General features: G+C 46.3%; 1 protein-coding gene, 1 long non-coding RNA gene and 1 pseudogene across 2 annotated transcripts; 2 read left to right on the plus strand and 1 right to left on the minus strand.

Annotated features, from left to right (window-relative positions):
* Window positions 1-132312: 132312 nt before the first annotated feature.
* Window positions 132313-133773, plus strand: LOC138473433 (involucrin-like). The gene has a single exon (XM_069612091.1). The coding sequence runs from the start codon at window positions 132313-132315 to the stop codon at window positions 133771-133773; it is 1461 nt and encodes a 486-aa protein (XP_069468192.1).
* Window positions 133774-402884: 269111 nt separating this feature from the next.
* LOC138473434 (high mobility group nucleosome-binding domain-containing protein 5-like) lies at window positions 402885-403628 on the plus strand (annotated as a pseudogene).
* A 69244-nt stretch (window positions 403629-472872) lies between these two features.
* Window positions 472873-473989, minus strand: LOC138473827 (uncharacterized). Its single transcript, XR_011268940.1, has 3 exons — window positions 473898-473989; window positions 473405-473471; window positions 472873-472973 (listed from the first exon to the last, which is right to left on the minus strand). It is a non-coding gene; the product is annotated as an uncharacterized lncRNA (long non-coding RNA).
* Between the last annotated feature and the right edge of the window lie 679444 nt (window positions 473990-1153433).

The following is a 1153433-nucleotide window of genomic DNA, read 5'->3' on the forward strand; positions in this document are numbered from 1 at the left end:
AAGTCAACATACCTTTCGGTTTTTCCAAAATGGCAAATAAAGCATGCTCAACAAATAATGTCATGGAACATCCATGGAACATCCCATTACTATGCTTGCAGCCTTCTCAATGGTGAACGTGGCAGCTGCCAAAGATTGTTCGCAAGGAAAGTGACCCCTCATGACTGGTTCCAAAATCCCCCTGTAATAAACTAAAGGCTTATACCCCAGTGGAGTTCTCTGCTTGAGTACTGCTGTCATAACAGTGCCATTCGTATGTGAAGACAAAAAGAATTCCTTAGCATAATTAGGAATCCCTAAACTGGAGCTGTACAGATTACCTTTTTCAACTCATCAAACCCTTCCTCCATTTCTTCAGTCCAGACAATTCTTTCCTGAGTTACCTGTGCTTTTATGAGAACCTGCAACAAGGGCCTTATATATGAACTGTAATAAAAGACCCATGCTCTCACATAATTACATAGCCCCAAACATATATGCATGTGATATGATATGATATGATATGGCATTTATAATGCGCCTATACACAAATGTTTCAAGGCGCGACAAGGCAAGGGTGGGGGAGCAGAGGGAAGACAGACAACGATCTTACTAGGCCAAGTGTCATTCAGATCGCACAAGTGCATGGAAAGGGGGAAAGGGAAAAGTGCAGGGGGAAGTGGGAGGGCAAAGTGCAGTACATGGGATAACAGAATAAATAAGATTTTGTTTTAAAAAAGTCCAGCTGGTGGCAAGTGCAAGGTAAGTGCAGACATAAGTGCTTGAAGGGGGACTGTAGGGATACAGAAAACAGTCCCCAGGTGCAGGGGTTGCCTGGGAAGCAGTGCAGGTGTGCAATTGGTGGGGCCTTGGCCCAACATTAGAAGGGTGGCCAGGTAACCAGTGCAGTTTCAGTTTCAGCCAGGAATTCAGCAGGAGAGAGGGGGAGAGAAAGCAGAAGCAGAGAGGAAGGTTTTAAAGTGCTTCCGAACCGGAGATGGTTCTCCTCAGGTTTCAGGGAGGCAGGGAGGCTGTTCCAGAGAGAGGCCCCAGCCGAAGAGAGAGATCTACCACCAACTTGTTGCTTGGAGAAGAGACTGACGCTGAAGGAGTTGGAGGCGATGAGTGAAGAGCTCGAGAAGGAAGATATTTAGGAACAGAGAGTTGAAGGTATTGAGGCCCCAGGCCCCAGAAGGCCTTGTGGACAATGCAAAGGGTTTTGAACTTAATCCTCGCAGCCACTGGGAGCCAGTGCAGAGATTTCAGTCCTGGAGATATGCGATCCCTGGGCTTGAGGCCAAGGACAAGTCTCACAGTCCTGTTCTGTATGAGTTGCAGAGGGCGGAGAGTAGAAGCAGGCAGATTTAGAAAGAGGCTATTGCAATAGTCCAGCCTAGAGAGAACCAGAGCTCTGGAGACAGTGAGCTTCTGGGGGAAGGAGAGGAAAGGAAGAATACCTCTGAGGAGGTGCACCTGGTAGTGAGACTTCTTAGAGACATCAGAGATGTGAGGAGAGAAGGAGAGTGTGGAGTCGAAGATGACCACAAGGTTTTTAGCCTTGCAGGTGGCAGCTGTGCTCTATAGTGTGTGGCTTTGCTGTTTTCAAAATAGTCTCAGCTCTCTCTGGAGTAACCTTCTTTCCTCCATGCGAGATTAACTGGCCTATGTACAGCACTTCCTCTTGACAAAACTGTAGTTTCTCGTTATCAACTTTATATTCTTTCTCAGCAAGAATAATCCTCTCTACAGACCAATATGTCATCTACGTATCGAAAAACAACACTTTGCAAATCAATATTGCTTAAGTCTATCTGTAGGACTCTTTTGAAAATTGATGGGGACTCACAGTGCCCCTGAGGCAATTTCGTGCTTTTTAACCTCTTTTCTCTGAACATAAATGACGTCAGATCTTGAGAATCCTTATTCAATGGGACTGAGAAAAATACCTTTTTAAATCACTCACCGTGAACTATTGTGCCTCAACAGGGATACTGCATAGAATTGTTGCAAGATTGGGAACTAGAGGGAACTCGGCCTCTACAATCTGGTTAATCGGGTGTAAATCCTGAATTAAACGCCACAACCCCCCTTAGATTTTTTGATAGGGTACACTGATGTATTACACAGTGACTCTGATGTCATTAAGATACCTTGTTCCATCATGGCGGAAATCATCTTAAAAATACCTTTATCTGCCTCTCAAGACATGGGATACTGTCGTGCTCGAGGGAAAATTGCTCCTGGTTTCAATTTAATCTTGACTTCTCCAGCCCCTTTCAATAGGCCTTCGTCATAGGGGCCTGTTGTCCATCATGAAGCTGGCACTTTCGCCATGTCTTCATCAGAAAAACTCAGGATGCTTCAATGCTAGCAACATTTTCTGAGGAACCTCACATTTAATTGCTCTCACTCAATAAGTAATACTCATTTCGAATACTACTTTATCATCTGATGGATGATCTCTAAAAATATCCTCATCAGTGACATCAGTCAATCTGTAAACTTCCCCAATGGCGATCACTGTGCACCATTGTCTACCTTCATTATCAGTTCCATCAAGCCAAGCCATCTCTCCTCGCACTGTGGCTGCTTGCAATTCTATGAGAAAGATTTGTCCCCCCCCTCCTCATCCATAGGTATCCTTGGTTTAAAGAATAATTCATTAGGTATCCTTACAGTTTTACCCTCTAAACCTGGTAGCCATGTTAACAAAATGCATACCCCATAGTGAAAGACCTCTGGTTCTAACGGTACTCCTCGTATGGCCATCTGTCCTGAAAACGCCATAGTAAATAACGTTTAAATAACGTCTTCGTGTCGTTGAACACACTATGCCTTCATCAGGGAATGAGATCATCATATTTAATTTTGTCATTAAATCTCGACCTAGTATATTAACTGGTGTCTGTCTTGAATACAAGAATGGTACAGACATGTCACATTTTTTCTATGGAGACAGGCAATTTTTTCGGTGAAAGGAATTGTACTTGAAGCTCCTGTGAAACCTTGAGCCTTTTTGGCATTCCCAGATAATGTAAATTTCCCTTCTCGTATACATGAGCGTTTTGCACCTGTGTCTACTTAAAAGAAAAACATTCGCCCCCTATAGTGATGTCAACCCTTGGTTCCTCTTGAGGATTAGGCATTACAGATAGTATTGAACACATCAAGACTCCCAGAGAGCTGTCCTATTGTGGATACATTCTTATCCCTGTACCTGTGAAAGGATTCCCTCCATCAACAGTGACACCTCCTACCCTAGGAGTCATTAACTGTCCTGTGCTTGTACTTTGCTGTATCTGCATTGGTGAATTCTCTGACTGCCCTTGCAGCGGATTCCTTGCTGTCTGCTGCATTTGAAAATCTTGCTGCACTCTCGGCGCTTGTGTCTGCTGCACTGTATGATTTTGAGCAAATTCATCTACATTCTGTTGAGTGTATGCAGGCAGGTACCCGTTCCCCCTCTTGAAAATTGCCTGTTTTGCATGAACCCTTGACTCCTACACATGCGTGCAAGATGTCCTGACATTCCGCATGTCCTCACTAGCCCGTACTGCATGCGATGACTATCATTCTGCGTGTTTGAAAACCCACCTTGGAAATTTCCCTGATCATTCTGAAAGCTCCCTTTTTTATTCTGGAAGCTTCTTCCTCGAAACCCTCCCCTACCTTGTTGTATGAACCCATTATTACCTTGATCATATTGCCTTTGGTTATTCACCTGTGGCATGCCTGCTGCTTGTTGCGAATCTTCTCCTCTAGTCAACATTGCCCCTTCAATGGCATATTTTGAAATAATTTTCTGCACCAATTTAGCCTCTTCACCTTTCCTAGCATTTTCTTCTCTTGCAACAGTCTGCAATAATGTGCAATGGTCAGCTGAATCTCTGACCATGGTTTTGATTCCATGCCCACTAACTTCTTGAGCTGCTTCTGCACTACCTCTGGCAGCCCTTGGCACAATATATGGTAAAATACTAGTATAGATATTCCCCAAGACTCTCGAGTCTCCAAGCTCCACTGTTCCTGAAAATTCTAAACGTAAACAAGAGGATCATCCACTTCCTGCATCATTATAGGTCCCATATCTGACGTGTCTGGATACAGCACTCTAAGCACTTGACCGACTGCCACTCTACAGTTATTGATTGGTGCTCCATCATGAGCTGTGTTTACTGCTGTGACACTTGAATACCCTGCTCTTGACCAAACGTCATCAGCTCTCTCCCCAAGAATGGCGACTAGAAGTCCTTTAATGTCCCCTATAGCTAACGTGTTTCCTTTTCTTATTTTTTTAAGCTCATGTATCCATTTCCCAGTGCCCGAAGTTAGGCTCGGGAATTTACATCTTAAATTGTCCTTATCAATCTGTGGCCATGTTATATACTGTGGTGTGGCTCCTCCTTTTCCTAACAAGGGAAACTGCGAAATCCCAAACTCACATTTATCCCCCATCGTCAATCTGTCTACAGCAGGTACAATGTCTGCAACCGCCTTCTTCCTTGTAGCGACCTTAATCTGCTCACATAAGGTGGCAAGTCCGCCTCTCATCATGGGATTGCCCTTTAGGTCGATCTAGCCTTGTCAAAGGCTCTGATGCCTGTAGTCAGGTCTAGATCCAACCATCTTACTTCCATGTCCATCGGCGAACATCCTTCAGGGCCACATGCATTACCTCCCTCCTCCCCACGGAAGGTTTCTCTGTCTTCGTCTGAAATATCCTGTCCCAAACTTGTATGGCTTTTCTCCTCTAAGTCACTATTCAGAGTTAGCCTATTTAAAGACAACTCCTTGGGCTCGAACCTACACAGGCCTCCCTCTCTGTCGTACAACTGCATACTCTCAAGTCAATCGTTTTTACCCTTTTTTGCCAGTTCTTTCTTAGACCTCATATCATTATAGACTTTATCGATCGCATCCCCAATTCTTCTAGAGTCAAGCACATCCTCTAGATTTACTCTAGACGGACCTGGCATTGGTTCTTGCCCAGGGAAGAAGTCCTCTATGTCCTCCCATTCCACTACTGGATTAGGCTCCATTAATTCCTTTTCTACATGCTCAAGATCGCGTGCGCTCTGCCTTCTTTTTTGTATGATTTGATCATGAAACTCTCTTCGCTTCCTCGCTTCTTCTCTCACCATTTCTTCTTCCTTTCTTTACATATCCCTTATCTCATTTGCCCTTTAATCTCTTCACCTTTGTATTCCTTTATCCCTTAACTTCTGTTCTTCCTCCTCCTCTCTCTTTCTTTCTAGCTTTTCTAGTTCTTCGATTGCCCTCTGTCTGTAATCATATTTTCTTTGCTCCTCCGCTCTCTCCTGCTTTTTCAGTTGTTCGTCTTGATACAACTGTTCCCGTCTTTGTCTATCCTTCTTTTTCACCCCATCTTCTTTCAATCTTTCTTCTTGTTCCCTGTCTTCTTTGCCCTGTTTGTCTCGATCTTCCCTGTGTCTTACCTCCTCAACGCTTTTACCATTGAGTTTGAGCAAAATCTGAACACCCATACACTTGTTCTGTATGAGCACTACCTCATCAGCCTTATCTCTCTCTCCTTTCAATCTCTTTATTTCCCTTCCTATGTCTAAGGATGCACTTGGTCAATCACTTCTTTCCTTGACTTTTTTCTCTTTCTCCTTCGCGACTTTAGAGATCACCTCTCCCTCAAAAACTGTTCTGGGCCCTCGTCGCTGCTATGCGAAGGCCACTCATATGCCAGATTACTGTACCCTGCCGCTGCCTTAAGCTCTCTTAATGGGTATACTCTGACATTTTCCTTACTATCACCATTTACTTCAGGCACGATGGGGGGAGCAGAAAGCTACTCACCCCCCTCTTTGCATATATTACGTACCCAGTCTTCAGGAGGCGGCTCTTCCCTTTCCTCCTGGTACATTTTCCAGAGCTCTAAGCTCGCTAGCCTTTTGTCTAACATTTTTTCCATGTATGTTGCCTGCAAATATGTCACCATGTGCTGCGGAATTGCCTTCAATAGTGATCCCCCTTGTGGCCACGGCATGAACATTTTATATGCTGTGCCTTTGACCCACTCCGCACTATACTGTTTAAGCTTAGGTGCATGTTTTTGCAGCTGTTTGCAGAGATGTGCAAGTGGAGTAATATCATCCATTATGACTCGTCACACTTGACTGTCAATACTCACCTTTACTCTTTGCAAATAAATACGTTTCAGAAAAACAAAACAATATGAGCGTGCACCAGTCGTTGCAGCTCTAAACCCTCTACATCACAGTTTACTCCAATCTCCTTTGTTCATTTCAACACCATTAATTCAAGTTCAACAAATAAATAATTAACCCTTTGAATCTCGTTATTTCCTTATTCACGTCTCTTAATTCGTCTATTAATTATTCACCATATATATATCATTTCAACACATAAAACAAACAGACAAACGGACAAACTCGACCGTCCACATATACCTCAGTCTACGATCCTCGAGATTTATCCTGCCCCTAAAAATATCCCGATTCGGATGTGAACCGTTCTCCTTAGACAATTTTTTAAACAAGTCCGTCTCCTACGTCATCCACTAATGGGACCCTAGATAAGGTTCCTTCTATTACGTGCTATCACGCAGGACACTGGGCTTACTCTACTGTGAGGCTCCTCTTCTCACAGTTTCTCAATTGCTTGGCTCCCCTCCTCAAGGCAATTACTTAATACTCAACGTTCATCATCTCAAATCACTTATTCCCCAACCTCCCTCCGTTGCTCGTTTTTCCCTTATTATGGCCCATTCAGAATTTTGACACCTCAACTCATTTTTTACTCACCATTTGCTTTTGACTTCCGACTCATGGGATCACCACCTCTTTATCAGCTGCTTCAACTTTCCGTCCGCTCAGCTTCCTGTAGACGTTGGGAGGGGTTTATTGTCAGAAAACAAGGTACCCCTCTAACCTAAGCTTGCAAGGCTTGTCTTATACTATTACTGCTATCTACAGGGAGCTTTGTGTCCTTCCAGTTAAATGGCAGAGGACATTCGATATTGCCGGGAACCCAAAGCTTACTATCTCAATGGATTTTTACCCATCACCACTCTGCTACCACGTAAACTGAGACAGACATCCCAGCCCTATAAGACGAGGTAGCAATACTATGAGGTGAATGGGGATGGAGAAGATACTCAAACATCAATAATCAAAACAACTCAGAAAGTTGGCAAAACTGACTGTTTTAATGTCAGTTATCTAAAACAGGGAGTACAACAGACATATAAGGACGTCTCATGGCATAGTGTCAACAAAGTTCATAAAAAACATAATATTTATAGTGAAAACTCGTCATTGATGACGTTATCCTATGTATAACTAACATCATCCTACGTGGCAAACTACAATAACTCAGTGAAAATAGTGATTGGATAAAAGGGAACATCTAGGTTTATGTTCCATACTAGTCTAAGACAGTGATAGGCTTCTTAACATCAGGTGGGGCAACTAAGCCCTCCCCTCAAACTTGTCACTATGAACGTTACTAAATGTACAATGTCTCATTGGTTACACAAACCATAGGACCCTTCATTACGTGGCCCCCTACAATTGGTTGGCTCTCTTACCCATGTCAGTACTTTTCCACCTACGTTAGCAGCACGCAGGCTGGACTTCCAGGTGCTGATGAGCTGGTCATAACCATTGCTTCTCACCAATTAGCATATCATCTATTATCACCTCAGTAGTCTACTGTCAATTAAGCCTTTGAACTCGGCCTTAGAAATGGTCTTTACTCTGGAGAATCCAGGGGAGAAGAGGAACGCTCTGCCTCTCTGCATGGGTGTGGTTTGTCATGTTTGTCCAACTTCATCCTTCCACGTAACTGAAGACCACAAATTCGAGCTCTGGTGTATTTAAAACACTATTTTTTAATAGACCTCTGACGTCTTATTTGTTCTCCTCCATGTCTTCTGAACAGGAGTTTCATTGTTTCACACAATTGTAACTACTTTCTAGTCATCTCAGCTCGATACGACCTTGGCTTCTTGGGGTTGATCCAACCTCCCCTTCAGAGATTCACTTCTGTATTCCGATTGCTTTTCAACTGCGACACACTGGAAAAGAGGCCTTGTTTCTCTGGTCCAGCTCTGCTATAATACGTAGTGGAATCATTCTCACTTTACTTGCTCCTATATATGTATACATTGGCACTTGCTGCAATCTATTCACTACATAGTTAGCCTCAAGAATACTTTGTCTGCCTGCGTTACTTTTGCATCTGTACACATGAAAACTGACTTAATATCTTTATCGTTTCTCTAGCATAAGCTTATACACCTCGAGCCCGAAATATCACTTATCTTTGATACTTTCTTGATGCCTTATAGAATATGCACATTCTCTTGTCTCTGCATCTTTTCTATGTACGTCAGTCTGGCTTCATGTGATGTCACCAGACTGCTCTTTTGTTTATTCATTCTGCTTCTTGTGGAATTGCATTCAAATGGCCATCGTACTGTCTCGTATGCTGCTATGGCTACCTCAATGGAAACCTTGCCTCCAGGATTCTTCTCGATATCGGTATTTTCACTGGTACTGCAAATGTCTCACACTCTGGCTCACAACATATAGGCAATATGGGCGAGATGGTTGAGGTGGGGGTACTTAGCATCTTCTCTACAATTGTACTCATATGTGGGAAATGTGGTGGTTTTGGCGTTCCAGATTTTCAACTGTATCATAAGGCAGCCCAACCGAGGGTGCTCCTACAGCATATAAGGGACGATCTAGGAACCTTTTTGTCATAACTAGAAGATGTGGCAATGCACCCCAAAAAAGTTAGAGATTTACTCTGGGCTCCATTGAGATCTATCCCACCACTGTTAGGACTCATCCAACCTTAAAAGTACTATGGTCGCTTTGACAAAATGGAGGCTTGAATGATAAACTATCCTCCTAGCCGTCACCTATGAACTCACTCTGGTGAGGGCCCTTGGACATTATCAAACAGGGTTTTCGTGACACTCAAGTATGGTCTGATAGGGGTCTTGAATGAGTGGGGCAATTGTTTGCTCTGGGGAAGTTCAAGGGATATGAGGAATTAGGGGATATCCAGGGTCACACAGTTATATCCACTTTGACTACTTACAGCTAAAGGGGATAGTTACTGATCCACAGTGGAATAATACGCTTGCGCTGGATCTCAAACCATTTGAGAAAGTTATTGATTAAGCCATGTGGAAGGGCATCCTATGTAAGTTTTACAAAACTCTGATTACAATGGATCTCTTGGGTAGGCAGACATTTAAATTGTATTGGTCGGACCTGTTCGGCAATGAGGTGTTGAATAATACCTGGGATAGGGTCTACAACATTATGTTCCACAGATTATGTTCTACCATATTTTTCCAGGGTCTGTTTTCCCAAGGAAATACTAATGTACCAAGGCTCGAATTTTAAGAGTAAGCTTATGGCCGAAGTCAAAGAGCTACTCCACATTACCACCTTGCAAACTTCTGTGTACCATCCCCAAACCGATGGCTTGGTAGAAAGATTCAATAAAACCTTAAACCTAATTCTCCGAAAACTGGTAGACAAGGACGGGAAAGACTGAGGCTGAATGATCCCATGGGCACTATTTGAGTGAGCAAAATCACCAAAGCTTCCACAGGTTTCTCTCCCTTTGAATTGCTCTATGGAAGAAAGCCGAGAGATGTCCTGGACATGTTCCAGGAAACTTGGGAAGAATGGGAGGAGGCCCCTATTCCCATCTCGCAAACCGCCACCCAGATGCGAGAACATATGAAGTTGGTCCGAGACTTAGTTTGTACTCATATGGAAAAAGCTCAGAGCCAACAAAAGGCAATTTATGACAAGAAAGTGAATTTAAGATCATTCGTCATAGGACAGAAAGTACTGGTCCTCTTACCAACCTCACAGAACAAACTGGTCTCCAAGTGGCACAGACCTTATGAAGTAGTAGAAAGAACGGGAACCTGTAATTATAGAGTAGCTCAACCGGATAGAAAACAGAAAATCCAATTATATCAAAGACTCCAACCTGTAGAGGAGCAGTTACATGCCGGTGCAGGAAAATCCCACCCCCATGCCTCCTATATGTTGGGAGCCTGAGATCGTGCCATGCTTAACACCAGCTGTTGTGACCATATCACAGTGAGTATTCGAAAGAAGGTACCCAATGAGAAAACCCTATCAGATGTATCCCAGAAGAGACATCAATCTGAGGGACCAACTCCCTGAAGTAATATAAAAAAGAGTGAAAGAGAAGCTGGTGATGTCACAAGAGACGAGCATGACACCCTGAGAATACTTGCTGAAGAGAATGCATGGATCTTACAGAAACAGATGATGAAGTTAAGAATCTAGTAAACTTTCATATGCGAAAAGAAGATTGCACATGTGCGAAGCACTGCAGAAAATGCAAGTCGTTCAATAATAATACAGATGCTGAAATGGAAGTACACTAAGTGATCTTTGAAGATGTCTATATGTAGTGAATAGACTGCAGGCAAAGCCGCCATTGTATACAAACTGCACATCATTGTCATACATTTAGTAAGCCAGGACCCATGGAGAGGAAAGGCTGTGAACTGTGTCGCAGCAAGAATAAGCTGAGATCGTGGAAACAAATGGTGAGGCTGTTTGGCCTGGTGTCAGAGCTGAAGCAGCTAAGACTGGTTATCTATTCTTGAAGGCAGTGAACTTGTGAAGCTGAATCATCCCTTGTTAAGGTGCAAAGAAAGAACACCAAGCGTGCTAAGTTTTATTCATTTAAGACATTTAAATGCTGCAAAATGGACTAAATCGTGGTCTCCTGTCACATGAGCCAAGGATGGAAATAGAGTTGAGTGTGGAATCCTATAACAATGACAGTGCATGCACACACTCCCATATATTCCCAGAGACAAGGATACTTTGCAAGGTCAAGTTCAAAGACAATCTATCTTTATGGCAGAAGGCATGGGTGATGAGAGATGTTGGGCTAATTGGGTGGGGAGGTAAAGTCAAGTCCACCTCCTGACACCTGGGTCTGACCTTATGTGGTGCTAAGTGAACCGAATGTTCCAGACATGGCACGAGCATGCCAACCAATTACAGAGGGCTGTATAATGAAGGGCCTTATAGTTTGAAGACCAATGATATATTGTGTACTTAATGTTGTTAACGATTACATGTTTTAGAGGTAGGCATAAATTGTCCACCTGACAGTAGATAACCAATCACAATCCCACCCCTTATAGAAAGTATACTTAGATGTTCCCCTTGAACATATCACAATCCCTCATAGGTTTTTCTCATTTGCCACATAGTATGACATTACGTCTGACTTATTTCTTTACATATAAGGATCTTTTTATGTGAAATGCATTGAGAGATCGAGCGAAACATCCGTTGATGTCCGTTAGAACTCCCTGTTTTAGATAATTGTTATTAAAACAGCACCTTTGCCATCTTCCTGAGTTGGTTTTATTATTTGGTGTTGGAGTTATTCTGCATCCCCATCCATTGCATGCACAATACCCAAAGGGCCATATGCTCAAACCCTAGGGTCATGAGATGGTTTCTAGACGTACTGTTAAAAGGGAAATCATATGGTGCCTCTTTCTTATATATATTGGCCTAAGCCTAGTCGCTCTGCGAAGAAAACCTCGTTGCAAAGTTCCGATTTTGGATCAACTTCGCCGCCATTTTAGGATCATCCGCCATTTTGATTTCTGTTTGTATGTGATTCTCTGTTCTAAAATGGTGGACTGTGTTTCCAACTTCTAACCGAGCCTTCCGGACCTTTGTGTCTAGTTAATGGTTAGACTGTCCGAGGGCCGAATGTTTAGACTGGGTAATGAGACCTTGCCCCGAGCATGACTTGTGGTCTAAGGATTGTCTGCACTAACAAGCCTCATCCACGAACACACATCGAGGACAATTTAATGCAAATGTTAAGCGTGGACACTGGCAGAACTACATTGTGAAGGGATATGTGCTAAGGCTTACTGCTAAATCCAGGAATACACTAAGCTATATGTGAACTCGGCACAAACTCTAGACCACAGATTATTAACCTGTAGAGGGGCTGGACAATATTACAGGATATGTATAAATAATGAGAGTGTTTAGATGTCCAGTACCTCTTCACTCTGACGGGCTGGTACTCATTGCGGGGTGTCGAGAGCCAGATAGCTATCTGTATCAGATCTGTGCTTCTTTGTAACTGCACAGTATTAAAGATCTGTGAATCTTTATAGCCCGTGTTTGGCGTATTTCCTTTTGTGGTACTCAGCTTAAATATTTCCTTGTTTTTACAGATGGCGCCCGAATAGGGACCCTCAAAATTGATGCCATCTCCTTGAAGTGTTGACGCGGCTATCGGACCGGGATCGGACGGTGAGAAAGGGGGCTCCTTCTTGGATGAGACGCGATACCGCAACAGTACTGCATTACCCGATACCTGGACGGTGAGCCCGCGGTCCGAGACGGCATCTTGACGAGGGTCCATATATCGGGGCAGGCAGTTTTGCCGAAATCACCAACCACGTGGGTCCTTTTTTGTCCTGATATCTGATCGGACCTCCTTTAGTTCTTTGATCAGGTGAGTCGTGACCAGATTCTTAAGTATCCTGATCATTTGTTTTGGAGTATTGTATTCGCGAGTACAATTATTGACCAGGTAACACCAGGAATCTGATATGCCTGAGAAATTGTCATTATTCCACAGAGACAGACAATCTTTGGAATTTAGCCATCCGGCGCCACAGGAGGGGTTGCCGGCTTGTTCTATGTACTGTAAGCATGGCATTAGTAGTGTAGTGTTTAATGATATTTGGCACAAACTAGACATGCTTCCGAACTTCAGTGGCCACCCAATGGTAGCTTTGAGATTCCTCGTGTAGAATATTTAGCGTTTCTATTGTTGAAGAAAAAAGCTAGACATGTAGCATTTGATGCATTACAAAATTGGAAGAAAGAAGCTATGCAGCAACTTAAAAGTAGAGAGAAACGTGCGTGCCGACATATGTCCAACGCCGAAAAAGTGTATGATCAAAATAAACAATTAGAGTCAGTTAGAAATATGGATAGGGCTTTCCAGCTTGGCATTCAGAAAATATATCCATCTAAAGATTTTCATGTATCTGATGAATTAATTGACAAACCTTTAAATAAACGAAGGCCTGGTGCCACTGCGCCACCTCCGTATGTACCTATTCATGTTGTTCTACCTCTTCCTGCTGTCGTTCCTCCTCCCGTAGTAATCCCTGCTCCTCCTATCGTTCCTCTTATTGTTCCACTTCCTCGGGTTATTGTTCCTCCTCCCATCGTTGCTCCTCCACTTGCACTTCCTCCTTTTCCTACTGATACTGGTCTGGTAGATTTGACTTTTGCACCAGTAATAGCACCTTTGTTACCGATTGTACAAGATTTGTCTACTCTTCCTCTTCCAAGTGATTCTGTCCCACTTATAGTTGATAAGGGAGCGGAATCAAAGATTGTAACTCGCAATACTGTGTCTAAAGAGAGAAAGCGTGATTTGACTGCATGGGCTAGACAGTGCATGGAGAAGGGTGAACAATCTGATGTTTTTGCCACACTCTCTAATTTAGAAAGTTTTCCTGAGAACATTTTTTTTATCGAAGTCCTGGGAATTAATTTAATTAATGTATGTAATGTGGAACAGACTGGATGATGTAGATCTCCCGCAAGGGTTGATGGATCTGAATGTTTTAGCATATTCAAGAGATACTGTGTAGAAAGTATATGAGCACGTCGAGAGGGGTTTTGAGTATAGAAGGGAGTTGGAAAGGTTACGAAATGAAGAAATTGATGGTGATAGTTTGAATGCTGTTTTTGTACAGAAACGGTTCCTTCCTCATTGTAAGTCGATGAGCGAGGAAACACGAATTTGCACAAAAGATGTGATTCGATGGCTTTCAGACATGTCGATATCTCCCGTAGAAGTATATGACACGTATAGTCAGTATACACCAGAAATGCAGAGGAAAGTGATACAAGTTATGGTAGAATACCTGCAGGATGAATGTATAAAGAGAAAGATTTGTTGTCCCGCAGAATTATTGAATATCTATAAGAGAGGTTTCTCGTCTGACACTACTTCAGCTGCTTTAGTGTTCGATTTAGCTCTGTTGCTCAGTAAGCGTTCGGAGTTTCCTATCTCCCAGTTGCCTATGAGAGAGGTTACGCCGACATTTGTCCCAAAAGTTGAGATTCCAGCAAATGTTGCAGCAGGAACTGCTGCTCATGACATTCCTGCTCATTTTGTATCACAGTTTGTTCACGTCCCGTTCTCAAGACAGGAAGCGAACACCATCAGACAATCCATCCCAGATATTAGAAAGAATCCGACAGGGTTCTATAAGGAGATAGAATCTGTCTTGCAGTCATCAGTATTTACTCTGAGTGATATAAATTTGTTATTTCCCGTGTTTGTGTAAATAAATTAGGACTGTAGACAATGCAGCAGGGTTAGGGGACACATGCGATAATATGGTTAGGCAAGATAGAGATAGACCAGCTGGCGAGAGACCACCACAGGTAATACTGACTTTGCCTGATAGAATAGTGATGAAACTAAAAGCCATAATTCCTGAGAGAAGGATTGTGTGGGACAAACTTACTGCTTGTGTCCAAGGGAAGTCTGAGGGTGCTACCGAATTCTTTAATCAGTTTGAACAAGTGTTTTCAGATTTCAGTGGACAAGATTTGAGCAGATAGTCTGGAAAATGACTATTTGTAGACAAATTTGTGCGTGGATTGTTGCCTGACATCCAGTCGCAAATTATGACTTCTGAGAGCGCCTGGCAGGCTAAGTCTCAGTCTGAAGTATTGCATATGGCTCAGTACTATGAAAACCGAGTCAATAATGAAAAAGAGAGAATCGAAAAGAGAAAAGGAGACCTGAAAACTAATGTTCTATTGCAACATATTGTTAGAGGCCCTAGAGGGGGTAATACACAGTTTAGGGGACAGTATGCTCCACAGGGTAATGCGCCGTTGGGTCCTGTACATGTGAACCAATGTGCTTATTGCAGACAATAGGGTCATTGGTGAGCACAATGCCCGATCCTCGAGCAGATGTCGAACAACACATTTGGTACCATGGGTAGACGATCCAGAGGCCGCCCTGGGGCAGGGGGTCCTGGTAGAAGCCAGTTTGCTCAGAATTCACAACTTTTATTTACAGGACAATCAGTCACTGAGTGTGGATAATAGAAACATTTTTGATCATCCTTCTACTGCATATCTCTCTGAAGACCTTCCTTTTGATGACATTTTGTTTCGCTAGGATTGCCCGAAGCAGGTTTTGGAACCAACGCCTATTCCCGTTAATCAGAAAGGTCCCTACGTTGAAATGATAGTGGGTAATAGGAAACAGATACAGGAGCGCAGAAGTGTTCCATTGACCATTCACGGGTTCCAGACATTCCACTGTCAGGGCAAACCAATGTTTCTGTAGGGTTTTCTGGTACACCAGTAGTTTGTCGCCGGTACCGATTACACTGGGTCCATTCACGGATCACTGTCCATTTCTTCTGACAACGAAATGTGGAGAGAATTTGTTGGGGTTGAATCTGTTGAAAGAATTAAATGCGGTAATTCATTGTTCTTCGGATGGAGTGCGTTTGACGATTTCACCACAGCAACTTTCTGTCTCTCAGTTCCTGACTAGACCTTTGCAGCTGTAATTTAGCGATGTTCCGGAGTGTTTAAGGGTGATTGATGACAATGATGTCGGTGTTCTACAAATTGAGCCTGTTAAAATCATTTTGAAACACAGAGTAAAGTTGCCACATATTTCTCAGTATAAGATTTCGATTGATGGCGAGCAAGCTTTGAAGTGTATAGTTTCTGATTTTGTACACCGTGAGGTAATTGAGGAAAGTGCAGGTAGTTTGTGCAATAGTCTGATTTTGCCTGTTTATAAGAAAGGAGATAATGCAATTCCTTTTCGTTTCATCATTGACTTACGCGCCATCAATAAGATTGTTGCTCCACAATTCTCTATTGTGTCTGATGTAACGATGATACTGACCATGATCCCAGCTTCTGCTACTCATTTTAGTGTTTTAGACCTTAAGAATGCTTTCTTAAGCATTCCTATACACAAGGATAGCAGATACCACCTTAGGGGGACGCTCGTTTACATTCACCTGTGCGCCACAGGGGTACATGGAAAGTGTCACGACTCGCTCCCTTCGCTCCCGTTCCCACCACTTGGGGGCATGATTTGGGGTTTATTCCCTACTGGACCTTTCCTCCGAACCTTATGCTACAGTGCTGTGATGAATTGGGAGCGCTAAATCCCTATTTTCCAAGCAACTTCCCTTCCGGATCAATTCCAGGTTTTTGGCAGCCAGCATGCTTCTTTAACCAAATGACTATGCTTCCCAGAATGCCTGGCCCACTGCTCCACCTCCACCCTTGCAGGACAAGGTTGGGTGGAGGATAGGTAACAGCTGTGGCTGCAGGTGCAGCAATCAGCACACCTGAGGCGTGTGCTCGTTAAGCAGCTTTAAAAGCCTCAGGGCCTCATTACACGGTAGGCGGTAGGGATTTACCGGTACCGGTAAAATACCAGTACCGGTAAATCCCTGCCGCCTTACTACGAGGTCCCTTAGCGGGTTGGAGTTTTAACGCCTGCTTTTTGCAGGCGTTAAATACCAACCCGCTAAGGGACCTCGGAGCTAATTACGGCACCGCTAAATTGCGGTGCCGTAATTAGCGCCTTCCCCATTCCCATTGAGCCCTATGGGGCAGAAATGGGAATGGGGAAGGGCAATGGCGGAAGGGGGATTTACCGCCCCTCCAACTTTGGGATGGGGCGGTAAATCCCCTTTCCGTCAAGGCGGTGCCGGTATTTTACCGGCATGAGCCATGGCGCTAATAGCGCCATGGCTCACCGCCTACCGTGTAATGAGGCCCTCAGTCTTACTTCAGTCCAGCGCTGGTCATCGTTTGCAGTGTTCCTGTTGTGACTAGTCCCTTGTTCCTTGTTCCTTGCCTTTGTACCTAGTTCCTAGTTCCTGTTTTCTTGTTCCTCCGCCCTGAATCTCGGATTCATGCGCTAATTGATTTCTGCTCCCTTGATTCCCTTTTTGTCTTCCTCTGTTTGCAGGGAGCATTTCTCAGTGCTTTCCCCTTTTAGATGCAGCCCAGTTTGTCTGTGTTCTATATTTCTTTGACTCTGTCCTTTGCTGCTGTAAACCCGTATGCCTTAGCCTTCCTCTTAGATTAGCTTCCTGTCTTTTCCTTGGAGGGGTAGGGAGAAGTTTGCATTGGTTATTTCGTTTTTCCCTGCTCCTGATCCTTACTTTCTATTGGGATCCATTCCATGTTTTCCATTGCACTTCTGCATTTATTTCCCATTTGATTATTAGGTGTGGTGTGCGGTTGTAGCTAGCTCCTATGTGAATGCTTATGTTTTCCTCACTAATTTGTAATCACTATTCCAACTTAGGTATTTAGTTTTCCTCCCATTGCTGTTCCAGCCTTTCTGGGTCCCAGTTTCATCAACAGGATTCGTGGGCTAGCTGACATTCAAGAGGTTTATCTCGTCCTCGTGAGTACAGTTCTTTAGTTCCCTTATTTAATACCATCAAGAGTGTTAGTTCACAGATCCTGTCATTGCTTGCCCTCCACGTGGGTTTAGCGCTGTCAGTACCTGTAACAGCAATTGGGGGTAAGGCGCTTGCCGACTTTCCTCACGGTCAGGTGCTTACCCCACATCCCTTTTCATATATTGGTTTTGTTGTCACACTCTATTTGCACTCCTGGGTTCTAGCATACATGAGTCGTTGTTCCTGTGTGCACGTAGTTTAATTCGAAGCTATTCACTGTGTGATTTAGTGCACATTTCCCTTGCCATATTCGCTGCCTTTGTACTCGCCTGACTAATCCTGACAGAATGACCAGCCCAAAATTCCTATTGAATATGGCAAGTTTAAGAAAGAAAGGCAGCAAGGCCTCTAACAAGTTTGTACAGAAAGCTTCCCCTACATTTACCTGTGACAATCAAATCACTAGTCCTGACTTAAATGAACTCCTTGTCACGAATGGGCATTTACGTGCAAAGTATTTTTCCCATAGGATGGCACATCCTACATTGCCTGATCCTAGTTCTATCTTTTGTTTTGATCCCGATTCTATGTCAGCGCAAGCCTTAGCCGCAGAAAACAACACACTGTTAGACTTATTATACAAGAGTACCTCTGTTGTTGAACCCCATGATTCCAGTTGTGCTTCACCTCAGATAGAACAGTTTCATGGTACAAACATAAAGAATGGAGGGGTTCCTTGCATAACTTCTGTTTTCTACCCTCATTCTAAAGCATACTCCTTTGCACAGGTACATACTGTAGTCCCTAATGCCAAGAGGTCTAATGTCAATAGTTTGCTTAAGGGAAACACAGACCAAGCTGGTAAGAGAAACTATAAATCACAGAACCTGCAAGCAGTAGAGGACAATGTACAATCGGTGCACATCCAGATTGCTAGTGCAGGATCCAGCCCTGATGCCACTATGACTCCCCCTGTGCCTACTGATAGTGATGTACAGTTAATGCAGGGCATGCTAAGAGCTAAGCTTGAGGAGTTAAGACAAGAATTCATTTCTTTACAAGAGGAGAATAAAACCTTGCACTCTTTACTGAATACACCTCAGACTTTATCTGTTGATGTTGAGGAAGTGAACACTGTTCAGCCCCTGAGTGCAGAGACTTTGGTAAACCATGATATTTGTCAATATGTTAGATCTATTGGGAGTGAAGGTCTTTCGTCTAGCACAGCGCTTAATCTGGGCACAGTTTCTAACAATTGTTCTGCTGTTTGTCAGGGATTGCAGTTAGCTGAAGATTTACAAGCCACTCCTTTACCTAAAATTTCCTGTGTAGCAGTTTGTCATAATTCTGAGCTAGCACACATACAAGCTTCTGATTTCCAAACACAATCCACAATGGTGGCATACACAGATTCAGTCACTACAGTAGGCTTAGGCCCTGCTCTTGATACAGCTGCTGAGACTGAAGTAGATGTTAAAGCTGATGTGGAAAACGATGTTACCTCTGGGTTCACTCTTCCTTCTGCCAATTCTGATCAATACGAACAGTCAGAGACAGTACAGATTTCATGTTCTGATGGAATCATTCCACAGTATACAGAACCAAAAAACTGGCAGGCGATTCCTGAACTGTTGATTGTTAATCTGCCTCTTTCAGAAGCTAAAACAGAGGAATGGACAATTGACGAAATCCTGATTAACAGAGACTTTACTATAGTGATTCCACTGGTTGATTTTGACTTCTACAAAGAAAGAGACTCTGTGTCACCCACTAAAGAAAGGGACTGCAAGGGTACAGCTCAGTCTTTGGTTACTGGTGCCAAGGAGTCTACTGCCCTAAAGGTGCCCTCCATTCCTGAGCCACCAATGTGTCTGTCAACTTCTGAGACTTCTGTCTGTCCTCCTACAACCATTGACTCTTCTATGATCCAATCTACAGCCCTGCAGTCATCTTTGGCACACGTGTCTTCAACCAATGAACCGCTGCCATGTCTGCCATTTACTCAAGAGCCAGTCCCAAAGACCTGGACATGTTTGTATCCAGCAACCGAGATTGCTTCAGCTTGCATGCCTTCAGCCTCAAGGTTTCCCCTGGCCTGCCTGTCTTCAGCTACAGTGACCCATCCTGCAGATCATCCTTCAGCTTTAGAGCCTCCGGTAGTCCATCAAAAGTGCATGTCTTCAGTCCCGGAGTATACTGAGTATTTGCCTTCAGTTCATGAGACGCCTGTATCCTGCTTAGCCTCGCTGCCAATATCAGAGGTATACCTGTCTACACCATCAGATCCTGCTGTATTTTCTTCTGCTCCAGCGATTCCTCCTGAATCCCAACCATTTACTGTCCATGAACGTCTAGCTTGCCTTTCTTTTGCTTCAGGAGGAGCACCAGAATGCCTGCCTTTTCCACAAGACGATTCTCCCAACTGCTTCACTTTAGCATCAGAGCCTCCTAAAAATGCAGCATCAGAGTTTGAGACTTTTGCCAGCTCCCGCTTCAGAGTCATCAAGCTGGACCAAGTGGTGAGTCAGAACCACTCACCTGGGTGTGCACAGGGGGTGGTGCAGACCGGCGTATTACCTACAGGACTTGTGCAACAGAATTCCGCCAAGAAGCACCAGTTGGGTGCTAGTAGCCAAAGGAAGGAAATGACTGCTGCAGTTCAAAATGTGTCTGTTATTGCTCCTTCTGCGAGTGTGCCTGAAATACCAAGTACTGCGTCTATCACTCCTATCAGTATGCCAAACGTCCCTGCTGTTGTATCCCACGTGCAACAAGGTGGTTACACGACTGTCACCAGGAGTACCAGCCTTGTACAACCCATTGGACTTTCAGGTCTCCAAGGCGCAGAACATGTGCAGTCAAACCTTAGTCACTTTCAACCACAAGCCTTTTCCCAGATGGATGACAGAAGAAAATCTGAACCTCTACCTCAGCCGCCACCTTCTCTAATGGCTGAACATAAACCTTTCCTGAAGCCAGCAATTTCCTCACCTCCCGCATGTCCACTCTCGGCAGAAAGGCTAACAGGGCTTCTACCATTGTCTAAGGCATGTTGCACCAGCCTGCCTCCCTCCTCAAAGACTTACAAGGGTCCACTCCCAGTGACTGAGCTTCCTGGACCTTCCAACTCTGCTTCAGGTCCTGCAAGTCCTTCATGCCTTTCTTCGAACCATGAGTCTCTTCCTCACCAGAAGCCACCGTTTCCATCAGTACCACCTCCAAAGACAAAGCACTCCTATCATGGAAATCCATCTGCCTTTGCCCACAGGCCACCATTTCCATCAGTGCCACCTCCAAAGAAAAAGCACTCCCATCATGGAAAGAAGATGTCTCGTGCGGGTGGCGGGCACCCGAAGACGGCCATAGGAGGGGGTATACTGTCACGACTCGCTCCCTTCGCTCCCGTTGCCACCACTTGGGGGCATGATTTGGGGTTTATTCCCTACTGGACCTTTCCTCCGAACCTTATGCTACAGTGCTGTGATGAATTGGGAGCGCTAAATCCCTATTTTCCAAGCTACTTCCCTTCCGGATCCATTCCAGGTTTTTGGCAGCCAGCATGCTTCTTTAACCAAATGACTATGCTTCCCAGAATGCCTGGCCCACTGCTCCACCTCCACCCTTGCAGGACAAGGTTGGGTGGAGGATAGGTAACAGCTGTGGCTGCAGGTGCAGCAATCAGCACACCTGAGGCGTGTGCTCGTTAAGCAGCTTTAAAAGCCTCAGTCTTACTTCAGTCCAGCGCTGGTCATCGTTTGCAGTGTTCCTGTTGTGACTAGTCCCTTGTTCCTTGTTCCTTGCCTTTGTACCTAGTTCCTAGTTCCTGTTTTCTTGTTCCTCCGCCCTGAATCTCGGATTCATGCGCTAATTGATTTCTGCTCCCTTGATTCCCTTTTTGTCTTCCTCTGTTTGCAGGGAGCATTTCTCAGTGCTTTCCCCTTTTAGATGCAGCCCAGTTTGTCTGTGTTCTATATTTCTTTGACTCTGTCCTTTGCTGCTGTAAACCCGTATGCCTTAGCCTTCCTCTTAGATTAGCTTCCTGTCTTTTCCTTGGAGGTGTAGGGAGAAGTTTGCATTGGTTATTTCGTTTTTCCCTGCTCCTGATCCTTACTTTCTATTGGGATCCATTCCATGTTTTCCATTGCACTTCTGCATTTATTTCCCATTTGATTATTAGGTGTGGTGTGCGGTTGTAGCTAGCTCCTGTGTGAATGCTTATGTTTTCCTCACTAATTTGTAATCACTATTCCAACTTAGGTATTTAGTTTTCCTCCCATTGCTGTTCTAGCCTTTCTGGGTCCCAGTTTCATCAACAGGATTCGTGGGCTAGCTGACATTCAAGAGGTTTATCTCGTCCTCGTGAGTACAGTTCTTTAGTTCCCTTATTTAATACCATCAAGAGTGTTAGTTCACAGATCCTGTCATTGCTTGCCCTCCACGTGGGTTTAGCGCTGTCAGTACCTGTAACAGCAATTGGGGGTAAGGCGCTTGCCGACTTTCCTCACGGTCAGGTGCTTACCCCACATCCCTTTTCATATATTGGTTTTGATGTCACACTCTATTTGCACTCCTGGGTTCTAGCATACATGAGTCGCTGTTCCTGTGTGCACATAGTTTAATTCGAAGCTATTCGCTGTGTGATTTAGTGCACATTTCCCTTGCCATATTCGCTGCCTTTGTACTCGCCTGACTAATCCTGACAGAAAGTCCGAGCATTTATAGTAGGGCTTTGAAAGAGCATCTTGATACATTCCAGTGGCCTACCACTTGTACATTGCTTCAATATGTAGATGATCTTCTTTTACCTGTGACTTAGAAAGTCCCTGTAAGGAGGGCACCGTGTTGTTGCTTATTCACTTAGCAAAACATGGTCATAAAGCTTCACTCAAAACGTTTCAGTATTGTCGACAGGAGGTCGCCTATTTAGGCAATCTCCTGTCAAAGGAGGGAAGAAGGTTGACGCCTGCACGGATTAAAATCATTTCTAGCATGTCTGTCCCAAATACACAGAAGGAAGTCAGAGCCTTGATAGGAATGGCTTCTTACTGTAGGCAGGGGATCCCCAACTTCTCACTAGTGATTTAACCAATGTTGGCTTTGACAAAGAAGGGCATTTCTTTGCCATTGCAATGGAACTTGGAACACCAGAAAGCGTTTGATCTGCTCAAGACTGCACTGTGTTCAGCACCAGTTCTGGGCACACCAAATTATGAAAAGGCCTTTGAGTTGTACGTGCATGAACGTGATGGATGTGCTTTGGCTGTATTAACGCAGGAAAATGGAGGGAAGAATAGGCCGTGTGGCTACTTTTCTTCCGCCCTTGATCCTGTTGCATGCGCTTTGCCAAGATGTTTGAGAGCTGTCGCTGCTGCTGCTGGGATGTTAAAAAGAGCGAGGGTATGGTCCTAGGCCATGCTTTAACCTTGTTGGTACCTCACTATGTAGATGTTCTATTAAACAGAACACAAACACAACACCTCACCTCCTCATGATTAATGAGATACAAATTGATCATGTTTGCACCGCACATTAAAATTCAGAGGTGTTGTGTATTGAATCCGGCTGAACTATTACCTTTCCCACAAGATACTGCTTGCAGTGACGAAGTGTCACATGACTGCCTCTACACCACAGAGCAAGAGACTAAAGGCAAAATCGACCTGAAAGATACTCCTTTGAACGACCCACAAGGGGAGCTGTTTTGTGATGCTCCTGTTTCAAACTTCCGGATGGTATAACCACGGCTGCTTATGCCATCACCACACTGAGCATGGTTGTGAAAACCAAGAGAATTACGCATAACTCCACACAGGCTGCAGAGAATATTGCATTGACTCGGGCTTGTGAACTTTCCGAAGGGCTTAGAGTAAACACATATACTAATAGTCAGTATGCTTTTGGGGTAGTTCACAACTCTGGTAGGCTCTGGGCAGAACGAGGTTTCCTGATCTCACATGGAACAAAGATTCAATATGGCTCCTTGATAGTGCGGTTACTTTCAGCACTTGCACTCCCCACTCAGTTAGCGATCATGAAATGTGCAGCACATCAGAAAATCATAAATGATGTAGGAAAAGGGAATGCTTTCGCTGACCCGATAGCCAAACAAACTGCCACTGATCTCCATTCAGAAATGTACACTGCAAGGGAAGTCACAAATGTTTGTACCATAGATGAAGGTATTGAATCTGTAAAGAATATCCAAGCCGATGCCACGTTAGAAGAAACTAAGCAACGGGCTGAGGGTTTGGCAAGATCGGATGATGACGGGTGTTGGGTGGATAAGTTAGAGGGAAAATGGATGCTGCCAGACGCGTACATTACTATGATGGTCGCAATTGCTCATGGGCCCACCCATATCTGTGCAAGGAAGGTTTGCAAAATGTTAGAAAATGTCTGGGTGAACAATAAAATCTCGAAAACAACTGAGCGTTTTGTCCAAAGTTGCATGATCTGTCTACTGCATAATATGGAAAAGGGCACATCGACACCAAGGGGTAGTTTTGGTCCATCTTCTGTCCCCTTCCAAGTCATCAACTTTGATTTCATTGAAATGGAGCATTGTAATAATCTTAAGTATGTTTTAGTTGTTATTTGCACCTTTAGTAAATGGGTTGAAGCCTTTTCCATGAAGGACGCTACAGCAATGACAACGGTGAAGAACATGCTTAAGGAATATTTTCCTAGGGTTGGTTTGCCAAGGGTCATCTGGTCGGACAATGGTCCACATTTTATTGCTGCTGTAATTCTGCAGATATGCGTCAGATTAAAGATCAATAAACGGTTACATTCGGCTAGACATGCTCAGAGTGCTGGATTGGTAGAGAGACATAATGGAATTTTGAAAAACAAACTCGCTAAGACGTGTGCCAGCACCAAATTGAAATGGCCGGACGCCTTACCGATAGTGTTACTATCTAAGCGCAGCACCCCACAGACTAAGACTGGGCTCTCCCCATACGAGGTGGTCATGGGTAGGCCAGCTAACACTTGGAACATCCCAAAGCCCTGGGCACTGAGGGATATTGAACATGTACTTCTTTCTGACTACTGTGACCGGTTAACTAAAAATCTCTATTTGATTTACCAACAGGTGCGAGAAGCCCTTCCAGTAAAATACGAGGGGCCAGGTCACAGCATCCGACCTGGGCAGTGGGTGCACGTGAAAGCGTTTGAACGAGCATCCTGTCTCGCACCTTGCTGGAGAGGCCCGCACCAGGTCCTCCTGGTCACACAGACTGCGATCAGGGTGGAAGGAAAGAGGCCCTGGATAAATGCATCGCATGTCAAGAGGATTCCCTTCCCTTTGCCACACGATACAGAAGATACAGAAAATCTTACCTGCTCTGCTCCCAACGATCACTCAGCATTGAGCAGTACTGAGAGTGCTTCGGAGACACTCCCTGAGCTTGTGGGGCCTGGGGAAACAGCCGCTTCATCTCCACACTCTCCTACAGATCCTTTTTCACCACTGTTAGGTTCTGTTACGAATTTACCACTTCCAACAGGAAGCAACGACACGTTGTTCGCAGATAACACCTTACCAGGAGTCACAAGGTATAATCTGCGCCCAGAGAACTAGACTTACTGCACGGTTTAGCTGTGCCACCAGGAATATCACCATAGGGCTTGTCTTTTTGGCCCTGTCTATTTGCATACAAAGGAAAGTTGTTGGCTAGGGATAGGGAAGGACTAAGAAAACGCGCAATCAGGAGATCGCCAGCAAATGAACTCCGGAGCTTTTCGTTTGGAAGAAACAATGCCTGCTACCGCCTCCACCCGTAGGGAACAAACAAGTGACAGTGTGGCCAGTATAGACAATGGACGATCGAATACATGTGCCCTCATTCCGAGATAGAAGGTAAGTTCCGTCCATTACCGCATGGCGCAAATAGAGTGTCTGAGCTGGCAATAGACTGCTAAAAGCGCACTATTACAAGTTTGCGGGAATGAGCTTTGCACCATGCCGGTAATGACCCTAGCGGCATGCCGCAAAAACAGCTGGAAAACCCTCTACCGGCATGACCCGCACCGTAGTGAACACTACCGTCTTAGAGTAACGTGGCATTAGTGGTGACTGTAAATAGCAGTCACCATTATATACAGTCACCGTTAAATTGCGGAACCGGAAACAGCGTCATCGCTCAGGAACTGGAAGGAGCACAGCGGCCATCTTTAAAAACACAATCCATTGCCATCCTCACCAGACAGGACCCCTGGCACACTTTCGACATACCGGGAAGATACGATCATCAAGGAGGAATGCCCAAAGCGCCAAACAAGGGAGCTGCCCGCCTCTGAAAGGAGCGGTTCAGCCCTGACAAACTCCAAATGCTGGTGGATACCCTCCACGAGCAAGCTGACACTGTTTTCAGCAATGACATGCAGAGGGTGGCAGTGATTAAAAAAAAAGAGATCTGGGCTCTAGTGGCGCAGAAGGTGAGTGCCGTGGACAACACCCCCCGCACCACAAAGGATTGCAGAAAAAGGTGGGACGATCTGCGGCTGAGGGTGCGGAGCCTCCTCTCTGCTAATAGAAGCCAGGCCCTGGACACAGGAGGAGGCCCAGGTTCGCCCGTGAAATTAATGCCGTGGAAGTAGACATGTGCTGCCATGATAGGCCCCGAAGCCATCAAAGGGGTTGGAGAAATGGAGTGCGGGGCCACGTCATCCGCTGATGGAGGTGAGTGTCCAAAGTCAATACTGCCAACGCCAATGTTATGAAAGTCACTGCTAAGGTCTGGCCAAGGAGTCACGGCATGGTCGGTCACCCCCCCCTTTAAATCATTCCGAAACAAGTGAGACCCAGGCTAGTGCCAAGTGCGAGGTCGTAACCTATATGACACATACCACACAAAGTGACCCATTCCGTGAGGCACACAGGGCAGTCGATGGAAACAGTGTGTATGTGAGCCAGCACAGTACCCGGCCAACATGAGTGACACAGACATATGCATGAATTTACCACCCAAGTATAGAATAATGTGCTGTTCTCCACCCAAATGCCGATAACCCACTAATATCTGATTGTGATATTGTAGCCATGTCCAAATGCTGGCTTCCAAATCATCACTCATGCCGTCCCTCCCTTCCACCCCCACAGGCAGTGAGCATGACAGCGAGGAGCAGGAGAGCAACCGGCCCAGCACCTCCAGGGGCCAAAGCAGGGACCGCTGTCTCCCTGTGAGGAAGAGAACACCTGGAGGCACACCACCGGCTCCAGTAAGGCCCGTGGAGGGTGCAACACCCCCCGTCCCCATCCCCACCCCACCCTGCACTGGCAGCAGAGACATGCCCCACGCCGCACTCTGAGGAGTCGATTGTGGCTGGGGAGGTTGCAGCCACAGCCCCCCTTGATGTTGCCGACAGCCCCATATCCATATGCGGAGCGACTGAGGAGGACACATTTAAAGTCGTCCACACCCATGATGCCCAAACCAACCCCCAGGTGTCCTATAGTGACTCGGGTGAGAGTGACACACCTGAGCTTACTGGGCAAGGAGCAACACAGGGACATGCCAGGCCTGTGGCCAGTTCCCTTTCGGAAGTGCCGGAAACACATGTGAGCCCGATCCCCAGCAGAGCCACAACATCAGCCATTGATGCAGAGCGGGCTGAGCAGCTCACATGCCTGATCAATGACTTCATGCAGGACAATTGGCAGGCCAGGGAGGAGAGGCGGGATGAACTGAGGGCACTTGGCCGGGTCATTACGGACAGCACTAACCGGCTCTGTGAGGTCCTTGGCCAGATATCAGATGCTCTGGAGGCTGCACATCCTGCACAACTGCCCCAGCATGAGGACACACCTTCTGCATGCTCCTCCACCCAGACCAGCCCGCTCCGTCGGTCCCTCCGTACGATTCACTGCCAGGACATGCTTCCCCCTGGCTCTGGGAGCGCACAGTGACAATGCTGCCATCCACATGTGGCCTATGTGGTCCTTATGGGACTAGTGTGGGGTTGTTGTGGTGGGAGGGGGAGGGGAGTGAGGGTGTGTATGGGAGTTGTGGTGGGAGGTGGGGGTGAGGGTGTGTATGGGAGTTGTGGTGGGAGGGGGTGGGCTGGAGGGTGGTGGAGGGTTTGTTTTTCAAGTTTAAACCTTCAATTTTAATACACCGGTTCTTCATCTAAAACAACCAGAGTGGACATTCATCATTGCGCATGTGTCATATAATATTGCACAGTGCATAGTGTGCATGTATCCCCACACCCAGTGCCCGATGTCCTGACATCCTCACACCCTATGCTGACTTGTGTGTCAGAAATATTGTCCAATCAATGATTGCCGCACACCACGTCCCTCCGATGCATCGGCACCATGATGCTGTCCTGCCACTTCTTCCTCCTCCCCTTCATCATCATCAGGTGGTAGCAGTTCCATGTCAGGGGGCAGGGGCACGTTCTGGCGGATGCACATATTGTGCAGTATTACACATGCCATGGTGATCTTGGACACCTTCTCATGGCTGTAGATGAGTACCCCACCCAACCGGCTGAGGCAATGAAATTGTGCCTTCAACAGGCCAAACGTCTGCTCAATCCCCACACGAGTACGGGTATGGGAGCGATTGTAGTCCTCCTTGTGCCTATTCTGCGGGTTTCGGACAGGGGTCATCAGCCACGGCTTCAAGGGATAGCCACCATCACCTGCATGAGAGGGGAATGAAGGTAAGTGTTCGTATATTCATGGTGGACAACTGTACTAGTCTAACATGGTAGCAGGTGATTTCTGCCCATACACACATGTCCCTGGATGCATTGACCCCATTTCTGGCCCCGCTATGTGTCCTGTGCAATGGAATGATGGAGGGGGTAGCTTCTTCAAGATGGGTTATGGTGTGCACTCACATCTTGTTGCACGTGCTTCGTATATGCATGCAGCAGTGTTGCACTAAATTCCTTGATGTGTTGTGTTCTGTGAGATTTGGTGGCAGGGAGTGTTGGCTGTAGTCAGTAGCATGTTCGTCATTCTGCACTGATCAGTACCATGGTGACTTGCAGCACTCCTATGGGTGTGCGGAAACAGTGACACGCTGTAGTATCCCTGTTAGGCTCACTTCAATGCACTCCCAGGGATGACTGTCCTGTGTGGTGATATGCAGGAGGCTCCGACATAGTGCATATGCAGCGCATAGTGCAGGATGCCCTTACGGTGTGTGAGCGCTGCCGATGAGTGGCACATGTGTTGTGGGATGTGGCCTGGTTACCTGTTAGTCATGTAGTGTTAGGTGTCAGCTTTTTTTCATCAATGTGTGAATTTGTAGTCATGTGCCGTATCACTTGCTTTGGGGCACAGTGTTCGCTGAGGTGCACATTGTGCACTGGCGTCAACATTCCCACCCAGGTGGAGTATGCATCCTCCCCCTCCCCTGCTTCCCACCCAGGTGGAGTATGCAGCCACCCACCTCACAACCCTGATGCAATGCCATGGCCCAGTCAGGCAACTCACCAAGCAGCCAGGCACGTCGTCCATCATGTCGCTCCATATAGCGTGGTAGCGTGGAGTTCCGCAGGACCAGGAGTCATGAGTTGATCCTGGATATCAGGCACAGCAATGTGTGATGATCTTACTGGCATTACATACCATCTGCACATTGATGGAGTGGTATTGCTTGCGGTTGCGATACGCCCCCTCCATGGCATGTGCGACCACCAACTCCACGTGGGTGCAGTCGAAGGCATCTATGCAATTTGGTGTGCCTGCCAATGCATGGAAGGCAACTTTTGTATCGAATATCTCCTGGGGAGACTGTGGTAGGGATATGTAGTCCCTTGTGTGCTTGAGGAGGGCATCCAGCACTTGGGTCAGTATCCGGGAAAATAAGGGTTGTGATATGCCATGCATGTGCCCCACTGTGTGCTGGTATGATATGATATGATATGATATGATATGATAAGGCATTTGTAACGCGCCTATACAAAAGTGTTTCAAGGCGCGACGAGGCAGGGGGGGGAACAAGGGGAGACAGACAACGATCTTACTAGGCCAGGTGTCATTCAGATCGCGCAAGTGCAAGGGTAGAGGGGAAGGGAAAAGTGCATGGGGGAAAGGGAGAGGGGAAAGTGCAGTACAGGGTTATTAGCATACAGCATACAGGATAAATAACAAGGGCCAGCTGGTGGCAAGTGCGAGGTAAGTGCAGACAAGTGCTGGGAAGGGGGGCTGTATGGATACAGACACAGTCCCGTAGTGCAGGGGTTGCCGTGAAGGCAGTGCAGGGGAGAGTGGCTGGGCCGAGAACGGTGAATGGCCCAGTTGCAGATTCAGTGCAGTTTCAGTAGTATTAGCAGGGGAGAGGGGGAGAGAAAGCGGAGGCAATGAGGAAGGTTTTGAGGTGCTTCCGGAACCGGAGGTGGTTCTCCTCAAGTTTCAGGGAGGCAGGAAGGCTGTTCCAGAGGGAGGCCCCTGCAGTGGAAAGAGATCTGCCCCCAACTCGTTGTTTGGAGAAGCGGCTGACCCTGAGGGAGTTGGAGGCGGATGAGCGAAGAGCTCGAGAAGGAAGATATTTAGGAAGAGAGAGTTGAAGGTATTTTGGCCCAAGGCCCCAGACGCAGGTGCCTGCGGCAAGGAAGTGGATCGCAGACACTACCTTCAGTAGAGGGGGGATGGCGGTGCGTATTTCTATGAGGCTCACTATGTCGTTGTGTATCAGGTCCACTATGGTGGTGATTGTGTCCCGGTCAAGCCGGTTAGGTTGAAGGGGGTGGCTCTGATGTGAGGGATGGGGGCTTGCTGGCATGGTAATGGTGCCTGCACCGGTGGGGCATGCTGGGCCTGTCTCACCCTCCTTCTCCTCCTGTGTATCCTCTGTGGTGGGGGCTGTGGTTGTTGTTGTTGCTGTTGTTGTTGTTGCTGCCTTGCAAGCATGGCCTCCAGCTCCAGTAATGCTACTACTATTGGTATCATCTTGGTGTGGGAGGGGGTGTGGTGTGTGGGTGTGCTCCTTTTGTGCTGTGCCAGACTCCATTGGTTCCACCTGTGCTGATTGTGTGCACCTGTGGCTCTTAGAAACACTGCTCAGGGTTCTTAACACCTTCTCAGAGATGTCGGTATTTACTCCATGCCGGTAAGGTACTTTTTGGCATTCAGTAGGCCGTTATTTGCATGTCCGCATGGCTTGTGATCAGGTCCTCTTTACGGCATGCCGGTAATGCCGGCATGTTGTGTGGCACTCGCGCCTGGACCGCTATTTACGGCATCGTAAGGTATGATGCCATAATTAGCGGTCTGGTTGGTCAGAATGGCCCGTAGCGGTAAGCGATGCGGTAATCCTTTACCGGCATCGTTCTTACCTTACCTCCAACCTCGAAATTACCCCTATGGTCTCTTAAAACGTATTGTTTCCTTGTAATCATGTTAACCGGTTTCACAATAGTAATTGCTTTGGGGTTTTGGTACATGGAAGATGTACGTCCTCTTGAAACTCTTTTGCCCACTGAAAATGTACCCACTGTATCTACACCTTTTGTGCATCTGCACACTTTATCTCTTAGAGACTCTCAGCAAAGACAGAGTTATCACAATAACACACTACTGCTTATAATGAATGCACCACATGCCATTTTGAACAGGTCTAATTGCTGGGTATGCTCACATTCACCGCAACATGGAGACAAGGGGTTGGGCTGGTATATGCATCCTTTGCCTCTGATTACTGCATGTTATGCTTCTCTGAGGGCACTATTCTTTGGCCGATGGAATGATAGCATCTCAGGGAACTTTAATGGAACAAATTTGAATGAATTTGTATTGAAGGAAATTTCTGTCCAAGACCTTATGGCGATCGATATCTCCGATGATTGTGATTCAGGTTGTATGGACATTGAGACGTGGAGTTACTCGTAAAGTGACTAATAGTAGTTTAGCGCTTGGTTTAGGCCAAACGGAGGGTTGTTAAATGGGAAATCATATTGTGCCTCCTTCTTATATATATTGGCCTAAGCCTAGTCGCTCTGTGAAGAAAACCATGTTGCAAACTTCCGATTTTGGATCGACTTCACCGCCATTTTAGGATCATCCGCTATTTTGATTTCTGCTTGTATGTGATTCTCTGTTCTAAAATGGTGGACTGTGTTTGCAACTTGTGACCGAGTCTTCCTGACCTTTGTGTCTAGTTAATGGTTAGACTGTCCGAGGGCCGAATGTTTAGACTGGGTAATGAGACCTTTCCCCGAGCATGACTTGTGGTCTAAGGATTGTCTGCACTAACAAGCCCCATCCACGAACACAGATCGAGGACAATGTAATGCAAATGTTAAGCGTGGACACTGGCAGAACTACATTGTGAAGGGATATGTGCTAAGGCTTACTGCTAAATCCAGAAATACACTTTGCCATTGTAACTTCTTGGAAATGCAAACCTATGTTATCCATGTGCATATTATTGTATAAGCTATACGTGAACTCGGCACAAACTCTAGACCGCAGATTATTAACCTGTAGAGGGGCTGGACAATATTACAGGATATGTATAAATAATGCAAGTGTTTAGATGTCCAGTAGCTCTTCCTCCTCACTCTGACAGGCTGGTAATCATTGCGGGGTGTCGAGAGCCAGAAAGCTATCTGTATCAGATCTGTGTTTCTTTGTAACTGCAAAGTTTTAAAGATCTGTGAATCTTTATAGCCCGTGGTTGGTGTATTTCCTTTTGTGGTACTCAGCCTCGATATTTCCTTGCTTTTAAAGTACAACCCTATTGTTTCACTGTGGAACACCGAAAAGGAAAAGACCAGGGAAATTTAGATTTTCTGTCCCGGTTCCCCTGTAAAACAAATGTGGCTACATCTCATGGAGGAAGGGTATGTGAAAAACCTGAAGGTGTCTCCCTGGCTAGTCCCCAGGGATATGTCATCCAGGTGGCCAGGACACGGCATTGCTATTGGATCCAGTTCCTGGGGTGGACCAGTGAGGCAGGATCACCTGGATAGGGGGTCCTTGGGGAGTGGGACACCGATGGGTGAGACGCAGTATCCACTTTCTTTCAACACCTTTTCCCCATCCTACCCCATAGGATATTCCAAAATACTGCCCCCCATTTTCCGACACGAACACTTTCGTACAACACAAAAGTCAATGGACTAACACCAGAGCCGTTTTTCCTGACATGTCCCAATATAAGGGTCAGGAAAAGTTAGGCAATTGATCAGAATCACACATACCTGACGGCCCTTTCCCTTCCCCAATGGGATAAAAGGTGAAGCACAAGAGCACAAGAGGAGCAAGGTAGACAGCACGACATGAGAGGTAACTCAGCACAGCAGTTCAAGAGTAGGAGAGAGACAGCGCATACCAAGAGGGTGACAAGGAGAGAAGCAACTGTGACCTTTCCGACCAAGGCCCGTGAAACCTCCTCAGAAGGAATCATAAGACCGCGAACAATAGCCAGCGTGTGTTTCAGCAGATTTTTACTTTGACAAGACTCCGCAAGGACTGCCTTATTTTTCATGTGATGGTCGACGCTTGCACCCTTCATTTACAGTTTAATAAACTCCCTTGAATTGTGATCACTTGTGTCTGTCTTTACTGTTACCACCATGTGTTCCTTACAGCGGCCAAACTCCTGCACGCATCTGCTTTCACATACAACTCAAATGCCACTTTGCACAACACTTCTGCTAAAAGAATGTAGCAACCTTTCTCGACAAAGATTCGAACTGTAGCTACACGCATAATTAACTATCCTCTTACACACACCCTCCAGCTTATTTCCCTAGTGTACATCTCTCCAACCATACGCATGCCAATTAGATATGGGTGGCTTGAAAGCCCTTATAACCTTTAATGGTCATTATCCACACACGCATACTAGCACCTCCTAAAGTCCCCATACTTTGGATTTTGGTCCCTCCGAGAGCTTTCAACCTGCAGCGCGTTGGGACCATACCCATGGTGAAAGTTGCTATACAAATGAAAAGATGAAAATTAAATGAAATAAGATCTTCATCTACTGAAACAGCAGGGTAGAATCTTTGAAGGATAATAGCTGAAATCCAAACTCCCATGGGATCAGCCGGCATGCAGGATACACTACAGAGGCTACAAAAAGGCTATCTGCCAATCAAAAGCAGCCTAGTACTAGGGTAATATCACAGGAGTGCACAACTTATCAGAGGAGCCATTCTGTGTCTTCAATGAACTATTCCATCCTCTACTCTGTCCTCCACACAACAATTATGGGATGACCTGATAGCTTTTATTACTGACAGAAATTGCAGGCCTCTGACCGAACACGACTAAACCTATATCCACTCCTGATCATGACTTGAAAGCCCCTATATCCATTCTGCCTTCTCTCTCCCTCTCTCGCTCTCTCTCTCTCTCTCTCTCTCTCTCTCTCTCTCTCTCTTTCTCTCTCTCTCTCTCAGAGTTTTCCTCAGCAACAAAGGGTGAGATGACCAATACTCAACTTTCATTCAAACCTGTGACACTTAGTTTCGACATCTCTACTGCCTACATCGACAAGTCATAGTAGCATGCATAAAAGATCTCAATAATGCCCTCTTGCGTAAAGGTGATATCCCCCACCATCTTAAACATATAGACAACTGTACTTTACTTAGAAATCACATGCTGTATCACTCTGTCCAATATCATTTCTAACCTCTCTGCTGTGCCCTCCGCATGGCTTATGCCATTGAAAATGTTGATACTGCTTAGCTTTATGCCACACCATCTGCATAATGGCTATGTCTTCACCTATCAGCGTCTTTTGATATGGCTGAACACTATATCCACCTCAATTGTTTGAATAAATTGCCTGCATCGAGGGATGTGGAGTGCCTCAGGGCTCGGCTCTCTCAATGGCCCTTTTAAATATCTATATAACGCTACCCTGCCGAGACCTTCAACTCACGTGATATTGGCATTCAAATGGACACAGGTGATTCACAACTTCATCTGAAATTACATGGAGGTGATGGGGTGGTCGATGGTTTGGAGCCGGCCTTTTTTTATATCAATAGAAGGGTGGCTACAAATCCCCTTTGCCAAATCAATTCCAGACTGAGATCTTCTGAATGAACCCGCTGAGATCATCCCGCCTCCGTCGTCATGGCTTTCTGAGTTGCGTGCATCTACACACCTGATGCCCAAGTGCATGACCCAGGGGTAACCTTCTACCAGGGCCTATCCTTTATCCCAGAAACTCTTTTGCAGAACCAGCGATCTACCATCTAAGGCTATTGAGAGGGGTCCTCTGTCTCCCAAAGATTCCCCAAAGGATTTCCCTGATGGTATTGCCCCAGTCCAACTACTGCAATGGAGTCCATGCAGGACTCCCAGCTAAATCATGACACAGTTGGCAAAGGTTCCAGAATGATGGTGCTTGAGTCATCATTGGTTAGAGGAGATCTGATCACATCACCGTGACTTTGCAGTTCCTACAGTGGCTACCTGCAGCCCATCAACTTCCCGTTCCAATGCCTGACCCGTACAGTAATCCATCATCAGACACCGCACTACCTGTCCAAAGTCCTGGCTGCTTACCAGCCAAACAGATGCATAGATTCAGCTTCCCATAATCTGCTGGTCCTACACCAGTCAAAACACACCTGCTTTGAAGGTCGATCTTGCCCATATCAAGGCACCTCATCTTGAAACTTGAGTCCTGCACATCGTTGCCGGCAGCGCACTCTAAACACCCGCTCTTCTAGATCCCTGCATACGGATTGTAATTTCATACCCTCATATGATCATAATTTGATGCTCGCATATGCATCGTAATTTCACACCCGGATAAGGATCATAATTTCATACCTGCGAATGGGTCGTAATTTCATTGTCCTGGTTTTGCTGTTCTATAATATCTTTGTCCTACTCCAAATAAATAAAATTCAAAAATGTATTAAAATGAATGGTCACCCATTATCTTTCTTGGACTTCCAAGAACAGCGTATAGAATATCGTCCCAGTAATCACTGATCACCTGGAGAGAAGGCATTCTTCTCCTCACTCCTTCTTCGGCCAGTGCTCAGATGGCATTCAGCCTTTTTACCCAAGACATGACACTGCAAATATATATCATGCTTCTTTTTGACACACTTTTTAGTGAGAAAATTCAGGGCGGATGCTTGGGTGAGGCAATATTGGATCGGGAGCGGGTGAGTGGAGGGTAGGGGTTAGGGGCTAGATTACATCGAGGAAATCCTCATTACTCCAAGCGCTACTCTTCCTCACTACAGATCTTGCCACATGAGGTGGATCCCATCTCATGAAAGCTAAGATCCTCCTTTCCTTTCTCGACGTAGACCAGAATGCTCCTTTACCAGACACTGAAGGGCCTCCCCAGAGTAATCTGCTTCCAGGATAATCTCCCCAGAGTAATCTGCTTGCAGGATAATCTCCCCAGAGTGATCTGCTTGCAGGATAATCTCCCCAGAGTAATCTGCTTGCAGGATAATCTCCCCAGAGTGATCTGCTTCCAGGATAATCTCCCCAGAGTTATCTACTTCCAGGATAATCTCCCCAGAGTGATCTGTTTGCAGGATAATCTCCCCAGAGTGATCTGCTTCCAGGATAATCTCCCCAGAGTAATCTGTTTGCAGGATAATCTCCCCAGGATGATCTGCTTCCAGGATAATCTCCCCAGAGTAATCTACTTCCAGGATAATCTCCCCAGAGTGATCTGTTTGCAGGATAATCTCCCCAGAGTGATCTGCTTCCAGGATAATCTCCCCAGAGTATTCTGTTTGCAGGATAATCTCCCCAGGATGATCTGCTTCCAGGATAATCTCTCCAGAGTAATCTGCTTCCAGGATAATCTCCCCAGAGTGATCTTCTTCCAGGATAATCTCCCCAGAGTAATCTGCTTGCAGGATAATCTCCCCAGAGTGATCTGCTTCCAGGATAATCTCCCCAGAGTAATCTGCTTCCAGGATAATCTCCCCAGAGTGATCTGTTTCCAGGAAAATCTCCCCAGAGTAATCTGCTTCTAGGATATGGAGCTGCCATGCAGAATTACCAACAGCAGGAGCCCCATCGCTTAAACAAGAAGGAGGGGGAGATTTGGGGCCTGTTACTCAAAAGAGAGCTGAGCTAGTAGCAATGAGAATTACTCGCAAATAATCACTGCATGACCCCCCACTTCCCTCTTCATCATCCCAGCCCGCAGTGAATGAGCTGCACTCAAGGCCGCTGATCTTCACAACAACATAGGAGAGCCCTGCATTACAGAAGAATACTGTGATGCTGTCGCTTCCTGCACCACGATATCCAATCACATATTACCGCAAGTTCTCCTGTGGAACCAAAAGTAAAATGTTTTAATGATCCACCAAAGTGTGGGGGTGGGGGTTGGTGGCTGCTCAAATTGCTGCCGGCTACTGTCTGTCAACAGCACTCACTGAGTTTCCATCGGTCCCTCTCCCTTGGATGCTGGTGGAAGAGGAGCTGTAGCTTCCTTTTCTTCTGCGTATAGGGGCAAGGGGAATGTTTGTGTTTATTTCACCTGCATTCCCTTCACCATACATTCGCTTAGTCACATTTACTTTGACATACCTTTACTTCTCCTAGCATTCATTTTGTCATTACAGGGGGACACCCCCCTGCACCACCTTTCTTTTCTACCCTCATTGTTTCCCTTTTGCCACTCCGTGGCTGCAACCCTAACCAAAACCACATCCATTGTCACCTTCACAACGTGAAGATGTTAAATGTTAAATGTTAAAGGTATTTGTACCGCGCACCATCACCAACGGAGTTGATCCCCAGGTGGCTCAGGCGTATCTGCAAACGAGAAGGCGGGATGGGTTAGTAAGGTGAAGAGGGAGTAGGATAGTAAGAGGAGTGGTGTTCTGTTGACAACTTCAGCTTGGAATACACTGTGCGCTGAGCTTTGGTGCGAGTATTGGATCGATGTCAGTCCACGTGTGCGGTTGGTGCGGCTTATCTGTTGTTGCGGTGATAGTAGTAACTGGACTAAGGGAAACAATGTTTTCCCATACCAACAGCCCGAAGAACATGTCAGTTTGCCCATAATAGATGAGAGGAAGACAGTGTAGTCAAGTTTAAGGCTTCACTGCACTGTAAAAAGATGGAGACAAAGTGCTTCTGGCAAAGTAAAGGGGGGATTCCATACGGGGTGGACAGGTAGTGGTGGCAAAAATCAACTCCTGCCTAACTTCCTTCCATCTTCTCCTTTCAGAACATCTAGTCCACTGCATGCACGTAATCCAGCACAGCCCATAGAATAACTGGAGTGATGCTTGGAACACCCCAAATTCAATTCACTGACTCGCCATAACTCCTGGGTGACCTTCAAGGCGCTCTGCCTCACCCACAGATGTATGAATGGGAAAGGCTGAAAAAAAAGTCCAGCAACAAAACCAGTGCTGGGACCCAAATGCCCTCTGTGCGCACCCAGCCTAGCCTGAATCAGATCAGTGGAACACAATGCCCCCCAGTTGGAGGCAATAACGTCCCACTGCAGGGACCACCTCTGTAGTGCCGCATCGCTGCAGCAGGCGCCACTTCAAACCATCCACACAGAGGTTAAAGAAATCATTGTCACAAAAAGCATCAGTCATCTTTTCAGAATCCTCTTTCCACCAACTCCTCCAGAAGCGCCGTGTGCTGACATAGTTTGCAGGGAGGCGCTAGACAAGCCAACAAACCCATTCATCTATCAATTTGTTTGTTCGTTCGTTCACAGTGCACAATCCTCACACAAAACCGCTTTTTTTGGGGGGAGGGGGAGATCACAACATTCTGTGCCTAAAAATGTGAAAGCCATTCACAGGTCTGAAGATCCACATTGGCGCACTATTGGGGTGCTTCGGTGCCAAGGCAACACACATAGAAGTCGATAGTTAAGCAGAGGTGGCATTGCAGAATCCTCTGGCTTCCAAGTCAAAGAACAAAAGGTAAAGGAGAGCAGCCAATCAGATTCACAAGCCCTGATAAGATCTGGAAGTGCTAATATTCTCCTCCTATTATTGAATCTGGGAGTAAAATGATCTTTTAGGGAGTGTAGAAGTCATTCCTGTTCCCAATGGGTGAATTAAAAAAACATACAATACATTCTGAATAATAAGTATCCGGCAATACATGGTTCCAATAACATTGAACCTCATTAAATGAAGAAGTGGCATATTTACAGGAACTCTAAAAAAACAACACCCTTGGGGGCCTTATTACAACCCTGGCGCTGGACCATGGTGCTATTAGCACCATTGTCCATGCCGGATTACGCCATGGTGGATTTACCGCCCCATTCCAAGGTTGGCGGGGCGGTAAATCCCCATTCACCATGGCCCCTTCCCCATTCCCATTTTTGGCCCATAGGGCTCAATGGGAATGGGGAAGGCGCTAATTACGGCACCGTAAATTACGGTGCCGTAATTAGCACCAAGGTCCCTTAGCGAGTTGGACTTTAAAGCAGGCGTTAAAGTGTGAATCGGGCGTTAAGGGTTTAACGGCTCTGCAGCCTTTTATGGCGCCGTTAACCCCTTAACGCCAGGGTTGTATTTGGACAGACGTGTTTAACAGTAGTAAGTGACAGGGAAAGGGAGGCAAGGCAAACACACAGCGAACTAGAAACGAATGGAAAGTAGGAAAGGACAAGAATTCAAGCAAAGTAAAACAAAAATCTATTTGCAGAATAACAGCAATTAATAAATACTTAATGCGTTCTGACATACGCATCATTATAAGAATCCCAAATTGAGTTGTATTCATCCCTCATTTGTCTCTTGAAGAAAGTCACTTTCGCTCTGGCTGATAAAATAAACATATTTAGTAGCCAGACCTCATTGTTGGGTTTTTCAGCACTCTTCCATTTCTGTAAGATTTGTTTTTTCGCCATCACTAAATCGTTGCATAACTACGTTCTAAAACGAGATGATAGCCTCGGAGTTGATGGTAGGCACCCCGATATGCCGCACAGTGCAGTTTGCAGTAGGGTAGATTGAGTGACCATCTGTATCCAACTAAGAACACCTTCACAACATGGGTTGAGTTTGTCACAACTCCAAAACATATGAGAATGTTTACCAACCGCCTTCCTACACGTCCAGCATGCATCAGATTGCAAGAGTTTACATGTTTTCCGTCTCCATGGCGACCAATGCAACCAATGAACACTCTTCTGCTGAGTGAATCTCAAGTCCATATCCAATCGATACAGCTTCATAGTCTTACACATTTTCATCCATGATGCGTGCATTTTTATGTGAGCGAAAACATATTGTAATCCTGACATAGATATTTTCAGATTTATGCACACCTAGTAATTCATGCAATTGAGAATATGCCTGTATACCTTAAAGTTCCTTTTCAGACCAAGCAGTAATATTATTTTCGCTCCTTTCTGTGTCTCTGCTCTGCTGGTAGCACTGATCCAAACACATCCATGGAGCTCTTTGGGCGGAAGTTGGGGGCAGGCTGAAATGTGTCCCACGTTTCCTTTGGGAGTGTTTTTTTTACACACTTTTTATTTTTGTTGCAAATATATACCTGTTTTTAGGGAGTAAAAGTGGCTGGTACACCCGTTGCCCATAAGATTGGTCCCAATGCATCAAAACAAGTGGATGGAGGGACACTGGGAGACGTTTTCAGGGCGGAAAATGAATTGGAGATAGGAGAACCAGCCTGAATGACATTCGAGGGTGTGCATCACTTCTAATGATTCAAAACATTCGGAGCGGACACTCAAAATGATTTGAAGGATACAAAGACTTTTTGGAGCGGCCCAAATAGGGGAAAGACCCTGTTGGCCTGAACCAGCTCTGACACATGGTAGCTTTTTATGTTTCTCCTTTAGTTATTGAGTTTAATCATTTGTATTACATTTTAACATACGAAATGCATTAATAACAATGAGATAACATGTGATACAATTCATACTAATTAACAACTAGATTATAAAAAATACAAATATGGATATAACATCCAGCCACAAAAAACTGTCCAAATTAAGATTATTTTGGACTGAGAATATTTTCAAATTATTTCATTAGATATATGATGATGATGATTAATGGTTGGACACTTTCGATAATGTAAAGAATATAATGGGTTATAAGAACTATTATATTAATAATGAGTACAGTACTAAAAGATATGGGGGAAATTGATAACACACAATGACACACAGACTGGAAACACAAGGAAAGATAAAGCCGGATCAGACTCAAGGGGGTTTAGTGACATTGGAATCACTGTGTAAGAGGATTCAATTCAACACTACAGCTAAGTCAATGCCTAGTCTGGGATACTGAATGGAAACCCTTATTGATATATCTTTATGTCCAGTTCATGAGTTCTGGATAACTACCCCTATATAACACCACTCTCTTAGAATCCCCCTGACCCCACTGAGCCAAAAAGTAGTTCTGTTTTGCAAGTTTGAAAGGTTTATTTGAGAAATAAAACAAAATATAGATACCACACTTTTATAATAAATTAATAATCGATATCGCCCTTATAAATATAATGTTAATCAACAATGGGTAATCTGACACTAGCACACTTCTTTATAATCAATGAGGAGTTAGTATAGGATGGATCAAGTAGCAAAAATACTTTTGTGATTTCAAGGGAAAAGCAATGAGGAATAAAATGCAGTACAGAAATACTTGAGATGATTTTAGCAAAAGATAAGATAATCACTTTTTCTCTGGCAATTCACCCCCCTCCCCTATGCAATGTAAGAAATGGAAGTAGATGGAAAGAGGAGCACACAGTTCTCAGGAATGCAATCAAATACAATACGAAATTCAGTTCCCCCCCAGCAAGCTTAGAGAAAACCGGTATGAGTTTTAAAACACAGGCCCAAGTGCTTTGAATGTGGTGGCAATGAAGTGAGAAATATGCTGAAAATTCTTTTAATTCCCTTTAGGAGGTTCAGGGTGAGTGAGAGATACTTGGGATGAGCTCAGGCTCACTTTAGCAATGAATCAGGGATGGTTATTAAGAGGCAAACAAATTTTTAGCAAAGGAAAGCAAAAAGCTGCTATCTTTTTACAGGTAAAGAAATCAGGCCAAATCGCAAATCGCGGCAAAATTTGCGAGTGCGTGAATCGTGATTACAGCAAAAGTATAAGGAGTAGGAAGTCGGATCTAGGTTTGTTGGAAAGCTTAGATTCTAAGCTTTCAGAGGAAATTTCGTTCCTAGCACAAACGGTTCCAGAGATACGGACGGTTTAATAAAGGTAGATTTTCGGATTTAAAGTAAAACTCAAAATGACAGGTGACAGCTTGCAGCTGCAGAATTGACAGGTGGCAGTTGTGCAGCTTTACAAATGACAGATGACACGATTTCTAGGAGGCTGTTCTACTTAGGTTAAAATAGTTTGGATTAGATTATTTTAACTAAGAGATTGGTTCTGCACAGTTCTGTTAGGTACTCACAATATAAATTTGAAATAGGCCTCGCCAAGTATCAGGTCAGGTTTTGGTCTCGGCACTTCACAGTGATCTGGGTCAGCTCTCTGGTTCTGCTCACAGCGGTCTGGGTCACTCTGGATCTCTGGTCTGGTCTCTGGCAATTGTTCTTGGCAAAAGAATTCAAACAGCTCGCCCGGCTGTGGAATAGTTGCAAATGATTTTAAGGTTGCTGAGGCCTGCTGAGAAGAGTTCTCAGTTTGTGGGTTTAGGCCCTTGCTTTAAGTTCTGAAGTAAAGTTCTGGTCTTTGGAGATTGATGGATTTGAAGTCTGGATCTCTGGATGTGAAGTCGTCGGTCAGCATGCTCCGCAGCAAATGGAATTGAATCCTCTACCTGTCCCAGCAGTCTCTTTTTATGTGTTTTGGAAAGTGGGTGTGTGCGTTGGTCATAACTAAACCTGCCCCTCTCACTTGTCATTGGCCCAATTCTCCCCTCTCCCATGATTGGGGGAAGGAAATGTAAGTCAGAGTGATGAAGTCTGTTTATGGGTCAGAGGATCCTCGCCTGGTCAGTTTGCCCACAAATCTATATTTGATTCAAATACATCCTTCCCAGATATACAATTTGTTGAAATGACATGTGCACATTATATATTCCTTATGGTCCATGCTTGTCCGCCTCTGATCTTCCTGGGGGCTTGCATTCAAAAATGACAACATTTTGCGTTTTTTAATTGGTTTTGCAATATCGGACATTTACCCAAAATTACACACATGTGCGCAAGGAGTATGGACATTAATTGATGAAGTGTCAGATTTTTAACATGCATACATTTGGAGTGAGACCCTATTTTCCGCTAGCAACCCCCCAGAATACACCACAGGGTCCTAACACCTCTCAAAATGTTCACAGAAAAATCACAAAAATAATGATATTACTTATATAATTCTGACAAGTCTTCACTATGAGTTATCTATCTTTTTAAAATTATGCTCTGGTCAAAAAGGGGTGTGGCTTCCCACATCACAGGGTGGAATAACTGGTTTATCCACTTCCCCCAAGCTCAGCTGCTAGCAGAGGCACTGCCCCTCCCAGTTTCCCCTAAGAGGAAGCCACTTTTACAACGCCCCCAATATAACATTTGCCTGAGTCCAGGACAGGCCTTTGTTCAACTCCCTGTAGTCCCCAGCTGCCACTCCCCTTTCAATCAACAGGGCCATGTGACCTCAGGGTGCAGCCAGGCCTGGCAGGGAACACAGCTGTTGATCCAGTTTCAACTCCTGTCGGGGGTAGTTGTCAGGCAGAATCCAGTTTCATTAAGCCAGGTTTCAGCTAAATGTCACTTTTTGTTCCCAGTTTTCTACATTCAAATCAAACTGACACTTTTTACCTATACATTAAATAATTACTTCCTTCAAGTCATTTCAGAATATAGTTTTACATTGTATCCACCTCTTAGCAAGTCTTTCCTTGGTCTGGTTTTGTTTCATTTGTTCAGTTTTACACAAAAGTCTGGTGGTTTTAAAACGCCAGCTTTCTGATAGTGGTGAGTACTGGTAATGCAACCATTTTTGGGATTAAGAAAATGAATTCCCCACAGTTCTGAGTTGCTTTTTTGGCAATCAGCATTGCCATTCCCAATGGTTTCAGGCTACTGTGTGTGTAGCCCACTGGTGGTTTTAGGCAGTGGCCTCCTGTGCTCACAACATAGGCAAAAATGGGTGGCAGCCTATTCTTCATGTTTTCCCTGTGCACTCTCTGGGGAGTTCTGGCCATCATGATGTTTTCCATGCCAGTACTGCACAGTTTTATTGTAGGGCTTGGATGCATGGGTAAAAACATCCCACAAGCCCCCCCTCTTGCGATGGCCATTCTGTCCTTTCTCAGATGGAACTCGCAAGATCTGGGATGTTCTCCTCATCTTCTTCCGGTAGATGGCACAGTTCAGCATCTTTTCCCCCATCCAGTCGATCAATCAGTTCTTCTTGCTGGTCCTGATGGGAGGATTGGGCGGTACCCCGGGCCCCTTGGGTCTCTGCTCCCGGTCTCCGGATCATCCTCCTTGGCCAGTCTCCAGGTTTTCTTTCTCCTAGGACGACAAAGGAAAAGCGGCAATACCTATCCGTAGACATTTTTCCATCACTACTAATGGTGTGGCAGACATATACATTTTATACTTTAACATACCTAACATTTTACTTTTGAGATACAAGTTATCATTCAAAGACAGTGGCTTACAAGAGTATAATATTTTAGAGACTATATGTGGGATATTTTAGGGTTGGAACTGAATTAATCTGGAGCGGTCCCCTCTGGTATTGCAGAGGACTCCTCCAGTTGCTGCAAAGTGTGCCTGGGATGGCAACACTTTAGCTGGTTAATATGGACCCACTTGTCTTCCCCTTCCGCCAGACTGCCTTTGGGGATGCAGATCTTATAGGCAACAGGGGAGATCTTGTCTATAATTTCAAACGGTCCCTTCCATGTAGGCAAGAATTTTCGCTGTTTGGCCTGGTTCCTTTGGAAATTGTATAGATAGACCCGATCACCCACCTTATATTCCTTTTGGGTAGTTTTTAAATCATAGTGGGTCTTCATGCTCTCGGCTGATCTTTCTAGATTCCGCTGAGCATAGACAAAAGCATGTTGAAGGTGTTTCCTTAAATTCTCCACATACTCATGAGTTGTGGAGGCATTTATGAACGTTTGTTCTTGGGTTCTGTAGAGCAAATGCTGGGGAAGCACCATCTCGCGTCCAGTCATCAACTCAAATGGGGACATTTTAGTTGCAGATGAAGGGGTAGATCTGATGGCCATTAGGACCAGAGGTAATCGGATATCCCAACTTGGCCCAGAATCTGCCACAAACTTTTTTAAGATGCTCACAATGGTTCGGTTATATCTCTCCACTGCTCCAGAAGAAGCTGGCCGGTAAGCAATATGTAGCTTTCTTTTGACCCCCAGTATCTCCCACATCTTTGTCATTACTTCACTGGTGAAGTGGCTACCCCTGTCTGACTCAATCCTTTGAGGTAGACCAAAACGGGAAAAGATGTGGTTAATCATCAGGGCAGCTGCTGTTTCTGCCTCGCAGTTTGGGGCTGGGAAACATTCCACCCACTTGGTAAACAAGCATGCAACGGTCAACATGTACTTGTTTCCTTTAGACGAGCGAATCACAGGGCCTACAAAGTCGATTTGCAAATCTGACCATGGCAGTGTCATCCCCCTCTTTTTGAGAGGTGCACGGTGTGTGAGGGATGATGGCTGAAATTGTGCACACACAAGACACCCCTTCAAGTATTGGTTGAGGTCCTGCCCCATGTGTGGCCAGTATGCAACCTCTCTTAAGATTTCCAGTGTTGTGTGAAACCCCCTATGACCGGCGGTGGCCGCATCATGGGCGTGACTTAACATCAGGCTTCGGAATGAGGTAGGAACCACCCACTGATCATGGCCAGCTTTGGATTTCCTTACCAGCAAACCGTCTTGGATTCGGAACATTTTTGGACATTTCATCAACACTCTTAGGTCCTCTTTCCCAATGTAATCTGTGTCCGTCAGAGGAAAGTTCTCAGGGTCCTCAAGGTGTTGGTAAAACTTACCAATGATTGGATCCCCCTTCTGAGCTGTAATCAAATCAGCATCAGGGGTCTCCTTGCTCCATTGGGCAGTTGAAAGATCATTGTGAGCATTTGTCTGGGACCTAGTGATAGCGGTGACCTGGATTTCCCCCAACAGGGACTCTATTTCGATTAGATCCCCTTAGATGGCCCCGGTTTTGGCCAGCTGATCAGCTAAGTCATTTCCAGTTTTGTCTGGTCCCTCTACTTTGGAATGACCCTTGATCTTCTTCCAGTAGATGGTCATCCCATTCGAGGTGACCAGATCATCAATGTTTTGAATTAACTTCCGATGTTTCAGGGGTTTGTTATTAGCGCATAACATGCCTCTGGTTTTCCAGTTGACCAGGTGCTCCACGAACCCGTTCCGTACATAATCCGAATCTGTGATTATGACCAGTTTGTGGAGTGGATGTTGGACAGCAGTGAGGATGGCCTGATGCACAGCCATCAATTCTGCCACCTGACTACTTCGGGGACCAATTTTGTATCCAGCGGAGGGATCTGGAAACTCCTTCACCCAGGCATTCCCTACGCCGGCCACCAGTTCTTTCTCCCCGTCGTTATCAACATGGTAAGAGCATCCATCCACATAGACAGTGGGCATTCCCTCACACTTGTCTTCTTCAAAGACTTTGTGTGGGGAATTAAGGTATGCCTCCATGTTGTCCTTGATTTTTAGACTTTCGTCCTCGAGACAGTTTTCTCTGGCACAATCATGCAAGTCAGCGAGACCTTGCGCGAGGGGACTCTTCTTGTTTTGGCAATATCTGACCTCTACAGGAAAGCCTTGCATTGACAGAATACAGGAAGTAATTAGGGAATTACTCACATTTCCGGCCCGGATTCTGTCACTTTGGAGATATTGCAGAGGCTGGTGTGGAGTCTCCACTATGATGTGTTCCCCCTGGATAAACAGGCGGTAATTCTTCAATGCCCACACCGTTGCCAGGAGTGCCTTCTCACAATCGTTGAATTTTTCCTCCACAGAGGATAAAGTTTTGCTCGCATAGGAGATTACTTTATTGACTTTGTCATGCTTTTGGTATAATACTGCCTTCAAGCACATATTAGAGAACCCCGTCTCCAGGAAGAACTCCTTGTTTCTGACAGGGTAAGCTAGGCAAGGTGCTTGTGAGAGGCTTCTTTTGAGTTGTCTTACCGCCTCGGATTGTTCTGGACCCCATTCCCACTTGACCCCCCCCCCCCTTCAAGAGATAAATCAGGGGTCTAGTGATCTCTGCGTAGCCTTCAATGAACTTTCTGCTGTAATTAGTCAGTCCAAGGAGGCTCCTTAGTTCCCACAGAGTTGTGGGGTCTTTCAGTTTCTGGAGTGCTTCCACTTTCTTTTCTTGGGGACAGAGACCCTGAGGAGTAATCTCATGCCCCAAGAAATTAACACGGGTTCTACACCACTGTGCTTTCTGAAAGGAAAGTTTTGCTCCGGCGGCCCTCAACTGTGTCAGAACATAACGGATCTCCGCTATGTGTTCCTCCACAGATGAACTTTTGATGAGGACATCATCTACATAAGCCAGGTTACCCCTCGCATCCAGGTCGGCATGGCCTTATGTAGGAAAATGTTGAATTCATTGCCGGAGTTGAGGTATCCGAAGGGAGTCCGGGTCCATGTGTACTGCTGGCCCCCAAAGGTAAAAGCCAGTTTGTATTGGTCCTCCCTACTGACAGGTACGGTCCAGTATCCATTGGTCAGGTCTATTGCTGTGAATACCTGTGACCCCTGGATCTGGACCAGCCCTTGGTCAATGTAGGGCAGAAGCCATCGGGAAGTATGGACCCGTTTGTTGAGCTTCCTAAGGTTGACGCAGAGTCTCCACTGGCCGTTTGGCTTCAATATTCCCAGCACCGGATTATTGAAGGTGCTGTGTACTGGACGGATTATTCCCCGGGACTCAAGGTTCTTAATTATTTCAGTAAGGGACTCCATGGATGCGAGAGGCAAACGATATTGCTTCGAAAAACACTGGAGTCATTCCAGGGTCCGTGGGAATTATTGTGGTGTGGATGTCGGTGCGACCACAGTCATATGAGTCTACCGCAAAGAGATCTTGGAAATCCAAGAAAACCTGTTTCAACTTTTGCTTCTGTTCCAGAGTCACACAGGCATCAGCTAGGTTGACTCTCTCTTCCACCATCTGCCTGAAGCCTGGAAAGACTTCTGGTTTGGCTATCTCAGCGGCCTCCTCCAGCTGGGTGGAGAAGTCCCTGGTCAGAGTGCTGATTTGGACTGGAGGCTTCAGGTGGGAAAGGCAGCCCTCATGGACCTGGAGAATCACCTCATCCCTCCTGAAGTCACAAGTCACATCTTCCTTACCGTAAGGGCAAGAAGTGTACACCAGGAAGTTCCCCCCATGCCGGGTGAAGATCCTGTCTGGTGTTGTTTTGTCATCACTGTCACTGTCAAAACAGTCCTTTGGGATTGGTCCTAACAGTTCATGTCCTAGATCAATGGAGAAATGTCGGTCATCAACCGCCATTCCAATAATGGTGCCTGCGGCTAGAGTAATACTCTTTAAGTCGCTGTTATCCACCTCTATTGGAATGGTGTCATGTTCTATGTTGACTAATGGAGTTGGGTTTACCCCCAACCCTTGCTGTTGGAGAGAAGCATTTAGATGTATATAAGCATCAGGGTTTTGCAATTTTTGTCCTCTTTTAACTTTCACTTCCAGGGAGAATTGTCGGGTCCTTTCTGGGATGGTGACTTCCTCTTTGATCTGAATTTCAACTGCATAAGGTAGCAATTGAGCTGACCTAAATGCTTTTTCTGGATCATCAAAGCCCATGGGATTATCCGCTAATCGGGACCAAGCTTTGAAGTTTATTAGGTCCAAACTAATGGCAAAGCGATTGAGAATGTCACTGCCTAAGTAAAAGGCGGCAGTGACGTCTCGCGCGACCCAACAATTATGGACTATGCTCTTGTTGCCAATGGAGATTTTGAGCATACACCTGCTTGGCAGGAGATGTTCGGAATTAGGTGCTTCCAGGTCCATTTCCCATTTGTCTATCAGTTTGAATGTGGGAATGGCTGTATCTTTTGGGAGTTGGCGGACATGGCTTCGCTGATGAAGCTCTTACCGTTGTTCACACACAATCGAGCGAGAACAGAGTCCTTCCCATCATTTAACTGGACAGGGATGAACAACTGCTCTCCAATTTGCTGAATATCAGCCAGGCTCTGAGCTGATTTCACATCTTTCTGGACTATAGGGGTGGGAGTTTCTGATTGTGGATTAGTAAATAATTTCAGGGTGTTTCCTTCCAGTGTGGAATACCACGTTAAACTGGAAGGAAGGTTGATTTTCAGAAATAGAGGGGACCCCCCATCACCAGTCTGTTGTCTTACTGCTTTACTGTCACGTCTGGAGTTTGGTTGTTCTGGAAGTGAAATTCTACTTGGTCAGATTTTTGTTCAACCATGTGGCAGGTGCCGTTTAAACTAACATGGTTGACACTCTGTTTTAATTTTATTGGTCGGCACGTCTGGGTCCAGAGGACCTTGTTTACGCAATCTATTAGGGGTGACAACCTTCTCAGGAGGTCATTCCCTAGTAAACAAGGGGTGCCCTCTGGAGTCACTACTATGACCGGGTGTTTCACCTTGTGTCGCCCAATTTTAATGTCCAAGTCTGCAGTCCCCTCAATGGGAATTTCCTTCCCGTCAAAGTTCTGCAGTTGTCCAGGAAGAGAGGTGAGAGGAATTCGGTAATTCTCCCCCCTTCCTGCATTTAGTTCCTCAAAGGCCCTTTTGGACAGAAGGGTAGCTTGGGATCCAGTGTCCACCAGTGCCAACATTGTACCCTGCCCCTTTACTTGTACCGGGGCATGGTATCTTCCCTCCTTCCCCTCAAGGGGGCACAGATAATGCACATTTTTGGACAACTGGTGGGCCAACTTTCTGGTTTTGGAAATTGCTAGCGAAGAGATTTGGGCAGAATTCTGTGGAGAGCCTGGGGAATCTGAAAGAAAAAGTTGGCAACTGGAAATGGTTTCGGGTTCTGGGCCACCCCCCCCTTTTTGGAGGCAGTCCTCAGGATGGGTTTGACCCACGGGATTTTGGTATTGTCGGTTCTGGGATGAGATGATGGGCGGCGGTAGCTCAGTCTCCACATCTCCCCAGTCTGAATTGGCATCCCTTGGGACCCATTTTTCCTTGGGAGGAGTTCCCCCATCTCTGAAGGAGAAGATCCTTTTCCCAGGATCTTCTGAGGATCCCTCTCCCTCAAATTGGAAGACCTGTACCTCCTCCACAAAGTGGGTCTGTTTGGGTCCTTTGTTTCTCCTACCCCCCCTCTGCTCCTTGGGAGGCAGGCTTTCAGGGGCAGGAGATTTTGTTTCCGGTTCCTGGTTTTCCAGGGGCTGTTTACAAGTTGGGAAGGAAGCTTCCCCCAAGGCTTTACACCCCCCTTCCCCTTGTGCCTCCTCCCTGGGAACCGGTGGGTTATCGGGGTGCTGCCCCCGTCATTGTTCTGGAGCACCAGGTCCAGAGTTTGGGGCATTCTGCGGTGGCATGCTCATCTGAGGGTTCTGTTGAGCCCTCAGTATGTGACCCAGATCCCGTGCCATATTTTGGACCTGGCGCTCTAACTGGGAAACCCGCTCAGGCTGATACGGGGCTCTATTTTCTCCCCTGGGCTGATCCCGGGAAGGGTAGCTATCCCTTCTCTGGTAGTACCCCTGGTTGGGAAGATTTTGGTACCCCTCCACCCTTGGCCTCCCCTCTCCCGGATTAGGTTGTCTGGGCTCAGAGAATTGGGGAAAGAAGGATGGATGATTTTGGGGCGGGAAATTGGGCGGATACCTGGGGAAAAAGTTCTGCCCAGGATTTGGAGAATTTCTGCCCTCATGTGGGAAGTTGGGAGGGAAGTTCCCTGGGTTAGGTGCTTGGCTGGATCCCCCCCTTGGGCTGGAGGAGTCCACACATAACCCAGGATTGGTCGGTTTCCCTTATAGCGGGGACTTACATAGTCAGGGGATCGGGGGACCCCATTTGTGGGACTTCCTCCTCGACTTCCCGTCTGTGACTGGCCCGAGGGCCTTCTGGGCTGTGAATTATTTGGTGCAGGCAGGTTTTTAGGCCCCCCATCTCCAAATCTAAAATGGGGGCAACCTTTACCTCTGCCACCTTGGCAGCAGCAGGGGTGCTGTTGGTTTTGGGGTTTTTCGGCGCGTTATTTTTATTTTCGATAGGCTTCTGCACCTCATAGATCCGGGTAGCCTGTTCAATGACCCAGTCTAAAGATCTTTTCTCATGAAAATCTCTCACGAGCTGCGTCATTATGTATTTGGGTAAGGCATGGAAAAACGTATTGATAAATTCTCTGCTATCCGTGCGTACCCTTCTGGTGGTCTGCGCAAAAGCACGCTTTAATTCTTGCACAAACTCTTGTGGGGCCTGATCCTCCCCACATTGCAAATTGTAGGCTGCCTTGCGAGCCTCTTGAGGATTTCTGTGCACAGAAAAATGTTTCAAGATGGCCGCCCTGTATGTGGACCACCTTGAATGGTTTTGATCCTCCAGCCCCGCAAAGAAACTGGAGTATTCTGGTGAGAAGGTCCACTTTACATATTGAATACAGCTTTGGCTGTCCTTCAAATGGAAAGTCTCCATCATTTGCTCATAGAGCTCCAAGTGTTCCCAAACAGGATACTTGGCGTTCTTATGATAAGGCGTGATGACACTCCTTATTGCCTTTATTTGTTTCAATGGGTCCTTAAGCAAGGCCCTTTTTGCCTTATTGGCCTTTTTGGTTCGGGTAACCCTGGTCCATTCATCCTCCGACTCAGAAGCGCTGCTCCCAGAGGTGCCAGTCTGATCTTCCAGGTTTTCCCGGATTCTGCGAGCCTGGGAATGGCTGGCAGAATGTGGGGACCTGGTCTCCTGTGTCCTGTAATGCTCAGAGGAGTCTTCAGACCCCTCCTTGCTGCCAGGATTTGCTGGGTACCTCCCCCCCCACTGACCTAACTGGGCAGAGGTTTTCAGGATGCCCTTAATGGGCCTACTCTCCTGGGGTTCCCCACTAAATTGCACTGTGCTTGGGTGCCCATACCCGGATGCCCCCCCATCCATTCCTGGGAGGTACTGGCCTATGAGCCCCATACTTCTAGCTGGATAGTAATCTGCCATCCCCCTGGCTCTGAGCTCATGTGCGCGAGGGGACATGGGGGTGGCAGAGTCCAGGGACTGGGAGAGATGAAGGCCTCTGGTACTAGGGCTCCTGAGGTTTTGCTCAGGAGTTTCTCTTTCTCAGCGAACCTCATCTCTATCCACCCCTGCTTCCTGTTGCAATGCAAGAGCCTGCGCTTTCAGTTCCTCAGTTAAGGCCTTACTAGACTCTATCAGTCTCTCCTGCATGGCTACCTGTTGCTGGAGCCTATCATTGTGCTGACAGAGAGCCTCATTTTCTCTCTGTGCCTCCTGATTGGTCCTGGAGTACTGGGCCAGTCTCTGCTGCAGGAGAATTACCTCCTCAGACCCATCCCTACTGGCCTGCTCCTTTCTTGCCAGAACCTCCTCCACCCTCCTGGTGTGCTCTAACCAGTTCTGGTGTTCTTTTTGGAGGTCACCCAGTCCCTGGAGGGCCAGGTGATTTTCTTCAATTTTCCTATTTAAATGGCAGACTTCCTGGCCTAAGGTATCCCTTTCCTGACTAAGAGCCTGCATCTGTGCCGCCAGGTTGTCCCTTTGCCTTTGGAAAGCACCAGCTTTCTGGCGCTCCTGGTCAAACTCTGCCTGGGTATCCAGGTCTTTCAAAATCAGTTTATTGCTCTCTGCCTTCTAGGTGGCTTTGCAGGGTGACTACCTGCTCGGCACATGCCCTATTGAAGTCTAACTGTTGCTCCAGCTTTTTCTGGCTCTGCAGTAGGGAGTCCAAACCTTCTTGGTACTCCTTCTGCAAGGCCAGAAATCTGGTATCCTGGTCCGCCTTTTCCTGTTGCAGCACATCCATATTCTCCTTTATTTTAGTGATGTACTGTCTGCTGTCCTTTTCTGACTCCTGGCTCCTGAGCAGCATCTGCTCAGAAGAGTCCAGGTCAGATTGGGCCTTCTCTAACGCCATCTGTTGCCTACTTTGCCAGATCTTGGCCTTCAGCACATTTGTCCTGCATGGCTCCCATATATAGATACAAATATGCCGCTATCCTGGCAATCTTATTATGTTCATCTTTGGCTTTAGGAGCCATATATAGTTCACTCAGGGCCACATGTAGGGGACCCTGATCTCCCCATGTATCTGACCCTGTTTCAGTGACCTGTTGCGCGATTGCCTGCAACCAGACCGTTTGGTCCTGATGAGTCCACTCACCTCTCACAAATAGCTTATGTAAGAGGTGCTCCCTCGCTATTTTCATGTCTACCACGGTGGTCATTCTGGAATTTGAGTTCATCCTGACTTACAGAAGTTTGTATTTTATTTTGCAAAACAGACCGTTTCCTTAGAGCGTTCCTTTGAGGAGTGCTTTACAGCGTAACACAGCCCGGTGATACGACCGGATGTATGTCTCCCGTCAGTTAGCACACTGTATTAATCTGCACAAGTGATAGATCTAACCCAGAATATCCCAGCTCGAGCCCCCACTTTGTAAGAGGATTCAATTCAACACTACAGCTAAATCAATGCCTAGTCTGGGATACTGAATGGAAACCCTTATTGATATATCTTTATGTCCAGTTCATGAGTTCTGGATGACTACCCCTATATAACACCCCTCTCTTAGAATCCCCCTGACCCCACTGAACCAAGAAGTAGTTCTGTTTTGCAAGTTTAAAAGGTTTATTTGAGAAATAAAACAAAATATAGATACCACGCTTTTATAATAAATTAATAATCGATATCGCCCTTATAAATATAATGTTAATCAACAATGGGTAATCTGACACTAGCACACTTCTTTATAATCAATGAGGAGTTAGTATAGGATGGATCAAGTAGCAAAAATACTTTTATGATTTGAAGGGAAAAGCAATGAGGAATAAAATGCAGTACAGAAATACTTGAGATGATTTTAGCAAAAGATAAAATAATCACTTTTTCTCTGGCAATTCACCCCCCTCCCCTATGCAATGTAAGAAATGGAAGTAGATGGAAAGAGGAGCACACAGTTCTCAGGAATGCAATCAAATACAATACGAAATTCAGTTCCCCCCCAGCAAGCGTAGAGAAAACCGGTATGAGTTTTAAAACACAGGCCCAAGTGCTTTGAATGTGGTGGCAATGAAGTGAGAAATATGCTGAAAATGCTTTTAATTCCCTTTAGGAGGTTCAGGATGAGTGAGAGATACTTGGGATGAGCTCAGGCTCACTTTAGCAATGATTCAGGGATGGTTATTAAGAGGCAAACAAATTTTTAGCAAAGGAAAGCAAAAAGCTGCTATCTTTTTACAGGTAAAGAAATCAGGCCAAACCGCAAATCGCGGCAAAATTTGCGAGTGAGTGAATCGTGATTACAGCAAAAGTATAAGGAGTAGTTCTACGTACTAGGTTCGTTGGAAAGCTGAGATTCTAAGCTTTCAGAGGAAAGTTAAATTTCGTTCCTAGCACAAACGGTTCCAGAGATGCAGACGATTTAAGAAAGGTAGATTTTCGGATTTAAAGTAAAACTCAAAATGACAGGTGACAGCTTGCAGCTGCAGAATTGACAGAATTGACAGGTGACAGTTGTGCAGCTTTACAAATGACAGATGACATGATTTCTAGGAGGCTGTTCTACTTAGGTTAAAATAGTTTGGATTAGATTATTTTAACTAAGAGATTGGTTCTGCACAGTTCTGCTAGGTACTCACAATATAAATTTGAAATAGGCCTTGTCACGGATCAGGTCAGGTTTTGGAGTGGACTCCGGTTCTGGTCTCTGCACTTCACATTGATCTGGATCAGCTCTCTGGTTCTGCTCACAGCGGTCTGGGTCACTCTGGATCTCTGGTCTGGTCTCTGGCAATTGTTCTTGGCAAAAGAATTCAAACAGCTCGCCCGGCTGTGGAATAGTTGCAAATGATTTTAAGTTTGCTGAGGCCTGCTGAGAAGAGTTCTCAGTTTGTGGGTTTGGGCCCTTGCTTTAAGTTCTGAAGTAAAGTTCTGGTCTTTGGAGATTGATGGATTTGAAGTCTGGATCTCTGGATGTGAAGTCGTCAGTCAGCATGCTCCGCAGCAAATGGAATTGAATCCTCTACCTGTCCCAGCAGTCTCTTTTTATGTGTTTTGGAAAGTGGGTGTGTGCGTTGGTCATAACTAAACCTGCCCCTCTCACTTGTCATTGGCCCAATTCTCCCCTCTCCCATGATTGGGGGAAGGAAATGTGAGTCAGAGTGATGAAGTCTGTTTATGGGTCAGAGGATCCTCCCCTGGTCAGTTTGCCCACAAATCTATATTTGATTCAAATACATCCTTCCCAGATATACAATTTGTTGAAATGACATGTGCACATTATACATTCCTTATGGTCCATGCTTGTCCGCCTCTGATCTTCCTGGGGGCTTGCATTCAAAAATGACAACATTTTGCGTTTTTTAACTGGTTTTGCAATATCGGACATTTACCCAAAATTACACACATGTGCGCAAGGAGTATGGACATTAATTGATGAAGTGTCAGATTTGTAACATGCATACATTTGGAGTGAGACCCTATTTTCCGCTAGCAACCCCCCAGAATACACCACAGGGTCCTAACGCCTCTCAAAATGTTCACAGAAAAATCACAAAAATAATGATATTACTTATATAATTCTGACAAGTCCACACTATGCGTTATCTATCTTTTTAAAATTATGCTCTGGTCAAAAAGGGGTGTGGCTTCCCACATCACAGGGTGGAATAACTGGTTTATCCACTTCCCCCAAGCTCAGCTGCTAGCAGAGGCACTGCCCCTCCAAGTTTCCCCTAAGAGGAAGCCACTTTTACGACGCCCCCAATATAACATTTGCCTGAGTCCAGGACAGGCCTTTGTTCAACTCCCTGTAGTCCCCAGCTGCCACTCCCCTTTCAATCAACAGGGCCATGTGACCTCAGGATGCAGCCAGGCCTGGCAGGGAACACAACTGTTGATCCAGTTTCAACTCCTGTCGGGGGTAGTTGTCAGGCAGAATCCAGTTTCATTAAGCCAGGTTTCAGCTAAATGTCACTTTTTGTTCCCAGTTTTCTACATTCAAATCAAACTGACACTTTTTACCTATACATTAAATAATTACTTCCTTCAAGTCATTTCAGAATATAGTTTTACATTGTATCCACCTCTTAGCAAGTCTTTCCTTGCTCTGGTTTTGTTTCATTTGTTCAGTTTTACACAAAAGTCTGGTGGTTTTAAAACGCCGGCTTTCTGATAGTGGTGAGTACTGGTAATGCAACCATTTTTGGGATTAAGAAAATGAATTCCCCACAGTTCTGAGTTGCTTTTTTGGCAATCAGCATTGCCATTCCCAATGGTTTCAGGCTACTGTGTGTGTAGGTGTCAGGAAAGGAAGAAGGCGATGGATATGGCAGGGGAAATGTGCACAAAATACACAGTAAACAACCTTGAATCTAACAACGTGCATTCAATACCCAAGACTCGTGTATACCACTATATGGAAAGGAATGTAGGGTAAGCACTTAGAACCTCCTTATGACTGAAAGGAAAGTCGGCAAACTCCTTACCCACTATGCTATTACAGATACTGACAGCGCTAAACCCACGTAGAGGGCAAGCAGGGACAGAATCTGTGAGCTGACACTCTAGACGGTACTGAATAAAGAATTTGGAAACAGTACTCACGAGGACCGAAATGACCACATGAATGCCAGTACTCACGAAGACCGGAAAGACCACTTGGATGTCCGTACTCACGAGGACCGGAAAGACCACTCAAAAGTCTGTACTAAACCCACAACCCTGTAGATCAAACAAGAACCCAGAAGGCAGTAAAAGCAAAGAGTGAGGATAACTAAATACCTAAACCCAAGTCAAGAGGCAAGAAGGAATAGAACAGTGAGGAAAACAAAAGATAATCACACAGGAGCTAGTTACAACAGCTTCCCACACCTAATAATAAAATAGGAAATAAATGCAAAAGTGTAAAGGAAAACATGGCATGGATCCCAATAGAAGGTAAGGATCAGGAGCAGTGAAAACGATATCAAAAGGGAAACCTTCCCACCCATCCAAGGTGAAAAGTCAGGAAACTAAACCTGTAAAGGGAAGATTAATGCATCAAGTCTTTCAGTAGCAAAGGACAATTTCTAGGAAACAGTGAACACTGGCAATTGGGCTGCAGCAAAAAGGAAAGCTCAGAGAAAGGCTGCCTGCAGACAGAGAAAGAGAGAAAGGGAATTCCAGAAGGCAGAAATCAATTAAGCATACAAATACGAATTCCAGGACAAGGAACAAGAAACACTAACTAGAAACTGGGCACAAAAACTAGGAACCAGGAACAAGGGACCAGTCACGACAGGAAAGCTGCAACAATGACCAGCGCTGGACTGAAGCAAACTGAGGCTTTTTAAAGCTGCTTAACAAGCACACGCCGCCTGCTGCACCTGCAGCCACAGGTGTTGCCTATCCTCCACCCAACCTTGTCCTGCAAGGGAGGAGGTGAAGCAGTGAGCCAGGCATTCTGGGAAGCATAGTCATTCTGGAAAGCATAGTCATTAGATTAAAGTAGCATGCTGGCTGCCAAAAACCTGGAATGGATCCGGAAGGGAAGTAACTTGGAAAATAGGGTTTTAGTGCTCCTAATTCATCACAGTACTGTAGAGTAAGGTTCGGAGGAAATGTCCAGTAGGGAATAAACCCCAAACTATGCCCCCAAGTGGCGGGAACGGGAGCGAAGGGAGCGAGCCGTGACAGTAGGCCAATGGTGGTTTTAGGCAGTGCCCTCCTGTGCTCACAACATAGGCAAAAATGGGTGGCAGCCTATTCTTCATGTTTTCCCTGTGCACTCTCTGGGGAGTTCTGGCCATCATGATGTTTTCCATGCCAGTACTGCACAGTTTTATTGTAGGGCTTGGATGCATGGGTAAAAACATCCCAAAACTGTCATAATATTTCTGACATAACATAGCTGGATTTGAGTTTAGATTTCAAATAAAAGAAGCCCATTTTTTGTTGGTGCTTCTGGAACTCATTAACATCTGTTTCAACACAATTTTCAATCCTATGAACTGAGCAAATAAGATTCCACCAGGCGTTAATATTTAACAAATGGGCTGTTTTCCAATTTTTAGTAATCATTTGAAGTGCCAACACACTAAATATGTTTAGTAGAGTTCGGGATGTGTCAGAGTCAAAGAAAGGAATTGACAATAATATGCACCAGAGACAATGGTGCCAACATTTTTAAAATCAGCCGTAAGAATGACCAGGTTTCATACAAACATTTAAATACATATTTACAATAAAACGTCATATGTTTGAAATGAGCTGTTAAATCCTGACATGACCAGCAATAATGAACAGGAGAGGAGAATCTGGAGATTCTTAAAGGGCTTAGGAGGGCTTTATGCATTACAAACTATAATCAATCAATCAATAACATTTTATCTGGTCAATATAATCCATTAAATTTAAAATACAAATACATATAAATTACAACCATTGAAAGAAATAGCATAACATTGAGGTACAGAGCATTTACCACATAAGATACCCAATACTGGGACCCGGCCCGGATCTTACCGCATCCCTTCTTCTACCGATTTATATAAAAGCTAACTTAATACAACTTCCAGCATCTGATAACTTTTTTTCATTATTACTGCACATAAAAAAGTATTTGCCTCTGCACATGTTCTTGTATTGTTTCTAACAAAATGCAGTCTAAGCCGTTGTTTTCTTACATTTATTAACAACCTGCACATCATTAAAAAAGGCATTTGATCTTCCCGGGTTTCCAGCTCACATGGACATATCTCCAGATCCAGCCAGGGTGCTCTTGCTACCATTGGTAAACTGTTTAAACAAGCCAACAGCATATATCTTCAGTTCTCAACAGAGTTAAGTTTCACTAGCCAAGGCACGATCTCGGGACATATAGGAGCTGGTAAATACAATTTTAATGAAGGAACCTTTATAATTCTTGCGTGAAATGCGGCCATTTCTATCTCTACGGCTCTTTGTTTAAAATATGACTTCCGTTAATATTCCGTTAAAGAGACCAGAAACGTCAAATTCTGCAGCTTCCAACGGGTCATTAAAATACACCCTCTCTTAAACCAACTGTGTGTGTCATTACTTGTTTGGCTGCACAGATGCCTTGATGCCGCCATAACATTCCTATTCACAGAGCAAGTCATCTGTAATTCAAGAAAAACCTCCAGAAACCATTGCTCCACCAGCAAATTAATATTGACCAGACCCAGTTCATGTCTTAATGCATCAGCAGGTGTTCTGGCTGGGATGCCCATACGGCTTTGCAGCCCTGAGTTTTGATAACCCTCCATGCACCCTCCTGATGAGACACCCCAGATTTCTGCCCCATAAAGAACTACTGAATTGATCTTGGACTTCATGACCTGCAGGCATTTGTCTAAGTGTTTACCACTGTATTGCTGGTAAAAATGAATAATCCCACTAAAGGCTAATGTTACTTTCTTCACTGTCTGTTTTATATGGTTACACCACATACCACAATTTGAGAAAAACAAACCTAAATATCTAAATATTTAGTAGAGTTGGGGATATATCAGAGTCAACGAATGAATTGACAATAATATTCTCCAGAGACAATGGGGACAAAAATGTGAACATTTTCTGTAAGGATGACAAAGTTTCATACCAACATTTAAATACATATCTACAATGAAACATAATTTGTTTGAAATCAGCTGTTAATTCCTGAAATGACCAGCAATAATCGACAAGAGAGGGGAATCTGGATGCATTTCAAAATATAAGGATCAGGTAATATTAGTCGGAGGGCTTACTTTGCATGGGCAAATTGTCTTCCAAAAATCAAAATATTAAAAGAGCCATCAATTTCCAACTCTAATTCTGATTTGGATTTTAGATCATATGTATTAATATCCATCTTGAGCTTGTATATATTAGATGTTTTAATAGAAGTACACCGAAGGAGTAATGATACATGTTTTGGAATAGTTTTTACTTTCAAATTGAACCAATTGGAAATAATAGAATTAGTCATATTGGAATATTCAGTTAGTTTGGTGTCATCTAATAGAACACATGTTTTTAATGCTGCAGAGGGAATTGGTAAATCATTATTAATCACTTGTTTCACATTAACAATACCTTTATTGATCCATGCATTCCAATGTATGGATCTATTAGAGACCTTGATAAGTTTATTATATCACAATATCCTATTATAAGGGCAGTCACCAACACCAATGATATTAAAGAAAATGTTCCAAGCTCGATAAATGCATGAAAGTACAGAATGTATTTTTTCTGAAATGGCCCGTCTGAGAGGGTAATATGAAATGGGTCAATCAGGGTAAGCATCAGATTTACACCGTGATGGTAGATCTAGTTTACTGTTGGGGAATATAGTATATTTGAAGAGTTGTGGGAGAACACAAACATAATGATATCCATGAAAATAAGGGAAAGCAACACCTCCTCTATGATTAGGAAGTTTGAGTTTATTGAGGGGTATTCAAGGAGGTTTGTTGTTCCACAAAAACATTAAACAAATAGAGTCTATCTTTTTGAAGAATGAGTATGGAAAGAAAATTGGCAACATTGAAAGTGGGGGAAGTGTATCATGTGTATGACTTGGTTATAGAGAAGACTTTGCAGAATGAATGTTGTGATGTCTTATGGAGTGTTGATGTGTGAATGCTGTATGAATGTTCCACGTAGGTCAGTTAGTCAGCCTGAATCCTGGGTGATGGGCCGCCAGAGTTATTGTCCTATATATGTAACTCAAATGTATCCTAAGTGACTGCCTGTAAAGATCGTAAAAAGCATGTAATAAACATGGCATGTCAACCTAAGAAGGCTGGGAGCTGCTTCTTAACAATGGCGATGAGTTGGTCTTACTGAGAAGGAACCTGCGTGTTGGAAGAAGCCGGAGAACCTGCTGCGAGGGGTGCAGGAAGGAGGAACTGGATGGCACTGCCCCCAATGCAAGTAAGACCCATCACCCAGGGCGCCAAAGGGGGGAGGAAGAGCATTTCAGCGTTGCATGGACACCCTGTTAAACTATCCAAAGGTGTCCAGGCGCTGAGTGGAAGAGTGGCTCATTAGATTGGAGGATGAAACAATCTGGGAAAAGCTAGACTAATGGAAGGAAGAGGGGAAATGTGTTGTGTAACGCTTTACTGTATGTGATTTGCAATGTAAGGGGAGGAGATGTGTTTGTGTATGGCTTGCCAGGGTAAGCAGGAATGTTGTGATGTCATGTGGAGTGTTGATGTCTGAGTGTTGGAATGTGTGAGTGAAGGTTCTAACCCTGGTCAGTTGTGAACCCTCTGCCAGGTTGGTGGGCTGCCAGTGTGAATGTCCTTTATGTAACTTACTTAAGAACTATGTAACTGCTTGCAAAGGTGTCTTGAGATGATCTAATAAACCTAGCATGTCAACCTAAGATGGCTAGGAGCTGCTTCGTAACAGTGTAGTATAAGTTTTGATCATTATAATGGCATAAAGTCGATCTTGCCAGGAGAGATATAAAGGAATCGAATTACTGATCATCTCTTCTATCTTGGAGAAAATATTTTCAGAATTAGGTTTGATCATAGAGTGGATGTCAAAATTGATGAGGATACCAAGATATTCCATATGTTCACTGTTCCATACCATACCAAACTGATCAATATCACTTTGGAAACAAGAATTGGAGATGGGAAGTTACTTATAGCCTGATAAACAAGAGTAGCTATCAATCAGTTGTAAAGGTTTATGAATTGATGATGTGGGATTGGTTAGATATAGTAAAATGACATCTGCATAAACTGACACTTTAATTTCACAACCATTAAACTGGAAACCTTGAATATCGGTGTCATTGAAAATGTTTTGTAGGAAGGGTTTCAAAGGCAGTACGAAAAGGAGAGGAGCTAACATACATCCTCAACGAGTCCCTCTAAAAAAAGAAATACGTTCTGATAAGCAGCTGTTAATCCATAATCCATAATTGGGATTTAGGAGAACTATAAGGACATTATGGGGCTGATTCATGGAATTATTTGTGCTGAAAAATGGGGATTTGTGCGCCATTCTGCCTGCAAATCCCTGTTTAACAAATAGAGATTTGCAGGCAGAATGGCGCCCAAATCCCTGTTTTTCGGCGAAAATAATTCCATGAATCAGCTATTAAATCAATTTGATAAACTGACATCCTAATCCATGCCAGTTAAGTGATTTAAACATAAACTCCCAAGCAAGACAATCAAATGGTTTTTCTGCATGTAGCGAGGCATGAGCTAGAGGAAACAACATTTAAATGTAAAGAAAAGTCAATTATGTGACATAAAAGATGGGTGTTAGATGAGGCGAGGCACCCTTTAATGAATCCAATTTGATAAGGATGAACTAAATCCTGAATCAATTCATCCGATCTATTAGATTGTATTTTTGCAAAGATTTTACATTCAGTATTTATTAATGAAATAGGCAGGTAATTTGGGACTAAATGCAGGTTTAGAATTTATTTTGCTTCTAATATTATTCTATTTAAATACATAACATATCATTTTGGTGATGGGTATTTTTTCAGTTTGAAGCAAAATTAATCTGATTCAAAACAACAGGTGCCTATGTTTTGGTTTGAACTTGCTCAAACCACCTTAAATAAAGCAAAGTCTGTATTTCACGGCCTGCTTTGAGGCCCCAGGAAATTCACCTCTTTGGAGGTTTGACAGATTTGTACTGATTTAAACCATTATTTTTATGCTTCATGGCATGATTCGAGGCAGGCGCTTTAAGGTTTGCCCTCCACTAACCTGAATCTTCTAAGTGTCAACAGCTGGAAAAGGCATTTTAAACACACCAAGATCTCTGTGTCTCTTTGACTTCCTTTCTTCCTTTTTTCCATTGTAATTCTGCTATCAAATTCTTTAATCTTTCTTTACTTTAAAAGACCCAAAGGGGGTTAGGTCAAGCTGTGCCAACACATATCTGCACTGATCGTCTCTTGATGGTGGCGCAGATGGCTGAGGGGAGAGGGCTGGATGGAGGATGCCACGCTCAGAGTAGCAGCAAGAGCCTGTAGGGGAGCCAGGCCACCTGTAAGGGATACTGGAAGGTGTAACAGAGAAGAAACCTACACCAAGCCAATATGCACATGTAAATAATGAATCACGCCTTAGCGGTCAAACTGCACCAAGGCTTTCCCGCAGAGTGTCGTGTTTAGCCTCTGTCAGCTGTATCCAGTCCCTCGTCTGCAAGAGAATAGAAAAGGGCAGCAGGGGGAGGGGAGGCAGATGAGGTAAACGGGCAAAGGGGGATAAAGGTTGAGAGCACAGGTAAGAAAGTGAAAGCATAAAAGGGATGAACCTCCTGATAGTTTGCTCACCTTTAGGGTTAGGGTAGAAAGCACAGCACTGATTATAAAAGGGCAAATGCTTAATGCTCCTGTGAACAAGCGCATACCGAGGTATGCAGTTTCGAATACTTACTGGGAAGAACTGAAATGAAGCAGGCAGTGGTTTCGACTTGAGCTTGGGATGGTAAATATATTTTATTCCCATGGTATGTAAAATGAAACACACTGATTGCAAGGTTTCTTTCTGCATCCGAGGAGTGTGTGGAGTGTCCTGCAGAGAGCAATATGAGAGAGAGAAAACCTAAGGAAATACACCTGCAGAAAAAAATACATGAAAAATGTTGAGTTGGCTTGCACAATATCTAACAGAGAGATTCCCATCCACACAAAGATCTGCCTTCAAGGTGCAGTACTAGGTCATATAGCAATGGAATTGTATCGGTGGGGTGACCATGACAGATTCAGTGTCTAGCAGAGAGTTAGGCAACTGGCATTGAGTCAGGAATCTGGGGGTAGAGGGTGTAATACTAGGACCTGACTGCAAGAAGCCCAAGTAGCTAGTGACTCTGCATATCGCTCTCTCAATAACATGTAAATCTTCACCTCGCCCTCATTTTCTCTAGGAGTTTCCGAGAGGACTAAGTATCAGGGGTCAATGGAGCACCGTCAACAGGTTCCTCAAGGACTTGACAAGAAGTTCCTACAGTCCAGTGTGAGCTAGCATTCCAGAGCTGCAGACCTGGCCCTGAGCAGGCCCGGTCACTGCTCTGGTAATCCCCTAGTGTAATTGGCCCAGATAGGGTCTTGATTAGCATTTGGGTCCCTTGGCATATATTCAAGGGTCTGGACAACACAGGAAGCATCTCTGAGAAGGAGAGAGATCTACTTGCTTAGGCATGTTCCTGGATGGCTGGTGGTGCCCACAATATGAGCGTGTGACTTTAACAGACACTTGTCGCTCATGCACAGCTGACCACCACCTCCCACGAGCAGCATCCTGCCTACTCTCTTTCATAGAATCGCTTCAAATCTGATTCAGATTCCCATGGTCCTGGATCATTCTTCAGTAGATTTCTCTGCTGATTCTTGATCAACTGGGAGAACAGAAGGAAGATCCCCAGAGATACTGTGAGAAGGATTAATCAGATGCAGGGTGTTTCAGGGGACAGGGGGAGACTGGAAATTGAGCTGAACAGGGCCGGTGGGTTTCACTGCTTATATATGTCCTTCCTCATAATTAAAAATGTATACCTGGGATAATAGAGAGGGAAGACCTCATCATATACTTGAACAGGCATGAGGAGGAACTGAAGAGTAACAGCCAATGGGAGGAAGGGGTCTATAAAGGGCATGTAAGCATTGGTAGGGAGAGGGTTGCTGCCTGTCCAGTAGTATGTGATGATGAAGCCTTCTGATGTTCTACAGTGGGATTTCATCTATAGATTTGAATGGAGGAGGGGTCTCAGGAGGAACTGAGCTGGGAGGGCTGCACATGCAACACAAGAATGGCTCAGTGTCCATCCCCGGAGCCTCAGTGGTGCAGGGTATGTGTTGAGCGTAGGCGCTCGTCACCCATCCTCAGTGTTTGACAGCGAATGCTCAGGGTGGAGAGCATGTGCCGGCCATCTAACTGTGCTCTTCCCCTATCCCCAGTGTATGAAGGTGGGTGCTAGCGGTGCATTGCTTGTCTTGTGGCTGAGTGCCCACCCCCTTTCATCAATGTAGGACAAGGGCTCCCGAAGGGTGAAGAGCATATGATGGATGAGGTGGGTGTTCTTCACCTATACTCAGTGTTTGACAGTGGATGCTCATGTAAAGGATGAGGGAGGTGTTCTTCACCTATTCTCAGTGTTTGACAGCGGATGCTCATGTAAAGGATGAGGGAGGTGTTCTTCAACTATCCTCAGTGTTTGACAGCGAATGCTCATGTAAAGGATGAGGGAGGTGTTCTTCACCTATCCTCAGTGTTTGACAGTGGATGCTTGTGTAAAGGATGAGGGAGGTGTTCTTTACCTATCCTCTCAGTGTTTGACAGAGGATGCTCTTGTAAAGGATGAGGGAGGTGTTCTTCACCTATCCTCTCAGTGTTTTTCAGCGGATTCTCATGTAAAGGATGAGGTAGGTGTTCTTCACCTATCCTCAGTGTTTGACAGCGGATGCTCATGTAAAGGATGAGGGAGGTGTTCTTCACCTATCCTCAGTGTATGACAGGGATGCTCAGGGGTGAAGAGCATGTAATGGATGAGGGAGGTGTTCTTCACCTATCCTCACTGTTTGACAGCGGATGCTCAGGGGTGAAGAGCATGTAAAGGCGCGGAGTCGGTGCAGAGTCTCGTGAGTCTCTGGCACTTTGCTTTACCTGTTTAGAGCCTGCTGATCTACTGTGACTACCAAGTCCTCTTTCTGTTTCCATCACCTCACAGAGGGGGAGTGAAGCTTAAAAAACCCCTGCACACCGCGGAGCGGCGCAGACTCAGTGCAGAGTCTCGTGAGTCTCTGGCACTTCACTTTACCTGTTTGGAGCCTGCTGATCTACTGTGACTACCAAGTCCTCTTTCTGTTTCCATCACCTCACAGAGGGGGAGTGAAGCTTAAAAACCCCCTGCAAACCGTGGAGCGGCGCAGAGTCGGTGCAGAGTCTCGTGAGTCTCTGGCACTTTGCTTTACCTGTTTGGAGCCTGCTGATCTACTGTGACTCCCAAGTCCTCTTTCTCTTTCCATCACCTCACAGAGGGGGAGTGAAGCTTAAAAACCGCCTGCACACTGCAGAGCAGTGCAGAGTCAGTGCAGAGTCTCGTGAGTCTCTGGCCCTTTGCTTTACCTGTTTGGAGCCTGATGATCTACTGTGACCACCAAGTCATCTTTCTGTTTCCATCACCTCACAGAGGGGTAGTGAAGCTTAAAAACCCCCTGCACACCGCGGAGCGGTGCAGAGTCGGTGCAGAGTCTCGTGAGTCTCTGCCACTTGGCTTTACCTGTTTGGAGCCTGCTGATCTACTTTGACTACCAAGTCCTCTTTCTGTTTCCATCACCTCACAGAGGGGGAGTGAAGCTTAAAAAACCCCTGCACACCACAGAGCGGCGCAGAGTAAGTGCAGAGTCTCATGAGTCTCTGGAGGCTGTCGGGGCTCACACAGCACCCTCCTTTATGGATAATGACAAGCTGCCAATGCTAGCAACGTGGAAATTACATCAACCCCTCACACATCTGCAGCTTCTGCGCGTAGGAAAAGGAGGCGGCCTCAACCCGTCTGACTGTTGGAGTCAGCTGGAAGCAGCATCAGGGATAGCTCAAGTAAGAAAATCTAACATTACTTCATCCCCGGTTGCGCAAATAATTTCATTGCCGCTAGCTCATATGGATAAAAGCTGCACCAGCGAAATCACCCACGCATCTCACATATTTCATTCTGGCCCACATATTACAACTCTTACAGACTGCTTGTCCAATAAAGTCAATGTTACGAAAGAAAATGAAAATGAAAATCTACCTTTGGGACTCGGCTGTGTGGCTTCCGCTGGGTAGTCTGCTGGCGCCGTGTTAAATGGCAACGCGTCCCCGTCGCATTGGGTGTGCTCTCAGCGGAGACATCAGGGCTAAGTGGGGGCCCGATGGGAGGCACAACTCCACTGAATCAAGGAAAATCTCTGGACGCAGGCGCCTTGGTTCCTTCTTTGCATGTTCTGGCTTTGTGCACATCTCTGCCTCCCAGCCCGCCAGCAAGATTGGATTTGACCGACGCTGATCACAGACTTCAAAGTCTAACGTCGGCAGGTACTGGGGCATGGCTAGAATGCGCACTAGATTCTTGCAGTACACCAGTGATCGCCCGAGAGAAACAAGCATCAAAAACTTGGTCGGCGACGATCTGCAATCCAAATGAGGACCACATCTCTTCTCAGAATTTGGTGCCATTGTTTCCAACACCATTGATTGAGTGTGAAGGGGAAGTCTTCTCAAACAACCTGCCCATTGAGACAGACGTGAATGTGGGTTTGAGCATAACGGTGGACAAAGCTCATCCCGCTACCGACAAAAGTTACGACCTCAAAGAAACATCGATATCACCTTACAAAAGGCAGAACTCCTTGGCAATAGTGAATAAACTACTGCAAGATTTGACGGAAATGAATGGCTCCTTAAATGCCAAACCTCCCTCTAATGATCCTAGATCTGACACGGAGGACCAGTCCACAGAGCTCTGCTCAAAAGTGGAGAAGTGCGGATGGCCCGCAACTAAGAACTTATCCAGTAATGATTGGCCGATGGGTGTAAGAAAACGAAGACGCGTGGCATCCTGCAATTCTCCTCCAATCCAATGCTCTCAAAATAGGAAGACCTTGCACAGAATAACTTTGGCTGCAAATTCATTGCCCAGTCCTTTGGGCTTGAAAAATCCAAACAAAAGGTCTCCAATCACTTTGAGTGCAGTTGACGGGTCCGAGTCTTCATCAACGGACGAGACTATGCAGGATTCATTTATTATACATCGTCAAGCCAAATCAAAATGCCTGCATCACAAAGTAAGTGCAAATCAAACCATGAGGGATGCCCGAGTCCAGAAACTGATCAAGGAAGCCCTAAACGAGCTCACACCGTGTCATCTTTGACCATAGCAATAGCTCCCATGCTCAAGATGTATGAGCAAATTAACGAAAACATAAAAGACCTGACCACTTTGTCTGCACTCACAAATTCCAAATTAGCACCTATAGAGTCGCAAAGTAACTCTGAAAATCTCAAAATATGGGATAATATCTGAAGAATCAGTCTCTCTTTGAAGGAACTAGCTGACCAAAAATGTACCAACAGCGAGGATAAGAGAATGCTAGCTGAAGTTACAATAGAAGCGTTGGGTCTCCTAAAACAAACCCAGAAGTCTAGGAGAGATGAGCAAGGGCACTTCTTACTTTCCCCGCCACAAGTGTTCTACAACAAAAAATCGGATTGTGCAAAAGTGCCACACAGGGATAACTTAACCCAAATCATTGAAAACACAAATAAGATTCCACTTTGCCTCTCTCAGCCCATAATGGCTAACCCAACGGTCATGTGTCCACTCACGTACGCATCCCAGCAGGACGAAGACATTGATTCTCAAGGGCAGCTCAAAAGAGGCGAAGTCATCTCGGATGTGGCTTGTATATCACAGTCCTCTCAGCACCCAAATAATTCAGACTGACTTGCAAAACAAAGTGAACGGCAGACCCATTGCCATCAACCTCTGGCAATGTGGATGGTATGACCGGCAATCTCGAGGAAAAAGATAATGCACCCACTGCCAAAAATGTTGGCAACAAGTTTAACTCAAATAACCCATTGCCATCAACCTCTGGCAATATGGATGGTACGACCGGTAATATCGAGGAAAAAGAAAATGCACCCACTGCCAAAAATGACAAAACCTATGACATTTTTCAAAAACCTCAAATTTCAGACTCAAATCAACCCCAGGAAAAAAAAAACTAAAATCCAAAAATGCAAAAGAAAACGCAATAACATAGGTTCAAGAAAATGTCTGCAAAATCTAAAATCAGTCAATGCCTTCGTTAACACAGAGAAGGCTAATGCGACCTGTAAAAATGACAAACATATAGATAAGCCAATCAAAACGTTAATAACTGAAGATCAAATTGTTCTAGACGAAAGCGTAGAAATCACTCAGAATGAGCTCATGGACTTATCAATATACGATGATGATATAAGTATGGAAAACAGTGACAAAGTCATTGAGGAAAAAAGTGGAAAACATGATGGACCGCAAACCGAAGATCAACAACCCCAGTTGAGCTCAGGAAATCACTCAAAATGTGGGAGAGTGTGTCAATTGGTCCTGCCCCCAGTTGAATCCAAACCAGCCATACCAGTAGAGCAGGAAAACAAATTTGTAACCATGGCAGAGAAAAGAAGGCGACTGGTTGCCCTAAGTGAATCCTTAAAAAATCCAAACGATAGCACCTCCACAGGGAGTGCATTAATTGTCGAAATTCCAGAGGATTCTCTGTCGAAAGGTGATATCTCCAGCTCAAGCATCTTAGTCAACAGGCAATCTGACAAGTCTGAACACAAATACAAATCAATACTTAGTAAAGAAGACAAAAACCGAGGGAGTTTTAGCCAAAAAGACTCCCCTCGAGTGGAGAACCTGAAAAAATCAGCAAAGTACATGCTGATCTTGGAACACATTTTGGACACAAAAGATGGTCTAACATTAAATAGAAATAATGTCCTTCGGCTTCTACATCACATTCCTGGACTCCGCTCTATAGAGTCAAACGATATACAAACGGTGGACTTTTTCAATGAGCATCATGATGACAAGTCCGGCTACACATAGACTCCAGATTAATCTGCGATCTTTTACTGAATGTGGTTCCTTTTCTATTATCACTGGGGTTTGACATTCATGAGGAACCAGTGGCCAAAGCTCCAGCTAGTGAGCTCAAAGAAAACGCACAAGTGTACGAAGGAAACAGACCAAACAACGTTAAGGTAACGTTTAAGATCGATGATACCAAGATTCAGAATGCCAGAGTAGTAATACCAAAAGAATATAATAGACCTCAAATTGACATGAGTGAATACAATGTCAACCAAGATAAAATGAACATGGGAGAAAAGATCAAAATCACGATTCAAGGCAATACAAGTCCCTTAAGAAATGAAAATGCTGCAATGTCTCGTATTCCTGAGAATGCCAGCCCCACCAACTGGAATTGTCTTGCAGGTGTCCTAGGGGGCCACTCCAGCTAATGCCATCATGGCTGGACAGCCCTAATATTAAAATTCTATCATGGAACACAAGAGGATTCACACATCTGTTTAAGGAATCTAGAAACTGGCTGGTTGATCAACCATTCATATGATTAGAGGAAACATGGATGACTCTTTGCCCCATATCTGACGATTATGAGATAGTAATAAACCCAGCAACAACAAGAAAAAAGAGACGTCCGTCTGCTGGTCTACTAACGATGGTGAAGACAAATTTGGGCTGGAAACTGATAAGTTCCACAAATCACACGCCTTACATACAGCACATCGTAGTGGAAGCAAAAATTAAGGAAAAGGGAACTAAAACTTGACTTAACATCTTCAAACTTTATTGGCACCACAAAGATGCAGGAACAAATACATTTATGAAGAGTGTTTTAGAACTAATTGATGATATTAAAAGTACACAACAAGCACCCAATACAATCTGCTGTGGTGATTTGAACTTATCTTGTATAAAAGAGCTGAAAGATTACACTAAATCATCAGCAGCCTTACAAATATTGCCCTTGAAGAAAGAAATATAACGATAGCAAACGGCAACACACCAGGTGACATCCTGGCATAAAAAAACATGGAAAAACAGAAACTTGCCATCTACTATAGACTACTTCTTCATATCGGAAAACCTAAGTCGGTGAGTATTGTCACTAGAAATCATTGATGATCCAAGTAGTGACCACAGCAAATTAATACTCACTTTTCAGTCGACAACAATTTAAAAAAAACACAATTTGGTCAACCGAGTTGAAGTAGAACCAAATAGATCACGCTTAAAAATAAAGTTCCATGAAGTAAAGACTCTTACTGAGTCATATTGCAGGTATCTAAACGAGACAATGGACAACAAATTTGAATATACCTGCCTGCTACAACAGTTTAAGATTGTTGATAACGGTACAATGGTACCGACCATTGTTCAAACCAAAACATCATTATGATCAAGAAATCGTCATAAGAAAACGACAATTATGTAAAGAACTGCGGCAACATGACAATCTAAAGATTGAGCAGCAACATCTAGCAAAAAAAGTCAGCAAGCAAAAATATAGAAATTGGTTAATTTGTCACAGGTCGATTTTGTATCAACAAGACAGTGAAGCAATGCTTGCTAGTCTCAATAACAAGAACTCATCTGAATTTTGGAAGTTAATAAATGACATTGATGGTCAGCAATTTGCAATTCAAGCGAATATGGTGAGTGAAGATGAGTGGATAAAACACTTTGAAACTGTGTATGAGAAGAAAAGCCCCACTCCTGATCCTAATTTACCTCGGCTCTTGAAATGGGACCTACAATTTCAGAAGGAAAACATTCTACGGTGTATCCAACGGTGTTCATCTTCACGAGCCCCAGGACCTGATGGTCTAACAAACTTCATAATTAAACAAAACCCAGAAGCCTGGGCCGAAATTCTTATGAAGCTGTTTGCTATAATAGCAAATGAAGCCACGATTCCATCAAGCTCGAAAACGGTGATAGTAATTCCTATATTTAAAAAAGGCAACAGAGCAGAGCCTAAGAACTATAGACCGATCTCACTATTAGACGTCCTTGGCAAAATCTCGCTATTCAATTACAAAAACAACTAATGAAATGGATTGAAGCCAATAACCATCTGGACTGCCGACAAACTGGTTTTGTAAGAAGCGTAGGATGTGGTCTCAATTTGTTGATCCTTAACATACTTAAAATGGATGCGATAAGAACGGATAAAAAGATCTATCTTGCGTTTGTGGATCTTTCACAAGCATTCAACAGCATTTACAGAGAATTACTATGGAAGAAATTGTTGATATGGAAGTGTCCAATCAATCTATTATTGGCCATAAAAGCATTACACACGGATACCGAAATAAGAATTAGGTTGGACCAAAAGGGATCCCTATGCGAACCCATAAAAACCTGTAGAGGAGTTAAACAGGGCTGTCCTCTTGCTTCGATAATATTGAACCTATTTATTTCAGATCTGGTGAAGCATATACGGAGGCAAACATACACCCTCCAAAAATCAATGGAAGAGAAGTGAACTGTCTTCTGTGTGCGGATGACTTAGTCCTTTTGGACCTAACACCCATAGGGCTTCAACGCAAATTAAATATAATAGATCAATATATTCAACAAAATGGTCTAAGCCTCAACACAAGAAAATCAGAGATTCTGATCCTGCAAAACCTCCAAAAATAAAAAAACATCGTTGGGAAAAAAAATGTGTCTGAAAAATGGGCAAAGAACCAATTGAATTGGTAAAACAAACCATGTACCTCGGCATGTGTATCAGCTCGAGCATGAATGATGATCCTTGGGTCCAAAAAGCAAAGGACAAATGCAAACAATTGACAGCTCAAGCTTGCATTATAAACAGGAAATATGTTAAGCACTCACTGAAACCAGTTATGGATTTCTATAAAAAGGAAGTAATACCAGCACTAACTCACAGAGCAAATTGCGCCATTGGATGCCCAGAAAAATTGTGGCCATCGTTAGAAGATTCATTCTGGTCCAAAGTGTTGCGGCTTCCGATGGGTGTACCTACTGCGTGTATAAGATATGAGCTTAGCCTGTTATCTATTAATGCAATAATAACATGGAATACGCTAAACGAATATCGCAGGATGACTCTGGAAACGGCGGCTCGACAATATCACATTCTTAAAGATGTATGGTCTGGTAACGCTGACAGTGTGCTGACACAATGGGTTACCCGCTGTGAAAAAATCCTGAGTGACTTAAGTGCAAGTAGTAGTCTGCTGCATTGTAACCCAAACAAAGTCAAGTCATTGCTATGGGTACAAGACTGGATAGATACTTGTGATATACGAATCAAACACAGAATCATGAAAATGGCGCCTCCTGAAGCTAGAAAACGAAACAAGTCACAGGCATATCTAGAAAAGTTTCCAGGATTTCATCGCAGGTCCCTCTTTATGAAGTACCAACTAAATCAATTTCAAACAAGAGAAACCTTGAGCATACGACAAAAAGATGGATCTGATCTCTCAAAATGTCGATTGTGCGGAGCAAATAATGAAACGCTAAAACATCTAACACTTGCATGTCCAAATTTAGGACAAGAACGCACCAATCACTTGGGAAGGTTTATATTGGCAAAACCAACAATGACTGCTGACGACTGGTGGAGAGAGTCATATCAAGATTCGGATCGCAGACTAACAATTGAATTAACGGTTTTTAGAAATAATGGTGGAAAAATTAGCAAAGGCTGAATCTGAACTTAAAGCTTGACATCTAGATACAGTAGTGCTAATCAATGATCACAGGAGAACTGGCATCATTCGTAAGATCTGAAAAGTGGTCCTGTGTACCAGGCATTTTCTTGATTTTTCACCTAGCCACGTGATTTACCTTCCCATTTTGAAATGGAACCCACTTATTGTGGTTTTATGTTTTGTTTGTCTGTTTTTGTTTCTTTTTTTAAAGGTTTATAACAAACCAATAAAACAAAAAAAGTAAAGGATGAGGGAGGTGTTCTTCACCTATCCTTAGTCTTTGACAGTGGGTGCTCAGGGCTGAAGAGCATGTAAAGGATGGGGGAGGTGTTCTTCACCTATCCTTAGTCTTTGACAGTGGGTGCTCAGGGCTGAAGAGCATGTAAAGGATGGGGGAGGTGTTCTTCACCCATCCTTAGTCTTTGACAGTGGGTGCTCATGTAAAGGATGAGGGAGGTGTTCTTCACCTATCCTCAGTGTGTGACAGCGGATGCTCTTGCAAAGGATGAGGGAGGTGTTCTTCACCTATCCTCAGTGTGTGACAGTGGATGCTCATGTAAAGGATGAGGGAGGTGTTCTTCACCTATCCTCAGTGTTTGACAGTGGGTGCTCATGTAAAGGATGAGGGAGGTGTTCTTCACCTATCCTTAGTCTTTGACAGTGGGTGCTCATGTAAAGGATGAGGGAGGTGTTCTTCACCTATCCTTAGTCTTTGACAGTGGGTGCTCAGGGCTGAAGAGCATGTTAAGGATGGGGGAGGTGTTCTTCACCCATCCTTAGTCTTTGACAGTGGGTGCTCAGGGCTGAAGAGCATGTTAAGGATGGGGGAGGTGTTCTTCACCTATCCTTAGTCTTTGACAGTGGGTGCTCAGGGCTGAAGAGCATGTTAAGGATGGGGGAGGTGTTCTTCACCCATCCTTAGTCTTTGACAGTGGGTGCTCATGTAAAGGATGAGGTAGGTGTTCTTCACCTATCCTCGGTGTATGACAGGGATGCTCAGGGCTGAAGAGCATGTAATGGATGAGGGAGGTGTTATTCACAATGTGCCAATGTGCACTTAGGCACATAGAGTATGTTTTGGGTTTGCATGAGTGCTCGTTGCACAGCCTCAGTGAGTTATCAGGGGTATAGAGCATGTCCTGGCCCAGAGATTCTAAGCATGTCCTGGCCTTGCTTGGGTGGTCTTCACCCATCCTATACATATGACATGGTTTGCCCAGGAGTGCAAAGCCTCTGACTATGGCACAGGTTGCCCAGAGGTGCAGAGCATGTGCTGGTCTTGTGTAGGCATTTTTCGTCTCTCCTTGGTGTAAGATGGTGGGCACTGTGACGAATCCAGGGAGGTTGTCAAATCTCCCCAAGGAGGAGCCGCCGCCTTTGGGGATCAGGGAGGTGCTATGCTTAACACCCCCTATGGGACAGGGTAAGCGGTATCCCCCTGGAGGTGGCTCCCCCCTAGGAGACAGGAAAAACTCAGAGAGAGCCTTAATGTATCACCCTTTTTCCCCAGAGGCTAACGTCTTTATGAGCTATGCAGGATCTACGAGTCTGTAAAAATCTTTTAACAATGTCTGACTTGGCTTCTGACCCTAACTCTATTTCATCCTCTTTAGGGAAGACCAAAGAATGACAGAAAAACCATCCTCCTGAAGTCACGCCAGGTGAGAGTTTAATTGCCCCACTTAGTACTTGGGGAAGAGGAAGGCAGGGAGAGACCGCTGCAGAGTTAGAACGACAGACGCAGTATTACATCTAGAGCCCCGCAACAAGAGAGTGTGACACGGCCGAGCTGGCCAGAAACCAGAGCTGGGGGTTGTGGCAACCCGAGTGAGAATGGACCGCGACAAAGCCCGATGGAGGAACCAGCCATAAGTCCTGCACCGAGCAAGCAGGAACCAGGAGAGACGAACACCGCCGCCGAGTCCAGTTGAGGCGTCGTGTAAGTGGCTCTGCGGTGAGGGCAGTCGGCTTACATATCCCTCCAAGGGAGCACTGCTCGTCAAATATGGGTACGCGGTAACTTCTGAGGAATGGGAGGCAGGCATCAAGGACAGAGAAGGAAGCCCTGGTGTGGTGAAGAAGCAGAAAAAGCCCACAGTGGGGAGCAAAAGCAAGAGAAGTCCTGGTGTGGGGAAGAAACACAGAAGACCCAGAGGGGATCATGCAAGAAGTTTTACTTATTTATTGCAACATGCACATAACTGTGTCTTTGCGCCAAACAAAAATCCTGACTCCCATTACAACGACTAAGGGGAGTAGGGGTTGAGGGGTTGTCCCCTGCTCCCCTTAATCAGTGTCATGGGGTTGCAGGCGTGTTCCCCAACTTCCATTTGAAGGATAGCATGCGACAAGAAAGTACCAAATAAAAAAAAGGGAACCTGCGGTGCCAGCTCCAACCCACATAGGTGGGTGGGAACTGACGTCGCAGGGATAGAGGGGAGTCGGCGGCACCCCCATAGCTGTGCTGCCAGAAAGGTAAGTAGGTTGTGGGGGAGGGCAGCTGGTAGGGGGATGCAGGGCAGAGTGGTCTATGTGATCACTCCACTGCACTGTAATGGAAGTCAGCATTTTCAAAGTCGACATTATAGACGACGCAGTGCCCGCACAGCTCCCCCCCAGAGTGGGCAGGGAAACAGAGAGAATATATATTTATTTATGTACCTGCGTGCACGTTGATCTCTAAAACTCCCAATAAAGTACTTGCCCTGACCATGATGTGAGCTAGTTGTGTTCTTTAGTAAATGATGCTTCTAATGGGCACCTTTCCCTGAGTATTGGCAACCATTGTATGCCATTCTGCGACATCAATATAACGCGGCCCGCGGTGATAATGTAGCAATCAACACGCAGATTGCATGTTGGGGCAACAGGAGCGCTTTGTTTTCCCCGATTATCATTACCTTTCCTTTCGTCAACACATATGAATGCGCTGTCGCCATGTGTGGACGCCATCATTAATGAGTCTGTTTACAGAGCTCGATGCTACGCGCACTGGATGACACTGTTGCAGGGGGTTGATTGGAAGGTAATGTCTGTTGACAAAACAAGGAAATTACAGGCAAAGCAGCTGCAGCAGGATTTTCATGACAGTTTCTCTGATTTAGGGACCCCTTAGGTCCTTTACTCAGACGTGCCCCCTTTGTTGTAAGGGTTGGTCCACATTTCTTTAGATCTTTCAATCCTGCCTTCATAGAAGTACCAGCATTTACCGACAGACAGGCCTATTTTCCTGCCCATTTTCATTCCTGCCAAAACACTGTAAACTCTTCTTTGTCTCCAGCTTTGCCTTTGCTTTGACATTATAGTCATGCGCTCTGCCTGTCCCAAATCACTATATAAAACAATCAAAAATTGATGGATGGAAAGTGCTCAAAAAGTTACAAGCACAGGAAAATCCTCTAGGCAGTTTTCCATTCAACTGTTTATCAGCCCCTTTATGCCACCGGGCAGTTCTCCAAACAATGATTTATCAGCCCCTTTATGCCACGAGGCAGTTCTCCAAACAATGATTTATCAGCCCCTTTATGCCACCAGGCAGTTCTCCAATCAATGGTTTATATGCCCCTTTATGCCACCAGGCAGTTCTCCAATCAATGATTTATCAGCCCCTTTATGCCACCAGGCAATTCTCCATTCACTTGTTTATCGGCCCCTTTATGCCATCAGACAGTTCTCCATTTAATTGTTTGTCAGCCCTTTTATGCAATCGGGCAGTTCTCCATTCAATTGTTTATCAGCCCCTTTATGCCATCAGGCAGTTCTCCATTCAATTGTTTATCAGCCCCTTTATGCCATCAGGCAGTTCTCCATTCAATTGTTTATCAGCACTTTATGCCATCGGGCAGTTCTCCATTCAATTGTTTGTCAGCCCCTTTATGCAATCGGGCAGTTCTCCATTCAATGGTTTATCAGCCCCTTTATGCCATCAGGCAGTTCTCCATTCAATTGTTTGTCAGCCCCTTTATGCAATCGGGCAGTTCTCCATTCAATGGTTTATCAGCCCCTTTATGCCATCAGGCAGTTCTCCATTCAATTGTTTGTCAGCCCCTTTATGCAATCGGGCAGTTCTCCATTCAATGGTTTATCAGCCCCTTTATGCCATCAGGCAGTTCTCCATTCAATTGTTTATCAGCCCCTTTATGCCATCGGGCAGTTCTCCATTCAATTGTTTGTCAGCCCCTTTATGCAATCGGGCAGTTCTCCATTCAATGGTTTATCAGCCCCTTTATGCCATCAGGCAGTTCTCCATTCAATTGTTTGTCAGCCCCTTTATGCAATCGGGCAGTTCTCCATTCAATGGTTTATCAGCCCCTTTATGCCATCAGGCAGTTCTCCATTCAATGGTTTATCAGCCCCTTTATGCCATCAGGCAGTTCTCCATTCAATTGTTTGTCAGCCCCTTTATGCAATCGGGCAGTTCTCCATTCAATGGTTTATCAGCCCCTTTATGCCATCAGGCAGTTTTCTATTCAATTGTTTATTAGCCCCGTTATGCCATCAGCGAAGGGGAAACAGTATGCAAATCAGTCTTAGCTCCACACCGAAAAGGGCAGTGCCAGAAGAAACACTAGCTTGAATCCTCCTTCGCATGGGTTCACAGGCAACCCATGACATGTTTCGGCCCAAATTGGTCATCGTCAGTGCAATGCAACTTGAAACACTTGTGTCCATTCACCTCCCTCTTTTTATTCCCCATTCCCTTCCACTCATCTCTCGCAGGATTTATTCTCCCTCTAATCCTTTCATCTATTCCCCGCTCTAACCACTTTATTTTTACCTCTACATCTAATTCCCTAAAAAATCCTCACAATTCATAACCTAACCCTTCTGACTGGAGGTTTCAGGAAAAGAACCCATTCTGTAGCCCCCAAAAGAATGAGCAGTGACCAAACACCGGATTTCCATAGTTTGGTGTATTTTCCAAAAACATAATTGTACTTCCACAAAGAAGACGACCAAACTCAGCCTCTCATCCTTCCTAGGTCGATAAATGAGCACCACACACCTGGGTAATAATAAGCAGCGCTCAGATGCCTGAGGGTTCGTCCACAATGCCAGGAAGAGATATAAATAGAAGGCAAATCCTAAGTACCCGCTGAGACCTCCTGTGAAGCGTCCGTCAATGCTTCCTGCTTTAATGCGAAAAGCTGTTATATGTGTTTTTACTGCATCCCAGAGAGTGACCACCATCCAATTTAGATCATGTTCAATTTTGAAGTCTCTACTATCCTTTCACAGGCTCAAGTGGCAGGCACGCCAGCTATCGATATAGTTACTAACAATGGTAACAATCTCCAGTGGTCTGCACCTTACCCAGGTACAATTCTTTATTTATTTTGTAACTTGTATAGCGCACCTAACCCAGATGCATCTGGGCGCTTATCTTGTGCCCAGAATATATGCTTTAGCTAATCCTGAGAGAGATTAAAGTCTGGCCGATGAGCGGGATGACAATATGCTTTATTTTGCTTTAATCACTCTGCTGGACAAGATAGAATCCTTATTTCTAAAGTCCACAGGGGTTGGGGCTGGAGGGGTCAAGAAGCATATCCCTGCTTGCAAAGGGGTGTGTTGCTGTCCACCTTGAAATCTGATACAAAGGACCACCCTTTAAGAGCATGTAAGCACCCCTACAGTAAACAGGTATCGAAATGGGCTAAGACTGATTGGATAACATATTCCTGAACAGAAATAGAGCCTCTTTAAGAGACAACAGAAGGTTCCGGGAGCTGCTGGCTAATGGTCTTCATCCTTCATGGTTAAAACCACAAGAAGCCGCCATTTTGCTAAACGAGTGGGCCGGATTTTTTGCATGGGGTTTACAACACCAATACTATTGGCATTATATTAGTGGTTATATGTGATTTTACCGACGGACATTACAGAGTGGTACTTTTCATCGTGGTCAAAGCACAGAAAAACACCACATTTTCTTTAATTCATAACGCCACCCCAACCACACACTGACACATTTTAACCCCTTACCCCACTACCCTTTATATATTTATTTCATGTTTTCAGTGTTTTTCGGTGTGATAGGCCACGAGGAAATGCACCACTCTATAATGTTTGCGATAAATTGACTGGGTACCTATATTAGTAATGAGGATGTAGCCCATTGCACATCATACACTAGTGAGATCTGTGCAAGACATTAGTGTAGCTCAGGTTATATCAGTGATGAAGTGCCGGCAGCCCATTAAAGCCCCGGCCATGATGCTGCGTCTTGCTCCACCTTTAAGTGGAATCAAGAATGATGGGCCTCTAGTCTGATACTACCCCAATTGCCGCCAGGCACGGTAATCGTAGTCACCCATCTTGCAGCCACCCCCCACCTGTCCTGCCCTGCTCTTCATTGTTATCTATCCCCTTGTCTGTCTTTGCCCCTTCCCTTCCCGACGTTCGTCTATGACTATTCTCTGTGCCCCTCTTGCACCCCATTGTCTCTATTCCCAGTCCTGTGCCCCTTCCCTTTTCGTTTCTTTCTACTTCAGCACTTACTCCTATCGTTGTCTCTTGACTTTGACAGCAGCCTTTTCCGTCCCTCTCTTTTTGCTTCCTTGTCTTCCCCCCTCCTTGCACTATTCTGAATTGTCGTCTGACCTTCTGTTTAGCTGCTTCTTTGTACCTCTCCTTCCCCTTCAACTCCAGCCCTCCCCTCCTCCGGTTGTATACTCATGCACTGCATCAATTGCGTCAGGCATAGTAATGTTATTGAGGGTTTGTCTCCTTCTCCCTCCCCCTTTTTCCCTCACTGTTTCCTTGCACTTGCACTATCTGAAATGTCGTCAGGCTGATTAAGATAGTAATTTTCTCATTCTTAATTGTTTTCAAGGACTGTAAGAATGTAACTGTATTCTCCCATGTTCCCTCCCTACTTGAAGCGCTTTGAAACACTATGTGTATAGGCGCTATACAAATAAACAATCACATCAAATCAAATCAAATGGTGACAAGATTCTTTCCCATAACCTGGTGTACATGAATAGTTCCTCCCAGCTGGATAGGGGCTCTAATTGTCCCAGTTAACAAGAAAGGAGATAGGAATATCGAAGTCATATAGGCCCCAGGGTCGTCATTTCACCAAAATGCCAGGGATAGTGGAAGTGACATCACATGACCCTTGACCTCTGCTGACATCACAGGAAGTGATGTCATTTGACCCAACCCCGAAATGACATCCCGGGAAGCAATGGAACACAACCGTTTACCCCTTGACAAAACAGGAAGTAGCATTGTTTCTAAGTACACTATGAAAAATATGATTACAATATTACTGTAACGTGATATACATTTCATACAAGAATGGATCACCATATGTATCGCGGGAAAAAACATGCTATAACTGCAACTTGCAAAAAGCTAAATACATAGTCCGAAATGGATGCTTATTCAACTCTAAATGTTTTTTGGAGGATTTTGTCTGCATTGTGAATTTGAGGTGTTTAAGAACAGACTAAATCAGTGACTCTTGGAAAAGCTGGCCATCTCCCAGCTTACTCTCCACGCTGAATCTGTTGGTTGTCTCCATGACCATCAGTTTGGCTTCAGAGCTGCCAGAGGCACGGAAACAACTGCTCTCCTGAACTCCCATGAAGGTCTGATCTCTAACCTTGATTCCATCATTCCTTCTGTTCTAATCCTCCTTGATCTTTACTCTACTTTCAACACAGTTAACCATGCCATTCTGATCAATCGACTATGTGGGAACCTGGGCATCATGGATCAGGCCCTGGAGTGGTGGACCTCCTTACTCTTGGACTGCCCCTCCCAGGTCCAACTTGGTCCCTTTCTCTCTGCCACCTCACTCTCTCTACCTGTGGCGTTCCCCAGGGCTCTATCCTCTCACTCTTGTCTTGTCACGCATAGAAACACGTGTACAGGCGTGTAATAAATGACATATATCATATAATCTTACCACAGATGCCCAGAAAAATATACAATGCTGCAGTAAGAAATGACTAGACTGGCAGAATCCAAATGCCAGTCTAGCCAGGTAATTACACTTAGCAGGACTGCTTTATCAGAAATACACAGTTAAAAAAAAATCTAACCAAACTGAGGAATGGCTAGACTGACTGCACCAAAATGCCTCTCTAGCCATTAATACCAAATGTCATGCTTGCTTAGCCTGGACATGGACAACCATAATGATTTATCACACAGTTACGCCTCCACACAACCCCTCACCCTCCCACTCCCTACCTTAACCTCCAAAATCAGCTCCTTGGCCCAGAATTACTTTCACATCCCTCTTCCTTGTACCAGAGCTTATATATGAGGCACCTTGCCACATAGGTAAGTACTGGGATGAGGAAGATTGGGACTAGGAGTAATGAAGATTACATGTAGCTCTACCTCATTCCAGTACTTGTGTATGAGGCAGAGTGCCTCATACACAAGTACTGCCTCATACACAAGTACAGGGACGAGGAAGAATAGGGATAGGAGTAATAATGATTACCAATAAGTAAACAAGGCATTAAACACACAGTAGTGGTGTAACACTTGACTCAACCTGGCTGACCTTCAGAGCAGTTGCTGGACAGAGCAGGACACAGATGTCAAACGGCACCTGGGTTTCGCTGTTAACAAGGGCCCAGCAATTACTAACATAAAGCATTAGACTGTTAGTACCTGCATTCATATGCCACATTGTTTAGGCAATTTAAATCCTGATGTGGGGTGAGTACTTGCATGCCAGGGGAGTGATTGGAAGGGTAGAGAGGGATGAGGAGACCTCTCATTCTCACAGCAGTCCATAAGTGGGTGCTTTCAGACTTAAAGTAGAGAGTTAACTGCTTGTAACATTCACGCTGCACTAGAACAGTCTCATTGAAATGCATAAAGAAGTTAGAAGCCCCCCAATTAAATAAAGGTGGCCCTCCCCCACCGCCCCCGTGAAGTTAGTGCCTCTCCCAACATTTGAAGGATTATCCCCCCGAAATGTAGGTTTTGTTGTGCCCCTGAACACAAGCACACACACCATTCACCATATACACACACGTACACCCAGCCATCCATACATTTAAGTGTGCACCCTTTCACCATACAGGCACACCCAAGGAGCCATCCGTACATTTAAGTGTGCACCCTTTCACCATAGAGGCACACACCCAGGCACCCACCCATGCATTTAAGTGTGCACCCTTTCACCATACACTCACACAGGCAGCCACCTATACATTTAAGTGTGCACCCTTTCACCATGCAGGCACACCCAGGCAGCCACCCATATATTTAAGTGTGCACCCTTTCACCATACAGGCTTAAGTGTGCACCCTTTCACCATAGAGGCACACACAACCAGGCACCCACCCATGCATTTTAGTGTGCACCCTTTCAGCATACAATCACACGCACAGCCACCCATACATTTTGGTGCACCCTTTCACCATACACTCACAGACTCAAACGTCGTGGGGTTGAGGGGAGCCCTATTACTTCATAAAGAAATTATTTCCATTAAGGACCAAATTATAACAGAAATAATTTCTTTATGAAGGAGGAGTGACTTCAAAAATAAACTCCGGCCTGGGGTCTTCCATGTCATGGAGTGGGGGGAGCCCTCAGACTTTAAAAAGAAAGTTTATTTTTGTAGTCACTCTGCCTTCATAAAAAAAAATCTGTTACAGAAATAATTTCTTTATGAAGGCAGAGTGAAATAAAAAAAAGAAAAATGTAAAAGATAAAATTTGAAAAAAAATATTTTTTTCATTTTATTTTCCAAGTGGGGCCCTCTCCCAGTACATGTTCTAGCGGGGGGCCCTGTTACGTCACTGATTGTTCGGTGGTCAACAAAATACCAATGCCAAATGAAGTGCCATTAAATCATGTATTAAAGATACGTGTGGCCGAGCCCCAAACATTTTGAATTGAATCATTGTTGGAAACATGAAAATAATTATTTGAATCAGTCGATCCCAACCGATCTAACCCATACCGGTGTTTGAATCAAGCCTTAAAATGCTCCATTCACCTTCTTTGTGGTCCGAATCGGTTCAGACCTGTTCAAAGCAAAAGCACCTATTGGTCTCAATTAATTCAAATTTAAATAAAGTCCTCTTACCAGAAATAAACCAAATAAAATTAAAACAAAATGTATTAAAAATAAATTGAAAAGGGAAAAAACAGACAAAGTTTTGCACTTGGTTGTGCCAATAGATACTCATATTTATTCAAGCCTCTCTAATTGGGTTCAAATCCTTTGAATCATTTTGAGACTCAGTTCCATTTTTTTAAAATCATTTGAGCTGATATAAACCCTCGTTGTTTAGATAAGCTCAAGCATGATTCAAATAGGTTCAACGGTGATTTGAGTGGGGTCAAGGTTGATTTATATGGGTTCAAGGATGATTTGAGTGGGGTCAAGGATGATTTGTGTTGGGTCAAGCATGATTCAAATGGGTTCAAGGATGATTTGAGTGGGGTTAAGGATGATTTGAGTGGGGTCAAGGATGATTTAGGTGGGTTGAAGGATGATTTGAGTGGGGTCAAGGATGATTTGAGTGGGTTTAAGGATGATTTGAGTGGGTTCAAGGATGATTTGAGTGGGTTCAAACATGTGTTGAGGGGGTTCACGCATCCCAAATTAAGAGCCCCATTTTCTTTTTAATGCATTTTGAAAAGGCAAACAAGTCAGTAGAAAGACCTCAACAGTGCACTAAAGGGTAGCCGCAATTCCCTTACGACCATTTTATTATCACCATTATTACCGCACTGCAGAATTCCAAGTTTGCAGAAAAAGTAAAGGATTCAACTCCAGCAAAAAGCTGGCGGTGAACTCCCCATTTTTCCTCCAAAAATCAGTGGAATTACTGTGGTGGATTTACTGCTCACAGTGAGTTTGCCAAAAATGCTCCTGGAATCCTATTGATTCCAAAAATGATTTACACCACCCCTTAACCACTTGTATCCACCATGATAAACCCACGGGATGGAATGGCGGTATTGGTTATCAAGTTTGGTGATAATTTGGTGGATTTACTGCCAAACTCGTAATGAGGGCTAAGGCTAGAGTTTTTAGCAGTGCTATTTCCTCCAAACAGAATCACAGTTACCACCTGTGCTAATTTCCACCCGATTATCGGTTGTGGTTAGTCTCCATTCTAAAGTTCCATAGGATTTAATCAGGGAATGGAGGAAGTACCTCCAGATGAAAGTCCACTGGAGGGAATTCCTCCCGGCATTTGCTGCAGGTATTACCAGCTGCTGGGTTTGCATCTCATAATCAGGACGACTGCAGGTCATTTTATTTTAAAATGTATTTTATTTTAAATATATTTGACCTACGTTTGCGTTAAAAAGAAGCTAAAACAATATAACCTGGCAAGTTGAGGGCTTCTTCCACGTGTTCCATGTGTAGTTGATGAAGATAGTACCTTTGCTGTTTTTGATATTGAAGCATTCAAAACCAAGTTAGAAGCCCACATGAAAGAAATGCAAACATTCAAAGCGGAATCTAGCTCAGAAAGAGTAAAAAGATTGAAAAAAGATCTAACGAACTTCACGCATGAGAAGGCCTTCCAATATGTCACTAAAGACTACTACTTCAGGAGCACCTACACAAGGTCAGAGACCAAACCGTCGGGTGAGGTTTAGAAACACGTCGTATAGCTCGAGTGAAGAAGGAGGTACACCAGGTGAAGATGAAGAAACCAACGACGCTGGACAAAGAGGAAGAAAGAAGAATACCTCTATGCAAAGAGGTCGGAATACAGGAGCAAGGAATGGGTCGAGACGCCCACCTTTTTTAGGCAGAGGGAACAGTCGGCAGGAATGGCAAACAGACCGCATGCAGACACGCAGCCACCGGGGTTGGTAGTGAATCTGTCCAGCGTAACCTTAACCAAGGATGAAGAACGATGTCTCAACAAGGGCCTGAATTTTGTGATATCTAAATATCACAACCCTTTTGAATTTAGGTTGGAGTTTAGTGCATTTATGCGCAAGGTACATCTAAGAGAATTTTTTGAAAATCAACCAGCGAGCCTGCAGATTAATTACAGCGGGTTAAGAAATCCCTCGACTTGGTGTCCACCTTATCACACCCATTCCCCGGAATCAGTGGTTTTTGAAAAGAAGGTCTTACATGAACTAAAGAAACTTGAAACCAAAGGCATTCCCAAGAACTCCAATTTAAGTTAACAAGAAATCGCCATATTACGAGGTCTGGGCAAAAATGAGAAAATTGTTATTCGCCAGGCCGACAAAGGAGGGGCGATAGTCCTTTTGAATAAGAAAGACTATATTGAAGAATGTCATATACTATTGTCAGATAACATCAGCTACTGCAAAATTGACCAAGATCCTAGTCCTACTATTATCAAAATGATAAAGGAGAAAGTGGACAAAGCAGTCGATTTGAAACAGATTAGCAAACAGGAAGGAGAATACTTAACAAGAGAGACAGCGAGAACTCCTGTTTTTTACATCTTGCCCAAAATCCATAAAGATCTGGTGAGACCCCCTGGTAGACCTATTGTGTCTGGGGTCAATTCAATTTTGGAACCCTTATCGCAATTTGTAGATTTTTATTTACGCCCCTTCGTAATGAAAATGAAAAGCTATGTTCAAGATACCAGAGATGCCATTGGGAAAATTGAAGGACTGCCGTTTGACCAGACCAAAGACATACTTATCTGCCTGGATATTCAATCTCTCTATACGAACATCCCACAACGAGCCACTCTGGAAGTGGTAGAAGAGACTTTGCTCCAACGTGAGGACAATCATCCTGTGAGTAATGCCTTCATCTTATGGTGTGCGGAAATAGCTCTGACAAATAACTTTTTTCAATTCATGGGTCAATTCTATCTACAGGTAGAGGGCACAGCCATGGGTGCTGCTATGGCTCCTAATTTGGCCAATTTGTATGTAGACATGGTAGAACAAACAGTGATTTATTCGGAAATTAATCTTTTCAAGCAACAAATAACTCAATGGTTAAGATACATCGATGATGTGTTCATGTTATGGCATGGCTCAATAGATGAAGCTAACAATTTCCTTGTTTGGCTGAATAACCAGAATAGATACCTGAAATTTACAGCTACCATGAACTCCACAGAGGTAAATTATCTAGATTTAACAGTTTACCAACAGAATAACCAATTATGGGTGAAACCGTTTGTCAAGAGCACCGATAAAAATGCGTTACTGCATTACAGGAGTCATCACGCGAAACATGTCCGGGACAATCTGCCCTTTGGGCAATTTCTACGGCTGAAGCGTAACAGTAGCACCAATCATGATTATGAAACAGGCGCTAACATACTAATGGACAAACTGATTGAAAGGGGTTACCCTACCAAGGTCGTGAGACAATCTGCCAAACGAGCTTTTAACAACAACCGGGAAGCCCTTCTTGAAAGAAAAAAGAAAAACACTGCCAATCATGACACCCCATTGGTGTTTGTTAATACCTTTAGCAACATGTCCTACAAAGTTAAGAACATTACATGCAAAAATTGGAAAAAGACTATGAATAGCCCAATACCTTTGATAGCCTTTAAAAAGAGCACTAACATCCGCAATCTTGTCATGAAAACCGACATACACAAGGTGGTCAATCATGAGGGCGCCCAAAGTACATTGTGGGGTCTGCCCCCTGTGATGGGACATCATCCATGTGGAGAATGTGTTATGTGCCCTTTTACTAAGAAAATGACTTCTGTTGATTTGGGTTTAACTACAGAATGGTCTTTGAAAGAACATACTAACTGCAAAACGGAGAATGTAATTTATTTGATTAAATGCCCATGTGACCTAATTTATATAGGCAAAACCAACAGAAAGTGTAAGACTCGTATGATCGAACACAGGAGCTGTTTGAAAAATCATATTGATAAAGCTCCTCTAGTAAAACATTTTGATGAGAAAAGACACACATTCTCGGACTTCAAATTGTGTATCCTTAAAAAGATTAAAGGTAGAACCCAAGACGTAATCAATAGAAAATTGATTAATCTGGAACAGAAGCTGATTTTTCTTACCAACAGTCACATTACAGGATTAAATTAAAATATAGAGTGGCATAATATTAGATAAGAGAGCTTGGTGTCACAGCGATAGGGCTCACGAAATCATTGGAGTGTTGCACTTACTGGGGGTTCCCACTGTGGGAGAATATCAATCTCTATATGTAGAAACAAAGAACTATATATCTGGTGGTGAATTAATGATTGCATAAACCTCTTGATGGTGTAATTCATCGGTGATTGCTTCTATGTTGGCAAATCCTCATTGAGAGAGGTGACTCTGTGGTTTCTCTTTGACCGTTGGACATGATCGGGTCAGGGGTTCTCCCGCTGTAAGAGTGACTAGAATCACCCAGATGGGTGGCCTATAGTCTTGTTGACTGTAGTTTTTCTGTGATGGTCATTGGGTGAAAGAACTTTGGTAAGTTACCCCGTTCTCTTTCACTTTGGTGTTACTACTTTTGAGCCCAAGATGTACCTTTGAGGCTGTTGTGGTAGGCACTCTGTTGGCCCATGTACACGTGGGGTTTTTGTGAGATCCCCATTTGTTTTCCCCGTAGCAATGGTTGCTTGGCAACCTCGCTATCGATAGGGATTTTTGAGCCCGGCCCTATTTTTGCATGAAGGGTGCGTGATGACGTATTACGTAACCGCGCGATGACTAGCGTGATGATGTCATCACGAGACGCCACTTACGCGTAAGGAGGATTGGTGTACGGTTGTGGGTAGAACTGGCGGTGGACGTGTCCGCCGGCCCCTGATCTCGAATTTCCATACGTGGCTGCCTACTAGGAGCTTACCCACCAAATTGTAGGTGAGAACTAGGAGTTTTGTCTAATTACTCGAGTCCTATATGGGGATACTCCTTTACATTTTGCTGATCTAGCATTGTACTATTACAGAGCGAGAGGTTTACATCCGTGAAGAGGAAGAGGCCGTATTCAGATGGACTCTGATTAGAACATATATTTGTTGGCTTACAAGAGCCTGAGATAGGTAAGAACACTCCTTAGAGTTGGAGGTGAGGAATAATGGATATTTGGTGGGATAATGAAATCTATCTTCCACTACCTGTATTTCAGGCACCTGGAGGTCTAGAGGAATTGGAAAGGGGTCCACGGGTGGCTACCACTACTGAGACTTGGTTGGATCTAGGAAAAGTACAGCTTCCACATCCCATGGTGAGCAATCTATATAGTAGAACTTCTATTTTTGGGTTGTATTAGTATCCAACCGATGATTGAGATGCTAAGATTTCTATACTCAGGGGAAATAACAGCTATTATGAGTCAGAGAGATCTACATTTTAGCTTTGGGGTAGGTAATTCGTGGTACTTGATGCTGAATCCCTCTTGCTTTTGCAGTGAAGAGCCATAAATGGGTTGGCTTTTGAGGTCCAAGTTATATATTTCTTGAGACCCTAGACCAGGTATATGATTTACTGTATACTTGGTACCCTATTGGTGATTAGGGTGTGGCTATGGTGATTAATTAAACCGATTATGCCGGTGTTAGTGATACATGTTTGTCTCTTTTTTTCCTTAGAAATAGCAAGTTGTTGGTTGAATAGGAAGAATCTACCTGAAGCACAGGATTAGTTCTGCTCCTGATGAATGTCCGGTTATTGAGAACACAGAGGACAGAAACTTATATAAGTTGGGCTGTGACACACAATGGGAAATGAGATCAATTAAGTTGCCATTGCTGTGTTATGCTGATCTATCTGTCGGCATAAATGTTTCTATACTGTGAGGTGGAATGTTTTTAACATGTATATGACTATGTTATGTGTATATGTTTTTTAAACAATTTTTGTATTACTTGTGCTGAATTAGAGATTAATATATTAAAAATGATATTTTTTGACAATACTGTTTTATGTTCATTGAGAATACATAATGCAGCCTATATTGGTTTAGCGGCTGTTATTTAATATTGCTTTCTGAGGGGATATGTTAATTGTTTGATATAGTTTGTTGTATATTCCTTCCTTTTGTTGAAATACATGGAGGACACAGGGTTACATCTGGGTTAGCATACCGCATACTCTAGACTGGTGAGGATTATCAAAGGGACGTGGACCTCAGAGGCGCTGGCCAAACAGCCTGAGGCAGTCATAGAAACATTTTACGACGTGTCTGAAGGGGGCCATGAGCTTTCCCGTCTATAAGAGTTGCTGATGTCTAAGGTTGGGAAAGAGGTGGTCCAGACAAGAGAGAACTGGGAGGAGGCTGTGGGGGTACCAATGGAAGACGGGTTGTGGGTCAGAGTGCAGGGATACCATAAAAAGGTATCGAGAAACACGCAGTTGCAACAGATTCAGTTATATGTCACCCATAGAGCATACATGACCCCTCACAAAATAGCTCTGTTTAAACAAGTGTACAGACATGTACGAAATGTGGAGATGTGAATGCAGGGATGGTACATATGTTTTGGTCATGCCCTGAAATAGGAAATATTTGGGGGAGGTGGCCCACTTCATGGCGGAAAAGGAGATAAACTTAGACGTGAGCTCCCCTTGGGTGTGCCTTCTGGGGGGATTCCCCAGACCTCATGAACAAAACACATGAACAAACATGTGAACAAACTCAAAGGCCTGGCGTATATACTAGCTAAACGTAGAATAGCAATGAGCTGGAAAGCGAGTAGGAAACCGCAAGCACAGGTCTGGTGGCAAGATCTTAAGAAATGGACGAATGTCGAAACAATGGTATGGCACGAAGCAGCGAGCAGAGGGGGGGAGGCGGAAGCAGACACGTTGATCGCCTGGAGACACCTAATAGCGACACTATTTGTGTCAGACCGCGAAAGCCTGGGAGGAGATAGCCCTTCAGGGGCGGAGTAGCGGCGGAAATGTTGGTAAGAGAGGGTGGATGGAAAGGTGCAGTAGGCTGGGGGAGTTGGGAGTTAGGGAGGGAGGAATTGCAACATGAAACTGTACGTGAAAGTTATTATATATGATGGTTTATTGAGCTGTATGGTTATCATATTGGAAAAACAATAAAAATGTTCAAAAAAATATTTAAGAAAAGATGCCCTCATAGCCTCATACCCCTACCAAGAGTCTCCTTTCGCATTTGAGACCGTCTCTGAAGAAGATTGCCGAGCCAGGTGTTCAGGCCACCCCACATAGGACCATTCCTGTGTTGACTTCCAGACCTTTAACATCTTAAGTGCCATTGAGGTTCCCCCCCAGTGCTAATGGCTTTTTTTTAAAATCGCGGTATTCACCGCCCAAACCCGCCAACATTTCCCCCCCCCATTAACCCCTTAAGTGCCACCGACGAGCCGGCTCGTCGGTGGCAACCTAGAGCGGTTTTTACCGACGAGCCGTCTCGTCGCTGGCATTTAAAGGGTTAATTAGGCAGCCACAATTCACCCCTTGAGATAGGGTTAGAGAGGGAAGGCAAACAACCAGAATCGTGAGGGTTAGTGATTACACAACCAGCAACCAAAGCAACATGATGGATACCTTCCTGCCAGAATTGACCTCACGCTCACACTCCCAGAACTGATTGTTATGATTTTCATGTCTTGTCAAAAGCTAACTTGCACCCCAGAGGACATTAAAATGCCGACCTGGGACGCGGGCAGGTTTTCCAGCAGAGAACAGTGCGGTACCTGATGCAAGGCTCTGGGTAGAGTTGGATCTCAGTGTTTAATCTAAGGAACAACCACTACCCTGAGCACCTGACAGGCTTACTATTGGACAGCAATTTTGTAGTGGGACTACCTCTAGAGCAGGTGTCTGCAACCTTTGGTTCTCCACATGCTTTGGACTAAACTTTCCATCTGCCCTAACACCATAGCAATGGTGAGGGATCATGGGAGTTATAGTTCAAAATATCTGGAGAGCTGCCGGTTGCTGACCCCTGCTCAAGAGTATTTAGGAACCAATGTGTATTGCCGCTTTGTGAATGATTAACATTAGATGTTATCAATATCTTTCCTACACAGCTTTATCACAAAAGCAAGACACATTTAATCTTGGAACCTAGTGCCCCTTCCTAGTCATAAATAGACACATGCAAAGAATTCTATCTCTTTTGTATGTGTATTCACTTGTAGAGATAATATGTGAACATTAATGAAAGCATAGTCATGCAATATGCAGTCTCCAATATTAGCATTTGCAATAGTGTAGTTGACCATAGTCCCAGAATCCTATTCTTCTCCTATTCACGTTTAGGAATCTAAATCCCACAACCCAAATCAAATGTGTAAAGTATATATGGCACTGTAAGGCTGACCAATCTACTCACAGTAGTGCTGTCAGTATTAGCAAGCCAGTAAAGAGGGAGGTTATGCCAAGCAATATAAAAGCTTTAAATAGAAAGGTGATACAACTCAATCAAAAACCCATGGTTCCTAATAAAGGCTACCTAGAAATAATATAATGACATGGCTAAACACGGCTTAATGCATGGTAACCAAGAATGTGATCGGTGGAAGGTTTTGAATAAACCTGAACCACTGGCACAGCTCTGGACAACCTTCCACACCACCCTATTTTACCCCGTCTGCATCATTGCAAAAGGGGTCCAGCCATATGCAAATCAGTCAGGTACTGCCACCAATGGGAGCAGTCCAACACAAGCTGCTAGACCAGGTCCCCTCTGCACGGAACCACAAGCAACCCCAGACATGTTTCAGCCTTGTTTGTCCTCATCAGTGAGGTGCAGCTTGGTTCCCGCCAGAGGTGAAGATGAATTCTAAACCTTCCAGCCTTCACCGCTTTTGTTGTCCTATAGTCACCCTGAGTGGGACAACTATGCCCAGACGTGGATCCTGGGCCTGCTGGGCCTAGAGACCCAAGCTACTCCTCACTGATGAAGCCCAATGAGGCAGAAACAAGTCTGAGGATGCTTGTGGTCTCGTACGGAAGGGATGCGACCAAGCATTTCGGGCTGGACTGCCCCGTAAGAGGTTGGACCAAGCCTGGTTTGCATATGGCATTTCCCCCTTTGTAATGGCTTACCAGGTGAAGAACGATGGTGTGGGGTGTTGGCCAGAGCAGGGAGGTTAAAATTCATTCTAGCCCTTCCAGCCGTCATCTCTTTAGTTGTGCTAAATGCATTTTAAACCATTAAAATCCCTGTGATGGAATCTTCCCCTCTATCAATTAGTGCATATGTGGGTCCACTTATTGTAGCTGTATAATGGCAGGTAGGGACAGAATCGTTTATATGCATTTTGCCCAGACTTATTGGATACTAAATTCAGTGCTTTACACACCAGAGTATAGTCGGAACATAACTTAACAAAAATACATCATGGTTCATAGTGGTTATCCAAAACATTGGAAAATAATAATATGTCAAAAATGGCTACATAAACTTAATGCAGACCCCCAGAAGCCACTACAAAGTGGTTTGGGATCCGAGGGAGAGAAACACAGAAACAGGCGTCTAGGACCCAAAAAGCCAGTGTGAAAGGGGTCGAGGACCCAAGAAAGAGAAACCAATGTGAAGAGTTCTAGGACCCAAGGATAAGAAAGTGTAATGACAGGGTAAAGGACCCACTGGAGGAGAGACAGTATTCCTGGCAGGGGAGTGTACCAGGGATATTGTGAAGAACCAGTCAAGTACACACAGAGAGACTGTATTCCTGGCAGGCGAGTGTACCAGGGGTACTGTGAAGAAGCAATTAAGTGTATCCAACCATGCATGAGGACAAGGTCCTCCAACAAGCCCTCTTCTTTGTTGCAGTACCTGGAGACTCTTTGGAGTACCAAAGACGCAATATCCCTGAAATCGGGAGGAAAATAATTCCATAACATAGGGGTGGTAATGAAAAATGCACCCTAGGTAACCAAAGCCAACTTGGTCTTAGGAACCACCAGGAGATTGTTGTTATTTGATCAAAGTGTTCTTTAATTCGGAAGTCTAACAAGGCACTGGCATTTACGTGGAGTTGTCAAAAGCCGAAAAGAAATCATGGCAGCTACTGGAAGCCAGTGAAGTTCTCATCTGGCTTGAGTCGCATGATTTTGCTCACCCGGCCCTACCACTGCGCGTACTGCACTATTCTGTAGTACCTGAAGCCTGTTCAAATCACCCTTGCAAATGCCTTGGAGAAGACTAACGCAGTAATCCAACTTTTTGTCAATTGTGGCGCTAGCACTAGTCACACACTTCTTCCAGGTGATGCACAAACTAATCTCGGTTAGCAATCTGATTTAATAGGCTGTTTGATTGTTAACCTGAGCTCTCACACTCATGTGCTGATCAAAATAAGCCCCCAAAGTTTTAACTTTTGACAGCGACATGTACAGCCTGCAACAACAAAATGCTGGCATATATTGGTGCAGCCCGCATGGGCATGTATGGGTACAGTCAGCATAAATATCTTATTTTATACTGGCATGTATTGTGGGCAAAGGCATCATGAAAATGAATTGGAAAATGCTCCTGTGTTCTGTTGGTGACTTCCATCTTTTGGGTTTTTTCATGTGTTTCTTTCTAAAACCGAATGGAAACTCTATGGTCTTTGCCCCCATTTTTCACAGAAAGCATGCTGCAAAATGCACCCTTTTTAACCCATTATTTTACAAATGTTTTCACTGGGACAATCTCCTGACCTCTTCTTGGCTCCCTCGGTCCTACATATTCGTGGGAAACACTTAAACTCTTCCAATCAAAAGAAAAAAAGTCACTCGGCAGAGAACTGGCGTGCATAGGACATTCAGGAAGGAAAACAGGCTTACCCCAACATGAACCATGCAGGGAGGCCAGTAGACAGCACGAAGAAAAAAGGACAAACAGATAAAATAAATAAATAATAATAACAGACAGCTGCTGTGCAGGCAGCCTATCATGCCGCTTGTAAAATGACCGGAGGCTGTTTCTGTACAAAAAGGTGGTGGCCCCATCTCCATAGGATGGAACCCCAATAGTATGGGGGAAAGTGGGCGGGGCATAGGACCACTCCCTGTATGTTGACTTCCAGAGATAGGGTGCAAACTGCTGGACAAGGTTTATAACACCAAGTAGGGCTTTAAATGGGCTGGGGGTAGCCGGGGCTGAGCCCGGGCAGGCTTAGAAATCTCGTTCTGAGGCAGGGCACTGCCGGGGCTCGCTAATTTCCCCTGCCAACCCCGGCCGCTACATGACAAGGTTTTTATTCCAAAGTCTGATGCTCTCGCTCATGTGCGAGAGCCTCAGGCTTAAGCAAAAAATGCCTTTAATCCATCATGATGACGCCGCACTTGCGAGGCATCCCTTCAAGCTAGTGATGCCCGTGGTCGGCGCCACCATTATGGAAGAAAGGTGAGCCTGCTGGAGGCAGAGGACTTTTTTTCCTAAAGCCTGAAGTTCCCACTCATTCACTGGAGTTTCAGGCTTTAGGAAAAAAGGCCTTGGCTTCCATCCGCCCCTCACCTTTTCAGCCTTAATTGTGACGCTGCACCTCCCCAGCCTGGCGAAGGGCAGTGCCACCATTAAGGCTGAAAAGGCAAAGTGCTGTCTCCTGCCAGGCAACCATTTAGCACATAAATGCACAAATCAACGCTGATCTCTACAAAAGGCTGTCTGGTGGGGTTGCCTGTAGTCCATTGAGCAGGGACTCATCAAGAGGGCGTGGCCTAACGAGCCGCAGGCGCCACCCACCATTAAGCCACGCCTCCTTGATGAACCCAGCTCATTTTCCAGTGTCACTTAAGGCAAGGAGGCCAAGTAAAAAGCAAAGGAGGTTTGCTTCAGTGACAGGGATCTGTGTGCAACTTGCAAAAACACTTGAAAAACAAAGACAAAAACATAGAAGAATCTGGGGAAGAGTGCATGGAATTACATGGCAAGGCCAAACCCCAGAGCGCTGGTGAAATCGGCCCATTCCAGTCCATGCGGATAGTCAAGTATGTACATGCGCCTGCTGCAGAGAATTGTGTGCAACCTTCAGCTTGCATGTTCAAATCACAGACGGTTCACGGGATCATTCATGTGCTGCAGAGCTGTGTGTGTGTAACCTGCAGGTCACAGACCTTCTGGGAGGACCAGACGAGAGACACCCCGAACTTCTGGTATCGACTGAGAAGAGGCCCCTGGAGTTTTGCGCGACTGGATCAAGGTGTCCAGAGCTACTGACATGGACAGAGGGGGGACACCCCAGACTGTGGCGAAGGAGGTGAAGAGACAAAACAAGCTACTAGAAGGGTCTGGAATGAGCCCCTCTGGAGCAAGTGAGAAGTGTCATATGGGACGCAGCGAGCCACTGCACATATTCTCTAACATTAGTCTCGCCATTCAGGATTTAGGAGACATTAGACCAGGCCTGGCTTCAACTTTTTGGTCCCGGGGGTCACCATTATAAACTGCGAACTACAAATCCCAGAATGCAAAGTTAAAATCCAGGACTGGACCATTGTCTCCGAAATGGAATGGATAATATTGATATGTATGTTGCTGCAAGGGACTGAGGTGAACAGACACACACAGAGCTACCGGGAGAGTGTGGGGGGGAAGAGAGATACCGGGAGAGCGGGGGAAGAGAGCTACCGGGAGAGCGGGGGAAGAGAGCTACCGGGAGAGCGGGGGAAGAGAGCTATCGGGAGAGTGCGGGAGAGTGGGGGAAGAGAGCTATCGGGAGAGTGGGGGAAGAGAGCTACCGGGAGAGCGGGGGAAGAGAGCTATCGGGAGACTGGGGGAAGAGAGCTACCGGGATAGTGTGGGAAGAGAGCTACCGGGAGAGCGGGGGAAGAGAGCTACCGGGAGAGCGGAGGAAGAGAGCTATCGGGAGAGCGTGGGAAGAGAGCAACCAGGAGAGTGGGGGAAGAGAGCTATTGGGAGAGTGGGGGAAGAGAGCTATTGGGAGAGTGGGGGAAGAGAGCTATCCGGAGAGTGGGGGAAGAGAGCTACCGGGAGAGTGGGGGAAGAGAGCTATCGGGAGAGTGGGGGAAGAGAGCTACCGGGAGAGTGGGGGAAGAGAGCTACCGGGAGAGTGTGGGAAGAGAGCTATCGGGAGAGCGTGGGAAGAGAGCAACCGGTAGAGTGGGGGGAAGAGTGACACCGGATTTCTAGAGCAGACTTGACATGATCTTGATATGATATTTTGTTTATAGCGCGCCCATACACAAGTGTTTCTAAGCTCTACTTCGGGGAGTCACCCCGTGCAAGCGTATGCGCCAGGTAGTAGAAACACTGGTGGAGAGCACCCTGATTTACTGGGGGTGGGGGACAACATGAACTGCTGTCTAAATGAGGCGCCCCGAACTAGGGGAATATGTATTAGTTCATAGCCAAAAAAAGCCCCCATGAAACTTTGTGGGCTCCCTGGAGTACTGCAGATTCTCCCCTCAACCCAGCTTCTACACATCCCCTGTCCCTCCTACCCATCCAGGTAGCCTCTGCAATCTTTGAGCCCCACCTATACTCCCCTGGGTTCCCTTTGTATAGCGCTGTGGTGCTTGCCAGCTAGCTGGGCGCTTTACACATTCAGGCAATGTTCCCGCTTTGGAGTAGGCAGGATGCTGAACATCACGTCCTCCCTCAGGGAATGGTCCCCACTCGACACCCTTAGTCTGGATCACTGGGCAGGGCCGTCACGAGGGGGGTGCAGGGGGGGCAAACTGCCCCGGGCCTCGCACTTGCTGGGGGCCTCGCGGCCCCCTCTCCTAAGTGGAAGGCAGCACAGTCTCCAGTGTCCTTTATTCACACGGGGGACTGTGCTGCCCCTGCAATGATTTTGCTGTTTCTTGTGAAGCCGTTTGGCTCCGCAACAAACAGCAAAATAATGGGAGACAGCAGGGCTCAGAAGTGAGCTCTGCTGCCTCCCGTCATTCAGCTGAAAACGTGGACACGCTGACTGACAAGAGAGGACTCCTATCCTGTCAGTCAGTGTGTTCACGTTGCTCAGCGTGACCACACTGACTGACAGGAGTTCTCTCTTGTCAGTCAGTGTGTTCAGGTTGCTCAGCGTGACCACACTGACTGACAGGAGAGGAATTCTCTCTTGTCAGTCAGTGTGTTCATGTTGTTAGTGTGACCACGCTGACTGATGGGAGAGGAGTTCTCTCTTGTCAGTCAGTGTGTTCATGTTGTCAGTGTGACCACACTGACTGATGGGAGAGGACTCCTCTCCTGTCAGTCAGTATGTTCATGTCAGCGTGATCATGCTGACTGACAGGAGAGGAGTTCTCTCTTGTCAGTCAGTATGTTCATGTTGTCAGTGTGACCACGCTGACTGATGGGAGAGGAGTTCTCTCTTGTCAGTCAGTGTGTTCATGTTGTCAGTGTGACCACGCTGACTGACAGGAGAGGAGTTTTCTCTTGTCAGTCAGTGTGTTCATGTTGTCAGTGTGACCACGCTGACTGATGGGAGAGGAGTTCTCTCTCGTCAGTCAGTGTTCACGTTGCTCAGCATGACCATGCTGACTGACAGGAGAGGAGTTCTCTCTTGTCAGTCAGTGTGTTATGTTGTCAGTGTGACCACACTGACTGATGGGAGAGGAGTTCTCTCTTGTCAGTCAGTGTGTTCACGTTGCTCAGCATGACCACGCTGACTGATGGGAGAGGAGTTCTCTCTTGTCAGTCAGTGTGTTCACGTTGCTCAGCGTGACCACGCTGCCTGATGGGAGAGGAGTTCTCTATTGTCAGTCAGTGTGTTCACATTGCTCAGCGTGACCCCGCTGACTGATGGGAGAGGAGTTCTCTCTTGTCAGGCAGCATGTCTACGTGTCGGCTGTGTGGATGCTTTTTAAGGGTGCATGGAGGTAATATAAGTGTTTTTTATTTTAAATTAAAAGTGGGTATGTGTATTTAAATTAAATTAGTATGTATATGTGTATGTATGTATGAATGCATGCGTGCATGTTGATGTTTGTGTCAATGCTGTGTTTGGTTTATGTATACATGCATGTATGGAGTTGTGTAACTGGTGGTTGAATGCATGGGTGAAAGTGTTTTTTGTGAGTGTGTGTTCAGCACCACCCCTAAATGTAGCCACCCTGGGGGCCACTTCATTAAGGGGTGGGCTCATGGCATCAGAGGTGCACCTAGGCTAAAATGTCAGGGGGGAAAGGGGACTAATACTTCAAATGTTGGGAGAGGTGCTAACGTCAGTAGCTGTGAGGAAGGGGCAAACTTCCTTGTGTGGGGGCACCTAAAATCTTTCCACTTTTCGAATGAGACTATTCTGGTGAAGCTTCAATGTTACAAGCAGCTACCTCTTGCCTTCATTTCTGAAACATCACACTTAAGGACTGCTGTGAGAAGGAGGTGTCTCATGTCACCACTTCCCTTCTAATCACTCCCTAGCATGCAAGTGCTAACCCCACATCAAGATTTCAATTACCTAAAAGTGTATGGATATGAATGCATGTGCTAACAGTGAAAAGACTTCTCATGGCCATGCTTATCCCTATGGCATTCTCACCCAGTCCCTGTCCTCCCCACCCAAAACAACTCCTCACTGGAACTCTTTGGGCTAGCTTTAAACATGGCTAGCCATCAAACTTTGCCCTCAATGTGCCTGCAAGTGTTTCCTCAAAGGAGTCTTCTAAGAGTTCATGACTTCATTGGAGTTGTAAACACGTAACTGGTGTAATAAAAATGTCTTAATCAGGTCTGCCTTTGGCCACTCAATTTAAAAACACCCTGCATGTCTTTCGCTGAAATTCTTTTAAAAATAAGCATTGGCAAAGCCAACAGTTTTGGCTTATGTATAAGTATTAGGCATTTACGAGGCACTGCTATTAGCTGCTCAGGTACTCAAACCATTTTGCACTGGCACTATCAATGGCCAGCTAATACCAATACAGAAGTGCCTTTGCCATGCCTACACAAATGCCCAAACTGTTAGCATTGCCAGTGCTCTTTTTGCTTTACCCTTGATGCACAGGACTATGCATCAAGGTTAAAGCAAACATACTACTTAGCTAAATTGGCCCACTTTGAATGTAGGCCAATCTAGCCAGTAATAACACTTATGGTACACAGTCAGCCTGGATATACTTTCTGTGGCATGGCATTTTTACTGGTTGGGAATCCGTACATGGTAATAATTTAAAATATTGATGCAGCCTGCTTCAACATAATTAGAACAACCAGCATGAATATATGTTTATACTAGCATATCCCGTGTGGAAAGGCGGCATGAAATGTATTGGAAAATGTTCCTATGCACAATTTGTGATTTGCAACTATTGGGAATTTCCATGTGCTTCCATACAAAACTAATTGCAAACTGTGTGGATTTCTACCCAATTTTGCAAAGAAAGTGCTATAAAATGCATACTTTTAACCCAATGTTTCAAACATTTTCTTGGGAGTGAGAACCTCCCCCCACCCCCCCCACCCCCAAGCCACCCTTTGGTTTGGGCTCCCTCACTGTGCTCTGTTGATCCTGACTAATTGGAACAAACATTTAAGCCTCTTAAGTTCAGAAATGTACCAGCCTCCACTGTACATCATTTGTCACTGTGTATGATGTGTGTTTTAATGCGCAAACAGGGGCAGGGTGCTCCTTAATTATATTATATGGCATTTATAACGTGCCTGTACGCAAGTGTTTCTAGGCGCGACAAGGCAAGGAGGGAGAAACAAAAGAGTAGGACAAAACACAGATCTTACTAGGCCTTGTGTCATTCAGATCGTACAAGAGCAGGGAATGGGGAGGGGAGAAGTGCCGAGGGTGGGGTAGGATGCAGAAGTGCAGGAACAAAGTAGAAACAAGAGTGCAGCCAACTGGTGGCAAGTGTGAGTACTCATAAGTGTAGCCAACAGGTGGACAATACGAGCAAGAGCGGGGACTGTAGGGTTACAGATACAGACCACAAGTGCAGGGGAGCCAAGAGGCAGTGCGGGATTGCAATAGGACGTACAGGCAGGGACCTGGGCCCGAATTCAGAGCTTGACCAGGTGACCAGTGCATGGATCAGGCAGGTGATCAGCAAGGGAGAGGAAGAAAGAAGGCAGAAGCAAATAAACAGGTCTTGAGGTGCTTCCGGAACCGGAGATGGTGCTCCTCGTTTTTAGCGAGGCAGGGAGGCTGTTTCCAGAGGGAGGCCCCAGCCGAAGAAAGAGATCTGCCCTCAACTCTTTGCTTGGAAAAGTGATTGACCCTCAGAGAATTGGAGGTGGCGCAGTGGAGAGCTCATGCCATCTTATATATATTTATTCATATGATAAAAAAGTTAGTCTGGCATGAACCTTTCTTCAGTAGAGAAAGTAGTAATAAACCATATTTGGTATCCTGCACACAAACTCAAGGGTAGATTTCTCAAGTCTCCTGTGTGCGGATATGCCGCCGCTGGCCGAGTGCAAAAAACTGTAAGGGGGCCTCACCAAATGTTTTGCCCCGGGCCTCACCACATCTTCTGACAGCCCTGTCACTGGGTCTGTTTCTGGGGCAACATATCAGAACCCTTAAGCGAGGGGTCAGTTCCTCAGGCCAGCAGGGGGCGCAAGAAGGTCAGGCATGTCACAGGCTTTCCAATCCTGATGTGGATACATTTGGAACTAAGGGTGGACGTTGGGCTCCTAGCCCGAAGGCGGACGCAATAATATATATTGATTCGTGAAAGAAAAGCGTGACGATGGAACAAGTGGCACCCTGGTGGCATGGCGCCCAGCAGCAACACCATCTCTTAAAAGGCGCTACTATTAAACATCTCCAGGATCTGAAATAGAGGAAAACTAAATAGGCCCTGCCAGTGGTCTAGCCTGTCACCCACAAACTAGAAACATATCCTCTTTGAAAAAGTGGTGCCTAGAAGCAATTTAGTTTCCGCCATGCACTATACAAATCAAAGTACATAAACACATGACAGTAAACACCCTCACCCGCTTGTTATGAAAATAGGACTCCTCAGTGAAATTCTGGGAAGGCCTTCCATATACAAAGAGGCCTAAGGCACGTGCTCAACCCACTGAGCTGTTTTACTGGGTTTAGGGGGTTGATTTTTAAATTATGGGTAAGGGTTGCCAAAAGGCTTTATTGAGAGGATAAAGGCCCCGTCTCCGCTCTCTGAATGGTTTCCTGGTGGCAATCGAGTGCGGAAGAACCGAAATAATTACAGGTGCTTCAAGTGAGGCCCGTCCTCTGAAGCAGGCTGACCAACACACGTTAACTCATTCTGAAAAGCTCCTATTCTTGGGGCATTAATCCGAAAACAAGTGTACGTTTGTGTCTGGGGAGTATGGATTTCATTGCCATCAATTTAGGCCCAGAGATAGGCCTGCGATTCCCGGCTCCCGATCGGGTTTCGAAGGCAGGCTACCTTCATCAGGGCACTCTGTTTAATTTAGACTGATCTAAAGCTGGGGAGGGTGGGAGGGACTTTCTAGCCTCTCTGATTTCTCCCTCATTGTCAGACACACTCTGACTTCCCCCTTAACCGCTGTGACCTGCCTGTGGTCCTGTGAGCAAAGCCGAAAGGTGACCTGCAGCAGGTAATATGGCTGGTGATTCAGTGGCCGCTGACAGGGCATTAGCCGGGATCGAAAACCTTTAACCGCTTCGTCATCGGCACCTGCAAAATTACTTCTCTGGGGCTCGGAGGGACGCAAAGGTTTAGGATTCAGCAATGAGCAAGGGAGGGCTCTGTGGTAGCGCCGAAGGACAAAGTCAGTTCATTTAGGTACAATAAAACTTCCTTTTATTTGTTTATGCATTTATTTATTTATTGTATTCTATCTAAATCAGCTATAACTGCATGCCTCGGGAAGATTGCTGAGGGGCAACATGCTCGCCTTGGAAGAAAGACGACACGGCGCACCACAGGTTCGATCCCCAGGTCCGCGCTTAGAAACCTTTGGGAATTAAGAGAGTTATAAATAACCTATCGTAATATATCATGCCCTTAGGAATTTGTGAGCTAGCCAATGTATCTAGGAGTAGTGCTTTGTGAAAATTCGACTCGCTTAGCGAAAAGTGAGAAATTTGTACTGGAATCCGCCTCTGCTGTTCCGCAAAATTAGCACGACGGCTCTGTCGCCACTGAAATTTCAGAAAATGCATGCCCCAATGACTGCTTTATCCCAGGCGAAGAAGCCACCGCCCACAGTGGTAAGTTTCGTGTCCCGCTGCATTACCCGAGCAGCGAAACAATGAACTGGTTCTGGTTTCGTTTGATATCTTGTGGCAAAACCGCGTGTTGTTTAGTTTTTGTGTTGGTTTTGTGTAGCGGAAAAATAAGCTTTGTGTAGGTTTTCTTGCGGTACTAGTTTCGCACAACAGCACGCGAAACTGTGCATGCTTCTTTTCTGACCCGTAATCGTGCTGCACCACAAGAAACTTCCCCCAATCCCATTCCGATGTGTGTCGGTTTCGAGGAACAAAACAAGAAACTTTACGCAATCCATTTCAAGTTGTGCACGTTTCGCACTGCGGCAAGAGAAACTTTCCATGGTTCTATTCGGTCTGCGTTGTTTTTACGCAACAACAATCTGACAAACTACGCACAGCTCTTATCAGTTTGCAGTTCTGTTTGGCCTTAGTAGCCACCATTAGGGAATGGCCAATAGTGGCTGGTTTTTAATTTACTGTTACCTTTGTGCCAATCATTTGAGGCACAAGGTTAATTGCCACGCCCAGGCTAGTGTAAATAATGGTGCTTTTTCTGGTGTGTTCATAACCATCAGCTTCCTCCGTCACTGGTGGTGTCTGCTTGGCTGGCTTGGTTATGTCATACACCGCCCTTGGAAGTGCTGGCAGAGCTGGAAATACACATAAGATGGTTTCCCCTTGTTCTGTGTTGACGGTCTAGTCCTCTTGCAAGATGGCCGCCGACACCTTATACTGGGAGGAATCCTCTTCCTCTTTGCGTTGTATCTGTCTCTTTGGTTCACGCTGCCGGTTCCTGTTTGTCAGAGTTCCAGCGTTCCCTTTTGCCTTCCTATATTCAACTTGTGCATTCTACCTTCCTTCTAATTTTACCAAGCTTGATTTATGAGGTGCCTATCATTTGTTAATTATTAAAAGGGGTGATGAATGGAAGACAGCCTTTAGGACACTGCTGGGGTTGTTTGAGTACAGGGTCATGCCTTTCGGTTTGGTTAACACCCCAGTGGTGTTGCAAAGGTTTATGGACAAGATATTTGCTGACATGCTTTACATGTCGGTTGTCGTCTACTTAGACGATATTTTGATCTTCTCCCCGAGTTTGAATGAGCATCGTCTTCATGTCCTTGAGGTCCTCCAACGTCTCAAACAGAATCAGCTGTATGCCAAACCAGAAAAATGTGTTTTTGAGGCTTCTGAAGTTTCCTATCTGGGGTTTATTCTATCGGCTAAAGCATGGACCCGGAGAAGGTTAAGGCTGTGATCCGTTGGCCAGAACCCGCTTCTGTAAAGGACATTCAACGATTCTTAGGACTGGCACATTTCTACCGCCGCTTTACCCAAAACTTCTCCAAGGTGGTTCTACCCATTACCTCTTTGCTCAAGAAAGGAACTGCATTTGTTTGGGTCCCGTAAGCAAAAGCAGCTTTTCTACAGCTCAAAGACTTGTTCACCTCAGCCCCGATATTGGTCCAACCAGACCAGTCAAGACCGTTTATACTCGAGACCGATGCCTCAGGCGGTGCTTTGGGAGCTGTTCTGTCAAAGGCAGGACAAACCGGTCAGAAGCACCCCATTGCATACTATTCTCGCAACATAACGCTAGTGAAAAGAACTATTCTGTTTTAGAAAGGGAATTACTGGCCATTAGGTTAGCATGTAAAGAATGGAGGCACTTGTTGCAAGGAGATACACATCCGTTTATTAAATGTACAGATCATCAAAAACCTCAAGGTTCTCCAGCAGATGGAGTGCAGGAACTCCAGGCACGCAAGATGGGCCTATTGTTTTTCTAACTTTGACTTTCGCATAACCTATATTGCTGGGTCACAGAACAAGGTAGCGAATGTGTTGTCATGCAGTTGGCCTGACGATATAGGAGGTCTACCGGAGAGAGAGGTACTTCTTCCTGAGAAGAAATTCTTGGCAGTGGTGAACACCTTTCTACAAGAGGTCCAAGCTGGCATAAGAACCTATAGGCTGGCGGATCTCAGTCGCTACAATCTTGAAAGAAGAGTACAGCTGCTGTTTAACAATACTGCTCTATTCCTACCTTCTCCTTCTCTACAGACAATAGCTTTACAGCTATGCCATGATTCACCCTTGGCTACAAAGGACTTGATTACCCAGTATTTTTGGTGGCCCTCGGTATGTCAAGATGTTAAGATATATGTGTCTTCCTGTCCCGTCTGCGCTGCCAGCAAGACGTCAAGACAAAGGCCATTAGGCCTGTTGCAGCAGGGCAAGTTGCCTTCTAGACCATGGGAACAAGTATCAATGGATTTTTGTGGTAGATCTACCCCCCTCTCGCAAGCAAACAGCCATACTGGTGACAGTCGACTCCTATTCTTAGATGGCACATTTCTCTGCCTTACCAGGAGTTCCTTCTGCTTCGGAGACTGCTGCCGTATTCCTCAGGGAGATCGTATGATTGCATGGCATTCCCCAGACGATTGTGACCGATTGGGGATCTCAGTTCACCTCCAAATTCTGATCTGCACTCTGCAAACAACTTGGTATCCAAAGGGCTCTCTCTTCGGGATACCATCCAAAAACGAATGGTCAGACAGAGCGTTTAAATGCCAATCTTGAACAATACATACGCTGCTTCTGTAACGGAGGACAGGATGACTGGTCGGCTCTAATTCCTATGGCCAAATTTGCGTACAATAACACACACCATTCCGCCGTTGACATGAGTCCCTTTAATTGCACCTATGGGTACAATCCTCACATATACCCATAACTGGGCTCACTACTTCCAAGGCCCCTGCTGTGGACGAGTTACTAGCCAATCTCAGTCAGGTTCATAAGGATGCCCTACACTCCTTAGAAGAAAGCCGCAAGGCCTATTAACGGTATGGCGAAAAGAAGCAAAGGACTAACCCAGAATGGAAACCAGGAATGCGAGTTTGGCTGTCTACCAGATATCTGGGAAAGTTTTCTCCCAGATTTATCAGACCATACCGGATTCTGTCTAAAATTAATCAGGTTGCCTTTAAACTTCAACTACCTCCCAGTTTGAAGAGAATCCATCCGCTGTTCAACTCTTCCTTATTGAAGACCTATGTCGATGACCCTTATGGAAGAACCATCCAGTGAGCAACTTCGTCCATACCTCCGGAACCTGAAGAATATGAGGTTGCCAGACTTGTGGACTCGAGATGCAGAAGGGGAACTCTCCAGTATTTAGTTCACTGGAAGGGATACCCCAAGGCCGAAAGAACCTGGGAGCCGAGGTCTCACATACATGCTCCTATGTTGGTGCAACGTTTTCATAGGTTGTATGGAAGACCCGGGGGAGGTGTATATAAAAGGGGGCATACTGTCATACACCACCCTAGGAAGTGCTGGCAGAGCTGTAAATACACATAACATGGTTTCCCCTTGTTTCGTGTTGACGGTCTTGTCCTCCTGCAAGATGGCTGCCGACACCTTATACTGGGAGGAATTCTCTTCCTCATTGCGTTGTATCCGTCTCTTGGTTCACACTGCCGGTTCCTGTTTGTCAGAGTTCCAGTGTTCCCTTTTGCCTTCCTATGTTCAACTTGTGCATTCTACCTTCCTTCTAATTTGCACGTTCGGTTAATATTCTCTTAAGGTAATCCTTCACGGAGTTTCTCTCTTATCTTGTTCACGATTCTGCCTTTTCTTTGCTGTTTGCAGACATCTTTCCGCATCGGGTTCCATCTAGCTTTCTGTTTCGTTTCTTCAAACTTTCTTTGTACTTACCCGCTTGCCGCTCGCAGTTCTGTATTTCCTTGCTTTCATATGTTCCGTTTTCTGCTTGTATTCAACCTACCTTCCCTCGCTATTCTGTCTTCAGATTGAACACGCATACTTTCTGTCCCTTGCTCTTAAGAGCAGCAAACGCCTCACGACCGCAAACATCCGATTGCACAGCAATTCGTGACTCACTTATCAAGGATGGTTGCTGTTGATATGCTGCCCTTGTCCTTTGTAGAGAACCAGGGTTTCAAAGAACTGATGGCATGCGCCGTACCGAGGTGGAGGTTGCCAAGTCGGCATCATTTCTCCAGGGATGGTGTTCCAGCTCTTTATAAACAGGTGGGGGAAGAGCTGCACAAGGCACTGCAAGGGTTGGAGGCAGAATTCCCTTCTTCACTTCAATAGAAAACTACTGTGTTCTATTAAAAAGTAAAGTGTTCGAAGGGGCAGTGTATATGTAGTAGTATGAATTTCTAGTTACTTACCTGTGTTTTTGCATTCTTATAACGAATAATAAGACAAAGTTGTGGCTAGTTGGGAAAGTGTGTGTAAGTAAAAGACAAAGATAGAGAGAGTAAAAAAAGTAAAGAAAAACTAGGTACTTATCCTTTCTTGGAGTGTTGGTCTGCCAGATTCCTTGTCTTCTGGTGGGGCCCCATCACCACCCCTTGCCCCGCCAACACCACCGCTCCCTCAGAACGGTCGTGGGGAGAAAACAAAAGACAAAGTGGTGGTTAGTTTGGAAAGTGTGTGCGTGTACACATGTGCTTAGGCATCATTCGGCTTGTACTGGCCCTGTCCTTCTTCTCTGCTCTGCTGAGTGTCGGCCGGGGGTGGGCAACTTGTCTGGTTGCTGCGTTGCCCCTCAATCATTCAGCTCCTAGTGGACCTGTCCTTTTCCTCTTCTCTGCTACGGGCCAGCCAGGGGTGGGGCACTCGTCTACTTGATGCATAGCTCCTCATTCCTCATAGCCCGTACTCTTCAGGGTGGTTCTTTTTGATGTTTTCACAGTCAATAGTCAACACATTTTGTAGCAGCATCTCGTCAACCCATGGAACCAGCACGATTGAACCAAGCCACCAAGGAACGTCTCACAGCCATGAGTCGGCACTACTATGATCCCACAACCTAATAGAGCAGGAACATCAGAAACCTGATGAGCGCGTTTCAGTGGCGTGCTTGTGAGCATAACCGGAGGTTGTAGGATCCTTGCTGAGGCGCTCTGAGAAGTGCTGTCCCTCATTGCTGCTGTGCCAGTCATTGTGGTGGAGGTTGTCTTTCTTGCAGTAGTGGTGGATGCGCTGCCTGAGGTCTTCAACACTGGTGGTGCTGCTGGGCCCTCAGAACCTCTGGAGATCTTGTGATATCGCTGCAGGTGTAGGGACATGAACGATGTGCAAAGAGAAAACTTTTCTGGAAAGTGTGAGAAACCTGAGGGTATTCTCACTCCTAAACCCCCTGGGTGTGCTTCTCAGGTGGCCTTGGAAAGGCCATCGCTCTTGGATCCTGACCCTGGGGGTGGAGAAGCGAAGGTCAATCACCTGGGTGGAGGGTCTTCTGAGATTGGGAGTGGGGTACCCACAGGATAGATATGGTGTCCCCCTTTAACTATTGAGGACCAACCTAACCCTTCCCTGACCTTTATGGGTTACAATAAAGCGGTTCCCCTCATTTCCCCACATGTAACACGTGACACTACTAGGACGATGAAGACACGACTAAGAGTAATGAACACTACACCATTTCACCACTTTAGTACTGGGACGAGGAAGATGCCTGCCAACTGCTGTGAGGGTCAGGCATGTTCCTTTAATTGTGGTCAGGCAAGCCTAATGAGGCATTCACACCTGCAGACTGTCAAGGAGCTGCAGGTGTATAAAGGGAGGACAGTGGAGCAGAATGAGGAACAACAGGGAGGCATGTGTAGGAGAGACCAGTAGGGGACCTTGTTTGAGAGGAGGCAACCGTGGTGGGATCGGAGAAGGAACCAGGACACCAGCAGATATCCCAGAGGACTTGCGGGGTCAAAAGCAAGTGGGCCCGGGTACTTGCCGCAGGTCTGGGAGCCTCCATGACAGATAGCCAGCAGATGGAGCTGCGAGAGAGCCCGAAGAAGAGAGGATGCCATCCAGATCCGTAAAGAGGCATTTAAATTGCCGGCGTGCAGAGGGAAACACCTGGCAGGCGAGCAGGACTCGAAGGGGTGGACTTCCCAGCTTCAGAAGCAGAGAAGCAGCAGGAGCTTCCGGAAGGAGAAGCAGAGAGCCTGTGAGTGTCTGGATGGAGCTCGAATGCCGGGGTGCTCCTAGCGGATCACAAATAAGTATTAGCCTAGACAGTAAGCAAAACAAATGCATAATGAATACCGAACTAAATGGAAACTTAAAATTAATCAAAACAAATGCATATTGAATAATGAACTGAATGGAAACTTAAAATGTGCACCGAATTGAATGAATCCCTGAAGTTAAGCATATTAAATACTGAATGGAATAAAACTTTATGGGCCAAGCAAATAAATAGGACAGCCAAGGTGCCCATGTTAAAGTAAATTATGAAAAGGTGTCAAAGCATGACAGAGTGACATAGAAAGGTGGGGTGCATACAAAACCCCCTCAAAGTGAACTTTTATGAGAGGAGTGTACATCTGCACATAAAAGCCAAGAGGCTGATAAAGAGGAACTGAGTGATGGTGACTTTGCACACAGGGGCATATAGTGAAGAACCTGTGTGGGCTGGAGAGCCCAGGGATCCGGGTTGCGCGACCTGTGATGGCTGGACCATTCGGTCTGAAAACTGCACCTAGGCCAGTGAGCTCTGAATGCTGACAATCAAGGACATTGTGAAATAGACTAATGAAGAGGACTGTAAGTGAACTGGTGAGTCAGACCAGAAAGAGGGTCAGGTCGACCTTGAGTTGTGTTAAACTTTGTGATAAGACTGACGCAAGTATACGTGGCGAAGTTAAAGTCTTGGGGGAAGGGAACCCTGAGACCTGAGGAACTGCATGTGTTGTCTGGAGAACGGAGCCTCAAGACCTTTTGCTTTTGAACTGTGTTGCTTGGAACTTGAGGAAGGGAAACATGAGGATTGTTTGCAACTGTATCACTTTGAACTTGAGAAAGGTAATCTTGAGACTTTTGTGGAACTTTCTTATACTTGGGTAAAGAGGGGCTGAAAGAGAGCTGCATACTGGAAGAAGCTTGGAACCTTGAGTTAAACACTGTGAGGGCAAGTATAGGTTTTGGACTCAGACTTTCCCTGGTTTCGTTCAGTTAAGGAAATCCCACCTTAGCATAGGGCCAGTTAGGCCTTCTATCATCCTGACATTTGATTTAATAAAGTATTTTATTTTGAACTTTAAGTCTGTTGCCTGTGTCTTGCTTCATGATGCCTTCACAAAATACTCCCTTTGAACTTCTTGGTCACAATGCAGGCAGATGACAGCTGCAGTTGCCTTGATCGTGTCAACTCCAGGTATAAAGGTGAAGTGGTTCCAGGTCCAGGATTTGCTTCCAGCGGTGGTGCCGGGGACTGCTGGTCTGGCAGAAATGGTGATGGCTGATGGTCTGGCACTGGTGGTGGGTGCTGATTGTCTGGTAGAGATGGTGGTAGCTGATAGTCCGGCGGCTGCTGGTCCTGTGGTGCGGATGGTGGCTTCTGGTTTGACAAATATTGGTGCTGTGGTACTGATGCCGTCTTCTAGACTAGTGGTGGTGGTGGTTGTTGCCCCACTGCAATCTGTGCTGGTGGAGACACTGGGACCTCCTCTTCTTCCTCCTGCTCCCTCCTTATCCTCCTCCTGCTCGCTGTCAGTGATGCAGAAACTGCTTACAGGTCCCTTGACTGGCGAGGGAAGATCAAGCCCAATGGCGGATGTCTCCTCCTCCTTCTCATCCTCCTCCAAGACGATGATGGTGGTTGCCTCAGAGTGATTTGGTGGTAGTGCCATCTGCTGGTGCGGTGGTGGTGGCTACTGGTCCTGTGGTTGTGTTGTCTCCATGGTTGCTGGTGCGGTTCTGGCTTTGCACTTCCGGTTCTGTACTGGTGGTGGCTGCTGCGAGTCCTCCTCAGGCCCCTTTACTGGCAAAAGATGTTAAGGCGCTGCAAAGTAGGAGGCTGAAGGAGTGGCACCCTGGTATGCCACCTCCTCCTGCCCTGCTTCACCTTGCTCTTCAATGATGGTGACCTCCTTCTCTTTGTCTGATTCCATGGTGGTGGTAGGGTGGAATGCAGGCAGCAGTGCTGGGCTGCCAAACATGCTCACACTGAAGCTCACATCGGACAGTCGGTGGCCAAGGCGGTCATCGGCTGATGTTGCTCTGCTTCCAGGAAAGAGGTCCTGCTCCTCCTGTGGTGGTGTGCTGGCTGCATATGGTGGGAATCGCCTCTTGTTACCATCATGAACTGGTGCCTGCTGACGTTGCTCCTCCTGCTTGCTTATGGTTCTGCTGCTGATGATCCTGGCTGCTGGTCCTGGCTGCTGCAAGAAGGTGGTGCCATTGCTGCTGCTAGTATTCCTCTTCCAATCAAAAGAGGTTTGGTGCAGACTTGGAGGTAAGGTTGCTTTTATGTAAATCGGGCCACAAACCTGGTAGCCAATTGCGGGTCACCATTTCACGTGCAAAACGTATGTTTCACATTCTCACTCAGCCGCGATGTGAAACGGGCCGCGTTGCTCATGACATAGTGTGCACAAAACATAGTCGGAGTGAGAGTCATTCGGGGCGACACAGAAGGATGCAAGGCACACGTGATCACAAATGGATGTGGCGCGTGGCCCGAAACTGAGACCGAAATGGAAAGAGGCGTGCGGTGCATGAAAGAGAATCATGTGCCATGCACAAAATACTGGACGAACATGGTCGAAAAACAACACGTCTGAAACAAAAAACAAAATACGTTACGCGTGTGGGTGAAACTGTTCTGGAGAAGCTTGTGTTTCGCTTCAGCTGGGTTCGCTGTAAGAGGAAGAGACGCTGGCGCCCAATAGTGAAAAATTACCATTTTGCAGCCCGGTGGATGGGCGCAGAAATTTCAGAAGAATACGCAGGCATGGCGGAACGGCAGAGAAGTTGAAGCGGAACGAAATCTGGCAGATTTCATTTTTGTCCCTGGCGGAGCAGAATCTAACAATTTCGCCCACCACTAGCTGGGAGCACTAACCACCTCAGCTCGGACCCCAAGAAGAGCAGCTATTCAGCTTCTAACAACCTAAGAGTGTCTGTGTTCTAGCATCCATCTGTTTTCCATCTTGAGCATCACGTGAGTGAAATTGCTTTAGCGACCCTCCTGAGCCTGTTTTAATCACTCTGAGCCTTGTTTGCTGCCCCTGCCCGGCCTTCGCACTCTGTTGCTCCCCAGCACCTCCACTTCCCTCTCGCTCCCTCCTCCCACCTCCCAGCCTGCCCCCGACCCTGATTGGCCAGGTCGGTACTCTAAACGTACCTCCCCTGGGCAGCCCTCTGCCCGACAGCCCCTGCGGCTAAGGGCCCCAAGGCAAAGTGCGGCTCCTACATCGGCGGCTCCAAACCGTGTCTGCAGGTGTCAGCAGGGAAACTCAGTGGCCAGCCATCAACCAGCAGCGACTACCCAGGTAGGTGTGGCATGGGTGGGGGGTACAGCAATCACTGTACACTGGAAGCCCTGCCAATCTACTTACACTCAAAACCCTTCAGGTCAGGATGTCAAAACTAAACAGCTTAACAACCAGTCAGGACTGTGCATGTAAGACATTGCCACAGATAGTATAAACTGTGAATATTATCTCACGTCAGATCTAGACAGGATTGTGAATGTTAGACATTTCCACTTGTCGTGCAAACAGTGAATACTAGCTTGCGTCTCATCTAGACAGGACTACTGCGTTCTCTAGCTGTGTTCTCTCCCGTATGTAAACTGCTTTGTCAAACCTAGGCCCCTCTCGTACTATACAGGATTCTCAAATCTAGGTGTGTTCTCTCTTGTACTCTTATGCTCAAACTGCATCATGAAACTTAGGCCTCTCTCTCACTTTACAGGATTATCAAATCTAGGTGTAGTCCCCATCTCGATCATTACATTGTGAAACCTACTGTTTTGTGAAATTTAGGCCTCTCTCCCGCTATTCAGGACTCTCAAATCTAGATGTGTTCTCTCTTGCACTCTTGTACTCAAACTGCATTGTGAAACTTCGGCCTCTCTCCCACTTTACAGGATTCTCAAATCTAGGTGTAGCCCCAATCTCGGCCTATTATATTGTGAAACCTACTGTTTTGTGAAATTTAGGCCTCTCTCCCGCTATACAGGACTCTCAAAGCTAGGTGTGTTCTCTCTTGTACTCTTGTACTCAAATTGCATTGTGAAACTTAGGCCTCTCTCTCACTTTACAGGATTATCAAATCTAGGTGTAGTCCCCATCTCGATCATTATATTGTGAAACCTACTGTTTTGTGAAACTTAGGCCTCTCTCCCTCTATTCAGGACTCTCAAATCTAGATGTGTTCTCTCTTGTACTCTCGTACTCAAATTGCATTGTGAAACTTTGGCCTCTCTCCCACTTTACAGGATTCTCAAATCTAGGTGTAGCCCCAATCTCAGCCTATTATATTGTGAAACCTACTGTTTTGTGAAACTTAGGCCTCTCTCCCGCTATACAGGACTCCCAAATCTAGGTTTGTTCTCTCTTGGTCTCAAGCTGCATTGTGGGGCTTGGGCCTCTCTCCCACTGTGCTGGATTCTCAGATCTGGGTGAGTTCTCTCTTGTACTCTTGTACTCAAAACCACATTGTGAAACTTGGGCCTCTCTCCCACTATACAGGGTTCTCAAATCTAGGTTTAGCACCCATTGCGGCCTATTATATTGTGAAACCTACTGTAGTGTGTAAACTAGGCCTCTCTGCCACTATAAAGGACTCTCAAATTGAGGTGTTGTCTCATTCTCGGCCTATTGTATAGTGAAACCTCCAGCACAATAACTTCCAAGCCTAGGGAACGTATATCTCGCACCACTAGTGTGGACACAGGCCACAGGCACAGCCATGCAACCATTTGCGGTAGATTGCTGCTATGGCTATGCACATCCGGTCTAGCAACGCACATAGCCGTCCAGACTGAAACACCTGACTTACCTCAACGCCTCTGCCACTAGCATACAGCGACTACCATCTGAAAGGAACTCTGTATAGCTGGCCACACATCTACTCTCTATACAATAGTAATCTATTGCAAATCATCAACAGCGCCCACCCACGTGCCTGGCCTCTCTTTGGGCTGCTTAGTCGAGCCTAACCAGCCACATATTTCCTAGACTGGCAAAATGCTTAACCCCTTCGAATTTTCCAGCACATGGACTGCGGTCAACGTGGGCGTTCCTACCAAAAAAGCGCATTGAGGCCACATAAGTGGGGAAAGAGCGCTATATAAATAACCAAATACAATACAATACAACAGATGTTATTTACAGAAAGAGGTCATAGTGGGCAGGAACTGCAGAGTATGACGTTCCTCTGCTTTTTGAGAAAATCCACTACCGTTCCCTTACTTTTTGTCACTTGGAGCACCACTTCTGCACAGCGGGGAAGGGCACTTTTGTGTTTGGCTTTCCCAATGGGCTGCACTGGGAAGGCTCCAGTGTTCCATCCTTCTGATTCTTTTGCAGGCACTGGTTTGATTTTGTTTCTTTAAATCATGGGCGTAGGACATGGGGGGGACAGCGGGGACAAATCACCCCTGCAATTTTAAGTGGGGGGGATAAAATGTCATCTATCCCCCCCCAGAATTTGTGTCACTTCAGCATGTAAAATACGTTTGCATCCTGCACTGCAGGCTGCAGATGTTATGCGCAGGGATGTCGTTTAGGGGTCGCTAGAGGTCGCAACTGCGACCTATGAGGTCTTCCTTGCTACCCCTAAAAAAAATGGAAAAAAGTGTCCTTTTTTATTTTTATTTTTCATCTTTTTTTGTAATGCAAGCTCCTAGGCTGTGACCAGCCACATGTGGTTCTTTACTTCTGGAGTGGCTGGCTTTCTTGTTCTGGCCTCTAAAAAAAAGAAGAAAAAAAAGAACAGGGCTGCCACAAGTCTAACACTTTCAGCACTGACCCTAAATAAGAAAGAATAGGAAAACCAAATAATGTGTCTTTCTGGAATTCTATACAATAATTGCAAGACTCATTAAAGGTTCCTTTCAGACACACTTCAGGGGGTGAGTCACTGATTTAGTCTGTTCTTAAACACCTCAACTCAGCCTTTCATCTTCTGTGGTCGATAAATGAGTACCAACACAGGTTGGGTGATATTGGTGCATATTTTTTCTATATAAAGCGCTTAAGCGTAAGTGCTATATAATAACACATCATTATCATTTGGCCATGGACCTCTGCGTAATTTGGTAATATGGGTCTATACACACTGATCCTAATGACATATGGCGATCGATTCTTGTATGAAATGTACATCACATTATAGTGATATCGTAAACATATTTTTCGTAGTGTACTTAGGAACAATGCTATGTGATGCCAAGGGGTGAAAGGTTGAGTTCCATCACTTCCCGTGATATCACTTCAGGGTGGGGTCAAATGACATCACCTCATGTGATGTCATCAGAGGTCAAGGTTCGTGTGTTGTCACTTCCGCTCCCCATGACATTTTGGTGAAATCACATCCCTGGTCATGCGTGCAAAAGTAAAAGTTAACTTCAGATTGTCTGCAGCAGCCGGCTAAAACAAGAACTTCAGCTTCTTGCTCATGTGTGCCCCTCGCCTGTGCATTTGGAACGTGCCCAGGCCGGGGAACTGCACATGCCCCTGCGCAGTGCACTGCTGCCCAGCCTCAGCTTCCAGAACGAAGGAGAAGCCAGGCAGCAACGCATGCTCCTGCTGAGAGTGACTGACTGATAGCGTGTGTTAATGAGACTCTGACTGCCACTTGACCTCCTGAGACCTCAGCTACCATACTTAAGGTAAGTCAAATGGCCCCCTCCCCCAGGTGCAGTGCAGACCGGCATAGGGAGTATTTATTAGGGGGAATGTGCCAACGTCATATTTAGATAGTTTCTAAACACGTGCACCGCGTTGCAGGGAATCCTGGCATCTTAATGTTTCATCATGAATTGAAAAACCTGAGGGTTGAACCCTCGTTTTATTTCATGATAACAGGAAAAGACAGGCTTCGCCCCATGCCTCGTGAAGGTTTCAAATTGCATGCAGTTGACCCAACAGCACACAAGTGCTAAATTCGGCTGTTCTGTACATGCAATCTGCACTTTTAAACAATGAGAAAAATACATACGTCCCTGATGTGTTGCATGCACTGTTCACGTTTCGCACAGCCCTATTACAGAACATAAATGATAAATCAACACCCAAGACCCCTGTGTTGCGCAACGTGCTCACGAATGCATCGCAAACCTACGCGACTTCAGAAAAAAGCCCCCAGCTCAGATGGATTCAATATTTACCTGCTGCTGAAACTCTGTAGGTCGCCGCAGGCAAACTGGTTTGTGGTGGGATACCTGGAGCACATACACCGGAGTGCTATTCTGGGAAGGTCTCCATTGTTTGGAAAATTAAGCTATTTGCTTGTGATGAAGCTCATAATGGCGTGTATTGTGCAGTTTGGTCTTCCCGATAATGAGGGCATTTGTGAGGACCACAAAAGTGGGTGTGAAATGCAAGTTGCCTCAGCCTGTACCCGGAGCAAATGGATGTGCTCACACGTCTGTGGATTCATTTGAAGCAGTTGAACCCAACTACGGTTCTGTGGTGGCTGTGACTGAGGGGAGGTGTGCTTCGCAGGGAGCGGTTGGCCCAGGTCCAGGGGGGAGCTTGTTTAGGCTCCCCAGAGCTGGAATTCGGATTTAGGAACCATAAGTGTAGTGTGAGGTCAGAGCACCACCACTGCCACGCCACCTGCGCCTTGTGGGAATTAAAAAGCCATGATAGGGAGATGACCGTTTGGAAATCATGTGGACTACAAAGAATAGCCTGTATTACAAGAATGCAGAAATGAGAAATTACTTAGACCTGCACTGCAGGCTAATGTGTAAATACTACGAAGACCTGACCACACAGCTCAACACCCCGAAAATAAGTGCATGCCAGTCACTTACATCATGCTACTTATCTGGTGACAGTGACCCGAGACAGCACTGTGTGGCCTTGTTAGCGGGCCTCTTTCCCCTATGGACCTGCGTGCCAGTGCACATTCCTGTCCATGCTCCATTGCAGTTTCCTTTCCCTTGTGTTGTGTGTTTGCCTCCCAGAGCTCCCAGTGGTCCCTATGGTATATGCAGTATTAATGCTGTTGCTGTGAGAAGAAGCATGTTGCCATCTTCCCTTCCGTTCCCTTAGCACATCCAGAACAGTGAACTAGCTTATGGAAGTCCAAGTGGTTTATAATCCCATTACCCACTTGCCCACCTCAACTCCCTCAACCCCCTGCTGGGTTCATACCTGGACTTCATCACCACAGAGCGATGAGTCTATGTATACTAACACTGCATTCAGTGCAGGTGAGGCAAGCATGTGGTCGCAGACCAGTGCGGTGCAGGCCGATATGGGGGAGCAGCATCCGGCAACCGACAAGCAACATTATAGTGTAAATAATGAATACAAGCATGTGTGCACAGCACTGGCTGGGCCTTGCCTCGAAAGTGACCTGGAGAAGACCCCAAAATGAGGTACGACAATGGAGCATGACTAATAGTTGTAGAAAAGCACCCAAGGATATCGAGGGTGCTCTGAAGACTGAGGAGAAAGTGCTGAGTAAGTGTACAGATGAGTTGTGGGGTTCTGGCCATGGGGGAATGGGAAGTGAGGGACTTGGGTGTAGTAGACTTGGGGAATGCAAAGTGAAAAAGGGTTGAAAGGGTGCAGAGGACAGAAAAAGAGAGGAGCAAGGGAGGGGAGAGATGGGAACAAGAACGGAGTGCAGATGAAAGATGGGGATGGTTTGTAGCACGGGGTGACCAGTGTGTGCAGGGGAGAGAGGGGTTCAGGAAAGACTGAACACAGGGAGAGTGGTGTAGGGCAGAAATGTCATAGGATGTGCTTCGGGTTTTCGATAAAGCCATTGACTTAGGGAGGTTTGCACAGCACGGCACTGGCTTCTCATTTCATCTCTTAAACTCAGGACATCCTGTCCTCTCCCTCCTCCTCTCCCCTTCCTCCCTCTACTCCCCGCTCTTCCTCTGACCCTTCTTCGACCACCTTTCCCCCTCCTTCTCTGCATTTCCCCTGTTCTCCCCAGATGAGGTTTCTCGACAAGTCCGATCTATGAAAGTCTCATAAACACAAGTTCATCCCTGTTCCTCGAAAGCCATCAAGGACCACATTGACTCACTGGCTCCTGCCCTGGCCGACTTCTGTAACCACTCCTTCACCACTGGAGTCTTCCCTTCAACCCTGAAGCACTCCCTTGTGCACCATCTCCTTAAGAAACCCTCTGCCGACTCGTCCAGCTTAATCTTCACACTTAATGTTTGGTTGTCTCCATGATCATCAGTCTGGCTTCAGAGCTGCCAGAAGCACAGAAACTGCTCTCCTGAACATCCGTGAAGACCTGCTCTCCAACCTTGATTCCAACACCCCCTGTGTCCTCATCTTACTTGATCTCTCTTCTGCCTTTGACACAGTCAACTATGTGAGCCTGCTCAACCCCCTCCTTGATAACCTGGGGATCACCAGTCAGGCCCTGGTGTGGCTGACTTCTTTCCTCTCTGATCGACCCTCCCAGGTTCAACTTGGGTCCTTCCTCTCCTCTATCTCTATCTCTACCTCTACATGTGGTGTTCCCCAGGGTTCTAACCTCTCTCCCTGGCTGTTCAACCAATGCCTGGCACTTCTTGCCCACCGCATTGCCACGCTCTGCCCCAACTTCCAGTGCTATGCGGATGACACTCAGCTCACTTTCAGGCTACCCTCAGCCACCTCTTCTCCCTCTTTCATCTCTGACTGTCTGCCCGCCATACAGGAGTGGTGTGCCGCCAATGATCTCTGCCTTAATGCCAGTAAGACCGAGATTTGCCTCATCGGCACACCCACTCCCTCCTTTCCTGTCACTCTCTGGCCGGCCTCTCTTAGCCCTCTTCCTGCTCCCACCTGTGAGGCCAAAAACCTTGGCATCATCTTTGACTCCACACTCTCCTTCTCTCCTCACATCTCTGACGTCTCTAAGAAGTCTCACTACCAGCTGCACCTCCTTAGAGGTATTCCTCCATTTCTCTCCTTCCCCAGAAGCTCACTGTCTCCAGAGCTCTGGTTCTCTCTAGGCTGGACTGTTGCAACAGCATCTTTCTAAATCTGCCTGCTACTCTCCGCCCTCTGCAACTCATCCAGAAAAGGACTGCGAGACTTGTCCTTGGCCTCAAGCCCAGGGATCGTATCCCTCCAGGACTGAAATCTCTGCATTGGGTCCCAGTGGCTGTGAAGATTAAGTTCAAAACCCTCTGCATTGTCCATAAGACCTTCTGGGGCAGGGGCCTCAATGCCTTCAACTCTCTCTCCCTAAATATTTTCCTTCTCAAGCTCTTCGCTCATTCGCCTCCAACTCCCTCAGGATCAGACGCTCCTCCAAGCAACAAGTTGGTGGTAGATTTCTTTCTTCGGCTGGGGCCTCCCTCTGGAACAGCCTCCTTGCCTCCCTGAAACTTGATGAGAATCATCTTGGGTTCCGGAAGCACCTCAAAACCTTTCTCTTTGCTTCTGCTTTTTCTCCTCCTCTCCCCTGCTGACTTCCTGGCTGATACTGACACTGCACTGGTTACCTGGCCACCCTCTGATCTCGGACCCAGGTCCCCTCCCCCGCCAGTCGCACTCCTGCACTGCCTTCCTGGCAACCCCCGCACTTGGGGACTGTTTTCTGTATCCCTACATTCCCACTACCAGCACTTGACACCAGTTGTCTGCACTTACCCTTGCATTTGCCACCTGCTGGCCTTACTTTTACTTTGTTTATTTATCTTATTATGCCATGTACTGCACTGTCCCCTACCCCCACCCCCTCTGCACTTTCCCTCTTCCCCTTCCCCTGCAATTGCACGATCTGAATGACACGTGGCCTAGTAGGATTGTGGTCTGTCTTCCCTCTATTCCCCCTCCCTTGCCTCGTCGCGCCTTGTAACACTTGTGTATAGGCGTGTTATAAATGCTATGTCATGTCATATCATATCATACTACAAAGCCCTGTGTAGTTAGTAACTTAATTGGAGCTGGTAACATACTACTGGTGTAATACACATGCCTTATCCAGGGATGCCTTCAGCCACTCTATTAGCACTTTGCATTTCCTTCACTGAAGTCCTGCTAAAAACCAGCAATGGCAAGTGTTTGCTTGTGCATACGTATTGGGCATTTGCCAGGAACTGCCATTAAATGTCCAGGTACTTGCACCATTTTGCAGGCGCTACCATTGGAGGGTACCTAATACCACTATGGCAGTGTCTGGCAAGTGCCTTTTCCATGCCTACATTAAAACCAAATGGTTGGCGTTGCCAACGCTTGTTTTAAAATAGGGATGCAACTGAATTTCTGGTACCCACCACAAGCTGAATAATGAGTTTTAGACAAGTTTTAATAGAGGCCACCATAAGCGATCTGGGTCACCCAGAAATAAATAAAGCAGGGCCTTGAGATTCAGAACAGCACTTGATCCGCTATCCATGTAAATCCAGTGAATACCCTGGTGCCGAGGGATGATTGCAGCCCATACACTGCTGTAAAGGGGCGCACTCATGTTCCATCATTGAGGGTTCAAGTGGAATAGGATAGGATGGGCTGGGATGGGATGGGATGGGCTGGGATAGGATAGGATGGGCTGGCCAAACTCCATAAAGCATCTGCGCTTACAGCGCAGGTGAGAGTATTATAAAAGATCATTGCTGGGAGACCTGGAGAAACACAAGAAGTGAAACGGATCATCACACCAACTGAGGTGGAAGAAAAAGACAAGGCCCGTGGGGGGGGGGGATTTTATTAAGACCAAAGTGATTTCCATACATCTGGGTAAGATCCTGTACAATCTACTGCATGTGTCAGTGACAGGGAACGATGTAAAGGAGTATGTGCGAGCAGTCAATTCCTGCCTCTCTGCGCCCCATTCCCCAAGGTGACCCCTGTCCCCCCCAGATTTTATGGGTCTCCTACGCCCCTGCTTTAAATAGACTGCAGGCACAGCTATGAGTACAGGGAATAGTGGGTGGGGGTTGCTTGAGTCCTTAACATGCCCCTTAAGTGATGTTAATGGGGGAAATTAGAAAGAGGGGGTGCATAAATGCATACATATGCATGATGTGGGGCACAATGCCGGAAGGCAATGTAGTTTGTTTAAGATGCATTTCCTTTCACTGTTTCTTTCAGCCTTGGCAGCACATTTATGAAACACAGTCTTGGGGATGGGGTACTTTGGGAAAAGCAGGACCCCGGTCTGGGGTTTGTATGGGCATGGAGGGAGGGAGAGGGAGGCCACAGGGTAGGTGGGGAGCAGGAGCATGTGGGGGGGAGGAAGAAGGAGGACCCAGGGTAGGTGGGAGCAGGAGCAGGTGGGGGAGGAGGGGGTGGTTCGGGCACAGGGAGACAGTTCCACTGCTTTGTTTTGTACACGTTGACCCCTGTTTACAAAGCATTTTCATGTGCTGTCTCATAGCCCTTTGTTGCTCCCGACTCTTACTGCCCTCCTCCTTTCAGTGCTTCCCCACTTTCTCCTGCCTTTCACAGATGTTTGCTCAATTCTAATCTCCCTTATGCTTAGTTCTTTCTTCTTATGTCTTTCCTTCTATCTTATGATTTCTTTGTTTCTTCTCTTTCTTTTGCTATTTTTTCTCTTTCCTTCTTTCTCTTTTCTCTTTTTAGTCTTCCTCTTCCTTTCCTTGTCTTTTCTCTTTCCTTCTTTCGCTGTCTTTCTCTTCCTTTCCTTGTCTTTTCTTGTTTCTTCTTTCTCTTTTCTTTCTTTGTCTTCCTCTTCCTTTCCTTGTCTTTTCTCTTTCCTTCTTTCTTTTTCTTTTTCTTCTTCTTTTCTTCCTTGTCTTTTCTCTTTCCTTCTTTCTCTTTCTTTGTCTTCCTCTTTCTTTCCTTGTCTTTTCTCTTTTCTTCTTTCTCTTTTCTTTCTTTGTCTTCCTCTTACTTTCCTTGTCTTTCTCTTTCCTTCTTTCTCTTTCGTTTTCATCTTCTTTCTTTCCTTGTCTTTTCTCTTTCCATCTTTCGCTGTCTTTCTCTTCCTTGCCTTGTCTTTTCTCTTTCTTGTTCTTCCTCTTCCTTTCCTTGTCTTTTCTCTGTCCCTCTTTCTCTTTCTTGTTCTTCCTCTTCCTTCCCTTGTCTTTTCTCTGTCCCTCTTTCTCTTTCTTGTTCTTCCTTTTCCTTTCCGTGTCTTTTCTCTTTTCTTCTTTCTCTTTCTTTGTCTTCCTCTTCCTTTCCTTCTCTTTTTTCTTTACTTCTTTCTTTCTTTCTTTGTCTTCCTCTTCCTTTCCTTCTCTTTTTTCTTTACTTCTTTCTTTCTTTGTCTTCCTCTTCCTTTCCTTGTCTTTTCTGTTCCCTTCTTTCTCTTTCTTTGTCTTCCTCTTCCTTTCCTTGTCTTTTATCTTTCTTTTTCTTCCTCTTCCTTTCCTTGTCATTTCTCTTTCCCTCTTTCTCTTTCTTGTTCTTCCTCTTTCTTTCCTTGTCTTTTCTCTTTTCCTCTTTCTTGTTCTTCCTCTTTCTTTCCTTGTCTTTTCTATTTCCTTCTTTCTCTTTCTTTGTCTTCCTCTTCCTTTCCATTTTTTTTCTCTTTCCTTTTTTCTCTTTCTTTTCCTTTCCTTGCCCTTTCCTCTTTCCTTCTTTCTCTTTCAATGTCTTCCTCTTTCTTTCCTTGTCCTTTCTATTTCTTTCTTTGTCTTTCTTTCGGTGCACCACCAGCAGAAACACATCTTTCTTCGTGTCCCTCTTCTACTGGATATAAAGCTACCCACCCACCTCCCTCCAGGAATTCCTCAGGCTGCACTGCATTCTCCGCCCAACTTCCTATACACTAGAGCCTTTTGCTTGATTGCCAAAGGAGCCAACCAGTGAAAAGGGGGAGCTACTGGAATTCCATCCTTGCCATTGCAGAGCTGCATGGCAAGGCGGAGATAAAAGTGCTCATGCTCCCCATTCCATTGACACTCGTTGATATCATGATTGTTTGGATGGCTCATTTCCAGGGGTCTTGCATCGTATTTAGAAATCTTGGTAGAGCCTGCATAGCTGTGCTCGTCCTGTTAGGGATCTTCCCCATGCAAGCAGCAGCCCCCTGCTGCCCTGGGGGAAGCCGTTATGGCCGCATTGGGTTGAATTGTCTTTATTGGGTATGTTGATATAGTGCTGCTTTATTTATGGAGCAGCAGTACATTTCAGAGGGAACATTTGGATAATCTGCAACATGAGGGGGCGTACATGGAACATTAGGCTGACCTGGAACCTGATGTGCTGTACATGGAATAATGTGGGGGTCTGGAACATTAGCTGGCTGCACATAGAAGGGTTTTGTGAGCTGGAACCTGATGTGCTGCACATGGAACAATATGGCAATTTGGAACATTAGGGGCTCTGCGTGGAACCATATGGTGAGCCGGAGCTCTGTGTACTGTGCATGGAACAGTATGCTGATCTAGAACATGAAGGTATGTCTATGGAACAGTATTGTGACCTGTAATCTAATCTGCTGTACATAGAACAGTATGATGATCTGGAACCTGGGGTGATGTACATAGAACAGTATGAGTATGTTGATGTGGCATATAAACTGATGTTACATATACAATGTGGTGATCTGTTACCTGTACATAGAACAGTATGATAATCTGGGACATGGGATGCTGTACATAGAACAGTTTGGTGTGCCGAGTTCCTGAAATGCTGTGCATAGAACAGTTTGGTGTTCTGGATCCTGGAATGGTATATATAGAACAGTATAATGATCTGGAACATGATATGCTGGACCAAGAACTGTTTGGTGTTCTGGATCCTTGAATGCTGTTCATAGAACAGCATGATGATCTGGAACATGAGATACTGGACCAAGAACAGTTTAGTGTTCTGGATCCTAGAATGTTGCACATATACCAGTATGATGATCTGGAACATGAGGTGATGTACATTAAAACATAAACAATGTTGGTGGTCTGCATCCTTGAATGATGTACATAGAACAGAATGAGAATATGAAACATGAGATGCTGGACCAAGAACAGTTTGGTGTTCTGGATCCTAAAATTCTGTACATAGAAAAGTATGATGATCTAGAACATGAGATGCTGTACATAGAACATCATGGTGTTCTGAATCCTAGAATGCTGTACATAGAAGAGTATGATGATCTAGAACATGGGATGCAGTGCATAGAACACCATGGTGTTCTGGATCCTAGAATTCTGTACTTAGAAAAGTATGATGATCTAGAACATGTGATGCTGTACATAGAACAATGCAGTGCTGTGGGACAGGAGGCACTTTACTTAGAACAATATGGTGATATGGAAGATTGAGTATTTTACACGGACCAGTATGGTGATCTTGAACCTGAGGTGCTGTACAAAGAGCAGTGTTGGGCTCTAGAACATGTGGTGATACCCTTGACAATCTGGAACAAGAGGTGATCAACACAGAACATCATGGCAATCTGGAACACAGGGTGCTGTGTATAGAAGAGAATGGCGATTTGGAACCTAAGGTGTTGCACATAGGATATTAGCACCCAGAGGATGTGAACCAGCCAATCAGATTGCATGGAACATAGGCTTTAAAATACCCAGAACACCGCGGAGCGGCCGCGGAGTCTGCTGCAGAGTCTTTTGGTTGCGGTTGTGAGAGGACTCTACAGCTTTTTGCTCCTGAACCCAGTGAGGACCTGCTTCTTGTCCTACCTTTGTTTTGCCTACTTCCACCCGGTGACTTTAAAATACCCAGAACACCGCGGAGCGGCCGCGGAGTCTGCTGCAGAGTCTTTTGGTTGCGGTTGTGAGAGGACTCTACAGCTTTTTGCTCCTGAACCCAGTGAGGACCTGCTTCTTGTCCTACCTTTGTTTTGCCTACTTCCACCCGGTGACTTTAAAATACCCAGAACACCGCGGAGCGGCCGCGGAGTCTGCTGCAGAGTCTTTTGGTCTTTAGGCTCTGCAGGCTCCGCGGCGCCTCCCCCAGAAAAATCCACCTACTGAATCACCCAAAGACAGCCAAAGACAGCCAAAATAGTGTAAGTGACCTACTTCTCATCACGCTACATACACCTAAAGCATCGCTCCCCGTCCTGCAGGATCTCAAACCCGTTACATGCTCCTCGCCTACCACCCATCCACGCCCTGCATCACTGACCCTGAACTTGCTGATCGCCTTGAGCCCAGTTGCGACCGCTGACAGCCCTGCTGTCCCTTCGTGTGCTCGCACCAGCTGGCCTGTAACCAAGCGATTCATCTTTGACGCCGGAGCCTGCCTGTGCCTACTGTACACGCGTCTTCACCCCACCTCACACCGAATAGAATCCTCTACCGCCCGCGCTTTTGCGGCCTCGCCCCTGCTACTTAACGTTCTAACTTCTGGCATCTCCAGTTACCCTCGTCGATCACGAGACGGAAAGGGCTTCGCCCTTGGATCCTAATCCTCCAACCCCAACCGCTCCAGAGAAACAAAACAACCATACATCCTCGTTCCATTCGTTGATCAAGAAACTGAAAGGGGTCCGCCCTTAGATCCTGAAAGCGTACCTGACTTTCTACAATAAATCGAAACGAAGATTCACCAGTGCAGCCTCGCTGACCGGGAGACCGAAAGGGCTTGCCCCTTGGATCCTGAAAGCGCAACTCGCGCCACTACAAAAGGACGAATTAAACATTCACCTGCGCAAAATAACTGATCAGGAGACCGAAAGGGTTCGACCCTTGGATTCTGAAACCACAATTTGATCCACCAGAGAAAACCGAAACAAGGATACACCTACGCAGCCCCTGCTGACCAGGAGACCGAAAGGGCTTGCCCCTTGGATCCTGAAAGCGCAACTCGCGCCACTACAGAAGGACGAATCAAACACTCACCTGCGCGAAATAACCGATCAGGAGACCGAAAGGGTTCGACCCTTGGATCCTGAAAGCGCAATTTGATCCACCAGAGAAAACCGAAACAAGGATACATCTTCGCAGCCACTGCTAACCAGGAGACCGAAAGGGTTAGTCCCTTGGATCCTAAAAGCGAACCCGATAAAAAAGAAAAAAAAAAAGGAGACCAGCACTCTGACAAACCAAACAGAAATCTTGCAAAACCTAAGCCTAGCATTCTACAATCGGGAAACAATGGCCACAACTCGCACTAATAAACAAAACCCAACTCAACGTCCAAAAACAAGACAAACAACTAAGAACGCGACCGATAACACCACGGAGAGAGACCAACTACAGCTAACATTGGAACAATCCTTCAAGAAAGTGACACTGTACAAAGAAATTCCAAAGTCCCAGACACAGTGTTCAGACTATAAACAGAACTTAGAAGACTCCAGAGCCCAAACCCTAGAAACTGCCAATCCAACTGCATGGCTGAAAACCAACAACTTCGTTAAATCCGTCGGCACAGTGGAACTCCAACTATCAGTAGACTCACACAGTACAGTAGAAAATCACCAAATAATCTCATCTGAACTAAACAGCTCAGACACTACCAAACCTGGACAACCTATTATGTCCGCGCCATCATTACTGCCTTCCCAACTCGAATTAGAACAACAACTGACCAACTCATCAACTGATCCGAACGCAAACCACCAGCTCGCAAAACAAGACCCCTTAAACAACGGGATACAAGACACCTTGACAAACCTTGCAACCAGCAACGAAGAACCCATCGAACTTACAACCAAACAGATGCAGACGACCACAAAACAGGATTTAATATCAGACAAACAAATCCAGAATCAACAATCCATGAAATCGGAGAAACTACACGAAATACACAGCAACCCTCAGGAAATAACTAATAATCAAGAACCAAAACTCACAGCTGACCCTGTCGCCTCCAAGCTAACCGCAACCAGCCAACAAACAGAACGAACACAAGACCTAACCACAAAACCAGCAATCCCAACACCAGACCAACTGAAGCAAAAAGAAAAAGCAAGATTAGCCCGCCTTGCATGGCTTAAAACTCACAATTCCGCCAAATCCGCCAGCACTGTGGAACCAACAACATCCAAAACAAGAAATAAACTACCAAAACTATCACTGGACACCACCGAAATAGAATTCATCATGTCTACTGCAGAAAAAACAAAAGAAGTACTTGGAGAGCGAACAGAAATAAATCAAATACAATCAACCTCAACCCCTTGCATCCCCTATGGAAACCAAAACAAACAGATGAAAAAGGAACGACAACCAGAATTGGATGAACGTAAAACTGTCCCATCACGATTCAACTATGACTCGGATGAATCCTACTATACCCCAGACCCAATAATCAAGAACCAAAAACCAAAAGACCCACAACAGAAAAACGACAATCATGTACAAGATGAAGAAGACATGCACCCAAGAATCCCAACAACAATGTTGGACTTACAAAATATGCTCATCGCATTACTCTCCCAATCAATGATCCCCTTCTTGAAACTACAAGAAGACCTGAAAGATTCAATAAAAGATCAAGCGACCCTTTTAGCACTAATCCATTCAAAACAGATACACATCGAACACTTTGTCTCGACAGTGGAATCAAGACTGACAATAGAAGCAGACGAGACATACCGGTGGCAACAAAGATTAGCAGAGATCGCAAGAGGAGACCGACAAGAAAAAACAAAACTTACAGGAGAATTACTACAGATGCTTAAAGAACACCATCAGCAACAAGCAACCAGACCCAACGACCAACGACTACAAACCTCGCCGCTTTCAAAACCATCACAACCCCCAACTCAGATACAACCACTACCTGAAACAATTACAGATTTTGCCCAACAAACACTGAAAGAACCACCTCAAAATAATACTAACAAAAAAACAGAAACCATTATCTCAAGCAACATAACAAAGAATCCAAAGGAAAACTTTCAAATCTTCGAAAAAGAAAAAACAACGAACGAAATAAAAGGAACCCAACAGAAAAATAACAAAAAACGACAAACGGGCTCGCGAGCATTTCTAAGAAATATAACCCAGAATACCCAAATCGCGCATCAACCAAAGAAGAAACAAACAGCTGTCAACACACAAAGCATTCAAGTTCAGCTAACCCAGATAAAACCCAAACTAGCGCAACCTACCCTGCCACAATCGCTGATTGACGAGGACTTGCTCGACATCACCACCCATGAAGAACAACCACTAGAAAACAATCAACAATCTTCACAACCACTAATTCAGACAAGCTACATAATAATCGACGAATACGCCTCAATACTTGAACAACAATCGAACCAAAATCAAGACAATTCTACTGAAATCTCCCTAGAAGAAATCTCAATGATCTCGATGGAAAACATCTCAACACTCACAACCAGAGATGAACCGTATGATTCAATCTCGTCGACCTCGATAACAACACCACCACAAGATCACAGTCAACACAGACAGACCAGACCAATATTCGTCAATCCACTACGACAAAATGAAACATATGAAATCCATATTGAAAATGCAAATAAAAACCAAGAACCGGTAATTCTAAATAGAACAAACCTACTACGCCTCTTTGGCGTAATACCTCGCCTGAACAAACTCACAACAAAAGATATTGCTCTGATAACCTTCAAAGACGACCGGAACCTGGATAAGATCGTCATAGAGCTCCCAGACCAAAATAACCAAGAACTCATCATATCAACAAGAAAACAACTACACAAATTAGGCTTCTCATGCTGGGCATCAACATCCTCAAGAATACCAAGCAAACCAAAAGACAAAGCAACCACAAGGTATGAAGAACTACACATTGAACAGAGGAATCAAAAACAGACAACTGACGATAGATACTCAAATCGTGCCTCAAAAGAAGCAGACTCAGATAGAATTAACAAACCCAACAGAACTAGCTTTGAAACTCCCTCATCAGACACTGCATCTACAGAATACTCTATAAGAAGCCAACATCCAGACAGATATGCCGATGCAATCAGAAGAATCTATGACTACGAAAACACCCTCTCAGATACAGAATCTACAGAATACTCAATGAGCTCAAACTCATAACAATTAATGAACCATAGATTCAATTGGTCATTGTGCTCGTGGAACACCAGAGGCAATTTACATCTATTCACGGACACAACCGCTGAATTAGAGCAATATCATTTCATATGCCTTCAAGAAACCTGGCTCAGCGACCCACCGGCATGCGATGGCTTTATCACATTCCTAAACCCAGCTATCGTACAAAAACAAGGAAGACCTGCTTCAGGCTTACTCACCCTGATCAAGATAAACCCATACATCAGAGTAATACTCTCCGAGAATATAAACCCTTGGACGCAACTGACCATAATAACATCCACAAAACACCAGCAAAAGCGAGAAGACAAAAACAACTCAACAATCCTAATTCTAAACCTCTACTGGAACCCGCTAGCAATATCTACAAACACGTTCCTAGATGGAGTCTTCATTTCGATTGACGAGGCCTTAGCTAAATACCCGTTATCAGAAACAATAATCTGTGGCGATCTGAACATCAAGTTATACGATAAAAACGGTAGCCTCTTAAAGCACTCACAATTATCACCAAATGCAAAGAGATGGATAAAAGAAACCACAACGCGGAACCTACTCCTTCTAAGCCAAGGGAACACTTTGAATTCCTATACACCCACATGGAGCAGAGGTTCGTCCCATGCAATCATCGATTATATATTCCTATCTGAAAACCTTCACCATTCAGTTACAAACGCACAGACGATATCAACGGACAAGAGCGATCACAACCAACTTACCGCACACTCAGAAGCGAAACCAGAAAAAACAGTGACAGCACTACCACCTCCTCCATTAGAACTAAATGGAACAACTACAAGACTGAGAATCCCGCAAGCCTCCTCAACCTCATTGCCGGAACAATTCCATCAGGCAAGACTGGCAAATGATATAAAAATCGACTATGAATGGATACTAATCCCATTCCAACAAACCAGAAAAAATCGTCCGCAGAAAGACCACCGACATTTCTACAACCAGGAAATTGCCGAAAGGAAAAAAGACCTAAACCGAATAATACGACAGCTAAAGAAAACTCCAGCTCCCGACACTTCACACCAGATCAAAACCCTGAAAAACAATCATCGAAACTGGATCAAATCGCAAAAAAGTCTCATTCAACAAGCGGATGCTGAACAAATACTGAAAAGCCACAAATCCCACAATACCAAAGAACTTTGGAACCTACTCAATGACAATCAACAAAAACAGCATAAACTCATAGCTAATGTAACCCAAGAAAAATGGATAACGCATTTTACTACCATTTACGCACTACGAGAAACAGCTCATCAGAATACACAAACTACAGCAGACTCAACATGGAAAGTACAAGCAGAATTTGAAGACTTCATCTGCCTGATTAACAAACTCAACACTTCTAGAGCACCAGGCCCAGATGGACTATCTAATGCCATGATCAAGGAAGATCCAACCGCTTGGGCAACCCTTCTATGCCATATTACAACCCTGATCAATAAACTGCATAGAATACCTAACTCCTGGAGAACAGCAGTAATCGTACCAATCCACAAACAAGGCCCTAAAGAAGACCCTCAAAACTTCCGTCCGATCGCCCTGCTCGATCCGCTAGGAAAACTATTTGCAACAATATTATTAAACCAACTCACTGCGTGGGCCACAAAAAACAACAAATTCTCGACCAGACAAACAGGATTTACAGCCAATGTTGGAACAAACCTCAACCTGGTATTACTCCAAGTAATCAAACATGAAGCTATCAACTCCAACTCGGCAATCTACGCAGCATTCATTGACCTAAAAATGGCCTTCGACTCAATCTCGCGAGAAAAATTATGGTCGAAACTTAGAACATGGAACTGCCCAACCGACATCCTAGAACCGATCATTCTACTATATTCAAAAACCACGATAAAAGTCAGATTGTCGAGACAAGGAACTACAACACCCGCCATACCAACAGAAAACGGACTCAAACAAGGCTGTCCACTTGCAGCGACACTCTACAACCTCTACACTGCTGACATTGAAGACCATCTAAAATCAGACAAAACTAATCCCCCCAAAATCAACTCGATCCCAGTCCCAGTCATGGCATATGCCGATGACATCGTGATACTAGACAAAACACCGACTGGGCTACAAACAACACTGGCAGACTTAAGCCAGTACATGAAAAAAAATGAATTAATGATCAATACGGGAAAAACAAAGATAATGACCCTAACCAAATCACTAAAAAAAAAAAGAATAAACCAACGTACATTCATGATAGACAACGTCGAACTAGAAAATGTTACTGAGTTTAAATACCTTGGGATCACAATAAACCAGTCTAAATCAGAAGAGCAGTGGCTGGACAAAATCGAACAAACATCCCAAACGCTATCAAGACAAGGCTGCCTCCTTCACAGAAAATACGGCAAATTCTCCTTCAAGCCAATTATCTCCTACTACAGACACAAATACATCCCGATTCTCACCTATGGTACCGAAGCAATGCTAAACGCTCAGAGAGTCAACTGGACAAAATATGAAGCGACTTTCTGGCGCAAAGTCCTTCGCCTCCCACAAACATTTCCAATGCCAAGAATACGTTATGAATTGGCAACTCAATCAATTGAATCAGTCGTACAGTGGAAAAGACTAGACATCTTTCGCAAAATATTGACAGACGGGAAAACCCCAGCAATTCAAATACTGCGACATAAAGAAAATACCTTCAACACGACAATACTGCAAAAATGGAAAGCCACAATGAGGAAAGAAATGGTTAGTGAAAATATCACAGAAGAATTACTTACACTTCGTCCACAACACGCAAAAACAAAACTGCTACATAATGATTGGATAAAGACCATTCAACAAAAAAATACCTACAAACAGAACTTACACTGTACAAAAGACAACAGGAGAATCCATGAACCACCGGCCTACCTGCAAACCTTTCCAGACCCAACCATTCGAACAACATTTTTGAAAATCCGCCTAAACATTCTCCCTACAAAAGCACACCTAGCTACAAGAAGACAAATCAAAAAGGAAGACAACTACTGCAGGTTCTGTAAAGACCAAAAAATCGAGGAAACCATATTCCACCTCGTCATGGAATGTAATGCACTCGCGCCACAACGCAAAGAATTTGGTGCCTTTTATCAACTCTCATCGATACAAATGTGTACGCAAGAAAGATGGACCGCTCTACTCAGCGGCCACAACAACAAGTACACTTACACAATTGCCCTCTTTTTATCTTCTATACTCGAACTGGACAAACAATTTTTTTAAAAAAAAGGATCCAACTTAACTATACGATGAAAAAGTTTTCAAATAAACTACAGCATCAAAAAAAAAAAAAAAAAAAAAAATAGGCTTTATCTTCCGATGAAAGCCTGTATTTCACGGGCGAATCAGATTACATGGAACATAGGCTTCATCTTCTGATGAAAGCCTGCATTTCACGGACCAATCAGATAACATGGAAGATAGGCTTTAACTTCTGATGAACGCCTGCATTTTACTGGCCAATCAGATTACATGGAACATAGGCTTTATCTTCTGATGAAAGCCTGCATTTCAGGGGCCAATCAGATTACATGGAACATAGACGTTATCTTCTGATGAAAGCCTGCATTTCACGGGCCAATCAGATTACATGGAACATAGGCTTTATCTTCTGATGAAAGCCTGGATTTCAGGGGCCAATCAGATTACATGGAACATAGATGTTATCTTCTGATGAAAGCAAGCATTTCACGGCGTCTGCTGGCGGCCATGTACCCGAGCCTGTCTTCTGTTTGGCCTTGTCCTTGCTCCCCCACTCTCCCTCTCAAAAGCTCCCTCCCCCCACAATACACCCTTTTCTTCTCTCCTTCTCTTTAACTTTCGGGGGCAGACACACACCTGCCGTGTGTGCACGCTGCTGCCCCACACACCCGGTATAGAAATGGATCCTGCACATGGAACAGTATGGTGATCTGGAACATAGTGGGCTGCACATAGAACAGTATGGTGATCTGGAATAGGAGAGGCTGCACACGGAACAACATGACGATCTGGAACATGAGATGCTGCACATGGAACAGTATGGTGATCTAGAACATAGTGGGCTGCACATAGAACAGTCTGGCGATCTGGAACATGAGAGGCTGCACACGGAACATCATGGTGATATGGAACATGAGATGCTGCACATGGAACAGTATGGAGGCCTGAAACATGAGATGCTGCTCATGGAACAGTGTGGTGATCTGGAACATGGGGTGCTGTACACAGAACAGTATGGTGATCTGGAACATGAGAGGCGCACATGGAACACTATGGAGATCTGGAACATGGGGTGCTGTACATGGAACAGTATGGAGGCCTGAAACATGTGATATTGCACATGGAACAGTAGGGTGGTCTGAAACATGAGAGGCTTCACATGGAACAGTTTGGAGATCTGGAACATGAGATGCTGCACATGGAACAGTATGGAGGCCTGAAACATGAGATGTTGCACATGGAACAGTAGGGTGGTCTGAAACATGAGAGGCTGCACATGGAACAGCATGGAGATCTGGAACATGAGATGCTGCACATGGAACAGTATGGAGGCCTGAAACATGAGGGGCTGCACATGGAACAGTATGGTGATCTGGAACCTGGGGTGCTGTACATGGAACAGTATGGAGGTCTGAAACATGAGATGCTGCACATGGAACAGTATGGTGATCTGGAACATGAGATGCTGCACATGGAACAGTATGGTGATCTGGAACATGGGGTGCTGTACACAGAACAGTATGGAGGTCTGAAACATGAGATGCTGCACATGGAACAGTATGGAGGCCTGAAACATGAGATGCTGCACATGGAACAGTATGGAGGCCTGAAACATGAGATGCTGCACATGGAACAGTATGGAGATCTGGAACATGAGATGCTGCACATGGAACAGTATGGAGGCCTGAAACATGAGATGCTGCACATGGAACAGTGTGGTGATCTGGAACATGGGGTGCTGTACACAGAACAGTATGGAGGTCTGGAACATGAGATGGTGCACATGGAACAGTATGGTGATCTGGAACATGAGAGGCTGCACATGGAACAGTATGGAGATCTGGAACATGAGATGCTGCACATGGAACAGTATGGTGATCTGGAACATGGGGTGCTGTACACAGAACAGTATGGAGATCTGGAACATGAAATGCTGCACATGGAACAGTATGGTGATCTGGAACATGGGGTGCTGTACACAGAACAGTATGGAGATCTGGAACATGAGATGCTGCACATGGAACAGTATGGTGATCTGGAACATGGGGTGCTGTACACAGAACAGTATGGAGATCTGGAACATGAGATGCTGCACATGGAACAGTATGGTGATCTGGAACATGGGGTGCTGTACACAGAACAGTATGGAGATCTGGAACATGAGATGCTGCACATGGAACAGTATGGTGATCTGGAACATGGGGTGCTGTACACAGAACAGTATGGAGGTCTGGAACATGAGATGGTGCACATGGAACAGTATGGTGATCTGGAACATGAGAGGCTGCACACGGAACAGTATGGAGGTCTGGAACATGAGATGGTGCACATGGAACAGTATGGGGGCCTGAAACATGAGATGCTGCACATGGAACAGTATGGAGATCTGGTACATGAGATGCTGCACATGGAACAGTATGGTGATCTGGAACATGGGGTGCTGTACACAGAACAGTATGGAGATCTGGAACATGAGATGCTGCACATGGAACAGTATGGTGATCTGGAACATGGGGTGCTGTACACAGAACAGTATGGAGGTCTGGAACATGAGATGGTGCACATGGAACAGTATGGTGATCTGGAACATGGGGTGCTGTACACAGAACAGTATGGAGGTCTGGAACATGAGATGCTGCACATGGAACAGTATGGAGGCCTGAAACATGAGGGGCTGCACATGGAACAGTACGGTGATCTGGAACATGGTGGGCTGTACACAGAACAGTATGGTTAGGTGGAACACGATGTGCTGTACATGGACCAGTGCCATGTTCTGAAACATGGGTTGCTGTACGCAGAACAGTATGGTGATCTGGAACATGACGCACCATCCATACAACAGTGCCATGATCTGAAACATGAGTTGCTGAGCATAGAAGAGCCTTGTGACCGGGAACATGCGGCGCTCTGTAGAGAACAGCGTCATGCTCTGAAGAATGAGCTGCTGTGCGTAGAACACTAGGGTGATCTGGAACCTGAGGCGCTGTGTGTAGAACCCTATGATGATCGGGAACCTGAGGTGCTGTGTGTAGAACCCTAGGGTGATCTGGAACCTGAGGCGCTGTGTGTAGAACCCTAGGGTGATCTGCAACCTGGGGGGCTGTGTGTAGAACCCTAGGGTGATCTGGAACCTGGGGGGCTGTGTGTAGTACCATGAGGTCAACAAGAAGCGCTACTGTACCTAGAGCAGTGTGGAGGCTGCAGTCGGTTCTGACTGGATCACAGGAAACAGGATTTTAAGGGTTCGGCGTGAGAACATTCCACCGGGACAGTGGCCGAACGCATGTCACACAGCTGACAGGCACCCAGGAACATTTCGGTGCAAAACGCACGAATTTGTAAGTTCGAATCTGGCAGCAGGGGGTGATATTTAGTCTTTTATCCTTCGACGTTGCTAAATCCAAGATCGTAAAATTGGACAATAACACCACCTGTTATTAGAGTGCTTAGCAGCAGGATGAATCAGTCATGAAGCGCTGTAAAATAACGCAAATTATTATTCTTGTTCAGAATTTAGCCTCAGGGAGATAGGGCCATGTACAGAGCCTCACATTATTTCTGGTCAAGTGGCAACGATGAGATTCGAACCCAGGTTTCCAGCTTGTAAAATGAGCTTTTCAGCCACGGGATCCTTCCCTGACGCCCAGCTCCCGGATCCCCATTTGGTGTCACTACAAAGGACGCCCAGACCAGGCTAAACAGCAGGTCTTCAAGCGAAGGCTGGCGCGCACAAAGGCGGCCCGGGCACCGGCTCTTGGGAGCCCTCCATAAATTAAGCTTTAATTAAAAACCCAAGAACTTGCCGCCTGGCTCGGCCGTCGTCTGGAAAGGTGTTGACAATGCGAGTGTTGGACGGGCTTGGCGAGCGGCCTGACCTGGGTGTGACCCCCCTCGGTGTTCGCCAGGTGAGAAATATATGGCAGCGTTTCTCTGGAAGCTTCGCCGAGGCCCGTCAGCCGTGAGGCAGCTGGCCCCTTTCATAACCCAGACAATCATTCATGCCGCTTTATCAAAACAGGCCTGGCCGGCTCAGGCGTGAAACGAATGCACTCCCCCTGCTTCTGACACCCTGCCACTCTAGGGGACTGTAGGGCGAGGGCCCCAACAGTCCTTAAGAGTCTCTGCATGGTGCCATAGTGATCGAAGTGAGCGGGAACAGTGTTGTACTCCTTTTCTTTTTGTTCTGCTTACCATTACTCTACCATATTCACTAGTCTATACAGAGGATTTGTCCATGCATGTCCCTGTTGTTGTGGCCTGAATGTAAGACAGGACGCAGTAGGGTTTCTAACAGTCTTTATTGACTGAGAACATGGGAGAATGTCTTAGGGCGGACTGGTGGCATAGGGCGCTTACTCACTGTTCGCTGACCAAGTCCTGTGCTTCCCCAGTTACTTCACTGTGGAAGGGTTGTGCTCACAGGTGGCACGCCGTAAGCTCATAGGGCCCCCATGAAGCCTCCAGTGGCTGTGGTGTTATGCCCTATGAGCTGTAGTGATGGTTCTGGAGTTGAGTCTCCTTTTTCTGTAATCAGGAGCAGCGCTCCTGTGCGACCGCTCTAGCTGGCAGCGCGCCAACTCTGAAGCGGGAAAGTTTTCCCGCGGAGCGTGGGCTCGCGAGATCCCGTGTATCGAGATCTCGCGAGAACACGCTCCCGCGATCACGTGATGTCCCCACATACCTCCTCTGCTGGGAAAAAGGACTGGGAGGTCACTCCATGATGAAGTCCGCATATTTCCCGGGCTTCCTTCTCTCTCTCTGGGGCCTGCCAGGATCCGGGTATGTAGCGGGATCGATGAAGTGTCCTTGGGAGGGCGCTGGTGAATCGGGATCTCTTTGTCCAGCTCCTTGCTGTGATCCCCTGGGTGTGGTTGGGAAAAGGGAGCTTGCGAAGTCGTTGCGATGTTGCGGCTCTATGATGTCTCCACTCGGGAGATGATGGTTCTCGTATGGCTCTTGGCAGACCTGATCTCCTCCAGTGTCTCCAGGGGAGTGTACAGTATCATCTTTCCTGCGGTACATGGCTACCCTCTCTAGATTCCATCTCCTGCCATTGCTGGTGCAGATGTGGTTTGTCCCTCTCTCCATGACTTCTATGGGACTGCTGTATCTGGAACCTGTGATGGTGTCCTTGTGGGGAAGTCGTATCTTCACCAGATCCCCTTTGTTGACTTGTGTGTGTCGAGCGGCTCGGCGCAAGTCCCCCTGTGCTTTCATTGCTTCTTTGTTGCGCTGCATACGGCACGTTACGTCAGCCATGTCGACGTCTTCGTCGGCCCTCACTTGCTGAAGCCATGGTGGTACCAGTGAGGATGCCGCCCTTCTCCCCCTCAGCAGATGGAACGGAGAAACACTTGTGACGGCGTTGGGGGTGAGACGGTGAGCCGCTACGGCTTCTTTGGCCGTCTTGTATGGGTCTAGGCCCGAGGCGTGGGCCAGTTGCAGCGCCCCTTTGATGAAGCGGTTGGCCCGCTCGACTAGGCCATTTGCCTGTGGGTGGTATAGACTTGCTTTCCGCTGTTTGATGTTGTTAAGCCTGAGAAATTTTTCCATTTCCCTGGATACTAGTTGGACTCCGTTGTCCGTGACGAGTTCTTCGGGCAGGCCCTCCCGCTGAAATATGGCGGTGAGAGTTTCAATGACTGTTCCCGTAGTGATGTCCGGGGTGAAGTCTGCTTCCACCCATTTGGAAAAGTAGTCGACCAAGACTATCCCGTATCTGTGCTCAGGGGGCATGTTGTCCAGCGGTCCTATGAAATCCAACCCCAGTTTTCGCCACACCCCTTTGGGGACTTCGGTGGGCAGCATGGGGGCTTGCCTCACGGCTAGGCGCTTGTCGCTGTTGGAGCATTCGTGGCACCTATCGACCATCTGCCGAACGTCCTGGTCCATACCTGGCCACCAGTATGCGTCGCGTATCCTTCTTCTGGTCATGTTGCACCCTAAGTGGCCCGAGTGTGCTCTGCACAGTATGACTTTGCGGATTCCGCTGGGTGGGATGATTTGATCACCTCTGAGAATGAGTCCGTTCATGGCGGTAATTTCCTCATTCACCTTCCAGTAGGGGCGAAGGCCTTCAGGGATCGCTCTCTCGTTGGGCCATCCATTTCGCACCCAGGTGCTTACGTGCCTTAGAGCGACGTCCTGCTCGAACTCTTCTTGCCAGTGGCGCTCGCTCATTCCATGTACTCGACGTTCCTCAGGTCGCCGATGGACGCAACGACACATTCGTCTTCCAGGAATGTGGTGCCGGGGGCGCTTTGGTTGAGGAGCCTGGACATGCAGTCCGCTTGTGCGTTTTTCCAGCCCGCAATGTGTTGTATCTCGTAAGTATACTCTTGGAGCTTCGCGGCGATCCTGGCCAGTCTGGGGGTGGCCGTCTTGGTGCCGCCCGGGCTCAGCATGTGGATTAGCGGCTTGTGATCGGTGATCAACTTGAATCTTGTCCCCCATACGTATGATCTGAAGTAGTCGACGGCCCAAGCGCACGCCAACATCTCTTTCTCTACCGTAGAGTAGTTCTTCTCGGATGAGGATAATGCCTTGGATGCAAACGCCACAATGTTCTCTGTATCGCCCTTTTTCTGGGTCAAGGTGGCCCCTAGGCCGTATGCGCTGGCGTCAGTGGTGATGTAGGTGTCCCATTCAGGGTTGTATGGTTTGAGGCACGGCGCGTGTAGAATCCTATTCTTGATTTCGCCGAAGGCCTCATCTTGTTCTGGGCCCCACGAGTACACTGCCCCTTTCTTCAGAAGCTCCCTCATGGGAGACGTGGTCTCAGAGAACCTGGGGACGAATTTGGCATAGTACTCAGCTAGGCCTAAGAATGAGCGCAGTTCCTCTTTAGACATCGGCGCCGGCGCCTCAGTAATGGCCTCCATGAGGTTCCTTTTGGGGCTCACCCCATCACTCGAGATGCAGTACCCAAGATACTCTACTTTGTTCACCCCGAAGACACACTTTTCATGGCGTAGATGAATGCCTTCCTCCTGAAGTCTGCTTAGGACTGACTTGAGCGCCTTGTCATGGGTCTCGCTGTCCTTGGCGTATACCAGAATGTCGTCTTGGAAGAATGAGACATTGGTGAGGCCTTTCAATAGGGAGTTCATCATCCTCTGGAATGCGGATGCTGCGGACGATAACCCGAAAGGCATGCGGGTGTATTGGAAGGTGCCGAAAGGAGTGATGAACGCAGTCAGGGGGCGGGAGGACTTGTGTAGGGGAATCTGGTGATAGGCATCACGCATGTCCAGCTTCGAGAAAATGGCCGCCTCTTTCATCATGAGGACGATCTCATTGATGCTGGGGAGCGGGAAGCTATCCGTGATCACCTCCAAGTTCAGGCTTCTCAGGTCGATGCAGATCCTGAGGTCGTTGCTGGACTTCTTCTTAACTAGCACCACCGGACTCAGCCATTGCGAGGATTCCACGGTTTCAATGGTTCCTTCCTCGACCATCTTCCTCAGGTGAGCGTCCAAAGCTGGTCTTGCGGTGGCAGGTACCGCCCTTACTTTGTGCTTGACTGGGGTGGCGTTGGGTTTCAGTCGAATTTTGTGTACGAAGTTTCTCACTTTTCCCGGTCTCTCGGAGAACAGGTTTGGAAAGATCTCCTTATAGTTTTGCGCTGCTCCTGACGAGATCATGAGCACCTGTTCCGGAGTGCTGGGATCTAGTTTCATGCTGAGTTTGTGTTGGTCATCCCACCCCAGCACGGCTGGACCTTTGGGGGAAAAATACACCTTGGTGGTGGTAGACCTCCCCTTGAAATCGATGCAGGCTTTGATGTAGCCCATCAGGTCGACCGTTGCCCCTCCAAACACGGTGGGTTTTTGCCTGGTGGATCTAATCTCCACTCTTTCTTGTCCCATCATCTCCTTGTACGTGTCGATGGGCAGAATGGTAAGGTCGGATCCCGAATCAGCCATGACACGCGTTTCCATACCGTCCACTTTAATGGTGCAGTGGGGCTTTTCTCTCCTGGCATGGGGGGCATTGACCATGACAACCATGGGTCTGTCCAGCAGTTCATCCTCATCGGTGGAGGTGCAGTCACCGTCGACACGGGACACGGTTTTCTCCTGCCACGTGCATGCTGGAGCCACGTGGCCAATGCGTCCGCACTTGGAGCATTCTTTATTCCTGGCGGGACAGTCGCGGTCGTTCGCCATGTGCTTGAGACTGGCGCATCTGTAGCATTTCGGTGCCTCCTTTTTCCTGGGACTTTTGTCCTTGGGGCCGTCGCGGGATTGTTTGTCTCTGCGACCTCTCCATTGTAGCGCCGCCATTTCGGGCACAGGCAGGTGACTTCCCGCCTCCTTGCGTCTGCTGGAGGTTTCTTCCTCCGCCCTGGCGATCTGGATGGCTTTATCGAGGGTGACCTCCTTCTCCTGGATGAATTTGTCCTGCACTTTCCGAGAGTTGGTGTGGACGACGAGCATGTCGCAGATGACCTGTTCTGCATTTTCTCCGAAGGCGCACAGAGAAGCGAGTTCCCTCATCCTGGTGATGTAGTCATCCACGGTTTCGCTCCCTTCCTGTTTGCGAGTATAGAATCTCAGCCTATGCAGTACGATATTCTCCTTATTAGTGAACCTCTTCATGATGCGACGCGTGGCTTCTTTGTACACGTCGTCGTCATCGGCGTCTTCGTCGGCCGCCGGTATTTCTTTAAGGCCTGCAAAGATGCGCTGACCTTCAACTCCTAGCGCATTCAACAGCATCGCCCTCTTCCTGATGGGGGCATATCGCGTGCCGCCCACCGCTTCCAAGTAGGTGGAAAAAAGGGGTTCCCATTGCATCCACGGAATCGCCGGTGTCCCTGGCAGGGGGAGAAACGCAGGGGGTGGCGTGGCGCCTTGCATGGTGGGTCCGTGGGACTTCAGGTATCCTCCTCGCCAGATATGTTGTGGCCTGAATGTAAGACAGGACGCAGTAGGGTTTCTAACAGTCTTTATTGACTGAGAACATGGGAGAATGTCTTAGGGCGGACTGGTGGCATAGGGCGCTTACTCACTGTTCGCTGACCAAGTCCTGTGCTTCCCCAGTTACTTCACTGTGGAAGGGTTGTGCTCACCGGTGGCACGCCGTAAGCTCATAGGGCCCCCATGAAGCCTCCAGTGGCTGTGGTGTTATGCCCTATGAGCTGTAGTGATGGTTCTGGAGTTGAGTCTCCTTTTTCTGTAATCAGGAGCAGCGCTCCTGTGCGACCGCTCTAGCTGGCAGCGCGCCAACTCTGAAGCGGGAACGTTTTCCCGCGGAGCGTGGGCTCGCGAGATCCCGTGTATCGAGATCTCGCGAGAACACGCTCCCGCGATCACGTGATGTCCCCACACCTGTGCAAGTGTAATAGCAGCCTTAGTTACTAGCCACGTAGACTATTGCAATGGCCTCGCCGCAACATCTTGTCACATGTTGCACTATGCTTCGCCTACCCTCTCCCCTGCCGAGACCACAGTTCCACTACTTTTTTAGGTACACTGCTACACATGCATTCTGAACCCCTCTGACGAATTTCCCCTACCTTGGACTTCGGGCCGCCGAGGGCGTTCACCTACAGCGCTTTGAGGCCATACCAATGGGAAAAGGTGCTATATAAATGACAACTTACATTACATTATTACATTTCATGTGGCAAGACATCTTCCAGGAGGAGGCTGGCGGCCACCGTCCGCATTTCGACTAACTCCCCACAGGGGTTGGTGACTGCCTCAATATTTGTGGGTGAGGAGGGCTGGCTGTGACAAAATGTCGACTGCTCTGCAGGAGTACACGGACGAGAAGTGTTTCCTAAACTCCTACTCAGCCCTACACTACTGCTACTAAACCATCAGGAATCACAATCATAATGGTGAACAGGAGCGACATGCATGCTATAGCATGCGCCAAGGGCGTGCGATACTCTTAACGAGGGGTGTGAGGCAGCAACGAAGCATCCAAAACAACAATAATACCACAATACCTGTCCTATTCTATACAAATGCACAACTTTAATCAAACTAAAAGGACGGACCAACTAATATAAACACTACCAACACACCCCAGAAATGACATATAGAGAATATGCAGACTTTTGGTTGACAGGTGTACTCAGGGCTGGAAGACAGGAGTATGCAGGCAAATGTCCTTGCAGCAATCTTGAAGTTTGAGTATATGTCTTTTATAAAGGCAAGGAGCGGGGTCTTCCTAGTCACTAGGGCCCATACAGCGAAGCCTGTTGGGCAGAACCACTATTGATTCCTTGGTATCGTCTTTCTGGACGGTGTTGAGCCAGCTTCCGTGAGCTTCCTGGTGCGGCCAATTAGGTTCTAGGTGGTGGAGCTGGTACGACGCGATTCAGAAACGACGTGCGATTCAAGTAGCGACAATATCACTTGGCGTGTAAAGGCTCGGGAAAGGCAGGCGATGCTTGGGTGGGAGTAGCTCATAAGCCCCTCAAAGTGGTTAGAAACTTCAGAGAGTGCCACTGGCTGCTTCCGTTCTTCCAGGGGTGCTGATGCGCCCTGTTTAGGAAACTTCTCCTTCTGTCCTTCCTAGTCAGGTGGTTTTGCCAGGGAGCAGTTGCAGGACTGCCACCTGCTGTAGACAAGGTCCTGGGTAAAAGTGTCTTAGCAGTAGACAGACTTTGTCCAGCGGCACGGCACTTCAAATGTTCCCCTCAAGTGTTCCCCTCAAGTGATTGAGAGGAAGGTCTTATTTCTTCCTTGGGAAGCTTAATCTTCACCCCAATGGCTGAGGATTTTGGGAAGACTTTACACCATTAAAGTTCCAGTGAAATCCTTCTTCATCTTGATCCAAAGATGATTCAGTTAAGATGGTGGCCATCGCTCCTTACTTACTCTTATTGCCACAGTGAATTTGGACCATTTCAAGCCTTCTGTACGGGGCCAGTCTCAGCTGCCGTGACATGAGTTTTTTTCATCTGATGTCCGCTCCCAGAGTGTTTTGTCTGCAGGATGTTAGGAGGGTGTGCAGGAAGGATTGGGGCCTAACATTGTTTAAGATGGCGGGATCCTTCCTCTATGACTAGCTGCTGTTCTAAGTCACATTGCTTCCCCGTCTCATGCCTGCCTGAGTTCACAGAGACTCCAGTCATTATCTCCCTGCTGTGACTTCCCCATTGGGGTAGCTGGGTTTCATTTTAAGGACTGGTCCCCTTCTCACCCCCTGGGATCAAATCCTGTCCTCTTGGGAAGGTTTCAAGCCTTTCCAGCAGAGAACAAAGAGGGCTTCTAGGCTGGGACCCAACAGTTTGCTCTGGGGGAACCTCAGCCCAGACAATGAAACACAACAAAGACAGTTACAGGGATCACCAGTTGAATAAAAAACATCAACGGTACTTTGGAAATGTATAGCTGTATCTCCACAGGGGTCACTATATCAAAAAAGCTATAGCTCCACATAAATATTGTACCTATGAATCTGACAGCAGCACTTATGTGCAAGTTTATATATGAAACCTGTTTGCTTACCTTCAAAATGATATCATGTTTATTACAAAAAAGGCCAGTGCGATATTTAGAAAAACTCTGGTTGGAGACATGGCAGCAAGAAATCCGTTAGTGGGCATGCTCATTGCATGGGCAGGAATGTACCTTCCTCTTCGTGGAGTTGCACATTTTTTAGGAGTTTTGCCAACCAAGCATGGGGTTACACGGTTATGATATGATATGATAAGTCATTTATAACGCGCCTGTACACAAGTGTTTCTGGGCGTGACAAGACAAGGGAGGGAAGACAGAGGGAGGATAATACAATGATCTTACTAGGCCTTGTGACATTCAGATTGTGCAAGTGCGACGTGCCAAAGTGCAGGAGGGAGGGAGAGGGGGAAGTGCCCGAGAGAGGCAGAGGGAGGGGAAGTGCGATCAGGTCAGCAATGCTCTGAGTAAGTGCATCCAGGGCAGCATGGCTTTGGATAAGCGGAAGGAGGCAGGTAGAGGTGACCGTTACAGCCCCTAAGTGCGCAGTGGCTCAGAGGCAGTGCAGAGGAGACTGATCATGGTGGAGCCTGGTACCCATTATGCTCAGAGGGTAGCCAGGCAACCAGTCGGTGTGGCAGATAGAGATAGGTAGGTCAGCAGGGGAGGGAAAGAAAGAAAGCAGAGGCAAAGAGGAAGGTCTTGAGCTGCTTCCGGAACTTCAGGTGGTCCGGCTTAAATTTGAGAGGGACAGGGAGGCCATTCCAGAGGGAGGCACCTGCAGAAGAGAGAGATCTACCCCCCACTCTCTGCCAAGAGAAGCGTCTGACCCTCAGAGAGTTGGAAGTGGCTAAGCGAAGGGATCGAGAAGGAGGTGTTTAGGAAGAGAGAGTTGGATGTAGTGTGGGCCCTGACCCCAGAAAGCCTTGTGGACGATGAAGAGGTTCTTGAACTTGATCCTTGCAGCCACCGGGAGCCAGTAGAGAGATTTCAGGGCTGGAGTGATACAGTCCCTGGGCTTGAGGCCAAGGACAAGTCTCGCAGTCCTGGTCTGGATTAGTTGAAGAGGGCAGAGAGTAGAAGAAGGCAGATTTAGATAGAGGCTGTTACAATAGTCCAGTCTAGAGAGAACCAGGGCTCTGGCGACAGTGAGCTTCTGGGGGAAAGTGAGAAAAGTAAGAATACCTCTGAGGAGGTGCAGTTGGTAGTGGGATTTTTTAGCCAGGTCAGAGATGTGAGGAGAGAAGGAGAGAGTGGAGTCGAAGATGACAGCAAGATAGATTTTTTGCCTCACAGGAGGTGCAGGTTTAGTGAACAAATCAACTGGGGCACTTGCTGAAAGTGCAGCCCTGTTGCTGCTATCCTGCTGCTGACATCCCATTTACTACTGCCCAGCAACAAGTATACCCGCAGTGTACTATAGATGGTTGTTGCTATGTTCACCAAATGGACACGTGGCCCATCTGGGTACAAACCCACCAACACCAGATTTTAAAACACAGAGCTCTCTGGAAATAAGACTGTTTCGCATATCTGCCCTTAGTGGCAGAATCCATTTACAAGAGCTCCTGTTATTTCAATAGTTCTGGCGGTGGGGCGGTTCCACCTAGCAGATGGAAATCCATCACAGCAGTATTATATAACCTTTGCACTAGTGCAAGTACAATCACTAGTGGCGAAAAAATGGCCTTCCCATGAAACATGTAAATTCACAGCATGTTTGCACCATGACTAGAACGTGTCTCCGGTGGAATACATACTTCATAGGTCACGTTTTTTGCAGTAAGGCAAGTTTTACCAGAGTGTCATTACATTGTGAGTCCACCGGAAATGTTCCGCGTGCAAAGGAACACACTTTGCACAGTCTCCATCTACATTTGTGATGTTATGTTAATGTTACGTAGGTTTTATAAAAGGCACCTGTACGATTGACCATGTTACATCAAGGACCATCTTGGGAAATTGCAGGCAAAGAGGATAGTGCCACGGTTGCCGTGGTATACATCCACTTCCACTTCTCTAATTTACGAAAGTGTCCTCAAGCTTTTAGTAAACCAGAAAACCAATGCTGCTGGGAGGGGAATCCCCTCCATGTGGCTGCCCTGCATGCCTGATGGTTGCTAGGGCTGTTGTCAAGCCGTAAATCAGGCACATGCAAAAGTCAAGGCTCTGATGCCAGACCGGCACTTTTTCAGTTTGACAGAATATGTTTTTTTTAAGGACAGTGTTCTTCCTTGCTAGAAGAACACTTTTCTATTTTTGCATGCACCTCCTAATTGGTCCAGGAGAGTGAGGTTTCAAGTGCCACCTGTGGTAACTTTAAGACTTCGTGGTAGCTCAAGCGATATCAAAGCTGTGAATGTAAACTGGGGCAAAAATCATATTTGAAAGAATGATGACAGCCTCAGAGACAGCCTCAGAGACTCACAATGAGTACATATTTTACTCCTTGTGTTCGTATTGATCATAATGGCCCATCAGGCATTTCTGTGTCCAAATGTAACAAGCAATACAGTACCTGATGAAAATACTGCATAAAAAAGGTTCTGAGGTAACAGCCCATGGTCATCAGGAGACTCTGTGGGACGCCAAGGAAAATGGAGACTCGAGACTAAATGCCCAATTCTGAGCTTGTGATATTATTATTGAATACATCAGCCATTGTTCTCTCCGGTATCCGGGGCCACCATTCTGAGGTGGATTGAAGAATTAGGAGGGGACATGTGCTTTCCTTAAAAGACTGCCACTTTTCTAATTTAAGAACATTTTCTTAAGCTTTGCGTAAGCTTGAAAAGTGATGCTGAAGTCTAGGAAATGCTATTGCTTTAAAGGTAAAGGGTGTGCAGTAGGGTTTAACGGCACCTCACAGGTGTTTCAAACCATAAATCATGCATATTCAAAAGTTGTGGCTTTGATGCCAGGCCACCCCATTTTCACTTTGACAGAATATGGTGCTTTTAAGGAAAGTGTTCATCCTTCATGGAAGAATCCTTTCCTCTGTTTGCATGTGTCTCAGAATCGGGCCCTATTTCTTTGCGGTTGCAACAGTTTTAAAGACACTATTGTAAGTGATCAGCATTGATCACAATTGCAAAAGTGTCTTTAAAGAAGATAACGTGACAAACGTAGCGCTATTATTCTTCCAGGAGGACCTAGTTTCCTTATTAACTTTCCCTCTCATTCCTCTGGTGCTCTCCCTCCCCAGCATCAATTTTTCTGCTAATTCCGTGATGCTCTTCTCTGCCATTCTGGCAGTCATCTTGTCCTCTCTCACTTCCATCTTGAAAAGATGAATAAAAGCCTTGAATTGCTCAAGCCTGCAATGTGAGCAGATGTGGATGAACTCAGACTAGACTCAGCATCTCTGACATGTTTTCTCCGTTTTAAAAAACTCTCATAAATGTGAGTGGTGATTTACATTGCACTTGATAGCAGACTCCTCCCAGCTTCGAAGAGGAGGGCCGGAGATCAGACCCAGAGCGTTTTACCCTTGAGCCCACTTAATGTGGCAAATTGACATAATTCAAAGTATCCGAAGGGGGTATGGAATTACTTATGAAAAAGCAGTGCCATGCAACCCAACTATATAAGAGAATGTATAGCCAGGGAATGGACGAACCTTGTGGTTCGAATTTATAATAATATAATGACATTTGTTTATATATAACACCCAGAGATTTCTAAGCACGGGCCGGTGATCGAACGTGTGTTGCTCTGCGTCGTCTTGTTTCCAAGGAGAGCACGTTGCCCCTGAGCTATCCACGTTGCCCCTGAGCTATCCTCCCGCGACCCATATGACTCCAGACATTCCTCATGAAGAAGATTGCAGCAGTAACAAAGGGCATCCTGCTTGACTGATGTGAACTTGCTTTTTATGTAATACTTGAGTTGCTGAGACAGTTGTAGCCCTTCCTAGCACCATAAATAAGAGGTGGTGCTATTATCCACTGGAAGCCCTTATGTCGATCTAGGAATGTAATTAAATAGTGCGCCTGCGCTGTTCTGATGTTAATCTAGGGCAAGCAGGCCTCAGACAGATCTCAGGACCAGTTTCTTAACACAAACACACACACACACACACACACACCAACCCATATTTCGGTGTGCTGTCAAACAGATCAATGGGATTCAAATTATTAAGGAAAGTGCAGAGATGGGTGGGAGTCGATAGAAAGAAGATTGTGTCAGAGGAAGCAGCAATTCAGATATTGGGCAGGGTTCTCAGACACTGGCGATGAAGAAATGCTCCCCAGTAGAGGCCTACTGGGGAGCATTTCTTCACCGTTCAATAAATCACAGCGGCCCCAGTTCCATTTCACGGTACTCTCCGCAATGTACATGGTCATGGTGGCCTACAGAGTGTGAACCGGGAGAGATTGCTCATGCCCAAATGAAACAAATGAAAGAGGTCACGAGCATTGCCCAAAGAAGCCACAGTCTTCTTCGCCTTGACCTTCCTCATCCATTGGAAAACTATGTGACGGGAAGGTCCCACTCTAACGAGGTGGTCACTGAGCAGATCCTGCAATTGAGGATGAATTTTGACACCCCTGATCCTGAATCTCCGTCCGCTGCATCCAACGACTAAAATCTGACACACTGGACCAGTACCACAGAAGACCCAGTACCAAGCAAATGTGACCTCAGACAGAGTAACGAAAAGCCTTTAACTGCGTCGGCTGGTGCATACCACCTCACTCCAAGAGAGCACCCAACAACCTTCTCTCCCCCACCACTTCCATCCCTATCTGCTCTACTCCCATACTCTCCCCGATTACCCTACAGCCCTCTAAAATCTACCACCTTACACTGCATGCACAAATCACCGACATACCGCCACCACAGGCCTAGCTAATATCACGTGGACATTGATCAAGAGATGACTAAGCTGTGCTCTCTAATCCAATCTCACTCCATTAGTAGGTAAGCTCACCCAAGGCAGGTTGAACCATCTATCCCTCAACCAAGGCAGGTGGTTCAACCCTATATCCTTCACCCAAGGCAGGTTTAACCTTATATCCCTCATCCAAGGCAGGTTGAACCATATATCCCTCACCCAAGGCAGGTTTAACCTTATATCCCTCATCCAAGGCAGGTTTAACCTTATATCCCTCACCCAAGGCAGGTTTAACCTTATATCTCTCACCCAAGGCAGGTTGAACCATATATCCCTCACCCAAGGCAGGTTTAACCTTATATCCCTCATCCAAGGCAGGTTTAACCTTATATCCCTCGCCCAAGGCAGGTTTAACCTTATATCCCTCATCCAAGGCAGGTTGAACCATATATCCCTCACCCAAGGCAGGTTCAACCTTATATCCCTCACCCAAGGCAGGTTTAACCTCATATCTCTCACCCAAGGCAGGTTGAACCATATATCCCTCACCCAAGGCAGGTTCAACCTTATATCCCTCACCCAAGGCAGGTTTAACCTCATATCCCTCATCCAAGGCAGGTTTATCCTTATATCCCTCATCCAAGGCAAGCTTAATCTTATATCCCTCACCCAAGTCAGGTTTATCCTTATATCCCTCATCCAAGGCAGGCTTAATCTTATATCCCTCACCCAAGGCAGGTTTAACCTTATATCCCTCACCCAAGGCAGGTTTAACCTTATATCCCTCATCCAAGCAGGTTTATCCTTATATCCCCCATCCAAGGCAGGTTTAACCTTATATCCCTCATCCAAGGCAGGTTCATCCTTATATCCATCATCCAAGGCAGTCTTAACCTTATATCCCTCCCCCAAGGCAGGTTTAACCTTATATCCCTCACCCAAGGCAGGTTTACCCATATATCCCTTATCCAAGGCAGGCTTAAGCTTATATCCCTCACCCAAGGCAGGTTTACCCTTATATCCCTCATCCAAGGCAGGCTTAACCTTATATCCCCCACCCAAGGCAGGTGTACCCATATATCCCTCATCCAAGGCAGGCTTAACCTCATACCCCTCACCCAAAGCAGGCTTTACCTTATATCCCTCACCCAAGGCAGGCATAACCTTATATCCCTCACCCAAGGCAGGCTTGACCGTATATCCCTCACCCAAGGCAGGTTTACCATTATATGCTGGGCCCTCCCACTTGGAAAACATATTTCCAAATGTACTCTTCCAGACAATGAGAGTGTTCCCAGCACTTAATTTTTGGGGGTGTTTGCCAGGGTTCGGCCCCGGCACCTATTTCTGAGCCTGAGCACTTATTTTCTCAGTCTGATTATGATGAGGTTTTTTGGAAACTTTAATATTTGAACTCTCATTCAGTAGTTGTCAGACAACACGGAACAACAGTGTGCACTGGGCGCAGTCTCTTCATTTTGGGACGGTTCATTGTTTTTCCTGAACCTAATGACCCAGAGGGGCGCGACAGTGCTAGTTTTTATGGATAACCATGAGTTGGAAGGTGACAATGCTGGGTGCTCCAGTCATCCTGCATGAAAATGGTGCTACTCTACTACTGCAGTGTGGGGTCACACAAAGAGGACAGTCACCAGCCAGCAGCATCAACACAGGGGCAGAGCCAGAGAAAAGGCCACTGCCTCAGAGGAGTGTCTTCCATGAGCGCCAAACTATACACAGCGATTTTGCTGCAGTGTTGGATAGGCAAGCTCACCAGTTCAGGAATTATTTATCCTGCATTTGTTAATTTATTTATCCCATAGGAGGAAAGTATGTTTACTTTGTTTTCTGTGGATAGATCGCTGGTCAACATGTTCCACTTGCCGCTTATTGAATCCGAGCAAAATGTTAACAATGAAGATGTATTTAAAGAATTACTCAAGCATTTGCCTTAAACTACTATGTTATGTTATTTTATGTCTATTGGTATCTATAAATTGCACCTCTGCCATGGCCAGTGCATCCATCACCTGCAATCACCCATAGGCGTTGCATGTTATACCCTAAATATGCTGACACTTTGGGGCACTGCTGTGGATGGTGGTACCAGTGGGCCAGGAGTTGCATACTCCCATTTGTCTCAGATGTGCTAGAAAATATTTGGGCACTGGCACATATTTTTGCACAAATTAAGAAGAAATGTCTTCTGGCGTGTTCTCATTTGGTCTGTTCGTTTATGAATACTATGTTTCATGTTTCAGGGGCAATTGTGGATTTCGACACTATGAGCCACACAATCCTGCTAAAAGAACTCATGGACTTCAGACTAGAGGTCATTACACTGTTCATATACTTAATTTCTGACAAGGCAAAGACTACCCATATAACCAGCTTCAGGTCACACACTCACAGCATTACCGGTACTGTTTATCCGGAATTCATCAACAACTTAGGCATCACATGCTTCAACTACTTGGAGGGTATACAAATGATGTACACAATCACCCTCAATTCAACCAGAAGTCAACTGGACCTTGGTACCTGCCTCTCACATACTGACAACCAACTGAATAAAACTTTGCACAGCCAAAATGGAGCTTATAACTTGCAGGGCCATTGCCCACAGATCCTCTGGCCTGAAGAAATCGAAACTTGTACACAGCCTACTGCGATGAGCCGAAAATGTGGGCCTGCTCGGAACGGTAGGACGAAGGCCCCGAACCCCTGCTCAGACAACAGGCAAGCATGCGCCGACATGTATTTTCTCCCTTCGTCCCCACAGGCCATCTCCACTATCACCAGGCAACGTCAACGACATCGTCCCTCCTCTAAGGCATGAACGCCGCAATGCAGCAACATCACCCACATCAGCCTCAAGCCCATGAACACCCTCTCATCATCCACAACACGGACGTTGATGCTCGCCAACATCCACTCAGCTATCGCCCATGCAGCAGATATCGCCGACCTCATCACTACACATGACCTTGATGCCATCTTCATCACAAGACCTGGCTGACACCCACCTCCACCCAAATCCTAGATGTCCTTTTCCCACCGACGACTACAGCATCCAACACACAGACCGGCACAGACCAGAAGAACAAGACAGACAGCGTCCTTGCAGTCATCCACAAGACCTCATGGCCCAGCACCAGACTTGACGTTGACAACATTGGCTTCTTGAAGTCCTCTCCTGCCACTTCCCGCTCTCCCTGATGGACACAGCCAACTTCCATCTAATCTACAGACCACCCAAACCCAACACCGCCTTCATCGGAGACTTCACCACCATGTCCATCACGCACGCCAACAACACCTTCCTAAGCGACTTTAACATCCCAGGCAACAAGGCCACCAAACCGATGAAGGAAGCTCTCCTTGGCCTTCTCACAGCATCAGCCACACAAAGCACACAAAAGACACAATGCATGAGAAAGGTAAAATCCTTAACCTAATCATTACTCCACTGCCTTCCCTCCACTACAGCTCTCCACTCCTGCTTGACTGCTCTGACCACCTGGCCGTGCCTCTCAATATCCTGCACACCACCCCAACCGAACTGTGACTTTCCATTGGATGCACTCAACGCCACCCTCTCAGCCTCCATCGACTGACACACGCCTCTGAAACAACGCACCTGGAAACCAAAACCGTCAGCAACCTGGTAGACGTACAAACTCAACCTCGGCAAAAGAGAAAATCTAGTGCCACTCCAGGATCGCATCCAACCTGGTGCTCCTCAAGGAACTCTGAGCAATACACCGACAAATAATCAACACAGTCATGACCTTCTACTATCAGAACACCTTACAGATGCTGACATCGAAAGAAGAGCTCTCTTCAAAGCAGTCTATCACTGCATCAAACTGCTGCCTGACCCTGCCATACCACACTCAATCAAAAAAATCCACCACCATCAACACCTTCTTCATCGACAAAATCAGCAAGATTCATATAGGCACCAGTTCTGTATACATCCACAGACCCATCTCCCATCCCTCCTCACGAAATCTCCACACCCTGGACAACATTCCAGACACTCTCGACAGAGGATCTGGTAGAAACCCTGACTGCCCTCAAAGCCACATTGTAAACAGACGACATCCTCCCAGCATACACCCTCAAGACCCTACCCATAGAAGCTCTCCTTCCCTACCTGGAGATCATCAACAGCTCCCTAACTCAAGGCACTTTCCCATCGACCCCAAAGACAGGAAACAAGCTCTGTCTACTAAAGACCTCTCTGGATCCTGACAACCTAGGTAACTATCGCCCCATCACCCATCATCCCTTCCTAGGTAAGATAATCGAGAAAGCGGTAGCAGCACAACTGCAACAACACATCAACACCAACAATCTCCTCCAAACCTACCAATCCGTGATCAGACCCAGATGCAGTACGTAGATGGCAACCATACAAGTGGTTGATGATGCTCTCAACATCCATGGCGACAGCCACCCCTGCCTCCTGACTCTACTTGACCTCTTGGCCGCTTTCAACATAGTAGACCACCAGGCGCTCATGGACACCCTACATCAGCACATGGGGATCAGCAATCTTGTCCTCTGCTGGTTCAAGTCCAATCTCGCCAACTGCCAGCAGTTTGTTCAGATGGACTCCTCTAGATCACCAATGCTACCCGTCACCTGTCGAGTCCTGCAGGGTTGCATCCTCTCCCCAGTGATCCTCAATCTATACATGGAGTAGCTGGGAGCCCTCCTAGCCACACACAACATCCACCAATATGCCGATGACACACAGCTATACCTCAAGATTGACTCCATCAAGGACATCCATAGGCTCAAAATCTGCCTCTCGTTGACCCAGTCTTGGATGTCCAGTGCATACTTGAAGCTCCACCCCTCCGAGACCAAATTCCTACTCCTCACCAACAACACCAAACACCCAGACATATAGACCTAACTATGAACCATGAACCCTGAGTGCTTCACACCAGAGCTCACCTCCTGTGCCAAGTCACTCAGGTTCGACCACATCACCGCGGGCCTCATTGACCTTCACTGGCTCCCACTGAACGCACAAATCACCTTCACGTCTTGCTGCATCATCTATAAGGCAGTTGTCTTAAAGTCACCCAGCTACCTTGGGGAGAAACTCAGCATCTCTGGTGGACAGCACACCACCAGAAGCCAGGACACATGCAGACTTGAAATCTACTGCTGCCAAAAGGAAAGGACCAGAAACCAAGCCCTCTCTTGTAAGTGACTCCAATCAAGCAATCCCACCAAGTCAGTGCCTTATCTGGGATGCCCAAGGGAAGCCCTTATTTATATATTTTTATGGCAAGTTATAATCTGGATGATGAACCCTTGTATAACACCCCTCTCTTAGAATCCCCCTGACCCCACTGAGCCAAGAAGTAGATTTGTTTTGCAAATTTAAAAGGTTTAGTTGAAAAATTAAACAATATATATATATACATATATATATATCACACTTCTATAAATAAATTGATAATGGATAGTACACTTGTGAATATGAGCAGTAATCAGCAAGAGGTAATCCTACAGTAGCACAGTTCTTGGTTACTTATGAATAGGAACAGAAGAATAAGGTGGGAAAGAATGCTTTATATGGTTCAAGGAAACACAATGATGAATGAAACGCAGTACAGAAGATAACTTGATATGGCTTCAACAAAGGACAATGTAATCACTTTTCCTTGACAATTCACTCCCCCGCTTTATGCAATATAAGGAGATGGAAAGAAGAGCACACAGTTCTCAGGAATGCAATCAAATACAATACAAAATTCAGTTCCCCCCCAGAAAGCTTAGAGGAAAACAGGTAGAAGTTTGAAACACAGGCCCAAAATGTTTTGAATGTGATGACAATGAAGTGAGAAATGACCTAAAAATGCTTTTAATTCCCTCTAGAGGTTCAGGGTGGGTGATATCTAGTTTATATTAGTTCAGGCTCACTTTAGCAATGCTCTATGAGTAGCTAGCAGGTTAAAATGAATTTTAGCAAAGGAAAGCAAGGAGCTGCTGATTTTTACACGTGGCTGAAATGGTGCAAAATGTCAAATCGCGGCAAATTTAATCGCGCGCGTCGAGCGTAATTACGGAGGCACTATAAGGAGTAGGAAGTCGGTTCTAGGTTCGTTGGAAGACTTAGATTCTAAGCTTTAAAATGACAGTTAAATTCCATTCCGGAGATACGGATGATTTTGTGAAGGTAGTTTTTCGGATTTGAAATTTAAAAGTTCAAAATGACAGGTGACAGTTTTCAGCTTTAAAAAGGACAGAATGACACACATGATTCCTATGAGGTTGTTCTAAATAGGTTAAAATAGTTTTAATTAGATTATTTTAAACTAAGAGATTGGTTTTGGCACAGTGCTAGCTGGGTACTCACACTAGATTTTGGACAGGAATGGGCCTCGTCACGGATCTGGTCAACAGGTTGAACGGGACTTCTGGCGGTTCTGCACACAGCGTCTGGTCTCTGGTTCTCTCTGGTTCCGGATACAGCACTGCTTTCTGGATACTGCTACAGGTTCTTGCAAAGGTTCTTGGCAAAGAATTCAAACAGCTCGCCCGGCTATTGAATAGTTTGCTTGGTTTTGAGGCCTGCTGAAGAGGATTCAGCTTGTGGATTCAGGCCTCTCTGCTACAAATTCTGGAGTTAATTTCTGGTCTCTGGAGATTGATGGATTTGAAGTCTGGATCTCTGGATGTGAAGTCTGAAGTCTCCCGGCAAAGCGTCCCGCAAGAAAGTGGAAAGTGAATGTGTCTACCTGGGTTTCAATGTTCCTTTTTATGTGTTTTGAAAATGGGTGTGTGCCTGGGCCTAGCTAAGCCTGCCCCTCTCACTTGTCATTGGCCCAGTTCTCCCCTCTCCCTTGATTTGGGGAGCTGGGTTGTGTGTCATCTTTATGGTTTACAGAAAGACACTCCCCTTGTCAATGTGCACAAAAAACTATTTCTGATCCAAATACATATTTCCCAGATACACAATTTGTTGAAATTACATGTACACATTATATATTCCTTATGGTCCATGCTTGTCCAACTCTGATCTTCCTGGGGGCTTGCATTAAAAAATGACAACTTAATTTTGTTTTTAATTGGTTTACCAATGTTAAATCTGTATCAAAAATTACACCAGTGTACACCCTCCTTCTACACACATTCCAGTAAATTACTAGGTTTCTAGCATAACCCCGGTGTCTGTAATATCAATAAATAATGGGATTTGGTCCTAGAACACCATAGAGATTGGAGTTTGGACTCAAATCGTGAGGGTATTTTTCATACTAAGAATCTCAAAGTTGTACATTCCTGTCATTTGGTTACAATAAGTTATCAATGTTTCTATAAAATATATATTTGCTGCAATAGGAATCCACACTCAAGTCTGGCCCGCCCCTTGAAGCTGGGTGGGTCAGGGATCACATGTTTCTGCTCACAGGCAGCTCTCTGTTTACAGCCAACATTCAAAATTAACATACCCCATTCAACTGAAAGGGGCTATTGTCTCTCTCTTCCAGGCTGAAGGGGAAACCCCCTCCCTCTCACTCAGAAGGGCCATGTGATATCCAGCCTCCTGTTGTGAGTCTCTGGGGTGTTAAGAGTTCTCAGCCTCTTGGCCTCTGGGAACAGCAGGTGGCTAAGATTTTTAATTAACCAACAGGCTTTGAAGTCCATGCCCCTCTTGCAAATCCTAAATACAGTTTCCCTGTCAGAGTTTAGAACGCTAGCACAGGTTTGTGGAGAAAGCTGGTACTGCACCCATTTTTGGGATCTGTCTTGAATTAATGCATTTCAATAGAGTGGTCTTTTGCTTGATAGTATAGGACCCTTGCTTAACATTGTTTTGATGGCATCCTTACAGTAGAGTGGTGATGTGGAACGCCCCACAAGAAGGTTGTATCTTTAGAGTGGTCTTGTGCCCATGACTTTAGCAACTTTTTGACATAAAAAAACACGGATTTTGAACAGAACCACCTTTCTTTGCACTGGTGGGTGGCAGATTAGGTGACTATTTTGGTGTGCGCAAACTGCGTGGTTCTCCTGGATTCTGGCGTGAATGTGGGCGGCGACAGCTCATCCCCACATCCACCCAGTCTATTGATTTAGTTTGTTCTGGGATAGAATAATGGGCGGCGACAGCTCATCCCCACATCTACCCAGTCTATAGATTCAACATGGGTCAAAACCCTTGACAAGCCCCCCCGCCCGACTGCGCTTTCATTTCTAGTCGAAGGGGAGTCGGGTGCAAAGGATGTTTTGATCCACGCGCTGGTATGTCCGCATCATCTTCTTCCAATTCCGTCGGTGGCACAGTTCAGCATCTTTTCCTCCATCCGGTTGGATCGATCGGTTCTCCTCGCCTGTCCTGATGGGCATATTGGGCGGTACCCCGGGCCCCTTGGTTCTCTGCTCCGGTCCCCGGTCGTCCTCCTTGGTCAGTCTCCATGGTTTCCTCTCTCCTAGGATGATAAAGCAAAAGCGGCAATACCTATTCCTAGACATTTTTCCACCACTATTGATCTAGTGGGTGGCATGTACATTGTATAACTCAAGAGACATAGCATTCTTATTTTGAAAAACAAGATATAATATGAAACATTTTTTTTTTTCAAATCATAATATTTTAGAGACTATATGTGGGATATTTTAGGATGGGAACTGAATTAATCTGGAGCGGTCCCCTCTGGTATTGCAGAGGACTCCTCCATTGTTGCAGAGTGTGCCTGGGATGGCAACACTTTAGCTGATTAATATGGACCCACTTGTCTTCCCCTTCCGCCAGACTACCTTTGGGGATACGGATCTTATAGGCTACAAGGGAGATTTTGTCTATAATTTCAAACGGTCCCTTCCACGTAGGCAAACATTTTCGCTGTTTGGCCTGGTTTCTTTGGAAATTGTATAGATATACCCGGTCCCCCACCTCGTATACTTTCCTGGTGGTTTTCAGGTCGTAGTGGGTCTTCATGCTATCAGCTGATCTTTCTAGATTCCGCTGAGCATAGGCAAAAGCATGTTGGAGGTGTTTCCTTAAATTCTCCACATACTCATGAGTTGTGGAGGCATTTATCAACGTTTTCTCTTCGGTTCTGTAGAGCAAATGCTGGGGAAGCACCATCTTGCGTCCAGTCATCAACTCAAATGGTGACATTTTAGTTGCAAGTGAAGGGGTAGATCTGATGGCCATTAGGACCAGAGGTAGTCGGATATCCCAACTTGGCCCAGAATCTGCCACAAACTTTTTTAATATGCTCACAATGGTTCGGTTGTATCTCTCCACTGCTCTACTGCTCCAGAAGAAGCTGGCCTGTAAGCAATGTGTAGCTTCCTTTTGACACCCAGAATCTCCCACATCTTTGTCATTACCTCGTTGGTGAAATGGCTACCTCTGTCTGACTCAATCCTTTGAGGTAGACCAAAACGGGAAAAGATGTGGTTAATCATCAGGGCAGCTGCTGTTTATGCCTTGTAGTTTGGGGCCGGGAGACTTTCCACCCACTTGGTAAACAAGCATGTAACAGTCAACATGTACTTGTTTCCTCTAGACGAGCGAATTACAGGGCCTACAAAGTCGATTTGCAAATCTGACCATGGCAGAGAGGCGCACGGTATGTGAGGGATGATGGCTGAAATTGTGCTCACACAAGACACCCCTTCAAGTATTGGTCGAGGTCCTGCCCCATGTGTGGCTAGTATGCAACCTCTCTTAAGATTTCCAGTGTTGTGTGAAACCCCCTATGACCGGCGGTGGTCGCATCATGGGCGTGACTTAACATCAGGCTTCGGAATGAGATAGGGACCACCCACTGATCATGGCCAGCTTGGGATTTCCTTACCAACAAACCGTCTTGGATTCAGAACTTTTTGGACATTTCATCAACACTCTTAGGTCCTCCTTCCCAATGTAATCGTTATCCGTCAGGGGAGAGTTCTCAGGGTCCTCAATGTGTTGGTAAAACTTACCAATTATTGGATCCCCCTTCTGAGCTGTAATCAAATCAGCGTCAGGGGTCTCCTTACTCCATTGTGCAGTTGAAAGATCATTGTGAGCATTTGTCTGGGACCTAGTGATAGCAGTGACCTGGATTTCCCCCAACAGGGACTCTATTTCTATTAGATCCCCTTGGATGGCCCCGGTTTTGGCCAGCTGATCAGCTAAGTCATTTCTAGTTTTGTCTGGTCCCTCTACTTTGGAATGACCCTTGATCTTTTTCCAGTAGATGGTCATCCCATTCGATGTGACCAGATCATCAATATTTTGGATTAACTTCCCATGTTTCAGGGGTTTGTTATTAGCACATAACATGCCTCTGGTTAACCAGGTGCTCCACGAACCCGTTCCGTACATAATCCGAATCTGTGATTATGACCAGTTCGTGGAGTTGATGTTGGACAGCAGTGAGGATGGCCTGATGCACAGCCATCAACTCTGCCACCTGACTACTTCGGGGACCAATTCTGTATCCATCCTGGAAACTCCTTCACCCATGCATTCCCTACGCCGGCCACCAGTTCTTTCTCCCCGTTGTTATCAACATGGTAAGAGCATCCAACCACATAGACAGTGGGCGTTCCCTCACACTTGTCTTCTTCAAAGACTTTGTGTGGGGAATGAAGGTATGCCTCCATGTTGTCCTTGATTTTTAGACTTTCGTCCTCGAGACAGTTTTCTCTGGCACAATCATGCAAGTCAGCCAGACCTTGCGCGAGGGGACTCTTCTTGTTTTGGCCATACCTGACCTCCACAGGAAAGCCTTGCATTGACAGAATCCAGGAAGTAATTCGGGAATTACTCACATTTCCGGCCCGGATTCTGTCCCTTTGGAGGTATTGCAGAGGCTGGTGTGGATTCTCCACTATGATGTGTTCCCCCTGTAAAACGGGCGGTAATTCTTCAATGCCCACACCGTTGCCAGGAGTGCCTTCTCACAATCGTTGAATTTTTCCTGTACAGAGGATAAAGTTTTGCTCACATAGGAGATTATTTTATTGACCTTGTCATGCTTTTGGTATAATACTGCCGTCAAGCACGTATTAGAGAACCCTGTCTCCAGGAAGAACTCCTTGTTTCTGACAGGGTAAGCTAGGCAAGGCGCTTGTGAGAGGCTTCTCTTGAGTTGTCTTACTGCCTCGGATTGTTCTGGACCCCATTCCCACTTGACCCCCCCCCCTTCAAGAGATGAATCAGGGGTCTAGTGATCTCTGCGTAGCCTTCAATGAACTTTCTGCTGTAATTAGTCAGTCCAAGGCGGCTCCTTAGTTCCCGCAGAGTTGTCGGATCCTTCAGTTTCTGAAGTGCTTCCACTTTCTTTTCCTGGGGACAGAGACCCTGAGGAGTAATATCATGCCCCAAGAAATTGACACGGGTTCTACACCACTGTGCTTTCTGAAAGGAAAGTTTTGCTCCGGCGGCCCTTAACTGCGTCAGAACATAACGGATCTCCGCTATGTGTTCCTTCACAGATGAACATTTGATGAGGACATCATCTACATAAGCCAGGTTACCCCTCGCACCCAGGTCGGGCATGGCCTTATGTAGGAAAATGTTGAATTCATTGCCGGAGTTGAGGTCTCCGAAGGAAGTCCGGGTCCATGTTTACTGCTGGCCCCCAAAGGTAAAAGCCAGTTTGTGTTGGTCCCCCCTACTGACAGGCACGGTCCAGTATCCATTGGTCAGGTCTATTGCAGTGAATACCTGTGACCCCTGAATCTGGGCCAGCTCTTGGTCAATGTAGGGCAGAGTCCATCGGGAAGTATGGACCCGTTTGTTGAGCTCCCTAAGGTCGGCGCAGAGTCTCCACTGGCCGTTTGGCTTCAATATTCCCAGCACCGGATTATTGAAGGTGCTGTGTACTGGACAGATTATCCCCCGGGACTCAAGGTTCTTAATTATTTCAGTAAGGGACTCCATGGATGCGAGAGGCAAACGATATTGCTTCACAAACACTGGAGTCATTCCAGGGTCTATGGGAATTGTTGTGGTGTGGATGTCGGTGCGACCACAGTCATATGAGTCTACCGCAAACAGATCTTGGAAATCCAAGAAATCTTGTTTCAACTTTTGCTTCTATTCCAGAGTCAGACAGGCATCAGCCAGGTTGACTCTCTCTTCCACCATCTGCCTGAAGCCTGGAAAGACTTCTGGTTTAGCTATCTCAGCGGCCTCCTCCAGCTGGGTGGAGAAGTCCCTGGTCAGAGTGCTGATTTGGACTGGAGGCTTCAGGTGGGAATGGACCTGGAAAATCACCTCATCCCTCTTGAAGTCACAAGTCACATCTTCCTTACCATAAGGGCAAGAAGTGTACACCAGGAAGTTCCCCCCATGCCGGGTGAAAATCCTATCTGGTGTTGTATTGTCATCACTGTCACTGTCAAAACAGTCCTTGGGGATTTGTCCTAACAGTTCATTTCCTAAATCAATGGAGAAATGTCGGTCATCAACCGCCATTCCAATAATGGTGCCTGCGGCTAGAGTAATACTCTGTAAGTCGCTGTTATCCACCTCTATTGGAATGGTGTCATGTTCTATGTTGACTAATGGTGTTGGGTTTACCCCTAACCCTTGCTGTTGGAGAGAAGCATTTAGATGAATATAAGCATCAGGGTTTTTCAATTTTTGTCCTCTTTTAACTTTCACTTCCAGGGAGAATTGTCGGGTCCTTTCTGGGATGGTGACTTCCTCTTTAATCTGAAATTCAACTGCATAAGGTAGCAATTGAGCTGACCTAAATGCTTTTTCTGAATCATCAAAGCCCATGGGATTATCCGCTAATCGGGACCAAGCTTTGAAGTTTATTAGGTCCAAACTCATGGCAAAGCGATTGAGAATGTCACTGCCTAAGTAAAAGGCGGCAGTGACGTCTCGCATGACCCAACAATTATGCACTATGCTCTTGTTGCCAATGGAGATTTTGAGCATACACCTGCTTGGCAGGAGATGTTTGGAATTAGGTGCTTCCAGGTCCATTTCCCATTTGTCTATCAGTTTGAATGTGGGAATGGCTGGATCTTTTGGGAGTTGGCAGAACATGGCTTCGCTGATGAAGCTCTTACCGTTGTTCACGCACACTCGAGCGAGAACAGAGTCCTTCCCATCATTTAACTGAACAGGGATGAACAACTGCTCTCCAATTTGCTGAATATCAGCCAGGCTCTGAGCTGATTTCACATCTTTCTGGACTATAGGAGTGGGAGTGTCTGATTGTGGATTGGTAAATAATTTCAGAGTGTTTCCTTCCAGTGTGGAATACCACCTTAAACTGGAAGGAAGGTTGATTTTCAGAAATAGAGAGGACCCCCCATCACTAGTCTGTTGTCCTACAGCTATTACTGTCACGTCTGGAATTTGGTTGTTCTGGAAGTGAAATTCTACTTGGTCAGATTTTTGTTCAACCATGTGGCAGGTGCCATTTAAACTAACATGGTTGACACTATGTTTTAATTTTATTGGTCGGCTAGTCTGGGTCCAGAGGACCTTGTTTGCGCAATCTATTAGGGGTGACAACCTTCTCAGGAGGTCATTCCCTAGTAAACAAGGGGTGCCCTCTGGAGTCACTACTATGACCGGGTGTTTCACCTTGTGTCGCCCAATTTTAATGTCCAAATCTGCAGTCCCCTCGACGGGAATTTCCTTCCCGTCAAAGGTCTGCAGTTGTCCAGGAAGAGAGGTGAGAGGAATTTGGTAATTCTCCCCCCTTCCTGCATTCAGTTCATCAAAGGCCCTTTTGGACAGAAGGGTAGCTTGGGATCCAGTGTCCACCAGTGCCAAAATTGTACCCTGCCCCAGTACTTGTACCGGGGCATAGTATCTTCCCTCCTTCTCCTCAAGGGGGCACAGATAATGCACATTTTTGGACAACTGGTGGGCTAATTTTCTGGTTTTGGACATTGCTAGCGAAGAGATTTGGGCAGAATTCTGTGGAGAGCCTGGGGAATCTGAAAGAAAAAGTTGGCAACTGGAAATGGTTTCGGGTTCTGGGACGCCCCCCCCTTTTTGGAGGCAGTCATCAGGATGGGTTGGACCCATGGGATTTTGGTATTTTTGGTTCTGGGATAGAATGATGGGCGGTGACAGCTCAATCCCCGCATCTACCCAGTCTGTTGATTCGGTTTTAGGTTCCCCTGGTTCCGGTTCTGGGTCGCCCCTGCCTTTTTGGAGGCAGTCACCAGGATGGGTTTGAACCAGGGTTTTTTGGTATTGTTGGTTCTGGGATAGGATGATGGGTGGCGACAGCTCAATCCCCACATCTACCCAGTCTGGATTGGAATCTCTTGGGACCCATTTTTCCTTGGGCGGAGTTCCCCCATCTCTGAAGGAGAAGATCCTTTTCCCAGGATCCTCTGAGGATCCCTCTCCCTCAAATTGGAAGACCTGTACCTCCTCCACAAAGTGGGTCTGTTTGGGTCCTTTGTTTCTCCTACCTCCTCTCTGCTCCTTGGGAGGCAGGCTTTCAGGGACAGGAGATTTTGTTTCCGGTTCCTGGTTTTCCAGGGGCTGTTTACAAGTTGGGAAGGAAGCTTCCTCCAAGGCTTTACACCCCTCTTCCCCTTGTGCCTCCTCCCTGGGAACTGGTGGGTTATCGGGGTGCTGCCCCCGTCATTGTTCTGGAGCACCAGGCCCAGAGTTTGGGGCATTCTGCGGTGGCATGTTCATCTGAGGGTTCTGTTGAGCCCTCAGTATGTGACCCAGATCCCGTGCCATATTTTGGACCTGGCGCTCAAGTTGTGAAACCCGCTCAGGCTGATACGGGGCTCTATTTTCTCCCCTGGGCTGATCCCGGGAAGGGTAGCTATCCCTTCTCTGGTAATACCCCGGACTGGGAAGATTTGGGTACCCCTCCACCCTTGGCCTCCCCTCTCCCGGATTAGGTGGTCTGGGCTCAGGGAATTGGGGAAAGAAGGATGGATGAGTTTGGGGCTGGAATCCTTGTGGATACCTGGGGAAAAAGTTTTCCCCACGGTTTGGTGAATTTCTGCCCTCCTGTGGGAAGTTTGGAGGGAAGTTCTCTGGGTTAGGTGCTTGACTGGATCCCCCCCTTGGGCTGGAGGAGTCCACACATAACCCAGGATGGGTCGGTTTCCTAGACCTAAGGCTTCTCAGGCTCAATCTCCAGGTCTCTCCAACCCCACTCTTGCCTCCACAGTGACGCTTCTAGCCTGTCGTAGACCCTGGGTTCAGGTATCTCACTACATCAGCCTTTCCTGGACCTAAGGTTTCTCAGGCTCAATCTCCAGGTCTCTCCAACCCCACTCTTGTCTCCACATTGACGTTTCTAGCCTGTCGTAGACCCCGGTTTCAGGTATCTCACTACATCAGCCTTTCCTGGACCTAAGGTTTCTCAGGTCCAATCTCCAGGTCTCTCCAACCCAACTCTTGCCTCCACATTGATGCTTCTAGCCTGTCGTAGACCCCGGGTTCAGGTATTTCACTACATCAGCCTTTCCTGGACCTAAGGTTTCTCAGGCTCAATCTCCAGGTCTCTCCAACCCCACTCTTGCCTCCACATTGACGTTTCTAGCCTGTCGTAGACCCCGGTTTCAGGTATCTCACTACATCAGCCTTTCCTGGACCTATGGTTTCTCAGGTCCAACCTCCAGGTCTCTCCAACCCCACTCTTGCATCCACATTGACGTTTCTAGCCTGTCATAGACCCCGGTTTCAGGTATCTCACTACATCAGCCTTTCCTGGACCTAAGGTTTCTCAGGTCCAATCTCCAGGTCTCTCCAACCCCACTCTTGCCTCCCATTTGACGCTTCTGGCCTGTCGTAGACCCCGGGTTCAGGTATCTCACTACAACAGCCTTTCCTGGACCTAAGGTTTCTCAGGCTCAATCTCCAGGTCTCTCCAACCCCACTCTTGCCTCCACATTGACGTTTCTAGCCTGTCGTAGACCCCGGTTTCAGGTATCTCACTACATCAGCCTTTCCTGGACCTAAGGTTTCTCAGGTCCAATCTCCAGGTCTCTCCAACCCCACTCTTGCCTCCATATTGACGCTTCTAGCCTGTCGTAGACCCCGGGTTCAGGTATCTCACAACATCAGCCTTTCCTGGACCTAAGGTTTCTCAGGCTCAATCTCCAGGTCTCTCCAACCCCACTCTTGCCTCCACATTGACGTTTCTAGCCTGTCGTAGACCCCGGTTTCAGGTATCTCACTACATCAGCCTTTCCTGGACCTAAGGTTTCTCAGGACCAATCTCCAGGTATCTCTCCAACCCCACTCTTGCCTCCACATTGACGTTTCTAGCCTGTCGTAGACCCCGGTTTCAGGTATCTCACTACGTCAGCCTTTCCTGGACCTAAGGTTTCTCAGGTTTAATCTCAAGGTCTCTCCTAAACCTCTCATTTCTCCATGTTCCCAGTTCTGGTCTTCCATAGACGTCTGATTTCACAGCGCCCCATGGTGCCAGTCACTCATAGACGGCTGGTTTCACAGCACTGCATGGTGCCAGTCACTCATAGACGTCTGCTTTCACAGCACCCCATGGTGCAAGTCACTCATAGATGGATGGTTTCACAGCACCCCATGGTGCCAGTCACTCATAGATGGCTGGGTTCACTGCATCCCCAGTCACTCATAGACGTCTGTTTTCACAGTGCCCCATGGTGCCAGTCACTCATAGACGTCTGGTTTCACAGCACCCTATGGTGCCAGTCACTCATAGGTGGGTGATTTCACAGCACCCCATGGTGCTAGTCACTCATAGACATCTGGTTTCACAGCGCCCCATGCTGCCAGTCACTCATAGACGTCTGGTTTCACAGCACCCCATGGTGCCAGTCACTCATAGACGTTTGGTTTTACAGCACCCCATGTTACCAGTCACTCATAGACGTCTGGTTTCATAGCACCCCATGGTGCCAGTCACTCATAGGTGGCTGGTTTCACAGCACCCCATGGTGCCATTCACTCATAGACGTCTGGTTTCACAGCGCCCCATGGTGCCAGTCACTCATAGACGTCTGGTTTTACAGCACCCCATGGTGCCAGTCACTGATAGACCTCTGGTTTCTCAGTACTTCTCTGTGCAAATCTATCATAGACGTCTGATTTCACAGCGCCCCATGGTGCCAGTCACTCTTTTGAGTCTGGTTTCACAGCACCGCATGTTGCCAGTCACTCATAGATGTCTGGTTTCACAGCACCCCATGGTGCCAGTCACTCATAGACATCTGGTTTCACAGAGCCCCATGGTGCCAGTCACTCATAGGTGGGTGATTTCACAGCACCCCATGGTGCTAGTCACTCATAGACATCTGGTTTCACAGCGCCCCATGCTGCCAGTCACTCATAGACGTCTGGTTTCACAGCACCCCATGGTGCCAGTCACTCATAGACGTTTGGTTTTACAGCACCCCATGTTACCAGTCACTCATAGACGTCTGGTTTCATAGCACCCCATGGTGCCAGTCACTCATAGGTGGCTGGTTTCACAGCACCCCATGGTGCCATTCACTCATAGACGTCTGGTTTCACAGCGCCCCATGGTGCCAGTCACTCATAGACGTCTGGTTTTACAGCACCCCATGGTGCCAGTCACTAATAGACCTCTGGTTTCTCAGTACTTCTCTGTGCAAATCTATCATAGACGTCTGATTTCACAGCGCCCCATGGTGCCAGTCACTCATAGATGTCTGGTTTCACAGCACCGCATGTTGCCAGTCACTCATAGATGTCTGGTTTCACAGCACCCCATGGTGCCAGTCACTCATAGAATAGACATCTGGTTTCACAGAGCCCCATGGTGCCAGTCACTCATAGGTGGCTGATTTCACAGTGCCCCATGGTGCCAGTCACTCACAGACGTCTGGTTTCACAGCGCCCTATGATGCAAGTCACTCATAGATGGATGGTTTCACTGCATCCCCAGTCACTCATAGACGTCTGGTTCCACAGCGCCCCATGGTGCCAGTCACTCATAGACGTCTGGTTTCACAGCACCCCATGGTGCCAGTCACTCATAGGTGGCTGGTTTCACAGCACCCCATGGTGCTAGTCACTCATAGACATCTGGTTTCACAGCGCCCCATGCTGCCAGTCACTCATAGACGTCTGGTTTCACAGCACCCCATGGTGCCAGTCACTCATAGACGTCTGGTTTCACAGCACCCCATGGTGCCAGTCACTCATAGATGTCTGGTTTTACAGCACCCCATGTTGCCAGTCACTCATAGACGTCTGGTTTCAGAGCACCCCATGGTGCCAGTCACTCATATGTGGCTGGTTTCACAGTGCCCCATGGTGCCAGTCACTCATAGACGTCTGGTTTCACAGCGCCCCATGGTGCCAGTCACTCATAGACGTCTGGTTTCACAGCACCCCATGGTGCCAGTCACTAATAGACCTCTGGTTTCTCAGCACTTCTCTGTGCAAGTCTATCATAGACGTCTGATTTCACAGCACCCCATGGTGCTAGTCACTCATAGACGTCTGGTTTCACAGCACCCCATGGTGCCAGTCACTCATAGGTGGCTGATTTCACAGTGTCCCATGGTGCCAGTCACTCATAGACGTCTGGTTTCACAGCGCCCCATGGTGCCAGTCACTCATAGACGTCTGGTTTCACAGCACGCCATGGTGCCAGTCACTCATAGACCTCTGGTTTCTCAGCACTTCTCTGTGCAAGTCTATCATTTACGCCTGGTTTCACAGCACCCACTGGTGCCAGTCACTCATAGACCTCTGGTTGCTCAGCACTTCTCTGTGCAAGTCTATCATTTACGCCTGGTTTCACAGCACTCCATGGCACCAGTCACTCATAGATGTCTGGTTTCACAGCACCCCATGGTGCCAGTCATTCATAGACCTCTGGTTTCTCAGAACTCTGTTATGCAGGTTTATTTATTTATTGGTTATTTGTAAGGTGGATATACAACAAATGGTGTTTCAATGCACCACAAGATGAAAAAGGGGGGCGAGTGAACATGGGAGAAAGATAACAATACCGGCCCTACTAGGCCATGTGACATACAGATCGTGCAAGTGCAGTAACAAGCAGTGCGAGGGGGAGGGAAGTGCCAGTCTGCGCGAGCACAAAGTGCTAGGGTGGGAAGGGAAGTGCAGGGTAAAGAGAGAGTGCAAGTGAAGGGGTGTTGGAGGAGGGGGGAGGGCAACAGGGGCTAGGCGAGTGCTGAGGGCAGGCCAGGAGGGCAAGTGCCAGGGAACTGCATGGGGTGAAGATGGTGAGGGTCCACTTGCTAAGTGTGAGGAGGGGAATGGACTGGAAGGGGAGGCATGGTGCCCTGTAGAACTCGGAGAGAACCAGGCAGCCAGTCACTCTGGCAGATGGGGGTTTTAGCAGGCAAGGGGGAGTGGGAAGGAAGAAGAGAAAAGAAGGGTCTTGAGAAGCTTCCAGAACTTATGGGGATCCAGTTCAACCTTGAGAGGGGCAGGGAGACCATTCCAGAGGGAGGCTCCTGTGGAGGAGAGGGATATATCCCCCACTCTCTGCTTAGTGAAGGGACTGATTTGTAGAGCGTTGGAGCTAGAAGACCAAAAGGTCTGTAGCAGGGAGGTATTTAGGGAGAGAGAGTTAGATATAGTGGGGTCCCAGGCCCCAGAAACCCTTGTAGATGATGCAGAGGGTCTTGAACTTGATCCTCTTAGCAACCAGGAGCAAGTGGAGAGATGTTAGGACTGGGGAGATGCCGTCGCTGGGCTTGAGGCCCATGATAAGTCTCGCAGTCCTGTTCTGGATTAGTTGAGGGGGCAAAGAGAGGATTTAGGCAGATTGAGGAAGAGGCTGTTGCAGTAGTCCAGCTTGGAGAGGACCAGAGCTCTGGAGACAGTGAGTTTCTGGGCTAAGGAGAGGAAAGGGAGAATGCCTCTGAGGGGGTGCTGCTGAAAGTGGGCCTTCTTGGCAAGGTCTGTGATGTTGGGAGAGAAGGAGAGATAGGAGTCAAAGATGGCACCAAGGTTTTTGGCCTCACAAGAAGGTGAGGGGGGATTCATAGATGGTGGCCAGAGGATAGGAGGGAAGGAGGGAGCTGGGGTCCCAATGAGAAGGATCTCCGTCTTACTGGCATTCAGGCAGAGATCATTGGCAGCACACTACGCCTGAATAGCAGCCAGATAGTCAGGGATGAGAGAGGAGGAGGAGGAAGCAGTAGAGGGAAACCTGAAGGAGAGCTGCTTGTCGTCTGCATAACGTGGGAAGTGAGGAAAGTAGGAGGAGATCAGGTGGGCCAGAGGGGAAAGGTAGGTGTTGAAGAGTCACGGCGAGAGGATAGGGCCTTCAGGGATGCTACAAGTAGAGAGTGTGATGGGGAGAAAAAGGGCCCAGTTGAACATGGGGAGGATGGACAGAGAGGAATGAGGTCAACCAGTCAAGTGCCAGCAGGCCTGTGATGCCAATGGTGTCACAGAGCCGATTAGTCAGGATGGCATGATTAACCATGTTGAAGGCAGAGGAAAGATCAAGAAGGATAAGAATGGATGGAGAGATGGAGTTGAGATTTCAGAGCAAGTATTCATGGGTGTTCCGTAGAGCAGTATCCGTGCCTCTGGCTGCTCCGAAGCCAGACTGGTGGTCATGGAGACAATCAACAGATTCAGTGTGTTGGATCAGTTGGAGGCGGTACACCCCTTTTCGGCACGGCCAGTTCAGCATGAGCCGTTCTGCTGGGGCCGGTTAGGCGCGACCAGTCCGCCGTGGGGATGTTTTGGCACCAGCATGTTTTGGCTCAGTACTTAAGATATACAAGCTGTGCTGGGATGACTTGACAAAGAGAAAGTTCGGAGACATCCATACGGTGGCCATTAGACTTCCACATGCAGAGTGTCCAGCGAGACCACACACAATTGGACTATTTTCAGATGAATCAACACCTATGCCATCAGCCCTTAATCGTCAGCAAATGGACAGACGCCTCCCTTTCCCCAGACTCGGGTAAGGAGAGACAACTCTCGGACGCCTCGGAATCGGGAGATCGCTATGAAAGGCCTGGGCACACAGACATCTCTGGTCCCCTGAGACACATCTGCAGAGTTTGGGGAGGGCACGTGCATGGTAGTGGGGAGCTCGACTCCTGGCATCTTCCTTCTTGCAGCCAATGTGCTTGTTGCCTGCAGGGTTAAGTTTCAAGCCTGCAGTGGGCAGCCTCCAGTATGCGGTCTGGACTTGGAAATCTGCAGCTATAAGTACACTTTGTTTTATATCTAACAAGTCTTTCATGGTAACTATGTGTATTTGCAGTGTAGGGAAAAGGCACATTTTTGGACGCGTGCGAATAACGTTTTCCCTGATCAGCCCAGGATCACACGGTTCAAGGAGGTGTACGTTGCCAGAGTTATGATGGCGTTTCTTCTAAACGAAAAGCGACGGGGCAAAGTGTAAATGGGAGCACTGCAGCAAGCGGGGCCAAGTGGCGCGCAACCGGCCGCGCCAATCAGGCTTCCACAGCAAAACATATGCTCGAAATGGGCCTCCGACAAACTGGCGGTGCTGAAATGTCCTGCTCCGGTTTAGGGATGACCAGCTCCAGGATCTAGCCCAGGAAGGGGTTAATGAATAGAGGGCAGTAGATTGCAGGGCAGAAGGGGTTGGCAGAGGTCTTTTTGGGGAAGGGATGCACAAGGGAGTGCTTGAGGGATAATGGGAAGGAGCCAGTGGCAAAGGAGGGATTACAGAAATCGGCCAAGGCTAGAGCAAGGGAGGCAATGTTGTCCTTGAGGGTTCTGGAGGAGCAGGGGAGCACCTGGTTGGAGGAGACTTTCACAGAGAGGACTTGTTTAGAGACCTCATCCGGTGCTACTTCTTTTTGTGGACTGTACGGGCTAGAGGTTAATATGCTGGATTACAGGTATGAATGGGGTTCAGTTGGTACGAGCTGGTCCGTGAAGAACATCCCAGATACACGTTGGGATTATAATTGTCTGGGGTGGGTCAATACTGGTCAACCAATCACATTAACCATAAAGTCAAACACATATTTGCATTTTCTGTGATGAGAATGTAACCTCTGTTTCCTCCCCTGTACACATACCCTGGGGAGGTCACCTTTCTATCCTGTTCAACATCTTCAATGAAACTCCAGTACTCGCAAAACTCTCCAAAGGGCCCCCCACATTTACCAGACCACGGAAAAAGATCCAGACACCATCCTTTAAAAACGTGATGTGTCCAAACACCAGAATACAACTGAAACTCAGACCACAACACCAACTCATCAACATTCACAACTAGATAAACACCACCCTGGACAGCATAGCACCAAAACAGCTATTCGGAACATGAGAAAAGACACTAGTCTCCAAACGGGTTTCTCCAAAACGGAATCAGATCAAAATGACATGGCTACATCACCCCAGTACTCCAAATACTTTACTGGCTCCCACTCAATACAAGGACCCAATTCTTTAAAAAAAATAAAAAATGTTATTACTTGTTTTTGATCAAAGTTAAAGATTTTTAAAAGGAAGAAGAGTTTGTTGTGGATTATTTGCCGTGGGTCTCTATTTGTTTCATAGCGTGCAGTAAAATGTTTGCCACGGCAATAGTCCATCTTGTTTTTTCTCCTGAAATCAGGCGTGCCCACCAAACGTCCTCTTCACGGAGCCTAGACTCCGAGAGCAACGGGTTCAGGTAAGCAGACCTCAAAGGTATTGTGCCCGGACAGGTCGTTAGCAAATGTCTTACAGTCTCAGTTTGAATCTGGCCAATGCGTAGTCTACGCTTGCTAGATTTTGAAATAGATATTATTTCCAAAATTTCGTTGGTAGGAAGGAGGTTTAGTCGAGCTCTTAGAAAGGTGCTCCTCAAAGTCTTATTAGGACATTTCTTGATGTATTCTTGGACCTAGGGCGACCCCTAAATTACATCCCTGCCTGTAATGTGTGCACTGTAATGTGCACATTACTAATGTACAGAAGACCAGGATAAAAAGTCAATGTGGTGAGAAGAACCCTGCTGGATACTAAATTGCTGAGGGAGGTGTTGTGTGGCAAAGGAAGCATACAAATGAAATTGTTATGTGGCTGTGGCATGAGACTGCCAATAAAGGGCAGCTGCTTTCCCCCAGGCTTAGACCCATATCCACTTAAAACCAGGGAAGTCATTTCACCAAAATGCCAGGGGTATCTGAAGTGACATCACACGACCCTTGACCTCTGACGACATCACAGAAAGTGATGTCATGTGACCCCACCCCAAAATGACATCACAGGAAGTGATGCAACACAACCTTTCACCCCTTGACAAAACAGGAAGTGGCATCACATATTATTGTTCCGAAGTACACTATGATAAATATGGTTATGATATCACTGTAATGTGATATATATTTCATACAAGAATTAATCACCATATGTATCATTAATATCAGTGTGTATAGGCCCAAATTACCAAATTACTGTGAATGCAAGCAGACGTCCAAGGCTAAATGATAATGATGTGTTATTATGTAGCACTTACGGTTAAGTGCTTTACATATCACAAATATACATACAGTATCACCCAACCTGTGTTGGTACTCATTTATAGACCTCAGAAGGATGAAAGGCTGAGTTAGCCTTGCCGGGATTCGATGCTGCAACCTGCAGATCACACACACATTGCAGCAGCGAGCGCTAATCCTACTGAGCCATTTTACCAGCTATAGCTATCTTACTGTCTATAGTAAAATGAGCAATTACATGTCTGAATGTTCTCAGAGTCAGAAACCAAATTACTCTCTAAAGTGGATACCAATAAACTGGTAACTGAGATTTAACAGCAGGCAGTTCATCTGCAGGTCTGGTGGAAAGTTGGCCACATGTCAAGCTGCATGGATCTACTTTTCAGGCTTCAGAGGTTGGCAAAATACATACCATAAGGAGGGTTCATAACTGTGTATTAAAGAATTTAGAGTAGCACAGGAAAAGCACACTCACACAGCATCCTGTACTCTGGGCACTCGCTACCCCAAACATACAAACAAACATCCTGAACAGCATGACACGAGGATAGGAAAGATAGACACATTACAACAAAAAATGTATTGAGGCACAATGAAATCAAGGGCCTCTTATGTGCTATGGTCAAACATTTATACACTGTACATAAGCTTTTAAGCACAAGGATTTTGTCAAGTGATGGAGGACACTGAAATAGAATGTCTTGTGATGATCGTAACAGAGACAATGGCAGAAAAAAACATGCTACATAACTGCAGCTTGCAAAAAGCAAAATACATATAGTTTTTGTCTGCATTGTAAATTTGAGGTGTTGAAGAACAGATTAAATCAGCGACTCAACCCCTGAGGTGTGCCTAAAATAAATCGTTAATGTGTATTAGTGCGTACCCTGCCTAAGCTAACCTTGCCTAGTGGCGGGATTCCTCGGCCCTTGTCGAGCCCAACTCCCACCTCTAACCAGGACCATGATCACCTGGCTCACACTTATCATGCTCCCTTTCTGTGTCATGCAAGACAGCGTACCCTGTAGTGGCAGTAACTATATAGCCTTCAGCAATGGCCTTGCCAAACGTGGCTGCATGAGACACTCTCCCATCCCTTGCCCACACCTTTCCTGCCCACTAGGTCACCCTTCCCACCTAGCCTTCTCCAAAACCAGACCACCAATTATAATCCAGCTAACACTCTAACCAATACTATCTCCGATAGTAGAACGTGTCACCATAAACTAAGTACTCCATGCCCAACGGAGGGCGCCCATCCTAGTACTAAGCCTAACATCACCAAACCTAGTACTAAGTCCATCAGAACTAAACTTCCAGGAACCACAGTTACCCTAACCTTACAGATTGGAACAATAGATTAGGCCCCATACTCCCCCTTATGACTAGCAAGCCTCGGGCCAAACCCTTCACCAAGAATAAGAAAAATGACACAGCATCTAACAAGCCGAAATCACTCCCCCTAAAAGGAGCCTTACTCAACGTTAAGTCTCTCATTGCCCATCCCACAGAAATCGCTGACCTTATCCTGACTAACAATCTTGACTTCCTCGCCATAACAGAAACTTGAATACATGAGGCAGCAGGACCGTACTTAACCTTAGCGCTCCCCGACAAATACTCCATCCTCAGAGCTGATAGACCTATTGCTCGAGGAGGAGGTGTAGCTATCATCTTTAAATCCTCTTTAGACTTTAGAGCAGTCACATCCTCCCCACTAAAATCCTGCGAGCATCTTATAACCAAGTGGCAAACTTCGCCTAATAGCACGATCTCCATTCATTTAATATATAGACCCCCAGGGCTTCCTGAAGCCTTTGAGGAAGACATCACCTCATTTAATAGCTGAGAACTCTAAGCCAACAGCACAACGATCAACGCTCTAGCGGAGCATGGCGTCATACAACTTAGCGCTCAACCTACCCATCAGAAAGGGAGAATCATCGACTGGGTAGCTGCTCTCAACTGTGATATGACTTGCAAAACACCCCAACCCCTCGCATGGTCTGACCACCATTTCATCCCTCTAGATATCAACATTAATAACCCAGACACAAAAAAATGCCCCACGGCACCAGCCTGTTCAACCAGGAATAAGTGTAACATCACCGCTGAAGACATAATACTTCTAGTCTTTCCCACTCTCAACGCACTTCCGGCCACGGCCAACCTCCACCAACTGGTCAACACTTACAATGATTCTATGACCATTGCCATCAACACCATTGCCCCATTGAAATTGTGAAAAGAAAAACCCAGAGCTCATCTGAACTCTTGGTACACCCCCGAACTCAAACTATTGAGAAAAAAGAAAGCTAAGCTAGAAACTCTGTGGAAAGCAGCACCGTCTGCTGAAAATAAAACCAATCTTACTAACATCTCCTCCTTATACAAAAAAGAGATAATTCGTACCAAAAAAGAAGCCTACAACGTTAGGATCCTGCATCAGAGAACTGTTCAATATTCTAAAGCAATTAGAAAATCCGAATCCTACCACAGATACTTGCACGAAAGACAAACCCTGGTGCACCAGTATCCAGAACGCCCTCGCCAACAAAATCACAGGGCTCCAAACCAAAATAGAATACAAACGACAACAACTCACCAGTAACAAACCCACCAGCTCATGCACACCACCGCCCATTGTCACTAATCCAGGCTGCACATTCAAAAAGGTTACCATACCAGAAGTACAAACAATTATAGCCTCTCTAAAACCATCCAACTGCAAAGGGGACAGCTGCCCTGCCCAAATTATAAAAGACGCAGCTGGAGACCTATCCCCATTCATCACCAAACTAATAAACTTGTTGTTCTCCAACAATTCAGTCCCTAACAAGTTGAAACAATCATGGGTCCTCCCACTTCTTAAAAAACAATCTTTAGATCCATCCATACCTACCAATTATTGCCCCATCACCACAGTCCTATTCTTGTTAAAAATCCTTAAGAGTAGCCTACCTGCAAATTCAGGATTACTTAGAGACAAATCAACTGTTAGGAATACGTCAATCTGGTTTAAGACCTCAATATGGTACAGAAACTGGCCTTGTTGACCTCAAAAGTCAGATTGATGAAATCAAAGATAAAGGTAACGCCGCCATCCTACTCCTTCTAAACCTGTCAGCAGCCTTCGATTTGGTCGACCACAATATCCTCTGTAACCACCTATCGTCCGCTGCTCCCTTCTCTGCTTCTGCTATCATGTGGATTCAATAATTCCTGGCTAACAGAACCATGAGGGTCTTCTCACCAATAGCAGCAGCTGACCATATCCCCATTACATGTGGTGTCCCACAAGGCTCACGTGTGTCGCCCACTTTGGACAACATATTTACAAAGCCACTCTTTGACATACTGGACCATCTGGTTGTCACCTACACCAATAATGCAGATGACACCTAGATACTCCTTACCCTTTCAGGTAACTACAATGCTGACGTCATCCGGATTAACTAAGTCTTTACCATCATTCAGGCTTGGATGGCCACACACGGCCTCTGCCTGAATGATGAGAAAACTGAACTTCTCCTGGTAGGCTCACCCAATAACCTATCGAAACTTAGCCCTAATTACAGTAGCATCATCATCGACGGCAACACTATTCCCATTGTTAAAAGTGTGAAAACTCTTGGCTTGTATCTTGATGCCAACACCAACCTCTCCAAACACATCAATATGACTGCCTCAGCCACCGCCTACACCGGTAAGCTGATCAGGGCCTGTAGACTGTTCCTTTCCTCCAATGGCTGCCTCACGCTGGCCAGAGCTCTTATACAGTCTAAACTGGACTACTGTAACAGCATATATCTAGGTGCTAACCAATCCATAATTAATAAACTACTTGTACTCCAAAATAACGCGTTACAAGCAGCTCTAAACATCCCCAGGCGTGAGCATATCTCCTCCATCAGAAAATCGTGTAAATGGCTCTCCATACAACAAAAAATGACCTAAAAACCATTTGTCTCACCTACAAAGCCTTAAACCACTTAGCCTCTCCCTATTTTACCAACAAAGTCACCTTGAGATCTACTACCAGAATCACGAGGTCCTCCAACACTCTATGCCTAATGGTGCCCAGATTCACCCTAAAAAGAGCTGGAGGGTCTAGCTTCACGGTCCTTGCCTCCCAACTGTGGAACACCCTACCTCTCGACATCAAAGTTATCGAGTCCTTTCAGTCATTTAGTTATTTAGGAAACAGGTCATTAGCTGGCTACTGAACAAAAACTAACATTTACCATCTTCTCTCTACCACGGCCCTGGCTCTGACTATACCATAACTATGCCTCCATATAAATGCATCAATGTATCAATGTATACATGTATAATTGCAAATTGTAATCTTTAAACTGTATCATGTAACCATGTACCAAGCGCCCTTTTACCCCCGGGTCTGGAGCACTATATAAATAAAATAAACAAACAAACAAACATAATGAGTCTACAAATTATTGTATAGAATTCCAGAAAGACTATTTGTTATTCTTATTCTTTCTTATTTAGACTCACTGCTCAAAGTTACACTGGTGTAACCCCCCTTTATTTTAAGAATCCTGAACAAGAAAGCCAGCCATTCCAGAAACAAAGCCACATGGCACTGGCCACAGCCCAGGAACTTCCATAAAAAAAACAAAAAAGAAAGAAAAAAAATTAAAATTTCTATTTTTTGATTTTTTTTCTAGGGGTAGCAAGAGAGACCACAGGGGTAGCAAGGGTGACCTCAGGGGTTGCAGTTGTGACCCCTGTTGATACCAACATGACATCCTTGTCCTTCTCTCACTCATCTCTCTCTCCGCTCATTGATCTTCCTGAAGATGGATACATTGTTGGTCATCCGGTTGCCAGCACGGGTGGCTGTGACCGTAGGCCCTTTTGTCTTCATCACAGTTAGTGGCTCTGGGTCTAACTGAGGCATCCCTTTGTGGGTTGCTGACTGCTTCACTAAGACAGACTCCCCCTATTGGATGTTGGATGCTCGTGCCTTTCGCCGGTGGTCTGCGTACTTCACCCAGTATATTGCTCCCTCATCCTTCCTCCTTACGTCTCGTTCACTTCCTTTATCTGTTTTCACATGTGGGGTATGCAGCAGTCTCATTATCACAGGGTGTCCAGACATCAGTTCTGCTGGACATGCTACGGTTGAACTATGAGGAGCGTTCCTGTAATCACGCAATGGCTGGTAGATGGTCTGTTCCAGGGGTTTGCACGTGATATTGGCCACCCTCCTCACCCTCTTGATGTTGGCCATAAATCTTTCCATGGCCTCATTCGCCTGAGGCCAAAGTGGTGTCACTCTCCAGTGGTGGAAACCCATGTATTGTGCAAACTCCTTGAAGTAATTTCCAGTGAATGGGGGCCCATTGTCCAATTTGACCACCTTCTGGACGCAGTAAATGGAAAAGATGTGGCCTAATGCTGAGATCACAGACGTCGCGTTGATGGCAGTAGTTGTATCTCTGGGCACCATGAGTGTTGATCCAGCACCACCAGGTGCCCGATTGGAGAGGGCCAAAGAAGTCTATCGCCACCTCCTCCCACACATGCTTGGGGAGCTGTGTCATATGCAAGGGTTCAGGAACCGTGTGAGGGTGCAGACTGAGGCAGACTTGGCAGTCTTTTAGCATGCTCTCTTACATGATGTCCATGCCAGGGAACCATACCTTCTGCCTGAGTAGCCTCTTGGTGGACACTACCCCCTGGTGTCCCTCGAGGGCCATCTCTATTACTCGTGGCTGCAGGGGAGCCGGTATGACAATGCAATTTCCTTTCAGTATCAGATCCAGTGGTCTCAATAAGAGTTTGTCTCTCGACCGCGTTAGCGTCCTCAGTAGCTGTATGTGGATCACTGAGTTTGCATATGCCGTGCTCTCCACAGTCTGCCATCGACCGCTCCAGATGCAGGTCGTCCTCCAGTTGTAAAGGTGAGTTCTCTGCCATAATCCGTGTTAGGCATTCCAGTGAGATTGCGACTGGTGCTGAAGTATCGTTATGCCTAGAACAACTCTATTTTTAACTCATGCTGGTGATACCCCTTGTTTAGGTCAAGCCGAGAGAATGCAGTGGTGCTGTTCAGCAAGTGACTCATGTCAGTGATGTGTGGTGTCTGATGGCGTACTCTCATGATGGCCTGGTAGGGGACCCGCATATCGATGCACAGCCTTATGTGGCCTTCGGGTCCTTTCTTGGGGACTGGCACCACTGGTGATATCCATGGGAAGGGCCCACTGGCTGGCTTAATTATGTCTGCTGTTATTAGTGCCGGCATCTCCTTCTCCACTTGGTGCTGAATGTTAAAGGGTATCCCCCTGTAATGCTGGGCTACCGGCTTCACAGACTGGTCGATGTGCAGATCTATCTGGCTTCCTTTAAGTTTCCCTATCCCTTTGTATCAGCGACAGGAATATTGCCTCTATTTTTGCAGCCTGCGAAATTTATTTGTCTGCCACGAGGTGGTAGAGAACATGGACGAGTCCCATCTGGAAGGCTGACTGGAAGCTCAGCATATATTTGCATGTGGCATATGCATCAGTTATGTGTATTGTGATGTGGTCTGACTTATCTTTGTAGCTGGAGGTGGTTGGAAATGATCCTTTGCATGGCAATGGTGCTTTCGCTCCATAAGCATGTATGTCCACTTGGGCCTTTCTCAGGTAAGGTGTTTGCTTAAGTTTCAAGAATTCTTTCTCTGGCATCCCGTTCACTGTTGCCCCAGAGTCAATGAGGAAGTCATATTTCTTCCCTTGGCATCCGAGCAGCAACGTGGGACTGTGCGCCGTGGCTAAGGGGTTTCCCAGTGCGTATCTCGGCCTCTCCGAGCTGGATGGTGTGTCCGATCCCCTCTATGGCGGTGTCAACGTGTACAGCTGATGAATACGTCTTCTCTTTCTGGTGATGTTCTGGCGAGGGCCGGAACCTAGATCCGGTGCAGTGCCTTTTCCTTGTGTAGTCTCTCTGCTCTGCCTGTCTGTGTCTTCTCTCCCTGGAGCGCCGCGGGGAGGATTTAGGTCTGTGTTGTTTATATTCTTTGGGATGTGAACCTGTTGCTTTGGGGGCATGGCACATGGATCGGAAATGGTCCTCCCCTCCACACGCCGAGCATGCTTGTCCCAGCGCTGGGCAGATACCGTCATGCAGGCAGTCATAGCTGCAGCGGAAACACTGGCGGTTTTCGTTCCTGGTGTCTTTTGCTGGTGCCGGCTGTGTCGGGATCTTATGCGCCGCTCAGTCTTTGATCATGGTTGCTGGTGAAATCTGTAGCTTACTCATGGCGGATTGCTTGTTTTATAGGGCCATGGTTGTCCTCGCCAGCAGCAAATTAAAATAACGGTGAAAATCACAGTGTGTGACTCTGGCCCTGAGAAATGTTACAAACCTCTCCATCTTCTCCCCATGTAGCTGTGTGGCAGTGTGGGAGATGAGGCGCTCATAGTCCACATTTTTGTGTATCGCAAAGAGTGTGGTGAGAATGCGTTTCAGCTCCGGATAAGTGTAGACAATATCTTCTGGCAACTCAAATACAACATCTCAGACTTCTGGGCCTGCTGCCAAAGCTGAGGAGTGCGTTTACGCACTTATCATCCTGAGGTCCCACGACCTCCATATAGATGTCGAACTCCACTATCTATCGTGCCCGGCGTGGGCCCAGATTTGCGGTATTCGTGGCATCGAATAGGAGGCGGGACAGTATGGGGAGTTGCTCTCTCACCTGCTGGGCAAGACCACCTCCAGCCTGTCTTGCGGCTTCATCCTCTGGTGCTTGGTCCTCCATCTTTTCTTACTGCTCAGAGCATGCATGGTCCCTATCCGGCAGGTAGTGTAGCTGGGTTCGGCTGATACTATGTGGACCTGGTGTGTTCACCCCCCCCCACTGTCTATGTATGAAGGCTGTGTAACTCCAGGCACCGCACAGTACCTCCAAGTGCCCGTGTGTTGTCTGGCACCTGCTCCTTATTGATCTACCGCACTCCTGCACAGCGAAAACAGGCCTCTAGTTTTCTTCTGCTGGCACATGGCAAGCGGCGTCACAGGGCACTCTGTGCTCGGTGCGGCATCCAGCTCTCTGCAGGGCTGTGGCACTGTAGAGTCGTTCGTTCACCAGCGTTCGCTGCCCGGCGACGCATCACGAAAGCATCAAGGCACTCTGCCTCGTGCTCCGCTGCCCGGGTCCTGCTGCCAGCTGTAGCGGTCTGCCCCAGGTGTGATATGTGTGTCGTCGGCCTGGTATCGTGCTCTGGACTTGATGATTCTGCACACTTCCGGTCTCGCGCCTGAGCCGTTATGTGCCGTCCTGCACACAGTGAAGCACACCGCGTAATAACTTTATTGATGTATGGTCACATGACCCAGGCGAGCATCGCGTGCTGTGATACGTGATGATGGGAACCAAGACAATACAGGAACTCGACAGGGATATGGATATTGCAGTCTGTGGGGCGTGACCCTCCCAAGTGTGTTGCCCCTTTAAGGGAATGTCCCTCCCATGTGTATTGCCCTTTTAACATGGGCCAGCTAATAAAAGGAGCCCCTGCAGGCACGTGCATCAGAACGGCTGCAGGCTCCCAAAGAGGAATGACTGTTCCGGCTCTCATTTAGGCCTGCAGGCCCACACCGTGTGATGCCCTGGGACCCTCATGCCAGCAAGATGGCAAGGGGTCTGCATGGTCATGGGTATGGCTTGCCCTGCTCCCACTGAAGACCGGGTGTCCCCCGGCAACCCACTAGGGGGCCTGCTGGATGCCCATGGCAAGCCCCCATATAACAATGGTGATGAGGAAGAGCCCCAGCGGGGATCCCTGTCCCAGCTGCTCCTGAGTTGTTTTTTTTCCTCCTCCTTTTTTTGATGAAGGAGGGAGGGAGCTGTCCCACCGCTGTGGGACAGAATGCGGAGGGCGCCAGCCATCGCCGCGAATGAGAGGAGTGACATCGCCGTCCGGATGGCGAGGGGAGAGCATGCTGGGAGCCCTGCTGGTGACCTCCCCTGGCCGCGGCCCTCTAAGAGGAGGGGGCTGGTGCGGCCAGGGTGGGAGTCAGCCTGCAGCCCCCTGCAGCATCCCCCACGAGAAGAGAAGGGAGGAAGGCCAGCCCCGCCATGAAACACAGACCCCCCCCAGGAGAAAAGGGAGGGAGCATGGCTGTCCGCGCATCCGGTCCGGAGCAAGGAATAGAGCAGCCACACCCTCCCTACGAGGCTCTGTGTCGCAGCTGGAGAAGAGAGGACACAGCAGCCTCTCCCGGGCCGGTAGCGGTGTGAAACGTGCTTGCTGCACCCTCGGAGCAGAAGTGTGACCCTCTGAAGTCCCCGGGCCAATAGACGGTGCCAAGAGGGAAAAGAATGTAGCGCTGCGCGTCCGTGTATTTAACAAATGCAAATGTGCATCAGAGAGGTGCCCATGGGAAAATCCGGGGCCAAGAGGCAGTGTTTGTGGATTGGTTCCAAGGGGAATGGAAATGGAAGCACCCCATGCCGGCTCAGCACATCCTGGCACTCTCGCCGTGCCGGCAGCCCCCCACAGATAGCTCTGCGCTGCGTGCTCCATGTCGGCGCCATGAACAGGAAAGAACATCTGGCCCCCTACAGTGACCCAGGGCCGCGTCAGCAGTGATAGCTCTATGCGGCTGCTCCTCATCGGAGCAGGGAACAACAAATGCAGGACCCTCAGAAGATCCGGGGAGCGAGCACTCCCGGACAGCGCTGAACATTTAAAAGGAAAAGGGGTTTGGGTACTGCCCACTCTCCCGGGCCCCCCATCCTGCATCAACAATGGGGCACAGGACTTGGCCCGGGAAAACTCCTGGCTGTTAAATTGCAACTACACCTGCCCGGGGGAGCGGAATAGATAAGTGGCCCTAACACCCTACCACCAGTGACACCCTGCGCCCAGTGTCACCCTACAACTGGTGGCCGCCCGCTGCCAGTGGCAGCTTCCTGCCCACACTCCTGCCTGGGGGAGAGAGCTATGCAAGTGGCCTCATCGCACTGCCACTGGTGTGTGCCCTGCCAGGCCCGCCATCCATGGACCAGGCCGGTGTGGCCCTGCGTGCGATTCCGGCCAGCCCCGAACTGGGACACCACCTGTCCAATTGTCCTGTCGGGAAGAAGGATAGGCCAGGACTGCTGCTACATTAACAACAGTGACTCCTGCCTGGGGGAGGAGAAGAAGTTCCCAGACACCCTGTCATCTGTGTCCAGCCAACCAATGTCTCGCAGCCACCAAACCCACCACCCAGAAGAAGTGCTATGAGGCAATCAAGGGTTGCAGCTCTCAAAGAGTGCTTGTGCGCCCTCCTGTCCCACGACAGTGAAGAGACACTCCTGCCTGGCGAAGCGTAGCCAAGAAAAAAGGGGGGTGAGTAACATGCGGACACCCCTGCCCTGTCGACATCCTGGGGCGCAGTTTGGACGCCCTGCTACCCGTGTCTCTCTGCCAGCCCCAACATCAAGGGACTAAGCCGACGTGGCCCCTGGTGCCCCAAGGTGCAGCTTTACCAGCCTTTGAACTGCAACGCCAACGGACCTGGACCCGTGGAAATGGCTATCCTGGACAGACACTGATGGAAAGTGAACTGGTCTCCTGCAGTCCCGCGAGTGTTCGGAAGAGACTCAACGGACATGTGTTTAGATGCGGTGCCCTGCATGGAAAGTATGTGTTTAAAGTGGTCCCAGTTAAATGGATGTGAAGCTGTATTGCCGTAAATGTGTACCTCACCGGCCTACAATAGGCATTGCTCAACCTTTTATCAGTGGTGTGTGGGGAAGACCAGCCATCTGTTGCCTTTGACTAGCACCAGCTTTCAAGGTACACTGGGGTAGATGGCAAATGCAAGGGTTATGCCACCAGGCCACCGCAGCGCTCGGGGGTAGGGGATTGGGGATGTAAAGCGGGTTCATCCTCCATCATGGGATTGGCCACGGGATTATTTATTTATTTATTTATTTATTTATTTATTTGCGCGCAGGCATCGTGGCGCTGTTACAGACAATGTGCTTAAGCAGTGCAGAAATCTCCTTTTGAACCTCTATCAGAAGTAGGCAGCAATAACTACTGCTCGGGTCCTGTGGAACTAAGAACACTCTTGTTTTCATCCCAATATCTGATCCTTTTTCGGGATGTGATTATTTTGAGAGTGGGTTCTTCTTTTCTTCCAAAGGCATGGACAGCGTTTCACGCCAGCCAATACATTGCCCTGCTGGGAGGTATTCCTTCTTCGCTGTCGCTCGAGGAAGGCTTTCATTTAAGAGCTATACTCATGGTATTCAATGAGGGGGTCTGAACTGGATCCCTCACAGAGCCTCTTTGTGACTTTCCTCCTCAATCACCTGGATGTGCACCCTTTCCCGATGTGGTGGTTTCCTTCAATAATGTAAGTAACTGGAGTAAGAAGATGATTAAGGTAATGTTTGGATTAAGTCTGGTAAACTCCCTTACCCTCTGCCCTACTCTCCCTCCGCACCACCTTCTCTCACCCCCCGACCCCCTTTATCATTATGTTGTATGTCTGGCAAGTCTCGGGAGGATAGCTCAGGGCCAATGCACTTGTCTTGGAAGCAAAATGACGCGGGACAACACAGGTTCGATCCCCAGGTCCTTGGAAGCAAGACGACGCAGAGCAACTCAGGTTCGATCCCCGGGTCCTTGGAAGCAAGACGACGCAGAGCAACACAGGTTCGATCCCCAGGTCCTTGGAAGCAAGACGATGCGGAGCAACACAGGTTCGATCCCCAGGTCCTTGGAAGCAAGACGACGCAGGGCAACACAGGTTCAATCCCCGGGTCCTTGGAAGTAAGATGACGCAGATCAACACAGGTTGTATCCCCGGGCTTTCATTTAAGAGCTATACTCATGGTATTCAATGAGGGGGTCTGAACTGGATCCCTCACAGAGCCTCTTTGTGACTTTCCTCCTCAATCACCTGGATGTGCACCCTTTCCCGATGTGGTGGTTTCCTTCAATAATGTAAGTAACTGGAGTAAGAAGATTATTAAGGTAATGTTTGGATTAAGTCTGGTAAACTCCCTTACCCTATGCCCTATGACTCCCTTACCCTACCCGACCTGGAGGTTCGATCCCCGGGTCCTTGGAAGCAAGACGACGCAGAGCAACACAGGTTCGATCCCCGGGTCCTTGGAAGCAAGACGATGCGGAGCAACACAGGTTCGATCCCCAGGTCCTTGGAAGCAAGACGACGCAGAGCAACAAAGGTTCGATCCCCGGGTCCTTGGAAGTAAGATGACGCAGAGCAACACAGGTTGTATCCCCGGGTCCTTGGAAGCAAGACGACGCAGAGCAACACAGGTTCGATCCCCGGGTCCTTGGAAGCAAGACGATGCGGAGCAACACAGGTTCGATCCCCAGGTCCTTGGAAGCAAGACGACGCAGAGCAACACAGGTTCGATCCCCGGGTCCTTGGAAGTAAGATGACGCAGAGCAACACAGGTTGTATCACCGGTTTGCCCCTTCAAGGGAATGTGTCTCTCCAATATGTATTGCCATTTTAACATGGGCCATGACTGTTCCATGGCCCAGGCTAATAAAAGAAGCCCCCGCAGGCACCTGCACTAGAACGGCTGCAGATTCCCAGTCAAGAAATCAATAAATCAGAAACATTTTGTTTAAAAACAACAATATGATATTTGTTTGTTGGACTAATTCAATGGATAAGCGCATTGCCTAGAAAGTATGTTTTCTATAGTTTGAAAAGGAAGCTAGGGGCCAGTACAGTGAGATCAAGGGGGGCTTATGTGGCCACCAGGGCTCTTACAGCAGTGGTGGAGCCAGGGGTGGAGCAGCAGGGACACCCCTCACCCCCTCGGTCCTCAATGGGGCCCAGTGCACCCCCCAGCCTCCCGCTGCCACCCTATTGGCTGCCTCACTGGTGCCAAAAGCTGCCTCCGCTACTGTCTTACAGGTGGCAAATCGGTGACAACCGGTGTTCTTGGGCTCAGGAAATGAATTCAGAAACTCGTGCAGAGCTCGCAAGCGTTCCATGGCCATGCGTGAGAAGACCCTCCGCTCCTGTATCTGGTTGTGACATGATATATTTAATATGTAGGGTGCCTATACACAAGTGTTTCAAGGCGCGACAAGGCAAGGGGGGGAACAAGGGAGGACAAGACAACGATCTTACTAGGCCAAGTGACATTGAGATTGTGCTACTGCAGGGGAGAGGGAGGGGGAAAAGTGGCAGGGGAAGGGGAGGAGGAGAAGTGCGGAACATAGGAGAGGACATACAAGTAGCGCGGCCAGCAAGTGGCACTGCAGCGGTTAGAATTCGTAGGCTTGTAGTTTTCCTACATTTTAAATTGGAAAGAAACAACTACACTTCCCAGAATCGAAATGGGGAATACAACCAGGACTGGATGACCTTCTGACTCATGACTACAGCTAGCTTGAGAGCTCTGCATATGTAATGCATAATACAGTAACGTATGCACCCTGGCACTGCCCACATTAAAAGTTGTATTGCTCCTGTCCATCACAACAGATAGAGTCTATGAAGAACGCCCACATGGCGCCACACTCCACATCATTAGGCACCAGAAGAAGATGCGTGCCCCCTGCTTGAATACACAGGGCAGCCAATCAGACAGACGCACGTGAGCACGCCGCCGTCCAGCTCACGTCCGTCAGCATCCCGCCGCCGAGAGCCGGGATACCGCCCAGACGGGCCCGTGACCTGCCTCTGATGTGCAGGGACGGGGGGAAGCGTTCTCGCTGCGGATCCGTCAGCACCTGCACGCCAGACTTAGCAAGCGCACTTGTGTGACTTGCGCCCATCTGAAGTTAATTCCTGGACAAGGGATCCGACTTTCTTCTGGGTAACCCGAGAGCGGGCCGCGGAGCCAAGCGCAGCGGGGGCCACCGGTGCTCTGGGCCCGGCCCTGTAATCAAGGGGGGCCGGTAACGTGATGACATTTCATTAGGAGTTCCGGTTTCCCCCAGATCACAGGGCGGGGGCCACGCTCTGTGAGCATGGCATGAGGCTACCAGGCAGGGAGATTGGAGAGAGAGGCTAATGACTCACTGGTTGCTTTCTGCCTGCTCGGACGACTCACTTTTTGGCAAATTGAGCGTTGCTTTATAACTCGTTGTGTTCTGTCCTCCTGAGTGCATGTCTCCACCTTTCATCTCTCTCTCTCTCCGCCTTTCAGTAGTTCCATGCAATCTCATGCATCCCAGCTTTCCTAGCCCCTCGTTGTTGCAAGAGCCCCTAGAGGCTACCCGGGTGCAGGGTGCTCTCCCTACCAGGAGTATGTACCCGGGTCCCTGGCATAGTTCAGACTCACACACAGAGCTGCTCTTAGGGGGGGCGAGCCGGGCGACTGGCCAGGGCGCCACGCCCCCCAGGGGGCCATTACCCCCTGCCACGCCAGCTCGGGGGAATGTTTCAAGGCCTTTTTCTGTATAATGTGCCAGCGGCGGCGAGTGCATTTAAAGGCGCCCCTCCGCCGCGGGCACTTTTCATAAAAAAAGGCGCCACTAGCCCCACACCACGCCAGTTCGGAGGAGTCTTTCAAGGGCTCCCTCGAGCTGGCATAGTAGCAGGCGCCTCATTGACATTGCATGCACCGGCAGCGGCAGGCTCATTCAATGACAATGGGGTGCTAACACGCCCTATTTAACCTCCTCGCCGGAGCGAGGAAGTTAAAAAAAATAAAAATAAATGGCCCATCCTGGCCACGCCCCCTTCCGCCCTGCCCCCTGTTAACCAGGGGCGCGAGGGGGGTGCCAATTCGCCCAGGGCGCTGCTGCCCTTAAGGCCGGCCCTGCTCACACACTAAAACCTGCCTGAATAACACTGCTGGGGTGAGGGCTCTAAGGGACCAGGACCAGTGTTGGGCTGTGTGATGTCATCAGGTGCCTGTGCCAGAAGTGTAGTGATCGAGCAGGGGTCTGGATGTGCCATGGCCAAAGTGATATAGGGCAAGGAGAGGCATAGCTCCTCCTTTTTTTAGTTTTGGCATTTAGGCGGCGATTTAGCTCCATCTGTAAACCAAAACTATTGCATTACAGATAAGGAGAAATGGCAAGAGGAGGGGCACAAAGCTTTTAGGTTATTTACCCACCCATTGACTGCCCATGGCCATGCTGATTCCTATGGCAATTTCCTGCCCCTCCCTGCCCAAAACATCTCCCCATGGCTTACACAAGCCTTACCATCAAACTTGTCACTAAAAGTGCCCGTCAGTGTTTTCTCAAAGCAGTCTTCTAAAATGACTTAATTGGAGCTGCAAACACGCTGCTGGTGTAATAAAAACACCTAAATCAGTTCTGCCTTCAGCCACTTGCGTAGAAACAGGACACTGAAGTCCTGTTAAAAACAAGCGTTGGCAAAGTCACCTGTCTTGGCTTGTGCATAAGTATTAGGCATTTGCCAGGCATTGCTATTATACGCTCAAGTACTCACATTATTTTGCACCTGCTTCCATCAATGGTCAGTTAATACCAATATAACAGTGCCTGGCAAGTGCATTCCCATAGCTACACACAAGCCAAAACTGCTGGGCATTGCCAATGCTTGTTTTCCCTTTGCGTCCGGCCCGGAGCTTGCCTCTACATGGAAGGAAGAGTTTTCTTCGCATTGTGTGTGGGTGTCTAACACATTGGTAATATCCTGGACTGGCTGAAATAAAATGGGGAGAATTTGAAGCAGGGTCTTTTGCTCCTAATCGTGGGCTGAGGCTCTGGGCGGGCCCCTCAGGTTGCCATGGCGGTGCTCACTGTTTCATTGTCAAAAGCTGCTCCTGGCAGGTCTTTAATGAAATGTAATCCATTGAGGACTACTCTGCTAGAGCCACCCTAAAGCGCCACTGCTGGGTGTCGCAACTCGCAGGCCAACTTCAAAAATTCCCTTGGTGGAGGTATGGAGTCAGGGGCTCCCCATGACTTCACTCAACCTCTGCGTGATTGATTCCCTAAGGTAGTTTGGCTGGACGGTAGGCGGGGGGGGGGGCAGAGGGAAACATAAAATCTGCAATACTTTACTAGGCCGCCTTAAAGGGTTCCCGGACGGAGTTGAGTGACACTTAAAAACAAATGCATAGAGGTATGGATTAAGGAGAATTTACTCCGGGATTCCCAAGCGGGGGGCCATATTCACCAAGGAGTGTTTGGCCAGGGAATGAATTTAAGGCCTTTAATCTACTGCACTCCAATGACATAATTTGTTTATTGTTTCACCCACCCCAGTTCTGTTGCTGTAGATTGAGATGCTGCTTGCAATATGAAATGGTGAGCGCCAAACAAGACCCAATAGGCATCAAATCGGTGGAACTGATATTCCATTAGAGGACATCCAGTTGGCCTCATCCCTAACGACGAACCTTTGGTTGTCCTCGCTGTCCAAAAGAGTGTGGCCCTCGTTCTGCCTTCAGAGCAGCAATCAACGCTTTTGCAGACTCACTCGCTGTCGGCCAAGGGTCTTAAGACCGATACCTTGTTGCACTGCAAACGCCACCAACAAGTTGCACTGGACCAGGGATGTTAGTTCACCAAAATGGCAGCAGTAAAGTGACATAACACACCTGATAACATCACAAATGTGTCGTCACAGGACATGTGACCGATGACATCACTGGAACTGACATCATATGACCGTAGGCCATAATGGCATCACACATGTAAAAGACAATACCTAAAGTAAGGATAATATTCATTTAATACTAACAGGGACAGAAGGTTACTTTAGTTTCCAACCACATATTAACTACGGTGCAGCCTCAATGTGCTATGGGCACAGTCATTACAGTCATGATTTGCCTGGGGGTCCCCAGCAGAATAATCATAGGCCAGTAGCAGGGCCTTCTTATGCAATTACTGTCTTGTATGGCCAGGTACAGAACAGCACGGTGATCTGGAACATGATGTGATGTGCATAGAACCATAGGGTGATCTGGAACATGGGGTGCTGTACATAGAACAGCATGGTGATCTGGAACATGGGGTGCTGTGCATAGAACAGCATGGCCATCTGGAACATGGGGTGCTGTGCATAGAACATGACCATCTAGAACATGGAGTGCTGTACATAGAACAGCATGGTGATCTGGAACATGGGATGCTGTGCATAGAACAGCACGTTCATCTGGAACATGGAGTGCTGTACATAGAACAGCATGGTGATCTGGAACATGGGGTGCTGTGCATAGAACAGCACGGCCATCTGGAACATGAAGTGCTGTACATGGAACAGCATGGTCATCTGGAACATGGGGTGCTGTGCATAGAACAGCATGGTCATCTGGAACATGGGGTGCTGTGCATAGAACATGGCCATCTGGAACATGGAGTGTTGTACATAGAACAACATGGTGATCTGGCACATGGGGTGCTGCACATCAGACAGCATGGTGACCTGGAACATGGGGTGCTGTGCATAGAACAGCATGGCCATCTGGAACATGGGGTGCTGTGCATAGAACATGACCATCTAGAACATGGAGTGCTGTACATAGAACAGCATGGTCATCTGGAACATGGGATGCTGTGCATAGAACAGCACGTTCATCTGGGACATGGGGTGCTGAACATAGAACAGCATGGTCATCTGGAACATGGGGTGCTGTGCATAGAACATGGCCATCTGGAAAATGGAGTGCTGTACATAGAACAGCACGTTCATCTGGGACATGGGGTGCTGTGCATAGAACATGGCCATCTGGAACATGGAGTGCTGTACATAGAATGACACGGCCATCTGGAACATGGGGTGCTGTGCATAGAACGGCACGGCCATCTGGAACATGGGGTGCTGGGCATAGAACAGCACGGCCCTCTGGAACATGGGGTGCTGTGCATAGAACAGCACGGTCATCTAGAACATGGGGTGCTGGGCATAGAACAGCACGGCCACCTGGAACATGGGGTGATGTGCATAGAACAGCACAGCATTCTGGAACGTGGGGTGCTGTGCATAGAACAGCACGGCCATCAGGACCATGGGGTGTTGTGCATAGAACAGCACGGCCATCGGGAACATGGGGTGCTGGCCATCTGGAACATGGGTTGCTGTGCATAGAACAGCACGGCCATCTGGAACATGGGGTGCTGTGCATAGAACAGCACGGTCATCTGGAACATGGGGTGCTGGGCATAGAACAGCATGGTCATCTGGAACATGGGGTGCTGTGCATAGAACAGCACGGTCATCTGGAACATGGTGTGCTGTGCATAGAACAGCACGGTCTTCTGGAACATGGGGTACTGTACATAGAACAGTATGGTGATCTGGAACATGGGGTGCTGTGCATAGAACAGCACGGCCATCTGGAGCATGAAGTGCTGTACATAGAACAGCATGGCGATCTGGAACATGGGGTGCTGTGCATAGAACAGCACGGCCACCTGGAACATGGGGTGCTGTACATAGAACAGCATGGTGATCTGGAACATGGGGTGCTGGGCATAGAACAGCACTGTCATCTGGAACATGGGGTGCTGTGCATAGAACAGCATGGCCATCTGGAACATGGGGTGCTGGGCATAGAACAGCATGGCCATCTGGAACATGGGTTGCTGTGCATAGAACAGCTTGGCCATCTGGAACATGGGGTGCTGTGCATAGAGCAGCACGGTCATCTGGAACATGGGGTGCTGGACATAGAACAGCATGGCCATCTGGAACATGGGGTGCTGTACATAGAACAGCACGGTCATCTGGAACATGGGGTGCTGGGCATAGAACAGCATGGCCATCTGGAACATGGGGTGCTGTGCATAGAACAGCATGGTGTCTGGAACATGGGGTGCTGTGCATAGAACAGCATGGCCATCTGGAACATGGGGTGCTGTGCATAGAACAGCATGGCCATCTGGAACATGGGGTGCTGGACATAGAACAGCATGGTCATCTGGAACATGGGGTGCTGTACATAGAACAGCATGTGATCTGGAACATGGGGTGCTGTAAGTAGAACCGCATGGTGATCTGGAACATGGGGTGTACATAGAACAGCATGGTGATCTGGAACATGGGGTACTGTAGGTAGAACAGCATGGGGAACTGTAACACGTGGTGCTGTACATAAAACAGCATGTTCATCTGGATTCTGGGGTGCTGTACAGAGAACATCAGGGTGATCTGGAACATGGGGTGCTGTACTTAGAACAGTGATCTGGAATATGGGGTGCTGCACATAGAACAGCATGGTGATCTGGAACATGGGGTACTGTACATAGAACAGCATGTGAGCTGGAACATGGGGTGCTGTAAGTAGAACCGCATGGTGATCTGGAACATGGGGTGCTATACATAGAACAGCATGGTGATCTGGAATATGGGGTACTGTAGGTAGAGCAGCATGGGGAACTGTAACGCGTAGAGCTGTACAAAAAACAGCATGTTCATCCGGATTCTGGGGTGCTGTACAGAGAACAGCAGGGTGATCTGGAACATGGGGTGCTGTACTTAGAACAGTGATCTGGCACATGGGGTGCTGCACATAGAACAGCATGGTGATCTGGAACTTGGGGTACTGTACATAGAACAGCATGTGAGCTGGAACATGGGGTGCTGTATATTGAATAGTATGATGACCTGGAACGTGGTTTGCTGTACATTGATCGCCATAGCGATCTTGCACATGAAGTGCTCTATATAATACATTATGTTGATATGAAACAACACTTTTTGTATATAGAGCAGTATAATGATCTGGGTTGCCAGATATAGAACAGCATGGTGATCTGGAACATGAGGTGCTGTATATAGAACAGTAGGGTTATTTGCAAAATGAAGTGCTGTGTATAACCGGGCGATCTGGAACATGAGATGCTGTGTATAACAGTATGCTGATCTGGAACATGAGGTGATGTGCATAGAACAGCAGAGTGGTCTGGAGCATGAGTGTTTTACATAGAACAGTAGGTGATCTGGAAGATGATGTTCTGTGTATAAAACAGTAGGTGATATTCTGTGGATAGAACAGTAGGTTATCTGGAAGATGATGTTCTGTGCATAGAACAGTAGGTGATCTGAAATATGATGGACTCTGTATAGAACAGTAGGTGATCTGGAAGATGATGGTCTGTGTATAGAACAGTGGGAGATCTGGAAGATGATGGTCTGTGTATAGAACAGTAGATGATGTTTGGTGGATGGGAACAGTAGGTGATCTGGAAGATGATGTTCTGTGCGTAGAACAGTAGGTGATCAGGAAGATGATGGTCTGTGGATAGACCAGTAGGTGATCTGGAAGATGATGGTCTGTGTATAGAACAGTAGATGATGTTCTGTGGATAGAACAGTGGGTGATCTGGAAGATGATGTTCTGTGGATAGAACAGTAGGTGATCTGAAATATGATGGACTCTGTATAGAACAGTAGGTGATCTGGAAGATGATGGTCTGTGTATAAAACAGTAGATGATGTCCTGTGGATACAACAGTAGGTGATCTGGAAGATGATGTTCTGTGCGTAGAACAGTAGGTGATCTGGAAGATGATGGTCTGTGTATAGAACAGTAGATGATGTTCTGTGGATAGAACAGTGGGTGATCTGGAAGATGATGTTCTGTGGATAGAACAGTAGATGATCTGGAAGATGATGGTCTGTGTATAGAACAGTAGGTGATCTGGAAGATGATGGTCTGTGTATAGAACAGTAGGTGATCTGGAAGATGATGGTCTGTGTATAGAACAGTAGATGATGTCCTGTGGATACAACAGTAGGTGATCTGGAAGATGATGTTCTGTGGGTAGAACAGTAGGTGATCAGGAAGATGATGGTCTGTGGATAGACCAGTAGGTGATCTGGAAGATGATGGTCTGTGTATAGAACAGTGGGTGATCTGGAAGATGATGTTCTGTGTATAGAACAGTAGGTGATCTGGAAGATGATGGTCTGTGTATAGAACAGTAGGTGATCTGGAAGATGATGGTCTGTGTATAGAACAGTGGGTGATCTGGAAGATGATGTTCTGTGTATAGAACAGTAGGTGATCTGGAAGATGATGGTCTGTGTATAGAACAGTGGGTGATCTGGAAGGTGATGTTCTGTGGATAGAACAGTAGATTATCTGGAAGATGATGGTCTGTGTATAGAACAGTAGGTGATCTGGAAGATGATGGTCTGTGTAAGGAACAGTAGGTGATCAGGAAGATGATGGTCTGTGTATAGAACAGTGGGTGATCTGGAAGATGATGTTCTGTGTATAGAACAGTAGGTGATCTGGAAGATGATGGTCTGTGGATAGAACAGTAGGTGATTTGGAAGATGATGGTCTGTGGATAGAACAGTAGGTGATCTGGAAGATGATGTTCTGTGGATAGAAGAGAAGGTGATCTGGAAGATGATGGTCTGTGCATAGAACAGTAGGTGATCTGGACAATGACGTTGTGTGGATAGAACAGTAGGTGATCTGGTAGATTATGTTCTGTGTATAGAACAGTAGATGTTCTGGAAGATGATGGTCTGTGTACAGAACTGTAGGTGATCTGGAAGATGGTGGTCTGTGTATAGAACAGTAGATTATGTTCTGGAAGATGATGTTCTGTGTATAGAACAGTAGATGTTCTGGAAGATGATGGTCTGTGTATAGAACAGTAGATGTTCTGGAAGATGATGGTCTGTGTATAGAACTATAGGTGATCTGGAAGATGGTGGTCTGTGTATAGAACAGTAGGTGATCTGGAAGATGATGTTCTGTGTATAGAACAGTAGGTGATCCGGAAGATGATGTTCTGTGGATAGAACTGTAGGTGATCTGGAAGATGATGGTCTGTGTATAGAACAGTGATCTGGAAGATGATGTTATGTGGATAGAACAGTAGGTGATCTGGAAGATGATGGTCTGTGTATAGAACAATAGGTGATCTGGACGATGATGTGTGGATAAAACAGTAGGTGATCTGGAACATGATGGTCTGTGTATAGAACAGTAGGTGATCTGTAAAATGATGTTCTGTGGATAGAACAGTAGATGATCTGGAAGATGATGTTCTGTGTATAGAACAGTAGGTGATCTGGGAGATGCTGTTCTGGTATAGAACAGTAGGTGATCTGGGAGATGATGTTCTGTGTATTGAACAGTAGATGATGTTCTGTGGATAGAACAGTAAGTTATCTGGAAGATGATGTTCTGTGGATAGAACAGTAGGTGATCAGGAAGATTATGGTCTGTGTATAAAGCAGTGGGTGATCTGGAAGATGATGTTCTGTGTATAGAACAGTAGGTGATCTGGAATATGATGGTCTGTGGATTGAACAGTAGGTGATCTGGAAGATGATGTTCTGTGTATAGAACAGTAGGTGATCTGGGAGATGCTGTTCTGGTATAGAACAGTAGGTGATCTGGGAGATGATGTTCTGTGTATTGAACAGTAGATGATGTTCTGTGGATAGAACAGTAAGTTATCTGGAAGATGATGTTCTGTGTATAGAACAGTAGGTGATCTGGAATATGATGGTCTGTGGATTGAACAGTAGGTGATCTGGAAGATGATGTTCTGTGGATAGAAGAGACGGTGAGCTGGGAGATGATGTTCTGTGTATAGAACAGTAGGTGATCTGGAAGATGATGTTCTGTGTATTGAACAGTAGATGATGTTCTGTGGATAGAACAGTAGGTGATCTGGAAGATGATGTTCTGTGTATAGAACTTTAGGTGATCTGGGCAAGTCTGGTTTGGGAAGTCATTTTGGGAAGTCAGTTTGGGGAGTCCGGACACAAGGGCTTAATTTTTGGAGACTGCCAGAGCTGAGTCGCAGCCCATTTAAAGCCCATCTGTCCAATGATATTATATCTTATATCATTAGCTGAAATCCCTGATATCAGACTCATACCTACTCCTGGTAACTTCTGAACGGGAGTGTAATATGAAAGCATTCAATTAAGGAGCCCACATTTCCTAAGGATTGGAACCCTGTCCTCCAACTCTAGAACCAATTCTTGGACATTCGTGGATATTCGGTTTCTTAACCATTGCAACACCATAAGTGTCGGACAGCATCTTCTCTACTCCCCCTCACGTATCCTCTTGTCTAGAGCCCTTCCTAATCTCTCTGCTCCCTGACCATCCTCTGCATCCTCTTGCTGTTGGTCCTTCTCACTCGTTGCCTTGTACCGCTGACCGTCACTAGCCGCCATGCCAGAACTCCACCACCATCCACTGCTTGAGAGATAAAAGTGAGGCCCAGCAGCCTGTAGGGCTCCATTGGCCCTGCCGAACGGTCCTACTTTCTGATTTTGTGTAAAGACATGTTCTTTGTTTTATCTGGGACATATGTCACGTCTGGCCATGGATGTGGCCTGTTGTTTTCTGGTACTTGGGAGAGATGAGGAAGGTAGCACCTTACCATCACTGCGTGTGGATTTCAGCATAACAGGAGCAAACCACCCTGGGGTTCTAGCTACACAGTGACCAGTGTAAGGCATCTCCCAGCAGGAACATACATGGAATCTCATGCCAGAATGTCACTGCTGGCATGGGACAGTGATCAGGGGTGCAGCTACAGGGCATATTCCTCTGTCCCCCAGCATCCCCCAGCAGAATGCAGCATGATGGACCTGCTGGGGCATGTGCACAGGAGTAGAGTGCCCGCTCTTCTCATCTGAGTGCAGGGGGGGATTCTAATGAGCAGTAGCATGAGCTGACGGAAGGCGTGTTTTCCTATTAGAACTTCTTGTAGGGTCATGCCTGGGTGGAAATGAAGTTACGACTTTTTGTCTACTTCTCTCTGATTGGCTGAAGATGGGGGGTACCGGTAGCATAGGGGCCTCAGAATGATTGGAAGGCCTGTAAATGGGGTGACCTCAAAGTGATGAAGTTAATTTTTGTCACCCTATTCCACTACACTTCCAAATCCCGATGATATCCCTAAAAAGGGGTTGAGACTGAAGTGTGCATCAGTTTTTAAACACTAAGCGAGGGGAAGGCAATGACGGTGCCACTGGCCATCTACATGATCAATAACAGGTGTAATGAGAAGGCGCCATGACACTAGTCCCTGCGAGTCACAGCAATAGTGCCACCCTTTTTGAAAGTAAACACAATTCTAATTATTATAATTGGTTATTTAAAACGTGCTTAATACCCAGAGGTTTCTAAGCGCGGACACGGGGATCGAACCTGTGTTGCTCCACGTCGTCTTACTTCCAAGGCGAGCGCGTTGCCCCTGAGCTATCCTCCCGAGACGATGCACCCTTCATGTGGGACCCGGAGACTGCCTGATGCCAACGCAAGAAGCTCTGTGAGACTATATATGGCATCTTGGCTTCTCCTGACATTTTCACTAAAGCTCCACCTCCTGAGCCGGGAAGGAGAACCCTGATCTTGCTGCAATATTACATCACCTCTCTGAGGAACATTTACCTAACTCTGAAGATAAGACCCTGCACACATCCAGTCCCCTGGGCTTCTTTCAGTCACATATCTTGTCTTGTCCCTGGTCTCTGCACTTTGCAATTGCTTCAATCGACCCCTCACTTTCATACCATCTTTACCTAGAAAATACAGCACCTGGTGCACGATTGACCAGTTTACTGAAGTGGTCTTTAGTAACTGTTCCTGGGGAAAAACACCTTCTTCCCACAAATAAAGGGAAATACAATGCCAGCAACTATCAAGAGAATGTCTGGGGCCCGGGCAGGCTACTTGTTCATCTCCCCAAACATAGACCGTCTTTCTGCCCAGAAAGAATATACTGCCGCTGTATGCCCAACTTGCTTTCCACCCAACTACCGGAGCATGCATGTCACGGAACCCAAAGTGACCCTAGAATGACACCAAAATGATACTGACCGATGCATAAATGTCGATGAAGAGCCAGACAGACTTGAGACCTTATCAGTCGGGGCCAAGTTTCACGCCCGTAGACCTGATCCAGGTGAACTCTCACTAATGATAGCATCGCAGAGCTGCAGAATTATGTCTGGCCATTGGGGGCTGTAGTCATCCTAGATCGGGGGTCTGCAACTGTTGGCATTCCAGATGTTTTGGACTACAGCTCCCATGCTCCCTATCCATTGACAAAGCTGTCTTTGGCTGATGGGAGTTGCAATCCCAAACATCTGGTGAGCCAAAGGTTGTAGACCCATGTCCTAGATAGTAGCAATCAGCACTTTGCCCCTTTGCCTATTCGCGCCAACGTGGTATGTTTCTGTCCTTAATTAAATCAGAAATGATGGAAAACCATGTTCATTCCCAAACTTAAGAGGCTCAAAAGGATACAGTGAGTGGGCTGGAGCATTGGCAGCCAGCACTAAAGCTTTCATGGTTACTACACCAAGCACAGCTTGTTATTATATTCACATAGTGAATTATGACACATTTGTATCACTGTTGGTGCGCAGGTGTACAGTACGCGGACCAGAAAGGAACATCAACTCCCTGGTTTGCAACACAATCTTCCGAGATCGCAAGGCCCACTTTGCCCGCCATCTTATCCTTGATAAGTTCTTGATACTCAGGCCTCAAGTTAACGCCTTGGTAGGCCGCTGCTTTGCCTAGCTGAAAATCCTAAGACCTATTTGTCCTGCTTAGTGGTCACCAGAGAGCATTAGTGATTGGAGCAGCCATCAATTCCAGGCTTGACTATGCCAATGCGTTCTATGCAGGCCTTCCTTTATGCCTGATTGGTCTCCTGTAACCGGTGCAAAAGGCCGCAGTCCACATAGCCTGCTACATGAAGACACAATCATGTTTCCCAGCCCTGAAGAGCCTGTGCTGCATGGAGATAGACGGCAGGATCATTTGAACTTGCCTGTCTGGCTTTTAAATGATTAAACAACTTATCCCCTTATAACCTCATCTCATAGCACAAGGTACCAGCTGCAAAGGATGCTATGAAGTACCGACTAGTTCCTGATCATCGCTCTGTCAATGCGACTATCTGCGGTAGAAGGAAAATTATTCACCTTCCAGCAGCAAAGATCTCTATCGTTCCTTCTATATCACTCACCTTTTACACAGTTCCCCCTCACACTACACTACACACACATCTGGTATCATTCCCTCGCAGAAATACCTCATCTGCACTCTGCGCCAATTCTGTTACCAACTTCCAGCACTCTACTCCTCCGTCCATCCTCTGCCTATTCACTCGGTCCACCTTCACACCTCCTGACCTCACCCCTGCAACCCTTCACCTTGCTTCCCCTTTTATGCTGTGGTCCTGCTGCCCCTTCCATTGGCTGCTGCCACTCTACTCTGTCGGCCAAGGCCATTTTAGGAGATCATTGGTCCCTGTGTACCGACATGTTTGGGGCCACATGAGAATCAAAGAAATTAAGAGCTGAAATCTCTAGTGCCTCCCCCACCCCCGATCACAATCACATTCCAAAGCTTGATATGCTGTCCGGGCAGCAATCAAAATATCTATGGGTTCTCACTTCACATCCCCTGTCCCCATTCATCCTCGCTGGAATCAAAATAAATAAGTTTAATTTCAACAGCATTATTGGCAGTCCATAGTGAGTGCACTTGTGTTCTAGCATAGGTAAATGGTATTACCCAAATTGACCTTTTACAATTGACTTTTGTCCTAATTGACCTAATTATAGTGGTCCTTATTGACCTTCTGCACAATTGACCTTTATGTTATTATAGCTATTTTATATATGAATTGGGTTGGTTTTGGATTATCACTAATATAAGGGGATTGGGTGGGGTGTTGTCAGGTTTTTTTGGATTGGTGGGGTTTGCAGGAGTTTCCCCCTGCATATGTGTCCTAATTGACCTTTTAAATTACGTCAATTCTCCCGAAGGTCAATTCTCCTGAGGTCAATTGTGAAAAGGTCAATTCGTATACACCCAGGTACAGGGCACATTTTAACAGCAGACACAGAGTAAGCATACAGGCCAAAGCATTATAACAGAACTTGTATCCGTTTCACACCTAGAACTGCTTTCTAACCAACTCAACTGCTTTGGAGTCATTTTCGAGCTGCTCATGACTCCCAGAGCTGCCTTTGACAGGTACCGGTGTCTGATCCGCTTCGAGCTACCCAGCCTCTGACTCGACCATTGCCTGTCTTTGCTCCAGCCGTCTTTTGGCTGATTGCCCCTGCAGAACTGCAACACATCGCCTGGACCTCATTGAATCCACTCGACCACTTGGAGAAGATTGCACAATCATCCTTTGGCTGTTCTCTGGCCTCTTGGAGACCGCACTGCATCTTTCGGCCTCCTCAAAGCAACTGGATTGTCTTGATTCATGGGTAGCTCCCAACGCCCGCATCTCAAAGCTGTGTTGACCTATTGGAAAGCCCAGCTCAGTGCTTGCGAGCAACGGAAGAAGAATTTTAAAGGCACCAATAGTAATTTTGTTCACCAGCGGCCTGGTTTTCAGGGCCCTAGTGACAAACTAAGACCGCACTCTGGACTTTTTAAAGTGGAACATCTCTGCAGGAGCTATTGCCTGTCGAACCATGTCTTCAGACAAAAAGTGCCTCTTTCATTCCAGGTTCTGCATATTCTATTAGAGCGGTGGGTTTCTGTGGTTTCTATTACTGTGTGCCTGTTTTTAGTTTAATTAAAGTCTCCTATTTTGTTGAGCCTTGATTGGACATTGCTTTATTTTGGTACCACAGTGCTATTGTCGTTTGGACTGATTCTGTACCAGCGTACACACCTCCTCGGGCCACTCTACCACAAGAGGCAAAGGAGCACACCTCCCAGGCTGCTTCTAATTTGAAGGGTGAAATGGGATTACTTTCTAAATCTACCTGCCTCTACTCTCCGCCGTCTGCAACTAATCCAGAACAGGACTGCGAGACTTGTCCTTGGCCTCAAGCCCTGGGATTGTATCTCTCCAGCTCTGAAATGTCTCCACTGGCTCCCAGTGGATGCAAGGATTAAATTCAAAACCCTCTGCATTGTCCACAAGGCTTACTGGGGCCTGGGTCCAAAATACCTTCAGCTATCCCTCCGCAAATACCTCCCCTCTCGAGCTCTTTGCACCTCTACCTCCAACTCCCTCAGGGTCAGTCGTTTTTCAAAGAAACGAGCTGGGGTAGATCTCTGTCTTCGGCTGGGGCCTCCCTCTGGAATAGACTCCCTGCCACTCTAAAACTTGAGAACCATTTACGGTTCCAGAAGCACCTCAAGACCTTCCTCTTTTCTTCTGCCTTCGCTCCCCCTCTCCCCTGCTGATCTGTTCTCTCTTGGCACTGTGCACCTGGCCACCCTCTGTCCTTCGGGCCCAGGTACATGCTCACCCTGCCACCCTCCCGCACTGCCTATGGTTCACCCCTTGCACTGGGGTCTGTATCTGTACCCATACAGCCCCCGCCTTTTTCTTCCTGCACTTTTCAGACCTACCCTACCTGCTGCCTTAAACCTAGCACTTGCAAATTGCTGGCTGCATTACCACTGTTTGTTGCCTTTATTATTTATATATTGTTATTTATCTGTTTCTCCTTTGCTCCGCACTTTCCACTTTCTCTCCCCCTCCATGCACTTTTCTCCTCCCCCTCTCCCATGCACTTGTGCATTCTCAATGTCACTGGGCCTAGTAAGATCGCTGTTTTGTTCAATCCCTTTCCCCTCCCTTGCCTTGTCGCGCTCTGAAACACTTGTGTACGAGCGCGATAGAAATAAAATATCAATCAATCAAAGTAGTGTGGGGCTAAATATGAGTCTTATACACCACTCATCCCTGTACTCCTGCAGAGCAGCAGTAATTGTGTCACAGGTATCCAAACGGCAACCTGCTAACCTTTTTAGTCTGCAGCGTAACAGACATCACAGCTCACCACTCCACTGAACCCGCAACTTAAAACTCAATTGTCCTAGATACCACAATGCACAGACCCTAAATGTATGAACTAATGTGGTTAACAACACAAACCAATGGTAGAAAGAATGATACAAACCCACTGACCACCTCACAGGACCACAACACTTAGCATGTCTGCCTCAGGATAGAGCCAGGCACGTCCCAACGAACCATGCAGCGAAACCACCTACAAACAAACCCTTCACGCGGAGACCTCTTCCTTTCCATGTGTATGCATCAACCGAACAACAAAGCAATAGTGCCTCTGCTCTGAACCAATCACAACCCATGTTTCCGCAGGTCCCAGAGAGCAAAGACTGGAAATGGCAGCAGTTGCGCTTTCTAAAACCCAATAACGAGTGAGTCTGGAATTAAGTTTCCTTTATTTAAGGAAATTCTGGAAACGTATCAATTTCCTGCAACCTGGAAACTATCATACATCATCCCCATTTTCAAGTTTAAATCCCGCTAATTATAGGCCTTTCGCTATGCTAGATGCTACTGGTATATTTGCATGTATGTTACTGAATGATCTGAAAAAATGGGTTGATCGTCCTGGTATTTTATCTTGTTTCCAGGTTGGATCTAGGCAATACCTGGGTACGACTTCATATGGTACTATAATGTCGCACGTATTACCTCAAGTTAAAAGAGGATCGATAGGCGCCGCACATATTGCGCCTATTGATATGAGTAACTCTTTAGGTCGTGTGAACCGTAATAAATGATGGAACAAACATTTGTCCTGGACTATCCCGGCCCCTTGGAAAAAATCCCATTGCTTTTACATCGGAATACTTCTGTTAAGATAGGATTCACAAGGGAGGGCAGGTTAGCAAAATCTATTGAGGCTTTTATTGGGCTGAGGCAGGGCTGTGTCCTTGCACCAATACTTTTCAATCTCTTAATATTGGACATTGAGAACTTATGAACGTCTGCCAACGCATATCCAATATAATTGGGATCAACTAAACTATATTGTCTTTGCAACAACCTTTTTGTTTTTTCGATCAGACCCCCATGGGTTTTCGGCTTATGCCATTGACAGCAATCTCTTAGTTTAAGGAGCAAAGTCAAAGATTGTCGTCTACAACAATAATGGAAAGCCCAAAACAATGTACTGGTCGATTGGGGACTCTAGACTGGAAAGAGTACCCTCCTTACGATAGGGCTAGAATTGATCTACTACTGTGTCGATACATGACACTAAAGAGAAATTAAGGATAAGAACACAGCCTCCGCTAGCCCAACTAAAGAGAATGTCCTTATCGACTACTACAACCAAAATGGAGCCTACAATAGCTTATGTGTTGGATGTCTCTATGGTGGACCTGGGCACTTACTGGCATTCAGTCCAAGTTATCGTTTGTAAAAGAACTCTTAGCGCTTAGGGGGCAGCGCTCTCCATACCTAATGTGACCATCAGACACGAGAGGGAGCTTATTTCCTTAGAGAAAATAGTGGTTTGGAAACAATTGTATATTTACGCAAAGATAATTGCTCCACCCCAGAATTCTCTTCATATGGATTAGAATTTGCACTTGATGTATAGTTCTGTTTATTCTATTAAACATTTTAGGGATAAGATGTGTGCACTATTAATTAGAATTGGGTTCTATGTCATTCCATCGCCTGTTTTTATTTCGCTGAGTTTTTTGCTGCCAATTTTTGGACAAAAAAACTCATCGACATTTGTTTTTTAATTGGGGATACCCCCAGTCCCACCCTTTCCAGTTATTAACTTCCTATTCCCCCCACCTCGTACCCATTATATCCCACAACCCCATATTTTTTAATGAGTTTTTTAGGACACAAATCAGGCGCAAAAAGCTGACGAATGAACTTCGTAAAGTTGAGTCTGACACAGAGGAGCTGATTGCCAACGCGGCTCAGACTAAGAACGTTATATGAAGCAGACTGGAGGGAAACCATTGACCCCCTCGGCTTGCACCGTAAGTATAAAGAATAGGCTGGTTTTATTGGGAACAGAGCCAATTTATCAAGCTATATTCTCTTGCGGTCGAGTCTGACCCGTTTAATTAAGGTTTAAATTGAACCAGCTGCCCAATGCCAAATGCAATGGTCCTAGAATATGATAAGATAAGTAATTTATAACGCGTCTGTACACAAATGTTTCTGGGTGCGAAATAGGTCTTAAAAGTTCGGCTCGATATTGTAGACTATGCAAAATGAGAGATAGACCTGAAACTTTAAAACACCTGATGACATATTGCAATCCCACCGCTGATCTAAGGAAATTGCATTTCAGTTTATATGTATGCATCTATTTTATCTGGCTGGAAATTCTCTGTGGAGTAGAAACTTGGAAGGCAACATATCGCCCTCCTTTTAGCACTGCACAGATTATTTATAACTAAGATTTGTGATATTCTTCCTATTCAGCTTTAACTGGGCACTGTTACTGAAACTGCACTTTAATCTTGCACTTTACTACTGGGCGTCAGCACTTTATGATGGATGAAATAGACGTGCAGTTGACAATGCTGTCTTTTTAGATTCATTGTTGGTGGATTATGTGTTTTTAAATCATAATGTTTTGTGTATTTATATATAGATGTGTGTTGTGAAAGTTTTCATTGTGTAAACCAAAGCAGAAAAAAAACAATAGCAGAACATCATGCAGCATAACACATCCGTAAAACTACGTTTTACGACAGTCCATCATAAGTAGGCACCAGAACCGGTCGGGCCCTCGCGCTGTCCCCCGATTCCTTAATCCCGCCACAAGCCAGCGATAATCACAACCACGCCAAGTAGGAAGAAACAAGTGTACAATTATCTGTGCATGAAAGTTTTAATTACACGTAAATCTCGCACTGAGCCGCATGATGGAACAGCATCTACCTGCGTCTGGGACACCAAAGCCATTGCAGAGGGGGCTGGGGGGAGTGGGGTGGAGAAAAGAGCTGCGCGCAAAGATTCGGGCTCATCAGAAGCGGAATTACATCTTTTTCTGTGGCTTTTGAAGCTTTCCTACCTTGTGTTATGTTTTTCGGAGTTATACCGCGCACTGCTGCGCTCTGGCAGATCTGAAACTGGGGGGTAGGGGAGATTAGATTAGTGGTGCTCTACGTTGGTAGTGCGTGCCCCCATGCTGCCAGCCTGCAGTCACAAGTGCAAACGACAAGGGTGTGTCCTAAGGGAGGGCCTGCTGCCCCTTTGCACCTCTACACCCCCAGCATTCACACCGTCCCTTCTTCCTCCCATAGGGGAGAGTGTTTGCGCCTGCAGCAGCGCCTTGCAGCAATCTCTCATCGCCTTTAGTTTAGAGAGGTTCGCAGGTAACGTGCAGCTCTCCTGCCCACCTCCCTCCACCCCCCGACCCTGTGTCAGGTGAAGAGGAAAGGGTTGTGCATGATTTCCATGTGTGCATTGGGTGCAGAGCAGTCATGGCTGGGCGTGCACTCTCAATTACCCTTCCACCTGTTCTGTGTGGTATATAGGTTGTGTGCCAGCCAAAGGCTGCCCAGCAGGCAGAAGCTGGGGCAACTCGGTCTTGAGGGCATGCTCTTCACTGACCCCTGTGTATGGAAATGTCTAAATCTTGGTGAGAAGTGCTAACATCCCTGTGGGTTAGATTGCAAAATGGGTTCTCTAGATTTTAATTCCAAATCCCCACCATAGCCTGCAGGTGATTAATTTAAATTGGGGGTGAAAAGGGTCCACTTGACACTAAGACCATGTCCAACACTGATTGCCCGATTCACAAGCAAACACATACTCTTTTTTCTGAAGTACTGCACATTTTATGTACCACGTGCATCACTACAAGCTGTGCACCAATTTCCCAGAATAAGAGAGTACCTTTATGATACAACCACGGGGAGGGCTTCAGGTGTCTGAAGCTGTCCTACTTAACTTGCAAAGAGTACTCCCATCCCTGTATCTTCCCTCTGCCGCTTGTAGCTTCCCATTTATACTGGAGAAGCAAAACTACAAGTACCAGAATGCAAAGAAATAATGTACATCACTCGCCCCTAACCTGTAACATATTTAGAATGTTTGTGTTATCAACTTCCTGCACACACCATCATTTGATTTGTGCTGTGTAGCATGACACGCAAATAGCACAGGCAGCTCAAGTTGCTTGTCATTTGTGAGTAGCTTATCCAGCCCACGTTTTTTTTCTTTGCATGGCGGAACCTATCATTCTGCCTTTATAATGGCATTGGCATAACACGTGGGCCTCATTGTGAGGAAGGCGGTAAACCGCCAGTACAGCCGGCGGGTTGCTGCCGTCCTGGTAACACCGAATCCGCCGCAAATCCCGGCAGAGCAGGAAGTCAGGCAGCGGATTCTGTAAGTCCCCATTGCCATGGAGTCTCATAGGATTCCATGGGAATTTGTTCACGGAAGGAACGGCACTGTTGTTAACGGTGCCGGTGTTTCTGTGACAACTCCGCCTACCAGGGACGTTGCTCCCACCATGTCAGCCCTGCCGGGCACTCCAACTCCGGAGTTGGAGTATGGCGGTCCGGAAAGAGTGCTGGTACAGTGCGATTGGCACCCTTATTTCCAGACCACCACACTTGGAATGAGGCCCAAGGTCACAGTAATGCAAAGAACAAGGAAGACTTTGTTTGTTTGGGGGAATAGGCCAACTAATGGGAGAGAACACTCCGCTGGTCGCTTCTCCTCTAAACCAGCCAAAATATTCCAGCTGGGTGGCTCCTTAGTAGAAGGACTGAACTTTCTACCTTGACACCAGCTGCAACACAGACACACACTATAACGCAGCGGGCAGGTGATCTGTACCCCTCCACGAAACACCCAAATGAATACATAATGATGTAATGTTTGTAGAAATGCACTCCTTCCACCACCCTAATGCTCAAAGAAGACCGGCAAATGTAAGCAGGCTCTACGCCATCCTGCTGCCCTCTTTTTTAAAAAAAATTAGAAACAGGTAACTGCAGCGCAGGCAGAGAAGAGTGTAATGGCTGAATTATGCAGCTAACTCCCAGAAGAGGCCGGCCTCAGCCCAAGAGGCATCCGGCGGCCACATCCCCTTAAACCTCCAAGCAATCCCCGAGAACCTCCAGGCAGCGCTGGCCCTTTGACCGCCCATGGAAAAAGAACACTGCCTCGTCAACTCTGGGCTGTTGACAGCATATCTTTCTACATAAATGTTTGTATTTTATAAAGAGCATTGCATATAATCGCATCCCTATTTCCAACGCACACAATATTTTTGGGTCCTTAATGCTATTCCAAAGACAACATAGCTTTGAAAATAGTAATTTGTTTTAGCCTCATTCTGTAAGTACACACTTTTCGTAGCTACTGTCCTAAACAATGCATCTTTGCTGCACGAATCCGTCACAGCACATGCACCTTGAGGTGACACAAATGTAGTATTCTTTGTGCAGCACTAGCACTCAACAAAGGCAACAACCCACCATAACGGAGTTACTGGGTTGGACGGTGGGGGGCGGCCGGGGGGAAGAGTCAGGCAGATGCCGGTTAGAACCAGCCCCCCAACAGGGGGCCAGTGGGCAGTTTTTCGTGCTCTCAGTGTGGTGGGGGTGCGTGGTGGCGCCAATCTGGAGCTTAAATAGAGGCCCTGAGGGACGAGGAGAGTACAAATGTCTGCCTCATCCTGCCAGGGATTGTTGCTGCTGCGCCTGCATCGCCCACCTGGCACCCTCGGACTGCCTGGGAGTTTTGTTTTGCCATCCTACTTCTCCTGCCTAAACCTCGCCGCCATCGCTGTCCTGTGGATCCCCGGATGAAGTGGGAGAATCTTTGTAGAATGGTGAAGTGGATCTCCCATCTTCATTCCGGGGACAGCAGCCCGTGAGGTAAGGCGGGTCGGGTGGAGTGAGCAGGGTGGGCACGTATTGGTTTGAGTGACCGGTTAAGGGTTGCGGGTTAGGTTAGGTTGTGGGGGGCTGAATAATTGTTTTTTTAGTGTGGCATTGTTCCGACAAAGCGGGCTTTGTTGGGGGGATCCTCTCATTGTGTGCGCAAGTTGAGTTTTCAGTTGCACAGGATATTGGGATTGTGCGCACCACATTATATGGTATCGGTGCACGCAGGGGAAACTTTCATTTTGCATGCATTGTTGTGGCATTGGACGGAATCGCGCAGCACTTTCTCTAAATATTTTGCCAAAATAAAAGGGATATTAGCATTGTTGAGCACGGGGCATAGAAGGCAAAGAGGGATTGTGTGATGCACTGTGCATGTTTTACAGAGGTTGGGGAACCACATGCTCAGGAATATATCCTTCCCTTCCAACGGGCAGTGTAACATGCACTTAAGGAGCCTGCTACTTACCAATTTGAGAGAAGCGGGCACAGCGATCATTGTGTAGGACTAGCATTTTCTCTTGTGCTGTTCAGTACGCACACAGGGTGAGTCGTTTGTTTTTGATTAATGCCAAAGTAATCCCGGGAGTGGCTGGATTGTTTAAGTGGGAGTCGGGCGAACCTTGATCACAAGGGTGGCTGTGGTAACCAGGGTTATTTTGGTGGACTGTGTGTTTATCTGCAAGTGAGACAGATAAATGTTCTGTGGGTTGTGCAGGTTTCTGTGGGGAGCTAAAAAATAATTTGACGAGGGGTAGTTAACGTGCAAGCACACGCCGGAAGAAAGGGCTGCTTCCAAATTTCAACAAAAGGTTCTGCTGGGCAGGGGATTAAGGATGTATCCAGCAACATTGGCGGCCAGCATTGCTTTACTATAGGGCAAGGGTTTGGGAGCAGTATTAGGCTCCCTTCCTTCGAGTAATGTACCAGAGCAAACTGTGGAGACACAGGTGGGGGGGTGGGAGTTGCTACAGAAGCAACCCCTCCCTCGAGGCCAAGATGAAAAATGTGGACTCCAGGGCAGCTTTCCACCCAGCAATAAAGAGGAGGAGCGGGGGGAAGGCGGCCCAGCTCCCGCATCAAGGGTAATGAGCGAAGCACCTATCCCCATATGGTTGACAGGTGAGGGAAATGAGCCTGGAAGCTCGAATAATGCTGGGGTAGTTATAATGGGAGGACAGAGGGCATGCGTTGTCAATGCTGCATTGGCATCCAGAGGTGGTACAGGGGTCAACTTGGGTATTAATGTAAATGGGGTGTCACTGGGGCCCCCTGAGGTCATGAGGGACTGGGACAGGCAGGCCCTTGGGGGATGAACGATGGGCAATGGATGGTGTTTGGGTGGGGCTCCTCTGCACCAGGTCCTCAAGGAGAAGGTATGGGGTGGCCTCCCAGAGGTAATTGCGGCGGTTGGCAGGGAGGGCCCTAACAGCAGTGGTGCTGATGTTGTAAAAAAGGTAAATAAGGTGGTGGAATACCATGAGATGACTAATTTGCTGATCGTTGTGTCATTCTTTGAGGAAAGAGATGGGGAAACCTGTGGTATGGGTCGTAGGACACTCTTTCATTAGAAGGATGAAACAGAGAGTGTGAGAACGACCGGGGTCGCTGTCTGACATGACAGCCTTTGATATCCACTGGTTTTATCGCGGGGGGATGCAAGTGTGACAGGGCCCTTCTTTGGTGGAAGGACAAATAAGGAGGGGGCTGCCAAGCCCTGTGTTGATTATTTTGCACATTGGGGGAACAACCTGATGATACTGGGAAGAAAGGGGCTGATCAGGCACTTGTTATATTTGTTTACCTGGTTTGGATGGGCCTGCCAGGGGGCATTGCTTTCCTGATCTCAGATCACTTGTAGATTGAACTGGGGGTGCCCGGGCCCGGCAAGCCCATTGAACATGTCGGCATGAAAATTGAACAATGAATTGGGCCAGAAAGCCGATTGCCATGGGTGCTTTCAAGTCATCAAGAACAGCCTATTGAAGGGACCAGAAACTTGTCACCAAGATGGGGTGCATTTATCCCAGCACAGAACTGAACTATTGTTGCAGAACCTTTTAGCTGTGATAAGAACATTGGTACGTTTGGAGGGGTCATGGACCAGTGGGCCCGGGCCCCTGTGGCAGGTGGGGGAGGACCATGGGGACACCAAGATACCTTTTAGGGGACTCCGGAGCTGTAATGAAGCACGGCAACTGGAGGCTCCTAGCAGGGGAGAGGGGAGGAGGAACCGGGAGGGGCTGCAGGGCCAGTTGAGAAAGGGGACTCCCTCCTGGTAACACCTCCCGAGAAGGGCATGGTGGGGAGGGGACAGGGCCTCACCACCATGCATCGCCACTGTGGGGGTGGAGAGCCATGGTCTGCCTGGGCCACTTGTCAGTAGGGACAGGGCCTCACCACCATGTGTCACCACGGTGGGGGTGGAGGGCCATGGTCCGCCTGGGCCACTTGTCAGTAGGAAGTGTTGAAAGTTTGTATTGATTATTAATAACTGTGTATTGAAGAAATGTCACATTGTTGAAGTGCATTCATGTTTGCTGTGTTTTGCATCCAAAAGAAATACGTGTTACTTGTGTTCACTTTTCCCCTGGGCATGCCGCCCTTGCTCAGCCCGTAGGCCTATCCGCTGCTCCATTGCAAACATTCTATACAACTGGCGCTGTATGTATCCTCAATCATTTCAACAGTGCTTCCTCACCTGCCAACAGCGGATATGCTCAATAGCCAAAGGAGAAAACTAGAGTACTATAAGGTTATTTATGGGGTACCTTTCCCCATACCATATATTATTAGGATATTACAAGTCACTGAGGCGCTCCGTGACCAAATCGAGAAAAGTGGCGGGAGGCAGAGTTCTTTTATTAGGTCAAGAACCCCCAAGGTGACTTGCAATATCCTTTCTATGTATGGTAGAGGGGATTTTATTCCTTATAATACATAGTCACACATTGCCATTCCCTTAAATGCGTCGTCCCTTGTATAATATAATGTAAGTGTTACGCTCTCCTGATATCCCCGGCGGCGTCTATAAGGCTCTGAGATCCGGAACCCTGGATGCGTAGTTGCCCAGTGCTGAATAATGAATCTGCAATTACAGAAGGGAGGATTTGTGATAACTGTCTCTAATGGGGGAATCTCCCACCGCCCTCTGACCGATTCCCTTCACACTGGGTTATTTTTTCACCTTAGTTATTTGTAGGGTGAGCTAGCCGTCCTGCGTTTATTGTGCAGGGGCGCTTGACATTTGTTGGCGAGCTGCCCGAGTTGCTTCACTGGTGCAGTACGCCTTCCTTGGGCCCAGGCCTGCTGTGACCCCGAATATGCTGGTAGGCAGGTAGGTTTGTTAATTGTAAGTCTTTGTTCTTTTTATGCTGGGAATTCGTTAATGTCTTTATCTCCTTCTTTTCAGGTGCAAAGTTCTTGATGCTGGTGTGCCGGATAGAGAGGCATGTTTTCTAGGTAAGAGAAAGCGCGAAGCACAGCACCTTTATTGTCTTTTAAAGCTAACCTGTGTTTTCTTCTTCTTCTCCTCACAGGCCGCTGTGGTGCTGCGAGTGGATGAGAGCGCGATGAAAAACAGGCCCCCGGAATCCGTTAAGGTAAGTACAGCGCTGTGCGGTTGTTTAATATTGAAAGCGAACCTGAATATGTCTCTTTTCCTTTGTAGATGTTGCTGCGGTGCTCCGGATGGAAGCGTGGCGTAGCACGATGGAATTCAGGTAAGACTGATGGAATTCGATGTTTTGGAAGCGCGCGTTCTAATATTGTTTTTCCCTTTCTCGTTATTGCAGGTCGCAATGTTCCAACAGCAGCTGTGGTAGCGGATTTCCGGAAGTCCTTAAGCTAGTACTCACAGGTGAGTGATGTTTCTTCTTCTCTCGGTTTCCACAGATTGCAACCCAGTTGAGGGAGCCTGCTTGTGGCCCAACTTGTGCCCCCTCACAGTGGTCATGACAGTAAGAGATCTTCCATTTGTTGATCCGTATAATCAGTGTAGAATCGGTTTGGACTAAAAGAAGCTAATACGCAGCTCTTAATCTGTTGCAGAAAAATAGTTTCAACAGGTTATGTAAAATGCAGTTTTTTTTCATTTTGTGCATTTTTATAAGTATAACTTGAAGATTCATGGTCAAGTCCAGCAGTGCAAACAATAGACATTCTAACAGTCCTTTGTCAATTAATGGCTGTAAAGTGTCACAGGAATCTCTCACTCCCATCCATTAGATGGCAATTTGATTTCTTATGCTCGACTCCTCTAAAACTGAACTCCTTCACCTACTTATCTCCAAGGCTCCACTCCTCCTTCCCCCCACATCGTTTCCCCCGGACCGCCTCACTCCATCCCTCAAGGCTCGATTCACTTGTGGCACGCTCCCAAGCTTCAGTAACTGATGTAATTTCCTGTCATAGTGCTACGGTTAAGCTTCAATATTATTAAATGAATTGAAAGAGAATGAATTTTGAATTTGTTTGTGAATGTGTACATTCCTGAATTGTTATATGTATTGAGGTTTTTGTATACTACTGACACCAAAAAATCAAACCCTCGTGAATATATAGAAAATATGCCCCCACCGCCCCTACCATTCCAGCAAAATCCTGCTTTCAATCTTGTTCTCAGCCATCTCGATTATTGTCTGAGCCTCCTTCTTGACTTCACTCCTTTGCTCAGTTGACAATAAATGTGCTTATCCAACACCTCACACCTTATTTTATTTATTTATTATTTATTTATATATTTATAGAGCGCTGCAGCCCGCAGGCATCAGGGCGCTAACAAAAAGACACCGGACAACATAGGAGAACAGGACAAGTGGAACGGTTCAGTCAGTTTAGTGGGACAGAACTTGGTTGAGCAGGAGTTTACTTAAACAGTGCAGTTTTCAGGTTTTTTTCTGAATTTCAGGTAGTTTGTCTCAAGTCAGAGATCTAGTGGAAGTCTATTCCATTTGATCGTGGATAGGCTGGGGAAAGCTCGACCCAAGCCATTGGTTTTATTAGTTTGTCCAGTTTTAACCAGCCCTTTATTTTCCGTTCTGAACGTCCGGCTGGGTACGTAGGGGCTGATTTGTTTTTTGAGGCAGTCCGGGGCAGACCCGTAGAGGCATAGGGCCTCATTATAATGTTGGTGGATACGGTATGAATGGTGCCGGTAAGGCACTGGCACCGTTCATACCGTACTGCTGAATTACGAGTTCTGCTTGCGGGTGTCTGATGGCCCACCAGGTCTGACCTGGCGGGCTGTGCGGCACCCGCGAGCATAAATCGTAATTGCACCGGCACCATTATCAACGGTGCCGGTGCAACCATGCTCCCCACCCCCATTCTGCCTTATGAGTAGGATGGGGATCGGGAGCCCGGCAATACCGCCACCCGCAAATGGGCAGTTACCGGGCCATTCAACTCGTAATGGACAGGTTATTGCCCAATCGTGGGTGCTGGTGCCGGTAGCGAGTTAGGCGGTAGCCGTGCCTGTAAAACAGACACGGCTACCGCCAAACTCGTAATGAGTCAAATAGACTTGAAAGTGATTCGGTCTTTGATAGAGAGCCAGTGGAGGGCTTTTCGTTCTTCGGTAAAATGGACCTTATCCAACATCTCATGGTCCTCTCCCACTGCCACCAACTGATTCCATGCCGGATGGACAGACAGATGGATTTACCCCCTGGTCACTCTTTATATTTCTCATTGTAATATTAAACTACATCCATGGACTTGCCCACCATGCCCAAGCTTAATTCTTCTGTATCCTGGTGCTCGCCACCTAGTTCCCTCCATAGTCTGAGGTCCCATGCAACCACCCTGTGCTGCCTCCGGCTTCTGCTCCTTTACCATCCTTGCTCCCCATCATGGCAACTCCTCACCCCGGCCATCAAGACCGCTACTACCATCCAATCTTTTTAAATCTCCCTGAAGCAATATCTCCTTGCTCTTGATGGAGACAACTCCATGGAGGCAACTTTACACCTCTTCCCGATCCCCATCCCCACCTCCACTCGCTGTAAATGAATGGACATATACCTGCTCTTTCAATACTACTGTATCCATATAATTGGGTCCCAGTTATGTGCCATTAGAGCAGCCCCCTGACATTCCAGAACTCCCAGCCCATAACACTGTCTATATTTCAAGCAGCTGTTTAAGAGATTGCTGTAATATCAGTAATGAGTGAACCTATGCAATGCGCTCCCAATTTAAACATTTTATGCTCTGTGAAAGCCAAATACAAAATACCTAAAATACATGCATCGCCAATGCTATGCATGGCTCTGGTACTACTATTGGACCCGACCGATTATGATTATGATTGGTAACTTATAATGCGCTTAATACCTGGAGGTCTCAAGCGCGGACGACTGAAGCAGAGATTGTGTTCTCAGGGAACATCGAGTCTCTATAAGGCACATCAGGACTAGATTATTAATACCCGAGGTCTCAAGCTCGGACGACGGAAGAAGAGAGTGTGTTCTCAGGGAACACTGAGTCTCTATAAGGCATATCGGGACTAGATTATTAATACCCAGAGGTCTCAAGCGCGGACGACGTAAGAAGAGATTGTGTTCTTAGGGAAAATCGAGTCTCTATAAGGCATATCGGGACTAGATCATTTGGAGCGAACAACAACAAGACTGAAACGTGGATTGTCCAACTTGACCGACATCTACGTAGGTGGTCTTAGTGTAGCTCAGTATGAGCGTAATGTTCATATAAGCCATGCTTTCTAGCGTATGTTTAGAGTGCCTCGGACGCCATTTTGTGCGGCTTGCACAGCCCTTGTGACTTTGTGTTTTACTTTCTTCAGTTTCCACTTTTTTGCACTGCCCTCACCCATATGTGGCTTTCTAATAGCTGTTGGATGTCTAGAGAATGGGCAAGGACTGGTGACACCTCTTCCCGCCCTTTCGGCACCAGCAGGGCCTAGCAGACCTGGTGTGTACAGGATAATCTGGTGGCGAGAGCAGAAGAGGAGTGACCCTTCGGCTCCTGGAGCAGAAGAGGAGTGAACCTTCGGTTCCTGGAGCAGTGCACGTCGTCGGTGCTTTAAGTGAGGTGAGAAATCGAGAAGAGGCTGCAGCGAGGAGGTGTGGCCTAAATGATGGGCGTGGCTGGAAGTGTCCCCAGCATGGTACAATAGAAAAAAAGTGTCTCAATTAAAGATTCAGGAGACTGCTGGGGCTCAGCCCCAGTCCACTTAAAGTCATCCTATCTGGGATCGAGAGCCCGTGGGCACATGCCTTATTAAAGGGTAAGCCGCCTGTTATGTGCTGCTATTTAAATTGGTGCCGTCTCTGACTAACCCACCGGTGCCAGCCTTCATCTAGGGGTGGAAAAGCTGCAGCCCAAGTACAGCTCCACGGCAGATAGGGAAACATTCTAAACCCAATACAGCCCACCATAGGGCACAGGATTAAGGACATGGCCGTCTTAGGTTTGGCACAAGTTCTAATTCAAACCCAGAAATAGAATTGTAACGAAAAGCAGTGGACCTCTGATGAGAGGGTTTTGAAGGGAAGCGATGGTATTATGGAACCACACCTGTGTTGTGGGATCTGGGGAAATCTGGACAGATGATCACATGGGTGGAATGTGCAAAAAGCGGGACTCCTCCGGGATGGCTTTGCTTGTATTCTCTGTTATCGCTGCTGAAAACAGATTTTAATTTTGATCTAACTCTTGTGAGTGCCTTGTTTCCCCCCCCTCTTACTCAAGAAGGCCTTACACTTTGTTTTTACTGCTTAGCTGGAGCCCCTGTAAAGTGATACGCTTTAAAAGTAGAAGAGGTATGGTTCATAGGTAAAAAAGAAAAGTTCATGTCCTGTTCAAATGGTTGTAAAAAGTAGTAACCTTGAAGCTCTACCGAAACCTCACAGCCCAGGAGGACCGATTGACAGGCAGATGCTTATACATCTTGCCCATTATCACCAGGATGCCTGGCGCCCACAGAGCCCCCAAAGGTTTATTTTTATGGGGGCCTTTTTCCCCCACTAACGGAACATTCGACACAGTACCCGTGCGCGTCTGCCAGATTTCAGGTAGCGCCCCAGCGGATAGCGCCGAAAGATGTGTCGGATTAATCCGCGTTCCTCCATGTAAACACGGGCGGGGTCTGCCAGAGGCGCCGGGCTGTCAGCCTTCATCACCATGCTCTTCAGCACGGGCACCCATGCAGACAAGAAAAGAGAGAAGGATGAAGGCTGACGGGGGTGGGGATGCACAGACCAACATAAATGAGAGACAGCACACACGAGAGGCTGGCGCATAGAGGGAGAGACTTCTTGCAGAAGCGAGAGGCCACAGAAGTGAGCCATAAAGAAAGACAAGCGTATCAATGAGCCAATCTAAGACCGGGCTCTGCCTGTCCATCTCTAGCTACTCGGGACCATTTGAGTACCAATACATTGGGAAATAGCACTTCAATATGTCAAGAATCATGCATGAAGCTAGGGTGACCAGATTTCAAAAGTAAAAAAAAACCGGGACAGGGCAACTAACATAAAAGTAGGACTAACTCTTGAAAGTGGCTGTCAAGGCCGTACACTTCAGCAGCGTTGGGAGGAGACGTGGGTTAAGTGTTACTGTTGAAAGAAACACATGTTATAATTAATTTATCTCAAACACTATCTTAAATTGTTAAATGTGGCATTTCTTCTGTGCAAGATTGTGCATTCCTGCCTTCCAGCTATGAAGCCCTACTACAAAAAATTGAACAAAAGTAGCAGGTGCCCCTCTCTCGGAAGAACAAGGCATGATAGTTGGTACAAAAAACCTGGACCACTGCAGTTTCCAATGGAAACACAATCTTGAGAAAGGGGGACAGAGCAACAAATACCAGCACAGTCCTGGGAAAACCGTCACAGTCCCGGGAAAACCGGGACGTCTGGTCACTCTAATGAAGCGCTATATCTGAATGTACAATATTATTTCTTATTTTTCTAATTATATATATATATATATACGTTACAGGGCCAGCAGGGCAGCAACCCTGTACTTATGGTTAAGTTGCTCAACCAATATGAAGAGCACTTTTTGGGCGGCTTATAACTTCGCCCTCCCTGGCAAGCACATAAAAATTTGCAACAAAAAAAAAGTATATGCCCTGTCAGATTGATCCTGCTAAATTTGGTGAGGTTTCGTGCAGGGGGTGCAAAGTTACAGGGGGGTCCCAAATTTGTGGTTTTTCCCATAGACACAATGTAATAAAAAAATTGCTCATGCCTACAGCCCAAACCACGGGATGGATTTTCACCAAATTTGCACCAGGAGCGGCGGCCTGTTCCCAAAAGCGTGCTTTTGTAAACTTGGTGCAAATCCGCCACTATTTTTTTTTAAACGGCCAAAAAGTAGTAAAAAAATGCGGATATCTGGATTCGGTTTGCTGACTCACTAACATGTTCGGTCCGCGGACAGGCCTCCTATTGGTCCAAAGGGAGGCGTTATGTACATGGACATCGGATGAGCCTGCTGATTGGATGGTGAAAAGCATGAGGTAGGTCATATTTTTGAGAAACGGTCACCATGTTCGATTCGCGGACATCGGCCGTTGTCTGCGAAAATCACAGTAAAAACGTATGAAAAAATACGACATTGTACTTGTCAAACTAATGAAACAATCACTGGGGAGGTGAGGGGTGATGAGGATGGGATGGGATACAGACATAAAAAGCCCCAAAAATGGGTGGTTTTCCACCATCGAAGTTCGCGGACAGTTCGGGACATCCCTGTAATGTTCACAAACAGCCCAGATGTTCGGGGGCATCCAGGCATATTTTTGCATTACAGGGTTGGTGAAAAGTAGTTTTTGGATGGCATATGACTTTGGCGCCAATCAATGAAACATATGGAATATTGTGATATTATTGTAGACATGGCCTTGACTGGTTGTACAAAGTCTGGTGCTGTTTTGCAAGAGGGAACCGTTTGATCCACAGCTCACCTTTTTTTCTTGGAAAGTGTGCTCTCTGTCCTGCTTTCAGCGCAGGGGCATGTTGATTGATGCGGGCTCGTTGCTGCCTAGTTACTTCACTGGCAAGAGTCTGACAGGTAAGTATAATGAGTCTTTTGAACAGTTCTCTATCTTCGTTCCTTTCCTTCTTTAGATGATGGCCGGCGTCCAGGGATGGCGACGTGCTGCTGAGATGAGTAGTGCTGAAGGTGAGTGAGAGCGCGATGCGCGATGCAACCCTTTCGTATTTGTATTGAACTGAGTTCTTTTTCTATGTCTTTTAGGTGCCTCGACCTTTTCAGTGTGGATGCCGGTTATGAAGAAGAAATGCGGTGAGTAAGTGCAGAATGCGGCGCCTCTAGATGTTTCCACGCTAACCTGGAGTGTCTTTTCCTTCTTGCAGATGGATGAGAAGTTCCAGAGACAGAGTTCCCCCATGGAATGAGTTACTAATGCCATATTGTTTATTTCTATTTATGTATCAATCTATGATTGAGTACCATTGGGTAGCAATACGTTGAGATACAATACTTGTTATGCAGCGCTTGCAAGTGTGAGGATTCTGACATAACATTACATAAAAACGCTAATTTTTTTTATTTTTATGATTATTTTTATTGTTATATTATCATTGTACAAATGTTATTTGCTGAGGCTACACACCATTTTGTCTTGTAAAATGTCCTTCCCTCTTGGAACGGGGTGCACACAGATTAAAACCAATGACACGCGTCTTCTGGTAGCACCTACGCTATGATTCATTTTGCATGCTGGCCACTAATTAGTGCTGCTGAACCTGCACATTTGTTATATTAATCGCATACACTAAAAATTAACAAAACAACAGTCAGGCATGGAGCCGCTCAGCAACACCGAGGATGAGACAAGAATGCTTGCCAGGCACGAGGTGCTTGGGAATACTCAAAGAGGAGGTGCAAGCAAGAGGTGGCGGAGTGATGCCCGATGTGGAGGCCTAGCCGAGCTACTGTAGGATGCCCTGAAAAATAAGACGAAGCTAGGTCACCTTACCCCAGAGAGAGGCTGGAAAGTAGGGCCATTGTGTGGCAGACAGCGTACCAGCCAAGGGATGGGTTAAACCAGTACAGAGTCTCATATCAGGGACTTGAGCATCCCAGAGGGCGTATACCAACTGACAGTTCTTACCCCATCTTACATACCTGAAACCCCTGCCACCAGAGAGAGGCTGTAGGTTAGGAACACTGCACTATAAGAGCACACATCCCCAGTTAGTCAGTGTGGGTGTTTGAAGTGTGAGATGGAGACAGTTGTTTTGGGGAAGGCTGGAAGAGAGAGTATGAGGACGTAGAGTTGGATCAGAGGCCAAGGGGCTAAGGAGAGGTTCGGTAATCTAGACACACTATAGCGTGGAAGCTGGAGGAAAGACCCAGGAGATGAAACTGAGGAGCTAAGGGGACTGGTGGGGTTGGTTAAGTGCACGAGAGTGGTGAACAAAGAGGAGATACCAGTCGGAGCAGGTTAGGCTGGGATTGAGACAACAGTCTGCAAAGGTGTGAAAGGTTGAGGACAGGGATAAAGGGGTGAAGAAGATGAGACATTGATAACAATGTCCAGAAGGATGAAGAAGGTGGAAACCTTGATAATGGTGCTTAGAGGGGCGAAGAAGATGTGGACATTGATAACTGCCCAGAGGAGTGAATAAGATGAAAACCTTGATAATGGTGCTGGGGTATTTCTAGATCTGGAAAACATCTGGGGCTACGCTAATGTCAGGATTGTTGGGACTTGGGGCTAGCGAGCCTTTGGTTGTAGGCCCTGAGCTTCTATCCGGGGGTACAACCAAAAGACCTGTGGCTATACCCTCCGCAGGCCCCCAGCGATACCTCTGTAATGGTGCCTAGAGGGGTGAAGAAGATGAAAACACTGATAATCGTGCTGAAAGGGGCCCCTAGGGGTCCCTTATGTCTATGGAAACAAGGCGAGTCACCACACACAATAGATACGCCAGACACAAGGTTGTATTCCCAAAGCTAGGGTTTATTGCAAAGCAAAAGTCTCAGTTGGCCAACTCGGTCTCACGCCGTGCGACATGTATCTCTAGACCTCGAGGGACACAAGAGAGTGAATTACGTACATCAGTTACATATATACAAAATGCATATCAAACAATCAGCTATGACATGTTTAACACCCCCTTGTATTGGGTTTCTTTGAACTTGGTGTGATGATGGACACTTTCGACAACTATGACACCTTCAAACATCTAATCTAGTAACAATTTGCAATTTGTGAGTGCGGAGGCATCTTTCAGTTGTTGAACAGAACACATCGCTTCTGTTCTTGGAAGCGAGCTACATACGGGGGGGGATAGAGTTGCATTCCAGACCTTGCTATCTATGAGGTGCTATTCGTGTCCTGGGAGCCGACACGCTCTAACGGGGCTCAGCAAAGGGGGCCGTAAGAAGAGCATAATTCAAGCCTTTAGCTGCTTTATTCTAACATATTCTACCACATAACGAGACTGGCTGGCAGCTGCGTAATGAATAAATGCCCTGCAGCTCTGCTTCAAGGCTACATTCGGGAGGGAGCCAGGCATTCTTCCTGGCGCTGCCTACGTTGTGTTTCAATGAACTCTTGTTATCCTCGCGGCTCTGCAGCCTTGTCCTTTTACGTGCAGACAACAATGTTTTACAGTCGAGCAGTGTAAGCAGAAAATGTACTGCGAAGCAATAAGAACAGAAAGCAATGAGCAATGGTTTGAAAACAAAATGGCGATTCTTGTTACATCAAAATGGCCGTTCATTGGCAAACTCGGAAACCTATATTCTGTCATATCGTGCATAGACGGTTGGCCCACAGCCATCAAAATACGTTTGCGGTCACACAGTAGAGGTATCCATTTTCCTAGACTGACAAACCCTCCTTTGGCCGTATGCTAAACGTCTCATCTATTTATTGAAACCTCCTCTAATGATGATGTGTCTGAATTACTTATGTCTGAATTTTGCATACTATCGTAAACATCATCATCTCCATCAATATCTATAGCCATCAACTCTTTTACTGTTTTCATCTCATTTGTGTCTTGCTCAGCTCGACCATGAGTTTGTTTTTTTCTTGTCATCATATGCATACATCCCTTCGTACATCCCTCAGTTACCTCAGCGCAAACTATTGGTAGGCAGTGTATGCACCAACAGCACGTTATGAATATTCCAAACACCACTACTAATATCGAAATCAACTTTCATCTCCAAGAACGCAGTATTCCCCAAAACCAAGTCCCTATTCCCCAGCTTCCTTCTCCAGTAGGGAGTTCGGAACTTAGGACATGCATTTTCTTTATCGCTTCAAAGATCGTAGGGGAATAGTCATCTACATATACACAACACGCTGATCCCACTATTTTGCAAATTCCCCTACAATCAACCAGGATCACATCGAGAGCCATTCTATTTTGCAGCGTCATTAACCTGATTCCTCTTTCTTCCAACGTCATGTTAAATAGTATATCTGTCGTTGTATTTATGGTATTTTTTAGTATTCTGGACAGATGCCTTATATTATAGGAGTTCACTATCTGCCCTAAGAATGGAATGAATGATTTTGCTACGTCAGTCGCTATCAAAACACCCTCGCTATTCCTTTTGACTCTAGCTCTGGATAGTCTGGCATGTCTGCTGTTTCTAAGAGGAATACTCCTGGGAACAGTAGACCTAGGTAACATGTACCTCCCCAGTTTCTGGGCAACCAAGGATATGCTTTCTCTCCACATATAAAATAATCTGGATCTCCCACATATACTGGTTCTATTTCCCACTGTATTCATGCATCCAGTATATGTTCCGACTGAAAAGGAGCCTTTCTTTTTTAGACAAAAAGGGACAGTTCTTGGGCTATAATTCACTGTGTAAGATGGGGGGCATCTTTGTCCCCATATGTTCTTACATGAAACATCATTACAGATGTTTTTTCTGGTGGGGACAATCTATCTCGTCTATTTTGTCGTGTTATCTTTCGCGTACTTTTCCTCGTGGGCTCTGGGCCATTACTTGTGCTTTATGGAATATGGAACAACCCAGAGGCTTCATTATTATTTCCTCAAACTCATTCATGTTGGTTCTGTCTAATTGACCCGTACTACTCTCATTCCATTTCCCATAGAACATTGCACTTAAAGATGCACTACATGCAGAACTTAATGGTAGTGGCTGTACATACCACCCTATTCCTTTCCCAGCATGCTGTGGTAAATGGGCACATACCCAGCAATTTGTTTTCTTCAGAATTGCATGTGTCATGTTCATAATTAATAACAAGGTGTTATTCCCAAAACCTTCCCTGTCTCTTTCTTCCATTGGGGGCAGGGTATAAGTAATCACCTGAACCGGGCTTTCAGTAGTGGATATATTAACTATTGGTAAAAAATATTTCTAATGGGTGTATCGATTCCACATACCATAATATTAGGGCTGTCGTTATTGGTGCTACCACACTCATAAAGCACATAATTATTGTCAGTGCCAGCATACGATTCTTTTTACCATGCGTTTTTCTTAAGCTTACAGTCTTTATAATTGACTCATTCTCAGCAGTGGTGCAGGAGGAGGCTGGAACTGGTCCCGACATGTTTCTCATCGTCCTTCTTCCTCCTTATTACAGTTCATCGTGAATATCTCTCTTCGTTGCACTTGCTCTGATGTCAATAAGTTCAACAGAATTGTCACAGTTCAGTTCTGCCAGTCCTTTATAGCCTGGATTTGCTTATTTATTTTTAGGCAAGATCACTTGTCCTTTCTCATACTGCTCAGAGGACCTTTGATCAGTTATCTATTGCCTTAGTACCATGTGCACCCAGCTTGTCCACTCTGGTTCAGGACACATGTACTTTTTATGATCGCACAAAGGAGCCACGAGTCTTGAATTGTCCGACTTGCCCAATTCTCACGCTTCTCTCCTCTACACCTCTAGTTCCTTCTCCGTCCATGAGCAGAACCAGAGGTTGACATAAACACCAAAGAACTGTGGATCACTTTGTCTTTCGAGGCTGCAAATTGTATCGCCTACTCCTGGTATCGTGTGATCCGTGAACAGTGCCGGTGCACTTCCAGATTCAGGCTCAAAGTCAGCCTGTGGCGCTATTGCAGGTGCTGGTGTGTGCCGTGCCAGTGATGCAGATTCAGTCTTTGGCGTGCTCGCAAGTGCTGGTGGGCGCCAAAGGGGTACACGTTTCGTTTCTGCTGGTATTTGCCAACAGTGATGTCGATTCTGCTGGGCAACGTTGGGGCTCTCTTTGCCCTTCCCCCTTTTTGGCAATCGTCTCAGGCTTTGTTTCGAGTTTCACTTCTCGTTTGGGCAGATTTGTTGGCTGCTTACTGGCAACAGTTTCTTCCGTTTCTGGGACCGCTGTCTCTTTCCGGTCGTCTGGGTCAGGCAAGTCTTTCAGTGAAGTTGGAATCTTTTTGTCATGGGTGGCATGGATCCACGACTTCCGTCCATCCACCCGTATCGCCGTCTACGTTGCCAAGAGTACTTGATAGGGGCCACGCCACCTGGGTGCTAACGATGACTTTCTTTCAAAATGTTTAAGCAGCACCCAGTCTCCTGGCTCCAGCACGTGCCCCGGACCTGGTAATGCCTCCTGCACCTGCTGATGAATCAAACGCAATTTCAGCATTAAAAGGCCACAATAAGTACTAATCACAGGATGTTGTACCTCTCTAAGTCGTTTTGGCTGAGGTGCGCACCAAACATTTGCCGGCCTACCCATTACGATTTCATACGGGGAGAGCCCAGTTTTAGCCTGCACAGATGTACGCATGCATAATAGCGCTATTGGTAATGCATCCACCCAACTCAACTTGCTTCCCGCACATATTTTACTGATCTTTGACTTGAGAATCCCATTGTGCCTCTCCACAAGACTGGCCGAACTCGGATGCCTTGAACTATGGAATCTTTTATCGAACTGAATACCCGCACATATCTGTAACACCACTGCACCCACAAAATGCGGGCCATTATCGGACCATAACACAAGGGGCAAGCCAAAACGGGAAAAATATTCTTTCAGCATTACTTTTGCCATGCTCATTGCTGCGCAGTCCTTCAAGGGATATACCCCCACCCACTTACTGAATGCACAGATCACCACTAAGACATATTTTAAGTTTTGGCATCTCTCCATCTCTATGAAATCAAAATGGATCACCTCAAACGGCATAGAGGGCGGGCCAAACCTGTCTATTGGAGTCACTGTTCCCTTTCCTACATTGTGTTGTAAACCCGTGATACGGTTCTGCACCAACCTCTCTGCATTCTTCTTTATGTTTACATTCTGCCATACTGTAGATAGGTGCTGTATTATCTTTTTCGCACAGATGTGGGTAGGGCTGTGGGCCATTGTGACCATTGCAGTCACATAGGAATTTGGCAACATCCAGTTTCTAGTTCCCTTGTCCACCCAACAACCTTCCAGATCTAACTCAGCAGAGCCCACTGCCCACCCTTGTATTTCATCGGCCGTAGCTTCGGCCTGCATTTCTTTGACAGTGGCAACTCCATTTTCTATCATTCAGGGTACTTCCTCAGTCTGAACCGTCATCATTTTGGTATTTAAATCAGTGGCAGTTTGTTTCACAATTCTGTCTGCAAACGCGTTTCCCTCTCCTACTTTGCATGTTACCTTTTTGTGTGCCTCGCATTTCACTATTGCCAGGTGTTTTGGAAGCGAGAGTGCAGACAGCAATCGTACAATCAAAGAGCCATGTTGAATTCTGGCACCATGTGATGTCAAAAACCCTCTCTCAGCCCAGAGTCGACCAAAGTTATGAACCACCCCAAAAGCATACTGGCTATTAGTATATATATTCACATTCAAATTTTCAGAAATCTCGCAGGCTCTGGTTAATCCTATTATCTCTACGGCTTGTGCCGAATTGTAGGGGATTCTTTTGCTTTCTACAACGCTCTCTAGGGTAGTGATAGCATATGCGGCAGTTGTCGTGCCGTCAGGTAATTTAAAACATGAGCCGTCACAAAATAACTCTCCATCTGGCTCTTTCTGTGGGGTGTCGCTGAAATCAACTCTCCCCTTGGTTTCTTCCTCAGTGACCATTAAGCAATCGTGGGGGGATGATTCATTCTCCCCAATTTCTTTTAAGGTCAGTGGCATTAATTCTGCAGGATTCAAAGCGCTACACCTCATAATTTGGATATGGGGCGCGAACAAGATAATCTCATATCTTGTCAATCTAGCAGAGGTGAGGTGTTGCGCCTGTGTCCTATTTAATAGAACGTCTACGGCATGTGGCACCATCAGAATTAAAGTATGCCCCAATACCATCCCTTCTGTTTGTTTCACTGACGCAGCCGCCGCGACAGATCGCAAACATCATGGTAGTGCGCACGCTACAGGGTCCAGCGCAGAAGAAAAATAGCCACATGGCCTATTTCTTCCACCTTGTTCCTGTGTCAAAATCGCCAATGCACATCCTTCACTTTCACACACAAACAGTCTAAAAACCTTCTCATAATTCGGCGTGCCCAAAACTGGAGCCGAACATAATGCAGTTTTCAATTGATCAAATGCTTTCTGACATTCCTCATCCCACTGTAAAGGCATAACAGCATCCTTTCTAGTCAAATTCACCATTGGTTTCACAATTAACACAAAATTACCAATCCATTGTCAGCAATTTGAAGCCATGCCTATTATGGCTCTGACTCCTTTCTGTGTCTTTGGAATAGGCATACAAGAAATACTTTCTATGCGTTCTGGCGTTAGCCTTCTCCCTTCTTTCGAAAGTAGGTAGCCCAAATAGGCCACCTCCTTTCGATTATATTGAAATTTCTTCAAACTAGCTTTATGGCCATGTGCCGCTAGGTGTGACAGTAGTAATACAGTGCTTTCTTTACAAATCTCCTCTGTCTCAGCAGCTAACAATAGATTGTCTATGTATTGCAATCTATCTAGTACACAACCCACTGGTAATTCTAGCATGTCTAGCTGCTCTTTTATTGCTCTACTGTAAATACTCTGACTTTCCGTGTAACCTTGCGGAATCCGCGTGAATGTAAATGATCGTCCTCCTAATGTGAACGCGAACAAATATCTGCTGTCCTTGTCCACTGGAATGCTGAAGAACGCATTTTTCAGATCAACTACACTAAAATATTCTGCTGAAACAGGCATCATTGTCAACATTGTAGTGACATCTGGCACTAAAGGAAATTGTGGATCTACTACCTTGTTTAATGCGCGCAAATTAATTATAAAACGGTATGGTACTTCATTGCCTCCTTTTTTATAAACTGGAAGAATCGGGCTGTTGCATGTACTGCCTGTAATTTCTTCAATTACCCCTAATTTCTGTAACAATACTCTTCAATCCTTTCTCACCTTCTGCCGAAATTTCAAAATGATCTTTACTGGCTCTATTTTCAAGCATCCTACATCGTTGTCATGCATTGCCCATATACAGGTTGGCACTTTACTTAGTTCTCCTGGTAAAGTTTCAGACATGAATTCTGACACAGGGGCATCGTGTGGCCAAATCGTTAGGAACACCCCGTCTGCCGTGCAATGTATAACAGAACCTAATTTTTTCAACAAATTTAATCCCAACAGGTTCTCCCCACAATTTTCTGTTAAAAGGAAAGGACAGTGTTCAGTGAATGGTCCTATAGAAAATGGGACTGGTTGGGACACTGGGTTTATAACTGGTGTACCTGCGAACCCTACGGAAACATTCTTTTGCCCTGACAGTGGTATATCCGGAACCAAGTGGTGGTCTATTCAACACTTTTGCACTCCTGTATCTACAAGAAAGCGGTGCTCCTCATTCCCGACTCTCATTTCTACGTAGGGTCCTCTCTGATTCACGGGAATAGACACTGGTTCCGACCCCTGTCCTGGGCTGTCCTATTGGGGAAATAACACATCGTCCGATGTGTAATCATTGCTGTAACTGTAATACGTGTTTGGCTGTATATCGAAAACGTTCCCACTCTTTCCTCTATTTCCCCCACTCTGGTTTCCATACTGTTGGTTTTGCTGTCCCTGACTCGGGTTAGGGGCATTTTGGTTTTGGGCTTGGTTTTGATTACCTCCATTATTGTGGTGCTGCTGCATACTATTCCTATTTGGTCCATTCGCTCCTTGGTGTCCTCTATGCTGTCTCCTCTGACCAGACCCATTTCTATTCTGCAGATGCGGACATTGCGCTCGCCAGTGTCCTTCCTCCTTACAATACGCACACTGATTTGGTCCCACTGTTCCCCCATGCATATTCGAATTACTCCTTCATTGTGCGTTCCCTCTCCCTCTATTGTGTCCTACTACTTGCTGTAGTAGTACCTGCGTTTTCAATAGGCATGCTTTCAAGTCTGCCCCCATCTATTTTAACAACGATAATTCATCCACCATTTCCTTCTGCCCCGGTGATGGTAACTGCTGCCGTTAATTATGTGACCCCTGCATTTCCTTCCGAGATCTCCCGATATCCTTACTCCTGTACCCAGGTGTAGTAAACATTTCGGCATAATCATTATCTAATTCATCTTTAAGTTCAAAAAGTCCATATACATGTTCTCTCACTTCTTCATCCCTATCCCTACAGCGTGCTAATGCATTCAAATCTAACAATCGCTGTGGTGGTAATTTCACAATTAACTGTTTCCATTTCTCCACCAAATATTCACCCATGCATTCCAACACTACCTGTCTTTCGTTGCTTCTTCGGAAGTCATACATCGAGGCCAATGTTGCCATCCCATCATTCCCGTCTATATACATCTCTGCCTGTTGCTGCAATTCCACCTTCCTTTCTTTGCTGATCGCACTGCGAGTTACCCTCGTGCATCCCCGTTGTTCAGTCCCGCCTCTCGCCCCCGTGGTTTCAACGTCAACCCCGGGGGGAACGGACGGTACCGAGTCTGTGTCTGAGGCGGGAGGTGCGGATGGGACAATGGGAACAGGGAGTGTCTGTTGTGGGCCTGGTTGGCTAATAGGAAGTGCTACGTGCGCGGTCTGTGGCTGTGGGAGGGCTTGACCTACCAGAGGGAGAGCTTGGGCTACGGGCATGGTTTGGGCAATAGTTACTGACGTGTCTGGCCTCACTTCTGATCTTGGGCCTTGTTTTGTATGGGTCAATATGTTTTCTATCAATTCATCTGCTATGTGTAATTCTCGTTGTGGGTATATTTTTTCTATATTCAACTGGTCACGCCTACCTGCCCTTCTTAGACTCTCAGTCCACTCCTCCTCTTCTTTCTCTTCCGCTACTTCACCTTTCGATTTATGCCTGCGCGCATGCTTCGCTCTACTTCTAAATCGGAGCATTGCTTCCCTTCTCCAGTCTTTAATGGTATCAAATGCTGCAGGACGCGCTTTCTTTCTTATCAACACCCTTTCCAAGTTATCTATTCTCGCTATCTCAAAACTACCATTAATCGGCCACTGATGTTCTTGTTGCTTTCTGGTTTGCCTATGCCAAGTATCACAGAATATTATCGCACCCACTCCATACTTCACATACATCTCATACGCCGGCGTTCCCCCAGGTGGTACAATTAGGCCATCTTCCAAAGATTGTCTACCACAGCGGAAAAACCCCACTAGGGTGGAAAATACCCCAGGCATGTTTCAACCTTCACCCTGGTTAATCAACCTTACCTAGGGCGTTTGATTTTGCAAAGTCAACTCTCAACCAATATCAGGATTACTTTGAATCGGGGAATGACTCACCTGATAAATCAAGTCGTCTGTATACTGACGCACCAAATGACGTTGTGTCTGCGTTTCTTGGCTTCCGCCTCGTTTCGGGACCCTCGCCTCCTTGTTCTCTAGCCAGGCACAACGATTAGGGATCAGATGTGTGCAGATCTGCAAAGGAGTCTCTCATCACTTCTACAGGGCGCCCCGAACACCTCTTGATCCCGGCTCGATCGTCTCGTCCTCGCCGTTCTCCGCCTTACTCAATTACAACGTATGCGATGGAACAAGTGGGGGAGGGTCCCTATTCGGGCGCCATCTTGAAAGGGGCCCCTAGGGGTCCCTTACGTCTATGGAAACAAGGCGAGTCACCACACACGATAGATACGCCAGACACAAGGTTGTATTCCCCAATCTAGGGTTTATTGCAAAGCAAAAGTCTCAGTTGGCCAACTCGGTCTCAAGCCCCGCAACATGTATCTCTAGACCTCGAGGGACGCAAGAGAGTGAATTACGTACATCAGTTACATATATACAAAATGCATATCAAACAATCAGCTATGACATGTTTAACACCCCCCTTTATTGGGTTTCTTTGAACTTGGTGTGATGATGGACACTTTCGACAACTATGACACCTTCAAACATCTATTCTAGTAACAATTTGCAATTTGTGAGTGCGGAGGCATCTTTCAGTTGTTGAACAGAACACATCGCTTCTGTTCTTGGAAGCGAGCTACATACGGGGGGAGAGTTGCATTCCAGACCTTGCTATCTATGAGGTGCTATTCGTGTCCTGGGAGCCGACACGCTCTAACGGGGCTCAGCAAAGGGGGGCCGTAAGAAGAGCATAATTCAAGCCTTTAGCTGCTTTATTCTAACATATTCTACCATATAACGAGACTAGCTGGCAGCTGCGAAATGATTAAATGCCCTGCAGCTCTGCTTCAAGGCTACATTCGGGAGGGAGCCGGGCATTCTTCCTGGCGCTGCCCACGTCGTGTTTCAACAAACTCTTGTTATCCTCGCGGCCCTGCGGCCTTGTTCTTTTACGTGCAGACAACAATGTTTTACAGTCGAGCAGTGTAAGCAGAAAATGTACTGCGAAGCAATAAGAACAGAAAGCAATGAGCAATGGCTAGAAAACAAAATGGCGATTCTTGTTACATCAAAATGGCCCTTCAATGGCAAACTCGTAAAACTATATTCTGTCATATCGTGCATGAGACGGTTGGCCCACGGCCATCAAAAAACTTTTGCAGTCACACAGTAGAGGTATCCATTTTTCTAGACTGACAGTGCCAAAAGGGGTGAAGATAATGCAGACATTAATAATGGTGCCCAGAGGGGTGAAGAAGGTGTAGACCATGATAATGGTGCCTAGAGGGGTGAAGAAGATGAAGGCATTGATAATCGTGCCGTGTCGCGGGAGAATAGCTCAGGGGCAACATGCTCGCCTTGGAAGCAAGACGTCACGGAGCACCACCGGTTCGATCCCCGGGTCCGCGCTTAGAAACCTCTGGGTATTAAGCGTGTTATAAATAACGTATCATATCAAAAGGGGTGAAGAAGATGCAGACGTTTATAATGGTGCCCAGAGGGGTGAAGAAGGTGTATACCTTGGTATTGGTGCCTAGAGGGGTGAAGAAGATGAAAACATTGATAATTGTGTCAACAGGATTCACTACTCTGCATCATACAATTTTAATTGATGCATTTGATTAAAATGACCTCATATCCAGAAGCTCTCTGTGTGGTCAGTGTGCTTTTGGGTTTTTCAAGGATAGCAAATAGAGCATGATCGAAATATAATGTTACTGCACTATGTATTGTTATACTGGCAGATTTCCCTATTGCAAAGGCTGTTACCTCCAACGCTTGTTCAAAAGAGTAGTGGCCTCTCATTACTGGATCCATGATCCCACTGTAAAATGCTAGTGGCTTGTGCCCCATGGTAGTTTTCTGTGCGAGGACAGCTGTCATCGGGAGGATAGCTCAGCGGCAACATGCTCGCCTTGGAAGTAAGACGACACGGAGCAGCACAGGTTCGATCCCCAGGTCCGCGCTTAGAAACCTCTGGGTATTAAGCGTGTTATAAATAACCTATCATATCATTACTAACCGGTATGAGTGGCAAAATAGAACAAATTCTTCTTTATATTCAGGGATCCCCAACGCAGGTGCTGTGCTGATTGCTGATTTCAATCAATCAAAAGCATCTATCATCTCACATGTCCAGGTGATGTCACTGTTTTCTTTCTGTGCCTCTTTGAGTCCTTTTAAAAATGGCCTTACATAGGTGCTGTAATCAAAGACTGATGCTCTGCAACAGTTATAAAGACCTAAAAAGTGCTGTAACCGCCTTCACTGTTTCTGGCCTATGTGTCTTCATAATTGCTCCTGCTCTTTCAGGTGTCACTTTTCTTTCTTCATGTGATATCAACCGACCTATATATAGGACTTTTTCCTGACAATATTGCATCTTTTCTTTATCAACCTTGTATCCTTTTTTCTGCCAATACTGTCATTAACTTTGAGTCTCTCGTATACTTCCTCTGTCTCGCTGCACACTAAAATGCAATCTACATATTGTATCACCATACTGTCAAGGTGTACATTTCCTAAGTCCATCTGTAACACTCTGTTGAAGACTGAAGGTGACTTGCAGTACCCCTGGGGTAAAAGAATATGTTTTAGTTTTGTCCTACGGTAAGTAAACAAGGTCAAATCTTGGGACTCCTCGTGGAATGGGATCGAAAAGAAGGCATTCTTTAAATCATTCCCTGTGAAATATTTAGCTTTGGATGGAATGCTACACAATATTGTAGCTGGGTTTGGAACCAATGGCAACTGTGCTTCAACAAATTTGTTTAGGGGGCATAAATCCTGAATAAGGCTCCACAACTTGCCTGTTGCCTTTGTCACCGGGTACACAGCTGTTACATGGAGACTGATGGCACAAATATCCCTTGTCGCATTAGGGCAACAACGGTGTAATAAATGCTTTTATTTGCTTCCTTTAACTTAGGGTATTGTCTTACTTGAGGCAAAATAGCTTGTGGGTTCAGTTTAATGTTGGCTACCACTACTCCTTTCAATAGACCAACGTTATATGGACTGCTGGTGCACAATGTGCTTGGTACATGTGCCAAATCTTCCTGGAGAAAGGACGGCATATTTTTTACTAGTGACATTGTCTGGGGTATTTCTCTGTTTTTAATTCTTATCTCATATGTAAGACTTATATTAAACATTACATCTGAATCATCGTCTGTAAACAAGTCTTCATCTGTTAGGTCAGTCAGTCTGTATCCTTCATCAAGTGCAATCACTGTTCTCCAGTTAACTCCTTCTTCATCAACTCCGTGCAAAATCACTCTGTCTTCTCGTACTATTGCTGCCTCTAGCTCTATTGTAGAAACAGAATAAGTTCCCTATCTGGGAACTCCCGTCCCCTGCACACTATCTATGGCTGAGGAAGCCCAGTGATTTAAGGGTTATTATATGTCTCAATAGAGTCTCGATGAGGGTATAATAATCACAATTCTTACATGACATTCTATAAAAGAGAATACACTTTAGGTAGAAATGACATTAGTTAAAATGACATTAGTTAAACTTCACAAGAGGTTTTCAATTGTTCTCAAAATGATTTATTATTCCATACAGGTATGCCCAACATGTTTCGAGATAGATTCTCTTCATCAGGGGCTGACAATTTATTCAACGTTCAAATCTATTTATGAAAAAAAAATCAGACATGCATGTCAGATAAATTCTATCCATTAGGATGTCGATCAAGTTCAGTGTGCAAAAAACATTACTTTTCATTTGTAAATACGATAGGGAATAAGGCTAATCCTTAAAGTCTCTAGATTGTAGTTAGTACTAAAGACACATTGTCTAATGTTTGAGTTATCCTAAACAGGTCGTCAATTAGCTAACATTTTGTTAAACATAAAATGTGTCACATAGACAAAATCATGTACAGTTGTGTGGAACTCTTAATTTATTTGGAAGTTTAAACCAATCAACATGTAGCATGTTTTTAGTTAATAAGAAAAGTGTTCAAACATCAAAGGTTGAATTTACACTAGAGAAAACTAGGGAAGTAGCATACTGTGTTCTCCTTATTCTGTAAATATCCAAATCAGGAAGATTCAAATGCTTGAATGTATTGCTCCATGTGTCATGGGGTTTTGGAAATCTCTGTACTCTCTATGGATGACACAAGATGTATATACTCAGGAATAGTTCCATGTAAGCTAGTTAATATCAGGTAAGTAGGTCAAAAGCACTTACTTTTCTGGAATAAGCCCCGCAGTAGGTTGTGGAACCTCCACTGGTAATACATTTCGGAAGGGGAGATCCAGTAAGCATCAAGGGATCTTTTTCATCAGAATGCGGTAAAGAATGATGGCAACCTTAGAAGAAGTAACGCCACATTGTGTTAGAAACCTATACTGCAGGAGGTTGTAGGGAGTACTATAGGGAAGAGAATTCCTAATAATACTTACTAAATTAGGCTGAAATGATGTCCAAGGGAGCCGGTCCAGCCGCGGTTTGTTTAGTAGCTCTCAAGATGGCGGATTATATATACGTGCTGACCATGACATCATCACGTTGCTGGCGTGAGTGACGTCATGGATGTAAACACTAAGGTAGATGCGGCGATGTCAAGGGGATGAAGTGAACTTAAAAAGAGGGGCCTAGTAATAGGGTAATCTAAATACACAAAGCATCACTTAACACGTCACATGAGTGACGTGGATGTTTCGTTATTCTAGGTGTTGAGCCGTAGGTGGGTGCTGTTTTAAATGGGAGGAAATGAATCCTTCCCTTAAGTCTCTGAAAAGAGCCCAGAGTGAGGCTGTAAAAACGAATAGGTGTGTTACACACGAGCTTCGCGTCAATAAAAATACAGTTTGAAAGGGGTCCTGCATTCAAGGAGTTATATTTATAATGAAGCTTGGTATGTAACAGCTTGTTTTCAATCCACCTTCAATATTTTGTGTTTGAAAAGCTCACGAAGTTCGATAAGTGGGTTGAGAAAAAAATATAACAAGGTGCTTATTTATGGATATAGATTGTAAAGGGTATATACCTATTCAGTAGGTGTGAGCCACTGTCTAAGGATATAGGGTAACATTCATGGATTGGAGCCGGTATACCTGCAAGTTCATGTTAGTCATGAAAAAAATGAATTTGTAAAACATACTATTCCTGGATCTTGACTGTCTCCAAAAAGCAAGTTCACAATCTATAAATCCCATAGTTATAATATTTGGAACCAGAATACACTCCTAAAGGGAGGTTGGAACGTGTTCAAAATGCTGTAATTGAAATTAATAGTTACATACATATTCGTAAATAATTCTGTCTCATTGCCCAGAGTGCACAATCTTTAGACTTTGATGCCAGGTGGGTATATCAATGTTTCACAATAAAGCAATAGTTTGGTGATTGTCATGTTTCTTTTTAGAGAAATGGTCCCAAGTAAAAGTCCTCATTAAGGCCATGGGGGTTAACTGCATCTAATTTATGTATCCAAACAAGTTCTCTCTGAGCTAGTTTTTTTGTCAAAATCTCCCCCTCTAGGTAGTGAGTGCACTACTTCTAAGATTACCCATCTCAATTGGGTGATATTGTGGCTATTTCCTTTCAAGTGTCTTAACACTGGAGATTTATCATTGTTAGTACTGAAATTTGATTTGTGTTCCGTCCAGCGGTCCTTTGCTTTTCTGATAGTTTTGCCAACATAATATTTGCCACAAGGGCATCTGAGTGCGTACACTACATTTTTGCTGTCACATGTCGCAAAATCTGAAAGGAATATTCCTTTGCCATTACTGGGATGGCGAATGTGGTCTCCTTTAATAATGTTGGTGCAATGTTGACAATGTAGGCATGGAAAAGTGCCAGGTTTTTGTTTTTTCAAAGTAGTTTGATTGGAGGTTTTTGTCTTTTCTGCTTAAATCAAGCTGTCTTTAAAGTTTTTACCCCTTTTGTAGGCCAACATGGGTGGCTCGGGGAACAACCTGTGCAGGTTAGTATCTGATTTTATAAGGTCCCAGTTTTTTTGTGATAATCCTCTTGATTTGGTAACTTTGACTTACAAATTTCACGGTGTGAATGAGTCTCATTGTAGATTTTTTAGGTTTTTCTTCAAGAAGGTTAGTCCGCGTAAGGGACACCGTGCGTGTGACTGCTTTCTCCAAAATTTCGTTGGGAAATCCTCTCTTCTTAAACCTTTCTTTCATGTCATTATATTCACCTTGGAGTCATGTGGTATCCAATGTAATTCTTTTAAGTCTTAGCATCTGACTGAAGGGTAAGTTATCCTTGAGGTGAGTTGGTTGAAATCTTCCAAAATGTAATGTGCTATTGCAGTCCATAGGTTTTCTGTAAATGCTCGTGAGTAGGTTTGTTCTTATTTTTTCGATGTTGACGTCCAAAAAATGAATATTGGGCTGACCTATTTCAAGAGTGAAAGTGATTCTTTCATTACAGCTGTTCAGGTATTGGAGAAACAGGTTGAGTTCTTCAGTGGTGCCATGCCATATGCCAAAAAATGTCATTGATGAACCTTTTCCAAAATCCAATCTTGTTTTTCCAGGGATCTTTGTTGAGTACATGAGTTTCCTCAAAGTGAAACATGAAAATGTTCGCGTACGATGGTGCTACTGGTGAGCCCATTGATGACCCTTAAATCACTGGGCTTCCTCAGCCATAGATAGTGTGCAGGAGACGGGAGTTCCCAAATAGGGAACTTATTCTGTTTCTATTGTATCCACAACCCATATGCCAGGGTTGTTCATCTTCTCCCCTGCACCTTGAATTACATAAATATCCTATCCAACAGACAAAAGCTTTTTATTTAAAAACTTTTTCTAAATACAAGGAGTGCAAGGTGTCTACATTCCATTTGTTATCTAGCTCTATTGTAATCACTTGCCCTTCCTCCTCATCCATAGGTATTTCTGATCTAAACAAAAATTCTGTGGGTAATTGTAATACTCTATCCTGTATTCTTGGAAGCCATGCCAACAGTATGCGTACCCCATAAAGGAATACTTATGGGTCTATTGGCATACCCCTTTGTACTTTCTGACCATAACATGCTTTTATGAATTCTTGTGCATTTACATAATGAATCCCCGGGGGTTAGAACATATTATCCCTTGCTCAGTAAATGATATTGTCATGTTCAACTTACTAATCAAATCTGTTTCCAATATGTTAACTGGTGTTTGGAGGGAATATAAAAGTGGCATTTTATTTATTGGGTATTTATAATGCGCCTATACAGCAAATGATGTTTCAAGGCAAATGGACATGTCATGTTCCCCAATGGTTAAAAGTAAAGAGCCTGTAAAGGAACCATAGTTGTCGCCCCAGAAAACCCTTGTGCATTCATTGCATTGCATGACATTGGGAATTTCCCTTTTCTAACACAAGATTGAGGCACTCCTGTGTCTACAAGGAAGGAAAATGTTGTGTCACCTATGGTTACTCAGACATCTTGTGGGTCGGGTGTAACTGATAGGAGGGAACACATCAAGTCTCTCTGTGGGCTGTCCTATTGCGGGTATAAGTCAATTCCCGTGCCAGTGAAAAGATTTCCTCCCACTACTGTAAGCCCCGCTATTATAGGTGTGGATGTCTGTGTTGGTACCTACGGTGTTTGCCTTGAGCTTGTTGCATTTGAGTTGGCATTCCTTGCTGTGTGGGTCCCAATTTGTGGAGCTTGTGTCTGATACTGCTTGTGATCTTGGGCATACTATTGAGGTGGCTCTGCACTACATGGTGGGAGATATGTGTTCTCCCCTCTTGAGTCACCTGCTGGCCAGTTCTGCATCCCTCCCGTGCTCTTGCATTCCCGGGAGGTGTGCACTATCTTACCACATGTCCAACATTGCTGTGTCTGTCCTCCAGTCCTAGGTTGCCCGCCATTAAATCCCCCTTCTTGCAGAGGCTGAAATCGAGACCCTCTGCCTCTGGGTGCGAACCCTTGTGGAAAATATTATACTCTTCCCTTCCAGTAAAATTCCAATTAACTGCTGATTATGGCTGCTGGGCTCCTTGTGTTATAAAACCCTTGCCTTCATTTTCAATACTGCCCCTTCCACAGAGAACTGATAATACAGATTTTTTTCTGTACTCATTTTGCTTCCTCCACCCTTCTTTCCCCAATGTTCTTTCTATCTTTCTATTGTTTTACCCGACAGTGGCGAACTATTTTCAATTGAATCTCTGCCCATGGCTCTGCTTCCATTCTCACAATCTTGTTCAGTTGTCTCTGCACTGCATCTGGCATAACATATGATACAAAATGGTTATATTTAAATCCCACGGTTCTCTCATTTCTAGGCACCACTTTTCCTGAATCTCTTGAATATAAGCGGCCGGATCTTCCTCACGCATTTGGCATGTCATAATAATCTGATGAGTCTGGGTATTGAACCATAAGTGCTCTCCATATGTTGTCAGCTTGGCAATTGTTAAAAGGTTCTCCAGCATGATTGGTGTTCTGGGCTGTCACTCCAGGACAGCCCGCTCATTTCCAAATGTCATCCACCCGCTCTTTCAATATGGCAGCAAGCAAGCTTTTTATGTCACCCACTGCTAAAGTCCTTCCTGCTATCATTGTTTCTAATTCATAAATCCACTTGCCCGCCCCTGATGTCAATGATGGAAGCTTACAGACTAAATTGTTTTTGTCCATTTGTGGACACAGAATATATTGCGGCTGTCCTCCCCCTTTCTCTAATAATGAGAACTGTGTGAATCCCACTACTTGTCCAAATGTAGCTACACTCTTTGTCTTTGGCATCACATCTGTCATACTAGTTTTCTTTCACCCCGGTACATTTCTCAACCTATTCACGTACATGCTCCTCTCTTCTAAACTGCGTGATTGCACTTTTTGGTGTCTAGGATATTCAATGGGTTCTGGCCTTCTCCTCTCTGGTTCCTCCGAATCTAACCATGCTTTCTCCTTCCTTATCCTCGCACTTGTAGGAGGGGATTGTGCGTATGCCTCCTCGTCATTTTCTTCTCCCTCCTCATCTATAAACATTGTATCATCTCTCATCCCCTTCATCAGGGACTCGTTATATATGTTCCACTCATCACTTCCTCCTATACATTCCTTCCTCCTCCTTACGGAGACACTCCTGTGGTCGCTGTTGTATAACTTGCCCCATCCCTTCTACTTCTGTACAAATTGTCAATCTTCATTCGCATGGCTTCTCCCTCTCCTTCATCTGGAAGCGTATGCTTTTTAAGTATCTCATCCACTTCCTTGAGGCATCTTTCTAAACTCCTTTCTCTTTCTATCAATTCTTGCCTATTGTTTCTTCCTCTGTCCGTCCCCCTGATAATCTCATCTATTTCCTTTCGTCATCTTTCCCTGCTTCTTTCCATCTCTAGTTGCCTCTCTGTCCCATTCTTCCTCTTCTTTCCTTCCTCTTTCCTTTTCTGCACCTCTTTGTCTTTCTCTTCCCTTTCTTCTTTTAGTTTTCTCTATCTGCCTCACATTTCTTTTCCTCCCTCTCTTTTTCATATCTTCTTTCCCTCTTTCTCTTGCTTCTTGTTCCCTTTTCTCTTCTTCTTCTTTCACCTGTTTTTCTCTGACTTCCCTTTCTCTTTCATTAAAATCATCCAGGCTCTTTCCATCTAATTTGAGCGGTACTTATCCTACTACCCATTCTTTGAGGACAATCACTGCTTTTTACCTATTGCCATGCCTCTCTCTCTGTTTGCAGACCTCCACCTCAGCCTCTGTCAATTTTGCCTGTAGCTCACAACGTTCATCATATTCATCATGTGTACGACCTAGTCTTTGCTTGCTTATTTTGTCTCCATTCATGATAACTTTGCTGCTATACAAGGGGGGCGGCGCATATGTGGGGTTAGTGTATCCTGCCGCTGCTTTTAATTCCATAACAGGAATAATCCCTGTGCTTCAGAGTATGGATCGCTATTGTGGGGAAGAGGGGCAGGAGCCGTGGGTGCTGGGTCCCCTTCGTCATACTGACTAAGCATCCACTCTTTTACGGGCGGTTCCTCTGTGTCCTCTCCCTACACTTTACACAGTTCCAGAATCGCTATTCGATGCTGCAACGGTTTCCCTTTATATGCAGCATGTAAATATGTCATCATATGTTGCAGTACTGACTTCGAGTGAGTGCCTTCCTGTGGTCAGGCCATAAACATCTTGCCTGCAGTCTCCCTCACCCATTGGGCATGGTACTTAAGGATTTTGTGCGTGTACCAGTGTTATGCTTTACATAAGCGAATAATGGGAGTATCTCCCATGATGACACGTCACAGTTAAATTGTACAATACTTACTCACACACTGAGCAGTACCACTTCACTGCACCATACACTTCGGTCCACTCCACAACTTCACGTCCTCCACAATATACACCGCTATACACAAAAAAAGACACTCATCACAAAATCTAAACTACCTTACAACCTAAAGCTGGCAACAGCAATTACTACACAAATAAAAACTGTATGGCCATTTTGTCAACTCCTGGTGAGGTTCTCTTCTCTTTATACGTTACTACCCCTCAACGAGGTTTACTAAGCATTCTTCCCTGGCCTTGTCAGAGGATATCCCATCACTTTTACCTCGTACTGAGGTTTACTGCAAAGTCTTTCCTGACCTTGTCAGAAGCTTTCTCATTGGGTCTCATTACAGATCAGGCGGTAACCCTGCCGGTGTTACCGGTGGGTTGCTGCTCGACCCTTCATATTTTACCGATGCCTGACTTCCCGGTGTCATTGACTCCTTACCAGTCCGGCAGCCCGGGAAGTCAGGCGCCAGTAAATTGTAAGTCCCCATTCCCATGGAGTCCTATAGGACTCTATGGGAGTGGGGACATGGAAGCACCAGCACCGTTAGCAACGGTACCAGTGCTTCCATGAACAGTCTGCCTACCTTGGCCGCAGCGCCCGGTAGGGTCAGACCTGTCAGGCACATCGGCTACGGCAGGCAGACTCAGAGTTTGCCAATCCAGAAACAAGGCTGCTGGTGAGTTTACTGGCACCCTTGTTTCCAGACCGGCAAACTTGTAATTAAGCCCATTGTATTTTTACTTCATCACAATCCCCCTAATATACAAAAAAACTCCCCCTCTTTGTTTTGCGAAGCCCATGCTTATACTTACATCCATGGATCAGCTGAGGGTCTCGAGTCTCCCCTCAATCAGCCAGAAGCTCTCCGCCCTACAAGGTGCCCCGCAGGGATTGGCCAGGAATGTTCTCAAACGAGGCTCCTGTTCTCTCTCTGATACGAGTGATACCGGTCTCCACAGGTGACCTCGTAGTCTTTGGGCCACTGCAAGGAAACTTTGTCTATCTGACTGCCCTAGCCAACAATCAGCTCTGCTACCATGTGTTAAGATGGTCTGGAAAACCCCAGATAATGCAGAGGCTGAGAGGCCGGGAAATCCCAAACTCAATAGCGGAAATGAAGTGAACAGCAAAACCCAGCTTTATTAACATCCAAATTAAAGCAGGGACAACATACAAGCATTGAAATCTTGTCACCCTCAGAGCTCTCATAAGAAACAATCATTTCTATACCAAAAATACGTCATATTGATGACATCCTAATACAAAACCTTCAGGTTGAGGGCATTGGTTAATAAAGATATCTATATATGTATTCTATAAGGGTTAATTGTATGATTCGGTTACACGTACCGAATAGCTCCTCCTTACATTGATAACAACAAAAATACATCCTCTCTTTATTACACTATGGGTTTTTTTTATTTTATTGTTCATTTATAACACGCTTAATACCAGCAAGTGGTTTCTAAGCACGGGATCGGGATTAGAACCTGTGTTGCATCATGTTGTCTTGCTTCCAAGACAAATGCATTGCCCCTGAGCTACCCTTCCTCCCCTATTATTATGTACATATTATGGTTGGCATAATATGTACATTAGTGGCCTAACATCAAGGGTTTTGATTAGTTGGCTTTCTAATGACCAACCTTGAACAACTGGCAGGCCATCAAACATGAGCCAAATTGGGAGTATGGGGAGACAGGTCCATGGACTGCTTTCTTCCAATTCAAGAACATACCATCCCTTGTTTCCTGGGCCACAAGCCAGGGTAATTGTCTTTGTAGTTAACCTTATGCAGCACCTCATCTCTGGGAATATGCGTGAGTAGTGAATCAGGTGTCTTATCTGTGCCCATTGCTAATGAATAGAAAGTGTTCTGGAATCATGGGTTACTTGTGAGAGGACCGTGTTTCGATTTATTTCACCCTGCATTTATGACTCTTTTAGCTAATATTGGTGTGAGTGTTACAGTTTCTTTTACCAATGGGGGCATTCTTGAGCATATTTTGCATTGGGTCCTTCAATTTATAATTATCCCTGCACCTGACTCACAATGGCAGGCTGTGTGTTTCCAGACTTTAATTAATTGGGAGCATACTTCTTGCATTCTGAGAATCCTTATCTGGTGTTTCTCTCTCTCTGTAATGTTCAAATCCTCCCTAAGTTCCCTGTAACCTTGGGTCTGGATGCCGGCTGCTGCCTGAGCTTTGCGCAGACCTCTACTTCTGTAATTTCAGCATTTTATATTCTAATGAAACCTTGAAACCTTTCATTTACTTAGAAGTGTGTCATAGCTTCCATTTTAGAGAAGATGGCTGCCCATTGTTGTTGCATTTCTATGTTATTGAGCTATACCCCGTGTCATCAATGTTGCATTCAGCTTATACATTGCTTATGCTATGTTCTTCATGTCATTATGGTTGCAGTGTTAGTATTCTTCATGTATACATGTACATTTGATCTAGTGCATTTTCTTTGTGTTGAGTGTGCGCATGTGCTTCATGTCTATTGTATGCATATGTATGATTCAATCATTATTTTGACCATTCTCGCCGTCTTTAACTGACATAGGGCCTCATTACGAGTTTGGAGGCAGCCATGCCCTTATTAAGGGCATGGCTGCCTCCAAACTTGGGTCCGGGTTCCCTGAATGGGGAAATACCGGGCCATTCCGACTTTGGAGGGCCTGGTATTTCCCCATTCAGGGAACCCAGACCCGGACCATCCCCATTCTCATTTGAGCTCCCATAGGGCTCAATGGGAATGGGGAGCATGCTAACAACGGGCCCGTTAATGACGGGCCCGTTGTTAACATGCTGGCCCCGATGCGGGACCCGCTAAGGACGTCTGGTAAAACCAGACGTCCAGAGCGGGTCCCGCAAGGGGATCTCATAATAGGGCAGTATGGGGTTAACGGCTCCGGCGACTTTACCGGCGCTGTTAACCCCTTACCGCCTACCTTGTAATGAGGCCTTGGGCCTCATTACGACCCAGGCGGTAAGTTACCGCCTGGGCCGTGACTTTACCACCATGGCGTAAACTACGTTTACGCCATGGTGGTTGGCGGACTTACTGCCCCATTCCGAGGTCGGCGGGGCGGTAAGTCCCCAATCCCCATTTACCCTTCCCCATTCCCAATTTTGCCCCATAGGGCATAATGGGAGTGGGGAAGGCGTTAATTACGCCACCGTAAATTACGGTGGCGTAATTAACTCCATGGTCCCTTAGCGCCATGGATTTTAACACCTGCTAAAAGCAGGTGTTAAAAGCGCCATGGCGCTAAGGGACCTCGTAGTTGGCGGTAAGGGGTCAGCGCAGCTAACGCTGGCGTTAACCCCTTACCGCCAGGGTCGTAATGAGGCCCCTTGTGTTCATCATTTGCTGCACATGCTTAGGATATGGGCAGTATGTTTGCTGCAGTGAATAGTGCTTCTCACCTTTGCATATTGAGCTGGGGGTGGGGCATTAGCTATGGAAAACATTCATCTGTCCCTCAACAGGAGGGACACACAGGCTCTAGAAATATGACTAGAAGAGTGCACCAGTGAAGAGTTAGGAGCCCATGAGAGAGAAGGGGTGAGAAGGAGTAGAGAGGTGGACGAGGAGCCACAAGAGAAGGAAAAACAAATAGATGCCAGGATTAGAGAAGAGGGAGCCGGGGAAGTATAGTGGCTTAAAGAAGTTGAAGCGATTGAGGGAGACCAGATCCCTTTGGATAAAAGTAAGCCTCACTATCCACCAGGGAGACCCTAGATAGTTGGCCAACCTCAGACCCTGCTGAGCTTCCCTGATCCACCTCATGGACTTTGTGCGCTGCCACGCTTGTCCCCCAGGTTCTGTGCCACTGAGCACAATTTTATTTTTATTTTTTATAAAATCTTTATTTGTTTTTAGTCAAAAAAGACCTTTACAAATATTTCGCTCTTAAGTTACATTCACAAATAAGTTACATTGTTTAGTTACGGAAAACAAAACATAAAAACATTTAAACATAAAAACATAGCATGAGAATAAAATCAGCAAAACCGTATCACCTTAACTAATAGACTGAGAAATACCATAATTACACGACTCTTTCGATTTCACTCTCAATGATCTTCAACAATTTTGCTGTTTTAATTATTGATGAGTTTGTGGAACCCCACATACAATTTGTCCAGATCCATTCTCTAGCTGTATATGTATTAGCTTGTCTAAACAAATTCATCATGTTGCAACGCTTGCTTTCAAGGTGAGGGCAATAGAGGAAAAGATGTTTTAAAGTTTCTGGTGCGTGATTGCAAAAGCGACATAGTTCATCGATCTGATCTAAAGTCAGTTTGAGCCAATGTTTTTTCTAACTCGTGTATGGAAAAGATCAAAACGGAATCTCATAAAGGTTCGGCGAATTTTGGAACAAGGACATAGTGTTAAATACGACATACGAGGTACTTGCCGATGGACAAATGTACTATATTTTGCAAACAAAGTATAACTTGCTATCTCCATACAGGTTTTTGCCCAATCATGTTGGAATAATTTTTTCTTGATTTTTTCCTGACAAAACTCCAGGTCTGTAACAGGGATGTTGATCTTTTCCATCACCAAAAACATTTGTACTTTAAATTGATTCATTGAACGGATGTTATTCCTCCTTAGCATCTGATTGAGGTCTATGTATAAGGAATTTCTGGGAGGAAACAATATTTTTGCAAAATTCAACAACAGACGCCAATTATATCTCGCAGAAAGCAAAGTGAGACCAAATTCGTGTCTAATAATGGCATTTGGCATTGTAGAGGGGAGCCCTAACGTATATTTCCAGATTTGTCCTTGAAGTTGATCTAAAAAAGGACCCAAATCATAAAGAAAAAGCTCAACTCCATATAACAGACTAGCCTCCACTTTTTTCAAATAAAATTCTAGGAGAGGCGTTAAGAAAAAGTTACACATTTTATGTAACAGAATCTTCATTTGGCATTTTAGGGGTACAGATTTGACTAGGAAAAGATCCTTCATTCGTTTATACGTCGTATTCTTAGATAGTATGAGCCCCAAGTAAGGTAGGTTAATGGAAATTGAAATGGGTGAGGTGTCAAAATTCCATACAAATTGACGTACCTTCTTTTTGTTTGAAAATATGATTTTATTAGATTTTTGGGGATTAACAGTCAAATTGTTTCTCTTGCAATAATACATGAAGCTTTCTAATTTGTATTGAAGCCCAACCTGGGTACGATCGAACAGCAGAATGTCATCGGCGTATGCTAACCATGACAAAGAAAACTCGCCAAGTCTAATTGCAAAAGATTTGTCTGTGTTCCAAATGTCCTGTATATCAGAAAGATAAAAGTTAAACAGAATGGCTGCAAGGTTGCAACCCTGTTTTACTCCTGTGAAACATGGAATAGCCTGTGTTAGAGAGCCCAATCTGTCAATTCTGACTTTAAAATTTGTTTGAGAATGAAGCATTTGAATAAGTGTGATAAGATATTGAGGGAGATTGGATTCATGGAGTTTCTCCCAGCGTTTGCCTCTAATCACACAATCAAATGCCGCTTTTAAGTCCAGAGAGGCAACAAATATAGGGCTGTTAGCAGGACTGGTGGCATGTGCAATAATGTGTGCCAAGATACACGCTTTGAGGGGAGTACCCATCCCTTTACGAAAGCCGACTTGAGATCGGCAAAGAGAGTTATTTGACCGTGCAAAACTTTTAAATTCTTGTAGGATCAATGAAGCAAAAATCTTGGCTGCAACATCAATGATCGCGACCGGTCTATAATTATTGGGATCTGTAATTGAACCTTTTTTATGAAGCGGAATGATAATTGATGTGAGCCAAGAACTGGGGATTTTTTTGGACCGAAATATTTCTTGAAACATGCTCATGAAGATGGTAGCCCAGAAAAGCGGATCATCCTTAATTAAACACGGGGGGTGGTCCATCAGGACCAGCACATTTGGACCCTTTTAGTTTCTGAATTGCAGTAAGGATATTTGACTTGTCCCAAGGGCAACGATCCGGGATTAGTTGACATTTGGGAAGCTGTTCAAAAGAAGTGAATTCTTCAGGGAGTGCATATTTGCAAAGAAAGAAAGAAAACCAAGTTGTACTGTCTATACAAGAGTCAAATTCACGTGAGGTTACTTTATCAATTGATTTTATAGTTTTCCAGATCTCTTTAGATTTACGGTGACATATTAAGTTGACAATTCTTTTGATTTTGCCGTATTTTATATAAAATCCTGGTCTCCTTAAGTAACTTTTTATAGTTAGGAAAAGTTGCAACTGTGCCTGCACTTATTTGCGCCAAGATAAATTACTGGTGTATTTCCTTTTGCTATGAATGACAAATCCAAAAGTTCTGTTGTATTTGATAAAGTTTTTTATTTTGAATTTTTAGCCCCTCTTGGATGACACGTGTTTCGGCGTACAACCTGCGCCTTTTTCAAATGTGCCATTACGGTTCCCACAAAGAATAATGTTCTTGTTGTAAATGAAGCACTTTTAGTCCTGGGCTCAATCCCACCTGAAAATTCTGATGCTCGCGCTACAAGCATCGGGTTTCCTGCATGGAGCATCAGAATTTTCAGGTGGGATTGAGCCCAAGACTAAAAGTGCTTCATTTACAACAAGAACATTATTCTTTGTGTGAACCGTAATGACACATTAAAGGCCTGGATTTGAAAAAGGCGCAGGTTGTACGCCGAAACACGTGTCATCCAAGAGGGGCGAAAAATTCAAAATAAAAAACTTTATCAAATACAACAGAACTTTTGGATTTGTCATTCATAGCAAAAGGAAATACACCAGTAATTTATCTTGGCGCAAATAAGTGCAGGCATAGTTGCAACTTTTCCTACAGTTTACAAACGGAGTAGAGGAACTCAGTGTCTCCGTAGTGACCTACACTCATGCGACAAAGAACAAACCACAAAAGACAAAAACCCTAAAAAGGCTAATAATCACCAAGTAGCCCTGATTTGGTTGCGAAGGTACAGGCCTATGATATCTCAAAAAAGTTCCTCAATGTTAGAAAACTTTTTATAGTTGACTATGATAGTTTTTTTTTAGAAGGATATATTCAGGATTGAGCAAATTCATCCTTGACTTCCTTGCCACACGCAACTCCCCATTTTTTTTCTTTTTTAGCAAGGCTACCGTAATGTCAAATGCTCTTCGATCATCTTTCTCAACATCTTGGCCAATCACTTTTTTAGAGATATCACACAAGTGTTTAGCAATCATGTCCAAGTTCCACAGTAGAATTATAGAAAAGTCAACAGGATCGCCACTTATACAAGACCAACAATCTCTATTTACTAACGCTGTAAGTTTCCTGCAGGTTGATGGAGACCAATTGATTGAACAGCGCAGTCTGTTACATTGAATGGGTATTAGCTGGGGTTCACTCAGCGATTTTATAAAGAAGTTTGGAATGGAAGTTGTTAACATTAAATGGTCCTCCAAATTAGACATGATGGTATCGACCTTGGACAGTCTGCCAGAAAGTTGTACGGTGGAAAACATATGATCGATCCAAGACTGAGCAGTGCCCCATTTCCAAGTAAACCTCTTATGAGTATCTGCTGGGGATGTTAGATCAATGTTCCATGCTTTAAGAACATTTCTCCACACATTCCCTTTCTGTGGAGAGGCATGCAAATAAGATGAATTAGAACCCATACAGAAGGGGTTGGATCCAAATGCTGAGTTATCACCTCCAATGAGGATTTCAGCATCAGGAGCTTTATTAAGAGCCTCATTAAGGATTTCACCAAATAGTTCACCCGCAGTTTCAATGGAATATTGCATGGGATTCCAATGCACTATTTCCCCATTGTGGCTGATCATCTCAAGGAGCAAATGGAGGGAAACCCAGGGAAGGACAAGTGGCCTGTGACCAAAAAGATCAGGTTCCATAGGAGATGGAGGAGGAAAGAGAATATGTGCCTGTGAGCCCAGTGCTTACCGGGGGCTGTCACAGAGCCAGAAAGAGGGTAAGTCCTCAGCCCTGGGAAGCTATAGACTTTTCACTGGACACTTTTGTTTTGTACATATTGGACTGTCCACTCAGGAAAGGCACCTCAGAGCTTTGTGGGGCCGGAGTGAGGCCACTTGGAGGTTTTGTTTCTATGCGCCCCATCTGGGAGGAACCACCACACTTATCCTGAAAGTAGCACTGTTCTTGGTGCCCACCCCAGTTATCACTTTCCCCCTTCACGCTACAAGTTCCTCAAAACTAAAATATTTAAATCTTATGTTCACTAGTTTAATTTTGGTGCATATTTCAGCATAGCCACTGTATTGAATTTAGGTGAACTTCTGAGTAGATCCACTGTATGGACTTTAATGTATTTGTATTGCGCCATAGCCCGCAGGCATCAGGGCACCTCATAAAAACAAGGACAATCAGATAAACAAGACACAATGTAAAGAAGATAGATAACAATTGACTTTATTTAAAAAAGAAAAAAAGGGGTTTCAGACGTCTCCTAAAAAGTGAGTGGGCCTCATTCCGAGTTTGGAGGTAGCCAGGCCCTTAATATGGGCATGGCTACCCCCAAAGTAGGGTCCGGGTCCCGCAAAAGGGGACTTACCGAGCCATTCCGACTTTGGAGGGCCCGGTAATTCCCATTCGCGGAACCTCGACCCGGTACGTCCCCATTCCCATTTGAGCCCCAATAGGGCTCAATGGGAATGGGGAGGATGGTAGCAGCGGTACCGTCAATAACGGTATCGCTGCTACCATCCTGGTCTGCTCGCGGGTGCCGCTCTGCACGCCTGGTCTGACCAGGCGTCCACAGCGGTAACCGCAAGCAAACTCGGAATGTTGTGGCAAGGTAACAACGGTGCCAGTGCTGTTGCCTTACTGCAGCACTCCTAATGAGGCCCAGTGTCTTTCCTCCAGGCATAAGTCCACCGGGAGATAATTTCAGGCTTGAACACCCAGCACTGGGAAGGATCTACCATTCCCCTTATTCTTTTAAATCGAGGGACCATGAGACATTCGGCAGTGCTAGAACATAAGGATCATTGTGGTTTATACTGGGCCAGATATTCTTTCAGGTAATGAGGAGCTTCCCCGTAAATACATTTGTGAGTCAGGGCAAGTACCTTAAAGCCACACCCTCACAGCCACGGTAACCAGTGAATGTCTCTCCGAGATGTGGTTACATGTTCCCTTTTAGGGATATTACATACAATCCTGATAGCATCATTCTGGGTTTTTTTGTATTTTTTTTTTTACACATTCCATGCTAGCACCACCAAGCAAGGAGTTACAATGGTCCAGTCTCTGCATTATGAGCACACAGGCCTGGGTTTCACAGTTCTTCCGCAAGACTAATGGACTAGTCTGTCGCAGTACTTTCAAATAATATAGGGAATTTTTCACAACAGCATTTACATGGGCATCAGCACCAAGAGAGGCTTCCATAAAGACGCCTAGGGTCTTAACTTTAGCTGATACCTGAATTTGAGAGCCTTCCACTTAAAACTGAGTGTATTATTGTCCTAATTTAACCCTCGCTTGCTTAGATCCATAAATCATAAGCTCCATTTTTGAGCTATTCAAGCATAGCCAATTCATTGACATCCAGTTTTTAATATCGCTGTATATAGGATTCAGTTTTCCTGAATCTTGTGAGTAATTCCGATTAAGTTCCATTTGTCAGCTGGATATCATCCGCGTAATTTGTGAACTGCAAGCCCATTCGTTGCCTTTGGACACACAGTAGCTTGATATACAAGTTAAAAAGTGCAGGGGATAGGCAAGCATTGTGTGGTATGCCATGATGTACCTGGAATGGTTTGGTTCAGACGAGGCATTCCCCCAGCAAATCCAATATTTTCTATCGCTCAGGAATGAGTTTATCCATTCGACTGCATTCTCAGAGCAGTTTCCTGCGTCAGCCAAGGTGTGCAGCAAGCGTTTGTGATCTAATTAATCAAAGGCCGCAGATAGATCTAATAAGATCAGTAACCCAACCTTACAATTCTCCAAAGTGCCCAACATCTGGGTTTGTAGATCCAGGAGGCCGCTCTCGGTTCCATGACTGCTGCGAAAACCTGATTATTTCATGTGAAGAGATTGTGATGTTTCTAGGTTTTTTTTGTAATTGTATAGCGGCTATTTTATCGACAATCTTGAGTAAGAGGGGAGTATTTGTGATGGGCCTTAGATTGGATGCCTCTTTCGGATTCAGACCTGTTTTTTTTATTAAAGGGGTCACCACCAGCTCTTTAATTCCTGTGGGAACTGACTTGTGAGAAAGAGAAGCATTCACAAATCTCCTGAGAAATGGGGCAAAGAGTTTAGTATTCTCTAAAAGGATCTTGGATGGCATCAGATCACATGGGCAGGAAGTTGGATGCATATTCTTTAATACCTTCTCTATTTCCTTAATAGATATGCATTTAAGCCCAAAAAGGCGCAGTTTGCTCTCATTCCCCTCATTCTTTCCCATATCCTCTTCTGCAGTACATGCTTCTATGTTTAAACATTGTCTAATTCTATTACCTGCTGACATCATTTTGTCCGAAAAAGCTTGATGTACTCTAGTACAATCCTCATTGTCCACCACAAAATGCTGTTCTAAACAGTAGGTTTTTCTCATTCCCTGTAAATGTCAAAAATGTTTTTTGTATCATTATCAGCATGTTCGATCTGCTCATTTTAGAAGCTTTTCTTTGTCTCATAAATCTTATGGTTATATTCGTTTTCAGCTTCCATGCCCCTTTGTTTTCCTTGGTTTTATTTGTCTACCAGAGACGTTCAGCCTGTTTGCTAGATTGTTTAAGGGTAATTAAATCTGCAGTAAACCAAGTGTGATGCTCTGGGCAATCTCTAATGGTCTTCGCTCTAACAGGGGCAACTCTATCTAAAAAACCTTTCATATAGATTCCGTAGTTTTCTGCAAGTTTGCTTGGGGAGTTCTGATCTGAAGTTGAGGTCATAATCATTTGCAAGCAATTATTCAGATCTGTTGATTTTATATATTTTAAGTTTCTACTAAGAACTTGCTTAGGGAGTTTATGAGTTTCTGATTGCTGTTTACCTGGTCATTGTATACTGCATTCAATATAGGAATGATCGGAACAAATACAAGATGTTGTTTTAACTGCAGTAACATTCATGTTTCTAGAAGAGACCCAATCCATGGGATGCCCTTTCATATGTGAAGGATCAGAGTTATGCATTTGTATGCCCATTTTGTTTAGAAGTCGTTCCAAGTCAATAGCTTCTTTATCCAAAGGATCTCCTCTCGAACGATTCAAATCACCCAACATAATAGTGCCACAATTAGGTTTGTGCAAGAGAAGTAAGAGATGGCTTAAATTGTCATTAAATAAAGGCACGTGTATGGGAGGCCGGTAGACTAAAACAAAATGAACGCTATCATTATCATTGGGTGTAATTTTAGTATGGATGTCTTTGCACACCTCACACTCAAGATTACTTTCATACATAGCCATTTCTTGTGTACATACCATTGCCATGCCCCCTGCCCCCTATACCCTCTGGGTGATTTTTACCAGAGAAATTATAACCGGGAGATGTTGCCTGCTTGATTTTTGGCCCATTTGACGTCTGCAACCATGATTCTGTTGGGCACACGATGTCAGTGCTATTCTCCATAATGTAATCATGTACATCCATTGCATGTTTGGGTAGTGAGCGTGTGTTTAATAAAGCCAACTTCAACATCTGTAGCATTATTGCCTGTCTGCACAAATACATCTACTCCTTATCATGCCTTTCTTCCTTGCTAGTGAGATCTGCTACCAAGTTATTGGTAGTGGTTATTTCTTTCCAAATGTCCATATTTCGGGAGTTGACACTTGTTCTACCCCTCGGTGATCAGCGTTAAGTAATAAGGGTGTTATTAAGCAACCATAAGTATTAGTACTTTCACTGGAAATGTAACTGTTCTAGAGGCTCCCTCAGTCATTTGATTTGGTCATGTCCTAAGACAATACAATTTTGGGAAAAGGTTTGTGAACGGTTGGGTCTGGTTCTGGACATTGCAATCTCCATTGAGTGCCTCTCTGTTAATTCTAGGAGATATTTCCATGGTGGATGATATTGTCTTTGGCAAGATAATTTGGTTGCTGAGTGCATGTGGTTGCAAAAAAAATGATATTGAGGTCCTGGAAGTCGAGCCTTTCTTTTAATATTGATAAATGGGTGGAAGAGCTTCTAACTGTCTCGATGTATGAAAAAGCCATTTATAAATGCAAAGATGAAATTGAACATTTCTGGGATATTTGGAGATGTTTTCTTGATGTTTATGGATAGTCTTGATCTTTCATTGGGATTATTGTGTCCCTGATTCTGTGGATTACTGTCATCTATCATTGCTCATGGTTGTATACATTGTACTTATGATGTTCTTGTATTTGCTGTATGAATTACCGCCTTTTTCCTGTTATCTTGTTTCTTTTTCTTCATCTTTTCTTTCCCTTGTGTATCTCTATTCTTTTCTCTTTAATGAGTTGCTTAATAGTAGTTTATAATTTGTTGCTTTTTATGCTGCTTAATGTTTGCTTTTGCTGTTGATTACTGTTATGAAAAGAATTTTTTTCGAACCCCAGTATTAGTACTTTCCGTTGTCTATCTTGCTGTCAAAATCATGTATCCTGTGGCCTCAATGCAGACCTCAGCCTTAGTAGATACAGAGGCAATGTTGGAGGGGGCCACGTAGGTAGCAGGGCATGTTCTTCATCTACATTTCCTCTAAAATTATTCATGGGAGTGGTTATGTGAACCGTTTGCTGCATATCGATAAAACATTGGACAATTGCTTCCCGACGAAGTTCCTGGGCAGCCAACAATGTAATAACCCCTAGGTGTAACCCCATATCACACTGGGCCTTCATAGTATATTCCAATTAATATGAATCTACGTAACTCATCCCAGGTTTAAGGAACAGCTGATAACTCCAGATTGCACACGTCCTATCGCGGACTAGAGCAGACTTGCTACAGGCTTGTCTCTGACGCGTGGCGCTAACGCGGCTGGCAATCAAGAAATACTGCGTGGGACCACAGAAATCAAGGGCTTTGTAGTCCTCTGCTACCAAATACAAATTGCGGTACCGTACTTGGTGCTAAGTACGGTACCGCAATTTGCGGTACCGTACTTAGCGCCTTCCCCATTCCCATTGAGCCCTATGGAACAAAAATGGGAATGGGGAAGGTGTAACCCCATATCACACTGGGCCTTCATAGTATATTCCAATTAATATGAATCTACGTAACTCATCCCAGGTTTAAGGAACAGCTGATAACTCCAGATTGCACACGTCCTATCGCGGACTAGAGCAGACTAGCTACAGGCTTGTCTCTGATGCGTGGCGCTAACGCGCCTGGCAATCAAGAAATACTGCGTGGGACCACAGAAATCAAGGGCTTTGTAGTCCTCTGCTACCAAATACAACGTTTACAGCAGTAAGGGGTTTTCTCTGTTAAAATAGGTGCGGGTGGTGCAGAACTCAAATATTATGGTGCATGTTTAAGTATAGCCACTATATTGAATGTAGGTGCACTTTGAGAATAGCCACTGCATACTGCATTTCGCCAAATAACCATACTAAAAACTCTTGAATACTCTGCATACCCACCCTCCAAAACTGAACAAACCAGACACATACCTCAGCCACAAAAAAACACGGAAACTACAGGCACTCTACTGACACTCCACAACACCTAGCAGGACACTAAACCAAATGCACATAAACCACCCATACACAACCTGCACCAAACACCACACAAGCTCTACCAACTAAGAACAAACCAGCACACAGTGACCGGTTTTTCTGAACTGAAGCTACCAACAGCACATCAAAGCTCTCTTGCGCCTTTCCCTCAAACCCAATAACTAACCCCCACCCCAACCTCCTTCCTTTTCAGATTTGCCAGAGCGCCTATAGACCATGAAAATGGCAGCTGTGCACGGTATAATTCACAAAACATAACATGTTTAGATTTGTCTGGTCATTTCATCACAATCACAGACATGAGTCCCACAAATCTTCCCAAATTCCCAGAGGATCCTCCAGAGGAGTTTGAAGTCACATGGGGGTAGAAAATGAGGGCCCAGTGCAGGAGGGGCAAGCTGCTGACATCCACTGCAGGGCTCTATGCTATGCCCCACTGCCCCGGTGGGGCCTGACAGGCCTTCTCATGGCCTTGGGATATTTTCAACTTCTTTCTATTTCTGGTGCTCTTGTACTGGAAACATAAAACAAGAGTAAAACATGCTTGCGGTGGGGGAGCTAGAACAGGGGATGGGGGTCTCTGGCATGCTAGTTCACACCCCCACAAGGAACCTGTAGAATTGTGCGGGTCAGCAAATGTACAGATCAGTTACCCCTTGAATTCCATTTGCCACATCTTGGGGAGTCCAATCCCCGCTACCCAAGAGCATTATTGGCTGGGAAAATAGTTGAAAACTGTATGCAAAGTAGATGAAATGTTCACTAATGCACCAGCCCCCATCTTTGGTACTGGTGACCCCCCTAGCAGTGGGGAAGGCGTAAACAGCACCCCAGGTGCTAGTGATGATGATTCGCAATATCGGAATGGGAGTAACCAAGGGTCTTCCTACGGTAAGCCAATGGTTGCCATTCTAACATGGCCTCTCTGAAATGGGCGCGGCAGGTGGAACATGCCTCTTGCCTTCCCATGACTGTGTTCCCAAATAATGATCTAGTTCAACAGTCAGCCTAGAAAGGTAGGGATCCAGCCCAGAATCACTTCCTGCATCTTCGGATCAACAGAACCTGCACTTCAAATCATAAAGTCTATTCCGTTTTGTTCTACTTGGTTCAACATTTGATCTGTTTCATGCGACTTTGTGATGTTTTGTTGCACATCATTTCAAAGTACACCTATTGTTGTATTGCGAACACCGATGAGTATTTCCTTTGTGCCAGTGGTGTTTGTTTAGTGTATGTATGACTCTCTTATTTTTTTTATATCAACCTATATATTCAGAGTCAATGAATAAAACTGACCGATACAATATCCCTTATCGTGTGTCCTATTTATAAGGGGACATTTATAAATATTAAGCTTCTAAGGCTTCTTGGTATTACAATAAATCTCCTGTCTTTGTGTCCTTAGTAACCCTTTCATTTACTCACTTTTTAAAGAATTGTCTTTTTATTTACTCACTGTTATACGATGTGACATTGTTTGAATATTAAAACAGATGTTGGGAACCCGCCTATGTAAAGTGTTTCCAAATATGACATATGTTCTCCACATATGTACACCGCTGCGGAGCAACATGTCAGCTATATGGACGAGAGGTCATGCATTTCTTATATACACCGCTGTGGAGCAACATGTCAGCTGTATGGGCGAGTGGTCATGCATTCTTTTGAGGTAACATTGTGGTTATTTATTTAAGTTAAATCTGTATTTGGGTCTCACATAAAATCTATATTTTTCTTTTATTCCCCCGCGGTTTAACTAATATTGAAAAAAATTGCTACTGTCTAATTGGCCTTGTAACATCTGTCAACACACTGGGCCTCATTAGGACCCTGACGCTAATGGGTTAACGGCGCCGCAAAAGGCTGTGGCGCCGTTAACCCATTAGCGCCTGATTACGAGGTCCCTTTGCGCGACCCGACCTTAACGGCTGGTCTACACCAGCCGTTAAAATAGGGACCCGCAAAGGGACCTTGGTGCTAAGTACGGTACCGCAATTTGCGGTACCGTACTTAGCGTCTTCCCCATTCCCATTGAGCCCTATGGAACAAAAATGGGAATGGGGAAGGGCCATTGACGCCCCGCCAACCTTGTAATGGGGTGGTAATTCCCCCTTTCTCCATGGCGGAGTCGGTAAGTTACCGGCATGGACCATGGTGCTATTAGCACCATAGTTTTCTGCCTGGGTCGTAATGAGGCCCACTGTCCATATTCAAAAAGATCACTTGTAAACATGATTTGGATAATAACAGCCTCCAGTTGGACTTACATAGAGGACACTGACCCTCAATGTGAACCTCTGCAAAGCCAGCCCAACTGTGGATCTCTTCAAAGCTCGATTTAAACTTCACCTACTTGCCAAAGAGGCTGCTCTCCTGCTCTCTTCCCCATCCTCTCTACCTGACCCCACTACTCCCACGCACTAGTATAATTATGTATTGGTATAGAGCTCCTCTTTCTTTCAAAGTGCTTGCTTCTTTAGGTCATCTGTTTCTATTACTGTTTTGTTTTGTCCTTTGTCAACACCCTCATAAACTGGCTAACCACTTGTTCTCATCTTTGTGTTATTGTACAGGCATCATTCTGAGAATGCCTTTACCATCTGTAAATGTGTTGTTGCAAGTAATTTCTGTCCGAAAGTCACGTCCCTGTCCTGCAAATAAATACAAATAGTTATATTGCCCACTGTAATGACAACAGTAATATTTTCAATGCACAAACCCACTTTGATATTCAATTCAATATCCTTTGATTGCAAAGGCAGTTCTCTAAGCAAATCATTTTAGTCATTGAACTGCACTTTGATTGACAAAAAGAAACATGGTCAATCGCAAACTGTTCCTTCTTTAATTACTGATAAATTAGGTTCTTTATTTGAGTTTGGATTGTCAAAAAGTACTTACGCAAGAGAAACCTGTAACCATTCTGAAATCGTAATGTATTGTTTGCACTCCCAGAGACTAATTGAGATGTCTTCTTCTTGTTTTACCCTTTTCTGTGTGTCCCTTTTTTCTATTTGTCTTTTATACAAAAAAATGTGGTTTGTTAAATACAACACCTTGAGAAAGCGTGGTGAACGGAGGATAGCACAGGGGCAACGTGCTGGTCTTGGAAGCAAGACTATGCAGAGAAACTAACAGGGTAATTCATAGAAATTCGCACAAAAGTGGCAGACGCGGCTGGCGCACAGCGTGCCCGTGCGAATGTCTGCGCCAGCCGCGTGCGCTAAAATCGATTTCCGCGCACAGCGTATTCATGGATTTTCGCATCCAAAACCAGCCGTGGCGCAGCGTGGCGCAGCGACCCTGCAGCAGCGCCAGTTACACCCCCAAGAACGCCCTCGCGCAAGGAAAAGCCTTCAAAATCCCCAATTAATTGCAAAGGGCTGCGCCAACCCTGGACCAGTTTACAGGGCTGGCAAACAGCAAACGCCAAGCAGGGAACGTGTATTTCAGTGGTTCGCGGGAAGTTCCACACGCGATTGTCCTGTGTACGTGTGCATCAGGGGTGCGTGGGAAGTAACAGATGCAAAAGCAGCAGGGTACGTGTATTCCAGGGGTGCGCGGGAAGTATCACACGCGATTCCATCAGGGTACGTGTATTCCAGGGGTGCGCGGGAAGTATCACACGCAAAAACAGCAGGGTACGTGTATTCCAGGGGTGCGCGGAAAGTATCACACACGATTCCATCAGGGTACGTGTATTCCAGGGGTGCACGGGAAGTATCACACGCAAAAACAGCAGGGTATGTGTATTCCAGGGGTGCACGGGAGGTATCACACGCAAAAGCAGCAGGCTACGTGTATCTCAGGGGTGCGCGGGAAGTATCACATGCGATTCCATCAGGGTACGTGTATTTCAGGGGTGCGCGGGAAGCATCACACGCAAAAACAGCAGGGTACGTGTATTTCAGGGGTGCGTGGGAAGTATCACACGCAAAAACAGCAGGGTACGTGTATTTCAGGGGTGTGCGGGAAGTATCACACGCGATCCCATCAGGGTACGTGTATTCCAGGGGTGCGCGGGAAGTATCACATGCAAAAACAACAGGGTACGTGTATTCCAGGGGTGCACGGGAAGTATCATACGCGATTCCATCAGGGTACGTGTACTACAGGGGTGCGTGGGGAGCACCACACGTGAATTGCACGTGTGGGTCCTCCCAGGTGTTCCCTCTACACCCTCCATGGCCCCTGCACGTGGCCCACACCACAGGGGCCTACCCTGCACATGTCCTGCAGGCACCCCATCCACCATGGCCATGTCCCCCAGCCAACCCACATGTCACCTTGCACTACTGCCCACCAACACATGTTCCCCTGCACCCCCAGCCACTAGGGGCAGCCTCCACCAGGCCCCCACCCATGTCTCCCATCACCCCCACCCTCCAGCAGTGCAGGGGCAGCCTCCACCAGGCCCCCACTCATGTCCAACTCATGTCTCCCTGCACCTCCACCCCCCAGCCACCAGGGGCAGCCTCCACCAGGCTCCCACTCATGTCCCCTATCACCCCACCCCCCAGCCACCAGGGGCAGCCCACACCAGGCCCCCACTCATGTCCCCTATCACCCCACCTCCCAGCCACCAGGGGCAGCCTCCACCAGGCCCCCACTCATGTCTCCCATCACCCCCACCCCCCAGCCACCAGGGGCAGCCTCCACCAGGCCCCCACACATGTCCCCTATCACCCCCACCCCCCAGCCACCAGGGGCAGCCTCCACCAGGCCCCCACCCATGTCTACCACCACCGCCACCCCCCAGCAGTGCAGGGGCAGCCTCCACCAGGCCCCCACTCATGTCTCCCATCACCCCCACCCCCCAGCCACCAGGGGCAGCCTACACCAGCCCCCCACTCATGTCCCCTATTACCCCCACCCCCCAGCAGTGCAGGGGCAGCCTCCACCAGGCCCCCACTCATGTCCAACTCATGTCTCCCTGCACCCCCACCCCCCAGCCACCAGGGGCAGCCTCCACCAGGCCCCCACTCATGTCCAACTCATGTCTCCCTGCACCTCCACCCCCCAGCCACCAGGGGCAGCCTCCACCAGGCCCCCACTCATGTCCAACTCATGTCTCCCTGCACCTCCACCCCCCAGCCACCAGGGGCAGCCTCCACCAGGCCCCCAATCATGTCCCCTATCACCCCCACCCCCCAGCCACCAGGGCCAGCCTCCACCAGGCCCCTACCCATGTCTACCACCACTGCCGTCCCCCAGCAGTGCAGGGGCAGCCTCCTCCAGGCCCCCACTCATGTCTCCCACCACCCCCACCCCCCAGCAGTGCAGGGGCAGCCTCCACCAGGCCCCCACCCATGTCTCCCATCACCCCCACCCCCCAGCAGTGCAGGGGCAGCCTCCACCAGGCCCCCACTCATGTCTCCCTGCACCCCCACCCCCCAGCAGTGCAGGGGCAGCCTCCACCAGGCCCCCACCCATGTCTACCACCACCGCCACCCCCCAGCAGTGCAGGGGCAGCCTCCACCAGGCCCCCACCCATGTCTACCACCACCGCCACCCCCCAGCAGTGCAGGGGCAGCCTCCACCAGGCCCCCACTCATGTCTCCCATCACCCCCACCCCCCAGCAGTTCAGGGGCAGCCTCCACCAGGCCCCCACCCATGTCTCCCATCACCCCCACCTCCCAGCAGTGCAGGGGCAGCCTCCACCAGGCCCCCACTCATGTCTCCCATCACCCCCACCCCACAGCAGTGCAGGGGCAGCCTCCACCAGGCCCCCACCCATGTCTACCACCACCGCCACCCTCCAGCAGTGCAGGGGCAGCCTCCACCAGGCCCCTACCCATGTCTACCACCACCCCCACCCCCCAGCAGTGTAGGGGCAGCCTCCACCAGGCTCCCACACATGTCCTCCTGCACCCCCACCCCCCAGCCACCAGGCTCCCACACATGTCCCCCTGCACCCCCACCCCCCAGCCACCAGGGGCAGCCTCCACCAGGCCCCCACTCATGTCTACCACCCGCCCACCCCCCAGCAGTGCAGGGGCAGCCTCCACCAGGCCCCCACCCATGTCTACCACCACCGCCACCCCCCAGCAGTGCAGGGGTAGCCTCCACCAGGCCCCCACTCATGTCTCCCATCACCCCCACCGCCCAGCAGTGCAAAAGAGCCTCCACCAGGCCCCCTCTCATGTCTCCCATCACCCCCACCCCCCGCCAGTGCAGGGGCAGCCTCCACCAGGCCCCCACTCATGTCTCCCTACACCCCCAACCCCCAGCCACCAGGGGCAGCCTCCACCAGGCCCCCACCCATGTCTCCCATCACCCCCACCCCCCAGCCACCAGGGGCAGCCTCCACCAGGCCCCCACTCATGTCCCCTATTACCCCCATCCCCAGCAGTGCAGGGACAGCCTCCACCAGGCCCCCACTCATGTCCAAACCATGTCTCCTGCACCCCCACCCCCCAGCCACCAGGGGCAGCCTCCACCAGGCCCCCACTCATGTCCATCTCATGTCTCCCTGCACCTCCACCCCCCAGCCACCAGGGGCAGCCTCCACCAGGCCCCCACTCATGTCCAACTCATGTCTTCCTGCACCTCCACCCCCCAGCCACCAGGGGCAGCCTCCACCAGGCCCCCACTCATGTCCCCTATCACCCCCACACCCCAGCCACCAGGGCCAGCCTCCACCAGGCCCCCACCCATGTCTACCACCACCGCCACCCCCCAGCAGTGCAGGCGCAGCCTCCACCAGGCCCCCACTCATGTCTCCCACCACCCCCATCCCGCAGCAGTGCAGGGGCAGCCTCCACCAGGCCCCCACCCATGTCTCCCATCACCCCCACCCCCCAGCAGTGCAGGGGCAGCTCCACCAGGCCCCCACTCATGTCTCCCTGCACCCCCACCCCTCAGCAGTGCAGGGGCAGCCTCCACCAGGCCCCCACCCATGTCTACCACCACCGCCACCCCCCAGCAGTGCAGGGGCAGCCTCCACCAGGCCCCCACCCATGTCTACCACCACCGCCACCCCCCAGCAGTGCAGGGGCAGCCTCCACCAGGCCCCCACTCATGTCTCCCATCACCCCCACCCCCCAGCAATGCAGGGGCAGCCTCCACCAGGCCCCCACTCATGTCTCCCATGACCCCCAACCACAAGCAGTGCAGGGGCAGCCTCCACCAGGCCCCCACCCATGTTTACCACCACCGCCACCCCCCAGCAGTGCAGGGGCAGCCTCCACCAGGCCCCCACCCATGTCTACCACCACCCCCAACCCCCAGCAGTGCAGGGGCAGCCTCCACCAGGCTCCCACACATGTCCCCCCGCACCCCCACCCCCCAGCCACCAGGGGCAACCTCCAACAGGCTCCCACACATGTCCCCCTGCACCCTCACCCCCCAGCCACCAGGGGCAGCCTCCACCAGGCCCCTACTCATGTCTACCACCACCCCCAGCCCCCAGCAGTGCAGGGGCAGCCTCCACCAGGCCCCCACCCATGTCTACCACCACCACCACCCCCCAGCAGTGCAGGGGCAGCCTCCACCAGGCCCCCACTCATGTCTCCCATCACCCCCACCCCCCAGCAGTGCAGGGGCAGCCTCCACCAGGCCCCCACTCATGTCTCCCATCACCCCCACCCCCCAGCAGTGCAGGGGCAGCCTCCACCAGGCCCCCACCCATGTCTACCACCACCCCCACCCCCCAGCAGTGCAGGGGCAGCCTCCACCAGGCTCCCACACATGTCCCCCCGCACCCCCACCCCCCAGCCACCAGGGGCAACCTCCAACAGGCTCCCACACATGTCCCCCTGCACCCTCACCCCCCAGCCACCAGGGGCAGCCTCCACCAGGCCCCTACTCATGTCTACCACCACCCCCAGCCCCCAGCAGTGCAGGGGCAGCCTCCACCAGGCCCCCACCCATGTCTACCACCACCGCCACCCCCCAGCAGTGCAGGGGCAGCCTCCACCAGGCCCCCACTCATGTCTCCCATCACCCCCACCCCCCAGCAGTGCAGGGGCAGCCTCCACCAGGCCCCCACTCATGTCTCCCATCACCCCCACCCCCCCAGCAGTGCAGGGGCAGCCTCCACCAGGCCCCCACTCATGTCTCCCTGCACCCCCAACCCCCAGCCACCAGGGGCAGCCTCCACCAGGCCCCCACCCATGTCTACCACCACCGCCACCCCCCAGCAGTGCAGGGGCAGCCTCCACCAGGCCCTCACTCATGTCTCCCATCACCCCCACCCCCCAGCCACCAGGGGCAGCCTCCACCAGGCCCCCACTCATGTCCCCTATTACCCCAACCCCCCAGCAGTGCAGGGGCAGCCTCCACCAGGCCCCACTCATGTCCAACTCATGTCTCCCTGCACCCCCACCCCCAGCCACCAGGGGCAGCCTCCACCAGGCCCCCACCCATGTCTACCACCACCGCCACCCCCCAGCAGTGCAGGGGCAGCCTCCACCAGGCCCCCACTCATGTCTCCCATCACCCCCAGCCCCCGGCAGTGCAGGGGCAGCCTCCACCAGGCCCCCACTCATGTCTCCCATCACCCCCATCCCCCAGCAGTGCAGGGGCAGCCTCCACCAGGCCCCCACTCATGTCTCCCTGCACCCCCAACCCCCAGCCACCAGGGGCAGCCTCCACCAGGCCCCCATCCATGTCTACCACCACCGCCACCCCCCAGCAGTGCAGGGGCAGCCTCCACCAGGCCCCCACTCATGTCTCCCATCACCCCCACCCCCCAGCCACCAGGGGCAGCCTCCACCAGGCCCCCACCCATGTCTACCACCACCGCCACCCCCCAGCAGTGCAGGGGCAGCCTCCACCAGGCCCCCACTCATGTCTCCCATCACCCCCACCCCCCAGCCACCAGGGGCAGCCTCCACCAGGCCCCCACTCATGTCCCCTATTACCCCCACCCCCCAGCAGTGCAGGGGAAGCCTCCACCAGGCCCCCACTCATGTCCAACTCATGTCTCCCTGCACCTGCACCCCCACCCCCCAGCCACCAGGGGCAGCCTCCACCAGGCCCCCACTCATGTCCAACTCATGTCTCCCTGCACCTCCACCCCCAGCCACCAGGGGCAGCCTCCACCAGGCCCCCACTCATGTCCCCTATTGCCCCCACCCCCCAGCCACCAGGGGCAGCCTCCACCAGGCCCCCACCCATGTCTTCCATCACCGCCTCCCCCCAGCAGTGCAGGGGCAGCCTCCACCAGGCCCCCACTCATGTCTCCCACCACCCCCACCCCCCAGAAGTGCAGGGGCAGCCTCCACCAGGCCCCCACTCATGTCTCCCATCACCCCCACCCCCCAGCCACCAGGGGCAGCCTCCACCAGGCCCCCACTCATGTCCCCTATCACCCCCACCCCCCAGCAGTGCAGGGGCAGCCTCCACCAGGCCCCCACTCATGTCTTCCATCACCCCCATCCCCCAGCCACCAGGGGCAGCCTCCACCAGGCTCCCACGCATGTCCCCTATCACCCCCACCCCCAGCCACCAGGGGCAGCCTCCACCAGGCCCCCACTCATGTCTACCACCACCGCCACCCCCCAGCAGTGCAGGGGCAGCCTCCACCTGGCCCCCACCCATGTCTACCACCACCGACACCCCCCAGCAGTGCAGGGGCAGCCTCCACCAGGCCCCCACTCATGTCTCCCATCACCCCCACCCCCCAGCAGTGCAGGGGCAGCCTCCACCAGGCCCCCACCTACGTCTCCCAGCCAACATGTCACCACAATGTAGATCTCTGGCCCTTATGGTCAGCCTCCAAATGGCAAACACCCACCCGAGTATTGCATCCACCCACTTAGAAATTGCAAAAACATGACAGAAGCCCAATTGCAAGTTTTGAAATGAACACATGTCCCTCACATACACCCAATGGGTGTCTGTGAATGTCAAAACCCATATCATGATATGCATGAAACCAATGAGATGATACTACACATTGAACTTTGAAGAAAAAATATGTATTAAAAGCAACATAAATTGAATCAAAAATAAACAAACAATAATAGAAATTTAACAATAAAAATAAACAGCAGGCCCGTGAAAAAATGCTAAACCACAAATCATAATGCAAAGGAAAGGTGTCCAAAGTCACAAATTAAAATCGAAAACCATTGCTCCATGGCGAAATCATAATAAAAATTGAAAATCCAAAAGTCAACTATGTACAGATAACTATCCAGGGTCCATGATCCCAACCGAAGAAATGAAACCTATCTAATAACACTACCTAAAAAAAATAACTATATACAAAAATGTGGCCCATTGTCCAAAAGGTCTAAAAATAAAGCCAAACCAAAGGAAACCTAACACTAACTATATAACTATTTACAAGGGCAGCGGGCTAGTCCGACGGCTCACTTCGGGATGTTCCGGGCCAGGGCATCATCGAACTCCTGCTCAATGTCCCGGAGGCGCTCCTCCTCCATGGCCCCGAGGGTCCGCAGGGCCGTCCACATGTTCCCCCCAAACTCCCTGCGGATTGCCTCAAGGCACTCGGCACGCCTCAGGACCCTCTGCATGGAGTTCTCCGCCCTGACCATTGTGAGCCGTGCCTCTTCCACCCGCTGCCGCTCCGCATCTATGGCGTGGCCCAACCGCTGCCACACGGAAGACACTTCCCGTCCTGGGTCCTCCTGCCCTCCGGCCGATGCCTGCCCCTCAAATGTGGAAGGCCCAGAGCCATCATGGCTCCCACCTCGTTGCTGCTGCTACTGCTGCTGCTGCGCCTCTGCCCGTGCACTGCCTTCTGCTGCCTGCACATCCTCCGCTGGCTGGGGTGCAGTCGTTGATGTGGCCACCCCTGCTGGACGTCCGACTCCCGACTGTGGCAGGGATGCCTCCTCCACCAGCCTGGCCGCACCGTCAGAGGCAGCTCCACAGGGCACCCAGGTGACTGATGGGTGGGAAGATGGCACGGAGGACGACTGGCGCATAGGGGGTTCAGTTGAGGAGGGGGTCTGAGCAAGCCCCATAAAACGGAGGAATCCGGCCTGGGTGACCTGTCCCAGTAGGCCGACGCGGTCAATGAGCCATTCGAGATGACGTGCAGTCTCCTCATGAAAAGACTGCAGGTCACCTCGCATGGCCCGTTGACGCAATGCCACACCAGTCAGGACAGGCTCAACCCAGACACGGATAGCCACGTCCGCAGGCAGAGGAAGGCCAGTTGTCGTTAGCTCATCCCCTGCCTGAAAACGGGTCTGGACGTAGGCATCCCTGCTGGTGCAAGATGATGCAGTGACAGGATCAGGGACATGATTGCACACAGACACCTCCGCGGCGACCTGTGCTGCCTCCTGTCCCTGGTCCTGCACTGCACCACTAGCACCAGTGGAATCCCCACCTCCAGACCCCATCTCTGTTGCTTGCACGGCCTCCTCCTCCACCAAACCCCCCACCAACCTGGATGACTCCGTGCCATCTTCCCCCGTTGGGCCCTGTGGGGTCCCAGCTGCCCCTTCTGCTGCCGAGGAGTTCAACTCCGACCTCTGCCTCTTGGACCTCCCCCCGGCAGCTGCGGCCTGGGATGCGGCACCGGACTCCTCACTCCCTGACGAGATCACAACCTGGGAGGGGAGCCGGGCCTTGGGTCTCCGGCTGGCGGTGCAATCCCCGCCGCTGTGCTCCACAGCACCTTCTCCGCCCTCTTCATCAGTTGACGCTGCAGACAGGGAGAAATTAAACACAGGCATCAGGGCACTGTACAATGGACACATGCACACATGACAGTTGCACATGAGTGGCATTGGCAAACCTCAGACATGGCATCACAATCGGCAACACACATGTCATTTCAACTTGCACACATGAGCCATACCACAGCCACATCCCAACTGCCAGCACCATACATACACATACAACAGCATGAGCAGGCAAAGGTGAGCCAGACATCACATGCAACACAGGGAGTGCACTACACATGCACACACACCACCACATTTGCATGCATGTGTACACCTCAGCCAACTGTCGCAGTGTTCCAATGGGCATCCATGTCACATCTGCCAATCAGGCTTCCACATCCCGCTGTCACATGTATCCATGTTGCATCACTGTTGCACCCTTGTCAAATACACACACATGCACATGTACACAGTGCTGATACATGCAGCAGAAAACAACATACATGCGTGACATCACCAACATGCCCACTTACATACACATTCATCCAAACATGTGTGCCCACACAACTGCATTTGGCATGCAAGCCTACACACACAAGCACCATCCATGTCTCACACATGACAGCCCTCGCATGTGTTAGCCTCACAGCCCTGTACACCCCCACCCATACTCGGCTCCATACAAACAGATGTGCAACCGGCACACTAATGGCACATCACCACACGCAGTGCTTACAATCATGATGCATGTACACTTACCGCTCGACTCCAGACGGGTCTGCCTCTCAAGGACCTGGACTTGGAGCGCTGGGGATATGCGTTCCAGGACCCTCATCTGATCTTCCGACAAGTGGCCCCGGCGCCCCTTAGCATCCGCTGCCTTCAAGAGGCGCCGGGCCTTGTTCAGGGTCCTGGACCTGAAGTCCTTCCAGCGCTTCTTGACATGTTGGAAGTCGCAGACTGCCACCCCCTCCGCGTTGATGGCAGTCACGATGTCCGTCCAGATCCAAGTCCGTCCTTCCTTGTCGGCGCGCACACTTCCGTAGAGGGCATCATACTGCCCCAGGACTTGCTCCACCAGGACACCAACTTCCCTGGCACTGAAGCTGGTGCCCCTCTGCCTCTCTGGCCGGGGGTTGTCAGTGGTGCCAGATGTTGCAGTGCCCGACATGACAACCCCAGAGGCAGGAGTGGGTGGGCAACTGGGTCCTGGGTCTGGGCTGTGGAGCGATGGAATCCCAGTCGGGAGTCTTCGGTTCCAGCAGGGGTGGTCACAGCAACAGCACCCCTGGCAGATGTGCAGGCAGCAAATGACAGGGCACGTGGGCAGCAGGCAGTCAGGCAGCAGCAGATGGCAGGTGGGAGCGTGCTTGGGGCTCTGGGGGGCAGTAATTCGGCCTTCTGGGCAGGAGCGTGGTCTTCCATGTGCTTACGCGTGGCCAGCTTGATACGGAGTGATTTGGCATGTGAAAATCCTGCACGTCTGCGTGTGAATCGAGGAAAGGCCCTTAGCGCGTATGCACGTCAGCACGCATATGCGATTTCATTGGACCAAAGGCCCTTAGCGCGTAAGCGCATCTTTGACGTGACGCGCGTGGGTGTTTCCCTCATTACACGTGATGACAGAGCACACGTGGATTTCCACCAATCGCGTGTGGAACTTCCTGCGCACCCCAGAAATACACATAACCAGGCCAATCGCGTGTACGCTCACTTCCCTCCGATAACACGCGATGACACTCGGACATGCAGTTTTACCACGTGTGCTCGCATATGCGATTTCATTGGCCCAAAGGCCACCATGCGCAGCTGTGATGTCACGCGCATGGCCGTAGAGTATGGCACGTGTAAAAATGAAGAGATACACGTCCGAGTGTCAAAGCGCGTAATTGGTGGAAATGTCCTCATCGCGTATGCGCGTCTGTGACGTGTGTATAAAAGGTACGTGTAGAATGCCATTTCCTTGTACGTGCTTTTCGTGGAGAGCGAGTGGGTGAATTCTGTACTTCTTGTTGGTTCACACGCGATTTACTTCACGGCGTTTCCAGTTCGTACTCCCTGTTATCTCTGACAGCTTTTTCTCTTTTCCTCTTTTTCCTGGGCCTGTTTCCTCAAACAGCGTTCCCTTCTACTGTTGTCCTGTCTCCTCAGACAGCGTACAATTCTTCTTTTGGCGGGGGTGTTGCCAACGCGCACACGTGCATATTTTTCACGCTTTTGTTCCTGGCCGACGGTGAGTCGCGCACGTATTTAACATCTGTGCTTGCCCCGTGTGTCGCGTACCCCTTCAGAGGTCATTCTAGGCTGCGTGTGACACGCATACGTTCATTCTTGTGTTTCTGGGTGCCACAGCGTAGTGCAGGTTTATTTTTCCACGCACGTGGTCTAGGAGGGGTTGCGTGCACCTTACTTCGCTTTTTTGGGGTGCCTGTGCATTGCGTGACCCGTCATCTTTCCCCAGGGGTGACATACAGCCTTGCTAGAGCACTAGGGTACGATTACCATCTGGTACCCAACCCCTTTGACCCCCAATTGCCCAGGACAATAGTTCACATTGACTCCCATCCGTACAATAACATCAGTGCCATGGCTGGGAGGCGACCAAGCCGTAAGGGTGGCAAAGGTGGCCGAGCCCCAAGTGGTGGCTGTGGTGGATCCAGTAGGGGACGTGGCCGTGACTTGCAGGGTGCCCCTAGCCCCCCATGTGTGGAGGAGCAGTCAGGGACACCCATGCCCCCCCCCCTGGTTGAGGTTACCGTGGCTGACACCATCCATGCTCAGCCCTCGTTGGACCAGCCCACTGTGGAACCAGACCTGGCACAGGGTGACTCCATGGCTGACTTCCAGGTCAGCAGGTCTAGGCAACTTGCGCCGGTGAACGTTGGTGTCATCAGGCCACGTGGATCAGGGGCAGCTAGGTCATCTGCTGCCCCGCGTAGGCAGGCTGGGAAGGCTGCAGGGGCAGCTGCGGCTCCATCCACCCCACCTCTCACACACCCATCCAGGACAGTGTCGGTCCAAGTCCATCATGCTGACATTCCCCCTGACACCATCACACTTGAGCTAATGCCTGCACCAACTCCCATGCTGAGTGTGCAATCCCACGCTCCTGCCCCTAGTGTCCAGAGTGGCGTAGGACACTCAGGATCCCCACCACCTTCCAAGCGGAAGAGGAAGAGTGCTCGTCCAGTAGAGGCTGATGCCCCAGACACGGCTACACAGTCCGGCCCGTCAAGGAAGCCCAGCTTCAATGAGGCTGAACTGAATGCACTTGTAGAGTATGTGACCGCACATGACCGCGAAATGGTGATTGTTGCAGGATCCAAGACCACACCTGCACAACGTCAGGCACACTGACAGACCATTGCGGACATCATAGGTGCCCTTGGAATCGTGAGGCGCACAGCTAATGAATGCTGCAAGCGCTGGAATGACCTGAAGCGCAGGGCAAAGAATAAGCTGGCCTCAAGTCATGCCGCAACTCTAGTGACTGGAGGTGGGTCTCCAGCAGATGACATTGAACTCACTCCACATGAGCAGGTTGCTGGGACCTACGACACGGAGGAACAGATCCAAGGCATGGGAGAACTGGCAGATTACGAGGCATTGTCCGGTGAGTGCACATGCATGTGTGTGTCATCCATGTGCATGGTGTGTGTGGGAGGGATTCTGTTTGGGTGCCAGGGGATGGTGTGTGTGCCTGAGTGGTTCGGCTCACCCATGTGCCTCTTCCTATACATTCTTGGCACCAGCATTTGGGTATAGCAGCATCCCTTCGGCCAACATTAGACATCCAGCCCAACACCACGTCAGTTGCCCTTGGAGTATCATCTTGCCACAACACTGTTGCTTATTTACCTCTGTTTATTCAGGCAGATTGTTTGCATACCACCACTTTTACTCGGGATTTCTCAGTCCTATTGTCACATGTCTGACATGACTATGGTACAGTGGACTTGCTCAGTTTCCTGGACATGATTAGTTTAGACATGTCCCTGTGCTATAGGACCATTTTGACTGGCAGCTGCAGGTTAAACATTTGAACCATTACAATGAAAATAATCAATTATATGAGCAAACTGGACTGAATGAACAATTGGTGATCTCCTCTCCCTCTTCACTTCATGGCTAGGGTACATGCCATCTGTGTGATGGCATGTGTATTTGACCTGCCAATCACTGGTCAATGTGTGATGCCACTGCTAGGCAGCATGCAGCAAATGTGTTCATCTTCCATCTTGGTGTCATCAATGTGTGCCATCTGCCTCCCCATCACACGCCAGGACGGTGCATGCATGGGAGTGTTTTAGTCATGTGGGACATGTGTCAATCAAGTACTGTTTCTGTAGCCTCTCAGCCCTAATTGTGTGCCTTAGTGCTAATGCCTGTTTCCATTTGTTTTCTTTTATGTCTTTGCAGGGGAAGACGCACTTGATACTGCTGGGGTTGTGGAGATGGTGCAGACCCAGGAGGGGTCTGAGGGACGACCGACCACCAGTGAGGGACGTGGTGTGGTGGTGGGTGAGAACCCACAACTGCTGCAGGTCGTGCTCTCAAGGGGTGTCTCTGGCTGCACCTCCCCCGAGCTGTATTCAGGTGTCAATTTGGATGATGAGACCTACGTGCAGTCGCAGGTGAGTGTTCCTGGGAGGTATTCTGTTCTGTCCGACCCACCTGCACCAGGGTTAGAACCCTCAATGGGGATGTCAGTGTTGGCAGGTACGCCTTTGGTGGCTACGGATGCAGGGTCACACTCCGCGACATCTTATCCTGTTCCTGGGCCAGCAGATCAGAGGGGGAATGCAGTCCTGCAGCCTCAGGCAGTGCCAGCACAGCAAGGCGCAGTTCGCCTTGCCCCAGACAGGTGTGGTGCCCGCCGACGTGGTGGCTGTACGCCACCTGGCAATACCGCATAGGAGCAATCCATTTACGGTATGGCAACCCAACAGGCAGCATCATCAGAGATGATGGCTCAGGCCATGTATAGGGTGGCTACTTCCATTGTCCCCCCCGAAAGGCTGATGGAGCGACTACAGCAGGCAACCGACTCCATCTGCCAGTCACACAGGGAGGACATGTTGGCGTCCGACAGGGACAGGCGGGCGGCACTGGCGACTCTGCAGGAAGCCATCTCCACAGAGTCCCAGGGCCACAGGGAAGACCTGAGGCTGGAACTCCTTCACCTCAGGACGACTCTTGTTGAGCTTGAGGCTTCAACAAACCGAAGGACAGAACATCAGCTGGAGCATCTCACCCGTACGCTCTCAGCTGAGATGCAGGCAACTAGGGCGGAGGTCCGGGCATCCCGTGAGTTGTTGCATGGGGACCTCCGCACACTTATCCTCCAGAACGAGACCTACCACACCCGCATGCTTGCAGCCATGGAGGAACAGACTAGGGCTTTGCGTGGGCTGCCTCCCATAGTGCCACCACCTCCTGATGCAGCTGCAGAGGGTGAGGATAGCGACAGCAGTGATACTCCCACAATAGGGTAGCCGTGTAGGCCATGAGCCCATGGAGGTGTTTTTTTTCCGCAAGATCCACACAGGTGGTTTTTGGTGTGCACCCTGTCCTCGGACCTCCTGGGTGGCCTCCCCCACCCCCCCGGGCCCATTAATGGGCATTTTTGATATTTTTTTTTTTGGGACGGTGTGTTGCCTTGTGTGGCTCCCGTGGGCATACGCTGCATTGTGGCTGGGCACATGCAGGCTTGTCATGGATTTGGTTCAGATGCTTGGGTTTTTGTCACACACACCCCTCCTGCTTCCCATTTCCATGGGCTTGCAAAGGGTGTGCTCAAGTGACATTCACGTACATTGTGACATTGGACTCCCATGAGCTGCGTGGGCAGTCTGTAGTCAATACTGTGTATACATTCATAGCGCATATTGTTGTTGTATTGTACACTGCATGGTGTATTGATATGTGCCTCTGCATCCATCTCATCCTCCATATTTGCAGGTCCATTCCTCATGTCTTCACAATGCGGTCCACCTTGGAACTGGAGTTCATGTTGTAAGCAGTGCACCTACACTCTTGCGTGGCGCTAACACTGTATACTTGGAAGTGTTCGGAGGGCTGTCATCATCAGGTGGTGAAGCTAGCTAATTTTTAAGTCTGTAATGTCATGTTTAAGGTAGGTTGGAGGTTGTGTAGGTGATTGGTATTCTTGGTAAGTATTTGGTAATGTGGGTTGTAGGTCCTGCATTACTGTGAGCATTTCATGTATGGACATGTTTCCATTAGGGACACTGTAGCTGGTGACACTTGGGGCATGTTGTGGGGATTAATTTATTTCCTCTCACATTGCATGACATGCCATGGTGTGTTGTGTGGCCGTGCCGGGGAGGGGGTGGGTGACATGGCACTGTTTTCATGTAGTATTTTGCGAGTGGGTATTAATTTCTGCAGCATGGAAGTGTCTTTTCATGACACTGCATTGGTGGTGTTTGTGTAGGTAGGGATGCAAACATTGTGACACTTCCACATGAACAATCTCAGGCTGCTATGGTTCTGACAGTTGACAGTCCCTTTGTTCGTCTTAATTGTCAGGTCGAGTCATCATTGCTTATCAGATGGTATGTGCCAGGCCTGTGTGCACTCCCCTGGGGTGTGATTTCTATGTGAAGTAATTAGCCACCAGCTGCGTACGGGCTGCCTCACCCCGTGCCCTCTCCCCTCCCATGCGCAGCGGCCGTGCATGTGGTTGGGGATGTGGGGGCAGCACCATGTCCACAGCCAGGCCACGGCGTGTTGCAACATTGTGCAGGACACATGCTGCCACTATGATCCTGCACACTACTGGGGGCGCATATAACAGCTGCCCGCCAGAACGGTCAAGGGAGTGAAAGCGTGACTTGAGCACTCCGAATGTGCGCTCCACTATGCCCCGGGTTGCAATATGGGCTGTGTTGTATCTTACCTCTGGAGGCGTGATGGGGTTCCGAATTGGCGTCATCATGTGGGTGCTCAGAGGGTAGGCACTGTCCCCTGCTGAGGAGGTTATGGGTATCATTAGTGGGGTAGTGACATAACTCTGCATCTGACATGCATGCATGTGCAGTGGCATTCATACTCACCAAACAGCCATGTATCGCCATGCCGCCAAGCTTCTAGGTCCCAGCTTAGGGTAGACATTCGGTAAATGAAGCTGTCGTGGGTGGACCCTGGATAGTTGGCATATACTGAGGTGATGATTCCCTTAGCATTACATACTACCTGCACGTTGATGGAATGCCAGTGCTTGCGGTTCCTATAGATGTGCTCAGATGCCCTGGGGGGACATAGTGCCACATGGGTGCAGTCAATGGCACCTAGCACTTTTGGGAATTGTGCCACACCGTAGAAATCGAGGGTGGCAGCCTGCCTTTCTGCAGGTGTCCTGGGCAGGTATATGTGCCTACGGACTGATGGGCGTGCAGTGATGATGTTCATGACCTGGTGTAGGCAGCGTGACTGCGTGGCCTGTGACACCCCACCAACTATGGCACTTGTCCGCTGAAATGATCCTGTGGCCAAGAAGTGCAGTACATTGAGGACCTTCTCCAGGGGGCTGAGTGCTTGGGAGCACAGGTTGGGTGATGTGAGGTCATCCTCTCACTCACTGACCAGGTCCAGTATCATGTGTGGGGGAAACCTGTACCTCCCATACACCTGGTCATCAGGCATCCCAAAAAGGCTGGTTCTGGGAGTGAAAATTCGGGCCCTCACTATCCTCCTCTTCCTCCTTTGGTGACCCACGGCCACTGCTGCTAGGAATGGTATATTCATCCTGGCGTATGAGCTTGTTTGTTGTTTGCGCGCACTTTTATGCTGCGCGGGTCGACGTACGCCTGCTTCAGGCTGGCGTACGTGTCTCAGGATTGGATCATTTATTTTTCGGCACGTCGTAGGCGAACGTGTGAATCTTCCCGCCCACCCCAGGAATACACGTAGCACGCTCTCCCAGGCCCAGTCGCGGGTAAATATTCCCGCCCACCCCTGGAATACATGTACCCCACTCTCACAGGCCCAGTCACGTGTGGAAGTTCACGCGCACCCCGTAGTACACGTACCCAGGCCAATCGTGTGTGGGACTTCCCGCGCACCCCAAAGTACACATACCCATGCCAATCGCGTGTGGGACTTCCTGTGCACCCCGAAGTACACGTACCCAGGCCAATCGCGTGTGGAAGTTCACGCGCACCCCGAAGTACACGTACCCAGGCCAATCGCGTGTGGTACTTCCCGCGCACCCCAAAGTACACATAACCAGGCCAATCGCGTCTGGAAGTTCACGCGCACCCCGAAGTACACGTACCCAGGCCAATCACATGTGGAAGTTCACGCGCACCCCGAAGTACACGTACCCAGGCCAATCGCGTGTGGGACTTCCCGCGCACCTGAAGTACATGTACCCAGGCCAAACACGTTTGGAAGTTCGCGCGCACCCCGAAGTACACGTACCCAGGCCAATCGCGTGTGGAACTTCCCACGCACCCCGAAGTACACGTACCCAGGCAAATCGCATGGCTGGGAGGTGGGGGTGCAGGGGGACATGTGTGGGAGCCTGGTGGAGGCTGCCCCTGCACTGCTGGGGGTTGGGGGTGATAGGGGACATGGGTGGGGGCCTGGTGGAGGCTGCCCCTGCACTGCTGGGGGCTGGGGGTGGTGGTAGACATGGGTGGGGGCCTGGTGGAGGCTGTCCCTGCACTACTGGGGGGTGAGGGTTGTGGTAGACATGAGTGGGGGCCTGGTGGAGGCTGCCCCTGGTGGCTGGGGGGTGGGGGTGCAGGGGGACATGTGTGGGAGCCTGGTGGAGGCTGCCCCTGGCGGCTGGGGCGTGGGGGTGGTGGTAGACATGGGTGGGGGCCTGGTGGAGGCTGCCCCTGGTGGCTGGGGGGTGGGGGTGGTGGTAGACATGGGTGGGGGCCTGGTGGAGGCTGCCCCTGCACTGCTGGGGGGTGGGGTGGTGGTAGACATGAGTGGGGGCCTGGTGGAGGCTGCCCCTGGTGGCTGGGGGGTGGAGGTGCAGGGGGACATGTGTGGGAGCCTGGTGGAGGCTGCCCCTGCACTGCTGGGGGGTGGGGGTGATAGGGGACATGAGTGGGGGGCTGGTGGAGGCTGCCCCTGCACTGCTGGGGGGTGGGGTGGTGGTAGACATGGGTGGGGGCCTGGTGGAGGCTGCCCCTGCACTGCTGGGGGGTGGGGGTGGTGGTAGACATGGGTGGGGGCCTGGTGGAGGCTGCCCCTGCACTGCTGCTGGGTGGGGGTGATAGGGGACATGAGTGGGGGCCTGGTGGAGGCTGCCCCTGGTGCTAGGGGGTGGGGGTGATGGGAGACATGTGTTGGTGATCAGTAGTGCAAGGTGACATGTGGGTTGGCTGGTGGGCATGGCCATGGTGGATGGGTTGCCTGTGGGACATGAGCAGGGGTGCAGGGTAGTACCTTGTGGTGTGGGCTGCCTGCAGGGGCCGTGGAGGGTGTAGAGGGAACACCTGGGAGGACCCACATGGCCAAATCACGTGTAGCATTCCCCGGCACCACCGAAATACACGTACCCTGCTGAAATCGCGTGCAAATCTTCCCGCGCACCTCGGAATACACGTACCCAGGCCAATCGCGTGTGGAACTTCCCGCGCACCTCGAAGTACATGTACCCAGGCCAATCGCGTGTGGAACTTCCCACACACCCCCACCTACCCAGGCCAATCGCGTGTGGAACTTCCCGCGCACCCCGTAGTACACGTACCCAGGCCAATCGCGTGTGGAACTTCCCGCGCACCCAGGAACACATGCACACGCTATTTGTCACACAGCGGGTGTCCGTGTTTGTCGGTGCCCCTTTGCACCTCATTTGTCCTAGAGGGCCACTGTATAGCCCATTCATCATGGCTCTATATGGGTGCTTTTTGTTATCGCACATTTTGGCGCACATTTTTTTAAGTCGCAGGGGCGCTACCACCTGCTTTCTTGTGGCGTACTTGTTTGGCCCTGTGCGCGTCTTTGACCGTGCGCTGGTTTGCCCTATTCGATTCCATGAATACGGGTTGTAGGCGAGCGTGTGGGCGTTCCGCGCACTTGCCTCCTGTACTTCCCCCGTGACGCCCATATTTTCACGCGTTGTTCCCCATTCCGAGTGTTACGCCCCGTGTTCCGCCTACTTTTGTGATGTGCGCCGCGCTGTGTGCGATTTCACAGTGGCCGTGGCGCACGCTGTTGGAAGACCTGTGCGCCGGCGTGCGCGGCGCACATTTTTAGCGCACATCCAATGCTTTTCTCGTGCACGGACTTCCATGAATCGCTGTGCGCTGGTTTCCCTGCGATTTTCGCATTTGCACTGCGATTTTCACACTTTTCCTGCGATTCGCACGTTTTGGCACCTCTGCGCGGGAATTTTTGGCGCACATTATTTCCATGAATCGACCCCATAGTTTTGAATCCTGGATCTGCGCTTAGAAACCAAACTCGGGTACGGTAATAGAAGCATTATAAAAAATAATTCAATACATTAAAGGATAGTTCCGGGACTTTTTTTTTATTGTTCCTATGGTTCGGCCATGTGTTTTTAAACATAAATCGGTAGATCGTAGAAAACTTTCCTATGGACCTTACCCGACTTTTCGTCCATTAACGCACTCGAAAACATCCGCCATTTTATGATAATCCTCTCACTTGCCGCATCGCCCTGGCTCACCTGCTTTTGCGGCACTAAATCAAATCCCCCGCCCCTGAAACAGACTTGATCAAAACATTCATATTCCCCGCCTCTATCCGTGACGTGACTGAGCTGCGTAGGCAAACGCGCCCAGGCGTCTTCTACGCGACTCCACACAGAACCAGGAAATCAACACAGATGAGCTCAAACAACACAGCGCGCCACAATTGGGAATATGAAACTGTACTTTTAAATTAAACCGCAAGATTGTAAATTTGGTAAAGTACATTTATTTGACATCAAATGTTTTGAGAATATTCAGCGATTAGCATTTTTATTTGCTCACGTTCCAAAAAGTTCGTTTCGAGGCACACGATGTTCCTTTGCTGTACACAGGGTCTTAGATCATCTCACAATACAGCGCCACAATTCGGAATATGAAACAGTGGTTTAAAAGCAAACGGCAAAATTGTACATTTGGTAAAGTACATTTATTTGACATCAAATGTTTTGAGAATATTCAGCGATTTGCATTTTTATTTGCTCACGTTCCGAAAAGTTTGTTTCGAGGCACACGATGTTCCTTTGCTGTACACAGGGTCTTAGATCAATGAATTTTTATTTGCTCTCGATCCAAAATATTTCGTCTTGAGGCAAGCGATGTTCGTGTGCAGTAGACAGGGTGTTGGTTTACGATAAAATAAGCTCTTCGGTCGCACTGATAATCGCATGGCTGTTCCAACAACGAGGCACTAGGCCACCACAACGGTCTGTATGTTGCATCTAGCCGTTAGTACCGCGTAAGGGCATACTTGTACTTGGCGATCGTCCCACAAAATGGTCAGGGTGCTAACGTTGTTCACGCGGAGAAGCAAATGGCGATTATAGAAGCTATCCGCCGGTGTCTGGTACTCGTGACACAGACAATAATGGATGATGTATCTATTTGAAAAACATAAAAAAAGGAAATTAGTCTCACCATCAGATCTTTATTAAAATTATTCATTTTATATATTAGGTCTGGAAATTATTTCATAGCTAGGACAGTGCAACTGGGTTTTATACGTCAAGGGGGGGCTGTAGGATACTGAGACAGTCCCCCAGTGCAGGGGTTGACAGGGAGTGCAGGTGGAGAGTGGAAGGGCCCAGGACCGAGGTCGCAGACAGTGGACAAGTTGTAGCAGGGGAGAGGGAGAGAGAAAGCAGAAGCAAAGAGGAAGGTTTGGAGGTGCTTCCGTAAAAGGAGACGGTTCTCCCCAAGATAGTGCGCGGTACAAAACAATATGCCACATAGAATGAACAAGTACAACTTAACCCGTCTTTAAAGCTACTGTATAGTAATTAAATTGCGGTATAAACTCATCTAAAGAGTTACTTACATTATATTTGCATTTTCCATTGTGTCTGTGCGTACGGCAGCCCCGAAATACAACTCCTTCTATGCCGACGTTTTATTTCTTCTAATGAACGAACATGAAATGGCTTTCGTTTCTGAAATTATATTCTTTATCGTTTCTTACGTGGTCCCGGCCTGTCAAGGTCAAATAACAATAGAACCTTATACTGAGTCGGTGGCCATTCTGGCACCCGAGAAAAAATCAAAGCAGCTGACCTTCACTTTGAACGAACACACATTCCTAGTTAGCTACATTCAGTGTAAGGCCGTTTTACAGGACTTGAAATGTACACTACATCTTTGCATTTTGTCTGCGTGCTTTGCTGCCCCACAGAACCATAAATACGGAGACATTCTATATTTTTGGAAAAATCATTTATATTACTGTTTGGTTTAATTTAATGCGCAAATGAACAAGGTTGGATAGATAAACATATTCAATGGGCCTGCGACATGAGGAGACTCGAGAGAACAGACAATCAAATTACAATCATTTAAACCGTGATGTGTATTTCTCAATGAGCTCTTCTTTAGGTGGACATGGAACAGAGGCAATGTTGGGTGGCAATGCAGTTGTCACCTGCACAGGTTCGTTCACAACTCCATTTATGTGCCTATCTAGGACGTCAACAATAAGTCTCTCAATAAACTCATATTGCATATCCTCAAACACTGGTTTGATCACCCATTGTTTACTTCTTTTTGTGAAGGCCTTATTGTAGCGAAGCGTCCCTAAAGTTCCGGTCGTCCTACTTTGTTGACGGCCGACATTATGGTTATGTGCCAAGACCGCTAAAAGAGTCCGATTTATCATGCCCTCCATGCCAAAATGCAATCGTTTTGGCCTGTACTTTAGGCACATATTGTGGAACACCTCCAAATCTCCTGTGTGGCAGAATTCCGTGAGTCCCCTCAAAGCTTTTGTTATAGTTTTATCAAATACAATCTTTTCAATGGCTTTGTGAGTGGGTGATGAAGGAATCAACCACTTCTTCTTCCGTGCCTCCTCTGTGGACAAATGGCCATGTTCACAATTGTGGAAATGTTGGTTCGTGTTCCAGCTGTGCACGTTTGTACAGTGTAGCATTACTGACCGCCATTTTTCCAGTAGAATTTCCAACGACCCTCCACATGTTTTTGAGCTCCACCAAAGATGGTTGCTGATTGACTTGGACCACTGTGAAATACCTTGCATATCTTTTTTTTTACCTGCAGCCGACAATTTTTTATTGATTGTTTTTGCAAGATGCCAAACGTCAAATTGGTGATTTATATTTTTGTACTCTTCTCTCATTGTCTTGGCAATTGAAACGTGTATGTCCGTGGCTATCAGGTCGATCACCATTCCCCGCGATTGTAGTTCTTGCAATGATGCTACAAAGCCAACTTTCTCCATGGCCACTGAGGATGTACTTTGTGACACCTGCACGACCACCGAACTCACAATTTTCTTACTTTCCATGTCCTGAAAGTGGTAGGTGCAGTACTTGGCTGAAAATCCTGGGCTGTCACACTGTCCATCACCGGCTAGCCTGAACCGTTTGCCCGCGAATGTACTATCAATAGACATTTTTTCCATTCTCCAAGCTTCGCTAATGGCTGGAAATAGATAATCGGTTTGGTATTTGTAGAACTGAGTTTTCGCAATGAAACGGATTCCCACAAACTGAAAGAAAGAATCTAATTTTTTAAAACTTGAACCACTAAAAAGTGCAGCCGCTGCACAAAGTAGATTGCCTGCTGGCAGTTGTCCCAGCATGGGTTGTGCAGACCATGAGAAAGGATGATATTTTGTACAGGTGGCATGTATTTTAAGGTTAGTGCCTCGAATTGCACGAGTCACATTAATCAATGGCTCCCCACATACTTCCCCACCTACCGAATGCCCACATTTCAACCGAATAATAATATCAATCAAACAACTATCGAATACAATGAATTTGGCCTCTTTCCTTATACTGTCACTCTGCATCCCAGCTGGTTCGGCCTGTAACGTTGAGGACATGTCACTCACATGAAAGGTAGAATCTCTGATATCGTCTTCCGCTATGTTCAGTGATATTGAAGGTGTTTCATTGTAGTCCACTTCATTCTCTTCCATTGCAACATCTGTTCCTTCTCCGGCAATGGGTGAATAGGACAATTTCTTCAACTTTCTCGCGGTCTTAGTTTTTGCGGGTGTGGATTCTGTGAATTTATCTCCAACTGCATCCGAACTAGCTGGAGGTCATTCACTATCAATGGCTGGTGGTGGTATAGCTCCGTTGTCAATCACTTCATATTCTTCCCATTGGCACGATGCATCTCCAGTCTCAAGTCCCTGCCAAAAGGTTTGACAAGCAACATCTCTCGTTCGCTTCACTGTCTGTGTAGATCTAGTTCGTACACCCACTCGCAACTAGAGGACAGATTGGAAAAGGGATGTTCAGTTTAAACACAACTTACAGTATTGAACTATTAACAGTGAAAAACAACATAATATATTGACCAGGACACTAACCTTCTTTTGCTTTCTTTTCTTTGAAACTTTCTTGCCTCGAACTTCAACATCAGGACGCTGTTGCCCCGACTCGTGTGTGCATGTCTCCACTTCCTCTTGCGCTGCAACGACTACATTTTCATGATAAGCACATCCATCACGCACTGACGCTCCATCGACTCCCTGAAACATAGAACTTTCATTAGTATGTATAATAATATCGAAAACACAAAATGTACTTGGGGACCAATACCCACGTACATCTCAATAGCAAAACACGAATGAACGCTTTGTGTAGAACATTCAAACGACAATTATTCACGCATTGTTGATCTAGTTAGATGGAACTGTCAAGATCCATACCTCGGGCTCCTCATAGACTTCCATTGATGATATTATTGAAGATGATGCTTCAGTAACTCCCTGAAACACAGTAATTGCATTAGTATGGTTTTCTATTTTGATAAAAAGAACAGAAACTTTGTGCAGGCGTGAACGGCTCATCTAAATAGACCTGCACACATGATCAGTTGTCTAAAATAAATAATGGATATGTAAATATGATTCGATTTGCTTGATCGTTGGAAGTGTCACCACCCAGAGATCTGCATCAACTACTAGGGGTGATGTTCTTGTAGAAGAAGCTCCGTCATCTCCCTGAAACATAGTACTTGCGTTAATAAAGAAGGAAGTATAGCGGATGTAATCACGTCATATGATTTCGCTTGATCGAACTGTCAGTATCCATACCTCGAAATGCATAAGAACATCAAGGGACGATGTAACTGCTGTGCACACTTCTGCAAGCTGTTGCGCCGACCCGTAACTGCATGCTCCCCCTTCTTCTTGGACTAATGCTCCAACGACTCCCTGCAACATAGGACTTTCATTAGTAATGAACACAAAATTGAAAAAAAAAGACACATAGGAGGGCGACGGAACTGTCCTGAAACGTACCTCGAGCATCTGAGTGACATCAACGGTAGTCGTCAATACGTTGGACTCCTCAGCATCTCCCTGAAAGACAGTACTTGCGTTATTTTGGATAACAATAATTATAACTGAAAACAAAGATTAGAGGACGAGTACAAGGGTGTACCATTAGGTAACATAATTACATGATAAATTAAAACTATTGATTTACATGCCTAAAACAAGTCAGTGGCAGAATAGCCAAGTAAGATTACCCGATAGGCGCTTGAAGTGGCTGATGACTGCAATAACGACACGGATGGAGAATCTTCCGCCTTCATATTGAGTGGATACATAAATGGGGAAATTATTGTTAGCTAATGCTACACACTACCGCAAGGCCAAGAGATAAATACGTAAACTTGACTCACCAGTGGAGGGATGTGGACGAATAGAGTGGGAATAGCGGTTGAGAGCAATTTTCGCCTCGCTCGCGGTGTGTTCTTCTTTATTAGCAATGATGTGGAGTACATGTCAGAGGTAAAGTGCCTGCTGCAGATGCGGTATCGATCACCCCTCTTGTCCGCAAAGACCTCTAGGACTCTACTTTCAAGCTCAGACGGTGGATATCCGCAATATCGGACCCATTCTCTTATCTGATCTATTGTCTTAGGGAAAACATGCATTATAGTACCTTCTGATTTATTATGGGTCTTCGAAGGGCAACCGCCAATGGAACAGGCAGGCATTGTGGAAAGTTCTGAAAAGAAAAGATCAACAATTCTCTATGAATACCAATGTAAACTCAGAACATGTGACTAGTTCCTTGCATGTACTGTCTTGAACGAAAAGAAATTGGACGCAAAATGATTATGGTACATGGCCTTACCTTGACGAACAAACAGTTAGATGCAGGGATCAGAGTAGTTTCTTGTCGTAGAACAGGGAGCAGTTCACAGGTTGCAAACTGACGAGTTTCCTCGAAGTGGTCACGGAAGTTCACAGAGACGAAGAGCAGATAACCAGCACCTTCACGGGTTGACTAGCAAAGCGCAAAGAAGTGCTCATTAGAAATATGAAGTGGGTTATAAAGAATTCGAAACAGGGGTGTGTTTGTGAATGAATGACGTGTATATGTCGTGGCATTATGTGGATTGCAGGGGGCCGTCCAGCGTGAGGGGGGATGCTTGGCAGGAGACACGGGGTCTGGAGGTAGACATGGGAACAACAACCCATGCTCTATAGACCACTTTGAAGTGTACATGGTCTTTGGCACCTCTTGGCCTTTATCGCTCCCTGACTGCTCCAGTTGCCAGCACAAGTACCCCGGTGCGAATTGCCTTTGATAGGGCGGGGGGTGGATTGGGGCGGTGGTCGTGCAGACAAGACACAGGAAGACTTGTGAATGGAGACACACTTATGTGGATTGCAGGGGGCCGTCCAGCGTGAGGGGGGATGCTTGGCAGGAGACACGGGGTCTGGAGGTAGACATGGGAACAACAACCCATGCTCTATAGACCACTTTGAAGTGTACATGGTCTTTGGCACCTCTTGGCCTTTATCGCTCCCTGACTGCTCCAGTTGCCAGCACAAGTACCCCGGTGCGAATTGCCTTTGATAGGGCGGAGGGTGGATTGGGGCGGTGGTCGTGCAGACAAGACACAGGAAGACTCGTGAATGGAGACACACTTATGTGGATTGCAGGGGGCCGTCCAGCGTGAGGGGGGATGCTTGGCAGGAGACACGGGGTCTGGAGGTAGACATGGGAACAACAACCCATGCTCTATAGACCACTTTGAAGTGTACATGGTCTTTGGCACCTCTTGGCCTTTATCGCTCCCTGACTGCTCCAGTTGCCAGCACAAGTACCCCGGTGCGAATTGCCTTTGATAGGGCGGAGGGTGGATTGGGGCGGTGGTCGTGCAGACAAGACACAGGAAGACTCGTGAATGGAGACACACTTATGTGGATTGCAGGGGGCCGTCCAGCGTGAGGGGGGATGCTTGGCAGGAGACACGGGGTCTGGAGGTAGACATGGGAACAACAACCCATGCTCTATAGACCACTTTGAAGTGTACATGGTCTTTGGCACCTCTTGGCCTTTATCGCTCCCTGACTGCTCCAGTTGCCAGCACAAGTACCCCGGTGCGAATTGCCTTTGATAGGGCGGAGGGTGGATTGGGGCGGTGGTCGTGCAGACAAGACTCGTTTGCCGCAGGGTCTCACCAAGGAGAGGCCATCTAACTGCATGTAAGAGGCTGGCTGCAGGATCTAGTACATGGAAGGCAGGGGGGTGAGTTTATAAATACCTCACCCTCCCAGGAGAATATATGGGTGCAGTTCACCCTGGAGACCCTGGATGCCTAGGCAGTTAGTCAGCAGCAGGCTGGCCTGTGGTGGCAAGGCGGCACGGGCCAGAGGTGGTCATCTCTGTACCCGGTGCCCAAAAGGATGATTTATTATGATCAACCATATTTACCTATAACCATGTTTTGTATTAATAAAATACAACGGCCTTCCTTTTATTGCCAACGCTTGAACAAATCAAAACAACCATTGTTAAAATATATATTGGGTTTTATTTTGGATCTTAATTTCAATTGAACATAAATAATAAACATTACACATTGTAAATTTGAGGTTGCAGCACATCCAGGGAAAATCCGCGGTATTGTCCACTGTCGCTGGGGAAATGTTGTCTAATGGCAAGTACCGCACAGGCAGGTATTACTCTCCGAACGCGGTGTCCGAGCCTCCCGTGAAGCCACCAAGTGAAGCAACGATAGGCCACCAGCCTGTACCACCTGTGAAAATGAAAGATGCAAACTGTATTAAAATGACAAAACTTTCTTATCACTGTCGATTCAGGTAAAAAATGTCATTCTGCTTTGAAAAAAAATCTATCTAGAAAATGCACAATATGGAACCAATTTACATGCATTCGAATGATATGTAGATGTAATTTTATATGTGGGAGACGACCATGACATAGTAGTGGCATCACTGACATCACAACCAGAGTATACTTACTCGTTACTCGGATTACGCGGACGAACAGTGCCGCGAAGTTCGTGCATAAGCACCATCATCATCCTCAACACGGTCCGTGAGAGGCAGGCTTCCCTGAACTCTGGCAGCTCGGTGATGCATTGCGGACTTTGCTCGCCTTCCTGCAGACTTTGCTCGCCTTCCGAAATGTAGGCCAGGCATCCCGAGTTTTCTCGGCAACAGCAGTTCTCCTCCTCAGTTGGCATTAGCTCGCACCGATTGCACGTGCACCAGGTGGAGACGCCGGCCATGCGACATGGTCCAGGCTCTTCATCCGTTGACTGGTCCTCCCAACTGCCGTCCGAATCCCCATCGTTTTCGCGTGCTTGCCTTTCCAGTAGTTCTTCCTCGGTGTACTCGGGCTCGTACATATACGGCATTATTGTAGCCATTATGTGGTAAAGAAAGTAAAATAATTTATAGCGGTGGTACTGGTATCTGTTCACACGGGCTACAATCAATGAAGGTAGCTGACCAGAGCACAGAAACGAGTCACAGAATATTCAAAGTAACACAGAGAGAGGAATGGATTCGAAAATCTGCTGCTGTGTGTTGTGAAACGGTCTGTTTATACTTATTGAGGAAAGAGGCGTCCTGCCATTTCCATGGCGACACTTCATTAGCTGAGGCGCAGCGATTGTTGACACGAAACGGGAAATGGGCGGTACGCGTCTGCTGATGTCAGGCTCAGGGGCGGGGGATTTGATTTAGTGCCGCAAAAGCAGGTGAGCCAGGGCGATGGGGGGAAATGATAGGATTATCATAAAATGGCGGATGTTTTCGAGTGCGTTAATGGACGAAAAGTCGGGTAAGGTCCATAGGAAAGTTTTCTACGATCTACCGATTTATGCTTAAAAACACATGGCCGAACCATAGGAACAATAAAAAAAAAGTCCCGGAACTATCCTTTAAATAAACAAGTACGAAATTCATGTCAACAAAAATATTAAAATGGAAGACATCTTAAACTGGAAAGGCCTGCCACCTCAATCAGATTCCTGTGAAATGATTATTTCTACAATTAATAGAAATGCCTGCAACACCAGCCTCAATCCTGTGCACAATTTACTCTACAATTAATAGAAAAATGCCTGTAGTCACAACCTGATTCCTGTGTGGTAATTCATTCTAAAAACAATCTAAATCTCTGTAACCTCATTATGATTCCTGTACATGGTATGCTCTACAATTAATATAAAGGCCTGTAACACCAGCCTCGATACTGTGCACAATTTACTCAACGATAGGCCTTTAACCTCAATCCCATTCCTTTGCATGATTTACTCATTAGATTGCAACCTCAGTCTCAGCCTCATTCCTGTGCCTGACAATTAAGAGAAATGTCTGCAGCCTCAATCTTCCTCAATCTGATTCTTGTGCACGATTTACTCTACATTTAATGGAATTGCTGCAACCACAAATCTGATTCCTATGCCCGATGTACTCTACAATTAATAGAAATATCTGCAACCTCAATATGATTTGTGTACGTGATTTACTCTACAACAAATTGGTATACATATTTGAAAATGCACGAGTAAGGTTAGGCACCGGACTGGAGTGTTGGTGGTTCCATTGTAATCAATGGTTCAGAAAAGAGCCTCAACCAATATTTCCCACTGGAGTAGGATCTCAGGTTCCTGGAGGACAATCGTGATCTGCGGCTTCTGGGCAATACGAGCCATTAGCAGCCGGGGCCGGGGGTGCAGCTAATCAGGTTCTGCGGATCACGGGCTGAAGCCTATAATCTCAGCCCACATTCCACGGGAACCCGCAGGCTGCCTCCCATGCTGCAGGCCACCATCTTCCCCGCCCTCCCTCCTGTATCTTTTTTTAAAAATAATATCCCCACTCCCTCCCCGCTTAACTGACTGTGGCAGCGGCCTCCCACCACAGCTGGACCAGCCTCCCTTTTCCAGCCGCCATTGTCATAGAAGAGGAGCTCCATGCATAGCACTGCCTTCTATAGCCATGATGGACATTTTGGACCAGTATTTTCATTCATTGAGTGGGACACGTGCCGCGTCCCGTTAAATGAATGAAAAGACTTTCTTTCTAGCACCCCGGGTTACCACTTTGGTAATCGGTTGCTAATAGCCTTAACATCCAGTTCCAATGCGGGGGGTAACGGCTTGGAGCCCTCGTTAACTGCCCTCACTTCGCTCGGGCAGTTAACTTTGGCTGCTGGGCCATTAACCACCGTTCTAGCCCTTAGAATGGGGTATTAATGCCACAGTGCTGCCCCATCATTCTTCGGATGTAGATCATTGTCACGACATCTGTAGCCACCTTGGGGTCGCCTCACTTTCACTGTCCCCACACTTACCTTCCTCCTCCTCTCTGCTGTGCACTCTTGGCAAGTGCATCCCACTTCGGAACATGGCTAATGAAAACAAAACCATGCACCAATGTCTGCCGTATGCTTGTCGGCCCACCTCAACTGATTTTCTCTTTTGACTCTCACTTTTCCTCCTTTGCGCAGTGTTCAATGTGCAAAGGAGAATAAATGAGCTTCGCAGCTCGGCACCCGGCCCACAGAAGGATGCAAGTAGCGGTTATGCCTCAGCCAAGAGCAAACTGGGAGCTATGGGCCCTGTTCACTCCTGAACCGAAAAGTCAAGTAAATCTTCCAGGTTCATAACTCCTGTATTGTCCACGACCACAGGAGTTACTGCATAATTAAAACAAGTTAATGAGGATCAACAGTAGACTCTTGGTTGAATATTGAATCAGGCTGGCTATGGTGCACAATGAGCTTCTAGTGATTGCACCCTTGTTTCTTTTGTTTTGTTCCCATCGATGTGGGACCGGGCACAGCATGCTTTGCTCTACAACCCATTCTGCTTACTACTGTGTTTTGTCCACTCACGCATAGCACATTTTTTTATCTTCAGATAATGAAAACCATGCTAGCTGTGGGCAGCGGCCATCTTGCAATGTTTTTTTCCTCATGGTCTGACAATGGTTTTCAGGATTGTGCACCCGTTTGTCTGAACGTATTACCCTGACTCAACACTGGGTATTAACCGCTTTAGAGCCTCGCTCTACAGGCACTAACTGAACTTAATATCCCTTTACCCATGTTGATGATGAGCCTCTTTTTACCGTGAACTTAAATTGCGGGAAGTCAAGCATTGTGATGGCAGGTCACCACCTACTAACCCTATAGGCTCCATCTCTAAGTTACAAGGTCCACTGCTGTTTGCCTCCCAAAATCCCACATGATTGCCCTGTATCTTCCATGTCTTGGATCAATGACATCACTTCCTGTGGCTAGTTTGAGTTAGCCCACATGCCAGTGGAAGGCCACAAGAGACTCCCCTTGGAGCACCAATCAAGAAGAAATTGCCTTATCCCAGAAAAACTAGGAGCCAAATCGGAGACCAACCACTGATGGACCTGGTGATCAGGTGAGGAGAGCGTGTGCTATCACTTTTGGGGCTCCAGCCAGGGGCGTACCAGTTAAAGATAGAACAGTGAAGGGTGAAGACTAGCCATTGACCAGCCACTTGGCCTCTTTGCCTATTCATCTTTGCATTTGTCTTCATCCATGCTGCACCTGTGAGTACTCCTAGCTCACTAATTTCTGTGCTGTCTCTCCACACTGCAGTACTCGCCTATAATAAATTCCGTCCCGCTGCTCCTTCTACTCACCTCTCCCTAAGATTTCTCCAATCAGGCTACAGCATCCTCATTTCCTATCCCTATTATAAAACTCAGATTTCAAACTGTCACTACTCCATCTCTCTTGCACTTACTTCCAAGAAACAAAGCCGACGAGCTAGCCATAGCTCCCCTAACGCCTATCCACCTCGCCTCTCTTCCTCTGAGACTCAACTTCTCTACTCTTTCTTACCACATTAACTGAACTTTGCACTCTGGAATGCTCAGTCTGTATGAAACAAACCTTCCTTTATCACTGACGACTTTCACTCCAGCTCTCCTCCCCTAGACATTCTTGCTATCACTGAAACCTGGATTTCTCCATCTGACACATTTGAAGTTCAACATTATCCAACTTAATACATAATATATGAATTTAACTCCTAAACTAGGAAGACTGCAGTTTCTTCCTAACTGGCCGTAACTAAAAAATACCTGAATCTTGACATACGGTGAGTCCGGGGAAAACGCTGTTGTAAAGACGATGGCTTCCATGTCTTCCTTGCTTTTGTACTACATGACCTGGAAGCGGTCGTCCTGACTTCTGGGATCGGTTCAGGACTTGTGCCTAAATAACATCCTGTAGTCTGCCATCTTGGCACAAGGCTCGTTTCCATCCTGAGAGCCCTCTGGAACCACAGAGCCTGCTGGGGGATCCTGCAAGGATGCCTCGGCACGTTGGATAAGTGCAGGTTTGTGATGGGCGGACCCTTTGCATGGTTCTATGTGAATGTTCCGCTTTTTGAAGGCTGCAGATAAAAAAGAACGATTTATTTCAGTCATTAATGTTCGGCCCTCAAAAAGCCGAAATATTCCCCTTTACTCCTTTCTCCCTTGCCACCCCCTCACGGCCTCCTTTCACCACAAGCATACACACTCTATCCCCACCACATTCACACAGACGCAAACACTCAACCAGTTACATTTTGCCACTGCCCCTCCCCTTCACAAACATTCCTTTTACACACACACACACCAACTGACACCCACACACTCACCTCAGTCTCCCGCGACTCCTCCTCCGGGTCCTGCTGAGCCTGTCAGCCCCTGTCTGCACTCGTGTATGTGATGAGGTTCCTAAAACCTCCTATACAGGATTAGACACATCCTTCCCCCAATGTCTGTACCACACTTCGAGCACTAGCTCTCCAATCTGAACTACAGAAATTCAATCCTCACTGGACTCCCCAACAACGCTCTTGCCACCCCTGCAAGCCATACAGAACAACTCGATCTACACCTACCCAAACACTAACACATTGCCCCTTCCCTCTCCCATCTCCACTGGCTCCCAATAACTCATAGAATCACTTTCATAACTCTGCCTCCTGCAAGGCCATTCAACTCAAATCGCCATCCTACCTTCACAGCACACTGAAACCCATCACTAACGTCACCCAAGCCAACCAAAACCCTCTACACATACCGCTCTGCAAGCTAACCTGCATACAGAAGTAAGCCTTCACCCAATGGGCACCCAGATCCTGGCACACCCAGCCCCCCCACATCCTTGCTGCACCCTCCATCATCACCTTGCGCAAAAGTCTCAAAACGTACATCTTTCCACAGACCTAACCAGCCATACCACCTCCCTCGCTATTAGGGTGCCCAGATTGAAGAGAAAAAAAAAAACGGGACAGGTCATAGACATAGAAATAGGACTAACGTAAATATAAATAAAATGGTAGTCCTACTTCTATGTCGCTGGCCTGTTGAGGGGGGAGAGGAGGGTGTGTGCTCACAGGCACACTCCTCTCATTGGAGGTGAACACCTGGGAGTGGAAGGGGGAGGAAATGGGGGCATGAAAAGCATATCACGCCCCCATTCGTGCAGGAAGAGTTGCGCCGGGACCTGATTTCAGAATTTCGGAATCAGGTCCCGGCAAAAACCGGGACCGTAGCCACCCACCCTTGGAAGAGGGTTTATAAAATCAAAAAACTCCCAGGACTGCGGGTGATTTCCCCGGACTGTCCCAGGAAAACCGGGACGTCTGGTCACCCTACCTGCTACCCTTTGCTTATCCTTATCTTAGCTATCCTGCTCTGAACACATTGTATCTTCTTTTTCACTTCCTCCCTTTTTTACCCCTGGGTAGGGCTAGTGCTGTATAAAAGTTTAAATAAAATAAAGGAAAAAAGTTTAAATAAAATAAATAAATAATGACAGTCAACCTCCCAGAATACCGCATGCGGTAACCATAATTCCTGCATCTCTTGATGGGGATCTCTGCCTTTTAGTGGCTCCCAATCTACCTCCTCCAGGCACAGGAAGCTGCCACACGCTGGTAAAATATGGACGCCAGTGGAGTAACTTTGCTGAAAATGTGCACCAGCCAAATGAATGGGGACAAAATGGTGTGCCATGAAAGTTGGGGGGACAAACACCCCTGTCACCCCTAAAATTACGCCCATGATGGACGCTCACATTTACTTTGCAAACTGAGGGGAAACAAGACCGAGAATGCGCGCCGAATGGAAAAGGTTGCTAAAATGCTAGCTGTTGACATAGCAGGTATTTTGTTTGTGGAGAACAGGGCTATCCTTGCGGAGATGCAAGATAGGGTTTCCCTTCGGAATGTGCCACGCCATGTGTAGCTCTCTCATGGCGCATTGCAAGAATTGCGTAAACAGCTGGTCATGTCAGTCAGGAAAGACATTGGATAAGTTCACCTGGAGCGCTGAGTGGGTGACCTTCTCCGCTGCCCGAGCCACCATACTAATGTCGACAGCGAGCCAAGACTTTCCACTGGGGTGCAACTTCCTGCAAGCAGAGCTTTTCAGAGAAGGATCTGCTGCCCAGCCGGATGGATTACTTCCGGTGAAAGCTGAGAGGGGGCACCCCTGGTCGGGTAACACCTGCATGCAAGTGTGAAGACCAGAGGATTTGCAGGAGGGCGTATACATTGCCTGCTTCACACATGAGCCCTGATGGGTGGCCAGCTACATGTCTGAGTGCGAGCCAGAACACCCAGCCCATTGCTGCTTGCTGACAAGAGGGCTTCCCTTTCAGTCGCCTAGCCATGCAGGATCAGGAGACTTCCATTTCCAGCCCAATGTGCAGGCCTCAACCAGACCGCATGCAAACATCCCTTCTAATATTCTTATAAGTAGCTTTTTAGAAGTTGTGAGTAACTAGTGGGAATCCTGGAGCAAAACTAAGCGCTTTTATGAACCTTACATGACAAACATGCTCTTATTCAATTCTTACAAACTCTTACAAGTCATGGTCATGTGCTCTAGCGCCTTGAAGCCTCTCATGTGCTAGATGGAATTACCAGTAATGATCTCGGACCCAAGTAACCAGACAGATTCAAAGAATATGGCAAAATACTACTTTATGATTAGCATCAAAATAAAGCAGGGCAATCTGGAGAACCACAAGCAGTAAATCACACACTCACAACCAAATGTGATTATACAAAGGTCTCATACCTCAATATGCTTCATCTATGATGTCATCCTATATGGAAAACTGTAAAACCCATTGAAGGGACGGATTGGTTGAGGGAACATATGTATCTATAGTATGTTTAAGTCTTAATAACTTCATTGGCTGCTCCTTATCTGTAAGGCACGCCCAACAACACCTCTAAGTACGTATAATACTGATTATAGCAGAAAAATGCCACCCCGTTGGTCTTTGTAGCATTGTATAGCACGTTGCTACATAGACCCTCTGATTGGATGGCATGCTTTCCCAACCTTGGACATTCGGCTCCTTAGCAGCACGTAAGCAAAATTAAACTCAGGTGCCAAGAGCAATGGCAGACTACTCTCCACTTTCCCAATCAGTAGTCCATCATCTCTCATCGGCCAGGCCCCGAGCCAAGGCTTCTCCTTTGTATTTGGCCTTGAAGCCTGTTCTTTGTTATGGGACATTCATGGGAGTGTAGGCACAGTATTATCTTCGTTTGGGCTTAATGAGTAGCCCTTGTTATCGATTTCTGAATCACATGTGAGGAGATTACAAATGTGTCCATCTCAACCTTCTATTTACTGCTATTTGATTCAATTGAGCTAGTTGTCATTACCTTTCTTGGCCTCTGGAGACTTGCTCACTCCATCATGCGTAGCTGTTCCACATCTTTGTTTGTCTAATACTTGGCTCTTACAGATGTTTTCTTCTTTGCTTAATCTAAGAAAAATATGTCTTACGTACATGGCTTATCCTTTTGTCTCCCCTTGCTCCTTGCAATTATTCCTTGGAATAGCATCCTTGATCGCAGGCCAATAGACACCTCTTTATTCCTCACACAACACTGTTTTTCCAGCCTCTCCTGACTCTGCAGGCCAGGCCTGTCTCTGATGTAGCTTGATTGGTTTTAATACAAGTCTGATGTTCATCTCGCCATCATGGCCGCTCTAGCCATGTTATATTCTCCTGTTCAGCAAGCATCTTTATGTCTCATCTACCTTATATTTCTACGTATATACACTTATTAGTCAGCAGGTTACTTTATCTTCTTTACATATATGATTTCTTCATATTCTATTGCATGTTTCTCTTGTCATTCAGTTACATCTTTATTCTTTGAGTTTTTAGATATCGATTCAGTGGGTCTCAGTATCTTACCTTCATGACGTCACTCTACTCTCATCAGATTTCACTTATATCTCTATGATGTCCAATGGTGTGTATAGACATCGTTCAACCCTCACAGTGCGAGGGTACATTTGATACAGTTGTATAATTGCATATCGTCTCTCATACACTCAATGCAGTATTGGGATGATACCTGGTGTCCCATATAGGGCTCTTCTCCTGCTGTTCCAGTATGACGGAGGCAAGGGGGCGGGAGCTAGGGATAACATGTCCACCTGCTCCTCTACAACTGCCATCTGATGTAGAAGTCTATGGGCCTTTGAAAGCTAATGCAGTTTAACCTGTTAGCATATTTTCGGTTAGTTTAATAAAAGAAACGAGAATTTAGATTGTGTGTGAAGTCATAAGCGTTTATAAGATCTTATAAGGACACGTACAGATATACCTTTTAGAGACCAAGATGTATACATTATTTTTTAATAGTTTAAATTCTTATGGCTTTTCATGTGTTCTGAGTCTTTACAGAAGCCCTGTTTTCATCTTGTAGAATTAATCAAATTACAGCCAATTATTCATAGATCGGACATGTCGAAACTACTAGTCCAAGCAAAAACTTCTTTGCGAAGTTCTAGGCCGATAATGACTGAACCCCATTTGCACTTTTCTTCTAAGAGAGGTGACTGAATAACTAAGCACCCTTTATCAGGGTAGAGACTCACTTTGGGGCTTTTCAGAGAAGGCTTTCTGGCAAGATATCTCAGTGGGTCAAGCACTCGCCTCTCATTTAGTCTGCCTCAGCTGGGCTTGGACCAATTGTGATGTACATCAAACTATCAAAGACTTTAAAATGTGCACAGGTTTAGCTTGACCCGTTGCATGACAACTTCGATCTCACTATTTCTTATTCTCACACTCAGCATCAGCTGGATACCTAACAGAGACTTTTGAATGAGCATTCACGTGATGGTGGGCCACTCTGTGTGTGGTATCTTTTCTTGGCCTCCAAAAGTTCGATTATAAAGTTCAACTACTTCCTTTGGCTTCCAATTGTATTTGCGTCGCTCATCCCCAACGCCTCGCTGACTGTTCTCTTTATACAATGTTGCCACTTCCGACCTTGGTTGAAAACACAAGCTGGTTTGGTATCAGTCTCTCTGACTCACCGGCTGTGCTGTCTTTTCTGATGCCACTTTGTTGTACGAGCAAAGGACAGTACCACAGTGGCAATCGCTCCTCCTGCCTTGGTTATCGACGTGGGAGAGCCCTGGGTACCTCCGACAAACCTGCTCAGTGTCCACAGGGACACTGAGCAGGTTTGATCAGCCTTAGCTGGTCTTCAGTTTCTTAATTTCCAAGGCTCACAAAAGTAACAGTCTTTATAGGTCAAGGGTACTTCCCTCCTTGCAACCCTCTCTGATCTCGCTGTCTTTCTCCTTGTGTTAAACTGCCATCTTGGAACTGTTGTTCCCTTGTGTGTTTTGCTTTGCTCAGAGTGTGCTTTCTAGCTCTGCCTTTTATCCTTGTGGGGAGGTGTGATGGAAGTCAGGTATGTGTAATGATCCGTATTTGCCTGACCTTGCCTGACCATGTTGTTGGGACATGTCAGGTATACGCTCTGGTGTTAGTCCGTTGTCACTCACGGTGAACTGTCCGTGAGAAAGTGTTTGTGTCGGGAAAAAGGTGGGAGGTTGAGTTCCTAGGTATCCTACCTGGTAGGATGGGGAAAAGGTTATACAAAGAAGGGGATACCGCGGCTCACCCTCGAGTGTCCCACTTCTACTCCCTGAAGATCCCTCATCCAGGTGATCCTCCTGCACTGGTGCACTTCCAGGGATTGGATCCAAAAGTGACTGCTGTGTCCTGGCCACCTGGATGACAGATCCCTGGGGACTAGCGGGTGAGACACCTTCAGGTTTCTCACATACCCTTCCCCTATGCAATGTAGCCGCATCCGTTTCGCCGGGAAACCAAGAGAGGAAATCCATGTTCCCTTGGTCTTCACCTTTTCGGTGCTCCACAGTGAAACAGTAGGGTTGCAGGTCTAAGAACCATTGCATGACTCGAGGGTTAGAGTCTTTTCGTTGGCCAATCCAAACTAGTGGAGAATGGTCGTTGACGAGTGTGAACTTTCTTCCTAGGAGGTAGTATCTGAGATGGATAATGGCCCACTTAATGGCAAGGGCCTCTAATTCCAGCATTGAGTATTTTTTTTCATGTGGAAAAAGTTTGCAACTTGTAAACATGATGGGATGTTCCAATCCGTTGCACATTTTTGATAAGACTGCTTCTAGCCCTGGAGTACAAATTATTTTGAGAAATCTACTACCTTCAGGATGGGGTTCTGGCATTGGAAGGGTTTGTTTTAGGTTGTTGTAACATATATCATCATCATCAGTCCAATGAATCTTCTGGTGTTCAACGTTCTTTAATTTATCTGTCAGCCTGGCTGTCCTGTCCGAGAAGTTTGGGATAAACCTGTGCAGGATTTCAATCAGGCGACACACACCTTTGTCTCGGCCTAGTATGAAGCACACGACTGAAATGCTTATCTTTTTATATCGATTCAATTTTGAGATGGTACACCACTCATATCACACCCCCTTTTCAAATACCTTGGGCCACGCCATGAACCAGGCTGGTTGATAAAATGTAATATTTATTAATTTATTTTAAAATTCAAAAGAAGTCATACCATTTTTAATATGGGGCAACAATCACCAATGGGGTGATAATAACAATAGGAATGTAAGCAATGCACTTAGTTTAACCTTCTATTGACACATTGTCAGGAATCGGCCTGGGAGCCGCAGGGGTCATAGGCGGGCTCTATCCCCGCCGTCTCGCAGTAAACGGGATCAAGATACAATGCTTCAGCGGTCGTTATCCATGAGGTTACCTCGCATTAAAGGTTTAATCCACGGCCACAAGAACCGATTACGATCTCGTCCTTCAGGGTTTTTGCGTTGGCGGTTACCATGGAGATTAGGGCAGCGACGTCAACTCGCACCACGGCGGCCGCACGTACAGGTCATGTGATCACGATCTTATAAAACTCTAGCCTGCAGTTAACTCGTTGCTTCTGATTTTGAATTTGGAGTCTGCTACGTGCTTGTGAAAATTCTTGTCTTCCTGCCTTTGTACCTTTGTCCTCCTGTCTAGCCCTATTACCTCTTGTCGGAATCTTTCCCCACGCTTTCTGCGTACCCGCTCCTGTCTTCTGTCTAAGCCCACCACGGAAATCCCCGTTCTGCCTCACTGCTAATTGTTACCGGACCGGACCTCGCCCAGGATTGCCTCTGTTTCATGATTTTGTCTTCGGAACTTTTGTTTATTTTTCGACTTGGATTGCCTAACGGATTGCCTCTGCCTTTCGACTTGATCAACCTGAACATTATCTCCCGCTGTGGATCCACCTGACCAGTGCTCCTTATTTCCAGACTGCCGGTACACTACTCCTCTACATTCCCCGGTACGGACTAGAGACTGCCATGGTACCATTAGGGGTGGAGGTAGGAGCGTCCTCGTTTCGTCGGGGATTGTACTGCCGACCCTTAGGCGTACGCGTGCCGGCGGGAATAGTTCAACATCCCTGTACCTTGGCGGTCTTACTGGAGCATTGGTTGCCCATGGAATTCCTATCAACAACCCCATGGTAAGAGTGTCTGTCCTACTTTCATGTTTCTGTTCTTGGTGTCCCGGGTATAAGTATTAAGGATTGTTTTCTCTTATATTTTGTAACAGCTATTTCTGTTCCTTGTGACATCTGCATAAAATGGCTGTTCCATAATCAACTGGTATACTGTCAGACATAAGGGAATCAACTGGGATACTGTCAGACGCGAGGGAATCTGCTGCCACGCGCCACCCGGGATCCATTCTTCCAAACAATAGATCCCTGGTGCTGGTATATTGTTTATCCAGACACAGGGTTACATTGTAGGGTAGAATTCTTCGTCTACACTACGAGGGCAACGTAAGAAGGCGATCCTGACACACATATACAAAACACCAGGGAATAAAAACACTTTTTGATTTTAGGAAAGATAGCACTCAAGATAGGATTTCCCCCTGCAATGTTCCCTCAACCCACAAATAATCAATTCTGAATGGATATGAAGAAACAGCAGGTAATCAGGAATATGAAGCTGAAAAGGAAGCTGAAAACGGAATTCAAATCCGACCTTCCCTCTCCAAATAAGAGTGAAAAAAAGATTTGAAACCCTTGCAATGTTAAAAATGACACTCGGAAATGGATGAATAAAATAATGAATGTGTGTAAAAAACTTGAAGCAGATAAAATTCCTCACTAAAGCAACACTGTAAAGGTACAAACAATCACAAGCAATGGATTAGCAAGAGCACACAGTTCAAAAAATGAGTGGAAGATTTATAACAGTTTGCAATCAAAATGACACGTTGGAAGCTTTGCAAATATTTCCGTTTTTCGTGTAAAATTACTAAAGCGGTTTCTTTAAAAAATGGGTGAAACATCACAACTTGCAGGTAGGGTGATAGATATATCTCACAGGTATATTATAGAAGTGAAATGAAGTCTCTAGCTGTTAAACTGAATGAGATAGGCAAGACAGAATGAGGTGCGTCTTGGGAAAAATCGGGCAGTGAAAAACAGAAAAGCGGTTTTAAACTATATTGCAAATTTTACTTAGATTTAGTGTTTAAGAAAAAGAGGAATGCCACTCGTGAATCTCTAAAGTTACACTGCAGTTGTAACCCTTCACGTAGTGTACCCCGTTTCCTTCAGGGAAAATTAATTAATTTAATCAAAATCGCTAATGGCTTATGTTCTATGCAAAACAAAAATGAATGGAAAATTGGCGCTAACACTAGGAATCAAAGGCAGGGTTTCACAGATAATGCCAACAATTTTAACAGGATATCGGGGTCAGAATAGGATGGCTTAGAGAGGGGAACTAAGGACAAAGCAAGGCAAGGTATACTATGGATTTCTATCGGTTTCTATTGATACTCACAGTCAACTTTAGCATTTTTGGAGCATCAGCATTCTGGTCACCACACGGATATGGTCTAACAAAGGACAGCCGGGCAAATCAGCGGGACAGGATCAGCTGGGCAGGGACTGGATACCGAATGATAGTTCTGGTCACAGGATGGCACAGGTACCTCTGGATTCAGTTATTGGGCAGCAATTGGTGAGCCGCAAGGAGGCTGCCCACATAAATACCATTGCTTCTCCCTTTGGGTATTGGGATTTTAGAATTGAGGCCTTGCTGGAAGTGGCAGCAATGCTTGGCCTGGTAGTTGGATCTGGAATCTGGATCAGTGCAAGATGAAGGAAACAGGAACAGGACGCCGCACAGGAAATCAGGAAGAGAGTGTCTGTAGAGTGTTGTCAGGAACCCTTATTTATAATGCCTAGTGACATCATCAAAGTATGGGCTGGGCAGGGTTAACTGAGCACGGCTCTGAACTACTTGGATTGGACAGGGGTGCTGGTCTCCACCTCACTCTCAGCTGGTTGGATTTACAAGTGTATGATGTCAGATTTTGATGGGAGATGGGAGTTTTACAATGTCCAAAAACTCCCACAATGACTTTACTTAAAATCTGATTTTGCCACAAACATACATTTATACCATTGCAATCTCTTAGCAAATTAAATACGCAGATTACATATTTTGTGCAGCACATTTCAGTCCAATCCTCCAGTCCGTGGGACCTTGTTTCGCCCTTCCGATACATTTTAGTGATTTTGAGCATGAAAGATTTGTCCTAAAATTCCATAACATTATACACAGATGTGGATTATCCCAAGGGAGGTATGTACACAAGTGTTTGTTTGCAAGATTGATACTTTTCTATTTATCCTCAATATTTTGCCCTTTCTGTCCCCAAGGTGTCAGTGAATGCTACCATGTCTCAACAGAAAGCACATAAAAATCCCCTTTAAGCTGCAACATTTTTACAATTTTTCAAAGTATTGCTGCAGAGATAAAAGTCTTTAAAGTTTATTCATGAAATAGTCTTTTGGAACAAATGGCAATCCTTTGTGCCTGGGTCATTTTTTTGTTCCTTTCCTTCAACTGCCGTTTCCTTCAGAGCATGGTGGGGGTTGTTCCCTTGATTGAAGTTTTTATTGCCCCTTCACACCTCAGCCTTCCTTCCTTGGGAGCTTCATTGTCAGGGTCCCAGCAGAGACGAAAGTCTGTTCAACCCCTTAATTATCAGGGGGTTGTTAGTATCTGCTGAGAGAGAGCCCTCCTTTTGGTGCCACCCCTCCAAGCAGAGAACCTGGTTTTCAACTTGCAATTCCAGCTACCATAGTTTTAACCTTTATTTTCTGATCTTAGATCCAGAATTAAAACAAACCGGTTGCATAAAATAAACCATGTTCTATAGTCTCACCAGCAACAAATCCCTTCATATTTCTAAAGACTGGCAGGCTTTCATTCACCAGTGTACCATTCCAACACACAGGCATTTGTTTTTCTTTAGTTTGAAAAAGCCATTTTTTTACAAGTGGTGCAGCTGGCCTTCCTTCTTAAATTCAACTTTTCATCTCCAGCAGATTCACACATTGCCTTGCAGCTATAGTTATTCTCTTGAATGCTGGAGTTGGTCTGAAGCACAGCTACATTGAAACAGACATGGCTCAGCTAGTTAGAGTCTCTCTCTGAACAGCTGAGTTTTGGATACTTTTGCAAAGAAAATGAACGTGTTTCCTGTGTAAGTAAAAGGAAAGTTCCTGGTTGATTTTTCTTTTAGAATTGGTTTGAGAGGGCTTGTCAATTCAGAATCATGCCTGGTTTTGCTGAGGCACAGTGAGACACACAGGGCTTGGTAGGGCTTTTTAATCACAGTGGCTTTAAGAAACAGAGGGAATTAGCATCACAGCTGCATGTTTTTTAAAGGTGAAAAAAGGGTTTCCTTTCAATGGGGATTTTGGCTTTTGCAGCAAAGCAACGCTGCTTTTTTTTACTTTCTTCCTTTTGTTTATGTCGGAACACATTGGCAATCTCCTTCAATGTGACCCCTGGTTCCATCCTGCCCAATGTGTGCTTGGAAGTATGGTGCAGCCATCTTTTTGTTGGTGCCAAAACACAGTTTTTGAGCTCTTGGTGCGTACAGGAGCCAGCGCAGCCAGGTTGCTGTTTCTCGCGCAAATGCAGCTTGGTGATGTGGGGAAATGCTGTTGAGTGGGTCAATATATCCCTCAAACCTACGGTAATAACCGATTAACCATAGAAATGCTCTGAGATCTCTTTTAGTTTTCGGTGTAGGGGTAGCACAGTTTTACTTTCTCGCTGTGAGGTTGCACTCTACCATTCCCTACAAAGAAGCCAATGTATTTCACCGCTTATTGTGCCAGTCTGCATTTGGATGGATTGGCAGTTAGGCCAGGTTGTCTGAGAGCTCATATAATGGTAAAGAGATGCAAAAGGTGGTCTTTCCAAGTTCTACTATAAAGACGATATTGTCACTATAAGCTCCACAGAAATCAGAGTAGGACTGTAATATTTTGTCCATAAGCCGTTGGAAAATGGTTGGAGCCCCATGTACAAGCCAAAAGGAAGGACTTGAACTGAAACAGTCCTAGGGGTGTCAAGAAAGCTGTCTTTTCCTTATCAGATCCATACACTGGGACCTGCCAGTACCCTTTTTTAAGTCTAGGGTTGATAGAAAGGTTGCATTTCTGAGTTTATCAATTAGGTTATCTATATGTGGTGTGGGATAAGTATCGAAGTTGGAAATGGCATTGACTTGGAGGAAATCTATTCAAAACCTCCATGAATGGTCAGGTTTGGTGACCAATACGATAAGGGAGGACCATGGGTTCGAAGAGGGTTCGATAATGTTCGCTCTTAACATTTTATTCACTTCCTCAGCCATTACCTTTTTGCGGGCTTCCATGAGTCTATATGGTTTCTGATGAACCACTTTTCCCTTAGGTGTTCTAATGTAGTGATGAGGGCCTTTCAGTATTCCTAGTTTCTCTGAGAATACATCAGGGAATGAGATCATTAAATCTTTCAAATCTTCTTAATATTGCCTAGATAGCTCTCGAGGAATTAATTCAAAGTTGTCTACCTCTTCTGGCACCAAACAGGATCGTATTGTGGCAATGGTGGCAGACGGGTTTTCCTTCCACTCTTTTAAAAGATGTACATGATATAGATGGACCATCTGCTTCCTGTCAGGTTGGGCTACCTTATAAGTTCAGGTTCCTGTTCATTCCAGTATTTCATATGGCCCATGCAACTTAGAAAAGAGCTTGTTTTCTGAGGTAGGCAAGATGACCAATACTTTTTGTCTTACGGAAAAAGGTCTTAAGCTGTGTGGATTTTACAGAGCATCAAAGTCATTGGCCACAGCGGAGGAGTGATCTTGGAGAGCAGTGGAGACATTAGGAGTAGGAGGAGCAATGAGGCTGCAGAGAAGCAGACAGAATGCAGAGAAAGAGGCTAGAGGAGAACATGACCAAGGAAGACAGAGAAGATTGAAGAGGAAGTTGTAAAGATTAAGGAGGCACTATCAAAGAAGGAGGAGGTGGTGAAGAGTGAGGAGGTGAAGGCAAATATTGAGGGGAAGTAAAACTGAGGTGGGGGTAGTGAAGATTGAGGTGGAGGTGGGGAGTGATAGAGGAAAGAAGAATAGCATCCAAAGGAACTATGTGGTTGGAGGGAGAATAACAGGAGAAGAGGAGACTAACAATAGAGGAAGGTGTATAGAAAGAGAAGGAGGCAGTGGGGATAGAAGAGAAAGGGAAGGCATATTGCCAGCCTGACAGGTGGACGTTAAGAAGGGGTGGAGTACAAGCATTTAGAAGAGCATCAAGGAATAGCAGAAGGAGTTACATGGTACGGAGGAAAGAAGAGCAAGAGAATCTGCCTTAGGCATGCAACCACTGTGAGCAACCAAGGAGACAGATGAGAACTCTGGGTGGGGTGACAGAGCCAATACCCAAAGGCAGAGCATTGGGGAAAGCAACCTAACTCATCTTGTGGACCAGCAGAGGTGGCCCGCCTCCTGGTGGAAACTCTGGGGCTCAGCCTGGCATTGCCCAGACCTTCCTACAACTGCTGCCCTGGCCTAACGTACAAGCCCACAAGAGGCTTAAGACCCAAGTGGCGGGGTCTCAAAGGAGCCCCCGACGAGAAGCAGCAGACTTAAAGACCACTAGAACCCCCAGATTGTGATTTACTGGTTCTTGACAATAGAAGCCAGGAAGGGACCCTGGTAAGAGGATAACAGACCCCAGAGGCTTCTTGTTGCATTCAGAGACTTTGGAATCTGTAGGAGAAACCACCCTGTTGTTGTTATGACCACCCCTAATAAGGCTCAGTCTGTTAAAACCTCACATCTCTATTTCTGTCTCCTATTGGTTCTGCTTGGTTTGATAACAGGGGCTTAAAAATAGATGAAACCATGAGGTTCATTGAAAGAGAGATGCATGTGGATTTCGGTCTCCGGATGGCCAACTGTCCTCTATTTTGTGGCACTGTCCTTATTTTAAGTCCTGTGTCTCACGTCCTGAATACAAGGTGGCGGGGGCGGGGAAAAGTCACAACTTGGTTTGACAGCCGCAGATCTGCTGTTCGCAGCCTTAGAGCTCGACTGGAATAGCTATATGTTTCCCTTTTTTCGAGTGCACCGCACAGACCCCCCCTGAGGTCTGTCGAACAGCTCTTTGATTCAGCAGAGCTTTAAGATAGGAGAGTTTCGTGGTGGATGGCCTCAGACACAGCAGCTGAAAGGGCCATTGCGAGTGAATATTATCCCTTGAGAGGTGTGAATGTTAGGCGATTAGGACTGTAGGGGTGCATAACACTTCATGAGGTTCGCTGCAATGGCTGAATGGAGAAGTCCATATCAGGCATTTTCTTTCGCTGTGTGTCCTGAAGTCCTGATCAAACAGTTTCAAAACCAAAAGGAGATTTGTTTCAGCTCATATTACTTTGCAGACTGATAATGTGATAGTCCATTCAGCCTGTGGGAAAAAAGAACCCGTACTCCTACTCCCTTTTCTCGATATGTTTCTATATAACAATTCATATGTATATATTGCCAGGTAGGTTTATTATGAGATTTTTGCACTTTCCAAGACATCTCTGTAAAACGAAATATTATGTTAGCTCTTGAAACCGAAGCTATGCCAAAAACATCTACATGAACTAAAGCTGGGAAGATATGTGGTCTGGTGCCTAAATTTCAGACTGGACTCGAACCCGGTTTTACCACTTAACCAAAGTGCATAATCATGGTCAAAGCTTAATTTCTCTGTCTTTTCTGACAAAACCCAGAGTCCCTTTAACAGATTCAGTTTGCAGACTTGCTCGTGGTTTAGAAGACTATAGTGCTGCTCTGTATAGAAAGATAATGATCATAATAGTTCAATTAATAATAACAACATTCATACAGGTGCACATCACAAAGTTATTTGTCTCTTTGCTTACTCGTGGCAGCTCCTTTTAATGCCACTTTCCATGCTGGCCTCGAACATCAAAGCCTAAGGGCACACCTCGTAATGTCCTTTTCTGCAACGTCACTTTTGATCATGTCAATACATATGCAAATTAGAAGGCCTGGGTGTCTTTTGATACACAGAGCTTCAGACATCCCAGGTCAGGCAGTGGAAGTAAATGTAACATGTCAGTGCCCTGCATGTGTAACAGTCTTTCAGGTGTGTATGCACGTTTTGTGTGTGCTGCACGTTTTAAAATGTTATTTGACACTAATGCTACAAGAAAGTGAATTGGTGGAGGGTGACAGAAATTATGCCAGAATAAAGTGCTTCAAATGCACCTCTGCATGTAAAGCGCCCTGAAAAAATTTTTTTTGCAAAGTTGACCACTTGTGCTGCAAGTCCTGGCTGTGCTGAGATTAGTGTCAAGATGGACTTTGGGTCTTCAACATCTGGCTCTCCATTTGTTTTGAACTACACCTCCCATCAGCCCTACCAGCATTGTGAGGGTTCATGGCAGTCATATTCCAGGTCCAGGGTTTTTAGCCTTTTGCTTTCCAGAGGTTTAGGACTACAATTTCCATGATATCTGGATATTGACTACGCTGATTAGGAATGATGGGAGTTGTAGCCAAAACATCTGGAGAGCCAAAGGTTGAAGATCCTTGGAATGTGTATTTGTAGAGCTGAGTGTGGGTGTCCTGTGCACAGCTAGCAATTGAACTGCAAGGCAAAGACGCGGTGCAATGTTATTGCCTGGTTGGGTGGGAATGAGATGCAGCGAAAGAGCTGAATGCACTGGGCCCGAGCACTAGATGAGCAGAGAGTGCATCAGAACTGGGCGGAAGTGCATTGGCAGAGCTATGTTGGGTCCCATGCACTGGAAAAGTAATTCATAGAATTTCGCAGAAAAGTGTCGCAAGCGGCTGGCGCAGAGTGTCTGCGTGCGATTGTCTGCGCCAGGCACGTGCGCTAAAACCGATTTCCGCGCACAGCGTATTCATGGATTTTAGGCTCCCAAACCAGCCGTGGCGCAGAGTATCGCAGCGAACCTGCAGCAGCTCCAGTAACGCCCCCAAGAACGCCCTCGCGCAAGGAAAAGCCATCAAAATCGCTAAATCATCGCAAAGGGCAGCGCTAACCCTGGACCAGTCCACAGGGCTGCCAAACAAGGAACGCAAAGCGGGTAACATGCATATCAGGGGTACGCGTGAAGTTATACACGCGATTAGCCAGGGTATGTGTATTACAGGGGTACGCGTGAAGTTTTACACGCGATTAGCCAGGGCATGTGTATCACAGGGGTACGCAGGAATTATCACACGCGATTTGGCTGGGTACGTGTATTACAGGGGTGCGTGGGAATTATCACACGCGATTTGGCTGGGTAGGTGTATTACAGGGGTACACGGGAAGTTCTACACGCGATTCGGCTGGGTACGTGTATTACAGGGGTGCGCGGGAATTCTCACATGCGATTTGGCCAGGTACGTGTATTACAGGGGTGCGCAGGAATTATCAGACGCGATTTGGCTTGGTACGTGTATTACAGGGGTGCGTGGGAAGTTCTACACGCGATTGGCCAGGGTACGTGTATTACAGGGGTATGTGGGAATTATCACACGCGATTTGGCTGGGTACGTGTATTACAGGGGTACACGGGAAGTTCTACACGCGATTCGGCTGGGTACGTGTATTACAGGGGTGCGCGGGAATTCTCACATGCGATTTGGCCAGGTACGTGTATTACAGGGGTGTGCGGGAATTATCACACGCAATTAGGCTGGGTGGGTCCTCACAGGTGTTCCCTGTACACCCTCCACGGCCCCTGCAGGCAGCCCACAAAACAGGGGACTACCCTGCACACCTGCCCATGTCCCCCTGCATCCCCACCCCCCAGCAGTGCAGGGGCACCCTCCACCAGGCACCCACCCATGTCTCCCACCACCCCCACCCCCCAGCAGTGCAAGGGCACCCTCCACCAGGCCCCCACCCATGTCTCCCACCACCCCCACCCCCCAGCAGTGCAGGGTCACCCTCCACCAGGCCCCCACTCATGTCTCCCACCACCCCCACACCCCGCCACCAGGGGCACCCTCCACCAGGCCCCCACTCATGTCTCCCACCACCCCCACCCCCCAGCAGTGCAGGGGCAGCCTCCACCAGGCCCCCACTCATGTCTCCCACCACCCCCACACCCCAGCAGTGCAGGGGCACCCTCCACCAGGCACCCACTCATGTCTCCCACCACCCCCACACCCCAGCAGTGCAGGGGCAGCCTCCACCAGGCCCCCACTCATGTCCCCTATCACCCCCACCCCCCCGCCACCAGGGGCACCCTCCACCAGGCCCCCACTCATGTCTCCCACCACCTCCACCCCCCAGCAGTGCAGGGGCAGCCTCCACCAGGCCCCCACTCATGTCTCCCACCACCCCCACCCCCCCGCCACCAGGGGCACCCTCCACCAGGCCCCCACTCATGTCTCCCACCACCCCCACCCCCCAGCAGTGCAGGGGCAGCCTCCACCAGGCCCCCACTCATGTCTCCCACCACCCCCACACCCCAGCAGTGAAGGGGCACCCTCCACCAGGCCCCCACTCCTGCCTCCCACCACCCCCACACCCCAGCAGTGCAGGGGCACCCTCCACCAGGCCCCCACTCATGTCTCCCACCACCCCCACCCCCCAGCCACCAGGGGCACCCTCCACCAGGCCCCCACTCATGTCTCCCACCACCCCCACACCCCAGCCACCAGGGGCACCCTCCACCAGGCCCCCACTCATGTCTCCCACCACCCCCCAGCAGTGCAGGGGCAGCCTCCACCAGGCCCCCACTCATGTCTCCCACCACCCCCACACCCCAGCAGTGCAGGGGCAGCCTCCACCAGGCCCCCACTCATGTCCCCTGTCACCCCCACCCCCCGCCACCAGGGGCACCCTCCACCAGGCCCCCACTCATGTCTCCCAACACCCCCACCCCCAGCAGTGCAGGGGCAGCCTCCACCAGGCCCCCACTCATGTCTCCCACCACCCCCACACCCCAGCAGTGCAGGGGCACCCTCCACCAGGCACCCACTCATGTCTCCCACCACCCCCACACCCCAGCAGTGCAGGGGCAGCCTCCACCAGGCCCCCACTTATGTCCCCTATCACCCCCACCCCCCCGCCACCAGGGGCACCCTCCACCAGGCCCCCACTCATGTCTCCCACCACCCCCACCCCCCAGCAGTGCAGGGGCAGCCTCCACCAGGCACCCACTCATGTCTCCCACCACCCCCACACCCCAGCAGTGCAGGGGCAGCCTCCACCAGGCCCCCACTCATGTCCCCTATCACCCCCACCCCCCCGCCACCAGGGGCACCCTCCACCAGGCCCCCACTCATGTCTCCCACCACCCCCACCCCCCAGCAGTGCAGGGGCAGCCTCCACCAGGCCCCCACTCATGTCTCCCACCACCCCCACACCCCAGCAGTGCAGGGGCAGCCTCCACCAGGCCCCCACTCATGTCCCCTATCACCCCCACCCCCCCGCCACCAGGGGCACCCTCCACCAGGCCCCCACTCATGTCTCCCACCACCCCCACCCCCCAGCAGTGCAGGGGCAGCCTCCACCAGGCCCCCACTCATGTCTCCCACCGCCCCCACCCCCCGCCAACAGGGGCAGCCCCCACCAGGCCCCCACTCATGTCTCCCACCACCCCCACCCCCCAGCAGTGCAGGGGCAGCCTCCACCAGGCCCCCACTCATGTCCCCTATCACACCCACCCCCCCGCCACCAGGGTCACCCTCCACCAGGCCCCCACTCATGTCTCCCACCACCCCCACCCCCCTGCCACCATGTGCAGCCCCCACCAGGTCCTCACAATCCCCAATCATGTGCGTAATGGTCAGCCTCCACAGCCAAAAAGCCCTACCAAGTAACCCATTCACCCACATGGAAATGAAAACACATGTTACACTCCCAATGTTCATGAAGCAAATGAACCCATGTCCGACACACACATATTTTCCAATTGAATGGGAAAACACACAACATGACATGCATGAAACCAATGAGATGAAACCACACAGTGAACAATGGAAAAAAAAATGTATTGGACAAAAATACGAATGCTAAAGAAAGAAAACTAACTACAATGTAAATGTGAAAAAATAAGCTGCATGTCCGCATAAAAACACAAAAGTAGAAAATCAAATCCAAAAAATGTTGTCCAAAGTAAAATGTAAAAACTCTCCATGCAACAAAGAACTATGTCCAAAAATAACAAGGGTCCATCATCACAACTGAACTAAGGAAACCTCCTAAAAAACCTACCTAAATATCAACTATATACAAAAAGTGGAGCAGTGTCCGTCGACTCCAAATCATAAGAAAAAACAAAGGAAACCTAAAACTAAAGAACTATATACAAAGGCGGCGGGCAAGTCCAGCGGCTCACTCCGTGGTGTTCCGGGCCAGGGCATCATCGAACTCCTGTTCGATGTCCCAGAGGCGGTCCAGTTCCATGGCCCCGAGGGTCCGCAGGGACGACGCCGTGTCCTCCTCCAACCCCCTGCGGATTGCCTCGAGGCACTCGGCCCGCCTCAGGGCCCTCCGCATGGAGTTCTCCGCCCTGACCATTGTGAGCCGCGCCTCTTCCGCCCGCCGCCGCTCCGCACCTATGGCGTGGCCCAACCACTGCCACACGGAAGACACTCTCTGTCCTGGGTCCTCCTGCCCTCCGGCCGATGCATGCCCCTCCGATGTCGAAGGCCCCGAGCCTTCATGGCTCCCACCATGTTGCTGCTTCTGCTCTGCCTCTGCCAGTGCACTGCCTCCTGCTGCCTGCACATCCTCCGCCGGCTGGGGTGCAGTTGTTGATGTGGCCACCCCTGCTGGACGTCCGACTCCCGACTGTGGCAGGGATGCCTCCTCCACCAGCCTGGCCGCACTGTCAGAGGCAGCTCCACAGGGCACCCAGGTGACTGATGGGTGGGAAGATGGCACAGAGGACGACTGGCGCGTAGGGGGTCCAGTTGAGGAGGGGGTCGGAACAAGCCCCATCAGACGGAGGAATCCGGTCTGGGTGACCTGTCCCAGCAGGCTGACGTGGTCAACGAGCCATTCGAGATGACGTGCAGTCTCTCCATGAAAAGACTGCAGGTCACCTCGCATGGCCCGTTGACGCAACGCCACACCAGCCAGGACAGGCTCAACCCGGACCTGGATAGCCACGTCCGCAGGCAGAGGAAGGCCAGTTGACATCAGCTCATCCCCTGCCTGGAAACGGGTCTGGACGTAGGCATCCCTGCTGGTGCAAGATGATGCAGGGACAGGATCGGGGACAGGATTGCACACAGGCACCTCCGCGGCGGCCTGTGCTGCCTCCTGTCCCTGGTCCTGGACTGCACCACTAGCACCAGTGGGATCCCCACCTCCAGACCCCGTCTCTGGTGCTTGCACGGCCTCCTCCTCCACCAGACCCCGCACCAACCTGGATGACTCCGTGCCATCTTCCCCCGTTGGGCCCTGTGGGGTCCCAGCTGCCCCTTCTGCTGCCGAGGAGTCCAACTCCAACCTCCGCCTCTTGGACCCCCCCCGGCAGCTGCGGCCTGGGACGCGGCACCGGACTCCTCACTCCCCGACGAGATGACAACACGGGAGGGGAGCCGGGCCTTGCGTCTCCGGCTGGCGGTCGGATCCCAGCCGCTGTGCTCCACAGCACCTTCTCCGCCCTCTTCATCAGTTGACGCTGCAGACAGGGAGAAACAAAACACAGGCATCAGGGCACTGTACAATGGACACATACACACATGACAGTTGCACATGAGTGGCATTGGCAAACCTCAGACATGTCATCACAATCCCCAACACACATGTCATTGCAACTCGCACACATGAGCCATACCACAGCCATATCGCAACTGCCACCACCATCCATACACATACAACAGCATGAGCAGCCAAAGGTGACCCAGACATCACATGCAACACAGGCAGGAAGTGCACCACACATGTACACACACCACCACACTTGCATGCATGTGTACACCTCTGCCAAGTGTCGCACTGTTCAGACGGGCATCCATGTCACATCTGCCAATCAGGCTTATAGATACCGCAGTCACATGCATCCATGTTGCATCACTGTTGCACCCTTGTCAAATACACACACATGCACATGTACACAGTGCTCATACATGCAGCCCAAAACAACATACATGCGTGACATCACGGACATGTCTACTTACATACACATACATACAAACATGTGTGCATGCACAACTGCATTTGCCATGCAAGCCTACACACACAAGCACCATCCATGTCTCACACATTACAGCCCTCGCATGTGTCAGCCCCACGGCCATGTACACCCCCACCCATACTCGACCCCATACAAACAGATGTGCAACCTGCACAATACCGAATAATCACCACACGCACTGCTCACAATCAGGATGCATGTACACTCACCGCTCGACTCCAGACGGGTCTGCTTCTCCAGGACCTGGACGTGGAGCGCTGGGGATATGCATTCCAGGACCCCCATCTGTTCTTCCGACAAGTGGCCCCGGCGCCCCTTGGCATCTGCTGCCTTCAAGAGGCGCCGGGCCTTGTTCAGGGTCCTGGACCTGAAGTCCTCCCAGCGCTTCCTGACATGTTGTAAGTCCCGGACTGCCACCCCCTCCGCGTTGATGGCAGTCACGATGTCAGTCCAGATCCGAGTCCGTCCTTCCTTGTCGGCGCGGGAACTTCCGAAGAGGGCATCATACTGCCCCAGGACTTGCTCCACTAGGACACCAACTTTGGTGGCACTGAAGCTGGTGCCCCTCTGCCTCTCTGGCCGGGGGTTGTCAGTGGTCCCAGATGGTGTTTGCCCCGACATGACAACCCCAGAGGCAGGAGTGGGTGGGCAACTGGGTCCTGGGGCTGGGCTGTGGAGCGATGGAATCCCAGTCGGGAGTCTTCGGTTCCAGCAGGGGTGGTCACAGCAACAGCACCCCTGGCTGATGTGCAGGCAGCAAATGGCAGTGCACGTGGGCAGCAGGCAGTCAGGCAGCAGCAGATGGTAGGTGGGAGAGTGCTCGGGGCTCTGGGGGGCAGTAGTTCGGCCTTCTGGGCAGGAGCGTGGTCTTCCGTGTGCTTACGCGTGGCCAGCTTGGTACGGAGTGATTTGGCACGTGAAAATCCTGCACGTCAGCGTGAAAATCGAGGAAAGGCCCTTAGCGCGTAAGCGCGTCAGCACGCATACGCGATTCTATTGGACCAAAGGCCCTCAGCGCGTAAGCGCGTCTGTGATGTGACCCACACGGGTGTTTCCCACACAGCACGTGATGACAGAGCACACGTGGAAAGACTGCACGTCAGAGTGTAATTGCGTGTGATTGGTGGAAATGGCCCTACACGCAGAAGTGACAAAGCGTGTAATTGGTGGAAATGGCCCTACACGCAGAAGTGACAAAGCATGTAATTGGTGGAAATGTCCCTACACGCAGAAGTGACAAAGCGTGTAATTGGTGGAAATGGCCCTAGCGCGTACACGCCGCGTAAGTGACGCTGGACGTGTGGCCCTGTATAAAAGGTATGTGTAGAACACGTTTTCCTTGTACGTGCTTTTCGTGGAGAGCGAGTGGGTGAATTCTGTACTTGTCGTTTCACACGCGATTTACTTCACGCGTTTCAAGTTCGTATTCCCTGTTACCTCTGACAGCTTTTTCTCTTTTTTCGCTTTTACTGGTTTACCTGGGCCTGTTCCCTCAAACAGTGTTCCCTTCTACTGTTGTCCTGTCTCCTCAGACAGCGTACAAATCTTCTTTTGGCGGGGGTGTTGCCAACCAAACGTGCTCCTTTTACACGCTCGTTTACCAGGCAGACGGTGAGTCATGCACGTATCTAACATCTGTGCTTGCCCCGTGTGTAGCCTACCCCTTCAGAGGTCATTCTAGGCTGCGTGTGACACGCATACGTTCATTCTTGTGTTACTGGGTGCCACAGCGTAGTGCAGGTTTTTCTTTCTGCACACGTGGTCTAGGAGGGGTTGCGTGCACGTCATCTCCCTTTTTTGGGGCTCCTGTGCGTAGCGTGACCCGTCATCTTTCCCCAGGGGTTACAATCAGCCTTGCAAGAGCACTAGGGTACAATTACCATCTGGTACCCAACCCCTTTGACCCCCAATTGCCCAGGACAATAGTTTACAGCCACTCCCATACGCACATTTACATCAGTGCCATGGCTGGGAGGCGAGGATTCCGTAAGGGTGGCAAAGGTGGAAGAGCCACAAGTGGTGGCCGTGGTGGATCCGGTAGGGGACGTGGTCGCTACTTGCAGGGTGAGCCTGTCCCCCCATGTGTGGAGGACCAGTCAAGGGCACCCATAATCCCCCCCCCTCCCGTTGAGGCTGATGTGGCTGACACCATCCATGCTCAGCCCTTGTTGGACCAGCCCATTGTGGCACCAGATCTGGCTGACTCCATGGCTGACTTCCAGGTCAGCAGGCCTATGACACGTGTGCTGGTGCACGTTGATGTCACCATGCCACGTGCATCTGGGCCAGCAAGGTCATCTGCTGCACCAAGGAGGCAGGGCGGAGAGGCTGCAGGGGCAGCTGCGGCTCCATCCACCCCAGCCCTCACACACCCAGCCAGGACAGTGTCGGTCCTAGTCCATGCTGCTGACATTCCCCCTGACACCATCACACTAGAGCCAATGCCTGCACCAACTCCCATGCTGAGTGTGCAATCCCACACTCCTGATACAGAGTCCACCAGGGCTCCTGCCCCTAGTGTCCAGAGCGGCGCAGGACACTCAGGATCACCACCACCTTCCAAGCGGAAGAGGAAGAGTGCTCGTCCGGCACAGGCTGATGCCCCAGACACGGCTACACAGTCCGGCCCATCCAGGAAGCCCAGCTTCACGGATGACGAACTGAATGCACTTGTCGAGTATGTGTCCGGACATGACAACGAGATGGTCATTGTTGCAGGATCCAAGACCACACCTGCACAACGCCAGGCACACTGGCAGACCGTTGCGGACATCGTAAGTGCCCTTGGAATCGTGAGGCGCACAGCCAATGATTGCTATAAGCGCTGGAATGACCTAAAGCGCAGGGCAAAGAGTAAGCTGGCCTCAAGTCATGCCGCAACTCTAGTGACTGGAGGTGGGTCTCCAGTAGTAGACATGGAACTCACTCCACATGAGTCAGTCGCTGGGACCTACGTCACGGAGGAACAGATCCAAGGCGTGGGAGATCTGGCTGATTACGAGGCATTGTCCGGTGAGTGCACATGCATGTGTGTGTCATCCATGTGCATGGTGTGTGTGTGAGGGCTTCTGTTTGTGTGCCAGGTGAGAGTGTGTGCGCCTGAGTCGTATGGGTCAGCCATGTGCTTCATGCAATACTTCCTGCGCAGCTGCATTTGGCTATAGCAGTATCCCTTCTGCCAACAGTAGACATCTAGCCCAACTGCACGCCAGTTGCCCTTGAAGTGTCACCTTGCCACAACATAGTTGCTTATTTTTCACAGTTCATTCAGTCAGTTTGTTTGCATTCCACCACTTTCACTAGGCATGTCGCTGTCCACTAGTCACATGTCTGACATGGCTATGGTAAAGTGGAGTGACTTTGTTACCTGGATATAATTTGTACACACATGTCCCTGTGCAATTGGACCATTTCAGATTGGCAGCTCCAGGTGAAAAATCTGACCTGTTAGAATTAGAAAAGCGATTACATGCGGGAACTGGACTGAATGAATAGGTGCTGCCCTCCTCTCCATCTTCACTCAATAGCAATGGTACATGCCATCTGTGTGATGGCATGTGTGTATCACCTGGCAATCACAGGCCAATGTGTGTTGCCACTGCCAGGCAGCATGCAGAAAATGTGTTCATCTTCCATCTTGGTGTCATCAGTGTGTGCCATTTGCCTGCACTTCATACGCAGTGAGGGTGCATGCATGGGAGGGTTTCAGTCATGTGGAACATGTGTCAATCAAGTACTGGTTCTCTTGCTTCTCAGCCCTCATTGTGTGCCATGGTGCTAATGCCTGTTTACATTTCTTTGTTTTCATGTCTTTGCAGGGGAAGACGCACCTGATACTGCTGGGGTTGTGGATATGGTGCAGACCCAGGAGGGGTCCGAGGGCCGACCAACCACCAGTGAGGGACGTGGTGTGGTGGTGGGGGAGAACCCACAAGTGCTGCAGGTCGTGCTCTCAAGGGGTGTCTCTGGCTGCACCTCCCCCGAGCTGTACTCAGGTGTTGATTCGGATGAGACCTACGTGCCGTTGCAGGTGAGTGTTCCAGGGAGGGATTCTGTTCTGTCTCACCCACCTGCACCAGGGTCAGAACCCTCCATGGGGATGTCAGTGTTGGCAGCTACGCCTTCGGTGGTTACGGATGCAGGGTCACACTCCGCAACATTTGATCCTGTTCCTGGGCCAGCAGATCAGAGGGGGAATGCAGTCCTGCAGCCTCAGGCAGTGCCGGCACAGCAAGGCGCAGTTCGCCTTGCCCCAGACAGGTGTGGTGCCCGCCGACGTGGTGGCCGTACGCCACCCGGCAATACCGCATGGGAGCAATCCATTTACGGTATGGCAACCCAACAGGCTGCATCATCCGAGATGATGGCTCAGGCCATGGATAGGGTGGCCACTTCCATTGTCCCCCCAGAAAGGCTGATGGAGCGACTAGAGCAGGCAACCGACTCCATCTGCCAGTCACACAGGGAGGACATGTTGGGGTCCAACAGGGACAGGCGGGCGGCACTGGCGACTCTGCAGGAGGCCATCTCCATTGAGTCCCAGGGCCACAGGGAAGCTCTGAGGCAGGAGCTCCTTCACCTCAGGACGACTCTTGTTGAGCTTGAGGCTTCAACACACCAAAGGACAGAACAGCAGCTGGAGCGTCTCACCCGTACGCTCTCAGCTGAGATGCAGGCAATGAGGGCGGAGGTCCGGGCATCCCGTGAGTTGTTGCATGGGGACCTCCACACACTCATCCTCCAGAACCAGACCTACCACACCCGCATGCTTGCAGCCATGGAGGAGCAGACTAGGGCCTTGCGTGGGCTGCCTCCCATAGTGCAACCACCTCCGGATGCAGCTGCACAGGGTGATAATAGCGACAGCAGTGATACTCCCACAATAGGGTAGCCGTGTGGGCCATGAGCCCATGGAGGTGTTTTATCTTCCCAGGATCCACGCAGGTGGGTTCTGGTGTGCATCCTGTCCTCGGACCTCCTGGGTGGCCTCCCCAACCCCCCCGGGCCCATCAATGGCCATTTTTGATTGTTTCTTATTTTTATTTTTATTTTGATTTCTTTTATTCCCAATTTTTTTGGGACGATTTGTTGGCTTCCGTGGTTACTGTGGGCATACGCTGCATTGTGGCTGGGCACATGCAGGCTTGTAATGTATTTGGTTCAGATGCTTGGGTTTGAGTCACACACACCCCTCCTGCTTCCCGTTTCCATGGGCTTGCAAAGGGTGTGCCCAAGTGACAGTGAATTACACAGTGACGTTGGACTCCCATGAGCTGTGTGGGCAGTCTGTAGTCAATACTGTGTATACATTCCTAGTGCATATTGCTGTTGTGTTGTACACTGCATGTTGCATTGATGTGTAACTCTTCTTCTGTGTCTACCTCCCAATTTGCAGGTCCCTTCCTCATGTCTACACAAGGACCTCTAGTCTGGAGATGGGGTCCATGTTGGCAGCAGTGCACCTACAACTCTACATGGCGCCAACACTGCACAGTTGGTAGTGGTGGGAGTGCAGGCATTTCCAGGTGGTGAGACTACTAATATGTAACATTTGTGATGTCATGTTAATGGTACTACGTGCTCAAGTATGTTGTTGGTCCGGCATTGCTGTGAGCATTTCAGGTGTTGCAGGTTTCTAATAGGGACACTGTACATAGTGAGACTAGTGTCATGTTGTGGGGATTACTTTGTTTACCTGCAATTAGCATGACATGGCACGGTGTGTCGTGTGGCGGTGCTGGGGTTGGGTTGGCTGACATGGCACTGTCCTCTTGTTGCATTTTGCAAGTGGGTATTCATTTTAGCTGCTTGAATGTGTAACTTCACAAAACTGCATTGGTGGTGTCTGTGTGGGTAGGGATGCACACATTGTGACACTTCCAGGTGAACAATCTCAGGCTGATATGGTATTCACGGTTCATTCTCCAGACATTCAGGATCAGTGTCAGGTTGAGTCATCATTGATTGTCAGATGGAATGTGCCAGGGCAGTGTGCACTCCACAGGGGTGTGATTTCTATGTGAAGTAATTAGCCACTAGCTGTGTACGGGCTGCCTCCCCCCGTGCCCTTTCCCCTCCCATGCGCAGCGGCTGTGCATGTGGTTGGGGATGTGGGGCCACCACCATGTCCACGGCCAGGCCCCGGCGTGTTGCAACGTTGTGCAGGACACATGCTGCCACTATGATCCTGCACACTACTGGGGGAGCGTAGAACAGCTGCCCGCCAGAACGGTCAAGGGAGCGAAAGCGTGACTTTAGCACTCCGAATGTGCGCTCCACTATGCCCCGGGTCGTAATGTGGGCTGTGTTATATCTTACCTCGGGTGGCGTGGTGGGGTTCCGAATTGGCGTCATCATGTGGGGGCTGAGAGGGTAGGCACTGTCCCCTGTGGAGGTGGTGATTGGTATCATTGGTGGGGTTTTGACCTTGCTCAGTATCCAACATGCATGCATGTGCAGTGGCATACATACTCACCAAGCAGCCATGTATCGCCATGCCGCCCAGCTTCTAGGTCCCGGCTTAGGGTGGACATTCGGTAAATGAAGCTGTCGTGGGTGGAGCTGGGATAGTTGGCATATACTGAGGTGATGATTCCCTTGGCATTACATGCTACCTGCACGTTGATGGAATGCCAGTGCTTGCGGTTCCTATAGATGTGCTCAGATGCCCTGGGGGGACGTAGAGCCACATGGGTGCAGTCGATGGCACCTAGCACTTTGGGGAATCGTGCCACACCGTAAAAATCCAGGGCGGCAGCATGCCTTTCTGCAGGTGTTCTGGGCAGGTATATGTGCCTGCGGACTGATGGGCGTGCAGTCATGATGTTCAAGACCTGGTGTAGGCAGCATGACTGGGTGGCCTGTGACACCCCACCCACTATGGCACTTGTCCGCTGAAATGATCCAGTGGCTAAGAAGTGCAGTACATTGAGGACCTTCTCCAGGGGGCTGAGTGCTTGGGAGCACAGGGTGGGTGATGTGAGGTCATCCTCCCACTCACTCACCAGGTCCAGTATAATGTGTGGTGGAAACCTGTACCTCCCATACACCTGGTCATCAGGCATCCCGAAAAGGCTGGTTCTGGGTGTGAATATTCTGGCCCTGACTATCCTCCTCCTCCTCCTTTGGTAGCCCACTGCCACTGCTGCTAGGAACGGTATGTTCATCCTGGCGTCTGAGCTTGTTATTGTTAAAGTGCGCAAATTTATGCTTTGCGCGTGTTCTAGGCGAGCGTGTGACCCGCGCACCCCTGGAATCCAGTTCCCAGTCCAATAGCGTGTGGAAATTCACACGCACCACGGGATACAGGTTCGCTGACGTACTTGCGTGTGTAAGTGCCCGCGCACCCATGAAATACACGTACATAGGCCAATCGCGTGTACGCGCACTTTTGTCCAATTACACACGATGACACTCTGACGTGCAGTATTTCCACGTGTGCCCCGTCATCACGTGCTGAGTGGGGAACACCCGTGCGGGTCACGTCACAGACGCGCTTACGCGCTGAGGGACTCTGGTCCAATAGAATCGCGTATGCGTGCTGACGCGCTTACGCGCTAAGGGCCTTTCCTCGGATTTCACGCTGACGTGCAGGATTTTCACGTGCCAAATCACTCCGTATCAAGCTGGCCACGCGAAAACACACGGAAGACCACGCTCCTGCCCAGAGGCCGAGTTACTGCCCCCCAGTGCCCCGAGCAGCCTCCCACGTGCCATCTGCTGCTGCCTGCCTGCCTGCCTGCCTGCTGCCACCGTGCCCTGCCATTTGGTGCCTGCACATCAGCCATCTGCAGGGGTCCAGTTGCTGTGTCCACCCCTGCTGGAACTGAAGACTCCCGACTGGGATTACATCGCTCCACAGCCCAGCCCCAGGACCCAGTTGCCCACCCACACCTGCCTCTGGGGTTGCCATGTCGGGCACTTCCACATCTGGCACCAGTGGCAACCCCAGGCCAGAGGGGCAGAGGGGCACCAGCTTCACTGACACCGAAGTTGGTGTCCTGGTGGAGCATGTCCTGGGGCAGTATGATGCCCTCTTTGGATCGTCCCGCGCCAGCAAGGAAGGACGGGAGAGGATCTGGGCCGACTGTGTGGTTGCCATCAACGCGGAGGGGGTGGCAACCCGCGACGTCCTGAAGATCAAGAAGCGCTGGGAGGACTTGAGGTCCAGGACCCTTGTGAAGGCCCGGCGCCTCGTGGAGGGGGGCCGAGGCCGCATGAGTTCCATCCAGATGAGGGTCCTGGAACGCGTACGCCCAGCGCTCCACGGCCAGATCCTTGAGAGGGAGGCCCGTCTGGAGTTGATCGGTAAGTTTCCAAGCATTACTGTGTGAGACAGGGCATGTTGCGGTGTGCTGGTTCTATGATACTTGCCTGTATGTGTGCCATAGGCCATGTATGCATGTATGTGTGCAGGGACATCATGGTAATGCATGTGCGACCAGTGATGTGTGACCCACATGGTTGTTGCATGTGTTCAAATGCCGAATGGGGAGCCCTATGCAGATTTTGAACATGAGAGCATGCCAGTCTCTGTACCTGGACATGGGTGGGGGTGAGGGATGGGTGCTGATGCCAGGTACATATATGGTAGCCATGTCTGTGTGCCTGACCTGCGTGTCTGTGACTTGTGCATGCCATGGATGCATGACACATGTGTGTGACAATGCACAGATTCAGTGAAGCAGCCAAATTACCCTTGTATCCGCTGTGTTTGGTGTGTTTGGGGCCAGATGGATGTGACTGAGGTTAAGTGTGTGCATGTGATAGGCATGAGCCATGATGCATGTGAGTTACATATCATTGAATGTTTCAAGAGTCCATTGGACATGCATGGAAATGTCCATGGCATGCACCATGCCTGTTACTGTGTGTGTTTTGCCTGGACTGACCCATGTGTTGTGGAGGGACATGATGGAAGTGTACTTTGACAGTGGTGCTCATCTGCTATTGCTTCCTGTCTAGGGGACCATTGTACAGTGCCCTGATGCTTGTGTTCTTTGTCTCCCTCTACGCAGCGGCTAGTGAAGAAGAGGGCGGAGACGGCGCTGTGGAGCAAGGCGGCGGGGATGCCCCCACGGCTGCAGCGGAAGGGGTGGGTGAGCCCCCACAGGGGCCTGCTACGGTGGGAGACGGTGAGGAGCCATCCAGGTTGGTGGTTTGCACAGAGGAGGAGGAGGCCGCCACTGGGGCACACATGGGGTCTGGTGGGGGCATCCCTGCTGGTGCAAGTGGTGCAGTCCAGGGCCAGGGGCAGGAGGCAGCACAGGTCACCGTGGAGGGGCCTGTGCATGTCACTGTCCCTGACCCTGTGAGTGCACCACCATGCACCAGCAGGGATGCCCCGTCCCAGGCCCGTCCGCAGGTAGAGGGGATGTCCATGTCACCTGACTCCCCTCCACCTGCGGACGTGGGAACCCCTGGCCGTGTGGAGAAGGTCCTGATTGGGGTCGCGATGCGCACGGCTGTGATTCGTGATGCCGTGCGTGCTTCCCGGGGGGACGACGCACGTCATCACGAAGTGCACCGTGCCGACGTGGCCCAATTGGGATCGGCCATGTTCGGGGGTTTTCTGCATGTGTTGTCCAATCTGGCGGCCCTCTCCTCCTCTGTGCAGGCTATACACCAGTCGTTCTCCTTGCCGTCTTCCGGCCCAGATGCCACCAGGGTCCCCTGTGGACCTGCCCCGACCATTGCAGCCATCTCGGTGGGGATCCCATCCCTGCCACAGTTGGGAGTCGGAGGTCCAGCAGGGGTGGACAACACAGCAACTGGACCCCAGCAGGTGGAAGATGTGACAGCATCATCAGGCAGGGCACGTGCACAACGGCGTCGGTGGTTTCCATCAGCCTGGATGCCGTCGTGCTGGCAGAGGCAGTGGCGTCGGAGGCAGCAGCAGGCTCGACGTGGGAGGCATCTTGGCTCGGGGCCTTCAAGATCAGAGGGGCAGGCATCGGCCGGAGGGCAGGGCAACCCTGGGATGGTGGTGTCTTCCGTGTGGGAGCAGTTGGTCCAGCGGATAGGTGCGGAGCGGCAGCGGGCGGAAGAGGAGCAGCTCACCATGGTCAGGGCAGAGTTCTCCATGCGTCGGGCGTTGAGGCGGGCTGAGTGCCTCGAGGAAGCTCGCAGGGAGTTTGAGCTGGACATGGGGTTATCCCTGCGAGACCTCGGGGCCAGGACAGAGTCCCGCCTCCAGGACATCGACATGGAGTTCGATGATGCCCTGGCCAGCAACATCACCGAGTGAGCCGCAGGACTTGCCCGCTGCCTTTGTATATAGTTATTTAGTTAGTTAGTGTTAGGTTACCTTTATTCATTTTTGTTTTTTTGGACCGCTCGGACAATGGCCACTTTTTTGTATATATTATTTTCATTAGGTAGTAGTAGGTTTCATTTATGGTGTTGGGCTCATGGACCCTGGAATTTTCGTGTATATAGTTTGCTTTTTGAAGAAACATTTTTTTTATTAATTATTGTGTTCACCATGAGGAAATGGTTTTTCATTATTTTACTTCCACATGATTTTGCTTTGGACAACATTTGTTTTTGGATTACTTTGTTTTTTTTATTTTTACATTTGTTCTCGGACATGGACCATTTATTTTGTTATCCCCATTGTTGTATGTTTGATTTTTTTACTTATTTTTCATCTTTAATACATGTTCTTTTTAACTTTCACTTGTGGTATTTTCTCATTGGTTTCATACATGTCATGATATGGGTTTTGACATTGACTTGCACCCATTGTGTATGTGTGTGTGACGGACATGTGTTCATTTACAGACTTGCCATTGGGGTTGTATCATGTAATTGCACTCACTATGTGGGTGGATGCAATCCTTGCCTGGGTGTTTGTGCTGGGTATGCTGCCCATTACTGCCATGATTGAGTATCGTCAGGACCTGGGGGCAGGGGGACATGTGTGGGTGCCTGGTGGAGGCTGCCCCTGCACTGCTGGGGGGTGGGGGTGGTGGGAGACATGAGTGGGGGCCTGGTGGAGGGTGACCCTGCACTGCTGGGGTGTGGGGGTGGTGGGAGACATGAGTGGGGGCCTGGTGGAGGGTGCCCCTGGTGGCTGGGGGGTGGGGGTGGTGGGAGACATGAGTGGGGGCCTGGTGGAGGGTGCCCCTGCACTGCTGGGGTGTGGGGGTGGTGGGAGACATGAGTGGGGGCCTGGTGGAGGGTGCCCCTGCACTGCTGGGGTGTGGGGGTGGTGGGAGACATGAGTGGGGGCCTGGTGGAGGGTGCCCCTGGAGGCTGGGGGCGGGGGGTGGTGGGAGACATGAGTGGGGGCCTGGTGGAGGGTACCCCTGCACTGCTGGGGTGTGGGGGTGGTGGGAGACATGAGTGGGGGCCTGGTGGAGGGTGCCCCTGGTGGCTGGGGGGTGGGGGTGGTGGGAGACATGAGTGGGGGCCTGGTGGAGGGTGCCCCTGCACTGCTGGGGTGTGGGGGTGGTGGGAGACATGAGTGGGGGCCTGGTGGAGGGTGCCCCTGCACTGCTGGGGTGTGGGGGTGGTGGGAGACATGAGTGGGGGCCTGGTGGAGGGTGCCCCTGGTGGCTGGGGGGTGGGGGTGGTGGGAGACATGAGTGGGGGCCTGGTGGAGGGTGCCCCTGCACTGCTGGGGTGTGGGGGTGGTGGGAGACATGAGTGGGGGCCTGGTGGAGGGTGCACCTGCACTGCTGGGGTGTGGGGGTGGTGGGAGACATGAGTGGGGGCCTGGTGGAGGGTGCCCCTGGAGGCTGGGGGCGGGGGGTGGTGGGAGACATGAGTGGGGGCCTGGTGGAGGGTACCCCTGCACTGCTGGGGTGTGGGAGACATGAGTGGGGGCCTGGTGGAGGGTGCCCCTGGTGGCTGGGGGGTGGGGGTGGTGGGAGACATGAGTGGGGGCCTGGTGGAGGGTGCCCCTGCACTGCTGGGGTGTGGGGGTGGTGGGAGACATGAGTGGGGGCCTGGTGGAGGGTGCCCCTGGTGGCTGGGGGTGGTGGGTGACATGATTGGGGGCCTGGTGGAGGCTGCCCTGCACTGCTGGGGTGTGGGGGTGGTGGGAGACATGAGTGGGGGCCTGGTGGAGGGTGCCCCTGCACTGCTGGGGTGTGGGGGTGGTGGGAGACATGAGTGGGGGCCTGGTGGAGGGTGCCCCTGGTGGCTGGGGGTGGGGGTGGTGGGAGACATGAGTGGGGGCCTGGTGGAGGGTGCCCCTGCACTGCTGGGGTGTGGGGGTGGTGGGAGACATGAGTGGGGGCCTGGTGGAGGGTGCCCCTGGTGGCTGGGGGGTGGGGGTGGTGGGAGACATGAGTGGGGGCCTGGTGGAGGGTGCCCCTGCACTGCTGGGGTGTGGGGGTGGTGGGAGACATGAGTGGGGGCCTGGTGGAGGGTGCCCCTGCACTGCTGGGGTGTGGGGGTGGTGGGAGACATGAGTGGGGGCCTGGTGGAGGGTGCCCCTGGTGTCTGGGGGGTGGGGGTGGTGGGAGACATGAGTGGGGGCCTGGTGGAGGGTGCCCCTGCACTGCTGGGGTGTGGGGGTGGTGGGAGACATGAGTGGGGGCCTGGTGGAGGGTGCCCCTGCACTGCTGGGGGGTGGGGGTGGTGGGTGACATGAGTGGGGGCCTGGTGGAGGGTGCCCCTGGTGGCTGGGGGGTGGGGGTGCAAGGGGACATGAGTTGGTGTTCATTAGTTCAAGGAGACATGTGCCTTTGCTGGGGGGCATGCCCATGTTGGGTGGGCTGCCTGCGGGACATGACCAGGGATGCAGGGTAGTCCCCTGTGGTGTGGGCTGCCTGCAGGGGCCGTGGAGGGTGTACAGGGTACACCTGGGGGGACCCACACTGTCAAATCACATGTGGGACTCCCCGGCACCCCTGAAATACACGTACCGTGCAGAAATCGCGTGTAAAACTTCCCGCGCACCCCTGAAATACACGCGCCCAGGCTATTCGCGTGTGGAACTTCCCGCGCACCCCTGAAATACACGCGCCCAGGCTATTCGCGTGTAAAACTTCCCGCGCACCCCTGAAATACACGCGCCCAGGCTATTCGCGTGTGGAACTTCCCGCGCACCCCTGAAATACACGCGCCCAGGCTATTCGCGTGTGGAACTTCCCGCGCACCCCTGAAATACACGCACCCAGGCTATTCGCGTGTGGAACTCCCCGCGCACCCCTGAAATACACGCGCCCAGGCTATTCGCGTGTGGAACTTCCCGCGCACCCCTGAAATACACGCGCCCAGGCTATTCGCGTGTGGAACTTCCCGCGCACCCCTGAAATACACGCGCCCAGGCTATTCGCGTGTGGAACTCCCCGCGCACCCCTGAAATACACGCGCCCAGGCTATTCGCGTGTGGAACTCCCCGCGCACCCCTGAAATACACGCGCCCAGGCTATTCGCGTGTGGAACTTCCCGCGCACCCCTCAAATACACGCGCCCAGGCTATTCGCGTGTGGAACTTCCCGCGCACCCCTGGAATACACGTAGCCCGCTCCCCCAGGCCCGATCGCGTGAGGAACTTCACGCGAACCCCTGTAATACACGTAGCCCGCTCCCCCAGGCCCGATCGCGTGAGGAACTTCACGCGAACCCCTGTAATACACGTAGCCCGCTCCCCCAGGCCCGATCGCGTGTGAAACTTCACGCGAACCCCTGAAATACACGTAGCACGCTCCCCCAGGCCCGATCGCGTGAGGAACTTCACGCGAACCCCTGTAATACACGTAGCCCGCTCCCCCAGGCCCGATCGCGTGAATAACTTCACGCGAACCCCTGTGATGCACGTACCCTGCAAATCGCGTGTGAGACTTCCCGCGCACCCCGGTATACACGCACATGTATTTTTTGTCAGCGGGTGTCCGTGTTTGTGGGTACCCCTTTGCACGTCATTTTTCCTGGAGGGCCACAGTATGGGACATTCATCATGGCAGTATATAGGTGCTATTTGTTGGCGCACCTTTTGGCGCACATTTCTTACAGCCGCAGAGACGCTACCGCCTGCTTTCTTGTGGCGGTCGTGTTTGTGCCTGTGCGCTGGTTTGAGCGTGCGCTTTTTTCCCCTATTCTATTCCATGAATACGTGTTGTAGGCGAGCGTGTGGGCGTTCCGCGCACTTGTGCCCTGTACTTCCCCCGTGACGCCCACGTTTTGGCAAGTTGTTCCCCATTCCGAGTGTTACGCCCGTGTTCCGCCTACTTTTGTTGCGTGCGCCGCGCTATGTGCGAATTTCGCTGTGGCCTGTGCGATTTTCGCTGTGACCTGGCGCACGCTGTTAGATGGCCTGTGCGCCAACGTGCGCCGCGCACTTTTTTATCGCACATCCGCTGGTTTTCTCGCGCACGGCCTTCCATGAATCGACGTGCGCTGCTTTTCGTGCGATTTTCGCACTTGCACTGCAATTTTCGCTATTCCACTGCGATTCGCACGTTTTTGCCCACTTGCGCCGCGCTAATTATTCCATGAATCGGCCTCAGAATTTTTTCAGCAGAGCTGTGTGAAGACTACTACACTTTGACAAGATTCCATAAGCCCGCCATGTCTAGTGAGCACAAAAACATTTACAAACACAATACCTCTCCACGTGACCTTTATGGCACCATCAGCATTCCAAGGGCTTTAAGTGGGCCGGGGTTAGCTGGGGCAAAGTCCTGACAGTCTCCAGAAAGGGCTCCCATGCCAGGGCCCTGCCGGGGGCCCACCCCAACTAGCCCCAACCAAGCAGACATCTCAGGAGCCCGTGTAGCTGAATCGCTGCACAGTTACACGGACTGCTTGCAGGTGTCAGCACTTCAGAAGCACTGACATCTGCAGTCAGTGTAACTGTGGCTTCGGGCTACCAGTGGACTCTGTACTCAAAAACAGGAGGAGGGCTGGAGGGCCCAGTCTCTCCTTTTATTTCGGAGTAAAGATTCATCACACTGCATGACGCCTCAGTTAAAAGTGTCATGCTGCGTGAAGACTCTTTACTCAGAAACAAAAGGTGAGACTGGGCTCTCCAGCCCTCCGCCTGTTTTGGAGTACAGAGTCATCACGCAGCAGACAGCCTTTTCATTCAAGGAGCCTGTGGTTTTTAACCGAGTGGCGTCTTTAATGAAAGGGCTGCCTGCTGCGTTAGATTGCAGAGGCGCACTGGTGTCACACCTTTGGTGCTCCCAGCCTCTCCTTTTCTTCAAAAGGAGGGACTGGGTGCACCAAAGGTAATAATTCCAGTGCGCCACAGCTCCCCTGCTTTCACCAGCACCCTCCGTCCCCCCGTTTGTCGAGGGGGGCTCTCTTTAGTGGGCGTGACCTAAGTTAGGCCATGCCCACTAAGGAGAGCCCCCCCCCCTCAATTTAGCATCCCACTTAATGCACTGAGCATTCACAGTTTACTGTCCCCTACGCTGACTGTTGATTCTTGGCGTCTAGGTCATCCAACATGGCTGCCTCTGTTTACACTTCGAATATATTATGCAGAGGGAAATTAAGGATTATTTTTTGACCCGTGGCAGCGCTTGTTTTATGCTAAACTAAGCACGAGGGTTGTTTATTCACATAATCAACTCTGTCTGTTCACATCAGCCTCACAAATGTTCTTTGAGCTCTCCCAGCGGTGAGGTGGCAATGATGGCAGTGCCCGGCGCTTTCATGCGGCACCATGTCCTTGGCAGGTACTGTCATCTCATGCCGCGTGGGTTGGAGGCTGGGGGTCGGTTGCACTTCTCTGTGGATGCCTTTTCACCTCCCTTCCAGGGTACAGGTGGACCTTGATGTGCACCTGCAGGGTCTGAAAGAGCCAGGTGTATTCATATTTTCTCCACAGCATCTTTACACCTGTGCAAACGATATTTTCTCAAATGCATCCGGGTCCTTATTTTTTACTTATTACAATAATATGCATTCAGCCAACAGAGGCTTTACATATTCCACACAACAATACATCCAGTTAGAAAAGTCAAAGAATTGCTAGTTATGAACTAAAGTGCATCCGTATTGTATACAAGGCTTCAGGTCAAATCTGAACCCATAGACCCAATAGTGGCCAGTCTTTCTTCTAGTCGTTGATGTCCAATAGTGAGAGTCTGCAGTGTGGCCTCAGGCCACCGACGGTCACTGCACGGCCGGCTTCTTCTAAAGTGGCAGTAATAAAGGGCCACGACTCCTGCCCACACCCTCAGGACCAATGGGAGGGTCTTCTGGGTGAGAGATTGAAGTGCATTGTCTTCAGTGAACGCCTACCCACCCTTTGCATGCACCACAGAATCACCCTATAGACCTGACTGTATATAACAGAGAGGCACAGTTTCACCTCACTGATGATGCCCAACAACACGTGTCTTGGGTTGCTGTTGGTACTCTTGTTCAGAGGAGAATTGCCTAGCATTTCGGCGCTGGACTGCCCCTGGGCAGGACAAAGACTGATATGAAGGGACATTTCTTCTCTGTGAAAGGAGCAGTAAGCTAAAGATTTGCTAAAGTCTCTCCCAGGGGTTACTAATCAAAGAATAGGTCTTTGGCCGTGTTTGTGCTGGTAGAGAGATTCCAGACCCCCCCCTTTGACTGTATATAACCATTGTACATTTCTGAATAAGTTGTATATTAACACTGTAAATTATGTAATTACGCACTGTGTGCTCTCTTTTATGTATATATCCGACTTACAGTTCCCCAAAAGCATGTCACCTACTTGGGATCTGCTGTATACCTTTGAAACCTTAAGCTGAAAGTATTCTTGTATCCTACTGTCTCTTACGCCCTGATACCCATGGGTCTGGTGCGCATTACAAATAAACAAACAAACAAACAAACAAACTTCTGCGGGCTGCATTCTTTGATGCAGTGATGTTTGGCATAGGAGAAGCTGCATTGGTGCAGTGCGGCTGGCACCGGGCATCTCTAGTCTGCCAGGATGCTAGCCATCTAACCACATTTGTAGGAAAGGCCTATCCAAGGAAAGCCTTGGAGAAGAAGTCATTGACTTCTTCCCAGCCTCCCAGCAACATCTACTATTGTCCTGGGTGTCTCCAGAGCACCTATTGTGCAAGCTTTGTCCACAAACGCTTGTTGATCTTCATTGGTTCAACGAGCAACCCTACACATGATGCTGTCCAATTGTGAATATCCCAACAGGAAAGGCCTGATGCACTGTTAGTGATCGACCACCAACCAGAAAGAATGGTGCTTAAGATGCATATAAGTGAAATATTGCCTGTGAAGCTCAATGAAATAGATTCAATTCACTAATATCTCTTCTTGGTTTTAGCTCAACCGCCACACATCCTGGTCCGGCCTCTTAAACGGAGACTGTGGCCCCATTAGTCCGTCCACCCTAGGCTGAATAATGGGGCCCACTTTGGTCCCTGTGAATTACCTTACCTGTCCAAGTTCTGTGTACCCTGCTCCGGCCACTTACACGGAGACCATTGTCCCCATTATTCCTTCCTTCACAGACTGTTATTGGGGCCCGTTTAAGGGCCGGCGTAGTGCCTTAGCCTGCTTAGGTGTTGTATACCCTACTGCAACCTCTTGAATGAAACCCATGTCTCATTTATTGCCTCTACGTTAGGCAGCCATTGCATTCTACTTGAGGCCCAGTGAATTGCCCTAGCCTCAGATCTGGGCTGCATGAAAACCAAAACGTTCATCTCTTTGACTATGCTTGACTCACCCACTGACCCCCACCCCCATTCTGTACTTGCAGGAACCCCAGAGGATGTTCATCTTGCCACTGGAGAGTATTCAACAAATATACAGTAGAATTCCAAAGTCCATTTGCATTGTTATTATTTTGAATGCTTATTACCACCCCGTTTCTGGATCATCCGGTTTCCTGGCCAATCAAGGAGCTAGGAATGTGGGCCTTACCTCCTGGTATGTGCCCACAATTCCATCCTCTGGATTAGCTAGATGTCACTGAGGCTGCCATGTTCTCCCCTTCCTGTTCTCCACATCAACCGCTCTCATCCACCCTCTTCCTTCTCTCAGTCCTGTTTTGGTCAACCACATTTTGGCGCTAGCTTCACTGTGCTAGCCTCACAACTTTGGAACACCATACCACTCAAAATTAAAACCACTGAGTCCTTCCCGATCTTTAGGAAACTTGTTATTGGCTGGTTACTGAACGAAGAGTAGCATTTACCCTCATCCCTAATATCTAACAGCCGCAACCATACCTGTATTATATGTAAATTGTTGTACTATGTACATTTTTTGTAAATTGATGTACTTTGTAAATGTAAATGCATATCTTATGGCTGTAACCGCTTCCTTAAGCGCCCTTCTACCCACGGGTCCGGAGCGCTCTACAAATAAATTAAACAAACAAACAAACCAACCTTCAAGCCCAGAATATATTTCTCCCCACACTTACCTGCCTCAGGCCAAACCGGCGGCCGGCCTTATCACTCATCTCTAATGGCAGCAAATTGAAATGTAAAAGGCGTTATAAATAGTTCCCTTCTCCATTGGCTTGGTGGCTATTTCACCCTTTACTTCTTTTACTTGAGTAATGGCTGCAGTGCTGTTTCTCACCTTTAGGAACAAGGAGATTTGCACTATAGACAATTTGCCTGGTTGATAAGTGCCATAAGCACTTTACAGGCCTGCTTTCACAGCTGGTAATGGGCTAGAGCCCTCATTAAATGCACCTGCTTTGCTCTAGACTTTACCATGGTTTTGAGACCGTTACTGCTTGGGAAGGTGTTCCTGTAGGCTGCTCATTGCTCAACTGGTGTCTAGGTAATACTTTACGATATTTTCATGAATACTCTTACTTTGACATTGATTTGGTTAAATCTTTGTCTATATTGTGCCTGTAAATTTCATCAACCCCGGCCACTCCGATGGAGTAAAACTTTGGTCTTCTAGATGCGGCAAAGGTCATTGATGGAGAGTGTTTGACTTCATTCTATTTGTGACCCTTGGGTATGGCATTGTGGGTGCTCAGTAAAAGCAGAATAAGCACCCAACCACACTGCTGCTTCCCTCTCAAATCAGTGTCTCTCACTATAAGTGTACACCCGGGGTATGCATTCACAAATAAGTACAAATTATTAGAGCCAGTTAATTTCTCACTCCTATACCCAACATTAAAAAACTCTTTCTTTGTTGGAGTCAGTGAGCTGTAAGCCGGAGTTTTTTTTTAAGGCCATGCATTGGTGCAATGTATTAGCTCACTGAATGTAATCCTTCTATTAAATGATTGGAGTTCACAATGATATAGCAACCAGATTTTATCAACACCAAAAAATAAAGTAAACACCAAATTCATCAGTCACTTTCCTCAAAGGCAATAGGCTGTTTGAAGTGACCACAGTTGATGGAAAATAAAGCCTGTTGCATATGAACTATTCCAATATTAGATGTAAGCAGTTTAAATATTTTACTGTTGATTATGTACCTTTATATTACCTGAGGTGTGAACTTTTTGTACATTCAACAGAAAATCCCTGCTGTTAAAGAGGGACGTTTGGGTAACATTCTGGCATATTCACTTTGAAATTGATGGAATAGGCCGTCTAAAAAAATATTCCTTCCCACAGAACTGAAGCCATTGTATTTCATGTGGGCCAAATCAATCCTTAGAACCTCAAAGACATTTTTGAAACCTTTAGTCCGTGTAGACCGCTTGATATCTTGTGTCTAATGAGAAAATTAACTATTTGTATATTATTAAGGTGCTAATAGCAGGCTGTAAAATTGCTCTTAAACTAGCTAATGAAAGAGTTATCCTTAGAAAAATATCGAAGAATATTGAGAATAAACTTAAAAATGGTCTCTACAGTGATAACAATCTCAGTCTGTTTTTCTGCGGGTTGAAAACATTCAACGGTGATAATTGTGCAGTCTGCCAGACTTGAGGAAGAATATACAATACACATTACCTCCTTTTGAAAAACAGAGAAGACCAGATGCAATTTATCAATGTTTCCTTCTAAGAATCTGGGAACACCACAATGTAAATATTGTGAAAGCTTCAAAAGGAGATTTGATCACCAAGAGAATGTATGAATCTAATTTTTGATGAAACAGGCTTGTGAATTGTGCTTTGAAGCTATGACCTGTTGAAAGCAAGAAATAACACTACCATATATGTTTTGAACGCAGTTACTTTAAATATGAAATTTTCAAAAGTTAGAACCCAGCGTTGCTTCTCTAATATTTTAGCTAGAGAATTACTGAACATTTGACTGTAATCTGCAGTCTCTTGCAGGTAGCTGGGAGCAGAGTGCTCCCTAGAGGGGTTCTAATCATCGACACCTGGTCCCCTATTGAACTACTGGGGTGAGCGGCTAGGCACAGTCTCTTGCAGTCTGTGCAGGCAGCCTTTGGATATGGGACTGATTATGGCACCTCGTGGTGAGGAAAACAAGACATGAGGAAAACGAAGGAATCACTAATCTCAGGGAAATAGGTGGACTGCGATCATGTCAGCCCTCTGCTCCAGGTACCAGTTCAGCGAAAGTGTGAGTCTTCAGATCCTGTAAGAGCTTTGAACCTTTAAAATCTGGTATGACGTTCATTCTCGGGAGGATAGCTCAGCGGCAACGTGCTCGCCCTAGAAGCAAGACGACACAGAGCAACACAGGTTCGATCCCCGGGTTCGCGCTTAGAAACTTCTGGGTATTTAGCGCTTTATAAATAACATATCATCCATCCCCCGTTTTAGTTTCGCTGCACATTTTGTCAAAGATTTTTTGACAAATATAGGGGTTGAGGGGGCATATAGGGGTAGGGCGGGATGGTGTATAGAGATAAATAATAGGGTAAGTGAGATAAGGTGGGCAAATAAATGTAAAGAAATTGATGGTTTGTTTTGGAATTTTTTTTGCCAAAAAGTGCAGCAGAAATAAAACGGACGAAGAATTAACATAGGACCTAAAATCCTTCCTCTACTTTTAATGTTTAAACTTTAAACCTTTTCGCCTTGATGAGAAAGATGCCCATGCTCTGTTAGCATTTGGAAATCTCTTAGGTTGGAGGCCAGAGTTCACAGCTGGGGAGCAGCACTTTTAGAATTGCCAAGCCAGGTCTATCTGCTATCATTTGTAATCTCAAACGAAGAGCCCAGGCTGCAGATGTCAGTTTATTGGACGGACACTGTCAACTCAGGGAGGTCCTTTCCCCCACAATCAAGGTGTTGTACAACAAAGCGCTTAGCAGATTCAAATTTAGTTAGGCCTCCAACCTGTATATCACCATTCAGCAGATACCCTCTGTATCACCAATTAGTCAGAAACTAGGGCGGTGTATAGAAATAATAGTGTATATTTATTTAAAGTTTTACAATGAATAACAAAGAAATCACAAAAACACCAGCCACCAACTCCGTAGCAAAACACAATAAGCACAAGCGCAAATTACTTGCATCAATTGACTGACATGTATTCCTTAATAGACTTTCGGTTACCACAACTAACACAGGTTGAATTTTAAGTCAAAACACACATAGGATTTCTTTGCACATTAACAGAGAGGAAACTTTAAAAACACACAGTGATTGTTTGGTTTATCACAATGCTCTTTTCTCCCAGCAGCCCCCCAACCCCCAGGCATCAGTTATTTATGACCCCCCCTTAGTCTGAATGCATGTTACAGGGAGTGGGAATGTAATGGGAATGTCGTTTTGGCTTTTTATTTGAAAGGCAAGGTTTGGGAAATGAACTCAATAGAAAAATCATTTGGGGAACACACATTCAAATGAAATGCAGGGCTTTGGGATTCTGATTTGGGAATAAATGGGAAAATGTGTTTTGGAACACACACTCAAATGAAAAGCAGGGCTTTGGGATTCTTGTTTGGAATGAAAGGGAAAATTCGTTTTGCACACACTACATTCACTTGAAAGGCAGAGTTTTAGGGATTCTAATTGTGGGATTAAGCACACCCCTCTTCTGTAAGGAAGTCAGGGGTTACAGGAAAATTCGGTCACCCAATGACTTGATTGATTATAATGGCTGTAACACACTGGTCATGAAATGAGTTTGTTTTGTCCCTCTTGCTCCTTCTGTCCCTCTTTAGATTGAAAACATATTTTTATATAGTGCTGATGATACTTATATATTATGAATACTCCCATACTACAGATTGGACATCTCTCTTTCTCCCCATCCCACCAGTCTGCCCACTGCCAGCTGATAGGGCAAGGAGTCAAGAGGTCTGTATTATGGATAATGGAGGAGGAGAAAACTCCCTCATTTCAAAATGACATGTTTTTCCATTTTTTTCTGTTTCCTCAGAATCTCACTACATGGCAACTACCTCCACTTTTCAGATAACTGCATAAACATATATATTTTTGAATTCTACAATTTATGACTAACCAGGAAACACTAATTTTATATCACCAACTTTCCAGTTCCTTTGAATTATGAGAAGGTCAGGATCATGGTTCTCTTCCTAACTCACGTTCTATACATCACATACGATTAAGAAATACATAGAACTGACAGGCTTTTGATGATCTTCGAAATGAGTCCTGAATGAACCTATGAAGATGTACAGTTCTTCTGTTATGAATGAAGCAGTTCCCATGTTATTTCAATGGCCATCAATTAAAGATGGAAAGTTGTAGTTTCATATTCACAGAAAATCCACTCAGTTCTGTTTTCATCAGAAACGTGTGACCTGAACATCTGCTTATCAGTAGTGTCTGTTTCTAACACAGTCTTTGAAGAACCATTAGCATTCTCCGAGAGGCATTTTATTGGACCATGACAGTCTAAGAGGTCAGCTCTGTTGGCTGCCTTATCTGACCCTTCCACACTTTTGATCTAAAACTGTTACATTTCTTTGGATTTACTGAAATGGACCTGCTTTTCCTGGTGCACCCTCAGCCAAAGGTCTTTGAGGTGAGAGTTCCAGGGACAAAGGCTTTAGTTCAATGGGGAAAACAAGCTACATACATAATTCTAAAAGAATAGCATTTTAAATTGAAAAGATGTGTTTTATACAAGACATTTTATATGGCATTTGGGCTGGCTGTACATGAGTAAAGTCTTTCTTTAATGTAAGGCATGAGTGTCTCTTTCTGCATTGTTCACAGATAGGCCAAAGTTTACCATGGGAAACCAGTGTTCACTTTCAAACAAGTAGGCCACTCCTTTTAAATTATGTCATTTTGAATGTTGAAAAATAAGGGTTTATATTTGTGACAAATGCAAAGTGCTTGGTTTCACCTTAGATTTCTTGGTCACTGTCTTGTGCTGCATTGAAGTCAATGTAACATGCTGCTATCTTCCTCTTTAAGTGAAATTGTAGCTTGTCATATTTTCTGAAAACAGCAATTTCAGCCAGCCACACATGTCTTTTGCAATGTATTGGGCACATCAAGCAGTTCTAAGTTCTCAGGCACATTTTATATTACTTGAGAGCCTGTCTATTTTGATGAAGTTGAAATAGGCCAATTTTTGTTCATTAACTAGGCCTTATGTTGTAAAACAAATGTTTTGAATTGGTTTGTACATTCCAATGGGTCTCAACATCAGCCAGCTTCATTCTCACGATTGGGGACTTGCATGGCCTCTCAGTTTCTGTCATGCCGGGGCTGTATTTGCACCCCACACAGAGACCTTTGTCCTGTCAGCTCACCCTACAATGACAGCACTTTTGAATTCAATTGTCCTGTTTCTCGTTTTGGGACAGGTGCTGTTGTCTCGGGCTGTTGAGGGGTTATAGAGGTGCGAGTACCCGCATCTGAGAATGCAGCAGAAGTAAGTGGCAGCGCTGGATGCTATTAGGATATGGTCTACAGTAAAAGGAGCACATCCTAGCGAGAATTTGTATACAGTAAATAAATCTAACTCCTGGTGCAGGGCTGGGGAGTCAGACTATGGGTGCCCCTCAAGCCATTGAGCATGCCCAGCACAGGTTCTTAGACAGAAAAGTGGTTGATTATCATATGACTAAGTGAAGGGGAGAGGGAGAAGTCAGACTAAGGGTACCCCTTGAATGAATCAGGCATTCTCTGCACTAGGTTTCTTCTATGGATATAATTAAATGAGGATTTGAGCCCCCCTATTCAGGAACTTTTAAAGAAGTGTCTATGCAGATCTTCCTACAGCACATTGACAAGTATCTTAATATTTTTTATTTTTTATATATCAATTTGGTATATTAGTCAATATTCTACTATGGTTATATGTGTATTTGTAGGGACGTGTATTTTTTAGCTTGTTTTGACGCTTTTACCTTGCACTGGCACCTTTCCCCTCACACATTCCATTGCATATGCTGCACTTGCACCTCTAGTGGGACATTAAGAAAGACGTATATATTGAATCTTGAGGGAGCATTTCTTTCTATGCGACTCATTAAGGGGGCCTAAAATTGGTTTGGCCAAATTTTGGGGGCAGATCACACTTCTTGGAATATGGGGAAAAGAAAAGCTATCCAGCAGGTAGGTGCAGCTGAAGGAAAAAAACTAAAAAAACCTTGAGTGCCCCGAATAAGAAAAAATAGAAGGTAACTGGATGATTATTTAAGAGCCATATCTAGAAAGCATGAGGAAAGTATACTGATAGCCACAAGAGAACTGGCCAATTCACACCCAATCACCATCAGTGAAAGTCCAAGGTATTGACTGTGGGCTACACGTCCCATTATTTTAGGTGATGGGGGGAATTCAGATAAACCTTCTAACCTTCATCTACATGTCACAGGAGCGGTAATACTGCCACCTTCCACTGTGGGCGTCGAAGAGATACGGTGCATGGAAGAATATGAGTGCACATATCTGCGAGTACCTCTGTACCTCTCCGTTGTTTTGGGTGGCTGGAGGGCACTTTGAGGGATTTGGCAGAGTTAAAAATCAAGCGTAATATGATTTCTGACCTTCTAAAGAACTTTAAACAGTCAACATTAGGTTAGTAAAACAGCTTGGATGATTTGTAGAGAACAGTTAGCACCCTGGGAGGGGGCGCTGGCCAATTTGGATGCTCGGAACACTGGCTGTATTGGATGGCACAAGCCGGCTTACCGAGCAGCCTGGGTGCTGCTAGCCAGCGCCCCCTTCGCTTCCCTGCTTCCTCTTCATCTCTTAGCACCCATGTAGTTTTCTAGCCGGATGCTAAGAATGTGCATTTTAAAACATTTTTTAATAATACTTATCTTTGCTGCTTGACCCCGGGCCGCGCAGTGCTTTCCAAAGTCCTTTTTCGATGTTGAAAACGGATTTAGGAACCACAGTGAGCTGAGCTGCACAGCAAAGGTACGTGTTCTTTATTTGTTTAAAAACACACCATTGGCACCCGTCCCGTGTAGGTATCTACACAGGTGTTAATGGCGATATGTTCCGAGGCTGTGGGCCGAACCGACAGCGTCAGCTAGGCATTTTGGGGCATATCACCCCATTAACAACAATCTCACAAGGGGACGGCGCGATAAGATGTTGACTGGAACCAGCCCCAGCCAGTACCTACAGTGAATACCTACAGTGAGTACTAAGAGACAGACCGTTGCTACTGCCCCTTGAATCGGAGCTCTGTTCCCCTTTCCTCCCAAAAAACATGAAGCGACTAGTAATAATAACTACAACCAGACGTCTGCACAGCTGTTATTCTTGTGTAATGCTAGAGTGGGTAATCAAGTTAGGGAGCAAATCACACTGGGAAAGGGGAGTTCACAATCCCAATTAGATCAAGAGGTGGTGCTTCCGCTGCCCCTGGCAGCAGCTCCATTGGTGGAGGTACTGGTGGGGGTAGAATCACTTAGTAGAAGCGTAACTGAGATTATCTCATTAATTAACAAAACAAAACATTGTACCTCATTACAAGTTTGCTGGTCCGGGAACTATGGTTCGGGAACTGCGGTACCGGTAAGCTTGCTGGTACTGTAGTTCCTGGACCGGCAAACTACGAGTTGTGCTCGTGGGTGCTTTTCTGCCTGCCACGTCTCACCTGGCGGGCAGAGTGGCAACCGCGAGCACAGCATGTCGGATGCACCGGAACTGTTCTGAATGGTTTTACCGGCAAGGTAACCGCGAAGTTTATAATGAGGCCTATTGGATTATTAGCCAAATAAGGGGACCTAAAATTAACCCTTGTAGCATTCTTATGGCCAGAAGATCGTCTTGGGTAGAAAATGAATAAAAAAATATTATTGGGGTTTGTGTTACCATCACCCTTGTGAACAGGAGTATTAAATATAGGGTCTTAAATTCAAACCTGGCTGTTCCATCTCTTATGAAGAAACTTGGATTCCCCTCTTAAGTGAGTTTTATAGCACTGACTCGATGCGTCCAATGCTGCCATTCCCCCATAAGGCACTGTCTTTGAAAAACCCTAATCAGGGGTTGACCCCACTCCCCATATTACAAATAGAGAATACCAATTTTCACTTAGGACATGGTAGGGGCATATTCAAGGCTCAAAATGGCAGAACACTCAGGAGTACTCCCTATGGTAATGTCCTCTCAGAAAACAGATTTAATGCCAGATTACAAGGACGGCGGTAACCGAATCTGCCGCCTGACTTCCCGGTGCCATAAGTACCGGCGGAGTGGGACGTCAGGCGGAGGATTTGGTAAGTCCCCATTCCCCTGGAGTCCCATAGAACTCCATGGGAATGGGATCACGGAAGCACAGGCACTGTGTTTAAACAGTGCCGGTGCTTCAGTGACAACTCCGTGCCAACTCTGCCTTTGCACCCGGCAGGTCAGACCTTGCGGGTGAAAGAGCCTCTGAAGGCAGAGTTGTAGTGTGGTGGTCCAGAAAGGGTGCTGGTACGGTGCGACCGGCACCCTTATTTCCAGACCGCCACATTTGTGATGAGGCCCGAATGCCTTATTTATCCTAGAACAAATTGATTGATAATCCCAGAACCTTCCCCAACCCAGACCCACATCCCACATCCCGAAAAAAGGGAAACAAGGAATAGATAGATCTTTCCATTTTGACATGGAATTTAGTGGGGCAATCCTACAGACTCTGGACAAAGGATGAAGTTCCCAGCTTAGAATCATATGATGAGATTCTTCTCCAGGAAACCTTGGCTTTTACCCATATAGCTTCGGACAGTTACACTACCTTCCAAACCAATGCGGTTAAGAAGCCTAGCGGCCACCCACTTGCGATCCTAGCCATAAAGACTTACTGGGTAGCCACACAAGTGATTTTAGAAAATCCTTCATCGACACTTCAATTGATCAAAATTACATCATCTACGGAGGGATTGACGCTCTATACAATTAGGTGGACAAAGATATGAGGAGGGGAAGTATTAATTACCTTACCTTCTTCTGATGCAGTCAGAAATAAAACAAACCCTCCTCTTATTTTAGGGAGACGGGGGTTGATTTAATAATATGCAATGGATCCCTAGAGAACCTTCTGGATGACATGAAGGACATCATGTTTGGAATTCCCTCGCAACATTTGGTAAATAGCCGCACTTGCTCTAGTGGACTTACTTTTCATAGTTGGGTAATTGAGTGAGGTTTGAGGACAGTAAATGGCCTTTGTAACGATGATACCCCAGGAAAACATACTTTCATGAGTTTGTAAGGGAAATCCCCAATAGATTATACATGCATCCCACTAAGGTTCTGGGAATCAATTAATGAGTTTAACCTGAGAACTGATCTCGTCACACAGTATTTTAAGAATGGGGGGTTTACAGCGCCCCATTAGTGGGATTTGTAGCCCCAATGACGTGTATGGTAGTCTCTGGAAACAAAAGAAGAATTAGATAGGATGGTGTTCTGAACGTTAAAAGGCAAGAGATAATTATAGGTAATAATGATTAAATGATCATTACATTGCATTTGTCTCCAATTCTACTAAATTATAGATGGTCAATTCAGATCAATTTTTGGGTCCACCACTGAAGTTGACGCAATCATATAAATGTACTACTTTTTGAACAGGCAAAATGGTTTCCAGTATACTTGCCTGGTAGTTCCTGAGGTCAGTAATACAGATGACCACTTTCTCCTCTCCCAGGAAATATTGCTAGTAGGACAGATCGCGGTAACCATGCTGCTAGGTAAGGGGCTGTGGAGCAAGGGTTTTCCCAGACATGAATGCTGCCCAGGATCAGCCCTATAAAAGCGGAGATGGTCATTTACCCTCAAAAAGAGGGTATCGAAGACCGGGCACAGAAGTGTAAACATGCCCCACTCACTCACACAAAGGTGGTGTCAGGAACAGGCACAGGATGCTGTAGCAGGATTGCTCAGTTTATAGGCGCCTAGGAACTACCGCCCCCAGAAAAGCGGTCATGCACCACTCACCCTCGCAATAATTGGAGCACCGTCGATGTGCATAATACGAGACATGCTCGTGTTCCCTCACAAAGATGGCCCCGCACAAACCCGGAACAGAGAATTAAGAAAGGGAAACAGGTACATTATGCCTAGTTGAGTAGGGACTTTTAATTGGTGCAATCATAGGAGGTACATTAATATTATTTAAACAAACTCATATGCAGAGTTCAACCAGCATTTTGCTTGTACAGGACTCGCAGCCACATTTCAGAGTCTTATGAGCTGCTTGCAAACTTAAAGCTGCAAATTCATATATTAGGCCTCATTACGACCCCGGCATTAACCAATGGCGCTATTAGCGCTATTAGCGCCATGGTTAACGCCGGTAACTTACCGACTCCGCCATGGTGAAATTACCACCCCATTCCAAGGTCGGCGGGGCGGTAATTCCCCATTTACCATTGGCCATTCCCATTTTTGCCCCATAGGGCTCAATGGGAATGGGGAAGGCGGTTATTACGGTACTGAAAATTGCGGTACCGTATTTACCTCCAAGGTCCATTTGCGGGTCCCTACCTTAACGGCTAGTACAGACCAGCCGTTAAGGTAGGGAGCCGCAAAGGGACCTCGTAGTAAGGCGTTAAGGGGTTAACAGCGATGCAACCTTTTACGGCGCTGTTAACCCCTTAACGCCTGGGTCGTAATGAGGCCCATTGTCTCGGGAGGATAGCTCAGGGGCAGCGTGCTCTCCTTGGATGCAAGATGAAACGGAGCAACACATGTTCGATCCCCGGGTCTGCGCTTAGAAACCTCTGGATATTAAGCGTGTTATAAATAACCTATCATATCATATTCAATAGATGCATACTGAAGTGGGTTGGGAGTAGAAAATACACACTGCAGTTTACTGCTGTGATATACTCAACACTTTCCAGAGCATTAGTAGTTCTAGAGGAAATAACAAGTGAAAGCTGGCTGCATGATTTACAAAACAATCTTCTTAGAATTGTCTTAGCCAATCAAGCTTGGCATGAAGGTTGGCTTTTTGAAGCAGTGAGACGAGGAACCCGGGTTTGAGGAGTTAGAACATCGGCCAGAGGCTAAGATTGCCAATGGAAATGGCCACTACTGTATGCCAGTTAAAGTAGTTAGCCAGCACCAGGAACCTTAACATTGTTTTCCTTGTGCAAATGTCAGCCATTGTTTAATGCAAGAAATGTAAAATAGGAGATTTAAAAGAGCAGTTTATTAGAGTTCCAGCAGCACAATCCATGAGGAGATGAAGAGATTCTTAGAGGCCCTTGAGGAGTTGATTTTGCAAATGACATGGGGCAGCGGTGGGAGTGATGGGGTGAATGAATATTTCTCTAATGGAGTCCAATGGAGCTCTAATCCAGGGTCCTCATGATTCCAAATCACGCGGACCCTTCCTCTCATCGATGCGGTTCATATCCCAGTTTGGCAGTATTTTCTCAAGTTGAATGGTTCTATGTCGCTTCATTGCCAGATTATTGTTTTATGAGTTATTTGCTGATTTTTGTTGTTGAAAAAACTAATTGAAAAATTATTCATTTTTTGGGGGCGGGGCTTCTTCCTCCCCTATAGTTTAAAGTGTATTCCCAACCCTCCTACCCCTTATATACCCTTACCACCCTATAGTTTTTAATTCGTTTTTTGAGAGAAAAAAATCACTAAACCTCATCGAGCAATAATTTGGCGATGAATGAAAGTCACACCCAGTTCAATATCACAGTTAAATGCCACTGAAAACGGATGCAGTGTGTTGCACTGTGGCCTCGATTGTGATATGTGCTGGTAGATGGAGACTGGTAGTGTCATTGCGTATGTCCTGCAGGAATATTGCAATTGCATGAGGCCGAATTTTCCTTAAGGGGAGCAACGTGGGTGCGGATTGGCTCTGAGGAGGGCACTGGGTTTATGAATGAGTGTGATACCAGTGTGATACCAGAACAGGTTGCAGGCTATAATCAGCATCTTTTCTCATCGTTTTTTGTAATTTTTATTATTTGCACAATCAATGGACACAACACAAAATTGATCATTGCCTTGGAGCTCACAGAAAAGAAAACGATAATTGGTCTTAATCTGCTCATGCCTCTTTCTAAGAAGGAAGGACAGTTTGAGAGACATGGTGAGTATTCGGAATAAAACTGTCACACTTGCCTTACTGAGCAAAGCACATGATCAAAACCTAGTACATTATTTCTGATGGAAAGTTATCATTCCACTATGGGGCACTCTCGGGAGGATAGCTCAGGAGCAAAGTGCTCGCCTTGGAAGCAAGATGACACAGAGCAGCAAAGGTGTAATCCCTGTAGTCACGGTTTATAACACAGCACCCTCCAGCCAGGGACTCCTTCCCCGACAATGAATGTGGCGTACAATAAAGCGCATTTTATTTTTAATAAACCACAGGTTTTTTTATTTGAGTAGGCCTCCAACCCGTCTCACACCCAACCTTCACAAACACCCCATGTCACAGTGGAATAGGAACCAGGCCGGTGTTTATTAATAAGATATTTATTAATTTATTATTTAATGAAAAAGGAAAAATATTCAAAATACAACAGCCACTAATATGTGGCAACACAAGTGCAATCATTCCTACAGAACAATTGGTTCAGAAAACCTAACACAGTTCTTAAGGATCTTTAATGGCAAAACAGGAAAAACTGTTTTGAAGCAAGTGATAGCACAAAGGTTAAGCACTCCCTCCTGCAACACTCACCCCCAAACATAACTTAATTCCTTTGATTGGATAGAGAGAGAAACATCGGATTTGAAGAAAAGCCCACCACCCCAAGATGGGACGTCAGAAAAGAAAATGAAAACTTGTTTTTGGAGCAAAACGGCAGAATCGATGTTTGCTTATTATTACTCGCACAGTTAGTCACAACTGCCGTGGAACAGAATAAAAGGAAATTCATGTTGCTACAATTGAGGGGATAGGGAAGCTTAGAGACTACTAATCAGTACACAGACAACGTAGAAATGAGGTAAGAAAATCGATTTTGGGGAGAAAGTAAATGCAAAAGGAAAAAAATACAAACAGCAAATGGAAATTCGTTTTACACAGGTTGTACAGTGACAGGTGGCTAAGGAAAGGGCTTAGCTTTCAACAGCGTAAATCGATTTTCAAAGACAAGGATAGAGGCATATAACAGATAGGTTTCTAGACCAGAGAGGTTGCTCTCAATGGGACTACGGGTTGGGGTTTTTAATGGGACAGATGCAAATTAGGAGTTCATGGGGTAATGCACATAATACACAGGAAAATTCGGTTTTCAGTTACACATAGATGAATTATGTTAAGGCTATACTTTAATGACTATAGTTAGTAAAGAAAGACACTAGACAAAAGGGGGAGAATTTCGAATTTTAACCAACTCGTACCGTGAATTTAAATGGGGAATTAATTGATTTACTTCAAATTAATGCTAAGGATTTATACAGATAACTGAGAGATTTATCAACAGAATATGCTAACATACACAGGGTAATACAGATTCTACAATGGGAAGGTGAATTATTTATTTATTTATTCATTTTCTTTATTGATTTAGTTGAATTTAATCAACTTTTCAATATACATATAACAGTTCAAACAAATGTATGCAATATCAAAATCAAATTTATACTATTTCAATAATAAAAACATTTAAACAAAGTTATAAATATAGTCACATAAAATCGTTTAATAATATTAACAAAAGAATGTGTATTATCACAGAACACAATAGCATGAAAGAGAAAAGGAAAAAAAGACAGAATATTTCAGTTACTTAACATATTTATAAGTAAATTGTCAGATAGTATCTAATTTCAATGAAGACAAAAAATGTACAATTGCTATTTGAAGAGTCAAGTTTGAAGAACCAAAAATATATGACCAACTTTGGCTAGGTTCCATGATAGCAAAGGAAGAGCAGAACTTATTAAGATGTATTTGTCTTTTGGGACGTAACAGAGGACATTGTGTAAGAAGGTGCTCAAGAGATTCTGAAATGCCAGGAATGTTACAAAAGCGACACAAGTTTTGTTCAATAATCAGCATTTTGCATAAGTGCAACACGTCTTTAGTCTGCCATATATGGCATTGAAAGAGTAAAGTCGAATATCTGTAATACATGGATGGTGCTTTAGCCAAATATCTTTCCATAATACCTCGCGACTTAGACGGAAAACGGAGGTTAGTAGCATTTCTATATGTTAAACATTTTTGTTGGTTATCAATCCAGTCCATTTGATACATTTTGTTTTGAGCTTTGTCTGGATTTGATATTAAGAGGTCTATTGTGATATCTGCATGTTCCAAATCCCATACATACAGGAGACCCATTTCCGTATGAATAGATTTTCAATGTTAAACATGTATTTCGAGAGTTCTTTTAACAGGGTTTCTGTGTAGGTGGCAATAAGACACTTTCTAAAAAATGTACATAGCCGCCAATGATAGATAGCAGCTAAGGAAGTGATACCTAATTCGTAACGGATCCATGTGATGGGAATGCACTGCGGAAGATGCAAAACTCTACGCCAGAATTTGGCTTCCCATTTCTCAAGAATTGAGACCGATAGAGGGGAGCCTGTCTCTAGCCCGTATAGGATTATGGAACAACCTTCATTTTCCAAAACAGCAAATTTGCCATACTTTGTGAGAAGAATACACGCCTGAGAAGTTGCTGACATGAGTTTACAATCAATCTGGTGAAAGTGCCGCTTGGAATGCGGTATGGCCTCAAAGATAACACCCAAATAGGTGTATGCTGGAACAATTGACAGTTTTACAGTGTCAATGGTCCAGTGCTTCATTGTATGACATCCGCGGTGAGGATTGTACATAACTATTTGTGTTTTAGCAGTGTTACGCATGAGGTCATTTTCGGCAATATACATTTCCAATGTTAACAACACCTTTGCAAACCAGCAGGAGTCTTGGATATCAACACAATGTCGTAAGCATACATAAGTGCTTTTATGAGGGCTCCATTGATTCTAGGGGAGTCAGATAAGACTGTGTCAAACTTGTATTTGATTTCATGTATAAAATAATTAAATATGGCTGAGGCCAACAAACAGCCTTGCTTAAGTCTGCGAGACTTTGGAATGGGTCTTGAGAGTAAGCCCTTCAAATTGATTCTAATTTGAACAGATATAAAAGAATGAAAGTGATAAATTATATCCATAAGCGTGGCAGGACATGTGTCTCTAGCAAGTTTGGACATAAGAAATGTTTGTTAGATACTTTCAAGGAGTTACGATAGATGTTAAATAGAGCAATGTTGACACATGGTCCAATTAGTTTAACCAGTTGAATAGATGTTTCAAAAGCAAGCCAAGGTTCAATGGAAAAGTAAGAAGTGAACCTAGCCGCCACCAGGAGGCTTGAGGTTGGTCGTCCCTTATCTCCTCCTGGAAGCAGAGATTAAAGCAGTTGAATAGTTGTCCCATATAGGAGATGTAATCAGCCATGTCTCTTGAAAGACCAAAATATCATATGGCTGCGTGAACTTGTCTATTGAGTGCTGGAGGTGAGCTTGACCCCTCGTATTCCAACTGCATAGGGTTATTTGAATACTATTTTGAACAGTTTGTAGTTATGAATTGAGTGCTGGATTTTTGGTAGATTTATAAGTACGTGATAAAGGGGTGAGAGAAGAGGAACCAGTCCGAGAAGAAATCATGAGGACAAACAAGGATTGGGATCTACTGGGATCTTGAGAAATGAGAAAGCCCATGTCAAAAATAAAGAGCTTGGCATTCCAAATTGCTTTAGCGACAATAGCTGAAGGGATCCATAATCGAACCACAGTGACGTCGTGCCCAATAATTAATTCAACAAGATCAATATCGCCTGAGGTGACATTTTCTAGAGACTCAACATCATGAAGTATATTCCAAATGCATTGTCTATTAAGATCATACAGAGGGCATTTATCTCCTCTGCACTTCATGATAAGAGAGTGACCATTTGGAAGTGGATGGTTCCCAGATGGAAGTAATTTTTTTTCAATAGGATAGGTGGTAGTCCATGTGTGTGAGGCATGGGACGATATTGAGCACAAAGAGGGCATCTCAGAAAGTACTTGGACGTCCATGGGCCTCATCGTCTGTGGAGCTCGATTGAGCTCAGTAACATTGGGATTGCTAACCACACATCTCGTGGCCTGAGGATATAAAGAGCCATCATGGGGTATATAAATTAGTGTTTCTGAACGAGTATTGTGCATGTTCACATTCACTTGTTTATCAAGAATAGCATCAACAACATTCTTTATTTGTGCCAGCATGTTAGAGTTATAAGGATCTATTGTAAGATTTTGAGTGAGTGGAGGACATCATTGTGCTACAGGAGAAATAGTAGAAGCAGACTACGGAATTGTAGTGATAGGAATGTGTGGTATCGAAATAGGCACTGACTTAGTTTGCAAATACTTCTCAACCATCTCCATAATATGTTCCAGTGAAGATTGAACAGTAGGCCTCCCAAACGGACCAAGCAACGGTGGAGATTTAGAGTTTGAACAAGCATCAATGATGGGCTGCATATGATCAAGCGGTGGATTTATGTCAGAAGAACTTTTGGTTGACAAATCATTAGAAGGAGGTGCTTGAGAGGCCTTCGGAAGTAAATCATTTGATGCACTTGGTAAACGATTTAAAGAAGTATCTGCAGCAGGCTGGGTCAAGGCATTGACAAGATTACTTAGAGGGGAATAGTGTGAACCTTGAACTGGAACAGCAGTTACATTCTTCGAAACATCAGTATTTTGCTTCGAGGAAGTATTTCTAACAGCGTCAAATTCCAAGGTCGAGCCTGTGGCAACAGCTTTGAAAAAAGTAGCAATAGAAATTTTTGATATCTTGGGGGCAGCCATGTTCTTATATTTTTTTTATCAGGGATTTGCGGGGAAGGGGTTTCTTCTTTTTTTGATTTTTGCATTTCTGAGAGATGGAAGGAAACTCATGGGAATGCAAAGTTGGAGAAGGGGAAGGTTCTGGGAGAGAACCAACCTTATCAGTCTCATTTGAAATCTCCACTGACAGGACATCAGGGTCCATAGGTATGCTTATCCATGATGCGTATCCTAATTGAGGTTTTGAACTGGAAGATTGATCATCATGGGATCGAATAATGTTGGCAAAAGCAGGGACAATGGGATATGTTGTAGGATCATCTAAGATGGTGGTAGAGATAGGACAGGATAAAGGCAATGGAGTGTGAAGGGAGTGTTTCAAGGTCACAAACCACTCATGTATAGAGTTGATTTGTAAACTCTGATTAGAGACCTTTTCATCCAGTCGTTCCAATAGTTTGAATACACTCAAAATAGTAGCATTAATCGCAGATAAGGTGATTTCTAACATCATGGGGCTGGCTGGCAAAGTCAGCTGACCTGAAGGTGCCTTAGGGCATTGTCGCGGAGTGGGTTGTACGTATTGTGACGTATCATCAGAGGCACTACTTATTGAAGAAATATCATTTTGATGGTGTGAAGCATCACTATAGATGGAAACAGATGACGCAAATTGTGTCGCATGAATAGAGACATCATCGTCACTGACATTATTCAGTGTCTCGTTTACAGTGTAACGGACACTTGGGATGTGTACAGGCGACTTAATAGAGGTTGGAATTTTGGAGCCAACGCAAGCAAGGTGGAATCAGACAGCAGGTGCGGCATCGGTGCAATATTATGTGAGAAAATCTTCGCATAAGCAGTGCGATGGTGAGGTTCAGACACACGGGTGGGAGATTGCAGAAAACTAGGTAGGGTGGTATTTGCCAAAGGCAACAATGGACTGGTAGGAGGGTTAATGTGTTGAAAGTTTGTAAACACTCAAGACTGGGTACATTTGTAAACAAATTTGGTAAAGCTTTACAATGACAGCTAGGGGTATGCAAAGTTGACAAATGCGTTCTACCTAGAACAAGCAGCTTGCCTGACGCCGCCATCGTTGATGAAAAAAGAGTATAGTCGGGCATACCCGATTTTAAGGAGTATAAATGATTGAACATAGCCCAAAATACTTAGAAAAAACAAACACATGCAACAAAAGTGTTTGTGGTCAATGTGCCCAGAACTTAAGTAAAGGTAAAAGAAAACCGCACGCTCAGCTACGCCAGGCGAAGCAGGCAAAGCGGTATTTAACAGAAGGTACTTTGCTTAGGGTGTGCGTGCGCGTGTGCGTGGGCGAGCACGTTTTTATGGAAGCAATAACAAGTCCAGCCCTGTTGTGGGCGTTGCTTAACACTTGGAAAATTATTTTGCTAAAACCAAAACAAATGAAAAAAGAATGAGGGCCTCATTACGAGGTTGGCGGAATGGGTTTACTGGCACCGGTAATGGTGCCGGTAAACCCATTCCGTCCTATTACGAGGTTCCCTTATGGGACCCGCACAGAATGTCCGGTCAGACCAGACATCCTTAGCGAGTCCCGCAAGGGGACAAGGAGCTAATAATGGGCCCGTTATTAACAGAACCGTTATGGGAATGGGGATTGGATTTGTGAATGAGCAATTACCGGGTCCGCCAAGGTTGGAATGACCCGGTAATTCCTCATTCACAGAACACGGAGCTGGAACCCGGTATGGAGGCAGCCATTATTAAGGGCATGGCTGCCTCCATACTCGTAATGAGGCCCTGAGTCATTTCACCAAAGGAAAACTTGCAGAACGTTGTAGGAGGCAGGCAAACTTGGGTGCCTCAGCAAAACACTGGATCACAGTAGCCCGAGTCCGTAGCCACATGGAACAAAACCAGCGTCTCAAGCCAGAAAGCAGGCAAAGCGGTACTTAACAGAAGGTACTTTGCTGAGGGTGGCACCCGCGGGTGCGCGGGCGAGCATGTTTTTATGGAAGCAATCACAAGTCCGGCCCTGTTGTGGCCGTTGCTTAACACTTGGAAAATGTTTTTGCTCAGCAAAACACTGGATCACAGTAGTCCGAGTCTGTAGCCACATGGAACAAAACCAGCATCTCAAGCCGGAAAGCGGGCAAAGCGGTACTTAACAGAAGATACTTCGCTGAGGGTGATTATTTATACTGAGGGTAATTCATTATAATGTCAACAATTTTGAAATTTCACTGGGATTTTCAATGGGATTTCTATGGGGTTTCACTGGGATGTAATGCTAGAAATAGAAGGGCTTAGGCAATTTAGGGCTGGGGTTATTTGCTACTTACAAAGTAAGCCTTGGTGTGGGACTCTATGGACATCTAGGCAAAGGGTCTGGTCTCTGCACTCTTCTGGATGGGATTCTGGCCAGCCAGCTGGATCTCAGGGCTCTCTGGACAGCTAGGCAAGGGGTCTTGTCTCTGCACTCTCTTGGATGGAATCAGCTGCCTCCACTGCGTCTCCTTCTCCTGTCACCCCCGATTCTTGTGTGTCTCCCTGTGTCTAGTACAGTCCCCCTGTCCCCTTGACATCATTCAGTACTCTAGACTTACCCCTACCCTGGGATAGGACAGCCTACCATTCCTCTTTCCGCCCCTGGCCTTATTGGTTTAAGGGGAGATAGCATCATCTGTCTGCTTGTCATTTGTTATAGTTCTTTGTTCTCCAGTCAACTTTTTAGCAAAACGGAGTTATGTTTCCTAACTACATATTTATACTTGAAAATGAACTAGCGTTCCAGTAACTGCGCTGTCACATAGAAAGTTATGACGACTCCAATAGAAACTGATAGTATTCATATTTTATGAAACACGTGTTTTGACCGATTTGTTCTTCTTCAAGGCAAGGTTACAGCTTCTTATTGTACATTTAAATGCATATGTGGACACACCTAGAGTCTAGCTACATGCTAGAAGGGCCCACACACGCAGCGATTGCCTGTTTTTTCCAGTTGTAAGCATATATAATAACCCATATACCACTCGAAAGTCAAGTGGAATAACTAATTTCGAGAGTATTTAAATGTACAATAAGAAATTGTAATCTTGCCTTGAAAAAGGCCAAATCGGTCGAAAGACATGTCAACAGGCAGATATACCATAGATCATGGAATAAAATATGAATGCTATCCATTTCTATTGGACTCATCATAACTTTCTATGTGACAGCGCATGTTACTGGAACGCTAGTTCGCTTTCATGTTTATATCTTAGGATGGGTAACCTAAGGTTCCAGTAACCGCAGCAGTCACAGTCACTTGACAACCTCAATTACAATCAATCTTTAGCCTCTGTGCGCCTCTTCTCTGGTCACCCCACACCTTTATACATATTTATACTAGCCACTGCCATAAGAAATAGATATGTGGTTTCAATTAGTCCTAGGGAATTAGGTATGCTGATTGCCAACTCTGTGTGAGGTAGCACAGCCCTTTGATGCATTTTTGTTCTTTTCATAAAATATATAACAGTTAGAACTCTGCAATGATTAAGCATGTTCAAACTCTCATTTTCCATCTTTCCACCAATTTTCATATATATTCCATTTATAAATCAGCCAGAAACAAGTCTTTGCTGGCCATTTCAGTCCACAAAGTCCTAGGAACATGCACTTAGTCTCTAAACGACTGCCTGGAAATCACATGGAAAAATAGCATAACATAAAATTATTTCTTATTCTGAGTGCTGGCAGAAATGCCTAAAATGAATCAATTCTTTAATGTCAATTTGGAGGACCTGTCACATATGGGAGGGCGGTGCTTCATCCCCCACAGACAAATGTCATCCCCTGGCTCAGCTTGCAACAAAATACTTTTATTACACCCTTTGAAGTTTGTCAGTTTGTACTTGGTAGTGGGTGCAGAAGGAACTCACACTTCTTGGTCAAGCTCTGGTCAGGTTTGCTTTCTTTGTCCTCCCTGCTCGTACTGCCTTACAGTCCGGCACAGCAGAGAATGATAACAACCTCAGCCACTTCACATGTCATTGCAGAATGGCTCACTTATAGGTGCGACTTCCAGTGGGAGGCAAGGCTTTTAATTGCAAAGTTTCCTGCCTGAGCCAAAGAAAACTGTTCTTTCCGGTCCTCTGAGCCTCTTCCAAGGTGTTTGAAGTCTTGAGGGGACAAGCATAATGTACATTGCTTAGCCAACCCACAGAGTTCTTTCATTTGACATGGGATAAAAAAGAAAAAACAAATTTGTTTTTCATTTGCAATGTTTAGAGCGCTGCTGTTCACATGAAAGAGAAAACAAAAGCTGTCTTGGGTTGTAATGTTAAAATCCTTGCCCCTTCCTGTGAATTAACAGTAAGACAAGGCCATTTGTTGTTGATGTAGTGCATAACTTTTTGGCATTCAGATGTAATAAAGCAAATGCTGGGCCGTTCTTCAATGTAGTGCATAACCTCTTGTTATTCAGATGAAAGAGAAGCAAACGCAGAGGAGTTCTGAATGCAGGGCACAACTTCTTATTATTCAGATGAAAGAAAAGCAAACGGGGAGCTGTTCTTGGGGAAATGTTTGAATGCTTGCCACACATGTGCCAAGGAAGTAAAGCACAGCCATTTTTATTGGCAATGTTTAATGCGGTTTTTAGGTGAAGGGGATCTCTCTTCAGGTTCTTAAGTGCACCCCACAGATCCCCCCTGCTCTTCCATGACTTTTTATTGGGGAAGAATAGGGTAGAGTGGGGTTTCTTTCAATGTAATTTTCCTTCATCAGGGAGTGGCACTCCAGGATCCCCTTCCATCTTTGGGTTGGAGAGTGTGGTGTGGCACCCTCTTTCCTTCCTTCCCTTCGAGGTCCCTGTGGTGTTGCTCTCCAAGCTGGAATGTAAGGATGTTAATTATCTAATAGAAGAGAGACAAAAACAAGTTTTAGTACTTTTTCCAAACATTTTTCCCAGAGGATTTACAACAATGGAACAACGACAACAACTTGCAATTTTCTTGACATTTTGTTTCATTTTTACAATAAAACCAAGTAAATTATTCCCTGTTATATAGATGTACATACGCATCTAAATACTTCCGTCTGCTTTTTCTTTTTTTCTTTTCATTCTTCAGATAGTTACTCTGCTCAATTTTCATTTGGCTCATCAATCAGCCGCAAAGCTTGTCTGGGATGACAGCTTTTCAACGGATTGATGTGGACCCATTTTTCTTCTGACTGTTCTCTTTTGGGGATGCAGATCTTATAGGTGACAGGTGAGATTTTGTCTACAATTTCAAAGGGGCTGTACCAGGAAGGGAGGAATTTCCACCCCTTGGTCTGGTTCCTTTGAAAATTGTACAAGTAGCCTACTTGATATTCTTTTTTAGTAGTCTTTAACTCACAGTGGGTTTTCATCCCCCCTGCAGATTTTTCCAGATTGCGCTGAGCCTACACAAAAGCATGCTGAAGGTTTTTTCTCAGATTCTCAATATATTCATGTGTTGTGGACGCGTTAATCAGTGTTTGCTCTTGTGTTCTGTAAAGCAGATGCTGGGGTAGCACCATTTTTCATCCAGTCATTAGCTCAAATGGAGACATTTTGGTCCCAGAAGATGGTGTAGATCTGATGGCCATGAGGACAAGTGGTAATAGGATTTCCCAACTAGGCCCAGAGTCTGCCACAAACTTCTTAAGAATGCTCACAATTGTTTTATTGTACCTCTGAACTCCCCCACTAGACGTTGGGCGGTAGGCAATATGGAGTTTTCTCTTTACCCCAAGTATCTCCCACATCTTTGTCATTACCTCGCTGGTGAAGTGACTTCCTCGGTCTGACTCAATCCTTTGGGGAAGGCCAAAATGCGAGAGAAGATCTGGTTGATCATCAGGGCAGCTGCTGTTTCTGCCTTGCAATTTGGGGCCTGGAGACATTCCACCCATTTGGTAAACAAGCATGTTACTGTTAACATGTACTTGTTTCCCCTAGAGGAGCGAATCACAGGCCTGATGAAATCTACTTGTAAATCTAACCCAGGCAGTGTCATCCCCCTTTTCTGGAGGGGAGCTCGGTGGGTGAGTGAACTTAGCTGAAATTGTGCACACACAAGACACCCCTTCAAATATTGGTCGAGGTCCTGCCCCATGTGTGGCCAGTATGCAACCTCTCGTAAGATTTACAAAGTTGTATGAAGCCCCTGATGACCGGCTGTGGCTGTGTCATGGGTGTGACTTAGCATCAGGCTTTGGAATGAGGTAGGTACCACCCAGTGCTCACATCCAGAGATGTATCTCCGTACCAACAAACCGTCTTGGATTCTGAACATTTTGGGAAACTTCATCAACACCCAAAGATCCTCTTTCCTGATGTAATCAGTTTCGGTCAGAGGAAAATTCACAGGGTCTTCAATGTGTTGATAGAATTTCACAATAATCGGATCCCCTTTTTGTGACATGATCAAATCAGCATCTGGGGTATCCTTACTCCACTGGGCAGTTAAGAGTTTATTTTGGCCGAGTGTTTGGGCCTAATGATGGCAGCGACCTGGATTTACCCCAACAGGGACTCGGGATCTCAAGGCGATCCCCTTGGATGGCTCTGGTTTTGGCCAACTGGTCAGCCAGGTCCTTTCCGGTTTTGTCTGGTCCCTCTATTCTGGAATGACCCTTGATCTTCTTCCAGTAGATGGTCATCCCATTAGAGTTGACCAGATCATCAATAGATTGTATTAGTTTGCCATGCTTGAGTGGTTAATTGTTTGCACACAGCATGCCTCTGGTTTTTGAATGAATCAGGTGCTCCACTAATCCGTTCCAGACATAATCTGAATCAGTGATTATGACCAGTTTGTGGAGTCGGTGTTGCATGGCAGTGAAGATGGCCTGGTGAACTGCCATCAACTCTGCCACCTGACTACTTCAGGGACCAATCTTGTACCCAGCTCCAGGGCATCATTCACCCAGGCATTCCCAACGCCTGCCACCAGTTCCTTTTCCTAGTTGTTATCAACATGGTAGGAGCACGCATCCACATATATTATGGGCATCCCCTTGCACGTGTCTTCTTCATAGAACTTGTGCAGGGAATTCAGGTACACCTCCATGTTGCCTTGTGTTTTGAGACTTTCGTCCTCAAGACAGTTTAGTTTTCTGTGGCACAATCATGCAAGTCAGCCAAACCTTGCGTGAGGGGACTCGGACTACGTACTTTGGCCATATCTGACCTCCACACGAAAGCCTTGCATGGACAGAATGTAGGAAGTAATACTGGAATTACTCACATTCCCTGCCCGGATTCTGTCACTTTGGAGGTACTACAAAGGCTGGTGAGGAGTCTCGACGATGATATGCTCCCCCTGGATGAACGGGTGGTAATTTTTCAATGCCCACACCGTTGCCAGGAGTGCCTTCTCACAATCACTGAATTTTTCCTCCACAGAGGATAAAGTCTTACTTGCATAGAAGATGACTTTATTGACCTTGTCATGCTTTTGGTATAATACTGCTGTTAAGCACGTATTCGAGAACCCCATCTCCAAGAAGAACTCCTTGTTTCTGACGGGGTAGGCTAGACAAGGCGCTTGTGAGAGGCTTCTCTTCAGTTGTTTCACTGCCTCAGCTTGTTCTGGACCACACTCCCACTTGACCGCGGCCTTTAATAAATGGACCAGAGGTCCCGTTACCTCTGCATAACCCTCTATGAATTTTCTACTGTAATTAGTCAGTCCAGGAAGGCTCCTTAGTTCACGCCGAGTGGTGGAGTCTTTCAGTTTTAGTAGTGCTTCCACTTTTGTCACCTGGGGACAGAGACCCTCATGGGTGATTTCATGCCCTAAGAAGTTTATGCAGGTCCTACACCACTGCACCTTCTGGAAGGACAGTTTCTCTCTGGCAACCTTCAACTGGGTCAGAACATAGCAGAATTCTGCTATGTATTCCTCCACCGTTGAGCTTTTAATTAGGACATCATCCACATAGGCCAGGTAACCCCTTTCACCCAAGTCGGGCATTGCCTTATGCAGAAAGATGTTAAATTCATTGCCGAATTTCAATATTCGAAGGGAGTTCGGGTCCATGTGTACTGCTGCCACTGAAGGTGAAGGCCAGCTTGTACTGGTTTTCCCTACTTACGGGTACTGTCCAGTATCCATTAGCCAGGTCAATGGCAGTGTACACCTTTGACCCCTGGATCTTGGCTAGTCTCTGGTCAATGTAGGGAAGAGGCCAAAGGGACATGTGGACCCGTTTGTTTAGCTCCCTAAGGTCAGCGCATAGTCTCCATTGGCAATTAGGTTTTAGAATCCCCTGTACCAGATTGTTAAAGATACTGTGGTTCCTGTCAGGTCAGAGCAGGGGATCCATGGGGAGATGCATACACCATCTGTCACCACCTCATGGGGCATTAAATAGTGGTTGTACCCTGTCTTGTTGCGCAATGCAAACAATGCAAGGGGCAAACAGTGCAACCAATTATTCTTGGTGCTTTTCTCTGTCTTGGCTATGCACTCCTTTAGGAGTCCATTCAGGCGTTCACACATTCCATTTGCTTGTGGGTGGTACACACAGGCGAATTTATGCTGGATGCCTAACAGTGCTTTGATGTGCTGAAACATTTTGTTGGTGGAGTGGGGGCCGTTGTCACACCGCAGGACCTCACGCACACCCCATCTTGGGAAAACTTCACAAGCCACACTAAGGGCATCAGCATGTGAACAGGGGCCTGTCTCAATCCACCCGGAGAATGGGCAGACAACCACTATCATGTAGTGGTATCCTTTGCAGGCTTTGATCATATACACATAATCCATGTGTAAATGCAGAAATGGGCCTACTGGTCCTGGTCTGGCTCCTCTCACAACTCTCAGAGTATGCCCTGCTGTAAACTGCTGGCAAGTCAAGCAATTACTCACAAATTCAGCCACATGTTCTGTCAAACTCAGACAGAACCATGTTCTGCAATGTGTGTAGAAATAACCTCCTTCCCTGTGTTTGTGTGTAGTGCAATTGTGCAAACGTTGTTTTCAGTAATGCTAATGGCATGACCACTTTCGTTGTGTTGTTCTGTCACCATAAGGCGTCTGTTGTACACATTGAGCACGCTCTCCTCACCCATAGCTCCTTCTCCTCCTTGGGTGCAGCTCCCTGCAGCTCCATAATCTGTGCCTCTGGTAATACATTGTAACCCTCCTTTAGTACAATTGTTCTCTCTCCTCCTTGTGCATAGGGTCTCTCTCTTAGTTCCCACAATTCCCCAAAGTATGCTGTACATTTTTCTCCCAAATCTGTTGCTTCATTCCCTCTTGAGATAGGATCTTCCCCTTTTGTGTGAGTTGGCCCTTCACTTATGCTAACCGTGTTGGATAAGCAATTACCTCAATCAACCTGCTCAGTAAAGGTGCATGCTCTTCTGAATCCTCTCCTAAGCCAACGTACCACTCCTGTGTGTAATGTGGATGTCACGTAAGCGGAGTTGGAGTACACTGTCACTTCCTTCTCCACACTATGTTCCAGTGCTACTATAAGGGCCAGTAGTTCTGCTGCTTGTGCTGAATAATGGGATGGCAGTCGTGCACTTGTGACCACCTCACATGTCCCGTCCTCCTTCAGTCTTATCACTGCAGTCCCTGTTTAAATGACTCCATCAGTTTGATCTATTTTTTAAGAACTGTCAATGTATAGCACATCGTCCCCGTCAAGTGCATCCTCCTCTACCTTGCATGTCTCACTGAACATCTCCATGTTCTTTGTGAAGTCATGTACATAGTCTCCTACTTGTAGGACATCTGCCAAAAATGTTGCTGGGTTTACAGTCTTGCATTTCACTCTATTCAAGCCTACATTTGATAGTATCACCTCATGCCCTGAGGCTCTCTGTGTGGTCAGTGTGCTCTTTGGCTTCTGCAGTACCACAAAGAGGACGTGCTTCATGTAAAGAGTGGATCGTTACTGTTTCTGACTTCTCCACTGTGAAAGCCGCAGCTGCCAAAACTTGTTTGCATGGATAATGTCCTCTCATTACTGGGTCAAGTTGTCCACAATAGTAAGCTGTTGGGTTATGGTCCATGCTTGTCCTTTGTGTCATTACTACCTTCATCACTGTGCCATCAGTGTGTGATAACAAGAAAAATTCCTTTTTGTAGTCTGGGATCCCTAACACTGGGGCTATGCATATTGCTTCTTTCGGTTCATCGAATGCTTCAGTTATCTCAGTGGTCCACGTCAGTGTCTTGTTTCCCTTCTGTGCTTCCTTCAGGGTGCACAATAGTGGCCTTGTGTATGTGCTGTAGTCAAAGACCCATGCGCTGCAGTAGTTGCATAACCCTAAGAACTGTTGCATTTCCCTAACGGTTGTGGGTTTAGGTGTTTTGCATTTTGTCTCTGCTCTCTCTGGGGTAATTTGTTGGCCATTTTGTGATATTGTCTGTCCAATGCATAGCACTTCCTACTGACACTACTGTACCTTGGCCTTGTCTTCCTTCTATCCTTTGTCAGCTAGCACAGTCAGCATGTGTACTGAGTCCTTCCTACACTGATCTTCTGTCTCAATGCAAATCAGAATGTCATCTACATACTGCAGGACTGTGCTTTCCGTCTGTATGTTGCTAAGGTCCATCTGTATCATCGTTTTAAAGATGGATGGGGACTCACAGTACCCCTGAGGAAGCTTTGTATGTTTCCACTTCTGGTTTCTATACATAAATCTGATTAAGTTATGTTTTTTCTGGGTGTAAGGGCACTGAGAAGACACATTCTTCAAATCAATGACGTGAAGCAGACAGCTTACTCCAGAATGCTGCACAGAATTGTTGCTGGATTTGCAGCTAAACAATACTGTGCTTCTACAATATGTTTAAGGAGCATTAGGTAGTGTATGTAATGACATGACGCTCCCTTGGCCTTACACACAGGATACACCGCTGTATTGCGTGGAGATTCTGACTCAATCAGGGCTGTGATTGTCTCATAAATGCCCTCATCTGCATCCTTGGTTAGGGGGTACTCTTTTACTCTGGGTTAAATTGATCCTGGCTTCAGTTTAATATTCACTTCCCCTATGTTTTTAATGTGCCCCACGTCATAGGGACTTGTGGTCCACAGTGTGTTGGGTACCCTGGCCATGTCCTCCTCTGTAAATGAGGGCTGCGCCTCCGGCGCCGTGGCCATTCTCTGTGGCAATTCTTTGTAGTGTATTTGTAATCAGTAGGTCACACTCCTCTCAAACACCATCTCTAGTTCCTGTCTCCCTTTCTTGAATAGTTCATCGTCTGTCACTGTGGTCATCCTGCACCCCTCTGCAACTGTGATCACTGCTCTCCATTCCCCCCTGGTGTCAGCCATCCCGTGTACTGCAATACAATCCTCTCTTGCCACCACTGGCTCTATTTCTATGGGCACTCTTGTCCCTTCTGGCTCATCCAAAGGTAACTCAGGCCTGAATAGGAACTGGTTTGGTACTGACCACACCTTCCCTGCAATCTCTGGAAGCCATGCAATTGCAATGTCCTTACCCTATTGGAACATTTCTGCGTCCACTGGCACCCCCCTCTGTACTGTGCATCCACAACAAGCATGGACAATCTGTCATATATTTAGCATGTTTATGCCTGGGGTAGAGCACACTATACTATTGTCTGTGAATGAGATGGTCATGTTTAGTCTGCTCATAATATCTCGTCCCAGTATGTTGACAGGTGTCTGTCGAGAGTAAAGTAAAGGCACTGATAGATCGTGGTCTCCTATAGAAAGTGAGATATTGTCTGTAAAAGGAACCACTTCTTGAGCCCCAGAGAATCCTTGAGTGTTCATGGCATCACCTGACAATGTAAATGCTCCTTCCCTAATGCATGACCTAATCGCCGCCATGTCAACAAGAAAGGAAAACATTTTGCCACCTATCACCACCCCTATGCAAGGTTCCTCTGCAGTGTTGGGTGTCATCGACAGGATGGGACACATCATGTTCGTCTGTAGGCTGTCCTATTGAGGGTATAGGGACAACCTAATCCCAGTAAAGGGGCTGTTTCCTACCATGGTAACTCCTACCAGTTGTCTGACAGGAACTGTTGCCACTGTTTCCATGTGTGCTGATGCGCCATTGTGCTGTATCTGTGCTAGTTGCTGTGTGTTCCGTAAAATTTGTGGTGCTTGTAAATACTGTGTTACTGGTTCTGGCATCTGTGATACCTGCATTTGTGTTTGTGGTGCTTGTGTATGTGCTTGTGGCGTTTGTTGGTACATGCCCTGCATCTGTCCTTGCTGTTGTTGGTCCTATGCATAGTAATCATCCTGGTCCCCTTGATATGGCTGCTGGCCCTGCCCTCCCGAATTCTGTTGAATCCCCCTGGACCTACACACTCTTGGAATATGTCCTTTCTGCCCACATGTCCATCACTGTGGTGGCTACCACCCTTACCCTTGGAAACCCCCCGGAAAGTCCCCTGGGTTCTGCTGCATCTGTTGCACATATCCTCAGAACCCTCCTAGAAACCAGCCCCTGGGTTGTTATGCATCTGTGGCCTAAAGCCACACCCTCTCTGTTGATCCCCCCTTCCTCTGAATCCTTGCTGTGGTCCACCCCACCCCATACACCCTCCTTCCATGGGCAGTGTGAACTGTTGTGTCTGCTGCTGCATCTGCGAGATGGGGCTGGTTATAACCGCCCCCTCCATTGCATACTTCAATAGTTTTTTCTGTACTAGTTTCACTTCATCTGCCTTCCTGTCTTCTGCCTTTTGCTTACCCTTCTCTTGCTACAGTCTACAATGATGAACTATCGTGAGCTGTATCTCTGGCCATCCTTTCGTCTCCATCCCTACTAATTTACTTAAACTCTTCTGAACTTGCTCTGGTAGCCCCTGCACTAGTATGTGGTAGAATATTGCTACTGTTCTGTCACAAGGCTTTCGAGTTTTGAGGTGCCAAAGTTCTTGAATCTCCTGAATGGACTGCACAGGATCTTCATCTTCCCCCATTTTGCGTGACATAATCGCACCGATGTATGATGTGTCTGGTATTATGTCCTCAGTGCTTGCCAGACTGCTACCCTGCAGTTTGCAAATGGTGACCCGTCATGTGCTGTGTTGTCACCCCGGGAACCTGACCCTTTTCCTTACTTCATGTGCTGCCTCTCCTAGAATCGATACCAAAAGCCCCTTTAGGTCTCCCACTGCTAGCCTATGGTCAGTTGTCCTTTTCTCCATCTCATAAATCCACTTCCCCGCTCCCACACTCAACAATGGTAACCTACACTTCAGATTCTCCTTGTCTGTGTGCTTCCAAGGCACATACTGAGGTTGCACCCCTCCTCTCTCTAATAAGGGCATCTGTGTGAATGCTGCCTCCTCCTCATGTGTCCTCCTGGTCAGTCTCACTTGTCTGTCCCCTCTCTCACTCTCAATGCCTGCGCATACATCTTTTGGTTCTGGTATGGGTACTCTCCTGTTGTCATAAACTCTAGTCAACAGGTCCCCTTGAACAAGTTATGGATGTCTCCCCTTTCCTTCGTCCTGAGAGGTCGCTCACTCTCTCAGTCTATTGATATAGGTAGTGGTGTTGTGTGAGGTGCAAACATCATTCACTTGCTGTACCTTCTCTTCTGAGTAGCCCCCTCCTTCTCCCTGTGTGTGCATCCCGAATTCCCATGACACCCGCTTGTCTGTCCCCGTCCCTTCGGACTGGGATCAAAACTGCTCCCCCCTCTCGTCCCCACTGTACTTGTATTCATTTTCAGATCCTGTGTCCATATTGCCACAAAAATCATTGGCAAAACTCAGTCTCCACGATGTCAAATCTGTGTTGGGTTTTATACTGAGATCCATGTCTCTCAAGTCGTACCTGCTACCTCCTGCCCAGGCTCCTAGGTCTGCTCCTGCTCCTACTGCTGTGCTCCTGCCCCTAGAGCTCATGCTGTCTGGCATGGTCCATCTATCCTCCTCACAGCTCTTGTCTCCCCTATCTAGTGCTACTTGCGTCTTTGCCACCCTTATTGCTCGCTCGTCCTCCTCTCTACACACTCGTTCCCTTGCCAATCTATCCAACTGTAACTTCCTCTGTGCTCTCTCTGCTAACTTGCATTTTTCCTGTTCTGCTATTCCTCTTCGTCTCTCTGTCTTTTACAGCCCCCACTCCCTTTTCTCCCTCATCTCCCTTTCTGCCCCCTCTTCCTTTCCTTGAGATCATTCTCTATCCTCTCTTCCCATTCCCTTTCAATGCATTCCTTATCCTCCTCCCTCCTTTGTTTCTTATCCTCCCTTTCCAACTTCTCTTCTCTCCTTGTCTCTCTGCTCTCGTGCTCCAATCTCACCTCCCTGTCCTTTTCCTTCCTATCTTCCTCGTCCATTATCTCTGCCCAGTCTGTTGCCTCGCTGCTCCTTTTCAAGCCCTCTATTTCCTCAGTTGCCCCTTCTGCCTCTCCATAAGTCTTCCCCTGCAATTTCAAAAGTACCTTTGCTGTGATGCATTTGTTAGTTGCTATACCCTGGAACCCCTCCTTCGCATCCTGCTACGTCTCGCTGCACGCCCCCGGATCACTTGCTGATTGCCCTGTGCCTTTCGACTTCTCCTCCTTTGTATATGGTGGTGGCTTATATGTCAGGTTTGAGTACCCCTCTGCTGCTCCTAACTCTCGCATTGGGTACATCCCTTGCTCATCATCTGTGTCGTTGGATACTACACTCGGAGGGACATCGGGAGGTGCGGAGGGATGAGTCTCTGGCTCTTTCACCTCTTGCTGGCTCAGCATCCACTGACACCTCCCTGCGTCCCCCTCGCCCTCCTGGAACATGCACCACAACTCGAATATGTCCATGCATTTTGTCAATTTCTTCCCCTTATAGGTACCCTGTGTGTGTGTCAGTAGTGATTGCTGCATGCCTTTGGAGCATTCTATGCTATATTTACAAATCTTCTCCCAGTAGGGCATGTCTTACACAGGTGCTGAAGAGGCGTGTCCTCCCCGCACTTTCCCTGATACATTATAGTACCTTTTACCTGACATTAAGTCGAGGGTTTCGATAGTCTGCTGTTTTGGGAAAAAAGCACAATATAATACTACTACTTTTCATTTCTACCAACCTCTCTGGCTCCACAATTTACCAGGCGTGCTCCGCGCCCCACCCCTCCTTCACACTCACTGCCTCCTCAGGCACACCCACAATCTTGCGTGAGCGGCTTCCATGCACCGCCTCTGGTTCACCTCGTCTATCAATCCCAAGTTTCCAACACTAGCTCCTCACCATCTCACGTCCCACATGTCATATGTGCAAACCTATGGGTGATGTCACCAAGCTAACACAGTAACATAGGAAAATCAAATACTGCACGCACGCTGTAATAACCCGTTACTCCCAAACCACCACTAAAACCCCACAGCTGTCTTCCCGCGCTCCAGGCGGAATATACCAATATTCTCTTGTGATCGAACTGCACCCGCTGCATCGCCTAGCGTGCAAAACGTCTCTCTCCAGGAGACTTAACCAGTTGACTCACCTTCCACAATCTAGGCTAGCTCCCTTGCTAACCCTTACGGGGATACCGTAATCTATGATCCAAGCTAAAACGCCCAACCCACAGGAATACCAATATTTACATATCTTCTGTCATCCGTGTCAATTGTCTAGGTTATTCACCAGAAATGTTTACCTCTAAACCATAATGTAATAAAAATATAGAAAAGGGACTTCTACCTTCGCTCCTGTCCCTACTCACTTGATAATACTAGACAATACTTTAACAATACTTTGACAATACTCAAGGTTACTAGCACAATACTACACAATACTCAATACCCTCCCTCACACCCACAGTTGCCATTAGACTGGGTCAATACTTACACTGCGTGGCTTGCTGGTTCTGCTCGGCTGCCGACTCCTCCTCAAGATGCTCACCTCCCTGTCTTGGTCTGCCTGGACAACTCGCTGACTTCCGGCAGGGGCTCCTGACGGCCTGTACACGGGCACGCGTTTTTCCGTCTTCTCGAAATATGCAGGGGTCCTGCAACCTCTCAGGTTTGGCGGTGAAGGAGCCTGGTGCCGGGCTGGCACAGCCAACCATCCTCTGCTACCAACTTGTTGGGAAGAACTCCCAGGTATGCCAGTGGATCACACTGGAAGTCTGCGGACTTCGGAGAGCCCAACACCCTCCCCCAGAGCATGGAGGACTCAGTCAATGGCAAGTTCAAACTGCAGTTTATTACAGACTGTACTGGAATAACATATCCGAAAAAGTGGAAAATAGCTGGCGCATTCATCAAACCAAAGTGCATGACGAGATATTCAAAATGCCCAAAAGGTGTTCGGAAAGCCATTTTCCATTCATCACCTTGTTTGATTCTTATAAGGTGATAGGCTCCACAAAGATCCAAGTTATTGAAAACCACAGCACCCCGAAGGGCTTCCAGGATTTCCCCGGTCAAGGAGAGCGGGTACTTATCCTTTTCTGAAAACACGGTTTAAGCCCCTTTAGTCCGTACACGGTTTTAACTCCATAGTTTCTTTTTCAGGGAAAAAGAACAGCGGCACACCACAGTGTGATTTGGAAGGTCTAATGAGACCATTATGCAAGCCTTTGTCCAAGTATTCCTTTAAGGCACTTTCTTCAGGAGTTATGATATGATATGATAGGTTATTTATGACGCGCTTAATACCCCGGTTTTTCTAAGCGTGGACCCGCGGATCAAACCTGTGTTGCTCCGTGTCATCTTGCTTCAAAGGCGAGCATGTTGCCCCTGAGATATCCTCCCGAGATGTTTGACAAAATAAACATTCTACCGAATGGTATGATGGAGTTAGGTATCACATCAATAGCACAATCCTCCAGTTTATGCGGGAACATGGATTTTTCAATGTCTTCACAGAAAACATTGGTGTATTCTTGATATTCTGGAGGGAAAATTTGTAAATGAGAAACAAATAGAGCAGAGGTTTCATCCTGTAATACTGTACGTCTACCTGTACATCTATGTACTGATCTGGGAAAGTATCCCTTGCCAGTGAACAGTACTGAGTACAGTACTCTGACCCCACAAATGAGGTCCCTGCTGCTAAATGGATATTTACGGGTCATGTCGTTGGAGCCAAGGAATACCCAGAACAAGTTGGAAGTGAGCTGCCTTGATGAGATCGAAACTTAGAGTTTCTGTATGTCAGACTACTTCCATTCTCAGGACTTGTACCAATTTAGGGCCAGAAGACAAAGGTCTTCCATCCATACCTTCCACAGGTTGTGAAACAGACTTCTTTACAGTGTGAATGTTGTTCTGTTGTGCCCATGAAATGTCCATCAATATGCTTGCAGCTCCACAATCTACCAATGCCAAAGCATTGATCGGTCTTATCAGATGAGAAGATTTGCCCATTAAGCACTACCAGAGAGGGTCTTGAGACTGAAGGACACAAAGAGCATTCAAACTTCTCCTGATTCATGGCTCCACTCAGGACCGGCAGCTGGCGTTTACCAAATGCAGAGATGGTACTAATGGACATTTGCAGAGCAAATGAGTACAGGAAACACAATACATACATAATCCTTGAGTGGTTCTTCGTGTTCTCTCTTCAGGGATAAGTGGTCCTCTAGCAGGTCCCTACTACATAGGTTCCTGATCTGTTGTTGTGGTGCTAGAGGTAGCTCCAGATGACATAGGATTGGTTCTGTAGGTAAGGCTTTTAGACTTACGTTTCTCTGCACAAATCTGTAAAACCAAAGCCACTAAGGCGTTGAAGTTCACAGGACAGGCTAGAAGGGATAACTCGCCTTTAATTTCTTTGTTTAAGCCACGATGAAACAAGTTATAACACGTGTCTTCCTGCCAACCAGTTTCTTTAGCCAGTTGCCTGAACCTGCTGGTATACGTCATTAGGTCCACTGAACCTTGGTGTAGATCCAAAAGTGTTTCTTGTGCAGTCAAAGCCACGTCAGGCCGGTCGAACATATTTCTAAATGCTGTCACAAAGGCGGCATAGTTTTCCAAGATAGCATCTGAAGCGATGACAGAGGGGGTTGGCTATGAGAGAGCATTTCCGGTCAAATGTGAAAAAAGGAACCCCACTTTTGCTTTTTCTGAGGTATAGAATAGGCTTCTGAACGTAAAATGGATGGTGCAAGAGTCCAGGAACTGCTGTAACCTTCTGGGAGCCCCAACAAATGTTTCCAAAATCGTACCAATGAAAGGATTCTCCTCCATCAAAACATCCTTTGGGAGGGCAATTTGTTTTAAAGCAGCAATTTCTGACTTCGATACCTGCACTTCTGCAGTCAAGTCTTGTACGGCTCTAACCAAATCTTGCATGGACTCCATGTCTCCGGGCACCTCTTGGCTCTCAAACCGTCCAGAGTTTGGCTTAGCTGAAGTTTGTGTGTAGACGTAGACGAGGATTTGGTTCTATGCTTGTGCCGCAGCTGGGAATCCAGCAGGTACAGGCGGTCCTCTCTGGTAGCCACACCGCGCAGCACTGGCTGCAGCAGCCGGCATGAACCCCGAAGAGAACTCTGAAAAAAGGAAAAACCCACAGAGGTAAAAAAAACACTTTAGACTGAAGCTTTGTGTTCTTGGGCTTGTAATGGAAGAAATATGTAGAAGAATATAGTTGGAGTTAAATATAATGACTATAAGACATTAAAAGATTAAACAAAGTAGCAGAGCCAACAAATGACTCATGTGCTTTTGGAGGAATTTTTTTTTTTAATTATTATTTGGTTGGAAGGTTAGAAAAGAATAGCACAGCAGGAGCAAACTGACAAGTCAATCAAGCGAAGGGAAAAAAACAGGTACAAGGAACAAACAGGAGGAAGAAACTGGAAGTGTGAGGATATCACAGGAAAGGGAACACTGAGCTAAGATATCAAATTACCGTAGCGTTGAAACGCCAGGTTTGTTTGCTCCATGATTAGTTTTATGGAAGAACGCTGCACGAACTGCAGCAAAGCAGCGCTTGGCTCTGACATATGTTACCCGGGTGCGGAGCGAGCGCGGAGGCAGGAGAGCACAGCAGCAAGCATCCACCATATTGGATGAGGCAACACAGGCAGTACGAATGGAACGCTCAGTCCTTCAAGATTTTCCAAAGGGACCACCGGGTAACCGGTTGATATATGACACACATCCTAAGAAATAACACAGGTGTACTATAAACTGCTTCTTATACTGGAAAGCCGAACTTGTTATCTTAGGGGCTACTACCAAATGTGAGTATTTGTATTGTGGTGTCTTAACTTTTATTTTGAACTCTGTGCACTGAGTCAATTTACAATGGATAAGGTTCTGGTATGCTTCAAACTCGATTAATTGGGGATGAATTATGGGGTCACGCTCCGGGTTACGAAGCCAGTCGTGCTCAGCAACACACGGTCCAGCAACAAAGGGAAGCTTTTTCAACTGACAACTGTTAATGCCAAAAACTGTGATTCCATTCATCAAGAAGCTGAAATTGCTGCTGCCTTAATGCATAATTTAGGGGACAATAGACCTGCACTGATTAGTCCTGTGGACGTACTGAACATACTGGATACATCTCTATTGGTACCTTTGGACCAACCCTCCATTGTGCATTTTAAAGGGGGCAGGAAATCATACATGAACTGAAATTTTTAGCTGGTAAAGATTTGGTGCAGCCCATGATGTCACCATTTGTGGGTCAGAAGATAACTACAGGTGCTAGCACTGAACCCAGAACCTCAGTGCCGACTAGAGGAATGGCTATGCTTGGTCACTCAAATGATTAACGGGAATATTGTGAATGACTTAAGTATAATGGACTATGCAGATGCTGTTTTACTTATTAATGAGGAATGTAATTTTGAAAGTGTAGTGCAACAAACCTGTGACGCGTCCTGTGTGGGTTCTCCAACTGAACTAACCAATCTAATCGACCAGTGCTCAAATGTCGATTCTCTGCCTAGGTTTGGGGAGGAAGAAGTCCTCTAAGAAGAAGGAGGGATCCATCATTCCTTGAGGGAGGTCGATGACCGAATCCGCCTTTCCTCCCCAACCGTGTCGGCCCTTAACATGGTCTAAAGTTCTTTTGTTAATCTTGTTTTTGTTTGTTTTTTTTTAATTCATAAAACATAGTTTGATTTACTGATCTTTCAACAGAAAGTAAAAACACATTTTATTACACATTTGTGTGTGTAAACCAAGGTGAGAATCTCAATACAGTATAAATACCTTATGTGGTAGGTATTACGCTCTAGTGTAAAGGTACAATACAGTCATGAAAGAAATAAAGTACAGTAATAATAGATTGTAATTAGTGAAGCCGGCCCAGTGCTAGAAGTGTGCAGGACCAAAACGGGTAAGCAAGAGGGCAAGGGGTGAGAGCGACAGATTAGAGTGTTTACACAGAAATACAATTGTTGATAAAACGTTGAACCTAATCACGAAACGAAAAGATGAAATTTGTATCGTCTTCCTCAGACAGTACCCCAAATTCAGACGCTTTGTTCTAAATCCTGCCAATGAGAACCGTGATTGTGTCTACCTTAATAATTAAATCAATGGGTACTGACTGTCAGGTCAGGAACAAAATAAAACAGAGGTGATAGTGTGTCACAACTATGTAGAAACAGTGGCCAATCACATCTGTACATTTATCACTCTTGTCATTACATTTGAAAAGAGGTCTAAAGATCTGCTATTAGTTCTGGACAATAGACTTCTTCCTTCTTCTCTGGTTGAGAGTTATTCCATCAGCCTAGGAAGTGAACACCAAAAGGGTCTGCCTTTTTTCACATACACTGATGACATGATTGTGACAATTTGTAATCTGAGTTGTGCATCCATGTTCCCATAACTATTGTTCTTCGTGATTGGCCAATACTTAATGGTTCCACCTCATGCCAAATTATGTGGCCAGTGCATTTCGTTGGTTGCAAATGTTGTGCATCTTCGAATAGTGAGAATTTGCGCAGGTAATGTTACAAAGGTCCTGCCTGTATGTTTTGATGCAGGTAACGCCATCATATAGGCCACCAAATCCGACTTTCTGGCCCTCTGATTTACAAGTGAGTTTGTTTGCAGGAATTCAGTGACGCTGCTTCTTTTGTTAATCTTTATGACAACATTTGGGGTGAAGTCAAGGCACACACCTTAATTTTCACTCCAATGAATATTAAATTAGAAGGCTTGGAATTGCATAAGCAATTCTAATCTACTTCTTATCAGTGCCCACTCCCTCCTCTTATGGTTCCTCCAACTTATAGAGTGTTAAATACTTCCGCAATCTTAATATCTGAAGAATCAAGGATTGAATCAAGCGCCTCGTCCAATGACTGCTGTCCCTGAAGAAAGTGGTAATGAACCCAATGTAAATGTGGGAGTACAATGTGATGTTATGTTGAACTCGCCTGTGACTGTGGGAGCAGCATTGGTCTCTCAACCATTGGATGCCTGAACTGTAATTAAACATTCTTTAGGTTCCGAAGCGTTGAATGTTCCTTCAGCTCCAAATCCATTTGTTTTTCTTTTCTGAACCGAAAAATATGTTTAACATCTGATGTTGGGGCCCAAACCGACCACGCTACTGCTCCAAACTGTGGGCACAGTGGAATTAGAGAATTACACCCCTGAGAACACAGTTACACTATGTATTTGTCCCAGTTGCACTGATCCTCCTGCTCAGAGGCTGAACATGACGGCAGGGTCTACAAATCTGTTTACTCAAACATCTTTTGACAATAGCTGACACTAGTCAATCTCCCTCGAGTTAGTCTTGCATCTGAAAGTGTACTAAATAAATGGTATATTCCCAACAGTATGACGGCTTAAATCCCTATGTTACTATCTATAAATAAACAACGAAAGGATAACAGTAACTATGTCCACACTGAACTGTTAGCTATGTCTGGCAATTGTTTGGAGACCAGTATAAATATTTTAGATAAAGATCATACCAAAGTATTTAGTATATTATACCATGCAAGGACTGCTGATGGTATACCAGTTGGGCCATTGCTAGACAATAATACGATATACACCCAGTTAAAACAGAGTCAAGACAAATATAAGTGTCTGAATCCCATTGTGACAAATACATTAGTGTTGACCATCTTATTGGGTGAAAATGAATAGGAGCAATGTATTGCTGATTTTTCTGAGATTATCAGCTTGGGTGCTCTTACTTCCCCAGACCTAGAACAGGTAGAATTTCTTGATTGGAGAAATACTAATTCATCTATTCTCCACTTTGGGTCTATTCTCTGCTTTGGGACTAGATTGGCAAAGAAGCTCATTTTCTCAGAAAGATCCAAATTAATTTACTTAGGCTTTTCTATTGGCCCTTGGAGTACTCCTGAAACTCCAATAGCTGGACCCTCTAGAGGGGGCAGTTTTAAAATGATTAGGAACGTTGATGGAACTAGACCTTGGAAGTTAGAGAATGCCCAGAAGACAATTATTCAACAAAAATTGATTAGGCAGGAGTCACATCGACACTGTGGCCAAGAGCCTACCCTGACCAGTTCAAAAGCTTTGTCCTTGTGACAAGTAAAGTTAGATATTAAAGTTAGCATCTTGGAATTCTAGGGGAAGTTCACATTTGTTTTCTAATGCATCTGTAATTAACTTTTTGAAAGAGTCAGATTCTATATTTCTTGGCTTACGGTATCTCCGCTAATAGATGGATTTCACGTTATTTCCCAACAAGCTAAAGCCAGTAGATGGGGCCGGGCATCTGGGGGCTTGATTACTGCCATAAGATCGGCTCAACCCCTAACAGCACAAGTTATCTCGGAACTTCCGTTTGTTGCTTTGGCGGTTTCAATGTCCAGCTCAGATTAAATGTTTTCTCTTCTTTTGATTGATATCTACTGGCATAGGGTAGTGGTTGTGTTGGACAGTTTTATAGGCAACATTCTGGTTTGCATTTCTTGCTGGCATTCCCAGGTTACCAATGGGTATATCATCTTGGCAGGGGACCTGAAAGTGAACTGCTTTCTTCCTGATCTGGATAATGATCTCTGAGATATAACATCTTTTATGATGGCCCGGGATCTTAAAACCCAAGCGGGTAGGAAGGGGTTCTTCGCTTTGACATCTATTGGGCTCCAACGCCATGCACAGGGTGACAAATCCTGCCACCCCACATGGCATAGCGGTTCCAGTAAGTCGACTTTAGATGACATTTCTGTTGATCATTCCTTGCTCATTTGTTGCATCGATCTCCAAATAGTGAAAACTACGTTGAGTGATCAATCGATTACGAAGGCACATTTTAATCTCTTTCTACATGTTAGAACTAAAGGGCACCCAATAAATCTAGGAATACATGCAGGCTGTAACTCTATACGATGGACGGCAAAGAATATGGGCAAACTTAAAGCAGACCTTGGTACGTTAATGAAATGCTCTAATTTGGAATGGAAAATGGATTTGTTTAATGTAGACCATCTTGATCGTTTCTTGACTGAAGTAATGGACTCAGCATTGAGTAACCCCACAGTAAGGTGCAAGAGGGCGTGGGGGTAAAACATTACCAACATAGGGATGATGAATGGCTAGCGGCCGCAAAGTGGACATGCATCCGAGATATTATCGAAGTGATGTAAAACTACAGAAATATAAGAAGGTAAAACAAAGATATAGAAATGATTGTGACTGTAGAAGCGCCAGCCTAGTACAGAATGATGCCATTCTATGCTACACATCCTCCTAAAAAAGGGTGTGGACACATTTTGGGCTATGGTGAACGTGCAAGATGCATCTTCCAACATTGTCCAGCTAAATGCGGTCTCCGAACCGGCATGGGTTCCATTTTTTAAAGCTCTATACGCTATTACTCTTAATAGTGGGGCACTGCCCATCACTACTGGTGCTAAGTGTCCAGGAATTAATTGATGTCTTAACATTGAAAATGATATGGTTTTGGAAATTATTATTGCCTCAAAACGATCAAGAGGAGAGGGAGACCCTATAAATTGGGCAAATGTCCTTACTGTGCTATTTAGGACCGCAACTGAACTGGGGAAATGTCCGATCTCTTGGCAGACCGCCTTTGTTATACGCACAATATCTACCCACAATATCTACAAGCGGGGTGCAAGCACTGATTCCAAGAATGACCGTCCATTTCTTTCATGTCTGCAAACTATAAGGTCTTTGCATCCCTGAACTCCAACATTTGGAGGAGTGGGCATTCTTGGAGTGTAGGTTGAATAAACTTCAGACAGGATTTCACAAGGGCCATTCCACCAGCATCCATGGGCTTGCCTTAAGGGCGATCCAAGGATTAGCATGGGAGGATCCTTCTTGTACCACATGCGTGGCGTCAATAGACCTCCCGGCAGCGTTTGACCGAGTGGATCGGACAAGACTCTGGTTGAAATTAGAAACATGGGGACTGCTGCAGGGTTTGTTGAACCTCGTATGGGAACTTTTTGAGAATTTGGGCATAAGGGTTACTATGAATAAAGAGGCTGCTATGCCTGGATGAATTGAAACACAATCTGGCCTGAGGCAAGGGTGTGTTTTGGCCCCATGCCATTTCTATTTGTATGTATCAGTCATTCATGATTATTTAATTTCATCTGCCTTCATCCCCCCTAAATTGTGTATACTTAACATTTCTTGGATTGCCTAGGCAGATGATTTCCTGCTTTTCTACAACTCCAGGGAGGGCCTGCAGAGATTCTTGTCCTCTTTTTCAGTTTACGTGAGGTCTGCAAATTAACCCAATGAAGACCAGAATTCTTGCTATATCCAGGGGCAAGAAATATAGCTCACTATCTTGCTCCTTCGAGAATACAGCAATTAGAAGTACAACCAGTTTCATTTATCCAGTCTTCCATTTTACGGCCCAACCAGTCTATGGTCATCTTCGACAAGTTCTAACCCAGAAGGCTTCCGCTTCAACAAACCAATTGATGAAGATCGACCACGAATACGGTCGATTCTCAATTAAGCCAGTCATTACCTTTTTTGAAGGGAAGGTTGTTCACAAATTACTTGATGGATTGGAACTTCATGCAGGTGTGGCAATCAAGTGGTTGACGGGGTTGGAAGCTTTAACATGGAGGCGGGTTTTAAAAGTTCGAAATGCTGTTCCTATATCAGCTTTTAGGTATGAGCTTCGATTGCTCTCTTTGAAGGCCCGAGTGCAATGGAGATTGGTGTCATTGTTCCGCAAATTAATCTCTCCAGTAGTTGTATGATGATATAAAACATGTATGGAATGTAAGGATACAGTGGGAGGGTGGACTCCGTTTTGCGGCTAATTTGAGAGGGATGTGTGTGAATATTCTATCCAAACTGGGTCTGGACCAGGCTATCTTGATCCAGAATCTCTTAGGGCTGGGGAGCGGGTTCACAGAGTTGAGCGTGTCCATGAGTATCCCTCAATGAAACACTTTGCACATGAACATAAAAAGAGAGACATCACTGCCCCTTTTTTAAACTAGTTTCCTAACCATTACTATAGGAATATTTGACAAAGGAAATTCTCCTGAGGAGGGGTCAGATTACTGCAGACGCCACAATGTGCAGATATTGTAAAAACAACGACCAACTGGAAACAGTGTGACATGTATTACTGCAATGCATGCCTTGAATCTGCAGATTTGATATGATATGACAGGTTATTTATAACACGCTTAATACCCAGAGGTTTCTAAGCGTGGACCCGGGGATCGAACTTGTGGTACTTTGTGTCGTCTTGCTTCCAAGGCAAGTACTTTGCTCCTGAGCTATCCTCCCGAGACTATCCTCCCAAGAAAGACCTTCTTGGAGAGATTGTTCTGTTCAATTCGAGGGCAGGATGAGGAAAACCTGTGCAGATGCTGTTCAGGGAGTCAGAACACCAAGGATGTGCTGGCTGTGGCAGCATTTTTTTAAAACTCTTTAGTTGACTATGTGATTGTTTTATATTTTGAATTTCATGTATTTTTAACAAGGGGAGTATTAAGACTTAAATTTCCAATAAATGTGATAATTGTAGAGCTTTTATGAGCAGAATTGTGAAGGGTAATATCTTTTTTTCTAATTGGATGCACTGAATTCTCTTTTGTATAATGTGCAGATTAGTGTACTTCTTTGTATGAACTTGTATTGCTTATTGTGTTTTGTAAAGTGTTTGGTAAACCGTATACTATTTAAAAAAATGATTTTAAAACAAATACTGAGAGTATTTTCTTTATTCAATCTCCGCACAGCTCATTCCGTGGCCTGCAAACTTTGGCTCACCAGATGTTTTGACTACAACTCGCATTTGCCATATCCAGCAAAGTCAGTGAAGAGGGATGTTGGGAGTTGTAGTCCAAAAAATCTGAAGAGCTGCATGTTGCAGACCCCAACATGACCAAATAAAAATGTTTTGCCACAAAAGAAAATGTGAACACTGTCAAATAATAATAATTTGTTATTTATGCATGGCTTTCGTCACAGTGCTGCACTTAGAACACGCATGTGCCCTTTTTACTACTCAACTGAGCGACTTCGGAAGGATAAAAGGCAGTGTTGCCTTTTTCGGGATTTGAACCTGCAACTAGGATATCACACCAGATCTCAGCAGCAAACACTTAACCCACTGAAATAGCTTACTTGCAGAATGCTTTATGATTACTTTTAATTTCAGAGTTTTAAAGAAAAATGTACATGTTTTTCTGTAGCGTGTTTTTCTTATTTTACCCATACATGCGACATGTAACTTTCAACTGCTTTACTCTAGACATAATTCATTTTTGCTTCTAATTCTATCACCCACGTGTTTGTTACGTGCTCATAGAACTACTGACTATATTTGCAATCGATTATATTTGTTAATTGACACTTTTTTCTGTTATTGCTTTAACAACTGATAATGAATGGAAATGCACTTAATATTGAAAGAAATGTGCACCCTGAATGCAAGGAATCTAGGAAAAATAACACACTCGCTCCTATGAAATCTCAAGCACACTCTATTATCTTTTTACATTACGAGGCCTGTAGTTTCTTGGTAGTCATTAGAAGCATGAGAGTAAAAGACACCCCTTACTTACACAGTGCCGCTGGCTAAAAGGCAAGGCCGGGTGGAAGTTGCCACATATCACATTTTCAGAGCACTCAAGTTTCTCTTTGAATTCTGGAAATTGTTTTTATTTATTTACCATTTGAAATTAGGGGGAAACTACAACTCCCAGAACGCAAAGGAAAAACAGGACTGGGTGGCATTCACAAACATGGCCACAGGAGACTTGAGAGCTCTGCATTTTTGTCAGGTACACTAGGGTGACCAGACGTCCCGGTTTTCCTGGGAAAGTCCTGGGAAATCGCGCTCCGTCCTGGAGTCCGGGGAGTTTTTACATTTTATAAACCCCGTACCGGGATTGGAAGGGTGGGTGGCTACGGTCCCGGTTTTTGCAGCAACCTGATTTCCAAATCCCAAAATCGGACTCGGCGCGACTCTTCCGGCACATGAATGGGGGACGTGAATGCTTTTCAAGCAGCAATTTCTTCCCCCTTCACCTCCACCACCGCTCTCCTCCAATGAGAGCAGTGGGACTGTGAGCACCCCGCCACAGACCATAGGCATAGAAGTAGGACTGCATGTTTATTTGTGTTTACTTTAGTCCTACTTCTATGTCCATGGCCTGTCCCTTTTTTTTTTATCTATTTGTTTATCTGGTTTCCTACTACACTGACTGATACAAACCATCGTGGCATCTTGTTAAAGTCTCTGTGAGTAGCTCGCCCACTCCTCCTGTGCACGTGTGGTCATTCGCTATGAGTGAGCATAGCAAAGCTGCACACAGTTCCAGAACGGATGCTGGGCTAGCCACCCCTGACAAGGGGCAACATTAAGATCTTTGTACAAAACTCCCCGAGGGGCTTGTCAGAGCTCCCCCCTCGCTCTCACACTTTAAACAAAACGGCCCGTGAAACTTTCTGTAAACTAAACACAGCTGCGAGCAGAAGTATTCGTAAAAAAAGCGAAACCCCTCCTTTTGCAATCGGATCTGCAAAACAGCGTGCCAGGTGTCATTTGGGGTAGCTAACTAGAGACCCTCTTAAAAAGCCATTGACATCCTGTTAAGCGCAAGGCGAGGGGTCACCCCGGCCCTGCAGTCGCTTTGTTGGGTGGAGCCGTGTTTTCGGGAGCCCGCCTCGCGGCCTCGGCCCAGAGGACCTGCGAGTGGGCTTCTCCCGGGGGACCCATTCACACGGAGGGCTTTGTTGCAGATCAGAGCCCGCTAATTGCTTCAAGGCCGGCCGCGGCTTGGGTTACAGGGCGTGTTTGTGTTCTGGTGGCAACACATGTCAGGGGAGGGGCTGCTTCTGGGGACAGGTAGGCGATGGGAAAAGGAGAGAAACGAGCCCTCGGTTGCAGGCCCCGGGAGTTTGCTGGCTTGGGGACGACTGTTTAAGTGCGGGAGTGGGCGGAGTTAACAATGATTCCTTGTGGGCTTTCAGGCCGAAAATGCTCACCCTTGGCACTTAAGGGGTTAAGGTGGTGAGGTAGCGGCGTACTGACTTAAATTCTCCTGCACTGATTTGTGAGCAAAAGGTAAACTCCTGGACAGAGGTTTATTTATTTATTTTTTATTTTATTGTTTTGCATTTGTAAAGCGCACTGTAGCCCAAAGACATCGAGGCGCTGTTGCAAGCAAGTGACTTAGTTGCAGGTGCAAGTGATCGCTCTTTGGTTCCATTGAGCAGAACCTACGCAGAGAGTGCAGAAATAAATGGAGATCCATTTAATTGTGTATTACGAAGGTGTAAATATCTCTGTCATTCCTAGTGGTTTAGAAACTTCAAAGGGGAAATCCGAGGGTTTCATTGGTTATCAAAGAGGAGTACAGTGATGTCATATTTTATTAAATTACTTTCTATAGCACCATTTCCCCATACCATATATGCCAACATTATCCATTGCACTAGGGTGGCAGAAGTCCAATGCAGGATTTAGCTTGGCATTCTGACTTGCAGTCCTGGGTTGCCCCATTATAAACCAGGACTACAATTCACAGAATGCAAAGTTAAAACCAGCACTGGATTAGTCTCTCGTGTCTAATGTTGGCATGTATGCCTTACAGCTATGTCATAGCCCTAGAATGCAGCTAAAATTACTAACAGATGCACAGTGCATGCACACATGACCTTTAGCCCCCAGCAAAATGCAGGTGGTAAGAACATTATGCCTGCAACACAAAGGCAGTGGTGGGTGGGTCCCTTGACTCTGACACGCTGATAATACTGTAGTGTTCCAGTGTGGAATCACTGAAATCTGAATGATCTGAAATGGCCCTGGTTGTGCACAAGGCATGTGTGTATGTTTTCATTAATTCACTTTGGGCCTCATTACGAGTTTGGAGGCAGACATGCCCTTATTATCCATGGTGGGTTGAATTGGGGATTAGTTAATAAAACACATGCAAGGGCTGCTTTAAGGGCAGAGCTTGTCTGGGCTTTATGGGCTCTCAAGGAAATTAGCAGGATGTGTGCTGCAGGTGGGAGGATAGCTCAGAGGCAACGTGCTCGCCTTGGAAGCAAGTTGACATGGAGCACCACAGGTTCGATCCCCGTGTCAGCGCTTAGAAACTTCTGGGTATTAAGCACGTTATAAATAACCTAACATATATGTATCTGAGATTGTATTTGCAAATAAAGTGCCTTAATCGCTGGGTTGCCATGCTAGCTACTGGAGTTGTCGGCACTACACTTTGCGTGTCCCAAATCTCCACAGGATCCCTCTGGTACACTTCCATCGATCTGCTCTGCCACATGGGCAAACATACGTTCGCCGCAAACATGGCACGTCTATAACATCCTGCTGAAGCATACAATTAAGTTCACTCCGTGGCTACCTCAGTGTAGGTGTCCACTGTGACCACTACTCAAGGGGCATTACCGGCCCCGGGACCACCCTCTATCTCTACGCTTGTGGTTTTACTCACGTTCCACAGCACCATCTGAACATCTAGACTACATAGTCCTCCTCTGTCCTGACGAAGGCTCTAGGAAGAAATTGGCTCATACAGCCCCGATATAGGGCCGAAACATCTGGTGGAGATGAATTTTCCCTCCAAACACAGTCTCACCAATGTTTACTGTCTCGCACTAACATATGTACTGTATACTAGTTTTTCACTTGTTCACCTGATTTGACCCCTGTCGTTCCTCTTAGGTATCGACAGTAGAAACTGTATTATGTTTACTGTATAGAGCTATGTGCAAGAAACTCGACTTGCTTTTGTTTTATTGTGCACATTTTGGTTGCTTGTCTTTTGTAATCAATGATGTTCAATACTATACCTAAACCACGAAGAAAGTGAATACCTAAAAACTATAAAAATATGTTTTTTTTTAAAATCTAGGTGTGGTCTTTGCACTCCTGGTTAAATGGTTGAATGAACAGTAAGGGGGCATGCTTTCCATTTTTTGACCCATTCACTTGTATTTTATAATTGTTGCAAATAAGGTGACTTGAAGGAATGGTGGAAGAAATAATATGAGGCGCCAATGCGTTTGGGGCGATAAGAATTTTGCTGTTAGTTCAAAGGAATTATTATTGTTTCTCTCCCTCCTCTTGTTTTTTAGGTATTTATGAAAAGCCTTGCACATCACGTACTGGGTTAAAGTTTCTCTGACAATTGGGGAAAGTTAACTATTGAAAATGATTTGAGTTAATAAATCAATTATTTTTTAGGATATCATGACTGATTACAATGAGACCACGTGTAAAGGTGATTGTGTTTGGTAAATGTGTCCAATGGGGTTAGAGAATATAGAGAATTTGATTTCTTTGTATTGGGGTTAGCCAATGGGATTTTTGTGGGATGACTTTGTAACAGAATATGTGTAATTATGTAAATTGTGTTTCAGTGTGTATAGAAGGTGCAACATTGCTGAACACTGGAAGGAACTGTTTACAGCTTCACAAAGCTGACTAACCCCTTCTGGCCGTTTACATGTAATTAATCTTGATTTTCTGTCAAAGTGCATTCACTCTCCGTTGGAGCTGTTTTTTTGCATTGGATTTTGGAGTTGCATTCCTACATTTGGTGACCCGCAACATGATTTTCAGGCCCTCCGTTGGAGTTTTCCCTGCCACACACACTCAGCTGCGGCTCCTATCTGCAGTGTTTAGTTTACATACCCATCTAGAATAGCCTGCTGGCAAAAAATGGATTATAGACCTGCCTGCTCGTTCAGCCAAGGTGCCTCGGTCCAGCTGTGCAGGTTCTATGTAAGGGCACTGCTTTGGAGGACATTTATTTACGTGAGTGCATTTTTATGGGAAAGCCAAGGGGTTTAGAAGGAAAAAGTATATTTTTATTTCTGGGATTGTGCAAGAGTTATATGGAGTCAGAGAGGTTGTTGAGTTTTGTTTGGAGTCAGGAGGTTAATTGAAACGAAATAAAAGTGAGAGATTTTACTTATTAGTGTGATGGTATGGTGAAATGTTATGTTGTAAGTCCTTTTATCAATTATTTGATTTGTTTATTATTCTTGGTAGTCAAAGTAGTGAGAGGAGACCTTCCTGCAGTCAGGGAGAGACATTGTTGTAGTAAAAAGCACTGTAATAGTCATAAAGAAGATAGAGGGTGATGTTGTAGAGGAAAACATCTCACTCATTTGTGCTCGAGTGAAGGAGATATATTAATGAGGAACCATCGTAATTGTGGTTTATTTATGTTATGTTGTCTTATGTGTAAACGTGTTTATGTGGATTTGTTTTGAGTAAGGTGATTGTGATCTGAGTGAGAATTAGTTCAATAATTGTTGAAGTTTTAAAGAATTTTTGGAGGAAAGGATTGACTTTTGTTCTGGAGTTTTAGTAATTTTCTGAGATACGCAGGATCATTTTTTTGGTTAAAATATTGTCTTTTGGGGTATTTTTAGATAAAGGATTTTTTTGGAGTATGAAGACTCCACTGCATCCTATATGCCAAATGCTTCCAAGGTACAAGGAAGAGATTCTAAAGTACCACAAACAGTGGATACAAGAGACTAAGTGTAGAATGTTTAAATCTTGGCCTGAAGAGGGTACTCATGATAAGGGTACGTTGGAAGATATGCATACTTTCTTGTCAACAAGGTATAAGAGACAGGAGGCAGAGCATCCTAGAATTGTGGTGGTTGTTTGAGGAGGCAGGGAAGGCCCCTGGAGATAAGGCTGGGGAAATAAGGCAGATGCAGGGAGGCTCAGAGACTCCTACCATCCCTCTGCCATATGGGTGCTTTCCATTATCACCCACTGCGGGATATACTGATCCCCAGTATATGGCTCCAGCATCTCCATCCTCCACCGCAGTAGAAGTGAGGAGGAAACGAAAAATGCTTTCAATGGCTATGATAGAAGAACAGTTGAGCATGTAAGAAGAAAGCCAAGCACGTAGGAGTTTAGAGGAAGCACTGCAGCAGGCTGAGAGAGAGAGTTGGCACAAGTAAGGTAGCAAGAAAGAGAGGAACAGAGAGAAGGTGACAGGCGAGCTGCAGGAATATGATTGGATCAGTGGAGGTCGGGACAGTTCCCTTTCAAAATAGATAGTGCGGTCATTGTTGACCTTAAGTGGAATTTGCCCAGGGAGGTATGTCCTTTAAGGGGAACTTGTGACATTAGTCCCAGAACTAATGCACTGTGGTAGCGTAGACTACGATTCGGTGCAGACAGAAGGAGCAAGGAATGTAGTGGAGGAAGATGGAGAGGAATGGGAGACAGGTGGAGATCAGGGTGAGCAGGGTGCAGCAGCACCTGAGGTAGCTGTTAGTCAAATTACACCAGGGGGTTTTAGGACACACGCCGTGGTGGTTGTGTAGCAGTGATGAAGTGCAAAGTAGTAACAGGGAAAATCCCAATATAGGTACGGGGAAGACGGTTTCTGTTACTACAGAAAGGGTTGAGTAGACAATGTGTCCCTTGGTCACATATAGACCTGAATGATCTCAACAAAACAGGAAGTGGCATCACATAGCATTGTTCCTAAATACACTACAAAAAATATGGTTACGATATCACTATAATGTGATATACATTTCATACAAGAATGGATCACCGTATATATCATTAATATCAGTGTTTATAGGCCCATATTACCAAATTACTGTGAATGCAAGCAGACGTCCAAGGCCAAGTGATAATTATGTGTCATTATATAGCACTTACGCTTAAGCGCTTTATATAGAACAAATATTCACCCAGCCTGTGTTGGTACTCATTTATCGACCTCAGAACGATGAAAGGCTGAATTGAGGTGTTTAAGAACAGACTAAATCAGCGACTCACCCCCGGAAGTGTGCCTGAAATAAACCTTTAATAAGTATAGCAATTATTGCATAGAATTCCAGAAAGACACATTATTTGTTATTCCTATTCTTTCTTATTTAGGGTCATTGCTCAAAATGTTACACATGTGTAACCCCCTGTTTTTGCCAAGAAGCCTGAACAAAAAATCAAGCTACTCCAGAAACAAAGTGCCAAATGGCGCTAGCCACAGCCCAGGAGCTTACATTAAAAAAATCCTTTTTAATTTTTCAATGTTTTTATTTGTTAGAGGTAGCAAGGGAGACCACAGGGGTATCAAGGGAGACCGCCCGGCCGTTGCACCCATGTCAGTCAGCTGTTTTCATTCTGTGTTTCTGTACATCACTCTGTATTTACCTTGCAGGTTATTCTGCCTTGTTGTGTATCATTTGCATGTATGTTGCATTTTAGTCTGCCATGCTGTCCAATATTGGCATTTACCTTGCATTGTTTTTGGACAAATCACCTATAGTAAAACTAAATTCTGACTGGCATCCTTGGTGTCAGTAATCATTGCCTTAGGTCTGCAGTCATTCTTGTGTGTGCACTAAGACCCCCATTTCCTCACATCATTGTGAATGTGTTTCAATTGCTACAATTATTTAGCATTGCCTCTTCATTGCCCACTGTATTACTGATTGTACACCTATGAACCCAGCCCCTCACTCCACTTCTTCACCTCCTTTAGATATGCCCAGGGGTGCGGTGTGCCCAGTAGATATCCCAACTCCGCTCAAACTCAAGAACATTGATCATTCGCCCCTTTTTCATTCAGCATTTTGTGAATGCACTTGTTAGTCAAAACCTTGGTTGCTCCAGGCTCTCACCTGTGAGAGCACTTTAAGTACTCTGCATCCCTTTATAGACTTCTGTTGCACCTCTGATTTGGGAGATAATCATCCAGCTCTTGCTTTTTTCTTTGCCTTTTAGAACTTGCATTAATGGATTTGTAATCCCACAATGCAAACAAAAACACTGGCCGGGATGAGCATATCCTGAACGACGGCGGCCATGTTTGAGTGTGTGATGCTCTATCATCTGTCCTTGCAGGTTTCTTGGAAGCCAGCGGACACATCTTCCTGATGCCATTGGAGGCTTTCATATTTGCCAACATGCCCCTTTGAATTTTTTGTCTGGGACACAGATCTGCAACATCTGGCTCTTCGGTTATTTTAGACAACAAATTCCATCGGCCCTCGTCAGAATAGTCCATGGGTATCATTGAAGAGGTTACTATGCTTTTGTACTGTGCTGAATTGCCACAGTAATAGCTGATTCATTATCATGGCGTATTCTGCAACCGTGTGCAGAATAAATAGCACGACTCACTGCGCCATGTCTTGACGCCCAGGCACCACTGCTATTCTCATGTGGGCCTGGGCGTCTTTGCAAAGCACGACAGTGCTTTCGCTGTAATCCGCCTGTTTCTAATGGAAACGGGCAGATTGCAGAATCTCGGCATCATTTTCGTTAAATAACGAGAGAATCGTTATTCTACAAAAATGCTGCCGAGAACACAGTTCCTATACACCAAAGTGAGCAGCTTCAACATTGCAGGATGTTGAAGCTGCTTACTTTGGTGTATAGGAAAGTGTTCATATACACCCGTGCGGTGTATATGAACACTTTCATTTACACAAAAGCCAGCAGCTTCAACGTTGTAGAATGCACCGTTAAAGCTGCTTGCATTGGGCTTAAAACAAAGTGTTCCTGTACACCCGTGCGGTGTATAGGAACACTTTCATTTAAAGCGAGCAGCTTCAACGTTGCAAGATGCAACGTTGAAGCTGCTCGCTTTGGTGTAAATTAAAGTGTTCATATACGCGGTGTGTATGAACACTTTCATTTACACTAAAACGAGCAGCTTCAACGTTGCAGGATGAAACGTTGAAGCTGCTTGGTTTGGTGTAAATGAAAGTGTTCATATACACCCATGTGTTGTATATGAACACTTTCATGTACACCAAAGCAAGCAGCTTCAACGTTGCAGCAACATTGAAGCTGCTTGTTTTGGTGTACATGAAAGTGTCCGTATACAACACGGGTGTATGGACACTTCCATTTACACCAAACAAGGCTTCTTGTGGCACTCCTCCAGTTTAACGGCACCAAAAGGGTACGATAAATGTGCGCTAGTTTAGCGCACATATTAAACGGGAGGAGAGCCACAAGAATAGGCTTCCAAAAAGCCAGTTTACGAATGTGGCGGTTGCTAGGTTGGTTTCCAACCCATCCCAGCAACCGCCACATATATTCCTGAATTGGCGCATTCCTTCCGACTTCGGAGGAAGGCGCCAACTTCAAAATAGGTCTTAAGTACCGAAAAAGTCGTTAAGCCTTTTAACGCCCTTTTCGATACTTAACACCAACTTGAGAATCGGGACCTTAGTCTCCTGGGAAGGAAGGGACAAGCAATAGTGAAGTAAGAAAGAGGGAAAGCAGTGAATGAGGTTGCAGATGAGGCAGAAGAGCTATGCTGAGCATCTCCTAATTTTGTAACTGCGCCGATTTATTTTAAGCAATGATACCCCTTGCTGCAATTTCTCTGTCCAGAAAGGGTCAGAGTTCCAGGTTATAATGATATTTTGCCATAGTGCCATAACCAGCCATGAAGTGTATGGGAGAAGTTGTTATTGCTCTTAGCACCCTGGATGTTGAATGTGTGATGCTGGAAATCACTTATGGAGGGGTAGGGCCTCCTAGTCCTTGTCTTACCATTTCACTCTGTGTGTGTTTTCTCTGTTTTCTGCCACTGAGGTCCAGCCTGAACCTCTTGCAGTGCAGCTCTTCATGTTTTCCATTTGGTGAACAACAACCATGGGATACCCTTATGGCACCCATGGGTGGGGGTACACCCTAGTACCCCTTCTGTGTGTTGTTTTTGGGCACCTGTGTGTTGCCCAGGGTGAGCAGGTTATGGGCTGGTGGCAGCTACATGCTGACATGGCAGTAGCTCTGAGTGCCCTCCATGTTGGGACACCCGGGCCCTGTCATAGGAATCAATGGATTCTTGGTTTCTATTGCTTTGTAGCTTGTTTCCCAAAGTCCTGGGAAGCCCTGGCTCTGCCCTTTTCTCCTGACTGGCTGATGGGTGGAAATACCAGATATGGCTCTGGGGCTGCCTCCTGTCAGACTGACTGGAGCCTTCCCAGAGGCTGTGTATTGTGGGTACACCCTAGGAGTGAAACCTGTGTGAATGGAGTCTGAAGTGAACTCACATTCTGTGTTATGGGTGTCTGAAATATCTTGTATCTTGGCTTCAAAGTTCAATCACAAATCTGTTGTTCAATGTTACTCGCATTAGGCTCCATACAATGTTCACCTCAGCATTCACTCTACAATGTTGCTGCTTGCAACCCTGGCTTCTACACAGACCAGTCTGGTATTAGCCTTCCCAACTCACCGGTTGTGCTGACTTCACTGGTGCTACTTTGTTGTAGGAGCCAAGGACAGTACCACAGTGGCAACCTATTCTCCCTGCCTTGACTATCGACACAGGAGAGTAGCCCCGACACACAACGCAGGATTCTTCAGGCTTGATACCTGGTCTTATGTTTTCTGTTCTCGAAGGTTCTTGAAAGTAACGGTTCGCTGTTGAAAAAGTCAAGGGCACTTCTCTCCTTGTGATCCCCTTTCGGTTTTGCAGTCTTTCACCTTGTATTAAACTGCCATGTTGGAACTGCTGCTCCCTTGTGTGCTTTGTCTCGCTCAGAGTGTGCTCTCATGCTCCGCCTTATATCCACGTGGGGAAGTGTAATGGAAGTCAGGTGTGAGTAATGGTCAGTAATTGCCCGACCCTACCTGACCATTGTATTGGGACATGTCAGGTATACAACTGGGGTGTTAGTCTGTTTTCTCTCATAGCAAGCTAGTCGTGAAAAAGCACTTGTGTTGGGAAAGGCAGGGGTTGAGTTCCTAAGTATCATACCTGGTAGGATGGGGTAAAGGTGTTACAGGTAAGGGGATACCGCCTCTCGCCATCCGATCTCCCACTCCCCGAAAACCCCTGACCCAGGTTATCCTCCCCCCTGGTCCACCCCTAGGAACTGGATTCAAAAGCGATGGCCGTGTCCTGGCCACCTTGATAACAGATCCCCCGGGAACTAGCGGTCGAGACACCTTCTGGTTTCTCACATACCCTTCCCTTATGCAATGTAGCCACACCTGTTTCACATGGGAACCAAGAAAGGAAATCCACGTTTCCTTGGTCGTTGCCTTTTCGGTGCTCCACAATGAAACAGTAGGGTTGCAGGTTTAAGAACCATTGCATGACTCAAGGGTTAGAATCTTTCCGCTGGCTAATCCAAACTAATGCAGAATGATCTGTGATGAGTGTGAACTTCCTTCCTAGGAGGTAGTATCTAATGTGGTTAATGGCCCCCTTGATGGCAAGGGCCTCTAATCCAGCACGTAATCATTTTTTTCATGTGGGAAGAGTTTGCAATTAGTAAATTAAATAAGATGTTTCAATCCACAGCAGATTTGTGACAAGACTGCTCCTAGCACTGTAAGGGAGGCATCTGTTTGTAACACAAACTCCTTTGAGAAATCTACTACCTTTAGGATTGGGTTCTGTCACGGTTCTGTCACAAGGTTTGTTTTAGGTTGTTGTAACATACATCATCCTCGTCATTCGATTGAATTTTCTGGGTTTCAGCGTTCTTTAATTTGTATGTCAGCCTAGCTGTTCTGTCCAAGAAGTTAGGGATAAATTTACGGTAATAACTGATTAATCCTAGGAATGCTCTGAGGTCTCTTCGTTTTAGGACGGCCTTCACGTTCTCGCATTGAGATTGGACACTACCATTCCCTACAAAGAAGCCAAGGTATTTCACGTCTGATTGAGCTAGCTTGCATTTGGATGGATTGGCAGTTAGACTGGCTTCTCTGAGGGCTTTCATAATAGTAAAGAGATGGAAAAGTTGGTCTTCCCAGGTTTTACTATAAATGATTATATCATCAATATAAGCTCCACAGAAATCAGAGTAGGGCTATAATATTTTGTCCATAAGTCATTGGAAAGTGGTGAGGGCCCCATGTAAGCCAAAATGGAGGACTTTGAACTGGAATAGTCCCAGAAATCTGTCTTTTGCTTATCAGATCCATGCACTGGGACCTGCCAGTACCCCTTGGTTAAGTCTAGGGTTGATAGAAAGTTGCCATTTCAGAGTTTATCAAACAATTCACTGATGTGTGGCATGGGGTAGGCATCGAAACTGGAGAGGGCATTAACTTGGCAGAAATCTATGCACAACCGCCAGGAATGGTCAGGTTTTGTGACTAAAACCAAAGGGTAGGACCATGGGGTTGAAGAGCGTTCGATGAGATTCGCCCTTAGCATTTTATTCACTTCCTCAACCACTATCTGCTTACAGGCTTCTGGGAGTCTAAATGGTTCCACATGGACCACTTTGTCTTGCACTCGTCCTGGTATTCTCAGAGAATACATCAGGAAATCTTTTAAATCTTCTTGTTGTTGACTAGATAGCTCTTGAGGAATTCATTCAAAGTTATCTATTTTTTCTGGTACCAAACAGGATATCTTGCCATTGGCCGTGGAAGGATTTTCTTTCCACTCTTTTAAGAGATTTACGTGGTAGAGATGGGTCTTTTGTTTCCGGTCAGGTTGGGCTTCCTTATGGGTACCGGTTCCTGTTCATTCTAATATTTCATATGGCCCATGCCACTTCAAGGCAAGTTTGTTTTCTGAGGCAGGTAGGAGGACTAATACCTTTTTGTCTTATTGAAAATGATCTTAGGTTTACCTTTTTGTCATAGGTGGACGTTTGTTGTGCTTGGGCACTTTCCATATGAGTATAGACTAGATTTTGAACAAGTTTCATATGTTCTCTCAATCTGGTAGCTGTTTGCGCAAGGGGAATGGGTGTCTCTTCTCCCAGAAGATGTCAAGGACCACTCTAGGTTCTCTGCCAGAAAGTAGTTTGAAAGGAGAGAATCCAGTCGACGCTTGAGGGGTTTTTCTTACTGTAAATAGTGCCCAGGGGATCATGCAGTCCCAGTTCTTCCCGTTCTTATCTACCAATTTTATCAGGATCATTTTGAGTGTTTTATTGAATCTTTCTATCAATCCATCTGTTTGGGGATGGTAAACTGAAGTCCTTAAGGTGGTGATATGGAGCAGCTCCTTGACCTCACCCATGAGTTTGCTAATGAAATTGGACCCTTGATCCATCAGGAAAACCAACCCTGGAAAAATATGGTGATAGGTGTTTTAAAATCTGCTGGGTGGTGTTGTTCTGCAGAGGAAATGCCTCAGGGGAACTAGTAGTCTAATCAATGCTCACAAGGACATATTTGTTACCCAGTCTAGAGTTTTCCAATGGTCCAATGAAATCCACCCCAATTCTTGAGAAAGGGACTTGTATTATTGGTAGAGGATTCAGAGGGGCAGGTAAGGGAATGTTAGTATGGGTTTTCTGACATAGTTCACATGTCTGAATGAGGTTTTCTATTTCAGCATGGACACCTGGCCAGTAAAACCTCCCACTGATGTGCGCCTGGGTCTTAGATTGTCCTAAGTGTCCCCCTGTCAGGTGAGAATGTGCAATCTCTATTACGATCTTCTGATGAGTTTTGGGGATTACTAACAGTTTTACTAAGGCCTTCTGTGGATGCTTCCTTTCTGTACAGTAACCCCTGTTTTAGGAAGAAAAAGGGACTTCCCTTCTCTAATCCCTCCCCTTCGGGAATTGCTTTTAAGAATCCCTCAGCAAGTGCTGGTTCATTTCATTGGTCGAAGGCTAGGTTGGGAAGGATGGTAAGTTCTTCTTCCATTTTTCCTTCAGTGGTAGATGGTTCATCAGCTTCCCCAAACCCTAAGGCACCTCCCTCAATACCTTCCAGTTTACTCTCTCTAAACGAGGAAATGGAGGCCTTTCAAGAATTCCTTGTACAACTTTGTCCCCACAATGTACTTCAAATGGAATTCTTCATGGTTCTGTTGGAGAACCTTTATGTCTCCCCGGAAGTCAGGATCTATGACGCCTGGTAGAACATCTAGACCAAACTACCAGTCCAGGTCAGATTTTGGGGCCAGTCTTATATAACACCCAGGAGGGTGTATCAAAACGAAATCTGTGGGAATCATTTCCCTTTGCCCTGTAGGGATAGTAGCTTCTCTGCTCCTGCAGATATCAAAGCCTATTGATTCTTTCGTGGTGATAGAGGGGTCTGAAGCTCTATGACTAAGCTTCTGGAATTCAAGGGTTCCCCAATTTGTCTCAATTGAGTCACATCCCACTCTGACACCACATGAAAGGAAGGCATGGTACCAACAGTAGGACAGACACAAGTGACCACAGTTCAAGGGTGTTTATTGAATTTCAAAAAGAGTTTGAAAAATGCCTATCTACTCCTAAATCTACAGATAGGAGCAAGCTACGACCATCAAATAATAATAAGGCAGTCCTAGTGATTTCTTGTAAAAGTAAAAGCGCCTATACTAATAAACCTATTGCCAATCCTTACCCCTAAATACTAATAGTCTGGGAAACAGTGTTACGAAAAAGAAAGAAGTGTTCACAAAATGATATCTGGGGATGTTCAGGCCATTGGCCTCCCTTTCCCACGTTTTCAGCACGGGACAATGAGGTACACTCGAGCTTAGCACAGTCTCTGGCTTCTCTAGCATGAGGATGCAGTTCTATTGTTAGCATAAGGGCCTTCCGTGCTGAAGTCTCTTTGCCTCTCAAAGTCTCTTCTTTCAGAGGGCCTGATGCGACAAATAAACAAACAAGAAGTTCTTTTCTTCTTAGGATTTCACAAGTACTCAATTTCTCAGACGATTCACTATTCATCTCGGATGCCCCTCAGTTGGGCTCAGATCCCTTTAACACAATGTTCAATTAGTCTCCCTCCACCAGGCTCGGACCAATTTCAATTTAACTTTTTAACACAAACTTGCTTTAACCAAAAGCTTTCAGCTGATCTCCCTCTGCCAGGCTCAGACCAACTTCATCTGTTTAGTCATCAAGTTTCTTTATGCTATTAATATGGAAGACTTTCGATGTGCACAGGATTTTGCTTGACCCTTTGCAGGACCACTTCAATTCACAATTATTCGTCACTCTTTCAGTTGGATACCTTACAGAGACATTTGAATGAGCACGCACGCGGTGTCAGACCACTCTATCTAAGATATTGTATCTTGGCTTCAAGGTTCAATCACTCATCTTGCGTTGATTACCACATACGCTTCATACAATGTTTGCTTCAGCACTCACTATACAGTGTTGCTGCTTGCAACCTTGGCTTCAACACAAACCTGTCTGGTATCAGTCTCCTCAACTCACCGATTGTGCTGACTTCACTGGAGCTGCTTTGTTGTAGGAGCCAAGGACAGTACCACGGCGGCAAGCGATTCTCCCCACTTTGACTATCGACGCAGGAGAGCGCTGGGTACCTCGGACACATAATGTAGGATTATTCAGCCGTGTTTCCTGGTTTTACATTTTCTATTCTCAAGGTTTTTTGAAAGTAATGTCTCCCCATCTAAAAGGTCAAGGGAACTTCCCTCCTTGCAATACCCTTTGGTTTTGCCTTCTTTCACCTTGAATTAAACTGCCATCTAGGAACTGCTGCTTCCTTTGTGCTTTGCCTCACTCAGAGTGTGCTCTCGTGCTCCGCCTTTTATCTGTGTGGGGAAGTGTAATGGAAGTTAGTTGTGTGTAATGGTCAGTAATTACACGAACCTGCCTGACCATTGTATTGGGACATGTCAGGTATACAGCAGCTGTTCGTGAGAAAGTGCTCATGTTGGGAAGGGGGGGTTGAGTTCCTGAGTATCCACCTGGTAGGATGGGGTAAAGGCGTTACAGGGAAAGTGATACTGCGTCTCTCCATCCGGTGTCCCACTTCCACTCCCTGAAGACCCCTAACCCAGATGATCCTCCACACTTGTCTACCCCCAGGAACTGGATCCAAAAGTGATGGCCATGTCCTGGTCACCTTGATGACAGATCCCCGGTACTAGCGGGTGAGACACTTCTGGTTTCTCACAGGGTGGAGTGAATGGCCTGAATGCCTGTGAGCCAGATGGCTGACTGCCTGTCTGCATGCATGCCCTTCTGCATGATTGGATGACTGAGCCTGTCTCAGCCAGAGTCAAAGGAGAACAGATGTGTATATCTGGGGACCTCTTAATTACCAATTTGTTCAGAAGCTGGGGTTAAAGCTGAAGCAAGAAGAAACTGTTCCTGGAAGCCCAGCTGGAGGTGAAGTCTGCTGCTTCATTTCTTTGTGTAATCCAAAATCTGCTGTGTTCTTCCAAGGACTGATCCAGAGATGACCTGCAAAGGAGCCCTCTCCACAAGCTACGAGGGACCATCGTGCAACCTGCTGCTCTTCATTAGAAGTGACCTGGAAGCCAGTCCTGAGTGCCTGCCGTCCAGAGAAGGGGTCTTCGTGAGTCGTGAAGCGGAGTTTCCGGATCTTGAGTTGCAGAAGCCCATTGGTGTCACCCAGGGTCTGGAGGTGCGTTTGGTGACCGCTGGAATCCGTTGCTGTCTGCCACCCAGAAGAGAGGGTACCTTAGCATAGTGCAGCTGGACATCCAGAGCTGCAAAAGTTCCAAACTGCCTACCAACATTTCAAGGGACATACTTGCCATCATCACTGACCACTTTCTCCCACCGGAAAGAGTCCAGAGTCGCTGAGTGCAGAGGAAGCCGTTGGTGGGTTTCCTGCCACCAGAAACTAACAAAGACATCCCTAGGGTCCAAACTTGGTGAGGGTCCATGCTCTACTCCAGTGATTGAGTTCAGGCCACCCAAAGCTGTCTATATATCTCTGCTGTGGCTGCAGCACCGAAGAGAACCGAAAGGTAGAAAACCACAATAGGCCATGGATTTCTTTCATGCACTGTGAAATTTGACCACATTCCCCCTTACTGGGGAAGAAACTGGCTACTAGATTATGGATCACCTGCATACTATGAATAGCTTTTTATGGTTGTAAAAGTCCACAAGGGTCAATATCGGACCCCTAGAGTTCCAAATACGCACTCAACGATAGAAATGTCTGCAACTTGGAGAGCATCGCTGAGGAGGTATTCTAGTCTACACGACTACTGAGATCTGATGGAGACCCAAGTTACTCCTCACTGATGATAGAGCCATTTTCTTACTAAAACTGCCTACTTGATGACTAATACTAGAAAGTGTTGGTGTGCCGTTTATCTAAAAGTATACAGTATAAGAAAGGAAAGAGGTCTTTTAACATCAAATTGCCCAGTACTTTTAGTAGGAAAATCGCTCTATCGTTGTGTCTTCCCTAGCCTCCAAAGGCCACTTAGTGATTGAGAAGTTTTGTTGCAGATAAATTACACACAGATGTGTTTTGCCTATTTTTGTGTTAAATTACTGATGAGTTAGGGCAAAACACTGTTCATTAATAGTCTGTGCCCTCCAGTATTTGTGTACACTGCTATTCGATGACCAGCTACTTGCACCATTCTGCATCTGCTGCCATCACTGGCCATTTGAAACCACTACGGAAGTAAGTGCCTTTCCCATGCCAACACAAAAGCCCAAACTGTTGGTATTGCCAATTCTTGCTTTCTTTGCATTGCAGAACTTTTCATCTTGGATGGAGAATGGGACATCCCGAACTAGAAGCCCCGGAATGTACCGGACACGTATTTCCGGAATGGAACGGGCCATGTATGGTCAGGTGTGATTATTTACCGTGCAAGGTTTGTGGTTGTGTCAAACAGTACTCTGATCCCCCTGCTGTTGCTGGTCACCGCGATTCTTATTTTTAGACCAATCGATGCACAGGAGAAAAACCAGACAATAACCATTGCTACGAGTTTTGCGGGTTTGCCCGCGCCAAACCCACCAAAATATAATACTGTTACTACCGCCTATTCCAGTTGGCGGTAAGGCAATGTTAGTCCGCATGTATTGAGCCCGTAGTACTCTATTGGGGTTTTGGAGCATTTGCTCTGGGTCCAAATTCGGGCAGCAGTAAATCCTAAATGCTTGTGTGATATAGTGGATGAAAAACCTCAGGCCCAAGTAGTGGCGTTTTTACCCCACTTTATCTCCAAATCTCCACATATGGAGGCATGGTAAACGTGGCGGTAATTCTGTTACTGCCACTTTTTTACCGCGCCATGATACTCCTAATTTATTTATTTTTATTTATTTGAATTCTTAGATATCGCGCCACACGCCCGCAGGCCTCAGGGCGCACAAGAGACAAAACAAATGAGGAGGAAAACAGAGGTAGAAGATGCGGCCCAATGTGTCTAAGGAGCGCTAAGATTTTGTTTTTGGTTTCAAGGCGCTGACCGAATCTCGGGCCCAAATGAAACTGCACATCCCAGAATGCAAAGCCCGGACTGCGTGAACATGCTACACGTGACATACACTTAGCAGCAATGAAGTTTAAAAGAACAAAGACATTGAAAGGAGAAAGTCAGAGCGGGTGGGGTGGAGGGAGTTTTGAGTGGGAGCAAAGCGCTCGGGGTAGTTAGGAAGGAGAAGGATGGGAGGGGAAGGGGGTGCATGGGGAAGGAATCGTCTTGCACAGTCCCCACAAGGGGCTGTGCAGGTTCATCATATCGAGTGCGGCACCCTGGGTGTTAATTGATGGGTGAAGAAGAGAGAGCATAATTACCAGACAATAGCGCCGCTGACCTGCCAAGCCACCCTCACTCTCAGTGTTTATCCAACTCGAGTGATGCTCGGGTCCCTTTCACAGTCCCTCCTCCGCCCCCACCACCACCAGTCTGCTCCAGTTAAACCATGCTCGGTTAACCAGGGACCAGCTGGTAACTCCTAATTGACTCGCGTGTCTTCCAGCAAATTCAGTGTCTGAAAGGTACCGGCTTGCCAATGATGGGAACCAACGTTTTCAGTTCATAAGGGACTGGTGCACGGACAAGCACCTCTGAAAGGCTAGCGAGCGGGCGCAGCTGTCAAATGCCCCCTTGTCACGTGGTTCACATTCGGCTAGTTCTGGCTTTTCAGACACGAGTTGTGCAGGCTGGGATTTGTAGGCCGCCTACCTATAACGATAGGGAAACACGAAACTTCATACCCCAATGCAAAGTGTGTGTCTGATGACCTTGGAGGGCCAGGTGCCGGGTCTGCCAGTAGCACTGGAGCAGATGCATTCTGCCTGATATGGGCAGCTCCAGTGGCCTATCAGAGGCTTCCAACTGTTGAGCATTATAAAGCCCTTATTTAGCAATTGAAATTATGCAACACACCCTTCTAAGCGTGTCACCGGTCTTACAGTGGCTTAAAGGGGAAGTTCGCTCAGAAATGTTATATTGTCCCAACCGATCGGGCATGTATTTTTGAGCATACAGAGATCGATCTTAAACATATTTCCTATGCACCTTACGGTAGTATTTCTCACATTTACACAAACGAAAACAACGGGTTGGTTGCCACCATCCTGTGCTAATCTTATCCGTTGATCATCTCCCAGAATTCAAGTGCCCTCGCGGGAGTAATTCAGATCACCCGTCCTCTAGCTGACATCACTAGAAGCTTACGCCCCTTTTCACAACGCTATTCCACGTCTCATTTCAACGTCCTTGTTGCGCAATCTATTGACGTGCCTCCATGGAAATGGCAAGACGCCTCTTTCCTCAACAAGTATAAACAAACCCTATTCAATCAGGCAGGATTGGAGTTTCTTTTCCCTTTGTGTCACTTTATTTCATTTCAAGCCTCCCTGGTTTGTTTCTTCTCTGCTATCTTAAAAGTGTGATGCACTGTCAACAGGTACTTACACTATCTAAAATAAATTAACTTAGTAGTTGCTTTTTATTTAAACATGTCTTATATTATATGCAAATGTTTTTACCAAACCATAATAAAATTCTACTTTTGCATGGCTCATTTTTTACATGTGTCAATGCGAAATTTCTAATGTATTCTTGTCTTTGCATTATGGGTTTTTGCAAAATGGCTGTTTCCTCTCTTGTCTTTCTTTAACGTTGAATTTTAAGGTAAGGTAAAACCTCAGTTAGTTACTGTTTTTTTTCTCACTGTTGATTTTGTACTTCTTTGATATTGTAAAGTTGATGTAAATCAGCTAAATCAATTAAAAAAAAAAGATATTCAGGAACTACGGCAAAAATTCAGCTCTACCAGTATACGCCAGATTATTCAGAAGAGGAAATGATTGAAAGAGAAAGAAGCCAAAACGATGGGGAATCAGATGAAAGCCATGACGATCAATCACCGGAGCCCAAACCAAGTCGTGTGTAAGACATTTCCACCTGGTGTACCTGCCATTGTTGTGAGTTTATGCCAACTGTGGTGGAGAACTGCTGTTGCCGAGAAAACTCTGGCTGCTTGGCCTACATTGCCGAAAAGACACACCACCGCTATGCGTTACCGAGCTGCATGACTTCAAGACGGCCGGCCGCCTTACAGGATCCGTGTAGTGAATGATGATGGTCCTTATACATTTACTTCGAGCTACCGTTTGCCCTCGTAATCAAAGTATATGATATGATATGATAGGGCATTTATAACGTGCCTATACACAAGTGTTTCAAGGCACGAGTACGTTTACTCTATGTTGTATGTTTGACAACTGAGACTCCTAACATTTTATGTTTCTCTCCCACATTATTTTAACTTTGATCACTGAAGAACACATTTTTTTCTGTAAATTGAATACATTTATCGTAGTAATCGCAAACCAAAGCATTCGTCACTAGATTTAGCATTTGAACAATTATGTTTCTTTCAATGTATTTCCCTATGTTCAAAACTGTTCCTGCTTGAATGGGTGTTCACATTTGTAATTGACGGCTACTTCAAATCACAAGTACTTTCCTCGGAAAGGTACTTTTTTACAAGGCTGAAACACGTGTCTGGGGTTTCTGTTGGTACTCTTGTTCAGAAGAGAATTGCCATCGCATTTCGGTGCTGGATTGCCCATGTGGGCGGGACAAAGACTGATGTGCAAATGGATATTTTCCATCTGTGAAAGGTACTGTGAGTTAAAGTGTGGCTGCGGACTCTCGAGTGGGCACCTTCCCAAAGAACAGGTCATTTAGCCGCGTTTGTTCTCGCAGAGGGGCACCTATGACTATTTTTTTTATTGTTTAAGGGACTTGGGTTTAGTCACCCTAAGTTTCCTAGGGACATCCAGACATGGACCCCTTGCTCACTGCGTTCAGAGAGGCACAGCTCCACCTTACTGATGAGGCCCAACAAGGCTGAAACACGTGTATGGGGTTGCTTTTGGTACTCTTGTTCAGAAGGGAATTGCCATAGCATTTCGGTGCTGGACTGCCCATGTGAGCGGGACAAAGACTGATATGCAAATGGATATTTCCCATCTGTGAAAGGTACAGTGAGCTAAAGTGTGGCTGCAGACTTTCAAGTGGGTACCTTCCCAAAGAACAGGTCAATGGCCGTGTTTGTTCTTACAGAGGGGCGCCTATGGACTATTTTGGAGGGGTGGGGGGTTGTCTGTATTTATCCAGGGTGGCTTTCTCTGGACTCTACTCAGCAGAACCATTTACTATAACTGCACACTTGGCTCCTGGTGTTGTGATCCTATCCCAGGTCCAAGAGAACCAGAAGCACCCCTTATTTCCTAGTTACCAGCATCGTCCTTGTGCAGGACGCTACAACACTAGTGCGAAGGAGTGCTTGGCAGTCAAATCGACCGGGGAGTCCCTCTGGGGTTTGTGGATTGCCAGATGATAACTATAACACAGGGATCATGCCCCACTTACCTAGATGGTCCATTACAAGGACACTTTTCCTGATTCTGGGCCATGAAGTCTTACCAATCACTGGATTGTCTCTCTTCAGCCGACTGGATTTCTTGTGACGGGCATGGACGTCGGTCTACTTGGCGCTACTCAAACAGCAGTTTCTTAGCGGGAGAGTGTGAGTGGGGCTATATATCCCCATATGCACCCCCATTCAGTGAGGGTGTGCACCAGATCTACACAGGGCCCGGTGGGCATGGCTAAACAAATCAGCTGAAATATCATAAGAGTTCTGGTGTGGAACCTCTCACAGGTGCCTTGGGGGGCCGGGTGGGGCTCCAGTGGGATTCCGATTATGTCTGGGCTGCAAGGAAGGCCTGGGACGATCTGCTAGTGGTTCCTGACTGACTACCCTTGCTCACTGGGTCTGACCTGAAACTACCACTGAGATGTGGAGAGGATCCTGGAGCCTGCAGGAGGGAGGAGGCGGAGATGGCGAGGGATTGCGGGGGCAGAGATCTGAGAGCCACAGAAGAATGTTTTTTTGCCACCCGATGTGTTGTCAGGTTTGCATAGTTGCCAACATGATCCATTCCAGTCTTTAAGTGCTTATCCAGTCCTGTAATTTTCTTTGCATTATGGCACTTGTAGCCTGAGTTTTATCATGGAAAAAACAGACTGACACAGCCAGTATGCAAAGAAAATACTAAGACTGGATAAGCACCTACAGATGGGAATGGATCACCTTGGCAACTATGAGTTTGTTGAAATCCAGGACACAAATTCAACATATATACTGTTCCAATTAATGTATGTGTTACACTTGTGTCTTGTATAAAGTATGGACAGTATTGGTGACAATGTTTTACTTTTGCCAAAAAACAGCTGTTCAAATTATGCTAATTGTTCTTGGTGACGCTAAATATTTCTATATAACCTTGTATGTTCATATTTGTTGTAAATGTTTTCTAATGTTAAAAATGCAAGACTTGTGAGCCACCATCGGTGTTCATAAACACTTTAGAGTGAGTCTTATCATGTGCTACCTAGTAGTGGTAAATAAGTTCTACAATAGGGTGACTAGATTTTCAAGACAAAAAAGTAGGATTGCAAGCATCATAAAAGGACTACCCCGCTCACCCCTCATTGCCTAGGGTGACCAGATATTCAGCCCCCTTGGCTGACTCACACCCTGACTCAGCCCTTTCCATGCTCCACTCTGCTATATCTGATACTCTCGATTCTCTTGCCCCTGTCATGAGGATCCACTTGAAGCCCGAAGCCAAGTGAAACTCCTGGTGCCACTCTCACCTCCTAACCCTTAAACGCAAGTGTAGGGTGGCTGAGAGGAAATGGCATGCTTCTGGTACATCCCCTGAGACACTGGCCTGCTGCCTGCTGCCTGCTGCAAAGGCAATACAGGCTCTCTGTCCGCACCAAGAAGAGAGCCCACATCCAAGCCTGCGTCGCTGCAGCATCTAACAACTCGGCCGAACTCTTTAAAATCTGCAAAGAGCTGGCCAATCCTGCTGCAGTCTCTACCTCTCCTGTCCCCTCCCAGGCCCTCTGCATGGCTCTGGCCTCTCATTTCATCTCTAAAAGTCATGACATCCTGTCCTCTCTCCCTGCCTCTCCTCCTTCGCCCTCTACTCCCTGCTCTTCCTCTGTCTCTTCTTCGGTCACCTCTCCTCCCTCCTTCTCAGCCTTTCCCCTTTTCTCCTCTGACTAGGTTTGTAGACAAGTCTGATCTATGAAAGTCTCATCAAAACAAGTCCACCCCTGTTCCTCCAAAGCCATCAAGGACCACATTGACATCCTGGCTCCTGCTCTGGCTGATTTCTGCCACTACTCCCTTGCCACTGGAGTCTTCCCCGCCCCCCTGAAGCACTCCCTTGCGCACCCTCTTCTTAAGAAACCGTCTGGTGCCCCTACCTGCCTGGCTAACTATAGCCCAATCTCCATCAATCCTTTCCTGGGCAAACCAGAGCCCCCCCGCAACCTGAGCCATAGCCCAATCTGAGCCCCAGCACAGCCGAAGCCCTGGCATAAGCAGGACTCTGGCATAACCAGAGCCCCTGTGCAACCTCAGCCATAGCACAATCTGAGCCCTAGCACAGTCGAAGCCCTGGCATAAGCAGTACTCTGGCATAACCAGAGCCCCCGCGCAACCTGAGCCATAGCCCAATCTTAGCCCAGCACAGTCAGACCATTGGGGAGGGGATCAGGACTCCTGCATGTATAGTGCCCCTTCTACAACCGTGCCCTCCCTGAACAGAGAGCCTCTACTTCTACAGAGCCACAGGCTATCAAAGTGAAAGCTTTGGCCTTGTCACACCTTGGACATTATAAGAGCCCTGGCCTAAATGGAGGTGCTACATAAATGGAACCTTGCCATAAATATAGTCCTGGCATAATCACAACCCTGTCATAGTTGGAATCCTGGGACCACAAAAGTAATGGGTGGAAGGTTTTGAATGAATCTGTACCACTGGCAACGCTCTGGGCAACCTTCCGCACCACCGTTTTTTAGCCCGTCTGCGGCATTGCAAAAGGTGTCCAGCCATATGCAAATCAGTCTGGTACTGCCACCAATGGTAGCAGCCCAGCCCGAACTGCTAGGTCCCCTCTGCACGGAAACACAAGCAACCCCAGACATGTTTGGGCCTTGTTGGGCCTCCTCAGTGAGGTGCAGCTTGGTTCCCTATGGCGCAGCGAGCAAGGGACCCACGTCTGGGCATACCCTCTCTCACATAGTGAGACAAACTGTGACCACAAAAGTGATGGGTGGAAGGGTTTTGAATGTATCTGTACCACTGGCAACGCTCTGGGCAACCTTCCACACCACCATTTTTTAGCCCGTCTGCGCCATTGCAAAAGGGGTCCAGCCATATGCAAATCAGTCTGGTACTGCCACCAATGGTAGCAGCCCAACACAAGCTGCCAGGCCAGGTCCCCTTTGCACGGAAACACAAGCAACCCCAGACATGTTTCGGCCTTGTTGGGCCTCCTCAGTGAGGTGCAGCTTGGTTCCCTATGGCGCAGCGAGCAAGGGACCCACGTCGGGGCATACCCTCTCTCACATAGTGAGACAAACTGTGACCACAAAAGTGATGGGTGGAAGGTTTTGAATGTATCTGTACCACTGGCAACGCTCTGGGCAACCTTCCACACCACCATTTTTTAGCCCGTCTGCGCCATTGCAAAAGGGGTCCAGCCATATGCAAATCAGTCTGGTACTGCCACCAATGGTAGCAGTCCAACACAAGCTGCTAGACCAGGTCCCCTCTGCACGGAAACACAAGCAACCCCAGACATGTTTCGGCCTTGTTGGGCCTCCTGACATAATAACAATCCTGGCATAATGATAGCCTTTCTAATCAGAGCACATAATCACAATAGTTGCATTATACATGCACAGGTATAATTGGATCCTTGGCATAGTCAGAACCGTGGCATTGCCAAAGCCTAGGCACAATCCACAGTATAATCCAAGCCTTGCTATAAACCAGGCAGTGACACAATCGCATCACTAGTAAACCCTTCCATAATGAGAGTCATTACATAATCACATCACTAGTAAACCCTGGCATAATCACATCACTAGTAAACCCTGCATAATCACATCACTAGTAAACCCTGGCATAATCACATCACTAGTAAACCCTGCATAATCGAAGCCCTTACATAATCACACCACTAGTAAGGCCTGGCATCATCACACCCATTAAATAATCACATCACTAGTACACCCTGGCATAATCAGAGCCCTTACATAATCACATCACTACTAAACCCAGGCATAATCACAACTATTACGTAATCACATCATTAGTAAACCCTGGCATAATGCAGAGCCCTTACATAATCACATCACTAGTGAATCCTGGCATAATCAGAGCCCTTATATAATGGCATCACTAGTAAACCCTGGCATAATCACAGCCATTACGTAATTGTCATGTTCTGTACGGCAGATCCTTATCCTGGGAGGTACTTCAACATGGCCGCCGTATCTGGCGATTATAGCACACACAACAGTCTAGATGTTATTTCCCAGAACACATTGCAGCTCACTGACGTCACATCCTCCCAAGCAGCTTATCAACAGGATCCTCCAAGAGTCCAGTGCGTTGCTACTCTCTTAGGAGTATACAAGCGCTACGTGAGGTAGTTTGTTACAGTTTACCTCTCCTTGCTTCCTTATTCCTGACTCCATCTGACACTCTCTCACCTCGCTATTTTCCCTCCTATTCTTGATCTGCAGACCGCGACAGCAGTACGGGAAAAGACATTACCAGACTTCAGACGAGTTAAACCACGCCCCTTTGGAGCGCGGTCCCAGCCCAGTCTCTCTTTAGTTCGGAATACTGATCCTCGCCCTCCACGAGGTATTCCGTACGCTTTATATTTATCCTTCTTCCATCGGCAGTCTAGGGAGTTCCGTAATCGGTTGTTCCCTTTTCATGTTTTCATTCTAGCGCGGTTACCTACCTCTACATCCCAGGCCTACTGCCAACCCCCCGTGAGCAGTCTCTGGGAGGCTTCCTTTGTTTACAAACTGGTAGGCTTTTATTTCGTGGTTTTGCTACTGTTGTTTAGTGATCATTAGCTATTTCTCTCTCTACCCTTTCTTTTCTATTCTACTGTTTCCCTTAGCCCATCGATTCAGTACTTCTGGGAACTCCAGGTTACCTCTCCCTTCCTTCACATCGATTTCTCAGGACGCCTCTCTTCCTACTAACTGGGGGTAAGATATAGAACAGAAGATACAAAGGGGGTCTGGCAAACTGATAGACAAGGAAATTATATTCTAATCTAACCTTATCTTCTTCACCAGAACTTAGTCTCAATTGCTAAGAAGCTCCCAAACTCAGAAGGCGGAATTGCATCCCGCGCTGGAACATCTCGGGGAGACAACGCTCTCTAGCAGCTCTCCGCAGGGTTTTTTCCCCCGTGAGGGTTTCCCTGGGAACCTTCCGGGGATCAAGCCTTTGAGCAGGACTCCGGAGGGGTTTTCAGGGGAATTCCTAATTTCTACAGGGAGAGTCAGAGAAATCCATTCCAGGCACTCACCGGGCCACAGGACATTTCCCTTCGTTCATCCAGCCCAGGTAGGTGATTTTCTGTTTTCCTTCTCTATTCACCTGGAACAATTGATATTTATATCTAACATTGTATATTCGCTGACAGTTAGCAACGCCAAAAAAAAGTAGTCAGCAGTTGCTGACTAGCTCCAAGTGATTAGAGTCGGTTCCAGAGAACCCCCTAAAATGGATCCTCAATAACAGCAGATCCAGCAGCTAATAGCTGCGGTACAGTCATTAACTACTGAGGTGCAACAACTTAAGCAGGAAAATAATACCCTCCGACAGCACCAACAACAGGCAGCTTAGCAGGTAGCCCAGCAGGCCTTAGCCTCTGCATACCTCATTGTTCAGAGGTTCCACCTGGCCCGTTACCAGGCGGCCAGTTTGATGGGAACCCCCATAAGGTCAAAGAATTCCTAGACTCATGTGCCGTACAGTTTACGTTCAAGGGGGCATTTTTTCATACCTATCGAGACCGTGTGGGTTACATGGTCTCACAAATGACAGGACCAGCCTTAGCCTGGGCAACCCCTTTGATTACTGGTAATAATCCCATCCTGGACTCTCATACGGCCTTTTGTAACAGCATTCGCACCATGTTCGGCCGACAAGAAATCCGGGTGGCCTCCCAAGAACACCTCCTTCATTTCAAACACGGAAATCTTGATATACTGACCTATATTACTAAATTTAAGCAGATGGCAAGTGAGACCACCTGGTCCGACGATGCCCAGGTTACGATCTTTAGGAGAGGGTTATCAGAAGAACTTAAGGACGAAGTGTCCAGAGTATCACGGCCCACCAATCTAACGGAATTCATAGCTCTAGTTCTACAGTTAGATTACCGTATGAAGGAGAGACTGGTAGAAAGGAGAAAAGGCCGGACTCCTCGATTCGCATCTAACTTTCCTCACTCGCCCAGGGCTCAGGCTACAGAAGAACCTATGCAGTTAGGATCAACTGCAAGAGGGCCTTTAACGCCAGAAGAACGGAATCGCAGAAAGACCTTAGGCTTGTGTATGTATTGTGGCGTCAATACTCATACTGTACAAGACTGCCCGATTAATACTCATACTGTACAAGACTGCCCGATTACACCGCCTAGGCGCTCGGGAAATGCCAGCGCCCGGTCGTAAGAGGAACCACGATCCAGGATCCCACTCTTCAACTGGGTTCCTCACAGTCTTTTCATTCTTCAATGTGTACCAGTCATCCTGATACCAACATGGTAGTGTTAAGGATTTCATTTTCCTTTGGAGATAGAATTTTACGGGATATTCCAGCACTTATCGACAGCGGAGCTGCAGGGAACTTTATCGATGACCACTGGGCTGCTTCACATGGTATCCCACGCTCCTCAAAGGCAGAATCAATACCAGTGGAAAGCGTTGATGGAAGTCCATTAATTTCAGGACCTATCAAAGACCAGACCAGCCCTCTGTTGATGTCCATTGCATCTCATCGGGAGAATCTCACCCTGGATATCATCCGAGCAGCTCATCATCCCATCATCTTGGGTATACCTTGGCTCAAAAAGCACAATCCATTCATAAACTGGACCGCGGGCTCTTTTTTCTTAGGGTCAGAATATTGTCTGACACATTGCATAGAGGATCAACAAAAAGTACTGGTAGACTCAATGTCCTCTCTCCAGGAGTCACCAGGGGTTACAACTCTAAACCAGATTGCCGGTCTTCCAGAAGCATACCAACAATACCGAGAGGTATTTGCCGCAACTGAATACAATCAATTACCTCCTCACAGAAGAGATGATTGTACCATTGAGCTGATTCCAAATCAACCTTTACCTTTTGGTCGGATGTACATCCTATCCAATAACGAAAAAGAGGTTTTATGAGACTACCTTTAGAACCAATTTAATGAATGGAACGATCACAGAGTCAACCTCACCAGCAGCCGCTTCCCTGTTCTTTGTTGCAAAGAAAAACACTGCTGAACTCCGTCCTTGCATAGACTTTCGGGGACTGAATAAGATCACAGTTCCCGATAAGTATCCGATGCCCTTAATTCCTGACATCTTAGAGGCCGTTAAAGGGGCCACCATCTATTCAAAATTAGACTTAAAAGGAGCTTACCACCTTATCCGAATAAAATCAGGGGACGAATGGAAAACGGCATTTCGAACCCCTTTTGGCCACTTCCAATATAGGGTGATGCCTTTTGGTCTTTCTAATGCTCCTGCTATCTTCCACCGATTTATGGACCATCTGTTCGCCGACCTCCTCCTTCACAGCGTCGTTGTCTATTTAGATGACATTTTAGTCTATTCCAACACAGCACAGGAACATGAGAAACATGTTGAAGAGGTTCTACGGCGACTCCAGCAGAATCATTTATACTGCAAGCTGGAAAAGTGCTCTTTCCACCAGCCCCAGGTTACTTATTTGGGGTATGTTCTATCCGCAAAGGGAATAGCTATGGACCCGGAGAAGGTGTCCGCTGTTCAGGACTGGCCTACGCCTGCCTCCTGCAAAGACATTCAGGGTTTTGTGGGGTTTTCGAACTTCTACCGACGATTTATACCTGAATTCTCCAGACTAACACAGCCTTTGACGAATCTTCTGAAGAAAGGAGTCCCTTTTCTTTGGACTGAAACAACAGATAAAGCCTTTAAGAGGCTTAAGGAGCTTTTTACCTCAGCTCCAGTGTTGTTAACCCCTGATCAGAACCGTCGGTTCATTGTGGAAACCGACGCCTCACAATATGCTCTAGGGGCTGTCTTGCTTCACATAGACAACTCAGATCTTGAACGACCTGTGGCGTACCTGTCCAAAACCCTTGCTCCGGCGGAGCTAAACTATACGGTACTGGAGAAAGAGTTACTGGCAATCAAACAAGCATTCGAAGAATGGCGCCATCTACTACTGGGAGCCAAATTTCCGGTAGAAGTCCGGACAGATCATCATAACCTCAGGATCCTACAATATGCCCAAACATGTAACAGCCGTCAAGCCAGATGGGCCCATTTCTTTTCTCCATTTCGAATCACGTTCACATTCATCCCAGGAAAGGAAAATCTAAAGGCCGATGCTCTATCCCGTAAGGAACAGCTTCCGAACAACCCTTTCAGGTCTGAACCCATCTTCCCTTGTATGGCTCTGGAACTGCACACTGTGCCCGATTTTCTCTCACGTCTGAAATCACAATCCTGTCTTACTGTCAAGAAAGAACTACCACGGTCTACACAACTGGCGTTAATTTTGGAAGACGGTTGCTATTTCTTTGGACACAGGGCGTATATTCCGACACGAACACTTCAGGAAGAAGTTCTCAATATGTGCCACAGTTCAAAATCAGCTGGACATAGGGGCTTTGCCTCCACCCAAGAATTGGTTTCTCGTTTCTTTTGGTGGCCATCATTAAGAAAGGACATAAAAGAATATGTTAAATCATGCCCCATATGTCTCCAAACTAAAACGTCTCGGCAAGCCCCTCTAGGACTTTTGGTCAAGATGCCCTTGCCCTCACGACCGTGGCAAATAATATCCACAGACTTCATAGTGGACCTACCACCAGCACGAGGATGATCGGCCATAATGGTAACAATAGATACTTTTACTAAGATGGCACATTTCATTCCACTTGCCGGAGTGCCGTCTGCTGCCTTAATGGCTTGCATCTTCATCAACCACATTTTCACCTTACATGGCTTACCAGAGACAATCATTTTGGACAGAGGTTCACAATATACTTCACAGTATTGGAAACTTGTCTGCCGTCATCTTGGAATCTCACGGGCTCTCAGTTCAGGCTATCACCCCCAATCCAACGGCCAGACAGAAAGACTCAACCAAACCTTAGAAGGATACCTCAGGAGCTATGTCTCCGCGGCTCAGGATGATTGGAAGGATCTATTACCCTTAGCCGAGTTCGCTTATAACAACTCTTTTCACTCGGCAATCTGTACTTCTCCATTCCATTGCTCCTATGGGTTCAACCCATCATCCTTTCCCACCTTGAAGAAGTCTGAGTCCAAATTTCCAGATGTAGATTGCCTGATGGACCAAATCCGGCAGGGTCATCGCACAGCTATCACTGCGCTTCAACAGTCCCAGGAAAGAACAAAGCATTTTGCGGACCGTCACCGGTCTCCAGCCCCGATAATCAAACCAGGAGATTGGGTTTGGCTGTCATCGCATTTTCTCCCTCTGCATCTAGTGCCGTCCAAACTTTCTCCCCGATATTTTGGACCATTCCAAGTGATCGCCGCGATAGGATCAGTTTCCTTCAAACTCCGTCTACCGAGCACATGGGCTCGCATCCATCCGGTGTTTCACGTATCTCAATTAAAACCAGACAATCGGAGTTCCTTTCACCCAAAAACCTATACTCGTCCTCCACCAGTTATGGTCGCATCCGGACCTGAATTCGAGGTCAAAGAGATATGTGACTCACGGTATCACCGGGGCCATTTACAATATCTTATTGACTGGAAAGGCTACACACCCGCGGATCGGAGTTGGGAACCTGAATCAGCTGTACACGCGCCCAAACTAGTAAAAAAGTTTCATCTATTGCATCCGGACAAGCCAGGAGGGAGCGGTTCTAAGAAGGGGCATACTGTCATGTTCTGTACGGCAGATCCTTATCCTGGGAGGTACTTCAACATGCCCGCCGTATCTGGCGATTATAGCACACACAACAGTCTAGATGTTATTTCCCAGAACACATTGCAGCTCACTGAAGTCACATCCTCCCAAGCAGCTTATCAACAGGATCCTCCAAGAGTCCAGTGCGTTGCTACTCTCTTAGGAGTATACAAGCGCTACATGAGTTAGTTTGTTACAGTTTACCTCTCCTTGTTTCCTTATTCCTGACTCCATCTGACACTCTCTCACCTCGCTATATTCCCTCCTATTCTTGATCTGCAGACCGCGACAGCAGTACGGGAAAAGACATTACCAGACTTCGGACGAGTTAAACCACGCCCCTTTGGAGCGCGGTCCCAGCCCAGTCTCTTTTTAGTTCGGAATACTGATCCTCGCCCTTCACGAGGTATTCCGTACGCTTTATATTTATCCTTCTTCCATATGCAGTCTAGGGAGTTCCGTAATCGGTTGTTCCCTTTTCATGTTTTTATTCTAGCGCAGTTACCTACCTCTACATCCCAGGCCTACTGCCAACCCCCCATGAGCAGTCTCCGGGAGGCTTCCTTTGTTTACAAACTGGTAGGCTTTTATTTTGTGGTTTTGCTACTGTTGTTTAGTGATCATTAGCTATTTCTCTCTCTACCCTTTCTTTTCTATTCTACTGTTTCCCTTAGCCCATCGATTCAGTACTTCTGGGAACTCCAGGTTACCTCTCCCTTCCTTCACATCGATTTCTCAGGACGCCTCTCTTCCTACTAACTGGGGGTAAGATATAGAACAGAAGATACAAAGGGGGTCTGGCAAACTGATAGACAAGGAAATTATATTCTAATCTAACCTTATCTTCTTCACCAGAACTTAGTCTCAATTGCTAAGAAGCTCCCAAACTCAGAAGGCGGAATTGCATCCCGCGCTGGAACATCTCGGGGAGACAGCGCTCTCTAGCAGCTCTCCGCAGGGTTTTTTCCCCCGTGAGGGTTTCCCTGGGAACCTCCCGGGGATCAAGCCTTTGAGCAGGTCTCCGGAGGGGTTTTCAGGGGAATTCCTAATTTCTACAGGGAGAGTCAGAGAAATCCATTCCAGGCACTCACCGGGCCACAGGACATTTCCCTTCGTTCATCCAGACCAGGTAGGTGATTTTCTGTTTTCCTTCTCTATTCACCTGGAGCAATTGATATTTATATCTAACATTGTATATTCGCTGACATATCACTAGTAAACACCTGAATAATCAGATCCCTTACATAAGTGATGTCATAGTTAAAGCCCTTTCACATGAGGAACCTTGCCATGGCACATTGAGGATCCTGCCAGAGTCAGTGCTATAGAATACAGTGACAAAGCCCTTGCTTTATGTAGGCCTGGCGTAATATATCTGTAAGCACAACAGTAAAAAGGCTATTATCCTCGCCCAGGCTCTAATCTATGCCCTGCATCCTAAACACAGGTCTCTGCAGTAAGCGCATTAACACACTCAGCAAGGAGCTATTTTACCAAAACAAATTCAAAATAGATGAAGCAGATGAGTGATACATTCATCATTTATATAGCATACACCACCCACAGAATGAATGAATGAATGGATGAGTACATTAATGTCTCTGTTAAAACATTACTTCATAAAACAAAACACAAGAGGTAATGGCTGGAAAGTTTAGAATGAATGTATTTAATGTTTTCAGTATAAAACTTTACACATAAAATCAGAATAGTTAAAACAATTGATCTTATTCAATACATTATTATTATTATTATTATTATAAAAAAACACGTTTTAATTAATGCAAAGTTCAAATTCAAATCAATGCACAGAATTAATCTTAACCTCTGGCATTGCTCTGGGCAACCCTGCAGACCATCGTTCTTCTCCTGCCAAGCCATTACAGAACGGGAAAGACCACAAAGGCTAAAAGAGGGTGGTATGCAAGGTTGCCCAGAGAAGTGCCAGTGGTTCAGATTCATTCAAAACCTTCCACCCATCACTTTTTTGGTTGTTGTTTGTCTCCCTGTGTGAGACAGGGTATGCCCAGACGTGGGTCCCTTGCTCACTGCACCATAGAAAACCAAGCTGCACCTCACTGATGCCCAACAAGGTCAAAACATGTCTGGGGTTGCGTGTGTTTCTGTGCTGAGGGGACCTGGCCTAGCAGTTCGGACTGGGCTGCTCTCATTGTTTTTGGTACTAGACTGATTTGCATATGGCTGGACCCCTTTTGCAATGGCATAGACGGGCTAAAACACAGTGGTCTGGAAGGTTGCCCAGAGCAATGCCAGTGTTTCAGATTGATACAAAACCTTCCACCCATCACTTTTTTGGTTATAGCACTTTTTTCATTTCAGACTTCTTGTGCAAAGCATTTTACTAAAAGCACACATTTCAGGGGTATCAGGTAATATTATCCCCATATATATGGTCACCGTAAATAATATCGCCGGGAAAAGGTTGCGGCGATATTATATGGGTGACCATATATATGGGGACAGGGGCAAAACATTTTTTTTTTTTTTAAAATAACAACAAAAAACAAGTTTGGGGGTTGCGGGGGTGTCCCCCGCATGTTCCATGCAATAATGTCGCCACAAAAAACAGCCATTTTTCGGCGATATTTTTGCATGGCGAAATTTTTGTTGCGACATTATTACATGGAACCATTTAAGGTAAGTTGAATAGTAGGAGAGACACAATGCTCCACTGTTCTCATCATCACAAGGACCTAGCAGTGATATTTACAGATCCTCGAAGCCAGAACCGATCCAGAAGTAAATATTCAAGAGGACCAGTTTTCCAGATCATTATTTTAGAAAAAACAAACAAGGACTACATCTCCCAGAATCGCCTCTTACAAAGAGGGAAAAGCCCTGTGCAAATCCGGCAATCTCAACTACAGATCCAATGGCTGAATATTGTCTGAAAACACTAATCAACCCACAGAAATACCTTGCCTAACCTGAAATGGACAACTATGGTAGAATATGATTTAACACCTAGGGTCAGTGCCGGATTAAACCCTGTGGAGGCCCTTAGGCAGTCGAAATGTCGCCCCCCTTACAAATGATCTCCAACTACGTTTTCTGCACTGCTTTATTTTGACCTGTTCTCGCGGGGCCCTTAAAAGGATTGGGGCCCATAGCCAGGTGCCTACTTGGCCTGGTGGATAATCCGGCACTGCCCAGGGTGCCAGGGAGTAGCACAGAAGCACTCTTCCCGTGTAACAACCAGACACACATAGAGGACTCTACTTCGTCCCCACATTACTGGGAGACCTGAGGAAAGGGAAACTCATATTTTCCCTTAAGCTACACCCACGGGTGGAAGAGATTTTCATGCATCAAACAAGAAATGGGAGAAACAGTCACCCTCTCAGCCACACAAAATGACTTTACAGCCCACAAACTAACATACGGAGTTCAGGAGACATGAGACATTGGCACTGGACTTCAAGCAGGAGATGTCCTGCAGCCAGAAGAAGCGAGGGAAGACAGCAGCGCCAACCAAACAGCTTGAAGCACTACACAGGAAAGACAGGCAAAAGGCCAGCTGACCTATCTAAAGGCTTCCAGCCCAGATTCAGAGCTCCAAAGCAGGCAAGCAACTGGGCATGCTCAGACAGAACAGCTGACCTGTCCAGCCATTTATGCTACGTCCAATGGACAGGTCAATTCTCTGGACATCAGTGATAGGGAGAGGTGCAGGGAAGAGCAAGTGAGTTGTACTATTGGAGAGCTGGAGAGCTGCTCCAAAAAAAGCCAAGGACTCTGGAGTGGAGAGAGGGTGGGGGGCATCATATGAGTGAAGAGGGAGCAGCCTGTAAGATTTGCAGTGTGGAAGAAACGGAATAAAAGATATAAATCCCAGAAGACGGGGGAGTGAAAGAGAAAACTCAGAGATCAGAGGAAGGCGGAGTGAAAGAGAAAACTCAGAGATCAGAGGAAGGGGGAGTGAAAGAGAAAACTCAGAGATCAGAGGAAGGCGGAGTGAAAGAGAAAACTCAGAGATCAGAGGAAGGGGGAGTGAAAGAGGAAACTCCGAGATCAGAGGAAGGGGGAGTGAAAGAGAAAACTCAGAGATCAGAGGAAGGGGGAGTGAAAGAGGAAACTCCGAGATCAGAGGAAGGGGGAGTGAAAGAGAAAACTCAGAGATCAGAGGAAGGCGGAGTGAAAGAGAAAACTCCGAGATCAGAGGAAGGGGGAGTGAAAGAGAAAACTCAGAGATCAGCGGAAGGGGGAGTGAAAGAGAAAACTCAGAGATAAGAGGAAGGGGGAGTGAAAGAGAAAACTCAGAGATCAGAGGAAGGGGAAGTGAAAGAGAAAACTCAGAGATAAGAGGAAGGGGGAGTGAAAGAGAAAACTCAGAGATCAGAGGAAGGGGGAGTGAAAGAGAAAACTCAGAGATCAGAGGAAGGGGGAGTGAAAGAGAAAACTCAGAGATCAGAGGAAGGGGGAGTGAAAGAGAAAACTCAGAGATCAGAGGAAGGGGGAGTGAAAGAGAAAACTCAGCGATCAGAGGAAGGGGGAGTGAAAGAGAAAGCTCAGAGATCAGAGGAAGGTGGCGTGAAAGAGGAAACTCCGAGATCAGAAGACGGGGGAGTGAAAGAGAAAACTCAGAGATCGGAGGAAGGGGGAGTGAAAGAGAAAACTCAGAGATCAGAGGAAGGGGGAGTGAAAGAGAAAACTCAGAGATCAGAGGAAGGGGGAGTGAAAGAGAAAACTCAGAGATCAGAGGAAGGGGGAGTGAAAGAGAAAACTCAGAGATAAGAGGAAGGGGGAGTGAAAGAGAAAACTCAGAGATCAGAGGAAGGGGGAGTGAAAGAGAAAACTCAGAGATCAGATGAAGGGGGAGTGAAAGAGGAAACTCCGAGATCAGAAGACGGGGGAGTGAAAGAGAAAACTCAGAGATCAGAGGAAGGCGGCGTGAAAGAGGAAACTCCGAGATCAGAGGAAGGCGGCGTGAAAGAGGAAACTCCGAGATCAGAAGACGGGAGAGTGAAAGAGAAAACTCAGAGATAAGAGGAAGGGGGAGTGAAAGAGAAAACTCAGAAACCGGAGGAAGGGAGAGTGAAAAAAAACTCAGAAAGCGGAGGAAGGCAGAGTGAAAGAAAACTCAGAGATCAGAGGAAGGGGGAGTGAAAGAGAAATCTCAGAGATCAGAGAAAGGGGGGGGGCGTGAAAGAGAAAACCCAGAGATCAGAGGAAGGGGGAGTGAAAGAGGAAACTCCAAGATCAGAGGAAGGGGGAGTGAAAGAGGAAACTCCAAGATCAGAGGAAGGGCGTGTGAAGGAGAAATCTCAAAGACCAGAGGAAGGCAGAGTGAAAGAAAAAAACTCAGAGATCAGAGGAAGGGGGGCATGAAAGAGGAAACTCAGAGATCAGAAGACGGGGGTGTGAAAGAGAAAACTCAGAGATCGGAGGAAGGGGGAGTGAAAGAGAAAACTCAGAGATCAGAGGCAGGGGGAGTGAAAGAGAAATCTCAGAGATCAGAGGAAGGGGGAGTGAAAGAGGAAACTCCAAGATCAGAGGAAGGGCGTGTGAAGGAGAAATCTCAAAGACCAGAGGAAGGCAGAGTGAAAGAAAAAAACTCAGAGATCAGAGGAAGGGGGGCATGAAAGAGGAAACTCAGAGATCGTAGGAGGGGGGAGTGAAAGAGAAAACTGAGAGATCAGAGGAAAGGGGAGTGAAAGAACAACTCAGAGATCAGAGGAAGGGGGGTGGAAGAGAAAACTCTGAAACCGAAGGAAGGGGGAGTGAAAGAGAAAACTCAGAGATCAGAGGAAGTAGGAAGTGAAAGTGAAAGCTGAGAAACCGGAGGAAGTGAAAGTGAAAGCTGAGAAACCGGAGGAAGGCAGAGTGAAAGATAAAACTCTGAGATCAGAGGAAGGGGGCATGAAAGAGGAAACTCAGAGACCAGAGGACGGGAGAGTGAAAGAGAAATTCGGAGATCCGAGGAAGGGGGAGTGAAAGAGAAAACTCAGAGATCAGAGGAAGGGGGAGTAAAAGAGAAAACTCAGAAACCGCAGGAAGTGAGAGTGGAGGAGGAAACTCAGATCATAGGAACGTGGCTTGAAAGAGGAAGGGACAGTGAAAGGGTTTAGACAGAACATAGACGACGGTGGAGAGAAAGAGAAAACACCAGGAGCGAATAAGAGAGGAAAGGGAACATTGCAAGAGTGAAAGAAGTTGGAGGGGAGAACCGCCAAGAGAAGAGGGTGAGCAGGGTCAGCAATGTGGCACCTTATACACAGGGGAGAAAGGTAGAGGTTTTGGGGGTGAAAAGGAAAAAAAGGTGAGTGAGCACCTCACCTCCAGCAAAGAGAGACAGAAGTTGAGGTCTGTGAACAGGCAGAGGCTGCGGCCTGAGAAACGTCAGGAAAAGGAAAAGCAGAGTCGGTGGATAAAGAGAAGGTGGAGAGAGAAATGCGGGCAGCCCAAGCGGAAGAGAGAGTAGAAAGGGGAGGAGTTGACGTCCTGACCAAAGAGAGAATGGGGAAAGAAAAGGCCAATCAAAGGATACAGGAAGGAAAACGGAAGCCAGAGCCAAGGAAAAGGCGGAGAAACGAAAGGCAGGCGCCCCGACCAGAGAAAGACAAGCCATGAGGGCCAGCTGGAGACCCACACAGGGAGAAGAGGAGATGCTGATGGAGGTGATTAAACATTCTAACCACCCAGAGAAAGCAAATAAACTCTGTTAATCGAGACTCTGCGCTTAAATCATTTCTGGCCTCCCGCTTCACAGAATAGAGTCAGGGAAGGCAATTTCTACCCAGGGCCTTTTCCCGCCATGGAGGGAATTGCCCAAGGCACTGATCTTTCACCCTGGCACTTCAACTGCTGCATGGAGCTACCAGCAGAGCCATTACAGGCCTTCCCTAACCCAGTGCAGATCTATGCGAGTGGCACACAGGAGTACCTCCAAGCTGCAGAAGCTGCCATTGACATCCCATAGCATTTCTGTCTGCCTGGCCACAATGCATGGCGTGACGACAGCCAACCACCCTTGCTTGAATGCTTCCAGAATGGAGATCATCTTTCTGGGTACTAGCTTCCGGCTCGCCCCCTTGTGTCCAGCCAACTAGCAACCACAATCGTTGCTCCCACCCCACTCATTTCAGGTCTCCTTAATGACAACCGGACCTCTTTAACAGGCAAATAAGGCACCGCAAGACCGGCCTCTGCAACCTTCACCTGCTAAACTGGACCCACCCGCTCCTGGGGTGGGTCCAGGGTGGGGCACTGTAGCAGCTTGTATCAGGGTCGCCCGGCCCACCTAAACCACATCTTGCAATTGATACAGAATAAGTCGGCTCCAAGACCATGTCACACCAGCAGGGAAGGCCTTGCACTGGCTCCCACCAAAAAGGTAAACAATGCAAACCTTACGGCAACATCCATGAGGCTTGCAATGGTACGGCCCCCGCCGACCTCAGGTGGTAACCCCCCACTTCAGTGGTAAGATCTCTGTCCCTGTCTGTGACTGGTTTCAGGTAGATGGCAATTGGCAACGATCGATTGCATCCGGAAGCCCGCCACCCTGGAACCATTTGCTGCCAGGCATCAGCTTAGTAGAACATAGCTAGAAGTTCAGAAAAGCGCCAACAACGTGTTTCTCCAAGCGTCCCCATCCAAATGGCTGCCCCTTTGCTGACACTTTGCTGACCAATACGCTCGGCTGCTCTTTGAGAGACGACAAGCAATCCTGTATTGCCGCTGGCACCATACAAACCAACAATAAATAAATAAATGGTACTCATTTCATCAGCGACAGAAAGGAGGTTGGGTGAATAAGGTACACTCACAGTGTGATTGACTCTTTCACAAACATACTGACCTGAAAAAAGACCGACTCTGCGCCAGGCCCTTTCAGAGGCAATTGGATGTCCTGCAACCTCCAGTTTTAATATCACCCTTTTCTATGTATGTATGCTTCACAGAAGGATGAAATGCCGAGACAGGAATGCTTGACATGTCATTGGCTCAGAAGCAACAGTATCTGTCTTTCAGAGTTGCAAGTATTCAATGAAATCTCCCATGTGATAGACATCGGTTTATCTCTTTGCCTCCATAATGTTGTATTTGTATTTTATTGAATTTATATAGCCCTACAGAGGCTGCTCCAGCTCAGGCAGAGTCACAGAGTTTCCAGTCCACAGTCTACAATCTCGCCATTAAACTTGGCCCACCCCCACTGTTCTCCTCTTTTTGCTATCGGAAGGATGAAAGGCTGAGCCTTGCACACCCGACTGAACGCTGACTCTGCTCCATCCGTTTTTCAGTCGTACTGCCTATTAAGATGCTGTCACATTTCGCTATTACCCATTTCAATGGCAAACAAATAAATATGTAACTTTTGTAACACCTGCATCTATGTCAATGGTATTATTCATGTTGTTGGCCCAAGCGAGAAAGATAAAAGGCTGAGTGAGGCGCAGCTGACCTGCGACTTACTGTACCCTGCACAACGGACCTTTCACGTATGTCAGCATGTCACCCCTATTTAATGTGATCAAACTCAATGTTCTATCGTGTAAGCCTCCGTACCATCTCAAGGATGAAACCTTCAGTCAGACCTTCCTGACATGACTCTGCCCCACCTCTGCCAGCTTTCATAAGTACCACTTAGTAATGAGATCTCCCTGCTTGAAAGCACCCACCTCATTCAACTCAGTCTATCACCATCAGAAGAACGAAGGACGGATTTAGGCACACCTTACTTAACGCTGGCTTATTTTATTTATTTATTTATTTATTTATTTATGTATGTATACCGTACTGAAGACTGCAGGCATCAGGACAGACTTCCCAAAGGCTGTAGGCCTTTCAGGTGTACTTGTTTCTAATGATATTCCTACATTACATGTTACTCTCCCGAGTATTACTCAACTTATGCTTCTTCTGATGATGATGAAATGTTGTGTAAGCCCCTCACCGACATGTGACAGACTCTACCCCAACCTTAACACCCTTTAATAAAGTCTCTATGTTTTTGTTTTATTAACTACAGTGGTTTTCAGTTTACTGCACTAAAAATGCTGAATCAGACATGTAACTGACTCTGCCCCACCCTACCGGCCTATTAGCAGAGAGACGAATCTTAGGATGCCGTCCCTTCTCCCGTAGGGGGGACCTTTATCATGGGCCCTGGGCTGTGTGTCCACAGTACAAGAGTCCCCCTGAGGGTGGTCCACCAATGGAGGATCACATGGGGAAGGAAGCCCCCTATGAGATTGGGGACGCGGAGTCGGCACAGTCTTGTGTGTCTTGTACCGAGGCACTGTGATTTCGTTTTGTTCCTGGATTGAGTCTTTCTTTCAGCTTGTTGCCAGGAGGCGGAGGTGCATACTGAAATACCCATCACACCTGCGGAGCGGCGCAGAGTCGGCACAGAGTCTTGTGTGTCTTGTACCGAGACACTGTGATTTCGTTTTGTTCCTGGATTGAGTCTTTCTTCCCGTTTGCTGACAGAGGGGAACCTGCAGACTCAAATACCCATCACACCCGCGGATGGGGTGCAGAGTCGGCACAGAGTCTTGTGCGTCTTGTACCGTGGCACTGTGATTTCGTTTTGTTCCTGGATTGAGTCTTTCTTTCAGCTTGCTGCCAGGAGGAAGAACTGCAGACTCAAATACCCATCACACCCGCGGAGCGGCGCAGCGTCGGCACAGAGACTTGTGTCTCTTGTACCGAGGCACTGTGATTTCGCTGTGTTCCTGGATTGAGTCTTTCTTTCAGCTTGCTGCCAGGAGGCGGAGCTGCAGACTCAAATACCCATCACACCCGCGGAGCGGTGCAGAGTCGGCACAGAGTCGTGTGTGTCTTTGCTGTCTCGGGGCCCGCGGGTACTTTTTGCTTCCTGTTTGTCGTGCTGCTGTGTGTTAATTAAGCGGGGCGCAAGATAACTAAACCCCACCCGCTCGGTTCCTACCATCTTGATGGGAAGGAGTGAAGCTGCTGAACCGCCGCCGACCCGGTCTGGTCTGCGACGTGGAGTGTGTTCTGCACGTGCACCTACAAAACCTGCGTTAAGGAGAAAACCCACAGTATCCCAAGTAAGCGCTGATATAACTGACATAATCATTGCTTCAATTAATAGAAGTATTCCAGATTTGACAAGCGCAACTGAGATGCAATTTTAGCATGATCCCAGTACACTTGATCTAAGGAGTCCCAATAGGGGGTCCGTGCTTGCGAGTCCTCAAGAATCAGAGGATGGTAGTGCCGTGGATTCTATGCATGAGTGCTGTAAGCATGGTGAGTTTGGTGAGCTTGATGAGCTTAGTGAGCGTGGTGAGCGTGAGGGGACTGGTGCGGATTTGGCTGGCATTACGGTAAATGAAAGCAACAATGATTGCTTCATTACTGAAACTGAAATTGAAACAAATAAAACTCCATATTCTGCCGGCATTGTGTCCCCGTTTAGTAACGCAATTAGAAATGGAGCCCAAGGATGGAACTACTACTCGTGCTCTGAATTCCCGAGTGAATGTAATGGATATGCTAAAAAGTTGGCACCGCTAGATGCCTTTCCACAATTGGGCGCTCAGGCTGCAAAAATTGTGCAGCGGTCAAAAATTGTGCAGCGGTTAAATGGAGGGAGTGAATCGATTGCCAATCAGCCTCTTGGAGAGGTGGTAAATGTAAATCAAGGCCAAAAGGGACATAGAACAGAACACACGATTGAAAAAAATGTAGCGCAAACGAGAGATGACAAACAGCTTTGATTTTGCGACTCAAATACACTTGAAATACAACCTTCTATCAATAGTAATGAAAAATCCAGTAATGAAAGAAGGGATTCACTCAGTGTTGCAGACAAACTTCTAAAAGATCTATTAAAGATGAATTTTGCCTTTAACAATCAAGCAAATAATAAATCAAAGAATTTACCTACTGCAAATAAAGAAAGCACAGTGAGCCGGTTGATGCCTCTCGAAGCTGTATATGCTGATAATCTTGACGCTGAAAAGAATCTTTTGGTAGACGATAGAGCAACCAAAACAATATACAGTCCAGCTCGCAAAAGGAAAAGAAGTGGAAATAGTCTCTCGGGTGAAATCGCTTGCTCACAGGCAAGGAATCAACGGCAGCAATACAACCTGCATTCGCCAGTAAGATTTACAGCAATTAAAACCAAGGATCAATCACATAGTAAAGGACTAAACAAAACCTTAACATCTGCTAAAGAAAGAAAAAATAGCTCATCTTCAACATTGTCCTCTTCCACCTTTTATACTGATGACTTGTCTATAATTGAAAGACCTTTTCCCAAAACAAGACGTGCTCAATGGAAAAAGAAAACGTCCTTTCCACCAAAAAAATCTAACATCCGAAACAAATATATTGGATTTACAAGCCTTAATTATGTCCACTATGAATATTGCACTTTCCCCCTATGTCAAATTATACGAACAAATGGACGGCAACATTAAAGATCTGACAACGCTAATAGCGTTGCTAAATGCCAAAGTTTCTAATATGGAACTTGAACAACAAAGAAATCATGGTAACTTGAGACTTGATAAGATTCAAAATTACAACTTTTTTAACTTAATTCTGGACGCTAATCGAAACTCAAGGCAGGACAAAAAACTAATAGCGGAAGTTGCTCGACAGGCACTAAAGCTTTTTAATAAACCTCACTTGAATGCCACTAAGGACAGTGCAAATAGCAGTGAACACCTAGACAGCAGCAACAATATGCCTATTATGGAAAAAAACAAACTGCCGACAGTTCAACAAAAATCAGAGTGCAGAAATATCGAATTGGTTCTGAAAAAGAAAGTTCACCCTCTATTAGAGAAAGAAAAAGAGAATTCAATCCCGCTCGCACAAAAGGATAAGGAAAAAGCTTGGCAAGGGTGCCACCCACTCTCGGAGGAGTCCTTTACTGCACCCAGGGCGGAGCGCGAGATCTTAGTGGATGGTCTTCAAGAAAAAAGGTTGGATTTACCTAAATGTGATAGGAACGAATCATTTAAGGAGTGTGTTTGTGTCACAAAACCTAAATCGAGTGACAATAAAAATACTAAAAGCTTGGAGGGGCCCCAAGCGGAGGAAATCATTGAAATAATTGAAATAAAAGACTCACAAAATGGCAAGGAAGATCAAATAAAAGTAAGCATGAATACCAACTCAAATGACGCTCAAGGTACAAAAAATATGACAAATGAGAAAGCAAAAAATATGTCGAAAGGAACCTCAAACGAGACTGAAGACCTGCAGAAAAATAATGCACAAGCACCAAAAGGGTTGTTCAATATATTTGCAAAAGACAGAACAAAACAAGATACAAAAGGAGTATCGCAAAAAAAGAAGTCTAAAAATAAAAAATATTTAAAATAGCAAATGGTGCACGAGCGTTTTTAAGAAATCTTAAATCAGTTACGGTTAATGTATCGGCTAATAGTTTCGGCACCTTGCAAAATAAACCAGATGGTGCATAAATAAAGGAAACCAAAAAATAACTCTCTCAAAATCCTATCAGATAAAAGAGCAAACGCCTGTGTCATCCCTTCGGATCAAGAATCTGAAATAGGGTCTGACGAAGCTGATATTGAGACATTAATGAATCTCTCAACATACGAAGATCCACAGGAAGTAAAACAAATGGTAACTGATAAGGGAAGTGTGATGACTAAGCCTGTTCCGAGCCAGAATTTGATGAGACCTGTTGAGCCTATAAGAAAAGGCAGTGTCCCATCAACTGGGCGTCTTTGTGAATGGGTGTCTCAACCGAAAATGGCCATTTCTTACTCTCACAAACAAACAGAGAGCCCCTTCAAAACATTAGATGATGAAAAAAGAAAAAAATCCCCACTAAGGATGATGCAGCAAGAGAACACCTCCTCATTGGTGAATTTGGTTTCTACTGACAAATCAGCAGATGAAGAAAAAACACTGGAAGATGAAAATCTGCTCTGTACAAAATAATCTGTGACCATTAATGTGCCTTTAGACCCTAATTCTCGTAAAGGGAAGGGAAATCTTTCCAAAGCTCAAAGCAACAATGGTAACAAAAACTGTGAGAAAAGTAAAATCAAGATGAAGTACTGTTTGAGTCTAGAAAGAATACTAAACATCTGTGACGGCCTCATAATGAACAGAAGACATTTATTAAGCTTGTTTCACCATGTTCCCGTGCTAGGTTCTATTGAGTCTAGCGATATTCAGGCCGTAGAATTCAAGGATGACATTGCTTTTTGCTTTGGATAAAGTGTTTTTATATGTAAATTCCAGACTTGTGTGCGAAACACTACTGCAGGGCGCATCAGCATTGCTACCCTGTGGCTTCGACATTGTTGAAGTAGATACTACTATCATGATCAAATAAGTAAATGATGTGGTTCTTATAACTAAATCTCTGCCGAAGCAACTGCCGAAGGAAACTCAGCCGGAAATACAAACATTGTTAGATGAGAGCTGGAAATCGGACTATAAGCAATTCAATTCATCTCGACAAGAACTGTCCGGCAATCAAAAAACAAAACAAGCTGACCAAATCCCGAATTACAGTAAAAAAACACTCATCAAATCACACAAATAAATGAAAAAGAGGAGAGCCATTACCTCATAGCGAGTGGAATTGACTAGCAGCGACTTTGGCAAATAACACCCAGAGCTAATGCTCACTGAAGCCCAAAAATGAACTTCTAGCTGTTGGCTCGTGGAACACAAGAGGCTTTTCTCATTTGTTGAACTCTAGAGAAAAGTGGACTAGTGAAGTAGACTTGATATGTCTGCAGGAAACTTGGTTGGACAGCTGTCCCATTGCAGAGAATTTTGAAATAGCATTTAATCCTGCTATCAAAGGAAATAAAGGTTGCCCAAGTGCAGGTCTTCTCACACTTATAAAAAAAACATCTGGTTACAGAGTGATGAGTATAAGAATATTTCATCATACATTCAAGTTGTTACTATCACAAGGAGTAATAATGATGAAACTAACCATCTGACATTCTTGATCATACATTTGTATTGGCATCTCTGCAAGGCGGGTACTCTAGCTTTTGTCGAACAAATTATTGATTTAATTGATGAATTAATGATCAAGGACAGTTCTGCCGGCATAGTTTTATGTATAGATTTTAACTTAGATCTTATAGAGAGAGGTAAGAATGAGACATTAAGGAAACAGAATCTGGTGCAAAAGTGGTCTGAAGAACTAACCCTACGGAGACTTTTTAGGCTAAATGGTAATGTCGAGGGTGACATACCTGCCAAATCAACCTGGCAAAGGAACAATAAAAAATCTATTTTGGATTACATTTTTGTATCTGAAAATCTATCGATACGGATCGTAAATTATTTAGTTCACAACAAGCAAGTCAGTGACCATAACACGGAATTAGCCCATTTTGAAATGTCACAGCAACTTATCTCGCCGAAATGGAATTGTAATACAATACCAAATTGCAGTGGAAATAGATTAAAACTTAATTCACAGCAAGTGAATACCATGAAAAATGAATATGAGAAGCACATTGACTTGTTGGGTGTAGATTATACTCCTTTGCTAGAACAATGTAAGATCTTGAGAAATCCAAATGGTACCCAGTCTCATAAGCAGATACATATTTACAGTCCTGAAATTGTCATGAGAAAGAGAGAAATGCGCAGGGCTTTACGACAACTAAGAAATTACAGCAAAATGGATCAGTTTAAGATGAAGAAAAAAATCAAACAAAACTATAAGAATTGGACGATAGCACATCGTGCCCTGACGGAACAAAATGATGCAGAAAAAATAATGAAGTGCCTAAAAGAGAAAAACTCTTCAGATTTTTGGTCAATTATTAACAACGAATCCAGTTTACAGTTGGCCTCGCAAAAAAACATGGTTACTGAAAAAACATGGATTGAGCATTTCTCGATGTTGTTCTCAAAAAAGGGTAACACTCCCGATCCTCTGCCAGTCCTTACACATTGGGATATCCAGTTTGATCAGGATGACATTTTGTTAAATATCAAAAAACTCAAAGGCAACAGATCAAACCAAATGGACTATAGGCCAATTGCCTTGCTGGATGTTATAGGCAAGTTATATGCAACTCAACTCCAGCACAAACTGATGGAATGGCTAGTCCTAACAAAACATATAGATGTCAGTTAAAGTGGGTTTGTGAAGGGTGTAGGATGCTGCTTAACTCTTACACTCATCAATCTATTGAAAATGGATGCGATTAGAAAAGGCTCCAAAGGAGAGGGTGCTAGAGGGCCGACCAAGATGGCCGCTCCCCTGTAAGCTCCCAGCCACCTCCCGCATGAATCCTGTTTAACTGCGGAAATCATGAGGCGAAACCACTAAATCCGCAAGAAATACACTATCCTAGCGCAGCACCTCATCCCTGCCGAAAATCCGGAGAGAATCGGACTCGCCTTCCGCGAGAAATCCACGGCGTGGTGCGGCCCGCACAACCACGAACTGCGTGGGCCCCAGGAACACCGGCCCGCCTGGCCAAAATCCTTCGTAGACGGACAGGAGCTGTCCGTGGGACCTGCCGCGGCCAACGCCAGTGGAGAGCGGCATGGCGGGAATCGCTCAGAACCGGGGCGCTGCCTCGCCGGCCCTGAGGAACGGCTTCACGGCTCACAGTCAGCAGTAGGACGGTGTCAGAGTGAACACCCCGCAGGTGAGAGGCGTGAGGCGCGCACAGGCTCACAGAAGCACGCAAAACAAGCGGGACAGCGTGACTACGCTATGCCAACAAGTTAGGGTCGCTCTGCGGCGCCCCCACCATTTTGGCCCATAACGACTTCCCGCACGGCTGGGTCTCGGCCCCTCGCGCGGCACAAAGCGGCTAAATCTGAACCCACACTGCAGGCCTCCATCCGCGCACGCCTCGACTGCGCCTTTTCTACACTCGAAAATCAGACGCTGCGACACCGCCGCCAAGTTCAAGATGGGGAAGCCTGACAAGTCCCAGAAAAGACTCAATTTTGATGCAGGCACAGCACCTAAAACGCCCAGGCCGGAACACCGCCCAGAATCCCTGAATAATCAAATGGAAGTAGAGCTACAGCAACAAACGGACATTAGGGAAATCCTGACGGAACTAACAGCTGGGATAGGTGGCCTGGACAGCAAGATAGACTCGCTCTCGTCCGAGGTGAACCTGTTGCAGCACCGTCTCGTCAAACACAGTGACAGACTCGACTCCGTCAAACAGAGAGTGTCAGATCTGGACGACGGCAAATCAGCACTCACCTTCCGAGTCTCCACACTTGAGGGCCAAATAAAACCGTACTCGCCAAAAACGAGGACTTGGAAGGCCGCTCCAGACGAAATAACATTAGGATAGTCGGAGTCAGAGGACGAAAACTACTAGTCAGAATGGAGGAGCACATCGAAAAACTATGCACAGAGCTATTCGGTCCCGCATTTCTGTCACAAATATTCGTAGTGGAAAGAGCCCACAGAATCCCTGCAACAAGACCTGCTCCGGGATCCCCTGCCTGCCCGAATATTGTCAATCTCTTAAGCTACAAGGACAGGGACGCCATCTTTAGATTGGCAAGAGAAAAGGGCAAACTACACTTCGACCGGGACGACATCCAGTTTTACCCGGACTTTTTGCCGTCAGTCCAAGCCCAAAGGAGATCGTTCACCCATGTGAAACACAGACTGCGCGCCAACCATATCACGTACTCGATGCTCTTCCCGGCGAGGCTCTGCATTCAACTAGAGGGAAATACCCACTTCTTCAACTCCCCAGATGAAGCCACACTGTTCCTCGACCGGGAGGAATGTCTGGAGCCACAAACAGAGAAAGAGCGGGAAGAGTCCCGCCGTGATGAACACCCGCGACACTGATCCAAAGCAAGAAGGTATCAAGCCATCAGGACAATCTTCGCAAACGGGAGGTTGGGACTAAGCCTTGGAAGGCCACCAGCGCCCCGTGCACAGCACGCCTTGTGTTCTAGTTGGGGGGGGGTTCCAAACGGACGAGTTGGGGGTTGTCCGTGTAAGGAAAATTGTTTTATTGTTGTTGTTGTTCGAAACGCGCGCCATGCGCCATCGCCTAACCGCGGGCCTCATCCAGAGCCCCGCCGCCGCCCCTCAGAAGCCCTCCCGCCTGATGCAGCTACCATGCAATCCAGCCGAACCAAGTGTCGGGACACCGCCGAGGGGTGGCCCTCCGGTCTTTCCGCAAATGGGTGCCATATAAAACATCACTGTTACATTCAAAGTAGCAACCTGGAACATTAGAGGGGGCAACATCCCGGCCAAGACACGTAAGATCCTGCAATTACTCAGACGCCACAAGATCGAGGTGGCAATGATTCAAGAAACCCACATTTTACCGCAAAACGAACACCTGTGGGCCCGCATCTGGGGATGCCACCACTACTTCTCTTCATATTCATCCTACGCCAGGGGAGTCGCAATACTTCTTCACACTTCGCTGGGGTTTCGCTTGATCCAAACGGAAAGAGATAACGATGGAAGGGCTCTTCTGGTTCGGGGCATGGTGGAGGGAGAGGAGGTGGTTTTCGTCAACTCCTACGCCCCCAACACAGACGGTGCAAACAACTTTGACTGGGTGCTGTCCCGCCTTACGCAAGTGCGAAACGCTACCATAATCTGGGGAGGTGACCTGAATACTCATCTCGACCCACAGAAAGATAAATCACAGCTAACAACCGCGCACCCGTCCAAGGCCAGCCTAAAAGTGCAGGAGATCTGCAAAGCATTGACCTATCGGACATATGGAGGATCCAGAATTGGGAAGTTAGAGCCTACACATACCACTCAAGTGTACATAATACGAACTCCCGCATCGATTATCTGCTAGTCTCCTGCTCACAGCAACTGGCAATGGGGCACTTGCCAAATACTCCCCAAAACCTTCTCAGACCACGCCACGGTAATACTCGAATGCCGCTTGCCGACTACCAGACCACGGCCCCCCCAATGGCGTTTCAAACCCAGATCTCTCGCAGATCCAATATTCGCCACTGAGCTAAGCGAGGAAATCAACACCTTTCTTGACATTAACCAAGGCACCGTCAACTCCGCCAGAGTGCTATGGGAATCACTCAAATGCTATGTAAGAGATGTCTGTCTAGCCAAAGAAAACGGAATCCTGAAACTTATCAGACGTGAGCTAGGCACCAGCGAACACACCTGAAGGAACTGGAAAAGCAGCAAGCCGCTCACAACTCAGACCACATCCAGGCGATGTTGAAAGAAGAACTTCTTAACTTCAGAAACCTAGCTGAACGGGAGATTACATTTCTGGGCCACAATCATAGAATTAGACAATACGGTGAAGGCTAGAAGCCTGGAGCCCTTCTTGCTCGTCTTATAGCTGCAGACAGGAGGCCAACAAGGGTGGACAGCATCCGGGCACCGCAGATAAATATGCTGCACAAAGAAGAAGAACTACCTCAGGACACAGAACTGTACTGGGTGGAGAGGAAACTGTGAGCTGCTGAACGAGCCCATAACGCTAGAAGAGATCCAAGAAGCCATTAAAAGTCTACCGCCATCCAAAGCCCTGGGGCCCGACGGGCTAACTGGTGAGTTTTATAAACCCTTTGCCCCCCTCCTTGCCCCTCTTCTGCTAAATGTCTTCGAAGAAGCAATCAAATCTGGCATTCTCCCACAGACATTAAGAGAAGCCAACGTAATACTGCTACACAAAAAAGACAAGCCACCCAAAGATTGTAAGTCCTACCACCCCATATTATTAATTAATCTTGACAACAAAATCCTGGCAAAGATCCTGGCTAACAGACTTCTCCCGCTAATGCCTGCACTGGTACTCACTGACCAGGCAGGATTCGTACCTGGCCGAAACACTACATTTGGGATATGTAGAATGTTCGGGGTTCTGGCAGCACTCAACCCCGAACAGCAGGCGGTGGTGGTGCTGCTGGATGCCGAAAAGGCGTTCGACTCCGTCGAGTGGCCCTTTTTATTTGCCGTGCTGCAGCAGCTCAGACTTGGGAAACAGTTTATCAAGCTGGTCTCGCTCCTCAATAATCAGCCCCTATCAGCAATCATTCTCGGGTCGACTCGCTCAGCATATATCAACCTCCAACGTGGCACTAGGCAGGGATGCCCACTATCCGCCATGATATTCGCCCTTGTGATGGAGCCCTTAGCAGCAGGCCTCAGGGAACGCCAAATCCAGAGAGGGCTTAAAATAGGACCTCACCGTCTAATAATATCCCTCCATGCCGACGACATAGTCCTCTACATGCAAAACCCCCGCGAAAACCTGAACCCGATTATGTGAAAAATAATTAAGTTTGGGCTTTTATCAGGGTTGAAAATCAATCAATCTAAATCAATCGTTTTTCCCTTAAACACAAAGACCAAAATAGTTCAAAAGACTTCCATTGGGAGAAAGCCCACGTCCGATACCAAGGAATCAGAGTGTCCCTGAACCACCACGACATATTCAAAGACAATTACGAAAGCACACTGAAATCACTAAGGGATAAGGTAACAGGTGGAAAACTCTACCACTCACCCTCTGGGGAAGAGCCTCACTGGTAAAAATGGTAATCCTCCCCAAACTCCTGCACCTATTCTCCAACATCCCCATCCTGTTGTCTCGGCGCTTCCTGGGTAATCTGAGAAGCCTAGTTCTGGACCTTATTTGGTCGGGCAAACCCACAAGGGTGGCATACTCATCCCTCATACTTTCAGTCACTAAGGGTGGCCTAGCTCTACCCGATTTAGAACGGTACTACTGGGCAGCACAAGCCCAGTTTCTCAGTCACTGGTATAAGCCCCAGTTTGTAAGACCACACGTACAGGTCGAACAGGCACTAGCCTCACCCAACCTATTAAGGGCCATGATTATCAGCAAACAGGCTGTGCCACACACGACGCTGAACATAGTGCAATCCACGTACACAATATGGCGGAAAATGGCCCAAAAGTACAAGATTCAGCTTAGATACTCTCCTCTTCTACCCGCGAAATTCATCCCCGGGATCCCACTCACCTCTGAGAGAGTGTATCTGATCTGGGCGGACAAGTGCAAAATAAATACACGTGGTGACCTCTTCATACAAGACACCTTCATTACACCGCAGCAAGCAAAGGAGAAAGGTAGCACCTCCTCCCTTGATATCTTTTTGTACTTCAGAGTGCGGTACACCCTTCAGGCCCTCATCCCATCGTTCCCACAACAACCACCCACCTGGCAGCTGCTGCACGGAGTCATTCAGGCACAAGGGGAGGGCAAATTGGTCTCATCTATCTACAAAGCCCTGCTCATGGACAATCTTCCCTCGAACCCCAAAACGAAAGCAAGATGGGAAACCACGCTACAAACCCCCATTCTAAATGAAGACTGGAACTATATCTTACAACAGACTCAAAAAGTGGCCCTCAACTCCTGCTTCAAACAAATCCACTTTAACTTTCTGCACCAAACCTATTATCCCCCTAAAAAGAGAAACAGACATCACCCCGGGTCAAATGCATCTTGCGACAGATGCGGGTCCTCTGATGCTGACTTTTTGCACCTGGTGTGGAGCTGCCCAACAGTGTCTAAATTCTGGTCAGAAGTGCTCGATGAAACTGATGCAATAATTGGCGATAGGGTGGGGCACTCCCCACTAGTGGCAGTCCTTGGCCTAACGAGACCCCTGTCCTCACACGTTAGAAAACTGGCAAGCATGCTATTGGTTCTGGCACGTAGAAGAGTGGCCAGGGCGTGGTGACGCGGCACACACCCCACTCTTGTGAACTGGAGGAGAGACATTACATATTGCCAAGAAACAGAATCAGAATTCATAAAGACACTACCCCACCACGCGAGACCCCCAGATATTTGGGGCCGTACATCTCTCACCTCCTCTCCAGCTCTGCACTAACTGAGACATCTGATCAGCCACCACAGACTTCACCTGAGTAAATCAAATGCGATAGATGCTTGTTGTGTGATGGGACTGCCGGAGGGCGGGGGGCGGGCGTGAGGGGGGCAACGGCGGCATGTTAGTAGCCCACTGTTTGGGCTTGCTGGTACACATGTTTACTAAAATGCAAAAATAAAGTCTTAAAAAAAAGAAAAGGCTCAAAAAAGTGTACGTTGCATTTGTTGACCTGTCCCATGCTTTTGATAGCATAGACAGGGAAATCCTTTGGACGAAATTTAAAACTTGGAATTGTCCTGACAGCCTTCTATCTGCTATTAAAGATTTAAATACTGCCACTGAAATCTACATTTGTTTGGATGCAAGCGGCACTCTGTCCAAACCCATTCGTACCTTCTGTGGGGTTAAACAAGGGTGTCCACTTGCGGCCATAATCTTCAATGCTTTCATCTCTGACATCGGCAAAACATTTGAAAAAACAAAAAGATTTGATCCAAAAATAGTTGATCCTGTTCTGAATTGGATCCTCTATGCAGATGATCTAGTGTTAATGGATCTTACACCTATTGGATTGCAACGAAACTTTCACGTGTTGGAGCAATATGTTCGTGACAATGGTTTGCATATAAATCCAAGCAAATCTGTCGTTTTGACATTACAAGATCTTACCAAAGGTGCATCCAAGAAGTTCAAATGCACCTTGACGGCGAACCACTGCAACAGGTAAAACAGGTAAAATATCTAGGTATGTGGTTGAACTCCAACATAAATGATCAAACTTGGGTTGAAAAAACGAAAACTAAATGAGGTCAACTAAGTGCCCAAGCCACAGTTCTGGATAAAAAATATGGCAAATTCTCATTGGTGCCCACATTAAAGTTCTATAAACAAAAGGCTGTGCCAGCCTTAATCTATGGCGCAGAAACTGCCTTTGGATGTCCATCAACTTTGTGGGATAACCTTGAAAATATCTTTTGGGGTAGAATCTTGAAAGTTGCTAGGAGGGTACCTGCTGCAGTGGTGAGATACGAACTCGGGCTAATTTCAATAAATGCAAAGGTCACAGGGAACACCTTGTCAATCTTCCGTAAGATAACTTTGCCCAATGGTGCACCACAAATGAAAATACTGCATGACTTGGTGAAAAAGCAATCAAATACGGTCTGTGAGGCCTGGATTAACCAATGTCATCAAATTCTAACAGACATAGTCATGTAGTCACGTTGGTGGAAAACCTGGACGCTGTAAAGAAAAGATGTGGGAACACGATTGGATAAGCACTGGCATAAATAGAGCAAAATATTGGCTCATGAAGAACGTTGCTCCTGAAGGAAAAGCCTATAATTCCACGTACAAATATCTTGAAAAGTGCCCAGAGAAGCAAAAAAGAATTCTGCTCATGAAATTTAGGCTGAATCAATTTAAGACCAAAGAAGTACTCATGCGCTGGACTAAATATGAGAAGCTGAATCCAAAATGCAGATTCTGTAACCACTATGAAGAAAACATCAAACATCTGATTCTCACCTGTAAAGCCTTCTCTACGATAAGAATGACACTGTTTGAATCAATTGTGGCAAATAGACCTCATCGTACAATGGAAGAATGGTGCGAGGAATGTTTTACGGAGGCAAATAATAAACTAACGTATGCTCTGACATTTCTCCTTAAAAACATTGAAGAAGAATTATCTAAATCCAACGAAAAATGAACTTAAACTTTGCTTGAGACCTTGTGGTCTATCTTGCCTAAATCAGTGCTCATTTGATTTTTATTACTTTTAATTGCTTCACTTATGATGTTTTTGTTTTCTTTTTGTTTCTTTTTGCTAATTATGTTATTTGCATGTGTGATTTGCTAAATGTATTTCATCATTTGTTCTTTTAAAGGTTTAAATAAACCAATTAAAAAACAAATAGGGACATCTATTCTGAAGGAATGCTATATACCCCTGATTCATTACATCCACCCCCTTCTCAAATACTAAATCCTCCTCCCCACGCTCTAAGTAGGGCAAATGTTCTCTGTTGCCAGATTAGTCACTTTAATACACTTGACAAACCTAAAACACAGGAGAATACTAAGTATCTTGCATCTGAATTGAAAGTGAGTACTGTGAAGAAGATGATGATGGAGAGTCCGAGGATCACTCGGGAGAAGCAGAATAAGTGGTCTAGCTTCTCGTGAGATGTCATTTGCCTGAACGTATACACCAAACCAGCGGAGGAGTGCAAAAGGAGCTCAGCTGAGAGACAGAGGAAGAACGAGCCTCTGAGGAGCAACTGCTGGAGCCGTGCACCGGGGGGGCAGAGAAAAGTTATAACAGGAGGTGCGAACTGAGGAGAAAGAGCTTAAACGTGGTCCAGGCAGGAAGGATTACTCGAGCTGCTGCCGAGATGTACCTCTGGGCATCCAAGGCAAGCTACCTGTGATGAAGGACGTGCTGCTGGCAGAGACAAACATCTGCAGAACCACTGCAGATTCTGCCATTCACCCAAACGCTACCAGAGCCTCGGAGAACATGTCCGACTCCGGTTCCACCTCCCCTATCTCCTCACCTGATTCTTCAGAGGATAGATCCTTGAGAGGATTCTTCTTCTTTGGAAGCTTCTTCTTCTTGTTGCTAGATGACTTGTCCTTATAAATCCGGACCTTCTTTTCGCGGAGATAAGGTCTATTCCCTCCAGAGGCCACCGTGACAGTAGTGGGAACCTGTCTTGGGTGCCTCCAGTGGGGCCAGCCTCACTTTCAGGGAAAAAGCCAAAGCAGAAAAAACCCTGTAGATCTTGATGGTAGGAGGTGAAGTGGACAGTCCTTGATAACCCAGGCCGTTGGAAGAAATAATCTCTCCTAGCAGAATCCGCTGTGGGCCGACGCTGAAGGTGGATAGCGAAGGCTGACTGGAAGTAAACAGATGTCCGCGACCAGTTTCCCAGACAGAGCTCGGAATAAGACATGCAGGTAGAATCTTTCGATAGCAACAAGGAAATTGTAAGTAAGTAGCAGGATAATAGACGAAAAAGAGGAAAGGAAAGGAGAATAAATGGCCTAAGAAGGAAACCCGAAATGCAATACCCAGTGAAAGGAATAGATGGCAAGATACCGCAGAGTAGAAAATAAACCAGATACAGGAAGAGAGTGCCGCTTTCCGAGCGGAGCCGAACAAAAGTTGGAAGTACCGGAAGGCAAATGTAAGTAGCAAACAGTGCAAACAGTGCCGCGCACAGAGAAGGCTGCAGACAGCAGGGAAGGAACGGCGAGAAGCCGAGCAGAAAAGTAGGAGGAGCCAAGTACCCAGGTAAGCAAGACAGCAAGGCACCGAAGCGGTGAAACCGCGGAGTACACGCCGTGAACCCAAAGATTAGATGGTAGGGTTGTAGCGCGGCAGAATACGAAAGAAGGAAATGCAGCGAGAAACAAAGGTTGTGCAAGATTAGGATATAGTTGGAAACTAAGGCGGCTAAGAAAGCCCAATGGAAGGTAAAAACTAGAGAGTAACGGAGCGTTAGCGTGCGAGAAGCAAACACAGATACAACGCACCGCACAAGGGGGCGGAGTCAGTACTTATAGAGTCCTCCGCCATATTGGATGAGGACTAGAGCGAGGTAACCGCTAGCTAGTGCCGCCAGCGGTTCCATAACTTCCACCCCTGATTCCTGACAGAACAGCACAGCTGCTGGGAAAACGCTGGCACCTACCAAGAGGAAGGAAACAGCTTTTGAGGTTACCCAGGAGGCGTTGGAGGTCCGGGGAAGCAAGGCGGTAACTACAAATATGGAAACAAAAGTATAAAAGGATCTGGTACCCCGAGATTCAACAAGAGAGTGGAATCAGATGTTTGGCAGGAGAGTGAAACGAACAGACATGATACCAAATTGCGCGTCTGGGACTCACCCCCAAATGAGAAGACAAGAATAACCTAAATAGCAGAATCTGACGTTTGGCAGGAAAGTGAACAAAACACATACAATACCACAAGAATGAACAACACAGTGGAGTCATGTGTTTGGCAGGAGATTGAACCGAACAGAAATGACCATAATCATATCTGTGGTAGGAGAGTGACCTGAACAGATATGATACCAAATTGCGAGTCTGGAACTCGCAACCACACCAGCCCTGAGAGGATATTAGTTTGGCAGGAGAGTGAACCAAGCTGTAATGCGAGTCAAGGACCCGCACCCATGTGAGACATTGAGAGGAAGAATAAAAGGAACCCTACACATATGTTTCAAGTTGGTAGGATAAAGATCTTTAAATCCAAGCAGCCTATCTCTGGAAATTGCCCTGTGTCATTTGGCTAAGAGGATAAAAGGGCCCAAAAGGAAGGAAAGTGAAGCACGCAGAAATCTAGGGGAAAGGAATTCTACACTAGTTTTGAAGTCTTTCGTTTAAGAACATTGTTTTTGTTTCATCACCTTTTTAAAAAAAAACTTTTATTTTAGTGCAGAGCAAGACATACTCCCATGATTACAGACCAGAGCAATATTACAGTATTTTGGGTTCATTGCCCACATTTATAAACATTGTTCAAACAGCTTATCCTAATAAATGCGCTCTCTTCATAGTTTTAACTGTACAGGTCTTTGTTCACTTACGTATTCATGAAAAGGTTCCCAAATGCATTTAGGCCTGCAGCTTGGTGTTACAAGTGAAACATAGACCTCCTTGCATTCATTAGTATACGTCATTTCTCTAATCTACATTTTAATGTCCCGAGCAGTCTATGACTTCCAATTGAGCAATATACACTTTTTGGCCACCAAACACCCAAGGTTGAAGAGGCGTCAGAATTTAACTGTTACCTTTCCAATATCTCCCAACAAGTATTTCGGAAGTGACAGTAAAGGGGGGGATACACGTACATTCTTGCAGACTGTTTGATATCTCCTGCCAGAATTGGGCTACCCGAGAGTAACTCCAATACATATGGTGAGCATCGGCCACCTCTGCATTGCATTTGATGCAGCCACCATGCGCCGTAGGGGCAAACCTAGCAATTTTTGCGGGGGTGTAGTCTAACCTATGTTAGCATGTGTCTGGCATTGAGGGATACCTCCTTGGTCAAGCGACACCACCGGATCCACTGAGCATCGTCCAATGGAGTTCCCAGATCAGCCTCCCATCACTCTCTGGCTTTCTCGGGTTTGTTCTGTGCTTCTTGGCATTTCTTATACAATCTAGAAACCAGCCCTCTGCGGTTCCACCCTGTTGCCACCATGTCCAGCACCTCGCATTCCTCGGGTTCATTCAGGAACGATGGCCAGCACCCCTTGCCCGCTGCTCTTATTCTATAATATTGGAGTGATTTAATGGAGCTAAACCCCAATCTCTCGGAGAAATCTTTGTGTGTGACAAAAGAGCCCCCCGGGAAGAGGTCATGGAGTGTTAGTGTGTCTTTAGGGTCCCACTCCTCTAAATGGCCATATCATATGTTGGGGGGAGTCCTGCGCAGCGCCAAAGCGGGATTGCCCCGACGTAGGGCATGGTGACGTTCAGCCTCTTAAATATTCTGGCCCATGCGTTTACAGTCACACGGACCGGATCGAACGTGCAAGTGTTCATGTGTCTGTTGGCCAGTACTATTATGCGAATGTCAAACAGGGATGCACCATATTCTTCTAGATTTGTGTGTAGTGGCCGATCTTGTGGGGAGTACCAACACACAGCAAACTGCGCCTGTGCAACTTCTTAGTACAACTCAAAGTCCGGGGCCTGCAGCCCCCCTGCTCATATGGTCAGGTCATGGCCTCCCATCTCATCCGCGGTGTTCCAGAACCCCATGTGAAACCCATTGCCAGTGACCGCAGCTTGTCAAAGAATGTGTGTCCTGGCCAAACTGGGATATTGGTGAAGTAGGATAGTAGTTTGGGGACCACAATCATTTTTAGAAGGGACAGCCTACCGTATAGAGAGATTGGAAGCCCAGTCCACAGGTCCACTTTGTCTACTAGTGTTTGCATATACTTTTCGTGATTTTCAATTAGTAGTGAGCGGTGTTGGTGTGTAACGACTATGCCCAAGTACTTGATTTCATCCTGGACCCATCGAAGTCCTGCTAATGCAGGTGCCTTTGTTTAGAGGAAACAACTCAGATTTAGCTTCATTGATATGGTACCCCGAGTAGGTAGCACATTTGCAAACCTCGTCCAGAATTGGGGCGAGGTTCTAGCAGGGCTTCTTATGTGTAGTAGCAAATCATTGGCATAAAGTGGTATGATTTGCATTGGACCTGTCATATGTAAACCTCGATGTATGTGCCTGAGGCGCATAATGAACGCCAGAGGCTCTACGGTAAGAGCAAACAACAACGGGGATAGAGGGCACCCCTGTCTCATGCCACGTCCAAGCAAAAACATCAGGGATAACGTGGACCCAGTACGGACCCTAGCTGCCGGAAAGGCATACAGCAATTGTACACACTGAATGAAGGAGTTTCATCACCTTTTTTCCAGAAAGACTGGGAACTGTTCTGTTGGGTGGAGCTACAAGGAGCACTTTATTTTGCGAAGAGAACCTCCTTGCACGATTTGATTTAAGTTAATAGTGTTAGGTGCAGAAGTAGGCTTTTGTGACATGACAGTGACAGACATTTTAGTATTGGACATCCTGACAATTCCACTAGTTTTCTTTGAGGCAGGGAAACCCCTCTTAGCTTTAGGGGTAGACAGGCCTTTATCCAACCCTTTCCTGATTAATAAAAGTCTGTACCCACAAATATGCCACCATTGTGTCCGAGCCTTACTTCTGCACACTTACAACAGATATGTCTTACTATTACACACTACCCCAGTTCTGTGGTACTCTATTACACTGATAAAGATGAACCAGCAACACCTGACGTCTGTTCTATTAGCCTTTGAAATGTACCCGTCTGAATTGTAGTGCTCTCATTTTTATTTAATTCACTCATTTGGACAAAGGTTTGGTCCATTCACACTTGACATGTGACTGAATCAGCAGTTCTAATGCCTTTCAGAGGTGTGGAGTTGTCCTGAACTCTCCCTAATTTAGCATCCCTTATCTCAGTTGTTCTCTGTTTCACATCCAGAAAGATGAAAGGTGGAATCAGGCTCACGTGCATCTGTGCCTGCCCTAGATCTAAAAATCCAGTGGCCTTTCAGAAGTGGCACACTCTAATGTATTGATAGGAGGCGGCACACTGTACTTAAAATAACTGACAGACTAATAGAAAGCTGTCCCTCTCGGCCCTCTCACCACCGATAAGCAATAGGCACCTTGACTTCCCACGCATCCATAGGACCCCTGACAATCCTTGACATACTCCTTCAGCCACCAGTAATAAGCGAATCAACCATCCATCCATAGGCACTCCATCCCTCCACTGGCCACCCGGAGCCTATAACGATGCTGGTCGCCTATGAACAAGCTTGGACTAGCCTATAGGGAAATTGTGGGGTGTAGTAAAAGGCCCCAAACCAAAGGAACTGAAGGGCCCACTGAAAAAAATGACCTGCCATCATTTATAACAAACCCTTCACACTAAAAACAGGCCTATTAAGGCACACTGTGGGGTTTCTGCAAATAAACACATGGAAGGGCCATGTGAAAAATGTACCCTAGCTAACATAAAGATGTTAGGTAACAGACATGGCGCGTGTTGTCAATAACTAATGTATATTATGCTTCACATGAAAATACCAACAGACATTTGAAAAGAAAAGCCCAATTTGTTTGCATTTAAAATGTTCCTGTAGGCCCAAGGCTATTTGGGTGTCATTCTGCAGTGGGAATCCAGAGAAAATTAAAACAGAAATACAATCCAAGCAGAGATTCGAAAAGCACATCCCATTACTGGCTGAGAAATAAATGCAGCATTTTCACTGAAACTGACAACCATCAAAAGATGGTGCACTGTGCCAATTCAGACCCACTTTTCAGCAGAAAAACAAACAGATGACTAAAATTGTATTTTATTAATGAATGAAACATTCTGTACTTTCAGCACAAAAAGCAAAAGTGAACTCTGATCAGCAAAACACACCATATGTCAAAGAATCAAGGCTGATGTTACAAAATGCAGTAAGTGAGTTCCTTTCAGTCAAGGACAAATGGTGGGTCTCTGGGCAAAATTCACAAAGGACTCCCCCACTGAAAGCCTGGCTTGCACCCCCACTATTTACAACTGCAATAACATGTGGCCTGCCCGAAGGGTGTCGAAAACCAGGTTTCCCTAGACCTCCTGTCTCTGAGAGCAGTTCTGTGCAGGCCAAATGTTGTCAGTGGTGCATGACCGGAATGTATGGGGAGGTGTGAAAACAGGCACTGCAATCATGGCTGAACCAACTTCAAACAATAAAGAGACTAATTAAAAAAAAACTCTGGTCACATGTTGGCCTAGTGTGACAAATGGCCTTGAGGAAGGGAACCTCAAATGTGCACATTGTTTAACTGGATCATCACAATTGTTGCAATATTCCCAAAAAACCACAAGTCAAGTCACACTGATTACTTGTATGTTTCAATTTTTAGATAATTTCCAGGCGATTCTTTTGATATAAAATTCCTCCACCTGCGACTTAGGGAATTGTAATGACCAGCTAAAAGGTGTTTCTGGCTGCTCTGAACATGTTCCAAATTTGAATGTTGGTGAACTGGTGAAGGGTAAAATTAGGAATGTGGGGAATATAGTGCATGTTCCTACGAATTATGTTTTTTTGTAAAAATGGCAGAAAAATGCCAAACAACAGTGCAACATTGGTGTGTACCCAGCTGTTGTTTTATTAAATTCCCCGTTATTAGCTATTAGTCAATCACAACGTTTTTGACACATAACTAGAATTTTGCCAAAATATGACCTGAAAACAAAAGGGGATTGCAAATGGGAATTGCCATATGTCTGCTCCAAATTCCTAAACCTGTGAGGAGAGAGAATGGTAACTTGCCAACTGTTGTTGCGAGAACACTTGCAGGGAACTGCCCAGTATTGATATCTTGATGGTGTCCTCACTGGCATATGAAGGGAATGCACTATGAAGAAGGAGAGAGCTGCTGAAAATTACCATCTGACAGCCACAAGGAAACATCAAAGGAAATTGCTGAGATTCCATCTCGGTGCAGCTTTCTATTGCTGGGGATGTCTAAAAAAGTTGACTGGCCTCTATGGTGAAGAGTGGGGGGCCATCCTTGAGAGGCGAGTGACCAGACCCCTCCCTGTCCTCTAAGAGCGTCCTGAAAGGCAGCTGGCTTTCTTGGACTTTAAACAGATTATTTCAATGTGAGTAGAAATTGAGCCAATTGAAACCAAAGGTGGGGCAATATGCTTGCCTTAAATCCTTTCCTTTATAGCGGGTGGTGGGTGGGAGGCGCAAAATGGTGTAGATCCTTTGCCTATTTGAGTTAACATATTAGTTTAATTAATTCTCCTTGGAAGAACACCACAGCATGAATTTTGTTAAAACTCTAAATTAACAAAGCTCATTCCCAGTGTGCACTGAAAATTATAGTCTGTAACTATCTACTGGGCATTATTTCTGTTCAGCTTCCCCAACACATCAAAGCAGGGGGAGGGGGATACATCATCTCCCTTTATAGCAGGGTAGGGGGGAAAAACTGTCTAGATCATTAGCCTATTTAACTAAAAATATAAATTAAATTAATTCCCCTTGGCAGAACACCACAAGGTGAATTTTGTCAAAATTCGAAAACAGCAAAGCTCATTCCCAGTGTTCGCTGAAATGTATATTCTATAATTTAATTGGGCAATCTCAAACACAGGCCTTTAAGTGGAGGGGGGACTAACATCCAAAATTCTCAAATCATCCCACATTTTTGTGACCAGCTCCCCCAACACAGGTATTTAAGTGGAGGGGGTCCTAAAATCAGAAATTCTACAATCATCCCAATTTCTTCTGTCCAGCTTCCCCAACACAGGCCTTTAAGTAAAGGGGTGGTCTGAAATCCCAAATTCTCAAATTATCCCAATTTTTGCTGTCCAACTTCCCCAACACAGACTTTCGGTGAGGGGGGTCTGAAAATAAACAGCTTAATCACCCTGTGCTTATTTTAAACCAAAATTGTGGGTGAAATCATAATTGCCATATGCATTTGTACCACTCTCTAAACCTAACTGTTAGCCGTTTAAGTGTGCATGGAAACCGAAATTGCACAGCACTACATATGTACATTGCTTGTGTTCGTTGACCAGTTTGATTATTTATTGAAGTGAAATCTGTATAAAGTAAAGTATTGCGATTTGTATTTTTCCCAACAAACTTTCGTGATTTATTTGTGTAACAAGAAGTTTAATTGTGAGCCACAAATAAGGTGGCGTGTGTCATTTTAGTGTGAACTCTATTACCTATCTTCCAAATAAATACAAATATATTTCCTATACCCGGCCTAGTTCTTGGCTCGCTGTGGGCACAGGGGGGAGATTTGTGTGACTCTATATGAGTCTTCAGTAAGGCCAGGCTAAAGAAACGTAAACGAGTATTGCAGGGCTCCTTGATTGGGGGTGGGAAGGAACTCCCCAGGTTAAGAGTAGTCTCAATATAACTCAACACAATGCCCGAACAAAAACACAAAATGCTAGTGTGGGCCCGTTTTGTGTTCAAATATGTGGGCCAGTTTGATAAGTTACTACACCATGTGACTAGTAGTTTTGACCAGTGTTACTAAATAAATATTCTTTAAAATGCACAATTTGCATCACATTTCGTCAAAAACCTCCCCCTTGGGTAATACTGAAACAGTGTCACAAAAGGAATGAAATGCCATTTGCAACTGTGGGCCACTTTTTCATTGGTGCACGAGCCAATTTTATGCCCCAGTCCGACCCTGCCTATGAAGCCGCCCCCGGCAGCCCGGCGAGCGGGAAGGAGGCTGGAGCTAATTTACTCCGGCTCTTTGAGAGGACAGGGAGGCAATTATTTGTTTATGACACTGGTTAAATTTTCATTAGGCAGATTAATGGGATATCATGCACTGTCAACAGCAGCAGAGTGGTGGTCCTTCAGAGATAAACGGGCAAACAGACGGCCGCCTCCGCCGGTGGCGCATCAAATGAGTTCTCCCCTTCTCCCCTCCTTCGCAGGTTCTCGAGAGGAGATAGAGCAAGGTGGGCCAGCAGGTCACATTCAGTCCTGGCTCAGGTGGGACCAGAGCCACTATTGGGGACTGGCACCTCTGCCAATGATATTGATATTTTAGTTGTATCACGCTCATACACAGGTGTTTCTCAGAGCGTGATTGGTAATGATGACACGGATTGGTAAGTAAACAGTGAGGGCATTGATGTCTGTGCCTCCAGCCAGAGATGACTGGGAAGAAAGTAGCCTTGAGCACTAGAACAACAAGCATAGTCAATACCAACAGTTTAGGCTTTTGTGTAGGCATGGTAAAGGCTCTTGCGAGGCACAGCCATAGTGGTATTAACTGGCCATTGATGGTAGCAGGTGGGAAAATGTTGTGAACACTGATGCCCCTAATAGCAGGTTCTGGCAAATGCCTAATAATTATACAAAAGCTAAAACAGTTGGCTTTGCCAATGCTTGTTTTTTAACAGGAGTTCAGTGAAAGTTAAGACATTTTTATTACAGCAGTAGCAGGCTTACAACCCTAATTAAGTTATTAATTTTCAGAAAACTGATTTGAGAAAACACGAGCCTTGAGTGCAAAGTTTAATGGTAAGGCTTGTTTAAAGTGAGCTCAAAGAGTTCCCATGAGGAGGTGTTTTGGGCGGGGACGGGCATAAACTGGGTGGGAATGGCCATAGGGATTAGGATGGTCAAGTACAGTCAATGCTAATAATATTATGCATTTATATAGCGCTGCACACCCTGCGGCATCCGAGCGCTGCTTATCATTAGCACGGTCTGTGGTGCTCATTTATTGACCTTTATGGAAGGATGAAAGGCTGAGTTTGGCCCCGCCAGTATTCAAACCTGCATCAGCACGCTCTGCACCGATGTCAAAGCGAGCGCTCTACTTGCTGTGCTATCTGACCAGCGAAGTGGGTGGCTAAATAACTAAACAACACCCACAAGCTGTGTGTCCCGACTCACATGCCATTTCCTCCTATCCGTACCCTAATGCAATAGTTTCGTCTTATTAAACTTAAAATGTCCCACATTCACCAATCGAAACGTGTGGTTTTTCACAGCAAACTATTTAAGTAGTACCCCATAGTGCATTTTTTCATGGACGATTTGTGGGATATGGTACATTTTAAGGCATAGTGACTGATCTGCCCAGTGCACCAATCCACTTTGCCCAGATTGGCCCAGAAAAATAGCCCACACTGACCTGTCGGGCCGGCTCTTCCAGCATTGCCCTGCTGCCCCCGGGCTGGGCAGAGCCTGCCTCCAGCCTTCCTCCACTGATGCTCATTTTGAGGGATGAGTCTTCTGCATCGTATCAAACTGGCTCTAGTGCCATGGGAGTCAAATGTTGGCATGGGTAAGAGTAGGCGCAGGTTCTGTGCCCTCAATCTGCTGGGCACAGTGCCTCAATCTTAGCCTGCAGTGTCCGGTGAGAGAAAGAGCCTGCAGGAGTGGTTTCCTCTTAAGATGGTGTTATCTTGCAGACGAGGAAAGAGTGGCTGCCACTTTAGACAATGTGTGATCTTGTAAGTGTGGAATGGTGTGATATATTATAGAATCCTATTGTAATGGTAAGATGGGCCTTGGTTTGAACGGCTGTCTCTTGTGGGAGATGTGATATATTTTTCTGATATTCTTGTATGGGTCTGTTTTTTTGCTGCTGTCTCCTTTTGGTGTTGCAGTGCCCTTCCATGGGTCTGTGTTTGAGTGATTCTCTCCTCTTGGCAACAGGATATCCTTCTGTGGGACTGAGTTTGAGTGGTTGTCTCTTGTGGAAGATGTGATATTTTTCTGATATTCTTGTATGGGTCTCTTTTTTGTGGTTGTCTCCTTATGGTGTTGCAGTGCCCTTCCATGGGTCTGTGTTTGGGTGATTCTCTCCCCCAGGCAATGGGACATCCTTCTGTGGGACTGAGTTTGAGTGGTTGTCTCTTGTGGAAGATGTGATATTTTTCTGATATTCTTATATGGGTCTGTTTTTTGTGGTTGTCTGCTTTTGGTGTTGCAGTGCCCTTCCATGGGTATATGTTTGTGTGATTCTCTCCTCTAGGCAATGGGACATCCTTCTGTGGGGCTGAGTTTGAGTGGTTGTCTCTTGTGGAAGATGTGATATTTTTCTGATATTCTTATATGGGTCTGTTTTTTGTGGTTGTCTGCTTTTGGTGTTGCTGTGCCCTTCCATGGGGCTGTGTTTGAGTGATTCTCTCCTCTAGGCAAAGGGATAGCCCTCTGTGGGTACGGGCTTAAGTGGTTGTCTCTTGTGGAGGATGTGATCTTTTTCTGATATTCTTATATGGGTCTGTTTTATGTGGTTGTCTGCTTTTGGTGTTGCAGTGCCCTTCCATGGGTATATGTTTGAGTGATTCTCTCCTCTAGGCAATGGGACATCCTTCTGTGGGACTGAGTTTGAGTGGTTGTCTCTTGTGGAAGATGTGATATTTTTCTGATATTCTTATATGGGTCTGTGTTTTTGTGGTTGTCTGCTTTTGGTGTTGCTGTGCCCTTCCATGGGGCTGTGTTTGAGTGATTCTCTCCTCTAGGCAATGGGATAGCCCTCTGTGGGTACGGGCTTAAGTGGTTCTCTCTTGTGGAGGATGTGATCTTTTTCTGATATTCTTATATGGGTCTGTGTTTTTGTGGTTGTCTGCTTTCGGTGTTGCAGTGCCCTTCCATGGGTCTGTGTTTGAGTGATTCTCTCCTCTTGGCAACGGGACATCCTTCTGTGGGTTTTAGTTTGAGTGGTTGTGTCTTGTGTCTGATGTGGTATTCTTCTGATATTATTACATGGGTCTGTTTTCTTGTGGATTTCTCCTTTTGGTGGTGCAGTGCCCTTCCATGGGTCTGTGTTTGAGTGATACTCTCGTCTAGGCAATGGGACAGCCTTCTGTGGGTCTGTGTTTAAGTGATTGTCTCTGGTGTCTGATGTTATATTGTTCCATCTGCCTTGGTTTGAGGAGATGTCACCTCTTGCTGCTCCAGTGTCCTACAGCTCTGAGTTACAGTGCCTGTCCTTTCCAGCCGTTGTGCTCTGCCTCTCGGGATCTGGGTTTTAGTGGTTGTCTCCAGTGGCCAATATGATATTCTTGTATGGGCTTGGGTTTAAGTGGTTGTCACCTCCAAGCAATGACATATTCTTAAATGGGTCTGGCTCTGAGTGGTGTCTCCTCTTGGTGTTGAGATATTCTTTTATTGGTGTGGGTTTGAATGATTGCCTCGTTTTGGTGGTGAAATGTCCCTGTTTGGGTCTCGTTTTGAGTGCTTATCTCCAGCGGGTGATGTGATATTCTTTTATGGGTCTTGGTTTGGGTGGTTATCTCCTTTGGACAAAATGTCCCCTATATGGATCTAGGTTTGAGTGCTTGCCTTCCCCGAGTGATGTAATGTCCTTCTCTGGGTCTAAGTTTGAGTGCGTGTCTCCTCCAGGTGATGTGATATTCTTCTCTGGATCTAGGTTTGATTGCCTGTCTCCTCCAGGTGATGTGCTATCCTTCTCTGTGTCTGGGTTTGAGTGCTTGCCTCCTCTAGACGATGTGGTATCCTTCCTTAGGTCTGGGTTTCATTGCTTGTCTCCTCTGGGTGATTTGATGTCCTACGCTGTGTCTGGGTTTCATTGCTTGTCTTCTCCGGGTGATGTGATGTCCTATGCTGTGACTGGGTTTCATTGCTTGTCTCCTCCGGGTGATGTGATATTCTATGCTGTGTCTGGGTATCAGTGCTGGTCTCCTTTAAACAATGTCATATTCTTCCATGGGTCTGGGTTTGAGTGCTTGTCTCCTACAGGTGATGAGATATCCTTCTATGTGTCTGGGTTTGAGTGCTTATCGCCTCTATACGATGTCATATCCTTCCATAGGTCTGGGTTTGAGTGCTTGTCTCCTCAACATGATGTCATATTCTTCCATGGGTCTGGGTTTGAGTGCTTGTCTCCTCCGGGTGATACAAGATCGTTGCCTGGGTCTGGTTTCGAGTGCTGGCTTCCTTTGATGTTGCAATGTCCTTCTCTGTGTGTGGATTTGATTGCTTGTCTCCTCTGGGTGATGTGATATCCTTCTCTGTGTCTGGGTTTGAGTGCTTGTCTCCTCCGGGTGATGTGATATCCTTCCATGGGTCTGGGTTTGAGTGCTTGTCTCCTCCGGGTGATACAGGATCCTTCCCTGGGTCTGGTTTTGAGTGCATGCTTCCTTTGATGTTGCAATGTCCTTCTCTGTGTCTGGTTTTGAGTGCTTGCTTCCTTTGATGTTGCAATGTCCTTCTCTGTGTGTGGATTTGAATACTTGTCTCCTCTGGGTGATGTGATATCGTTCATTGGGTCAGGGGTTGAGTGCTTGTCTCCTTTAGATGATGTCATATCCTTCCATGGGTCTGGGTTTGAGTGCTTGTCTCCTCCGGGTGATGCAAGATCCTTCCCTGGGTCTGGTTTTGAGTGCTTGCTTTCTTTGATGTTGCAATGTCCTTCTCTGTGTGTGGATTTGATTGCTTGTCTCCTCCGGGTGATGTAATGCCCTTCTCTGGGTCTGGGTTTGAGTGCTTGTCTCCTCTCAGTGATGTGATGTACTTCTATTGATCTGGGTTTGAGTTCTTGCTTAATTGATGTTGCAATGTCCTTCTCTTATTCTGGGTTTGAGTGCCTGTCTCCTCGAGATGATGTAATATGCTTCTCTTGGTCTGGTTTTGAGTGCCTGCCTCTTCCAGGTGATGTGATGTCCTTCTCTGGGTCTGATTTTGAGTTCTTGCTTCCTTTGATGTTGCAATGTCCTTCTCTGTGTCTGGATCTGAGTGCTTGTCTACTCTGGGTGATGTGATAGCCTTCCATGGGTCAGGGGTTGAGTGCTTATGTCCTTCAGGTGATGTGATATCCCTTGATAGGTCTGGGGTTGAGTGCTGGTCTCCTCTGGGTGAAGTAGTATCATTCTCTGGGTCTGGGTTTGAGTTCTTGCTGCCTTTGATGTTGCAATGGCCTTCTCTGTGCCTGAGTGTTTGAGCACGTGTCTCCTCTGCATTATGTGATGTCCCTCTATAGGTCTTAGATTGAGTGGTTGTCTCCTCCAGATGAGGTGATATCCTTTCATTTGTCTGGGATTGGGGGCTTGTGTTCTCCAGGCGATGTGATATCTTTCTCTGTGTTTGGGTTTGAGCGCGTGTCTCCTCTGGGTTATGTGATGTCCCTCTAAGGGTCTAGCTTTGAGTGTTTGTCTCCTCCAGGTGCTGCCATCTACTTGTGTGAGTGAGGCTTTGAGTGGCTGGCTCCTCTTGGTGATGTTATAATCTTTTTGTGTCAGGGTTTTAAAAATTGTCTCCTTTTGGTATGGCAATGCCCTTGTCTGTGTTTGGGTCTGAGCGCTTAGATCCAGTGGATGATGACACATTGTTTTATGTTCTTGGTTTGGCTGGTTGTCTCCTTCGGACGAAATGTCACTCTATGGGTCTGGATTTCAATGCTTGTCTTCTCCGCGTGATATGATACCCTTGTATGGGTCTGGGTTTAGGTGCATGTCTCCTCCGGGTGATTTGATGCCCTTGTTTGGGTCTGGGTTTAGGCGCTTGTCTCCTCCGGATGATGTGATGCCCTTGTATGGGTCTGGGTTTAGGCGCTTGTCTCCTCAGGGTGATGTGATGTCCTTGTATGGATTTGGGTTTAGGCGCTTGTCTCCTCTGGGTGATGTGGTGCCCTTGTATGGGTATGGGTTTAGGCGCTTGTCTCCTTCGGGTGATGTGATGCCCTTGTATGGGTCTTGGTTTAGGCACTTGTGTCCTCCAGGTGATGTGATGCCCCTGTATGGGTCTGGGTTTAGGCGCTTGTCTCCTGCGGGTGATGTGATGCCCTTGTATGGGTCTGCGTCTAGGTGCCTGTCTACTCCGGGTGTGGGGATGACCTTGAATGGATCTGGGTTTAGGTGCTTGTCTCCTGTGGGTGATGTGATGCCCTTGTCTGGGTCTAGGCGCTTGTCTACGCCGGGTGTGGGGATGATCTTGAATGTATCTGGGTTTAGGTGCTTGTCTCCTTCGGGTGACGTGATGCCCTTGTATGGATCTGGGTTTAGGTGCTCATCTCCTGTGGGGTTTAGGTGCTTGTCTCCTGCGGGTGATGTGATGCCCTTGTATGAGTCTGGGTTCAGGTGCTTGCTGCCTGCGGGTGATGTGATGCCCTTGTATGGGTCTGGGTTTAGGTGCATATCTCCTCTGGGTGATGGGATGCCCTTGTATGGGTCTGGGTTTAGGCACTTGTCTCCTTCGGGTGATTTGATACCCTTGTATGGGTCTGGGTTTAGGTGCATGTCTCAGACGGGTGACATGATGTCCTTGTATGGATCTGGGTTTAGGTGCTTGTCTCCTTTGGTTGATGTGATGTCCTTGTATGGGTCTGGGTTTAGGTGCATGTCTCCTCTGGGTGATGGGATGTCCTTGTATGGGTCTGGGTTTAGGCACTTGTCTCCTTTGGGTGATGTGATGTCCTTGTATGGGTCTGGGTTTAGGGGCATGTCTCCTCCGGGTGATGGGATGTCCTTGTATGGGTCTGGGTTTAGGTGCTTGTTGCCTGCGGGTGATGTGATGCCCTTGTATGGGTCTGGGTTTAGGTGCATATCTCCTCTGGGTGATGTGATGCCCTTGTATGGGTCTTGGTTGAGGCGCTTGTGTCCTCTGGGTGATGTGATGCCCTTTTATGGGTCTGGGTTTAGGTGCTTGTCTCCTCCAGGTGAGGTGATGCCCTTGTATGGATCTGGGTTTAGGTGCATGTCTCCTTCGGGTGATGTGATATCCTTGTATGGGTCTGGGTTTAGGTGCTTGTCTCCGCCGGGTGATGTGATGCCCTTGTATGGGTCTGGGTTTCGGTGCTTGTCTCTGGCGGTTGATGTGATGCCCTTGTATGGGTCTGGGTTTAGGTGCATGTCTCAGACGGGTGACATGATGTCCTTGTATGGATTTGGGTTTAGGCGCTTGTCTCCTCCAGATGATGTGATGCACTTGCATGGATCTGGGTTTAGGCACTTGTCTCCTTTGGGTGATGTGATGTCCTTGTATGGGTATGGGTTTAGGTGCATGTCTCCTCCGGGTGATGGGATGTCCTTGTATGGGTCTGGGTTTAGGCGCTTGTCTCCTCCAGGTGACATGATGTCCTTGTATGGATTTGGCTTTAGGCGCTTGTCTCCTCCAGATGATGTGATGCACTTGCATGGATCTGGGTTAAGGCGCTTGTCTCCTTTGGGTGATGTGATGTCCTTGTATGGGTCTGGGTTTAGGTGCATGTCTCCTCTGGGTGATGTGATGTCATTGTATGAGTCTGGGTTTAGGTGTATGTCTCCTCTGGGTGATGTGATGCCCTTGTAAGGGTCTGGCTTTAGGTGCTTGTCTCCTCCGGGTGATGTGATGCCCTTGTATAGGTCTCGGTTTAGGTGCTTGTCACCTCCGGGTGATGTGATGCCCTTGTATGGGTCTGGGTCTAGGTGCTTGTCTACTCCAGGTGTGGGGATGACCTTGAATGGATCTGGGTTTAGGTGTTTGTCTCCTGTGGGTGATGTGATGCCATTGTATGGGTCTGGGTCTAGGCGCTTGTCTACTCCGGGTGTGGGGATGATCTTGAATGGATCTGGGTTCAGGTGCTTGTCTCCTGCCGGTGATGTGATGCCCTTGTATGGGTCTGGGTCTAGGCGCTTGTCTCCTGCGGGTGATGTGTTGCCCTTGTATGGGCTAGGTTTAGGCGCTTGTCTCCTGCCGGTGATGTGTTGCCCTTGTATGGGTCTTGGTTCAGGTGTTTGTGTCCTCTAGGTGATGTGATGCCCTTGTATGGGTCTGGCTTTACGCGCTTGTCTCCTGCGGGTGATGTGATGCCCTTGTATGGGTCTGGGTCTAGGTGCTTGTCTACTCCAGGTGTGGGGATGACCTTGAATGGATCTGGGTTTAGGTGCTTGTCTCCTGTGGGTGATGTGATGCCCTTGTATGGGGCTGGGTTTAGGTGCTTGTCTCCTGCGGGTGATGTGATGCCCTTGTATGGGTCTGGGTTTAGGTGCTTGTCTCCTCCGGGTGATAGGATGTCCTTGCACGGCTCTGTGTTTAGGCGCTTGTATCCTCTGAGTGATGTGATGCCCTTCTACGGGTCTGGGTTTAGGCGCTTGTCTCCTCCGGGTGATGTGATGCACTTGCATGGATCTGGGTTTAGGTGCTTGTCTCCTCCGGATGATGTGATGCCCTTGCATGGGTCTGGGTTAAGGTGCTTGCCTCCTGCGGATGATGTGATGTTGTTGTATGGGTCTGGGTTTAGGTGCATGTCTCCTCTGGGTGATGTGATGCCCTTGTAAGGGTCTGGCTTTAGGTGCTTGTCTCCTCCGGGTGATGTGATGCCCTTGTATAGGTCTTGCTTTAGGTGCTTGTCTCCTCCGGGTGATGTCATGCCCTTGTATGGATCTGAGATTAGGTGCATGTCTCCTCCGGGTGATGTGATGTCCTTGTATGGGTCTGGGTTTAGGTGCATGTCTCCTCTGGGTGATGTGATGCCCTTTTATGGGTCTGGGTTTGGGTGCTTGTTTCCCCCGGGTGATGTGATGCCCTTGTATGAGTCTGGGTTTAGGCACTTGTCTCCTCTGGTGATGTGATGCCCTTGTATGGATCTGAGTTCAGGTGCATGTCTCCTCCGGGTGATGTGATGTCCTTGTATAGATCTGGGTTTAGGTGCTTGTCTCCTGCGGGTGATGGATTGGCCTTGTATGGGTCTGGGTTTAGGCGCTTGTCTCCTCTGGGTGATGTGATGCCCTTGTATGGATCTGAGTTTAGGTGCATGTCTCCTCCAGGTGATGTGATACCCTTGTATGGGTCTGGGTTTAGGCGCTTGTCTCCTTCGGGTGATGTGATGTCCTTGTATGGGTCTGGGTTTAGGTGCTTGTCTCCTTCGGGTGATGTGATGCCCTTGCATGGGTCTTGCGTTTAGGTTCTTGTCTCCTCCAGGTGATGTGATGTCCTTGTATGGGTCTGGGTTTAGGTGCTTGTCTCCTCCAGGTGATGTGATGCCCTTGCATGGGTCTTGCGTTTAGGTTCTTGTCTCCTCCAGGTGATGTGATGTCCTTGTATGGGTTTGGGTTTAGGTGCTTGTCTCCTCCAGGTGATATGATGTCCTTGTAAGGGTGTGGCTTTAGGTGCTTGTCTCCTCCGGGTGATGTGATGCCCTTGTATAGGTCTCGGTTTAGTTGCTTGTCTCCTCCGGGTGATGTCATGCCCTTGTATGGATCTGAGTTTAGGTGCATGTCTCCTCCGGGTGATGTGATGTCCTTGTATGGGTCTGGGTTTAGGTGCATGTCTCCTCCGGTTGATGTGATGCCATTGTATGGGTCTTGGTCTAGGCGCTTGTCTACTCCGGGTGTGGGGATGACCTTGAATGGAACTGGGGTCAGGTGCTTGTCTCCTGCGGGTGATGTGATGCCCTTGTATGGGTCTGGGTCTAGGCGCTTGTCTCCTGCGGGTGATGTGTTGCCCTTGCATGGGCTGGGTTTAGGCGCTTGTCTCCTGCGGGTGATGTGTTGCCCTTGTATGGGCTGGTTTTAGGTGCCTGTCTCCTCTGGGTGATGGGATGCCCTTGTATGGGTCTGGGTTTAGGCGCTTGTCTCCTTTGGGTGATGTGATGTCCTTGTATGGGTCTGGATTTAGGTGCGTGTCTCCTGCGGATGGTGTGATGCACTTCCATGGGTCTGGCGTTTAGGTGCTTGTCTCCTCCGGGTGAAGTGCTGCCCTTGTATGCGTCTTGTTTTAGGCGCTTGTCTTCTCCGGGTTATGTGATGCGCTTGTATGGGTCTGGTCTTAGGTGCTTGTCTCCTCCGGGTGATGGGATGCACTTGTATGGGTCTGCGTTTCGGTGCTTGTCTCCTTCGGGTGATGTGATGTCCTTGTATGGGTCTAGGTTTAGGCGCTTGTCTCCTCTGGGTGATGTGATGCCCTTGTACGGGTCTGGGTTTAGGCACTTGTCTCCTGTGGGTGATGTGATGTCCTTGTATCGGTCTGGGTTTAAGCGCTTGTCTCCTCCGGGTGATGTGATGCACTTGCATGGATCTGGGTTTAGGCGCTTGTCTCCTCCGGATGTTGTGATGCCCTTGCATGGGTCTGGGTTAAGGTGCTTGCCTCCTGCGGGTGATGTGATGTCGTTGTATGGGTCTGGGTTTAGGTGCATGTCTCCTCTGGGTGATGTGATGCCCTTGTAAGGGTCTGGCTTTAGGTGCTTGTCTCCTCCGGGTGATGTGATGCCCTTGTATAGGTCTCGGTTTAGGTGCTTGTCTCCTCCGGGTGATGTGATGTCCTTGTATGGGTCTGGGTTTAGGTGCATGTCTCCTCCGGGTGATGTGATGCCCTTGTATGGGTCTGGGTTTAGGTGCTTGTTTCCTCCGGGTGATGTGATGCCCTTGTATGGGTCTGGGTTTAGGTGCTTGTTTCCTCCGGGTGATGTGATGCCCTTGTATGTGTCTGGGTTTAGGCGCTTGTCGCTCTGGGTGATGTGATGCCCTTGTATGGATCTGAGTTTAGGTGCATGTCTCCTCCGGGTGATGTGATGTCCTGTATGGATCTGGGTTTAGGTGCTTGTCTCCTGCGGGTGATGTGATGCCCTTGTATGGGTCTGGGTTTAGGTGCTTGTCTCCTCCGGGTGATGTGATGCCCTTGCATGGGTCTGGGTTTAGGTGCTTGTCTCCTGTGGGTGATGTGATGTCCTTGTATGCGTCTGGGTTTAGGTGCTTGTCTCGTCCAGGTGATATGATGTCCTTGTAAGGGTGTGGCTTTAGGTGCTTGTCTCCTCCAGGTGATGTGATGCCCTTGTATAGTTCTCGGTTTAGGTGCTTGTCTCCTCCGGGTGATGTCATGCCCTTGTATGGGTCTGGGTTTAGGTGCATGTCTCCTCCGGGTGATGTGATGTTCTTGTATGGGTCTTGGTTTAGGTGCTTGTCTCCTCCAGGTGATGTGATACCCTTTTATGGGTCTGGGTTTAGGTGCTTGTCTCCTTCGGGTAATGTGATGTCCTTGTATGGGTCTGGGTTTAGGTGCTTGTCTCCTCCAGGTGATGTGATGTCCTTGTATGGGTCTGGGTTTAGGTGCTTGTCTCCTGCGGGGGATGTGATGTCTTTGTATGGGTCTGGGTTTAGGTGCTTGTCACCTCCAGGTGATATGATGTCCTTGTATGGATCTGGGTTTAGGTGCTTGTGTCCTGCGGGTGTTGTGATGTTCTTGTATGGGTCTGGGTTTAGGTGCTTGTCTCCTCCGGGTGATGTGATGCCCTTGCATGGGTCTGGGTTTAGGCGTTTGTCTCCTTCGGGTGATGTGATGTCCTTGTATGGGTCTGAGTTTAGGTGCATGTCTCCTCCGGGTGATGTGATGTCCTTGTATGGATCTGGGGTAGGTGCTTGTCTCCTGCGGGTGATGTGATGCCCTTGATTGGGTCTGGGTTTAGGTGCATGTCTCCTCCAGGTGATGTGATACCCTTGTATGGGTCTGGGTTTAGGCGCTTGTCTCCTCCGGGTGATGTGATGCCCTTGCATGGGTCTTGAATTTAGGTGCTTGTCTCCTCCAGGTGATATGATGTCCTTGTATGGATCTGGGTTTAGGTGCTTGTCTCCTGCGGGTGATGTGATGTCCTTGTATGGATCTGGGTTTAGGTGCTTGTCTCCTGCGGGTGATGTGATGTCCTTCACTGGGATTGGGATGTTTGTCTCCTCGAGGAGATCTGCTAGTGGTAGTACACTAAGCGTTGGTTTCCTGAGATCAATGTTGTGCCCTCTTACAGGTGCAGCGTTGGGTGCTTCCCACCTTTGGGGAATGCTTCATCGTCTCACAGGTGAAGGCTCAGTGGTTGTCTCCTTTGGGGAATCCGGTATCCCCCTAAAATTAAGCACTGGAGTGATTGTGCCCTAGTAGATATGTCACCAATGGATGGAGTGCGTGTGCCTTTCGGAGCAAAGTCTCACTAGTGCCCTCTGCTAGCAAGTGTCCTTTTAACTGTAAACCTAGGCCACCGTGCAGCGTGGAGATCAAGGAATGCCCTGCCATTGCAGACTGAGCCCCCCTCTTAGTTCAGTGCTCTGCTATGTTTGGGTGTAAGGGGTAGGAGGGTGCCTGTATGGATTTGGTACACACTTATTTCAATGTTACCTTTCCAACATGTGGCTGAAAGGAGAACAAATTGCACCGACCTTCTTTTAGGCCACGTCCACCTTATTACTGCCAAATCACCTTTTACTATCTGAGGACAACTTAACCATAACTACAGAGTTGCTATGAAAGACTTAATGTAGCCTTATAGATTGAGGATGGGGTCATTATTGCAGGATTATGACCCGCAACCAAGTTATGGCCCGAGGCACAGCCGAGGGGCCATAAGGTTGGGAATGGTCATTATCCCAAGAATCAATTACCCCTCCCGAAGTCTAAAACACAATTAGTAGCACCTGGTTTTTAGTAGCAAAACATGTGTTGGGGTTTTGGAGGCGAAAAGTTTGAGTAAGTAGATAAAATGAGTTAGCAAAGTAAATGTGGTTTTATTGTGTAGTATTTAAATAACATGGTTGTCTGCACGAGCTAAACATTTTAAATAATACAACTTGGTTGAGATGGAACAGCTTGCATTCGGTGTCCTGTAAATGTAAACGGTTTCTATAAGGAATTGAGCAGCTATTTTTATTTTTATTTATAGTGTGATACAGTTAGTACAACTTTCCAAACACATAGGAAATATACACACAACCACAAACTATTATAATACATTATACATAAAAACAAGAAAATAAAAACAGGAACCATATTGAATACAATCCTATAGAAGCAAAAGAAACAGATAAATATCCACTTTTACATCACACGCACATGCGTGACCCCATACACTTAGATTTCCATGGCTACTCGCTATGACCACTTACAGAGACGTCAGCAGTCCAACTCCACAATGTTCAACTCCATAAGGGCTTTCCGGGTCTGTCTTCTCACCCACAAATTACTGTAAGCAAACTCTTAGAGATTAGATCGCCCACTGGTCTCACTCCTGTGCTAGTTGGCACGGCAGTGGGGCCAGCTTAGCCTTCGCCACTATCCAAACTCTGGTGACAGTACCAATACCAGACTACAACCATAAATGCAGCGTAGCCCAAAAGGTTCTCTCATGATCCCATATATAGCATCCAAATCAGGGCCCCATATAGCATTTAAGTGCTTATGAAAGAGGGGCAAGCAGTCAAGAGGTGCATAGCAGTCTCCCGCGCTTCAGCGTGGCCACATAGGCGACACATGCTTGTATCCTTTTGCAAACCAATCTATGCTCCCCTAATTGCCAAAACATACAGGTTATCCAACCGTATTAACATGTATATCCTTCTGAGTTTGGCGTTTGGGTGAGGGAACGGGTATATGTATGTTTTCTGCTTTCTTGTAGGGAAAAGTTGTCTCAGAGCAGGGCAAGTATCCTCTCTGACTGTTTGAGTCACACACCATTTGTACATTAAGAGAATGATATTGTTTTCGGTTGCGGTACTGGGCCTCCATGGCATGTGGGACAACCAATTCCACATGGGTGCAGTCGATGGCACCAATGCAACCCAGTATGCCGGCAAGTGCATGGAATCCCACTTTTGTGTTCGTAATTTCCTGCTCCGAGCGTGGTAGAGAGATGTAGTCGTCTGCGTGCTTCAGGAGGGCATCGAGCACTTGCAATAGTGTCCGTGACAACAGTGGCTGTGAAATGCCATGCAACTGTCCGACTGTGTGCTGGTAGGTGCCTGTGGCCAGGAAGTGGAGTACAGACACCACCTTCAGTAGGGGTGGGATGGCGGTTGGGCTATCTATCATGCTGACAAGGTCAGCGTGTGTCATGTCCACAATGGCGGTTATGGTGTCCCGGTCCAAACGGTAGAGGGTGTGGATCTGCTCATCAGTGAGGTTGAACGGATGTGCTCGGAGGCGTGGGATTGCGGGCTGCCTGCGTGGTGGTAGTGGCTGTGCTGGTGGGCCTTGATGGCCCTGCCTTGCCCTCCTCCTCCTCCTGCGTCTCCTCTGTGCGGCCGGTTGTTGTAGTAGTTGGTGTTCGTCTTCTTCTTGAAGTTGGAGTACTTGCAGTGCTATCAGGTCCCCCAGGGCCAACATCGCAAGTCCTGCCGGTAGCATTTTGGAGTGGGTGTGGTTGTGGGAGGGGGTTGGGTGTGCAATTTATGTGTTTCCAAGCTGTATAGCCTCCACCTGTGGTGATTCATTCCACCTGTGCAAGCTGCAATCCCCTTTGGGCGAGCACGTCCCGCACACAACGCTGCAAATCGACGCATGGCATCTTGCTATTACAATCATGTATTTCATCCTGATGGCAGTGAGATCTTGCTTCATATGTTAAATCTGCTATGCTCCCATTGTTTCACATACTATCTTTGCAGTCGGGAACATACTTGTGAAGGGTCCGTGGAATGTAGTACTCGATTAACGGTGGACCCTCATGCAGCGCTGTACCGCGGTTCACCGACGGGCGGGGCGTCCCATTTGTGAGTGTAGCCAGTTGCCATTTTCTCACACTGCCGCACTAAATGGATGGATTTGTGATTTCAAGCGGTCACAGATGCCTTTTCGACGTGATGTTGCAAATGAGGAATTCGAAGGACAGCGCTTTCGGTTTCCAGCTAGCGGCGAGGAGACGCCCACAGGTCTGACTGCAGATAGAAAGTTCTATTGTTTAATGTCCTTGGGACAGGGGCCATGCCGAGAATGCAATGATTGATATGAATAGTATGGGATGCGCAATAGCGTAGTGGAGGATAAGGCAGGACGTTCCCAAATACATGTTACTTCACAACACTAGAATTCCGGCCTGGAGCACAGTGGATTTTGCAGACTGCATTTAGCACAGATTCAATGGAAATTTCTAATGTGATGTGAGTAAATAATCAGGCGTTTTTATACCGGGATGAGGGAATGAAGTATGGATGCATGGACAGATGATTTAATAGAGAGTCTGCCATGTACATGGCTTTTTGGAATCTATCAACTTCCTCTGCACTATGTGATGCAGGGCTGCCATAGTGGGACCATCGTCTATCTGCCCTTGTTGAACCCTCCCTGTCTCGACGCGCCTTCAAACACTTGTGTCTATGCACGTTACTAATCCCATCTAATGGATTCTGTTTTAACAGACGCATGCACACAAACACTCGTTTGTAATAGTGTTTTCACCTCGATTTATATGGTTATGATTCGCAAGTGATTATTGGGTGCGAATAATCCTTTTGAGTGGGCTAGCATGCATATGGCTGTGGATTTAGTGTGATCTTTGAAGTGAGTAATTCAAATGGAGTTCAGATGCCCATACTATTCTTTTTTGTTTCATTTGGGTGACAGGTATCTCCTCCCCTTTTGCCGCTGCCATCTGTATGCCACTCCTGCAGATGGCTTTTACTCCCGACACCTGCTGCTTCGTGTTAATCAGTGGAGCACCATTACGATCTTATGGGACGATCGCCAATGGCCCAGATGCCCTTACGCAGTACTAGTGGCTAGGAGCAACATTTCGAGCTTTCAGCTGGACTAGTGCCTACCTAATGGGACGGCCCTGCGGTTCTAGGCACTTCCATGTTGCCTTTTTGAACGTGGATGTAGCCCCTGTGTACCATGGAGGAACAGGGCGTCACACAAGAAGAAGCTGGTCATTTATTGCGGATGCAGCCCACAATTATGAGATATGATTTGGAGTTCATGACCTAATAGCTGTATGGCCCGGGTGATTTTGTTGTGCATTACATTTTGATTATGATATTGACCTTGTAGCGTTATTCTTTGCAAGTTATGTAGCATATTCCTATTTGTGGAGTGATGTATTGTGAGGAGATCTGCTTTGGGTTCGGCCTTCTGAGCATAGTTGCGTGGTACTGTACTGGGCACGTTTGCCTACGAAGGCCAGTAAGGTCAGGGATAGGGCTGCCATTATGACTGTTTTAATGATGTCATGCTCATGGGAGGGGGATTGGCTTTTGTGTGACAGATGCCGGTCAGCCAGGTGGATTGGTGGAATGATGTGATTTTCAGAATATGGCTGGTCACAGGTGCCTGTGTTTGCGTGCGTTTCTTTGAGGGAGACTGAGGTCATGTCCATTGGAATGGCTTCTGTATTCGTGCCATCTGTGCCCTGCTGCTCCCATTGGCCCCTCTTGAGATGTGCCTGGCTGCTCAGTCACTCTGCCAACTTGTGTGGTACATGCTTATGCTGCTGGTTGGTTTGTTTACTGGCAGGAGTACAGGGCTGGTGCAGTCTCACTCAGGATACTGCTTTGTATGTTGCCTTGCACTGGTGTCAAGCGATGGGGGGCCTGTTTTTGTTTGTCTCAGTTTTCAGTTCATGTTGCTGTACTTGGAGCTTCACATGCCTGTGCTGCATCAGTACGGCAATGGTGCCATGGCTAATATGGATGGCCACTCACAAGGCACTTGGAGCCCCTACATTCATTTGTTCGTTGGCATGCATGGGTGACTTGTACATTTCACTGGTTGCATTGTTTGACTTCATTGCACCTACGAGGAGTTGTGCAATTTGGCCAGGGAGTGGTGTACAGGCACTCAGTAAGGCCTTTTATGGTTGGTTTGCGATGCCGTACTTCTCGCCATGGCGGAATGGTACTTTCCGCCATGCTTGATGGCGTTAGGTACATGTCCGCTAGGGTCAGAATTCCCGTACCGTTGCGCCATGGTGATAATTACGGTTTCGCAGTGCGCGCGTGCGCGTACTTGGTGCAGTTAGCGTTGGCGTTCACTACGGTGTCGCTAATGGCATCGTACTTTACGGTGACGGGTCATAATCGCAACGGGGGGTATTCGATGGCGGTATTGCATTTCCGCCATCGTTTTTCGATTTCCGCCAGGGTCATAATGAGGGCCACTGTGACGAAAATATGACAGTTAATCATGCATGCACACTGATATACATACACAGGGAATTTACAAAATCTACATGCTAGTGAGCCTTTTTTACAAATGGATTAAAACACAGCAGTCAGGGTTTGACTTTGAGAAACTGGTTTTGCAGAGTTTTACAGGCCAGAGGATTGGTAAATAAGTAGCTACAACCTAAGCCGATGGTCAGCTCAGCTAAAGGAACTGGTCATGGTTTCATAGGTCTACTAAGTTTGCTTCCCTCTCTTTTTTATATCCTCCCGACCTTTGAATTCTGGTTTTCTCTCTGTTCTTTCTTGGATGTAGTTTTATCTAGCTCATATAGGAGTCCCAGTTTTATCTGCTTGGGTCAGGTAAGGATGGGCAGACCCTCAGCCGTATTTTATTTTTCATCACTCCGATTTAAAGAGTGGAAATGTTTATTATCCTCTGCATGATTCTGAACAGTTTCAATTGCCAGAATAAGAGTGGTTTTGTTTAACTGGAATACCACTCTTTGCAGGGATGATGGCAGTGAGTTAATACATTGCTCTATGGTTAATTCTTCATGGACTTTAGACAAAGTTTTGCCTCTTAACCATAGGGAGGGGGTGTTTCTGATTCGCTCTCCTAACTCTATGGGTGGTTCCCCTGGGCTTAACTTTAAATTTCGTAATGTGTGGTGATATAAACTGCTAGTTTGTCCTACCATCTGCAGGAGGGCTTCATTGATCTCAGAAAAGGAAGCTGTCCCTGGAAGATTTAGGAGTTGGTAGGATGTTTGAAGCTTGCCTTTCAGAAGGGGTCCAGAGCTTCATATCATCACTCCATTGAAATTGGGCAGCTAACCGTTCAAAATTAAAAACATAATGTCCCAAGTACTCTCCTTCCTTATAAGGCTGTAGGACTCCTTAAGGGATGATGGGTTTTATTTGCACCGCTATCAGCTTCTCAAGCCGTGCCAGTAAATGGTTCCCCACCTCAATCTGATGGTCTGCCAAGCAGTGCTTCCTCAATTGAGTCCGTAGTTTCATGTGGTATGAAGGTGTGGTCTGACCTCCCTCCTGACCCTGAGTCCGAAAAATATTCTGAGCTGGTATCTGATCCCTGCTCCAAAACCTTTGGCTTCCAGGGAGTTGTTCTGACAGATGGAATATGGGCCTAGCCAGGACAGTTGGTAGGTCTATGGCGGTTAACCCTTTGTCTACATGGGCCGCTCCTAACCCACTGGGTCTAAAATAGATGTTGGGGTACCTGGCTTTTAGAATGAGGTGGTCCCACTGCTTTAAATGTTATCCAGACAGAGGAAGGGTATCAAGGATGGGTAGGTCTAAAATAAAATAAGTCCTGGTATTTGGCAGGAATGTTGTTCTTGCTTAAGATGGTTTGCTTCACCACAGAGACTCTACCTTGGTCTTCAGCCTATATAATGATCTTCTCTCCACTGGGTGGAAACACTATAAGAAGCATGAGGGTTTCAACGTGTTAACCTGTTCCACCTCTGACACCATATGTGAGACAGGAACGGTATAAAGAGAGACAAAGGGCCTCATTACGACCCTGGCGGTCTGGAAATAACGGTGGTGGTAAACCCGCCGCCACCATTGTTTCCGGACCGCCTGATCCCGACCCCTGCAGGCTGGAGGTGATGTTCCCGCCAGGTCTGACCTGGCGGGTTTAACACCTCCCGCATGCAGGTGGACGAGGAAACACCTGCAGCATTACGAGATGCTGCCGGTGTTTCCATGATCCCGATTCCCATTGAGTCCCATAGGACTCAATGGGAATGGGGATTTACACCATTCCGCCTCCGTGATTCCCGGAAAACCGGGGTTGTAATGCCCCGGTAATTCCGGGAATCACGGAGGCGGAATGGTAATACGAGTCCGGCGGTAACCAGGCGGTTTTACCGCCGCGGTTACCGCCGGACTCGTAATGAGGCCCAAAGACTCAAAAGCAACAGTTTGAAAACTTTTATTATCAACCTTTGTGTGGTTGGTGTGATGCCTACCTGGCCCGAACTCTAAGGGGATTGTTCCCTCAACAAATGCTTCTAAGGGCCATCGATGTCCGTAAGTCCAAAACCAAAGTTTGTCTATGTCCAAACCTATGCTTGCTCTCACTCTTAAACTAAATGTGAGATGGGTCTTCTTAAAGAAAAAATGGTGACTCAAAAAAAGGAAATGTAAACCACAGCTGGTTTCAGGTAGCCTTACCAATAGGTGTAGTTCTGCCAGTTCATAATAGTTCAATTCAAAAGGGGAGTCCTTAGAAACTTCCACATATGGCTCTTGCAGTAAGTCAAAAGAGTTCACAATGTCTCTGTGTCTCTTGGGGTTCCCTTCCCGAAGCTTCGATCCTTCCAGTTCCAAACAAAAAGACACAGTTCCTGTTAGGCCTCTCAGGGTTCCCTAGCCCAAGTCTAGGCATCTCTTCACATAGATCTATACTGTCTTTTGTGGGCCTCATAGGCTTCCCTTCCCCAAGCTTTGGCCCACTGGATTCAAACAAACAAAAAGTTCCCCTTGTCAAGATGTACCTTCACTGTACAGTTCTTTCACGGGGGTAGCATCAGAGACTTTCGAGAATGCCAAGCTCGTTGCTCCTCCCAGGCGCGACCACTCTGACCTCTAACCCCTCTCCTTATTCTCTGGCACCTTTTCCTCTTCTGTGCCTATTTCACTCTGTCCTTTTTCACCTTACTGTGCTTCCTGCACACCTTCTTTTCCTGTCTTTCCACCTCACCTTTCTGTGCCTCTTGCACACTTCTCTGTGCTTTTCACAATGCTCTCCTGCACCTTCAGTTTCTCACTGTGCTCTCTGTCACTTTCATTTTCCCTTTAACGTGCCTCTTGCACTCTTCGTATTTCTTTTGTGTTGCCTGCTCCTTCTTTCTCACTTTCGGTTTCTCTTCACCCTCTCTTGACTGTCTGTTTTCCTTCACACTATCTCTTTGCTGTCTCTCTCAGTTTGGGGTGGCTTACACCCCTCTCCTTACTTTCTGATCTCTCGCAGTGACTTTGGGCTGGTTCCCTGTCCAGCGCACTTTACTGTCTTTTATCATTTCCATGCCTCTAGCGCACCTTTTCTGTCATTCCGCTTTGCATTCTTTCACAGCTATACAGTTTTTGCTTGCTTCGCTTTTACCTTTCTCTTGCTTTGCTTTCTTTCACTGCTATCCAGCTTTCACTTGCTTTCTTCCCACTTTCACTCACCAGGCTCTTCTTTTCACAAAGGGGGAATACCATGTCTCACCCTTGGGTGTTCTCCCCCAAATTCCCTGCAACCCTCCATCCAGGTAATCCTCCCTCGCTTATCTGTCTCTATGAGAGTACCATTTTTTATAGTACTTTCTGAGATCTAAACTGGAGAAAAACAAATAGGTGTTGTTTCTTTGATGTAAGGGTTTGGTAAGGGTAGACTTGGGGCGAGTGTGTGCAGTTAGTCGAGGTTATGGGGATTGAAAGGGTGAGTGCTTTGAAGAAGTGAGTAAACTGTTTTGCGTTGTAAGTCCCTTGCATACATGTTTACTTCGTTTGTTATTTTTGAGGTGTGTGATGCTGGAAATGCATTGGAGGGACAGGGCCTCCCTGTCCTTGTCCTGTAGTCCTTTTTCATTTGTGTTCTGTATTGTTTCTGCCCAGGAGTCCATGTGGGACTCCTGGCAGAGCAGCTCTTCCTGTTTTTGGTTTGGTGTACAGACCCATGGGATACCCTTATGGCACCCATGGGTGGAGGTACAATCCTGTGCCCCTAGTGTTCGTTTTTAGGCACCTGTGGGTGACCCACAGAGCAGGGTGTGGGCTGGTGGCAGCTCCATGCTGAATTTGACAGGTGCTCCGAGTATCCTCCATTTTGGGATACCCAGGCTCTGCCATTGGAATCAGTTGATTCCTGATAGGAAACAAGATGGGCCCGTGGCCTCTTGCTTTCTATTGCCTGTGACCCTGTTTTCCCAAAGTCCCGGGAAGCTCTGATTCTGTCTCTTCCCCCTGACTGGCTGTTGGGTGGAAGTTCCATATATGGTGTTGTGAAGACCAGGTCAGACTGGCTGGAGCCTTCCCATTGACTGTATGTTGTGGGTACACCCTGTGGGCTGGGTGAATGGAGTGTGTGAGCAATATGCACTTCTTGTTGTGGATGTCTGGTTTCTAGTATGAAACACAATGACTGAGACAGCCCTGCCCAAAACTGGTATGAATGTAGTGTATAGTGTTGAATGGCTGGGTACTTGCCCCAATACACATTCCTTATTGTGAGTGTCTGAGAGGGAGGAGAATGTCCTGAATGCACTGTATGCCTGATTGTTTGACTGACTGACTGCTGAGTGCCCTTCTGAGTGATTGGTTGCCTGAGTGTGACCCCGAAGAATGAATGGGAGATCAACTAGTATATCTGGGGGCCTCTCACTGCTAGAAATCATTCAGAAGCTGAAGTTGAAACTGACGATTAATCTCTGAAGAAGAAGGTTGACTGCTGTCTCCCTTTGCCAAAATCCGAAAGCCGTCGAGACTGATCCATGAGAGGACCTGTTAGGCGCCCTCTTCCCATGCTTTGAGGGACCATCGATCACTGCTAACCTTCGCCAAAGCTCCCTGGAAGTCAGACCCTCGAAAGGCTGCTGACCGGAGACAGGGACCGCCGAGGAGAACGAAGATAAGCACCGGACATTCCGTCCACCGTCGTCGACCGGGGTTCGCAGGGCTGCTGTAACCGCTGGAGGGCCGTCGAAGCCGCGTTGTCCAGAAACGGGGACCGCTTGACGCTGTGCCATCAACGACCGCAGCCGCACGCTCCTTTTGCCTAAGACTTTTGATTCACGGACGCGCTTGTCCGCACCGCCGCCCGCCTTATCCCTTCGGAAAAGGCCAGGCTGTCGATGCGCCAAGGAGCATCTGCCGGTGGGTTTCCCGCCACCCAAAGACCGTAGAGATGCCGGACGACTCGACGCCCTTGCTGGGCCTCAGTTCTTCACAAACTCTTTGCGGTCCTGAACTATCGACATCGGGGTGTCCCGCACGCCTCTTCCTTGCAGGACGTCTTCGCTCCGTCGTCGACAAGCACCACTGGGATCGAAGCTGCCGCCTTGACGCTGAGTTCACTTTCTTCGAGGGATCTCGACGATCCATGGCTCCTGCTTTAAAGGGAGCCGCTCAAGAAGGATCTGTCGACGACTCGTTGTTAAACTCTGCTATTCCGGTTACATTAGGGTGGTAGAAACATAATAGAAGGAAATAAGACTTATAGAACAATATATGGACTGGGCTTGTGATATATCTTTATTTTACAGGTCGCCCAGGTGGGGGGATCTCCACACAGAACTGTGTCTAGTGATAGGGGCCAGTATTCTGCCAATTTGTTCTAACCAACTGCTTTCCCTTCTATGTCTATTGTTGGTTACCTGTATTAAGTGATTTGTGTGACATTTGACCAGAGTACAGTTGATGCACTTTAATGAAATCTGATAATAATTGTGGTACCACTTATATCTTTATACATTTGCCATTATAGATTTACTGAGCACAAAGTGAGTTATTGTGATTGTGTATATAACCTTGAACCATAATTATATAGACTGTGTTTTAACTAATACAGTGTGTGGATATTCCTTTGTGGGGGCTTGGGGACTATGTTGTACTTAAGAACCAGCCTGCATCACCTCCTGAGAAGCTAGGCCTTGATTGCTTGACTACGTTACCAATAATACAGAATCTTGGCTGGGGTCATCTGTGCCACTCTGCCATATAGAGAGCAGGAGTACAGACACCCCCTCCAGTCTTAACACTGGTGGCAGCGGTGGGATGCTTATGGTTTTAAGAATCAGTGAATAACCGTGCCACTTACAAAATATCTGCACTTTGGTAAATTGAGGTTTAGTTGTGTACAAGATAACTGCATTACAAGCAATGGAATCTATTACGAATGGTAAATTGTCTAGGGTGAGCTTAGAGGCTCTCCAGAGTGCTTGTGAAGCCAGGGAGTTAGACTTTGTGGATAAGTCTAGGGTTGAGCTGATAGCTGCCGTGGTGGACTACCAGACTGATGGTGAAACTCTTGAAGTGGGGATACAACCAATGAGGACTCTGCCCCTGGGGTTGTTGCTGAATCTATTTCTGGGAATGCCACCATTCCTGCTGCCTCTGTTCCAACCCCCGGCAACTCGGGGGAACGTGAGTTACTAAGGATGAAATTGGCCTTTGAATACCTCAAGTTGGAAATAGAAGCTGAGCTTAAGAAAGAGGAGCTGGCACAGCAAGTGGAACCCAAGAATAGGGATCTTTGAATCAAAGACAAGTACACTGAATGTCAGTGAATCCAGCTAAAGAAAGCTAGAGTGGAGACTTCAGCTAAACCAGTTGAGAGTGGCAGGTCCCCAGCCACCAAGTTTATGAAAGATTTGGTTGGTGTGTTTGTGGAGTGTTCTGATATCCTCCAATGGATTGAAGCATTTGAAATGGCTTGTGGAATCCATGATGTTGATAAGAGAGATTGGGCTAAGTGTTTGTTAAGCAGAGTGCCTCAGACTGGATATGACTGTATTCTGAAACTGAGTGTGGAAGAAAGGGGTCAGTATGAGTGCATGAAGTCTGCTTTGATTACCAAGTTTGGCTAGACACCTACCCAATTCCTTAAAAGGTTAAGGGATTTTAAGAAAAGAGAGAATGTGTCTAGGGTTGACTGGGTGAGTGCTGCGCACATGAACATTATGGGGTGGATTGATGGTTACAAAGTGAAAACATTTGTTGAATTATCTCACCTTTTGATTTTTGAGCATTTTTCTGAAGCCTGTTCACCAGAGCTGCGTCACTATGTTGCTGACCAGAACATTTTGGATCCCTTTAAACTGGCTAGGTTGGCTGACAAGTGGGTCTCCCACCGGGTGTCCCCTAAGGACTCCAGTAGGAAGAACAAGGACAAAGAAAAGGGGACCTCTCAGAAAGCTGAGGAGTCCCAGACGCAATCACAGTCGGGTTAACCAAAACCTTCCTCTCCTAAGACCCAAAAATCTAGTGGGGATAAGTCATCTGTGGGTGGGAATAAGAGTAGTGGTCCACCTGCTGCAAAGCAGGCTCCCAGTGGTTCCAGTACCGTACCCTGCATTCCTGGCACTTGTTGGGACTGTGGGGCTCTGGATCACAAGAAGGGTGACTCCAGGTGTAAGGCACTTGGAGTACAGGCTGTCAGACTGAGCTACCCTTACCCCATGTCTGAGGTGGAGGCCACTGTCCTCCCCCCCTGTACAGGAATCACCTTTGGTGCTCCTGTAGATATTTCCTTACTGTCCCTTGGGGCCTGGGACCAGTATGCAGAAGTACTGGCGACAATCCCACAGAACACCCGTAGGTTTTTGAGAAGTGTCCTCTTGAATGGCCAGCCTTCTTGTGGTTTGAGAGACACTGGGGCAAGCATGACAGTGGTGACAGGACACTGCTCAAGCCAGAGGACTATGTAGGTGCTCCTCTGAGAACCACCAGGTTAGCTGGTGGGCCTCCCAAATTATTGAATGTAGCCTTAGTCATGCTCATGATTGGAGACAAGACAGTAAAGCTTCCTGCCCTTGTTCAGGACAATGTCCCTGCTAACATTCTGTCAGGAAATGATCTTGTAGAGTTGGGGTTGTTCTCGGAAGGTCTACCCATGACTGCTGCTGCAGTCACTTGGTCACAGGTGACAGAGGGTCTGGCTGTGATTCAGGTACCCGAGCCAAAGGCGAGGCCTAAGGCAAGAAGACGGAAGAACAAGAAGGTCATCTCTGTGCAGGAGCGTCATTCTCCTTCTGCTGTTCCTACAGCACCATTGGGATCCATGCTCTGGATGGGCTGGGTCCAGTGGAAAACCCAAACTCAACTTCTGAGGGAGAAGAGGCACAAGACCCTCCTGCAGGAGAGATTCTCAACCCGGAAGGCCACTCCGACCTTCAATGCCTGTTGGCTGAAGGAGGACCCTCCCGGGCGGACGTCCGTAAGGGACAGAGAGAGTGCCACTCTCTCGAGGGTCTGAGGAAACAGGACTTGTCTCAGGCACAAGGAGAAGTGCCGAGGACATTCAGATCTTTTGGGAGGGTGAGCTCTTTGTTAGTGAGCCCACTAAGCCTGAACCTGGTGCCCTCAAGAGGTTGGTGGTACCCTAGGTTGACAGGCCCTTCCTGCTGCAGTTGGCGCATGAGATACCCTTAGCTGGTCATCTTGGTACCAAGAAGACTAAGCAGAGGCTCTCTGCTCATTTCTACTGGCCCCGGATGGGAGTAGAAATGGAGTCCCACTGCAGGACCTGCCCAACTTGTCATTTATCTAGCAAGACTGGAGGCAGTGTCATTGCCCCACTGCAACCATTGCCAGTGGTTGGCACACCATTTGAGAGGGTGGGCATCAACACTGTTGGTCCCCTTGACCCTCCCACTTCAGGTGGACATCGGTTCATCCTGGTCTTGGTTGATCATGGTTCCACGTACTCCTTTGGACTGTTACTACCAAGGTGGTTGCCACAGCTCTCCTGGGCATTTTCACCCGTGTTGGATTCCCTAAGGAGGTTGTCTCTGACAGAGGATCCAACTTCATTTCGAAAACCATGTGGAAAGAGTGTGGGGTAACCTACAAGTTCTCCACCTCTTACCATCCCCAGACCAATGGTCTGGTTGAGAGATTTAATAAAACTCTCAAAGGCATGCTAGGCCCTTTGGAAGAGCCCCTAAGGAGGAAATGGGATCTCCTCCTGCCATGCCTGCTGTTTGCTTACAGAGAGGTACCTCAAGAGGATGTTGGTTTCAGCCCCTTTGAGTTACTCTTTGGACATCCTGTGAGCGGGCCTCTTGCCTTGATAGAGAAGGTTTGGAAGCCACCCCTCCAGGTCCCGCCAAAAACGTGGGGGACTATGTGTTAGGCCTCAGACAGAGGATGACACAGATGATGGGTCAGGCGACAGCGAATCCCAAGGCCAGCCAGGAACTGAATAAATACTGGCATGACCTTAAAGCCTTGCAAGTGGATTGGACTCCGGGGCAGGAAATCCTTTTGATGGACCCTACCAAGCCTAGAGCTTTGGCAGACAAGTGGACTGGACCCTTCATGATCATCTCCAAGATGGTTGAAGTCAATTATCTGGTTGACATGGGAGTCCCTGGGGTAGCCCCTCAGGTACTGCATGTTAACAGGCTCAAGCCTTTCCATAGGGGAGCAGAAGTCTCATGCCTCTTGTTAGCTTCAGAGCAAGAAGAGGATGAGAGTGAGCCTCTTCCTGATTTGCTGCATAGCAACCCTCAGGATGGTTCAGTGGAGGGAGTGCATCTCTCTCCAGATCTGACGACAGAGCAGCAGAGGACCTGCAGGGCTTTGCTCCGGCAGTATGCCTCTCTGTTCTCACTGACACCAGGCCTTACACCGTGGTGTAGACATGAAATTGTCAATGGTGACAGTGTGCCTGTCAAAAGCAGGTGCTCCCGTATGTCAGATACCGTTAAGAACCACATCCAGGCTGAGGTCGCCAAGATGTTGGCTCTGGGTGTTATTGAACCCTCAACCAGTCCCTGGTCCAGTCCTGTGATCCTTGCCACCAAGGCAAGTTCCCAGGCAGGTACCAAGGATTGGAGGTTCTGTGTGGACTACCGAGGATTCAATGCCATCACCAAAACTGAAGCGCACCCATTGGCCAGGGCTGATGAGTACGTGAACACCATAGGCGCTGCCAAATTTGTGAGCACCTTTGACCTTACCTCAGGCTATTGGCAAATAGCTCTGATGGACCATTCCAAGGAAAGGACGGAGTTCTCAACACCTGAGGGACTCTACCAGTTTAGGGTCATGCCTTTTGGGTTGAAGAATGCCCCTGCCACCTTGCAGAGATTTGTCAATCATGCGTTCAGTGGGCTGGAGGCCTTTTGTGTGGCCTACTTAAACGACATTGCCGTCTACAGTTCCACCTGGGAAGAGCATTTGACACATCTGGCTAAGGTGTTGCAGGCCTTGAAAATGGCTAACCTCACTATCAAGGCCACCAAGTGCCAGATAGCTCAGGGGAAAGTCACGTATCTTGGTCATGAGGTAGGAGGGGGTCAAATTCAACCTCTCCCCAGTAAAGTGCAGGATGTACATGACTGGGAGACTCCTACTACTCAAACCCAGGTGAGAGCCTTTTTGGGCCTCACTGCGTATTATCGCAATTTCATGGCGGACTATGGAACCATAGCTGCACCACTGATAGCTCTGACCTCACCCAAACAGCCTAGGAAGGTTAATTGGACTTAAGACTGTCAGAAGGCCTTTGATGGCTTGAGAGAAAGTCGGTGTAGGGCACCTGTGATGTGTGCGCCTGACTACAGCAAACACTTTATCGTCCAGACGGATGCCTGCAACACCGGAATTGGAGCTGTCTTGTCCCAGTTAGATGACAAAGGGAGGGAACACCCGATCATATTCATCAGTAGACAACTCAAGTGTAGAGAACGTAGGTGGGCTTCTGTTGAAAATGAGTGTTTCAGTATAGTTTGGATCCTTAGGCGTTTTAGGCCCTACCTTACGGGGTCTACCTTCAAGGTCCAAACAGATCATAAGCCCCTGAAGTGGCTTATGCAGATGAAGGGTGAAAACCCGAAACTGCTCAGGTGGTCCATTAGTCTGCAAGGGCTAGACTTCACCATAGAGCATAGACCAGGGAAGAGTCACGATAATGCAGATGGCCTTTCCAGAAGGTATGTTGACCGTCTGGATGAGGGTGTCTATCTCGTGGGAGATTAGGCACCCTAACCTCAGTCTGGGGGGGGGCAACTGTGATGCTGGAAATGCATTGGAGGGACAGGGCCTCCCTGTCCTTGTCCTGCAGTCCTTTTTCATTTGTGTTCTGTATTGTTTTCTGCCAGGAGTCCATGTGGCACTCCTGGCAGTGCAGCTCTTCCTGTTTTTGATTTGGTGTACAGACTCATGGGATACACTTATGACACCCAGGGGTGGTGGTACAACCCTATGCCCCTAGTGCCTGTTTTTGGGCACCTGTGCGTGACCCACAGAGCAGGGTATGTGCTGGTGGCAGCTCCATGCTGAATTTAACAGGTGCTCTGGGTATTCTCCATTTTGGGCTACCCAGGCCCTGGCATTTGGAATCAGTTGATTCTGATAGGAAACAAGATGGCCCCTATGGCCTCTTGCTTTCTATTGCCTGTTACCTTGTTTTCCCAAAGTCCTGGGAAGCCCTTACTCTGTCCCTTACCCCTGACTGGCTGTTGGGTGGAAGTTCCATATATGGTGTTGTTGTGAAGTCCAGGCCAGACTGGCTGGAGCCTTCCCAGTGACTGTATGTTGTGGGTACACCCTGTGGATGGGACCTGGGTGAATGGAGTATGTGACCAATATGCACTTCTTGTTGTGGATGTCTGGTTTCTAGTATGAAACACAATGACTGAGACAGCCCTGCCCGAAACTGGTATGAATCCAGTGTGTAGTGTTGAATGGCTGGGTACTTGCCCCAATACACATTCCTTGTTGTGAGTGTCTGAGAGGGAGGTGAATGGCCTGAATGCACTGTATGCCTGATTGGCTGACTGACTGCTGAATGCCCTTCTGGGTGATTGGTTGCCTGAGTGTGACCCAGCAGAATGAATGGGAGATAAACTAGTATATCTGGGGGCCTCTCGCTGCTAGAAATCGTTCAGAAGCTAAAGTTGAAACTGACACTAAATCTCGAAGCCGAGCGTGAAGAAGAAGGTTGACTGCTGTCTCCCTTCGCTGAAATCCGAAAGCCGAAAGCCGTCGAGACTGATCCAAGAGAGGACCTGGTTAGGTGCCCTCTTCCTATGTTCTGAGGGACCATCGAGCACCGCTAACCTTCGCCGAAGCTCCCTGGAAGTCAGACCCTTGAAAGGCTGCTGACCAGAGATGGGGACCGCCGAGGAGAACGGAGATAAGCACCGGACATTCCGTCCACTGCCGTCGACCAGGGTTCGCAGGTCTGCTGTAACCGCTGGAGGCCCTTTGAAGCCATGTTGCCCAGAAACGGGGATCGCTTGGTGCCGTGTCATCGACGGCTGGAGCCGCACGCTCCTTTTGCCTAAGACTTTTGATTCACAGACGCGCTGGTCCGGACCGCCACCTGCCTTTTCCCTCCGGAGAAGGCCAGGCCGTCGACGCGCTGAGGAGCATCCGCCGGTGGGTTTCTTGCCACCCAAAGACCGTAGAGACGATTTACAACTCGACGCTCTTGCTGGGCCACAGTTCTTCACAAACTCTTTGCAGCCCTGAACTATCGACATCGAGGTGCCCCGCACGCCTCTTCCTTGCAGGACATCTTCGCTCCGTCGTCGACGAGCACCGCTGGGACCGAAGCTTCCGCCTCGACGCCGAGTTCACTTTCTTCGAGGGATATCAACGATCCATGGCTCCTGCTTTAAAGGGAGGATCCATCGACGATTCGTCATCGAACTCTCCTATTCTAGGTACATTGGGGTGGCAGAAACAATATAGAAGGAAATAAGACTTAAAGAACAATATATGGACTGGGCTTGTGATATATCTTTATTTTACAGGTTGCCCAGCTGGGGGGATCTCCACACAGAACTGTGTCTAGTGGTAGGGGCCAGTATTCTGCCAATTGTTCTAACCAACTGCTTTCCCTTCTATGTCTATTGTTGGTTACCTTTATTAAGTGATTTGTGTGACATTTGACCAGAGTACAGTTGATGCACTTTAATGAAATCTGATCATAATTGTGGTACCACTTAGAACTGTATATATTTGCCATTATAGATTTACTGAGCACAAAGTGAGTTATTGTGATTGCGTATATAACCTTGAACCTTAATTATATAAAGACTGTGTTTTAACTAATACAGAGTGTGGACATTCCTTTGTGGGGGCTTGGGGACTACACTGTACTTAAGAACCAGCCTGCATCACCTCCTGAGAAGCTCGTCCTTGATTGCTCAACTACGTTACCAATAATAGAGAATCTTGGCTGGGGTCGTCTGTGCCTCCAGTCTTTACAAGGTGGTATCCCACCCAGTATGGCCATAGTGAGGTTTGTCCTGATACCCTTCAGTTTGCTTGCCTGGTTGGCTGGAGCCCTCAACTAGAGGTGAGATGGCATCTTATGGTAATTACAACCGCGAAACATTCCTGAAATATACCCTTGGCATCTTTCTTACTGTATTGACTGTGCGGGCAGAGCCCTCCCCTCGATTTTCTTGGTTAGTTGAAGTGGTGCAGGGGAAACTTACTGTAGTCAAGGAAAGACGGTTTTGTAGTAGAGAAGACCGCACTAGTGATGAAGAGAGTGAGAGCGGCAGTGTTTTACTGAAAAGCATTGCACTCCTTCGATGCTCGAGTGAAGGAGATACCTAGGAAATATTGTCCGGCAAGTGTTTTTAAGATGCTGTCTTTTGGGTGAGAAGTAGAATGAAAGCAAGTAGCTGAGCGAAGTGATTGCAGTGAAAGCGAGCGTGGTGAGAAATTGTGGTTTACAACCAAGTAACTGGGAAGGGGGTAGAAGAGGGTTCTTTTGGTGGAGATTTATTGTGCCGCAGGTTCGGCTTCAGTGTTGTTTTTGTGAAATTATTTTGTCTGAATCATTTGTGTCAAGTACTTCCTGGTAATAAGGTGAACATTCTCAAATCTCATCGGGAATGGCTACGGGAATCTAAGGGGAACATTTGCAATTCAATGGGTTGAAATTATAGAAGCAGTTGAACATCTTAGAGCTCTGGAGGATGTGTGAAAAAGGTGGGAAGGCTGATAGTGTTAAAGTCTCATAGGAGGGGCCGAAAAGTAGGGTGCAGAAATTCCTTCCACACTGCCCCCACATGGGTGCTATCCTTTATCGCCCACAGAGGGGCACACAGACCCTGAGTTTGAACCTCCATTTTACCCAGCAGCCACTAAAGTGGTTGCGATACAAACACAGGTGATGCCTCCATCAGCTGTGATGCCTATGAAATGGGATAGCGAGGAACATGAAAGGGTAACTCCTTCAATGGTTAGGGCTACAGAAAGAGTGAGCATGAAGAACAGAAAGAGAATAACTCCCCCGACTGCTAGAATTGCAGATAGATTAATGTTGGAAGAATGAGAGAGAGTGAGGCCAGCACCTAGAGAAGAGGATGAAGGATTAAGAACGAGGGAGAAGGAGGAGGTTAGGCCTTTTCCTGGTAGGATAAAGGATAGGCTGCAAAGCGTGGTAGCAGGAGCAGGAAAACATCGAACAAGCACAGAGGATAGCAGAGGAAGAGATAATGCTGTTACAGCAGCAAAGAAATTAAGAGCGGGAAGTAGTGAATAGACAGGCAAAGGATGTAGAGGAAGGAAGGAAGAGGCACGGACAAGTTCTTTTCAGGTTGGATAAATCAGTGATCAAGGAGCCAATGTGGACATAAAGGATAGAAATATTGCCATGGGTACAAGGTTTGAGCAGGTAGGGCAAGAGCTGGTAGTGCCGAGTAAGCTTCTGTGCCTGTGGAAATGTCCGGTGAAGGAATAGCAGGAGCAGGAAATGAAGAGGAATGAGAATCAGATGTCTGGAAGGGAGAGCAGGTTGTAGGAGCCCTTCCTCCTGCTCCAGCAGTAGAGATAGAGTACACCATGGGGTCTTAGGACACGCCAGGTTACTCGCATGGCCGTAGCAAGTAGCAGGGGAGGGATGGGGGTAGCCCCCATGAAAGCGGGTGTAACCCAGTTTCCGTTAGTCCAGAAGGATCTGGGAAAAGCTTATTATGTCCTGTGGTAACATAGGGACCGGAATAACTTGATGAAGACAATCACTCACTGCAGGGGCAGGGAAGTGGATTTAGAAATTAGAAAAACACACTGCCGGTGTCATGTTGGCCATCGGGAACATGAAGCGCTTATTCACGGCCCTAAAGGGGGAGCGGTCAGATGAGCTTTGGAGGCGATCAGGGTATCCATGAGTTCAGTTGGATACAAATGCCCACGATGGAGCAGCTTTTAATAATTACAGGGCGCAGGTATGGGGCCTTGCGTACTATGTATTCCGATATACCTGAAATAGATTACATTCTAGCCAAACGATGAAATTGGACAACATCCAGTTAATTTAGCAGATTTGGAGGGCAGAGATGGAAGAAGCATGGGACATAAATGTGGTGATTTTTTACCACATGCTAAAGAGATTTAAATAAGGTGGTAGGGATGGAGGCCAAGAGTTGGCTGAAAAAACATCAAGCACACATTGTGCATTTTTGTAAAAGGAGACAAGAAAAAGAAAAGGAGAGTATAGAACATGCACAGAAGGCAGAGGCTAAACTTGTACAGAATAAATGGGGCAAGATTTGTTTTGAAGGGGCAGTAATCACTAACTCTATGGAGGGGATAGCAGGGGCAATTGGGACAACAGGGACATGGTGAATAGGGTATGACACAGGGTTGGATGGATGGGTGTGCCCCCGGCCCAAGGCAAATAAGAGGGTTTCCGAGGGATAGGGAGGATTTCCATGGGGAAGTGGGTCATTCGATGGGTTTGAAGGAAAGGGGCCCTGGTTTAATGGGCTAATGGGAAACAACTATCGAAGTTTCCATGGATTTCAGTGTTGGTTCTGTGGGAAGCTGGGATACGTGTTACGAGATTGTCGAGACAGGTCACAGTATTTTAACGTAGGAACTCAGCAGATGCAAAATCCGACCCTGCCATATGCCCCAGGCTCTGTGCAATCACAGCAAGCATGGGTTGAACAGAACCCGGCGACTGGGGTTGCACAGACTTATGGGATCCCATCAATCATGCCAGCACAAGCACTGGTGCAGATATGGGAGAAGAATCCTTTACCCCAAGGTACGTTTACTCATTACACTGGAGCAAGTGTACTTGGAGGGAGTCCTTTTTCTCTCCCTAGCGTGAATATATGCCAGTAGTAGGCAGTTACCACTGATCTGGAAGAGGAACCCCGAATAGGTGTGCAGTTAGGTGACTGAACATTCTCATTCATGGTCGACACAGGGGCTAAATAATCTTGCATTAAGGAAGGTGAGTTACCTTTATCAGGCAATTCGATGGACACACAGGGATTCTGTGGGACTATCTAGTCAGTTCCTTATATTGAAGATCTATGTATTAAGGTAGCTACAAAAAATGTATCTGCTCCTTTGTTGTATTGTACAGATATCCCAACAAATGTCCTGGGTAGAGACCTCTTGAACAAGTTGAAGATGTCAATTGCTTTCATGGAGGAAGGTATAGTATGAGTAACTCCAAGTTTGTATGCGGTAGGAGAAGCAACGCATTTACATGCACACTGTAGCGACAGTGCGATAATGGGAGTACTTGTACATTTAGCCTTATTTCTTTTTGGGGTAATGGTTTTGTTGAGTTGGGTTCCTGGGATCAGAAATCTGACATGGCGGGTACCAATTGAGTTCTAGTTTCTGCCTGTTGTGCCGCAGGAGGTAACACCAGGCACCATTGTTACAATTCTGTTAGAGGCAGTAGTGATCAAGAGGAAGAGGGTGGTTCTCTTAGGCACAGATGAGGAAGGCAGTGAGTGTTGCACAGTTCTATGCATCAATCCAACCTTATCACTAAGGGATGTGTCCGACGAGCAATTGTTCGAAGGCACATGGGAGATGGTTTTTGAAATTGGGTGACTTGCCAGATAGCGATAGAGCAAAGGGAGGAATCACAGATCATGCTCATCATTAGAAATACATCACCGTATTGGAAGGATGATTTGGAAAAGGTGCCGGACTATTTGTGGCCAGCAAACCTCATGATTTTTTTTAATTGTATTTTATTGTTCATTTATAACATGCTTAATACCAGCAAGTGGATTCTAAGTGCAGGATCTGGATTCAAACCTGTGTTGTGCCACGTTGCCTTGCTTCCAAGACAAACGTGTTGCCCCTAATCTATCCTTCCTCCCCATGTGGGGGTTGTTAAAGAGTGTTGGAGCAGTGAAAATAAAATTGAAGCCTGTTGCGATATTACCATGGTTTAAGCAGTAACCCATGTCTAGAGAGGCTGATGCAGGTATTGACGAGACCATTATGGCGTTGTTGTAGCAAGGCATAGTACAACCTCTGGGTCCCCATGTAACACAGCCCTCTACCCTGTGAAGAAGGCAAAGGGGTTCCGTTGGAGGAGGGTCCAGGATTTGCACACCTCAATAACATTGTTGAGGTGACTTTTCTGGTGGTACAGAATCTTGCCACCATTCTCTGTAATATCCCTACGGGTTCAATCCACTTTACAGTGATTGATTTAATTAAATGCATTTTTCTTGGTCCACTTGCATTATCAGTACCTCACTGCGTTTAGGTATATATCGTGGTCAGAGATTCGAGGGCACAAGGTTGCCCCAGGGTTACTTTGAATCTCTCAGTGCCCTTAACATGATGGTTCAAATGGGTTTGGGGAATTTACATGTGTCCAGTACAGTAACCCAGTACGTGGGCGATTTGCTAGTCTGTAGAACTTCAGAGAAGCAGTGTCGTGGAAATTCAATAGTGCTGCTCACCCTGCTTGTGGAGAATGGGTACAAAGTGGACAAAGAAATATTTCAGTACTGCCAGACAGAGGTAGTGCATTTGGGGCAAGTGATATCACCTGCAGGAAAGACGGTAATGCCAGAGAGAGCCACTGCAGTTCCGAATACACCTCAGCCAGTCACAGTGAAACAGATGTAGCAGTTTTTGGGGCTCTGTTACTATTGTAGATCATGGATCTTTGACTTCTTTAGTTACATGAGACCCTTACTGCAAGGTCTTAAGGAAGCGTAGAAGGTGAAGGGTCCTATAGAATGGTCTGAAGAAATTGTGACTTGCTTTCAGGAACGCAGGGCTGCGATCAGCAATGCTCCAGTCTTTGCGACCGTGAACTACAAGAAACCATTTTACCTGTTTTCTCATTTGAATGGGCTGGTGATGACAGCGGTCCTGACCCAGCAAACATCGCTAGGCCACAAACCTTTAGCGTGCTACAGTGGACTCCTACACCCAGTTATGCAAGGACAGTTCCCTTGTGAGCAAGCTTTAGCGGTAGCAGCTTTTGCAATTCAAAAGTCTTCGACCATTACCATGGGTTGCCCAGAGACACTGTACATGGAGAATGTGGTCTTTATGATCTTAGAAAAGTTCACGTCAAATTTGATGACCCAAAGGGTTTCAGGATACAAGGTTATTTTATCGAACGCATCAATACATCCTTTGCAGTATCACTGAGTCAATCCTGCAACATTTGTAGCCGAGCCAGTGCAACCTGATGATATTGTTCATGATTGTGCAACTTATGAGGGGGAAGAAGAGAGGACAAATGTTAAAGAGGATGCCTTGGAGGGAGGTGAGGTACTTTTTGTTGACGGGTCCCATCACCAAAATCAAGACACTTGTGAAGGGCATACAGGTGTAGCCTTTATGGGCTTTGTGGAGGGGGAATACCAGATCAGACTGAAGAGACAGTTGCCTTTGCATTACTTTGCACAAGCAGCAGAACTAGTGGCACATGTAGAGGTGCCGTAAACGGGGAGGCGATCACTATTTATTCTGACTCTGCGTATGTCACCTCCACTGTGCATTCAGGGTTATCAAGGTGGCAGAGAAGAGGGTTTCGGAGATCTGATGGGACCACTGCCCAGCATGCTGCACTGCTAACCAGAATAATTGACGTGTTAACCCTGTCCACAGAGGTAGGCATAGTTAAATGTGGTGCGCTTACTAATTGTACTAATCCAATAGCCCTTGCGAATGATGCTGCAGACAAGGTGGCGAAGGAAGCAGTGTACCTACCATTTACAGAGTCCCAGAAAATGGGAACCGTGGCCCAGCAGGTACAGTGGCCAGCCCCATACACCGCAGTCCCAGTTCTTCAAATCATAGAGATGCACGGAAAAGCCCTTAGAGACGAGCACAAGCTCTGGAAAAAGAGGGGATATGTCCTCTCACCCACAGATTTGCAGTGGAGACAGGAGTTGATGAAGAAGGTGGAATTGCCCGTAGAGCTGCTCTTCGTGGCTCTAGAGCACCTACATTACCCGTCACACATTTCTCAGTAACAAATTGCAGCATAGCTCCAGAAAGAGCCTCCTGGAACAGGTAAGTAGGTTTGTAGGAAACTGTGTAGTTTGCAAATAATTAAATCCCGCAAACACCATGTTAGTGAGGGAAGTCTTGCCTAGGACCTATGGGCCATTCAGTGAGCTCCACATAGTCTTCGTGGACATGATCATGAGGTGCAACAATTATCGGTACCTCATTGTAATTGTTTGTCCATTCTCCCAGTGGATTGAGGTTGGTGCCTGCGTACATCCTGATGCTAAGTCCTCATCAAGATTTCTGGTGAGGGAGGTATTTCCATGGTGGGGAATTTGTGAGGTCTTAAAATCTAACAATGGAAACCACTGTTTGAATGCCTTGTTTTAAGAAATTACTTCACCATCTGCAGGCCAGTGGGATGTGGAAAGATTAAATGGGGTGCTTAAGGCCCGGTGGCAAAGATATGTAATGATATTAAAAAGTCATCATACTGTTGTCTGCCCACAGCACTGTTTTATTTGAGAAATAACCCATGAAAAGAATATCACGAGCCTCCATGAGATTGTCACAGGGCATAGGCTACACACACCTTTCTCACCTGCATGCACTGCATCAAACACACACAAGAACGCATAGGTTCTAGGTGAGAAGATTAGGGAGTACCTTTGGGCTTTAACGAAAAGTGTCAAGATTATATCTTCACAAGTTGTGTTTTCTTACCAACAGACTACAGGAGAAAGCGACAAGAAAACCGATGGTCAGCACATGCAACAACTACTCTCAGGCAACCAGATTTTCATCCGTACCTATGTATGCTCTTGGAGTGAGCATAGTTTCCATGGGTCGCTCCGAGTTAATTATTTGACTCTGACTGCTGTGAAGGTGGAAAGCAACAAGAATTGGATCAACATCAGTCAAACCAGAAGGGATACCGGCACCCCTACACTAGCATAGGAGCAGAATCAAAGTTAAGTATGCCCTAAGGATCTGCAGTTCTTTCCAGTGGAAAAGAGGGCTGCAAACGGAAATCTCTGGCTTGAAACTCTTTGTTTATGAAAAGAAGAAAATATTCAAAGTTATGATGTATGTTAGATTGAGTGTTTATGTGTTCTTTGTGTTTCTTTTGTCCTCATGTTAGAAGATGGCAACACTTGTAAATATTAAAGGTTTACACTTATCTAGTTTTAAATAATCTGAGGATCTATTGTCAAGAATAAGAACTACTGCTATTGATTTTTTGGATCCTGCGGATGATGAAATAGATACCACAACAAATGCACATAGTTTCACAGTAGATAATGTATGGTACAGGCATATGAGGAAGGTTGGGAGGAAGGTTGGGAGTGAGAGGTCAATCAGAAATTGCTGCATTTGCTCGCTCATCCCCTACACTTCTGGTGTCCTTGGCGTGTTTATTGCAAATGAAGTAGAGGTAACATACACACTGTGTCAAGTGCACCTAGCATTGTGCAGTGTCCGAGGGCAGTTTAAAGAGCAATTAGTTACAGCATCCATTTTGCCTATCAATGAAGAATGTTCAGCTGTATATCGTAAAGGACAGAAGAATGTCTGGTGTACACAAATGTCCCAATTGAGTTTAGAACGGGTTACTTTTACCAAAAATGAATGGGAGCAAGGGGTGAAGAGTAGTAGAGTTGGAGGAATTAGGGGTTTCTCTGAAGAAGGGGTGGCAGGTATAAACCAAAAATGTGGAAATGTGTGGCAAGGTTATTTGCAGCATCTGACGTGGGTGAAGGAGCCAGAAAACCTGTTACGGTACAGACACGTACCCATTTTTCTCTGTGTGTAAAGGGCAATGGCATGGTGCCCATTTGCACAAATGCGAACTGCAGCGCATATGTGAAATCGCTGATCTTGTTGGAGGTACAGTTGCCCTTCTGGACTTCTTGGACAAGTGAATTATATGCCTACAGGCAGTTGACTTCAGCCTGGCGAGGTGTGCGCAGTTTCTCTACACTGCGCACGCCAATCCTCATAATCCCAGAGGAACATATTGGTCCTGGCCCGCCCAATGACCAAAGTCACATCTTTTTACTTTTTTTTATTTGTGATCCTGCTGGTTCTAAGACAACCTTGCACAAATATAGACACGAACATCATAGAAATCACATCTGTGCCCCCTTTGTCCCTGTGCCCCTTGTGTCCCCTTCATCATCATATAGGGACAAATCAATGAGTTTATTTGACAATGGGAAGCAGGAACTATTGCAGCAGACTAAGCGTTCCAATTACCTTTCAGCTTCATCATCAAAATCCTTAATGGACACTGCTGAGTAGTGCAGACTGTTTATTCATACAGCGACAATCTTTTCTTCTTTCCTGGCACCTGGTGTCCAAAACGCGGCAAAAGCCAAGTGGCTCCAGTTGACCATATGTGAACTTTTACTGTTTATCAATTGATCTGAGTCAGTTAAATCCTCCACCTTCTCACAGCTATGGAGGGGGTTTGTGTCCAACAATTGGGATTACGTTCTGAACATTTGTGCCTCCCAATGACTCAGAGAATGGGACCTTGAGACAAACCATTGCTGCCTTGCATAAGCTCAGTGATAATAGAAAATGAGGCAGGAATTACAAATGATTTATGGTTAAATTAGCTTTTTTCCTGTGTGTCGTCTTGGAAGATTTTTCTACCTATTTCTGTCTTTTTTTAATTATCTTCTGTTCTTGCCAAATGCTGTTAGGATGTTGTTCTGCCCAGGTATGGAAAGCAGCTGCCATGATGACTGTGAGCCTCCAGAACTAGAATCACTACAGTTTCATTTCACTGGGGTACTCAGACTGAAGCTGTTTGGTTCCCTCCACCAAATTGGGGATGACAGTGTGGAGCAGTGAGTAGATTGGGGCAATGGTGGGGGGACGAGTTGGGTTTGTTCAGCAGAGGAGTATGCCCATATTGGGACCGGTATGAAAGATGATTGTGGGGTTGTTCCCCAAGAACAGAAATATGATTTGTTAGTTAAAGTATTAACTAAAGGGGGGAATGTTGGGGTGGACAGGAATGGTTGCCACGATCAAGAGGGGTTCATGTTGCATGTGCCATATTTATAACTGAGGGTGCGGCGAACGGGGCGCACTGTTGCAATTTCATATATATCCAGTGTAGTCAAATGTGAATGAGATATGTTACCTAGTGTTACTTTTTGGTTAAGCTGATATTAGCTTTGCACGCATGTAGAAAGACACATGCCAAAACCACCAAATAAAATATAAAACACAATCAACAAGGAGTTTTCATAATGCGCATGCAAGGAAGAGGACTGGTTATAGAGAACCCATTGTGAAGAAAATATGACAGCTAAACATGCATGCACAGTGATATACATACACAGGGAATTTATAAAATCTAAATTTAGTGGTCTTTTTTACAAATGGATTAAAACACTTCGGTCAGGGTTTGACTTTGATAAACTGGCTTTGCAGAGTTTCAGAGGCCAGAAGATGGGTAAATAAGTAACTACGACCTTAGCTGATGGTCAGCTCTGCTAAAGAAACCAGTCCTGGTGTTTATGGCCTGGTAGTATCGCAGAAAGCAGTTGTAATCTCAAGTACATGGGAGCATGCAGAAGGGTTTCAGCTATTTGTTTTGTCTAGCAATAAAACATGGGGTGAAGTGGCGCTCGAGGCCAGGGTAATTGATAGCCAGGGGTTTCAATTGTATTTTCAGATGTGCTGTGCGTGTTGAAAGGGTGATCATCTAGATTAGGATTTTTTAAAGGAGCCAGTAAACCGGCTGGCTGAGATAGCTATCGTCAGTTCAAAGAGAACCTGTTAACTCCTCCTCCTTCATATCGCTGAAAGTATCTATGAAAACCGTGTGCCATTATGTTTAAGGTTAAAGGGCTCAGGTCAGTTGTTACTAGTAAAGAATTATGTTTGCAGACAAATGTTTAACTGTTTGATGATGTCACAACCTACCACTGACAAATCCCAAGAAGGGGTGTGCTATCAATATGATCTGAAGATGGTGAAGATAACAAGTGGCCAATGAGAATGCAAGAATTGGAGAAAGGTGGGATTTATTTGTAATAGGTCTGTCCAATCATGTGTGGCAGGTAGATTGTAAATAAATATTTTGGAGTGTTTTAACTGTTGCAAAAATGTATACAATGTGTCAACTTATGCAGTTTGATGAGACCTGGGATAGTTTGACTCTAAAGCTTCATCTAGAACCTGCCTGGACGGTTGTACAACAAACTTGCTTTACGTACAAACGTGCACTTGTTCCTTAAGTGGGGGGCCTGCTTTGGGTTAAGGTGATTAGAGGCCCGCCCCTTCAAAGACAAGAATGTCATCCGCATAGGCAAGCCACTTGACTTCTGAGTGCCCACTCTAGGCGGAAAGACCCTCACTTTCCTTAAAGCATCACCGAATGATACAAAAACAAATTAAATAGAAGGGGGTCATGCGCACAGCCTGGTCTCACTCCCCTTCTGATATCTAGTGGTGCTGATTACTCTCCTGTGTTACTAAGTCTAATTCAGGCTCTGTTGTCATGATGCAAAGGCTTGCAAGGAAACAGGAGGCCTTCCAGAGCACTGATTGCTGTCAACTTCCTCCACATTAAGCATCTGTCAACCGAATCAAACGCGGCTGAGAAATCGTCAAATAGGGCATATAGGGGGCTGGGGTGGACGTTTTGCGTCTGGCCCGCTGTATCAAGGTATTCAAAAGCACGATATCATATGAAGTGGACATACCTTTCGTAAACCCAGTCTGTTAGGGACTCAGGACCTGTCCAATTCTAACCCATTTAAGCAAACCATGCAGATTAAAACTCGAATGGATTTTACTCATGACATCGAGTAATGATAGAAGACGATCATTCTCGGTGTCAGTTTTCCTAGCCTTCTTGTTGACTGGTACTAGGTATACCATACGCCAGGACCTGAGGATCATTCCCAGTCACTTCACCATTTCAAACAAGACATTGTTGTTTCCCTGCCTGCTGCTGGAGACAGAATGCAGTCGATATCAGTAGTTATTGCCTGCACTCTAAGCATTCTGGTTGGCTGAGAGGAGGTCAGTAATGTGCAAGGGCTTGCGCTGAATATAAGAAGTGCGGCATCTATGGCGATCCTTTTCAGAAAGGTTTGCCCCCACCTCCCTCCCTGGTAGTCTTTCAAAATACCCACGTCACGTGCCCGTTTACCACCCTGAAAGCAGTGAGATGGTATTGACCAGTGCCCTGTGTGCAGCCCTTTGCCCCTCTGGCACCAAAGCCTGCCTCCGCCACCGAGACACCCACCCTCCATAGCCAGCGCTGCCGCCGCCCCTCCCCCACCCGCACAGCGTGGGCGTCCCGCGCTGAAGTGTATTTGTACATAAATGCGCGCGCTTATCTGACTGTTTTGCCAGTGTAATCTGCTCCCCATTACGGCCGGTAATAGCAGGCATCTGGCGCCTCTTTCTTGTCGATCCGGCATTATCACGCGGGGAACCGTGAATACATCCCCTAAGTGGCCCCGCGACCCCCACTTCAGAGACCCCTCAGCCTGCAAAGCTGCCTGTTTCACGCTGGCTCTTCATTTCTGAAGGTCGGATGCAGGTACTTAACATTTTAATGAGTAGTTTCTTCCGCGATTCAAATATTGACACTGAGAATAAAAAAAAAAATGCCAGCGGATCCGTCCAATTTGGAGGGAAAATATATATAATTTCTTGCTGGGCACCAGGGAGAAATCAACACACAAGCGCGAGAGAACGAGGCGCGCGGCCCTCGTCAGAAAGCGCTGAGGTGGTTGGAGGCAACATCACAGCAGAGCGCGGGAAAGGCACTCTCATTCCCACCCAAGCGGAGGGAGGCGCAGCCCGTGATGCGATTTCGGCGCAATTGAAGTGCGCAAAAAGACATCAACAGGGCGGTGTCACTTTTTGGACGCTCCATAAAAAGTAATGCGAAAAACTCCGAAGCAAGCAAACCTGCTCCCTGTTGCACGGCCGTCCATGAGGCTTCTAAGCGCTGAGTCCTAGTGCTGGGCAAGCAGCAAAACAATCACAGAAAGAGAAGAGCCACCAAACAACTAGTTCTGTAAAGTATGCATGCAATATTTAGTGTATGACTGATGGAGCAAAACACAAGGGGGCTCATTTTATTCAACATCTTAATTTCACAGTGGGGAACTAGTACGTTTGCACTCAGGCGTAGCCAGGTCCCTGCCGCCGTCATTTGCATGGTAGAGTGCAAATGTGCACGATTCTTAATGGGTATGTCATGCCACAACATGGCATAGCATAAAACAATGGCAGGACGTATTCATGACGCATCATGACCAGCAATAGCTTGTCCTATCAAGTCATTTAGCAAGAAAGGATATATAACATGGCGTGATATGACACAGAATGCCATATCATAACATGCATATCATGAAATGACAAATCCTGCCATTGCATATCCTGAAAAATCAAGACATGGCATAGTGTGACATCTGGCATGACTTCATGAGATTATCAAAGAGTAGAAATAGTGTTTGCTATATTCTGGGCTGCTGTTGGTGGAGGGCACTGGTGTCGATTGTGTTTGTGTGGGCGATACTTCTTTATAATCCAGTGCCCACCCTCTCTTCCACTTTAAACAAAGATTCCTTAATCCAAACTTTGTAAATATGTTAATGCAATATATCGAAAATGTTCTTGTTACGTGACCCGGTGCAGCTGAACCCCTCCTCTGTGCCCCTCTGTGCCCCCCTGTATTCTACCCACTGCTGTTTATCTGGTCTGTTGTATACCTCTGAAAAGCACCCTTTTATGCATCTGTGCTGTTGTATGCCTCTGTAAAGCGCTTCTCTGCGCTAGGCCCGCGCGCAATAAATACCATAATATTAGTAAGAATAATAAGATGAATAATTATCGAGAGCAGTGTGCTTCTTTCTGTTATGTTATTGCTTGTTTGCACTGCTCCCAATGTCCAGCATAGTGCTTTCACAGCACACAAGCTTGCACAACAATGGCATATTTTTGCCCCACCCGCGGTGCCCATACTGCAGTCTGTGGAGGGCTTGGGATTGGACCCACCGAGTTTTGAGAAGATGCAAGCAGGTTTCAGGGTACTGGAACATGTGTGTGACTTTGGATGCTTCATGACGAATTAAGGTGTGCAGCTTAAACTGTGTCTGTGTTTGTAAAGCTCTTTTTTGATTTATATGCCATTTCAAGTGTTAATCTCGTTTTACCGACAATGGTATGTCGGTGCGCGGTGGGCTCGAGACCCCTCTAACGTGCAAGCTATCTAGCTTTGGCCAACCCTTCTCGACCCAAATCTAGACCCCAGAATAGGAATTCAGAGAAGCTTCCAGCCTGGCAGGTGAGAGTTGCAGAACCATGGGTAGACTGCCCAAAGGGTGAGCGTGTAAGGGAAGAGTGCAGGAGAAGTGGAGAGTGGAAGGCAAGAATTCAGACCCACTGATTGCCCAAGTGCTTGGGCTTAGTTTATGTGAGAGAGAGTTTTCAGTGGGAGTCAATCAGTGTATGGTACACAGGCAAACAGCTATTAACAGGAAAAGGAGCATGCAATGGCAACGCCACCAGTTTTCACTATTGTGTAGGCCTGGGATAAGAGAGTGCTTTGACCACACCTTATTACTGCACCATAATATGAAACTGATTCCAAAGTGTTATTCGGTGTCTAGTTAATTGGTTTTATTGTTGGTCCTTTGTGATAACACCTGTTTCAGCATTATAAATGCCTTTCTCAAATCAGGGCATATATTTATGTCTGAAAACATATTGAAAAAAAGCATGTGCACAGTCAATTGGATGACACACAAACAAAAACATTATATTAAAAAAATACAAACATGTCATCGAGAGAAAAAAAAATGTCATTGTATAATTATATCCAATTACAGTTGAGAATAATAGTAAAACAACAATTCCACCAAAGGAAGTGTATGTGTAAAATACCAATTTAAGCAATATGGTATAATGAAAACACACAACATCGCATTTGGAACCCAAAGAAAATCGAAAAGTATATGAAACCAAAATAAAAAGTATTTAAATAAAAAGACAGAGATTTAGGGTGGGGGATCAGGGAGGTAAGTTAGGTATAAAAATGAAATGAGAAAAGATTTGAATCAGAACGTTAGTCAATTGCGGAATTGGTGCGATTGTTCATAAACAGATTGCAACAGGGATTCTTCTTACCCTATGCCGTCAGTCATAACTGCTAAAGTAGCTGAACATTGTTGAATGGTACCGGGTTAAATCCCGTCTGAAAAAGAAGAAGGAGATGGACAAGGGATAGTAAAGATAAATTGTCCTGCATGTGTCCCAGCGTTTTGTTCCTTATGTTTGTCAATACGCATTGAGTCTCTTTGCATAATTTCCCGTGGTCATAATGTGCCCAGAAACATGGCTTAACCAAAATATCAAAGTGATTAAGTAAATTAATAATTGCGGATTGCTGTTCGTTACGTCTAAGTGCGGCAAAACGTTGCATAATGGATATGCTTTTGCCCAATATTCATCTGCGTACAGCTGTTAGTCTTCTATTTACTTTTAATTTGTTCATAACGCCATGTTGTAAGCAAAGGGCAATAAAGCATGCCCGTTTGCTCGTGCGGTCCCGTGTGAAAACACAGATCCTGCTGGGATTGGACTTAGTGGTTGGTGGGCTGCCTAAGTCCCTTAGGCTTACCTGAAAAGAATAATGCTCTCGCGTCCCGTGTTGGTTCGGAAATGGCCATCGGTCCCCTGTTCTCTAATGTGTATTGACATGGCCAAGGAAACCGGGTGGTCCTACCTTTGTTTCCCTGGTCAATGTTTTACTTGTCAGCCATATTTTGGGTAATTCTAATGTAAGTGTTAGGGGAAGCTGTGTATAAGACCAATTTGCATGATACTTCGTGAATTGCTAATTTTACAAGTTTGTGCAGAATGTCGTTCGTCATGCTGCGATTTGTCAGGCAGCGACATGAGACAAATTTGAAAGTGACCAGAATTTGTAAAAAAACCGTAATGGAAGTAAATAAGTCACTTTTGTTTTTTAAAAAAGAGAATACGAGAAATAATGCGATTTTATACTGTGCAAGGTAGTAGTGAGACGTGACCGTCTGTATTTCAGTACGAGTGCTGAATGCCTCACAATATGAATCTAGGTAGGGCTAGGTCGATCAAAATGGCCACCATAACCTGGTGCTGGTATATTGTGGGAATTATAGTCCCAATCTTGTAGGGTGGTCCTAATTGGATCAAGCTACTTGCTTGAAAAGTAACCTGTTTAAGTGTTGCTTGCAGTTTACAAGCACTACAGGCAATGATTTCTTGAAGAATACAAAATACTTACAGATGCACACAGACAGTAATACAAGTGAACTATGAGATACATATGGTTCTGATATTTCCAAGAATCAAGTGCACTACTGTTGTTACAGTATATAGTAGAAACCTGAACATGTTAACAATGTGTCATACTTGTCAATGAGTACTGCTGGCTCCTTGCACAAAAAACACAATTTTTGATGAATCATTATTATAACGTAATAAGAGATGTCTGGTAGGTTCTAGGCCCTCTTGGGGCTAGAGTACTTTTATAACATATCATTAAAAGTATGCCATTTCATTGTCTGTGTTTAAACCTGCTTCCACACTTCTGAAGCAGCAAATGAGTTTTGCCTCTTCTTGGCGGAGAAGTAGTTCTTGATTTCCTCCTCTCTGTCCCAGGGTTACCTTTTTATGGCCAATGAATTTAATTTCTTTTTTGTCTTTTAGCTGGTGTAGGTTCTGCCAATGGTCAGCTATAGGTAGGTTCTTGTCTTGGCTGCCAGTTGCCGAAAGATGTTCTCTGATTCTGGTCCGTAGCTCTCGGATCGTGCTGACAATGTAAATCTGTTTACAAGTGCATATGATTGCATAAATCACATATTTAGTCCGACAGTTTATTTGTTCCTGTATTTTAATTTGGACACCATTTGAGTCTTTGAAGGTGTCTGTGCTGGCTGTCGCATGCTTGCACAAGGAGCAGGTGCCACATCTTCTGAAACCCGGCTTTGGTTCTTGTAGCCAGGTCCTTGTTGTCTCTTTGGTCATTTCTCGTAATAGAGAGGGACTTAACCTCGTTCGAAGTGTTCTAGCTCGTCTGTAGATTATAGATGGGTGGTCGTTGATAAAACCCCATATGTGGGGATCTAGCTTGAGCAAGTAGCAACTTCTTTTTTAAATCTTCTTAATTAAGCGGTTGTTAACACAATGTGTGGTGATGAATCGAACTTTATTGTCATGTTTGGTTTTGTCCTTTTGTGTTAAAGTTTGTAGTCTTGGTGTTTGCTGTGCTTTTGTCCGAGCTGTCTGAATGCATTTGGGCGGGTACCCCCACTACTACCTTGCACAGTATAAAATCGCATTATTTCTCGTATTCTCCTCTTTTTTTTAAAACAAAATTGACTTATGTACTTCCATTACGCATTTTTTTACAAATTCTGGTCACTTCAGAATTTTTCTCATGTCGCTGCCTGACAAATCGCAGCATGACGAACGACATTCTGCACAAACTTGTAAAATGAGCAATTCACGAAGTATAATGCAAATTGGTCTTCTACACAGCTTCCCCTAACACTTACCTTAGAATTACTCAAAATATGGCCGACAAGTAGAACATCGACCATGGAAACAAAGGTAGGGCCACCCGGTTTCCATGGCAATGTCAATACACATTAGAGAACAGGGGACCGACGGCCATTTCCGAAACGACGCGGGACACAATAGCATTATTCTTTTCAGGTAAGCCCTTAGGGGCTTAGCAGCCCACCAACCACTATGTCCAATCCCTGCATGATCTGTGTTTTCACATGGGACCGCACACGCAAACGAGCATGCTTTATTGCCCTTTGCTTATAACGTGGCGTTATGAACAAATTAAAAGTAAATAGAAGACTAACAGCTGTACGTAGATGAATATTGGGCAAAACCATATCCATTAACAACATTTTGCCGCACTTAGACGTCACGAACAGCAATCCGCAATTATTAATCAATCCCAGCAGGATCCCTGTTTTCACACGGGACCGCACGAGCAAACGGGCATGCTTTATTGCCCTTTGCTTATAATGTGGCGTTATGGACAAATTAAAATGGGCAAAACCATATCCATTAATAACGTTTTACCACACTTAGACGTAACGAACAGCAATCCTCAATTATTAATTTACCTAATCACTTTGATATTTTGGTTAAGCCATGTTTCTGGGCACATTATGACATGGGAAATTATGCAAAGAGCCTCAGGAAACTAATGCATATTGACAAACATAAGGAACAAAACGCTGGGACACATGCAGGACAATTTGTCTTTACTATCCCTTGTCCATCTCCTTCTCCTTTTTCAGACGGGATTCAACCCGGTACCATTCAACAATGTTCAGCTACTTTAGCAGTTATGACTGACGGCATAGGGTAAGAAGAATCCCATTTGCAATCTGTTTATGAACAATCGCACCAATTCCGCAATTGACTAACGTTCTGATTAAAATCTTTTCTCATTTCATTTTTATACCTAACTTACCTCCCTGATCCCCCACCCTAAATCTCTGTCTTTTTATTTAAATACTTTTTATTTTGGTTTCATAACTTTTCGATTTTCTTTGGTTTTCAAATGAGATGTTTGTGTGTTTTCATTATACCATATTGCATACATTGGTATTTTACACATACACTTTCTTTGGTGGAATTGTTGTTTTACTGTTATTCTGAACTGTAATTGGATATAATTATACAATGACATTTTTTATTTTTATTTAGTTTTTCTCTCGATGTCATGATTGTTTTTTTTTATTATGATGTTTTTGTTTGTGTGTCATCCAATTGACTGTGCACATGCTTTTGTTCAATATGTTTTCAGACATAAAGATATGCCCTGATATGAGAAAGGCATTTATAATGCCGAAACACGCGTTATCACAAAGGGCCAACAATAAAACCAATTAACTAGACACCGAATAGCACTTTGGAATCAGTTTCATATTATGACGCAGTAATAAGGTGTGGTCAAAGCACTCTCTTTCCACTTTGACAAACATAGTAGGGGAGCTCTTGGTCTCCGTTTTCTTTGACACACCATTTCGACATTGCAATTTGCGATAAAGAGGTTGCGGGGGTCACCCAGTGATATCACTGAAAAGTTCCCTGAACGTTGTTCTAGGCTTGGGATAAGCATTTCCCAGACACTGCCATAATGGCACAGCCTGCGCCCAGCCACATCTAATTAAATGCAGTGTCCTGCAGGGGTGCTGCATATCGCACACACTGTACAACCTATTCACAAGGGCACTATTCAAATACCTCGATGCAATGGGCATCACTTACACCAACTATGCGGACAAAACACAAGTCCTCATCCCTCTCACCGGAGACTACGAAGCCGGCCAAAAAACACCATCTCCATTTACACCACCATCCAAACCTGGATGGCGGAAAACTGGCTTGCCTCAACAGCGAAAAAACAGAGTTACTCATCATCGGATCACCAGCCACAGTCGATAAAATGGGGCCACAATATGACTCCTTCATCATCGACAATTGCAGCATCTCGGTCTCCAAAGCAGTCAAAACCCTTGGAGTTTACCTGGACTTAAACCTCACCATGGACAGACAGGTCAACGCAATCTCTTCAGCAGCAGCCTACCACTCAAAACTCATCACTGCTGCAAGGCCCTTCCTCTCACAGGAAAACTCCCTCACCATCGCAAGAGCCATCATCGGCTCCCGCCTAGACTACTGCAATGCACTCCAACTAGGCACTTCAGCCAAAAACATTAAAAAGCTTCAAACAGTGCAGAACAATGCCCTCAGAGCAGCCACAGGAATCTCGAAAAGAGACCACATCTCAGCCACCAGAAAATCTGTCCACTGGCTTCCGGTCAAGGAACGGATCCTTTTCAAATCACTGGCACTCACTCACAAATGTCGACATGACACAGCACCACGCTACCTTGCTCAGAGATTCTCTGGTCCACCCTCTAACAGACCAACTAGGTCGAGCCACACTAACCGCCTAGCAATTCCAAAAAGCATCAGAACCATAGCAGGGGGCGCTAGCTTCCCAGTCCTCGCCGCCACCAACTGGAACCTATTACCTGCCAAGATCAGAGGCATCGAATCCCACCTGGGCTTCAGGAAAGCAATAAAAACTATGCTGTTTGTATAAACCCCACCTGGGCCCTATCAACTGTATAACCTCTGTAAAGGCAAACGTCCTTTTTTTCCAGGCTAGGGGTAGAAACGATCTCGCTGTAACACCCTCGATCTACCCCTCCCTGCGCTGCAACTAAGTCATTTTCAAGCAACAGCGCCCCGATGCCTCTCGGCTGTGTGGCGCTTTACAAATGTAAAAATAAATAAATAAATCAATAAATGGTGCTTTCTGGCCAGAAGATGGCAACAGCTCGCACATATTGTTAGGACCTGGACATATTATGGATGTGCTTGGCAAATGCCTGCTTAATGAATGTCCTGGAGGCACAACTACTGGCTATGCTAATTGATGTTTTTAGCTGGAGTTCAGTGTGAGGATAAAATGCAAGAGCACACATACTGCTGGTAAATCAAATGAATGAAGGCACACTTGCTAAAGACATTATTTACAGCAATTGTATCAGGAAATAACTCTGTGACTCTGCGCCAATTTGTTTTAGTAAGTTTTGTGGGTTTTTTATTGGGTCAAAATTAAATCAAACCGCCCTTTATGACACGTGTTTCGGCTCAATAGAGCCTTTCTCAAATCTGGGCTACTCTGATATGCTCTTAATATATCAATCACATGATTTGTAATTAAATATTTAGTTCAAGATTCAAATAAGTCAAAGATTACAACAAAGTTTTTGTATGATCAGAACATTCTCCAATAAGAGACCCCCCCCCAATATTATTTTATATTCCAATTTTTAGACAGAGATTAAGGATGGGTAGCAGGGAGGATTGCATAGGTCATAACACAAAAAACATTTGTGCAAGTAAATTATACAAAGCATGAGGAAGAGAAAAAGTAGGTAAACGGTAAACAAGGAATGAAACAATCAGAAAAAAGAAGAATTTGATTCCGTCGAATATACAAAAAGAAACAAATAAATAAATAAAATGGAGAGAGAGAAAAATAGAAGGTTATTAACAATGATTGCAAAATATTAGAATTAACTCCATTATATTCTCGACCACATAGTGACTTACCCAAAGATTCATAATATATCCACTGATTGTGTTGCTCTGGTTTGTCTTATACTGGGCTCAATCCCATACTCCTTTTCTGCCAATTACATATAGTAAAATATATTTAAGCCCCTTCTTTCCAATGCAGAAAAATAAAATATTTATTGTTTATTTAAGCTGCCTTGTGTATCTGAGATATTGACTATGGTCACTCATATGTTAGTCTCGTTTATAGACGTATATTCACAACCTTCACAATTGCCTGAGTATTATCCCGAATTATTATGTACGCATTGTTCCTATATGCCGTGTTTATTAGTAATGAAAAGAAATATATCAAAGCAAACAATCGTGTACATCCACAGTTCACTATTCCACATTGTCAACGTGACACTCCCTAGGTTATGTGTGACTAGTGACGATTTAAACATATTTGTGTTCCTGATCTCTTTTGCCAAAACAATCTAATTCACTGTAGATAGCATTCATTCCTTTCATGTAGGTATGTAATTAATAGCTGGAAACGCCGTCGTCATCCTGGAATCCCTTTTCACTGGGATTTCCATGACGACGCGGCGTGCCCACCCATCATTTTTATTTGCCTCGCAATCTGAGCATAATGCTAAGAACCATACGCTCGTTTTTGACGAGCTTAAAACTCACATAATTATGTACGATTAATAATAGCTTTGCAGTTCAATATTCCTGATATCATTTTACCAAAAATCACAGTCGCATTGACTGTAGACAGTGTTTGCTTATGTTCTGACCGCTAATTCACTCGCGTTGGCATTGCTGGGAACGCCGTCACCATCTTGGAATCCCTTTTTATGGTGGTTTCCACGACGACGCGGCGCCCTTCCCTCCCTTTTGTTTTCTCTATGGTCTAAGCATAATACTACTGACTATGCCCTATCCTTATCATGATCATAATCTTGAACTGAATACAATCCAAGTAACAAAAGTTATTATGTATTTATAACGTTTATTAGAAATGAATTGTTAAGTGTCCCACGTAAATATGTGACGTTAATGGGAACGTAATCGCCATGCTGGAATAACTGTTGTATGGAGGTTTCCATGACCACGAAGCATCCTCTCCCCCTTCCTATTTACTTTCTGTTCTAAAGGAAATTTCAGTGCTGAAGTGATTCCATATTAGTATTAAGTAAATGTATTCTTGAGCTAGGTGCGTGCATATTGCAAAAAATAATATATGTATATGTGCATATTATGAATTGGTCATTGGGTATCCCGCATTATTGTGCATACATGAGTACTGTGTGCCGCGAGGTGTATTCGCGATCTCACCTGCAATCCTACCATAACTTTTGGACTGATGCTGAATAAGTCAGTCTAGGTCTGGTGTTCAAAAATATACTTCCCTTTCCACCACTCTATTCAATATGTTTTTAAATGATTGTCTTTCGTGACGTCATAGTCATATCAGCAGATATACGATCATTAGTGCAGTCATTGTTGAATGATTCATGTACGCTACCAAAGTTATTAACTTCCTGATTAACCTTCTACATTAATCATTTCCATCATTTCCACATCAACATTTGTTAAATCTGATCTATCGCCTATGTCTCTAAATTCTTATTCCACACTCATAGAAACAACGCCATTTCAGTATCTTTGTTTAGGCCTGTTGCTGTAGAATCAAAATGACAAATGAGTCTGGCTGCAGCTTGTCGTAAAGCTCTTAGCCTATCCCCGCCTCTTTTGGACAAGGTAACTTGGTGTAGTCCAACAAATTTTATCAGTTTTTTATCGTCCATTTGGTGTGAGTCACGGAGTTATTTCCTGATACAATGCAACTTTAACGGCATAGGCTTTATACCATCAACTCCGAGGAATTGCGACATTATGAGGAAATTATAGTATTTGATTTTCAGAATTAAGACTTGTAACAACAAAAAGGAATATTAAGGAGTCGCCCACTAGACCAGCTGTTAATAGTAAAAGCCAAATACTTACTTTATACATTCTTTACAGCAAGAGTTGATTGCTTAGAAATAATATTGAAATCTCCTTAAAAGGACAGAGCTATTTCAAAGAGATCCCATGAATGTTTGTTTTAGGCAGGAAGGGCTGGGGGAGTCGATGGGAATGTTCTTAGGGACTAACATGACCAAGGGAAGTGAAGTAACGGGGCAATAAATGAGGGAGAATGATATATATATATATATTTATTCTTGTATAATTTTCAGTAACAATAACTGTTTTACTAAGATAGAGGTAAATATAAGGGGACATGAACTAGGAGCGTCTTCTCTCTTCTTCTTCCTTCCAACCGTCTCCTTTCTCTCCCGTATTCCAAACTGCAACCTTTCCTTCTACAGCCTGGCTCCTGCATCTCGTGCTATTGCACATTGTCCTCTCACATGTTGTATACAGTGTAATAAAGACACTGCACATCCCCCTTCCTTATAGAACACTAATAAATCACACTAGTTCATATAGTCCAAAAGATATCTTGGTCGTCTGTAATTTCTTCCAGCTCTGGATTTCCTCCTGGATTCTTCCGAATGGATATCTGAACAATTTGCCAAGGAAGTACAACCAGAAAACTTGGCCGTACCCTGTCTTCTACCATCTTTACTCCATTCACCACCACTGTGTCTGATTTCTTCTCCATACTCATCACCTCTCTTCTTCCTCACTCCTATCATTTCACAGGTAGTGCTTTCCCAGCATTCATCTCCCAGGACCATCAGTCTCTTGTTATTCCATACCCTGCCATGATTGGTTTTTACAGCGTGCGAGTACACCTCCACCACTCTGACCAGTTTTGACCAGTGACATCTATTTTGTTTCAAAGATGAAGGGGAAAGCTCGACATACGTCAGCGACAGACTAAACGCTGGGTTGCACAGTTTGTAAACGCTGGTAGCGTGAAATCGGGAAGCTGTTTGTAGCAGGCACAAGCGAACGAGAAATGGGGCGAACGGCAGGGGTAACGCTCCTACCTCTTTCATGACCGGAGATCCCTCTCAACGGCCTTAATGGATTCGGTGACCCTCGTCGCCATTGAAGTAACGGGGCAATAAATGAGGGAGAATGATATATATATATATATATATATATATATATATATATATATATATATATATATATATATATATATATATATTCTTGTATAATTTTCAGTAACAATAACTGTTTCACTAAGATAGAGGTAAATATAAGGGGACATGAACTGGGAGCGTCTTCTCTCTTCTTCTTCCAACCGTCTCCTTTCTCTCCCGTATTCCATCTGCAACCTTTCCTTCTACAGCCTCGCTCCTGCATCTCGTGCTATTGCACATTGTCCTCTCGCACGTTGTATATGTTGTATACAGTGTAATGAAGACACTAAAGGCAGTCAATGGGAGGATGAAAAGACAGACAACACCCACAGGCTGGGTGCCCCTTCTTACGCCCTATCACTCTTCTACCTTTACATTGCATTGGCTTGAAGGCGGGGCTTAAAGTGCCACCCAACAGCCAAAACTAAAAACAAGGCATAGATGCAAAACGTATGCATGCATGTTTGCGTGAAGCCTTAGATGAGCGCATTCATTACCAGCAAGAATAAGCAACACAGTTACGGCTACAAATCTTGTAGGAATCCGATAATTTTAATTGGAAAACTGTCTGGTCCCTTTCATTGATGCAAAGGGAGACCCAAAGCGCCTTGAAAGCAATTCTGGCAGAGAGGAGCAGGGGTGATGTGATCCGAAACTCACCTGCGTAGAAGCTACTGCACTTTTGGCGCTCTGTAGCCTTATTTATTTATTTACATATTGCATCTGTTACACGCCCAAACCCGGAGGTATCACACCGTTGGTTACTTGGAAGCTTAGCTGGTTACAAGCCTTGATATCAGAATGCTGAGAGACCGCCCAAGTGGAGACTGTTGGAGACCAACTCCGTTGGTGACGGTGCGCAATATAAACACCTTTGACAATAACTGTTGCATAGTCTAATCTGGAAAGGATGAGTGCATTGAGGGCGGAGCGCCTTTGAGTGAACACTAGGAAAGGAAAGGCTTGTCTGGTGGCCACAGGTATCTGCAGGCCCGGGGACTCGTGGGGGTCCACGACTATCCCTAGGGACGAGGGAGAGTACTGCGCTGTGGGGGTCTGCCAGGAAGAGGTGCTGCCAGGAAGGCTTGCACGTGGTCCTTAAAATGGTTTAATAAGCGGAAGTCAGTGGACTGTGAGGTGTGCAGCGCTCGGATGAAGCATCCACCAGCGCTGCATGAAGAAAATAAATCTATATTTACAAGTGTGTCTCTAGTAACTGGCACACAGAAATAAAACAACCAAAGAGTGCTGACAGTGCACCTTTTTTAAATGCATTAAAAAAAATAGACCTGGTTGTGGGCTCGCCGTGCAACCAGGACACCAGTGGGTGATACCGCAGCTGTTCCGGTAAAAAAGGTATGCACAGAAGGGTCAGGAACGACCCTTCTGTGCATTGCATGCACATAGGTCCACACAGGCACTGGGGGACGCTTTAATTTCCCATGCATTTCGTAGGGCTTTGCATTTATGAATTGTGATGTGTTTTAAAGGCATTGAAAAGTGCCATCCCACCCCGTTGTGCGAATCCACACCGTGGAGGAAAAAGGACATTCAAATGTGCCCATTCAGATGCCTACTGTGGACTGGGTGCCACTTTTCTTGGCATGCGCTGGCATAGCCCTTCTTTTGTGCCGCAAACGTATATGAGAATCGGGCGCAACGTGTGCAGAGACTGCATGCAGAGCGTTGGGTGTTCCCTGCTCCTTAATCCCGGGTGAAACTCCGCCTCCAAAGAGCGCCTTAGAAGTGCTTCACGGTGAACAGATGGTCAGGGGCAATGCTTTATTTATTCTGGCACACCTAGAACTCGGATCAGTCCTAGCCAGCATAGTCAATGAAGGGGCAGTATGAGAATTCTAGTGCTAAACATCTGGAGAGCCACAGGTTGCAGACCGTTGCCTTACTTGCTCAGAAAATGCATGCAAGATATCAAACGCTCGCGCGCCTGTGGCCATCGCAGGTGAAAGGTAGAATATCTGTATTGATGGTAAGGGCTAATACAAGCCTTTTGGATTACACAACATTACAGTTACAGTACAAACCACATAATAAAACAGCCTTAACACAGCCTTAAAACTTGTCTTACTGACAGAAGGAAGTGCATTACTTGTAAGACACACTAATTCATTCAGACAAAACATGACATATGTTATGACACAAAAAGATACAATTCAAACACTCATGCAGTTATGCCAGCCTAGGTTTATCTATGGTGGAAATGTGAAATGCCGCAGCTACAACCATCAAAGGTTCCGCAAAAAAGAGCATGGACCAGAACTGGTCAGATTGGAACCCACACACTTTGCCGTGAATCGATCATATCCCTTTCCATACAACATTTTTATTCCAGAATGCCCCGTCAAAATATGCCTACTGGACTCGACCTCAACCCCAAATACGCAACACAATGTCACTTCACTGGGTTCCTTAATCGAAGCCCCTGTCACCTCATGTACCAGCAACACATTCAGCCTTAAGTTCAGCACAAAGTGTCGTAGAGGTAGACTGCAATGTTTCTTGAGATAGCTTTGGGGCATGCGCCAAGGAAAACCCTGCTTAATGAACTCAGAATGTCTTCTGCGCAGAGTCAATATATCAATGGTCATGATCCGGTCCCACAGCAGTGATCGCTTCCTCAATTCAAACAGAAATACACCTGGTTGGGCCCTATCCTCGAACTGAAGACCAATGGCATTTAGATGTTACGATACAGCATTCATCAAACTTCGATTGGCTGCATTGCCGGATCTAAACTTTCGTTGCACCCCCAATACCAGCAAAAAGGAATTAGAGGCTGCACCAGACTCTCCTTCCAGAATCTTCATGGCTAATCCCGTGCACCTCATTTTCCAAAGCGTGGCAAGCAAAGCCAGACCCAGCTCCATTCTTAAGGCTTCAACTGAGACCGTTTTGGGAACCCTCAAAATCGACCTCAGGAGTTTCCCCTCCATTTTATTCCGCCATTTGGTGCTGACTCCCATCGTGGCTTCAATACCATACCACAGAGATGGAAGAGCAGGTTTGGTATAGACTTCCAGGAGACCTTCTATAGACTTGCCTCCACTAGCTTTTATGAAGTTCCTCAACACCTGCCAAATGTGCATAAGCTTAGTAGTCACCGGGTCCCCAACAAGAGTCGAAAATGGACTTCTGGGGCATGGACATCCCACATAGTACCATAATACCAGCTAGCCAGCAATTGTAACTCCTGGGCTTTTTCCCCTTGCGCTGTACTTGCAATATCTTGGTCTTTTGCAGATGAATTACCATGCTGTTATCTTTTGTATGCTGCGCAACAGCATTCAAAGAGTGTGGTACTCCCCGGGGTGTACGGTCGAGCATTACGATATCATCCGCGTAACCTGTCTAAGAGGCAGATGATTACTGCATTGAGGCAGAGACCTCCCCATGTCCTCAACGGTATTAGCCGTGTGGGCCCTGCAGTTGGCCTTGGCGGACGTATGTAATGGAACTGGCGGGGCGCTGTACATCTGGTTTGTTGATTATTCCGCGGCCTTTGACTCAGTAGATCGAGAACGCCTCTGGAATAGACTTGCCGCTTAGCGGATTGAACCACAGCTGCTGAAACTCATGCGTCGTCTGTATACTGATACATTTGTATCAGTACGAGTTTCTCAGGAGGGTGCCAGAACCTCACCAGTCGACCCTAATAGAGGGTTGAAGCAGGGGTGCGTTTTGGCACACCTGTTATTCAACCTGTATGTGGTGGACACGTGTTGGCTGTTCTGTTCCTTCACAAATGCACCACTGTTTCTATGAATTTAATTGTAACCTGTCGCAAGGACAGGCCTGACACTGACGCATTGCTACTTGTGTATACTAAATGTGCCGTCACATTGCCGACTAATAAAACACAGGCGGGAACCCCTTGACAAACACTCCAAGCGCAATGTTGCTTTGGGTCCCTCTTTTCCCCAAGTTAACTTCCCGGGGCACGCAGGGTGAGGCCCCAAACCAAGGCACGTGCAGCACACTCTGATGAACCCCTCATCAATATATTTGATATACGCCGAGCGCAGGTGATTATGCGGTTCATCACCCACTCACCTTGTTCCCTAGCATAATTCCCATACGTTATAAGACATTTTATGCTAATAGCCCACGATGCCCCCAGGCTGCTTTGCGTGTTAAAACTTTGAATCAATCAATCAATCAACCAATAAATAAATAAATAAACAAACACATAAATAAATAAACAAACAAACAAATAAATAAATAAATAAATAAATAAATGCTTTCGGTGCCCGGCCTCTTTACAAACTCTCCTTTCAGCCTTTCATGTGTTTATAGCTTCCTCTTGCTTGATTTCCAACCCGAAAGGGTGCCCCAGTCCCCATTGGAATGAAGAGGACGAGAGAAAGTGATGTACATGTCTGAATGCAGGTTTGGACTCTGTGAATAGGGACTTGTGGTGGGAGTCACTGAGGATGGAAAGCCTGGGAGAAGGGTGTATGGACGTTCTCAGGGCACATCATGGTGGTCATAGGACAATAGCCAGATGCAGCCTGAATTGAGAAGCAACAGGGCCATTTCTTTAGGGGTGGGTGTCAGGCAGGCGGGTGGGCTGGCCCCCACCCAGAGTAGCCCGCTTGAGAAGGATTTAGAGGAGATTCTGGTCAGTCAGGAAGTAGAAGTGCCACGTTGGGAGGCCAGGATGTTCCTCTCTGGCTATTTGCAGAAGGCGCAGTGCTGGGGAAATAGCCAGGATGAAACTACCACCAGACCTCCGTTATTACAGCATTGGCAAGAAGTTGACGGTCTCCAAGAGGAGTTTTGGTCTGAATGGGAGATGTTTCCAGGTATTAGCTCATTCTTACTACCTGGGCGCCACTTTGATAATAAAACAGTTTGGGGGTCGCAGTTCGACAGGAGTGGGAATAAAATGGGTCAATCTGTAAGCGGGACTCTGAGGTTTAGTAGGGCGTTTTGGGGGAGGACCCTGCACAGGAACTTTAAATCTATCATTGGAAGTGTGCCCCTGTCTTTATGCATGGTGCTGGAGTCTGGGTCTATGCCCCGTGTGCTGTGGTAAGGGAACTCCAACTGGACCCCTGAAGCTAGGCACTAAGGTGTGTCCTATTACTGATCGTATCCTCTTACCATTTGCATATAATATTAGGCCATGGGATCATGGTATCAGGTAAAAATGTGCTCATACATAATGTTGCCAGGAAAAGCCATTGGCAAAATTATATATGGTGACATTATGTATGGGGAATGGTTGCGGGGATGTCCCCTGCTCCCCTTGTAAAAATCAGGGGTTGCGAGGGTGTCCCCACATGTTCAGTGGAATAATGTCTCCGCAAGAAACTGCGACATTTTCGTCAGGGGACATTTTTGCGGGGACATTATTACATGGTAATGGCCCAAAATGTCCCTCTCACAATTACGACGGCCGATGATGGCTTTTTATTTTTTTTAGACCCCCCGCATATGCATGTGGTGTAAGGGGAGGGTTTAAAAAAACAATATAACAAAAAAAAGTCGCAATTTTTTGCCCGTCGTAATAAAAGGGTTTGCAATAATCACACAGATCCTATTACATGGAACTGGGATAACCTGGAGGTTGTTGTATAGACAAATTGAAAGGCATTTTAGGTTCGGACGCTTGTGTGAAGATCCTGTCGCTGGCCTGGATGAAGAAAACTTTGTATGTGTATGGATTGGGCTTTGGAACTCTCCAGCTGTGATTACTAGATACTCCCATTGGGAAGTGAGGGAAGTGAGGGAGAGTTTTTGGGATGCGAGAAGGGAGGAATTGCTTAGAAAATCCTGGCAAATGTCCCATGCCGTTCTGGTATTTGAAGCATAAGGGTATATGGTGTACAAGGGATTATGGGGCCTCAAGGAGGCCTGGAAGCTATTTGAAATTGGTGTGCCCCCCACTGGGCTACCTAACCGCTAAGTGGGGCAAAGGACTACGCCTGGACTCTGTGAGTTTGATGACAAGACTGTTGATTCTGTTTCACACCTTGCACTTAAGACTGCATTTTCGTAGATGGAGACTGAAGGTGTTCCTTCCGCCTTTAGGTCAAACAATATGAAACTATGTGTAAGGAGGCCACAGAATACTCTGCATCCACTGAAGATGCCAGGGGGGCAGAATCAGATGCCCGCTATCTGACTGCCACCTGGCACAAAAGACAAAAGGCCCTTCCTCCCTAGATTTGAGGACCCTGCTAAAACAGAGATAGGGAGGACTAGGAGACAGTGGTATGGGGCTGTTTTATGTCATTTGTAATTTCTATTGCCCATGGCTTATTATGCTTATGTGTTATTTTCGTGCGTGTAGTGATGTTGTGGAAACAGGAATGTCCCCTGGGTGGGTATGCGCACGACAAAAAGGAGGTACGTTAAGTGCGCATGGCAAGCAAGGATGGCTGCAGCCGTGTGGTCAGTAAGGCGATTTCCCTCTATCGCCTATATGATAAGCAAATCAATGAAAATTCTAATCACACAGACTGCGCTCTATCGTCCTTTCATCTTTATAACTTTCTGAAAAAAATCATAATAAGTTGTCTAAAAATAATTCAGACAGGAGTCAAGGTAAGTGTATAAATACTTGTTGTGGTATTATTTGATTCAACTAAGTACTCTGCTAATTCCTGTATAAAGATTCATACATGTGTACAACATTCACATTTTGGTCAGGATAAAGTGCACAGTAATATGCCAGTGTAAAGTAACACAACAACCTGCCGTATTATTTCATTCAACTTGGTACTATACTGATTCCTGTATTGAAATTCATACAGGTGTACAACGTTCACATTTGGTCAGGATAAAGTGCACAGTAATATGCCAGTGTAGGATAACACAACGACCTGCCCAAGATAAAGTGCACAATAATGTGCCAGTGTAGGTTTGCACAACGACCTGCCAACACGTGTTTCGACCCAAACAAAGGTCGTCTTCAGGGCGTAGAACCAAGTGACATAAACACTAATTTATATAACCAAGAGTTATTATTTGCTTAGTGAAGGCCAAGTAAACGTTTGTTGCTTTTTCCTATGACGCTATGAAATTGTAGTTTTTCTGGTTGCACGAAGTGCTGTACGTCTATTTTCTTAGGCGCTCAGATTGTACTTATGATTAGACTGTGGCTGTACCGTATTCTACAGTCCGCTTCAGTAGTATGTCAGTATCAGGCAGCCTTCAGGCAGCGTCCGCCACTGTGCGTTATACTTTTGCCAACCAGCCGATCACGGCCAATTATTTCAGAAGGGAAACCTGCCTCGATACTGACATACTACTGAAGCGGACTGTAGAATACGGTACAGCCACAGTCTAATCATAAGTACAATCTGAGCGCCTAAGAAAATAGACGTACAGCACTTCGTGCAACCAGAAAAACTACAATTTCATAGCGTCATAGGAAAAAGCAACAAACGTTTACTTGGCCTTCACTAAGCAAATAATAACTCTTGGTTATATACATTAGTGTTTATGTCACTTGGTTCTACGCCCTGAAGACGACCTTTGTTTGGGTCGAAACACGTGTTGGCAGGTCGTTGTGCAAACCTACACCGGCACATTATTGTGCACTTTATCTTGGGCAGGTCGTTGTGTTATCCTACACTGGCATATTATTGTGCACTTTATCTTGGGCAGGTCGTTGTGTTATCCTACACTGGCATATTATTGTGCACCGTACCCTGACCAAATGTGAACGTTGTACACCTGTATGAATTTCAATACAGGAATCAGTATAGTACCAAGTTGAATGAAATAATACGGCAGGTTGTTGTGTTACTTTACACTGGCATATTACTGTGCACTTTATCCTGACCAAAATGTGAATGTTGTACACATGTATGAATCTTTATACAGGAATTAGCAGAGTACTTAGTTGAATCAAATAATACCACAACAAGTATTTATACACTTACCTTGACTCCTGTCAGAATTATTTTTAGACAACTTATGAATTTTTTCAGAAAGTTATAAAGATGAAAGGATGATGGAGCGCAGTCTGTGTGATTAGAATTTTCATTGATTTGTTATTTTCGTGCATTGTGGTCTAGGCATTATATTGTTGCTATACATTTCAATGTTGGTATTGTATTGTGGTGACTTTTGCTACACAATAGAGTGATGGTGGTGATGATGAAGAAAGAAAGGGATAGCAAGCAAGAGAGAAAGTGAGAGAGAGAGGTAGAGAAAGAGAGACAAAGAAGAAATATCGAGGGGGGAATGAAGAAATGACAGATACAGCAAGTTGGACAGAAGGAGGCCGTGACTGTGGCTGATTGAGAGACTGAGATGAATTAGGACGAAACAAGACCTTTACAAAAAATAAAAACAGACTCTGAAAAAAAGAGAAGGACTCTTGTGAAGGAGAAGCACTGTGATGAAAAACTGATGAAGGAGAAGGACTGTGAGGAAGGAGAATGATTATGACATTATGACAAAGCACTGTGATGGAGTCAACTATGAGGATGGAGAAAGAACTTGATGAAGAAGATGGACTGATGAAGGAGAAGGACTATGATGAACTAGTGCAGGGGTCTCCAGCCTTTACGTTACCAAGAGCTACTTGTAGTCGAGGGCCAATAGTCGAGAGCTACTAGCATGGGAATTTGTCCCAATAGTTTTGGGGCGTTTTATTTCCTCTTTCTACAGAAAGGAAAAAACATATGCATTCAGTTATGTTAAGAACTTCACAAACATCTTTATTTAATAATTTGTTATTAATCGTCTCATAAAAATGTCAGAAACCGATCGGGACATTCAATGTGAAGACCGACACTGGTGCTATCCACCAGTGCTGTGTAGCTTGAAACAGCAACTCGGATGGAGTCACTCAGATGCTCATCTCTCAGACCGGTGCAAATATTTAGATTTGAGGAAGTTCATATCTGAAAAGGCAAATTCGCAGACATAGGTGGAACCAAAAAGAGAAGTCACTTTTAATGCTGCTGTGCAAATGTTACTGTACTCCTTATAATCAACAAGGTTCCAGAAATTGGTCTGAGATTGTCTGCTTTTCAACTGAATGTTCCCTTGCAGGCTGACAGTCTCCTAAAGAAACAGAACAGCATTGTATTGCACCCTTAGCGTTCACTCTCTCCCTGCTCTGGGAAAAGCAAGGCCCATGAGGGCCCTGTTCTACCCCCATGGTCCTCATTTTTCCTACAGCAGAGACTACACTGGTGCCCCTGGCATACAAACTCCCAAGCAGGTTCTGCATACTGGGCCTTGCTGCTGTGGGAGAAATGAAGCCCATGAGGGCTCTGTTCTACCTGATTGAAAAGAGCCCTCATGGTCCTCATTTGTTTCTACAGTAGCGACTGCACTGGCTCCCCAGGCAAAAGCACTCCAAAGCAGGCTCTGCATACTAGGCCCTGCTGCTGTGGAAAAAACAAGGCCCACGAGGGCTCTGTTCTACCTGATTGAAAGGAGCCCTCATGGTCCTCATTTCTTCTACAACAGGGACTGCACTGGTGCCCTGGGCATAGGCACTCTCAAGCAAGCTCTGCATACTCGGCCCTGCTGCTGTGGGAAAAACGAGGCCCATGAGAGCTCTGTTCTACCTGATAGAAAGGAGACCTCATGGTCCTTGAGGCGGCTTTACTTGTTTGGCTGATGAAGGCAATGGGCAAGCAGGCAGGCACAGGCTGGGATATAAGTCCGGAAACCGGCAACAGCATGGACAAGCTACTGGCAGAGGGATCATTCAGAATGAGGCAATGCAGGTGCTGCTGTAGTCCAGGTGAAGGAGCTAGTTTTTGTGCCATTTAACCCTGTCTTTTAGCATATTGGTGCCTTACTCGTGTGTGAAGTGATAGAAATGCCTTCCTGAGAGAAGTTGTCTGCACACTGATTGGGCTGCCCATGCTGCCCCATCAGAAAGTAGTGCGCGAAACCATTAAGTTCTTACTGAGCCATCATTAGTTATTTTGTACACTACCTTCTGATTGGAGGAGCTGGACTTGGGCAGTCAGGACATTACTTGGTTTGCTTTTCCTCTTTTGTGAAGGAAGCCGGACAGGGCCGGAGGCATTTAAGTAAATAATTTACAAGCAAAGCAGTGTTTATTTGTGTCTTTGATGGCAGGTGGCAACTGAAAGCTTCAGGCGAGCCACCCGTGGCTCGCAAGTGACCTTTTGGAGACACCTGAACTAGAGGGACTGTGGTGAAGGACTGGGCTGAGGACTATGATGAAGGTGAAAGAATGTGATGAAGATGGATTGATGAAGAACTGTGATGATGGAGAGGAACTGTGATGAAGGTATGAAAGTGGGAAGGAGAAGGACTGGGTGAAGCACTGTGATGAAGATGAAACAACTGTGATGGACTGATGAAGGAGAAGGATTATGATGGTGGAGAGGCTCTGTGGTGAAGGACTGGGCTGAGGACTATGATGAAGGTTAAAGAATGAGATGAAGATGGATTGATGAAGAACTGTGATGAAGGAGAGGGACTGTGATGAAAGTGGGAAGAAGAAGGACTGGGTGAAGCACTGTGAGGAAGATGAAACAACTGTGATGGACTGATGAAGGAGAAGGACTATGATGGAGGAGAGGGACCGTGGCGAAGGACTGGGCTGAGGACTAAGATTATGGTGAAAGAATGTGATGGAGATGGAGTGATGTAGAACTGTGATCAAGGAGAGGAACTGTGATGAAGGTGGGAATGAGGAGGACTGGATGAAGCACTGGGATGAAGATGAAACAACTGTGAGGAGAAAGACTATGATGAAGGAGAGGGACTGTGGTGATGGACTGTGCTGAGGACTCTGATGAAGGTGAAAGAATGCGATGAAGATGGACTGATGGAGAACTGTGATGAAGGAGAGGGACTGGGTGAAGCACTGTGATAAAGATGAAACAACTGTGATGGACTGGTGAAGGAGAAGGATTATGATGGGGGAGAGGGACTGTGGCAAAGGACTGGGCTGAGGACTAAGATGAAGGTGAAAGAATGTGATCAAGATGGATTGATGAAAAACTGTGATGAAGGTGGGAAGGAGAAGGACAGGGTGAAGCACTGTCAAGAAGATGAAAAGACTGTGATGGACTGGTGAAGGAGAAGGTCTGTAACAAGGAAGGAGTAAGGAGGACTGTGAAGCAGAAGATCTTTGATGAAGGAGGACTGTGAGGAAGGACTGTGATGAAAGAAAAAAACGGTGACAAAGCAAAAGCATGTGATGAAGGAGACGAACCGGAATGAAGAAAGAGGACTGCGATGATTCAGAAGGATTGTTAAGAAAGATAGATGAAGGGGACTGTGATGAAGGAGAATGACTGTGATGAAGGTGAAGGCTAGCTGTGATGATGAACTGTGATGAAAGAGAATCACTTTGATTATAGGCTTTCCTGTCCTTCATCACAGGGACAGTGATGAAGGACAGGAGAAGGACTGTGACGGAGAAGTGCTGTGATGAAGGAGAAGGACTGTGACAAAGGAGAAGTGCTGTGATGGAGGAGAAGGACTGTGAAAAAGGAGAAGAGCTATGATGGAGGAGAAGGACTGTGACAAAGGAGAAGGACTGTGATGAAGGAGAAGGACTGTTATGAAGGTGAAGGCTGGTTGTGATGATGAACTGTGATGAAAGAGAATCACTTTGATTATAGACTCTCCTGTCCTTCATCACAGGGACGGTGATGAAGGACAGGAGAAGGCCTGTGATGGAGAAGTGCTGTGATAGAGGAGAATGACTGTGACAAAGGAGAAGAGCTATGACGGAGGAGAAGGACTGTGACAAAGGAGAAGGACTGTGATGAAGGAGAAGGACTGTTATGAAGGTGAAGGCTGGCTGTGATGATGAACTGTGATGATGGAGAATCACTTTGATTATAGACTCTCCTGTCCTTCATTACAAGGACGATGATGAAGGACAGGAGAAGGACTGTGACGGAGAAGTGCTGTGATGGAGGAGAAGGACTGTGACAAAGGAGAAGGAGTGTGATGAACAAAGAACTGAGAAGGAGAAGGCCCGCAATGAAGGAGACGGACTATGACAAAGGAGATGGACTGTAATGAACATGCAGGACTGTGAAGAATGAGAAGGACTGTGACGAAAATGGACTGCAAGAAAGAGGCAGGAAGGACTCTGACAGAGGAAAATAGTTATGTGATGGAAGACTGAGGAAGGGGGAGGACTGTGACGACGTAGATGGACTGATTCTCAACACCCTTTGTTTTCTCTGGAGCACTGTTTCAGCCATAAGGTGCTGTCTACAAGTCTTAAAAACCCAAAACATCAAGATAGGATGCATGCACTAAGCTTGGATGCACGCATCCCAAAACAAGAGAGCTGAGTTACAATGTATCCTCACACCAGTCGCAACGCCCATATGCGCAGGAATACTTGAGTTGTCGTCGCCAGCTTTCATCGGGCAATACTGAGGCTGGTCCATAAACATGTTCTCACACTAGTGAAGAGGGGCACTGGCGTAGTACCCTATTCAGATAGGGGCATCAGCGTGCCCATCATAGAAGTCCACATTCAGATGCCTCTCATGCTTCTTGTGAGTAACTGCACAAGCCAGGTGGATAAAGGGCTCACTTACATGCATGTAAACATGACCTTGCAATTCAGAAACAGCATGCACTTTCAAATGGAAGAAATAGCAAAGCACCCAACTGCCCCTGATTGGAAGGACCTGAGGGAGTGCACAATGCACAGCAGTGCCTTTTCTGCACGTATGTGCATCTTAATAAATGATTACAGCACCAATATGAAACCAATGATCTCCCATTAGCACATAATTCCCCAAGGAGGGACAGAAACACATGGTTTGATGTTTGGACAATTCATCATGCCAAGACAGGCCCTTGGGTGCAGATCATAGTCAAATTCAGGCTGAGCACCAACTGGAGTGCTGGGAGCCTATCATACATTAGCACCCAGGGTGTAGAGGGGAGTAACCAATCAGGTTGCTCGTATTGCAGGCATACTCCCACAATCAAGTCTGCGTTCTGAGACACCTAATGGCTGCTTCCTTCCCCCTCCCTTCCCTTCTCCTTAACGTTCCTGTCCCTCCAACCCCCACTTACCTGATGGCATAAGCGGCTGCTGCCGCCTCTCCTGCTGCCACTCCTTCTTCCTTCTGGCCATGGAAATGGAAGAGGATTGAATTGGAGCCCCATCTTCCAGCTCAGTTGCGGCCATTTTGAAACGGTCTTTTGAATGAATGAACGGAACGCATCGAGGCATCCCGTTCATTCATCCAAAAGACAGCTATCAGCACCCCGGGTTACCGGATTGGCAAGCCAGGGTGCTTATGGATTCAATGGCCAGGGCAATATTTGGGCAGAACGGCCTGATGAACGCACAGCTCGCCGTTGTGAATCACTCCCTGCACATTTCTATGAATCACTCAAATCGAGGGAGTGCATCGCCTGCGATGTTTTTGAGTTGCAGATTTCTTTGTCAATAGGGCCTGTGACTGGATGAGCTTCTCTCGCCTGATCTGGTAAAAGTCGACCCTCATGAGTGAAAGTGTACTGAACCATCTCAGGGTCTTGGAGACTGACGCGATGTTCTCAGGATAACCTTACATTCTCCCACAGAAATCAGCCACGTATTGGATGTTTGCCTTGGGTTAATTCCCACGGCTTTGCCACCCTGCAGGAGATTAGTTCATGGGAACCATGCATTTAACTCTGGTAGATACCATAATTAACCACATAGTAAGTGGTGCTGTTTACCAATATGGACGGAAGGGCTATCATCCCCAATAAGTTGAGGTATTTGCACTGAACTGGAGGTATATTTTTAAGGTAATATACGGGAGGATAGCTCAGGGGCAACGCGCTCGCCTTGGAAGCAAGACGACAGGGAGCAGCACAGGTTTGATCCCCGGGTCCGCGCTTAGAAACCTCTGGGTATTAAGCGCGTTATAACTAACCGATCATATCATAAGGTAACAGCGGGTAGAGCCAGTCCTTTTTTTTTCTAAAACATGGACACTACAGTTACCGCAGGAATATGATCAGGCAACTCACATTAAACCTTTGAAAGGCTGAAATCTGTGTGAAATCCTAAATGTCTGAGCGAGTATAAATAGGGCAGGGTTGACTCAGTTTCCTGTGCAGGCTGAGGCAGGAGGTTGAGCAGCAGTTCAGGGAATAGGCTTTAGAGAGCTAAGTAGAAAGATGAAGTAGGGTTTAGTTGTGAGGGAGAGATTGAAAAATAAGGTAGGCCAAGTTTTGTGACTATTACATACATTTAGTTACATTAACACGTGTGCCATTGTTTGTCAGATTGAGAAGAACATCAAAGAATGTCACAGAATTGTTTGATAGCAGTGGCAAGCAGGACATTACTTGTAATGTCTGTAATTCAGAGCACTCTCTTTGTGGCCAGAGGAAATACTTGTTACTTGCATTAAAAAAATCCTTACATTTCCTTGGCGGGAGTGCTTTCAGTAACTGTAACTGAGTGTGCCATTTTTTTTGGACCAGACAAACACTTGTTGCTTGTGTAAAAAAAAGTCATAATTCTTTGGCGGTAGAAGGAGGATTTATTAAGTGGCTGTAAGGGAGTGAACCATCTTAGTACTAGGGAGGAGGTAGTCCCAGTGACCATCTTGCATGACATTAATGCACGTCATTGGTTGACAGTTTGAGGACAAGAACAGTAAAGAAAACCTACGAAGGTGCTTGAAGGCAGGAGATAACATTTAGTAGCTGTAACCCTGTGTCTCTTTTTGTGACAAGAGAAAACTTCCTGGACTAGAAAATGTTGATAATTATTTAAATGCAGGGGGGTGTAGTCAGTGGTTGTAAAAGAGCACCTCTTGTTTTTGTGACCAGATACAATACTTGTTGATTGCATAGAAAGAGTCTCATCATTCTTTGTGCGAGAGGTGAAATGACCATCTTGAGTGGCAAGCTGTCTAGAGCACATAGTTGTACCAGGAGGAGGCAAGCGGCTGGAGGGTATTGTGAATCAGGCCAAGCGACTGCTGGGTTCACTGGAGAATGCACTGTCTTGCCTAAAAATAATTTAATTATTCACAAATTCAAAAGCAACCAACATTTGTTTGTTGGGTCACAAAAAATGATGTTACACTGAGCTACAGAAGCTATTATTGGCCTGCCTCAAAAGAATTGCAAGATGTTTTCCAAGCAAACATATGCCAGTACAGCCACTGTAAGAACACATTTAGTTATGCTTTAACCCTATGGCCTGAGCTGTGTGGATCTTCCTGTGTGGGTCTTCCTGGCACTATTTACCTAGCCAGATTCTTCCTGTGAGAGCTTCCTTGAGCAAAAGGAGTACCTGGGGGTAAACTAGAACTCCCCTTATGTCAATTCAAAGGTCACCTTAATGCTCATGAAATATGGAAGGAAGAGTCTCAGGCTGTTTGTGCAAGGTTCCATCTCTCAGAATAGAAACGGCGCCCTCTACTAGATGATGGATGTTGGACCACTGGCATAAAGATAATGATGTGTAATTAATAGAGCGCTTTTGCCAAAGCGCTTTACATACAGTATCACCCAAACAAAGTTGATACTTACTTATCGACCTCAGAAGGATGCTCAGGAACGCCAGGAATCCTCTGGCTTTACGCTACAGGGTTTCTCATTTTTCTGCCAGGAGAGTGAGAGGCAAGCTGTTAATGTGAGCCAGACTGGCAGATGTGAGCATGCAAGAACTTTGATAAGATGGAACTCCCACCCTCTACCCCTACTCAATGTTGCTATCATCAATGGTTATCACTTCTTTTCAGCGATTGCCTGTCACTTGTGTTTTGTTCTACCACTGGTATCTACTGTTCCACTGTCGTACTAGCAGATTAGAAATGGAATGTCGTACAATTCTGAAATTCTCTTTATCCAAAACTGGTGCCTATCTAAGTAGTTGCCTGAGCGTAGGGTCACTTTCTCAATGCCTATGCACATGTCCGTTTGCTCATACAAATATATTGCAGAGTGCTGAGAGAGTGCAGTTACCTGCAGGAAACTGCTTGTTTCATGGCAAACGTTGCTTTCAGGAGCCTTTTGTGTGGCGCAACCAACCCTCCTTTCAAAAGCGGACTCTGTGGCGGGGCGCTGCGGAGTGCTGAGAGAGTGCAGTTACCTGCAGGAAACTGCTTGTTTCATGGCAAACGTTGCTTTCAGGAGCCTTTTGTGTGGCGCAACCAACCCTCCTTTCAAAAGCGGACTCTGTGGAGGGGCGCTGCGGAGTGCTGGGAGAGTGCAGTTACCTGCAGGGAACTCCTTGTTTCGTAGTGAACGTTGCTTTCGAGAGCCTTATGTCTAGTGCACCAAAAGCTGCCTCTGGTTGCAGAATGCTGCAGAGTGCTGAGTGAGTGCAGTAACCTGCAGTTTGCTGCAGGTTTGTGGTTACAAATGAGAGCTGCGTCCATATCTCTAGCAGCGGATGAATCATAAGAAGGAGAGAGACAACAGATCGTAGTCCACGGAACATTAATGGCAAACTTTTTGGATGGTAAGACTTGTTGGTTGCGTGCTAAGTCACATGTCCTCTTAACCCCATGGACTAAGGACAGGAAATTAGAAGGAATAATTGTTCCTGACGATTTGAACTGCCAGTGTCCTGCCATAGTTGGCTCTGAGGAATACAAGGTAAATCAAACCACAAGCAAACCAGGGAATAGGCACAGTTGATAGACAACTAGAACCTAACAGAATTAAATGGTGATGTGAAGGGAGACATCCCTGCCCAGTCTACTTTGAGGAGGGGTAAGAGGCATTCTGCAATTGACTACATCTGTGTATCTAAGAACTGGTTCCATAGAATAGTTTCATTGACAATAGTAGAAACACCAAAACGTGACCATGCTCACTTGGAAATGACAATGAAGGTATGTTTAGAGATGTCTAGTCAGACAGCTACCCTCACAAACCTTGAAAGTTAATTCCCAGGGGAATAGGTTAGTGTGAAGGCATCATGAAGCAGGACACATACAACAGATTCGGAATTAAAATAAAATAGTTTACTAACTTAAAGGTCAGGATGACAATTGGCCTAACTTGCTGTATGCTAAGGTGGGATTTCCCTACCAAAATGAAACTAAGGAAAGTCTAAGTCAAAGAGTTCAACTTAGAAATCTGTTTGTATTCAAAACCTATACTAGCCCACACAACTAATCTATACAATGGCCCTCATTAGGACCGAGGCGTTAAGGGGTTTACGGGGCCGTAAACGGCGCCGACCCTTAACGCCTGATTCCAAGGTCCCTTTGCGGGATGGTGATTTTAACGCCTGCTTTCTGCAGGCGTTAAAACCCATGCCGCAAAGGGACCTTGGTGCTAATTACGCCACCGTAATTTACGGTGGCGTAATTAGCGCCTTTCCCCATTCCCATTATGCCCTATGGGGCAAAAATGGGAATGGGGAAGGGTAAAATGGGAAATGGGGATTTACCGCCCCACTCACCTTGGAATGGGGCGGTAAATCCGCCAACCACCATGGCGTAAACATAGTTTACGCCATGGTGGTAAGGGTACGACCCAGGCGGTAACTTACCGCCTGGGTCGTAATGAGGGCCAATGTGTAGGGATGTCAGCAACCAAAAGAAACAGTGACCAACATAAAGTTCTGAGCTTCTTCCAGCTCACAGCTTCTTTTTGGCTCCCTTCCCCAGGTGTAAAACAGTTCCAACAAAAGTCTCAAAGTTACCTTTAAGTTCAAGATGATACCGTTTTGACCAATACTCAGGGTTCCCTTCCTCAAGTTCCAAGCAACACAGTTCGAAACACAAAAGCACCTTGAGACTGCGTCCTCAAGGCACTAAAAGCTTCAAGTCTCAGGGTTCCCTTCCCCAAGATTTAGTTTCAATACCACAAAATATCTTTCGTCTTTTTAGGGATCTTTGCCACACATGCACCCTCTTTTTATAGTTGGTTTTCATGTAAATATGTTCACTGAGTTTGATTAAGCTTCAGGGTTCCCACAGTATATTTCTGTTATGGGAAGCTTTCACACAAGTTGGTGGTCAATATGCCTCTCTTTGATTCCATGTTAAAGTTCCATTCACTTTTAGAGTTCAGCATACTGTGGTTTTGCCTGGATTTAAAGTTCATTGTTAAAGTTCCATTTTCGAATTCACCATACAGTGGTTTTACTTGAAATTAAAGTTCTGTTTCCTTTTTAAACTCAATATGTAACAGTTCTGCTGATTTGTAAAGTTTTCATTCAGTTTTGGTGTTCAATGAGCATGGGTTGTACTCATAACACACTTTTGACTCAATCCAATGTTTAATATTATTTAAGTTTGCTTATTTGTAAAGTTTTCATTTCGTTTGGTATTCAATAAGCAGGGATTGTACTTGTAACGCGTTTTTAGCTCAATCCGCTGTTTAATATTCTTTAAATTTGCTTCACATGAAATGACCAGTACTCAGAGACTTTCGAAAATGTGTTTTGCTTCGACACCCGGCCACGCCGATACAAAGTTTTACTGAAAGTTCAATAGATGACAAGGGTTTAACTCAGAGTCCTTCGGAAAGGTATTGCCTTAAGAAAAGTTCAAACACTCGCACACTGGGTTTCTCACTCATTAGGAACTCACCAGTCGTGTTTGCTGCTCTCCCAGCAGCATGGAACACACAGCCCTCTGCCTTTCAAGTCAGGGGTCCAACTCCTGCCCCTCAGCCGCTCCTGTGTTGACTTCAGGACACAGGGGAAGGAGCATCTTGAACACAAGGGAAAGGGACAGCTTCTCCCCACAGCTCCCTTCACGCCTTTCAATCTGATCCGCAGAGCCTCCACTCCTACGATTCCCTGATGCTTGCACTGGCCTTTCTGCTGCTCCTCCTGCTGCTTTCGTTACAATTTGGCCTCCCAGTCACTTTCCCAGGGGCTCTCATTTTATACACCTGCAGCCCCTTGACAGGCTGAAGGTGTGGAAGTCCAATTAGCCCTGCCTGACCATAATCGAAGGGACATGCCTGACTGTCACAGCTCTTAGCAGGCATTTTCCTCAACCAAGTACCAGAGTGGTAAAAGAGTCTGGTCTTCATTGCTCTTAGTTGTTTCTTCTTCGTTCCAGTATTGTCAAATGTCGTATGTGGAAAAATGAGGGGAACTGGCTTATAATAGCCCATGAAGGTTGGGAAAGGGTTGTGATGGTTGTCAATAGGAAAAGGGGGATACCATGTCTCAACCAAGGGTACCCCACTCGCAGTCCCCTAGCACCCCCCACCCAGGTGACCCTCCCTCACTTCTCCGCCCTCAGGGTAGGGATCCAATAGCGATGGCCTTTCCCTGGCCACCTGCGCAGAGGATCCAAGGGGTCTAGGAGGGCGAATACCCTCAGGTTTCTCCCACTAGCTACACATTATCAATGTAGTGTGGTAAGGATTGAAATATTACATTATATGATTAACCATGAAGAGGAAAGGGAAACTTCAGCATTGTTCTCTGTTGTTAATTACAATAGAACTGTGAAATGGCTTATAAAAGAGTGATACATACAAAGTTTGACAAGGAAGGTACATAGTTTGGATTTTAAAGTGGCAAGTAGGAAACACCTACTAAGGAAAGTAATTAGAGGTCTTAAGAAAGACAAATAAGTCCTGTTAGAAGTGGCCTTAGAAACAATAAGCAAGCTCAAACAAAAGCATAAGAATTAGAGCAAATATCACAACGTCGCCATGAATTTGAGGGATGGAACCAATATGTTAGCCGCAAGTCATACAAAAACACCCAAACCTTTTGGGCCTTCATAAATAACTTGGATGGGAAGAGTAGGATAGTAAAAGATCTATTGCAGAAACGACATGGGTAAACCACTGTGAAATCATCTTTTCGAAGGCCTTGCCCGCTGAGGCGCTTATCATAGATGAACATTTTTCATCTCAGAGAGGTACCTTCAGGATGAAGGACGTGGAAAGGAAGATTGTGAAGAGCAAAACTTATAGGGCCATGGTCCAGGTAGCCTGTCCAATGTGATTCTTAGGAAAAACTGGACAGTAGGGGACCATGCTTTACCCTGTTTATCTAAACATCCTTAAAGTAAACATACTTCCTGAGTCTTGGTATAAAATCTATTCTGTCCCCATTTTTAAGAAGGGGGATGGGAATCTACCTTGGAATTCCTAATCAATTGCCCTCCACTAGTAGGATCTTTGCCTCCCTGGTCCTAGACGATTTGGTTAAGTGTGCCACAGAGACAAACAAATGATCTATCTATCAAACAGGCTCCAGGAAGGGAGTGGGGACAGATTTGAATGGCCTTAAACTAAAACAATTGAGACACAAAACTCTAATTGGGTAAGGGCCAAATTGTGGATGTAGTCTTCTTGGCTCTACATGCAGCATAATATGGGGATGGTCCCCATCGACTGTGGAATAATGTGTGGAGTATGAATATCCCGGGGTGCAATAACACACATATGAATGCTTTTATATTCTAACAGCTCAATTCAGATCGGAACCACTATGGGAGGCACATTCACAGAAGAAATGACCACCATGGTGGGATTGGGGCAGGGCTGTGTAGGGGCTCCATGTCGATTTAATCTCTATATGAGTGATTTAGGCTGGAATCTGGAGGGGACAAGATCATTCCCACCAGAAAGCGGGCATCTGCATTTCAGCTATTTGGCGTTAGCAGAGGACGTGGTCCGTTTTGATCAAACTCGTATTGGCTTAAAGCGAGATCCCTCCAAAAGGGCGGAATGCCTCTCCACCAACACTCTAGGGATGAACACCAAAAAGCCGGTAGTTATGACCTTTTCTAACGTGCAGAGAAAGACTGGGGAAAAGTGGTATATCTACGGAGAGGAGCTTGCAATACTATTGCTTACCTGGGATACACGATTAACAACACCTGCAAGGTTGTAGATACTAAGACAAGGATGCTGGGGGAATTGCCAGCTTTGATGGCACAACTCAAAGAAATCAAGGTCGTAGTTTAATACCATTGATTACTTATTATAAATCAACAAATCAGCTGATGCTTCTATACAGATTTGAAATCATGGATCTACCTAAAGAAAAAGAGCTTGACCATACGGAAAGCGTTATTTGGAGAAACTCATTACATCTCCCTATTTGTGTAGCTGTGGTTGCCAGAAGGTTAGAATTGGGTATTCATTCGATTCCTTCCTCTGCTTCATTAAGGAAACCTATGAGTCTACATAAAACCTTAAATCCTCTCGGAGCTTAGCTGTACAAAGAGTTAGGAATTACGCCAACTAATGAGACGCTAGGATACACTTCCTGGGTATCGGACGCATTCAGCCAGTCCATTCTATCAACAGTCTTTAATGCGTTTCACACTTAATCAGTTGTGCACATTAAATGTACGGGGCCCAAGAAGGGGAACTCCCAGGAATGACTGGGTATGCCGTATTTGTAGGATTTTGGGTGCATTGGAAAATTGGAAACATTTATTCCTAGTATATAAAGGTACCTTGGAAATGCACAATCAGTTTTTAGGCCAGTTCCAGAAGATAGACGATAAGGCATTAGGGGGTAGACAGCTAAGTGGGGTACCACATAATATTTATCGAGTAGAAGTCAACTTCATAAAGGTATGTTGCAGGATATTGGGTGAAATGCAGATGGAATGGTGCTGGGTGGACCAGAAGATGGCGTGTGTGTGCGTGTGTGTCTATGTAGACTGGTTGGGGGTGATTCTAAAAGGAAAATGCAGGTCGTGAGCTTGTGCTGTTCACAAGGCGGGGGAGTAGAGTACACAGGAAGGCGGGGGAGTGACATCTATAGCACGAGCGTTTCAAGTGAGAAAAACGAACCTTGCATTTTTGGAACCAAGCCATTTGCACATTAATGACCTGATTACACAGAAATCCTTTTATGCATGCATTTACATTTTTTAAAGTATGAATGAATTAAGGAAATTAAGTATGCATTTTTCTACTGTACATACGTACAAAGGTTTTGTTAAGCAATATGCAAATACAGTAAAATATATATATACACTAACAAAAACGTTGTTAAAGGGACGTTATGGTTAAGTTGCACTAGCAAAAACCTATGAAATTCAGTGGACAAACGTTCTTACAGGGACGTTATGGTTACAGGTCAAACCGAAAGACCCCACAAATTCACCAGTTATGGTAAGCTAAGCAACCATAACTCGCGCCAGCACTGTGCTCTGCTACAACTACCAACCATGATATCAAAGATAACATCACAAAGGAAGCAGAATAGTGGCGCCATGGTGTACTTGTGGTGCCCCTAGAATACTGATTGGGAGCCAAACCATAACATTGCAGCAGCTCCATGCCACATCTGCTGCTGCCTTTCTGCACAGCTGGGTCACATCTGTGGACTGTTGCAATGGCCCAGGCCAGTCACAACCTTATAAGATCCTGCAAGTCTCTCTGGCTTCTATCTCGAGATAATGCCCCTTACCCTTACCATGGGGAGGCTTGCTGAAAGTGAAGGCCTGTTTCTTCTTGATTGCAGGCTCACCTGATGCGGTGTGTGCAATTGTTTGCACACACATCAGGTCAATAACACCATGCATAAAAGAGACGAATTTTAGGAATCAGGAGCTGGCTTAAATGTGAAGATGGCCTGTAACGCAGCAATGCAAGGGAGGATAGCTCAGCAGCAACGTGCTCGCTTTGGAAGCAAGATAACACAGGGCAACACAGGTTCGATCCCTGTGTCTGCGCTTAGAAATAACATATATCATACCGACACTTCTGCTTCGGGGTCAGCACTTGATACATGCATTTTAAGCAGTCACGTTCTACCTGGTGTGATGGGCAGTTTCATCTGAGAGTGGATTTGCTTATTGAGTGAGACAACTTTGCACACGTTGGCAGGGGTCTCGGGGTCTCATGGGGGTTTGTGTGAATCCACAAGCGGGTCTTGTGCGTGTGGCAGGAATGCAACTGTGAAACAGGCGCACATTTCAACATCTTGCTTCACGCAATTACCGTTTTGGCTATTGGCACACCAACTTATCTAGCAACATATTTAACACCGTATTTCTGTGCATATCTACTCAACTTCTGCAGGCGACCTCTTCTGCAGCTGTGTCTCATGTTGCCCACTCTGCCTGTTGCCCGCTCTGCACCCCCAGTCTGCGGCACAGTTCTGGGGTGCAGCAGACACAGTTCTGGGGTGCAGCAGACTCATGGCAACACTGCTCACATTGAGAGATAGAGTAGTACTGAGTGTCCTTAGACGGAGTGACAGACTGGAGGCGATGGTGCAGGTCTGGGTCACCCTGGGCTGTGGACTGCCACCTGATTCATGATACAGACCCAGAAAAGGGGTACGGAAAAGCCCCTGCCAGGGCGGAAAGAAGGTACCGAGCTCTGGCATGGTCCACCAGCCAAGTACTCCCACCTGTGAAAGTTGGGGTCCACAGCAACAGCATGGAGCCAAAGGTTACACCCCTTCAGCTCACACACCTGAACACATTCAGACAATTGCTTATGCCGGGGCCTCCGCCGCACCCTCCCGGCAGTACAAGCACAACTGGGAGTAGGGAGTCTGGAAAGTGAGGTCCAGGGTCCAGCAGGGCGCTCTGTTGAAAAAGAAGAAGAGTGGAAAATGAATGAAGTCGAGGAAGTGGAGAGAGAGAAGAGCACAGATGGAGGAGAGAGAGAGAGAGAGAGAAAGTCGAAGACTAGGAGCGAGAGAGAGATGGTAGGAATAGAAGAGTGGAGTAGGTAGAAAGAACACAGGGAAGAGCAGAGGCGGTGGAGGTGAGACATTGAAGATTGTAACATGTAGGAGAGAAAGACGGACGATCAGAGGAGGTACAAGGTAGAGAGAGAGGAACAGATGATGGACAAAGGAGAATCAGAGGATGAAGGAAGAGCAGAAGAAAAAAGAGAAACAGCCAGAGATGGAGTGAAGGAGGAATAATGGGCCAAGAGTGGAACAGACTAGCCAGTGTGGAAAGAGAGGCAGAAATAAAGGAAGTGAAAGGTGTGAAGTGAGAAAAAAAAAGTAGAGGGTGATGGAACAACGAGGACGTGGGAATGACAGAGAGATCAAAGAAGTACAACAAAGAGGTACCGAGAAAGAAAGAGCTGAGGAAGGGTGGAGGAGAGAAGGGAGAAGAAAGGATGAATCGGGAAAGGAGAGGAGGCAGACGGAGGGGAGTGAGAGGGAGCCCGAGGCCCCCTCATCCTTGCAGGCTGTGACAATGATGGACAAGTCTCACGGAAGACATAAAGACCCCCTTGAGAAGGCACACCATTGGTCAGTCAGAGAAGAAGGCTGACATCCCCGGGGCACAATGCTAGTTAAAAGGTCTGATGCACGACCCCCATCTAGACGGCCCAAGGCACCAGGGGTGGTGGCGCTCTGTATTCTAGAAGATCAGGATAACCAACCGACATCCCGGCGCATCCAACACAATCCAAGAAAAGAACGATTGACATGGCCTAGACTGTTTGCCACCAAGAAGGCGGACATGTTTGAGGAGAGGGGCAAGGACTGAAGGTTGGAGAGGGGTAGCCAGTATGATGGTGCCCTTGTGTGGGTACCTGTTTACCAAGACTCCACACTCTCCTGTCACCTTCCTCCCAACAGCCAGGTCTTGGTTTTGCTTCTTGTACCAAAGGGCTTTACTTCTGATCAGATTCTTTGCGCAATCTTTATTTGCTTGGATGCTGTTACGTTTCTCGTCACCGCAGCAAGATGGCTGCAGGTTCTTCATAATTCTGTTCAGGTTTGTGAATGCTGAATGATAGTGAACATTCTGTGCACCTGTTCTGTATGCCTGCTCTTTCTGTATTCCAGAAGGTTCTTTCTGAGAATGTCTTATGCACATTCCAGATCCTGTTCAATTGGTCCAGCTGCCGGTCTCTCTTGCAAAAAGGACGTGCGTCGTGTGTCAGGTTGCCCTCCTACTGGTGTGCATACATTGGTACCTGTTTACACATTTATTTATTTTATTTATTTAGACATTTATAAAGCGCACAAGCAGCCCTCGGGCATCGTGGCAGTGTTACAAGCATGGCTTTCTTAGTTACAATAGATACAGTGAGCAGTGCTTGGTGGTTCAAAGCATCAATGGGAAGCCTGCCCTCATGTTCCAAAAGGCGGCTACATCATCACATGTGGTTACAATTAGAAAGGTCCAAGTACATGTAAATGGAAAGCCGGCCCTCATGTTGCAAGGGCTGCTGCATCATACCGCCTAATTCCCAAGTCCCGGAAAAGAGAGAATACACTGGGGGCCCTTTTTAGGCTTCAGTGATGGGTTGCACAAGCACATCAGCTCATTTGCATAAAATGTGCATAATTCAGTAGGTGTGCTTTACAAAGGACTAAATAAATAAACAAATAAATAAATAAATAAATAGATATTTTATCCCCCACCCCTTTTGTGCAAACGTGCAATGCTGGGTTAGTGTCTCAACGTTTTAGATCACATCAAACATTCACTAACTGGATGCAATTTAAAAATGTGCTTAAAACCAATATATTTCCCTGCCCCTGTTTGAACCCGACTCCTGGGGCTGCACCATGCACGAGAGGGTCATTTCTTACCCTTCCTTGCCTTGTTTTTAAAGGGTCACAGTAGCGGTATGAGCCACTACTGCCATACTTGCATTTCTATCCCTCAAACAGGGATAGAAAACTTTTCATCTACAGCCATTCATTTAAAGGCCTGCCACTGTGAAATGTGCTCCTCTTCTGGCAGCCCAGATGTTGAGGTTTTTGTATCCTCTTCAAGCATGTAGAATGTCCAAGACGTTGAGATGTCTTGTTTTGGATGATGGAGGCATTTCCTAATCTTCCTTGGGGTGCCTCAATATGGTTTGGCATTCACCTTATAATTCCTTCCAGGGCATGATAGGTGCTTTGGAAGAGCACCTAAGGAGGACATGGGATCTTCTCCTGCCATGCCTGCTGTTTGCTTACAGAGAGGTACCTCAAGAGGGTGTTGATTTCAGCCCCTTTGAGTTACTCTTTGGACATACTGTGACGGGACCCTTGCCCTGATCAGAGAAGGTTTGGAAGCCACCCCTCCAGGTCCCGCCAAGTAAGTGGGGGACTATGTGTTAGGCCTCCGATGGAGGATGACACAGATGATGGGTCAGGCAACAGCGAATTTCAAGGCCAGCCAGGAATTGAATAAGTACTGGCATGACCTTAAATCATCGCAAGTGGATTGGACTCCGGGACAGGAGGTCCTCGTGATGGAGCCTACCAAGCCTCAGGCTTTGGCAGATAAATGGACTGGACACTTCCGGATTATCTCCAGGATGGGCGAAGTCAATTATCTGGTTGACAAGGGAATCCCAGGGGTAGCCCCTCAGGTATTCCATGTTAACAGGCTCAAGCCTTTCCACAGGCGAGCAAAAGTCTCATGTCTCTTGCTAGCTTCAGAGCAAGACGAGGATGAGGGTGAGCCCCTTCCTGATTTGCTGCATAGCAGCCCTCAGGATGGCTCAGTGGAGGGAGTGAATCTCTCTCCAGATTTGACAACAGAGCAGCAGAGGGCCTGCAGGACTTTGCTCCAGCAGTATGCCTCTCTGTTTTCACTGATGCCATGCCTTACACCATGGTGTAAGCACGAGATTGACACTGGTGACAGTGTGCCTGTCAAAAGCAGGTGCTACCGTATGTCAGATACTGTTAAGAACCACATCTAGGCTGAGGTCACCAAGATGTGGATCTGGGTGTTATTCAACCCTCCACCAGTCCCTGGTCCAGTCCCGTGGTCCTTGTCCCCAAGGCAAGTTCCCAGGCAGGTACCAAGGACTGGAGGTTCTGTATGGACTACAGAGGAGTCAATGCCATCACCAAAACTGACGCGCACCCATTGCCCAGGGCTGATGAGCTTGTGGACACCATAGGTGCTGCCAAATTTGTGAGTACCTTTGACCGTACCTCAGGCTATTGGCAAATAGCTCTGACGGACCATGCCAAGGAAAAGACAGCGTTCCAACACCAGAGGGACTCTACCAGTTTAGGGTCATGCCTTTTGGGTTGAAGAATGCCCCTGCCACCTTCCAGAGATTGGTCAACCATGCGCTCAGTGGGCTGGAAGCCTTTTGTGTGGCTTACATAGACGCCATTGCCGTCTACAGTTCCACCTGGGAAGAGCATTTGACACATCTGGATAAGGCGTTGCAGGCCTTGAAAAGGGCTAACCTCACTATCAAGGCCACCAAGTGCCAGATAGCTCAGGGGAAAGTCACATATCTTAGTCATGAGGTAGAAGGGGGTCAAATCCAACCTCTTCCCAGTAAGGTACAGGATGTACAGGACTAGGAGACTCCCACTACTCAAACCCAGGTGAGAGCCTTTTTGGGCCTCAGTGGGTATTATCGCAATTTCATGTCAGACTATGGAACCATAGCTGCACCCCTGACAGCTCTGACTTCACCCAAACAACCTAGGAAGGTTAATTGGACTGAAGACTGTCAGAGGGCCTTTGATGGCTTGAAAGAAAGTCTGTGTAGAGCACCTGTGTTGTGTGCACCTGACTACAACCAACCCTTTATCGTCCAGACGGATGCCTGTGACACCGGAATTCGAGCTGTCTTGTCCCAGTTAGATGACAAAGGGAGGGAACATCCTATCATCTTCATCAGTAGACAACTCAAGGGTAGAGAACCTAGGTGGGCTACTGTTGAGAAGGAATGTTTCAGTATAGTTTGGAGCCTTAGGCGTTTTAGGCCCTACCTTACGGTGTCTACCTTCAAGGTCCAAACAGATCATAAGCCCCTGAAGTTGCTTATGCAGATGAAGGGTGAAAACCCGAAACTGCTCAGGTGGTCCATTAGCCTGCAAGGGCTAGACTTCACTATATAGCACAGACCAGGGAAGAGTCACGAAAATGCAGATGGCCTTTCCAGAAGGCATGTTGACCGTCTGGATGAGGGTGTCTATCTCGTGGGAGATTAGGCACCCTAACCTCAGTCTGGGGGGGGGCAACTGTGATGCTAGAAATGAATTGGAGGGACAGGGCCTCCCTGTCCTTGTCCTGTAGTCCTTTTTCATTTATGTTCTGTATTGTTTTCTGCCATGTGGGACTCCTGGCAGTGCAACTCTTCCTGTTTTTGGTTTGGTGTACAGACCCATGGGATACCCTTATGCCACCCATGGGTGGGGGTACAACCCTGTGCCCCAAGTGTATGTTGTTGGGCACCTGTGGGTGCCCCACAGAGCAGGGTATAGGCTGGTGGCCGCTCCATGCTGAATTTGACAGGTGCTCAGAGTATCCTCCATTTTGGGATAGCCAGGCCCTGCCATTGGAATCAGTTGATTCCTGATGGAAAACAAGATGTCCCCTGTGGCCTCTTGCTTTCTATTGCCTGGGAAGCCCTGACTCTGTCCCTTCCCCCTGACTGGCTGTTGGGTGTAAGTTCCATATATGGTGTTGTTGTGAAGTCCAGTCCAGACTGGCTGGAGCCTTCCCAGTGATTGTATGTTGGGGTACACCCTGTGGGTGGGACCTGGGTGAATGGAGTGTGTGACCAATATGCACTTTTTGTTGTGGCTGTCTGGTTTCTGGTATGAGAGACAAGGACTGAGACAGCCCTGCCCGAAACTGGCCTGAATGCAGTGTGTAGTGTTGAATGGTGGGGTACTTGTCCCGATCCACATTCCTTGTTGTGAGTGTCTGAGAGGCCTGAATGCACTGTGTGCCTGATTGGCTGACTGACTGCATGAATGTCCTTCTGTTTGATTGGCTGCTGAGTGTGACCCAGCAGTGTAGATGAGAGACAGGATAGTATATCTGGGGACCTCTCACCACTGGAAATTGTTCAGAAGCTGTGCCTACACTTGAAGAGTAACTGGAACTGCTGATCCTCGATGCCCAGCTGGAAGAAGAAGACGTGCTGTTGCATTGGCTTCGACCTGATCTGAAAGCTGCCGAATTCATCGAAGACTGATCCAAGAGAGGACCTGGTAAGGCGCCCTCTTCCCGTGCTCCGAGGGACCATCGAGCACTGCTGACCTTCGCCGAAGCTCCCTGGAAGTTAGACCCTCAAAAGGCTGACGACCGGAGACAGGACCGCCGAGGAGATCGAAGTGAAGCACCCGGACTTCGCCGCTGTCGAAGTCCATTGCCGTCGACCAGGGTTCACAGGTTTGTGTAACCACTGGAGGCCCGTCGAAGTTGTGTTGCCCCAGAAGAGGGGACCACTTGAAGCCATGCTGCCGACGACCGGAGCCGCCCGCTCCTTTGCCTAAGAACATTTGAATCGAAGGACTCCCTTGTCCGCACCTACGACCGCTGTATCCTGCCGGAGAGAGTCAAGGCCGCCGATGCGCCGAGGAGAATCCGCCTGAGGGGTTCCCGCTACCTGAAGGCCACAAAGACTTCGACGACTCGACGCCCTTGCTGGCCCACAGTTCTTCTGAAACTCTTTGCGGTCCAGACCTATCAGACGCTGAGGTGCCCCGCAGACCTCATCCTCGCAGGACGTCACCGACGAGCACCGCCTGGATCGACGCCGTGGTCTCGGCACCCTCGAACTTCTCATCGACACTGTCGATGCCAAGTACACTTTCTTTGACACCTTTCGACGATCTGTGACTCCTGCTTGAAAGAGGGTCACTCAAGAAGGATCCATCGACGCTTCTTCGAAGTATTCTGCTCCACCAGGTAGATTGGGGGGGTAAAAACATTTTAGGAGGAAATAAGACTATTGAGCAATATATGGACTAGGTTTGTGCTATATATCTTTATTTTACAGGTTGCCCAGGTGGGGGGGATCTCCACACAGAACTGTGTCTAGGTAGCTGGGCCAGTATTCTGCCAATTGTGTCAACCATCTTGCTTTCCTTCCTATCTCTATTGCTGGTTTCCTTGTTATTGATCTGTGTGACATTCTAACAGTAAAGTAGATGCACTTTAATGAGATCTGATAATATTGGTGGTACCACTATAGAATTGCATATATTTACCATTGTTTATTTCTGAGTACAAAGTGCGTTATTGTGATAGTGTACATACCTCTGAATATTAATTATATAAAGACTGTGTGTGGGCATTCCTTTGTGGGGGGCTTGGGGACTACACTGTACTTAAGAACCAGCCTGCATCACCTCCTGAGAAGCTAGGCCTTGATTGCTCGTCCATTGCTACCGTAATAGAGAATCTTGGCTGGGGTCTTCTGTGCCTCTCCTCTACCATATAGAGAGCGGAAGTACAGACCCCCCCTCCAGTCTTTACACTCACAAGGTGTTTATCGGAGGAGCAATACATGCACAGACCAGTGTGAATCCGTGGCATCCTTTCTTGTGGGTAATGGGTCCACGGAAGCCCCCCAGTTGCATGGGTTCTGGGTCCCGGGTTGGAGAAACTGTGGGCTCAGGTCTAGACGGATGGTCTGTGGCGGCCTTTTGGAAAGCCGATTTAGACTTCTTTTTTTCCGCTCTTCTTTCCTGGATTCGGAAGTCTATTTACAAGGAAAGGTCCATGAGAGCCTGGAAGAAGCTTGGGCGAGCTACCCTAGATAACTCATCCTTTATTTCTTCATTCAGAACCCTTCGGAAGAGGCGGAAGCTGGATTCTTGAGACCAATCTGTTTCCTTCACGAGTTGTTTAAAACGGGTCACATTGGTAAGCATATCCTGGGATCCTTGTTGAAATTCGAGTAGTCATTCTTGGGCACTGTACACCTTCTCTGGGCGATCAAACATGGCCTTTAGAGCTTCCACAAACCCATCATAATCATCCAGGAGGGCGTTGCCTGAATTGACTAGGGGGGGTTGCCCAGGTCAAGGCATTTCCTGTGAGGTGTGAGATCATAAAGCTCACCTTTGCTCTAGGAGTGGAAAAGTAGTAGGGCTTGAAGGTAAAGTGCACTAGACATGAATCAAGGAAAGCACGGAGAGTCTTTGAAGAACCATCATATTTGTCCACTACTCCTCCCAATAACACACTTTCCTTAGTTGCAGAGTCACGTGACAAGACTAGCTGTTTTAATGCAGCATTTCCAGCCTTAAGGTTCTGGACCTCCGTGGTTAGTTCCTGCATGCCTCGCATGAGGTCTTGAACAGCGGATCCATTTCTGTATCTGCATCGTTTTTTAGGCGTCTCAATCTATCACAAGTCTCTCCCCTTCTCACCTGCTTTTGTTGTTTGCTTGCGGCCTTCCGTGATGTCTTCTTTCTCACGGTCCGGGATTTGTACAAACCCGAGCGCTGGTCCTCGGACCCAGTGTGACGTTCGCAATCCAACTTTCGGGAACGTTCAGAAGTCCAGGGCAGATACCAGGAAGAAAAGGTGCTCGCACTCGGAGGCACGGGACACCGTGACTCGAGCGCGGAAGAAAATGCAGGAAGGTCGGAGGTAAGGTAGAGGAATGGAAGGAAGGAAGTGAAATTCAAGGAACCGGGAACCAGGAATCAGAAGAAAGCCCGAGCGAACTCCGGCAACACACGTCCGTCTACAGCAAGCAGTAGCGTTGAGACGCGCAGAGCTGCAGGGGCGTGTCTGTTTTGTAGACCATACAGCGTGGAGCGTAGAGACTGGCCAGCAGCATTCCGTTTCAAGCAGCCATGTTGGAAGGATCACTGTATTCAATCCCCTATGGGTCAAGGACCAGGAAGTCCAGAAGGGACGCAGACGACAGTTCATGACACTGCCAGGATGCTAATTGCATACATAACACAATTGATGTAGGGCTTCTCAGCGAGACCTAGAAGAGGAATGGCCAAGAAGTGGAATGCTGGGGATGAATGGCCTCTCAGCTGAGACGGTTAGACGTGGAATTGGCACTGCTTCGTGCACTTCAGAGAGGCCAAGAAGTGGAATGCCAGGGATGAATGGCCTCTCAGCTGAGACGGTTAGACATGGAATTGGCACTGCTAGGGGGCACCTACAAGAGGCCAAGAGGTGGAATGCTAGCGATGAATGGCCTCTCAGCTGAGATGGTTAGACATGGAATTGGCGCTGCTACGGGGCACCGCAGAGAGGCCAAGAAGTGGAATGCTAGGGGTGAATGACCTCTCAGCTGAGACGGTTACACATGGAATTGCCACTGCTGGGGGGCACCTCCGAGAGGCCAAGAGGTGGAATGCTAGGGATGAATGGCCTCTCAGCTGAGACGGTTAGACATGGAATTGGCACTGCTACGGTGTACCGCAGAGAGGCCAAGAAGTGGAATGCTAGGGATGAGTGGCCTCTCAGCTGAGACGGTTAGACGTGGAATTTGCACTGCTACGGGGCACTACAGAGAGGCCAAGAAGTGGAATGCTAGGGATGAATGGCCTCTCAGCTGAGACGCTTAGATGTGGAATTGGCACTAGTAGGAGGCACCTCAGAGAGGCCAAGTAGTGGAATGCTAGGGATGAGTGGCCTCTCAGCTGAGATGGTTAGACATGGAATTGGCGCTGCTACAGGGCACCACAGAGAGGCCAAGAAGTGGAATGCTAGGGATGAATGGCTGTTAGGCAGAAACCTGTGCAGTTCCCTTGGGGAACACTGCAAAAGATTTAAGACTACAGGTAGAGCAGTAAACCCCTTTGGTAGCAGTCTGTACCACCCAGATTTACCTGGTAGCTGTGGCTGAGCAGTCAGACTTCTCTCAAGAAGAGTTAGGCAGTATGTAAAGTATACACAATATGTACCAAAACACAATAGCACAAGCAACCACTGACCAGAGCTTGGTTTCAAAAGTATATAGTTATTTATTTAAAATACACATAAGTTAAAAACACTCTAGCAAAAATATAGTAAAAGCACTTCAACACAGTTATAATGAAAGTAGATTCAATCCTTTCTCCTATCTAGACAACTCTAAGTAAACACCACTTAATTAAAACAGAGGTGAGTGCTTAACGTTAGATGACACTCTAGTAGTTTCCAAGAAAGGGAGAGAAAAAGCAGAAATGGGTTAGACACACCACTCTAAGGTCCAGAGCACTTGCAATAGGCTTAAAGAAGAATAAAGTCACAGGTGAGCAAAAGTCACTAGGCAGGGCCCACTCTTAGAGTAGCCGGAGCGAAAATGTGCCCAAGATCACACTGTTAGTTAGAGATTCAAAGTCTTGCAAAGAGTCAAAAAGAGGTTAGAGTGGCTCAGAAAGTTTAGCCAAAGTGTCCCAGGCACTCCCAGGTTCGAAAGCCGGGGACTAAATCTACCCCGTACAGTCGGTAGCAAGGGAAGCCAGGCAGAACACAGTACCTTAAGCGGAAAGGATCCTCCAGCGGTGGCAGTTGTTCCAGGCAGTGGCAGCAGGGCTCGACGTCGGTCAGGGGAGAAGAAGTTCTCGCTGAAGAGCAGAAGAAGAGGGTCGTTGCACTGCCCGGGAAGAAACCAGCCGCGGAGTCCTCCGGTTAAAGGGTTGGTACCGACTTTCGCGGTATGGGGGTAAAGTGTGGTATTCCGGTTGCCGGGGTGCTTGGCACAGGCAAGGCGGCCACGAGATACCTCAAAGAACGGAAAGAAGGCGAAAACTGGTTGTCCCCACCAGTCAAGGGAAGGAGCCACTCCGTTAAGAGTTCTCCTCGGTCGTCGGGAAAAAGTGGTGAGACGGTTCAGCAGGGCTCCACCGGGTGGTGTCGTCGAAGCAGGTCGGCTCAGCTCTTCCCTCGTCGGATTCTTGGTCCTGTGGCGACTTCTGAAGTCCCAGTCCCCAAAGCCCTGCTTTTATGCAGCAAACCCCCATTCACCCAGCCTAGCTGTCACTCAAACATGCTAAGTGGTGAGCCGGGCGGCTCACCACTTGGGCCAATCAGGACGGAGTGCGACTTGAGTTACCAAGGTAACTCAGTCCAGGGTGCCTAAATCCCCCTCCACCCCTCCTAAGTACCCCAGACAGAGTGGCACCACTTTGGAGGGCTTCTGTGGAGAAGCCCGCCAAAAGTGGAACAAAGGGCTCCACTTTGGGTCAGAGTTACAGAGGCGAACACCAACGCCATTTTAGAATCAAGTTTTGGCAAAAAGTCCCAACCGGAGTTATAAAAATAAATATATAAACCGGCGGTATGTTTAAGGCTACCGTAAATAATTAATTAAATGTGTTAGCCTAAAACAATGGGAAATCCCATAGGGAAATATTCGCGGTTGAATATAAAAAGTAGTTTCCACTGCCACCAGCCAAAACTCGATCAGGGGGGACGGAGACGTGCCCCCTCGACTAACAGACCCTGGGGCAATCGAATTGCCCCAGCCAGTACGTCCACAATATGATGGTTTGTACTGGTTCTGTTCAGGATTCAAGACTAGCAAAGTCTTTGGTGACTTTACATGCCCTGGGAGACAGTAGTCAGTCCCAGGGTATGGAGTCTATGTTGGGGAGTCCCTAGGACACCCCTGGGTCACGGCACAGAGGGTGCTGTGTGACCCACATCACAAAAATACATGAGGCCCTATGGAGTAAGAGACCCCATAGCCCATTCAACACAAGGTTTAACCAAGAAAACACACTTCAACATGTCCAAGAGTGAGGGTAAAAGAGTCTCACTCTTGGCAGGAGAAAAAAATTAAACCCCAGAAATCCAGCAAAGCTGCTGGGGGACTCACTAGGTAGGGAAATTCAGCCTAAACAGAGAATTCTCCCTAACACTCGCCCCCCCCAGACTAAGGGACAGGAGGATTTAATCCACTCCTGGATGAACCTCATACCTCTAGTCGATGATATACATCCTAGAGAGTCCATCAGCATTTTGATGGTGACACCCTGACCTGTGCTCAATGGTGAAATCAAACCCTTGCAGGCAGATTGACCATCTCAATAGTTTTGGATTTTCCCCTTTCATTTGCATTAACCATCTCAAGGGTTGGTGGTCAGTCTGAATAACAAAAGTAGAACCATACAAGTATGGCCTAAACTTCTTCAGTGCCCACACAATAGCAAAGCATTCTCTTTCGATAGTTGCCCACCTTGTCTCAGGATCCTTCAGTTTCCTACTGATGAAGCAAATGGGGTGCTCCCTACCCTTCTCATCCAGTTGGCTTAGAACTGCACCTATACCTACATTGGAAGCATCAGTTTGTACAATGAAAGGTTGGTGGTAGTCAGGAGCTCTCAATACTGGAGCCTGGCAAAGAGCTCTCTTCAGTTTTTCAAAGGCCTGATTGCACTCCTCATTCCATTTTACCTTTTTAGGGAATTTGGGAGAGGAGATTACATTCAGTGGAGAAGCTATGGTCCCATAGTTCTCAATGAAATTCCTGTAATACCCAGTGAGGCCTAGAAAAGCTCTCACTTGGGTTTGAGTAGTTGGTGTTGTCCAATTTTGCACAGCTTCAATCTTGCTGGGCAAAGGCCTTATTTCTCCACCTCCTACCTCATGTCCAAGGTAGACCACTTTACTTTGACCAATCTGGCACTTACTGGCTTTGATTGTCAAATGGGCCTGTTTCAGAGCCTGCAACACATGTCCTAGGTGGTTCACATGTTCTTCCCAGGAGTGGCTGAAGACTGCAATGTCATCCAAGTATGCCATGCAGAAATCTTCCATCCCAGCCAGAACTTGGTTCACCATCCTTTGGAATGTGGCAGGTGCATTTTTCAGTCCAAAAGGCATGACCTTAAACTGGTACAAGCCAACTGGGGTTGAAAATGCAGTTTTCTCCTTGGCATGGTCTGTCAGGGCTATTTGCCAATAGCCTGACGTCAGGTCAAATGTGCTGAGGTACTTGGCTGCACCAAGTTTATCCACCAACTCATCTGTCCTGGGCAAAGGGTGGGCATCAGTCTTGGTGACTGCATTTAGAGCTCTATAGTCCACACAGAATCTCAAGTCTTTGGATCCTGCCTTTGGTACTAACACAACTGGGCTAGACCATGGACTAGTAGAGGGTTCTATTACCCCGAGATCAAGCATCTTCTTGACCTCTCCTTTGATGTGGGCTCTGATATGTTCTGACATTCTGTATCCTCTGCTTTTGACTGGCAGACAGTCACCAGTGAGTATCTCATGCTGGCCCCAAGGGGTCAAGCCTGGTGACAGTGAGAACAGGGAGGCAAACTGATTTAACATAGATTTGCACTCCTCTTGTTGCTCAGGTGTCAGGTCTGAAGAGAGATTGACTCCTTCAACTTTTTCATCTAAAGGTACACCTCTGAGGAGATCAGGGAGAGATTCACTCTCTTCCTCCTCTGCAGCTGAAGCTAGGAGCAAGGCTCCTACATCAGGTCTGGAGATGTAGGCTTTTAGTCGGTTGGTGTGGAAGACTCTAGGAGCTTCCCTGGGTCTGCCCAGATCCACCAGATAGTTGACCTCTCCAAGTTTTCCCACAACCTTGAAGGGTCCCATCCATTTGTCTTGCAAGGCCCTCTGCCTTGTTGGGAGCATAACTAGAACTAGCTGGTCTTGAGTAAACTCAACCATGTTAGCCTTCTGGTCGTGCCAATGTTTGACCAGGGCTTGACCAGCTTTCAAGTTGTCACTTGCTTCTGCCATCATGTGTGACATTCTCCTCCGGAGACCTATCACATAGTCAGTCACTCTGACTGGCTTGAGGGGAGGAGCACCTTCCAACCCCTCCTTAATCAGGGCCAATGGACCTCTGACTGGATGGCCATAGAGAAGCTCAAAGGGAGAATAACCTACTCCCTCCTGAGGGACTTCTCTATAAGCAAAGAGAAGGCATGGCAGTAGAAGGTCCCACTTTTTCTTAAGGGGTTCTTCCAAAGCACCTATCATGCTCTTCATGGTTCTGTTAAACCTTTCAACCAACCCGTTTGTCTGAGGGTGGTAGGCGGTTGAGAACTTGTAGGTAACTCCACAGGTTTTCCACATGGCCTTCATGTAGTGGGACATAAAGTTTGACCCCCTGTCAGAGATTACCTCCTTAGGAAACCCAACCCTGGTAAAAATACCAAGGAGGGCCTTAGCCACAGCCGGAGCTGTAACAGTCCTCATAGGAATGGCCTCCGGGTACCTAGTAGCATGGTCTACTACAACAAGGATAAACCTGTTGCCTGAGGAGGTTGGAGGATCAAGGGGACCAACAATGTCAATCCCTACCCTCTCAAATGGGACTCCCACAACTGGGAGAGGCACTAAAGGTGCCACATTCTTGGAACCAACCTTACCAGAAGTCTGGCAGGTATGGCAGCTCTTACAATATCTATCTACTTCGGCCCCCATCTTTGGCCAATAAAAGTAGAGTGAGAGCCTTTCCTTGGTCTTCTTGAAACTCAAGTGGCCAGCCAAAGGTATCTCATGGGCTAGTTGTAAGAACTGTTGTCTGTTTTCCTGTGGGACTACAAGGCGTTTGTAGTCTCCAGGTTCAGACTCAGTGGGTTCACTGTAGAAGAGGCCATCTTCCCAGTGCAACCTATACTTCCCAGGCTCTTGCCCATCAGCTTGAGAAGCTGCCTGGTGGCGGAGACCCTCCAGAGTTGGACATTCTCTTTGCCCCTTACGAAAAGCTGCCCTGCTAGGCCCACCTTCTGCCAGTAAAGACTGCAGCTCAGGATGGTCCTCAGGGTCCAAATCTCCAATAAGGTTGGGGCCTCCTTCTAGCTCTTCCTCAGAGTCTAGCTCAACCACACAGGGTTGTACCTCCCTCTCAGCCTCAGCTGGAGGTGGAGTTACAGGTGTAACTTTGGACAACCTAGGGGAAGTCCTTGTTGGAAGCACTGGAGTGCTTGCTGCTGGCTTTTTCCTAGGAGTCTTGGGTTGCCCCTTTGCTCCTGATCTGGTAGTTACTGCAGTAAGTTGCTCCAGTGGTAGAGGAGTGATTTCTGTCATCATCTCCTGAGATAACCCTCTCAGGGTTTTCTCCCTTGCAGGTTTTGTGAGTTCCTGAAACCTTTTGCTAGGAGGTCTGGGGGTATGAGATACAACTCCAAGAGCTTTGAGGTCATTACCCAACAGAACCCTACCTGGCACTTCACATTGTACACTGACAGGTATTTTTACAGCCATATCATTACATTGGATGAGAACTGGTAACTGGGGACACATCTGCACAGGCCCACCAGCTAACTTGGTGAGGCATTTGGGGGCCTTAGCAACATCCTCTGCCTTGAAAAATGATTCATCCACCACAGTTATGCTGGCTCCAGTGTCCCTAATGGCAGGAGTCTCCTGACCATTCACCTGGACACTGTCCTTATAATACTCTTTAGTATTATCTGGGATAGAGTTATAGACATCTAAATTCTGTTGCTCCCACAACCCCAGAGAGACTAAAGAAACACTAGCTGAGACTCCAGTGGGTTCATCAGCTAGTAATAGAAAGTTTCCACTTGCCATGGGTACTTCCTCTTCTGGAGCGAAGGCTAAGGAGGCAAGCTGGACCCCTGAAGGTTTACCCTTACATCTGGGATCTCCTTTCACATGGTCAGTAGCCTTACAAACAAAGCATGAGCCAAAGGCTCGCTGGAATGGAGGCTTGTTCTGACCTCCTTCTGGTCTGGGACCAGAAGGTACACTAGCCTGATTTGGTTTCCCTTGTGGCTTACCCTTATAGTTTTGTTTGGGGCCCTCTTTGGAATTTGTAGTATTAGAATTCTCTTTGGAGTCCTTCTTAGACTGTTTTTCCCCATCCTTCTTCTGAGTTACCCCAGAATCCTTGTGAGTGGCCCTGTTGGCAACCCACAAGTCAGCAGCCTTAGCTAGCTTCCGGGAATCTAATTCCCTGGAATCAGCCAAGTGTTGTCTGAGCTCAGGAGAGCAGGCATCATAAATAGTCTCCAACATAAACAAATTCTTCATACCTTCATAAGTGTTCACCTTGTAACCCTTAATCCATCCCTCTAAGTTTTTCAAACATTCATTCACCCAGGTAGCCCAAGGGGTACCATCATGCTTTTTGAGGCTCCTAAACCTCTTAAGATACTGGGAAGGGGTCTTCCCAAACCTAGCTATCAAAGCTAGTTTCACACATTCATAGTCCTTCCTATCCTCCTCCCCCATCTCCATTACCACATCAGTTGCAACAGGGGGAAGCCTAGAGAACAACCAGGTGAGTAAGTCATTTCCTGTGATGTTCTGGAGCCCATGATTATATTCAAACAGAGACAACCAATCCAACACATCCAACTTAGGCTCATACATACCAACCAATTCTTTAGGCATCCGGGGTCTTTTAGGACTGGAACTTCTAGAGGAGCCAGAGAGAGAAACATTCTCAACAGATAATTTCTTCATTTCTAAGTCATACTTGAGCTCCATTTCCCTTAGCCTTAGTTCTTTGTCAGTTTGAGCATTCAGTTTCTTATACTCCAATTCTAGCTTCATTTTCTCTAGTTCAAAGTACTGAGGACTAAATGTGGGACCTGGTAAAGGTCCAGTAGGCACAGCAGGTAGAGCAGGCAGAGGCCTAGGGGGGACAGTTACAACAGCCTCACCCTCCTCTTCTGACTCTTCCTCAGAAACATCAACATTTTGTTCCATGTTAACTTCAACACTGTCATCTACAGTTGCTGGAGTGGTAGGTTCCTCTGAACCATCACCCAGACTTTGGTTAGCTAACAATCTTTCAATCAGCTCCATTTTCTTGCCCTTAGTCAGGAGATCCTTATGTTTACAGAGCACTCTTAAACAATCAGCAGTTTTGGCTGCAAGGGACTCTTGACTATAGCTTTCTATAACTGACATGTTAGAGGTTTTACTTTTTCAGTGCTAAGCTTTGTGGTTAGTTGCACTAAGGTATCTAAAGCACAATAAAATGTATACTCAATACAAATCCCACCGCTGTACACCAGTGTTAGGCAGAAACCTGTGCAGTTCCCTTGGGGAACACTGCAAAAGATTTAAGACTACAGGTAGAGCAGTAAACCCCTTTGGTAGCAGTCTGTACCACCCAGATTTACCTGGTAGCTGTGGCTGAGCAGTCAGACTTCTCTCAAGAAGAGTTAGGCAGTATGTAAAGTATACACAATATGTACCAAAACACAATAGCACAAGCAACCACTGACCAGAGCTTGGTTTCAAAAGTATATAGTTATTTATTTAAAATACACATAAGTTAAAAACACTCTAGCAAAAATATAGTAAAAGCACTTCAACACAGTTATAATGAAAGTAGATTCAATCCTTTCTCCTATCTAGACAACTCTAAGTAAACACCACTTAATTAAAACAGAGGTGAGTGCTTAACGTTAGATGACACTCTAGTAGTTTCCAAGAAAGGGAGAGAAAAAGCAGAAATGGGTTAGACACACCACTCTAAGGTCCAGAGCACTTGCAATAGGCTTAAAGAAGAATAAAGTCACAGGTGAGCAAAAGTCACTAGGCAGGGCCCACTCTTAGAGTAGCCGGAGCGAAAATGTGCCCAAGATCACACTGTTAGTTAGAGATTCAAAGTCTTGCAAAGAGTCAAAAAGAGGTTAGAGTGGCTCAGAAAGTTTAGCCAAAGTGTCCCAGGCACTCCCAGGTTCGAAAGCCGGGGACTAAATCTACCCCGTACAGTCGGTAGCAAGGGAAGCCAGGCAGAACACAGTACCTTAAGCGGAAAGGATCCTCCAGCGGTGGCAGTTGTTCCAGGCAGTGGCAGCAGGGCTCGACGTCGGTCAGGGGAGAAGAAGTTCTCGCTGAAGAGCAGAAGAAGAGGGTCGTTGCACTGCCCGGGAAGAAACCAGCCGCGGAGTCCTCCGGTTAAAGGGTTGGTACCGACTTTCGCGGTATGGGGGTAAAGTGTGGTATTCCGGTTGCCGGGGTGCTTGGCACAGGCAAGGCGGCCACGAGATACCTCAAAGAACGGAAAGAAGGCGAAAACTGGTTGTCCCCACCAGTCAAGGGAAGGAGCCACTCCGTTAAGAGTTCTCCTCGGTCGTCGGGAAAAAGTGGTGAGACGGTTCAGCAGGGCTCCACCGGGTGGTGTCGTCGAAGCAGGTCGGCTCAGCTCTTCCCTCGTCGGATTCTTGGTCCTGTGGCGACTTCTGAAGTCCCAGTCCCCAAAGCCCTGCTTTTATGCAGCAAACCCCCATTCACCCAGCCTAGCTGTCACTCAAACATGCTAAGTGGTGAGCCGGGCGGCTCACCACTTGGGCCAATCAGGACGGAGTGCGACTTGAGTTACCAAGGTAACTCAGTCCAGGGTGCCTAAATCCCCCTCCACCCCTCCTAAGTACCCCAGACAGAGTGGCACCACTTTGGAGGGCTTCTGTGGAGAAGCCCGCCAAAAGTGGAACAAAGGGCTCCACTTTGGGTCAGAGTTACAGAGGCGAACACCAACGCCATTTTAGAATCAAGTTTTGGCAAAAAGTCCCAACCGGAGTTATAAAAATAAATATATAAACCGGCGGTATGTTTAAGGCTACCGTAAATAATTAATTAAATGTGTTAGCCTAAAACAATGGGAAATCCCATAGGGAAATATTCGCGGTTGAATATAAAAAGTAGTTTCCACTGCCACCAGCCAAAACTCGATCAGGGGGGACGGAGACGTGCCCCCTCGACTAACAGACCCTGGGGCAATCGAATTGCCCCAGCCAGTACGTCCACAATATGATGGTTTGTACTGGTTCTGTTCAGGATTCAAGACTAGCAAAGTCTTTGGTGACTTTACATGCCCTGGGAGACAGTAGTCAGTCCCAGGGTATGGAGTCTATGTTGGGGAGTCCCTAGGACACCCCTGGGTCACGGCACAGAGGGTGCTGTGTGACCCACATCACAAAAATACATGAGGCCCTATGGAGTAAGAGACCCCATAGCCCATTCAACACAAGGTTTAACCAAGAAAACACACTTCAACATGTCCAAGAGTGAGGGTAAAAGAGTCTCACTCTTGGCAGGAGAAAAAAATTAAACCCCAGAAATCCAGCAAAGCTGCTGGGGGACTCACTAGGTAGGGAAATTCAGCCTAAACAGAGAATTCTCCCTAACAATGGCCTCTCAGCTGAGACGGTTAGGTGTCAACCCGGAAGTGTCCCTCTCAGCTGGGGGGGTCGCTGCAATGGATGGGTTGCTGGCAGGGCAGTTTCTAGTCTATTTTTATGAATGAGCTGCAAAACTTCAAGGGGCGTAATAGAACTCTTTGGTCAAGCCAATGAAGGCAATTGACTTGAGTACTCACAGAACTCATTGCGTACATTGACAGGTGTGCCTGAGGCGAGCAGGGCGGTGGCATTCAAGGTTCTGGGAGCCATTGTGTATGCTCGGAGCACTTTGGAGAGCATCGGCATGGCATATGTGATGTCCTGAGCACACATGGATGACGATTTCCCTTGCATTCTGCTAGGGGTCCACTTTGACAGTAGTTCCCAACGCCATATTTTGCTCCCACCTTTCCGAACCTCTGCACAGGGGCATGTGCGACACAGGAGCGGGCTAGCACCACTACCAGCCAGGGATTTTTCGAAGGCCCTGCCTTAGTCACCTCACACGCGACCCGGTCACAGAAAAATACTATTTTCCATCTCTCCCACAACCTGAACCCCTCCTCTTCTCTTTTAGATCCGGCATAGCGACTACAGACCATGTAAATGGCAGTGGAGTGTGATATAACTGCCAGTATCATAACATAGCTAAAATGGCTCGATCTCCGGCTCACTATGTATTACGTAAAAGGGCTGCCCGGGTCAACGGAGGAGGGGAGTGGCAAGGGGTGGGTCAGGTGGACAGAGAAGCAGGGAGGGTAAAGGAGAGTGGAGCAATAGAGGGGACTACGGGAGTGTCCTCGCAAAAGATGAGTAGTGGGAGAGGTGTAGACAGGGTAGGGCCTGAACAGGCAAGGCCCACCCAAAATATGTAAATGCAGCACTGTGTCGGCTTTTACAGGTGTTAATGTCACTGCAGTGGTACCCACTACATAAGCTTCCGGCCTCACTTGTTAGATAATTCTGGTTACGCCTCCCGGAGAACATGGTCAGGAGTTCCGGGGGTGTCCCCCAAGAGAGGCAGAGGGGACATGAGGGGCAGGGGGCACAGGGAGCAAAGCTACATCCTTTTTGCAACTCGTTCCTCGCAATGGGAGTTGCGAAAAGGATGAATTTCCAGAAGGCCCTGTAGGGACCGAGCCCCAGTTAATGGCTTCGCTCTGAATCAGACAATTTATAAAGGCCTCGCTGCACGTCCGTTAGGTGTGCGAAAAGGTTAACTCGCAGACAGTAGCACTGTCTGTGGCACGTTAAGGACTCTACTTGCTGTGTTGTGGCGTCCCCATTTACAGCAAATGTCATGGGCACCTCCAATTCTCAGGTGGGAAATCACAGGCAGCTCGGGAGCTCCACGCTGGCTTCTTACATATGCTTATCATGGCATCACAGAGGTCACACTGTCTCAGACCGCCTCAGAAAAGCCATCAAACAATGGCACATCTCATATAACAGACTCGCGGCGGCCTGTCACCGCGGTGGCAGTGCACTACACACATTCCAGGGAGCAGCCGGGACTGGGGAGGTGCGGAGGGTGGAGGGGCGCAGCGCGACTGTTCATCCCCTCCCATCACAATGCCAGCACGAAAGCATTCATTGACTAATGGCCCATCATAAGCAGTTTCCTGCCTGCATTGTGATGGGAGGGGCTGGTCTTAGCTGCAGGGGGAATTGAAGTGTTTTTATTGTTGTGCTTATCACCCCACCTTAAGTGACGTGAAAGTGGTCAGAGGGATCCTCTGACTTCTGTAATGTGACGTAGTACTTCTGTACTACGTGACATTACAGTCAGAAAGGGCAGCGCCAGTACCTGACCGGCGGAACTCTCCCCACAGCAATGCGCCGCCCAACGAACTGGGGAATTTCATGCCCTCCAGAGGATCCAGGGACCGGGGCAATTGCGCCCCCAGGGCTATTGTGCCCCGGGCAGCTGCCCGCCTCACCCGGGCCAAGAAACGGGCCTGGTTGCTGGACTTGACTCCCACCCCAGGCATGACGGCATTGCTTACACGACGAACATCCAGGACCGTAATCCCTTTTAGCTCCGTTTTCCAATTCTAAGCACGCGATTCACGGGTCCAGAGTAAAATATATTCGAATGTATTTTGCTCGCACCGGACTGGAGGGAGATGAAAGTCTGCTGACAGCCCCCTGCACGCTGGGGAAGGGGACTCTGAACACGTAATGTCTTTAATCTTCTTAAGCCCTTCCTTAAACAGCCCTCCCCGCGGCTATGCAAGTTGTATCTGAGCGCAGCGCCACGGAAAATGGCCTTACCCTTCATAAAATAGTTTGTAACTCAATTCCGTATGTAAGACTTGTAAAGTGACAGCTACAGATTCCGTAATTATGGATTTTCTGCTGTCTGTGAAGTGTGCTGGGATTCATAATTTAACAAGCGTGATTAGGAGAGGCTTACAGCAGCAGGAGCACTGCATGGCGCAGCAGCATCACAGCACAAGGGGGCGGAGAGGGCACGCAGCACGCTGAGAGACAGGCACGGGTGAAGAGGGGAAGCCTCGCGAGAAGAGAAAGCGAGAGCGAGAGGGCAACGGACCAATGGCCAAGTACAGGAAGAGCAGAGGGGAACCTTGAAGACAGCATGGGAGAAAGGAGAGAAGGGAAGTCGGAATGTGTCCAACGCAGCAAGAGACAGATATATCAAGGGGAGAAAGGGAGAAGGAGGGAAAGAGAGAGAGAGGAAGAAAGAAAGAAAGAAAGAAAGAAAGAAAGAAAGAAAGAAAGAAAGAAAGAAAGAAAGAAAGAAAGAAAGAAAGAAAGAAAGAAAGAAAGAAAGAAAGAAAGAAAGAAAGAAATGAGAAAGACGATACGAGGAAGGAGGAAGATGGACAGAAGAAAGAAGAAGGAAAAGGGAAGAAAGAAGGAAGTAATGAGGACCAAGGGAGCAATGAGGAAGGAAGACAGAATGAAGAAGGTGGGAAAAGGGAAGAAAGAGAATGAAAAAGACGTGCAGAAAGAAAAAGGAGGAAGATGAAAAGAAGAAAGGAAGAAGGAATGGGAAGGAACGAGGAATGGAGGAATAAGGAAGGAAGAAGAATGAAGACAAAAGTAAGGAAGCGGAAAAGGAGGAGGGAGGAAAGAATAGGAAGGAAGGAGGAATGAAGATACAATAAAGAAGAAGGAATGGCGAAGGAAGAGAAAGAAAAACACAAAGGAAGAAGAAAGGAAGGAAAGGTGAAATAAGGAAGGGAGGAAGAAGAAGGAAAATGAAAGATTAAATTAAGGAAGGAAGAACGAAGGAAGGAAAGGAGAATGAAGAAATGAGGACGGAAGAAGGAGTGGGAAGGAAGGAGGAATGGATGAACAAGGAAGAAAGCAGAATGAAGACACAAGTAAGGAGGAGGAGAAAAAGCAGGGCAGAAGAAGGAATGAGAAGGAAGGAGGAAGGAAGATGGAATAAAGAAGGAAGGAAGAAGGAAAGAGGAAGATGAGGGTGCAATGACGAAGGAAGAGAAAGAAAAACACACAGGAAGAAGAAAGGAAGGAAAGGGCGAAATAAAGAAGGAAGAAAGGGAGGAAGAAGAAAGAAGAAGGACGATGGAATGAAGAAGGGAGGGAGGAAGATGAATGAAGAACTAGGAATGAAGAAGGACGTAAGAAGGAAGAAGAGAGGGGGATGGAAGAAGGAAGACAGACGGTAGGAAAAAGGAAAAGAAGGAAAAATTAAAAGAGGAGGAAGACAAGAAATATGACTTAGACAGATAAGTAAATGAAAGGTAATTAAAATGGATACAAGTTTCATGTAGGGTTGAAATTGTTGAAAAATACAGACAGAATGGTACACCGAAAACAAATGGTTGTTTAGAAATCGGCTCTGTTCTGAGGGAGGTGGAGGCGGCGCCCTCTGGCAATAGACCCACCCCATCAGGCACCTGTGCCTCTGTTGGGGTCCCCACCATGCACCTTCGCCCCTTCACCGGTCCCTCTATCTCTCAAAGACATCTATGCTCCTGCAAGCAGAGCCCCCAACCGCCGACCCCTTGTGTGACCCCGTGGCATTTCATCCCACCTCCTCAAATACATCACCACCAGTGGGCGAGACCCCTCACTCCCTCAACCTGTTGCACTAGGTTACACAGCTTCTATAGTGCACCAATCACCACCATAGTCATGCATGGTACTTTCCAAGCCAAGCTATCACACAATCACAGTCACACTCATTTATTAGGGAAACACATTGCAACTTGACATGAACATAGTGCATGCTTTTAATAGTGAACTGCGTTGTAACGTGTGCCATGTATGCCACAAACTGTTGCTGTGGCAGAAAGTGGTGCCACCACTAAATGGTGGGCTAATGATCAGGTGGTCAGGGAGAGGCTTTGGGTGAAGTTGGCAAGTCTGGGATTAGACAGATCCCTACTCAACATTTTTAAGGCCTATACTTAACATTTCAGTTGAGCACTTTGAAACACTTGCTTGTGTCTAGGCGCTTCATAAATAATACCATGCCATACCAGTTCTGTTTAGGTTTGGCCCATGTGGCCGATTTACAGGGAACATACAGACAGGGAGAGCGGTCCAGCAAAGCTGCCTCCTTGACCAGGTGCTCTTTTGTCTGTACATAAATGACAGGCATAAATGTGTTGAAGATGTTGCAAACGATGGTCCCAGAGTTGATGGGAAGCCGGTGCCGCTGTTGCTCTATGCAGACGACCCAGTTCCCCTTGCCAGGACGCCAAATGCTCTCAGAGCAACTGATTGCTCCCTACACCATGTCATTCTGAATACATCTAAGCGTAACGTCATGGTTCTTAGCAATCTCGTTATGGTAAACCAAAGCCCTGTTTCAAGTTGGATAGTGAATCAAGGTGGTTCAACGATTCTCATCCCTGGGTGCAGTTATCTCATCTAACCTTTCGTGGTAAGCCTATGTGGAGTCAGTGGGCTTCAATATAAGTTTGGTGGTATCTCGGCAGTAAATTTGCTGACGTACCAGCAAACGGAATTACTGTTACCGCCACTTGGTCCGGTAGTATTACTGCCAGATTACAATTGGCGGTGTTAGTCCCCATTTATTTGCAGTCCATAGGACTCCATGGGGCATTTTGGTGGAATTACCACAGTGGCAATTCCGCTAGCGGAAATTACACATACATCGAGCGGATAGTTGGAAGATTTACCTCCAGCTCATAGCTGGGAGTGAATCCTCCAACTTTACGCACCAATTCGCAGTTGGGGTGTGCGGTAATGAGGCGGTATATGGTAATACCGCTGCATTTAACCCCCCAGGCCCAACTCATAATGAGGCCCAATAACCAGAAAAGCAGTGATTGCAGGGAGAGCCATCAGCAAGTTTAGTGATTGCAGGGAGAGCCATCAGCAAGTTTAGTGATTGCAGGGAGAGCCATCAGCAAGTTTAGTGATTGCAGGGAGAGCCATCAGCAAGTTTAGTGATTGCAGGGAGAGCCATCAGCAAGTTTAGTGATTGCAGGGAGAGCCATCAGCAAGTTTAGTGATTGCAGGGAGAGCCATCAGCAAGTTTAGTGATTGCAGGGAGAGCCATCAGCAAGTTTAGTGATTGCAGGGAGAGCCATCAGCAAGTTTGTGTATAAACACTAGGATCATTTTGGTTCAGGAATAGAGATGGTCTACATAGGGAAGTTTGCAGGAACAGTTGCCTGTGGCGCTGAGTGAAGGGGCCTCGTCACGTCCGTTGCCCAAGTTGGCATATGTGAACAGTACTTCTGGAAACAACTTTTACATCTACCAAAAAGTTGTCCATCTTCCATTCTACACGTGGATGTTGGTTTCCAGAAACAATAGAGAAGGGTCATGGATTGCCTGGCCAGGCATGCCATCAAAAGGGCAGTTTCACAGTCAAGTGACTTGGTAGACCTGGCGTGGCAAGAACACTTTTCCCACACGTTTATCTCCCAGTGTAGAACACAGTTGTCAGAGGACCATATAGAGTTCGGTTTTGGTTGTATCTTGGAACCTCAGTATCACCCCATGGATTCTCACAGGTCTGTGTTGAGAAAACGCAAAGAAGCCCAAGAAATAAGATCAAGGAGGTTGGTAGAAGCTGAACGAGCATGCCTGGGTCATGTAGGTTGGGCAGATAATGTGTGGCAGGTGTAGGCCATCAACCATATCTGCCCAACCTTGCCAACCACCAGACCACACAATTCTTTGCCCTCGCTAGAGCAGACACTTTACCCTTACATCTGACCACCAAAAGATGGAATGGTTCACTGAGTACAACATGCAAAATGTGTAAGGCAGACGTATAATACCTGCGTCATTTCATTCCCATATGTCCAGCTTAGAACTCCTTAAGGTCGCAGAGTATCATTCCCCTCCTAAGGAGTGAAGGTCTTTTAGACCACCAAAAGGCCACTCTGTCTGTTCTTTTGGGGGATTTCGATAGAGACTTTACCCAAACAACTGCAAGATTCTTCTATGTGGACCATCGACAGAGAATACACATGATCTGAAGACTCTGGGTACAGGGCGTTCTGGGATTTGTTTGGTTTTCTGGTCCTGAGAGCTAGGCTGTTACTGGCTGTTCCTTTCTTTTTGGAATTTGACTCTGGTCGATGACCAACCTGAGGTCTAAATGTAGTGTGTTGCTTTCATTGTCTAGGAGATATGAGAAAGAGCATCCACCAAAGTTCCTTTTCCTTTTTCTAGGCACCTCGATCAAACATCTGAATGCTGACCTGAGGGCTCGGGCGGGAGGATACTTTTTTACACAAGCCGAAAAGATTATTGGTATAGTATCGTATCACGCCTTTCAGCATCGCCTTAGTATATCAAAGCCACATCCAATATTTTCCACTTGGGAATCCTTTTTCTGGACGTTCAAAGAGAAAAGCCTTGGTCCATGATTGTTACTTTCACCCAAGGGCCCTAGGTCTACAGCTTGGCTCGGTGACTTTGTTTTTTTTAACACTGAGCCTCCTTGTTAATTGACTTCCATGTAGGACATGTGCAGAAAACAGCCTTCTCCCTAGAATACAAGGCAAACAGCTCCTGCGTCATTTGTTCTTCTCCTCCATAGAAGGCGGGCCCCTCACACTTTCCAAGGCAGTGCATGGGCTCGTTCCACTTCTGCCCTCTTTGACTCAACGCTCCCGTCATATGATTACAAGGCTTCCATGACGCAACTGCAATGCTAGATCTAACATATTACCCGTTTTTCCCGCAATATGTTATTTTTTACAAGGAATGAGGAGAAAGGAAAATGCATGAAACATTCAGGACAGTGGATTTGCACGCGGTTTGATGTGAACGTCAAAGCACATAGCTACGCATAGGGGTCAAACTATAAAGAAATAGTCATGGAACTATGTTCCCTGCTGACCTGCCCACTCCCCGTAGATCCCCTACTCGCTCTCACTCCACCTTCCCGCAATAGACACCCAACACCTGGGTCTTGCCTTTTCTCCACTCCACCCACCACCACTGTGTTTTACAACTGTACCACCAAAACTAAAAGAAAAAGCATCGGAAAAGACCTCCAATGCTTTCAGTCATTGTCCCCCATGGATGAAGCCTCATACTCAATCCCAATGTCTTCACGTGCACAGCAGCCGCCTTTCAACACCGCATAGGGACAGTATAAGGGGGTAAGCAGCCTCATCTTCTTTCGGGATCCTCGCCTATCCAAGAACGGTTCTCAAAACAATATTAGGCCTCCAGTAGAGCAGGGGATTAACTACCTGGGACATACCATCTCAGCAGAAGTACTCAAAACAAAATTGGAATGGAAGAGGCCGTCAAGAAGATCAGCACATTTGAAAAAAGAAGCAATGTCGTCATTCTTAGGCTTATGTAAATTCTGTTCCAAATTTGTGCTGAACTATGTGGAAATAGCTCAACCTCAATGGGAACTGTTGAATAAGGGGCACAATTCTCCGGGGAGTGGGTGCCCAAGAGAGTTCCTTTGACGACATTGCGAACACCATTGCTCACGTTCGAACTCTCAAACAATGAAACACCTGCAAAACCATCATACTAACAGTAGATGACGGTACCAAGCGCCTGGGGACATTATGTCACAAAGCAAAGAGGAGAGAGAACACATCGTTGCCTTTTCATCGCCACCACTGAACGAGCCAGAACCTAAGTACTGCACGATTGAGAGAGAAACCATGGCATGTCTATGGACTGTAGTGTGGTGGTCGGCCATGGAGCCTGATATCAATCGCTTCAGAAGATTCTGTTAAGGTGTGGGAGAACGACAAGCAATTCTGCACATATGTGGCTCCTATGACCTAACTTGTGATTCCATAGCCTTTGTCGCAGAAGGTACCGCTGAATATCACAAGCCAATACAACAGGCTGCCATGAGACGAGAGGTATGCTATCGTCCTTATAGATTACTACTCAAGATGGCCTGAGGTGGAAATTGTCGACCATACCTCGACATCTACAGTTATCAGATGCCTCAAGAAGACTTTTGTCGGTGAGGATGACTGGAAACCATTGTTACCGATTATGAGTACAGCTAGCCTCATGTGAGATGACAGCGTTTCTGAGTAACATGGGCGTGAAGCAGCAGTCTGGAGCCCTTTATCACACGCAGACCAATGGGCTGGTCAAAAGATTCAATCGAGTATTAAGGATGGTGTGCAGGCTGCCCTTTTGAATGGCTTCCAGGTTGAGTCTATAATGATAATAATGATGTGTTATTTATATAGCGCCTTTATCCAAAGCGCTTTACAGAGCACATATTTACATACAATATCACCCAACCGAAATTGGTACTCATTTATCGACCTCAGACGGATGAAAGGCTGAGTTGGCCTTGCCGGGATTCGAACCTGTGACCTGCAGATCACGCTCAGATCGCAGCAGCGAGCGCTCAACCCGCTGAGCTATTTTACCGGCTATGACTGATGATATCGTTGAAATGTACAGGCACTATTCTAACAACCTTAACAGGATCATTTCCTTCGAGTTGATGCAAGAGAGGGGGACCACTACCCAAATTAGACTTTGGTGGATGATAAGAGCGGAAATCATGAGTCTAGTCACTTATCTCAATCTGGGTCTTGTTAAGGGCAAGGTGTTAGAGAAGCTAACTGCCACCAAGACCAGTTAAGACATTAGGAACATGGTCAAGGAACCAGGTTTCCATGTGGGTCAATTGGTGCGTTTCAGGCTGCCATCCCAAGTGGATAAGAGACCCTCCAGATTTAGTTGGCTCGTTAGAAGAAAACATGGCCTAGGATGCACCATCCATTCCATGGAGGACAGTATTTGGAATGTGAAGAGAGTAGCAAAGTGCACTTTGGATGAGCCATTCCATAAAATCCAGGTTGGTTATCCCCAGACTGGTCATCCATTAACCAACCAATCAATGCGTAGTCATCCAGGTGGGGAAGACCCCGGGAACCCGACAGCCTCTTTGGAGCCCCGAAGGGATGAATCTGTGTGGGGAGAGAGCACAGCAACTTGTTCTGGGATCTTAAAAGTGTGCTTCAGTAGACTGTAACTCTAGTGAAGATAATCACATCTTCAATCTTTATAACTAAAATCATTTTTAACTGAATACACAGTAAGTAATTCCATATCTTTAGTAATTGCTTGTGTAATTCTATATATTTAGGAATTACAAACCATCCAAACATCATTTCATTACATCTGAATTCAACAATATCTAATTTTACAGGATTTGGGTGAAAGAAAACATTACAATGGTTACTTAACACTAGCTAACATGTGTTTTCTTGTATGCAACATGGTAATTGAAAGAAGTGATGTGCCTTACGTGCTTGTTATGGGCCTCATTACATGTTTGGTGGTAAATCCGGCAAGATACGAAATTACTGTTGCCACCACTTGGTCCAGCTGTACTACCACCGAATTACAAGGGGTGGTAGGTGCTGTTAGTTGCCATTAATTGGAGTCCATAGGACACCATGGGAGATTTTGGCGGTATTATTGCCCATGGTAATTCCGTCTGCATTAATTCGGCTTCTTGCTGAAGGGTTTTCCTCCACCAAAACCTCAAACGCGTAGTTGGGCGGTGCAGTAATGTGGCGGTATATGATATTACTGCCATATCACAGCTGATTTTGACTGCACCTCCCAACTCGTAATGAGGCCACTTTCCTTGTCTTTTGTCCCCCTCCTCTTTAGTTGAGCTCTAAGCACGTGGCAAGAGGTGACCATTGGGTCAGAATGCATGGCTCCTGCTATCTTCAAATAAACCCATCTTCCCTAAATTGGCCTGTAGACTTTACATAACAGTATCAGCCCTGGAATGTATTGGTGACCTTTCATTTCTGCTGATTGCTGATGGCGGGATGTACTTCTCCAGCACATTGGGCATGTGGGGGCGCCCAGAGTGATCATGGGAGTTGCCGCCTTGTTCATGGGTGTGTGGTGGGCTCTCTTGTGGTCGGGCATGTGTATCTCTCCGGCTCATTAGTTCCAGCGGGCATTTGTGCCTTTCTTTGGCCTTAATGTGTACCTTTTTCTCCATCTTCACAATCCTTTCTGCAATCCCCCTTATTACACCTTCTGGGGAGGCCCAGAGCTTGGTCGACATAAAGTTCTTATGGCCTCCCTTCCGGCGGCAATCCTGATAGGTCGACTCATCGAGATTCTTGCTCCGCGGGGGGCGCCTCAAAACAACTGCTAAATGTTGCCACATTGGAGATATTTTGAAGGGCAAGTAAATTAGAGGTTAGTTATATAAAAAGCCTGCACTTCAACTAGGAATTGGGTGAAGCTTCATTCATTCATTCTGTCATTTGTTATAGTGCCTTTCACCATAATTATGGTCCAAACGCGCTTTTGTTTGAACGCCCTCAGAGGGACCGGAGTCCAGAAATGTGGGTGAATTTGGGAGGTGTTATTATGCGTGTGTGCATTTCAGCCATTAAAGTTATGCGAGGGTGAACAAGACCCTGCTTCACTCATGACTAAACGGAGTGTGTATGGGCGCAGCCGAGTTATAGTTGGGACTAAAGGGGGGAATGTGTTTAAGGAGATAGAGAATTATGCGAGAAGCTACAGTTCGTTTTTTTGTCATTAAAAGTAGCTTCATTCTTACGGCAGAGGTTTTGTGCAATAGTGTTTGTGTTTTATGTGAGTGCAGGGTGTGTGGAGTGGAACCATGCCTTCCGCTAAGTTGTGAAGGTGCGGAGTGCGAGACTTGACGACAAGGGATCCATTTGTTGGAGGGTATGATCCCCCCACTTTGTATAAATCTTTGAAAACAAAAAGTGGAGTAAAGAATCACTGGGAACCCCGACCCAGCCCCTCTTACAAGCTCTTCTTGCTTATGACAGCCCCCCTAAGACACCCCTGGATTCGTTTTGGACAGAAAGGTTGCCCTCTGATACCCCTCTAACCCTTTGAAGTACCCCCCCTTAGTGGCCCCTTCGTCTTGTGGCCCTTTACTCCGCGCAGCGTGCCTCCCTACCGGGCTGTTTGGGATCTTGGTGTCTGCTCATAGTGCCTGAGCTCTGGGAATAATCTGCACACACCGCCCCTTCCCAAGACCCCTCCTCAAGATGCTGCCATACAGACATACAATGCCACGCTTGACATTTGCTCTGGAGGGCTGGAGAGGATTTATGCTACTACCGGTAGGACACAGGCAGGAAGAAGGACCAGGTAACTCCTGGACCTGGCAAATATATAGAATGCATGTAGGCATTCGGGAAGATAGCTCAGGGGCAACGCGCTCTCCTTGGAAGCAAGACGACGCAGAGCAACACAGGTTCGATTCCCAGGTCCGCGCTTAGAAACCTCTGGGGAGTAAGCGCGTTATAAATAACCAATTACAGTTACTCTGCCGAGATGAGTGCGCCTGTTTCTGCAGGTTTCCCTTCTAGCACCGAGGTGCAGCCAGGAGAGGGGAACGGGAACGGGTGGGGTGTGTGCTTGGGAGAGCAGGAAGAAACATCAGGCAGCGTCACGCTATGTATTACATGTTAGGCTAATATAATCTGTGGACTGGACACAAGTGATTTCAAAAGCAAAGCAGTGAAAGGGAAGGGGCGAGTGGGAGAGGAAAAGGAGCAGCTCCAGGCTCTGCGAACCAAGATTAGGTTACATGGCGATTTCAAGGCGCAATAGTCGCAGAGGAGTGAAGTAGGTGGAACAGAGGTGGACGAAGGGCCACTCTGGTAAAGGGGCGTGGAGGTCACAAAAAGTGAGATGCAGAGGTATTTTCGCGCCTTGAAACACTTGTGTATAGGCGTGTTATAAATGCCATATCATATCACATCACAGGGTTTGGAACTCGGAGCCCGTGGATTCACTTTGCTTAGGATGCCCGGGAGAGCTCCCTAAGGCTGCTGTCTCCTCGGATTGTCGCTGCCTCCCAGGCTCTCCTAACGCTGCTGTCCTTCTGGACTGTCGCTGCCTCCCAGGCTCTTCCTCACTTGACAGTCAGAAGCTGAGACGTGTGCCCTGCCACTCGAGCTGCCACCCGCGCGGTAAGAGATAAACCGGTCTTTTATACACCTGCCAAAGGAAGGCTGATGATAAAAACGGGAGCTTGTAGGGGGCGTGTCAGCCCCATCAGCGGGGCTCGGGGACAGGCCGACACCGACAAGGCGATAAAGGCCCTCCGGGGGGAGAGAGGCCGCAGACAGGCGTCCGAAGATTAGAGCGCTCTTAATTGGATCAGGCAGGGCGTAGACTACGCACAGAGGAAGGGTGGCAGTGCGGAGTGCCATTATTGGAAGGGCCGTGCCTACTATGCACACTGACACACTGTGGCTGTTTAAGAGGCCTCCGGTTTCAGGACATTTTGGGCCAAATCACAGAAACATTTTATAATGACAAAACCCCATTGGAAAACGTTCTGTGAATCAAGACTTCTGTCTTTTGGGTCTTACTGAAATTGGCACTTGGTCTCCGAAAGGGACACAACAAAACCTACATTTCAGGAGTGGGGGGGGGGGCTAACTGGTGATGGGAGGGGCCATTTCAGAAACTGGACGGGGCAATTTTGAAGCTGTGGCCCCATCTGTTCTACCCCAATGGTTGCCTGTGGGGCCCACGTATCAAATGACACATTTTAAGTAAGATACACATTTAGTTGCTTTTATAATTGTTATATCTGAAGCCCGGGTATCCGATCAGGCATTACCCTTTAAGCAAACGCGACCACCAGGGGACCACGCGGAAGGACAGTGTGCCACAAATCCAACTACCACACGAGATACAAACCTTACATTTCTCTTCGTTATACCATTATATGCTAGTATAAACATTTTCACGTTGGCTGTGCCTGTGTATTTCCATTCTGGCTACACCAAAATATGCCAATATTCCCATATAAGAACATACTCATGTTTGCTTTGCACATAATGGCAGTAATGATACTATAAGAAAACATGTTCATCCCTGTAAAAAATGTCAAGCCGCAGGAAGAAATGGCTAGACTGGCTGTGCCAAAACACCAGTCTAGCCACACAATAACACATGTCAGGCTTACTTGGCTATAGATGCCCAGTAAAAAAAGTAATGCCACAGTAATAAATCACTACACTGGCTGCACCAAAATACAATTCTAGCCACAAAACAAAATATCATGCTTACTTTATTATGGATGTCCACCAAAATGTTATGTTTAACAAAATCCCCCTTTCCTCACCCATCCCTCTCCCACCAACTACCTTGCCCACCCACTTCCCTCCCTCTACCCTCCAGAAGCAGCTCCTCTGCATTATAAATAAGTGCACGCACACACATACAATTACATATTCACTCAAACACCCCATTCATCATACACTCGCTTATTCACATGGGCACCCAGCTCCCCCATACATCATATACTCATTCACACACACTCACTCATTCACACATACATTACATGCACACTCCTTGCACATATGTATACACACATATTGTGCTAACATGCAACGCCCTTTAACACTGCCAGTTTCAGATAAGGCTTCCTCGTCTCTCTGCCTGACAAAAGGCAAGTGGGCACATCAGTCCCCTCCCCTCGGGTGTGAAAGAACACTTGTAATTGTAATTGTTTATTTATACAGCGCCTATGCACAAGTGGGGTGCTTCAAAGCGCTTCAAGGCGCGAAGGGAACAAGGGAATACAGTAGTCATTCTTAGGCTTTGAAGTGTCCAAATGATCGAACAGAAAACTAGCGTACTAGGCCTGACGGCAATTCTCCTAGTGCAAGTGCCTGAAATGTTTCAAGCACGACCAAGCTAGGGAGGGGAGACAAAAAAGGGGGTGGGGCAGGACAACAAACGTACTAGTCCTTTTACATTCAGTTCATGCAAGTGTACAGATGGAAGTGCGAGGAAGAGGGAGGGGGAAACAAGTGTGCCCAGTCCTGCAGGTCCTGGGTTAAGTGCAGAGAGGTTACCCCTCTCCTAGAGCTTAGGCTGAAAGTGCAGTAATGCTGAACATAGTGCAGAGGCCCGGAGGCAGGTACAAGACTCGGGGGGGGGGGGGGCTGGCACCTTTAAGGCTCTGGAGGTGGACCAGGCAACCAGTCAGCAAGAAACTGAACACAGTTAGGGAAGAGAAGGAGGAGGGAGGCAGGAGAGACACGAAAGGAGGTTAGCAGGAGAAGGGGAGAGAGACAGAGGAAGAGAAGACGAAGATCTTGAGGAGTTTCCAGAACTTAAGGTGATCCGGCTCGAGGTGGAGAGAGATAGGAAGGCTGTTCCAAATGGAGGAACCTGCAGCAGATAGAGATCCACCCCCAAATCTCTGTTTGGAAAAACAGCTCACTCGCAAAGAGTTGGAGGACGATGAGCGGAGGGCTCTAGAGGGTGAGTATTTAGGAAGAGAGTGTTGTAGATAGTGCAGGCTCTGGCCCCAGAAAGCCTTAACATTGCTATATGTTAGCTCGCATCTGCGGGGAGGGGGCTAATGTGTGAATTGAATTTTACGGAGGCACAGAGGCAATGGAAGTCTTTCTCGAAACTAGCAGCTTTAAAGTTTTTCTGAGTTTGTGCAAATACATTTCTATGCACGAACACAGTAAAACTTTAACGCTGCCACTGTCAGGAAAGGCTTCCCTTGCTTCTCTGCCTAACAAAAAGCAGGTGCATACATCAGCCCCTCCCCTCAGATGTTAAAGAATACATAATGGTATATTTTCACTCGCATCTGTGGGGAGGGGGCTGATGTGTGCATTTGATGTTTGTAAGGCAGAGAAGCGATGAAAGCTTTTCCTGAATTTAGCAGCTTTAACGATTTGCTGTATGTGAGGAATTCGACCATCAGCATGGTGGCTGTGCGCTTGGCTGAGCTTTTTTGAAATGTTTAATTAAATGCAATGATGGTAAACGAAACTCAGGAACATGTGTGGGGCTAATCCATAAACCTTGTCCTATGTTCACACCACAAAAAAGCATAGACTTGTGTACTTTGGGCCAGACAACACCTACACCTACAGGCACAGTCCGCCCCTTTTCAAATGTAGTTGGTATGTGACAGCCAAGGAGTGCATGATGTCATCCTCAGGAAGAGGGAGGACCAACCTTCCTCCTGCCATGGGCAGCCCGATTAACTGACAAAGGCTCTATGGATCCACCCTGCTCTTTTGTTAGGCCCTGCAGCTGATGGCAGCGATTATCATACCAACATGGGTATTTCAAACAGACCCACATGTGCCCTGGCTGCAGAGGATAACAAATGAGACAGGAAACCCAACAACCTTTCATATGTAACTGTGTTAACCTGAAGCCAGCTCCTGCCTCTCAGTATTGATGGGAGTGAATTGTTATGTCTGGGTCTGTTGTTACAGTAGGCCACCCCATTCTTTGGTACGAGAATGTGGTTTGTAGGATCCAGACAGTCTGGTCTCTCAGCATCTTCAAGAGAGAACTGCTGCTTTAACAGAAACCACAGGGAGGAACATTCACCAGAGTGACTCTTTGAACACAACAGACCGGAAGATGGGTGGGACCTAGTAACACAAGGGAGTGAGCCCAGAGCTCCTTCTGTTGACAGAAAGGTTCCGCTATATTAGCTGCGGGGCATACCTTGTTCCTGTTGTCACCCCTTTACCTTTCCTGTTGCAAAGCACTCTGATTATGACCTCACACGCCAGGGACCCCAGGATTGGTTCACTAGGTAGGCTTAGCCTACACCAATCACTGTTGCCCACTTGGCTTTAATATATGGCTGAGCCCCTCTTTTGGCGGATCATCTGCAGACATCTGATCTAACATCTGATAGGTTATTTATAATGCGCTTAATACACAGATGTTTCTAAGCGCAGACCGGGGGATCGAATCTGCGTTGCTCTGTTTCGTCTTGCTTCCAAGGCGAGTATGTTGAACCTGAGCTATCCTCCCGAGACATCACAAGAAGTAAGAAAGAAGAACTCAAGCTTGGACCCTGGCCGGAAGTACAGTCTAACCTACATCTTCTGCCAGTGAAGGAAGGCCAGGATATCCAAAGAGGGAAGCAATATCCCTCCCCTAAACTTCCCCCAGGGAACAGATGGAGAAAAAGATCTCAGAGGATCTCCAACCGTGCCAGAACCAGTACCTAGCCAGCACACAGCGTGCCCTGCTTGGCTCTGCAGCAAGCTTCCTGGATAGGAAGTGCCAAACGGTCTCTGAATCCAAAACGAAGGACAGGGCAGCTGTCTGAAACACATTCCATGGCTGTGGGCCATCCACCTTAAAGGACGACACAAACCCATTGAAGAAGCTGGGAGAAGTGCCTCAACAAGCATCTACCACACTCTGCCTTAAGGGACATTTTCGACCAGTTCATCAGAACCAGCAAACAGCACAGAGACGATTCCTGACCCTGAGCCGCAGTGTAAGCCATCCTGCAGCCATTCATCCAGCTCTGCTCGCTGAACCATTTTGCCGCCTGATACCCGCAGCTGACTCCCATCTCGAACTCGGTCACAGAAGCCTGCAAAGTACCCTGAAGCCGACTCAACCCTATTGAGCATCAAGAGCACCAACATCAAAAGTTACATTGTGGTTCTGTTCCCCTGGTCCTTTCCAGGAGGCCCTCAGAGACATTTTAAGACCCTTTTCCCCATTTATGCTGAAGTCAAGAAACCTTAACAAACTGTTGTGGTTATTAACCATACTGAGTACCTCCTGTCAGTATCCAGAGTGCATCTTTTTTGCTTCCTTGAACCTGTCTGTCCTCTGCATTCCTTTACAGGGTGGGTTGCATTTCATAGTGTTGTTAGACTGTTGTGATAATAAAGTAGATATTTTTATCATATATTTATTTTATACAACCTTGACGGCACACTCCTTTTATCTATGGGTAAACATTGTATTTTCGCTGTGTTGCAACTAACCAACAATCCACGACCTTTAGAAGAGATATGCCTGCCATTCCATCCACATTACCAAAATTGGACAAGAGGTTTATAATTTTAATTGTATGCTTGTTTATTCCAATCTGTTCAGATCCATTCGGATGTATTAGAGGCGTGGGGCTAATTGATGGTTTAGAAACCGATATTCACCCCTGAAACACTCGTGCCCCAGAGTTTGATTAGTCACACTGTGTTTGTGCCAATACAGTTTTCTGCACAGTAACACTTTAAAGCCAGTGGTTTCAGGAAAGGTTTCTCTCCCCTCTCTAATAAAAGACTATATGCGGAAGCCCCGCCCCTCAGCTCACATTTCAGGGGGTGCTGGAGCCCGCTCAGCTCAAGGGCGTTGCATGCCTGGTCTCAGACAGGAGTATCCAGCATGGCTGTAGAGGGGGCAGGGCGTGGTATCCTGTTCTTCCAATGTGTGCCTAATGGAGAAGCAAGAACTAAGTAGTCATTTTCTTGTTCTCAGAAAATGCGATGAGGCCTGTCTTCACTATATATGGCAGCACTGTCACAGTAAAATGCGTTTTCATCCTAGATGTGCCAAAAGCAGCTCATTGGGCCTCTCAACACATTGTGCCTCATTTCGAGTTTGGCGGTATTTAGGTGGTAATTCCGCCAGATCTCTGCCAAAATCGGTTACCGTCACTTGGTTCCATGGGTTTACCAGCAGATTACAAGTGGTGGTAGGGCAGTATGAGCACAAAAAAGGAGAGCTGGCTCATAGTACTTTGTCTTCTCTGTAATCAAGTTGCAACTATTGGTTGAATGTTCATGTTCTGTTCATAATACTTCAAAAGAGGTCATCCAAAACTTTTTCAATTCATTTAATTGCATAAAAGGCAGTAGGCATCCAGAAGATACCTGTCCCAACGGTGTTTGCCAATGCATTTCAGACATGGTCCATCTTCAGGGCTTGGGCACTGGCTATGAAACAAATCTTTACGTATCTGAAGTTATATTGTCATCCGGATGACTTATCAGGGTTAAATTCATCTGTACCTGTCGCTGTGCTGATCGCGGTATAATTGCTGCAAGTAGAGAATGAAAAAAGGTTGGGATTATCTCTTTTGAAGTATTATGAACATACTATGAACTAGTTTTTTTTTCCTAGTTCTTCTTTTTGGATTCTTTGCATCCTTGTGCCAAGGTTTTATTGGTAGGCTCCGATTAATCATGACCTTACCATTTTGAGTAATTACTGATTACCATTTTGTAGCCGTATTAGTCCCCATTTTAGGACTCCAGAGGGTTTTTGGTGGAATTGCTGCCAGTGGTAGTTCCGTCGCCGTAATGCTACCGACATTTGGCTTTAAAGTTGCGGATGTAACAGCAGCATTTCGATTACCACCCAAAAAAGTGACAGTAATGGAATTACCACCACTTTTTCTACCGCTCTGCCAAACCTTTAATGAGGCCCATGGCATTATAGCATAGAAGTACATCTAGAAAGCACAACTTTATAATGGTGTCATTCATAATCGCAATATTCATAATGCCACAGTGCTGCGCCTCGCCCTGCTCAACAGATACAACACGAATCATGCTGCTTATGTTCTTATATAAATAGTTCACATTCACTTCAGTGATGTTTGAAATGAGGGCATCCTCACTTCTCTTCCCCCAGCATCCTCTTCTCAGGGGGCCAGGGAAAGGCCATCGCTCTTGGATCCAGACCTTGGGGCTGGATATGCGAGGGAGGATCACCTAGGTGGAGGAGACTTGGGGAGTGGGGCGAGCATACCCTTAGGTGGGACATGATATTCCCCATTTCCCTTTCACCACAAACTCTCCATTCTTCAAGCCTTCATAGGCCTATGATTCCCCTAAAGTATCCCCCAAATTGCAACAATATGGTGTGGTACTGTGACAAAGAGGAGGACAACTAGACCAACACCTCCTCATTTTATGAAAACTAACAAATATCAACTCTAACTAAGTGCTGCGACGAGGAGGAGGACAACAAGAGTAAAGCAGGACTACCGCTTTACTGGTGAGAGGTCTAGTCTTTTTTGTAATGGAAACAGAGGCGGGAGCTTTAAAAGCTGGAAGCCCGGCACAAATGGAGTCAGTTGTAGAAGCACAGTCATCAGCGGGAGCACACTCAGTTGTGTGCAGGTAGACGTCTCCGGTGTGGCGGCGTGGTAGGAGGAGCGCTTGAGGCCCGAAAATAAGTGGCGAGTGTATGCAGCAGGAAGCAGTGGCAGAAGAAGCTGGAGGCCGGTGGCAACCCGTGAGAAGGAGGCAGGTCGGAGTGAGGGAAGGGGTCCTATGTATCCTGCTGTGGAAGCATTGCTGCATGTGCATGAGCCACATGAAGACCGCCGGGAGAAGATTCGAGCAACTGCACAGAGAAACAGGAACCCGTGGTGGCGGAAGGACTCGTGAGAAGACGTAAGACCGACTGGTGAGTGAAACAAGAGGGAGATCACCGGGCTGGCAGGAGGTGATGCTGAAAGAAATGGAAGCACATTAAATCATATGTTGCAAAGCATTGTTTTGAATACCCAATACAATGAAAACAAGGTGAAGCAGGTGGAAAGTATCTTGAATTCTGAATGAATTGAAAGCAAGTTGGAAACACTCTGGCATATTGAAAGGAATGAAAGAAAGACTATTCTTTGTGCAGAAAGAAAGGTTTTTGAACTACATTTGGATGATGAACTGCATTTACTGAAACCAATGCTAGCAAAGCTAAGAGAATACAAAGAGTTGAATGCAGGATATGAGAACCCCAAAACTGATATACTGTATATTATAAGGAAGCAAGTCTTGGCAAGAGTCAAGGAAACACAACAAGGTGAAGCAAACACAAGGTGGTTAAACCAGCCACCATACAGTGTCGGGAAAGTGTGACACATACAACGGAGGCACAACTGTATATTATAAGGAAACAAGTATTGGCAAGAGCCAAGGAACTGTAAGAAGGCGTAACAAGTGTAAGGTGGTTAAACAAGCCACAATACTGTGTCAGGAGAGTGTGACACATGAGACTGAGGCAAACCTCACTGCTGAGAAGCAGTGAATGGGTATTAAAGGAAAAGTATTCAAGAAAAGGTGCCGGTAGCCTGACCTGTAATGGGCAGACCGTGTGGTCCGACAACTACGCCTAGACCGAATGGCCCTGAATAGAAAAGCCACTGAAAATTTCTGTAAAGACGCTTGTGTTGTGCAAGACTTTGTTGTGATATTTAAGTCAAGTGTTGTTTTGAAAGCTGGAAGATTTGATGTACTATTGGGGAAATAAACCCTCTGTGTTGTTTCTGTTTGAAAGCTGGAAGATTTGATGAACTCTTGGGGAAAGAACCCCCGTGTTGGTACTGTTTAAAAGCTGGAAGAGTTGATGAACTACCTTGAACTTGGTGAAGGGAACCCCTGTATGTGATGTACCACCTTGAACTTGGTGAAGGGGAGCTGATTACAAGCCAGAGAGCTAGAAGAAGCTCTGAACTTTACTTTAAACAATATTCCTTTTTGATGCTGACATCCCTACACAGTTATATTCCTTTTTGATGCTGACATCCCTACACACTGTGTAGAGTTAGTTTTGAGGTCAAGTATAGGTTTTGGACACAGACAAATCTTTTACTTTGGAATTCCTGACATAGACTATCCTTAGATTTCTTTAGGTAGGGAAATCCCACCTTAGCAGAGGGCAAGTTAAGCATTCACTCACTCCACCTTTTAAGATGAACAAAACTTGGTTAAGGAAACTTGAACCTGTTGTCTGTGTCTGACTCATGATGCCTTCACAGACTACACACGAGTGCCACTTTCATTGCATCACTGAGTGGCACACATGTGCTACTTCTGCTGCCTGCATGGCAACCTGGCCAATGGTTGGTTATTGCATACGGGGAAAGCAGGCACCCCTAAGAGTCTCCTGTGAAAAGCAATGTCTGATCCTGATAAAGAGGAAAAGGGGGAGCATCGCAGGGTCTCAACTGTGGAAATAATCATTACTGATTATTGTTAGCTTTTTTGAGATGCACGAATGTTGCACTATTTTCAAGTTAGCTCTTTTGAGTTAAGCTATTCAAACCCGAACCCAACTAAATATGCCAGCTCCGATCACTTCCATGCTCATGGAACACATAGCCTATGAGGCTTGCCACATTATTACTCAGTGCTGCCCTCATTGTATGCTGCTTGGTCACAAGGTAAATCATGAAGCTTGTCTCAGCAACACATGCCATCATTGCCACTGTAAACATTTTTTTTATTGTTGTTAGTTCCCAATAGAAATGAGGCCTGTTTCAAGTATATATGTCAGTGTTGGCTGCATTCCTGCTGGTTGTGACCAAATCTAATCATGAGGTCTTTCTCAACTATGCATTCTTCCGCTGCCTCCTTCATGTTGCTAGTGCCTTAGACAAATCATGCGGTCTGTCTCAGCAATGTGTTGCCCCGTGTTCTGCCATATGGCTACCTGTACTCATACACTGCACCCGTTTAAATGTGCCTTTTGTCTGACCGGACGTCCTACCTCCAAAGTTCCCAGAGAAAGTAATGAGGGATCACATTTGGAGCATCAACATCTGTTGTTTTTGCGCATGCTGAGGCTCCAATCCAGACGCCCTCATGGCCTCCTAAGCAGTAGCATAGGCCTTGAAGGCCTCCACGCAGGTTAGAAGCTACACGTTTCAAGGAGCAAACTGAGGCCACTAGTATCACTGTATTATAAATAACAGATATGATATGATAGGTTATTTATAACGCACTTAATACCAAGAGGTTTCTAAGCACGGACCCGGGGATCGAACCTGTGGTGCTCCGCGTTGTCTGGCCTCGAAGGCGAACACGTTGCCCCTGAGTTGTTACTATTATGCCTGTTAATGGTACTCATTTTATTACTGTATAACTATTAAAGGCAGGGACCCCCTCCAGGAATTCTATTATACACATGCAGGTTGCACAGTGATCTCTGGAGATCTACATGTGTGTTATATGTGCCTGGCCCTATGGACAGATGCCTGAAACTGGCAGGTCAATGTTTTCACTTCTGCCGCACAATAATCTACATGCAAAGTAACTGCTCAATTTGAGAATTCGAAAGCCCACCAGTAATGCAAACAAACCAATAGGCACCTTTCTCACCTAGCATCACTGCTTCATTCACACTCTTGCTGTCCTAAAATAATTTTCTGTAAATCCTGTACTTATCATTTTGCATTCCTGTTCACACTATGAATGCTGGACAGCAAATATCAGTGTGCAACTTAATATGAGCCTAAAAGTCAGGAATGGGCGGTTATATGCAATTGGTTATTTATAGTGCCAGAGGCGCAGCCAGGATTGTCTAACAAGTGGGGCCTGAAGCTAAAGTAGTTGGCCCCCCGCAGTGGCATTAAGATCTGTACATGCTCACACAGTGCTGCTGATTGGCCATTTGCAGCTTTTGGTTGGGCCTTGCCCGCTAAGACCCTACCCTGTCTAGGCCTCTGTATAGCGCGCTTTATACCCAGATGTTTCTAAGCGCAGACCCAGGGATAGAACCTGTGTTGCTCTGTGTCGTCTTGCTTCCAATGTGAGCGCATTGCCACTGAGCTATCCTCCCTTTCACACATGACGTTGGACAAACTGAGACATTGATAAACTGGGATCATCTGCGTATGCGAGAACTTGGCAGCGAACTTTACCCAGGCGCAGAGGGGTGCAATTAACAGATGGCATTTTAACGGGTAAATCAGACGGATTGAAACCAAAGAGGAACGGAGCAAACACGCACCCCTGTTTAACCCCTCTGCCTGTTTTAATAGGCTTGGAGACCATGCCGTTGGCATTCAGCCAAATGACGGCAGTGGTTTATAAGTGGAATAATTTTGGTAAATAAAGTAGTTTAGGAGGTCAGTTCTTATTTGCCATTTAAGTCCCTATCCACCAGATCAAAGGCAGCGGTAAAATCAACAAACAGTGCCTATAGGCTGGGGGCTCCCTGCTTATTTGCTCTCGAAATCAGGTGATTTAAGACCCGAAGGTTACGAGAAGTGGAATAACCAGGGCAGAAAACCCCCATGGAACCTATCAAGCAAACCCTGGGTATCGGTCCATAGTTGCAGCTCCTTCATGACAAGGGACGAAAAGATCTTTCTAACAGAATCTAACATTGGTAGGAGCCTATAATTAGATGAGCCCTTTTTTAGAACCGGGATAAAAATAGATTTTTGCCAGGACCTAGGAATGCGTGCTTCGCTTAATTCTTTATTGAACATGATTTTCAATAAGGCTCTCCAAACGTCAGGGTCCTACTTGAGGATCATATTAGAGAGCCCATCAGGGCCGGGAGCCCATGAGGATTTTAATCTTTGGATGCAAAGTTTAATGTCGGATTCCTCATAAAGGTGAATTGAAGTTGTTAACTTATCTTGGGTGATGGGGTGTACCTGGGTATTTTATTGATTAGTACGCCTGCCCAGGTAGTTAACCCACACTTCTTCCTTTATAGGGTTAATCCTTCCTCTGGTGCTGCTACCTTTTGCTTCACCAAGAATCTGCCAGATGTTTCTGGTGTTCCTCTGTGCTAATACTTTGATCATACACTGCCATTCAGCCATCTGTAGGGAATGTCTCCAATCCCTAATCCATTTTCTACAAGGATTGTTTGCAGCTATTGTCAAGGCTACTCTTTCCTTAACATTGGAAGCTTTACTGATTATCTGTCTGATATCCTGCCTAAGGCGTCACTTTCTGTCCCGCAATGCTGCGGTTTACCCGCACGTTCAACCGATGGCGTGCTAGAGGTAGCATGTGTACTAGAGAACTCCACAATCCACTGCTCCATTTCCTTGAGACCCTTACTACTGAATTTAATGAGAGTGTATGGGCCATGGTTATAGATGGTTCTAGCAGCGTTCTCAATGTTATGTGCAGACCAAACAATCCAATTACCCGCCTGATTTCTTCCTACTTCTCCGAGGTTAACTTTAGTGACTCTGGGGGGACTATTAATTCTAAGTTCTACTGTTGTATGATCACGCCAGTTGTTCCATCTGGCCCTCGTATCAACCACTCTAGAAAAGAATTGGATTGCATATCATATCTCCGTATGGTTTATCCCACTTGCTGACTGAAACAGGGCAGGATGTTCAGAATTCTATGAGCATAAGGATTAAAACAAATAAGGGGAGTTTTCTGGATACCTCGCAATTTTGTTTGTTTGAAAAAGTTAATTTTCCACGCTGTTTGCGTTTAGTTTACAGTTTGGGTTTTATTCATCAATTTTGGTTTGGGCTCATGGGACGATTTGTGGTCAGCCGACAACAGACTGAAGACGCACCAGCGCCCACTAGACCTTCAAACAGAGCCCATCAAGAGCCCAGCTGTGACAGACAGGACCAACGCATATCAGATACAGGACCCCACATGCGGCTGAAACAACTACCATAGCCTTGTTAAAGACCCACGAGGTCGAAACACATGTCTGCTGACCACAAATGGGCCCATGAGCCCACACCAGAATTGATTAATAAAACCCACACTGTAAACTAGACGCAAACAGCGTGGAAAATTTACTTTTTCAAATAAACAAAATTGCGAGGTATCCATGAAATCCCCTATCATACCAATAAGAGGTGGGGGCTTCACCTCTAAAACCATCCTGTGACCTTGCACCAACCATGAGGGCATCAAGAAAATAGACGGAGCTTAGCAAGGACGGATCCAATCCTAGGGCCCACTTTCCTTTCTTACAACAAATAAGTGAATCCATGTGGATACATGAGTTGAGACAGAATCACCGACAAATAACGAAACCAGTTCCTTTGTATTTTATTGCACCAGGAATAGGAAACTCTTCTGTCTTTTCTTCTGTGATTTTTTCTTTTTCTTTATTTTCTATCTCCACACTAATCTTTGAACCAAAGGAATACTCATCAAGGCTAAGGTCAAGGCTCAGGCTAAGCCCACCCTGTGGGCGCTCTATCTGCCTTTATGTAGCACTACCTTACTACCCAAGGCTCGCCAAGGCTCAGGCGAAGCCCACCCTGTGGGCGCTCTATCTGCCTTTATGTAGCACTACCTTACTACCCAAGGCTCGCCAAGGCTCAGGCTAAGCCCACCCTGTGGGCGCTCTATCTGCCTTTATGTAGCACTACCTTACTACCCAAGGCTCGCCAAGGCTCAGGCTAAGCCCACCCTGTGGGCGCTCTATCTGCCTTTATGTAGCACTACCTTACTACCCAAGGCTTGATTGATATATTCAGTGCATGTCAGCACATTGCAAACCACCAAATAAATAAATAAGTGGAGTGGCCTGATTAGAGAGGATGCCTTGCCCTGACACCATAGGGATGGCACTGCCAGTCAGTCTGGGTGCTTCTGGAGTATGCAGAGCACTTGGAACGTAGCCCCGAGCTTGAATGGAAACCCTGGGGCTGCCTGAAACTGCCCCTGACTGATTCCCAGTGTTCTCCGCCCTGGTCTGGTCTGTAAAACGAAGGCAGCGCAGAGTGCACTGTCAGTGTATAGCAGTCATTGTTTCAGAAATATTTTGGAAAAGATGTTATGTTAAAAAACGTTTAGGTGCTTAGGAGCTAGGTCTCCTAGCATGTAATACCTTACAAACAATCTATCATCAAAGCACATCTAGTTTAGTGGGAGCGCCTTGCACCCTGATCGAGGAAGCCTCTTTCAAGCAAGATATAACACACATTTGTAAAAATTATCCAAATGCACATTTAAGCAATATCATTTATTCAAATTTTTCATAACAGATTGTTATTAATTCTATAAATGCTACAATCAAATAGTTATTGTACAGTGTAGAAAAACAATTGTCATCTTGACATCAATAAATTAATCTCTTTTTTTAAATTGTACGTTTCATAAACATTCAGAATGAATTGAAATATATATATGTACAGGAACACATATAAAAACATTGTTTACAATGGTAAGAACTTGATAATAAAAAAGCTGGGAGGAAATCTCGGGCAACGCGTTGGCCCAGAGCATCATGGGTTCGAATCCCGGTCTCGTGCTTAGAGGCTGGTCTCCTGCATGAAACACGGATATAAAAGATCAATCTTCTGTGATTGAGTAGAGACGTTATCCTTGCCCAACGTGTTTCGGTTAAATCGACCCTTCTTCAGGGACGGATATCTGATTTGCTATCCTACTGCGGTTATTTATATGTAAACACAAAGTAACTCCACTGAAACACACACAACCCACTGGAACACTAACCTACCTCTTTTAGGGTGCCAATAATTGCAGTCCTAGCTTTGGAGTTCTGGTGTCATAATGAAAGAAGAAGACATCTTTTGAAGGCTCTGCTGCTCCATTGTGTTTCTGAAGTCTATGTTGCATGAGTGGAGTGGCCTGGTTACAGAGTCTATGCTGTTAACTAAACTTCTAAGAACTTATGGGTTTAGTAAGGATTTGAGTTTTCACCGCTAGGCACCTGGGTCCATAAATTCTCTGAAATTGACGTTCTGAACATGATCTAAAAATCAATCACTGCCCTGTTAGTGGTATCATTAATGATGATCGATAGCAATGGATTCATGGCTGTCCAAATGATGACTTAAAAGGCTAATGATTCGAATCTGCAGTCATGGTGTCTTCTTCACCAGGAGACACAGGTGTAGTTGAGTTTGCATAGTCCAGCGAAACCGGAGCAGGGCATTAATAACACAACAATAACAGTAATTTGAATGCATAAAAGTTAGATAGTAAGTGGGTAAGTAAGGTGGTCTTGCATAGTGCCCTTCGGTTAGTAGACAGGACATGCAGGCAGCGGTGGGTAATGGAAAGCCTGGGGGTCAGTTGCCCACCCTGAGGCTCCTTTCCCATCAGTGTGTACCTCCCCTGTGCCCAAAAAGTGGTGAAATGTTGGTAACCAGGGCCCACGAGGAAACTTTAGGCACCTCCATCACTGAGCGCAGGAGGCATTGGTAGTTCCACCAGGTGGGTATTTAGGCAGCTGGGTGCAGGCGGGAACACAGTGAGATGCCAAGCTCTTGTCCTGTTCACTTGCAGTGATGGGTCAAGCCATCACAGGGCACGGAGGGCGAAAAACAAGTGGCGCCTGTTGACAATGTTTGTTCATTTAAATGAAGGTTGTGAACACTGTCAGTTTAAGTGAATACACACAGCAATACTCGTCTGTTGTATGTGTCATACATAAGCCACGTACTTTTATGTAGCTTGTAAACTGATAGAAAAGTAGTATATTTGAAATGCGCTCTAGCGATCCCAGCGATTCATTGATAGATATGATAGGTTATTTATAACGTGCTTAATACCCAACGGACCGGGGATCGAACCTGTGTGTTGCTCCGTATCGTCTTGCTTCCAAGCACGTGTCCCCTGAGCTATCCTCCCGAGATAGGCTGGTAGTTGTAGAAAGATTGACTCAAATCTTGGACGGGATGGATCACAGGCGATTGATGGCGTCTTGGACTTGAATTCCGCTTGTTGAGATCCAGTGAAAGGCCTTCGGTGTGTGACAAACATGAGTGGTCGGCAGAGGCCTAGGGGGAGAAGGATTCAATCATTGCCTACCAACTGGTGTTGCGTATGACCAGCTGTGCAACACGACTATGTAAATACACAACAAGCAACAGACTCAGAGTACAGTGTTTAGGCTAACCCACAACTGTAGAGAGTGGCCTATCCAATGAAAGACTGATCTATATAAGCACCCCTTTCATTGGATATCAGAGCTTTGCACAGATGAGTACCCCTTTGTAGACAATTGAGAAGCAGAGCGGAGTAACCTCTTTTAGAAGCCCCCGGGCACACTCCAGTAACCCTCTGCTTCTTCCTATTTTAGTATGACGTGTCTGGGTTCCATTAGCATTCTAGCCTTTACCCAGAGGTCTTTGCCATTCATTTAGACTCCCCCTTTGGTATAGGAGTATGGCTCAGACCTATATTGAATTCACACTATATTGGGTTACTCTAAGCTTGCTAACACATCTCTGCAATGCACCTTAATGTAGTGAAATGGGAGCATGATATGATAGGTTATTTATAATGCGCTTAATACCCAGAGGTTTCTAAGCGCGGACCCGGGGATCGAACCTATGTAGCTCCTTGTCGTCTTGCTTCCAAGGAGAGCACGTTCCCCCTGAGCTCTCCTCCCGAGGAGTATCTTCTCTGGTAGTCGCCCATGGGCTCCAGTAGTGGAGACAGCTTTTAGGGGGGCTAGTAAGGCGCCAGCAGGAGGCTTGGTGGTGCACTGGGCAGCAGGGGGGTACCCCCCCTCCTGGCTCTACCCCTGAATGGCTCAGGTGGAACAGGTCTGATTTTTCAGGGGGCGCACATCAAAGTGGTTCCTAGCTGGGCCTGAAGCGGTGGCGAGGGCTGCCCGTCCATTAACCGGCCAACATTTGATGAGCAGGAAGGCCGAAGTGGGGATCAGGACCGTTTAATTAGCGCCCCGGCTGTGGAATACGGTGTGAAATCAGAAATAGCGCCTCCGCGGCTTCCCCTGCCCCCTGACGCCTCCACAGGAAAGCTGTTGGGCCATAATTGACACAGGATTTCCTTGTTAACCAGCCGCACGCGCACAGGATTAAAGGGAGCAGAGATTTGGGGAAGAAAGTGAGCGGCGATAAGGGCCAGAGGAGGGGAGATATTCCTGCTTGTTTTCCTCTTGAGGATGATGGGCAAACAGCAATGAGCAAAATAAAAAAGAAATCCCGTCTGAAGTGCGGCTCGCTGGGAGTGCAGCCGGCCCTTATCAGAGTTATTTCAGCTTGGCTGATGAAAGATTGCGTCCCTGAAAACCAACATGGCGCCCGGGGTCCGCCAGCTTATTAAAGCCACCGGGGCTGTGCCAGTTATCGCCCTCCTTTAAAGACAGATTGCAGGCCACTTGAAGGGGCCGAGGTGAGGGGGCACCTTATCGTCCCTTTCATCGAAAACAATTATAATAATATCACAGCCGGGCCTGGCTGTCGAATGACATGTATTTTTTTTTTCTTTTCCGGTGCACTTTGGGGTTATCTGAGGCCTGCGCTTTGACGTTAGCAGCCACTGCATTTGTGTGTCACTTCATTTTTCATTGCAGAATATAGTTGCATTTTCATTTTACCATCATTGGGCATTTGAATAGCGCACAATAGAGACTGCATTACAATTGGTGCCTAAGGAGGCCTTTTCTAATTCAGTAAGGCCCTGAGAACTGAACAATTCAAAATGGCCTCCCAGTTATTTTCATTGGTCGACAAAGAACTATATCTGCCTGTAACTGTACTTATCTAGGTTTTATGTTCTCTTTTTGGTATTTGTAATGGGCTAATTACGAACAGTGGTCGAAGTGAGCGGGAACGGTCGGGAGAGGTGTTCCACTACTTTTATTTTCGAGTGTTAACAGCTCCACTACATTTTCACCATTCCAGAACTGTTCTTTGTGAAATGAAAGCCCACTTCTCCACTTTACCACCCGATATCAGTTACGGGTAAGGTGACATTTATTTCAACTCAATTGGCTGTCAACTAGCATGACTACAACCCATGAAAAATGTGTTATGGGTTGCTCCCTTCCTTCCTACTCTGTCCGCCCCCGGAATGACCGGTCCACTACATTTTTGGTACACTTCTATCACTGGCTATGAATCTCTGGAACTGAGAACAGGCCTACTGGGACCCTACTGTACCCATCACTCATCGCAATGATGTCCCTTCCGACCCCTTCAGCCCACCCAACCCCTCCTGCAGGCGGAAAGGATTTTTTCACAACACTGTTGCGTTGCAGATCGCTTACAAATAAATAAATAATAGATGCGTTACTCATCTCTGCGTTTGGCCTGTGTGGAGTTGAAGGCGTGACTTAGTTGCATTGGTTCACCACAAATGGCATGACAACCATCAATTCCTGGGATGGCCCGCTTGCTATGTGTGCGCGTCATGACAAAATGAGGCAAGATTCATCCTTGGCCACGTTGGTTGGATTTTGACCAATGGCAAACCTAGGCTTGAGGATTTGGTTGAACCCTCCTCCCCAAACCTAACCGTAACTTTGAATGCAGCCAACCACTCAAGTTTTGTCAAGTTCTTTTATCAAAGGAGTAGTGCGCTCAAAAATATCATTGTCCGAGGGTCCGGGCATGTGTTTTTAAGCATATGTTGAATGATCGTACAAACATTTCTTATGTACCTTACCATAGTTTTCCTCTTTTTTACACATGCAAAATCAGGCAGCAGGGCATGGCCATTTTGTGCTAATCTTATCCATTGCCGCATCGCCCTAAGGTGAACTGCCCTGGTGGCAATAAATCGTATCCCCCGCCCCTGAGGCTGACATCACTAGATGTGTACCGCCCATTTCACAACGCCAATGCACGTCTCGTGTCAACATTCTCTGAGCTTCAGCTAATGACGTGTCTCCATGGAAATGGCAGGACGCCTCTTTCCTCAATAAGTATAAACAGACCGTTTCTCATTCGACAACATCAGATTTGCTTTCCAATTGTTTCACTGTCTTTTTTTGAGTATTCTGTGCCTCGTTTCTGTGCTCTGGTCAGCTACCTTCGTTGCTCGTAGCCCACGTGAACAGATACTAGTACCATTACTATACCTTTTTATTTTGTCCCCTAAATGCCAACAATACAGCCCTACCAGTACGAGCCGGAGTATTCTGAGGCGGAATTACTTGAAAGAGAAAGATGCAGAAATCATGGCGCTTCGGACTACAGTTGGGAGGACTATTTAACAGATCAAGAGCCTGAGTCTAGTTGCATGGACGACGTTTCCACCTGGTGTACCTGCAATCGGTGCGCGCTAATGCCAACGGAGGAGGAGAACTGCTGCTGCCGTGAAAACTCTGGATGCTTCTCCTACATATCAGAAGGCGAGACATGGCCGCAATGCGTTACCGAGCTGCCTGACTTCAGGGCAGCCTGCCTCACACGGTCCGTGTTGAGGATAATGATGGTGCTTATGCACGAACTTCACGCAACAGTTTACCCTCGCAATCCAAGCAACGAGTAAGTGTACTATAGTTTTGATGTCACTTGGGCCACTACGATTTCATGGTTGTTTCCTATATTGTCGTAACTTTGATCTATCACTGCCAAACAAATGTAGTCTTGCAATTCTATACATCACTCGAAATTTGGGGAAATCATAGTGCTCTTCTTATGTTTATTTCATGTACAACTATGAAGCAATATTTCTTTGTGTCCCAAATGTAATGGAATGTATAGTTGTTCATTATTGTACAGTGTCTAGGTAACATTTATACTGGCAACAATGCGATTGGATACAAGATTGCCTTTTCAACTAAGGTGTAATACACTTATCTTGTTCATTTAAAAACAGTTTGTATCTTTCTCTTCCACAGGTGGTACAGGCTGGTGGCCTATCGTTCGTTTACATGGTGGCTTCATGGGAGGCTTGGACACCGCGTTCAACGAGTTATACCCGCCTGTGTCGTTGGTGCCATTAGAGACACATTCCCCAGTGACAGCAGTCAGTACAGGGGATTTTCCCATACTGTGCTGCAACCCAAAGTTTACAATGTGTAGTACATTTGTGCCATCAAAATCAGCAACAAAATAAAATACAACTGAACTTTTAAGAATGGTTGTTTCAATTTTTCAGTGAATCAAGTGTGTCTCCATTCAGTGGTGTTCCGGCCCTGTCCTGCATGCCTCTTGGCCATCCCCCACCCCCTACCCTATCAATGACTGGTAGCGCCTGTTCTCATGCACTCCTCAGACCCAGTGTCTCCAGGCAGACCACCCTGAAGCACGCCATGCCACTGCAATCCACATAAGTGTGTCTACATTCAGCGCTGTTCCAGGCCTTGTCTGCACGCCTCATGCCCATCCATCCCCCCTCCATTATCAAAGGCAGTTCACACCCTTGGATGCGTGCTGCCAATGGGGCTGGCAGGGATGGGAACGGCCAAGGTGCCAAACACCATGTACACTTCAAAGGTATCTTACGCCCAGGGGCCATTGTACACATGGCCTCGCCAGACCCTATGTCTCCATGCAGGCTCCCCTGAAGCAGGCCGCCCCCCCTACAATCCACATAAGTGTGTCTCTCCCTTCACAGCTGTTCCGGGCCTTGTCTGCATGCCTCATGCCCATCCATCCCCCCTCCATTATCAAAGGCAGTTCGCACCAGTGCATGTGTGCTGCCAAAGGGGGCTGGCAGGGGTGGGAACGGCCAAGGTGCCAAACACCATGTACACTTCAAAGGTATCTTACACCCAGGGGCCATTGCTCACATGGCCTCGCCAGACCCTATGTCTCCATGCAGGCTCCCCTGAAGCAGGCCGCCCCCCCTACAATCCACATAAGTGTGTCTCTCCCTTCAGCGATGTTCTGGGCCTTGTCTGCACGCCTCATGCCCATCCATCCCCCCTCCATTATCAAAAGCAGTTCTCACCAGTGGATGTGCACTGCTAAAGGGGGCTGGCAGGGATGGAAACGGCCAAGGTGCCAAACACCGTGTACACTTCAAAGGTATCTTACACCCATGGGCCACTGTACACATGCCCTCCTCAGACCCAGTGTCTCCAGGCAGGCTCCCCTGAAGCAGGCTGCGCCCCTGCTATCCACATAAGATCACATGGACCTTTTTTTAACAGAATTTCCAACAATGCCCGCATGTACGGTTTACGGTTGCCATTATAAGACCCATAACAAACCTAAGGGCACTATAATGCATGTATTCCCGAGGAATATAGATCTAAAAAGAGAATGGTTCAGATATTGCGGATTTGCACCAGAAGAGCTTGAAAGTAGAGGCCATGATGTCTTGGGGGACTTGAGGGGTGATCGATTCCGCATCTGCAGCCTGCACTTTGCCACGAATATGTACGACCAATCGCAGTACACAAAGAAGCATCGACTCAGAACATCTCGTAAATTGCTTCCAAGTCCAATTCCGACTCTATTCATGCACACGCTGCCTCAGGTGAGTCAAGGTTCCTGATTTTACTGTAGGCCTTGGGGTACTGAACAGGTAACTACATGGACGGATTGATGTTTTAGGTGTAAATGTCCCTTATAATACTATTCATATTTACAAGATTGTATTGCTTTATAACTAAACCCCATTTTGTTATACATCTGTCCTTGGTTTTAGGAGCATCATATAAAACTATTTATGGGCACAGATAACTATGCTACAGTGGCCTTGGAAATAAGCATAATCTTTTCGTAATCGGTTGCTTTGCATGTCCATGTTTTAGGTTAGAATTTCTAAATCAAATCTAATGTTCCCTTTATAACTCCATGACAATGCACTGAATATGAAGGAGCAAGATTCTGCATCCATGTCTTTCCCGGAGTCAACAACCACTTGGAGCGCGTATCAGGTAGTTTTATTTAGCTATTCAGTTCCGGAAATGTTTTATGCATTGAATTTGAGATAATATGATGAAGTTTACGTATCCTGTCGTTTGTTTACATAATGTTTCATTTATGGGTTTTTATTGATATTTACCATTGTCTGCATTCCATTGGGTGTGTTCAATTTCACTTTTCTCATCCATACTAACACAAGCACTCTGTTACAGGGTGATGCTGGTACTTCGACTACAATTACATCATCTTTTCAAGATGATTCACAGCCTGAGGTATGCGTACTGACAGTTCCCTTGATTTAAAGAAAGTATATCGTACATCTGATACTATTAGACAGTGACATTATTATGAACGAGCATCTTTTTCAAAACGCTCGAGCGCAACATTACAATCAGTGGGTTTTGCACTGTGATCTCTGATCGAGTACACTAGCCATCAATCAGGTGCAATTCAAAATGTATATTTTGACTAAATGACGTACACAGTGAACAAGGGTATCTATGTAAGCCGTCTGTGCAAGGAAATAATTTGATTTCAAATAAGAATGACTTTTTCTAAATCAATATTCTATTCCAGGTATATATATTGGGAAGTAGAAGAAGAGGTACGTGGATCCAAGGTGGTGGAACAACTTACTGGTGATGTCGTTGCAGTGAAGAACACGGTTTCAAAGAAAATCAAGAAAGCAAGTGTAACTATCAAACAAGTGCAATTACAAATGAGTGTTTTGGGCAGGTGTCTTCATAACACGCTTTATTTTAAATTTAAAGTGCTATATACTGTATGTTGGTTTTACATTAAATATGTTTTCACAACCCATCTCTTAGACGCCCAGGGGTACATGAACTTTGATGACAGAGACAACTACTGAAGCCAGAGACGCTGCTTGCCAAACTGATTTCACCATGGAGGAACTATTATTTGAAGCGCAGCGTGTTCTACTACTGCATAAGCATACTCTAGATGCTTATGCCAAATGGCCATGAACATGAATTGAATGTTACCGGAGAAGGCAGCAAAGTGTTGTTGGACCATTGCTACAATGCGAGAAGTCCACAAGATTAAGACAAAACTGAGTGTAATGTTGATGCTTATGAATTACTCACAGACCACTTGACACAATCAACACCAGCAAAAAAAGGCCCACTCAACAAACAATTGACATTGATGTTTTCTCCTATTCATGTTCAAATAACACAAGCTGAATTAACAGAGACTGAAGCCTCAACACAATTGACCGAGGAATTTTCAAAGATCTCGACTACAGTGCGTCCTGTTCGGCCGATATGTGCACCACAGTTGAGTCACAAACCACATTCATGCAGGACAATAGCCTAGTACAGGAGCCCAAATGCATTGTATTCGACAGCTGCCTCATGGAGATAATACTGATGCTGAAATGTGTTCATCCAGTGTGTATGTGGGAAGCCATTGTTGAATGTGAGTCGTGTATCACAAGGCGCTAACTTGAAAATTCAAGCCACCTGTGAACTGCTCCATGCAAAACTTTCAAGGTCCGCTCAACCGGTGCTGGGGAAAGTGGCAGCTGGAAATCTACTGTGTGCAGTAGATTTACTTTTCAGTGGCTCTACTTTTAATAAATTGTCCAGTTTCTGTCAATTTGTGGGACTCAATTTCCTTTCTAAAACGCAGTACTACAAATATCAACGTGAATATTTATTCCCTGCTATTAGTGAAACATGGAAAATTGAACAAATGTCAATTGCAAGGACATTCTCTGACAAACGGTTCAGGCTAGCTGGCGATGGACAGTGTGGCAGCCCTGGATTTTCAGCAAAGTACTGCACATACCACTTTCAGGACATGGAAATGAAAACAATTGTGAGTTCGGTGGTCGTTCAGATGTCTGAATGTAAATCATCAGTGGCCATGGAGAAACATGCTTTCATCAAATCCCTAGAAGATCTCCAATTGAGGGGAATGCAAATTGACCTCATAGCCACGGACAGACATGTTTCAATAGCCAAGACGATGAGAGAGCAGTTTCCAAATATTCGCCATCAATTTGATGTATGGCACGTTGCCAAATCAATCAATAAAGACATCTCAGCTGCAGGAAAAAAAAGGTTCTGAAAATATTTTACAGTGGTCCCAGTCTTTCAGCAACCATGTTTGGTGGAGCTCCAAAACTTGTGGTGGGTCTGTGGAAATTCTACTAGAAAAATGGCGGTCACTAATGCACCACTGTTCCAACGTTCACTCTTGGACAGAAAACCAACATTTCCACCAATGTACACATGGAGCTTTGTTGCTGGAGCAGGAACACAAGAAGAAGTGGTTGATTCCATCTTCACCTCCACACAAAGCTCTTGAGAAGATCGTGTTTGATGAAACTCTATCAAGAGATCTGAAGGGACTCACAGAATTCTGTCACATGGGAGATTTGGAGGTGTTCCACAATATGTGCCTAAAGTAGAGGCCCAAGAGATTTCATTTCGGCATAGACGGGATGCAATATAGGACATTACTAGCGCTATTGGCGCAAAACGAGAACGTGATGCGTGAACAATCGAAGACTGCAGGAAACTTTGGGATGCTTCGTTAAACACAATGGCCTTTACGAAAAGAAGCAAAAAATGGGTGGTCAAGCCAATATACCAGGAAATGAAATTCGATTTTGTGAAAGATCTTATTACGACTGTCTAGGACATACATACTCACGGAATCATGCACAATTTTGTTCCGAGGACACGCACATTGCCACAAAACATTGCAAACGTGCCCTGTCCACCTAAAGCAGAGCTCGTGGAACAGTTCTCTTCCCGGTTCAAATGATTACCATCTATTGTTTTGTTCAACAATGTTTATATAAAGTGTCAAAATAAAGCGTCCAATTTGTCTTTTGAAATCTATCCTCTTTGTCAAAAAAAATTTCAACAAGTGCTTTTTTGAGAATGCCATACAATGTAACGCTGTGCTTTCACACTTCCCAGTTTCATCGAGCTATTGTGGGACCTTCACTGATCCTGGGAGGGTCAGATGAATAACAGCATGAAAGCATCTTTGGGGTTGGCAGTTGCCTTACCAAACACTTGCCCAAATAGCTGAATAGCTATGCATCCCACAAAAGGAATCAGACCTAGGATAGATAAAATAATCGACACGCAAGAACTAGTGACTGTAAGCAAAACAGCGCATCAACGGGGGTTGTTGGGGAGAAATAACTGCAGTCTGATATATGTTTTCATGGGGTCATGTGTGGGAGGTTGCTGCTAATGTAAGGAAGGAGTGGGTCAGTTAATCCCCTACCCCCTCCACATTCTACACAAAAGTGACATCTTGCTCTTGCACTCATGGGGGGCGCCTCCTTTGCCGTTCTGTAGCCACGGTGAAGAAGGCCCTGGCATAAGCAGAGGTGTTACTTTTGCTAGACGCACTTGGACTCCTTTTTGTGTACCCTCGACTCCAACTTTGGACTATGCCGCATTCTGGCATTGCAAAGTTTCCACTCCCCCTCAGCAGCGACATGCACAGCGAGCACTGACAGCCCCCTCTTTTTCCTCCTGCGCCTGTGCCTCCCAAGTCCCGTTCTCACAGATGCGCTGAGACAAGATGTTGCGAACAAAGAATGCATTAATTTCATTCTTCCTCTGAGATCACTGTCCTGTGTGTGATCGGGCCAAACCATGACTTGTAGTTGTTCATCCATCTCAACAAATGTGCTCCAGCACCTCTCACCACTGCTGCTGGAAAATTACTGCTTGTTCAACCTTGTGCCCCTCCAAAGCTATTCTGCTGATGTACCAGAAGTGTGACCCTTCCTTGACCACCCCAGAGTTCCTCCTAATAAAACAAGACCCAAGTCACAGTATATTCTGTCCTAAACTAACATGTGTCACTCCACCCCCTTTCTCGCTCTGATGAGCCAGACCTGTCATCTATCAATCCTGACCCCCGCAGGTTACCTCAGGGGCAAGACCCCCACACCCTTCACCTCGCTAGTGACCCAAAGTGGGATAGTACAAACACATGTGTTCATTTTTAGGCTTCTAATATGTACTTAAAAGGTATACTGAGGATCATTATTTTATGCATGTCTAGGATAAGTGTGTAGGTCAGTATGGGGAGTGAGCGCCTTCGCTACAGGATGTCTTATCACAGGGGCCCATATTTGATTTGCAGCCCTCGGAGTCTTACGATTTCAACACGGTGGGGGTAGGTTTCAGCGTTACCAGGGAATATGACCAATACCGAATAGGTATATGGGGGGTGTAGTTGAGGTGGTGCAGGGTTAGGGTCTGGAAACCAGATGCGTTCAAGGAGAACTGGGGTCATGGGTTCAGGGAACCGCGGCCTGGCAGGAGGGGGTTGCAGCAGGGCTTGCTTGGACATTCTCGTACAAGCACATTTTGTCAGGGCTCGAGACTCGCTCCTTGTGAAAAATGTTTACGTGATTTTCCGTGTGAACAGGAAATGGGCTGAGCTGACAGGTGGTGTGGGCTGGCTGTGGGAGTCGCTGAGAGAGTGCGAAGTTCTCCAGAGGAACATTAAAAATAAGGCTTTTGGAAGTAAACCAACTGTAACTGTTTTCATTAAAAAAAAGTAAATTACTAGAAATTTAGTGCGCCATTGGTGGATGGCAGCAAACAATTCATTTGTTTTTCAAAAATATTTCTAAGGCCACTATAGTCTAAAGGGCTATTCACTCGCATTTGCAGTGAAGGTCAGTGGCTTTCATTTTTGCTTGCATGCTGAGCAAACCCACGCATCGTACACAGTATACGGTTCAATTGTTTTTCGACCTTGAAAGAAAGGGAGGATTCCAAAAGGAATGAATGAAGGGAGTGTTGTAATACCATCACATATGATAAGGTTCACCATTCCAAAATTGGACAAGGGAACATGCAATTTCATTTTATGAAAATTCGTTGATCTGAACGAAGTCTCTGCGTTACGCCGAGAGAATGGAAATGCCGAATATTATGTATGTTTTACTGTAGACGATTTTATAGACCAACGAGTCAACGTATCATTAGCCGACCGTTATTGCTGGCTTACATTGTACTGGGTTGTTCTTTGTGGCATATTGCAATGACACGCAAATACAACCTGTGTGTGTACTTGTCTTTGTCCCGGGCAACATGGGCAGTCCAGCATTGAAATGCATGTAGTCCACAACTGGGTTCCCCCAGGTTCCACAAATGCCAAATTCTACGCTAATATTTAGTGAAAATGCCATCTATGTGTTCTTCGAATTGTAGCGTCAGCTTCCGCATCACAATTCGAGTTGAACATACTCCATATCACTAACCTCAGAAGCAAATTGTAGACTACTTTTCACGTTGTTTTCTTTGTGTTCCCATTGTTTCACGTCTATGTTCATTATTAGTTTTCACACGGTGCAGAATTAATGGGTAAAATTATAAATTGTAATAAAAATCAGCTACTGAGACACATTTCTGTTATGTTTTTCAAACAGCTACATCCTGCCTTTCTGCGATTGTCATCGATTCCAGATACCAACTGACAGGTGCCGATATACCCTTACGCGGTACCAGCGATAAGGAGCAACCTGACATTGTTTACGGTGGCCTAGCGCCAAGCTGTTGCCCAAGCCTTGCGATTCACGGTGCATCCAATGCGCTTCTTACATCCAAAAAGAACAACGCGTGACTCACGATAAACATTTGTGGATCGAGAACAAAGAAATAAATGACCCATTTGCTTGAATATGGCAATTGCCGGATGTTCTCGGAGTGTTTATTGTGAAATAAAAGTACTTTACAAATTGTAGAGTTTTGCTAGTTCCTTTAAAAGTATAGTTTTATATTCAAAATTGGGACGCGATGTGTTGTGAGATGATGTGTGTTGATATTCCGGGTTCTGAGTCAACTGACCTTAATACGTAGGTGATGACTGGGTGCATTTGGCTACGCTGCCCAGTAACGTCATGGAGATAGGCAGAGACTAAAACTAGGTTTGTTGATGTCAGGGGCGGGGGATACGATTTAATGCCGCCAGGGCAGTTCACCTTAGGGCGATGCAGCAACGGATAAGATTTGCACAAAATGGCCGCGCCATGCTGCCTGATTTGGCATGTGTAAAAAAGAGGAAAAATAGCTAAGGTGCATAGGAAATGTTTGTACGATCGATCAACATATGCTTAAAAACACCTGCCCGAACCATCGGGACAATAATATTTTTGAGCGCACTATTTCTTTAAGCTTTGGCCCAAACTAAATAAGCTAACTTTCATCAAAGGTATCTAATATGTTTGGATAACTCAGGTAAAAGGTTAGAGGGGGTGCAGAGGTGGTGTGAGGACGGGGTTTTGTTAGTGGTGAAATACAATCTTAAAGGTTCATTCCCTAATATTCTGCTCCCATGCTAGACGCTGTTGACGTCCACGTGCTTGGGAGGGCTTACGGGATTATAAAGGCTGGGAAAGACCAGTCCAGTAATTGGTTTGTAGCCGAGTTGTTTTCATAGACCTTTGGTGAGGCAGAGGTGTTCTGGAGTCCATTCTCCTTACACGATAATGACCACTTAGTTTGTGGGGAAAGGTCCATCTTGCTGTTCAGCCAATGGACATCAAGTGTTTCCACTTATTTCTTCTGGACGTTCTACCTGTTTCCACTTATTTCTACCTGTAGTGCCTCAGAAGTCACCCAATTCCCAGGTCATTGTTTAACATACATATCCCGCAACTTTTTGGACTTTGGACAACAATTCCCATTATCCTTCACAATTCACTTTACAAATTAAAGGATTTCAGACCCCTATTTTACACATTAGAGGAGCATTCAGTGGTTTGCAAAACACATGCTTACGACACTTACTTCGACTCGCTGGCGTGTAAAGGGTCTGACCCCATGGCACATGTCTAGATAGGATGCAATATGGACACAATCATGCTAGCTTCAGTGAAACTCAGTGAAACTCCACCAAGGTGAAGACTCTTTCCATCAGCCAAACTGGGCACTAACCTTTAGGTGAGTCGTCACCGATTGGTCCCCTTTGCTGCTCTTCCGGTCACCCTTTATTATCTTTGAGCATTTGCTCTCCTTTCCTGCAAAGTTCACCCGTAGTATCATATCTGACAGAGACGTGCCCCTTGGATCCCAGATTGGACCTATGTATAAGATTTGTGGTCGAAGCACCAATATGTACCACATGTTCTTAGTAATGACTGCCACGTTCATAGTCGGTGCTGTGGTCACCTCTAGCTTGGATTATTGCTGCATCATCAACACAGACCTTCAAATAAATCTCTCCTTCTTCTCTGTGGATCCAAAAAAGGCGTTCTTGCATTACAAGGTTTTTGGAGCCAGGCAGACAGTAATCTGTCTTCTCTTTTAAAGTCAGATCAAACTGGTATGAGTGGCCTAGAAAGGCTTTGACTCTGTGTGTCCTCCCACTGTCAGTTCACCGTAACTGAGGCCGAGCGTCAAATATCTCCTCCAATCAGGGTGCTCAGATCTTCTGAACTGGTGCATCCATCTCCTTCATCAAAGGAGGGCAATGCTTTTCCTTCCAGACAATGAACGCTGGATATGATTTCCGATGTAGCCGTTGCTGCATTAAAAGTTGCAGTGTATTTGTGAAAGTCTGGACTGCCCCAATTGTAATGCTTTGCTTTCTTGACTGGTTGGGTTTACCTATATGGTGACCAACAACAGCCAGAGACAAATTTAGTCGTAGACTGTGCAATCTATAAATAATGAAAGGCCAAATGTGTGCTTGTCCTATGCCGTCATGCACAGTAGAGGCTGCCTGAGCACACAGACTGCTCCACTAGAGGGAGCTGTTGCCTTAGGATATACAGTGGGCCAATTTGCATAGCTTCACCTGCTGCCACCGCTAGAGGGAGCTGTTGGCTTCGGATATATAGTGGTCCTGAATTAAAACAGTCACTTTGGTTGCAAAGGTGGATTTCAGGACACATGTTCCTGGCCTATTCTTCTTCTTTCCCTCAGGTACTCCACCAAACCTGTCCTGTTACAAATTGCGCCCGCTTCAGGTGCTTCTTCCTTTGAAAAGTCTGCTCTTTGGTGAAACCATTTATATTCCTGTGAAGAAGATGATAGGCCCACCCTATGCAAGCAACTACCAACACACTGTTGCATGCAATGCCTTTTTAGTTGGAGCCCTTGGAGGGGGTCACCTGTATGAGAAAAGAAATCTTGGGATTGACACTTTTATCATTGGAGGGATTTATTTATTTATTTTGTACATGTATAGAAGCGCACATAACACACAGGCATCTAGGGATGCATATATGCCAGTTGACATGAGCAATGACAATTTATCTTTGTCATCTAAATACTTGGCACATCACAGTGATATAAAATGGGCATTGCTGCCTGCCAATACACCTGAGAGAAAGGCATCTGTATCACATTAAGGTGATTTAAAACACTATGCTGATGGGGGGGCATAGTCAAGTCTTCGGTATCACCTCATCTTGGCATCAATTATGTAACACAAACAGGGATAGCAACTCTACATGCTTTAAAGCTACTAAACTTCAATGTGCACAAGGGGATTTCTGCAAATGCAAATGCAAAATGATAAATACCTTGAAAACAGTACAGTATGTCAGTGTGATAAATTACAACTGTCACTTACTAACCTCAGCCACTACTGGTAGAAAACGTGATATATCTGGACTTTTTACTTTTTTTTTTCTAATTGTGAAATTATTTTTAATGTGTGAGGTGCCTTGCGGAAAACACCCACTACAGATTTGTGTGTTGTGAAAATTTGATAAAAATGTGTTTTTACTTTGTTTACGGAATTGTTTTTTGTGTTTCATATGTAATTCGGATTGATGAATTAGATAATCTATCCCTATTCTCTCCCTTGACCAGTCTCTGGAGTGGACTAAAAGAGGGGTAATTGAGCATTCTGCCTTTTTTCTTACACTAATCTCTTTGAACCTGTGAATTTTACATCAGGCAGCTATCCATCACTTGATATACTCCATTGAGGTATTCCATGAAATACTAACCACCTGAGTGCACCCCCTTTTCCTTGATTAACCCCAAAATGTTCACTTCATTTGACTCCAGTCTGGACTAGTTCTTCCACTGCAATTAACTTATGAACTAATTTCTCAACTTTGCTCACTCCCTTTTTAACCAGCTAGACAGCAGGCCAATGAAGGAGCTTCTGCAACTCGCTGTGAACCTCTCACACACTCGAAGAGCCACTCATACAATATTTGAGGACTTTTCTTGCAGCTCAGAGGGCAGTCACCCCTGCATCCTTTTCCTATCCTCATGCAGAAATGCATAGTCACTCACCTAAAAGTTGGTAGGGTGATTCTGGAGCATGTACCACTCCACAGCATCCACGACTGTTGTGTGGTTTGCCATCCACCAACTGATGGTGATCTGAATATACAGGCAGTATAGGCCAACATTACACATCATTTGGTCACTGAAAATAGTGGCACACTCACAGGGCTACCAACTACACCAACTGTGGTCATGGTGGTGCTGGGGATGGGAACATGGCCCTGCTAGTGAATGATGGCACGTATGCAGTAGTCAGGAGGGACACAGGTGCCTGGGCACCCTGAGTGAGGGAGGACTGAGGGCATCTTGTGTTTGTGTGTCTGGTATCAGCGAGGGGCACGTGTATCCTCACTTCTCTCCCAACAACTAGAGGGCGAGATGGAAGAGGGATTACTGAAAGGTGGACTGTGTAAAGGACTAGTCAGGCCATGTTTCCATTCTCTGTGGTTGTGAATTGCGATGGTTCTGTGCAGTAGCACCTGGAGCATTCTAAATGCAGAATGGGATTACCACAATAACTGATCTCAGACACAAATAATCAGACAGACTCAAAGAATATGGCACAATTCTACTTTATTATCAGTTCAATAAAGTAGCGAAACCTGGCAAACAAACAGATTGTACTTCACACACTCTCAAAACATCCCGGTTACACAAAGGCTTTATATCTTGATGTACGTCAGCTATGACGTTATCCTACGTGGTAAATAGTAAAAACCTATTGGGTGGAGTGATTGGTTAAGGGAACATATTTACCTATAGTTCAGATAGATGTTGGTAACAGCATTGACTGCCCCTCATCTGATAGGCACGCCATGAACAACCTCTAACTACTTAAAATACAGATAATAGCATAATACCAGCAGCGGATTGGCTTCTGCAACAATGTATAGTCCACCATTGCATAATATTGATTGGTTATTTATACGCGCTTAATACAAAAGAGGTTTCTACGGTCAGACCCGGGATTCGAACCTGTGATGCTCTGCGTTGTCTTGCTTCTAAGACGAGTGCGATGCCACTGAGTTATACTACCCGTGTCATAGGCCCTCATGAATGGTTGGAATTCTCTTCCAACAGTTCTGAGGCCCATGGGCTTGTGGCGCTTAATACGAACAGAAAAATAATAATAATAATAATAATAATAATAATAATAATAATAATAATAATAATAATAATAGTAATAATAATAATAATAATAATAATAATAATAATAATAATAATAATAATAATAATAATAGTAATAATAATAATAATATTGGACATTCACCTTATTAGCAGCATGTCAGCAAAATAAAACACAGGTGCGAGGAACAATGTCAGAAAATGGCACCCTTGGCCAATTAGCTTATCATCTCTCATCAGTTAGGCCCTAAGCCAAGGCTTCTTCTTTGTAGTTGTCCTTGCTGGCTGTTCTCTTCCTCTGAACTTTGAAGGGAGTAAAGGTACATTGCTATATTTGTCTGGAGCTTTATGAATAGGCTTTGTTTTCTGGTCTTGCACCACGTGTGAGGAGACCATGATTGTGTCCATTCTGCCCTTTTATTTAGTGCTATTTGATTCAATTATATTGGGTTTCATTACTCTCTTCAGCCTCTGGTGACTTGGTTGCTCCACTCTGCTTGTACTTTCCATGTCTTTAACTTTACAATACCTGGCACTCGCAAATGTTCACTCCTTTGCTTAATCTAAGAGAAATATGTCCTGCATATGTAGCTTATCCTCTTTGACTCATTTTGTGCCTTGCAGTTGCTTCTTGCTGTGGGATTGTTTGATATTGAGCCAAACAGCTATCCTTTGCTCGTGCACAAATCTGTATTTCAGCGCCTGTGAGATCTGCAGCCTTGATCTCTCTTCTTCAATCTTTTTGTTTACTTTTGAACAAAGTTAACGTCCATCTTCTCATCATGGCTACTTTACCCGTGTTATATTTTCTACTGTAGCTAGCTTCTATGTGTCTCACCTACCTTGCGTTTCTGCGTGTATACATTTACTACATCGCTTCTCACATATCTTATTGTGTATATGGTTTCTTCACATACGCATGTATGTTTACTTTGCTTCTTCAGTTATATCTTCATTCTTTAAGTATTCTTATATATTTTCAGTGCGCCATTGTGTCTTCTCTTCATGACATCACTTTGCACCTGTTAAATTTCTCTTATAGCTCTTCTACTTCCATGGATGTCTACAGACTTCTTTCTGTAGCTTCAGTTCAACGTACTTTCGATACGGTTGTCTGAGTGCATAACGTCTCTCATATCTTCAATGTGGTATTGGGATAATACACGGGGTCAGGCAGAGTGGCTTCTTGTTGACGGATTTGAGGGGGTGGGGTCTAATGACGTATACATCTGCTTATCTACAGTTCCCAGGGAGAAACCCCTCTTTAGTGCACAATGCTTCACTGCTTTGTAGCTTAGGTCCATTTGATGGTATATTGCTTCTTCTCAGTATTGTCATTATTATGGTATTTATTGAGCGTGGACCTAGCTTTGAGAAGCATTGGAGCACTTTACAGAGGTGTACAACAGTACAGATGCATAACAGAGTGCTTTTTAGAGGTAACAACAGAGCAGATATCTAGCGGTGGGGTAGGATACAGAGGGGCACAGAGGAGGGGTACAACTACACAGGGTGGCGGGGATAAAAGGGGGGCGGTGTCTAGCTAATCAGGTGGCGTGAGGGCTGAGGTGATGGCCTAGGTGTTGAGGATTCCCTTAGGCAACCTGACGAGCTCCCAGGCCCATGACAATGTCGTCACTGTCAGGGATGTTCCCTGTCCTCCCTGACACTTGATAAGGGATGTCTTTGCCTGCCTTCTCCCTACTTCCAGAGCAGGGACAGGTGCAGAGCTACAACCTCTTCCTCCTGAGACGCATACTGCCGCAGCACTTCTATCGCATCCACTTCTTGCTCTTCAATCTTCCATCTTCCCCTTCCATGCCACCTCAACCTCTCCTCTACTCTTTCCTGGCTGTCCAATAACACTACTGCACCCCCTACCTCCCAACAACCACCTACATCTCCAAAGTTGCTTGAAGCATTATCTAGGAATGGCTGCAATGGATCTGCAGCTGCCACGCCCCACTTCTGCACGGAATCACGTATTTCTTATCATGCCTGCCAAGCCATACCCAACACCTCCGTTAGAAGGACCCATTGCACTGGCTCTGCCTTCTCTACCATGCCTGCCAAGCCATACCCAAAACATCTGATACAAGGACCCATGGAATGGCTCTGCCTTCTCCACCATGCCTTCCAAGCCCTACCCAACACCTCCAGTACAAGGACTAGCTGCACTGGCACGCCTTCTCTACCATGCCTTCCAAGACATAACCAACACCTCCGGTACAAGGACCCGCTGCACTGGCTCTGCCTTCTCTACCATGCCTTCCAAGTCATACCCAACACCTCTGGTACAAGGACCCGCTGCACTGGCACTGCCTTCTCTACCATGCCTTCCAAGCCATACCCAACACCTCCGGTATAAGGACCCGCTGCACTGGCTCTGCCTTCTCTACCATGCCTTCCAAGCAATGCCCAACACCTCCGGGACAAGGACCCGCTGCACTGGCTCTGCTTCTCTACCATGCCCTCCAAGCCATAACCAACACCTCCGGTATTAGGACCCGCTGCACTGGCTCTGCCTTCTCTACCATGCTTTCCAAGCCATACCCAACACCTCTGGTACAAGGACACATTGCACTGGCTCTGCCTTCTCCACCATGCCTGCCAAGCCTTAACAAACACCTCCGTTACAAGGACCCGCTGCACTGGCGCTGCCTTCTCCACCATGCCTGCCAAGCCATTCCCAACACCTCCGGTACAAGGAACCACTGCACTTGCTCTGCCTTCTACACCATGCCTGCCAAGCCATACCCAACACCTCTGGTCCAACGACCCGCTGCACTGGCTCTGCCTTCTCTACCATGTCTTCCAAGTCATACCCAACACCTCCGGTACAAGGGCCCGCTGCACTGGAACTGCCTTCTCTACCATGCCTTCCAAGGCATACCTAACCCCTCCGGTACAAGGACCCGCTGCACTGGCTCTGCCTTCTCTACCATGCCTTCCAAGCCACACCCAACACCTCCGATACAAGGACCCGCTGCACTGGCACTGCCTTCTCTACCATGCCTTCCAAGTCATACCCAACACCTCCGGTACAAGGACCCGCTGCACTGGCACTGCCTTCTCTGCCATGCCTTCCAAGCCATACCCAACACCCCCGGTATAAGGACCCGCTGCACTGGCTCTTCCTTCTCTACCATGCCTTCCAAGCCATACCAAACACCTCCGGTAGAAGGACCCGCTTTTCTGGTTCTGCCTTCTCTACCATGCCTACCAAGCCATACCCAACACCTCCGGTACAAGGACCCGGTGCACTGGCTCTGCCTTCTCTACCATGCCTTCCAAGTCATACCCAACACCTCTGGTACAAGGACCCGCTGCACTGGCACTGCCTTCTCTACCATGCCTTCCAAGACATACCCAACACATCCGGTACAAGGACCCGCTACACTGGCTCTGCCTTCTCTACCATGCCTTCCAAGCCACACACAACACCTCCGATACAAGGACCCGCTGCACTGGCTGTGCCTTCTCCACCATGACTTCCAAGCCCTACCGAACACCTCCGGTATAAGAACCCGCTGCACTGGCTCTGCCTTCTCCACCATGCCTTCCAAGTCAAACCCAACACCTCCGGTACAAGGACCCACTGCACTGGCACTGCCTTCTCTACCATGCCTTCCAAGCCATACCCAACACCTCCGGTACAAGGACCCACTGCACTGGCTCTGCCTTCTTTACCATGACTTCCATGCCATACCGAACACCTCCGGTATAAGGACCCGCTGCACTGGCTCTTCCTTCTCTACCATGCCTTCCAAGCCATACCAAACACCTCCGGTAGAAGGACCCGCTGCATTGGCTCTGCCTTCTCCACCATGCCTTCCAAGCCATACCCAACACCTTCGGTATAAGGACCCGCTGCACTTGCTCTGCCTTCTCTACCATGCTTTCCAAGCCATACCCAACACCTCCGGTACAAGGACCAGCTGCACTGACTCTGCCTTCTTTACCATGCCTTCCAAGCCATACCAAACACATCCGGTAGTAGGACCCGCTTTTCTGGCTCTGCCTTCTCTACCATGCCTTCCAAGCCATACCCAACACCTGTGGTAGAAGGACCCGCTGCACTGGCTCTGCTTCTCTACCATGCCTTACAAGCCATACCCAACACCTCCGGTATAAGGACCCGCTGCACTGGCTCTGCCTTCTCTACCATGCTTTCCAAGCCATACCCAACACCTCCGGTACAAGGACACGCTGCACTGGCTCTGCCTTCTCCACCATGCCTGCCAAGCCATAACCAACAAATCAGGTACAAGGACCCGCTGCACTGGCTCTGCCTTCTCTACCATGCCTTCCAAGCCATACCCAACACCTCTGGTATAAGGACCCGCTGCACTTACTCTGCCTTCTCCACAATGCCTTCCAAGCCATACCCAACACCTCCGGTATAAGGACTCGCTGCACTGGCTCTGCCTTCTCCACCATGCCTTCCAAGCCAAACCCAACACCTCTGATAAATGGACCCGCTGCACTGGCTCTGCCTTCTCCACCATGCCTGCCAAGCCATACCCAAACCTCCGGTACAAGGACCCGCTGCACTGGCTCTGCCTTCTCTACCATGCCTTCCAAGCCATACCCAACACCTACCGAATAATGACACCCTGCACTGGCTGTGCCTTCTCCACCATGCATTCCAAGCCATACCCAACACCTGCGGTATAAGGGCCCACTGCACTGGCTCTGCCTTCTCCACCATGCCTTCCAAGCCATACCCAACGCCTCTGGTATAAGGACCCGCTGCACTGGCTCTGCCTTCTCCCCCATGCCTTCCAAGCCATACCCAACAGCTCCGGTACAAGGACCCGCTGCACTGGCTCTGCCTTCTCCACCATGCCTCCCAAGCCATACCCAACACCTCCGGTACAAGGACTGCTGCACTGGCTCTGCCTTCTCCACCATGCCTTCCAAGCCATACCCAATACCTCTGGTACAAGGACACCCTGCACTGGCTCTGCCTTCTCTACCATGCCTTCCAAGCCATACCCAACACCTCCAGTACAAGGACCCGCTGCACTGGCTCTGCCTTCTCCACCATGCCTTACAAGCCATACCCAACACCTCCGGTATAAGGACACCCTGCACGGCTCTGCCTTCTCCATCATGCCTTCCAAGCCATACCCAACACCTCTGGTATAAGGACACCCTGCACTGGCTCTGCCTTCTCTAGCATGTCTTCCAAGCCCTACCCAACACCTCCAGTACAAGGACCCGCTGCACTGGCTCTGCCCTCTGTACCATGCCTTCGTAGCCACACCCTACACCTCCGTTACAAGGACCCCTTGACTGGCTTTGACTTCTCTACCATGCCAGCCAAGCCATACCCAACACCTCCGGTATAATGACCCGCTGCACTGGCTCTGCTTTCTCTATCATGCCTTCCAAGCCATACCCAACACCTCTGGTATAAGGACCCGCTGCACTGGCTCTGCCTTCGCCACCATGCCTTCCAAGCCATATCCAACGCCTCCGGTATAAGGACCCGCTGCACTGGCTCTGCCTTCTCTACCATGCCTTCCAAGCCATACACAATGCCTCCGGTGTAAGGACCCGCTGCACTGGCTCTGCTTTCTCCACCATGCCTTCCAAGCCATACCCAACACCTCTGGTACAAGGACCCGCTGCACTGGCTCTGCCTTCTCCACCATGCCTTCCAAGCCCTACCTAACACCTCCGGTACAAGGACCCGCTGCACTGGCTGTGCCTTCTCCACCATGCCTTCTAAGCCATACCCAACACCTCCGGTATAAGGACCCGCTGCACTGGCTCTGCCTTCTCTACCATGTCTTCCAAGCCCTACCCAACACCTCCCGTATAAGAACCTGCTGCACTGGCTCTGCCTTCTCCACTATGCCTTCCAAGCCATACCCAACACCTCCGGTACAAGGACACCCTACACTGGCTCTGCATTCTTCACCATGCCTTCCAAGCCCAACCCAACACCTCCGGTATAAGGACCCGCAGCACTGGCTCTGCCTTCTCCACCATGCCTTCCAAGCCATTCCCAACACCTCCGGTACAAGGACACCCTGCTCTGGCTCTGACTTCTCCACCATGCCTTCCAAGCCCTACCCAACACCTCCGGTATAAGGACCCACTGCACTGGCTCTGCCTTCTCTACCATGCCTTCCAAGCCATACCCATCACCTCCGGTACAATGCCCTGCTGCACTGGCTCTGCCTACTCCACCATGCCTTCCAAGCCATACCCAACACCTCCGGTACAAGGATCCCCTGCACTGGCTCTGCATTCTCCACCAAGCCTGCAAAGCCATACCCAATACCTCCGTTACAAGGACACCATGCACTGGCTCTGCCTTCTCCACCATGCCTGCCAAGCCATACCCAACACCTCCGGTACAAGGACCCGCTGCAATGGCTCTGCCTTCTCCACTATGCCTTCCAAGCCATACCCAACACCTCCGGTACAAGGACCCGCTGCACTGGCTCTGCCTTCTCCACCATGCCTGCCAAGCCATACCCAATACCTCCGGTACAAGGATACCCTGCACTGGCTCTGCCTTCTCCACCATGCCTTCCAAGCCCTACCCAACACCTCCGGTATAAGGACCCACTGCACTAGCTCTGCCTTCTCTAACATGCCTTCCAAGCCACACCCAACACCTCTGATACAAGGACCCGCTGCACTGGCTCTGCCTTCTCCACCATGCCTTCCAAGCCCTACTCAACACCTCCGGTATAAGGACCCGCTGCACTGGCTCTGCCTTCTCTACCATGCCTTCCAAGTCATACCCAACACCTCTGGTACAAGGACCTGCTGCACTAGCACTGCCTTCTCTACCATGCCTTCCAAGCCATACCCAACACCTCCGGTACAAGGACCCGCTGCACTGGCTCTGACTTCTTCACCATGCCTTCCAAGCCATACCGAACACCTCCGGTATAAGGACCCAGTGCACTGGCTCTTCCTTCTCTACCATGCATTCCAAGCCATACCAAACACCTCCAGTAGAAGGACCCACTTTTCTGGCTCTGCCTTCTCTACCATGCCTTCCAAGCCATACCCAACAGCTCCGGTATAAGGACCCGCAGCACTGGCTCTGCCTTCTCTACCATACCTTCCAAGTCATACCCAACACCTCCGGTACAAGGACCCACTGAACTGGCACTGCTTTCTCTCCCATGCCTTCCAACATACCCAACACCTCTGGTACAAGGATCCGCTGCACTGGCTCTGCCTTCTCTAACCTGCCTTCCAAGCCACACCCAACGCCTCCGATACAAGGACCTGCTGCACTGGCTCTGCCTTCTCCACCATGCCTTCCAAGCCCTACCCAACACCTCCGGCATAAGAACCCGCTGCACTGGCTCTGCCTTCTCTACCATGCCGTCCAAGTCATACCCAACACCTCCGGTACAAGGACCCGCTGCACTGGCTCTGCCTTCTCTACAATGCCTTCCAAGCCATACCCAACACCTGCGGTAGAAGGACCCGCTGCACTGGCTCTGCTTCTCTACCATGCCTTCCAAGCCATACCCAACACCTCTGGTATAAGAACCCGCGGCACTGGCTCTACCTTCTCTACCATGCTTTCCAAGCCATACCCAACACCTCTGGTACAAAGACCCACTGCACTGGCTCTGCCTTTTCTACCATGCCATCCAAGCCATAGCCAACACTTCCGGTACAAGGACAAACTGCACTGGCTCTGCCTTCTCCACCATGCCTGCCAAGCCTTAACCAACACCTCCGTTACAAGGACCCGCTGCACTGGCACTGCCTTCTCCACCATGCCGGCCAAGCCATTCCCAACACCTCCGGTACAAGGACCTGCTGCACTTGCTTTGCCTTCTACGCCATGCCTGCCAAGCCATACCCAACACGTCTAGTCCAAGACCCGCTGCACCGGCTCTGCCTTCTCTACCATGCCTTCCAAGTCATACCCAACACCTCCGGTACAAGGACCCGCTGCACTGGCACTGCCTTCTCTACCATGCCTTCCAAGACATACCTAACCCCTCCGGTACAAGGACCCTCTGCACTGGCTCTTCCTTCTCTACCATGCATTCCAAACCATACCAAACATCTCCGGTAGAAGGACCCACTTTTCTGGCTCTGCCTTCTCTACCATGCCTTCCAAGTCATACCCAACACCTCAGGTACAAGGACCCGCTGCACTGGCTCTGCCTTCTTCACCATGCCTTCCAAGCCATTCCCAACACCTCTGGTACAAGGATCCCCTGCACTGGCTCTGCATTCTCCACCATGCCTGCAAAGCCATACCCAATACCTCTGGTTCAAGGACACCATGCACTGGCTCTGCCTTCTTCACCATGCCTTCCAAGCCCTGCCCAACACCTCCGGTATAAGGACCCGCTGCACTGGCTCTGCCTTCTCCACCATGCCTTCCAAGCCATTCCCAACACCTCCGGTACAAGGACACCCTGCTCTGGCTCTGCCTTCTCCACCATGCCTTCCAAGCCCTACCCAACACCTCCGGTATAAGGACCCACTGCACTGGCTCTGCCTTCTCTACCATGCCTTCCAAGTCATACCCATCACCTCCGGTACAATGCCCCGCTGCACTGGCTCTGCCTACTCCACCATGCCTTCCAAGCCATACCCAACACCTCCGGTACAAGGATGCCCTGCACTGGCTCTGCATTCTCCACCATGCCTGCAAAGCCATACCCAATACCTCCGGTACAAGGACACCATGCACTGGCTCTGCCTTCTCCACCATGCCTGACAAGCCATACCCAACACCTCCGGTACAAGGACCGGCTGCAATGGCTCTGCCTTCTCCACCATGCCTTCCAAGCCATACCCAACACCTCCGGTACAAGGACCCGCTGCACTGGCTCTGCCTTCTCCACCATGCCTGCCAAGCCATACCCAATACCTCCGGTACAAGGATACCCTGCACTGGCTCTTCCTTCTCCACCATGCCTTCCAAGCCCTACCCAACACCTTCGGTATAAGGACCCACTGCACTGGCTCTGCCTTCTCTAACATGCCTTCCAAGCTACACCCAACACCTCCGATACAAGGACCCGCTGCACTGGCTCTGCCTTCTCCACCATGCCTTCCAAGCCCTACCCAACACCTCCGGTATAAGAACCCGCTGCACTGGCTCTGCCTTCTCTACCATGCCTTCCAAGTCATACCCAACACCTCCGGTACAGGGACCCGCTGCACTAGCACTGCCTTCTCTACCATGCCTTCCAAGCCATACCCAACACCTCCGGTACAAGGACCCGCTGCACTGCTCTGCCTTCTTCACCATGCCTTCCAAGCCATACCGAACACCTCCGGTATAAGGACCCACTGCACTGGCTCTTCCTTCTCTTACATGCATTCCAAGCCATACCAAACACCTCCGGTAGAAGGACCCACTTTTCTGGCTCTGCCTTCTCTACCATGTCTTCCAAGCCATACCCAACAGCTCCGGTACAAGGACCCGCTGCACTGGCTCTGCCTTCTCTACCATGCCTTCCAAGTCATACCCAACACCTCCGGTACAAGGACCCACTGCACTGGCACTGCTTTCTCTCCCATGCCTTCCAACATACCCAACACCTCTGGTACAAGGATCTGCTGCACTAGCTCTGCCTTCTCTACCATGCCTTCCAATCCATACCCAACTCCTCCGATACAAGGACCTGCTGCACTGGCTCTGCCTTCTCTACCATGCCTTCCAAGCCCTACCCAACACCTACAGTATAAGAACCCGCTGCACTGGCTCTGCCTTCTCTACCATGCCTTCTAAGTCATACCCAACACATCCGGTACAAGGACCCGCTGCACTGGCTCTGCCTTCTCTACAATGCCTTCCAAGCCATACCCAACACCTGCGGTAGAAGGACCCGCTGCACTGGCTCTGCTTCTCTACAATGCCTTCCAAGCCATACCCAACACCTCCGGTATAAGAACCCGCGGCACTGGCTCTACCTTCTCTACAATGCTTTCCAAGCCATACCCAACACTTCTGGTACAAAGACCCACTGCACTGGCTCTGCCTTTTCTATCATGCCTTCCAAGCCATAGCCAACAATTCCGGTACAAGGACAAGCTGCACTGGCTCTGCCTTCTCCACCATGCCTGCCAAGCCTTAACCAACACTTCCAGTACAAGGACCCGCTGCACTGGCGCTGCCTTCTCCACCATGCCGGCCAAGCCATTCCCAACACCTCCGGTACAAGGACCTGCTGCACTTGCTCTGCCTTCTTCGCCATGCCTGCCAAGCCATACCCAACACGTCTGGTCCAAGACCTGCTGCACGGGCTCTGCCTTCTCTACCATGCCTTCCAAGTCATACCCAACACCTCCGGTACAAGGACCCGCTGCACTGGCACTGCCTTCTCTACCATGCCTTCCCAGACATACCTAACCCCTCCAGTACAAGGACCCACTTTTCTGGCTCTGCCTTCTCTACCATGCCTTCCAAGTCATACCCAACACCTCCGGTACAAGGACCCGCTACACTGGCTCTGCCTTCTTCACCATGCCTTCCAAGCCATACCGAACACCTCCGTCATAAGGACCCACTGCACTGGCTCTTCCTTCTCTACCATGCCTTCCAAGCCATACCAAACACATCCGGTAGTAGGACCCGCTTTTCTGGCTCTGCCTTCTCTACCATGCCTTCCAAGCCATACCCAACACCTGCGGTAGAAGGACCTGCTGCTCTGGCTCTGCTTCTCTACCATGCCTTACAAGCCATACCCAACACCTCCGGTATAAGGACCCGCTGCACTGGTTCTGTCTTCTCTACCATGCTTTCCAAGCCATACCCAACACCTCCGGTACAAGGACACGCTGCACCTGCTCTGCATTCTCCATCATGCCTGCCAAGCCATAACCAACACCATCGGTACAAGGACCCGCTGCACTGGCTCTGCCTTCTCTACCATGCCTTCCAAGCCATACCCAACACCTCTGGTATAAGGACCCGCTGCACTAGCTCTGCCTTCTCCACCATGCCTTCCAAGCCATACCCAACACCTCCGGTATAAGGACTCGCTGCACTGGCTCTGCCTTCTCCACCATGCCTTACAAGCCAAACCCAACACCTCTGGTAAATGGACCCGCTGCACTGGCTCTGACTTCTCCACCATGCCTTCCAAGCCATACCCAAACCTCCGGTACAAGGACCCGCTGCATTGGCTCTGCCTTCTCCACCATGCCTTCCAAGCCATACCCAACGCCTCCGGTATAAGGACCCGCTGTACTGGCTCTGCCTTCTCTACCATGCCTTCTAAGCAATACCAAACACATCTGGTAGTAGGACCCGCTTTTCTGGCTCTGCCTTCTCTACCATGCCTTCCAAGCCATACCCAACACCTACCGAATAATGACACCATGCACTGGCTGTGCCTTCTCCACCATGCATTCCAAGCCATACTCAAAACCTGCGGTATAAGGGCCCGCTGCACTGGCTCTGCCTTCTCCACCATGCCTTCCAAGCCATACCCAAGGTCTCCGGTATAAGGACCCGCTGTACTGGCTCTGCCTTCTCTACCATGCCTTCTAAGCAATACCAAACACATCCGGTAGTAGGACCCGCTTTTCTGGCTCTGCCTTCTCTACCATGCCTTCCAAGCCATATCCAACACCTCTGGTACAAGGACCGCTGCACTGGCGCTGCCTTCTCTACCATGCCTTCCAAGCCATACCCAACACCTCCAGTACAAGGACCCGCTGCACTGGCTCTGCCTTCTCCACCATGCCTTACAAGCCATACCCAACACCTCCGGTATAAGGACACCCTGCACGGCTCTGCCTTCTCCATCATGCCTTCCAAGCCATACCCAACATCTCTGGTATAAGGACACCCTGCACTGGCTCTGCCTTCTCCACCATGCCTTCCAAGCCATACCCAACACCTCCGGTATAAGGACCCGCTGCACTGGCTCTGCCTTCTCTACCATGTATTCCAAGCCCTACCCAACACCTCCAGTACAAGGACCCGCTGCACTGGCTCTGCCCTCTGTACCATGCCTTCGTAGCCACACCCTACACCTCCGTTACAAGGACACCTTGACTGGCTTTGACTTCTCTACCATGCCAGCCAAGCCATACCCAACACCTCCGGTATAATGACCCGCTGCACTGGCTCTGCCTTCTCCATCATGCCTTCCAAGCCATACCCAACATCTCTGGTATAAGGACACCCTGCACTGGCTCTGCCTTCTCCACCATGCCTTCCAAGCCATACCCAACACCTCCGGTATAAGGACCCCCTGCACTGGCTCTGCCTTCTCCACCATGCCTTCCAAGCCATACCCAACACCTCCGGTATAATGACCCGCTGCACTTGCTCTGCCTTCTCTACCATGCCTTCCAAGCCATACCCAACACCTCTGGTATAAGGACCCGCTGCACTGGCTCTGCCTTCTCCACCATGCCTTCCAAGCCATATCCAACGCCTCCGGGATAAGGACTTGCTGCACTGGCTCTGCCTTCTCTACCATGCCTTCCAAGCCTTACACAATGCCTCAGGTGTAAGGACCCGCTGCACTGGCTCTGCTTTCTCCACCATGCCTTCCAAGCCATACCCAACACCTCTGGTACAAGGACCCGCTGCACTGGCTCTGCCTTCTCCACCATGCCTTCCAAGCCATACCCAACACCTCCGGTACAAGGATCTGCTGCACTGGCTCTGCCTTCTCCACCATACGTGGCAAGCCATACCCAACCCCTCCGGTACAGGGACCCGCTGCAGTGTCTCTGCCTTCTCCACCATGCCTGCCAAGCCATACCCAATACCTCCGGTAGAAGGACACCCTGCACTTGCTCTGCCTTCTCCACCATGCCTTCCAAGCCCTACCAAACACCTCCGGTACAGGACCCGCTGCACTGGCTCTGCCTTCCCACCATGCCGTCTAAACCATACCCAACACCTCCAGTATAAGGACCCGCTGCACTGGCTCTGCCTTTTCTACCATGTCTTCCAAGCCCTACCCAACACCTCCGGTATAAGGACCCGCTGCACTGGCTCTGCCTTCTCCACCATGCTTTCCAAGCCATACCCAACACCTGCGGTAGAAGGACCCGCTGCACTGGCTCTGCTTCTCTACCATGCCTTCCAAGCCATACCCAACACCTCTGGTATAAGAACCCGTGGCACTGGCTCTACCTTCTCTACCATGCTTTCCAAGCCATACCCAACACCTCTGGTACAAAGACCCACTGCACTGGCTCTGCCTTTTCTACCATGCCATCCAAGCCATAGCCAACACTTCCGGTACAAGGACAAACTGCACTGGCTCTGCCTTCTCCACCATGCCTGCCAAGCCTTAACCAACACCTCCGTTACAAGGACCCGCTGCACTGGCACTGCCTTCTCCACCATGCCGGCCAAGCCATTCCCAACACCTCCGGTACAAGGACCTGCTGCACTTGCTTTGCCTTCTACGCCATGCCTGCCAAGCCATACCCAACACGTCTAGTCCAAGACCCGCTGCACCGGCCCTGCCTTCTCTACCATGCCTTCCAAGTCATACCCAACACCTCCGGTACAAGGACCCGCTGCACTGGCACTGCCTTCTCTACCATGCCTTCCAAGACATACCTAACCCCTCCGGTACAAGGACCCTCTGCACTGGCTCTTCCTTCTCTACCATGCATTCCAAACCATACCAAACATCTCCGGTAGAAGGACCCACTTTTCTGGCTCTGCCTTCTCTACCATGCCTTCCAAGTCATACCCAACACCTCAGGTACAAGGACCCGCTGCACTGGCTCTGCCTTCTTCACCATGCCTTCCAAGCCATTCCCAACACCTCTGGTACAAGGATCCCCGGCACTGGCTCTGCATTCTCCACCATGCCTGCAAAGCCATACCCAATACCTCTGGTTCAAGGACACCATGCACTGGCTCTGCCTTCTTCACCATGCCTTCCAAGCCCTGCCCAACACCTCCGGTATAAGGACCCGCTGCACTGGCTCTGCCTTCTCCACCATGCCTTCCAAGCCATTCCCAAAACCTCCGGTACAAGGACACCCTGCTCTGGCTCTGCCTTCTCCACCATGCCTTCCAAGCCCTACCCAACACCTCCGGTATAAGGACCCACTGCACTGGCTCTGCCTTCTCTACCATGCCTTCCAAGTCATACCCATCACCTCCGGTACAATGCCCCGCTGCACTGGCTCTGCCTACTCCACCATGCCTTCCAAGCCATACCCAACACCTCCGGTACAAGGATGCCCTGCACTGGCTCTGCATTCTCCACCATGCCTGCAAAGCCATACCCAATACCTCCGGTACAAGGACACCATGCACTGGCTCTGCCTTCTCCACCATGCCTGACAAGCCATACCCAACACCTCCGGTACAAGGACCGGCTGCAATGGCTCTGCCTTCTCCACCATGCCTTCCAAGCCATACCCAACACCTCCGGTACAAGGACCCGCTGCACTGTCTCTGCCTTCTCCACCATGCCTGCCAAGCCATACCCAATACCTCCGGTACAAGGATACCCTGCACTGGCTCTTCCTTCTCCACCATGCCTTCCAAGCCCTACCCAACACCTTCGGTATAAGGACCCACTGCACTGGCTCTGCCTTCTCTAACATGCCTTCCAAGCTACACCCAACACCTCCGATACAAGGACCCGCTGCACTGGCTCTGCCTTCTCCACCATGCCTTCCAAGCCCTACCCAACACCTCCGGTATAAGAACCCGCTGCACTGGCTCTGCCTTCTCTACCATGCCTTCCAAGTCATACCCAACACCTCCGGTACAGGGACCCGCTGCACTAGCACTGCCTTCTCTACCATGCCTTCCAAGCCATACCCAACACCTCCGGTACAAGGACCCGCTGCACTGCTCTGCCTTCTTCACCATGCCTTCCAAGCCATACCGAACACCTCCGGTATAAGGACCCACTGCACTGGCTCTTCCTTCTCTTACATGCATTCCAAGCCATACCAAACACCTCCGGTAGAAGGACCCACTTTTCTGGCTCTGCCTTCTCTACCATGTCTTCCAAGCCATACCCAACAGCTCCGGTACAAGGACCCGCTGCACTGGCTCTGCCTTCTCTACCATGCCTTCCAAGTCATACCCAACACCTCCGGTACAAGGACCCACTGCACTGGCACTGCTTTCTCTCCCATGCCTTCCAACATACCCAACACCTCTGGTACAAGGATCTGCTGCACTAGCTCTGCCTTCTCTACCATGCCTTCCAATCCATACCCAACTCCTCCGATACAAGGACCTGCTGCACTGGCTCTGCCTTCTCTACCATGCCTTCCAAGCCCTACCCAACACCTACGGTATAAGAACCCGCTGCACTGGCTCTGCCTTCTCTACCATGCCTTCTAAGTCATACCCAACACATCCGGTACAAGGACCCGCTGCACTGGCTCTGCCTTCTCTACAATGCCTTCCAAGCCATACCCAACACCTGCGGTAGAAGGACCCGCTGCACTGGCTCTGCTTCTCTACAATGCCTTCCAAGCCATACCCAACACCTCCGGTATAAGAACCCGCGGCACTGGCTCTACCTTCTCTACAATGCTTTCCAAGCCATACCCAACACTTCTGGTACAAAGACCCACTGCACTGGCTCTGCCTTTTCTATCATGCCTTCCAAGCCATAGCCAACACTTCCGGTACAAGGACAAGCTGCACTGGCTCTGCCTTCTCCACCATGCCTGCCAAGCCTTAACCAACACTTCCAGTACAAGGACCCGCTGCACTGGCGCTGCCTTCTCCACCATGCCGGCCAAGCCATTCCCAACACCTCCGGTACAAGGACCTGCTGCACTTGCTCTGCCTTCTTCGCCATGCCTGCCAAGCCATACCCAACACGTCTGGTCCAAGACCTGCTGCACGGGCTCTGCCTTCTCTACCATGCCTTCCAAGTCATACCCAACACCTCCGGTACAAGGACCCGCTGCACTGGCACTGCCTTCTCTACCATGCCTTCCCAGACATACCTAACCCCTCCGGTACAAGGACCCACTTTTCTGGCTCTGCCTTCTCTACCATGCCTTCCAAGTCATACCCAACACCTCCGGTACAAGGACCCGCTACACTGGCTCTGCCTTCTTCACCATGCCTTCCAAGCCATACCGAACACCTCCGTTATAAGGACCCACTGCACTGGCTCTTCCTTCTCTACCATGCCTTCCAAGCCATACCAAACACATCCGGTAGTAGGACCCGCTTTTCTGGCTCTGCCTTCTCTACCATGCCTTCCAAGCCATACCCAACACCTGCGGTAGAAGGACCTGCTGCTCTGGCTCTGCTTCTCTACCATGCCTTACAAGCCATACCCAACACCTCCGGTATAAGGACCCGCTGCACTGGTTCTGTCTTCTCTACCATGCTTTCCAAGCCATACCCAACACCTCCGGTACAAGGACACGCTGCACCTGCTCTGCATTCTCCATCATGCCTGCCAAGCCATAACCAACACCATCGGTACAAGGACCCGCTGCACTGGCTCTGCCTTCTCTACCATGCCTTCCAAGCCATACCCAACACCTCTGGTATAAGGACCCGCTGCACTAGCTCTGCCTTCTCCACCATGCCTTCCAAGCCATACCCAACACCTCCGGTATAAGGACTCGCTGCACTGGCTCTGCCTTCTCCACCATGCCTTACAAGCCAAACCCAACACCTCTGGTAAATGGACCCGCTGCACTGGCTCTGACTTCTCCACCATGCCTTCCAAGCCATACCCAAACCTCCGGTACAAGGACCCGCTGCATTGGCTCTGCCTTCTCCACCATGCCTTCCAAGCCATACCCAACGCCTCCGGTATAAGGACCCGCTGTACTGGCTCTGCCTTCTCTACCATGCCTTCTAAGCAATACCAAACACATCTGGTAGTAGGACCCGCTTTTCTGGCTCTGCCTTCTCTACCATGCCTTCCAAGCCATACCCAACACCTACCGAATAATGACACCATGCACTGGCTGTGCCTTCTCCACCATGCATTCCAAGCCATACCCAAAACCTGCGGTATAAGGGCCCGCTGCACTGGCTCTGCCTTCTCCACCATGCCTTCCAAGCCATACCCAAGGTCTCCGGTATAAGGACCCGCTGTACTGGCTCTGCCTTCTCTACCATGCCTTCTAAGCAATACCAAACACATCCGGTAGTAGGACCCGCTTTTCTGGCTCTGCCTTCTCTACCATGCCTTCCAAGCCATATCCAACACCTCTGGTACAAGGACCGCTGCATTGGCCCTGCCTTCTCTACCATGCCTTCCAAGCTATACCCAACACCTCCAGTACAAGGACCCGCTGCACTGGCTCTGCCTTCTCCACCATGCCTTACAAGCCATACCCAACACCTCCGGTATAAGGACACCCTGCACGGCTCTGCCTTCTCCATCATGCCTTCCAAGCCATACCCAACATCTCTGGTATAAGGACACCCTGCACTACTCTGCCTTCTCCACCATGCCTTCCAAGCCATACCCAACACCTCCGGTATAAGGACCCGCTGCACTGGCTCTGCCTTCTCTACCATGTATTCCAAGCCCTACCCAACACCTCCAGTACAAGGACCCGCTGCACTGGCTCTGCCCTCTGTACCATGCCTTCGTAGCCACACCCTACACCTCCGTTACAAGGACACCTTGACTGGCTTTGACTTCTCTACCATGCCAGCCAAGCCATACCCAACACCTCCGGTATAATGACCCGCTGCACTTGCTCTGCCTTCTCTACCATGCCTTCCAAGCCATACCCAACACCTCTGGTATAAGGACCCGCTGCACTGGCTCTGCCTTCTCCACCATGCCTTCCAAGCCATATCCAACGCCTCCGGGATAAGGACCCGCTGCACTGGCTCTGCCTTCTCTACCATGCCTTCCAAGCCTTACACAATGCCTCAGGTGTAAGGACCCGCTGCACTGGCTCTGCTTTCTCCACCATGCCTTCCAAGCCATACCCAACACCTCTGGTACAAGGACCCGCTGCACTGGCTCTGCCTTCTCCACCATGCCTTCCAAGCCATACCCAACACCTCCGGTACAAGGATCTGCTGCACTGGCTCTGCCTTCTCCACCATACGTGGCAAGCCATACCCAACCCCTCCGGTACAGGGACCCGCTGCAGTGTCTCTGCCTTCTCCACCATGCCTGCCAAGCCATACCCAATACCTCCGGTACAAGGACACCCTGCACTTGCTCTGCCTTCTCCACCATGCCTTCCAAGCCCTACCAAACACCTCCGGTACAGGACCCGCTGCACTGGCTCTGCCTTCCCACCATGCCGTCTAAACCATACCCAACACCTCCAGTATAAGGACCCGCTGCACTGGCTCTGCCTTTTCTACCATGTCTTCCAAGCCCTACCCAACACCTCCGGTATAAGGACCCGCTGCACTGGCTCTGCCTTCTCCACCATGCTTTCCAAGCCATACCCAACACCTCCGGTACAAGGACCCGCTGCACTGGCACTGCCTTCTCTACCATGCCTTCCAAGCCATACCCAACACCTCCGGTACAAGGACCCGCTGCACTGGTTCTGCCTTCTTCACCATGCCTTCCAAGCCATACCGAACACCTCCAGTATAAGGACCCACTGTTCTGGCTCTTCCTTCTCTACCATGCCTTCCAAACCATACCCAACACCTCCGGTAAAAGGACCCGCTGCTCTGGCTCTGCCTTCTCTACCATGCATTCCAAGTCATACCCAACACCTCCGGTACAAGGACCCACTGCAATGGCACTGCTTTCTCTCCATGCCTTCAAAGACATACCCAGCGGTTCCTTGTACCAACACCTCTGGTACAAGGAACCGCTGCACTGGCTCTGCCTTCTCTACCATGCCTTCCAAGCCACACCCAACACCTCCGATACAAGGACCTGCTGCACTGGCTCTGCCTTCTCCACCATGCCTTCCAAGCCCTACCCAACTCCTCCGGTACAAGGACCCGCTGCACTGGCTCTGCCTTCTCTACAATGCCTTCCAAGCCATACCCAACACCTGTGGTAGAAGGACCTGCTGCACTGGCTCTGCTTCTCTACCATGCCTTCCAAGCCATACCCAACACCTCCGGTATAAGGACCCGCTGCACTGGCTCTACCTTCTCTACCATGCTTTCCAAGCCATAACCAACACCTCCGGTACAAGGACCCGCTGCACTGGCTCTGCCTTCTTTACCATGCCTTCCAAGCCATACCGAACACCTCCGGTATAAGGACCCACTGCACTGGCTCTTCCTTCTCTACCATGCCTTCCAAGCCATACCAAACACATCCGGTAGAAGGACACACTTTTCTGGCTCTGCCTGCTCTGCCATCCCTTCCAAGCATACCCAACACCTGCGGTGGAAGGGCCCGCTGCACTGACTCTCCTTCTCTACCATGCCTTCCAAGCCATACCAACAGCTCTGGTACAAGGAACCGCTGCACTGGCTCTGCCTTCTCTACCATGCTTTCCAAGCCATAACCAACAGCTCTGGTACAAGGAACCGCTGCACTGGCTCTGCCTTCTCTACCATGCCTTCCAAGCCATACCCAACACCTCCAGTACAAGGACCCGCTGCACTGGCTCTGTCTTCTCCACCATGCCTGCCAAGCCACACCCGACACCTCCTGTACAAGGACCCGCTGCACTGGCTCTGCCTTCTCCACCATGCCTTCCAAGCCATACCCAACATCTCCGGTACAAGGACCCGCTGCACTGGCTCTGCCTTCTCTAACATGCCTTCCAAGCCATACCCAACACCTACCGAATAATGACACCGTGCACTGGCTATGCCTTCTCCACCATGCATTCCAAGCCATACCCAACACCTCTGGTATAAGGGCCTGCTGCACTGGCTCTGCCTTCTCTACCATGCCTTCCAAGCCATACCCAACGCTTCCGGTATAAGGACCCGCTGTACTGGCTCTGCCTTCTCTACCATGCCTTCTAAGCCATACACAACGCCTCTGGTATAAGGACCCGCTACACTGGCTCTGCCTTCTCCCCCATGCATTCCAAGCCATACCCAACAGCTCCGGTACAAGGACCCGCTGCACTGGCTCTGCCTTCTCCACCATGCCTTCCAAGCCATACCCAACACCTCCGGTACAAGGACCCGCTGCACTGGCTCTGCCTTCTCCACCATGCCTTCCAAGCCATACCCAACACCTCCGGTACAAGGACCCGCTGCATTGGCTCTGCCTTCTCCACCATGCCTTACAAGCCATACCCAACACCTCCGGTATAAGGACACCCTGCACGGCTCTGCCTTCTGCATCATGCCTTCCAAGCCATCCCCAACACCTCTGGTATAAGGACACCCTGCACTGGCTCTGCCTTCTCCACCATGCCTTCCAAGCCATACCCAACACCTCCCGTACAAGGACCCGCTGCACTGGCTCTGCCCTCTCTACCATGCCTTCGTAGCCACACACTACACCTCCATTACAAGGACCCGCTGCACTGGCTCTGCCTTCTCTACCATGCCTTCCAAGCCATACCCAACACCTCCGGTATAAGAACCCGCGGCACTGGCTCTACCTTCTCTACCATGCTTTCCAAGCCATACCCAACACCTCTGGTACAAAGACCCACTGCACTGGCTCTGCCTTTTCTACCATGCCATCCAAGCCATAGCCAACACTTCCGGTACAAGGACAAACTGCACTGGCTCTGCCTTCTCCACCATGCCTGCCAAGCCTTAACCAACACCTCTGTTACAAGGACCCGCTGCACTGGCACTGCCTTCTCTACCATGCCTTCCAAGTCATACCCAACACCTCCGGTACAAGGACCCGCTGCACTGGCACTGCCTTTTCTACCATGCCATCCAAGCCATAGCCAACACTTCCGGTACACACTTGCTCTGCCTTCTGCGCTATGCCTGCCAAGCCATACCCAACACGTCTAGTCCAAGACCCGCTGCACTGGCTCTGCCTTCTCTACCATGCCTTCCAAGTCATACCCAACACCTCCGGTACAAGGACCCGCTGCACTGGCACTTCCTTCTCTACCATGCCTTCCAAGACATACCTAACCCCTCCGGTACAAGGACCCTCTGCACTGGCTCTTCCTTCTCTACCATGCATTCCAAGCCATACCAAACATCTCCGGTAGAAGGACCCACTTTTCTGGCTCTGCCTTCTCTACCATGCCTGCAAAGCCATACCCAATACCTCCGGTTCAAGGACACCATGCACTGGCTCTGCCTTCTTCACCATGCCTTCCAAGCCCTGCCCAACACCTCCGGTATAAGGACCCGCTGCACTGGCTCTGCCTTCTCCACCATGCCTTCCAAGCCATTCCCAACACCTCCGGTACAAGGACACCCTGCTCTGGCTCTGCCTTCTCCACCATGCCTTCCAAGCCCTACCCAACACCTCCGGTATAAGGACCCACTGCACTGGCTCTGCCTTCTCTACCATGCCTTCCAAGCCATACCCATCACCTCCGGTACAATGCCCCGCTGCACTGGCTCTGCCTACTCCACCATGCCTTCCAAGCCATACCCAACACCTCCGGTACAAGGATCCCCTGCACTGGCTCTGCATTCTCCACCATGCCTGCAAAGCCATACCCACTACCTCCGGTACAAGGACACCATGCACTGGCTCTGCCTTCTCCACCATGCCTGCCAAGCCATACCCAACACCTCCGGTACAAGGACCCGCTGCAATGGCTCTGCCTTCTCGACCATGCCTTCCAAGCCATACCCAACACCTCCGGTACAAGGACCCGCTGCACTGGCTCTGCCTTCTCCACCATGCCTGCCAAGCCATACCCAATACCTCCGGTACAAGGATACCCTGCACTGGCTCTGCCATCTCCACCATGCCTTACAAGCCCTACCCAACACCTCCGGTATAAGGACCCACTTTTCTGGCTCTGCCTTCTCTACCATGCCTTCCAAGCTACACCCAACACCTCCGATACAAGGACCCGCTGCACTGGCTCTGCCTTCTCCACCATGCCTTCCAAGCCCTACCCAACACCTCCGGTATAAGAACCCACTGCACTGGCTCTGCCTTCTCTACCATGCCTTCCAAGTCATACCCAACACCTCCGGTACAGGGAACAGCTGCACTAGCACTGCCTTCTCTACCATGCCTTCCAAGCCATACCCAACACCTCCGGTACAAGGACCCGCTGCACTGGCTCTGCCTTCTTCACCATGCCTTCCAAGACATACCGAACACCTCCGGTATAAGGACCCACTGCACTGGCTCTTCCTTCTCTACCATGCATTCCAAGCCATACCAAACACCTCCGGTAGAAGGACCCACTTTTCTGGCTCTGCCTTCTCTACCATGCCTTCCAAGCCATACCCAACAGCTCCGGTACAAGGACCCGCTGCACTGGCTCTGCCTTCTCTACCATGCCTTCCAAGTCATACCCAACACCTCCGGTACAAGGACCCACTGCACTGGCACTGCTTTCTCTCCCATGCCTTCCAACATACCCAACACCTCTGGTACAAGGATCTGCTGCACTGGCTCTGCCTTCTCTACCATGCCTTCCAATCCACACCCAACTCCTCCGATACAAGGACCTGCTGCACTGGCTCTGCCTTCTCCACCATGCCTTCCAAGCCCTACCCAACACCTCCGGTATAAGAACCCGCTGCATTGGCTCTGCCTTCTCTACCATGCCTTCTAAGTCATACCCAACACCTCCGGTACAAGGACCCGCTGCACTGGCTCTGCCTTCTCTACAATGCCTTCCAAGCCATACCCAACACCTGCGGTAGAAGGACCCGCTGCACTGGCTCTGCTTCTCTACCATGCCTTCCAAGCCATACCCAACACCTCCGGTATAAGAACCCGCGGCACTGGCTCTACCTTCTCTACAATGCTTTCCAAGCCATACCCAACACTTCTGGTACAAAGACCCACTGCACTGGCTCTGCCTTTTCTATCATGCCTTCCAAGCCATAGCCAACACTTCCGGTAGAAGGACAAGCTGCACTGGCTCTGCCTTCTCCACCATGCCTGCCAAGCCTTAACCAACACTTCCGGTACAAGGACCCGCTCCACTGGCGCTGCCTTCTCCACCATGCCGGCCAAGCCATTCCCAACACCTCCGGTACAAGGACCTGCTGCACTTGCTCTGCCTTCTACGCCATGCCTGCCAAGCCATACCCAACACGTCTGGTCCAAGACCTGCTGCGCGGGCTCTGCCTTCTCTACCATGCCTTCCAAGTCATACCCAACACCTCCGGTACAAGGACCCACTGCACTGGCACTGCCTTCTCTACCATGCCTTCCCAGACATACCTAACCCCTCCGGTACAAGGACCCACTGCACTGGCTCTTCCTTCTCTACTATGCATTCCAAGCCATACCAAACACCTCCGGTAGAAGGACCCACTTTTCTGGCTCTGCCTTCTCTACCATGCCTTCCAAGTCATACCGAACACCTCCGGTACAAGGACCCGCTACACTGGCTCTGCCTTCTTCACCATGCCTTCCAAGCCATACCGAACACCTCCGGTATAAGGACCCACTGCACTGGCTCTTCCTTCTCTACCATGCCTTCCAAGCCATACCAAACACATCCGGTAGTAGGACCCGCTTTTCTGGCTCTGCCTTCTCTACCATGCCTTCCAAGCCATACCCAACACCTGCGGTAGAAGGACCTGCTGCTCTGGCTCTGCTTCTCTACCATGCCTTACAAGCCATACCCAACACCTCCGGTATAAGGACCCGCTGCACTGGCTCTGCCTTCTCTACCATGCCTTCCAAGCCATACCCAACACCTCTGGTATAAGGACCCGCTGCACTAGCTCTACCTTCTCCACCATGCCTTCCAAGCCATACCCAACACCTCCGGTATAAGGACTCGCTGCACTGGCTCTGCCTTCTCCACCATGCCTTACAAGCCAAACCCAACACCTCTGGTAAATGGACCCACTGCACTGGCTCTGACTTCTCCACCATGCCTTCCAAGCCATACCCAACACCTCCAGTACAAGGACCTGCTGCACTGGCTCTGTCTTCTCCACCATGCCTGCCAAGCCATACCCAAACCTCTGGTACAAGGACCCGCTGCATTGGCTCTGCCTTCTCCACCATGCCTTCCAAGCCATACCCAACGCCTCCGGTATAAGGACCCGCTGTACTGGCTCTGCCTTCTCTACCATGCCTTCTAAGCAATACCAAACACATCTGGTAGTAGGACCCGCTTTTCTGGCTCTGCCTTCTCTACCATGCCTTCCAAGCCATACCCAACACCTACCGAATAATGACACCATGCACTGGCTGTGCCTTCTCCACCATGCATTCCAAGCCATACCCAAAACCTGCGGTATAAGGGCCCGCTGCACTGGCTCTGCCTTCTCCACCATGCCTTCCAAGCCATACCCAACGCCTCCGGTATAAGGACCCGCTGTACTGGCTCTGCCTTCTCTACCATGCCTTCTAAGCAATACCAAACACATCCGGTAGTAGGACCCGCTTTTCTGGCTCTGCCTTCTCTACCATGCCTTCCAAGCCATATCCAACACCTCCGGTACAAGGACCGCTGCACTGGCTCTGCCTTCTCTACCATGCCTTCCAAGCCATACCCAACACCTCCAGTACAAGGACCCGCTGCACTGGCTCTGCCTTCTCCACGATGCCTTACAAGCCATACCCAACACCTCCGGTATAAGGACACCCTGCACGGCTCTGCCTTCTCCATCATGCCTTCCAAGCCATACCCAACATCTCTGGTATAAGGACACCCTGCACTGGCTCTGCCTTCTCCACCATGCCTTCCAAGCCATACCCAACACCTCCAGTACAAGGACCCGCTGCACTGGCTCTGCCCTCTGTACCATGCCTTTGTAGCCACACCCTACACCTCCGTTACAAGGACACCTTGACTGGCTTTGACTTCTCTACCATGCCAGCCAAGCCATACCCAACACCTCCGGTATAATGACCCGCTGCACTGGCTCTGCCTTCTCTACCATGCCTTCCAAGCCATACCCAACACCTCTGGTATAAGGACCCGCAGCACTGGCTCTGCCTTCTCCACCATGCCTTCCAAGCCATATCCAACGCCTCCGGGATAAGGACCCGCTGCACTGGCTCTGCCTTCTCTACCATGCCTTCCAAGCCTTACACAATGCCTCAGGTGTAAGGACCCGCTGCACTGGCTCTGCTTTCTCCACCATGCCTTCCAAGCCATACCCAACACCTCTGGTACAAGGACCCGCTGCACTGGCTCTGCCTTCTCCACCATGCCTTCCAAGCCATACCCAACACCTCCGGTACAAGGATCCGCTGCACTGGCTCTGCCTTCTCCACCATACGTGGCAAGCCATACCCAACCCCTCCGGTACAAGGACCCGCTGCAGTGGCTCTGCCTTCTCCACCATGCCTGCCAAGCCATACCCAATACCTCCGGTACAAGGACACCCTGCACTTGCTCTGCCTTCTCCACCATGCCTTCCAAGCCCCACCAAACACCTCCGGTACAAGGACCCGCTGCACTGGCTCTGCCTTCTCCACCATGCCGTCTAAACCATACCCAACACCTCCAGTATAAGGACCCGCTGCACTGGCTCTGCCTTTTCTACCATGTCTTCCAAGCCCTACCCAACACCTCCGGTATAAGGACCCGCTGCACTGGCTCTGCCTTCTCCACCATGCTTTCCAAGCCATACCCAACACCTCCGGTACAAGGACCCGCTGCACTGGCACTGCCTTCTCTACCATGCCTTCCAAGCCATACCCAACACCTCCGGTACAAGGACCCGCTGCACTGGCTCTGCCTTCTTCACCATGCCTTCCAAGCCATACCGAACACCTCCGGTATATGGACCCACTGTTCTGGCTCTTCCTTCTCTACCATGCCTTCCAAACCATACCCAACACCTCCGGTAAAAGGACCCGCTGCTCTGGCTCTGCCTTCTCTACCATGCATTCAAGTCATACCCAACACCTCCGGTACAAGGACCCACTGCAATGGCACTGCTTTCTCTCCCATGCCTTCCAAGACATACCCAACACCTCTGGTACAAGGAACCGCTGCACTGGCTCTGCCTTCTCTACCATGCCTTCCAAGCCACACCCAACACCTCCGATACAAGGACCTGCTGCACTGGCTCTGCCTTCTCCACCATGCCTTCCAAGCCCTACCCAACTCCTCCGGTATAAGAACCCGCTGCACTGGCTCTGCCTTCTCTACCATGCCTTCCAAGTCATACCCAACACCTCCGGTACAAGGACCCGCTGCACTGGCTCTGCCTTCTCTACAATGCCTTCCAAGCCATACCCAACACCTGCGGTAGAAGGACCCGCTGCACAGGCTCTGCTTCTCTACCATGCCTTCCAAGCCATACCCAACACCTCCGGTATAAGGACCCGCTGCACTGGCTCTACCTTCTCTACCATGCTTTCCAAGCCATACCCAACACCTCCGGTACAAGGACCCGCTGCACTGGCTCTGCCTTCTTTACCATGCCTTCCAAGCCATACCGAACACCTCCGGTATAAGGACCCACTGCACTGGCTCTTCCTTCTCTACCATGCCTTTCAAGCCATACCAAACACATCCGGTAGAAGGACACACTTTTCTGGCTCTGCCTGCTCTACCATCCCTTCCAAGCCATACCCAACACCTGCGGTGGAAGGACCCGCTGCACTGACTCTGCTTCTCTTCCATGCCTTCCAGGCCATACCCCACACCTCCGGTACAAGGAAGCGCTGCACTGGCTCTGCCTTCTCTACCATGCTTTCCAAGCCATACCCAACACCTCCGGTACAAGGACACGCTGCACTGGCTCTGTCTTCTCCACCATGCCTGCCAAGCCATAACCAACAGCTCTGGTACAAGGAACCGCTGCACTGGCTCTGCCTTCTCTACCATGCCTTCCAAGCCATACCCAACACCTCCAGTACAAGGACCCACTGCACTGGCTCTGTCTTCTCCACCATGCTTTCCAAGCCACACCCAACACCTCCTGTACAAGGACCCGCTGCACTGGCTCTGCCTTCTCCACCATGCCTTCCAAGCCATACCCAACACCTCCCGTACAAGGACCCGCTGCACTGGCTCTGCCCTCTCTACCATGCCTTCGTAGCCACACACTACACCTCCATTACAAGGACCCGCTGCACTGGCTCTGCCTTCTCTACCATGCCTTCCAAGCCATACCCAACACCTCCGGTATAAGAACCCGCGGCACTGGCTCTACCTTCTCTACCATGCATTCCAAGCCATACCCAACACCTCTAGTACAAAGACCCACTGCACTGGCTCTGCCTTTTCTACCATGCCATCCAAGCCATAGCCAACACTTCCGGTACAAGGACAAACTGCACTGGCTCTGCCTTCTCCACCATGCCTGCCAAGCCTTAACCAACACCTCTGTTACAAGGACCCGCTGCACTGGCACTGCCTTCTCTACCATGCCTTCCAAGTCATACCCAACACCTCCGGTACAAGGACCCGCTGCACTGGCACTGCCTTTTCTACCATGCCATCCAAGCCATAGCCAACACTTCCGGTACACACTTGCTCTGCCTTCTGCGCTATGCCTGCCAAGCCATACCCAACACGTCTAGTCCAAGACCCGCTGCACTGGCTCTGCCTTCTCTACCATGCCTTCCAAGTCATACCCAACACCTCCGGTACAAGGACCCGCTGCACTGGCACTGCCTTCTCTACCATGCCTTCCAAGACATACCTAACCCCTCCGGTACAAGGACCCTCTGCACTGGCTCTTCCTTCTCTACCATGCATTCCAAGCCATACCAAACATCTCCGGTAGAAGGACCCACTTTTCTGGCTCTGCCTTCTCTACCATGCCTGCAAAGCCATACCCAATACCTCCGGTTCAAGGACACCATGCACTGGCTCTGCCTTCTTCACCATGCCTTCCAAGCCCTGCCCAACACCTCCGGTATAAGGACCCGCTGCACTGGCTCTGCCTTCTCCACCATGCCTTCCAAGCCATTCCCAACACCTCCGGTACAAGGACACCCTGCTCTGGCTCTGCCTTCTCCACCATGCCTTCCAAGCCCTACCCAACACCTCCGGTATAAGGACCCACTGCACTGGCTCTGCCTTCTCTACCATGCCTTCCAAGCCATACCCATCACCTCCGGTACAATGCCCCGCTGCACTGGCTCTGCCTACTCCACCATGCCTTCCAAGCCATACCCAACACCTCCGGTACAAGGATCCCCTGCACTGGCTCTGCATTCTCCACCATGCCTGCAAAGCCATACCCAATACCTCCGGTACAAGGACACCATGCACTGGCTCTGCCTTCTCCACCATGCCTGCCAAGCCATACCCAACACCTCCGGTACAAGGACCCGCTGCAATGGCTCTGCCTTCTCGACCATGCCTTCCAAGCCATACCCAACACCTCCGGTACAAGGACCCGCTGCACTGGCTCTGCCTTCTCCACCATGCCTGCCAAGCCATACCCAATACCTCCGGTACAAGGATACCCTGCACTGGCTCTGCCATCTCCACCATGCCTTACAAGCCCTACCCAACACCTCCGGTATAAGGACCCACTTTTCTGGCTCTGCCTTCTCTACCATGCCTTCCAAGCTACACCCAACACCTCCGATACAAGGACCCGCTGCACTGGCTCTGCCTTCTCCACCATGCCTTCCAAGCCCTACCCAACACCTCCGGTATAAGAACCCACTGCACTGGCTCTGCCTTCTCTACCATGCCTTCCAAGTCATACCCAACACCTCCGGTACAGGGAACAGCTGCACTAGCACTGCCTTCTCTACCATGCCTTCCAAGCCATACCCAACACCTCCGGTACAAGGACCCGCTGCACTGGCTCTGCCTTCTTCACCATGCCTTCCAAGACATACCGAACACCTCCGGTATAAGGACCCACTGCACTGGCTCTTCCTTCTCTACCATGCATTCCAAGCCATACCAAACACCTCCGGTAGAAGGACCCACTTTTCTGGCTCTGCCTTCTCTACCATACCTTCCAAGCCATACCCAACAGCTCCGGTACAAGGACCCGCTGCACTGGCTCTGCCTTCTCTACCATGCCTTCCAAGTCATACCCAACACCTCCGGTACAAGGACCCACTGCACTGGCACTGCTTTCTCTCCCATGCCTTCCAACATACCCAACACCTCTGGTACAAGGATCTGCTGCACTGGCTCTGCCTTCTCTACCATGCCTTCCAATCCACACCCAACTCCTCCGATACAAGGACCTGCTGCACTGGCTCTGCCTTCTCCACCATGCCTTCCAAGCCCTACCCAACACCTCCGGTATAAGAACCCGCTGCATTGGCTCTGCCTTCTCTACCATGCCTTCTAAGTCATACCCAACACCTCCGGTACAAGGACCCGCTGCACTGGCTCTGCCTTCTCTACAATGCCTTCCAAGCCATACCCAACACCTGCGGTAGAAGGACCCGCTGCACTGGCTCTGCTTCTCTACCATGCCTTCCAAGCCATACCCAACACCTCCGGTATAAGAACCCGCAGCACTGGCTCTACCTTCTCTACAATGCTTTCCAAGCCATACCCAACACTTCTGGTACAAAGACCCACTGCACTGGCTCTGCCTTTTCTATCATGCCTTCCAAGCCATAGCCAACACTTCCGGTACAAGGACAAGCTGCACTGGCTCTGCCTTCTCCACCATGCCTGCCAAGCCTTAACCAACACTTCCGGTACAAGGACCCGCTCCACTGGCGCTGCCTTCTCCACCATGCCGGCCAAGCCATTCCCAACACCTCCGGTACAAGGACCTGCTGCACTTGCTCTGCCTTCTACGCCATGCCTGCCAAGCCATACCCAACACGTCTGGTCCAAGACCTGCTGCACGGGCTCTGCCTTCTCTACCATGCCTTCCAAGTCATACCCAACACCTCCGGTACAAGGACCCACTGCACTGGCACTGCCTTCTCTACCATGCCTTCCCAGACATACCTAACCCCTCCGGTACAAGGACCCACTGCACTGGCTCTTCCTTCTCTACTATGCATTCCAAGCCATACCAAACACCTCCGGTAGAAGGACCCACTTTTCTGGCTCTGCCTTCTCTACCATGCCTTCCAAGTCATACCGAACACCTCCGGTACAAGGACCCGCTACACTGGCTCTGCCTTCTTCACCATGCCTTCCAAGCCATACCGAACACCTCCGGTATAAGGACCCACTGCACTGGCTCTTCCTTCTCTACCATGCCTTCCAAGCCATACCAAACACATCCGGTAGTAGGACCCGCTTTTCTGGCTCTGCCTTCTCTACCATGCCTTCCAAGCCATACCCAACACCTGCGGTAGAAGGACCTGCTGCTCTGGCTCTGCTTCTCTACCATGCCTTACAAGCCATACCCAACACCTCCGGTATAAGGACCCGCTGCACTGGCTCTGCCTTCTCTACCATGCCTTCCAAGCCATACCCAACACCTCTGGTATAAGGACCCGCTGCACTAGCTCTACCTTCTCCACCATGCCTTCCAAGCCATACCCAACACCTCCGGTATAAGGACTCGCTGCACTGGCTCTGCCTTCTCCACCATGCCTTACAAGCCAAACCCAACACCTCTGGTAAATGGACCCACTGCACTGGCTCTGACTTCTCCACCATGCCTTCCAAGCCATACCCAACACCTCCAGTACAAGGACCTGCTGCACTGGCTCTGTCTTCTCCACCATGCCTGCCAAGCCATACCCAAACCTCTGGTACAAGGACCCGCTGCATTGGCTCTGCCTTCTCCACCATGCCTTCCAAGCCATACCCAACGCCTCCGGTATAAGGACCCGCTGTACTGGCTCTGCCTTCTCTACCATGCCTTCTAAGCAATACCAAACACATCTGGTAGTAGGACCCGCTTTTCTGGCTCTGCCTTCTCTACCATGCCTTCCAAGCCATACCCAACACCTACCGAATAATGACACCATGCACTGGCTGTGCCTTCTCCACCATGCATTCCAAGCCATACCCAAAACCTACGGTATAAGGGCCCGCTGCACTGGCTCTGCCTTCTCCACCATGCCTTCCAAGCCATACCCAACGCCTCCGGTATAAGGACCCGCTGTACTGGCTCTGCCTTCTCTACCATGCCTTCTAAGCAATACCAAACACATCCGGTAGTAGGACCCGCTTTTCTGGCTCTGCCTTCTCTACCATGCCTTCCAAGCCATATCCAACACCTCCGGTACAAGGACCGCTGCACTGGCTCTGCCTTCTCTACCATGCCTTCCAAGCCATACCCAACACCTCCAGTACAAGGACCCGCTGCACTGGCTCTGCCTTCTCCACGATGCCTTACAAGCCATACCCAACACCTCCGGTATAAGGACACCCTGCACGGCTCTGCCTTCTCCATCATGCCTTCCAAGCCATACCCAACATCTCTGGTATAAGGACACCCTGCACTGGCTCTGCCTTCTCCACCATGCCTTCCAAGCCATACCCAACACCTCCAGTACAAGGACCCGCTGCACTGGCTCTGCCCTCTGTACCATGCCTTTGTAGCCACACCCTACACCTCCGTTACAAGGACACCTTGACTGGCTTTGACTTCTCTACCATGCCAGCCAAGCCATACCCAACACCTCCGGTATAATGACCCGCTGCACTGGCTCTGCCTTCTCTACCATGCCTTCCAAGCCATACCCAACACCTCTGGTATAAGGACCCGCAGCACTGGCTCTGCCTTCTCCACCATGCCTTCCAAGCCATATCCAACGCCTCCGGGATAAGGACCCGCTGCACTGGCTCTGCCTTCTCTACTATGCCTTCCAAGCCTTACACAATGCCTCAGGTGTAAGGACCCGCTGCACTGGCTCTGCTTTCTCCACCATGCCTTCCAAGCCATACCCAACACCTCTGGTACAAGGACCCGCTGCACTGGCTCTGCCTTCTCCACCATGCCTTCCAAGCCATACCCAACACCTCCGGTACAAGGATCCGCTGCACTGGCTCTGCCTTCTCCACCATACGTGGCAAGCCATACCCAACCCCTCCGGTACAAGGACCCGCTGCAGTGGCTCTGCCTTCTCCACCATGCCTGCCAAGCCATACCCAATACCTCCGGTACAAGGACACCCTGCACTTGCACTGCCTTCTCCACCATGCCTTCCAAGGCCCACCAAACACCTCCGGTACAAGGACCCGCTGCACTGGCTCTGCCTTCTCCACCATGCCGTCTAAACCATACCCAACACCTCCAGTATAAGGACCCGCTGCACTGGCTCTGCCTTTTCTACCATGTCTTCCAAGCCCTACCCAACACCTCCGGTATAAGGACCCGCTGCACTGGCTCTGCCTTCTCCACCATGCTTTCCAAGCCATACCCAACACCTCCGGTACAAGGACCCGCTGCACTGGCACTGCCTTCTCTACCATGCCTTCCAAGCCATACCCAACACCTCCGGTACAAGGACCCGCTGCACTGGCTCTGCCTTCTTCACCATGCCTTCCAAGCCATACCGAACACCTCCGGTATATGGACCCACTGTTCTGGCTCTTCCTTCTCTACCATGCCTTCCAAACCATACCCAACACCTCCGGTAAAAGGACCCGCTGCTCTGGCTCTGCCTTCTCTACCATGCATTCCAAGTCATACCCAACACCTCCGGTACAAGGACCCAATGCAATGGCACTGCTTTCTCTCCCATGCCTTCCAAGACATACCCAACACCTCTGGTACAAGGAACCGCTGCACTGGCTCTGCCTTCTCTACCATGCCTTCCAAGCCACACCCAACACCTCCGATACAAGGACCTGCTGCACTGGCTCTGCCTTCTCCACCATGCCTTCCAAGCCCTACCCAACTCCTCCGGTATAAGAACCCGCTGCACTGGCTCTGCCTTCTCTACCATGCCTTCCAAGTCATACCCAACACCTCCGGTACAAGGACCCGCTGCACTGGCTCTGCCTTCTCTACAATGCCTTCCAAGCCATACCCAACACCTGCGGTAGAAGGACCCGCTGCACTGGCTCTGCTTCTCTACCATGCCTTCAAAGCCATACCCAACACCTCCGGTATAAGGACCCGCTGCACTGGCTCTACCTTCTCTACCATGCTTTCCAAGCCATACCCAACACCTCCGGTACAAGGACCCGCTGCACTGGCTCTGCCTTCTTTACCATGCCTTCCAAGCCATACCGAACACCTCCGGTATAAGGACCCACTGCACTGGCTCTTCCTTCTCTACCATGCCTTTCAAGCCATACCAAACACATCCGGTAGAAGGACACACTTTTCTGGCTCTGCCTGCTCTACCATCCCTTCCAAGCCATACCCAACACCTGCGGTGGAAGGACCCGCTGCACTGACTCTGCTTCTCTTCCATGCCTTCCAAGCCATACCCCACACCTCCGGTACAAGGAAGCGCTGCACTGGCTCTGCCTTCTCTACCATGCTTTCCAAGCCATACCCAACACCTCCGGTACAAGGACACGCTGCACTGGCTCTGTCTTCTCCACCATGCCTGCCAAGCCATAACCAACAGCTCTGGTACAAGGAACCGCTGCACTGGCTCTGCCTTCTCTACCATGCCTTCCAAGCCATACCCAACACCTCCAGTACAAGGACCCACTGCACTGGCTCTGTCTTCTCCACCATGCTTTCCAAGCCACACCCGACACCTCCTGTACAAGGACCCGCTGCACTGGCTCTGCCTTCTCCACCATGCCTTCCAAGCCATACCCAACACCTCCGGTACAAGGACCCGCTGCACTGGCTCTGCCTTCTCTACCATGCCTTCCAAGCCATACCCAACACCTACCGAATAATGACACCGTGCACTGGCTATGCCTTCTCCATCATGCATTCCAAGCCATACCCAACACCTCTGGTATAAGGGCCTGCTGCACTGGCTCTGCCTTCTCCACCATGCCTTCCAAGCCATACCCAACGCCTCCGGTATAAGGACCCGCTGTACTGGCTCTGCCTTCTCTACCATGCCTTCTAAGCCATACACAACGCCTTTGGTATAAGGACCCGCTACACTGGCTCTGCCTTCTCCCCCATGAATTCCAAGCCATACCCAACAGCTCCGGTACAAGGACCCGCTGCACTGGCTCTGCCTTCTCCACCATGCCTTCCAAGCCATACCCAACACCTCCGGTACAAGGACCCGCTGTACTGGCTCTGCCTTCTCCACCATGCCTGCCAAGCCATACCCAATACCTCCGGTACAAGGACACCCTGCACTTGCACTGCCTTCTCCACCATGCCTTCCAAGGCCCACCAAACACCTCCGGTACAAGGACCCGCTGCACTGGCTCTGCCTTCTCCACCATGCCGTCTAAACCATACCCAACACCTCCAGTATAAGGACCCGCTGCACTGGCTCTGCCTTTTCTACCATGTCTTCCAAGCCCTACCCAACACCTCCGGTATAAGGACCCGCTGCACTGGCTCTGCCTTCTCCACCATGCTTTCCAAGCCATACCCAACACCTCCGGTACAAGGACCCGCTGCACTGGCACTGCCTTCTCTACCATGCCTTCCAAGCCATACCCAACACCTCCGGTACAAGGACCCGCTGCACTGGCTCTGCCTTCTTCACCATGCCTTCCAAGCCATACCGAACACCTCCGGTATATGGACCCACTGTTCTGGCTCTTCCTTCTCTACCATGCCTTCCAAACCATACCCAACACCTCCGGTAAAAGGACCCGCTGCTCTGGCTCTGCCTTCTCTACCATGCATTCCAAGTCATACCCAACACCTCCGGTACAAGGACCCAATGCAATGGCACTGCTTTCTCTCCCATGCCTTCCAAGACATACCCAACACCTCTGGTACAAGGAACCGCTGCACTGGCTCTGCCTTCTCTACCATGCCTTCCAAGCCACACCCAACACCTCCGATACAAGGACCTGCTGCACTGGCTCTGCCTTCTCCACCATGCCTTCCAAGCCCTACCCAACTCCTCCGGTATAAGAACCCGCTGCACTGGCTCTGCCTTCTCTACCATGCCTTCCAAGTCATACCCAACACCTCCGGTACAAGGACCCGCTGCACTGGCTCTGCCTTCTCTACAATGCCTTCCAAGCCATACCCAACACCTGCGGTAGAAGGACCCGCTGCACTGGCTCTGCTTCTCTACCATGCCTTCAAAGCCATACCCAACACCTCCGGTATAAGGACCCGCTGCACTGGCTCTACCTTCTCTACCATGCTTTCCAAGCCATACCCAACACCTCCGGTACAAGGACCCGCTGCACTGGCTCTGCCTTCTTTACCATGCCTTCCAAGCCATACCGAACACCTCCGGTATAAGGACCCACTGCACTGGCTCTTCCTTCTCTACCATGCCTTTCAAGCCATACCAAACACATCCGGTAGAAGGACACACTTTTCTGGCTCTGCCTGCTCTACCATCCCTTCCAAGCCATACCCAACACCTGCGGTGGAAGGACCCGCTGCACTGACTCTGCTTCTCTTCCATGCCTTCCAAGCCATACCCCACACCTCCGGTACAAGGAAGCGCTGCACTGGCTCTGCCTTCTCTACCATGCTTTCCAAGCCATACCCAACACCTCCGGTACAAGGACACGCTGCACTGGCTCTGTCTTCTCCACCATGCCTGCCAAGCCATAACCAACAGCTCTGGTACAAGGAACCGCTGCACTGGCTCTGCCTTCTCTACCATGCCTTCCAAGCCATACCCAACACCTCCAGTACAAGGACCCACTGCACTGGCTCTGTCTTCTCCACCATGCTTTCCAAGCCACACCCGACACCTCCTGTACAAGGACCCGCTGCACTGGCTCTGCCTTCTCCACCATGCCTTCCAAGCCATACCCAACACCTCCGGTACAAGGACCCGCTGCACTGGCTCTGCCTTCTCTACCATGCCTTCCAAGCCATACCCAACACCTACCGAATAATGACACCGTGCACTGGCTATGCCTTCTCCATCATGCATTCCAAGCCATACCCAACACCTCTGGTATAAGGGCCTGCTGCACTGGCTCTGCCTTCTCCACCATGCCTTCCAAGCCATACCCAACGCCTCCGGTATAAGGACCCGCTGTACTGGCTCTGCCTTCTCTACCATGCCTTCTAAGCCATACACAACGCCTTTGGTATAAGGACCCGCTACACTGGCTCTGCCTTCTCCCCCATGAATTCCAAGCCATACCCAACAGCTCCGGTACAAGGACCCGCTGCACTGGCTCTGCCTTCTCCACCATGCCTTCCAAGCCATACCCAACACCTCCGGTACAAGGACCCGCTGTACTGGCTCTGCCTTCTCCACCATGCCTTCCAAGCCATACCCAACACCTCCGGTACAAGGACCCGCTGCATTGGCTCTGCCTTCTCCACCATGCCTTACAAGCCATACCCAACACCTCCGGTATAAGGACACCCTGCACGGCTCTGCCGTCTGCATCATGCCTTCCAAGCCATCCCCAACACCTCTGGTATAAGGACACCCTGCACTGGCTCTGCCTTCTCCACCATGCCTTCCAAGTCATACCCAACACCTCCGGTACAAGGACCCGCTGCACTGGCTCTGCCCTCTCTACCATGCCTTCGTAGCCACACCCTACACCTCCATTACAAGGACCCGCTGCACTGGCTCTGCCTTCTCTACCATGCCTGCCAAGCCAAACCCAATACCTCCGGTATAATGACCCGCTGCACTGGCTGTGCCTTCTCTACCATGCCTTCCAAGCCATACCCAACACCTCTGGTATAAGGACCCGCTGCACTGGCTCTGCCTTCTCCACCATGCCTTCCAGGCCATATCCAACGCCTCCGGTATAAGGAACCGCTGCACTTGCTCTGCCTTCTCTACCATGCCTTCCATGCCATACACAACGCCTCCGGTGTAAGGACCCGCAGCACTGGCTCTGCCTTCTCCACCATGCCTTCCAAGCCATACCCAACACCTCTGGTACAAGGACCCGCTGCACTGGCTCTGCATTCTCCTCCATGCCTTCCAAGCCATACCCAACACCTCCGGTACAAGGATCCGCTGCATTGGCTCTGCCTTCTCCACCATACCTGCCAAGCCATACCCAACACCTCCGGTACAAGGACCCCCTGCACTGGCTCTGCCTTCTCTACCATGCCTGCCAAGCCATACCCAATACCTCTGGTACAAGGACACCCTGCACTTGCTCTGCCTTCTCCACCATGCCTTCCAAGCCCTACCCAACACCTCCGGTACAAGGACCCGCTGCACTGGCTCTGCCTTCTTCACCATGCCTTCTAAGCCATACCCAACACCTCCGGTACAAGGACCCGCTGCACTGGCTCTGCCTTCTCCACCATGCCTTCCAAGCCATACCCAACACCTCCGGTACAAGGACACCCTGCACTGGCTCTGCATTCTCCACCATGGTTTCCAAGCCCTACCCAATACCTCCGGTATAAGGACCCGCTGCACTGGCTCTGCCATCTCCACCATGCCTTCCAAGACGTACCCAACACTTCCGGTAGAAGGATCCGCTGCACTGGCTCTGCCTTCTCCACCATGCCTGCCAAGGCATACCCAATACCTCTGGTACAAAGACACCCTGCAATGGCTCTGTCTTCTCCACCATGCCTGCCAAGCCATACCCAACACCTCTGGTACAAGGACCCGCTGCACTGGCTCTGCCTTCTCCACCATGCCTTCCAAGCCATACCTAACACCTCCGGTACAAGGACCCGCTGCACTGGCTCTGCCTTCTCCACCATGCCTGCCAAGCTATACCCAATACCTCCGGTACAAGGATACCCTGCACTGCACTGGCTCTGCCTTCTCCACCATGCCTTCCAATCCCTACCCAACACCTCCGGTAAAAGGAACCGCTGCACTGGCTCTGCCTTCTCCACCATGCTTCTAAGCCATACCCAACACCTCCGGTATAAGGACCCGCTGCACTGGCTCTGCGTTCTCTACCATGTCTTCCAAGCCCTACCCAACCCCTCCGGTATAAGGACCCACTGCACTGGCTCTGCCTTCTCCACCATGCCTTCCAAGCCATACCCAACACCTCCGGTACAAGGACACTCTGCACTGGCTCTGCCTTCTCCACCATGCCTTCCAAGCCCTACCCAACACCTCCGGTATAAGGACCCGCTGCACTGGCTCTGCCTTGTCTACCATGCCTTCTAAGCCATACCCAACACCTCCGGTACAAGGACACCCTGCACTGGCTCTGTCTTCTCCACCATGCCTGCCAAGCCATACCCAACACCTCCGGTACAAGGACCCGCTGCACTGGCTCTGCCTTCTCCACCATGCCTTCTAAGCCATACCTAACACCTCGGGTAGAAGGACACCCTGCTCTGGCTCTGCCTTCTCCACCATGCCTTCCAAGCCCTACCCAACACCTCCGGTATAATGACCCGCTGCACTGGCTCTGCCTTCTCTACCATGTCTTCCAAGCCCTAACCAACCCCTCCGGTATAAGGACCCGCTGCACTGGCTCTGCCTTCTCCACCATGCCTTCCAAGCCCTACCCAACACCTCCGGTATAATGACCCGCTGCACTGGCTCTGCCTTCTCTACCATGCCTTCCAAGTCATACCCAACACCTCCGGTACAAGGACCCGCTGCACTGGCTCTGCCTTCTCTACAATGCCTTCCAAGCCATACCCAACACCTGCGGTAGAAGGACCCGCTGCACTGGCTCTGCTTCTCTACCATGCCTTCCAAGCCATACCCAACACCTCCGGTATAAGGACCCGCTGCACTGGCTCTACCTTCTCTACCATGCTTTCCAAGCCATACCCAACACCTCCGGTACAAGGACCCGCTGCACTGGCTCTGCCTTCTTTACCATGCCTTCCAAGCCATACCGAACACCTCCGGTATAAGGACCCACTGCACTGGCTCTTCCTTCTCTACCATGCCTTTCAAGCCATACCAAACACATCCGGAAGAAGGACACACTTTTCTGGCTCTGCCTGCTCTACCATCCCTTCCAAGCCATACCCAACACCTGCGGTGGAAGGACCCGCTGCACTGACTCTGCTTCTCTTCCATGCCTTCCAAGCCATACCCCACACCTCCGGTACAAGGAAGCGCTGCACTGGCTCTGCCTTCTCTACCATGCTTTCCAAGCCATACCCAACACCTCCGGTACAAGGACACGCTGCACTGGCTCTGTCTTCTCCACCATGCCTGCCAAGCCATAACCAACAGCTCTGGTACAAGGAACCGCTGCACTGGCTCTGCCTTCTCTACCATGCCTTCCAAGCCATACCCAACACCTCCAGTACAAGGACCCACTGCACTGGCTCTGTCTTCTCCACCATGCTTTCCAAGCCACACCCGACACCTCCTGTACAAGGACCCGCTGCACTGGCTCTGCCTTCTCCACCATGCCTTCCAAGCCATACCCAACACCTCCGGTACAAGGAGCCGCTGCACTGGCTCTGCCTTCTCTACCATGCCTTCCAAGCCATACCCAACACCTACCGAATAATGACACCGTGCACTGGCTATGCCTTCTCCATCATGCATTCCAAGCCATACCCAACACCTCTGGTATAAGGGCCTGCTGCACTGGCTCTGCCTTCTCCACCATGCCTTCCAAGCCATACCCAACGCCTCCGGTATAAGGACCCGCTGTACTGGCTCTGCCTTCTCTACCATGCCTTCTAAGCCATACACAACGCCTTTGGTATAAGGACCCGCTACACTGGCTCTGCCTTCTCCCCCATGCATTCCAAGCCATACCCAACAGCTCCGGTACAAGGACCCGCTGCACTGGCTCTGCCTTCTCCACCATGCCTTCCAAGCCATACCCAACACCTCCGGTACAAGGACCCGCTGTACTGGCTCTGCCTTCTCCACCATGCCTTCCAAGCCATACCCAACACCTCCGGTACAAGGACCCGCTGCATTGGCTCTGCCTTCTCCACCATGCCTTACAAGCCATACCCAACACCTCCGGTATAAGGACACCCTGCACGGCTCTGCCGTCTGCATCATGCCTTCCAAGCCATCCCCAACACCTCTGGTATAAGGACACCCTGCACTGGCTCTGCCTTCTCCACCATGCCTTCCAAGTCATACCCAACACCTCCGGTACAAGGACCCGCTGCACTGGCTCTGCCCTCTCTACCATGCCTTCGTAGCCACACCCTACACCTCCATTACAAGGACCCGCTGCACTGGCTCTGCCTTCTCTACCATGCCTGCCAAGCCAAACCCAATACCTCCGGTATAATGACCCGCTGCACTGGCTGTGCCTTCTCTACCATGCCTTCCAAGCCATACCCAACACCTCTGGTATAAGGACCCGCTGCACTGGCTCTGCCTTCTCCACCATGCCTTCCAGGCCATATCCAACGCCTCCGGTATAAGGAACCGCTGCACTTGCTCTGCCTTCTCTACCATGCCTTCCATGCCATACACAACGCCTCCGGTGTAAGGACCCGCAGCACTGGCTCTGCCTTCTCCACCATGCCTTCCAAGCCATACCCAACACCTCTGGTACAAGGACCCGCTGCACTGGCTCTGCATTCTCCTCCATGCCTTCCAAGCCATACCCAACACCTCCGGTACAAGGATCCGCTGCATTGGCTCTGCCTTCTCCACCATACCTGCCAAGCCATACCCAACACCTCCGGTACAAGGACCCCCTGCACTGGCTCTGCCTTCTCTACCATGCCTGCCAAGCCATACCCAATACCTCTGGTACAAGGACACCCTGCACTTGCTCTGCCTTCTCCACCATGCCTTCCAAGCCCTACCCAACACCTCCGGTACAAGGACCCGCTGCACTGGCTCTGCCTTCTTCACCATGCCTTCTAAGCCATACCCAACACCTCCGGTACAAGGACCCGCTGCACTGGCTCTGCCTTCTCCACCATGCCTTCCAAGCCATACCCAACACCTCCGGTACAAGGACACCCTGCACTGGCTCTGCATTCTCCACCATGGTTTCCAAGCCCTACCCAATACCTCCGGTATAAGGACCCGCTGCACTGGCTCTGCCATCTCCACCATGCCTTCCAAGACGTACCCAACACTTCCGGTAGAAGGATCCGCTGCACTGGCTCTGCCTTCTCCACCATGCCTGCCAAGGCATACCCAATACCTCTGGTACAAAGACACCCTGCAATGGCTCTGTCTTCTCCACCATGCCTGCCAAGCCATACCCAACACCTCTGGTACAAGGACCCGCTGCACTGGCTCTGCCTTCTCCACCATGCCTTCCAAGCCATACCTAACACCTCCGGTACAAGGACCCGCTGCACTGGCTCTGCCTTCTCCACCATGCCTGCCAAGCTATACCCAATACCTCCGGTACAAGGATACCCTGCACTGCACTGGCTCTGCCTTCTCCACCATGCCTTCCAATCCCTACCCAACACCTCCGGTAAAAGGAACCGCTGCACTGGCTCTGCCTTCTCCACCATGCTTCTAAGCCATACCCAACACCTCCGGTATAAGGACCCGCTGCACTGGCTCTGCGTTCTCTACCATGTCTTCCAAGCCCTACCCAACCCCTCCGGTATAAGGACCCACTGCACTGGCTCTGCCTTCTCCACCATGCCTTCCAAGCCATACCCAACACCTCCGGTACAAGGACACTCTGCACTGGCTCTGCCTTCTCCACCATGCCTTCCAAGCCCTACCCAACACCTCCGGTATAAGGACCCGCTGCACTGGCTCTGCCTTGTCTACCATGCCTTCTAAGCCATACCCAACACCTCCGGTACAAGGACACCCTGCACTGGCTCTGTCTTCTCCACCATGCCTGCCAAGCCATACCCAACACCTCCGGTACAAGGACCCGCTGCACTGGCTCTGCCTTCTCCACCATGCCTTCTAAGCCATACCTAACACCTCGGGTAGAAGGACACCCTGCTCTGGCTCTGCCTTCTCCACCATGCCTTCCAAGCCCTACCCAACACCTCCGGTATAATGACCCGCTGCACTGGCTCTGCCTTCTCTACCATGTCTTCCAAGCCCTAACCAACCCCTCCGGTATAAGGACCCGCTGCACTGGCTCTGCCTTCTCCACCATGCCTTCCAAGCCCTACCCAACACCTCCTGTATAAGAACCCGCTGCACTGGCTCTGCCTTCTCTACCATGCCTTCCAAGTCATACCCAACACCTCCGGTACAAGGACCCGCTGCACTGGCTCTGCCTTCCTCACCATGCCTTCCAAGCCATACCGAACACCTCCGGCATAAGGACCCACTGCACTGGCTCTGCCTTCTCCACCATGCCTTCCAGGCCATATCCAACGCCTCCGGTATAAGGAACCGCTGCACTTGCTCTGCCTTCTCTACCATGCCTTCCATGCCATACACAACGCCTCCGGTGTAAGGACCCGCAGCACTGGCTCTGCCTTCTCCACCATGCCTTCCAAGCCATACCCAACACCTCTGGTACAAGGACCCGCTGCACTGGCTCTGCATTCTCCTCCATGCCTTCCAAGCCATACCCAACACCTCCGGTACAAGGATCCGCTGCATTGGCTCTGCCTTCTCCACCATACCTGCCAAGCCATACCCAACACCTCCGGTACAAGGACCCCCTGCACTGGCTCTGCCTTCTCTACCATGCCTGCCAAGCCATACCCAATACCTCTGATACAAGGACACCCTGCACTTGCTCTGCCTTCTCCACCATGCCTTCCAAGCCCTACCCAACACCTCCGGTACAAGGACCCGCTGCACTGGCTCTGCCTTCTTCACCATGCCTTCTAAGCCATACCCAACACCTCCGGTACAAGGACCCGCTGCACTGGCTCTGCCTTCTCCACCATGCCTTCCAAGCCATACCCAACACCTCCGGTACAAGGACACCCTGCACTGGCTCTGCATTCTCCACCATGGCTTCCAAGCCCTACCCAATACCTCCGGTATAAGGACCCGCTGCACTGGCTCTGCCATCTCCACCATGCCTTCCAAGACGTACCCAACACTTCCGGTAGAAGGATCCGCTGCACTGGCTCTGCCTTCTCCACCATGCCTGCCAAGGCATACCCAATACCTCTGGTACAAAGACACCCTGCAATGGCTCTGTCTTCTCCACCATGCCTGCCAAGCCATACCCAACACCTCTGGTACAAGGACCCGCTGCACTGGCTCTGCCTTCTCCACCATGCCTTCCAAGCCATACCTAACACCTCCGGTACAAGGACCCGCTGCACTGGCTCTGCCTTCTCCACCATGCCTGCCAAGCTATACCCAATACCTCCGGTACAAGGATACCCTGCACTGCACTGGCTCTGCCTTCTCCACCATGCCTTCCAATCCCTACCCAACACCTCCGGTAAAAGGAACCGCTGCACTGGCTCTGCCTTCTCCACCATGCTTCTAAGCCATACCCAACACCTCCGGTATAAGGACCCGCTGCACTGGCTCTGCGTTCTCTACCATGTCTTCCAAGCCCTACCCAACCCCTCCGGTATAAGGACCCACTGCACTGGCTCTGCCTTCTCCACCATGCCTTCCAAGCCATACCCAACACCTCCGGTACAAGGACACTCTGCACTGGCTCTGCCTTCTCCACCATGCCTTCCAAGCCCTACCCAACACCTCCGGTATAAGGACCCGCTGCACTGGCTCTGCCTTGTCTACCATGCCTTCTAAGCCATACCCAACACCTCCGGTACAAGGACACCCTGCACTGGCTCTGTCTTCTCCACCATGCCTGCCAAGCCATACCCAACACCTCCGGTACAAGGACCCGCTGCACTGGCTCTGCCTTCTCCACCATGCCTTCTAAGCCATACCTAACACCTCGGGTAGAAGGACACCCTGCTCTGGCTCTGCCTTCTCCACCATGCCTTCCAAGCCCTACCCAACACCTCCGGTATAATGACCCGCTGCACTGGCTCTGCCTTCTCTACCATGTCTTCCAAGCCCCAACCAACCCCTCCGGTATAAGGACCCGCTGCACTGGCTCTGCCTTCTCCACCATGCCTTCCAAGCCCTACCCAACACCTCCTGTATAAGAACCCGCTGCACTGGCTCTGCCTTCTCTACCATGCCTTCCAAGTCATACCCAACACCTCCGGTACAAGGACCCGCTGCACTGGCTCTGCCTTCTCTACCATGCATTCCAAGCCATACCAAACACCACCGGTAGAAGGACCCACTTTTCTGGCTCTGCCTTCTCTACCATGCCTTCCAAGCCATACCCAACAGCTCCGGTACAAGGACCCGCTGCACTGGCTCTGCCTTCTCTACCATGCCTTCCAAGTCATATCCAACACCTCTGGTACAAGGACCCACTGCACTGGCACTGCTTTCTCTCCCATGCCTTCCAACATACCCAACACCTCTGGTACAAGGACCCGCTGCACTGGCTCTGCCTTCTCTACCATGACTTCCAAGCCACACCCAACCACTCCGATACAAGGACCTGCTGCACTGGCTCTGCCTTCTCTACCATGCCTTCCAAGCCACACCCAACACCTCCGATACAAGGACCTGCTGCACTGGCTCTGCCTTCTCCACCATGCCTTCCAAGCCCTACCCAACTCCTCCGGTATAAGAACCCGCTGCACTGGCTCTGCCTTCTCTACCATGCCTTCCAAGTCATACCCAACACCTCCGGTACAAGGACCCGCTGCACTGGCTCTGCCTTCTCTACAATGCCTTCCAAACCATACCCAACACCTGCGGTAGAAGGACCCGCTGCACTGGCTCTGCTTCTCTACCATGCCTTCCAAGCCATACCCAACACCTCCGGTATAAGGACCCACTGCACTGGCTCTACCTTCTCTACCATGCTTTCCAAGCCATACCCAACACCTCCGGTACAAGGACCCGCTGCACTGGCTGGCTCTGCTTCTCTACCATGCCTTCCAAGCCATACCCAACACCTCCGGTATTAGGACCCATGGCACTGGCTCTGCCTTCTCTACCATGCTTTCCAAGCCATACCCAACACCTCTGGTACAAGGACCCACTGCACTGGCTCTGCCTTCTCCACCATGCCTTCCAAGCCATAGCCAACACCTCCGGTACAAGGACAAGCTGCACTGGATCTGCCTTCTCGACCATGCCTGCCAAGCCTTAACCAACACCTCCGTTACAAGGACCAGCTGCACTGGTGCTGCCTTCTCCACCATGCCGGCCAAGCCATTCCCAACACCTCCGGTACAAGGACCCGCTGCACTTGCTCTGCCTTCTACGCCATGCCTGCCAAGCCATACCCAACACATCTGGTCCAAGGACCCGCTGCACTGGCTCTACCTTCTCTACCATGCCTTCCAAGTCATACCCAACACCTCCGGTACAAGGACCCGCTGCACTGGCACTGCCTTCTCTACCATGCCTTCCAAGACATACCTAACCCCTCCGGTACAAGGACCCGCTGCACTGGCTCTGCCTTCTCTACCATGCCTTCCAAGCCACACCCAACACCTCCGATACAAGGACCCGCTGCACTGGCTCTGCCTTCTCCACCATGCCTTCCAAACCCTAACCAACACCTCTGGTAAAATAACCCGCTGCACTGGCTCTGCCTTCTCTACCATGCCTTCCAAGTCATACCCAACACCTCCGGTACAAGGACCCGCTGCACTGGCACTGCCTTCTCTACCATGCCTTCCAAGCCATACCCAACAGCTCCGGTACAAGGACCCACTACATTGGCTCTGCCTCTTCACCATGCCTTCCAAGCCATACCGAACACCTCCGGTATAAGAACCCGCTGCACTGGCTCTTCCTTCTCTACCATGCCTTCCAAGCCCTACCAAACACCTCCGGTAGAAGGACCCGCTTTTCTGGCTCTGCCTTCTCTACCATGCCTACCAAGCCATACCCAACACCTCCGGTACAAGGACCTGCTGCACTGGCTCTGCCTTCTCTACCATGCCTTCCAAGTCATACCCAACACCTCCGGTACAAGGACCCGCTGCACGGGCACTGCCTTCTCTACCATGCCTTCCAAGACATACCCAACACGTCCGGTACAAGGACCCGCTACACTGGCTCTGCCTTCTCTACCATGCCTTCCAAGCCACACCCAACACCTCCGATACAAGGACCCGCTGCACTGGCTCTTCCTTCTCCACCATGCCTTCCAAGCCCTACCCAACACCTCCGGTATAAGAACCCGCTGCACTGGCTCTGCCTTCTCCACCATACCTTCCAAGTCAAACCCAACACCTCCGGTACAAGGACCCGCTGAACTGACACTGCCTTCTCTACCATGCCTTCCAAGCTAAACCAAACACCGCCGGTACAAGGACCCGCTGCACTGGCTCTGCCTTCTTTACCATGCCTTCCAAGCCATACCGAACACCTCCGGTATAAGGACCCGCTGCACTGGCTCTTCCTTCTCTACCATGCCTTCCAAGCCATACCAAACACCTCCGGTAGAAGGACCCACTGCACTGGCTCTGCCTTCTCCACCATGCCTTCCAAGCCCTACACAACACCTCCGGTATAAGAACCCGCTGCACTGGCTCTGCCTTCTCTACCATGCTTTCCAAGCCATACCCAACACCTCCGGTACAAGGACCCGCTGCACTGACTCTGCCTTCTTTACCATGCCTTCCAAGCCATACCGAACACCTCCGGTATAAAGACCCACTGCACTGGCTCTTCCTTCTCTACCATGCCTTCCAAGCCATACCAAACACATCCGGTAGTAGGACCCGCTTTTCTGGCTCTGCCTTCTCTACCATGCCTTCCAAGCCATACCCAATACCTGCGGTAGAAGTACCCGCTGCACTGGCTCTGCTTCTCTACCATGCCTTACAAGCCATACCCAACACCTCCGGTATAAGGACCCGCTGCACTGGTTCTACCTTCTCTACCATGCCTTCCAAGCCATACCAAACACCTCCGGTAGAAGGACCCGCTTTTCTTTCTCTGCCTTCTCTACCATGCCTACCAAGCCAAACCCAACACCTCCGGTAAGAGGACCCGCTGCACTGGCTCTGCCTTCTCTACCATGCCTTCCAAGTCATACCCAACACCTCGGTACAAGGACCCGCTGCACTGGCACTGCCTTCTCTACCATGCCTTCCAAGACATACCCAACACGTCCGGTACAAGGACCCGCTACACTGGCTCTGCCTTCTCTACCATGCCTTCCAAGCCACACCCAACACCTCCGATACAAGGATCCACTGCACTGGCTCTGCCTTCTCCACCATGCCTTCCAAGCCCTACCCAACACCTCCGGTATAAGAACCCGCTGCACTGGCTTTGCCTTCTCCACCATACCTTCCAAGTCAAACCCAACACCTCCGGTACAAGGACCCGCTGAACTGGCACTGCCTTCTCTACCATGCCTTCCAAGCTATACCAAACACTGCCGGTACAAGGACCCGCTGCACTGGCTCTCCCTTCTCTACCATGCTTTCCAAGCCATACCCAACACCTCCGGTACAAGGACACGCTGCACTGGCTCTGTCTTCTCCACCATGGCTGCCAAGCCATAACCAACAGCTCTGGTACAAGGAACCGCTGCACTGGCTCTGCCTTCTCTACCATGCCTTCCAAGCCATACCCAACACCTCCAGTACAAGGACCCACTGCACTGGCTCTGTCTTCTCCACCATGCTTTCCAAGCCACACCCGACACCTCCTGTACAAGGACCCGCTGCACTGGCTCTGCCTTCTCCACCATGCCTTCCAAGCCATACCCAACACCTCCGGTACAAGGATCCGCTGCACTGGCTCTGCCTTCTCTACCATGCCTTCCAAGCCATACCCAACACCTACCGAATAATGACACCGTGCACTGGCTATGCCTTCTCCACCATGCATTCCAAGCCATACCCAACACCTCTGGTATAAGGGCCTGCTGCACTGGCTCTGCCTTCTCCACCATGCCTTCCAAGCCATACCCAACGCCTCCGGTATAAGGACCCGCTGTACTGGCTCTGCCTTCTCTACCATGCCTTCTAAGCCATACACAACGCCTTTGGTATAAGGACCCGCTACACTGGCTCTGCCTTCTCCCCCATGCATTCCAAGCCATACCCAACAGCTCCGGTACAAGGACCCGCTGCACTGGCTCTGACTTCTCCACCATGCCTTCCAAGCCATACCCAACACCTCTGGTACAAGGACCCGCTGTACTGGCTCTGCCTTCTCCACCATGCCTTCCAAGCCATACCCAACACCTCCGGTACAAGGACCCGCTGCATTGGCTCTGCCTTCTCCACCATGCCTTACAAGCCATACCCAACACCTCCGGTATAAGGACACCCTGCACGGCTCTGCCGTCTGCATCATGCCTTCCAAGCCATCCCCAACACCTCTGGTATAAGGACACCCTGCACTGGCTCTGCCTTCTCCACCATGCCTTCCAAGTCATACCCAACACCTCCGGTACAAGGACCCGCTGCACTGGCTCTGCCCTCTCTACCATGCCTTCGTAGCCACACCCTACACCTCCATTACAAGGACCCGCTGCACTGGCTCTGCCTTCTCTACCATGCCTGCCAAGCCAAACCCAATACCTCCGGTATAATGACCCGCTGCACTGGCTGTGCCTTCTCTACCATGCCTTCCAAGCCATACCCAACACCTCTGGTATAAGGACCCGCTGCACTGGCTCTGCCTTCTCCACCATGCCTTCCAGGCCATATCCAACGCCTCCGGTATAAGGAACCGCTGCACTTGCTCTGCCTTCTCTACCATGCCTTCCATGCCATACACAACGCCTCCGGTGTAAGGACCCGCAGCACTGGCTCTGCCTTCTCCACCATGCCTTCCAAGCCATACCCAACACCTCTGGTACAAGGACCCGCTGCACCTGCTCTGCATTCTCCACCATGCCTTCCAAGCCATACCCAACACCTCCGGTACAAGGATCCGCTGCACTGGCTCTGCCTTCTCCACCATACCTGCCAAGCCATACCCAACACCTCCGGTACAAGGACCCCCTGCACTGGCTCTGCCTTCTCTACCATGCCTGCCAAGCCATACCCAATACCTCTGGTACAAGGACACCCTGCACTTGCTCTGCCTTCTCCACCATGCCTTCCAAGCCCTACCCAACACCTCCGGTACAAGGACCCGCTGCACAGGCTCTGCCTTCTTCACCATGCCTTCTAAGCCATACCCAACACCTCCGGTACAAGGACCCGCTGCACTGGCTCTGCCTTCTCCACCATGCCTTCCAAGCCATACCCAACACCTCCGGTACAAGGACACCCTGCACTGGCTCTGCATTCTCCACCATGCCTTCCAATCCCTACCCAACACCTCCGGTAAAAGGAACCGCTGCACTGGCTCTGCCTTCTCCACCATGCCTTCTAAGCCATACCCAACACCTCCGGTATAAGGACCCGCTGCACTGGCTCTGCGTTCTCCACCATGGTTTCCAAGCCCTACCCAATACCTCCGGTATAAGGACCCGCTGCACTGGCTCTGCCATCTCCACCATGCCTTCCAAGACGTACCCAACACTTCCGGTAGAAGGATCCGCTGCACTGGCTCTGCCTTCTCCACCATGCCTGCCAAGGCATACCCAATACCTCTGGTACAAAGACACCCTGCAATGGCTCTGTCTTCTCCACCATGCCTGCCAAGCCATACCCAACACCTCTGGTACAAGGACCCGCTGCACTGGCTCTGCCTTCTCCACCATGCCTTCCAAGCCATACCTAACACCTCCGGTACAAGGACCCGCTGCACTGGCTCTGCCTTCTCCACCATGCCTGCCAAGCTATACCCAATACCTCCGGTACAAGGATACCCTGCACTGCACTGGCTCTGCCTTCTCCACCATGCCTTCCAATCCCTACCCAACACCTCCGGTAAAAGGAACCGCTGCACTGGCTCTGCCTTCTCCACCATGCTTCTAAGCCATACCCAACACCTCCGGTATAAGGACCCGCTGCACTGGCTCTGCGTTCTCTACCATGTCTTCCAAGCCCTACCCAACCCCTCCGGTATAAGGACCCACTGCACTGGCTCTGCCTTCTCCACCATGCCTTCCAAGCCATACCCAACACCTCCGGTACAAGGACACTCTGCACTGGCTCTGCCTTCTCCACCATGCCTTCCAAGCCCTACCCAACACCTCCGGTATAAGGACCCGCTGCACTGGCTCTGCCTTGTCTACCATGCCTTCTAAGCCATACCCAACACCTCCGGTACAAGGACACCCTGCACTGGCTCTGTCTTCTCCACCATGCCTGCCAAGCCATACCCAACACCTCCGGTACAAGGACCCGCTGCACTGGCTCTGCCTTCTCCACCATGCCTTCTAAGCCATACCTAACACCTCGGGTAGAAGGACACCCTGCTCTGGCTCTGCCTTCTCCACCATGCCTTCCAAGCCCTACCCAACACCTCCGGTATAATGACCCGCTGCACTGGCTCTGCCTTCTCTACCATGTCTTCCAAGCCCTAACCAACCCCTCCGGTATAAGGACCCGCTGCACTGGCTCTGCCTTCTCCACCATGCCTTCCAAGCCCTACCCAACACCTCCTGTATAAGAACCCGCTGCACTGGCTCTGCCTTCTCTACCATGCCTTCCAAGTCATACCCAACACCTCCGGTACAAGGACCCGCTGCACTGGCTCTGCCTTCTTCACCATGCCTTCCAAGCCATACCGAACACCTCCGGCATAAGGACCCACTGCACTGGCTCTGCCTTCTCCACCATGCCTTCCAGGCCATATCCAACGCCTCCGGTATAAGGAACCGCTGCACTTGCTCTGCCTTCTCTACCATGCCTTCCATGCCATACACAACGCCTCCGGTGTAAGGACCCGCAGCACTGGCTCTGCCTTCTCCACCATGCCTTCCAAGCCATACCCAACACCTCTGGTACAAGGACCCGCTGCACTGGCTCTGCATTCTCCTCCATGCCTTCCAAGCCATACCCAACACCTCCGGTACAAGGATCCGCTGCATTGGCTCTGCCTTCTCCACCATACCTGCCAAGCCATACCCAACACCTCCGGTACAAGGACCCCCTGCACTGGCTCTGCCTTCTCTACCATGCCTGCCAAGCCATACCCAATACCTCTGGTACAAGGACACCCTGCACTTGCTCTGCCTTCTCCACCATGCCTTCCAAGCCCTACCCAACACCTCCGGTACAAGGACCCGCTGCACTGGCTCTGCCTTCTTCACCATGCCTTCTAAGCCATACCCAACACCTCCGGTACAAGGACCCGCTGCACTGGCTCTGCCTTCTCCACCATGCCTTCCAAGCCATACCCAACACCTCCGGTACAAGGACACCCTGCACTGGCTCTGCATTCTCCACCATGGCTTCCAAGACGTACCCAACACTTCCGGTAGAAGGATCCGCTGCACTGGCTCTGCCTTCTCCACCATGCCTGCCAAGGCATACCCAATACCTCTGGTACAAAGACACCCTGCAATGGCTCTGTCTTCTCCACCATGCCTGCCAAGCCATACCCAACACCTCTGGTACAAGGACCCGCTGCACTGGCTCTGCCTTCTCCACCATGCCTTCCAAGCCATACCTAACACCTCCGGTACAAGGACCCGCTGCACTGGCTCTGCCTTCTCCACCATGCCTGCCAAGCTATACCCAATACCTCCGGTACAAGGATACCCTGCACTGCACTGGCTCTGCCTTCTCCACCATGCCTTCCAATCCCTACCCAACACCTCCGGTAAAAGGAACCGCTGCACTGGCTCTGCCTTCTCCACCATGCTTCTAAGCCATACCCAACACCTCCGGTATAAGGACCCGCTGCACTGGCTCTGCGTTCTCTACCATGTCTTCCAAGCCCTACCCAACCCCTCCGGTATAAGGACGCACTGCACTGGCTCTGCCTTCTCCACCATGCCTTCCAAGCCATACCCAACACCTCCGGTACAAGGACACTCTGCACTGGCTCTGCCTTCTCCACCATGCCTTCCAAGCCCTACCCAACACCTCCGGTATAAGGACCCGCTGCACTGGCTCTGCCTTGTCTACCATGCCTTCTAAGCCATACCCAACACCTCCGGTACAAGGACACCCTGCACTGGCTCTGTCTTCTCCACCATGCCTGCCAAGCCATACCCAACACCTCCGGTACAAGGACCCGCTGCACTGGCTCTGCCTTCTCCACCATGCCTTCTAAGCCATAGCTAACACCTCGGGTAGAAGGACACCCTGCTCTGGCTCTGCCTTCTCCACCATGCCTTCCAAGCCCTACCCAACACCTCCGGTATAATGACCCGCTGCACTGGCTCTGCCTTCTCTACCATGTCTTCCAAGCCCTAACCAACCCCTCCGGTATAAGGACCCGCTGCACTGGCTCTGCCTTCTCCACCATGCCTTCCAAGCCCTACCCAACACCTCCTGTATAAGAACCCGCTGCACTGGCTCTGCCTTCTCTACCATGCCTTCCAAGTCATACCCAACACCTCCGGTACAAGGACCCGCTGCACTGGCTCTGCCTTCTCTACCATGCATTCCAAGCCATACCAAACACCACCGGTAGAAGGACCCACTTTTCTGGCTCTGCCTTCTCTACCATGCCTTCCAAGCCATACCCAACAGCTCCGGTACAAGGACCCGCTGCACTGGCTCTGCCTTCTCTACCATGCCTTCCAAGTCATATCCAACACCTCTGGTACAAGGACCCACTGCACTGGCACTGCTTTCTCTCCCATGCCTTCCAACATACCCAACACCTCTGGTACAAGGACCCGCTGCACTGGCTCTGCCTTCTCTACCATGACTTCCAAGCCACACCCAACCACTCCGATACAAGGACCTGCTGCACTGGCTCTGCCTTCTCTACCATGCCTTCCAAGCCACACCCAACACCTCCGATACAAGGACCTGCTGCACTGGCTCTGCCTTCTCCACCATGCCTTCCAAGCCCTACCCAACTCCTCCGGTATAAGAACCCGCTGCACTGGCTCTGCCTTCTCTACCATGCCTTCCAAGTCATACCCAACACCTCCGGTACAAGGACCCGCTGCACTGGCTCTGCCTTCTCTACAATGCCTTCCAAACCATACCCAACACCTGCGGTAGAAGGACCCGCTGCACTGGCTCTGCTTCTCTACCATGCCTTCCAAGCCATACCCAACACCTCCGGTATAAGGACCCACTGCACTGGCTCTACCTTCTCTACCATGCTTTCCAAGCCATACCCAACACCTCCGGTACAAGGACCCGCTGCACTGGCTGGCTCTGCTTCTCTACCATGCCTTCCAAGCCATACCCAACACCTCCGGTATTAGGACCCATGGCACTGGCTCTGCCTTCTCTACCATGCTTTCCAAGCCATACCCAACACCTCTGGTACAAGGACCCACTGCACTGGCTCTGCCTTCTCCACCATGCCTTCCAAGCCATAGCCAACACCTCCGGTACAAGGACAAGCTGCACTGGATCTGCCTTCTCGACCATGCCTGCCAAGCCTTAACCAACACCTCCGTTACAAGGACCAGCTGCACTGGTGCTGCCTTCTCCACCATGCCGGCCAAGCCATTCCCAACACCTCCGGTACAAGGACCCGCTGCACTTGCTCTGCCTTCTACGCCATGCCTGCCAAGCCATACCCAACACATCTGGTCCAAGGACCCGCTGCACTGGCTCTACCTTCTCTACCATGCCTTCCAAGTCATACCCAACACCTCCGGTACAAGGACCCGCTGCACTGGCACTGCCTTCTCTACCATGCCTTCCAAGACATACCTAACCCCTCCGGTACAAGGACCCGCTGCACTGGCTATGCCTTCTCTACCATGCCTTCCAAGCCACACCCAACACCTCCGATACAAGGACCCGCTGCACTGGCTCTGCCTTCTCCACCATGCCTTCCAAACCCTAACCAACACCTCTGGTAAAATAACCCGCTGCACTGGCTCTGCCTTCTCTACCATGCCTTCCAAGCCATACCCAACAGCTCCGGTACAAGGACCCACTACATTGGCTCTGCCTCTTCACCATGCCTTCCAAGCCATACCGAACACCTCCGGTATAAGGACCCGCTGCACTGGCTCTTCCTTCTCTACCATGCCTTCCAAGCCCTACCAAACACCTCCGGTAGAAGGACCCGCTTTTCTGGCTCTGCCTTCTCTACCATGCCTACCAAGCCATACCCAACACCTCCGGTACAAGGACCTGCTGCACTGGCTCTGCCTTCTCTACCATGCCTTCCAAGTCATACCCAACACCTCCGGTACAAGGACCCGCTGCACGGGCACTGCCTTCTCTACCATGCCTTCCAAGACATACCCAACACGTCCGGTACAAGGACCCGCTACACTGGCTCTGCCTTCTCTACCATGCCTTCCAAGCCACACCCAACACCTCCGATACAAGGACCCGCTGCACTGGCTCTTCCTTCTCCACCATGCCTTCCAAGCCCTACCCAACACCTCCGGTATAAGAACCCGCTGCACTGGCTCTGCCTTCTCCACCATACCTTCCAAGTCAAACCCAACACCTCCGGTACAAGGACCCGCTGAACTGACACTGCCTTCTCTACCATGCCTTCCAAGCTAAACCAAACACCGCCGGTACAAGGACCCGCTGCACTGGCTCTGCCTTCTTTACCATGCCTTCCAAGCCATACCGAACACCTCCGGTATAAGGACCCGCTGCACTGGCTCTTCCTTCTCTACCATGCCTTCCAAGCCATACCAAACACCTCCGGTAGAAGGACCCACTGCACTGGCTCTGCCTTCTCCACCATGCCTTCCAAGCCCTACCCAACACCTCCGGTATAAGAACCCGCTGCACTGGCTCTGCCTTCTCTACCATGCTTTCCAAGCCATACCCAACACCTCCGGTACAAGGACCCGCTGCACTGACTCTGCCTTCTTTACCATGCCTTCCAAGCCATACCGAACACCTCCGGTATAAAGACCCACTGCACTGGCTCTTCCTTCTCTACCATGCCTTCCAAGCCATACCAAACACATCCGGTAGTAGGACCCGCTTTTCTGGCTCTGCCTTCTCTACCATGCCTTCCAAGCCATACCCAATACCTGCGGTAGAAGTACCCGCTGCACTGGCTCTGCTTCTCTACCATGCCTTACAAGCCATACCCAACACCTCCGGTATAAGGACCCGCTGCACTGGTTCTACCTTCTCTACCATGCCTTCCAAGCCATACCAAACACCTCCGGTAGAAGGACCCGCTTTTCTTTCTCTGCCTTCTCTACCATGCCTACCAAGCCAAACCCAACACCTCCGGTAAGAGGACCCGCTGCACTGGCTCTGCCTTCTCTACCATGCCTTCCAAGTCATACCCAACACCTCGGTACAAGGACCCGCTGCACTGGCACTGCCTTCTCTACCATGCCTTCCAAGACATACCCAACACGTCCGGTACAAGGACCCGCTACACTGGCTCTGCCTTCTCTACCATGCCTTCCAAGCCACACCCAACACCTCCGATACAAGGACCCACTGCACTGGCTCTGCCTTCTCCACCATGCCTTCCAAGCCCTACCCAACACCTCCGGTATAAGAACCCGCTGCACTGGCTTTGCCTTCTCCACCATACCTTCCAAGTCAAACCCAACACCTCCGGTACAAGGACCCGCTGATTTGGTACTGCCTTCTCTACCATGCCTTCCAAGCTATACCAAACACTGCCGGTACAAGGACCCGCTGCACTGGCTCTCCCTTCTCTACCATGCTTTCCAAGCCATACCCAACACCTCCGGTACAAGGACACGCTGCACTGGCTCTGTCTTCTCCACCATGGCTGCCAAGCCATAACCAACAGCTCTGGTACAAGGAACCGCTGCACTGGCTCTGCCTTCTCTACCATGCCTTCCAAGCCATACCCAACACCTCCAGTACAAGGACCCACTGCACTGGCTCTGTCTTCTCCACCATGCTTTCCAAGCCACACCCGACACCTCCTGTACAAGGACCCGCTGCACTGGCTCTGCCTTCTCCACCATGCCTTCCAAGCCATACCCAACACCTCCGGTACAAGGATCCGCTGCACTGGCTCTGCCTTCTCTACCATGCCTTCCAAGCCATACCCAACACCTACCGAATAATGACACCGTGCACTGGCTATGCCTTCTCCACCATGCATTCCAAGCCATACCCAACACCTCTGGTATAAGGGCCTGCTGCACTGGCTCTGCCTTCTCCACCATGCCTTCCAAGCCATACCCAACGCCTCCGGTATAAGGACCCGCTGTACTGGCTCTGCCTTCTCTACCATGCCTTCTAAGCCATACACAACGCCTTTGGTATAAGGACCCGCTACACTGGCTCTGCCTTCTCCCCCATGCATTCCAAGCCATACCCAACAGCTCCGGTACAAGGACCCGCTGCACTGGCTCTGCCTTCTCCACCATGCCTTCCAAGCCATACCCAACACCTCTGGTACAAGGACCCGCTGTACTGGCTCTGCCTTCTCCACCATGCCTTCCAAGCCATACCCAACACCTCCGGTACAAGGACCCGCTGCATTGGCTCTGCCTTCTCCACCATGCCTTGCAAGCCATACCCAACACCTCCGGTATAAGGACACCCTGCACGGCTCTGCCGTCTGCATCATGCCTTCCAAGCCATCCCCAACACCTCTGGTATAAGGACACCCTGCACTGGCTCTGCCTTCTCCACCATGCCTTCCAAGTCATACCCAACACCTCCGGTACAAGGACCCGCTGCACTGGCTCTGCCCTCTCTACCATGCCTTCGTAGCCACACCCTACACCTCCATTACAAGGACCCGCTGCACTGGCTCTGCCTTCTCTACCATGCCTGCCAAGCCAAACCCAATACCTCCGGTATAATGACCCGCTGCACTGGCTGTGCCTTCTCTACCATGCCTTCCAAGCCATACCCAACACCTCTGGTATAAGGACCCGCTGCACTGGCTCTGCCTTCTCCACCATGCCTTCCAGGCCATATCCAACGCCTCCGGTATAAGGAACCGCTGCACTTGCTCTGCCTTCTCTACCATGCCTTCCATGCCATACACAACGCCTCCGGTGTAAGGACCCGCAGCACTGGCTCTGCCTTCTCCACCATGCCTTCCAAGCCATACCCAACACCTCTGGTACAAGGACCCGCTGCACCTGCTCTGCATTCTCCACCATGCCTTCCAAGCCATACCCAACACCTCCGGTACAAGGATCCGCTGCACTGGCTCTGCCTTCTCCACCATACCTGCCAAGCCATACCCAACACCTCCGGTACAAGGACCCCCTGCACTGGCTCTGCCTTCTCTACCATGCCTGCCAAGCCATACCCAATACCTCTGGTACAAGGACACCCTGCACTTGCTCTGCCTTCTCCACCATGCCTTCCAAGCCCTACCCAACACCTCCGGTACAAGGACCCGCTGCACAGGCTCTGCCTTCTTCACCATGCCTTCTAAGCCATACCCAACACCTCCGGTACAAGGACCCGCTGCACTGGCTCTGCCTTCTCCACCATGCCTTCCAAGCCATACCCAACACCTCCGGTACAAGGACACCCTGCACTGGCTCTGCATTCTCCACCATGGCTTCCAAGCCCTACCCAATACCTCCGGTATAAGGACCCGCTGCACTGGCTCTGCCATCTCCACCATGCCTTCCAAGACGTACCCAACACTTCCGGTAGAAGGATCCGCTGCACTGGCTCTGCCTTCTCCACCATGCCTGCCAAGGCATACCCAATACCTCTGGTACAAAGACACCCTGCAATGGCTCTGTCTTCTCCTCCATGCCTGCCAAGCCATACCCAACACCTCTGGTACAAGGACCCGCTGCACTGGCTCTGCCTTCTCCACCATGCCTTCCAAGCCATACCTAACACCTCCAGTACAAGGACCCGCTGCACTGGCTCTGCCTTCTCCACCATGCCTGCCAAGCTATACCCAATACCTCCGGTACAAGGATACCCTGCACTGCACTGGCTCTGCCTTCTCCACCATGCCTTCCAATCCATACCCAACACCTCCGGTAAAAGGAACCGCTGCACTGGCTCTGCCTTCTCCACCATGCCTTCTAAGCCATACCCAACACCTCCGGTATAAGGACCCGCTGCACTGGCTCTGCGTTCTCTACCATGTCTTCCAAGCCCTACCCAACCCCTCCGGTATAAGGACCCACTGCACTGGCTCTGCCTTCTCCACCATGCCTTCCAAGCCATACCCAACACCTCCGGTACAAGGACACTCTGCACTGGCTCTGCCTTCTCCACCATGCCTTCCAAGCCCTACCCAACACCTCCGGTATAAGGACCCGCTGCACTGGCTCTGCCTTGTCTACCATGCCTTCTAAGCCATACCCAACACCTCCGGTACAAGGACACCCTGCACTGGCTCTGTCTTCTCCACCATGCCTGCCAAGCCATACCCAACACCTCCGGTACACGGACCCGCTGCACTGGCTCTGCCTTCTCCACCATGCCTTCTAAGCCATACCTAACACCTCGGGTAGAAGGACACCCTGCTCTGGCTCTGCCTTCTCCACCATGCCTTCCAAGCCCTACCCAACACCTCCGGTATAATGACCCGCTGCACTGGCTCTGCCTTCTCTACCATGTCTTCCAAGCCCTAACCAACCCCTCCGGTATAAGGACCCGCTGCACTGGCTCTGCCTTCTCCACCATGCCTTCCAAGCCCTACCCAACACCTCCTGTATAAGAACCCGCTGCACTGGCTCTGCCTTCTCTACCATGCCTTCCAAGTCATACCCAACACCTCCGGTACAAGGACCCGCTGCACTGGCTCTGCCTTCTTCACCATGCCTTCCAAGCCATACCGAACACCTCCGGCATAAGGACCCACTGCACTGGCTCTTCCTTCTCTACCATGCATTCCAAGCCATACCAAACACCTCCGGTAGAAGGACCCACTTTTCTGGCTCTGCCTTCTCTACCATGCCTTCCAAGCCATACCCAACAGCTCCGGTACAAGGACCCGCTGCACTGGCTCTGCCTTCTCTACCATGCCTTCCAAGTCATATCCAACACCTCTGGTACAAGGACCCACTGCACTGGCACTGCTTTCTCTCCCATGCCTTCCAACATACCCAACACCTCTGGTACAAGGACCCGCTGCACTGGCTCTGCCTCCTCTACCATGCCTTCCAAGCCACACCCAACCACTCCGATACAAGGACCTGCTGCACTGGCTCTGCCTTCTCTACCATGCCTTCCAAGCCACACCCAACACCTCCGATACAAGGACCTGCTGCACTGGCTCTGCCTTCTCCACCATGCCTTCCAAGCCCTACCCAACTCCTCCGGTATAAGAACCCGCTGCACTGGCTCTGCCTTCTCTACCATGCCTTCCAAGTCATACCCAACACCTCCGGTACAAGGACCCGCTGCACTGGCTCTGCCTTCTCTACAATGCCTTCCAAACCATACCCAACACCTGCGGTAGAAGGACCCGCTGCACTGGCTCTGCTTCTCTACCATGCCTTCCAAGCCATACCCAACACCTCCGGTATAAGGACCCACTGCACTGGCTCTACCTTCTCTACCATGCTTTCCAAGCCATACCCAACACCTCCGGTACAAGGACCCGCTGCACTGGCTGGCTCTGCTTCTCTACCATGCCTTCCAAGCCATACCCAACACCTCCGGTATTAGGACCCATGGCACTGGCTCTGCCTTCTCTACCATGCTTTCCAAGCCATACCCAACACCTCTGGTACAAGGACCCACTGCACTGGCTCTGCCTTCTCCACCATGCCTTCCAAGCCATAGCCAACACCTCCGGTACAAGGACAAGCTGCACTGGATCTGCCTTCTCGACCATGCCTGCCAAGCCTTAACCAACACCTCCGTTACAAGGACCAGCTGCACTGGTGCTGCCTTCTCCACCATGCCGGCCAAGCCATTCCCAACACCTCCGGTACAAGGACCCGCTGCACTTGCTCTGCCTTCTACGCCATGCCTGCCAAGCCATACCCAACACATCTGGTCCAAGGACCCGCTGCACTGGCACTGCCTTCTCTACCATGCCTTCCAAGCCATACCCAACAGCTCCGGTACAAGGACCCACTACATTGGCTCTGCCTCTTCACCATGCCTTCCAAGCCATACCGAACACCTCCGGTATAAGGACCCGCTGCACTGGCTCTTCCTTCTCTACCATGCCTTCCAAGCCATACCAAACACCTCCGGTAGAAGGACCCGCTTTTCTGGCTCTGCCTTCTCTACCATGCCTACCAAGCCATACCCAACACCTCCGGTACAAGGACCTGCTGCACTGGCTCTGCCTTCTCTACCATGCCTTCCAAGTCATACCCAACACCTCTGGTACAAGGACCCGCTGCACGGGCACTGCCTTCTCTACCATGCCTTCCAAGACATACCCAACACGTCCGGTACAAGGACCCGCTACACTGGCTCTGCCTTCTCTACCATGCCTTCCAAGCCACACCCAACACCTCCGATACAAGGACCCGCTGCACTGGCTCTGCCTTCTCCACCATGCCTTCCAAGCCCTACCCAACACCTCCGGTATAAGAACCCGCTGCACTGGCTCTGCCTTCTCCACCATACCTTCCAAGTCAAACCCAACACCTCCGGTACAAGGACCCGCTGAACTGACACTGCCTTCTCTACCATGCCTTCCAAGCTAAACCAAACACCGCCGGTACAAGGACCCGCTGCACTGGCTCTGCCTTCTTTACCATGCCTTCCAAGCCATACCGAACACCTCCGGTATAAGGACCCGCTGCACTGGCTCTTCCTTCTCTACCATGCCTTCCAAGCCATACCAAACACCTCCGGTAGAAGGACCCACTGCACTGGCTCTGCCTTCTCCACCATGCCTTCCAAGCCCTACCCAACACCTCCGGTATAAGAACCCGCTGCACTGGCTCTGCCTTCTCTACCATGCTTTCCAAGCCATACCCAACACCTCTGGTACAAGGACCCGCTGCACTGACTCTGCCTTCTTTACCATGCCTTCCAAGCCATACCGAACACCTCCGGTATAAAGACCCACTGCACTGGCTCTTCCTTCTCTACCATGCCTTCCAAGCCATACCAAACACATCCGGTAGTAGGACCCGCTTTTCTGGCTCTGCCTTCTCTACCATGCCTTCCAAGCCATACCCAATACCTGCGGTAGAAGTACCCGCTGCACTGGCTCTGCTTCTCTACCATGCCTTACAAGCCATACCCAACACCTCCGGTATAAGGACCCGCTGCACTGGTTCTACCTTCTCTACCATGCCTTCCAAGCCATAACAAACACCTCCGGTAGAAGGACCCGCTTTTCTTTCTCTGCCTTCTCTACCATGCCTACCAAGCCAAACCCAACACCTCCGGTAAGAGGACCCGCTGCACTGGCTCTGCCTTCTCTACCATGCCTTCCAAGTCATACCCAACACCTCGGTACAAGGACCCGCTGCACTGGCACTGCCTTCTCTACCATGCCTTCCAAGACATACCCAACACGTCCGGTACAAGGACCCGCTACACTGGCTCTGCCTTCTCTACCATGCCTTCCAAGCCACACCCAACACCTCCGATACAAGGACCCGCTGCACTGGCTCTGCCTTCTCCACCATGCCTTCCAAGCCCTACCCAACACCTCCGGTATAAGAACCCGCTGCACTGGCTTTGCCTTCTCCACCATACCTTCCAAGTCAAACCCAACACCTCCGGTACAAGGACCCGCTGAACTGGCACTGCCTTCTCTACCATGCCTTCCAAGCTATACCAAACACTGCCGGTACAAGGACCCGCTGCACTGGCTCTCCCTTCTCTACCATGCTTTCCAAGCCATACCCAACACCTCCGGTACAAGGACACGCTGCACTGGCTCTGTCTTCTCCACCATGGCTGCCAAGCCATAACCAACAGCTCTGGTACAAGGAACCGCTGCACTGGCTCTGCCTTCTCTACCATGCCTTCCAAGCCATACCCAACACCTCCAGTACAAGGACCCACTGCACTGGCTCTGTCTTCTCCACCATGCTTTCCAAGCCACACCCGACACCTCCTGTACAAGGACCCGCTGCACTGGCTCTGCCTTCTCCACCATGCCTTCCAAGCCATACCCAACACCTCCGGTACAAGGATCCGCTGCACTGGCTCTGCCTTCTCTACCATGCCTTCCAAGCCATACCCAACACCTACCGAATAATGACACCGTGCACTGGCTATGCCTTCTCCACCATGCATTCCAAGCCATACCCAACACCTCTGGTATAAGGGCCTGCTGCACTGGCTCTGCCTTCTCCACCATGCCTTCCAAGCCATACCCAACGCCTCCGGTATAAGGACCCGCTGTACTGGCTCTGCCTTCTCTACCATGCCTTCTAAGCCATACACAACGCCTTTGGTATAAGGACCCGCTACACTGGCTCTGCCTTCTCCCCCATGCATTCCAAGCCATACCCAACAGCTCCGGTACAAGGACCCGCTGCACTGGCTCTGCGTTCTCCACCATGCCTTCCAAGCCATACCCAACACCTCCGGTACAAGGACCCGCTGTACTGGCTCTGCCTTCTCCACCATGCCTTCCAAGCCATACCCAACACCTCCGGTACAAGGACCCGCTGCATTGGCTCTGCCTTCTCCACCATGCCTTACAAGCCATACCCAACACCTCCGGTATAAGGACACCCTGCACGGCTCTGCCGTCTGCATCATGCCTTCCAAGCCATCCCCAACACCTCTGGTATAAGGACACCCTGCACTGGCTCTGCCTTCTCCACCATGCCTTCCAAGTCATACCCAACACCTCCGGTACAAGGACCCGCTGCACTGGCTCTGCCCTCTCTACCATGCCTTCGTAGCCACACCCTACACCTCCATTACAAGGACCCGCTGCACTGGCTCTGCCTTCTCTACCTTGCCTGCCAAGCCAAACCCAATACCTCCGGTATAATGACCCGCTGCACTGGCTGTGCCTTCTCTACCATGCCTTCCAAGCCATACCCAACACCTCTGGTATAAGGACCCGCTGCACTGGCTCTGCCTTCTCCACCATGCCTTCCAGGCCATATCCAACACCTCCGGTATAAGGAACCGCTGCACTTGCTCTGCCTTCTCTACCATGCCTTCCATGCCATACAAAACGCCTCCGGTGTAAGGACCCGCAGCACTGGCTCTGCCTTCTCCGCCATGCCTTCCAAGCCATACCCAACACCTCTGGTACAAGGACCCGCTGCACCTGCTCTGCATTCTCCACCATGCCTTCCAAGCCATACCCAACACCTCCGGTACAAGGATCCGCTGCACTGGCTCTGCCTTCTCCACCATACCTGCCAAGCCATACCCAACACCTCCGGTACAAGGACCCTCTGCACTGGCTCTGCCTTCTCTACCATGCCTGCCAAGCCATACCCAATACCTCTGGTACAAGGACACCCTGATCTTGCTCTGCCTTCTCCACCATGCCTTCCAAGCCCTACCCAACACCTCCGGTACAAGGACCCGCTGCACTGGCTCTGCCTTCTTCACCATGCCTTCTAAGCCATACCCAACACCTCCGGTACAAGGACCCGCTGCACTGGCTCTGCCTTCTCCACCATGCCTTCCAAGCCATACCCAACACCTCCGGTACAAGGACACCCTGCACTGGCTCTGCATTCTCCACCATGGCTTCCAAGCCCTACCCAATACCTCCGGTAGAAGGACCCGTTGCACTGGCTCTGCCATCTCCACCATGCCTTCCAAGACGTACCCAACACTTCCGGTAGAAGGATCCGCTGCACTGGCTCTGCCTTCTCCACCATGCCTGCCAAGGCATACCCAATACCTCTGGTACAAAGACACCCTGCAATGGCTCTGTCTTCTCCTCCATGCCTGCCAAGCCATACCCAACACCTCTGGTACAAGGACCCGCTGCACTGGCTCTGCCTTCTCCACCATGCCTTCCAAGCCATACCTAACACCTCCGGTACAAGGACCCGCTGCACTGGCTCTGCCTTCTCCACCATGCCTGCCAAGCTATACCCAATACCTCCGGTACAAGGATACTCTGCACTGCACTGGCTCTGCCTTCTCCACCATGCCTTCCAATCCCTACCCAACACCTCCGGTAAAAGGAACCGCTGCACTGGCTCTGCCTTCTCCACCATGCCTTCTAAGCCATACCCAACACCTCCGGTATAAGGACCCGCTGCACTGGCTCTGCGTTCTCTACCATGTCTTCCAAGCCCTACCCAACCCCTCCGGTATAAGGACCCACTGCACTGGCTTTGCCTTCTCCACCATGCCTTCCAAGCCATACCCAACACCTCCGGTACAAGGACACTCTGCACGGGCTCTGCCTTCTCCACCATGCCTTCCAAGCCCTACCCAACACCTCCGGTATAAGGACCCGCTGCACTGGCTCTGCCTTGTCTACCATGCCTTCTAAGCCATACCCAACACCTCCGGTACAAGGACACCCTGCACTGGCTCTGTCTTCTCCACCATGCCTGCCAAGCCATACCCAACACCTCCGGTACACGGACCCGCTGCACTGGCTCTGCCTTCTCCACCATGCCTTCTAAGCCATACCTAACACCTCGGGTAGAAGGACACGCTGCTCTGGCTCTGCCTTCTCCACCATGCCTTCCAAGCCCTACCCAACACCTCCGGTATAATGACCCGCTGCACTGGCTCTGCCTTCTCTACCATGTCTTCCAAGCCCTAACCAACCCCTCCGGTATAAGGACCCGCTGCACTGGCTCTGCCTTCTCCACCATGCCTTCCAAGCCCTACCCAACACCTCCTGTATAAGAACCCGCTGCACTGGCTCTGCCTTCTCTACCATGCCTTCCAAGTCATACCCAACACCTCCGGTACAAGGACCCACTGCACTGGCTCTTCCTTCTCTACCATGCATTCCAAGCCATACCAAACACCTCCGGTAGAAGGACCCACTTTTCTGGCTCTGCCTTCTCTACCATGCCTTCCAAGCCATACCCAACAGCTCCGGTACAAGGACCCGCTGCACTGGCTCTGCCTTCTCTACCATGCCTTCCAAGTCATATCCAACACCTCTGGTACAAGGACCCACTGCACTGGCACTGCTTTCTCTCCCATGCCTTCCAACATACCCAGCACCTCTGGTACAAGGACCCGCTGCACTGGCTCTGCCTTCTCTACCATGCCTTCCAAGCCACACCCAACCACTCCGATACAAGGACCTGCTGCACTGGCTCTGCCTTCTCTACCATGCCTTCCAAGCCACACCCAACACCTCCGATACAAGGACCTGCTGCACTGGCTCTGCCTTCTCCACCATGCCTTCCAAGCCCTACCCAACTCCTCCGGTATAAGAACCCGCTGCACTGGCTCTGCCTTCTCTACCATGCCTTCCAAGTCATACCCAACACCTCCGGTACAAGGACCCGCTGCACTGGCTCTGCCTTCTCTACAATGCCTTCCAAACCATACCCAACACCTGCGGTAGAAGGACCCGCTGCACTGGCTCTGCTTCTCTACCATGCCTTCCAAGCCATACCCAACACCTCCGGTATAAGGACCCACTGCACTGGCTCTACCTTCTCTACCATGCTTTCCAAGCTATACCCAACACCTCCGGTACAAGGACCCGCTGCACTGGCTGGCTCTGCTTCTCTACCATGCCTTCCAAGCCATACCCAACACCTCCGGTATTAGGACCCATGGCACTGGCTCTGCCTTCTCTACCATGCTTTCCAAGCCATACCCAACACCTCTAGTACAAGGACCCACTGCACTGGCTCTGCCTTCTCCACCATGCCTTCCAAGCCATAGCCAACACCTCCGGTACAAGGACAAGCTGCACTGGATCTGCCTTCTCGACCATGCCTGCCAAGCCTTAACCAACACCTCCGTTACAAGGACCAGCTGCACTGGTGCTGCCTTCTCCACCATGCCGTCCAAGCCATTCCCAACACCTCCGGTACAAGGACCCGCTGCACTTGCTCTGCCTTCTACGCCATGCCTGCCAAGCCATACCCAACACATCTGGTCCAAGGACCCGCTGCACTGGCTCTGCCTTCTCCACCATGCCTTCCAAGCCATACCCAACACCTCCGGTAGAAGGTCCCGCTGCACTGGCTCTGCCTTCTCCACTATGCCTGCCAAGCTATACCCAATACCTCCGGTACAAGGATACCCTGCACTGGCTCTGCCTTCTCCACCATGCCTTCCAATCCCTACCCAACACCTCTGGTATAAGGAACCGCTGCACTGTCTCTGCCTTCTCCACCATGCCTTCCAAGTCATACCCAACACCTCCGGTACAAGGACCCGCTGCACTGGCACTGCCTTCTCTACCATGCCTTCCAAGCCATACCCAACAGCTCCGGTACAAGGACCCACTACATTGGCTCTGCCTCTTCACCATGCCTTCCAAGCCATACCGAACACCTCCGGTATAAGGACCCGCTGCACTGGCTCTTCCTTCTCTACCATGCCTTCCAAGCCATACCAAACACCTCCGGTAGAAGGACCCGCTTTTCTGGCTCTGCCTTCTCTACCATGCCTACCAAGCCATACCCAACACCTCCGGTACAAGGACCTGCTGCACTGGCTCTGCCTTCTCTACCATGCCTTCCAAGTCATACCCAACACCTTCGGTACAAGGACCCGCTGCACTGGCACTGCCTTCTCTACCATGCCTTCCAAGACATACCCAACACGTCCGGTACAAGGACCCGCTACACTGGCTCTGCCTTCTCTACCATGCCTTCCAAGCCACACCCAACACCTCCGATACAAGGACCCGCTGCACTGGCTCTGCCTTCTCCACCATGCCTTCCAAGCCCTACCCAACACCTCCGGTATAAGAACCCGCTGCACTGGCTCTGCCTTCTCCACCATACCTTCCAAGTCAAACCCAACACCTCCGGTACAAGGACCCGCTGAACTGACACTGCCTTCTCTGCCATGCCTTCCAAGCCATACCGAACACTTCCGGTATAAGGACCCGCTGCACTGGCTCTTCCTTCTCTACCATGCCTTCCAAGCCATACCAAACACCTCCGGTAGAAGGACCCACTGCACTGGCTCTGCCTTCTCCACCATGCCTTCCAAGCCATACCCAACACCTCCGGTATAAGAACCCGCTGCACTGGCTCTGCCTTCTCTACCATGCTTTCCAAGCCATAGCCAACACCTCCGGTACAAGGACCCGCTGCACTGACTCTGCCTTCTTTACCATGCCTTCCAAGCCATACCGAACACCTCCGGTATAAAGACCCACTGCACTGGCTCTTCCTTCTCTACCATGCCTTCCAAGCCATACCAAACACATCCGGTAGTAGGACCCGCTTTTCTGGCTCTGCCTTCTCTACCATGCCTTCCAAGCCATACCCAATACCTGCGGTAGAAGTACCCGCTGCACTGGCTCTGCTTCTCTACCATGCCTTACAAGCCATACCCAACACCTCCGGTATAAGGACCCGCTGCACTGGTTCTACCTTCTCTACCATGCCTTCCAAGCCATACCAAACACCTCCGGTAGAAGGACCCGCTTTTCTTTCTCTGCCTTCTCTACCATGCCTACCAAGCCAAACCCAACACCTCCGGTAAGAGGACCCGCTGCACTGGCTCTGCCTTCTCTACCATGCCTTCCAAGTCATACCCAACACCTCGGTACAAGGACCCGCTGCACTGGCACTGCCTTCTCTACCATGCCTTCCAAGACATACCCAACACGTCCGGTACAAGGACCCGCTACACTGGCTCTGCCTTCTCTACCATGCCTTCCAAGCCACACCCAACACCTCCGATACAAGGACCCGCTGCACTGGCTCTGCCTTCTCCACCATGCCTTCCAAGCCCTACCCAACACCTCCGGTATAAGAACCCGCTGCACTGGCTTTGCCTTCTCCACCATACCTTCCAAGTCAAACCCAACACCTCCGGTACAAGGACCCGCTGAACTGGCACTGCCTTCTCTACCATGCCTTCCAAGCTATACCAAACACTGCCGGTACAAGGACCCGCTGCACTGGCTCTGCCTTCTTTACCATGCCTTCCAAGCCATACCGAACACCTCCGGTACAAGGACCCGCTGCACTGGCTCTTCCTTCTCTACCATGCCTTCCAAGCTATACCAAACACTGCCGGTACAAGGACCCGCTGCACTGGCTCTGCCTTCTTCACCATGCCTTCTAAGCCATACCCAACTCCTCCGGTATAAGGACCCGCTGCACTGGCTCTGCCTTCTCCACCATGCCTTCCAAGCCATACCCAACACCTCCGGTACAAGGACACCCTGCACTGGCTCTGCATTCTCCACCATGCCTCCCAAGCCCTACCCAACACCTCCGGTATAAGGACCCGCTGCACTGGCTCTGCCTTCTCCACCATGCCTTCCAAGCCATACCCAACACCTCCGGTACAAGGACAACCTGCACCTGCTCTGCCTTCTCCACCATGGCTTCCAAGCCCTACCCAATACCTCTGGTATAAGGACCCGCTGCACAGGCTCTGCCATCTCCACCATGCCTTCCAAGCCATACCCAACACCTCCGGTAGAAGGATCCGCTGCACTGGCTCTGCCTTCTCCACCATGCCTGCCAAGGCATACCCAATACCGCCGGTACAAGGACACCCTGCAATGGCTCTTCCTTCTCCACCATGCCTGCCAAGCCATACCCAACACCTCTGGTACAAGGACCCGCTGCACTGGCTCTGCCTTCTCCACCATGCCTTCCAAGCCATACCCAACACCTCCGGTAGAAGGTCCCGCTGCACTGGCTCTGCCTTCTCCACCATGCCTGCCAAGCTATACCCAATACCTCCGGTACAAGGATACCCTGCACTGGCTCTGCCTTCTCCACCATGCCTTCCAATCCCTACCCAACACCTCTGGTATAAGGAACCGCTGCACTGGCTCTGCCTTCTCCACCATGCCTTCCAAGCCCTACCCAACCCCTCTGGTATAAGGACCCGCTGCACTGGCTCTGCCTTCTCCACCATGCCTTCCAAGCCATACCCAACACCTCCGGTACAAGGACACTCTGCACTGGCTCTGCCTTCTCCACCATGATTTCCAAGCCCTACCCAACACCTCCGGTATAAGGACCCGCTGCACAGGCTCTGCCTTGTCTACCATGCCTTCCAAGCCATACCCAACACCTCCGGTACAAGGACCCGCTGCACTGGCTCTGCCTTGTCTACCATGCCTTCTAAGCCATACCCAACACCTCCGGTACAAGGACACCCTGCACTGGCTCTGTCTTCTCCACCATGCCTGCCAAGCCATACCCAACACCTCCGGTACAAGGACCCGCTGCACTGGCTCTGCCTTCTCCACCATGCCTTCTAAGCCATACCCAACACCTCGGGTAGAAGGACACCCTGCTCTGGCTCTGCCTTTTCCACCATGCCTTCCAAGCCCTACCCAACACCTCCGGTATAATGACCCGCTGCACTGGCTCTGCCTTCTCTACCATGTCTTCCAAGCCCTACCCAACCCCTCCGGTATAAGGACCCGCTGCACTGGCTCTCCACCATGCCTTCCAAGCCATACCCAACACCTCCGGTACAAGGACACTCTGCACTGGCTCTGCCTTCTCCACCATGCCTTCCAAGCCCTACCCAACACCTCCGGTATAAGGACCCGCTGCACTGGCTCTGCCTTCTCCACCATGCCTTCCAAGCCATACCCAACACCTCCGGTATAAGGACCCGCTGCACTGGCTCTGCCTTCTCCACCATGCCTTCCAAGCCCTACCAAACACCTCCGGTACAAGGACTCGCTGCACTGGCACTGCCTTCTCTACCATGCCTTCCGAGCCATACCCAACACCTCCGGTATAAGGACCCGCTGCACTGGCTCTGCCTTCTCCACCATGCCTTCCGAGCCACACCCAACACCTCAGGTACAAGGACCCGCTGCACTGGCACTGCCTTCTCTACCATGCCTCCCGAGCCATACCCAACACCTCCGGTATAATGACCCGCTGCACTGGCACTGCCTTCTCTACCATGCCTTCCGAGCCATACCCAACACCTCTGGTACAAGGACCCGCTACACTGGCTCTGCCTTCTCCACCATACCTTCCGAGCCATACCCAACACCTCCGCTATAAGGACCCGCTGCACTGGCTCTGCCTTCTCCACCATGGCTTCCAAGCCACACCCAACACCTCCGGTACAAGGACCCACTGCACTGGCACTGCCTTCTCTACCATGCCTTCCAAGCCACACCCAACACCTCCGGTACAAGGACCCGCTGCACTGGCTCTGCCTTCTCCACCATGCCTTCCAAGCCATACCCAACACCTCCGGTACAAGGACCCGCTGCACTGGCTCTGCCTTCTCTACCATGCCTTCCAAGCCATACCCATCACCTCCGGTAGAATGCCCCGCTGCACTGGCTCTGCCTACTCCACCATGCCTTCCAAGCCATACCCAACACCTCCGGTACAAGGACCCGCTGCACTGGCTCTGCCTTCTCCACCATACCTGCCAAGCCATACCCACCCCCTCCAGTACAATGCCCCTCTGCACTGGCTCTGCCTACTCCACCATGCCTGCCAAGCCATACCCAACACCTCCGGTACAAGGACACCATGCAGTGGCACTGCCTTCTCTACCTTGCCTTCCAAGCCATACCCAACACCTCCGGCATAAGGACCCGCTGCACTGACTCTGCCTTCTTTACCATGCCTTCCAAGCCATACCGAACACCTCCGGTATAAAGACCCACTGCACTGGCTCTTCCTTCTCTACCATGCCTTCCAAGCCATACCAAACACATCCGGTAGTAGGACCCGCTTTTCTGGCTCTGCCTTCTCTACCATGCCTTCCAAGCCATACCCATCACCTCCGGTACAATGCCCCGTTGCACTGGCTCTGCCTACTCCACCATGCCTTCCAAGCCATACCCAACACCTCCGGTACAAGGACCCGCTGCACTGGCTCTGCCTTCTCCACCATGCCTTCTAAGCCATACCCAACACCTCGGGTAGAAGGACACCCTGCTCTGGCTCTGCCTTTTCCACCATGCCTTCCAAGCCCTACCCAACACCTCCGGTATAATGACCCGCTGCACTGGCTCTGCCTTCTCTACCATGTCTTCCAAGCCCTACCCAACCCCTCCGGTATAAGGACCCGCTGCACTGGCTCTGCCTTCTCCACCATGCCTTCCAAGCCATACCCAACACCTCCGGTACAAGGACACTGCACTGGCTCTGCCTTCTCCACCATGCCTTCCAAGCCCTACCCAACACCTCCGGTATAAGGACCCGCTGCACTGGCTCTGCCTTCTCCACCATGCCTTCCAAGCCATACCCAACACCTCCGGTATAAGGACCCGCTGCACTGGCTCTGCCTTCTCCACCATGCCTTCCAAGCCCTACCAAACACCTCCGGTACAAGGACTCGCTGCACTGGCACTGCCTTCTCTACCATGCCTTCCGAGCCATACCCAACACCTCCGGTTTAAGGACCCGCTGCACTGGCTCTGCCTTCTCCACCATGCCTTCCGAGCCATACCCAACACCTCAGGTACAAGGACCCGCTGCACTGGCTCTGCCTTCTCTACCATGCCTTCCGAGCCATACCCAACACCTCCGGTATAATGACCCGCTGCACTGGCACTGCCTTCTCTACCATGCCTTCCGAGCCATACCCAACACCTCTGGTACAAGGACCCGCTACACTGGCTCTGCCTTCTCCACCATACCTTCCGAGCCATACCCAACACCTCCGCTATAAGGACCCGCTGCACTGGTTCTGCCTTCTCCACCATGGCTTCCAAGCCACACCCAACACCTCAGGTACAAGGACCCACTGCACTGGGACTGCCTTCTCTACCATGCCTTCCAAGCCACACCCAACACCTCCGGTACAAGGACCCGCTGCACTGGCTCTGCCTTCTCCACCATGCCTTCCAAGCCATACCCAACACCTCCGGTACAAGGACCCGCTGCACTGGCTCTGCCTTCTCTACCATGCCTTCCAAGCCATACCCATCACCTCCGGTAGAATGCCCCGCTGCACTGGCTCTGCCTACTCCACCATGCCTTCCAAGCCATACCCAACACCTCCGGTACAAGGACCCGCTGCACTGGCTCTGCCTTCTCCACCATACCTGCCAAGCCATACCCACCCCCTCCAGTACAATGCCCCGCTGCACTGGCTCTGCCTACTCCACCATGCCTGCCAAGCCATACCCAACACCTCCGGTACAAGGACACCATGCACTGGCACTGCCTTCTCTACCTTGCCTTCCAAGCCATACCCAACACCTCCGGTATAAGGACCCGCTGCGCTAGCACTGCCTTCTCTACCATGCCTTCCAAGTGATACCCAACACCTCCGGCACAAGGACCCGCTGCACTGGCTCTGCCTTCTCTACCATGCCTTCCAAGCCATACCCATCACCTCCGGTACAATGCCCCGCTGCACTGGCTCTGCCTACTCCACCATGCCTTCCAAGCCATACCCAACACCTTCGGTACAAGGACCCGCTGCACTGGCTCTGCCTTCTCCACCATACCTGCCAAGCCATACCCCCCCCCTCCAGTACAATGCCCCGCTGCACTGGCTCTGCCTACTCCACCATGCCTGCCAAGCCATACCCAACACCTCCGGCACAAGGACCCGCTGCACTGGCTCTGCCTTCTCTACCATGCCTTCCAAGCCATACCCATCACCTCCGGTACAATGCCCCGCTGCACTGGCTCTGCCTACTCCACCATGCCTTCCAAGCCATACAGGGTTCTCCAACACACAAAGGCCCTCATTACGACCCTGGCGGAAATCAACTGACATGACCGCCATAGCGTAAATAGCGTTTCCGCCACTGCACGATGGAGGAAAGTGCGGCTAATTCTGACCCATCGGGCACGAGCATTACGCCATGGCGGAAGTGCAAAGTCCGCGATGGCGGAAATGACCCCAAAACGCCCCTTACCGCCGTCGTACGTCGCCCTAGGTGCAATTCCGCCACCCATCTTAGCGGTCACCGTAATGAGCGGTCAGCGCAAAATACGGTCACCGTAAATATACGGAAACGGAAGTAAAAACATGGGGCCGGAACGGGAAACAGCACGCCGTACACCTATAAAATCAGAATCCCAACACAACCATTAAAAATCCGACCCTGAGACACATCCCAACCCGTTAGCCACCCCAGTTAAAAAAATAAATATGGGAAAAGTTGCTAAAAAAGCGTGCGACCGCAAGCGGCAGGTCCACTTCTCCCACGAGGAACTCACCGTGCTCACAGAGACCCTCCAGGAGAACGCTGCCGTCGTCTTCTCGACGCAAATGACCAGGACGGCACTTGCGAACAAGAAGGCCATATGGGCGCTGGTGGCACAGCGGGTAAGTGCGGTGGGGACCGCACCCCGCAACCCACAGCAATGCAGAAAGCGATGGGACGACCTACGGATACGCGTCCGGAGCATACTCTCTGCCAACCGGAACATTGCCACAGCTACCGGGGGAGGATCGGAATCACCCATCAAGTTGACCCCCTGGGAAGAAATCTGTGCCTCCACCATTGGAATGGAGAGCATAGAGGGAGTCAGAGGGATGGAGAAAGGAGTGCAGACATCAGAAGAATCAGGTAGGTGGCCCAAATGAAACTATGCCAAATCCACAATTACCAACCATGTGAAGTACCATGTGTCCCCATAGTGCACTAGAAACACATGTCCAGGAGAACGACCACATACATTGCCATGACAGCGCCCCTTAAAAGTCAGATTAAATAAATAAATATTTGAAAATCCCAAAAACACACTCTACATGTGCAGCATGCACACCCTAACTGCAGACTGCAAAATAACTGCATCCCCAATGCACACAAAAATGAGACCACCTCCAAGGCCCTGACCCAAATCACCCCCAGGTACCACCCCAATGCATGTGATACAATTGCCATTACAATTACCATAGACCCATGAATAACGCTCGCCCTCCTTTACTCCACCACAGGGTCCGATTCCAACGACGAGCTTCAGGACATCCCTACCAGCACACCTGCAAAGAGGGCCAAGACCAACGGCCAAAGACCCTCCACCTCAGCTGCACGGATCAAGACACGGCATCAGCACAAATCGAGTGGCAGCACACTGGAGGGGACATCAACAGGCACCCCAGCAGCCAGCATGTCCACAACAGCAGCACCACAGGTCCCCCCAATGGATGCCACAGAAGGCACTGCTTCTGGTGGCAGCAGCACCACAGGTGACACTGCATACATGCCAGCATGCTCCGACACAGAAAACGGTGCTGCCGAAGTAGGACACATCCATGACCTGTCTCAATCCCCCTGTTTGTATCATCCCGTACACCATGAGGAAACCACGCAGGGGCACCCACAAGGCCTGTTGCATGGCAACATGAGGCGTCCAGCCCCTCTGTGACACCACCGCAAATGGGCATGGCCCAGCAGAGGCAACAGTCCCTCGAGCAGATGATAGTGCAACAGCAGCAAATGGCCACGCTCCTCAAGGAGCATGCTGATGAATGTGGGGGTTCTAAGGCAGCCATTGAAACATCTACAGAGACACTTAGGGCAGAAATGGAGAGAAGTACCGAGAGCCTGAGGGGACAAATGGAGAGAAGTACCGAGAGCCTGAGGGGACAAATGGAGAGAAGCACCGAGAGCCTGAGGGGGGTACTGCATGCGACGTCCAAAGACGTATGTGGTGAACTTGCCGCTGTGCGCCGTGTGCTCACTGAGCTCTCACAAACCCTTAGGGACATGCATGGACGTGAGCAGGCAGAGACATCATCCGTTGCAAGTTCCGTCCAGGGCAGCCCCCAACGTAGATCTGGGAGGAACCGGCGCTCCACAGGCAGGGGTGCCCCTGATACCCGGAGAGGGGGCTTGCAATAGCGTCTGCCCACTGACAATGAGCGTCATTGGACACTGGTGTTCGGGGGGGGGTAGGAGGGTGGAGGGGGTGTGTTGTGCTTCTTTTGGGTGGCGGTTCGATTGGGTGTGTAATGTCATTTCACATCTGCAATACAATTCTTCATATTCATCCAATGAGATGTGTGGACATTGATCTCTGTGTACGAGGCCCATCTTGGCGTACAGTCCACATTGTGCATGTTCCAGACACACACAGTGCCACAAGTCCCGTGTCCATGTAACAGCCACCAGGCGTGAGTGCTAGAAGCATGCATCTATGAGATTCTGACGTAATTCACGGGCCTCCTGTGCCTCGCGGACCCCTTGAGGTGCTGCCACATCCCCACCCTCATCATGACCATCTTCAGGTGCTAGCAGTTCTGCGTCGGGGGGCATGGCCACATTCCTACGTACGCACATGTTGTGTAGCATGACACATGCCATGACCATCTTTGCCACCTTCTCATGGCGATACAGGAGTGCCCCGCCAGACCTGCTGAGGCAGCGGAAACGCGCCTTCAGTAGGCCGAATGCCTGTTCTATGACCACACGGGTACGTGAGTGGGCATGGTTGTAGTCCTCCTCATGCTGGTCCTGTGGGTTCCGGATTGGTGTAAGGAGCCATCTCTTCAGTGGATACCCGCAATCACCTGTATGTGGACAAGAAAGGATGTTTGTGGAATGTCATTGCTACGTACGCACCCCCCCTTCCTGCCAGGTCTTTCACGCATCACCTACCCCACATACTCATGCATTAAATGAGACTCACCGAGTAGCCAGGATCGGCGCCCTGCGTGTCGCTCCATGTAGCGTGGTATTCTAGAGTTCCGCAAGACCATAGAATCATGTGTTGATCCTGGAAATCGGGCAGAACAATGTGTAAAGATCCTGTTGGAGTCACACACCATTTGTACATTGATAGAATGATATTGTTTCCGGTTGCGGTACTGGGCCTCCATGGCATGTGGGACAACCAATTCCACATGGTTGCAGTCGATGGCACCAATGCAACCCGGTATGCCGCCAAGTGCATGGAATCCCACTTTTGTGTTTGTAAGCTCCTGCTCCGAGCGTGGTAAAGTGATGTAGTCGTCTGAGTGCTTCAGGAGGGCATCAAGCACTTGGAATAGTGTCCGTGAGAATAGTGGCTGTGAAATGCCATGCAACTGTCCGACTGTGTGCTGGTAGGTGCCTGTGGCCAGGAAGTGGAGTACAGACACCACCTTCAGTAGGGGTGGGATGGCGGTTGGGCTATCTATCATGCTGACAAGGTCAGCGTGTGTCATGTCGACAATGGCGGTTATGGTGTCCCGGTCCAAACGGTAGAGGGTGTGGATCTGCTCAGCTGTGAGGTTGAACGGATTAGCTCGGAGGCGTGGGATTGCGGGCTGCCTGCGTGGTGGTAGTGGCTGTGCTGGTGGGGCTTGCTGGCCATGCCTTGCCCTCCTCCTCCTCCTACTGCGTCTCCTCTGTGCGGCCGGTTGTTGTAGTAGTTGGCGTTCGTCTTCTTCTTGAAGTTGGAGTACTTGCAGTGCAATCAGGTCCCCCAGGCCCAACATCGCTAGTCCTGCCGGTAGCATTCTGGAGTGGGTGTGGTTGTGGGAGGGGTTTGGGTATGCAATTTATGTGTTTTCAGGCTGTATAGCCTTCACCTGTGGTGATTCATTCCACCTGTGTCAGCTGCAATGCCTTTCGTGCGAGCAAGTCCCGCACACGACGCTGCAATTCGACGCATGGCATCTTGCATTTGCATTCATGTTCTTAATCCCGAAGGCTGTGGAATATTGGTTTATATGTTAATTCTGCTATGGTCCCATTGTTGCACATACGATATTTGCATTCGCGAGCAGACTTGTGAAGGGTCAGTGGAATGTAGTGCTCGATCAACGGTGGACCCTCATGCAGCACTGTACCGACGTTCACCGACGGCGGGGAGTCCCATCAGTGATTGAGGCCAGTTACCATTTTCACACACAGCCGCACTGCATAGATGTATTTGTGAATACAAGCGTTCACAGATGCCTTTTCAACGTGATGTTGCAAATGAGGAATTCGAAGGACAGCGCTTTCGGTTTTCAACTAGCGGCGTGGAGACGCCCACAGGTCTGACTGGAAATGTAACGTTCTATTGTTGAATGTCCTTGGGACAGGGCCCATGACGGGAATGCAATGATTGGTATGATTTGAATGGGATGCGCTATAGCGTAGTGGACGATAAGGCAGGACGTTCCCAAATACATGTGACTTCATTACACAAGGAATCCGGACAGGAGCACAGTGGATTTTGAAGGCTGCATTACGCACATACTCAATGGAAATTTCGAATGTTATGTGAGTGAATATTCAGGCGTTTTCATTATGGGATGAGGGAATGATGAATGGATGCATGGAAAGATGATTTAATTGGGAGTCTGCCATGTACATGGCTATTTGGAATCTATCCCCTTCCCCTGCGCTATGTGATGCAAGGCTGCCATAGTGGGACCATCGTCTGTCTGCCTTTGTTGAACCCTCCCTGTCTCGACGCGCCTTCAATCACTTGTGTCTATGCACGTTGATGATCCCATCTGATGGATCCTGTTCTGACAGGCGCATGCACACAGACACTCGTTTGAAATAGTGTATTCACCTCGATTTGTGTCGTAATGATTCGCAAGTGATTTTTGGGTGCAATTGATCCTTATGAGTGGGCTAGCATGCATATGGTTGTAGGTTTGGTGTGTTGAATGAAGTGAGTAATACATATGAAGTTCGGATGCCCATACTATCTTTTTTTTCATTTGGGTGACAGGTATCTCCTCCCCTTCTGCCGCTGCCATCTGTACGCCACTCCTGCAGATGGCTTCTACAGTCGACACCTGCAGCTTCGAGTTAATCAGTGGAGCACCATTACGATCTTATGGGACGATCGCCAATGGCCCACATGCCCTTACGCAGTACTAGTGGCTAGGTGCAGCATACCTAGCTTCCAGCTGGACTAGTGCCTACTTCATGGGACGGGCCTGCTGTCCTAGGCGCTTCCATGTTGCGTTTTTGGACGTGGATGTAGCCCCTGTGTGCCATGAAGGTACAGGGCGTCACACATGGGGAAGCTGGTCATTTATTGCGGATGCAGCCCACAGTAATGCTGATCATTTGTGAGTTAATGCTCAAATGGCTGTATGGGCTTGGTGATTTTGATGTGCATTAAATTTATATTCAGATATTAACTGTGTAGCGTTATTCTTTGCTAGTAATGTGGCATATTCCGATTTGTGGCGCGATGTATTGTGAGGTGTTCTGCATTGGGTCCCGGCTTCTGGGTACAATTGTGTGGTACGTGCTTATGCTGATGGTTGGTTTGACTACTGGCATGTATACAGGGCTGGTGCAGTCTCCCTCAGGTTACTGCTTTGACTGTTGGTTTACACTGGTGGCAAGCGATGGGGGACTGTTGTTGTTTTGTGTCATGGAATTTTCAGTTCATTTTGGTGTACTTGCACCTTCAGATGCCTGTGCTGCATCAGTACGGCAATGGTGTGTTGCCAATTGTGGATGGCCACTCACAGGGCACTTGGGGCCCCTGCATGCATTTGTTCGTTGGCATGCATGGGTGACTTGTACATTTCACTGGTTGCATGGTGTGACTGCATTGCGCCTACGAGGAGTTGTGCAATGTGGCCAGGGAGTGGAGTACAGGCACTCAGTAGGGCCATTACGGTTGGTTCGCGATGCCGTAGTTCTCGCCATGGCGGAATGGTACTTTCCGCCACGCTTGATGGCGTTAGGTGAATGTCCGCTGGGGTCAGCATTCGCGTACCTTTGCGCCATGGCGGATATTGCGGTTTTGCACGGCGCGCGTGCGCGTACTTGGTGCAGTTAGCGTTGGCGTTCACTACGGTGTCGCTAATCGCATCGTACTTTACGGTGACGGGTCATGATCGCAACGGGCGGTATTCGATGGCGGTATTACATTTCCGCCATCATTTTTCGTATTCCGCCAGGGTCGTTATGAGGGCCAAAGGAATGGTTCCAAATAGTTCTCTGGTTCAAACACCAAGTGGAGAGAATTGTACAATTTCAAGCAAGAACACCAAAGGCAATATGATTTTCACTTTTGTTTAGAGCTTAAGGGACGGGAAACAGGTGGAATAAGTCAAGGAAGCCAATTAGGACCGACACTGCTGAATGGGATTAGTAATACAAAAGGGAAAGAGGGGTCTTTATATTGTTTTGGGGTGACAGAAAAGGAAAAGGATAGGGAACATTTTGGGGGGACAGTGAAAGTTAGAATTTAAAAAAAAAGATGATAAATGGGGCACAAGAAAACCACACAGAGGAGAGGGGGGGGAAATGGAGACCAAAAAGCAGTGACATCTAATGGGCATCAGGTAATATTATATTATAATGCCGCCATACATATAGTCGCCGTGAAACGGCAAAGGCGACACTATTTATGGGGATAATTTATGGGGTAAATGGGAGCGGGAGTTGCGGGGTGTTGTCCCCCGCTCCCTTTAAAAAAATATGTGGATTGCGAGGGTGTCCCCCGCAGGCTCCATGTATTAATATAGGCCCAAAAAACAGGCCCACTCGTGTATGGCGACATTTTTGCGGGATGTTAACACATGGAACCATCGAATGCACGCAGTGAAAGAGCCCCGAAGACGCCCGAAGACGCAGGCGGGGCTGGGTGGGGGCGCAGGCGGGGCTGGGTGGGGACGCAGGCCGGGCTGGGTGGGGGCGCAGGCGGGGCTGGGTGGGGGCGCAGGCGGGGCTGGGTGGGGACGCAGGCCGGGCTGGGTGGGGGCGCAGGCGGGGCTGGGTGGGGGCGCAGGCCGGGCTGGGTGGGGGCGCAGGCGGGGCTGGGTGGGGACGCAGGCCGGGCTGGGTGGGGGCGCAGGCGGGGCTGGGTGGGGGCGCAGGCCGGGCTGGGTGGGGGCGCAGGCGGGGCTGGGTGGGGGCGCAGGCCGGGCTGGGTGGGGCTTCACCCGGCCACAGGGCTCTGATTGCATGTCGGGGCCGGATCGCTGTATATGTTGTAAGAGGTGGTGGGTGGTTCTGCTTTGAGCTCTGCGGTGTCAGCTAGTCCACTTGGGTGGGATTTGTTTTTACTTTAGCTGCTGCCCGGGTGTGTGAGAACACCAGACCCGAGGGGTGTGTTTTCTGGTGCATTAACAGGTGGACTGTTGCTCAGTGATAGGTGAATTAAGTCGGGGGGGGGGGGGGTCTGTACATTCGTCCTCCTTGATAAGAAACACTGCACATTGTACGCACCTGGGAAAGTTGAAAGGCGGCATCTGCATGCCACACACAGATCGACACAGATTTGTGCAGTAGGAGCACTAGCCCGCTGAGCTATATTGCATCGTTATGTACAGCTTGACCCATCTTGCACTCTTTTTACGAGCCTCTGATGAACAGTGTCTCTGACGGCAAAGTGACAGATTAGGCTGCCTGCACGGTGCTCCCCCCTCAGACCCCCACCCCATTCCAATAAGCACGATGCATTGATGGACTGGAGCATGAACCCCGCCTCCATAATCTGCTCATTTTCAACTGGAAACTAATAACCCGCGTGTGTGTCAGCGCGCATGCAATAACCTAGGTTACAGGAGGGGGCGGGCAGATAAATCACGGCGCAGGGCCCCCGGCCCGCTCCCAGGACACCGCACATCTGCTGGGCCCGGAGGAGGCGGGCCATCTCGCTTTGATCAGGGTTTGCCTCTTAATGTGCCTGCACCTCGCTCGTGCAGGCCCTGTCTCTGGGAGTGGGTGCAGGCCGCCCCCCCCCCTGCGCAATGTATAGCCTCTAGCCCGCAGCAGAGTGTGTGGGGGGAGTGCGGGGCGACCGGAGAGAGGCAATTGTGGAAACTGGGCTAGGGGTGTTTAGGGGCTCCCTGCAGTCTGGAATCACTGGGGGGGGGGGGGGGGGTGCAGAGAAGCCGAGAGGGCGCGTAGGAGCAGGTTGCCTGCACGTCATGTGTTCTGTAAAGGGTGGTGGGGCTGGGGCAGAGTGAGTCATAAGACACCCTGGTAGAAAGTCTCACGCCTGGGAAACACCTGTCACAGCACTCTTCTGGGAATGGGAGTGCCACGGCCATGCTCTGCCCTTCAGTCCCGTTTCCGGAGCTATCCAGGGATGCCCAGCACTACACAATGCTATCAAGTTCCCCAGCAATGCCACCCGAGACGTGCTCTGGAGAAAGTAAAGGGGGTGCACATGTGTCTAGTACCTGACCCCTCTCCCGGCACTGCTATATGCCACTTCTATTAGTCCCACCCATCGCCTCTCTTTCACTTTCCTGGCCCCATGTTCCTTTTCCTGGTCCCAGGCCCCGCTCTCTGGCCGCCTCTTCCCACTTCCTGACTTCTGTTAGCACCTAGTCCCACCCATCACCTCTCTTTCACTTTCCTGGCCCCAGGTCCCACTCTGGCCACCTCTTCTCACTTCCTGACTTCTGCTAGCACCTAGTCCCACCCATCACCTCTCTTTCACTTTCCTGGCCCCAGGTCCCACTCTCTGGCCACCTCTTCTCACTTCCTGACTTCTGCTAGCACCTAGTCCCACCCATCGCCTCTCTTTCACTTTCCTGGCCCCATGTCCCTGGTCCCAGGTCCCGCTCTCTGGCAGCCTCTTCCCACTTCCTGACTTCTGCTAGCACCTAGTCCCACCCATCGCCTCTCTTTCACTTTCCTGGCCCCAGGACCCACTCTATGGCTGCCTCTTCTCACTTCCTGGTTTCTGTAGCACCTAGTCCCACCCATCACCTCTCTTTCACTTTCCTGGCCCCGTGTTCTTGTCCCTGGTCCTGCTCTCCGGCCGCCTCTTCTCACTTCCTGACTTCGGTTAGCACCTAGTCCAGCCCATCACCTCTCTTTCACTTTCCTGGCCCCATGTCCCTGGTCCGAGGTCCCGCTCTCTGGCTGCCTCTTCCCACTTCCTGACTTCTGTTAGCTCCTAGTCCCACCCATCGCCAAACTTTCACTTTCCTGGCCCCATGTTCCTGTCCCAGGCCCCGCTCTCTGGCCGCCTCTTCCCACTTCCTGACTTCTGTTAGCACCTAGTCCCACCCATCGCCTCTCTTCCACTTTCCTGGCCCCATATTTCTGTCCCTAGCCCCAGGCCCTGCTCTCTGGCTGCCTCTTCCCACTTCCTGACTTCTGCTAGCACCTAGTCCCACCCATCGCCTCTCTTTCACTTTCCTGGCCCCAGGACCCACTCTATTGCTGCCTCTTCTCACTTCCTGGTTTCTGTACCACCTAGTCCCACCCATCACCTCTCTTTCACTTTCCTGGCCCCATGTTTCTGTCCCAGGCCCCGCTCTCTGGCCGCCTCTTCTCACTTCCTGTCTTCTGTTAGCACCTAGTCCCACCCATCACCTCTCTTTCACTTTCCTGGCCCCATGTCGCTGGTCCCAGGCCCGCTCTCTGGCCACCTCTTCTCACTTCCGGACTTCTGTTAGCACCTAGTCCCACCCATCACCTCTCTTTCACATTCCTGGAATCTTTTCTAAAAGTTCCATTCTTTGTGACTCCTTTTCTTATTCCCGTGGTCCCTCTTTGCCACCCTGTCCCTACTCTGTTTCTCTTTATACCCGCTGACATATCCTTCTATTGTGGGGGGTGGGTGAAGGGGTTCCCCTCATAGGCTGCTCCCCCCTGTGCAGTTCCTAGACACCCATTGAAAGATGAAGAGTGGAATAAATAGGCTCAGATTCAGGGAAGACCCTGCATCTTAACCTGGAATTAAGAAGACCACCAGCTGGGTACTAGGTAGGTGGTCTTCAGATCAAGTTTCCTCGGTCGTCCTCTAAAAGAGACCACCCAGGAAATGCTGCCTAGGCGAAGCCGGGAAACAGGAAGTAGCAGGAGGCGTAACGGGGAGAGAAGGTAAGTGAGTGATGGGGTGTGAGGGTCATGGGGGGAGGCGTGGCGATTTTTTATTCTGGGGGGCATATTTGCTGCATGCAGGGAGGGTGGGGGGAGTGTGTACGATCGGCAGGACATGGGAGCGGAGCGAGGTGTAGGTGTAAGTGGGGTTTGGGTAGCAGAACCCCTGAAGGAGGACTGGAAGCAGAGGCTTATGCTAAAGAGGTTCAAGGGTGAACCTCTCCTGGTGCCATAAAAATCCGAACCGTTTGAGGCTGCTTCAAGCCGCTAAAACAGCTGTGTTATTTTAGCGGCCTCAGAGGCAGGATAGTTATATAGAACCATTTATAATACGAATCAAATTATTATTAGAGTATTTATTGAGTGCAGACCCAGCTTTGGGAAGCAACGGAGCACTTTGCAATCATAGGGGGAAGAATAAGGCTAGGGACCAGAGAAACAAGGGCATCTATGATAGATGTCCAGTAAAAAATACCATGCCTGACCCCTGTGCCACCAGCACCTTGCATACACCAAATCACATTCAACGTGTGCATGTGGGGCACTGGGGCCCAGTGGGCATGCAAGGAATATTTTACTGGCTATGCCCAGTTAAGAATAACAGCCCAGTCCGCTGGGATTCCTAACACCTCAGATGCAATGTCATGCCTGACCCCTAAGCTCCCCAGCGCGTCACATGTACATATCATTGATTATCTGTGCATGTGAGGCACTGGAGGGCAACGGGGAAAGGAATGCCCTTTATGAATGAGCATCTGATAGAGGCCCAGTAAAAATTGTGTGTTCCTGTGAGGCGCTGGGGCCTCAGGGGCGGGCATGATAGTGTTTACTGGGCCTCTATGCCCAGTAAAAAGTGCCATGGCTGTTCCCTGGGACCTGGCTTCATTTGATTAATTTGTTAAATATTGTTATATATCTTAGGTTCTGAATATAATAATGTTTTGGTTGCTCATTAAGTAAACATTCCTGTCTTATATCCCCTCATTTACTCCCCTTCCACAATTTGGGGCAAGAAACAGGTGGTTTTCTCAACACTCAAATGTATTAAAATAAAATAATTGAAGGTGATCCCCAGATGTTATGCAGGCAGCTTATCTACAGAAAACAAAATAAACATGTCTGCATGAATCTCACTATTTCTCACACACATGCATCCATTTCCATGATCCGCTCTATCTATATATATATCTTAAGTTCTGAATAATTCTAGACATTCTAGTTGCACTTCAACTGCGTGTCGGTCAATATATCAACATGTTTGACATGACAAATATGCCTTAAATTACACATAAAGTCACATTTACAAATGAATCAAAGAATTTCAATTTACCCAATAACACCAGCAATTTGTAGAATCAGAGAACTGTTGCATGTCTCCCATTTGCCATGTGGATCCAGTGTTGTGGACTGCTAATATGCGTGTGCAGTTTAAATAGGCTTCCAATAACTTGCATGAGAATTCTGCAGGTTTCGATTTAGGGAAGCTGCGCTATCAATTTGGAACAAACAGAATTTCAATACCCTCAACCAACCTCGAAGAATGGTTTTAGAATTTTTTACACAAAACAAGTGTGATTGTTCATATTTAAGAATGTAGCATGTATGGGATTTACATTTGTATCATTTTTATGGAAACAGCAAGGACTCATTTAGGCATGCCCTCCTTACCCATGTCTTATTAAATAGCTATTGCCTTCACAGAGCACACATTATCAAATTGATCCTCATTAGTCCATGGTATGGGCCCCCTAAACCAATGCTGACTATATCTGTGATAGCACTTTGGGTACAATTTAATGAAATTATGCTCTTTAAAGAGTGGTGCACTGAATGCACAGAATTGCCATCTTTAGCACTGCTCACACAACTCAGAAAGTTATTTTAATTTGGATTGAATTCATATCCCACTCAATTTTACATGCAGTGAAATTCCACTGTTTATTTCCCATTTAAAACAGTGTATTTCGATAACATATTCCCAAAGCAACAACTTTCTGGGACCTATCAGGAAAATAGTCAAGACAGCATACATCATTTCTTTTTGGGGAAATCTCATGCCTTTTATTAGTCTTCAAAGGCTTCAAACCAGGAGATCCCTTAGGTGTTCCCAGGGGAACCTTGGTCATCATCAGTTCCCTTATGGATATGAATCATCCCCAGACCGGGAAGCTTCCTTTGTGCAGCCCTTAAGTATATCTCTCCCCTTAATCTATCCAATAGGAAGAGGTGGTGTTCTTTCCTACAGCACTGTTCTCATCTGTGCTCCTACTACATTTCCACAATTCCCATTGTGTATCATAATTATGTCACCTTATGTGATTGGCCAAGTTCTTCCATTGCCCTACCTCAGAGTTTAACACACCTATTGAAAGCACTCCTATTGAAAACAATGTTGATTGGATGATTGAAATGTCTATGAATGTAATCTGGAAAGGTGGGGGCCAAAATCACTCCCAATACTTGTGACAGTCATTTAGTTTTTCTTGCATGACAGCAATATGCCTATTCATTTAAATCACTCTGTGGTTTCAGATGCACACATGCAAAATAACAATTTGCCATATTGCTCCATAAAATTATGAACATTGTACTTGTTTTATTAATTATTTAAAATTGGAGAGATGCCAATTTGGTGTCAAAACTAAGACGCGATTCTTAGCTTCAGAATTGCCCATCTCCATGTTTCTAAGTCTTATTTATCAAATGTTAGTAGTGATATTCACTTTTCCATATAGGATCAATTTAAAATATTTGCTGTTTTAAAACTAAGGGAAATATACATGCCTAAACATTTCCTGTAATTCAACTTAAGCAGCGCTTTGTGAGGCCTTGATTAATGATTAATGTGAGTCTTTGATAGAGCTCTTTTGTTCTCATTCCATTAGTTCCTTCACATGGCTGATTTTGATGATAGTATTTTTTATTTATTTCTTTATTTTAATTTTTGTAACGCGCCAACATGCCCGTGGGCCTCAGGGCGCACATAGAAAAAAAACAAGACGAGGACAAACAAGAAAAGTGGAAAAAGAAGAAATGAGTCAGGAAATTATTCCAAGTGGAATAAGTGAGTCTTTACGGCACGTTTGAACGCGGTGTAACTCTGGATCTGCCGCATACCTGCTGGAAGTGTGTTCTACAAAAGGGGACCCTGAGCATCCATTGTTGTGCCTCCAAATTTGGCTGTCCTGAATTTGGGATAATTGAGAGTGACCGCCAAAGAAGAACGAAGGTTCCTCACGTTGGGTTTGATGCCTATATGGGATGACAGATAGGTTGGGCTGCTAAAACTGAGGCATTTATGGGTCGTAGTAAGCATCTTATGCGTTATGCGGTGTTTAACGGGTTGCCAGTGGAGTCTTTTCCTAAAAGTAGAGATGTGTGTGCGACATGACTGATTAAAGATGTTACGCACGGCATTGTTCTGTGCCACTTGTAAGGATTGAATATTAGAGGCTGTGTTGCCCGCCAGGAGGCTGTTACAATAGTCCAATCTTGAATTTATCAATGCATTGGACAATAGAGCACAGTTCTCTTCCGATATGAATGGTCGAATATATCTGATTCTCTTGTTTATATCACTACAACTAGATTTTATGCTAGAAATATGGGGTTTCATGGAGAGAACCTCATCAAGAACTACTCCAAAGGTCTTGGTAGTAGGGTCAAAAGGGTGCTAGCGAAGTGCAATGAATGAAGTGCAATGAATGCCTTTGAGGCTGGCTTGTAAATCCGACCATCTGTTCGCTGTAGATATTCATCTTCAAGTAGAGAGCAAATCCTATTTTTCAGGTATATTAAGTATATTTCTAACCCTCTCCTCTTGAAGATTCCCTAAGGTGACAGGGCTATCTGGCTCTGAGTTGACACCCATGTCAACCTGAAGTCGGCCCATTATCAAGCTGAATTAAACACTAATGTTATTGAAACCACACTAAAGAACCACTCATTTTCTACATGTTATACTGTAGTGAACTATTTTATTCCACTACAGTATTATAAACTTTGTACAATAATCTGAGAGTTGCTGGAGAAATAAAACATTACATTAAAAGACTCTCAATGAATTATGGTTCATTTCATTCATCAGTAAGTACAGTAAGCAATGCACAAGCATGCCATTCCCAATACTTAACAGCATGCTACCTCTGGGGATTTATTATTTTCTACTTTTTAATATAGTCCATATTCCCCGGTTAACAGGATTATATTTTTGACAGATTCGGGCCACTTCAGACTTTTAAAAATGAAGCTCCAATTTAAACTGGTGCATAATGCTTTTTTTTTCTTTGGCGTTGGAAAAATCCAGTCTTTGGATGAAATATACTCAGAAGGCCAATAGATCGACAGTTATCCCTTAGATGTGTAGGTGATTTCCTGCATCCTACAGGTGTTGCATGTCATGGTAGGGAGCAAGAGGCAGAAATCACAGCTAATATGAAGCCTTATTTTGGTGCCTCTACCTTTAACAGAAAATAGTCTCCAATGGTTTTTGATTTTCCCTATGCCGAGACATGTGTTTCATATTAAAGGAACAGCATAGTTTGCAGCTTTTCTGCATCATTAGCTTTAGGGAAAGAGTCTTGGGTTCCATAAATGTTGACAATGTAGACCATTCCAGTTGTTGAGGAGGTCAGATATTAATTTCTGGGATAACTGTAAGAATTTGGTCTGGCGAGTGCCTGTGTGCATGGTTACCTATGTGGCCTATGGCTGGGGTCCAAGTGTGCTAGGCCTATCACTGGCGGTTTGTGTGGTTGGATTGTCTGGTGCTTCAAACCACACATTTATGTGACACACAATTGTGGGGACTTAATCATCATTAAGACTGAATCTGCTTAGTTCACAATTGTAGCGAGGTATGCATTTGGGGCAATACATCACTATTATTTGTAAGACAATGGGCCTCATTACACGTAGTGGGGTAAGGGTTTACCGGTAGCGGTAAGGGTACCGGTAAACCCTTACCGCCTTACTACGAGGTCCCTTTGCGGGTTGGTACTTTAACGCCTGCTTTTTAGCAGGCGTTAAAAACCAACCCGCAAAGGGACCAGGGTGCTAATTACGGTATCGCAATTTGCGGTACAGTAATTAGCGCCTTCCCCATTCCCATAGAGCCCTATAGGGCAAAAATGGGAATGGGGAAGGGCAATGGAGGAAGGCGGAATTACCGCCTTCCCAATCTTGGAATAGGGCGGAAAGTCCCCTTTCCTCCAAGGCGGTACCGGTAAATTACCGGCATGAATCATGGTGCTAATAGCACCATGGTTTACCGCACTACGTGTAATGAGGCACGATACATTTGGTCAACAGATCTCTCACTAAGAGAATCAGTGGAGTGGATGTTCACATTTTCAAATTGTATAGAAACATTGGTTTGAAAAAAGTGCAATTCTGCCTTCTTTGGAGAATCCTGGTGAATGCAAAGGTTTGTATCTCGGTGGACCCAGGTAATTAAAGAGTGTCTGTCAGTCTTCAGAGAACCAAATCTCCATGATACAAAGAGCATCCTGACCTGCCTATTGCATTAGTTTGGATATTGTGTGTGCAGCCACTACTGCTGACCTAGCATTTTGAAGCATTATTTCCTAAATGTTTTCTTAGCTGATGCTTTGCTCATGTCATTGGCTGCAGAATGTTGCAGAGGTGAAAATGCCCTGCATTCTGGCTATCTTTAATGATCAGACTTGATAACGACTCTTATATGTTGAGAAGACACTGTGATCGATGATGACTCATACCAAAGAATCACTCGTTTATTAAAACATTGATTCAGAATAATTGGCAGCACTCTTGGACATACACATGGAAATAGGTATTGACTCAGCTGGTAGACTATTCTATTGGGATGTTGTAGGAGATATGTCTTTGTTGGCCAAGAGAGGTGAGATTCAATTCACGTTTATCCATAGATCACATTCTGCCACTTGCTGGCTGTATGGTTCGGGCTGTCGTATCCCTACCACTTTCTGGAGGTGAAGGCACACACACCAATAGTTTCTGGTTAAGTGCCTTAATCCTACCGTGTTGGAAATCAGTGGAAGGTAAACCAGAGGAGGCACTGTACCAATGAATATAGTTATCACCTGAAATTGCTATCTTTGGTGACAGTGGAGCAACACTAGATGTGTCTCAGCCAGCAGTGAGGCGGAAACACACTATGCTTTTCTCAGTGTGGGAATCAATTCTCCTCTGCGGGAAGAAGGGTGAGCATGTGACCATTTCCCATACTACTCTGTAGTGCAGAGAGATCAACACTGAAGAGAGGTCTCCCATCCATGGCAATAAATGATGGGAGCTGCATGTCGAGTTTATTTAAAGTTAATCCAGTCACTCGATTCTCGAACTATAGACCACAAGAACACCATTACCGGTTGAACTCTAATACGAGCACTTAAATGTATGGCTAGTTTCTATTTCCAAGTAACAGTTCTTTGTCGATTTCCCAGAAAATACCTGAAAACCCAAAGACTTTAGTAAAGTTATTTTGTTTATATATTGCACATTGTTGCCGCAACACATGCTATTACTCAGCATATGGTCCTTATATCTCCTTTTAATCATGTGCTTGACTGCATGGTAAAAAGGTATTTTAAGAGTGTTCATATTTGTATCTAACGAGATATGCTCTCTAGCAGAACATGTTCACACAGTTCCTGGTACCAAAAAGCAAATAGTAGCAATAGGATATCCTGTCTTGAGTTGGTTCTTCCATGTCTTCATGTCTTGAGTTGGTACTTCCATGTACTTATTGTAATGAGTTGGTACTTCTATGTCTTCATGTCTTGAGTTGGTACTTCCATGTACTTCCTGTCTTGAGTTGGTACTTCCATGTGTTCATGCCTTGAGTTGGTACTTTCACGTACTTCCTGTCTTGAGTTGGTACTTCTATGTCTTCATGTCTTGATTTGGTACTTCCATGTACTTCCTGTCTTGAGTTGGTACTTCTATGTCTTCATGTCTTGAGTTGGTACTGCAATGGACTTCCTGTCTTGAGTTGGTACTTCCATGTGTTCATGCTTTGAGTTGGTACTTTCATGTACTTCCTGTCTTGAGTTGGTACTTCCATGTACTTCCTGTCTTGAGTTGGTACTTCCATGTGTTCATGCCTTGAGTTGGTACTTCATGTACTTCCTGTCTTGAGTTGGTACTTCCATGTCTTTGTGTCTTGAGTTGGTACTTCCATGTACTTCCTGTCTTGAGCTGGTACTTCCATGTACTTCCTGTCTTGGGTTGGTACTTCCATGTACTTCCTGTCTTGAGTTTCATTGTCCTGTGGAGTTCCACAGGGATCTGCTCTGTCTCCTATATTGTTAAATATCTATATTCGTCCACTTCTGCTTCTTATTTTGTCACATGGTTTTCATTTTTATTCTTATGCGGACGATATGCAGATCCTGGTCCGCCTTGATCTATCTCGTCCTGAAACTGCCCTTCGGCTCAGAAGCTGCTTTGAGGATTTGTGCACCTGGATGGCTAATAACTCTCTTAAACTCTATGGCAGCAAGACTGAGGTTCTGGTGGTAGGCATGACCAGTCCACTTTCCTTTTGGACCCCAGAGTTCTGGCCAGTATCTCTCGGCCTGTTTCCTCTTCTATCCCGCTCAATGAAAAATGTGGGTATGAAGTTTTCAGCTTCCCCCTCTATGACAGAGCAGGTTGGTGCAGTCTGTAAATCTGGACATTTTAAAAATACGCACCTTGAAGAAGGTTCTCCATTTTATTCCTTGCAGTCTTCATGCCCCGTGGTAGCTTCACTCGTTCTCAGTACAGCAGATTATTGTAATTCGCTATACTATGGCCAATCACGATATCTGATAAATTGTATCCAACTATTACAGAATGCGGTGGGTAGAGCAATCCTGCACCCCCCTGCAAGAGTACATATGTCACCATTTTTGAGACAGATGCACTGGCTTCCAATTGAGAAGCGGATCCTGTTTAAATCAATGTGCCTCGTACATCGAGCATTCTACAAGTCTGGAGCTGAGTATCTTCAGGAATAATTTGTCCACTATGTTCCTTCTCACCCTCTCCGGTCTCAGACAACTTTGCTAATATCAGTCCCCCTTTTCTGACGCTCACATACTGGCGGCTGTGCCTTCTCGGTAGTAGCCGCAAAGACCTGGAATCAGTTGCCCTGGGCTCTTTGTGCTACAACCAACCATTTGGCCTTTCAGCATTTTCTGAAGACCTTTCTTTTCTAAGCGGTCTATGTGCAATTACATCCTCACCTCAACTGCTGTAGTGCCAAGATGCCCTTGGTCGTATGTGTGCTGTATAAATACACTTAACATAACATAACATAACATAACATTGAGTTGGTACTTCCATGTACTTCTTATGTTGAGTTGGTACATCCATGATGCATTAAGTTGTTAAAAGTTTTTTTTAAACAGCTAATAAACCTGCCTCCAACAAATGGAAACAGTAGCATGTCTTACATAAAGATCAGCAACACTGTGGACTGAGGTGGGGGGCATACTGTTGCTAATTGTGTGCCTGCCTTCTTTAATGCCAAGCGCAGTCGTGTCATTTTATTTATTTCAGTTACTTTTCAGGACAAAGTGTATGTCTTTAAGTCTTGTGCGTGGATTTGCAAACATAGGATGACATTTTATTTGTTTCTAGGAGATTTCATGGTTATTGCTTTGGGGGCTATTTATTTCTATGAGGGAGACGTTTTCTAAAAAAAAAAAAGAGAGCAGATTCCCTGAGCTGTTTTATTTAAAATTAATTTCGTTTTCTGTTTGAAAGCTACGCCAAAAGCCTTGTTGACCCCACCCATTCTGTTATGGCATTGGGGCATGAGGTTCCAGCACATCCCCTTTCTTTTGAATATAATAGGCCACTGCTGATTATTAAATACCTATCATATTGTAGAGCAAGGTTAATACACTCTAATCATTGTATTTACAGGTCTTCGAGAATGTTTTTAATTGTGCCTTCATTGGAAAAACATTCTCGCCACATCAAAATGGGCGATGCCGGGGGTTGTGGGGGCGCGGGGGGCTTGGTGGTTCTGTGCTCTGGTATCCAGCAAGAAGTGTACTACTGATTGTACAAAATCCGTGTTTGATTCTCAAATTAAAGTGGCAGCTCGGTTCCACACTCCTGGCTACATACGTAGAAAGGCTATGTTAGGACCATTTCTAAAGCACAGCCTTCACTGAGTAGGGCGTCATGGCGTTACAGAGAGCATGACTGAAGGGAAACCGAAAGCATGCAGAGAAGGATCATACTAAAGACAGACAGTCTTCAGGGCGCACCAGGGGTGTCCCTAATTTATTGTATGGACGTTTGTAGTGATTTTCAATAATGTGTGCATTGATTGTGTCACTTCAATGAGATGAACGGAAACTTGCTACACCATAATGGTGCTATTTGTATCCATTTCCATAAGGATCATAGTCTATTTGACGAGTTTTCCTAATTGCAGGGAGTAATGTGGGTGCAATGGTAGAGACCGTGAGGTAGCCAGCTCTGAACCTGTGGGCCTACGAGTTCAGGGGGGGCTTAAGTGAGGGAGATGTAATACGTTAATTGGAGAGTTTTTCTGTTGCGTGCTCCCACGGCCAGGCTGAAGTTTAAGATTTTAAGAGCTATCTTCATTCCATTGTAACCAGGAAGCATCTCTATTAACCTACCACAGGTACCCACTTATAGACTGACTAACGATAAAGATGAAAGTCAGGGTAGTGCACCCTGCCAAAATGCAATGGTGTGCATGCATGTTGCACACGTTTCTCTGGAGATCGGTGCATGTGGGGCTTGTCCCAACTGAACCTTCTACAGCGGGCTGCCCTCCCTTAGGTTTGCACAAAAAAAAATCCCACACATGCACGCATACATATGAATGGGAAAACATGTAATTTCATCCGCACAACAATAAACTGCACTTCAAATAACTGCTGAACGATAAGCCATTAATGTATAAAAACCACTGGCCACTTACCTCACCCAACTTCTCATTCAACCTCTTCAGTTCTACTACCTATCCTGCCCCACATTCCACTGCCTTTTCCATCGGGTCAATAGGCTCCGAGCCTTTACATATGCTGCCTACTTTAAAACCTAAGTGGTTATTTCCATGCCCAGAATGCCCGCAGTTACCGCCTTCATCCCCGACTCACTACAGCAGCAGTGCCTTACATGTATCCTTCTTCAGGACCCGCCAGAAAATCATCTCCAGTTTATTCTTCAGTCTCACAAGGTCTCCACTCAACAACTCTGTGTCTTCACCTGGGACAAACATTGATCTCCCCATAGCACCAGCTATCCGCCATCCATTCACGTCAAGTCGGCCACAGAACTAGGAGTGACCCACTGGCATACTCACTGTCAAAGTATCACTCCTGCATTCCTCGTGGCCAAAGGACTGAGGTCAAATGCCATCTTCGTGGCAGACTTTGCTGACGAATACACCCTCTGAAGTTATCACAGAATGGCCGCCTTTGTACCAGCCTGCCCGACCCCTAATTCCATCAATGGCCTTTTATGTTTCCCCATCCTCCAAAATTGCTCTACAGCAGCAAAAATCATGAAAAAAGAAAGAAAGAAAGAGAGAAAGAAAGAAATAGAGAAAGAAAGAAAGAAAGAAAGAAAGAAAGAAAGAAAGAAAGAAAGAAAGAAAGAACAAGAAAGAGCAACGGAAAGAAAGAAAGAGAGAAAGAAATAGAGAAAGAGAGAAATAGAGAAAGAAAGGAAAAAGAAAGAGCGAAAGAAAGAGAGAGAGAAAGAAAGAGAGAAATAAAGAAAAAGAAAAATAAGGAAAGAGAAAAGGAGAGAAAGAAAGAAATGAACATTTAGGAAAGCCATTGTAATCGTGTTTGGACCAGCTCATTACACTGAAACAGTTTCCAGATAATTCTCCAACTTCATAACAATCCTCATACCAACCACCTCTCCTCTATCCTCATCCTGCTTGATCTCTCTGCTGCCTTTGACACCACAACAATAACAATCTCAATACACTTTCTCTGATCAGGCGTCTTGGACTCTCCTGAGTCGACATCGACCTCTCTGGCCAATTTAACCCGCCAATGTGTTTCCTCGAGACCTTTGCACCTGCACATCATGAAAGGCTAACAAAATGCTTACCACAAGTGTTTGTCAGTGAATTAGTTATTTTATAGAGATTGCTGGCTCATGTTTAGGCAAAGCAGGTCGAAGCATGGTAGCAATTCCCAAATAATGGGTAACTAACCCCATAAATAACTGGCAGGCTTTGTATTCCTAGGCTGTTATCCTATGCCAGAGTCTGCAATCTTTGGTTCTCCATATGTTTTGGACTGCCTTTCCCATCAGCCTTAGTCAGCATAGTGAAGGGTGAGGGATCATGGGAGTCGTAGTCCAAAACATCTGGAGAACTGCAGGTTGTAGACACCTGTCATACATCTAGGAGATACCATCATTAGACTTAATACAGAGAGAAAGTAACTTCTTTTTTCCTGCTATATTGGTGGCAAAAAAGGTGGTTCTAAGAATCTGGAAATCTAATATTGTCCATATGTTTGTGCAGCAACACAATCTCAAACCTGCAAAAAGGAAAGGACCAGAAAACAAGGCTTCACCCCAAGACTATGGAACCCTGTCAGCATCAGACTAGCCCCACACTCCTACAATTCAGAAATTAACTCAAGACCCATCTCTTCAAGGAGTCGCTCCTCCTCAACACCCAGGCCATCACATCACCCCTGAAGCCACCTGACTCACTAGACACCGCCCGCCCATATTCCCCGCCATCAGGTAGAGCTTCACCCCTCCTTTGTGACCCCCTGTATCCTACCCCCGCTGTATATCTATTCTGTTGTTACCTCTGAAAAGCGCTCCATTATGCATCTGCACTTTTGTATACCTCTGTAAAGCGCTCCGTTGCTTCTCTAAGATAGGTCTGTGCTCGATAAATACCATGATAATAATATATAATGATAATAATAATAATATTAAAACCTACAGAAAGGTTCTGCACTGGTATTGACACATTTTTCAGAAAACATCCTCAAAATTCAAATTGATCACCAACAAAACACTTCCACTAGCCTAGGGCCCTAATAGCAGTGGGCGTAGCCAGACATTGCTAACCCTCGCTCTCCTGAGTGAGTACCACTTGTAACCTCAATCTCATAGAGTCTAGCAGATGTGCAGGAACACTAGAAGGTAGACACCCACCCGCTTTTTTTAAGGCAATAGCCAAGTGGCCTTTAGTGACTGATCCATTGCTAAAAGTACACAGCGACTCCTTGAACCACTGGATTGTGTCAGATCTGCTTAGCACCCCCACCGCAGCCTTCTGACTGAGAAGCCACCTGCTGTTCCAGGGGACTCACACGTCAGGCAGATTTCTCCTGACCACATGGGAGGAGCTGAGGTGGGCATTGATTACTGGCAGTGTCGGGGGTTCTGATTCTATTGGACCTCTCGGCCAATTGATACGTTCAGTCGCTCTATCCTGGATGATGATGGATTTTGCAATGTGGATTAGGGCTGGGTTTGATCTTCGCTCTCTGGTTGCGACTCTATCTCCTTTTGGCGTATTCCTCGGCACTGTCATGTGGGGTTCTGCAAGGTCACCTCTAATGTACGATCCTTCCATATCACAGTGCGTACGTAGCTATGCTGGAGATACCCAGAGACACTTTACCTTGAGGACCGGTGATGATGACCCTGTCTACAGCTTTACTCAATGTCCAGCAGCAATCAGCGGATGGATGAACCTCACTAAGTCAGAGATCTGCTTGGTAGGGCGCCCTCAAATCCCAAGTCCAAGGAGCTTTGCCTGCATCAACTTAGGGCAGCCCTTCAGCCCTTCACAGCAGCAAAGTAGCCGAGAGTCCAAATGGATGCCGATCTCGCTATGGTCCTTCAGGTCATGGCAGTGGTGAACATTTTATTTTGTAATCCTACAAATACTGAACACATTTTTCCTTCTTTACCCTTTCATAATTCTTCCATTGGCCTTGCCTCCATCCCTAAATCATTCCTGAACACCCTTCCAATATACGTGTTAGACCTGCGATTCCCTCATTCAACCACAACATGCCCAACACAGTTCCCCTCTTCTTCTAATCTGCCCCTAAAGTGAAGGCCACATGCCCTTCAAAAATGTACTTACATGAAACCCCACAGCATTCAGTCATACCTCAACATTCACAACATCCAAGTTAGGTCCTCGCTCGATAAATACCATCCTAATAATACCTGTGCATAGGAGACACAACTAGGGGGTTCAAATTAAGAGTGTACTCCAGGTGTAGCAGAGGAACTGGGATGGACCAGAGGCAGGTGGAGGAGAGAATAGAGTTCAGTGCAGGGCTCAGTGATTGGTGAGCTGTTCTTTGAAGAGTGAGGTCTTCCGGTCCTGCCTGAAGTCTAGGATGGAGTGGGCCATCTTATCTGCATTTGTAACCTATTCCAGAGACAAGGTGTGTGTAGCAGGAAAAGTCTGGTTTCCTATTTGTTTCCTTTTGCAATTCTTTGTTTCCATCGTGGTGATGTTGGGGTTTCTGGTGGAGTGTTGGCCTCTGGAGACTGCGTTTTAGACCAGGCAATACCGGTTCGAAGCACTAGGAACAAGAATATAGAAATAGTGAGTTTGGAACAGCTGCAATAATTGCAGACTTCTGTCAACTAAAGCAGCGCTCTCAGGTCTGCCATTTTATTTATTTATTTATTTATTTATTTATTTATTTATTTATTTAATATTTTCCTGAAGTGTGAACCTGGCAACAAAGGCTTCAGCGCGCTGTTGCGCAATTTGCCACTATGTATTCTGGGCTTCCACTCTCTTTTTTCATCGTAATCATCCAAGTGTATTTTGCCCATTGCCATCAAACCAAGAAAGAGTTATAATACATGATATAATGTACTAGCAAAAAGTACCCGTACTCCATGAGGCCTTTCTCGACAGACATGATAACACTCTCATCAATTGTTGAAAATCAATGATGCTGTAGGTCGCTGCTCCAAGTCGCTATTGACTTGAGGCGCTTTGCTCTCTGAAGTAAACTGCTCTGAGAATGGGCGTGTGTGGCTGGCTGACATACCCAGGAGCAGACGTGGAGGGCAGGTGAGAGTCGGCGTGCCGCAGCATAGTGGGACCCTCTGTGCGCTTCCGCCCCCCTGTCGCCTCACCCTGGCTCAGTGCACTGCATTGTGCTGCTAATATCTCAGAAACAGAGAATCCTAGGTCCTTGAAATGTGGTTTATGTGTTCCCAGTGCGGCCCTGAGTTGTGTTCTTCGCATCAAGAAGCTTAATATGAGCTTTTTCCAGTCCTTCTATGACCAGATGGATGTTTTGCTGATTTCAGGCAACCGTCTCATGTGTGAAGGGACTGAAATCTGGGGAAAGGGGTGGGATGCCCAAATGTTTGTAGCCAGTAATGTCTGGAGGGTCCTAACAGGCAACTATGCATAATTTGGTGCAGATAGGTGGAATGGTGGAATGGTGTGGAATTGTACAAGGAACAAACTAACTGATTTTCTGCATTATATAAATAGATAATCAGTAAAATCATCTCACAAACCTAATTTACAAAAGCTCATATGAAATCAGTCTATATATCATATCATAGTGCAGTGGTCTTGCTGTGAACTGTGTTACAGTTTTATTCTCAGGATTTAGTAGAGCTAAGTAGGCCAAGAGGCTCCGGGCAACGTGCTTGTCTTGAAAGCAGGACAAAGCAGATGAACACAGGTTCGAACTCCGGTCCGAGCAACATAGTTTCGAATCCCGTTCTCGCGAAAATACTTCCTGTGACGACAAGGTTTGTTAAGAAAGTTTGAGACAGTAAAAATAATGTTCATAGTCTTTGGGCCTCATTAGGACCCTGGCGGAATGGGTTTAATGGCACTGGTAAAGTGCCGGAGCCATCAAACCCATTCCGCCCTATTACGAGGTCCCCTTGCGGGAACCGCCCTGGACGTCTGGTGAGACCAGACGTCCTTTGCGGGTCCCGCGAGGGGACCAGTGAGCTAACAACTGGCCCGTTGTTAGCTCCCTCCCTATTCCCATTGAGCCCTATGGGGGTTCAAATGGGAATGGGGATGGGTACATTCAATGAGGAATTACCGGGTCCTCCAAGGTTGGAATGGCCCGGTAATTCCTCATTCAAGGCTGCCTCCAAACTCATAATGAGGCACTTTGTATTTTTACATTTGTTTTCGGCCTCCAAAAGATCCTTATTTAATAATATTTTAGATATTACTTTAAATTCGGTTGGCAAATGAGGGAATAATAATATGCTGTTTCTTTAGCTATATTTCATGCTGGATATATATCAGAATGATCTGAACAGCATCATTTTACATGGGTAGTGCCCCAAACCGCAGTTTTAATGAGTACTGCGCGCGTATGCGCGTACGCGGGCCATAACAGCATAGGTCAGCTTAAGCCTTTGGTATGCTTCTATGAGCCTGCTTTCCCTGATCTTTATCATGTGCTGTTCGGGAATCCATACATGATAAGCTAGGTTCAATTCCCGGTGTGAATTATCTGTAATGGTTTCATGATTTGTCCAGATCTCTGATAGTCCTAGCTTAGTTAAACTATGCTTGATGAACTGAAACCACTGCAGTCTGATGACCCCCACACGCCTTAATACATCTCACATGGCTTCTTTATATCTATCCGGATAGGGACAGCACCATAATTTCATCCAATGAACAGGTCTTACCTTCACCAAGTCATCAGCCTCTTTCCATGCCAATTAGCAGTGCAATGCTCTGGAGGGGGGTAGATCTTGCTAAGCCCAGTAAGCCTTTGAGGAATTTATTTTCCGAGGTCTACAAGCAAGTAGTGTTACTTTCCCCCCATAATTCTACACCAAAGAGCGAGGCTTGTTGCGCCTCCATCTTAATTATAGGAAGGATAAAGTTAATAGATCACCTTCCAAATCGAACAATTGCAGCACAGCGTTCAATCCTTTCGTGTCCACTTCCTCGCAGGCCCACTTGTTCACGGCACATTTGTTCTTCTTTTTTTAACACATTTCGCTGCAAATGTAGATGGAGGGTTGGGGTTAGGTATTTTTTAAGGTGCTGGGATGTGAGTGGGGTCTCCCCCTGCAAAGTCTTGCAGTGAAATGTGTCTTTATAAAAAACACTCGAACAAACGGGCCTCGAGCAAATTGCTGTGAGGAAACCTCGTAGATCCTGTGTAATTATTACAAGGTTACTCTTTTCTTTTACCTGTTCATCCCCACCCCCCCTTTCCATTGAAATGCAAACTTACATACTCATAGAAATCTACATTCTCAAGTTGATGACCATTCATTTCTGCAACAAGTTTCTTTTTTGGCCTTCTCCTTTCTTGTTTTTGCCATGCTTTATCCCTCAGCCTTTTATTTTACACATGTTTGGAAAAAGCTGTTTAAGGAGGCCAGATTTGTAGCCCAGTTCATGGAAAAGTGCGCAGAGAAGACCTCTGGGTGAGCCTGCGCGCAGAAGTTATTCTGCACGCTCCACATGTTCATGGAATTGTTCACCGCAAAGTGACCGTATAAGCAACTCGCGACCGGAAAGCCCCCAACTTGCTCCCACGCAAAGCAAAAAGCGCCAGATAGAGCTAACTTGGCGTGCTTCTCGAGTGCAAACACATGCACCCTTGAAACAGTTTGTGGGGTCCCCCGCAACCAGGTCTGATTCTAGGGGAGACTGCGCTGGGTCCCCAGTAAATATTACCAGCACCCGACAACATGTGTATACATTTCCGTACCTCAGGTAAAACTCTGGAATATCTGCGTGCAAATACCCATAAACCATTCATGCATGCTGCTACTCTGCGTACGCACCTCTAAGTAAGTTCCGAACTACAGCCGAGTGCATGCACCCCTAAATCCAACATTCAATCTCACCACGCATAGCTGATTTTTCTGCGCAACTGTCTGTATGCCTGAATACGCTCTGTTCTGTACATTTGTTGGTGTGTGTTGGACTGCCTGCGGCCCTTCCCACGTCCTTCCCCATTTTGTCCCTTCCGCCCCATACTCTTGCCTCTGTGCAGGCCACGTCTACGCTCTGTGGGGTGTCTCGCGCAGGGCGATCGACTGCACGCAGAGACGTGCTGAGCCTTGCCAAAGTCCCCGTAAAGTACAACAAACTCCTGCACATTCGATTCCATGATTCGACAAACAGGATTTCACTTACGGTTTGGCGGGGAAGGTCCCTATTTAGCATGCACAGAAAAGTCCATGAATTAGACCCTTAGTCTTAGATATTGAAACTGTGTCATCCTGAAATAAAATAACCCCAATCTTATCATTGGTCAGGTCGGAGCATCATGAGTTTAGGGCCCCTTAGGAACCTGCATAGGTAATGGATGGGATCACACCAGAGTTGTTAACAATTATCTAATTACAACGAACATCAATGGACGTACGCTGAGCCTTTCAATGATCTCCACAAAAATTACAATTCTTATAGTGATAATGCGTCAGAGTGACGTCATGCTACATGCCACTAGTGAGAAAACCTATCAAGGGTTGGGATTGGTTAAGGGAGATATCTAAGTATACTTTTCTATAGGAGCTAGGATTGTTATTGGCTGTCTGTTATCAAGTGGACAACTTATGCCTACCTCTAAAAACATGTAATTTCAGAAACATTAGATACACAGTTTCTCACTGGTCTTCAAACTATAAGGTCCTTCATTATATGGACTAATATAATTGGTTGGCACGCTTGTACCATGTCTGGAACATTCGGTTAATTTTAGCAGCACTTAAGCCAAGACCCACGTGCAGGGAGGTAGGTCAGGAAGCTACTTCCCCACCAAATTAGCCCAACATCTTTCAACGCCCATGCCTTCTGCCATGAAATTGTCTTTGTACTTGGCCTTGCAGAATATCCTTGTCTTTGGGAATGCACGGGAGTGAGGGCACTCGCTATCATGTCTGGGACTTTAAGTTCAAGCTCTATTTCCATCCAATGCTCTAAATCAATTAAAGTTTGGCATCCTTTGTGTTCTATCTTGCAACTTAATGCGAAAAGGTTCATCCTCCACATACTTGTTCTTCTTCAGAACAGATTGCTGACCTTGCTTCTTGAATCTTGACTCTAGGCGAGGCAGCCTTGCCCTTCAGCTTCACAAGCCGATTATTCTTGCTGCAACACAGTTATCTAATTCAGCTTCATTCGTTCTGGCCTACTATATTCATGATACCAATGTTCAGCTTCCATACAATGGCTGCTTCACCTGCATTCTATTCACTACTCATAGCTAGCTTCTATGATGATTTAATCTATCTTGCGCTTCAGCAACTGTGCATTTATTGAATGGTTGCTTTTCTGCAGCACCTCATGCACGGGTAATCTTCCTTTTATATATTGGGAAAGCTCACTCAATTCTTTACTTCATCTTTAGGTTCTTCCGGATCTATACATCATCTTTAGCCAGCATCATTCATTGGTTAGCTTCTTTTCACACTTCTTCAGGTTTTTCCTCCTGCAGGGTATCATCATGTCGAGGGTACATTCAGTAGGGTTGTCTCAATGGGTATCTTCTTTCAAACGCCCACTGCAGTATTGGTATGGCTGGTGATAGGCATGGCACGATTTCATGTCTCTAATATATGGGAGTAGGGGGGCAGGATCTCCTACAGAGGCACACAGCTGCTCCTCTACATTCCCCCCTCTGGTCGAGTCCTCAACCACCTCCTCCTCAATTCTCTTGGTGTCCTTGTACCTTTTTTTGAAGAAATCTTTGGTGTCCATATCTTCATCCCCCCCTTTAGGGTGTCTACTGTTTTGATGTGTTCGTCCACACTCCAGGTCATGTAGTTACATTGTCCATTTGGGGTACAGTAGACCCATTGTCACAAGTATTTCTTATGGTCCTTTAGATACCAGAATTTTGTACCCTCAGGTGCTACAATGCTGGTCTTTGTGTAATCTCTGATGGCATCATCCGTCAGCTCATTTGCTTCCGGTTCATCTTTGGCATCAATCATGATCTTTATTCCTACTGCTTTATTGGCAATTTGCTAACATTGTGCAATTATTATCCTTATCAAACAGAATCCAAATATGATTATCACCAGTATTGCTCCAAGGAACTTGAACAAGTTCACCATCCATTAAGGAATCCATGAAAACAGGAAGGTGAACCAACTGTCAACTTCAATGGCTGATGTCTTGTCCACCATTTTTATATGCAAATCTGTCAGCATCGATATGGCCCATGCCAATGTCCCATTCTTTCTGCCATTAGATGGAATGAATGTGCAACATGATGGCCTGATCTTGGCGCAAACACCTCCTTCCATAGCTGTGATCATGTCAAGGACATACCGGTTCTGGAGGGTCATCAGCCTTATGGCCCTCAATTCTTCTTTTATTGCTTTAAATCCCTTTCTGGTGGCATTGCTCGTCTGGAGCAGCTCCCATCTGGTGATTTGTAACCACCTGGATTTTACAGCAGTCTGAATCCCAAGCATGAATACAGATGTGAACAACACTGCAGTTTTACTGAACAATTTGTGGTCATCCGGAAGATCGTCAAAAGCCTTTTTTGATTTTTCTGAGAAGTAATTTGATCTTTTACTTTGTCTGAGTTCTGCTGATCTTCTTCTTCTCATGTGGTCATCTACTTTTGGGAACTTTTCAATCTTTAGGTCACTTTGTGGGATCACCAATGCTGGAACATGGATGTATACCAGAGAGCACACACCACCCAAATTCCTGGGTAACTTCATATATGCTCTAGATCGGCAGGCCCAATACCGATCCATTAGGACAGCCGTCTCTCTCCTCATTCCTGGAACATCAATGGTGTTTTGCACTGCTTAATATGTTCAACATAATTATTTCCATTGCCTTGAAAGCACATGGACGCATTTATTTTATTATTGGCCCAACTTCATCCTCCACTGATGTCAGCAGCTTAGAGTATTTAGGCGATGACTTCAAACACTCATCGTTCACCTTCTGTACTCCTTGCACTGCTTCTTTTCTTAGTAGATGAGCTGCACAGGACATCATTCCATCTTCCCATCCTTTACTGGTGTTTACTCGTCCATAGATCAACAGCTGTGACTGTTCCCAGCATCAAGGCATCCTAGTTTTCTCTTTCATGTTACAGCAATTCATTCTCTTCATTTCTTCAACAATCATCTTGTTGACCATCAGCAGAGTACACAAGCATCTTGTCCGTCCATCCAGGTTCCTTCTCTATTTGTGTTGTTTTGATATAGTCATCCTGGTATGGAAACAATTATCTTGATCTCCCTTGCAATGTCACCCAGCTACCTTGGAACTGTCCTCTAGTATTACATGCTGCTAGATGACTGAGCCATTTTGCATCTTGCGCTGGCATTTCTTTTGAAATGAAAGTTTTGACTGTATTCATGGAATAGGGGATGAGAGAGCAGACATAACACTTCTCATGAGATGCTCTTTGCCCCACATTTTCCCTGTGCTGATACCACATATTATTTCCCAGGTGATCTGCATTATCAATGTAAGTATTTATCCCCTCATTATCTTCTTCTGAATTTCTCTTATGTCGTTTAACATGTTCATAGAGATTAACACAATGATCATCATTTGTACCTCCACTGGGGAGAATCATAGACAATCTTTTTTCCAATTTTATCAGTAGGAAAATAGATTTTCAGAAATGTGAGATACAGAAAGATAAAAAGAATACACATGCATATGTATATTACACATGCAAGTTTGGAGAACCATTTGTTGGGCCATCCTAACGCATACTGAGCTAATGCTCTCTCTATGACCACATTGCTCTCTTATGGAATCAATTTTACTGTAAGTATTCAATTTTGCATCTGCAATTGTACAATGTGCTCAATAATCACCATCAATAGTCCCCTTATTGCTAGACCATTCTTGGGATCATGTAAAATGGTGTGAATATCAACGTCTCTCCTAACAAGGGCTGGGTAGGATTGAAGCAAGAACACAAAAATAGCAACCACAAGACTGTTTGTATTAGTGCCAACAGGTATCATGTACCTTATTAATTAAAACAGATATCCTCCACAAAATGATGGATATTGAGTTCTTTTACAAATTCTAATCAAGAACTGACATTTAGGCATAGTATTGATGGATTATTCACTTCTTCAATATATTTCTAAAAGTTTATTTCAGCCTATGGAATTCTTCTGCAAGTCTTTGCACTCCCTGCTAAAATGTATAAAGAGTGTCCATTGAATTCCAGTCCAATAAAAGCACGTACTAATCATGTGCTGCCTTATCGCCCTTCTTCTTGGTCATCGATTGAGTCTGCACACACAGACATTTTTCTTCTTGTCTTGCTTCGAGGTCAGCAACCATTGGAGGGGGGTCTTGCCTTTACAAACCTTCACATCACTCAGATGCAGTCAAGCTCGTCTTCCCTATACCTTGACTGCACAAGGGGAAACTTCCTCAACTATGGAGGGGCCATTGAACCTAGGTTTGTGCTACTGTCGAGTGAAGTTCTTTATTAAAATTAAATCTCCAACATATAACTTAGGTTGTGGCAATAGTTCATTTGGATATGTCACTGGATCGTCCTCTTCTGTGTTCTTAGACCTCTCCCCTTGATGCTTGGCTTGATCTGAAATAAATGAAATACTCGTAGTCATACATGTCAAATAATCATACATTTCATCACCTAGAGTCTTTGCTACACTCTGGGCATCACTCCTAATCTTAGATTGATCTGTAAGAGGCATTCTCATATGACGCTTTGTCACTAATTTGTGCGGGGTGAGGTGGTGGTCAGAACCTGGCTGATTCTGAAGTGCATATAAGGCTAGGGGTAGGCAATATAACCATCCCTTCTTTAAAGTCAATTTCATCTTGGCAATCCTTTCCTTGAGGAGGCCATTGAGTCTCTCACATAATCCATTTGCTTGCGGGTGGCAGAAGAAACATGTTATATGCTCAATAGAAGCCCTATCTGTACAAATAACTCATTGACAACATGCGGCCCATTATCGGCTCTTAGTACTTCACGCAAAAAACATCTTGGGAAAACTTTGTGCACTAAAAGCTTTGCTGCAAAAGTGGCATCAGGGTGCGCACATGGACCGGCTTCAATCCACCTGGAGAAGGGACACATCACCACTGATAGGTACCTATAGCCATTACATGTCTTTAGCATATCGACATGCAAATGTTGGAATGGGCCATTCGGTCAAGGTATTACTCCTCTAATTGTTCTTAGTGCATGCCCAGCAGTAAATGTTTGACATGCAATGTAATTCACCATGAACTGTGCAACGTGTTCCAACAAATTGGGAACTAACCAGTCTTCTGCAATTGTGGCAGCAAGACTTTCTCTGGTTAAATGAGCGGGGTAATGTAGTTGCTCAAGTGCGAATTTGAATATTGCTGTCGGCATTACTGGTTTTCCTGTACTTTCCTGTCACCATAAAGCTTCTGTGGGGGATAAATAACACCCCCTTTGCCTCCACAGCTCTTGCTCCTCCTGTGGCGCTCTTCCCTGAATATCTATTAATTGACAGCATATTAAACCTTCCTCGTACTAACATGGTTCTAGTTAAACCATCCTTAATATCTTCAGTATCGAAACTTGAAATTTCTGGGGAATATGTAACTCTTTTAGCTTCTATATTCATGGCGTCGTTGCCGTGAGAGATGAAGTCTGTTTGTTTAGAAAGTGCTGCTCATTTTACGGCCGTTATGGCTGCTGGGAGTTGTAGTGCTATGATGAGCCGGTCCAATAAGGACACATGTTGTACTGGGGAGCTGTCTGCACGTAGATAGCCCCTCCTTTCCCAACATGACAGCCCTGCGGGTATGGTTGATGTCACATAGGCGGAGTCACTGTACACATCACTTCCTGTCCTTCATGTTTCTTGAGCTCAACAATAAGCGCTACTAATTCTGCTGCTTGCTCTAAAAAGTGAGACGGAAGTCTTGCACTCGCCACTACTTCAAATTCACCATTTAATCTGCATTTTACAACTGCGAAAACTGAATGCCTCTCCCCAAAAGTCTGATCAAATCACCCCTCCCGCTAAAGAATTTTCTTTTACATGGGGTATGTCATTATAAAGTCAACATAATTTGCTCAGTCATGCACATGATCACCTTCTTCTATGGGTTCAGCTATAAACATGGCTGGGTTCACTTTTTTACATCTTACAATTTTTATCATTGGATTAGAAATCATTACCTCATAAACTGAAGCTCTTTGGGATGTTAATGTGCCCTTGGGTTTCTCTAGAATGGCAAATAGAGCATGCTCCATGTAAAGGGTCATAGAGCATCCCATGATGATACTTGTGGACTTTTCAATTGCAAGTGCGGCAGCCGCCAAAGATTGTTCACAAAGGAAATGTCCTCTCAGAACTGCGTCTAAAATCCTGCTGTAATATGCCAAAGGTTTGTACCCCTATGTTGTCCTTTGTGTAGGCACTGCTGTCTAAACTGCCCCATTTGTGCGTGAGAATAGATACAATTCCTCAGCATAACGGGTAATCCCTAAAACTGGAGCTGTACAAATTGCTCTTTTCAACTCTTCAAATTCTTCCTCCATTTCTTCAGTCTATTCAATTATTTCCTTGCCAACGTGTGCTTTTTTTAGTGCTTGCAAAAGTGGCTTGGTATATGTGGTCTAATACAACACCCAGGCTCTGCAGTGATTGCACAAGCCTAAGAACTGTTTCATTTGTCTCACTGTGTTCAGTTTTGGTGCGTACATAATTGCCTCAGCTCTTTCAGGTATCACTTTCTTCCCCTCATGTGAGATCAACTGACCTATGTACAACACCTCTTCCTGGCAATACTGTAATTTCTCCTTGTCTATCTTATACCCTTTGCCTGCTGAAATAGTCATTAGTTGGATAGAGTCCAGACTACACTCATCCTCTGTGGGGCTGAAAATCAATGTGTCATCTACATACTGTATCACCACACTTTTAAGATCAATATTGCCTAGATCCATCTGTGGGACTCTGTTAAAGATCGACGGGGACTCCCAGTAACCTTGAGGCAAACAAGTATGTTTTAGTCCTTTCTGTCTAAATGTAAAGGAAGTCAGGTCTTGTGAGTCCTTGTGCAGTGGGATCGAGAAAAATGCATTTTTCAAATCGATCACCATGAAATACTGAGCCTCAACTGAAATGCTGCACAATATTGTCACAGGATTAGCAAATCCTAGATAAATCTCTGATAAATCAGATGTTTTAATCATGTACACTGCAGTATTGCACGATGATTCCGATGGTACCAAGATCCCCGGATTCATTAGTGCCGAAATAGTTTGGAATATACATTCATCAGTATCCCGGGACATGGGGTATTGCTTTGCTCTGGGTAAAATTGCCTCTGGTTTTAGTTCTATTTTAACCTCCCCTATTCCCATCAATAAACCTACGTCACAGGGGCCTGTGGTCCATAGGACATCTGGCACCTTTTCTAGATCTACCTGAAAAAATGATGGTTGTTGCTGCACTATCGCCATTCGCTGTGGGATCTCTCTCTTCTCGATACATATCCAGAATGTAATGATCATAAAGAACACCACTTCATCATAGATACGTTAGTTTCTGAACATATCTTCATCTGTTTTGTCAGACAATCTGTTCCCTTCCTCAAGAGATATCACTGTTCTCCATGATCTAACTTCATCATCTACCCCTTCAAGCATGGCTATCTCACTTCAAACTATAGCTGCTTCCAGCTCTATAGGGATAGTCTGTCCATCTTCGTCATCCATAGGTATTTGTGGTGTAAACAAAAGTTCATCAAGTAGCCTCACATTTTTCCCTACCACACCAGGTAGCCATGTTAGCAAAATGCTTCCTCCATATAAAAAGATTTCTGGATCTACCAGGATGCCTCACAGAGCTACTTGCCCTGTAAACGCCAGTATGTACTCTCCCACATTTGAATACTTTATTCCTGGAGTAGAGCACACTATTCCCAGACTGAAAGAACAAAGAAATATCGAGGCTGAGTACCACAAAGGAAATACACCAATCGCGGGCTGAAAAGATTCACAGATCTTTTATTACTGTACAGTTTACAAAGCAAAACAGATAGCTATCTGGCTCCCAACACCACGCAGTGTGTACCAGCTGACAAAGAGAGGTGAGAGAGTGCTGGACATCTAAACGTTTGTGCCTTTTATACAATTTGTATAATATTGTCCAGCCTCTCTTCATGTTAATAATTCGTTGTCTAGAGTTCGTGCCTAGTTCACATAAAGAATATACAATATTATGCAAAGTATTAGATAGGTTTGCATTTCCATAAAGACACAATAGCGATGTATGTTCTCGGATCCCGTGGTAACCCTTGTACTAAGTTCCTTTACAATACAATTCGGCCAATGTATACGCTCGAGGTTTGTTCTTCATTGTCCCAATGTTTATACAATGATGATTCTTGTGAGCGCAGACAACACTTAAACATTAGTTGATATGAAGCACAAAGTCTCATTGCTCAGTCTAAACAGTTGGCTCTTGAACAGCCTAAACATTAACAGAACTCAAAGGTCGGAAGGCTTGGTTGCAAGTCGAAAACATAGTCCACCATTTTAGAACGAAGAACACACAAGTAGAAATCAAAATGGTAGATGAATCTTAAAATGTCGGCGAAGTTAACTCAAAAATCGGAACTTGCAATGTGGTTTTCCGTGTAGCACAAGTAGGCTTAGGCCAATTTAAATACTAAGGAGGCACTATATAATTACCGTTTAACAAACCCACCTTTTGGCCTAAACCAACAGCCTTAAAAAATATTCGCTTTACTCGGAACTCCACGTTTCAATTGTCCATAATTCCTGAATCACATTCATCAGATATACCAATTGCCATCAAATCCTAAACAGTAATATCCTTCGTTACAAAAACATTAGTCATCTTTTCAGGTGTGTGTATTTTCAGTCCTAATGTTCTTACAATTTGCACACAACATCCCCCTAACATCGAACATATGACAGGAAGACATTGTATGCAACAACAACAGAACAACAGAATACCAAGTATAACCATTAAGACTGAAAGAAGTTTCCATCCCCAAGACCGTAAAAAGTCCCAGAACCAAGTACTAAGATCCCAGTTTCCCTTGGGAAAATGCACTTCTGTACTTAGGACGTGCAGATTTTGTATTGCCTTGAATATGGTCGGGGAGGAATCAGGTACGAAAACACAACTAGCAGATCCCACCAATTTACATACTCCACCACGCTCAGCCAGGATGACGTCTAACACCACCTGGTTCTGTAGAACCACTAATCTAATTGCTTTGTGTTCTAGCATCATGTCGTAGACTATATCGGTGGTCCGTTTGATGGTTCTCTCCAATACTCTTGCTAGTCTCCTAATATCCTTGGAATTCATGATCTGACCCCAAAATGGCACAAAGGATTTTGCTACATCACCCAGGACTTGTGAAGGAGTATCACCGTTCTCGTCCCGCCTTGGACAAGCCCTAGAGACCTCAGAGGTGCTAGCTACATATACCCCTGGTAGCAAGATACCCAAATAACAAGTACCCCTCCAATCCCTAGGTAGCCACGGATAAGCTTCATTGCAGCAAATGAAACAAACAGGATCACCTACATACAAAGGTCTGTCCTCACTGGTCAAGTTCGCAACATTGGTACAACCCTCGAAAGTACCCATCATCTTTGTATGCAGAAGGAAACAGAGTTGGGGCTGTGATTGATAGTATAGGAAGGAGGCGTAGCATCGTGGTTGCCTACGGGAGCCATCTTGAAAGAGATTAATGATTGAAAAGATCTAGATAGTCTATCAGAAGGCCTAATAGAAGCAACATTAAGCTTGCTCCTATTTGGAAAAAGAGAGCATCCCAGAGGTGTCAGGACTCGCCTTTCAAACTCATTCAAATTAGTCCCATGAAAGTTCCCTGAGATGCTATCGTTCCAACGACCAAAGAATAATGCACTTAGAGAGGCATAGCATGCAGTAGTTAGAGGCAAAGGATGAATATACCAGCCCAACCCTTTTTTCCCTGTGTTTTGGCAGATGGGAACAGATCCAACAATTAGTTCTATTCAGGATCACATGAGTTGCATTCATAATTAACAGAAGTGTATTATTGTGATAACTCTGTCTGTGTTGGGAATCCCTAGGAGATAGAGTGTGAAGATGCTCAAAAGGTGTAGGCATAGTGGGAAAACTTTCAGCAGGTAAAAATGTTTCAAGGGGACGCACCCCTTAAATGTACCAAAACCCAAGAGCAATTAATACTGTCAGACCGGTTAATAAAATTACAAGGAAACAATACGTCCTCAAGGACCATGTATTCTTTCTGTCCAATGTCTTTGTTAGCCACACAATCGATTGGTTGCTTTGTACGAGTAGAAATAGCGGCATGCATTGTTCCTCGTAGCTCTTTCCCGAAAAGTTCCTGCGATAAACACTGTAGTTTGTTTGCTGGTAATCTCCTGACCACGTGATCTTGATTGAAGATAGCTTTTGCTGGTCCCAGCCACTTACTTATGTTTCAGCACAAAAGTGGCAAAGGACGAGGTCAACAGTCATTTCCTGTGGGCACAGCTATGCTGTGCAGTAAGTCTAGTGCCGTGGATGCAGATCGTACCTTAAGACTCCAGGTACTGCGTGATCTGTGAACAGTGTGTCGTTGCTTCCTGATGGAAGTGGTGAAACAGAGGCAAAGTCGCTCAAGGGTGCAGAAAGATTCAAAGAAGAATTCAGAGATATAGCAGCAGTCTCCCCATGCCCCACAGGCTCAAGAAGACTCTCCAAAATACCCTTGATGTTGTTCAAGACTGATTGATCATCAGAAATAGAGCAAGCAGTTTTCTTCTTTTCTTCTCCGTCGTGTGGCAAAGGGAAAGGTATCCTCTTTATGTGTGTCGCGTGTATCCAGTGTCGTCTACCAGCTACTCATACAGCAGTCTGTGTGGCCAACAGGACCTGGAATGGTCCTCTCCATTGCAGTGCGAGGCTGGATGCTCTCTCAAATGTCTTCATGAGCACCTAGTCACCGGGTCGAATTCTGTGACATGGCCTCTCGTATTTAACTGGGAGGGCTTCTCGCACCTGTTGATAAATCAAATACAATTTTGAGTTAACTGGTCACAGCAAATGCTCTACATCCTTTAATTGTTTTGGCTTGGGCAGGCTCCAAATGTTAGCTGGCCTCCCCATGATAATCTCATAGGGGGAGAGTCCAGTTCTAGTCTGTGGGGTTGTCCCCATGGACAGTAGTGCTATGTGTAAAGCGTCTGGCCATTTCAAATGACTGCTAGCACAGACCATGGCAATTTTATTCTTCAAGATACCATTGTAGCATTCTACAAGTCCAGCACTTTGAGCGTGTCAAGCCGATTGGAACCGTTTATCGATCTGTAATCCTGCGCATACTTGCAGAATAACAGCAGCGATAAAATGTTGACCATTATCCGACCAGATGACCCTCGGAAAACCAAACCTAGGAATATATTCCTTAAGCATGGTTTTCACCGTTGTCATTGATGTAGCATCTTTCACAGGGAAAGCTTCAACCCACTTGCTAAAGGCACAAATGACTACCAAGACATATTTGTAGTTGTTACAGCGCTCCATCTCAATGAAGTGGAAATTAATGACTTCAAATTGCACAGAGGGGGGGCCAAAACTACCCCTCAGTGTTGTTGTACCCTTCCCTGCATTATGCGTTAAGCAAACCATACAATTCTGGACAAAACGCTCAGCAGTTTTTGAGATGTTAACATTCACCCAGGCAGATTCTAACATTTTTCAGATTTTCCTAGCGCATATGTGAGTGGGACCATCGGCCATTGTGATCATGGCGGTGACATATGTATCGGGTAACATCCATCTTCCTTTTGAATTATCTACCCAATACCCTTCGTCATCCAACTTCGCCAAACCCCCAGCCCAATGTTTGAGTTCTTCTAGAGTGGCATCAGCTTGAATATTCTTTATCGAGTCAATCCCTTCATCTACAGCACAAGTGTTTGTGGTTTCCTTTGTAACATACATTTCTGAGTACAAATCAGTAGCAGTCTGTTTAGCTATCCTGTCAGCAAAAGCGTTCCTTTTCCCTACATCATCTATTACTTTCTGATGTGCCGTGCACTTCATGATTGCTAGTTGAGTAGGAAGTGCTAGTGCTGACAGTAGCTGAACTATCAAGGTGCCATGTTGGATTTTCGTTCCGTGTGAGGTCAAGAAACCTTGTTCTGTCAATAGTCTACCGAAGTTGCGAACCACCCCAAAGGCATACTGGCTGTCAGTAAATATATTCACTCTAAGCCCTTTGGAAAGTTCACAAGCTCGAGTCAGTGCAATAATCTCTGCGGCCTGCGTGGAGTTATGCGAAATTCTCTTGGTTTCCACGATCGTGCTTAGTGTAGTGATGACATAAGCAGCAGTGGATGTACCATCTGGAAGTTTGAAGCAGGAGCCATCGCAAAACAGCTGCCCTTGTGGATCATTCAGAGGTGTATCTTTCAAATCACCCCTGTCTTTAGTTTCTTGCTCTGTGGCATAAAGGCAGTCATGTGACATTTCGTCACTGCAAGCGGTACCTTGCGGGAAAGGTAACAATTCATCCAGATTCAATACACAACACATTTTAATTTGAATATGCGGTGCAGAGGATCAGTTCATATTTTGTTAATGGTGCGGAAGTAAGGTGTTGCGTTTGCATTCTATTCAAAAGCACGTCTAAAGAGTGAGGTACCAACATGGTTAAAGTATGGCCTAGGACCATACCCTTACTCTGTTTTACAGGCGCAGCAGCAACAGCTCTCAAACATCTCAGCAAAGCGCATGCAACAGGATCAAGTGTGGAGGAAAAATAACCGCACAGTCTATTCTTCCCCTCATGTTCCGTTGTTAACAGAGCCAAAGCACATCCATCATGCTTGCGCACATACAACTTGAAGGCCTTATCATAATTTGGTGTTCCCAAAACTGGTGATGAACACAGTGCAGTCTTGAGCAGATCAAAAGCTTTCTGGTGTTCCAAGTTCCATGGAAGTGGCAAGGAAATGCCCTTCTTTGTCAATGCCAACATTGGTTTGATCACTAGTGAGAAATTAGGGATCCACTGTCTACAGTAAGAAGCCATTCCTATCAAGGCTCTGACTTCCTTCTGTGTATTTGGGACAGACATGCTAGAAATGCTCTTAATTCATTCAGGTGTCAATCTTCTTCCCTCCTTTGTCAGGAGATAGCCTAAATAGGCGACCTCCTGTCGACAATACTGAAACTTTTTCAATAAAGCTTTATGCCCATGCTTTGCTAAATGAATAGGTAATAAGACAGTGCCTTCCTTGCAAGCACTTTCTGAGTCTGCAGCTAAGAGAAAGTTGTCAACATACTGTAGCAATGTACAAGTAGAAGGCAACTCAAGTGTATTGAGCTGCTCTTTCAAAGCCCTACTATAAATGCTCAGACTCTCCGTGTACCCTTGTGGCGCACGGGTAAATGTAAACGAGCATCCCCCTAGGGTGAACATGAACAAATATCTACTATCCACGTGTATGGGAATGCTAAAGAAGGCATTCTTAAGATCCACCACACTGAAATGCGTAGCAGAAGCTGGAATCATTGTTAGTATTGTTGTTACATCAGGCACATTTGGAAATTGTGGAGCAACAATCTTATTGATAGCGCGCAAATCGATAATGAAACAGAAAGGAATCGCATTATCCCCTTTCTTATACACCGGTAAAATTGGGCTATTGCACAAACTTCCTGCAATTTCTTCAATTACTCCACGATGTACAAAGTCGGAAACTATACATTTCAAATCTTGCTCACCATCAACTGAAATCCTATGTTGTGGAATTCATGGCAACTTAACTCCTGGTTTCAAAACAATTTTAACAGGCTCATTTTGCAAAATACCAACATCATTGTCGTCAATCGCCCATAAACATGCCAGGACTTCGCTAAATTCTGGCGGCAAAGGTCTAGTCAAAAACTGTGAGGCAGAAGATTGCTTAGGTGAAATCGTCAAACGCACTCCATCCGAAGAACAATGAATTACCGCATTTAATTCCTTCAACAGATTCAACCCCAACAAATTCTCTCCACAGTTTGTTGTCTGAAGAAACGGACAGTAATCCGTAAATGGACCCAGTGAAATCGGTACCGGCAGAGAAACCAGACTAACCACTGGCGTACCAGAAAACCCTACAGCAACATTATTCTGCCCTGACAGTGGAATGTCTGGAACCCGTGAAGGATCAATGGAGCACTTCTGTGCTCCTGTGTCTATCAAAAATAGATGCTTCCTATTCCCCACCATCATCTCAATGTAGGGACCTTTCTGATTAACGGGAATAGGCATCGGTTCCAGACCCTGCTTTGGGCTGTCCTAATGGAACAATATATCATCAAAGACAAGATCTTCAGAGAGATAGGCAGTTGAAGGATTGTCAAAAAATATTTATGCTATCTACACTAGGTTGCTGATTATCTTGTGAGAAAGACTGAGAATTTTGAGCAAACTGGCTTCCACCAGGACCCTCTACCCCAGGGCGGCCTCTGGATCATCTACCGATGACACCATATGTGTTATTCGACTTTTGCTGGAGGATTGGGCATTGTGCTTGCCAATGACCCTCTTGTGTGCAATAAGCACATTGGTTTGCGTGTACAGGACCCAACGGCACATTACTTTGTGGAACTAACTGACCTTGAAACTGTGTACTTCCACCTCTAGGCCCTCTGACCATCTGTTGCAATAATACCTTGGTTTTCAGATCTCCCCTTTTCTTTTCAATCCTTTCTTTCTCATTATTGACTCTATTCTCATAACACTGAGCCATATGCAATACTTCGGACTGTGATTTAGCTTGCCAAGCACTCTCGGAAGTCATAATTTGTGACTGGATATCAGGCAACAATCCATGCACCAACCTATCCACAAACAATCTTTTCCCTGACTCAGTGCTTAAATCCTGTCCCCTAAAATCTGAGAATACTTGTTTGAACCGATTAAAGAATTCGGTAGCACCTTCAGATTTTCCTTGGGTACAAGCAGTAAGTTTGTTCCAAACGATCCTTCTCTCAGGAATTAAAGTCTTCAATTTTGTTACTATTCTATCTGGCAAAGTCAGTATCACCTGCGGTGGTCTTTCATCAGCTGTCCTTTATCCATCTAATCTAACCAAGTTAACCCATGTGTCACCTAACCCTGCTGGATCATCTACAGTCCTAATCTGTTTCCATAAATCAGCAGGTAGGAGCACAGGAAACAACAAGTCTATATCACCCAGAGTGAAAACTGACAAATGCAAGACAGATTCTATTTCTTTGTAAAACCCTGTTGTATTCTTCCTAATGTGTGGAATCGACTGTTTAATAGTATTCACCTCCTGTCTTGAGAACGGGACGTGAACAAACTGTGATACGTAGTGAGCTGCAATATCAGGCTGCTGCACCCGTTGCAACATTAGCCGGAATCTCAACTTTGGGAACAAATGTCGGAGGAACATCTCTCATAGGCAACTGAGAAGTAGGCAACTCCGAACATTTACTAAGCAACAGAGCCAATATGAGCGCTAAAGTGGTGGAAGTAGTATGAGACGCTAAAGCTCTCTTATAAATATTCAATAATTCTGCGGGACAACAGAATTTTTCTTTATACATTCATCCTGCAGGTATTCTACCATTACCTGTAACACTTTCCTCTGCTTTTCTGGAGTATACTGGCTATACGTATCACATACTTCTACGGGAGATATCGACATATCTGAAATCCATCCAAGCGCATCCCTTGTGCAAATTCGCGTTTCTTCACTCGTTGACTTACAAGGGGGAAGGAACCGTTTCTGCACATAAAGAGCATCCAAACTATCACCATCTATTTCATCATTCTGCAACCGTTCTAACTCCCATCTAAACTCTTAAAACATGCTCATCTACTTTCTCTGTAGTATCCCTTGAATGAGCTAAAATATTCAAATCATTCAACCCATGTGGGACATCTGTGTCCGTCAATCTATTCCACATTACAGCCAAATGTATCCCCATCCCCTCAATAAAGACATTCTGATCGGGAATACTTTCTAGATTAGAGAGTATAGCTAAGACAGTAGATTGTTTACCTTTCTCTATACATTGCTTAGTCCATGAATTCAAATTTCTCCTCGTCTCTTTGGAAACTGTGTTCCTCGTTACAATTTTTGATTCAGCACTCGTTCCTTTATCAGCTATGAGCAGAGCAGAACCGCTTGGGAAAGAAAGAGTAGACAAATCCTGTACAGCAGGTAGTGGAGACACTACTACTGGCAATAAAGACAAATCTACTGGAACAGTAATAGTCGGTAAAGGTGAAGGTACAGGCAGCGGAACAACAACAGGAAGCGGAGTAATAACTGGTGGCGGAGGAGCAACAAGAAGACAGAAATTGCTACGGGAGGAGGAACGACAGCAGGAAGAGGTAAGACAGCAGGAATAGGCACATAAGGAGGTGGTGCGGTGGCACCAGGCCTACGTTAATTTAAAAGTTTATCAATTAGCTCGTCTAAGGCATGAAAATCTTTAGACGGATATATTTTCAGTATACCAAGTTGAAAAGCCCTATCCATGTTTCTAAAAGACTCTGACTGTTTCTGTTGATCGCACAATAATGCTTTTTCTGAGTTTGCCCAAAACAAGGGTCAAAAGAAAAGGCCAGCCGGCCTACTTCAACCCTTGGATATTCCACCGGCACCATGGCACACCTTGTCAATGGACTTTATAACTGACCTGCCTCCTTGTGCTCGTTACAACACTATCCTTGTAATTGTGGATCTATTCTCCAAAATGGCCCACTTTATCCCTTTAAAAGGTTTGCCTTCAGCTTCCACCTTGGCCAAGGAATTTCTGGAGAATATAGTTTGCATACCTGGTTTTCCTTCCATATTAGTCTCGGATCGTGGAAGTCAATTTATCTCCCATTTTTGGAAGAAATGTTGCCAACTAGCACAAATAGATGTGCGGTTATCCACCAGCCACCACCCCCAGACCGACGGACAAACCGAGAGAACCAATCAGACTCTCGAGCAATATCTTCGGTTCATGTTACACCAATCCGAGTTAAATTGGAAAGACATCCTTTGGATCGCAGAATATGCATACAACAATTCAGTGCATTCTGGAACCGGACAAACTCCTTTTTATACTTTTTATGGTCACCATCCTCGGACCTCTGACCTAGATCCACCTCTGACCCTGGAAATGCCCGCAGTAAATCATCTGCATTCCACAATAACCCGAGCCTTCAAAGAAGCTGCAACTCATTTACAGCAAGCCAAGAAAAAGTATAAAGAAAATGCTGATTTGCACCGAAGTAAAACTCCTCCTTACCAAGTAGGAGACCAGGTATGGCTAGCAACAAAACATTTACCCCTCAAGGGCCCGCGAACCTTCAATCCCAGATTCATAGGACCTTATCCCATCAAGGCTATAATCAATCCCGTGCCCTTTAAACTGGATTTACCGTCTAACATGCGTATTCATCCAGTTTTTCATGCATCACTTTTGAAGCCAGTACAACCAGGGACCCGACTGTCCAAGCCTCCAGACCCAGTTCAAATTGAAGGGGAATTAGAATTCGAAGTTAAAGACATTTTAGACTCCAAGGTGTTAAAGTCAAAACTCTTCTATCTTGTTGACTGGAAGGGATATGGACCTCAGGAGAGATCGTGGGAGCCTAGTAACCATGTTCACGCACCTCGATTAATACAAAGGTTCCACCGGAGATTTCCGAACAAGCCAAAACCCCCGGAGGGAACAACCTTGGGAGGGGCCTTGAGGTACTGTCATGATGCCTACCTCCAAGGAGCCAGGTCCGACCCAGCAACCCCAGAGGCAGGCATCATTCCCCCCAGGGAAGTGCCAGCGGGCCCAAGCTGGGGCCCTTTGGACACAGTCCTGGCGCCTTAGGCGCCAGGCTCATGTTGGACCCCTGTCCTGGCACCTTAGGCGCCAGGCTCATAAAGCTAGACATGTGTTCAAGTGTTTTAATGTGCACTTACCTGATGCAGACCATGCTGCTACATCCAGGCCCTCTTGAGGCCTGAATGGAACTACTTTACCTGTGGGACTACTTTCCACCTGGGTGTGGTCGGGGAAGGATACATACCTGATCGGTGGAAGGATACATGCCTGGAACTACTTCCAAAGCTATTTAAACCACGCCCAATCAGCAACTCACGCTTCGCGTTGTTCTGCTCCTCGCAGCTGGACGCTCACCATGTCAGCTCCTGCATCTGGACTTCAGCCACGCCTGTCAGCATCCTGGGTTGCCTGCAAAGGGAGATAAGAGAGAATTGGAGAGAAAGAAGACCTTACCTGCTAAAGCTGCATCACGGGGACATCACACCGACGATCCTGAAAGGGAAGACATCATTTTAAAAGAATTTTGCTTCGATCACTGCAACGCTGCATTTCACTCACCTTTCCTGGGCGCCTCCATCTTCAGCAGCGATCATCCGGATCCGCACCCACTTCCCAGAGCCTAGAGAGAAAAGACAAGAACACAAGGTGAGAGAAGGAAGGGAAATAGGAAAAGCTCAGTTTCCTTCTAAGACCTACCTGTTGGGTCATTCCCATTTCATTTCGGGTCCTGCCGCTTCCTGGCATTCCGGACCCCGGCCCCAATGGGGAAAAAAGACAAAGACATTGAATGAGCGAATGCAAAGACATTACCTGAACGCTCATCCAGAACTTACACTTCGGGTCGGCGCCATATCTCCGGCATTCCGAACCCCGGCCCCTAAGGGGAAAAAGACATAAGCATTAGCGCTTGCTGCAATAAGACAATGAACATTATTATTAAGCTTGAACTTTTGAACTTGCAACAGAACTCTTACAGCGCCTCACCTGAATAGTCAAGCTTATTTTGAACTCCCATCAAACCTCAATCCAGTAAAGTAACTGGGTTTCAACGCGCCCCTGCATCAGAAGCAGGATGGAGAACTCATCCTTCCAGACCCTAAGGTGAGACTTCACGGGGAATCGTGGAAGGGTATCGAGGAGAGTTGGAAGGGAGTGGGAGGCTTGAGCATTATTCCGTCAGTAGGTAATGCTCCCTTTTCACGCACAGGGGAATATTCCTGCGAGCCAGAAAAGCCAGAGTAGAGGGGCCCTTCCTGTCCATCATCAGAGTCCTGCGCTTCACCATTGAAGAAGCATCAGCACTCGAAGCGAGACCTACGCCTCCGTGGGAATCAGGTGAGCGTGACAGTATTTTCTCTCCCGTATACATGAATGAGTTGCCCCAGTGTCTACAAGAAAAGACACCGATTGTCACATTGACCCTAGGTTCCTCTTGGGGGTCTGGTGTCACAGATATTACTGAACACATCAAGTCACCCTGTGAGCTGTCCTATTGAGGGTACAAGCTCATCCCCGTTCTCGTGAAAGGGTTTCCTCCTACCACAGTGACACCTCCTATTCTAGGAATCAGTACTTATCCTGTATTCACATATTGTTGTGTCTGCATAGATGCCTGTTGTGACTGCCCTTGTGGTGGGTGCATTTTCACTTGTCCCTGCTGTTGCGCTTGCTGTATTTGTGGTGCCTGTGCCTGATAGGATGTGTGATCCTGGGCAAAGCCCTCTATTGTTTGTGTGCTATATGGCGGTCGATAAGCTGTCACCCCTCTTGAAAACGGACTGTTTTGTACATTCCCTTGGCTCCTACACATGCATGCAATATGTCTTGTCATTCCGCAAGTCCACCACACTGGGGGTGGTCCTCAAGCAAACCCTCCTTGGTTGTATCCTCCCTGAACACCCTGGTTCTCACTCTGTGTGTTTTGGAATCCACCTTGGTGGTTCTGAAATCCAACTCCTCTTCCCCTAAAACCTATACCTCTGCCTCATGGCGCAAACCCATACCCACCATGATCCATCAGGTGTGAGTTATTCACCTGCAATGCACCCATTGCTTCATGCATTCCCAATCCTTCTCCGGTTGTCAATACTTCCCAACCAAAGTTTGACAATTTTTTCAGAACTAATTTGGCTTCCTCAATTTTTCCATTTTCATCCCTCTTTTTATTCTTCTTTTGTAATAACCGAAAGTGATGTACTATTGTCAGCTGTATCTCAGCCCATGGCTTTGCTTCCATCACCACTTGTTTTTTCATCTGTCTTTGTACTGGTTCTGGTAACCCTTGACATGAAATATGATAAAATAGTGCCACTGTTTTTTCCCATGGTTTGCGAGTTTCAAGCTGCTATTTCTCCTGAATATCCTGAATGTAAGCAATGGGTTCTTCATCTTCCTTCATTTTTCGTGGCATAATTGAACCCATAAAAGATGTGTCAGGATACTGTACCCTGAGAGCCCTCCAAACATCTGACCTGGAGTATTAAATATGTCATCATACCTCTCCCCAAGAATGGCTGCCAAGAGACCTTCTATGTCTCCTATGGCTAGCGTATTTCCTCTTGTCATTTTCTCTAACTCATATATCCATTTCCCAGCCCCCAAAGACAATCTAGGGAGCTTATATTTCAAATGATCCTTGTCCGTCTATGGCCATGGAATGTATTGTGGTCCTGCACCCCCCTTCTCTAGAAGGGGACCCATCCCATAGTCAGATCCCACTATTAGTCTATCTATGGCGGGGCTAATCATCCCTGTTCGCCTTCTTGCTGGTAGCAACCTTAACCTGCTTACATATGGTGGAGACTCTCCCTTCTCACTATATGATCGTCCTCGGTGACGCTCAGGATATGCTATGGGACCTGGTATTCTTTTTTAGGATGTTCCAGCTCTGACCATCTTACTTCTATATCCATCAGTTGGCTTCTCAGGAGGGCGCAAACACCCTCTCTATCTGCCTCACGACCTGACTCTCTGTCCTCTTTTGACATTTCTAGACCCCATCTAGTGTGACTATCATCCTCCTCTCGGTCTAAATCTAGTCTACTGTAGGACAATGCTTGGTGCTCACTAGTGAGCATATATTTTTCTTCAATTCGTGGTCACGGTATCAGGGATCGATTACTGCTCCCTTGAGTTCCATACTCGCTATGCTGCTTTAATTGTTGATAGGCCTTATCGATTCTTTCTCCAATGCCTTCTGCATCAAATCTTTCTTTTTCTAACGCTATCCTAGTTGCTGCTGGCGTTACTTCCTTTATCTCTTCCACTCTATGCCATTGTATTCCTGGGCTCGGCCTCATTTGTCCCTTTAGGATGAGACTGGCATCCAAACCTTGCTGCCTCCTCTTTCTCTCTATTTCTTCATCTACTTCCCTTTGCTTTCTCACATGAACCCAGGTCCCTGCCCTCCCAGGTGCATATTTGCACTGCCTCTTGGCAACCCTGCACTTTGCGGCTGTATCTGCATCCCTACAATCCCCCTACGTGCACTTATCCAACACTTGTTGTCTGCACTTAACCCCTGCTCATCCACCTGTTGGCGGCACTCTTTACCTATTTCTTGCTCCTCCTCCCCTTCCCCTTGTACTTTTCCCCTTTCACTTTTCCCTTTGCCTCATCCCTGCACTTTCACCATCTCAATGTGAGTTGGCCTAGTAAGATCGTTGTCCTGTCCTCCCTTTGCCTCATCGCACCTTGAAACACTTGTGTATAGGCGCGCTATAAATAAAATATCATATTATATCATATCCTCCCATCTAGCTTTTTCTTCCTCCTGCCTTCGTTCTTCCCTCCTTTCTCCTTCTCTTCATTCTTCTTCTTCTCTGTAACCTTTGGTCCCTTGATCTTTGTGCTTCTTCCCCCTCTCTCTTTCTTTCCTTCCTGTCCCTTTCTTCTATCGTTCTTTGTCTATTGTCATACTTCCTTTGTTCCTCTGCCTCTTTCTCATCTTTCGCTTGTTCCTCCCTGTATATCTGTTCCTGTTGCTCCCTGCTCTTTATTCATCCTCTCTCAATCCCTTTCCTAGTTCTTTGTCCTTTCTTTCTTGCTTGTCCTTATCCTCCTGCTGCCTAACATCCATGATGCTTTTCCCGTCTAACTTGAGTAGTATCTGTCCTCCCATCCATTTGTTATGTATGAGCGTTACCTCGTCAGCCCTGTCCTTTTCTCCCTTCCATTGCCTAATTTCTTGATCTATGTCTGTCGATAAGTTCGACCTGTCACCTCTTTCTTCCTTAACTTGTATAACACTGCAAACATCTTCCATTATTTTACTCTCTTCTGGACTGTTGTCACTACTGTAAGCGGGAGGTTCTTATGTCGGATTACAATACGACGCCGCTGCCTTCAACTCCTTTAAAGGATACATTCTTATCTCTTCTAGATTTACACTTTTGCTTTCGGGCAAGGTAAGAGCAGCTGAGGGCTCGATGCCCTCTCCCTTCTGCTGATCAAGCATTCACTCCTCCTGTGGCGTGTCCTCTTTTTCCTCTTGATACATCTTCCAGCGTTCTAAAATTGCCAGTCTTGTCTCTAATTTCTTTCCTGTGTACTCAGCGTGCACATATGTGGTCATGTGTTGCAATACTGCTTTTGACAATGATCCCCTTGTGGCCATGGCATGAACATTTTATGCGCTGTGCCGTTTACCCATTCTGCGCTGTACTGTTTGAGCTTGGGAAAGTGTTTTGGCAGTGTCTTACAAAGGTGCATGAGAGGAGTGTCCTCCATAATGACAAGTCTCTATTGCCTATAAATACTCAGCAGATCATTAAATAAACATTTTATTTTAACTCAAATCGCCATTTTCTAATGTTTTAAAACGACAAATATGAGCACGCACCATCAATAGCTGCTCAATCCTCCTTTGTTTCACTAACCTATCTATCGCATGCACCATCAATAGCTGCTCAATCCTCCTTTGTTTCACTAACCTGTCTACCTTTTGTTCGGCGCCAATCACTAACTGCACCTTAACTTCAAACACTGTTATTTTTCAATCTTTCACAGTTCTATTACTCCATAATACTATACACAAAAAACAATATTTAAAATAATCTCTCACTTCAGATGAATAACTCCCATTTATAATAAGGGGTATACTTCTCCGCCTTTACTTGTTTTATCCTGTAAAAGTTTTAAGACATCACCTTTAATGGCCCTGACCATGCGTTGCATATTCTCTATTTTATCCCTACTCCCATTGGAGTTTGAAATGTCTTCTTCCAATTCCCTTGAACTAGGATCTCTAAACACTATCTTTGTCTACACAATTGTTCCTGTTACTCAGAATATCACAATCCCGCCCCTTTATATTGCCATTTCCCTTAGTCTACTTAAGTTCGATATTCAACTCTTACTTCAATCTGACCACTTCGCCTTCCGTCCGCAGTACGCCTGTGAAAACCGAGCAGGGATTTCTTCAAAGGGGGAACTGCCGTCTCGATTTTTCTTGCAACTTTATTTCTATCGGCCGCTCTCCATAGGAAACTCAGTGATCTTCCAGCTAATGGCAGAGGATGCCTGATCGTCCGAAATATTGGAATAAAACTAGTTTGGATCGTTAAACCATCTGCACTGCTACCACGTGAGTTTAGGGCCCTTTGGGAACGTGCATATGTAATGGATGGGATCACACCAGAGTTATTCTGAATCCAAATAACGGAACCAACTCGGGAATATGGCAAAGTAATGTTTTATTAAAAATTATCTAAAACAGGGAGGTTAAAACGAACATCAATGGACGTACGCTCAGTCTCTCAATGATCTCCACAAAAATTACAATAGTAGTAGTAATAATGCGTCTGAGTGTCGTCATGCTACGTGGCAATAGGGGCAAAACCTTTCAAGGGTTGAGATTGGTTAAGGGAGACATCTAAGTATAATTTTCTATAGGAGCTAGGATTGTTATTGGCTGTCCGTTGTCAGGTGGACAACTTATGCCTACCTCTAAAAAACATGTAATTTCAGACACATTGAGATACACAGTTTCTCATTGGTCTTCAAACTATAAGGCTGTTCATAATATGGACTAATGTATTTGGTTGCCATGCTTGTGCCATGTCTGGAATATTCGGTTAATTTTAGCAGCACGTAAACCAAGACCCAGGTGCAGGGAGGTAGGTCATGAAGCTACCTCACCACCCAATTAGCCCAACATCTCTCATCGCCCATGCCTTCTGTCATGAAATTGTCTCTGTACTTGGCCTTTCAGAGTATCCTTGTCTTTTAGAATGCACGGGAGTGACGGCACTCGCTATCGTGTCTGGGACTTCAAGTTCAAGCTCTATTTCTATCCTCGGCTCACGTGAATGGAGACCACGATTTGCTCCATTTTGCCACCTTTAAATTCTCGAAATGAATTCAAGTTTGGCATCATTTGTGTTCTATCTTGCACCTTAATGCGAGAAGGTTCATCCTTTGCATACTCGTTCTTCTTCAGAACAGATTGCTGAGCTTAGTTCTTGAATCTTGACTCTAGGCGAGGCAGCCATGCCCTTCTGCTCCACAAGCCTATTATTCTTGCTGCAACACAGTTTTCTATTCCAGCTTCATGGGCTCTGGCCTACTAAATTCATGATACCAATTTCCACTTTCTATACAATGGCGGCTTCGCCTGCATTCTATACACTACTCATAGCCAGCTTCTATGATGATTTAATCTATCTGGCGTTCCAGCAACTGTACATTTATTGAACAGTTGTCTTTTTGCAGCACTTCGTGCACGTGTAATCTTCCTTTTCTATATTGGGAAACTCACTCGATTCTTTACTTCCCCATTAGGTTCTTCAGGATCCATACATCATGTTTAGCCATCATCTCGAGATGTTGTGCACACTTCTTATGAGGTCATTCATTCTCTGGTTAGCTTCTTTTCACACTCCTTCAGGTTTTTCCTCTGGCAGGGTATCATCGCGTCAAGGGTACATTCATTAGGGTTGTCGGTATCTGCTTTCAAACACCCACTGCGGCATTGGTATTATGGCTAGTGTTAGGCACAGCACAATTTCATGTCTCCAATACACGGGAGGTAGGGGGCGGAATCTCTTGCAGATGCACACAGTGGCTACTCTACAATCTGCTTCAAGGGTTACAATAGAAATTGCTATCTCTATTATATAAAAAGAGCCGAGTGTAGGTGCCAAACCGCACCACTGTTTTACTTGTTTACTCACTTCAAATCTCAGGTGTTTTCTGCCTCGAGACCCCACCTTGCTGCTGTTATTTGAATATAAAGCTACTGTAGGATTCAACACTGCATGAGGCAGCGCTAGATTGACTGGGGTCACCTATAGCTTATTCCGCGGGAGTCCATCGAAAGTCGCTATCAGATCTACAAAGCCCAGATAGAGTGACATCTCCTTTATGTTAAGATACTTTAACAGTAATAAATACAGTCTAAACCTTTGGCCAAGTGTATTCAACCCTTTCTGCAAACCTCCTTGTAAGACTTCATTTTCCCTGATCCGGTCTTCCAGGTGTACATAAATTGCCCTTACAAAGGTTTTGTACACAGTATCTATTTATGAAATTGGGCAGTCATTTGTCAGGAGTACCTCTGTTGCCCTTCTTATATATGGGCAAAGTTATAGCTTTTTGTTGGGAGTCACGGATCGTGCAAGTTGCAGGTATAGCATTAAAGAGAGTAATTAGGTATGGTGCCCAGACGGACAACTCGGCTTCGAAAAGGTCAGCAGGTACATAATCTGGGATCGGGGCCTTGTGTGACATCTGTGCTCTTAGAGCATATGCTTCCTCTACAATTGTCAATGTGCATGCGGGCCGCTCCGATGCCGGTGTCTCCGCAATGAATCACATCTCTTTTACTCTTGCTTGCATATATACCTCTCATGACTTGTCCCGATCCTCTAAAGGCCAGAGCAATACATTGCGTGAGTTGTCCGCTAGGCCTTCCTTCAGTGTCCTCTGAGAGCCCCTCAACTCACAACCTCATTCTGATGAACGAGGCAATATCTCAAATTTGACCCCGATCTGGCAGCTGTGCTAACTCTGTCCTACTCTACCCCGTATCCACACACCACAGTTCTGACACGCCATGCAGGCAGTGAAACCTCACTTGAAAATGCAGATTCTTGAAGATCACTGCATGTCTGTGGAGATCTTCCTTATTCCGTCTGCCGTGTAGAATGCCTGGAGCATGCCCACATGAGAGCAGAATGGGGGCCAATGCCATGGGAGGCCTCACCCGGGCATGCCCTTCTGCATTTACGCCGCCAAAGCCCTGATCCCCGGGAGAAACAATGTTGACCTCAGAAAGGGTTATTGTAAGGCATTGCCCCAGGAATGTCGTGGCACCGATTATTCCTGGATATAGAGCAGAAACAGGGGGCCTCAGTCTTTCATATCCCTGACAGTCTCCTTTCTCCTCCTGAATGATATGATATGATATGGCATTTATAACGCGCCTATACACAAGTGTTTCAAGGCGCGATGAGGCAAGGGAGTGGGAACAGAGGGAAGACAAAGACAGCGATCTTACTAGGCCAGGTGACATTGAGATCATGCAAGTGCAGGGGAGGGGGGAAAGGGGAAAGTGCAGGGGAATGGGAGAAGGGGCAGTGCAATACATAGGATCAACTGTAAATAAATAAAATAAATAAGAATAATAGGTCAAAAGTGTGGCCTATTACATGGCACATAAGGATATGAAGGAAGTCCCTGATACTTGTTGCACTCTTGTGAATATGGGTACAATGTATCTAAACAGGAGGAAGGGAGAGAATGAGAAGGAGAGAGAGAGAAAGTGAGACAGAGAGAGAGAGACAGAGAGAAGAAAGAGAGAGAGAGTGAGAAAGGTTTACCATGTTAGCAGAACAATCCGACAAATACTTGTGTATGAAGTGGGGTCCAATACAGTAAGTGTTTCTTTGTTTGGTGGATATTTTTTCCCAGTTACATCAAAAAAAAAATGTATTGAAAATCTAAGTGAGTGACTGTAAGCTGTAATACGGAAACCTGGAGGGAAACGGAGATGGACATTTGTAGAGGAAAAGACATGAAAGGAATGGGAAGAGCTGTCTGAAGACTTCTTCCCGATAATGGGGTCTTCTGAGGAGGATTAAAGGGACACACTGTTTGATCCCTCTCTTGTTGCAGGAGTTAAGGCAGGGAATCGCTGTTGCACAATCATGGATTCGGCAGTGCAGCTAGAAAGGACAGATCACGTGAAACTCACTAGAAGATGGCTACCTCGGGAGCACACCTGCAAATCCACCAGCAAACCAGTGAAGACTAGGAGCACTTCCCCCTCACCTTCATATCTTCCCTATAGCCCCCTCTAGCTTATCCTTTTCATTTGTTGCATATTATTGCACCCTCTTACTCTCTCTGTGTGCAGCGTTCCTTGGCTTCTCAGTGAAGCTCATGCTGTACAAAAGACAGCACATACAACATGGCTTTTTAATGTCACCCCCCACTATCGATCGATTATGTGGATGGGGTGGAAGACCAGGAGAAGCCATTTGTTAAGGCCCACTCATGTACATACACACACATACGACACGGGACGCCATCAGTTTGTGTCTTCTCATCTTTATTCCTACAGTACAACTAACTTCCTTTCCCTTGTCCCTCCCCTTCCTCCCTCCTCCCGCCTTCCCCTTCATGCTGCAGTTCGTCCCTCTTAAAGGGCTCGGGATCCTTTCCCACTGCAACACCCCCCTTATAGCTTATCAGGGAGGTTCGCAGTCTACATTTGCTCAATGAGACGGGTGGGTCTCCGTGTTATTCTTTGCGGGCGGCCTGGTGACTCACGGGTCTCGTCGGCCAGCTTTCTGGCAGGCGGATATACAGTCTCTTCTGTTCTTGGCTCCTCTTCCTCTCCTGTTGTCTCCAAGGCTGTGTCGGCTTCCTCTTTGTATAGCTCACGGAAGAATGAGGCATTACAGGTTATCTCTCCTTCTTCCCCGATCGCAGTGACCATCGGTCCTTTCACCTCAGTCACTAGGAGGGGCTCCAGCGCATACCGAGAGTCTGTCTTCTTTTTCTGCCTCTGTCTGACGAGTACGACCTTGCCGATTGGGAGCTTATGGTCTTTCGCCCTTCATTTCCCGTATGCCCAATCCTTGGCCTTCCTTTTCTTCTTGGCCTCTCTTTCTCTGATATCTGCGTCCTCCTCCGGTGTATAGTCTTCCAGCTGTGGGAGCTGAGTCATCGGCTTATATTTACGCATCAGCTCCAGGGGTGTCCGCCCATTTGTTTCATGGGGGTTGTTTCGGTAGCTTCTTAAAATCTGGGAAATGGCTTGGGGCATCGACATCTGGTCCACGGCTGCTTTCTGGCGAGTCCTTTTGATGGTGGCCATAAATCGTTCTACCATGCCGTTGGTTTGTGGCAATAGTGGGGTGATTCTTTGGAGGCAGAAGCCTAGGTGTGTGGCAAACTTGTGGAAATCTTGGCCCTGAAAGGGTGGGCCATTGTCAGTTTTTACAGTGTTGGGGATCCCCCATTCATTGAATAGTTCATCGATCACTCCTATGACATGGTGGAATGCTGTGAACTATACGTGCTTTATGAGGGGAAAGTGTGAGTATTCGTCCGTTGTCACTAGGAGGTGCCCCCTTCTTCTAGGAGGCCATAAAAATCCATTGCTACTCTTTGCCATGGTCCGTCCGGTAGGGGTACTGTCTGGGGCAGGCATGGGGGGGAGGGATGTTTGCCGCTGTCTTTTGGCAGGATATGCAGTGCGTTAGCGTGTCCTCAACAATGGTCTCCATATATGGGAACCACACCTGATTCCGCAGTATCTTCTTTGTGTTAGCAACCCCCCAGTGGCCCTCATGGGCGATGATTACTACCGCTTTCCTTAGGCTCTTGGGGGCTACTAAGCGGTTGCCTCACTGTAGAGTCCCTTGGTCTGTCATGGCAAGTTCGTTCTGGATCTTAGCCATCCTCTGGAGGTCTATTTTGTCCACCTCCCCGTTCACAAAGTGTTCCTTAAGAAGGTGTCTCCACTGGTTGCTGTTCACTAGGCGTATCGCTGCCTGGATTGTGGGGTCTGCCCTGCTTTTGTCTGCGATAGTTCACTTGTGATGGTGGGAGGTAGGGCTTTGAGTGACAGGTAGGATATGTAGGCTTCTGCCTCTTTTTGCATTACTTCTTCGGCCTCGTCATTTGGATGTCAGCTGGGTTGGCATCATCCCATTGTTTGTGGACAATGCTATAATCGTACTCCTGTAGTGTGATACTCCACCGTTCTGTGCATTTTGGTTTTGGGGTTGCCGAAGAGGGAAAGCAATGCTTGATGGTCTGTGATGAGTACGAATGTCCTTCCGCTGATGAAGTGATGGAACTTCTCACACGCCCAGCCTGCTGCCAGGCTCTCCCTCTCAGCCTGGGAGTATGTTTGTTCGATGGTGGACAGCGCCCTGCTGGCGTAGGCCACTATCTGGGTCTTGGCCCGGTCGTTTGGGTCTATTTGGTCAAGTATGGCTCCCAGGCCCACTGGGCTGGCATCAACAGTGAGTTCAGCGTCCCAATATGGGTTAAAGTATGCAAGTCGCCGGTTGTTGGCCAGTTCGTCCTTGATGGTGCGGAACGCGTCCTGGCAGTGTTCATCTCACACAAAAGGAGAGTCTTCTTTTGAGAAGTTTCCAGGGGAGGGGGTTTGTGAGGGTGGCATAATGAGGCAGGTAGCGGGCGCAATATCACGCCATCCACAGGAATGAGCGCAATTCTGCGACGTCGTTCGGGGCTTTCAGATTGACAATGGCACTTATTTTGTCAGGGTCTGCCATGATCCCATGATCGAAAAAGATGAGGCCGAAGAGTAGACTTTGTTTGTTAATGGTGCACTTGGGTCCATTGAGGATGAGGCCAGTTTGTGGAGGATGCTGCACACCGATTTTAGCGCTGCCTCGTGTTGTTCCTGGGTAATCCCAAACACTAGGCTATCGTCGCTATAGTTTAGCGCATTTGTGATGGGTGAGATCAACTGTCGGATTGTTTCTTTAAATATTTCCGCTGTGGATGATATCCCAAAGTTGAGCTGCTTGTAGCGGAATAGTCCCTTGTGCGTTGCGAAAGTGATAATCGGTCTTGAGGCCGGGTCAATGACTAACTGGTGATACCCCTGGTTGAGGTCTAATTTGGAGAACCTAGTGGCTTGGTTGAGTCTCAACAGCATATTTTCAATGTTGGGCCCGGGTCCTCTCCCTCTAGATTACAGTGTTGGGGATTTGCATGTTCACACAGAGACATAGGTGGCCGTCAGTTTTAGGCACTACTACCAGGGGGGACACCCATGGGGTGGGACCATCGACTCTCTCGATAATGCCGTTGTCGAGAAGGAGTTGCAGTTTGTGCGTTACTTGAGCCTGTAGGTGGAATCCTATCCTGCAGGGATGCTGCGGCACTGGTCTGACTGTTGAGTCAACGTGGAGTTTTCTGATCGTATCTTTCAGTTTTCCCACTCCTTCAAATAACTCTGGGAATGTTGATTTAAGTTCATCTATGTCCAGTTCATGCTGGGACAGTGCCCTGCGGACTTTGGTGCATGGAGGCAGGCCTTGTATAGTTTCTGATGGGTCATATTGAATGTCAATTAGGGCCAGAGCCTTGGCGGTTCGGTAGCTGAGGAGACATCTCCCTGTTGTTGAGCTGTGGATGACATGGATGGTGGTAGACATTTGTCACCCTCTGTGTATCAGATCACAGCTGAATTGACCTTCGGATTGGAGTGTGATGTCTGCTCCCCATTTGAAAATGCATGCTTGGAAGGCTATAGGGGGTATGCACTAGCTATGGCGTTGTAGGCTTTTTCATTCATGAAGTTAACTGTTGCTCCTGTATCTACGATGAATTGGTTATTCAACCCCCGTATCTGTACTGCAACGTTTGGCGCTGCGCTGTCATCTGAGGTGTCGTATATCAATCGGACATATTCCTTGCTGTATCTGTCATATTCGTAATAACATTCTCCTGTTGAGTGTTCTTCCTCTGTCGGTGGGTTCTCATAACGGGTCGTGGGTGATGTAATCTTGTCTTTGCCTTTGTTCCCTGCCTGATTTGGCTGCAATTTGGGTGCATAGTCAGGTGTGTTGAGGTATCCTCCTGACGGGTCAACGTTCAGGTTTTCCACTGCTCTTATGAACCTCTGATGGGTGGGGTATGTTGCCATGTTCCTGCTTGGGGGAGTTAACCCATTGTCTCTCTCTTGGTATGGTGGGGGAACGGGTCCTTTCGTGTGTCGTATCTCTTAGTTGTCGCTGGCAGCGGTGGTGGCCTGTATGCGGGTAGCATCAGTGCTTTCTCTTGGCACATGGCTTGAAAGTGGTTCTATTATCCACATCTCATGCACATCTGCCCGATGGTTGGGCATTGTCCTTTGTGGGGAAATTCAAAAGGGCACCTGTAGCACTGCCACTCTGCTGGGGCCCGTCTGTTTGAATTCCATGTTTCGTGGGGGATGAATTGGCCGGCGTATTGGGTCTTTCCTTGCGACCGTGTCTACCTTCTTTGGGTTCTCCATGGTGGCTGCTCGTATACTCTTGCAAGGTATGATATTTCTTGTAAAGGGAGGAGTTTCTTCAAAAGATGTTTATGGGACTGTGAGGATATACATCCTTCAATTACTCTCAGCCCGATGGCTTTGTGATTGCTGAAGTATATCCTTTGTAATCTCTGTTGGGGAGGACGATCAACTTTCTGTTGATTTCAGCGGTATGGCGGTGGTATGTGGTTTTCTCTTGGGGTGGGATAGTGGGGGGAGTTTTTATGATTCCCTTGATCACTTTTCCTGCAAGATTTGTAAAAACATCTATCTTGTTGGGTGCTTCCTGGACACCGACAGCTCTCAAAAAGTCCTCAAATTCTTCCATCCATTCTTCCCACCACTGGCCTTGGTCCTGTGTGGTTGCAGAGTGAATGGGTTGGGATGCCGTAGAAATGTGGCGCTGGATGTGAGGTTTACCCTACGGCGGCTTGTGCGCCTACATCTCCCGCTGCTGGTGCTCCTTCAGACATTGTTCTGGGAGGGAGTGCTTTCCTTGTCTATGGGTGGGAGGTGTAGCTGAGGCGTATTCCCCTCTCCTATGTGGCCTCTTGTTGTCTCCCTCCCTTTCTATTGTCTTTTACTTGCTTTCCACCTCTTGTACTCTGATTTCCTCTTCCTCGCTCACCTGTATTGATTTTCAGTTCTTTTTATGATGGAGGTCACGTGTGGTTTTTGTTACGTGGCCCCCATAGTGTAGTCGGTTCTTCTCCCTCTTTTTTTTGTGGGGAGACTGCGTGCGGTCACTGGTGCGCTGCCTCTATGATGCAGCATAAATGTTGAGCGTTCTCGTGCCCTCGCGAGTCTTTCTGTATTTGTACCCACGTGGATGTGGTTAATGGGAGCAAGGCCGCGTGTTATGCATATTACGCAGCCTCAATTCGATGGAGTCTCTCCCTTTCACACAGCGCGCATCTCGGGCACTTGTCATTTCCTATAAGCGTCTCCTGGCCACCCCCAGGATGTCCTTGTTACTGCATTTGTGGTGGTTGCTGAGCTTTGTGCACATGCTGCGGTGCTGCTTTTCGCCTCCTTCGGCATGTTCCTCCTTACGCTCCGGGCGATACTGCAGTCTTCGTCTCCTCCGCAGTGCCCTCTCTGTTCTGGTCTGTAATGCAGCCTCTCTCGCAGTGCCCTCTCTGGTCCGGCCTATAACACTGATTCCCTCCGTGGGGTGGAGCGTTCTTTGCTGTGTACCAACTGGTGCAGGCCTCTTACCACCATTTCCTCCGTGGGCCGGCCGCCTCTTCTGGCCTCCGCTGTCCTGGCAGTTGCACACGTCGTGCAGTCAACTGCCTCGTAGTCCGCATCGCTTCACTGGTGCTGTGGGTTACGGCGCCTTATCACCAGTTGTTATGGCCCACTCATGTACATACACACACGTACGACACGGGATGCCATCAGTTTGTGTCTTCTCGTCTTTATTCCTACAGTACAAATAACTTCCTTTCCCTTGTCCCCTCCCCTTTCTCCCTCCTCCCGCCTTCCCCTTCATGCTGCAGTTCGTCCCTCTTAAAGGGCCTGTGCTCCTTTCCCACCGCAACACCATTTGTCTTCGATTTTCAACGTAGTATCAGTTCCTGCCACAAGGAGAGTGATGGTGGACAAGGCCAGGTTCACTTCCTGTTTACATTCTGCGGAGCGCCGTCTAGTGCGTGGGAGCAGGTGCAGCAGCTCGGTAATGCGACACACTCATACATAGACCATTTTTATTTTAAAAAAGTTGGAAAAGGGAAAGTTCGCAATCAAGACAGATAATGATGAAAACGGAAGGGATAGTGGGAGCCCATGAAGTCTGACCGGACATGTAAAACGCGGCGGGCTGTGGTCAGATACCTCCAATCACTGTCCAGATTACATCCACAAGAAAGCCAAAGGAGGCTGGAGTTGGCACATGCGCACCTACGATCATTCTCGGGTAATACACATCCTTGGAAAAAGAGGTTATAGTTTAATTTTTTGACAGCATATATATATATATATATATATATATTTATCCAAAGCAGGGAAAAAAACACTCCCGTATTCTTTTGCCTGAAAATCAAGTCTGCCACATGCACGATGATGGATGACTTTTGCTTTGCGTTGCAGAACATGGATCATAGATTAAAAATAGAGGGAGTGGTGGGTACTGATGCAAGGATAAAAAAACGCAAACAAAAATACCGTAATTGGGTGAAATCCTATGCCCTTATGCGCGACCAAGAACGTGGTGAAGCCATGTTAAAGCTTATAAAATCAAATAACTGCAGAGAAATCTGGCGAATCATGAACAAATTTTCTAGTAATCAAGCCGACACAATGGCTAGTGGAGTCGCTGAGAGTGACTGGAAAAGCCACTTTAGTAAAGTGTTTGGGATTGAAACCAACCAAATGATTCCAGCACAAATAGAAACCAAAGCCAATTGGGACTGTAACGAGAATATCGAAGATATCATTGCGGCCATACTAAAGCTTAACAACTCTCGTGCAGCGGGTCCTGATGGCATCACAAATATGATGTTGAAAGCCAACAAACAAGAATGGGCGATCTTCATTAGTAACTTGTTCGCAAAGATCGCTGAGCTTAGAAAAATCCGCCCTCTTGGACTACAGCGATTATAGTACCCATCTTTAAGAAAGGAAATCGGGCGGATCCGGCAAATTACCGCCCAATCGCTTTACTCGATACAATCGGAAAGGTGTTTGCTGGCTTCTTACAAAAGAAACTCTCTGCTTGGTCTAAGTCGAAGAATATCAATGACTGCCGTCAAACCGGCTTCACTAAGGGAGTCGGCACAGAAATCAACTTGACCCTGGTAACCATATTAAAATTGAACGCCATAGAAAAACGGTCAAAGTTATTCATGGCCTTCATCGATATGCATCAAGCATTCGATACAATAAATCGTACAAAACTATGGCTGAAGCTAACCACGTGGGGCTGCCCAGAGAACTTATTACATCCCATTAAAGCTCTACACACGATGACATCTATACAGATCCGACTAAACGAAAAAGGAAATTTATCAGACTCAGTGATGACACATAGGGGCGTGAAACAAGGCTGCCCGATTGCTGCGTGCCTATTTAAACTTTACATCGCGGACATCCCTTTGGCACTGAAAAATGTAAAGTGTTTTCCGCCAAAAGTAAATGGACAGCACATCAATTGTTTAACGTATGCTGATGACATTGTTCTAGTTGATACAACCCAGATAGGACTGCAACGCCTCTTAACTGAACTACACCAATATATGACCACAAATGACTTAAAAATAAATGTAAATAAAACTAAAATAATGCAAATTGGATCGGCCAAAGGCTCCAAAAATAAAAACTTTGGGCCTCATTCCGAATCCGGCGGTAAGTAACAGTAATTACCGCCATGGCGTAAATACCATGTACGATGTGGTCGGAAGGCGCTATTTCCACCATATTCCGACTTCGCGTGCACGAGTATTCCGCCATGGCGGTAAACTCCCTTGCGGCATAGCGCAAAAGGTCCCGTCAAACCCCTTACCGCCATAAACCTAGACGCATTTAACACCATTGCCTTCGATCGAATCCGTAATTAGCGGAGACCGTAATTTACGCTAACCGTAAATTACGGCCACCGTTAAATACCGGAAACGGAAATAACGTCATCGCACAGGAACGGGAAGCATCACGGCGGCCATATTTAAAATCACAATCCATTGCAATCCTCTCCATACAGGACATACAGGACTCCATACAGGACTCAGATCGACCAAATATACAACAGTGAAGATCATCTTGCCTAAAGTTCTGAAAAAGGGCGCTGCGCGCATCCGAAAAGAAAAATTCACCCAGGATGAGTTACAGGTCCTGGTCGACACTCTGCATGAACATGCAGATATCTTATTCTGCAGCGACATGCGTAGGCCCACCATCCTCAGAAAGAAGGAGATATGGGAGTTGGTCGCACAGAGGGTGAGCGCCGTTGGGAACACCCCCGCAGCACAACGCATTGCCGCAAACGCTGGGATGACCTCCGTCTCAGGGTGCGGGCCATCATGTCAGCAAACCGTCAGCAGGCCCTGGAGACAGGAGGAGGCCCAGGCTCACCCATTAAAATGATGCCCTGGGAGGAAACATGTGCGGAGATGATGGGCACAGAAGCCATCGAAGGTGTGGGCGAAATGGATTGCGGTGATCCCTCTTCCGCTGATGCAGGTGAGTGTCATGAGTCCAAACAGTACATGCATCCCTAATGTAATTCACCGCAAAGGGCCGGCCACAGAGTCACATCATGTTTGCTTCGTAGCCCCCCCCCCCTGCAACCATGTCGTAACAAGTGGGACCCAGGTGCAAGGCTGACACCCATATTGGCCATGCCACACAGAAAGCTGGTCAATGTCACTCACCACAGTACTCCGCCAACATGATTGACCCCGCCAACAGTATGCTTTTACCATCCAAGCCAAGTTCACTCACCAACCAAAATATCACCAAGACGCTGCTCTCCCAATGTGTTACCATAGGCTTGAAGTCATGATGACCCCCAGATCATTGATCATGCTGTCTCTCTCTTGCCCCCCACAGGTAGCGGTCATGAAAGTGAGGAGCAGGAAGGCTACCGGCCAAGTACCTCCCGGGACAGGGGCAGGGTACAGCGCATACCTGCTGGCAGACATAAGGCCCATACTACACCACCTGCTCCAGCAACCCCCATGGAGGGTACACAACCCCCACCCGCGCACCTGGACATGGCTGCAGTTCCGCCGGAAACATGCCCCACGCTGCACCCTGAGGAATCCAGCATGTCAGGGGAGAATGCTGCCATGTGCCTCCTTAGTGTGCCAGACAGCCCCACATCCCATTCCGTGGTCAACGTGGAGGAGACCAACGTCTACAGCCCTGAGTCACCATCATACAGCCAGGTTGCACACAGCGACTCCGGGTCGAGTGATGGGCCAGGTCTCACAGGCGAAGGGGTAACACCTGTCTCACATCAGCCCACTTCCCCTGGCGAAACACCTGAGAGGCCTGCAGGCCCAATACCGAGCCTGCCAACCACATCCCCCACATCGGCCGCAGAAGCTGTGCACTCCCAGAACCTCACGGCCATGATTGAGGAGTTTCTCCGGGACAACCGGGAATCAGGGTTGGTGCATCACAATGACCTGCAGGCTCTGGGCGAGGTCATCACTACATCAACAAACCGGCTCTGTGAGGTGCTCGGCAGGATTGCTGATGCCCTGGAGGCAGCAACCCCCAGACCTCAGCCCCAGCAGGAGGAACCACCCTCCCAGTGCTCCTCCACGCAGACCAGCCCGGTCCGCAGGTCACAACGCACAATGCGAAAATGATTCCTCATGCTCGGGCGTGCCCATTGACTATGAAGCCACACACATGTGGCCTATGTAGTATTGATGGGACCATTGTGGGGCTGTTGTGGGGGGAGGGTGAGGGGGGTGAGGGTGTGCGTGGGAGTTGGGGGGGAGGGGGATGAGGGTGGAGGATTATTTGTACACGTTTTCACATGATTATACAATACACAGTTTGGTGTATCCTGGAAAACAGAGTGGACATTGATCATTGTGCATGTGTCTTTTAATGTCTCACAGTGCATGTAGTACATGTATCCCCACACCCAGTGCCCAATGTCCTGTCATCCTCACCCCCTCAGCTGACTTGTGACTCAGAAATATTGGTCAATCAATGCTTGTCGCACGTGACGTCCCTCCTGTGCATCGGCCCCGTGATGCTGTCCTGCCATTCCTTCCTCCTCCTCCTCCTCCTCCTCCTCTGGTGGTAGCAGACCCACGTCAGGGGGCAGTGGCACGTTCCGATGGATGCACATGTTGTGCAGCGTTGCACATGCCATGGTGATCTTGGACACCTTCTCGTGGCTGTAGATGAGGGCACCACCTGACTGGCTGAGGCAACGAAATCGTGCCTTCAAAAGGCCGAAGGTCTGCTCTATCACCACCCGTGTACGGGTATGAGATCTATTGTAGTCCTCCTGGTGCCTGTTTTGTGGGTTGCGGACCGGGGTCATGAGCCACGGCTTCAATGGGTAGCCAACATCACCTGCATGAGAGTGGAATTAAGGTAAGTGTTCGTGCAATCATGGTGGAGAATTGGGCTAATCTGACATTGCAGCAGGTGTTCACTGGCAATGCACACATGTCCCAGGATACAGTCACCCCATTACATCGTACAATGGCGTTGACTGTCCCACCCTTATGCATCTCTCTACCCCACCCTTTACCACCCGGGTGGAGTATGCTGACAGCCTACTCACAGCCCCAATGGACTGCCATGGCCCATTCCGGTTACTCACCAAGCAGCCAGGTACGTCGTTCAGCATGTCGCTCCATGTAGCGTGGTAGTGTAGAGTTGCGCAGGACCAAGGAGTCATGAGTTGATCCGGGGTATCGGGCATTGCATTGTGTGATGGCTTTACTGGCATTACACACCATCTGGACGTTGATGGAGTGATATTGCTTGCGGTTGCGATACGGCACCTCCATGGCATGGGGAACCACCAATTCTACGTGGGTGCAGTCGATGGCACCTATGCAATTTGGCATGCCTGCAAGTGCATGGAAGGTAGCTTTGGTATCATATGTCTCCTGGGGAGTCCGGGGGAGGCATATGTAGTCCCTTCTGTGCTTGAGGAGGGCATCGAGCACTTGGTTGAGTATCCGGGAAAATATGGGCTGTGAAATGCCATGCATGTGCCCCACTGTATGCTGGTAGGTCCCTGTGGCAAGGAAGTGGAGCACAGACACTACCTTTAGTAGAGGGGGGATGGCAGTGCTGATTTCTATTAGGCTCACTATGTCGTTATGTATCAGGGCCACTATGGTGGTTATCGTGTCCCGGTCAAGCCGGTACAGGGTGTGTATCTGCTCTGGTGTGAGGTTGAAGGGGGTGGGTCTGATGCGTGGAATTGGGGGCTGACGGCGTGGTAATGGTGGCTGCACCGGTAGGGCATGCTGGGCCTGTCTCTGCCTCCTTCTCCTCCTGTGTATCCTCTGTGGTGGGGGCTGTGGTTGCTGTGGTTGCTGTTGTTGATGTTGTCGTCGTTGCTGCCTTGCAAGCAGGGCCTCCAGTTCCATGAATGCTGCGAGAATTGGTATCATCTTGGTGTGGGAGGGGGTGTGGTGTGTGGGTGTGCTCCTTTTGTGCTGTGCCTGACTCTATGGACTCCACCTGTGCTGATTGGGTGCACCTGTTCCTCTTTCTGGCACTGTTCAGGGTTGTTAACACCTTCTCTGCGATGCCGGTAATTACGCCATGGCGTTAAGGTACTTTGCGCCCTTGTGGAGGCCGTTTTTACCGTGTCCGCTTTACTTGGGATCAGCACTGGTTTACGCCTTAGCGTTATTTCCGACGTGGTGTGTCGGGCGCGCGACACTGGTCCGCTATTTACGCCGTCGTACTTTACGGCGGCGGTAATTACGGTGTGAAGGGTCGGAATAGTCCACGCCGGAAAAGGATGGCGGAATTACTTTACCGCCATCGTTTTTCCATTAACGCCGGACTCGGAATGAGGCCCTTTGTGTGGAAGATCGATGATAATCCAATTGCTGAAATCAACGATATCCGATATCTTGGGATAACGATAAATAAATCGATCCGAGAATGGAGCTGGGTACAGGATATCACACAACGTATGAAAACGCTGGCACTTCAAGGTCGTCGAATTCACAATCTTTATGGCAAATTTTCACTAATACCTGTCAGAACATTCTACTATCAAAAGGCAATACCCGCCATCACCTTCGGGTCAGAAGCGGGGTGGAACTTAGACTATCAAATTTGGGCCAAGCTAGAAAGCATGTTTTGGAAGACAGTGCTACAGCTACCAAAACATGTTTCAATTATTGCCATTAGACACGAGTTGGCTTTAGATGAATTATACTCTAGTGTCCTCTGGAAATCTCTAGCGCTCATACGAAAGATGCAGATGCCAAATCCGGAACCAGCGTATGAAATATTTGCCACATCAATCAGACATCCGCACACAGATGTAACCTTAAAATGGGTCCAAGGTGTAAGAGAGATCATGCTTGCTGCAGACATCAAGATGGAGTTGCTCCTTGCGCAACCCCAAATTGCAAAACGCAAAATATATGAATGGGCCTGGATGACAAACTTAGAAAAACTAGATGGGTTAGCTTCTGCACTAAAACTTGGACCTATAAAGAACCAACGGAATGTAATGCCAAGCTATTTGGTGCAATTTCCATCACGTTACCATCGAGATAAATTTCTCCGCCTGCGACTAAATGTCATTAAAGTAAAGGAAATGCTATTCATGAGACATGATCAGTCCACTTTGGATAATATCTGTCGACACTGTGGAGCTACAGTAGAATCCTCTAGACATTTAATAGCAGAATGTGCAATCCTTAAAGAACTACGAACACTCCATCTAGCGAAGTTCGCGCCTTTGAACATGAATATGGATGAGTGGTGGTCTCGCGTTCTAAATGGAAGCTCGGTCCACTTGACATGCGCAGTTGTAAACTTCATGGATTCAGTGATATATTGTAGCTGAACAGAAAGTGATGTCGACGATAGCGATGAGCAGCGAGACCACCAGACTATAAATAGAGATGGGAAAGAGAAAATGGGAATAGTGGTGAAGTTAATGTTTTGTAATAAAAGTTTGTAATAAACTATAATTTACAAAAAAAAAAAAAAAAAAAAGAACATGGATCTGCCGCTTGTAATTAAAATATGGGACAATTACATATTGTAGGTTTAACTGCTTTACCCACGCCGGTGTGTTCCAAAGTTAATTAAAGCAAGGCTTATAATCGTCTTTAGTGACTTAAACGAAACAATGTAGAGAACATAGCATTTCATCTCTTTTTGGAATTACCATTTTCTATATCACTTCTTAAAGTCTGTAGGGTTTGAATTAACAATATATATGATACAGCTCTTGCTGTATTTAGCGCTACATGCAAAAAAAAGGGGGGGGGTTCTAGGAGTCCCTCTGTGGACATTAGTCTTTAGCTCACTATCTATCCCAGGAGCCCCCTTGTTTTTTGCATAATTTAAGTAACTTTGGGTCTCACTCTAAGTTACTAGGGGAAACCAGACGTGGACCTCTTGCTCACTATTCTTAAAAAGGCACAGCTCCACCCTATTGATAAGGTCCAACCAGACCGAACCTCGTGTCTGGGGTTGCTGTTGTTATACTTGTTCAGAGGAGAATTGCCTAGCATTTCGGTGCTGGACTACCCCAGGGCAGGACAAGGACTGATATGTTTTGGATATTTGTCCTCTGTGGAAAGAAAGTGAGCTAAAGAATTCACCCCCCTACTAAACAGTTGGGCTTATACTCAATTTAGCAACTTTGGAAGGATGTCGGATTAAGTTATCCAGGGTTTGAGCCATCTCACTGGTACTTACCTACTGTGGGCCATGTTGAAGTGGCGCATGATGGCACCTGCCTGACAGGTGCTTCATTTTTGTATATTTAACGGTAGTGCTGGACAAACATTTTCACTGATTGGCCGAGGTACCCACATTTCTTTCTGTAGCTTGAAACTTCTCAAAGTTTTTTGGGGTACTCACCTAGAAAGGATCAAGGTCACCCAGGGGAATAAACGAGTGCCCAGCAAGGTAGGGTGTGTTCTTACATTCCCGAAGGACCATTGAACATGCCTTACTGCCCTAGTGATATAAAGGTGCTTGAATAACCTTGAGGCAGTCGGCATCTTATGCTGTTCGACTTACTGGAGCCACTAGAGCGGCGCCACAGAGTCACGGAGAATGGTGACAGGATATATGGGTTACGTGGCGCATACCTCCCAAGAGCATGTGGGTGGTGGTAGTGTGTCATTCTGGTCTGTTCTTCTACAGCCCTTTAAGGCTGGCATTTTTCATTTGTGAGGTGAGCACTGACACTTCATTTTCTGCACAGCATCACTGATACATTTCATGACAAACCTACAGGACAAAATTACCTTGGGGTACATTGCATTAAAAAATGAATGATAGAATCAAATTACACAAATATATATTACATAGCTCTTCAACGTACAGTGCATGAGTCCTTGAATCTTCCTGTTGAACGAAGACACACTCAACTCCAGGCACAGGGGCTTCGTTTGTTGTTGTGCTGTGCAGCGTGTGTAATCAGGGTAAACCTCTGTGTTCCACTGCCAGGAGCATGATTTTCCTAAAAAGTCAATGATCTATATGAAACTGTCATTATTGGGGAAAGAATAACTCACACATTTGGGTTGAATCATTATACATGTTAAGATTGCTACCATGTCTCTCTGTTTACCATATCCCAGTCTCTCTGGTGCAGGGTGCTGCATCAGACCCAAGTAGTACACGTGGATGAAGGTTCATCCTCTGCATCATCATCCTCATCAATCACCATCAACATCCTTATCAACCATCATCATCAAACTTCATCATCCCCATCAATCATCAATATCATCATCATCAACAGTATCATCAATCACCATCAATATCCTTATCAACCATTACCATCAACCTTCATCATCATTACCAATTAATATCATCATGATCAGCAGCAGTATCATCAATCACAATCAGTATCCTTATCAACCATCATCATCAAACTTCATCATCCCCATCAATCATCAATATCATCATCATAAACAGTATCATCAATCACCATCAATATCCTTATCAACCATTACCATCAACCTTCATCATCATTACCAATTAATATCATCATGATCAGCAGCAGTATCATCAATCACAATCAGTATCCTTATCAACCATCATCATCAAACTTCATCATCCCCATCAATCATCAATATCATCATCATCAACAGTATCATCAATCACAATCAGTATCCTTATCAACCATCATCATCAAACGTCATCATCAATATTTTCAATATCATATCATAATGTTATAAATGTCCATATATGTTGCTCCACACCCTCAGAATCTGGACAGTATATGTGTGAGATACAAAGTGCTGTTTCATCTTCAGCATCATAAGGAGTCCTACATTTTTTGTGAATGGAATGGATATTTCCCTTCTGTGAAATAGAAGTGAACAGTGAGCTAAAGTGTGGCTGCAGACTCTCGAGTGGGTACCTTCCCAAAGAACAGGTCATTTAGCCGTGTTCGTTCCCGCAGAGGGGCGCCTATGACTATTTTTTCAGACTTTAGAAAAGGACACAGATTTTCACTTTGCTGGAAGGGAAGTGGCAGTGTGTGAGGCAGCGCAGGCGGCTGCCTGACATGCCAGCCTCTAGGGGGTGCTGTACAAGCAGTCCGACGAGAGTCTGGACCGTCAAGTATCTCATAAAAAAATTAAGTTTGTGAATAAATAAAGGAATACTGTTTTTGCCACTAACTTGTGTACGTTTTTATTAGTTGACAGGGAGCCAAACCCAGCCTGACTAGTGACTGAGCGCATGCAGAAGCAGCAGCAGTCTCTGTATTCCAACGTCGTGCTCGCGGTCCTCCACATTGAATTTTCTGATGCTAGAAGTAGCCTGAGGGGCAGGGCAGCAAAGAGCAACTTTTGTTGCTTTCACTTCCCAAGTTCCCCAGCCACACGTGCCCTCCTTCAGCACATGCACATGCACTGCACTGCACTAACAGGGGGTTGATGGATTGGGCCGCCTGCCTGCTGTGACCCTGTGTCAGTACTTGGTACTGAAATTAGGAATCAAGCAGGATAAAGGCGCAGCAGCAGGACGTAGGCAGGTGCCCAGCCAGGAGGAGCCCAGAGCCCAGCCACACCACCCTTGTGCCCAGCCCTGCCGCCGGCAGCCAGTGCCACTGCCAAATTGGCCTCGCCTAACGTTGCACTGTGAACCGTTATCATTGTGGTAAGTAAGTACTACTGTACCATGTACATACCATAAGTCTGCAGAAACTCAATGGGGGTCATTACGACACAGGCAATACGGGTTTAACGGGGCCAGTAGAGCTGCCGGCCTGTTAAACCCCTACCGCCTCATTACGAGGTCTGCTCGCGGGATCCGGTAAGGATGCCTGGTAAAACCAGGCGCCCTTTGTAGGTCCCGCAAGCAGACCAGGGTGCTAACAACGGGCCCGTTATTAATGGGCCCGTTGTTAGCACCCTCCCCATTGAGCCCTATGGGGGCTCGAATGGGAATGGGGGTGCTCCGGGTCCGGGTTCCTTGAATGGGGAATTACCGGGCCCTCCAAGGTTGGAATGACCCAGTAATTCTTCATTCAGGGAACACGGACCCGGTACCCAGTAAGCGGTAGCCATGCCGCTATTAGCGGCATGGTTACCTCCTACCGTGTAATGACCCCCAATGTCTCCATGAGCGCAGGCTTTATTCTCCACGTTACAGTGTGATTTGTTCCACATATTTTAAAAATCAACCTTGAATTCTTAGTTTTTGGATCTGTCAGTTTATGCTAGGTCTACGAGGCCTACTTATATATACATGGTAGAATGTTGAAGAATTATAATACAAAAGCACTGCTGTGCCTGTGTGCTACACACTTTTCTCCTTGGTCGCGATCAGCCGCCATATGCTGTATTATTGTATTTGCCTCATAATGCGTGCAACTTAAGTGTTTGATTAGGGTTAACATTGGCAAGGATGTAACGTGGGAGGCGGGAGGTAGGAAGAAGTGTTGTGGATAGAAAGGGAGGGGAAGTATGCAGTAACGAAAAAAATGAATAAAGAAAATGGTGTTCATGACATGGGGCCTCATTACGAGGAGGGCGGTAAGGGGTTGACAGCGCCGATAAAGGTTCCGGAGCCATTAACCCCGTACCGCCCTCACGGGACCCGCGAGGGGACAAGCATGCTAACAACGGGCCCGTCATTAACGGGCCCGTTGTTAGCATGCTCCCCATTCCCATTGAGCCCTAAGGGGACTCAAATGGGAATGGGGATGGTCCGGTTATCCTGAATGGGGAAATACCAGGCCCTCCAAATTCAGAATGTCCCAGTATTTCCCCATTCAGGAACCATGGACTCGGACCAGAGTTGGAGGCAGCCATGCCCTTATTAAACTCGTAATGAGGCCCATGGTCTTTGGCAATAATCTGAATGAGTCTGACTGCTGACCCTAAACAATACATCCGGCATGAAGCAGGTCTATGGTGTCTGGGTTGCCATCACTGTGCGTTTCGGTATGTGGAATGTCTGCGCTGTATAGCCCCAACGGTCTGCTGTCGGTTGTCGGACTGGTGCCTCCACGTTCGTTTGCACCACTCCAGTGCTTGTTGGTACACAGAAAATTTAAATTCTGTGGCACCAATTTTCATGCAACTTTGCTCTTAACCTAAAACCCTCTTGGAGCGCAAAATCATAATGTGTCTTCTAGTGGGATGCACACGTGATTTTTAAATGTGGTGCATTGCAGGATGTGCACATGCATCCGCTGATCACCTTTAACAGCATTTTTCCCCGCCAATTGATCCTGTTTTTCACAAGCGCTGCAGTGATTGTTTGACCGTCCTTACTAAGCCCCGTGATCTGGAGGATACTTGACTTCGGGCTTGCATTGCCTTCCTGGGCTTGGCACAGTTACTACTTCTTGAACATCAAGTGCTCTGGTTGCTTTCCGAAGCAGGGGATGACGGCCCACCTCCAAGACCCTCCAGTCACAATGGGCTCAGGTGAGGCTCTATCTAGTACTTGCTGATATTTTATGTAACTGCACATTCTTGTTCGTTTAAGATTTGGACGAGTTAGCATGTTCGGCCACAGCTCACTGCATGATGGTGTCAGGTGCGGCGCTTTGTTGAGTACAATGCTCGAAATTACGGATGCATAGTTGAGGTGTATCGTTGTACTGCTTTCGGTACTGTAAGCACTTATTTCATGCTCAGTCATGGTGGATTCGGATGAGGCGTTGTATGTAGAACCGTACTGTGTAAAAGCATGCACTCTCGTGGTGGTCTCGTGATGTGACCAGTGACCTATAGATGTGCTCGCTCACTGTGGGTAAGAGTGGGTTCAGGGGAAGTGTTTTACGTGCACTGCTCTCTCGGCACGTACCGTACCCGTGGTGCATAACTCTCAAGTGGCCCTCGTTGAGTCGAATGTACTAGATGTTTACTCTTTCCGAGTGTCTACATTCTGCCAATGCTCCACATGCATCTAGCTGTGGCTGCCTATGGGCATGTGTGAGATGGTGGGGTGAGAGGAGTGGGTGGTAGTGAACACGTCTGTGTATGTATATGTATGTGACTGTGAGCCTTAGAGTGAGAGGTGACAGAATATGCATGTGTGTTTGTACATATGTGTAAATGTCTGTGTGCACACAAGTGTCTGTATGTGTTTATGTGGGCGTGCGGTGCATGGGGGAGAAGAAGCATGGTGAGATGGAGCCGAGCCGGGCCCTGGGGCAAAGGCAATTTATTTGGTAAGGAAAAGTTATGTAAAGTGGCAGTGAGGAGTGGACATATGTATCAACTGTATCAACGTCATTAGAAAATTATTGTCAAGGAGCAATCCATCCATCCAACCTTCCCATCATTGCTAGAATTACACAGTATATGATTTCCATGCATAGCACTGTAAATGTATTACATTTCCCTAACACCTTCTTTCCTGAGGCTCTCCTTGGTGGGAAGGGAAAAAAAAAGAAATCACTACACACCAACTCTTGATTCACTGAAGAACTGCACTCAATGCGCTCCCGCAAAAGAGAAGCACTAAAAAACTGTCAAACCAACCCCTGCAGCAGTGCCAAAAACAAATTCAACTTAATCTCCCACCAATACAAAACAGCCATCACTGCTGCCAAAGCCAACGCCTTCAACACATGAATCTCTAATGCCAAATCGCACTCTAAAGAAATCTTTGCCATTTTTAAAGAGCTCATCTCCCCCCAATACACCTGATGAAATAATCAAAGATGACGCTTGGTGTGCTAGTATCCAAGCTGCCATGCTACACAAAATGTACCTTCTCCAAAAGAAAATGAAAAACCATTGTAAAGCATTACCTCAACAGACGGGAACCAAGCCAACCAACTCCACACCTGCGTCGTCTAAGCCCACCATACCTGACTTCTCCTTCAGTGACGTCACTGAACCAGAAGTTATCAACTTACTAAAAAATCTCAAACCCTCCCCTTCTAAAGGCGATATATGCCTGCCCAAGCTCATCAAAGACTGCGCAGACTACTTTGCGCCACTCTTTACAGCCTTCATCAATGCGTCCTTTAAATCAGGCATTATCCCATCTAGCCTCAAAGAGGCCTGGGTCCGCCCCCTCCTAAAAAAACCTACCCTCGACCCCCTTCAACCCAACAACTACAGACCGATAACTGCAGTGCCATTCCTCCTGAAATTATTGGACAAAGCCGCACACTGCCAAATCCAAGACTTTCTGGAAGCCCACTCCATCCTAGGGACCAGGCTTCCGGAAAGGACACAGCACCGAAACAGCCGTGGTGGATCTAAAGAGTCAGATCACCCAAATCATGGATAAGGGCAAGCCAGCCCTATTGCTCCTCCTAGATCTCTCAGCCGCATTCGATCTGCTTGATCACAAGACTCTCACTTCACACCTCACACACTCAGCCAATTTCTCTAAAGAATCAGCTCTCTGGATCACCTCCTTCCTTGAGGGAAGAGCCATGAAAGTCTTCTCGGACACTGCTAACGCCACACCCACTACAATCTATTGTGGGGTCCCTCAAGGATCCTGCACTGCACCCACACTTTACCACTTGTTCACTAAGTCTCTCTTTGACAAACTCGACTCACATGGTATCACGTACACGAACTACGCGGACGACACACAAGTACTCTACCTCTCTCAGGATCATACCACGAAGACGCCAAGGCACTCCACACGATCTACTCCATCATCCAGGCTTGGATGGCAGTTAATGGCCTCTGGCTTAATGGAGACAAGACTGATATTATGATATTAGGTTAACAGAGCACCCTAGACAAACTGGACAAACTGTACGCCAACTTCTCCATTGACAACTCCATCATCCCCGTATCCACAGCTGTCAAGACACTAGGAGTATACCTAGACTCCTCACTATCAATGACCAGACAAGTCAGCGCAATCACTTCCTCATCTGCACATACCACCAAACTTATAAACGCCATCAAGCCATACCTCTCAAAACCTAACTGCCTTTCAATAGCCAGAGCAACCATTGGAGGCAAACTGGACTATTGCAATGCCCTCCTAGCAGGAAACAGACTACAAGTCACACAGAACAAAGCTCTCCGGGATGCTCTTAGCATCCCAAGAAGAGAGCATATCTCCCAGGCCAGACACTCTGCCCAATGGCTCCCGGTCAAAGAGCGGATCACACTCAAAATCCTCACCCTCACACACAAATGCCTCTCTCTTTCCGCCCCGTCCTACCCATCAGAGACCATCTCCAAACCCTCTTCCTCACGTCCAACCAAGATGAAATACACCAACTTACTCCATATTCCACACATCAAAAAAGCCAAAGCCGGTGGCCTAAGCTTCCCCTACATTGCTGCCAAGTCCTGGAACGCTCTACCTGCAGACATTAGAGCGGAGAACTCACTCCCGATTTTTCATAGGAAACTTAAGACCTCCTTCCTTGCACAATAATATGTGACACTCGCTAACCTATGTAAATATACTGCACTGTAAATTTGTACACATGTCATACCTGCTCCTGTAAATTATGTATTACTTTTGTATATGCAACTAAGATATGTCTGTAACAAGCGCCACGATTCTCCCGGGCTGACGTGCGCTCTACAAACCTGAATAAATAAATAAATAAATAAGGGGCACTACACTAAGCCTGGTGTGAAGTGGGACCAATTAGTCGCAGTGTTTCTGTGTGGCACCGTAAAAAAGACTTAAAGGGAGGTGAAGAACCCGCATATTGTGGCCTGCCTATTCCCTAAACAAGGAAACAAACTAAGGGTGGATGATATAATATGATATGATGTGGCATTTATAACACGCCTGTACACAAGTGTTTCAAGGCACGACAAGACAAGGAGGGGGGGAACAAAGAAGGACAAAATAGCGATCTTACTAGGCCTTGTGTCTTTCAGATTGTGCAAGTGCAGGGAAGCTGGAAGGGGAGAAGTGCCGGGAAGGAGGGGAAGACTGTCACCTAGTATCTAATATATGCATTTTCTATTGAATTTGTATTTCCATCTAGTTCTTTATCAAATTCCCTATTTACATTTGTACCATACCATTTTTTTGGTTGTCATTTTTGGGGGCGTAGGGTGCCAACGGTGCTTCCCGACTGGGGTGCAATCTGGTGTAAGTCTGGCCCTGAGTTTGGTGATGGTGGTATGCCACTGGAAATGCTGTGTGTAGTGGCACACTTTCATTTCCTTTCCCGGGAAGTTACAGGTGACACCTCTCCCTCAAATGTGCCACAATTACATCCAGGATCTATGTCTTGCAATTTTTCCTATCTCCCTCTTTAAAAACAGACAACTGAGAGTTGTAGCATGTGTTTAGAATTATGGCACAGATGTCAACTATGTCAGTGTGTATCCTGGCATGCCATTGGCCAGACCTAAAGCTTCCAAATTCTCCTTGTCCATAATTTAATTGGCCTTTGAGCAAATGTATGAGAGGAATAACACAATTGATGGTCGTGTTGTCACTGCCTGCAGCCTGTGTAGAATATTCAAAAGATGCTAGAAGCTGGATGAGCCCATTGATGGGACATCTTTGCCTGGGAGCCAAAGGTGCTGTAGAGGAGCAGCTGCACGCCTCTGCAGGAAATCACACCCCCTCCCTCCTGTATGTTGGAAACCTAAGATCGTGACGTGAATAACACCAGCAGTTGTGCCAATACCGCAGCGTATATTCGAAAGAAGATACCCACTGAGACAACCCTATCGAATGTATCCCCAAAAGAGACAACAATCTGAGGGAGGAAATCCCTGAAGGAATATGAAAAAGAGCAAATAAATAAGACTGTGATGTCATAAGAGTGTATGAACGGCTTTCAGAATATTGGCTGAAGAGGATGTATGGATCCAACAGAAACTAATGACCAAGTGAAGAATCGAGTGAACTCTTAAATATGAAAAAGAAGATTACACGTGCACGAAGTGTTGCGTAGAATCAACCATTCAATAACTGTACAGATGCTGAAATGCAAGGTAGACTAAATCATCATAGATGCTGGCTATATGTAGTGAAGAGAACGCAGGCGAAGCCGCCATTGTATAGAAGCTGGACATCAGTATCATGAATTTAAGTAAGCCAGGACCCATGAAAAAGAAAGGGAGAATTGTGTTGCAGCGAGAATAAGCTGAAATTGTGGAGCTGGATGGAGATGTTGTCTGGCTTGGAGTCAAAATTGAAGCAGCCATGATCAGCTATCTATTCTAGAAGCGAGCGAACATACAAAGGATGAATCATCCCTTGTTAAGGTGCAAATAAGGAACACCAAGAGTGCCACGTTTTATTCATTTAAGACATTTAAAAGCTGCAAATTGGACCAAATCGTGGTCTCATGTCACGTGAACCAAGGATGAAAATCGGGTCCAACTTGGAGTCCTAAAACAACGATAGTGAGTGCCTGTACTCCCATGTATTCCCAGAGACAAGGATAGCTTGCAAGGCCAAGTTCAAAGATAATCATCATGGCAGAAGGCTTGGGTGATGAGAGATGTTGGGCTAATTGGGTGGGGAGATAGAGTCAGGCCCACCTCCTTGCACCTGGGTCTGTACTTATGTGCTGCTAGGTGAACTGAATGTTCCAGACATGGCACAAGCATGCTAACCAATTGTAGAGGTCTATATAATGAAGGACCTTATAGTTCTAAGACCAATCAGAAACTGTGTATTTTTGAAGATGACATGTTTTAGAGGTAGGCATATATTGTCCACCTGAGAGTGGGCTGCCAATCACAATCCTAGTTCCTATACAATAGGTACTTTGGTGTTCACCCAAGCCTATCCCGATACCCAGTAGGTTTTTCATTATTTGCCATTTAGTATGACGTCACCTCTGACGTATTTTGACTATATAATCTTGTTTTTATGAAAAGATCATTGAGAGAAATCGAGCGTAGGTCCGTTGATATTCGTTGTAACTCCCTGTTTTAGATAATTGTTAATAAAAACAGTACTTTACCATATTTCTGAGTTGGTTCGGTTATTTGTACTCAAAGTTATTTTGTGAACCCATCCATTGCATGCACTTTCATAAAGAGCCCTAAGCTCAAGTGGTAGCAGAGGATGGTTAAAAAAAATCCAAACTAGTTTGTCTCCAGTGTTTCGGACAATTGGGCATCCTCCGTCATTAGCTGGAAGATTGCTGGGATTCCTTTGGAGATTGGGCGATAGAAATAAACCTGCAAGAAGAATTGAGACGGTGGCAGGTCCCCCTTTGACAAAATCCCTGCCCGGTTTCCATGGGTGCTCTGCAGACCGAAGGCGAAGTTGTCAGATTGGAGGAGGAGTCGATACCGAAGGCCTCGAGTCGATTAACGAATGGTGAGCAGACTAAGGGAAATGGCAAAAGAAGGGACAGGATTGTGATAATTTTTGAGTAACGGGAACTATTGTGAAGAAAAAGAGGTAGTGCCTAGAAGCCCTGACTCAAGGGAGTTAGAAGGAGACATCTCAAACTCCAACGGGAGTAGAGTGAAATATAAAACGCATAATCAGGATTATGTAGGGTGATTTCTCAAGCCCTCTATAGGGTATAAAGTAAAGGCAAGAGAAAAGTTGGTCACAGTGTTTATAATGTGTAATGTTTTGACTATTCTGAGTGTTTGTTGAGTAAAACTATCAAAGATCGATAGAGAAAAATTGACAATGTTGACGAGCAACATTGATTGAGTATAGCAAATCGATTGGTGCCAACCGATAGAATAGATACAGCAATCAAGAACATAGACAGACTTTTTAAATAAGAGGCTTTAGCAGCGATTGATGGTGTTTTCACATAATTGTTGTTATAAAAACATTGAAAAGTGGTGATTCAAGCCAAGGTATAAAGTTTATTTAACAATCTGGCAAGTATCAACAGTCAAGCGAGACTGGTCTTTATGGGGGATACTCCTCTAATGCACCTATGGAAGACACTGCCAAAGCATATGGCCAAGCACAACCAGTACAGTGTGGAATGGGTAAAGACACAGCAGATAAAATGCTCATGCCGTGGCCACAAGGGGGATAATTGTTAAGAGGGGTATTGCAACACATGACTACATACTTGCACGCTGTGTACACAGGGAAGACATGAGAGAAAAGAATAGCGATTTTAGAGCTCTGGAAGATGGAGCTCCCCTTACCTCACCTGAAGCAGATGGTCAGATGGAGAGGGAGTTGTGGAGATATTGGAGGCAGAGAGTTGGGAGGAGATGAGAATAAGGTTGAGGGAGTTGCCACTAGTGTGGGTGGTCAAGGTGTGGATAGAGGATAGTGCATGACTGGAGCAGAGAGAGCTGAATTATGTGGATAGCGGAGTGGAGAGGGGGGGTAGGTTGAAATCACCAATTATTATGAGGTGGTAGGAATCAATTAGGTGTGACAGGTGATCAAAAAATAGGCCAGGAGGACCAGGTAGCCGATAGACATAGATGACACGGATAGTGGATAACGTGAATCCCATAGGGGCAGTGATAGTGGATAACGTGAATCCCATAGGAGGCAGTGATAGTGGATAACATGAATCCCATTGGGGCAGTTATAGTGGATAATGTGAATCCCATAGGGGGCAGTGAAAGTTTATTACATGAATCCCATAGGAGCCAGTGATATTGGATAATGTGAATTCAAAAGAGGGAGAGACTGCTGGAGATGCGGGAGTGGTGGAGATGGGTAGTTTGGTGGAAGAGAAAAGTCCTACGCCCCCACTCCTACCGGTAAGGCGAGTATAGGCTTGCAAGGTAGCTGCTGGACATTGATGCCTTTTACTTACTTTATTTTAACTGTGCTATTGTTTTTTATATTTGCTGCACTCCCTTTTCCCAACACTCCTTCTGCTGGCGATACATACTTTGAGTGCCGTACAGGCAGCCATGTTAATCTTTTCTGCATGCTACCAGAGATCAGAGTCTTTTCTCCATGTTTCCTGGCAGTACAGTCACGTGATTTCCCTGCCCCGTATGTATGTATTTATTTATTTATGCATTTGTTATGCGCTGGAGCCGGGCACAGAAAAGAAAAAGGGAGAGGTGACAAAGCAGATAGAACAATGAAGTGAAAACAAGAAAGTCTCACTAAACACATCATTCAAAGAGGAGACTTTTCAGCTTTCTTCTAAAGCGCAACAGGTTTTCATCCATGCGCAGGTTTTTAGGGAGTTTGCTCCATCTTTTAGTGGCTTGAACAGCAGAGGCCCTACCCATGCCTCTTGCTCTTTTGCTCCTAAGAGCCAACAGGAAAGCCCCATTACTGGATCTAGTTGTTCTTCCCGAATGGTAAGTATTTATACCTTCTTTCAGATAACCGGGTGCTTGGCCATAAAGGCATTTATGCATTAGTGTAATCACCTTGAACTGAATACGTGCTTCCACCGGAAGCCAATGCAAACTCTTTCTGTGGGCAGAGATAGGTTCATGCCTGGGTACGTTCTTGACGATCCATACAGCATCATTTTGAAGCACATGCAGGCGTCTTAGGCCATTTGTACTCGCCCCGACAATTAGCGCGTTGCAATAGTCTATCCTAGGTGTTATAAGAGCACATACCAGGGTGGCACAGTTGGCCTCTGAGACGTACGGCTTTACTAATCTCAGAAGTCAAAGAAAATATTGTGCTTTATTCCAGACATTAGTAATGTGGGCATCAAGGTGTCAAGGATGATTCAAACGTGACGCCAAATGTTTTAACTTTGCCAACTACTTTAATAAGGCGTTGTTCACTGATGCATCCTGCATACTGGCTGTCCAATTTTGCTCTGCTTGGGATGAACCAAATGTCATGAGGTTGGTTTTGGTGGCATTCAGACACATGCCATTAATAGTCATCCAGTTCTGTATCTTAGCGTAGACCATGCGTATCGTCTCGTAGTCCTTTGTGTAGTTACCACTCAGCTCAAGAACAAGCTGAGTGTCATCAAAATAATTAGTAAAACGTACTCCGAGCCCTTCCAAGAGGTCGCAAAGAGGGCGGCAAAAGACATTAAAGAGAGAAGGGGACAGACATGCGCCTTGTGGCACTCCGTCATTAGGCGAGTGTGCACTACCCCAAACAATCCTTGAGACACATCCAGATAGAAAAGATTTTATTCAGGAAGTTGCCTCTACTGAATAGATACCTGCCCCTGTCAGGCTCTCCAGAAGATCATCATGATCAACAAGGTCAGAGGTTGCTGACAGACCTAACAGCATCAGCAGCCCCACCTTGCCGTCATCCATGATCTGGAACATGTCGGATTGCATGTTCAGCAGTGCACTTTCAGTGCCAAAACCGGTTTTGACACCTGACCGCCGAGGGTGCAGTGCTCCAGACGTCTCCAGAAAGGCCGGAAATTGGGGGGGAGCCACTCTGTCCAACACCTTGAGCAGGAAAGGGGCATTCGAGATAGGTCTAAAATTGGAATATGTTTTATGATCCAGCCCTCGTTTCTTTAGTAGAGGGGTGACTGATACCGTCTTCAGAGCATTTGAGACATAACTTTCTCTTAAACTGGCATTAGTAAGCCGTACCAGGAAGGGAATAAATAATTCCTTTTTGGCTAGAATGATTTTAGATTAGCGTTTCCCCTGTGCAAGTAGTGGGCCTCATTGTTTTCAAAATATTGGTCAGGATCTCTGTTGAGGTATCGGAGAGGCTAAAAGTTGGTTTACAGCACGTGGTAGGTTCCTTATTATTATGAGAGAAGGTAGTAGCAATACAATATAATCTATTGTTGAGCTAGACAGAAAGTGGTCCATAGAACCACTTCCTGCATAGTCTCAACTGTTTGAAAAATTGCAACAGTACTTAATGTACAGTATGCCTATTACATTGTTTTTTTAAATTTGTTTATGCATTTCTTTGTTTCACACTTTATTTGTCATTTTTATACATGTATGTTATATGTTTTATGCTGTACAATGCACCAACGTGTAAAATACACCGAAGACATGTAAATATAGTTTTATGATATGTACTTGAGTGCAAAAGGTTATACGTCTCCTAAGTAATAACGCATACATGAGGGTTTGCCATTTATAGGCCTCTTTTCCATTCAAACAAATCACAGGTTCTCCGCAAATATGCGTCCATGTCCTTTTTCTCTTTTCCACTAGTCTGGAATATGTTCACAAATGTTGGGAGCCCACTTTTGTAAACGGAGGCCTTCTTCAAAGCATTCTGGACATAACTTGCTCTTAAGATGGCATTAGCAAGCCGTACCAGGAAGGGAATACATAATTCCTTATTGGCTAGATTGATTTTAGATGGGAGAGTTTCCCCTGCGCAAGTAGTGGGCCTCATTTGTTTCAGCATATTGGTGAGGATCTCTGTTGAGGTATCAGAGAGGCTAAACGTTGGTTTGCAGCACGTGGTAGGTTCCTTATTATTAGTATGAGAGAAGGTAGTAGCCTCCGTTCAGCCCCATCTGTCCGCAATATGGGCGAAAGCTTGTTGCATTGCTTCACAATCCAAGGTAGTGGGGGAAATCTGTTGCAATGTAGCCTTCAGTATCTCAAGTTCCCAAAGGATCTGGAAAAGTTTCTTCAAGCCATTTTCCGCCTGCACGATTTGCTTATCAAAATAGGTTTCTTTTTGCATTCATAATCTCTGTACAATAGAATTTTTCAGTTTCAGTGTATTAATATATTTAATAGCCAAATAGGCTTTGTATATACAACATTAAAAACATACAAAGACAACAATAATCCATTAAATTACATTTCGATACCTTGGAAAATAATTAAGAGACATATTACATGATGTGGATGTTAATTAAACACCATGTTGCATAGTATTCCTCAACCTCAATTCTCCTAGATAGCTTTAGTAATTACACAATGATTACATTGTCGATTTAAGACAATAATACAATTGCAATGATTGACTTAAAATTAGAAAACAACTAAAATAAACATGTGAGTTCATTTCTAACTATTTACAATAATTAAAATCTCAACAATACGAAGATAAAATAGTACCATAAAATCAAATTACAATCATTGCCATTCATAAAAAGCTGCCATATTTTGGAAAGATTGTTTGTATCTATCTTGTTGTCAAATGATTTTAGATACTTATTTCACAGTTCCAAGAGGCATTCACATTGCATCATCAGATGTTCAAGAGTTTCCACTATTTGGTTGCCGCTTAAGCGGCACATGCACATTGTTCTAGACAAGCCTAGCTGTGCACCTTTGGTTTCCAGTGCTTCACTGTTATTGAACTTCATCAACAAGTAGTTGCAAACTATTCTAGAAGTAGGGTAAGCACTGATATATTGTGGTTTCAAGACACGGTCTTGCAGATATAGAAAGAAAGGGCCACTATGAGATGTAGGCGATAGTTCAATCACACTACATTCATCACCTAGCGCTGACACATTCTTTCTTAACCAACCTTTAAAGTTGCATGCACCAGAGAGCATTGTGTTTTGAACAAACCGGTCCTACCATGTCCAATAGACAATTGGTATTTTACCCAAAGTCCCAATTTATTTGCATCTCTCTACCTGAGCAAATGCCACAATGAAGGGAACTACAATAGTGTAATTTGCTAAATTACTGAGATTAAAGTAATACATTGCTAATCTTCTGATGAATACATATTCAATGCATTTCACATTGAACTCCAAATATAGATATTCTATTGAAATACATTTAGGCAGCCTCAAAAGTTTGCGCAATATTTAAACTTCAAACCTCTTAATCTCTTTAATGTATTTGTGTCCCCAGAACTCAGTAGCGTACATGAGCAATGCACACATTTTGGATGTATTCAACAACAAAATGGTGCTGATCGAATAACTGTTATTTCTACCAATGAAAGTACAAACAGCTCTCGCGGAAATGCTACATTTACGTTGTATGCTGTGCCACTGACTATCCCATCTCAATTGGTCATCTATTATCACTCCCAGATAGTTATCCCAGATATTGCCGCACCTGTTCCAGTTTCTCACTTTTCATGGACCAGATCTTATTACAAGAATTCGATTTCTTTCCAGAGAAGGTCATGATTTTACTTTTCCCAATATTAATGGTAAGGATGTTCTCTCTGGAATAGTCAGCAAGGGTGGATAATATTCGCTGTAACCCTGCTGGGGTGTAGTCCAACAAAACCAAGTCTTTGGCGTAGGCTAGCCAACCTACGAAAGCACTTCCATCTTTGATGGGATATGTTGGTAATAATGAAAATGCTTGATTCATGTCGGCTAGATATACATTAAAAAGGGTTGCTGCGACCATGCAGCCCTGTTTTATGCCACAGCAGGTTGGAATCAAGCCTGACAATTTACCCTTTGCATCAAGTCTAATACGAACTGATGTGTCGGAATATAATAACATGAACATTTTTGAGAGCCCCAATGGAATGTTCCATTCACTCCACTTTTTCCATTCTCGGTTTCTCAGGACAGAGTTGAATGCTGCTGCGAAGTCAATGAAGGCACAGCAAACACTCGACTCTCTCTTTTTCCATGCATATTCTATCCCAGATGCCAAAAGAACTACATTATGGACAGTGCTTGCTACAATATTTCCAGGATTTTCCATTTGTCTCTACTAACTGGAGATTGGTCCTTCACCCATGAACGTTCTGCTTTCCTCTTTTCTCTTTTGTGGTCCTAAAGTGCTTCTGAAAACCGCTTTTGGTCATTTGATGTTTCCCTGACCATCTTGGAAGTCATTGGAGCTATATGATCCAAGAGGTGGGTAAACAGTCTACCATACCCCAGGACAGGATTGTCCGGTCAGTCCTGATCAGATTTGGATTGCATATGTTTGGCCAGTCAGGATCCTAAATATCCTTGTCGAATTTTATTGTAGTTTCTACTTAGTGCGATGAGGGAAGAATTATTTTTGTGGACACCGGGGGTAGGCAGGGTAGACAGAAAACCTACAAAGGAATGGTCAGACCAAATACAGGGATGCTCCAACGGCGTGCTCAAGACCACGTTTTTACTATTTACCCTGTCTAGCACGTTCCCTAATTTATGTGTGGGATCCCCACAGCTATCAATGGTGAACTTATTAAGCTCAAACAGTTGGACCAACTGGCTAGATTCAGAATCCAGGGGATTTCCAAACCTGTTAAAATCCCCCAACAGGATGTCGGCTAGATCCTCCAGGAATGAGGGGGTGTCATGGAGGGGTCGATAAATCAATATGATATTTAGGCAGTTGTTAGGTGTTGCTGTAGTTTTAATAAGGATGATTTCACATCCTTTACACAAAATAGGAGCATGAAAGAAGTTCAAATATGTGCAAGTCAGAATGGCTACCCTCACCCCCTTCCGCCCTCTTTACTCTGGCCAAAGAATGTGTAACCAGGTGGAGTGGCTAGATCGATATTAGGACCACTAGAATCCTGAAGCCAGGTTCCGGTAAACCCCAGAATATCGATTTGCTGTCTGTCTAAATAGTCTCTAACATCCAGTGTGTGCTTATCCAAAGATCTTGTGTTAAGGAGTGACATGGTAACATGCCTGATGTCACTCTTAATTAAAACTCCTTCAGCCAGCTACGTACTGTATTCTGGTAAAGACATGCAGTGATCAAGTATCAAGAGTGCAGTTGAAGTGGGGCTGCTCCTCATTTCCACTGTGACTCAAGTGGTAGGATTCTGAGGAGAGTGTCGTGCAGGGGGTCAGTGCCGGTGCGTCCTGCGCAGACCCGCTAAACCCTGACACACCGACGCTGACGCGCCTGATAACTCTCTAAATACGGTCACGTACCACAGTCCTGCTGGGACGTGCAGTTCAATGTACACCCTGCATTTAGAAATGCGGTAAAAGAACTGTTACTGTGGCAATTTAAAGAAATGCCCAAAAATAGTAATGTAGCAGAATGGAATCTAGGCGGTTTGCAAAGTTTAAAACAATATTTCCTCACAATTCTAAAATAGACATTTTAAAAATAAGGTACGATTAACTCAACAGTAAAACAGATAACAGATACTAAAAGCAGTGAGACAGAGCTTGAGTGCGGCTAACTAAGAAGTATCGGGAATGTCGGGAAGGCATACAGCGCAGCGGTCGAGCGTAGCGGGCCCGCCTATTGCGCGCCCACCTATTGCGCTCCAAAAGTGCACAAAGGCAAACCTGTCTGTGCTGGTCCGTGCTGCGGATGGGCTGTGGTCACCTCCCTGACAATTTTTTGGTGGCAATGCTCTTTCTGTAATTCCCTCACGTGAGCTGCTGCTTCAGCCAGCTCCTGGTGCCTCTATCTGGCCTGCAGGATTTCTTTCTACTCCTGTTGTGGCCAGATGTAATGCCCCATCAAGCAATCTATCACGCCTCTTCTGTAATGCCCGGTCTTTGGTGGCACACTCACTTGCCTGTCATGATCGTCTCTCTGACCACTCCCCTGATGTGGCTTGCAATTTGGAGACCTGGCTAGGTGATCATTCTGGCCCTATGGTAGCCCATGCTCGTCCAACTTACTATAACATTATCTGTATGACCAGGCTTCCGTGCACCCTGGGGGCAGTGCTGCTCTGGTCCATAAATCTACTCTGTCTGCTGGCGTAATACCATTTAGCGCCTAGATGCCCCCCGGGTTAAGTGCGCTGAACAAATGTCAAAATAAATAAATAAAAATAAATACATTTGAGCATGCACTTAAAATGGAAGCACTGTTGGTGTGTCTTTCTATTAAGGCTTCTGTCTCTGTTTATGTCCTGGCTGTGTATAGGCCTCCTCGCCATGATTCAACCTTTTGTGACGCTTTCCTTGAACTCACCGCTGAGCTCCAACTTAATTAATCGGGGCTGGTGATAGTGGGTAATTTCAATTTAAGGGTTAATTGTTAGAATGATCCAGCCACTGCTCATTTCATATCTGCCCTGATGGACTTGGATCTCCATGCTGGGCCAACCCATCATAAGAGGAACACTTTGGACTATATCTTCTCCTCCGCCAGGCTAGTGATTTTGTACCCGGCGCAGGAGCTGGAATGGTCGGATCATTTTTTGATCCCATTCACGATTGAGGTAGTTGTTAGAAGCTGTAGTTCCCGCTAAACCCAAGATCTTGAAATGATCTTGAAATGGAATTGGCGCTCGGTCACCATAGCTAAGTTGGCGGAGTAGATCATCACTGGCTGCATAGCATCGCAGCCCGTGGCTTTATCCTCTCTTGCTCTAATATTCTCCTCCACAGCAGACCATCTCGCACCCCTTAAATTGTGTAAACAGCAAGCCCGTCTCTTGGCACCTTGGTATGATCAAGAACTAAAAGTATTGAGTCTCAAACGGAGGCAGGCTAACCAGATGTGGAAGTAGTAGGACCTTCTGGACGACCATATGCTACTTTGCTCAGCCGCTCTGGCATACCATAATGTTAATAACATAGCTTAAAACACGTTCTCTTCAGGTAAGGGTGAATCAGTTCTTAATCAGCCCCAAGTATTATTTGAGGTTTCTCAGGTCTTATCCTCCACTCCAGCCGGGTGGGCTGGGATTACCCCTTCTCAGGAGCTGTGTGGCTCCCTATCCACCTTTTAGGACACCAAAATCATATCTATTTATGATCAAATCAATCTGTCAATTTTTAAGACTGGCAGATATACTCCTGCTCCATCTGCCAGTATCTGTTCTGACCAGCTTCTGTGGTTTTTTACTTCCTTTTCCTCCGAGGACATACTGCCGGCTACTGCCAAACTAAAATACGTATCACCACTCGATCCCATCCTACTGGACATCTGGAAGGATGTCATGCCATCTATTACGTTGTGGGTTGCCCAGGCATTTAACCACGCTCACTAGATCCTTCTGTTCTGGAAAATGTCCTCCCTACCTCTCTTCTGCCTGCCTTTTTTCATGAAATTGCTAGAGTATTTAATTTTGGGCCGCTTCTTAGTTCATTTCTGGAATCATCTAATTTCTTTGACTCCTTCCAATCTGGCTTCTGCCCTGGCCGTGGCACAGAGAGCGTACTGGTATCTGTTGTAGATGCCCTAGCCCATCTCACTGATCAAGGTGGAGTGGGGGCGCTGATTTGATTAGATCTGTCAGCCGCCTTTGACACCATCAACCACTCCATCTTGCTAGATCTCCTGGCATGGGCGGGGATTGGCAAACAAGTGCTGCTCTGGTTAAAGTCCTTTTTGTTGGACTGGTTTCAACCTCTCACTCCCCCCTTCTTGTTCTCCTTTTCTCCCTCTATGCTGTGGAGTTCCACAGAGATCAGCCGTGTCCCTCATGTTATACAGCATATGCATCCAACCGTTGGTTGAACTCATTCACTCGCACAGCCTCCAGTGCTACTCGTACGCTGATGACACTCAAATAATCTTTCGGCTGGACCTGTCCCAACCCGGTCCAGCGTCTCAACTGCGGGGGTGTCTGGAGGCCGTGGGTTGCTGGATGGGCGACAATTAGCTGAAGTTGAATGGGGACAAGACAGAGGTTTTGGTGGTGCCCCATCCACCCCCTCTTCTGCTCTCCCTCTGGACACCTTCTTTCTGGCCTCCTTCTCTTGGGCTGTTCCCAGCACCAGTGTTCTCAGTGAAGAATCTAGGGGTCAGGCTCTCATCGTCTCTCTCTCTCTCTCTCTCTCCCTCTCTCTCTCTCTCTCTCTCTCTCGGCACAATTAGTATCTGTCTGCCAATCTGGGCACTACAAACTTATGGCCTTACGCAAGGTGGCTAGTCTTTCTTCCTTCCAGACTCCACGCTCCTGCAGTAGCCTTGCCTGTGCTTAGGACAATCAACTACTGCAATTCCCTGTTTCTAGCTCAGCCATTATTTAATGCGCCGCCTACAGCTCCTACAAAATGCTGCAAGGCGGGTAACCCAGCCCCCTCTTTCTATGCACATCTCTCCTGCTCTGAGACAACTGCATGGGCTTCATGTCATCCAAAGAGTGCAGTTTAAATCTATGTGCATAGTACAATCGGGCTTTCTATGGCACTGGAGTGGAATACCTGAAGCTTAATTTCTGTCTATATGTGCCAAATCACCCCCTGCGGTCACAGGAATCTCTTACCATCCAAGTTCCTCGGGTTCGGCTCACCCGGGTGGGTGGCCGGGCTTTCTCTGCGGTTGCATCTAAGCTTGTACAACTCGCTCCCACAGTCATTACATGCTACCAAGGACCACCTTTCCTTCCGTCATCTTTTGAAGACCCTTTTGTTTAGATAAATCCCCCCACAACCCTCTGCTAACTAACCTTCATGGCGCACATCGCCAAGATGCCCTCGGGCGTATGATGCGCTCTACAAATGCCAATAAGATAAGATAACATCAGAAGAGAGTGGGTGAAGGTGTATGCAACCGAATAGGACGAGGTATGCAGCCATCAGTAACACCAACGTGTATTGTTATTAATAATGCCAGGGTACATTATTAGCAATACTTAGGGCACGTTGTCATAGTGTGTGGTGCCAGGTTAGATTGCAGCCATTGATGGCCTTATGCATCCTCTTCATTTCTATCCGGGCACGCTTGCTTATGTATTTGAGGGTGTACATTGATAGCACTCACTATGGCACGTCTCTATGCCATACTCCATTGACATAAGGGCTTCTGGAGTCATGGTTGGTATCATGACACTGATGCACACCTGGCATTCACCATTCCCACCCCGAGCGCCCCAGCTACAAGGATCACGCCGTAGGGGAAGGAAGGAGCCAACAAGGGCAGATGATGCCATAACCAGCTGCAGTGCCCCCTGCCATGACTGCATGCCATCGTAATGGCCATGTGTGGGTGGGGCAACTAGGACCAAGGAAGTGTGTCTAGAGAGGTATACTTGGGTGTGTGCCCATACGCTGTACTGCTGACTCCTCCTTTCTATTTCCCATCAGAATCTGCCACATACGTGACCCCATGGCTGCCATCAACCAGTGGCATGCAGACTGGCAGGGCATGGGCTGGATAGGTAGAGCAGATACCAAGGAAATGCACCAAAATGTCACCTCTAGAATTCTGACTTTCTTTTTTTCCGACCCCCCCTTACACCACATATGTATGTGGTGGGATATGGGATATGATAGTAGTATGGGGACTGTGGGGGACTGTGGGGGACCTCCCCTCCCCCCCGCATATGTATGTGGTGTTAAGTAGGCATTTTTGGCCGTCGGAATTCTGGGGGTTGAAGTAATCACATAGGTCCCATAACGAACCACCAGTGCATCCCCTTTTGTACATGCCGCGGGACCCAAGATTTCGTTCTAGACGCCCACATCATCTGCCCTATAGTATGATATGATATTTATAACGCGCTTAATACCCAGAGGTTTCTAAGCGAAGACCCGGGAACCGAACCTGTGTTGCTCCGTGTTGTCTTGCTTCTAAGGCGAGCATGTTGCCACTGAGCTATCCTCCCGAGATGGCGTCAGGTATGAGTGCATCTATACATTGGTGCATTCTAAAGCTCCCTCTAAAACGTAAGCTACCTCAAAGCGCCCTATGAAGCTTTGGGATGTTGAGCCATAGCGAGCTTTCCCAATTTTCTCCAAGGAATTCCATTTCTTGGAAACACCCATTTTGTTTATCGTGTGAGGCCCCAACTGGTATAAATACACATTCTCTCAAACAAGAGAAACGTGCTCCCCCTCTCTCTGTGTTGAAGCGCAGTTCACTGCTTCTGCTGGGGTGCTGTTGGACACCGGCCCCTACAACCTGCTGCAACTGAGGGGGCCCTGCCTCTCCAACATCTGGGCACCAGCTGTGCCCTTCAAAACACGAGAACACTGATCATAAATCTTCTAAATTAAATGCCAAAGGATATACTTAAATGTTTAACTGCAACTTCAAACTTGTAGACCTAAATGGCTTTTAATATGAAAATGTATTTAGAAAGTGTGCTGCTGGCTGAAGAAGAAAGCTTGCTGCCTCAAAAATCTCGCAGGAACTTTGAGTGGCTCGTTTGCCCAGCGCGGTGCTCACTTCACGCGGAAGAAGGCGGAAAACTTGGTTGAAATCTTTTTCAGAGCACACAGCGACATTTCAGAGCCAGTTTTGGGATGAATTTGAAAGTTCATTGCTATAGGTACAGTCACGGATCTGTGTGTTTGTGAAGGAATGCATAATCCACTGCACTAGTATGTCTGAAGCGTGCATTGTGCACATTTCCACACCGATGAAGCATCATGGCGCTGGTTTGCAAAGGCGTTACTGTGTGTAACACTGAAATAACTCTTGACTTACTCCTGGAGAGGGCTGTTTGATTCACAAAGAAGTTACTATGAGCAACTCTGAAGTTACTTGGCAGCTATTTCTTTATCCTAGATTATGGGGGACGGGGGTGTGTTCTGCGTCTGGCCTGGTTGTGTGGGGTGGCTAGACTTTGTTTTTGACCCAGCTGCATTGGTCAGCTATATCCAGGATTTATTGTAAATGGTGTAAGGTAGCCATATTCTGCATCTGGCCTAGCTGTGTAGGGCCACCATACCTTGCTTTTGGCCCAGCTGCATTGGTCAGTATAACGTTGTTTCATCATCAGGCATTATTACGAATGCCTTTTAAACGAGTACAAAATTATGAATAAGGTTATCGAAAGTTTTTGGGGGGTGGGAAAGGGTAGATAAGGGGTCAGGGGGTCGGGAATAGTTACAAAGAGGTGGGGTTTGGATGGAACCCCCCACCCCCAAAAATGATGACATTTTTCATCATTTTGTACTCATTTAAAAGGCATTCATAATACTGCCTGAGGATGAAAGAACATAGAAGTGCATTGGTCAGCCATACCCTGCATTTATTCTAAATTGTGTAAAGTATCCATATTCTGCATCTGGCCTAGCTGTGTAGTTAGGGCAGCCATACCTTGCATGTATTCTAAATTGTGTAAGGTAGCCATATTCTGCATCTGGCCTAGCTGTGTAGGCAGCCATACCCTGCATTTATTCTAAATTGTGTAAGGTAGCCATATTCTGCATCTGGCCTAGCTGTGTAGGGCAGCCATACCCTGCATTTATTCTAAATTGTGTAAGGTAGCCATATTCTGCATCTGGCCTAGCTGTGTAGGGCAGCCATACCCTGCATTTATTCTAAATTGTGTAAGGTAGCCATATTCTGCATCTGGCCTAGCTGTGTAGGGCAGCCATACCTTGCTTTTAGCCCAACTGCAATGTTGGGTGTATTGCCACTAACTAACCGTACTAAAAACTTACCTTCCTGCATACGCACCCTCAAACTCTGAACTAAACACAACCATACCTCTACCGCACTGAAAATTGGACACACGTCACAACACCTGACATGAAAACAAACCGTACACAATCACACCTCAACATCACATGACGGATACCACCGAATGCACCAACACTTCTCAGTGGCCGGTTTCTCCGAAATGAAGCTGCCAAAAGCACATCAAAGCTCTCTTGCTTTTCCCCCTCTCAACCAACAAATATAACCCCAACTCCTCATCCATTGCAGATCTAGAAGAGTGCCAAGAGACCATGCAAGTGGTGACAGTGTGCAGTATAAGACCCTTTAACATTACCATTTACAAAGACGTTACTCTGAGTAACTGGGAACTTAACCTGAGGAACTCTAACCTACCCTTGACTTACCTCTTGGAGGGCGCTTTGATTCACAAAGAAGTTTCTATGAGCAAGTCTAAGAAGTTATTCTGAGTAACGCTGAATTACTCTTGTCTTAGTCCAGGTGACAGCTATTTGATTCACAAAGAAGTTACAACGGGTAACTCTAAAATAACTGTGAGCAATCAACTTACCATTGAATTACTCCTGGAGAGGAGTATTTGCTTCACAAATTAGATGTTCTGAATAACTCTGAAGTTACTATGAGCAATCATGATATAGTGTTGAATTACTTCTCAAGAGTGCTACTTGATTCACAAAGAAGTTACTGTGAGTAACTCTGAAGTTACATTCCCTGGGCTTACTTCTGAAGACAGCTATTTAATATGTTACTGGACGTACCCTTGCAGACTGCTATTTGATTCACAAAGAAATTACTATGGGTAATTGTGAAATTTCCGTGAGGATGTCTGACATACCCTTGACTTACCCCTGGAGTGGGCTACTTGAGTCACAAAGACATTTATGTGTGAAACTCTAAAGTTACTATAAGCAACTCTGACTTACTCTTCACTTACTCCCGGAGTAAGTTATTTGATTCACAAATAAGGTACTATGAGTTACTTTGTAAGTACTATGAACAACGTTGACTTACCATTTAAATACTTCTGGAGAGGGTTATTTGATTCACAGAGAAGATACTAGGAGAAGCTATGAAGTTACTACGAGTAACCATGATATAGCATTGAATTACTCTTGAAGAGTACTACTTGAGTCACAAAAAAGTTACTAATGCTAACTCTGAAGTTAAAGTCCTTGATTTAACTCAGAGAGGTCTACTTGATTTACAAAGAAGTCACTTTGACTAACTGTAGAGAAGGCTAAATGACCCTTTACCTGCTCCTGGAGAGGCGTATCTGATTCACACATACATTTCTATGAGTGACCCTAAAGTTGCTGTAACTCTGACTTCCTCCTTGCTCCGAGCAAGTCAAGACTATCTTCTTTGCAAATCAAATAGACCTGTCCAGGAGTAACTCAGAGGTACTCAGAGTAACTTCTTTCTGAATCACCTACTAGAAAAAGATATGTTGCCATGTTTATTTTTACTTTAGAAATTCCAACACCAAAAATGAATTCTTTTAAAATGGTTGCAACACATGTTCAAATACAATTTTAAAGTATTACTGACATGTCAAAGTATTACATAACCCTGGCCCATACTTAGGAAACTCACTGATCGTGTTTTAAATAAAAAGAGGATTTCATTTTCCAAAACAATAATATGGCAAAACCTTAATTCTTTCTATGCATTAACACACGTTTTCTTCATTTCAATGAGCGATTTACATTATGATGAAACATGTAATTGATTGTGATTGTCCTTTTTTTTCCTTATTATCATCATCTGCTTGAACATTTTTCCAGGTTATGTGTCTTGATATTATTTTTGCCACTTTGGGATTTTTAATAAATGCTTCTTCGTAAGAGCATAATAGTATACAGCCTACTGGAAAGCACATCAGAGGGCTACCTTGGTTGACAAACAGGAAGGGGATTTTACAACTATTGAAATGTATTTAAAGATGAGATACTAGGAAGTTATTTATAACAATGGCCTTCCCAAACTGCATTTGCGATCACCACTAGAACATCGGCCTCATTACGAGTTTGGCGGTAAGTGGTAAAGTTGGCGGTAAGTGTGTTACTGCCAGCTTTACCACTACGCCAAATTACGAGTTTGGGCCAGGAGTGGAGGATTTGCCTCCAGGACAATCCTGGAGGTAAATCCTCTCACTCACCACCGGAAAATAGGCAGAATTGGATGAATTACCGCGGCGGAAATGCTGCTGCAGTAATTCCACCAAAAAAGCCCCATTGAGTCCAATGGACTCAAATTAAATGGGGAATTACACCGCCACCGCCACTTGTAATCTGGTGGAAATTCCGCCTGACCAAGTGGCAGTAACTGTAATTCATTTGGGTAGTATTCCGGTGGATTTACTGCAGTAATACCGCCCAACTCGTAATGAAGCCCACTAAGTGACAAATGATCTGTATTCATTCTCCGGCTTTGCTATCCCACCGAGGTATTCGGTATAATGTCCTGTCCGTGAAAGCATTGGCCCCGGGAAGTCGTGTATCTGATGCAGGACATTGTCCTTTAGCTGCAATAGGGGGTCTGGCCTGTCACCTCCAGGGTCATTTCTTATTATGCTCCCACACTTCCTCTGTGAGTGTGTGAAGAACTTCGTAACTTACCTCTTAAATTTGCATGCGTTGTACAACGACCTTCTCCATTGCCCTGGGTGCTCTGCTATGTTATATTACATCATACTACATTACTTTATGCTGTAATGCTAAATGTCATGTTATGCTGCAGTACTTACAATATCGATTATGCCTAGCTCGTGACAGGGAATCAGGATTCTGTTAATGACACGCAGGCGAGCATTATGCAAATCACTTTGAGCCTCATTACGAGTATGACACTAATTCTGTGGTAAATCCGCAGGAAATTAATTACCGTTACCACCACTTGGTCAGGCGGAATTTCATACTGATTACAAGTGCTGGTAGCGGTGTAAATCCTCATTTATTTTGGGTCCATTGGACCCAGTGTTTTTTTGTTGGAATTACCCTGGTGTAATTACCGCCACGGCAATTCCGCAAATTCTGCCGATTTGTTTGGGCGTTGAGTGGCAAGATTTACCTTCAGGGTTTTGCTGGAAGTAAATCTTCCACTGAAAGCCAAAACTCATAATTTGGCATTGCAGTAAAATTGGAGGTAAGCCAGTTACCTCCAGTTTTACCACTTACCGCCATACTCGTAATGAGGCCCAAAGTCTTAGAGCCATAGTGGTAAAACAACAATATACAAAATCTCATTCCCAGCCATCTTAGTTCCTACACTAGTCACCAATTTCTCCTATAGGAATTCTGCCGCGCCCGCCCGAAGTCTGTCCTCTTTTCTTTATTTGCGACATCATTCCAAGCCGATCTGAGAACCTTGAGGTAAAAAAAGCGGAATCGCCAAGACGGACCACCACCATCGGGACCAAGACGAGGCACTGCAGCCAACTTCAGTAGAAGGATGGTCCTCCATAGAACCTGTCTACTAAGAGCAAAGGACAGAATTAGGGAGGGATAATGCTCACCTCCTGGCCATTAATAGAATCTGGACTCTCCATGACAAGCTAGAAGTAATCAGCATTGGAAGACATGGCACTGAGGCTTCCCATTATGCACGTTCAATGCCTATCAATCACAGCTTTGGCAGCTTGCACAATATGTTGACAACAGAAGTGATAGAACGTGCCAGCATTAAACCAATCAGCAGCTGCGAGAATTTCCTTGAGTCGTGCCCCAGCCCAAAAAGCATCAACACCTGCTTGAACCATGACCCAGCACACCCACAGTGCCAGAGTACGGAGGAAAACAAGTCTACAAGTCCTTCGTAAAGAAAGGAATAACTGGTCTGCGGTCTCTCTGATCACCAGAGTACTTGCCTCATTGTCCCTGAGGCACTGACCACACACAATTGGAATGAATCAGGGAAAGAATGAAAAGAGATAACTCTGGAGCCAGGTTGACCTCTGCAGTGAATGTGAAAGTGCATCCCTTTATCACAGAAGATCCTCCCTGAGAAGTATGGAGCCCTGACATTGCCTACTCTTCTAAACATCAGTCATGTACGCATGACCAATTTTGCCAAAAGCGCTTGCAAAGACAAATCTGTGTTGGAGGGTCAGTCCCTAAACACAGAGAAAACCACATCCCAGAGACAAGAATATTGGGAAGAAGGAGTACAAGAAACCTGAATTCCCTTAGGAAGCCTGAAAACAAGAGGGTGCTGACGTAACACGACCATCCACCGAAACATGCTTAGAAGGCATAGATGACCTATAAGTGTGGTATGATAGAGAGGGGGATAAAGGACTGAAGGAATGTACCACCTGAATGAGTCCTGTCGAAGCAGGATTCAAACCCCCTGAACACTCCAACAAACCCAGGCCTCCTATGCTTTTGCCTGAGCTTCAACTGGATTGGGGGCCTAGGACCGCTGCATAAATGTCTCAGCCTGTTGCAAAATGCCCTCTGTCCCGCAGCAATACCTGAAACCAATGATACCCTCACCTGCAGATATCACTCCAGTACCACCGGGTATTGTCACAAGAAGGGCTCTACCCAAAGATCGGGCAACACAGATAGCAAAACCAGGTTTGCCATCGACATTTGAAGAGCATTGGGAAGCCAAGGATGGCCTCTCCACAATGGGGTAACCAGCAGCAGAGAGGTGCCCTGCAACTGATCTTGCAGTAGCATCCGGGAGGGGGAGGGCATAATCGCTCCTTTGACACCACCATTGGAAAAATGCATCTGTCACCTGCTCGAACGGATCCAGATATCCAGCCAGAAGCTGGAAATTCAAATGAAATGCATGTAGGTCCAGGCCCAAAGTGCCCTAGAGATGCTGGAGCTTGGGAAAATTGGTCAGTGCAGCCTCCAGTTGCTTGTGTCCAACCTCTGAATTTAACACTGATCGGCTGCCAGATTGAGGGCATCCGGTGAGATTCCCAGCTTGAATCTCGATACTGTATTTGAGGCAAAAGTCTGAGAATGAGAGCACCCGGTCCAGAGAAGACTAGGTTGGGTAACACCAGCTTGTTGATATAGTGCACTGCCACCGCATTGTCCATCAGAGGCCCTTCGATGCAATGTGAAAAAGGGTCCACAAGGACTGTGACCACAGAAGCATCTCCAAACAATGCACATATCAGATCAACTCCTGCAGAGACCATAGCCCTCCACTCAATGTCTGACCACATACGGTGCCCCAACCTCTTTGGTTTGCATCAATTTTAATGACGGTTGGAGGATTAGTGAATACAGCCCTGCCTTTCCACGCTTCTAGGTGTTCTGTCCACAAAAGCAATTCTTTTACTGGAACTCAACTGGAATAACTTATAAACCTCTGTGAAGGTCCTGCATTGTTAGCCTTTGAAGAGCCCTGTAATACAAGGGTTCCAGGAATACTGCCTTAATTGAGGCTGAGATATAGCCAATGATACGGGACAGCCTCCTGACTGACACCATCCTGGCCTCTAGTGATAGCCTGAATTCCCTCCTGATAAGGACTACTCTCCTTTACGGAAGGCTGATGGTTGACGTCCAGGAATCTAACAGAAACCCACCAAATTGAATTGCATTCTCCCAGCCGAACCAAATTAAATTTTTGAAATTGTATGACAAATCCCAAGAACTGGTGCAGCTGCAGGGCTATTGGACACAGCCTCTGGTTCACTCATGATCAAGCTGTCATCAAAATAGATTTTAAGGCAAATTCCCCAGGCCCACACAAATGCCACCAGTTTGGTGAAGCACCAATGTATGGACGAACCGAAAACTGATAACACTACCTCCCCTAAAGAAATTGGAGGAACTTCCTGTGGAATGAATCAATGGTGACCATAAGATAAATTTCCTTGAGCTCCAACTTTACAAATCAATCTCTGTGATGGAGGTCATCCTTCACTATGATCATTCCGATTTTGAAATGGCGAAACACTGCAAAATGAATACATTTTTCTAAATATATGACCGGCCACAATCTTTCTTTTCTACCAAAATGATTTGGCTGAAGAACCCGCTGGGATGAACGAGAGCAACTTTCTATAGCTTTCTTTGCTAATAACTCTTTGATCTCTCTGTGAATCAGAATGCAGTCTTTTGGGGAAAAGAAAGATACCCTCCTGGACCGACGTGGCCAAGGAGGTGCTGTGAACTCTAGTTTGAATCCCTATGTAATCTTTTACATCCCTGAGTCTTTAGAAACATAAATCCATGAAGTCTGGGTTGCTTACCCTGGAAAAAATTAAGCTATTCCATCGCCACCTCTGAACACCTGGAGCCTCCCTACACCTTGGACTCTCTGTGGGAAGAAAGTTTGTCTTTTTCTGGGTAGCATGACTTAGCACTCAGATTGCCGGGCAACAATGGGCCTGGGCAGTGATGTCCTTGGCCGGACAAACAACCCCTGCTATGACCTGCTCTGGTAGAGACCCGTAGAGAAAACATCTTCTTATGTAGAGCTCACAAAACCCACTCTACCACTAGCATAGTCTAATACTTTTTAGGAGGGACGCATGCTACTTTCATGGTACTCGGCCCTGTGGTTGAGTGTCCCTTCTGAAATGCTTCTGTTCAGTAATTGCACTGTCTGCAGCTGACCTTCAGTATACCCGGTTAATATCAATTACTCAGAAGTCAATCTGTGGTAGCCTGCCATTCAAGTCAGTTGGTGAAGATGGTCTGAGGGCCTGGCTATGGAGCAGCCTTGAGGTGGGTGTGTATTGAGAACGAAGGAGCTTAGAGATCAGCCTGCTTCTGCTTTCTCTAATAGAACCACAGGTGAGGCAGAGAGTGACAATCCCAACTCCCTAGACTCAGTGCTCAACAGTTTTAGGAGCAAGCACCGGAGTGGCCGCTGCCATTTCATTGTAGGGAGCAAGGACCCAGAGCGCAATCCCTTTGCATTGGAAGTACTGTTTATAGACAGTATATAAGAAATAAGGAAGTTCTAAGGACAATGCAAAGCCGGCACAGACTTCGGACAGACAGGCTCGTTTTTGGTTTGGGCTATTGGGTTGCACTTTAGCTCCACCTATAAAGCAAAGCTGGCCTTAGCAGCGACAGTGACCCGGGGAAGCAAAAAAGAATGTGGCACCCCCTCCACCCACCACACACCCCTGGTCATGCGGGGGGGCACCACATGTTTCAATAGGGACTGATGCAAAACCATAAGTGCTCTATTGTTATTAAATGTGCTCCTCGCTACTGAGAGCGGGGCACATTTAATTTCAATAGCCTTTCCTTCTCCCACCATGACAGCTTGGGGGAAACCTTGAGAGACTCCCCCGAGCAGCGTAGCGGGGGACTAACGGCGCCCTGGCGATAGCCTGCGTGGCACTACCCTAAGAGCGGCCCTGGTGATCAGTAATAGCTACAATGTAAACACATGTCGGCTGCAATTACCCTGGATCCCTCCACAGCCCCCGGCCCTTTGTACATACACAATGACAGCTTGAATCAGTAGGCATCATGCCTGTCTGCCCGCATTGAAATGTGATGCAGGCGGAGATGCACGCGGATTCCCTGCATGGAGTGGAGACATGCACGTAGCGGATTTCATGCTCTGAGCCTCTTTCCGTCAGAGAATCAGAGCTAAAATGGCACAGATGAGCTAGAACACTCAGAAGGTTTGTCTTTGAGTCTTTTTATTATTCCATGCCATTATTGAAATCGAGATGAGCAATTTAGTGCCATGCCTTGCTCTTCTGTGCTACACTATGCTACATACAATTGCACCATGGTGCTATTCTACTCAATGCTACGATATGTTACTCTGTGCTGCTATTCATGCTATCCAATGCCATGCTATGTTTTGCGGTGCTGTTTTAATGATGTGCTATGTTATACTACGCCATGTTGTGCTGCACTATACAGTGTTCCACTGTGCTATGATTTGTTATGCTGTCCTATAAAATTAATGAATGAATCTTGTGTTACACGCTTAATACCGGACACCAGTCTCAGGGCGCGGGGCCGGGATTCGAACCTATGTTGCTCTGCGTTGTCTTGCTTCCAAGACAAACGGTTGCCCTTGAGCTACCCACCTGGCCTATGGTACACTAGGCTCTGCTAGGTTATGTTGTGCTGTCATGTGCTGTGTTGTGCTATGATGTGTAGTGCGGTGCTATATTTTCCTGTGCTCTGTTGTGCCCTCCAACTTTGCATTTCTCCATTTACCCCAACGTCTCCCCTTCTGAAGCTCCCCACCTTCCTTCCCCAGCCCTGCTGTCTTGCTACACCCACACGCTAATCCTAACCCCTGTGATGTGTCCCTTTTATACAGCGCCCAGATGCTTCCCGGCTAGGTTGGCGCATTATAAATCCCATACTGTGCTATATTATTCTAATCACTCAACAATTTCTCTCTTGTGAATTTGTCAGAATCATGGTAGAAATTGGATTTAAATATGCCACAAAGGGCATTACATTTAGACAAACTTGTACAAATCTTCCAGAAAAGTCTACTAAACACACACACCTGTGAGACAGGTACATATGTTATGATTTAAAACGGGATTTCCGATCGAGTAAATTGTTGAAAACTTGGGGATGTGCAACAGGTGCACTAACCAACTGAGCTATCTTGTCTTCGCTGCCATGATATTGGCCTGTCTGCTGATATTTGTGCAAAATGGAACTGGAGTTATTAGGCTATTGGCTTCTACAAGGAATGACCAGATTAAAAGAAAAGTTACACAGAGGGAGTGTGGAATCCAGAGTAAAGAATCCAAGGGCACCAAAAGGCTCACATACACTACTATTAGGAGTGCGACAACGAGTGCTGTGTGGCTGGGAATGCTGGTGCCTGGACTCTTTTTTGATTCGTGAAAAGTGGGGTTGTGCACAGTTTACTGCAGCAGGTGCACTAACCAACTGAGCTATCTTGTCTTCGCTGCCATGATATTGGCCTGTCTGCTGATATTTGTGGAAAATGAAACTGGAGTTATTAGGCGATTGGCTCCTATAAGGATTGACCAGATTTAAAGACAAGTTACACAGAGGTAGTGGAAAATCCAGAATATAGAATCCAATGGGACCAAAAGGCTCACATACACTACTATTAGGAGTGTGTCAACGAGTGCTGTGTGGCTGGTACATTGGTGCCTGGACTCTTTTGGACTTGTGATCAATATACGCAGAAATTACCTTCAATGGAACGATTAATTTAGCAAAACAATGTTAATACCAGTGGCCACGCCCCTCACCCACCAAAATATCCTAAATATAGCAGTGCACGCGCACCAGCGCCAGCGCACCAAGAAGTGAATCAACGAGTGCTGTGTGGCTATTTGGCGGTAGGGCAGTGTAAGGAGTAAGGACATGAAGTCACTCTAGTAAAGAGGGGAAACTTAGGGGGCAGTCTACTTGATATGGTGGGGTGGGTGAAAACCACAGTATTAAGGTAACATCAGTGTGATGCCGAATCACCATAGGAAAAGCATCACCCTAGGACTTAAAGAGGATCGAGTAAGCCGACTCCCTCCGTCCCTTAAGGAACCAATAGTAAGTGATAGTACGGCTCCCTATACAGTAGACAGGCCACTCTAACAAATAGAGCTGGCGTGTTATGCCGGCATTTGAAAGCAAATACCATCTAAGAAGTGTGTCGAAAGAGGGAAGCAGTAAACCCTACCGGGTGGGAGAGACAGAAAAGAAAAACAACAGAAAGAAAAGGCACAATAATAGTAAAATTTGCACAGAACAAAGAAACACTAAAGAGCAGGGGACGAGTGAGTAACAGGGAACAACAAATAACATGAGTAGTGTGGGGCAAGAGGAAATTATGCGCTATTTTAAACTGATTAGCAAAATACCTTCAATAACAGCTATGGTGTATGTGATATACCCATCTGGGTATTCCCGTCTGGCACCCAAAACAGCGATGAAACATCGGATACGGAACCAATAGATAATAACTTGCTGTTAAATATGGTAATTACCTTAAGAGATAATACCATGGTAGATCAGAACACGGAGAACAGTGACCAAACCAAAGGTCCAACAATGGATACAATTACGTAAACAAAATTGGAAAGATCCCCGGACCTAGCCAGAATTGCATCCACAGCCTTCGAAATGCCACCCAGGGATAATATTTCAATATCTCTAATGGAATCGTCAACTGTCCATCTATTTTACGAACCAGATCATGTGAAGATATTGAAGGCACTTTTCTCGTTGTGTAACTCCATGATGAAAGAACAAAAAATAATAAAAGAAGGGGTGACATTGTTGGTGGATATGATACTATGAAATCGGAATGGAAATGCTGAGAATACAAAAAGTGAAAAGGGTCCCAACGATAATACTGCTCTGTGTCGTGGGGGAGAAAGCCTGTAGAGCACAGGATGAGGAAGTAGTGACGGTGGAGGACTCAATACTAACCATACACAACAATAACGAGATATTAAAGCTAGAGCGTGATGATGGCCCCTCCCGGCTGGTTGAGAAGAAAGATAATCCAGCCACAGCTAGGGTAGTGATCCCCCTCATGAGAAAGGGAAGAAATGCAAAGCAAAAAAGAAAAATCTAATCAGACACTAGTAAAAAGAACTGCGACACTAACAGCAAGTCGATGTCGCTTGCTGAAACTTCATCGGCTAGAGTGGTGTGCACAGAAACTACAGATGCATTTAGGATACCTAAGGAGAAGAGCCCAAAATACCACCCAAGGGTGACAGAACATGGAACAATAAAAATAATAAAGGGAAGACCAAAGAATCTATAGAAAACCTGGCTAACTAACAGCACCCGTGAGAGAGATGAGAATACCAGTGCCCCAATCGCTCTATCGCATGCACAGGAGATGGAGGCAAGCGATTGAGAAAGAGGAGCACTGGGATAATAGCGAACAGAGCAATAGGGGAGTTCAGATACAGGAAACACCAACAAAGGGGGAAAGAACCAGTAAAGAAATAGCTACTAAAGATCTTTTGGCAAATATTGAGCCAAATACACCTGGTATTAGAATTACTGATAATTCTGCCACCATGAATACCCCATCTTTTAATAAGAAGAACACATTGGAGCGTATCCGTCAGGTTGTCGATCTGAAGATCATAGCTAGCAAGGACTTTGACTGGGTGGAAATCCCAGCCACATCACAGGAAAAGAATTGGGCTATTATAGAGGGAGTCTCCCCCATAATCATGCAGCTCATCCTGGTTTACAGAAAGGAATTTTTGGAAATGAGTGATGACTTCACACGGGTGCTCCCATGGATGACTATCACACATAAGGACAAAGTGGAAACATCTCATGATAGTGGCCAGCAAGGAAGACACTTTGGATATTGACATGTTCGTCAAACGGATTGCGCTAGAGTTATCAAAACAGCAAACGTCCCGTGAGAAGACCACAAGATTTAATCTCGATGCCGACTATTCTGACAATGTGGATTGACAAAAAACTGAAAAGAGGGGGGTGGAGGTTCTGTCATGCAATACAAGAGGGTTCCTCTCATTTCTATCTAACCAGGAGGGGCTGGCATTTTTCATGGATGGGGGCATATTTGCTTTGCAGGAAACATGCTTCATGGGCGATTGGGCCCTGGATGGATATACTATCAGAAAGGACAAGGGGAGACCTTTGGGTGGGCTCATATTGGGGGTGAACAATTATTGGAAACTAACAGAGTTTTAAATCTTGTATAGGCATCAGTATGTGCTGGGAGAAATCTTGGAAGGACCTGTGAAGGGCCAGGTCTGGAGAGCGCTCATTATTCACATATATAATCCACCTGATAACATACATACCCAGGATGTTGTCGAGGAAATAGAAAAAAATGATAGAGAACTGGACCTGGGAGAACCCAGAGGCTATATATATATATATATATATATATATAATCTTAGGAGATTTGAACTATCAAAGATATAACAAGCAAACTAATGCGGGTATGGAAAATATAACCATGACCACTATTGCTAGGGGTGCCCGGATTGTGCAATATTTGGAGGAGGAAACCATACTTGGGGACCATACTTGGTTGGGATTTATGGGGGCTAATCCCCTATACCAGAAGATTACGAAAATGAGCCCTCGTCCAGCCTTGCCCTTCACATGGTCAGCGGGAAATCAATCCTCCTGGATAGATTACGTATTGTTTCCGGAATCGCTGTGTCAGATGGTGGGTGATTTGACTCTAAAATGGACAAAATGTAGTGACCACGTTATACACACATTTTGTCTAAAGATAAGCACTGAAACCAAAGATGAAATGGTTGGTCACACTAGGATAAACAATGTAGGAAATAGAATACACTGGGCGGTTAATTGTATAAATGATTATACATCATATTTTGACAATATGATGGAAAGCCAGGCTGTTAATACCACAAATTGGCTGAAGGAATTTGAAAGAATAGCTAAGGCTTCCAAAGCATATGTACTAGACAAGCAGAAAAGCTTTAAAAAAAGCCTTTACGCTGAAAAAACATTATGATATTGTAATAGCAAAGGAAACATGTAAGGTCCATAAACAAATAATAAAACTTAAGAAAGAAAAGATAGGCAGCCTCCAACGACAGGAAGAAATTACAAATGTAAAAACAAGATATCAAATCTTTGTCAGAAGACGCAAGGCCTCTATTTGCTCCGAAAAGTGGTTTGCACTGCAGGATATGTTAAAGAGAGCAGATTTTGGAAAGTTTTTCAAACACATACATCGGCCCAAGGATTGGGAAAGAAGGACATTAACTGTATTACGGGAAATACCTGGAAAACAATTATAGGAGACATATACTATAAGAAAAGGACTCAAACAACATGGGAGGAGTACGGAGCATGCAATAAGGAAATATGCATGTGGGATTCCAATGCTATAGAAAGGAAAATTGTTAAATTTAAATCCTCAAAAGCTCTGGGCCCGGATGTAATTCCGAACCCATATTTTGGGCGAAGATCTTGGATCACAAATTCACGTCAATCATAAAGACAGGTCTGATACCATTGAGCTGAAGGACGTGTGCTCCAAGATCTCCACTAAGTTATTACTGGTACAACTAAATGAGTGGATAAAGAGTAAACACAGGTTGCCCATGTATCAAACAGGGTTTTGAAGAGCTTTGGTCATTAACATATTTAATTTACCAGAACCTGAACAACAAAGAAGTGGCCCTATATATATATATATGCTACGTGGATTATAAGGGGGCGTTTGACATGATGGATCGAGATATCTTACGGTCCACATTAGGGAGCGGCAAATAAATGAGAGGTTACTGTACTTTATTAAGGAGCTTTATTCTAGCACAAATGTCCAGGTTAGGTTGGGTCAGGAGGGCACCTTGAGTGACAGGTACAAACTTTGGTCTGAAACAAGGTGGCCCCTCAGCTCCCACCCTATATAATCTATATATATCTGATATGAGTTTGGCACTGGACAAATGCCATAGCTTTCTTCCTACAATAGCAAATACCAAAACGAGGTGTCTGCCATATGCCGATGACACCATTTTGATGGATAAGGCACAGATTGGCCTACAAAAAAGTGTAAATGGTTTAGTTACCTATTCTCGATCGAATAACCTGATTGCCAATCACCAAAAGACTTAAATCGTGGTGATATGCTCACACAAAAAAGAGATGTACACCACTGGGTGTGGAAAACAGACCAAGCGAGAATTGAGAGCGTTCAAGCATATATATATATACCTGGGTATGTATATATCTGATCAAATGAATGTGGCACATCTAGAAAGATACACATCACAAAAAAAGGCAAGAAAATGTGCTACTATAATGAGCGTCATCAGAGACACAGGTGTCTTTGCAATGAGGGCTTTGTCAAATTATATAAACGCTGCATCATTCCCAGGATGTCTAGGGACTAGAGATCTGTACTGTTGGAGAAACAGACTGGTTGAAGAAACTAGAGGGCAAATTGTGGAGAAGGGTGTTGGGGATGCCACAGCCTGCTTGCCCCGGTAGAAGGATTTAATTGGGCTTACCTCACTTACCACTCAAATGAAAATCCTGATGGGTATCCTATACATATGCATGGTTCATAAAGGATATCCAGAGGATTCAATATTCAATATATTTAAACCAATACTAGAAATGTATTCAAAGGATAAGGTATTGATTGAATGGTATGGCGATTTAAATACATTCTTTAATGCCATTGGATTTGCAATTCAGGAAAATATGGTTATGTCAGACATGTAGAAAAAACTGAAAAAGTGCGCCAGAACATGGGATAGAGATACCAGGGTGTCCAGACATTTGGTCGAAAAAAAAAGGTCGACAGGATAAATGGTCGACACCATTTGGTCGAAAGCCAAATGGTCGAATGTTTTTTTTATTTATATATATATTTTTTAGGTTTTCGTTTAGGGAAAAAAGGGTTTTTTAGAAAAAAAAGGGGTTTGGGGGGACCCCCCAAAAAAGTGAAAATAAAATTCGACCAAATGGTGTCCACCATTTGTCCTGTCGACCTTTTTTTTCGACCAAATGTCTGGTAACCAGATACCAGTGTTACCATTTTTCTCTTTCACAACTTGGAATCTTTCTACTTTCTTCCTCCTCTTCTTTGAATTTGATTTGATGAACTTCACTTGTAAAAATGTTAAAGCGATTAAATCAAGAAATACAAAAAAGAAGTATGACCATTGTGGGTAAGCAAAGAAAATATCAACGGTGTGTGCTACAAAGCTTTCCTGTTGATACTCCATGCAAGTATATCACGGACCATTTCAGCCACAATGTGAGAAGATTTATCCGACTACTCGGAGTGGATTATCTTCCAACATTGTCTAGAACTGGTGCGTGGAAAATAATTCCCATATGACAACCGTATTTGTAGATTGTGTTCTATGGGGGTTGAGAAAAAGAAACATCTATTAAACAATTGTATTAAGATGAAAGATGCTTATGCTAAAGGGTATTTGAACTTAAAATATAGCCTAGAGAACTATTATTCGGACCACGTATAGGGTCTATATTCAGAAGTATGCAATATTGCTAATTTTGCACTATGTCATCTCTGGCTGGGAATAGAAAAAAGGATAGAGAACTGCCCAGAGACGGGATAAAATCCATAACTCACCTGCTTTCATCTAAGTCGTAGAGATGAAGTGTATGACTGAGACGAAAAGAGCACCATGAGATGCTATTGAGTAATTATGATATTTTAAGGGCGTGCTCGCAGGCTGACTGCAAGTATACAAAGTGCTGTTATTTATTATCCTATTAATTGATGCATTTATGAAAATGTAATGTTTTATATGTTATAATGTGTTAAAAGGTTTAATTAATCAAAAAAAGACTAAATTAAGAATAAAAACTGCCTGAAAACATAATACAAGAACAACATAATACATTAAAACAGGAGAAAGGGGTGAGTTTATATCAGACCAGAATCCTGGTGAAAAATCAATTCGCTCAATTTTGGCCCGGGGGCAGCACTTTTTTTAATAATAAGTGTATACTGTCAGAAAACTCTGCTGGCTGCTTTTATTAAAGCCCTAGAAGCAAAAATAGTACAACATCGATCTGATTTGGGATTGAGTAACACTCTGAATACTGCCGGAAAAGATGTGGTGGAGTGTCCAATTGGGATCACTGGAGCCTAGCAAATCATGTGTCTCCATATACAGTGTGCCACCGAGTACCACCCCAGCCCCATGTTCTGCGCCCAGCCCCAATTGCCCTCACTTCCCCTTCAACTATGCCAGAATAGGACTCCGAGACATATCCTTGGCCTCAAGCCCAGGGACCGCAACTCTCCAGCCCTAAAATCTCTCCACTGGCTCCCGGTTGCTGCTAGGATCAGATCAAGTTCCAGAGCCGCTGCCTCATCCACAAGGCTTTATGGGGCCTGGCACCCCACTACATCCAACTCTCTCTCCCCAAATACCTCCATGCTAGAGCCCTTCGGTCTTCTAGCTCCAACTCTCTGCACATCAGACGCTTCTCTAAGCAGAGAGTGTGGGGTAGATCTCTTTCCTTCCCAGGAGCCTCCCTCTGGAATGATGTCCCTTCCACTCTCAGGCTTGAATCAGATCTCCAAAAGTTCCGGAAACTCCTCAAGACCTTCCTTTTCTCTTCTTACTTCCCTCTCCCCCTCCCCTGTTAACATCCCTGTCTTCTGCAGTGACTGGCTGCCCGGTACCCTCTGAGTTCTACAGGACACCAGCCCCCCTGACCAGATCATCCCCCTCCTCGCACGTAGCATATTTACCCTCACCCCCTGCACCCCATCCAATACCTGGCACTTGCCCTCCTGGCTTCCCCTTACCACTCACCTAGCCCCTATGACCCTCTTCCCCCCTTTTTTTCCACTCGCAGTCTCTCCTCTTTACCCTGCACCCCCCACTAGCACTTTGTTTTTCTCACAGACCGGCACCCCCCTCTCCCTCGCACTCGTTACTTCACTTGCACGATCTGAATGACACAAGGCCTAGTAGGTCCGTTCTTGTAATCTTTCTACCTCGCCCCCCAACCCACCTTTTTGTCTTGCGGCACCTTGAAAACCCATTTGTTGTATAGGCACCTTACAAATATCCAATAAATACTTGCCCCCACATACCTTTGGTTATAACGTCTCAAGTAGACCCCACCCGTCGTAACGTACATCGCCTTTTCTCCAGGGATTGCGGCGGGATATTTGTTGACTTTGGGATTATGGATTGTGTTGAGATTCTGAAAAATTGACTATTAGGTAATAAAGAAAATTATGGAGCATTTTCCCGGGGGACTGAGATCAGTGAATAGCAAAGATGTTCGTTTTTTGGGGGAATCGCCCAATCATTCAAATGAGTTTTTATTTTTCAATTAAGAATGGATGTGTGCACAACTTGATTGCATTTTTCACAAAATGCAATTTTTATTGAAGAAACTGCATCTTTTGTTAACATATCAAGTGACTTTGGTAAGAATTCCCTTTTTCAATGAAGCCATCTGTTTTCACAGCAAATTGATTCTTTTTAGTTTTGACTATTAGGTAGCACTAAAGCTCCACCTATAAGCCCAAACTATTGCATTAGAGTACAGCTAGGGATAAATGGCATATGAGGAGGGACGCAAAGTGTGTAGGTGTTGTTTCGTTATTTACCCACCCATTGACTGCCCATGGCCAAACTAATCCCTATGGCCATTCCCACCCACTTTCTGCCCTTCCCCACCCAAAATATATCCTCCTGGTATCTCTTTGGAGCTAGCTTTAGCAAGCCTTACTGTCAAACTGTGTCCTGGACGTGCTTGTAACTGTTTATTTCAAAGCAGTCTTCTGAGAGCTAATGGTTTCATTGGTGCTGTAACACACTACTGGTGTAACAAAAATGTCAACAAGCTCTGCCTTCGATTTATAAGCACTATGCGTGTGTATCCTTTGCTTGAGCGCTGTTAAAAACAAGCACTGACAAAGCCAGCACGGTTGGCATTGACATTACTTGAGTTTAGCCTTCCAGCCTGGGGAAGATTATGAGTGAAACAGCTGCCATTGGTTTGCCAGCAGATAACGATTTCGGAAAAAAATAAAGTCAATTCGCTTTCAAGCGAATCAAATTCAGGCCGCCCTATTCAAGATGGCTGTCCGGAAATAAATCTTCCGCGTGAGGCCTCCTCTGCTCCTTGGAGAAAGGTCTGCGCTCCGTCAAATACCTTTAAAAAATGTGTCCCTATCCATCACCGGGGGGCCCGTCCGTGCGCCCTCCTATTGGCTGTTTCCTGGCATGCAGGATGGGAGCCGGGGAGGGCCCTGGACAGACCCAGGCCGCCCCCTCCTCCAGCTGAAGGCCCTTCCCGCCAGAGACGGGAGTGGAATGACGCGGGCAGCACCTGCGAGGGGCGGCGAACCTGCTGATAATTTATAGGGACCCAGGCGGATGACTTTTAGCTGCTGTCTCCTGACATGACAAACGGCCCCATTAAACATCTGTTAATCACTAGATTAGTTCAACCAGGGATGGAACACTTCTTAAGAGTCAGTGGCCCGTCAACGTCACCAATTGACGGGGTTCACAGGAGACGAGGACCCGTCACTCACAGCACCTAAACACACACGGGGTACCTGGCCCCTGGGGCTCCCTCTTTTCTGACCCGGAGACGTGTTATTAACTTGGCGCTATTAACTTGTTATTGTAATGTAGTGCGTGTTTCCCTGCAGCGCTGTAAATAACAGGTGGTACTGTTACTCGATTCAGTGGTTTTGATTTTTTCCAGACCCGAAGGATAAACACTCGGAGAGATTCAAGCATGACACCAGCACATTTGGACATAGATCTCTGCAGTAAGCGCGTTAACTCGCTGAGCTTTCGTTTTTTATTTTTTTCCAGCATTTGAATGAGAACTCAGACAAGTGTTGCCAAAGTTACCAACACATTCAGAATACAAAAGAGTAATGGATGAGCACTGTTACTCAAATATGCTGTAGTATTTAAGTTCAGCAGGCTCTCTGCAGGGCACCGAACAACTGATTTATTAACATAATAAATGAATATGCTAATATACAACAGCATTAAAAAAATGCATGTCTTTATACAGTTCAACATATCAAAATACAAGAGCTTGAAGAATATATGCACTTTAGCACATTAAATACCGATGTGTGTATTAGCGGTCCTGCAAACGTCTTCAGCGCGCGCGCGGCAAGCAGATTCGCGAAGGTTTTTATCTCATCACTTGCACCAACAAAAAAAAGGAGTTGCCCAATCCACAAAGGGCATAGGAATTGGCGCATCTTATATATGTTGGTTCCTAGGCTCTTTCCCACCCCTTTGCGCATTTACGCAATTCAGGAAGCTTTTCTGCACATTTAAAAGCACATCCGGAATTCACAAATGGGGTGCATTTTAAAATGCACAGAAAATGCAGACAATCCCCTGCGACTGTCTGGTGCAGGCACGGGTGGTGGGGCAGGGGGGCAATGCGTATTGCATGCTATGGCCATTCCCCGACTACCATGCAACTTTTTTAAGTGTGACAGAAGCGGTATGCACTGGTGCTATACCACCTGTACTGCGATCCCTCAAACAGGGATAGAAATGCTTATTTTCTCTCACGTTTCACAGTGACAGGTCCTTTAAATGCGCCCCACCCAATAACATGTGTAGGTCACCTTTAAGAATAAAAAGACCTGCGCATTTGTGCAATAAGCGCAAATAAATAAAACGTATCTTCTGCGCGTTTTTCATTTGCGCTCATTTGATTTCCGGGCCCTAGACTCTGGAATGCTCTGAAAGCAAACCCGAGCACAGAATCGAATCACCTGCAATTCAGGAAACGCCAGAAAGCAGAACACTTCATGTTGGACGTTGATTAACTAATTCATTGGGCTATAAGGTGATATAGGAGAACTGGCGCAGAATGCCAGATAGCGCCTCATCCACTGCATTAAGTTGGCCGCCAGGGTCCTTCATTGCGTTTACAGCAATTTAACTCAAAACGGTTATTTTTCTAGCGCTTCGAAGTGACAGAGCATGACGTGAAACGTGGTACAAAAACCCTGTAAACAAATACATATTACTCATATACCTGCAAAAGCATATATGCACATTTTGCAAAAATATACATTTTTAAAATGTATTTTAGAGTTTCTTCGAGAGTAGCAGAGGATGGGGCTAGTAGACCAAAGTTAGACTGACTGAAATCAAAAGGACTACATTTTTGACTGATTTCAAGTGCCTGGAGGCAAATAAAATTGAGGAGGTGGGTCCAAGAGGGAGTGAAAACTGCCTGCCCCTCACAACCCCAAAACATGCCAACCTGGCCTGTGTGCGGGGGGATGGAAGGGGTTATCTTTGACGCCCGGAAGCCAGTGGGGAACACTTTCTAGCATCCATGCCAGAAACAAACACCTTTATTTTTTTATTATGACTTCATTCTATTTTCAGCACAAAGGAAATTCAATGGGGGTTTTCCATTGAAATACGACGGTTGTAAATCGGGCCCTCATTCTTTAACACTGGGGTTCCCAATACCTCTGCACGTTTGTAGAGGCTTTGGCAGCTCACACCTGGGTTTGGAAATACTCGCAGTCCATGTCGTTTTTGCAGGGGCGATGCCCAAATATTCACAGAGCCCATTTTAGAAGGTTGAAACATCGCTATTGAGGCGTTTCTTGATTGTGAAAATAGCTCGGATTTGGGTCATTTCAAAGAGGCGGGGCCTGGACTCCCTGAGATCTGGCTCTATTCTCGAGGTGATTAAAGGAACTCTGATCAGGTGGCAAGGAGTTGAATGGAGGCTCCTCGCTGGTATGTAGTGAGTGCCCCCATTTTTCTAGGTAGCCTGGGCACTACCTCAACGCGGACCCGGACGGACACGGACGTTTTCGCCGCATCTGTAACCCAGCGGTACTCAACAGACGATATAGAGGCCTCTAGACCGCAGGGAACCAGTCCGGGACAACCAGTGAACTCAGGGATAGCGTCACCCGCAAGCCACTCTTGTGCAGTTGCAGGTAGTTGCAGGCACCGGAGAACTTGAGGCTGGAGATGATTTAGTCACCGGATGGCATACCATTCCAGCTCCTTTCCAATCCCCAACATTTGAACAAAAGCCTGGACACCCACCCAGGTACATGAGCATACATCACCACTAGGAAAGGGATATTGGACAACACGGTTCCCAACTTTTACTACAACGTTGCACAGGAGCAGCCACACAGGAAGGGAAAGGATGGCCTAGTACTCCAGACCAGACTCAACCCAAGACTTGGGACCAGTTTATCGGCAGGGTCTTTAAATAAGACGCCCTGATGAAGGCGGACGTATGAAAAAGCTGAATGACCGCCGAAACGTGAAGAGCTTGGTAGGGAACCAAGCACCACGTAGGCAAAGAATTCTTTTACTATAAAAGACCCAGATACCGGGCTACAGTCAAGCCCCAAGAAAATAACTTTTTGGAACCTTTACCAACTCTTGCCTCTTTTACCAAATAGATTAATTACCAGGGAAAGATACAGGGAGCTCTTCCAAGACACCTATAACAGGGTGTTCGAACAAGGGAACTACATTCAAGTTTCCTTCTTGCATAACTCACTTTGAAGGTTGCATGTTGAAATTTAAATTTTGTTAGTCATGTTGTTTAATGTTTTGTCTTTCTATTATGAATCGTGAGGATAAATGGTTTTTCTTTGATTTTGATATGTGCACTTTTGAATGGAACACAGATTTCAATGTGGATTTCCAACTGTCTTTGTATAAATCACTTTATTATTATCAATATGAATGAAAGAATATATGTAAGTACAATATTGTCTTTTCCCTCCAACTAGCTCAATTCTGCTAAGACGTCTTTAAATAATTGAATTAGAGGATTGATGCAACTTAGAGGTCACCTGGAAAGCAATTATCGAGTGATTATTCTTAAATAATTCTTCTGCTTAGACGGTTTACATGTAATGTGGGAACAAGCTCCAAGTCTGATCCCTGCGAGACACAGCCACACCAGGTTTTCAGGATAACCACCCCCTATGCAAATACATCCCTTCTGGGGTCACTTCATTCTTTGGGCCTGGAACTGGAGACCTTGGCACCTGTGTCGAATGTGACCCTTGATTCCGCTGGGAGCGAGTCGGCTCATTACAGCGCTGGTTACGCATAAACTCATTTCTCCAGGTTCAAATCCACTATAGTAGCCTCGTGTTTTCGTCTCTGCTACCCCCTTTTGGGCTTTTGTGCCACCACAGTAGGTTACATTGTGTAATCCATCCTCATCATTACCATGGCACTTTGGTCAACTCCGCGAGAAGATCAGTTGGAAGGATAGGGAATGTTCCGGGGCACCAATGACAAGTCATTATTGGGTATGAATGGCACGCTTTAGTTTTATGAGTTGCCATAATTGGGGTGTCCAAGTAATGGGATGTACAATACACTAGACCGACCATATTCACACACCTACATTATACACATGATTTAATATACTCACACAAAAAAACAGACCAAAATGCAAATACTCAAATATAAATATATCTCCACAGTACTTGTTGAATAAAGAAGCAGGCACTTTGCACAACACACACACACACACACACCCACAGACACACACACACACACCCCTACTTGGAATGTAAACATAAAAGCACATATATAAAATATACACATAGAAAAACATATGCGCCCGATTCATAGAACTTTTAGCGCGCTGCAAAGTGTATTTTTGTAGTGCAAAGGGTCTTTGCACCACTGTGCACTAGTGCAAAGTCCCTTTGCACTGCACAAATGCACTTTGCACTGCTCTGTGAATCCGGGTGTTTGTTGGCGGTTCAAAGCCACTTTGCACCTGTGCTAAAAGCCCCATGGCTCTGGTCCAATGCATATAAACAAACTTGCACTACGTAGCCACTTTTTGAATGAGCAAGCATGCACCGTGCACAACACACACACACACACACACACATGCGCGCGCGATGCAGACACACAGAGTGAACAGATGCAGCGTCCACATCTTCCCGCTTCCTCCCCCTACCTGCCAACCTCCCCATAACCCCGCTCTCCTGAACCCTCGTGTATGTTTAAGGGTCGGAGAATAAAGCAGCATCTGCGGAACTTACAAGTGCTTCAGTGCAGTTAATTGAGCAAATGGAATCAAGATGCGGGCCCGGCTGAGCTATGATCCCGGCAGAGGGCCTGGAAGGGAGGCGGCAGATTTACGGCAAGACAGTGGGCGGCCTCTCCTGCAGCCCGGGCCCTGCTGGTTCACGGCAAGTTTCAGGTCAGCCGGGATTAAAGTGTCTTCTCGAGCAAACGGAATCATTTGACGGGGAGCTCGGGTGCATGGTGTCTTCCGTTTGCCAGCAGGCCGCCGTGCCACCTTATACCACCAGGCTGCAGTGCCATCTCATGCCAGGAGTCGGCTGTGCCGTCTCATGCCGGCACACCGCCAGGCCACCTCATAACAACAACCGCAACCTGCCATCTTATATCTGCAGACCTCATGCCACCGGATAACCATCTCCTACCAAGTGCCGCCATCTAATGCCAGCCGACCGCTCTGCTACCTTACTGCAGCAGACTGGCATCTCATATCTGCAGGCCTCATTTCAACTCCTAGCAGCAGGCCCTCATGCCACTGCATGCCATCTCCTACCAAGTGCCCGCTGTGCCGTCTAATCCCAGGAGAGCATTCTGGTACCTTAGTGCAGCAGACTGGCATCTCATATCTGCAGGCCTCATTTCAACTCCTAGCAGCAGGCCTCCATGCCACCGCATGCCATCTCCTACCAAGTGCCCGCTGTGCCATCTAATGCCAGCAGACCGCTCTGCTACCATAGTGCAGCAGACTGGCATCTTATATCTGCAGGCCTCATTTCAACTCATAGCAGCAGGCCCCCATGCCACTGCATGCCATCTCCTACCAAGTGCCTGCTGTGCTGTCTAATGCCAGCAGACCGCTCTGCTACCTTAGTGCAGACTGGCATCTTATATCATCAGACTCCACTGGCAGCAGGCCCACCTTACCCTTTGAAACCAGCAGAGCAGACCACCATGCCATGTCATACCAATACACTGACCCTACCGTCTCATACCAGCAGATGACAGTGCCATCACAGACCAGTAGCCTCCTCATACCAGCACGCAGTTCCTGATGTGTACCATCAGACCACCAACCCACATTGTAGTAGCCAGCACAGCCTGGCATCTCATGGTTGACTCTGTGCCACCACATATCAGAGGCACGGTCTGCCATCTTGTAAAGGCAGATTGTCATGCCACCTAATAACATTAGACACAGACTGCCATCTCAGACAAGTAGGCACAGGACACAAGCAGGAACATCTGGCCATCACATAACAGAAGATTACTATGCCACCTCATACCAGAAGATTGTATAACTCATTGCAGTCCTTTCCTGCTTTTTCTTCCTAATTTGGCGATTTCTAAGTGCAAAGTTTAGTTATTCATTTACCTAGATGCTGCACCTTTAAGTGTATATTGCGGCTGCTGCAATATTTTATTCAAATTATCTTTTTTTAAGAAAACACTTATATGGAGTGCGCTTCTGGAAAGAAACAGTATCGTCACACCAACAAGATTACTTCTTAGATAGTATTTATTTTTTGCATTAGTATCATGCACTTTCCTTCTTCAGACATTAGTTCGCATCCTAGTATATTTTTACTCTCAACACGTGTTTCCCCACGTCTTATGCATGTGGTTCATCAGGAGAGATGCTATGTAGAAAAGGAAATTTAGGAAAAGAAATAAGAGAAAAAGAGAATTATTTTTTAGTTGTATTGTCCATATTTTGATGGTGGTGAGATGCGCTGAGCAACTATGATTACATTGCTTGTAAATTGTACTCACCTACATTTCTTAGTCATCTAGTCATATTTCTAATTTATTATTCCTTTTTCATTTTTATCTCTTTCATTTATTATATGGGTATATTTCAGCTAGTTTCTGTAAGTAACAAAGAGAAAAAGTATACGTTTTAACCTATAAATTTAACTTTAACTTTAATATTATTCCACAGGTTTCTGTAAGTAACAAAGAGAAAGGATATATTAGGAAACCTTCTTTAAAATAGTGGAAATCATTACAAAATTGGAGTCACCATTAATCTCTCCATTGTATCCCAAGCCATATACTTTCTAGCTTAGGGTGCCTTTAAAGCCCAGAGTGTAATCCTCACTTTCCTTATTTTTAAAAAAAGAAAGAAGTTACCTTTTTTGTTCATCTCAGTGCGATTGCCTCCAGTCTGCCAGGATCCCCGCTATCTCTCTGTGTGATTCTTTTACTTTTATACAGGCCGCGATCGCGTGGCGTATGACGTTATCGCGTCACATTACGCAATGACGTCACACGTCATGCTACAACGTCCTGTGGCCATTTTGGTTTTACAATTTTGCCGTTATTTTACAGACATTCGTTTTATGTATGAAGAAGGAAAGTGCATGACATTAATGCAAAAAAGAGGAAACAAATATTAATATGCGAACTCATACCAGAAGATTGCCATGCCACTTCAGACCAGTGCCATGCCACCGTGTCATCTCATACCCGTGAACCACCGTGCCAACTCTTTTCAGCAAGCACAGTACCTCATCTCATACCAGAAGACCTCTGAGACAACTCACATCAGTGGGCAGACCCTGTGATGGCATTCCGCCATAAAAACGAGCATGTCATAGCTTCCAGCACAGAGCATACCCTCATAATATCAGGCACATCCTGCCATTCCATGTCAGCAGACCTCTATGCCATCTGACACCACAAGGCTGCAGTCCAAGTTCACATCACCTGGCAGATCCTGCGATTGCCAACCAGCAGACATACACTGCCATCTCATACCAGCAAGTGTAGTGCCATCTAACACAAGTTAGCACACACTGCCTTCTTCCAGCAGTCACACCAGCAGAGCTCCATGCCATCTCATAAAAGCATGCCTGCCTAACCAGTCCTGGAAGTGGAAAAACATGACTATAGGAACCCACTACTTCAAGGGCCGCGGCCAAAAGACATGGCATCAGGCCAAGTCACGGAGCACAGTATCTCTTCATGGACCCCGCGCCTAGTGATTGGCATAAAAGCAAAGAGCATTGTGGGAACAAAGGAATGCCTGCAATTTGATATTCAAAATAGGTCTGTGATAGTGGATTCAGCAAGAATCCCTTTGAGTAAATAATAGAAGTTGGGCTTTGCTCTGTTCGCTGGCCACAACACTCACTCTAACAAAACATGCCTGTGAATTGCATGCCATATATACCAATGGGTTCTACTTTGAAATTCAGTCTGCTGCTCTTGATAACATAGGCAGTAGCATGGGCTTGCACCTACCCACACTTTGCCAGCTAATGCCAGTGAACCTCATCTCATACCCACAGGCCTCTTTGCCTTATTATACCATCAAGACACCTGTCCCTTTACAACAGCATGCCTCTCTAAAACCCCATGCCAGCAAAGCACCTTCTCATCTCAAGAAATCATGCCCATGTGTCAGGTTAGAATTTGGGTCCCACTTTGCCCCTCTCTTGACCGTTAAGGTGTTCTCTGTGTTGTCCCAGTTGTAACAGGCACACTATAGCCAGGGACTCCTTCCACTGACAATGAATGTGGAGCACAATAAAACACTTTCTATCTTTAATCAACCACAGGTTCTTTTATATGAGTAGGCCCCCAACCCATCTCGCACCCACCATCACTAACACCCTGTGTCACAGTAGACGAGGAACCAGGCCGGTGTGTATCAATATGAAATGTATTCATTTTTATGGTTCAATCAAAAATAAAGCAAAATCAAACAATTGGGCAGCAGCCACCAATGTTGTGGCAATGCAATGCAAAGATTCCCACAAAAAAGGTAGTTCAAGCTCCTAACACAATGTACAGAAACCTTTAATAGCAAACAGAAGAAAAATCGTTTTGAAAGCAACCAACAGCATTCAAGTTAAGCACTCCCCCTGCAACAATCACCCCCAAACATCTTCTAACTAAATTCTTTTTGGATGGAAGGCAGTGGCAAGGAGTCAGGATGAAGGGGGAAAATCAGATTTAGAATTCAGCCCACCACCCCAAGATGGGAGGCCAGAAAAGAAAATGAAAACATTATTTATGTGCAAAATGGCATAATCAGATTGCACTTGCTACTCGCACAGCAGCTTACAACTGCGACGGGATAGCTAGGAAGGAGATTTGTGTTGCTACACTCGAGAGATAAGGAAGCTTACAGACTACTAAGCAGGGCACCAAGGCAACATGAACACAAGGTAAGAAAGTCGATTTTGGGAAAAGAAGACAAATGCAAAAGAGAAAACACGCAGCAGAATGGAAATTAGTTTCTACCCGAGACCTGTGATGACAGGCAGCCACGGAAAAGGCTTGGCTGTCAAAATCAGAAATCGGTTTTCTGGACAAGGAACCGAGGCCCATAACAGATAGGATTCTGACAGAAAGGGGTTACTCTCAATGGGACTACAGTTTGGGTTTTTCAATGGGACAGATGCAGATTGGAATTCATGGGAATGCCCGCCCTATACACGGGAAAATTCGGGTTTCGGGACACAAAGACTAATTCTGTTGAGGCTATATTTTAATGGCTATAATTATTAAAGAAAGGCACTTGACATGAGGTGGTTAATTTCGAATTTCAACCAACTCACTGTGAATCTCTTTATAGGGGAATTAATTGATTTACTAGAAAACAATGCTAAGGATTTCTACAGACTATTGAAGGATTTATAAAAGGACTGCACTCACATACACAGGCTGATACACATTATTTGATGGAAAGGGGAATGGATTACACTGGCAATTTGGGACTTTGAATGGGAATTTTCCGATGGGATGCAAGAGTTCAAAGAGCTGGATATGCAGTTTGGGGACTGGGGTTATGTGCTACTTACAATGTAAGCTTGAGTTTGGGATTCTGGAAAGCCAGCAATGTCTCTGGTGACTTTGGTCAGCTAGACCAAGGCATCAGGTCACTCTGGACAGCTAGGCCAAGGGAACTGGTCACTCTGGACAGCAAGGCCATGGGATCTGGTCACTGGGCTCTCCTGGATGGAATTCTGGACAGCCAGGCAAGGTCTGGTCACTGCACTCTCTTGGATTGGGCCAGCTGCCTCCTCTCCTTTCTCCCTGGATTCTTGGGTTTGCCTGGATCTGGATGGATGATGGATCTGCCTGGATGGATGTCTGGATCTAGTTTTTGAATCTGAACCCCTTGTGTGTCTCTGTCTCCCCCTTTTATAGCCAAAATGACATTATCTAATTTACAATCTGGGGGGGTACTCTGGAATTACTCATATCCTGGGATAGGACAACCTGCCAGTCCTCTCTCCTCTCCCTGGGCCGATTGGTTCAGGGGAAATTACATAATTTATATTTTTGCATTTATGACCTTTCTTTGTCTCTCAAGGCTACTTTTTAACAAAAACAAGTTATAGATCAAAACCTCAAACTTATACTAGCCACCACCATAAGAAGTAGATATGCAGATTCAATAGGTCACAGGGAATTGGACAATCCGATCGCCGGCTCTGTGCGATCACCTTTGGCATATTTCTGCCCTTTTTTTGAAATGCATAGTATTTAAAATTCTGCCAATGACTACACATATTACTAATAACATTTTGCATATTTTCACCTAGTTTCATATCTGTTCTATTTATAATTCAACCCGAAATGTGTCTTTCATGGCCATTTCAGTTCACCAGGTGCTAGAAAGATTGTACTTGGTCTGTTTACATTAGCCTAAAAATCACATCGACAACTAGCATAATACAAAATTACTACTTATTCAGGGTGCTGGGAAAACATTTCTTAAAATACAGAAGTCCTTTAATGTCAATGTGGAGGATTTCTCACATGTGTGGGCGGTGCTGCAGACCCCCACAACAATTGTCTTCGTCTGGCTCGACTTGCAACAAAGGACTTTTATGATGCCTTTTGAAGTTCGACAGTTCCTCCTTCAGAGTGAGTGCTGGAGGAAATAGCACCTCTCGTTCACGCACAGGCCATACTGGCTTCCTTTGTTCCTTCTTCCAGGACTGCCTTCTAGTCTAGCAGGGCAGTGAATTCTCACACTCTCGGCCACCTCACATGCCATTGTGGGCCGGTTCATTTATGGATGCAACTTTTCCATGGGAGGCAAGGCCTGCCATTGAATTCTGTGCTTGGGCCAAAAACTCAGTTTTCCTGGTTTCTGAGTCTTGTGGGGAAAAGTATAATGTACATTATGTAGCCAAACCCCCACCCACATACTCAATTATATCTCTGTGCTGTCATTTGCCATTGAATTTTAAACAACATTTCCCTTATTTTTCAAAGTCCAGATTCACACGTGTGCAGGCCTTTTATTTCAAGTTGCAAATGCGGATCTGCAGACCACATAATCATTTTTCAATTAGTCATTTGGGGGGTGGGGGTTGCATGCACTGTTGGTTCATGGACACAGAGGGATACTGCACAGAATTTCTTTCATTTTGATCAGAAACGAGAAAAGCCCACACTAAGGGCCTCATTACACGGAAGCGGTAAGGGTTAACGGTCACCGGTAATGCTACCGGTGACCGTTAACCCTTACCGTCTTACTTCAAGGTCCCTTTGCAGGACTCGACCTTAACGGCTGGTGTAGACCAGCCGTTAAAGTAGGGACCCGCAAAGGGACCTTGGTGCTAATTACAGTACCGCAATTTGCGGTACCGTAATTAGCGCCTTCCCCATTCCCATTATGCCCCATGGGGCAAAAATGGGAATGGGGAAGGGCCATGGCGGCATGGGGAATTAACGCCCCGCCAACCTCGGAATGGGGTGGTAATTCCCCATTACGCCATGGCGGAATCGGTAATTTACCGGCATGAGCCATGGTGCTAATAGCACCATGGTTTAGCACCTATCGTGTAATGAGGCCCTATTTCTTTCATTTGCAGTAATTTGGTGTCAATGGTTCACATCAAAGGGAAACAAAAGCTGTGTCGTGTGCAAGGCAGAACACTTTGTCCCTCATGTGATTTATCAGTTGTCAGGTGTATCGACCCACGTTTGAATTATTATGCTACAACATTTGGTGCTGTGGGCTTAGAAAATCCAAGATGGCCGAAAAGCCCACATTTGCGCCAGAATCCAGGAAAACCGCACAGTTTTGTGCACACCAAAATGGTCGCCTGACCTTCCACCCATCAGTGCGAGCGTGATGGGCCAGAAGCACCATGAGTGAAAGGTGGTGCCAAAGGAAAAACAGCAGTGCCTGTTAGCTCAAAAAGCGCTTTGAAATCACATTTGTTTCTCTGAAATGCAAGCTCAAAATGCCTATTTTAAACATTGCAAGATATTCAAAAATCTCACTGAACACCAGCAGACATTTGGCAGAATGTAGTCTTGTGTACATACAAAATCTGGAAAGATGAAGAGCCGAAAACAATGTTTATAACAAAACTGGCTGAGCTGTGGATGTCAGCAGCTTAAGTGAAATTGGATTTAAAACCACTAAAATCGAAATGTTTAAAATAAATGAGTGACCTACGTTTGAGTGTCATATAGGTTGCAAGTGTTTAAATGTCATAGTTTTGAACTTAGAATCAGCGTTCTAGCTGCATGTGTAAAAATTGTAAGTCTGATTTGAATGAAGAAAACTGGAACAAAAGTAACATTTAGCTGAAGCCTGGCTTGAATAGATTGAATTCTGCCCGGCAACTACCCCCAATAGGAGTTGTAACTTGCCCAGCAACTGTATTCGCAGGCCTGGCCTGTCTTCTCCTGCCCCCACCAAAAGTAGATTACACCTTTCTGATTGAATTAGGGGAGGGGTACCTGGGGCTGCAGGAAAACAGAACAATGAACTTTCCTTGGCTCAGGAAAATGCTAAATCAGGGGTCGTAAATGGCTTTCTCTTGGAAGGAAATGGGAGGGGCACTGCCTCTGGGAGCCACCGGAGCTGGAGGCACGGACAGACAGAAATTCCCCCATGTGCTTTGGAACCTAAACCACACCCATCTGGGCCAGAGCATAATTTTAAAAAGATGGATAATTCATAGTACGGAAGTGTCAAAATTATGTAAATAATATCATTATTCCTGTGATTTTTCTGTGCACATTTTAAGAGGTGTTAGGACTCTGTGGTATGTTCTGGGGAGTAGTAACGGAAAATAGGGTGTTACTCCAAATGTCTGTATGTTAAAAATCTGACACTTCATCATCTGATGCGCATATTCCTTGCGCACATTTGTGTAAATTCTGGAAACGTTTATAGGTTGTGCTCTGGATGAAAAGGGCAGAATTCTGTCAGAAGTGGACACAACATCTTACAAAGACAGGGATCGGATGGTTTGGTGCTACAGAAAATATGTTAACTGGACATATAATATTAGAAAAATTGTATATAGATAAATACGCATTTGGATCAAAAATAGATTTGTGTGCAAAGTGACAAGGGGAGTGTTCTTTCTTTATGCCATAAAAATGACACCGGGTGACTCACAACTCTGTTCTCCAGTGAGAGCACAGAAAATCCACTAACCTATCAGGATCTTCAGAGGGTTGGGCATAAAAAGTCAGCCTTCCCACCCACTTTCAAAAGACATAAAAAGGACCACTGAAACCCAGGTAGGGACATTCACTTCTCACTTCAAACTGATTTCTTGCATAGCGCTTTGCCGGGAGACTCCAGACTTCAAATCCAGACAGATCCAGAGACCAGAACTTAGAATTCGGACTCCAGAACTTGAAGCAGATGGGCTAATCCACAAGCTGAATCCTTTTCAGCAGGCCTCAAAATCTTTTGCAAACTATTCAACAGCCGGGCGAGCTGTTTGATTCTGGCTAGAACCCTGTGCCAGAACCATCTCCGGACCCAGAAAGCAGAGCTGTATCCAGAACCGAAGTTCCAGAAGACCCAGACCAGACCGCCGTGCAGTGCCGAGTGCCAGACCCAGACCAGATAGCGGTGACTTCTGAACCACCCACCAGGAGTCCAGTCCAAACCTGACCAGACCTTGACGGCCTATTTCAAATTTATAGTGTGAGTACCCACAGAACTGTGCAAAACCAATCTCTTAGTTTAAAATAATCTAATTCAAACCATTTTAACCTGTCCAGAACTGCATCATAAGAAATCGTGTGTTCATTCTGTGATTTCAAACCTGTGAAAGTGTCATTTGCCATTCTGAATCATTATTTCATTTCTGAAATCTACCTCCACAAAATCTTTTGAACCATACGTGCCCTAAATCGACTTTCTACTCCTTATAGTTTTCTGTAATCGCGCACGACGCACTCGGAAAAAGTGCCGCAAATTGCAATTTGAATCAAATTTCTCCCCCTGTCAAAATCGCTGTCTTTTGCTTGCAACTGCTGAAATCTGTTTTCAACCTGATAATCCCTCATGAATCACTGATAGTGTTGACCTGAACCAATCTTAAGTAGCTATCACCTACCCTGAATCTCCTATAGGGAATTAAAATCATTTTTAGCATATTTTCACTTCTTTGCAAATCACATTTAAGTATTTTTGCCTGTGTTTTAAAATCATCCCTGTTGCTCTAAGCTTGCTAGGGGGGAACTGAATTGGTATTGCGTTTGATTGTATCCCTGAAAATTGTGTGCTCTCCTTCCATCTCCTTATATTGCATAGGGGGGAGTGATTGTCAAAAGAAAAAGTGATCATATTATCACCTGTTGAAACCATATCAGTTTATTCCTGCGCTGCATTCTTTTCCATCATTGCATTTCCTTGAAACCATAAAAGTATTCTCAGCTACCTTATCCTTTCTCTACCAGCTCCTAAGTAATTAAAAAAGTGTGCTAGTGTAATATTATCCATTGTTGATCACTGTCATATTCATAAGTGTGCTATCAAATATTAATTTATTTATAAAAGTGTGATATATATCTTGTTTAATTTTTCAATAAATCTTTTAATTTGCAAAACAAACCTACTTCTTGGCTCAGTGAGGTCAGGGGGATTCATAGAGAGGGGCGTTATACAAGGGTTTATCATCCAGATCTATGAACTTGTGGCTTCCCTGGGCATCCCAGAATAGGCATTGACTCAGTTGGAGTGCTGAATTGAAGTCGTTTAACAGAGTGGGGGCTCGTCCGGGATGCATGGATTAGAACTACCACTTGTGCAGCTTAATACAGTGTGCTAACTGACAGGATACATAAATCCTGTTGGATCGCCACGCCATGTTACATTGTAAAAGCACCCCTCAAAAGAAGGACGCTCTAAGCAGACGGTCTGTTTTGCAAAATAAAATACTAACTTCTGTAAGTCAGGAAGGAAATCAATTTCCAGTATGACGACCTTGGTAGATATCAAAATAGCCAGAGAGCACCTCTTACATAAGCTATTTGTGAGAGGCGAATGGACGGAACAGGACCAGAATGTGTGGTTGCAGGCAATCGTGCAACAGGTCACTGTAACTGGGTCAGATACATGGAGAGATCAGGGTCCCTTACATGTGGCCCTGAGTGAACTATATATGGCCCCTAAGGCCAAGGATGAGCACAACAAGATTGCCAGGTTAGCAGCATATTTATATTTATATATGGGAGACATACAGGACAAATGTGCTGAAGGCCAAGATCTGGCAAATAGGCAACTGATGGCATTAGAGAAGGCCCAATCTGACCTGGTCTCTTCCGAGCAGAGGCTGCAGAGGAGCCAGGAGTCAGAAAATGATAGTAGGCAGTATATCATTAAAATAAACAAGGATATGGGTATCCTGCAACAGGAAAAGTTGACCAGGATACCAGATTTCTGGCCTTGCAGAAGGAGTACCAAGAAGGTTTGGACTCCCTACTGCAAAGCCAGAAAAAGCTGGAGCAACAACTAGACTTCAACAGGGCATGTACAGAGCAGGTAGCCACCCTGCAAAGTCATCTAGATGGAGTGAAGGCAGAGAGCAACAAACTGATTCTGAAAGACCTGGATACCCAGACAGAATTTGAGGAAGTACGCCAGAAAGCTGGTGCCTTTCAAAGGCAGAGGGACGACCTGGCGGCACAGATGCAGGCTCTTAGTCAGGAAATTGACACCTTAGGCCAGGAAGTCTGCTGATTAAAAGAAAAAATTGAAGAAAATCACTTGGCGCTCCAGGGACTGAGTGACCTCAAAAAGAGCATCAGAACTTGTTAGAGCATACCAGGAGGGTGGAAGATGCTCTGGCAAGAAAGGAGCAGGCCAGTAGGGATGGGACTCAGGAGGTAACCTTCCTGCAGCAAATACTGGCCCAGTACTCCAAGACCAACCAGGAGGCACAGAGAGAAAATGAGGCTCTCTGTCAGCACAATGATAGGTTCCAGCAACAGGTAGCCATGCAAGAGAGACTGATAGAGTCTAGTAAGGTCTTAACTGAGGAACTGAAAGCACAGGCTCTTGCATGGCAACAGGGAGCAGGGGCTGATAGAGATGAGGTTCGCTGGGAAAGGGAAACACCTGAGCATAACCTCAGGAGCCCAAGTACCAGAGGCCTTCATCTCTCCCAGTCCTTGGACTCTGCCACCCCCATGTCCCATGGCGCACATGAGCCCAGGGCCACGGGGATGGCAGATTACTATCCTGCCAAAAGTATGGGGCTCATAGGCCAGTACCTCCCAGGAATGGATGGGCGGGCATCCGGGTAGGGGCACCTAAGTACAGTGCAATTTAGTGGGGAACCCCAGGAGAGTAGGGCCACTAAGGGCATCCTGAAAACCTCTGCCCAGTTAGGTCAGTGGGGGGGGGTACTCATCAAATCCTGGCAGCAAGGAGGAATCTGAAGACTGCTCTGAGCGTCACAGGACACAGGAGACCAGGTCCACACATTCTGCCAGCCATTCCCAGGCTTGCAGAATCCGGGAAAACCTGGAAGATCAGACGGGCACCTCTGGGAGCAGTGCTTCTGAGTCAGAGGATGAATGGACCAGGGTTACCCGAACCAAAAAGGCCAATAAGGCAAAAGGGCCTTGCTTAAGGACCCCTTAAAACCGATTAAGGCAATAAGGAGTGCCATCACCCCTTATCACAAGAACGCCAAGTATTCTGTTGGGGAACACTTGGAGCTTTACGAGCAAATGAGGGAGACTTTCCATTTGAAGGACAGCAGTAGCTGCATCCAGTATGTAAAATGGACATTCTCCCCAGAATACTCCAGTTTCTTTGCGGGGCTGGAGGACCAAAACCATTCAAGATGGTCCACATATAGGGCGGCCATCTTGAAACATTTTTCTGTTCACCGGAATCCCCAAGAGGCTCGCAAGGCAGCCTACAATTTGCAATGTGAGGAGGATCAGGCCCATAAGAATTTGTGCAGGAATTGAAGCGTGCCTTTGCGCAGACTACCAAAAGGGCAAAAGGGTGCGCACGGACACTAAAGAGTATGTAAATACGTTTTTCCATGCCTTACCCAAATACAACATGACCCAGCTAGTGAGAGATTTTCACGAGAAAAGATCACTAGTCTGGGTCATTGAACAGGCCATCCGAATCTATGAGGTGCAGAAGCCCATAGAAAATAAAAATAACGCCCAGAAAAGTCCCAAACCGACCAGCACCCCTGCTGCTGCCAAGATGGCAGAGGTAAAGGATGCCCCCATTTTAGATTTGGAGGTGGGGGGGCCTAGAAACCTGCCTGCACCAAATAATTTTCAGCCCAAAAGGCCCTCGGGCCAGTCACAGACAGGGAGTCAAGGAGGTAGTCCCACAAATGGGTCCCTCGCTCCCCTGACTATGTAAATCCCAGCTACAAGGGAAACCATCCTGGGTTATGTGTTGACTCCTCCGCCCAAGGGGGGGATCCAACCAGGCACCAAACCCAGGGAACTTCCCTCCTAACTTCCCACAGGAGGGCAGAAATTCACCAAACCCTGGGCAAAACGTTTTTCCCAGGTATCCACCCAATTTCCAGCCCCAAAATCATCCATCCTTCTTTCCCCAATTCCCTGAGCCCAGACCACCTAATCCGGGAGAGGGGAGGCCAAGGGAGGAGGGGTACCCAAATCTTCCCAACCCGGGGTACTACCAGAGAAGGGATAGCTACCCTTCATGGGATCAGCCCAGGGGAGAAAATAGAACCCCGTATCAGCCTGAGCGGGTTTCACAGTTAGAGCGCCAGGTCCAAAATATGACACGGGATCTGGGTCACATGCTGAGGGCTCAACAGAACCCCCAGATGAGCATGCCGCCACAGAATGCCCCAAACTCTGGGCCTGGCTCCAGAACAATGACGGGGCAGCACCCCGATAACCCACCGGTTCCCAGGGAGGAGGCACAAGGAGAAGGGGGGTGTAAAGCCTTGGAGGAAGCTTCCTTCCCCACTTGTAAACAGCCCCTGGAAACCAGGAACCGGAAACAAAATCTCCTACCCCTGAAAGTCTGCCACCCAAGGAGCAGAGAGGAGGTAGGAGAAACAAAGGACCCAAACAGACCCATTTTGCGGAGGAGGTACAGATCGTCCAATTTGAGGGAGAGGGATACTCAGAGGATCCTGGGAAAAGGATCTTCTCCTTCAGAGATGGGGGAACTCCTCCCAAAGAAAAATGGGTCCCAAGGGATTCACATCCCAACTGGGGAGATGTGGGGACTGAGCTAGCGCCGCCCATCATCTCATCCCAGAACCAACCGCATCAAAATCCCCTGGTTCAAACCCATCCTGGTGACTGCCCCCAAAAAGGGGGGGCGGCCCAGAACCGGAACCAGGGCAACCCACAATGGCTCTGATTTCCAGTTGCCAACTTTTTCTTGCAGATTCCCATGACTCTCCACATAATTCTGTCCAAAACTCTTCTCTCTCAATGTCCAAAACATAAAAATTAGCCCACCAGTTGTCCAAAAATTGTGCATTATCTGTGCCCCCTTGAGGAGAAGGAGGGAAGATACTATGCCCCGGTACAAGTACAGGGGCAAGGCACAATTTTGGCACTGGTGGACACTGGATCCCAAGCTACCCTTTTGTCCAAAAGGGCCTTTGATGATCTAAATGCAGGAAGGGGGGAGAATTACCGAATTCCTCTCACCTCTCTTCCTGGACAACTTCAGAACTTTGACGGGAAGGAAATTCCTGTCGAGGGGACTGCAGATTTGCACATTAAAATTGGGCGACACAAGGTGAAACACCCGGTCATAGTAATGACTCTCGAGGGCACCACTTGTTTACTAGTGAATGACCTCCTGAGAAAGTTGTCACCCCTAATAGATTGCGTAAAGAAGGTCCTCTGGACGCAGACTAACCGGCCAATAAAATTAAAACAGAGTGTCAACCATGTTAGTTTAAACGGCACGTGCCACATGGTTGAACAAAAATCTAACCAAGTAGAATTTCACTTCCAGAATAACCAAATTCCAGACGTGACAGTAATAGCAGTAGGACAACAGACTGGTGATGGGGGGGTCCCCGCTATTTCTGAAAATCAACCTTCCCTCCAGTTTAAGGTGGTATTCCACACTGGAAGGAAACACTCTGAAATTCTTTACCAATCCACAATCAGACACTCCCACTCCTATAGTCCAGAAAGATGTGAAATCAGCCCAGAGCTTGGCTGATATTCAGTAAATTGGAGAGCAGTTGTTCATCCCTGTTCAGTTAAATGATGGAAAGGACTCTGTTCTCGCCTGAGTGTGTGTGAACAACGGTAAGAGCTTCATCAGCGAAGCCATGTTCCGCCACCTCCCAAAAGATCCAGCCATTCCCACATTCAAACTGATAGACAAATGGGAAATGTATCTGGAAACACCCAATTCCAAACATCTCCTGCCAAGCAGGTGTATGCTCAAAATCTCCATTGGCAACAAGAGCATAGTCCATAATTGTTGGGTCGTGCGAGACGTCACTGCCGCCTTTTACTTAGGAAGTGACATTCTCAATCGCTTTGCCATTAGTTTGGACCTAATAAACTTCAAAGCTAGGTCCCTATTAGCAGATAATCCCATGGGCTTTGATGATCCAGAAAAAGCATGTAGGTCAGCTCAATTGCTACCTTATGCAGTTGAAATTCAGATTAAAGAGGAAGTCACCATCCCAGAAAGGACCCGACAATTCCCCCTGGAAGTGAAAGTTAAAAGAGGACAAAAATTGAAAAACCCTGATGCTTATATTCATCTAAATGCTTCTCTCCAACAGCAAGGGTTGGGGGTAAACCCAACACCATTAGTCAACATAGAACATGACACCATTCCAACAGAGGTGGATAACAGCGACTTAAAGAGTATTACTCTAGCCGCAGGCACCATTATAGGAATGGCGGTTGATGACCGACATTTTTCCATTGATTTCGGAAATTAACTGTTAGGACCAATCCCCAAGGACTGTTTTGACAGTGACAGTGATGGCAAAACAACACTAGACAGGATATTTACCCGGCATGGGGGGAACTTCCTGGTGTACACTTCCTGCCCTTATGGTAAGGAAGATGTGACTTGTGACTTCAGGAGGGATGAGGTGATTTTCCAGGTCTATGAGGGCTGCCTTTCCCGCCTGAAGCCTCCAGTCCAAATCAACACTCTGACCAGGGACCTCTCCACCCCGCTGGAGGAGGCCGCGGAGATAGCAAAACCAGAAGTCTTTCCAGGCTTCAGGCAGATGGTGGAAGAGAGAGTCAACCTAGCTGATGCCTGTGTGACTCTGGAACAGAAGTAAAAGTTGAAAGAAGTTTTCTTGGATTTTCAAGATCTCTTTGCGGTAGACTCATATGACTGTGGCCGCACCGACACCCACACAACAACAATTCCCATGGACCCTGGCATGACTCTAGTGTTTGTGAAGCAATATCGCTTGCCTCTCGCATCCATGGAGTCCCTTACTGAAATAATTAAGAACCTTGAGTCTCGGGGAATAATCCGTCCAGTACACAGCACCTTCAATAATCCGGTGCTGGGAATATTCAAGCCAAACGGCCAGTGGAGACTCTGCACCGACCTTATGGAGCTCAACAAACGGGTCCATACTTCCCGATGGCCTCTTCCCTATATTGACCAAGGGCTGGCCCAGATCCAGGGGTCACAGGTATTCACTGCAATAGACCTGACCAATGGATACTGGACCATGCCTGTCAGTAGGGAGGACCAATACAAACTGGCTTTTACCTTTGGGGGCCAGCAGTACACATGGACCCGGACTCCCTTCGGAGACCTCAACTCCGGCAATGAATTCAACATTTTCCTACACAAGGCCATTCCTGACCTGGGTGCGAGGGGTAACCTGGCTTATGTAGATGATGTCCTCATCAAAAGTTCATCTGTGGAGGAACACATAGCGGAGATCCGTTATGTTCTGACACAGTTGAGGGACGCCGGAGCAAAACTTTCCTTTCAGAAAGCACAGTGGTGTAGAACCCGTGTTAATTTCTTGGGGCATGAGATTACTCCTCAGGGTCTATGTCCCCAGATAAAGAAAGTGGAAGCACTTCAGAAACTGAAAGACCCCACAACTCTGCGGGAACTAAGGAGCCTCCTTGGACTGCCTAATTACAGCAGAAAGTTCATAGAGGGCTACGCAGAGATCACCAGACCCCTGATTCATCTCTTGAAGGGGGGGTCAAGAGGGAATGGGGTCCAGAACAATCCGAGGCAGTAAGACAGCTCAAAAGAAGCCTCTCACAAGCGCCTTGCCTAGTTTACCGTGTCAGAAACAAGGAGTTTTTCTTGGAGACAGGGTTCTCTAATACTTGCTTGACTGCAGTATTATATCAAAAGCATGACAAGGTCCATAAAGTAATCTCCTATGTGAGCAAAACTTTATCCTCTGTGGAGGAAAAATTCAATGATTGTGAGAAGGCACTCCTAGCCACGGTGTGGGCAGTGAAGAATTACTGCCCGTTTATCCAGGGGGAACACATCATAGTGGAGACTCCACACCAGCCTCTGCAATATCTCCGAAGTGACAGAATCCGAGCAGGAAATGTGAGTAATTCCCGAATTACTTCCTGTATTCTGTCAATGCAAGCCTTTCCTGTGGAGGTCAGATATGGCCAAAACAAGAAGAGTCCCCTCGCGCAAGGTCTGGCTGACTTGCATGATTGTGCCAGAGAAACTGTCTCGAGGACGAAAGTCTAAAAATCAAGGACAACATGGAGGCATACCTTAATTCCACCCATAAAGTCTTTGAAGAAGACAAGTGTGAGGGAATGCCCACTGTCTATGTGGATGGATGCTCTTATCATGTTGACAACAACGGGGAAAAAGAACTTGTGGCCGGCGTAGGGAATGCATGGGTGAATGAGTCCCCAGAACCCTCTGCTGGGTACAAAATTGGTCCCCGAATTAGTCAGGTGGCAGAGTTGATGGCTGTGCATCAGGCCATCCTCACTGCTGTCCAACATCAACTCCGCGAACTGGTCATAATCACAGATTCAGATTGTGTACGGAACGGGTTCGTGGAGCACCTGGTTAATTGGAAAACCAGAGGCATGTTATGTGCTAATAACAAACCCTTGAAACATGGGAAGTTAATCCAAAACATTGATGATCTGGTCAACTCGAATGGGATGACTGTCTACTGGAAAAAGATCAAGGGTCATTCCAAAGTAGAGGGACCAGACAAAACTGGAAATGACTTAGCTGATCAGCTGGCCAAAACGGGGGCCATCCAAGGGGATCTAGGGATTGAGTCCCTGTTGGGAGAAATCCAGGTCACTGCTATCACTAGGTCCAAGACAAATGCCCGCAATGATTTTTAACTGCACAATGGAGTAAGGAGACCCCAGATGCTAATTTGATTACGGCTAAGAAGGGGGATCCAATAATTGGTAAGTTTTACCAACACATTGAGGACTCTGAGAACTTTCCCCTGATGGATACCGATTACATTGGGAAAGAGGACCTTAGAGTGTTAATGAAATGGCCAAAAATGTTCTGAATCCAAGACGGTTTGTTGGTAAGGAAATCCCAAGCTGGCCATGATCAGTGGGTGGTTCCTACCTCATTCCGAAGCCTGATGCCACAGCCGGTCATAGGGGGTTTCACACAACATTTGAGATCTTAAGAGAGGTTGCATACTGGCCACACATGGGCAGGACCTCGACCAATACTTGAAGGGGTGTCTTGTGTGTGCACAATTTCAGCCAACATCCCTCACACACCGTGCGCCTCTCCAAAAGAGGGGGGTGACACTGCCATGGTCAGATTTGCAAGTCGACTTCATAGGCCCCGTGATTCGCTCCTCTAGGGGAAATAAGTACATGTTGACGGTGACATGCTTATTTACTAAATGGTTGGAATGTCTCCCGGCCCAAAACTGCAAGGCAGAAACAGCAGCTGCCCTGATGATCAACCACATCTTTTCCCGTTTTGGTCTACCCCAAAGGATTGAGTCAGACAGAGGTAGCCATTTTACCAGCGAAGTAATGACTAAGATGTGGGAGATACTGGGGGTTAAAAGGAAGCTACATATTGCTTATAGGCCAGCCTCTTCTGGTGCAGTAGAACGTTACAACCGAACCATTGTGAGCATATTAAAAAAGTTTGTGGCAGATTCTGGGCCAAGTTGGGATATCCGATTACCTCTGGTCCTAATGGCCATCAGATCTACCCCTTCATCTGCAACCAAAATGTCATCGTTTGAGCTGATGACTGGACGCAGGATGGTGCTTCCCCAGCATTTGCTCTACAGGACCCAAGAGCAAACCTTGATCAATACCTCCACAACGCATGAGTATGTGGAAAATGTAAGGAAACACCTCCAACATGCTATTGCCTATGCTCAGCGAAACCTAGAAAGATCAGCCAATAGCATGAAGACTCACTATGATTTGAAGACTACTAGGAAAGAATAAAATGTAGGGGACCGGGTTCATCTATACAATTTCCAAAGGAACCAGGCCAAACAGCGGAAATTTCTGCCTACATGGAAAGGACCTTTTGAAATTGTAGACAAGATCTCCCCAGTCGTCTACAAGATCTGCATCCCCAAAGGCAGTTTGGCAGAAGGGGAAGACAAGTGGGTCCATATTAATCAGCTAAAGTGTTGCCATCCACACCACACTTTGCAGCAACTGGAGGAGTCCTCTGCAATCCCAGAGGGGACTGCTCCAGATTAATACAAGTCCAACCCTAAAATATTCCACATTTAGCCTATAAAATTCTATGATTCTGGAATGCAAATGTCTCCTGATGTATAAAATGCATATGTTCCCCCCACCATTAATAGTGGTGGGGAAATGTCTACGAGTATGTTTCTGCCGCTTTGCTTTGTCATCCTAGGAGAGATAAACCATGGAGACTGACCAAGGAGGACGACCCGGGGACCGGGAGCAAAGATCCGAGGGGCCCGGGGTACCGCCCAATACTCCCATCAGGACCGGCGAGGAGAACCGATCGATCCACCCTGATGGAGGAAAAGGTGCTGAACTTTGCCATCTGCGGAATCAGAAGAAGATGATGCGGACATCCCCGTGCATGGATCAAAACATCCTTTGCACCCGACTCCCCCTTGACTCGAAATCAAAGTGCAGTCAGGCGGGGGATTGTCAGGTGTATCGACCCACATTTGAATTATTATGCTACATTTGGTGCTGTGGGCTTAGAAAATCCAAGATGGCCGAAAAGCCCACATTTGCGCCAGAATCCAGGAAAACCGCAGAGTTTTGCGCACACCAAAATAGTTGCCTGACCTGCCACCCACCAGTGCGAGAGTGATGGGCCAGAAGCGCCATGAGTCAAAGGTGGTGCCAAAGGAAAAACAGCAATGCCTGTTAGCTCAAAAAGCGCTTTGAAATCACATTTGTTTCTCTGAAATGCAAGCTCAAAATGCCTATTTTAAACATTGCAAGATATTCAAAAATCTCACTGAACACCAGCAGACATTTGGCAGAATGTAGTCTTGTGTGCATACAAAATCTGGAAAGATGAAGAGCCTAAAACATTGTTTATAACAAAACTGGCTGAGCTGTGGATGTCAGCAGCTTAAGTGAAATTGGATTTAAAACCACTAAAATCGAAATGTTTAAAATAAATGAGTGACCTACTTTTGAGTGTCACATAGGTTGCAACTGTTTAAATGTCATAGTTTTGAACTTAGAATCAGCGTTCTAGCTGCATGTGTAAAAATTGTAAGTTTGATTTGAATGAAGAAAACTGGAACAAAAGTGACATTTAGCTGAAGCCTGGCTTGAAGAGATTGAATTCTGCCCGGCAACTACCCCCGACAAGAGTTGAAACTTGCCCAGCAACTGCATTCCCAGGCCTGGCCTGTCTTCTCCTTCCCCCACCAAAAGGAGATTACACCTCTCTGATTGAATTAGGGGAGGGGTACCTGGGGCTGCAGGAAAACAGAACAATGAACTTTCCTTGGCTCAGGCAAATGCTAAATCAGGGGTCATGAATGGCTTCCGCTTGGAAGGAAATGGGAGGGGCACTGCCTCTGGGAGCCACCTGAGCTGGAGGCGGGGACAGACAGAAATTCCCCCATGTGCTTTGGAACCTAAAGCACACCCATCTGGGCCAGAGCATAATTTTAAAAAGATGGATAATTCATAGTACGGAAGTGTCAAAATTATGTAAATAATATCATTATTCCTGTGATTTTTCTGTGCACATTTTAAGAGGTGTTAGGACTCTGTGGTATGTTCTGGGGAGTAGTAGCGGAAAATAGGGTGTTACTCCAAGTGTCTGTATATTAAAAATCTGACACTTCATCATCTGATGCCCATATTCCTTGCGCACATTTGTGTAAATTCTGGAAAAGTTTAGAGGTTGTGTTCTGGATGAAAAGGGCAGAATCCTGTCAGAAGTGGACACAACATCTTACAAAGACAGGGATCGGATGGTTTGGTGATACAGAAAATATGTTAACTGGACATATAATATTAGAAAAATTGTACATAGATAAATACGCATTTGGATCAAAAATAGATTTGTTTGCAAAGTGACAAGGGGAGTGTTCTTTCTGTATGCCATAAAAATGACACCGGATGACTCGCAACTCTGTTCTCCATTGAGAGCACAGAAAATCCGCTAACCTATCAGGATCTTCAGAGGGTTGGACATAAAAGTCAGCCTTCCCACCTACTTTCAAAAGACATAAAAAAGGACTACTGAAACCCAGGTAGGGACATTCACTTCTCACTTCAAACTGATTTCTTGCAAAGCGCTTTGCCGGGAGACTCCAGACTTCAAATCCAGATAGATCCAGAGACCAGAACTTAGAATTCAGACTCCAGAACCTGAAGCAGAGGGGCCAATCCACAAGCTGAATCCTTTTCAGAGGCCTCAAAATCTTTTGCAAACTATTCAACAGACAGGCGAGCTGTTTGATTCTGGCTAGAACCCTGTGCCAGAACCATCTCCGGACCCAGAAAGCAGGGCTGTATCCAAAACCGCAGTTCCAGAATACCCAGACCAGACCACCGTGCTGTGCCGAGTGCCAGACCCAGACCAGATAGCGGTGACTTCAGAACCACCCACCAGGAGTCCAGACCTAACCTGACCAGACCTTGACGGCCTATTTCAAATGTATAGTGTGAGTACCCACAGAACTGTGCAAAACCAATCTCTTAGTTTAAAATAATCTAATTCAAACCATTTTAACCTGTCCAGAACTGCATCATAAGAAATCGTGTGATTTCAAACCTGTGAAAGTGTCATTTGCCATTCTGAATCATTATTTCACTTCTGAAATCTACCTCCACAAAATTGTCCGTATCTTTTGAACCATACGTGCCCTAAACCGACTTTCTACTCCTTATAGTTTTTCCGTAATCGCGCTCGACGTACTCGGAAAAAGTGCTGCGAATTGCAATTTGAATAAAATTTCTCCACCTGTCAAAATCGCTGTCTTTTGCTTGCAACTGCTGAAATACGTTTTCAACCTGATAATCCCTCATGAATCACTGATAGTGTTGACCTGAACCAATTTTAAGTAGCTATCACCTACCCTGAATCTCCTATAGGGAATTAAAATCATTTTTAGCATATTTTCACTTCTTTGCAAATCACATTTAAGTATTTTTGCCTGTTTTTTAAAATCATCCCTGTTGCTCTAAGCTTGCTAGGGGGGAACTGAATTGGTATTGCATTCGATTGTATCCCTGAAAATTGTGTGCTCGCCTTACATCTCCTTATATTGCATAGGGGGAGTGAATTGTCAAAAGAAAAAGTGATCATATTATCTCCTGTTGAAACCATATCAGTTTATTCCTGCGCTGCATACTTTTTCATCATTGCATTTCCTTGAAACCATAAAAGTATTCTCAGCTACCTTATCCTTTCTCTACCAACTCCTAAGTAATTAAAAAAGTGTGCTAGTGTAACATTATCCATTGTTGATCACTGTCATATTCATAAGTGTGCTATCAAATATTAATTTATTTATAAAAGTGTGATATATATCTTGTTTAATTCTTCAATAAATCTTTTAATTTGCAAAACAAACCTACTTCTTGGCTCAGTGAGGTCAGGGGGATTCAAAGAGAGGGGCGTTATACAAGGGTTTATCATCCAGATCTATGAACTTGTCATAAAAATATATAAATAAGGGCTTCCCTTTGGCATCCCAGACTAGGCATTAACTCATTTGGAGTGCTGAATTGAAGTCGCTTAACACAGTCAGACAATGCCGTTCTTGGGATGTATTGGCTAACATCTTGGCATTCATATGGAATAAGCATGCAGGGTTTCAATTGATTACATAACTTTGTGGTGTTTTAGATGAAGAAAGAACAATCGGAGGGCCGCCTTGAATGCTGTGCGCAACTTTAGTATTCAAATGACAAAACAGCAAACGTAGAGTCATTCTGAATGCAGGTCATTTTCCTATGATTCATATGGAAGGAAAGCAATTGCAGAGCCCTTCTTTGGGTGTTAGTGTTCAATGCTCGCCACACATGTGCCAGGAAGACAAACACACAGCCATTTTTGTGGCACTGTTTAAATGCGGTTTTTGTTTTGGTTGAAGAAGATTTCTGCTTAGGGCCTTAAATGCACCCTACACAGTCCAGAAATGTGTTTGATCCTTATCAACTGCATGTTAGTCTGACTGATGCCCCTACAAAAAATGACATGTTTAGTTTCTGTTTGGCTATTGGTTACATTACTGTGATGAATCTAGCAATATCGTCACTCATTCTCTGGAGGGAAGCTTGCCTTAGGTGGCCAAGGAAAGGCAGAAGCATCCTGGCAGTGGCTATCTGCGGGAGACCCTGTGGGGGAGGAAAACTCCAGAGAGGCGGGAAAATACTGAATAACCCTTCAGATGTCATTCCCAATGACATCTATGTGCCTTTACAACATGCCACCTTGCTTATTGTGAACTAGATAAAGAATTCCCAAGTTTTCATGACCAACCTTCTTATTTACCCTTCCATTCTTTTAGTACTGAGACGAGGAAGAGCGATGGAACAATGAGGATGAACAGAGCGGTAAGTAAATGCTGCATTCTAGTCTTTAGAAAGTGCTAATTGAAGCCAGGAAGTTTAAAGCATACAGAGCAGACCAGATTCTGGTAGAGAAGCAGCCAAGAGAGAGACAGTTTAGTGAGAGGCAGAGACCAGAGCTGTTTGCAACTTGTTCTGACGCCAGTTGGAACACTAGAGTCGAGCAGACAGGAGAAGCAGCACAGAGGCTGCCATGAATGGCATGCAGGGGGACTGAACTGAAAGAAGTGCAACCCTTTGTGATCACTGGCAGCTGGAGCTGCCCAGTGCAAAGGAAGGTAAAGCAAGAGCACACCGGCTGACGTGGTGCAAGCTGAGCCAGTGGACTGAAAGGGAAGAAGGAGAGGCGCAAGGAATGCCAAAGCTGCCTGGTAAACCCAAGGAAAATAAATGGTTACTGGGGCGGTTGAAAGTGAATGCTGTGTAGCCTTAACAGCATGAAAGAACACCATTGAAACCATTGACGAGATTGATACAAGTACGAACAATATTAATAAGGGGTCAGTGACCCAATGCTGGGAAAAGGAGATTAATACAAGTACGAGCCATATTAGGAAAGGGTCAGTGGCCCAACACTTAGAAAGAGAGAGTGATACGAATATGAACAGCGTTAAAAAAGGGGCGGTGGCCAAACATTTGACAAAGGAGTTGGTACAAATAAGAACCATGCTAAGAAAGGGTAAGTGACCAAATATTGGAAACACTTTATTTCTTGGATTAAAGAAAGAGTGAGTAGAGAACAGAAAAGCCCTTGCAGGATAGGGACTTAGGCAAACAATGAGTCTGGGACTCACACCCCAAAATAAGTTAAACTATTACAAGTTGAAAGGATATAAAAAAAGCCCTGACAGGAGAGTAAACCAGGCACTGTGCGAGTCTCAGACCTGCACCCAAGAAGCAAAGTGGTAATATCCTGGCAGGAGAGTACACCAGGAATGAGAAGAAGAAATAAACTGGAAACCATTGAACAGTGAGAATGAACACAAACGGGAAGACCCATACCCCTTTTAAGGATCAGTAAGAATGGAACATTCAAAAGAACTGTGTGCTTAAAGGAAACTCAAGGGCAGACTTGTCTCTCTTGGAGTAAACGTGAACTCTGATAAAGTTATGTTTAAACTACCAAGGGAAATAAACCCCTTCTGTTGTGGAACTTTAATTCCTTTTCTTTTTTCTTTTCTGCACCTTGGAACGTAATGAAAGAGCTTTGAAACAAAGCTAGAAGTGCATAGCTCACAGAAATCCCCTTGTACACATAATATTGAGTTTAGAGTGTAAGAGTCAATTTAGGGTTTTTGCACACAGGACAGAGGACACTCTTTGGATTAACACCCTGCAACAGACATCCCTTTGTTTTGTTGAGGCAGCGAAACCCCTTTTAGGATTAGGCATAGATAGGATTCCTCCTAACCTAATTCCATTAGGAGGGAGCCCCCCCTCATATGTTGCTAAATTGCTGAAGTCATTGCACCTGACATGCACACTGGGAGGTTTTCGCTTTTCCAAATTCTCTGATTCTAAACCTTCATAAAACACACTCTTTGTTGTCCCCTGTTCATTAAGCTCAGCTTAGAGCCTAAGGACCAGGTTGGAAGATGGCTGTCCATGTAATAAGTGGAATACACGTCTGGCACATGGAATACGGTACAGCAGAAGAGAACTGAGATCTTGGTCTGAAGTGGTGAAGATAACTTGTCTGATTGTGAAACAAACTATCAAATGCCATGGTGTCATGCTGAGTATGGCTCATTCTATGCTGTACTGTGTTGATATGCAAGTTTACCTAATGCTATTCTTTAGGGTGGTTTGGTAATACGCTGTGTAATGTTATGTTATGCTATGTTGGGTGTGCTTTGATGCATTGTGTCTGGGTGAATAGGTCACGAGATACGGGCTCGCCTCAGATGTGAGGTTTGACTGCACTAACGGGCAACCTTAACCTCTCCAGTATTACCAATGGCCATTGATGATGGCTGGACTCCACTATCTCTCGACACTCTCTGGTAAACCTACATAACCTTCTTACTCATACTGCCGGGAAATCATTTGATCTCATCTTCTCATCCTCCTCGCTTGGTTCCTCTGCCCTCTCCATTGATCCATCACCCTCTGGCCGCTCATTCATCCCAATCACCAACCCCGTTCCCCCTCCAATTGTGTTTCCCCTTCTATTAGCAATCATCAATGGAACATTCATGTCTGACTTCATGGTCCCGTATCTCAAACAACTCCCTCCAATGTCTCCCTCCTCCACTTGCTCACCTTATTGCACTCTCTTTGGTTGAGTTCAATGCTGCCCTGGCTAAACCCTTTGACTACCACTATCCAGCCTGCTCCATCGCCACCTCCTTCCACCTCCCTCACCCATTGATCGCCCCAGTCACCCCACAGCTGAGGAGAACAATGGGCCTCCACTAAGGCTACTGTTGGCTACTGTTGAACGAAAAGTAGCAAGCAGCTAATATGAACTTTGAAAGGTTTAAAAGAACTATTGAGGAAAGAGGGGGAAAACCAGCAACAGGGGTGTCCGGCACCACGTCGGTGCTCATACAGGAAACTCTGGCTGATTACCCAATGTTAGAGACTACCATAACCAGAACGCTTTGGGCAGAGGCAAAGAAAGGTCAAAGTGGTCATACAGGGGTCTTGTCAAATCTTCTGTACCGTTGAAAGTCTTTGACCGACAGATGATTCTGAAGCTAAGGGAAATGAATCGTGCATGGTGAAATCAGTATATGAACAGTGTGTTTGGAAAAAATTGGTGAGAGCGAATGCTAACAAGAAGGGACACAGTCTAAAGTCCCTTAGTGAACTGTTTAATAAAGGTTGGCAAGAGTGAACCCGGCGGAGGGAAGCCGACACAAAGGGGCAAAGCCTGAAGAACTGTTTAAAAAGACATGGAAGTCCCCCTTGTCAAGTGGGTCGGAGCCTGGTCAAGGGAGATCCAGGGGTGAAAAGTCTTCACCCAAAGTCTATTTGGAAAGGAACTCTTTGTTTGTTTTTTTGTTAAATCAATCAGGCCCTCGAAGGCAAGAGACTTTTTTTTTAAAAGAGACTTAACCATTAAAGAACCTGATAGCTGGAACGGAACTGTCGGCTCGTACTGAGAAATCTTGAGTGTGTGTTGTGCTCCAAGGTCCCCCCTTCCCCCATGCTGAAAATGTGGGGAAGGGAGACCCCTGAGAATCACATCCTGACATATTATTTGTGAACATTTCTTTCTTTATTGAAACCCTATCCCAGACTCTTCCTCTAATTAGTTGTAAGGAATTGGCTATAGGTTTCTTAGTATAGGCCCTTTTGTTTTGACACAAATCCACAAGGACTGCCTTATTTTTTCATTTGATGGTCGAAGCTTGCTCCCAATCTTAGATTTAGGTTTAGATTAGGCGTTTTTCCACCCTGAAATTACAGTTTAATAAACACCCTTGAACAGTGATCACCTGTGTCTGTCTTTACTGTAGCCTCCATGAGTTCCTTACAGGTGTCTTGATTAAATGCACTCTCACACATACAAGTTACAACTTGAAGTTGTGCAATTGTTCATACAAGCACTTGAATTCCTTTTAACTTTATTAGGGAAAAAGTGTTTGGGGCATGCTTGGAAAATAATTTACAGGGTCTTGCTGATCACTCAGGGGATTGGCTGTCTGGGGTAATGCACCACCTGCTTGGATGGAAAACGTTTATGCACTGGGTTGGCTTAACCGAATGAGTGTTTACACACGAATCACAACTTTGTTTAGTGCAATAGCTCACACAGAGCACTTAGGAAGGATAGCTCAGGGGCAATGTGTTTGTCTTGGAAGCAAGACAATGCAGAGCAACACAGGTTTGAAACCCAATCCCACGCTTAGAAACCACTTGCTGTTAGTAAGTGCGTTATAAATGAACAATAAAATAAATTATTGTTTTACATTAGTAGCACCATTTGAGGGAAGGGGAAACGGTTTTGGGGCATGCCGAGAAATGATAGTTTGCACATTTGCTGATCGCTCAGGCAGTGGATTAGTGACAGAGTGATTAGGTGTGTAACGCAACACACCACCAGCCTGGAAGGGGGCACTGGAGTGGCTAGAATATTGAAGCATTCACTCCTGATTTAGACGTTGAATCCAGGTGTAAGATCACGCAGCAGGGCACTGGCAAATTTGTGAAAGATTCACCATACGGGCTGTCAGTCTCGGAGGTGTGAGAGGTAATAAGTAACACCAAATAAGGTTATGTGTGTATTTGCATTAATTGAAATGTAGAAATCACTTTTACCAAAGTGCTGTGCAGTAGTAGTAAAGAAAAGGCTACAACTAATGTGAGAACACAATTATGTTTGAAACCATAGATGTTGGAGGTTGATCAGAATAGAGAGAAAGTGATGTTTAAGACCAGGTCATAAAATGCAGTAGGAAGGAGAAGAGTGATCAGACTTGGAAGGGCCTTCCAGAGTTCAGGTGCTAGAAGAGAGATGGCTTGATACCAGGATGAAGCACATGCGGGTTGGGCACAGTGAGTAAAAAGAGAAATTGAGGTGGAAGAGTGCAGACGGGAGAATAGAATGAAAGTAAGGATGAAAGATAGGCTGAGCCAGACCATGAAGGCATTACTATAGTATGCAGAGGAAATTGAAGGAAAGGTGTGAAGCAAAAGGAATGAGCTTAATAGAGGGGATAGAGGGCAACACCATGCAAAAGGAGACCAATGGAAAAGGAGACCAATGGCTGAGTTATAAATGGAACGAAGAGGGGTAAGATGGGAATGTGAAGGCCAACCAGGAAAGAAGAGCAATAATCAAGCAGGGAGAACATGGGGAAGATATAAGGAGCTTAGTAGCTTGAAACAAAAGGAATTGTGAGCTCTGCAAAGATTAAACAAGTAGCAGCAACAAGTACAGGCACTGTGTTAGAGATGAGGAGAGAGAATGAAAGAGATGTCTCTAAGATAACCCTGAGATTGCGAGCTGATGGAGAGAAGGGGAAAAGAATAGGAGGAGATAAAGGGCCAGTGTCAGGGGAAGACAAGGAGATATGGAAGGGAAGAAGAAAACCTCTGTTTTGGAGCGATTCAGGTGGAGAAAGTGAGAGCTCATCCAGGATTGTATGGCAGAAAGAAAGGAACAGACAGAGGAAGGAAGGGAGTCCAGAGACAAGGAGAAAGAAAAGAAGATTTGAGAGTCATCCACATGGAAATGGTGTGAGTGGTTAAAAGAGCTCATTGTAGTAAGCTAAGTACGCGGTTGGGGGGGGGTAAAACAGATCTTTATTCATAAGCGAATCCCAGCATCCTGCAGCGCTGATCCCCCAACTATAACTGACACAGAACCTGGAACCTTGGACGCAAGGAAACAACAAGGCTACGTCCAAGGTTCCATTACATCACTTGCATCACTAACTAAGGATGAAAGGGTGAGAGTGTAGAGAGAGAAGATTAAGGGGCCATAGGCCGATCCCTGAGGTACCCCATAGAGAAGGGGACACGAAGAAGAGGATTGACCAGTCCATGAAACAGAATAGGAGCAGCTGGAGAGATACGAACAGAATCAATGAGACACAGGACCTGAGAAGGCAAGAGAGATCAAAGACGATAGAAGCATAGGGTGATCTACCGTGTCAAATTATTATTATCATTATTATTATTATTATTATTATTCAATTTTTGCTAAGCACCAACTCGCTCATAGGCCTCAGAGCGCTACAACAGACAAAACAAACAATATAACAAAAAATATCAATATGGAGAGCCAAGAATACAGCATAAGAAAAATATTAAACAAAGGATATGGACAACCAGGGATACATAATAATTGAGCTAGTCAGTTAATTGTGATTCTTAAACTCGTGGGAGATGCCCATTGGTCCAGTTTGTTACAATGGCTCAGAAAAGATGGACGATTACTACAGCCACAGCTGATGACAATGCAATCTAATTATTCATTGGGGACCATTCCTTAATTTGGACCCTCTGCAAAGGTCGTTGGTACTAATGCAGCTTCCTCCAGCTTTAGGCCGTAGCCACGCCAAGACTTTGTTCTGAAGGCCATCTCTCAGCTCCGGTCTTTCAGGCTTAATGACATTCAAAATCACCACATTTCTTTGATCCACAATCAGTCCTTTTACATATGATATGATATGATATGGCATTTGTAACGCGCCTATACACAAGTGTTTCACGGCGCGACGAGGCAAAGGAGGGGGAACAGAGGGAAAACAGACAACAATCTTACTAGGCCAGGTCTCATTCAGATCGCACACGTGCATGGGAAGGGGAAGGGGGAAAGTGCGGCGGTAGGGAGGGCGGTACATGGGATAATAGAATAAATAGCAGTAGGTAAAGTAGTATGGCCAACAGGTGGCAAGTGCAAGGCTAAGTGCAGACATTGGGTGTCAAGTGCTGGTAGGGGGACTGTAGGGGTACAGAAACAGTCCCCAAGTGCAAGGGTTGCCAGGAGGGCAGTGCAGGAAAACAACTGGCGGGGGAGGGACCTGGGCCCAAGATCAGTGTGTAGCTAGGTGACCAGTGCAGTTTCAGTTCAGGCAGGAGTTCAGCAGGGGAGAGGAGAGAAAGCAGAAGCAACAAGAAAGGTTTTGAGGTGCTTCCGGAACCGGAGACGATTCTCCTCAAATTTCAGGGAGGCTGTTCCAGAGGGAAGCTCCAGCCGAAGAAAGAGATCTACCACCAACTTGTTGCTTGCAGAAGCGACTGACCCTGAGGGAGTTGGAGACAGATGAGCAAAAACCTTGAGAAGGAAGATATTTATGAAGAGAGAGTTGAAGGTATAGAGGCCCCAGGCCCCAAAAGGCCTTATGGACAATGCAGAGGGTTTTGAACTTAATCCTTGCAGCCACTGGGAGCCAGTGCAGAGATTTCAGTCCTGGAGAGATACAATCTCTGGGCTTGAGGCCAAAGACAAGTCTCGCAGTCCTGTTCTGGATGATATGCAAAGGACAGAGGATAGATGCAGGCAGATTTAGAAGGAGGTTGTTGCAATAGTCAAGCCTAGAGAGAACCAGAGCTCTGGAGACAGTGAGATTCTGGGGGAAGGAGAGGAAAGGAAGAATACCTTTGAGAAGGTGCAGCTGGTAGTGTGACTTCTAGAGACATCAGAGATGTGGGGAGAGAAGGAGTGTGAGGAGTCGAAGATGACCCCAAGGTTTTTTGCCTGAAAGGTGGGAGCAGGAGGAGGGCCAAGAGAGGCCGACCAGAGAGTGACTGGAAAGGAGGGAGCGGGTGTACCGATGAGGAGAATCTCAGTCTTACTGGCATTAAGGCAGAGATCTTTGGCGGCACACCACTCCTGGATAGCAGACAGACAGTCAGAGATGAGAGAAGGAGAAGAGGTGGCTGAGGGGAGCCTGAAAATGAGCTGAGTGTCATCCACATAGCACTGGAAGTTGGGGCAGAGAGCAGCAATACAGTGGGCAAGAAGTGCCAGGTATTAGTTGAACAGCCAGGGAGAGAGGTTAGGCCCCTGCGGAGCACCACAGGTAGAGATAGAGATGGAATAGAGGAAGGACCCAAGTTGAACCTGGGAGGGTCGATCAGAGAGGAAAGAAGTCAGCCACGCCAGGGCCTGACCAGTGATCCCGCAGTTATTACGAAGACGGTTGAGCAGGATGGCATGGTTAACTGTACCAAAGGCAGAAGAGAGATCAAGTAAGATGAGGACACAGGGGGTCTTGGAATCAAGGTTGGAGAGCAGGTCTTCACGGATGTTCAGGAGAGCAGTTTCCGTGCTTCTGGCAGCTCTGAAGCCGGACTGGTGGTCGTGGAGACCACCAACAGATTCAGTGTGGAGTTTGAGCTGGGAGATGGCCAACTTTTCCAAGAGTTTGCCCAGAAAAGGGGTGATGGTGATTGGGCAATAGTTAGCCGGGCAGGACGGGTCGGCAGAGGGATAGACTAGGCATTGACTTAGCTGTAGTGTTGAATTGAATCCTCTTACAAATTCCTCAGAGGTATACTTCCTTTCCTCTCCTTCCCCCAGAAACTCACTGTCTCCAGAGCTCTGATTCTCTCTAGGCTGGACTATTGAAAGAAAGCATCTTTCTAAATCTGCCTGCTTCTACTCTCCACCCTCTGCAACGTATCCAGAACAAGACCGCGAGACTTGTCCTTGGCCTCAAGCCCAGGGATCGTATCTCTCCAGGACTGAAATCTCTGCACTGGCTCCCAGTAGCTGCGAGGATTAAGTTCAAAACCCTCTGCATAGTCCACAAGGCCTTCTGGGGCCTGGAGCCTCAATACCTTCAACTCTCTCTCTCTAAACACCTTCCCTCTTGAGCTCTTCACTCATCTACCTCAAACTCTCTCAGTGTCAGTCGCTTCTATAAGCAACGAGTTAGTGGTAGATATCATTCTTCGGCTGGGGCCTCCTTCTGGAACAGCCTCCCTGCCTCCCTGAAACTTGAGGGGAATCATCTTCAATTCCAGAAGCACCTCAAAACCTTTCTCTTTGCTTCTGCTTTTTGTCCTCCTCTCCCCTGCTGACTTCTTGCCTGACACTGAACTTGCACTGGTTACCTGGTTACCGTCTTATCTCGGGCCCAGGTCCCTCCCCCGCCAGTCGCACTCCTGCACTGCCTTCCCGGCAAAACCTGCACTTGGGGACTGTTTCTGTATCCCTACAGTCCCACTACCAGCACTTGACACCTGATGTCTGCACTTAGCCTTGCATTTGCCACCTGTGGGCTGTACTTTTACTTGCTATTTATATCGTTTTGTTGTGTGTGTTTGTTTCTTATCCCATGCACTGCACTTTCCTCTCCCTTTTCTCCCTCGCACTTCTCCTCCTTCCCCTTCCCATGCACTTGCGCGATATGAATGACACCTGGCCTAGTAGGATCGTTGTCTGTCCTTCCTTGTTCCCCCTCCCTTGCCTCGTTGCACCTTGAAACACCTGTGCATAGGCACGTTATAAATGCCATATCATATCATATCCTATCAAGGAGAGGTTAAACGGGCAAAGGTTGCATCGAAGAAAGGAAGTCGTGGCAAGGGCGGATTTAGTAGTGGCTGGTAGAGAGAGTGTGAAATTAAATAAGAAGAAACCGCTGCTGCTGCAATTGTTGCGGGTATATAGTATAACACCAGGTAGAAACCCCAACAGTATTACATCAGTATAGCTACAAGTAGTGTGGCCTGGCTCTATCTGACACTTCATTACTGCCTCCAAAGCCCACCTACCCTAACCTCTGAGTCTGGCACCAGTGGAAATTCATCCCACCCCCTGTGTTGCCATAGAAAGGAGAACACATCCATGTTTTTGAGGTCTGATTAAGTGCCAACTGAGGAGCTGCCCAACTGAATCTTCCAAAAAGAGGGTGAGATGAAGGAGGCTTTGAGTTGCAGTCTGTCTGGGGTAGCAGGGCCATGTTTAATCACCCATGTTCAAGCTGCAGAATGTTTCCCCGGCTGGCACATCCACTGCACCCCCCACCACTCCTTCCAATCCTGTGGTCTCTGAATCCAGTGCTGGCGACAGTGGTGACGCATCTGGTGAGTGTGGTAATGGCCGAGGAATTCCCTAAACTCCACCTTATTGAAGGGAATAGCGAGAGAACTATCTGAGAACACTGATACTGGGCCCAGCTCCCGCTGAGAGCCAGAGGGGCTGATAGAGGAGCAAGCAGACTCTGAAACTGTGCCTTCCAGCAGAACCCATTCTGCCTGCAGACTCTTTGCACCACTGAAACAGAGGCCCTGACATGTCAATAGGATACCTTGTCATCAAGCAATGGCAGTACCAAGCAGACCGTCACAGCAACCAATCAAAGCTATGGCACCTGTTCACCTTTCAGTGTGAACTGTTTCATCTCCTCCGGCCTCTTCCCAGCAGCCAATGGCACCTACTGCCGTTACTATGGGACACAGCTCAAATCTTCTGCGTGAGATGTTTTAGTTCAGGGTGAAGAGCTACATCTCGCCTCCTGCACTCTGTGCCAAACATGGTGTCCACTGGGATGCCAGGAACCAATCTATGTGCCCCCTTGATGCTTCACCATTCAAAGCGACTTTCTGCAGAGAAATGGAACAACTTACCAGCAGCGTTAAGGTCTGAAACCTCCTACTGGGCCTTCCGAAAACACCTCAAAACGTGTCTCTTTACTCAGGAACTACAAAAATAACCCCCTGCTACCTTCACTGAACCTTCAATTTACTAATTCACACTGCACTTCGATTTACAGACTGTAGAGCACCTGATGATGCGTATGCGCAAACCGCGTTTATATTGTACTGGAGTTTTTATCACCTTCGTAACTTTGAAACATTGTGACCTCTGTAACCCTGCAACCATGTAACAATGTCAAAGCCAGAAACTACTGTATTAATGTCAAGAATACTACCACATTCATGTAAATCTGTAACTTTCAGCGCCTAGATGCCTTCGGGCTCGGTGAGCTATACAAATTGCTAAATAAATTAATACAAATATACACATAAGTGCTTGCGTGCACCGAAGCAACAATGCAGAGCTTTGCGAGAAACACAACCACAAGCGGCCACAACAATTTATATCTGCCAGTACCACATATTACATCTGGACAAGTGCTGCCATATACAGTCCACAGAGTTTATACATTGTTATTCATTACACGAGCAGACACACTTTGTCTCATGCTAGTAGACCTTGTGTACTTTGAAATGTTGACCCTGAGGAAGGCAGATTACATAATCTAGCGTCGCCGAAACTAGTTGGTGTTTTGTGTTGTTTTATATAAGGACCATAGTTCCTAAAAAGCCTGCATTGTGACAGGCACTGATGTTTAATGTGTTTTATATTGAAGCACAAATGTACTTTGTGTGTTTGTACCAATAGATAACACTTTTTTTGAGTTTTCTATTGTGAGTTGGTGGTGGTAACAGCAGTCACATTGGTGGGATTGTCATGATTTATGATGCTTTTGTGTTAAATTGATCTTTCATTGTCCCTCTGTGTCCACCTGTTTTCCTTAGCACGGACACAGCCTGTTTTGATTTATCAATATAAAATTGAGCTGACCTCTTTAGGCAGGAATATATTTACGGAGCATCATTACCATATAGTATCCTTTCCTTCTTTAATGCACATTTTCCCCTGATACTGAGGTGACTTAGTAGGAGTGAGCCTATCTTTTGTCAGACAATATACACAGCAGCAGCCCCTCAGGAATCAGCAAACACTCCGCAACATGCTGGCACTTACAGCAGCAAGTGCAGCTGTTGTAATGGAAGTTGAACAATAAGTATTCAGAATTCCAGTCTGAATGATTTGAGCACAGCAAGAAATATCACTGCATCCGAATAGAAGTATGGAAGCTAAGTGCCACACTGTGAATGATGCTGGCAGCATACCTTCTGCCATGCACCTTTCTTGAAAACCAAGCACTTCCAGAGCTGATGCCAAGTGCTACTGCCCGTTGGCAAATTAGCGGCCAAAATGACTTTGCATTCAAGGCTATATTCTGGGAAGGGGCACAACATAACTACTTTTTGCCACACTCCTACAAGGAAGGTGTCATACAAGTAATTTCCACAGAGAAAGGTTTGCACACACCTTCATTTTGCTGCACTTCTTGTCAGGAAAGGAAGAAGGCGATGGATATGGCAGGGGAAATGTGCACAAAATACACAGTAAACAACCTTGAATATAACAACGTGCATTCAATACCCAAGACTCGTGTATACCACTATATGAAAAGGAATGTAGGGTAAGCACTTAGAACCTCCTTATGACTGAAAGGAAAGTCGGCAAACTCCTTACCCACTATGCTATTACAGATACTGACAGCGCTAAGCCCACGAAGAGGGCAAGCAGGGACAGAATCTGTAAGCTGACACTCTAGACGGTACTGAATAAAGAATTTGGAAACAGTACTCACAAGGACCGGAATGACCACATGAATGCCAGTACTCACGAAGACCGGAAAGACCACTTGGATGTCCGTATTCACGAGGACCGGAAAGACCACTCAAAAGTCAGTACTAACCCACAACCCTGTAAATCAAACAAGAACCCAGAAGGCAGTAAAGGCAAAGAGTGAGGATGACTAAATACCTAAGCCCAAGTCAAGAGGCAAGAAGGAATAGTACAGTGTGGAAAACAAAAGATAATCACACAGGAGCTAGTTACAACAGCTTCCCACACCTAATAATAAAATAGGAAATAAATGTAAAAGTGTAAAGGAAAACATGGCATGGATCCCAATAGAAGGCAAGGATCAGGAGCAGTGAAAACGATATCAATAGGGAAACTTTCCCACCCATCCAAGGTGAAAAGGCAGGAAACTAAACCTGTAAAGGAAAGATTAATGCAACAAGTCTTTCAGTAGCAAAGGACAATTTCTAGGAAACAGTGAACACAGGCAATTGGGCTACAGCAAAAGGAAAGCTCAGAGAAAGGCTGCCTGCAGACAGAGAAAGGGAGAAAGGGATTTCCAAAAGGCAGAAATCAATTAGGCATACAAATACGAATTCCAGGACAAGGAACAAGAACCACTAACTAGAAACTGGGCACAAAAACTAGGAACCAGGAACAAGGGACCAGTCAAGACAGGAACGCTGCAACAATGACCAGCGCTGGACTGAAGCAGACTGAGGCTTTTAAAGCTGCTTAACGAGCACACCCCTCAGGCGTGTCGCCTGCTGCACCTGCAGCCACAGGTGTTGCCTATCCTCCACCCAGCCTTGTCCTGCAAGGGAGGAGGTGAGGCAGTGAGCCAGGCATTCTGGGAAGCATAGTCATTTGATTAAAGCAGCAGTAGCATGCTGGCTGCCAAAAACCTGGAATGGATCCGGAAGGGAAGTAATTTGGGAAATAAGGTTTTAGCGCTCCCAATTCATCAGGACACTGTAGCATAAGGTTCGGAGGAAATGTCCAGTAGGGAAGAAACCCCAAAACATGCCCCCAAGTGGCGGGAATGGGAGCGAAGGGAGCGAGTCGTGACAGTATACCCCCTTCCACGGCCGACTCCAGGCGGCCGTTACTTGCACAAAACATCTTCTTTCCATGACAGGAGCGCTTTGTCTTCAGAAGTGGCACTGACGGAAACGATGACCCACGGGCAGAAGCAGAAGGACTGGAATGAATAGAATCAGGCCGCAGTCTATAAGAGCCATAGGTGGGTTTTCGGTGACGAAGAGACTCATGGGTCGAAGAAAGGCATGAAGGACTTGCAGGACCCGAAGCAGAGTTGGAAGGTCCAGGAAGCTTAGTCACTGGAAGAGGATATGCATACATCCTTGAGGAGAGAGGCAGGCTGGTGCTACATGCCTTAGACAACGGTAGAAGTTCTGTTAGCCTCACTGCCGAGAGTGGACACACAGGAGGTGAGGAAACAGCAGGTTTCAGGAAATGTTTATGTTCGGAAGAGGAAGGTGGCGGCTGAGGTAGAGGTTCGGATACTCTGTCATCCATCTGGGTAAAGGTTTGTGGTTGAAAGTGACAAAGATTTGCCTGCATAAGTTCCTTGCCTTGGAGGTCTGGAGATCCAATGGGTTGTACGAGGCTGGCACTCCCATTGACAGTCATGTAGCCAGTCAAGTAGCCACCTTGTTGCACGTGGGATACAACCGCAGGAACGTTTGGCATACTGATAGGAGTGTTAGACACAGTACTCGGAACATCAGGCATACTAGCAGCGGGAGCAAAAACAGGCACATCTTGAACTGCAGCAGACATTCCCCTCCTTTGGCTACTATCACCCAACTGGCGCTGCAGCTGGAGGGCCGTGCCCGTCCCTTTCCTCAGGCTCATGTGGGATCCGGCAACAAAAGGGTTGTCAAGCGGTTGATGCAAACCGGACTCCAAACGCGGACCGTCCAGCCCGCTATCCTGGTCGGCTACTCGTTCGGTGACTGGGCCGTGGTCGATGGCATCCGTTTCTCTCTCGTAATACTCCAGGCAAGTCCAGCGGCCTCGCATGTAAGGCCCTCCCGAGTCGTGAGCCGGCTTGATGTTTCTGAAGAGAGAGCTGGCAGAAGTCTCAGGCTCAGATGTTGCATATTCGGGAGGCGCTGATGCTACAGTCAAGTAGTTAGGAGAATTGTTTTGTGTACAAGGCAGACATTCTGGTGATCCCCCTGAAGCATAAGAAGGGCAAGATGGACGTTCATCAGTAAATGGTTGGGATTCAGGAGGAATCTCTGGAGCAGAGGAATATGCAGCAGGATCTGACAGTGTAGACAGGTACACCTCCGATATTGGCAGCGAGGCTGAGCAGGATACAGGTCTCTCATGAACTGAAGCCAAACTAGCAGTAGGCTCTGGGACCGAAGACATGCACTTAGAATGTACTACCGGAGGCTCCATGGCTGAAGGATAATCTGCTGGATGAGTCACTGTAGCCGAAGACAAACATGCCAGAGGAAATTCTGAGGCTGAGGGCATGCAAGCTGGAGCCGTCTTGTTAGCTGAAGACAAACTTGTCAAGGTCTTTGGCTCTGACTGCGTACATGGTGAAGGCTCTTGGGTGACTGGCAGACATAGCACTCTTTTATTGATCGAAGATATGTGTGCCAACGATGACTGCAGAGCTGTGGACAGGATTATTGAAGAGTCAATGGTAGTAGGAGGACAGTCTGAAGTCCCAGAAGTCGACAGACACACTTGTGGTTCAGGAATGGAAAGCCCCTTTAAGGCAGTTGACCCCTTGGCACCAGTAACCAAAGTCTGAGCTGTACCCCTGCAGTCCCTCTCCTTAGTGGATGACACAGAGTCTCTTCCTTTGTAGAAGTCAAAATCAACCAGAGGAATCACCATAGTAAAGTCTCTGTTAATCAGGATTTCGTCAATTGACCATTCCTCTGTCTTAGCTTCTGAAAGTGGCTGATTAACAATCAACAGTTCCGTGATCGCCTGCCGGGTTTTTGGTTCAGTAATCTGTGGAATGAGTCCATCAAAACATGGATTCTGCACTGTCTTTGACTGCTCGTAGTGACCGATATTGGCAGAAGGAAGAGCGAACACAGAGGTAGCATCGTTTTCCACATCAGCTTGAATGTCTACTTCAGTCTCAGCAGCTAGATCAAGGGCAGAACCTAAGCCTACAGTTGTGACTGATTCTGTGTATGCCACCATTGTGGATTGTGTTTGGAAATCAGAAGCATGTATGTGTTCAAGCTCAGAGTTATGACAAACTGCTACACAGGAAGCTTCAGGTAAAGGAGTGGCTTGTGAATCTTCAGCTAACAGCAATTCCTGACAAACGGTAGGACAGTTGTCAGAACCTGTGTCCTGAATAAGCGCTGTGCTTGAAAAAAGACTTTCACTCCCAATAGATCTTACATATTGACAAGTATCATGATTTACAAAAGTCTCCGCACTCAGGGACTGAACAGTATTCACTTCATCAACGGATAAAGTTGGAGGTGTATTCAGAAAAGACTGTAACATCTTATTCTCCTCTTTTAAGGAAATGTATTCTTGTTTTAACTCCTCAAATTCTGCTTTTAGCATGTCCCGCATTAACTGTACATCCCTATCAGTAGGCACAGGGGAAGGCATGGTGGCATCAGGGCTGAATCCTGCCCTAGCCATCTGGAAGTGCATTGATTGTATATTGTCATCTACTGCTTGCAGGTCTTGTGATCTATACTCTCTCTTACCGACGTGGTCTGTGTTTCTTTTAAGCAGACTATTGGCATCAGACCCCTTGGCATTAGTGACCACAGTAAGAATCTGTGCAGAGGAGTAAGCTGTAGACTGAGGGCAGAAAACAGAAGATATGCAAGAAACCCCTCCATTCTTCATGTTTGAATCATGAAACTGTTCAATCTGAGGTAAAGCACAACCGGAGTCATGGGGTTCAATAACAGAGGTACTTGTGTGTATAAATTCTAGCAGTGTGTTGTTTTCCACTGCTAAGGCTTGTGCGGACATAGACTCTGGATCAGAATTAAAGACAGAGCTAGGATCAGGCAATGTACGATGGGCCACCCAGTGGGAAAAATACTTTGCACGTAAATACCCATTCGTGTCAAGGAGTTCATTTAAGTCGGGAGCAGAGATTCGATTTTCACGGGTAATTGTAAGGGAAGCTTTCTGTATAAACTTGTTAGAGGCCTTGCTGCCTTTCCTTCGTAATCTGGCCATGTTCAAACGGGAACAACGGCTGGTCATTCTGTCAGGAAAGGAAGAAGGCGATGGATATGGCAGGGGAAATGTGCACAAAATACACAGTAAACAACCTTGAATATAACAACGTGCATTCAATACCCAAGACTCGTGTATACCACTATATGAAAAGGAATGTAGGGTAAGCACTTAGAACCTCCTTATGACTGAAAGGAAAGTCGGCAAACTCCTTACCCACTATGCTATTACAGATACTGACAGCGCTAAGCCCACAAAGAGGGCAAGCAGGGACAGAATCTGTAAGCTGACACTCTAAACGGTACTGAATAAAGAATTTGGAAACAGTACTCACAAGGACCGGAATGACCACATGAATGCCAGTACTCACGAAGACCGGAAAGACCACTTGGATGTCCGTATTCACGAGGACCGGAAAGACCACTCAAAAGTCAGTACTAACCCACAACCCTGTAAATCAAACAAGAACCCAGAAGGCAGTAAAGGCAAAGAGTGAGGATGACTAAATACCTAAGCCCAAGTCAAGAGGCAAGAAGGAATAGTACAGTGTGGAAAACAAAAGATAATCACACAGGAGCTAGTTACAACAGCTTCCCACACCTAATAATAAAATAGGAAATAAATGTAAAAGTGTAAAGGAAAACATGGCATGGATCCCAATAGAAGGCAAGGATCAGGAGCAGTGAAAACGATATCAAAAGGGAAACTTTCCCACCCATCCAAGGTGAAAAGGCAGGAAACTAAACCTGTAAAGGAAAGATTAATGCAACAAGTCTTTCAGTAGCAAAGGACAATTTCTAGGAAACAGTGAACACAGGCAATTGGGCTACAGCAAAAGGAAAGCTCAGAGAAAGGCTGCCTGCAGACAGAGAAAGGGAGAAAGGGATTTCCAAAAGGCAGAAATCAATTAGGCATACAAATACGAATTCCAGGACAAGGAACAAGAACCACTAACTAGAAACTGGGCACAAAAACTAGGAACCAGGAACAAGGGACCAGTCAAGACAGGAACGCTGCAACAATGACCAGCGCTGGACTGAAGCAGACTGAGGCTTTTAAAGCTGCTTAACGAGCACACCCCTCAGGCGTGTCGCCTGCTGCACCTGCAGCCACAGGTGTTGCCTATCCTCCACCCAGCCTTGTCCTGCAAGGGAGGAGGTGAGGCAGTGAGCCAGGCATTCTGGGAAGCATAGTCATTTGATTAAAGCAGCAGTAGCATGCTGGCTGCCAAAAACCTGGAATGGATCCGGAAGGGAAGTAATTTGGGAAATAAGGTTTTAGCGCTCCCAATTCATCAGGACACTGTAGCATAAGGTTCGGAGGAAATGTCCAGTAGGGAAGAAACCCCAAAACATGCCCCCAAGTGGCGGGAACGGGAGCGAAGGGAGCGAGTCGTGACACTTCTGTAGAAAAGGGGCTGCAAACAACTAACTTTTACCACACTCTTACATGGAAGGGGGTACACACACCTTTTGCTGTACTTCCTTGGGGAAGAGTGCACTCACAATGTCTGTTGTGCTTTTGCAGGGAATGGGCTCACACACCTTATTTTTGATGCACTCGTACACAGAAAAGGGCTCACGCAAAATGCCTCCTGCACTCCTGGAAGGGATATGCAAACCTAAATTCTGCCTCACACCACACATGCCTGGTTTTTGCTACAGTCTTGCACAGAAAGGGGTACACTCATCTGCAACACTCACACTGGGAAAGGAGGTGCACACACTACATTTCTCCCACACTCCAGAGGGACGGGGACTCACCCACAATTTCTGCTGCACTAATGCAAGGAGTGGGGCAGACACGCCTATTTATTCTGCCCTCCCATAGGGAAGGGGGTGCATGCACCTAATTTCTGCCACACTAACATAGTGAAGGCAGAGCACACACCTATTTTGTGCTGCACTCCCACAGAAAAAAGGGTGCCTAACACATTTTTGCAGCCCTCCTGCCCTCCCGGAGGAAAGTGGTCAGACATCCCATATTTATTCAGCACTCCCAAGTAAAGGTGACACACACACACACTCAGACACATTTTGCCTCACGTGTGCGGCTGCACCCATCTTCGGAGAACTGCCCAGGGCAGCCTTGCCCGGGCAGCCGGCTAATGTGCCTGAGGTAAAGGGGGCTCTCTTCCTGTACAGCTTGCTTGCACTCCCTGTTTGCCCCTATTGGCACATGGGCGCCATACGGAATAACCTACAGCTACAACCAGATTAAGTGGTATGAGGGGAGGGATTTGGGTTTGAAGATCGAAGCTGAAATGTTTGAGTGTGAAAAGACTGAAAGTAATTTTTCTGAAAATAACTCAGTCTTCTCTTCCCTGAACATTTCAGACTTTGCCCTTGCCCCCACCCCCTTACTTACCTGTGGGTGGCACACCTCCTTGTGTGCCGCCGTCACCAACATCCTTCTGCGACGCCAGTTGCCTTCACTTGCGTGTATGGGAAACGGGCACCGCAGGGTCTGCTTTTGTTTTTTTTTTTTATATATTGTATTGGGTCAGGAGCAGGGGCAACCCCAAAACCCCCGCTCACATTACAGTAAAGATGTGTGCGGCGGACACCCCTGCAGCCCCTGCTGCCCTTCTTTACTGTAATGTTTTGTATGGCATATTTGTTCAAATGTTTAGGTTATACAAGATTTTCGTATTGCCAAATTTCGGGCAAATATGCCAGACATTTTTTTTCCTGTCTTTTTGGATGATTCCAGGCGGGAGTACAGACATTACTGTGCTCCGGTAAAACACTGCCACTCCTATATTATCACAACCTACTCTTAAAATAATGCTGTCTTGCACTGTGCTCCTTGCTTTACCATTGTATTGCGCTTAGATGAGTCAATGTATTGCATCTAGAAGAAATGCCTGTGTATTACGCTTCGATGAATTCTGCAGGCTACCCTATGTATTGCATCTAGAAGAACTGTGAAGGTCAGCCTGTGTATTGCGCTTAGATGAATTCTGCAGGCTAGCCTATCTATTGCATCTAGAAGAACTGTGAAGGTCAGCCTGTGTATTGCGCTTCGATGAATTCTGCAGGCTAGCCTATGTATTGCATCTAGAAGAACTGTGAAGGTCAGCCTGTGTACTGCGCTTCGATGAATTCTGCAGGCTAGCCTATGTATTGCATCTAGAAGAACTGTGAAGGTCAGCCTGTGTATTATGCTTAGATGAATTCTGCAAGCTAGCCTATGTATTGCATCTAGAAGAACTGTGAAGGTCAGCCTGTGTACTGCGCTTCGATGAATTCTGCAGGCTAGCCTATGTATTGCATCTAGAAGAACTCTGAAGGTCAGCCTGTGTATTATGCTTCGATGAATTCTGCAGGCTAGCCTATGTATTGCATCTAGAAGAACTCTGAAGGTCAGCCTGTGTATTATGCTTAGATGAATTCTGCAGGCTAGCCTATGTATTGCATCTAGAAGAACTGTGAAGGTCAGCCTGTGTACTACGCTTCGATGAATTCTGCAGGCTAGCCTATGTATTGCATCTAGAAGAACTGTTAAGGTCAGCCTGTGTACTGCGCTTCGATGAATTCTGCAGGCTAGCCTATGTATTGCATCTAGAAGAACTGTGAAGGTCAGCCTGTGTACTGCGCTTCGATGAATTCTGCAGGCTAGCCTATGTATTGCATCTACAAGAACTCTGAAGGTCAGCCTGTGTATTATGCTTCGATGAATTCTGCAGGCTAGCCTATGTATTGCATCTAGAAGAACTCTGAAGGTCAGCCTGTGTATTATGCTTAGATGAATTCTGCAGGCTAGCCTATGTATTGCATCTAGAAGAACTGTGAAGGTCAGCCTTTGTACTGCGCTTCGATGAATTCTGCAGGCTAGCCTATGTATTGCATCTAGAAGAACTCTGAAGGTCAGCCTGTGTATTATGCTTCGATGAATTCTGCAGGCTAGCCTATGTATTGCATCTAGAAGAACTGTGAAGGTCAGCCTGTGTATTGCGCTTAGATGAATTCTGCAGGCTAGCCTATGTATTGCATCTAGAAGAACTGTGAAGGTCAGCCTGTGTACTGCGCTTAGATGAATTCTGCAGGCTAGCCTATGTATTGCATCTAGAAGAACTGTGAGGCTAAGCCTCTGTACTGCGCTTTGATAAACTGCTTATAGTCCTCTACTGCCCCGGATGAGTCTTGTAGATTAGCCATTGCTTACACTCTGAAAAATGTACACTACACGGCATCCATGTCCTGCACCTAGAAGATAGTGAGGCAAGCCCAGGCTTAGCACACAATAGATCCAGGAGGATAGCAAAGACATCACACTTAGATGAAATGCTAAGAAAGCCAATGTGTTGCACTTGAGAGGATTTTGAGGAGAGCCAAAGTGCTGCATTGTTTACTAACAACGTTCTAACTTCCTAACACTCAGCATATCCACCACCCATTACATAACTAACTTGACACAAGCCGCCGACACAAGACACGGAAACTACAAACACTCTCCCATCTCTCCACAACGCCCAACACACACCTAAAACACCTATATACACATACAAACGCCAATCCAACAAAATCCTACTAGCACACAGAGACCAGTTTTTCCAAACTGAAGCTACCAACAGCACATCAAAGCTCTCTTGCACTTATCCCTCTCATCTCCACTAACCTTCTCAACCCCCCTTCCTTTTCAGATTCCCCTGAGCACATGGAGACCATGAGAAATGGTAGCAGTGCGTGGTACAAGTCCCAAAAACATAACAACACTTTTTGCAGCACACTCTCGGGGGCCACACCAACAATTGCTGTCACACTCTCTGAGGGAAGCTGGCACGCACCAGGGGGAGTATGCACTCATTTGTGCTGCACTACCACCGGGAAGGGGGTTTAGCCACAGAATATTTGCAGCACTATCAGAGTTCGGAGGGGATGGGGCACACACATCTAATTTCTGCCACGGTCCCGCAAGGAAGGGAGAGCGAACAACTATTTTGTGATGCAATCCCACAGGGAAGTGGGTTAACTTACCTCATTTTTGCCACGCTCATTTATGCAAGGAAGTGCAGACACAAATGTTGCCTCATTCCCTTAGAGAAGGGGTGCATATACATCATTTGCGTCACTCTTATGCAGGGAAGGGGCATAGACACCATTTTCCACACTGCCACATGGTATGGAGAGCGCATACTTAAGTTATGCTACAATCCTGAAGGGAAGGTGTTGCATCCACCTAACCTTTGCTACACCCCCACAGGGTTCTGCACCCACCTAACCTTTGCTACACCCCCAGGGGGAAGGAGGGCTGCAGCACACCTACTTGCTGGCCCACTCCTGCTGGAAGGGGGCTGCACACAGCTAGGGCTTGCCACACACCCGCAGGAAAGGTGGTACACACACAGTTTTCATTGGGCAGGCGCACACACGCACACTCGCACACATATACAGAACTCATTTTTGACATACTCTTGCAGAGAAGGAGGCATACACCTTGTGATCTGTGTCACATTCCTGTAAGGAAAGGAGCACACACAGGTGTACTGCTCTCCTCCGGGGAAGGGGTGAACTTTCCTCATTCTTGACACACTCCCACAGGAAAGGTGCCACGCACCCAGTGTTTGCTGTATTCCTGCAGACAAATGGTAAAAAAACCTCTCAATTTTGCAGCACACCTGCAGGGAAAGGAGTGTACACAATTGTTGCTGCGCTCAAATAGTAAAGGAGGCGCACAACCCTCATGTTTGCTGCACTTCTGCACAGAAGGGTGTTCAGACACAAGTCTAGTCACACTAACGCATGAAAGGCAGCACACAAACTTAATTTTTGCCACACTCGTACAGGGATGGGGGGGGGAACACCCGCAGTTTCACTCTGCTGGGAAGAGGACCTGCACATGTTTGCAGGGAAGCGGGCACACACAATTAGTCCACCTCTCTCAGGAACCTCCCCACACCCCTCAAATGGTGAGAGGAGTTTCTTGATGAACTAATTCTCACGTCTAATCTGAATACCTTTAAATGATGGGACCCACTGCAAAACACCATGATCAAATTTCAGCCAGGCCTACTGTACTATAACAGTTGCATGCGCAGCAACAGCTTTTCAACAGCGCATAAACAGCTACTCTTTTTTCCCATGGTCACTAGCCAATCTCTCCTATGCTAATGATGGCTACTGTTGTTGCTGTCTTTCCCCTCTGTGATAGTGACACTGGGATAAATAGGCTTGGAAAGGGATGGGGCGGAGAAGTAAAGTTGCCATACCCTTCCTTCAGCCAGTAGACCATTTAGAACCCAGCTTCTGATGTAAGTGTTGCGGGGAGGGGAGCCCAACTTGTCCCTTCATTGTACCAAAATATAGGATACCTTTGTGGACTAGCCACAAATGATAACGCCCACTCTTACTGTATAGCTAACGCACACAATCTTCAACCTACAGACAATCAAACAATCCAGATGCCTTCCACGGGCTCCCACCAGAAAACCACCAGCCACATTCCAACCCACCCCTCACCAGCAGAACACTATCCACTGACTCCCTATTTCTGGGGAAAGTTGCTATACCCAATCCCAGGCTGGGTCTGGACCACACAGTAACCACAGCTATAGAGCAAAGGGACAACACAGGGATTTGATGAATCCATCCAGTTAGTTACCTGTACAAAAATCAAAAATGAACTGCAAGTTTATTAGACTCAGTATGGCCACAGTGGGCTCAAATGGCGTGCTGCGTGAACGTGGCGATCAGCAGTTGAGTTTTGATGTTATTACAGGTAACTAACTAGATGTATAGGCGCCAAGTCAACCTCAGAATTGCAGTTTCACTCAAACAATCTTTTGGAACTATTTGGATGTCAATTGGCCGATATAGATATTGGAGGTTTTACCGGCATTGAGATAGACCCATTGGATCGCCTTTTTAAGTTTTGAATTAGCCTTGAAAAAGACCTGCATAGGCTGAAACACGTATTGGTCGAGACTCAACTTGTTAATACAGAACATGGCAATAAATCATTTTCTAATAATTGTACATACTCAAGCTTATTGTGGTCACCTCCTCTACTGTAGACTGGGAGCGCATGCTGGCCAGAACATTTACCTTCTTTGTATTATTTTTTGTGGTGATTGGGCTTTAACACCTCTGTGTCCAGACCCGTGCTGCCCCATCGAAGCACGGAATATGTCGTGTAGATTGTATCAGGTGATACAGAGTTGCTCTTTCTTGCAGGAGCCCAATTCTTCTTTTATGGAGGGATTTGATGAAACTCTCTTGGTCACCTCTGGGAACAGACGGACAGGGACACATTTCTTAGAGGAGGATTGGAAAGCTGCACCAGCTGACCCCACTCACGAAACCCATCTATTACTGATCACGCTGAGGGAGCAGGTTCACCACTCTGCTGTTCTGCACAGTCGCAAAACACAACCACCTTGGGGTAACACGTCCACGTTTACAAGGCACACTCAGAGTTGTGAATGGTTCAAATGCTCGAACATAACGAGGGACAGGACTTTGCTGAAAAACCACTTTCCGAAGTGATAGAACATTATCTTTTTTTAATTGGATTGGCTGAAAAAAATTCAACCTTTCAATATAAGACAAATTCATTCTTTTTACAAATATACATAAAAACCTAATACATTTTTTTAAACATTTCATTTACATTGTTCATACATTTACTTTTCATCATCATAGAGAAGAAAGAAAATAAACAAAAAGGAAAAAAAACAGAATAATAAAAAATGTAAATGAAGGCTAAAAGGAAAAGGGAATTACAACATGATCTAAAGGACAATTACATCTCATTTCAATCCCTTATGATTCAATTTCCTGCATCTCCGAGTACATCATTTTCCAATTTAAATTCATTCAAGAAATTCATTATTGCATAACCTAATGATTTGGTGTGTGTATGAAATACATGTTTGCATAGGTCGTTAGGCACCATATGATCGACATATCAGTGATAGAACATTGTAAATCCTGACCATTCGGAAGTCACTAACTACACTAACAAACCGCATGTGCGTGCTGTGGAAGACTGCAACACCCCACCACTGAGGACACCACACTGAAAGTCCGCTCAAGTGTTGTGGAAGGTGTACCCTCTGGGAGCAGCCCCATACTGACAAGTAATTCTCTGGTGCGGTAACAGATTGCACAATTCAACAACCCCAAGTTCACGTTCTCCCGGGATAAATCGACTTCTGATAGTTCTAACCTTCTCTCCTCGGGCCTCCAGACAGCCTTATCCATGTCCCTCTTGGCTCAGCCCCACATTGAAAAACACTCTTGGGTGTCTTGAAAGATTGCACAAGCCGACAAACATAGGGGAATGGACTTGCAGGCAGTCTACTCTGAACCGTCAAGGAATTTTGCAAACTCAGATCCCCCTCAGTGCCAAGGCCACGTTGACTGGATAAAGTTACACGTCTGGTCCCCCACTAACTCTGCTAACTTAATTTGTGGGGGAAACCGGCATGGGGCCGATTGTAATCGAGCTCCCCCCAAAAGACCCCAGGACCAAAAGGCCATACAGACAGTTAAATGTGCCCTTTATAAATATCACAAATAAAACCATAATGTAGTGTGAGGATAATAAAAAAAAAGTGCTGGGAGGTTGCTGTGCATGTTTGCCAAGATCAGGACATCTTAAGATCTTTGCTTACTAGTCTGGTATGTTAGGATTCACCCATGACCTTAGCACAGCTGACATGGGCACTTCCATCCCGTGTTGAAAAAAACATACTTCCAAAGTGGGCATAGGGAGTTTTGGCTGCAGAAGATTTCGTTAAAGAAGAATTCATCGAATCTTTTACAACAGATTTTGCCCCAAATATAATTGGGGGGTGGGCTTAGGATTATTACTAATGTAGGGGTGTTAAAGAGGGAGGGTGCGGGGGAGTCTCTTCCTGCATATATTTTCAGCAAAATCGACCAGTAAAATACAAATCGATGAAATCTTCTTCGATAAAAGCTTTTTGATCAGATCACATAGAACCTCCAAAGTTTTCGGTTCCATGTCATTTCATCGAGGGATGTTTTTTTGGGGATTTTTTACCACGGAGTTGTTTATAAAAAAACTCGAGATTTTTTATTTTTTTGTTTTTGGGGGGCTTCCCCTCCCCGATCCCCCATCCCCTTTCATTTTGTATATATCCTCGAACACCCAATATATATATTTTTCCAACCCCAAAATAAATTCAATGAGTTTTTTCAGCAAAAAAATGGCGGTAAAAAAACCCAGTGAAAAACACCCTGCGATGAAAGGACATTGTACCAAGTTTACAGGGTAAAAGCAGTTGCGAGTGCAGCTCAGGCCTGTGTTGCTCTTGGTTATGGTTTTGACAGGGACTTGTCCTCCTCATTAGTTGGGACATGAAGGTAGAGGCCTGGTCTATTAGGACCTTCTTTGCAAACCCTCCCAAAAAAATGAATTAGGGTCTTGTTGCTTCTGAGTGGGAACGCCTCTTGGTAGCCTGTAATGTACTCTACAACCCATAGTATCTGTCGGATCCCCACTTTAAAGAAGTCCAGGGATCGATCCCCACCTGGAGATAATGGAGCCTCACTAATCAGTAATGGCTGAAGGGAGGCTACCCATCCCACCCCCCTGCCCTAGATATCTTCGGGCAGATCTGCCAGTAAACAGGGGGAGACAGAGGAAAGGAGGCCCAGAGTTGAGTTGGGTTTAGATGGTTATTGGGTATTGTGAGCTATGGAGGGGGTGGGATAGTACACTGAGGATAGGAGGGTGCTTTTGGGTGACGTGGGCTAGGGAGGGAGTAGGATGGGCCACTGCTGATATGGGTGTTCTTTTGGGTGTTGTAGACATGGGATGGGTTGGGACCAGTATTTTTTGGATTGTGGTGTAATAAATATTTTCTGATGCTTGCAAATGCACCAGTGTCCCTTCATGTGGCGTGTCACAATAGGCAGACATGCCCAAGGGGCATTGTTTTTTGCATGGCATCACGTAACCAACATTCTGCATGCTGTCTACACCAGGCAGTGGTCATGTGTTGGTGTACATGTCTACATGTCATACATTCTATTTAGCGGTACTATTCCCTGGCCTAGCTCATCTGCCTACACTTCTGACACATTATGGATTTGATGGGGTGCTGGCTGATGTCTGTAAGGGGCGCCATGTCCCAATAACCACACAATGCTGTGACACTTTGCTTGTCCCTGGCGTCATTCCCATCAGAACATTGGCTTGATTTGTTTCAGTGGCACCAATCTCACGCGGGTAAGGGCGGGCGGCCACGTAGGACATGTCTGCTGTGGGCCAAGTGGTTGGTTCGCCCATGTATTGTGGAAACACGTTATTGTAGAAACACGTGAATGCTGTCTGGTGCCCCGGTGGATTGACATGTGGGCATTTTCTTTGCGGGGGGGGGGTGGGGGGGGGTGTTACGTGATGTTGGCTGCAGATCCAAGCACTTCGGAGGTAGTGTTGTTTTGACTCATGTGATGACAGCAGATACATTGCTGCCGTCTTGTGTGCTCCAATGGGTATGTAATTCCATCCCTTCCATGGTGTGACACTGAGGGCCATAGCTGGTCCAGGATATGATAGGTTATTTATAATGCGCTTAGTACCCGGAGGTTTCTAAGCGCAGACCCGGGGATCGAACCTGTGTTACTCCGTGTCGTCTTGCTTCCAAGGCGAGCACGTTGTCCCTGAGCTATCCTCCCTGAGCTATCCTCCCGAGGATTACTGTGGTCCCAGGTCCATAGGTTAGCCCACGCTTTGTATGTGAGGGGCATCTATTCCCTTGTAGCCTAGCAACTTTGAACTGTGTGTCGTGCCCCAATAGTTGGCCTACGATGTGCGTCAGCCACCCTTGGCCCTGCTGTGAAGGTATGCAGGTTAATGCATGTTTGTTCCACCCTCTCTGGGAGGGGGTAGCCATCGGTCTTTGCGGCCGCATCGTGAACTGTGACTGTAGGACTTATTTCAGGGCTAACACATGTTTGGGGTGACAGTGTTGCTAATTGGCAACTATTCAGGGGGGTATTTTGAGAAGTGTTTTGGGCATTTTTTGGGTGGATTTCTTACCCTGAGTATGGCGGTATTTGCTTTTGCTGTTATCTCACAGCCGCCGCCATCTGTAGAAGGCTTTGGGGGATACTGCCAGGGGACTTCCTGTATGCCTCGCTGGCAAGATCACTGAAGGCAGCAATTCCTGGTGGGTACGACGTCCTTTTGCTGACAGTAGTTTTTTTCGATGGAAAGTTTACTGAAGAAATTCCAACAAAAAAAATAATCTAAATATATATGTGGGACTGGGTAAGGGGTTAAAAAGGGTGAGGTGGGGGGCCAGGGCTGGGTTATTAACATTGGGAAGTAGGGGGATTGAGTGGGAACCACCAAAGAATTTTCTTTAATTTAATGAGTTTTTTCGATGAATTTTTTCAGTAAATAATCCACTGAAAAAACTACTGTTGATAAAACAACATAGAACTTTCATGTGGACTGGGAAATGGTTGTTGGAATGATATATGATAAGAACATTCACTTCCCGCTTGGAATCTCCAACTATCGCCCCAGCCCAACTTCAAATATTTAATTGGTCGACAAGCTCAACTTGGGATGGATGCACCCTTAGCCTCCTTCTGCGAGTGGGATATCCCAAGCAGTACCCACCAGAATCCTCTCACTGGCTGGAAGAAACTGTAATTTTATGAGTATGCAGGTGGTACCTTGCAGAACATGGTGTGGCTCTTAGTGTAGATGGCTTGCCTAGAGACTCTGACTACTTTCAAAAGTGGAGAGGGTGGCAATAGTGGATTCCTTAGGTTGGGGGCCTATTGATCCCACCGCTCACACCATATGTCTTGGCTGAGGGAACAGAAAACATAACACCAACAAGTGGGGTCCTTAGAGTTTACTATGATACCTAGGGATTAGGTTTAACTGAGGGCTTGGGATGTTTATAAAGGAAATAAGTTGTCTTAGGCATGATGTCCTCAGTCCTTTCATCTTTCCCCGACCCCCATGCCCTTTTTGGTAAATCTGCCCTCTTGGAAGCAAACAGCCATACACAGACTCTGGGTGGTTAGTGTCCCAACACTTCTGTCTTTGACATGTTTCCGGTCTTTTTTGGCTTGGTTGGATCTGGTCAGGATATTGCCTTGCTTATTATGGTTTGATGCATAGCGAAGGCCTCACATTCGCTGCTTACAGTTGTTCTTATGGAGGTTGGGCATCAACCTCCTAAGCAAACATTGAACACCAGCATGAGTCTCCTTTGCCCGGCTCAGTTACTCTTTTCAGACCTTCACCTGCCAGCCAAACTCTTTCCGACACTGGATGATGTGAAGGGTGGTCAAGCCTCTGAGGACCTTCTGTCCACACTTTCCACCTTGCCCTATTTCCTTTCCTCCTCCCTGTCTCTAACTGTTCCTCCTCTTCCACTGTCTTCTCTACAGACACCTTGTTGCCCTGCCATGCATCTCGTTCCCAGTCTTCTCTACCACTGTTCCTCATCTCCCCCTCTCCACCCTTCCCTCAGCCTCTGTTTCTTTCCTTCACTCTTCTGGTCTTACTTTCACCTATGTTACTTGTCTCTTTCTCTCCTCCCCTCTTATCACCCCCTTTCTCCACCTATCCTCCTGCCTCATTTCTACATGACCCCCTTTCCACTGACAACTCCTCTACTCTGCCTCACTTCAAACATCTTCTCTTCACTCTTAACTCATGCACTGTTCTGCAGTGGCTGGCTGCATTTATTTCCTCTTTGGGGCGGGTCTCTGTATGTCTAATGGTTTGAAGGTCCTCAGTTCTGGAGAATGCGAAAACCCACCCGGAGATTGGGTGCAAGTCATTGGGACTGCAGTTTTGACATCTGAAATTAATGTGCCAGCAGTTTACCTACCAGCTCCATGACTTGAGTCTAATTAGCTTCACCCCCCCATCTTGGATCCTCATTGTAGACTACAGTCATTTCTACTGGCTGGTGGTATGGACTTGCCCTCTCTTCGTGGCATGGTATGATTTTGCCTTTCTCATTATCATGCAGCCCTGAAAACTTTAGCTCACATCCAGAAGGAATTGTGAAGATGAGCATGCGTCACATATAGAGGGATTTGTGAATATTAGCCTGCATCACACCCAGACAGAATTGTGAATATTAGCCTGTGTCAAATCTAGACAGAATTGTGGATATTAGCCTGTGTCACATCTAGATAAAATTGTGAATATTAGCTTGCGTCACATTCTAAGCAGAACTGTGAATATTAGCTTGCGTCACATTTCAAACAGAACTGTCAAGATTAACCTGTGTCACATCTAGACAGAATTGTGAATATTAGCCTATGCCACATCTAGACAGAATTGTGAATATTAGCTTGCGTCACATCCAGACAGAATTGTGAATACTAGCTTCCGTTACATCTAGACAGAACTGTGAAGATTAGCATGTGCCACATTGAGACAGATTGGTGAATATTAGCTTGCATTACATCTAGACAGAATTGTGGATATTAGCCTGCGTCACATCTAGAAAGAATTGTGAATATTAGCTTGCGTCACATTCTAAGCAGAACTGTGAATATTAGCTTGTGTCACATTGTAAACAGAACTGTAATACTAGCTTGCATCATATCTACAGAATTGTAAATATTTGCTTGCGTCACATTCCAAACAGAACTGTGAAGATTAGCCTGTGTCACATCTAAACGGAATTGTGAAGATTAGCCTGCGTCACATCCAGACATAACTGTGAGTCTTAGCTTCCATTACATCTAGACAGAACTGTAAAGATGAACATGTGCCACATCGAGACAGATTGGTGAATATTAGCCTGCATCACAGCTGCACAGAATTGTGAATATTAGCCTATGCCACATCTAGACAGAATTGTGAATATTAGCTTGTGTCACATCCAGACAGAATTGTGAATATTAACCTGTGTCACATCTAGACAAAACTGAGAATATTAGCTTGTGTCACATTGTAAACAGAACTGTAATACTAGCTTGCGTCATATCTACAGAATTGTAAATATTTGCTTGCGTCACATTCCAAACAGAACTGTGAAGATTAGCCTGTGTCACATCTAAACAGAATTGTGAAGATTAGCCTGCGTCACATCCAGACATAACTGTGAGTCTTAGCTTCCGTTACATCTAGACAGAACTGTAAAGATGAACATGTGTCACATCGAGACAGATTGGTGAATATTAGCCTGCATCACAGCTAGACAGAACTGTGAATATTAGCCTATGTAAGATCTAGACAGAATTGTGAATATTAGTTTGCGCGACATCTAGATGGAATTGTGAAGATTAGCCTGTGTCACATCAAGACAGAACTGTGAATATTTATTTATTTATTTATTTATTTATTTATTTATTCATTCATTCATTTATTTATATTTATATAGCGCGCAAGCAGCCCAGGGGCATTGAGGCGCTGTTACTTGCAATAACTTAGTTACATGGTACACATGATAGCGATTGTTGACAAATTATGAATAGTACAAGAAATCATACTGTTGTTACAAATATTGCATTTTGTTTGTATATTACAACATATATGATAAGTATTCGTGCTGATGTGTCGGTCCTTATGTGAAGAGGGTAGTTTTCAGTGTTTTGCGGAAGGTGGTGAGGGAGGCCTCCCCTCGGATAGTGGGAGGTAGGGCATTCCAGTGAGTGGGCGCGAGATAGGGGAAGCTGGATCCACCCGCTTTTACTCTTTTTACTAGTGGCACAGAGAGCATGTTGGTGTACGGTGATCTGGTTGGCCTGGTAGTGGAGACAGGATGGATCCTTTGAGAGAGGTATGCTGGAGCAGTGAAGTGAATGCACTTGTGGGTCAGTGTTAGGGCTTTGAATACGATCCTTTCCTTTATTGGGAGCCAGTGGGCAAGTTTTCTGGCTTCAGAGATGTGTTCTCTTTTAGCAATGCCTTGGGCTGCCCGGAGAGCATTGTTCTGTATTACTTGTAGCCTCTCTAAGTTTTTGTTGGAGGTTCCTAGAAAGAGTACGTTGCAGTAGTCTAGCCTGGAGCCGGTGATGGCTCTGGCTATGTTGGTGCAGTTCTCTTTGGAGAGAAAGGGCCTGATTGCGTTGATAAGTTTGGCATGATAGGCAGCTGCGGATGCTATTGCATTGACTTGTCTATCCATGGATAGGCTGGAGTCCAGGTAGACTCCCAGAGTTATGACAGAATCGGAGACCGGGACTTTAATGGAGTCAATGGTAAAGTGGCTGAATTGGGCATCTAGATTTTTTAGCGTGTCGGGGGAACCTACCAGGAGGAGTTCCGTCTTGTCAGAGTTGAGGCATAGTCCGTTGTCTGCCATCCAGGCTTGGATGGTGTTGTAGAGGTTGTTGAGGGTCAGGTAGTCGGTGTCATAGTTACCTGTGAGAGTGAGGAGGATCTGGGTGTCGTCGGCGTAGTTGGTGTATGAGATGCCCATAGCGTCGAGGATGAGGAAGAGGGGTCATGTGAAGATGTTGTACAGGGTGGGGGAGAGACAGGAACTTTGGGGTACACCACAAAGTATAATGGTTGGTGATGCGGCGGCTAGGTCAGAGAATACTTGCATGGTTCTGTCTTGTAAGAAGGAGGTGATCCATGCTGTGGCCTCTGGGGAGAATTTGGCAGTGGAGGAAAGGTGGTGGCATAGGACGCCATGATCCACGAGGTCGAATGCCGCGGATAGGTCAAGGAGTAGGAGAAGTGCTGGTTTACCCATGTCTCTAGCATCGTCCATTTGGTTTTTCAGGTCAAGTAGGGCGGTTTCGGTCCCGTGTCTGGGGCGGACGCCAGATTGGCAGAGTCCATGGAGTTTGTTCTCTTCAATGAAGTGCTGGACCTGCAAGTAGGCTGCTTTGTGCAATATTTTGAGGAGGAATGGGACAGTGGTGATGGGTCTGTAGTTGTTGGGGGAGGTGGGATCGAGAGTTGGTTTTTTCAAAAGAGGGCGGACCCAAGCTTCCTTGAGGGAGGCGGGGACTTTCCCTGTGGTAAAGGAGGCATTAACAAAAGCTGTTAGGAAGGGCGCTAGCGCTTCCGTGCAGTCTTTGATAATGGAGGCTGGGCATGCATCACCTTTGCAGTTAGAGGGCTTGATGTTCCTCATTATGTTGATGATGTCTTTTTCTTGAATGGGTTTGAAGGAGAAGGGTAGGGGGGGATCCAGGGCAGGTGATGGGATAGGGATATGCATACTGGGTAGGGCTTGTTTAGTGGCTAGTATTTTGCTTTTGAGGAGGCTTAATTTGGTTTGCATGGCCGTTTGTATTTTGTCACACCAGTCTTTGTCTTTGGTGAAATTCTGGGGGGCGGGAGTGGGTGTCTCGAGCTCTCTGAAAATGGCGAAGATTTCTTTTGTGCTAGATTGGGCTTCCGAGATTCTGGATTAAAGGATTTGGCCTTTGCTTGGGTGATTGCCTTTTTGTATTTGGTGGATAGGGCTTTAAAGATCATCTTGTCTTTTTCAGAGTGGGACATTTGCCACTGTGTGAGTGTGGCTTTTTTCTCGTTGCGGAGTGTGAGGAGCTCAGGGGTGAACCAAGAGTTGGAATGGGTAGTGGGTTTGGATTTGCGAGGTTGAGAGGGGCAATGGAGTTGATAGCTGCTTTGATGGCAGTATCATAGGTTGTTGCGAGTGTTTCTGGGTCTGATGAAAAAGGTGGTCTGAAGGCTGGGCCTTGGAGGAAGGGCAGTAGCCTTTCCTTAGTGAGCTGGCGGGAGCTTCTGGCGAGGCAAGGTGGGAGCGGTTGAGGTAAGGGGGCAGCAGGGGAGCTAGTGGTGAGGATGCTAAAGGTGATGATGTGGTGGTCAGACCACGGGGTGGGATTGTTACCTGTGATGATGAGTGGGCAGTTGTGCTGTGCTATCCAGTCGAGCGTTCTGCCCTGAGTGTGAGTTGGGCTAAGGATGGTGTTCTTGTAGCCTAGAGCATTGAGGGCAGAGTCAAGGGATTTGGCTGCTACGTCCTTACTATCCCGGAGCCCTAGGTTGACATCCCCGAGGAGAATGGCTTTAGACTGTTTTTTGAGGTTGTCAGAGAGGAGGTGGATGAGAGAGGCTTGGAAGTCTCCTGTTGGGCCTGGAGGGCGGTAGATAGTGTGCACAGTAATGGTGCAGTGGGGCGAGAGGGTTATTTTGACTCGGAGGTAGTCGCTGTTGTTGTTGGTCAGGGATTTCTCTACCTTTCTGATAGAGAGTCAGTCTCTGGCAATAATTGCTACACCTCCACCTTTGGAGAGGCGATCTTCTCTAGTTATGGAATAGCCAGGGGGTAGGGCGAGGGATAGCGCCGGGCCGGAGGCCTCATGTAGCCATGTTTCTGAGATCATGAGTAGATTTAGGTCGTGGGAGGTTAGGAGGTCGTGGATGTCTAGGGCGTGGGCATTGATGGACCTCGCGTTAATCATGGCGCATTTCAGGTGGGGTTCAGTAGTGGCTGAGAGGGGGTTCATGATGAGAGAGGGTTTGGTGGAGGGGGGGTTGAGCTCTGGGTGTTAGGGGAGATGCACAACCCAGATTTTACTCAGGTGGTGGACACAGGTGGCATAGCATTTGGCACACTCGCATTCAAAATGGTGGTAGAAGAATTGCATATCACAGATTTTACACTGGGGGTCTCATTTACAGCGGTGGTGGACACAGGTGGCATAGCATTTGGCACACTAGCATTCAAAATGGTGGTAGAAGAATTGCATATCACAGATTTTACACTGGGGGTCTCATTTTCAGAGGTGGTGGACACAGGTGGCATAGCATTTGGCACACTAGCATTCAAAATGGTGGTAGAAGAATTGCATATCACAGATTTTACACTGGGGGTCTCATTTTCAGAGGTGGTGGACACAGGCGGCATATCATTTGGCACACTAGCATTCAAAATGGTGGTAGAAGAATTGCATATCACAGATTTTACACTGGGGGCTCATTTTCAGTGGTGGAGGACACATTTGTAATCACATTGGTTATGGAGGTGGTATAATTATACGAAAAGTTAAGTACTTTGTTGGTGGCTGTGTTGGTAGTACTTGAGGTGGATGCAGGCTTTGAGGTTTTGCGGGGGTGCCTGGCCTTATCAGCGAGTAAAGAGGGTTGTACAGTGCGTGAGCATAGCCGTGTATTACGGGTGCTCGTGGGAATGGGCTGTGAGCTGATGGCGGCTTGCAAAGTACGGGCGCGCAACCTGAAGCGCCTTGAGGTGGTGCAAGGGTTAGAGAGGAGCTTGCAAGGGTAGTGCTTCTTACCTTCTGGGTGCGGCGTAGGTTTTGGGCAAACGGCAGACGAGCAGCGAAGAGCTGCAAAGAGCAAAGGAGGCCTTTTCTCCTGGCCGCCTCTCATCGGCTTCGCCTCTCGGCCCTCTCCCCCTCCATTTAAAGCAGGAGGGGAGGGGCGGGTAGGCGGACACAGCAAATGGGAACCTGGGCCTGCGGCGGTGAACTGCGCGGCAGCAGTTGTTGATGTGGATGCCTCCATGGCAACGGCATCCATTTTGGGGCTCCTCCACGCGGCAGGGATTTCCTTGGAACACACGGTTGTTCCGAAAGAAAGGAGAACAGCTGATGCAGCATCCAGCTGGCGTGTGGGGAAACGTGCTCGCAGCGGAGCTGCAAAGAGCACAGGAGGCCTTTTCTCCTGGCCTTCTCTCGTCGGCTTCGCCTCTCGGCCCTCTCCCCCTCCATTTAAAGCAGGAGGGGAGGGGCAGGCAGGCGGACACAGCAAATGGGAACCTGGGCCTGAGGTGGTGAACTGCGCAGCAGCAGTTGTTGATGTGGATGCCTCCACGGCAACGGCATCCATTTTGGGGCTCCTCCACGCGGCAGGGATTTCCTTGGAACACACGGTTGTTCCGAAAGAAAGGAGAACAGCTGATGCAGCATCCAGCTGGCGTGTGGGGAAACGTGCTCGCAGCGGAGCTGCAAAGAGCACAGGAGGCCTTTTCTCCTGGCCTTCTCTCGTCAGCTTCGCCTCTCGGCCCTCTCCCCCTCCATTTAAAGCAGGAGGGGAGGGGCGGGCAGGCGGACATAGCAAATGGGAACCTGGGCCTGCGGCGGTGAACTGCGCGGCAGCAGTTGTTGATGTGGGTGCCTCCATGGCAACGGCATCCATTTTGGGGCTCCTCCACGCGGCAGGGATTATTAGCATCTAAACAGAACTCTGAAGATTAGCCTTGTGTCACATTGAGACAGATTGGTGAATATTAGCCTGTGTCACATCTAGACAGAACTGTGAGTATTACTCTCTGTCACATCTAGACAGAATTGTTAATATTAGCTTGCACCACATCTAGATGGAATTGTGAAGATTAGCCTGTGTCACATCGAGACAGATTGGTGAATATTAGCTTGCATCACATCCAGACGGAACTGTGAATATTAGCTTCCATTACATCTAGACAGAATTGTGAATTTAGCTTCCGTTCCATCTAGACAGAACTGTGAAGATTAGCCTGCATTACATCTAGACAGAACTGTGAAGATGAACATGCGTCACATCGAGACAGATTGGTGAATATTAGCTTGCATCACATCTATACTGTGGGGTGAAATAGCCCTGAACCCCATAACTAAAGGCCGGAGTCAGTATGAGGGCTCCCCACAATGAAAGCCCCACCGTGGATCCACATGGAAATAAGTCCCTGCAAGGGCAACATGAAAAGGAGCGAATTTAGGCATCCAAGTCTGGAGATGCCTGAAAATGTTCCTTGCCACACATGAGGGAAAGACCTCAGGAAACCTTTGCAAAAGGTCTGGAAAAGCTGAGACCATATTGACCAAAAGAGCGGCATCCAGCATGCAAATAGAAATGACCAGATTGTGTGCAAGCTTGCATAGAAAAATTGAGCTTTCACTTTGACCGAAATCATTGCCCTCAAAATCATTTTTTCCCTAACTTTGTATTAAAGACATGCTCTTCAAAATGTGTGCAGGAATGTAAGAAAGGAACTGTGAGTTGTTTCATCATGGGCCCATCATGAAAAAACATAATACTTCACAGAATCTACATGGAGATTTTGAACTGCAACAGAATGAGAGGTTTCACGGCTGGAATTTTCTTCAGTAACATTGCAATGGTATTTTTAACATTAACACGTTAAGTATTCACATGTACAGCTAAAGTCTGGAAATATGTAGATTATGTTGCCTTTGTTTGATCACTGTTTGCAGGAAATTACTGTGCAAGGGTTTTACATACAAAAGTGTGCATTGCTAAGGTTGGATTAAATGTAAAATACTGTTCAGCAGTGGGGAGAAATGGCAAGTCTTAAGTTTTAATTTCCCCACAAGTGAAATCAGTTTTTCAAAGCCCTGTTGCAACGGAGAGGAGTTGAGGAATTCTCTGAAACCCCAGGTTTTATGACCAAAAGCACTTAGGCCGTCATAAAGATGGTCATTTAGCCTTTGAGGCTAAGGGCTACTCTAAACAAAGCCTCCTTCTTGACGTCAGAGCCCAAAACCCAGATCCAAAAGGTGGGGACAGGTTTATGGAGGGAGTTTATTTACCTTTGTGTAACATTGGGAGACGTGATTTTCATTATGCAATATCCATAATATCCATCCCAAAATATTCATGTGCGGATTTCTGAAAAGCTGTCTGCAAGCCGCATGGGCTGTATACGATTTTGGTGACTCCAACATAACAAAAGTAATACAAAAAAATGGATTGTGACCCCTGCATAAATTTGAACATCATAAAAAATGGAGAAAATATGTAACGGGTGATAAACATGCCACCCACCAAGCGTCAGATTTTTAATGAATATAGTTGGGGAGTAAATCAGGAAAAACTGTAACTCTGCCATAGAATAACCTACAAACTCCTAGGTAGGACCATTTGATTCACCAAACCATGTAGTGTCTGAAAATGCTGTCATATGTGGCATAATATGATGAGAAAGGGCAGTTGTCATAACGTGAGATTTTCATGTGCAAAATCGAGATCCACCCCCGGTCCCAGTCATATGATGAATGAGGTATCCTCCCCTGGCTACTCAAATCACTCCCCCATTCTCTAGACCTATCAGCCGGCTGATGGGAGGGGACCCGTGACCACTGCCCTATCAAGTCTGCAAGAAAGATGACTCATCAGCAATGTCATTTGGCTTATAAATAGGTCACTCTGCCTCAAATGAGGGACTCTCCCTAGAAATCTTGAGCTGTGCAGATGCCAAAATTTGGAACCATCTGTGCAGAATTGGGCCTAATCTGGAAGTAAAAGCCAGGAGCTGGAGTAGGACCCTTTTGGAGGACAGAGAGAGGCCTTGACTGCCCCCTTGATAATTCCTGCAGTGAAGCCACCCCTTGAAATCCATCAAGCCCTTTTCTTGTAAGTATAGACCTCCCCAGCAATAGATTCAATAAACTATATATATTGCTGCATTGTCTTAGAGATTCCCCCATGGTAAACCCCCTATCTTCTTTGTTTGTGTAATTCAACCATTTCTCGCACATTGAAATATTACATTTATTTGTGCATTGTAGTAATTGTTCCCATTGAAAATCCTTCATTTGTGTAGGTAATTCAGTCCTTGTCCCATTGAAAAATATTTCATTTGTTTGTGTATTCTAGTAGTTGCTCCCATTGAAAATCCGTTGCTTGCCCATGCAATTGGGTCATTTCCCATTGAAGAGCCTTTCGTCATTTGAGTAAATACCTAGTATATTTTGTGCAGTAAATCAATTCATTTCCATATTATTTCACAGGACTGAGAAAGTTAGCATTCGAAACTAACTCTCTCTCTTCCCAGTGTCTTGTGAGTCATTATAAGTATAAATTGTTCCCCAAGAAGTAATTTCATTCAGAGCTGAAAAACCAATTCTTCCATGTGTTAAATTGTATGTTTTAAACTCAAATTCCCATTTGCATCTGTCATTTTAAACCCAAACCGTTGTTCCCATTGTGAGTAATCCCTTTGCCCAAAGCCTACCTGTTAGTTGCCCCTGTCATTGTCACTGAAGACCATGGTTCCTATGTGCCTTCCTCAATGTTGAAAGCGTGCCTGTCATTTACAGCCCCAGCAAAATTAGTGTGATTGACATTTTGAGTAATCCCTTTGCCCAAAGCCTACCTGTTAGTTGCCCCTGTCATTGTCACTGAAGACTATGGTTCCTATGTGCCTTCCTCAATGTTGAAAGCGTGCCTGTCATTTACAGCCCCAGCAAAATTAGTGTGATTGACATTTTCGTTTTTCTAAACATTTCGCTTAACCTTTGAAAAATTGTTTTTTCTAGAGTATTCCCCTTCCCCTATCATATTCTGAGCGCAGATTTTGAATTGCATTTTCCTTCATTTTTCATTGCTTCGAGCTTTCCTGTCATTCCCAGCCCCAGCAAAAACTAGTGTGATTTCCATTTTCGTTTTTCTAAAAATATCACTTAACCTGTTTAAACCCGGTTTTCCTAGTTTATATCTCTTCCCCGACTGTACCCTGATCACAGATTTTGAATTGCATTCCCTTTTATTTGTTTTGATTTTCCATTTGTTGCCTGTATTAAAATCCTATGTGTGTTGGCTAGCCTGTTTTGAAGCCCTATTTCTCTTCTAGTGTAAGCAGCCCGAAGTACCCTTGTGTGTTGTCCCATAGCAGTAGTATTAAATCATTAAAAATCAATTTTTCCATTGTACTCCAAAACAAATTCCCCCTTCCCCCCTTTACTGGTTCCCCATCTTGTGTCTGTGGGCACCACCCCAGAACCGATGTGTTCATTGTATTCATACCCTTACCACTGCCTTCCATTCAAAGGGATTGAATCCAGTTGTTGTTTGGGGGTGGAGTGTTGCGGGGGGAGTGCTTGATCTTCCTGCAATCCTTTGAGTTGAAATGTTTTGTCTTGCTTTTCAGAAAACCAAATAGGAGTGGCTTCACCGTATCGCTTAACCTGGTCACTTTCTGGAAGTCTGTGCATTTGTGTTGCCACAACATTAGTGGCTGCTGTCATCTATTTGTTCTGATTTCATATTAAAATAATACATTAATGACGTTTTAATTGACAACACACCAGCCTGGTCTATTGTGACAAGGGGTGCTGGTGGATTTTGGGTGCGAGACGGGTTGGAGGCCTCCTTATAAAATAATGTTGTTGTAATAATAAAAAGAGTTATATTGTGCGCCACGTTCAGTCCAGGGGTAGGAGATCCCTGACTTGCTTGTGCCGTATCATATATCTTGTTAACACAGAATTGTGAATATTAACCTATGCCACATGTAGACAGAATTGTGAATATTAGCTTCCATTACATCTAGACAGAAGTGTGGAGATTAGCCTCTGTCACATCTAGACAGAATTGTGAATATTAGCGTATGTCACATCCAGATAGAACAGTGAATATTAGCTTCCATTACATCTAGACAGAAGTGTGAAGATTAGCCTGCGTCACATATAGACAGAATTGTGAATATTAGCCTGTGTCACATCTAGACAGAATTGTGAATATTACCTTAAGTCACATCCAGACACAACTGTGAATATTAGCTTCTGTTACATCTAGACAGAACTGTGAATATTAGCCTGCGTCACATCCAGACACAAATGTGAATATTAGCTTCTGTTACATCTAGACAGAACTGTGAAGATTAACTTGCGTCACATCGAGACAGATTCGTGAATATTAGCTTACATTACTTCTAGACAGGACTGTGAATATTAGACTGCGTCACATCTGGATGGAATTGTGGAAATCGTCATGTGTCCCATCTAGATAGTAACGCCACTGACCCACCCCACTTATAAACAAACACAACCACCTGCGTACAACTTTCAAACTCTGATCTACACACAACCGTCCCTCTAAGCACAAGCTGCATGCACTTCACTACACCGCAAAAACAAAACAAGCAACACATAGCCTTGCACAACAGCACATGAAGGCTACCAACCGAAAAACACACCTAAGCTGAGCGAACATTGTAAACTGAACTGCAGCTGCCAACAGCACATCGCACCTCTTTCCCCCACTCAGTCCTACTAATTTACCCTACCCTCTTGCTTTTCAGATACACCACAGCGCCAGGGATCACTGCAGTGGTGATAGTGTGCAGTATAAATGTCCTTTAACATAACATAACGCAAGAGTAAACTTTACCACACATAGCCGGTCAGATAGCACAGCGAGTTGAACGCTCGCCCGTCATATCTGTACACAGCCTGCTGTGGCAGGTTCAAATCCCAGCAAGGTCAACTCTGCCTTTAATCCTTTCAAGGTCCATATATTGAGTACCACCCTCTGTGATGATAGTGGCATCTGTTATTTCAGCGCTCTGAGACCCAAGGGTGTGTAGTGCTATGTAAGAAATGGATATGTTTATTAGTATTATTAGGAGATGCTGAAAGTTCTGCAAGCAAAAATTGGCTCTTTGAGTCTCTGGACAAACTAGCTTTTTCCGCAAGTGGGACTTGCTTCACAGACACCTGCAGCTGTGAGCCAGTGGAGGTCCTGAGTGTTTTATCACTTTCTACTCAGTGATGTATCTTTAAGCCTGTTCTTATCTTGCATAGGGTGTTTCTGGGCATGGCTTTTGGGTACAGAGACGGGGCTAGTGATTGGCTGAGGTGCCTGAGAGATTCACCATATAGCTCTTCTGTGGCCTGCGCCACAGCACGGGTGCTGGTCCCTGACCCAATGAGCTGCCTGTTACGGAGTGGACCTCCTATATGTGTTGCCCCTTTAAGGGGGTGTGTCCCTGTTAACTGTGATAACCTTTTAAGATGGGCCATGACTTTGTCATGGCCAAAGCCAATAAAAGGGAGCCCTGCAGGCACGTGCGGAGGACGGCTGCAGACTCCACAATGACATGTACTGAGTGTGTCTCTCTTATTGTGGCCTGCAGGCCCACCGTGACCCAGGGGTCTGCAGGCCACGTTGCCATGGGGCCCCCTGCCCAGCCGGCAGCCAGGGCCCGACTGAGTTGGCAGGGCCAGTCCTGCCATCCATCGAGGCATTGAGTCTCCCTATGTGCTGGTGTCCCATAGCACATCTGGGTGGGGCTGGTTCGATGTCCATGGCCAGCCCCCACCATTTCAACCTCCGAGGCACTGGGCCTCCTGATGCTTGTGTCCCATAGCCTCATACGGGGGAGCTGGTGCAATGTCCATGGCCAGCTCTCTCCCCGTAACATTCCCCATCCCCATTCTCTTGCCTTAGACATGAGACCTCACCAGAGCACGTATTCCATGACATGTTTCCAACTATATATGCTCTTCTTCAAGATGTTTACTTTTTCTTATTTAATATTGTTTGGCTGATAAATCAACCTTTCAATACATTTAAAAAAAAAAAGTGATTTACATGTATTCATAATTCAATTTAAACTTTTCATCCCGAAATTCAAGGATAAATAAAAGATGCATCATTCAAATTATACAATTTCTTAACAATCATATTGGAAATTTACAGAAAGAAAACAAGATACAACTAAAGCTGTTCATGACCTTTCAACAGTTTTCTAGATAAACTCCTGACTTGCCAGATTTAGCTCTGCTGTAAAGTTCGCAACTACATATCTCAACGACTTGTGCCTCATATGAAATATAATTTTCCAGGCTTCTTGTATGTTTAGATTAACATATGTCTCAAGACCTTTCCGGAAGTGTTTACTCCTTTGCTCAGCTAGTACATGACATTCAACTATAATGTGCTTCAATGTCTCATTTGATGTTTTACAATAGCGACAAAAGGTGTCTTCATTTTTAAGGGATAACATCTGTCTAGTATTCCTTAGTAGGACATACATTAAACCTGATCCACATGAGATCTCCACGATGCTTAGCATTCAGTGATTTGATTAAATATGCCCCAGGAACGCGAAATTGCTTTAACAGAAATGGATTTATACTGAAGTCTTTGTATTTGAAGCACGTTTCTCTAGTCTTTATCCAGTCAATTTCCCAGAGTTTAGTTTTAGCTCTCATGGGAATGGATATGAGTAGTTCTTGAGTAATATTTGCTTCGTGGAGGTATTCAAGGACTTTCAGTTTCCACAAACATATAAATGTATCATTCGATTTTTGCAAATAACCTGAAAGAGTTAATAATAGACAGTTATCATTGTCCATTAAAACACATTTGCGAAAGAGAGTACACATTTTCCACTTGTAGCTAGCATGGAGAGATGTAAGCCCCAGCTCATGTCTAATGAGAGCAATGGGAGTAGCAGATGGTAAGTTTAATATGTTTTTCCAGAATTTACCTTCCTTGACATCCCAGAAGGAAGCAGGTTTCCATCTCTTTGTCTCAGCGCCGTATAACAATATTGGAACAGTTTTCTGTTTAAACTAGCTAATAAGCGGGGCGATGGAAAATTTACAATATCTTGCATGTATTATATGTGCTTGTGCTGTACTTGTGTTCAATTTACATTTCAGAGATGATTCATATGGCATGTCTGAATGATTGTTATTTATGTTAACCCCCAGGTAAGTGTAGGACGAAACTACTTGCAAGTCTGCCCCATCCGATTGCCATTTTGCCTTTTTATTGCAGAATTTTAGAGGACCAAATTGAACTATTTGAGTTTTCTTCTCATTTGTGGAGAGCATGTTGTTGTTGGCATATTCCCAGAGAGCTTTTAACATGCAGCACAGGCCTGCCGGAGTCTTCAAAATAAGGACAAGGTCATCCGCATACACAAGCCATTGAAAAACCTGGTTGCCAAGTTTGGGAGAATCCGTTGCCAACCCCACAAAACTCAAGCCCATGTCATGAATGAAGAAGTTGAAAAGGGCTGAAGCACACATTAACCCTTGCTTCAGCCCTCTTAATGTTAATATGGGATTGGACAATACCCCCTCCAGGTTCATCCTAATCTCAATGGTAGTCTGTTCATGAAATTGAATCAACCATTTCAATATTTTCCACGGACTGTGGTGTTCCATCAGTTTTTTGAAAAGTACTTCCCTAGGGACCGAATCAAAGGAGGTCCAGAAGTCTACGAAGGCCATATAAACCAGCTGTTTGCGTTGCTGGTTAGCGGCTATAATTGATTTTAGGGCTAGAAGATTGACACAAGCTCCTAGACCTGAGATGAACCCCATTTGGTGAGGATCCCGCAGCTTGTTCTGCGTTAGCCATTCATTGAAGTACCGCAAGATCACCCTAACAAAACAAATTCCGGGACAGTCCAAAAGGGCTATTGGTCTTTACGAACTAGGTGCCATACTGTCACCCTTTTTGTACAAAGGAATGATTATTGATTTTTTACAAGATGCGGGAATACAGCCTTTCAGATTGACCTGATTAAATATCTTTTCAAGAATTGATGCCCATCTTTCTGGATCCTAATTGAGCATACTATTGTCCAGGCCATCGGGTCCCGGTGCACGGGATCGACTTAGCTTCGCTATGAAGTAAAGGAGATCACCTTTGTTGAATTCAATTGCATGGGACTCCCAGATTGACTCTAGATTGCTCAGAAGAGGTTTAATAGGGGATTTATAGATCTGCTGGAAATACTCAAGCCATACACATTCTGCAATCGGATTAATTTGAACGGATTGATTAATCAAGGTAGATCCATTCATCATGGCCCAGATAGCAGCAGTAGATTTTGATGAAATTTGTTTCAGCATTAACACACTATCTTGCTGGTATTTAATACATTTCCTCCCCCATAGCCAGTTTTTTGTAAGACAATTCTAGACTTTTTGCTTTAGATAACCTTTCGGTCAAGACTAAATCTTTTAGTTGTTGTATATTATGTCTTAGTGTGGCTTTGGCATTTTTAATGTTAGGATCGAATGCGTGCAAGTGTTTATTATTATAAACAAATTTGCCTGTTACACTCCGAGCAAACATTTGCATTGCTGAAACATAACATTGCCCTGGGTGAGCCAGGATTAAGTCAAGGTTTGTCAACGACTTTTCCGACCATCTTAATCGGTTTTGCCCATTGTTTACATGCACATTACTTTTGTATAGTTCAGTAGATCTTAATTTATTGTTGACATTCCATGACTAACACAGGCACATTTGGTCATAGTCACTCCTCTCATTAGGTTTAATAGTGAGAGATGTTACCATATTTACAAACGCACAATTTGTATAAATGCAGTCTAAGGTTGCCTTAAGGGGTCCTCTACTCCAAGTATGCTGAGCTGGTACATCACCCTGTATTGCACTGTTAAGCATGACAAACTGCCTTTGTTTCATTAGTTTGGACCATCTAGCTTCTTCAGAGTTATGTTTATCGGGGCTAGGGAATGTTAAATGAAGATTTAGATCACCCACGATCATGATAATATTGATGCCCTTCTCCAAGGACACAGCTTCTAGAATTGTGTCCATGTGGGCAAAGAAAGTGTCAGGAGGTAATTGCACCCTGCCCCAGTATTGATTATAATCATAAAATAAATATCTTTCTGAATTTTAGCAATTTAGATGTAAGGCGTAGGAGAAGCATAGGAGGAGGATTTGAAGTATTTCGAGTTTTTATTTGCCACTAGTAAGCCAGCAGTGGGGCGGCCGCTAGGTTGTACAAGAGCTGGAGTATTTTAATACTTTAAATCCATTTCAAACTGGGCTGTCATCCAGCCATGTCTCCTGGAGGATAATTATATCATAACGATTTAAATCACTCTCACTGGCGTTAATGAAATGTCTGAAACCACAAGTGTTTTAGGAGGCAAGGCTTATAGTTTTGTGTATGTGTCATTGGTATCCCTAGCTTGAGAAATCTCTCGGCCCACTTTGACTTTAGCCATTGAGTTCTTGATGGTTTGCATATTATTTACACGATCAGCTCCAAAGACCCTCATAACCTTTTTAAGGGCAGGTTGATTCTGATTTTTATTCATGCATTGATTTTCTTGTGTTAAGATGAATCCAATATCATACAAAGAAGCTCTTTCGCTCCAGGTGATGTTCGAAACCACACCAGAACGGATAATCACATGGGCGTAATTTTAGGGCGGGACGGGGGTGTTTGTCCCCCCCAACTTTCATGGCACACCATTCTGGCCCCATTAATTTGGCTGGGGCATCTTTTCTTCCGATGTCATGTCACCCCCAACATTTTCAGCAAAGCTACTCCACTGGATAATCATTAGCGCATTTGTGAGGTCAGAGTCATCTGGGAATTCGATTAAATCATATTGAAAATGCTCAAGGTGTTTACATTTTTAGTTTTGACAATTAGGTGTTGCAGGCCACGCCTATATCCAAAATGATTCCATTGGACTACAGCTAGGTAGGAACATCACATGAGGAGGGACACCAAGGAATGCCATATGAGGAGGGACACAGAGTCTATAGGTGGTGTTTGGTTATGTGCCCACCCATTGCTTACCCATGACCATGCTAATCCCTATGACCATTCCCACCCATTCTTGCCTCAGCCCACTCACAACACCTCCTCGTGGGAGCTCTTTGAGCTTGCTTTACTCGAGCCTTACCATCAGGCTTTGCATTCAAAGTGCCTGCCGGTGCTTGTTCAAAGCAGTCCTCTGAGAGTTAATGACTTAATTGGAGTTGTGAACACACTACTGGTGTAATAGAAATGTCATAATACCAGGCCTGCCTTCAGCCCCTTGAACTGCGTTTCCTTTACTGAAGTCCTATTAAAAACAATCATTGGCAAAGCCACTGAAGTCCTGCTTAAAATAAGCATTGGCAAAGCCAAGATATTTGGCTTGTGCATATGTTTTAAGCTTTCGCCAGGCACTGCTATTATATGCCCAGGTACTCGCATCATTTTGCACCTGCTACCGTCTATGGGTAATTAATACCACCAAAACAGTGCCCGGCAAGTGCCTTTCCCGTGCTTACACAAAAGCCCAAACTGGCATTGCCAATGCTTGTTTCTCATTGCAGTAATAACCTGTAGTCCTAAGGACAGTCCTCGCGTGCAGGCACTGAAGAGCTGAATACATGTAAAATAGCATGTTTTTAATAGCTCGAGGGCCAATAATGCTGATGCCGCTCACTTTCCACTCTCCCCCATACTTCATTCATCTGCTCATCCACAGCGCTGTGGGAGGATTGTTCCAGAGCAGGCTTTTACCAGCAGTTATCGACTGAATATTCCGGAGTCTGATTGGTTGCACCGCTCTCGATAGTCTGATGATCTGATGAAGGGGATCGAAATGAAAGCTCACCTGCCTTGTAAAGATGATGCCGCCATGGCTGAGAAGGAGATAGAGAGATAGTGAGCTTGTCAAATCCATGTGAAATCTCACTAGGGAGATCACGTGGGCAATGCACCAGTAGTGCGCCTGCGCACACTTTCTGGCAATTTCCTGAAAGGCTGGAGGTGTCGAACGCACTCTGCGTCTCTCCTCCTGGCGGCTTTATGCACGCGAGTCACCCGATTCAGAAAGGGGAAGCATGTGCAGGGCTGGGGACTGCTGTGTGGGGCAAAGGACTGGCACTTTAGACATGCATTGGTGCCTAGTGTGCACATGGCTGGTGGACATGGGTTCTGGGTGCTGATTGGTGGCGACAGAGCTGGCAAGACTCGCCGCTATCAATGACATATTTACATTCCCACCTCTGGTTTACTTTTGGAAAGAGAACATTAAAAACATAGGAACGCTCATGCCATACAGCAGGATTTCTCTTTGGAGGAAAGTTCCATCAAGGCGGGTGTTATATCCGCCCTTCGCCCCGCTACGAGGTGACGTAGGGCGTCTGAATAAAAGCCCCACCCCTGCGCGAGGGAGGCAGTTCCGGGCACAGACCCTAGCAGCGTGTGTCATGTCTTTTCTTTCTCGCTCTGGCTGGAGCTGCATCATTGAGGCCTACTGCTGCGGCCTACCACGCTATGCCTCCGCGCGGGGCAGGAACGTATCAGCGGGCATCCTTCCTCCTCCTCTTGCCCTTTGACAAGGGAGCCCGGGCACAGGGACACCGGTACTAGGACTGTCGCAGCTCAAGCCCACCCCTCGGTGAATCGCCGGGGGGGTTTGTGGGACGCGGCAACCACTGCCGGAGTGCAGAAGCCACAGCACACACATTATTGTAGCTGTGCCACCTGAAGATGGCACTTTCTCCACCTGTGAGCGCATAATTGGCACTTGCAAGCGCAGCTAGGCCTATGTGAGTTGGTTATTTGGAGAAATGCACTTTCTTCCTCTCTTGAAGCGCTTAGTCGGCTTTGTCTGGAGCTTGCACAGTCACACCGCATCTCCCTCATCATTTGCTTTCCCGCCTTGCACTGATGGTCGAGCACGGTGGCGCGAGGGCTGGCGGCAGGGGCGGAGGTCGGGGCATTTGTAGTCTCGTTGCCACTTTATTAAACCCCCAAATTCCTTCCAAAACGTGTGCAGTTCTAATAACTCAGACCCCCCGAGCTCATAAAGCTGTCCAAACGCGCACAGCACCCGCGCGACCGGCCACATCAATGGGCGGTGATGTCATGGGCGCGCGTTCGTGGACGGCGGTCTCGCCACGGGGCTCAGCTGCGAGCGGCACTTAAGTTCGGGCAGTTTTACAAGGCGCGATGGATTTTATTAAATTCATTGTGCTTGAGTGGGGCTGACAGTCCGTGATACCCTGCAGCGGGTGGTGCGGGGGTTGGAGTCTTGCGAGAAGGAGAATAACGTGAAGGAGGGGGAGGGGGGTGCAGAAAGCCCAGTGATGAGATCGCCCCCTACCCCACCCGTGGACGCTTTGCAACCTACGGTGGACCTACTTGAAATGGATGAAGCCACCTCGCCACACACTGCCCCTCGAAATGTATAGGCGCATTATAAATTCCCAGTAAATAAATACAGAAATGAAATATGGGCCCTGCTTATATCATAGAAGTTTATGCTGCCACTGCAGACATATCATCTTGAGTTTCACGGTTGAGAACTCATATTGGACTCAAGTTGTTAGGAGCAAGGAGCAGTGATGTTATAGGCGTGTATCCCAAGCGCTTCGTGGAACCCCTTACTTCAATGTTATAACAGTAGTGGGGTGTGATTTAAGGGAGCAGGGGAGCAGGTCTGACATCTTGCATAGCCAGGCCCCCTAATCCTAGGGATTAAGTTCCAGTCCTGGTGTCCCGAGAGCAGTGTCCCTTCCCATGCACTTGCCTGCTTCTTATCCCTCCAGGTCTGGCTGTCCTCTCGCTGCAGGTGAGCTGTGATTTTCGTTGATGTTACTCAGGGCTCTCTGTGTTGTGGCCCTACAGGTGCGCTCTGGAGTGGTTGTTGTCCCCTTCCAGGACTTGTGTTGTGCTCCTGTCGAGAACTGCAGTGTTGGCGCCTCTTCCAGGTGTTGTGGCATCACCCTACAGGTGTGGGCAGATGTGGGTGTTCTCTGTCTCGTGTTATTTTCTTTGAAGTGTGGGCTGGAGTGGCTGTTGTCCATCCAGGGCCTGGTGTCGGTGTACAGGCGACTGTGGAAGTGCCGTTGGTTCCTGGTGTTAGAGTATGTTCTTAGAAGTGTGGACTGGAGTGGTTGTTGAGTTGTGGGCCTTGTAGTGTCCGCCCGCAGGTGTGGGCTGGAGTGGTTGTTGAGTTGTGGGCCTTGTAGTGTCCTCCCGCAGGTGTGGGCTGGAGTGGTTGTTGAGTTGTGGGCCTTGTAGAGTCCTCCCGCAGGTGAGGGCTGGGGGGTCGGTGTCTGCTTCTGTTCTTGTACTCATGAGTGTAGACCTGGCCGTTGCCTGTTGGGCCCTTGTGGAGATTTCCCACAGGTGTGGACTGAAGTGTTTTTTCTGTTTTCAGGCCATAATATCCTCGTACAGCCCTGGGCTGGCAAGATTTGTTTTCTGTTTCGAGCATTGCAGTAAACACAGATGGGGGACGATGCGGTTGTTGCTATATTCTGGATCTTGTAGCATCCTCGTATAGGTGTGGCATGTAGTGGTTTTACTTTTCCCCACGTTGTGTAGTATCCACCTACAGGTGATGGCTTGAGTGGCTGGTGTCTCCTCAGTACTGTGTAGTGTCCGCCTACAGGCAAGGGCTAGAGTGACTGTACTCTGTTCAGAGTCTAGAAACAATCTCTTACAGGCTAGGGCTGGAGTGGCTGTTCTCTGCTCAGTCCTGTATCCGCCTACAGGCAAAGGTTAGAGTGATTACACTATGTTCAGTAGAAACAATCTCTTACAGGCTTGTGGTGGAGTGGCTGTTCTCTGTTCAGGACTGTATCCGCCTACAGGCAAAGGTTAGAGTGATTACACCATGTTCAGTAGAAACAATCTCTTATAGGCTTGTGGTGGAGTGGCTGTTCTCTGCTCAGTCCTGTATCCGCCTACATGCAAAGGTTAGAGTGATTACACTATGTTCAGTAGAAACAATCTCTTACAGGCTAGCGGTGGAGTGGCTGTTCTCTGTTCAGGACTGTATCCACCTACAGGCAAAGGTTAGAGTGATTACACCATGTTCAATAGAAACAATTTCCTACAGGCTAACGTTGGAGTGGCTGTTCTCTGTTCAGGACTGTATCCACCTACAGGCAAAGGTTAGAGTGATTACACCATGTTCAGTAGAAACAATCTCTTACAGGCTAGCGGTGGAGTGGCTGTTCTCTGTTCAGGACTGTATCCACCTACAGGCAAAGGTTAGAGTGATTACACCATGTTCAATAGAAACAATCTCCTAAAGGCTAGCGGTGGAGTGGCTGTTCTCTGTTCAGGACTGTATCCACCTACAGGCAAAGGTTAGAGTGATTACACTATGTTCAGTAGAAACAATCTCTTACAGGCTAACGTTGGAGTGGCTGTTCTCTGTTCAGGACTTTATCCACCTACAGCAGTGGTCTTAAAACTTTTTTGGCCTGGGACCCCCTGAGCAGAATGTGGGCAGGGCGAGCCCGCCAAAAATGCCAAATTGACATAGTATGTATTGTGCGCTGTCACTGCACCCTACTCACAGTACAGTCCCTGGGCTCCCCCACGTGCTCCCATCACAGTTGCTGGGCTCCCTCATCCCACTCCTACCCAGTCCCAGGGCTCTCCCCACTCCATCACACACCTTGGGCGCTCTCCACCCTGCTCCCACCACTATCCCATGGTTCCCACCCATCCTGCTACCACCACAGTCCCTGGGCTCCCCCCATCCCGTTCCCAACACAGTCTGAGGGCAAATGGCGGCTGGTGAATTTTTAAGTGGAGGGGCATAACTATTACCCCAAAAATGCCATAGCGACCGAGCGCAGTGAGGGAGCCCGAACCAATCAAGGAGTTTCAGGGGGGAATCCCCCATGAATTTAAACAAAAATTAATGGGTTAAAATGTTGCATTGTAGAGCACACTTTAAACAAAATAGGTAAACAGCCAAACCGTTTGCAATTGGTGCTGGGGGGAAGGGCAGGGGGCATGCATGACATTTTTTACTGGACATCTATGATAGATATCCAGTAAAAAGATACCATCCCTGTCCCCTGGGCCCCACTGGGCCTAACACATGCTCTGCTTTTGCCCATAGTGTGCCGGTCACCATCGGTGCCCAACACCGCACATGGCACGCCCTTGAAGAAGGCACCATACCTTCCATTACCAGACCTCTCTCTATTGTCCCTGATCCTCAGCAACCGGAAAGACAAAATCAAAGTAGATAACACATTCTACAGTTTCATTTGGTGCTGGTTACCTTGATAACCTGCTGTCTTAGGCCATAAGGTACACCTGTGCTTGCTTCTCAGCACAGGCATCCAACTTAGGGCCCACTTAGATAGAATGGGCTTGCTCCTACGTTCACCTCACGTTTTGCTGCAAACATCCCAACCGACTCCATGGCAGATCCTCTGCCGTTTCCTGTTTCTCTCCCTCGTAAATTTCATCATTTAAGGCTTAGAATACCTTTAATGAACACTGACCTTGCACTGGGCACTTAATAAAAGTGAGTTCAACTTGCTTCCTTGCTGACGGGACTGTAACATCCTGAAATGAAGTAACCCATCTTTCTTGCTATGTGAGATGGACAGACCACAGGGTGTGGGAGGAAATGACGTAAGTGAGGAGGTGGAACAGGACATACAAATTAGTTAGAAGCTAACCACTAAATTGTGTGGTTCAGTGTTTTGCTGCGCATCCCTTGCCAGGACTTTAAACTGGCAACGACGGATGGGGATTCCTTGGATCCGAAAGTCAGAACATACCTCGGTGCCCCTTACTGGTGCAGGGTCTGCTACCTGAACCAGTGGTGCGATCGCTGCAGTACTCAGCCCGCGCAGAAAGGAAGCGAGGTGAGGAGAAAAGCCCCGCACCACCGTCGCTCGAGAGCAAATGCACAGCGAGCACTATTATAGCTTGTGGCTTACATCGGGCACATCCGACACTCACCGCAACGGCGACTACAAGCAAAGGAGAGGCATTTCAAGGCCTCATCACTTTGACGGCAGGTCCAGAAGTAAGAGATATCATATATGAAATGCCAGAAAATTACATCACTATATACAAAGATCTAAAATTGCTCCTAAATGAACATTCTGCAATCCACAAAAATGTGGAGTACGAACGTCATGTCTTCTACACCACCATGCAGTCCCAAGGTGAGACAATGAATAATTTTGTTACGCGACTCTGAGCAAGGGTAAAGTACTGTGACTTCCACCTCTATTCTAATGAAGAGGCCATCAAATCTCAGTTGATAGGCAGCTCATATTAACAAAATAGTTGCTACAAAAGGCGCACACAATATCTGAAATGCTCACGATGGTCAGAGCTACCATAGCGGTTGACCTACAAGTATCGACCTACAAGTATCGATGATGGAAAAACTCAAGGTGACAGTGAATCTGTCTAACCAAAATGTACCACTGCGCAAAATCACGTCAAACCTTCCCAACAACCCCCAGAAAGGCAGGGTAAATGTTCATGTTACAGATGTGGCTACGACTTCCCGCACAAGGGGTCCTGCTAGGCAATAGGACAGGAATGTTCGGCCTGCAGAGGTGAAAACCATTTCATTGCTGTGTGTCACATGTAACAACTCCACACTTCATACCCGCAAGACGCCTCAATTTCTAGTCGCAACACACCCATTTCAAAACCATGTGAGGATACCAGGAGGGTAGCGGGCAGGTGCAGTTTAGCCTACAAATACAAGGACACATAGTCAAGACTGTCTGAGTCTCTGGAAAAACTACGAAAGGCCAGAAGAAGAATACGTCATCTAATGACAACACCCTCAAAGAGGGAATCTGAATCCGCATCAAGTCATGAAAGACGTAAAGGCTAGATATATGCACTAGGAGACCCGACAACTATTGCCCACTGTCCATGTTGTCAATACAGTTAAATGGTCAAACATATACATTCCTCAGGTGCTTCAACGTAATGTCTGAGAAAGAATACCTCAACTTACGTCAGGCCCCCAGACTAAAGAAGGCACAAGTAAGATATATATGCGTCTGGGGCAAAACTCCCTCCGAAATGCAAAGGAGTAATCATCGCAAGATGTACATATAAAACAAAAATGATACCACATACTGATACCACCAGAGGTAGCCTGCAGATGTATTATAAGCTTTAAATCGGCCATTCAGATGGATCTTACCCACATACGCTATTGACTAATGGTCGACCAATAAGTAATGACAGCAGCAAAGATAGAGGCCACGTTCCCCTTGTTATTCAAGGGCATCGGAAAACTGAAAGGCTGTAAAATCAAACTCCACATAGACCACACGATCAAACAAGTGGCACATTACAGGGGCATTCCATTCAACATCCAGGGTTAGCTTGAGTAGGAACTCCACTCCCTGATCAAAGCATGGGTCTCGCCTGTCGTCCCAGGACCAGATCACCAAATTCTTCTCTGCATTGATATGAGGGTCTGCGTAATCAGGCAATTTTGAGAGAATGCCATCAGGCACCTCGTATCACCGACATGACACACCTTTGATATGGGGCTCCCATCTTTTCCAGACTGGACCAATGGACTGCATGCTAGAGTCATTCTTGAAGACATGCAACATCTGTCTGAGTCTATAGCCCCAGACACACCCGGAACCACTCAGCATGACTCCACTGCCGCAGAAGGTTTGGGAAGAAGTAGCGGTCGACTATTTTAGGACTGCTGCAGTCCTGCGTATACATACTTGTCACATGTGATTTCAAAGAATTTGCAAACTACATGGGCTTCCATCACAGAGGAATAACCCCACTACGACCTCCAGCCAATAGGGCTATTGAGCGTTGTATGTCAAATATCAAGAGAGCGGTGAGGATATCCAATATCACATGGAAGCATCTAGAACAGACGATATACCAACTATTACGAGATTATAGAAACACACCACATAGCACCACCTATCAGTGTCCGGCGAAATTGATGTTCCGCCGACTAGTATGCACAAGGCTCCCGCAGGGTGTGCACAGAACAAGAAATGAGGTGGATCTGACTGATGAGCGGGAAACCGCTCATTCCTTTTATTACATGGGTCACATGGCCATAGACGTGACATCAGCACAAGCCCTTAGAAGGGACGTATTATTCCTTAAAGGAGCGCAACTTCACATTCCTCCTTTTTCATAACAAACAAACAAAAATGCAAATATCACTGGACATCAAGGAATCACCAGTTGTGACCGGTAGTACACGGATTACTTGAGACTTGTACGTTGAAACAATAATCACACACACTTATACTCTGGCAGTTACGAACATAAAACACACACTGAGCACTATGTACACATTGATGGTGACAGTCAGGGTTGGTGGACTGCTATTGGCACGTTGGTAGTTCTACCACATATTAAGAGACCTTGGGTGAGTGGCACTTTAAACACTGAATGACACCATTGTCAGCTACTGGTACCGTATAAAGCATGCCGACAGTCTGCAAAAGCACAGCTTCACAAAGACACTCTGACTGGAACCACTTTAAGCATCTCCATAGCATGCAGGCTCACAGCACCAAGGTACATGGTTACTGAGTCAGTTTAAGCACTTGCAGGGCTGGAGGAAACCAGTTTATACTTGCACAAGTATCGGTTCAGGATAGTCAATACCACATTTCAGGGGAGGGCAAAACCACACCCGGGGGGCACCAGGGGCCACATCAGCCCAGTACATGGATGGTGGGGCAGACAGGAAGACACTGGTGGCAGGGTGTCTGAGGCCACACTCCTTATTCAGCTCCCCCAGGAAGGAGTACTGTTGGCATAGGAGGGTGCACAAGCACTCATAAGAGCTGCAACCCTCCCGTGCTGGTCCAAATATTCCTTTCCCCTTTCCCAACATCTCTGTAGCAGAGCACACACCTTTTTGCCAGTTTCAAACTCTCCCCGGAGCGTAGATTCTCTCTGATAACCTGGGCATTTGTCCAATAGTTATGCCGTTTGTTTCCAACATTACTCAATTTGTCAGCCCCTTTTGTTTTCCCTCCAGTAAGGTGCTGCATGAGACATTTTCTTTGTTTGGCATAACAAGGCCGCAGATTTATTTTTTACATATACAACCACTGCAAACAGGTATTAAACTTTCGTTCCAATAGGTGTGGCGACTGCTCCTCGTCCTGCTTCCCCCTTTACCTCCATACTGACTGCAGGCATAACTCCCCCAAGGCCTTCGAGTCTGAGAAACCGCCTGCCCCTGCAGGTCTTTGCGGACTGGGAGAGCGCCGTTTGTTGGGGGGAAGTTGAGCCCCAATTGCTACCGCCAGACACCCCCGCCGTTTAGGCTCCCAGGAGGCGCTGTCTAGAATGGGCGAAGCCCCTTCCGGTTTAGCAATGGCTCATTCGGAGTCTTAGTCTTATCCTAGGTTGCCACAACCCGCCTGTCCATCCTGCGACAACGACGTCCAGGCTCTGCCATAGCTGTAGGGTGGGAGGGTGGGAAACGAAGTCCTCCTTTCTTGGCGGGCGCCCGGCTGCTGGAAGAGCTGCAAGTGCTCCCAAGCCGGGCGCCCGCTGTACTTATGCGCCAAGCCCCGCCCTCTTTCTTTGTTGCCCTTCGCAGGCTTTCCGGGGCTCTTGGCGCCCTTTCCTCTGCTCTTTCACCCTCCTCTCTCCTCCCCTGATGGGGGGGGGAGGGGCAAGAGCGCGAAAAGGAGGAAGGCCCCTGCCCCGGTTATCGGGGTGCCTCCTCCACTCGCTGCGCTCACCCTTCGTCACCTTCATGACAGCTCTGACTTTGGGGGGTTAAGTAGTCACCGTCAATGGGCCTGGGAACGCTGCAGGACTTTCCCAGCCTGTTGCCCATACAAGTGCAGACAGCTGCGCTACATCCTTTCCCTTTGCGTTCTTGTTTTATTCTCATTGTGCTTTTCTCACCCAACTCACCGTCGATGGGCCCGGTATCACCAGAGTCATGTGCATTGTATAATTCTTTCTCGGATGTGGAACACGTCCTTATTCACCGCTGGAGGTCCAGGATCTCACAGTAATAGGGGAGCGGACAGCCTCTTTATCCATTTTATTTTCCTTTTCTTATAGCTCCAACACAGAGCTCTTTAAAGGTCACTGCCGATTGGGCCGCGGATCTTTCTTTCTACGCTCCGACGCGGAGCACTGCATTTTTCCTTTCCTGCTCAGACCCGGAGAACACAGCCGGCAATGTTTTTTTCTTATTTTACAGCTCAACACCGGGGCAAGAAAAGTCACTGCTGATGGGCTGGGGAACACTGTTGGGTTGCATGGGCTGCCGCACAACACCTCTCTCTCCATTTTCCATGGCTCCGCTGACAGGCGCAGAGCACTCACCGTTGGTACGGCGTGGGTACCTCCAGGGATCAGCGCGGCCTCTCCTTCCATCCACGCAGCTCTGATCGCTGAGCGAGCATATTTGTCCCTGCGATGGCAGCCCACCAAGCCACAGGGCGGCGGGCATTCAGCCACCCAGGCCAGGTGCTGGGGCATTCTTCCTCTCCCTCCATTGACGGGAGATACCCCTCACTGACGCAGCAGTGTTATGTGCCGCACCTCCTCTCCACTTGCCTGCGCACCCCAAAAGCACCATGGGGTCGGCAGACAATGTCCTTACCGGAGCTCCGAGCACAGAGTGACGGCGTTGACGAGTGCCATACTGGGCCTCTTCTCTCTGTGCAACCACCGAGAACCAAAGAAAACACCAAACAAACTCCCAGCTGGGAGTCCGGCGGCCGGAACAGCAATCGTGGTCTGAGACCCTTGTTGCCATTGTTATGTCTAGACCCCGGGGCACAGGGTTCAGGGGTATCAGGTATTAATATCGCCACATATATGGTCGCTGTAAATAATATTGCCGGGAAAATGTCCTGGCGATATTATTTGGGTGACCATATATGTGGCGACAGGAGCAAAAAAACAATTTTTAAAAAAAAATTAAAAATTGGGGGTTGCGGGGGTGTCCCCCGCATGTTCCATGCAATAATGTCGCCACAAAAAAACGACAATTTTTCTGCAATATTTTTGCATGGCGATATTTTTGTGGCGACATTATTACATGGAACCGGTTGAGGCACGAAGTTGCTGGAGGGGCACCCAGCCGACAATCCAAAAACAGGTATCAATCACACTGTCAGCTCGCAGTCCCGTGGGCACACTAACGCCTGGGGGCACCCAGGCCGCACACTAGCAGGGTTGCCTGGCAGGGGATCTGCATTACACACAGGAGCAAAGGGACAGCGTTGCCTCGTAGGGGCACTGTCTTGATGAGGTCCTCTGCAGGGCAGGCCCTCTTCCTTGGAGGCCGCGCTGTCGCAGCGCAGCAAGGAGTCTGGTGGATTTGACTGATGAGCGGAAACCCGCTCATTCCTTTTATTACATGGGTCACATGGTCAGAGACACGTGACATCAGCACAAGCCCTTAGCAGGGAGGGACTCGTTATTCCTTAAAGGGGAACAACATCAGAGGATGGACGACGGAGTGTGGGAGGAAATGTCCTGAATGAGGAGGTGAGGCAGCAAATAAAAGTTGGTTAGAAGCAAAACATTAAACGGTTTGGTTGTGTACTTTCCTGCGTGTCCCCTGCCAGGACTTGAAACTGGCGTTGAGGACGGATAGAGGTGCCTCGAAACCGGAAGTCGCAACATAACTCTGTGGCCCTTCGCAGTGGAGCGACTGCTAGCTGAAGCAGCGGCACGATCGCTGTGCTACTCGGTCACATGATCCACAGCAACCAGAAAGAGAAAATCCAAGTGGATAACACAGTATACAATTTCAGTTGGTGCTGGTCACCTTGACAACCTGCTGTTTTAGGCCATAAAGTACATGTGTGCTTGCTTCTAACACAGGCATCCGACTCAGGGGCCACAATGATAAAATGGCCTTGCTCCCATGTTCGCCTCTGCTGCTGTGCTTTCATGCGAACATCCCAATCAACTCCAGGCCCGATCCTCTGCCGTTTCTTGTTTCTCTCCCTCGTAAATTTCACCATTTAAGGCTTAGAACGCCTTTAATAAACACTGACTTCGCAATGAGCACTTCATAAAAGTGAGTTAAACTTGTTTCCTGGCTGCCGGGACCAGAGCAGAACCTGCCCTGCAAGCGTGATTAAGAGCAAGGACCGGCGCCTCTGAACTCCAGCACTTCAAAAGGGCTTTCCAAGGCGGCTGAAATGAAAAACAAATGCGGCCCATTGCGCCCACCAGGCGTTAGGCAGGTGCAGGCAGGGGCCTCTGCGGTGTCAGCACCACAGGGCCTGCAAAGTGCTGCGCATGGGATTCTGGGAGCACGTGCAAAGAAGGCATCTGCAGTGACATCACTGTAGCCTCTGCAAAATGCGGCTGAGCGGATTCTGGGAGCACGTGCCATGAAGGCCTCTGTGCAGGGCCTGCAAAGTGCGGCTGAGGGGATTCTGGGAGCACGTGCAATCAAGGCCTCTGTGCACAGTCTGCAAAGTGCAGCCCAGGTGATTCTGGGAGCACGTGAAAAGAAGGCCTCTGCAGTGACGACATTGTCGCGTCTGCAAAATACAGCTCAGCGAATTCTGGGAGCACGCGCAAAGAAGGCCTCTGCAGTGACAGCATTATAGCCCCTGCAAAGTGCAGCCATGGGGATTCTGGGAGCACGTGCAAAGAAGGCCTCGGCAGTGATGACATTGTAGATGTCTGCAAAATGCAGCTCTGCGGATTTTGGGAGCAAGTGCAATGTGCAGCCCAGGGGATTCTGGGTGCGCGTGCCATGTAGGCTTCTGTGCAGGGTCTGCAAAGTGCAGCCCGGTGGATTCTGGGAGCACGTGCAATGAAGGCCTCTGTGCAGGGCATGCAAAGTGCAGCCCAGGAGTTTCTGGGAGCACGTGCAATGAAGGCCTCTGTGCAGGGCCTACAAGGTGCAGCCCAGGGGTTTCTGGGAGCAAGTGCAATGAAGGCCTCTGTGCAGGGCCTGCACGGTGCAGCCCAGGGGTTTCTGGAAGCACGTGCAATGAAGGCCTCTGTGCAGGGCATGCAAAGTGCAGCCCAGGCCATTCTGGGAGCACGTGCAATGAAGGCCTCTGCAGTGACATCATTGTAGCGTCTGCAAAATGCAGCTCAGCGGATTCTGGGAGCACGTGCAAGGAAGGCTTCTGTGCAGGGCCTGCAAGGTGCAGCCCAGGGGATTCTGGGAGCATATCTCCGATCTTCCGATCTTTAGGAAACATGTTATTGGCTGGTTACTGAACAAAGAGTAGCATTTTACTTCACTTTCTAATATCTTTAACTCCCTAAGTCCGCAACCATGCCTGTATTATATGTAAATTGTTGTACCATGTAATTTATGTAAATTGTTGTACTATGTAAATGTATATCTCATGCCTGTAACCGCTTCCTTAAGTGCCCTTCTACGTACGGGTCCGGAGCGCTATACAAATAAATAAAACAAACAAACAAACAAACATGCAATGAAGGCCTCTGCAGTGACAAAAATATAGCCCCTGCAAAATGCAGCCCAGTGGATTCTGGGAGCACGTGCAATGAAGGCCTCTGTGCAGGCCGGGTCTGCAAAATGTAGCCCACCGGATTCTGGGAGCACATGCAATGAAGGCCTCCGTGCATGGTCTGCAAAGTGCAGCCTAGGGGATTCTGGGAGCACGTGCATTGAAGGCCTCTGGGCAGGGCATGCAAGGTGCAGCCCAGCGGATTCTGGGACCATATGCCATGAAGGCCTCTGCAGTGACAGCATTAGAGCAACTGCAAAGAGCCGCTCATGGAATTTGGGGGGTGGGGCATGCAATTAAGGCATCTGCACTGAGCACCACAGGGCCTACAAAGCATAGCCCAGAGGATTCAGGGAGCAAATGCAATGAAGACTTCTGCAGTATATTACTTCAGGGCCTGCAAAATTCAGCCACGTTGATTCTGAGGGCCTATGTAATGAAGACCTCCCACTGAGAACATCACATGACCTGCAGAGTGGGGCCTGGAGAATTCTGGGAGCACCCGTGATGAAGATCTCTGCAGTACCCACACAATATAGGCCCAGAAAAGTGAAGCCCAGGGAATTCCGGAAGAACATGTGATGAAGGACTCCACATGGACAGCACCACAAGGCCTTGCAAAGTGCAGCGCAGGGGAGTCCACACTAAAGACCTCTGGGGTGTCAGCACTAACGGGCCTGCAAAGAGTGCCAAGGGACTTCTAGGGGCCCATTTGAGGAAGACCTCTGCACTGAGAGCACCACTATAGTGCCTGCATTGTGCAGCTAAGGGAAGTTTGGGAGTGTGTGCAAGGAAGGCCTCTGCCGTGACAGCATTATAGCGCCTGCAATGTGCACCCACAATGACTCTAGCAGCATATGCTATCAAGTCCGCTGCAGTGAAGGCACCACAGGGCCTGAAAAGTGCAACCCAGTGGATTGTGGTGTCAATCGACAGGTGGTTGATTCTTGTCCTTGGAGAAAGGCAGGTATAACTGTCCCATCCACTCAGCCACTCTGTGCCTGTAATGTGAGAGGTGGCAGGGCAACCAATGAAAAAAGTACCAAAAGAGGGGAAAAGCCCAAGACAGAACAAGCCCTGAAAGAGTTCACTAGCCGGAAGGGAGTCCAAGCAATATCAAGGAGTTTAAGTTCCAACGGATAAGAGGTGTCAGGCGGAGAAGGAAGGCGAGGAAGGAAACAGCACCAGGACAGGGTGGGAGGAAAGTAGGTCAGGAAACATAGACTCCTAGAGCCTCAAGAGAGAAAAGAAACAAGGGCCAGACAACTGCATGAAGAGAGAAAGGAAACAAGGGACAGACAACTGAAGAGAGAAAAGAAACAAGGGACAGACAACTGCGTGAAGAGAGTAAAGAAACAAGGGACAGACAACTGCATGAAGAGAGAAAGGAAACAAGGGACAGACAACTGAAGAGAGAGAAGAAACTAGGGACAGACAACTGCATGAAGAGAGAAAAGAAACAAGGGACAGACAACTGCATGAAGAGAGAAAAGAATTAAGGGGCAGACAACTGCATGACAAACAAGGACCAGACAACTGCATGAAGCGAGAAAAGAAACAAGGGGCAGACACCTGCATGAAGTGAGAAACGAAACACGGGCCAGACAACTGCACGAAGTGAATAATGAAACAAGGGCCAGACAACTGCATGAAGAGAGAAAAGAAACAAGGGACAGACAACTGCAAGAAGAGAGAAAAGAAACAAGGGACACGCAACTGCATGAAGAGAGAAAAGAAACTAGGGACAGACAACTGCATGAAGAGAGAAAAGAAACAAGGGGCAGACAACTGCATGACGTGAGAAAAGAAAAAGGGCCAAACAACTGCATGATGAGAGAAAGGAAACAAGGGCCAGACAACTGCATGAAGTGAGAAAAGAAACAAGGGGCAGACAACTGCATGAAGAGAGAAAAGAAACAAGGGGCAGACAACTGCATGAAGAGAGAAAAGAAACAAGGGACAGACAACTGCATGAAGAGAGAAAATAAACAAGGGCCAGACAAGTGCATGAAGTGAGAAAAGAAACAAGGGCCAGACAACTGCATGAAGTGAGAAAAGAAACAAGGGCCAGGCAACTGCATGACGAGAGAAAAGAAACAAGGGCCAGACAACCACATAAAGAGAGAAAAGAAACAAGGGCCAGACAACTGCATGAAGAGAGAAAAGAAACAAGGGCAGGCAACTGCATGAAGAGAGAAAAGAAACAAGGGCCAGACAACAGCATGAAGAGTGAAAGGAAACAAGGGACAGACAACTGCATGAAGAGAGAAAGGAAACAAGGGCCAGACAACTGCATGAAGAGAGAAAAGAAACAAGGGCCAGACAACTGCATGAAGAGAGAAAGGAAACAAGGGCAGGCAACTGCATGAAAAGAGAAAAGAAACACGGGCCAGACAACTGCATGAACAGAGAAAGGCAACAAGGGCCAGACAACTGCATGAAGAGAGAAAGGAAACAAGGGCCAGACAACCGCATGAAGAGAGAAAAGAAACAAGGGCCAGATAACTGCATGAAGAGAGAAAAGAAAAAAGGGCAGGCAACTGCATGAAGAGAGAAAAGATCAAGGGCCTGACAACTGCATGAAGAGAGAAAGGAAACAAGGGCCAGACAACTGCATGCAGAGAGAAAAGAAACAAGGGACAGACAACTGCAGGAAGTGAGAAAAGAAACAAGGGCCAGACAACTGCATGAAGTGAGAAAAGAAACAAGGGCCAGACAACTGCATGAAGAGAGAAAGGAAACCATGGACAGACAACTGCAAGAAGAGAGAAAGGAAACCATGGACAGACAACTGCATGAAGAGAGAAAAGAACCAAAGGACAGACAACTGCATGAAGAGAGAAAAGAAACAAGGGGCAGACAACTGCATGAAGTGAGAAAAGAAACAAGGGCCAGACAACTGCATGAAGTGAAAAAAGAAACAAGCGACAGACAACTGCATGAAGAGAGAAAAGAAACAAGGGGCAGACAACTGCATGAAGTGAGAAAAGAAACAAGGGCCAGACAACTGCATGAAGTGAGAAAAGAAACAAGGGCCAGGCAACTGCCTGAAGAGAGAAAAGAAACAAGGGCCAGACAACCACATAAAGAGAGAAAAGAAACAAGGGCCAGGCAACTGCATGAAGAGAGAAAAGAAACAAAGGCAGGCAACTGTATGAAGAGAGAAAAGAAACAAGGGCCAGACAACTGCATGAAAAGAGAAAGGAAACAAGGGCCAGACAACTGCACGAAGAGAGAAAAGAAATAAGGGACAGACAACTGCATGAAGTGAGAAAAGAAACAAGGGCCAGACAATTGCATGAAGTGAGAAAAGAAACAAGGGCCAGACAACTGCATGAAGAGAGAAAGGAAACAAGGGCCAGACAACTGCATGACGAGAGAAAGGAAACAATGGACAGACAACTGCATGAAGAGAGAAAAGAAACAAGGGACAGACAACTGCATGAAGAGAGAAAAGAAACAAGGGCAGACAACTGCATAACGTGAGAAAAGAAACACGGGCCAGACAACTGCATGAAGACAGAAAGGAAACAAGGGGCAGACAACAGCATGAAGTGAGAAAAGAAACAAGGGCCAGACAACTGCATGAAGAGAGAAAGGAAACAAGGGCCAGACAACTGCATGAAGTGAGAAAAGAAACAAGGGCCAGACAACTGCATGAAGAGAGAAAAGAAACAAGGTCAGGCAACTGCATGAAGAGAGAAAACAAACAAGGGCCAGACAACTGCATGAAGAGAGAAAGAAAACAAGGGCCAGACAACTGCATGTAGAGAGAAAGGAAACAAGGGCCAGAAAACCGCATAAAGAGCGAAAAGAAACAAGGATCAGACAATGCATGAAGAGAGAAAAGAAACAAGGGCAGACAACTGCATGAAGAGAGAAAAGAAACCAGGGCCTGGCAACTGCATGAAGAGAGAAAGGAAACAGGGGGCAGACAACTGCATGAAGTGAGAAAAGAAACAAGGGCCAGACAACTGCATGAAGAGAGAAAGGAAACAAGGGCCAGACAACTGCATGAATTGAGAAAAGAAACAAGGGGCAGACAACTGCATGAAGAGAGAAAAGAAACAAGGGGGCAGGCAACTGCATGAAGAGAGAAAAGAAAGAAGGGTCAGACAACTGCATGACGAGAGAAAATAAACAAGGGATAGACAACTGCATGAAGAGAGAAAAGAAACAAGGGACAGACAACTACATGAAGAGAGAAAAGAATCAAGGGGCAGACAACTGCATGACATGAGAAAAGAAACAAGTACCAGACAACTGCATGAAGCGAGAAAAAGAAACAAGGGCAGGCAACTGCATGAAGAGAGAAAGGAAACAAGGGCCAGACAACTGCATGAATAGAGAAAGGGAACAAGGGCAGGCAACTGCATGAAGAGAGAAAAGAAACAAGGGCCAGACAACTGCATGAAGAGAGAAAGGAAACAAGGGCGAGACAACTGCATGAAGAGAGAATGGAAACAAGGGCCAGACCACTGCATAAAGAGAGAAAAGAAACACAGGCGAGACAACTGCATGAAGAGAGAAAAGAAACAAGGGCCAGACAACCGCATAAAGAGAGAAAAGAAACAAGGGCCAGAAAGTACATGAAGAGAGAAAAGAAACAAGGGCAGGCAACTGCATGAAGGGAGAAAAGAAACAAGGGCCTGACAACTGCATGAAGAGAGAAAGGAAACAAAGGGCAGTCAACAGCATGAAGTGAGAAAAGAAACAAGGGCCAGACAACTGCATGAAGAGAGAAAGGAAACAAGGGCCAGACAACTGCATGAAGTGGGAAAAGAAACAATGGCCAGACAACTGCATGAAGAGAGAAAGAAAACAAGGGCCAGACAACTGCATGTAGAGAGAAAGGAAACAACGGCCAGACAACCGCATAAAGAGAGAAAAGAAACAAGGGTCAGACAATGCATGAAGAGAGAAAAGAAACAAGGGCAGGCAACTGAATGAAGAGAGAAAAGAAACAAGTCCCCGACAACTGCATAAAAAGAGAAAGCAAACAAGGGGCAGACAACTGCATGAAGTGAGAAAAGAAACAAGGGCCAGACAACTGCATGAAGTGAGAAAAGAAACAAGGGCCAGACAACTGCATGAAGACTGAAAGGAAACAAGGGCCAGACAAGTGCATGATGTGATAAAAGAAACAAGGGCCAGACAACTGCTGAAGAGAAAAGAAACAAGGGCAGGCAACTGCATGAAGAGAGAAAAGAAACAAGGGCCAGACAACTGCATGAAGAGAGAAAGGAAACAAGGGCCAGACAACTGCATGAAGAGAGAAAGGAAACAAGGGCAGGTAACTGCATGAAGTGAGAATAGAAACAAGGACCAGACAACTGCATGAAGAGAGAAAGGAAACAAGGGACAGACAACTGAAGAGAGAAAAGAAACAAGGGACAGACAACTGCGTGAAGAGAGTAAAGAAACAAGGGACAGACAACTGCATGAAGAGAGAAAGGAAACAAGGGACAGACAACTGAAGAGAGAGAAGAAACTAGGGACAGACAACTGCATGAAGAGAGAAAAGAAACAAGGGACAGACAACTGCATGAAGAGAGAAAAGAATTAAGGGGCAGACAACTGCATGACAAACAAGGACCAGACAACTGCATGAAGCGAGAAAAGAAACAAGGGGCAGACACCTGCATGAAGTGAGAAACGAAACACGGGCCAGACAACTGCACGAAGTGAATAATGAAACAAGGGCCAGACAACTGCATGAAGAGAGAAAAGAAACAAGGGACAGACAACTGCAAGAAGAGAGAAAAGAAACAAGGGACACGCAACTGCATGAAGAGAGAAAAGAGACAAGGGACAGACAACTGCATGAAGAGAGAAAAGAAACAAGGGGCAGACAACTGCATGACGTGAGAAAAGAAAAAGGGCCAAAAAACTGCATGATGAGAGAAAGGAAACAAGGGCCAGACAACTGCATGAAGTGAGAAAAGAAACAAGGGGCAGACAACTGCATGAAGAGAGAAAAGAAACAAGGGACAGACAACTGCATGAAGAGAGAAAATAAACAAGGGGCAGACAACTGCATGAAGTGAGAAAAGAAACAAGGGCCAGACAACTGCATGAAGTGAGAAAAGAAACAAGGGCCAGGCAACTGCATGACGAGAGAAAAGAAACAAGGGCCAGACAACCACATAAAGAGAGAAAAGAAACAAGGGCCAGACAACTGCATGAAGAGAGAAAAGAAACAAGGGCAGGCAACTGCATGAAGAGAGAAAAGAAACAAGGGCCAGACAACAGCATGAAGAGTGAAAGGAAACAAGGGACAGACAACTGCATGAAGAGAGAAAGGAAACAAGGGCCAGACAACTGCATGAAGAGAGAAAGGAAACAAGGGCAGGCAACTGCATGAAAAGAGAAAAGAAACACGGGCCAGACAACTGCATGAACAGAGAAAGGCAACAAGGGCCAGACAACTGCATGAAGAGAGAAAGGAAACAAGGGCCAGACAACCGCATAAAGAGAGAAAAGAAACAAGGGCCAGATAACTGCATGAAGAGAGAAAAGAAAAAAGGGCAGGCAACTGCATGAAGAGAGAAAAGATCAAGGGCCTGACAACTGTATGAAGAGAGAAAGGAAACAAGGGCCAGACAACTGCATGCAGAGAGAAAAGAAACAAGGGGCAGACAACTGCAGAAAGTGAGAAAAGAAACAAGGGCCAGACAACTGCATGAAGTGAGAAAAGAAACAAGGGCCAGACAACTGCATGAAGAGAGAAAGGAAACCATGGACAGACAACTGCAAGAAGAGAGAAAGGAAACCATGGACAGACAACTGCATGAAGAGAGAAAAGAACCAAAGGACAGACAACTGCATGAAGAGAGAAAAGAAACAAGGGGCAGACAACTGCATGAAGTGAGAAAAGAAACAAGGGCCAGACAACTGCATGAAGTGAAAAAAGAAACAAGCGACAGACAACTGCATGAAGAGAGAAAAGAAACAAGGGGCAGACAACTGCATGAAGTGAGAAAAGAAACAAGGGCCAGACAACTGCATGAAGTGAGAAAAGAAACAAGGGCCAGGCAACTGCCTGAAGAGAGAAAAGAAACAAGGGCCAGACAACCACATAAAGATAGAAAAGAAACAAGGGCCAGGCAACTGCATGAAGAGAGAAAAGAAACAAAGGCAGGCAACTGTATGAAGAGAGAAAAGAAACAAGGGCCAGACAACTGCAGGAAGTGAGAAAAGAAACAAGGGCCAGACAACTGCATGAAGTGAGAAAAGAAACAAGGGCCAGACAACTGCATGAAGAGAGAAAGGAAACCATGGACAGACAACTGCAAGAAGAGAGAAAGGAAACCATGGACAGACAACTGCATGAAGAGAGAAAAGAACCAAAGGACAGACAACTGCATGAAGAGAGAAAAGAAACAAGGGGCAGACAACTGCATGAAGTGAGAAAAGAAACAAGGGCCAGAAAACTGCATGAAGTGAAAAAAGAAACAAGCGACAGACAACTGCATGAAGAGAGAAAAGAAACAAGGGGCAGACAACTGCATGAAGTGAGAAAAGAAACAAGGGCCAGACAACTGCATGAAGTGAGAAAAGAAACAAGGGCCAGGCAACTGCCTGAAGAGAGAAAAGAAACAAGGGCCAGACAACCACATAAAGAGAGAAAAGAAACAAGGGCCAGGCAACTGCATGAAGAGAGAAAAGAAACAAAGGCAGGCAACTGTATGAAGAGAGAAAAGAAACAAGGGCCAGACAACTGCATGAAAAGAGAAAGGAAACAAGGGCCAGACAACTGCACGAAGAGAGAAAAGAAATAAGGGACAGACAACTGCATGAAGTGAGAAAAGAAACAAGGGCCAGACAATTGCATGAAGTGAGAAAAGAAACAAGGGCCAGACAACTGCATGAAGAGAGAAAGGAAACAAGGGCCAGACAACTGCATGACGAGAGAAAGGAAACAATGGACAGACAACTGCATGAAGAGAGAAAAGAAACAAGGGACAGACAACTGCATGAAGAGAGAAAAGAAACAAGGGCAGACAACTGCATAACGTGAGAAAAGAAACACGGGCCAGACAACTGCATGAAGACAGAAAGGAAACAAGGGGCAGACAACAGCATGAAGTGAGAAAAGAAACAAGGGCCAGACAACTGCATGAAGAGAGAAAGGAAACAAGGGCCAGACAACTGCATGAAGTGAGAAAAGAAACAAGGGCCAGACAACTGCATGAAGAGAGAAAAGAAACAAGGTCAGGCAACTGCATGAAGAGAGAAAACAAACAAGGGCCAGACAACTGCATGAAGAGAGAAAGAAAACAAGGGCCAGACAACTGCATGTAGAGAGAAAGGAAACAAGGGCCAGAAAACCGCATAAAGAGCGAAAAGAAACAAGGATCAGACAATGCATGAAGAGAGAAAAGAAACAAGGGCAGACAACTGCATGAAGAGAGAAAAGAAACCAGGGCCTGGCAACTGCATGAAGAGAGAAAGGAAACAGGGGGCAGACAACTGCATGAAGTGAGAAAAGAAACAAGGGCCAGACAACTGCATGAAGAGAGAAAGGAAACAAGGGCCAGACAACTGCATGAATTGAGAAAAGAAACAAGGGGCAGACAACTGCATGAAGAGAGAAAAGAAACAAGGGGGCAGGCAACTGCATGAAGAGAGAAAAGAAAGAAGGGTCAGACAACTGCATGACGAGAGAAAATAAACAAGGGATAGACAACTGCATGAAGAGAGAAAAGAAACAAGGGACAGACAACTACATGAAGAGAGAAAAGAATCAAGGGGCAGACAACTGCATGACATGAGAAAAGAAACAAGTACCAGACAACTGCATGAAGCGAGAAAAAGAAACAAGGGCAGGCAACTGCATGAAGAGAGAAAAGAAACAAGGGCCAGACAACTGCATGAATAGAGAAAGGGAACAAGGGCAGGCAACTGCATGAAGAGAGAAAAGAAACAAGGGCCAGACAACTGCATGAAGAGAGAAAGGAAACAAGGGCGAGACAACTGCATGAAGAGAGAATGGAAACAAGGGCCAGACCACTGCATAAAGAGAGAAAAGAAACACAGGCGAGACAACTGCATGAAGAGAGAAAAGAAACAAGGGCCAGACAACCGCATAAAGAGAGAAAAGAAACAAGGGCCAGAAAGTACATGAAGAGAGAAAAGAAACAAGGGCAGGCAACTGCATGAAGGGAGAAAAGAAACAAGGGCCTGACAACTGCATGAAGAGAGAAAGGAAACAAAGGGCAGTCAACAGCATGAAGTGAGAAAAGAAACAAGGGCCAGACAACTGCATGAAGAGAGAAAGGAAACAAGGGCCAGACAACTGCATGAAGTGGGAAAAGAAACAATGGCCAGACAACTGCATGAAGAGAGAAAGAAAACAAGGGCCAGACAACTGCATGTAGAGAGAAAGGAAACAAGGGCCAGACAACCGCATAAAGAGAGAAAAGAAACAAGGGTCAGACAATGCATGAAGAGAGAAAAGAAACAAGGGCAGGCAACTGAATGAAGAGAGAAAAGAAACAAGTCCCCGACAACTGCATAAAAAGAGAAAGCAAACAAGGGGCAGACAACTGCATGAAGTGAGAAAAGAAACAAGGGCCAGACAACTGCATGAAGTGAGAAAAGAAACAAGGGCCAGACAACTGCATGAAGACTGAAAGGAAACAAGGGCCAGACAAGTGCATGATGTGATAAAAGAAACAAGGGCCAGACAACTGCTGAAGAGAAAAGAAACAAGGGCAGGCAACTGCATGAAGAGAGAAAAGAAACAAGGGCCAGACAACTGCATGAAGAGAGAAAGGAAACAAGGGCCAGACAACTGCATGAAGAGAGAAAGGAAACAAGGGCAGGTAACTGCATGAAGTGAGAATAGAAACAAGGACCAGACAACTGCATGAAGAGAGAAAGGAAACAAGGGACAGACAACTGAAGAGAGAAAAGAAACAAGGGACAGACAACTGCGTGAAGAGAGTAAAGAAACAAGGGACAGACAACTGCATGAAGAGAGAAAGGAAACAAGGGACAGACAACTGAAGAGAGAGAAGAAACTAGGGACAGACAACTGCATGAAGAGAGAAAAGAAACAAGGGACAGACAACTGCATGAAGAGAGAAAAGAATTAAGGGGCAGACAACTGCATGACAAACAAGGACCAGACAACTGCATGAAGCGAGAAAAGAAACAAGGGGCAGACACCTGCATGAAGTGAGAAACGAAACACGGGCCAGACAACTGCACGAAGTGAATAATGAAACAAGGGCCAGACAACTGCATGAAGAGAGAAAAGAAACAAGGGACAGACAACTGCAAGAAGAGAGAAAAGAAACAAGGGACACGCAACTGCATGAAGAGAGAAAAGAAACAAGGGACAGACAACTGCATGAAGAGAGAAAAGAAACAAGGGGCAGACAACTGCATGACGTGAGAAAAGAAAAAGGGCCAAAAAACTGCATGATGAGAGAAAGGAAACAAGGGCCAGACAACTGCATGAAGTGAGAAAAGAAACAAGGGGCAGACAACTGCATGAAGAGAGAAAAGAAACAAGGGACAGACAACTGCATGAAGAGAGAAAATAAACAAGGGGCAGACAACTGCATGAAGTGAGAAAAGAAACAAGGGGCAGACAACTGCATGAAGTGAGAAAAGAAACAAGGGCCAGGCAACTGCATGACGAGAGAAAAGAAACAAGGGCCAGACAACCACATAAAGAGAGAAAAGAATCAAGGGCCAGACAACTGCATGAAGAGAGAAAAGAAACAAGGGCCAGACAACTGCATGAAGAGAGAAAAGAAACAAGGGCCAGACAACAGCATGAAGAGTGAAAGGAAACAAGGGACAGACAACTGCATGAAGAGAGAAAGGAAACAAGGGCCAGACAACTGCATGAAGAGAGAAAGGAAACAAGGGCAGGCAACTGCATGAAAAGAGAAAAGAAACACGGGCCAGACAACTGCATGAACAGAGAAAGGCAACAAGGGCCAGACAACTGCATGAAGAGAGAAAGGAAACAAGGGCCAGACAACCGCATAAAGAGAGAAAAGAAACAAGGGCCAGATAACTGCATGAAGAGAGAAAAGAAAAAAGGGCAGGCAACTGCATGAAGAGAGAAAAGATCAAGGGCCTGACAACTGTATGAAGAGAGAAAGGAAACAAGGGCCAGACAACTGCATGCAGAGAGAAAAGAAACAAGGGACAGACAACTGCAGAAAGTGAGAAAAGAAACAAGGGCCAGACAACTGCATGAAGTGAGAAAAGAAACAAGGGCCAGACAACTGCATGAAGAGAGAAAGGAAACCATGGACAGACAACTGCAAGAAGAGAGAAAGGAAACCATGGACAGACAACTGCATGAAGAGAGAAAAGAACCAAAGGACAGACAACTGCATGAAGAGAGAAAAGAAACAAGGGGCAGACAACTGCATGAAGTGAGAAAAGAAACAAGGGCCAGACAACTGCATGAAGTGAAAAAAGAAACAAGCGACAGACAACTGCATGAAGAGAGAAAAGAAACAAGGGGCAGACAACTGCATGAAGTGAGAAAAGAAACAAGGGCCAGACAACTGCATGAAGTGAGAAAAGAAACAAGGGCCAGGCAACTGCCTGAAGAGAGAAAAGAAACAAGGGCCAGACAACCACATAAAGATAGAAAAGAAACAAGGGCCAGGCAACTGCATGAAGAGAGAAAAGAAACAAAGGCAGGCAACTGTATGAAGAGAGAAAAGAAACAAGGGCCAGACAACTGCATGAAAAGAGAAAGGAAACAAGGGCCAGATAACTGCATGAAGAGAGAAAAGAAATAAGGGACAGACAACTGCATGAAGTGAGAAAAGAAACAAGGGCCAGACAATTGCATGAAGTGAGAAAAGAAACAAGGGCCAGACAACTGCATGAAGAGAGAAAGGAAACAAGGGCCAGACAACTGCATGAAGAGAGAAAGGAAACAATGGACAGACAACTGCATGAAGAGAGAAAAGAAACAAGGGACAGACAACTGCATGAAGAGAGAAAAGAAACAAGGGCAGACAACTGCATAACGTGAGAAAAGAAACACGGGCCAGACAACTGCATGAAGAGAGAAAAGAAACAAGGGGCAGACAACAGCATGAAGTGAGAAAAGAAACAAGGGACAGACAACTGCATGAAGTGAGAAAAGAAACAAGGGCCAGACAACTGCATGAAGAGAGAAAAGAAACAAGGGCCAGACAACTGCATGGAGAGAGAAAAGAAACAAGGGCCAGACAACTGCATGAAGAGAGAAAATAGACAAGGGCCAGACAACTGCATGAAGAGAGTAAAGAAACAAGGGCCAGACATCTGCATGAAGAGAGAAAGGAAACACGGGCCAGACAACTGCATGAAGAGAGAAAAGAAACCAGGGCCAGACAACTGCATGAAGTGAGAAAAGAAACAAAGGGCAGACAACTGCATGAAGAGAGAAAAGAAACAAGGGCCAGACAGGTGCATGAAGTGAGAAAAGAAACAAGGGGCAGACAACTGCATGAAGAGAACAAAGAAACAAGGGGCAGACAACTGCATGAAGAGAGAAAAGAAACAAGGGACAGACAACTGCATGAAGTGAGAAAAGAAACAAGGGCCAGACAACTGCATGAATAGAGAAAGGGAACAAGGGCAGGCAACTGCATGAAGAGAGAAAAGAAACAAGGGCCAGACCACTGCATAAAGAGAGAAAAGAAACACGGGCCAGACAACTGCATGAAGAGAGAAAAGAAACAAGGGCCAGACAACCGCATAAAGAGAGAAAAGAAACAAGGGCCAGACAATGCATGAAGAGAGAAAAGAAAAAAGGGCCTGAAAACTGCATGAAGACAGAAAGGAAACAAGGGCAGACAACAGAATGAAGTGAGAAAAGAAACAAGGGCCAGACAACTGCATGAAGAGAGAAAGGAAACAAGGGCCAGACAACTGCATGAAGTGAGAAAAGAAACAAGGGCCAGACAACTGCTTGAAGAGAGAAAAGAAACAAGGGCAGGCAACTGCATGAAGAGAGAAAAGAAACAAGGATCAGACAATGCATGAAGTGAGAAAAGAAACAAGGGCCAGACAACTGCATGAAGTGAGAAAAGAAATAAGGACCAGACAACTGCATGACGAGAGAAAGGAAACAAGGGCCAGACAACTGCATGAAGAGAGAAAGGAAACAATGGACAGACAACTGCATGAAGAGAGAAAAGAAACAAGGGACAGACAACTGCATGAAGAGAGAAAAGAAACAAGGGCAGACAACTGCATAACGTGAGAAAAGAAACAAGTGGCAGACAACTGCATGAAGTGAGAAAAGAAACAAGGGCCAGACCACTGCATAAAGACAGAAAAGAAACACGGGCCAGACAACTGCATGAAGAGAGAAAAGAAACAAGGGCCAGACAACCGCATAAAGAGAGAAAAGAAACAAGGGCCAGACAATGCATGAAGAGAGAAAAGAAACAAGGGCCTGACAACTGCATGAAGACAGAAAGGAAACAAGGGGCAGACAACAGCATGAAGTGAGAAAAGAAACACGGGCCAGACAACTGCATGAAGAGAGAAAAGAAACAAGGGCCAGACAACTGCATGAAGTGAGAAAAGAAACAAGGGCCAGACAACTGCATGAAGAGAGAAAAGAAACAAGGTCAGGCAACTGCATGAAGAGAGAAAAGAAACAAGGGCCAGAAAACTGCATGAAGAGAGAAAGAAAACAAGAGCCAGACAACTGCATGCAGAGAGAAAGGAAACAAGGGCCAGGAAACCGCATAAAGAGCGAAAAGAAACAAGGATCAGACAATGCATGAAGAGAGAAAAGAAACAAGGGCAGGCAACTGAATGAAGAGAGAAAAGAAACAAGGGCCTGACAACTGCATGAAGAGAGAAAGGAAACAATGGACAGACAACTGCATGAAGAGAGAAAAGAAACAAGGGGTAGACAACTGCATGAAGTGAGAAAAGAAACAAGGGCCAGACAACTGCATGAAGAGAGAAAGGAATCAAGGGCCAGACAACTGCATGAAGAGAGAAAGGAAACAATGGACAGACAACTGCATGAAGAGAGAAAAGCAACAAGGGATAGACAACTGCATGAAGAGAGAAAAGCAACAAGGGGCAGACAACTGCATGAAGTGAGAAAAGAAACACGGGACAGACAACTGCATGAAGAGAGAAAACAAAAAAAAAAAGGGACAGACAACTGCATGAAGAGAAAAAAGAAACAAGGGCCAGACAACTGCATGAAGAGAGAAAGGAAACAATGCACAGACAACTGCATGAAGAGAGAAAAGAAACAAGGGACAGACAACTGCATGAAGAGAGAAAAGAAACAAGGGACAGAAAGCTGCAAGAAGAGAGAAAAGAAACAAGGGGCACACAACTGCATGAAGAGAGAAAAGAAACAAGGGACAGACAACTGCATGAAGAGAGAAAAGAAACAAGGGACAGACAACTGCATGAAGAGAGAAAAGAAACAAGGGACAGACAACTGCATGAAGAGAGAAAGGAAACAAGGGCCAGACAACTGCATGAAGAGAGAAAAGAAACAAGGGGCAGACAACTGCATGAAGAGAGTAATGAAACAAGGGACAGACAACTGCATGAAGAGAGAAAATAAACAAGGGGCAGACAACTGCATGAAGTGAGAAAAGAAACAAGTGCCAGACAACTGCATTAAGTGAGAAAAGAAACAAGGGCCAGGCAACTGCATGACGAGAGAAAAGAAACAAGGGCCAGACAACCACATAAAGAGAGAAAAGAAATATGGGGCACACAACTGCATGAAGAGAGAAAAGAAACAAGGGCAGGCAACTGCATGAAGAGAGAAAAGAAACAAGAGCCAGACAACTGCATGAAGAGTGAAAGGAAACAAGGGACAGACAACTGCATGAAGAGAGAAAGGAAACAAGGGCCAGACAACTGCATGAAGAGAGAAAAGAAACAAGGGCCAGACAACTGCATGAAGAGAGAAAAGAAACAAGGGCCAGCCAAGTGCATGAAGAGAGAAAGGAAACAAGGGCCAGACAACTGCATGAAGAGAGAAAGGAAACAAGGGCCAGAAAACCGCATAAAGAGAGAAAATAAACAAGGGCCAGATAACTGCATGAAGAGAGAAAAGAAACAAGGGCAGGCAACTGCATGAAGAGAGAAAAGATCAAGGGCCTGACAACTGCATGAAGAGAGAACGGAAACAAGGGTCAGACAACTGCATGCAGAGAGAAAAGAAACAAGGGACAGACAACTGCAGGAAGTGAGAAAAGAAACAAGGGCCAGACAACTGCATGAAGTGAGAAAAGAAACAAGGGCCAGACAACTGCATGAAGAGAGAAAGGAAACAAGGGCCAGACAACTGCATGAAGAGAGAAAGGAAACAATGGACAGACAACTGCATGAAGAGAGAAAAGAAACAAGGTACAGACAACTGCATGAAGTGAGAAAAGAAACAAGGGCCAGACAACTGCATGAAGAGAGAAGAGCAACAAGGGGCAGACAACTGCATGAAGGGAGAAAAGAAACAAGGGACAGACAACTGCATGAAGAGAGAAAAGAAACAAGGGACAGACAACTGCATGAAGAGAGAAAAGAAACAAGGGACAGACAACTGAAGGAAGTGAGAAAAGAAACAAGGGCCAGACAGCTGCATGAAGTGAGAAAAGAAACAAGGGCCAGACAACTGCATGAAGAGAGAAAGGAAACAAGGGCCAGACAACTGCATGAAGAGAGAAAGGAAACAATGGACAGACAACTGCATGAAGAGAGAAAAGAAACAAGGGACAGACAACTGCATGAAGAGAGAAAAGAAACAAGGGGCAGACAACTGCATGAAGTGAGAAAAGAAACAGGGGCCAGACAACTGCATGAAGAGAGAGAAGCAACAAGGGGCAGACAACTGCATGAAGTGAGAAAAAAAACAAGGGACAGACAACTGCATGAAGAGAGAAAAGGAACAAGGGACAGAAAACTGCATGAAGAGAGAAAAGAAACAAGGGGTAGACAACTGCATGAAGTGAGAAAAGAAACAAGGGCCAGACAACTGCATGAAGAGAGAAAGGAAACCATGGACAGACAACTGCAAGAAGAGAGAAAGGAAACCATGGACAGACAACTGCATGAAGAGAGAAAAGAACCAAAGGACAGACAACTGCATGAAGAGAGAAAAGAAACAAGGGGCAGACAACTGCATGAAGTGAGAAAAGAAACAAGGGCCAGACAACTGCATGAAGTGAAAAAAGAAACAAGCGACAGACAACTGCATGAAGAGAGAAAAGAAACAAGGGGCAGACAACTGCATGAAGTGAGAAAAGAAACAAGGGCCAGACAACTGCATGAAGTGAGAAAAGAAACAAGGGCCAGGCAACTGCCTGAAGAGAGAAAAGAAACAAGGGCCAGACAACCACATGAAGATAGAAAAGAAACAAGGGCCAGGCAACTGCATGAAGAGAGAAAAGAAACAAAGGCAGGCAACTGTATGAAGAGAGAAAAGAAACAAGGGCCAGACAACTGCATGAAAAGAGAAAGGAAACAAGGGCCAGATAACTGCATGAAGAGAGAAAAGAAATAAGGGACAGACAACTGCATGAAGTGAGAAAAGAAACAAGGGACAGAAAGCTGCAAGAAGAGAGAAAAGAAACAAGGGGCACACAACTGCATGAAGAGAGAAAAGAAACAAGGGACAGACAACTGCATGAAGAGAGAAAAGAAACAAGGGACAGACAACTGCATGAAGAGAGAAAGGAAACAAGGGCCAGACAACTGCATGAAGAGAGAAAGGAAACAATGGACAGACAACTGCATGAAGAGAGAAAAGAAACAAGGGACAGACAGCTGCAAGAAGAGAGAAAAGAAACAAGGGGCACACAACTGCATGAAGAGAGAAAAGAAACAAGGGACAGACAACTGCATAACGTGAGAAAAGAAAAAGGGCCAAACAACTGCATGATGAGAGAAAGGAAACAAGGGGCAGACAACTGCATGACGTGAGAAAAGAAACAAGGGCCAGAAAACTGCATGAAGTGAGAAAAGAAACAAGGGGCAGACAACTGCATGAAGAGAGAAAAGAAACAAGGGGCAGACAACTGCATGAAGAGAGTAATGAAACAAGGGACAGACAACTGCATGAAGAGAGAAAATAAACAAGGGGCAGACAACTGCATGAAGTGAGAAAAGAAACAAGTGCCAGACAACTGCATTAAGTGAGAAAAGAAACAAGGGCCAGGCAACTGCATGACGAGAGAAAAGAAACAAGGGCCAGACAACCACATAAAGAGAGAAAAGAAATATGGGGCACACAACTGCATGAAGAGAGAAAAGAAACAAGGGCAGGCAACTGCATGAAGAGAGAAAAGAAACAAGAGCCAGACAACTGCATGAAGAGTGAAAGGAAACAAGGGACAGACAACTGCATGAAGAGAGAAAGGAAACAAGGGCCAGACAACTGCATGAAGAGAGAAAAGAAACAAGGGCCAGACAACTGCATGAAGAGAGAAAAGAAACAAGGGCCAGCCAAGTGCATGAAGAGAGAAAGGAAACAAGGGCCAGACAACTGCATGAAGAGAGAAAGGAAACAAGGGCCAGAAAACCGCATAAAGAGAGAAAATAAACAAGGGCCAGATAACTGCATGAAGAGAGAAAAGAAACAAGGGCAGGCAACTGCATGAAGAGAGAAAAGATCAAGGGCCTGACAACTGCATGAAGAGAGAACGGAAACAAGGGTCAGACAACTGCATGCAGAGAGAAAAGAAACAAGGGACAGACAACTGCAGGAAGTGAGAAAAGAAACAAGGCCCAGACAACTGCATGAAGTGAGAAAAGAAACAAGGGCCAGACAACTGCATGAAGAGAGAAAGGAAACAAGGGCCAGACAACTGCATGAAGAGAGAAAGGAAACAATGGACAGACAACTGCATGAAGAGAGAAAAGAAACAAGGTACAGACAACTGCATGAAGTGAGAAAAGAAACAAGGGCCAGACAACTGCATGAAGAGAGAAGAGCAACAAGGGGCAGACAACTGCATGAAGGGAGAAAAGAAACAAGGGACAGACAACTGCATGAAGAGAGAAAAGAAACAAGGGACAGACAACTGCATGAAGAGAGAAAAGAAACAAGGGACAGACAACTGAAGGAAGTGAGAAAAGAAACAAGGGCCAGACAGCTGCATGAAGTGAGAAAAGAAACAAGGGCCAGACAACTGCATGAAGAGAGAAAGGAAACAAGGGCCAGACAACTGCATGAAGAGAGAAAGGAAACAATGGACAGACAACTGCATGAAGAGAGAAAAGAAACAAGGGACAGACAACTGCATGAAGAGAGAAAAGAAACAAGGGGCAGACAACTGCATGAAGTGAGAAAAGAAACAGGGGCCAGACAACTGCATGAAGAGAGAGAAGCAACAAGGGGCAGACAACTGCATGAAGTGAGAAAAAAAACAAGGGACAGACAACTGCATGAAGAGAGAAAAGGAACAAGGGACAGAAAACTGCATGAAGAGAGAAAAGAAACAAGGGGTAGACAACTGCATGAAGTGAGAAAAGAAACAAGGGCCAGACAACTGCATGAAGAGAGAAAGGAAACCATGGACAGACAACTGCAAGAAGAGAGAAAGGAAACCATGGACAGACAACTGCATGAAGAGAGAAAAGAACCAAAGGACAGACAACTGCATGAAGAGAGAAAAGAAACAAGGGGCAGACAACTGCATGAAGTGAGAAAAGAAACAAGGGCCAGACAACTGCATGAAGTGAAAAAAGAAACAGGCGACAGACAACTGCATGAAGAGAGAAAAGAAACAAGGGGCAGACAACTGCATGAAGTGAGAAAAGAAACAAGGGCCAGACAACTGCATGAAGTGAGAAAAGAAACAAGGGCCAGGCAACTGCCTGAAGAGAGAAAAGAAACAAGGGCCAGACAACCACATAAAGATAGAAAAGAAACAAGGGCCAGGCAACTGCATGAAGAGAGAAAAGAAACAAAGGCAGGCAACTGTATGAAGAGAGAAAAGAAACAAGGGCCAGACAACTGCATGAAAAGAGAAAGGAAACAAGGGCCAGATAACTGCATGAAGAGAGAAAAGAAATAAGGGACAGACAACTGCATGAAGTGAGAAAAGAAACAAGGGCCAGACAATTGCATGAAGTGAGAAAAGAAACAAGGGCCAGACAACTGCATGAAGAGAGAAAGGAAACAAGGGCCAGACAACTGCATGAAGAGAGAAAGGAAACAATGGACAGACAACTGCATGAAGAGAGAAAAGAAACAAGGGACAGACAACTGCATGAAGAGAGAAAAGAAACAAGGGCAGACAACTGCATAACGTGAGAAAAGAAACACGGGCCAGACAACTGCATGAAGAGAGAAAAGAAACAAGGGGCAGACAACTGCATGAAGTGAGAAAAGAAACAAGGGACAGACAACTGCATGAAGTGAGAAAAGAAACAAGGGCCAGACAACTGCATGAAGAGAGAAAAGAAACAAGGGCCAGACAACTGCATGGAGAGAGAAAAGAAACAAGGGCCAGACAACTGCATGAAGAGAGAAAATAGACAAGGGCCAGACAACTGCATGAAGAGAGTAAAGAAACAAGGGCCAGACATCTGCATGAAGAGAGAAAGGAAACACGGGCCAGACAACTGCATGAAGAGAGAAAAGAAACCAGGGCCAGACAACTGCATGAAGTGAGAAAAGAAACAAAGGGCAGACAACTGCATGAAGAGAGAAAAGCAACAAGGGCCAGACAGGTGCATGAAGTGAGAAAAGAAACAAGGGGCAGACAACTGCATGAAGAGAACAAAGAAACAAGGGGCAGACAACTGCATGAAGAGAGAAAAGAAACAAGGGACAGACAACTGCATGAAGTGAGAAAAGAAACAAGGGCCAGACAACTGCATGAATAGAGAAAGGGAACAAGGGCAGGCAACTGCATGAAGAGAGAAAAGAAACAAGGGCCAGACCACTGCATAAAGAGAGAAAAGAAACACGGGCCAGACAACTGCATGAAGAGAGAAAAGAAACAAGGGCCAGACAACCGCATAAAGAGAGAAAAGAAACAAGGGCCAGACAATGCATGAAGAGAGAAAAGAAAAAAGGGCCTGAAAACTGCATGAAGACAGAAAGGAAACAAGGGCAGACAACAGAATGAAGTGAGAAAAGAAACAAGGGCCAGACAACTGCATGAAGAGAGAAAGGAAACAAGGGCCAGACAACTGCATGAAGTGAGAAAAGAAACAAGGGCCAGACAACTGCTTGAAGAGAGAAAAGAAACAAGGGCAGGCAACTGCATGAAGAGAGAAAAGAAACAAGGATCAGACAATGCATGAAGTGAGAAAAGAAACAAGGGCCAGACAACTGCATGAAGTGAGAAAAGAAATAAGGACCAGACAACTGCATGACGAGAGAAAGGAAACAAGGGCCAGACAACTGCATGAAGAGAGAAAGGAAACAATGGACAGACAACTGCATGAAGAGAGAAAAGAAACAAGGGACAGACAACTGCATGAAGAGAGAAAAGAAACAAGGGCAGACAACTGCATAACGTGAGAAAAGAAACAAGTGGCAGACAACTTCATGAAGTGAGAAAAGAAACAAGGGCCAGACCACTGCATAAAGACAGAAAAGAAACACGGGCCAGACAAATGCATGAAGAGAGAAAAGAAACAAGGGCCAGACAACCGCATAAAGAGAGAAAAGAAACAAGGGCCAGACAATGCATGAAGAGAGAAAAGAAACAAGGGCCTGACAACTGCATGAAGACAGAAAGGAAACAAGGGGCAGACAACAGCATGAAGTGAGAAAAGAAACACGGGCCAGACAACTGCATGAAGAGAGAAAAGAAACAAGGGCCAGACAACTGCATGAAGTGAGAAAAGAAACAAGGGCCAGACAACTGCATGAAGAGAGAAAAGAAACAAGGTCAGGCAACTGCATGAAGAGAGAAAAGAAACAAGGGCCAGACAACTGCATGAAGAGAGAAAGAAAACAAGAGCCAGACAACTGCATGCAGAGAGAAAGGAAACAAGGGCCAGGAAACCGCATAAAGAGCGAAAAGAAACAAGGATCAGACAATGCATGAAGAGAGAAAAGAAACAAGGGCAGGCAACTGAATGAAGAGAGAAAAGAAACAAGGGCCTGACAACTGCATGAAGAGAGAAAGGAAACAATGGACAGACAACTGCATGAAGAGAGAAAAGAAACAAGGGGTAGACAACTGCATGAAGTGAGAAAAGAAACAAGGGCCAGACAACTGCATGAAGAGAGAAAGGAATCAAGGGCCAGACAACTGCATGAAGAGAGAAAGGAAACAATGGACAGACAACTGCATGAAGAGAGAAAAGCAACAAGGGATAGACAACTGCATGAAGAGAGAAAAGCAACAAGGGGCAGACAACTGCATGAAGTGAGAAAAGAAACACGGGACAGACAACTGCATGAAGAGAGAAAACAAAAAAAAAAGGGACAGACAACTGCATGAAGAGAAAAAAGAAACAAGGGCCAGACAACTGCATGAAGAGAGAAAGGAAACAATGCACAGACAACTGCATGAAGAGAGAAAAGAAACAAGGGACAGACAACTGCATGAAGAGAGAAAAGAAACAAGGGACAGAAAGCTGCAAGAAGAGAGAAAAGAAACAAGGGGCACACAACTGCATGAAGAGAGAAAAGAAACAAGGGACAGACAACTGCATGAAGAGAGAAAAGAAACAAGGGACAGACAACTGCATGAAGAGAGAAAAGAAACAAGGGACAGACAACTGCATGAAGAGAGAAAGGAAACAAGGGCCAGACAACTGCATGAAGAGAGAAAGGAAACAATGGACAGACAACTGCATGAAGAGAGAAAAGAAACAAGGGACAGACAGCTGCAAGAAGAGAGAAAAGAAACAAGGGGCACACAACTGCATGAAGAGAGAAAAGAAACAAGGGACAGACAACTGCATAACGTGAGAAAAGAAAAAGGGCCAAACAACTGCATGATGAGAGAAAGGAAACAAGGGGCAGACAACTGCATGACGTGAGAAAAGAAACAAGGGCCAGAAAACTGCATGAAGTGAGAAAAGAAACAAGGGGCAGACAACTGCATGAAGAGAGAAAAGAAACAAGGGGCAGACAACTGCATGAAGAGAGTAAAGAAACAAGGGACAGACAACTGCATGAAGAGAGAAAATAAACAAGGGGCAGACAACTGCATGAAGTGAGAAAAGAAACAAGTGCCAGACAACTGCATTAAGTGAGAAAAGAAACAAGGGCCAGGCAACTGCATGACGAGAGAAAAGAAACAAGGGCCAGACAACCACATAAAGAGAGAAAAGAAATATGGGGCACACAACTGCATGAAGAGAGAAAAGAAACAAGGGCAGGCAACTGCATGAAGAGAGAAAAGAAACAAGAGCCAGACAACTGCATGAAGAGTGAAAGGAAACAAGGGACAGACAACTGCATGAAGAGAGAAAGGAAACAAGGGCCAGACAACTGCATGAAGAGAGAAAAGAAACAAGGGCCAGACAACTGCATGAAGAGAGAAAAGAAACAAGGGCCAGCCAAGTGCATGAAGAGAGAAAGGAAACAAGGGCCAGACAACTGCATGAAGAGAGAAAGGAAACAAGGGCCAGAAAACCGCATAAAGAGAGAAAATAAACAAGGGCCAGATAACTGCATGAAGAGAGAAAAGAAACAAGGGCAGGCAACTGCATGAAGAGAGAAAAGATCAAGGGCCTGGCAACTGCATGAAGAGAGAACGGAAACAAGGGTCAGACAACTGCATGCAGAGAGAAAAGAAACAAGGGACAGACAACTGCAGGAAGTGAGAAAAGAAACAAGGGCCAGACAACTGCATGAAGTGAGAAAAGAAACAAGGGCCAGACAACTGCATGAAGAGAGAAAGGAAACAAGGGCCAGACAACTGCATGAAGAGAGAAAGGAAACAATGGACAGACAACTGCATGAAGAGAGAAAAGAAACAAGGTACAGACAATTGCATGAAGTGAGAAAAGAAACAAGGGCCAGACAACTGCATGAAGAGAGAAGAGCAACAAGGGGCAGACAACTGCATGAAGGGAGAAAAGAAACAAGGGACAGACAACTGCATGAAGAGAGAAAAGAAACAAGGGACAGACAACTGCATGAAGAGAGAAAAGAAACAAGGGACAGACAACTGAAGGAAGTGAGAAAAGAAACAAGGGCCAGACAGCTGCATGAAGTGAGAAAAGAAACAAGGGCCAGACAACTGCATGAAGAGAGAAAGGAAACAAGGGCCAGACAACTGCATGAAGAGAGAAAGGAAACAATGGACAGACAACTGCATGAAGAGAGAAAAGAAACAAGGGACAGACAACTGCATGAAGAGAGAAAAGAAACAAGGGGCAGACAACTGCATGAAGTGAGAAAAGAAACAGGGGCCAGACAACTGCATGAAGAGAGAGAAGCAACAAGGGGCAGACAACTGCATGAAGTGAGAAAAAAAAACAAGGGACAGACAACTGCATGAAGAGAGAAAAGAAACAAGGGACAGAAAACTGCATGAAGAGAGAAAAGAAACAAGGGGTAGACAACTGCATGAAGTGAGAAAAGAAACAAGGGCCAGACAACTGCATGAAGTGAGAAAAGATGCAAGGGGCAGACAAACTGCATGAAGTGAAAAAAGAAACAAGCGACAGACAACTGCATGAAGAGAGAAAAGAAACAAGGGGCAGACAACTGCATGAAGAGAGAAAAGAAACAAGGGACAGACAGCTGCAAGAAGAGAGAAAAGAAACAAGGGGCACACAACTGCATGAAGAGAGAAAAGAAACAAGGGACAGACAACTGCATAACGTGAGAAAAGAAAAAGGGCCAAACAACTGCATGATGAGAGAAAGGAAACAAGGGGCAGACAACTGCATGACGTGAGAAAAGAAACAAGGGCCAGAAAACTGCATGAAGTGAGAAAAGAAACAAGGGGCAGACAACTGCATGAAGAGAGAAAAGAAACAAGGGACAGACAACTGCATGAAGTGAGAAAAGAAACAAGGGCCAGACAACTGCATGAAGTGAGAAAAGAAATAAGGGCCAGACAACTGCATGACGAGAGAAAGGAAACAAGGGCCAGACAACTGCATGAAGAGAGAAAGGAAACAATGGACAGACAGCTGCATGAAGAGAGAAAAGAAACAAGGGACAGACAACTGCATGAAGAGAGAAAAGAAACAAGGGCAGACAACTGCATAACGTGAGAAAAGAAACAAGGGCCAGACAACTGCATGAAGAGAGAAAAGAAACAAGGGGCAGACAACTGCATGAAGTGAGAAAAGAAACAAGGGCCAGACCACTGCATAAAGACAGAAAAGAAACACGGGCCAGACAACTGCATGAAGAGAGAAAGGAAACAAGGGTCAGACAACTGCATGAATTGAGAAAAGAAAAAAGGGCCAAACAACTGCATGAAGAGAGAAAAGAAACAAGGGACAGACAACTGCAGGAAGTGAGAAAAGAAACAAGGGCCAGACAACTGCATGAAGTGAGAAAAGAAACAGGGGCCAGACAACTGCATGAAGAGAGAAAGGAAACAAGGGCCAGACAACTGCATGAAGTGAGAAAGGAAACAATGGACAGACAACTGCATGAAGAGAGAAAAGAAACAAGGGACAGACAACTGCATGAAGAGTGAAAAGAAACAAGGGCCAGACAACTGCATGAAGAGAGTAAAGAAACAAGGGCCAGACATCTGCATGAAGAGAGAAAGGAAACACGGGCCAGACAACTGCATGAAGAGAGAAAAGAAACCAGGGCCAGACAACTGCATGAAGTGAGAAAAGAAACAAAGGGCAGACAACTGCATGAAGAGAGAAAAGAAACAAGGGCCAGACAGGTGCATGAAGTGAGAAAAGAAACAAGGGGCAGACAACTGCATGAAGAGAACAAAGAAACAAGGGGCAGACAACTGCATGAAGAGAGAAAAGAAACAAGGGACAGACAACTGCATGAAGTGAGAAAAGAAACAAGGGCCAGACAACTGCATGAATAGAGAAAGGGAACAAGGGCAGGCAACTGCATGAAGAGAGAAAAGAAACAAGGGCCAGACCACTGCATAAAGAGAGAAAAGAAACACGGGCCAGACAACTGCATGAAGAGAGAAAAGAAACAAGGGCCAGACAACCGCATAAAGAGAGAAAAGAAACAAGGGCCAGACAATGCATGAAGAGAGAAAAGAAAAAAGGGCCTGAAAACTGCATGAAGACAGAAAGGAAACAAGGGCAGACAACAGAATGAAGTGAGAAAAGAAACAAGGGCCAGACAACTGCATGAAGAGAGAAAGGAAACAAGGGCCAGACAACTGCATGAAGTGAGAAAAGAAACAAGGGCCAGACAACTGCTTGAAGAGAGAAAAGAAACAAGGGCAGGCAACTGCATGAAGAGAGAAAAGAAACAAGGATCAGACAATGCATGAAGTGAGAAAAGAAACAAGGGCCAGACAACTGCATGAAGTGAGAAAAGAAATAAGGACCAGACAACTGCATGACGAGAGAAAGGAAACAAGGGCCAGACAACTGCATGAAGAGAGAAAGGAAACAATGGACAGACAACTGCATGAAGAGAGAAAAGAAACAAGGGACAGACAACTGCATGAAGAGAGAAAAGAAACAAGGGCAGACAACTGCATAACGTGAGAAAAGAAACAAGTGGCAGACAACTGCATGAAGTGAGAAAAGAAACAAGGGCCAGACCACTGCATAAAGACAGAAAAGAAACACGGGCCAGACAACTGCATGAAGAGAGAAAAGAAACAAGGGCCAGACAACCGCATAAAGAGAGAAAAGAAACAAGGGCCAGACAATGCATGAAGAGAGAAAAGAAACAAGGGCCTGACAACTGCATGAAGACAGAAAGGAAACAAGGGGCAGACAACAGCATGAAGTGAGAAAAGAAACACGGGCCAGACAACTGCATGAAGAGAGAAAAGAAACAAGGGCCAGACAACTGCATGAAGTGAGAAAAGAAACAAGGGCCAGACAACTGCATGAAGAGAGAAAAGAAACAAGGTCAGGCAACTGCATGAAGAGAGAAAAGAAACAAGGGCCAGAAAACTGCATGAAGAGAGAAAGAAAACAAGAGCCAGACAACTGCAAGCAGAGAGAAAGGAAACAAGGGCCAGGAAACCGCATAAAGAGCGAAAAGAAACAAGGATCAGACAATGCATGAAGAGAGAAAAGAAACAAGGGCAGGCAACTGAATGAAGAGAGAAAAGAAACAAGGGCCTGACAACTGCATGAAGAGAGAAAGGAAACAATGGACAGACAACTGCATGAAGAGAGAAAAGAAACAAGGGGTAGACAACTGCATGAAGTGAGAAAAGAAACAAGGGCCAGACAACTGCATGAAGAGAGAAAGGAATCAAGGGCCAGACAACTGCATGAAGAGAGAAAGGAAACAATGGACAGACAACTGCATGAAGAGAGAAAAGCAACAAGGGATAGACAACTGCATGAAGAGAGAAAAGCAACAAGGGGCAGACAACTGCATGAAGTGAGAAAAGAAACACGGGACAGACAACTGCATGAAGAGAGAAAACAAAAAAAAAAAGGGACAGACAACTGCATGAAGAGAAAAAAGAAACAAGGGCCAGACAACTGCATGAAGAGAGAAAGGAAACAATGCACAGACAACTGCATGAAGAGAGAAAAGAAACAAGGGACAGACAACTGCATGAAGAGAGAAAAGAAACAAGGGACAGAAAGCTGCAAGAAGAGAGAAAAGAAACAAGGGGCACACAACTGCATGAAGAGAGAAAAGAAACAAGGGACAGACAACTGCATGAAGAGAGAAAAGAAACAAGGGACAGACAACTGCATGAAGAGAGAAAAGAAACAAGGGACAGACAACTGCATGAAGAGAGAAAGGAAACAAGGGCCAGACAACTGCATGAAGAGAGAAAAGAAACAAGGGGCAGACAACTGCATGAAGAGAGTAATGAAACAAGGGACAGACAACTGCATGAAGAGAGAAAATAAACAAGGGGCAGACAACTGCATGAAGTGAGAAAAGAAACAAGTGCCAGACAACTGCATTAAGTGAGAAAAGAAACAAGGGCCAGGCAACTGCATGACGAGAGAAAAGAAACAAGGGCCAGACAACCACATAAAGAGAGAAAAGAAATATGGGGCACACAACTGCATGAAGAGAGAAAAGAAACAAGGGCAGGCAACTGCATGAAGAGAGAAAAGAAACAAGAGCCAGACAACTGCATGAAGAGTGAAAGGAAACAAGGGACAGACAACTGCATGAAGAGAGAAAGGAAACAAGGGCCAGACAACTGCATGAAGAGAGAAAAGAAACAAGGGCCAGACAACTGCATGAAGAGAGAAAAGAAACAAGGGCCAGCCAAGTGCATGAAGAGAGAAAGGAAACAAGGGCCAGACAACTGCATGAAGAGAGAAAGGAAACAAGGGCCAGAAAACCGCATAAAGAGAGAAAATAAACAAGGGCCAGATAACTGCATGAAGAGAGAAAAGAAACAAGGGCAGGCAACTGCATGAAGAGAGAAAAGATCAAGGGCCTGACAACTGCATGAAGAGAGAACGGAAACAAGGGTCAGACAACTGCATGCAGAGAGAAAAGAAACAAGGGACAGACAACTGCAGGAAGTGAGAAAAGAAACAAGGGCCAGACAACTGCATGAAGTGAGAAAAGAAACAAGGGCCAGACAACTGCATGAAGAGAGAAAGGAAACAAGGGCCAGACAACTGCATGAAGAGAGAAAGGAAACAATGGACAGACAACTGCATGAAGAGAGAAAAGAAACAAGGTACAGACAACTGCATGAAGTGAGAAAAGAAACAAGGGCCAGACAACTGCATGAAGAGAGAAGAGCAACAAGGGGCAGACAACTGCATGAAGGGAGAAAAGAAACAAGGGACAGACAACTGCATGAAGAGAGAAAAGAAACAAGGGACAGACAACTGCATGAAGAGAGAAAAGAAACAAGGGACAGACAACTGAAGGAAGTGAGAAAAGAAACAAGGGCCAGACAGCTGCATGAAGTGAGAAAAGAAACAAGGGCCAGACAACTGCATGAAGAGAGAAAGGAAACAAGGGCCAGACAACTGCATGAAGAGAGAAAGGAAACAATGGACAGACAACTGCATGAAGAGAGAAAAGAAACAAGGGACAGACAACTGCATGAAGAGAGAAAAGAAACAAGGGGCAGACAACTGCATGAAGTGAGAAAAGAAACAGGGGCCAGACAACTGCATGAAGAGAGAGAAGCAACAAGGGGCAGACAACTGCATGAAGTGAGAAAAAAAACAAGGGACAGACAACTGCATGAAGAGAGAAAAGGAACAAGGGACAGAAAACTGCATGAAGAGAGAAAAGAAACAAGGGGTAGACAACTGCATGAAGTGAGAAAAGAAACAAGGGCCAGACAACTGCATGAAGAGAGAAAGGAAACCATGGACAGACAACTGCAAGAAGAGAGAAAGGAAACCATGGACAGACAACTGCATGAAGAGAGAAAAGAACCAAAGGACAGACAACTGCATGAAGAGAGAAAAGAAACAAGGGGCAGACAACTGCATGAAGTGAGAAAAGAAACAAGGGCCAGACAACTGCATGAAGTGAAAAAAGAAACAAGCGACAGACAACTGCATGAAGAGAGAAAAGAAACAAGGGGCAGACAACTGCATGAAGTGAGAAAAGAAACAAGGGCCAGACAACTGCATGAAGTGAGAAAAGAAACAAGGGCCAGGCAACTGCCTGAAGAGAGAAAAGAAACAAGGGCCAGACAACCACATGAAGATAGAAAAGAAACAAGGGCCAGGCAACTGCATGAAGAGAGAAAAGAAACAAAGGCAGGCAACTGTATGAAGAGAGAAAAGAAACAAGGGCCAGACAACTGCATGAAAAGAGAAAGGAAACAAGGGCCAGATAACTGCATGAAGAGAGAAAAGAAATAAGGGACAGACAACTGCATGAAGTGAGAAAAGAAACAAGGGACAGAAAGCTGCAAGAAGAGAGAAAAGAAACAAGGGGCACACAACTGCATGAAGAGAGAAAAGAAACAAGGGACAGACAACTGCATGAAGAGAGAAAAGAAACAAGGGACAGACAACTGCATGAAGAGAGAAAGGAAACAAGGGCCAGACAACTGCATGAAGAGAGAAAGGAAACAATGGACAGACAACTGCATGAAGAGAGAAAAGAAACAAGGGACAGACAGCTGCAAGAAGAGAGAAAAGAAACAAGGGGCACACAACTGCATGAAGAGAGAAAAGAAACAAGGGACAGACAACTGCATAACGTGAGAAAAGAAAAAGGGCCAAACAACTGCATGATGAGAGAAAGGAAACAAGGGGCAGACAACTGCATGACGTGAGAAAAGAAACAAGGGCCAGAAAACTGCATGAAGTGAGAAAAGAAACAAGGGGCAGACAACTGCATGAAGAGAGAAAAGAAACAAGGGGCAGACAACTGCATGAAGAGAGTAATGAAACAAGGGACAGACAACTGCATGAAGAGAGAAAATAAACAAGGGGCAGACAACTGCATGAAGTGAGAAAAGAAACAAGTGCCAGACAACTGCATTAAGTGAGAAAAGAAACAAGGGCCAGGCAACTGCATGACGAGAGAAAAGAAACAAGGGCCAGACAACCACATAAAGAGAGAAAAGAAATATGGGGCACACAACTGCATGAAGAGAGAAAAGAAACAAGGGCAGGCAACTGCATGAAGAGAGAAAAGAAACAAGAGCCAGACAATTGCATGAAGAGTGAAAGGAAACAAGGGACAGACAACTGCATGAAGAGAGAAAGGAAACAAGGGCCAGACAACTGCATGAAGAGAGAAAAGAAACAAGGGCCAGACAACTGCATGAAGAGAGAAAAGAAACAAGGGCCAGCCAAGTGCATGAAGAGAGAAAGGAAACAAGGGCCAGACAACTGCATGAAGAGAGAAAGGAAACAAGGGCCAGAAAACCGCATAAAGAGAGAAAATAAACAAGGGCCAGATAACTGCATGAAGAGAGAAAAGAAACAAGGGCAGGCAACTGCATGAAGAGAGAAAAGATCAAGGGCCTGACAACTGCATGAAGAGAGAACGGAAACAAGGGTCAGACAACTGCATGCAGAGAGAAAAGAAACAAGGGACAGACAACTGCAGGAAGTGAGAAAAGAAACAAGGCCCAGACAACTGCATGAAGTGAGAAAAGAAACAAGGGCCAGACAACTGCATGAAGAGAGAAAGGAAACAAGGGCCAGACAACTGCATGAAGAGAGAAAGGAAACAATGGACAGACAACTGCATGAAGAGAGAAAAGAAACAAGGTACAGACAACTGCATGAAGTGAGAAAAGAAACAAGGGCCAGACAACTGCATGAAGAGAGAAGAGCAACAAGGGGCAGACAACTGCATGAAGGGAGAAAAGAAACAAGGGACAGACAACTGCATGAAGAGAGAAAAGAAACAAGGGACAGACAACTGCATGAAGAGAGAAAAGAAACAAGGGACAGACAACTGAAGGAAGTGAGAAAAGAAACAAGGGCCAGACAGCTGCATGAAGTGAGAAAAGAAACAAGGGCCAGACAACTGCATGAAGAGAGAAAGGAAACAAGGGCCAGACAACTGCATGAAGAGAGAAAGGAAACAATGGACAGACAACTGCATGAAGAGAGAAAAGAAACAAGGGACAGACAACTGCATGAAGAGAGAAAAGAAACAAGGGGCAGACAACTGCATGAAGTGAGAAAAGAAACAGGGGCCAGACAACTGCATGAAGAGAGAGAAGCAACAAGGGGCAGACAACTGCATGAAGTGAGAAAAAAAACAAGGGACAGACAACTGCATGAAGAGAGAAAAGGAACAAGGGACAGAAAACTGCATGAAGAGAGAAAAGAAACAAGGGGTAGACAACTGCATGAAGTGAGAAAAGAAACAAGGGCCAGACAACTGCATGAAGAGAGAAAGGAAACCATGGACAGACAACTGCAAGAAGAGAGAAAGGAAACCATGGACAGACAACTGCATGAAGAGAGAAAAGAACCAAAGGACAGACAACTGCATGAAGAGAGAAAAGAAACAAGGGGCAGACAACTGCATGAAGTGAGAAAAGAAACAAGGGCCAGACAACTGCATGAAGTGAAAAAAGAAACAGGCGACAGACAACTGCATGAAGAGAGAAAAGAAACAAGGGGCAGACAACTGCATGAAGTGAGAAAAGAAACAAGGGCCAGACAACTGCATGAAGTGAGAAAAGAAACAAGGGCCAGGCAACTGCCTGAAGAGAGAAAAGAAACAAGGGCCAGACAACCACATAAAGATAGAAAAGAAACAAGGGCCAGGCAACTGCATGAAGAGAGAAAAGAAACAAAGGCAGGCAACTGTATGAAGAGAGAAAAGAAACAAGGGCCAGACAACTGCATGAAAAGAGAAAGGAAACAAGGGCCAGATAACTGCATGAAGAGAGAAAAGAAATAAGGGACAGACAACTGCATGAAGTGAGAAAAGAAACAAGGGCCAGACAATTGCATGAAGTGAGAAAAGAAACAAGGGCCAGACAACTGCATGAAGAGAGAAAGAAAACAAGGGCCAGACAACTGCATGAAGAGAGAAAGGAAACAATGGACAGACAACTGCATGAAGAGAGAAAAGAAACAAGGGACAGACAACTGCATGAAGAGAGAAAAGAAACAAGGGCAGACAACTGCATAACGTGAGAAAAGAAACACGGGCCAGACAACTGCATGAAGAGAGAAAAGAAACAAGGGGCAGACAACTGCATGAAGTGAGAAAAGAAACAAGGGACAGACAACTGCATGAAGTGAGAAAAGAAACAAGGGCCAGACAACTGCATGAAGAGAGAAAAGAAACAAGGGCCAGACAACTGCATGGAGAGAGAAAAGAAACAAGGGCCAGACAACTGCATGAAGAGAGAAAATAGACAAGGGCCAGACAACTGCATGAAGAGAGTAAAGAAACAAGGGCCAGACATCTGCATGAAGAGAGAAAGGAAACACGGGCCAGACAACTGCATGAAGAGAGAAAAGAAACCAGGGCCAGACAACTGCATGAAGTGAGAAAAGAAACAAAGGGCAGACAACTGCATGAAGAGAGAAAAGCAACAAGGGCCAGACAGGTGCATGAAGTGAGAAAAGAAACAAGGGGCAGACAACTGCATGAAGAGAACAAAGAAACAAGGGGCAGACAACTGCATGAAGAGAGAAAAGAAACAAGGGACAGACAACTGCATGAAGTGAGAAAAGAAACAAGGGCCAGACAACTGCATGAATAGAGAAAGGGAACAAGGGCAGGCAACTGCATGAAGAGAGAAAAGAAACAAGGGCCAGACCACTGCATAAAGAGAGAAAAGAAACACGGGCCAGACAACTGCATGAAGAGAGAAAAGAAACAAGGGCCAGACAACCGCATAAAGAGAGAAAAGAAACAAGGGCCAGACAATGCATGAAGAGAGAAAAGAAAAAAGGGCCTGAAAACTGCATGAAGACAGAAAGGAAACAAGGGCAGACAACAGAATGAAGTGAGAAAAGAAACAAGGGCCAGACAACTGCATGAAGAGAGAAAGGAAACAAGGGCCAGACAACTGCATGAAGTGAGAAAAGAAACAAGGGCCAGACAACTGCTTGAAGAGAGAAAAGAAACAAGGGCAGGCAACTGCATGAAGAGAGAAAAGAAACAAGGATCAGACAATGCATGAAGTGAGAAAAGAAACAAGGGCCAGACAACTGCATGAAGTGAGAAAAGAAATAAGGACCAGACAACTGCATGACGAGAGAAAGGAAACAAGGGCCAGACAACTGCATGAAGAGAGAAAGGAAACAATGGACAGACAACTGCATGAAGAGAGAAAAGAAACAAGGGACAGACAACTGCATGAAGAGAGAAAAGAAACAAGGGCAGACAACTGCATAACGTGAGAAAAGAAACAAGTGGCAGACAACTTCGTGAAGTGAGAAAAGAAACAAGGGCCAGACCACTGCATAAAGACAGAAAAGAAACACGGGCCAGACAAATGCATGAAGAGAGAAAAGAAACAAGGGCCAGACAACCGTATAAAGAGAGAAAAGAAACAAGGGCCAGACAATGCATGAAGAGAGAAAAGAAACAAGGGCCTGACAACTGCATGAAGACAGAAAGGAAACAAGGGGCAGACAACAGCATGAAGTGAGAAAAGAAACACGGGCCAGACAACTGCATGAAGAGAGAAAAGAAACAAGGGCCAGACAACTGCATGAAGTGAGAAAAGAAACAAGGGCCAGACAACTGCATGAAGAGAGAAAAGAAACAAGGTCAGGCAACTGCATGAAGAGAGAAAAGAAACAAGGGCCAGACAACTGCATGAAGAGAGAAAGAAAACAAGAGCCAGACAACTGCATGCAGAGAGAAAGGAAACAAGGGCCAGGAAACCGCATAAAGAGCGAAAAGAAACAAGGATCAGACAATGCATGAAGAGAGAAAAGAAACAAGGGCAGGCAACTGAATGAAGAGAGAAAAGAAACAAGGGCCTGACAACTGCATGAAGAGAGAAAGGAAACAATGGACAGACAACTGCATGAAGAGAGAAAAGAAACAAGGGGTAGACAACTGCATGAAGTGAGAAAAGAAACAAGGGCCAGACAACTGCATGAAGAGAGAAAGGAATCAAGGGCCAGACAACTGCATGAAGAGAGAAAGGAAACAATGGACAGACAACTGCATGAAGAGAGAAAAGCAACAAGGGATAGACAACTGCATGAAGAGAGAAAAGCAACAAGGGGCAGACAACTGCATGAAGTGAGAAAAGAAACACGGGACAGACAACTGCATGAAGAGAGAAAACAAAAAAAAAAGGGACAGACAACTGCATGAAGAGAAAAAAGAAACAAGGGCCAGACAACTGCATGAAGAGAGAAAGGAAACAATGCACAGACAACTGCATGAAGAGAGAAAAGAAACAAGGGACAGACAACTGCATGAAGAGAGAAAAGAAACAAGGGACAGAAAGCTGCAAGAAGAGAGAAAAGAAACAAGGGGCACACAACTGCATGAAGAGAGAAAAGAAACAAGGGACAGACAACTGCATGAAGAGAGAAAAGAAACAAGGGACAGACAACTGCATGAAGAGAGAAAAGAAACAAGGGACAGACAACTGCATGAAGAGAGAAAGGAAACAAGGGCCAGACAACTGCATGAAGAGAGAAAGGAAACAATGGACAGACAACTGCATGAAGAGAGAAAAGAAACAAGGGACAGACAGCTGCAAGAAGAGAGAAAAGAAACAAGGGGCACACAACTGCATGAAGAGAGAAAAGAAACAAGGGACAGACAACTGCATAAGGTGAGAAAAGAAAAAGGGCCAAACAACTGCATGATGAGAGAAAGGAAACAAGGGGCAGACAACTGCATGACGTGAGAAAAGAAACAAGGGCCAGAAAACTGCATGAAGTGAGAAAAGAAACAAGGGGCAGACAACTGCATGAAGAGAGAAAAGAAACAAGGGGCAGACAACTGCATGAAGAGAGTAAAGAAACAAGGGACAGACAACTGCATGAAGAGAGAAAATAAACAAGGGGCAGACAACTGCATGAAGTGAGAAAAGAAACAAGTGCCAGACAACTGCATTAAGTGAGAAAAGAAACAAGGGCCAGGCAACTGCATGACGAGAGAAAAGAAACAAGGGCCAGACAACCACATAAAGAGAGAAAAGAAATATGGGGCACACAACTGCATGAAGAGAGAAAAGAAACAAGGGCAGGCAACTGCATGAAGAGAGAAAAGAAACAAGAGCCAGACAACTGCATGAAGAGTGAAAGGAAACAAGGGACAGACAACTGCATGAAGAGAGAAAGGAAACAAGGGCCAGACAACTGCATGAAGAGAGAAAAGAAACAAGGGCCAGACAACTGCATGAAGAGAGAAAAGAAACAAGGGCCAGCCAAGTGCATGAAGAGAGAAAGGAAACAAGGGCCAGACAACTGCATGAAGAGAGAAAGGAAACAAGGGCCAGAAAACCGCATAAAGAGAGAAAATAAACAAGGGCCAGATAACTGCATGAAGAGAGAAAAGAAACAAGGGCAGGCAACTGCATGAAGAGAGAAAAGATCAAGGGCCTGGCAACTGCATGAAGAGAGAACGGAAACAAGGGTCAGACAACTGCATGCAGAGAGAAAAGAAACAAGGGACAGACAACTGCAGGAAGTGAGAAAAGAAACAAGGGCCAGACAACTGCATGAAGTGAGAAAAGAAACAAGGGCCAGACAACTGCATGAAGAGAGAAAGGAAACAAGGGCCAGACAACTGCATGAAGAGAGAAAGGAAACAATGGACAGACAACTGCATGAAGAGAGAAAAGAAACAAGGTACAGACAATTGCATGAAGTGAGAAAAGAAACAAGGGCCAGACAACTGCATGAAGAGAGAAGAGCAACAAGGGGCAGACAACTGCATGAAGGGAGAAAAGAAACAAGGGACAGACAACTGCATGAAGAGAGAAAAGAAACAAGGGACAGACAACTGCATGAAGAGAGAAAAGAAACAAGGGACAGACAACTGAAGGAAGTGAGAAAAGAAACAAGGGCCAGACAGCTGCATGAAGTGAGAAAAGAAACAAGGGCCAGACAACTGCATGAAGAGAGAAAGGAAACAAGGGCCAGACAACTGCATGAAGAGAGAAAGGAAACAATGGACAGACAACTGCATGAAGAGAGAAAAGAAACAAGGGACAGACAACTGCATGAAGAGAGAAAAGAAACAAGGGGCAGACAACTGCATGAAGTGAGAAAAGAAACAGGGGCCAGACAACTGCATGAAGAGAGAGAAGCAACAAGGGGCAGACAACTGCATGAAGTGAGAAAAAAAAACAAGGGACAGACAACTGCATGAAGAGAGAAAAGAAACAAGGGACAGAAAACTGCATGAAGAGAGAAAAGAAACAAGGGGTAGACAACTGCATGAAGTGAGAAAAGAAACAAGGGCCAGACAACTGCATGAAGTGAGAAAAGATGCAAGGGGCAGACAAACTGCATGAAGTGAAAAAAGAAACAAGCGACAGACAACTGCATGAAGAGAGAAAAGAAACAAGGGGCAGACAACTGCATGAAGAGAGAAAAGAAACAAGGGACAGACAGCTGCAAGAAGAGAGAAAAGAAACAAGGGGCACACAACTGCATGAAGAGAGAAAAGAAACAAGGGACAGACAACTGCATAACGTGAGAAAAGAAAAAGGGCCAAACAACTGCATGATGAGAGAAAGGAAACAAGGGGCAGACAACTGCATGACGTGAGAAAAGAAACAAGGGCCAGAAAACTGCATGAAGTGAGAAAAGAAACAAGGGGCAGACAACTGCATGAAGAGAGAAAAGAAACAAGGGACAGACAACTGCATGAAGTGAGAAAAGAAACAAGGGCCAGACAACTGCATGAAGTGAGAAAAGAAATAAGGGCCAGACAACTGCATGACGAGAGAAAGGAAACAAGGGCCAGACAACTGCATGAAGAGAGAAAGGAAACAATGGACAGACAGCTGCATGAAGAGAGAAAAGAAACAAGGGACAGACAACTGCATGAAGAGAGAAAAGAAACAAGGGCAGACAACTGCATAACGTGAGAAAAGAAACAAGGGCCAGACAACTGCATGAAGAGAGAAAAGAAACAAGGGGCAGACAACTGCATGAAGTGAGAAAAGAAACAAGGGCCAGACCACTGCATAAAGACAGAAAAGAAACACGGGCCAGACAACTGCATGAAGAGAGAAAGGAAACAAGGGTCAGACAACTGCATGAATTGAGAAAAGAAAAAAGGGCCAAACAACTGCATGAAGAGAGAAAAGAAACAAGGGACAGACAACTGCAGGAAGTGAGAAAAGAAACAAGGGCCAGACAACTGCATGAAGTGAGAAAAGAAACAGGGGCCAGACAACTGCATGAAGAGAGAAAGGAAACAAGGGCCAGACAACTGCATGAAGTGAGAAAGGAAACAATGGACAGACAACTGCATGAAGAGAGAAAAGAAACAAGGGACAGACAACTGCATGAAGAGTGAAAAGAAACAAGGGGCAGACAACTGCATGAAGTGAGAAAAGAAACAAGGGCCAGACAACTGCATGAAGAGAGAAAGGAATCAAGGGCCAGACAACTGCATGAAGAGAGAAAGGAAACAATGGACAGACAACTGCATGAAGAGAGAAAAGAAACAAGGGACAGACAACTGCATGAAGAGAGAAAAGCAACAAGGGGCAGACAACTGCATGAAGTGAGAAAAGAATCAAGGGACAGACAACTGCATGAAGAGAGAAAAGAAACAAGGTATAGACAACTGCAGGAAGTGAGAAAAGAAACAAGGGCGAGACAACTGCATGAAGTGAGAAAAGAAACAAGGGCCAGACAACTGCATGAAGAGAGAAGGGAAACAAGGGCCAGACAACTGCATGAAGAGAGAAAGGAAACAATGGACAGACAACTGCATGAAGAGAGAAAAGAAACAAGGGACAGACAACTGCATGAAAAGAGAAAGGAAACAATGGACAGACAACTGCATGAAGAGAGAAAAGAAACAAGGGACAGACAACTGCATGAAGAGAGAAAGGAAACAAGGGCCAGACAACTGCATGAAGAGAGAAAGGAAACAAGGGCCAGAAAACCGCATAAAGAGAGAAAATAAACAAGGGCCAGATAACTGTATAAAGAGAGAAAAGAAACAAGGGCAGGCAACTGCATGAAGAGAGAAAAGATCAAGGGCCTGACAACTGCATGAAGAGAGAACGGAAACAAGGGTCAGACAACTGCATGAAGAGAGAAAAGAAACAAGGGACAGACAACTGAAGGAAGTGAGAAAAGAAACAAGGGCCAGACAGCTGCATGAAGTGAGAAAAGAAACAAGGGCCAGACAACTGCATGAAGAGAGAAAGGAAACAAGGGCCAGACAACTGCATGAAGAGAGAAAGGAAACAATGGACAGACAACTGCATGAAGAGAGAAAAGAAACAAGGGACAGACAACTGCAGGAAGTGAGAGAAGAAACAAGGGCCAGACAACTGCATGAAGTGAGAAAAGAAACAAGGGCTAGACAACTGCATGAAGCGAGAAAGGAAACAAGGGCCAGACAACTGCATGAAGAGAGAAAGGAAACAATGGACAGACAACTGCATGAAGAGAGAAAAGAAACAAGGGACAGACAACTGCATGAAGAGAGAAAAGAAACAAGGGGCAGACAACTGCATGAAGTGAGAAAAGAAACAAGGGCCAGACAACTGCATGAAGAGAGAAAGGAATCAAGGGCCAGACAACTGCATGAAGAGAGAAAGGAAACAATGGACAGACAACTGCATGAAGAGAGAAAAGAAACAAGGGACAGACAACTGCATGAAGAGAGAAAAGCAACAAGTTGCAGACAACTGCATGAAGTGAGAAAAGAATCAAGGGACAGACAACTGCATGAAGAGAGAAATGAAACAAGGGACAGACAACTGCAGGAAGTGAGAAAAGAAACAAGGGCGAGACAACTGCATGAAGTGAGAAAAGAAACAAGGGTCAGACAACTGCATGAAGAGAGAAAGGAAACAAGGGCCAGACAACTGCATGAAGAGAGAAAGGAAACAATGGACAGACAACTGCATGAAGAGAGAAAAGAAACAAGGGACAGACAACTGCATGAAAAGAGAAAGGAAACAATGGACAGACAACTGCATGAAGAGAGAAAAGAAACAAGGGACAGACAACTGCATGAAGAGAGAAAGGAAACAAGGGCCAGACAACTGCATGAAGAGAGAAAGGAAACAAGGGCCAGAAAACCGCATAAAGAGAGAAAATAAACAAGGGCCAGATAACTGCATAAAGAGAGAAAAGAAACAAGGGCAGGCAACTGCATGAAGAGAGAAAAGATCAAGGGCCTGACAACTGCATAAAGAGAGAACGGAAACAAGGGTCAGACAACTGCATGAAGAGAGAAAAGAAACAGGGGACAGACAACTGAAGGAAGTGAGAAAAGAAACAAGGGCCAGACAGCTGCATGAAGTGAGAAAAGAAACAAGGGCTAGACAACTGCATGAAGAGAGAAAGGAAACAAGGGCCAGACAACTGCATGAAGATTGAAAGGAAACAATGGACAGACAACTGCATGAAGAGAGAAAAGACACAAGGGACAGACAACTGCATGAAGAGAGAAAAGAAACAAGGGGCAGACAACTGCATGAAGTGAGAAAAGAAACAAGGGCCAGACAACTGCATGAAGAGAGAAAGGAATCAAGGGCCAGACAACTGCATGAAGAGAGAAAGGAAACAATGGACAGACAACTGCATGAAGAGAGAAAAGAAACAAGGGACAGACAACTGCATGAAGAGAGAAAAGCAACAAGTTGCAGACAACTGCATGAAGTGAGAAAAGAATCAAGGGACAGACAACTGCATGAAGAGAGAAAAGAAACAAGGGACAGACAACTGCAGGAAGTGAGAAAAGAAACAAGGGCGAGACAACTGCATGAAGTGAGAAAAGAAACAAGGGTCAGACAACTGCATGAAGAGAGAAAGGAAACAAGGGCCAGACAACTGCATGAAGAGAGAAAGGAAACAATGGACAGACAACTGCATGAAGAGAGAAAAGAAACAAGGGACAGACAACTGCATGAAAAGAGAAAGGAAACAATGGACAGACAACTGCATGAAGAGAGAAAAGAAACAAGGGACAGACAACTGCATGAAGAGAGAAAGGAAACAAGGGCCAGACAACTGCATGAAGAGAGAAAGGAAAAAAGGGCCAGAAAACCGCACAAAGAGAGAAAATAAACAAGGGCCAGATAACTGCATAAAGAGAGAAAAGAAACAAGGGCAGGCAACTGCATGAAGAGAGAAAAGATCAGGGGCCTGACAACTGCATAAAGAGAGAACGGAAACAAGGGTCAGACAACTGCATGAAGAGAGAAAAGAAACAGGGGACAGACAACTGAAGGAAGTGAGAAAAGAAACAAGGGCCAGACAGCTGCATGAAGTGAGAAAAGAAACAAGGGCCAGACAACTGCATGAAGAGAGAAAGGAAACAAGGGCCAGACAACTGCATGAAGAGAGAAAGGAAACAATGGACAGACAACTGCATGAAGAGAGAAAAGAAACAAGGGACAGACAACTGCATGAAGAGAGAAAAGAAACAAGGGGCAGACAACTGCATGAAGTGAGAAAAGAAACAGGGGCCAGACAACTGCATGAAGAGAGAAAAGAAACAAGGGGCAGACAACTGCATGAAGTGAGAAAAGAAACAGGGGCCAGACAACTGCATGAAGAGAGAAAGGAAACAAGGGCCAGACTACTGCATGAAGAGAGAAAGGAACCAATGGACAGACAACTGCATGAAGAGAGAAAAGAAACAAGGGACAGACAACTGCATGAAGAGAGAAAAGAAACAAGGGGCAGACAACTGCATGAAGTGAGAAAAGAAACAAGGGCCAGACAACTGCATGAAGAGAGAAAAGCAACAAGGGGCAGACAACTGCATGAAGTGAGAAAAGAATCAAGGGACAGACAACTGCATGAAGAGAGAAAAGAAACAAGGGACAGACAACTGCAGGAAGTGAGAAAAGAAACAAGGGAAAGACAACTGCATGAAGTGAGAAAAGAAACAAGGGCCAGACAACTGCATGAAGAGAGAAAGGAAACAAGGGCCAGACAACTGCATGAAGAGAGAAAGGAAACAATGGACAGACAACTTCATGAAGAGAGAAAAGAAACAAGGGACAGACAACTGCATGAAAAGAGAAAGGAAACAATGGACAGACAACTGCATGAAGAGAGAAAAGAAACAAGGGACAGACAACTGCATGAAGAGAGAAAGGAAACAAGGGCCAGACAACTGCATGAAGAAAGAAAGGAAACAAGGGCCAGAAAACCGCATAAAGAGAGAAAATAAACAAGGGCCAGATAACTGCATAAAGAGAGAAAAGAAACAAGGGCAGGCAACTGCATGAAGAGAGAAAAGATCAAGGGCCTGACAACTGCATGAAGAGAGAACGGAAACAAGGGTCAGACAACTGCATGAAGAGAGAAAAGAAACAAGGGACAGACAACTGAAGGAAGTGAGAAAAGAAACAAGGGGCAGACAACTGCATGAAGTGAGAAAAGAAACAGGGGCCAGTCAACTGCATGAAGAGAGAAAAGAAACAAGGGACAGACAACTGCATGAAGAGAGAAAAGAAACAAGGGGCAGACAACTGCATGAAGTGAGAAAAGAAACAGGGGCCAGACAACTGCATGAAGAGAGAAAAGCAACAAGGGGCAGACAACTGCAAGAAGTGAGAAAAAAAACAATGGACAGACAACTGCATGAAGAGAGAAAGGAAACAAGGGCCAGACAACTGCATGAAGAGAGAAAGGATACAATGGACAGACAACTGCATGAAGAGAGAAAAGAAACAAGGGACAGACAACTGCATGAAGAGAGAAAAGAAACAAGGGGCAGACAACTGCATGAAGTGAGAAAAGAAACAGGGGCCAGACAACTGCATGAAGAGAGAAAAGAAACAAGGGACGGACAACTGCATGAAGAGAGAAAAGAAACAAGGGGCAGACAACTGCATGAAGTGAGAAAAGAAACAGGGGCCAGACAACTGCATGAAGAGAGAAAAGCAACAAGGGGCAGACAACTGCATGAAGTGAGAAAAAAAACAAGGGACAGACAACTGCATGAAGAGAGAAAAGAAACAAGGGACAGACAACTGCATGAAGAGAGAAAAGAAACCAGGGGTAGACAACTGCATGAAGTGAGAAAAGAAACAAGGGCCAGACAACTGCATGAAGAGAGAAAAGAAACAAGGGGCAGACAAACTGCATGAAGTGAAAAAAGAAACAAGCGACAGACAACTGCATGAAGAGAGAAAAGAAACAAGGGGCAGACAACTGCATGAAGTGAGAAAAGAAACAAGGGCCAGACAACTGCATGAAGTGAGAAAAGAAACAAGGGCCAGCCAACTGCCTGAATAGAGAAAAGAAACAAGGGCCAGACAACTGCATAAAGAGAGAAAAGAAACAAGGGCCAGGCAACTGCATGAAGAGAGAAAAGAAACAAGGGCAGGCAACTGTATGAAGAGAGAAAAGAAACAAGGGCCAGACAACTGCATGAAGAGAGAAAGGAAACAAGGGCCAGACAACTGCATGAAGAGAGAAAAGAAACAAGGGACAGACAACTGCATGAAGTGAGAAAAGAAACAAGGGCCAGACAACTGCATGAAGTGAGAAAAGAAATAAGGGCCAGACAACTGCATGACGAGAGAAAGGAAACAAGGGCCAGACAACTGCATGAAGAGAGAAAGGAAACAATGGACAGACAACTGCATGAAGAGAGAAAAGATACAAGGGACAGACAACTGCATGAAGAGAGAAAAGAAACAAGGGCAGACAACTGCATAACGTGAGAAAAGAAACAAGGGGCAGACAACTGCATGAAGTGAGAAAAGAAACAAGTGCCAGACCACTGCATAAAGACAGAAAAGAAACACGGGCCAGACAACTGCATGAAGAGAGAAAAGAAACAAGGGCCAGACAACCGCATAAAGAGAGAAAAGAAACAAGGGCCAGACAATGCATGAAGAGAGAAAAGAAACCAGGGCCTGACAACTGCATGAAGACAGAAAGGAAACAAGGGGCAGACAACAGCATGAAGAGAGAAAAGAAACACGGGCCAGACAACTGCATGAAGAGAGAAACGAAACAAGGGCCAGACAACTGCATGAAGTGAGAAAAGAAACAAGGGCCAGACAACTGCATGAAGAGAGAAAAGAAACAAGGTCAGGCAACTGCATGAAGAGAGAAAAGAAACAAGGGCCAGACAACTGCATGAAGAGAGAAAGAAAACAAGAGCCAGACAACTGCATGCAGAGAGAAAGGAAACAAGGGCCAGACAACCGCATAAAGAGCGAAAAGAAACAAGGATAAGACAATGCATGAAGAGAGAAAAGAAACAAGGGCAGGCAACTGCATGAAGAGAGAAAAGAAACAAGGGCCTGACAACTGCATGAAGAGAGAAAGGAAACAATGGACAGACAACTGCATGAAGAGAGAAAAGAAACAAGTAACAGACAACTGCATGAAGAGAGAAAAGAAACAAGGGGTAGACAACTGCATGAAGTGAGAAAAGAAACAAGGGCCAGACAACTGCATGAAGAGAGAAAGGAATCAAGGGCCAGACAACTGCATGAAGAGAGAAAGGAAACAATGGACAGACAACTGCATGAAGAGAGAAAAGCAACAAGGGGTAGACAACTGCATGAAGAGAGAAAAGAAACAAGGGCCAGACAACTGCATGAAGAGAGAAAAGAAACAAGGGCAGACAACTGCATAACGTGAGAAAAGAAACAAGGGGCAGACAACTGCATGAAGTGAGAAAAGAAACAAGTGCCAGACCACTGCATAAAGACAGAAAAGAAACACGGGCCAGACAACTGCATGAAGAGAGAAAAGAAACAAGGGCCAGACAACCGCATAAAGAGAGAAAAGAAACAAGGGCCAGACAATGCATGAAGAGAGAAAAGAAACCAGGGCCTGACAACTGCATGAAGACAGAAAGGAAACAAGGGGCAGACAACAGCATGAAGAGAGAAAAGAAACACGGGCCAGACAACTGCATGAAGAGAGAAACGAAACAAGGGCCAGACAACTGCATGAAGTGAGAAAAGAAACAAGGGCCAGACAACTGCATGAAGAGAGAAAAGAAACAAGGTCAGGCAACTGCATGAAGAGAGAAAAGAAACAAGGGCCAGACAACTGCATGAAGAGAGAAAGAAAACAAGAGCCAGACAACTGCATGCAGAGAGAAAGGAAACAAGGGCCAGACAACCGCATAAAGAGCGAAAAGAAACAAGGATAAGACAATGCATGAAGAGAGAAAAGAAACAAGGGCAGGCAACTGCATGAAGAGAGAAAAGAAACAAGGGCCTGACAACTGCATTAAGAGAGAAAGGAAACAATGGACAGACAACTGCATGAAGAGAGAAAAGAAACAAGTAACAGACAACTGCATGAAGAGAGAAAAGAAACAAGGGGTAGACAACTGCATGAAGTGAGAAAAGAAACAAGGGCCAGACAACTGCATGAAGAGAGAAAGGAATCAAGGGCCAGACAACTGCATGAAGAGAGAAAGGAAACAATGGACAGACAACTGCATGAAGAGAGAAAAGCAACAAGGGGTAGACAACTGCATGAAGAGAGAAAAGCAACAAGGGGCAGACAACTGCATGAAGTGAGAAAAGAAACAAGGGACAGACAACTGTATGAAGAGAGAAAAGAAACAAGGGACAGACAACTGCAGGAAGTGAGAAAAGAAACAAGGGCCAGACAACTGCATGAAGTGAGAAAAGAAACAAGGGCCAGACAACTGCATGAAGAGAGAAAGGAAACAAGGGCCAGACAACTGCATGAAGAGAGAAAGGAAACAATGGACAGACAACTGCATGAAGAGAGAAAAGAAACAAGGGCCTGACAACTGCATGAAGACAGAAAGGAAACAAGGGGCAGACAACAGCATGAAGTGAGAAAAGAAACACGGGCCAGACAACTGCATGAAGAGAGAAACGAAACAAGGGCCAGACAACTGCATGAAGTGAGAAAAGAAATAAGGGCCAGACAACTGCATGAAGAGAGAAAAGAAACAAGGTCAGGCAACTGCATGAAGAGAGAAAAGAAACAAGGGCCAGACAACTGCATGAAGAGAGAAAGAAAACAAGAGCCAGACAACTGCATGCAGAGAGAAAGGAAACAAAGGCCAGACAACCGCATAAAGAGCGAAAAGAAACAAGGATCAGACAATGCATGAAGAGAGAAAAGAAACAAGGGCAGGCAACTGCATGAAGAGAGAAAAGAAACAAGGGCCTGACAACTGCATGAAGAGAGAAAGGAAACAATGGACAGACAACTGCATGAAGAGAGAAAAGAAACAAGGAACAGACAACTGCATGAAGAGAGAAAAGAAACAAGGGGTAGACAACTGCATGAAGTGAGAAAAGAAACAAGGGCCAGACAACTGCATGAAGAGAGAAAGGAATCAAGCGCCAGACAACTGCATGAAGAGAGAAAGGAAACAATGGACAGACAACTGCATGAAGAGAGAAAAGCAACAAGGGATAGACAACTGCATGAAGAGAGAAAAGCAACAAGGGGCAGACAACTGCATGAAGTGAGAAAAGAAACAAGGGACAGACAACTGCATGAAGAGAGAAAAGAAACAAGGGACAGACAACTGCAGGAAGTGAGAAAAGAAACAAGGGCCAGACAACTGCATGAAGTGAGAAAAGAAACAAGGGCCAGACAACTGCACGAAGAGAGAAAGGAAACAAGGGCCAGACAACTGATTGAAGAGAGAAAGGAAACAATGGACAGACAACTGCATGAAGAGAGAAAAGAAACAAGGGACAGACAACTGCATGAAGAGAGAAAGGAAACAATGGACAGACAACTGCATGAAGAAAGAAAAGAAACAAGGGACAGACAAAGGCATGAAGAGAGAAAAGAAACAAGGGGCAGACAACTGCATGAAGTGAGAAAAGAAACAAGGGCCAGACAACTACATGAAGAGAGAAAAGCAACAAGGGGCAGACAACTGCATGAAGTGAGAAAAGAAACAAGGGACAGACAACTGCATGAAGAGAGAAAAGAAACAAGGGACAGACAACTGCATGAAGAGAGAAAAGAAACAAGGGCCAGACAACTGCATGAAGAGAGAAAAGAAACAGGGGCCAGACAACTGCATGAAGAGAGAAAGGAAACAAGGGGCAGTCAACCGCATGAAGTGAGAAAAGAAACAAGGGCCAGACAACTGCAGGAAGTGAGAAAATAAACAAGGGCCAGACAACTGCATGAAGTGAGAAAAGAAACAAGGGCCAGACAACTGCATGAAGAGAGAAAGGAAACAAGGGCCAGACAAGTGCATGGAGAGAGAAAGGAAACAATGGACAGACAACTGCATGAAGAGAGAAAAGAAACAAGGGACAGACAACTGCATGAAGAGAGAAAAGAAACAAGGGGCAGACAACTGCATGAAGTGAGAAAAGAAACAAGGGCCAGACAACTGCATGAAGAGAGAAAGAAATCAAGGGCCAGACAACTGCATGAAGAGAGAAAGGAAACAATGGACAGACAACTGCATGAAGAGAGAAAAGAAACAAGGGCCAGACAACTGCATGAAGAGAGAAAGGAAACAAGGGCCAGACAAGTGCATGAAGAGAGAAAGGAAACAATGGACAGACAACTGCATGAAGAGAGAAAAGAAACATGGGATAGACAACTGCATGAAGAGAGAAAAGCAACAAGGGGCAGACAACTGCATGAAGTGAGAAAAGAAACAAGGGACAGACAACTGCATGAAGAGAGAAAAGAAACAAGGGACAGACAACTGCAGGAAGTGAGAAAAGAAACAAGGGCCAGACAACTGCATGAAGTGAGAAAAGAAACAAGGGCCAGACAACTGCATGAAGAGAGAAAGGAAACAAGGGCCAGACAACTGCATGAAGAGAGAAAGGAAACAATGGACAGACAACTGCATGAAGAGAGAAAAGAAACAAGGGCCTGACAACTGCATGAAGACAGAAAGGAAACAAGGGGCAGACAACAGCATGAAGTGAGAAAAGAAACACGGGCCAGACAACTGCATGAAGAGAGAAACGAAACAAGGGCCAGACAACTGCATGAAGTGAGAAAAGAAATAAGGGCCAGACAACTGCATGAAGAGAGAAAAGAAACAAGGTCAGGCAACTGCATGAAGAGAGAAAAGAAACAAGGGCCAGACAACTGCATGAAGAGAGAAAGAAAACAAGAGCCAGACAACTGCATGCAGAGAGAAAGGAAACAAAGGCCAGACAACCGCATAAAGAGCGAAAAGAAACAAGGATCAGACAATGCATGAAGAGAGAAAAGAAACAAGGGCAGGCAACTGCATGAAGAGAGAAAAGAAACAAGGGCCTGACAACTGCATGAAGAGAGAAAGGAAACAATGGACAGACAACAGCATTAAGAGAGAAAAGAAACAAGGAACAGACAACTGCATGAAGAGAGAAAAGAAACAAGGGGTAGACAACTGCATGAAGTGAGAAAAGAAACAAGGGCCAGACAACTGCATGAAGAGAGAAAGGAATCAAGCGCCAGACAACTGCATGAAGAGAGAAAGGAAACAATGGACAGACAACTGCATGAAGAGAGAAAAGCAACAAGGGATAGACAACTGCATGAAGAGAGAAAAGCAACAAGGGGCAGACAACTGCATGAAGTGAGAAAAGAATCAAGGGACAGACAACTGCATGAAGAGAGAAAAGAAACAAGGTACAGACAACTGCAGGAAGTGAGAAAAGAAACAAGGGCCAGACAACTGCATGAAGTGAGAAAAGAAACAAGGGCCAGACAACTGCATGAAGAGAGAAGGGAAACAAGGGCCAGACAACTGCATGAAGAGAGAAAGGAAACAATGGACAGACAACTGCATGAAGAGAGAAAAGAAACAAGGGACAGACAACTGCATGAAAAGAGAAAGGAAACAATGGACAGACAACTGCATGAAGAGAGAAAAGAAACAAGGGACAGACAACTGCATGAAGAGAGAAAGGAAACAAGGGCCAGACAACTGCATGAAGAGAGAAAGGAAACAAGGGCCAGAAAACCGCATAAAGAGAGAAAATAAACAAGGGCCAGATAACTGCATAAAGAGAGAAAAGAAACAAGGGCAGGCAACTGCATGAAGAGAGAAAAGATCAAGGGCCTGACAACTGCATGAAGAGAGAACGGAAACAAGGGTCAGACAACTGCATGAAGAGAGAAAAGAAACAAGGGACAGACAACTGAAGGAAGTGAGAAAAGAAACAAGGGCCAGACAGCTGCATGAAGTGAGAAAAGAAACAAGGGCCAGACAACTGCATGAAGAGAGAAAGGAAACAAGGGCCAGACAACTGCATGAAGAGAGAAAGGAAACAATGGACAGACAACTGCATGAAGAGAGAAAAGAAACAAGGGACAGACAACTGCAGGAAGTGAGAAAAGAAACAAGGGCCAGACAACTGCATGAAGTGAGAAAAGAAACAAGGGCTAGACAACTGCATGAAGAGAGAAAGGAAACAAGGGCCAGACAACTGCATGAAGAGAGAAAGGAAACAATGGACAGACAACTGCATGAAGAGAGAAAAGAAACAAGGGACAGACAACTGCATGAAGAGAGAAAAGAAACAAGGGGCAGACAACTGCATGAAGTGAGAAAAGAAACAAAGCCAGACAACTGCATGAAGAGAGAAAGGAATCAAGGGCCAGACAACTGCATGAAGAGAGAAAGGAAACAATGGACAGACAACTGCATGAAGAGAGAAAAGAAACAAGGGACAGACAACTGCATGAAGAGAGAAAAGCAACAAGTTGCAGACAACTGCATGAAGTGAGAAAAGAATCAAGGGACAGACAACTGCATGAAGAGAGAAAAGAAACAAGGGACAGACAACTGCAGGAAGTGAGAAAAGAAACAAGGGCGAGACAACTGCATGAAGTGAGAAAAGAAACAAGGGTCAGACAACTGCATGAAGAGAGAAAGGAAACAAGGGCCAGACAACTGCATGAAGATAGAAAGGAAACAATGGACAGACAACTGCATGAAGAGAGAAAAGAAACAAGGGACAGACAACTGCATGAAAAGAGAAAGGAAACAATGGACAGACAACTGCATGAAGAGAGAAAAGAAACAAGGGACAGACAACTGCATGAAGAGAGAAAGGAAACAAGGGCCAGACAACTGCATGAAGAGAGAAAGGAAACAAGGGCCAGAAAACCGCATAAAGAGAGAAAATAAACAAGGGCCAGATAAGTGCATAAAGAGAGGAAAGAAACAAGGGCAGGCAACTGCATGAAGAGAGAAAAGATCAAGGGCCTGACAACTGCATGAAGAGAGAACGGAAACAAGGGTCAGACAACTGCATGAAGAGAGAAAAGAAACAGGGGACAGACAACTGAAGGAAGTGAGAAAAGAAACAAGGGCCAGACAGCTGCATGAAGTGAGAAAAGAAACAAGGGCCAGACAACTGCATGAAGAGAGAAAGGAAACAAGGGCCAGACAACTGCATGAAGAGAGAAAGGAAACAATGGACAGACAACTGCATGAAGAGAGAAAAGAAACAAGGGACAGACAACTGCATGAAGAGAGAAAAGAAACAAGGGGCAGACAACTGCATGAAGTGAGAAAAGAAACAGGGGCCAGACAACTGCATGAAGAGAGAAAAGAAACAAGGGACAGACAACTGCATGAAGAGAGAAAAGAAACAAGGGGCAGACAACTGCATGAAGTGAGAAAAGAAACAGGGGCCAGACAACTGCATGAAGAGAGAAAGGAAACAAGGGCCAGACTACTGCATGAAGAGAGAAAGGAAACAATGGACAGACAACTGCATGAAGTGAGAAAAGAAACAAGGGCCAGACAACTGCATGAAGAGAGAAAGGAATCAAGGGCCAGACAACTGCATGAAGAGAGAAAGGAAACAATGGACAGACAACTGCATGAAGAGAGAAAAGAAACAAGGGACAGACAACTGCATGAAGAGAGAAAAGCAACAAGGGGCAGACAACTGCATGAAGTGAGAAAAGAATCAAGGGACAGACAACTGCATGAAGAGAGAAAAGAAACAAGGGACAGACAACTGCAGGAAGTGAGAAAAGAAACAAGGGCGAGACAACTGCATGAAGTGAGAAAAGAAACAAGGGCCAGACAACTGCATGAAGAGAGAAAGGAAACAAGGGCCAGACAACTGCATGAAGAGAGAAAGGAAACAATGGAAAGACAACTGCATGAAGAGAGAAAAGAAACAAGGGACAGACAACTGCATGAAAAGAGAAAGGAAACAATGGACAGACAACTGCATGAAGAGAGAAAAGAAACAAGGGACAGACAACTGCATGAAGAGAGAAAGGAAACAAGGGCCAGACAACTGCATGAAGAAAGAAAGGAAACAAGGGCCAGAAAACCGCATAAAGAGAGAAAATAAACAAGGGCCAGATAACTGCATAAAGAGAGATAAGAAACAAGGGCAGGCAACTGCATGAAGAGAGAAAAGATCAAGGGCCTGACAACTGCATGAAGAGAGAACGGAAACAAGGGTCAGACAACTGCATGAAGAGAGAAAAGAAACAAGGGACAGACAACTGAAGGAAGTGAGAAAAGAAACAAGGGGCAGACAACTGCATGAAGTGAGAAAAGAAACAGGGGCCAGTCAACTGCATGAAGAGAGAAAAGAAACAAGGGACAGACAGCTGCATGAAGAGAGAAAAGAAACAAGGGGCAGACAACTGCATGAAGTGAGAAAAGAAACAGGGGCCAGACAACTGCATGAAGAGAGAAAAGCAACAAGGGGCAGACAACTGCAAGAAGTGAGAAAAAAAACAATGGACAGACAACTGCATGAAGAGAGAAAGGAAACAAGGGCCAGACAACTGCATGAAGAGAGAAAGGATACAATGGACAGACAACTGCATGAAGAGAGAAAAGAAACAAGGGACAGACAACTGCATGAAGTGAGAAAAGAAACAGGGGCCAGACAACTGCATGAAGAGAGAAAAGAAACAAGGGACAGACAACTGCATGAAGAGAGAAAAGAAACAAGGGGCAGACAACTGCATGAAGTGAGAAAAGAAACAGGGCCCAGACAACTGCATGAAGAGAGAAAAGCAACAAGGGGCAGACAACTGCATGAAGTGAGAAAAAAAACAAGGGACAGACAACTGCATGAAGAGAGAAAAGAAACAAGGGACAGACAACTGCATGAAGAGAGAAAAGAAACCAGGGGTAGACAACTGCATGAAGTGAGAAAAGAAACAAGGGCCAGACAACTGCATGAAGAGAGAAAAGAAACAAGGGGCAGACAAACTGCATGAAGTGAAAAAAGAAACAAGCGACAGACAACTGCATGAAGAGAGAAAAGAAACAAGGGGCAGACAACTGCATGAAGTGAGAAAAGAAACAAGGGCCAGACAACTGCATGAAGTGAGAAAAGAAACAAGGGCCAGCCAACTGCCTGAATAGAGAAAAGAAACAAGGGCCAGGCAACTGCATAAAGAGAGAAAAGAAACAAGGGCCAGGCAACTGCATGAAGAGAGAAAAGAAACAATGGCAGGCAACTGTATGAAGAGAGAAAAGAAACAAGGGCCAGACAACCGCATGAAGAGAGAAAGGAAACAAGGGCCAGACAACTGCATGAAGAGAGAAAAGAAACAAGGAACAGACAACTGCATGAAGTGAGAAAAGAAACAAGGGCCAGACAACTGCATGAAGTGAGAAAAGAAATAAGGGCCAGACAACTGCATGACGAGAGAAAGGAAACAAGGGCCAGACAACTGCATGAAGAGAGAAAGGAAACAATGGACAGACAACTGCATGAAGAGAGAAAAGAAACAAGGGACAGACAACTGCATGAAGAGAGAAAAGAAACATGGGCAGACAACTGCATAACGTGAGAAAAGAAACAAGGGGCAGACAACTGTATGAAGTGAGAAAAGAAACAAGTGCCAGACCACTGCATGAAGACAGAAAAGAAACACGGGCCAGACAACTGCATGAAGAGAGAAAAGAAACAAGGGCCAGACAACCGCATAAAGAGAGAAAAGAAACAAGGGCCAGACAATGCATGAAGAGAGAAAAGAAACAAGGGCCTGACAACTGCATGAAGACAGAAAGGAAACAAGGGGCAGACAACAGCATGAAGAGAGAAAAGAAACACGGGCCAGACAACTGCATGAAGAGAGAAACGAAACAAGGGCCAGACAACTGCATGAAGTGAGAAAAGAAACAAGGGCCAGACAACTGCATGAAGAGAGAAAAGAAACAAGGTCAGGCAACTGCATGAAGAGAGAAAAGAAACAAGGGCCAGACAACTGCATGAAGAGAGAAAGAAAACAAGAGCCAGACAACTGCATGCAGAGAGAAAGGAAACAAGGGCCAGACAACCGCATAAAGAGCGAAAAGAAACAAGGATCAGACAATGCATGAAGAGAGAAAAGAAACAAGGGCAGGCAACTGCATGAAGAGAGAAAAGAAACAAGGGCCTGACAACTGCATGACGAGAGAAAGGAAACAATGGACAGACAACTGCATGAAGAGAGAAAAGAAACAAGTAACAGACAACTGCATGAAGAGAGAAAAGAAACAAGGGGTAGACAACTGCATGAAGTGAGAAAAGAAACAAGGGCCAGACAACTGCATGAAGAGACAAAGGAATCAAGGGCCAGACAACTGCATGAAGAGAGAAAGGAAACAATGGACAGACAACTGCATTAAGAGAGAAAAGCAACAAGGGATAGACAACTGCATGAAGAGAGAAAAGCAACAAGGGGCAGACAACTGCATGAAGTGAGAAAAGAAACAAGGGACAGACAACTGTATGAAGAGAGAAAAGAAACAAGGGACAGACAACTGCAGGAAGTGAGAAAAGAAACAAGGGCCAGACAACTGCATGAAGTGAGAAAAGAAACAAGGGCCAGACAACTGCATGAAGAGAGAAAGGAAACAAGGGCCAGACAACTGCATGAAGAGAGAAAGGAAACAATGGACAGACAACTGCATGAAGAGAGAAAAGAAACAAGGGCCTGACAACTGCATGAAGACAGAAAGGAAACAAGGGGCAGACAACAGCATGAAGTGAGAAAAGAAACACGGGCCAGACAACTGCATGAAGAGAGAAACGAAACAAGGGCCAGACAACTGCATGAAGTGAGAAAAGAAACAAGGGCCAGACAACTGCATGAAGAGAGAAAAGAAACAAGGTCAGGCAACTGCATGAAGAGAGAAAAGAAACAAGGGCCAGACAACTGCATGAAGAGAGAAAGAAAACAAGAGCCAGACAACTGCATGCAGAGAGAAAGGAAACAAAGGCCAGACAACCGCATAAAGAGCGAAAAGAAACAAGGATCAGACAATGCATGAAGAGAGAAAAGAAACAAGGGCAGGCAACTGCATGAAGAGAGAAAAGAAACAAGGGCCTGACAACTGCATGAAGAGAGAAAGGAAACAATGGACAGACAACTGCATGAAGAGAGAAAAGAAACAAGGAACAGACAACTGCATGAAGAGAGAAAAGAAACAAGGGGTAGACAACTGCATGAAGTGAGAAAAGAAACAAGGGCCAGACAACTGCATGAAGAGAGAAAGGAATCAAGCGCCAGACAACTGCATGAAGAGAGAAAGGAAACAATGGACAGACAACTGCATGAAGAGAGAAAAGCAACAAGGGATAGACAACTGCATGAAGAGAGAAAAGCAACAAGGGGCAGACAACTGCATGAAGTGAGAAAAGAAACAAGGGACAGACAACTGCATGAAGAGAGAAAAGAAACAAGGGACAGACAACTGCAGGAAGTGAGAAAAGAAACAAGGGCCAGACAACTGCATGAAGTGAGAAAAGAAACAAGGGCCAGACAACTGCATGAAGAGAGAAAGGAAACAAGGGCCAGACAACTGATTGAAGAGAGAAAGGAAACAATGGACAGACAACTGCATGAAGAGAGAAAAGAAACAAGGGACAGACAACTGCATGAAGAGAGAAAGGAAACAATGGACAGACAACTGCATGAAGAAAGAAAAGAAACAAGGGACAGACAAAGGCATGAAGAGAGAAAAGAAACAAGGGGCAGACAACTGCATGAAGTGAGAAAAGAAACAAGGGCCAGACAACTACATGAAGAGAGAAAAGCAACAAGGGGCAGACAACTGCATGAAGTGAGAAAAGAAACAAGGGACAGACAACTGCATGAAGAGAGAAAAGAAACAAGGGACAGACAACTGCATGAAGAGAGAAAAGAAACAAGGGCCAGACAACTGCATGAAGAGAGAAAAGAAACAGGGGCCAGACAACTGCATGAAGAGAGAAAGGAAACAAGGGGCAGTCAACCGCATGAAGTGAGAAAAGAAACAAGGGCCAGACAACTGCAGGAAGTGAGAAAATAAACAAGGGCCAGACAACTGCATGAAGTGAGAAAAGAAACAAGGGCCAGACAACTGCATGAAGAGAGAAAGGAAACAAGGGCCAGACAAGTGCATGAAGAGAGAAAGGAAACAATGGACAGACAACTGCATGAAGAGAGAAAAGAAACAAGGGACAGACAACTGCATGAAGAGAGAAAAGAAACAAGGGGCAGACAACTGCATGAAGTGAGAAAAGAAACAAGGGCCAGACAACTGCATGAAGAGAGAAAGAAATCAAGGGCCAGACAACTGCATGAAGAGAGAAAGGAAACAATGGACAGACAACTGCATGAAGAGAGAAAAGAAACAAGGGCCAGACAACTGCATGAAGAGAGAAAGGAAACAAGGGCCAGACAAGTGCATGAAGAGAGAAAGGAAACAATGGACAGACAACTGCATGAAGAGAGAAAATAAACATGGGATAGACAACTGCATGAAGAGAGAAAAGCAACAAGGGGCAGACAACTGCATGAAGTGAGAAAAGAAACAAGGGACAGACAACTGCATGAAGAGAGAAAAGAAACAAGGGACAGACAACTGCAGGAAGTGAGAAAAGAAACAAGGGCCAGACAACTGCATGAAGTGAGAAAATAAACAAGGGCCAGACAACTGCATGAAGAGAGAAAGGAAACAAGGGCCAGACAACTGCATGAAGAGAGAAAGGAAACAATGGACAGACAACTGCATGAAGAGAGAAAAGAAACAAGGGCCTGACAACTGCATGAAGACAGAAAGGAAACAAGGGGCAGACAACAGCATGAAGTGAGAAAAGAAACACGGGCCAGACAACTGCATGAAGAGAGAAACGAAACAAGGGCCAGACAACTGCATGAAGTGAGAAAAGAAATAAGGGCCAGACAACTGCATGAAGAGAGAAAAGAAACAAGGTCAGGCAACTGCATGAAGAGAGAAAAGAAACAAGGGCCAGACAACTGCATGAAGAGAGAAAGAAAACAAGAGCCAGACAACTGCATGCAGAGAGAAAGGAAACAAAGGCCAGACAACCGCATAAAGAGCGAAAAGAAACAAGGATCAGACAATGCATGAAGAGAGAAAAGAAACAAGGGCAGGCAACTGCATGAAGAGAGAAAAGAAACAAGGGCCTGACAACTGCATGAAGAGAGAAAGGAAACAATGGACAGACAACAGCATTAAGAGAGAAAAGAAACAAGGAACAGACAACTGCATGAAGAGAGAAAAGAAACAAGGGGTAGACAACTGCATGAAGTGAGAAAAGAAACAAGGGCCAGACAACTGCATGAAGAGAGAAAGGAATCAAGCGCCAGACAACTGCATGAAGAGAGAAAGGAAACAATGGACAGACAACTGCATGAAGAGAGAAAAGCAACAAGGGATAGACAACTGCATGAAGAGAGAAAAGCAACAAGGGGCAGACAACTGCATGAAGTGAGAAAAGAATCAAGGGACAGACAACTGCATGAAGAGAGAAAAGAAACAAGGTACAGACAACTGCAGGAAGTGAGAAAAGAAACAAGGGCCAGACAACTGCATGAAGTGAGAAAAGAAACAAGGGCCAGACAACTGCATGAAGAGAGAAGGGAAACAAGGGCCAGACAACTGCATGAAGAGAGAAAGGAAACAATGGACAGACAACTGCATGAAGAGAGAAAAGAAACAAGGGACAGACAACTGCATGAAAAGAGAAAGGAAACAATGGACAGACAACTGCATGAAGAGAGAAAAGAAACAAGGGACAGACAACTGCATGAAGAGAGAAAGGAAACAAGGGCCAGACAACTGCATGAAGAGAGAAAGGAAACAAGGGCCAGAAAACCGCATAAAGAGAGAAAATAAACAAGGGCCAGATAACTGCATAAAGAGAGAAAAGAAACAAGGGCAGGCAACTGCATGAAGAGAGAAAAGATCAAGGGCCTGACAACTGCATGAAGAGAGAACGGAAACAAGGGTCAGACAACTGCATGAAGAGAGAAAAGAAACAAGGGACAGACAACTGAAGGAAGTGAGAAAAGAAACAAGGGCCATACAGCTGCATGAAGTGAGAAAAGAAACAAGGGCCAGACAACTGCATGAAGAGAGAAAGGAAACAAGGGCCAGACAACTGCATGAAGAGTGAAAGGAAACAATGGACAGACAACTGCATGAAGAGAGAAAAGAAACAAGGGACAGACAACTGCAGGAAGTGAGAAAAGAAACAAGGGCCAGACAACTGCATGAAGTGAGAAAAGAAACAAGGGCTAGACAACTGCATGAAGAGAGAAAGGAAACAAGGGCCAGACAACTGCATGAAGAGAGAAAGGAAACAATGGACAGACAACTGCATGAAGAGAGAAAAGAAACAAGGGACAGACAACTGCATGAAGAGAGAAAAGAAACAAGGGGCAGACAACTGCATGAAGTGAGAAAAGAAACAAGGGCCAGACAACTGCATGAAGAGAGAAAGGAATCAAGGGCCAGACAACTGCATGAAGAGAGAAAGGAAACAATGGACAGACAACTGCATGAAGAGAGAAAAGAAACAAGGGACAGACAACTGCATGAAGAGAGAAAAGCAACAAGTTGCAGACAACTGCATGAAGTGAGAAAAGAATCAAGGGACAGACAACTGCATGAAGAGAGAAAAGAAACAAGGGACAGACAACTGCAGGAAGTGAGAAAAGAAACAAGGGCGAGACAACTGCATGAAGTGAGAAAAGAAACAAGGGTCAGACAACTGCATGAAGAGAGAAAGGAAACAAGGGCCAGACAACTGCATGAAGATAGAAAGGAAACAATGGACAGACAACTGCATGAAGAGAGAAAAGAAACAAGGGACAGACAACTGCATGAAAAGAGAAAGGAAACAATGGACAGACAACTGCATGAAGAGAGAAAAGAAACAAGGGACAGACAACTGCATGAAGAGAGAAAGGAAACAAGGGCCAGACAACTGCATGAAGAGAGAAAGGAAACAAGGGCCAGAAAACCGCATAAAGAGAGAAAATAAACAAGGGCCAGATAACTGCATAAAGAGAGGAAAGAAACAAGGGCAGGCAACTGCATGAAGAGAGAAAAGATCAAGGGCCTGACAACTGCATGAAGAGAGAACGGAAACAAGGGTCAGACAACTGCATGAAGAGAGAAAAGAAACAGGGGACAGACAACTGCATGAAGAGAGAAAAGCAACAAGGGGCAGACAACTGCATGAAGTGAGAAAAGAATCAAGGGACAGACAACTGCATGAAGAGAGAAAAGAAACAAGGGACAGACAACTGCAGGAAGTGAGAAAAGAAACAAGGGCGAGACAACTGCATGAAGTGAGAAAAGAAACAAGGGCCAGACAACTGCATGAAGAGAGAAAGGAAACAAGGGCCAGACAACTGCATGAAGAGAGAAAGGAAACAATGGACAGACAACTGCATGAAGAGAGAAAAGAAACAAGGGACAGACAACTGCATGAAAAGAGAAAGGAAACAATGGACAGACAACTGCATGAAGAGAGAAAAGAAACAAGGGACAGACAACTGCATGAAGAGAGAAAGGAAACAAGGGCCAGACAACTGCATGAAGAAAGAAAGGAAACAAGGGCCAGAAAACCGCATAAAGAGAGAAAATAAACAAGGGCCAGATAACTGCATAAAGAGAGATAAGAAACAAGGGCAGGCAACTGCATGAAGAGAGAAAAGATCAAGGGCCTGACAACTGCATGAAGAGAGAACGGAAACAAGGGTCAGACAACTGCATGAAGAGAGAAAAGAAACAAGGGACAGACAACTGAAGGAAGTGAGAAAAGAAACAAGGGGCAGACAACTGCATGAAGTGAGAAAAGAAACAGGGGCCAGTCAACTGCATGAAGAGAGAAAAGAAACAAGGGACAGACAGCTGCATGAAGAGAGAAAAGAAACAAGGGGCAGACAACTGCATGAAGTGAGAAAAGAAACAGGGGCCAGACAACTGCATGAAGAGAGAAAAGCAACAAGGGGCAGACAACTGCAAGAAGTGAGAAAAAAAACAATGGACAGACAACTGCATGAAGAGAGAAAGGAAACAAGGGCCAGACAACTGCATGAAGAGAGAAAGGATACAATGGACAGACAACTGCATGAAGAGAGAAAAGAAACAAGGGACAGACAACTGCATGAAGTGAGAAAAGAAACAGGGGCCAGACAACTGCATGAAGAGAGAAAAGAAACAAGGGACAGACAACTGCATGAAGAGAGAAAAGAAACAAGGGGCAGACAACTGCATGAAGTGAGAAAAGAAACAGGGCCCAGACAACTGCATGAAGAGAGAAAAGCAACAAGGGGCAGACAACTGCATGAAGTGAGAAAAAAAACAAGGGACAGACAACTGCATGAAGAGAGAAAAGAAACAAGGGACAGACAACTGCATGAAGAGAGAAAAGAAACCAGGGGTAGACAACTGCATGAAGTGAGAAAAGAAACAAGGGCCAGACAACTGCATGAAGAGAGAAAAGAAACAAGGGGCAGACAAACTGCATGAAGTGAAAAAAGAAACAAGCGACAGAAAACTGCATGAAGAGAGAAAAGAAACAAGGGGCAGACAACTGCATGAAGTGAGAAAAGAAACAAGGGCCAGACAACTGCATGAAGTGAGAAAAGAAACAAGGGCCAGCCAACTGCCTGAATAGAGAAAAGAAACAAGTGCCAGGCAACTGCATAAAGAGAGAAAAGAAACAAGGGCCAGGCAACTGCATGAAGAGAGAAAAGAAACAAGGGCAGGCAACTGTATGAAGAGAGAAAAGAAACAAGGGCCAGACAACCGCATGAAGAGAGAAAGGAAACAAGGGCCAGACAACTGCATGAAGAGAGAAAAGAAACAATGGACAGACAACTGCATGAAGAGAGAAAAGAAACAAGGGACAGACAACTGCATGAAGAGAGAAAAGAAACAAGGGGCAGACAACTGCATGAAGTGAGAAAAGAAACAAGGGCCAGACAACTGCATGAAGAGAGAAAGGAATCAAGGGCCAGACAACTGCATGAAGAGAGAAAGGAAACAATGGACAGACAACTGCATGAAGAGAGAAAAGAAACAAGGGACAGACAACTGCATGAAGAGAGAAAAGCAACAAGTTGCAGACAACTGCATGAAGTGAGAAAAGAATCAAGGGACAGACAACTGCATGAAGAGAGAAAAGAAACAAGGGACAGACAACTGCAGGAAGTGAGAAAAGAATCAAGGGACAGACAACTGCATGAAGAGAGAAAGGAAACAATGGACAGACAACTGCATGAAGAGAGAAAAGAAACAAGGGACAGACAACTGCATGAAAAGAGAAAGGAAACAATGGACAGACAACTGCATGAAGAGAGAAAAGAAACAAGGGACAGACAACTGCATGAAGAGAGAAAGGAAACAAGGGCCAGACAACTGCATGAAGAGAGAAGGGAAACAAGGGCCAGAAAACCGCATAAAGAGAGAAAATAAACAAGGGCCAGATAACTGCATAAAGAGAGGAAAGAAACAAGGGCAGGCAACTGCATGAAGAGAGAAAAGATCAAGGGCCTGACAACTGCATGAAGAGAGAACGGAAACAAGGGTCAGACAACTGCATGAAGAGAGAAAAGAAACAGGGGACAGACAACTGCATGAAGAGAGAAAAGCAACAAGGGGCAGACAACTGCATGAAGTGAGAAAAGAATCAAGGGACAGACAACTGCATGAAGAGAGAAAAGAAACAAGGGACAGACAACTGCAGGAAGTGAGAAAAGAAACAAGGGCGAGACAACTGCATGAAGTGAGAAAAGAAACAAGGGCCAGACAACTGCATGAAGAGAGAAAGGAAACAAGGGCCAGACAACTGCATGAAGAGAGAAAGGAAACAATGGACAGACAACTGCATGAAGAGAGAAAAGAAACAAGGGACAGACAACTGCATGAAAAGAGAAAGGAAACAATGGACAGACAACTGCATGAAGAGAGAAAAGAAACAAGGGACAGACAACTGCATGAAGAGAGAAAGGAAACAAGGGCCAGACAACTGCATGAAGAAAGAAAGGAAACAAGGGCCAGAAAACCGCATAAAGAGAGAAAATAAACAAGGGCCAGATAACTGCATAAAGAGAGATAAGAAACAAGGGCAGGCAACTGCATGAAGAGAGAAAAGATCAAGGGCCTGACAACTGCATGAAGAGAGAACGGAAACAAGGGTCAGACAACTGCATGAAGAGAGAAAAGAAACAAGGGACAGACAACTGAAGGAAGTGAGAAAAGAAACAAGGGGCAGACAACTGCATGAAGTGAGAAAAGAAACAGGGGCCAGTCAACTGCATGAAGAGAGAAAAGAAACAAGGGACAGACAGCTGCATGAAGAGAGAAAAGAAACAAGGGGCAGACAACTGCATGAAGTGAGAAAGGAAACAAGGGCCAGACAACTGCATGAAGAGAGAAAGGATACAATGGACAGACAACTGCATGAAGAGAGAAAAGAAACAAGGGACAGACAACTGCATGAAGTGAGAAAAGAAACAGGGGCCAGACAACTGCATGAAGAGAGAAAAGAAACAAGGGACAGACAACTGCATGAAGAGAGAAAAGAAACAAGGGGCAGACAACTGCATGAAGTGAGAAAAGAAACAGGGCCCAGACAACTGCATGAAGAGAGAAAAGCAACAAGGGGCAGACAACTGCATGAAGTGAGAAAAAAAACAAGGGACAGACAACTGCATGAAGAGAGAAAAGAAACAAGGGACAGACAACTGCATGAAGAGAGAAAAGAAACCAGGGGTAGACAACTGCATGAAGTGAGAAAAGAAACAAGGGCCAGACAACTGCATGAAGAGAGAAAAGAAACAAGGGGCAGACAAACTGCATGAAGTGAAAAAAGAAACAAGCGACAGACAACTGCATGAAGAGAGAAAAGAAACAAGGGGCAGACAACTGCATGAAGTGAGAAAAGAAACAAGGGCCAGACAACTGCATGAAGTGAGAAAAGAAACAAGGGCCAGCCAACTGCCTGAATAGAGAAAAGAAACAAGGGCCAGGCAACTGCATAAAGAGAGAAAAGAAACAAGGGCCAGGCAACTGCATGAAGAGAGAAAAGAAACAAGGGCAGGCAACTGTATGAAGAGAGAAAAGAAACAAGGGCCAGACAACCGCATGAAGAGAGAAAGGAAACAAGGGCCAGACAACTGCATGAAGAGAGAAAAGAAACAAGGGACAGACAACTGCATGAAGTGAGAAAAGAAACAAGGGCCAGACAACTGCATGAAGTGAGAAAAGAAATAAGGGCCAGACAACTGCATGACGAGAGAAAGGAAACAAGGGCCAGACAACTGCATGAAGAGAGAAAGGAAACAATGGACAGACAACTGCATGAAGAGAGAAAAGAAACAAGGGACAGACAACTGCATGAAGAGAGAAAAGAAACAAGGGCAGACAACTGCATAACGTGAGAAAAGAAACAAGGGGCAGACAACTGCATGAAGTGAGAAAAGAAACAAGTGCCAGACCACTGCATGAAGACAGAAAAGAAACACGGGCCAGACAACTGCATGAAGAGAGAAAAGAAACAAGGGCCAGACAACCGCATAAAGAGAGAAAAGAAACAAGGGCCAGACAATGCATGAAGAGAGAAAAGAAACAAGGGCCTGACAACTGCATGAAGACAGAAAGGAAACAAGGGGCAGACAACAGCATGAAGAGAGAAAAGAAACACGGGCCAGACAACTGCATGAAGAGAGAAACGAAACAAGGGCCAGACAACTGCATGAAGTGAGAAAAGAAACAAGGGCCAGACAACTGCATGAAGAGAGAAAAGAAACAAGGTCAGGCAACTGCATGAAGAGAGAAAAGAAACAAGGGCCAGACAACTGCATGAAGAGAGAAAGAAAACAAGAGCCAGACAACTGCATGCAGAGAGAAAGGAAACAAGGGCCAGACAACCGCATAAAGAGCGAAAAGAAACAAGGATCAGACAATGCATGAAGAGAGAAAAGAAACAAGGGCAGGCAACTGCATGAAGAGAGAAAAGAAACAAGGGCCTGACAACTGCATGAAGAGAGAAAGGAAACAATGGACAGACAACTGCATGAAGAGAGAAAAGAAACAAGTAACAGACAACTGCATGAAGAGAGAAAAGAAACAAGGGGTAGACAACTGCATGAAGTGAGAAAAGAAACAAGGGCCAGACAACTGCATGAAGAGAGAAAGGAATCAAGGGCCAGACAACTGCATGAAGAGAGAAAGGAAACAATGGACAGACAACTGCATGAAGAGAGAAAAGCAACAAGGGATAGACAACTGCATGAAGAGAGAAAAGCAACAAGGGGCAGACAACTGCATGAAGTGAGAAAAGAAACAAGGGACAGACAACTGTATGAAGAGAGAAAAGAAACAAGGGACAGACAACTGCAGGAAGTGAGAAAAGAAACAAGGGCCAGACAACTGCATGAAGTGAGAAAAGAAACAAGGGCCAGACAACTGCATGAAGAGAGAAAGGAAACAAGGGCCAGACAACTGCATGAAGAGAGAAAGGAAACAATGGACAGACAACTGCATGAAGAGAGAAAAGAAACAAGGGCCTGACAACTGCATGAAGACAGAAAGGAAACAAGGGGCAGACAACAGCATGAAGTGAGAAAAGAAACACGGGCCAGACAACTGCATGAAGAGAGAAACGAAACAAGGGCCAGACAACTGCATGAAGTGAGAAAAGAAACAAGGGCCAGACAACTGCATGAAGAGAGAAAAGAAACAAGGTCAGGCAACTGCATGAAGAGAGAAAAGAAACAAGGGCCAGACAACTGCATGAAGAGAGAAAGAAAACAAGAGCCAGACAACTGCATGCAGAGAGAAAGGAAACAAAGGCCAGACAACCGCATAAAGAGCGAAAAGAAACAAGGATCAGACAATGCATGAAGAGAGAAAAGAAACAAGGGCAGGCAACTGCATGAAGAGAGAAAAGAAACAAGGGCCTGACAACTGCATGAAGAGAGAAAGGAAACAATGGACAGACAACTGCATGAAGAGAGAAAAGAAACAAGGAACAGACAACTGCATGAAGAGAGAAAAGAAACAAGGGGTAGACAACTGCATGAAGTGAGAAAAGAAACAAGGGCCAGACAACTGCATGAAGAGAGAAAGGAATCAAGCGCCAGACAACTGCATGAAGAGAGAAAGGAAACAATGGACAGACAACTGCATGAAGAGAGAAAAGCAACAAGGGATAGACAACTGCATGAAGAGAGAAAAGCAACAAGGGGCAGACAACTGCATGAAGTGAGAAAAGAAACAAGGGACAGACAACTGCATGAAGAGAGAAAAGAAACAAGGGACAGACAACTGCAGGAAGTGAGAAAAGAAACAAGGGCCAGACAACTGCATGAAGTGAGAAAAGAAACAAGGGCCAGACAACTGCATGAAGAGAGAAAGGAAACAAGGGCCAGACAACTGATTGAAGAGAGAAAGGAAACAATGGACAGACAACTGCATGAAGAGAGAAAAGAAACAAGGGACAGACAACTGCATGAAGAGAGAAAGGAAACAATGGACAGACAACTGCATGAAGAAAGAAAAGAAACAAGGGACAGACAAAGGCATGAAGAGAGAAAAGAAACAAGGGGCAGACAACTGCATGAAGTGAGAAAAGAAACAAGGGCCAGACAACTACATGAAGAGAGAAAAGCAACAAGGGGCAGACAACTGCATGAAGTGAGAAAAGAAACAAGGGACAGACAACTGCATGAAGAGAGAAAAGAAACAAGGGACAGACAACTGCATGAAGAGAGAAAAGAAACAAGGGCCAGACAACTGCATGAAGAGAGAAAAGAAACAGGGGCCAGACAACTGCATGAAGAGAGAAAGGAAACAAGGGGCAGTCAACCGCATGAAGTGAGAAAAGAAACAAGGGCCAGACAACTGCAGGAAGTGAGAAAATAAACAAGGGCCAGACAACTGCATGAAGAGAGAAAGAAATCAAGGGCCAGACAACTGCATGAAGAGAGAAAGGAAACAATGGACAGACAACTGCATGAAGAGAGAAAAGAAACAAGGGCCAGACAACTGCATGAAGAGAGAAAGGAAACAAGGGCCAGACAAGTGCATGAAGAGAGAAAGGAAACAATGGACAGACAACTGCATGAAGAGAGAAAATAAACATGGGATAGACAACTGCATGAAGAGAGAAAAGCAACAAGGGGCAGACAACTGCATGAAGTGAGAAAAGAAACAAGGGACAGACAACTGCATGAAGAGAGAAAAGAAACAAGGGACAGACAACTGCAGGAAGTGAGAAAAGAAACAAGGGCCAGACAACTGCATGAAGTGAGAAAAGAAACAAGGGCCAGACAACTGCATGAAGAGAGAAAGGAAACAAGGGCCAGACAACTGCATGAAGAGAGAAAGGAAACAATGGACAGACAACTGCATGAAGAGAGAAAAGAAACAAGGGCCTGACAACTGCATGAAGACAGAAAGGAAACAAGGGGCAGACAACAGCATGAAGTGAGAAAAGAAACACGGGCCAGACAACTGCATGAAGAGAGAAACGAAACAAGGGCCAGACAACTGCATGAAGTGAGAAAAGAAATAAGGGCCAGACAACTGCATGAAGAGAGAAAAGAAACAAGGTCAGGCAACTGCATGAAGAGAGAAAAGAAACAAGGGCCAGACAACTGCATGAAGAGAGAAAGAAAACAAGAGCCAGACAACTGCATGCAGAGAGAAAGGAAACAAAGGCCAGACAACCGCATAAAGAGCAAAAAGAAACAAGGATCAGACAATGCATGAAGAGAGAAAAGAAACAAGGGCAGGCAACTGCATGAAGAGAGAAAAGAAACAAGGGCCTGACAACTGCATGAAGAGGGAAAGGAAACAATGGACAGACAACAGCATTAAGAGAGAAAAGAAACAAGGAACAGACAACTGCATGAAGAGAGAAAAGAAACAAGGGGTAGACAACTGCATGAAGTGAGAAAAGAAACAAGGGCCAGACAACTGCATGAAGAGAGAAAGGAATCAAGCGCCAGACAACTGCATGAAGAGAGAAAGGAAACAATGGACAGACAACTGCATGAAGTGAGAAAAGAATCAAGGGACAGACAACTGCATGAAGAGAGAAAAGAAACAAGGTACAGACAACTGCAGGAAGTGAGAAAAGAAACAAGGGCCAGACAACTGCATGAAGTGAGAAAAGAAACAAGGGCCAGACAACTGCATGAAGAGAGAAGGGAAACAAGGGCCAGACAACTGCATGAAGAGAGAAAGGAAACAATGGACAGACAACTGCATGAAGAGAGAAAAGAAACAAGGGACAGACAACTGCATGAAAAGAGAAAGGAAACAATGGACAGACAACTGCATGAAGAGAGAAAAGAAACAAGGGACAGACAACTGCATGAAGAGAGAAAGGAAACAAGGGCCAGACAACTGCATGAAGAGAGAAAGGAAACAAGGGCCAGAAAACCGCACAAAGAGAGAAAATAAACAAGGGCCAGATAACTGCATAAAGAGAGAAAAGAAACAAGGGCAGGCAACTGCATGAAGAGAGAAAAGATCAAGGGCCTGACAACTGCATGAAGAGAGAACGGAAACAAGGGTCAGACAACTGCATGAAGAGAGAAAAGAAACAAGGGACAGACAACTGAAGGAAGTGAGAAAAGAAACAAGGGCCAGACAGCTGCATGAAGTGAGAAAAGAAACAAGGGCCAGACAACTGCATGAAGAGAGAAAGGAAACAAGGGCCAGACAACTGCATGAAGAGAGAAAGGAAACAATGGACAGACAACTGCATGAAGAGAGAAAAGAAACAAGGGACAGACAACTGCAGGAAGTGAGAAAAGAAACAAGGGCCAGACAACTGCATGAAGTGAGAAAAGAAACAAGGGCCAGACAACTACATGAAGAGAGAAAAGCAACAAGGGGCAGACAACTGCATGAAGTGAGAAAAGAAACAAGGGACAGACAACTGCATGAAGAGAGAAAAGAAACAAGGGACAGACAACTGCATGAAGAGAGAAAAGAAACAAGGGCCAGACAACTGCATGAAGAGAGAAAAGAAACAGGGGCCAGACAACTGCATGAAGAGAGAAAGGAAACAAGGGGCAGTCAACCGCATGAAGTGAGAAAAGAAACAAGGGCCAGACAACTGCAGGAAGTGAGAAAATAAACAAGGGCCAGACAACTGCATGAAGAGAGAAAGAAATCAAGGGCCAGACAACTGCATGAAGAGAGAAAGGAAACAATGGACAGACAACTGCATGAAGAGAGAAAAGAAACAAGGGCCAGACAACTGCATGAAGAGAGAAAGGAAACAAGGGCCAGACAAGTGCATGAAGAGAGAAAGGAAACAATGGACTGACAACTGCATGAAGAGAGAAAATAAACATGGGATAGACAACTGCATGAAGAGAGAAAAGCAACAAGGGGCAGACAACTGCATGAAGTGAGAAAAGAAACAAGGGACAGACAACTGCATGAAGAGAGAAAAGAAACAAGGGACAGACAACTGCAGGAAGTGAGAAAAGAAACAAGGGCCAGACAACTGCATGAAGTGAGAAAAGAAACAAGGGCCAGACAACTGCATGAAGAGAGAAAGGAAACAAGGGCCAGACAACTGCATGAAGAGAGAAAGGAAACAATGGACAGACAACTGCATGAAGAGAGAAAAGAAACAAGGGCCTGACAACTGCATGAAGACAGAAAGGAAACAAGGGGCAGACAACAGCATGAAGTGAGAAAAGAAACACGGGCCAGACAACTGCATGAAGAGAGAAACGAAACAAGGGCCAGACAACTGCATGAAGTCAGAAAAGAAATAAGGGCCAGACAACTGCATGAAGAGAGAAAAGAAACAAGGTCAGGCAACTGCATGAAGAGAGAAAAGAAACAAGGGCCAGACAACTGCATGAAGAGATAAAGAAAACAAGAGCCAGACAACTGCATGCAGAGAGAAAGGAAACAAAGGCCAGACAACCGCATAAAGAGCAAAAAGAAACAAGGATCAGACAATGCATGAAGAGAGAAAAGAAACAAGGGCAGGCAACTGCATGAAGAGAGAAAAGAAACAAGGGCCTGACAACTGCATGAAGAGAGAAAGGAAACAATGGACAGACAACAGCATTAAGAGAGAAAAGAAACAAGGAACAGACAACTGCATGAAGAGAGAAAAGAAACAAGGGGTAGACAACTGCATGAAGTGAGAAAAGAAACAAGGGCCAGACAACTGCATGAAGAGAGAAAGGAATCAAGCGCCAGACAACTGCATGAAGAGAGAAAGGAAACAATGGACAGACAACTGCATGAAGAGAGAAAAGCAACAAGGGATAGACAACTGCATGAAGAGAGAAAAGCAACAAGGGGCAGACAACTGCATGAAGTGAGAAAAGAATCAAGGGACAGACAACTGCATGAAGAGAGAAAAGAAACAAGGTACAGACAACTGCAGGAAGTGAGAAAAGAAACAAGGGCCAGACAACTGCATGAAGTGAGAAAAGAAACAAGGGCCAGACAACTGCATGAAGAGAGAAGGGAAACAAGGGCCAGACAACTGCATGAAGAGAGAAAGGAAACAATGGACAGACAACTGCATGAAGAGAGAAAAGAAACAAGGGACAGACAACTGCATGAAAAGAGAAAGGAAACAATGGACAGACAACTGCATGAAGAGAGAAAAGAAACAAGGGACAGACAACTGCATGAAGAGAGAAAGGAAACAAGGGCCAGACAACTGCATGAAGAGAGAAAGGAAACAAGGGCCAGAAAACCGCATAAAGAGAGAAAATAAACAAGGGCCAGATAACTGCATAAAGAGAGAAAAGAAACAAGGGCAGGCAACTGCATGAAGAGAGAAAAGATCAAGGGCCTGACAACTGCATGAAGAGAGAACGGAAACAAGGGTCAGACAACTGCATGAAGAGAGAAAAGAAACAAGGGACAGACAACTGAAGGAAGTGAGAAAAGAAACAAGGGCCAGACAGCTGCATGAAGTGAGAAAAGAAACAAGGGCCAGACAACTGCATGAAGAGAGAAAGGAAACAAGGGCCAGACAACTGCATGAAGAGAGAAAGGAAACAATGGACAGACAACTGCATGAAGAGAGAAAAGAAACAAGGGACAGACAACTGCAGGAAGTGAGAAAAGAAACAAGGGCCAGACAACTGCATGAAGTGAGAAAAGAAACAAGGGCTAGACAACTGCATGAAGAGAGAAAGGAAACAAGGGCCAGACAACTGCATGAAGAGAGAAAGGAAACAATGGACAGACAACTGCATGAAGAGAGAAAAGAAACAAGGGACAGACAACTGCATGAAGAGAGAAAAGAAACAAGGGGCAGACAACTGCATGAAGTGAGAAAAGAAACAAGGGCCAGACAACTGCATGAAGAGAGAAAGGAATCAAGGGCCAGACAACTGCATGAAGAGAGAAAGGAAACAATGGACAGACAACTGCATGAAGAGAGAAAAGAAACAAGGGACAGACAACTGCATGAAGAGAGAAAAGCAACAAGTTGCAGACAACTGCATGAAGTGAGAAAAGAATCAAGGGACAGACAACTGCATGAAGAGAGAAAAGAAACAAGGGACAGACAACTGCAGGAAGTGAGAAAAGAAACAAGGGCGAGACAACTGCATGAAGTGAGAAAAGAAACAAGGGTCAGACAACTGCATGAAGAGAGAAAGGAAACAAGGGCCAGACAACTGCATGAAGATAGAAAGGAAACAATGGACAGACAACTGCATGAAGAGAGAAAAGAAACAAGGGACAGACAACTGCATGAAAAGAGAAAGGAAACAATGGACAGACAACTGCATGAAGAGAGAAAAGAAACAAGGGACAGACAACTGCATGAAGAGAGAAAGGAAACAAGGGCCAGACAACTGCATGAAGAGAGAAAGGAAACAAGGGCCAGAAAACCGCATAAAGAGAGAAAATAAACAAGGGCCAGATAACTGCATAAAGAGAGGAAAGAAACAAGGGCAGGCAACTGCATGAAGAGAGAAAAGATCAAGGGCCTGACAACTGCATGAAGAGAGAACGGAAACAAGGGTCAGACAACTGCATGAAGAGAGAAAAGAAACAGGGGACAGACAACTGAAGGAAGTGAGAAAAGAAACAAGGGCCAGACAGCTGCATGAAGTGAGAAAAGAAACAAGGGCCAGACAACTGCATGAAGAGAGAAAGGAAACAAGGGCCAGACAACTGCATGAAGAGAGAAAGGAAACAATGGACAGACAACTGCATGAAGAGAGAAAAGAAACAAGGGACAGACAACTGCATGAAGAGAGAAAAGAAACAAGGGGCAGACAACTGCATGAAGTGAGAAAAGAAACAGGGGCCAGACAACTGCATGAAGAGAGAAAAGAAACAAGGGACAGACAACTGCATGAAGAGAGAAAAGAAACAAGGGGCAGACAACTGCATGAAGTGAGAAAAGAAACAGGGGCCAGACAACTGCATGAAGAGAGAAAGGAAACAAGGGCCAGACTACTGCATGAAGAGAGAAAGGAAACAATGGACAGACAACTGCATGAAGTGAGAAAAGAAACAAGGGCCAGACAACTGCATGAAGAGAGAAAGGAATCAAGGGCCAGACAACTGCATGAAGAGAGAAAGGAAACAATGGACAGACAACTGCATGAAGAGAGAAAAGAAACAAGGGACAGACAACTGCATGAAGAGAGAAAAGCAACAAGGGGCAGACAACTGCATGAAGTGAGAAAAGAATCAAGGGACAGACAACTGCATGAAGAGAGAAAAGAAACAAGGGACAGACAACTGCAGGAAGTGAGAAAAGAAACAAGGGCGAGACAACTGCATGAAGTGAGAAAAGAAACAAGGGCCAGACAACTGCATGAAGAGAGAAAGGAAACAAGGGCCAGACAACTGCATGAAGAGAGAAAGGAAACAATGGACAGACAACTGCATGAAGAGAGAAAGGAAACAATGGACAGACAACTGCATGAAGAGAGAAAAGAAACAAGGGACAGACAACTGCATGAAAAGAGAAAGGAAACAATGGACAGACAACTGCATGAAGAGAGAAAAGAAACAAGGGACAGACAACTGCATGAAGAGAGAAAGGAAACAAGGGCCAGACAACTGCATGAAGAAAGAAAGGAAACAAGGGCCAGAAAACCGCATGAAGAGAGAAAAGAAACAAGGGACAGACAACTGCATGAAGAGAGAAAGGAAACAAGGGCCAGACAACTGCATGAAGAAAGAAAGGAAACAAGGGCCAGAAAACCGCATAAAGAGAGAAAATAAACAAGGGCCAGATAACTGCATAAAGAGAGATAAGAAACAAGGGCAGGCAACTTCATGAAGAGAGAAAAGATCAAGGGCCTGACAACTGCATGAAGAGAGAACGGAAACAAGGGTCAGACAACTGCATGAAGAGAGAAAAGAAACAAGGGACAGACAACTGAAGGAAGTGAGAAAAGAAACAAGGGGCATACAACTGCATGAAGTGAGAAAAGAAACAGGGGCCAGTCAACTGCATGAAGAGAGAAAAGAAACAAGGGACAGACAGCTGCATGAAGAGAGAAAAGAAACAAGGGGCAGACAACTGCATGAAGTGAGAAAAGAAACAGGGGCCAGACAACTGCATGAAGAGAGAAAAGCAACAAGGGGCAGACAACTGCAAGAAGTGAGAAAAAAAACAATGGACAGACAACTGCATGAAGAGAGAAAGGAAACAAGGGCCAGACAACTGCATGAAGAGAGAAAGGATACAATGGACAGACAACTGCATGAAGAGAGAAAAGAAACAAGGGACAGACAACTGCATGAAGTGAGAAAAGAAACAGGGGCCAGACAACTGCATGAAGAGAGAAAAGAAACAAGGGACAGACAACTGCATGAAGAGAGAAAAGAAACAAGGGGCAGACAACTGCATGAAGTGAGAAAAGAAACAGGGGCCAGACAACTGCATGAAGAGAGAAAAGCAACAAGGGGCAGACAACTGCATGAAGTGAGAAAAAAAACAAGGGACAGACAACTGCATGAAGAGAGAAAAGAAACAAGGGACAGACAACTGCATGAAGAGAGGAAAGAAACCAGGGGTAGACAACTGCATGAAGTGAGAAAAGAATCAAGGGCCAGACAACTGCATGAAGAGAGAAAAGAAACAAGGGGCAGACAAACTGCATGAAGTGAAAAAAGAAACAAGCGACAGACAAACTGCATGAAGAGAGAAAAGAAACAAGGGGCAGACAACTGCATGAAGTGAGAAAAGAAACAAGGGCCAGACAACTGCATGAAGTGAGAAAAGAAACAAGGGCCAGCCAACTGCCTGAATAGAGAAAAGAAACAAGGGCCAGGCAACTGCATAAAGAGAGAAAAGAAACAAGGGCCTGGCAACTGCATGAAGAGAGAAAAGAAACAAGGGCAGGCAACTGTATGAAGAGAGAAAAGAAACAAGGGCCAGACAACTGCATGAAGAGAGAAAGGAAACAAGGGCCAGACAACTGCATGAAGAGAGAAAAGAAACAAGGGACAGACAACTGCATGAAGTGAGAAAAGAAACAAGGGCCAGACAACTGCATGAAGTGAGAAAAGAAATAAGGGCCAGACAACTGCATGACGAGAGAAAGGAAACAAGGGCCAGACAACTGCATGAAGAGAGAAAGGAAACAATGGACAGACAACTGCATGAAGAGAGAAACGAAACAAGGGACAGACAACTGCATGAAGAGAGAAAAGAAACAAGGGCAGACAACTGCATAACGTGAGAAAAGAAACAAGGGGCAGACAACTGCATGAAGTGAGAAAAGAAACAAGTGCCAGACCACTGCATGAAGACAGAAAAGAAACACGGGCCAGACAACTGCATGAAGAGAGAAAAGAAACAAGGGCCAGACAACCGCATAAAGAGAGAAAAGAAACAAGGGCCAGACAATGCATGAAGAGAGAAAAGAAACAAGGGCCTGACAACTGCATGAAGACAGAAAGGAAACAAGGGGCAGACAACAGCATGAAGTGAGAAAAGAAACACGGGCCAGACAACTGCATGAAGAGAGAAACGAAACAAGGGCCAGACAACTGCATGAAGTGAGAAAAGAAACAAGGGCCAGACAACTGCATGAAGAGAGAAAAGAAACAAGGTCAGGCAACTGCATGAAGAGAGAAAAGAAACAAGGGCCAGACAACTGCATGAAGAGAGAAAGAAAACAAGAGCCAGACAACTGCATGCAGAGAGAAAGGAAACAAGGGCCAGACAACCGCATAAAGAGTGAAAAGAAACAAGGATCAGACAATGCATGAAGAGAGAAAAGAAACAAGGGCAGGCAACTGCATGAAGAGAGAAAAGAAACAAGGGCCTGACAACTGCATGAAGAGAGAAAGGAAACAATGGACAGACAACTCCATGAAGAGAGAAAAGAAACAAGTAACAGACAACTGCATGAAGAGAGAAAAGAAACAAGGGGTAGACAACTGCATGAAGTGAGAAAAGAAACAAGGGCCAGACAACTGCATGAAGAGAGAAAGGAATCAAGGGCCAGACAACTGCATGAAGAGAGAACGGAAACAATGGACAGACAACTGCATGAAGAGAGAAAAGCAACAAGGGGCAGACAACTGCATGAAGAGAGAAAAGAAACAAGGGGTAGACAACTGCATGAAGTGAGAAAAGAAACAAGGGCCAGACAACTGCATGAAGAGAGAAAGGAATCAAGCGCCAGACAACTGCATGAAGAGAGAAAGGAAACAATGGACAGACAACTGCATGAAGAGAGAAAAGCAACAAGGGATAGACAACTGCATGAAGAGAGAAAAGCAACAAGGGGCAGACAACTGCATGAAGTGAGAAAAGAAACAAGGGACAGACAACTGCATGAAGAGAGAAAAGAAACAAGGGACAGACAACTGCAGGAAGTGAGAAAAGAAACAAGGGCCAGACAACTGCATGAAGTGAGAAAAGAAACAAGGGCCAGACAACTGCATGAAGAGAGAAAGGAAACAAGGGCCAGACAACTGCATGAAGAGAGAAAGGAAACAATGGACAGACAACTGCATGAAGAGAGAAAAGAAACAAGGGACAGACAACTGCATGAAGAGAGAAAGGAAACAATGGACAGACAACTGCATGAAGAAAGAAAAGAAACAAGGGACAGACAAAGGCATGAAGAGAGAAAAGAAAAAAGGGGCAGACAACTGCATGAAGTGAGAAAAGAAACAAGGGCCAGACAACTACATGAAGAGAGAAAAGCAACAAGGGGCAGACAACTGCATGAAGTGAGAAAAGAAACAAGGGACAGACAACTGCATGAAGAGAGAAAAGAAACAAGGGACAGACAACTGCATGAAGAGAGAAAAGAAACAAGGGCCAGACAACTGCATGAAGAGAGAAAAGAAACAGGGGCCAGACAACTGCATGAAGAGAGAAAATAAACAAGGGGCAGACGACTGCATGAAGAGAGAAAAGAAACAAGGGCCAGACATCTGCATGAAGAGAGAAAGGAAACAAGGGGCAGTCAACCGCATGAAGTGAGAAAAGAAACAAGGGCCAGACAACTGCAGGAAGTGAGAAAATAAACAAGGGCCAGACAACTGCATGAAGTGAGAAAAGAAACAAGGGCCAGACAACTGCATGAAGAGAGAAAGGAAACAAGGGCCAGACAAGTGCATGAAGAGAGAAAGGAAACAATGGACAGACAACTGCATGAAGAGAGAAAAGAAACAAGGGACAGACAACTGCATGAAGAGAGAAAAGAAACAAGGGGCAGACAACTGCATGAAGTGAGAAAAGAAACAAGGGCCAGACAACTGCATGAAGAGAGAAAGAAATCAAGGGCCAGACAACTGCATGAAGAGAGAAAGGAAACAATGGACAGACAACTGCATGAAGAGAGAAAAGAAACAAGGGCCAGACAACTGCATGAAGAGAGAAAGGAAACAAGGGCCAGACAAGTGCATGAAGAGAGAAAGGAAACAATGGACAGACAACTGCATGAAGAGAGAAAAGAAACATGGGATAGACAACTGCATGAAGAGAGAAAAGCAACAAGGGGCAGACAACTGCATGAAGTGAGAAAAGAAACAAGGGACAGACAACTGCATGAAGAGAGAAAAGAAACAAGGGACAGACAACTGCAGGAAGTGAGAAAAGAAACAAGGGCCAGACAACTGCATGAAGTGAGAAAAGAAACAAGGGCCAGACAACTGCATGAAGAGAGAAAAGAAACAAGGGCCAGACAACTGCATGAAGAGAGAAAGGAAACAATGGACAGACAACTGCATGAAGAGAGAAAAGAAACAAGGGCCTGACAACTGCATGAAGACAGAAAGGAAACAAGGGGCAGACAACAGCATGAAGTGAGAAAAGAAACACGGGCCAGACAACTGCATGAAGAGAGAAACAAAACAAGGGCCAGACAACTGCATGAAGTGAGAAAAGAAACAAGGGCCAGACAACTGCATGAAGAGAGAAAAGAAACAAGGTCAGGCAACTGCATGAAGAGAGAAAAGAAACAAGGGCCAGACAACTGCATGAAGAGAGAAAGAAAACAAGAGCCAGACAACTGCATGCAGAGAGAAAGGAAACAAAGGCCAGACAACCGCATAAAGAGCGAAAAGAAACAAGGATCAGACAATGCATGAAGAGAGAAAAGAAACAAGGGCAGGCAACTGCATGAAGAGAGAAAAGAAACAAGGGCCTGACAACTGCATGAAGAGAGAAAGGAAACAATGGACAGACAACAGCATTAAGAGAGAAAAGAAACAAGGAACAGACAACTGCATGAAGAGAGAAAAGGAACAAGGGGTAGACAACTGCATGAAGTGAGAAAAGAAACAAGGGCCAGACAACTGCATGAAGAGAGAAAGGAATCAAGCGCCAGACAACTGCATGAAGAGAGAAAGGAAACAATGGACAGACAACTGCATGAAGAGAGAAAAGCAACAAGGGATAGACAACTGCATGAAGAGAGAAAAGCAACAAGGGGCAGACAACTGCATGAAGTGAGAAAAGAAACAAGGGACAGACAACTGCATGAAGAGAGGAAAGAAACAAGGGACAGACAACTGCAGGAAGTGAGAAAAGAAACAAGGGCCAGACAACTGCATGAAGTGAGAAAAGAAACAAGGGCCAGACAACTGCATGAAGAGAGAAAGGAAACAAGGGCCAGACAACTGCATGAAGAGAGAAAGGAAACAATGGACAGACAACTGCATGAAGAGAGAAAATAAACAAGGGACAGACAACTGCATGAAGAGAGAAAGGAAACAATGGACAGACAACTGCATGAAGAAAGAAATGAAACAAGGGACAGACAAAGGCATGAAGAGAGAAAAGAAACAAGGGGCAGACAACTGCATGAAGTGAGAAAAGAAACAAGGGCCAGACAACTACATGAAGAGAGAAAAGCAACAAGGGGCAGACAACTGCATGAAGTGAGAAAAGAAACAAGGGACAGACAACTGCATGAAGAGAGAAAAGAAACAAGGGACAGACAACTGCATGAAGAGAGAAAAGAAACAAGGGCCAGACAACTGCATGAAGAGAGAAAAGAAACAGGGGCCAGACAACTGCATGAAGAGAGAAAATAAACAAGGGGCAGACGACTGCATGAAGAGATAAAAGAAACAAGGGCCAGACATCTGCATGAAGAGAGAAAGGAAACAAGGGACAGGCAACTGCATGAAGTGAGAAAAGAAACAAGGGCCAGACAACTGCAGGAAGTGAGAAAATAAACAAGGGCCAGACAACTGCATGAAGTGAGAAAAGAAACAAGGGCCAGACAACTGCATGAAGAGAGAAAGGAAACAAGGGCCAGACAAGTGCATGAAGAGAGAAAGGAAACAATGGACAGACAACTGCATGAAGTGAGAAAAGAAACAAGGGACAGACAACTGCATGAAGAGAGAAAAGAAACAAGGGGCAGACAACTGCATGAAGTGAGAAAAGAAACAAGGGCCAGACAACTGCATGAAGAGAGAAAGGAATCAAGGGCCAGACAACTGCATGAAGAGAGAAAGGAAACAATGGACAGACAACTGCATGAAGAGAGAAAAGAAACAAGGGACAGACAACTGCATGAAGAGAGAAAAGCAACAAGGGGCAGACAACTGCATGAAGTGAGAAAAGAAACAAGGGACAGACAACTGAATGAAGAGAGAAAAGAAACAAGGGACAGACAACTGCAGGAAGTGAGAAAAGAAACAAGGGAGAGACAACTGCATGAAGTGAGAAAAGAAACAAGGGCCAGACAACTGCATGAAGAGAGAAAAGAAACAAGGGGCAGACAACTGCATGAAGTGAGAAAAGAAACAAGGGACAGAAAACTGCATGAAGAGAGAAAAGAAACAAAGGACAAACAACTGCATGAAGAGATAAAGGAAACAAGGGCCAGATAACTGCATGAATTGAGAAAAGAAACAAGGGGCAGATAACTGCCTGAAGAGAGAAAAGAAACAAGGGGGAAAGCAACTGCATGAAGAGAGAAAAGAAACAAGGGACAGACAACTGCATGAAGTGAGAAAAGAAACAAGGGTCAGGCAACTGCATGAAGAGAGAAAAGAAACAAGGGCAGGCAACTGCATGAAGAGAGAAAAGAAACAAGGGCCAGACAACTGCATTAATAGAGAAAGGGAACAAGGGCAGGCAACTGAATGAAGAGAGAAAAGAAACAAGGGCCAGACAACTGCATGAAGAGAGAAAGGAAACAAGGGCGAGACAACTGCATGAAGAGAGAAAGGAAACAAGGGCCAGACCACTGCATAAAGAGAGAAAAGAAACACGGGCGAGTCAACTGCATGAAGAGAGAAAAGAAACAAGGGCCAGACAACCGCATAAAGAGGGAAAAGAAACAAGGGCCAGAAAATGCATGAAGAGAGAAAAGAAACAAGGGCAGGCAACTGCATGAAGAGAGAAAAGAAACAAGGACCTGACAACTGCATGAAGAGAGAAAGGAAACAAAGGGCAGACAACAGCATGAAGTGAGAAAAGAAACAAGGGCCAGACAACTGCATGAAGAGAGAAAAGAAACAAGGGCAGGCAACTGCATGAAGAGAGAAAAGAAACAAGGGCCAGACAACTGCATGAAGAGAGAAAGAAAACAAGGGCCAGACAACTGCATGTAGAGAGAAAGGAAACAAGGGCCCGACAACCGCATAAAGAGAGAAAAGAAACAAGGGTCAGACAATGCATGAAGAGAGAAAAGAAACAAGTGCAGGCAACTGCATTAAGAGAGAAAAGAAAAAAGGGCGAGACAACTGCATGAAGAGAGAAAGGAAACAAGGGCCAGACCACTGCATAAAGAGAGAAAAGAAACACGGGCGAGTCAACTGCATGAAGAGAGAAAAGAAACAAGGGCCAGACAACCGTATAAAGAGAGAAAAGAAACAAGGGCCAGGCAACTGCATGAAGAGAGAAAAGAAACAAGGGCAGGCAACTGTATGAAGAGAGAAATGAAACAAGGGCCAGACAACTGCATGAAGAGAGAAAGGAAACAAGGGCCAGACAACTGCATGAAGAGAGAAAAGAAACAAGGGACAGACAACTGCATGAAGTGAGAAAAGAAACAAGGGCCAGACAACTGCATGAATTGAGAAAAGAAATAAGGGCCAGACAACTGCATGACGAGAGAAAGGAAACAAGGGCCAGACAACTGCATGAAGAGAGAAAGGAAACAATGGACAGACAACTGCATGAAGAGAGAAAAGAAACAAGGGTCAGACAACTGCATGAAGAGAGAAAAGAAACAAGGGCAGACAACTGCATAACGTGAGAAAAGAAACAAGGGGCAGAAAACTGCATGAAGTGAGAAAAGAAACAAGGGCCAGACCACTGCATAAAGACAGAAAAGAAACACGGGCCAGACAACTGCATGAAGAGAGAAAAGAAACAAGGGCCTGACAACTGCATGAAGACAGAAAGGAAACAAGGGGCAGACAACAGCATGAAGTGAGAAAAGAAACACGTGCCAGACAACTGCATGAAGAGAGAAACGAAACAAGGGCCAGACAACTGCATGAAGTGAGAAAAGAAACAAGGGCCAGACAACTGCATGAAGAGAGAAAAGAAACAAGGTCAGGCAACTGCATGAAGAGAGAAAAGAAACAAGGGCCAGACAACTGCATGAAGAGAGAAAGAAAACAAGAGCCAGACAACTGCATGCAGAGAGAAACGAAACAAGGGCCAGACAACCACATAAAGAGCGAAAAGAAACAAGGATCAGACAATGCATGAAGAGAGAAAAGAAACAAGGGCAGGCAACTGCATGAAGAGAGAAAAGAAACAAGGGCCTGACAACTGCATGAAGAGAGAAAGGAAACAATGGACAGACAACTGCATGAAGAGAGAAAAGAAACAAGGGACAGACAACTGCATGAAGAGAGAAAAGAAACAAGGGGTAGACAACTGCATGAAGTGAGAAAAGAAACAAGGGCCAGACAACTGCATGAAGAGAGAAAGGAATCAAGGGCCAGACAACTGCATGAAGAGAGAAAGGAAACAATAGACAGACAACTGCATGAAGAGAGAAAAGCAACAAGGGACAGACAACGGCATGAAGAGAGAAAAGAAACAAGGGGCAGACAACTGCATGAAGTGAGAAAAGAAACAAGGGCCAGACAACTGCATGAAGAGAGAAAAGCAACAAGGGGCAGACAACTGCATGAAGTGAGAAAAGAAACAAGGGACAGACAACTGCATGAAGAGAGAAAGGAAACAATGGACAGACAACTGCATGAAGAGAAAAAAGAAACAAGGGACAGACAACTGCATGAAGAGAGAAAAGAAACAAGGGGCAGACAACTGCATGAAGTGAGAAAAGAAACAAGGGCCAGACAACTGCATGAAGAGAGAAAGGAATCAAGGGCCAGACAACTGCATGAAGAGAGAAAGGAAACAATGGACAGACAACTGCATGAAGAGAGAAAAGAAACAAGGGACAGACAACTGCATGAAGAGAGAAAAGCAACAAGGGGCAGACAACTGCATGAAGTGAGAAAAGAATCAAGGGACAGACAACTGAATGAAGAGAGAAAAGAAACAAGGGACAGACAACTGCAGGAAGTGAGAAAAGAAACAAGGGCGAGACAACTGCATGAAGTGAGAAAAGAAACAAGGGACAGACAACTGCATGAAGAGAGAAAAGCAACAAGGGGTAGACAACTGCATGAAGTGAGAAAAGAAACAAGGGACAGAAAACTGCATGAAGAGAGAAAAGAAACAAGGGACAGACAACTGCATGAAGAGATAAAGGAAACAAGGGCCAGACAACTGCATGAATTGAGAAAAGAAACAAGGGGCAGACAACTGCATGAAGAGAGAAAAGAAACAAGGGGGAAAGCAACTGCATGAAGAGAGAAAAGAAACAAGGGACAGACAACTGCATGAAGTGAGAAAAGAAACAAGGGCCAGACAACTGCATGAAGAGAGAAAGGAAACAAGGGCAGGCAACTGCATGAAGTGAGAATAGAAACAAGGGCCAGACAACTGAAGAGAGAAAAGAAACAAGGGCCAGACAACTGCATGAAGAGAGAAAAGAAACAAGGGACAGACAACTGCATGAAGAGAGAAAAGAAACAAGGGACAGACAACTACATGAAGAGAGAAAAGAATCAAGGGGCAGACAACTGCATGACATGAGAAAAGAAACAAGTACCAGACAACTGCATGAAGCGAGAAAAAGAAACAAGGGCAGGCAACTGCATGAAGAGAGAAAAGAAACAAGGGCCAGACAACTGCATGAATAGAGAAAGGGAACAAGGGCAGGCAACTGCATGAAGAGAGAAAAGAAACAAGGGCCAGACAACTGCATGAAGAGAGAAAGGAAACAAGGGCGAGACAACTGCATGAAGAGAGAAAGGAAAAAAGGGCCAGACCACTGCATAAAGAGAGAAAAGAAACACGGGCGAGTCAACTGCATGAAGAGAGAAAAGAAACAAGGGCCAGACAACCGCATAAAGAGGGAAAAGAAACAAGGGCCAGAAAATGCATGAAGAGAGAAAAGAAACAAGGGCAGGCAACTGCATGAAGAGAGAAAAGAAACAAGGGCCTGACAACTGCATGAAGAGAGAAATGAAACAAAGGGCAGACAGCAGCATGAAGTGAGAAAAGAAACAAGGGCCAGACAACTGCATGAAGAGAGAAAGAAAACAAGGGCCAGACAACTGCATGTAGAGAGAAAGGAAACAAGGGCCAGACAACCGCATAAAGAGAGAAAAGAAACAAGGGTCAGACAATGCATGAAGAGAGAAAAGAAACAAGTGCAGGCAACTGCATTAAGAGAGAAAAGAAAAAAGGGCGAGACAACTGCATGAAGAGAGAAAGGAAACAAGGGCCAGACCACTGCATAAAGAGAGAAAAGAAACACGGGCGAGTCAACTGCATGAAGAGAGAAAAGAAACAAGGGCCAGACAACCGCATAAAGAGAGAAAAGAAACAAGGGCCAGGCAACTGCATGAAGAGAGAAAAGAAACAAGGGCAGGCAACTGCATGAAGAGAGAAAAGAAACAAGGGACAGACAACTGCATGAAGTGAGAAAAGAAACAAGGGCCAGACAACTGCATGAATTGAGAAAAGAAATAAGGGCCAGACAACTGCATGACGAGAGAAAGGAAACAAGGGCCAGACAACTGCATGAAGAGAGAAAGGAAACAATGGACAGACAACTGCATGAAGAGAGAAAAGAAACAAGGGTCAGACAACTGCATGAAGAGAGAAAAGAAACAAGGGCAGACAACTGCATAACGTGAGAAAAGAAACAAGGGGCAGAAAACTGCATGAAGTGAGAAAAGAAACAAGGGCCAGACCACTGCATAAAGACAGAAAAGAAACATGGGCCAGACAACTGCATGAAGAGAGAAAAGAAACAAGGGCCTGACAACTGCATGAAGACAGAAAGGAAACAAGGGGCAGACAACAGCATGAAGTGAGAAAAGAAACACGTGCCAGACAACTGCATGAAGAGAGAAACGAAACAAGGGCCAGACAACTGCATGAAGTGAGAAAAGAAACAAGGGCCAGACAACTGCATGAAGAGAGAAAAGAAACAAGGTCAGGCAACTGCATGAAGAGAGAAAAGAAACAAGGGCCAGACAACTGCATGAAGAGAGAAAGAAAACAAGAGCCAGACAACTGCATGCAGAGAGAAACGAAACAAGGGCCAGACAACCACATAAAGAGCGAAAAGAAACAAGGATCAGACAATGCATGAAGAGAGAAAAGAAACAAGGGCAGGCAACTGCATGAAGAGAGAAAAGAAACAAGGGCCTGACAACTGCATGAAGAGAGAAAGGAAACAATGGACAGACAACTTGCATGAAGAGAGAAAAGAAACAAGGGACAGACAACTGCATGAAGAGAGAAAAGAAACAAGGGGTAGACAACTGCATGAAGTGAGAAAAGAAACAAGGGCCAGACAACTGCATGAAGAGAGAAAGGAATCAAGGGCCAGACAACTGCATGAAGAGAGAAAGGAAACAATAGACAGACAACTGCATGAAGAGAGAAAAGCAACAAGGGACAGACAACTGCATGAAGAGAGAAAAGCAACAAGGGGCAGACAACTGCATGAAGTGAGAAAAGAAACAAGGGACAGACAACTGCATGAAGAGAGAAAAGAAACAAGGGACAGACAACTGCAGGAAGTGAGAAAAGAAACAAGGGCCAGACAACTGCATGAAGTGAGAAAAGAAACAAGGGCCAGACAACTGCATGAAGAGAGAAAGGAAACAAGGGCCAGACAACTGCATGAAGCGAGAAAGGAAACAATGGACAGACAACTGCATGAAGAGAGAAAAGAAACAAGGGACAGACAACTGCATGAAGAGAGAAAGGAAACAATGGACAGACAACTGCATGAAGAGAGAAAAGAAACAAGGGACAGACAACGGCATGAAGAGAGAAAAGAAACAAGGGGCAGACAACTGCATGAAGTGAGAAAAGAAACAAGGGCCAGACAACTGCATGAAGAGAGAAAAGCAACAAGGGGCAGACAACTGCATGAAGTGAGAAAAGAAACAAGGGACAGACAACTGCATGAAGAGAGAAAGGAAACAATGGACAGACAACTGCATGAAGAGAAAAAAGAAACAAGGGACAGACAACTGCATGAAGAGAGAAAAGAAACAAGGGGCAGACAACTGCATGAAGTGAGAAAAGAAACAAGGGCCAGACAACTGCATGAAGAGAGAAAGGAATCAAGGGCCAGACAACTGCATGAAGAGAGAAAGGAAACAATGGACAGACAACTGCATGAAGAGAGAAAAGAAACAAGGGACAGACAACTGCATGAAGAGAGAAAAGCAACAAGGGGCAGACAACTGCATGAAGTGAGAAAAGAATCAAGGGACAGACAACTGAATGAAGAGAGAAAAGAAACAAGGGACAGACCACTGCAGGAAGTGAGAAAAGAAACAAGGGCGAGACAACTGCATGAAGTGAGAAAAGAAACAAGGGACAGACAACTGCATGAAGAGAGAAAAGCAACAAGGGGTAGACAACTGCATGAAGTGAGAAAAGAAACAAGGGACAGAAAACTGCATGAAGAGAGAAAAGAAACAAGGGACAGACAACTGCATGAAGAGATAAAGGAAACAAGGGCCAGACAACTGCATGAATTGAGAAAAGAAACAAGGGGCAGACAACTGCATGAAGAGAGAAAAGAAACAAGGGGGAAAGCAACTGCATGAAGAGAGAAAAGAAACAAGGGACAGACAACTGCATGAAGTGAGAAAAGAAACAAGGGCCAGACAACTGCATGAAGAGAGAAAGGAAACAAGGGCAGGCAACTGCATGAAGTGAGAATAGAAACAAGGGCCAGACAATGCATGAATTGAGAAAAGAAACAAGGGGCAGACAACTGCCTGAAGAGAGAAAAGAAACAAGGGGGAAAGCAACTGCATGAAGAGAGAAAGGAAACAAGGGCAGGCAACTGCATGAAGTGAGAATAGAAACAAGGGCCAGACAACTGAAGAGAGAAAAGAAACAAGGACCAGACAACTGCATGAAGAGAGAAAAGAAACAAGGGACAGACAACTGCATGAAGAGAGAAAAGAAACAAGGGACAGACAACTACATGAAGAGAGAAAAGAATCAAGGGGCAGACAACTGCATGACATGAGAAAAGAAACAAGTACCAGACAACTGCATGAAGCGAGAAAAAGAAACAAGGGCAGGCAACTGCATGAAGAGAGAAAAGAAACAAGGGCCAGACAACTGCATGAATAGAGAAAGGGAACAAGGGCAGGCAACTGCATGAAGAGAGAAAAGAAACAAGGGCCAGACAACTGCATGAAGAGAGAAAGGAAACAAGGGCGAGACAACTGCATGAAGAGAGAAAGGAAAAAAGGGCCAGACCACTGCATAAAGAGAGAAAAGAAACACGGGCGAGTCAACTGCATGAAGTGAGAAAAGAAACAAGGGCCAGACAACCGCATAAAGAGGGAAAAGAAACAAGGGCCAGAAAATGCATGAAGAGAGAAAAGAAACAAGGGCAGGCAACTGCATGAAGAGAGAAAAGAAACAAGGGCCTGACAACTGCATGAAGAGAGAAATGAAACAAAGGGCAGACAACAGCATGAAGTGAGAAAAGAAACAAGGGCCAGACAACTGCATGAAGAGAGAAAGAAAACAAGGGCCAGACAACTGCATGTAGAGAGAAAGGAAACAAGGGCCAGACAACCGCATAAAGAGAGAAAAGAAACAAGGGTCAGACAATGCATGAAGAGAGAAAAGAAACAAGTGCAGGCAACTGCATTAAGAGAGAAAAGAAAAAAGGGCGAGACAACTGCATGAAGAGAGAAAGGAAACAAGGGCCAGACCACTGCATAAAGAGAGAAAAGAAACACGGGCGAGTCAACTGCATGAAGAGAGAAAAGAAACAAGGGCCAGACAACCGCATAAAGAGAGAAAAGAAACAAGGGCCAGGCAACTGCATGAAGAGAGAAAAGAAACAAGGGCAGGCAACTGTATGAAGAGAGAAATGAAACAAGGGCCAGACAACTGCATGAAGAGAGAAAGGAAACAAGGGCCAGACAACTGCATGAAGAGAGAAAAGAAACAAGGGACAGACAACTGCATGAAGTGTGAAAAGAAACAAGGGCCAGACAACTGCATGAATTGAGAAAAGAAATAAGGGCCAGACAACTGCATGACGAGAGAAAGGAAACAAGGGCCAGACAACTGCATGAAGAGAGAAAGGAAACAATGGACAGACAACTGCATGAAGAGAGAAAAGAAACAAGGGTCAGACAACTGCATGAAGAGAGAAAAGAAACAAGGGCAGACAACTGCATAACGTGAGAAAAGAAACAAGGGGCAGAAAACTGCATGAAGTGAGAAAAGAAACAAGGGCCAGACCACTGCATAAAGACAGAAAAGAAACACGGGCCAGACAACTGCATGAAGAGAGAAAAGAAACAAGGGCCTGACAACTGCATGAAGACAGAAAGGAAACAAGGGGCAGACAACAGCATGAAGTGAGAAAAGAAACACGTGCCAGACAACTGCATGAAGAGAGCAACGAAACAAGGGCCAGACAACTGCATGAAGTGAGAAAAGAAACAAGGGCCAGACAACTGCATGAAGAGAGAAAAGAAACAAGGTTAGGCAACTGCATGAAGAGAGAAAAGAAACAAGGGCCAGACAACTGCATGAAGAGAGAAAGAAAACAAGAGCCAGACAACTGCATGCAGAGAGAAACGAAACAAGGGCCAGACAACCACATAAAGAGCGAAAAGAAACAAGGATCAGACAATGCATGAAGAGAGAAAAGAAACAAGGGCAGGCAACTGCATGAAGAGAGAAAAGAAACAAGGGCCTGACAACTGCATGAAGAGAGAAAGGAAACAATGGACAGACAACTGCATGAAGAGAGAAAAGAAACAAGGGACAGACAACTGCATGAAGAGAGAAAAGAAACAAGGGGTAGACAACTGCATGAAGTGAGAAAAGAAACAAGGGCCAGACAACTGCATGAAGAGAGAAAGGAATCAAGGGCCAGACAACTGCATGAAGAGAGAAAGGAAACAATAGACAGACAACTGCATGAAGAGAGAAAAGCAACAAGTGACAGACAACTGCATGAAGAGAGAAAAGCAACAAGGGGCAGACAACTGCATGAAGAGAGAAAAGAAACAAGGGACAGACAACTGCATGAAGAGAGAAAAGAAACAAGGGACAGGCAACTGCAGGAAGTGAGAAAAGAAACAAGGGCCAGACAACTGCATGAAGTGAGAAAAGAAACAAGGGCCAGACAACTGCATGAAGAGAGAAAGGAAACAAGGGCCAGACAACTGCATGAAGCGAGAAAGGAAACAATGGACAGACAACTGCATGAAGAGAGAAAAGAAACAAGGGACAGACAACTGCATGAAGAGAGAAAGGAAACAATGGACAGACAACTGCATGAAGAGAGAAAAGAAACAAGGGACAGACAACGGCATGAAGAGAGAAAAGAAACAAGGGGCAGACAACTGCATGAAGTGAGAAAAGAAACAAGGGCCAGACAACTACATGAAGAGAGAAAAGCAACAAGGGGCAGACAACTGCATGAAGTGAGAAAAGAAACAAGGGACAGACAACTGCATGAAGAGAGAAAGGAAACAATGGACAGACAACTGCATGAAGAGAAAAAAGAAACAAGGGACAGACAACTGCATGAAGAGAGAAAAGAAACAAGGGGCAGACAACTGCATGAAGTGAGAAAAGAAACAAGGGCCAGACAACTGCATGAAGAGAGAAAGGAATCAAGGGCCAGACAACTGCATGAAGAGAGAAAGGAAACAATGGACAGACAACTGCATGAAGAGAGAAAAGAAACAAGGGACAGACAACTGCATGAAGAGAGAAAAGCAACAAGGGGCAGACAACTGCATGAAGTGAGAAATGAATCAAGGGACAGACAACTGAATGAAGAGAGAAAAGAAACAAGGGACAGACAACTGCAGGAAGTGAGAAAAGAAACAAGGGCGAGACAACTGCATGAAGTGAGAAAAGAAACAAGGGACAGACAACTGCATGAAGAGAGAAAAGCAACAAGGGGTAGACAACTGCATGAAGTGAGAAAAGAAACAAGGGACAGAAAACTGCATGAAGAGAGAAAAGAAACAAGGGACAGACAACTGCATGAAGAGATAAAGGAAACAAGGGCCAGACAACTGCATGAATTGAGAAAAGAAACAAGGGGCAGACAACTGCATGAAGAGAGAAAAGAAACAAGGGGGAAAGCAACTGCATGAAGAGAGAAAAGAAACAAGGGACAGACAACTGCATGAAGTGAGAAAAGAAACAAGGGCCAGACAACTGCATGAAGAGAGAAAGGAAACAAGGGCAGGCAACTGCATGAAGTGAGAATAGAAACAAGGGCCAGACAACTGAAGAGAGAAAAGAAACAAGGGCCAGACAACTGCATGAAGAGAGAAAAGAAACAAGGGACAGACAACTGCATGAAGAGAGAAAAGAAACAAGGGACAGACAACTACATGAAGAGAGAAAAGAATCAAGGGGCAGACAACTGCATGACATGAGAAAAGAAACAAGTACCAGACAACTGCATGAAGCGAGAAAAAGAAACAAGGGCAGGCAACTGCATGAAGAGAGAAAAGAAACAAGGGCCAGACAACTGCATGAATAGAGAAAGGGAACAAGGGCAGGCAACTGCATGAAGAGAGAAAAGAAACAAGGGCCAGACAACTGCATGAAGAGAGAAAGGAAACAAGGGCGAGACAACTGCATGAAGAGAGAAAGGAAAAAAGGGCCAGACCACTGCATAAAGAGAGAAAAGAAACACGGGCGAGTCAACTGCATGAAGAGAGAAAAGAAACAAGGGCCAGACAACCGCATAAAGAGGGAAAAGAAACAAGGGCCAGAAAATGCATGAAGAGAGAAAAGAAACAAGGGCAGGCAACTGCATGAAGAGAGAAAAGAAACAAGGGCCTGACAACTGCATGAAGAGAGAAATGAAACAAAGGGCAGACAACAGCATGAAGTGAGAAAAGAAACAAGGGCCAGACAACTGCATGAAGAGAGAAAAGAAACAAGGGCAGGCAACTGCATGAAGAGAGAAAAGAAACAAGGGCCAGACAACTGCTTGAAGAGAGAAAGAAAACAAGGGCCAGACAACTGCATGTAGAGAGAAAGGAAACAAGGGCCAGACAACCGCATAAAGAGAGAAAAGAAACAAGGGTCAGACAATGCATGAAGAGAGAAAAGAAACAAGTGCAGGCAACTGCATGAAGAGAGAAAAGAAACAAGGGCGAGACAACTGCATGAAGAGAGAAAGGAAACAAGGGCCAGACCACTGCATAAAGAGAGAAAATAAACACGGGCGAGTCAACTGCATGAAGAGAGAAAAGAAACAAGGGCCAGACAACCGCATAAAGAGAGAAAAGAAACAAGGGCCAGAAAATGCATGAAGAGAGAAAAGAAACAAGGGCAGGCAACTGCATGAAGAGAGAAAAGAAACAAGGGTGAGACAACTGCACGAAGAGAGAAAAGAAACAACGGCCAGACAACTGCATGAAGAGAGAAAAGAAACAAGGGCAGGCAACTGCATGAAGAGAGAAAAGAAACAAGGGCCATACAACTGCATGAAGAGACAAAGAAAACAAGGGCCAGACAACTGCATGTAGAGAGAAAGGAAACAAGGGACAAACAACCACATAAAGGGAGAAAAGAAACAAGGGTCAGACAATGCATGAAGAGAGAAAAGAAACAAGGGGCAGACAACTGCATGAAGTGAGAAAAGAAACAAGGGCCAGACAACTGCATGAAGAGAGAAAGGAAACAAAGGCCAGACAAGTGCATGATGTGATAAAAGAAACAAGGGCCAGACAACTGCTGAAGAGAAAAGAAACAAGGGCAGGCAACTGCATGAAGAGAGAAAAGAAACAAGGGACAGACAACTGCATGAACAGAGAAAGGAAACAAGGGCCAGACAACTGCATGAAGAGAGAAAGGAAACAATGGCAGGCAACTGCATGAAGTGAGAATAGAAACAAGTGCCAGACAACTGCATGAAAAGAGAAAGGAAACAAGGGAAAGACAATTGAAGAAAGAAAAGAAACAAGGGACAGACAACTGCATGAAGAGAGTAAAGAAACAAGGGACAGACAACTGCATGAAGAGAGAAAGGAAACAAGGGACAGACAACTGAAGAGAGAGAAGAAACAAGGGACAGACAACTGCATGAAGAGAGAAAGGAAACAAGGGACAGACAACTGCATGAAGAGAGAAAAGAATCAAGGGGCAGACAACTGCATGACATGAGAAAAGAAACAAGGACCAGACAACTGCATGAAGCGAGAAAAGAAACAAGGGGCAGACACCTGCATGAAGTGAGAAAAGAAACAAGGGACAGACAACTACATGAAGAGAGAAAAGAATCAAGGGGCAGACAACTGCATGACATGAGAAAAGAAACAAGTACCAGACAACTGCATGAAGCGAGAAAAAGAAACAAGGGCAGGCAACTGCATGAAGAGAGAAAAGAAACAAGGGCCAGATAACTGCATGAATAGAGAAAGGGAACAAGGGCAGGCAACTGCATGAAGAGAGAAAAGAAACAAGGGCCAGACAACTGCATGAAGAGAGAAAGGAAACAAGGGCGAGACAACTGCATGAAGAGAGAAAGGAAACAAGGGCCAGACCACTGCATAAAGAGAGAAAAGAAACACGTGCGAGTCAACTGCATGAAGCGAGAAAAGAAACAAGGGCCAGACAACCGCATAAAGAGGGAAAAGAAACAAGGGCCAGAAAATGCATGAAGAGAGAAAAGAAACAAGGGCAGGCAACTGCATGAAGAGAGAAAAGAAACAAGGGCCTGACAACTGCATGAAGAGAGAAAGGAAACAAAGGGCAGACAACAGCATGAAGTGAGAAAAGAAACAAGGGCCAGACAACTGCATGAAGAGAGAAAAGAAACAAGGGCAGGCAACTGCATGAAGAGAGAAAAGAAACAAGGGCCAGACAACTGCATGAAGAGAGAAAGAAAACAAGGGCCAGACAACTGCATGTAGAGAGAAAGGAAACAAGGGCCAGACAACCGCATAAAGAGAGAAAAGAAACAAGGGTCAGACAATGCATGAAGAGAGAAAAGAAACAAGGGCAGGCAACTGCTGAAGAGAAAAGAAACAAGGGCAGGCAACTGCATGAAGAGAGAAAAGAAACAAGGGACAGACAACTGCATGAAGAGATAAAGGAAACAAGGGCCAGACAACTGCATGAATTGAGAAAAGAAACAAGGGGCAGACAACTGCCTGAAGAGAGAAAAGAAACAAGGGGGAAAGCAACTGCATGAAGAGAGAAAGGAAACAAGGGCAGGCAACTGCATGAAGTGAGAATAGAAACAAGGGCCAGACAACTGAAGAGAGAAAAGAAACAAGGACCAGACAACTGCATGAAGAGAGAAAAGAAACAAGGGACAGACAACTGCATGAAGAGAGAAAAGAAACAAGGGACAGACAACTACATGAAGAGAGAAAAGAATCAAGGGGCAGACAACTGCATGACATGAGAAAAGAAACAAGTACCAGACAACTGCATGAAGCGAGAAAAAGAAACAAGGGCAGGCAACTGCATGAAGAGATAAAAGAAACAAGGGCCAGACAACTGCATGAATAGAGAAAGGGAACAAGGGCAGGCAACTGCATGAAGAGAGAAAAGAAACAAGGGCCAGATAACTGCATGAAGAGAGAAAGGAAACAAGGGCGAGACAACTGCATGAAGAGAGAAAGGAAACAAGGGCCAGACCACTGCATAAAGAGAGAAAAGAAACACGGGCGAGTCAACTGCATGAAGAGAGAAAAGAAACAAGGGCCAGACAACCGCATAAAGAGGGAAAAGAAACAAGGGCCAGAAAATGCATGAAGAGAGAAAAGAAACAAGGGCAGGCAACTGCATGAAGAGAGTAAAGAAACAAGGGCCTGACAACTGCATGAAGAGAGAAAGGAAACAAAGGGCAGACAACAGCATGAAGTGAGAAAAGAAACAAGGGCCAGACAACTGCATGAAGAGAGAAAAGAAACAAGGGCAGGCAACTGCATGAAGAGAGAAAAGAAACAAGGGCCAGACAACTGCATGAAGAGAGAAAGAAAACAAGGGCCAGACAACTGCATGTAGAGAGAAAGGAAACAAGGGCCAGACAACCGCATAAAGAGAGAAAAGAAACAAGGGTCAGACAATGCATGAAGAGAGAAAAGAAACAAGTGCAGGCAACTGCATTAAGAGAGAAAAGAAACAAGGGCGAGACAACTGCATGAAGAGAGAAAGGAAACAAGGGCCAGACCACTGCATAAAGAGAGAAAAGAAACACGGGCGAGTCAACTGCATGAAGAGAGAAAAGAAACAAGGGCCAGACAACCGCATAAAGAGAGAAAAGAAACAAGGGCCAGGCAACTGCATGAAGAGAGAAAAGAAACAAGGGCAGGCAACTGTATGAAGAGAGAAATGAAACAAGGGCCAGACAACTGCATGAAGAGAGAAAGGAAACAAGGGCCAGACAACTGCATGAAGAGAGAAAAGAAACAAGGGACAGACAACTGCATGAAGTGAGAAAAGAAACAAGGGCCAGACAACTGCATGAAGTGAGAAAAGAAATAAGGGCCAGACAACTGCATGACGAGAGAAAGGAAACAAGGGCCAGACAACTGCATGAAGAGAGAAAGGAAACAATGGACAGACAACTGCATGAAGAGAGAAAAGAAACAAGGGTCAGACAACTGCATGAAGAGAGAAAAGAAACAAGGGCAGACAACTGCATAACGTGAGAAAAGAAACAGGGGCAGAAAACTGCATGAAGTGAGAAAAGAAACAAGGGCCAGACCACTGCATAAAGACAGAAAAGAAACACGGGCCAGACAACTGCATGAAGAGAGAAAAGAAACAAGGGCCAGACAACCGCATAAAGAGAGAAAAGAAACAAGGGCCAGACAATGCATGAATTGAGAAAAGAAACAAGGGGCAGACAACTGCCTGAAGAGAGAAAAGAAACAAGGGGGAAAGCAACTGCATGAAGAGAGAAAGGAAACAAGGGCAGGCAACTGCATGAAGTGAGAATAGAAACAAGGGCCAGACAACTGAAGAGAGAAAAGAAACAAGGACCAGACAACTGCATGAAGAGAGAAAAGAAACAAGGGACAGACAACTGCATGAAGAGAGAAAAGAAACAAGGGACAGACAACTACATGAAGAGAGAAAAGAATCAAGGGGCAGACAACTGCATGACATGAGAAAAGAAACAAGTACCAGACAACTGCATGAAGCGAGAAAAAGAAACAAGGGCAGGCAACTGCATGAAGAGATAAAAGAAACAAGGGCCAGACAACTGCATGAATAGAGAAAGGGAACAAGGGCAGGCAACTGCATGAAGAGAGAAAAGAAACAAGGGCCAGATAACTGCATGAAGAGAGAAAGGAAACAAGGGCGAGACAACTGCATGAAGAGAGAAAGGAAACAAGGGCCAGACCACTGCATAAAGAGAGAAAAGAAACACGGGCGAGTCAACTGCATGAAGAGAGAAAAGAAACAAGGGCCAGACAACCGCATAAAGAGGGAAAAGAAACAAGGGCCAGAAAATGCATGAAGAGAGAAAAGAAACAAGGGCAGGCCACTGCATGAAGAGAGTAAAGAAACAAGGGCCTGACAACTGCATGAAGAGAGAAAGGAAACAAAGGGCAGACAACAGCATGAAGTGAGAAAAGAAACAAGGGCCAGACAACTGCATGAAGAGAGAAAAGAAACAAGGGCAGGCAACTGCATGAAGAGAGAAAAGAAACAAGGGCCAGACAACTGCATGAAGAGAGAAAGAAAACAAGGGCCAGACAACTGCATGTAGAGAGAAAGGAAACAAGGGCCAGACAACCGCATAAAGAGAGAAAAGAAACAAGGGTCAGACAATGCATGAAGAGAGAAAAGAAACAAGTGCAGGCAACTGCATTAAGAGAGAAAAGAAACAAGGGCGAGACAACTGCATGAAGAGAGAAAGGAAACAAGGGCCAGACCACTGCATAAAGAGAGAAAAGAAACACGGGCGAGTCAACTGCATGAAGAGAGAAAAGAAACAAGGGCCAGACAACCGCATAAAGAGAGAAAAGAAACAAGGGCCAGGCAACTGCATGAAGAGAGAAAAGAAACAAGGGCAGGCAACTGTATGAAGAGAGAAATGAAACAAGGGCCAGACAACTGCATGAAGAGAGAAAGGAAACAAGGGCCAGACAACTGCATGAAGAGAGAAAAGAAACAAGGGACAGACAACTGCATGAAGTGAGAAAAGAAACAAGGGCCAGACAACTGCATGAAGTGAGAAAAGAAATAAGGGCCAGACAACTGCATGACGAGAGAAAGGAAACAAGGGCCAGACAACTGCATGAAGAGAGAAAGGAAACAATGGACAGACAACTGCATGAAGAGAGAAAAGAAACAAGGGTCAGACAACTGCATGAAGAGAGAAAAGAAACAAGGGCAGACAACTGCATAACGTGAGAAAAGAAACAGGGGCAGAAAACTGCATGAAGTGAGAAAAGAAACAAGGGCCAGACCACTGCATAAAGACAGAAAAGAAACACGGGCCAGACAACTGCATGAAGAGAGAAAAGAAACAAGGGCCAGACAACCGCATAAAGAGAGAAAAGAAACAAGGGCCAGACAATGCATGAAGAGAGAAAAGAAACAAGGGCCTGACAACTGCATGAAGACAGAAAGGAAACAAGGGGCAGCCAACAGCATGAAGTGAGAAAAGAAACACGTGCCAGACAACTGCATGAAGAGAGAAACGAAACAAGGGCCAGACAACTGCATGAAGTGAGAAAAGAAACAAGGGCCAGACAACTGCATGAAGAGAGAAAAGAAACAAGGTCAGGCAACTGCATGAAGAGAGAAAAGAAACAAGGGCCAGACAACTGCATGAAGAGAGATAGAAAACAAGAGCCAGACAACTGCATGCAGAGAGAAAGGAAACAAGGGCCAGACAACCACATAAAGAGCGAAAAGAAACAAGGATCAGACAATGCATGAAGAGAGAAAAGAAACAAGGGCAGGCAACTGCATGAAGAGAGAAAAGAAACAAGGGCCTGACAACTGCATGAAGAGAGAAAGGAAACAATGGACAGACAACTGCATGAAGAGAGAAAAGAAACAAGGGACAGACAACTGCATGAAGAGAGAAAAGAAACAAGGGGTAGACAACTGCATGAAGTGAGAAAAGAAACAAGGGCCAGACAACTGCATGAAGAGAGAAAGGAATCAAGGGCCAGACAACTGCATGAAGAGAGAAAGGAAACAATAGACAGACAACTGCATGAAGAGAGAAAAGCAACAAGGGACAGACAACTGCATGAAGAGAGAAAAGCAACAAGGGGCAGACAACTGCATGAAGTGATAAAAGAAACAAGGGACAGACAACTGCATGAAGAGAGAAAAGAAACAAGGGACAGACAACTGCAGGAAGTGAGAAAAGAAACAAGGGCCAGACAACTGCATGAAGTGAGAAAAGAAACAAGGGCCAGACAACTGCATGAAGAGAGAAAGGAAACAAGGGCCAGACAACTGCATGAAGCGAGAAAGGAAACAATGGACAGACAACTGCATGAAGAGAGAAAAGAAACAAGGGACAGACAACTGCATGAAAAGAGAAAGGAAACAATGGACAGACAACTTCATGAAGAGAGAAAAGAAACAAGGGACAGATAACGGCATGAAGAGAGAAAAGAAACAAGGGGCAGACAACTGCATGAAGTGAGAAAAGAAACAAGGGCCAGACAACTACATGAAGAGAGAAAAGCAACAAGGGGCAGACAACTGCATGAAGTGAGAAAAGAAACAAGGGACAGACAACTGCATGAAGAGAGAAAAGAAACAAGGGACAGACAACTGCATGAAGAGAGAAAAGAAACAAGGGCCAGACAACTGCATGAAGAGAGAAAAGAAACAGGGGCCAGACAACTGCATGAAGAGAGAAAATAAACGAGGGGCAGACGACTGCATGAAGAGAGAAAAGAAACAAGGGCCAGACATCTGCATGAAGAGAGAAAGGAAACAAGGGGCAGACAACTGCATGAAGAGAGAAAGGAAACAATGGACAGACAACTGCATGAAGAGAGAAAAGAAACAAGGGACAGACAACTGCATGAAGAGAGAAAAGAAACAAGGGGCAGACAACTGCATGAAGTGAGAAAAGAAACAAGGGCCAGACAACTGCATGAAGAGAGAAAGGAATCAAGGGCCAGACAACTGCATGAAGAGAGAAAGGAAACAATGGACAGACAACTGCATGAAGAGAGAAAAGAAACAAGGGAAAGACAACTGCATGAAGAGAGAAAAGCAACAAGGGGCAGATAACTGCATGAAGTGAGAAAAGAAACAAGGGACAGACAACTGAATGAAGAGAGAAAAGAAACAAGCGACAGACAACTGCAGGAAGTGAGAAAAGAAACAAGGGCGAGACAACTGCATGAAGTGAGAAAAGAAACAAGGGCCAGACAACTGCATGAAGAGAGAAAAGCAACAAGGGGTAGACAACTGCATGAAGTGAGAAAAGAAACAAGGGACAGAAAACTGCATGAAGAGAGAAAAGAAACAAGGGACAGACAACTGCATGAAGAGATAAAGGAAACAAGGGCCAGACAACTGCATGAATTGAGAAAAGAAACAAGAGGCAGACAACTGCATGAAGAGAGAAAAGAAACAAGGGGGAAAGCAACTGCATGAAGAGAGAAAAGAAACAAGGGACAGACAACTGCATGAAGTGAGAAAAGAAACAAGGGCCAGACAACTGCATGAAGAGAGAAAGGAAACAAGGGCAGGCAACTGCATGAAGTGAGAATAGAAACAAGGGCCAGACAACTGAAGAGAGAAAAGAAACAAGGGCCAGACAACTGCATGAAGAGAGAAAAGAAACAAGGGCCAGACAACTGCATGAAGAAAGAAAAGAAACAAGGGCCAGACAACCGCATAAAGAGAGAAAAGAAACAAGGGCCAGACAATGCATGAAGAGAGAAAAGAAACAAGGGCCTGACAACTGCATGAAGACAGAAAGGAAACAAGGAGCAGACAACAGCATGAAGTGAGAAAAGAAACACGTGCCAGACAACTGCATGAAGAGAGAAACGAAACAAGGGCCAGGCAACTGCATGAAGTGAGAAAAGAAACAAGGGCCAGACAACTGCATGAAGAGAGAAAAGAAACAAGGTCAGGCAACTGCATGAAGAGAGATAAGAAACAAGGGCCAGACAACTGCATGAAGAGAGAAAGAAAACAAGAGCCAGACAACTGCATGCAGAGAGAAAGGAAACAAGGGCCAGACAACCACATAAAGAGCGAAAAGAAACAAGGATCAGACAATGCATGAAGAGAGAAAAGAAACAAGGGCAGGCAACTGCATGAAGAGAGAAAAGAAACAAGGGCCTGACAACTGCATGAAGAGAGAAAGGAAACAATGGACAGACAACTGCATGAAGAGAGAAAAGAAACAAGGGACAGACAACTGCATGAAGAGAGAAAAGAAACAAGGGGTAGACAACTGCATGAAGTGAGAAAAGAAACAAGGGCCAGACAACTGCATGAAGAGAGAAAGGAATCAAGGGCCAGACAACTGCATGACGAGAGGAAGGAAACAATAGACAGACAACTGCATGAAGAGAGAAAAGCAACAAGGGACAGACAACTGCATGAAGAGAGAAAAGCAACAAGGGGCAGACAACTGAATGAAGTGAGAAAAGAAACAAGGGACAGACAACTGCATGAAGAGAGAAAAGAAACAAGGGACAGACAACTGCAGGAAGTGAGAAAAGAAACAAGGGCCAGACAACTGCATGAAGTGAGAAAAGAAACAAGGGCCAGACAACTGCATGAAGAGAGAAAGGAAACAAGGGCCAGACAACTGCATGAAGCGAGAAAGGAAACAATGGACAGACAACTGCATGAAGAGAGAAAAGAAACAAGGGACAGACAACTGCATGAAGAGAGAAAGGAAACAATGGACAGACAACTGCATGAAGAGAGAAAAGAAACAAGGGACAGACAACGGCATGAAGAGAGAAAAGAAACAAGGGGCAGACAACTGCATGAAGTGAGAAAAGAAACAAGGGCCAGACAACTACATGAAGAGAGAAAAGCAACAAGGGGCAGACAACTGCATGAAGTGAGAAAAGAAACAAGGGACAGACAACTGCATGAAGAGAGAAAAGAACCAAGGGACAGACAACTGCATGAAGTGAGAAAAGAAACAAGGGCCAGACAACTGCATGAAGAGAGAAAAGGAACAGGGGCCAGACAACTGCATGAAGAGAGAAAATAAACAAGGGGCAGACGACTGCATGAAGAGAGAAAAGAAACAAGGGCCAGACATCTGCATGAAGAGAGAAAGGAAACAAGGGGCAGACAACTGCATGAAGAGAGAAAGGAAACAATGGACAGACAACTGCATGAAGAGAGAAAAGAAACAAGGGACAGACAACTGCATGAAGAGAGAAAAGAAACAAGGGACAGACAACTGAATGAAGAGAGAAAAGAAACAAGGGACAGACAACTGCAGGAAGTGAGAAAAGAAACAAGGGCGAGACAACTGCATGAAGTGAGAAAAGAAACAAGGGCCAGACAACTGCATGACGAGAGAAAAGCAACAAGGGGTAGACAACTGCATGAAGTGAGAAAAGAAACAAGGGACAGAAAACTGCATAAGGAGAGAAAAGAAACAAGGGACAGACAACTGCATGAAGAGATAAAGGAAACAAGGGCCAGACAACTGCATGAATTGAGAAAAGAAACAAGGGGCAGACAACTGCATGAAGAGAGAAAAGAAACAAGGGGGAAAGCAACTGCATGAAGAGAGAAAAGAAACAAGGGACAGACAACTGCATGAAGTGAGAAAAGAAACAAGGGCCAGACAACTGCATGAAGAGAGAAAGGAAACAAGGGCAGGCAACTGCATGAAGTGAGAATAGAAACAAGGGCCAGACAACTGAAGAGAGAAAAGAAACAAGGGCCAGACAACTGCATGAAGAGAGAAAAGAAACAAGGGACAGACAACTGCATAAAGAGAGAAAAGAAACAAGGGACAGACAACTACATGAAGAGAGAAAAGAATCAAGGGGCAGACAACTGCATGACATGAGAAAAGAAACAAGTACCAGACAACTGCATGAAGCGAGAAAAAGAAACAAGGGCAGGCAACTGCATGAAGAGAGAAAAGAAACAAGGGCCAGACAACTGCATGAATAGAGAAAGGGAACAAGGGCAGGCAACTGCATGAAGAGAGAAAAGAAACAAGGGCCAGACAACTGCATGAAGAGAGAAAAGAAACAAGGGCGAGACAACTGCATGAAGAGAGAAAGGAAACAAGGGCCAGACCACTGCATAAAGAGAGAAAAGAAACACGGGCGAGTCAACTGCATGAAGAGAGAAAAGAAACAAGGGCCAGACAACCGCATAAAGAGGGAAAAGAGACAAGGGCCAGAAAATGCATGAAGAGAGAAAAGAAACAAGGGCAGGCAACTGCATGAAGAGAGAAAAGAAACAAGGGCCTGACAACTGCATGAAGAGAGAAAGGAAACAAAGGGCAGACAACAGCATGAAGTGAGAAAAGAAACAAGGGCCAGACAACTGCATGAAGAGAGAAAAGAAACAAGGGCAGGCAACTGCATGAAGAGAGAAAAGAAACAAGGGCCAGACAACTGCTTGAAGAGAGAAAGAAAACAAGGGCTAGACAACTGCATGTAGAGAGAAAGGAAACAAGGGCCAGACAACCGCATAAAGAGAGAAAAGAAACAAGGGTCAGGCAATGCATGAAGAGAGAAAAGAAACAAGTGCAGGCAACTGCATGAAGAGAGAAAAGAAACAAGGGCGAGACAACTGCATGAAGAGAAAAAGGAAACAAGGGCCAGACCACAGCATAAGGAGAGAAAATAAACACGGGCGAGTCAACTGCATGAAGAGAGAAAAGAAACAAGGGCCAGACAACCGCATAAAGAGAGAAAAGAAACAAGGGCCAGAAAATGCATGAAGAGAGAAAAGAAACAAGGGCAGGCAACTGCATGAAGAGAGAAAAGAAACAAGGGTGAGACAACTGCATGAAGAGAGAAAAGAAACAAGGGCCAGACAACTGCATGAAGAGAGAAAAGAAACAAGGGCAGGCAACTGCATGAAGAGAGAAAAGAAACAAGGGCCAGACAACTGCATGAAGAGAGAAAGAAAACAAGGGCCAGACAACTGCATGTAGAGAGAAGGGAAACAAGGGACAGACAACCACATAAAGAGAGAAAAGAAACAAGGGTCAGACAATGCATGAAGAGAGAAAAGAAACAAGGGCAGGCGACTGCATGAAGAGAGAAAAGAAACAAGGGCCTGATAACTGCATGAAAAGAGAAAGGAAACAAGGGGCAGACAACTGCATGAAGTGAGAAAAGAAACAAGGGCCAGACAACTGCATGAAGAGAGAAAGGAAACAAAGGCCAGACAAGTGCATGATGTGATAAAAGAAACAAGGGCCAGACAACTGCTGAAGAGAAAAGAAACAAGGGCAGGCAACTGCATGAAGAGAGAAAAGAAACAAGGGACAGACAACTGCATGAAGAGAGAAAGGAAACAAGGGCCAGACAACTGCATGAAGAGAGAAAGGAAACAATGGCAGGCAACTGCATGAAGTGAGAATAGAAACAAGTGCCAGACAACTGCATGAAGAGAGAAAGGAAACAAGGGACAGACAACTGAAGAGAGAGAAGAAACAAGGGACAGACAACTGCATGAAGAGAGAAAGGAAACAAGGGACAGACAACTGCATGAAGAGAGAAAAGAATCAAGGGGCAGACAACTGCATGACATGAGAAAAGAAACAAGGACCAGACAACTGCATGAAGCGAGAAAAGAAACAAGGGGCAGACACCTGCATGAAGTGAGAAAAGAAACAAGGGACAGACAACTACATGAAGAGAGAAAAGAATCAAGGGGCAGACAACTGCATGACATGAGAAAAGAAACAAGTACCAGACAACTGCATGAAGCGAGAAAAAGAAACAAGGGCAGGCAACTGCATGAAGAGAGAAAAGAAACAAGGGCCAGACAACTGCATGAAGAGAGAAAGGGAACAAGGGCAGGCAACTGCATGAAGAGAGAAAAGAAACAAGGGCCAGACAACTGCATGAAGAGAGAAAGGAAACAAGGGCGAGACAACTGCATGAAGAGAGAAAGGAAACAAGGGCCAGACCACTGCATAAAGAGAGAAAAGAAACACGGGCGAGTCAACTGCATGAAGAGAGAAAAGAAACAAGGGCCAGACAACCGCATAAAGAGGGAAAAGAAACAAGGGCCAGAAAATGCATGAAGAGAGAAAAGAAACAAGGGCAGGCAACTGCATGAAGAGAGAAAAGAAACAAGGGCCTGACAACTGCATGAAGAGAGAAAGGAAACAAAGGGCAGACAACAGCATGAAGTGAGAAAAGAAACAAGGGCCAGACAACTGCATGAAGAGAGAAAAGAAACAAGGGCAGGCAACTGCATGAAGAGAGAAAAGAAACAAGGGCCAGACAACTGCATGAAGAGAGAAAGAAAACAAGGGCCAGACAACTGCATGTAGAGAGAAAGGAAACAAGGGCCAGACAACCGCATAAAGAGAGAAAAGAAACAAGGGTCAGACAATGCATGAAGAGAGAAAAGAAACAAGGGCAGGCAACTGCTGAAGAGAAAAGAAACAAGGGCAGGCAACTGCATGAAGAGAGAAAAGAAACAAGGGACAGGCAACTGCATGAAGAGAGAAAGGAAACAAGGGCCAGACAACTGCATGAAGAGAGAAAGGAAACAAGGGCAGGCAACTGCATGAAGTGAGAATAGAAACAAGGGCCAGACAACTGCATGAAAAGAGAAAGGAAACAAGGGACAGACAACTGAAGAAAGAAAAGAAACAAGGGACAGACAACTGCATGAAGAGAGTAAAGAAACAAGGGACAGACAACTGCATGAAGAGAGAAAGGAAACACGGGACAGACAACTGAAGAGAAAGAAGAAACAAGGGACAGACAACTGCATGAAGAGAGAAAAGAAACAAGGGACAGACAACTGCATGAATAGAGAAAAGAATCAAGGTGCAGACAACTGCATGACATGAGAAAAGAAACAAGGACCAGACAACTGCATGAAGCGAGAAAAGAAACACGGGTCAGACAACTGCACAAAGTGAATAATGAAACAAGGGCCAGACAACTGCATGAAGAGAGAAAAGAAACAAGGGACAGACAACTGCAAGAAGAGAGAAAAGAAACAAGGGACACACAACTGCATGAAGAGAGAAAAGAAACAAGGGACAGACAACTGCATGAAGAGAGAAAAGAAACAAGGGGCAGACAACTGCATGACATGAGAAAAGAAAAAGGGCCAAACAACTGCATGATGAGAGAAAGGAAATAAGGGCCAGACAACTGCATGAAGTGAGAAAAGAAACAAGGGGCAGACAACTGCATGAAGAGAGAAAAGAAACAAGGGGCAGACAACTGCATGAAGAGAGAAAAGAAACAAGGGACAGACAACTGCATGAAGAGAGAAAATAAACAAGGGGCAGACAACTGCATGAAGTGAGAAAAGAAACAAGGGCCAGACAACTGCATGAAGTGAGAAAAGAAACAAGGGCCAGGCAACTGCATGACGAGAAAAAAGAAACAAGGGCCAGACAACCACATAAAGAGAGAAAAGAAACAAGGGCCAGACAACTGCATGAAGAGAGAACAGAAACAAGGGCAGGCAACTGCATGAAGAGAGAAAAGAAACAAGGGCCAGACAACTGCATGAAGAGTGAAAGGAAACAAGGGACAGACAACTGCATGAAAAGAGAAAAAAAACAAGGGCAGGCAACTGCATGAAGAGAGAAAAGATCAAGGGCCTGACAACTGCATGAAGAGAGAAAGGAAACAAGGGCCAGACAACTGCATGCAGAGAGAAAAGAAACAAGGGACAGACAACTGCAGGAAGTGAGAAAAGAAACAAGGGCCAGACAACTGCATGAAGTGAGAAAAGAAACAAGGGCCAGACAACTGCATGAAGTGAAAAAAGAAACAAGCGACAGACAACTGCATGAAGAGAGAAAAGAAACAAGGGCCAGACAACTGCATGAAGTGAGAAAAGAAACAAGGGCCAGGCAACTGCCTGAAGAGAGAAAAGAAACAAGGGCCAGACAACCGCATAAAGAGAGAAAAGAAACAAGGGTCAGGCAACTGCATGAAGAGAGAAAAGAAACAAGGGCAGGCAACTGTATGAAGAGAGAAAAGAAACAAGGGCCAGACAACTGCATGAAGAGAGAAAAACAACAAGGGGTAGACAACTGCATGAAGTGAGAAAAGAAACAAGGGACAGAAAACTGCATGAAGAGAGAAAAGAAACAAGGGACAGACAACTGCATGAAGAGATAAAGGAAACAAGGGCCAGACAACTGCATGAATTGAGAAAATAAACAAGGGGCAGACAACTGCATGAAGAGAGAAAGAAACAAGGGGGAAAGCAACTGCATGAAGAGAGAAAAGAAACAAGGGACAGACAACTGCATGAAGTGAGAAAAGAAACAAGGGCCAGACAACTGCATGAAGAGAGAAAGGAAACAAGGGCAGGCAACTGCATGAAGTGAGAATAGAAACAAGGGCCAGACAACTGAAGAGAGAAAAGAAACAAGGGCCAGACAACTGCATGAAGAGAGAAAAGAAACAAGGGACAGACAACTGCATGAAGAGAGAAAAGAAACAAGGGACAGCCAACTACATGAAGAGAGAAAAGAATCAAGGGGCAGACAACTGCATGACATGAGAAAAGAAACAAGTACCAGACAACTGCATGAAGTGAGAAAAAGAAACAAGGGCAGGCAACTGCATGAAGAGAGAAAAGAAACAAGGGCCAGACAACTGCATGAATAGAGAAAGGGAACAAAGGCAGGCAACTGCATGAAGAGAGAAAAGAAACAAGGGCCAGACAACTGCATGAAGAGAGAAAGGAAACAAGGGCGAGACAACTGCATGAAGAGAGAAAGGAAACAAGGGCCAGACCACTGCATAAAGAGAGAAAAGAATTACGGGCGAGTCAACTGCATGAAGAGAGAAAAGAAACAAGGGCCAGACAACCGCATAAAGAGGGAAAAGAAACAAGGGCCAGAAAATGCATGAAGAGAGAAAAGAAACAAGGGCAGGCAACTGCATGAAGAGAGAAAAGAAACAAGGGCCTGAAAACTGCATGAAGAGAGAAAGGAAACAAAGGGCAGACAACAGCATGAAGTGAGAAAAGAAACAAGGGCCAGACAACTGCATGAAGAGAGAAAAGAAACAAGGGCAGGCAACTGCATGAAGAGAGAAAAGAAACAAGGGCCAGACAACTGCCTGAAGAGAGAAAGAAAACAAGGGCCAGACAACTGCATGTAGAGAGAAAGGAAACAAGGGCCAGACAACCGCATAAAGAGAGAAAAGAAACAAGGGTCAGACAATGCATGAAGAGAGAAAAGAAACAAGTGCAGGCAACTGCATGAAGAGAGAAAAGAAACAAGGGCAGGCAACTGCATGAAGAGAGAAAAGAAACAAGGGCCAGACAACTGCATGAAGAGAGAAAGAAAACAAGGGCCAGACAACTGCATGTAGAGAGAAAGGAAACAAGGGCCAGACAACCGCATAAAGAGAGAAAAGAAACAAGGGTCAGACAATGCATGAAGAGAGAAAAGAAACAAGGGTCAGGCAACTGCATGAAGAGAGAAAAGAAAAAGGGCAGGCAACTGTATGAAGAGAGAAAAGAAACAAGGGCCAGACAACTGCATGAAGAGAGAAAAGCAACAAGGGGTAGACAACTGCATGAAGTGAGAAAAGAAACAAAGGACAGAAAACTGCATGAAGAGAGAAAAGAAACAAGGGACAGACAACTGCATGAAGAGATAAAGGAAACAAGGGCCAGACAACTGCATGAATTGAGAAAAGAAACAAGGGGCAGACAACTGCATGAAGAGAGAAAAGAAACAAGGGGGAAAACAACTGCATGAAGAGAGAAAAGAAACAAGGGACAGACAACTGCATGAAGTGAGAAAAGAAACAAGGGCCAGACAACTGCATGAAGAGAGAAAGGAAACAAGGGCAGGCAACTGCATGAAGTGAGAATAGAAACAAGGGCCAGACAACTGCAGAGAGAAAAGAAACGAGGGCCAGACAACTGCATGAAGAGAGAAAAGAAACCAGGGACAGACAACTGCATGAAGAGAGAAAAGAAACAAGGGCCAGACAACCGCATAAAGAGGGAAAAGAAACAAGGGCCAGAAAATGCATGAAGAGAGAAAAGAAACAAGGGCAGGCAACTGCATGAAGAGAGAAAAGAAACAAGGGCCTGACAACTGCATGAAGAGAGAAAGGAAACAAAGGGCAGACAACAGCATGAAGTGAGAAAAGAAACAAGGGCCAGACAACTGCATGAAGAGAGAAAAGAAACAAGGGCAGGCAACTGCATGAAGAGAGAAAAGAAACAAGGGCCAGACAACTGCATGAAGAGAGAAAGAAAACAAGGGCCAGACAACTGCATGTAGAGAGAAAGGAAACAAGGGCCAGACAACCGCATAAAGAGAGAAAAGAAACAAGGGTCAGACAATGCATGAAGAGAGAAAAGAAACAAGTGCAGGCAACTGCATGAAGAGAGAAAAGAAACAAGGGCAGGCAACTGCATGAAGAGAGAAAAGAAACAAGGGCCAGACAACTGCATGAAGAGAGAAAGAAAACAAGGGCCAGACAACTGCATGTAGAGAGAAAGGAAACAAGGGCCAGACAACCGCATAAAGAGAGAAAAGAAACAAGGGTCAGACAATGCATGAAAAGAGAAAAGAAACAAGGGTCAGGCAACTGCATGAAGAGAGAAAAGAAACAAGGGCAGGCAACTGTATGAAGAGAGAAAAGAAACAAGGGCCAGACAACTGCATGAAGAGAGAAAAGCAACAAGGGGTAGACAACTGCATGAAGTGAGAAAAGAAACAAGGGACAGAAAACTGCATGAAGAGAGAAAAGAAACAAGGGACAGACAACTGCATGAATTGAGAAAAGAAACAAGGGGCAGACAACTGCATGAAGAGAGAAAAGAAACAAGGGGGAAAGCAACTGCATGAAGAGAGAAAAGAAACAAGGGACAGACAACTGCATGAAGTGAGAAAAGAAACAAGGGCCAGACAACTGCATGAAGAGAGAAAGGAAACAAGGGCAGGCAACTGCATGAAGTGAGAATAGAAACAAGGGCCAGACAACTGAAGAGCGAAAAGAAACAAGGGCCAGACAACTGCATGAAGAGAGAAAAGAAACAAGGGACAGACAACTGCATGAAGAGAGAAAAGAAACAAGGGACAGCCAACTACATGAAGAGAGAAAAGAATCAAGGGGCAGACAACTGCATGACATGAGAAAAGAAACAAGTACCAGACAACTGCATGAAGCGAGAAAAAGAAACAAGGGCAGGCAACTGCATGAAGAGAGAAAAGAAACAAGGGCCAGACAACTGCATGAATAGAGAAAGGGAACAAAGGCAGGCAACTGCATGAAGAGAGAAAAGAAACAAGGGCCAGACAACTGCATGAAGAGAGAAAGGAAACAAGGGCGAGACACCTGCATGAAGAGAGAAAGGAAACAAGGGCCAGACCACTGCATAAAGAGAGAAAAGAATTACGGGTGAGTCAACTGCATGAAGAGAGAAAAGAAACAAGGGCCAGACAACCGCATAAAGAGGGAAAAGAAACAAGGGCCAGAAAATGCATGAAGAGAGAAAAGAAACAAGGGCAGGCAACTGCATGAAGAGAGAAAAGAAACAAGGGCCTGACAACTGCACGAAGAGAGAAAGGAAACAAAGGGCAGACAACAGCATAAAGTGAGAAAAGAAACAAGGGCCAGACAACTGCATGAAGAGAGAAAAGAAACAAGGGCAGGCAACTGCATGAAGAGAGAAAAGAAACAAGGGCCAGACAACCGCATAAAGAGAGAAAAGAAACAAGGGTCAGACAATGCATGAAGAGAGAAAAGAAACAAGTGCAGGCAACTGCATGAAGAGAGAAAAGAAACAAGGGCAGGCAACTGCATGAAGAGAGAAAAGAAACAAGGGCCAGACAACTGCATGAAGAGAGAAAGAAAACAAGGGCCAGACAACTGCATGTAGAGAGAAAGGAAACAAGGGCCAGACAACCGCATAAAGAGAGAAAAGAAACAAGGGTCAGACAATGCATGAAGAGAGAAAAGAAACAAGGGTCAGGCAACTGCATGAAGAGAGAAAAGAAACAAGGGCAGGCAACTGCATGAAGAGAGAAAAGAAACAAGGGCCTGACAACTGCACGAAGAGAGAAAGGAAACAAAGGGCAGACAACAGCATAAAGTGAGAAAAGAAACAAGGGCCAGACAACTGCATGAAGAGAGAAAAGAAACAAGGGCAGGCAACTGCATGAAGAGAGAAAAGAAACAAGGGCCAGACAACCGCATAAAGAGAGAAAAGAAACAAGGGTCAGACAATGCATGAAGAGAGAAAAGAAACAAGTGCAGGCAACTGCATGAAGAGAGAAAAGAAACAAGGGCCAGACAACTGCATGAAGAGAGAAAGAAAACAAGGGCCAGACAACTGCATGTAGAGAGAAAGGAAACAAGGGCCAGACAACCGCATAAAGAGAGAAAAGAAACAAGGGTCAGACAATGCATGAAGAGAGAAAAGAAACAAGGGTCAGGCAACTGCATGAAGAGAGAAAAGAAACAAGGGCAGGCAACTGTATGAAGAGAGAAAAGAAACAAGGGCCAGACAACTGCATGAAGAGAGAAAAGCAACAAGGGGTAGACAACTGCATGAAGTGAGAAAAGAAACAAGGGACAGAAAACTGCATGAAGAGAGAAAAGAAACAAGGGACAGACAACTGCATGAAGAGATAAAGGAAACAAGGGCCAGACAACTGCATGAATTGAGAAAAGAAACAAGGGGCAGACAACTGCATGAAGAGAGAAAAGAAACAAGGGGGAAAGCAACTGCATGAAGAGAGAAAAGAAACAAGGGACAGACAACTGCATGAAGTGAGAAAAGAAACAAGGGCCAGACAACTGCATGAAGAGAGAAAGGAAACAAGGGCAGGCAACTACATGAAGTGAGAATAGAAACAAGGGCCAGACAACTGAAGAGAGAAAAGAAACAAGGGCCAGACAACTGCATGAAGAGAGAAAAGAAACAAGGGACAGACAACTGCATGAAGAGAGAAAAGAAACAAGGGACAGCCAACTACATGAAGAGAGAAAAGAATCAAGGGGCAGACAACTGCATGACATGAGAAAAGAAACAAGTACCAGACAACTGCATGAAGCGAGAAAAAGAAACAAGGGCAGGCAACTGCATGAAGAGAGAAAAGAAACAAGGGCCAGACAACTGCATGAATAGAGAAAGGGAACAAAGGCAGGCAACTGCATGAAGAGAGAAAAGAAACAAGGGCCAGACAACTGCATAAAGAGAGAAAGGAAACACGGGCGAGACAACTGCATGAAGTGAGAAAGGAAACAAGGGCCAGACCACTGCATAAAGAGAGAAAAGAATTACGGGCGAGTCAACAGCATGAAGAGAGAAAAGAAACAAGGGCCAGACAACCGCATAAAGAGGGAAAAGAAACAAGGGCCAGAAAATGCATGAAGAGAGAAAAGAAACAAGGGCCTGACAACTGCATGAAGAGAGAAAGGAAACAAAGGGCAGACAACAGCATAAAGTGAGAAAAGAAACAAGGGCCAGACAACTGCATGAAGAGAGAAAAGAAACAAGGGCAGGCAACTGCATGAAGAGAGAAAAGAAACAAGGGCCAGACAACTGCATGAAGAGAGAAAGAAAACAAGGGCCAGACAACTGCATGTAGAGAGAAAGGAAACAAGGGCCAGACAACCGCATAAAGAGAGAAAAGAAACAAGGGTCAGACAATGCATGAAGAGAGAAAAGAAACAAGTGCAGGCAACTGAATGAAGAGAGAAAAGAAGCAAGGGCGAGACAACTGCATGAAGAGAGAAAGGAAACAAGGGCCAGATAACTGCATAAAGAGAGAAAATAAACACGGGCGAGTCAACTGCATGAAGAGAGAAAAGAAACAAGGGCCAGACAACTGCATAAAGAGAGAAAAGAAACAAGGGCCAGAAAATGCATGAAGAGAGAAAAGAAACAAGGGCAGGCAACTGCATGAAGAGAGAAAAGAAACAAGGGTGAGACAACTGCATGAAGAGAGAAAAGAAACAAGGGCCAGACAACTGCATGAAGAGAGAAAAGAAACAAGGGCAGGCAACTGCATGAAGAGAGAAAAGAAACAAGGGCCAGACAACTGCATGAAGAGAGAAAGAAAACAAGGGCCAGACAACTGCATGTAGAAAGAAAGGATTCAAGGGACAGACAACCGCATAAAGAGAGAAAAGAAACAAGGGTCAGACAATGCATGAAGAGAGAAAAGAAACAGGGGCAGGCAACTGCATGAAGAGAGAAAAGAAACAAGGGCCTGACAACTGCATGAAAAGAGAAAGGAAACACGGGGCAGACAACTGCATGAAGTGAGAAAAGAAACAAGGGCCAGACAACTGCATGAAGAGAGAAAGGAAACAAAGGCCAGACAAGTGCATGATGTGATAAAAGAAACAAGGGCCAGACAACTGCTGAAGAGAAAAGAAACAAGGGCAGGCAACTGCATGAAGAGAGAAAAGAAACAAGGGACAGACAACTGCATGAAGAGAGAAAGGAAACAAGGGCCAGACAACTGCATGAAGAGCGAAAGGAAACAATGGCAGGCAACTGCATGAAGTGAGAATAGAAACAAGTGCCAGACAACTGCATGAAAAGAGAAAGGAAACAAGGGAAAGACAATTGAAGAAAGAAAAGAAACAAGGGACAGACAACTGCATGAAGAGAGTAAAGAAACAAGGGACAGACAACTGCATGAAGAGAGAAAGGAAACAAGGGACAGACAACTGAAGAGAGAGAAGAAACAAGGGACAGACAACTGCATGAAGAGAGAAAAGAAACAAGGGACAGACAACTGCATGAAGAGAGAAAAGAATCAAGGGGCAGACAACTGCATGACATGAGAAAAGAAACAAGGACCAGACAACTGCATGAAGCGAGAAAAGAAACAAGGGGCAGACACCTGCATGAAGTGAGAAAAGAAACAAGGGACAGACAACTACATGAAGAGAGAAAAGAATCAAGGGGCAGACAACTGCATGACATGAGAAAAGAAACAAGTACCAGACAACTGCATGAAGCGAGAAAAAGAAACAAGGGCAGGCAACTGCATGAAGAGAGAAAAGAAACAAGGGCCAGACAACTGCATGAATAGAGAAAGGGAACAAGGGCAGGCAACTGCATGAAGAGAGAACAGAAACAAGGGCCAGACAACTGCATGAAGAGAGAAAGGAAACAAGGGCGAGACAACTGCATGAAGAGAGAAAGGAAACAAGGGCCAGACCATTGCATAAAGAGAGAAAAGAAACACGGGCGAGTCAACTGCATGAAGAGAGAAAAGAAACAAGGGCCAGACAACCGCATAAAGAGAGAAAAGAAACAAGGGCCAGAAAATGCATGAAGAGAGAAAAGAAACAAGGGCAGGCAACTGCATGAAGAGAGAAAAGAAACAAGGGCCTGACAACTGCATGATGAGAGAAAGGAAACAAGGGCCAGACAACTGCATGAAGAGAGAAAAGAAGCAAGGGCAGGCAACTGCATGAAGAGAGAAAAGAAACAAGGGCCAGACAACTGCATGAAGAGAGAAAGAAAACAAGGGCCAGACAACTGCATGTAGAGAGAAAGGAAACAAGGGCCAGACAACCGCATAAAGAGAGAAAAGAAACAAGGGCAGGCAACTGCTGAAGGGAAAAGAAACAAGGGCAGGCAACTACATGAAGTGAGAATAGAAACAAGGGCCAGACAACTGCATGAAAAGGGAAAGGAAACAAGGGACAGACAACTGAAGAAAGAAAAGAAACAAGGGACAGACAACTGCATGAAGAGAGTAAAGAAACAAGGGACAGACAACTGCATGAAGAGAGAAAGGAAACAAGGGACAGACAACTGAAGAGAAAGAAGAAACAAGGGACAGACAACTGCATGAAGAGAGAAAGGGAACAAGAGACAGACAACTGCATCAATAGAGAAAAGAATCAAGGGGCAGACAACTGCATGACATGAGAAAAGAAACAAGGACCAGACAACTGCATGAAGCGAGAAACGAAACAAGAGGCAGACACCTGCATGACGTGAGAAAAGAAACACGGGGCAGACAACTGCACGAAGTGAATAATGAAACAAGGGCCAGACAACTGCATGAAGAGAGAAAAGAAACAAGGGACAGACAACTGCAAGAAGAGAGAAAAGAAACAAGGGACACACAACTGCATGAAGAGAGAAAAGAAACAAGGGACAGACAACTGCATGAAGAGAGAAAAGAAACAAGGGGCAGACAACTGCATGACGTGAGAAAAGAAAAAGGGCCAAACAACTGCATGATGAGAGAAAGGAAACAAGGGCCAGACAACTGCATGAAGTGAGAAAAGAAACAAGGGGCAGACAACTGCATGAAGAGAGAAAAGAAACAAGAGGCAGACAACTGCATGAAGAGAGAAAAGAAACAAGGGACAGACAACTGCATGAAGAGAGAAAATAAACAAGGGGCAGACAACTGCATGAAGTGAGAAAAGAAACAAGGGCCAGACAACTGCATGAAGTGAGAAAAGAAACAAGGGCCAGGCAACTGCATGACGAGAGAAAAGAAACAAGGGCCAGACAACCACATAAAGAGAGAAAAGAAACAAGGGCCAGACAACTGCATGAAGAGAGAAAAGAAACAAGGGCAGGCAACTGCATGAAGAGAGAAAAGAAACAAGGGCCAGACAACTGCATGAAGAGTGAAAGGAAACAAGGGACAGACAACTGCATGAAGAGAGAAAGGAAACAAGGGCCAGGCAACTGCATGAAGAGAGAAAAGAAACAAGGGCCAGATAACTGCATGAAAAGAGAAAAAAAACAAGGGCAGGCAACTGCATGAAGAGAGAAAAGATCAAGGGCCTGACAACTGCATGAAGAGAGAAAGGAAACAAGGGCCAGACAACTGCATGCAGAGAGAAAAGAAACAAGGGACAGACAACTGCAGGAAGTGAGAAAAGAAACAAGGGCCAGACAACTGCATGAAGTGAGAAAAGAAACAAGGGCCAGACAACTGCATGAAGAGAGAAAGGAAACAAGGGCCAGACAACTGCATGAAGAGAGAAACGAAACAAGGGCCAGACAACTGCATGAAGTGAGAAAAGAAACAAGGGCCAGGCAACTGCCTGAAGAGAGAAAAGAAACAAGGGCCAGACAACCGCATAAAGAGAGAAAAGAAACAAGGGTCAGGCAACTGCATGAAGAGAGAAAAGAAACAAGGGCAGGCAACTGTATGAAGAGAGAAAAGAAACAAGGGCCAGACAACTGCATGAAGAGAGAAAGGAAACAAGGGCCACACAACTGCATGAAGAGAGAAAAGAAACAAGGGACAGACAACTGCATGAAGAGAGAAAAGAAACAAGGGCAGACAACTGCATAACGTGAGAAAAGAAACAAGGGCCAGACAACTGCATGAAGAGAGAAAATAAACAAGGGGCAGACAACTGCATGTAGTGAGTTAAGAAACAAGGGCCAGACAACTGCATGAAGAGAGAAAGAAAACAAGGGCCAGACAACTGCATGTAGAGAGAAAGGAAACAAGGGCCAGACAACCGCATAAAGAGAGAAAAGAAACAAGGGCAGGCAACTGCTGAAGGGAAAAGAAACAAGGGCAGGCAACTACATGAAGTGAGAATAGAAACAAGGGCCAGACAACTGCATGAAAAGGGAAAGGAAACAAGGGACAGACAACTGAAGAAAGAAAAGAAACAAGGGACAGACAACTGCATGAAGAGAGTAAAGAGACAAGGGACAGACAACTGCATGAAGAGAGAAAGGAAACAAGGGACAGACAACTGAAGAGAAAGAAGAAACAAGGGACAGACAACTGCATGAAGAGAGAAAAGGAACAAGGGACAGACAACTGCATCAATAGAGAAAAGAATCAAGGGGCAGACAACTGCATGACATGAGAAAAGAAACAAGGACCAGACAACTGCATGAAGCGAGAAACGAAACAAGAGGCAGACACCTGCATGACGTGAGAAAAGAAACACGGGTCAGACAACTGCACGAAGTGAATAATGAAACAAGGGCCAGACAACTGCATGAAGAGAGAAAAGAAACAAGGGACAGACAACTGCAAGAAGAGAGAAAAGAAACAAGGGACACACAACTGCATGAAGAGAGAAAAGAAACAAGGGACAGACAACTGCATGAAGAGAGAAAAGAAACAAGGGGCAGACAACTGCATGACGTGAGAAAATAAAAAGGGCCAAACAACTGCATGATGAGAGAAAGGAAACAAGGGCCAGACAACTGCATGAAGTGAGAAAAGAAACAAGGGGCAGACAACTGCATGAAGAGAGAAAAGAAACAAGAGGCAGACAACTGCATGAAGAGAGAAAAGAAACAAGGGACAGACAACTGCATGAAGAGAGAAAATAAACAAGGGGCAGACAACTGCATGAAGTGAGAAAAGAAACAAGGGCCAGACAACTGCATGAAGTGAGAAAAGAAACAAGGGACAGGCAACTGCATGACGAGAGAAAAGAAACAAGGGCCAGACAACCACATAAAGAGAGAAAAGAAACAAGGGCCAGACAACTGCATGAAGAGAGAAAAGAAACAAGGGCAGGCAACTGCATGAAGAGAGAAAAGAAACAAGGGCCAGACAACTGCATGAAGAGTGAAAGGAAACAAGGGACAGACAACTGCATGAAGAGAGAAAGGAAACAAGGGCCAGGCAACTGCATGAAGAGAGAAAAGAAACAAGGGCCAGATAACTGCATGAAAAGAGAAAAAAAACAAGGGCAGGCAACTGCATGAAGAGAGAAAAGATCAAGGGCCTGACAACTGCATGAAGAGAGAAAGGAAACAAGGGCCAGACAACTGCATGCAGAGAGAAAAGAAACAAGGGACAGACAACTGCAGGAAGTGAGAAAAGAAACAAGGGCCAGACAACTGCATGAAGTGAGAAAAGAAACAAGGGCCAGGCAACTGGATGAAGAGAGAAAAGAAACAAGGGCCAGACAACCGCATAAAGAGAGAAAAGAAACAAGGGTCAGGCAACTGCATGAAGAGAGAAAAGAAACAAGGGCAGGCAACTGTATGAAGAGAGAAAAGAAACAAGGGCCAGACAACTGCATGAAGAGAGAAAGGAAACAAGGGCCACACAACTGCATGAAGAAAGAAAAGAAACAAGGGACAGACAACTGCATGAAGAGAGAAAAGAAACAAGGGCAGACAACTGCATAACGTGAGAAAAGAAACAAGGGCCAGACAACTGCATGAAGAGAGAAAATAAACAAGGGGCAGACAACTGCATGTAGTGAGTTAAGAAACAAGGGCCAGACATCTGCATGAAGAGAGAAAGGAAACAAGGGCCAGACAAATGCATGAAGAGAGAAAAGAAACAAGGGCCAGACAACGGCATGAAGTGAGAAAACAAACAAAGGGCAGACAACTGCATGAAGAGAGAAAAGAAACAAGGGCCAGACAGGTGCATGAAGTGAGAAAAGAAACAAGGGGCAGACAACAACATGAACAGAAAAGAGAAACAAGGGGCAGACAACTGCATGAAGAGAGAAAAGAAACAAGGGACAGACAACTGCATGAAGTGAGAAAAGAAACAAGGGCCAGACAACTGCATGAATAGAGAAAGGGAACAAGGGCAGGCAACTGCATGAAGAGAGAAGAGAAACAAGGGCCAGACCACTGCATGAAGAGAGAAAAGAAACATGGGCCAGACAACTGCATGAAGAGAGAAAAGAAACAAGGGCCAGACAACCACATAAAGAGAGAAAAGAAACAAGGGTCAGGCAACTGCATGAAGAGAGAAAAGAAACAAGGGCAGGCAACTGTATGAAGAGAGAAAAGAAACAAGGGCCAGACAACTGCATGAAGAGAGAAAGGAAACAAGGGCCACACAACTGCATGAAGAGAGAAAAGAAACAAGGGACAGACAACTGCATGAAGAGAGAAAAGAAACAAGGGCAGACAACTGCATAACGTGAGAAAAGAAACAAGGGCCAGACAACTGCATGAAGAGAGAAAATAAACAAGGGGCAGACAACTGCATGTAGTGAGTTAAGAAACAAGGGCCAGACAACTGCATGAAGAGAGAAAGAAAACAAGGGCCAGACAACTGCATGTAGAGAGAAAGGAAACAAGGGCCAGACAACCGCATAAAGAGAGAAAAGAAACAAGGGCAGGCAACTGCTGAAGGGAAAAGAAACAAGGGCAGGCAACTACATGAAGTGAGAATAGAAACAAGGGCCAGACAACTGCATGAAAAGGGAAAGGAAACAAGGGACAGACAACTGAAGAAAGAAAAGAAACAAGGGACAGACAACTGCATGAGGAGAGTAAAGAAACCAGGGACAGACAACTGCATGAAGAGAGAAATGAAACAAGGGACAGACAACTGAAGAGAAAGAAGAAACAAGGGACAGACAACTGCATGAAGAGAGAAAAGGAACAAGGGACAGACAACTGCATCAATAGAGAAAAGAATCAAGGGGCAGACAACTGCATGACATGAGAAAAGAAACAAGGACCAGACAACTGCATGAAGCGAGAAACGAAACAAGAGGCAGACACCTGCATGACGTGAGAAAAGAAACACGGGTCAGACAACTGCACGAAGTGAATAATGAAACAAGGGCCAGACAACTGCATGAAGAGAGAAAAGAAACAAGGGACAGACAACTGCAAGAAGAGAGAAAAGAAACAAGGGACACACAACTGCATGAAGAGAGAAAAGAAACAAGGGACAGACAACTGCATGAAGAGAGAAAAGAAACAAGGGGCAGACAACTGCATGACGTGAGAAAAGAAAAAGGGCCAAACAACTGCATGATGAGAGAAAGGAAACAAGGGCCAGACAACTGCATGAAGTGAGAAAAGAAACAAGGGGCAGACAACTGCATGAAGAGAGAAAAGAAACAAGAGGCAGACAACTGCATGAAGAGAGAAAAGAAACAAGGGACAGACAACTGCATGAAGAGAGAAAATAAACAAGGGGCAGACAACTGCATGAAGTGAGAAAAGAAACAAGGGCCAGACAACTGCATGAAGTGAGAAAAGAAACAAGGGAAAGGCAACTGCATGACGAGAGAAAAGAAACAAGGGCCAGACAACCACATAAAGAGAGAAAAGAAACAAGGGCCAGACAACTGCATGAAGAGAGAAAAGAAACAAGGGCAGGCAACTGCATGAAGAGAGAAAAGAAACAAGGGCCAGACAACTGCATGAAGAGTGAAAGGAAACAAGGGACAGACAACTGCATGAAGAGAGAAAGGAAACAAGGGCCAGGCAACTGCATGAAGAGAGAAAAGAAACAAGGGCCAGATAACTGCATGAAAAGAGAAAAAAAACAAGGGCAGGCAACTGCATGAAGAGAGAAAAGATCAAGGGCCTGACAACTGCATGAAGAGAGAAAGGAAACAAGGGCCAGACAACTGCATGCAGAGAGAAAAGAAACAAGGGACAGACAACTGCAGGAAGTGAGAAAAGAAACAAGGGCCAGACAACTGCATGAAGTGAGAAAAGAAACAAGGGCCAGACAACTGCATGAAGAGAGAAAGGAAACAAGGGCCAGACAACTGCATGAAGAGAGAAACGAAACAAGGGCCAGACAACTGCATGAAGTGAGAAAAGAAACAAGGGCCAGGCAACTGCCTGAAGAGAGAAAAGAAACAAGGGCCAGACAACCGCATAAAGAGAGAAAAGAAACAAGGGTCAGGCAACTGCATGAAGAGAGAAAAGAAACAAGGGCAGGCAACTGTATGAAGAGAGAAAAGAAACAAGGGCCAGACAACTGCATGAAGAGAGAAAGGAAACAAGGGCCACACAACTGCATGAAGAGAGAAAAGAAACAAGGGACAGACAACTGCATGAAGAGAGAAAAGAAACAAGGGCAGACAACTGCATAACGTGAGAAAAGAAACAAGGGCCAGACAACTGCATGAAGAGAGAAAATAAACAAGGGGCAGACAACTGCATGTAGTGAGTTAAGAAACCAGGGCCAGACATCTGCATGAAGAGAGAAAGGAAACAAGGGCCAGACAAATGCATGAAGAGAGAAAAGAAACAAGGGCCAGACAACGGCATGAAGTGAGAAAACAAACAAAGGGCAGACAACTGCATGAAGAGAGAAAAGAAACAAGGGCCAGACAGGTGCATGAAGTGAGAAAAGAAACAAGGGGCAGACAACTACATGAACAGAAAAGAGAAACAAGGGGCAGACAACTGCATGAAGAGAGAAAAGAAACAAGGGACAGACAACTGCATGAAGTGAGAAAAGAAACAAGGGCCAGACAACTTCATGAATAGAGAAAGGGAACAAGGGCAGGCAACTGCATGAAGAGAGAAGAGAAACAAGGGCCAGACCACTGCATGAAGAGAGAAAAGAAACATGGGCCAGACAACTGCATGAAGAGAGAAAAGAAACAAGGGCCAGACAACCACATAAAGAGAGAAAAGAAACAAGGGTCAGACAATGCATGAAGAGAGAAAAGAAAGAAGGGCCTGACAACTGCATGAAGACAGAACGGAAATAAGGGCAGACAACAGCATGAAGTGAGAAAAGAAACAAGGGCCAGACAACTGCATGAAGAGAGAAAGGAAACAAGGGCCAGACAATTGCATGAAGTGAGAAAAGAAACAAGGATCAGACAATGCATGAAGAGAGAAAAGAAACAAGGGCAGGCAACTGCATGAAGGGAGAAAAGAAACAAGGGCCTGACAACTGCATGAAGAGAGAAAGGAAACAAGGGGCAGACAACTGCATGAAGTGAGAAAAGAAACAAGGGCCAGACAACTGCATGAAGAGAGAAAGGAAACAAGGGTCAGACAACTGCATGAATTGAGAAAAGAAACAAGGGGCAGACAACTGCATGAAGAGAGAAAAGAAACAAGGGGGCAGGCAACTGCATGAAGAGAGAAAAGAAACAAGGGCCAGACAACTGCATGAAGAGAGAAAGGAAACACGGGCCAGACAACTGCATGAAGAGAGAAAGGAAACAAGGGCAGTCAACTGCATGAAGTGAGAATAGAAACAAGGGCCTGACAACTGAAGAGAGAAAAGAAACAAGGGCCAGACAACTGCATGAAGAGAGAAAAGAAACAAGGGTCAGACAATGCATGAAGAGAGAAAAGAAACAAGGGCAGGCAACTGCATGAAGAGAGAAAAGAAACAAGGGCGAGACAACTGCATGAAGAGAGAAAGGAAACAAGGGCCAGACCACTGCATAAAGAGAGATAAGAAACACGGGCGAGTCAACTGCATGAAGAGAGAAAAGAAACAAGGACCAGACAACCGCATAAAGAGAGAAAAGAAACAAGGGCCAGAAAATGCATAAAGAGAGATAAGAAACACGGGCGAGTCAACTGCATGAAGAGAGAAAAGAAACAAGGACCAGACAACCGCATAAAGAGAGAAAAGAAACAAGGACAGGCAACTGCATGAAGAGAGAAAAGAAACAAGGGCCAGACAACTGCATGAAGAGAGAAAGGAAACAAGGGCCACACAACTGCATGAAGAAAGAAAAGAAACAAGGGACAGACAACTGCATGAAGAGAGAAAAGAAACAAGGGCAGACAACTGCATAACGTGAGAAAAGAAACAAGGGCCAGACAACTGCATGAAGAGAGAAAATAAACAAGGGGCAGACAACTGCATGTAGTGAGTTAAGAAACAAGGGCCAGACATCTGCATGAAGAGAGAAAGGAAACAAGGGCCAGACAAATGCATGAAGAGAGAAAAGAAACAAGGGCCAGACAACGGCATGAAGTGAGAAAACAAACAAAGGGCAGACAACTGCATGAAGAGAGAAAAGAAACAAGGGCCAGACAGGTGCATGAAGTGAGAAAAGAAACAAGGGGCAGACAACAACATGAACAGAAAAGAGAAACAAGGGGCAGACAACTGCATGAAGAGAGAAAAGAAACAAGGGACAGACAACTGCATGAAGTGAGAAAAGAAACAAGGGCCAGACAACTGCATGAATAGAGAAATGGAACAAGGGCAGGCAACTGCATGAAGAGAGAAGAGAAACAAGGGCCAGACCACTGCATGAAGAGAGAAAAGAAACATGGGCCAGACAACTGCATGAAGAGAGAAAAGAAACAAGGGCCAGACAACCACATAAAGAGAGAAAAGAAACAAGGGTCAGGCAACTGCATGAAGAGAGAAAAGAAACAAGGGCAGGCAACTGTATGAAGAGAGAAAAGAAACAAGGGCCAGACAACTGCATGAAGAGAGAAAGGAAACAAGGGCCACACAACTGCATGAAGAGAGAAAAGAAACAAGGGACAGACAACTGCATGAAGAGAGAAAAGAAACAAGGGCAGACAACTGCATAACGTGAGAAAAGAAACAAGGGCCAGACAACTGCATGAAGAGAGAAAATAAACAAGGGGCAGACAACTGCATGTAGTGAGTTAAGAAACAAGGGCCAGACAACTGCATGAAGAGAGAAAGAAAACAAGGGCCAGACAACTGCATGTAGAGAGAAAGGAAACAAGGGCCAGACAACCGCATAAAGAGAGAAAAGAAACAAGGGCAGGCAACTGCTGAAGGGAAAAGAAACAAGGGCAGGCAACTACATGAAGTGAGAATAGAAACAAGGGCCAGACAACTGCATGAAAAGGGAAAGGAAACAAGGGACAGACAACTGAAGAAAGAAAAGAAACAAGGGACAGACAACTGCATGAAGAGAGTAAAGAAACAAGGGACAGACAACTGCATGAAGAGAGAAATGAAACAAGGGACAGACAACTGAAGAGAAAGAAGAAACAAGGGACAGACAACTGCATGAAGAGAGAAAAGGAACAAGGGACAGACAACTGCATCAATAGAGAAAAGAATCAAGGGGCAGACAACTGCATGACATGAGAAAAGAAACAAGGACCAGACAACTGCATGAAGCGAGAAACGAAACAAGAGGCAGACACCTGCATGACGTGAGAAAAGAAACACGGGTCAGACAACTGCACGAAGTGAATAATGAAACAAGGGCCAGACAACTGCATGAAGAGAGAAAAGAAACAAGGGACAGACAACTGCAAGAAGAGAGAAAAGAAACAAGGGACACACAACTGCATGAAGAGAGAAAAGAAACAAGGGACAGACAACTGCATGAAGAGAGAAAAGAAACAAGGGGCAGACAACTGCATGACGTGAGAAAAGAAAAAGGGCCAAACAACTGCATGATGAGAGAAAGGAAACAAGGGCCAGACAACTGCATGAAGTGAGAAAAGAAACAAGGGGCAGACAACTGCATGAAGAGAGAAAAGAAACAAGAGGCAGACAACTGCATGAAGAGAGAAAAGAAACAAGGGACAGACAACTGCATGAAGAGAGAAAATAAACAAGGGGCAGACAACTGCATGAAGTGAGAAAAGAAACAAGGGCCAGACAACTGCATGAAGTGAGAAAAGAAACAAGGGAAAGGCAACTGCATGACGAGAGAAAAGAAACAAGGGCCAGACAACCACATAAAGAGAGAAAAGAAACAAGGGCCAGACAACTGCATGAAGAGAGAAAAGAAACAAGGGCAGGCAACTGCATGAAGAGAGAAAAGAAACAAGGGCCAGACAACTGCATGAAGAGTGAAAGGAAACAAGGGACAGACAACTGCATGAAGAGAGAAAGGAAACAAGGGCCAGGCAACTGCATGAAGAGAGAAAAGAAACAAGGGCCAGATAACTGCATGAAAAGAGAAAAAAAACAAGGGCAGGCAACTGCATGAAGAGAGAAAAGATCAAGGGCCTGACAACTGCATGAAGAGAGAAAGGAAACAAGGGCCAGACAACTGCATGCAGAGAGAAAAGAAACAAGGGACAGACAACTGCAGGAAGTGAGAAAAGAAACAAGGGCCAGACAACTGCATGAAGTGAGAAAAGAAACAAGGGCCAGACAACTGCATGAAGAGAGAAAGGAAACAAGGGCCAGACAACTGCATGAAGAGAGAAACGAAACAAGGGCCAGACAACTGCATGAAGTGAGAAAAGAAACAAGGGCCAGGCAACTGCCTGAAGAGAGAAAAGAAACAAGGGCCAGACAACCGCATAAAGAGAGAAAAGAAACAAGGGTCAGGCAACTGCATGAAGAGAGAAAAGAAACAAGGGCAGGCAACTGTATGAAGAGAGAAAAGAAACAAGGGCCAGACAACTGCATGAAGAGAGAAAGGAAACAAGGGCCACACAACTGCATGAAGAGAGAAAAGAAACAAGGGACAGACAACTGCATGAAGAGAGAAAAGAAACAAGGGCAGACAACTGCATAACGTGAGAAAAGAAACAAGGGCCAGACAACTGCATGAAGAGAGAAAATAAACAAGGGGCAGACAACTGCATGTAGTGAGTTAAGAAACAAGGGCCAGACATCTGCATGAAGAGAGAAAGGAAACAAGGGCCAGACAAATGCATGAAGAGAGAAAAGAAACAAGGGCCAGACAACGGCATGAAGTGAGAAAACAAACAAAGGGCAGACAACTGCATGAAGAGAGAAAAGAAACAAGGGCCAGACAGGTGCATGAAGTGAGAAAAGAAACAAGGGGCAGACAACTACATGAACAGAAAAGAGAAACAAGGGGCAGACAACTGCATGAAGAGAGAAAAGAAACAAGGGACAGACAACTGCATGAAGTGAGAAAAGAAACAAGGGCCAGACAACTGCATGAATAGAGAAAGGGAACAAGGGCAGGCAACTGCATGAAGAGAGAAGAGAAACAAGGGCCAGACCACTGCATGAAGAGAGAAAAGAAACATGGGCCAGACAACTGCATGAAGAGAGAAAAGAAACAAGGGCCAGACAACCACATAAAGAGAGAAAAGAAACAAGGGTCAGACAATGCATGAAGAGAGAAAAGAAAGAAGGGCCTGACAACTGCATGAAGACAGAACGGAAATAAGGGCAGACAACAGCATGAAGTGAGAAAAGAAACAAGGGCCAGACAACTGCATGAAGAGAGAAAGGAAACAAGGGCCAGACAATTGCATGAAGTGAGAAAAGAAACAAGGATCAGACAATGCATGAAGAGAGAAAAGAAACAAGGGCAGGCAACTGCATGAAGGGAGAAAAGAAACAAGGGCCTGACAACTGCATGAAGAGAGAAAGGAAACAAGGGGCAGACAACTGCATGAAGTGAGAAAAGAAACAAGGGCCAGACAACTGCATGAAGAGAGAAAGGAAACAAGGGTCAGACAACTGCATGAATTGAGAAAAGAAACAAGGGGCAGACAACTGCATGAAGAGAGAAAAGAAACAAGGGGGCAGGCAACTGCATGAAGAGAGAAAAGAAACAAGGGCCAGACAACTGCATGAAGAGAGAAAGGAAACACGGGCCAGACAACTGCATGAAAAGAGAAAGGAAACAAGGGCAGTCAACTGCATGAAGTGAGAATAGAAACAAGGGCCTGACAACTGAAGAGAGAAAAGAAACAAGGGCCAGACAACTGCATGAAGAGAGAAAAGAAACAAGGGTCAGACAATGCATGAAGAGAGAAAAGAAACAAGGGCAGGCAACTGCATGAAGAGAGAAAAGAAACAAGGGCGAGACAACTGCATGAAGAGAGAAAGGAAACAAGGGCCAGACCACTGCATAAAGAGAGATAAGAAACACGGGCGAGTCAACTGCATGAAGAGAGAAAAGAAACAAGGACCAGACAACCGCATAAAGAGAGAAAAGAAACAAGGGCCAGAAAATGCATAAAGAGAGATAAGAAACACGGGCGAGTCAACTGCATGAAGAGAGAAAAGAAACAAGGACCAGACAACCGCATAAAGAGAGAAAAGAAACAAGGACAGGCAACTGCATGAAGAGAGAAAAGAAACAAGGGCCAGACAACTGCATGAAGAGAGAAAAGAAACAAGGACAGGCAACTGCATGAAGAGAGAAAAGAAACAAGGGCCAGACAACTGCATGAAGAGAGAAAGAAAACAAGGGCCAGACTACTGCATGTAGAGAGAAAGGAAACAAGGGCCAGACAACCGCATAAAGAGAGAAAAGAAACAAGGGTCAGACAATGCATGAAGAGAGAAAAGAAACAAGGGCAGGCAACTGCATGAAGAGAGAAAAGAAACAAGGGCCTGACAACTGCATGAAAAGAGAAAGGAAACAAGGGGCAGACAACTGCATGAAGTGAGAAAAGAAACAAGGGCCAGACAACTGCATGAAGAGAGAAAGGAAACAAAGGCCAGACAAGTGCATGATGTGATAAAAGAAACAAGGGCCAGACAACTGCTGAAGAGAAAAGAAACAAGGGCAGGCAACTGCATGAAGAGAGAAAAGAAACAAGGGACATACAACGGCATGAAGAGAGAAAGGAAACAAGGGCCAGACAACTGCATAAAGAGAGAAAGGAAACAAGGGAAAGACAACTGAAGAAAGAAAAGAAACAAGGGACAGACAACTGCATGAAGAGAGTAAAGAAACAAGGGACAGTCAACTGCATGAAGAGAGAAAGGAAACAAGGGACAGACAACTGAAGAGAGAGAAGAAACAAGGGACAGACAACTGCATGAAGAGAGAAAAGAAACAAGGGACAGACAACTGCATGAAGAGAGAAAAGAATCAAGGGGCAGCCAACTGCATGACATGTGAAAAGAAACAAAGACCAGACAACTGCATGAAGCGAGAAAAGAAACAAGGGGCAGACACCTGCATGAAGTGAGAAAAGAAACACGGGTCAGACAACTGCACAAAGTGAATAATGATACAAGGGCCAGACAACTGCATGAAGAGAGAAAAGAAACAAGGGACAGACAACTGCAAGAAGAGAGAAAAGAAACAAGGGACACACAACTGCATGAAGAGAGAAAAGAAACAAGGGCCAGACAACCACATAAAGAGAGAAAAGAAACAAGGGCCAGACAACTGCATGAAGAGAGAAAAGAAACAAGGGCAGGCAACTGCATGAAGAGAGAAAAGAAACAAGGGCCAGACAACTGCATGAAGAGTGAAAGGAAACAAGGGACAGACAACTGCATGAAGAGAGAAAGGAAACAAGGGCCAGACAACTGCATGAAGAGAGAAAAGAAACAAGGGCCAGATAACTGCATGAAGAGAGAAAAAAACAAGGGCAGGCAACTGCATGAAGAGAGAAAAGAACAAGGGCCTGACAACTGCATGAAGAGAGAAAGGAAACAAGGGCCAGACAACTGCATGCAGAGAGAAAAGAAACAAGGGACAGACAACTGCAGGAAGTGAGAAAAGAAACAAGGGCCAGACAACTGCATGAAGTGAGAAAAGAAACAAGGGCCAGACAACTGCATGAAGAGAGAAAGGAAACAAAGGCCAGACAACTGCATGAAGAGAGAAAGGAAACCATGGACAGACAACTGCATGAAGAGAGAAAAGAAACAAGGGACAGACAACTGCATGAAGAGAGAAAAGAAACAAGGGGCAGACAACTGCATGAAGTGAGGAAAGAAACAAGGGCCAGACAACTGCATGAAGTGAAAAAAGAAACAAGCGACAGACAACTGCATGAAGAGAGAAAAGAAACAAGGGGCAGACAACTGCATGAAGTGAGAAAAGAAACAAGGGCTAGACAACTGCATGAAGTGAGAAAAGAAACAAGGGCCAGGCAACTGCCTGAAGAGAGAAAAGAAACAAGGGCCAGACAACCGCATAAAGAGAGAAAAGAAACAAGGGTAGGCAACTGTATGAAGAGAGAAAAGAAACAAGGGCAGGCAACTGTATGAAGAGAGAAAAGAAACAAGGGCCAGACAACTGCATGAAGAGAGAAAGGAAACAAGGGCGAGACAACTGCATGAAGAGAGAAAAGAAACAAGGGACAGACAACTGCATGAGGTGAGAAAAGAAACAAGGGCCAGACAACTGCATTAAGAGAGAAAGGAAACAAGGGCCAGACAACTGCATGAAGAGAGAAAGGAAACAAGGGCCAGACAACTGCATTAAGAGAGAAAGGAAACAATGGACAGACAACTGCATGAAGAGAGAAAAGAAACAGGGGACAGACAACTGCATGAAGAGAGAAAAGAAACAAGGGCAGACAACTGCATAACGTGAGAAAAGAAACAAGGGGCAGACAACTGCATGAAGTGAGAAAAGAAACAAGGGCCAGACAACTGCATGAAGTGAGAAAAGAAACAAGGTCCAGCCAACTGCCTGAATAGAGAAAAGAAACAAGGGCCAGACAACCGCATAAAGAGAGAAAAGAAACAAGGGCCAGGCAACTGCATGAAGAGAGAAAAGAAACAAGGGCAGGCAACTGTATGAAGAGAGAAAAGAAACAAGGGCCAGACAACCACATAAAGAGAGAAAAGAAACAAGGGCCAGACAACTGCATGAAGAGAGAAATGAAACAAGGGCAGGCAACTGCATGAAGAGTGAAAGGAAACAAGGGACAGACAACTGCATGAAGAGAGAAAGGAAACAAGGGCCAGACAACTGCATGAAGAGAGAAAAGAAACAAGGGCCAGATAACTGCATGAAGAGAGAAAAAAAACAAGGGCAGGCAACTGCATGAAGAGAGAAAAGAACAAGGGCCTGACAACTGCATGAAGAGAGAAAGGAAACAAGGGCCAGACAACTGCATGCAGAGAGAAAAGAAACAAGGGACAGACAACTGCAGGAAATGAGAAAAGAAACAAGGGCCAGACAACTGCATGAAGTGAGAAAAGAAACAAGGGCCAGACAACTGCATGAAGAGAGAAAAGAAACAAGGGGCAGACAACTGCATGAAGTGAGAAAAGAAACAAGGGCCAGACAACTGCATGAAGTGAAAAAAGAAACAAGCGACAGACAACTGCATGAAGAGAGAAAAGAAACAAGGGGCAGACAACTGCATGAAGTGAGAAAAGAAACAAGGGCTAGACAACTGCATGAAGTGAGAAAAGAAACAAGGGCCAGGCAACTGCCTGAAGAGAGAAAAGAAACAAGGGCCAGACAACCGCATAAAGAGAGAAAAGAAACAAGGGGCAGACAACTGCATGAAGTGAGAAAAGAAACAAGGGACAGACAACTGCATGAAGAGAGAAAAGAAACAAGGGGCAGACAACTGCATGAAGTGAGAAAAGAAACAAGGGCCAGACAACTGCATGAAGTGAAAAAAGAAACAAGCGACAGACAACTGCATGAAGAGAGAAAAGAAACAAGGGGCAGACAACTGCATAAAGTGAGAAAAGAAACAAGGGCTAGACAACTGCATGAAGTGAGAAAAGAAACAAGGGCCAGGCAACTGCCTGAAGAGAGAAAAGAAACAAGGGCCAGACAACCGCATAAAGAGAGAAAAGAAACAAGGGTAGGCAACTGTATGAAGAGAGAAAAGAAACAAGGGCAGGCAACTGTATGAAGAGAGAAAAGAAACAAGGGCCAGACAACTGCATGAAGAGAGAAAGGAAACAAAGGCGAGACAACTGCATGAAGAGAGAAAAGAAACAAGGGACAGACAACTGCATGAGGTGAGAAAAGAAACAAGGGCCAGACAACTGCATGATGAGAGAAAGGAAACAAGGGCCAGACAACTGCATGAAGAGAGAAAGGGAACAAGGGCCAGACAACTGCATTAAGAGAGAAAGGAAACAATGGACAGACAACTGCATGAAGAGAGAAAAGAAACAAGGGACAGACAACTGCATGAAGAGAGAAAAGAAACAAGGGCAGACAACTGCATAACGTGAGAAAAGAAACAAGGGGCAGACAACTGCATGAAGTGAGAAAAGAAACAAGGGCCAGACAACTGCATGAAGTGAGAAAAGAAACAAGGTCCAGCCAACTGCCTGAATAGAGAAAAGAAACAAGTGCCAGACAACCGCATAAAGAGAGAAAAGAAACAAGGGCCAGGCAACTGCATGAAGAGAGAAAAGAAACAAGGGCAGGCAACTGTATGAAGAGAGAAAAGAAACAAGGGCCAGACAACTGCATGAAGAGAGAAAGGAAACAAGGGCCAGACAACTGCATGAAGAGAGAAAAGAAACAAGGGACAGACAACTGCATGAAGTGAGAAAAGAAACAAGGGCCAGACAACTGCATGAAGTGAGAAAAGAAACAAGGGCGAGACAACTGCATGAAGAGAGAAAAGAAACAAGGGCCAGACAACTGCATGAAGAGAGAAAAGAAACAAGGACAGGCAACTGCATGAAGAGAGAAAAGAAACAAGGGCCAGACAACTGCATGAAGAGAGAAAGAAAACAAGGGCCAGACAACTGCATGTAGAGAGAAAGGAAACAAGGGCCAGACAACCGCATAAAGAGAGAAAAGAAACAAGGGTCAGACAATGCATGAAGAGAGAAAAGAAACAAGGGCCAGACAACTGCATGAAGAGAGAAAAGAAACAAGGACAGGCAACTGCATGAAGAGAGAAAAGAAACAAGGGCCAGACAACTGCATGAAGTGAGAAAAGAAACAAGGGCCAGACAACTGCATGAAGAGAGAAAGGAAACAAAGGCCAGACAAGTGCATGATGTGATAAAAGAAACAAGGGCCAGACAACTGCTGAAGAGAAAAGAAACAAGGGCAGGCAACTGCATGAAGAGAGAAAAGAAACAAGGGACAGACAACGGCATGAAGAGAGAAAGGAAACAAGGGCCAGACAACTGCATGAAGTGAGAATAGAAACAAGGGCCAGACAACTGCATGAAAAGAGAAAGGAAACAAGGGAAAGACAACTGAAGAAAGAAAAGAAACAAGGGACAGACAACTGCATGAAGAGAGTAAAGAAACAAGGGACAGACAACTGCATGAAGAGAGAAAGGAAACAAGGGACAGACAACTGAAGAGAGAGAAGAAACAAGGGACAGACAACTGCATGAAGAGAGAAAAGAAACAAGGGACAGACAACTGCATGAAGAGAGAAAAGAATCAAGGGGCAGCCAACTGCATGACATGAGAAAAGAAACAAAGACCAGACAACTGCATGAAGCGAGAAAAGAAACAAGGGGCAGACACCTGCATGAAGTGAGAAAAGAAACACGGGTCAGACAACTGCACAAAGTGAATAATGAAACAAGGGCCAGACAACTGCATGAAGAGAGAAAAGAAACAAGGGACAGACAACTGCAAGAAGAGAGAAAAGAAACAAGGGACACACAACTGCATGAAGAGAGAAAAGAAACAAGGGCCAGACAACCACATAAAGAGAGAAAAGAAACAAGGGCCACACAACTGCATGAAGAGAGAAAAGAAACAAGGGCAGGCAACTGCATGAAGAGAGAAAAGAAACAAGGGCCAGACAACTGCATGAAGAGTGAAAGGAAACAAGGGACAGACAACTGCATGAAGAGAGAAAGGAAACAAGGGCCAGACAACTGCATGAAGAGCGAAAAGAAACAAGGGCCAGATAAATGCATGAAGAGAGAAAAAAAACAAGGGCAGGCAACTGCATGAAGAGAGAAAAGAACAAGAGCCTGACAACTGCATGAAGAGAGAAAGGAAACAAGGGCCAGACAACTGCATGCAGAGAGAAAAGAAACAAGGGACAGACAACTGCAGGAAGTGAGAAAAGAAACAAGGGCCAGACAACTGCATGAAGTGAGAAAAGAAACAAGGGCCAGACAACTGCATGAAGAGAGAAAGGAAACAAGGGCCAGACAACTGCATGAAGAGAGAAAGGAAACCATGGACAGACAACTGTATGAAGAGAGAAAAGAAACAAGGGACAGACAACTGCATGAAGAGAGAAAGGAAACAAGGGGCAGACAACTGCATGAAGTGAGAAAAGAAACAAGGGCCAGACAACTGCATGAAGTGAAAAAAGAAACAAGCAACAGACAACTGCATGCAGAGAGAAAAGAAACAAGGGGCAGACAACTGCATGAAGTGAGAAAAGAAACAAGGGCTAGACAACTGCATGAAGTGAGAAAAGAAACAAGGGCCAGGCAACTGCCTGAAGAGAGAAAAGAAACAAGGGCCAGACAACCGCATAAAGAGAGAAAAGAAACAAGGGTCAGGCAACTGCATGAAGAGAGAAAAGAAACAAGGGCAGGCAACTGTATGAAGAGAGAAAAGAAACAAGGGCCAGACAACTGCATGAAGAGAGAAAGGAAACAAGGGCGAGACAACTGCATGAAGAGAGAAAAGAAACAAGGGACAGACAACTGCATGAGGTGAGAAAAGAAACAAGGGCCAGACAACTGCATGAAGAGAGAAAGGAAACAAGGGCCAGACAACTGCATGAAGAGAGAAAGGAAACAAGGGCCAGACAACTGCATTAGGAGAGAAAGGAAACAATGGACAGACAACTGCATGAAGAGAGAAAAGAAACAAGGGACAGACAACTGCATGAAGAGAGAAAAGAAACAAGGGCAGACAACTGCATAACGTGAGAAAAGAAACAAAGGGCAGACAACTGCATGAAGTGAGAAAAGAAACAAGGGCCAGACAACTGCATGAAGTGAGAAAAGAAACAAGGTCCAGCCAACTGCCTGAATAGAGAAAAGAAACAAGGGCCAGACAACTGCATGAAGAGAGAAAGAAAACAAGGGCCAGACAACTGCATGTAGAGAGAAAGGAAACAAGGGCCAGACAACCGCATAAAGAGAGAAAAGAAACAAGGGTCAGACAATGCATGAAGAGAGAAAAGAAACAAGGGCAGGCAACTGCATGAAGAGAGAAAAGAAACAAGGGCCTGACAACTGCATGAAAAGAGAAAGGAAACAAGGGGCAGACAACTGCATGAAGTGAGAAAAGAAACAAGGGCCAGACAACTGCATGAAGAGAGAAAGGAAACAAAGGCCAGACAAGTGCATGATGTGATAAAAGAAACACGGGCCAGACAACTGCTGAAGAGAAAAGAAACAAGGGCAGGCAACTGCATGAAGAGAGAAAAGAAACAAGGGACATACAACGGCATGAAGAGAGAAAGGAAACAAGGGCCAGACAACTGCATGAAGAGAGAAAGGAAACAAGGGAAAGACAACTGAAGAAAGAAAAGAAACAAGGGACAGACAACTGCATGAAGAGAGTAAAGAAACAAGGGACAGTCAACTGCATGAAGAGAGAAAGGAAACAAGGGACAGACAACTGAAGAGAGAGAAGAAACAAGGGACAGACAACTGCATGAAGAGAGAAAAGAAACAAGGGACAGACAACTGCATGAAGAGAGAAAAGAATCAAGGGGCAGCCAACTGCATGACATGAGAAAAGAAACAAAGACCAGACAACTGCATGAAGCGAGAAAAGAAACAAGGGGCAGACACCTGCATGAAGTGAGAAAAGAAACACGGGTCAGACAACTGCACAAAGTGAATAATGAAACAAGGGCCAGACAACTGCATGAAGAGAGAAAAGAAACAAGGGACAGACAACTGCAAGAAGAGAGAAAAGAAACAAGGGACACACAACTGCATGAAGAGAGAAAAGAAACAAGGGCCAGACAACCACATAAAGAGAGAAAAGAAACAAGGGCCAGACAACTGCATGAAGAGAGAAAAGAAACAAGGGCAGGCAACTGCATGAAGAGAGAAAAGAAACAAGGGCCAGACAACTGCATGAAGAGTGAAAGGAAACAAGGGACAGACAACTGCATGAAGAGAGAAAGGAAACAAGGGCCAGACAACTGCATGAAGAGAGAAAAGAAACAAGGGCCAGATAACTGCATGAAGAGAGAAAAAAAACAAGGGCAGGCAACTGCATGAAGAGAGAAAAGAACAAGAGCCTGACAACTGCATGAAGAGAGAAAGGAAACAAGGGCCAGACAACTGCATGCAGAGAGAAAAGAAACAAGGGACAGACAACTGCATGAAGTGAGAAAAGAAACAAGGGCCAGACAACTGCATGAAGAGAGAAAGGAAACAAAGGCCAGACAACTGCATGAAGAGAGAAAGGAAACCATGGACAGACAACTGCATGAAGAGAGAAAAGAAACAAGGGACAGACAACTGCATGAAGAGAGAAAAGAAACAAGGGGCAGACAACTGCATGAAGTGAGAAAAGAAACAAGGGCCAGACAACTGCATGAAGTGAAAAAAGAAACAAGCGACAGACAACTGCATGAAGAGAGAAAAGAAACAAGGGGCAGACAACTGCATGAAGTGAGAAAAGAAACAAGGGCTAGACAACTGCATGAAGTGAGAAAAGAAACAAGGGCCAGGCAACTGCCTGAAGAGAGAAAAGAAACAAGGGCCAGACAACCGCATAAAGAGAGAAAAGAAACAAGGGTAGGCAACTGTATGAAGAGAGAAAAGAAACAAGGGCAGGCAACTGTATGAAGAGAGAAAAGAAACAAGGGCCAGACAACTGCATTAAGAGAGAAAGGAAACAAGGGCCAGACAACTGCATGAAGAGAGAAAGGAAACAAGGGCCAGACAACTGCATTAAGAGAGAAAGGAAACAATGGACAGACAACTGCATGAAGAGAGAAAAGAAACAAGGGACAGACAACTGCATGAAGAGAGAAAAGTAACAAGGGCAGACAACTGCATAACGTGAGAAAAGAAACAAGGGGCAGACAACTGCATGAAGTGAGAAAAGAAACAAGGGCCAGACAACTGCATGAAGTGAGAAAAGAAACAAGGTCCAGCCAACTGCCTGAATAGAGAAAAGAAACAAGGGCCAGACAACCGCATAAAGAGAGAAAAGAAACAAGGGCCAGGCAACTGCATGAAGAGAGAAAAGAAACAAGGGCAGGCAACTGTATGAAGAGAGAAAAGAAACAAGGGCCAGACAACCACATAAAGAGAGAAAAGAAACAAGGGCCAGACAACTGCATGAAGAGAGAAAAGAAACAAGGGCAGGCAACTGCATGAAGAGAGAAAAGAAACAAGGGCCAGACAACTGCATGAAGAGTGAAAGGAAACAAGGGACAGACAACTGCATGAAGAGAGAAAGGAAACAAGGGCCAGACAACTGCATGAAGAGAGAAAAGAAACAAGGGCCAGATAACTGCATGAAGAGAGAAAAAAAACAAGGGCAGGCAACTGCATGAAGAGAGAAAAGAACAAGGGCCTGACAACTGCATGAAGAGAGAAAGGAAACAAGGGCCAGACAACTGCATGCAGAGAGAAAAGAAACAAGGGACAGACAACTGCAGGAAATGAGAAAAGAAACAAGGGCCAGACAACTGCATGAAGTGAGAAAAGAAACAAGGGCCAGACAACTTCATGAAGAGAGAAAGGAAACCATGGACAGACAACTGTATGAAGAGAGAAAAGAAACAAGGGACAGACAACTGCATGAAGAGAGAAAGGAAACAAGGGGCAGACAACTGCATGAAGTGAGAAAAGAAACAAGGGCCAGACAACTGCATGAAGTGAAAAAAGAAACAAGCAACAGACAACTGCATGCAGAGAGAAAAGAAACAAGGGGCAGACAACTGCATGAAGTGAGAAAAGAAACAAGGGCTAGACAACTGCATGAAGTGAGAAAAGAAACAAGGGCCAGGCAACTGCCTGAAGAGAGAAAAGAAACAAGGGCCAGACAACCGCATAAAGAGAGAAAAGAAACAAGGGTCAGGCAACTGCATGAAGAGAGAAAAGAAACAAGGGCAGGCAACTGTATGAAGAGAGAAAAGAAACAAGGGCCAGACAACTGCATGAAGAGAGAAAGGAAACAAGGGCGAGACAACTGCATGAAGAGAGAAAAGAAACAAGGGACAGACAACTGCATGAGGTGAGAAAAGAAACAAGGGCCAGACAACTGCATGAAGAGAGAAAGGAAACAAGGGCCAGACAACTGCATGAAGAGAGAAAGGAAACAAGGGCCAGACAACTGCATTAGGAGAGAAAGGAAACAATGGACAGACAACTGCATGAAGAGAGAAAAGAAACAAGGGACAGACAACTGCATGAAGAGAGAAAAGAAACAAGGGCAGACAACTGCATAACGTGAGAAAAGAAACAAAGGGCAGACAACTGCATGAAGTGAGAAAAGAAACAAGGGCCAGACAACTGCATGAAGTGAGAAAAGAAACAAGGTCCAGCCAACTGCCTGAATAGAGAAAAGAAACAAGGGCCAGACAACTGCATGAAGAGAGAAAGAAAACAAGGGCCAGACAACTGCATGTAGAGAGAAAGGAAACAAGGGCCAGACAACCGCATAAAGAGAGAAAAGAAACAAGGGTCAGACAATGCATGAAGAGAGAAAAGAAACAAGGGCAGGCAACTGCATGAAGAGAGAAAAGAAACAAGGGCCTGACAACTGCATGAAAAGAGAAAGGAAACAAGGGGCAGACAACTGCATGAAGTGAGAAAAGAAACAAGGGCCAGACAACTGCATGAAGAGAGAAAGGAAACAAAGGCCAGACAAGTGCATGATGTGATAAAAGAAACACGGGCCAGACAACTGCTGAAGAGAAAAGAAACAAGGGCAGGCAACTGCATGAAGAGAGAAAAGAAACAAGGGACATACAACGGCATGAAGAGAGAAAGGAAACAAGGGCCAGACAACTGCATGAAGAGAGAAAGGAAACAAGGGAAAGACAACTGAAGAAAGAAAAGAAACAAGGGACAGACAACTGCATGAAGAGAGTAAAGAAACAAGGGACAGTCAACTGCATGAAGAGAGAAAGGAAACAAGGGACAGACAACTGAAGAGAGAGAAGAAACAAGGGACAGACAACTGCATGAAGAGAGAAAAGAAACAAGGGACAGACAACTGCATGAAGAGAGAAAAGAATCAAGGGGCAGCCAACTGCATGACATGAGAAAAGAAACAAAGACCAGACAACTGCATGAAGCGAGAAAAGAAACAAGGGGCAGACACCTGCATGAAGTGAGAAAAGAAACACGGGTCAGACAACTGCACAAAGTGAATAATGAAACAAGGGCCAGACAACTGCATGAAGAGAGAAAAGAAACAAGGGACAGACAACTGCAAGAAGAGAGAAAAGAAACAAGGGACACACAACTGCATGAAGAGAGAAAAGAAACAAGGGCCAGACAACCACATAAAGAGAGAAAAGAAACAAGGGCCAGACAACTGCATGAAGAGAGAAAAGAAACAAGGGCAGGCAACTGCATGAAGAGAGAAAAGAAACAAGGGCCAGACAACTGCATGAAGAGTGAAAGGAAACAAGGGACAGACAACTGCATGAAGAGAGAAAGGAAACAAGGGCCAGACAACTGCATGAAGAGAGAAAAGAAACAAGGGCCAGATAACTGCATGAAGAGAGAAAAAAAACAAGGGCAGGCAACTGCATGAAGAGAGAAAAGAACAAGAGCCTGACAACTGCATGAAGAGAGAAAGGAAACAAGGGCCAGACAACTGCATGCAGAGAGAAAAGAAACAAGGGACAGACAACTGCATGAAGTGAGAAAAGAAACAAGGGCCAGACAACTGCATGAAGAGAGAAAGGAAACAAAGGCCAGACAACTGCATGAAGAGAGAAAGGAAACCATGGACAGACAACTGCATGAAGAGAGAAAAGAAACAAGGGACAGACAACTGCATGAAGAGAGAAAAGAAACAAGGGACAGACAACTGCATGAAGAGAGAAAAGAAACAAGGGGCAGACAACTGCATGAAGAGAGAAAAGAAACAAGGGGCAGACAACTGCATGAAGTGAGAAAAGAAACAAGGGCTAGACAACTGCATGAAGTGAGAAAAGAAACAAGGGCCAGGCAACTGCCTGAAGAGAGAAAAGAAACAAGGGCCAGACAACCGCATAAAGAGAGAAAAGAAACAAGGGTAGGCAACTGTATGAAGAGAGAAAAGAAACAAGGGCAGGCAACTGTATGAAGAGAGAAAAGAAACAAGGGCCAGACAACTGCATTAAGAGAGAAAGGAAACAAGGGCCAGACAACTGCATGAAGAGAGAAAGGAAACAAGGGCCAGACAACTGCATTAAGAGAGAAAGGAAACAATGGACAGACAACTGCATGAAGAGAGAAAAGAAACAAGGGACAGACAACTGCATGAAGAGAGAAAAGTAACAAGGGCAGACAACTGCATAACGTGAGAAAAGAAACAAGGGGCAGACAACTGCATGAAGTGAGAAAAGAAACAAGGGCCAGACAACTGCATGAAGTGAGAAAAGAAACAAGGTCCAGCCAACTGCCTGAATAGAGAAAAGAAACAAGGGCCAGACAACCGCATAAAGAGAGAAAAGAAACAAGGGCCAGGCAACTGCATGAAGAGAGAAAAGAAACAAGGGCAGGCAACTGTATGAAGAGAGAAAAGAAACAAGGGCCAGACAACCACATAAAGAGAGAAAAGAAACAAGGGCCAGACAACTGCATGAAGAGAGAAAAGAAACAAGGGCAGGCAACTGCATGAAGAGAGAAAAGAAACAAGGGCCAGACAACTGCATGAAGAGTGAAAGGAAACAAGGGACAGACAACTGCATGAAGAGAGAAAGGAAACAAGGGCCAGACAACTGCATGAAGAGAGAAAAGAAACAAGGGCCAGATAACTGCATGAAGAGAGAAAAAAAACAAGGGCAGGCAACTGCATGAAGAGAGAAAAGAACAAGGGCCTGACAACTGCATGAAGAGAGAAAGGAAACAAGGGCCAGACAACTGCATGCAGAGAGAAAAGAAACAAGGGACAGACAACTGCAGGAAATGAGAAAAGAAACAAGGGCCAGACAACTGCATGAAGTGAGAAAAGAAACAAGGGCCAGACAACTTCATGAAGAGAGAAAGGAAACAAGGGCCAGACAACTGCATGAAGAGAGAAAGGAAACCATGGACAGACAACTGCATGAAGAGAGAAAAGAAACAAGGGACAGACAAGTGCATGAAGAGAGAAAAGAAACAAGGGGCAGACAACTGCATGAAGTGAGAAAAGAAACAAGGGCCAGACAACTGCATGAAGTGAAAAAAGAAACAAGCGACAGACAACTGCATGAAGAGAGAAAAGAAACAAGGGGCAGATAACTGCATGAAGAGAGAAAAAAAACAAGGGCAGGCAACTGCATGAAGAGAGAAAAGAACAAGGGCCTGACAACTGCATGAAGAGAGAAAGGAAACAAGGGCCAGACAACTGCATGCAGAGAGAAAAGAAACAAGGGACAGACAACTGCAGGAAATGAGAAAAGAAACAAGGGCCAGACAACTGCATGAAGTGAGAAAAGAAACAAGGGCCAGACAACTGCATGAAGAGAGAAAGGAAACAAGGGCCAGACAACTGCATGAAGAGAGAAAGGAAACCATGGACAGACAACTGCATGAAGATAGAAAAGAAACAAGGGACAGACAACTGCATGAAGAGAGAAAAGAAACAAGGGGCAGACAACTGCATGAAGTGAGAAAAGAAACAAGGGCCAGACAACTGCATGAAGTAAAAAAAGAAACAAGCGACAGACAACTGCATGAAGAGAGAAAAGAAACAAGGGGCAGACAACTGCATGAAGTGAGAAAAGAAACAAGGGCTAGACAACTGCATGAAGTGAGAAAAGAAACAAGGGCCAGGCAACTGCCTGAAGAGAGAAAAGAAACAAGGGCCAGACAACCGCATAAAGAGAGAAAAGAAACAAGGGACAGACAACTGCATGAAGAGAGAAAAGAAACAAGGGACAGACAACTGCATGAAGAGAGAAAAGAATCAAGGGGCAGCCAACTGCATGACATGAGAAAAGAAACAAAGACCAGACAACTGCATGAAGCGAGAAAAGAAACAAGGGGCAGACACCTGCATGAAGTGAGAAAAGAAACACGGGTCAGACAACTGCACAAAGTGAATAATGAAACAAGGGCCAGACAACTGCATGAAGAGAGAAAAGAAACAAGGGACAGACAACTGCAAGAAGAGAGAAAAGAAACAAGGGACACACAACTGCATGAAGAGAGAAAAGAAACAAGGGCCAGACAACCACATAAAGAGAGAAAAGAAACAAGGGCCAGACAACTGCATGAAGAGAGAAAAGAAACAAGGGCAGGCAACTGCATGAAGAGAGAAAAGAAACAAGGGCCAGACAACTGCATGAAGAGTGAAAGGAAACAAGGGACAGACAACTGCATGAAGAGAGAAAGGAAACAAGGGCCAGACAACTGCATGAAGAGAGAAAAGAAACAAGGGCCAGATAACTGCATGAAGAGAGAAAAAAAACAAGGGCAGGCAACTGCATGAAGAGAGAAAAGAACAAGAGCCTGACAACTGCATGAAGAGAGAAAGGAAACAAGGGCCAGACAACTGCATGCAGAGAGAAAAGAAACAAGGGACAGACAACTGCATGAAGTGAGAAAAGAAACAAGGGCCAGACAACTGCATGAAGAGAGAAAGGAAACAAAGGCCAGACAACTGCATGAAGAGAGAAAGGAAACCATGGACAGACAACTGCATGAAGAGAGAAAAGAAACAAGGGACAGACAACTGCATGAAGAGAGAAAAGAAACAAGGGGCAGACAACTGCATGAAGTGAGAAAAGAAACAAGGGCCAGACAACTGCATGAAGTGAAAAAAGAAACAAGCGACAGACAACTGCATGAAGAGAGAAAAGAAACAAGGGGCAGACAACTGCATGAAGTGAGAAAAGAAACAAGGGCTAGACAACTGCATGAAGTGAGAAAAGAAACAAGGGCCAGGCAACTGCCTGAAGAGAGAAAAGAAACAAGGGCCAGACAACCGCATAAAGAGAGAAAAGAAACAAGGGTAGGCAACTGTATGAAGAGAGAAAAGAAACAAGGGCAGGCAACTGTATGAAGAGAGAAAAGAAACAAGGGCCAGACAACTGCATTAAGAGAGAAAGGAAACAAGGGCCAGACAACTGCATGAAGAGAGAAAGGAAACAAGGGCCAGACAACTGCATTAAGAGAGAAAGGAAACAATGGACAGACAACTGCATGAAGAGAGAAAAGAAACAAGGGACAGACAACTGCATGAAGAGAGAAAAGTAACAAGGGCAGACAACTGCATAACGTGAGAAAAGAAACAAGGGGCAGACAACTGCATGAAGTGAGAAAAGAAACAAGGGCCAGACAACTGCATGAAGTGAGAAAAGAAACAAGGTCCAGCCAACTGCCTGAATAGAGAAAAGAAACAAGGGCCAGACAACCGCATAAAGAGAGAAAAGAAACAAGGGCCAGGCAACTGCATGAAGAGAGAAAAGAAACAAGGGCAGGCAACTGTATGAAGAGAGAAAAGAAACAAGGGCCAGACAACCACATAAAGAGAGAAAAGAAACAAGGGCCAGACAACTGCATGAAGAGAGAAAAGAAACAAGGGCAGGCAACTGCATGAAGAGAGAAAAGAAACAAGGGCCAGACAACTGCATGAAGAGTGAAAGGAAACAAGGGACAGACAACTGCATGAAGAGAGAAAGGAAACAAGGGCCAGACAACTGCATGAAGAGAGAAAAGAAACAAGGGCCAGATAACTGCATGAAGAGAGAAAAAAAACAAGGGCAGGCAACTGCATGAAGAGAGAAAAGAACAAGGGCCTGACAACTGCATGAAGAGAGAAAGGAAACAAGGGCCAGACAACTGCATGCAGAGAGAAAAGAAACAAGGGACAGACAACTGCAGGAAATGAGAAAAGAAACAAGGGCCAGACAACTGCATGAAGTGAGAAAAGAAACAAGGGCCAGACAACTTCATGAAGAGAGAAAGGAAACAAGGGCCAGACAACTGCATGAAGAGAGAAAGGAAACCATGGACAGACAACTGCATGAAGAGAGAAAAGAAACAAGGGACAGACAACTGCATGAAGAGAGAAAAGAAACAAGGGGCAGACAACTGCATGAAGTGAGAAAAGAAACAAGGGCCAGACAACTGCATGAAGTGAAAAAAGAAACAAGCGACAGACAACTGCATGAAGAGAGAAAAGAAACAAGGGGCAGATAACTGCATGAAGAGAGAAAAAAAACAAGGGCAGGCAACTGCATGAAGAGAGAAAAGAACAAGGGCCTGACAACTGCATGAAGAGAGAAAGGAAACAAGGGCCAGACAACTGCATGCAGAGAGAAAAGAAACAAGGGACAGACAACTGCAGGAAATGAGAAAAGAAACAAGGGCCAGACAACTGCATGAAGTGAGAAAAGAAACAAGGGCCAGACAACTGCATGAAGAGAGAAAGGAAACAAGGGCCAGACAACTGCATGAAGAGAGAAAGGAAACCATGGACAGACAACTGCATGAAGATAGAAAAGAAACAAGGGACAGACAACTGCATGAAGAGAGAAAAGAAACAAGGGGCAGACAACTGCATGAAGTGAGAAAAGAAAGAAGGGCCAGACAACTGCATGAAGTGAAAAAAGAAACAAGCAACAGACAACTGCATGAAGAGAGAAAAGAAACAAGGGGCAGACAACTGCATGAAGTGAGAAAAGAAACAAGGGCTAGACAACTGCATGAAGTGAGAAAAGAAACAAGGGCCAGGCAACTGCCTGAAGAGAGAAAAGAAACAAGGGCCAGACAACCGCATAAAGAGAGAAAAGAAACAAGGGTAGGCAACTGTATGAAGAGAGAAAAGAAAGAAGGGCAGGCAACTGTATGAAGAGAGAAAAGAAACAAGGGCCAGACAACTGCATGAAGAGAGAAAGGAAACAAGGGCGAGACAACTGCATGAAGAGAGAAAAGAAACAAGGGACAGACAACTGCATGAGGTGAGAAAAGAAACAAGGGCCAGACAACTGCATGAAGAGAGAAAGGAAACAAGGGCCAGACAACTGCATGAAGAGAGAAAGGAAACAAGGGCCAGACAACTGCATTAAGAGAGAAAGGAAACAATGGACAGACAACTGCATGAAGAGAGAAAAGAAACAAGGGACAGACAACTGCATGAAGAGAGAAAAGAAACAAGGGCAGACAACTGCATAACGTGAGAAAAGAAACAAGGGGCAGACAACTGCATGAAGTGAGAAAAGAAACAAGGGCCAGACAACTGCATGAAGTGAGAAAAGAAACAAGGTCCAGCCAACTGCCTGAATAGAGAAAAGAAACAAGTGCCAGACAAACGCATAAAGAGAGAAAAGAAACAAGGGCCAGGCAACTGCATGAAGAGAGAAAAGAAACAAGGGCAGGCAACTGTATGAAGAGAGAAAAGAAACAAGGGCCAGACAACTGCATGAAGAGAGAAAGGAAACAAGGGCCAGACAACTGCATGAAGAGAGAAAAGAAACAAGGGCAGGCAACTGTATGAAGAGAGAAAAGAAACAAGGGCCAGACAACTGCATGAAGAGAGAAAGGAAACAAGGGCCAGACAACTGCATGAAGAGAGAAAAGAAACAAGGGACAGACAACTGCATGAAGTGAGAAAAGAAACAAGGGCCAGACAACTGCATGAAGAGAGAAAAGAAACAAGGGCGAGACAACTGCATGAAGAGAGAAAAGAAACAAGGGCCAGACAACTGCATGAAGAGAGAAAAGAAACAAGGACAGGCAACTGCATGAAGAGAGAAAAGAAACAAGGGCCAGACAACTGCATGAAGAGAGAAAGAAAACAAGGGCCAGACAACTGCATGTAGAGAGAAAGGAAACAAGGGCCAGACAACCGCATAAAGAGAGAAAAGAAACAAGGGTCAGACAATGCATGAAGAGAGAAAAGAAACAAGGGCCAGACAACTGCATGAAGAGAGAAAAGAAACAAGGACAGGCAACTGCATGAAGAGAGAAAAGAAACAAGGGCCAGACAACTGCATGAAGTGAGAAAAGAAACAAGGGCCAGACAACTGCATGAAGAGAGAAAGGAAACAAAGGCCAGACAAGTGCATGATGTGATAAAAGAAACAAGGGCCAGACAACTGCTGAAGAGAAAAGAAACAAGGGCAGGCAACTGCATGAAGAGAGAAAAGAAACAAGGGACAGACAACGGCATGAAGAGAGAAAGGAAACAAGGGCCAGACAACTGCATGAAGAGAGAAAGGAAACAAGGGCAGGCAACTGCATAAAGTGAGAATAGAAACAAGAGCCAGACAACTGCATGAAAAGAAAAAGGAAACAAGGGAAAGACAACTGAAGAAAGAAAAGAAACAAGGGACAGACAACTGCATGAAGAGAGTAAAGAAACAAGGGACAGACAACTGCATGAAGAGAGAAAGGAAACAAGGGACAGACAACTGAAGAGAGAGAAGAAACAAGGGACAGACAACTGCATGAAGAGAGAAAAGAAACAAGGGACAGACAAACGCATGAAGAGAGAAAAGAATCAAGGGGCAGCCAACTGCATGACATGAGAAAAGAAACAAAGACCAGACAACTGCATGAAGCGAGAAAAGAAACAAGGGGCACACACCTGCATGAAGTGAGAAAAGAAACACGGGTCAGACAACTGCACAAAGTGAATAATGAAACAAGGGCCAGACAACTGCATGAAGAGAGAAAAGAAACAAGGGACAGACAACTGCAAGAAGAGAGAAAAGAAACAAGGGACACACAACTGCATGAAGAAGAAAAGAAACAAGGGCCAGACAACCACATAAAGAGAGAAAAGAAACAAGGGCCAGACAACTGCATGAAGAGAGAAAAGAAACAAGGGCAGGCAGCTGCATGAAGAGAGAAAAGAAAAAAGGGCCAGACAACTGCATGAAGAGTGAAAGGAAACAAGGGACAGACAACTGCATGAAGAGAGAAAGGAAACAAGGGCCAGACAACTGCATGAAGAGAGAAAAGAAACAAGGGCCAGATAACTGCATGAAGAGAGAAAAAAAACAAGGGCAGGCAACTGCATGAAGAGAGAAAAGAACAAGAGCCTGACAACTGCATGAAGAGAGAAAGGAAACAAGGGCCAGACAACTGCATGCAGAGAGAAAAGAAACAAGGGACAGACAACTGCAGGAAGTGAGAAAAGAAACAAGGGCCAGACAACTGCATGAAGTGAGAAAAGAAACAAGGGCCAGACAACTGCATGAAGAGAGAAAGGAAACAAGGGCCAGACAACTGCATGAAGAGAGAAAGGAAACCATGGACAGACAACTGCATGAAGAGAGAAAAGAAACAAGGGACAGACAACTGCATGAAGAGAGAAAAGAAACAAGGGGCAGACAACTGCATGAAGTGAGAAAAGAAACAAGGGCCAGACAACTGCATGAAGTGAAAAAAGAAACAAGCAACAGACAACTGCATGAAGAGAGAAAAGAAACAAGGGGCAGACAACTGCATGAAGTGAGAAAATAAACAAGGGCTAGACAACTGCATGAAGTGAGAAAAGAAACAAGGGCCAGGCAACTGCCTGAAGAGAGAAAAGAAACAAGGGCCAGACAACCGCATAAAGAGAGAAAAGAAACAAGGGTCAGGCAACTGCATGAAGAGAGAAAAGAAACAAGGGCAGGCAACTGTATGAAGAGAGAAAAGAAACAAGGGCCAGACAACTGCATGAAGAGAGAAAGGAAACAAGGGCGAGACAACTGCATGAAGAGAGAAAGAAACAAGGGACAGACAACTGCATGAGGTGAGAAAAGAAACAAGGGCCAGACAACTGCATGAAGAGAGAAAGGAAACAAGGGCCAGACAACTGCATGAAGAGAGAAAGGAAACAAGGGCCAGACAACTGCATTAGGAGAAAAAGGAAACAATGGACAGACAACTGCATGAAGAGAGAAAAGAAACAAGGGACAGACAACTGCATGAAGAGAGAAAAGAAACAAGGGCAGACAACTGCATAACGTGAGAAAAGAAACAAGGGGCAGACAACTGCATGAAGTGAGAAAAGAAACAAGGGCCAGACAACTGCATGAAGTGAGAAAAGAAACAAGGTCCAGCCAACTGCCTGAATAGAGAAAAGAAACAAGGGCCAGACAACCGCATAAAGAGAGAAAAGAAACAAGGGCCAGGCAACTGCATGAAGAGAGAAAAGAAACAAGGGCAGGCAACTGTATGAAGAGAGAAAAGAAACAAGGGCCAGACAACTGCATGAAGAGAGAAAGGACACAAGGGCCAGACAACTGCATGAAGAGAGAAAAGAAACAAGGGACAGACAACTGCATGAAGTGAGAAAAGAAACAAGGGCCAGACAACTGCATGAAGTGAGAAAAGAAATAAGGGCCAGACAACTGCATGACGAGAGAAAGGAAAAAAGGGCCAGACAACTGCATGAAGAGAGAAAGGAAACAATGGACAGACAGCTGCATGAAGAGAGAAAAGAAACAAGGGACAGACAACTGCATGAAGAGAGAAAAGAAACAAGGGCAGACAACTGCATAACGTGAGAAAAGAAACAAGGGCCAGACAACTGCATGAAGAGAGAAAAGAAACAAGGGGCAGACAACTGCATGAAGTGAGAAAAGAAACAAGGGCCAGACCACTGCATAAAGACAGAAAAGAAACACGGTCCAGACAACTGCATGAAGAGAGAAAAGAAACAAGGGTCAGACAACCGCATAAAGAGAGAAAAAAAACAAGGGCCAGACAATGCATGAAGAGAGAAACGAAACAAGGGCCTGACAACTGCATAAAGACAGAAAGGAAACAAGGGGCAGACAACAGCATGAAGTGAGAAAAGAAACACGGGCCAGACAACTGCATGAAGAGAGAAAGGAAACAAGGGTCAGACAACTGCATGAAGTGAGAAAAGAAAAAAGGGCCAAACAACTGCATGAAGAGAGAAAAGAAACAAGGGACAGACAACTGCAGGAAGTGAGAAAAGAAACAAGGGCCAGACAACTGCATGAAGTGAGAAAAGAAACAGGGGCCAGACAACTGCATGAAGAGAGAAAAAAAACAAGGGCAGGCAACTGCATGAAGAGAGAAAAGAACAAGGGCCTGACAACTGCATGAAGAGAGAAAGGAAACAAGGGCCAGACAACTGCATGCAGAGAGAAAAGAAACAAGGGACAGACAACTGCAGGAAGTGAGAAAAGAAACAAGGGCCAGACAACTGCATGAAGTGAGAAAAGAAACAAGGGCCAAACAACTGCATGAAGAGAGAAAGGAAACAAGGGCCAGACAACTGCATGAAGAGAGAAAGGAAACCATGGACAGACAACTGCATGAAGAGAGAAAAGAAACAAGGGACAGACAACTGCATGAAGAGAGAAAAGAAACAAGGGGCAGACAACTGCATGAAGTGAGAAAAGAAACAAGGGCCAGACAACTGCATGAAGTGAAAAAAGAAACAAGCGACAGACAACTGCATGAAGAGAGAAAAGAAACAAGGGGCAGACAACTGCTTGAAGTGAGAAAAGAAACAAGGGCTAGACAACTGCATGAAGTGAGAAAAGAAACAAGGGCCAGGCAACTGCCTGAAGAGAGAAAAGAAACAAGGGCCAGACAACCGCATAAAGAGAGAAAAGAAACAAGGGTAGGCAACTGTATGAAGAGAGAAAAGAAACAAGGGCAGGCAACTGTATGAAGAGAGAAAAGAAACAAGGGCCAGACAACTGCATGAAGAGAGAAAGGAAACAAGGGCGAGACAACTGCATGAAGAGAGAAAAGAAACAAGGGACAGACAACTGCATGAGGTGAGAAAAGAAACAAGGGCCAGACAACTGCATGAAGAGAGAAAGGAAACAAGGGCCAGACAACTGCATGAAGAGAGAAAGGAAACAAGGGCCAGACAACTGCATTAAGAGAGAAAGGAAACAATGGACAGACAACTGCATGAAGAGAGAAAAGAAACAAGGGACAGACAACTGCATGAAGAGAGAAAAGAAACAAGGGCAGACAACTGCATAACGTGAGAAAAGAAACAAGGGGCAGACAACTGCATGAAGTGAGAAAAGAATCAAGGGACAGACAACTGCATGAAGAGAGAAAAGAAACAAGGGTCAGACAATGCATGAAGAGAGAAAAGAAACAAGGGCAGGCAACTGCATGAAGAGAGAAAAGAAACAAGGGCGAGACAACTGCATGAAGAGAGAAAGGAAACAAGGGCCAGACCACTGCATAAAGAGAGATAAGAAACACGGGCGAGTCAACTGCATGAAGAGAGAAAAGAAACAAGGACCAGACAACCGCATAAAGAGAGAAAAGAAACAAGGGCCAGAAAATGCATGAAGAGAGAAAAGAAACAAGGGCAGGCAACTGCATGAAGAGAGAAAAGAAACAAGGGCGAGACAACTGCATGAAGAGAGAAAAGAAACAAGGACAGGCAACTGCATGAAGAGAGAAAAGAAACCAGGGCCAGACAACTGCATGAAGAGAGAAAAGAAACAAGGACAGGCAACTGCATGAAGAGAGAAAAGAAACAAGGGCCAGACAACTGCATGAAGAGAGAAAGAAAACAAGGGCCAGACAACTGCATGTAGAGAGAAAGGGCCAGACAACCGCATAAAGAGAGAAAAGAAACAAGGGTCAGACAATGCATGAAGAGAGAAAAGAAACAAGGGCAGGCAACTGCACGAAGAGAGAAAAGAAACAAGGGCCTGACAACTGCATGAAAAGAGAAAGGAAACAAGGGGCAGACAACTGCATGAAGTGAGAAAAGAAACAAGGGCCAGACAACTGCATGAAGAGAAAAAGGAAACAAAGGCCAGACAAGTGCATGATGTGATAAAAGAAACAAGGGCCAGACAACTGCTGAAGAGAAAAGAAACAAGGGCAGGCAACTGCATGAAGAGAGAAAAGAAACAAGGGACATACAACGGCATGAAGAGAGAAAGGAAACAAGGGCCAGACAACTGCATGAAGAGAGAAAGGAAACAAGGGCAGGCAACTGCATGAAGTGAGAATAGAAACAAGGGCCAGACAACTGCATGAAAAGAGAAAGGAAACAAGGGAAAGACAACTGAAGAAAGAAAAGAAACAAGGGACAGACAACTGCATGAAGAGAGTAAAGAAACAAGGGACAGACAACTGCATGAAGAGAGAAAGGAAACAAGGGACAGACAACTGCATGAAGAGAGTAAAGAAACAAGGGACAGACAACTGCATGAAGAGAGAAAAGAAACAAGGGACAGACAACTGCATGAAGAGAGAAAAGAAACAAGGGACAGACAACTGCATGAAGAGAGAAAAGAATCAAGGGGCAGCCAACTGCATGACATGAGAAAAGAAACAAAGACCAGACAACTGCATGAAGCGAGAAAAGAAACAAGGGGCAGACACCTGCATGAAGTGAGAAAAGAAACACGGGTCAGACAACTGCACAAAGTGAATAAAGAAACAAGGGCCAGACAACTGCATGAAGAGAGAAAAGAAACAAGGGACAGACAACTGCAAGAAGAGAGAAAAGAAACAAGGGACACACAACTGCATGAAGAGAGAAAAGAAACAAGGGCCAGACAACCACATAAAGAGAGAAAAGAAACAAGGGCCAGACAACTGCATGAAGAGAGAAACGAAACAAGGGCAGGCAACTGCATGAAGAGAGAAAAGAAACAAGGGCCAGACAACTGCATGAAGAGTGAAAGGAAACAAGGGACAGACAACTGCATGAAGAGAGAAAGGAAACAAGGGCCAGACAACTGCATGAAGAGAGAAAAGAAACAAGGGCCAGATAACTGCATGAAGAGAGAAAAAAAACAAGGGCAGGCAACTGCATGAAGAGAGAAAAGAACAAGGGCCTGACAACTGCATGAAGAGAGAAAGGAAACAAGGGCCAGACAACTGCATGCAGAGAGAAAAGAAACAAGGGACAGACAACTGCAGGAAGTGAGAAAAGAAACAAGGGCCAGCCAACTGCATGAAGTGAGAAAAGAAACAAGGGCCAGACAACTGCATGAAGAGAGAAAGGAAACAAGGGCCAGACAACTGCATGAAGAGAGAAAGGAAACCATGGACAGACAACTGCATGAAGAGAGAAAAGAAACAAGGGACAGACAACTGCATGAAGAGAGAAAAGAAACAAGGGGCAGACAACTGCATGAAGTGAGAAAAGAAACAAGGGCCAGACAACTGCATGAAGTGAAAAAAGAAACAAGCGACAGACAACTGCATGAAGAGAGAAAAGAAACAAGGGGCAGACAACTGCATGAAGTGAGAAAAGAAACAAGGGCTAGACAACTGCATGAAGTGAGAAAAGAAACAAGGGCCAGGCAACTGCCTGAAGAGAGAAAAGAAACAAGGGCCAGACAGCCGCATAAAGAGAGAAAAGAAACAAGGGTAGGCAACTGTATGAAGAGAGAAAAGAAACAAGGGCAGGCAACTGTATGAAGAGAGAAAAGAAACAAGGGCCAGACAACTGCATGAAGAGAGAAAGGAAACAAGGGCGAGACAACTGCATGAAGAGAGAAAAGAAACAAGGGACAGACAACTGCATGAGGTGAGAAAAGAAACAAGGGCCAGACAACTGCATGAAGAGAGAAATGAAACAAGGGCCAGACAACTGCATGAAAAGAGAGAAAGGAAACAAGGGCCAGACAACTGCATTAAGAGAGAAAGGAAACAATGGACAGACAACTGCATGAAGAGAGAAAAGAAACAAGGGACAGACAACTGCATGAAGAGAGAAAAGAAACAAGGGCAGACAACTGCATAACGTGAGAAAAGAAACAAGGGGCAGACAACTGCATGAAGTGAGAAAAGAAACAAGGGCCAGACAACTGCATGAAGTGAGAAAAGAAACAAGGTCCAGCCAACTGCCTGAATAGAGAAAAGAAACAAGGGCCAGACAACCGCATAAAGAGAGAAAAGAAACAAGGGCCAGGCAACTGCATGAAGAGAGAAAAGAAACAAGGGCAGGCAACTGTATGAAGAGAGAAAAGAAACAAGGGCCAGACAACTGCATGAAGAGAGAAAGGAAACAAGGGCCAGACAACTGCATGAAGAGAGAAAAGAAACAAGGGACAGACAACTGCATGAAGTGAGAAAAGAAACAAGGGCCAGACAACTGCATGAAGAGAGAAAAGAAACAAGGGCGAGACAACTGCATGAAGAGAGAAAAGAAACAAGGGCCAGACAACTGCATGAAGAGAGAAAAGAAACAAGGACAGGCAACTGCATGAAGAGAGAAAAGAAACAAGGGCCAGACAACTGCATGAAGAGAGAAAGAAAACAAGGGCCAGACAACTGCATGTAGAGAGAAAGGAAACAAGGGCCAGACAACCGCATAAAGAGAGAAAAGAAACAAGGGTCAGACAATGCATGAAGAGAGAAAAGAAACAAGGGCCAGACAACTGCATGAAGAGAGAAAAGAAACAAGGACAGGCAACTGCATGAAGAGAGAAAAGAAACAAGGGCCAGACAACTGCATGAAGTGAGAAAAGAAACAAGGGCCAGACAACTGCATGAAGAGAGAAAGGAAACAAAGGCCAGACAAGTGCATGATGTGATAAAAGAAACAAGGGCCAGACAACTGCTGAAGAGAAAAGAAACAAGGGCAGGCAACTGCATGAAGAGAGAAAAGAAACAAGGGACAGACAACGGCATGAAGAGAGAAAGGAAACAAGGGCCAGACAACTGCATGAAGAGAGAAAGGAAACAAGGGCAGGCAACTGCATGAAGTGAGAATAGAAACAAGTGCCAGACAACTGCATGAAAAGAGAAAGGAAACAAGGGAAAGACAACTGAAGAAAGAAAAGAAACAAGGGACAGACAACTGCATGAAGAGAGTAAAGAAACAAGGGACAGACAACTGCATGAAGAGAGAAAGGAAACAAGGGACAGACAACTGAAGAGAGAGAAGAAACAAGGGACAGACAACTGCATGAAGAGAGAAAAGAAACAAGGGACAGACAACTGCATGAAGAGAGAAAAGAATCAAGGGGCAGCCAACTGCATGACATGAGAAAAGAAACAAAGACCAGACAACTGCATGAAGCGAGAAAAGAAACAAGGGGCAGACACCTGCATGAAGTGAGAAAAGAAACACGGGTCAGACAACTGCACAAAGTGAATAATGAAACAAGGGCCAGACAACTGCATGAAGAGAGAAAAGAAACAAGGGACAGACAACTGCAAGAAGAGAGAAAAGAAACAAGGGACACACAACTGCATGAAGAGAGAAAAGAAACAAGGGCCAGACAACCACATAAAGAGAGAAAAGAAACAAGGGCCAGACAACTGCATGAAGAGAGAAAAGAAACAAGGGCAGGCAACTGCATGAAGAGAGAAAAGAAACAAGGGCCAGACAACTGCATGAAGAGTGAAAGGAAACAAGGGACAGACAACTGCATGAAGAGAGAAAGGAAACAAGGGCCAGACAACTGCATGAAGAGAGAAAAGAAACAAGGGCCAGATAACTGCATGAAGAGAGAAAAAAAACAAGGGCAGGCAACTGCATGAAGAGAGAAAAGAACAAGAGCCTGACAACTGCATGAAGAGAGAAAGGAAACAAGGGCCAGACAACTGCATGCAGAGAGAAAAGAAACAAGGGACAGACAACTGCAGGAAGTGAGAAAAGAAACAAGGGCCAGACAACTGCATGAAGTGAGAAAAGAAACAAGGGCCAGACAACTGCATGAAGAGAGAAAGGAAACAAGGGCCAGACAACTGCATGAAGAGAGAAAGGAAACCATGGACAGACAACTGCATGAAGAGAGAAAAGAAACAAGGGGCAGACAACTGCATGAAGTGAGAAAAGAAACAAGGGCCAGACAACTGCATGAAGTGAGAAAAGAAACAAGGTCCAGCCAACTGCCTGAATAGAGAAAAGAAACAAGGGCCAGACAACCGCATAAAGAGAGAAAAGAAACAAGGGCCAGGCAACTGCATGAAGAGAGAAAAGAAACAAGGGCAGGCAACTGCATGAAGAGAGAAAAGAAACAAGGGCCAGACAACTGCATGAAGAGAGAAAGGAAACTAGGGCCAGACAACTGCATGAAGAGAGAAAAGAAACAAGGGACAGACAACTGCATGAAGTGAGAAAAGAAACAAGGGCCAGACAACTGCATGAAGTGAGAAAAGAAATAAGGGCCAGACAACTGCATGACGAGAGAAAGGAAACAAGGGCCAGACAACTGCATGAAGAGAGAAAGGAAACAATGGACAGACAGCTGCATGAAGAGAGAAAAGAAACAAGGGACAGACAACTGCATGAAGAGAGAAAAGAAACAAGGGCAGACAACTGCATAACGTGAGAAAAGAAACAAGGGCCAGACAACTGCTTGAAGAGAGAAAAGAAACAAGGGGCAGACAACTGCATGAAGTGAGAAAAGAAACAAGGGCCAGACCACTGCATAAAGACAGAAAAGAAACACGGGCCAGACAACTGCATGAAGAGAGAAAAGAAACAAGGGTCAGACAACCGCATAAAGAGAGAAAAAAAACAAGGGCCAGACAATGCATGAAGAGAGAAAAGAAACAAGGGCCTGACAACTGCATGAAGACAGAAAGGAAACAAGGGGCAGACAACAGCATGAAGTGAGAAAAGAAACACGGGCCAGACAACTGCATGAAGAGAGAAAGGAAACAAGGGTCAGACAACTGCATGAAGTGAGAAAAGAAAAAAGGGCCAAACAACTGCATGAAGAGAGAAAAGAAACAAGGGACAGACAACTGCAGGAAGTGAGAAAAGAAACAAGGGCCAGACAACTGCATGAAGTGAGAAAAGAAACAGGGGCCAGACAACTGCATGAAGAGAGAAAGGAAACAAGGGCCAGACAACTGCATGAAGAGAGAAAGGAAACAATGGACAGACAACTGCATGAAGAGAGAAAAGAAACAAGGGACAGACAACTGCATGAAGAGAGAAAGGAAACAAGGGCCAGACAACTGCATGAAGAGAGAAAAGAAACAAGGGCCAGATAACTGCATGAAGAGAGAAAAAAAACAAGGGCAGGCAACTGCATGAAGAGAGAAAAGAACAAGGGCCTGACAACTGCATGAAGAGAGAAAGGAAACAAGGGCCAGACAACTGCATGCAGAGAGAAAAGAAACAAGGGACAGACAACTTCAGGAAGTGAGAAAAGAAACAAGGGCCAGACAACTGCATGAAGTGAGAAAAGAAACAAGGGCCAGACAACTGCATGAAGAGAGAAAGGAAACAAGGGCCAGACAACTGCATGAAGAGAGAAAGGAAACCATGGACAGACAACTGCATGAAGAGAGAAAAGAAACAAGGGACAGACAACTGCATGAAGAGAGAAAGGAAACAAGGGACAGACAACTGCATGAAGAGAGTAAAGAAACAAGGGACAGACAACTGCATGAAGAGAGAAAAGAAACAAGGGACAGACAACTGCATGAAGAGAGAAAACAATCAAGGGGCAGCCAACTGCATGACATGAGAAAAGAAACAAAGACCAGACAACTGCATGAAGCGAGAAAAGAAACAAGGGGCAGACACCTGCATGAAGTGAGAAAAGAAACACGGGTCAGACAACTGCACAAAGTGAATAAAGAAACAAGGGCCAGACAACTGCATGAAGAGAGAAAAGAAACAAGGGACAGACAACTGCAAGAAGAGAGAAAAGAAACAAGGGACACACAACTGCATGAAGAGAGAAAAGAAACAAGGGCCAGACAACCACATAAAGAGAGAAAAGAAACAAGGGCCAGACAACTGCATGAAGAGAGAAAAGAAACAAGGGCAGGCAACTGCATGAAGAGAGAAAAGAAACAAGGGCCAGACAACTGCATGAAGAGTGAAAGGAAACAAGGGACAGACAACTGCATGAAGAGAGAAAGGAAACAAGGGCCAGACAACTGCATGAAGAGAGAAAAGAAACAAGGGCCAGATAACTGCATGAAGAGAGAAAAAAAACAAGGGCAGGCAACTGCATGAAGAGAGAAAAGAACAAGGGCCTGACAACTGCATGAAGAGAGAAAGGAAACAAGGGCCAGACAACTGCATGCAGAGAGAAAAGAAACAAGGGACAGACAACTGCAGGAAGTGAGAAAAGAAACAAGGGCCAGCCAACTGCATGAAGTGAGAAAAGAAACAAGGGCCAGACAACTGCATGAAGAGAGAAAGGAAACAAGGGCCAGACAACTGCATGAAGAGAGAAAGGAAACCATGGACAGACAACTGCATGAAGAGAGAAAAGAAACAAGGGACAGACAACTGCATGAAGAGAGAAAAGAAACAAGGGGCAGACAACTGCATGAAGTGAGAAAAGAAACAAGGGCCAGACAACTGCATGAAGTGAAAAAAGAAACAAGCGACAGACAACTGCATGAAGAGAGAAAAGAAACAAGGGGCAGACAACTGCATGAAGTGAGAAAAGAAACAAGGGCTAGACAACTGCATGAAGTGAGAAAAGAAACAAGGGCCAGGCAACTGCCTGAAGAGAGAAAAGAAACAAGGGCCAGACAGCCGCATAAAGAGAGAAAAGAAACAAGGGTAGGCAACTGTATGAAGAGAGAAAAGAAACAAGGGCAGGCAACTGTATGAAGAGAGAAAAGAAACAAGGGCCAGACAACTGCATGAAGAGAGAAAGGAAACAAGGGCGAGACAACTGCATGAAGAGAGAAAAGAAACAAGGGCCAGACAACTGCATGAAGAGAGAAATGAAACAAGGGCCAGACAACTGCATGAAAAGAGAGAAAGGAAACAAGGGCCAGACAACTGCATTAAGAGAGAAAGGAAACAATGGACAGACAACTGCATGAAGAGAGAAAAGAAACAAGGGACAGACAACTGCATGAAGAGAGAAAAGAAACAAGGGCAGACAACTGCATAACGTGAGAAAAGAAACAAGGGGCAGACAACTGCATGAAGTGAGAAAAGAAACAAGGGCCAGACAACTGCATGAAGTGAGAAAAGAAACAAGGTCCAGCCAACTGCCTGAATAGAGAAAAGAAACAAGGGCCAGACAACCGCATAAAGAGAGAAAAGAAACAAGGGCCAGGCAACTGCATGAAGAGAGAAAAGAAACAAGGGCAGGCAACTGTATGAAGAGAGAAAAGAAACAAGGGCCAGACAACTGCATGAAGAGAGAAAGGAAACAAGGGCCAGACAACTGCATGAAGAGAGAAAAGAAACAAGGGACAGACAACTGCATGAAGTGAGAAAAGAAACAAGGGCCAGACAACTGCATGAAGAGAGAAAAGAAACAAGGGCGAGACAACTGCATGAAGAGAGAAAAGAAACAAGGGCCAGACAACTGCATGAAGAGAGAAAAGAAACAAGGACAGGCAACTGCATGAAGAGAGAAAAGAAACAAGGGCCAGACAACTGCATGAAGAGAGAAAGAAAACAAGGGCCAGACAACTGCATGTAGAGAGAAAGGAAACAAGGGCCAGACAACCGCATAAAGAGAGAAAAGAAACAAGGGTCAGACAATGCATGAAGAGAGAAAAGAAACAAGGGCCAGACAACTGCATGAAGAGAGAAAAGAAACAAGGACAGGCAACTGCATGAAGAGAGAAAAGAAACAAGGGCCAGACAACTGCATGAAGTGAGAAAAGAAACAAGGGCCAGACAACTGCATGAAGAGAGAAAGGAAACAAAGGCCAGACAAGTGCATGATGTGATAAAAGAAACAAGGGCCAGACAACTGCTGAAGAGAAAAGAAACAAGGGCAGGCAACTGCATGAAGAGAGAAAAGAAACAAGGGACAGACAACGGCATGAAGAGAGAAAGGAAACAAGGGCCAGACAACTGCATGAAGAGAGAAAGGAAACAAGGGCAGGCAACTGCATGAAGTGAGAATAGAAACAAGTGCCAGACAACTGCATGAAAAGAGAAAGGAAACAAGGGAAAGACAACTGAAGAAAGAAAAGAAACAAGGGACAGACAACTGCATGAAGAGAGTAAAGAAACAAGGGACAGACAACTGCATGAAGAGAGAAAGGAAACAAGGGACAGACAACTGAAGAGAGAGAAGAAACAAGGGACAGACAACTGCATGAAGAGAGAAAAGAAACAAGGGACAGACAACTGCATGAAGAGAGAAAAGAATCAAGGGGCAGCCAACTGCATGACATGAGAAAAGAAACAAAGACCAGACAACTGCATGAAGCGAGAAAAGAAACAAGGGGCAGACACCTGCATGAAGTGAGAAAAGAAACACGGGTCAGACAACTGCACAAAGTGAATAATGAAACAAGGGCCAGACAACTGCATGAAGAGAGAAAAGAAACAAGGGACAGACAACTGCAAGAAGAGAGAAAAGAAACAAGGGACACACAACTGCATGAAGAGAGAAAAGAAACAAGGGCCAGACAACCACATAAAGAGAGAAAAGAAACAAGGGCCAGACAACTGCATGAAGAGAGAAAAGAAACAAGGGCAGGCAACTGCATGAAGAGAGAAAAGAAACAAGGGCCAGACAACTGCATGAAGAGTGAAAGGAAACAAGGGACAGACAACTGCATGAAGAGAGAAAGGAAACAAGGGCCAGACAACTGCATGAAGAGAGAAAAGAAACAAGGGCCAGATAACTGCATGAAGAGAGAAAAAAAACAAGGGCAGGCAACTGCATGAAGAGAGAAAAGAACAAGAGCCTGACAACTGCATGAAGAGAGAAAGGAAACAAGGGCCAGACAACTGCATGCAGAGAGAAAAGAAACAAGGGACAGACAACTGCAGGAAGTGAGAAAAGAAACAAGGGCCAGACAACTGCATGAAGTGAGAAAAGAAACAAGGGCCAGACAACTGCATGAAGAGAGAAAGGAAACAAGGGCCAGACAACTGCATGAAGAGAGAAAGGAAACCATGGACAGACAACTGCATGAAGAGAGAAAAGAAACAAGGGACAGACAACTGCATGAAGAGAGAAAAGAAACAAGGGGCAGACAACTGCATGAAGTGAGAAAAGAAACAAGGGCCAGACAACTGCATGAAGTGAAAAAAGAAACAAGCGACAGACAACTGCATGAAGAGAGAAAAGAAACAAGGGGCAGACAACTGCATGAAGTGAGAAAAGAAACCAGGGCTAGACAACTGCATGAAGTGAGAAAAGAAACAAGGGCCAGGCAACTGCCTGAAGAGAGAAAAGAAACAAGGGCAGACAACTGCATAACACGAGAAAAGAAACAAGGGGCAGACAACTGCATGAAGTGAGAAAAGAAACAAGGGCCAGACAACTGCATGAAGTGAGAAAAGAAACAAGGTCCAGCCAACTGCCTGAATAGAGAAAAGAAACAAGGGCCAGACAACCGCATAAAGAGAGAAAAGAAACAAGGGCCAGGCAACTGCATGAAGAGAGAAAAGAAACAAGGGCAGGCAACTGTATGAAGAGAGAAAAGAAACACGGGCCAGACAACTGCATGAAGAGAGAAAGGAAACAAGGGCCAGACAACTGCATGAAGAGAGAAAAGAAACAAGGGACAGACAACTGCATGAAGTGAGAAAAGAAACAAGGGCCAGACAACTGCATGAAGTGAGAAAAGAAATAAGGGCCAGACAACTGCATGACGAGAGAAAGGAAACAAGGGCCAGACAACTGCATGAAGAGAGAAAGGAAACAATGGACAGACAGCTGCATGAAGAGAGAAAAGAAACAAGGGACAGACAACTGCTTGAAGAGAGAAAAGAAACAAGGGGCAGACAACTGCATGAAGTGAGAAAAGAAACAAGGGCCAGGCAACTGCATGAAGAGAGAAAAGAAACAAGGGCAGGCAACTGTATGAAGAGAGAAAAGAAACACGGGCCAGACAACTGCATGAAGAGAGAAAGGAAACAAGGGCCAGACAACTGCATGAAGAGAGAAAGGAAACAATGGACAGACAACTGCATGAAGAGAGAAAAGAAACAAGGGCCTGACAACTGCATGAAGACAGAAAGGAAACAAGGGGCAGACAACAGCATGAAGTGAGAAAAGAAACACGGGCCAGACAACTGCATGAAGAGAGAAAGGAAACAAGGGTCAGACAACTGCATGAAGTGAGAAAAGAAAAAAGGGCCAAACAACTGCATGAAGAGAGAAAAGAAACAAGGGACAGACAACTGCAGGAAGTGAGAAAAGAAACAAGGGCCAGACAACTGCATGAAGTGAGAAAAGAAACAGGGGCCAGACAACTGCATGAAGAGAGAAAGGAAACAAGGGCCAGACAACTGCATGAAGAGAGAAAGGAAACAATGGACAGACAACTGCATGAAGAGAGAAAAGAAACAAGGGACAGACAACTGCATGAAGAGAGAAAGGAAACAAGGGCCAGACAACTGCATGAAGAGAGAAAAGAAACAAGGGCCAGATAACTGCATGAAGAGAGAAAAAAAACAAGGGCAGGCAACTGCATGAAGAGAGAAAAGAACAAGGGCCTGACAACTGCATGAAGAGAGAAAGGAAACAAGGGCCAGACAACTGCATGCAGAGAGAAAAGAAACAAGGGACAGACAACTTCAGGAAGTGAGAAAAGAAACAAGGGCCAGACAACCGCATGAAGTGAGAAAAGAAACAAGGGCCAGACAACTGCATGAAGAGAGAAAGGAAACAAGGGCCAGACAACTGCATGAAGAGAGAAAGGAAACCATGGACAGACAACTGCATGAAGAGAGAAAAGAAACAAGGGACAGACAACTGCATGAAGAGAGAAAGGAAACAAGGGACAGACAACTGCATGAAGAGAGTAAAGAAACAAGGGACAGACAACTGCATGAAGAGAGAAAAGAAACAAGGGACAGACAACTGCATGAAGAGAGAAAACAATCAAGGGGCAGCCAACTGCATGACATGAGAAAAGAAACAAAGACCAGACAACTGCATGAAGCGAGAAAAGAAACAAGGGGCAGACACCTGCATGAAGTGAGAAAAGAAACACGGGTCAGACAACTGCACAAAGTGAATAAAGAAACAAGGGCCAGACAACTGCATGAAGAGAGAAAAGAAACAAGGGACAGACAACTGCAAGAAGAGAGAAAAGAAACAAGGGACACACAACTGCATGAAGAGAGAAAAGAAACAAGGGCCAGACAACCACATAAAGAGAGAAAAGAAACAAGGGCCAGACAACTGCATGAAGAGAGAAAAGAAACAAGGGCAGGCAACTGCATGAAGAGAGAAAAGAAACAAGGGCCAGACAACTGCATGAAGAGTGAAAGGAAACAAGATACAGACAACTGCATGAAGAGAGAAAGGAAACAAGGGCCAGACAACTGCATGAAGAGAGAAAAGAAACAAGGGCCAGATAACTGCATGAAGAGAGAAAAAAAACAAGGGCAGGCAACTGCATGAAGAGAGAAAAGAACAAGGGCCTGACAACTGCATGAAGAGAGAAAGGAAACAAGGGCCAGACAACTGCATGCAGAGAGAAAAGAAACAAGGGACAGACAACTGCAGGAAGTGAGAAAAGAAACAAGGGCCAGCCAACTGCATGAAGTGAGAAAAGAAACAAGGGCCAGACAACTGCATGAAGAGAGAAAGGAAACAAGGGCCAGACAACTGCATGAAGAGAGAAAGGAAACCATGGACAGACAACTGCATGAAGAGAGAAAAGAAACAAGGGACAGACAACTGCACGAAGAGAGAAAAGAAACAAGGGGCAGACAACTGCATGAAGTGAGAAAAGAAACAAGGGCCAGACAACTGCATGAAGTGAAAAAAGAAACAAGCGACAGACAACTGCATGAAGAGAGAAAAGAAACAAGGGGCAGACAACTGCATGAAGTGAGAAAAGAAACAAGGGCTAGACAACTGCATGAAGTGAGAAAAGAAACAAGGGCCAGGCAACTGCCTGAAGAGAGAAAAGAAACAAGGGCCAGACAGCCGCATAAAGAGAGAAAAGAAACAAGGGTAGGCAACTGTATGAAGAGAGAAAAGAAACAAGGGCAGGCAACTGTATGAAGAGAGAAAAGAAACAAGGGCCAGACAACTGCATGAAGAGAGAAAGGAAACAAGGGCGAGACAACTGCATGAAGAGAGAAAAGAAACAAGGGCCAGACAACTGCATGAAGAGAGAAATGAAACAAGGGCCAGACAACTGCATGAAAAGAGAGAAAGGAAACAAGGGCCAGACAACTGCATTAAGAGAGAAAGGAAACAATGGACAGACAACTGCATGAAGAGAGAAAAGAAACAAGGGACAGACAACTGCATGAAGAGAGAAAAGAAACAAGGGCAGACAACTGCATAACGTGAGAAAAGAAACAAGGGGCAGACAACTGCATGAAGTGAGAAAAGAAACAAGGGCCAGACAACTGCATGAAGTGAGAAAAGAAACAAGGTCCAGCCAACTGCCTGAATAGAGAAAAGAAACAAGGGCCAGACAACCGCATAAAGAGAGAAAAGAAACAAGGGCCAGGCAACTGCATGAAGAGAGAAAAGAAACAAGGGCAGGCAACTGTATGAAGAGAGAAAAGAAACAAGGGCCAGACAACTGCATGAAGAGAGAAAGGAAACAAGGGCCAGACAACTGCATGAAGAGAGAAAAGAAACAAGGGACAGACAACTGCATGAAGTGAGGAAAGAAACAAGGGCCAGACAACTGCATGAAGAGAGAAAAGAAACAAGGGCGAGACAACTGCATGAAGAGAGAAAAGAAACAAGGGCCAGACAACTGCATGAAGAGAGAAAAGAAACAAGGACAGGCAACTGCATGAAGAGAGAAAAGAAACAAGGGCCAGACAACTGCATGAAGAGAGAAAGAAAACAAGGGCCAGACAACTGCATGTAGAGAGAAAGGAAACAAGGGCCAGACAACCGCATAAAGAGAGAAAAGAAACAAGGGTCAGACAATGCATGAAGAGAGAAAAGAAACAAGGGCCAGACAACTGCATGAAGAGAGAAAAGAAACAAGGACAGGCAACTGCATGAAGAGAGAAAAGAAACAAGGGCCAGACAACTGCATGAAGTGAGAAAAGAAACAAGGGCCAGACAACTGCATGAAGAGAGAAAGGAAACAAAGGCCAGACAAGTGCATGATGTGATAAAAGAAACAAGGGCCAGACAACTGCTGAAGAGAAAAGAAACAAGGGCAGGCAACTGCATGAAGAGAGAAAAGAAACAAGGGACAGACAACGGCATGAAGAGAGAAAGGAAACAAGGGCCAGACAACTGCATGAAGAGAGAAAGGAAACAAGGGCAGGCAACTGCATGAAGTGAGAATAGAAACAAGTGCCAGACAACTGCATGAAAAGAGAAAGGAAACAAGGGAAAGACAACTGAAGAAAGAAAAGAAACAAGGGACAGACAACTGCATGAAGAGAGTAAAGAAACAAGGGACAGACAACTGCATGAAGAGAGAAAGGAAACAAGGGACAGACAACTGAAGAGAGAGAAGAAACAAGGGACAGACAACTGCATGAAGAGAGAAAAGAAACAAGGGACAGACAACTGCATGAAGAGAGAAAAGAATCAAGGGGCAGCCAACTGCATGACATGAGAAAAGAAACAAAGACCAGACAACTGCATGAAGCGAGAAAAGAAACAAGGGGCAGACACCTGCATGAAGTGAGAAAAGAAACACGGGTCAGACAACTGCACAAAGTGAATAATGAAACAAGGGCCAGACAACTGCATGAAGAGAGAAAAGAAACAAGGGACAGACAACTGCAAGAAGAGAGAAAAGAAACAAGGGACACACAACTGCATGAAGAGAGAAAAGAAACAAGGGCCAGACAACCACATAAAGAGAGAAAAGAAACAAGGGCCAGACAACTGCATGAAGAGAGAAAAGAAACAAGGGCAGGCAACTGCATGAAGAGAGAAAAGAAACAAGGGCCAGACAACTGCATGAAGAGTGAAAGGAAACAAGGGACAGACAACTGCATGAAGAGAGAAAGGAAACAAGGGCCAGACAACTGCATGAAGAGAGAAAAGAAACAAGGGCCAGATAACTGCATGAAGAGAGAAAAAAAACAAGGGCAGGCAACTGCATGAAGAGAGAAAAGAACAAGAGCCTGACAACTGCATGAAGAGAGAAAGGAAACAAGGGCCAGACAACTGCATGCAGAGAGAAAAGAAACAAGGGACAGACAACTGCAGGAAGTGAGAAAAGAAACAAGGGCCAGACAACTGCATGAAGTGAGAAAAGAAACAAGGGCCAGACAACTGCATGAAGAGAGAAAGGAAACAAGGGCCAGACAACTGCATGAAGAGAGAAAGGAAACCATGGACAGACAACTGCATGAAGAGAGAAAAGAAACAAGGGACAGACAACTGCATGAAGAGAGAAAAGAAACAAGGGGCAGACAACTGCATGAAGTGAGAAAAGAAACAAGGGCCAGACAACTGCATGAAGTGAAAAAAGAAACAAGCGACAGACAACTGCATGAAGAGAGAAAAGAAACAAGGGGCAGACAACTGCATGAAGTGAGAAAAGAAACCAGGGCTAGACAACTGCATGAAGTGAGAAAAGAAACAAGGGCCAGGCAACTGCCTGAAGAGAGAAAAGAAACAAGGGCAGACAACTGCATAACACGAGAAAAGAAACAAGGGGCAGACAACTGCATGAAGTGAGAAAAGAAACAAGGGCCAGACAACTGCATGAAGTGAGAAAAGAAACAAGGTCCAGCCAACTGCCTGAATAGAGAAAAGAAACAAGGGCCAGACAACCGCATAAAGAGAGAAAAGAAACAAGGGCCAGGCAACTGCATGAAGAGAGAAAAGAAACAAGGGCAGGCAACTGTATGAAGAGAGAAAAGAAACACGGGCCAGACAACTGCATGAAGAGAGAAAGGAAACAAGGGCCAGACAACTGCATGAAGAGAGAAAAGAAACAAGGGACAGACAACTGCATGAAGTGAGAAAAGAAACAAGGGCCAGACAACTGCATGAAGTGAGAAAAGAAATAAGGGCCAGACAACTGCATGACGAGAGAAAGGAAACAAGGGCCAGACAACTGCATGAAGAGAGAAAGGAAACAATGGACAGACAGCTGCATGAAGAGAGAAAAGAAACAAGGGACAGACAACTGCTTGAAGAGAGAAAAGAAACAAGGGGCAGACAACTGCATGAAGTGAGAAAAGAAACAAGGGCCAGACCACTGCATAAAGACAGAATAGAAACACGGGCCAGACAACTGCATGAAGAGAGAAAAGAAACAAGGGTCAGACAACCGCATAAAGAGAGAAAAAAAACAAGGGCCAGACAATGCATGAAGAGAGAAAAGAAACAAGGGCCTGACAACTGCATGAAGACAGAAAGGAAACAAGGGGCAGACAACAGCATGAAGTGAGAAAAGAAACACGGGCCAGACAACTGCATGAAGAGAGAAAGGAAACAAGGGTCAGACAACTGCATGAAGTGAGAAAAGAAAAAAGGGCCAAACAACTGCATGAAGAGAGAAAAGAAACAAGGGACAGACAACTGCAGGAAGTGAGAAAAGAAACAAGGGCCAGACAACTGCATGAAGTGAGAAAAGAAACAGGGGCCAGACAACTGCATGAAGAGAGAAAGGAAACAAGGGCCAGACAACTGCATGAAGAGAGAAAGGAAACAATGGACAGACAACTGCATGAAGAGAGAAAAGAAACAAGGGACAGACAACTGCATGAAGAGAGAAAGGAAACAAGGGCCAGACAACTGCATGAAGAGAGAAAAGAAACAAGGGCCAGATAACTGCATGAAGAGAGAAAAAAAACAAGGGCAGGCAACTGCATGAAGAGAGAAAAGAACAAGGGCCTGACAACTGCATGAAGAGAGAAAGGAAACAAGGGCCAGACAACTGCATGCAGAGAGAAAAGAAACAAGGGACAGACAACTTCAGGAAGTCAGAAAAGAAACAAGGGCCAGACAACTGCATGAAGTGAGAAAAGAAACAAGGGCCAGACAACTGCATGAAGAGAGAAAGGAAACAAGGGCCAGACAACTGCATGAAGAGAGAAAGGAAACCATGGACAGACAACTGCATGAAGAGAGAAAAGAAACAAGGGACAGACAACTGCATGAAGAGAGAAAAGAAACAAGGGGCAGACAACTGCATGAAGTGAGAAAAGAAACAAGGGCCAGACAACTGCATGAAGTGAAAAAAGAAACAAGCGACAGACAACTGCATGAAGAGAGAAAAGAAACAAGGGGCAGACAACTGCATGAAGTGAGAAAAGAAACAAGGGCTAGACAACTGCATGAAGTGATAAAAGAAACAAGCGACAGACAACTGCATGAAGAGAGAAAAGAAACAAGGGGCAGACAACTGCATGAAGTGAGAAAAGAAACAAGGGCTAGACAACTGCATGAAGTGAGAAAAGAAACAAGGGCCATGCAACTGCCTGAAGAGAGAAAAGAAACAAGGGCCAGACAACCGCATAAAGAGAGAAAAGAAACAAGGGTAGGCAACTGTATGAAGAGAGAAAAGAAACAAGGGCAGGCAACTGTATGAAGAGAGAAAAGAAACAAGGGCCAGACAACTGCATGAAGAGAGAAAGGAAACAAGGGCGAGACAACTGCATGAAGAGAGAAAAGAAACAAGGGACAGACAACTGCATGAGGTGAGAAAAGAAACAAGGGCCAGACAACTGCATGAAGAGAGAAAGGAAACAAGGGCCAGACAACTGCATGAAGAGAGAAAGGAAACAAGGGCCAGACAACTGCATTAAGAGAGAAAGGAAACAATGGACAGACAACTGCATGAAGAGGGAAAAGAAACAAGGGACAGACAACTGCATGAAGAGAGAAAAGAAACAAGGGCAGACAACTGCATAACGTGAGAAAAGAAACAAGGGGCAGACAACTGCATGAAGTGAGAAAAGAAACAAGGGCCAGACAACTGCATGAAGTGAGAAAAGAAACAAGGTCCAGCCAACTGCCTGAATAGAGAAAAGAAACAAGGGCCAGACAACCGCATAAAGAGAGAAAAGAAACAAGGGCCAGGCAACTGCATGAAGAGAGAAAAGAAACAAGGGCAGGCAACTGTATGAAGAGAGAAAAGAAACAAGGGCCAGACAACTGCATGAAGAGAGAAAGGAAACAAGGGCCAGACAACTGCATGAAGAGAGAAAAGAAACAAGGGACAGACAACTGCATGAAGAGAGAAAAGAAACAAGGGCCAGACAACTGCATGAAGTGAGAAAAGAAACAAGGGCCAGACAACTGCATGAAGTGAGAAAAGAAACAAGGTCCAGCCAACTGCCTGAATAGAGAAAAGAAACAAGGGCCAGACAACCGCATAAAGAGAGAAAAGAAACAAGGGCCAGGCAACTGCATGAAGAGAGAAAAGAAACAAGGGCAGGCAACTGTATGAAGAGAGAAAAGAAACAAGGGCCAGACAACTGCATGAAGAGAGAAAGGAAACAAGGGCCAGACAACTGCATGAAGAGAGAAAAGAAACAAGGGCGAGACAACTGCATGAAGAGAGAAAAGAAACAAGGGCCAGACAACTGCATGAAGAGAGAAAAGAAACAAGGACAGGCAACTGCATGAAGAGAGAAAAGAAACAAGGGCCAGACAACTGCATGAAGAGAGAAAGAAAACAAGGGCCAGACAACTGCATGTAGAGAGAAAGGAAACAAGGGCCAGACAACCGCATAAAGAGAGAAAAGAAACAAGGGTCAGACAATGCATGAAGAGAGAAAAGAAACAAGGGCCAGACAACTGCATGAAGAGAGAAAAGAAACAAGGACAGGCAACTGCATGAAGAGAGAAAAGAAACAAGGGCCAGACAACTGCATGAAGTGAGAAAAGAAACAAGGGCCAGACAACTGCATGAAGAGAGAAAGGAAACAAAGGCCAGACAAGTGCATGATGTGATAAAAGAAACAAGGGCCAGACAACTGCTGAAGAGAAAAGAAACAAGGGCAGGCAACTGCATGAAGAGAGAAAAGAAACAAGGGACAGACAACGGCATGAAGAGAGAAAGGAAACAAGGGCCAGACAACTGCATGAAGAGAGAAAGGAAACAAGGGCAGGCAACTGCATGAAGTGAGAATAGAAACAAGGGCCAGACAACTGCATGAAAAGAGAAAGGAAACAAGGGAAAGACAACTGAAGAAAGAAAAGAAACAAGGGACAGACAACTGCATGAAGAGAGTAAAGAAACAAGGGACAGACAACTGCATGAAGAGAGAAAGGAAACAAGGGACAGACAACTGAAGAGAGAGAAGAAACAAGGGACAGACAACTGCATGAAGAGAGAAAAGAAACAAGGGACAGACAACTGCATGAAGAGAGAAAAGAATCAAGGTGCAGCCAACTGCATGACATGAGAAAAGAAACAAAGACCAGACAACTGCATGAAGCGAGAAAAGAAACAAGGGGCAGACACCTGCATGAAGTGAGAAAAGAAACACGGGTCAGACAACTGCACAAAGTGAATAATGAAACAAGGGACAGACAACTGCAAGAAGAGAGAAAAGAAACAAGGGACACACAACTGCATGAAGAGAGAAAAGAAACAAGGGCCAGACAACCACATAAAGAGAGAAAAGAAACAAGGGCCAGACAACTGCATGAAGAGAGAAAAGAAACAAGGGCAGGCAACTGCATGAAGAGAGAAAAGAAACAAGGGCCAGACAACTGCATGAAGAGTGAAAGGAAACAAGGGACAGACAACTGCATGAAGAGCGAAAGGAAACAAGGGCCAGACAACTGCATGAAGAGAGAAAAGAAACAAGTGCCAGATAACTGCATGAAGAGAGAAAACAAAACAAGGGCAGGCAACTGCATGAAGAGAGAAAAGAACAAGAGCCTGACAACTGCATGAAGAGAGAAAGGAAACAAGGGCCAGACAACTGCATGCAGAGAGAAAAGAAACAAGGGACAGACAACTGCATGAAGAGAGAAAGGAAACAAGGGCCAGACAACTGCATGAAGAGAGAAAGGAAACCATGGACAGACAACTGCATGAAGAGAGAAAAGAAACAAGGGGCAGACAACTGCATGAAGAGAGAAAAGAAACAAGGGGCAGACAACTGCATGAAGTGAGAAAAGAAACAAGGGCCAGACAACTGCATGAAGTGAGAAAAGAAACAAGGGCCAGACAACTGCATGAAGAGAGAAAGGAAACAAGGGCCAGACAACTGCATGAAGAGAGAAAGGAAACCATGGACAGACAACTGCATGAAGAGAGAAAAGAAACAAGGGACAGACAACTGCATGAAGAGAGAAAAGAAACAAGGGGCAGACAACTGCATGAAGTGAGAAAAGAAACAAGGGCCAGACAACTGCATGAAGTGAAAAAAGAAACAAGCGACAGACAACTGCATGAAGAGAGAAAAGAAACAAGGGGCAGACAACTGCATGAAGTGAGAAAAGAAACAAGGGCTAGACAACTGCATGAAGTGAGAAAAGAAACAAGGGCCAGGCATTTGCCTGAAGAGAGAAAAGAAACAAGGGCAGACAACTGCATAACGTGAGAAAAGAAACAAGGGGCAGACAACTGCATGAAGTGAGAAAAGAAACAAGGGCCAGACAACTGCATGAAGTGAGAAAAGAAACAAGGTCCAGCCAACTGCCTAAATAGAGAAAAGAAACAAGGGCCAGACAACCGCATAAAGAGAGAAAAGAAACAAGGGCCAGGCAACTGCATGAAGAGAGAAAAGAAACAAGGGCAGGCAACTGTATGAAGAGAGAAAAGAAACAAGGGCCAGACAACTGCATGAAGAGAGAAAGGAAACAAGGGCCAGACAACTGCATGAAGAGAGAAAAGAAACAAGGGACAGACAACTGCATGAAGTGAGAAAAAAAACAAGGGCCAGACAACTGCATGAAGTGAGAAAAGAAATAAGGGCCAGACAACTGCATGACGAGAGAAAGGAAACAAGGGCCAGACAACTGCATGAAGAGAGAAAGGAAACAATGGACAGACAGCTGCATGAAGAGAGAAAGGAAACAAGGGACAGACAACTGCATGAAGAGAGAAAAGAAACAAGGGCAGACAACTGCATAACGTGAGAAAAGAAACAAGGGCCAGACAACTGCTTGAAGAGAGAAAAGAAACAAGGGGCAGACAACTGCATGAAGTAAGAAAAGAAACAAGGGCCAGACCACTGCATAAAGACAGAAAAGAAACACGGGCCAGACAACTGCATGAAGAGAGAAAAGAAACAAGGGTCAGACAACCGCATAAAGAGAGAAAAAAAACAAGGGCCAGACAATGCATGAAGAGAGAAAAGAAACAAGGGCCTGACAACTGCATGAAGACAGAAAGGAAACAAGGGGCAGACAACAGCATGAAGTGAGAAAAGAAACAATGGACAGACAACTGCATGAAGAGAGAAAGGAAACAAGGGTCAGACAACTGCATGAAGTGAGAAAAGAAAAAAGGGCCAAACAACTGCATGAAGAGAGAAAAGAAACAAGGGACAGACAACTGCAGGAAGTGAGAAAAGAAACAAGGGCCAGACAACTGCATGAAGTGAGAAAAGAAACAGGGGCCAGACAACTGCATGAAGAGAGAAAGGAAACAAGGGCCAGACAACTGCATGAAGAGAGAAAGGAAACAATGGACAGACAACTGCATGAAGAGAGAAAAGAAACAAGGGACAGACAACTGCATGAAGAGAGAAAGGAAACAAGGGCCAGACAACTGCATGAAGAGAGAAAAGAAACAAGGGCCAGATAACTGCATGAAGAGAGAAAAAAAAACAAGGGCAGGCAACTGCATGAAGAGAGAAAAGAACAAGGGCCTGACAACTGCATGAAGAGAGAAAGGAAACAAGGGCCAGACAACTGCATGCAGAGAGAAAAGAAACAAGGGCCAGACAACTGCATGAAGTGAGAAAAGAAACAAGGGCCAGGCAACTGCATGAAGAGAGAAAAGAAACAAGGGCAGGCAACTGTATGAAGAGAGAAAAGAAACAAGGGCCAGACAACTGCATGAAGAGAGAAAGGAAACAAGGGCCAGACAACTGCATGAAGAGAGAAAAGAAACAAGGGACAGACAACTGCATGAAGTGAGAAAAAAAACAAGGGCCAGACAACTGCATGAAGTGAGAAAAGAAATAAGGGCCAGACAACTGCATGACGAGAGAAAGGAAACAAGGGCCAGACAACTGCATGAAGAGAGAAAGGAAACAATGGACAGACAGCTGCATGAAGAGAGAAAGGAAACAAGGGACAGACAACTGCATGAAGAGAGAAAAGAAACAAGGGCAGACAACTGCATAACGTGAGAAAAGAAACAAGGGCCAGACAACTGCTTGAAGAGAGAAAAGAAACAAGGGGCAGACAACTGCATGAAGTAAGAAAAGAAACAAGGGCCAGACCACTGCATAAAGACAGAAAAGAAACACGGGCCAGACAACTGCATGAAGAGAGAAAAGAAACAAGGGTCAGACAACCGCATAAAGAGAGAAAAAAAACAAGGGCCAGACAATGCATGAAGAGAGAAAAGAAACAAGGGCCTGACAACTGCATGAAGACAGAAAGGAAACAAGGGGCAGACAACAGCATGAAGTGAGAAAAGAAACAATGGACAGACAACTGCATGAAGAGAGAAAGGAAACAAGGGTCAGACAACTGCATGAAGTGAGAAAAGAAAAAAGGGCCAAACAACTGCATGAAGAGAGAAAAGAAACAAGGGACAGACAACTGCAGGAAGTGAGAAAAGAAACAAGGGCCAGACAACTGCATGAAGTGAGAAAAGAAACAGGGGCCAGACAACTGCATGAAGAGAGAAAGGAAACAAGGGCCAGACAACTGCATGAAGAGAGAAAGGAAACAATGGACAGACAACTGCATGAAGAGAGAAAAGAAACAAGGGACAGACAACTGCATGAAGAGAGAAAGGAAACAAGGGCCAGACAACTGCATGAAGAGAGAAAAGAAACAAGGGCCAGATAACTGCATGAAGAGAGAAAAAAAAACAAGGGCAGGCAACTGCATGAAGAGAGAAAAGAACAAGGGCCTGACAACTGCATGAAGAGAGAAAGGAAACAAGGGCCAGACAACTGCATGCAGAGAGAAAAGAAACAAGGGCCAGACAACTGCATGAAGTGAGAAAAGAAACAAGGGCCAGACAACTGCATGAAGAGAGAAAGGAAACAAGGGCCAGATAACTGCATGAAGAGAGAAAGGAAACCATGGACAGACAACTGCATGAAGAGAGAAAAGAAACAAGGGACAGACAACTGCATGAAGAGAGAAAAGAAACAAGGGGCAGACAACTGCATGAAGTGAGAAAAGAAACAAGGGCTAGACAACTGCATGAAGTGAGAAAAGAAACAAGGGCCAGGCAACTGCCTGAAGAGAGAAAAGAAACAAGGGCCAGACAACCGCATAAAGAGAGAAAAGAAACAAGGGTAGGCAACTGTATGAAGAGAGAAAAGAAACAAGGGCAGGCAACTGTATGAAGAGAGAAAAGAAACAAGGGCCAGACAACTGCATGAAGAGAGAAAGGAAACAAGGGCGAGACAACTGCATGAAGAGAGAAAAGAAACAAGGGACAGACAACTGCATGAGGTGAGAAAAGAAACAAGGGCCAGACAACTGCATGAAGAGAGAAAGGAAACAAGGGCCAGACAACTGCATGAAGAGAGAAAGGAAACAAGGGCCAGACAACTGCATTAAGAGAGAAAGGAAACAATGGACAGACAACTGCATGAAGAGAGAAAAGAAACAAGGGACAGACAACTGCATGAAGAGAGAAAAGAAACAAGGGCAGACAACTGCATAACGTGAGAAAAGAAACAAGGGGCAGACAACTGCATGAAGTGAGAAAAGAAACAAGGGCCAGACAACTGCATGAAGTGAGAAAAGAAACAAGGTCCAGCCAACTGCCTGAATAGAGAAAAGAAACAAGGGCCAGACAACCGCATAAAGAGAGAAAAGAAACAAGGGCTAGGCAACTGCATGAAGAGAGAAAAGAAACAAGGGCAGGCAACTGCATTAAGAGAGAAAGGAAACAATGGACAGACAACTGCATGAAGAGGGAAAAGAAACAAGGGACAGACAACTGCATGAAGAGAGAAAAGAAACAAGGGCAGACAACTGCATAACGTGAGAAAAGAAACAAGGGGCAGACAACTGCATGAAGTGAGAAAAGAAACAAGGGCCAGACAACTGCATGAAGTGAGAAAAGAAACAAGGTCCAGCCAACTGCCTGAATAGAGAAAAGAAACAAGGGCCAGACAACCGCATAAAGAGAGAAAAGAAACAAGGGCCAGGCAACTGCATGAAGAGAGAAAAGAAACAAGGGCAGGCAACTGTATGAAGAGAGAAAAGAAACAAGGGCCAGACAACTGCATGAAGAGAGAAAGGAAACAAGGGCCAGACAACTGCATGAAGAGAGAAAAGAAACAAGGGACAGACAACTGCATGAAGAGAGAAAAGAAACAAGGGCCAGACAACTGCATGAAGTGAGAAAAGAAACAAGGGCCAGACAACTGCATGAAGTGAGAAAAGAAACAAGGTCCAGCCAACTGCCTGAATAGAGAAAAGAAACAAGGGCCAGACAACCGCATAAAGAGAGAAAAGAAACAAGGGCCAGGCAACTGCATGAAGAGAGAAAAGAAACAAGGGCAGGCAACTGTATGAAGAGAGAAAAGAAACAAGGGCCAGACAACTGCATGAAGAGAGAAAGGAAACAAGGGCCAGACAACTGCATGAAGAGAGAAAAGAAACAAGGGCGAGACAACTGCATGAAGAGAGAAAAGAAACAAGGGCCAGACAACTGCATGAAGAGAGAAAAGAAACAAGGACAGGCAACTGCATGAAGAGAGAAAAGAAACAAGGGCCAGACAACTGCATGAAGAGAGAAAGAAAACAAGGGCCAGACAACTGCATGTAGAGAGAAAGGAAACAAGGGCCAGACAACCGCATAAAGAGAGAAAAGAAACAAGGGTCAGACAATGCATGAAGAGAGAAAAGAAACAAGGGCCAGACAACTGCATGAAGAGAGAAAAGAAACAAGGACAGGCAACTGCATGAAGAGAGAAAAGAAACAAGGGCCAGACAACTGCATGAAGTGAGAAAAGAAACAAGGGCCAGACAACTGCATGAAGAGAGAAAGGAAACAAAGGCCAGACAAGTGCATGATGTGATAAAAGAAACAAGGGCCAGACAACTGCTGAAGAGAAAAGAAACAAGGGCAGGCAACTGCATGAAGAGAGAAAAGAAACAAGGGACAGACAACGGCATGAAGAGAGAAAGGAAACAAGGGCCAGACAACTGCATGAAGAGAGAAAGGAAACAAGGGCAGGCAACTGCATGAAGTGAGAATAGAAACAAGGGCCAGACAACTGCATGAAAAGAGAAAGGAAACAAGGGAAAGACAACTGAAGAAAGAAAAGAAACAAGGGACAGACAACTGCATGAAGAGAGTAAAGAAACAAGGGACAGACAACTGCATGAAGAGAGAAAGGAAACAAGGGACAGACAACTGAAGAGAGAGAAGAAACAAGGGACAGACAACTGCATGAAGAGAGAAAAGAAACAAGGGACAGACAACTGCATGAAGAGAGAAAAGAATCAAGGGGCAGCCAACTGCATGACATGAGAAAAGAAACAAAGACCAGACAACTGCATGAAGCGAGAAAAGAAACAAGGGGCAGACACCTGCATGAAGTGAGAAAAGAAACACGGGTCAGACAACTGCACAAAGTGAATAATGAAACAAGGGACAGACAACTGCAAGAAGAGAGAAAAGAAACAAGGGACACACAACTGCATGAAGAGAGAAAAGAAACAAGGGCCAGACAACCACATAAAGAGAGAAAAGAAACAAGGGCCAGACAACTGCATGAAGAGAGAAAAGAAACAAGGGCAGGCAACTGCATGAAGAGAGAAAAGAAACAAGGGCCAGACAACTGCATGAAGAGTGAAAGGAAACAAGGGACAGACAACTGCATGAAGAGAGAAAGGAAACAAGGGCCAGACAACTGCATGAAGAGAGAAAAGAAACAAGTGCCAGATAACTGCATGAAGAGAGAAAACAAAACAAGGGCAGGCAACTGCATGAAGAGAGAAAAGAACAAGAGCCTGACAACTGCATGAAGAGAGAAAGGAAACAAGGGCCAGACAACTGCATGCAGAGAGAAAAGAAACAAGGGACAGACAACTGCATGAAGAGAGAAAGGAAACAAGGGCCAGACAACTGCATGAAGAGAGAAAGGAAACCATGGACAGACAACTGCATGAAGAGAGAAAAGAAACAAGGGGCAGACAACTGCATGAAGAGAGAAAAGAAACAAGGGGCAGACAACTGCATGAAGTGAGAAAAGAAACAAGGGCCAGACAACTGCATGAAGTGAGAAAAGAAACAAGGGCCAGACAACTGCATGAAGAGAGAAAGGAAACAAGGGCCAGACAACTGCATGAAGAGAGAAAGGAAACCATGGACAGACAACTGCATGAAGAGAGAAAAGAAACAAGGGACAGACAACTGCATGAAGAGAGAAAAGAAACAAGGGGCAGACAACTGCATGAAGTGAGAAAAGAAACAAGGGCCAGACAACTGCATGAAGTGAAAAAAGAAACAAGCGACAGACAACTGCATGAAGAGAGAAAAGAAACAAGGGGCAGACAACTGCATGAAGTGAGAAAAGAAACAAGGGCTAGACAACTGCATGAAGTGAGAAAAGAAACAAGGGCCAGGCAACTGCCTGAAGAGAGAAAAGAAACAAGGGCAGACAACTGCATAACGTGAGAAAAGAAACAAGGGGCAGACAACTGCATGAAGTGAGAAAAGAAACAAGGGCCAGACAACTGCATGAAGTGAGAAAAGAAACAAGGTCCAGCCAACTGCCTAAATAGAGAAAAGAAACAAGGGCCAGACAACCGCATAAAGAGAGAAAAGAAACAAGGGCCAGGCAACTGCATGAAGAGAGAAAAGAAACAAGGGCAGGCAACTGTATGAAGAGAGAAAAGAAACAAGGGCCAGACAACTGCATGAAGAGAGAAAGGAAACAAGGGCCAGACAACTGCATGAAGAGAGAAAAGAAACAAGGGACAGACAACTGCATGAAGTGAGAAAAAAAACAAGGGCCAGACAACTGCATGAAGTGAGAAAAGAAATAAGGGCCAGACAACTGCATGACGAGAGAAAGGAAACAAGGGCCAGACAACTGCATGAAGAGAGAAAGGAAACAATGGACAGACAGCTGCATGAAGAGAGAAAGGAAACAAGGGACAGACAACTGCATGAAGAGAGAAAAGAAACAAGGGCAGACAACTGCATAACGTGAGAAAAGAAACAAGGGCCAGACAACTGCTTGAAGAGAGAAAAGAAACAAGGGGCAGACAACTGCATGAAGTAAGAAAAGAAACAAGGGCCAGACCACTGCATAAAGACAGAAAAGAAACACGGGCCAGACAACTGCATGAAGAGAGAAAAGAAACAAGGGTCAGACAACCGCATAAAGAGAGAAAAAAAACAAGGGCCAGACAATGCATGAAGAGAGAAAAGAAACAAGGGCCTGACAACTGCATGAAGACAGAAAGGAAACAAGGGGCAGACAACAGCATGAAGTGAGAAAAGAAACAATGGACAGACAACTGCATGAAGAGAGAAAGGAAACAAGGGTCAGACAACTGCATGAAGTGAGAAAAGAAAAAAGGGCCAAACAACTGCATGAAGAGAGAAAAGAAACAAGGGACAGACAACTGCAGGAAGTGAGAAAAGAAACAAGGGCCAGACAACTGCATGAAGTGAGAAAAGAAACAGGGGCCAGACAACTGCATGAAGAGAGAAAGGAAACAAGGGCCAGACAACTGCATGAAGAGAGAAAGGAAACAATGGACAGACAACTGCATGAAGAGAGAAAAGAAACAAGGGACAGACAACTGCATGAAGAGAGAAAGGAAACAAGGGCCAGACAACTGCATGAAGAGAGAAAAGAAACAAGGGCCAGATAACTGCATGAAGAGAGAAAAAAAAACAAGGGCAGGCAACTGCATGAAGAGAGAAAAGAACAAGGGCCTGACAACTGCATGAAGAGAGAAAGGAAACAAGGGCCAGACAACTGCATGCAGAGAGAAAAGAAACAAGGGACAGACAACTTCAGGAAGTGAGAAAAGAAACAAGGGCCAGACAACTGCATGAAGTGAGAAAAGAAACAAGGGCCAGACAACTGCATGAAGAGAGAAAGGAAACAAGGGCCAGATAACTGCATGAAGAGAGAAAGGAAACCATGGACAGACAACTGCATGAAGAGAGAAAAGAAACAAGGGACAGACAACTGCATGAAGAGAGAAAAGAAACAAGGGGCAGACAACTGCATGAAGTGAGAAAAGAAACAAGGGCTAGACAACTGCATGAAGTGAGAAAAGAAACAAGGGCCAGGCAACTGCCTGAAGAGAGAAAAGAAACAAGGGCCAGACAACCGCATAAAGAGAGAAAAGAAACAAGGGTAGGCAACTGTATGAAGAGAGAAAAGAAACAAGGGCAGGCAACTGTATGAAGAGAGAAAAGAAACAAGGGCCAGACAACTGCATGAAGAGAGAAAGGAAACAAGGGCGAGACAACTGCATGAAGAGAGAAAAGAAACAAGGGACAGACAACTGCATGAGGTGAGAAAAGAAACAAGGGCCAGACAACTGCATGAAGAGAGAAAGGAAACAAGGGCCAGACAACTGCATGAAGAGAGAAAGGAAACAAGGGCCAGACAACTGCATTAAGAGAGAAAGGAAACAATGGACAGACAACTGCATGAAGAGAGAAAAGAAACAAGGGACAGACAACTGCATGAAGAGAGAAAAGAAACAAGGGCAGACAACTGCATAACGTGAGAAAAGAAACAAGGGGCAGACAACTGCATGAAGTGAGAAAAGAAACAAGGGCCAGACAACTGCATGAAGTGAGAAAAGAAACAAGGTCCAGCCAACTGCCTGAATAGAGAAAAGAAACAAGGGCCAGACAACCGCATAAAGAGAGAAAAGAAACAAGGGCTAGGCAACTGCATGAAGAGAGAAAAGAAACAAGGGCAGGCAACTGTATGAAGAGAGAAAAGAAACAAGGGCCAGACAACTGCATGAAGAGAGAAAGGAAACAAGGGCCAGACAACTGCATGAAGAGAGAAAAGAAACAAGGGACAGACAACTGCATGAAGTGAGAAAAGAAACAAGGGCCAGACAACTGCATGAAGAGAGAAAAGAAACAAGGGCGAGACAACTGCATGAAGAGAGAAAAGAAACAAGGGCCAGACAACTGCATGAAGAGAGAAAAGAAACAAGGACAGGCAACTGCATGAAGAGAGAAAAGAAACAAGGGCCAGACAACTGCATGAAGAGAGAAAGAAAACAAGGGCCAGACAACTGCATGTAGAGAGAAAGGAAACAAGGGCCAGACAACCGCATAAAGAGAGAAAAGAAACAAGGGTCAGACAATGCATGAAGAGAGAAAAGAAACAAGGGCCAGACAACTGCATGAAGAGAGAAAAGAAACAAGGACAGGCAACTGCATGAAGAGAGAAAAGAAACAAGGGCCAGACAACGGCATGAAGAGAGAAAGGAAACAAGGGCCAGACAACTGCATGAAGAGAGAAAGGAAACAAGGGCAGGCAACTGCATGAAGTGAGAATAGAAACAAGGGCCAGACAACTGCATGAAAAGAGAAAGGAAACAAGGGAAAGACAACTGAAGAAAGAAAAGAAACAAGGGACAGACAACTGCATGAAGAGAGTAAAGAAACAAGGGACAGACAACTGCATGAAGAGAGAAAGGAAACAAGGGACAGACAACTGAAGAGAGAGAAGAAACAAGGGACAGACAACTGCATGAAGAGAGAAAAGAAACAAGGGACAGACAACTGCATGAAGAGAGAAAAGAATCAAGGGGCACCCAACTGCATGACATGAGAAAAGAAACAAAGACCAGACAACTGCATGAAGCGAGAAAAGAAACAAGCGGCAGACACCTGCATGAAGTGAGAAAAGAAACACGGGTCAGACAACTGCACAAAGTGAATAATGAAACAAGGGCCAGACAACTGCATGAAGAGAGAAAAGAAACAAGGGACAGACAACTGCAAGAAGAGAGAAAAGAAACAAGGGACACACAACTGCATGAAGAGAGAAAAGAAACAAGGGCCAGACAACCACATAAAGAGAGAAAAGAAACAAGGGCCAGACAACTGCATGAAGAGAGAAAAGAAACAAGGGCAGGCAACTGCATGAAGAGAGAAAAGAAACAAGGGCCAGACAACTGCATGAAGAGTGAAAGGAAACAAGGGACAGACAACTGCATGAAGAGAGAAAGGAAACAAGGGCCAGACAACTGCATGAAGAGAGAAAAGAAACAAGGGCCAGATAACTGCATGAAGAGAGAAAAAAAACAAGGGCAGGCAACTGCATGAAGAGAGAAAAGAACAAGAGCCTGACAACTGCATGAAGAGAGAAAGGAAACAAGGGCCAGACAACTGCATGCAGAGAGAAAAGAAACAAGGGACAGACAACTGCAGGAAGTGAGAAAAGAAACAAGGGCCAGACAACTGCATGAAGTGAGAAAAGAAACAAGGGCCAGACAACTGCATGAAGAGAGAAAGGAAACAAGGGCCAGACAACTGCATGAAGAGAGAAAGGAAACCATGGACAGACAACTGCATGAAGAGAGAAAAGAAACAAGGGACAGACAACTGCATGAAGAGAGAAAAGAAACAAGGGGCAGACAACTGCATGAAGTGAGAAAAGAAACAAGGGCCAGACAACTGCATGAAGTGAAAAAAGAAACAAGCGACAGACAACTGCATGAAGAGAGAAAAGAAACAAGGGGCAGACAACTGCATGAAGTGAGAAAAGAAACAAGGGCTAGACAACTGCATGAAGTGAGAAAAGAAACAAGGGCCAGGCAACTGCCTGAAGAGAGAAAAGAAACAAGGGCCAGACAACCGCATAAAGAGAGAAAAGAAACAAGGGTCAGGCAACTGCATGAAGAGAGAAAAGAAACAAGGGCAGGCAACTGTATGAAGAGAGAAAAGAAACAAGGGCCAGACAACTGCATGAAGAGAGAAAGGAAACAAGGGCGAGACAACTGCATGAAGAGAGAAAAGAAACAAGGGACAGACAACTGCATGAGGTGAGAAAAGAAACAAGGGCCAGACAACTGCATGAAGAGAGAAAGGAAACAAGGGCCAGACAACTGCATGAAGAGAGAAAGGAAACAAGGGCCAGACAACTGCATTAGGAGAGAAAGGAAACAATGGACAGACAACTGCATGAAGAGAGAAAAGAAACAAGGGACAGACAACTGCATGAAGAGAGAAAAGAAACAAGGGCAGACAACTGCATAACGTGAGAAAAGAAACAAGGGGCAGACAACTGCATGAAGTGAGAAAAGAAACAAGGGCCAGACAACTGCATGAAGTGAGAAAAGAAACAAGGTCCAGCCAACTGCCTGAATAGAGAAAGGAAACAAGGGCCAGACAACTGCATGAAGAGAGAAAAGAAACAAGGGACAGACAACTGCATGAAGTGAGAAAAGAAACAAGGGCCAGACAACTGCATGAAGTGAGAAAAGAAATAAGGGCCAGACAACTGCATGACGAGAGAAAGGAAACAAGGGCCAGACAACTGCATGAAGAGAGAAAGGAAACAATGGACAGACAGCTGCATGAAGAGAGAAAAGAAACAAGGGACAGACAACTGCATGAAGAGAGAAAAGAAACAAGGGCAGACAACTGCATAACGTGAGAAAAGAAACAAGGGCCAGACAACTGCATGAAGAGAGAAAAGAAACAAGGGGCAGACAACTGCATGAAGTGAGAAAAGAAACAAGGGCCAGACCACTGCATAAAGACAGAAAAGAAACACGGGCCAGACAACTGCATGAAGAGAGAAAAGAAACAAGGGTCAGACAACCGCATAAAGAGAGAAAAAAAACAAGGGCCAGACAATGCATGAAGAGAGAAAAGAAACAAGGGCCTGACAACTGCATGAAGACAGAAAGGAAACAAGGGGCAGACAACTGCATGAAGAGAGAAAAGAAACAAGGGCAGGCAACTGCATGAAGAGAGAAAAGAAACAAGGGCCAGACAACTGCATGAAGAGTGAAAGGAAACAAGGGACAGACAACTGCATGAAGAGAGAAAGGAAACAAGGGCCAGACAACTGCATGAAGAGAGAAAAGAAACAAGGGCCAGATAACTGCATGAAGAGAGAAAGGAAACAAGGGCCAGACAACTGCATGCAGAGAGAAAAGAAACAAGGGACAGACAACTGCAGGAAGTGAGAAAAGAAACAAGGGCCAGACAACTGCATAAAGTGAGAAAAGAAACAAGGGCCAGATAACTGCATGAAGAGAGAAAAAAAACAAGGGCAGGCAACTGCATGAAGAGAGAAAAGAACAAGAGCCTGACAACTGCATGAAGAGAGAAAGGAAACAAGGGCCAGACAACTGCATGCAGAGAGAAAAGAAACAAGGGACAGACAACTGCAGGAAGTGAGAAAAGAAACAAGGGCCAGACAACTGCATGAAGTGAGAAAAGAAACAAGGGCCAGACAACTGCATGAAGAGAGAAAGGAAACAAGGGCCAGACAACTGCATGAAGAGAGAAAGGAAACCATGGACAGACAACTGCATGAAGAGAGAAAAGAAACAAGGGACAGACAACTGCATGAAGAGAGAAAAGAAACAAGGGGCAGACAACTGCATGAAGTGAGAAAAGAAACAAGGGCCAGACAACTGCATGAAGTGAAAAAAGAAACAAGCGACAGACAACTGCATGAAGAGAGAAAAGAAACAAGGGGCAGACAACTGCATGAAGTGAGAAAAGAAACAAGGGCTAGACAACTGCATGAAAAGAGAAAGGAAACAATGGACAGACAACTGCATGAAGAGAGAAAAGAAACAAGGGACAGACAACTGCATGAAAAGAGAAAGGAAACAATGGACAGACAACTGCATGAAGAGAGAAAAGAAACAAGGGACAGACAACTGCATGAAGAGAGAAAGGAAACAAGGGCCAGACAACTGCATGAAGAGAGAAAGGAAACAAGGGCCAGAAAACCGCATAAAGAGAGAAAATAAACAAGGGCCAGATAACTGCATAAAGAGAGAAAAGAAACAAGGGCAGGCAACTGCATGAAGCGAGAAAAGATCAAGGGCCTGACAACTGCATGAAGAGAGAACGGAAACAAGGGTCAGACAACTGCATGAAGAGAGAAAAGAAACAAGGGACAGACAACTGAAGGAAGTGAGAAAAGGAACAAGGGCCAGACAGCTGCATGAAGTGAGAAAAGAAACAAGGTCCAGACAACTGCATGAAGAGAGAAAGGAAACAAGGGCCAGACAACTGCATGAAGAGAGAAAGGAAACAATGGACAGACAACTGCATGAAGAGAGAAAAGAAACAAGGGACAGACAACTACAGGAAGTGAGAAAAGAAACAAGGGCCAGACAACTGCATGAAGTGAGAAAAGAAACAAGGGCTAGACAACTGCATGAAGAGAGAAAGGAAACAAGGGCCAGACAACTGCATGAAGAGAGAAAGGAAACAATGGACAGACAACTGCATGAAGAGAGAAAAGAAACAAGGGACAGACAACTGCATGAAGAGAGAAAAGAAACAAGGGGCAGACAACTGCATGAAGTGAGAAAAGAAACAAGGGCCAGACAACTGCATGAAGAGAGAAAGGAATCAAGGGCCAGATAACTGCATGAAGAGAGAAAGGAAACAATGGACATACAACTGCATGAAGAGAGAAAAGAAACAAGGGACAGACAACTGCATGAAGAGAGAAAAGCAACAAGGGGCAGACAACTGCATGAAGTGAGAAAAGAATCAAGGGACAGACAACTGCATGAAGAGAGAAAAGAAACAAGGGACAGACAACTGCAGGAAGTGAGAAAAGAAACAAGGGCGAGACAACTGCATGAAGTGAGAAAAGAAACAAGGGTCAGACAACTGCATGAAGAGAGAAAGGAAACAAGGGCCAGAGAACTGCATGAGGAGAGAAAGGAAACAATGGACAGACAACTGCATGAAGAGAGAAAAGAAACAAGGGACAGACAACTGCATGAAAAGAGAAAGGAAACAATGGACAGACAACTGCATGAAGAGAGAAAAGAAACAAGGAACAGACAACTGCATGAAGAGAGAAAAGATCAAGGGCCTGACAACTGCATGAAGAGAGAACGGAAACAAGGGTCAGACAACTGCATGAAGAGAGAAAAGAAACAAGGGACAGACAACTGAAGGAAGTGAGAAAAGAAACAAGGGCCAGACAGCTGCATGAAGAGAGAAAAGAAACAAGGGCTAGACAACTGCATGAAGAGAGAAAGGAAACAAGGGCCAGACAACTGCATGAAGAGAGAAAGGAAACAATGGACAGACAACTGCATGAAGAGAGAAAAGAAACAAGGGACAGACAACTGCATGAAGAGAGAAAAGAAACAAGGGGCAGACAACTGCATGAAGTGAGAAAAGAAACAGGGGCCAGACAACTGCATGAAGAGAGAAAAGAATCAAGGGACAGACAACTGCATGAAGAGAGAAAAGAAACAAGGGGCAGACAACTGCATGAAGTGAGAAAAGAAACAGGGGCCAGACAACTGCATGAAGAGAGAAAGGAAACAAGGGCCAGACAACTGCATGAAGAGAGAAAGGAAACAATGGACAGACAACTGCATGAAGAGAGAAAAGAAACAAGGGACAGACAACTGCATGAAGAGAGAAAAGAAACAAGGGGCAGACAACTGCATGAAGTGAGAAAAGAAACAAGGGCCAGACAACTGCATGAAGAGAGAAAGGAATCAAGGGCCAGACAACTGCATGAAGAGAGAAAGGAAACAATGGACAGACAGCTGCATGAAGAGAGAAAAGAAACAAGGGACAGACAACTGCATGAAGAGAGAAAAGCAACAAGGGGCAGACAACTGCATGAAGTGAGAAAAGAATCAAGGGACAGACAACTGCAGGAAGTGAGAAAAGAAACAAGGGACAGACAACTGCATGAAGTGAGAAAAGAAACAAGGGCGAGACAACTGCATGAAGTGAGAAAGGAAACAAGGGCCAGACAACTGCATGAAGAGAGAAAGGAAACCATGGACAGACAACTGCATGAAGAGAGAAAAGAAACAAGGGACAGACAACTGCATGAAGAGAGAAAAGAAACAAGGGGCAGACAACTGCATGAAGTGAGAAAAGAAACAAGGGCCAGACAACTGCATGAAGTGAAAAAAGAAACAAGCGACAGACAACTGCATGAAGAGAGAAAAGAAACAAGGGGCAGACAACTGCATGAAGTGAGAAAAGAAACAAGGGCTAGACAACTGCATGAAGTGAGAAAAGAAACAAGGGCCAGGCAACTGCCTGAAGAGAGAAAAGAAACAAGGGCCAGACAACCGCATAAAGAGAGAAAAGAAACAAGGGTCAGGCAACTGCATGAAGAGAGAAAAGAAACAAGGGCAGGCAACTGTATGAAGAGAGAAAAGAAACAAGGGCCAGACAACTGCATGAAGAGAGAAAGGAAACAAGGGCGAGACAACTGCATGAAGAGAGAAAAGAAACAAGGGACAGACAACTGCATGAGGTGAGAAAAGAAACAAGGGCCAGACAACTGCATGAAGAGAGAAAGGAAACAAGGGCCAGACAACTGCATGAAGAGAGAAAGGAAACAAGGGCCAGACAACTGCATTAGGAGAGAAAGGAAACAATGGACAGACAACTGCATGAAGAGAGAAAAGAAACAAGGGACAGACAACTGCATGAAGAGAGAAAAGAAACAAGGGCAGACAACTGCATAACGTGAGAAAAGAAACAAGGGGCAGACAACTGCATGAAGTGAGAAAAGAAACAAGGGCCAGACAACTGCATGAAGTGAGAAAAGAAACAAGGTCCAGCCAACTGCCTGAATAGAGAAAAGAAACAAGGGCCAGACAACCGCATAAAGAGAGAAAAGAAACAAGGGCCAGGCAACTGCATGAAGTGAGAAAAGAAACAAGGGCAGGCAACTGTATGAAGAGAGAAAAGAAACAAGGGCCAGACAACTGCATGAAGAGAGAAAGGAAACAAGGGCCAGACAACTGCATGAAGAGAGAAAAGAAACAAGGGACAGACAACTGCATGAAGTGAGAAAAGAAACAAGGGCCAGACAACTGCATGAAGTGAGAAAAGAAATAAGGGCCAGACAACTGCATGACGAGAGAAAGGAAGCAAGGGCCAGACAACTGCATGAAGAGAGAAAGGAAACAATGGACAGACAGCTGCATGAAGAGAGAAAAGAAACAAGGGACAGACAACTGCATGAAGAGAGAAAAGAAACAAGGGCAGACAACTGCATAACGTGAGAAAAGAAACAAGGGCCAGACAACTGCATGAAGAGAGAAAAGAAACAAGGGGCAGACAACTGCATGAAGTGAGAAAAGAAACAAGGGCCAGACCACTGCATAAAGACAGAAAAGAAACACGGGCCAGACAACTGCATGAAGAGAGAAAAGAAACAAGGGTCAGACAACCGCATAAAGAGAGAAAAAAAACAAGGGCCAGACAATGCATGAAGAGAGAAAAGAAACAAGGGCCTGACAACTGCATGAAGACAGAAAGGAAACAAGGGGCAGACAACAGCATGAAGTGAGAAAAGAAACACGGGCCAGACAACTGCATGAAGAGAGAAAGGAAACAAGGGTCAGACAACTGCATGAAGTGAGAAAAGAAAAAAGGGCCAAACAACTGCATGAAGAGAGAAAAGAAACAAGGGACAGACAACTGCAGGAAGTGAGAAAAGAAACAAGGGCCAGACAACTGCATGAAGTGAGAAAAGAAACAGGGGCCAGACAACTGCATGAAGAGAGAAAGGAAACAAGGGCCAGACAACTGCATGAAGAGAGAAAGGAAACAATGGACAGACAACTGCATGAAGAGAGAAAAGAAACAAGGGACAGACAACTGCATGAAGAGAGAAAAGAAACAAGGGGCAGACAACTGCATGAAGTGAGAAAAGAAACAAGGGCCAGACAACTGCATGAAGAGAGAAAGGAATCAAGGGCCAGACAACTGCATGAAGAGAGAAAAGAAACAAGGGTCAGACAACCGCATAAAGAGAGAAAAAAAACAAGGGCCAGACAATGCATGAAGAGAGAAAAGAAACAAGGGCCTGACAACTGCATGAAGACAGAAAGGAAACAAGGGGCAGACAACAGCATGAAGTGAGAAAAGAAACACGGTCCAGACAACTGCATGAAGAGAGAAAGGAAACAAGGGCCAGACAACTGCATGAAGAGAGAAAGGAAACAATGGACAGACAACTGCATGAAGAGAGAAAAGAAACAAGGGACAGACAACTACAGGAAGTGAGAAAAGAAACAAGGGCCAGACAACTGCATGAAGTGAGAAAAGAAACAAGGGCTAGACAACTGCATGAAGAGAGAAAGGAAACAAGGGCCAGACAACTGCATGAAGAGAGAAAGGAAACAATGGACAGACAACTGCATGAAGAGAGAAAAGAAACAAGGGACAGACAACTGCATGAAGAGAGAAAAGAAACAAGGGGCAGACAACTGCATGAAGTGAGAAAAGAAACAAGGGCCAGACAACTGCATGAAGAGAGAAAGGAATCAAGGGCCAGGTAACTGCATGAAGAGAGAAAGGAAACAATGGACATACAACTGCATGAAGAGAGAAAAGAAACAAGGGACAGACAACTGCATGAAGAGAGAAAAGCAACAAGGGGCAGACAACTGCATGAAGTGAGAAAAGAATCAAGGGACAGACAACTGCATGAAGAGAGAAAAGAAACAAGGGACAGACAACTGCAGGAAGTGAGAAAAGAAACAAGGGCGAGACAACTGCATGAAGTGAGAAAAGAAACAAGGGTCAGACAACTGCATGAAGAGAGAAAGGAAACAAGGGCCAGAGAACTGCATGAGGAGAGAAAGGAAACAATGGACAGACAACTGCATGAACAGAGAAAAGAAACAAGGGACAGACAACTGCATGAAAAGAGAAAGGAAACAATGGACAGACAACTGCATGAAGAGAGAAAAGAAACAAGGAACAGACAACTGCATGAAGAGAGAAAAGATCAAGGGCCTGACAACTGCATGAAGAGAGAACGGAAACAAGGGTCAGACAACTGCATGAAGAGAGAAAAGAAACAAGGGACAGACAACTGAAGGAAGTGAGAAAAGAAACAAGGGCCAGACAGCTGCATGAAGAGAGAAAAGAAACAAGGGCTAGACAACTGCATGAAGAGAGAAAGGAAACAAGGGCCAGACAACTGCATGAAGAGAGAAAGGAAACAATGGACAGACAACTGCATGAAGAGAGAAAAGAAACAAGGGACAGACAACTGCATGAAGAGAGAAAAGAAACAAGGGGCAGACAACTGCATGAAGTGAGAAAAGAAACAGGGGCCAGACAACTGCATGAAGAGAGAAAAGAATCAAGGGACAGACAACTGCATGAAGAGAGAAAAGAAACAAGGGGCAGACAACTGCATGAAGTGAGAAAAGAAACAGGGGCCAGACAACTGCATGAAGAGAGAAAGGAAACAAGGGCCAGACAACTGCATGAAGAGAGAAAGGAAACAATGGACAGACAACTGCATGAAGAGAGAAAAGAAACAAGGGACAGACAACTGCATGAAGAGAGAAAAGAAACAAGGGGCAGACAACTGCATGAAGTGAGAAAAGAAACAAGGGCCAGACAACTGCATAAAGAGAGAAAGGAATCAAGGGCCAGACAACTGCATGAAGAGAGAAAGGAAACAATGGACAGACAGCTGCATGAAGAGAGAAAAGAAACAAGGGACAGACAACTGTATGAAGAGAGAAAAGCAACAAGGGGCAGACAACTGCATGAAGTGAGAAAAGAATCAAGGGACAGACAACTGCATGAAGAGAGAAAAGAAACAAGGGACAGACAACTGCAGGAAGTGAGAAAAGAAACAAGGGCGAGACAACTGCATGAAGTGAGAAAAGAAACAAGGGTCAGACAACTGCATGAAGAGAGAATGGAAACAAGGGCCAGACAACTGCATGAAGAGAGAAAGGAAACAATGGACAGACAACTGCATGAAGAGAGAAAAGAAACAAGGGACAGACAACTGCATGAAAAGAGAAAGGAAACAATGGACAGACAACTGCATGAAGAGAGAAAAGAAACAAGGGACAGACAACTGCATGAAGAGAGAAAGGAAACAAGGGCCAGACAACTGCATGAAGAGAGAAAGGAAACAAGGGCCAGAAAACCGCATAAAGAGAGAAAATAAACAAGGGCCAGATAACTGCTTAAAGAGAGAAAAGAAACAAGGGCAGGCAACTGCATGAAGAGAGAAAAGATCAAGGGCCTGACGACTGCATGAAGAGAGAACGGAAACAAGGGTCAGACAACTGCATGAAGAGAGAAAAGAAACAAGGGACAGACAACTGAAGGAAGTGAGAAAAGAAACAAGGGCCAGTCAGCTGCATGAAGTGAGAAAAGAAACAAGGGCCAGACAACTGCATGAAGAGACAAAGGAAACAAGGGCCAGACAATTGCATGAAGAGAGAAAGGAAACAATGGACAGACAACTGCATGAAGAGAGAAAAGAAACAAGGGACAGACAACTGCATGAAGAGAGAAAAGAAACAAGGGGCAGACAACTGCATGAAGTGAGAAAAGAAACAGGGGCCAGACAACTGCATGAAGAGAGAAAAGAAACAAAGGACAGACAACTGCATGAAGAGAGAAAAGAAACAAGGGGCAGACAACTGCATGAAGTGAGAAAAGAAACAGGGGCCAGACAACTGCATGAAGAGAGAAAAGCAACAAGGGGCAGACAACTGCATGAAGTGAGAAAAAAAACAAGGGATAGACAACTGAAGGAAGTGAGAAAAGAAACAAGGGCCAGACAGCTGCATGAAGTGAGAAAGGAAACAAGGGCCAGAAAACCGCATAAAGAGAGAAAATAAACAAGGGCCAGATAACTGCTTAAAGAGAGAAAAGAAACAAGGGCAGGCAACTGCATGAAGAGAGAAAAGATCAAGGGCCTGACAATTGCATGAAGAGAGAACGGAAACAAGGGTCAGACAACTGCATGAAGAGAGAAAAGAAACAAGGGACAGACAACTGAAGGAAGTGAGAAAAGAAACAAGGGCCAGACAGCTGCATGAAGTGAGAAAAGAAACAAGGGCCAGACAACTGCATGAAGAGAGAAAGGAAACAAGGGCCAGACAATTGCATGAAGAGAGAAAGGAAACAATGGACAGACAACTGCATGAAGAGAGAAAAGAAACAAGGGACAGACAACTGCATGAAGAGAGAAAAGAAACAAGGGGCAGACAACTGCATGAAGTGAGAAAAGAAACAGGGGCCAGACAACTGCATGAAGAGAGAAAAGAAACAAGGGACAGACAACTGCATGAAGAGAGAAAAGAAACAAGGGGCAGACAACTGCATGAAGTGAGAAAAGAAACAGGGGCCAGACAACTGCATGAAGAGAGAAAAGCAACAAGGGGCAGACAACTGCATGAAGTGAGAAAAAAAACAAGGGATAGACAACTGCATGAAGAGAGAAAAGAAACCAGGGGTAGACAACTGCATGAAGTGAGAAAAGAAACAAGAGACAACTGCATGAAGAGAGAAAAGAAACAAGGGGCAGACAAACTGCATGAAGTGAAAAAAGAAACAAGCGACAGACAACTGCATGAAGAGAGAAAAGAAACAAGGGGCAGACAAATGCATGAAGTGAGAAAAGAAACAAGGGCCAGACAACTGCATGAAGTGAGAAAAGAAACAAGGGCCAGCCAACTGCCTGAATAGAGAAAAGAAACAAGGGCCAGACAACTGCATAAAGAGGGAAAAGAAACAAGGGCCAGGCAACTGCATGAAGAGAGAAAAGAAACAAGGGCAGGCAACTGTATGAAGAGAGAAAAGAAACAAGGGCCAGACAACTGCATGAAGAGAGAAAGGAAACAAGGGCCAGACAACTGCATGAAGAGAGAAAAGAAACAAGGGACAGACAACTGCATGAAGTGAGAAAAGAAACAAGGGCCAGACAACTGCATGAAGTGAGAAAAGAAATAAGGGCCAGACAACTGCATGACGAGAGAAAGGAAACAAGGGCCAGACAACTGCATGAAGAGAGAAAGGAAACAATGGACAGACAACTGCATGAAGAGAGAAAAGAAACAAGGGACAGACAACTGCATGAAGAGAGAAAAGAAACAAGGGCAGACAACTGCATATCGTGAGAAAAGAAACAAGGGGCAGACAACTGCATGAAGTGAGAAAAGAAACAAGTGCCAGACCACTGAATAAAGACAGAAAAGAAACACGGGCCAGACAACTGCATGAAGAGAGAAAAGAAACAAGGGCCAGACAACTGCATGAAGAGAGAAACGAAACAAGGGCCAGACAACTGCATGAAGTGAGAAAAGAAACAAGGGCCAGACAACTGCATGAAGAGAGAAAAGAAACAAGGTCAGGCAACTGCATGAAGAGAGAAAGGAAACAAGGGCCAGACAACCGCATAAAGAGCGAAAAGAAACAAGGATCAGACAATGCATGAAGAGAGAAAAGAAACAAGGGCAGGCAACTGCATGAAGAGAGAAAAGAAACAAGGGCCTGACAACTGCATGAAGAGAGAAAGGAAACAGTGGACAGACAACTGCATGAAGAGAGAAAAGAAACAAGGAACAGACAACTGCATGAAGAGAGAAAAGAAACAAGGGGTAGACAACTGCATGAAGTGAGAAAAGAAACAAGGGAATGACAACTGCATGAAGAGAGAAAGGAATCAAGGGCCAGACAACTGCATGAAGAGAGAAAGGAAACAATGGACAGACAACTGCATGAAGAGAGAAAAGCAACAAGGGATAGACAACTGCATGAAGAGAGAAAAGCAACAAGGGGCAGACAACTGCATGAAGTGAGAAAAGAAACAAGGGACAGACAACTGCATGAAGAGAGAAAAGAAACAAGGGACAGACAACTGCAGGAAGTGAGAAAAGAAACAAGGGCCAGACAACTGCATGAAGTGAGAAAAGAAACAAGGGCCAGACAACTGCAGGAAGAGAGAAAGGAAACAAGGGCCAGACAACTGCATGAAGAGAGAAAGGAAACAATGGACAGACAACTGCATGAAGAGAGAAAAGAAACAAGGGCCTGACAACTGCATGAAGACAGAAAGGAAACAAGGGGCAGACAACAGCATGAAGTGAGAAAAGAAACACGGGCCAGACAACTGCATGAAGAGAGAAACGAAACAAGGGCCAGACAACTGCATGAAGTGAGAAAAGAAACAAGGGCCAGACAACTGCATGAAGAGAGAAAAGAAACAAGGTCAGGCAACTGCATGAAGAGAGAAAAGAATCAAGGGCCAGACAACTGCATGAAGAGAGAAAGGAAACAAGGGGCAGACAACTGCATGAAGTGAGAAAAGAAACAAGGGCCAGACAACTGCATGAAGAGAGAAAAGAAACAAGGTCAGGCAACTGCATGAAGAGAGAAAAGAAACAAGGGCCAGACAACTGCATGAAGAGAGAAAGAAAACAAGAGCCAGACAACTGCATGCAGAGAGAAAGGAAACAAGGGCCAGACAACCGCATAAAGAGCGAAAAGAAACAAGGATCAGACAATGCATGAAGAGAGAAAAGAAACAAGGGCAGGCAACTGCATGAAGAGAGAAAAGAAACAAGGGCCTGACAACTGCATGAAGAGAGAAAGGAAACAGTGGACAGACAACTGCATGAAGAGAGAAAAGAAACAAGGAACAGACAACTGCATGAAGAGAGAAAAGAAACAAGGGGTAGACAACTGCATGAAGTGAGAAAAGAAACAAGGGAATGACAACTGCATGAAGAGAGAAAGGAATCAAGGGCCAGACAACTGCATGAAGAGAGAAAGGAAACAATGGACAGACAACTGCATGAAGAGAGAAAAGCAACAAGGGATAGACAACTGCATGAAGAGAGAAAAGCAACAAGGGGCAGACAACTGCATGAAGTGAGAAAAGAAACAAGGGACAGACAACTGCATGAAGAGAGAAAAGAAACAAGGGACAGACAACTGCAGGAAGTGAGAAAAGAAACAAGGGCCAGACAACTGCATGAAGTGAGAAAAGAAACAAGGGCCAGACAACTGCATGAAGAGAGAAAGGAAACAAGGGCCAGACAACTGCATGAAGAGAGAAAGGAAACAATGGACAGACAACTGCATGAAGAGAGAAAAGAAACAAGGGCCTGACAACTGCATGAAGACAGAAAGGAAACAAGGGGCAGACAACAGCATGAAGTGAGAAAAGAAACACGGGCCAGACAACTGCATGAAGAGAGAAACGAAACAAGGGCCAGACAACTGCATGAAGTGAGAAAAGAAACAAGGGCCAGACAACTGCATGAAGAGAGAAAAGAAACAAGGTCAGGCAACTGCATGAAGAGAGAAAAGAATCAAGGGCCAGACAACTGCATGAAGAGAGAAAGGAAACAAGGGGCAGACAACTGCATGAAGTGAGAAAAGAAACAAGGGCCAGACAACTGCATGAAGAGAGAAAGGAAACAAGGGTCAGACAATGCATGAAGAGAGAAAAGAAACAAGGGCAGGCAACTGCATGAAGAGAGAAAAGAAACAAGGGCCTGACAACTGCATGAAGAGAGAAAGGAAACAATGGACAGACAACTGCATGAAGAGAGAAAAGAAACAAGGAACAGACAACTGCATGAAGAGAGAAAAGGAACAAGGGGTAGACAACTGCATGAAGTGAGAAAAGAAACAAGGGCCAGACAACTGCATGAAGAGAGAAAGGAATCAAGGGCCAGACAACTGCATGAAGAGAGAAAGGAAACAATGGACAGACAACTGCATGAAGAGAGAAAAGCAACAAGGGATAGACAACTGCATGAAGAGAGAAAAGCAACAAGGGGCAGACAACTGCATGAAGTGAGAAAAGAAACAAGGGACAGACAACTGCATGAAGAGAGAAAAGAAACAAGGGACAGACAACTGCAGGAAGTGAGAAAAGAAACAAGGAACAGACAACTGCATGAAGTGAGAAAAGAAACAAGGGCCAGACAACTGCATGAAGAGAGAAAGGAATCAAGGGCCAGACAACTGCATGAAGAGAGAAAGGAAACAAGGGACAGACAACTGCATGAAGAGAGAAAAGCAACAAGGGATAGACAACTACATGAAGAGAGAAAAGCAACAAGGGGCAGACAACTGCATGAAGTGAGAAAAGAAACAAGGGACAGACAACTGCATGAAGAGAGAAAAGAAACAAGGGACAGACAACTGCAGGAAGTGAGAAAAGAAACAAGGGCCAGACAACTGCATGAAGAGAGAAAGGAATCAAGGGCCAGACAACTGCATGAAGAGAGAAAGGAAACAATGGACAGACAACTGCATGAAGAGAGAAAGGAAACAAGGGATAGACAACTGCATGAAGAGAGAAAAGCAACAAGGGGCAGACAACTGCATGAAGTGAGAAAAGAAACAAGGGACAGACAACTGCATGAAGTGAGAAAAGAAACAAGGGCCAGACAACTGCATGAAGAGAGAAAGGAAACAAGGGCAGGCAACTGCATGAAGAGAGAAAAGAAACAAGGGCCTGACAACTGCATGAAGAGAGAAAGGAAACAATGGACAGACAACTGCATGAAGAGAGAAAAGAAACAAGGAACAGACAACTGCATGAAGAGAGAAAAGAAACAAGGGGTAGACAACTGCATGAAGTGAGAAAAGAAACAAGGGCCAGACAACTGCATGAAGAGAGAAAGGAATCAAGGGCCAGACAACTGCACGAAGAGAGAAAGGAAACAATGGACACACAACTGCATGAAGAGAGAAAAGCAACAAGGGATAGACAACTGCATGAAGAGAGAAAAGCAACAAGGGGCAGACAACTGCATGAAGTGAGAAAAGAAACAAGGGACAGACAACTGCATGAAGAGAGAAAAGAAACAAGGGACAGACAACTGCAGGAAGTGAGAAAAGAAACAAGGAACAGACAACTGCATGAAGTGAGAAAAGAAACAAGGGCCAGACAACTGCATGAAGAGAGAAAGGAATCAAGGGCCAGACAACTGCATGAAGAGAGAAAGGAAACAATGGACAGACAACTGCATGAAGAGAGAAAAGCAACAAGGGATAGACAACTGCATGAAGAGAGAAAAGCAACAAGGGGCAGACAACTGCATGAAGTGAGAAAAGAAACAAGGGACAGACAACTGCATGAAGAGAGAAAAGAAACAAGGGACAGACAACTGCAGGAAGTGAGAAAAGAAACAAGGGCCAGACAACTGCATGAAGAGAGAAAGGAATCAAGGGCCAGACAACTGCATGAAGAGAGAAAGGAAACAATGGACAGACAACTGCATGAAGAGAGAAAAGCAACAAGGGATAGACAACTGCATGAAGAGAGAAAAGCAACAAGGGGCAGACAACTGAATGAATGAGAAAATAAACAAGGGACAGACAACTGCATGAAGAGAGAAAAGAAACAAGGGACAGACAACTGCAGGAAGTGAGAAAAGAAACAAGGGCCAGACAACTGCATGAAGTGAGAAAAGAAACAAGGGCCAGACAACTGCATGAAGAGAGAACGGAAACAAGGGCCAGACAACTGCATGAAGAGAGAAAGGAAACAATGGACAGACAACTGCATGAAGAGAGAAAAGAAACAAGGGACAGACAACTGCATGAAGAGAGAAAGGAAACAATGGACAGACAACTGCATGAAGAAAGAAAAGAAACAAGGGACAGACAAAGGCATGAAGAGAGAAAAGAAACAAGGGGCAGACAACTGCATGAAGTAAGAAAAGAAACACGGGCCAGACAACTGCATGAAGAGAGAAACGAAACAAGGGCCAGACAACTGCATGAAGTGAGAAAAGAAACAAGGGCCAGACAACTGCATGAAGAGAGAAAAGAAACAAGGTCAGGCAACTGCATGAAGAGAGAAAAGAAACAAGGGCCAGACAACTGCATGAAGAGAGAAAGAAAACAAGAGCCAGACAACTGCATGCAGAGAGAAAGGAAACAAGGGCCAGACAACCGCATAAAGAGCAAAAAGAAACAAGGGCCAGACAACTGCATGAAGAGAGAAAAGAAACAGGGGCCAGACAACTGCATGGAGAGAGAAAATAAACAAGGGGCAGACGACTGCATGAAGAGAGAAAAGAAACAAGGGCCAGACATCTGCATGAAGAGAGAAAGGAAACAAGGAGCAGACAACTGCATGAAGTGAGAAAAGAAACAAGGGCCAGACAACTGCAGGAAGTGAGAAAATAAACAAGGGCCAGACAACTGCATGAAGTGAGAAAAGAAACAAGGGCCAGACAACTGCATGAAGAGAGAAAGGAAACAAGGGCCAGACAAGTGCATGAAGAGAGAAAGGAAACAATGGACAGACAACTGCATGAAGAGAGAAAAGAAACAAGGGACAGACAACTGCATGAAGAGAGAAAAGAAACAAGGGGCAAACAACTGCATGAAGTGAGAAAAGAAACAAGGGCCAGACAACTGCATGAAGACAAGAAAGGAAACAAGGGGCAGACAACAGCATGAAGTGAGAAAAGAAACACGGGCCAGACAACTGCATGAAGAGAGAAATGAAACAAGGGCCAGACAACTGCATGAAGTGAGAAAAGAAACAAGGGCCAGACAACTGCATGAAGAGAGAAAAGAAACAAGGTCAGGCAACTGCATGAAGAGAGAAAAGAAACAAGGGCCAGACAACTGCATGAAGAGAGAAAGAAAACAAGAGCCAGACAACTGCATGCAGAGAGAAAGGAAACAAGGGCCAGACAACAGCATAAAGAGCGAAAAGAAACAAGGATCAGACAATGCATGAAGAGAGAAAAGCAACAAGGGATAGACAACTGCATGAAGAGAGAAAAGCAACAAGGGGCAGACAACTGCATGAAGTGAGAAAAGAAACAAGGGACAGACAACTGCATGAAGAGAGAAAAGAAACAAGGGACAGACAACTGCAGGAAGTGAGAAAAGAAACAAGGGCCAGACAACTGCATGAAGTGAGAAAAGAAACAAGGGCCAGACAACTGCATGAAGAGAGAAAAGAAACAAGGGACAGACAACTGCATGAAGAGAGAAAAGAAACAAGGGGCAGACAACTGCATGAAGTGAGAAAAGAAACAAGGGCCAGACAACTGCATGAAGACAGAAAGGAAACAAGGGGCAGACAACAGCATGAAGTGAGAAAAGAAACACGGGCCAGACAACTGCATGAAGAGAGAAACGAAACAAGGGCCAGACAACTGCATGAAGTGAGAAAAGAAACAAGGGCCAGACAACTGCATGAAGAGAGAAAAGAAACAAGGTCAGGCAACTGCATGAAGAGAGAAAAGAAACAAGGGCCAGACAACTGCATGAAGAGAGAAAGAAAACAAGAGCCAGACAACTGCATGCAGAGAGAAAGGAAACAAGGGCCAGACAACAGCATAAAGAGCGAAAAGAAACAAGGATCAGACAATGCATGAAGAGAGAAAAGAAACAAGGGCAGGCAACTGCATGAAGAGAGAAAAGAAACAAGGGCCTGACAACTGCATGAAGAGAGAAAAGAAACAAGGGGTAGACAACTGCATGAAGAGAGAAAGGAAACAGTGGACAGACAACTGCATGAAGAGAGAAAAGAAACAAGGAACAGACAACTGCATGAAGAGAGAAAGGAAACAAGGGCCAGACAACTGCATGAAGAGAGAAAGGAAACAATGGACAGACAACTGCATGAAGAGAGAAAAGCAACAAGGGATAGACAACTGCATGACGAGAGAAAAGCAACAAGGGGCAGACAACTGCATGAAGTGAGAAAAGAAACAAGGGACAGACAACTGCATGAAGAGAGAAAAGAAACAAGGGACAGACAACTGCAGGAAGTGAGAAAAGAAACAAGGGCCAGACAACTGCATGAAGTGAGAAAAGAAACAAGGGCCAGACAACTGCATGAAGAGAGAAAGGAAACAAGGGCCAGACAACTGCATGAAGAGAGAAAGGAAACAATGGACAGACAACTGCATGAAGAGAGAAAAGAAACAAGGGCCTGACAACTGCATGAAGACAGAAAGGAAACAAGGGGCAGACAACAGCATGAAGTGAGAAAAGAAACACGGGCCAGACAACTGCATGAAGAGAGAAACGAAACAAGGGCCAGACAACTGCATGAAGTGAGAAAAGAAACAAGGGTCAGGCAACTGCATGAAGAGAGAAAAGAAACAAGGTCAGGCAACTGCATGAAGAGAGAAAAGAAACAAGGGCCAGACAACTGCATGAAGAGAGAAAGAAAACAAGAGCCAGACAACTGCATGCAGAGAGAAAGGAAACAAGGGCCAGACAACCGCATAAAGAGCGAAAAGAAACAAGGATCAGACAATGCATGAAGAGAGAAAAGAAACAAGGGCAGGCAACTGCATGAAGAGAGAAAAGAAACAAGGGCCTGACAACTGCATGAAGAGAGAAAGGAAACAATGGACAGACAACTGCATGAAGAGAGAAAAGAAACAAGGAACAGACAACTGCATGAAGAGAGAAAAGAAACAAGGGGTAGACAACTGCATGAAGTGAGAAAAGAAACAAGGGCCAGACAACTGCATGAAGAGAGAAAGGAATCAAGGGTCAGACAACTGCATGAAGAGAGAAAGGAAACAATGGACAGACAACTGCATGAAGAGAGAAAAGCAACAAGGGATAGACAACTGCATGAAGAGAGAATAGCAACAAGGGATAGACAACTGCATGAAGTGAGAAAAGAAACAAGGGACAGACAACTGCATGAAGAGAGAAAAGAAACAAGGGACAGACAACTGCAGGAAGTGAGAAAAGAAACAAGGGCCAGACAACTGCATGAAGTGAGAAAAGAAACAAGGGCCAGACAACTGCATGAAGAGAGAAAGGAAACAAGGGCCAGACAACTGCATGAAGAGAGAAAGGAAACAATGGACAGACAACTGCATGAAGAGAGAAAAGAAACAAGGGACAGACAACTGCATGAAGAGAGAAAGGAAACAATGGACAGACAACTGCATGAAGAAAGAAAAGAAACAAGGGACACACAAAGGCATGAAGAGAGAAAAGAAACAAGGGGCAGACAACTGCATGAAGTGAGAAAAGAAACAAGGGCCAGACAACTACATGAAGAGAGAAAAGCAACAAGGGGCAGACAACTGCATGAAGTGAGAAAAGAAACAAGGGACAGACAACTGCATGAAGAGAGAAAAGAAACAAGGGACAGACAACTGCATGAAGAGAGAAAAGAAACAAGGGCCAGACAACTGCATGAAGAGAGAAAATAAACAAGGGGCAGACGACTGCATGAAGAGAGAAAAGAAACAAGGGCCAGACATCTGCATGAAGAGAGAAAGGAAACAAGGAGCAGACAACTGCATGAAGTGAGAAAAGAAACAAGGGCCAGACAACTGCAGGAAGTGAGAAAATAAACAAGGGCCAGACAACTGCATGAAGTGAGAAAAGAAACAAGGGCCAGACAACTGCATGAAGAGAGAAAGGAAACAAGGGCCAGACAAGTGCATGAAGAGAGAAAGGAAACAATGGACAGACAACTGCATGAAGAGAGAAAAGAAACAAGGGACAGACAACTGCATGAAGAGAGAAAAGAAACAAGGGGCAGACAACTGCATGAAGTGAGAAAAGAAACAAGGGGCAGATAACTGCATGAAGAGAAAAAGGAATCAAGGGCCAGACAACTGCATGAAGAGAGAAAGGAAACAATGGACAGACAACTGCATGAAGAGAGAAAAGAAACAAGGGACAGACAACTGCATGAAGAGAGAAAAGCAACAAGGGGCAGACAACTGCATGAAGTGAGAAAAGAAACAAGGGACAGACAACTGAATGAAGAGAGAAAAGAAACAAGGGACAGACAACTGCAGGAAGTGAGAAAAGAAACAAGGGCGAGACAACTGCATGAATTGAGAAAAGAAACAAGGGCCAGACAACTGCATGAAGAAAGAAAAGAAAAAAGGGGCAGACAACTGCATGAAGTGAGAAAAGAAACAAGGGACTGAAAACTGCATGAAGAGAGAAATGAAACAAGGGACAGACAACTGCATGAAGAGATAAAGGAAACAAGGGCCAGACAACTGCATGAATTGAGAAAAGAAACAAGGGGCAGACAACTGCCTGAAGAGAGAAAAGAAACAAGGGGGAAAGCAACTGCATGAAGAGAGAAAAGAAACAAGGGACAGACAACTGCATGAAGTGAGAAAAGAAACAAGGGCCAGACAACTGCATGAAGAGAGAAAGGAAACAAGGGCAGGCAACTGCATGAAGTGAGAATAGAAACAAGGGCCAGACAACTGAAGAGAGAAAAGAAACAAGGACCAGACAACTGCATGAAGAGAGAAAGGAAACAGTGGACAGACAACTGCATGAAGAGAGAAAAGAAACAAGGGCCAGACAACTGCATGAAGAGAGAAAAGAAACAAGGTCAGGCAACTGCATGAATAGAGTAAAGAAACAAGGGCCAGACAACTGCACGAAGAGAGAAAGAAAACAAGAGCCAGACAACTGCATGCAGAGAGAAAGGAAACAAGGGCCAGACAACAGCATAAAGAGCGAAAAGAAACAAGGATCAGACAATGCATGAAGAGAGAAAAGAAACAAGGGCAGGCAACTGCATGAAGAGAGAAAAGAAACAAGGGCCTGACAACTGCATGAAGAGAGAAAAGAAACAAGGGGTAGACAACTGCATGAAGAGAGAAAGGAAACAGTGGACAGACAACTGCATGAAGAGAGAAAAGAAACAAGGTCAGGCAACTGCATGAAGAGAGAAAAGAAACAAGGGCCAGACAACTGCATGAAGAGAGAAAGAAAACAAGAGCCAGACAACTGCATGCAGAGAGAAAGGAAACAAGGGCCAGACAACAGCATAAAGAGCGAAAAGAAACAAGGATCAGACAATGCATGAAGAGAGAAAAGAAACAAGGGCAGGCAACTGCATGAAGAGAGAAAAGAAACAAGGGCCTGACAACTGCATGAAGAGAGAAAAGAAACAAGGGGTAGACAACTGCATGAAGAGAGAAAGGAATCAAGGGTCAGACAACTGCATGAAGAGAGAAAGGAAACAATGGACAGACAACTGCATGAAGAGAGAAAAGCAACAAGGGATAGACAACTGCATGAAGAGAGAAAAGCAACAAGGGGCAGACAACTGCATGAAGTGAGAAAAGAAACAAGGGACAGACAACTGCATGAAGAGAGAAAAGAAACAAGGGACAGACAACTGCAGGAAGTGAGAAAAGAAACAAGGGCCAGACAACTGCATGAAGTGAGAAAAGAAACAAGGGCCAGACAACTGCATGAAGAGAGAAAGGAAACAAGGGCCAGACAACTGCATGAAGAGAGAAAGGAAACAATGGACAGACAACTGCATGAAGAGAGAAAAGAAACAAGGGACAGACAACTGCATGAAGAGAGAAAGGAAACAATGGACAGACAACTGCATGAAGAAAGAAAAGAAACAAGGGACAGACAAAGGCATGAAGAGAGAAAAGAAACAAGGGGCAGACAACTGCATGAAGTGAGAAAAGAAACAAGGGCCAGACAACTACATGAAGAGAGAAAAGCAACAAGGGGCAGACAACTGCATGAAGTGAGAAAAGAAACAAGGGACAGACAACTGCATGAAGAGAGAAAAGAAACAAGGGACAGACAACTGCATGAAGAGAGAAAAGAAACAAGGGCCAGACAACTGCATGAAGAGAGAAAAGAAACAGGGGCCAGACAACTGCATGAAGAGAGAAAATAAACAAGGGGCAGACGACTGCATGAAGAGAGAAAAGAAACAAGGGCCAGACATCTGCATGAAGAGAGAAAGGAAACAAGGAGCAGACAACTGCATGAAGTGAGAAAAGAAACAAGGGCCAGACAACTGCAGGAAGTGAGAAAATAAACAAGGGCCAGACAACTGCATGAAGTGAGAAAAGAAACAAGGGCCAGACAACTGCATGAAGAGAGAAAGGAAACAAGGGCCAGACAAGTGCATGAAGAGAGAAAGGAAACAATGGACAGACAACTGCATGAAGAGAGAAAAGAAACAAGGGACAGACAACTGCATGAAGAGAGAAAAGAAACAAGGGGCAGACAACTGCATGAAGTGAGAAAAGAAACAAGGGGCAGATAACTGCATGAAGAGAAAAAGGAATCAAGGGCCAGACAACTGCATGAAGAGAGAAAGGAAACAATGGACAGACAACTGCATGAAGAGAGAAAAGAAACAAGGGACAGACAACTGCATGAAGAGAGAAAAGCAACAAGGGGCAGACAACTGCATGAAGTGAGAAAAGAAACAAGGGACAGACAACTGAATGAAGAGAGAAAAGAAACAAGGGACAGACAACTGCAGGAAGTGAGAAAAGAAACAAGGGCGAGACAACTGCATGAATTGAGAAAAGAAACAAGGGCCAGACAACTGCATGAAGAGAGAAAAGAAAAAAGGGGCAGACAACTGCATGAAGTGAGAAAAGAAACAAGGGACTGAAAACTGCATGAAGAGAGAAATGAAACAAGGGACAGACAACTGCATGAAGAGATAAAGGAAACAAGGGCCAGACAACTGCATGAATTGAGAAAAGAAACAAGGGGCAGACAACTGCCTGAAGAGAGAAAAGAAACAAGGGGGAAAGCAACTGCATGAAGAGAGAAAAGAAACAAGGGACAGACAACTGCATGAAGTGAGAAAAGAAACAAGGGCCAGACAACTGCATGAAGAGAGAAAGGAAACAAGGGCAGGCAACTGCATGAAGTGAGAATAGAAACAAGGGCCAGACAACTGAAGAGAGAAAAGAAACAAGGACCAGACAACTGCATGAAGAGAGAAAGGAAACAGTGGACAGACAACTGCATGAAGAGAGAAAAGAAACAAGGGCCAGACAACTGCATGAAGAGAGAAAAGAAACAAGGTCAGGCAACTGCATGAATAGAGTAAAGAAACAAGGGCCAGACAACTGCACGAAGAGAGAAAGAAAACAAGAGCCAGACAACTGCATGCAGAGAGAAAGGAAACAAGGGCCAGACAACAGCATAAAGAGCGAAAAGAAACAAGGATCAGACAATGCATGAAGAGAGAAAAGAAACAAGGGCAGGCAACTGCATGAAGAGAGAAAAGAAACAAGGGCCTGACAACTGCATGAAGAGAGAAAAGAAACAAGGGGTAGACAACTGCATGAAGAGAGAAAGGAAACAGTGGACAGACAACTGCATGAAGAGAGAAAAGAAACAAGGTCAGGCAACTGCATGAAGAGAGAAAAGAAACAAGGGCCAGACAACTGCATGAAGAGAGAAAGAAAACAAGAGCCAGACAACTGCATGCAGAGAGAAAGGAAACAAGGGCCAGACAACAGCATAAAGAGCGAAAAGAAACAAGGATCAGACAATGCATGAAGAGAGAAAAGAAACAAGGGCAGGCAACTGCATGAAGAGAGAAAAGAAACAAGGGCCTGACAACTGCATGAAGAGAGAAAAGAAACAAGGGGTAGACAACTGCATGAAGAGAGAAAGGAAACAGTGGACAGACAACTGCATGAAGAGAGAAAAGAAACAAGGAACAGACAACTGCATGAAGAGAGAAAGGAAACAAGGGCCAGACAACTGCATGAAGAGAGAAAGGAAACAATGGACAGACAACTGCATGAAGAGAGAAAAGCAACAAGGGATAGACAACTGCATGACGAGAGAAAAGCAACAAGGGGCAGACAACTGCATGAAGTGAGAAAAGAAACAAGGGACAGACAACTGCATGAAGAGAGAAAAGAAACAAGGGACAGACAACTGCAGGAAGTGAGAAAAGAAACAAGGGCCAGACAACTGCATGAAGTGAGAAAAGAAACAAGGGCCAGACAACTGCATGAAGAGAGAAAGGAAACAAGGGCCAGACAACTGCATGAAGAGAGAAAGGAAACAATGGACAGACAACTGCATGAAGAGAGAAAAGAAACAAGGGCCTGACAACTGCATGAAGACAGAAAGGAAACAAGGGGCAGACAACAGCATGAAGTGAGAAAAGAAACACGGGCCAGACAACTGCATGAAGAGAGAAATGAAACAAGGGCCAGACAACTGCATGAAGTGAGAAAAGAAACAAGGGTCAGACAACTGCATGAAGAGAGAAAAGAAACAAGGTCAGGCAACTGCATGAAGAGAGAAAAGAAACAAGGGCCAGACAACTGCATGAAGAGAGAAAGAAAACAAGAGCCAGACAACTGCATGCAGAGAGAAAGGAAACAAGGGCCAGACAACCGCATAAAGAGCGAAAAGAAACAAGGATCAGACAATGCATGAAGAGAGAAAAGAAACAAGGGCAGGCAACTGCATGAAGAGAGAAAAGAAACAAGGGCCTGACAACTGCATGAAGAGAGAAAGGAAACAATGGACAGACAACTGCATGAAGAGAGAAAAGAAACAAGGAACAGACAACTGCATGAAGAGAGAAAAGAAACAAGGGGTAGACAACTGCATGAAGTGAGAAAAGAAACAAGGGCCAGACAACTGCATGAAGAGAGAAAGGAATCAAGGGTCAGACAACTGCATGAAGAGAGAAAGGAAACAATGGACAGACAACTGCATGAAGAGAGAAAAGCAACAAGGGATAGACAACTGCATGAAGAGAGAAAAGCAACAAGGGGCAGACAACTGCATGAAGTGAGAAAAGAAACAAGGGACAGACAACTGCATGAAGAGAGAAAAGAAACAAGGGACAGACAACTGCAGGAAGTGAGAAAAGAAACAAGGGCCAGACAACTGCATGAAGTGAGAAAAGAAACAAGGGCCAGACAACTGCATGAAGAGAGAAAGGAAACAAGGGCCAGACAACTGCATGAAGAGAGAAAGGAAACAATGGACAGACAACTGCATGAAGAGAGAAAAGAAACAAGGGACAGACAACTGCATGAAGAGAGAAAGGAAACAATGGACAGACAACTGCATGAAGAAAGAAAAGAAACAAGGGACAGACAAAGACATGAAGAGAGAAAAGAAACAAGGGGCAGACAACTGCATGAAGTGAGAAAAGAAACAAGGGCCAGACAACTACATGAAGAGAGAAAAGCAACAAGGGGCAGACAACTGCATGAAGTGAGAAAAGAAACAAGGGACAGACAACTGCATGAAGAGAGAAAAGAAACAAGGGACAGACAACTGCATGAAGAGAGAAAAGAAACAAGGGCCAGACAACTGCATGAAGAGAGAAAAGAAACAGGGGCCAGACAACTGCATGAAGAGAGAAAATAAACAAGGGGCAGACGACTGCATGAAGAGAGAAAAGAAACAAGGGCCAGACATCTGCATGAAGAGAGAAAGGAAACAAGGAGCAGACAACTGCATGAAGTGAGAAAAGAAACAAGGGCCAGACAACTGCAGGAAGTGAGAAAATAAACAAGGGCCAGACAACTGCATGAAGTGAGAAAAGAAACAAGGGCCAGACAACTGCATGAAGAGAGAAAGGAAACAAGGGCCAGACAAGTGCATGAAGAGAGAAAGGAAACAATGGACAGACAACTGCATGAAGAGAGAAAAGAAACAAGGGACAGACAACTGCATGAAGAGAGAAAAGAAACAAGGGGCAGACAACTGCATGAAGTGAGAAAAGAAACAAGGGGCAGATAACTGCATGAAGAGAAAAAGGAATCAAGGGCCAGACAACTGCATGAAGAGAGAAAGGAAACAATGGACAGACAACTGCATGAAGAGAGAAAAGAAACAAGGGACAGACAACTGCATGAAGAGAGAAAAGCAACAAGGGGCAGACAACTGCATGAAGTGAGAAAAGAAACAAGGGACAGACAACTGAATGAAGAGAGAAAAGAAACAAGGGACAGACAACTGCAGGAAGTGAGAAAAGAAACAAGGGCGAGACAACTGCATGAATTGAGAAAAGAAACAAGGGCCAGACAACTGCATGAAGAGAGAAAAGAAAAAAGGGGCAGACAACTGCATGAAGTGAGAAAAGAAACAAGGGACTGAAAACTGCATGAAGAGAGAAATGAAACAAGGGACAGACAACTGCATGAAGAGATAAAGGAAACAAGGGCCAGACAACTGCATGAATTGAGAAAAGAAACAAGGGGCAGACAACTGCCTGAAGAGAGAAAAGAAACAAGGGGGAAAGCAACTGCATGAAGAGAGAAAAGAAACAAGGGACAGACAACTGCATGAAGTGAGAAAAGAAACGAGGGCCAGACAACTGCATGAAGAGAGAAAGGAAACAAGGGCAGGCAACTGCATGAAGTGAGAATAGAAACAAGGGCCAGACAACTGAAGAGAGAAAAGAAACAAGGACCAGACAACTGCATGAAGAGAGAAAGGAAACAGTGGACAGACAACTGCATGAAGAGAGAAAAGAAACAAGGGCCAGACAACTGCATGAAGAGAGAAAAGAAACAAGGTCAGGCAACTGCATGAATAGAGTAAAGAAACAATGGACAGACAACTGCATGAAGAGAGAAAAGCAACAAGGGATAGACAACTGCATGACGAGAGAAAAGCAACAAGGGGCAGACAACTGCATGAAGTGAGAAAAGAAACAAGGGCCTGACAACTGCATGAAGAGAGAAAAGAAACAAGGGGTAGACAACTGCATGAAGAGAGAAAGGAAACAGTGGACAGACAACTGCATGAAGAGAGAAAAGAAACAAGGAACAGACAACTGCATGAAGAGAGAAAGGAAACAAGGGCCAGACAACTGCATGAAGAGAGAAAGGAAACAATGGACAGACAACTGCATGAAGAGAGAAAAGCAACAAGGGATAGACAACTGCATGACGAGAGAAAAGCAACAAGGGGCAGACAACTGCATGAAGTGAGAAAAGAAACAAGGGACAGACAACTGCATGAAGAGAGAAAAGAAACAAGGGACAGACAACTGCAGGAAGTGAGAAAAGAAACAAGGGCCAGACAACTGCATGAAGTGAGAAAAGAAACAAGGGCCAGACAACTGCATGAAGAGAGAAAGGAAACAAGGGCCAGACAACTGCATGAAGAGAGAAAGGAAACAATGGACAGACAACTGCATGAAGAGAGAAAAGAAACAAGGGCCTGACAACTGCATGAAGACAGAAAGGAAACAAGGGGCAGACAACAGCATTAAGTGAGAAAAGAAACACGGGCCAGACAACTGCATGAAGAGAGAAACGAAACAAGGGCCAGACAACTGCATGAAGTGAGAAAAGAAACAAGGGTCAGACAACTGCATGAAGAGAGAAAAGAAACAAGGTCAGGCAACTGCATGAAGAGAGAAAAGAAACAAGGGCCAGACAACTGCATGAAGAGAGAAAGAAAACAAGAGCCAGACAACTGCATGCAGAGAGAAAGGAAACAAGGGCCAGACAACCGCATAAAGAGCGAAAAGAAACAAGGATCAGACAATGCATGAAGAGAGAAAAGAAACAAGGGCAGGCAACTGCATGAAGAGAGAAAAGAAACAAGGGCCTGACAACTGCATGAAGAGAGAAAGGAAACAATGGACAGACAACTGCATGAAGAGAGAAAAGAAACAAGGAACAGACAACTGCATGAAGAGAGAAAAGAAACAAGGGGTAGACAACTGCATGAAGTGAGAAAAGAAACAAGGGCCAGACAACTGCATGAAGAGAGAAAGGAAACAATGGACAGACAACTGCATGAAGAGAGAAAAGAAACAAGGGACAGACAACTGCATGAAGAGAGAAAGGAAACAATGGACAGACAACTGCATGAAGAAAGAAAAGAAACAAGGGACAGACAAAGGCATGAAGAGAGAAAAGAAACAAGGGGCAGACAACTGCATGAAGTGAGAAAAGAAACAAGGGCCAGACAACTACATGAAGAGAGAAAAGCAACAAGGGGCAGACAACTGCATGAAGTGAGAAAAGAAACAAGGGACAGACAACTGCATGAAGAGAGAAAAGAAACAAGGGACAGACAACTGCATGAAGAGAGAAAAGAAACAAGGGCCAGACAACTGCATGAAGAGAGAAAAGAAACAGGGGCCAGACAACTGCATGAAGAGAGAAAATAAACAAGGGGCAGACGACTGCATGAAGAGAGAAAAGAAACAAGGGCCAGACATCTGCATGAAGAGAGAAAGGAAACAAGGAGCAGACAACTGCATGAAGTGAGAAAAGAAACAAGGGCCAGACAACTGCAGGAAGTGAGAAAATAAACAAGGGCCAGACAACTGCATGAAGTGAGAAAAGAAACAAGGGCCAGACAACTGCATGAAGAGAGAAAGGAAACAAGGGCCAGACAAGTGCATGAAGAGAGAAAGGAAACAATGGACAGACAACTGCATGAAGAGAGAAAAGAAACAAGGGACAGACAACTGCATGAAGAGAGAAAAGAAACAAGGGGCAGACAACTGCATGAAGTGAGAAAAGAAACAAGGGGCAGATAACTGCATGAAGAGAAAAAGGAATCAAGGGCCAGACAACTGCATGAAGAGAGAAAGGAAACAATGGACAGACAACTGCATGAAGAGAGAAAAGAAACAAGGGACAGACAACTGCATGAAGAGAGAAAAGCAACAAGGGGCAGACAACTGCATGAAGTGAGAAAAGAAACAAGGGACAGACAACTGAATGAAGAGAGAAAAGAAACAAGGGACAGACAACTGCAGGAAGTGAGAAAAGAAACAAGGGCGAGACAACTGCATGAATTGAGAAAAGAAACAAGGGCCAGACAACTGCATGAAGAGAGAAAAGAAAAAAGGGGCAGACAACTGCATGAAGTGAGAAAAGAAACAAGGGACTGAAAACTGCATGAAGAGAGAAATGAAACAAGGGACAGACAACTGCATGAAGAGATAAAGGAAACAAGGGCCAGACAACTGCATGAATTGAGAAAAGAAACAAGGGGCAGACAACTGCCTGAAGAGAGAAAAGAAACAAGGGGGAAAGCAACTGCATGAAGAGAGAAAAGAAACAAGGGACAGACAACTGCATGAAGTGAGAAAAGAAACAAGGGCCAGACAACTGCATGAAGAGAGAAAGGAAACAAGGGCAGGCAACTGCATGAAGTGAGAATAGAAACAAGGGCCAGACAACTGAAGAGAGAAAAGAAACAAGGACCAGACAACTGCATGAAGAGAGAAAGGAAACAGTGGACAGACAACTGCATGAAGAGAGAAAAGAAACAAGGGCCAGACAACTGCATGAAGAGAGAAAAGAAACAAGGTCAGGCAACTGCATGAATAGAGTAAAGAAACAAGGGCCAGACAACTGCACGAAGAGAGAAAGAAAACAAGAGCCAGACAACTGCATGCAGAGAGAAAGGAAACAAGGGCCAGACAACAGCATAAAGAGCGAAAAGAAACAAGGATCAGACAATGCATGAAGAGAGAAAAGAAACAAGGGCAGGCAACTGCATGAAGAGAGAAAAGAAACAAGGGCCTGACAACTGCATGAAGAGAGAAAAGAAACAAGGGGTAGACAACTGCATGAAGAGAGAAAGGAAACAGTGGACAGACAACTGCATGAAGAGAGAAAAGAAACAAGGAACAGACAACTGCATGAAGAGAGAAAAGAAACAAGGGGTAGACAACTGCATGAAGTGAGAAAAGAAACAAGGGAATGACAACTGCATGAAGAGAGAAAGGAATCAAGGGCCAGACAACTGCATGAAGAGAGAAAGGAAACAATGGACAGACAACTGCATGAAGAGAGAAAAGCAACAAGGGATAGACAACTGCATGAAGAGAGAAAAGCAACAAGGGGCAGACAACTGCATGAAGTGAGAAAAGAAACAAGGGACAGACAACTGCATGAAGAGAGAAAAGAAACAAGGGACAGACAACTGCAGGAAGTGAGAAAAGAAACAAGGGCCAGACAACTGCATGAAGTGAGAAAAGAAACAAGGGCAAGACAACTGCATGAAGAGAGAAAGGAAACAAGGGCCAGACAACTGCATGAAGAGAGAAAGGAAACAATGGACAGACAACTGCATGAAGAGAGAAAAGAAACAAGGGCCTGACAACTGCATGAAGACAGAAAGGAAACAAGGGGCAGACAACAGCATGAAGTGAGAAAAGAAACACGGGCCAGACAACTGCATGAAGAGAGAAACGAAACAAGGGCCAGACAACTGCATGAAGTGAGAAAAGAAACAAGGGTCAGACAACTGCATGAAGAGAGAAAAGAAACAAGGTCAGGCAACTGCATGAAGAGAGAAAAGAAACAAGGGCCAGACAACTGCATGAAGAGAGAAAGAAAACAAGAGCCAGACAACTGCATGCAGAGAGAAAGGAAACAAGGGCCAGACAACCGCATAAAGAGCGAAAAGAAACAAGGATCAGACAATGCATGAAGAGAGAAAATAAACAAGGGCAGGCAACTGCATGAAGAGAGAAAAGAAACAAGGGCCTGACAACTGCATGAAGCGAGAAAGGAAACAATGGACAGACAACTGCATGAAGAGAGAAAAGAAACAAGGAACAGACAACTGCATGAAGAGAGAAAAGAAACAAGGGGTAGACAACTGCATGAAGTGAGAAAAGAAACAAGGGCCAGACAACTGCATGAAGAGAGAAAGGAATCAAGGGTCAGACAACTGCATGAAGAGAGAAAGGAAACAATGGACAGACAACTGCATGAAGAGAGAAAAGCAACAAGGGATAGACAACTGCATGAAGAGAGAAAAGCAACAAGGGGCAGACAACTGCATGAAGTGAGAAAAGAAACAAGGGACAGACAACTGCATGAAGAGAGAAAAGAAACAAGGGACAGACAACTGCAGGAAGTGAGAAAAGAAACAAGGGCCAGACAACTGCATGAAGTGAGAAAAGAAACAAGGGCCAGACAACTGCATGAAGAGAGAAAGGAAACAAGGGCCAGACAACTGCTTGAAGAGAGAAAGGAAACAATGGACAGACGACTGCATGAAGAGAGAAAAGAAACAAGGGACAGACAACTGCATGAAGAGAGAAAGGAAACAATGGACAGACAACTGCATGAAGAAAAAAAAGAAACAAGGGACAGACAAAGGCATGAAGAGAGAAAAGAAACAAGGGGCAGACAACTGCATGAAGTGAGAAAAGAAACAAGGGCCAGACAACTACATGAAGAGAGAAAAGCAACAAGGGGCAGACAACTGCATGAAGTGAGAAAAGAAACAAGGGACAGACAACTGCATGAAGAGAGAAAAGAAACAAGGGACAGACAACTGCATGAAGAGAGAAAAGAAACAAGGGCCAGACAACTGCATGAAGAGAGAAAAGAAACAGGGGCCAGACAACTGCATGAAGAGAGAAAATAAACAAGGGGCAGACGACTGCATGAAGAGAGAAAAGAAACAAGGGCCAGACATCTGCATGAAGAGAGAAAGGAAACAAGGAGCAGATAACTGCATGAAGTGAGAAAAGAAACAAGGGCCAGACAACTGCAGGAAGTGAGAAAATAAACAAGGGCCAGACAACTGCATGAAGTGAGAAAAGAAACAAGGGTCAGACAACTGCATGAAGAGAGAAAGGAAACAAGGGCCAGACAAGTGCATGAAGAGAGAAAGGAAACAATGGACAGACAACTGCATGAAGAGAGAAAAGAAACAAGGGACAGACAACTGCATGAAGAGAGAAAAGAAACAAGGGGCAGACAACTGCATGAAGTGAGAAAAGAAACAAGGGCCAGACAACTGCATGAAGAGAGAAAGGAATCAAGGGCCAGACAACTGCATGAAGAGAGAAAGGAAACAATGGACATACAACTGCATGAAGAGAGAAAAGAAACAAGGGACAGACAACTGCATGAAGAGAGAAAAGCAACAAGGGGCAGACAACTGCATGAAGTGAGAAAAGAAACAAGGGACAGACAACTGAATGAAGAGAGAAAAGAAACAAGGGACAGACAACTGCAGGAAGTGAGAAAAGAAACAAGGGCGAGACAACTGCATGAATTGAGAAAAGAAACAATGGCCAGACAACTGCATGAAGAGAGAAAAGAAACAAGGGGCAGACAACTGCATGAAGTGAGAAAAGAAACAAGGGACAGAAAACTGCATGAAGAGAGAAAAGAAACAAGGGACAGACAACTGCATGAAGAGATAAAGGAAACAAGGGCCAGACAACTGCATGAATTGAGAAAAGAAACAAGGGGCAGACAACTGCCTTAAGAGAGAAAAGAAACAAGGGGGAAAGCAACTGCATGAAGAGAGAAAAGAAACAAGGGACAGACAACTGCATGAAGTGAGAAAAGAAACAAGGGCCAGACAACTGCATGAAGAGAGAAAGGAAACAAGGGCAGGCAACTGCATGAAGTGAGAATAGAAACAAGGGCCAGACAACTGAAGAGAGAAAAGAAACAAGGACCAGACAACTGCATGAAGAGAGAAAAGAAACAAGGGACAGACAACTGCATGAAGAGAGAAAAGAAACAAGGGACAGACAACTACATGAAGAGAGAAAAGAATCAAGGGGCAGACAACTGCATGACATGAGAAAAGAAACAAGTACCAGACAACTGCATGAAGCGAGAAAAAGAAACAAGGGCAGGCAACTGCATGAAGAGAGAAAAGAAACAAGGGCCAGACAACTGCATGAATAGAGAAAGGGAACAAGGGCAGGCAACTGCATGAAGAGAGAAAAGAAACAAGGGCCAGACAACTGCATGAAGATAGAAAGGAAACAAGGGCGAGACAACTGCATGAAGAGAGAAAGGAAACAAGGGACAGACAACTGCATGAAGAGAGAAAAGAAACCTTGGGTAGACAACTGCATGAAGTGAGAAAAGAAACAAGGGCCAGACAACTACATGAAGAGAGAAAAGCAACAAGGGGCAGACAACTGCATGAAGTGAGAAAAGAAACAAGGGATAGACAACTGCATGAAGAGAGAAAAGAAACAAGGGACAGACAACTGCATGAAGAGAGAAAAGAAACAAGGGCCAGACAACTGCATGAAGAGAGAAAAGAAACAGGGGCCAGACAACTGCATGAAGAGAGAAAATAAACAAGGGGCAGACGACTGCATGAAGAGAGAAAAGAAACAAGGGCCAGACATCTGCATGAAGAGAGAAAGGAAACAAGGAGCAGACAACTGCATGAAGTGAGAAAAGAAACAAGGGCCAGACAACTGCAGGAAGTGAGAAAATAAACAAGGGCCAGACAACTGCATGAAGTGAGAAAAGAAACAAGGGCCAGACAACTGCATGAAGAGAGAAAGGAAACAAGGGCCAGACAAGTGCATGAAGAGAGAAAGGAAACAATGGACAGACAACTGCATGAAGAGAGAAAAGAAACAAGGGACAGACAACTGCATGAAGAGAGAAAAGAAACAAGGGGCAGACAACTGCATGAAGTGAGAAAAGAAACAAGGGCCAGACAACTGCATGAAGAGAGAAAGGAATCAAGGGCCAGACAACTGCATGAAGAGAGAAAGTAAACAATGGACATACAACTGCATGAAGAGAGAAAAGAAACAAGGGACAGACAACTGCATGAAGAGAGAAAAGCAACAAGGGGCAGACAACTGCATGAAGTGAGAAAAGAAACAAGGGACAGACAACTGAATGAAGAGAGAAAAGAAACAAGGGACAGACAACTGCAGGAAGTGAGAAAAGAAACAAGGGCGAGACAACTGCATGAATTGAGAAAAGAAACAATGGCCAGACAACTGCATGAAGAGAGAAAAGAAACAAGGGGCAGACAACTGCATGAAGTGAGAAAAGAAACAAGGGACAGAAAACTGCATGAAGAGAGAAAAGAAACAAGGGACAGACAACTGCATGAAGAGATAAAGGAAACAAGGGCCAGACAACTGCATGAATTGAGAAAAGAAACAAGGGGCAGACAACTGCCTGAAGAGAGAAAAGAAACAAGGGGGAAAGCAACTGCATGAAGAGAGAAAAGAAACAAGGGACAGACAACTGCATGAAGTGAGAAAAGAAACAAGGGCCAGACAACTGCATGAAGAGAGAAAGGAAACAAGGGCAGGCAACTGCATGAAGTGAGAATAGAAACAAGGGCCAGACAACTGAAGAGAGAAAAGAAACAAGGACCAGACAACTGCATGAAGAGAGAAAAGAAACAAGGGACAGACAACTGCATGAAGAGAGAAAAGAAACAAGGGACAGACAACTACATGAAGAGAGAAAAGAATCAAGGGGCAGACAACTGCATGACATGAGAAAAGAAACAAGTACCAGACAACTGCATGAAGCGAGAAAAAGAAACAAGGGCAGGCAACTGCATGAAGAGAGAAAAGAAATAAGGGCCAGACAACTGCATGAATAGAGAAAGGGAACAAGGGCAGGCAACTGCATGAAGAGAGAAAAGAAACAAGGGCCAGACAACTGCATGAAGATAGAAAGGAAACAAGGGCGAGACAACTGCATGAAGAGAGAAAGGAAACAAGGGACAGACAACTGCATGAAGAGAGAAAAGAAACCTTGGGTAGACAACTGCATGAAGTGAGAAAAGAAACAAGGGCCAGACAACTGCATGAAGAGAGAAAAGAAACAAGGGGCAGACAAACTGCATGAAGTGAAAAAAGAAACAAGCGACAGACAACTGCATGAAGAGAGAAAAGAAACAAGGGGCAGACAACTGCATGAAGTGAGAAAAGAAACAAGGGCCAGACAACTGCATGAAGTGAGAAAAGAAACAAGGGCCAGCCAACTGCCTGAATAGAGAAAAGAAACAAGGGCCAGACAACTGCATAAAGAGAGAAAAGAAACAAGGGCCAGGCAACTGCATGAAGAGAGAAAAGAAAAAAGGGCAGGCAACTGTATGAAGAGAGAAAAGAAACAAGGGCCAGACAACTGCATGAAGAGAGAAAGGAAACAAGGGCCAGACAACTGCATGAAGAGAGAAAAGAAACAAGGGACAGACAACTGCATGAAGTGAGAAAAGAAACAAGGGCCAGACAACTGCATGAAGTGAGAAAAGAAATAAGGGCCAGACAACTGCATGACGAGAGAAAGGAAACAAGGGCCAGACAACTGCATGAAGAGAGAAAGGAAACAATGGACAGACAACTGCATGAAGAGAGAAAAGAAACAAGGGACAGACAACTGCATGAAGAGAGAAAGGAAACAATGGACAGACAACTGCATGAAGAGAGAAAAGCAACAAGGGATAGACAACTGCATGAAGAGAGAAAAGCAACAAGGGGCAGACAACTGCATGAAGTGAGAAAAGAAACAAGGGACAGACAACTGCATGAAGAGAGAAAAGAAACAAGGGACAGACAACTGCAGGAAGTGAGAAAATAAACAAGGGCCAGACAACTGCATGAAGTGAGAAAAGAAACAAGGGCCAGACAACTGCATGAAGAGAGAAAGGAAACAAGGGCCAGACAACTGCATGAAGAGAGAAAGGAAACAATGGACAGACAACTGCATGAAGAGAGAAAAGAAACAAGGGACAGACAACTGCATGAAGAGAGAAAGGAAACAATGGACAGACAACTGCATGAAGAAAGAAAAGAAACAAGGGACAGACAAAGGCATGAAGAGAGAAAAGAAACAAGGGGCAGACAACTGCATGAAGTGAGAAAAGAAACAAGGGCCAGACAACTACATGAAGAGAGAAAAGCAACAAGGGGCAGACAACTGCATGAAGTGAGAAAAGAAACAAGGGACAGACAACTGCATGAAGAGAGAAATGAAACAAGGGACAGACAACTGCATGAAGAGAGAAAAGAAACAAGGGCCAGACAACTGCATGAAGAGAGAAAAGAAACAGGGGCCAGACAACTGCATGAAGAGAGAAAATAAACAAGGGGCAGACGACTGCATGAAGAGAGAAAAGAAACAAGGGCCAGACATCTGCATGAAGAGAGAAAGGAAACAAGGAGCAGACAACTGCATGAAGTGAGAAAAGAAACAAGGGCCAGACAACTGCAGGAAGTGAGAAAATAAACAAGGGCCAGACAACTGCATGAAGTGAGAAAAGAAACAAGGGCCAGACAACTGCATGAAGAGAGAAAGGAAACAAGGGCCAGACAAGTGCATGAAGAGAGAAAGGAAACAATGGACAGACAACTGCATGAAGAGAGAAAAGAAACAAGGGACAGACAACTGCATGAAGAGAGAAAAGAAACAAGGGGCAGACAACTGCATGAAGTGAGAAAAGAAACAAGGGCCAGACAACTGCATGAAGAGAGAAAGGAATCAAGGGCCAGACAACTGCATGAAGAGAGAAAGGAAACAATGGACATACAACTGCATGAAGAGAGAAAAGAAACAAGGGACAGACAACTGCATGAAGAGAGAAAAGCAACAAGGGGTAGACAACTGCATGAAGTGAGAAAAGAAACAAGGGACAGACAACTGAATGAAGAGAGAAAAGAAACAAGGGACAGACAACTGCAGGAAGTGAGAAAAGAAACAAGGGCGAGACAACTGCATGAATTGAGAAAAGAAACAATGGCCAGACAACTGCATGAAGAGAGAAAAGAAACAAGGGGCATACAACTGCATGAAGTGAGAAAAGAAACAAGGGACAGAAAACTGCATGAAGAGAGAAAAGAAACAAGGGACAGACAACTGCATGAAGAGATAAAGGAAACAAGGGCCAGACAACTGCATGAATTGAGAAAAGAAACAAGGGGCAGACAACTGCCTGAAGAGAGAAAAGAAACAAGGGGGAAAGCAACTGCATGAAGAGAGAAAAGAAACAAGGGACAGACAACTGCATGAAGTGAGAAAAGAAACAAGGGCCAGACAACTGCATGAAGAGAGAAAGGAAACAAGGGCAGGCAACTGCATGAAGTGAGAATAGAAACAAGGGCCAGACAACTGAAGAGAGAAAAGAAACAAGGACCAGACAACTGCATGAAGAGAGAAAAGAAACAAGGGACAGACAACTGCATGAAGAGAGAAAAGAAACAAGGGACAGACAACTACATGAAGAGAGAAAAGAATCAAGGGGCAGACAACTGCATGACATGAGAAAAGAAACAAGTACCAGACAACTGCATGAAGCGAGAAAAAGAAACAAGGGCAGGCAACTGCATGAAGAGAGAAAAGAAACAAGGGCCAGACAACTGCATGAATAGAGAAAGGGAACAAGGGCAGGCAACTGCATGAAGAGAGAAAAGAAACAAGGGCCAGACAACTGCATGAAGATAGAAAGGAAACAAGGGCGAGACAACTGCATGAAGAGAGAAAGGAAACAAGGGACAGACAACTGCATGAAGAGAGAAAAGAAACCTTGGGTAGACAACTGCATGAAGTGAGAAAAGAAACAAGGGCCAGACAACTGCATGAAGAGAGAAAAGAAACAAGGGGCAGACAAACTGCATGAAGTGAAAAAAGAAACAAGCGACAGACAACTGCATGAAGAGAGAAAAGAAACAAGGGGCAGACAACTGCATGAAGTGAGAAAAGAAACAAGGGCCAGACAACTGCATGAAGTGAGAAAAGAAACAAGGGCCAGCCAACTGCCTGAATAGAGAAAAGAAACAAGGGCCAGACAACTACATAAAGAGAGAAAAGAAACAAGGGCCAGGCAACTGCATGAAGAGAGAAAAGAAACAAGGGCAGGCAACTGTATGAAGAGAGAAAAGAAACAAGGGCCAGACAACTGCATGAAGAGAGAAAGGAAACAAGGGCCAGACAACTGCATGAAGAGAGAAAAGAAACAAGGGACAGACAACTGCATGAAGTGAGAAAAGAAACAAGGGCCAGACAACTGCATGAAGTGAGAAAAGAAATAAGGGCCAGACAACTGCATGACGAGAGAAAGGAAACAAGGGCCAGACAACTGCATGAAGAGAGAAAGGAAACAATGGACAGACAACTGCATGAAGAGAGAAAAGAAACAAGGGACAGACAACTGCATGAAGAGATAAAAGAAACAAGGGCAGACAACTGCATAACGTGAGAAAAGAAACAAGGGGCAGACAACTGCATGAAGTGAGAAAAGAAACAAGTGCCAGACCACTGAATAAAGACAGAAAAGAAACACGGGCCAGACAACTGCATGAAGAGAGAAAAGAAACAAGGGCCAGACAACCGCATAAAGAGAGAAAAGAAACAAGGGCCAGACAATGCATGAAGAGAGAAAAGAAACAAGGGCCTGACAACTGCATGAAGACAGAAAGGAAACAAGGGGCAGACAACAGCATGAAGTGAGAAAAGAAACACGGGCCAGACAACTGCATGAAGAGAGAAACGAAACAAGGGCCAGACAACTGCATGAAGTGAGAAAAGAAACAAGGGCCAGACAACTGCATGAAGAGAGAAAAGAAACAAGGTCAGGCAACTGCATGAAGAGAGAAAAGAAACAAGGGCCAGACAACTGCATGAAGAGAGAAAGAAAACAAGAGCCAGACAACTGCATGCAGAGAGAAAGGAAACAAGGGCCAGACAACCGCATAAAGAGCGAAAAGAAACAAGGATCAGACAATGCATGAAGAGAGAAAAGAAACAAAGGCAGGCAACTGCATGAAGAGAGAAAAGAAACAAGGGCCTGACAACTGCATGAAGAGAGAAAGGAAACAATGGACAGACAACTGCATGAAGAGAGAAAAGAAACAAGGAACAGACAACTTCATGAAGAGAGAAAAGAAACAAGGGGTAGACAACTGCATGAAGTGAGAAAAGAAACAAGGGAATGACAACTGCATGAAGAGAGAAAGGAATCAAGGGCCAGACAACTGCATGAAGAGAGAAAGGAAACAATGGACAGACAACTGCATGAAGAGAGAAAAGCAACAAGGGATAGACAACTGCATGAAGAGAGAAAAGCAACAAGGGGCAGACAACTGCATGAAGTGAGAAAAGAAACAAGGGACAGACAACTGCATGAAGAGAGAAAAGAAACAAGGGACAGACAACTGCAGGAAGTGAGAAAAGAAACAAGGGCCAGACAACTGCATGAAGTGAGAAAAGAAACAAGGGCCAGACAACTGCATGAAGAGAGAAAGGAAACAAGGGCCAGACAACTGCATGAAGAGAGAAAGGAAACAATGGACAGACAACTGCATGAAGAGAGAAAAGAAACAAGGGCCTGACAACTGCATGAAGACAGAAAGAAAACAAGGGGCAGACAACAGCATGAAGTGAGAAAAGAAACACGGGCCAGACAACTGCATGAAGAGAGAAACGAAACAAGGGCCAGACAACTGCATGAAGTGAGAAAAGAAACAAGGGCCAGACAACTGCATGAAGAGAGAAAAGAAACAAGGTCAGGCAACTGCATGAAGAGAGAAAAGAAACAAGGGCCAGACAACTGCATGAAGAGAGAAAAGCAACAAGGGATAGACAACTGCATGAAGAGAGAAAAGCAACAAGGGGCAGACAACTGCAAGAAGTGAGAAAAGAAACAAGGGACAGACAACTGCATGAAGAGAGAAAAGAAACAAGGGACAGACAACTGCAGGAAGTGAGAAAAGAAACAAGGGCCAGACAACTGCATGAAGTGAGAAAAGAAACAAGGGCCAGACAACTGCATGAAGAGAGAAAGGAAACAAGGGCCAGACAACTGCATGAAGAGAGAAAGGAAACAATGGACAGACAACTGCATGAAGAGAGAAAAGAAACAAGGGACAGACAACTGCATGAAGAGAGAAAGGAAACAATGGACCGACAACTGCATGAAGAAAGAAAAGAAACAAGGGACAGACAAAGGCATGAAGAGAGAAAAGAAACAAGGGGCAGACAACTGCATGAAGTGAGAAAAGAAACAAGGGCCAGACAACTACATGAAGAGAGAAAAGCAACAAGGGGCAGACAACTGCATGAAGAGAGAAAAGAAACAAGGGACAGACAACTGCATGAAGAGAGAAAAGAAACAAGGGCCAGACAACTGCATGAAGAGAGAAAAGAAACAGGGGCCAGACAACTGCATGAAGAGAGAAAATAAACAAGGGGCAGACGACTGCATGAAGAGAGAAAAGAAACAAGGGCCAGACATCTGCATGAAGAGAGAAAGGAAACAAGGAGCAGACAACTGCATGAAGTGAGAAAAGAAACAAGGGCCAGACAACTGCAGGAAGTGAGAAAATACACAAGGGCCAGACAACTGCATGAAGTGAGAAAAGAAACAAGGGCCAGACAACTGCATGAAGAGAGAAAGGAAACAAGGGCCAGACAAGTGCATGAAGAGAGAAAGGAAACAATGGACAGACAACTGCATGAAGAGAGAAAAGAAACAAGGGACATACAACTGCATGAAGAGAGAAAAGAAACAAGGGGCAGACAACTGCATGAAGTGAGAAAAGAAACAAGGGCCAGACAACTGCATGAAGAGAGAAAGGAATCAAGGGCCAGACAACTGCATGAAGAGAGAAAGGAAACAATGGACAGACAACTGCATGAAGAGAGAAAAGAAACAAGGGACAGACAACTGCATGAAGAGAGAAAAGCAACAAGGGGCAGACAACTGCATTAAGTGAGAAAAGAAACAAGGGACAGACAACTGAATGAAGAGAGAAAAGAAACAAGGGACAGACAACTGCAGGAAGTGAGAAAAGAAAACAAGGGCGAGACAACTGCATGAAGTGAGAAAAGAAACAAGGGCCAGACAACTGCATGAAGAGAGAAAAGAAACAAGGGGCATACAACTGCATGAAGTGAGAAAAGAAACAAGGGACAGAAAAATGCATGAAGAGAGAAAAGAAACAAGGGACAGACAACTGCATGAAGAGATAAAGGAAACAAGGGCCAGACAACTGCATGAATTGAGAAAAGAAACAAGGGGCAGACAACTGCCTGAAGAGAGAAAAGAAACAAGGGGGAAAGCAACTGCATGAAGAGAGGAAAGAAACAAGGGACAGACAACTGCATGAAGTGAGAAAAGAAACAAGGGCCAGACAACTGCATGAAGAGAGAAAGGAAACAAGGGCAGGCAACTGCATGAAGTGAGAATAGAAACAAGGGCCAGACAACTGAAGAGAGAAAAGAAACAAGGACCAGACAACTGCATGAAGAGAGAAAAGAAACAAGGGACAGACAACTGCATGAAGAGAGAAAAGAAACAAGGGACAGACAACTACAAGAAGAGAGAAAAGAATCAAGGGGCAGACAACTGCATGACATGAGAAAAGAAACAAGTACCAGACAACTGCATGAAGCGAGAAAAATAAACAAGGGCAGGCAACTGCATGAAGAGAGAAAAGAAACAAGGGCCAGACAACTGCATGAATAGAGAAAGGGAACAAGGGCAGGTAACTGCATGAAGAGAGAAAAGAAACAAGGGGCAGACAACTGCATGAAGAGAGAAAGGAAACAAGGGCGAGACAACTGCATGAAGAGAGAAAGGAAACAAGGGCCAGACCACTGCATAAAGAGAGAAAAGAAACACGGGAGAGTCAACTGCATGAAGAGAGAAAAGAAACAAGGGCCAGACAACCGCATAAAGAGGGAAAAGAAACAAGGGCCAGAAAATGCATGAAGAGAGAAAAGAAACAAGGGCAGGCAACTGCATGAAGAGAGAAAAGAAATAAGGGCCTGACAACTGCATGAAGAGAGAAAGGAAACAAAGGGCAGACAACAGCATGAAGTGAGAAAAGAAACAAGGGCCAGACAACTGCATGAAGAGAGAAAGGAAACAAGGGCAGGCAACTGCATGAAGAGAGAAAAGAAACAAGGGCCAGACAACTGCATGAAGAGAGAAAGAAAACAAGGGCCAGACAACTGCATGTAGAGAGAAAGGAAACAAGGGCCAGACAACCGCATAAAGAGAGAAAAGAAACAAGGGTCAGACAATGCATGAAGAGAGAAAAGAAACAAGTGCAGGCAACTGCATTAAGAGAGAAAAGAAACAAGGGCGAGACAACTGCATGAAGAGAGAAAGGAAACAAGGGCCAGACCACTGCATAAAGAGAGAAAAGAAACACGGGCGAGTCAACTGCATGAAGAGAGAAAAGAAACAAGGGCCAGACAACCGCATAAAGAGAGAAAAGAAACAAGGGCCAGGCAACTGCATGAAGAGAGAAATGAAACAAGGGCCAGACAACTGCATGAAGAGAGAAAGGAAACAAGGGCCAGACAACTGCATGAAGAGAGAAAAGAAACAAGGGACAGACAATTGCATGAAGTGAGAAAAGAAACAAGGGCCAGACAACTGCATGAAGTGAGAAAAGAAATAAGGGCCAAACAACTGCATGACGAGAGAAAGGAAACAAGGGCCAGACAACTGCATGAAGAGAGAAAGGAAACAATGGACAGACAACTGCATGAAGAGAGAAAAGAAACAAGGGACAGACAACTGCATGAAGAGAGAAAAGAAACAAGGGCAGACAACTGCATAACGTGAGAAAAGAAACAAGGGGCAGAAAACTGCATGAAGTGAGAAAAGAAACAAGGGCCAGACCACTGCATAAAGACAGAAAAGAAACACGGGCCAGACAACTGCATGAAGAGAGAAAAGAAACAAGGGCCAGACAACCGCATAAAGAGAGAAAAGAAACAAGGGCCAGACAATGCATGAAGAGAGAAAAGAAACAAGGGCCTGACAACTGCATGAAGACAGAAAGGAAACAAGGGGCAGACAACAGCATGAAGTGAGAAAAGAAACACGTGCCAGACAACTGCATGAAGAGAGAAACGAAACAAGGGCCAGACAACTGCATGAAGTGAGAAAAGAAACAAGGGCCAGACAACTGCATGAAGAGAGAAAAGAAACAAGGTCAGGCAACTGCATGAAGAGAGAAAAGAAACAAGGGCCAGACAACTGCATGAAGAGAGAAAGAAAACAAGAGCCAGACAACTGCATGCAGAGAGAAAGGAAACAAGGGCCAGACAACCACATAAAGAGCGAAAAGAAACAAGGATCAGACAATGCACGAAGAGAGAAAAGAAACAAGGGCAGGCAACTGCATGAAGAGAGAAAAGAAACAAGGGCCTGACAACTGCATGAAGAGAGAAAGGAAACAATGGACAGACAACTGCATGAAGAGAGAAAAGAAACAAGGGACAGACAACTGCATGAAGAGAGAAAAGAAACAAGGGGTAGACAACTGCATGAAGTGAGAAAAGAAACAAGGGCCAGACAACTGCATGAAGAGAGAAAGGAATCAAGGGCCAGACAACTGCATGAAGAGAGAAAGGAAACAATAGACAGACAACTGCATGAAGAGAGAAAAGCAACAAGGGACAGACAACTGCATGAAGAGAGAAAAGCAACAAGGGGCAGACAACTGCATGAAGTGAGAAAAGAAACAAGGGACAGACAACTGCATGAAGAGAGAAAAGCAACAAGGGGCAGACAACTGCAGGAAGTGAGAAAAGAAACAAGGGTCAGACAACTGCATGAAGTGAGAAAAGAAACAAGGGCCAGACAACTGCACGAAGAGAGAAAGGAAACAAGGGCCAGACAACTGCATGAAGCGAGAAAGGAAACAATGGACAGACAACTGCATGAAGAGAGAAAAGAAACAAGGGACAGACAACTGCATGAAGAGAGAAAGGAAACAATGGACAGACAACTGCATGAAGAGAGAAAAGAAACAAGGGACAGACAACGGCATGAAGAGAGAAAAGAAACAAGGGGCAGACAACTGCATGAAGTGAGAAAAGAAACAAGGGCCAGACAACTACATGAAGAGAGAAAAGCAACAAGGGGCAGACAACTGCATGAAGTGAGAAAAGAAACAAGGGACAGACAACTGCATGAAGAGAGAAAAGAAACAAGGGACAGACAACTGCATGAAGAGAGAAAAGAAACAAGGGCCAGACAACCGCATACAGAGGGAAAAGAAACAAGGGCCAGAAAATGCATGAAGAGAGAAAAGAAACAAGGGCAGGCAACTGCATGAAGAGAGAAAAGAAACAAGGGCCTGACAACTGCATGAAGAGAGAAAGGAAACAAAGGGCAGACAACAGCATGAAGTGAGAAAAGAAACAAGGGCCAGACAACTGCATGAAGAGAGAAAAGAAACAAGGGCAGGCAACTGCATGAAGAGAGAAAAGAAACAAGGGCCAGACAACTGCATGAAGAGAGAAAGAAAACAAGGGCCAGACAACTGCATGTAGAGAGAAAGGAAACAAGGGCCAGACAACCGCATAAAGAGAGAAAAGAAACAAGGGTTAGACAATGCATGAAGAGAGAAAGGAAACAAGTGCAGGCAACTGCATTAAGAGAGAAAAGAAACAAGGGCGAGACAACTGCATGAAGAGAGAAAGGAAACAAGGGCCAGACCACTGCATAAAGAGAGAAAAGAAACACGGGCGAGTCAACTGCATGAAGAGAGAAAAGAAACAAGGGCCAGACAACCGCATAAAGAGAGAAAAGAAACAAGGGCCAGGCAACTGCATGAAGAGAGAAAAGAAACAAGGGCAGGCAACTGTATGAAGAGAGAAATGAAACAAGGGCCAGACAACTGCATGAAGAGAGAAAGGAAACAAGGGCCAGACAACTGCATGAAGAGAGAAAAGAAACAAGGGACAGACAACTGCATGAAGTGAGAAAAGAAACAAGGGCCAGACAACTGCATGAAGTGAGAAAAGAAATAAGGGCCAGACAACTGCATGACGAGAGAAAGGAAACAATGGCCAGACAACTGCATGAAGAGAGAAAGGAAACAATGGACAGACAACTGCATGAAGAGAGAAAAGAAACAAGGGACAGACAACTGCATGAAGAGAGAAAAGAAACAAGGGCAGACAACTGCATAACGTGAGAAAAGAAACAAGGGGCAGAAAACTGCATGAAGTGAGAAAAGAAACAAGGGCCAGACCACTGCATAAAGACAGAAAAGAAACACGGGCCAGACAACTGCATGAAGAGAGAAAAGAAACAAGGGCCAGACAACCGCATAAAGAGAGAAAAGAAACAAGGGCCAGACAATGCATGAAGAGAGAAAAGAAACAAGGGCCTGACAACTGCATGAAGACAGAAAGGAAACAAGCGGCAGACAACAGCATGAAGTGAGAAAAGAAACACGTGCCAGACAACTGCATGAAGAGAGAAACGAAACAAGGGCCAGACAACTGCATGAAGTGAGAAAAGAAACAAGGGCCAGACAACTGCATGAAGAGAGAAAAGAAACCAGGTCAGGCAACTGCATGAAGAGAGAAAAGAAACAAGGGCCAGACAACTGCATGAAGAGAGAAAGAAAACAAGAGCCAGACAACTGCATGCAGAGAGAAAGGAAACAAGGGCCAGACAACCACATAAAGAGCGAAAAGAAACAAGGATCAGACAATGCATGAAGAGAGAAAAGAAACAAGGGCAGGCAACTGCATGAAGAGAGAAAAGAAACAAGGGCCTGACAACTGCATGAAGAGAGAAAGGAAACAATGGACAGACAACTGCATGAAGAGAGAAAAGAAACAAGGGACAGACAACTGCATGAAGAGAGAAAAGAAACAAGCGGTAGACAACTGCATGAAGTGAGAAAAGAAACAAGGGCCAGACAACTGCATGAAGAGAGAAAGGAATCAAGGGCCAGACAACTGCATGAAGAGAGAAAGGAAACAATAGACAGACAACTGCATGAAGAGAGAAAAGCAACAAGGGACAGACAACTGCATGAAGAGAGAAAAGAAACAAGGGCCAGACAACTGCATGAAGAGAGAAAGGAAACAAGGGCCAGACAACTGCATGAAGCGAGAAAGGAAACAATGGACAGACAACTGCATGAAGAGAGAAAAGAAACAAGGGACATACAACTGCATGAAGAGAGAAAGGAAACAATGGACAGACAACTGCATGAAGAGAGAAAAGAAACAAGGGACAGACAACGGCATGAAGAGAGAAAAGAAACAAGGGGCAGACAACTGCATGAAGTGAGAAAAGAAACAAGGGCCAGACAACTACATGAAGAGAGAAAAGCAACAAGGGGCAGACAACTGCATGAAGTGAGAAAAGAAACAAGGGACAGACAACTGCATGAAGAGAGAAAAGAAACAAGGGACAGACAACTGCATGAAGAGAGAAAAGAAACAAGGGCCAGACAACTGCATGAAGAGAGAAAAGAAACAGGGGCCAGACAACTGCATGAAGAGAGAAAATAAACAAGGGGCAGACGACTGCATGAAGAGAGAAAAGAAACAAGGGCCAGACATCTGCATGAAGAGAGAAAGGAAACAAGGGGCAGACAACTGCATGAAGAGAGAAAGGAAACAATGGACAGACAACTGCATGAAGAGAGAAAAGAAACAAGGGACAGACAACTGCATGAAGAGAGAAAAGAAACAAGGGGCAGACAACTGCATGAAGTGAGAAAAGAAACAAGGGCCAGACAACTGCATGAAGAGAGAAAGGAATCAAGGGCCAGACAACTGCATGAAGAGAGAAAGGAAACAATGGACAGACAACTGCATGAAGAGAGAAAAGAAACCTTGGGTAGACAACTGCATGAAGTGAGAAAAGAAACAAGGGTCAGACAACTGCATGAAGAGAGAAAAGAAACAAGGGGCAGACAAACTGCATGAAGTGAAAAAAGAAACAAGCGACAGACAACTGCATGAAGAGAGAAAAGAAACAAGGGGCAGACAACTGCATGAAGTGAGAAAAGAAACAAGGGCCAGACAACTGCATGAAGTGAGAAAAGAAACAAGGGCCAGCCAACTGCCTGAATAGAGAAAAGAAACAAGGGCCAGACAACTACATAAAGAGAGAAAAGAAACAAGGGCCAGGCAACTGCATGAAGAGAGAAAAGAAACAAGGGCAGGCAACTGTATGAAGAGAGAAAAGAAACAAGGGCCAGACAACTGCATGAAGAGAGAAAGGAAACAAGGGCCAGACAACTGCATGAAGAGAGAAAAGAAACAAGGGACAGACAACTGCATGAAGTGAGAAAAGAAACAAGGGCCAGACAACTGCATGAAGTGAGAAAAGAAATAAGGGCCAGACAACTGCATGACGAGAGAAAGGAAACAAGGGCCAGACAACTGCATGAAGAGAGAAAGGAAACAATGGACAGACAACTGCATGAAGAGAGAAAAGAAACAAGGGACAGACAACTGCATGAAGAGATAAAAGAAACAAGGGCAGACAACTGCATAACGTGAGAAAAGAAACAAGGGGCAGACAACTGCATGAAGTGAGAAAAGAAACAAGTGCCAGACCACTGAATAAAGACAGAAAAGAAACACGGGCCAGACAACTGCATGAAGAGAGAAAAGAAACAAGGGCCAGACAACCGCATAAAGAGAGAAAAGAAACAAGGGCCAGACAATGCATGAAGAGAGAAAAGAAACAAGGGCCTGACAACTGCATGAAGACAGAAAGGAAACAAGGGGCAGACAACAGCATGAAGTGAGAAAAGAAACACGTGCCAGACAACTGCATGAAGAGAGAAACGAAACAAAGGCCAGACAACTGCATGAAGTGAGAAAAGAAACAAGGGCCAGACAACTGCATGAAGAGAGAAAAGAAACAAGGTCAGGCAACTGCATGAAGAGAGAAAAGAAACAAGGGCCAGACAACTGCATGAAGAGAGAAAGGAAACAATAGACAGACAACTGCATGAAGAGAGAAAAGCAACAAGGGACAGACAACTGCATGAAGAGAGAAAAGAAACAAGGGCCAGACAACTGCATGAAGAGAGAAAGGAAACAAGGGCCAGACAACTGCATGAAGCGAGAAAGGAAACAATGGACAGACAACTGCATGAAGAGAGAAAAGAAACAAGGGCCAGACAACTGCATGTAGAGAGAAAGGAAACAAGGGCCAGACAACCGCATAAAGAGAGAAAAGAAACAAGGGTCAGACAATGCATGAAGAGAGAAAGGAAACAAGTGCAGGCAACTGCATTAAGAGAGAAAAGAAACAAGGGCGAGACAACTGCATGAAGAGAGAAAGGAAACAAGGGCCAGACCACTGCATAAAGAGAGAAAAGAAACACGGGCGAGTCAACTGCATGAAGAGAGAAAAGAAACAAGGGCCAGACAACCGCATAAAGAGAGAAAAGAAACAAGGGCCAGGCAACTGCATGAAGAGAGAAAAGAAACAAGGGCAGGCAACTGTATGAAGAGAGAAATGAAACAAGGGCCAGACAACTGCATGAAGAGAGAAAGGAAACAAGGGCCAGACAACTGCATGAAGAGAGAAAAGAAACAAGGGACAGACAACTGCATGAAGTGAGAAAAGAAACAAGGGCCAGACAACTGCATGAAGTGAGAAAAGAAATAAGGGCCAGACAACTGCATGACGAGAGAAAGGAAACAATGGCCAGACAACTGCATGAAGAGAGAAAGGAAACAATGGACAGACAACTGCATGAAGAGAGAAAAGAAACAAGGGACAGACAACTGCATGAAGAGAGAAAAGAAACAAGGGCAGACAACTGCATAACGTGAGAAAAGAAACAAGGGGCAGAAAACTGCATGAAGTGAGAAAAGAAACAAGGGCCAGACCACTGCATAAAGACAGAAAAGAAACACGGGCCAGACAACTGCATGAAGAGAGAAAAGAAACAAGGGCCAGACAACCGCATAAAGAGAGAAAAGAAACAAGGGCCAGACAATGCATGAAGAGAGAAAAGAAACAAGGGCCTGACAACTGCATGAAGACAGAAAGGAAACAAGCGGCAGACAACAGCATGAAGTGAGAAAAGAAACACGTGCCAGACAACTGCATGAAGAGAGAAACGAAACAAGGGCCAGACAACTGCATGAAGTGAGAAAAGAAACAAGGGCCAGACAACTGCATGAAGAGAGAAAAGAAACCAGGTCAGGCAACTGCATGAAGAGAGAAAAGAAACAAGGGCCAGACAACTGCATGAAGAGAGAAAGAAAACAAGAGCCAGACAACTGCATGCAGAGAGAAAGGAAACAAGGGCCAGACAACCACATAAAGAGCGAAAAGAAACAAGGATCAGACAATGCATGAAGAGAGAAAAGAAACAAGGGCAGGCAACTGCATGAAGAGAGAAAAGAAACAAGGGCCTGACAACTGCATGAAGAGAGAAAGGAAACAATGGACAGACAACTGCATGAAGAGAGAAAAGAAACAAGGGACAGACAACTGCATGAAGAGAGAAAAGAAACAAGGGGTAGACAACTGCATGAAGTGAGAAAAGAAACAAGGGCCAGACAACTGCATGAAGAGAGAAAGGAATCAAGGGCCAGACAACTGCATGAAGAGAGAAAGGAAACAATAGACAGACAACTGCATGAAGAGAGAAAAGCAACAAGGGACAGACAACTGCATGAAGAGAGAAAAGAAACAAGGGCCAGACAACTGCATGAAGAGAGAAAGGAAACAAGGGCCAGACAACTGCATGAAGCGAGAAAGGAAACAATGGACAGACAACTGCATGAAGAGAGAAAAGAAACAAGGGACAGACAACTGCATGAAGAGAGAAAGGAAACAATGGACAGACAACTGCATGAAGAGAGAAAAGAAACAAGGGACAGACAACGGCATGAAGAGAGAAAAGAAACAAGGGGCAGACAACTGCATGAAGTGAGAAAAGAAACAAGGGCCAGACAACTACATGAAGAGAGAAAAGCAACAAGGGGCAGACAACTGCATGAAGTGAGAAAAGAAACAAGGGACAGACAACTGCATGAAGAGAGAAAAGAAACAAGGGACAGACAACTGCATGAAGAGAGAAAAGAAACAAGGGCCAGACAACTGCATGAAGAGAGAAAAGAAACAGGGGCCAGACAACTGCATGAAGAGAGAAAATAAACAAGGGGCAGACGACTGCATGAAGAGAGAAAAGAAACAAGGGCCAGACATCTGCATGAAGAGAGAAAGGAAACAAGGGGCAGACAACTGCATGAAGAGAGAAAGGAAACAATGGACAGACAACTGCATGAAGAGAGAAAAGAAACAAGGGACAGACAACTGCATGAAGAGAGAAAAGAAACAAGGGGCAGACAACTGCATGAAGTGAGAAAAGAAACAAGGGCCAGACAACTGCATGAAGAGAGAAAGGAATCAAGGGCCAGACAACTGCATGAAGAGAGAAAGGAAACAATGGACAGACAACTGCATGAAGAGAGAAAAGAAACCTTGGGTAGACAACTGCATGAAGTGAGAAAAGAAACAAGGGCCAGACAACTGCATGAAGAGAGAAAAGAAACAAGGGGCAGACAAACTGCATGAAGTGAAAAAAGAAACAAGCGACAGACAACTGCATGAAGAGAGAAAAGAAACAAGGGGCAGACAACTGCATGAAGTGAGAAAAGAAACAAGGGCCAGACAACTGCATGAAGTGAGAAAAGAAACAAGGGCCAGCCAACTGCCTGAATAGAGAAAAGAAACAAGGGCCAGACAACTACATAAAGAGAGAAAAGAAACAAGGGCCAGGCAACTGCATGAAGAGAGAAAAGAAACAAGGGCAGGCAACTGTATGAAGAGAGAAAAGAAACAAGGGCCAGACAACTGCATGAAGAGAGAAAGGAAACAAGGGCCAGACAACTGCATGAAGAGAGAAAAGAAACAAGGGACAGACAACTGCATGAAGTGAGAAAAGAAACAAGGGCCAGACAACTGCATGAAGTGAGAAAAGAAATAAGGGCCAGACAACTGCATGACGAGAGAAAGGAAACAAGGGCCAGACAACTGCATGAAGAGAGAAAGGAAACAATGGACAGACAACTGCATGAAGAGAGAAAAGAAACAAGGGACAGACAACTGCATGAAGAGATAAAAGAAACAAGGGCAGACAACTGCATAACGTGAGAAAAGAAACAAGGGGCAGACAACTGCATGAAGTGAGAAAAGAAACAAGTGCCAGACCACTGAATAAAGACAGAAAAGAAACACGGGCCAGACAACTGCATGAAGAGAGAAAAGAAACAAGGGCCAGACAACCGCATAAAGAGAGAAAAGAAACAAGGGCCAGACAATGCATGAAGAGAGAAAAGAAACAAGGGCCTGACAACTGCATGAAGACAGAAAGGAAACAAGGGGCAGACAACAGCATGAAGTGAGAAAAGAAACACGTGCCAGACAACTGCATGAAGAGAGAAACGAAACAAAGGCCAGACAACTGCATGAAGTGAGAAAAGAAACAAGGGCCAGACAACTGCATGAAGAGAGAAAAGAAACAAGGTCAGGCAACTGCATGAAGAGAGAAAAGAAACAAGGGCCAGACAACTGCATGAAGAGAGAAAGGAAACAATAGACAGACAACTGCATGAAGAGAGAAAAGCAACAAGGGACAGACAACTGCATGAAGAGAGAAAAGAAACAAGGGCCAGACAACTGCATGAAGAGAGAAAGGAAACAAGGGCCAGACAACTGCATGAAGCGAGAAAGGAAACAATGGACAGACAACTGCATGAAGAGAGAAAAGAAACAAGGGACAGACAACTGCATGAAGAGAGAAAGGAAACAATGGACAGACAACTGCATGAAGAGAGAAAAGAAACAAGGGACAGACAACGGCATGAAGAGAGAAAAGAAACAAGGGGCAGACAACTGCATGAAGTGAGAAAAGAAACAAGGGCCAGACAACTACATGAAGAGAGAAAAGCAACAAGGGGCAGACAACTGCATGAAGTGAGAAAAGAAACAAGGGACAGACAACTGCATGAAGAGAGAAAAGAAACAAGGGACAGACAACTGCATGAAGAGAGAAAAGAAACAAGGGCCAGACAACTGCATGAAGAGAGAAAAGAAACAGGGGCCAGACAACTGCATGAAGAGAGAAAATAAACAAGGGGCAGACGACTGCATGAAGAGAGAAAAGAAACAAGGGCCAGACATCTGCATGAAGAGAGAAAGGAAACAAGGGGCAGACAACTGCATGAAGAGAGAAAGGAAACAATGGACAGACAACTGCATGAAGAGAGAAAAGAAACAAGGGACAGACAACTGCATGAAGAGAGAAAAGAAACAAGGGGCAGACAACTGCATGAAGTGAGAAAAGAAACAAGGGCCAGACAACTGCATGAAGAGAGAAAGGAATCAAGGGCCAGACAACTGCATGAAGAGAGAAAGGAAACAATGGACAGACAACTGCATGAAGAGAGAAAAGAAACAAGGGGCAGACAACTGCATGAAGTGAGAAAAGAAACAAGGGCCAGACAACTGCATGAAGAGAGAAAGGAATCAAGGGCCAGACAACTGCATGAAGAGAGAAAGGAAACAAGGGGCAGACAACTGCATGAAGTGAGAAAAGAAACAAGGGCCAGACAACTGCATGAAGTGAGAAAAGAAACAAGGGCCAGCCAACTGCCTGAATAGAGAAAAGAAACAAGGGCCAGACAACTACATAAAGAGAGAAAAGAAACAAGGGCCAGGCAACTGCATGAAGAGAGAAAAGAAACAAGGGCAGGCAACTGTATGAAGAGAGAAAAGAAACAAGGGCCAGACAACTGCATGAAGTGAGAAAAGAAATAAGGGCCAGACAACTGCATGACGAGAGAAAGGAAACAAGGGCCAGACAACTGCATGAAGAGAGAAAGGAAACAATGGACAGACAACTGCATGAAGAGAGAAAAGAAACAAGGGACAGACAACTGCATGAAGAGATAAAAGAAACAAGGGCAGACAACTGCATAACGTGAGAAAAGAAACAAGGGGCAGACAACTGCATGAAGTGAGAAAAGAAACAAGTGCCAGACCACTGAATAAAGACAGAAAAGAAACACGGGCCAGACAACTGCATGAAGAGAGAAAAGAAACAAGGGCCAGACAACCGCATAAAGAGAGAAAAGAAACAAGGGCCAGACAATGCATGAAGAGAGAAAAGAAACAAGGGCCTGACAACTGCATGAAGACAGAAAGGAAACAAGGGGCAGACAACAGCATGAAGTGAGAAAAGAAACACGGGCCAGACAACTGCATGAAGAGAGAAACGAAACAAGGGCCAGACAACTGCATGAAGTGAGAAAAGAAACAAGGGCCAGACAACTGCATGAAGAGAGAAAAGAAACAAGGTCAGGCAACTGCATGAAGAGAGAAAAGAAACAAGGGCCAGACAACTGCATGAAGAGAGAAAGAAAACAAGAGCCAGACAACTGCATGCAGAGAGAAAGGAAACAAGGGCCAGACAACCGCATAAAGAGCGAAAAGAAACAAGGATCAGACAACTGCATGAAGTGAGAATAGAAACAAGGGCCAGACAACTGCATGAAAAGAGAAAGGAAACAAGGGACAGACAACTGAAGAAAGAAAAGAAACAAGGGACAGACAACTGCATGAAGAGAGTAAAGAAACAAGGGACAGACAACTGCATGAAGAGAGAAAGGAAAAAAGGGACAGACAACTGAAGAGAAAGAAGAAACAAGGGACAGACAACTGCATGCAGAGAGAAAAGAAACAAGGGACAGACAACTGCATGAATAGAGAAAAGAATCAAGGGGCAGACAACTGCATGACATGAGAAAAGAAACAAGGACCAGACAACTGCATGAAGCGAGAAAAGAAACACGGGTCAGACAACTGCACGAAGTGAATAATGAAACAAGGGCCAGACAACTGCATGAAGAGAGAAAAGAAACAAGGGACAGACAACTGCAAGAAGAGAGAAAAGAAACAAGGGACACACAACTGCATGAAGAGAGAAAAGAAACAAGGGACAGACAACTGCATGAAGAGAGAAAAGAAACAAGGGGCAGACAACTGCATGACATGAGAAAAGAAAAAGGGCCAAACAACTGCATGATGAGAGAAAATTAATAAGGGCCAGACAACTGCATGAAGTGAGAAAAGAAACAAGGGGCAGACAACTGCATGAAGAGAGAAAAGAAACAAGGAGCAGACAACTGCATGAAGAGAGAAAAGAAACAAGGGACAGACAACTGCATGAAGAGAGAAAATAAACAAGGGGCAGACAACTGCACGAAGTGAGAAAAGAAACAAGGGCCAGACAACTGCATGAAGTGAGAAAAGAAACAAGGGCCAGGCAACTGCATGACGAGAAAAAAGAAACAAGGGCCAGACAACCACATAAAGAGAGAAAAGAAACAAGGGCCAGACAACTGCATGAAGAGAGAAAAGAAACAAGGGCAGGCAACTGCATGAAGAGAGAAAAGAAACAAGGGCCAGACAACTGCATGAAGAGTGAAAGGAAACAAGGGACAGACAACTGCATGAAGAGAGAAAGGAAACAAGGGCCAGACAACTGCATGAAGAGAGAAAAGAAACAAGGGCCAGATAACTGCATGAAAAGAGAAAAAAAACAAGGGCAGGCAACTGCATGAAGAGAGAAAAGATCAAGGGCCTGACAACTGCATGAAGAGAGAAAGGAAACAAGGGCCAGACAACTGCATGAAGTGAGAAAAGAAACAAGGGACAGACAACTGAATGAAGAGAGAAAAGAAACAAGGGACAGACAACTGCAGGAAGTGAGAAAAGAAAACAAGGGCGAGACAACTGCATGAAGTGAGAAAAGAAACAAGGGCCAGACAACTGCATGAAGAGAGAAAAGAAACAAGGGGCAGACAACTGCATGAAGTGAGAAAAGAAACAAGGGACAGAAAACTGCATGAAGAGAGAAAAGAAACAAGGGACAGACAACTGCATGAAGAGATAAAGGAAACAAGGGCCAGACAACTGCATGAATTGAGAAAAGAAACAAGGGGCAGACAACTGCCTGAAGAGAGAAAAGAAACAAGGGGGAAAGCAACTGCATGAAGAGAGGAAAGAAACAAGGGACAGACAACTGCATGAAGTGAGAAAAGAAACAAGGGCCAGACAACTGCATGAAGAGAGAAAGGAAACAAGGGCAGGCAACTGCATGAAGTGAGAATAGAAACAAGGGCCAGACAACTGAAGAGAGAAAAGAAACAAGGACCAGACAACTGCATGAAGAGAGAAAAGAAACAAGGGACAGACAACTGCATGAAGAGAGAAAAGAAACAAGGGACAGACAACTACATGAAGAGAGAAAAGAATCAAGGGGCAGACAACTGCATGACATGAGAAAAGAAACAAGTACCAGACAACTGCATGAAGCGAGAAAAAGAAACAAGGGCAGGCAACTGCATGAAGAGAGAAAAGAAACAAGGGCCAGACAACTGCATGAATAGAGAAAGGGAACAAGGGCAGGTAACTGCATGAAGAGAGAAAAGAAACAAGGGCCAGACAACTGCATGAAGAGAGAAAGGAAACAAGGGCGAGACAACTGCATGAAGAGAGAAAGGAAACAAGGGCCAGACCACTGCATAAAGAGAGAAAAGAAACACGGGCGAGTCAACTGCATGAAGAGAGAAAAGAAACAAGGGCCAGACAACCGCATAAAGAGGGAAAAGAAACAAGGGCCAGAAAATGCATGAAGAGAGAACTGAAACAAGGGCAGGCAACTGCATGAAGAGAGAAAAGAAATAAGGGCCTGACAATTGCATGAAGAGAGAAAGGAAACAAAGGGCAGACAACAGCATGAAGTGAGAAAAGAAACAAGGGCCAGACAACTGCTTGAAGAGAGAAAGGAAACAAGGGCAGGCAACTGCATGAAGAGAGAAAAGAAACAAGGGCCAGACAACTGCATGAAGAGAGAAAGAAAACAAGGGCCAGACAACTGCATGTAGAGAGAAAGGAAACAAGGGCCAGACAACCGCATAAAGAGAGAAAAGAAACAAGGGTCAGACAATGCATGAAGAGAGAAAAGAAACAAGTGCAGGCAACTGCATTAAGAGAGAAAAGAAACAAGGGCGAGACAACTGCATGAAGAGAGAAAGGAAACAAGGGCCAGACCACTGCATAAAGAGAGAAAAGAAACACGGGCGAGTCAACTGCATGAAGAGAGAAAAGAAACAAGGGCCAGACAACCGCATAAAGAGAGAAAAGAAACAAGGGCCAGGCAACTGCATGAAGAGAGAAAAGAAACAAGGGCAGGCAACTGTATGAAGAGAGAAATGAAACAAGGGCCAGACAACTGCATGAAGAGAGAAAGGAAACAAGGGCCAGACAACTGCATGAAGAGAGAAAAGAAACAAGGGACAGACAATTGCATGAAGTGAGAAAAGAAACAAGGGCCAGACAACTGCATGAAGTGAGAAAAGAAATAAGGGCCAAACAACTGCATGACGAGAGAAAGGAAACAAGGGCCAGACAACTGCATGAAGAGAGAAAGGAAACAATGGACAGACAACTGCATGAAGAGAGAAAAGAAACAAGGGACAGACAACTGCATGAAGAGAGAAAAGAAACAAGGGCAGACAACTGCATAACGTGAGAAAAGAAACAAGGGGCAGAAAACTGCATGAAGTGAGAAAAGAAACAAGGGCCAGACCACTGCATAAAGACAGAAAAGAAACACGGGCCAGACAACTGCATGAAGAGAGAAAAGAAACAAGGGCCAGACAACCGCATAAAGAGAGAAAAGAAACAAGGGCCAGACAATGCATGAAGAGAGAAAAGAAACAAGGGCCTGACAACTGCATGAAGACAGAAAGGAAACAAGGGGCAGACAACAGCATGAAGTGAGAAAAGAAACACGTGCCAGACAACTGCATGAAGAGAGAAACGAAACAAAGGCCAGACAACTGCATGAAGTGAGAAAAGAAACAAGGGCCAGACAACTGCATGAAGAGAGAAAAGAAACAAGGTCAGGCAACTGCATGAAGAGAGAAAAGAAACAAGGGCCAGACAACTGCATGAAGAGAGAAAGAAAATAAGAGCCAGACAACTGCATGCAGAGAGAAAGGAAACAAGGGCCAGACAACCACATAAAGAGCGAAAAGAAACAAGGATCAGACAATGCATGAAGAGAGAAAAGAAACAAGGGCAGGCAACTGCATGAAGAGAGAAAAGAAACAAGGGCCTGACAACTGCATGAAGAGAGAAAGGAAACAATGGACAGACAACTGCATGAAGAGAGAAAAGAAACAAGGGACAGACAACTGCATGAAGAGAGAAAAGAAACAAGGGGTAGACAACTGCATGAAGTGAGAAAAGAAACAAGGGCCAGACAACTGCATGAAGAGAGAAAGGAATCAAGGGCCAGACAACTGCATGAAGAGAGAAAGGAAACAATAGACAGACAACTGCATGAAGAGAGAAAAGCAACAAGGGACAGACAACTGCATGAAGAGAGAAAAGCAACAAGGGGCAGACAACTGCATGAAGTGAGAAAAGAAACAAGGGACAGACAACTGCATGAAGAGAGAAAAGCAACAAGGGGCAGACAACTGCAGGAAGTGAGAAAAGAAACAAGGGTCAGACAACTGCATGAAGTGAGAAAAGAAACAAGGGCCAGACAACTGCACGAAGAGAGAAAGGAAACAAGGGCCAGACAACTGCATGAAGCGAGAAAGGAAACAATGGACAGACAACTGCATGAAGAGAGAAAAGAAACAAGGGACAGACAACTGCATGAAGAGAGAAAGGAAACAATGGACAGACAACTGCATGAAGAGAGAAAAGAAACAAGGGACAGACAACGGCATGAAGAGAGAAAAGAAACAAGGGGCAGACAACTGCATGAAGTGAGAAAAGAAACAAGGGCCCGACAACTACATGAAGAGAGAAAAGCAACAAGGGGCAGACAACTGCATGAAGTGAGAAAAGAAACAAGGGACAGACAACTGCATGAAGAGAGAAAAGAAACAAGGGACAGACAACTGCATGAAGAGAGAAAAGAAACAAGGGCCAGACAACCGCATAAAGAGGGAAAAGAAACAAGGGCCAGAAAATGCATGAAGAGAGAAAAGAAACAAGGGCAGGCAACTGCATGAAGAGAGAAAAGAAACAAGGGCCTGACAACTGCATGAAGAGAGAAAGGAAACAAAGGGCAGACAACAGCATGAAGTGAGAAAAGAAACAAGGGCCAGACAACTGCATGAAGAGAGAAAAGAAACAAGGGCAGGCAACTGCATGAAGAGAGAAAAGAAACAAGGGCCAGACAACTGCATGAAGAGAGAAAGAAAACAAGGGCCAGACAACTGCATGTAGAGAGAAAGGAAACAAGGGCCAGACAACCGCATAAAGAGAGAAAAGAAACAAGGGTCAGACAATGCATGAAGAGAGAAAGGAAACAAGTGCAGGCAACTGCATTAAGAGAGAAAAGAAACAAGGGCGAGACAACTGCATGAAGAGAGAAAGGAAACAAGGGCCAGACCACTGCATAAAGAGAGAAAAGAAACACGGGCGAGTCAACTGCATGAAGAGAGAAAAGAAACAAGGGCCAGACAACCGCATAAAGAGAGAAAAGAAACAAGGGCCAGGCAACTGCATGAAGAGAGAAAAGAAACAAGGGCAGGCAACTGTATGAAGAGAGAAATGAAACAAGGGCCAGACAACTGCATGAAGAGAGAAAGGAAACAAGGGCCAGACAACTGCATGAAGAGAGAAAAGAAACAAGGGACAGACAACTGCATGAAGTGAGAAAAGAAACAAGGGCCAGACAACTGCATGAAGTGAGAAAAGAAATAAGGGCCAGACAACTGCATGACGAGAGAAAGGAAACAAGGGCCAGACAACTGCATGAAGAGAGAAAGGAAACAATGGACAGACAACTGCATGAAGAGAGAAAAGAAACAAGGGACAGACAACTGCATGAAGAGAGAAAAGAAACAAGGGCAGACAACTGCATAACGTGAGAAAAGAAACAAGGGGCAGAAAACTGCATGAAGTGAGAAAAGAAACAAGGGCCAGACCACTGCATAAAGACAGAAAAGAAACACGGGCCAGACAACTGCATGAAGAGAGAAAAGAAACAAGGGCCAGACAACCGCATAAAGAGAGAAAAGAAACAAGGGCCAGACAATGCATGAAGAGAGAAAAGAAACAAGGGCCTGACAACTGCATGAAGACAGAAAGGAAACAAGGGGCAGACAACAGCATGAAGTGAGAAAAGAAACACGTGCCAGACAACTGCATGAAGAGAGAAACGAAACAAGGGCCAGACAACTGCATGAAGTGAGAAAAGAAACAAGGGCCAGACAACTGCATGAAGAGAGAAAAGAAACAAGGTCAGGCAACTGCATGAAGAGAGAAAAGAAACAAGGGCCAGACAACTGCATGAAGAGAGAAAGAAAACAAGAGCCAGACAACTGCATGCAGAGAGAAAGGAAACAAGGGCCAGACAACCACATAAAGAGCGAAAAGAAACAAGGATCAGACAATGCATGAAGAGAGAAAAGAAACAAGGGCAGGCAACTGCATGAAGAGAGAAAAGAAACAAGGGCCTGACAACTGCATGAAGAGAGAAAGGAAACAATGGACAGACAACTGCATGAAGAGAGAAAAGAAACAAGGGACAGACAACTGCATGAAGAGAGAAAAGAAACAAGGGGTAGACAACTGCATGAAGTGAGAAAAGAAACAAGGGCCAGACAACTGCATGAAGAGAGAAAGGAATCAAGGGCCAGACAACTGCATGAAGAGAGAAAGGAAACAATAGACAGACAACTGCATGAAGAGAGAAAAGCAACAAGGGACAGACAACTGCATGAAAAGAGAAAAGCAACAAGGGGCAGACAACTGCATGAAGTGAGAAAAGAAACAAGGGACAGACAACTGCATGAAGAGAGAAAAGCAACAAGGGGCAGACAACTGCAGGAAGTGAGAAAAGAAACAAGGGCCAGACAACTGCATGAAGTGAGAAAAGAAACAAGGGCCAGACAACTGCATGAAGAGAGAAAGGAAACAAGGGCCAGACAACTGCATGAAGCGAGAAAGGAAACAATGGACAGACAACTGCATGAAGAGAGAAAAGAAACAAGGGACAGACAACTGCATGAAGAGAGAAAGGAAACAATGGACAGACAACTGCATGAAGAGAGAAAAGAAACAAGGGACAGACAACGGCATGAAGAGAGAAAAGAAACAAGGGGCAGACAACTGCATGAAGTGAGAAAAGAAACAAGGGCCAGACAACTACATGAAGAGAGAAAAGCAACAAGGGGCAGACAACTGCATGAAGTGAGAAAAGAAACAAGGGACAGACAAATGCATGAAGAGAGAAAAGAAACAAGGGACAGACAACTGCATGAAGAGAGAAAAGAAACAAGGGCCAGACAACTGCATGAAGAGAGAAAAGAAACAGGGGCCAGACAACTGCATGAAGAGAGAAAATAAACAAGGGGCAGACGACTGCATGAAGAGAGAAAAGAAACAAGGGCCAGATATCTGCATGAAGAGAGAAAGGAAACAAGGGGCAGACAATTGCATGAAGAGAGAAAGGAAACAATGGACAGACAACTGCATGAAGAGAGAAAAGAAACAAGGGACAGACAACTGCATGAAGAGAGAAAAGAAACAAGGGGCAGACAACTGCATGAAGTGAGAAAAGAAACAAGGGCCAGACAACTGCATGAAGAGAGAAAGGAATCAAGGGCCAGACAACTGCATGAAGAGAGAAAGGAAACAATGGACAGACAACTGCATGAAGAGAGAAAAGAAACAAGGGACAGACAACTACATGAAGAGAGAAAAGCAACAAGGGGCAGACAACTGCATGAAGTGAGAAAAGAAACAAGGGACAGACAACTGAATGAAGAGAGAAAAGAAACAAGGCACAGACATCTGCAGGAAGTGAGAAAAGAAACAAGGGCGAGACAACTGCATGAAGTGAGAAAAGAAACAAGGGCCAGACAACTGCATGAAGAGAGAAAAGCAACAAGGGGTAGACAACTGCATGAAGTGAGAAAAGAAACAAGGGACAGAAAACTGCATGAAGAGAGAAAAGAAACAAGGGACAGACAACTGCATGAAGAGATAAAGGAAACAAGGGCCAGACAACTGCATGAATTGAGAAAAGAAACAAGGGGCAGACAACTACATGAAGAGAGAAAAGAAACAAGGGGGAAAGTAACTGCATGAAGAGAGAAAAGAAACAAGGGACAGACAACTGCATGAAGTGAGAAAAGAAACAAGGGCCAGAAACTGCATGAAGAGAGAAAGGAAACAAGGGCAGGCAACTGCATGAAGTGAGAATAGAAACAAGGGCCAGACAACTGAAGAGAGAAAAGAAACAAGGGCCAGACAACTGCATGAAGAGAGAAAAGAAACAAGGGACAGACAACTGCATGAAGAGAGAAAAGAAACAAGGGACAGACAACTACATGAAGAGAGAAAAGAATCAAGGGGCAGACAACTGCATGACATGAGAAAAGAAACAAGTACCAGACAACTGCATGAAGCGAGAAAAAGAAACAAGGGCAGGCAACTGCATGAAGAGAGAAAAGAAACAAGGGCCAGACAACTGCATGAATAGAGAAAGGGAACAAGGGCAGGCAACTGCATGAAGAGAGAAAAGAAACAAGGGCCAGACAACTGCATGAAGAGAGAAAGGAAACAAGGGCGAGACAACTGCATGAAGAGAGAAAGGAAACAAGGGCCAGACCACTGCATAAAGAGAGAAAAGAAACACGGGCGAGTCAACTGCATGAAGAGAGAAAAGAAACAAGGGCCAGACAACCGCATAAAGAGGGAAAAGAAACAAGGGCCAGAAAATGCATGAAGAGAGAAAAGAAACAAGGGCAGGCAACTGCATGAAGAGAGAAAAGAAACAAGGGCCTGACAACTGCATGAAGAGAGAAAGGAAACAAAGGGCAGACAACAGCATGAAGTGAGAAAAGAAACAAGGGCCAGACAACTGCATGAAGAGAGAAAAGAAACAAGGGAAGGCAACTGCATGAAGAGAGAAAAGAAACAAGGGCCAGACAACTGCTTGAAGAGAGAAAGAAAACAAGGGCCAGACAACTGCATGTAGAGAGAAAGGAAACAAGGGCCAGACAACCGCATAAAGAGAGAAAAGAAACAAGGGTCAGACAATGCATGAAGAGAGAAAAGAAACAAGTGCAGGCAACTGCATGAATTGAGAAAAGAAACAAGGGCGAGACAACTGCATGAAGAGAGAAAGGAAACAAGGGCCAGACCACTGCATAAAGAGAGAAAATAAACACGGGCGAGTCAACTGCATGAAGAGAGAAAAGAAACAAGGGCCGGACAACCGCATAAAGAGAGAAAAGAAACAAGGGCCAGAAAATGCATGAAGAGAGAAAAGAAACAAGGGCAGGCAACTGCATGAAGAGAGAAAAGAAACTAGGGTGAGACAACTGCATGAAGAGAGAAAAGAAACAAGGGCCAGACAACTGCATGAAGAGAGAAAATAAACAAGGGCAGGCAACTGCATGAAGAGAGAAAAGAAACAAGGGCCAGACAACTGCATGAAGAGAGAAAGAAAACAAGGGCCGGACAACTGCATGTAGAGAGAAAGGAAACAAGGGACAGACAACCACATAAAGAGAGGAAAGAAACAAGGGTCAGACAATGCATGAAGAGAGAAAAGAAACAAGGGCAGGCAACTGCATGAAGAGAGAAAAGAAACAAGGGCCTGACAACTGCATGAAAAGAGAAAGGAAACAAGGGGCAGACAACTGCATGAAGTGAGAAAAGAAACAAGGGCCAGACAACTGCATGAAGAGAGAAAGGAAACAAAGGCCAGACAAGTGCATGATGTGATAAAAGAAACAAGGGCCAGACAACTGCTGAAGAGAAAAGAAACAAGGGCAGGCAACTGCATGAAGAGAGAACAGAAACAAGGGACAGAGAACTGCATGAAGAGAGAAAGGAACCAATGGCAGGCAACTGCATGAAGTTAGAATAGAAACAAGTGCCAGACAACTGCATGAAAAGAGAAAGGAAAAAAGGGAAAGACAATTGAAGAAAGAAAAGAAACAAGGGACAGACAACTGCATGAAGAGAGTAAAGAAACAAGGGACAGACAACTGCATGAAGAGAGAAAGGAAACAAGGGATAGACAACTGAAGAGAGAGAAGAAACAAGGGACAGACAACTGCATGAAGAGAGAAAGGAAACAAGGGACAGACAACTGCTTGAGGAGAGAAAAGAATCAAGGGGCAGACAACTGCATGACATGAGAAAAGAAACAAGGACCAGACAACTGCATGAAGCGAGAAAAGAAACAAGGGGCAGACACCTGCATGAAGTGAGAAAAGAAACAAGGGACAGCCAACTAAATGAAGAGAGAAAAGAATCAAGGGGCAGACAACTGCATGACATGAGAAAGGAAACAAGTACCAGACAACTGCATGAAGCGAGAAAAAGAAACAAGGGCAGGCAACTGCATGAAGAGAGAAAAGAAACAAGGGCCAGACAACTGCATGAATAGTGAAAGGGAACAAGGGCAGGCAACTGCATGAAGAGAGAAAAGAAACAAGGGCCAGTCAACTGCATGAAGAGAGAAAGGAAACAAGGGCGAGACAACTGCATGAAGAGAGAAAGGAAACAAGGGCCAGACCACTGCATAAAGAGAGAAAAGAAACACGGGCGAGTCAACTGCATGAAGAGAGAATAGAAACAAGGGCCAGACAACCGCATAAAGAGGGAAAACAAACAAGGGCCAGAAAATGCATGAAGAGAGAAAAGAAACAAGGGCAGGCAACTGCATGAAGAGAGAAAAGAAACAAGGGCCTGACAACTGCATGAAGAGAGAAAGGAAACAAAGGGCAGACAACAGCATGAAGTGAGAAAAGAAACAAGGGCCAGACAACTGCATGAAGAGAGAAAAGAAACAAGGGCAGGTAACTGCATGAAGAGAGAAAAGAAACAAGGGCCAGACAACTGCATGAAGAGAGAAAGAAAACAAGGGCCAGACAACTGCATGTAGAGAGAAAGGAAACAAGGGCCAGACAACCGCATAAAGAGAGAAAAGAAACAAGGGTCAGACAATGCATGAAGAGAGAAAAGAAACAAGGGCAGGCAACTGCTGAAGAGAAAAGAAACAAGGGCAGGCAACTGCATGAAGAGAGAAAAGAAACAAGGGACAGACAACTGCATGAAGAGAGAAAGGAAACAAGGGCGAGACAACTGCATGAAGTGAGAATAGAAACAAGGGCCAGACAACTGCATGAAAAGAGAAAGGAAACAAGGGACAGACAACTGAAGAAAGAAAAGAAACAAGGGACAGACAACTGCATGAAGAGAGTAAAGAAACAAGGGACAGACAACTGCATGAAGAGAGAAAGGAAAAAAGGGACAGACAACTGAAGAGAAAGAAGAAACAAGGGACAGACAACTGCATGAAGAGAGAAAAGAAACAAGGGACAGACAACTGCATGAATAGAGAAAAGAATCAAGGGGCAGACAACTGCATGACATGAGAAAAGAAACAAGGACCAGACAACTGCATGAAGCGAGAAAAGAAACACGGGTCAGACAACTGCACGAAGTGAATAATGGAACAAGGGCCAGACAACTGCATGAAGAGAGAAAAGAAACAAGGGACAGACAACTGCAAGAAGAGAGAAAAGAAACAAGGGACACACAACTGCATGAAGAGAGAAAAGAAACAAGGGACAGACAACTGCATGAAGAGAGAAAAGAAACAAGGGGCAGACAACTGCATGACGTGAGAAAAGAAAAAGGGCCAAACAACTGCATGATGAGAGAAAATTAATAAGGGCCAGACAACTGCATGAAGTGAGAAAAGAAACAAGGGGCAGACAACTGCATGAAGAGAGAAAAGAAACAAGGAGCAGACAACTGCATGAAGAGAGAAAAGAAACAAGGGACAGACAACTGCATGAAGAGAGAAAATAAACAAGGGGCAGACAACTGCACGAAGTGAGAAAGGAAACAAGGGCCAGACAACTGCATGAAGTGAGAAAAGAAACAAGGGCCAGGCAACTGCATGACGAGAAAAAAGAAACAAGGGCCAGACAACCACATAAAGAGAGAAAAGAAACAAGGGCCAGACAACTGCATGAAGAGAGAAAAGAAACAAGGGCAGGCAACTGCATGAAGAGAGAAAAGAAACAAGGGCCAGACAACTGCATGAAGAGTGAAAGGAAACAAGGGACAGACAACTGCATGAAGAGAGAAAGGAAACAAGGGCCAGACAACTGCATGAAGAGAGAAAAGAAACAAGGGCCAGATAACTGCATGAAAAGAGAAAAAAAACAAGGGCAGGCAACTGCATGAAGAGAGAAAAGATCAAGGGCCTGACAACTGCATGAAGAGAGAAAGGAAACAAGGGCCAGACAACTGCATGCAGAGAGAAAAGAAACGAGGGACAGACAACTGCAGGAAGTGAGAAAAGAAACAAGGGCCAGACAACTGCATGAAGTGAGAAAAGAAACAAGGGCCAGACAACTGCATGAAGAGAGAAAGGAAACAAGGGCCAGACAACTGCATGAAGAGAGAAAGGAAACCATGGACAGACAACTGCATGAAGAGAGAAAAGAAACAAGGGACAGACAACTGCATGAAGAGAGAAAAGAAACAAGGGGCAGACAACTGCATGAAGTGAGAAAAGAAACAAGGGCCAGACAACTGCATGAAGTGAAAAAAGAAACAAGCGACAGACAACTGCATGAAGAGAGAAAAAGAAACAAGGGCCAGACAACTGCATGAAGTGAGAAAAGAAACAAGGGCCAGGCAACTGCCTGAAGAGAGAAAAGAAACAAGGGCCAGACAACCGCATAAAGAGAGAAAAGAAACAAGGGTCAGGACACTGCATGAAGAGAGAAAAGAAACAAGGGCAGGCAACTGTATGAAGAGAGAAAAGAAACAAGGGCCAGACAACTGCATGAAGAGAGAAAAGAAACAAGGGGTAGACAACTGCATGAAGTGAGAAAAGAAACAAGGGACAGAAAACTGCATGAAGAGAGAAAAGAAACAAGGGACAGACAACTGCATGAAGAGATAAAGGAAACAAGGGCCAGACAACTGCATGAATTGAGAAAAGAAACAAGGGGCAGACAACTGCATGAAGTGAGAAAAGAAACAAGGGCCAGACAACTGCATGAAGAGAGAAAGGAAACAAGGGCAGGCAACTGCATGAAGTGAGAATAGAAACAAGGGCCAGACAACTGAAGAGAGAAAAGAAACAAGGGCCACACAACTGCATGAAGAGAGAAAAGAAACAAGGGACAGACAACTGCATGAAGAGAGAAAAGAAACAAGGGACAGCCAACTACATGAAGAGAGAAAAGAATCAAGGGGCAGACAACTGCATGACATGAGAAAAGAAACAAGTACCAGACAACTGCATGAAGCGAGAAAAAGAAACAAGGGCAGGCAACTGCATGAAGAGAGAAAAGAAACAAGGGCCAGACAACTGCATGAATAGAGAAAGGGAACAAAGGCAGGCAACTGCATGAAGAGAGAAAAGAAACAAGGGCCAGACAACTGCATGAAGAGAGAAAGGAAACAAGGGCGAGACAACTGCATGAAGAGAGAAAAGAAACAAGGGACAGACAACTGCATGAAGAGAGAAAATAAACAAGGGGCAGACAACTGCACGAAGTGAGAAAAGAAACAAGGGCCAGACAACTGCATGAAGTGAGAAAAGAAACAAGGGCCAGGCAACTGCATGACGAGAAAAAAGAAACAAGGGCCAGACAACCACATAAAGAGAGAAAAGAAACAAGGGCCAGACAACTGCATGAAGAGAGAAAAGAAACAAGGGCAGGCAACTGCATGAAGAGAGAAAAGAAACAAGGGCCAGACAACTGCATGAAGAGTGAAAGGAAACAAGGGACAGACAACTGCATGAAGAGAGAAAGGAAACAAGGGCCAGACAACTGCATGAAGAGAGAAAAGAAACAAGGGCCAGATAACTGCATGAAAAGAGAAAAAAAACAAGGGCAGGCAACTGCATGAAGAGAGAAAAGATCAAGGGCCTGACAACTGCATGAAGAGAGAAAGGAAACAAGGGCCAGACAACTGCATGCAGAGAGAAAAGAAACGAGGGACAGACAACTGCAGGAAGTGAGAAAAGAAACAAGGGCCAGACAACTGCATGAAGTGAGAAAAGAAACAAGGGCCAGACAACTGCATGAAGAGAGAAAGGAAACAAGGGCCAGACAACTGCATGAAGAGAGAAAGGAAACCATGGACAGACAACTGCATGAAGAGAGAAAAGAAACAAGGGACAGACAACTGCATGAAGAGAGAAAAGAAACAAGGGGCAGACAACTGCATGAAGTGAGAAAAGAAACAAGGGCCAGACAACTGCATGAAGTGAAAAAAGAAACAAGCGACAGACAACTGCATGAAGAGAGAAAAGAAACAAGGGCCAGACAACTGCATGAAGTGAGAAAAGAAACAAGGGCCAGGCAACTGCCTGAAGAGAGAAAAGAAACAAGGGCCAGACAACCGCATAAAGAGAGAAAAGAAACAAGGGTCAGGCAACTGCATGAAGAGAGAAAAGAAACAAGGGCAGGCAACTGTATGAAGAGAGAAAAGAAACAAGGGCCAGACAACTGCATGAAGAGAGAAAAGAAACAAGGGGTAGACAACTGCATGAAGTGAGAAAAGAAACAAGGGACAGAAAACTGCATGAAGAGAGAAAAGAAACAAGGGACAGACAACTGCATGAAGAGATAAAGGAAACAAGGGCCAGACAACTGCATGAATTGAGAAAAGAAACAAGGGGCAGACAACTGCATGAAGTGAGAAAAGAAACAAGGGCCAGCCAACTGCATGAAGAGAGAAAGGAAACAAGGGCAGGCAACTGCATGAAGTGAGAATAGAAACAAGGGCCAGACAACTGAAGAGAGAAAAGAAACAAGGGCCAGACAACTGCATGAAGAGAGAAAAGAAACAAGGGACAGACAACTGCATGAAGAGAGAAAAGAAACAAGGGACAGCCAACTACATGAAGAGAGAAAAGAATCAAGGGGCAGACAACTGCATGACATGAGAAAAGAAACAAGTACCAGACAACTGCATGAAGCGAGAAAAAGAAACAAGGGCAGGCAACTGCATGAAGAGAGAAAAGAAACAAGGGCCAGACAACTGCATGAATAGAGAAAGGGAACAAAGGCAGGCAACTGCATGAAGAGAGAAAAGAAACAAGGGCCAGACAACTGCATGAAGAGAGAAAGGAAACAAGGGCGAGACAACTGCATGAAGAGAGAAAGGAAACAAGGGCCAGACCACTGCATAAAGAGAGAAAAGAATTACGGGCGAGTCAACTGCATGAAGAGAGAAAAGAAACAAGTGCCAGACAACCGTATAAAGAGGGAAAAGAAACAAGGGCCAGAAAATGCATGAAGAGAGAAAAGAAACAAGGGCAGGCAACTGCATGAAGAGAGAAAAGAAACAAGGGCCTGACAACTGCATGAAGAGAGAAAGGAAACAAAGGGCAGACAACAGCATAAAGTGAGAAAAGAAACAAGGGCCAGACAACTGCATGAAGAGAGAAAAGAAACAAGGGCAGGCAACTGCATGAAGAGAGAAAAGAAACAAGGGCCAGACAACTGCATGAAGAGAGAAAGAAAACAAGGGCCAGACAACTGCATGTAGAGAGAAAGGAAACAAGGGCCAGACAACCGCATAAAGAGAGAAAAGAAACAAGGGTCAGACAATGCATGAAGAGAGAAAAGAAACAAGGGTCAGGCAACTGCATGAAGAGAGAAAAGAAACAATGGCAGGCAACTGTATGAAGAGAGAAAAGAAACAAGGGCCAGACAACTGCATGAAGAGAGAAAAGCAACAAGGGGTAGACAACTGCATGAAGTGAGAAAAGAAACAAGGGACAGAAAACTGCATGAAGAGAGAAAAGAAACAAGGGACAGACAACTGCATGAAGAGATAAAGGAAACAACGGCCAGACAACTGCATGAATTGAGAAAAGAAACAAGGGGCAGACAACTGCATGAAGAGAGAAAAGAAACAATGGGGAAATCAACTGCATGAAGAGAGAAAAGAAACAAGGGACAGACAACTGCATGAAGTGAGAAAAGAAACAAGGGCCAGACAACTGCATGAAGAGAGAAAGGAAACAAGGGCAGGCAACTGCATGAAGTGAGAATAGAAACAAGGGCAAGACAACTGAAGAGAGAAAAGAAACAAGGGCCAGACAACTGCATGAAGAGAGAAAAGAAACAAGGGACAGACAACTGCATGAAGAGAGAAAAGAAACAAGGGACAGCCAACTACATGAAGAGAGAAAAGAATCAAGGGGCAGACAACTGCATGACATGAGAAAAGAAACAAGTACCAGACAACTGCATGAAGCGAGAAAAAGAAACAAGGGCAGGCAACTGCATGAAGAGAGAAAAGAAACAAGGGCCAGACAACTGCATGAATAGAGAAAGGGAACAAAGGCAGGCAACTGCATGAAGAGAGAAAAGAAACAAGGGCCAGACAACTGCATGAAGAGAGAAAGGAAACAAGGGCGAGACAACTGCATGAAGAGAGAAAGGAATCAAGGGCCAGACCACTGCATAAAGAGAGAAAAGAATTACGGGCGAGTCAACTGCATGAAGAGAGAAAAGAAACAAGGGCCAGACAACCGCATAAAGAGGGAAAAGAAACAAGGGCCAGAAAATGCATGAAGAGAGAAAAGAAACAAGGGCAGGCAACTGCATGAAGAGAGAAAAGAAACAAGGGCCTGACAACTGCATGAAGAGAGAAAGGAAACAAAGGGCAGACAACAGCATAAAGTGAGAAAAGAAACAAGGGCCAGACAACTGCATGAAGAGAGAAAAGAAACAAGGGCAGGCAACTGCATGAAGAGAGAAAAGAAACAAGGGCCAGACAACTGCATGAAGAGAGAAAGAAAACAAGGGCCAGACAACTGCATGTAGAGAGAAAGGAAACAAGGGCCAGACAACCGCATAAAGAGAGAAAAGAAACAAGGGTCAGACAATGCATGAAGAGAGAAAAGAAACAAGTGCAGGCAACTGCATGAAGAGAGAAAAGAAACAAGGGCGAGACAACTGCATGAAGAGAGAAAGGAAACAAGGGCCAGACCACTGCATAAAGAGAGAAAATAAACACGGGCGAGTCAACTGCATGAAGAGAGAAAAGAAACAAGGGCCAGACAACCGCATAAAGTGAGAAAAGAAACAAGGGCCAGAAAATGCATGAAGAGAGAAAAGAAACAAGGGCAGGCAACTGCATGAAGAGAGAAAAGAAACAAGGGTGAGACAACTGCATGAAGAGAGAAAAGAAACAAGGGCCAGACAACTGCATGAAGAGAGAAAAGAAACAAGGGCAGGCAAATGCATGAAGAGAGAAAAGAAACAAGGGCCAGACAACTGCATGAAGAGAGAAAGAAAACAAGGGCCAGACAACTGCATGTAGAGAGAAAGGAAACAAGGGACAAACAACCGCATAAAGAGAGAAAAGAAACAAGGGTCAGACAATGCATGAAGAGAGAAAAGAAACAAGGGCAGGCAACTGCATGAAGAGAGAAAAGAAACAAGGGCCTGACAACTGCATGAAAAGAGAAAGGAAACAAGGGGCAGACAACTGCATGAAATGAGAAAAGAAACAAGGGCCAGACAACTGCATGAAGAGAGAAAGGAAACAAAGGCCAGACAAGTGCATGATGTGATAAAAGAAACAAGGGCCAGACAACTGCTGAAGAGAAAAGAAACAAGGGCAGGCAACTGCATGAAGAGAGAAAAGAAACAAGGGACAAACAACTGCATGAAGAGAGAAAGGAAACAAGGGCCAGACAACTGCATGAACAGAGAAAGGAAACAATGGCAGGCAACTGCATGAAGTGAGAATAGAAACAAGTGCCAGACAACTGCATGGAAAGAGAAAGGAAACAAGGGAAAGACAATTGAAGAAAGAAAAGAAACAAGGGACAGACAACTGCATGAAGAGAGTAAAGAAACAAGGGACAGACAACTGCATGAAGAGAGAAAGGAAACAAGGGACAGACAACTGAAGAGAGAGAAGAAACAAGGGACAGACAACTGCATGAAGAGAGAAAAGAAACAAGGGAGAGACAACTGCATGAAGAGAGAAAAGAATCAAGGGGCAGACAACTGCATGACATGAGAAAAGAAACAAGGACCAGACAACTGCATGAAGCGAGAAAAGAAACAATTGGCAGACACCTGCATGAAGTGAGAAAAGAAACAAGGGACAGACAACTACATGAAGAGAGAAAAGAATCAAGGGGCAGACAACTGCATGACATGAGAAAAGAAACAAGTACCAGACAACTGCATGAAGCGAGAAAAAGAAACAAGGGCAGGCAACTGCATGAAGAGAGAAAAGAAACAAGGGCCAGACAACTGCATGAATAGAGAAAGGGAACAAGGGCAGGCAACTGCATGAAGAGAGAAAAGAAACAAGGGCCAGACAACTGCATGAAGAGAGAAAGGAAACAAGGGCGAGACAACTGCATGAAGAGAGAAAGGAAACAAGGGCCAGACCACTGCATAAAGAGAGAAAAGAAACACGGGCGAGTCAACTGCATGAAGAGAGAAAAGAAACAAGGGCCAGACAACCGCATAAAGAGAGAAAAGAAACAAGGGCCAGAAAATGCATGAAGAGAGAAAAGAAACAAGGGCAGGCAACTGCATGAAGAGAGAAAAGAAACAGGGGCCTGACAACTGCATGAAGAGAGAAAGGAAACAAAGGGCAGACAACAGCATGAAGTGAGAAAAGAAACAAGGGCCAGACAACTGCATGAAGAGAGAAAAGAAACAAGGGCAGGCAACTGCATGAAGAGAGAAAAGAAACAAGGGCCAGACAACTGCATGAAGAGAGAAAGAAAACAAGGGCCAGACGACTACATGTAGAGAGAAAGGAAACAAGGGCCAGACAACCGCATAAAGAGAGAAAAGAAACAAGGGTCAGACAATGCATGAAGAGAGAAAAGAAACAAGGGCAGGCAACTGCTGAAGGGAAAAGAAACAAGGGCAGGCAACTGCATGAAATGAGAATAGAAACAAGGGCCAGACAACTGCATGAAAAGAGAAAGGAAACAAGGGACAGACAACTGAAGAAAGAAAAGAAACAAGGGACAGACAACTGCATGAAGAGAGTAAAGAAACAAGGGACAGACAACTGCATGAAGAGAGAAAGGAAACAAGGGACAGACAACTGAAGAGAAAGAAGAAACAAGGGACAGACAACTGCATGAAGAGAGAAAATAAACAAGGGACAGACAACTGCATGAATAGAGAAAAGAATCAAGGGGCAGACAACTGCATGACATGAGAAAAGAAACAAGGACCAGACAACTGCATGAAGCGAGAAACGAAACAAGAGGCAGACACCTGCATGACGTGAGAAAAGAAACACGGGTCAGACAACTTCACGAAGTGAATAATGAGACAAGGGCCAGACAACTGCATGAAGAGAGAAAAGAAACAAGGGACAGACAACTGCAAGAAGAGAGAAAGGAAACAAGGGACACACAACTGCATGAAGAGAGAAAAGAAACAAGGGACAGACAACTGCATGAAGAGAGAAAAGAAACAAGGGGCAGACAACTGCATGACGTGAGAAAAGAAAAAGGGCCAAACAACTGCATGATGAGAGAAAGGAAACAAGGGCCAGACAACTGCATGAAGTGAGAAAAGAAACAAGGGGCAGACAACTGCATGAAGAGAGAAAAGAAACAAGGGGCAGACAACTGCATGAAGAGAGAAAAGAAACAAGGGACAGACAACTGCATGAAGAGAGAAAATAAACAAGGGGCAGACAACTGCATGAAGTGAGAAAAGAAACAAGGGCCAGACAACTGCATGAAGTGAGAAAAGAAACAAGAGCCAGGCAACTGCATGACGAGAGAAAAGAAACAAGGGCCAGACAACCACATAAAGAGAGAAAAGAAACAAGGGCCAGACAACTGCATGAAGAGTGAAAGGAAACAAGGGACAGACAACTGAAGAGAAAGAAGAAACAAGGGACAGACAACTGCATGAAGAGAGAAAAGAAACAAGGGACAGACAACTGCATGAATAGAGAAAAGAATCAAGGGGCAGACAACTGCATGACATGAGAAAAGAAACAAGGACCAGACAACTGCATGAAGCGAGAAACGAAACAAGAGGCAGACACCTGCATGACGTGAGAAAAGAAACACGGGTCAGACAACTGCACGAAGTGAATAATGAGACAAGGGCCAGACAACTGCATGAAGAGAGAAAAGAAACAAGGGACAGACAACTGCAAGAAGAGAGAAAGGAAACAAGGGACACACAACTGCATGAAGAGAGAAAAGAAACAAGGGACAGACAACTGCATGAAGAGAGAAAAGAAACAAGGGGCAGACAACTGCATGACGTGAGAAAAGAAAAAGGGCCAAACAACTGCATGATGAGAGAAAGGAAACAAGGGCCAGACAACTGCATGAAGTGAGAAAAGAAACAAGGGGCAGACAACTGCATGAAGAGAGAAAAGAAACAAGGGGCAGACAACTGCATGAAGAGAGAAAAGAAACAAGGGACAGACAACTGCATGAAGAGAGAAAATAAACAAGGGGCAGACAACTGCATGAAGTGAGAAAAGAAACAAGGGCCAGACAACTGCATGAAGTGAGAAAAGAAACAAGAGCCAGGCAACTGCATGACGAGAGAAAAGAAACAAGGGACAGACAACCACATAAAGAGAGAAAAGAAACAAGGGCCAGACAACTGCATGAAGAGAGAAAAGAAACAAGGGCAGGCAACTGCATGAAGAGAGAAAAGAAACAAGGGCCAGACAACTGCATGAAGAGTGAAAGGAAACAAGGGACAGACAACTGCATGAAGAGAGAAAGGAAACAAGGGCCAGACAACTGCATGAAGAGAGAAAAGAAACAAGGGCCAGATAACTGCATGAAAAGAGAAAAAAAACAAGGGCAGGCAACTGCATGAAGAGAGAAAAGATCAAGGGCCTGACAACTGCATGAAGAGAGAAAGGAAACAAGGGCCAGACAACTGCATGCAGAGAGAAAAGAAACAAGGGACAGACAACTGCAGGAAGTGAGAAAAGAAACAAGGGCCAGACAACTGCATGAAGTGAGAAAAGAAACAAGGGCCAGACAACTGCATGAAGAGAGAAAGGAAACAAGGGCCAGACAACTGCATGAAGAGAGAAAGGAAACCATGGACAGACAACTGCATGAAGAGAGAAAAGAAACAAGGGACAGACAACTGCATGAAGAGAGAAAAGAAACAAGGGGCAGACAACTGCATGAAGTGAGAAAAGAAACAAGGGCCAGACAACTGCATGAAGTGAAAAAAGAACCAAGCGACAGACAACTGCATGAAGAGAGAAAAGAAACAAGGGCCAGACAACTGCATGAAGTGAGAAAAGAAACAAGGGCCAGGCAACTGCCTGAAGAGAGAAAAGAAACAAGGGCCAGACAACCGCATAAAGAGAGAAAAGAAACAAGGGTCAGGCAACTGCATGAAGAGAGAAAAGAAACAAGGGCAGGCAACTGTATGAAGAGAGAAAAGAAACAAGGGCCAGACAACTGCATGAAGAGAGAAAGGAAACAAGGGCCACACAACTGCATGAAGAGAGAAAAGAAACAAGGGACAGACAACTGCATGAAGTGAGAAAAGAAACAAGCGCCAGACAACTGCATAAAGAGAGAAAGGAAACAATGGACAGACAACTGCATGAAGAGAGAAAAGAAACAAGGGACAGACAACTGCATGAAGAGAGAAAAGAAACAAGGGCAGACAACTGCATAACGTGAGAAAAGAAACAAGGGCCAGACAACTGCATGAAGAGAGAAAATAAACAAGGGGCAGACAACTGCATGTAGTGAGTTAAGAAACAAGGGCCAGACATCTGCATGAAGAGAGAAAGGAAACAAGGGCCAGACAAATGCATGAAGAGAGAAAAGAAACAAGGGCCAGACAACGGCATGAAGTGAGAAAACAAACAAAGGGCAGACAACTGCATGAAGAGAGAAAGGAAACAAGGGCCAGACAGGTGCATGAAGTGAGAAAAGAAACAAGGGGCAGACAACTACATGAAGAGAAAAGAGAAACAAGGGGCAGACAACTGCATGAAGAGAGAAAAGAAACAAGGGACAGACAACTGCATGAAGTGAGAAAAGAAACAAGGGCCAGACAACTGCATGAATAGAGAAAGGGAACAAGGGCAGGCAACTGCATGAAGAGAGAAGAGAAAAAAGGGCCAGACCACTGCATGAAGAGAGAAAAGAAACATGGGCCAGACAACTGCATGAAGAGAGAAAAGAAACAAGGGCCAGACAGCCACATAAAGAGAGAAAAGAAACAAGGGTCAGACAATGCATGAAGAGAGAAAAGAAAGAAGGGCCTGACAACTGCATGAAGACAGAAAGGAAACAAGGGCAGACAACAGCATGAAGTGAGAAAAGAAACAAGGGCCAGACAACTGCATGAAGAGAGAAAGGAAACAAGGGCCAGACAATTGCATGAAGTGAGAAAAGAAACAAGGGCCAGACAACTGCATGAAGAGAGAAAAGAAACAAGGTCAGGCAACTGCATGAAGAGAGAAAAGAAACAAGGGCCAGACAACTGCATGAAGAGAGAAAGAAAACAAGGGCCAGACAACTGCATGTGGAGAGAAAGGAAACAAGGGCCAGACAACCGCATAAAGAGAGAAAAGAAACAAGGATCAGACAATGCATGAAGAGAGAAAAGAAACAAGGGCAGGCAACTGCATGAAGGGAGAAAAGAAACAAGGGCCTGACAACTGCATGAAGAGAGAAAGGAAACAAGGGGCAGACAACTGCATGAAGTGAGAAAAGAAACAAGGGCCAGACAACTGCATGAAGAGAGAAAGGAAACAAGGGTCAGACAACTGCATGAAGAGAGAAAATAAACAAGGGGCAGACAACTGCATGTAGTGAGTTAATAAACAAGGGCCAGACATCTGCATGAAGAGAGAAAGGAAACAAGGGCCAGACAAATGCATGAAGAGAGAAAAGAAACAAGGGCCAGACAACTACATGAAGAGAAAAGAGAAACAAGGGGCAGACAACTGCATGAAGAGAGAAAAGAAACAAGGGACAGACAACTGCATGAAGTGAGAAAAGAAACAAGGGCCAGACAACTGCACGAATAGAGAAAGGGAACAAGGGCAGGCAACTGCATGAAGAGAGAAGAGAAAAAAGGGCCAGACCACTGCATGAAGAGAGAAAAGAAACATGGGCCAGACAACTGCATGAAGAGAGAAAAGAAACAAGGGCCAGACAACCACATAAAGAGAGAAAAGAAACAAGGGTCAGATAATGCATGAAGAGAGAAAAGAAAGAAGGGCCTGACAACTGCATGAAGACAGAAAGGAAACAAGGGCAGACAACAGCATGAAGTGAGAAAAGAAACAAGGGCCAGACAACTGCATGAAGAGAGAAAGGAAACAAGGGCCAGACAATTGCATGAAGTGAGAAAAGAAACAAGGGCCAGACAACTGCATGAAGAGAGAAAGGAAACAAGGGCCAGACAATTGCATGAAGTGAGAAAAGAAACAAGGGCCAGACAACTGCATGAAGAGAGAAAGGAAACAATGGACAGACAACTGCATGAAGAGAGAAAAGAAACAAGGGACAGACAACTGCATGAAGAGAGAAAAGCAACAAGGGGCAGACAACTGCATGAAGTGAGAAAAGAAACAAGGGACAGACAACTGAATGAAGAGAGAAAAGAAACAAGGCACAGACAACTGCAGGAAGTGAGAAAAGAAACAAGGGCGAGACAACTGCATGAAGTGAGAAAAGAAACAAGGGCCAGACAACTGCATGAAGAGAGAAAAGCAACAAGGGGTAGACAACTGCATGAAGTGAGAAAAGAAACAAGGGACAGAAAACTGCATGAAGAGAGAAAAGAAACAAGGGACAGACAACTGCATGAAGAGATAAAGGAAACAAGGGCCAGACAACTGCATGAATTGAGAAAAGAAACAAGGGGCAGACAACTGCATGAAGAGAGAAAAGAAACAAGGGGGAAAGCAACTGCATGAAGAGAGAAAAGAAACAAGGGACAGACAACTGCATGAAGTGAGAAAAGAAACAAGGGCCAGACAACTGCATGAAGAGAGAAAGGAAACAAGGGCAGGCAACTGCATGAAGTGAGAATAGAAACAAGGGCCAGGCAACTGAAGAGAGAAAAGAAACAAGGGCCAGACAACTGCATGAAGAGAGAAAAGAAACAAGGGACAGACAACTGCATGAAGAGAGAAAAGAAACAAGGGACAGACAACTACATGAAGAGAGAAAAGAATCAAGGGGCAGACAACTGCATGACATGAGAAAAGAAACAAGTACCAGACAACTGCATGAAGCGAGAAAAAGAAACAAGGGCAGGCAACTGCATGAAGAGAGAAAAGAAACAAGGGCCAGACAACTGCATGAATAGAGAAAGGGAACAAGGGCAGGCAACTGCATGAAGAGAGAAAAGAAACAAGGGCCAGACAACTGCATGAAGAGAGAAAGGAAACAAGGGCGAGACAACTGCATGAAGAGAGAAAAGAAACAAGGGCCAGACCACTGCATAAAGAGAGAAAAGAAACACGGGCGAGTCAACTGCATGAAGAGAGAAAAGAAACAAGGGCCAGACAACCGCATAAAGAGGGAAAAGAAACAAGGGCCAGAAAATGCATTAAGAGAGAAAAGAAACAAGGGCAGGCAACTGCATGAAGAGAGAAAAGAAACAAGGGCCTGACAACTGCATGAAGAGAGAAAGGAAACAAAGGGCAGACAACAGCATGAAGTGAGAAAAGAAACAAGGGCCAGACAACTGCATGAAGAGAGAAAAGAAACAAGGGAAGGCAACTGCATGAAGAGAGAAAAGAAACAAGGGCCAGACAACTGCTTGAAGAGAGAAAGAAAACAAGGGCCAGACAACTGCATGTAGAGAGAAAGGAAACAAGGGCCAGACAACCGCATAAAGAGAGAAAAGAAACAAGGGTCAGACAATGCATGAAGAGAGAAAAGAAACAAGTGCAGGCAACTGCATGAATTGAGAAAAGAAACAAGGGCGAAACAACTGCATGAAGAGAGAAAGGAAACAAGGGCCAGACCACTGCATAAAGAGAGAAAATAAACACGGGCGAGTCAACTGCATGAAGAGAGAAAAGAAACAAGGGCCGGACAACCGCATAAAGAGAGAAAAGAAACAAGGGCCAGAAAATGCATGAAGAGAGAAAAGAAACAAGGGCAGGCAACTGCATGAAGAGAGAAAAGAAACTAGGGTGAGACAACTGCATGAAGAGAGAAAAGAAACAAGGACCAGACAACTGCATGAAGAGAGAAAAGAAACAAGGGCAGGCAACTGCATGAAGAGAGAAAAGAAACAAGGGCCAGACAACTGCATGAAGAGAGAAAGAAAACAAGGGCCGGACAACTGCATGTAGAGAGAAAGGAAACAAGGGACAGACAACCACATAAAGAGAGGAAAGAAACAAGGGTCAGACAATGCATGAAGAGAGAAAAGAAACAAGGGCAGGCAACTGCATGAAGAGAGAAAAGAAACAAGGGCCTGACAACTGCATGAAAAGAGAAAGGAAACAAGGGGCAGACAACTGCATGAAGTGAGAAAAGAAACAAGGGCCAGACAACTGCATGAAGAGAGAAAGGAAACAAAGGCCAGACAAGTGCATGATGTGATAAAAGAAACAAGGGCCAGACAACTGCTGAAGAGAAAAGAAACAAGGGCAGGCAACTGCATGAAGAGAGAACAGAAACAAGGGACAGACAACTGCATGAAGAGAGAAAGGAAACAATGGCCAGACAACTGCATGAAGAGAGAAAGGAAACAATGGCAGGCAACTGCATGAAGTTAGAATAGAAACAAGTGCCAGACAACTGCATGAAAAGAGAAAGGAAAAAAGGGAAAGACAATTGAAGAAAGAAAAGAAACAGGGGACAGACAACTGCATGAAGAGAGTAAAGAAACAAGGGACAGACAACTGCATGAAGAGAGAAAGGAAACAAGGGATAGACAACTGAAGAGAGAGAAGAAACAAGGGACAGACAACTGCATGAAGAGAGAAAGGAAACAAGGGACAGACAACTGCTTGAGGAGAGAAAAGAATCAAGGGGCCGACAACTGCATGACATGAGAAAAGAAACAAGGACCAGACAACTGCATGAAGCGAGAAAAGAAACAAGGGGCAGACACCTGCATGAAGTGAGAAAAGAAACAAGGGACAGACAACTAAATGAAGAGAGAAAAGAATCAAGGGGCAGACAACTGCATGACATGAGAAAGCAAACAAGTACCAGACAACTGCATGAAGCGAGAAAAAGAAACAAGGGCAGGCAACTGCATGAAGAGAGAAAAGAAACAAGGGCCAGACAACTGCATGAATAGAGAAAGGGAACAAGGGCAGGCAACTGCATGAAGAGAGAAAAGAAACAAGGGCCAGACAACTGCATGAAGAGAGAAAGGAAACAAGGGCGAGACAACTGCATGAAGAGAGAAAGGAAACAAGGGCCAGACCACTGCATAAAGAGAGAAAAGAAACACGGGCGAGTCAACTGCATGAAGAGAGAATAGAAACAAGGGCCAGACAACCGCATAAAGAGGGAAAAGAAACAAGGGCCAGAAAATGCATGAAGAGAGAAAAGAAACAAGGGCAGGCAACTGCATGAAGAGAGAAAAGAAACAAGGGCCTGACAACTGCATGAAGAGAGAAAGGAAACAAAGGACAGACAACAGCATGAAGTGAGAAAAGAAACAAGGGCCAGACAACTGCATGAAGAGAGAAAAGAAACAAGGGCAGGTAACTGCATGAAGAGAGAAAAGAAACAAGGGCCAGACAACTGCATGAAGAGAGAAAGAAAACAAGGGCCAGACAACTGCATGTAGAGAGAAAGGAAACAAGGGCCAGACAACCGCATAAAGAGAGAAAAGAAACAAGGGTCAGACAATGCATGAAGAGAGAAAAGAAACAAGGGCAGGCAACTGCTGAAGAGAAAAGAAACAAGGGCAGGCAACTGCATGAAGAGAGAAAAGAAACAAGGGACAGACAACTGCATGAAGAGAGAAAGGAAACAAGGGCGAGACAACTGCATGAAGTGAGAATAGAAACAAGGGCCAGACAACTGCATGAAAAGAGAAAGGAAACAAGGGACAGACAACTGAAGAAAGAAAAGAAACAACGGACAGAGAACTGCATGAAGAGAGTAAAGAAACAAGGGACAGACAACTGCATGAAGAGAGAAAGGAAAAAAGGGACAGACAACTGAAGAGAAAGAAGAAACAAGGGACAGACAACTGCATGAAGAGAGAAAAGAAACAAGGGACAGACAACTGCATGAATAGAGAAAAGAATCAAGGGGCAGACAACTGCATGACATGAGAAAAGAAACAAGGACCAGACAACTGCATGAAGCGAGAAAAGAAACACGAGTCAGACAACTGCACGAAGTGAATAATGAAACAAGGGCCAGACAACTGCATGAAGAGAGAAAAGAAACAAGGGACAGACAACTGCAAGAAGAGAGAAAATAAACAAGGGACACACAACTGCATGAAGAGAGAAAAGAAACAAGGGACAGACAACTGCATGAAGAGAGAAAAGAAACAAGGGGCAGACAACTACATGACGTGAGAAAAGAAAAAGGGCCAAACAACTGCATGATGAGAGAAAATAAATAAGGGCCAGACAACTGCATGAAGTGAGAAAAGAAACAAGGGGCAGACAACTGCATGAAGAGAGAAAAGAAACAAGGGGCAGACAACTGCATGAAGAGAGAAAAGAAACAAGGGACAGACAACTGCATGAAGAGAGAAAATAAACAAGGGGCAGACAACTGCACGAAGTGAGAAAAGAAACAAGGGCCAGACAACTGCATGAAGTGAGAAAAGAAACAAGGGCCAGGCAACTGCATGACGAGAAAAAAGAAACAAGGGCCAGACAACCACATAAAGAGAGAAAAGAAACAAGGGCCAGACAACTGCATGAAGAGAGAAAAGAAACAAGGGCAGGCAACTGCATGAAGAGAGAAAAGAAACAAGGGCCAGACAACTGCATGAAGAGTGAAAGGAAACAAGGGACAGACAACTGCATGAAGAGAGAAAGGAAACAAGGGCCAGACAACTGCATGAATAGAGAAAAGAAACAAGGGCCAGATAACTGCATGAAAAGAGAAAAAAAACAAGGGCAGGCAACTGCATGAAGAGAGAAAAGATCAAGGGCCTGAAAACTGCATGAAGAGAGAAAGGAAACAAGGGCCAGACAACTGCATGCAGAGAGAAAAGAAACGAGGGACAGACAACTGCAGGAAGTGAGAAAAGAAACAAGGGCCAGACAACTGCATGAAGTGAGAAAAGAAACAAGGGCCAGACAACTGCATGAAGAGAGAAAGGAAACAAGGGCCAGACAACTGCATGAAGAGAGAAAGGAAACCATGGACAGACAACTGCATGAAGAGAGAAAAGAAACAAGGGACAGACAACTGCATGAAGAGAGAAAAGAAACAAGGGGCAGACAACTGCATGAAGTGAGAAAAGAAACAAGGGCCAGACAACTGCATGAAGTGAAAAAAGAAACAAGCGACAGACAACTGCATGAAGAGAGAAAAGAAACAAGGGCCAGACAACTGCATGAAGTGAGAAAAGAAACAAGGGCCAGGCAACTGCCTGAAGAGAGAAAAGAAACAAGGGCCAGACAACCGCATAAAGAGAGAAAAGAAACAAGGGTCAGGCAACTGCATGAAGAGAGAAAAGAAACAAGGGCAGGCAACTGTATGAAGAGAGAAAAGAAACAAGGGCCAGACAACTGCATGAAGAGAGAAAAGAAACAAGGGGTAGACAACTGCATGAAGTGAGAAAAGAAACAAGGGACAGAAAACTGCATGAAGAGAGAAAAGAAACAAGGGACAGACAACTGCATGAAGAGATAAAGGAAACAAGGGCCAGACAACTGCATGAATTGAGAAAAGAAACAAGGGGCAGACAACTGCATGAAGTGAGAAAAGAAACAAGGGCCAGACAACTGCATGAAGAGAGAAAGGAAACAAGGGCAGGCAACTGCATGAAGTGAGAATAGAAACAAGGGCCAGACAACTGAAGAGAGAAAAGAAACAAGGGCCAGACAACTGCATGAAGAGAGAAAAGAAACAAGGGACAGACAACTGCATGAAGAGAGAAAAGAAACAAGGGACAGCCAACTACATGAAGAGAGAAAAGAATCAAGGGGCAGACAACTGCATGACATGAGAAAAGAAACAAGTACCAGACAACTGCATGAAGCGAGAAAAAGAAACAAGGGCAGGCAACTGCATGAAGAGAGAAAAGAAACAAGGGCCAGACAACTGCATGAATAGAGAAAGGGAACAAAGGCAGGCAACTGCATGAAGAGAGAAAAGAAACAAGGGCCAGACAACTGCATGAAGAGAGAAAGGAAACAAGGGCGAGACAACTGCATGAAGAGAGAAAGGAAACAAGGGCCAGACCACTGCATAAAGAGAGAAAAGAATTACGGGTGAGTCAACTGCATGAAGAGAGAAAAGAAACAAGGGCCAGACAACCGCATAAAGAGGGAAAAGAAACAAGGGCCAGAAAATGCATGAAGAGAGAAAAGAAACAAGGGCAGGCAACTGCATGAAGAGAGAAAAGAAACAAGGGCCTGACAACTGCATGAAGAGAGAAAGGAAACAAAGGGCAGACAACAGCATAAAGTGAGAAAAGAAACAAGGGCCAGACAACTGCATGAAGAGAGAAAAGAAACAAGGGCAGGCAACTGCATGAAGAGAGAAAAGAAACAAGGGCCAGACAACTGCATGAAGAGAGAAAGAAAACAAGGGCCAGACAACTGCATGTAGAGAGAAAGGAAACAAGGGCCAGACAACCGCATAAAGAGAGAAAAGAAACAAGGGCCAGACATTGCATGAAGAGAGAAAAGAAACAAGTGCAGGCAACTGCATGAAGAGAGAAAAGAAACAAGGGCAGGCAACTGCATGAAGAGAGAAAAGAAACAAGGGCCAGACAACTGCATGAAGAGAGAAAGAAAACAAGGGCCAGACAACTGCATGTAGAGAGAAAGGAAACAAGGGCCAGACAACCGCATAAAGAGAGAAAAGAAACAAGGGTCAGACAATGCATGAAGAGAGAAAAGAAACAAGGGTCAGGCAACTGCATGAAGAGAGAAAAGAAACAAGGGCAGGCAACTGTATGAAGAGAGAAAAGAAACAAGGGCCAGACAACTGCATGAAGAGAGAAAAGCAACAAGGGGTAGACAACTGCATGAAGTGAGAAAAGAAACAAGGGACAGAAAACTGCATGAAGAGAGAAAAGAAACAAGGGACAGACAACTGCATGAAGAGATAAAGGAAACAATGGCCAGACAACTGCATGAATTGAGAAAAGAAACAAGGGGCAGACAACTGCATGAAGAGAGAAAAGAAACAATGGGGAAATCAACTGCATGAAGTGAGAATAGAAACAAGGGCCAGACAACTGAAGAGAGAAAAGAAACAAGGGCCAGACAACTGCATGAAGAGAGAAAAGAAACAAGGGACAGACAACTGCATGAAGAGAGAAAAGAAACAAGGGACAGCCAACTACATGAAGAGAGAAAAGAATCAAGGGGCAGACAACTGCATGACATGAGAAAAGAAACAAGTACCAGACAACTGCATGAAGCGAGAAAAAGAAACAAGGGCAGGCAACTGCATGAAGAGAGAAAAGAAACAAGGGCCAGACAACTGCATGAATAGAGAAAGGGAACAAAGGCAGGCAACTGCATGAAGAGAGAAAAGAAACAAGGGCCAGACAACTGCATGAAGAGAGAAAGGAAACAAGGGCGAGACAACTGCATGAAGAGAGAAAGGAAACAAGGGCCAGACCACTGCATAAAGAGAGAAAAGAATTACGGGCGAGTCAACTGCATGAAGAGAGAAAAGAAACAAGGGCCAGACAACCGCATAAAGAGGGAAAAGAAACAAGGGCCAGAAAATGCATGAAGAGAGAAAAGAAACAAGGGCCTGACAACTGCATGAAGAGAGAAAGGAAACAAAGGGCAGACAACAGCATAAAGTGAGAAAAGAAACAAGGGCCAGACAACTGCATGAAGAGAGAAAAGAAACAAGGGCAGGCAACTGCATGAAGAGAGAAAAGAAACAAGGGCCAGACAACTGCATGAAGAGAGAAAGAAAACAAGGGCCAGACAACTGCATGTAGAGAGAAAGGAAACAAGGGCCAGACAACCGCATAAAGAGAGAAAAGAAACAAGGGCCAGACATTGCATGAAGAGAGAAAAGAAACAAGTGCAGGCAACTGCATGAAGAGAGAAAAGAAACAAGGGCAGGCAACTGCATGAAGAGAGAAAAGAAACAAGGGCCAGACAACTGCATGAAGAGAGAAAGAAAACAAGGGCCAGACAACTGCATGTAGAGAGAAAGGAAACAAGGGCCAGACAACCGCATAAAGAGAGAAAAGAAACAAGGGTCAGACAATGCATGAAGAGAGAAAAGAAACAAGGGTCAGGCAACTGCATAAAGAGAGAAAAGAAACAAGGGCAGGCAACTGTATGAAGAGAGAAAAGAAACAAGGGCCAGACAACTGCATGAAGAGAGAAAAGCAACAAGGGGTAGACAACTGCATGAAGTGAGAAAAGAAACAAGGGACAGAAAACTGCATGAAGAGAGAAAAGAAACAAGGGACAGACAACTGCATGAAGAGATAAAGTAAACAAGGGCCAGACAACTGCATGAAGAGATAAAGGAAACAAGTACCAGACAACTGCATGAAGCGAGAAAAAGAAACAAGGGCAGGCAACTGCATGAAGAGAGAAAAGAAACAAGGGCCAGACAACTGCATGAATAGAGAAAGGGAACAAAGGCAGGCAACTGCATGAAGAGAGAAAAGAAACAAGGGCCAGACAACTGCATGAAGAGAGAAAGGAAACAAGGGCGAGACAACTGCATGAAGAGAGAAAGGAAACAAGGGCCAGACCACTGCATAAAGAGAGAAAAGAATTACGGGTGAGTCAACTGCATGAAGAGAGAAAAGAAACAAGGGCCAGACAACCGCATAAAGAGGGAAAAGAAACAAGGGCCAGAAAATGCATGAAGAGAGAAAAGAAACAAGGGCAGGCAACTGCATGAAGAGAGAAAAGAAACAAGGGCCTGACAACTGCATGAAGAGAGAAAGGAAACAAAGGGCAGACAACAGCATAAAGTGAGAAAAGAAACAAGGGCCAGACAACTGCATGAAGAGAGAAAAGAAACAAGGGCAGGCAACTGCATGAAGAGAGAAAAGAAACAAGGGCCAGACAACTGCATGAAGAGAGAAAGAAAACAAGGGCCAGACAACTGCATGTAGAGAGAAAGGAAACAAGGGCCAGACAACCGCATAAAGAGAGAAAAGAAACAAGGGCCAGACATTGCATGAAGAGAGAAAAGAAACAAGTGCAGGCAACTGCATGAAGAGAGAAAAGAAACAAGGGCAGGCAACTGCATGAAGAGAGAAAAGAAACAAGGGCCAGACAACTGCATGAAGAGAGAAAGAAAACAAGGGCCAGACAACTGCATGTAGAGAGAAAGGAAACAAGGGCCAGACAACCGCATAAAGAGAGAAAAGAAACAAGGGTCAGACAATGCATGAAGAGAGAAAAGAAACAAGGGTCAGGCAACTGCATGAAGAGAGAAAAGAAACAAGGGCAGGCAACTGTATGAAGAGAGAAAAGAAACAAGGGCCAGACAACTGCATGAAGAGAGAAAAGCAACAAGGGGTAGACAACTGCATGAAGTGAGAAAAGAAACAAGGGACAGAAAACTGCATGAAGAGAGAAAAGAAACAAGGGACAGACAACTGCATGAAGAGATAAAGGAAACAAGGGCCAGACAACTGCATGAATTGAGAAAAGAAACAAGGGGCAGACAACTGCATGAAGAGAGAAAAGAAACAATGGGGAAATCAACTGCATGAAGTGAGAATAGAAACAAGGGCCAGACAACTGAAGAGAGAAAAGAAACAAGGGCCAGACAACTGCATGAAGAGAGAAAAGAAACAAGGGACAGACAACTGCATGAAGAGAGAAAAGAAACAAGGGACAGCCAACTACATGAAGAGAGAAAAGAATCAAGGGGCAGACAACTGCATGACATGAGAAAAGAAACAAGTACCAGACAACTGCATGAAGCGAGAAAAAGAAACAAGGGCAGGCAACTGCATGAAGAGAGAAAAGAAACAAGGGCCAGACAACTGCATGAATAGAGAAAGGGAACAAAGGCAGGCAACTGCATGAAGAGAGAAAAGAAACAAGGGCCAGACAACTGCATGAAGAGAGAAAGGAAACAAGGGCGAGACAACTGCATGAAGAGAGAAAGGAAACAAGGGCCAGACCACTGCATAAAGAGAGAAAAGAATTACGGGCGAGTCAACTGCATGAAGAGAGAAAAGAAACAAGGGCCAGACAACCGCATAAAGAGGGAAAAGAAACAAGGGCCAGAAAATGCATGAAGAGAGAAAAGAAACAAGGGCAGGCAACTGCATGAAGAGAGAAAAGAAACAAGGGCCTGACAACTGCATGAAGAGAGAAAGGAAACAAAGGGCAGACAACAGCATAAAGTGAGAAAAGAAACAAGGGCCAGACAACTGCATGAAGAGAGAAAAGAAACAAGGGCAGGCAACTGCATGAAGAGAGAAAAGAAACAAGGGCCAGACAACTGCATGAAGAGAGAAAGAAAACAAGGGCCAGACAACTGCATGTAGAGAGAAAGGAAACAAGGGCCAGACAACCGCATAAAGAGAGAAAAGAAACAAGGGCCAGACATTGCATGAAGAGAGAAAAGAAACAAGTGCAGGCAACTGCATGAAGAGAGAAAAGAAACAAGGGCAGGCAACTGCATGAAGAGAGAAAAGAAACAAGGGCCAGACAACTGCATGAAGAGAGAAAGAAAACAAGGGCCAGACAACTGCATGTAGAGAGAAAGGAAACAAGGGCCAGACAACCGCATAAAGAGAGAAAAGAAACAAGGGTCAGACAATGCATGAAGAGAGAAAAGAAACAAGGGTCAGGCAACTGCATGAAGAGAGAAAAGAAACAAGGGCAGGCAACTGTATGAAGAGAGAAAAGAAACAAGGGCCAGACAACTGCATGAAGAGAGAAAAGCAACAAGGGGTAGACAACTGCATGAAGTGAGAAAAGAAACAAGGGACAGAAAACTGCATGAAGAGAGAAAAGAAACAAGGGACAGACAACTGCATGAAGAGATAAAGGAAACAAGGGCCAGACAACTGCATGAATTGAGAAAAGAAACAAGGGGCAGACAACTGCATGAAGAGAGAAAAGAAACAATGGGGAAATCAACTGCATGAAGAGAGAAAAGAAACAAGGGACAGACAACTGCATGAAGTGAGAAAAGAAACAAGGGCCAGACAACTGCATGAAGAGAGAAAAGAAACAAGGGACAGACAACTGCATGAAGTGAGAAAAGAAACAAGGGCCAGACAACTGAAGAGAGAAAAGAAACAAGGGCCAGACAACTGCATGAAGAGAGAAAAGAAACAAGGGACAGACAACTGCATGAAGAGAGAAAAGAAACAAGGGACAGCCAACTACATGAAGAGAGAAAAGAATCAAGGGGCAGACAACTGCATGACATGAGAAAAGAAACAAGTACCAGACAACTGCATGAAGCGAGAAAAAGAAACAAGGGCAGGCAACTGCATGAAGAGAGAAAAGAAACAAGGGCCAGACAACTGCATGAATAGAGAAAGGGAACAAAGGCAGGCAACTGCATGAAGAGAGAAAAGAAACAAGGGCCAGACAACTGCATGAAGAGAGAAAAGAAACAAGGGCGAGACAACTGCATGAAGAGAGAAAGGAAACAAGGGCCAGAACACTGCATAAAGAGAGAAAAGAATTACGGGCGAGTCAACTGCATGAAGAGAGCAAAGAAACAAGGGCCAGACAACCGCATAAAGAGGGAAAAGAAACAAGGGCCAGAAAATGCATGAAGATAGAAAAGAAACAAGGGCAGGCAACTGCATGAAGAGAGAAAAGAAACAAGGGCCTGACAACTGCATGAAGAGAGAAAGGAAACAAAGGGCAGACAACAGCATAAAGTGAGAAAAGAAACAAGGGCCAGACAACTGCATGAAGAGAGAAAAGAAACAAGGGCAGGCAACTGCATGAAGAGAGAAAAGAAACAAGGGCCAGACAACTGCATGAAGAGAGAAAGAAAACAAGGGCCAGACAACTGCATGTAGAGAGAAAGGAAACAAGGGCCAGACAACCGCATAAAGAGAGAAAAGAAACAAGGGTCAGACAATGCATGAAGAGAGAAAAGAAACAAGTGCAGGCAACTGCATGAAGAGAGAAAAGAAACAAGGGCGAGACAACTGCATGAAGAGAGAAAGGAAACAAGGGCCAGACCACTGCATAAAGAGAGAAAATAAACACGGGCGAGTCAACTGCATGAAGAGAGAAAAGAAACAAGGGCCAGACAACCGCATAAAGAGAGAAAAGAAACAAGGGCCAGAAAATGCATGAAGAGAGAAAAGAAACAAGGGCAGGCAACTGCATGAAGAGAGAAAAGAAACAAGGGTGAGACAACTGCATGAAGAGAGAAAAGAAACAAGGGCCAGACAACTGCATGAAGAGAGAAAAGAAACAAGGGCAGGCAAATGCATGAAGAGAGAAAAGAAACAAGGGCCAGACAACTGCATGAAGAGAGAAAGAAAACAAGGGCCAGACAACTGCATGTAGAGAGAAAGGAAACAAGGGACAGACAACCGCATAAAGAGAGAAAAGAAACAAGGGTCAGACAATGCATGAAGAGAGAAAAGAAACAAGGGCAGGCAACTGCATGAAGAGAGAAAAGAAACAAGGGCCTGACAACTGCATGAAAAGAGAAAGGAAACAAGGGGCAGACAACTGCATGAAATGAGAAAAGAAACAAGGGCCAGACAACTGCATGAAGAGAGAAAGGAAACAAAGGCCAGACAAGTGCATGATGTGATAAAAGAAACAAGGGCCAGACAACTGCTGAAGAGAAAAGAAACAAGGGCAGGCAACTGCATGAAGAGAGAAAAGAAACAAGGGACAAACAACTGCATGAAGAGAGAAAGGAAACAAGGGCCAGACAACTGCATGAACAGAGAAAGGAAACAATGCAGGCAACTGCATGAAGTGAGAATAGAAACAAGTGCCAGACAACTGCATGGAAAGAGAAAGGAAACAAGGGAAAGACAATTGAAGAAAGAAAAGAAACAAGGGACAGACAAATGCATGAAGAGAGTAAAGAAACAAGGGACAGACAACTGCATGAAGAGAGAAAGGAAACAAGGGACAGACAACTGAAGAGAGAGAAGAAACAAGGGACAGACAACTGCATGAAGAGAGAAAAGAAACAAGGGAGAGACAACTGCATGAAGAGAGAAAAGAATCAAGGGGCAGACAACTGCATGACATGAGAAAAGAAACAAGGACCAGACAACTGCATGAAGCGAGAAAAGAAACAATTGGCAGACACCTGCATGAAGTGAGAAAAGAAACAAGGGACAGACAACTACATGAAGAGAGAAAAGAATCAAGGGACAGACAACTGCATGACATGAGAAAAGCGACAAGTACCAGACAACTGCATGAAGCGAGAAAAAGAAACAAGGGCAGGCAACTGCATGAAGAGAGAAAAGAAACAAGGGCCAGACAACTGCATGAATAGAGAAAGGGAACAAGGGCAGGCAACTGCATGAAGAGAGAAAAGAAACAAGGGCCAGACAACTGCATGAAGAGAGAAAGGAAACAAGGGCGAGACAACTGCATGAAGAGAGAAAGGAAACAAGGGCCAGACCACTGCATAAAGAGAGAAAAGAAACACGGGCGAGTCAACTGCATGAAGAGAGAAAAGAAACAAGGGCCAGACAACCGCATAAAGAGAGAAAAGAAACAAGGGCCAGAAAATGCATGAAGAGAGAAAAGAAACAAGGGCAGGCAACTGCATGAAGAGAGAAAAGAAACAGGGGCCTGACAACTGCATGAAGAGAGAAAGGAAACAAAGGGCAGACAACAGCATGAAGTGAGAAAAGAAACAAGGGCCAGACAACTGCATGAAGAGAGAAAAGAAACAAGGGCAGGCAACTGCATGAAGAGAGAAAAGAAACAAGGGCCAGACAACTGCATGAAGAGAGAAAGAAAACAAGGGCCAGACGACTACATGTAGAGAGAAAGGAAACAAGGGCCAGACAACCGCATAAAGAGAGAAAAGAAACAAGGGTCAGACAATGCATGAAGAGAGAAAAGAAACAAGGGCAGGCAACTGCTGAAGGGAAAAGAAACAAGGGCAGGCAACTGCATGAAATGAGAATAGAAACAAGGGCCAGACAACTGCATGAAAAGAGAAAGGAAACAAGGGACAGACAACTGAAGAAAGAAAAGAAACAAGGGACAGACAACTGCATGAAGAGAGTAAAGAAACAAGGGACAGACAACTGCATGAAGAGAGAAAGGAAACAAGGGACAGACAACTGAAGAGAAAGAAGAAACAAGGGACAGACAACTGCATGAAGAGAGAAAATAAACAAGGGACAGACAACTGCATGAATAGAGAAAAGAATCAAGGGGCAGACAACTACATGACATGAGAAAAGAAACAAGGACCAGACAACTGCATGAAGCGAGAAACGAAACAAGAGGCAGACAACTGCATGACTTGAGAAAAGAAACACGGGTCAGACAACTGCACGAAGTGAATAATGAAACAAGGGCCAGACAACTGCATGAAGAGAGAAAAGAAACAAGGGACAGACAACTGCAAGAAGAGAGAAAAGAAACAAGGGACACACAACTGCATGAAGAGAGAAAAGAAACAAGGGACAGACAACTGCATGAAGAGAGAAAAGAAACAAGGGGCAGACAACTGCATGACGTGAGAAAAGAAAAAGGGCCAAACAACTGCATGATGAGAGAAAGGAAACAAGGGCCAGACAACTACATGAAATGAGAAAAGAAACAAGGGGCAGACAACTGCATGAAGAGAGAAAAGAAACAAGGGGCAGACAACTGCATGAAGAGAGAAAAGAAACAAGGGACAGACAACTGCATGAAGAGAGAAAATAAACAAGGGGCAGACAACTGCATGAAGTGAGAAAAGAAACAAGGGCCAGACAACTGCATGAAGTGAGAAAAGAAACAAGGGCCAGGCAACTGCATGATGAGAGAAAAGAAACAAGGGCCAGACAACCACATAAAGAGAGAAAAGAAACAAGGGCCAGACAACTGCATGAAGAGAGAAAAGAAACAAGGGCAGGCAACTGCATGAAGAGAGAAAAGAAACAAGGGACAGACAACTGCATGAAGAGTGAAAGGAAACAAGGGACAGACAACTGCATGAAGAGAGAAAAGAAACAAGGGGTAGACAACTGCATGAAGTGAGAAAAGAAACAAGGGACAGAAAACTGCATGAAGAGAGAAAAGAAACAAGGGACAGACAACTGCATGAAGAGATAAAGGAAACAAGGGCCAGACAACTGCATGAATTGAGAAAAGAAACAAGGGGCAGACAACTGCATGAAGTGAGAAAAGAAACAAGGGCCAGACAACTGCATGAAGAGAGAAAGGAAACAAGGGCAGGCAACTGCATGAAGTGAGAATAGAAACAAGGGCCAGACAACTGAAGAGAGAAAAGAAACAAGGGCCAGACAACTGCATGAAGAGAGAAAAGAAACAAGGGACAGACAACTGCATGAAGAGAGAAAAGAAACAAGGGACAGCCAACTACATGAAGAGAGAAAAGAATCAAGGGGCAGACAACTGCATGACATGAGAAAAGAAACAAGTACCAGACAACTGCATGAAGCGAGAAAAAGAAACAAGGGCAGGCAACTGCATGAAGAGAGAAAAGAAACAAGGGCCAGACAACTGCATGAATAGAGAAAGGGAACAAAGGCAGGCAACTGCATGAAGAGAGAAAAGAAACAAGGGCCAGACAACTGCATGAAGAGAGAAAGGAAACAAGGGCGAGACAACTGCATGAAGAGAGAAAGGAAACAAGGGCCAGACCACTGCATAAAGAGAGAAAAGAATTACGGGTGAGTCAACTGCATGAAGAGAGAAAAGAAACAAGGGCCAGACAACCGCATAAAGAGGGAAAAGAAACAAGGGCCAGAAAATGCATGAAGAGAGAAAAGAAACAAGGGCAGGCAACTGCATGAAGAGAGAAAAGAAACAAGGGCCTGACAACTGCATGAAGAGAGAAAGGAAACAAAGGGCAGACAACAGCATAAAGTGAGAAAAGAAACAAGGGCCAGACAACTGCATGAAGAGAGAAAAGAAACAAGGGCAGGCAACTGCATGAAGAGAGAAAAGAAACAAGGGCCAGACAACTGCATGAAGAGAGAAAGAAAACAAGGGCCAGACAACTGCATGTAGAGAGAAAGGAAACAAGGGCCAGACAACCGCATAAAGAGAGAAAAGAAACAAGGGCCAGACATTGCATGAAGAGAGAAAAGAAACAAGTGCAGGCAACTGCATGAAGAGAGAAAAGAAACAAGGGCAGGCAACTGCATGAAGAGAGAAAAGAAACAAGGGCCAGACAACTGCATGAAGAGAGAAAGAAAACAAGGGCCAGACAACTGCATGTAGAGAGAAAGGAAACAAGGGCCAGACAACCGCATAAAGAGAGAAAAGAAACAAGGGTCAGACAATGCATGAAGAGAGAAAAGAAACAAGGGTCAGGCAACTGCATGAAGAGAGAAAAGAAACAAGGGCAGGCAACTGTATGAAGAGAGAAAAGAAACAAGGGCCAGACAACTGCATGAAGAGAGAAAAGCAACAAGGGGTAGACAACTGCATGAAGTGAGAAAAGAAACAAGGGACAGAAAACTGCATGAAGAGAGAAAAGAAACAAGGGACAGACAACTGCATGAAGAGATAAAGGAAAAAATGGCCAGACAACTGCATGAATTGAGAAAAGAAACAAGGGGCAGACAACTGCATGAAGAGAGAAAAGAAACAATGGGGAAATCAACTGCATGAAGTGAGAATAGAAACAAGGGCCAGACAACTGAAGAGAGAAAAGAAACAAGGGCCAGACAACTGCATGAAGAGAGAAAAGAAACAAGGGACAGACAACTGCATGAAGAGAGAAAAGAAACAAGGGACAGCCAACTACATGAAGAGAGAAAAGAATCAAGGGGCAGACAACTGCATGACATGAGAAAAGAAACAAGTACCAGACAACTGCATGAAGCGAGAAAAAGAAACAAGGGCAGGCAACTGCATGAAGAGAGAAAAGAAACAAGGGCCAGACAACTGCATGAATAGAGAAAGGGAACAAAGGCAGGCAACTGCATGAAGAGAGAAAAGAAACAAGGGCCAGACAACTGCATGAAGAGAGAAAGGAAACAAGGGCGAGACAACTGCATGAAGAGAGAAAGGAAACAAGGGCCAGACCACTGCATAAAGAGAGAAAAGAATTACGGGCGAGTCAACTGCATGAAGAGAGAAAAGAAACAAGGGCCAGACAACCGCATAAAGAGGGAAAAGAAACAAGGGCCAGAAAATGCATGAAGAGAGAAAAGAAACAAGGGCCTGACAACTGCATGAAGAGAGAAAGGAAACAAAGGGCAGACAACAGCATAAAGTGAGAAAAGAAACAAGGGCCAGACAACTGCATGAAGAGAGAAAAGAAACAAGGGCAGGCAACTGCATGAAGAGAGAAAAGAAACAAGGGCCAGACAACTGCATGAAGAGAGAAAGAAAACAAGGGCCAGACAACTGCATGTAGAGAGAAAGGAAACAAGGGCCAGACAACCGCATAAAGAGAGAAAAGAAACAAGGGCCAGACATTGCATGAAGAGAGAAAAGAAACAAGTGCAGGCAACTGCATGAAGAGAGAAAAGAAACAAGGGCAGGCAACTGCATGAAGAGAGAAAAGAAACAAGGGCCAGACAACTGCATGAAGAGAGAAAGAAAACAAGGGCCAGACAACTGCATGTAGAGAGAAAGGAAACAAGGGCCAGACAACCGCATAAAGAGAGAAAAGAAACAAGGGTCAGACAATGCATGAAGAGAGAAAAGAAACAAGGGTCAGGCAACTGCATGAAGAGAGAAAAGAAACAAGGGCAGGCAACTGTATGAAGAGAGAAAAGAAACAAGGGCCAGACAACTGCATGAAGAGAGAAAAGCAACAAGGGGTAGACAACTGCATGAAGTGAGAAAAGAAACAAGGGACAGAAAACTGCATGAAGAGAGAAAAGAAACAAGGGACAGACAACTGCATGAAGAGATAAAGGAAACAAGGGCCAGACAACTGCATGAAGAGATAAAGGAAACAAGTACCAGACAACTGCATGAAGCGAGAAAAAGAAACAAGGGCAGGCAACTGCATGAAGAGAGAAAAGAAACAAGGGCCAGACAACTGCATGAATAGAGAAAGGGAACAAAGGCAGGCAACTGCATGAAGAGAGAAAAGAAACAAGGGCCAGACAACTGCATGAAGAGAGAAAGGAAACAAGGGCGAGACAACTGCATGAAGAGAGAAAGGAAACAAGGGCCAGACCACTGCATAAAGAGAGAAAAGAATTACGGGTGAGTCAACTGCATGAAGAGAGAAAAGAAACAAGGGCCAGACAACCGCATAAAGAGGGAAAAGAAACAAGGGCCAGAAAATGCATGAAGAGAGAAAAGAAACAAGGGCAGGCAACTGCATGAAGAGAGAAAAGAAACAAGGGCCTGACAACTGCATGAAGAGAGAAAGGAAACAAAGGGCAGACAACAGCATAAAGTGAGAAAAGAAACAAGGGCCAGACAACTGCATGAAGTGAGAAAAGAAACAAGGGACAGACAACTGAATGAAGAGAGAAAAGAAACAAGGCACAGACAACTGCAGGAAGTGAGAAAAGAAACAAGGGCGAGACAACTGCATGAAGTGAGAAAAGAAACAAGGGCCAGACAACTGCATGAAGAGAGAAAAGCAACAAGGGGTAGACAACTGCATGAAGTGAGAAAAGAAACAAGGGACAGAAAACTGCATGAAGAGAGAAAAGAAACAAGGGACAGACAACTGCATGAAGAGATAAAGGAAACAAGGGCCAGACAACTGCATGAATTGAGAAAAGAAACAAGGGGCAGACAACTGCATGAAGAGAGAAAAGAAACAAGGGGGAAAGCAACTGCATGAAGAGAGAAAAGAAACAAGGGACAGACAACTGCATGAAGTGAGAAAAGAAACAAGGGCCAGACAACTGCATGAAGAGAGAAAGGAAACAAGGGCAGGCAACTGCATGAAGTGAGAATAGAAACAAGGGCCAGGCAACTGAAGAGAGAAAAGAAACAAGGGCCAGACAACTGCATGAAGAGAGAAAAGAAACAAGGGACAGACAACTGCATGAAGAGAGAAAAGAAACAAGGGACAGACAACTACATGAAGAGAGAAAAGAATCAAGGGGCAGACAACTGCATGACATGAGAAAAGAAACAAGTACCAGACAACTGCATGAAGCGAGAAAAAGAAACAAGGGCAGGCAACTGCATGAAGAGAGAAAAGAAACAAGGGCCAGACAACTGCATGAATAGAGAAAGGGAACAAGGGCAGGCAACTGCATGAAGAGAGAAAAGAAACAAGGGCCAGACAACTGCATGAAGAGAGAAAGGAAACAAGGGCGAGACAACTGCATGAAGAGAGAAAGGAAACAAGGGCCAGACCACTGCATAAAGAGAGAAAAGAAACACGGGCGAGTCAACTGCATGAAGAGAGAAAAGAAACAAGGGCCAGACAACCGCATAAAGAGGGAAAAGAAACAAGGGCCAGAAAATGCATTAAGAGAGAAAAGAAACAAGGGCAGGCAACTGCATGAAGAGAGAAAAGAAACAAGGGCCTGACAACTGCATGAAGAGAGAAAGGAAACAAAGGGCAGACAACAGCATGAAGTGAGAAAAGAAACAAGGGCCAGACAACTGCATGAAGAGAGAAAAGAAACAAGGGAAGGCAACTGCATGAAGAGAGAAAAGAAACAAGGGCCAGACAACTGCTTGAAGAGAGAAAGAAAACAAGGGCCAGACAACTGCATGTAGAGAGAAAGGAAACAAGGGCCAGACAACCGCATAAAGAGAGAAAAGAAACAAGGGTCAGACAATGCATGAAGAGAGAAAAGAAACAAGTGCAGGCAACTGCATGAATTGAGAAAAGAAACAAGGGCGAAACAACTGCATGAAGAGAGAAAGGAAACAAGGGCCAGACCACTGCATAAAGAGAGAAAATAAACACGGGCGAGTCAACTGCATGAAGAGAGAAAAGAAACAAGGGCCGGACAACCGCATAAAGAGAGAAAAGAAACAAGGGCCAGAAAATGCATGAAGAGAGAAAAGAAACAAGGGCAGGCAACTGCATGAAGAGAGAAAAGAAACTAGGGTGAGACAACTGCATGAAGAGAGAAAAGAAACAAGGACCAGACAACTGCATGAAGAGAGAAAAGAAACAAGGGCAGGCAACTGCATGAAGAGAGAAAAGAAACAAGGGCCAGACAACTGCATGAAGAGAGAAAGAAAACAAGGGCCGGACAACTGCATGTAGAGAGAAAGGAAACAAGGGACAGACAACCACATAAAGAGAGGAAAGAAACAAGGGTCAGACAATGCATGAAGAGAGAAAAGAAACAAGGGCAGGCAACTGCATGAAGAGAGAAAAGAAACAAGGGCCTGACAACTGCATGAAAAGAGAAAGGAAACAAGGGGCAGACAACTGCATGAAGTGAGAAAAGAAACAAGGGCCAGACAACTGCATGAAGAGAGAAAGGAAACAAAGGCCAGACAAGTGCATGATGTGATAAAAGAAACAAGGGCCAGACAACTGCTGAAGAGAAAAGAAACAAGGGCAGGCAACTGCATGAAGAGAGAACAGAAACAAGGGACAGACAACTGCATGAAGAGAGAAAGGAAACAATGGCCAGACAACTGCATGAAGAGAGAAAGGAAACAATGGCAGGCAACTGCATGAAGTTAGAATAGAAACAAGTGCCAGACAACTGCATGAAAAGAGAAAGGAAAAAAGGGAAAGACAATTGAAGAAAGAAAAGAAACAGGGGACAGACAACTGCATGAAGAGAGTAAAGAAACAAGGGACAGACAACTGCATGAAGAGAGAAAGGAAACAAGGGATAGACAACTGAAGAGAGAGAAGAAACAAGGGACAGACAACTGCATGAAGAGAGAAAGGAAACAAGGGACAGACAACTGCTTGAGGAGAGAAAAGAATCAAGGGGCCGACAACTGCATGACATGAGAAAAGAAACAAGGACCAGACAACTGCATGAAGCGAGAAAAGAAACAAGGGGCAGACACCTGCATGAAGTGAGAAAAGAAACAAGGGACAGACAACTAAATGAAGAGAGAAAAGAATCAAGGGGCAGACAACTGCATGACATGAGAAAGCAAACAAGTACCAGACAACTGCATGAAGCGAGAAAAAGAAACAAGGGCAGGCAACTGCATGAAGAGAGAAAAGAAACAAGGGCCAGACAACTGCATGAATAGAGAAAGGGAACAAGGGCAGGCAACTGCATGAAGAGAGAAAAGAAACAAGGGCCAGACAACTGCATGAAGAGAGAAAGGAAACAAGGGCGAGACAACTGCATGAAGAGAGAAAGGAAACAAGGGCCAGACCACTGCATAAAGAGAGAAAAGAAACACGGGCGAGTCAACTGCATGAAGAGAGAATAGAAACAAGGGCCAGACAACCGCATAAAGAGGGAAAAGAAACAAGGGCCAGAAAATGCATGAAGAGAGAAAAGAAACAAGGGCAGGCAACTGCATGAAGAGAGAAAAGAAACAAGGGCCTGACAACTGCATGAAGAGAGAAAGGAAACAAAGGACAGACAACAGCATGAAGTGAGAAAAGAAACAAGGGCCAGACAACTGCATGAAGAGAGAAAAGAAACAAGGGCAGGTAACTGCATGAAGAGAGAAAAGAAACAAGGGCCAGACAACTGCATGAAGAGAGAAAGAAAACAAGGGCCAGACAACTGCATGTAGAGAGAAAGGAAACAAGGGCCAGACAACCGCATAAAGAGAGAAAAGAAACAAGGGTCAGACAATGCATGAAGAGAGAAAAGAAACAAGGGCAGGCAACTGCTGAAGAGAAAAGAAACAAGGGCAGGCAACTGCATGAAGAGAGAAAAGAAACAAGGGACAGACAACTGCATGAAGAGAGAAAGGAAACAAGGGCGAGACAACTGCATGAAGTGAGAATAGAAACAAGGGCCAGACAACTGCATGAAAAGAGAAAGGAAACAAGGGACAGACAACTGAAGAAAGAAAAGAAACAACGGACAGAGAACTGCATGAAGAGAGTAAAGAAACAAGGGACAGACAACTGCATGAAGAGAGAAAGGAAAAAAGGGACAGACAACTGAAGAGAAAGAAGAAACAAGGGACAGACAACTGCATGAAGAGAGAAAAGAAACAAGGGACAGACAACTGCATGAATAGAGAAAAGAATCAAGGGGCAGACAACTGCATGACATGAGAAAAGAAACAAGGACCAGACAACTGCATGAAGCGAGAAAAGAAACACGAGTCAGACAACTGCACGAAGTGAATAATGAAACAAGGGCCAGACAACTGCATGAAGAGAGAAAAGAAACAAGGGACAGACAACTGCAAGAAGAGAGAAAATAAACAAGGGACACACAACTGCATGAAGAGAGAAAAGAAACAAGGGACAGACAACTGCATGAAGAGAGAAAAGAAACAAGGGGCAGACAACTACATGACGTGAGAAAAGAAAAAGGGCCAAACAACTGCATGATGAGAGAAAATAAATAAGGGCCAGACAACTGCATGAAGTGAGAAAAGAAACAAGGGGCAGACAACTGCATGAAGAGAGAAAAGAAACAAGGGGCAGACAACTGCATGAAGAGAGAAAAGAAACAAGGGACAGACAACTGCATGAAGAGAGAAAATAAACAAGGGGCAGACAACTGCACGAAGTGAGAAAAGAAACAAGGGCCAGACAACTGCATGAAGTGAGAAAAGAAACAAGGGCCAGGCAACTGCATGACGAGAAAAAAGAAACAAGGGCCAGACAACCACATAAAGAGAGAAAAGAAACAAGGGCCAGACAACTGCATGAAGAGAGAAAAGAAACAAGGGCAGGCAACTGCATGAAGAGAGAAAAGAAACAAGGGCCAGACAACTGCATGAAGAGTGAAAGGAAACAAGGGACAGACAACTGCATGAAGAGAGAAAGGAAACAAGGGCCAGACAACTGCATGAATAGAGAAAAGAAACAAGGGCCAGATAACTGCATGAAAAGAGAAAAAAAACAAGGGCAGGCAACTGCATGAAGAGAGAAAAGATCAAGGGCCTGAAAACTGCATGAAGAGAGAAAGGAAACAAGGGCCAGACAACTGCATGCAGAGAGAAAAGAAACGAGGGACAGACAACTGCAGGAAGTGAGAAAAGAAACAAGGGCCAGACAACTGCATGAAGTGAGAAAAGAAACAAGGGCCAGACAACTGCATGAAGAGAGAAAGGAAACAAGGGCCAGACAACTGCATGAAGAGAGAAAGGAAACCATGGACAGACAACTGCATGAAGAGAGAAAAGAAACAAGGGACAGACAACTGCATGAAGAGAGAAAAGAAACAAGGGGCAGACAACTGCATGAAGTGAGAAAAGAAACAAGGGCCAGACAACTGCATGAAGTGAAAAAAGAAACAAGCGACAGACAACTGCATGAAGAGAGAAAAGAAACAAGGGCCAGACAACTGCATGAAGTGAGAAAAGAAACAAGGGCCAGGCAACTGCCTGAAGAGAGAAAAGAAACAAGGGCCAGACAACCGCATAAAGAGAGAAAAGAAACAAGGGTCAGGCAACTGCATGAAGAGAGAAAAGAAACAAGGGCAGGCAACTGTATGAAGAGAGAAAAGAAACAAGGGCCAGACAACTGCATGAAGAGAGAAAAGAAACAAGGGGTAGACAACTGCATGAAGTGAGAAAAGAAACAAGGGACAGAAAACTGCATGAAGAGAGAAAAGAAACAAGGGACAGACAACTGCATGAAGAGATAAAGGAAACAAGGGCCAGACAACTGCATGAATTGAGAAAAGAAACAAGGGGCAGACAACTGCATGAAGTGAGAAAAGAAACAAGGGCCAGACAACTGCATGAAGAGAGAAAGGAAACAAGGGCAGGCAACTGCATGAAGTGAGAATAGAAACAAGGGCCAGACAACTGAAGAGAGAAAAGAAACAAGGGCCAGACAACTGCATGAAGAGAGAAAAGAAACAAGGGACAGACAACTGCATGAAGAGAGAAAAGAAACAAGGGACAGCCAACTACATGAAGAGAGAAAAGAATCAAGGGGCAGACAACTGCATGACATGAGAAAAGAAACAAGTACCAGACAACTGCATGAAGCGAGAAAAAGAAACAAGGGCAGGCAACTGCATGAAGAGAGAAAAGAAACAAGGGCCAGACAACTGCATGAATAGAGAAAGGGAACAAAGGCAGGCAACTGCATGAAGAGAGAAAAGAAACAAGGGCCAGACAACTGCATGAAGAGAGAAAGGAAACAAGGGCGAGACAACTGCATGAAGAGAGAAAGGAAACAAGGGCCAGACCACTGCATAAAGAGAGAAAAGAATTACGGGTGAGTCAACTGCATGAAGAGAGAAAAGAAACAAGGGCCAGACAACCGCATAAAGAGGGAAAAGAAACAAGGGCCAGAAAATGCATGAAGAGAGAAAAGAAACAAGGGCAGGCAACTGCATGAAGAGAGAAAAGAAACAAGGGCCTGACAACTGCATGAAGAGAGAAAGGAAACAAAGGGCAGACAACAGCATAAAGTGAGAAAAGAAACAAGGGCCAGACAACTGCATGAAGAGAGAAAAGAAACAAGGGCAGGCAACTGCATGAAGAGAGAAAAGAAACAAGGGCCAGACAACTGCATGAAGAGAGAAAGAAAACAAGGGCCAGACAACTGCATGTAGAGAGAAAGGAAACAAGGGCCAGACAACCGCATAAAGAGAGAAAAGAAACAAGGGCCAGACATTGCATGAAGAGAGAAAAGAAACAAGTGCAGGCAACTGCATGAAGAGAGAAAAGAAACAAGGGCAGGCAACTGCATGAAGAGAGAAAAGAAACAAGGGCCAGACAACTGCATGAAGAGAGAAAGAAAACAAGGGCCAGACAACTGCATGTAGAGAGAAAGGAAACAAGGGCCAGACAACCGCATAAAGAGAGAAAAGAAACAAGGGTCAGACAATGCATGAAGAGAGAAAAGAAACAAGGGTCAGGCAACTGCATGAAGAGAGAAAAGAAACAAGGGCAGGCAACTGTATGAAGAGAGAAAAGAAACAAGGGCCAGACAACTGCATGAAGAGAGAAAAGCAACAAGGGGTAGACAACTGCATGAAGTGAGAAAAGAAACAAGGGACAGAAAACTGCATGAAGAGAGAAAAGAAACAAGGGACAGACAACTGCATGAAGAGATAAAGGAAAAAATGGCCAGACAACTGCATGAATTGAGAAAAGAAACAAGGGGCAGACAACTGCATGAAGAGAGAAAAGAAACAATGGGGAAATCAACTGCATGAAGTGAGAATAGAAACAAGGGCCAGACAACTGAAGAGAGAAAAGAAACAAGGGCCAGACAACTGCATGAAGAGAGAAAAGAAACAAGGGACAGACAACTGCATGAAGAGAGAAAAGAAACAAGGGACAGCCAACTACATGAAGAGAGAAAAGAATCAAGGGGCAGACAACTGCATGACATGAGAAAAGAAACAAGTACCAGACAACTGCATGAAGCGAGAAAAAGAAACAAGGGCAGGCAACTGCATGAAGAGAGAAAAGAAACAAGGGCCAGACAACTGCATGAATAGAGAAAGGGAACAAAGGCAGGCAACTGCATGAAGAGAGAAAAGAAACAAGGGCCAGACAACTGCATGAAGAGAGAAAGGAAACAAGGGCGAGACAACTGCATGAAGAGAGAAAGGAAACAAGGGCCAGACCACTGCATAAAGAGAGAAAAGAATTACGGGCGAGTCAACTGCATGAAGAGAGAAAAGAAACAAGGGCCAGACAACCGCATAAAGAGGGAAAAGAAACAAGGGCCAGAAAATGCATGAAGAGAGAAAAGAAACAAGGGCCTGACAACTGCATGAAGAGAGAAAGGAAACAAAGGGCAGACAACAGCATAAAGTGAGAAAAGAAACAAGGGCCAGACAACTGCATGAAGAGAGAAAAGAAACAAGGGCAGGCAACTGCATGAAGAGAGAAAAGAAACAAGGGCCAGACAACTGCATGAAGAGAGAAAGAAAACAAGGGCCAGACAACTGCATGTAGAGAGAAAGGAAACAAGGGCCAGACAACCGCATAAAGAGAGAAAAGAAACAAGGGCCAGACATTGCATGAAGAGAGAAAAGAAACAAGTGCAGGCAACTGCATGAAGAGAGAAAAGAAACAAGGGCAGGCAACTGCATGAAGAGAGAAAAGAAACAAGGGCCAGACAACTGCATGAAGAGAGAAAGAAAACAAGGGCCAGACAACTGCATGTAGAGAGAAAGGAAACAAGGGCCAGACAACCGCATAAAGAGAGAAAAGAAACAAGGGTCAGACAATGCATGAAGAGAGAAAAGAAACAAGGGCCAGGCAACTGCATGAAGAGAGAAAAGAAACAAGGGCAGGCAACTGTATGAAGAGAGAAAAGAAACAAGGGCCAGACAACTGCATGAAGAGAGAAAAGCAACAAGGGGTAGACAACTGCATGAAGTGAGAAAAGAAACAAGGGACAGAAAACTGCATGAAGAGAGAAAAGAAACAAGGGACAGACAACTGCATGAAGAGATAAAGGAAACAAGGGCCAGACAACTGCATGAAGAGATAAAGGAAACAAGTACCAGACAACTGCATGAAGCGAGAAAAAGAAACAAGGGCAGGCAACTGCATGAAGAGAGAAAAGAAACAAGGGCCAGACAACTGCATGAATAGAGAAAGGGAACAAAGGCAGGCAACTGCATGAAGAGAGAAAAGAAACAAGGGCCAGACAACTGCATGAAGAGAGAAAGGAAACAAGGGCGAGACAACTGCATGAAGAGAGAAAGGAAACAAGGGCCAGACCACTGCATAAAGAGAGAAAAGAATTACGGGTGAGTCAACTGCATGAAGAGAGAAAAGAAACAAGGGCCAGACAACCGCATAAAGAGGGAAAAGAAACAAGGGCCAGAAAATGCATGAAGAGAGAAAAGAAACAAGGGCAGGCAACTGCATGAAGAGAGAAAAGAAACAAGGGCCTGACAACTGCATGAAGAGAGAAAGGAAACAAAGGGCAGACAACAGCATAAAGTGAGAAAAGAAACAAGGGCCAGACAACTGCATGAAGAGAGAAAAGAAACAAGGGCAGGCAACTGCATGAAGAGAGAAAAGAAACAAGGGCCAGACAACTGCATGAAGAGAGAAAGAAAACAAGGGCCAGACAACTGCATGTAGAGAGAAAGGAAACAAGGGCCAGACAACCGCATAAAGAGAGAAAAGAAACAAGGGCCAGACATTGCATGAAGAGAGAAAAGAAACAAGTGCAGGCAACTGCATGAAGAGAGAAAAGAAACAAGGGCAGGCAACTGCATGAAGAGAGAAAAGAAACAAGGGCCAGACAACTGCATGAAGAGAGAAAGAAAACAAGGGCCAGACAACTGCATGTAGAGAGAAAGGAAACAAGGGCCAGACAACCGCATAAAGAGAGAAAAGAAACAAGGGTCAGACAATGCATGAAGAGAGAAAAGAAACAAGGGTCAGGCAACTGCATGAAGAGAGAAAAGAAACAAGGGCAGGCAACTGTATGAAGAGAGAAAAGAAACAAGGGCCAGACAACTGCATGAAGAGAGAAAAGCAACAAGGGGTAGACAACTGCATGAAGTGAGAAAAGAAACAAGGGACAGAAAACTGCATGAAGAGAGAAAAGAAACAAGGGACAGACAACTGCATGAAGAGATAAAGGAAACAAGGGCCAGACAACTGCATGAATTGAGAAAAGAAACAAGGGGCAGACAACTGCATGAAGAGAGAAAAGAAACAATGGGGAAATCAACTGCATGAAGTGAGAATAGAAACAAGGGCCAGACAACTGAAGAGAGAAAAGAAACAAGGGCCAGACAACTGCATGAAGAGAGAAAAGAAACAAGGGACAGACAACTGCATGAAGAGAGAAAAGAAACAAGGGACAGCCAACTACATGAAGAGAGAAAAGAATCAAGGGGCAGACAACTGCATGACATGAGAAAAGAAACAAGTACCAGACAACTGCATGAAGCGAGAAAAAGAAACAAGGGCAGGCAACTGCATGAAGAGAGAAAAGAAACAAGGGCCAGACAACTGCATGAATAGAGAAAGGGAACAAAGGCAGGCAACTGCATGAAGAGAGAAAAGAAACAAGGGCCAGACAACTGCATGAAGAGAGAAAGGAAACAAGGGCGAGACAACTGCATGAAGAGAGAAAGGAAACAAGGGCCAGACCACTGCATAAAGAGAGAAAAGAATTACGGGCGAGTCAACTGCATGAAGAGAGAAAAGAAACAAGGGCCAGACAACCGCATAAAGAGGGAAAAGAAACAAGGGCCAGAAAATGCATGAAGAGAGAAAAGAAACAAGGGCAGGCAACTGCATGAAGAGAGAAAAGAAACAAGGGCCTGACAACTGCATGAAGAGAGAAAGGAAACAAAGGGCAGACAACAGCATAAAGTGAGAAAAGAAACAAGGGCCAGACAACTGCATGAAGAGAGAAAAGAAACAAGGGCAGGCAACTGCATGAAGAGAGAAAAGAAACAAGGGCCAGACAACTGCATGAAGAGAGAAAGAAAACAAGGGCCAGACAACTGCATGTAGAGAGAAAGGAAACAAGGGCCAGACAACCGCATAAAGAGAGAAAAGAAACAAGGGCCAGACATTGCATGAAGAGAGAAAAGAAACAAGTGCAGGCAACTGCATGAAGAGAGAAAAGAAACAAGGGCAGGCAACTGCATGAAGAGAGAAAAGAAACAAGGGCCAGACAACTGCATGAAGAGAGAAAGAAAACAAGGGCCAGACAACTGCATGTAGAGAGAAAGGAAACAAGGGCCAGACAACCGCATAAAGAGAGAAAAGAAACAAGGGTCAGACAATGCATGAAGAGAGAAAAGAAACAAGGGTCAGGCAACTGCATGAAGAGAGAAAAGAAACAAGGGCAGGCAACTGTATGAAGAGAGAAAAGAAACAAGGGCCAGACAACTGCATGAAGAGAGAAAAGCAACAAGGGGTAGACAACTGCATGAAGTGAGAAAAGAAACAAGGGACAGAAAACTGCATGAAGAGAGAAAAGAAACAAGGGACAGACAACTGCATGAAGAGATAAAGGAAACAAGGGCCAGACAACTGCATGAATTGAGAAAAGAAACAAGGGGCAGACAACTGCATGAAGAGAGAAAAGAAACAATGGGGAAATCAACTGCATGAAGAGAGAAAAGAAACAAGGGACAGACAACTGCATGAAGTGAGAAAAGAAACAAGGGCCAGACAACTGCATGAAGAGAGAAAAGAAACAAGGGACAGACAACTGCATGAAGTGAGAAAAGAAACAAGGGCCAGACAACTGAAGAGAGAAAAGAAACAAGGGCCAGACAACTGCATGAAGAGAGAAAAGAAACAAGGGACAGACAACTGCATGAAGAGAGAAAAGAAACAAGGGACAGCCAACTACATGAAGAGAGAAAAGAATCAAGGGGCAGACAACTGCATGACATGAGAAAAGAAACAAGTACCAGACAACTGCATGAAGCGAGAAAAAGAAACAAGGGCAGGCAACTGCATGAAGAGAGAAAAGAAACAAGGGCCAGACAACTGCATGAATAGAGAAAGGGAACAAAGGCAGGCAACTGCATGAAGAGAGAAAAGAAACAAGGGCCAGACAACTGCATGAAGAGAGAAAAGAAACAAGGGCGAGACAACTGCATGAAGAGAGAAAGGAAACAAGGGCCAGAACACTGCATAAAGAGAGAAAAGAATTACGGGCGAGTCAACTGCATGAAGAGAGCAAAGAAACAAGGGCCAGACAACCGCATAAAGAGGGAAAAGAAACAAGGGCCAGAAAATGCATGAAGATAGAAAAGAAACAAGGGCAGGCAACTGCATGAAGAGAGAAAAGAAACAAGGGCCTGACAACTGCATGAAGAGAGAAAGGAAACAAAGGGCAGACAACAGCATAAAGTGAGAAAAGAAACAAGGGCCAGACAACTGCATGAAGAGAGAAAAGAAACAAGGGCAGGCAACTGCATGAAGAGAGAAAAGAAACAAGGGCCAGACAACTGCATGAAGAGAGAAAGAAAACAAGGGCCAGACAACTGCATGTAGAGAGAAAGGAAACAAGGGCCAGACAACCGCATAAAGAGAGAAAAGAAACAAGGGTCAGACAATGCATGAAGAGAGAAAAGAAACAAGTGCAGGCAACTGCATGAAGAGAGAAAAGAAACAAGGGCGAGACAACTGCATGAAGAGAGAAAGGAAACAAGGGCCAGACCACTGCATAAAGAGAGAAAATAAACACGGGCGAGTCAACTGCATGAAGAGAGAAAAGAAACAAGGGCCAGACAACCGCATAAAGAGAGAAAAGAAACAAGGGCCAGAAAATGCATGAAGAGAGAAAAGAAACAAGGGCAGGCAACTGCATGAAGAGAGAAAAGAAACAAGGGTGAGACAACTGCATGAAGAGAGAAAAGAAACAAGGGCCAGACAACTGCATGAAGAGAGAAAAGAAACAAGGGCAGGCAAATGCATGAAGAGAGAAAAGAAACAAGGGCCAGACAACTGCATGAAGAGAGAAAGAAAACAAGGGCCAGACAACTGCATGTAGAGAGAAAGGAAACAAGGGACAGACAACCGCATAAAGAGAGAAAAGAAACAAGGGTCAGACAATGCATGAAGAGAGAAAAGAAACAAGGGCAGGCAACTGCATGAAGAGAGAAAAGAAACAAGGGCCTGACAACTGCATGAAAAGAGAAAGGAAACAAGGGGCAGACAACTGCATGAAATGAGAAAAGAAACAAGGGCCAGACAACTGCATGAAGAGAGAAAGGAAACAAAGGCCAGACAAGTGCATGATGTGATAAAAGAAACAAGGGCCAGACAACTGCTGAAGAGAAAAGAAACAAGGGCAGGCAACTGCATGAAGAGAGAAAAGAAACAAGGGACAAACAACTGCATGAAGAGAGAAAGGAAACAAGGGCCAGACAACTGCATGAACAGAGAAAGGAAACAATGCAGGCAACTGCATGAAGTGAGAATAGAAACAAGTGCCAGACAACTGCATGGAAAGAGAAAGGAAACAAGGGAAAGACAATTGAAGAAAGAAAAGAAACAAGGGACAGACAAATGCATGAAGAGAGTAAAGAAACAAGGGACAGACAACTGCATGAAGAGAGAAAGGAAACAAGGGACAGACAACTGAAGAGAGAGAAGAAACAAGGGACAGACAACTGCATGAAGAGAGAAAAGAAACAAGGGAGAGACAACTGCATGAAGAGAGAAAAGAATCAAGGGGCAGACAACTGCATGACATGAGAAAAGAAACAAGGACCAGACAACTGCATGAAGCGAGAAAAGAAACAATTGGCAGACACCTGCATGAAGTGAGAAAAGAAACAAGGGACAGACAACTACATGAAGAGAGAAAAGAATCAAGGGACAGACAACTGCATGACATGAGAAAAGCGACAAGTACCAGACAACTGCATGAAGCGAGAAAAAGAAACAAGGGCAGGCAACTGCATGAAGAGAGAAAAGAAACAAGGGCCAGACAACTGCATGAATAGAGAAAGGGAACAAGGGCAGGCAACTGCATGAAGAGAGAAAAGAAACAAGGGCCAGACAACTGCATGAAGAGAGAAAGGAAACAAGGGCGAGACAACTGCATGAAGAGAGAAAGGAAACAAGGGCCAGACCACTGCATAAAGAGAGAAAAGAAACACGGGCGAGTCAACTGCATGAAGAGAGAAAAGAAACAAGGGCCAGACAACCGCATAAAGAGAGAAAAGAAACAAGGGCCAGAAAATGCATGAAGAGAGAAAAGAAACAAGGGCAGGCAACTGCATGAAGAGAGAAAAGAAACAGGGGCCTGACAACTGCATGAAGAGAGAAAGGAAACAAAGGGCAGACAACAGCATGAAGTGAGAAAAGAAACAAGGGCCAGACAACTGCATGAAGAGAGAAAAGAAACAAGGGCAGGCAACTGCATGAAGAGAGAAAAGAAACAAGGGCCAGACAACTGCATGAAGAGAGAAAGAAAACAAGGGCCAGACGACTACATGTAGAGAGAAAGGAAACAAGGGCCAGACAACCGCATAAAGAGAGAAAAGAAACAAGGGTCAGACAATGCATGAAGAGAGAAAAGAAACAAGGGCAGGCAACTGCTGAAGGGAAAAGAAACAAGGGCAGGCAACTGCATGAAATGAGAATAGAAACAAGGGCCAGACAACTGCATGAAAAGAGAAAGGAAACAAGGGACAGACAACTGAAGAAAGAAAAGAAACAAGGGACAGACAACTGCATGAAGAGAGTAAAGAAACAAGGGACAGACAACTGCATGAAGAGAGAAAGGAAACAAGGGACAGACAACTGAAGAGAAAGAAGAAACAAGGGACAGACAACTGCATGAAGAGAGAAAATAAACAAGGGACAGACAACTGCATGAATAGAGAAAAGAATCAAGGGGCAGACAACTACATGACATGAGAAAAGAAACAAGGACCAGACAACTGCATGAAGCGAGAAACGAAACAAGAGGCAGACAACTGCATGACTTGAGAAAAGAAACACGGGTCAGACAACTGCACGAAGTGAATAATGAAACAAGGGCCAGACAACTGCATGAAGAGAGAAAAGAAACAAGGGACAGACAACTGCAAGAAGAGAGAAAAGAAACAAGGGACACACAACTGCATGAAGAGAGAAAAGAAACAAGGGACAGACAACTGCATGAAGAGAGAAAAGAAACAAGGGGCAGACAACTGCATGACGTGAGAAAAGAAAAAGGGCCAAACAACTGCATGATGAGAGAAAGGAAACAAGGGCCAGACAACTACATGAAGTGAGAAAAGAAACAAGGGGCAGACAACTGCATGAAGAGAGAAAAGAAACAAGGGGCAGACAACTGCATGAAGAGAGAAAAGAAACAAGGGACAGACAACTGCATGAAGAGAGAAAATAAACAAGGGGCAGACAACTGCATGAAGTGAGAAAAGAAACAAGGGCCAGACAACTGCATGAAGTGAGAAAATAAACAAGGGCCAGGCAACTGCATGATGAGAGAAAAGAAACAAGGGCCAGACAACCACATAAAGAGAGAAAAGAAACAAGGGCCAGACAACTGCATGAAGAGAGAAAAGAAACAAGGGCAGGCAACTGCATGAAGAGAGAAAAGAAACAAGGGACAGACAACTGCATGAAGAGTGAAAGGAAACAAGGGACAGACAACTGCATGAAGAGAGAAAAGAAACAAGGGGTAGACAACTGCATGAAGTGAGAAAAGAAACAAGGGACAGAAAACTGCATGAAGAGAGAAAAGAAACAAGGGACAGACAACTGCATGAAGAGATAAAGGAAACAAGGGCCAGACAACTGCATGAATTGAGAAAAGAAACAAGGGGCAGACAACTGCATGAAGTGAGAAAAGAAACAAGGGCCAGACAACTGCATGAAGAGAGAAAGGAAACAAGGGCAGGCAACTGCATGAAGTGAGAATAGAAACAAGGGCCAGACAACTGAAGAGAGAAAAGAAACAAGGGCCAGACAACTGCATGAAGAGAGAAAAGAAACAAGGGACAGACAACTGCATGAAGAGAGAAAAGAAACAAGGGACAGCCAACTACATGAAGAGAGAAAAGAATCAAGGGGCAGACAACTGCATGACATGAGAAAAGAAACAAGTACCAGACAACTGCATGAAGCGAGAAAAAGAAACAAGGGCAGGCAACTGCATGAAGAGAGAAAAGAAACAAGGGCCAGACAACTGCATGAATAGAGAAAGGGAACAAAGGCAGGCAACTGCATGAAGAGAGAAAAGAAACAAGGGCCAGACAACTGCATGAAGAGAGAAAGGAAACAAGGGCGAGACAACTGCATGAAGAGAGAAAGGAAACAAGGGCCAGACCACTGCATAAAGAGAGAAAAGAATTACGGGTGAGTCAACTGCATGAAGAGAGAAAAGAAACAAGGGCCAGACAACCGCATAAAGAGGGAAAAGAAACAAGGGCCAGAAAATGCATGAAGAGAGAAAAGAAACAAGGGCAGGCAACTGCATGAAGAGAGAAAAGAAACAAGGGCCTGACAACTGCATGAAGAGAGAAAGGAAACAAAGGGCAGACAACAGCATAAAGTGAGAAAAGAAACAAGGGCCAGACAACTGCATGAAGAGAGAAAAGAAACAAGGGCAGGCAACTGCATGAAGAGAGAAAAGAAACAAGGGCCAGACAACTGCATGAAGAGAGAAAGAAAACAAGGGCCAGACAACTGCATGTAGAGAGAAAGGAAACAAGGGCCAGACAACCGCATAAAGAGAGAAAAGAAACAAGGGCCAGACATTGCATGAAGAGAGAAAAGAAACAAGTGCAGGCAACTGCATGAAGAGAGAAAAGAAACAAGGGCAGGCAACTGCATGAAGAGAGAAAAGAAACAAGGGCCAGACAACTGCATGAAGAGAGAAAGAAAACAAGGGCCAGACAACTGCATGTAGAGAGAAAGGAAACAAGGGCCAGACAACCGCATAAAGAGAGAAAAGAAACAAGGGTCAGACAATGCATGAAGAGAGAAAAGAAACAAGGGTCAGGCAACTGCATGAAGAGAGAAAAGAAACAAGGGCAGGCAACTGTATGAAGAGAGAAAAGAAACAAGGGCCAGACAACTGCATGAAGAGAGAAAAGCAACAAGGGGTAGACAACTGCATGAAGTGAGAAAAGAAACAAGGGACAGAAAACTGCATGAAGAGAGAAAAGAAACAAGGGACAGACAACTGCATGAAGAGATAAAGGAAACAATGGCCAGACAACTGCATGAATTGAGAAAAGAAACAAGGGGCAGACAACTGCATGAAGAGAGAAAAGAAACAATGGGGAAATCAACTGCATGAAGTGAGAATAGAAACAAGGGCCAGACAACTGAAGAGAGAAAAGAAACAAGGGCCAGACAACTGCATGAAGAGAGAAAAGAAACAAGGGACAGACAACTGCATGAAGAGAGAAAAGAAACAAGGGACAGCCAACTACATGAAGAGAGAAAAGAATCAAGGGGCAGACAACTGCATGACATGAGAAAAGAAACAAGTACCAGACAACTGCATGAAGCGAGAAAAAGAAACAAGGGCAGGCAACTGCATGAAGAGAGAAAAGAAACAAGGGCCAGACAACTGCATGAATAGAGAAAGGGAACAAAGGCAGGCAACTGCATGAAGAGAGAAAAGAAACAAGGGCCAGACAACTGCATGAAGAGAGAAAGGAAACAAGGGCGAGACAACTGCATGAAGAGAGAAAGGAAACAAGGGCCAGACCACTGCATAAAGAGAGAAAAGAATTACGGGCGAGTCAACTGCATGAAGAGAGAAAAGAAACAAGGGCCAGACAACCGCATAAAGAGGGAAAAGAAACAAGGGCCAGAAAATGCATGAAGAGAGAAAAGAAACAAGGGCCTGACAACTGCATGAAGAGAGAAAGGAAACAAAGGGCAGACAACAGCATAAAGTGAGAAAAGAAACAAGGGCCAGACAACTGCATGAAGAGAGAAAAGAAACAAGGGCAGGCAACTGCATGAAGAGAGAAAAGAAACAAGGGCCAGACAACTGCATGAAGAGAGAAAGAAAACAAGGGCCAGACAACTGCATGTAGAGAGAAAGGAAACAAGGGCCAGACAACCGCATAAAGAGAGAAAAGAAACAAGGGCCAGACATTGCATGAAGAGAGAAAAGAAACAAGTGCAGGCAACTGCATGAAGAGAGAAAAGAAACAAGGGCAGGCAACTGCATGAAGAGAGAAAAGAAACAAGGGCCAGACAACTGCATGAAGAGAGAAAGAAAACAAGGGCCAGACAACTGTATGTAGAGAGAAAGGAAACAAGGGCCAGACAACCGCATAAAGAGAGAAAAGAAACAAGGGTCAGACAATGCATGAAGAGAGAAAAGAAACAAGGGTCAGGCAACTGCATGAAGAGAGAAAAGAAACAAGGGCAGGCAACTGTATGAAGAGAGAAAAGAAACAAGGGCCAGACAACTGCATGAAGAGAGAAAAGCAACAAGGGGTAGACAACTGCATGAAGTGAGAAAAGAAACAAGGGACAGAAAACTGCATGAAGAGAGAAAAGAAACAAGGGACAGACAACTGCATGAAGAGATAAAGGAAACAAGGGCCAGACAACTGCATGAAGAGATAAAGGAAACAAGTACCAGACAACTGCATGAAGCGAGAAAAAGAAACAAGGGCAGGCAACTGCATGAAGAGAGAAAAGAAACAAGGGCCAGACAACTGCATGAATAGAGAAAGGGAACAAAGGCAGGCAACTGCATGAAGAGAGAAAAGAAACAAGGGCCAGACAACTGCATGAAGAGAGAAAGGAAACAAGGGCGAGACAACTGCATGAAGAGAGAAAGGAAACAAGGGCCAGACCACTGCATAAAGAGAGAAAAGAATTACGGGTGAGTCAACTGCATGAAGAGAGAAAAGAAACAAGGGCCAGACAACCGCATAAAGAGGGAAAAGAAACAAGGGCCAGAAAATGCATGAAGAGAGAAAAGAAACAAGGGCAGGCAACTGCATGAAGAGAGAAAAGAAACAAGGGCCTGACAACTGCATGAAGAGAGAAAGGAAACAAAGGGCAGACAACAGCATAAAGTGAGAAAAGAAACAAGGGCCAGACAACTGCATGAAGAGAGAAAAGAAACAAGGGCAGGCAACTGCATGAAGAGAGAAAAGAAACAAGGGCCAGACAACTGCATGAAGAGAGAAAGAAAACAAGGGCCAGACAACTGCATGTAGAGAGAAAGGAAACAAGGGCCAGACAACCGCATAAAGAGAGAAAAGAAACAAGGGCCAGACATTGCATGAAGAGAGAAAAGAAACAAGTGCAGGCAACTGCATGAAGAGAGAAAAGAAACAAGGGCAGGCAACTGCATGAAGAGAGAAAAGAAACAAGGGCCAGACAACTGCATGAAGAGAGAAAGAAAACAAGGGCCAGACAACTGCATGTAGAGAGAAAGGAAACAAGGGCCAGACAACCGCATAAAGAGAGAAAAGAAACAAGGGTCAGACAATGCATGAAGAGAGAAAAGAAACAAGGGTCAGGCAACTGCATGAAGAGAGAAAAGAAACAAGGGCAGGCAACTGTATGAAGAGAGAAAAGAAACAAGGGCCAGACAACTGCATGAAGAGAGAAAAGCAACAAGGGGTAGACAACTGCATGAAGTGAGAAAAGAAACAAGGGACAGAAAACTGCATGAAGAGAGAAAAGAAACAAGGGACAGACAACTGCATGAAGAGATAAAGGAAACAAGGGCCAGACAACTGCATGAATTGAGAAAAGAAACAAGGGGCAGACAACTGCATGAAGAGAGAAAAGAAACAATGGGGAAATCAACTGCATGAAGTGAGAATAGAAACAAGGGCCAGACAACTGAAGAGAGAAAAGAAACAAGGGCCAGACAACTGCATGAAGAGAGAAAAGAAACAAGGGACAGACAACTGCATGAAGAGAGAAAAGAAACAAGGGACAGCCAACTACATGAAGAGAGAAAAGAATCAAGGGGCAGACAACTGCATGACATGAGAAAAGAAACAAGTACCAGACAACTGCATGAAGCGAGAAAAAGAAACAAGGGCAGGCAACTGCATGAAGAGAGAAAAGAAACAAGGGCCAGACAACTGCATGAATAGAGAAAGGGAACAAAGGCAGGCAACTGCATGAAGAGAGAAAAGAAACAAGGGCCAGACAACTGCATGAAGAGAGAAAGGAAACAAGGGCGAGACAACTGCATGAAGAGAGAAAGGAAACAAGGGCCAGACCACTGCATAAAGAGAGAAAAGAATTACGGGCGAGTCAACTGCATGAAGAGAGAAAAGAAACAAGGGCCAGACAACCGCATAAAGAGGGAAAAGAAACAAGGGCCAGAAAATGCATGAAGAGAGAAAAGAAACAAGGGCAGGCAACTGCATGAAGAGAGAAAAGAAACAAGGGCCTGACAACTGCATGAAGAGAGAAAGGAAACAAAGGGCAGACAACAGCATAAAGTGAGAAAAGAAACAAGGGCCAGACAACTGCATGAAGAGAGAAAAGAAACAAGGGCAGGCAACTGCATGAAGAGAGAAAAGAAACAAGGGCCAGACAACTGCATGAAGAGAGAAAGAAAACAAGGGCCAGACAACTGCATGTAGAGAGAAAGGAAACAAGGGCCAGACAACCGCATAAAGAGAGAAAAGAAACAAGGGCCAGACATTGCATGAAGAGAGAAAAGAAACAAGTGCAGGCAACTGCATGAAGAGAGAAAAGAAACAAGGGCAGGCAACTGCATGAAGAGAGAAAAGAAACAAGGGCCAGACAACTGCATGAAGAGAGAAAGAAAACAAGGGCCAGACAACTGCATGTAGAGAGAAAGGAAACAAGGGCCAGACAACCGCATAAAGAGAGAAAAGAAACAAGGGTCAGACAATGCATGAAGAGAGAAAAGAAACAAGGGTCAGGCAACTGCATGAAGAGAGAAAAGAAACAAGGGCAGGCAACTGCATGAAGAGAGAAAAGAAACAAGGGCCAGACAACTGCATGAAGAGAGAAAAGCAACAAGGGGTAGACAACTGCATGAAGTGAGAAAAGAAACAAGGGACAGAAAACTGCATGAAGAGAGAAAAGAAACAAGGGACAGACAACTGCATGAAGAGATAAAGGAAACAAGGGCCAGACAACTGCATGAATTGAGAAAAGAAACAAGGGGCAGACAACTGCATGAAGAGAGAAAAGAAACAATGGGGAAATCAACTGCATGAAGAGAGAAAAGAAACAAGGGACAGACAACTGCATGAAGTGAGAAAAGAAACAAGGGCCAGACAACTGCATGAAGAGAGAAAGGAAACAAGGGCAGGCAACTGCATGAAGTGAGAATAGAAACAAGGGCCAGACAACTGAAGAGAGAAAAGAAACAAGGGCCAGACAACTGCATGAAGAGAGAAAAGAAACAAGGGACAGACAACTGCATGAAGAGAGAAAAGAAACAAGGGACAGCCAACTACATGAAGAGAGAAAAGAATCAAGGGGCAGACAACTGCATGACATGAGAAAAGAAACAAGTACCAGACAACTGCATGAAGCGAGAAAAAGAAACAAGGGCAGGCAACTGCATGAAGAGAGAAAAGAAACAAGGGCCAGACAACTGCATGAATAGAGAAAGGGAACAAAGGCAGGCAACTGCATGAAGAGAGAAAAGAAACAAGGGCCAGACAACTGCATGAAGAGAGAAAAGAAACAAGGGCGAGACAACTGCATGAAGAGAGAAAGGAAACAAGGGCCAGACCACTGCATAAAGAGAGAAAAGAATTACGGGCGAGTCAACTGCATGAAGAGAGCAAAGAAACAAGGGCCAGACAACCGCATAAAGAGGGAAAAGAAACAAGGGCCAGAAAATGCATGAAGATAGAAAAGAAACAAGGGCAGGCAACTGCATGAAGAGAGAAAAGAAACAAGGGCCTGACAACTGCATGAAGAGAGAAAGGAAACAAAGGGCAGACAACAGCATAAAGTGAGAAAAGAAACAAGGGCCAGACAACTGCATGAAGAGAGAAAAGAAACAAGGGCAGGCAACTGCATGAAGAGAGAAAAGAAACAAGGGCCAGACAACTGCATGAAGAGAGAAAGAAAACAAGGGCCAGACAACTGCATGTAGAGAGAAAGGAAACAAGGGCCAGACAACCGCATAAAGAGAGAAAAGAAACAAGGGTCAGACAATGCATGAAGAGAGAAAAGAAACAAGTGCAGGCAACTGCATGAAGAGAGAAAAGAAACAAGGGCGAGACAACTGCATGAAGAGAGAAAGGAAACAAGGGCCAGACCACTGCATAAAGAGAGAAAATAAACACGGGCGAGTCAACTGCATGAAGAGAGAAAAGAAACAAGGGCCAGACAACCGCATAAAGAGAGAAAAGAAACAAGGGCCAGAAAATGCATGAAGAGAGAAAAGAAACAAGGGCAGGCAACTGCATGAAGAGAGAAAAGAAACAAGGGTGAGACAACTGCATGAAGAGAGAAAAGAAACAAGGGCCAGACAACTGCATGAAGAGAGAAAAGAAACAAGGGCAGGCAAATGCATGAAGAGAGAAAAGAAACAAGGGCCAGACAACTGCATGAAGAGAGAAAGAAAACAAGGGCCAGACAACTGCATGTAGAGAGAAAGGAAACAAGGGACAGACAACCGCATAAAGAGAGAAAAGAAACAAGGGTCAGACAATGCATGAAGAGAGAAAAGAAACAAGGGCAGGCAACTGCATGAAGAGAGAAAAGAAACAAGGGCCTGACAACTGCATGAAAAGAGAAAGGAAACAAGGGGCAGACAACTGCATGAAATGAGAAAAGAAACAAGGGCCAGACAACTGCATGAAGAGAGAAAGGAAACAAAGGCCAGACAAGTGCATGATGTGATAAAAGAAACAAGGGCCAGACAACTGCTGAAGAGAAAAGAAACAAGGGCAGGCAACTGCATGAAGAGAGAAAAGAAACAAGGGACAAACAACTGCATGAAGAGAGAAAGGAAACAAGGGCCAGACAACTGCATGAACAGAGAAAGGAAACAATGCAGGCAACTGCATGAAGTGAGAATAGAAACAAGTGCCAGACAACTGCATGGAAAGAGAAAGGAAACAAGGGAAAGACAATTGAAGAAAGAAAAGAAACAAGGGACAGACAAATGCATGAAGAGAGTAAAGAAACAAGGGACAGACAACTGCATGAAGAGAGAAAGGAAACAAGGGACAGACAACTGAAGAGAGAGAAGAAACAAGGGACAGACAACTGCATGAAGAGAGAAAAGAAACAAGGGAGAGACAACTGCATGAAGAGAGAAAAGAATCAAGGGGCAGACAACTGCATGACATGAGAAAAGAAACAAGGACCAGACAACTGCATGAAGCGAGAAAAGAAACAATTGGCAGACACCTGCATGAAGTGAGAAAAGAAACAAGGGACAGACAACTACATGAAGAGAGAAAAGAATCAAGGGACAGACAACTGCATGACATGAGAAAAGCGACAAGTACCAGACAACTGCATGAAGCGAGAAAAAGAAACAAGGGCAGGCAACTGCATGAAGAGAGAAAAGAAACAAGGGCCAGACAACTGCATGAATAGAGAAAGGGAACAAGGGCAGGCAACTGCATGAAGAGAGAAAAGAAACAAGGGCCAGACAACTGCATGAAGAGAGAAAGGAAACAAGGGCGAGACAACTGCATGAAGAGAGAAAGGAAACAAGGGCCAGACCACTGCATAAAGAGAGAAAAGAAACACGGGCGAGTCAACTGCATGAAGAGAGAAAAGAAACAAGGGCCAGACAACCGCATAAAGAGAGAAAAGAAACAAGGGCCAGAAAATGCATGAAGAGAGAAAAGAAACAAGGGCAGGCAACTGCATGAAGAGAGAAAAGAAACAGGGGCCTGACAACTGCATGAAGAGAGAAAGGAAACAAAGGGCAGACAACAGCATGAAGTGAGAAAAGAAACAAGGGCCAGACAACTGCATGAAGAGAGAAAAGAAACAAGGGCAGGCAACTGCATGAAGAGAGAAAAGAAACAAGGGCCAGACAACTGCATGAAGAGAGAAAGAAAACAAGGGCCAGACGACTACATGTAGAGAGAAAGGAAACAAGGGCCAGACAACCGCATAAAGAGAGAAAAGAAACAAGGGTCAGACAATGCATGAAGAGAGAAAAGAAACAAGGGCAGGCAACTGCTGAAGGGAAAAGAAACAAGGGCAGGCAACTGCATGAAATGAGAATAGAAACAAGGGCCAGACAACTGCATGAAAAGAGAAAGGAAACAAGGGACAGACAACTGAAGAAAGAAAAGAAACAAGGGACAGACAACTGCATGAAGAGAGTAAAGAAACAAGGGACAGACAACTGCATGAAGAGAGAAAGGAAACAAGGGACAGACAACTGAAGAGAAAGAAGAAACAAGGGACAGACAACTGCATGAAGAGAGAAAATAAACAAGGGACAGACAACTGCATGAATAGAGAAAAGAATCAAGGGGCAGACAACTACATGACATGAGAAAAGAAACAAGGACCAGACAACTGCATGAAGCGAGAAACGAAACAAGAGGCAGACAACTGCATGACTTGAGAAAAGAAACACGGGTCAGACAACTGCACGAAGTGAATAATGAAACAAGGGCCAGACAACTGCATGAAGAGAGAAAAGAAACAAGGGACAGACAACTGCAAGAAGAGAGAAAAGAAACAAGGGACACACAACTGCATGAAGAGAGAAAAGAAACAAGGGACAGACAACTGCATGAAGAGAGAAAAGAAACAAGGGGCAGACAACTGCATGACGTGAGAAAAGAAAAAGGGCCAAACAACTGCATGATGAGAGAAAGGAAACAAGGGCCAGACAACTACATGAAGTGAGAAAAGAAACAAGGGGCAGACAACTGCATGAAGAGAGAAAAGAAACAAGGGGCAGACAACTGCATGAAGAGAGAAAAGAAACAAGGGACAGACAACTGCATGAAGAGAGAAAATAAACAAGGGGCAGACAACTGCATGAAGTGAGAAAAGAAACAAGGGCCAGACAACTGCATGAAGTGAGAAAAGAAACAAGGGCCAGGCAACTGCATGATGAGAGAAAAGAAACAAGGGCCAGACAACCACATAAAGAGAGAAAAGAAACAAGGGCCAGACAACTGCATGAAGAGAGAAAAGAAACAAGGGCAGGCAACTGCATGAAGAGAGAAAAGAAACAAGGGACAGACAACTGCATGAAGAGTGAAAGGAAACAAGGGACAGACAACTGCATGAAGAGAGAAAGGAAACAAGGGCCAGACAACTGCATGAAGAGAGAAAAGAAACAAGGGCCAGATAACTGCATGAAAAGATAAAAAAAACAAGGGCAGGCAACTGCATGAAGAGAGAAAAGATCAAGGGCCTGACAACTGCATGAAGAGAGAAAGGAAACAAGGGCCAGACAACTGCATGCAGAGAGAAAAGAAACAAGGGACAGACAACTGCAGGAAGTGAGAAAAGAAACAAGGGCCAGACAACTGCATGAAGTGAGAAAAGAAACAAGGGCCAGACAACTGCATGAAGAGAGAAAGGAAACAAGGGCCAGACAACTGCATGAAGAGAGAAAGGAAACCATGGACAGACAACTGCATGAAGAGAGAAAAGAAACAAGGGACAGACAACTGCATGAAGAGAGAAAAGAAACAAGGGGCAGACAACTGCATGAAGTGAGAAAAGAAACAAGGGCCAGACAACTGCATGAAGTGAAAAAAGAAACAAGCGACAGACAACTGCATGAAGAGAGAAAAGAAACAAGGGCCAGACAACTGCATGAAGTGAGAAAAGAAACAAGGGCCAGGCAACTGCCTGAAGAGAGAAAAGAAACAAGGGCCAGACAACCGCATAAAGAGAGAAAAGAAACAAGGGTCAGGCAACTGCATGAAGAGAGAAAAGAAACAAGGGCAGGCAACTGTATGAAGAGAGAAAAGAAAAAAGGGCCAGACAACTGCATGAAGAGAGAAAGGAAACAAGGGCCACACAACTGCATGAAGAGAGAAAAGAAACAAGGGACAGACAACTGCATGAAGTGAGAAAAGAAACAAGGGCCAGACAACTGCATAAAGAGAGAAAGGAAACAATGGACAGACAACTGCATGAAGAGAGAAAAGAAACAAGGGACAGACAACTGCATGATGAGAGAAAAGAAACAAGGGCAGACAACTGCATAACGTGAGAAAAGAAACAAGGGCCAGACAACTGCATGAAGAGAGAAAATAAACAAGGGGCAGACAACTGCATGTAGTGAGTTAAGAAACAAGGGCCAGACATCTGCATGAAGAGAGAAAGGAAACAAGGGCCAGACAAATGCATGAAGAGAGAAAAGAAACAAGGGCCAGACAACGGCATGAAGTGAGAAAACAAACAAAGGGCAGACAACTGCATGAAGAGAGAAAAGAAACAAGGGCCAGACAGGTGCATGAAGTGAGAAAAGAAACAAGGGGCAGACAACTACATGAAGAGAAAAGAGAAACAAGGGGCAGACAACTGCATGAAGAGAGAAAAGAAACAAGGGACAGACAACTGCATGAAGTGAGAAAAGAAACAAGGGCCAGACAACTGCATGAATAGAGAAAGGAAACAAGGGCAGGCAACTGCATGAAGAGAGAAGAGAAAAAAGGGCCAGACCACTGCATGAAGAGAGAAAAGAAACATGGGCCAGACAACTGCATGAAGAGAGAAAAGAAACAAGGGCCAGACAACCACATAAAGAGAGAAAAGAAACAAGGGTCAGACAATGCATGAAGAGAGAAAAGAAAGAAGGGCCTGACAACTGCATGAAGACAGAAAGGAAACAAGGGCAGACAACAGCATGAAGTGAGAAAAGAAACAAGGGCCAGACAACTGCATGAAGAGAGAAAGGAAACAAGGGCCAGACAATTGCATGAAGTGAGAAAAGAAACAAGGGCCAGACAACTGCATGAAGAGGGAAAAGAAACAAGGTCAGGCAACTGCATGAAGAGAGAAAAGAAACAAGGGCCAGACAACTGCATGAAGAGAGAAAGAAAACAAGGGCCAGACAACTGCATGTAGAGAGAAAGGAAACAAGGGCCAGACAACCGCATAAAGAGAGAAAAGAAACAAGGATCAGACAATGCATGAAGAGAGAAAAGAAACAAGGGCAGGCAACTGCATGAAGGGAGAAAAGAAACAAGGGCCTGACAACTGCATGAAGAGAGAAAGGAAACAAGGGGCAGACAACTGCATGAAGTGAGAAAAGAAACAAGGGGCAGACAACTGCATGAAGAGAGAAAGAAAACAAGGGCCAGACAACTGCATGTAGAGAGAAAGGAAACAAGGGCCAGACAACCGCATAAAGAGAGAAAAGAAACAAGGATCAGACAATGCATGAAGAGAGAAAAGAAACAAGGGCAGGCAACTGCATGAAGGGAGAAAAGAAACAAGGGCCTGACAACTGCATGAAGAGAGAAAGGAAACAAGGGGCAGACAACTGCATGAAGTGAGAAAAGAAACAAGGGGCAGACAACTGCATGAAGAGAGAAAGGAAACAAGGGGCAGACAACTGCATGTAGTGAGTTAATAAACAAGGGCCAGACATCTGCATGAAGAGAGAAAGGAAACAAGGGCCAGACAAATGCATGAAGAGAGAAAAGAAACAAGGGCCAGACAACGGCATGAAGTGAGAAAACAAACAAAGGGCAGACAACTGCATGAAGAGAGAAAAGAAACAAGGGCCAGACAGGTGCATGAAGTGAGAAAAGAAACAAGGGGCAGACAACTACATGAAGAGAAAAGAGAAACAAGGGGCAGACAACTGCATGAAGAGAGAAAAGAAACAAGGGACAGACAACTGCATGAAGTGAGAAAAGAAACAAGGGCCAGACCACTGCATGAATAGAGAAAGGGAACAAGGGCAGGCAACTGCATGAAGAGAGAAGAGAAAAAAGGGCCAGACCACTGCATGAAGAGAGAAAGAAAACAAGGGCCAGACAACTGCATGAAGAGAGAAAGAAAACAAGTGCCAGACAACTGCATGTAGAGAGAAAGGAAACAAGGGACAGACAACCGCATAAAGAGAGAAAAGAAACAAGGGTCAGACAATGCATGAAGAGAGAAAAGAAACAAGGGCAGGCAACTGCATGAAGAGAGAAAGGAAACAAGGGCCTGACAACTGCATGAAAAGAGAAAGGAAACAAGGGGCAGACAACTGCATGAAGTGAGAAAAGAAACAAGGGCCAGACAACTGCTGAAGAGAAAAGAAACAAGGGCCGGCAACTGCATGAAGAGAGAAAAGAAACAAGGGACAGACAACTGCATGAAGAGAGAAAGGAAACAAGGGCCAGACAACTGCATGAACAGAGAAAGGAAACAATGGCAGGCAACTGCATGAAGTGAGAATAGAAACAAGTGCCAGACAACTGCATGAAGAGAGAAAGGAAACAAGGGTCAGACAACTGCATGAAGAGAAAAAATAAACAAGGGGCAGACAACTGCATGTAGTGAGTTAATAAACAAGGGCCAGACATCTGCATGAAGAGAGAAAGGAAACAAGGGCCAGACAAATGCATGAAGAGAGAAAAGAAACAAGGGCCAGACAACGGCATGAAGTGAGAAAACAAACAAAGGGCAGACAACTGCATGAAGAGAGAAAAGAAACAAGGGCCAGACAGGTGCATGAAGTGAGAAAAGAAACAAGGGGCAGACAACTACATGAAGAGAAAAGAGAAACAAGGGGCAGACAACTGCATGAAGAGAGAAAAGAAACAAGGGACAGACAACTGCATGAAGTGAGAAAAGAAACAAGGGCCAGACCACTGCATGAATAGAGAAAGGGAACAAGGGCAAGCAACTGCATGAAGAGAGAAGAGAAAAAAGGGCCAGACCACTGCATGAAGAGAGAAAGAAAACAAGGGCCAGACAACTGCATGAAGAGAGAAAGAAAACAAGTGCCAGACAACTGCATGTAGAGAGAAAGGAAACAAGGGACAGACAACCGCATAAAGAGAGAAAAGAAACAAGGGTCAGACAATGCATGAAGAGAGAAAAGAAACAAGGGCAGGCAACTGCATGAAGAGAGAAAGGAAACAAGGGCCTGACAACTGCATGAAAAGAGAAAGGAAACAAGGGGCAGACAACTGCATGAAGTGAGAAAAGAAACAAGGGCCAGACAACTGCTGAAGAGAAAAGAAACAAGGGCCGGCAACTGCATGAAGAGAGAAAAGAAACAAGGGACAGACAACTGCATGAAGAGAGAAAGGAAACAAGGGCCAGACAACTGCATGAACAGAGAAAGGAAACAATGGCAGGCAACTGCATGAAGTGAGAATAGAAACAAGTGCCAGACAACTGCATGAAAAGAGAAAGGAAACAAGGGAAAGACAATTGAAGAAAGAAAAGAAACAAGGGACAGACAACTGCATGAAGAGAGTAAAGAAACAAGGGACAGACAACTGCATGAAGAGAGAAAGGAAACAAGGGACAGACAACTGAAGAGAAAGAAGAAACAAGGGACAGACAACTGCATGAAGAGAGAAAAGAAACAAGGGACAGACAACTGCATGAAGCGAGAAAAGAAACAAGGGGCAGACACCTGCATGAAGTGAGAAAAGAAACAAGGGACAGACAACTACATGAAGAGAGAAAAGAATCAAGGGGCAGACAACTGCATGACATGAGAAAAGAAACAAGTACCAGACAACTGCATGAAGCGAGAAAAAGAAACAAGGGCAGGCAACTGCATGAAGAGAGAAAAGAAACAAGGGCCAGACAACTGCATGAATAGAGAAAGGGAACAAGGGCAGGCAACTGCATGAAGAGAGAAAAGAAACAAGGGCCAGACAACTGCATGAAGAGAGAAAGGAAACAAGGGCTAGACAACTGCATGAAGAGAGAAAGGAAACAAGGGCCAGACCACTGCATAAAGAGAGAAAAGAAACAAGGGCAGGCAACTGCATGAAGAGAGAAAAGAAACAGGGGCCTGACAACTGCATGAAGACAGAAAGGAAACAAAGGGCAGACAACAGCATGAAGTGAGAAAAGAAACAAGGGCCAGACAACTGCATGAAGAGAGAAAAGAAACAAGGGCAGGCAACTGCATGAAGAAAGAAAAGAAACAAGGGCCAGACAACTGCATGAAGAGAGAAAGAAAACAAGGGCCAGACGACTACATGTAGAGAGAAAGGAAACAAGGGCCAGACAACCGCATAAAGAGAGAAAAGAAACAAGGGTCAGACAATGCATGAAGAGAGAAAAGAAACAAGGGCAGGTAACTGCTGAAGTGAAAAGAAACAAGGGCAGGCAACTGCATGAAATGAGAATAGAAACAAGGGCCAGACAACTACATGAAAAGAGAAAGGAAACAAGGGAGAGACAACTGAAGAAAGAAAAGAAACAAGGGACAGACAACTGCATGAAAAGAGTAAAGAAACAAGGGACAGACAACTGCATGAAGAGAGAAAGGAAACAAGGGACAGACAACTGAAGAGAAAGAAGAAACAAGGGACAGAAAACTGCATGAAGAGAGAAAAGAAACAAGGGACAGACAACTGCATGAATAGAGAAAAGAATCAAGGGGCAGACAACTGCATGACATGAGAAAAGAAACAAGGACCAGACAACTGCATGAAGCGAGAAACGAAACAAGAGGCAGACACCTGCATGACGTGAGAAAAGAAACACGGGTCAGACAACTGCACGAAGTGAATAATGAAACAAGGGCCAGACAACTGCATGAAGAGAGAAAAGAAACAAGGGACAGACAACTGCAAGAAGAGAGAAAGGAAACAAGGGACACACAACTGCATGAAGAGAGAAAAGAAACAAGGGACAGACAACTGCATGAAGAGAGAAAAGAAACAAGGGGCAGACAACTGCATGACGTGAGAAAAGAAAAAGGGCCAAACAACTGCATGATGAGAGAAAGGAAACAAGGGCCAGACAACTGCATGAAGTGAGAAAATAAACAAGGGGCAGACAACTGCATGAAGAGAGAAAAGAAACAAGGGGCAGACAACTGCATGAAGAGAGAAAAGAAACAAGGGACAGACAACTGCATGAAGAGAGAAAATAAACAAGGGGCAGACAACTGCATGAAGTGAGAAAAGAAACAAGGGCCAGACAACTGCATGAAGTGAGAAAAGAAACAAGAGCCAGGCAACTGCATGACGAGAGAAAAGAAACAAGGGCCAGACAACCACATAAAGAGAGAAAAGAAACAAGGGCCAGACAACTGCATGAAGAGAGAAAAGAAACAAGGGCAGGCAACTGCATGAAGAGAGAAAAGAAACAAGGGCCAGACAACTGCATGAAGAGTGAAAGGAAACAAGGGACAGACAACTGCATGAAGAGAGAAAGGAAACAAGGGCCAGACAACTGCATGAAGAGAGAAAAGAAACAAGGGCCAGATAACTGCATGAAAAGAGAAAAAAAAACAAGGGCAGGCAACTGCATGAAGAGAGAAAAGATCAAGGGCCTGACAACTGCATGAAGAGAGAAAGGAAACAAGGGCCAGACAACTGCATGCAGAGAGAAAAGAAACAAGGGACAGACAACTGCAGGAAGTGAGAAAAGAAACAAGGGCCAGACAACTGCATGAAGTGAGAAAAGAAACAAGGGCCAGACAACTGCATGAAGAGAGAAAGGAAACAAGGGCCAGACAACTGCATGAAGAGAGAAAGGAAACCATGGACAGACAACTGCATGAAGAGAGAAAAGAAACAAGGGACAGACAACTGCATGAAGAGAGAAAAGAAACAAGGGGCAGACAACTGCATGAAGTGAGAAAAGAAACAAGGGCCAGACAACTGCATGAAGTGAAAAAAGAACCAAGCGACAGACAACTGCATGAAGAGAGAAAAGAAACAAGGGCCAGACAACTGCATGAAGTGAGAAAAGAAACAAGGGCCAGGCAACTGCCTGAAGAGAGAAAAGAAACAAGGGCCAGACAACCGCATAAAGAGAGAAAAGAAACAAGGGTCAGACAACTGCATGAAGAGAGAAAAGAAACAAGGGCAGGCAACTGTATGAAGAGAGAAAAGAAACAAGGGCCAGACAACTGCATGAAGAGAGAAAGGAAACAAGGGCCACACAACTGCATGAAGAGAGAAAAGAAACAAGGGACAGACAACTGCATGAAGTGAGAAAAGAAACAAGGGCCAGACAACTGCATAAAGAGAGAAAGGAAACAATGGACAGACAACTGCATGAAGAGAGAAAAGAAACAAGGGACAGACAACTGCATGAAGAGAGAAAAGAAACAAGGGCAGACAACTGCATAACGTGAGAAAAGAAACAAGGGCCAGACAACTGCATGAAGAGAGAAAATAAACAAGGGGCAGACAACTGCATGTAGTGAGTTAAGAAACAAGGGCCAGACATCTGCATGAAGAAAGAAAGGAAACAAGGGCCAGACAAATGCATGAAGAGAGAAAAGAAACAAGGGCCAGACAACGGCATGAAGTGAGAAAACAAACAAAGGGCAGACAACTGCATGAAGAGAGAAAGGAAACAAGGGCCAGACAGGTGCATGAAGTGAGAAAAGAAACAAGGGGCAGACAACTACATGAAGAGAAAAGAGAAACAAGGGGCAGACAACTGCATGAAGAGAGAAAAGAAACAAGGGACAGACAACTGCATGAAGTGAGAAAAGAAACAAGGGCCAGACAACTGCATGAATAGAGAAAGGGAACAAGGGCAGGCAACTGCATGAAGAGAGAAGAGAAAAAAGGGCCAGACCACTGCATGAAGAGAGAAAAGAAACATGGGCCAGACAACTGCATGAAGAGAGAAAAGAAACAAGGGCCAGACAGCCACATAAAGAGAGAAAAGAAACAAGGGTCAGACAATGCATGAAGAGAGAAAAGAAAGAAGGGCCTGACAACTGCATGAAGACAGAAAGGAAACAAGGGCAGACAACAGCATGAAGTGAGAAAAGAAACAAGGGCCAGACAACTGCATGAAGAGAGAAAGGAAACAAGGGCCAGACAATTGCATGAAGTGAGAAAAGAAACAAGGGCCAGACAACTGCATGAAGAGAGAAAAGAAACAAGGTCAGGCAACTGCATGAAGAGAGAAAAGAAACAAGGGCCAGACAACTGCATGAAGAGAGAAAGAAAACAAGGGCCAGACAACTGCATGTGGAGAGAAAGGAAACAAGGGCCAGACAACCGCATAAAGAGAGAAAAGAAACAAGGATCAGACAATGCATGAAGAGAGAAAAGAAACAAGGGCAGGCAACTGCATGAAGGGAGAAAAGAAACAAGGGCCTGACAACTGCATGAAGAGAGAAAGGAAACAAGGGGCAGACAACTGCATGAAGTGAGAAAAGAAACAAGGGCCAGACAACTGCATGAAGAGAGAAAGGAAACAAGGGTCAGACAACTGCATGAAGAGAGAAAATAAACAAGGGGTAGACAACTGCATGTAGTGAGTTAATAAACAAGGGCCAGACATCTGCATGAAGAGAGAAAGGAAACAAGGGCCAGACAAATGCATGAAGAGAGAAAAGAAACAAGGGCCAGACAACTACATGAAGAGAAAAGAGAAACAAGGGGCAGACAACTGCATGAAGAGAGAAAAGAAACAAGGGACAGACAACTGCATGAAGTGAGAAAAGAAACAAGGGCCAGACAACTGCATGAATAGAGAAAGGGAACAAGGGCAGGCAACTGCATGAAGAGAGAAGAGAAAAAAGGGCCAGACCACTGCATGAAGAGAGAAAAGAAACATGGGCCAGACAACTGCATGAAGAGAGAAAAGAAACAAGGGCCAGACAACCACATAAAGAGAGAAAAGAAACAAGGGTCAGATAATGCATGAAGAGAGAAAAGAAAGAAGGGCCTGACAACTGCATGAAGACAGAAAGGAAACAAGGGCAGACAACAGCATGAAGTGAGAAAAGAAACAAGGGCCAGACAACTGCATGAAGAGAGAAAGGAAACAAGGGCCAGACAATTGCATGAAGTGAGAAAAGAAACAAGGGCCAGAAAACTGCATGAAGAGAGAAAAGAAACAAGGTCAGGCAACTGCATGAAGAGAGAAAAGAAACAAGGGCCAGACAACTGCATGAAGAGAGAAAGAAAACAAGGGCCAGACAACTGCATGTAGAGAGAAAGGAAACAAGGGCCAGACAACCGCATAAAGAGAGAAAAGAAACAAGGATCAGACAATGCATGAAGAGAGAAAAGAAACAAGGGCAGGCAACTGCATGAAGGGAGAAAAGAAACAAGGGCCTGACAACTGCATGAAGAGAGAAAGGAAACAAGGGGCAGACAACTGCATGAAGTGAGAAAAGAAACAAGGGCCAGACAACTGCATGAAGAGAGAAAGGAAACAAGGGTCAGACAACTGCATAAATTGAGAAAAGAAACAAGGGGCAGACAACTGCATGAAGAGAGAAAAGAAACAAGGGGGCAGGCAACTGCATGAAGAGAGAAAAGAAACAAGGGCCAGACAACCGCATGAAGAGAGAAAGGAAACACGGGCCAGACAACTGCATGAAGAGAGAAAGGAAACAAGGGCAGTCAACTGCATGAAGTGAGAATAGAAACAAGGGCCTGACAACTGAAGAGAGAAAAGAAACAAGGGCCAGACAACTGCATGAAGAGAGAAAAGAAACAAGGGTCAGACAATGCATGAAGAGAGAAAAGAAACAAGGGTCAGACAATGCATGAAGAGAGAAAAGAAACAAGGGCAGGCAACTGCATGAAGAGAGAAAAGAAACAAGGGCGAGACAACTGCATGAAGAGAGAAAGGAAACAAGGGCCAGACCACTGCATAAAGAGAGATAAGAAACACGGGCGAATCAACTGCATGAAGAGAGAAAAGAAACAAGGACCATACAACCGCATAAAGAGAGAAAAGAAACAAGGGCCAGAAAATGCATGAAGAGAGAAAAGAAACAAGGGCAGGCAACTGCATGAAGAGAGAAAAGAAACAAGGGCGAGACAACTGCATGAAGAGAGAAAAGAAACAAGGGCCAGACAACTGCATGAAGAGAGAAAAGAAACAAGGACAGGCAACTGCATGAAGAGAGAAAAGAAACAAGGGCCAGACAACTGCATGAAGAGAGAAAGAAAACAAGGGCCAGACAACTGCATGTAGAGAGAAAGGAAACAAGGGCCTGACAACTGCATGAAAAGAGAAAGGAAACAAGGGCCAGACAACTGCATGAAGTGAGAAAAGAAACAAGGGCCAGACAACTGCATGAAGAGAGAAAGGAAACAAAGGCCAGACAAGTGCATGATGTGATAAAAGAAACAAGGGCCAGACAACTGCTGAAGAGAAAAGAAACAAGGGCAGGCAACTGCATGAAGAGAGAAAAGAAACAAGGGACAGACAACGGCATGAAGAGAGAAAGGAAACAAGGGCCAGACAACTGCATGAAGAGAGAAAGGAAACAAGGGCAGGCAACTGCATGAAGTGAGAATAGAAACAAGGGCCAGACAACTGCATGAAAAGAGAAAGGAAACAAGGGAAAGACAACTGAAGAAAGAAAAGAAACAAGGGACAGACAACTGCATGAAGAGAGTAAAGAAACAAGGGACAGACAACTGCATGAAGAGAGAAAGGAAACAAGGGACAGACAACTGAAGAGAGAGAGGAAACAAGGGACAGACAACTGCATGAAGAGAGAAAAGAAACAAGGGACAGACAACTGCATGAAGAGAGAAAAGAATCAAGGGGCAGCCAACTGCATGACATGAGAAAAGAAACAAAGACCAGACAACTGCATGAAGCGAGAAAAGAAACAAGGGGCAGACACCTGCATGAAGTGAGAAAAGAAACACGGGTCAGACAACTGCACAAAGTGAATAATGAAACAAGGGCCAGACAACTGCATGAAGAGAGAAAAGAAACAAGGGACAGACAACTGCAAGAAGAGAGAAAAGAAACAAGGGACACACAACTGCATGAAGAGAGAAAAGAAACAAGGGCCAGACAACCACATAAAGAGAGAAAAGAAACAAGGGCCAGACAACTGCATGAAGAGAGAAAAGAAACAAGGGCAGGCAACTGCATGAAGAGAGAAAAGAAACAAGGGCCAGACAACTGCATGAAGAGTGAAAGGAAACAAGGGACAGACAACTGCATGAAGAGAGAAAGGAAACAAGGGCCAGACAACTGCATGAAGAGAGAAAAGAAACAAGGGCCAGATAACTGCATGAAGAGAGAAAAAAAACAAGGACAGGCAACTGCATGAAGAGAGAAAAGAACAAGGGCCTGACAACTGCATGAAGAGAGAAAGGAAACAAGGGCCAGACAACTGCATGCAGAGAGAAAAGAAACAAGGGACAGACAACTGCAGGAAGTGAGAAAAGAAACAAGGGCCAGACAACTGCATGAAGTGAGAAAAGAAACAAGGGCCAGACAACTGCATGAAGAGAGAAAGGAAACAAGGGCCAGACAACTGCATGAAGAGAGAAAGGAAACCATGGACAGACAACTGCATGAAGAGAGAAAAGAAACAAGGGACAGACAACTGCATGAAGAGAGAAAAGAAACAAGGGGCAGACAACTGCATGAAGTGAGAAAAGAAACAAGGGCCAGACAACTGCAAGAAGTGAAAAAAGAAACAAGCGACAGACACGTGCATGAAGAGAGAAAAGAAACAAGGGCCAGACAACTGCATGAAGTGAGAAAAGAAACAAGGGCCAGGCAACTGCCTGAAGAGAGAAAAGAAACAAGGGCCAGACAACCGCATAAAGAGAGAAAAGAAACAAGGGTCAGGCAACTGCATGAAGAGAGAAAAGAAACAAGGGCAGGCAACTGTATGAAGAGAGAAAAGAAACAAGGGCCAGACAACTGCATGAAGAGAGAAAGGAAACAAGGGCCACACAACTGCATGAAGAGAGAAAAGAAACAAGGGACAGACAACTGCATGAAGTGAGAAAAGAAACAAGGGCCAGACAACTGCATAAAGAGAGAAAGGAAACAATGGACAGACAACTGCATGAAGAGAGAAAAGAAACAAGGGACAGACAACTGCATGAAGAGAGAAAAGAAACAAGGGCAGACAACTGCATAACGTGAGAAAAGAAACAAGGGCCAGACAACTGCATGAAGAGAGAAAATAAACAAGGGGCAGACAACTGCATGTAGTGAGTTAAGAAACAAGGGCCAGACATCTGCATGAAGAGAGAAAGGAAACAAGGGCCAGACAAATGCATGAAGAGAGAAAAGAAACAAGGGCCAGACAACGGCATGAAGTGAGAAAACAAACAAAGGGCAGACAACTGCATGAAGAGAGAAAGGAAACAAGGGCCAGACAGGTGCATGAAGTGAGAAAAGAAACAAGGGGCAGACAACTACATGAAGAGAAAAGAGAAACAAGGGGCAGACAACTGCATGAAGAGAGAAAAGAAACAAGGGACAGACAACTGCATGAAGTGAGAAAAGAAACAAGGGCCAGACAACTGCATGAATAGAGAAAGGGAACAAGGGCAGGCAACTGCATGAAGAGAGAAGAGAAAAAAGGGCCAGACCACTGCTTGAAGAGAGAAAAGAAACATGGGCCAGACAACTGCATGAAGAGAGAAAAGAAACAAGGGCCAGACAGCCACATAAAGAGAGAAAAGAAACAAGGGTCAGACAATGCATGAAGAGAGAAAAGAAAGAAGGGCCTGACAACTGCATGAAGACAGAAAGGAAACAAGGGCAGACAACAGCATGAAGTGAGAAAAGAAACAAGGGCCAGACAACTGCATGAAGAGAGAAAGGAAACAAGGGCCAGACAATTGCATGAAGTGAGAAAAGAAACAAGGGCCAGACAACTGCATGAAGAGAGAAAAGAAACAAGGTCAGGCAACTGCATGAAGAGAGAAAAGAAACAAGGGCCAGACAACTGCATGAAGACAGAAAGAAAACAAGGGCCAGACAACTGCATGTGGAGAGAAAGGAAACAAGGGCCAGACAACCGCATAAAGAGAGAAAAGAAACAAGGATCAGACAATGCATGAAGAGAGAAAAGAAACAAGGGCAGGCAACTGCATGAAGGGAGAAAAGAAACAAGGGCCTGACAACTGCATGAAGAGAGAAAGGAAACAAGGGCCAGACAACTGCATGAAGTGAGAAAAGAAACAAGGGCCAGACAACTGCATGAAGAGAGAAAGGAAACAAGGGTCAGACAACTGCATGAAGAGAGAAAATAAACAAGGGGCAGACAACTGCATGTAGTGAGTTAATAAACAAGGGCCAGACATCTGCATGAAGAGAGAAAGGAAACAAGGGCCAGACAAATGCATGAAGAGAGAAAAGAAACAAGGGCCAGACAACTACATGAAGAGAAAAGAGAAACAAGGGGCAGACAACTGCATGAAGAGAGAAAAGAAACAAGGGACAGACAACTGCATGAAGTGAGAAAAGAAACAAGGGCCAGACAACTGCATGAATAGAGAAAGTGAACAAGGGCAGGCAACTGCATGAAGAGAGAAGAGAAAAAAAGGGCCAGACCACTGCATGAAGAGAGAAAAGAAACATGGGCCAGACAACTGCATGAAGAGAGAAAAGAAACAAGGGCCAGACAACCACATAAAGAGAGAAAAGAAACAAGGGTCAGATAATGCATGAAGAGAGAAAAGAAAGAAGGGCCTGACAACTGCATGAAGACAGAAAGGAAACAAGGGCAGACAACAGCATGAAGTGACAAAAGAAACAAGGGCCAGACAACTGCATGAAGAGAGAAAGGAAACAAGGGCCAGACAATTGCATGAAGTGAGAAAAGAAACAAGGGCCAGAAAACTGCATGAAGAGAGAAAAGAAACAAGGTCAGGCAACTGCATGAAGAGAGAAAAGAAACAAGGGCCAGACAACTGCATGAAGAGAGAAAGAAAACAAGGGCCAGACAAATGCATGTAGAGAGAAAGGAAACAAGGGCCAGACAACCGCATAAAGAGAGAAAAGAAACAAGGATCAGACAATGCATGAAGAGAGAAAAGAAACAAGGGCAGGCAACTGCATGAAGGGAGAAAAGAAACAAGGGTCTGACAACTGCATGAAGAGAGAAAGGAAACAAGGGGCAGACAACAGCATGAAGTGAGAAAAGAAACAAGGGCTAGACAACTGCATGAAGAGAGAAAGGAAACAAGGGTCAGACAACTGCATGAATTGAGAAAAGAAACAAGGGGCAGACAACTGCATGAAGAGAGAAAAGAAACAAGGGGGCAGGCAACTGCATGAAGAGAGAAAAGAAACAAGGGACACACAACTGCATGAAGAGAGAAAAGAAACAAGGGCCAGACAACCACATAAAGAGAGAAAAGAAACAAGGGCCAGACAACTGCATGAAGAGAGAAAAGAAACAAGGGCAGGCAACTGCATGAAGAGAGAAAAGAAACAAGGGCCAGACAACTGCATGAAGAGTGAAAGGAAACAAGGGACAGACAACTGCATGAAGAGAGAAAGGAAACAAGGGCCAGACAACTGCATGAAGAGAGAAAAGAAACAAGGGCCAGATAACTGCATGAAGAGAGAAAAAAAACAAGGGCAGGCAACTGCATGAAGAGAGAAAAGAACAAGGGCCTGACAACTGCATGAAGAGAGAAAGGAAACAAGGGCCAGACAACTGCATGCAGAGAGAAAAGAAACAAGGGACAGACAACTGCAGGAAGTGAGAAAAGAAACAAGGGCCAGACAACTGCATGAAGTGAGAAAAGAAACAAGGGCCAGACAACTGCATGAAGAGAGAAAGAAAACAAGGGCCAGACAACTGCATGAAGAGAGAAAGGAAACCATGGACAGACAACTGCACGAAGAGAGAAAAGAAACAAGGGACAGACAACTGCATGAAGAGAGAAAAGAAACAAGGGGCAGACAACTGCATGAAGTGAGAAAAGAAACAAGGGCCAGACAACTGCAAGAAGTGAAAAAAGAAACAAGCGACAGACAAGTGCATGAAGAGAGAAAAGAAACAAGGGCCAGACAACTGCATGAAGTGAGAAAAGAAACAAGGGCCAGGCAACTGCCTGAAGAGAGAAAAGAAACAAGGGCCAGACAACCGCATAAAGAGAGAAAAGAAACAAGGGTCAGGCAACTGCATGAAGAGAGAAAAGAAACAAGGGCAGGCAACTGTATGAAGAGAGAAAAGAAACAAGGGCCAGACAACTGCATGAAGAGAGAAAGGAAACAAGGGCCACACAACTGCATGAAGAGAGAAAAGAAACAAGGGACAGACAACTGCATGAAGTGAGAAAAGAAACAAGGGCCAGACAACTGCATAAAGAGAGAAAGGAAACAATGGACAGACAACTGCATGAAGAGAGAAAAGAAACAAGGGACAGACAACTGCATGAAGAGAGAAAAGAAACAAGGGCAGACAACTGCATAACGTGAGAAAAGAAACAAGGGCCAGACAACTGCATGAAGAGAGAAAATAAACAAGGGGCAGACAACTGCATGTAGTGAGTTAAGAAACAAGGGCCAGACATCTGCATGAAGAGAGAAAGGAAACAAGGGCCAGACAAATGCATGAAGAGAGAAAAGAAACAAGGGCCAGACAACGGCATGAAGTGAGAAAACAAACAAAGGGCAGACAACTGCATGAAGAGAGAAAGGAAACAAGGGCCAGACAGGTGCATGAAGTGAGAAAAGAAACAAGGGGCAGACACCTACATGAAGAGAAAAGAGAAACAAGGGGCAGACAACTGCATGAAGAGAGAAAAGAAACAAGGGACAGACAACTGCATGAAGTGAGAAAAGAAACAAGGGCCAGACAACTGCATGAATAGAGAAAGGGAACAAGGGCAGGCAACTGCATGAAGAGAGAAGAGAAAAAAGGGCCAGACCACTGCTTGAAGAGAGAAAAGAAACATGGGCCAGACAACTGCATGAAGAGAGAAAAGAAACAAGGGCCAGACAGCCACATAAAGAGAGAAAAGAAACAAGGGTCAGACAATGCATGAAGAGAGAAAAGAAAGAAGGGCCTGACAACTGCATGAAGACAGAAAGGAAACAAGGGCAGACAACAGCATGAAGTGAGAAAAGAAACAAGGGCCAGACAACTGCATGAAGAGAGAAAGGAAACAAGGGCCAGACAATTGCATGAAGTGAGAAAAGAAACAAGGGCCAGACAACTGCATGAAGAGAGAAAAGAAACAAGGTCAGGCAACTGCATGAAGAGAGAAAAGAAACAAGGGCCAGACAACTGCATGAAGACAGAAAGAAAACAAGGGCCAGACAACTGCATGTGGAGAGAAAGGAAACAAGGGCCAGACAACCGCATAAAGAGAGAAAAGAAACAAGGATCAGACAATGCATGAAGAGAGAAAAGAAACAAGGGCAGGCAACTGCATGAAGGGAGAAAAGAAACAAGGGCCTGACAACTGCATGAAGAGAGAAAGGAAACAAGGGCCAGACAACTGCATGAAGTGAGAAAAGAAACAAGGGCCAGACAACTGCATGAAGAGAGAAAGGAAACAAGGGTCAGACAACTGCATGAAGAGAGAAAATAAACAAGGGGCAGACAACTGCATGTAGTGAGTTAATAAACAAGGGCCAGACATCTGCATGAAGAGAGAAAGGAAACAAGGGCCAGACAAATGCATGAAGAGAGAAAAGAAACAAGGGCCAGACAACTACATGAAGAGAAAAGAGAAACAAGGGGCAGACAACTGCATGAAGAGAGAAAAGAAACAAGGGACAGACAACTGCATGAAGTGAGAAAAGAAACAAGGGCCAGACAACTGCATGAATAGATAAAGGGAACAAGGGCAGGCAACTGCATGAAGAGAGAAGAGAAAAAAAGGGCCAGACCACTGCATGAAGAGAGAAAAGAAACATGGGCCAGACAACTGCATGAAGAGAGAAAAGAAACAAGGGCCAGAAAACCACATAAAGAGAGAAAAGAAACAAGGGTCAGATAATGCATGAAGAGAGAAAAGAAAGAAGGGCCTGACAACTGCATGAAGACAGAAAGGAAACAAGGGCAGACAACAGCATGAAGTGACAAAAGAAACAAGGGCCAGACAACTGCATGAAGAGAGAAAGGAAACAAGGGCCAGACAATTGCATGAAGTGAGAAAAGAAACAAGGGCCAGAAAACTGCATGAAGAGAGAAAAGAAACAAGGTCAGGCAACTGCATGAAGAGAGAAAAGAAACAAGGGCCAGACAACTGCATGAAGAGAGAAAGAAAACAAGGGCCAGACAACTGCATGTAGAGAGAAAGGAAACAAGGGCCAGACAACCGCATAAAGAGAGAAAAGAAACAAGGATCAGACAATGCATGAAGAGAGAAAAGAAACAAGGGCAGGCAACTGCATGAAGGGAAAAAAGAAACAAGGGCCTGACAACTGCATGAAGAGAGAAAGGAAACAAGGGGCAGACAACAGCATGAAGTGAGAAAAGAAACAAGGGCTAGACAACTGCATGAAGAGAGAAAGGAAACAAGGGTCAGACAACTGCATGAATTGAGAAAAGAAACAAGGGGCAGACAACTGCATGAAGAGAGAAAAGAAACAAGGGGGCAGGCAACTGCATGAAGAGAGAAAAGAAACAAGGGCCAGACAACTGCATGAAGAGAGAAAGGAAACAAGGGCCAGACAACTGCATGAAGAGAGAAAGGAAACAAGGGCAGTCAACTGCATGAAGTGAGATTAGAACCAAGGGCCAGACAACTGAAGAGAGAAAATAAACAAGGGCCAGACAACTGCATGAAGAGAAAAAGGAAACAAGGGCCAGACAACTGCATGAAGAGAGAAAAGAAACAAGGGACAGACAACTGCATGAGGTGAGAAAAGAAACAAGGGACAGACAACTGCATGAAGAGAGAAAAGAAACAAGGGACAGACAACTGCATAACGTGAGAAAAGAAACAAGGGCCAGACAACTGCATGAAGAGAGAAAAGAAACAAGGGGCAGATAGCTGCATGAAGTGAGTTATGAAACAAGGGCCAGACAACTGCATGAAGAGAGAAAGGAAACAAGGGCCAGACAACTGCATGAAGAGAGAAAGGAAACCATGGACAGACAACTGCATGAAGAGAGAAAAGAAACAAGGGACAGACAACTGCATGAAGAGAGAAAAGAAACAAGGGGCAGACAACTGCATGAAGTGAGAAAAGAAACAAGGGCCAGACAACTGCAAGAAGTGAAAAAAGAAACAAGCGACAGACAACTGCATGAAGAGAGAAAAGAAACAAGGGGCAGACAACTGCATGAAGTGAGAAAAGAAACAAGGGCTAGACAACTGCATGAAGTGAGAAAAGAAACAAGGGCCAGGCAACTGCCTGAAGAGAGAAAAGAAACAAGGGCCAGACAACCGCATAAAGAGAGAAAAGAAACAAGGGTCAGGCAACTGCATGAAGAGAGAAAAGAAACAAGGGCAGGCAACTGTATGAAGAGAGAAAAGAAACAAGGGCCAGACAACTGCATGAAGAGAGAAAGGAAACAAGGGCGAGACAACTGCATGAAGAGAGAAAAGAAACAAGGGACAGACAACTGCATGAGGTGAGAAAAGAAACAAGGGCCAGACAACTGCATGAAGAGAGAAAGGAAACAAGGGCCAGACAACTGCATGAAGAGAGAAAGGAAACAAGGCCCAGACAACTGCATTAAGAGAGAAAGGAAACAATGGACAGACAACTGCATGAAGAGAGAAAAGAAACAAGGGACAGACAACTGCATGAAGAGAGAAAAGAAACAAGGGCAGACAACTGCATAACGTGAGAAAAGAAACAAGGGCCAGACAACTGCATGAAGAGAGAAAAGAAACAAGGGGCAGATAACTGCATGAAGTGAGTTAAGAAACAAAGGACAGACAACTGCATGAAGTGAGAAAAGAAACAAGGGCCAGACAACTGCATGAAGAGAGAAAAGAAACAAGGGCCAGACAACTGCATGGAGAGAGAAAAGAAACAAGGGCCAGACAACTGCATGAACAGAGAAAAGAAACAAGGGCCAGACAACTGCATGAAGAGAGAAAATAAACAAGCGGCAGACAACTGCATGAAGAGAGAGAAGAAACAAGGGCCAGACATCTGCATGAAGAGAGAAAGGAAACAAGGGCCAGACAACTGCATGAAGAGAGAAAAGAAACAAGGGCCAGACAACTGCATGAAGTGAGAAAAGAAACAAAGGGCAGACAACTGCATGAAGATAGAAAAGAAACAAGGGCCAGACAGGTGCATGAAGTGAGAAAAGAAACAAGGGGCAGACAACTACATGAAGAGAAAAGAGAAACAAGGGGCAGACAACTGCATGAAGTGAGAAAAGAAACAAGGGTCAGACAACTGCACGAAGTGAATAATGAAACAAGGGCCAGACAACTGCATGAAGAGAGAAAAGAAACAAGGGACAGACAACTGCATGAAGAGAGAAAAGAAACAAGGGCCAGACAACTGCATGAAGTGAGAAAAGAAACAAAGGGCAGACAACTGCATGAAGATAGAAAAGAAACTAGGGCCAGACAGGTGCATGAAGTGAGAAAAGAAACAAGGGGCAGACAACTACATGAAGAGAAAAGAGAAACAAGGGGCAGACAACTGCATGAAGAGAGAAAAGAAACAAGGGACAGACAACTGCATGAATAGAGAAAAGAATCAAGGGGCAGACAACTGCATGACATGAGAAAAGAAACAAGGACCAGACAACTGCATGAAGCGAGAAACGAAACAAGAGGCAGACACCTGCATGACGTGAGAAAAGAAACACGGGTCAGACAACTGCACAAAGTGAATAATGAAACAAGGGCCAGACAACTGCATGAAGAGAGAAAAGAAACAAGGGACAGACAACTGCAAGAAGAGAGAAAGGAAACAAGGGAAACACAACTGCATGAAGAGAGAAAAGAAACAAGGGACAGACAACTGCATGAAGAGAGAAAAGAAACAAGGGGCAGACAACTGCATGACGTGAGAAAAGAAAAAGGGCCAAACAACTGCATGATGAGAGAAAGGAAACAAGGGCCAGACAACTGCATGAAGTGAGAAAAGAAACAAGGGGCAGACAACTGCATGAAGAGAGAAAAGAAACAAGGGGCAGACAACTGCATGAAGAGAGAAAAGAAACAAGGGACAGACAACTGCATGAAGAGAGAAAATAAACAAGGGGCAGACAACTGCATGAAGTGAGAAAAGAAACAAGGGCCAGACAACTGCATGAAGTGAGAAAAGAAACAAGAGCCAGGCAACTGAATGACGAGAGAAAAGAAACAAGGGCCAGACAACCACATAAAGAGAGAAAAGAAACAAGGTCCAGACAACTGCATGAAGAGAGAAAAGAAACAAGGGCAGGCAACTGCATGAAGAGAGAAAAGAAACAAGGGCCAGACAACTGCATGAAGAGTGAAAGGAAACAAGGGACAGACAACTGCATGAAGAGAGAAAGGAAACAAGGGCCAGACAACTGCATGAAGAGAGAAAAGAAACAAGGGCCAGATAACTGCATGAAAAGAGAAAGGAAACAAGGGAAAGACAATTGAAGAAAGAAAAGAAACAAGGGACAGACAACTGCATGAAGAGAGTAAAGAAACAAGGGACAGACAACTGCATGAAGAGAGAAAGGAAACAAAGGCCAGACAAGTGCATGATGTGATAAAAGAAACAAGGGCCAGACAACTGCTGAAGAGAAAAGAAACAAGGGCCGGCAACTGCATGAAGAGAGAAAAGAAACAAGGGACAGACAACTGCATGAAGAGAGAAAGGAAACAAGGGCCAGACAACTGCATGAACAGAGAAAGGAAACAAGGGACAGACAACTGCATGAAGAGAGAAAGGAAACAAGAGCCAGACAACTGCATGAAGAGAGAAAAGAAACAAGGGCCAGATAACTGCATGAAAAGAGAAAGGAAACAAGGGAAAGACAATTGAAGAAAGAAAAGAAACAAGGGACAGACAACTGCATGAAGAGAGTAAAGAAACAAGGGACAGACAACTGCATGAAGAGAGAAAGGAAACAAAGGCCAGACAAGTGCATGATGTGATAAAAGAAACAAGGGCCAGACAACTGCTGAAGAGAAAAGAAACAAGGGCCGGCAACTGCATGAAGAGAGAAAAGAAACAAGGGACAGACAACTGCATGAAGAGAGAAAGGAAACAAGGGCCAGACAACTGCATGAACAGAGAAAGGAAACAATGGCAGGCAACTGCATGAAGTGAGAATAGAAACAAGTGCCAGACAACTGCATGAAAAGAGAAAGGAAACAAGGGAAAGACAATTGAAGAAAGAAAAGAAACAAGGGACAGACAACTGCATGAAGAGAGTAAAGAAACAAGGGACAGACAACTGCATGAAGAGAGAAAGGAAACAAGGGACAGACAACTGAAGAGAAAGAAGAAACAAGGGACAGACAACTGCATGAAGAGAGAAAAGAAACAAGGGACAGACAACTGCATGAAGCGAGAAAAGAAACAAGGGGCAGACACCTGCATGAAGTGAGAAAAGAAACAAGGGACAGACAACTACATGAAGAGAGAAAAGAATCAAGGGGCAGACAACTGCATGACATGAGAAAAGAAACAAGTACCAGACAACTGCATGAAGCGAGAAAAAGAAACAAGGGCAGGCAACTGCATGAAGAGAGAAAAGAAACAAGGGCCAGACAACTGCATGAATAGAGAAAGGGAACAAGGGCAGGCAACTGCATGAAGAGAGAAAAGAAACAAGGGCCAGACAACTGCATGAAGAGAGAAAGGAAACAAGGGCGAGACAACTGCATGAAGAGAGAAAGGAAACAAGGGCCAGACCACTGCATAAAGAGAGAAAAGAAACACGGGCGAGTCAACTGCATGAAGAGAGAAAAGAAACAAGGGCCAGACAACCGCATAAAGAGAGAAAAGAAACAAGGGCCAGAAAATGCATGAAGAGAGAAAAGAAACAAGGGCAGGCAACTGCATGAAGAGAGAAAAGAAACAGGGGCCTGACAACTGCATGAAGACAGAAAGGAAACAAAGGGCAGACAACAGCATGAAGTGAGAAAAGAAACAAGGGCCAGACAACTGCATGAAGAGAGAAAAGAAACAAGGGCAGGCAACTGCATGAAGAAAGAAAAGAAACAAGGGCCAGACAACTGCATGAAGAGAGAAAGAAAACAAGGGCCAGACGACTACATGTAGAGAGAAAGGAAACAAGGGCCAGACAACCGCATAAAGAGAGAAAAGAAACAAGGGTCAGACAATGCATGAAGAGAGAAAAGAAACAAGGGCAGGCAACTGCTGAAGGGAAAAGAAACAAGGGCAGGCAACTGCATGAAATGAGAATAGAAACAAGGGCCAGACAACTGCATGAAAAGAGAAAGGAAACAAGGGACAGACAACTGAAGAAAGAAAAGAAACAAGGGACAGACAACTGCATGAAGAGAGTAAAGAAACAAGGGACAGACAACTGCATGAAGAGAGAAAGGAAACAAGGGACAGACAACTGAAGAGAAAGAAGAAACAAGGGACAGACAACTGCATGAAGAGAGAAAAGAAACAAGGGACAGACAACTGCATGAATAGAGAAAAGAATCAAGGGGCAGACAACTGCATGACATGAGAAAAGAAACAAGGACCAGACAACTGCATGAAGCGAGAAACGAAACAAGAGGCAGACACCTGCATGACGTGAGAAAAGAAACACGGGTCAGACAACTGCACGAAGTGAATAATGAAACAAGGGCCAGACAACTGCATGAAGAGAGAAAAGAAACAAGGGACAGACAACTGCAAGAAGAGAGAAAGGAAACAAGGGACACACAACTGCATGAAGAGAGAAAAGAAACAAGGGACAGACAACTGCATGAAGAGAGAAAAGAAACAAGAGGCAGACAACTGCATGACATGAGAAAAGAAAAAGGGCCAAACAACTGCATGATGAGAGAAAGGAAACAAGGGCCAGACAACTGCATGAAGTGAGAAAAGAAACAAGGGGCAGACAACTGCATGAAGAGAGAAAAGAAACAAGGGGCAGACAACTGCATGAAGAGAGAAAAGAAACAAGGGACAGACAACTGCATGAAGAGAGAAAATAAACAAGGGGCAGACAACTGCATGAAGTGAGAAAAGAAACAAGGGCCAGACAACTGCATGAAGTGAGAAAAGAAACAAGAGCCAGGCAACTGCATGACGAGAGAAAAGAAACAAGGGCCAGACAACCACATAAAGAGAGAAAAGAAACAAGGGCCAGACAACTGCATGAAGAGAGAAAAGAAACAAGGGCAGGCAACTGCATGAAGAGAGAAAAGAAACAAGGGCCAGACAACTGCATGAAGAGTGAAAGGAAACAAGGGACAGACAACTGCATGAAGAGAGAAAGGAAACAAGGGCCAGACAACTGCATGAAGAGAGAAAAGAAACAAGGGCCAGATAACTGCATGAAAAGAGAAAAAAAACAAGGGCAGGCAACTGCATGAAGAGAGAAAAGATCAAGGGCCTGACAACTGCATGAAGAGAGAAAGGAAACAAGGGCCAGACAACTGCATGCAGAGAGAAAAGAAACAAGGGACAGACAACTGCAGGAAGTGAGAAAAGAAACAAGGGCCAGACAACTGCATGAAGTGAGAAAAGAAACAAGGGCCAGACAACTGCATGAAGAGAGAAAGGAAACAAGGGCCAGACAACTGCATGAAGAGAGAAAGGAAACCATGGACAGACAACTGCATGAAGAGAGAAAAGAAACAAGGGACAGACAACTGCATGAAGAGAGAAAAGAAACAAGGGGCAGACAACTGCATGAAGTGAGAAAAGAAACAAGGGCCAGACAACTGCATGAAGTGAAAAAAGAACCAAGCGACAGACAACTGCATGAAGAGAGAAAAGAAACAAGGGCCAGACAACTGCATGAAGTGAGAAAAGAAACAAGGGCCAGGCAACTGCCTGAAGAGAGAAAAGAAACAAGGGCCAGACAACCGCATAAAGAGAGAAAAGAAACAAGGGTCAGGCAACTGCATGAAGAGAGAAAAGAAACAAGGGCAGGCAACTGTATGAAGAGAGAAAAGAAACAAGGGCCAGACAACTGCATGAAGAGAGAAAGGAAACAAGGGCCACACAACTGCATGAAGAGAGAAAAGAAACAAGGGACAGACAACTGCATGAAGTGAGAAAAGAAACAAGGGCCAGACAACTGCATAAAAAGAGAAAGGAAACAATGGACAGACAACTGCATGAAGAGAGAAAAGAAACAAGGGACAGACAACTGCATGAAGAGAGAAAAGAAACAAGGGCAGACAACTGCATAACGTGAGAAAAGAAACAAGGGCCAGACAACTGCATGAAGAGAGAAAATAAACAAGGGGCAGACAACTGCATGTAGTGAGTTAAGAAACAAGGGCCAGACATCTGCATGAAGAAAGAAAGGAAACAAGGGCCAGACAAATGCATGAAGAGAGAAAAGAAACAAGGGCCAGACAACGGCATGAAGTGAGAAAACAAACAAAGGGCAGACAACTGCATGAAGAGAGAAAGGAAACAAGGGCCAGACAGGTGCATGAAGTGAGAAAAGAAACAAGGGGCAGACAACTACATGAAGAGAAAAGAGAAACAAGGGGCAGACAACTGCATGAAGAGAGAAAAGAAACAAGGGACAGACAACTGCATGAAGTGAGAAAAGAAACAAGGGCCAGACAACTGCATGAATAGAGAAAGGGAACAAGGGCAGGCAACTGCATGAAGAGAGAAGAGAAAAAAGGGCCAGACCACTGCATGAAGAGAGAAAAGAAACATGGGCCAGACAACTGCATGAAGAGAGAAAAGAAACAAGGGCCAGACAGCCACATAAAGAGAGAAAAGAAACAAGGGTCAGACAATGCATGAAGAGAGAAAAGAAAGAAGGGCCTGACAACTGCATGAAGACAGAAAGGAAACAAGGGCAGACAACAGCATGAAGTGAGAAAAGAAACAAGGGCCAGACAACTGCATGAAGAGAGAAAGGAAACAAGGGCCAGACAATTGCATGAAGTGAGAAAAGAAACAAGGGCCAGACAACTGCATGAAGAGAGAAAAGAAACAAGGTCAGGCAACTGCATGAAGAGAGAAAAGAAACAAGGGCCAGACAACTGCATGAAGAGAGAAAGAAAACAAGGGCCAGACAACTGCATGTGGAGAGAAAGGAAACAAGGGCCAGACAACCGCATAAAGAGAGAAAAGAAACAAGGATCAGACAATGCATGAAGAGAGAAAAGAAACAAGGGCAGGCAACTATATGAAGGGAGAAAAGAAACAAGGGCCTGACAACTGCATGAAGAGAGAAAGGAAACAAGGGGCAGACAACTGCATGAAGTGAGAAAAGAAACAAGGGCCAGACAACTGCATGAAGAGAGAAAGGAAACAAGGGTCAGACAACTGCATGAAGAGAGAAAATAAACAAGGGGTAGACAACTGCATGTAGTGAGTTAATAAACAAGGGCCAGACATCTGCATGAAGAGAGAAAGGAAACAAGGGCCAGACAAATGCATGAAGAGAGAAAAGAAACAAGGGCCAGACAACTACATGAAGAGAAAAGAGAAACAAGGGGCAGACAACTGCATGAAGAGAGAAAAGAAACAAGGGACAGACAACTGCATGAAGTGAGAAAAGAAACAAGGGCCAGACAACTGCATGAATAGAGAAAGGGAACAAGGGCAGGCAACTGCATGAAGAGAGAAGAGAAAAAAGGGCCAGACCACTGCATGAAGAGAGAAAAGAAACATGGGCCAGACAACTGCATGAAGAGAGAAAAGAAACAAGGGCCAGACAACCACATAAAGAGAGAAAAGAAACAAGGGTCAGATAATGCATGAAGAGAGAAAAGAAAGAAGGGCCTGACAACTGCATGAAGACAGAAAGGAAACAAGGGCAGACAACAGCATGAAGTGAGAAAAGAAACAAGGGCCAGACAACTGCATGAAGAGAGAAAGGAAACAAGGGCCAGACAATTGCATGAAGTGAGAAAAGAAACAAGGGCCAGAAAACTGCATGAAGAGAGAAAAGAAACAAGGTCAGGCAACTGCATGAAGAGAGAAAAGAAACAAGGGCCAGACAACTGCATGAAGAGAGAAAGAAAACAAGGGCCAGACAACTGCATGTAGAGAGAAAGGAAACAAGGGCCAGACAACCGCATAAAGAGAGAAAAGAAACAAGGATCAGACAATGCATGAAGAGAGAAAAGAAACAAGGGCAGGCAACTGCATGAAGGGAGAAAAGAAACAAGGGCCTGACAACTGCATGAAGAGAGAAAGGAAACAAGGGGCAGACAACTGCATGAAGTGAGAAAAGAAACAAGGGCCAGACAACTGCATGAAGAGAGAAAGGAAACAAGGGTCAGACAACTGCATGAATTGAGAAAAGAAACAAGGGGCAGACAACTGCATGAAGAGAGAAAAGAAACAAGGGGGCAGGCAACTGCATGAAGAGAGAAAAGAAACAAGGGCCAGACAACTGCATGAAGAGAGAAAGGAAACACGGGCCAGACAACTGCATGAAGAGAGAAAGGAAACAAGGGCAGTCAACTGCATGAAGTGAGAATAGAAACAAGGGCCTGACAACTGAAGAGAGAAAAGAAACAAGGGCCAGACAACTGCATGAAGAGAGAAAAGAAACAAGGGTCAGACAATGCATGAAGAGAGAAAAGAAACAAGGGCAGGCAACTGCATGAAGAGAGAAAAGAAACAAGGGCGAGACAACTGCATGAAGAGAGAAAGGAAACAAGGGCCAGACCACTGCATAAAGAGAGATAAGAAACACGGGCGAGTCAACTGCATGAAGAGAGAAAAGAAACAAGGACCATACAACCGCATAAAGAGAGAAAAGAAACAAGGGCCAGAAAATGCATGAAGAGAGAAAAGAAACAAGGGCAGGCAACTGCATGAAGAGAGAAAAGAAATAAGGGCGAGACAACTGCATGAAGAGAGAAAAGAAACAAGGGCCAGACAACTGCATGAAGAGAGAAAAGAAACAAGGACAGGCAACTGCATGAAGAGAGAAAAGAAACAAGGGCCAGACAACTGCATGAAGAGAGAAAGAAAACAAGGGCCAGACAACTGCATGTAGAGAGAAAGGAAACAAGGGCCTGACAACTGCATGAAAAGAGAAAGGAAACAAGGGCCAGACAACTGCATGAAGTGAGAAAAGAAACAAGGGCCAGACAACTG

The sequence above is a fragment of the Ambystoma mexicanum genome, chromosome 8 (assembly GCF_040938575.1).
Source record: "Ambystoma mexicanum isolate Mex_15411 chromosome 8, UKY_AmexF1_1, whole genome shotgun sequence".
Lineage (NCBI taxonomy): Eukaryota > Metazoa > Chordata > Amphibia > Caudata > Ambystomatidae > Ambystoma > Ambystoma mexicanum.

Coding starts and splice junctions, on each gene's coding strand:
- LOC138473433 (XM_069612091.1), top strand. CDS start 132,313: ATGGAACAGCATGGAGATCTGGAACATGAGATGCTGCACATGGAACAG.